The 1,086,714-nt window shown below is 35.5% G+C and overlaps 72 protein-coding genes, 7 long non-coding RNA genes and 2 other non-coding genes across 166 annotated transcripts; 38 read left to right on the top strand and 43 right to left on the bottom strand.

Moving 5' to 3' along the window:
• Positions 1 to 2,509: 2,509 nt before the first annotated feature.
• On the top strand, positions 2,510 to 63,390 carry LOC106171973 (glutamate receptor ionotropic, kainate 2). The gene is made up of 14 exons (XM_013552510.3): positions 2,510 to 4,088; positions 34,753 to 34,914; positions 46,257 to 46,511; positions 47,074 to 47,258; positions 47,913 to 47,966; positions 48,318 to 48,485; positions 49,730 to 49,882; positions 50,585 to 50,698; positions 50,969 to 51,070; positions 54,805 to 55,017; positions 55,871 to 56,431; positions 59,087 to 59,312; positions 59,930 to 60,195; positions 61,000 to 63,390. The coding sequence occupies exons 1-14, from the start codon at positions 3,986 to 3,988 to the stop codon at positions 61,330 to 61,332; spliced, it is 2,895 nt and encodes a 964-aa protein (XP_013407964.3). The 5' UTR covers positions 2,510 to 3,985; the 3' UTR covers positions 61,333 to 63,390.
• On the bottom strand, positions 37,545 to 40,979 carry LOC147764309 (uncharacterized). 2 transcript variants are annotated; one of them, XM_087001393.1, is made up of 8 exons: positions 40,823 to 40,979; positions 40,321 to 40,411; positions 39,869 to 39,944; positions 39,458 to 39,556; positions 38,822 to 38,921; positions 38,481 to 38,620; positions 38,081 to 38,282; positions 37,545 to 37,866 (listed from the first exon to the last, which is right to left on the bottom strand). In XM_087001393.1, exons 6-8 carry the CDS (start codon positions 38,556 to 38,558, stop codon positions 37,628 to 37,630), a joined length of 519 nt encoding a protein of 172 aa, XP_086857519.1. In that variant the 5' UTR covers positions 38,559 to 38,620; positions 38,822 to 38,921; positions 39,458 to 39,556; positions 39,869 to 39,944; positions 40,321 to 40,411; positions 40,823 to 40,979; the 3' UTR covers positions 37,545 to 37,627. The 2 variants fall into 2 exon arrangements, with proteins under 2 accessions (XP_086857519.1, XP_086857520.1); XM_087001394.1 differs by having other exon boundaries at positions 38,894 to 38,921.
• A 4,295-nt stretch (positions 63,391 to 67,685) lies between the features above and the next one.
• Positions 67,686 to 70,258, top strand: LOC112042203 (uncharacterized). The gene has a single exon (XM_024076384.2). It carries the CDS (start codon positions 68,050 to 68,052, stop codon positions 69,628 to 69,630), a length of 1,581 nt encoding a protein of 526 aa, XP_023932152.2. The 5' UTR covers positions 67,686 to 68,049; the 3' UTR covers positions 69,631 to 70,258.
• A 2,993-nt stretch (positions 70,259 to 73,251) lies between these two features.
• On the top strand, positions 73,252 to 93,880 carry LOC106172015 (coiled-coil domain-containing protein 157). Of its 4 annotated transcripts, none has more exons than XM_086998636.1 (12): positions 73,252 to 73,354; positions 74,178 to 74,455; positions 77,705 to 77,879; positions 78,171 to 78,912; positions 80,247 to 80,437; positions 81,405 to 81,581; positions 82,173 to 82,341; positions 82,795 to 82,940; positions 84,052 to 84,149; positions 84,901 to 85,053; positions 85,868 to 86,001; positions 90,053 to 93,880. In XM_086998636.1, exons 2-12 carry the CDS (start codon positions 74,211 to 74,213, stop codon positions 90,193 to 90,195), a joined length of 2,373 nt encoding a protein of 790 aa, XP_086854762.1. In that variant the 5' UTR covers positions 73,252 to 73,354; positions 74,178 to 74,210; the 3' UTR covers positions 90,196 to 93,880. The 4 variants fall into 4 exon arrangements, with proteins under 4 accessions (XP_086854762.1, XP_013408044.2, XP_013408045.2 ...); XM_013552590.2 differs by having other exon boundaries at positions 84,883 to 85,053; XM_086998630.1 differs by having other exon boundaries at positions 73,331 to 73,348; positions 84,883 to 85,053.
• On the bottom strand, positions 86,834 to 89,939 carry LOC147764308 (uncharacterized). The gene is made up of 3 exons (XR_015331653.1): positions 89,693 to 89,939; positions 88,189 to 88,281; positions 86,834 to 87,781 (listed from the first exon to the last, which is right to left on the bottom strand). It is a non-coding gene; the product is annotated as an uncharacterized LOC147764308 (long non-coding RNA).
• A 2,029-nt stretch (positions 93,881 to 95,909) lies between the features above and the next one.
• On the bottom strand, positions 95,910 to 132,019 carry LOC106172001 (uncharacterized). 2 transcript variants are annotated; one of them, XM_013552573.2, is made up of 10 exons: positions 131,699 to 132,019; positions 115,777 to 115,902; positions 108,144 to 108,218; positions 107,618 to 107,776; positions 105,172 to 105,264; positions 104,144 to 104,170; positions 102,460 to 102,669; positions 100,984 to 101,086; positions 98,615 to 100,702; positions 95,910 to 98,413 (listed from the first exon to the last, which is right to left on the bottom strand). In XM_013552573.2, exons 1-10 carry the CDS (start codon positions 131,885 to 131,887, stop codon positions 98,352 to 98,354), a joined length of 3,132 nt encoding a protein of 1,043 aa, XP_013408027.2. In that variant the 5' UTR covers positions 131,888 to 132,019; the 3' UTR covers positions 95,910 to 98,351. The 2 variants fall into 2 exon arrangements, with proteins under 2 accessions (XP_013408027.2, XP_013408028.2); XM_013552574.2 differs by having other exon boundaries at positions 105,172 to 105,261.
• A 2,818-nt stretch (positions 132,020 to 134,837) lies between these two features.
• Positions 134,838 to 153,925, bottom strand: LOC106171998 (notchless protein homolog 1). Its single transcript, XM_013552570.3, has 14 exons — positions 153,821 to 153,925; positions 153,076 to 153,214; positions 152,431 to 152,651; positions 152,017 to 152,096; positions 151,546 to 151,622; positions 150,698 to 150,795; positions 150,409 to 150,445; positions 147,833 to 147,988; positions 147,449 to 147,584; positions 147,104 to 147,150; positions 146,604 to 146,806; positions 142,532 to 142,691; positions 141,841 to 141,911; positions 134,838 to 136,821 (listed from the first exon to the last, which is right to left on the bottom strand). Exons 2-14 carry the CDS (start codon positions 153,211 to 153,213, stop codon positions 136,809 to 136,811), a joined length of 1,437 nt encoding a protein of 478 aa, XP_013408024.2. The 5' UTR covers position 153,214; positions 153,821 to 153,925; the 3' UTR covers positions 134,838 to 136,808.
• Positions 153,926 to 154,063: 138 nt separating this feature from the next.
• LOC106171996 (uncharacterized) lies at positions 154,064 to 156,548 on the top strand. The gene is made up of 6 exons (XM_013552566.2): positions 154,064 to 154,233; positions 154,437 to 154,572; positions 154,796 to 154,873; positions 155,270 to 155,383; positions 155,687 to 155,822; positions 156,100 to 156,548. The coding sequence occupies exons 1-6, from the start codon at positions 154,131 to 154,133 to the stop codon at positions 156,382 to 156,384; spliced, it is 852 nt and encodes a 283-aa protein (XP_013408020.2). The 5' UTR covers positions 154,064 to 154,130; the 3' UTR covers positions 156,385 to 156,548.
• LOC106171997 (transmembrane emp24 domain-containing protein 2) lies at positions 156,546 to 160,639 on the bottom strand. Of its 4 annotated transcripts, none has more exons than XM_086998874.1 (5): positions 160,360 to 160,639; positions 159,513 to 159,714; positions 159,218 to 159,295; positions 157,747 to 157,854; positions 156,546 to 157,358 (listed from the first exon to the last, which is right to left on the bottom strand). In XM_086998874.1, exons 1-5 carry the CDS (start codon positions 160,543 to 160,545, stop codon positions 157,234 to 157,236), a joined length of 699 nt encoding a protein of 232 aa, XP_086855000.1. In that variant the 5' UTR covers positions 160,546 to 160,639; the 3' UTR covers positions 156,546 to 157,233. The 4 variants fall into 4 exon arrangements, with proteins under 4 accessions (XP_086855000.1, XP_013408021.2, XP_013408023.1 ...); XM_013552567.2 differs by lacking the exon at positions 157,747 to 157,854 and adding an exon at positions 158,007 to 158,114 and having other exon boundaries at positions 160,360 to 160,638; XM_013552569.2 differs by lacking the exon at positions 159,218 to 159,295 and having other exon boundaries at positions 160,360 to 160,637.
• A 512-nt stretch (positions 160,640 to 161,151) lies between these two features.
• On the bottom strand, positions 161,152 to 189,138 carry LOC106172009 (DNA-directed RNA polymerase III subunit RPC2-like). Of its 3 annotated transcripts, none has more exons than XM_013552585.2 (28): positions 188,949 to 189,138; positions 177,185 to 177,274; positions 176,887 to 176,951; positions 176,621 to 176,696; positions 176,280 to 176,380; positions 175,850 to 176,059; positions 175,496 to 175,577; positions 175,078 to 175,227; positions 174,717 to 174,836; positions 174,222 to 174,407; positions 170,874 to 170,987; positions 170,480 to 170,590; positions 169,934 to 170,186; positions 169,445 to 169,598; positions 169,102 to 169,176; positions 168,889 to 168,987; positions 168,378 to 168,591; positions 167,790 to 167,913; positions 166,973 to 167,131; positions 166,517 to 166,628; positions 166,096 to 166,239; positions 165,892 to 165,940; positions 165,687 to 165,704; positions 165,331 to 165,436; positions 162,854 to 162,950; positions 162,379 to 162,576; positions 162,108 to 162,197; positions 161,152 to 161,718 (listed from the first exon to the last, which is right to left on the bottom strand). In XM_013552585.2, the coding sequence occupies exons 1-28, from the start codon at positions 189,015 to 189,017 to the stop codon at positions 161,589 to 161,591; spliced, it is 3,396 nt and encodes a 1,131-aa protein (XP_013408039.2). In that variant the 5' UTR covers positions 189,018 to 189,138; the 3' UTR covers positions 161,152 to 161,588. The 3 variants fall into 3 exon arrangements, with proteins under 3 accessions (XP_013408039.2, XP_086856017.1, XP_086856016.1); XM_086999891.1 differs by lacking the exon at positions 188,949 to 189,138 and adding an exon at positions 183,795 to 183,963; XM_086999890.1 differs by lacking the exon at positions 165,687 to 165,704.
• A 121-nt stretch (positions 189,139 to 189,259) lies between these two features.
• On the top strand, positions 189,260 to 197,196 carry LOC106159903 (hexokinase-1-like). The gene is made up of 12 exons (XM_086999893.1): positions 189,260 to 189,447; positions 191,466 to 191,557; positions 191,888 to 192,056; positions 192,304 to 192,522; positions 192,942 to 193,081; positions 193,422 to 193,524; positions 193,746 to 193,825; positions 194,033 to 194,145; positions 194,469 to 194,624; positions 195,082 to 195,227; positions 195,429 to 195,562; positions 195,866 to 197,196. The coding sequence occupies exons 2-12, from the start codon at positions 191,498 to 191,500 to the stop codon at positions 195,953 to 195,955; spliced, it is 1,410 nt and encodes a 469-aa protein (XP_086856019.1). The 5' UTR covers positions 189,260 to 189,447; positions 191,466 to 191,497; the 3' UTR covers positions 195,956 to 197,196.
• On the bottom strand, positions 197,173 to 200,023 carry LOC106171990 (stefin-C). The gene is made up of 3 exons (XM_013552552.2): positions 199,824 to 200,023; positions 199,150 to 199,251; positions 197,173 to 198,525 (listed from the first exon to the last, which is right to left on the bottom strand). The coding sequence occupies exons 1-3, from the start codon at positions 199,890 to 199,892 to the stop codon at positions 198,400 to 198,402; spliced, it is 297 nt and encodes a 98-aa protein (XP_013408006.2). The 5' UTR covers positions 199,893 to 200,023; the 3' UTR covers positions 197,173 to 198,399.
• Positions 200,024 to 200,175: 152 nt separating this feature from the next.
• LOC106171989 (rab-like protein 2A) lies at positions 200,176 to 210,842 on the top strand. The gene is made up of 8 exons (XM_013552551.2): positions 200,176 to 200,348; positions 205,424 to 205,453; positions 206,222 to 206,301; positions 207,078 to 207,157; positions 207,347 to 207,458; positions 208,261 to 208,358; positions 208,568 to 208,651; positions 208,922 to 210,842. Exons 1-8 carry the CDS (start codon positions 200,248 to 200,250, stop codon positions 209,057 to 209,059), a joined length of 723 nt encoding a protein of 240 aa, XP_013408005.1. The 5' UTR covers positions 200,176 to 200,247; the 3' UTR covers positions 209,060 to 210,842.
• Positions 210,843 to 210,889: 47 nt separating this feature from the next.
• Positions 210,890 to 278,907, bottom strand: LOC106171987 (uncharacterized). 11 transcript variants are annotated; one of them, XM_013552526.3, is made up of 21 exons: positions 278,802 to 278,907; positions 277,482 to 277,674; positions 264,784 to 264,849; positions 254,244 to 254,443; positions 250,775 to 250,846; positions 249,342 to 249,467; positions 248,843 to 248,914; positions 248,424 to 248,532; positions 247,326 to 247,477; positions 245,991 to 246,158; positions 245,036 to 245,152; positions 241,779 to 241,923; positions 240,398 to 240,658; positions 238,632 to 238,754; positions 237,431 to 237,535; positions 235,870 to 235,957; positions 224,938 to 225,011; positions 222,715 to 222,848; positions 219,829 to 220,021; positions 218,925 to 219,014; positions 210,890 to 215,922 (listed from the first exon to the last, which is right to left on the bottom strand). In XM_013552526.3, exons 4-21 carry the CDS (start codon positions 254,394 to 254,396, stop codon positions 212,231 to 212,233), a joined length of 5,874 nt encoding a protein of 1,957 aa, XP_013407980.2. In that variant the 5' UTR covers positions 254,397 to 254,443; positions 264,784 to 264,849; positions 277,482 to 277,674; positions 278,802 to 278,907; the 3' UTR covers positions 210,890 to 212,230. The 11 variants fall into 11 exon arrangements, with proteins under 11 accessions (XP_013407980.2, XP_086856014.1, XP_013408002.2 ...); XM_086999888.1 differs by having other exon boundaries at positions 254,244 to 254,438; XM_013552548.2 differs by lacking the exon at positions 238,632 to 238,754.
• A 1,361-nt stretch (positions 278,908 to 280,268) lies between these two features.
• LOC147764307 (uncharacterized) lies at positions 280,269 to 283,916 on the top strand. Its single transcript, XM_087001453.1, has 6 exons — positions 280,269 to 280,828; positions 281,519 to 281,697; positions 281,851 to 281,989; positions 282,204 to 282,356; positions 282,616 to 283,093; positions 283,239 to 283,916. Exons 1-6 carry the CDS (start codon positions 280,688 to 280,690, stop codon positions 283,292 to 283,294), a joined length of 1,146 nt encoding a protein of 381 aa, XP_086857579.1. The 5' UTR covers positions 280,269 to 280,687; the 3' UTR covers positions 283,295 to 283,916.
• A 2,227-nt stretch (positions 283,917 to 286,143) lies between these two features.
• Positions 286,144 to 291,429, bottom strand: LOC147764305 (uncharacterized). The gene is made up of 3 exons (XR_015331983.1): positions 291,053 to 291,429; positions 290,245 to 290,326; positions 286,144 to 286,918 (listed from the first exon to the last, which is right to left on the bottom strand). It is a non-coding gene; the product is annotated as an uncharacterized LOC147764305 (long non-coding RNA).
• LOC147764306 (uncharacterized) lies at positions 286,838 to 288,565 on the top strand. The gene is made up of 2 exons (XR_015331982.1): positions 286,838 to 287,001; positions 287,718 to 288,565. It is a non-coding gene; the product is annotated as an uncharacterized LOC147764306 (long non-coding RNA).
• A 244-nt stretch (positions 291,430 to 291,673) lies between the features above and the next one.
• LOC106172020 (uncharacterized) lies at positions 291,674 to 295,086 on the bottom strand. 2 transcript variants are annotated; one of them, XR_001239383.2, is made up of 3 exons: positions 294,965 to 295,086; positions 292,875 to 292,957; positions 291,674 to 292,480 (listed from the first exon to the last, which is right to left on the bottom strand). It is a non-coding gene; the product is annotated as an uncharacterized LOC106172020 (long non-coding RNA). The 2 variants fall into 2 exon arrangements; XR_001239384.2 differs by having other exon boundaries at positions 294,971 to 295,072.
• LOC106172018 (transmembrane protein 181) lies at positions 293,440 to 308,534 on the top strand. 2 transcript variants are annotated; one of them, XM_013552595.2, is made up of 14 exons: positions 293,440 to 293,936; positions 295,701 to 295,804; positions 296,013 to 296,077; positions 296,348 to 296,438; positions 296,883 to 297,016; positions 297,382 to 297,504; positions 297,782 to 297,862; positions 300,248 to 300,347; positions 300,730 to 300,857; positions 301,287 to 301,436; positions 302,105 to 302,207; positions 302,510 to 302,734; positions 302,976 to 303,042; positions 303,449 to 308,534. In XM_013552595.2, exons 1-14 carry the CDS (start codon positions 293,803 to 293,805, stop codon positions 303,510 to 303,512), a joined length of 1,569 nt encoding a protein of 522 aa, XP_013408049.2. In that variant the 5' UTR covers positions 293,440 to 293,802; the 3' UTR covers positions 303,513 to 308,534. The 2 variants fall into 2 exon arrangements, with proteins under 2 accessions (XP_013408049.2, XP_013408050.2); XM_013552596.2 differs by lacking the exon at positions 293,440 to 293,936 and adding an exon at positions 294,422 to 294,596.
• LOC106171993 (protein quaking-B) lies at positions 306,317 to 339,172 on the bottom strand. 2 transcript variants are annotated; one of them, XM_013552555.2, is made up of 8 exons: positions 338,886 to 339,172; positions 334,178 to 334,308; positions 329,454 to 329,570; positions 324,451 to 324,594; positions 317,048 to 317,150; positions 314,844 to 315,263; positions 312,333 to 312,434; positions 306,317 to 309,981 (listed from the first exon to the last, which is right to left on the bottom strand). In XM_013552555.2, exons 1-7 carry the CDS (start codon positions 339,046 to 339,048, stop codon positions 312,358 to 312,360), a joined length of 1,155 nt encoding a protein of 384 aa, XP_013408009.2. In that variant the 5' UTR covers positions 339,049 to 339,172; the 3' UTR covers positions 306,317 to 309,981; positions 312,333 to 312,357. The 2 variants fall into 2 exon arrangements, with proteins under 2 accessions (XP_013408009.2, XP_013408008.2); XM_013552554.2 differs by lacking the exon at positions 317,048 to 317,150 and adding an exon at positions 316,852 to 316,969.
• A 2,424-nt stretch (positions 339,173 to 341,596) lies between these two features.
• On the bottom strand, positions 341,597 to 361,020 carry LOC106172002 (uncharacterized). The gene is made up of 15 exons (XM_013552575.2): positions 360,853 to 361,020; positions 359,780 to 359,875; positions 359,355 to 359,438; positions 358,418 to 358,517; positions 357,884 to 358,227; positions 357,323 to 357,482; positions 356,894 to 356,994; positions 356,229 to 356,428; positions 355,818 to 355,932; positions 353,514 to 353,653; positions 353,105 to 353,266; positions 352,661 to 352,813; positions 348,686 to 348,856; positions 345,869 to 346,046; positions 341,597 to 342,092 (listed from the first exon to the last, which is right to left on the bottom strand). The coding sequence occupies exons 1-15, from the start codon at positions 360,947 to 360,949 to the stop codon at positions 341,941 to 341,943; spliced, it is 2,253 nt and encodes a 750-aa protein (XP_013408029.2). The 5' UTR covers positions 360,950 to 361,020; the 3' UTR covers positions 341,597 to 341,940.
• A 5-nt stretch (positions 361,021 to 361,025) lies between these two features.
• Positions 361,026 to 364,772, top strand: LOC106172003 (uncharacterized). Its single transcript, XM_013552576.2, has 6 exons — positions 361,026 to 361,169; positions 361,689 to 361,858; positions 362,095 to 362,374; positions 362,561 to 362,743; positions 363,019 to 363,268; positions 363,447 to 364,772. Exons 1-6 carry the CDS (start codon positions 361,157 to 361,159, stop codon positions 363,526 to 363,528), a joined length of 978 nt encoding a protein of 325 aa, XP_013408030.2. The 5' UTR covers positions 361,026 to 361,156; the 3' UTR covers positions 363,529 to 364,772.
• On the bottom strand, positions 364,249 to 368,522 carry LOC106172004 (dnaJ homolog subfamily C member 8). Its single transcript, XM_013552577.2, has 9 exons — positions 368,344 to 368,522; positions 367,827 to 367,928; positions 367,444 to 367,500; positions 367,163 to 367,229; positions 366,916 to 367,010; positions 366,673 to 366,744; positions 366,360 to 366,451; positions 366,041 to 366,116; positions 364,249 to 365,858 (listed from the first exon to the last, which is right to left on the bottom strand). The coding sequence occupies exons 1-9, from the start codon at positions 368,422 to 368,424 to the stop codon at positions 365,748 to 365,750; spliced, it is 753 nt and encodes a 250-aa protein (XP_013408031.1). The 5' UTR covers positions 368,425 to 368,522; the 3' UTR covers positions 364,249 to 365,747.
• A 93-nt stretch (positions 368,523 to 368,615) lies between these two features.
• LOC106171972 (centrosomal protein of 162 kDa-like) lies at positions 368,616 to 384,802 on the top strand. The gene is made up of 32 exons (XM_013552509.3): positions 368,616 to 368,756; positions 369,131 to 369,285; positions 369,517 to 369,655; positions 369,905 to 369,978; positions 370,260 to 370,332; positions 370,664 to 370,703; positions 370,924 to 370,970; positions 372,629 to 372,714; positions 372,889 to 373,024; positions 374,028 to 374,153; positions 374,467 to 374,613; positions 374,881 to 375,087; positions 375,473 to 375,580; positions 375,873 to 375,958; positions 376,148 to 376,223; positions 376,398 to 376,538; positions 376,832 to 376,971; positions 377,192 to 377,342; positions 377,683 to 377,795; positions 378,041 to 378,294; positions 378,456 to 378,609; positions 379,030 to 379,179; positions 379,716 to 379,877; positions 380,137 to 380,220; positions 380,347 to 380,568; positions 380,948 to 381,167; positions 381,573 to 381,770; positions 382,037 to 382,239; positions 382,543 to 382,650; positions 382,876 to 382,992; positions 383,331 to 383,480; positions 383,710 to 384,802. The coding sequence occupies exons 2-32, from the start codon at positions 369,226 to 369,228 to the stop codon at positions 383,992 to 383,994; spliced, it is 4,257 nt and encodes a 1,418-aa protein (XP_013407963.2). The 5' UTR covers positions 368,616 to 368,756; positions 369,131 to 369,225; the 3' UTR covers positions 383,995 to 384,802.
• A 2,531-nt stretch (positions 384,803 to 387,333) lies between these two features.
• On the bottom strand, positions 387,334 to 405,109 carry LOC106157875 (uncharacterized). Of its 5 annotated transcripts, none has more exons than XM_086999114.1 (11): positions 404,943 to 405,109; positions 402,894 to 403,016; positions 399,541 to 399,692; positions 396,700 to 398,882; positions 395,013 to 395,151; positions 393,633 to 394,628; positions 393,044 to 393,184; positions 392,567 to 392,638; positions 391,284 to 391,336; positions 390,927 to 390,957; positions 387,334 to 389,692 (listed from the first exon to the last, which is right to left on the bottom strand). In XM_086999114.1, exons 1-11 carry the CDS (start codon positions 404,960 to 404,962, stop codon positions 389,631 to 389,633), a joined length of 3,972 nt encoding a protein of 1,323 aa, XP_086855240.1. In that variant the 5' UTR covers positions 404,963 to 405,109; the 3' UTR covers positions 387,334 to 389,630. The 5 variants fall into 5 exon arrangements, with proteins under 5 accessions (XP_086855240.1, XP_086855241.1, XP_086855237.1 ...); XM_086999115.1 differs by lacking the exon at positions 390,927 to 390,957 and adding an exon at positions 390,408 to 390,439; XM_086999111.1 differs by lacking the exon at positions 390,927 to 390,957.
• A 5,002-nt stretch (positions 405,110 to 410,111) lies between these two features.
• Positions 410,112 to 413,421, bottom strand: LOC106157873 (spermatogenesis-associated serine-rich protein 1). Its single transcript, XM_013533660.2, has 7 exons — positions 413,174 to 413,421; positions 412,758 to 412,908; positions 412,398 to 412,510; positions 411,638 to 411,787; positions 411,298 to 411,421; positions 411,010 to 411,078; positions 410,112 to 410,708 (listed from the first exon to the last, which is right to left on the bottom strand). The coding sequence occupies exons 1-7, from the start codon at positions 413,214 to 413,216 to the stop codon at positions 410,579 to 410,581; spliced, it is 780 nt and encodes a 259-aa protein (XP_013389114.2). The 5' UTR covers positions 413,217 to 413,421; the 3' UTR covers positions 410,112 to 410,578.
• A 68-nt stretch (positions 413,422 to 413,489) lies between these two features.
• Positions 413,490 to 452,187, top strand: LOC106157871 (DNA polymerase zeta catalytic subunit-like). The gene is made up of 35 exons (XM_087002615.1): positions 413,490 to 413,646; positions 421,280 to 421,460; positions 423,960 to 424,146; positions 424,445 to 424,519; positions 425,474 to 425,555; positions 426,607 to 426,688; positions 426,869 to 426,995; positions 427,575 to 427,672; positions 428,828 to 428,932; positions 429,191 to 429,275; positions 429,524 to 429,630; positions 431,622 to 431,768; positions 432,367 to 432,646; positions 433,577 to 433,674; positions 434,143 to 440,038; positions 440,289 to 440,328; positions 440,538 to 441,413; positions 441,759 to 441,881; positions 442,123 to 442,472; positions 442,727 to 442,842; positions 443,150 to 443,268; positions 443,671 to 443,789; positions 444,061 to 444,202; positions 444,480 to 444,730; positions 445,167 to 445,224; positions 445,417 to 445,496; positions 445,693 to 445,762; positions 445,994 to 446,101; positions 446,375 to 446,599; positions 446,858 to 446,995; positions 447,310 to 447,500; positions 447,925 to 448,152; positions 448,951 to 449,017; positions 449,209 to 449,370; positions 449,627 to 452,187. Exons 2-35 carry the CDS (start codon positions 421,298 to 421,300, stop codon positions 449,768 to 449,770), a joined length of 11,139 nt encoding a protein of 3,712 aa, XP_086858741.1. The 5' UTR covers positions 413,490 to 413,646; positions 421,280 to 421,297; the 3' UTR covers positions 449,771 to 452,187.
• A 202-nt stretch (positions 452,188 to 452,389) lies between these two features.
• LOC106167236 (cathepsin L) lies at positions 452,390 to 457,879 on the bottom strand. 3 transcript variants are annotated; one of them, XM_087002618.1, is made up of 9 exons: positions 457,584 to 457,879; positions 457,186 to 457,328; positions 456,463 to 456,612; positions 456,023 to 456,055; positions 455,225 to 455,416; positions 454,372 to 454,537; positions 454,044 to 454,149; positions 453,581 to 453,682; positions 452,390 to 453,191 (listed from the first exon to the last, which is right to left on the bottom strand). In XM_087002618.1, the coding sequence occupies exons 1-8, from the start codon at positions 457,729 to 457,731 to the stop codon at positions 453,583 to 453,585; spliced, it is 1,038 nt and encodes a 345-aa protein (XP_086858744.1). In that variant the 5' UTR covers positions 457,732 to 457,879; the 3' UTR covers positions 452,390 to 453,191; positions 453,581 to 453,582. The 3 variants fall into 3 exon arrangements, with proteins under 3 accessions (XP_086858744.1, XP_086858743.1, XP_086858742.1); XM_087002617.1 differs by lacking the exon at positions 455,225 to 455,416 and adding an exon at positions 455,484 to 455,675 and having other exon boundaries at positions 453,577 to 453,682; positions 457,584 to 457,875; XM_087002616.1 differs by lacking the exon at positions 455,225 to 455,416 and adding an exon at positions 455,484 to 455,675 and having other exon boundaries at positions 457,584 to 457,873.
• Positions 457,880 to 459,569: 1,690 nt separating this feature from the next.
• LOC106167238 (parkin coregulated gene protein) lies at positions 459,570 to 462,540 on the bottom strand. Its single transcript, XM_013545959.2, has 5 exons — positions 462,317 to 462,540; positions 461,500 to 461,634; positions 461,077 to 461,248; positions 460,670 to 460,819; positions 459,570 to 460,351 (listed from the first exon to the last, which is right to left on the bottom strand). Exons 1-5 carry the CDS (start codon positions 462,398 to 462,400, stop codon positions 460,191 to 460,193), a joined length of 702 nt encoding a protein of 233 aa, XP_013401413.1. The 5' UTR covers positions 462,401 to 462,540; the 3' UTR covers positions 459,570 to 460,190.
• A 100-nt stretch (positions 462,541 to 462,640) lies between these two features.
• LOC106167237 (small ribosomal subunit protein uS15m) lies at positions 462,641 to 469,367 on the top strand. Of its 2 annotated transcripts, XM_013545956.2 has the most exons (7): positions 462,641 to 462,850; positions 464,510 to 464,602; positions 465,671 to 465,755; positions 465,983 to 466,031; positions 466,797 to 466,881; positions 467,317 to 467,375; positions 468,792 to 469,367. In XM_013545956.2, exons 1-7 carry the CDS (start codon positions 462,745 to 462,747, stop codon positions 469,152 to 469,154), a joined length of 840 nt encoding a protein of 279 aa, XP_013401410.2. In that variant the 5' UTR covers positions 462,641 to 462,744; the 3' UTR covers positions 469,155 to 469,367. The 2 variants fall into 2 exon arrangements, with proteins under 2 accessions (XP_013401410.2, XP_013401411.2); XM_013545957.2 differs by lacking the exon at positions 464,510 to 464,602.
• A 2,301-nt stretch (positions 469,368 to 471,668) lies between these two features.
• On the top strand, positions 471,669 to 477,063 carry LOC106164944 (thiosulfate sulfurtransferase). 2 transcript variants are annotated; one of them, XM_013542999.2, is made up of 7 exons: positions 471,669 to 472,029; positions 473,171 to 473,378; positions 473,780 to 473,875; positions 474,150 to 474,282; positions 474,535 to 474,636; positions 474,937 to 475,061; positions 475,366 to 477,063. In XM_013542999.2, the coding sequence occupies exons 1-7, from the start codon at positions 471,875 to 471,877 to the stop codon at positions 475,420 to 475,422; spliced, it is 876 nt and encodes a 291-aa protein (XP_013398453.2). In that variant the 5' UTR covers positions 471,669 to 471,874; the 3' UTR covers positions 475,423 to 477,063. The 2 variants fall into 2 exon arrangements, with proteins under 2 accessions (XP_013398453.2, XP_086856506.1); XM_087000380.1 differs by lacking the exon at positions 471,669 to 472,029 and adding an exon at positions 472,370 to 472,517.
• Positions 476,103 to 492,877, bottom strand: LOC106164943 (rab-3A-interacting protein-like). 6 transcript variants are annotated; one of them, XM_013542994.2, is made up of 12 exons: positions 492,708 to 492,877; positions 489,637 to 490,004; positions 483,244 to 483,385; positions 482,061 to 482,156; positions 481,120 to 481,197; positions 480,632 to 480,792; positions 480,216 to 480,288; positions 479,877 to 480,005; positions 478,880 to 478,971; positions 478,016 to 478,115; positions 477,731 to 477,797; positions 476,103 to 477,590 (listed from the first exon to the last, which is right to left on the bottom strand). In XM_013542994.2, the coding sequence occupies exons 2-12, from the start codon at positions 489,984 to 489,986 to the stop codon at positions 477,517 to 477,519; spliced, it is 1,362 nt and encodes a 453-aa protein (XP_013398448.2). In that variant the 5' UTR covers positions 489,987 to 490,004; positions 492,708 to 492,877; the 3' UTR covers positions 476,103 to 477,516. The 6 variants fall into 6 exon arrangements, with proteins under 6 accessions (XP_013398448.2, XP_086856505.1, XP_013398452.2 ...); XM_087000379.1 differs by lacking the exons at positions 489,637 to 490,004; positions 492,708 to 492,877 and adding exons at positions 485,085 to 485,174; positions 485,730 to 485,949; XM_013542998.3 differs by lacking the exons at positions 489,637 to 490,004; positions 492,708 to 492,877 and adding an exon at positions 486,692 to 486,837.
• Positions 492,878 to 492,941: 64 nt separating this feature from the next.
• LOC106167245 (carnitine O-palmitoyltransferase 1, liver isoform) lies at positions 492,942 to 506,886 on the top strand. Of its 2 annotated transcripts, none has more exons than XM_087000377.1 (22): positions 492,942 to 493,089; positions 495,220 to 495,370; positions 495,799 to 495,935; positions 496,335 to 496,509; positions 496,932 to 497,033; positions 497,305 to 497,442; positions 497,769 to 497,846; positions 498,391 to 498,498; positions 499,038 to 499,122; positions 499,371 to 499,485; positions 499,724 to 499,880; positions 500,110 to 500,157; positions 500,385 to 500,492; positions 500,786 to 500,811; positions 502,278 to 502,340; positions 502,899 to 502,983; positions 503,106 to 503,270; positions 503,579 to 503,713; positions 503,834 to 504,022; positions 504,218 to 504,295; positions 504,532 to 504,624; positions 504,769 to 506,886. In XM_087000377.1, exons 2-22 carry the CDS (start codon positions 495,230 to 495,232, stop codon positions 504,835 to 504,837), a joined length of 2,295 nt encoding a protein of 764 aa, XP_086856503.1. In that variant the 5' UTR covers positions 492,942 to 493,089; positions 495,220 to 495,229; the 3' UTR covers positions 504,838 to 506,886. The 2 variants fall into 2 exon arrangements, with proteins under 2 accessions (XP_086856503.1, XP_086856502.1); XM_087000376.1 differs by lacking the exon at positions 502,278 to 502,340 and adding an exon at positions 501,440 to 501,505.
• Positions 506,887 to 507,618: 732 nt separating this feature from the next.
• On the top strand, positions 507,619 to 508,729 carry LOC106167208 (histone H2A). Its single transcript, XM_013545930.2, has 3 exons — positions 507,619 to 507,795; positions 508,042 to 508,195; positions 508,415 to 508,729. Exons 1-3 carry the CDS (start codon positions 507,684 to 507,686, stop codon positions 508,554 to 508,556), a joined length of 408 nt encoding a protein of 135 aa, XP_013401384.1. The 5' UTR covers positions 507,619 to 507,683; the 3' UTR covers positions 508,557 to 508,729.
• On the bottom strand, positions 508,619 to 512,235 carry LOC106167229 (monocarboxylate transporter 10). The gene is made up of 6 exons (XM_013545950.2): positions 511,926 to 512,235; positions 511,198 to 511,772; positions 510,630 to 510,999; positions 510,056 to 510,307; positions 509,634 to 509,815; positions 508,619 to 509,224 (listed from the first exon to the last, which is right to left on the bottom strand). The coding sequence occupies exons 1-6, from the start codon at positions 512,233 to 512,235 to the stop codon at positions 508,889 to 508,891; spliced, it is 2,025 nt and encodes a 674-aa protein (XP_013401404.2). The 3' UTR covers positions 508,619 to 508,888.
• Positions 512,236 to 524,087: 11,852 nt separating this feature from the next.
• LOC106167244 (phosphoglycolate phosphatase) lies at positions 524,088 to 529,835 on the bottom strand. Its single transcript, XM_013545967.2, has 8 exons — positions 529,746 to 529,835; positions 528,901 to 528,968; positions 528,168 to 528,260; positions 527,879 to 528,019; positions 527,495 to 527,551; positions 526,597 to 526,744; positions 526,120 to 526,261; positions 524,088 to 525,756 (listed from the first exon to the last, which is right to left on the bottom strand). Exons 1-8 carry the CDS (start codon positions 529,828 to 529,830, stop codon positions 525,576 to 525,578), a joined length of 915 nt encoding a protein of 304 aa, XP_013401421.2. The 5' UTR covers positions 529,831 to 529,835; the 3' UTR covers positions 524,088 to 525,575.
• Positions 529,836 to 529,846: 11 nt separating this feature from the next.
• On the top strand, positions 529,847 to 541,556 carry LOC106167240 (uncharacterized). 2 transcript variants are annotated; one of them, XM_087000366.1, is made up of 17 exons: positions 529,847 to 530,113; positions 530,762 to 530,859; positions 531,312 to 531,467; positions 531,734 to 531,809; positions 532,020 to 532,110; positions 532,360 to 532,598; positions 532,766 to 533,169; positions 533,551 to 533,643; positions 533,909 to 533,979; positions 534,312 to 534,398; positions 535,102 to 535,191; positions 536,478 to 536,579; positions 536,755 to 536,883; positions 537,125 to 537,339; positions 537,626 to 537,891; positions 539,234 to 539,326; positions 539,544 to 541,556. In XM_087000366.1, exons 3-17 carry the CDS (start codon positions 531,333 to 531,335, stop codon positions 539,595 to 539,597), a joined length of 2,145 nt encoding a protein of 714 aa, XP_086856492.1. In that variant the 5' UTR covers positions 529,847 to 530,113; positions 530,762 to 530,859; positions 531,312 to 531,332; the 3' UTR covers positions 539,598 to 541,556. The 2 variants fall into 2 exon arrangements, with proteins under 2 accessions (XP_086856492.1, XP_086856491.1); XM_087000365.1 differs by having other exon boundaries at positions 529,848 to 530,113; positions 532,763 to 533,169.
• A 217-nt stretch (positions 541,557 to 541,773) lies between these two features.
• Positions 541,774 to 552,912, bottom strand: LOC106163898 (uncharacterized protein KIAA0930 homolog). Of its 2 annotated transcripts, none has more exons than XM_087000367.1 (10): positions 552,755 to 552,912; positions 551,242 to 551,399; positions 550,452 to 550,556; positions 547,810 to 547,887; positions 547,376 to 547,477; positions 545,912 to 546,052; positions 545,307 to 545,507; positions 544,909 to 545,101; positions 544,363 to 544,509; positions 541,774 to 543,636 (listed from the first exon to the last, which is right to left on the bottom strand). In XM_087000367.1, exons 1-10 carry the CDS (start codon positions 552,870 to 552,872, stop codon positions 543,596 to 543,598), a joined length of 1,284 nt encoding a protein of 427 aa, XP_086856493.1. In that variant the 5' UTR covers positions 552,873 to 552,912; the 3' UTR covers positions 541,774 to 543,595. The 2 variants fall into 2 exon arrangements, with proteins under 2 accessions (XP_086856493.1, XP_086856494.1); XM_087000368.1 differs by having other exon boundaries at positions 544,936 to 545,101.
• LOC106167242 (digestive cysteine proteinase 2) lies at positions 552,897 to 556,867 on the top strand. 3 transcript variants are annotated; one of them, XM_087000371.1, is made up of 6 exons: positions 552,897 to 553,069; positions 553,722 to 553,962; positions 554,331 to 554,502; positions 554,789 to 554,997; positions 555,299 to 555,530; positions 555,921 to 556,867. In XM_087000371.1, the coding sequence occupies exons 2-6, from the start codon at positions 553,723 to 553,725 to the stop codon at positions 556,010 to 556,012; spliced, it is 945 nt and encodes a 314-aa protein (XP_086856497.1). In that variant the 5' UTR covers positions 552,897 to 553,069; position 553,722; the 3' UTR covers positions 556,013 to 556,867. The 3 variants fall into 3 exon arrangements, with proteins under 3 accessions (XP_086856497.1, XP_013401420.2, XP_086856498.1); XM_013545966.2 differs by having other exon boundaries at positions 553,011 to 553,174; XM_087000372.1 differs by having other exon boundaries at positions 553,037 to 553,174; positions 553,776 to 553,962.
• Positions 556,862 to 560,913, top strand: LOC106167228 (cathepsin K-like). The gene is made up of 5 exons (XM_087000369.1): positions 556,862 to 557,101; positions 557,504 to 557,669; positions 557,940 to 558,148; positions 558,607 to 558,838; positions 559,199 to 560,913. Exons 1-5 carry the CDS (start codon positions 556,862 to 556,864, stop codon positions 559,297 to 559,299), a joined length of 948 nt encoding a protein of 315 aa, XP_086856495.1. The 3' UTR covers positions 559,300 to 560,913.
• Positions 560,575 to 566,783, bottom strand: LOC106167239 (eukaryotic translation initiation factor 3 subunit M). The gene is made up of 10 exons (XM_013545960.2): positions 566,648 to 566,783; positions 565,931 to 566,069; positions 565,411 to 565,552; positions 564,906 to 565,029; positions 564,482 to 564,576; positions 564,012 to 564,095; positions 563,638 to 563,737; positions 563,029 to 563,110; positions 561,939 to 562,082; positions 560,575 to 561,132 (listed from the first exon to the last, which is right to left on the bottom strand). Exons 1-10 carry the CDS (start codon positions 566,732 to 566,734, stop codon positions 560,915 to 560,917), a joined length of 1,215 nt encoding a protein of 404 aa, XP_013401414.2. The 5' UTR covers positions 566,735 to 566,783; the 3' UTR covers positions 560,575 to 560,914.
• On the top strand, positions 566,673 to 587,882 carry LOC106167250 (cysteine--tRNA ligase, cytoplasmic). Its single transcript, XM_087000364.1, has 21 exons — positions 566,673 to 566,800; positions 568,042 to 568,133; positions 568,397 to 568,485; positions 569,001 to 569,097; positions 569,442 to 569,540; positions 570,352 to 570,510; positions 570,778 to 570,918; positions 577,660 to 577,748; positions 578,073 to 578,194; positions 579,135 to 579,247; positions 579,576 to 579,704; positions 579,992 to 580,225; positions 580,597 to 580,697; positions 581,182 to 581,222; positions 581,401 to 581,549; positions 582,029 to 582,094; positions 582,429 to 582,510; positions 582,707 to 582,787; positions 583,568 to 583,635; positions 584,117 to 584,260; positions 587,334 to 587,882. The coding sequence occupies exons 1-21, from the start codon at positions 566,785 to 566,787 to the stop codon at positions 587,499 to 587,501; spliced, it is 2,280 nt and encodes a 759-aa protein (XP_086856490.1). The 5' UTR covers positions 566,673 to 566,784; the 3' UTR covers positions 587,502 to 587,882.
• LOC106167251 (uncharacterized) lies at positions 571,129 to 576,521 on the bottom strand. Of its 6 annotated transcripts, none has more exons than XM_087000374.1 (5): positions 576,356 to 576,496; positions 574,902 to 574,983; positions 574,442 to 574,659; positions 573,062 to 573,158; positions 571,129 to 572,273 (listed from the first exon to the last, which is right to left on the bottom strand). In XM_087000374.1, the coding sequence occupies exons 3-5, from the start codon at positions 574,578 to 574,580 to the stop codon at positions 571,646 to 571,648; spliced, it is 864 nt and encodes a 287-aa protein (XP_086856500.1). In that variant the 5' UTR covers positions 574,581 to 574,659; positions 574,902 to 574,983; positions 576,356 to 576,496; the 3' UTR covers positions 571,129 to 571,645. The 6 variants fall into 6 exon arrangements, with proteins under 6 accessions (XP_086856500.1, XP_086856499.1, XP_013401432.2 ...); XM_087000373.1 differs by lacking the exon at positions 576,356 to 576,496 and adding an exon at positions 575,939 to 575,957; XM_013545978.2 differs by lacking the exon at positions 574,902 to 574,983 and having other exon boundaries at positions 576,356 to 576,521.
• A 1,896-nt stretch (positions 587,883 to 589,778) lies between the features above and the next one.
• On the top strand, positions 589,779 to 590,976 carry LOC147764304 (uncharacterized). Its single transcript, XR_015332238.1, has 2 exons — positions 589,779 to 589,918; positions 590,296 to 590,976. It is a non-coding gene; the product is annotated as an uncharacterized LOC147764304 (long non-coding RNA).
• A 5,676-nt stretch (positions 590,977 to 596,652) lies between these two features.
• On the bottom strand, positions 596,653 to 605,597 carry LOC106167253 (peptidylprolyl isomerase domain and WD repeat-containing protein 1-like). Its single transcript, XM_087001278.1, has 16 exons — positions 605,438 to 605,597; positions 605,109 to 605,211; positions 604,820 to 604,923; positions 604,426 to 604,521; positions 603,907 to 603,994; positions 603,496 to 603,598; positions 600,722 to 600,865; positions 600,404 to 600,478; positions 600,148 to 600,228; positions 599,879 to 599,972; positions 599,634 to 599,687; positions 599,224 to 599,464; positions 598,857 to 599,006; positions 598,329 to 598,441; positions 597,906 to 598,057; positions 596,653 to 597,545 (listed from the first exon to the last, which is right to left on the bottom strand). The coding sequence occupies exons 1-16, from the start codon at positions 605,544 to 605,546 to the stop codon at positions 597,402 to 597,404; spliced, it is 1,851 nt and encodes a 616-aa protein (XP_086857404.1). The 5' UTR covers positions 605,547 to 605,597; the 3' UTR covers positions 596,653 to 597,401.
• A 1,580-nt stretch (positions 605,598 to 607,177) lies between these two features.
• Positions 607,178 to 623,088, bottom strand: LOC106165740 (uncharacterized). 4 transcript variants are annotated; one of them, XR_015331749.1, is made up of 17 exons: positions 622,541 to 623,088; positions 621,721 to 621,882; positions 621,243 to 621,467; positions 620,701 to 620,907; positions 620,061 to 620,276; positions 619,479 to 619,691; positions 618,363 to 618,509; positions 617,130 to 617,429; positions 616,921 to 617,003; positions 616,440 to 616,671; positions 615,974 to 616,188; positions 615,703 to 615,784; positions 613,847 to 613,931; positions 613,501 to 613,544; positions 613,000 to 613,142; positions 610,072 to 610,296; positions 609,636 to 609,775 (listed from the first exon to the last, which is right to left on the bottom strand). XR_015331749.1 is itself a non-coding variant. In XM_086999422.1 (15 exons), the coding sequence occupies exons 1-15, from the start codon at positions 622,596 to 622,598 to the stop codon at positions 613,006 to 613,008; spliced, it is 2,412 nt and encodes an 803-aa protein (XP_086855548.1). In that variant the 5' UTR covers positions 622,599 to 623,086; the 3' UTR covers positions 611,728 to 613,005. The 4 variants fall into 4 exon arrangements, 2 of the variants coding, with proteins under 2 accessions (XP_086855549.1, XP_086855548.1); XR_015331748.1 differs by having other exon boundaries at positions 619,479 to 619,697; positions 622,541 to 623,087; XM_086999422.1 differs by lacking the exons at positions 609,636 to 609,775; positions 610,072 to 610,296 and having other exon boundaries at positions 611,728 to 613,142; positions 619,479 to 619,697; positions 622,541 to 623,086.
• LOC106165741 (uncharacterized) lies at positions 619,690 to 628,813 on the top strand. Of its 2 annotated transcripts, XM_086999426.1 has the most exons (7): positions 619,690 to 619,729; positions 623,909 to 624,044; positions 624,776 to 624,966; positions 625,386 to 625,534; positions 628,108 to 628,203; positions 628,365 to 628,524; positions 628,729 to 628,813. In XM_086999426.1, exons 2-7 carry the CDS (start codon positions 624,006 to 624,008, stop codon positions 628,796 to 628,798), a joined length of 705 nt encoding a protein of 234 aa, XP_086855552.1. In that variant the 5' UTR covers positions 619,690 to 619,729; positions 623,909 to 624,005; the 3' UTR covers positions 628,799 to 628,813. The 2 variants fall into 2 exon arrangements, with proteins under 2 accessions (XP_086855552.1, XP_086855553.1); XM_086999427.1 differs by lacking the exon at positions 619,690 to 619,729 and having other exon boundaries at positions 623,972 to 624,074.
• A 130-nt stretch (positions 628,814 to 628,943) lies between these two features.
• Positions 628,944 to 634,025, top strand: LOC106167223 (uncharacterized). Its single transcript, XM_086999424.1, has 12 exons — positions 628,944 to 629,098; positions 629,391 to 629,446; positions 629,684 to 629,821; positions 630,258 to 630,435; positions 630,732 to 630,839; positions 631,082 to 631,309; positions 631,675 to 631,777; positions 632,040 to 632,281; positions 632,516 to 632,744; positions 632,999 to 633,103; positions 633,361 to 633,537; positions 633,787 to 634,025. Exons 1-12 carry the CDS (start codon positions 628,967 to 628,969, stop codon positions 633,873 to 633,875), a joined length of 1,785 nt encoding a protein of 594 aa, XP_086855550.1. The 5' UTR covers positions 628,944 to 628,966; the 3' UTR covers positions 633,876 to 634,025.
• Positions 634,026 to 634,737: 712 nt separating this feature from the next.
• Positions 634,738 to 643,894, top strand: LOC106167222 (uncharacterized). The gene is made up of 18 exons (XM_013545944.2): positions 634,738 to 634,913; positions 635,405 to 635,594; positions 635,936 to 636,084; positions 636,531 to 636,629; positions 637,115 to 637,274; positions 637,844 to 637,889; positions 638,153 to 638,311; positions 638,741 to 638,796; positions 639,122 to 639,259; positions 639,647 to 639,824; positions 640,208 to 640,315; positions 640,496 to 640,720; positions 640,878 to 640,980; positions 641,355 to 641,629; positions 642,029 to 642,257; positions 642,358 to 642,453; positions 642,754 to 642,930; positions 643,226 to 643,894. Exons 2-18 carry the CDS (start codon positions 635,407 to 635,409, stop codon positions 643,324 to 643,326), a joined length of 2,487 nt encoding a protein of 828 aa, XP_013401398.2. The 5' UTR covers positions 634,738 to 634,913; positions 635,405 to 635,406; the 3' UTR covers positions 643,327 to 643,894.
• LOC106167221 (uncharacterized) lies at positions 643,834 to 653,877 on the bottom strand. The gene is made up of 10 exons (XM_086999425.1): positions 653,663 to 653,877; positions 652,517 to 652,656; positions 652,014 to 652,132; positions 651,657 to 651,716; positions 650,984 to 651,188; positions 650,334 to 650,441; positions 647,599 to 647,812; positions 647,000 to 647,064; positions 646,428 to 646,583; positions 643,834 to 644,778 (listed from the first exon to the last, which is right to left on the bottom strand). Exons 1-10 carry the CDS (start codon positions 653,826 to 653,828, stop codon positions 644,503 to 644,505), a joined length of 1,509 nt encoding a protein of 502 aa, XP_086855551.1. The 5' UTR covers positions 653,829 to 653,877; the 3' UTR covers positions 643,834 to 644,502.
• Positions 653,878 to 655,438: 1,561 nt separating this feature from the next.
• LOC106167220 (uncharacterized) lies at positions 655,439 to 667,606 on the bottom strand. 3 transcript variants are annotated; one of them, XM_086999268.1, is made up of 10 exons: positions 667,447 to 667,606; positions 666,247 to 666,386; positions 665,667 to 665,785; positions 664,820 to 664,879; positions 664,327 to 664,546; positions 663,906 to 664,013; positions 663,459 to 663,672; positions 662,937 to 663,013; positions 662,543 to 662,698; positions 655,439 to 662,312 (listed from the first exon to the last, which is right to left on the bottom strand). In XM_086999268.1, the coding sequence occupies exons 1-10, from the start codon at positions 667,499 to 667,501 to the stop codon at positions 662,076 to 662,078; spliced, it is 1,386 nt and encodes a 461-aa protein (XP_086855394.1). In that variant the 5' UTR covers positions 667,502 to 667,606; the 3' UTR covers positions 655,439 to 662,075. The 3 variants fall into 3 exon arrangements, with proteins under 3 accessions (XP_086855394.1, XP_086855395.1, XP_086855393.1); XM_086999269.1 differs by having other exon boundaries at positions 667,443 to 667,605; XM_086999267.1 differs by lacking the exon at positions 667,447 to 667,606 and adding an exon at positions 667,271 to 667,436.
• Positions 667,607 to 667,869: 263 nt separating this feature from the next.
• LOC106167297 (baculoviral IAP repeat-containing protein 7) lies at positions 667,870 to 676,268 on the top strand. The gene is made up of 7 exons (XM_086999266.1): positions 667,870 to 668,078; positions 671,474 to 672,925; positions 673,243 to 673,401; positions 673,725 to 673,836; positions 674,131 to 674,247; positions 674,477 to 674,530; positions 675,605 to 676,268. The coding sequence occupies exons 2-7, from the start codon at positions 671,951 to 671,953 to the stop codon at positions 675,793 to 675,795; spliced, it is 1,608 nt and encodes a 535-aa protein (XP_086855392.1). The 5' UTR covers positions 667,870 to 668,078; positions 671,474 to 671,950; the 3' UTR covers positions 675,796 to 676,268.
• Positions 676,269 to 680,472: 4,204 nt separating this feature from the next.
• Positions 680,473 to 699,008, top strand: LOC106167218 (baculoviral IAP repeat-containing protein 7-like). Of its 4 annotated transcripts, none has more exons than XM_087000070.1 (10): positions 680,473 to 680,748; positions 684,717 to 684,794; positions 685,213 to 686,878; positions 691,354 to 691,508; positions 691,992 to 692,998; positions 693,322 to 693,480; positions 693,774 to 693,885; positions 694,148 to 694,246; positions 695,397 to 695,450; positions 697,607 to 699,008. In XM_087000070.1, the coding sequence occupies exons 5-10, from the start codon at positions 692,243 to 692,245 to the stop codon at positions 697,792 to 697,794; spliced, it is 1,368 nt and encodes a 455-aa protein (XP_086856196.1). In that variant the 5' UTR covers positions 680,473 to 680,748; positions 684,717 to 684,794; positions 685,213 to 686,878; positions 691,354 to 691,508; positions 691,992 to 692,242; the 3' UTR covers positions 697,795 to 699,008. The 4 variants fall into 4 exon arrangements, with proteins under 4 accessions (XP_086856196.1, XP_086856194.1, XP_086856195.1 ...); XM_087000068.1 differs by having other exon boundaries at positions 684,717 to 684,809; XM_087000069.1 differs by lacking the exon at positions 691,354 to 691,508 and having other exon boundaries at positions 684,717 to 684,809.
• A 5,587-nt stretch (positions 699,009 to 704,595) lies between these two features.
• LOC106167217 (glycine receptor subunit alpha-2-like) lies at positions 704,596 to 724,348 on the top strand. Its single transcript, XM_087001058.1, has 8 exons — positions 704,596 to 705,614; positions 713,324 to 713,421; positions 715,326 to 715,393; positions 719,743 to 719,984; positions 720,725 to 720,807; positions 721,593 to 721,730; positions 722,459 to 722,844; positions 723,174 to 724,348. The coding sequence occupies exons 1-8, from the start codon at positions 705,532 to 705,534 to the stop codon at positions 723,384 to 723,386; spliced, it is 1,311 nt and encodes a 436-aa protein (XP_086857184.1). The 5' UTR covers positions 704,596 to 705,531; the 3' UTR covers positions 723,387 to 724,348.
• A 5,114-nt stretch (positions 724,349 to 729,462) lies between these two features.
• Positions 729,463 to 742,973, top strand: LOC106167214 (glycine receptor subunit alpha-3-like). 4 transcript variants are annotated; one of them, XM_087002874.1, is made up of 8 exons: positions 729,463 to 729,578; positions 733,988 to 734,079; positions 735,834 to 735,901; positions 736,866 to 737,098; positions 739,324 to 739,406; positions 739,842 to 739,973; positions 740,284 to 740,657; positions 742,124 to 742,973. In XM_087002874.1, the coding sequence occupies exons 2-8, from the start codon at positions 734,028 to 734,030 to the stop codon at positions 742,409 to 742,411; spliced, it is 1,230 nt and encodes a 409-aa protein (XP_086859000.1). In that variant the 5' UTR covers positions 729,463 to 729,578; positions 733,988 to 734,027; the 3' UTR covers positions 742,412 to 742,973. The 4 variants fall into 4 exon arrangements, with proteins under 4 accessions (XP_086859000.1, XP_086859001.1, XP_086858999.1 ...); XM_087002873.1 differs by lacking the exon at positions 729,463 to 729,578 and adding an exon at positions 730,846 to 731,459; XM_087002875.1 differs by lacking the exon at positions 735,834 to 735,901.
• A 1,259-nt stretch (positions 742,974 to 744,232) lies between these two features.
• LOC106167211 (glycine receptor subunit alpha-2-like) lies at positions 744,233 to 750,286 on the top strand. Its single transcript, XM_087000775.1, has 8 exons — positions 744,233 to 744,946; positions 746,586 to 746,677; positions 747,104 to 747,171; positions 747,489 to 747,721; positions 748,021 to 748,103; positions 748,392 to 748,523; positions 748,825 to 749,201; positions 749,564 to 750,286. Exons 1-8 carry the CDS (start codon positions 744,852 to 744,854, stop codon positions 749,795 to 749,797), a joined length of 1,314 nt encoding a protein of 437 aa, XP_086856901.1. The 5' UTR covers positions 744,233 to 744,851; the 3' UTR covers positions 749,798 to 750,286.
• An 8,314-nt stretch (positions 750,287 to 758,600) lies between these two features.
• LOC106167210 (glycine receptor subunit alpha-2-like) lies at positions 758,601 to 766,520 on the bottom strand. The gene is made up of 8 exons (XM_087001272.1): positions 765,990 to 766,520; positions 763,692 to 763,900; positions 763,339 to 763,406; positions 762,441 to 762,667; positions 761,638 to 761,720; positions 761,265 to 761,402; positions 760,780 to 761,129; positions 758,601 to 760,527 (listed from the first exon to the last, which is right to left on the bottom strand). Exons 1-8 carry the CDS (start codon positions 766,049 to 766,051, stop codon positions 760,321 to 760,323), a joined length of 1,344 nt encoding a protein of 447 aa, XP_086857398.1. The 5' UTR covers positions 766,052 to 766,520; the 3' UTR covers positions 758,601 to 760,320.
• Positions 766,521 to 767,242: 722 nt separating this feature from the next.
• Positions 767,243 to 774,023, bottom strand: LOC106165013 (uncharacterized). Its single transcript, XM_013543080.2, has 6 exons — positions 773,535 to 774,023; positions 770,204 to 770,744; positions 769,230 to 769,294; positions 768,696 to 768,878; positions 768,321 to 768,396; positions 767,243 to 768,078 (listed from the first exon to the last, which is right to left on the bottom strand). Exons 1-6 carry the CDS (start codon positions 773,577 to 773,579, stop codon positions 767,606 to 767,608), a joined length of 1,383 nt encoding a protein of 460 aa, XP_013398534.2. The 5' UTR covers positions 773,580 to 774,023; the 3' UTR covers positions 767,243 to 767,605.
• A 1,291-nt stretch (positions 774,024 to 775,314) lies between these two features.
• LOC106167209 (uncharacterized) lies at positions 775,315 to 779,392 on the bottom strand. Its single transcript, XM_086998816.1, has 6 exons — positions 778,570 to 779,392; positions 777,889 to 778,067; positions 777,597 to 777,735; positions 776,865 to 777,017; positions 776,139 to 776,613; positions 775,315 to 775,995 (listed from the first exon to the last, which is right to left on the bottom strand). The coding sequence occupies exons 1-6, from the start codon at positions 778,708 to 778,710 to the stop codon at positions 775,937 to 775,939; spliced, it is 1,146 nt and encodes a 381-aa protein (XP_086854942.1). The 5' UTR covers positions 778,711 to 779,392; the 3' UTR covers positions 775,315 to 775,936.
• Positions 779,391 to 783,402, top strand: LOC106172012 (UPAR/Ly6 domain-containing protein crim). 3 transcript variants are annotated; one of them, XM_013552586.2, is made up of 3 exons: positions 779,391 to 779,573; positions 780,934 to 781,077; positions 781,822 to 783,402. In XM_013552586.2, the coding sequence occupies exons 1-3, from the start codon at positions 779,519 to 779,521 to the stop codon at positions 782,103 to 782,105; spliced, it is 483 nt and encodes a 160-aa protein (XP_013408040.1). In that variant the 5' UTR covers positions 779,391 to 779,518; the 3' UTR covers positions 782,106 to 783,402. The 3 variants fall into 3 exon arrangements, with proteins under 3 accessions (XP_013408040.1, XP_013408041.1, XP_023932146.1); XM_013552587.3 differs by lacking the exon at positions 780,934 to 781,077 and adding an exon at positions 781,137 to 781,274 and having other exon boundaries at positions 779,401 to 779,573; XM_024076378.2 differs by having other exon boundaries at positions 779,414 to 779,573; positions 780,937 to 781,077.
• Positions 783,403 to 783,893: 491 nt separating this feature from the next.
• Positions 783,894 to 794,899, bottom strand: LOC106172024 (UPAR/Ly6 domain-containing protein qvr). The gene is made up of 3 exons (XM_013552601.2): positions 794,737 to 794,899; positions 788,084 to 788,254; positions 783,894 to 787,723 (listed from the first exon to the last, which is right to left on the bottom strand). The coding sequence occupies exons 1-3, from the start codon at positions 794,804 to 794,806 to the stop codon at positions 787,506 to 787,508; spliced, it is 459 nt and encodes a 152-aa protein (XP_013408055.2). The 5' UTR covers positions 794,807 to 794,899; the 3' UTR covers positions 783,894 to 787,505.
• A 1,086-nt stretch (positions 794,900 to 795,985) lies between these two features.
• Positions 795,986 to 799,415, bottom strand: LOC106172013 (uncharacterized). Its single transcript, XM_013552588.2, has 3 exons — positions 799,105 to 799,415; positions 797,692 to 797,934; positions 795,986 to 797,339 (listed from the first exon to the last, which is right to left on the bottom strand). The coding sequence occupies exons 1-3, from the start codon at positions 799,157 to 799,159 to the stop codon at positions 797,128 to 797,130; spliced, it is 510 nt and encodes a 169-aa protein (XP_013408042.1). The 5' UTR covers positions 799,160 to 799,415; the 3' UTR covers positions 795,986 to 797,127.
• A 2,949-nt stretch (positions 799,416 to 802,364) lies between these two features.
• On the bottom strand, positions 802,365 to 835,346 carry LOC106150372 (uncharacterized). Of its 12 annotated transcripts, none has more exons than XM_087005953.1 (6): positions 834,991 to 835,346; positions 833,902 to 833,971; positions 805,175 to 805,473; positions 803,888 to 804,028; positions 803,508 to 803,732; positions 802,365 to 802,972 (listed from the first exon to the last, which is right to left on the bottom strand). In XM_087005953.1, exons 1-6 carry the CDS (start codon positions 835,241 to 835,243, stop codon positions 802,830 to 802,832), a joined length of 1,131 nt encoding a protein of 376 aa, XP_086862079.1. In that variant the 5' UTR covers positions 835,244 to 835,346; the 3' UTR covers positions 802,365 to 802,829. The 12 variants fall into 12 exon arrangements, with proteins under 12 accessions (XP_086862079.1, XP_086862102.1, XP_086862091.1 ...); XM_087005976.1 differs by lacking the exons at positions 833,902 to 833,971; positions 834,991 to 835,346 and adding exons at positions 806,329 to 806,515; positions 807,080 to 807,277; XM_087005965.1 differs by lacking the exons at positions 833,902 to 833,971; positions 834,991 to 835,346 and adding an exon at positions 827,738 to 828,022.
• Positions 835,347 to 835,969: 623 nt separating this feature from the next.
• On the bottom strand, positions 835,970 to 846,392 carry LOC106171966 (intraflagellar transport protein 74 homolog). Its single transcript, XM_087005948.1, has 23 exons — positions 846,236 to 846,392; positions 845,225 to 845,295; positions 844,961 to 845,010; positions 844,753 to 844,807; positions 844,295 to 844,372; positions 844,124 to 844,172; positions 843,739 to 843,837; positions 843,503 to 843,563; positions 843,278 to 843,337; positions 843,015 to 843,076; positions 842,715 to 842,793; positions 842,397 to 842,519; positions 842,171 to 842,204; positions 841,885 to 842,035; positions 841,609 to 841,688; positions 841,400 to 841,453; positions 841,120 to 841,160; positions 838,391 to 838,447; positions 838,105 to 838,225; positions 837,619 to 837,782; positions 837,175 to 837,300; positions 836,764 to 836,824; positions 835,970 to 836,444 (listed from the first exon to the last, which is right to left on the bottom strand). Coding segments are annotated over exons 1-23 (1,800 nt in total). The 5' UTR covers positions 846,238 to 846,392; the 3' UTR covers positions 835,970 to 836,322.
• Positions 846,393 to 846,632: 240 nt separating this feature from the next.
• Positions 846,633 to 857,344, top strand: LOC106172014 (ATP-dependent DNA helicase PIF1-like). The gene is made up of 5 exons (XM_087006037.1): positions 846,633 to 846,860; positions 852,056 to 852,128; positions 852,367 to 852,820; positions 853,428 to 853,600; positions 853,884 to 857,344. Exons 4-5 carry the CDS (start codon positions 853,458 to 853,460, stop codon positions 854,101 to 854,103), a joined length of 363 nt encoding a protein of 120 aa, XP_086862163.1. The 5' UTR covers positions 846,633 to 846,860; positions 852,056 to 852,128; positions 852,367 to 852,820; positions 853,428 to 853,457; the 3' UTR covers positions 854,104 to 857,344.
• Positions 857,345 to 858,157: 813 nt separating this feature from the next.
• LOC147764303 (uncharacterized) lies at positions 858,158 to 865,539 on the bottom strand. Of its 3 annotated transcripts, none has more exons than XM_087006029.1 (6): positions 865,516 to 865,539; positions 864,922 to 865,163; positions 859,830 to 859,991; positions 859,382 to 859,651; positions 859,016 to 859,180; positions 858,158 to 858,650 (listed from the first exon to the last, which is right to left on the bottom strand). In XM_087006029.1, exons 2-4 carry the CDS (start codon positions 865,100 to 865,102, stop codon positions 859,419 to 859,421), a joined length of 576 nt encoding a protein of 191 aa, XP_086862155.1. In that variant the 5' UTR covers positions 865,103 to 865,163; positions 865,516 to 865,539; the 3' UTR covers positions 858,158 to 858,650; positions 859,016 to 859,180; positions 859,382 to 859,418. The 3 variants fall into 3 exon arrangements, with proteins under 3 accessions (XP_086862155.1, XP_086862160.1, XP_086862158.1); XM_087006034.1 differs by lacking the exon at positions 865,516 to 865,539 and adding an exon at positions 860,207 to 860,274 and having other exon boundaries at positions 864,922 to 865,067; XM_087006032.1 differs by lacking the exon at positions 865,516 to 865,539 and having other exon boundaries at positions 864,922 to 865,253.
• Positions 865,540 to 899,110: 33,571 nt separating this feature from the next.
• LOC106180053 (TLC domain-containing protein 4) lies at positions 899,111 to 904,532 on the bottom strand. The gene is made up of 7 exons (XM_013563925.2): positions 904,420 to 904,532; positions 903,279 to 903,480; positions 901,658 to 901,747; positions 901,359 to 901,417; positions 901,045 to 901,139; positions 900,423 to 900,496; positions 899,111 to 900,167 (listed from the first exon to the last, which is right to left on the bottom strand). The coding sequence occupies exons 2-7, from the start codon at positions 903,449 to 903,451 to the stop codon at positions 899,858 to 899,860; spliced, it is 801 nt and encodes a 266-aa protein (XP_013419379.2). The 5' UTR covers positions 903,452 to 903,480; positions 904,420 to 904,532; the 3' UTR covers positions 899,111 to 899,857.
• A 139-nt stretch (positions 904,533 to 904,671) lies between these two features.
• LOC106180051 (UDP-N-acetylglucosamine transferase subunit ALG14) lies at positions 904,672 to 908,733 on the top strand. Of its 2 annotated transcripts, none has more exons than XM_013563923.3 (6): positions 904,672 to 904,872; positions 905,635 to 905,822; positions 905,958 to 906,080; positions 906,347 to 906,406; positions 906,608 to 907,716; positions 908,051 to 908,733. In XM_013563923.3, the coding sequence occupies exons 1-5, from the start codon at positions 904,704 to 904,706 to the stop codon at positions 906,776 to 906,778; spliced, it is 711 nt and encodes a 236-aa protein (XP_013419377.2). In that variant the 5' UTR covers positions 904,672 to 904,703; the 3' UTR covers positions 906,779 to 907,716; positions 908,051 to 908,733. The 2 variants fall into 2 exon arrangements, with proteins under 2 accessions (XP_013419377.2, XP_086854195.1); XM_086998069.1 differs by having other exon boundaries at positions 907,983 to 908,733.
• Positions 908,734 to 910,000: 1,267 nt separating this feature from the next.
• Positions 910,001 to 912,558, bottom strand: LOC106171984 (uncharacterized). Its single transcript, XR_001239375.3, has 3 exons — positions 912,389 to 912,558; positions 911,408 to 911,498; positions 910,001 to 910,634 (listed from the first exon to the last, which is right to left on the bottom strand). It is a non-coding gene; the product is annotated as an uncharacterized LOC106171984 (long non-coding RNA).
• An 819-nt stretch (positions 912,559 to 913,377) lies between these two features.
• On the bottom strand, positions 913,378 to 923,651 carry LOC106180063 (cell cycle checkpoint protein RAD17). Its single transcript, XM_013563933.3, has 18 exons — positions 923,496 to 923,651; positions 923,006 to 923,155; positions 922,536 to 922,787; positions 921,919 to 921,999; positions 921,435 to 921,582; positions 920,906 to 921,045; positions 920,604 to 920,656; positions 920,300 to 920,425; positions 920,060 to 920,129; positions 919,658 to 919,769; positions 919,101 to 919,316; positions 916,602 to 916,684; positions 916,141 to 916,287; positions 915,267 to 915,419; positions 915,020 to 915,059; positions 914,741 to 914,821; positions 914,335 to 914,392; positions 913,378 to 914,088 (listed from the first exon to the last, which is right to left on the bottom strand). The coding sequence occupies exons 1-18, from the start codon at positions 923,496 to 923,498 to the stop codon at positions 913,866 to 913,868; spliced, it is 2,136 nt and encodes a 711-aa protein (XP_013419387.2). The 5' UTR covers positions 923,499 to 923,651; the 3' UTR covers positions 913,378 to 913,865.
• An 82-nt stretch (positions 923,652 to 923,733) lies between these two features.
• LOC106180057 (cysteine protease ATG4D) lies at positions 923,734 to 929,938 on the top strand. The gene is made up of 9 exons (XM_087017338.1): positions 923,734 to 924,361; positions 924,547 to 924,630; positions 925,007 to 925,216; positions 925,595 to 925,784; positions 926,143 to 926,219; positions 926,554 to 926,826; positions 927,127 to 927,206; positions 927,680 to 927,799; positions 928,061 to 929,938. Exons 1-9 carry the CDS (start codon positions 923,734 to 923,736, stop codon positions 928,244 to 928,246), a joined length of 1,848 nt encoding a protein of 615 aa, XP_086873464.1. The 3' UTR covers positions 928,247 to 929,938.
• On the bottom strand, positions 929,935 to 945,158 carry LOC106171965 (pumilio homolog 3). 2 transcript variants are annotated; one of them, XM_087017305.1, is made up of 18 exons: positions 945,065 to 945,158; positions 943,155 to 943,901; positions 942,858 to 942,981; positions 942,388 to 942,511; positions 941,604 to 941,679; positions 941,060 to 941,153; positions 940,348 to 940,414; positions 939,981 to 940,050; positions 939,616 to 939,720; positions 934,554 to 934,657; positions 934,257 to 934,332; positions 933,888 to 933,986; positions 933,448 to 933,582; positions 932,524 to 932,666; positions 932,058 to 932,203; positions 931,113 to 931,274; positions 930,845 to 930,935; positions 929,935 to 930,509 (listed from the first exon to the last, which is right to left on the bottom strand). In XM_087017305.1, the coding sequence occupies exons 1-18, from the start codon at positions 945,104 to 945,106 to the stop codon at positions 930,380 to 930,382; spliced, it is 2,535 nt and encodes an 844-aa protein (XP_086873431.1). In that variant the 5' UTR covers positions 945,107 to 945,158; the 3' UTR covers positions 929,935 to 930,379. The 2 variants fall into 2 exon arrangements, with proteins under 2 accessions (XP_086873431.1, XP_086873442.1); XM_087017316.1 differs by having other exon boundaries at positions 942,858 to 942,978.
• Positions 945,159 to 945,909: 751 nt separating this feature from the next.
• LOC106171986 (uncharacterized) lies at positions 945,910 to 950,615 on the bottom strand. The gene is made up of 5 exons (XM_086996050.1): positions 950,395 to 950,615; positions 948,691 to 948,790; positions 948,266 to 948,470; positions 947,359 to 947,493; positions 945,910 to 947,102 (listed from the first exon to the last, which is right to left on the bottom strand). Exons 1-5 carry the CDS (start codon positions 950,419 to 950,421, stop codon positions 946,781 to 946,783), a joined length of 789 nt encoding a protein of 262 aa, XP_086852176.1. The 5' UTR covers positions 950,422 to 950,615; the 3' UTR covers positions 945,910 to 946,780.
• Positions 950,616 to 951,598: 983 nt separating this feature from the next.
• LOC106171979 (uncharacterized) lies at positions 951,599 to 958,075 on the bottom strand. The gene is made up of 10 exons (XM_086996036.1): positions 957,767 to 958,075; positions 957,219 to 957,438; positions 956,587 to 956,870; positions 956,094 to 956,234; positions 955,783 to 955,884; positions 955,162 to 955,382; positions 954,587 to 954,759; positions 953,359 to 954,400; positions 952,847 to 953,105; positions 951,599 to 952,424 (listed from the first exon to the last, which is right to left on the bottom strand). Exons 1-10 carry the CDS (start codon positions 958,073 to 958,075, stop codon positions 951,945 to 951,947), a joined length of 3,231 nt encoding a protein of 1,076 aa, XP_086852162.1. The 3' UTR covers positions 951,599 to 951,944.
• On the top strand, positions 954,871 to 954,952 carry Trnas-gcu (transfer RNA serine (anticodon GCU)). The gene has a single exon. It is a non-coding gene; the product is annotated as a tRNA-Ser (tRNA).
• A 623-nt stretch (positions 958,076 to 958,698) lies between the features above and the next one.
• On the top strand, positions 958,699 to 970,930 carry LOC106180056 (uncharacterized). 2 transcript variants are annotated; one of them, XM_086996045.1, is made up of 11 exons: positions 958,699 to 958,870; positions 960,345 to 960,548; positions 960,784 to 960,991; positions 961,545 to 961,846; positions 962,187 to 962,327; positions 962,698 to 962,907; positions 963,342 to 963,457; positions 963,636 to 964,784; positions 967,369 to 967,645; positions 968,214 to 968,234; positions 969,520 to 970,930. In XM_086996045.1, the coding sequence occupies exons 2-11, from the start codon at positions 960,363 to 960,365 to the stop codon at positions 969,937 to 969,939; spliced, it is 3,030 nt and encodes a 1,009-aa protein (XP_086852171.1). In that variant the 5' UTR covers positions 958,699 to 958,870; positions 960,345 to 960,362; the 3' UTR covers positions 969,940 to 970,930. The 2 variants fall into 2 exon arrangements, with proteins under 2 accessions (XP_086852171.1, XP_086852172.1); XM_086996046.1 differs by lacking the exon at positions 968,214 to 968,234.
• Positions 970,931 to 972,920: 1,990 nt separating this feature from the next.
• On the top strand, positions 972,921 to 987,943 carry LOC106180061 (uncharacterized). Of its 2 annotated transcripts, none has more exons than XR_015331825.1 (4): positions 972,921 to 973,070; positions 979,125 to 979,247; positions 985,203 to 985,352; positions 985,989 to 987,943. It is a non-coding gene; the product is annotated as an uncharacterized LOC106180061 (long non-coding RNA). The 2 variants fall into 2 exon arrangements; XR_001240090.2 differs by lacking the exon at positions 972,921 to 973,070 and adding an exon at positions 977,784 to 978,022.
• A 1,058-nt stretch (positions 987,944 to 989,001) lies between these two features.
• Positions 989,002 to 999,033, bottom strand: LOC106171981 (NACHT and WD repeat domain-containing protein 2). Its single transcript, XM_013552519.2, has 7 exons — positions 998,658 to 999,033; positions 997,664 to 997,752; positions 996,428 to 996,544; positions 995,228 to 995,443; positions 994,647 to 994,791; positions 993,873 to 994,450; positions 989,002 to 993,658 (listed from the first exon to the last, which is right to left on the bottom strand). The coding sequence occupies exons 1-7, from the start codon at positions 998,761 to 998,763 to the stop codon at positions 989,675 to 989,677; spliced, it is 5,235 nt and encodes a 1,744-aa protein (XP_013407973.2). The 5' UTR covers positions 998,764 to 999,033; the 3' UTR covers positions 989,002 to 989,674.
• A 4,864-nt stretch (positions 999,034 to 1,003,897) lies between these two features.
• On the top strand, positions 1,003,898 to 1,034,697 carry LOC106171969 (orexin receptor type 2). 3 transcript variants are annotated; one of them, XM_013552502.2, is made up of 6 exons: positions 1,003,898 to 1,004,038; positions 1,017,663 to 1,018,450; positions 1,029,694 to 1,030,096; positions 1,030,879 to 1,031,029; positions 1,032,279 to 1,032,403; positions 1,032,730 to 1,034,697. In XM_013552502.2, exons 2-6 carry the CDS (start codon positions 1,018,055 to 1,018,057, stop codon positions 1,032,945 to 1,032,947), a joined length of 1,293 nt encoding a protein of 430 aa, XP_013407956.1. In that variant the 5' UTR covers positions 1,003,898 to 1,004,038; positions 1,017,663 to 1,018,054; the 3' UTR covers positions 1,032,948 to 1,034,697. The 3 variants fall into 3 exon arrangements, with proteins under 3 accessions (XP_013407956.1, XP_013407957.1, XP_086857535.1); XM_013552503.2 differs by lacking the exon at positions 1,003,898 to 1,004,038 and adding an exon at positions 1,014,761 to 1,014,924; XM_087001409.1 differs by lacking the exon at positions 1,003,898 to 1,004,038 and adding an exon at positions 1,015,683 to 1,015,813.
• Positions 1,028,211 to 1,028,292, top strand: Trnas-gcu (transfer RNA serine (anticodon GCU)). The gene has a single exon. It is a non-coding gene; the product is annotated as a tRNA-Ser (tRNA).
• Positions 1,034,698 to 1,042,555: 7,858 nt separating the features above from the next.
• On the bottom strand, positions 1,042,556 to 1,086,400 carry LOC106171994 (transcription factor AP-2-epsilon). Of its 7 annotated transcripts, none has more exons than XM_013552559.2 (7): positions 1,086,229 to 1,086,400; positions 1,064,164 to 1,064,616; positions 1,057,395 to 1,057,455; positions 1,053,691 to 1,053,892; positions 1,048,768 to 1,048,886; positions 1,045,431 to 1,045,572; positions 1,042,556 to 1,044,744 (listed from the first exon to the last, which is right to left on the bottom strand). In XM_013552559.2, the coding sequence occupies exons 1-7, from the start codon at positions 1,086,262 to 1,086,264 to the stop codon at positions 1,044,438 to 1,044,440; spliced, it is 1,320 nt and encodes a 439-aa protein (XP_013408013.1). In that variant the 5' UTR covers positions 1,086,265 to 1,086,400; the 3' UTR covers positions 1,042,556 to 1,044,437. The 7 variants fall into 7 exon arrangements, with proteins under 7 accessions (XP_013408013.1, XP_013408017.1, XP_013408016.1 ...); XM_013552563.2 differs by lacking the exon at positions 1,086,229 to 1,086,400 and adding an exon at positions 1,081,603 to 1,081,623; XM_013552562.3 differs by lacking the exon at positions 1,086,229 to 1,086,400 and adding an exon at positions 1,068,425 to 1,068,581.
• Between the last annotated feature and the right edge of the window lie 314 nt (positions 1,086,401 to 1,086,714).

Here is a 1,086,714-nt window from a genome sequence, read left to right as displayed (position 1 = left end):
ATATAATTTTATTTAGTCTTTTTACATTTAAACATGAAAAAAAGCAATACACAAAAAGTTGCCTGCTTGGTGTGAGAAAGCAAGTAGTCGTGTGACTTTGCTATCACTATGAATGTGTTATCTATAATCGAATGCAGTTCATCTCGATTAGTGCGAATTTTTGGGATCACTTATGAGAAAACGGATTTTGCACAGATAGTCACTAATCATTGTTTTCAGTTCACCAAAAAATATGTATTGTGTTTTTGTTTTGTTGTGTTTGCGAATATTCTCTTCTGGGAAGAGTTCTCTAAGGTCACAATTTCCAAAGTATTTTCTGGCACCTTGATCTTAGTGTAACCATGGAGTGGTATTTCCATAGGATATTCAAGGCACAAAAGCGTATGCTTTTGCCATGATTAGCCTGTTACTATGAACTTGTACCCCAATGTGATCTCATGTTTATTCGGCGCTATGCCTGTATGACCTTGAATATCCTTGACCTTGAACTTTTATGACCTTGAACTGTCATGACTCTGTCCCTATGTTGAGTTACACTGAAATGACTTGGAAAGGTATTCATTTCATAACTATCTCATTAAGGAGGTACATTGACTGCCAACACATTCAGTAATTAACACGTTTCTTTAAGCACGTCTTTATTGTTTGTCAGCTAGAGTTTGTATTGATAGTTAATACGGTGTTGCCTATTGACCTGACTGCCAATATCAAATGGACAATACAAAGCTTATAAAGGGTTCATATGTCTTCTTTCTCTTTATAAATATTAGCAAATTCTTGATGTAATTTCGCTTTCGGTAATTCCGTTTAATAATAAAAATATTATGCATAACTTTTAACTTTTGTGTATGTGCTGTATTCTTTCTTGCAAAGTCAAAAAGCCCTGTGTGACGTCAAGTAGATTTTATTTCAATAAAGGCGTCCTCTTCTATTTGCCGTAATTATTAATTTTTCGTCTTTTCATGAGTACATCATTACCATTAGAACGCGGATTAATAATCCATGCACTTTTTAAGGTGACATTATAGAATGCTGGTTAATAAGTTGGTGTTAGAGATTTAACAAGGGCGTTATATTGGATGATGTATTGACAAAACTGTCAGAATAGTACATGCATTCAACAATTATTCGTATGTTTGCATTAGCTTTATCCAGCACCGTTCTTCGAATTTGTTCGTAAAACATGGTTAGACCCTTGAAAGTTATGTACTTGCATCGTCGTTTATCTTGTGTGTGATTAGAAATATGATTGCAAAACGTATCCTTTCTATAACGTTAATTTTATTTTATTTTCCTAATAGCGACTTGGATACGCTTCAACTTCATATGTTATTGACAGTTGTTGAGTAAATATGTATGTGTCGAAATCCAAACGTTGAGGCTTTGCCAAAGTGCAATTTATTAATCCTAATACATTCATGAGAATAAGTTCCTGTTTAGTTAAGACTCATATCTTATTTACTACTGCTTGAAGCGAGCTCTACATTGTATATTTTTTATGTAACCCGTATTTTTTTTTTCTTAAAATAAGTTATGACTGGTACAATTTGCAGATACAGTGGCTCTTTTTATAGCATTTAAGGATTTGGTCTTCTTTTATCAGAGATTCTGAAACTCTGTCAATCGCTGTCTTGTTGCCTGCTATTACTTGCAATAAAACATATTTTACTAGTTTTTCCATGTCAACGTTCACACATCTCACTTACTTTGAGAAAAGGGTATTAAATTGTCTCTCTTTCTTCCTGCCTCATGTTTCCGTTTTTTACTAGTGTCTCATTTTTAAACTGCCTTCCATGTGCATCTTACTAAAAAACTGCTCATGTGGCATTGCTTACGATGTCGTTTATTGCTAGGTGTTTAAGGGAACGTTTTAAAATAGAAATAGGCATACTAAGTAAATTTACCATTTAATCTGGTGTTTGCTGACACCTGAAATTGCTTGCCACTTTAAAAAAACGGGCCGCTAAACTAATATCTGACGAGTCTTAAAGTATACATTTGCTTCATTCTCATTAAAAACAACTGGGGTTTATTTAAAAACCCGACAGATCTTCAGTTTGGTTGAAATTATTTTCCTTATTGTCTGTTATATTAACATTAGTTTAAAATGAAGTTACAGCAACATTAACCTTTTTTTTACTTTATTTCCCTCTTTCCCAACATATTTTGTGACCGTTGGCTATATGGTGTCTGATACCGTTTTCAAGATTTTGGCAAAAAAGTACATATCTCCTATTCGTCCTTGACGTGTAAAAACAACGGATCGCAATTATATCTATTTCAAACTTTTCATTAAAATGATTAAACTGATTTATACATTATTGTAAGCCCCTTTTTATTTAATTATCTTGAGCAAAATGGATTGTCATTAGGATTATTTTCCTTTGCTTAAAAATGCAATCTGTGACAAGGGTAGTGATTTCATTAGTCAGAAAGACCATGACTGCCATTAAGGCACTCATACAGGTTATTCATATGTATGTATGCAAAACCGAATTAACATTTGATAGAAAATTTATGAATAATTCATAGGGTACTTAAAGATATATGTAACAGTCATATTGATACGCATCAACAGTCATCAATGAAAAATTTGCCATGTCAAAATATAGACCTCTTTAAAACTTTATGGAGACCGGTTGCCAGTTATTTACGTGGTCAACTGTCCTGGGAATTCAATTGTGAACCGGGAGATCGTGCATTTTAGATGTGCTCCGGTCTCGAGAGCCCATAATGAGCCGGGTAGTAGTTCTGGAAGGAGAAAGAAAATCGATCCGGGGTTATTTAGCTGAAAGATTGCGACTCGAAAAGTTCGCCCTAAACCCCAATCAATAGCCTAATTCATTAAGGTTTCACAGATTGGAATATAATTTGTGGAAATAACAACAATACGATCGCCTCTGGTGTACAAGGAAAACACAAACAGAGCGGAAGTCGACTTAAATACACTGACAATAATGGAAGGCTACACCGTGCACTTCCCGGAGTTACGAGGAAAAACGATAATCACTGAGCATACGTATATTTTTTGCTTGAAATGGGTGCTGGCAATTAAAGTTCTTTTTTAAGATGCAGTAATGCTGTACGCTTGATTTCGGGAATCGAATTTGAAATAATGTAGGCGTCGATTTTTTTCCAGGAACTTTTTCATCAGTTATCACTGGATGGGCTGGGATTAACAGACTGCGAGCGTCACTAAGCTTATTGTATATATGATATCGAGCTCGATCACCTGTATTCTATTGGTTAAACGATGTGCGGTGGGCACACAAGCACGTGCAAGTGATGTAAGAAATTTAGGGGGCGTTCCGTCTTATTTCACCTGGATCTTCGAAGTCTGACGTGTCTTCCTGCCTGGGTCTTTTTTGCCATATGATACTGCTCCCGGAACTTTGAATGTGAATGAGCTTTTTTCCAAAGGATAACAAACTACACGCTTTGGGAGAAAGTAGGTAGGGATTGAGAACTGAGTACTTGCCGAATCTACCTAAGGGTCCGATAAAATCAAAAGATCGAAGCGTGTTTTATACCTGTTCCACTCTTTCAGCCACCAGCTAAAAGATTTGCAGTTACATACAGGAAAACGAAATTTGATAATATTTCTTGCCTTTTCGAGATCACGCCGATGGATTTAGGAGTGCGCGAACATCGGACGCTGAACAGTTATTACTGTAATTAACGCCATATTTCAGAGCGTCGCTTTATCCGTAAGAACCCATAGGACAAGAAATAGATAGCAGATTGAACAACTTTGGATTTGAAAACACGTACACCGGGATGCATGATTTGTTTTGCTGTGCACTTCATTGGCGAACCGGCGGGTAAGGCTGGAGATGCACAGGTAGTCGGTTAAGTCGTAGAGTCCAAACGCGAGTCCGTGAAACAAGCGTGCGTCGCTAATGCCTCAGTGATACATCCTCGGACTTTTCACTGCTAGCCGAATTTGTTTTTCTTCAGGAATTATCACACACAAGGATACATCGTCATGCTTCCAACAGGAGAACGTATTGCCTCTTGGTATTCTGTATTTGGGATTATCTGTGTATTGTTTCAATGCTGTGGAGGACTTTCAGAGCTTATACGAATAGGTAAGTGGTTTTTGGTAGCTGTCGTTGTCACCTGGATTAAAGAGGTGTGATGTTAATTGATAATATGCTGTGTTTTTACGTTGGAATATGTATAGGGACGGTTTGTGTGTGTACATGAGGCATGGAAGCCGTAAGCGTGTGCGTGTTAACGAGAGGGACTTATTGAACGTTCGTATGTGTGTGCATTCGTTTAAGCGATGCATATAGCGACCCGCGTGTGTGAAGAACGTGGCATCGTGTGCGTGCGTATGTGTTTGTTTAGAGTGAGGACGCATGAACGAGCGTGTTTGTGGGTGGCATACTTGTGTATATATTTTATGTATATTTTATGTATATGTGGATATATGTGCTCGATAATGGGCATTTCCAGTCTACAAATATGTGGTGTCTGCTGGTGATATCTGGAGATGTACGATTGAAGACTTCAACAAAAAAATCAATATGAACAAATTTGAACACGTAAAATTTTTATTACAAGTCGAATTTAGTTGATGTACTTTTCAACAAAGTTATTGCTTTGCTTCTTGCAATCAATTTGATTGCTTCTCTTTGTCAGCCCAGCTTTTCACACTTTTTGTTTTGTTATGTGAACAAGTTGCGCTGACGAGAAAAAAAGATACATTAATTTGATATCATCAATATCGTTTGACGTCATACTATGCAATAAGTAAGTATACTGCGCGTATTTTACACCTTTTTGGATAGTTCGCTAGACAGAACTCCCGTGCTGTTTTTTTACAAGAGACAGGTAATTCTTGGGCAATATCTGGTCATATCCCTCCTGCATTATAGTTTCATTACTCAAACAGCCTTTGGTTAATTCCACTTTTAGAATAAATGTATTAATTGGTTTTGGGAACTGGGAAATTCTCAACGGAGTCCTTTGCTCGCAAAACCTGAGGTTGGACCTATGGCAAACTGTTAACATTATCTAGGAAATGTTCCGTTTGAATGCAATTTGGCAAAGTAAAGAAGACCCCCAGAAGACAACATAACTACTTCTCGCTTTGGATGGAGTGTGTGCCAAATTTTCCCCAGTTGAGGAAAAAAGGTGACGCAAAATGTGCAAATCATTGGGAGAGAGCCTAGAGATCGGGGTAAATTGGAGGCCTTCGTTGATTGTGTCTGTTTTTTTTTTTTTACTTTTGGTGCATAGAAAGAATGATGGTTTGAAGTGACTGTAGTTTTGAGGCCCAATTATGGGGTGTAAATGCTTTCTCTCTCTCGCCCAACATGTTTCTTGAACTTTTCCTTTCCTTTATTCAACAAATGGCTTGTGCAGAATTCACGTTTTTGATGAAACTTTCCAAGTTGCAGTGCTGAACAAAAAATATATTGTGGCAGCTTTTAAACCGTAGGAAAGACTTCTCGGTCATAAACTATTATTATATTGGCATCTCTCTCTTTCTCTCTCTCTCTCTCATCTAAAGATTTTTAAGGCCTTACATATTAGAACCCATACACTGCAGTAAAGCAAGACGGGAAAAGTGGGTTGAAATATTTTCGACAGAAAAAGCGTAGTAAAAGCATCAGGTGTAAGAATAATCGTACGTTGGATCAAGACTTCCTCAGGAAACTTGTCCTTAAAACTAGTTATATTGATATTTCGACTATTGACAGTAAATACATATTTGTACCCCATCATCAGCCATCAACACTTTTTATCTAAAAGCCTATCTCTAAATAGTTTACAGCGGTAAATGGCTTTCACATTTACTGACACTCGATTACGTTCCATTACGATTAACGGATCCCATTTCGCCACTTGATATTAGATATATAATGTGTAATGACCGCGCCTTAGTAAAATGTGCAATAAAATAATAAAACATCTGACAAAATAACATCAGAATATCAGATACATGCAAGCACGCACACACGCGCGCGCGCGTGCCTTCACGGCTGTTACTCTTAATATTCTCCCCTTCTCTCTCTTTCTCTCTATCTTTCTCTCTGTTTAATTTGAACTGGGTCAATTTACTGTAAAATGGGGAAATAATGGAAAACGCATAATTAGATTAATGGAGTGCTGTTCCTTTGACTATCTGCTTAATTAGATATCGGATGTGTTGCTTACTCAGATATATACAAATGCTTTTGAACTCTGCCAAGCATGCATTTAGGGAAATTCTGGCAGTCCCGACCAGACGGAAGATGATACTAATAATTCTATTTCCAAGCCATCAACAAACAAATGAGAGCCCTTGGCCACTTGTAATATCACTGGCTGTATGGTTAAGCCAACATAGAATGGAAGGCTGGTTCCCTTCCCAGCTGCTCTGGAGTGCGTGACTTACTTCAAGGCCGACCCTGAAATGCCCCCACCCCCCCGCAAAGTATTTTTATGATATAGGACAAGGCCTTTTCAACTTCAGGGCCTGCAGTCAGGAATTTCAAAGATGGGAATTCTTTTTCTGAAAAAACTGGATCTCACCTTATTACCGTGGAACATACTTGTGATATAATGCTCTCAGAAAAGCGATATTTATTTTTATTGTACCGGGATCTTTCTCCCCCCCCCCTGCCTACGGGCCTGGCATCAGTGTACTATAACCGCTGGAGAACCGATGAATCAATTCTTTGTTTCCAGGTTGACTATACGACGGTAAAAGTCGAGATGTTTAAAACTGCGTTATTTGAACGGCGTTGCTCAAAATTGTAAATCTTTAGTATTTCAATTCAGGCAGTCCCTCTCCCTGGCCATGGGATACTTTCTTAGCTTCTTCCACGTCCAGAATTTTTTTTATGCTGATATCATTGTCAGCTTGAGTTGTGAAAGAGTTCAATATCATCTACACCTATAGAACTAATGTAAGCAATTGTTTTAAATTAATGGCATCTTGATCATATTGGCAAGAATGAAAATGCAGCTATCAGTGCACGGATCTTCGTCTGTGGATTTAGTTAAAAGTGGAAGCACAACCCGTACTTTGAGTGATTTAAATATTGCCAACTCTTAACATTACAGCTTATCGTCCGTTGACTGTGGTATTTTGTGAAAGGTTGCGTCATCCACTCTAAAACATCATAGGATTCAAACCTACGGCGCCCCAGTTGCTTTGATATACAGCTTCAAAATATCATGTTATGGTAAATCTTATTTTCAAGATAAGCTATTGACGAATTGTGGGTGTCAGGGTTTCAAGACGAAAATTCAGATGTGCTTGATAAACATTGCTGATGTCTAAAGAGAATCACCAATACACTCATACAATACGAGTGCAGCTGTTTGGCTGGTTTTGTATCAGGGCGTTTATTTCAGCACAATTCAATTTAGCAAAAAAAAAAAAAAAAAGTGGACACCACTCAACGGGGGTTTATTTTTGAATGGCATTCGATGCCAGTCCTTATCCTTCAGGGGTATATGTTGTCGATTTTCAATTGAGGCGCCGAAATTCACACTTTTGCACATATAATATAGACAGAGAAATTCTTATCTCAGAAGAGTTTTTAGTCACTCCTTAGTTATGATATTTTCTCCAATCAACAGCTAATAATAGGATCAGAGTTATTGTTTTCCAATTTATTTGTTGATTAAAAGAAGTAAAGTGGTAATTGATTTCTCATCTATTTTTTCTGATTGATGCAAGAATTAAATCTCCAGAGAGCATTCTCTTATTCAAAAATCATTATTTAAGGTGGCTAATATTTTAACGGTAATTGAAACACTTTTTAGTAAAACTCATTTATCAAATAGGAACGTAGCCATATTAATCTCTATGTGGTTTGTAGGCGGTGACGTCATTTCTCTGAAGATTTATGTTGTATTTTGGAAATGGAATAAATACGCGTCGATATCAAATATAATTACGGCGTTATTATGCAACAGTTCACTGACCTCAGCCTGTAAGTCAGACCATTATCACGCAATTTCATTACATTCTCTGCAACTTGTTTTATATGTTCATTCCTTTTTGTTAATTATGAAGACGTAGTCTAGTCCTTTCTTAATGAGAAATGCCGCCTTCTAGGGTCTGAAAATTAGGAAAAAAAAATGTAATTTATAGTCATTTGTGATCATTTTCTTTGAATTTTGATCACTTCAGGGGTTATCGATAGAAGCCGGGGTTATCAACCTGATATTGACGTCACTGGGGCAAGAGTAAATCACGACCCATTGTTATGTGTATCACAGCAGAGCCTGCTAAACAACACTTAGTTCATTTCAGGCCACAGAAAACAATGTTTAAGAACTCTTAAAGGCTACAGCTGTCGTCTGAGTATAATCTTCGCAAACAGATACCACTTTGAAGGTCTCTCCTGACTTAAAGACTGAATATTTTGCATGTTCAGACGTAATTACTGTCAGTGTGTCTTTTGCATCCCGCCGTGATAACATTGACTAATAATACAGCGGTCTTTCTGGGAAATTAATCACTCTCTTACTCTATCCATATCCGTTATTGTGGGCATGCCGTCTTCTTCTTTACGTTATCTCAAGTCCATTGTTTAGAAAGCGGAAAGATAGAAAAACCGTGCTGGCAACTTCAATTTTATTGTCAACAAAAGGCGACTATGAATTGGTATATCCTCAGAAATGTAAGTTTACTAAGAAAACATTAAGTTATGACAGTAATGACATGACATAGGCCATGGTTTGAAAAAAGCAAAACGAACAAATTACACGGAAAATTAGCTCTTTCTTCCGTAATATCCTATCCATCTCTATTATATAAAATGTATAATCCTTACTTTCTTCAAAACTGTTTTCAGAAACCGAAAAGAAAAAAAAAAACGTGCAAGAAAGCCTTTATAATCCATACGAATAAAATTTACGACAAAAAAGGGCTGCAAATAGCTTTATCAGTCAGGTTTCTCGTGAACTTAATAACAAATGAAAACAAACCTCCAAAGGCAACTTGCCGAGAAGGTCACGGTTTCATGAATGTCCACCCCCTTAAAATGTTTTCCATGATTTGATCTTCTGAATGAATTAAAGCGGACGCGATGGGCGTCTAATTGAGTCTATGTGCTGTTTGTATACATTGCTTTTATGTTTTGCAACATACTGCGCACTTTTTGTCTATATACTGTAATGTTCATTAATGCCGCTATGCTTCATGCGTTTTCATGGGCTATTATAAGTGTAAGTTCATGGTACTGTATACTGTGGAATGGGACAGAAATTAACCGGCTGAGATAAGACTCAGTATGTTTGCTTCGTTAATTACCCCAAGTTGTATTGGATATGATGTGATTGAATTACGTCAGTTCATCGTACTTTGTGCGACTAGTATAAAATCTTATTTCGTGCTTTACCCAGATAATCGAAATTCGGGAAATTGACTCATGGTAATGCAGCCAAATTGGATTTTGGCTTTTAAAGCCAGAAATGGTGTTTTGATCTGTTTGAAACCGAGCCTTGAAACAGTTGGACTTGTGCGCCACACATTATTTCATTGTTTTTGCCAGACCAAAAGCCGCAGTAAACAGTGGGGTTCACTTGTTGTCAAATACTATTGTTTCTTACGAACACATGGTAGATTATATAATGGCTCACGGAGAAAACTTATGAAGATCTTCTCAGGTTTAAAATGTTTCTTTTTCTGTTTTTTATTATTCGTGGGTTGTGTACCCAGCGAGACTGTTCGTGTAGTTTTGTAAATCTATTTAGTGTCAAATTTTAGTACTAACCGGCTATTTCTTAATTAAAATTCTAACTGGATACTGCTGTATATATTACTTTGTGAATTTTGTTCTTTTGGGAATTCAGTTACATTGTATTCCAAGGATTTTTCTTTCCGAGAAGAATTACTATTTTGATATCAACGATAGTAATTTGATTGTTCAAAAAGGATGAAAATACTATTGAGCAAATACTATTGAAAATCCCGTGATCGTACTATTCAATGTCTCTTTACTAAAACTTCTTTCTTATCACATACTGTAAATTTGTTTGAAAAAAATCTAGTAATTGCTTATGTTGATTACAAAGAAATATACGTATAACATCGGGAAATTTAAAATCTACTGGGGTAACGAAAGAAAAAAGCCGTGTCTATCCAGCCGCTGTGCATTCACGTTGGTAGCAATTTACGCAGATGCAACATGATGTAAACGTTTTTCTCCGATGCCAAAATTGAAGCCGTATGTTTGGCACAGCGGCAGTGGAATTTTTTTCCACGATTCAGAAGAAAGCTTCAAATTAGTGTAGAAATAATGACTCTGGCATGCAGGTGCTGAAGGAAAACATGTACGATTTTGGGATTATGAGTTGTGCTGTTCCTGACCTGTAATAATTTTCTTTTCTTGTGAGAAAACAACCAAGCGCTCATGTGCAACGACCCATGTCATGAACACACAGCAAATGCTCATTTTTGAAAATGCATTCGATCAATAGGTTTCCTTAAAGAGACGGAGAATGTTTGTATGATATATATTTTTGAAAGGCTGTTTTCCTCTTGGATGATTTCGGGGTTACCAATGAAATATTTTCTTAGGGAAATATAACGAATTGTGCTTGCAGAGGACAAACTTGTAAAAAAATTATAACAGATATTTCCCACAAACATGTATACATGACTTATGGACTGGTGGGATTTTAGACCAAAAACGTAACGTTTTCAACAGTCTTTAGATATAAACTAAACATCAGCCCGAAACATAAGTACGGGTTATTGGACGTTGGAACCCTAACCAAAATTAACGAACTTGTGTGTGTTAACGAACTTGTGTGTGTGTGTGTGTGTGTGTGTGTGTGTGGATCTCTAGACGATCTTTAGTATAAAGACACCTTGGAGCTATAATAGCTATTGGATAATTGTACAGTAGTGATTTCTAACACGCAATATCGTTATTGTAATTACATGATTTTCCTTTGTCATATTATATAAAAACGATAAAAAGCCATTGGTTGCCTTAATGAAATATTGGTTTTAACTACTTCAAGCAATCGAAACAATACACACAGTGGAATTAACTGTATATTTTATGAGTCTGAACTGAAATAAGCTTCACACTTTCTTGGAAGTGTTGCATTTTGGAAAAAATAAGCAACTCGTTTCGAAAAAACAAAATCGAAAAACAATCTGCACAAACGCAGCAAGAAGCTGCCTTGGCACCGTGCGGTTATGTCGATTGGTTTCATTAGTGGAATCAAACATATCGCGTTCTCTTGTCAGTTGTCTTGTAATATGCTGAGTGTTTTCGGGTCACGAGAGCACTGGGACGACAGAATGTAATGACATTACTCTACAGCACAGTTGGAAACAGTTCATTTGTCGTTTCAATCAACGGTCAACTGGTTGTATCTATCTCCAGTCGCTCTCCCACGCTGTGTCTCGGTTATTTCGACCAAGCGTGCAGTCTACACGATCTGCTGTTGCAGCAATTGTTAAGGGCAGATACATTGTGTATTTAGTCATGTAACACTTTTTTTTATAGAATAACAGCGTTGTAACAAGCGAAACCCCATAAAGATATTTCATGTTTAAGCTATCAGCTATTGCAAGGTCAACAGTTTAACAATTTTTAAAAACTAAGAAAATTGGGAATTTGATCTCGATTAAAATGTTTATCTGTTACCGCCAATCAACCTGTGTAAACACTCTACAAGAGCCTCTTGGGACCATTTGTTTCAAAAGTGTTTTGGTGTGATTGTGTCAAGGATGACGGGTGTCGGTAGAAACAGGCCACAACACGGAATAAGAAGTGGCTCAAGTTGTGATTACAACAATACCTTGAAAGCTTGGAGATAATGTTATCACAGAATAGATTATCGATATTGAACTTGGCGTCCTTATCCAAGTCTAAAGATATGATATTTGAAAGATTTGTACCGATTCATCAAATTAGACATGACAACATTTGGTATCAATTTAATTATGTAGATGAGGAAATTATTGCTAATGATACGATCACATCTGTTGTGCTAAAAAACCACTGGCAACGAAACTGGCAGATTCTTGCTATGCCTCATCACTTTCCACGCAGAAACCTCGCTTCCGATTATACAGTGCAAAATTGAATTTCACGGTTGTAATCATAACGAGACCATTATGAGGACAAGTAACACCGCAGGTGTCTAATCTTTTTACTCCAAACTAGATGGGCTGGGATCAAAATCGTGTTTAATTTAAGACCACATCAGTGACTGAGGCAACGGTTTTTAATCCTTCCCCAACTTCATAGCATTAAGGATGCCCTACGCGACTTTTCTGTCCTCCGGGGAATAATTTGGTTACATGACTTCTGATAGTGAGTGACTTAATGCCGTTATCAATCACTTCTCTATAATGAAGGATAAATAAGGTATCATAGGCGGGAGGTTCTTACGTGTGCATCTGCCTTGGACCTTTTACAAATGTGTGATTAAGGCGTTACCCTCCTACGTCGCCATGCTGTGCTCTGGCAGTATATTTACATCCCAACTAACGTGTCGGTTTAGTTACGAAAACATCGCACAAATCACAACCCATTTCTGAATTCGTTTAAACGAGATTTGCGTTATTAATAAAAATCCAATAATCTCTTCAATCTCTGGAATTGTTTATCTGTATAATCAAAGATGGTTACCGTTAGGTTTCCCTACGGAGTGAAATGTTTTTATATGTTTGAAAAAGACCCGAGTTTCGATTTTTAAATGGCCAGTTGTTTGTAACCCAGACCGGGTGGTTATTACATAGAGATATGCTTTTATTTTTATTGCTACATCTTTTTATTTTGATTGATAGATCCCCATTGAGATTCTAATTCAAACAGAGTGTTGTTGGATGTAGATTTTGGATAATGCTTACTCAACTTTACGCCTTTATTTTTATTTCACTTTTCTTCACTTTGATTGATGGAGCATCCGTTGTTTCGTGCTATCAACAAAAAAGAAAAAAAAAACGAGAGACAGAGATATCATTGATACAGTATTTGTTCTTGGAAACACTTGTAGGAGTAATTAATGAATTACAAAATTATCACATATCAGAGTTTCTACTGACTATAACTGACAAAAAATATAGCAAATGTCGGTGTTCTTGGGAATCTTTTGAGACATTTCCTGTATATGTGCTCTCAGTGTAATTCCATTTTGGGGAAAAACAGTTGTTATATGAAACAAGCTAAATGATTCGACCCCATTACTTTGTACACGTTTACCAACTTGTAAAGATCTGATATACGTTAACCATCACTGAACATTTTAGTACCATTCTTATATTTCATACATTGATGGCTTCAGTTCACGTTTTAATCACGAATGGCTACTTGTGTATGTATTGTCAATATAGGCTGATAACTCGGTAACAGGACTATATCCTAGACAATAGCCTCGATGGTTGGATTGAGTTTTAGTCGAACCTGTGCTGTTCTTTTTTTTTCTATACAGTAACGTAAGTTTAAACAAATCATTGCTCCCGACTTTCAGAACTTGTTAAGTTTGAGTTTGGTATCACGAATACCAATCCCTTTCCTAGAACCAATTTAAAGATTGCAGCCACACTTGAGACCAATGGAAGCAATGTAAAATCTGTTTTTTGTTTTTTGTTTATTCCAATGGCTTTCAAGGAACTATCTCACAGTTTGTGCCCACACGTTGAGTCAATGGGTACGTTGATGACGCTTATTTTTTACTTATTTTGCGTACTTTTTTATTACTGTCAATGCAAACTAAGGCATTGCTGTACTTATTTGAACTTGGACAGCTTGAATAAATATCAAATTGGAAAGTAGTTTGAATATTTGTTCGCAAACCTTTGGCAGCATGCACAATATCAGTGTGTATCTTGAGGATTGATTCAGTTTTTTCAAAGATTCGCAAAAAATTGTATACACGCTACACTAACGTGTGCTGTTCCAGCTATTTCTGTACATCCTTAAAAGTCTATTCTTATGCGTTTGTCACAGGTACCCATATTCACTCTATGCTTTTAAAATGTTCAATGTGCATGTGGAAATACATTCAGTATATAATATCCGGAGTTAAACATATGGAAATGAGGGAATAAAATACCGGTTATATTTTTTATATGCAATTATAAGACCCTGTTATTTCTTCAGACACCCTTGATTTAGGTTTCAATCCAACATATATGTGGAGAATACCTCAGTGAAATTAATTTGTTGTGGTTTTGCAACACCCCGGTCTAGATTTAACCCAAAGCTATATCAACAAAATCAGTTTTATACAATACAAACACAGGGAATGCATGCAGACATTTCTTGTGGACATGAACTTTCGACCACAAAACAAAATTCCTGGCATGAAGATCGGCATGTTGGGTAGAGCATGCAATTAGTTTCGCCCAGTTTACACACACGGAGTTAACCAGAGCAGTGGTTTTCTGTACTAGAATGTGGATCACACTCCTACGAAACTGTGTAAACTTGGCATTGTTCTCCTACGAAGGTGAAGATAGCTGGGTCCTGGAATGAAAGAATTCATGTTCAGTCACAATCAATGTAATGCGAAATGACAGGCAACAAGGAAAATCTCATCAATGAAAATTTTGTTTGGGTAACCGAAGATTCATCAGTGAAAGCCAATTTTGACTGGCTGAGTGTTGCCTGACCTTCCCTGGGACCTTTTTTTCTAATGTATTTAAATCTTAGTTATCAGCTTACAGGTATCCCCGTTATCAGCTTCGTGTCTTATCAAGGTTATTACCATTTAAATGAAAAATCTACTAACAGGCGATTTTTGTTGGCCAGAAGTATATATATGTTTTAAAGATTTTTCAATCTGCCTCCTGCAATTTCAACATGGGGATCAGTACGTATTTAAGTAACTGATGCTTCATTTTTTTAAGCCCGGGGCTGTTGGTCCATCTAAAAGATTTCCCCATAGGACTTTTCAAAGTCAGCACGTCATAAAGTAAGTGATGTGTGCCTTCCTTTTGACCCGAAGATTTTTATGATCTGAGTAGACGACTGTGTGATGAAATATTTGATATGTCGTTTTATTTCCTAATAACTGAAGGGTTACTATGAGAAATGGCTTGAAGTAAAGAAGACGAAACCTAAAATTGTAACCCTTTCCAACATTAATCATAGTTTGATCAGAAAGCATTACGGATGGCCGACAGACCAATTTCTATCCGAGGGGAAATTTACTGACATTCAACAAACATGAACAAATGTACTATTAACTTGAGCTAATCTCCGGTCAAAAGGTCTTTATTTTACAACAAATCTTGATACGGTGGCCAATAACTTATAAAGCCAATTTGGAAAATGTTACTTTTTTGCACTGGAAGATTCCAATTTTTCCTATACCTAGGTCGATTCCAGAATTTCCCAAAGGGGAATTTCCCCGGGTAATGTTATCGTATATACGGTGTATAATATCATGTTCTTAACATATATGTTCAATCTGTCTGGATTCACAGGACGAAGCGCAGTTGGTTTAATTAATATATGGTCGAAAACTAATGTCACAATCTGTTTGAACTGCCTGCAATGCCCTGCCGCCGCCAGCTATTGGTGTGCTTACGCCATAGTTAAGGAACCCATTTGTTTATTGATGATCGTTATGAGATGAGTTTTGTACCCCGTGTTTTCCTCTTTGGCTAGTGTATGTTGTAGGCAATGCTTTTATCTGGCGAGATGACTGGATATAGCTGGAATCAGTCATGAGTTCTTGCGAAATAGTGAGACATTTCTATGAACCAAGAGTGACCAACATCTTGCATGATGGCCATGATGGCCAAGAACTGTTTTGTCAGTTTGTTTCTCTAGCTAGGACTTTTTGAATGAACAGCAGCGGTGTACTTTAATTGCATGTCTCTTATCGTACGTGCCAAGACTATTTACAAAGTTTCCCTCTACCTAAGAGAATTGGAATGTATTGGCAACATGAAACTGCAGACCATGAGGCAACACTGAAACTCTGAAACACTGGGTGCACAATCTGGTCTCGTTGCGCTCAATAATGGAAGGCATCGACCGATATAAGTTAACTATTCCATACTGACAACACATGGCATTAAGATAATAACCATAATTGACAGAAGCTACATAAAGTGATAAAGGATAGGGCACTCGAAATCCAGAACGGGCAATTAAGATGCATGATCGTTCAGGTGGTCGGGTATTAGTTCATCTGTATGCAGCAATTGTCATGTTTATTTTTATTGTTATTTATATTCATACATAAAGCACATTACAATGAAATGCAAGTGTAATGAATACGGCAACAGTCATGTCAATTACTTTGCTTTGGTATTGCATACCGAGCTGCTGAATTCAAGAGAAACGGTTTCTAATACGAAATTTCACTGAAAATTGCGATTTAGGCTTTGGTCAAGATGCATGGCCAATGATTGATAAACACTTTCAGTTTTGACTGTCTGAAAGGACTAAAATTCAGTTGACATTAAAGGACAATCGATCGAAGCCTGTTGTTTTATTATATGATTATTCATTAATGGCAAACAATGACAACAATTGCAAGCATTAATTATACGCAGAAGTCATTAAATGAGAAAAAATTAAATATAGATTCAAGCTTTTCTGAATGGGATAATACAATCAATGTATGGCCTAGGTGTCCTACCACAAAGTTCCGGGGCGCTTTCACTAAAGTGATATATCCTAAAAAATGTGTATGCTTTTGGACCAAGTTTGGGTCTTTTTCAGTCCCAAGATTTTATTTTGGGTCAAAGTAGAATGAAATTTTTGCCTAAAAATTCAGACCAGGCTCCAATTTCACACAAAAAAAACTTTAGTCAGTTCCCTGGCTTAGTTGACTAGGATTTCCATGAGAGTGCTGTAACACTGCTCTTGACAGGGTAAGATTTGACCATGTAACCTTGGTTATTAAGTTCTTAGCCGGGGAACCTGACTTTATTTTTATTTATTTATCTATTTTTGTGAAACTGGGGCCAGTTTCAGGGCTCTTTTGCAAAGCAGGACCTAGTTCAGTCCTTGCTTGAACAGTTGGCGCTTGTGGTGCATAACAACCTTCTAAACGATATGTATTAGAAAAGAACGCAGTGGCCAAAGCAATTTTAAAAGTTACGGTACGATAACGAATGACCTGTCCAGTGGGATGTGGAATCGAGATAAGAATCACTGTCCTCGTGTTAATAGAGTTTCAAGTGAAAAATGAGTACAGCCCACAGCAGTACCTTTGAGAGATTCGGGATATATTTCAGTGTCCTGTCCAGGCAAAGAATTGCATCTCGAGAGATAAAGTAACTGTCCTTTTTTTATTGAAAATATCACCAGTGGCTTTGGTACAAACGAAAAATGCTATTTTTTTTTCAAAAAAAGGGTCTTCTCATTTTTTTTTATTAGATGTATAGGGTATAACAAAGTAAATCCAATTACACTAGCTAAAAAGATCAATCTTTTGAAATGAATTGTTGTTATACAAACAGCTGCCGTTGTTAGATGAAGCTTCTCGTAATAGCTGTTTCGTGTCTTACTTATCAAAACATAGACACGGTTTTCGCATGCATTTCTGACATTGTAATTTTCGTGATTTGTCTCCATCTTCTTGCTTTTAGAATGTTCTTAAGGATCGATCGCCAATCTCATCGTGGTTCTACTGCTAGACAGCATGCACTATTGATAAGTATGTTACATGTAGTAAATGATAACATCCTTCTATCATAGGTCAGACAGTTGTTGTCCAAGCACGCATTTTCGTATTCATATGTTGAATATGAATATATGCAATTTGCATTATTGAAAATTTTTGTATCATTACTTCTGCAAAGGATACGATTGCTGAATATTAACATTTGGTTGATTGTTAGCCAACAGCGAAATCTCAAAAAAATAGTTTTGGTGGGATATTTTATAAAATTTTCCGGCTACGTGTAAGCCAGTAGGGGGTTAACTTAGAACCAGTCACATTTTGGTGGTCCATGGATTAATAGATTAATAATGAGAATCGAGGTGCCTAGGCGGAGGTCTGCGTTGCGTTCTCTAAGTGCCTTTCTAGTTGAACTGTGATATGGTTACGCTTTTGATGGCAACGAGACTCCTCGAGCCATTTATTGGGACTAGACTTACTTCACACTTAGTACATTTGTACTTAATCCCAACAGTGTGAGTGCACAGAGTGTGTTGAGTTTTTTCTCCCAACTTCTCTTTCATAAATAAATGATCGGGGTACTTTTCATGGATGAAAATCAGACACTTGCAATACCATACCGGTTCTTTGTAAGGCTACTGTTCGCGCTCCATTCTATACCTTTTATCCATGGCTTGGAGACCAGCATGAGAGAAATGATGAACGGTGTCTGTGTGAAAGGATTATCACATTAATTCCACAATATGATTAATGTTCCAACAACGTCCTGCTCGGGTTGCTGAGATAAATGAATCATTTTGAATTATGGCACTCAGCGTTGAGATCGCGTTGCGGAGGCAGTCATCAACGATATTTTCGGGTTATTCTTTTGTTAAAAATGGAAGCAGTTTCGATGGAAACATTTGTGCCTTCACTAATTTTACAATACAGTGTAAATCATTTGGCATTGGTCTATCTCCCATTTTACTCGTGTTAATGCTTTTGATCTTTATTTTACACAAAACTGTCACTTTGTTTTCTATTTCCACTGTTGTTTTATATTCTTGTAATAGCATTTGCAAATGACCCGAGTTTCCATTATGGTCGTGTTAACGGTGTCAGTGGTTATTTTACTCAAAACCTTTCTTTTTATAATTCTGAAAAACATTTGCAGGAGACCCAGTCTAACGTGACAGAGAGTCCCCAATGATATAGAGTCCGCTTCCCATTCATCTGCACAGGAGAGCCGATCGCCCTAGATATTGACCCACTTAGGCTGGGCTAGCACTAACCATTATACCTAAATGGAGGGCGGACTTTCTGTTACACGGATCCTCAGTTTTGTTACACCGGTATCTTCATCTGGATATGATACTTTTTTACAAACATCTTCATATGCTTACTAAAGTTTGTCTTTTCACATTGTTTTCATTCTGTTAGGCATCAATTAAAGTTTTATAGCGATGCCAATTCTGAACACTGTTGTGGACGTGTCATACGCGAACTTCTAATATAAACCCCATTCAGAATGGATGATCCGAGTACTTACTGATCTGCCGATTAAATATGGCTGAGAATAGTTCAAAAGGGGCGCCGCTGATTCCTGATGGTCTCCCTGCCTCCACACCCACCGTTGCTGCAGGGGCTTAGCAATTAACCCTCGGAGCAGAGATTTAATCTGTTTAAAGGCGCGTGTGGAGTCGGGGAGACCATCAGGAATCAGCGGCATCGCTTTTGAACTGTGGTCGGCCATATTTAGTCGGCGGATCAATAAGTACTCGGATCATCCATTCTAAATGGGGGCATACATTTAATCTGGGCCCTGTTCCACAAAATAACTTTGGTTTGAAAATTAGTCTAAACTTTCACACCAAAAATTTGTTCGACTTTAGTTTAAAGATAACATAAAGTAATCCACCTTCATGAAGAAAGTGTTAATCTTAGACATTGACCATGTATTTCCAGTTATAAAGTCGGGCAATATTACATTTGAAATTGGTCTAACAGTTATTTATCTTTGGTCAAACTTGGCTTAAGTTTTGATCGTAAAGTAGAGACGATTCGAGGCCAATTTATTTTGCGAAACAGGCCCTTGTGGTAATAATGGATTGGTTTTATGTAATGCATTAGTGTTTTTAACGGTAGCTTGGCTGCTTCTCAGCATTTCATGGGTTCATTTGGTCTAAAGGCTCTTTATTTGGAAGGTTTAAGTGGTTTGAAAGATCAATAAGCCAAAATCTTTTTTATATATTTTCAAGTTTATTGTACTCAATTCAAACAATGGAAGCGGGGTTTGAAGGCGATGCGGTTTAAACAAAACATATAATATATATTAAAACTTTCGGATAAATAAACCGTCAGAATATTCAAGCTTTGCACCAGTAGACCTTGGGACTGATGTGCCTTATGTGGTGAACCTCTTAACTTATGCACTCAACCATCGGAGGTTTTTTATGTCGTCGTGATGAATGTTACACCTAATTGCTTAGTATATATCTTTTCCCATTTGTCCATTAAACATAGATAAAGCTCTCATAGAACGGCCATTGCCGAGTTGGCTTGATTTATGTACAACGATATGTAAATGTACCACGCTTAAACAAATCTAAATGATTCGCCCTAGTTGCTGATCTTCGGTCACCTTTTTGATTTAAGCGCCATTTTTTATCAAAGATAAAAACTCTGAAATTTTAACCATTACCATTATTTTGGAAGAGATAAACGGTCACATGATATGCACAACCGAGAAGAAATATCGTGTTCCAAGGGAACCCCTAGAAAATCTAATTCCCATAGGTCATGAGAGTTGAGATTTGATAAATCATGTGGCACTGTAAAGCTCCCTATAAAAGACCATCCTACCGGTAGTCATTCTTATGCCATTTCCTTTGTACTTTAAAAAGGCAACGTTGTTTTATCCACGTTGAAATAATAGGGAATAACCAGTTGGTTGACTGTACCGAAGTTTGCAAACAACGCAACCCTTGAAAGCCAACTGTATGTGTAAATCAGTAGGTGCGGCTGGTTGCATCTTCCCCGTGGTTCCATCTCCCAGAATTCACTGTTTTCAACACCAAGAGATTTGAGTCGGTCGTGGTCCAGTTTCTCAAACGAAAGACCTAATTGATTAATTTGGTTGGTTGTTGGGTTGGTCGTGTCCCAGTTTCTCAAACAAAAGACCTTGGTTAATTTGACCCAGGGTGGCTTAATTTAGTCTTTTCTCCGGCTTATACACCATCCCCTACATGTAATGATGTCATCAATACCACTTGCTTTGTGCATTTGCTCCTAAAAGTGCTGACTTAATTGCCAAACCATTTTCCCTTACAATTTATTAATCGTAGCATCAAGGTTTAAAGTTACGTACATTAGTTTCATAGACGTAGGTCCGAGGTGCAACCCTCCTCCTTTATATCAACCACGTCAGTCAAAGATGAGAAGCTCTCGTATGCGGCGCGATCCTCAAACTCACAAAATGATTTCCGTCTTCCGAGGTGCTGCGGCCAGTATATGTCGTGTTTGATATCATATCAGCGATATTTTTTTTCCACCCGTGAAGGAAGATACAATTCCCCGTTTGCTGCAAGAAAGCTTCGAGCTTATATTTCTTCTTGTTCATCGCATGGCCGCAATTAACTACGCGACACATGACTTTTGAATTGTGCGCGCCCTGTAAGAACGCTTCACATTTGTTCACAGAGGATGAGGGACTCATACTTATTACACTATGGTTGATTGCGTACTGGCGTACTGGGCTACATTACAATCCTTCTAGTTTTTGACCCTTTTTATTCTGTTTAAACAGGCGGTCATTGTACCATGATACCATGTACTTGGTACAAAAAAGTCAATAAAACCTTTAACTGATTTTTTTCTTTTTCCCTCTTCTGTAAATTGGAGTGCAAAAACAAAAGGTGAGTGTGGACAGGCGCTGTGCACAAATAGCCGTAAGCACATAGCCTTTTTTCGAGCGCACTAGGGAAAATTGTTTACACACTAGGTAAAAATATCAAACACGACAGATAATGGCTACAGCGCCCAGAAAGACGAAAATCGTTTGTGAATCGCGCTGCACACGAGAGCTTCCTCCTAAAGACGAGTGCCTCGAATGCATTTTTCCGAATGGCGGGTTCAAGTGTTCCTGTCCACTTTAAACCAAATGCACGCATAAATAAGGAAATGAGGCACCATTGTTGTGCTTAATCTATTTATGTGTGTTTCTAAGATGTTGCATGTTCGCATATATATATATATATATTTGATATAATTGATCGCACGCGTTATGTACTGAAATATGAACTACAAGGTAGATTAGATAATATTATCATGATAAAATGATGATTTAACATGATGCGTATTTTATCACGCACCCAGCTACTGTATGTCACGCTAAAATGACAAGAATGACGAATTTGAAGATAGTACATAAATTGATCTTTTTTCTTGTGTATAGCACCACCTTCCAGCTGAAGGGGGCTCCCATTTGCTAGTTCACATGTAAGACGCACCATTCAGAAAAAAAAAGCGATCACCGAGTGCACTGCTTCCTTTTATTTGTCATACTGTGTAGAGCTTTTTACAGGAGAAGCATAAACGAGTTTTCTATGTACCTGACTGTCTTTCCAAACATTGCGTATCGAGGTTAAAGAGTCTTGTAATTGAGATAATAAATCAGACGTTTTTACTCTCGGGGAACGTAAACGACAGGGGTATTCACTATTGCATCGGTCTTCTTTTAATGATAAAATACTTCCTGTAGCGCTCGCAATAATGCAGCATAATGCTATTCTCCCCAACCGACCCATTCATTACCCTCCATCAAGACCAAAGAGAATTTTTTTACTAGATATTCACAGCTATACAGCTATTTCTCTTGCCATGGCTGTTAACTGTTCATTTCTGTCCTTTGGCAGCCGAGGATTTTTGCACAATTACTACGGCATCCATCATCACGAAGTTGGCCTCTGGTAGAAAGTACCCATTCATCAGGCTCGAGCCTTATTGAGGGTGCACGGCAAAGTAATAGCGTTCCGAATACTCATTAAATAGTAATGGAAAGGACTATGGTGATAGTGTATAAATGTTAACTCCTTCTCTTGAGGTCATTTTTTTTTAATGTGCTTTTCCCTGTACATTTATGCCAGGCTTCTTTTGCTGTCAGTACTCGTATTGGTATATGTCTGTACGGCTTATTTATTTATCTATTTATTTATTTATTTATCAGCATTTTTTCATTTCATCTGATCTTATTTGGTCTTATTATTTGTTTATTTTTGGAAAATTAAGTAGCTGAAATGTATCTCTAGGCCTGCAGTTATCTTATTTATTTTCTGCAGATAAAACCAGAGGTAAGAGATAAAGAGATAAATAGAGAAGAAAATAATAAGCCGTGATGATAGCTTTCATCCTAATTATCTAGTGACCCATTCCGTCGATTTATAAACCTTGGTATAGGTTTGTCTTTGTTTCACTTCTACTATATGCCTGAACCCAGAAAACCCGTGAAAACTATGGGATAAATTGTCGAGGAATTTACACAGCCGCGTGTAAAGGTGTGTCCAATTCTATAAAAACTAAGTGATGCGGGTTTGGAAAAATAAAAAGGCCTTAAAATACCTGGCTTTAGTTTGGAACTGTTTAATCCAGGGCTAGTCGCATGTCAATGAGTCAAAACAAGCTGGCTTGTTCCGTGGGTTATCTTTGCTTTGATCTTGATCTTGGTTGTTCTGATCTGATAAGTCAAGTATAGATCTTAACAGCGAAGTTATCAGTAATTTTCATGGTGTTATTTCTCTTGAAGAATGCGTTGAATCTCACTTCAGAACGTCCTGAAGGTACAACGTTCCAATGCGTCTGTTTATTTGAACTGACCAAAAATATCACGTGAAAGTGCAATGTGATCAGGGCACACATGTTTAAATGTATGTGGGAGTAATAAAAGGGCAAAATATTGTTAAACGTTATGCAAAGATACGCATCGGAGAATTAACATTGGGAAATTTAACTTACAGCAAAGGTATTTGTTAAAGGTAAGATATGCCAAAACTCAGTTTCAGATACAGCCACTACATTGCACAGTACGATATCTTTGTTGCGGAAGTTCATTGTACTTGAATTTGTTTGAAAAAAAAATGACACGACCAGTACAACACATTCATTTGGGATTACGCAGTGCATGTACATGTTCATTGCAGTTCCCTTTGTGGATATTGCCATATCGTGGTTTGCAGGCCTGATTTTTCTTATCAAAACGCAAAATCGCGTGCTGTTTAGATTCAATTTCGTTAGACTGTTGAAAGATTGCAGGTCTCAGAGTCCGTATTCTTCTACAGTATTGATCACCTAGTTGGCAGTGTGTTCTTCAAGTCCATTCATTCCTCAGGTTTAATCTATGAGTGATGCATGAAAATGGAAACCACAATCTTTTCAACTCATGAAACCCCTTGCTGTATTTAGACATTTTCTTTCCATTTCTTTCTCAACCTCACGAAGCGGTCTACGTCACCTATGACTGCACTTTAATTTTTTAAACAAACCAATCATCAAAGATAATGAACTTAATGAAATATTCATTCCCCAAGATACCACATCCACAATAATCGAAAAACGCCATATCACTAAGAAAGAGAGCGAGAGGGAGCTGCGTCTGTAATATTATTGATGATGATTTTCCATAAATGAGTAATTGGAAGGCTCATAATTGCGACGTACTTTACTTAAGGGTAACAGTACATCTTACCTCAGTTTCCACCCTAAGTATCTACATATAAACTTAAAAAAGTGCACTCATAAAACGACAGTAACATGTTCTTTTGTCTCCGCGCAAAGTTTGGCAGGTTTTCGCATTAAAAAATCCCAAAGGGAAATTTCCTATAGGAGTCGTTATGGACATGTGTCCTAGATGGAAATCCTGTAGGACATTCAACAGAATATCTATACAGTCCCATTTACATCAGGCCCGTAGCCAGCAATTTCAAAAGGGGGGTTCTCTTTCTGAAAAAGTAGACCTTTTCCCATAAAAACTTCATGTACCTAGATCAAATTTTACCCAGAGTGGACCTTTTCCCTGCAAAAGGGGCGGTTCTTTCGAACCCCCCGAACCCCCCCCCCCCCTGGCTACGGGCCTGTACATGGAGTCCTGTGGGTTTTCTGTAGAGTCCCTGAGAGGACTCCTACAAGACATTTTCGGAAGGGTATCACTCGCTTACACAGTGCTTTATTATCAACATTCAAAAGCAACGATATTCTTTTTGTCTCAGAGAACCGGTTGTGATCGTGAGATATTGATGTTGATTTAGAAGTATGAATTACGGGGGTAAGACCTGTAACTCACGACGAAAATCCGGCAATAAAGTGCATTTTAATTCGTTTTTTTAATTTGCCGAGGGACCAGTTGCACCAACGGGGCGTAATTGTGGCGTAGATTAGGCTCGAGTTACCCCGTTGCAAAACGACACGCCAGACGAAAATCAGTTGCACCAAATTGAAGTAAAGTGTTTGCCGTAATCTTTAATGATCATAAATATACATATACACCTGTCATGTAAGTGGTTAATGTATGTCGTAGCTTGTTTTCCAAAAGGGCTTAGCCGGTATATAGAGAGTTCGATGAAAATTATCGTCCAGTTTTAAGACGGGGAAAAGGTTAACCTTTTTTGATATTTATGATGATGTCAAGTCATATGAAGGCTTCAGTTTGGATTTCAGCATGATGTGGAGACTTCGATGAAAATATCGGTGAGGTTTAAGCCGGGAAAGTGTTTTAAAAAAAAGATTAACCTTTCTGATATTAATGATGATGTCAAGCCATATGAAGGTTTCAGTATGGATGCCAGGCAGCAATTTGTTCAAAAAATGTATGTGATTATTTGATTATTCTCGCCACAACGTTTCTGTCCGTAAAACTGATAGGCGACCTCTTAAAAAACACTGAAACACCAGTGTATATATTCTATTTGTCGGTAAAAAAAGTAAGTCCTCGATGCTTTGTGTATTTTATGTGTTTTGTTAAAAAAGTTGGTGAAATGATGTTAATAAATATAAATGCAATACCTAAATATGTGGCAGTAGTATGTGATATATGCAGGAATGTTCAGGCTCAGGTTTGCATAATATAGCTTTTTCATTCATAGATTTGACAAAAAGATGATGAACTATATTCTAATATACCTGATGCAAACCGTATCTAGACAATTTACTTCACAAACCTTGACTAAAGGCTCATTCCAATTGAAAATATCGGTCTGCGTAGACCGACATAGGAATGAAGTCAAAAAATAATGTTAAGCATTAACTTAATTTTCTCAATTTCAGCGTGCGGTTTAAAATGTATGAATTGCGGAATTTTGAATTTCATAAAAAGAGCTGTTACCGCTTTAAGCTACAACTGTCATTTTTGCCCGCGCAAAGGAAATCGCTCTAGCGTTTCTTTTTTTCGTCTATTAACCTTAATTGACATACTTTGAAGGACCTCTTTACCTTAACAGATGATTTTGATTGCTCATTTTCTCGGGATAAAGCTGATCACTCATCAGGGATTAAAAAATTCATAGATTTCATTGACTAGTCAATAAGGCGTGAAATAACTAAAGGAATTGGGAAATACCATTAGCACTCAAAGGAAATCAAACTTGATATAAAGATGATGAATTTCCCAATCTATAACCAAGAATTCTGTGTGAGAAATGAAATTAAAAAGAAAAAAATGGATTAGAAAAAGGCGGAAACGTCTTCAAGACGATGAAATGAAGGGATTTAACTTTACCGGAAGTTTGACGAGGATAGGCAGCATGACATGCGTTAACAACCCTATTGACGAGTCGACCCTTAGCAAAATATCAGGCTTGCTGCAAACTTTTATCACCAATTTGCTGCAGATTTGCAAGCAACATATTTTTACTTGCAAACTCCTTGTCGCAAACTGTATAGTTTACAAGTGTGTTTTAGAGAGTATTTTAACTTATTCAGTAACTGTTTGGTATGGACGTGCAACTGTGGAGGAGAGGAACAAGTTGGAAAAGATCGTCGAAACTGCAGGGATTGTAATTGGAATAGATCTAACTCCCGTCCATACTATATATCTAGACAGGACTAAAAAGAAAACATTATCAATAATGACAGACAGTTCCCATCCAGCCCATACCCTTTTTAAATTTTTACCTAGCAATTCGAGACTCTTAGCTTTTAAGGGTAGTAAGCGATTTTTAAATAGCTTTTATCCTTCGGCAGTAACTATTTTTAACTCTAACATGTAATTTTAATTTTCATTCTTTATATTTCAATGGCGCTACTACAGGGCAAAAGATTCCCAATTTTATACATTTGTATTTTATTGTTAATGGCTTAATAAATTATTATTATTATTATTAGTTTTCAGGAATTTTTCCGTACAGTTTTCATTTTGCTAAGCAACAGTCAAGAAAGGCATGTTGGATTATACAGTAGTTTTATTTATCATTTATGTAGCATACACACATGCCAACTTACACGATTGCACATTACACACTTATACAACTTCGTTTTCCATTTGTTGTGTAAGTGCTTATACCCTTATACAACATTGTTTTCAATAACACTGTTGTTGCATAACTGCACATGTGAATTATACAACATGAAATACAAACAAGCAAACCCATGCATATACAATATAGTTGCCAACTTAACAGCTCTAGCTGAATAGCCAAGATGCATTATTTAGCGTGTTGATAACAATTAGATAGCGTTTTAATGAGAAGTCGAAACGTGTGGACTTTTCGTGTAATGTGATAAGTCGATGACCCCCACGTACGCCACTTTGAGTGAACTTCGCTTTTTAAACCTAGTTTGGCTTACAAGAGCGCATTCAGTACATCGGACTTACCGCTCCGTGGATCATTTGAAAGTTTGTCGCTTAATTCCCAATTAGGTACTAAATAGATTCCCCGTGGGGATTACGCAACAAGCATTCAAGTGGGTCGGCTATATTTGATCCGCGGATCTGTTAGTCCGATGTTCTGAATGCGCTCCAAGCGGATGCAGCCTACCATTGCTTTGAATTCAATCGACGTGTGCGCAAAGTTTGAATTAAAATCTTGCACAAACCTCAAGTTTGATGAACATCCCATGAAAATAATGTTTTAAAAAATCGATGACTTTATATGCTAAGACGTCTTGACAAATCTACTCGTTTAGTCTCAAATAGATAACAAAAACTGACGGGGAGTATAATTTCACAATCTTTTCCATAATACCAATGTATTTGAATGCCCCTAGGTACACAACTTCGTTTCATTTGTTCTCATGGGGGCACATTCAATACGATTATAAAATAAAGTGGGATTGATAATCCTAAAAGCTAAGGAAATCGGTGAGCGATGCTTTGAATTTTTATCATTTTCTACTCCTAGCGATGCCATATTGGGTTAGCTTTTTTTCAAAGCCCAAAACGAAAGGATCTCTTTTTCTTGGATTGAAGCAAAAGAGACTTTAAATCGGAAAGATTAAGTTCTCCCCTAAGGCTTTTGCATAGTATTCATCCCGATCAGATTAAACTCAATGAGACATTTTATTCAAAGTAGGAACTTGATGGTGAAATGGAGAAAAATTGGTTAATCCCAGGACTATAAGCTAATAACAACCCAATATAAACCAACAAAAAGCACAGGAAAATGTAGATGTCAACAAATCTGAGCCCAAGTTTATCGGCAGCAAAAACTCCTTTTTACTTCTCTCTCTGTATTATTTGTACCTCTTCGTTTGCATGGCTAAGTTCCTGCTGATATCCCCCAGTAGACTTAAGCTGATGTAACCCTACTTGTATCTGCAACCAACCAGAACAATACAAGACTATCAACCCACCCAATGACATCTGTTACGAAGAGATACAGGCAGTTTATGTATGATCCAATGTGAAGTCAACGATAGGATTCATCATACAAACAATCGTGTAATTATCTATTGGTAATTGGACATACAGAAACATGAGTCGAGTGACGCATGATAATATTACGTGAGCATTATATTAATTCGCGAAAAGTCGTTATTTCACCAAAGGCAGATGGGTGAAGAACTCTTACAGTGCTCACGCTTACCGCTGACACTGCACTGTTTCATTCAGGAGCAGAACGAGCTTTGTGGTTCAACTTTACAGTGTGCATGTGTTTCTGTCAATGGTTGCCAAGTACACAACACAGATCATCGCAAACCTTACAAAATGAAAACAGTCAACACATCGAAATAAAGTGTCGTTTTTATTAGAACCCAAGATGTATAAAAAAAAAACACTTATGTTTCCAGAACTGTCAGATACGTCTGTGGTGATTAAAATATCTGTACACAGGAATTTAGCTTGAAATAGGCATACCCAATCTATCCATGTGCTTTGACTTGTCTTTATAGAATTTATCATACCACTTGGGCATTACGTCAGTATGGAAGGGTATGTAGGCTCATCATGTCTGACTGACAAGTTGACAACGTATCGTTTGGTTATCTGACTTTGGGCGCATTCAGAACAAATAAGGCCGACCCACTTGAAAGCTTTCTTGCATAATCCCCTAATAGACACTAAATAGATTGATGTTGAGGCGGTGAGGTTTCAAGTAGGCCGGCCGTATTGGATCCGCGGATCTGTCAGTCTGCGGCTCAACTTCTGTTCTTAATGCGGCCTATTATGGCCCAGTTATTCAGAGAGACGGGCAATTAAATCAGGTTCGACCGACTACGACTTGACATCGCAAAGACTTCCACAAGAACCAGCATTAAGTCTTGCCGTGATCAGTTGTGTGATTGCAAGCGAGTGGTCTTGCTCCAGGACCAATTAGACGTCTAGTTAGAAGTCTGCTTCAAGGCAAGGCTATTTTGGGGCATGTCTAAAGGGAGAGCAGGCATTTGTTTGAAAAATTACGCCGGACCAAATTCATGTCGATTCTGACCGGTACATTAAGGAAGTCTGTAACGATTGGATTGTGCATTCTGATAATAGACAGAAAAATTACCAGAACGCTGCTATTGGCATTTTTAGATCCAAAATCCTACTGTTTTTGATATATTTGTGACCTATGCCTTTTGCCTTTTATGCAAATTCCAATCTGACCTGTTTCCACTCAACATGGATTGGCCGTACTGAATTGAACCCCTCTGAGCAGAACCGGCTGATTACGATAAGTACACCGAAAAGGGACAATCTATCTAACAGCTTACCTGGCAGCGGGCGAATCAACAGTGGGATTAGAATTTCTCCCAATGGTAAACTAATCGTGATCAAACGGCCTGTTGAGACTTACCATATTTAGTTTTTACCCCTCATCTTCTCTGGAAACGAACCTTTAAACCCAAAATATTGACATCAATTGAGGAATTACTGAATGTATATATAGAAATCCCTTATGAACGTCATTGTGCATGGAACGGCCTGTGCGTAACATGCTGATAATTCGAAAAAAATAATTATGGTATAATTTGTAACCCGTCGAGACTACTCAAATATAATTGGTCATACGTCAAACATGTCAGGTCGATTGTGTTAAAAAGAGACCGATTGTTTTTTCCATGAATGCGATTGTTTGACAACGTCTGGCGTCTATTTCGGAAATATCTTGGTGTGATGTGCGTCTTGGGGAAAAAGATTACACAAAATGCCAATCAAGGAGATAACACGAATATTACATTATTACAGTTTCATTTCTGAAAGGCAAATATACACTGCCGTGAATTCCAAAGGGGCAGCACTTTGTTCGCCTTAAAAGTCCAAAATAAGTTCAGTGTCTCCTCCATCAACTTCAACTTGTGAAATTGTCATTATTTTCTTGGAAAGGTGTTTCTGTTGGAACGATTTTATAATGGTGTTACTCTAGTGCATTATTTGTAAATGTATTACGAAAAAAGTGGTTGAGTGAAATTGGATACTGAACCCTATTCACTCGAGACGGGGTCTTAAATGAGGAATCTTCGCATTGCTGACGTCTTGCAGTGGGCTTAAGCAAGGTTTTCGTTGAGTTGCATCCTTAGAAATCAACCGTATAAACAGAAATCTTGAGTGGGAGCAAGTGACAGTGACCGAGATGAACTTGCAAAGAAAGCTCCAGGGAAATATTTTAGTCACTTACACATACCTACAAGTATTTTCTACCGATTTTGTATTTTTTTCATTTACACTGTAACGATTGTTCCCATAAATTAAATATTATGGTTGTTCATGTTAATTATGTCGGAGTGACGAGCACACGGATGTATAAATCGGCTTGAAGTTTTATAAATATATATATATATTGAATGAATATTGGTAAGTGTATATGTTAGAAAAAAGAATTAAAACAATTTCAATCAATTTCGCCATTTTGTTCATTCCAAAAAGCGCACTTCCAAATTCCTTTGCTACTCTACGATGGACTGCATTGTGAGATATTAAAGCTCTTCAAGGAACAAACCCTAAAGGTTACTTCTGTCCTTCGCTAAATTGTAAATATCTAGTTGATGCAAGTCCATTATGTATTTATCGCTATGGATTGGCTTATCATATAGATAAAGGCATTTGTTTGACTGAACCATCATTTTAATGACGCTGTCTAATTCTGGAATAAATAAGTAGGCCTTTCCTGACAAAATAATCCCATGTTATACTTTGTAACAATGTTTCGTGTTTCCCCTCTGGTCAAAAATATGGTCATGTCATGGAATAATTAGTACCTATCATTTTTATGTATCCATTGATTAACGATACGCTACGAAGCCTCTAATGGCCGCTCTGAGTATGTGACATGCTATGCTTTGGTCCAGATAACACAGTGATATACTTACCGTTGACTTATTTAATGACACTCGTACAAACAAGACAGTGTCGCCTCAAACAAAAGGGTGGGGGTGGGGTCACTGGTGAAGTGTCTGAAAATCGATTGTTGCCTTTCCATTTGATCAACGTTTAAAACCTCTTCATCTTCGAGTGGGATTATTATCTTAAAATAATCAATTACGTCCACCCACTTTCTGCACAATTGAGTTTACAATTGAAAGTTTCAAAAGCGTGATTAAACTCCATAAGGGTATTGTAAGCTTTAATTATCATCCAGATGCCGAAAACGACATTTTTCCTGCATCTAATTATTCAATAATGGATATATCTTTGTGCTGATTTAAAACAATAAAATTCCTCTCGAAAATATAAAATGAACGTTTATATTTCTCGCTGCAATGTAAAAGCATAGGCTACTCAAAGCTTTAATCGTCAATGTAACACCTTTATATTTTAAGGTGAGATAGCAAACGGCATGGGGCTTAGCTTCATCCCTGAACAAGATTTTGTCACGAAAATCGTCATAGATGACCACGAGTGTATGGGGTACAATCTCGTGCCGTCATTTTGGTTTAAATGTTTTTGTTATGGAGTTATGAGCCCCTAATGGCAGATTTGTATTAAACAAAGGCATTATTTTGCTTTATTAACGATAAAATCTGAACTAAGGCTTTTGAGAAAGATCGCTCGCAGGATTGAAACGTTGTTCGTGGTTGCTCAGGTAATTTGAAAAACCGATTTTTCATTATTTACCCAAAAATGTTTGGAAATGTTAATAAAAGTCACTGAACACTGAAGATTTATCTATTATCCAAAAGAATGTAGATTTTATAAGACAGTAAATGAGGGGGGTGGGGGGTGGCAAAGGCCAACAACACCCTTAAATGGTGTTTCCTAGGAGTCTGTTACCCACAAAGTATCAACCTTTGAGGACTGGTGTCCCAGTCACTGTTGTACGAAAACCTCATTTCATCTGTACTATGAACAGGAATGTTACGGTAGTCGTAGACGAATATATTTGTCCAAGCTGTAGCAAAGGGAAAGTAGTTACCGATTGGCAGCGGCAGTGGACATAAAAACTTTTGTAAAGGAAGTTCTGTCCTAATTATTTTAATTAGTTAATTGATGTTTTATTGGTGTTTTATTGATTCGACGCAAAGTCACTCACACAGAAAGAACAATTCCTTAAGTGCATTATAATCCACCGATCTCCATGGTCGATTTGCTTTCTCATTCTATATAATGAACGTTTATTACCTCCTAGATATACATTAGGCAATGGACCTATTGTCAGAATACGTGCCTTGCGTGTAGACAGTGTGTAGACGAGGAAGGCGTTATTTGAATACCGAGAACAGTGCAAAGAGAAGCCTTTTACCTATCACAATTATGGAAACGTGAAGCATGTTTAACATGCTGTTGAAAGTTTAAGGTTATTACAGTTTTAAGTCTTGTCCTACATAATCATACATATTAAATTTCAGGCAAAGGCATTATATGGCGCGACCCCCAATAACGCCAACCTTGTTTTGGCTAGTTAAATCTGAAACTTTTCTTGCGATATTTTTTTCGTTTTTAGCATGAATTTGAGTAAGGTTAATGACAAAAGGAATGTGTTGAGTTTTAGCCAAGCAAAAGTCTTTGTGTCAAATCCATATCTTTCTTTAAAAAGTAAGTACAAATGCGTTATTTTCAAAAGAAGCCGCATTGTCAGTCAACGGGCTGTATCATTTGCAAGAATGACGTTTTCCAGTGTGCAGTTTCGTCAGAGATCTTGCATAAGCTATAACCCTTGTCAAAATGCACATATTTGGGAGAGACAGATTTTTGGAGTTGACATATCTCTGATTTAGAAAAAAAAATGTTGCATCTGGTAAAAACACAGATGTGCCAAGAACGCAGGTGTTAATTTAAAGAATATTTTTAGAAGGTGATCTGCACAAGACCTTGGCCTTGGCTAACTCGTGAAATGTGTTTTGCATTTCTTTTAGTTATTACATACTTAATCTGACCTAATCACATGGCAAGTTACAAGTTCACAAGTCTATCCACGGTACTTGGTAACATTGAAACAAACGTGGACCAAGTTCTGTCGCAACTGACAAAGAGCCACCAAGCAACAAAAATATTTAAATTGAAATTAAAATGCCTTAACTCATCTTTCGACCTGGTTACTAATGCTCTTACGTATTAATAATAATAATAATTGATAGTTATGTAGATGTCAGTGGATCTAACTTATAGCAATAGCTTCCCATTCTCACAACCAAGACCCGAGAGAACGTGGATTAAGAGATGACATTACGCAACAGATTGGCGCCAAAGAATCTAATGGGACTTGCAGTCATAAATAATCAGGCGAAATACCAATCTTGGACTGCATCAAAACTTTAATTGATGTGGCACTAGTCAGTCCATGTTAATGTTGTTCGTGACAAATATTTTAGAAATAGGATGAGACAAGTTAAAGAATCTCCTAATTACATTAGAAACATGACACAACTTCGAGTCGTGACATTCGGTTCTGAGATCAATACAAATGGCATGACACAAGAGAGCGAGACGTGGTTTGTGTCTATTTTTTGTGAGTGAATGTCGTGTTGGGAATAAAATCATGTAGTTTCTATATTTTGAGCTTCTGCAGAGACAATTAATGACGGCAAAGCATTGTATTGGTAAAAGCAGCAATGAATATGAACTAATCACAGGGCTGGATCAACTGGGAGGGATGTATAGGCAGACGAGGGCGCCAAAGCTAAGGGGGCCCCCAGCTGCCACGGTAAAAAAAAATATATATATATATGGGGGATTGTTTCATAAGAATTGTGAAAATTATATTTTTAGATAGATATAAAAGAACAAAATTCTCTCAGATGCAACATACTGATTTAAATGAACAAAAAAGTAGAAGAATGCCCTGAAGTATACAGCCATGGGGCTTTTTAAATATGTTTATGTAATGGGGCGCATGGTGCTGAATAAACACAAAGACAGTGACGCCAGCTCATACATATACATTTACATTGACATTGTAACAGCTGAAGAACATCCGCGAGATAGGGACTGTCGTATGGTATAAGATTAGGACCCTCCAAACATATGTTTGGTTGGTTCTAGATTGTACTTAATTTCTCGATAGGACTGCCTTGTGGCGCCATATGTACTCGGTGCATGTAGCTTTTACACCATCCTGCTCACTGTGTATATGATAATGTGCTGTATTATCTCGGTTTTTATATTTTGAGCTTGCTGTGTGTGTGTGTGTGTGTGTGTGTGTGTGCGCGCGCGCGCGTGCATGTGCGGTTTCGTGTGTGTGTGTGTGTGTGTGTGTGTGTGTGTGATGTTCAGTTTTGCGTGGAACGTACAGTAAGGTATTTGTTTTTGTTGTTGCTTAAAGTTGAAAAATTATACAACCCCCCCCCCCTTTGTAAATTTTTTTTTCTTTTCAGGCGGCCTATTTGGTAGAGATGATGAAAGTAAAATGGCCGAAAATGCCCTGAAGTATTTAGTGAGTAGAATTAACAAAGACAATGGATGCCTACGCGGTATAAAACTCCGACTGGATGTCCAGCGTCTCAAACCTCACAATAGCTTTGATGCATCCAAAAAAGGTGAGTGACGGTTTGTTTTTCGTAAAAAGAAGGGATGTTTTAGACTGACTGCTACCTGTGTTTTCTATAAAGGAATGGCATTGCTTAATTTTCTGATTCCTGGATTCAATCTTGGACCCATCAAAAATAGTACACGTATATGTATGGATGTATGTACTTGGTATGTTATATATGTGTCTTAAACATTTGACATATAAACTTTACACTTAAAAAAACTGGGGTAAACGGCACGCCGACTTTTTTTCTTCATTTAATGATTTCGATGAATGCCTTTGATTTTTCAAAAAAAAAAAAAAAATGAAGTGTGATTTTAATGGAGAGAGACCATCATGATGATAAGCCACGTCGAGCTGACATCCATCCTGTTGCGTTTTATGGCATTTTGCTTCCGCTCTCTCCATTACGACATTGAGTGCATGGCCAGCCCAAGTCCCTTCTGAGCTTATAGTTTTTTAGTACGTGGTAAACGTAGGCGTAACTGGAAACTATGGAATCCCAGGAGGGCCAAGCGGAAAAAAAATTTTTTTAAAAAAATTGAAAAAAAAATTTTTTTTGAAAAAAAAAATAAAAAAAAAAAATTGAAAAAAAAATTTTTTTTGAAAAAAAAATGCGAAATTTGCGAGATCGCGTGTAATCCCGCGAGATCGCGCGTAATCCCGCGTGGTCGCGCGAAATCCCGAGAGATCAATCGTGTTTCATTTTCAAGATGAAATTTTAAAAAAACACAAAATCTCGCGAGAAAGTGCGAGAAAGAAAAAAGCATTGGCGAATGAGGCAGGGAGGGGCTGTTCAAAATGCCGACATTGCACCGAACATGAAGAGGAGGATGTCATTTGTAAAGGGAAAACCGCCCAACAGCCTGGGATATTGGCTCCATGCTAGGCCAATGCCACGATGAGAAGGGATTTTATGGAGCTAGAATATTTAAAAAACACTCTTTAGTACCACCAGCATGTACGCTGGCAGTATTCATGGCTTTAGTCCCGACCTATCTCATATGGCTCTGCAGGGTGTCGTGAACTACAAGTCACCGTTACCGCTTCTCCTCCTAGAGCGCATTATTTCAAGGTCAAACAGGTCACAGTTTTCTAAAATTGCTAACTTTCTTGTGAAAAATAGTTATTATTGTCTATTTTCAGAAACTAAACAGATCTAATCTATAATACAATGGGCAGGTGTTACCCTTAGGGTAATCTTTGATCTTCGTGAGTTTGGGGTCATTTGGGGCATTTTCAGACGAGTAGTGGCTATTAGATGCCAAACTAAAAACTCTCTAATTCTGGAACCATCATTGCTAGAGACCTTGTTTTTTTTCATTTTGTAGAGCTTTGCATGCGCAACACTGCAGGTTTTTTTTGTATTTTTTATTTTTTTTCGTTAGGGCTCGGGCATTGTTCTGTATCAAATAGTTCAACATCCAATATTCAGATGTGAAAATAAAATGTAAAATACACCAAAATTAGCAGAGATACACCCATTGTTACTACTGAACTTGAATAGGAAGGAGCAAACTGGTAATTAAAAATGATAGGACAATTTTATTAAAGTTGTGCTGTTTTTATCATTGACTTAATTGTTGAAAATGGAAGTAAACTCATTAGTTATAGTTCTCACTTGTGTACATAGTGGAATTTTCAAATATCATGGGCCTGAATACCTTTGCTAATTAATTTTTTTATAAATACCATTTTAACTGCATTGCATAATTAAGAATTGGTGGTGATTATGCTCTTAAGCATTATGTAATATAGCATCAAAGGTGAGGGAAAATAAATTTTGGTCACTCTCACCTTAATGGCCATTAACGTCATGCTACTCGTGGCTCTCAAACCTACTGAAAGGGTTCTTGGTCTGAATTGTACCTAGACTTGCACCAGTTTGACTGCCTTTTATGTGCGTTCAATATTTTTTAAATATTAGCATTTTTATTGAGGGATTTAACCCCCAAAGGCATGAAGTCAAATGGCAGTGACCTTTTATACATTATACTATTATGATAGACAGTTCAAGGTTGTATCATTACGTAAAATTGTATCAGATTTGGCAAAACAAATTGTGTACTGCCAATAGTAACATTATAAAGAAAAAACAGTGACATATTAGTTTGAAAATCCAATAATTATTCTTAAGCACAGATCAAATTGGGAACCCAGCTTGATTGTTTTTTTTTCTGAAATTTATGCATTTTTATTTGAATGTTCATATTTCTCTTGCTTGCATATTTTAACTGTGAATTTGAACTGACATGGGTCTGCTAGTAACATATTCCTAACAGACATATACCTGCAATGCTGTTCGACTTCCTGTTAAGCATACTGTATTTTGCATCAGTATTGACAGTTACCTACTTTGTGCATTTTTTTAATTCTTTTTTTGTAGTTTTGACAGCTATGCTGGGATAGAGACTTTGAATTATATGTATTGTCAAGTTTATTGAAAAGTGGTTGAATTTTTATGTACTGACAGGTGTGACACCAGCATCTCCATGCACATAAAGAGATAACACCATCAAGGGAAAACCAATTTACCTTTTTGTCTTACAGAACTTGTGGTTTCATAAAAATGGGTTGTGTAGCCTGTTGCGCATTGTATTTTAATAACATTAAAATGTATCAAAAAAAGTAAATAACCTCTTTTGTGATTCTTTATTCTCTTTTTTCCTGTACAGCAATTTGGAATTTGCAGGTTGGTGCAGAAACATTAATATTACATTTTACACATATGTAGATGACTGTAATGCAGATCTTTCTAGGATGAAGTGTCTCCTTAGTTGAATATAACTCTCCTCTTCAGTGGATATTTCTATTGTCAAGTGGTTAGTGGCAGTGAAGTTAGTTGCTTCATTATAGAAGTCCTGTGGCACACGAGCAGATTGTTCATAGTTCAGTGTTTTTTCTCGTGCAACTTCTGCCAAATCTCTATCACTGACAGTGAATCCACACTGGTGACCGCCTGCAAATATATATTACATAAAATATGTAGGTTGATATACCTTAAGCCAGTTGTTCCATTTAGTCACATAGCCATGCCACAAGAACATGGTGATGTGTAAAATTGACTACATGTTCATATTTAAAGTAAAAGATTTTTAAAACAAAAATGTCTTAAGTTTTAAATATTTCAATCTTTTATATGCTAAACATGTAACTGAAATTGCCAAATTTACCATATAAATGTGGAAATGCATAAATGTCATTTGGAGCAGCACCAGTGGGTAACCACACCTGCCTTTGGTGTCTTATTTTGTGGTTGTTCCACCACAGTTGAAATGCATCTATATCATGTTGTATCAGAGGCAAGTAAACAAATACCATGCACCACTTGTCAATGCAACTGTGTCTGTCATACCAACCATCTCTGTGCAAACCCTGAAAAGTATAATACTTGTGAATTTATCAGTCATTCTATGATATGCCAACGGATTAAAACTCTCTTTAGGAAAGTTGACCAGAAACACTCTATTTTCTGAAATAAATGCATGACATCAGAATAGTGCGTGATCCAACTACAGGCTTTAATAGACATCCTTGTGACAAATGGGTAAATATAATAATAAATTTACATACCTGGTTCAGTGGTGAAGGCCCCATGATGTGACTATCGGAGAAAGCACGCTGATCACTGCTATTTCTTCTTAGGAACATTTGGCATTCAATTAAGTCTACATTCTCTGTCTCTGGGTCACTTCTAGTTCTATTAGGGCAGACTATTAAAAAACGGTAACTATTAGCACAGATGTTTAAGAAGACCACAGTGTTGAAATATACCCCAAACTAGTATGTTACAATGGCAAAATCAGAAATGGATAATACTAGTAAACTCTTTTAAACCCAGTAGTGTGTGGTTAGATAAGGGATAAAGTTTTTCAAATTGGTTTTTTACTTAAAACAGTACATTATATACATACACAAAATCTTGCGTGAAAATGTATCAATGCATCCATGTATGTAAATATGGCAGAACTGAAACTTGTCATTACCATCCACAGACCAAATCCAATTTGGTCCCTGAAAAGAAATAGTTGATATTATCACATGAAAACCTAAAATTAAATGTCATTTTGAAAGTATATACATGTGAATAATCTGACTGATACATTCCTCAAATGAACGAATCAAACAACTTTTACTGATAAGTGGCTCCATCATACAATTATCTTTCTATAATCTTAAGTTAGTTGAAACTGACTGTATGATGACTTGGCAATTTTTGTGACCAGAAAAGGGTTTAAGACTAAATAGTTTTCCACATATTGTGTTATTGCTGAAAGTGCATGGCTTAAATGATCAAGACAGATAGGTCTCTGTGTCTATACATAAAAATAATATTTATCTGTGATTTAAAAACTCGTCGATTTAAAGCCCTTCGTAATCTTAGTTTCCGACCTTCATGATCAACTTCATGCAATATCTCTTGCACATCAATTCTTAGGATAGAGTAACAGAATAATATAATTTAATAGAGGTGAAACAAATATAGATTTTTTACTTTCATTTTTTAATTAACTGCTTAATTGCAAAAATTAATCCTTTGCTTAACTAACCTTTTTTTCTTCCTTGTGATATTTCTGGCGACACTGATCATATATTCGCCTTACACCTGCCAGTCCCCCACAAACAACGACTTCTTGTTGAATAATATCCTACATAAAAAGATATGACTCACACATTAAAATGACCATTTATTATGTATATAACCTTATTAAATTATAATTGGAAATATAAATCACTGTAAGATGTCAATATTTTCATTTTATTTGTACAAGGGGGATATAATTAAGTTTTGGATTGTAACAGACTTTCTATCAGACATATCTATATACTAATACTGTACTGGTTGGTTGGTGTATTTATGCCATCTCCTCTATTCTAAGACTTGAGTGATCAAAATACTACAGATATTATTTCAACATACAGATTGATTCAAAGTAGGCAGCATCAAAATTATCGCTTACCCTTAATTCTTGAACAGGGACATGTTCATGTTGCTTGATTTCAAGAACATTTAACCTTCTCTTGAGGGTTCTTTCACTGACAGTGAAAAACAAAATAATTAAAAATAATTAGATCCTTTCTGAACTTATTACCTGCTTTAAGATATTCAGTGAGCTGACAACTTTAAAGTTTGCCCTTCATGCAATAGGATTTTGCAGATTTTTATGGGAATCTATATGAAAATGATAACACGGACCAAGACTTTTCTGGGGATTCATGCCATTTAAAATCACCACTTGTAATTTTCAACAAAAATTCCAGGAGTCCAAGCCATCATTAAAAAAAAACTACCCAGTGATGTCAGCAGCTGTCCAATTTAACATGACATTGATTGACACAAAGATTTCTCTACAAAAAAGCAAATATAAATAAGCATTTGTTGCCACAAAGAATTCTACACAAAAATATTTACCTCCAGGTAATACCAATGTCCTTTAAATATTCTAATATCAAAGCTTTGCTTTTATAATGTTCCACTAGATTGTTGAGGAAAACCTTTAAATCTGAAATTCAAAAATAAAATGAATTTTTTACATGAAGCAATGACAGACTATAGATGACTTATAAGAGATACAATTAAACATACACACATTATAAGGCAATTTCATTTAGTATGCTCTTTTGTTTATTACAAAATGGATGTGAATTTTTTCTGAGATTTCTCCTCGAGAGCCAATCACATATGAATAAGTCTTTTACAGTGATATATATATATATATATATATATATATATATATATATATATATATATATATATATCATACTTGTAGCCCAAAGAAAAGCTTTGATAATAACACTGGAGATGTGTAGTAATAGTAAAGAAATAAGACTAAGAGGACACTCGTCCTTGATTCACTAATGATACTATACGTCACACTATCATCTGCATAAAGAATAAAGAGAAAACAACTTACGTGCAATATATTATCACATCCGCATGAATTACAAATGGGAATGTGAGCCTGTTGTTCATAGTCCGTGCTATGTTGGCATTTTAAACACATCGTGGCTTCTTCCGCCATGTTTCTATTCTCGCAATTTCTCGTGAGATATCGTGTTTTTTTTTTTCTCTTTTTCTTGATTTCCTTTTGAAATAAAATTTGCTCGGTACCGCGGGATTTCACGTGGCCACGCAGGATTACGCGCGATCTCGCGGGATTACACGCGATCTCGCAAATTTCGCAATTTTTTTTTTTTTTTCATAAAAATTTTTTTTCAAATTTTTTTTTTTTCAAATTTTTTTTTTTCAAATTTTTTTTTTTTTTTTCAAAAAAAATTTTTTTTTCAATTTTTTTTCGCTTGGCCCTCCTGGGATTCCATAGGAAACTCCGATTCAGATAGAATTAAGTGTGAAAGTAGATTTATCGCCAATGGGAGTCGCATGTCCTGATAGAAAATCCAATTTTTGACATAATTAGACCAATTTAGGTTCAAACAGCAATGATTCTGACAGAAACATAATTATTTATCCCTCTATTTACTTAATTTAACTTTCTATCCTTAATCATATCAGCCAACACATGAATCTATTTTAACCAAGGTATATTAATATACTTTCTCTCTGACAAAGACAAGGCTACATTTAACCTTTTTTTTGCATGAGTATCATAAATTAAGTGGCTTGGTGTAAGATGTAACATGCAAATATTCTGCCATGCCTTAATACCGCAGCTGAAAGCATTACTCAGCTGCATTTAGATCGGACTTAATTTAACAAAGCTACTTTAGTCCTATCTATAAAAAGGGTGGTTGCAATACCCGCTATGACGTAACATCCTCAGCATCTAACCCACATGATCCGCCAGCAGTGCTAAACGGTTAAATAGCGGGTCATCCAAATGGTGATTGCAACCAAGCGTTTGGTTCCAAAGTCAGAAAGATGTTAATTTTTTTGTTCTAAAACCGACTGGAGCACAGATTTAGCTTGCTCTGTGTATTTTATGACAAGCCTACTTGTTTACTTGTGACGTATGGCGTCACTCTATTAAATTTTGGAGATCTCCCATAGACATCGTACAGAATAAGCGGGATATGCATGTCCAATTAGATCAATTTTCAATTCTTCTCCATTTAAACCCTCCTAAATTAAAGATGCAGGTGAAACTGATGCATTGATAAGCGTATTAGTCTCTTAATGCTCATCTCTTAATGAATATAGCATATGGGAATTTGTTTAATGCATTTTTTACTCAAACCGCTTCACAAATATAGATACAGTAAAGTTACGTGTGACGGGAAACACCACATGGATCCCAGACGAACCGCATTAGAATGTATTGACGGTAACCATAATTACAGGTGTGCATTTGATACAAGCAGCTGCCTGTAAGTTGTAACAGATGGACGGAATCCCTTCATTTACACCCATTGGGTGGTAATATACTGATTTCAAACCGGTTTATTGTAAGCGGATATATCTGAATCAAAATAATGAAGCACAATGAAGCTGATTTAAGACAAAAATGATGTGTATTAGAAAACATTAAAGCCGTTACGACAGGCTACTACATTTTATAGGCCTACTATACGTTATATATTATGCTTCCGCCACTCGATGTGCATATTTTGTTTCTTCAGTAGAGCACCCTTGTGAATTCAACAGACAACAAATTATCAACCTCTATTACCAGAAATTCTAGGTGCACATGAACTCAATCCCGATCTATACCTCTGTATAGAAAAACATCTTTTAAACCCCCATATCCAACCGTGCAGATATCTTTTTGTCTGAAAAATATCACAGGTTTCAACTGCGGTTGATTGAAATATGCCGGTTGGCTCCCGGACCTCCTGATGGTCAAGTAATCTGAACAAATATTGTGTTTCACGGTTGGAAAACAAATCTCAGAGACGTATTTGTATCCAAATCAAACCGTCTGATACTGGAAGCTTCTTTTTTTGAATTAGACAAGATTAAAAGTATTCGGCAGACTTATACGCGTGTGTCCAGGCACGACCTCTGGTCTGCTGTAACTATACGTAGGTGTTTGTTAATATCAATACGTTAAGAGGTGTGTTGAGGTTACACTGTCATATCAGGGGCTTTTAAAATAGTAAACAAAATAAAGTATTGGCAATACAATAATTTTGTAACCGACCACTAACGCACCCTGTGGCCAGAGAGTACGTTGAGATCCTTATTGACAATCATAGATGGTTTCTCTGTAAATGTGACGATTTGTGAGGATGTTATCTGTGATTGCCAATTTGACCTTAATGGTTACTTTAAAGTTCACAAACCCACATATAGAAAAAAAATACGACCACGAAGCGCCATAGAAGATCCACAACCACACAAGTAGGCAGGCAAGGAGAAAATCAATCAAACAAACAAAAACAGACAGAAAGACAAACATACTAAAATTACACCTCTGTGTAACTAAATTTACTCCTGAAACAGCCCATCCTCTTTCCAAAGATGGTAAAACGAAAATCAACTTGTTGATATCGTAGGCCTATATTAAAACACACAATCCCACAAGCTGAAATGATCAGACATTGATGTACATGTACGAAAAATGGCAGTTGCCATCTTTTTATTCGCTATCTTGTATCTGTGTAGAAAAACGGAATAGAATGATTTATCGTATTTATATACATTGTACACCACAAAAATAATGGTTTCGTGAACAGTCAATAAATTGCCCTACATTGTGCAAATATATTTCCATAATCTAAAAAAATATTGTCAGGTAAAAAGTAATGACATAAAAATGCCTAGGAAACTTAACACAGATACAAACTGCAGTCGGATTTACGGCTGAGTGAACTATTTACTGGCTGACTAAGGTCATCATTCTTTCATTCATGATCATTTATTCACGGAATAAACTTTCTAAAGCGTTTGGCTCTTCTGAGGACTTCTAAGTGATGGCAGATCCCCGCCCGTATGCAACTGGTGCCAAGCGCTCAGAGAAAGATTTTTGTGCGCTGGGTGATTTGGCCGCTGGTTGCCGGATTTCTTGTCACTTTGAATGTTTACGAGATTTGCCTCAAATGACTTGTAATTAAGGACAATGAATACAAAATCGATTGGATCGCTGTCTTTTCAGTAAATCGGCTTTTAACCTGCCGTGCCATTCATCTGTTTTTAAAATTACGGAGTTCAAATGCTGAGGTTTAACGTTTAAAAGGGGGGTGTTCCTCATAGCGGCAATCGATTAAGTCTGAAACTTAATGCAATCTCTGCTGTTATCACATCTGTAAAAAGTTTCTAGCCTCAAGGTGTTTCCGTAATACACAGGTGTTTTATTCTACCTGGTGTTGGGATAAAGAATTTCCAATATTACCAATAGACCTACCGTCTTGCAACATAATAGGGTATAAGTACAAACAAGACACGTGTGGGATCAGATGAAGCGTTGTTTGAATGTTGTGAGGCTTTGGGCCCAGCGTAGCCACAACATTTGGAAGTGTTAAGATGGCTTTGTTCTTGGACGGGCAAAAAGTGATGGTGATTAACACACGAACGATCAATTTCGAATCCTTATTCCTGTACATCTTTTCTTGATAAAGGAGTCGTACTGTTAATTTTTCGTATTTCTGATGATATTTTGATGTTTGTGTAGGCTTGAGTTTGGTATCCGTTGTACAATATAACACGTTCGTATAGCATAATGTAATTGAAAAGGAAATAAGTTCTAAATGAAAACGTCATTTTTTCTACCTGCTGTCTTTTTTTAAGACTTAAGCTTTATTTGTTTTGAAATTTTCGGGGTGATATGGAATATGTTGTTGTTTATCATCTTCTGATCTGACTGTGATTCCTCAACAATATGAATTCCATTTTAATGGTACGTTATGTAAAATATATCCTCATGAAGTTTGCAGACGATCCATATGGGAGCTTTCATTTATCGCAGTGTTTCACCATCATGTTTCAACGAGCATTTATAAGTTTTATCAGAATATACAACCCCGATTTGACATGCTAATCCTACGAAATATATCCCTACCAATCCCGTCCAATTTTTATTGAAATTAGAAGGCAAAATGTAATAATGGATATAGCCTCCACATAAAATGTATAATTATTGCAACTGCACGTGGCTGTTTTGGGAATATCTTCAAATTGAAAACCCCAAACACATCAATGTCGTTATTTGCTGTTACATTTGCTGTATCCAACATATATAACAACCATATCCGATCTTCATAAAGAGAAACAAGTCATAATGAATCTTACATTTCTTAAATTAAGTCTAGGCGAATATTTGGCATTGATGCAGTACTCTTAAAACATTACAATCTTCACATCTGGGTAATACCAGGCTCTTCATTCAATTATACATACTATGTTTTTAAACCATTAACCCGGAGAGGGTTATACAATGCTGCAATTAACACTGGGTGTGCGTATCCCCAAAGGTATTTTTCTAGTTCGAAGAGAGAATCTCACTTGTCCAGTCGACACGTGCGCAGTGTCGGTCAGTCTACGGACAGCCAATTAAGCATTGACTTTTAATCAAGCTGCTGTCTTGCTGTGGGCCACGGTGAATTTTTGATTAAGCACCAGTAATTATGACCAACGATGTCCAGTTAGTTGACCTCCAGATAATATAATAGATTAAACAGGTGCTTATGGACGTCTTACTTAAGGGGCTAAAAAAAAAAAAATAGAAAAAAAACTAGGCACGGGGGAAGGGGGGTAATTTTCTTTGTTAAAGGGCGTATTCCTTTTTCTTTATTTTTTGACATTGTTTAACACATTTGTTATACTCAGGGCGTCTGCAGGAGAAGTTCCTCGGGCGGCATGGGTTTTATCATGATTTGATCTTCAACGGCTACAGACTTAACAACAATAAAGTACTGATTTATTTAATCCCATTGTTTCTTTAGGTACTTTAAGGCACGTACATAAATGATGCTCTATCCGGTGGAAAAAAACATTGTATGATACCTAGTATAGCCAGAGTTACGTTTGCTTGATGTATCTATGGGTGCTTTCCCAGAGATTTAGATCGATCTAAGGATTAAGTTTTAGATCGACCTAACTCCCTGGGGGTTCAGGCTAAATTGCAGTCAGCCGAGCGGACACCATAGTTAATTACCACCTTACAGCTTTTAGTAGGCGGGACAGACGCTTAAGCCGGCCAAGCTGACAGTAATCCCCACAGGGATAGATCGATCTAAAAATCTATGGAAATGGGGTGTAAGTACCTAAAATGGAATAGTAGCTGCCTAACCTGTCAACATGGCGTGAAACATTAACAGAAATCAAAGAAATTGAAGTCCGGGGTCCCATTTAATTGGTTCAGGTTAGGGAGTAGCCAAAACACTCCTGTCACACTGTCCCTTAGACTGGTTCAGTTCTAAATGACGTCACAACACTCTCTTTTTGTATTTCAGCATGTTACCAGATCGGCCGTGGCGTGGCAAGTGTCATGGGACCCGACGACCCCTACCTCTCCTCTCACGTCAGCTCCATCTGCAACGCCTTAGACATCCCCCACTTCGAGCTCGGGCCCAATGTATTTCAGCAAAACCGAGTCCCATCTTCGATAAATATCCACCCTGACCTTTCTGTACTGAACAGTCTGTACCATGATATCCTTGAGTACTATCAGTGGAAAGATTTTGTTATACTTTACGGTGATCACGAAAGTAAGTTTTTTTTTTTTCTTTATTGTAAGGGCGCATATATATAATGTAACAAGATCACAAACGCTATCTTCTTCACCGTTATGTACTGGTAATGATTAGGTGTTTTATCTTTCATTGAATATTTAGAATTGGAAGACTTTCAATAAAGAAAATTAATCGTGTTCTTGATGTATTGAAGCAGTTAAGCAATTTGGAGCAACCATATTTTCACTCAGTTTGGTATACGTTACAATCCGCCTGTTTGCTGCTTCCCTTATATTACCGGGCTATGACACTAGAAGATGAGAAATATGCGATTTCGTTTGTACACATTTGGCATTCGCGTGTTTGATTTGATTGGAATCAAATTGAAACAAACCTGAAATGTTCCAGAGACACGCACCGTGCCTTTACCACCTTACACCTTGAAAAAGAAAAATACTTAATACTTAGTTATATTTTTGTCCATATTTTCCGACCTCCCATGGCCTTCTGCTTCTTTACATCTTTTCAATACGCTTCTATCTGTGCTTAATGAAGTGCTGGTCACAGGGAGTATAATGCATGTGTTTTATTGTTCCAGGGTTATTATTACTACAATCAATTTATGGAACTAATTTACTGCGAAGACCAAGTATCATCTTACGCCACGCAACAAGGTCCAATATGAGAGAAATTGTGAAGTCACTGAAAAACCCAGACAGAAAAGAACACAAGCATGTGTTTGTTGATCTAGATGTTGAAACCACGCAAATGATGCTTAGATACGTAAGCAGCAGTAATTCTAGCAGAAAATCTCAGTCAGTATACAAGTCGATGAATTTGCCCTTAGAACGCCATTATTTCCTGGCACATTGTACTTACCAACAAATTCTTCATTGACCTGAAAGCCAAAGTTTTGTATGTAATACATTGAAGGGCCGCGTGCACTTTTTCTTTAATTGGCTTGACTCTTAACATGACTCTCGGGAAAATATGATTTAGCTCTAGAAGTAATTGAATTACAAAATGAATCGTGCAACAGACCTTTGAGACATTAGAAGAGGTGGTTTTGAATGAAAATGGGTTGATTTAAGACAGCAAAAGAAATGATCATTTAATACAGTTGATTTCAAATTTACATTTGTAGTTTTTATCATAGTTCAGACTTAATAGTTTAAAGTTCGTATGATGTCTTTACACGTTTTACCATAAAAAAGGATTTGTCTTTTAGTGATCCAATTAATGTTTATATTATTTTCTAGTAGTCTATCGTATTGTTTTTTTTTTTTAATGTACGAGAGACGAATGCCCGAGAGCTCAGAACTGTTCAGGGTATATCGTTGTATTTTTTAAGATTGTGATTATTTCTTAAGTTTTTCTGTAGAAAATATTCACCACGTGTGTGGTCATGCCAGTAAATCTTTCCTTGCTAATTTTCAGGCATTACAAGAAGGTATAATAGACGGACTGCATCATTTTATCCTTGCAAACCCGGTAAGTAAATACATTACGTACATTTTTTCACTAGTGGGCACTTTGTGCATTTGCCAATCTTAACATTACTATAACTGAATCAGATGATGAAACAACAATTGCGTTAAGTTGATAAGGAGATAAAAACAAAATTTTTGTTCCTTCCTTCGGTCGAGAAAAAAATCGGAAATAAAATTTAGGAGAAAGATAATGTACATATATTCATGTAGCCATCATTTTACAAGCATCATCAAAAGCGTCAACCGAAATTAAAAATCTGTTTATTTTTTGGATTGCCATATGCACCCGTGAACAACCAAAAGCCATCCTGCTTACTGCATGGTTGAAACCGTATGTGAATTTTTCTTTAAGGACACAGAAGCAATTCCAATGGACGATTACAAGCACAATCATCTTAATTTGACCGTAATAAGACTGGTGAAGAAGGGGAACGCGTCAGTACAGGAAGTATTGAAGGATATGCGGAGCTGGGAGAGGAAAACTAATAAAACCGTGTTAAATGGGAGCAATTTTATAAAGGTTAGTGCCCGATGGTGGTAATCAATGGTAGATTCTACAGTTCTACTTGTAAAAGCACTGTTCCGCATTATCGTGCTGTGTCATATTTTCTAACTTACCAGATCCGTAGTCCTATTGATACTGTGGCAATTCTTGTAAGGTCAGTGACTTAAGAGTTCAGTTGTCTTAATGATGCACCTACTGCTATCTTTCAGCAACATTTGAAAGGTCAATGACTTTAGAGAGCATTGACTGCAGAATAGGCCTACGTGTTATCGTCCCGTGTTGCAGGGATTTGATACCTTATGAATGCACCGGGTGCCTCCGAAGTACAATACAGATAACATACTTATATACGTAGCGCAGGGGATTGCGTACTTTGTCGGTCAACGAATTCACCTTACGGTTTCTGTCTGCTTGATTTCCATTTTACATACATGGATCAATTGAACGGGCGACACTGTAACGTTAAACTTTGGCCGACGATGTCATGCCAAAGCCTTGTTGTGCATGCATTGAAGCTTTCCGTTTAGCCGGTTACACAAAACCACTTAAATAAAAAAAATTGTTTTTTTTTTCAGCTGGCCTTTAGTTTAACTTAATTAAAAGAACGATTAGATGAAGATTTAATGAGTTAATGGAATTTAAGTGCTTTTGCAATTGCGAATTGAGCTGGTGGCATTTTAAGATGTTTTCATATCGATTTTAAACGCCTAGAGTTTCGTAGTTTACCCAGCATGCTTTTATCATAACTATTTAACTAGAGATTAACCAGTGATGGTTAAAAAAAGAGAGTCATCGATAAACTGTAAAACTCATGGTTGTTTTCAACGGGTTTTGCTTAAAGATGCAAACAAAGTCAATTTTTGCCACAAAAACCGACCAAATGCCAGCATATAGTTTCAAGTAGTTTAACTAAGAGAATTACCAAAAGGCATTGTTTAATTTTACCCGAAAATGACGTTTAAACGGATTTTTCGGCTAGCATTCTATGCTGTATATCAATGGGGCAGAAAAGTAGGTCACGACAGTAGGTTTAATTTCCGACCAAAAATTTAAAGAAAGGAGCAGTCTGAAGCTCTTTTATGGGTGATCGAGTGATCTACATGTATTCAGTTTATCTCCTGGCATGTCGAATTTATTTGAGTCGTATAAGAAACTAGTAGAAGTGGTTTAGATGTGTTACTGGAAATCCACTCTCCACCGATGCTCGGTTCGTATGTACCTTTAAAGAAAGTTAATCATACTAAATTATTTTTCTTCAGACTAGAGTTGCATTGACTTACGATGCCGGATTGCTGTTTGCGAATGCACTGGAAGCTTTAAACAAAAGTGCCTCGATTTACATGGGAAACCTTTCTTGCAGTGACTCAAAAACGTGGGCACTGGGGAGCAGTCTGTATAACTATATAAATAGGGTAAGTGCTTCAGAATTCAAGCCTTTTGCAATTTTTAGTGCACTTTGTCCTTATTGAACTTGAAGAAAAAATTGTCATACATTAACAAAGGTTTAGACCCCATTCCCACAGATTTTAGATCGATCTATCCCTGTCAGCGTAGCCGGCTTAAGCGTCTGTCCCGCCTACTAAAAGCTGTCAGGGGGTAATTAACTACCGTGAGCGCTCAGCTGACTGCAATTTAGCCTGAACCCCCAGGGAGTTAGGTCGATCCGGATGGATCGATTTAAATCTCTGGGAATGCACTCTAAGTGGCACTTTTGTGTCCCAAATGCTGAAAGGCTCGCCGAAGCTTTATTTTTGCTAGAACAGATAAAAGCACAGAAGTCGTCATGAAATTGTCATATATCAAAATTGCAAATTTTGATGCTTTGGTATAAACAAGATGTAATGTAGGATGATAATTACAATATTGGAGAAAATGAATTAGGCATTCACTGAAGCTAAAAGGCCGTCACTAATTGCGTACGTGAACAAAATTTTCAACAAACAATACTTCATGAATACGATCTAGATTTGACTTTTTAGACTAAACTTGAATATTATGTCTTAAACGATCAGTACATGTTGGCCTAACACGCAATGTTTTAATATTACATTTCCGATGAAGCGATTATAAAATTTAAAAATCGTACTTATTTTATGAAATGGTAAATCATTCAGGTTCAAGGGGTTGAAGGATTGACAGGCTCTATCCGCATAGACAATGGTTTACGTGTATCCAATGTGGAGTTTGACATTTTGAAACTGACGGATACAGATGAAGCGCTCCAGAAGGTATTTTAGTATCTCTAAATGGTAAAGTGAAAAAGTTTCGGTTTAATAGTTTATATAATTAAACTATGCATACATATTACGCTATGTGTCCTCTTTAAATTAATATTCAAGAAACCAGTCAAGGAAGGATGATATCTAGTTATGTACATTGTATGGGAAACAAGTGAATACTGCTTAATGTAGCTAAATTTTAAACAGTGAAAGCGATTTGAACTCAATTACACAACTGCAGTTTAAATTATTATATTGTTGGCAATATCCCGTTTCCAGGTCGGTACGTGGTCGACAGAGAAAGGACTGAATATCACGGAGCCACCGACATTAAAAGTCCGCCATTTTGCCAACCAAACGCTTTTGATAACATCGAGATTGGTATGCTACACTGATTTTTCTGTTTATTGATTTATCTACCAAAATCTTCAAATGTATCGTACCCGCTACACCCTCCTGTAAATATGTTGTCTGCAATTTTATACTTCTCGCCTACTACGCAAATTCGATTTCCGCCAAGTATCCCTGTGAATCCTTATTTCTTTTAAAACCTCAGTTATCCACCCAGTAAACCTCGAAGGCATATGAGGTTCTTGTAAAAAACACCTCGAGTATTATTTATTCTGAATTAACAGGACAAAATCTTTTAAAATGTTTATATTTCTCAAAACTTGGTACCATAGCAACGCATTTAAAGGTACTTTTACACAGTAGTAATTTGATAATCTTAGATAATTGCAAGAATCGCATATATGCACTTTGTTATATGGAAGCATGTTTTCTACAGTAAAAAGCGCATTAGTGCCATGTTTGAAGTAACGGCGATCCAAGGCAGAGGGATCTGTTTCACAAAACCCTTTCGAAAATTTCAAAAAATTCTACTTTGAACAAAAATAAATGTACCACGATGGTACCGACACAAAGTTAAAGAAGCTAAAATTAATTACTTATTTCTAGTGGATACTTTTTGTGAAACAGCTGCTGTTAATTCATAGCATTTGGAATTTCTTCGAGGAGACTGGGCATTGGGTCGCCAGTGACCATCGGTCCGAGAACGATTGTCTTGCTCACACTCCTCGAGAATGGTTAACGTAGACTAAAGCCGTAGTTAAGAAATTAACTCATAGCTTTATTTTGTGCTCAGAATAAATTTCTGAAGGAATAAGATAAGGGGTGTTCGATATAATTGATCGAGAGTGACCTTTGAATAAAGATGAAAGAACGCAGGAACGCCAGATGTCATTTGTGTCAGTGGCTATGTCTAATGGGATATAGGCCCGGAACTTAGCGCCATCTGACGGTCAATATTGCTCCTCGATTTGAACAATGGTACTTTTAAATTCTCCTAATCTATCTTTGAACATTCATTTTGTATATATAGATTTACTTATGTTGAAGGAGTTTTCAATGTTTCTTATAGATTGTCTTTTCAAATATTACTTATAAAATTTATTCTGAGCATATTCTAAAAGCTAAATGGCACATAAGAACGTGTATATCAGCATATCCATTTACATGTATGCAGTAGTATGCGGCGAATTTGAATAATTTTGGATTCATTCATGAGTTTTGGCACTGCTTTTCGTACACTTTTCTAACATCATATCCATTTATTACACCACTTCGTTTCTGATACAAAAACCCTTTTTAAGACAAAAAATATTCATGCATGCTTGAATCACAGCTTTACGGCTTTTGAGATATCAAAGTGCGCAATTTTACGCGTGCAATAATCTCTGTTTTACAGCATCGCGTCCTGATTGTGACTACAATGTTGGTAGGTTGGACAGACATTCTAAGTAGAAGACATTGTTTGTGTTTTTAAAGATGTACTCTCCTCTTTTTTGGTGTTTTTCATCTTTGGAAAGACATTTGCATCCCTGAATTTGTAAATGATAAACTACTATGTATGTTTATTTACTTACAAAGTACTTCGTGTCCGCGATGGATTTTATATACAATAATGCCAATGAAGCTCGCTGTGCTTATCTTCGACAGATTAAAGGTCATTTTCAGGCATTATGTCTGAGCGTTACAGCTGTACCGTTTTGTTATGAGAGATTCAGCAGACTTTATTCCCTTCCTCTATTCTTTATTTGTTCACTTTCTGCTGCTTAGTAAGTTGATAAATTTGCCGTGTCGAGTGCAGGAGCTCTATATAGAGGCCTCTCTTACGTAAAAGCAAGATCATTACATTGCCAATCACTCAAAACATACCATTACCCGTGTATCGCTGAGACACAACGTTCGAAAAGGCCTTTAATTAAAAAATTCAGTCGGATTGGGTAGTAATAGTGGCAAAGTTACTTGAGACGCTATTCGTGAAACACGTGCTAATTAGGCTGCATTTCCAGTATACTTCTGACGGCGTAATTAAAAGCTATCTTGGCCGACCCAGTTATTGCGATTTCTAAGAATGGGAAGCCATTTTAACGGCACTCAGTTGACTTCAATTTCAGCAGCAATGAGCTGGAAAGCAGTAGGACTAGCTGGCTTACAACAGAAATCATAATGGCAATCTCTGCTGGAACAGTGCATACACGTTCATCTGTTTTCAATGGGATTGTAAATAAACACGTAATGCCAAACTAGCAAAATAAAAGTTTGACCTAATTCTAGCAACGCGTTAGATCAATTATTTCCTTTTGTGTTCGTTTTTAATGCAGACTTTTTCTCATTCATAGAATATAAACCATAAAACATCTAAACATTTTAAAGGGATGCAGGTGTTTTGTGTATATTTGATATATCTTTCACTTTATATATATATATTTATATTCATATGCATATGTATTTCCGCCACAACGTACCCAAGATTGTCATCTCTGACTTCCCCTGTCTGTGCGTATTTGAGGATTGATGTGAAGAGTGGGCGTTTATTGTGCAATGCACTGTTTATGTTTATACTGTAGTGATTGTAATAAATATTTGATTCCGACTTCCAAATGGAACAATGGAGACTTTATATAGACGTGGCGTGATTTTTGCATTTTAGAATAAGGAAAGTACAGTTATTGATTTGGTCGTACTACATGTAGTATAAATATATTTCACCGTCGCTTTTTGAGAATTGACACCAGTCTGGTGATATGGATCGAAAACAAACTACCCTACCGACAGCTTCTGTTGTAATTTTGAAAAGTCTCGACTTAACCAGCTGGTGATCAACTGTAAATGCAAATTACATGAAATGCCCAGAGATTGTGGGGTTTTTTGAAAGATGTGCTCAGTGCAGTTGTGCAGAAATATAAGCATGCAGTGTTGCCTGCGCAGGGTTTGCTTTGAGCATGATTGTATAATGCACGACATAGATTGTGCTTCAACTTAGCATTGTTTCAGGTGGTCTGTGCATGCGCAATGATTGAGCTTTCATTACTAATTATGAATTTGATCTTCACCTTGACGTAGGGTATCTTTTTACTGACTTTATCTTATTGTTCAGAGTAGCTAGTTCATTTTCATTGATATTATACATAAATCTTATCTAGTATGGAGGAAACCCTGTTATCTCGAAATCATCAGAAACACGAACAGCATTGCTTCTCTCAAATCCAGGCAAACCACCGTCCTATTTCACCTCGTGTTAGCAGTGCTTGTGCGCTTATTCCACCTGTACAAGCCGATAGTACCTCTGATGAATGATTGAGGAGGGAGGACTATTTATACGCGTCACTGATGCCACAATTAATCAAATGAAATCGTATTTCTCGTATTTAATTCTAATCGATATCAACGTAGCTATTTTTATCATTTCCTTGCTACATAGTGTTAGTTGCTGAAAAGCGAAGTGCATGCAATAGAGAATACAATTTGCATGACCGGTATGACCGTCTTTGAATGCTGAGATAGGCATAATTCAAAGAAAAAAATCTGAATGTACACAATTATACAGTCTTAGCTGTAGTATATTATGGTCGAAAACGGGAACCTTTTTTCAATTTTGTAGATACTCCAGTACACACAAAGCATAACCGTGCTTTTTCCGATGAATTGTATGACAAAGTATATGATAATGTATTGAAAAAAAAGAGGAAAAAAGAAATCAACGTTTTATTTTATATACTATTCAACTAAACTCTAATACAAGCACAGTAGCGTGAACTGTTTCTTTTCAGGAGAAGCCGTACGTTCAGCTGAAAAAGCAAGATTCCACGAAACCAGCCCTGGAGGGAAATGACCGTTACGAAGGTTTCTGTATCGACTTGCTCTCCGAAATCTCCAAGATTGTCGGGTTCGAGTACGAGATTGAGCTTGTTCCGGATGGGCAGTATGGGATTGTGAATGATAAGGGAGAGTGGACCGGAATGGTCAGAGAATTGATAGATGGCGTAAGTGGCTTAAATTGCACTAAATTTTTCGCTTGTGCCTTCCCGTGCCCTGCTCCCAAGACCACAAGATGAAAAAAAAATCATCCAATGGGGGTATACTTTACATCTATTTACATCATGTAACTGCATAAAAGCGCACAGTACAAAAGGTGGCTACCGTTTTCACCTCGTAAACCTAACAACGAACAGCTTACTTGAAGTCAACTACATCGACTACGTCGATGAAGGGCCGTCACAATATTAATTTCAGTGATTTCTTTCTTTGTCTTAGAACAACATTCAAAATGTTTTCCGTTTTTAAAAATCTTAACTGCCAACATGGTTGGGCTCTTGCGTTGTTCGGGAATTTCAACGCACATAAAACGTTTTGGTTTTGACGACAGTTGACAGGTGAGTATCCCTCCCACCCCCACCCCCCCACCTCAGACAAACAGATTCGGTCAAGCACCTGTAACTCATCATCGATAATTCATGCGATTGACGCAAGCGTTTACCTTTTTGCGTCTGTAACATAATTTTCCAGTTGTAACCGTAAGCTTTACCTTGTTTCATTTATCGGAAAATCTCGCCATCATCAGCCTCTTTGCATAATCGCTAATTTCGAGTTCTTTTTTTTTTTCAACTGTATAGTTTAGATTTCTTAAAAGGGTGTATTAAAGTCCCAAATGGTTATCACTTAAAATTAGAATTAGAATTAGCCAGATCGAGAAGATTAAGAGGGATAAATTCTTTCTTTTTACTTGCATTTTGGTCCATATTAAAACATGCAGTAACTTCATCACGTTTAAAATCACATAAAAGTACTACTAATAATATACGTTAACTAAATATTCTTTTTTCTGTCTTTTTCTAGAGGGCCGACCTGGCAGTAGCAGCCCTTACTATAAGCTATCTACGAGAACGTTCCATTGACTTCACTAAACCTTTCCTTAACTTGGGAATTAGCATCCTGTTCAAAGTTCCGAAAGGAGAAACGCCGGGGATCTTCTCCTTCCTTAATCCCCTGGCCGTGGAAATTTGGATATATATAGTGCTGGCCTATCTGGCAGTGAGCTTTACTATGTTCATTTTGGCACGGTTCAGCCCGTATGAATGGTACAATCCCCACCCCTGCAACCCGCAGACTGACGAGGTGAGGAATGTCTTCAACCTTTCCAACAGTTGCTGGTTTACTGTTGGGACTCTTATGCAACAAGGGTCGGACATCAACCCCCGTGCGGTGTCCACGCGGATCGTCGGTGGGATTTGGTGGTTTTTCACGCTCATAATCATTTCTTCCTATACTGCTAATTTGGCTGCCTTTTTAACTGTTGAAAGGATGGTGTCGCCTATTGAAAGTGCCGAGGACCTCTCGAAACAGACAGACATCGAGTATGGGACTCTAGAAGGGGGCTCAACGATGACATTTTTCAGGGTAAGTGGTCACGAGTTGCTCTAACCTTGGGGCCTAGCTGACCCCTCCCTCCGAAAAAGCCCGAAAATTGGTGTAAATGTTAAGACCACCATTGCAACCTATTTTACTAAAGCTAAACAAGTACACACTGTAAAAACAGTGTTTAGCTCCTAAACACAATTCTAAGCGCCTGTTTTGTCTCACTTTTTCCACACGTTTAGCTCCTAACATGTTTAGCTTCTTAACATGTTACACGCATGTGTTTAGCAGTATGACGCGTTTGACGGCTTTATATAGGGTGTATTTGTTTAACTTTTAGGTGCTAAGTGTTTCAATTTTTTTAGTCGAACACACACGCGGGCGGGCGGGCACGCGCGCACACACACACACACACACTAAGTCACGGTCACCTTTACCTGCTATAGTTATCTCTTCCTATAACAGGGTACCGTGAACTGTCAACATCGTTGACTTCCTACTATCATTTTTACAGCTATACTTATTCATCCTTGTGTTAGCTGACCTTGCGAGGAAGTTTATTGGAATGTATTTCTGAAAAGCAGGTTAGGAAAATTCACCAGTTCACTAAAGGCACGAAACAACTATCGTTTTTACTTTCAAACACCCTTCTCTATATTTTGATAAAATGCGTTACGGTATTAATTTCTATTATTTTTTTCCGAAAGTAATGTACTTCAGGATGATAGTGGGGTATTCATTATAATACTTTATTTAAGCTTTCATGACATGCTGGTTATTTCGGTACCGATAGTCCGAATGTTTGCATCGCTCTAGTCGCCGACTAGCCCAAACCCATTTTGGAATTAACTGCTAACTGTAGTTCAAACAGCATAAGACGTGTTTTGGTTATTTATATAAAAAATGTTTTCAAAACATCATATAATGTTTTCCCAGAATGTTATAAACACGCTGATAAAAATCCACAAAATGACGTGGCATATGTATCATAAAATTTTGCAGAAACGTACAAACGGTCTTCGAATCTTTTTACAAATTATAACGTTTCTGTACATCATTTTGCATGGAGTTAAAACACCCATAACGCTACCATAATGTTCTTTTATACCATTACCATCATGTAACCATCTGATAACGTCGTGAAAACGTTATTTTTTATTTGGATTTTTACTTAAAGGTACATACATGTATGAATCGAGCATCGGTGGAGTGTGGGTTGCCAGTAACACATATAAACCACCTCTACTAGATTCTTATACGACTCACATAAAGTCGATATGCCAAGGGACAAACTGAATAAATCACTCGATCAGCCATGATAGAGCTTTAGACTGCTCTTTAAATTTTTGGTCAGAAATTTAACCTACTTATGTGACCTACTTTTCTGCCCCATGTATATTCAGGATATTAAGCTAACAGAAAAATCCATTCAAATATCATTTTTCGGGTAATATTAATCAATGCATTCTGGCAATTTCCTTAATTATACTTTTTGAAACTATATACTGGTATTTGCTTGGTTTTTGAGCAAAAAATTGACTTTGTATGCATCTTTAATAGGCCTATTTTAAATAAGCACGCGTTACTGCAAGAAGGACACCAAGCGTTCGAGCAGACTGCTCCACGCCTTCAACAGCTCCACACGTTTACAAGGGGAAGTGTTAAGCCAAATTGTTGAGCCTTGTAATAAACTTAAGTTATGGGACCGGTGAAACTAATCACATAGCTGAAGTGCGACACTTCTAAGAATGTTAAACATTTTTATTTCTTCTGAAAGAAGCTTGAAAAGCTAAACTTGTTCTTCAGCTACCCTCTACCAGGGCGACAGATTGATTTTTCACATATATGTCTCTAGATAAATAGATAGTCAATTTGGTCTGATGTCGCCTCAGCAAAAAATGTCCCCAAGAACTGCGGCCTTGATAGAGGGTATTGTTCAGCAGCTCCACGCGTTTAGGAATTCCACGCCTATAGCAGCTCCATATGTTTAGCAGCCTCACGCGCTTAGCAGGGGAAGTGCTTAGCCAATGTGCTTAGCTTGTGATAGACTGATTATAGATCCATATATCGGTGAAACTAAGCACATAGCTAAACGTGTAACACTGTCAATGTGTCTAGCATTTTCTTCTGTGAAACGCTTGAAAAGCTATACGTGCTTAGCTTTTACACATATTTCTAAATGCGTATAGGTGCTTAACGTATGTTGTAGGTATTTAAATGCTAAGCACTGTTTTTACAGTGCATGTACATGCAGTAATTCAGTTGAATGAAATATTGCAGGTGTTTTATAACAAATATTGCAAATGTTTCAGACCAGTGCCTACTCTATTTAAGTGCAATATACTAGAAATGTCTTGAAATGAAGAAAACTAATTATTTCGAACGCAGTCGAGAATCAAGTCACGTAAATGTAATTTAAGACCCCCGCATAAAAACTCATTTATTTTGAACTATGTTTTTAGCATGGAGGTATAGGTTTTTTATCTACATGAAAAAATATATATACAGATGAAAGGATAATATTTTCAAAAGCTTCGTTCTACATTGTATCTTGGTTGTATTATAATTTTCCCCTTAATCATATTCTATTTCTAGAATCATTATTCACTTTATAGAAGTTGTTTACCGACCGCTTTCAAAACTGAGATTTCATTTCATATCTGTTTTACTTATAACCTGGACCTGTGATTCACATAGGAATCCAAAATCCCCACGTATCAGAGAATGTGGGCCTTTATGGAAAGCCGCACCCCCAATGTATTCACCCGCACCACGGAGGACGGGATAGAGAGAGTGAAGAACTCGAATTATGCATACCTCATGGAGTCCACCATGTTAGAATATGCCATCCACAGGGATTGTGAGCTAATGCAAGTCGGTGGACTGCTGGACAGTAAAGGATATGGGATAGGGACGCCCATGGGTACGTACTGGCCAAAATAGGGTCCAAATGCCAAAGGTACCGCATAAATTGCTTGAAGAATCCACGATAAATTAGCCGAGAGGCAGTCCTCATTTCACCCGTCCAATGGCCTTGAAGAAACGAGGCTGTTAACTTACCATATACACTGTATACGTTTGTATATCTGTAAATTATCCACTAATTCTACCAAGGTGATTTTTTGGTCTAGTAATGAGTACACTAATACTGTTTCCAGCCCAGCGCCCGGCCACAAACCTATTCAGTGGTTACCTCGGTTGACTCCTGTATTATCCTATTTCACATTACCTTCAAATCCAAGATATTTTACTCTTTCTCTCGCATGCTTTCTAATATGTATGTAAGTCAAAATTGCAAGAATTGATAATTGGAAGTCTCAGCAATAATCTATAACGCAGAGATGAAAAGTATTAAAGAAAGAAAAAAGAAAAGAAAGAAAAGTGGTGAGATTAATTTAGTGGCGTTAAATCTTTATACGAACCAGTCATATTTTTCTGTTTCTGTTAGTCATTTTTCATGTTCTAGTAAAATTATATATCGTGATTAAATATTTCTTTTACATATTCCGCAACTTTTTCTCAATGATGTTTTTTAAACAGGCTCCCCTTACAGAGATCAAATTTCGATGGCTATTCTGGAGTTACAAGAAGGTGGAAGGATACAAATCCTATATAATAAATGGTGGAAAAACACTGGGACGTGCAATCGAGAAAATGCCAAAAAGCAAGATTCCAAGGCTAGTGCACTTGGTTTACAGAACATTGGAGGGGTATTTGTTGTCCTGCTTGCTGGGCTAGCGCTGTCTGTGGTCATTGCCATATTAGAGTTTACATGGAATTCGAAGAAGAACGCACGTACAGATAAGGTATATGGTCCAATAATTGCTTTTACTTATTTTCTTAAAATAGACGGAATCTTTCATAACCCCCACTTACCATGCTTAGCGATGTTGCTCAACGATCCTTTTCTCACTTGGCGTGTCCAAAACTCATACAAGGACAGTTACGTAAGTACAGATAGGATATAGAGTCCAATAATTGTTTTTACTTATTTTCCTAAAATAAACTAAATCTTTCATAACTTCCTCTTACCATGGTTAGCGATGATGTTCAATGATCCTTTCCTCACTTGGCGTGTCCAAAACTCGTACAAGGAGTCACTTAAGCGGCTCTAACTTGTTTTTGTCGTTGTCAAAGGAGGATATTTTGACAAGTCACGTCAGAACGTGTGTACATCTGTTTTTATGCTGTGATCCGTTTACAAGGCAAAATCGATTTTTCTTGTCTCAACGTTTTGAACAAGGTGTATGTTAAAGGAAATTGCGTATTTTTGTGTGAAGTAATTTCGCTTTTCCCGACAAAAATTTTCAAGTAAATGGATTTTTCCTCATTTTTTCTTTCCCCTTCCACTGACCTTATTAAATATCTTATTTTAACTTTATAATGTTTTTTAAAAGTAAAATGAAAATAAATTTCCTTCTTTTAGTACATATAACTTTGTTTCATTATTTTTATTTTGTGATGTAAGTTATATATGCAATAGGATTGCTATCTTTACTAGTGATTCTTCAAAACAAAATAACACAAAACAAAATCAAACAAAAATAATAATAATACTATAAATTATTAAAAACAAAAAAAATGATAATAACGTGTTTTTTACTCCTCAGCAATCATTATGTTCGGAAATGGGCGAAGAACTGAGATTTGCAGTGAACTGTTACGGGTCTAACAAGAGGCCGGCCCTGAGAAGGACATGTTCGGTCTGCAAACTTGGCCACCCTACTGTTGCCCATACCCACTCGCCCAACGGCAACCATCGCGACCATCGAGATCACCGAGATCACAGGCGTAACTCGCATTTAAGTATAAGCTACACGGACGCGGACGCCAATGGTCACTTGCAAATGCGGGAAATTCGAGATGGGTATTTAGCGGTTCCGGACAGGGAAGGGTATTCTAGCGACACGAACCATGATTGTAGACGGCACGAGTTGACGTAGCTTTAACTTGAGATGCATTTGGTGTAGTCCTCTTCAGGATGGGTTGGTTGAACCACTTGGGTTACCATGTTACCATGCGTGGATGTGGTTGAGAGCACGTGGTTGCGGTTACTTACATGTACCTCTTCCAGTTACTACTTTTGAAAATTCCTCGACCCGCTGGGGCGTGGGATATGGATGGTTTCAATATGCCAGTAGTGTATCAAATAAAATCAATGGAGATACGTTTTGTTTAGCCATTGAAGGGTTACAAAGGCTGCTGAAAATCTGAGTTTTGAAAAATAATTCGATCGTGATTGCAGGGGGCAAGTCAGTCCGTTTTTATCTTTTTTTTTAATTTGACTTGACAATAGTGTTAATTGAACACAGAGTCAGAAGTTGTAATGTTAACGTTAAATCAGTAATAATTTCCTTGCTTAGGACCGTTCATTTTTCAGTGTGTATTAAATGCTGATGTTTTTGTTTATTTCGTGTGATACAAATGTATAACAAGTGTTGTACAAAGACACATTATCTGTGTTTGAAAAGTTCGTTGAACAGATAAAAAAGATATGTAACAAATACTAGACAAGATTAAGAAGCATATCGTTTGTATGAATCTCATAAAAACACCCTGATTTTCTGAGGACAAGGCGCCTCTCTTCATGTACTATCAGCATGCCTCTGTGGGTCCCAGGATTTCTAAAATTCAGGGTGATAAAAAAAGAAACAGAAGCTAGATTTCCGAGGAAGTTGCTTTCAATGATAAAAAGGGCTACGACATTTATTGTGCATGCTCTTGTTTTAAATGTAGATTTAGCGTCCAAAACTCAAAATCCCCTCTTGTTGGTTTTAAAGTGAAAATGTGTTAAGTCCTGAGTAACTCCTTCCGGAAGTGGAAGAATGCAGTTATGGGCAACTGTAACTATAGTTACCAATCTACGAGAGCCCTTTATATATCTTAACCTGAGATTTTCCCTGAATATATATTAACCTGCAGATTTTCCCTGAAACAATTATGAAAATTTCTACATTTGGTGCAGAAAGTTTCTGGAGATTTAAATTATAATTTACCTGGAGATGAATGAAAAGAAAACCAAAATAAAAAAAAGAAAAACTGTTTTTAAAATGTAATCAACGTTACGCTGTATGTTAAGCAATTTCAGTGAACAGAATGGATATAGATTTAACTGATATGGAATTGGAACAGGAATTAAAACCATTTTTTACAATTAGAGTCCACAATATTTTTCTTTTGTAAACGTACTTTAGTAGGTGTACATAAGCTGTCACTTTTAAACGTTGCAAGGAACCCTCTCTTTGACTAAGATATTTATTATGTATAGACCTTACTTGTTATGAGAGATAATTGAAATATTTCTTTTTTGCTTTTGATAGTTACTGACTTACAAACACTGGATAGCATGAATAAACATTTCCTTTTCCTAAAACTTTCTTCTTTTATCTCTACCGTTTATGAATTTTTAGGAACAGCCATTGAGAAAAGTTTCTTTTCTAAACATTTTAGTGCAAACAAATTTTGTTTTTTCATTTTTCTAATGTCACTGTGTGAATCGGTATCGGTATTGTGCATCGGTGTAAGGTAAGCTATTATGTACGTACATCGCCTGTTCCTTAGATCTTTTTTTATGTTTTTCATATTACGCTGATATAAGCCAATGATTTAAAAATCGTTTGTCCCTAATTTGATTTTCTTTGAATATATACATTGTATGTATGTCTTGAAGTTAAAGGAAGTCCTTACTTTTGTCAACAAAACCAGTCCTTTTGTAGATTTTCCAGATAGGGTCTTTATATTTGTTTCAATATGGCAATGATTAACTGTGAAATTTGATTAAATTTGTGGTGACAACATTGTTTTTTATTGCGTGATTAAGGTAGTGGATCTATTATAGAGTCACCCAGGGGCCTACTTTTCATATAATGGTCTGGCAGACAAGATAGCCATGTGATAATGCTGTTTGTTCCCTTTTAATATGTGTGTAACATTGTATATAAGGTGTCTGTCGGAGGCAGACATATCATTATATAAATAAAACAAATAGTTTCAAGCCTTTATCACTGATCTTTGTAGTTTTTGCTTCAAAAAAGGGCTTAGCAATTGTATTTATTGGGAGAGGGCTGATAGCGTTGTTGTAGTGTTCATAAAATCACCATCAGTTATCATTTAGTTTTATCATGGACCTTTTTTGTGTGGTTACATTGCTTTTTCCACCGGGCAGTACGTAATATCCAATATAGAAAGGATATTCAGGTTCGGTTGGCCGAATTAAAAGATGGGTATGCATAAAATGCATTAAAAGATAAAAATGTGACAGTACTTTACTGTGATTGTCCTATAGAAAGGATATTCAGGTTCGGTTGGGTGAACTAAAATATGGGTATGCATAAAAATGCATTAAAAGATTTAAAAAAAGTGACAGCACTATACTGTGATTGTCCTAAATAAAAGACCCGTCCTGTTATTTGGGGGGGGGGGTGAAAAGCAGCCTTTGTCATCCTTGTCGTAAGGCTTTCTTTTTTGTGTGCTTATATTGCTTCAGTTTTTCTTTAATTAATGAAACCGAGCACAGAACCATGACAAATCTCACAGGCTCACATGATTGGAAAAATGATCGAAATTTGCTATAAACCGTCCCCACTACCCTCTGGGTGACGCAGTAGCAGCATTTTAGGGATAAAGCTGTCACTCCCGGGTTAAAACAAAATTTCTAGGATGCCTTCTTACTTTTTAAAATCTTCCTTAACAATCACTGAAAACCTTATATTCGTATATTAAATGGTTAGCAAATTGCGTTTGAAACCCATAGCAAACTTTTCAAAATAACAAAATTCCATAAAGGTCGCAAAGCCTTGCAGACTGAAAGGTGAGACTTCTATCTCAGCTTTCTTAGTTCGTATCATTAGTCTGCAAAGCAATTAAGAGTCTCTGTAATAAAATGTGATCGACCAGGTAGGAATAGTGCTCCTCTATTACTTTCTCAAAGGTGAAAATACAATATCGGGTGTAAACAGATCTATTTACAGCAAGCTTTAAACTCACTTGTGAATTAGCAATAAGTGAGTTTATTAATTGTAACGTATGCATCCGCTTGGGTGGATGAAAATAACAATATAAAGGTAATTTTAAATGAGTATGATATACCAGTTACAAGGTGTATTACTTCTACTAACTTAATAAAGACAGTTGTTTAAGCCAAGTTACCATTACTACTACTCAATTACCTATTGGTGCAGCACATATTTGTTTACAGCAAGCTCTAAACTCATCCGTGAATGTCTTCATTTGATTAAAAGTTTTCACTTTCTTTGAGTTGATTGATTTTTAAAGTAGATAAACAAGCACAAAGGACGAGTTGAAACCCATAATCACAATCTTTGGCTTAAGCACCCTCCCCCTTACAGCCTATTATTACAGCATGCACAACAAAAAGGATTATCTTAAAGTGAATCACCAGATGTTTGAAGTAAACCTCTCATCTCTTTCACAAAGGGGAAAATACATTTTTTCCCAAACACGATAAATAATCAACAAAACAACAACCCCAAAAAACACAATATAACCAGAAACGAAGTGCTTTACTGTTTAAGTCTCAAGACATCAGCTTCCATACACAGCTTCGATTTCGCCACACCATAAGATTTCGTTTTGGTCATCTTTACCTTTCATCCGGGTTCTTATCACCCTTCGTTTTTTTGTGTTGGCAGAAGGGATTTAGGGTTATAGCAGAGACAGAAAATTAGGTTTGAGCGGCCTCTGAAGCAGAAGTATTAAAAACTCAACATGATGCAAGCCAAATCCTAAATAGGGAAAAGTTCTGCAGAACTGCAATGAATCCGGACAATATACTATATCAAAGGAGAAAAAAATTAAGACCTAGTTTCTTCTTGATGCAGCATACCCCGATACCGTAAGAATCTGGATCCCGCGGCTACGGCTGATCCCCCACAATTTGGGAGTAGAAAAACCATTCTCTACTCCCTCCCTATGAAACATTTGTTAACGTAATATCCTAACTAATACAGCAATGCATAGTTGAGTATAATTTTTCATTAAAACTGCAATCAGTTGTTGTACATGTTAGATCTTGTGTTATGATTTGCAGCTTAGTGAGAATCAGCTGTACAGTCACGGTATTTTCAAAACCAATTTGATAATAACAACAAAATCCCATAGATACGCAGTATTTTTCTTCTATAGTCATTATTTGAGTGCACATGTGCATGTATAATTTACTTGCCAAGATAAACTTGAGTTCAGTCGCTTTCTGGTACAATATTCTTCTACCTTTTACCTTCTTTTTAATCGTTTGTCGTAATTTCTCTACAGATTTTTTAAATCTTAGAAGTATATATAAATTTCAATTACCAAGCCGAAGTCCATCCCTAATGGAATTTCATATTATTATTATTATTATTATTATTATTATTATTATTGGCAAAATGAATACATCAACTATTCCCGTAATCGTGCACTCCTTGTTGAATTTGTAATGATATTTTCATCTTTTTGAATGACGCAGAAGAAGCAAATTAACACCTTGGCAGGTTGTAACAAGAGCCCCTTAATAGCCGTGCAGGTTTGATATAAAAAGGCTTTAGTAAGCCATATTCCTTCAGTTCATAATTCCCAGGTTGCTGATCGTGCTTTTTTCATGATCACAATAAGCACAAACGTGTAACTTTATCCATGGATTGCTTTATTTAACCTGATAAGTTTGTGTGTTATTCTACTCAGTAGGTAGATTAACCTTCAACTGGCTAATATGAGCAACAGGGTCGTTGTAGGCAGTTACATGTAGTACCATATTGGTGTTGTATTTTATGTTTTAGGAATGTATGTATATAAGAAAAAAGTGTACTGCGGATCAATAGGTGAATCCTAAAAAATAAAGGAAGCATGAATGTTCTTTGTAGGCCTATATTTAATTCATCATAATATAAGTTCACTTACAAACTGTTCTCAATTAATGTAGTCAGCAATAACAAGTGAGACTAGACTCCCTTTCAAGGATAACGTTGGAAAATGGTCTTTTATCGATTTTGTTTGTATATCTCACAAGAACTAAATACACCCACACACGAAAAAAAGAATGAATCACGCAACAGGTGACATGAATGTTATGAATTCAAATAGTATTTTCGTGTTCTCAAACACTTCATTTTTTTCCAATCTATACCACAATATTTGAAGTTGAAAAGGAAACTTAAAATGAATATGATAAATGAAGAAGATCTAAAACTTCTACTGGAATTTTTTTTCTAGCATTACTTCTCTGCACTTGACAGGATAACCTGCGCTTAAAAAGAAACGACATGGTGTTGTAAATTTCTGGTATTTGATATAAGAATAAAGCATAACACTGAATATAATGAAGAGGAGAAGGCGACGTTTACGTTAAAGGCTTTCTCTAAAGCGATACGAAATAATCGACCCAAATTAGTTTCTTAAAGACATAAATTATGATATTGAACAAGGCACCGTTAGTAGATGACACCTTTCTGTTAAGCGACAAGGGGTTCAGATTATAGCAGCAGTCGGGTAGAAAATCAATGAAAGCAATTAAATGGTAAGAGGAGAACGCAGTTCCGACCTTAGACAGTATTACTTTATAATGTTATAGTATTTTGAAAAACACCTTGTATTTGTAACAAAGTCTATGCGGTAATTACGCAAGATATTCGAACAGCATATATCAATTATCCTCCATATATTTTTTTGTTAAAAATAAAGATTCAGATTTTTTTGAAAAGGCATTTGGGTTCGTCTCCGAAAGTACATTTTTGTGCTTGTCCGAAATGTTCAACCCTTTAAAGAAAAATATTAGAAAAAGTGAGGCGTCTGAAAATTAATTACTATAAAAATATGCACTTGCTTGAAAAAAAATATTACTGACAGTATTGTTTCAGTTGATTGAATGGGTTTTATCTGAACAGAGGTGGACCGCTGTATGTATGGAGTTTTCGACACTGATTGCCAAAATCTACACTGAGAACTAAGGAAGAAGGTTTGGATTTGCACTCGTTTTTTCAATACATCGTTAAACGCTATGGGCAGTCGTTATGCTTTCCCCTTTTCCAAAAAGATAAATGGATAAAATAGAGTGAAAAAAGGAAAATACATATTTTGGCATAAACACCTTTGGTGCATAAAATACCGGTATTACGACGTGCTGTTAAAGATATAGCAGTGGCGCGCGGATTACAGCCTTGAAAAATAGGCTTATATCATAATTTGCAAGATTTCCAGATTATGTGGCTGATTATGTACCAAACAAAACATTGTAGTATAATGAGAACAGTTCGTTCATGGAACGCATAATATATAGAATGGCATGGAAACCAATCACCATTACCGTGATTTATATTAATATTGGAGACATGTTAACAGCGCGCAGCTGTCAATATATAAACGTACTTGATAAGCAGCGCCATAATTATGAGACAGCGCCGGGGATAGCATAAAGACAATCGCCAATGACAGTTCGTATTCACAACGCCACCTGCCTACATGAATACATCACGATGAACGTAGGCTTGTCAAAGGCCACCCAACTCTCAGACATTACCAACCTGTTTCAAAGATTAATGACTTCGCAGAGGTAGATTATTACTCGTGAAGGCTTCGGTTGTTGTGGACAATATAAATGCGTTTGTCAACGCTGTATTGTGGTGGCGCGACGCGAAGACATATTTTGAAGCAGATCGCAGGTAATCATGACAGTGCTTTCAAATATACCATCGTCACACGAGGGAGATCAGAACAATACGGTGATGCCTGAAGGTTCATATTTCCAAAATGTTACACAGGACGGACATGACCTCTGGTTATTCGTACAGAACACATCAGAAGAAAATGACCTCCTGTCGGAGGCTGAAAGCAATTTTTCAAAGACAGGTACAGCCATTATGGTGATACCAGACGAGGCATTTGGGGTGTGTTTATTTGTTCTTTCGGCGATTATTTTATTGTCTTTACTGGCTAATTTGTTTCTGATAGCTACCATTCGTTTCTCCCCAAGCTTGCGGACCCCGCCAAATGCTCATCTGGTGAATATTTGTGCAAATAACATGTTTCTAGGCCTTGCAATGATTGCCGGATTGATAACCCTTACGACCACAGGACCAAATGTTAAGCTTTACCGCACATTGGAATATATTCTGGATGGCTTACAGCTATTTTTGACCATCAACTGCTTTCTTCAATATTGGTCATGTTTTGCAAGCATTGCGTATTACAGAAACAGAACGATAAGGAAACCCACAATGTCCATTGCCTTTCGAAAGGTGGTAGTGAAACGTTCCATCTTGATTTCTTGGGTGGTTAGTGCTCTTTTGAGCCTAAGCTCTGTACTGGCCTTTAATGGTGAAGATATTGCCTTGGCTTTGAATCCGTTCAAACGGGTTTTTCCTGCAAAGCCTACGCCCTACAAGTCAGGGTTCCTGGACAGCGTCATTTTCAGTGCCATTTTGGTGACCTTCTTGGTTGGCATATTTGTAATGGTTAGGTGCTATTACCGTATATTTCGCACTTTGCAAATCGCAAAGCCTTTGAGCAACAACAAGGTTTCCCCTTGGAGACGCAATTCGTCAGGGTCCGACGCCACCTGCAATGGAAGCATTACTATGAAGGACCACCCCCAGCTTAACTCTTCTCCAAAGGTTTATTATGTAAGGTCCAGCAATTGGACACGGCCTTACGTAATTTCGAATGACCCCCTATGCCCCGCGGAAAATGACGACAGTTCGGTCATCGTGCATTTCGAAAAGAGGAACCACTCTTTTCCATTTGACGAGAGTTCCATCCTCGAGAATCCCATACGGGCTCTTGCAATGGATCCACCCAATGCTTCTCAAAAGAAACGGGAACTGAAATTCACAACGAGCAATGCCAGCAACGCGTCCATTAGATCTGGAACCTCTGCGGCGGGATTTACTGACATTTCTTTGGGAGCGGAATTACACCGGTATCAGTGCATGAAAAACAAAGCCGCCCTTCGTAAGCAGTCTTTGCGCCGAGATACGAACAGTTTATATTTTGCCGCCAAGAACAGCATTGTTATGCTGTCTATGTTTGTTTTCTGTTCCTCCTCATTGTTTGTTTGTTCAATACCCGGTGTTTTAGATAATACCGAAATGGCCACAAGAGTTTATGTTACAATGGTTTGCAAATTGTTATTTTTTGTCAATGCCCCAGCATATCCAATTTGGTATCTCATATTCAGTAAAAGGGTCCGCAAATGTCTGAATAGACTTTTGGAAAACACAGCATGTTGTGTTCACGTAAGACAATATTAAAAGTTTTAGTACGTTAGTTATCCAAGATGTTGTGCAGATTACTTTCTTATAATACATTTATATACCTTCTTATATACAGTACACATGTATATATTATGTGGTTCTCATCTCTCGTTTCTTTTGCTATGTTTTATTTAATCGTTTTGATATTTGTGTTACAAGGTGCCTACGGTGTGTTAGTGATCTTGGACTTCAGTAATATCTTTACACATGTATATATTATTTGGTTCTCGTCTCTCGTTTCTTTTGCTCTGTTTTATTTAATCGTTTTGATATTTGTGTTACAAGGTGCATACGGTGTTGTTAGTGATCTCGGACTTCAGTAGTATCTTTATGAAAGAGTAACGCGGGTTGGATTAAACAATGAAAACACCCAAATCCCTCACAGCTACACCTGGGTATACGTGAGAATTTTCTAACAATCCTATTATCACTTGGTGCCTAGGGATATTCAGGCAATAAATTGACTGCATATCGATATAATTCATTTATGACTTTTAAACTTTCCGATAACATTGCTTGTTGAGGAAAGGCACTTAAATATGTCAAGTTCATGTATCCTGATTATTATCTTTTTGCATAATAGAACTATTATTGGGTATCGTACAATAAAGTCTCTGTGATAATGTTGTTACAGTAAACAGTATTCTTATTTATTGCTTTCTTTTGTACTTATTAATTGCTTTCGTGGAAAAAAGTTGTTAAACTATTTATCCCTGAGACGCACACGCATGTGGTTGTGGTATGAATATATTTTAAAACAGAGAAAGGGGAATTGGAGGGTCTGAAATTTGATATACATATACTTAGCCCTAGCCTAAAACCAGTCGTAGTGAACTTAACGTAGTTGGCCATCCATAACAGTCCAAGCTATACCCAAAGACTTGTGACAGCATGTCAGCAACTTTTGTTGAAACAACAACTACCGTAGTGATTCTTTAGGGTCAATTCATACACTTGATTGCAATAAAACTGACCACTTCCTAGAGTCAGTGTAAAAACGTTTTTTTTTTTGGTTTAAGAGGCTCTAGATGGCTATCCTCCCACTTTTATCTGTTTTAATGCTTTGAAGTAAAAGAACCAATATGACATATTTACGGTTATTGTGTAAATTGCTCGATACCACAAGCAGTTAGACATCCTAAACATTTGCCCAAAGGTTAGTCGGTCTTTTTCTCTTTTTTTTCACAGATATTAATTTATTTTCGATATCGAGATATTTTATTATTTTTATTATCATTCGAAAATCGCCAGCTGATACCAAGAGAAAACACATCTTCAAATACACCTGTACAGCCATTGTCATGATATATGGCTTTCGTGCCAGGCAACTGGCATGTTTCCGGGAGCATGTTCGCAATATCCTATATTCCCAAAAATCGATATCGCTTGCGATAATTTTGCACTGTCAATATATTTTGTTAGTACAGCCTAAATGCTTACAAAATGAGTTTGATAAGCGAAGAAGAAATCTAACATTCTCATTGGAGAAATGCAGTGAGAAGGTTAAGTGGATATTCTGATTTCTAATCAATTAATCGGTAAACAACGTCGGGAAAATTTCCTTCTTACAATAAACAGCCAAGCTACGGCTGGATAGTAGAGGTCAGGTTTTTGTAATTTGACTATCTCAGTTTATGTATGATCTTTCAGTACGGTCTTACAATGTAAGAAAGAGGGCGGAGGGGCAAATAGGGACATCTCTACATGTCTTAGGAGTAAACAGTCACGATCACGTACATAGATGTCACAAGATGAGAGCAAAAAATAAAGAACGGCATGCGGGCGGTGGATGCTTAATTCAGGCACCTGAAGGAAAATAATAATAATAGTAATTATTATTATTATTATTATTATTATTATTATTATTATTATTATAGACCACATTTCAATTAGAAAAAACACTCATGTCATACTTAACGATCAATTACTGCTCGGATTTTCTTATAAGTATCGTACGTAATGAATCCACATATTTGTTTTGCTGAAATTCCCATAGCCCTAACTCAAAGATCGTAGTGTTCCCACAGCATCAGTAAAGAACATAATATTTAGAATAAAATTTTATTGAACCGCAGTATCAAATGCGTCAGCGTGTACAGCCGAAAATGTGCATATATGCATACGAATCTACATGTACATAAGAATATGACAATGGGCTATATTACAAAACACTGAACTACAATGAAATAAGTACACAGTTAAGAAATATATCATGTAACCTTCGTTTTAAAGTAAATAAAATAAAGGAAATTATTATAGTAATTGAACACCTATCAGTTGAAACCTTTCTTTTATGAGAGCTTTTTTTTTTTTTTTTTTTTGTAAAAGTTGTGATCGCTGTAATTATCCATGAGGCAACTGCCTTCTGTACTGAAAGAAAAGGGGAACAAAATATCGATATTATCGGCTAAACTAGTACATAATTTCTCCCTTGTTTTATCAAACCCAATACAAATCTGACGGATTTCGCCACTTCTTAAAACGCAATTGAACTATAGCCAAGGGTAAGCACATGTATTTATGGGAATAAAAATGCAGTCAATGTAATTGCCTCCTCTGTTTCGATAGCACGAAACATGTCGTGATATTTTTCAAACGAATAGGAAGTCGCCGCTGTTCCTGTTATCCCAGCCACCAGTTATTATTAATGCAATCAACGCTTTAACTCTAGGGTTACAGAAGAGTTGCAGAGCTTCGGGTGCAATCAAGCTTCGAAACACTGAAGCTGAAGTAAAGCTAGACTACACGCGTGTTTTGATGCGCCTTCTTCCACCAAAACCCCCTCAATATTGATAAAATTGGCCTTTATTTCTAAAAAACAACAGGGAAATTTACATCAATATTTATGAATAATGCCTTTTTATAACAGAAAGCACCCAGCGTAAACGCGAACAATTCCTCAAACGACAGGTTCCTTCAGATTTCTAAAACTGCCAGTTTGTATTGTGTCTCCAAAAGAGAGAATAACTCATATGAAAAGGGGAATGCATTGTAGGCAATAGTGAAGTAAAATACTTAAAACTGATATGGTTTTCTCTTTATCTGCTTAGTGATTTCAACGTGCTGCTTAACTTTCCATGTATTTTTCCTAAACGAGCTGGGCTTACATAATTTTTTTATCTTTTTGAATTACGTGTGACCGTTGTCAGCGTATCATCACTTTAAGAAAATCCTGTTGACCTAAATAGGCCTTAAGAAATCAATAAAATCCCTTTTTTTGCATTAAATAAATAAATAAATAAATAAATAAATAAATAAATAAATAAATAAATAAAACGCCAAACAATGAATCGATAAAAACTGGCTTCGTGTCTGAGTTCTGTGCAGTGTATTCATATAGATTCCCCTTGACTTCCTCTGGGTGATAGGTTTCCATTTGCATGATAAATTGGGTAAGATGAATATCTAAAATATCATGCCATTGTTGTTATTGCTTCTTCAAGTCTCCTCTAAATGACACTATCAAAATGATACCCTTATTTGTTGTAGACTTTGTCTTATATCTACGCAATTTATTTTCAAATGTGATGACTATTTCCAGTTATGTCAACGCTTAACATAAGATCTAATATACCATATCTAATATTCCGTTTATTAGATCTTAGGCTAAACCTTTCCAGGAACCGTGCAGACATACAGAGCAGCTGTTTGTCCTTGGATCTCGCGTGAACAGAGGTACTTGACGAGAGTTGCTAACATTCCAAACAACATGGCGGTGAGCGTAAGTGCACTCAGGGAGTGGAAACGCGCTACTTATATGATTATGACGAGCCTAACCGTCAGCACCGGATATTAGTTTGTGACCTTGAGGGGCAATTAGGCTTGGTCTTTGCGGCACGCGCGAACAGTAGTCGATCTACCACACCTGGGTCTTTTGTTTTTGACAACCATTCACTCGTCAACGAGGTGCTTGTTCTAGACTACAGACTGATATCTACTGGTACTACCAGTGGCTTCATTAGTAACGTTCCCACAATACATGGTTTTCTGTCTGTGCGTACATACCCTGAATTCGGTTAGCCTCACTGACGAGAACAATGGACGTTTCTTACCCCTCTCTAGGATTACCCCTGGTGCACTGGTTCATTTAATGTTTATTGATGCTAGCAATATGTATTGGCAGTTAAGTGTGTATGTATCTGAAAACATACTTAAAGTTTTACTATAACATTCGATGGTTGTGCCTCACAAAAGGTAAATGTGCTCATTTTAGGAGCCGAAGTCCTGAAAGATTAGGCTAGTGAGAGGGGGGAGGGGGGGGGGTAGAGTATACTGAGTACAGTTAGATAGGAAAAAGCACCACTTTTTGTGCTTTACTATACAATCTTTCTCTGCTGCCCAGGGGCTCAGAGGTGTATGGTTAAGATTTGACGGCTTCACCATTCCATACCTTAAACTGTTTCTGTTACAAGGACACCAAGTTTAGTACACGAATTGATATATACATTCTAGCAATTTTCTCTTTTCATAATTTTAAATAGATGAAAACGTAACAATGGTGATGATATTAAACTTACAATTATTCTTATGTCTTCCATTCTTAGATAATTTTATAAGAAGAAAAAAACCCCTCAAAGATGGCTCATCTGTTGGGCAGCAAATTTTGTATTGAGAGTCTCCGTAGTGATGTGACTGACCTCCAGGCTGCAGTGTCTGATGTCTTCTCAAGGACAGGACCAACAAATAGCACCTCTTGGAAGTTTCCAGATAAAATTGGAAGTGAAATAGACATTGAGGATCTGCTGGAGACATATGATTATTCGGAAGATGAAGAAGAGAGACAAGTGTCACACATTAGCTTACTGGAGTTGGTGATTGACAGGTATTGTTTTATATTTTCATATGGTGATTTTGGAATATTCAAACTATTTGTGTGAAAGATAAGTTTGTATCTACCAATTAGATAATACTATGTGATGAAATGCAGTGCTTCTTCTGTATATCTGTTTACACACTCAATAATGAGAGATTTCCGCCCAAAAACTGGTATTCTTATGGTCAGGCTAATATGTCACACGTCTCAGCAACCAGCAAGTCCACTGGAAATGGGGTAAAACAACTTAAAAACATGGCAGATTGCATTGACTTCTTTGTTAAAGTTGCCAGATGATATCATACGCTGTATTGCAGTGTATTGCACATTTCAGTCACACCGCTCCCCACACGTCGGCCCTGCGGGGTACAGTAATTAAATCTCGGCTCCATTCGCCATGCGGAAGCTACCTGAGAAATATTAAGTGCGCATGCTCATCAGTTAAACTCGTGGTGAAGAAAGCATGGTGGCTGAAGGCGATCGAAGGAAAAAAGCTCTTCTGTTCTATTATCTTTCAAAACAGAGACGAAAAAGGAATGAATTGGCCGGTAGAGCAGCAATGAATCGACTATCTACGGAGATAATATCACCAGAGATATTCACGGAGATATTAATGTTCGGAGCCGAGATTTAATTACTGTACCCCACAGGGACGACGTGTGGGGAGGCGTGTGAGAGGCGGAGAGACTATTAAAAGATTAGGCGGTTTTTCTTTCATGTACGTCCGCCATTTTTAGTTCTCAGGATTTGTAAAGCCTGGCTCAATAATTAACTGGTCAGTGTTAAATTGCTTATAATATTTAAAAGTCAGTAAACTAATATACTGTTTAGTGCTAAATGTCCTTTAAATATGAAACTGGGCCCTGGTTGGTTTCCTTTGACGGCCTGTGTAATTAGCTGCTGGACACCTGGTTAAAAGGTAAAATCGGCCTTAACTGCTTATTGTTATCTGCTAATGGGGATCTAACAGCAGTAGATTGCAAAGACTCATTTGCTTAACTGGATGTGCATAATATTCACATTTCCTTGAAGAGAAGGTCTTCAGGAAGTAATTAGTACCACCAGCGTCTACGCTGGCGGTACTCATGGTTTTAGTCCCGACCCGTCTCGTACGGCTCCGCCGGCTCCGTAAGCTCCGTTGGCTCCGCAGGGTGTCGTGGGATACAAGTCACCGTTACCGCTTCTCCTCCTAGACTGCATGGGCCTGTGTGCCCATCTCTTGGATTTAAGTCACGTATAATCTCAACTTGAACCCCTGGGTATTTTTGTCTCAGTCGGTGCATTGCCCTTGGCATGACACTCGTCGAAAGGCACCCTTGTCAAAATTTTTGGAAATTCAATGCTAAATATCTCCCATACCGAAGGAATTATGGGAAAAATTTCTACAGATGGCTGACCGAAAGTCATATGTGGAGATTTCAAATATGGCCTTGGATTTGACCTTTGACCTTTATTTCAAGGTCAAACGGGCCAAAATTTTCTAAAAATGGGAATTTTTTGCCAAAAATTTAATATTTTATGCCGATTTTCAGAAATTTTACAGATCTAACTTATAATATTATGGACAGGTGTTACCCTAAGGGTCTTCTTTTATCTTCGTGAGTTTGGGGTCAATTGGTGCATTTTCACGGGAGTAGCGGCCATTAGATGCCGACACTGAAAACTGTCTCCAATTCTGGAACTGTTAATGATAGAGACCTCTTGTTTTTTGCATTTTGTAGAGCTTGTCAAGCGCAACACTGGAGGTGGTGTCTGTGTTTTGTTTTCGATACAGCTTAGGCATTGCACTATATATAAAAGTTCAACATCCAATATTTAGTGGTGAAAATAAAATGTGAAATACTACAAATTTAGCAGAGATACGCCCATAGTTACTATTGAACTTGAATGGGAAGACATATACTTGTAATTTAACTGTGACCTTGAAATTGGCCTCTGACCTACTTTTCACCATGGACTAAAATTTCCAGCCCTTATATCTCTTAAACTGGCAAAGATAGTTACTATTGAACTTCAATAGGAAGTCATATACTGGCTATCTAACTGTGATCCTGAAATTGGCCTTTGACCTACTTTTTATGATGAACTGTACTTTGCATGTTTTCTGGCCTATATATCTCCAAACTTGGCAAAGAAATGCCCATAGTTACTTTTGAACTTGAATAGGCAGTCATAAACTGTGACCTTGAAATTGACCTTTGACCTACTGTTCACCATGAACTGAACTTTGAATATTTTCTTGCCCCTCATATCTTCAAAACTAGCAGAGATATGCCCAGTGTTGCCCATAGGTTTCCTCTTTTGTCAGCATATATGCAACACTGATAACACATTTCAAGGAAAACCAATAGGCCTATTGTCTAGAAAATCACTACCCATCCGAATGCGCTTACTCCAGCTGGTGGTACAATATCCGGAGGCGGTATCGCCTCTCTGATCCTCTAGTTGATTTTATCAAGGGAGGTGTCAATTGTACTGTTGACGTTGCATTGCTGATGAATGTGAAGGGTAAATTTTGGGCTGGATTATGCCAGTGATACATGTACAAAAGCAAAATGGAGAAAGCTTGCTGCACTGCCAACACATTTTAAAAATCTGATAGGAATTTTTTTTATTCCCAAAGATGAAAAGAAGAGAGAAAAACTGTTGCAGGCTATAGGTCGTACATACCTGACAAAATACAGGAATGTTGATCAAACAAGACTTGGTCTCCTACTACAAGATTTGTGTATGTGTGTTCACTTCATTTTATTACAGATAAGGAGAAAGTCGTTATTCATTGTTTGGTATTTGTTTTAGCCATTTATAGCAGGAATAAAATAGTTACAAATTTAAAATTACCTCTTTTTTTTCGGCATGTGTGAGGGTATATTTATTGCTGCTAGTTAAAATGAACTATAATGCCAAACTTAACTCTTTTTGGCTTGTTGTTTTAATTTCAACTGTTTTGAGATCTTTTTTGTTTTGCTGCAGCAATATTAAAGCAGACAAAAGAAAAATATTCTTTCTGGAGAATATACCACCCAATGGTGGTGGTGGTGGCAGCGATGGGGTCAGTCTGCAGCAAGAGTTTTCCCAGCTGCAAGCATTATCAGACAGCCTATATTTTCAAAGACCTGCCCTGGTCTGCAGTCTTACTTTTAGCCTCTGGCTTCTGGTTTGAGTTCAGTTTTTTATGTAGGTTCCTCTTGACTTCCTTTTTAAAATGTTTTTTTTTCTACTTTTTTGTCTAACAGCTGTTAAATTACATTTTTACAGACTTGTACTGTTAATCCAAGGCATGTCTAAGTATGCTGACCAGACCCTAGAGTCCAGCAGTAGGTCCACTCCAGCAAACTTACAGGGGTCCAGTGTGTCCATTGGACTGACTGTCAGGAAGTATTGGAACAAGATGGTCCACCTGCATGCTAATGTCCAGCAGCTGCAGTCAGAGGTAATGCATTACTTCAGTTTATCAGTACTGTCTTTATACATATATATATATAGTACAATAGATCAGACATATTTTACATTTCTTTTGTAAGTATATTGTGGAAAGAAAAGAAAGCAAAAAATTGCTTGCATCTGTTTTTTCTTTTCTGGTAATAGACTTGAACTATTAGATAATTGTTTGGGTAGACCATTGTTTACTTTTTTTCAGATCATGTAAAAAAAACTTGACTTTAAATGGACATGATATGAAAATTTATCACATATAGAAAATACGCTAATCTTGCTTTTTCAGATTAAAAGTAAAAACAGAAAAATACAGACCCTGGAGGATGCAGCAGAGCATGCCTGTAACTCCCCATCTAACCCACACATTCACTTAAAACCCAGTGAGGGACTTAACCCCAAGTCTCCAGCACAAAGTGGTTTGATACCACCCAGCAACCAAGACAGTTTCCCAGCTTGCAAAGATATTTCAAAAGACTGCTCAAACAAGTCTTCACAGACTATCGAGACTGCATTTGTACCATGTGAAGCCTGTGAAAAAGTCCAACACTGTCTGAAGGAAATTGGTGAAAATGTTGTGAATGTTTGTCAAACTCAGGGTCTGCCCTCTGCCCTGGCTAAGTATAAAAAACAGATATCAGGCTTAGACTGGATGACTGCTAATGACGTGACAAGGTGGAGCTCTGAACAAAATAAGGATCTTGTGAAGATCAACAAGCACTTGTCACATCTGGAGTCGACTATAGAACCTTTGAAAAGTGATCTTGCTGTGTCTCAGGAAAGTTGTAAGAAATTACAGGCCAAAGTTGATGATTTTGATAAAGAGATGTCCTTGGAAAGACAGACGCAGACTGCACAAAGAAAACAATATGAGCAAAAGATAAAAGATATTGAACAGCAGAATAATGAAGCAGTCTGTGAGGTTCAGAGACAGAATGACAAACTGCGGTCTGATAAAAAAGAACTAGAGACAAATGTTGTCAAGGCCAGAGAAGAGTTGGCAAGCACTCAGAAAAGAATAGAAGACTTGGGTAAGATATAGTTTTGCAGTTCTAAGCAATTTTACGTGATTGCTGTGCAATTATCATTATGAAACAGTGATTCTTAGAATTGGTAGTGGTGACGTTGGTCCATGTCAGGAAATGATGCGGTTCTGAGGACTTGATAATCACCATTCCAGACTACTCTATTTAAATAATTTCTTAGAATTGTTCTTTGCTTTAAAAGATTATCCAAATGGGTATCATTTTTATGAACACTTCAAAACTCTGCTCTCTTAGCATTTATTTTCATGACAAAAATGCATTGAAATGATTATTTTATCATTCTAGTTCTTTGAAATGAGAAAAATGAGTTTTGAAACAAAAAATATTGAAAGATGATGGCTTCACATGTAATTATGGATGGAAAGTTACTGAGAGAAAAAATTTGTTCTGGTGCAAAATTTTTGTACTGACATAAAGAATTATAACAAGATACTGAACATTACAAGTTACAACTCACCATTAATTCAATGAAAAATGAAAAAAAATGCATAATTTAGTTGTCTTTTATGGTGAAATTTGCATTTAATTATATGCTGTGATACTATGACATTGTCAACTAAGAAGCTAACCTTTTCTAAGCATATACAAGCATAGATTACTAGTAGTTCAAGTCACAAATACTTTTGCCAAAGCTATTGTATAAAGGTGTTGGATAAAGTTGCTAATTTGTTCAGTCTGCTTTTGCGTAAGTGTAAATTACATTTTTGTCATTATGAAAACCGTAATTCTGAGAATTTTAGCGATGACGTTGATCCATTGCAGAAAATGGCACGTTTCTAGGGATTTGGTAATCACAATTTCATATTCTGTCTTCCTTTTATAGAAAGCTAAACCATTTCTCAGAATCGTACTGTCCCTTAAAGTATCATTTTAATTAAAAGATGACTCCAAAGGAAATCCAGTTTGAGCAAGCTATGCCACAGTATGTAATTGTTTCATTAGACAAGACCACGCTCAGCTCATTACCATTGTTGGAGTTAACCATGCATTGCCAAGTAACATGCATATATATGGTGTCAGAACTTGGGCTTGGCTTCGGTGATGAATTTTGAAACATTAGTAAATGTAGGGAATTTGTTGTCATCATGAGTGATGTATATTGTATTATTTTAGGTTATGTTTGTTTCATAGAATCAATGTTTGTGGTAACTATGTTTTCTTGCGTAATAAATCATTAATGGACCATGAACTTTGCTCCCTCTGTACTTTCTTTTGCTGTTAACATGTTATTCTTTTCCCTACTGAATCTATGGAAAAGATGTCTGTTTCTTTCTTATTTTAAAAAAATGAATCACATTTGAGTTATTTCTGACATACAGAAGCCACCAAAGTCCAACTTCTCAAGGATCTCCAAGAAAATGCCAGCAACAGTTCAGAAATCCAGACTTTAGAAGGGGTTGTATCTGACTTGAAGTCTCAACTGAATGATGTGAAAGAAAAGTTTGATACCACCACGAAAGAACTAGCAAAGCAACAAGTTGTTAATAAGACTCTTAGCAGAAATAAGGAGGTAATGCTTTTATTTTAAGTATTGATTTGCGGCAATAATATATCTATTATCCACTCTTTGTAATAAGAGGAATTTTGTGCAATTCCATGGTTGTGTTTAGAGTGGAAAAAGGTTTTAGTTGCCTGCATATATAGCCTCATGCAGATAATGATGTGGGGGGTTAGTATTCAAATATAGGATAGTGATAGATAATTTTTTTAGTTTTAAATGATACTTAAGCCTGCTGTTACTTCTCCATTACTGACCTAATCACCATGCCAACAATATTTTTGGGTTTTAATTTACAATCAGGTATTTGCAACTGACATCTGAAAAATGAAAAATGCATATCCAAAAGAATATATGCAAAGATTGCGAGAACTTATAATCATGGGGCAAAATGGTCATTTGTATTATATGTTCTGTTTTTCTGACAGTAACTTGTTTAAAAACATGACAATCAATTGTAAATACCAAGGGAGTTTTTTTCTAACAGTTATTCTAGCAGTTATTCTCTCAGCTAAATGTTGAAAATTTTTAGTTGACTATGGAAGAAGTGTGATTTTTAGAATTATTTTTTCTTATATGGACTATATTTTTCTTATATGGAGTATATTTCTTATGTGGACTTTATATGAAATATGTTGTATTGACATTTGTTTGCACCTTAAGTAATAATAGATTTGTACTGTTCGTGTGAAGTTGGTGATAAAAAAGCTCTTGGCAGTAAATCAATACTGTGCTGCAATTAAATCTGCATCAGGTCTTGTTTTTGGGATTCTTGAAATAACCTCCATCTAATATTACCGTGTGTTTCCATGCAGTGATAACAGCTGTGTTCAAGTAGTCTTCTTTCAAGAGCTATCTGTACTTGTATTGAAGTATCTGCATTACGGTATTTGCTCAGATTTTACAAAATCCATAAAAGTTCAGTCCAAGCTATATGAAGATTGTTGTTATTAATTGTAGTTTTATTTGATTTTTATAGGCTTTACAGGGGAAGCAAGAGTCTTTGTTGCAGAGAATTGATGCTCTGGATCAGGACAATGAAAGTCTAAAACAGAGAGTTGAAGAGATTGAAGATGAGAGAGACAGCCTTCAAGAAAACTTGGATAAAGTGACAGAAGAAAAAGAAAAACTTGTGGAGGAAATGAGTGTACAACAGGTAAGATATTCAGGTAATAAAGTCCAAGATGATTTGATAGTGTTTTTCAACTGAAGAGTTACTGCATCAGTACTTGAAATAGTTACTTAGAGAAACATGATTATATTTTTTTTTGTTTAAAAATGAAAATCATGACACAGAAATGTTAGTTGAAGTGATGGATTGTCTGCTGCAATTTGATGAATTTTGTGAATTTCTCCTTCAAGTCTAACTATGACAGTCATCAGGTATGTTGTGAACAATTTGGGTGTCATTCTTTTGATTTTACTAGTGATGTACATTTTTTTTGCTATTTTTGTGATTTTCTGGCTGTGATTTGAATATTTAGACATTGGTAGATAATAAACAAATTTTATTGCTTTCTAAATACACAAAATCTTCAGATTCATGATTACAAAATTATATTGTTATTAGATTTATGTGAAGGCACCATTTTTGTTTTGTTTTTGCTATAGCTGTGCTGTCTACAGTATGTTTTATATTTGTGTCAGTTTTGGTTAAAAAGTGGTCATTTTTAAAAGCTGAACTCATTTCTCTATTTAAATGTGGACATACATTATGTTACCTTTTTTATGTTAATCCATCTTCCAGATACATCTGACAGAGTTGAATAAAGAGAAGAGTTCTCTAGAGCAAGCCATGCAGCAGTTGGAGCAGAATATAGCAGCCCTGACTCAGGATTTACAGGAGGCACAAGAAAGAGAGCGTCTGCTAGTCGAGTATCCAGACTTGAATGGACCAGTTAATCCAGATCTTGCAGGTAATTCTTTAGGGATATACATGTTGCTGTTTTCTTTATGAGAGTTGGGGGGAGGGGAGCACCTCTACCCTTATTTTTGTGATTAGGTGAAGGAGTTAAAGTCACAAAAAAGTTGCAGTCATAAATATTTACAACTTTGTCACTTTTAAACTGCTGTTCCTATATAGTTATACATAACCTCTTAGGTCACATTTACAACAATGAACTAACTCATCTGTGGATCAAATATGGTGACCCACTTAAGAGCTTGTCGTCTAATCCCCTAGTAGACACTGAATAGATTCCCCATGGGGATTTCGCAACAAGCATTCAAGTGGGTAAGTCATATTTGATTGTTGTGCATGTGGCTTTAGATCAGCAACATGTATATGATTGCCAGATGACGAAGAAAAAAAAAGAGTTGTGATCAAAACCAAACAGAATGCGCATTGGCAGTTTATGGTCTATTTACAGGATCTGGTGACATAGCGTTGGACATGGAGAACCAGGTGAAAGCCAATCACACCAGAATTCAAATACTTGAAGAGCAGAACACAGCCCTCAGGAACTCAATAACAAAGGTGCTGGCAGCTCAGGCCAAGGGGAATTCAGCAGCAGGGGTAGGTTTGGAAGACTTGTGATTATTACCTCCCCCAAGGATGTTATGTTTCACCCCATTTTGTCTGTTTGTTTGTCTGTCTATCTGTCTGTGATCAACATGCCTCAAAAAGTTATGGACCGATTTTGATGAAATTTTCAGGAACTGTCAGAAGTGGGCCAAGGAAGAGATGATTAGTTTTTGGTTGTGATCCGGATCAATAATCAATCAATAATCAATAATCAAAAATAAAAAAAAACTAAGTTATGGACCGATTTTAATGAAATTTTCAGGAACTGTCAGAAGTGGGACAAGGAACAGATGATTAGTTTTTTGGTGGTGAACTGGATCAGTAATCAATCAGTAATCAGTGATCTGGATCAATAATCAATCAATAATCAATAATCAAAAATATAAAAAATTAAGGGGTGAAATGGCATTGGATGAAGACTTTGCTGCCTTGGCGGAGGTCTTTTCTAGTTGTATATATTATTTACTCTTTGTCTTTTTTTTCTTTTTCTTATGGTGGCCACAGCTGAGATCTTACATGCCCCCTCCATACTTCCTTTTCAGACTATACATTGTTATTTATTTTTATGGCTTATTTATTAAAATGCTATTTTGCTTGTCTGTGGCACAGACAAGCACGTTTATAAATCGAAGATTTACTTGTCTTCTTCTGACTTTTTGAAAATGAGCAATTTCTGTCTCAGGTTGTATTTTGTGTGGGCAGTACACTTGTTTTTCTTCTATGTTATTTTTGTAATTTTCATGTCAATTCCACTGACTGCTTGTTAAATTTGTCCATGACATAAGTCAAAATGGTTTGTGGTTACTTTTTAGAATTGTCCTTGTCCTTGTTCTTTTTTTTTTGCATGTTGTTAACAAACAACTGACAAGTCAAGGATTGTAACATGTTTATTTAGCAAGTAAATAATATGCTGACATTCCTTATATAAGTAACCAAGTTTAAATTTGAAGTGATATTTCTTTTATCACATCAATGATTCATCAGCTACTTGGTTAAGAATACATCCAGTATTAGATAACAGTTTGACATTCATCCTCCACGTTAAAAACATGGGTTGTATGTATCTACAACTGTGTATTAATTTTATATCTCTGTATTCCAGTCGTCTGGCCCAGTGCCTCTGTGGCGGCCTGATGCTTCAAGGTCTCAACAAAAGCAATCACAACAACCACAATATGAACAGCGTGGAGGCCACACAAGGTAATAGACCTCTGGTATTGTGTTTTTCATTGCAGTGATCAAATGTTTAGAATATCCATAGGCTTTTTAGTGTGTAGTTTCCCTAATGTCCATGATGTCCCATTGATGAGTGCTATACTGGTCAACATTTTAAATGTTTATTTAAGAAATGCTGACAATATAATCCTTTCTTATAGATAAGTCTAAGAATTTAAAGTGTTTTTATTGAATTGACATTTTTTTCTTATTCTGAAAAGGGAAATTATCACAATTGGGTTTAATTCACTTTTTAGTCAGTGGAGAGAAAGGGTTGGTTGGGGGTTAGATTATTTGAAAAAAAAAAAGAACCTGATAGTTATTTTTCTTTTTACATGAAGTAGTTTACTTCCCAACATCTAAAAGCACATTGCTGCATGCAGATGTACATCAATTTGTAGAAACATTGGCACCTCCCACTGTCTGCCCCAGCAATGTTGCTCAGGGTAAAGAAAGAAGGGGGTGGAATGAGGTGACCTTGTTCAAAGTTCTGCGTATTACACTGTTTTAAAAATCTCTAATTCAAAGAACAGATTTTAGCCAATTTGTCCACCCAGTACAGAAATTCATTACTAGTGAAAAAAAGGCGAACAAAGTCAGCACCTGATCACTTAATAGCTGTATTAACTTCCAATACAGAAATTCATTACTAGTGAAAAAAACCCCACTAAATAGCTGTATTAATGTGCTAATATGTGTCCATCCCTCATTGCTCCAGCACTGTTGACCTAGGTAGTAACTCTACACCTCACCAGCTTCTTGCACAGCAGAGACTAAGAACTGTAGTACTGAGTGACCACACAGATACCTCTCTGCCTCCCCTTGACCAGGGCAGTAGTAACACACTGAGGCAGGACACTTTTACTATTAATAGGATTAATTCTGGAAGGTAATTTTTTTTGGTCAGTGTTTCCAGTGCAACTCCTTCAACTGGAAAATATTGAACTTATTATTATTTCTTTTGGCATTAAGTTCACTTAATTCTCTCCCAGTTGTGGACATACATGCTTTTAGTGCTATAATGTTAGAACAGTGTTTCTTATCAGTGCTTCTTCTCTCTTATGCCCAGCTCTTATACGTATATTGGCAAAACTTTGTTTCTGCTAACAGCTAACAGCATATCTTTTCTTGTACTTGAACAAAGCAGTTGTTCAAGCCATTTTGTCTGTAGTCAACATTTTAACCCTTTTACTGGTAGATTGTGTTCCTGCTTTTACTTCTCCCATGTAGCATACTTTCTCAGCTTTTTGCTTTGCCTGACCATAGATTTTTACACACATAAACTCTAGTCTTCACTTCAGGCTGGTATGCATGGTATTCCCAAATGCTTTTACTCCCACTATTGGCTTATTATTTAGGAGTTATGACTTTGTACCTTTTGTGCTTTTGCTATTACTTCACATGTCCTTTAAACCTATTGTGCTCCAAGTAAGAATCTCTAAGAATGTTACAGGGAATACTTTGATGGCCCCACAGGGACAAACTAAAGTTTTGTTTTTGGCAGAACCTACTTTCCCCCCTCCCCCTAATGAAATTGATAAATAATAATAATAGGGTTGATTGTGACCAATGAAATTTGAATACCTCTTTGCTTTTTCAATTATGGATATTTGTAAATAGAATTCCAACAGAAATTAAAAATTGGTAACATAAGAATAATATATTTTTTTTTCAAAAATATGTTTATTTTTTTCTCCGGTTAGGAACATCCAGGAAAACCGTCCAAGAATCACCAGTGCTGGAAAGGCCTCTCCCTTAGTGGCTGCCAACAGTAGCAGCCTGGCAGCATACAAACAGCTGAAGAAAGCAGGACTTCTACCAGGTCCAAGTAGTAAAGGTTAGTTTCATTATTGGTTTTATCAAATTGAATAAAAAAAATCTTGAAAGTTTTGTTGGATTTTGTGAATGCAACCAAATGGCTAGTTACATCCATAGATACAAACAAAGTATGCCTTTTAACACAATGTTATACCAAGGAGTTATAACAGAAGGAGATTACACGCAAGCCTTTCTATTGTCCGATGTCTGTTACGGTGGGCGGAGCTAGCTACGGGGGGGCCTCCGGTCTCAAGGTTTCGTCTGCGTCGCTCTCCTCAGCTTGGAGATAAATTTCATATGCGTTATTTCGCGTTAGAATTCGAGATCAGTAATGTCAAAGCGCTGCTGTATGCTATCATAGAAAGCGATTATAAGGTGGTGACTGAGAATGGTTGCCATGAGCTTCTTTAGTCGGTGATAGATGGCTTTTTTATGGCACAACCCGGTGAAAAATCACCAAGGAGAAGTCAAAAGAAAACGTCCCAACTGTGGTTTGTGAAAATGACATTCAAGTGAACGTCTGTCCTCACTGCCAAAGGACATAATATTAATACATTAACGTTTGGACCCTCCTGCCCTTGGGTCCCATAAACATATACATTGTGACAGTGCCTACGCTTTATGTCTGGTTTTAAATTTCTTAAAGTATTTTTTCTCTCACTCGGTATAATTTTAATATTATAATGCATTTAATTAAAATTTTAATTCTAGGTTGAGGCAATGCCACGACACGTCAGTTTACTGAATACTCTTTATAAATTTCTTTATCTTGGAAATTTCTCTTTTTTTCAGGATTATTTGACACGTACTAACACTGTTCATATTTGTCGGTAAACAAGTGCACAGTGCCATACATTAAGAATAATTTTTATTCATTCATAAATATATTTATGTACAAAATATATCAGAAATTTTAGTATTCACTGAGCTCTTTAAAGTGAAACAAATAAAGATGAGAATATTGAATTTCAAACTATTATTTACTATATTAACTTAAAAAATCTTTTAAGTCAACTCTATACTCAAGCACTCTATACTCTATACTCATGAAAGTAGCATCTGTGAGTAAAACCATTTTATTATATCTATAGAAGAACAAAAACAAAAATTTTACACATAAGCAGTAATAAATGAAGTCATAAGAATGATTAAGTTGCTACAGTTTTCCAGTTTTATGCAGTCTATGATGGCATTTTTTTCAACCGTGCAAATAGAAATAATTATATTCTTCTTTATCTGACTTGCTGATACCAGTCTGTGCCAGATACTATTCTACTTACAGGCCAGCAAGGTCTGAGAATCTAATGGGCTGAATGAAAAAAAATCCTAGAAGATAAAGTGGTTAATTCTTACAAATAGGATAAAAAACATGGGATTTTCAAAAGGTTATTATAGATCAAGACAACACTTAGTAAGAACATTTATAAAATGTAACAGCTGAAAAAATTAACTGGTAAGTAAGCAGTAAGTGACTGCTTTAAAGAAATTTCACTGAAACAGAAATTTCACTGGCAATCAGGTAGACTGTTATACCATGGCACTCAACAATTTATATATAGGTTTTGAATTTTTTTCCACGTAACAGTAACAAAATTTATGTCCACTTTTGCAATGTATAGAGTCAGTTAGGTGACTGAAAATATTTTAAAATGTCATAAAGGAGCACTATTAATTTAATGCAATCTCTGTTGGCCAGTCTTATCCAGTTTCTTCTCCAAAAAGGACAACTCAAGTGAGAATTTCTTCAGGGCCTTTTCTTCTGCCTTGCTAATGCCATGCCACTCAGAAAAGAGAGAAACCTGTAGGTTAGAAAAAAAAACATAATAATAGCATTATGAACTACTAGTATCCATGTAGACATTATGGAATTATGCAGTGAAGTTTAATGTGTCTTGTTATGACTTGACTGAAATAATGTTCACCACATAAATGAACAATTTACAACTAAATTTATATAGAACATCAAAATTCATGATCAAAAGCTAATAACCCCAAGAAATTGAAAGAAATTGTACTTATTACAAGAAATTATTTAAATCTGCCCTGGTTCCTACTCTTCTGACAGGACAAAAAGGGGATTTCAGAGAGGCTGGTTGCTAAAAGGAAAATGCCCAAGGTTGTTGTATTTTGAAAAAAAAAATTAAAAAGGGTACTGTTGTTAGTGAATGTTTAATGCATCTTAGGCATTATGACAAAAGTAACTTACCCCAGACACACTGACCTCCTTTTTTCATTGACATATTTTAATTTTTTCCAGCCTGACCATAATTCATATATTCAATGCAGCCTTCTCCCATATCTATAATAGAAAAAAAACTTGAGTAGTGTTAAGATATGCATGTCAAATTCATTATCAATTTTGAGAGAATTTCTGTTTCAACACTACAAGATGAAATATTTAATTTCAAGAAATGAATAAACCTTAATAGAGTTCTATTCTTTTGTAACCACCAAGGCAAAGCTTCTTTCTTAAAATGAACTGAAACATCCAAGCTTGCCACCTAACATGCCAAAGTAGTGAAGTATAATTTAGTAGAGAAGCAAGTACCCCTTAATTATAGAGGTGTCTTACACAATAAGGTGTGTCTTACACACCTTGACTCAAAGAGAGATGTGTAGTGAGATAACAGGTAAAGTAATTGGTGGAGCCTAGGTGAACTTAAAACCTTAAGACTTTAAATTAAGAAGCACCAGGATTCATGTGTGTTCTTTTTTCAAAGGTTTAATATGAATTAAAACATATATATGTAAAAAGAAGACTAAATAAGTTAAAAATAACTATACCAAAGACACTGTGAAGTCAAACTTCCTGTTAGACCGCCATGATGGAAAATGCTGGGTGGAGGCAAAATTTTCCAGTCAAAAAAACTGAGCACTTTACTTTAACAACAAAGTTACCCCTCCAAAGCCACCCACCATGGTGAGAAGAAAAATGATGACCAACTGTCATGATAAGTCTTTTTAGATTTAAACATGAAAAAGGTAAAGGCCAAAATGGTACATTTACCCATAACACTAGAGTAAAAAATTGGTATTCTGAACAAATCAGGTTATTTTTTTCAAGAAATATTGGAGCAGTATCCATGCAATATATACCACGCCACAACCAAGATGTTCAAGAATCTAAACACACCAAATTTTTTTATAATCTTGCATTTGAAAAGTACAAAAAGCGGTAAGCCTTTTGGCCGTAACAAGCGTAACACTTTTTGATCGGAACTCATGAAAATTGTCAATTGTCGTATCCAAGCTAGACCACATGTAAAATCGCAAAAAAAAACAATACTGCTCAAGCAAGTGTGTTGCACACATAACAATTAGTTAAATTTTATGACTGTCATGTGACACAAGTTTCAAAAAGTAGGAGGAAAATGTCTTTTGGAGTAATTTTTTTTCGAAATATTAACAAGATGGCGGCTTAAGCATCTGCTTGTTATTCGGCTACTGAAAGTGCACCTAAGTTTTATTCTTTGCTATTGCCACAAATTACTTAACAATTGCAACTGTATAAAGACCAAACTTTCTTCATCTGATACTATATTTATAGGCACTTGTTATGAGTGGGAAATATTTTTCGTGCAATATTTATTCTCCACACACCACCTCGTGAGATCAACGTGTAGCTGGACACTTACACAGTGAGACCCTACGACATGAAAGTTGCAATTTATCTTCATATTTCGTGTAGTTATGCATTTAAAAGCACTTACCTGTTTTTTGAAAACCTTGTCCAACGTAATATCATATAAATTCTGTATTTCTCTCATTTTTTAGAAACTTGGGACTCCGTTTCTGTTTCTGTCCTCAAAATCAACAGACGAAGGCACAGATACTAACAAACGAGATTTAAACGAGAGTAGCAATTAAGCGTAACAGAGATAGGCATCCATTGTTCTCTGGGTTCTATTCATTCCGACCAATGAGAGACCGTAATACGGGCTCCGCCCCCACGCGTGTAATCTCCTTCTGTTATAACTCCTTGGTTATACTAACACCAAATAACACAGCTCAATTTATTATTTCCAGTGCTATTATTTATTACCTTGAAATTGTTTTTTTGTTTTTTTTAGGTAAAGTTGAGAGACCCTCATCAACTGGATCAGGAAGTGGTTACAGTCCACAGGATGTTTTTACTTGTGGCAAGTGTGACAAGGTGTACACCACCTTAGCTGACCTTGACCTTCATAAGTCTTACTGCTATGGACACTTATGACATGTCTCTGACATCTGTGACTTGTGGGAAGTGTGACAAGGTTTATGTCACCTTGACTGCCCTTGGCATCAGTCTCACTGCTGTGACATGTGTGTCACTTTATAAGAACTCACAGGTGGTTAAACATCGGATTTTCACTTATTTGATGGTCCAGGAATATTCCCTTGACTGTCTGTGGTCATAGCTAGACTTTACTGCTGTGGACAGCTGAGGCATTTCATGACATTTCTTTGACACCTGTCACCATTGCCAAGTGTGACAAGCTTTATGTGACATCTAATAATTGACTGAGTATTCATAAGTGGAATTGAAGTCTCTGAGATTTTAAATGTGTGAAATGATGGGTACACATGGACCCCACTGCTGCAAACCTGGATGATATAGAAAGTATTTTGTGAATTTGAACCAAAAGGGTTGAAAAGCATTATGCATTGTAAGAATTTTTGGTGTAGATTAGGTAGAAGTTGTAATAAAAAGAAAGAAGGAATGAAATGAAAATACTTAGTAATACACAAGAATTCAGCTTAAACAGAAGTTTTGATCATGAAATTATAGCTGGATTATAAGAAATATTTTGTTATTGCAGTTAGAATTTTAGTAGGATAATGTCCCCTGCCACATATCCGTCCATACCATTTATTATTAAACAGGAAATGTGCTGCCCAGTAATTCAATAACTTTTTTACTTGTTTTGCTGTTTTTGTAGGTTTTGGTCAACCAATTTCCGTCCTATTCCTATTTTTATACTTATGTATTTACAGCTTTTAAATAAACTACACGGCCTAATATGTTATGGTTTTACAATTGAATAATATGACAAATTAGGTTGTTTTTTGAGGACATTTGAGGGCTTTTATTGCTTTTGGCACCATTAGTCTTTGTTTAAAATCGATTTAGATACATGCTTTGGTATTTTGCATTTTATTTCCCTGCACATTTAGGTCTGATAAAAGAAAAGAAAAAAAGAAATCCTTTAACCTTGAAAATTGACTGTAAGTGTACACGCAGGTTTGTTTTTGTTTTCTAAATGCATGTGCTTTTTGTTTTGATGATTTACAAATTAATCACAACATTGGCACAGACAAATGTTATCATTCACTTTAACCTTGGAAGATGACTTCACCAGTCAGTCAGACAGAAGTTATTTTGTTTTTCAAAACATCTCTGCTTTCTCAGAACATGTAAAAATATGAATCATTCCAGTCCTCATAAAGACAACATTAACAGTTTTTTTAAATCTTCATTTACCCATTGATGGCTAACATTCTTTAAATTAAAGTTCTCTAAAGTTTGGAAAATATTTACATTTGACACTTTGCAGAACTATACAGCCATCTCATCATATTCCTTCTTGTATTTTGTTATGTAATTCTAAAATAATGCTATTTGAGGAAAATATTTGTGATGCTTATTTTTGTCATTTGCACCACAGAAAATTATTTATTTTGCATTATGTCAGAATTGAAAATTGATATAATTTTATGTATATTTATACTGAATTGTACCTAAGATACTCTCCAGATAATTTTAATTATCTTTAAAAAGATATATTCATTCCATTTTAAGTTAACAGTGTTATGAAACAGCAAAATGTTTGCTGAGTTATTATTCATTTTTTTAATTGCATTATTCATAAATGAAGTAAGTTGTATCTTGGTACATTTTTTCTAAACCAAAAACCAAATTGAAAGAAATGGAAAATGAATGAAAGCTGTGGCAAAATGCAGAGAACAAAATTTAGTTATGAATAAGGGAGCATTAAGATAAACCCATCGTACTAGCTGGGTCAATCCAATTCTGCCAGAAATTCTCCCTAAGTGCAATCACTGTAATTGGCTTAAATGTCTATGGGAGCATTCACATTGAGAAGAACCGAGGTCTAGTAAGGCCGCAACCTAAATATGGTGGACTTGCATGAAAGGAAGACCGCTAATCTTTTTATGGTCTCTCTGCCTCTCACACGCCTCACCATGCGTTGTCCCTTGACCGGTTGAATTGAGCTGAGATTTAATTACTGTGCCCCTGCAGGGACGACCCATGGTGAGGAATAACAGGATTAGCGGTCTTCCTTTCATGTAGGTCCACCATATTTAGGTCACTGCCTTACTAGACCTCAGTTCTTCTTGATGTGAATGCTCCCTAACATGTCTTCTTGACTTGCTAGGGGGTAGTTAACTGATTAACTAGCTAGCATGTCGGACAATCGATTTAATTACACTGAATGCACTTTAGCAAGAATCGCCCTGCATTGTTGGAACGATATGGCTGGTACGATGTTTGAATCTGAACACAGTTTAGAGTCACTTCCCACTCCACCATACTTAAACTCTGGTATGATTTATACTTTTGCCTGCCATATTGTCACATTAAGATAACTTATGTTTCCCATGCATGTTATAAATAGGAAGTAGATGGAAGTACTATGGAAATTTGAGAGATTTTAAATGCTAGATTTATGGTGTTTGAATTTTATAATTCTGTGTGAAAGTTTGAGCATTAGCTGTTTGTCTGACACATTTAAGTCAATTATCACATATAGTGTTCCTTTTGCTTTTCAAAGAAAAGGGTGATTATTTCTTTTGCTTTTCAAAGAAAAGGGTAATTATTTAAAAGGGTGTCAAGGATAAACTTTCAGATGAAGATTGTAACTATTGATTTTTTTATCAAAATACAAAAATATAGATATATAAGGATCTCTTACTTCAGCTGCTGATTTATTTCTTATTTTACTTAGTGTTATGTGAAGTAAAACAGAAATAACTTTGAAAATTATTACTCTGAAAATTGTGGTACACTTTGAAATAAAAGGAAAAAGCAGCCTTGGTGTGTTAAAACAGACACTTGGGTTAGCAGCAACTTAGTAAAGGTTCTGCTGAGACTTTTTGTTTTTAAATACACCATGAAATAATTTATTATTGTTATTTGGATTAAGTTTAATTCAGTCAAGGACATACATCTGTATCTAGGTCAATGATGTCTGTAGGAAGGTTTATAGCAAGTTTCCAGTGGATCTGATCTATTAAATCACAAATTTAAATATATGGGTAGTTCATTTCCAGTTCAGGTCTATGTCTGTCTGAACACAGCCTTAAAATGCCCAGGAGCGGTTTAAAAGTGCAATGCTTGTTTCATGTCATGGGAATATTTATCAACATTTTTAAAAGCCTTTTTTATGTTTCATTATTTTTTAAAATAAGTTCTACGAATGTGTGTTTGATGTCACAAATTGTCTTATCACTGTTGGACCAGTGATTCAGTAAATGAAAGAAAGTCAGGAAATATGGAAATCAAATACAGTTTTCTTGTCAAAGTTAATTATTGTCTCATTTTTTGCTTGTTGTTTAGAAAGGTAAAGTCACACCAGAAAGTTAAAGAAGGGCACCTTATTGTGATACCTATAACGGTGTGTTTCTGTTTTGTATTTAATGTCGAGCAAATGATTATTTTCCTCAGCCAACAGCCACTTAAATTTGGTAAACAACATGGGCATTATTTACTTTTATCTTTAGCTTTTGGGATGCACAGCAAAGTATCAAGGCTTTGCAGTTAGTGGTATTTTGCTCATGTTCAAATTGATCTCTAATTTTTCTTCACTGGAATGCAATTTCATTTTGAGTGTTCAAAGTCCATGTAGCTTATCATAAGTTACAATATAAATGAAATAAAACTGACACTTATGTGAAAATGTGTTGTTATTTTTATATTCCTGCATTGCCTTATCTTCTACTTTCATCTAAAACAATTAAAATAAATTATTTCAAAGTTTATATCAATGCCCAGAAAAGGTTGTTTATACATTGAACATTATTATTCCTGTTAACCTAGAAAAGGGCCCCATTGCAGTAGAGAAGATGATTATGTAATATTGCATAAGGCAATTACAAAGTTTTGGCTCAAATTTTTGGATTTTATGGTAAAACTTTGTAATTGCCTTCTCTACCACAATGGGGCCCACGTAGGAGTTTTGCATTTACCCACATGAGCCCCATTGTGATAGAGAAGGCAATTACAAAGTTTCACCATAAAATCCAAAATTTTTAGCCAAAACTTTGTAATTGCCTTCTCTACCACAATGGGACCCTTATGGGTGAAACAGCAAACTCCTACATGAGCCTCACTGATTTAGAGGAAGCAATTACAAAGTTTCACCATAAAATCCAAAATTTTGATCCAAAAGTTTATAAATACCTTTTCTATTACATTGGGGCCCATGAGGGTGAAATCAAAAGTCCTACATGGGCCCCATTGTGGTAGAGAAGGCAATTACAAAGTTTCACCATAAAATCCAAAATTTTGAGCCAAAACTTTGTAATTGCCTTCTCTACCACAATGGGGCCCTTATGGGTGAAACAGCAAACTCCTACATGAGCCTCACTGATTTAGAGGAAGCAATTACAAAGTTTCACCATAAAATCCAAAATTTTGATCCAAAAGTTTATAAATACCTTTTCTATTACATTGGGGCCCATGAGGGTGAAATCAAAAGTCCTACATGGGCCCCATTGTGGTAGAGAAGGCAATTACAAAGTTTCACCATAAAATCCAAAATTTTGAGCCAAAACTTTGTAATTGCCTTCTCTACCACAATGGGGCCCTTATGGGTGAAACAACAAACTCCTACATGAGCCTCACTGATTTAGCAGAAGCACTTACAAAGTTTCACCATTAAATCCAAAATTTTGATCCAAAAGTTTATAAATACCTTTTCTATTACATTGGGGCCCATGAGGGTGAAATCAAAAGTCCTACATGGGCCCCATTGTGGTAGAGAAGGCAATTACAAAGTTTCACCATAAAATCCAAAATTTTGAGCCAAAACTTTGTAATTGCCTTCTCTACCACAATGGGGCCCTTATGGGTGAAACAACAAACTCCTACATGAGCCTCACTGATTTAGCAGAAGCACTTACAAAGTTTCACCATTAAATCCAAAATTTTGATCCAAATCTTTATAAATACCTTTTCTATTACATTGGGGTCCATGAGGGTGAAATTAAAACTCCTACGTGGGCCCCATTGTGGTAGAGAAGGCAATTACAAAGTTTCACCATAAAATCCAAAATTTTGAGCCAAAACTTTGTAATTGCCTTCTCTACCACAATGGGGCCCTTATGGGTGAAACAATAAACTCCTACATGAGCCTCATTGTAGTAGAGAAGGCAATTACAAAGTTTCACCATAAAATCCAAAATTTTGAGCCAAAACTTTGTAATTGCCTTCTCTAACACAATGGGGTTTCTTTAAAATTGAAATGAATATTGACATTTGCATTAATTTCAAGAGTGATTAAATGCAAGAAGAGAACATTTTAGGGATATTTCAAACAAAAAAAAAATATGTCAAAAAATTTGGGTGAATAATTGGCGCAACAACTACTAGGCTAAATTTTTGTTGCTTTTTCTCTGAATATTATATCATATCTTTTTATTTTATTCACAATACAAAAAATATACTATTTAGACCATTTCTTGAATTCCTGTAATTTCCAAAGTAATTTCTAACAGTCAGTTTGCTAGGTAAGGATTTCTTGTCACAAGATTTAGTTTTCTTTTTTCTCGTTTTTGTAGTCTATGTTAATATTTTAAACTTGTCGCACCAGTGTTATCTATTACAAATATTGCTTCACCTTAACACAAATAATAATAATAATAAATTGATCAATTAATAAAAAGTATCCCAAGCACAATCAGGAAAAACAAAGAACCTGCAATATCTATATTTTACATTTTCATTTATTTCAAAATAAATATCATTTGATTATCTTGAATCATAACATCACATGTAGTAACACTGGTAGGGAGTACTCAGCTAGAACCCCCACACTGCTCACTTTACTGTTACAGGCAGTATATATGGTATCACTAATCTCTCAAACACTGAGAAATATTTTTCCAAGCAATTTGTTAATTTGACTCTCTAAGTTTTTACAGACTTTCTCTCAGCTACCTTCACAAGAATAAACTTCTGGTGGCACACGTTTTTTTTTTCCTGTAGACTTAAGTAGCAAATTCTACACTGACCTAATGTTTTTTTTTACAACTTCAGATATTGTGAGCACATGCCGTGTAACATGGCTTAAACGTGCGTTACATTTCCTGATACTGGTAGTAAATGTTTGCAAACTGTTACCCAAATTGTATTGACTTAAATGGAGTTCACTTTTCGTGAACATCCACTTTGATGTGTATTAGATGAACATTTTCAGCGTCCTGTTTGTCATTTCTTGACATGCAACAATGACATATTACTTTCACAGATGCTATATACCCTGTAAGTTGTAATATGTAGGTTAATATTGTGTTCATTTGGGTAAAAACAGAAGAAAAAAAGAGGTCTGATCAGCTCCAACTAACAAACAAAACTAATGGATTTCTCTAAGACTCTACAACAGACTAGAAAAGGAACTGATGCAAGCTTAATAATCACAGAAATATACACCCGTAAAATGTTCCCAAACTTTCTAAATTGATACCAAATGATTATCCCTGTGTTTAAAAAAAAATACTTGACCCTTTCAAAATAAAATTTATAAGTCGTGCTGAAGTAGTTACTTTCCTGACAACCTCTTAATCTTGGTCTACTCAGGTTTTGCCAGGTTTAAATTCACAAATAAGAGAAAATTCCAATACATAGAAAGTTACAGTAAAGTATGTAATTTGTACCATCACAAACAAGGACTAAAGGGCATCTTGTCAGACCAATTATGTAAGCAATCACAGTTTAATATGACAGAATACCAAGACTTTCAATCAGTTATGAGAGTGATAACTTTTTCTAGACTTGACATATCTAAATTTCTGATTGAAGTTTTAGTCCACTTCAAAGTCGACTCTGGATATAAGAGGACAAGTATGTTGAATTCTGTTAAACCCACCAGAGTTTTTTTCATAAATGGTATAACAAATCACAACAATACTGCCTGTAAAGCCATTATTGTGGTTAGTTTTTGATTCTCCCTTCCTCTACACTGCTACATATGAAAAGAAATATCTTAGTTTCAATTATTCAAATAAATAATCTATGTACAGATACTATATTCAACATACACAACATACAAACAACAGTAATCAAACTGTACACTGATAATTTGTACAAACAGTTGAGCAGCAATCAGCAGAACAGTTGACATATTTTACACTACACTACCCTGTATTCTCTAACTACACAGGTTGGGAAATTTGTGGCATTTTAATCTATCTTGGCAAATACAGAATCATAAATTAAGAAAGAAAGTGTAGAGGTTAATAAATTAAGAGGTTACTGCATGACCATACATAAAAATTAATGAAAATTGATGAACTAACAAACTAACAGATATTAAAGCGGCAAAATTTTCAAGCCCATTTTCCATGGATTCTGAGTCTTTGTTCACTGCATTCTTGGTTCTACATTCTTGGGCAGAAATGATCTGGAAGAGCAAGTGTGGTAAACTTTGCCACATAAGCTACAGATATGTTACACTGTAAGACTTAACAATGCTGATATAGATGGTGTGGTATAACAATTTTCTCAGAACTATAACTGACACTGTTATAACAAGCGCTAATATTTGATACCAAAGGATCTATAAATACACATCATCCAAGCTACACAGCAATACACCATCTTTTGAACACTTCAAATTATTAATTAACAATATTTCATTTTTGTTTTTTCTTGATATTTCTGCTATCTTCATAAAATGGATCACATAATAAAAAATGTACAATCAACATTTGTGCACAGCCATTTTTCATACATATCAATCAACAGTAGTTAAACTCAAAGTCTTTTTTTATGTGGTTCCAAAATATAATTTGCATATTCAGACTGACGCTACTTGGCCAATGTGTTAGTGGAACACTCTAATATAGAGTATTTTTAATTGACCTATTCTTTTGTGACTTGATAGCACCAAGAAAACATCATTTGATTTTATGCTTTATCTAGCATATGTCTCTAAAAGAAAAAAGTACACTAAACTATGTTTTGAAATAAAGATTTGCTGCGTAAAGTCATAAATAATACTGTACTGGTAAACACTTTTGGGATTTGATTTTTCCTTCTGACTGATACGGAACTAAATCTTATGTACAAAAATAAATATTTCTGTGTCAGGGTGTGATGTGCATGAATACTGCAAGAGGAGGTCAGAGGTCATTACAGGTCATCAAAGGTCATACTCCATCTACTGGATCATAGTCTTCATGTTGCTCTAAAGGAATTGTAATAATGGTTCCTACAAATAGAATAGACAAAATTAGTAAACAAATGAAAATGTAAGTGTGTTGTCTTTATATATAAAACTTCTGGTACAAAAGTGGTCAAGCAATATTCAGTAAATTAAGTGTAACATTTTTCCCATTTGCATACATTTTGAATAAATGGGGAATACAACTGAACAAATTAATCGAACACTTTTTTCCACACTAAATCTCACCTTGTGGTTCAGAGAAAACAACAATGGATTTCCTGGGAACTGTCTCTCTTTGGCACCTGGGACAGCTGCACGAGGGCTGTGAGCTGGCAGAAGTGATGGCGGCTCCATCTTCTTCCTCGTGCTCATCACCACCATCATGATGCTGAATATCTGGTCCATCCTCCATCCCTTCTGTCACCTCTTCTATGGTTGGAGTGGTCTGATAAGACAAATGAGGGTGCGAGAGGCGCCTTGAGGTGCCTGCTTGGATTGTGGCTGAAGAGGTACGAGAAGAAGAAACTGTGCAATAAGGAGTGGTAGAGTTTGTTGTTGTTGTTGTAAGAGGCTTTGGCTGTGGATTTGACAATGATGAGGATAAAGACAGAGGTGACTCAGTCTGGAGGGAAAGAGGTAACATTTGAGCACCTCCCCCTGTTGCCATTTTATGAACTTGACAAAGCTGCTCCCCCTGGCGAACAAACCGAACCTCATTGGACTGCAAACCTGTAGGGATACTGTATGTTATTTCGTGCTGCGTGCACATGTAGGAGACCACTCCAGGTAAGATTTGTGGCCCCAGAACACTTGGGCACGTACACTGTGCTGTAGTGCTATTGTTACCATTATTGTTGTTGACAAGTTGTGCTTGGTTCAAGTTCCGATGAATTTCCAACTGCTGTGCCAACAGAGCAGCTGGCACTGCTCCATCTGAATCATCACTGACTATAGGACTAGGGGTGGTCCCAGAGAATGAATAGTGTGAGGAATCGGACTGCTCGTGTTCATTTGACGGATAATTTTTATAATTGTTACTTCCAGTTCCAGCTTTCTGCTTATATGTCCGATGAGGTCTTGGGGGAACAGCTGGAGGTTTCTCGGATTGTTCCTCTAGTTGTTTTTGTTGCTGTTGTTGGTGATGTCTGTGGTGATGTAAATGTACTGAGGGTTCATGCTCTCCTGAGGAACAACTGCTGCAACTGAACCGAATTTCCTGCACTCTTTTACAGTTAGGTTTTGAACACACGTGCTCACCCATGGCACAGGTGGGCCTTAGATGAATAGGTGGCAACCTAGGAGGTGCCTTTTTCTTCTTTTCCGCTGAGGAATCATAATAAATATTTGAATTGTAACTACTGACATCACTTGGGACAGTGTCGGAGCTTCCATATGTGCTCTGATTACTGATATCATTGTTTGAGTTATAATCACATTCCTGTTCTGACAAAATAATCTCAGCAGAACTTCTGCTATTTGTATTATTATTACACACTGGCACAGAAACTGGTCGTTTGCTATTACTACCATTACACAGCGACCTTTGACATGTTGTAGGCGTAGCCACTCCAAACTGCCCTCTTGTGGCAGAACTCTGTGTAGTCAAAACTGAGTCTTTATTATAATTGGATGCAGCATGGGAATGGCAAACTCCCATTTTCCTTTGAGTTCTATGTTTTCCACAGGAACTGTGGACATCTTTAGTTCTTGTGTATGGGGAAGCCATGCTGGATGAAGCATGCTCCCCCGATTTCATAGTCTGGGGCTTACTCACCGAGTTATGATGCCCGCTGCTGGCATTGGCAAGAAACAACGTCCGAGTACAAGGGGAGTAAGTATTCACTGAATCACCAGTGACTTTACTTCCTGAATATGAATTTGAATTCCGTCTTTGGTGATAAGGGGATGCCACATTGCCAGTTTGGCTGCCTGCAGTCCTGTGAAACTTATCAGCTCTTTGAATAGAGTTTTTTGTGCTGACATCTTTTTGTAAATAATTATCTGGTGGCTGTTGATACTGTTGTTGTTGTTGCTGCGGGGAGTATGGACTGTACACATTTTCGTAAGTTCTGTTTGAGTATGAATTATGAAAGGCCTGGCCAGTTGATGTCTGACCAGAGTGTCTACTGACCATGACTTGCATATTATTCCTGGCGTGGTGTTGAGAGTGACTGGCACCCTCCATTGCGTGTGGGGTTAGAGCCACTGTTATGTGGGCTGGGAGAGAAATAACACTATTTGTTCTTGCCAAGTCCACACGAGGTGCGGGAGCATTTTGGGAACCTTGCTGACACTCCAGTGTTGAACTGTTTGAACCTGTGGGTTTCAGGCAATCTGGAATAGCACAGAAAATGTATTATAACTATACATCCTTTAAATAAATAAATAAATAAATAAATAAATAAATAAATAAATAAATAAACACATTAAAATACAAACAACACTATTTTATGTTTATGAAAATCAATTTCACTGACTGTGATTCACTTGTCAAACACGACTACACATTCCACAAGTTATCATAAAATGAATTCTTAATTTCTAATTAACCAAATCCATATGCCCAAAATGGTTAAACAATGGAAGAGCTCACCAAACCTTCAGTAAAGACTCACCCAAAATGTCAAAAAGACAGAGTGGACAGGTATGGTTGACCAGCAGCCAAGGGTCCACACAGGCCTTGTGGAATTCATGGTTACATGGAAGCAGGCGTAATACCTGGAGAAGACAACAGAAATGAGCTGATATGATAGTTCACAAAGCAACATAGTTCTGATAAATAGTGAAGAAAACAATACAAATTCACCAACAATAAACAGAGTAGAGAAGCCCTTAAAAAAAGAAGGAATATATGTAATATTTCATACGTGAAAAATACAATACATGGTCTTGAGTTGATATATCCTAAAGTGCTTGATTAAAAATGTCTACTACATAAGTTTTTCTACACAAGGACTTATGAACTAAATCATTAATGACATGAAAAGGTATTCAGATATGTGAACAGAAAGGGAATTGGGCTTACATTGCAAAAATGGGCCAATCTATTTATCTTTTTAACAAATAAAGGCCGAAAACAAATAGATCTTCCAAATGAAGACACTTTACAGTTCATTAATTGCATAACCAATACCCAAAAAAAAACAACAAAGAAATATCATTATTGAACTTCTATTGATAAAAAATACACCAAATCTGCTGAGACTCGTGTCCTTTTGGCCTCAGATTTGACTGAGTGCGTCATCACATGACTGTACATTTCTGGCAACTCATCTGTATCTAACTTGGCTAATGAACACATGCATGTCATGTTTAAGAATTAGCAAAACAATAAACAACCACACACCAAACACTTGGACAAAGTGGGTTCAGTTTTCATACAGTGCAAAATAAGAAACATATAAACCTTTTTTTAACTTTTCTACATTTCCTTTAACATGTAACTATCATTCTTGGTAAAAATGAACATGGAGTGGTAAATTTGCTCTTTTATTTTCAGACAAAGAAAAAATTCACCCTCATGTTACATGTCCACTATTTATGTTCCCATCAATTTTTTTGGTCACTAGTGACCCTTGCCTTAGATGCTTAGCAGGGTTTTCTACCCCCTGCCTGAGTTATATTTTTCCTAGCTTGTTGAACAGCTATTTGAGTAAAATGATATATTTTCTTTTAGCTAATTCACTTTTTTAAAGGCAATATTTACATCTATTGGTCAGTGTATTGCATTATTTGAGTAAACTGTTGAAAGCCCTTTCAAAGTTGTTTTGCCCAAATTAATTTGTTTCTACCAATTTGCTGAATTCCATACTAAACATGAAGTATTTTGTTCCTTTGTTGAAAGCTAAAATCCTTAATTTCTAATTAACCAAATCCATATGCACAAGTGTTTAAAAAAATATCTGCTATTCTCAAAATAAAGACAATCTAAAATAGATGAGAAAAACACAAATCATAACAAATATCTGCCTAACTTTGCTACATAATTTAGGATCAGTTTTATGTTATTTTGTAGTTTTTTATTTCTCCAAGAGCATAACATAAACGTTTGTATCTATTAAAAGCTTAATTTCATATATACCCCAACTCACCTGCCCATCCTTATATTCTTCCAAGCAGATTGCACATTGTGCGTCAGCGCTTGAGCTTAGACTGTAGAGGTCTGGTGTAACTGTGCGGGAGGGGGAGGGCCTGTGTTGATTTGGATGACTTCCCAGACTCTCTGTATGCTTGCCCAAACCCTTAAACTTTCTGGTCTCTAGCCTGGCAATAGCCCTTTTGGAAAGTTCTGTGAGAGATGCCTGAAATATCAAGACCAAAAAAATTAATTTGTATTATAGATTGGTTTAATCTTGCCCATTAAAAGAAGGAAACAATGTCTCAAGAGGCTCTAGGTTCTGTCAACTTTTTGTATTTGATTGTGCACCAATATGTCAAACAAAATTTTTAGGTTATTTAATTCAACTACATCTTTTTATAACTTAAGCTCATGCTCAGCAATGTTTCTGCCACCCCTCCCCCCTTTTCAGATAAGCAACTTTTTCCCTTGCAATCCTAGCTAAATTAGAAGTTTTACTTATTTTCCCTAAAATATTATTGCTTTCCTGTGTATATATTGATATAACAATACGAACAGGTCAGTGAGTACAAATAATTTAATCAAAGAAAGATTACACCAGTCCTGCTTTTTATCTGAAGCATATTTGAGAAAAAAAAATAGCTTGGGTAATAGTGAGAAACAAACTTGATAAAAATTTGATGAGGGTTCATCTTTGAGCAAAGACCACTACACAATGTAACCAAAGTTTAATACTTAAACTCAACCATGGGTGGAGGACATAAACAACTGAGAATAATGCATTCTGATAATGAACAGTATTCTGAAATTTGGACAAAATGTCAGTAGTATGGTCAAACCATTCCCCTCGCATTGATTCCTGCGATCAGGTTCTGATTGAGACCCCACCATGCTCCAAGCAGCCCTCCAACCCCTGCAATCTCTGAGGGCTTTGAAGATTGACATTCTCTTGATGTGTTTACCTTTTCAAAAACACAAGGCTTAAATATTTCATACTTTCATCTTACTCGATCAACAAAATAAAATCAATGAGGACCTATAGGTATTGATGTCATGTTTTTGTTTCAAGGGGCTTTGCGGCTGGCCTCCCATCTCCATTATCCCTCGCCCAATCAATAGTTAATTAGCTTTAAGTAAAGCCTATGCAAACAAATCCAGTCTCCGCCGGGTCTCACCTTTCGAGGCACTTTGAAGATGGAGACTTCAAAATGAAGTGGCTATAAGTAATCAATAAGTAGGGAGCTTAATGACAAAATTTGTTCAGACTTAAGACCTCCTATGGATAAGACACTATGCTTTCATACAAATACATAAAAAACAAGTACATTAAGTGTATGAAAGGGCATCAAAAGGTAGGAAAAACACAACGCCCATGGTAGCTTTACCTGTAATAGCTGTCAAAGGGTGGCTGTTCTTTCAAAGTCCTTTATGTTTGATTGTGTCAAAGGGGATTCAATGCCAAAAACTCTGGACCACAATCAATGTCTGATAAGTTGCCAAACATGCCTGCTACATTATAGACCTCGAGGACAAGTATTTAACCCACCCTAATCTCTCCCAATTAGATACCAAATAAAAATTATACATGTTGTTGTCAGATGCAAGTTTTTCAAATGAGGGTGAGAGGAGGGTATCATCAGACCAGGATAAAGCCATGACTACTGTCCAAAAAATATACTTGAAAAAATCCTACGTACCTCCGCTGACCTGTTCTTCCATTTCAGCTGAAAAAGTCATAAAGACAGGACGTTAAATAGTTAGCTTACAAAAGCTACTTTGTATGTAAAGTAGGCCTGCAAAACTCAACTGAAGGCATTACACATTTCAAACAGTTAATCTAAGGAAGCTAAATTGTATACAACATCAAAAAAAGTAAAACTGATTTAAGACAGAGTTAAGATGTATTAAGATGGATAGCCTTAGGAGGCTACTTTGTAAGAAAAGCAAGTAATACATGGAAAACTGACTGAAGACACAAAGTTAAATAGTTAGCCTTAGGAAGCTACTTTGTATATAAAGTAAGCATGGAAAACTGATTACAATGTTTAGTATTTCAACCTGTGTGGCCACAGCTAATGTAACCAGGTAGACATAAAGCCAAAGGCAGAACAACTGTAATCTTTTAAGTCACAAAGTGACTTAGGGTGGTCCATAAATTGAAGCACAGAATACACCTTCTGTGCATCAGCTTTAAATTTTAACTACATATCCCTTTACGTTTATAAACCAAGCATATCGTTTTTCATCAATAAACAAGTTGTTTTCAATCACACTGGAGGCAATGGGGCAAATCTTTTTTTTCTTTCTTTATCAGAATAAAGCAAGTATAACGATTGATTGAAATTAAATGACTACAATATGCCATGTCTGAAACATTCAATTTTTTAGCTGAAATATGAGAATTTGTTTATAGGTAGTGTCAGTGGTTTTAGGAAAATTTTTGGTATAAAAAGTAACGCAACTTTTGTGATTGATTGTCAAAAATAAATGATTTAAATTTATGAACATTGAAATTTTACAGCAAAAATGTGGTGTCAAAGCATGAAATGATAACTCATTTGATTTGTATGGATCAAAGTGTTAGAAATTGTAGTAACTTATATGGATAAAGTGCTACCAATGCATCATTAAGATGAAATTTGGATTTAGGCAAGATATCCAAAGAGCATTCAAAATCTACTTTAAAGCATAATTTATCTTTTTTCATTAAAAATTGATATCTCACCTTCAAAATAATTACCAAGCAGACTATACAGAAGAGTACAACGACGGCCAGCAAGATGCCCATGTGAAAAAATTCCTTGTCAGTGGCTGCCTGCTGAAATAAAGAAATAAACTGGGGTAGATATCAAAATTACCAAGAAACTCAAAATATTGATGATATAATAAAATATATTATAACGCTATGCAATGTATACGCCTATATATATGTATGGTCATAAAAAGTTCATATAATCTGCCCACCAAAAACAGAACAACTCACATCCAATCAAAAGAAGATACCTCCCCAATGCCATTTTACCCTTGTAAAGTTAGAAAAATAGATGGGGGAACTACAAAATCTGATGCAGTTTCCTGTAATGCATAAGAGCCACTACATACAAAAACACTTTCATGTGGGTTGGAACACATTAACGCAAATAAGTGTTGTGTATCTTCCTGCACAGGTGCTTTCTATGTAAAAGGCATTCTCGCGACCTGGGAAGTCAACGAAACGTGTATAATCATATTTGCTACAGCAGACCACCTTAGCCAGTCTTTTAAGGAATGTTTTATTCCCAGTTGAGTTATTTACAGAAGCCTGGGTAGAAGCAACCTGTAAAGGCATCTTTTTAGGAACAGAAGCGAATTACCAAATTTCAGCAACTCCCTCACGAACAAACACACTTTAATATATCAAACAAGCCCCATGCGGCATATCAAACAACTCTTTCCATGAGAAGATAAATTGCTTAACCCTTTCCTTGTCTCTAAACAGACACTTCTCAGAGAGAATTTCAAGAATGGATTTCAAAGAAGTATAAAATTGATCACTTTACTTTCAACCAAGGCAGTAAAATGTACAATTTTTATTCCCAGTTTAGTTTCCACAAATAAAAATCCTAAGGGAGAATTAAAACCATGGCTGCCACCCCAATTAATGGAAAGTGACTTAATTGGGATTAATTCACACTGAAACACATGTAAAATAAAAAAGGAACCAGGAACATCTACAAAGGATGCTATATGGCCACAAGGTTACCATTTTTCTTTGCTTAGGGCTTTGAACCCCACGCAGATGTGTGTCTACTATTTGCAAAGGTCACAAACATGAACATATATCTCTGTGGATCAAAGGAAGCCAATTTGGCAGGCATCCTGAAGAATGGTTGAAAAGAACTTATTTTCTCTCTTCTTGTCTGCCCCTTAAGGGTAGGCACTTGAATCAGATTCCTCAGGCCATCTTTTAGTCCAAATAAAATTCCACACTGAAATTGGTCAGATTACTTGAAATGGCCAGTTGAGAAAAACATTTAACAGAACACTGTGCATTTAGAGCTCCCATCTCACTTTCCCAGCCATCAATATGAGACATCAGACAATAACATTTTGGATGAAGTAGACCTTTTCAAGCATGTTGTACAGTTCAGAAAGAGAATGAACCGAAAATAAATGACTTTGTACTGAATGCCTGTTCATTAAAAAAAAACCAATCTCTGAGAAGAAGAATCAGATGTCAAATAAAATTATCTTCCCTACCGGCAGTTAAAAATTAGCATAAATTCTAAAAAATGGTTACTTGAAAAATAAGAGAGCATTATTCAGTTTGTATGTAGGCTAGACTATTTAAGTTGAGAAGATCAAGGACACAAATAAATTTCTTTTCACATTACTCCATGCATGTGCACAGACCATGTAATCTAAAGTTTTGGGTGCTACATAAATTAGCATTTTACTTTTTAACTTAAATAAAAACAAAAAAAGAAGAGAATATAATGAACCCAATGGTGTAATACAAGAAAGAGATAAATAAAACTTTAGAGGAAATGATAAGACTGCACTGAAAATTTAGCCTGCAACGTTGGAAAGACTGCACCCTTGCTCGTGCCTTTGCAAGCCCATTCACCGGTGAGGATTAAACCCACTTACCCTAATGGACTTTTTGTGATTAAAATTTTTGGCTGTTATTGAGAAAAGGTGTAATGGCAGAAAGATTGACTTCTGTAAGGATGGAATGAAAAGAGCCAATGCTATGTGATGCCTAGACCTCACACTATAGGGTTGTCTCCCTTTTTAACCACTAGTGTGGGAATGCAGGGATCTGATATTCAGGAGGTTGTGAGAATAAAACCAGAACTATAGAAAGTATTTCAATTTGATATCTAATTCAAGTAGACTTGTGCTAAGTGGGAGAAAAGCTACAAGTAAGCTGTGTGGCACTTGTCCAGGAATTATTTTGAGATCACTTTATCCAAGGTTAGGTCACATCTGTGTCCCATCCTTCAGGTTTTTTTTTACAAGAGAGGAAAGCTGCAATTTTCTTCCTTAAATCATTTTCAAGTTAAACTGGTAGCATACAAACATGCAATTATAATATTAATATTTATTGCCAGTCCCTCTGCAACTCCAATAACAATGAGAGAGAGAGAGAGAGAGAGAGAGAGAGAGAGAGAGAGAGAAGACCAACTTACCTCTTCTGAAACTTTCTGAGGATGAATATGCCTCACTATCCTTGCTCTTGCCACTTTCTGCGTATTTACAATTTTCATGAGTTTTGTGGCTTCTTTCTTTTCTATAGTAAGGACTGGGCGCTCTAAGATTGGCAGACCATCTTCATGGTGTTTTTTGAGCTGAAAACATTGATACAATTAGTCTAAATATCTATAGGACATTTTATTTCTTACAACATGATCTATAATTTTGTGCCATTATATAATACTTATGCAACTTAAATATGGCATAAGAATATCTTTCTATCTTTCTTCTTGTTGACAATCCTCTTTTGACTACAAACATTGCTATTACATGAACACAATGCATGAAAGTCTAAAAACATCATCATCATCAGCATAACACAACAGGAAATTATGTTACAAAAAAAAAAGAAAAATGCAGTGGATAAATAATGCAATGACAGTTAAAATGATACAATTAATGGTAAGTTATGGTTTACAGTTAATTCCTCAGACTCAGGACCCTGTTTGTGGTCTACATTACCTCTGCTGCTGCATGGGGATTATCTGTGATATCAAAGACAACTGCTGTGGCCCCTCGCTGAATTGCACGTTTTGCCTAAAAATATCAGACAAAAAAACATGAGTAGAATCATAAACAGATAACTCGCCTACTTTTTTTGGGATGATATTCTTAGAAAAAAGACACAAATGTGTATGTTGAACAGATATATTTTGTCAGTAGGAAAACAGATTTCTCTTTACTATTCCACTCTAGGCAGCGAAAAAAGACAAGGCGTATTTACCATGTCTCTAATCTATACAATACAATACAAACAGAAAAATGCTTCTTCAATGAAAACTGTCCATACTGGAAAAGTCACTGTATGTGCCAAAAGACTAAATTGTGAATTTCTGACTTTGAATTCATTCTTGTAGTGGATGCACCTTTATCTCTTCAAGGTGCCATAAATTGTGTACACATCCAGTCCTCCTCAAACATAAACTCTAATGATAACATAACCAGGGTAAGTAATATGCACACCATAGATGATATGATGAAGCTACCACTTTAGATGCACAGATATATCACTACATTACAAAAATTTCATGAAGTGTCATTTGTTTTAAACTCTCTCTCTCTGTGTGTGTGTGTGTGTGTGTGTGTGTGTGTGTGTGTGTGTGTGTGTCTGTGTGTGCGTTTGTGCAATGTCTCATAGCCACCCACCAAGTACAACCTTGAGACAAAAACTTACACTTTCCAACAAGCATATTTCAAGAAAGCTACTTTGATGATCAAAGTTGGCAAGGGTGCATAATAACTGGACAGACTACCAACATAAATTCCATCCCTGAATGACAACATCATTGACCTCCTGGGGTACCATCAATTATACCACAGGAGGTTCCCAAGAATTTGGGTGGTGCAAGGTAGACCCACACCCATTAACCATGCAGAACACTTATCATTCCTGGATACCATCCCGAGACCATGTATTAGATGCATTGAGAGCCTGAGTATTTTGTGTGTGATATCATCAGCAGCCGAGTGGCACACCTGCCCTCCTAAGGGCTACCTACTCACTCCTGCTGAGGCCATTATCAAACAGCCTGAATAAAATAGAACTCCTGTTATTTTATAACTTTGTGTCTGTCTGTCTCTCTGGGCAGGATCTGGGATTCTATCTACAGTTAGCTCATTTTCTTTTACATTCAAAGAATTAAGGGAAGATGATAAGATATCACATAAGAACCTACCAATAATCCTAATATGCATTTCTTGTCATAAAAACTGAAGGAAGAAAAAAGGTGTAAAACAGTTACAGTTGACAAAAAAATAGAGTAAAACAGGAGCAGGGATGGTTTAAAGAGATTATCCCACAGCCATATGCCAGCAGCCTGTGATGATTCACCATGTCACAATTATCTATATCACCTGTTTGATCAGGATAGTTTCTGTTGATTGGTTTATAGGTCAATATGAATATAGATTGGGGCAGGCATTGCTAAATTAGTGCAAAGGATGGTGATAGTGCATGATACTGTGTGTGTGCTTATGACATTGCACTAAGTTGCTTGTGCGGATAATTTTTTCCCCTAAAATGTGTGATGATTTTATAAAGCTAATAAGGTAAAACTGAAATTTTTAGCCACATGGTTGATCAGTTCTCTGGCATGTAGAAAATCATCCTCATTTTATGCGTGTTTATCCACACTTGCAACTGAGGTAATTCCATTTTGAAAAAAAAAAAATCTATCCAAAAGTACCTGTGCTTTATACTATACATTTACTCCTTGCTCATAATCAATTTTAGTTAAACACCATTATATATTCACATGAGGCTCCATAATACTGAAATTAATTTGTAAACACTCTTTGTTTTATATCTGTGGAATGAAGACTTCAAAGGGGAACCAGTTCCCCAGTCGGCTTATTTAATAGCCCATAAAAATTCAAATTCCCTGCTGTGGAGAGGTTGATAACCTTTTACATTTTCTTAATACTATACGTCTTAGACACAGATAACCCTTTCACCTGCTTATGGCCAGAGTGGAGTTTTATCAGATTTAATGGCCATTTCATGACATAATATTCCACAGTATATAAGGAAAGTGATAAGGACTTCTAACAGAGATGCATTCAACTTAGCAATTTAATTCAAAACTCAATGTGAAGTGTGAAATGCTCAGAAATCAATATTTGTGCCAAGGGATTTGTGATTTAGGAAAACTTGATGGAGTGACTGTATGTGGTGGTCAAAATAACACCCATGAGCACCAACTTTACCTAAAATCAATAAATAATTGTGCTGTTAAATTATATCTGGTGAGATCACTTTGCGTTGTAGTAGTAGTATGTAACTTATATAATCAATCAAAATTTTCTATCATAATTTTTTGGCGAAGTTAATGTTTGGAAAATAATGCTCAGCTAAGAAGACCAACAATAAATCCAAACTTGGGGGGCAAAAAGAAATAAGTTTAGAATAATATGATAACAGCCCACATTGTATTATAACCTTGAGTTAAGGAAATTAGGGTTTGCTTAAGGGTTCACCTATTTTCAAACCCTACCATGGATAAAGTGCAAGTACCTCATCTAGGAGAGTGAAACACTTAGTAACTTGCACTATATAATCGCAAAATATAGGCATTGTTATCCATATTTGCATACATTCTTTTTTTCATGTTTGAAAATTTGCAATGAATATTCTGCAGAAAAATGCAATCAATTCTAATTTTAGAAGCACTTAGCCCAAGGTGTGAGACTCGAATTGCTGCTTCTGACATCTAACTGTCAAATCACATAGAAATTTCATCTACATCAGAGAACACAGGTTCTTTGACTGAGCCCCTTGCCTGGGGTAGAGATTCTTAAAAGTTATTTTCTGAATATTTCTACCTCAAAGGCACACCAGATGTAATAAAAACATGCTGAACAAAGATTTACAATCATTTCTCCCAACAACTTCAAAGGGCCCATTAACTTTGCAGCTCCAAGAGTAAGACAGGTGAGGCCTGTTGCAGAACATGCATCACTCTGGTTCTAAGAAAACTGATATTTAGTTTTGCAGTCTTGCAGATCATTTATTTTGCTATTCTTTATCATAACTAGAAGTTCTTTATATGTGAAAATATATTGTAGTTGGAACCATAAAAGAAAGGTGATATATTTTAGGCAAGGCATTGGAGCTCTATTTAGGCTTAAGAAAAATTAGCAGAAGTCAGAAAGAAAAAAAGAAGAAAAGTCAAATATACCCTAGTTCTTGTAAAAAACAAACAAACAAACAAACAAACAAACAAACAAAAAACTTTTGGGTTGAAAAGCACAACATGTGAGTCTATGTTGCACTGCTCATTTTTTAAAAACTTGACTGGTGCCAGTTTGCAAACCTGTTCAATTCAAGCTAAGAATACTCACTTTGACATTTTGTCTCCTTGCTAGATAGCTCTTGGTTAATTTGCATGCAAAATGCCTAAATCCTTCTTGTAAAAGTACAGTATGCTAAAGGAAAACTGTAATCTTAGATTGTTTTTCACTCAGGTATACTTCTAAGAAAACCTGACAAGTGGATTATACAATTTAACAGATCATTTATTTGATAAAAAGCTCTTGCACACAGGAATGTAAGGTGAGATATCACATAATGGAAATTTAAAACGTTTATTCCGTTAATAATCTTAAGAGAGCCATTATCAGTTTAACAGAGGAATACACAGTTAAACAGATCATCTACATCGAAGACAGACCACTGTAAATAAATGCCAGTTCTTTTGTTCCCCTCAGAAATTATGTACACATAAATCTAAAACTATCCCGTCGATGCATAAGTATGTCCCTCTAGTCGAACCAGACATAATCGTTATATCATTTGAATGTTCCTGTCAGTTTAGACAACTGTCTATGTATCTAACTCTAGTAATCCTTTACCTAGTTCAACACTGATTAACTGCAAATTTGCTCAGCTCTGTCCAATGCAATAGATCTATTGACACAGGGCCAGCTGAGATGCTGGCGGTATCTTTGTATTTTGATAGTACTTTTTAAAGTCAATATGCAGACCAGCTTTACAAGGGAGTATGCTTTGACCTAAGGTTCCGTGCTAGGCATCCACTTGGTGCAAGCTAAAAACTGAATATGGGACAAACTGATGGAGTGTACAGACTTTCTGACTGAAAGTGACAAAATAAAATTGTATTTTTTTTTCAGTCACTTAAAAAGTCTTTACTGCACAAGGTCATCTGCACTGAAATCTGGAACAACCAAAAGTCATGCTTAAATTGCTTTTTAAGTGTAAATATGTGAGCAAAGACCAACTTGAACATTCAGAAAAAGTTAAAGTACAAACTCTTAAATTACTATGGACAAAATGTTTGCAGGAAGAGAATGAGATACCAAAATTGGAGCCCAAGGAGAGTTTTCAACAGCAACATGCATCAAGCCGTGTCAACCTAAAATGCATTTGAGCATTACTTGTCACATTCTTTTAACATTAGCGTTAAGCCTTGACAGACACAGACCTCTCTTGTGCCACCATTAAGATCTAAATTCTGAACATGCATTGACCTATTCACATTAAAAACTACTGTTGCTGACCTGGTCCACTATGCTGAAAAGTGTGGAAAGTTGCTCTAAAATCAGCTGCTATTAGGATGAATTTCGCCATGCTGAACACACAGGGTTTTGTATTCCAAAGTGTTTGCCATGAAAAAAGTTTGATATTCCAAAAAAGTATATTGATGCGAAAGCTGCATTAGTTGCATGATTGGGATGAGTAATGACAACCATGTCAAAGAAATGTAAAAGGAGGTTGTCTCATATTTGCTTCTTTTTTTTTGTGATCCACATGGATTTCGTGCATGAGTAATTCCTTACTATAACAACTAAGAATAAAACTTTATGCACATTATAATGTGTAACTCACCCTCCTATTAAAGTTTTCTTATAATAATGATCGAAATGCCATGAGAATATCAACTGTACCTTGCGTTTTGCAAAGAACGCTTTGACAACATTACTCACTGGCGATTTGTTTACTATACTTAGTTTGCTATCTTTCATCTCTATCTGTGCCTGTTCACATATTTCAGAAGAGCGAACCTCTGTCATAGCAGACCTTCAGCATAGCGAGCATTTATCATAGCAAACTTTTTTGCCATTACGGACCATCGTCATAGGGAACCTTTGTCATAGTGAACCTTCATCATAGAGGCACCCTGTCCAACAGTTTCATCCAAGAGACCAGGAAAGACTCAAATAGTGCCAATGTAAATGGCTTGTATGAAAGCTCAAATATGCTGACAGACCCCTGTCCATCACAATTTGCTCACCAGAGAGCAGAACAGAATTGAAACGGAGTCAGTGTAAATGGTTACTTGTGTGAAAAGTCCCAATTTTGACAAATCCATGTGTCTGCTACCCTGTCCCCCAGTGTGACAGAGCTTCCGTGCTGTGGGTGGCAAATTATTTGAGACCAAAGTGCCTGTCCTTAACATACCACAACCGAAACAACTGGAGGGACGCCGCATGAAGTACACAAATCAAAACAAGAAACCTATTGAGACAGCAAAATGAAGGTTGACAATTTTGTTTGAGTCACTTTAAATCACAATTTTGTTCAAGTTATTTAACAGTATATAATCTATTCAAAAAACAAAAAAGTCTTTGAATCAGCAAAAAAAGGCAGACGGTTTTGTAACACTCATTAAATTTTATATATGAAGTTCAATTTCATCTGTTAAAACTACATCTTTATATTGAAACAGCAAAATATACCAATTAGATATTTATGTAAATGCTGCCCATGACTTGTTTAATTTTGTAAAACATAAATCTATCAAGACAGCAAATGCAGGATTAATTTAGTTAATGACATTCGAGCGTTTCATTTCAGACGGATACTCTCAAAAAGTACCATATGGCACTACAAATGTACAAACTTATTTTCCATCTTTTTCCATCATTTTATATCTAAACTTGCTGTAAAGTCATGAAAAAAATTTAGTTTTAGAGTAAAACAACTTTCCAAAATGAAAACACCTGTAACAATATTCTGTACTTACTATGAAACACTGTAGTGTGTTGCAGCTTAAAGCAGCAAATTTAATCTTACAACTATTTACGTGGGAGGAAAAACAAGGAAACCCCGATATAGGAAAAAGCATCACCGCATTTTTTTTTTTCATAGTCACAAGGAAACGTGCGGCAGACAGATGCAATTATGTAGGTGGGAGGAGAGACAATACACCCCAAAATAGAAAACAAGAATCAATAAACATTCTTTCCTATGTAATTTATGACTTTATGAATCTGTGGTAGATGGTTTGGGGAGGATAAGGCCAGTCTACGGGGGACATTGACAATGACATTCGCCTAAAGGTAATCACAACAGGCATAAATATAAGCTGTCATCTCCAAAAAATGATGAACTTCATATGTATATCAGTGGGGATGGGGACCGTTAGTAATGGATGTGACAAGTCTTAGGCAACTACTTCTACTGCAGCAGACAAGGCCTGGGTGTATTTCTTAACAAACAGGGCAGGATTGTGTTCAGTAAATAACTGGTTGTGATTAATGAACCAGGCTTGCTGTGGCTCCAGGCTCCGTCTCTGAACTGGTCCGCTGCCGTATCACACTGGTAAAAGGATATTAGCTTTTAATGGCATACACTGTCATTCTCATCTTCAATCAGTGAATAAAAATGGTTGGCAGACAAATAATAGAATACCTAGTCTTCTCAAGTTAATCCAGGGGAGTAAATCCCTTCGTTAAAATGGACACCCCCTCCCAAAAGTGCCTGGTTAGAATTTTTCAGCCAGGTTTATAAATTGTTTTTAAACCTAATATCCCTAATACACTTTTAAATCTTAATTTGATATCCATTTTTATCTAATGTCCAGACAGTAAGAACTGCAGATAAATAATACACTGGCTTCCCCCTGGGACTGGCTTCATTTCTGTTATAAAGATTAATAGACTGCTTTAAAAGCAATCATCTTTAAAACATACTTAAACCTGTGTCTGATATTGAAATGTGCTTATCATTTTGAATTCATGATGCTACCAAGACCTTAAATGTGCAATGACCATTTCAATAATGCCAGATGGGAATCCATCAATCAGCTTAAAGAGAGAGTGCTTGGTAGTATTTTGCCTCAAATTTTTTTTCTTTTTCTGTAGTAAGCCCATGGTTATCTCAAAGGCATCTTACACCCCTTTGAAATAATGAAATTAATACCCCTTTTCAAAAAATTGCATGTTTACATGAAGGTAAAATGCAAGGAATGCAAGTACCCATTCGTTTAAAGAGACACAAAAATGTTCTTAAAATGTATATCTATGGGCGCTTTCTTAGTTTGGAAGTCTTCTGAGTGACGGATGGTGAGTTCAAGCATATTATTGAGGATGCCTGGAAAATATGTTGATTGTACCTTTTTAATCTACAACCGTCACTTTGATAAACTTGCTAGTTGATATCCAAAACATATAGCCTAAGACCACATTCAGATTCACACATCATACTGTGTGTCTGTGATTCTAAATATTTCCTAACATGCTGATTAAGCTGATTCCACTGATTGCATTTAGTGAGAATCCCCAGCAGAGTTGGATGGACCCAGCTATTAAGATGTGTGAATATGAATGCTCCCTAATATGCTGCAGAATAGATTACCTTTTGATACACTGACATACAGGGCTCTGGTTCGATATCAGGTTCTTCCAGTTTGACCACACCCACCCAGCCAAACTTGTAGAGATCATCGTCATCCCCAGTATTACACAGGCCCAATGGATGCATCTGAAAGAAATGAAGTAAGAGATGAGAACCACATCTACATCAACTTCTTTTTGTGAGAATTTTTCTGGCACAATGACCAAAGCAGCTTTCAGTTCTCAATTTGGATCACCTTTTGAAGAAAGAAAAAAATACAAATATCTATTTTTGCTGCTCATCTTTTGACTTTTTTAACCAAACCAACTAATAATCATTCTGCCACAGCATTTTGTTTCTCATATTGAACTAAGTATGTATAGGAATTACTCAATACTCAGCCAATATGATATTTGGCATATCTTGTACAAAAAAGACTAAACGCTTTAAGAGAAAACATACAAAATTGACATTTTTTTTTCTTTCTCAAGGTGACGTGAGATAATGTGCAGCTAATTGGTGAACTATTCAAACATAAGTGAAAATAGGACAAAACAATATTTTTAATCGCCATACACCTTTTGTATCCTGGCACTGGGTTTATATAAATGTTAGCAGAAAGTACACTGCAGTCTCAGGTCATCCTTACAAAGTTTCAGCCACAGAATCAATTTGCGGTTTCTTATTTTGTCTCGGTGTTTGAGGTTTGATCAGATCAATACCAAATCCAACAACAAGCCTTGAATAATTTACAACTTTTTTATGTTGTAACAATTAAGAATAATTAGGTAACTTTCACCAATACAAAAGGCTGTGGTTATTTGTAAGGGGGGGGGCAGAGTGGTTAGGCAGCATTGTTTTTAGGTGGAAAACCAGCTGACCTGCTGCTTTTTTTCCAACCAAATAAATTGTATTGAAAATCAGACTCATTGCATCTCTCAATGAGCTGAAAAGTAAGTATAATCAATGCTCTTCTAGGGCAATAATCCGTATGATTTCTGTAATCAACCATCCAGACATTTTTCCTTGCATATCTTTTGCATTAACAAGTAACTACCAAAATTAGTGCTTTCCTGGCTACCACAACATTTCTACCTAATTTCAGTTTGAACAAGATATCAGTAAGGGATATTTTTCAATTATCAATCAGATTGAGGTTGTAGAAAAACACAATTCTGACAGTAGGAAAAAAGTAGTATGAAACATAAAATGTGAATTTTAAGAACTGAAAATCAGTATAAATAAGGATGCTGTGAATTATGGAGCCACTTACAGTACCAAGGGTCAGTACTATTACCAATCCAGCTTCTCTCTTAAATTTCGTATGTCCAGTAGCCAGGGATATGGTTACTTAATACACCACAGCCCTCACCTTAGGTGGCTGATTTATTAGTCATATCACAAATTCAGCTTCTTTCCAAATAGCCATGTCCAGTAGCCAGGAACATGGTTACCTAACTCACCACAGGGATTACCCTAGGAAGTTGATTTAGCTGCACCAGGTGGCAAAAATAAGCCATTCAAATAAATCTAGTGAGCTACCAAAATACACACAACTTTCTAGGCAATGACAGAGAAGATTCCCCTGGGCCGTCCCAACAGCTTGTATTACCTGTAAAATTCACACAGAGAGCACTTAATCGGGGATATCGCGTTTCTCTTATGCAACTAGGCATTTAATTAATCTGTCTGTGAAATGCCTGCCCTCTAGGAAGTGAGGACTTAATCAGATTGATCAGACTATTTGCTACCTTTAATGGTTTGTGGCATAATAAAGACTCAACAGCCCTCAAACTAGCATGCATAAAGTTAATAAATAGTGGAAAATTATTCAACCTAGCCAAGTAAAATAAATAAATCAGAAGTAAATTTCTTTTTCTCTTTTTTTTTTCAATCCAACTTGAGATTACAGATGAAACAATATTTAGATCTTAAGCCAAATGTTCAAATAAGTGGGTTCTCATAAAATGGTATGATTTTTGATCTTTGAGTAATGCTGACCTATAGGTTTATAAATAACCATACAAGGTCTAAATATCAGATAAGTATTGTGTGTTGCTATCTTTCTTTTCTGTTATTTATAATGATAGTAACTGCACATAAAAACTTCCTTCAGCAATATGGTTCTATTAAACCTATCTTCTTGTGGCATCTTGGGTATACTGGTATACAGGTATACAATTGGTATACAGTAACTATGAATAAAGAAGTTTTGGGAAGCAAAAGTCTTATATTATAAAGTCATTTTCAAACCAATGCTCAGGGGCAAATGACTTGACTTTTGAATTTTTAATGACACCTCTTTTTTGGCCTTTCACAATCTTAGCAAGGGATAAGGCACATGGGCTTTTTATGCAGCACGTATTTTAAAGTGAACTAGGAAATGGCACTCTGCCGAAGAAGCTTTCATTCAGTGGCAATTTACTTTATGGGAAATTTAACCTTTTCTTGTAGCAGCCCCTTCCCCACTTTGCTGTCTTTGCACATGTTAAGCGGAGCATGTAAAATAGGCCAAACATTTTCCATTCAGGTTGAGGGAAAGCACTGGAATGCACATGCTTATAAGTAAACAAATTTGTTGATGTACATGTTGTACTGAATACTTGTTGCGAAAACAATTGAGCACTTACACCTTACCTTGCCTCCTTCATCTTCAACAGTGAACTCAGAGAGCCAATATTCAAATTTGCTAGTCTGTAACTGATATTTTACTCACTCTACAGGTAATATGGAAGAGCATGCAAACTAGGTATGCCGTTTTTTCTTTTAAACTGTAATGAAATTTTTTCTCGAACCTCAAAACGTGATGACATTTTCATCTATTTTGTCTACTAAGAACTTCACTTTACTATATCTCAATACTATTTGATAAATAAAACACAGGTGGCCATGAGCACAAAAAGAGTGGTTATTAGTCTTGCCCCTCCCTCAAAACATTTTAATCTTAATGAAAATACTACCACTTAATTGTTATTGCGAGAACTATCTAAACACGTTACACAAAACAACTAATGGACAAATGGACATTCCCAAAGATGAAACAAGTTAAGAACATGGTAAAGGGAAGCACGTGGGCAATTTGATAAAATAAGTGCATTTTCAGCAATAACCAATGGATAGTTAAAACTGCTTCGCTGGCTAACGGAAAAAGTGAGGACAAGCCCTTCTCTATCAAAACACACAAGCAGACCAAGGGTATTTTGTCAGCAAACATATCACCATCACAGGCACCTTGGTGGTTGTATGTGTGGTATGGCAAAACACACACACTATCTATCTGATAGCTATTGTTTCAACTGTACTGTCATGCAGTGTTTAAACCATTAGAGACAACTGATTCGGGACACCATCCCATCGTTTAGTGCCTGAAACAATTTTCGCTTTCCACAAGACAAGCAACTGCCAAGTCTGGGGCAACACCTGGGATAATCATGTCCTGGAATGTCTAACATCTAAACTGAAGGCCAGAAAGGAAAATCATTTGAGAGAAAAATGGAAAAATATACAGAAGACTGGATTTTTTTTTAAAGATATGAAGAAAGGAGGCTATTTACTTAAATGCACCAACCCCGACTATGACCATCACTTATTCCTTACAGCCTCACTGGCATGGGTCTTGGTATACTAGTAGAATATATTTGACACATTACACTGAGGTAAATGCATAGAGGCAACTGGGGAGAGGAGAACCAGACACAATTTTCTCCAAATTCTTGACAAGGAAATACCTACCACATTAAACTCAGATTAACTTTGGTAACCGTTTCACACACAATAAGATACCTTGGCTTCTAACACCTGTGTCCTATATATATTACAATAGTCCTGGTCTATCCGAAACCTTAACACCTGAGGAATATAATGGTCTATACAGTAATGTCTGACCATCCTAACACTTTAACACCTGAGAAATATTCATGGCGTACAATGGTCAGTACTATGCTATATGTTAACACCTGCGAGTGCTATTCTAACTGGCAAGATATTGATATCATGAGTGAAATGAGAGAGGAAGCTAGGATTTCTCGCAGAATTATAAATGCTTTTCAACCACACACTGGGGAATAATCCACAATTTATTGTGAAGCTCAGTCATGTTCAGCATAATACAAAAATAAATAAAGAAAAATAACAAAAATATTAAATAATTTCATGCACATCAGATTAGCATTAGGTTTACATAACAACTCTCACATTGCCTACTTTTGACTGACCATCAGAAGACAAATCAAATATGCCATATTTATGTAAATCTATAATTTAATAAAATGAGAGAGAGAGAGGAGTTAATTCTCATATAGTGTGACATCTCTCATAAAACAAAAGATAATTAACAGGTACTGTCAGGACACAGGCTGAGAGAAGGGCATTCACCTGGACCCATTTATGATGTCACTAACTTATCTAACACTACAAGAAGCCCTTCTTTTTTCAACACTGTATTGTGGGGGAAGGGGAGGGGGGGGGTAGGAAGTGAAGGGCTATGAACCTCAATTATACAGCCACCTGATTTCATATTGCATGAAGCCTTATACTTTCAGCAGCTAATGAACAGAAGTTGTGAGAGAAGGCCTCTCATTCATGAGGACACTGTATAGAGGTCTTAAAGTAAACCACATAATTAAATGTCAATGTAAAATGGGGGTGGTAACTTAAGAGGTGGGGAAGTCAAGTATACCTTATCATGACTACTTTCTTCCTTAATTACCATTCCGAACAGAGCTGAGCTTGAATCGCTGTATCATTATTGTTCACCCCTAATCCAAGAGGTTGAAGCAGTTACCATACTAATGAAACAAGTACTATAGTGGATCCCAGATTCAGACACAATAACCACAATGATATGTATGCTTTCTAAACAGAATGCTGTTGCTTTCAAGTTTTCTTGCGCCATTTATGGTTAGTGCTTCAAAAAATGACACTAGTCCAAATTAACTATTCTCAAATAAATGTCAGAAGCATCTGTAGTAATTATCAGCTAGTAGACCATGGCAAGAAAAGAGGAAAAACCAAGAGGGAGGAGTTGGGGATGGAAGGACGGAAGGAGTGATGTCTGAACCTAGTAACCTATTTGACCTTACTCCACTAAGTGACCTATCATCATATGAGTTTCATGTGGTAAAACATTTGACTTGTGTACACACAATTCTTATCATCAACCAAGTGATTGCATCAGGGGTTTGTGGCGTTGATGAATCAAAAGGCAATTTATCCCAATAATCTACTTGAACTTATTAGTAAACAATATTAACTTCTGCTTCAAGGCCAAGTGCCTATATCATTTCAGTTGTGAAATTAATGAAATGAATCTAAATTTCTTAAGCCTTTGTTCTAGCTTTTAGTCTTGTTAGTTAACTTGGTTATTAGGCTAAAGTTACACTTGTCTTATCTATTGAATGTGAGCCATTTTGAAATGACTAATAACTGGAGCCAAAAAGCTATGTCAAAGAAGCTATTATAACTTTTTGTTAAGTAAATATAGCAATTATGAGCCTCTAGCTAAAATCATTCTTGTATTAAAAAGAAAAAAAAAATTAAACATGTTTTACTTCCTTCAAGAAAAACTTGAACTAGAGGACTAATAACAAACAAACCACCTTACAACTGCAGGTTAGACTATAACTGTCATTCTATTCCTTGGTCCTATTATTATAGGACAACCTCAAATTACAAAGTGTAAGGCACACTTCAGTTCTTTTTATGCGCTGTGATAAGGTAATAATAGCATTCTATTATCTTTACACTGCCAGAGTTTTTTATGTGACACAGATCATTGAAAACAACTACTGATTACACACGCTGTTAACTGTGAATTGCTAGTTACATTCTTACTCAAAATAACTTCACCTGTTACAAAAAGTTATAATTTTTTTTTTCAAAAGTGCTGTCTTAAACCTTCCAACTGCAGCCACTAGCTAAGCCCCTGTCACTCAATCTATTTCAGCCAATAAAGTACCCCAGCTTAAGCAGATGTTAACAAAGACCATACACACAAATAAAAAATGACGAAAAAAAGGGACATTACAAAACACCGTCCTTCACCATTATATTTGTGAAATGTTTTGAACACACTTCCTATCATTTTACCAGCAGACATTTTTCTGATGCATTAGGTCTGATAATATCCTTTCCACTACGTCTTTGCATGCATGGCTTTCATAAGCTTGTGATAAAGAATGCACAGGCAAATGCCTCTTGAAAGTAAGATGATGCCGAAAAAATGTTTGTCTTGACCTCCGTGATTTACGTTATTCCAAGCTGAAACGGAGGGGAATATATGTCAAGCTTTTCCCTGCACTCCCATCTCACAAGTGCTTGGAGGAATTAAGCATGCTTGAGAAAAATGGTGTTATGTAGAAAAACATCTGTCTAGTGCCTTTCTATCCTTGTCAAAAGCACTTACTTCATGATGCAATGTCATACCCAAGTTGTGTTCCCCAAAGTATTCACAATATGATTGTTAAGATGGAATGATGGGTGTGGTGCCATGCTTAGTGTGTTGGCGATGGTAGTAGCAAAGGAGAAGGGGGAAGAAAGTGAAAATGAAAAAAAATAGTAAAAAAAAAAAAAAAATTAATATGGATCCTCAAACACGAATGCCCTAAACCAGATTCCCATGAGGTATTGAAGCATACAGTGTCAGTAGGAAAATGGATACATCTGGTAGTACCTTAGTTATGAATGCTTTATGGCTACCTCTCAGTAGCACACTCACAAAAAATGAGAAAAAGCATTTCCCAGTCATCTTAAGGTTGTCAAATCTTCCAGAATATGGAAAACAGGATTTTTCCAGCTCAAGCTGCATTAAGGCCGTGCATGGCAAACTTACATCATCATTTAATATTCACATGAGTAATGAAACAGAGGACAAGAAAGTAGTCACCTTTGTCATGTGTGCATTAAGAGAGCACAAACGACACTTATTCCGCTGTCAAATTTGCAACGATTTGACTTAATAACTACAATTTACAATTTTTAGTCTATGCATATGTACATAGGTACATTATACCTGAATATAATGACCTGAACATTGCTACCTTTTTGTTTAATGTTTACCTAAATGGCAATGCACATAGTCATACACTGTGCCATCATGATGATCCCCCAATGTGCTATTAATAATGTGCATCCAACACTGAAAAAGCTACACTATTCAAGCTTGGAATATATCCAGTGTGTATCTCTATAGGAGACATATAAAAACCTTTCAAACCAGCATTTAAGCTATCATTACATTAAAGTTAAACATCATATCAGGGCAAATATGCTACTAATGTTGCTTGAATAAATAACCTCAAGAAAAAAATATGCTTTCATGGAAAATTTCTGTCCCTGTCTGGGTTTACACTAGGATAAATGTAAAGGCAATTACTCGGATAAATTTAGAAAAATCTGAAATATGGCCATAAATCAAAGATACAACTGAGGAGGGGGAGGGGTAAAAGGTTTTGCAATTATAAACAAATCTGTGTCAGAGCAAGTAAAAGGCCATACTTGTAAGAGATAGGGAGATGCAGCAAGTCCAACCATTAAAATGTTCATATTTTCATTGAAAAAATGCTATTAGTAATGATACTTGGAAGGCCAGCAAGGTCAAGAGTCTGTCATTAATTACTGTACGTCAGATGGGTCAATTTGTAATGCGATGTAAAACATGGTGATTAAGTGCTTTCAAGATTAGAATGCAGGAGTCAACTGTTTTTTCTTCCCACTTCCAATGTAACAGGCTCTTCATTTTTATCAAGAGTGTTTTTTCATAATTCAAAATATTACACATGGTTTGATTTTTTTCGTGGACAGAAACAAGAGATCGTGTCAACAGCAAGACATGAACATCAACATTACTTTTCATTAAACAGAACCATCATAATTTCTTTTAAACATAAAAAGAATTAACGGAAGCAAAAGATAAAAAATTACACATTACAAAATTAAGTTTACTTAGAAGAATGTATACTCCCAGGAATAGAAAAACACTCTTACGATTGGTTTCTACCTCAGTTTTCAACATTAAGGCTCAAAATAGTTTCTTCTTGCAAAAAGAACCCTGTGTTTTCCTTCTAACCCCAGCAGGGGCATAATGCATCCCACTCTCGGAGACCAACCACCACTTTATCAAACAAAATTATTCAAACATCACAACAACTCTTTTAAAAAGCAATTTCACTCTCAGTCAAATAGCAAACACGATATCACACTAGTGTACCTAAAGGCCATCAGTTTGCAAATACAAACACTTCACGTTCATTATTGGCAACCTTTGATGTTGTAAGGAGATTTCAGCTATTCAGTCCTGTGGTGGAAATTAACCAGCTTGAAAGCTATGTTTAGTTAACTCTTGAGTGTCATATCTTATGGCAGAGTTAATAAGCCATGGATCCCGAGTTCAGGACTGGAATGCAATGTCTCATTTACCTTTGGAGTGTAGACTAATACAACTGAATGGATTTAGAAAGATTAAATGGGATTGGGAGGCAGATAGAAATGCAAAAAGGTCAGCTCTTTCAACCACAAGGGGACTCTAAGTTCACCCAGAGACCTGAAGTGAAACATCAGAATAATGACATTCTTGTGCCACAGAACTCATTTAGTTCTCAGTACTGTTCACTCCTCTATTTTGTTGGAACACAGGCCCTTTTTTATCTCGAGATTGCACAGACAATTTGTTGAGATGGTGTTGTACGATTTCAATTTGGCCAGTTGTAAAATACATAAAGAAGCTCCATGCCTACTTGTTTATCATTCTAAAATTCACAATTTCAATCAATTATTCCATACCCGCTGATATGAATTTTGAGTACAACAATGCATAGCCTGACTGCAACATTCATAAACAACTTATGATGCAAGAAAGTATCATTCATAATACATGGTACCCTCATATATGGGGTTTCAAACAATAAATATGCCCAAGAACATTACTGATCACTGACAAATAGGCAGTCTCAAGAAAAAGAAAAAAATAAGCATTGTTTCATCATTTTAAAAATTCCACATATACCATTTCATATTTTTTATCAGCACATTCAATGTTAAAATCACTGACAGACATCTCAGCATTGCATCATTTCATTCTCCTAAATGGAACTATTATAAAAATATAAAACTTGCTTTTAATCCAGCCATAAAACATGCCCAATGAAGTTAACATTCTGATAAGTACAGACAGACCCATTAAACCTCCCTCATAGGCATAAAGGTCCTGTCAGACTGACCCACTGTCATCTGTGGTTTCCAGACACATTTCCAGTCAAGTTATGACATGTTAAGTTAGTTCTTCTATCTCAGAAGACTATGTGATTACAATTTCTAACTATAGGAAGCCTGTCTTAGAACATCATGGAACATAAACGGTCAATTACAATGGAAGAGGGAAGAAGGATCAGATAGGCTTCTTATGGCAAGAAATAGCAAGCCATAACAACTTGACTGCAGTTTGCATTTTAGGTTATCACAGACTGACTTGAAATGGCCCATTTTTTTTATCAAGAAATTTAAGTAACCTTGACTCTGCATGTTAAAACAGTCTGTGTTTGAATTCCCCACAAAAGTGCATGTTTGTTTTTTTATCTGCTGAAGTTCAAATCATTTAAAAGCCTTACTAAGTTTAGGTCAGAGTAAGTATTGGATACAGTGGATATAATTCTATGTAATACAGTTACCGTGAACACCTATGGCACACATCTTTTAATGTTGGAAACTTTATTTTCCACCAGAAAATTCTTTTAATTTTTTACCCGACAGTATAAATTGATACACTGCAGGCCCGTAGCTAGGGGGGGTTCGGGGGGTTCGAAAGAACCCCCCTTTTTGCTGGAAAAAGGTCCACTCTGGGTAAAATTTGACCTATGTACATGGGGATTATATGGTAAAAGGTCCACTTTTTCAGAAAAAGAACCCCCTCCTTTGAAATTGCTGGCTACGGGCCTGCACTGAATGGATGTTAAAACACTGCCAGCTATGTACAAAGAATGGAAAATTGATTCAAAGGGGGGCAAAATGTACTCCTACTATGTACTATAAAACAAAATCAAAACGGCCTTCTAAATTTTACATATTCATGAAGCTTGGTTTTAAGTGCTACCTTCTAATGTGCCTATTAAACAAGCCATTCCCAATCTTCAAGGCTAAAAGTTAATGGCCTTGGTTTCTTTTGATGCTATTTTTGTCTGGTAATTAATAGCCTGACATTAAGTTGATGTCCGCAAAAGAAACAGCTGAGAAGTGGGAATTTCATCTTTGATTTACATGTTGTTTGTGCTGTCATTTTCTTTGAAGTTAGAAAGTGGCACCTGGACTACTGTCGTTACACACAAGGTGATAAAATTCCGAGGCCTTGTTAATAGATTACTACATTCGTAGGCACACAGATACACACCCTGATGGAACTGTGTGCACGTGCCAGCATGCATGTGTGTGAGCTTGTGTGTACAAACACATTCACATGTTATGGTTCAGGACACTAAAAAAATGAACATAAAACATCCAAGTCCACAAGATGAGGGTCTAATTATTCAAGATGCTGATAACTTGACCATAACCAAACAATTTCAAAACAAAATCTCACATAAGCAAGAAGTGAAAAATGTGCTATTCTTCTCTTAGTCAAAAGAAAGTTGGAAGCTAATTTTCATTTACTTTAAAAAAAAGAAAAGAAAAAAGATTGGCAATGGTCTTCCATAAATTTCTTCACCGGCCACCTGGTTAACATAAAAGACTAAGTGTGGGATGGGATCTTACATACTCTTCATAATGGTACTGCGCCATCCAAGTATTTGAGAAGATTTAGTTTCTTTTGTTGTCTCTAAATAACTGGCTTGCAGATGTTTTTCCTTGGCAGAGATACATATATATTACATCTGAATATTGGGACTCAATTCAAGCACAACAAAGCCAAAATTCCAACGATTCATACACCACTGAATCATCTGTGTGCAACTGCTTATAATACAAATGGCCACACACAGAGATGCTCTTAACGCAGAAGCAGCCTGTATTTTTACAACATGTACTTTATAACGTTATGAAATGTGTGTATATACACAGAGACATCATTATTATTATTATTTAACAGCATGTAAAACTTTGCTACTGCTGCCAAGAAAAACAACTGGCAGGGTCAAGAAGTATCTAACAACGTAGATATTTTGAAGTGATCGATACGACCAGATCAATTCCGGAGTTGATCAATTTACCATGCTGTCCAATTGAGATAGCACTTTCTGTTGCTGATTAGAGAGCTGGAGACACACCTTTATTTCAGAATTAAGCACACATTGATTCTTCCTCTAAAAATTGATCTTGTTTTGACTTAGGAGAAAGAAAACCCAGAAGATCTATTTTTTTCAAAGACCAAAAACAAAATGCAATATGGCAGGTCAGGTAACTTGTCACCAAGATGGAACAATATGTTGGGAAACTGTTAAAAGCCGACTGTTGCCTATATCCCCCTCTTACCTACCCAGTCTCTCATTAAAGGGCTTTTTGCTTGCTCTTGCCTAATGTCTGCATACAAATTGTTTACTATGGCTCTGAAACAATATTGCCCTTATATACAGATTAGTAGTCCAGATCTAAAACAAACAAATAAAGAATACATAATGAGCACTCTCCCAAATGGGGAAATGTTTGAAAGTGCAAACCCTTTCGCCCATTACAGGACCATGGACAGGAGGCCATATTATGACAAGCTGGTACTGGGGGCCTATAGCTTACCTGTTGAAAATTAAAGCCTGGCAATCTATAATTTGCTCTCGCCATGGGTCTGATAACAAAGTTTGTGGCTTGTTGGATGAAGTGATAAAATTTGTCATTAACATTCTGAAAAACCTCAGATCTAGGATAGACCCTGATATCTGCTCTAGTTTTGGATAAAATTGAATCTTTGAAGGAAATTAATTTTAGTCAAAATATATTTATAAATGATGTTTCCATTACATGATCTATGCCTAAAGCAATGGAGAGAAATCTCTCCTTGCTTTGCTAAAGTTTTGATACTACACCAGCCTTCAACTGGCCCTTTCTCTCTTGTACTGAGATTAATGCTAGACCTATGCCGCTTATCTCCCTACTACAAACAACCAGCCTCAATCAAGCAAAATAAAAAATCCATTTTGCAATAAACTTTGCTTCTAGGGGGAGCAAGATTAGATCAATAGGCAATGCCTCCAATCTAACTTTGCAATTATATGTATTAATTGCCTTGTAGTGAACAGCTTTAAGAGCCCCAGTGCGGAAGGACCTACTTCATGGTATCAATGAAATAAAAATGGATCTTGAAATAGTTAAATTTAAGACGGGGGCATTCACAATGGGAGACTCAGGTTACAGTGCTCAGAACGCACCTTATCAATGTAATAACTGATGATAATTCAGACTAAGAAAACCAGAAAACCCTTCACACTGGGTGGGCTTTATTCTTGAGTAAAAAAGGATACAGTTTAGCTACATGTATCTTGGTTTTGTTTTCTTTCTTTTTTTTTTTTTTTGTTTTGTATCCTTTTTGACTCCCTCTTACTAAGCTTTCAAATGTGAACTACTATTTCTTCTTAATTATTGCACTAATATATACCATATATTTGTTTCTTTGCTTGTGTAACCCCTGAAATGCAGTTGACTCAACAAAATGTCTCTTTTTCTGAAAGGGGGAGGTTTTAACCTCTAGTTAAAAAGGATGCAGTTTGCCCAAAACATTTTTTTATTCTCAAGAACTTGTAGTATGTTGCATCAATCAACATTTTTGGCAGAGGGGATGGACTTAATTTCTGAATGGGAAAGGATACAACCATGCTTGCTGTGTTTCTTTTTTTTTTCTAATTCCCTGTCTTTGGCCAGGAATGCAGTAGGTTATATGCAAACCACACATTCTGGCAGAGCTACACTATACATCATGTCTCTGCTCTGATAGATCAGCCCTGTCAGAACAAAGCAGACAGAAGCACCGTACTGAATACAACACAGGCCACAAAGAGGACAAACTAATTGCAGAAAATATTGCCAAGTCAAACTTCAAATACCAAAGACTCCCATTTTTCCATCAGCACTCTCATGGAAAAATGCAACTCCTGTCTGTGTGAAGAACCTACACAGACTGGGTGACATGAGCCTTAAGGTAGTCATCAATTAATAACCCTCCTTGCCTTTTCTTGGAACCATACCTGGATAAACATATTGACATTTTTGATGTCTTCCTGTTTTGAATGGAATCGTTGTGTTAACCTTAGCATCATTATTTCATAATACAAACAACTTAAGTTTTTTAGCAGACGGATGAAAGAGGGAGAACGCAGAAAGAGGATAGGCATAGACAACAGAAGGTTGCACAGTCATTTTCTTTCATGTCCCAAGTCATTTATCATTCCCAGCAGTGCATGTTATGATAAATATTCCCTTTTTACCTTTGCCTCTTGCATAGTTGTGACTTATTAAGATTCAGCCTCTCCCACAACAAGGCCAATCTTTTTCTGTGTACATATTTAAGTCCAGTCTAAGCACTGTGCCTGTGTCAAAATAGTATTTACTAATATTTTGATCTAGATCCTCTTTCTACAGGCTTTATGATTGGACCTTGTGGGGTCATCCTTATAGTTTAGATTCTTCAGCAAATGCCTCTAACACCTATCCCATCTTTCTATTTTGATAAAAGAAAAAAACTTTTTTGATATTTGAAAGATAAAATTCACACCTGTCTGTGGATTTATTTTAAGGACAATGAATTTAACTATTGCAAAACATAACAGGCTAAATAGAGGCCTTTTTAAAAGTTTGATTTTGCAAAGAGACAGCAAGCAAAGACTGAACAGTTTGACTTCACATCCACGGGTATGGGTGCTATATGGTTTAATTTGCAAAGAGAAAGGAATGGTACTTAGGGACCATTTATGTCATAAGTTATATAGGATTATGTGTGTACAGACAAGCAATGATAAGTGCTAATAAATGAGTGACCCAAAGGGGCATGGGTGGTTGGTTTGTAAAGATACAAAAGTGCATCATGTATTCTATGATAGCAACTAAGGAAACTTTATTGGTCTTTACTAGGATCCAACATCATGTTGGATTGTAGGTCTTTATAGGAAACCAAAATTGAAGTTCAGTAAAAGAAGAATGTTGCCTGAATAAAACTACATTTATTTTATTTACTTGCAGAAAAAATATTATAATACAAGTGGGAAAATAATTTTCGAGTTTTTGTGCCATTTCTCAGGTAATTCACCTTACTATCTCATTGGATTGCCCTTGTCATTCCTTCAAAGAGATGACAAAACCCTCCCCCATGTGTTGTGTAAAGGCTCTCAAATCACCTTCCCATTTACATTCAGTTTAGCGGTTCAGATCATTTCAACTTTTTATTGTTAGCCTCTTTTGGAGAAAGTTTCAATGCCTTCTCTTATTACAATGATCCATTTCAACGCCATTGTCCTAGCTATCAACTCCTTTAATAACACTGAAGGTGGCGAGGGTCATTTCTCGCTTTGTAGATCTTAAAAATTGACCTAGCCCATCCAAGCAAGTCTCTATTACCTTGGTACTATGATACAAAAGCAGGCATATGCCACAACTGACTTAAACATATACAAATATATCTCACATTAGCCTGTTTACTCTAGCATCTGCCCTTAGTAAAAAAGGACTTCTCATCACAGATAATAATTCACCAGATAATTCTGTGATGAAAATCAAAAGTGGTAATAAACAAGAGACTCAAAGGCTACTCAAAGGGGATGGGAGATTCCTTGACTGATATTCGCCACAGGTACTTATGAAGTCATGCACCTTTACCTTTGATCACGCTGCATGCAATATGGATCATACTGATAAAAGGGAAGCTTGAGGGGACATTTGTCAAAACTTACCAGAAAAAGGAGTCATCTATCATGTATTAATGTTTACTGGTATTGTTGTATAGCTATAGGCAAGTTTTGACGAAACATCACGAAAAAACATTTACTTCAAGAAGGTATTTTTCTACCTTCAGGTTAAATATGAATTTACATCACAGTGGAAAATGGCCTTTTGACATTTCAGAAAATTTAGGGCAGTTATCTATTTCTTTCAAATCTTTTTCTAATATTAACTGCTGACAATTTTACCAAAATGTCAAAAATATTAAAATTAGTAAAACAAATTTTTTCCACCGAGGTGTTAATGGAACCGGTTGAGGAAGCTTAATTCCAAAATCTCCAAGTTGGTAGAATCAACAGGCAGAAAGTAAAAAAAAGAGGCATGTGAAATGGTATTGCTTCTTTCACTTGAACAGCCTTCATTTATTGGGCAATGGGAACTCAATGTGGCACAACTCGGGCTTTTTAGACCCCTCACTATATGGTCCATTACTGCTCAAAAGCAAGCATTTATCCAACCCATTTGGGACTACACAATACCAGTATAAGCAAGGGAAGGAAAATACAAGCATGACAGGGCAGCTTTGTGGGCAATGAATTATGCTTTATCGGTAAGCGTTAGGTCGACTTTTGTGAAAGCAGAGAAAACACACACTCAAATTTCCATTGTGCAAAGGGGCTCCCCACCTCATAGGTGACTGGTTTGTACAAATGCTCTAGGCATTTAGCTTTACAAACTACTCCGCCTAATGAGCTTCATAAGAATAAATGGGGTGAGACACTTTCACCAGGGAGAAAATGATCACACTTCTGTCAGTTCCGTTCATACGGCTCAATTTTAAGTCAATCCCCCACTGAATAACACCCCTCAGTCCCACAGACGGGTATATCACACATTGCGATATTCTGCGTACACACACTATCACACAGCTATTCTGTCATTATATGCTAGCGTGTTGATTACATACGCGGTCTCCAAATGAGTAGCGGAGCTCAAGGGGGTACGTGTAAGTTTCGTTGTACATTTCACGATCCCGCATCTCAGTGTTCGTTTTCATTACACAGAATAAAAACCACGGTGTGAAGACATGAGTACGTACCTGTATTATGTGTCCCTCTGCGCTCACCAGCGCACCGGCCCGAGAAAAATGGGCGATCAGGGAGTAAGTATATGTCCGATATTCAACGCCATTTGTTGCCGTTTCGTAAAGTACTACTTCCAAAAGCGCTTTTTCTTTGCTGGCAAAGACCATGACCACCTGCATAAGCAGTAAAACTTCCCTGATCATCTTGCTACATAGTATCTGCGTATTCGGGACATATTCCGTAGACGTTAGTGGAGACTGATCGATTCCGACTGTGCTGTACTACGCTCACAAAGCAACTCGTTTAGATGGCGGCAACCTTCAAAGCATGACCCCGAGGTCACGTGGCAAAGAGGGTTTCCCCGCCTCCCAATGCATAATTTATCAACGAGTGACTGGCGCCCTCTGATGACTGGTGACTTCTCAACTGCAAATGAAAGGTGGTTTTATTTTTTAATTTATATTCAATTCGATACTTTTTGACACTTTATAATATTTTCTATTAATCACGTTCAAAAAATATGTATTTTAAAGAATTATGAAAAAATGAAGTGAAAAAATATGAATCCAGCATTTTTACATTGTGGTTTATTTTAATTAAAATCATTTGAGTGTTTTCATTTAATTGCAGTAAATACGGTAAAAATCACTCGTGGCATTTTAATATTAGACATGAAATAAATAAATAAAAAATGTAAACAATAATGAAAAGATATATAGAAATGATATATGTAATAAATTTCCAACATGAAATCGCCCACAGATCCACCAGGCGAAAGCATCATCAACTCACAAGGGGAATACAAAATGGAAGATAGGGATCTTTATTTACTGCTCCCACTCACACGGATGTTACTGTGATACATTGTTGATGGTATCCTTCAAACACCACACCCAAACTGACCAGTGAATAAACCCAGTGATCAACCCTACTCCTTACTATAAGTAGAAAATATTATTTGGAGCTTTGGTGGGCTAGTGGAAGTCTAAGTATTAATTTCTTGGGGTGCCTGCTTATGGGATTAAATAAAACATATTTAAAAAGATTATTATGAGGTTAAAAACGTGTTTAAAAAATCCTGTAAAGCCTTTTTTCAGTCTAACTATTTCAATGCTTAAATTTTGATAAATATCGCATTATAGAAATCCAGGCTTGATTATGAAAATTTCCCTAATATATTGTGTTCTTTCTTCATGGAGAAAGTAGTGAAATTTTCCTCTTCTTATCTTCAGGTAGTTTGTTTTCAAAATCTTTAATACCACTGTTGCTTTCCATGAAATGCTGAATTCACACCACATTTAAATTTCATCCATGTTTCTCCAACGAGATGAATGAAGACTGATAAGGAAGATGAATAGTAACTGACAAAAGTCATGATTGGAATAGGAATCTATGCTTGCATTTATCTCATTCACAAAATAACAATTATATTCCTCACATGTGAGTGGGATGAGATTGTAATACAACATGAAAGTTAAGCTAAACATATTGACCTACATTCTGCAAGCACTTTTATACTATTCATGTACAGAGGGCATTTGAGTAATTTTATCTGTATCAAAGTACTTTTGGAAAGTTAATGTGAAATTTTCACAATATCTAATATTGTGAAAAATGATTACTAAAAAAAAAGAAAAAAGAAAGGAATGAGGATGCAAGCATTACATTATTTGTTAAATGCCACACATAGAAATTGTTTTATAATGATAAATTTCAGTATTGCTTTACTAATAACAATTACATTTATTTATTTTTATTTTTGTCCTAAACCCCAATTTACAATGGGTTTAAATGTTACAACAAAGAGTATCAAGTTTTACATTGAATCTATAATCTTTGCTAGAGTTATTACTATTTAAAATTCTGTGACCTTAAATATTAGCCTGTCCAGAAAGTCCAACCCTTGGCGTCTGATAGACTCTGGGATTGTTGCATCAAAAAGCCCGATCCTTAGTACTAATTATCAACCCAAACTTAATAAATTAATTTAATTTCAAACCAACATGCCACAGGGGTGTCTTGTTACTGATTAAGTGAAAGGAAAGTCGGTGTTTACTTTTAATTAACAGGGCACACAATGAAGTAAGGCCTAATTAACAGACACACACCACTTAGGCACTCATTACTACTATTCATTGGAAACATTTCCTTCTTTGTGGTGAGCATCTTATTTTTGTTTCTTATTTTTTCCCCACTGAAAATTTGTTTAGAAGAAAATAAGCTTAAATTTCAAGCAGATTATTTTCAGCAAACATTCTTACTTTTCAAATGAAATCTCGATAATAATATTGATATGCCACAAGCATGGCTCTAACTAATATATTGATTAACTAGCCCTTTGAACTGTTGTTTTAAAATCAAACCCAGTTGATGAGATAATTAAGTGAAACTTCTGAAAGTTAGTGGATGATTAAATCAGTGTGTTCCGTACACAACTGACCAATGACCACCATGATGGATTGATGATTGTGTGGCCAGACTTTTTGGTCACTACTGGTCAATGAAAGAAATATATACCCAAGGCTTAATACAATTATCTGCTCCAATGCCCCCAGGGAGTGACCAATGAATGGTTTAAATCACGTGTGACTCCCTGGTGGCCACCTAATGGTCACTCTGGTGGTCAAATAGGGAGGAGTACATGTAATCTTGACCAACCTTTGAAATAAATTATTTGTACAAAATTGAAGTTAGATAATCATATTGTTCACCAGCAGTTAAATCTTACAAGTCAATTAGGAAATTTTTGACGGTGATGTGAGGAGTTATGGACCCTCTCTCTGGTGGTCACACTAGCACTGAAGAGAGGAGGAGCACACGTAATCTCGGTCAATGACTATTTCTGTCAAATTAATTTCATCAAATTATCAATCAGTTCACATGACATCAAATTTTATACAGCATAATAATCCCAACTCAGCATTTTCAAAAATACTGAAATTATATTTTAGCAGGCAAGTTTAGTACTGCTGTGAGTGAAATCAGACATAGTTCATATATGCCCCCCCCCCTCCCAACAAACCCTCATGTCTTAAATCCCATAGTAAGTAATCAGGTGGTCTCTAGACTATTTCCAGTTTAAGTCAATGAAGTTATGAATGCTATGCATAGTTTTCAACACTCATAAGATATGTTACATAGACCCAAATGATCTTCTGTATATTGTTTTTATTAAACAGAATAATTTTCAAACGTATGCATCCAACACATACAACTGCACATAAGAGCAGTTTTTAAATAATGAGGAACATTAAGCTGGATTACATACAGTCTACTTACTCATTTGGTTCAACAATGTCTTTTGTCTAAGTTCAACATTACAATAACTTATTCATATACACACATTACATCAACACACACAGACAAACACACATATATGAATAATTCATAGCCTTTAACAGATCTCTTCTTGGTTCATATGAAACCACAACATTTTCCACTACTATGAATTTAGGAAATCATGACATTTTAATAATTGTCACCAATTCCTAAAGCGTGAGGATTTACAGTGCATTTCTCTGTGTACATTTCCCATAATAAATCGTGTATTTTTTTCTAATTGAACGCAAACTTTGTGACAAGTTTTAGGTTAAGATCATTCAAGCCAACTATTGCTCACTTGTCCATTAAATAACATTATATCAAAGTTAACGATGCCTTAAAAAGAATGGTTAAAGACAGAAACAGTTAAAGACTCAGCAGGAGGTGGTGAATTATGATTGTGAAACCAGCCATAAGCAGAGTCCTATAATACTCATTGATTACAAAAGATCATGATCATTTTTTCACGGCTGTACTTTTAAGTTCTTTTATCCAGTAAATTTGATTAATTGAGTCTACATCCTTTATCTGGTATTTAGCCATCTACAAATTAGGCATTAAATGTGAAAGCACCAAATTAAACATTAAATGTAAAAGATCAAAGGATAGTTAAAAATGAAAAAGATATCTTTGAGGTTTTGTTTATTTTAGTTTAAAAACCTCCAACAGCTACATTTTGTTGCCCCATTTGATATAATCAATAAACAAACAAAATATAAAATTGAAGATTATTTTTTGTTTGAACTCTACAAGGATGATGTCACACTGACTTTCAATCGATTAAAAGTTAAAACACCCAGAGGGCAGGGTATCAACAAATATTAAATATAATTCACTAATTGTCAGGGTCTTAATTAACCCTGGTGTAACAGGGAGTCTACGACTTCAAAGACCTCCCAATAACTAGCCTTTAAATCTACCAATCAATCATGCCAGATCAAAGTCAATACACGTATCAGATAAAACTTTGCAAGACCAAAAACCTTTAAAACCTCAGTGGCAGAAATCAAAAATAGCATGCTTGTGAATAAATTAATAACTAGGACACTTTTTCATGGATTGTACTGGACCAAAGGTATGTTAGCACTAGGATCAATAGGGGCAGTGTCTTGAAATCTGGATCAGGCTCATTCAATAAGTATATTGTTAGGGTGGTGGGCTCTATCTTTTAATTTATACGTCGAGTTGATTATGATGCCATGTTATTCAATCAATATAGTTTACTACAAACCCCAAATAAGCTAACCTTCTGCATGCTGATACAAAATGTACAGGTTTGAAAAATACCTTCCAATTATAAATTTATCACCAAAATAAAAGGATAATACAATGCTCCTTTTTATGCATAATTAGAAAACTTTTGTCTGATGTCATTACTGTATCATCTCAAGTGAAATATGTTCCAAGCAACAATATGTTTTTTTTTATTCACAGGTTTCAGTCTGAGCTTCACATAATATGTCCAAAAAGATGTTTTATCTGTATAAAAATCATCTGCACAAAGGCAAAACAGAACTTTTCTAACTTAAAGAGAAAAACTTTTCATGACTCTACCAGTACATTTCAAAGAAGATACACCATTAACATGTGTCAACTTCCAGATAGACATAAGAAAGGCGTTTTTTAATGTGACAGCCATTTACAAAAGAACCCTTAATCAAGAAAGACATCATGCACAAATTGTTCCTTGGGTGAAGATTGCATGTTAAACAGCACACGGTTCTTTGATTGGATTTCTCCCGGGCTCTGTTATGATGTATTGAGCAGCTTCCCTCTTGCCATTTTCTCTTTAATCATCTACCCTCATCTTCGCCATCTGAAATAATATGAATGTAAAGTCAACCATTTATAAAATAAGTGTACCCTCATGGGCAAGGTGGCACTTTTGGGATTGTTAAAAAGAAATGAACCTTAGCAAAGATCAAGAATAAAATTGGCCAGTATTTCTATACAGGATACACATTTGCAACCAGTAACTAATGCACTGTAGGAATACACAAAAGTAAAAGAAAAGAAACCATGTTAAAACAATGCCCTGCATTGTGGACAAATTAATAAAAATACATGCAAAATAGCAGTAACTAATGTTTATCAACAGCTGTTCATATGCAACATATCTTCATATACAAGTGTGCAAAATAGCTGCAGCATTTTTGTTAAAATGCACATAATATACCCTAGTTTTCTCTCTTATAAAAACTGAACTTCATCAGTTCATATGTACCCTTTTGGATGACAAAAATTGAGTCAAAACACGAATCTCGGGATGGGAAAAAAACCTAGAACTGGGCAGGGCTGTACAGCACACCTGCACCAGGCATCCAGACTCCATAGTGATATGACATTTCACACACACACAAGTTCAAAGGGATGTAAAACAAGGAAGAAATCAAAGAACCATCTGTTCTTACAGATAAATCAAAGAAATGTTCTACGTTTAGTACAGTTTGGCGGAGACTTAGAGAGCTTCGCATGCAAAGAAAAAAACAGATCCTCCCATTGCAGGTGATAGCCTTTGTGCTGCGTTGTTGTTATGATAATGATAAATGTAAAAAGGAGATCTAAGCCCAAATGCAGGAGAGCAACAAGTCAATAACAATGTTACAATGAAATGAATCTAAAAGTGCAGGGAATGAGAAAAAAGGAAATTATAAAAGTAAATTTGAGAAATTTTTGTGGAATCTTGAATATCAAAGATCATGCTTTTTTTTTAATAGAAACAGTTATTTCTTCAAATATCTGACTTTATAACATATCAAATCCCCTTAAGAAGATTATTTCATTGCATAAATATACTTGATCCTAAACCTTTACATCTGCTGGGCTAACAGTTTGAAAGCGTAATCCTGACTGATGTACACACAAAAGGCTTCGGTACACGTGAATCACTTTCAACCCTTGCACTCTTCCTAGAAAATAAATTCTCATACATCAATGAACTTCATAGACTTATAAATTAAAAAAAAAAAAAAATTAATTTCCACTACTGGACACTCCTAAACTGTCAATGGCCATTATCAACCAATCATAAAATCTCTTATTAAAAATCTATAAAAATACAGTACAAAAAAACCCTATCAATAATCAATGAGAACTCTTTTCTCCAGGCAAAACCAAAGCTGAAAGTAAGTCTTTGAAGTTCCAATTGATTAAGCTTGGCTGGGTTAAGACACAATCGCCCCAGTGCTGCAAACCTGGCGGTAAAATCTGCTTGAAGTGCGCTGTCTACAGCAAACAGGCTGATGTAACAATCCAAATAATGCGTATTGATCTCCCCTTGTCAAAGGGCTGAGGTATTGGAAATTCAAACCGCCACAGTTATTGACTCTGTGGGATCAACACCTGGTTGTGTGAGGTGAACGCCAGACTCGGTACATGCACGAGTACCAGTTGAGGTCATGTTGCATAATATGTAAAACACACACTCCAGTGAATAGTATTATCTACTTAAAAAGCACCTTAAATTGTATTATCTACCTTATAATCCACATTTTTTACAAAGTTACCCAAAATGTTAAAAGGAAGATATGCTGAGAGTCTAAGATAAGGTTGCACAAAACATGTTTAATGCACAAAATTATGAGAAAATTAGTTGACCTCTAGTATAGACATGGTAAGGAAATATGCCAGACATTCAAATCTAGGCATAAATCATGTCATTTAGGAAAAGGTAAATGATATCTTCAGTAACCTGCTTCTATTAACAAAAATTATTTCATTCTTGGCAGACAAGGATACTTTATCACAGCTTTTTTCATTTTTAAAGAGCATTTTTAGGATAAATCAAGGCTGCCCCCAGGTATTTCTATACGAATACAATTTTATGATAATACTATATTTGGCAGACCAGAGTGGCTTTGAGCAAAAGCATTATCCATTTTCACCTCAAAAAGGTGGGGCATTTCATAATGCCAAGAACAAAGGAATATTCATGCTAATTTAAAACTAGGTACAATTCTCCATCAAAGGGTGCTAAATCATCTAATCCCCATATCAAAAGAACAAGAGCCTTCTGCACAAACATGTAACAACAAATACTCTTCTAGAGAATTAACAAACAGATTTTAAAGATTTCACTTTAATCTATGTGGAATGCAATCAAGCCAGTTAAGCCTGTGTTAATCTGCACTAATTGTCATTATTTTTTTCAGCTTCAGGTTTAACAGTGATTGCTTTTGATATATTTTGACAAGTTAAATAATAATAAAAATAATAATAAAAGTAATAGTAATAGCAACAATAATAATAAAGATTTAGGCACAGAAATGTAAATAATTTTAAGGGGAATGCTAGTTCGACTTTTGAGACTTTGTTATTTTAAAATCAATAGAATATACTACTCAATTACATCGAAGCTTCTACTGTTACAGTATAAAAAAAGAAAAATGGTGTACACATCCCTAGTAGAGCATCAAACCATTGGCATAGGTTAATGGACAGACAAATAGTCATGCAGTTTTAGCTTTAACAAATGATTTCTTAGAAAACTGTCAACAATTTTAGTAAGCACTCATACTGAAAACAACTTTTAAGGGACCCAAGGCAGGTTTTCCACACAAGTTCTCAACTTCCTTTCAGTTTTTGTAGAACTTGCCACTCAAATTATCCTCATTATCCAAAACTGTGTTAACATTATGATGGTAGATAAATTGCTATTGAAAATTCACATCTTTCTTCACATATTGTTTTTTAATGGCAAAAAAACTTAGGGTTTCTGCTTATGAAACTTTGTGCTGGATAAAAAGTCCATTTGAATTAAATTACTACCAGTATTTATCAAAAATTCTTTGGCCATAATACTATAATTATACCCTCAACACAATTAGAATGTCAAAGCTGCATCTGATGTTGCCTGCATAGATAAGTGGCATCTCATTTTTTCCCTATTTTACTTTCCTCTTTTGTATTTGGGGATAGTTCAACGTTCTGTCTTAGTGCATTTTGATTCAAGTCCACACACTTTTCCCATATGATCATGGTTTTGGGCATTCACTTCAGGTTTTCTCATTCTAAATGTGCTTTGTAAATAAAATCAAGAACTCAGACATATTTAGAAGCAGACTAGAAAAAATTTGGTTCTGTTAGAAACAGACAAGAAGAAAAAAATTATGGTTCTGTTAAAATTAAGGACTGCAAAACAAAACACCACTTTACCTTTAAGTTGTATGCATTTTCTTACTTTAAAACTGATATATGCTAGCATGTATTCAAACAAAAACAGCTGAAGATGACAATAGTACCCTCAGTTTCTCAATCAAGACTGGACAGGAGACAACCTGTTATAGTACAAAAATTAAAGATGCAAAAGAAGCCAGGGTGAATGTCCTGTAACATGCATAAGTTATTTATACTTATTTCTTAAAAAAAAAAAAAAAAAAAAAAAACTTATAAATGAAAGCAGAAAAAGGCTTTTAAACTGCACTTTCTTCCAATTTGACCTACTTAGGCCATGCGTGGCTCTACAAAACCAAGACCTAAATATGGCAGACGTTAATGAAAGGAAAACTGCCTAATCTTTTAATAGTCTCTCCGCCTCACACACGCCTCAACATGTGTCGTCCCAATGGAGCCGAGATTTAATGACTGTACCCCCACAGGGACATACCCCCGCCATATTCGTGGCTTTGTAGAGCCATGGCTCAACTCGATGTGAATGCAGCCTTATTTTCTCTATGATATGTACAGCACAGAAAGCAAGTACAAAATCTGTGCAAAAATTATTTCCCTCCAGTCCGTAAATCATACTATACTGAATATATATATCAATATATATATATGCTGTTGAAAAAAATTCAAACTCCTGTCAATACTCCAAACCATACTCACATTTTCATTACTTTGTAAAGAGAAATCCCTTAGAGTTTTGTTACATTATTTCCCTAATATATATATATATTATTTCCCTAATATATATATATATATATATTAGGGAAATAATGTAACAAAACTCTAAGGGATTTCTCTTTATTATACTATTTCAAACACTGTTGGTGGTAGGGTTTGGTGACAATAATTAATTATACATCTTAAAGATATAATCATGCAAAATAGAGAAGATGCTGACACGAAACAAGGTTACACAAAAAGGTAAAATTCTGCTTTGAATAATTATAAAACAGCACACTTTGAAATGATAATCTGACTGTGCAGTCCCACTTTCAAACTTGGGCCTTTATCTAAGCACTAGGAATGACTCTGGCAGAATTTAAGGAAAAGTACATTCTTCAGATATCTTGGCCCAGTGTGTATTCCAGAATATATTAAGAAATAATTTAAGCAAATCAGTGGCCTCTATTATAAGTTATTATTTTACCAACAGATGCACATGGCTTTCACTCCTGTGGCACTGACAGATGCAGTTGTTTGCTACTGTAACATGTAAAGTACATTTGTGACTGAAGAAAAAAATTAAAGAAACAGATGTAAGAAGTATCAGTAAAATGTATGGTTATACAGTCAAAAATTCTGGAAAGAATTTATGATATAGCCTGACAGTGATGGAACAACTGAGTATTTGCTAAACGGAAATTGCAACAGTGGCAGAAACAAAAGAAATATTTTCTAAAAATAGTGGACTGGTTCCCCCCTTATTGGCCCAACTTGAGAAATGGAATAAAGCCTAGATCAAATTTTGATTCAGAGCGTTCCTTTTCTGCTCAAAAGGAATACCTCCCTCCCCTTCCCATGAGTCTGCAGCAATAGTGGCAAAGATGACATGGATATATGCTGCAGCAGCTGATCTGTATAAACAGACACAAACACATCTGCATTTTAAATTGTGCAATGCTGTTGAAAAAAAATTCAAACTCCTGTCAATACTCCAAACCATACTCACATTTTCATTACTTTATCTTTTCCCCCACTTGCAACTTTCTGTCCATCAGGGCTCCAATCTACAGCGTACACCTGAAAAAATGATATATTGACATTAAATGGAGACTAATTATTGCACAGAGAAAGAGCAAGGTAGCAATTCCAGTCAAATTGTGATATATATGCTATTGCAGCAGACTAAATAACAATGATTTTTAAATTACCTACAGCTACAATTTCACAAAACTCTCAGTATAAACAGTTATTCAGGAGGAAAAGAAATGATAACAGATTTCAATGGAATCTAGGGCTCCTCTTGTTGAAATTAAATTTCTTTTATCAGTTTAATAATTGTCTTTAGCTGTTTGATGATTTCATGCTTGAAGTGCACTTTTGTTGATATTTTTAAATCATAAACCATTAGTAGGACTCCTTATGATTAGAAATTTTAGTAGCATAATCTACTGAGACTGTATATACTAAGAAAAACTGTCATAAGTTGGATAGAAATGTGTCGTTACTTTTTATCTTTGAAAAATAACTAAAAAAAAAAATCCAAACAATATCTAAAAACAATAACAATAATATTATGGACCATAAGAGCTGGTGAATTGATATTGGTTTACAAATGTTTACCTTGCATATTTTACTAAAATGAGAAAAAGAATATTACAATATATTTTTTAAATATGTAAAAATATATTTAGGTATACCTCATCAGAATGTCCAGGAAGATCATGGAGTAGTTTCTTATTCTTGACGTCCCAAACTTTGAGTGTAGAATCAGCACTCCCACTGCACAACAACCGGCTATCTGCTGACCAAGCAATCTGATACACTCTCTGGACATGCCCTCTTAATGATGCAATATATCTAGAGTAAAATATAATACAGTTTAACAAATAAGCTTTAAATTTATAATCAAATATATCTATCTCAAAATTGTCTTATATGTAAGTATCATGTCTACTTCAATGTAGGTACTAGTAAGAAGTAAACTAAGATCAGACCAATATTCCCAAATGCAAATAAACCCCCTCTTTCTGCTTTGTCAGAAGGGAAATTGAAAGCATGGGATGACATTACGTTACAAAGGCAACACCAAAAGAACACAAAATTCAGGCAAATCTTCTGTTTACTGTGATCAAATGTATAAAATCCCTAGCTCAACCCATTCTCATGACTTACGACATTTTTCACAACATGGCCTCTGTGATTTTGAACAGTAGGCCAAGTTGAACAAGTTGAGGCATCTGCTAGCTCATCCCATCATTTGCAAGCTCATAAAAGCCCTGTGTACCAAATTAGATGGTCCTTTTTCAGCCATTTCTCAAGTAGTTACAATCACATTTTATGACACAATCCAACAGTAAACCTTTTTTTCACAACTATCACTGCATGCAGGTGATCAATACCAAAGTACAGAATGACAAATTGTCATGGTTTCATTCATTTTGACAGAAAACTGTAGGAGGGCATGTCCTAAATAAATTGCATAACACCGAATTACCAATTAACATTTTTGTCAATCAACAAAGAAAGCTAAAAATACAAAGCAAACATTTGATACACCCTATTATATGACACACTTGTGGTGATACAAAGCATGTTAATAATAAAGCAGATAATTCTTTGGATATATAGATAAAATATAATTAAATATTTAGCTATATGCCCTAGAATCTAAAGCATGAAATTTTACATTATTTTTGTATTATGCCAATGGAAGACGGACCTTTCAACACACTCAAATTTCAGGGAAACCACTTCACATCAATATTTTAAAGGATTAGTTGTTTGCTGAAGAGGACTGTCTAGTTCTTCAAAAATATATGACTGGTTAACCAGAATCCACTTAATGGAAAGCTCATTGGGTGCATTTGTATTAAAACCCAAAGTGTGTACTAAGCTAAGCAGGTGTATGCATTTTTATTTTCTTCTACCAATTTTTAAGTGATCACGTTTGAATTTGTAAAAAAAGAAAAGGTAAATACTCTGGTTATCAGAACTAATAAATACAATTTCCATGTGATACAAAAATTGAAAGCTTTAATTTATGCTGAAAAATAGGAGAAACCACATTATTATCTTTTCTAACTACACTTAATTAACTTTTGTGAATAGCAAAGCTTCTTGTTACCTTTTCAGGGCAAGTATGTTAATATTTCTTTAAGTTATTATTTGCAAATAAAAAATAGAAGAATGTATTAAAATATACTAGCTGTCAGTCTATACTATGGAACGCCATTTTTTATGTAAAAAAATAATATCAATTCTGAAGATAAAAAAAATGACAGATGTCTTGGATTAATCATCATTATGGGAAAATTTCGAAACAAATGTTCTACCGGGACTCTGACTTGCCAATGGATGGTAGATATTGTTTGAGTACTTTTGGCGTTTTGCAGACAAATAACACTGGAGGCTATCACAAAAGCCATCCATTTGCAAAGAAAAACTATCATTAATAAGCAATCAAAGAATTACCCAGAAAAAATTGGTTTTTTAACTCCCAAGAAATGTCAATCTTTCAAAATTGATTGGCCTTGCATCAGAAAACGCACTTATATACTGACAGCCTTTTCAGCTAAGGGGAAATTATTAAGCCTGCAGAATCTCTTCAATTTTCTCTGTCAAATCAAAATTAAGTTGGAATCAATATCCTTTGATGAAGCATCTGAAAGTGTCTCCCAATTTCCCCCTAAAGTCAAAGTTTCCTCTTCATAGAGATCAACTTCAAAAGCTGTATACCGCTGAGGAATTCTAATCACAATATCAAAATATTTTAGAGAACATGTTTTTTCAAAAGCTTCTCAATTACCAACTCTATTGCAGGGGGAAATCATTTCAAAGAATCCTTTTATTCAACCTCCCAATCACCATATTCATCATTAAAAATTTTTTTTGGGTGAATTTGTGTGGTCGTGGATAAGGATTTCAATCAGCTATATGCTGTAGGTTGAAAGAAGGACAGAGATCAGAGATCCCACTTCCAACTAAATGATTAAACGGGCAAATGAAAAATCCTTTGCTTATTACTACATCGATCCCAAAATGGGATAAAACTGGCAATTAGGCCCAAAGATAAAAGGATGATTCAGAGTTAATACAATTACTTCTATGATCTAGTGCACTAAATGTGAAATAGAGAGGATATGTCTATTGATTTTAGTACCAGATCAAAATGGGGATCACAACATCAAAGACTAAAGCTGATAAACAACCAATCCCTATGGGGGGATAAAATACAAAGCACCAAAGGATACTATGTCTGGCATTTTACATCAATAAAAGAGATGGCAATGGCATTTACGTTTTTTGTTTCCTCTGATGTTTTTACAAGGCATTTTCTATTTTCAGATAATTTTTTTAAAAAGTCCATACACAAATGACAATGTGTGAGCAGTTAAAATTGAGAAAAATACATATCCATCGCACTTTTTCATCCCCATCATAACTAAATAAACCAGACATTTGGCTTGTTTTCTGAGAAGCCTTCTCACATTTCCATTAATGCAAACAGCACAACATTAGATCACGTAGTATTATCCTTTTCATCTACAGGGAAATCAAATGAGACTTAATGACAATTATTTTCCAATTTACATTTCATGAATTTTTCACCATTTTGGTTAAATGTAAGCACCAGATACCATCACATCTGCAGAGCTATTGCACTCTATGAACTTGGGTGCCTAACCACAGGAATGGAAATACAATCAAATAATCTTTAATATTTACTCTCTCTTGCCACTTGCAACACACCTTAACACTCAACTTTTTTTACTATGAGTGCAGCCGAATTTTTATACTGATATATTGAAGAAAAAACTTTTTTAATGGCAGTGATTTTTTTTGATGAAATTTTATGAGAATTATCTATCATCAGTGCCAGATTTTTCCCCAGCCCTGAAAAAAATGTGATCAAGTATCAAAACAAGTCCATTTACATATGTGAAAAGACACAGATATCAAGCTGCTATCAATATGTTTAACAGACTGTCAGCATTTTAGGAATCAAGCAGCAAAAATATGCTGCCACAGCTGTGGTCAGTAAAGGTGCAGATAAGTTATTCAAGTCCTGTATATTTCTAAAACCTTATATTCTGCCTTTGTTTGGTATTTAACACCAAATCCATGTCTGAAATTGGTGGGAAAAAGAAGCTCATAAATAACTGTTTTGTGTGTTTTATTACAAAAAGCATTCTCTTACACAGTATTCTGACCCAATAACACTTACTCACTTTAAACATTTTTTTTAGTGAAAATAAAAAAGTATATACTAATAGTGTACCTTAACTCCTGCCATTGTTTTTATCAATAATTTATCTAACAAGTAACACATGTACAGTAAAAAAATTACATGAAATATACTTCTACTCACAAGGATTTACATCCCATGTGTGGGTTTGGATTTGGAAAAGGGAAAACCATGTATTAAGAATTCAATTTTTTGCTTTTTAGTCTTAAATACAAAGTAAGAGGCCTGATTGGTGTTGATGAATAATTCATCTTTTTTCAAATAATTTCAGGTCAGAGTGAAGCTGTTACAATTAGTTTGATTTTTTTGATTAGTTTGGTGTCATAACTAGCCATTTAAAGACATACCCCTTTCACAACGATGATTAGGTGAAATGTTAACCCGTCATTTGATTTCTTGTGCAGTAGTTGTGCTTGGTTTCAGAAAAAAAGTGCCCCTCACATTCAATATTGTTTTACCATGCATGCCATCTACCCAACTTGATAGCAGTTCTTTTCCTCCTACATTTTACTTAATTCACTTACTTTCCATTTTTTCCATCCCATAATTTCACAGACTTGTCAAAAGATGCGCTGGCAATTAACCTGGCATCAGGAGAAAACAGAACTTCATTGATTGGCTGCTGATGACCAGTCATCCTTGTGAGTGGCTTTTTCTCCGTCTCTGGTTGCCACAGAAACATGGTAAAATCGTCTGAAGCTGATACCAATCTTTCTGGTATGGCATTCTAAGAAACAGAATGGAGGAAATATTTTCATAAATTTTATAGTTTGCCAAATATTTTAGTCAAAAACACTTTTACTTTATTTCATGATGGTTGAACAGTTGTCATTCCCCATTGTTTTTTAAAGGCAAGCAAACATGTAAATTAATGTCTTTAACTTTTAATTGATGTTTTCATTCAACCACCCAACTCTTTATTGACTCCTTTTTTTTAACTTATGGTTTTATAATTACCTTTTATTTTAAAAAAATCACCACTTCTTGCTTAAATATGATATAATAAATATAAAAGTTTACTCACTGTTGCACTGTTATATCTGTCTAAAGCTTTTTTCTTTAGTTCTTCAACTGCAAACAAGGAAAAGACTTGAAATGCTTTCCTATAATATGTCAGCAATATATCTCCCCAATCAATTCAATGAAAGAAAACAATGCACTATGACATGACAATCAGGTGCCCTTTCATTAAAACAACACCTGGATCTTTTTCACAGCGTAATGTTTTTTCTTGGTGCTATAATTATCAGCAACTTCTTTTTCATTATACCACTTGTTAGTCAATTCTAAGCCCCCCCCCCCCCCCCCCCAAAAAAAAAAAAAATAAATAAAAAAATAAATAAATAAATAAATAATCCAAAGTAACTACCATTGTCATCAATATCTCTTGGTACTACAGTGGCTGTGGAAGGGTCAAAAGAACCAGTTCTGATGACATAGTCTGTGCTGAGGGCAAGGTTGTTCACCCAGTGACCATGACCTTGTAATGTTCTACATAACACACCCTAAAGGAATTAGAAAAAGATAAGAAAAGTTAGCTGCTGGCCTCAAACGAAAAGCAATTGATGTGAGAGATGACATGTAATTTTAAAGCATTTTTACAAAACAGACACATTTCTTTTATTAGGCAACAATAAGAAGAATGAAAAGCCATAGCTGTTTGGAATTTATTTCTGGAAAAGACAGTTACCCATTTAACTGACATAAAGTATCCATAACAAGGAAAAAATGGTGTTATTTAACAAAAACATACATCTTCTCCCCTCCAGACTTTGATTGTCCTGTCTTGTGAGCCCGAGTAGATGAGATCTGTTCCTCCCCATTTAATACATGTGACAGACTGTAGGTGACTAGACAAGACAAGCTTACACTGGCATAGAACTGTGTCCCAAATTCTTATTGTGGCATCCTAATAAGTAAGAGAATATAAAAGCAAATTCACATCTTACTTACATTCATCACAAGCCTACTGCATTCAACTCGTACTGTAACAACCTTGAAAACGCAAGATACCAGTAGGCAAAATTTATACGATAAAATTATGGTTATTGCCTTCTGATGCATTTAAAATTACGGTAAAGTCTTGAAAATTTCATCGGCAGACGATTTCTGCCGAGGTGATTTTTTTCCCTTTGAAAACTTCGTCGACCTTGAAAATGAGGTACTCGATAATTTTTGAAAAGTTCGTCACCAAATGTGGCCGTGTTGTCCAGCTCAAACGTGAAGGTAATACGTCAGTTGATTCAAGACAATGATACGATCAGGATATCATTGCCGATAACATTCTCAATGGGAGATAGGAACAATAGTGCGCTCCTGCGAGCGGTTACTCACAATATAGGTGGTTAAGATGTGAATTCCTGTTCTTAATTGCGGGAACGTCGGCCTTTTGTCTAAATAGTTTCATTACTATTATATGGCTCAAGGTGCGTTATCAAGCCGGCAAATAGAAGTCACAGGCCGCGGCTTTGTCATTTGTAACGCCGTTATTGTTATCGGCGGCTGTCCTAAATGAGGAAGGCACAATGAAAAAATCAAGATATTATCTCGAAGGGAAATATACCCGTCACTTCTATTCATGTCCATGTTCAATTTAGGACCATTTAACGATTGCCTGGCTCGTACATGGAGATCGTTCGCAATGCGAATGGGACAAGACGGCAATTTTCATATCTTCAGTGGAGAATCTTTCGCGTAATATCGTCAACAGATCGTTCGCGATCCAAACGAGACGAGAAGATAATTTTCATATTTGTAGCAGACTCCATTCACGTAAGATCATCAGCAGGAGATCGTTTGCGATTCGAGAGAGACGAAAAGGCAATCTTCATATCTTCACCGGAAGATCGTTCGCCATGTAAGCGAGAATAAAATGCACTTGAACTATTAGTTCAAGGGAACTTCGTTCCTGGAAGATCGTTAGCAGGAGATCATTATTTTAAACCCCCCCCCCTTTGAATTTTATGAAGAACATATATTTTTCATGTTATCTTTAACCCCCCTTCTCCCGCTCACGGTATATCTTCAGCGGAGAATCGTTCGCGTAAGATCGTCAGAGGGAGATCATTCGCGATCCGAGCGAGACGAAAAGGCAATTTTCATGTCATCATCAGGAGATCGTTCGCGATGTAAGCAAGAATGAAATGCAATTTTCAAATTAGTTCAAGGAACTAAGTTTGCAAAAGATCGTCAGCGGGAGATCATTATTCTAACCCTCCCCCTTTGAATTTTATAAATAATATATATTTTTCATTTTATCTTTAACCCCCCCTTCCCCGCTCACGGCATATCTTCGGCGGAGAATCGTTCGCATAAGATCATCATCGCGAGATCGTTTGCGATGTAAGCAAGAATGAAATGCAATTTTTATATTAGTTCAAGGGATTTAGGGAACTTCGTTCGCAGAAGATCGCCAGCGGGAGATCATTATTTAATCTCCCCCCCCTCAACACAAACACACTTTGGATTTAAAAAAAAAATCATTTTTGTTTTATCTTTAATCAGCCCCCCTCCCCCGCTCACGGTATATCTTCGGCGAAGAATCGTTTGCGTAATATTGCCAGGACTTTGTTCGCATAAGATCGTCAGAGGGAGATCGTTCGCGATCCGAGCGAGACGAAAAGGCAATTTTCATATCATCATCGGGAGATCGTTCGCGATGTAAGCAATAATAAAATGCAGTTTTCATATTAGTTCAAGGAACTTAAGTTGCGGAAGATCATCAGCGGGAGCAATTATTTTAACTCCCTTACAGATGGTAATTTTAGAAGGCCTGACACTCAATCCTGGGAAAAGCCCTGCATGCAACAGACGTTGCCAAGTGCGTAATTTTTTTTAATATGTCGCTTCCAGGTTATGATGCAAGGCGGCAATTAGGCTTATCTTGATCCTTCTCCTCTATCAGGAGGTATGTTTCTTACCGAGAAGATAATTCTCAACATATTTTCGGGTACAGTAACTTAATCGAGATGCAACAATAAATAGATTATTATTTACCACCAGAAAACGACTTAGGAAGTAGTAATAAATATCCCACAATATAGGAGGGTCAAAGATAACAGTCGCTAAGGATAAAAGCCCAAAGGCCAGATTTTTGAAAATTTCGTCAACCCCCGGGAGTTGGGGAGAGGTAATTTTGAAAAATTAGTCGGATTTACACAATCAAAAATATTAATTACTTTTTAAGCGACGAAATTTTCAAGACTTTACCGTATGAAAGATTTCTTTTAACAAAACAAATAAGAAAAATAAACAAGTCAAAATGAATTTAAAAAGCTAATTTGACTAACACATAATTCAATACAATGCTGTTTTTGATACACTACTTACTTTTGATGAACTAGCAAGAAACCTGCTTTCTGGATCTCTGAAAATAAATACAAAGGTTTCAATTTAGTCTTCAACAATTTCAAGCCAGCATAAATTTAAGCCACATCTACTCTTAAAATGGAACATTAGTCATAAATAAGTCTATACAATCTTTAAAACAATAGTCTTCAATGTTAACTGCACTTAGCAAAACCAACAACATTAAATAACCATTATACAGCTTTCATAATATGGGACAACAGTTTCAGTATCTGAAATGGAATCATAAATCACTAGACATTCAACTCACAAATGTAAAGGTTTCCATGTCAACCATGTGATCCACTGCCTGTGACCAATCAAAGTCTTTCCATGTTGTTTCCCTGAAGAGGGGTCCCAAATACAGACCTATATTTTTTATAAAAATAAGAAATGTACCTTTCAAAGAACGAAGCCAAAGTTTCAGTATTTCAATATTGTGATTTTGCTAAAACATCTTAAACATCTTTTTTTTTTACATCTTAAATCAATGTAGAAAAGTTGGAAGTTACTAAACAACATATAAACAATTATGTCTGCAGGATTTATCTTACAAATGCAAACACAATATTAATATCATCTCACACATTTTGACATAGTTAACATGTCATTGTGTTAGATGTGACATTGTGCAAAGCAATCAAGCTCTCCAGGCTACAACAGATCATAACACAATCAGGGGGAATATGGGGAGGCAAATGCACAGATATATCCTTAAAGGTTATTCATTGTCTCTAGCATAATCAGGGGCAGACAGAGCCAACTTGGGTCTTCCAGAAGATGGTCAGAATTTTTCAAGTTTACACCGACGGGCATCTAATTTTTTTCTGTCAGAAGACGGTCAAAACTGGAGGATGTATCAACAAAGATAATTTGGAAGACTGTCAGAAAATATTTCTGGATCTATCGCTGATAATGATGGAAAAAAGTTATTTATTTGAAGAGACTTTTAACCTGTCAGCAACAGTGGAAATGCCATAATGTCATTTGTAGAAAAACATTTTTATTCTCTTTAGAACCAATTAAGGTTTTTGTACTTTCTTTTTGATTATTCTAACAATTAGCTTAATTCTGGAAAAAAATATATTTACCATATACCTGCATGCTGCTTTGACTCACCTGACTGTTTTTACAACCTGATGCTAGTTTCTTGCCATTTGGAGACCATGCAATACATAACACCCAATGTTTGTGAGCTAAAAGAATAAATTTCAATATAAATAACAAGGATGTGACTATTATGCATGGTTGGAAACCTTGAAACTATAAATCATATTATATGGATAACTATATATCTCAACATCATCCCTTTTTCAAACCAATTAAGAGTGTAACTACTATGCATGACTTTTAAAGAACAATAATCATAAATCAACAGATAGTGTTTGTTCAATTACTTTTACCAAAAAGAATGTTGACACAACACAGAATTCGCTAGTTAAATGATTAAATTGCCTATAAGGCATATTTAAAGACTAACATACAGACATTCAATAATAATAAATACAGTGTTTAAATAAAACCACAAACTTCGGTAAAACATGAACTCCTTCAGAGAGAATAAAGAATAAATCAAAACCCAAATGTTACCTTTACACTGGAACTGAGGAGTCTCTGTGCTAAGATCCCAGAATCTAACAGTTGTGTCCCCAGAGCCACTGGCTAGGTACCTTGAGAATGGAAAAATAAAATGTCTCTTTAGAACATTATGAATATCAACAAGTGCAACATGTTACATATAAAACTTGCAATATTTTCTGAAAGACCATAGTTTAGACAATGTTTTTATCAAAATCCATTCTGTATGATTGTAAGTGGATGACACAGCATTATAATAACAATCAATTTTTCTTTTCATTTTACCTAACTGTGCTTACTTTAGTATAGGGAATTTCAACTTAATGAATGAAAAAATATAACAAATTTACTATTGCTAGCTTCAAAATTTGGACTTGACAAAAATGAGAAGGATAAGTAAACACAAGAATGATATAAAATCTTTACCTTCCACTTGGACTAAATGCTATTGATATCACAGCTTCTGCATGCCCCTCAATGGTGCTGGTGCATCTTGTAACTGCTCGTACTTTGAATACAGCTTGTGGCTGGTAGACAATTTCCACAACTTTCTCTGTGTCCTCTAATGTGTCTTTTGTTAAAGACTTTTCTAGCGTCTCTGTGATTTCTACATCACTTACAAAAAATGAGTATGGTGTTGCTTCTTCCTGAAAGTATTCATTTTGGTGGCTTGAAATATTGTACATGTAGAAAAGTAAACAGAAAAAAGACCACTTTTTATTATTATTATTATTTAAATATTCAAACTACCTCATGCTGATTGAAAGGAACCCTTGCAAAATACCAATAGGTAACAATGTATGGAATATTCATAAAGACTCACTCAAAACTGTAGTATCAAAGAACCAAAGAAATCTAAGGCTACATATGTTATCATAACACATATCAAGTAAATGTTATCAATACAATTGAATTGGCCAATTGCCCTTTTTGCATCAAATATACAGAACTAATACAAAAAATGTACTGCTTGACGTGAAAAGGATACAATTATAACCTAATAAATTAGTGTTGTAGCTGTTACCTCTGGCAAAAAAACCAATTAACAGCAAATCTGGGCATTTATTTTACCTGTTGAAGAAGTGCATTGCAGATCAGTTGCAGTTTGTCTTTTGTGATGTTTATGGGTAGGTCAAATGGGGACCCTGTAGATTCTCCATCTTCACTCTTAAACTGAACCAGCAATCTTCTATCATCAACTTCATCCATCCTAAATAAATGATAAATACACAACAATTAATAACTATGATGCTCATGTATGAGATTACGAACACTGTAGCATGCATGCCTTTTTTTTTTTTAATTAGATGGGTCAAAAACATTACACAACTAGGTAGGATACCACCAGTAGTAGGAAATTCACAAACAACTTAAAGAGTTGAATAAAAAAGTTACAGTTCTATATCCAACTTCCAAGAATATAAAATTTGCTGTAATTATACTAATACCACTAGTTACTACTAATAATAATAAAAAATAAACCAATCAATAAATAAATCAAAACAAATAAATAAAACAGTGTAGGGTAAATGTAGTAAATTATGTTGAAAGCTGTGGTGAAAAGAAATATAATACAATATACTATAAAATACATTTTTAAAAACTATCAGCAGCACCACTTGCTTCAATGTGGTTACATTCTCACAAAAACTTGTTTATTTGTGGCAACAAGTTGAACAACGTTTGGCACACACTAATTAATAAATAGGTTGTGTCCGCCCTGTACTCAGCAGAATATGTTATGATCCTATGAGTATAAAAAAGAGTGAAAAACGATGGTACAATAACACACGATTGTCACAATAACACATCTCACCTGATGCTTCTTTCACTGTATCAGTGTAGTGTATGTTTTCCTTCGCACGTGTATACCACTGACATCGAGGCTTGAAATGTATTGACTTCCGGTCATGCACTTGTCGCCATAACTTTTAGTTCTAAATTGCTGAATTGCATGCAGTAGAGGGCAAACTTACAAATTAAAATATAAAACAACATTTTTAAAGAATTATGTTAAGTAGTGCCTCGGTTTAAATCAATGATAATTTCCATATCATTCGAAACTGTGGTCTGCCTTTAGTGATCAAAAAGAGACTTCCGGTGAAGTGGTCTCCTGAGTAGATGCCATGTTTTCCCTAGTATCTCAAGCCATTTGCCAGGAATTCCCAAGAGCTTTAAGGAGAGCAAGCCAGCTTGGCATTCAGCAAAATGCCACGGGATACTTAGGAGGTGTGTTGTAATGTTTTACTTGCGCGTTTCTCTGCTTTTTTGTCGCTGTTTAACTCAGTGGCAGGTTCTTGTACTATAAGCTGAAGAAACTTCATAAGTTTCAATTACTGTAGACTTGTACAAGTTTCAGTGTCTGCAGTTACCATATTGATTTGAGAAATACATCATGTAATATAACGCATTTCGCATTTTATTTTTCGCAGCACACTGCACCAGATGCACATATTGCACTAATATTCCTGGCAGTGAGGATGAACCACAACAGAAACCAAGTGAGGAGGAAACATTATCAGAAAATGATATGATGGTCAACCCCAATTTTGTCAACAGAAACCCAAGGTTTTTTTCAATATTTATTTTATACATCACTTGATGACAGATTACATGTAGATTGACTCTTGTGTGCACAATTTATTACTCAAAAAGCTTTATTGTATTAAAAACGAAGAAAGACAAATAAAGGAATATTCATACACACTTAAGATATTGTTAGAGATACTTAAGATATTGTTAGAGATGATTTGAGAAATTGAATAAATTCAAGTGGACTGTTTTATTTCAGAAACTTAGAGTTCATGGGAATTGCTAAAAAAAGAAAAGGGTGGATATTACAGTATCCCACTAAGGAGTTTTATCACAGGTAGGTTCTTAATATTCATTACTGAAAGTAGCACACGTTTTCACTTAGTAATCTCTTTTTCTCAAAACCCATACTTATCTGCAATATTTGTCTTTTATTAAATTTTTGACATAAAATGATTCATGTAGTAAACAATTGCTCATTTTGAATAGAAATGATATCTATTCTCATTTGACCATATTTGCTGGGATATTTTTTTTTTCGCTAAGCCAAATCACAACCTTTTCATCATTTCCCCTCCAAATTTGAATAAAACAAGTCAACCCTATTTTGTTTAGCCAATTTAAGACAAGTTTAACATTGAGCAGTACTTTCAAACTTAGCAGGTGAGTGTTATTTCATCCAGTTAAAATTTAAATAACTTGTGGTTTTGTGATATATATGTACATTTTTCAGGCTTCTTTTTGGATTCAGCGCTGCAAACACATGGGCTTGGGTTGAACATTCCTCAGGAAAAGTGCTCATTACAGCTTCAACTAAAGAATGGGCCATCAAAAAGCGCATGAACAAGTAATTACCTTTTGAAGTTTGTTTTTGAAGTTTTTGATAAAGTGCATGGTGAAAGATTTTTCAGGAAAAAAGTGGTCCAATTGAACACAGAGGGTCTTATGTTGTTTTATCTTCTTTATGCTTAATTCTTAATCATTGACAATTAAGATTGATGTAAAACAAGCATTTTTGATAAGATAAATGTGGACTTGATTAACTATTTTATTAACTAGTTATGAAGTTGAATGGTTTTTGATACCCCTTTGTTTTGTACATTAAGAAAAACTGGAAAAAATACAAATCCTTTCACAATTTTATTTCTAGCTCAAAAAATGTAGCAGCAGCTATTAATATAGGCCGGGTGATTGCCCACAGGTGTGCTATGGCTGGGATCACTGGCTTACATTTTCAGGTGCAAAATCCAGATGGCAACACAAATAGAATATCAACTTTTGTGAAGGTAGGTTTTATGTGTGTTGGACTTATCGTAGCATTGATGTATTTACTCTGTAGCTGGTTGATTACACTTTTAATCAAAGAAATTGTGGATTTTGATGCTCTTGGCTGTTTCTTTGTACAATGTGTGAGCCTGGATAAATGTGTTATTTGTGATCAATTTTTAAAACATATCTTTTGGTGTTCCTGTTACATGTAATAATTTTCTATTTTATTACCACACACAGCACATCCTTTTATCCGTCTGTGCATTATTTTTGATCACTTGATTTTATTTTCAGGAAAATGCTTTCTTCAATGCTGTTATAGACTGTGGAATAACTGGTTTCGAACCCATGGAATTAGTTCCAGATTTCTTCCCAGGTATAGACTATGATAAAATTGATGAAAGACTTGTAGGTGCAAAGCCACCAAATATAAGGTGGAGAACAAGTGTCCATGGAAAAATTCTAGAGGAAGCAAAACTTGCAAATAATAAAATTGAAAAGTTTCTAGAAGAGCACAAAGTTTTAGGATATGGAAAGTGGCACCACAGCACTGAGGACCCCCCACACTGTAAAGACTAACATTTTAATGAGATATTTGCTTGGTACAACAGACAATACAGTTTAAGATCTTTTGGAAGTGTAATGCATAGAATAATTGACTCCCAGAACTTGTTGCTAATATGCAGATGCACTTATATGGAGTAAAACATTTACAGAACTAAATAAAATAAAAACCAATACTAGTTTTGTATTGTTTATTTGTAAAACAATCACTGGTATCTCAAGTTATAAGTTTGAAATTCACTTTGCTATTTCAGAAAGGTAAGAAAATCTGTATTACACATTTTTACAGTTAATTTTTGAAGAATGTTCAGGAAATGACAAAAAAAGTAATACTATATAAGTGACTGTTGAGGAAGACCACAAAACTGTTGATGGTACAAAAACTAATTGACTTCTATCTGATTACACTAAACAACCCTTTGAAAACCAACATTGTTACTTAAACATGTAAAAGAAATATATACTATATATACAAAAGTCAAGGATACCAATGTGGAGTGACTTTTTTTTTAATTCTTAGTTTTTAATTCACTTTAAATCTTATTTACAAATGTGATAAAATTGAAAAATAACACAAAGAAAGCAGAGGCTTGAATGAAATTAACATACAATTAACTCAACGGAAGAGTTCTATGCATGTAAGCACCCCCCCTCCCTTAATCACTCTTCATTAATACATGAACCATTTTTTGTCTAAACATGTAAATTATACACAAAATAACACATTGTGAAGCTGCAGACTTTTAATGGTGGTATCCAAATACCCTTCTTTGAACCTGAGCAAACTCACTTTTTTTTCTCAACAGGCTTTTCTTCCTTAATCCTTTTGATGGCAAATATATATTACTCACACCTTAAAAAACATTACACAACCCTTCTAACTTCAAAGAATCTTTTCAAGTAATAAATCTGTCCTAATGTCATTGCTACTAATACCAAGGCTTCAAAGAAAGACCATAAAACCACTCTGGAGTTGGTGTTGTCATTAACTGAAATGGAAATGGAAGGCTAGTTAGACAAATGCACTATTAATTTATTACAACTAATCTTCTTAACTTCTGTAACAGATAATAACTTGTAACTCATAAAGCAGGCCATTTTGAATATAAACTTGGATTACAAACTCTGCCAGTTCTTCGTTCTTTCAAAAGTTTTCAATTTGAAACAGATGAAAAAAGCAGAGATAATTTTGTTAACTAGTCACAGTACATAAAAATATTTCCAAACAATTTTTTTCAACAAAATCACTACTCAGAGAGGAAATTGACCCAACCCAACGACCATTTAACATGACTGATCTTACATAATGAAATAAAGATCACATTTTCCTTTTATCAATCAGGATAATATTCTCCTTTCCTGGTTCTCAATACTTACTTGCCCTATGTATTCTTTCTCTTACTTCCATGTAATCTTGTTCATGTTTAACACCAGTTAAGGCAGTAGACAATTCATTAATCATTTCTTCTAGTTTAGTATGTTGTGCTGAAATAAAGGAACCATTTTCCTGTTGCTGAACTTACTGTCCCAAAGTTGTGGCAGGGGAACCGTAACATTGCCATCACTTACCTTCAGAAAATGCCCCCCCCCCCCCCCGCCTTAATGGTTGCCCCCACCCACGGATCCATTCTACTTACTTGCTCTGTGAACTCTTTCTCTCAGAGCCATGTAATCCTGCTCATGCTTTACCCCTGTTAGGCTAGTGGACAGTTCACTAATCATATCCACCAGTTTATTTTCATTGGCTGGAAGGATGGGAGGTGGAAGGAGGCAAAGAATTAGGAGAAATCACAAAGTTTCTAAACACTACAAATTAAGATTATAAACCAGATGAAAAAAAAAGTGGCAATACTATAAATAATAAATCATAATAAGAAAGAAAATATTAAATAAAAGCAAAGAAGCCAAGAATTTTATCAGCTGTGTAAATAATAGGTTCTTACAACAAAGGCTTAAAATCACACTTATTAGCGCTCCATTATGTCAATGTCTTATTGTGCACTTCTAGGTAAAGACACCTATAGCCATATTATCTGATAAGGGCATCTTGTGAGACATTGACATAATGGATTTAAGTTGGTTTTGGAAGAACCTACTATAGTATTAAATGAAACACTTAAAACTCTAAAAACAACTAAACGCTGACAAAAGACTGGTTAAATGTAAAAATTCAGACAAATTTATGTTTAATACAAACAATGACATATTTTCTATGGCAGTTTTATTTCTTTATCACAGATTCAAGTTTAACGATAAAGTCAAGTCGTTCTATTAAGCAACAAAGCAATTAAACAGCAGCTGATCAGAAAAAGAAACAAAGTTCATAATCCATACTTCACTAAAACTACTTTCAACACAACAACGTAATTAAACTATGCTAAATCTACAAACACATTATAATTAGTATCAAACCACACCCTTTTAATGCACACACTTCCCATGAACCACTACAAGACAAATGGTGTCTTGCATTCAACGTATTAAATGATGTTAAGGGGTGTAATATTAGCAAAAGGACAAAGGGTCTATTATGACTATACTAGCATTCAGCATACTTTGTCTGAAGGTAAATGAGTGTAGGTGATGACAATGACCATAACCATGTTCCCTTTCCCACCACTTTGTCACAGTATATTTTCATTTATATATTTAATTAAACATTTGATTTTCTAATAAAAATTTCAAAAACCAAACCAAGAAAAAGACTGGAGGAGACAGACGATGCCAGCAGAACTCCCTTACAAATAATAATAGTAATAATAAAGTAAATGATACATTTATGATGTCCCAACAATAAACATCAATATACCCTTAAGAAGAGAAGTGTTTATTTCCTGGTCTAGCTTACTTATGTCTTGAAGTCCTCTTTCAAGTTTTGTTGCATTGAGTTGAGCTCCCTCTACATCATCCTCTGTTTCCTCATCATCTTTTGGCGAAACAATTAATTTCACTTTACAGAAACAATGGCATTCAAAACTACTAAAATTAGTCCAATATTTAATCAGAATAAGGATATACCAAAGGCACTAATGTCTTAAAGGAACCAGTAACATCTTCAACCTTTAAGTTGCTGAAGTTGTCATGAGTATTACCCATCACCATTTGGTTGAATTTTGGAGATTGTTGGCTCCAAAATATCTTACCATCACTCTCCATGGTATTATCCTTCTCTCCACCAGGCTGATCCCCTACATCTAGTGAAAACATAACAATTTTGGGTGTCATTGTTGACATCCTATTGCTAAAACAATACTTGTACACGCCTTCCATATGTGCAGAGAAGGTGTACTTTCCATTTGATTCTCTATCTCCTGAATAAATTTCTCTTCCATCTGGTCCAGTGATCTAACAAAATAAAAAAAAGATTTTGTGTATATAAATTCAGAATTAACATATTGGGAGAGCAATGCTTTAAAAGTATATTTACTTCTACATCCATAATCAATGGAAGTTGTTCTCAACTATAACAAAAGCTGTTCTTATGAAATACCTGCATATCTTATAAGGGCAAAATTTCACACATCACACCATGTGGTTGTTAAAGCTTGTCAGGAGACCATATGGATTTTTAGTTAAATTTTCAACTCAATACATACCATTTTTCATTTAAAAATGATTTTTCGTCATATTCCACAACATATGTCAAAGAAGCACAGCATATAATAAACATGCAAAGGTAGTTTTTTCTTTCATTTCATAATAGATCTGAACTCACAATGCATTTCTTAAAGTTTCCCTTAATATGAAGGATGGCTGCCTTCCAGATTTTTAACAGGATGTCAGAGATAAATATAGCAATATTGCAATACACCCACTAGCAGCACTGAGTGTAATAGTTAGTGTTTGCATTAACAGGCCACATATGCTTTCATGCTTACAGTAGTAGCTCAGAACATTACAGATCACGTTCATCTATATATATGGTAGAAACAATATTCCACAGGACCTTAATTCTGTGCACTACCTTGTTTAAAGGTGATTTGCCATTACCTTCACATCTATGTCCAGAAATCCGCCTTCTGCCACCTCAAACATCAAGCTCATCTTCGTGCCGGGTTTTACCCTCTCGAAATAACACTCTTCTGCGTTAGCGTCTATGCTAACAAAGTAACAGTTTATGTAGCTTATGCATAGTAGAGATATAAAGATTCCTAAACAACATTCTAGAGTTCCCATTTTTGCTGCAACTTAGCCCAAAACGTGGCTAATCCCCCAGAGAACTACAACTTCGTTTACTTGCCACGTTAGAGACAGTACACGCATGCGCAATTGCCAGAGACGGACAAACTGACGGTTCCTTACGTGATTGGACGAATGTCTTCTAATGCGACAGGTGCGACGCGTGACAAATGAACAATCTGGAGCAATCTAGCAGTTTAACCACTTCGTTTGTACGTTTTCATGATGTAGATAAATTAAGGAGGGATTCCTTACGAAACAACTACATGCTGGATAAGTCTTTCCCGTTCTTTCTTTGTTACAGAGAGAAAGTGCTAAATTCAGTGTCAAGAAGGATGTATATTATATATTTTGTAAATTTCTTACAATTGTTTTTAAAGAGAATAATTTTAATAATCAATAAAAAATCCATATTCCAGGTGGAAAACAACATTTTATTGCATAACAAATAACAACATGATTCTTCTTATATTTTATATGAACTTATCAATTTATCTACAAAATTCCATAACTGATGTTTCATCTTGCTGGAAAAGAGTGCTCAACCTTTTGTTACCACTGCTACATGAGTACTTGTTTATTCAAAGACAATAAGTTGGCATACAGAGTCGAGTGTATGAAAGAGCAACTATCATGTATCTATTCATACCCAAACTTCCTGTCTGCAAAGTGCCCTTGACGGTTTATTGACTGAAGGCATTATGCTTGGGTGAAATATATTTTCAATAAACAACCTGATATAATATAATTTTAAATACAAAAACTAATCTCAACAAAGTTGTCAGGTCTTAATACTTATGCCTGTTCTATGCACTGTTTAACAAGAAGCATCTCCAAACATCAGCTAAAAAAACATATTACCACATATGCATCTGACCAAACACACTTGCACCCATGCATGCATGCACACACAGTGATAATAATTCTGATATTTTAAAAGCTAATGCTGCTACTAAATGCAGCCGAGGTACTTCTTTGCTGTAAATTGACACGTTTGAGTATGCCAACACCCTCTTTGATATGACACACTGGCATTGTTTCTATTCATTGTATTTCTTCAGTGTCAACCTTGGCACAATGTTCATGGACTGAAGCTCTTGGAACAGCAGTTTACAAGCGTATGGGATCTTGAGATGAGAGACATCTGTTGACGATTTGCAGAAATGACACCTGGAATTATTGAGAAATTTTCCTTTAGTTTCAACAAATAATAAATTGACTCAAAAATATGAACAAATGGTCATAGTACAGTAGGCAACACTCAAACAGTAGAAATGAAATCTCATAATTCATTAAATCATCTATTAAAACTATACAAAGTTGATGGCTGCTGTATGACCCTGTATTTTCTCACATAAATTCATTTGTAATTGATGTTTGTTCGAAAAAACAAGATAATTCACTACCAATGTAGAAGTAATATTAAATTTGCCATCCAGAAAACCAAATTAAATTTCTGTATATAAGTGTAAGAGCACATAAATTCTGATCAATTAATTTCCGTGTGGTAAATGTTAGACAATACAACTGCTTCTATCCAAAAGCATTAGTAAAATTACCATCCAGAATATCCTAGAAGACCACATTTGTTGCAGACATCCACTTCAAAGGCATCACTGGAGATCATCAGGCGCTCTAGTAAGAGCATACTGGGAACAACAAGAATAAACTGTTAAACTCCGTTGATTGTACTTCACTTTAATAAAACTGACTGTGACTCTTAATTTATCAATTCTCCACTGACTGTTTACAACAGAAGTATTACAAAAAGACTGCTTTTATGTAAAATTGAAATACAATATACAATGACAAAGATATATAATTTCTAACCTTGCACCATAGCCAATCAAACAATCACGTTCCATCTCTCCAAGACGTAGACCTCCATCTCGCGACCTACCCTCAGTGGGCTGACGGGTGAGCACTGCACGTGGTCCTTTTGCACGTGCATGCATTTTATCCATCACCATGTGTTTCAATTTTTGATAATACACAGGACCCATGTAGATGTAGGCTGTGAGGGGCTCACTGAAAATATATGATCATACCAGAGAATTCCATCTGTTCTGTTCAACACTGAGATCAGAACACTTCATCTTGATGAAAATTAATGAGTTTGGTTGAATAAAGTTCACAAACAATTATTTAGTTGTTCTTAGCATACACACGCATTTAAATATATATTACCAATACTAATTTTGAATTAACCTTTGATCTGACTTTTAAGAAATTGTAACACATTGCATCCCATTCCCTTTTAATTTTTGCAATGGTCACCGTAAAAACTACTGTAGGTTGTCCTTACCCAGTCACTCCAGAAGTTAAATAATCTTTTCCCAAATAGTTGAATCCATGTCTGATGAGATCTTCTGAAACATCCTTCACTTTGTCACCCCCAAAAGCTGTCAAAAATTATAATAATCAGTTCAACAAAAATGAAATTATACAAAAATGCAAACATATGTAACAATAAATATCTCGGATCTTGGTGTACCACACCATACCTACAGTACCTATTGTTAAAACTTTAAATTCATACATTAGTGCACTTTTGAAAAATGTGGCATTTTACATAATATCAAGAATTATTACCAACAAGGCAGCAAAGCTGTCAAATGTACAGACAAAAAGCTGAAAATAACAATGCACAAAATAGGCTACTGTCAATTCTGATACAAAAGTACATTATGCTTAACTGCAAATTCAACATCAAAATTTAATTATGCTCAACAGGTAACACCAATGTAAATAAAATATGAAACAAGCATAAGGCTTCAGGCCCATGAGAGTTCACACTTTGAAAGTTCCAGAATGAGAAAAATGAAAATTTTACACAAAATTGCATAAATTCAATTATAAATGATAACCCAATTGAGCTGGCTTTCTAATTTGAACTGCATGCCAATCCTAAAAATCAAACTTGTAAGTTAAAAATAATAATAATAAGTAACACAGTTTCTTTTCATAATGTTTATTGTAGCAGTGCATTTTTGTCAATTTTGATGTAACATTACATAATAAATTACAGAATAATTATCACCAATTTTTGATTATTGACTAGAAATAGCATGGACATGTAGAAAATTTGGTTACCATTCGGCTTTATGTCCATGGGAGCTCTGAGTCCCACAATGAATGGCAACACGATAAATATGAATATTTCACTGAAATGTATAACTACAATAAAAAGAAGCAAATTAGACTGCTTTTCCAACTCGGCTGCAATTTAGTCCTGTGTTTCTTTTTTGAAAGTTTGACAATCATAAGTAACATGGTTTACCCATAATGGTCATCATGGCAGCAGCACCCAAAAATGTTTTCTTCTATTTTGATGCAATATTACATAATGCTTAACAGCATAATGACCATCAGTTTTTAATAATAAAATACACGTATCATGGATTTTCAGAAAATGTGACTAGCATGGGTCTTCAAGCCCGTGGAGGTTCTAAGTCACACCTTGAAAATGCCAATATGTGAAAAATTAAATTTTCACAAAAAACTGTTTAACTGCCAGAAAAATTTACCAAATAGACTGCATTGCCCACTGAAGCTTTATTTAAGTCCCATGTTTCTTTCCCTTAGTTTGAGAACAGTAAGTGACATGGGAGCAGTGTCCAAAATAGGGGTTTCTTCAAATTTTTATGCAACGTTACATAATGTTTAACAGCATAATTACCATCAATTTTTAATAATAAAATATTAGTATCATGGATATTCAGAAAATGTGACTAGCAAAGGTCTTCAGGACCATGGAACTTCAGTCACATCTTGAAAATGCCAAAAAGTAAACAAGACAGCACTGTTCTGAAATGTTTTTTTTTTCATTTTTAACAATTTTTTAACATGAAACAAAATTAACAGTTTACTGCCATTTTTATATGATCAACTAAGAAAATTGATGAGATGGGGAAAATATCAATACAACAGTGTTAAATGTCCAATTTCCTCCATTCTGAGATTCTGAACATAGTGAATGATTGAATCTGACAAACTGCAATGATATGAGTTTATTTCCATATTTGAAACTCTATTACACAATACACGATAACAAGTTTACCATCATTTTTACACAATCAACTAACAATGTTGTACAGATGCAGGAAATGTGAAACAAACACCTTTACGTATCTTATTAGTTAAATAATGAGACTGTTAACATGCCTAAGAATTGAATCTGAGGAAATGTGAAAAAACAGCATAACTTGTAAAATAATGGCCCGATAATGCTGATTTTCGAACTTGACCTGCGTTTTAGTGAGATTGATTACTCCTGTGAGTTTCATGACAACAGGCCTATCGGTTTTCCTTGAAATGTGTTAACAGTGTTGTTAAAAAGTGAAAAAACAGCATAACTTCTACAATAATGGCCCAAACATGCTGATTTTCGAACTTGACCTGCGTTTTATGAATATTTATCAGCTCTGTAAATATAAAGCCAAAAAGTAAAACTGTCTTCCACTTATCGTGTTAACGATGAAAGTGCACGGCGACGGCGACATCGACGGCGACAGGGACGGCGACGGCAACGACAGACGCAGGTGATGGCAATATGTACAGACATCTGTGTCTGTACATAAAAATGCTCAACCAAAATGGCCAAAATCAGCTCAGAAAATTTGGTCCCAAAGTGAAGTAATTTCCTAAAGTAAGCTTCATTTTTGATAACTGTGAACTCTTGAGGGTGACTCCCTTGATGCCTTCTTGATAATATGGATTAACATAGCAATAACTTCTTTGATGAAAGACTAGAAGATAGCACCCTCAAATGTTCTTATGTACCTGTTCCATAATGAAACTTTCCATCCAGCAAGCCAGCCTTTCCTGCCAGAAGTTCCATCAATTTCCCAACTGTCATACGTGATGGAAACCCATGAGGATTCATGATCTGAAGAAAATGTTTTTTCTTTTAAAATAAGCCTAGTATGTATATTAACAATTATGTGCCAAATACTGCTCTATGGTTTAACAAATACATGGAAATCAAAATGGATCTCATTCTATCAAAAAACCACTGGATTTTATAAAGAAACTAACTTATCTGTTGTCTTCAAATGCAAATCACTTAAAATGATGAAAAAATTTTATAATTTAGAACTTGTTTATTTTCATACAATATAAATCTAAACTGCACTTACAATATCTGGACAAATTCCCTGCAATAAAAATAAATGCAGTTGTTAATGGTACATTTTTTACCAAACACCAAACACAAATCTTCAAATGCTAATCATTCAGAAAATTTTATTTATTATTGATTTACTTTTCATGATTTACTTTTACACCTGAAGTCAACATTAATTGAAATCTTAACAATGTTGAAAGGTAATTAGCTATACATACCAATTCAGAAAAGGGCATGTCTTCTTGGGGCACTATGAGACCACAAACCCTATAAAAAGTAAACACAACATATCTAATAGATATAACTCTAAGAAAATTTATTTTTATCTTTTATAATGGCAGAATGAGTTCATACAATACACAAAAAGCAAAAATAATAACAAAGACTTGGTAAATAACTGTATTAAAAATTGCCATGTTTACCCTTTTTGTCCATGCCTACTGCTGAATTTATCCCCAATTTCTGGTCTCCTTGTTTGTCTTAATAAAATCTTGATAAGAAAAGCTTCCTCTGGGTTGGAGGAAATCATCACTCTTTCTATGTAAGATGGTGCAAGGCCTTTGTACCTAAAAATTAAAAGAAACCCAAATAATATGTAATAAATAAAGTTAATATAATGCACATTTACTCCGACATGGTTTCTAAATAAAACGCACCAAGCTGATGTTTTGCTTAAGTCATCTTTAAAAAGTTAACAAGAAAACATGGGTCATGCATCTAAAGAGAGTTTTCTTTTTATTCTATTTTATGTGCAAGACACATAATTTTTTATAATTAAACATGAAAATGAGAATGAAAATGAAAGAAACTGGTGGCAGACAGCAAAAACCAGACAGTGCTTACGTGATAGGCACTTCTCTATACTCTGGTTGCTGGCCTCCAGACTCTACAGGACTCATTGTCACAGTTGGCATAGATTTGTTGATTAGTAACTGTTTGTTTTCAACTTTTTCACCTGAAAAAGAAATATCAATCTTTTTGTTGTTTGTCCAAGTAGTAAAAGCATCAATTCAAAGCCTACCAAGGAAATCTCTTTCTTGAAAACAAAGATAACAATATTTCATTCTATCTACATTTTTATTAGACAGGGTACTTGTCATATATCACTGATCAGATGAATTACCTTAAAACACTTTTAATACATATCAGCAATTGCAAAGTACAGAGTTGCAAAATCTCCTGTAGTTTGGTATGAAAGAAAATTTAACATTTTATAACAGTTACAGGCTTACCTTCTTTCATCATTCACTTTTAATTTTCAATATCAACATATCAATATTTAATCAGATTTTTAATTACCAGGAGCACATATTCCATCAGCATCCAGAGCATCATGTCTCCAAATTGGTTTTCTTGTGGTGGCATCCAGCATTGGGCCCATGACTTTATCAAAAGACTGGTTGGCATACCTCTTCAATGTGGTACCATTCTTTCTGTACACTAGACAACGGCCAAAACCTATGAAAATGCAATCCATGTAATTTATTATATCACTTCATCAATGGAATGATGGTTTATTTAATGAAGTTCAAACTCATTCTCCTTATTATAATATTCCAAAATTTATTTTTTTTACAAAAATAAACACCGAGTAAAGCATTTCAGAGACAACAGATTTATATGTTACGTGATGGTAAGGAGTCTGTTAAATCACTGTAATAGATACATAAATAATTTTAAACCACGGCTATAGCGCATAGAACAAAAGACTCGGCCGTGCTGTATTCCACATACAAGCACGTCATGTACGAGTGCATTCCACGGTCTGTTGCACTACAGGTGTGGTACCCAATCAGAGGCCGTGGTTTAAGCCAGATACAACACTCATCGCCGAGCTGTACGTGAAAATTACTTGTGTATTGTCTCGCCTGCGGCTCGCCAATACACTCGTAATATTTCACGTACAGCTCGACGACTCGTATTGTATCTATCATGTAATTTGTTATACAAATTTGATGCATTTATAACAGTGACTCCATTTTTGATGCTAGAGCTAGATGAAAAGGCAAGAAGAATGAAATCAACTGACTGTCAGGTCACCTAAGGTATCCCCAACCATCCAGCAGTCTCCAAGGTAAATAGCTAGTTGGAATAGTTACACTTGATTAGCACTTACCCCTGTCAACTGAGGCCTTGTTTAATATTAGAGCATCTTCTATGTCATATCCACTATAGCTCATCACAGCCACTGTGGCATTCTGACCTGCTGGGACCTTGTCAAAATGGATCAAGTCTATAGTCTGAAAGAAAACAATAACATTTTTGGCATACTTAAAGAACATCAATGTTAAAGAGATTAAACCTGACTGTATGTTCACCAACATAGCAATTTCAATGCCCTGCTGAAATATGTGATATTTTGCACCATTTATACCAAACAGTGCATTTTTTTTCATTCCCAGCACTTTCCCATGGAAGCAAAACATTGGCAAAAACATTACTTATGCAGCAACAAACTGAGTTTGTTTTTTGACTGATTTTGAAAGCAAGTAGATCGCATCTATTTAGCCTGTCTGCACCAGCCGCAGGTCACAAGCTAAACTGAGTATGCATGCCCAAGCATATCTCTTATTTAAGAATGACCAATATTTTCATAAGAAATAGAATTTGCATGTCACTCATCTATCAGATGCCTAATGCTCATGCTCACATAAATTTAAATAGTACTCTACCAAGTAATATAAAATAATAATAATCAACTCACCTTAGTTCTGACCATAGGTATTTGTGGATAGCACAATAAATACATGAGGGTATCAATTCTGTTTCTTTGGTTGTATCCAATAGTTCCCATGGCCTGTTTCCCCATAGCACACTGGTATGTGTTCCTGGGGGACTGGTTGTGGTGGGGGTAGGGAATCAACCCAGCACAAACACCAAGGATTGTGAAAGGTTCTATTTCTAGATGAGTTGTTATGCTGTAAGACAAAATATAATTATCAAAGTCATATTTAAAATACGACATAAATTGACAGTCTGTTGCTAGTAAAATTTAAAAAACCAACCAAAAATGCTCAATAGTTTAAATATCAGCTTTGTGCAAATAAACCTTACCTGAGACCTAAACTGCCAAAGTGATTCAAACATTTCTGAATTATTATCAAATGGCTGATCATCAGATTGCTATTCACTTGCTAGTCATGATGATCATCAGAAACATTTGTTATCTGAATAAAACATTCGTAATAAAATTTCACAATTGCAATAAAAAATACCTGGTTATTGCACTTTCATATAGTGATATTTGGCTGTCACTTTCTTCATTCACATCCAAGTACTCTACAAGGCCGTCTCTTAGGAAGTCTTCAAAGCATCTGCATAAAACAATTTCACAATTCATCAATTAACCAATATTTTCTGTAGTTTTAATAAGTATTTGTTTACAAACCATCTTAAGATTGTTATATGTCAAAACAAAGAAGACTTGCCTGAATCCTTGAGTTAACTCCTCTATGTGTTTTGATGTGACTTTGGGCATGCACTTTTCCACAATAATATATGGTCTGAAAAAATTAATAAAGAAAAAACACATTCAGTCATTTTCTTAACATTAACTTTAAAAAAAAAAAAAAAAAGCCCATATAGCTTCCCAATTCAGGAAGCCCCTCAAAGTTTATCTGAAGTGTACCCAATGTCAATATTTCCTTCTGAGTTTATTATAACTAAATTATTTATGGTACAACTAAAAAATCTAATTCAAGTGCAGGAATGGGTTGAGCAATGATTTGTGAGCAAGAGAAATATGTTAAACTTTCACCACAAAATACGCACCTACACACTCTCCCTCCATCAGATGCAATATAAACACATCTGTGTGTATGACTGGGGCATATGGACACAAACTCATTGATATAACCTGCCCTCCTCATCAGACGGAAAGTTCTCACCAGTTTCTTATAATTACGGACCACACCAAGAATGTTTCCTGAAAAGAAAGCACAATACCAGTTTATCAAGTTGTTTTCTTCACTCTTCATAAAGTGTGTAAGTATGACATCACTTTGTACTCAAAATTAGCATGAAGTAGCATTTCACAATATACAATCTGGTTTGATAAATTTGAAGAAAATTGTATCATACCCTTTTCATACATGAAAAAAATGTTGAGAAATAAGCAATTTTTATCCAAACTGTTATTAAAAAAAAAAAAAAAAACATATGTCCATGACAAAAATGTTATTAAGACACCACTACATTATGGTACAACTAACCAGTGACCAGCTTTTACTCATTAAATAAGAAAAGTTACACCATTCTCACCATTCAAGAACACCAAATAAACATGTGGAGAGCTCAGCTCTTCTCCACTTAGAAGATGTATATCCTCCACTGCTAGGTTCATGGCCAGCCTTATGATAGGGGTCTCATCCAGGTCAGTTGTTATATGGGTCATTAGGGCCAAATTCTTGACCAGTCCACATGCCTCACCCTCAGGGGTGTCTGAGGGACACAGCATGCCCCACTGGGAAGGCTGGAGTGAACGAGGACCACTGACTTTTCTGGTTTTCTCAAACTGAAAAAAAAAAAATTTTCAATTATAAAACAAATAAGATTTAATCATGTCATTGCAGCATTGGATTTCATAGAAATGTCTGAAGGTTTGCATAAAAATAATTCTATGCTACGCCAAAAATATCAACAAAATTTCAATTTTTTCAAAAATTAGCAGAGAGAAAAAGTGGAAAAAGTTAATAGATGTGTATCACTACTATCAAATGCATTGGCTGGTCAAATAAAATATGAGATTAATGTAAATTAATTTATCCCAATAACAGTGACACTGAGAGATTTAAGACCAAAACTCACCTGACTGGATATCCTGGTCATCATACCTAGTGCAGAGATAAAGGACAGTCTGGACAGCACCTGAGTGACCCCTGCCCTGTCCATCTTGAAACGTTTAATTGACCAATTGCCCTAAAAGAAAAATCAACACCAATTTGACCAGAAAAAGATTTCATTTACAATCTATAAAACTGCAAATCCAAAATTAGAGCAGGTTGTAACATCTATAACCTGTATTGATAAGGATCCATTATGAATGATTTGATCTTTAAACTGTCCGTGTATTGTCAACCCCTTGTTAGCCAGGTAGAAGAAAACCAACCTTGTATTTGCTGAATGACATTAGAAAATGAAAGATATTTCTATAAAAAAAAACCTTTACTCTTTACCAACATTTGAGTCCTTGTTAACTTACAGTAGATATAGCATGAACAAGCCCATTGGTGATCTGGTCCTGCCTCATGTGCTTCACAATGTCAAACTGAGCAACTCGTGGCTTGGGAATGGTTTGGTCTGCTATTTTCTTCAACTAAAATGGAAAGTTCTTTCATAAAAAATTAGGATACAAAATTGGAAAATGTAGGCTAATACAACTAGAGGATCAGAGAGGCGATACCGCCTCCGAATATTGTACCACCAGCTGGAGCAAGCGCATTCGTATAGACCCCCACATACACAAAATAAGGGGTGCAGCCACCAGTCTTGTGCTTGACAAGCTGTAAAAATGCAATCAACAAGAATTTTCAAAATATGCAAAAAATATATATAACTAAAAATGGTGCAATCAAAGTTAAGTTCATTGTAAGGTAGGTCAAAGGTCAATTTCAAGGTCACAGTAAATTGCCAGTATATGACTTCCTATCCAACTTCAATAGTAACTATGGACCTATCTCTGCCAGTTTTGGAGATAAAAGGGAAGCAAAATTTGCAAAGTTCAGTTCATGGTGAAAAGTAGGTCAAAGGTCAATTTCAAGGTCACAGTAAGATTGCCAGTATATGACTTCCTATTCAACTTCAATAGTAACTATGGACCTATCTCTGCCAGTTTTGGAGATAAAAGGGAAGCAAAATTTGCAAAGTTCAGTTCATGGTGAAAAGTAGGTCAAAGGTCAATTTCAAGGTCACATTTAGATTGCCAGTATATGACTTCCTATTCAACTTCAATAGTAACTATGGACCTATCTCTGCCAGTTTTGGAGATAAAAGGGAAGCAAAATTTGCAAAGTTCAGTTCATGGTGAAAAGAAGGTCAAAGGTCAATTTCAAGGTCACAGTAAAATTGCCAGTATATGACTTCCTATGCAAGTTCAATAGTAACTATGGACCTATCTCTGCCAGTTTTGGAGATAAAAGGGAAGCAAATTTTGCAAAGTTCAGTTCAAGGTGAAAAGTAGGTCAAAGGTCAATGTCAAGGTCACAGTAAGATTGCCAGTATATGACTTCCTATTCAACTTCAATAGTAACTATGGACCTATCTCTGCCAGTTTTGGAGATATAAGGGACTAAATGTTATAATTTTGGAGTTACCATAATGTGCCATAAATTTCCTACAGAAAAAATTAATTAAAATAAAGAAAAGGTCATTTTGGTCAAAGTTCTTGAAATGGGAGGTTCTCTGAAGTTGCAGAAGTTTAAATTTGATAAAATAATGTCATTTTTGACCACAAGTTGTCTGCTTTGCCAAGCATTATGTTTTATTTTTCCGGAGTTCAAAATTTATTATCCATTACCGTACTGCACATTTTTACGGAAGCCGACTGGTGCCATATGTTGAAAAAAGAAATTATCTCGAAATTTCGAGATAGCATTTTTTTTGTTCAAATTTCAAAATACTATCTCGAAATTTCGAGATAAATTTTTTTGCTCAAATATCAAAATGCTATCTCGAAATTTCGAGATAATTTTTTTTTTGTTCAAATTTCAAAATAGTATCTCGAAATTTCGAGATAATTTTTTTTTCTACATATGGCACCAGTCGGCTTCCGTACATTTTCCTTTCCCCACCAATATGTACTTTCTGATACAGCGTAACTCGAAAACCGTATGGAATACAAAAAAACTGAGACCACCTCCAGTGTTGGGCTTTACATGCTCTACAAAATGCAAAAAAGAATGGGTCTCTAGCATTAACGGTTCCCGAATTAGAGACAGTTTTCAGTTTCGGTATCTTATGGCCGCTACTCCTGTGAAAATGCACCGATTGACCCCAAATTCACGTAGATGAAAGATGACCTGAAGGGTAACACTTTCCAATAATATTATTGGTTAAGTCTGTGTGGCGTCTGAATAACAGGGCAAAAAAATTTTTTTTCGTAAAAAATTTCATTTTTTTGAAAATTTTGACCCATTTGACCTTGAAGTAAAGGTCAAAGGTCAAATCCGAGGGTATATTTGAAATCTACACATATGACTTTTGGAAAGCCGTCTATAGAAATTTTTCCCGTAACTCCTTCTGTAGGGTAGATAATTAGCATTTAATTTTGCCATTTTTAGACAAGGGTGCATTGCAATGAGTGCCACACCCAGACCCCAATACCGACAAAGCCCAAATTTTACGTGGAACGAGTTGAGATTATAGGTGACCTAAATCCATGAGATGGGTACGGGGGCCCTTACCGTCTAGGAGGAGAAGCGGTAACGGTAACATGGCGGCGGAGCCGGCGAACGGACCGGACGGGACCGAAACCATGTGTACCGCCAGCGCTAACGCTGGTGGTAAATTTTTTTGTTCAAATTTCAAAATAGTATCTCGAAATTTCGAGATAATTTTTTTTTCTACATATGGCACCAGTGGGCTTCCGTACATTTTCCTTTCACCACCAATATGTACTTTTTGATACAGCGTAACTCGAAAACCGTATGGAAATCAAAAAAACCGAGACCACCTCCAGTGTTGGGCTTTACATGCTCTACAAAATGCAAAAAAGAATGGGTCTCTAGCATTAACGGTTCCCGAATTAGAGACAGTTTTCAGTTTCGGTATCTTATGGCCGCTACTCCTGTGAAAATGCACCGATTGACCCCAAATTCACGGAGATGAAAGATGACCTGAAGGGTAACACTTTCCAATAATATTATTGGTTAAGTCTGTGTGGTGTCTGAATAACAGGGCAAAAAATTTTTTTTTCGTAAAAAATTTCATTTTTTTGAAAATTTTGGCCCATTTGACCTTGAAGTAAAGGTCAAAGGTCAAATCCGAGGGTATATTTGAAATCTACACATATGACTTTTGGAAAGCCGTCTGTAGAAATTTTTCCCGTAACTCCTTCCGTAGGGTAGATAATTAGCATTTAATTTTGCCATTTTTGGACAAGGGTGCATTGCAATGAGTGCCACACCCAGACCCCAATACCGACAAAGCCCAAATTTTACGTGGAACGAGTTGAGATTATAGGTGACCTAAATCCATGAGATGGGTATGGGGGGCCTTACCGTCTAGGAGGAGAAGCGGTAACGGTAGCCGTCCGGCGGAGCCGGCGGAACGATCCGGACGAGACCGAAACCATGTGTACCGCCAGCGCTAACGCTGGTGGTACAATAAACACATTTCACATTTCATAATCCATAAGTGGAGTAAAATGTATTTAAGGAAGAATAGAATATATATCAAGAAATGTCAGTGGCTACAAGTTGCATAACTGTAAGACTCTGCTTTGCCTTTCCTGGTTACAGTTATACTTCACTAATTTAAAATAAAAAATTCAGTGAAAAAAGTTACGATAGTGGTGCTCCATGCAAACAAAAGAGAAACTATTTAACCTCACCTCGGCATTAAACTTCTTGAACAAGTCTTCAAACAGAAGAGACAACAGTTGTCCTGCCAGCTCCAACCTTTTGTTGCCATAGTAATCCCTGTCATCAACCTTTACAGAGTCCCCCTGAGCCAAGATAACTCTCCGCACCATTAACCCAAGATATGCTGACTTGATCTTGAAGTTCCACTGTTCAACCTAAATAGACAAAATAATCTGGGTCATTTGAAAACAACAGCACTAAGGATGCAATTGTAAAATTATTTGTAATAACAAATCTGACTTAATCAAATTTTAACACTTTGAAAGGGTAAATGCCAAGGACATTCATATTAAAGATCAATTTTAGGTCTTATTATTTTCAAAAGTTCTGGCCTATCAAGGATTTGAACTTGGGGAAAGCATGTGCTTCTAACTCCTCTTTCAAATGAGTTTCCCCACAAAGTTAATATATTTCCCAATGTTAATCTGACATCATAACTACATGAATCAAATGTGACTACTCACAGGCACATGGGCTAGCACAATCCCCTGCAGTAACTCTCTAGCCTCCTCCAGCTTTGTTTTCTTGGCACTGCCCCACATTAGTCTTCTCTGTCTTAGTTTGTTACCTATGTACTTCAAAGCCTGCAAAACATTCATTCACCAATGAAGACAGTATCATACACACATCTATTCTTAGGGACTTTGTAGAGCAGTCGTCATTAAATACAATAATTAATTAATTAATGAACTACAGCTAAAGAGACACAAGTTTAGAGAGAAAAACGCTATGATCCATTAGTAGTCTGGATTTGAGTCAAAATTGCCTCCATTCTCAAATTCATCATTATTCAGGGGAAATGACTTAGTCCATAGGTATACTCACCTGGTTCTGGGTAAATACTTGTGCCCTGTGGCATTCTTCCAGACAAGGTGCTATGGCTGCCAGGACCTCCTCCTCACTGCCTATGATCTGGACTATCTCCTGGTCAGACTGGACACCCATGGCCTTGAACACTATGGCTATTGGAATGTCCTAAATTAAAAATTAATATCTTCAAATTAAAAAACCCATAATGCCTGGGGATTTCTGCTAAGCAATAATAAATTCTCAAGTACTATTACCAAAAGGTAAACTACTAGTTTGCCAAACAAAAATCATATTTTTTGATATAATATAAAAAATGATATGTGTATAATTTTACTTCAAAAATGACTATATGATAGATCAAATGTATCCAAATTCAGTTCTCATCTTATCTGACACTTCAGAGGGTGATTAATCATTAACGTTTTGAACTCACTTCTGCAAATGTATTATGTTTCAAGTAATACTTTCCCTTCTTCTGAATGACATATGTTTTACTCTTCCGTTCATGGGTTGAGCTATATCATAGAATATATCAAAATATCTGAATGACTTGTATGGAAAGTGACATTATAAATGACAAAAACAAATATTCTGCATGCAATTTATACAAAAAAATGTAACTTACTGATGTAATGATAATATTCATAATTCAAAACTCTTTAAGTTCTCTATTTGTTTCCTAGTCTCACTCCTGGATAAAAAAAAATTCTCAAACCAAATTTAGCCAAATTCTAATATGTGTTTAGTATTTGACTAAAAAAAAAAAATAAATCAAGCCCATATTTACCTTGTGACTGAACACCCAACATTCCCCTTTTTGTCCTGCTCAACAATCATTCTATTTTTAGACAGCTGTTCCTGTATAAGAATGACTTTTTCTGTCCCCTTGACCACAAAGTAGCCCCCAGGATCAAGAGGACATTCATTCAACTTGGCAAGTTCAGCTGGGGTTTTACCAGTAAGCACACAGTTAGAACTCCTCAACATTATAGGCATCCTAGAATTTATCATTAATATTCTAAAGTGAATAATTTTAAACATAACCCAAATCAGCATCTAGCACCACATTATTCCAGGCACTCGGTTATTGGTATCATGTTAATTTGTTACAAAAAATTACTTATAAAATATTAATAATCAAGTTACTTTATTTAAGCCTCACAGCTAAAAATAAACCAACCTTTTATAACAGAACTGCAATTAAAATGTTACAGTACCTTCCAATAGGTAGATTATTCCTGACAATCCTCTGGCTCCCTCTAGTATATTCTACATCCACTGTGATAGGGGCAGAATATGTCATGTCCCTGAGGCGACACTAGAATATATAAATAAATAATGAATAAATGAAACAATTAACAAACCAATGAACACAATTTCATATGGAGATAAATAAATTAAATGTAAATAAATAGTAATAAAATGGTTCTTACAACCATCTTACTCAAAGCAAAACAGATATTGAACTGGTGAAATACATGAAATAAAATCTAAAAACAGGGCTTAAAAATGTTGACCTACTGAAGAATATAAAACAAAGTGGAATACTAATACATACCTCATGTGGTGATATGGTCTTTGCAATTTGGTACCCCTCCTCTGCATCTGGCATTCCAATATAGATGTTCAAATATCTGTAAAATGTCACGTTTATTGACAATTATAGAAAGCTAGGTGAAAAATACAGATTACAATATTACTAAACCATGTACTTCAGTTTTCAGCTAACAAAAATTGATGTCATGTTTATGACATGTATTCAACTAGTATTAAAAATATATATTTTTTTGACTCGCTAATAAAATGGACCAGTTCTAAACTTACTTCATGTAGAAAGTTGGATCTGCATCACTTGTAATTTTCTCATTTGCTTTCAGAATATTTTTAATCTGAAGAAAAAGTGTACATGTTCAGTTTGAAATAATTTTTAATAAAGTACATGAAATATAAACATAGTATTATTATTATTATTACCATGGTGATTATATTATGTAAATAATATAACACTTACCATCTGATATCATAATGATTTTTCTAATAAATTTTGTACATTTTTAAAACACATGAAAATAAAAACATTAAACGATACCCTTTAAATATAATGCAGTTTAAAATATCTCACCTCTACATTGACAAAATAGTTGAAGGAGTCAATATGCTGTTTAACCAGGCCTTTCACTTTTAGGAATGCTGGGAGTAGCTTCCATTTTTCCTGTAAAAGAAATGAGTAAACTGCAGTACAAGAAGTAAAATCAGATAAGTTTTCTTATACTGCAGTTAAAGGGATAATAACTCTTCGTATGATATCTATATTTCACAATAAAAACATTGTGAGTAACTCATAGAAATGTCATATATTCTGTTTTACTACAAAAGCAGCAGTTATAGCTATTATTCTGATATCTGAGCTTATCTTTAGACCACGTGACCTCCATTGATGGCTATACTCTGTTAAAATCTCTTAAGAGATTTTAACAAAAAACCAAACTTTTTAGAAAACAAGGCAGCAAAGCTGTCAAATGTACAGACAAAAAGCAGGAAATAACAAAATAGGCTACTGTCAATTCTGATGTAAAAGTACATTATGTTAAACTGCAAATTCAACATCAAATCTTAATTATGCTCAACAGGTAATACCAATGTAAGTAAAATGTGAAACAAGCATAAGGCTTCAGGCCCATGGGAGTTCAAGTTCACACTTTGAAAATGTAAAACTTCCAGAAAAAGAAGTCAATTAGACTGCTTTTCCAACTCAGGCTGCATTTTAGTCCTGTATTTCTTTTTTGAAAGTTTGGCAATCATAAGTAACATGGTTTTCCCATAATGGTCATCATGGCAGCAGCACCCAAAATTGTGTTTTCTTCTATTCTGATGCAGTATTACATAATGGTTAACAGCATAATGACAATCAATTTTTAATAACAAAATATATGTATCATGGATTTTCAGAAAATGTGACTAGCCTGGGTCTTCAAGCCTGTGGAACTTCAAAGTCACACCTTGAAAATGCCAATATGTGAAAAATTAAATTTTCACAAAAAAACTGTTTATCTGGCATATTGCATTGCCTACTGAAGCTGTATTTTAGTCCCATGTTTCTTTCCTGTAAGTTTGAGAACAGTAAGTGACATGGTTTTTCTTAAAAGGTAATCATGGGAGCAGTACCCAAAATAGGTTTTTTTCAAATTTTGATGCAATATTACATAATGTTTAACAGCATAATGACCATCAATTTTTAATAATAAAATATTAGTATCATGGATATTCAGAAAATGTGACTAGCAAAGGTCTTCAGGCCCATGGAACTTCAAAGTCACAACTTGAAAATGCCAAAATATAAACAAGACAGCACTGTTCTGAAATGTTTTTTTTTTCCCATTTTTAACAATTTTTAACATAAAATTAACAGTTTACTGCCATTTTTATATGATCAAGTAAGAAAATTGATGAGATGAGAAAAGTATCAATAGAGCAGTGTTAAATGTCCAATTTCTTCCATTCTGAGATTCTGAACATAGTGAATGATTGAATCTGACAAATTGCAATGATATGAGTTTATTTCCATTTTTGAAACTTTATTACACAATACACGATAACATGTTTACCATCATTTTTACAAAATCAACTAACAATGTTGTAAAGATGCAGGAAATGTCAAACAAACACTTTCACGTATCTTATTAGTTTAATAATGAGACTGTTAACATGCCTAAAAATTGAATCTGAGGAAATGTGAAAAAACAGCATACCTTCTAAAATAATGGCACGATTATGCTGATTAACGAACTCAACCTGCATTTTAGTAAAATTGACCACTCCTGTGACTTTCATGACAATTGGCCCATCTGTTTTTCTTATATTGTGTTAACAGTGTTGCATATATGCTGAAAAGTGAAAAAACAGCATAACTACTAAAATAGTGGCCCGATCATGCCGATTTTCGAACTTGATCTGCGTTTTAGTAAGACTGATTACTCCTGTGAGTTTCATGACAACAGGCCTATCGGTTTTCCTTGAAATGTGTTAACAGTGTTGCATATATGCTGAAAAGTGAAAAAACAGCATAACTACTAAAATAGTGGCCCGATCATGCCGATTTTCGAACTTGACCTGCGTTTTAGTAAGATCGATTTTTCCTGTGAGTTTCATGACAACAGGCCTATCGGTTTTCCTTGAAATGTGTTAACAGTGTTGCATATATGCTAAAAAGTGAAAAAACAGCATAAATTCTACAATAATGGCCCGATCATGCTGATTTTCGAACTTGACCTGCGTTTTATGAATATTAGTCAGCGCTGTAAATATAAAGCCAAAAAGTAAAACTGTCTTCCACTTATGGTGTTAACGCTGAAAGTGCACGGCGACGGCGACGGCGACATGATCGGCGACGGCGACGGCGACGGCGACGACAGACGCAGGTGATGGCAATATGTACAGACACATCTGTGTCTGTACATAAAAACCAGGGACTAACTTTGAATGTAAAAATGGATTCATTAACCATTGGTAAGTATGGGAAAATTGTTGTTTACTCCAGGAAAATTCATTTTTTGACCAAAACGAAGAGTTATTATCCCTTTAACCTTTTATGAAAAACCATGTGAACTAAACCAGAGTATGTTTACAATTCTTCACAAATTGTATTTAAAAAATAATAATGTAAAATAACATATGTCAGGCATAGTGGGATACAGGTTCAATGGTGTCAATCATTTCAGTGTCATTTTTCAAACACTTTTTACACCACAATGACAATGAACGGTACCCTGTTGCGCCCATGCTTACTAAGCAATGTGCAAATGGACTGCAACTATTGTATATTGGTTATTCTGATGCACATCTATTAAACCAATAAAGATTTAATATTAGTCACAGTATCAAGTGAGAGTTAATTAAAAACACACTGAGAAATTAGATGCTACAGGTCACAGATGGCTTGCAGATTTGGAAAACTATGATTTTTAAATCTTACAGGAGCAGTATGAACAACAAAGATGCTGATGGCAAGTCTCCAATTCCTTGTGGTGAGACTGTTCTTACCGATGTTGTTCATGCTATTTCAGATGATTTAGCAGATCAAACTACATAATAAAAATTCACATGATTTGAGAAAACCTAGCACTGAAAGATGTTGTAGACTTTTGTCAGGATGATGTATCATTCGAGGAAGAGAGTGACAGAATGTCTGAGAGTAATGATACTGTAAATGCTGAACAGAGTAGCGAAAAATATCCCCATTTCAAGAAGATCACTAAGAATTGGAAGAAAACATGCCTGGATGAATGAGACACCTGTGAAGGCGGCACCTGATTAGGTGAAATTTATTGGGAATCGGTCAAGAAGTAAGACAGGGATATTTTAAATGTCAGAGAGTTTTTACTTAGCAATTAAAAGCTGTCAATGAAAGAACTGGCCAGTGGGAGTAGGGACGTAAAACTTCCGATTTTTGAACAGAACCACCTGATTTTGAGACACGGGGTGCTGTACAGAAAAAGGTTTGATGGTGACAAAATGTTTTTATCCCCGTATTTTTGGGACAAAAGTCGGGGATCATGTTATCCCGCCCGTCCGGGTTGATTCTAAATTCTTTTCACAATGTTATTTCTACTATCTGCTCTTAGACCATTGCATGTAGGAAGCTGAAACTTTGGGAATTGGTAGACCCATCATCAGGGATGTGTATGGGCACCTTGGAATTTTAGTGTCACAGGGGGTTGGGCTGTCCCCAGGGGTTGGTTGATCCTAAATTCTTTTCACGCTGTAATTTCTCCTACCTTCTCCTAAACCATTAAAGTAAGGAAACTGAAACATTGGGAATTGGTAGACCCATCATCAGGGATGTGCATGGGCACTTTGTAATTTTAGTGCTACAAGAGATTGGGCTGGGTTGATTGTAAATATTTATCACATTGAAATTTCTGCTATCTCCTCCTAGACCATCAGGGTTAGGAAGTTGAAACTTAAGTGATTTGTATACCTATCATCTGGGAGGTGCATGGGCACTTAAAAATTTTAGTACAACAGTGGGTACGCCAGAGCCAGCTTCGAGCACCTCTCAACGTGTTCCTCACTCTTATATACCTGCACGCTCCACTAGGATCTCTTTGAGTACTCCTCAAACTACATCCTACACAAAACAGCAAAATTCACCAAAAAGGAACTCTAGAAACTTGGAAAGATCTTATTCGCAAAAACCAAAAGACAAACCCATTCTGCAACAATCAACCAAAGTTAATGTTAATGTGATCGGTAACTCTCATACAAAACATATCCAGGGGAAATGCCTAGTACCCTGGGCAGAAGAAGTGAGTATCACACCAGCATATACAATCCCTGAGGCAGATTCGGTGTTACAAATTCTGGATCACAAGCCCAGTGCACTAGTAATACATGAAATCACCAATGACATTAACAACAACTCCCCTGCAGCGGTAGCAAACATGCTAGTACAAACTGAAACAGCAACCACCTATGCCAAGACCAACCCTGACACCAATGCTATTGTATCACTGGGTACTCCAAGAACAGACGACCGCAATTTAAACACAAGCACTGAAATTTGCAACGCTATAATCAGACACGATACCTTAGCCTAAGGCATTGCCAACCTACACTATTGTGACCATGGTAACTTTTTAAGAAAAAACATGATACAAAAACACCTTTTAGCTCCAGATGGCTACCATCTATCACACGAAGGCCCTAGCCTTCTAGCCTAAGTTACGCAGTGTGTACATAGTAAGTATAACTTGCATCATTTTATATTCCTGATTTGTTTGACTTGATAGCCGACTTAGCATTCCGCATTTTGTTTAAGTTAAAATTGCAGATAATGGAAGCCAAGAAGTTAAGTGTTAAACACCAAAAAGAAGAGGTGAGAAGAGGTCTGCAAACCCTCAAGGAGGCAATATATATCTACAATGGAAACGCACACCTGCAGTTCACTTTATCTGCTGCAGGTTGACAACAAGAAGAATCAAGGTGTAGAAGAAGTGAAGACTACTAGAAGGAAGACCAATGCATTGCTGATGAAGTCTAAGTGCCTAATAAAGCAGAGTACAGATTCTCTCCTACAGCGTATTGATGAACTAGAAAGAAAGGTCTCTCAACTCTCCCAAGAGAAAGATGCTGCAACACAAAAATATGATGCACTAGGCCAAATGTGCTCAACCATCTGAATTTTTGAAGAGGTAGATGACATAGATGATGCTGTGACAGGAGGAGAAAACGAACAGTCAGCAGGTAGCACCTGCCAGGCATATGACAGAACCACTTTCACTGCTATATCATCATGCTCTGCTGAAAAAGATAACAATAACAACAACAGCAACAACAAGGACGGCAAGATAGGACGTCAAACTCTCTTTGAGTCTCCAATTGATAAAAAGACCAAGAAATATTGACTAGAGAAAAATCAGTATGAACTTGGTCACTAGTCAAGTCAGCAATTTCCTGTAGTTAGCTGTCTTTAAAAGGACAAAGGATCACACAGATATATCTTCGATATGTTTGTGGCATTTTGTCTTATTTTGTTTGACAATCAAACACTATTTACTTATGAAGCACAGTCACTAAATTAAAGTAGTTTATTTCAGATTCCATTTCAGAACTGGTATGTAAGTATGTGATAGTTTAATATTTTTAAATTGTTTATTTATTATAATGAGAAATAAAGAAGTGCATGTGTGGTAAGTGGTCCCTAGGGGTGAGCTGCTCTTGATAATATGGGGAAGTGCGGGGATATGCGATGGCTACCCATCGACACCATCTAGTTTCAGCTTGTCCTTCCTAAAGAAAACCAAAACTCTGTCCTAGAAATGCTTTGCAACAAAATTGGTCATCTTGGCTGTGATTGCATTATGGCATTGGTAAGAAAATTGTTTTTCTAGCCAAATATGGCAAAGGATGTGGCAGAAAAAACAAAAACTTGGAATCAATGTGTAAAGAGAAAAAGTCCAGCCTCAGTACCTGCTATATCACTTGTGAATGTTCAAATGACACAATACATGGAGTTAGTTTGTATTGACTACTGGAACTATCAAAGGGTGGTTTTAATAGTATTTTAATGATGACTGATCATTTTACCAGGTATGCCCTGGTGGTGTCCACTACAAACCAAACTGCAAAAACTACTGCAAAAGCAATATTTGAGAATCTTGTTGTTCATTTTTGGCTTCCCAGCCAGGTTGCACAGTGATCAAGGCTGTAGCTTTGAAAGTTTTATCATCAAAAATCTGCATGAAATTGCTAACATGGAAAAGAGGTGTGGGAGAGTATGTGACAGGCAAATTGCTTTAGTGGTGATAAGCTGGTTTTGTATGCGAGAGATATCAGTTGTTCATCACCATGCTTTTAGAAAGACGTTACTCTTACATGTCTTGGAATGAGATATGTTTTGTATTTTCATAAAAATAAACTTCATACAGTACTTCCAACAATCTGCCAGTGTTTATTGATAAATATAAACCAATGTGACATAATAATAATAATAATAATAATAATAATAATAATAATAATAATAAAATTTCAAATAAAGAAATATTGATCTCTTTTGAGAAGTGCAATGTTTAAATAAGTAAACAAGGAATTAACATTCACGGATATGATGAAAATATTAAAGAAATTAATGAAGATTAATAGCACATACATTTTTTAGGGTCCTACGAAAATACGAAAACTGCGAAAACCGCGAAAACCAGAAATTGCTAGGCGAAAACCTCACTATAACTTACCAATTCTCGATGTTCTTGACAAGTTGCTGTAATATTTGGATAACTTGGACCATATTACATACATCATGACCTTTGATAACGATGTTGTAATGAATTGAGTATGTAACAGCTGAGTTTTCTAGGTCGGCAACTATAGTGCGTGGGAGCCATGTTTGGTTTACAATTGGCATATATAAACAGCAGTGTCCCCTCAGGCCAGTATTGCCATATCAGGCCAGTATTGCCCTCTCAGGTTAGTAATGCTTTTCCAGGCAAGTAATACTCTCTCGAGTACTATATGAAGTGCATAACACAGATTACCTGCATTCTTAGTAATGCAAAGTTTATTAATAAATAGGATTTAATAAATATGCACAAAGTAGAACTTTTTTTTCATTCCAACCAGAAGTGAAACTACACATCAATGCTTGTAAAAAGTGCCCATTTTAATACACCACACATGTAGAGTCTATATTGTATGAGCTTTGAAACTGCATAGAATTTACACTCCTACTTTTCCAAATATAAAATGAGTAGCATTGTTTAATAAAGTGACCAGCATAGAGCAATTTATAAAGCATTATGAAAATGTAGGTTCTAATTAACATAATTGATAATATTCAATATATATAATAATGGTGAATACAATTAAATTATTTTTATTAAAACATTTTTTCCTCTGAACTTGATCCATGGCCACTGATTTTGTTATTTAATTACATTTTATCTTACTCTTTTTGAAAAGATATTCATGCACAGCCATTTGTTACACTAATTGTTTTCCACTTAATAAACCAAATCCATTTCTAAAGCATCAATTAATTTATACAATGTAGATTGTATATATGTGTATCCTAAGGTGTCTAATACACATTTTACCTTCAAATCAATGTGTTTAATTGTTTTTACATTTGGGTTCTGTGTATGTGCCAGTATACAGAGATAAGCTCTTTTAACTCTGAAAAAATGTCAATAGTCAGTTAATCATGCATATATATTATATGCACAATAATAGAGAAAAAAAGGAAAAAGGAACACACATTAAACACATGTACTGGTACTCTGATTTGCAGGAGGCATTTTCTCTTGAAAGGAGATATAACAGATTACAACTGAATGATGTTATGTGATTGACATAATAAATAGGTTACTCCTAGAGTTTTAGGCAGTGCACATCTAATTTCGTAATTGATATGATATGATTATCTTTCAATTCCATATCTATTTCATCATTTCTGTGTCTATGCTGTGTTTTAACACTTCAACTCTTTGTATGGTAAGTTTTTATCAGTTTGAAGCACCCTGCATGTGTTTTGTTGAAGATTGCCAAAAAGCAAATGAAGTTATGTATATCAAGATAGTCCATAACATGTTAACACCTTGGTATTTTCCACTATTTGCTGATTATTGGCATGCTGTAATATCAAGGGACTGTTGACAGTTCTTATTTGCCAGGAAGTTGATCAATAGTAAATAATAGTGTGTGCTTGTATATTTCATTTGCCATATATTTTAAAGCATGTAATATACCAAACAGAGTCCTTGGACTTGCATTCTGCTTGGTATAATAAAAGGAATATGAAATAAAAAGTGTTAGTTTTCTTGTAAAGAATATTATTACCTCTGCCAAGGAGGCTATGTTTTATCACCCCTGTTTGTTTGTTTGTTTGTCATCATCATAACTAAAAAGTTATGGATAAATTTCGATAGCATTTTCAGGGTAGGTCAGAAATGGGTTAACTTAGAAGGGATTAGTTTTTGGTGGTGAACTGGATCAATAATCAATCAATAATAAAAAACTAAATCATTATAGAATGAAAATTTAGGAGTAAAATGGCATTGGATGGACACTCTGCTGCCTTAGTGGAGGTCTGCGGTCTCTTAGTGCTTTTCTAGTTGCCATTATTAATAAACTATTGTGTACACTTTGTACTTTAAAAGTATTATAAGTTCTCAACCAATGCATTTCTCAATGGTGTATAATATATTGGGAAAGGAAGGTAACAATTTTGAAACAGATCATTAGTCCACTATTCTGAATGTGGCCTATATTTGTAAAATTGTCAGCTCTCTACCGTATTAATTCTCCTCTAAAACTTTATTCCTTTAAATATCTGGCCAAATAAGAATTATGCTTTGGCAATAGCATATAGCTCCCATATGATTTGAACTACTTTTGAAAGGGGACCTTATTCTAGGTCAAAAACAAATGTTGCTTTAGTTCTAAATGCTTTAGCCATCATAAATGGGTTTAAACCCTGATAAAACTATAATCAGAATACATGTACTTAGACAAATTATTATGAATCTACATATTTAAGGTCATAGATTGTGTTGCGCTTTACAGAGCACCCATACTTATTCATATGTAACATGTTCTAAGGCCAAAATAAAAAACTTCAGACAAATGCATTGAACGATTTGGATGTGTTTATTCTCAGAACTCGCTAGTCCGAAATGCATACCACATACACAGCACAAATTGCGTTTTCTTAAAAGAATTTTTGTATCTTTCTGATTACCATTGGGATTTACTACCTACTGAATTCATGTCATTGTTTAGATGTTATGATTGAATCAGTCCAATAAGTATTGTGGTCAGGAGGGTTAAGTTGACAATGGCTAACTGTTATCCGCAGGTGTAAAAGAAATGACTGAATTGCATATATTAAATTTGGTGTGGTAAAATGGTTCAAATTTTGTGAAGACCTGGGATTTCTTTCACACAAACAAGTTAACAAGCTAACAAACAGAAAAGTATATTTTGAGACACACATTATAAATACTTATTTCATCGAGTTAAAGATGCATCTAAAAATGCATATTCATCATATATTCTAATATCATGAAACGGCCAGAAGGCCAAGCACACATTTGGGTAGAATTCTTAAAGGAAAAAAACATACAGTCTCTGTATTCTGGAAATTCAACACCTATGGGATTTTTAATTAACTGATGGTCATTATGATTGCATACTTTTCACAAACAAATGCACCCTTGGATTCTAATTAAAATCAATTTATTAGATTCTGTTAAGTTTAAGTGCTCTCTGACCTAATTTTTTATGAATTAACACAATCTATATACATCCATTTGAAAGAAACAGAAAATTGAAAAATTAAAGTGATAATAACTCTTCGTTTCGGCCAAAAAATGAATTTTCCTGGAGTAAACAACAATTTTCCCATACTTACCAATGGTTAATGAATCCTTTTTTACATTCAAAGTTAGTCTCTGGTTTTTTTCTAAAAAGTTTGGTTTTTTGTTAAAATCTCTTAAGAGATTTTAACAGAGTATAGCCATCAATGGAGGTCACGTGGTCTAAAGACGAGCTCAGATATCAGAATAATAGCTATAACAGCCGTTTTTGTGGGAAAACAGAATATATTATATTTTTATGAGTCACTCACAATGTTTTTATTGTGAAATACAGATTTCATACGAAGAGTTATTATCCCTTTAAGTGATATACAACATAATCCCCATCAATTTTTATTTATCTACTTTAAGTAATACTGTTTATTGTAACTGCTCTCTGACTTTTTTAACAAATTAACACAATATTAAGTATATACATCCATTTGAAAGAAACAAAATCGAAAAATGAAGTGATAAACAACATAATAACCATCGATTTTTATTTATCTCCTCTAGGAGGGTTTCATGCATTTTGATGCAATAATACATAATCCTTAACAGCATTACCACCAACAATTTTATGGATAACTAATAAATGGGTTTCATGCCCATATTGAAAATGAAAAAAAAAAAAAAAAAGTGAATGAAATTCCACCCTAAACTGCATAACTTTCAGACAAAAAATAATAAATAAATAAATAAATAAATAATGAGGTACAAGATAGAAAATATCAATGCTGATGCAATAATACATTTTGCTCGACAGCAGAGTCAGCAACAAATATCACATGGCTTCAGGCCCATTAATTCAAATTCTCAGCTCTGTTTGAAAATGACAAAATGTGTAAAAAATTCACCAAGAAATTGCAAAAATTCATGGAAAATAAGTAGCAGTGAACTTAAATTTGTTGACACTGACAGCTAGATGGACTTAATTAGTGACAGCTAAGACTGCAGCTGTAACTAGTTAAGTCTTGATCATTTCTTGATCATTATTGATTTAGCACTTACCTGAGGGCACAGAGCCACAGAAGCATACCATTAAATGACAACCAGATCCTAATGAGTGTAATGTCAAATGAACCTACAAGTTCTTTGATAAAACTGTTATTAATATAAAATATACTACAATCCATGCATTAAAAATAAAAAGCACGCAAGTCCATGGGTCAGTATTAACAATACACTGTAGTTGTCTCAGAATAAGACTTTAGTCCCTCTTCTTAAAAAATAAATTGCCAGTGCACAAATTGACTAAATATGTATTGATAACCGTTTTGGTAAAATGGAATTTGGTATGTAGAGAGCCTTTATTTTAACATGATTTGAACAAACAAAAACAACTTTTTTATGATGAAAAACATTTAATGGTTCAATATTTCTTTTATAAAGTTTAATGCAAATACAAAGTTCTTACGACTTCATGTACAGTTAGAAGGAATTTTTCTCATGCACAAATAACACATTTACAAATAAAGCATTAATTAACTTAAAGTTGGTACAATGTTGTAAATGTTACTTGATAAATGTTTGTTAGTTTCTTATATGTATCTATTAAGTAAGCAGAAAATATTGTGCTGTTATCCACATTCATATGCCTGAGAGAGCATTACTGGCATGAGAGGGCAATACTGGCCTGAGATGGCAATACTGGCCTGAGGGGACACTGCTGTTTATATATGCCAGTTGTAAACCAAACATGGCTCCCACGCACTATAGTTGCCGATCTAGAAAACTCAGCTGTTACATACTCAATTCATTACAACATCGTTATCAAAGGTCATGATGTATGTAATATGGTCCAAGTTATCCAAATATTACAGCAACTTGTCAAGAACATCGAGAATTGGTAAGTTATAGTGAGGTTTTCGCCTAGCAACTTCTGGTTTTCGCGGTTTTCGCGGTTTTCGTATTTTCGTAGGACCGCATTTTTTAAGCTGCACTGCCTGACGCAACGCAATGCAAGAACAGATATGTTTCTGCTGAGCGAAGTCAGAGAGAGTAGACATATACTCAGTACAGCATTCACAAATTTACCTCTATAGAAGCTACAGGTTGCGCCAGCTTCTCCTTGTCCAGCTTCATCATTTCTTCCCAACTCTCCATGTTTAATTTGTCTTCTTATCATGCAGGCAAACCTAAAGAAAGTTACCCCAAGTCAAAGGTACTCATGAGTGGAGGTTTGGCGTGCATGCTTATTTTCGCTGGAGATTCGTAAGCGCTTTTTCAAGATACGACCAACACTCTTGCTGTAAAAATGATATAATTTGTGCAAAATTTCACTACTACTCAATACCAACATGTGTATATGATAATTATATACTATATCACGGTTTCCTTTTTATTATACAAATGTGACCAAAATCGTAAAAATACGTTTCGATTAAATGGCTGAGGCGTATCGTGTAGCGCCATCTTTTGCGAAAATATTATTAGGCCGGTGTGTTGACCTAATTACCTGCGAAACACTGGAGGTGTGGAGAGGTCAGAACTTTTCCATTGGACTCCAGGAACATATCAAGTGTGAATTGATCAGGTAAAGCTAATACGTATTTTTTTCATTTTAGGCCTTTTTGTGGCATGATTATTTCATGATTATATTCGTGAATGCACTGCACGATGCCATCTGCCACGTTATTTGTTAAACTTTGTCCTGAATTTTGTGTGCATGTGTAGCACGAAAATTCATGCTTTAGCACTCCTATTGACGATTCTGATTTGACTGGAGCACAGCCAGTACATATCATAGGAGTGCTAACGCATGAATTTTCGTGCTAGTGCGTGTGGTGAAGGAGTGTTTGTGTGTGCGTGTGTGTGTGTGTGTGTGTGTGTGTGTGTGTGTGTGTTTGGTGGGGGGGGGGGGGGGGGGAGGGGCTATAGTTGAGGCTCAATTTTTACATAATTCATTCCCATGTATTTCCAAAACTCATATTGCTGACTTTTATCACCCCGAAATGATGATATCAGATTACTTGTACTTGTAAACTCAATGAAAATCTATAGAATTTATTATTTTATTGTTTATACAGTAGTGTCAGTTGTGCATGTACTTGAATAAATTCCGTTTTAGGGATTAAGGTGGGGAAAAAATAAACTAAAAATTTGTCAGTTCTCTGTGATAGTTATGCTAGTAAACATGTTTGCACTTACCATACATCCCTCTTTTAAATCTCAAAACTATTTTAAGGAAAGATCTGCACAAATATTTGTGCCTTTGAAACAGTAGAGACAGTTTTTCAAAAAAAAAAAAAAAAAAAAACTGAAAAATTCTAATCAAAACAACAAATAATTACATATAAGCCCGGTAGATTTATCCATAACATGGAAACCCAGTTTCATATATATATTGCTCTACAGATTGCTATAGTCGTATGCACCAATGATTATTAGCTCACTTATAGTCATGCATCATAAAAGTTCTCTTGAATATGGTCTCATCCCTATTGTACATTGAATTCCATCTGTCTCAGAAAATTTGAAAGCAATCTATTTCACCAACAAAAGAAGTAGAACTCTGATTTGGTAATTGCTTATAGCCAGTCATCCAAGAGTTGGTTATTATGTGCAGTCTTTATTATGTCCAAGGTGCAGTTGAAATAAGGCTTTCTGTCAAGTTTGAACAAAAGCCACTTTGTGTTCCGGCTTACCTTATGTTTAAATATACAGATGTAATTATTTTTCACTTATTTAAGACATTCCACATTTAAGAAAAATATTCATAAAAAATCTTCTAATAAAAAGATTACATAAGTTTGTAATGTAATGTCATGACTTGCCCTTTGCAAGGACCCTTGGCAATGCAGGTTTTATGACACTTAGGCTTCGTTCACATGGAAAGTCTATTTTCTAAAAATCTATTTTCTATTTGCGGTATCTTGTAATCACGGTCTGTGCCCTGAATAGCCCACGGCGTAATTACTGGCAGCGCGAGCCAGTTCCTTCCAAAGCTGTAATTAATTCTAGGCTGCGCTCGGAGTGATCATAAGATACCGCGAATAGAAAATAGATTTTTAGAAAATAGACCTCCATGTGAACGGAGTCTTAATGTTTATTAGAGGAAAAAACCTTACGGGCATGCAAGAGCAAGAAGGTGAATGGTTTACATACTTGAGTCCTTCTATATAAGGAGGGGCAGGCCCTTAGTTAGGAGGGTTCATGGGATTTGAATGAACTGCCCTTTTTGCCGGAAAAAAGACCCCCTTTGAAATTGCTGGTTACAGGCTTGAGGAGTGATTGGAGGGATGAGTGTGTAAAGTAATTTTGTTGCATTTGAAAATTACACAAAACTACTCATTAAAAAAACAGTGCTGTTGACCAACTTAAGCTGGATCGTGCTCTTTATATATTATATAAGATATATTGTTATGATTTTACAAAACATCATTGGGCATACTGTGGGCATCATAAAAAAAAGAAAAATCAAAACTGAAAACTGAAAACTGAAATTGTGCCTAAAAGAAGGTCACCAACAAAGTATTGATTTCAATGTATGATAAATTTTTTTGAAAATGTGGGCTCTGAAAAACATCTGAACCCTGATTTTCTATTTACTAGGTCTTAACTTGGAAGATTGGAAGATTTTTATCATGGCAACTAACCCAAAATGTCCAAAGCTGAATGTGGAAGACTCAGAAAAGAAACAGAGGGTAAGAATTTGGGTTCATTATAAATATCCCACATTGCAGAATGCTGTAAATGTTATAAACCCTAGAATTTGCTTCTGTTCAAGTTTAAATGACTTATATAATTAAGGTACTGAAATGAGGTCTACTCAAGATTATTTTTAACAAGATACTTGATCTATGCAATCACGATAGATATTGACACAAAGTCAATATGGTATATAAGACAGAGACACAGCATTACCATAACCAGTCTAATTACATAGAATCTTGTTTATTTAAAATGATCTAGGACAAGGTTATGTAAGTGTATATTTTATCAATATTTCTCATCCTTTTTCTTTTATATAAAAGATTTTGGAGATCACAGCCCCATTGCGACTGTCTGATGAGACTGTGAAGAAAGTCATGGATACATTGGATTCTGAGATGGACCTGGCAATGAATAAAGATCCACAGAAGAGGAAACAAAGTAGTTGTCTTTGTGAAAACACTTATGTCAGAGCCCTGTGTGATGGAACAGGTGAATAAAAACATAAAGAATTGTACAACAGGCTGTGAAGAGCAAAGATACTTTTTTCTACTAAGAAGTCATTGTGTTTTTGTTTTTGTTTTTTTTTCTGATTTATGGTGTCTGTCTTCCCCTCTACTAACATTTAAAAAAGAAATTACAACACACTGAAAACATTTTTATAATGCATAAATCATTTGGAGGACATCAAACTAAACTTAGTGCTCCAGTATCACATATCCTGATTGTATTATTACAGAGGATGGAGACTACTTAGCACTTGACCTTGGAGGTACCAATTTTAGAGTGATCCATCTTCAAATGAAGAAAGGCCTCATTACCAGAGATTACTGCAAGGAAGTGAGAATACCCGAGGAAACTCTGTGCGGACCATCTAAAGATGTGTATGAATACATTGCTGACAGCATTTGTGTCTTTTTAGATGAAGAGAACTTGAAGGGGAAGAAGCTACCATTAGGTTTGTAGAGTGTCATTTGCCTTCTTTTTATTTTTATTAAAGCTTAGATATGGCTATACAGAAATTAACCATGCAAGTAGTTGTGGCATCTAGCTTAAAAGTTTGGATGCATTAAAGATTATCTTAGAAAATTAGAAATATATTACAGTCAAATTTCACATCATATCTGAAGCCTACTTACCTTACCCTGAGTATCTGAGGGCACTTAGAACTCCTCTGAGCTACCAGCATTCAGACGGGTAAGTTTCCAGTGTCCTTTGAAACTTGGGGTAGTTCAACCCTAAGAAATTCATTAAAGGCTACAAAATTTTTAATGGTCAGGCTGCTTCCTCGGAAATCACGATGCCAAATGTCATTCAATAAAGTAAAAAAACACCAAAATATTAATTGAGATTGGACTTTTTATACTTTCTTTCCAGGTTTCACCTTTTCTTTCCCAATGACTCAGAAGGGACTGAAAAGCGGTATTCTAATCACATGGACCAAGAGCTTCAGGTGCAAAGATGGTGTTGGAGACGATGCAGGGGCAGCTTTGGAGGCGGCAATGGCAAAGAGGAAGGTAGGTTTGTCTTGTAGTATTTATTACTGTATCTCTTCATATGTGGCTTGAACATTTGTGAGCATTTGAGTTTTTTGTAATATTATTTTACTCTCCTGGGATGTTATTTGTGCTGCCCTGTTCAAAACATAATTGCTTGTAAACATATTAGTTGGATGTATGCAGGAACAAATGAATTTGTAGTTCATGCTGCTCGGTATGTTGCCTTTCTTTTATTCCAAAAGATATATCGTTTTGTACTTTTGTACAATTAAGGGGTTACAGTATAAATAATATTGAAGTGTCTTGTAAATGGTGTTTTTTATTTCAAAACAAGTTATAGTACAACTTTTTTCCGCAGGAGCTAAAAGATGTAGAGTTGGCAGCTATATTAAATGACACAACAGGAACCATCATGGCAGGAGCTTATGCGGACCATAAGTGTTATATTGGGGTCATATTAGGTAGGTTTTCTCATATCTAAATGAATTATTATTGAACTTTTGTGTAAACATTTTGTATCAATAGTCTCTTCACTTGTTTACAGTGAAATCATAAAGGTTTTATATTTTTGTAAAACATCATATTAATTATGTGGTAGATGATTATTTGGAAAAATTAATTTTTCTATTTATTTATTTATCTTGGCAATTTTTACTTTAAAAATTGAATGTGGATATTCTAGGAACTGGGTGCAATGCAAGCTATTTAGAACACATTGAAAATATAGACAAGTGGAATTTACCAATTGAGGAACCAAAAGAGGTAGCACTACTTATTTCTGTCAGAACTTTGTTTTTCTTGTCTCATTGTTTTCAGTCACCAAATCTTGAACAAAATTAAGGCAAAAACAAACATCAAGATACACAATTAAAAAATATATATATATTTGGTAACACACAATCAAAATTTATTTATCGTTTACTTTCATTAGTATATGTATTTGTTATCTATGTAATTTTTTTCTCCCAGGTTGTTATTGATATAGAATGGGGAGCATTTGGAGACAATGGTTGTATAGATTTCATCAAGACAGACTATGATAGAGAAGTTGATAAATATTCAAACCATGTTGGGTCTTTCACGTAAGTGAACTAAAATTTGTCATATTTCAAAAGGAAAATTAAATCTTTTTGCAGAATATTTTTGCCTGTATTAAATGATTGGAACTTGTTTTAAACAGACTACAATGTTGATGGTTAGTTCCTGCTGTAACTGATCAAATATTTTTATCTTAAAATTCAATGATAAAACCAAAGATAACAGTGGTACTCTTACATTGCCATTGTCTTTTTAATTTGTGATTTGATTTTAATTTTGCATATGAGGTACATAGTTTCCAGCTATTTATGTTGGATGCATTATATTGTCTATTTGCTGTAGCTGATTGTTTCCATTCTGTTTGCAGCTTTGAAAAATACTTTGCAGGTATGTACATGGGTGAAACTGTACGCCTCATACTGCTGCATCTAACGCGAGAAGGTCTGATATTTAATGGCAAAGTGTCTGAAACGCTAGGCACACGGAATTCCTTAACCACAACACATGCAACAAAGATAGAAAAGTAAGTTGAAATAAGTTAATCTGTTTGGTTAAGTGTTTTAAGATCTTATATTGTATCTTAGTGTTGCATTTTAACTAAGAATTAAGGTGTCCAGTAACATTGAAATGCCCCAAAGGATCAAAGTTTTTATTTGCAATTTTTATTTCTATTGAAGTGTTTATTTCACTGCAGTAAATTTGAAAATTTATGGTGATTAGAATTTTGTTTTAACAAGGGTTATGTAGAATGGGCCAACATGCACTCTGAACTAACCTCAAGCAAGATACTTATTTTTTAGAGGGAGGGGGAGGCACTGGGTACAATTAAGGGTTCAAAGTTTTTAGAATTATATTGTTCTATAATAATTGCAAACTAGTAATGCCCACCCAGGATACATTTGTGCTAAGTGTAAGGTTATCCAAATTATACCAAATATTTTTCATATGGAGATTGAATTTTTTTTTATTTTTGTCACCAGAGACAATAAAGAGGGTAAAAGTGAGAGGACACTGAAAGTAATAGAGGAGATGGGCCTTAAGGATGAAGCCACAGAGTTTGACATCAGTGTGGTCAAGTACGTGTGTGAAGTGATATCCATAAGAGCTGGCCAACTGGTTGGAGGAGGTGAGTAACCACTCTGGTAAATTAAAGTTTGGTATTGCTTTTAATTAGATAGAGCTAAAATAGAAATATACCAAACTAATAAAGAACTAATAATAAACTTTTAAAGAAGAGAAGAATCTCCCCTGAGGTTTATTCTTGTCCTTTCATTTCAAATTAAAAAAAAACATTATTCTAAATTTATAATAATATTTCTTTGTCCAGCTTTGGCAGCATTGTGCAATAGAATGAAGAGGCCAGAGGTGACAGTAGCTGTAGATGGCTCCCTGTACCAGTATCATCCTAGGCTACACGATTTCTTGATGCAAAACATTGAAAAATTTGCACCAGAAACCAAGGTGGGGAGACATGGCTTCTTAAATTTTCATAAAACAGTACAAAAATAGTCAGTAATCAAAAGATGTTTAAGAAAGAATCTAGCAACCTGTGAAATGTGTTTTGATTTTTTTTTTAATTTGAGAAATGTTTTAACTTCCTTTTTCAGTTTGTTAACATTTTACACAACAAATTTAATAACAAAGTTTTATATGGTTTGGGGATAAAAGGAATTATATAATAAGATTATCTATTTTTTAACTGCTGAAACATGCAGATTGGAAAAACTGTCAGTTTCTTAAATATTTTATTGCATATTATTACAGGTTAAACTGATCCTTGTAGACGATGGCAGTGGAAAGGGAGCCGGACTTGTTGCAGCTGTTGTAGATAGACTTGCCAAGCATGGAAAATAACCTGGATTTGAATTCTAGTTTCTATATTTTATGCATGTCCTTTTTAGAATTACAAATTTTGAGTAAATAATTTTTAATATTATCATTCTGTTTGGAAAAAAAATATTTAAATTTATATATTTTATGCATGCCAAATTTAAGGTAAATAATTTTGAGTAAATAATTATTTTGAATAGTATAATTTTGCATGCAAAAATATTTTGGTAGCCTTATTGGTAAAGACCATGAAAGAAAATTTGAGGTATTTTATATATAGATACATATATTATATTGGTTTGTTTTTGTGGATTAGAGAAAGCCAATTGGAAATATGATAATTAAAATGCAACCACAGGACACTGCCATACTAGCTTTTGTATCCATTTTTATTTTCAAATTATTGTAGAACATATTTTGTAGATAATAGAGCATGATGAGTCATTCCTATGAATCACTTTTTTAATAGTAAAAAATATGCATTTAGAGCATATTAACCTGGGCGTAATCTTATTATTTAAATTACTTATAGCCAACTATAGAAATCGGATGATTGGAATTTTTTGGTTCATTTGATATAAAAGACCTTTAGTATATACAACCAGGAACCTTTTTTGTCATTCTCTTGAGTTGGACTGCCAACACATCATTATTTGACATTTACAGCATACTTGCACCTAATCTGTTAAATGCAAATTAACAATAATACATTGGGATACCTTTTGATATTATGATTGTCTCTGCAAAAGATTATTTTCAGATTCTTTAAAGATTAGTTATGTCTTGTGACATCAGAGAATGACAGTTTAGTTTTGAATATGGAAGGCAGGTTGATGAAGGTTAATTAAGAAATTCAGTAGATTTTAAAATAAGTCTTCAATAATATAAGAAATATTGTGTAACAAATACAGCAAATATTTAAAGTGAATGTGCATGCATGTCTTTTTTCTTGAAAATCAATAGAGAACGCAACCTTTTTCTGTATTCATTTTCTGTATAAATGATTCTATTGAACAGTTTCATTAGCTATGTGCGTTTGAAATTATCAAGAGAGTTTCCGTTTGTCAATGGCTATAGAATATTGACTGACATATACCAGCCATGTACAGTAAATGATTCTGGAATCAAAATGAAGTGATAAATGTCAATTACTGGAATGTGCATTTTTCACATATTTTCGGGTTATGCATACATTTACAAACTGCATGGAAGATATCTGATATAACAAGAACAAAAAGAAATAAAAATTTTCATCATTTATTGAATTGCTGCCTTTTCTTGTTATGGAATTCAAAGTAAGAACTGAACAAATGGAATAATCAAAGTATGTGCATTCTCATATAATAGGTAAACATACATCTTGCTACCTCTGTTACAGTATTTCATACCTTAAGTTTTGAAGAACACAATGCTTAAAAGAACAGCACACTTATTGTACAGTGGTGGGAACTACAATTCTTTTGTCCTTATGCATGGCAACAAGCACTTTTTGAAATACCTTCTTTGGAGTTCCTTCATTAATGGCACCAATTTTATTTTCATTGGTTTATAAAAGAGCATTTTGACAACATTGAATAACTGTTTTATCTTCTATATAAATATAATGACTGGCCTAATCTCATTTTAGATTCAAACTCTTAAATTAGAATTTTTAACAGATACCATAGAACAGAAATAAGATAACGTTAAATGATATACAGTTCAATTCTCTGTTTATTTCCGTTGACAAACAGATAACATTATGTTCAAAGTTGAGTGGTTTAAAACAATGCAAATATGTGTAAATGAGCTTGTAAAGAGGACTTCAATCAATTAAAATTTAATATTATCTTTTCATATCATGATACAATGGTTGAAAATCCAACACTTATGACCTTGTGACTATTGTTACATCACTTGACATCCTCAGTGATTTCATCTTATCTCAAGGACTAGATTTGCACAAAATGGCTAAATCATGTTATTGCTGCAGCACTACAATCTTTCCAAAAATATCACTATTGTCATTACTAAAATGAGTATTAGAGATGTATAAATATACCAGTGCAGTCTCTTTTCATTTATAGATCTAGAAGAACCTCAGAGATATGACCAAAACGATGAAACCCTGTTATCAAGAAATCTAATTTAAAGTCTTCACATAATTGTTGCTTCAGCTATTGAGTTTAGACTATTTGTGTCAATGCCCTAGAATTGTGGCCTTTCTTATTATATAGATATAATAAAGAAAGACCATTATTCTTAGCATCTTATGAAAGCCCTGTTATTGTTTCAACTATTGAGCTATGCTTGTCTGTATTAACATTTACATATATAATTACATCTGAATAAAAATATATTTCATAACCTAATAATGAACCTAGAAGTATTCTAAGACATCCTATGAAAGCACAGTTTTTATTTCAGCTATATATTTATGCTTCATTGTACTGATTCTATGTACTATGTAATCCAGAGCCTCTTTGAACCTAGAAGTACTCTATGGGATCTGCAGCACTTTTCCCAGCTTGAAAACTGTGAACGCTGGGAGCCTCCCCAGTGTGCGGGAGAGGCACAAAGATGCGCACGTGGATGTATTCATCTCCCACCTGTACCTAAAATAAAATGTATTTTTGTTCTTGTTATAAGTATTTGATTCCTCTTTCTAAAAAAACAGGATTGTTGTTATACAGAGATATTATGTTATTGCAAATAATGTACAAAAAACAAAAATTTAATAACAATAGATTAAGTTATAAGTAGAGATACTACAGTCATCAGTTAATCTTATGCAGAACAAAGTTCAATGAAACAATACAATACTACTGTAATTGTCTTTTGAGGAGCATAATCTTAAGTAGGTTACAATAACAATGCTTTGAATTTCTCAGATATGCCTTCTCACTAAAGATAACCATGATGATATTAGTAGTTTTCAATATCTGAACTCCTTTTTGAATAAACTTTTTTAGTCTGATGCTAGCTTTAGAAAGTCTAAGATTGGAGTCCAAACAGTCAGAAATTATCCTTTTCATTTTTAAGAGCAAAAGCAAATCATCTTAAGTATTTTGACATCATATTTATAAGTTGGAAAATTCATTGAATAACAGTACATACATTTTATTGTTTTTAACTGACACAAATTATCTGCAGCACCTTAGATAAAAGTGATATACTTTAAGTCAAAAGTCTAATTCAAAATTACAAATCACACAACTCTTTTAATTTATTCAGCTTACCTTGACAAAATAGTTTGTACCAGCAACTACTTGAGATCTGTAGGAAATGGCTTTACACTCTGAGAAGTTCCTTCCAACTTTCCCTTCTAGTTCTGCTTTCACCTAATAAGATATAACATGTGCACAGTGTCACTGCAACTAACAAGGGATGGGTATCGATTAATTAAGACGTTTATCAAGTTAAAATATCAAGTTCTAGTTGATTTATAAAGTTTAAAAAATATATATATGCAGCTCCCTTGAAAAAAATGTAAATTACAGGCTGATCTGAAATGTGTGATGTGGAATATGCAAAGTTAGTTCTTTTTCCATATCTAATGAATGATGATTCACCCACACATGACAAAAGTTCTGTCGTGTGGAAAGTGGAACGTATCTTTCAAGTTTCAATGACAATGGCGCCAGTTACATTTTGGCAATAGAAATTAATGTGTACATTAAAAGTGCACATTTCTAGAATTTCCACGTGAAATTTAGTGCAAAACTATGCATTGGATACTAATGAATGTGCTTAGATCTGTACTGCAAGTGTATTATCAAACTTTCATACATATTTATAAACCCTATACAACTTTTAACACTAACAAAAGAAAACTTATTTGCATGTGAGTCAAGTCCCTCAACTTGGCAAATTTAACTGTGGAAAAAAGAACGTAAACACGGTTAATACTTACACCATCGACTATTTTTTGAATATCAGCATCAGCATCTTTAACCTCACTGGCACCGCCTGGCATTGACATTTTGGATAGCAAGAGAGTCAGAAGAACAAACCTCAACTAAACGCCACAAAGCAAGAAGTGATGTGAATGACCTGAATCAACCCAAGAGATACCTTTATCACGTGACGTGCACACAAGCATGTGACTCTGAATTGTCACTTTGATTTGACAAAGATCATCGAAAAATTAAAACGATAAATAGGAAAATATCCATATATAGTCATGAAAACGATTTCCGCGTATAAAACGAGGCAGTTCTTTCTATGTTTTGGGAGATCTTAAGAGGGGTTTCCCTGTCTATTTTTATCATTCAAGAATTATTTCAAAACGAGGCCAAGTATCCCATGATGCCAATTTGCACATATTTTCCTTTAGCATGGCTGACGGTTCGCAACCGAACTACGATGACCAGGGAGAGAATGGTGAAGAAAAAGTAAAAGTAATATGTTTAGGGGACAGTGCAGTTGGAAAATCAAAGTGAGTTACAATATCACATTATGAAACCATCAGTTGGTAGAAATGCACCCGAAATCCGAAATTATTGGATCTTGTATTATTGGCGTCGGTGTTCCGATTCAAAATGAAAAGTAAGATAACACTAGTTTCAGTGATAAATAAATGATCTGAAGAGCTTAATTGGCTGTTTTATAAGATGCCGGTTTAGCAGTGTTTTGTTTCTCATTTGCCTGTCGTCAGTGCCCTAATGATGAACTAGTGAACTAGTAGTGATCATCTAAAAGAAGAATGATCAACAGTACGTAGTTAGCAGTGGTTAACGTTGTTATGCAACATTGCATTTAGGAAAGGAAGTAAAATGTCCCAGCCAGGAACTTACAATCGTTTTATACAACAATATGTCATTTGTGATCTTATTTAAAATAAATATTTCAATTATGAACATCATTGCACACTAAATACAGGCCGAATATTTTAACAGAATGTTTCAACTTTTGATAGATTGGGTCTGAGTTTATTATTATTTTTTAAATATTTATTGGGAAATAGCCAAAATGATCTCAGCATTGCTGGCACTAAGCATCTTAAAATATGCTAATTGAAATGCAGTTTTGAAAGCTTCACATATAATCTCTAAAAGATGCTAATAAAAATCAGATTTCAATTTAAACTCAATGAGTTAAATACCCACACTTGTTTGTAAAATTGGTTGATTTCAGCCCTTATTTCAGAGTACTTAAGAAGAGAGATATGCATTCCAAACAGACAAAAAAAGTTACATAAACGATAATTTATTTATAAACATGAACGAACTTAAAGGGATAATAACTCTTCGTTTTGGCCAAAAAATGAATTTTCCTGGAGTAAACAACAATTTTCCCATACTTACCAATGGTTAATGAATCCATTTTTACATTCAAAGTTTGTCCCTGGTTTTTTTCTAAAATGTTTGGTTTTCTGTTAAAATCTCTTAAGAGATTATAACAGAGTATAGCCATCAATGGAGGTCACGTGGTCTGAAGACAGGCTCAAATATCAGAATAACAGCTATAACTGCTGTTTTTGTCGTAAAACAGAATACATTATATTTCTATGAGTTATTCACAATGTTTTTATTGTGAAATATAGACCTCATACGAAGAGTTATTATCCCTTTAATCTCTTTTGAATAAAAAAGGTTTGGACCAATAGTACTTAACAGCACCCCTCTTATTTGTAAGAATGGTTGCTGTAGTAGGTATAGGCTTTAGATGTTATGGTTCCAAAGTACACAACATTTAATTTATCTTTATTCTAAAAAGAAAAGCAGAAATAAAATTTCTGATTAATAAAATACATTATGAAGTTTAATATAGTTGACATATCCACAATATCTTTTCACTGGTGCTATATGTGCCATATATAAAAGACATGGCAGGGTATATCAAATCCGAATGTTTTGTTGAATTATTCTGCCAATATTTGTGTGTGTGTAATGATGTATGAAGAGAATAAATTTATAACTTTAATCCTTAACGAAGTCTTACAGACATGGGGAAAAAATTGCCAGTCTGACTAGTCAGGACTGCTAAGAAGCCAGAGGGCCAGAGAGATTTTTAATAACTGCAGGTCCTCTGGGCCAGCAAGGTTTATGTGAAAATACAATAATAAAAATAAATCACATGTAAACACCGACTAAAGGAACTTAACGGACCAGTACTGAATTAGAAGGACCTGCAGATTTCCTTCAGACCTTATGATCCTCCAAAGTTTTTCCCCCCAAGTCTGGTCTTATCTCAATTTCACACCACTTACAGCTGAACCCACATGTTATTTTGACAGTTGGCTTCATTTAGTTCTAATTAGTATTCTTCAAATGATAACAAATGGGAAAGCTGTGAATGTTTGTTCCTCTTTCAATAGGTGTAGGCCATACAAAGTAATATATTGTGGGCTTTATGAGATGTTAAACATAACGAAGGGTCTAACACCCCATTCCCATAGATTAGATCGACCTACTTTAGATCGACCTAACTCCCTGGGGGTTCACGCTAAATAGCTGTCAGCCGGGCGGACACGGAAGTTAATTACCCCCTGAAAGCTTGTAGTAGGCGGGACGGACATTTAAGTCGGATTATCTGAAAGTAATCTAGTGAGACTCCCCGCGGGAATAGATCGATCTAAAATCTATGGGAATAGAGCCTAAGGCCCTGTCTGTTTCAGAAGCTTTTCAGTTTTCACACTTCTTGATGGTCTTCGAAGACAGTGCAATTGTTCTAGCATACATATATGATTCTTTTATAAATAAATTCTGGCACATAACACTTAAATCAAAGACAAGGCAGCAAAGCTGTCAAATGTACAGACAAAAAGCAGACAATAACAATGCACAAAATAGGCTACTGTCAATTCTGATGCGAAAGTAAATTATGCTTAACTGCAAATTCAACATCAAATTTTAATTATGCTCAACAGGTAATACTGACGTAAGTAAAATGTGTAACAAGCATAAGGCTTCAGGCCAATGGGAGTTCAAGTTCACACTTTGAAAATGCCAGAATGAGAAAAATGAAAATTTCACACAAAACTGCATAAATTCAATAATAAATGATAACCCTATTGAGCTGTTTTTCTAATTTGAACTGCATGCCAATCCTAAAAATCATACTTGTAAGTTAAAAATAATTATAAGTAATACAGTTTTCTTTTCATAATGTTTGTAGTAGCAGTGCAAAAAGATTTTTGCCAATTTTGATGTAACATTACATAATAAATAACAGAATAATTATCACCAATTTTTGATAATTGACTATAAATAGTATGGAAATGTAGAAAACTTGATTACCATTCAGCTTCATGTCCATGGGAGCTCTGAGTCCCACAATGAATATGCCAAAACGATAATAATGAATATTTCACTAAAAACTTCCAGAAAAAGAAGCCAATTAGACTGCTTTTCCAGCTCAGGCCACATTTTAGTCCCGTGTTTCTTTTTTGAAAGTTTGACAGTCATAAGTAACATGGTTTTCCCATAATGGTCATCATGGCAACAGCACCAAAAATTGTATTTTCTTCTATTTTGATGCAACATTACATAATGCTTAACAGCATAATGACCATCAATTTTTAATAATAAAATAAAACCTATCATGGATTTTCAGAAAATGTGACTAGCATGGGTCTTCAAGCCCGTGGAGGTTCTAAGTCACACCTTGAAAATGCCAATATGTGAAAAATTAAATTTTCACAAAAAACTGTTTAATTGCCAGAAAATTTTACCAAACAGACTGCATTGCCTACTGAAGCTGTATTTTAGTCCCATGTTTCTTTCCTGTAAGTTTGAGAACAGTAATTGACATGGTTTTCCTTAAATGGTCATCATGGGAGCAGTGCCCAAAATATGGGTTTCTTCAAATTTCGATGCAACATTACATAATGTTTAACAGCATAATGACCATCAATTTTTAATAATAATATATTAGTAACGTGGACATTCAGAAAACGTGACTAGCAAAGGTCTTCAGGCCAATGGAACTTCAAAGTCACACCTTGAAAATGCCAAAATGTAAACAAGACAGCACTGTTCTGACATGTTTTTTTTTTTCAATTTTTAACACTTTTTTAACATAAAACAAAATTAACAATTTACTACCATTTTTATATGATCAACTAAGAAAGTTGATGAGATGTGAAAAATATCAATAGAACAGTGTCAAATGTCCAATTTCCTCCATTCTGAGTTTCTGAACATAGTGAATGATTGAATCTTACAAACTGCAATGATATGAGTTTATTTCCATTTTTGACACTTTATTACACAATACACGATAACAAGTTTACCATCATTTTCAAATAATCAACTAACAATGTTGTAAAGATGCAGGAAATGTGAAACAAACACTTTTACATATCTTATTAATTAAATAATGAGACTGTTAACATGCCTAAGAATTGAATCTGAGGAAATGTGAAAAAACAGCATAACTTATAAAATAATGGCCCGATTATGCTGATTTTCGAACTTGACCTGCATTTTAGTAAGATTGATTACTCCTGTGAGTTTCATGACAACAGGCCTATGGGTTTTCCTTGAAATGTGTTAACAGTGTTGCATATATGCTGAAAAGTGAAAAAACAGCATAACTACTAAAATGGTGGCCTGATCATGCCGTTTTTTGAACTTGACCTGCGTTTTAGTAAGACTGATTACTCCTGTGAGTTTCATGACAACAGGCCTATCGGCTTTCTTTGAAATGTGTTAACAGTGTTGCATATATGCTGAAAAGTGAAAAAACAGCATAAATTCTACAATAATGGCCCAATCATGCTGATTTTCGAACTTGACCTGCGTTTTATGAATATTCATCAGCTCTGTAAATATAAAGCCAAAAAGTAAAACTGTCTTCCACTTATGGTGTTAACGCTGAAAGTGCACGGCGACGGCGACGGCGACATGAACGGCGACATGAACGGCGACGGCGACGACAGACGCAGGTGATGGCAATATGTACAGACACATCTGTGTCTGTACATAATAATACTACACAAAAGCAGTAAATTTAGTAAAACATAATTAAACAAAAATTAAGATAAAAGTGTTTGATTTATTTTAATATCATAAATCAGAGATTAAAAATATTATTAATTATGATTTGTGGAGTTCTAAAAGGCTAGTACAGAGAAAAACAAATAGCTGCTTGAAGAATCACAACCGTAAATTAATCGAATGGTAGTTTGAAGAAAAAAAAAACAACCTGACCTACATTTAAATCTTTTAACATTATAGTTAGTTGTCATAGCAAAACCTGAGGTACTAGCAAAATATTGCCTCCTGTATCCAAAGCAGTTCCATTTTAAAACAATGCTTAATATGTGACTTCTAGTAATTAGTGATAAGGTCATATTACTTCAATAATAATAATAGTATTGTATTTGTAGCTCTTGATATTTCCTGCTGAGAAGCAGAATACAGATTTCTTCTTTTATTGGGTGTTAACCCTTAATTGATAGACCAGACATCAGTTGTGATATATCCCTTTATTTGTGTCACAGTTCTATTACTGTATATTATTATTTTTTAAATAATTTTTTGAAATGATTTTCACATTGTTTTGCAGGCTGGTGGAGCGGTTCCTCATGGATGGATAGTATCCTTTGATTGAATATCAAAATGGCATAATTATTCAAGACCATTTACAGTATACTGCTGCATTTCTTTTTAATTAGATACCTCGAGTGAGCAGACATGCAATTTTCTTTTGTGCAGATGATGTACGTTATCACTTGCATACTCAGGTTAATGAGAAAGTTCAGGAAAGAGTGACAATGAAACTGCTGAACTTTTCATAAATATTCCTATTTTTTGACATGTGTTTATGCTCTCTCTCACACACTCTCTCAGACGTAAATGATTGCTATTCAATACATTTTCTGTGCATGTCAAAGCACTCAATAACTCAGAGTTTATGTTGACTGAAGTAATTAAATAGCAGGGGTATTATGTTATTAGAAAGTGCAATTTATAGAGTCTATGAGTCGGTATTGATTTTTTGGTTAACTGGTAAATCTACAACAATCACTGTATTTGTGTAAGGCATGTCATTTCCTATCAATTTATCTTTGGCGTCTTCATTTATATTGTTAGAAATGTTATGAATTATTTGAGTAACTGCCAAATGATGACTTTTAAAGAAATATGATTTTTATTTTGTGGTATTACTATATATATAAAGTCAGAACAAGGTATCCCCTCCCCTTGTAAAAAAAAAACAAAAAAAAAACAAATAATTATGAGAAATGAAAAATTAATCAAGTTTTCTTCCCCTCCCTTCCCTTAAAAAGAATTCAAGAATTATGAGAAATGAAAAATTAATCGGGTTTTCTACCAAAGTATTTCTCTTAACCACAATTTTCAGCCAACCTCAGCAGTTGTCCACATATGCTCTCACATTATTTAGGTATAAAACAAAGGTTAACAAGAAAGAGGTAGCTGTCGGTAAGTTTGAACTTTAAAACAAATTTAAATTCTTATTTTAAAGGTGTGACTTACATACTTCATTGCAGAAAAATGCTATTTTAAGCATCATTTAGAGTAACATTATGTATGGCCATGTTTTTTTTTTTTTTAATCATGTAATGAACTGGAACATTTACAGGATACCTTTACAACTTTCAGTACTATGGCTTGGAGTCTCTCATTGTCTCATAAGCTGTGAGCTGAATATCAAACCATTTTGTAGTTTCTATTTTGCACACAAGTTTGCCTCCATTTTAAGGGTGAACTGCTAACAAGTGAAGTACTGTACTTAGGTTTTCATATTTTCACCTTGAGATACTTAATGAAGTGTTAAACTATTAACTCATCCAACTTGAAATACTAGCATCAGTTGTGTTTTGATTCTCTTAGTGGTGGTTTTTAAATTTGTTCCAATGAAAATCACATTTAAAATGTCTATACATAAGGAAGCCGGTGGCTGATTTGGACTTTGTAATATAAAAACCTAACTTAATTGCTTTGAATGGATGTCATTACACATGGAGCCGTGCTACTGAAAGTTAACAAAAATGTTTCGTTGTTAAACAGGCAAGAAATTAAATCTGATTGGACTTTGTATTTTTGTACTTGTGTTAAATTGCTCTAGATTCATAGCATTATATTTAGGAGCGTATGTACTAGCACTATTAGTGTCATTAAAAAAAAAAAAACGTGGTGCAACAAGACCAAGTTTCATAAAAAATTCTTTTTTTCATAAGATCCTTTTATCTTTGTAGATTTTTGGGATACGGCAGGCCAGGAGAGATTTAGTAGTATGCACCCCTCATACTATCATCAAGCGCATGCATGTATACTAGTAAGTGTAATTTAGTTATTACTTTACTCCGTGCAGAATATGAGCATTTGTTAAAGCCCATTTTTTTCCTTAGTGAGATATATTTAGAGGGATGTTGCTGAATTGTTGTATGCACTTAAATAAGATACTGATTGAACATTTATCTGAAATAAGTGACCGAAGTAATAAATTGATTGTTTTCTGTTTCAGGTATTTGATGTAACTAGAAAAATCACTTATAAAAATTTACCAAATTGGTTTAAAGAATTGAGAGATTATAGACCTGAAATACCTTGTCTATGTGCTGCCAATAAAATAGATGGTGAGTCTATTGAATATTTGTAAATGTACGTTATAGACCTCCTGGCTCTCACTTTGAGTATTATATCATAGAGAAACAACTTTACTGGTACATTTTCAGAGGTTATACCAAATGATTACCTTACAGGGGATTTGACTTCCCTGTCATAAATTCTCCACAAGTTTACTTCCTGCTGTTTAGGCAGGTTTTTTTTTTTTTTAACCTAAATAGTACCTAAAATCAATAATTATTATATAATAATAATAATAACACCTTAAAAATCAACACTGAAACAAGTTGCATTGTTATATTACTTACATAGTACTTTCTTTATTGGATATTGAATCCACATGGATGACATGCCCTCTGTGCCTGTGTTATGTTCTGACTCCTTACTAGTACCTTGGAAGTGAATGTGGTTGAGTACTTGTCACATTGAGATCAACAGGGCGTGGAAACCACTTCTTGTGGGGACAGGGTTTATAATCTAATTCTTATGAATTTCAAATATTAGTTTTAGTCAGTGTTAGCTAAATGTCTGTCCCCTTTTCAATTCTTTATTTTGTTTATTATTATTATTATGATTTCATTGCCAATTCAGTGATATTTTGAAAAAAAAGAAATATGTTTTCAAGTTATTGTTACCAAAGAATTATCTTTGTGGGCCACATTTTCACTTGCCATATACTAGTATGCCCAAATTTTATAACATAAATATGTCAATTTTTTTGCTAACATGGAGTTTGAAACAGATAAATTGTGGATTAACAATTTGCTCAGAATTGTAAAATGGTGATGTGTTTCATTTCATGATCTATTACAGTTGACTACGGTATAACCAAGAAAAGTTTTAACTTTGCCAAAAAGCACAACATGCCTTTTTACTTTGTGTCTGCATCAGATGGTACAAATGTAGTAAAGGTAAGATTTTACACTCTGACTTAATTTTTGTAAAATTTAAAAAGAGAGGAAGAAAAATCTAATATCCATGAAACGTGTCTTGAAGCTACAAAATATTTAAGTGCTTTCAGAAGGTGAATAATATTAATATTTGAAACCTATTTGTCTAACTTCGATTGTTTTTAAAAGGGCTAAATCTTATAATAATTAGCTTTTGTTTCTATTTGCAGTGTTTTAGGGATGCCATCAAAGCAGCAGTAGCATATAAGCAGAATTCTACTGACTTCATGGATGAAATAATGAGGGAGTTAGAGGTATTCAGTAAAACAAATAAGATTATTATGAAAAATCTTAATATTAGTGATTAATAAAGTTATTAACTTTTAAAAGAAGGGTACTGTTATGCCCAATTGGTTGTTATTTCAGTTTTCAAGAACATACTCTTGATATAAAATAGACCAAAAGGTTTCCCTTAATCAGAACTTTTATGTTCCGTATACAGTTTACACTACTATATGAGGACATTTTAACTTAAAAAATTTACCTTAGTAGTTAACAAATTTTGAAATGCATTCTTTTTCTAGAATTTTGACCTTGAGACAGACACAAATGGGAAGAACTCTCAAGAAGACTGGGACAGTGGCATGGATAGCACAGAAAACTCTGAGGCCAAAGATGGAGCATCTGGAAGTTCAGGGGCACAGAGTGGAAAGAAAAGTTAGGACAATGTGTATATTCCTTAGTCACAGAGGTACATTTATAGCATTGCATTTAAACCAACTTTGAATAATTTAACTTGTATGAATTGAATTTGGAACATAGACAGCTGTGAGAAGATGAGCTAAGAATGGTGTATTGACTGCTGTGGCAGGCATAGCAGTGTTTGGCTATGTATTGTCCATTTTTTTAAAAATATCTATTTAGAGCTTAAGATCTGTATCTTGTCATGAAGGACAAGCAAGGCTGTGGCCACTCTAGCTAGTGTTAAGCACATTTACATTGGTTTAAGATGGCTTGAAGTTCCTAGAGGTGTAATCTTTAGAATTTGGAGTTCATTTTCAGAACTTCTCCATTGTCATTTTCTTTGAAATTATGCTTCTCTAAGATGCCTAGAATATTTGAAATCTTGTACCAAAAGTTTTGGTTGTGAGTTGTCTTTGGATGTAAGTTAATTGGTTTTTTTATCCCTGAGAAAATTCCCATATTCTATAGAAACCAGCGATAAGGGTTTGCGTGCTCTATGATAGACAGGGGTTTAATCTGTAAAATAAGGCTCAATTTGCTGAAATGTAGGATTATTCACATCTGCCTTAATTAAGTAGGAACTTATTTTTCATTGTAGTTAGTATGCTTAGTACTGGTTGTCACAGTCGTTATTTCATATATTCAAAGTCAGTATTAAAAGACCTTGCAGTTTGGGTTGGAGGAGCTGTTCGGTTTGAGAAAAAGCTGGTGCTCTAAGTACTAAAGTCAAGTAGAAAGTTATTAGTAAAGTTGGGCTTTACACATATCTAGAAATGAAGACAGTTTAGTCAACCGCAATCTGTAATGCTTATATAGTGAAAAACTGTGAGAATTTGAAAACATTTAGCATTTAAAGAATAGCAAAACTTGCATGTGGATTTGTTTTGTGTATCATTTTTGAAAAGTGGCTTAAAGTGGTCTTATTGTTTTGTTTGACCAAGACATTTATGGCATTTGTGGTTAAGTCTTTCGTTTCAATTAATTACCAAGGCCTGTTTTAATTCAGAAATTTGTAATTGTGTTAATTGCAAAATAGAATTGGGTAAAGGCTATTTTAATCAACTATCCAAATTTAGTTGGAGAAAAAAAAGATTCCACTTTTGTGTGATGCAATGCGTTGCCTGTTCACTTTGGCAAAATGTTACCAGTCAAAACATTGACTGAAGTGATTTTTCTTTTTACAAGTATTTTGAAAATGTGTTTAATTATAAAGGTTATTGTGTATATATATAATATATTGGTACCATGTAGATAAATAATAATTTTAACTTATGAAAATCTTATTGAAATACAGAATATATACTTAAAATTTTATTGCAATGATAATGCAGGATTTGCATTTTAAACCTTGGGTTTTTGCAGTTTATCAGGTTTTCAACACTGCATAGGCTAACATATATTTAAGCATTTGGTCATCCGTCCCATATATTATGAATTTATTTTAGTCTGTACTTAGCTATTTTTAGCGATATAATACAATACAATTAATGTTTTACAAGAATTCAGGTTCTTTTGAAATATGTTATTCAGTAAGTTGTTTTCATTAACATTTGTCTCGTTAATTTGAGATAAGAGCATCTCTTACTTATCAATTTCAAGGGACCAATTATTGTTGGAATTTCTGCATTTCCCAAGTGTGACATGTACCAAAATTGGTTATTTCAGAGAAATTCCAAGCAAATACCGTTTCTGTAATCATGTCTTTTTATCAGCAACAGAATTGTGTTGTCAGTGAAGTCCAATAAAATCATATGCTTCTAATACGTATTTGTTGGTTTTGAGAGAAAGAGACCAAGTGGAAAAAACACTTGAGGATAACATTTTTATTTTCTGCTTCTATTGATGCACTGAGAAAATTACAGTCTTAAAAGTTCAGTTCCAACTCCACATCCCTCAAAGACCTAAAACGATGCTAATTTCAAACTGAACTGACCATTGCTTTTTAAATAAAATTATGACCATTTGGTTGACATTATTTTTTAAAAACATTTTAATATCACGTTTAGTTTTTTAACACTTCTCATGGGTACCATGATCTACTCACTGGCAAAGGTCTTCCATATAATAATTTAATACCATTTTATCCCTTCAGATAGTGCCCTAATTTACTCATTTTCTCCAAAGTGATGCATAATCTCAATCTGCTCTGAGTGTTACTGATACCAGTGGAGATTCTAGGTGAATATCATGAACCTTAGAAGAGTATTCACTGACAAAATTTTAACTACAACTTGGTAATATTATTTGACTAGAGAACTGATAAAATAAATTACTATTTATAACATATGCTAAAACCAATGTTACTCAGAGCAACAAACAACCCTAATGCAAGTCACACCATGACAACCAGTCCCTAATTATGTTATTTCTTTAACCTTACAATCAAGAAGCTTCAGTAACTAGAAATAAAAATATCAACACTAAATTCGACTAGACACACACTGAGACGCAGACCACATGATTAGATTATCCTTATGCACATGGTATTACCAAATTGGGTACATGTGCATCAATGCCACTTAATTACCTTATGACAACTTAGAAATATATATTATATATAATGCAGTGGCTTAGTTTCACAAAGCTATTTAAGGTTATGAAAACATTTACTGTACAGAGAAACAAAGTTGCCAAGCACCATATTATGAGAAATATTTGTACAGCATCGAACCTGATAAAATAATATCTAGAACAGAATAAGAGTGTTTAACTTGTGATGCAGTAGACAAATAGCATTAAGTTTAGATGCTACTTCTCCAGCTTGCGAAAAAAATATTAATATAATACAGAAAACAGGAAGCAGCTGGTTTGCCTGATCTGACCTGACCTACTTTGATGCTGAAATGTTAAGCCATCACCAATATGATTATTATAACTGCCTTATATTGAAAATAAAATCACAGACATTCTCTGTGAGTTACAATGACGCACAAGTACAAATGGCACTTATACAATACACTTTGAGGTAATAATATTAATTATAGTAATAAATGATGGTAATATCAAACATAAAATATACAGAACTGTAATATCACCGTACATGTTCCAAGAAAATAATGTACAAATCAAGAATAATGCAGCCTCTCCATCAGCTGAATCATTTAACCCTTTTTACTAGAATAATATTGTGATATACAAGAGATTAAGAATTACACAATATTACTGTTTGCCACAGCCTTCTTAATCGCCCGCTCCATGTTCATGCGGTGACCAACTCTACTGACTCCCAATTCCAGAAAATCATTCCTGGTTAACGTAGCAAGATTCTGCCCGTCAATGTCATTCTCCACAAATATAGTCTTGTATTCTGACAGCTTCAAATCATCCAGCCAATCAGAGACATCATCACACGTCCAATCAGTGATGGACTTAATTTCGAAAGGTCTCAGAGGACCCGTCGGTTTTCTCTCCTGCATAACAGGTGGGGGGAGACTGGCCACATATGCCTCTGTGCTGTCAGAGGAGCTGAACTCTGCTGGAGGTGGCACCACTTCTGCTTCAGTGGTGTCAGTGAATTGTGGTGGAGGTGGTGGCATCACAATTAGGTCATCGTCAAATACTTCTGGAATAGTGGGCTCCAGGGACAAGTCAATACCGCCTCGCCCTGGACGTGGACTTTCATACGGAGCAAAATCTCTATCTGATAGCGAAGACATAGTGGAGCCAGACGACAACAAGCTTGCATTATCTTCAAATGCATGAGTTGAGGAACCTTTCCCACTTGAGACATTAAGAGCTGTGTCGCTACCACTAAATGATGGAGGTGGTGGAATAACCTCAATGGTTGTCATGCTATCAATTTCCATGTCTGTCGAAGAGACATTGTCACTAGATGTAAAAGACTGGCCATTTAACAATGAATCTCCATCAAATTTGTCTAATTTTGTGGAGCTATCTTCTCCACTTTTATCATCACCATTGTCTAGCACAGGTGGAGGAAGGGCTTCTTCAAAGACAAAATTGCTTTGTGGTTCCTCAACCACTTTTTCTGCAGGTTTTTCTTTGACTGGTGATGCCTGCTCTTTTTCTGGTGATTTTAAATCAGTGGATTCATTATCTGTGGCACCAAATATGAAGATGGTGGTCGATTTTGGAGTGCCTGGTTTTTTCACTGGTCGCAAAGAAGGAGGTTGTAGTATTTGACCAGGATCAAAATTACCACTGCTTCTTTTATTTTCCCTCTCCTGGGAATTTCTAGGAGATTGTGAATTTCTCAAAGATTGCTTGGTGATATTGCTTGGAGCAGCAGAATTATTGTTATTATTTTCATTTTTAGCCATATCATTTACTTTCTTTGCATCAGGCTTATGTTTCTCCTGGGATTTTCTCTGAAGAAGATACTTTTGCCTAGCTTTTTCTGCCATAGCAAGGAAATTGGTCTCCGCCTTTTGTGTGTCTACTGATTTGATAGACATATCCAGGGCCGGTTGCTTTGCTTCCTCTGTAACAGGACTCTGCGGCTTCTCTGTCTTCTTCTCTATCACTCTTTCAGGGGATGGTCTGTTTGGTTTTGAAGCAACTGGAGGTGGAACTTTCACTGCTGGCTTAGGCTGTGTTGGAGGAGCCATTTCAATGTCGTGTTTCACACTGCCATTTGAAGAGACAGATGTTGTCACTGCGATCACTTCTTCTTCTTTATCTTGCTCTTTAGCGCCTACTGCTGCTGCTGCTGCCATGACGTGGGGTGGTGGAGACAGCTGAACTGTTTCCGTCTCCTCTACCATCATGCTCTTACGAGGACTGTAAGGACCACTGTTCTTCGGGTCTGTGGGTTCCTTAAGGGTGGCCTCCTCAGGTTTACTGGTATCAATTTTCAACTGTGGCTTTGCAGCAGTGGGGGGAGGTGGCTGCTTGGGCTCCACCTTCTTCTCAGGCACCTTATGTGTTTCTGTGGCAGGTTTACTTGTTTGTTTGTTCAAGTCAGGCTTCTTTTCTTGTTGCTGCTCCTTTTTATCATCTGGCAGAGGTCTACCAAAAGCCATCTGTACCTTCTTGTTCTTGGCTAGTCTTTTCTCTATGCTATCAGCTATGTCTTCTCCACTCCTCTGCTGAACCATCTCCCTTCTCTTAGCCACTGCAGCACTTAGGACATCTAAATGATCCACGCTGCTTTTTTGCTGTTTGCTTTTGTTCTGTTGTATCTTTTGTTCTATACTCTGTTCTTGCTTAGCAGCAGAAGCATCTGCAGTTGCCATGCGACTTTGACGTTTTTGTAAAGCAGCCATGAGATCATGTGCTTGTATGGTTGGTCTCTCTGTTGCTGGGGAGGCCTTGGGAGGCTGTTGTTGTTTGTGTTGTTGTGCCTTTGCTGAGGAGCCTGTTGTTTGTGGCTGTGCACCAAGAGGGGGTGGTGGAGGGGGTGCAGGTGGTGGTGCACTTGCTGGAGGTGGGGGTGGTGGAGCAGGCGGAGCAGAAGCTGGAGGAGGCGGAGCAGAAGCTGGTGGTGGCGGTGCTGCTTTAGTTGGCGCTTTCTCTCCTTTCTCTACTTTCTCAATCCTTTTCATGGGAGGGGTGTTTCTAGTCTCTCTCCTATCCATCTGTGGCGTGGGCTCCCTTGATCTTGGGTGCTGTGCTGGAGGCTCAGGTGGAGCATATGAGGGAGGAGGTGGAGGAACAACATTGCTCACATCATATTGCCTTTGTAAGTCTCTTTCTGTCTTGTTCACATCTTCTGTATCATAATCAGGCTCGGGTTCATTAGGAGGCGGCGATGTCTCTCTGTGAATGTCTGCACCTACCACTGGTGGGACGGGAGCCGATACCTGCCTCATTACCTGTTTCACAGAGGTCACACTACCCACAATACTCTCCATGTGTGACTGAATTTGCTGCTTGGTAACAGTCTCAGGGTCTTTGAGCCTTGCATAATTTCCTGGTCTAAAACTCGATTCAACTGGAGGAGTCTTGTTCGCTCCTGCAGCTTTGGATTTCTGGATCTCTTGTGAAACATTTGCATAAATATTCTCCCTGGTGTTAATTTTCACCATCTGACTCGGAGGCGGTTCGGGAACTCTATGTTTGAACTTGGGTGGAGTGGGAGGAGGATGATTAGGTGGTGGGGGAATCTCCCCAAAGTAATGTGCAGGCTGCCCTCCTACGGCCATGGTCATGGGCCTGGGGGGAGGGGCTGTTGAAGGAGGGGCGTGCCTGTAATTATCTTGTGTGGAAGACTGGGGTCGGTTGTGAGCATGTAAATAAGGTTCTGCATATATGGTGCCTGACGCCCTGTCTTCTGACTTAGGGCTCCATCTTGCACTACTAGAAGTACTATGTCCTGAGTCCTCTGAGTCATTATGCGCCACCTGGTGCAAGTGAGCTGATTTTTCTGCAGCCAAAGCTTGCTGTCTCTGAACATTTGATGTTGCATAAGGTGAAACATCTACTCTACTAAGGGAGCCTTTGCCATCCAAAGTCAGAGCACCAATTATATCATTATCGTCCAACTGTGTCAAATCTGGGGTGCTCCTAGATTTGGTTAAGTCAGCTGGCTTCCTGTGCCGGATTTTTGCCTTCAGCTCTGAAGTGTTAGCGTAAGTTTTTGGTACAGGTACCTTTGGCTTGGCTAAGTTTGAAGCACTTCGGTCAGTGTCTATCAAAACATCCCCAGGGGAGGAACCCTGTCGTGTGAAAATCTCCTGTAACTCCACAGCACTTATCCTCCTAGAAGAGGGTCTGGAGCGGATAGATGCTGTCTTGTCCTGCCTCAACGTGGCCTCTGCTGCAGCAGCCTTGGCAAGGATCTGCTGGCTGTTAGTAGACCCTGTTGGACTGGACTTTTCTGATCGCCCCTCAGATGTTGAGTCATATTCTGCTATTGCCTGGTCAAGGTCTTCCAGAGTTTCTGGTGAAAGAAAAAGAACAAGTGAGTTAAACCTTTCACATGTTAACTACTAATTTGGAATGTAATATTTGTTCCAAAATTTATCTCAAGTTAAGTCTGAAGAAATTGTGATTTAACAGGTCAATTTATTATTATCACCTGATAAGATTCCTCAAAATAAGGTGCCCAATTTCTGCTTGATCTAACAAGCAAAATGTTGTTTTTGTAATTCAAGTAAATAATGAAGGTTGTATTATATATAATGCTAATCATTTGTTAGATATATATGTGTGATGTGTACAGTGTGATTAAAAGGACCAAGATTTAAGGAATCTTTTAAATCTGACCTGCAAACAAGCAGTATACTATCAATTTATTCATCTACACTGACCAGCACGAGGTAATTCTTAAGATACAAAGAAAACTTATAAAGCATCACCGTCAAAGAGTAAGCAGCCTACTTCCTGAGAGGGTAATTTTTCTTAATAACAAATTGACCATCAAAATGCAAACATTTTTCAACAGTGAATAATTGAGCTGTCCACTGAAAATCTTTACCTCCCAGTCTTCTGAAAGGCCTATCTATCATCTCTTTATATAGTCTCCTTTATATTCTTCATAACTTAAAATGTCCCTTGAAATTCAAACTTTATGTACTGCTTCAGCCTTCCAATTTGCATTATCATTGATCTTATTAACTACCCTGTACCCAATGCGTCTATTAATCATTTTTTACCTTCTTCATACAGCCTGTCCAGATACCTATAACACCTATATCTTTTCACTCTAATTTTCTACTTTTCTTTCAAACATACCTCTTTCTTCAACTCCCATCTTTGCAAATGACTAAAAATTTACCCAAAATCATCCTTATTAAACATCCTTCTTGATTATTCAACAAACCCTGACCATCACTGTAGTTTATCAGTTATATCTATGTATATGACTCATCCTAGTATATCTGTTATGGTCCCTGGTCAGCCTAACTGGCCTTGTCTGTCTACAATCATCAAAATAGCCAACACCCCATATTACATGGGGTGACTGACTCAGTTCCCCACCCACCTTATCATTTTCAAATCTTCAAAAAAATCCCCCTAAACATTCTCAACTACCTGTAGGCCAGTACTTAATTCGCTAGGCAACACCCTATAAAACATGGTCATCTTTTTGACAAAATAACTGACCAATTTAACTTTAAGAACAGCCCTAAATGTGTGTGTGTGTTTTTGCTGATATTCATCAGACTTCATACGGGTGGCCTCTCGTTACACTTTCTTGAATTTATTTTGATTCTGCACTTGGAATGCAATTTTGGGCTGTGAGCAAAATTTCCCTCCCCTGACTTTTATCAAACGGTGCTTGGTTACATAAATATCCTGTTGTAGGGCAATTGTTTTTCTGTCCTCTGGTAACTTCAGTAGTACATATCTTATAGCTTTTAATAACACTCCTACTGTTGATTGCATTTTAAAAATTCATTTTTTACATTGTAATGGTGGTATTTCTATTTCCACTCCCATCCTGTCCTTGGCTAACCTATCCATGGAATCCATAACAATACATTTTCTGTTATCTACTACCACTCCCACCCTGTCCCTCTGCTTAATTCAATATTATCCTCAAGTTGCAACCTCCTTCTGTTTTTCCTGTTTAAATTGACATTAAATACAGATTCATGGGCAAACATGGGAGAACCTGAAAAATCCAGAGTACTTATTCTTTCTCTACCTCTGGTTATGCAATAATTACTGACACATGAATTCACATAAAAAATATGCCCCAACACATAAAACCTGATCATATATTCTTCTCCAATCAGAACCCACATTATCCTAATGATATGCAAAACAATTACTCCTACCTTTAAAAATATTGCTTGTTTGCAGGCTGACTGTGTGTGTATGTGTGTGTGTGTGTGTGTGTGCGCGTGCATGCGCACAAATGTAATTAGTTGTAAGGGGCAAACCATGATACAGTGTACTGTTACCTATAATAAGTCAGTGCATGAAATCATCTATGATCGTGTGAGTTGATTATATAGATGCAGTATTATAACGATCCATTCCTAATTTCAATGCACTCACAGTTATGGTAAAATAAAAAGGTGAGATGAGGAATAAGTAAGGAGTGAAAAAGGAGTAAAAATTTCTATAAGAAACTTGTAAGAAGATTTTAAGTGTAACGTTAAGGCTGAGGGAATAAAATAAGAAGTAATAAAAACATCTGTGTAATCAGAAAGAATTAGATAAAAAAAAAATATAAGGAATGGAGATGGGAGTATGAAATTTATAATATGCATGAGTATCGGTAAAATATAAAATGCATGGTCTTTATGCACAAATTTAACAGAGAGAATGGATATGAGAAGATGAATAAAACATAACATTGAGATACCTGGGCTAAAAAACTAAATGGTTCTAGGTTGTTAATAATCATGCTTGCATGCACGTAAATTAAGTGTATTATCACAAGTCGACTACAGGGGGAAAATAAGCATTTGTGTTAAGACATAATGAGATGCTGGACTGAGGAATCTAAAATGCTATTAACACTGTCTTTTTAGCAGCTGTTTGCCCCATTAAAAAGACCCTTTAAACGATCCTGCTGGTAAATTTCCCTTTTAGTACATTCCAACAGAGTGAGTGTTGATCTATAGTTTTTCACAATGACACAAGAAAAAAAAAGTGTGTGTCAATTTTTACTAGAATGTTTGAATGCTATGCATTTTAGTCTCAAAAAAGGGTTTTATCACAAAAAATCATCAATTGGCAAAATTTGGACATAAAAAGTATTTGTCAGGGAAATCCCTCTTTGACAACTTCTTTGAAATGGTATCTTTTAAAAATGGCTCCACAGTGAAAACATGTATGTAAAAATTTAGCCAAAGAAAAAAAAAAGAAAAAGAAAGAAAGAAAATGGTGGAGTGGAGTCATTTTTTGAAAGACAGGTCTATGCCCCAGCCCAGTCTAGCACCTCATACATGTAAAGACATGCAGACATCAGGGAGAATGCATGCATACCAATGACGGCCAGTCCTTCCATCATCGATTTAGCCTTTGAGCGACCTGTACTCAAACTCGTTCGCGGGTCCCTCTTCGGAGGTGGAGGGGCTGTTGAAAATAATCAATGTAAAGGTCTGAATCACATGCAAGCTATTTAAATATCAACTCGACAATATTTCTACATTACTTCAACAGCTACAAGATGAAGTATACAATACACACACACACAAAGTTGGGAAAAGGTCATCTAGCTAGAAGTCTGATCCCATACCCAACATGCAAATAGATTAAAGACTGGAAAAAGTGTTGGAAAACACTGGAAATTGTAAATGACTCAACAGTTTCATAACAAGGATATTTTTCCATGATCATGAGCAAATTTTCTGAGTTGTTGTCTCATTTTCTTTTCATCTCCCACCTCTGCCAATACTGGCAAAAATTTGGCCTTTTCTCAACTTAACGAAGAGCAACTTTCACACACATACTACCGTATTCTCAAGCAAAACTTCATCTCTGATACCTGAATGCAAACCACATACGCCCATTCTAGCATGTAACAAAAGCAGTCTTACTACACCACCACCACTATACTTCTCTAGAAATTTTCAAATCCTCTAAAATATCCAAAAATAATTTTTTATTCCAGCACCCAAGGTTAAACAAGTACCATGAAAGCCTTTTTTCTCCAGAAAGTTTATTTTCAGATGAAAATTGAAAAGGCTCAAACAATATATAACAGAAGGCAGAATCTGCACACAATGAGTAAAGCTGAAATAAAATTTCTTTTGCATAGGGAAAAAGTTTTTGCTTTACCACGTTACAATACAATACATGACAATACAGGACTTCAGGAGGACAATACCAATTCGTTTTAGTAAAAATTCACAAATTGTTCCGCCCATGTCCTTGAGTTAGTACTTACCTTTCTTTCTAGGGAATGTTCCTGCCACTGTCTCAGGACGTGCATCTCGTCGCTCAGGCTGGGGTGTTCTCGCATGGCGGAGCTCGAGGGGAGTTGACACTCGGACCACTTTCAGCGCCAAGGTACTCCCAGACTCCTTGATGAGGCGCACTGCTGCCTCATGAGTCGCTTGCACTACATTCACATTGTTGATCTGATATGAAAAAAAAAATTGATACATGATGACTATTTTAAAGGTAACATACTGAAATATGATTATTTATTGATACTATAGGTTTTAAGAAAAACTTTAAAAAGAACAATGCATATTCTTTTTTCTTTAATTTCTTGCAGTAGATATAATGTTAATATTAGATGTTTAAGAAATACAATAAAGTCATAAATTTCCACATCGTACAAAAGTGAGTGCATCATAAGCCATATATGGATTTTATTTCAATAGTTTTCACTTGCTAACAAATGATTCTTTCACCACACAAAACAACAATAGACTTATATTTGTAAATAAAATGTTGCATATTCTGCCTACTTAACACTCCAGGCAAATAGTTTAAAACACAGAAGGTGTATAAAAAGTTGGGCAATGGCGCCATTTTTCTTTTTCTTTTCTTTTTATGAATGCACTTGCCTCGAAGTTACGTTTAACTGCATTTTTTATTCATCATATTCACCTTACACTCAGTAGCAGGGAGAGTTTATCATCTGAATGTCCTCAATCAAGTCAAAGGTTATGTACCTGTTCACAATGTGATGCACAGACTTAATCAACCTGCCAATTTAGGATGAGCTGATACATATCAATATTACAAGTTATCCTGCCACATCCTAGCTGTAAATGCTTGGTGTTGAGTTGATGGATACACACAAGAGATAGTACATTAAGGAAATCCTCTCAATTCTCATTATCTCAACGTGAAATGCAAGTCACCAACACACTGACCCAATGTTTTTTGGTATTTTTACTGGTGGACTGGATTGATAAAATACAGAACCAATTCTGAAGGAAAAAGTATCAAATTGGAATTATTTAATAACTGACCTAGTGTAAACACAAACTCCTATGTACATTCTGACTGTAGAGAGACCTTTTCATATTGCTGATAGCTGTTACATGCAATTAAATGCCAATTACATGTACTGTGGCTCTTTGAACAAAGGGATGCACTGTGCCAATATTAATACTGGGTCTGATCCAGACAAAACAACACACGGAAAGCTAATATTCTTTAATATGGGTACCTGTATTATCTCAGCAAGACATAATCAGGAAATCATATCAGAATTTGACACCAAATCTGAATGAATTTGAGACACGGCTCAGACGTAGTCGGAATTAAATCAGAACACATACAAGACATTATCTGCATTAAATTGGAATGAGAGACACAATCAGGTTCCAATCAAACCACAAGAAACACAATCAAAATGAAATCAGACTTTGAGCAACACACAATCAACATATGCGATTACCCCAATATTGTTTGGTTCAGAACAGATTCTACTGGATACGGGGAAGGAAAGAGCAAGATTAATTTAATTATTTTACAGAACCACCTGCAAGAAACAATACTGCAGTCAAAAAGATAATACATGTGGTTAGCAGATTGGTCTTTTTCCTTATCCCTTTGAGAGATGATTATAAGTTAGGTGATGATTTTATTCAAAGGTATTTTAGAGGACACAAGGTGAAAACTGCAGTATAATTACAGTCGAGGCTTGCAGCCTAGGGCGTATGGATGGCATGTGCAACAAATTTTTATTTACGGAATCAGTAACCAAGTCATTTCTTTGTCTGTGGCAATTTAAACACCAACCTATAAGCTACCTTCCAAACTGGGCATTAATACCTTTGTTGTGCATGGATAGGTGTTATGAAAAGACCATTCTCTTGGCTCCTATTTTTCAACAGCTTTTTTTTTATTTTTGCTGCAGAACAGCCTCGGCATTATATCTTGATTCCTTCTTACTTTTAAAAAAGGTCATTTTAATAGAAACAACACACCTGATGCATGACCAGTGGTAAGTAATAAAGGACATCCTGTGTTCATATACTGATTTTGGATTAAAATCATTTCTAATCTTTGCCCTTGAATATGCAACAGTCTTGTTTTTTTTTTTTTTCTTTCTGTTGACAATGTCCAACTTCCTTCAAACAAACTACCTAGCAAACCAAGCCATTAGTACATACATCAAGTTTGATCCATGACCAGCAGTTCTGTATAAAAGAACAGCCTGTCTTCACACAGACCAGGGATATTTTCAAAAATGCAGAACAACCTAGCATGGTGGCTAATTTAGTCCATCATGCAACGACAGGCTTTGGACAGGTGGACAGAACACAATACACTATTGACTGGTCTAAGATGTCAACTTGACTTGAAGAGTGGTAGTTTGAGACCTGGGTGTATTGTGCAACTAGTGACAAACTAATCTGCAGCTACATCTCCTCACTGTACATAGTGCTGTCTCTTTTTGTGTAATATTTTAATTGTGACTTCTGTGATGGGGATGTTCATATGTACACAGGGTGGCACAGAACGTTAACAGTGTTCTGTTGACCTCTTTCTGTTATTCTGTCCAGTGTGTGGCCATAAAACTTCTCAACGCAACTTTAATGCTTGCACAAAAATGGGTTAAACTTTTTTTTTTGAAAAATGCACATTTTTTAAAGTTGAAAAGCAAGAGGAGAAATTAGTAGAATTATCAAATACTCAGCCATCAGAATAGGTGCACATGGATGACACAAATACAGAAATTTTGGTTTTTATTCAGAATAGAAAAGTACCTAAAATGATGGGATCCATAACAACAAACTAAATAAAAATGCATGGAAGACAAATAAATGTCTATAGTTAGCAACCGTAGGTGCATTTCTCTTCTGCTTACCTCAATAAGAAAATCTCCAGATTTGAGTCCAGCTCTATGTGCCATGCCCCCGGGGTCCACCCTGTCCAAGTACTGCAGGGCAGGGAAGTCTGGGCTGGGCCGGAACTCAAGACTGCCTGCCTGTTCATCATGGGCTGAAGAAAAGATAGAGAAAAACTTTAAAATACTTATTTATAATTAAAATGGACAGAGAAATATGATGAATCAAAACTCAAGGATGCCTGTTTGTTTGTCTGAACAAGAATGGGCCAAATAGGAGACACCAAAATTAATAAATAATTATGCAATTTTAAACAATATTATTTATCATAAGGTTAAAAAATAACATGCCCAAACAATGTATGATAAAATTTCTCTCGAAGAGCCCTCAGTGATCTGTTTTACCTAGTATGCATGTACAAATAAACAAATATAATGTCTTTCTACAAATAGAAGCAAAAGGCTCATATGTGAAAATGTGGCAGGACATATCAGTAAGAAGATATATGTCTTTGAATATTATTAAAAACTTTGATGATCATTTGGTTCACAACTTTCTGTAAATTATGGAATCATGTTTTTTAATTGAGAGATTGCTAAAGGAAAAAATATTATAGCCAAATGTCTCCTGTACAGATAATATGGTATTTTAATGGAGATACTACTGCTATCATAAACTGAGTGCATGACATAGCAAAATGTGCATAATGCCACACTTGCATGAGCACACAGATGCACCCGAATATGAAGTATGAATTATGAATGTGTCCAGCTTTAAAAGAAGTAACTTTCTGGTATCCAGCTTTAAAAATTTACATACAAACACTCCTATTTAATCACTTTTATAGGAACAAAAAATATCCACAGATTTTTAAAGTACCGTTTATCAATTCTGTAAAGCCAAAATGGGTGTGAATCAAAACAAGCCATTTGTAAGTCGGGACACACATTAATAACTATTTGTGTATTTTATTACAGTAATGGTGCTATGTGTTGGCAGGAAAGTTATCACACCCATATTTTATCTATTAATTCACATTGGTATTGACATTTTGCAACTTAATATGAATAACACATTCCAGCAAAAACAGTCTTATGGCCACCATCTTAGTTAAGATAGAAGGGGTACATTATAAAAAATAAAATAAACTTTTGAAAATCCATCTTCAAGTGTGTTCAAACTGGCCAAAAAACCTAGATCATAAACACTCTCTTTGACTTCAGTAAAAAACTGTACTAATTAGATGGTCACCAGCTTAAGGGTGGTCCACCTCGGCACAGCTACCCTTCATTCAACCAATGTCAGGTGGACACTGCATGATCAGTAGATACAGTCCAACCTGGGGTATTTTTTCCCTTCAGGAATACATCTTTCAACATGAGAACTGACCACAACTGATGTTTTGTTCCCTTAAGTCCTTGGTACCACGGTATCCCAGCTACATACTACATATAGCATGCTCTGTGGCCATTTCATATCATAATTCACCCATTGCAAAGCTTACAATGATACTGCACTGTAGTGTCCTTTGTAAATTGGCTTTCATAACTGCACTTTATTAACTGCATACCAACTACTGTATATCAAGACCAAAACAATGCAATCTTTCTAAGGGTCCAAAAACGCTTATAATCTATCTCTGACTTCCTATTTTTGTTGAGTTCATTTAATTTGCTTCAGAATGATCAACTAAAATTTGTGAAAAATGAAATTTTCAGCATTAAATCTCGCTGGCATGTGGTTTAAATGTTGACAATTAAAACAGCTCTCAAATTTAAACTTGGAGAATAGTCACTGAATGTTTTTAGCGGAACCTTTTACTTTCTTCTTTTGGGTAACTTATTATTAAATTATTCATCAAAAAAGAAACATGAAGTCAAAACCCTCTCCATCATTCTTGTACCAGGCACATAATGCTGCACACAGTAATAAGAGGAAGGGCTTTTTCATGTACTTTCATACCATCCCAAATTATATACTAAAGAACTCCATTTTAATGTTTTGGAAGTGCATCTTCATGGTGATGTGATGGAATGTTACCTTAAAATAAGATTATCTGCCAGTTTAATTTTGGATTAAATTTTCAGATAAAAGGTACAGGCATTTTTTGAGGGTGGGGAGGGATGAGTGGCTACAATTTTTGACAACCCTTTCAGTCTATATTTTGCATTTTCTTTTGCAGGTAAATTGTTCTACTAGGAGACAAAAATAGAAAGAATGAATATTAGGAGAGTCATACTTACATCTTGCTCCCCTCAACACAAATCCGAAGCCACTGGGGCCCTTCTGTAACACAACAACCTTGGGTCCAGCATCACTAAAAAAAAATGATTAAAAATATTTAAAATTTAAAAATGTATAATTTCTAAAATAAAAATACCAATTTGTAATGGTCAGCTGTAGACGTTTGCAAGTTTTCTCTTTTTCACATTCATGCTTGGACATGTGGCAATGGTAACACTCACCATAATTTCTACTCCCATGAAAATATAACTTAGGCTTATTTAACTTCAAGTTCAAACAAATTTCTAACACAGGGAATAATTGTGCATGAAATAATATATTTCAAGAGCAAAATATTCTACACTTCAGGCATATATGATCAAAACAGAATCTACCTTTCATGCCATTCTAGCCTCTGCTAGAGATGACAGGCCATGAGAAACATGTATTTTGTCCAATCTACGTATATTTTTATTGTTAATCATTTCTTCCTAGCAACCCAGAATACAGGATATCAAGTCCTCTTTTAAAAACAAAAGACATTGTCTCCTTTCAATGACGTGAACAACTATCAAGGTAAGACAGGTAAAACATCTGTCAGCTCGTTGTGTATCACACGATAAACCTGGCAGATACGTTGTACATGTATGCAGAATGCTAAGGCACCACACCATTATTTAACACAACACAGACAGCATGGCTACGCCCGCCTTTTTTACAGGTTGTCACCATACCGCTTAAATACATTGTTAATATGTGTCTGAAAAATAGTTCTCTTTATACGTGGATTATGTTTCACTTGATGACTCTAATAACTGAAATTATATTTTTCCTTTTTTTCACCGAGTTGATTTTCCAATGATCATCCATTACAAAATACAACTAAGTATTAACCCTTATTTGTTCTAGATTTCATATTTGTTTTTCTTGACATTCTTTTAAGCCCATCCCGTCCATCTACAAGCTTTAAAACAACATCATGGCTGAAAAATAGTCGTGTTTATGACCAATGATACAGGATATACAAGAGGTCCATTAAACTTATCACCACATACTATCATTAGCCACAACCTCTAATACATGACCACAAGTAGAAGATACAACAGCATGGAAGAAAAAAAAAATCATAATTTCATGACTCTTGAACCTAATATTATTCGGATTTTCTAGACTGACTGTTTCTTTATCTCCTCAGATCCAAAACCTACAGGAACATTAACTGTTACATAAATATGCAGATTATATGATAATTATAATGCTTTATTCCTTTGTGTCTTTATACTATGACTCAAATGGGGAAACCATTCTATATGAACTGAGTGGGTGCCTATCATAAAACTCATATGTATATATGTAATGATGACTTCCTTTTCCTCTGCCATACAGGTGACAAACCATGATGGAAATTATAGACCGCTGGGTAGCAAATATCCTCCCCTGGACAAATTTTCACTAATCTGGGAAAATCAGGGTTTATGAAACATCTGCATGCATGGGGAACATGTCTGTTGGTTATTGTTCAGGGATATTATATATAGCTGCAAATCACATCTTGCTAAATATTGTGATCAATAACTAGAAGGTTCAGGAGTTATGGAGATGGCTAAATGCAAGTTCCCGTTTTAAATTTTAACTAAAAGTTAACTAAAAGTTAAAACGTTTTTTCTGTTTTGCGTGTTGTTCAATTATTTTATTCATAGTATTTACTATCTTTTTGGCAATGATCTAATTCCATTCCCCCCTTTTGGCAATGATCTGATTCAACTCCCTCAATATTGTCAATAAAATTATAATCTACCATTATGAAGTACCATAGGTATATAAATTGTTCTAGACATTTTAAGAAAACTTGGAGCTGGAATAAAAACTAAAACAATCAGAAAAGAAGAAAATAACAAACCTTCTCCAAAATCCATTCCCATCATAGGGCTCTCCAGCAAATTGTGTACGAGGATCATTCCACTGATTTTCATTCACAGTTAACAGATCTGGCTCGCTCTTGAACCTTTGACGTGCTTGGAGAAATGCACTGTCAGAGCTCTGCCTTAGTAAAACAGGCCTGGTATTGTTTTGAGGCGTGTGACCATTTAAAAACTGTGTGCTACCCTCGGATATCTTAGGTGGTTTTTCTTTTTTCTTTAAACTGAGGGAGAACTTCTTTGACTTATAACCCCTGGGTAAACTAGCAGACACAGTAGTATAGTCTTTTATGGGTTCATCAAAATCATCGCCTTCAAAGATTGGTGGATTCCTGAAGATAGGGGTATGACTGATGTTCAGGGGAGGAGGGCTGGTTGGCCCTGCCTGGCTGTGCTGAGCTACAGGCACACTTAAATGTCCTTGAGGACTGACACTGCCAGATGCCTCCAATAAATCTGGGGTGCTGGCAAAGTAAGAATTTTTCCTAAGTGGTCTACCTGAGGCAGCCTCCATTTGTTGTCTCTGTTGTTGTTGTAGTAGTTGTAACTGTTCTTGCTGTTGCTGTTTTAGTAAAGACAGTTTCTCACGTTGTTTAGCTGATAGTTTCATATTTCTAGGCAGGGTACGAGAATCGTAGTAAAACCCCTTTGTATCAGGGGCAGGAAAGTATTCACTATTCAAGTCCTGTCCATGATGACCACCATTATAAAATCCCCCTGCACTAGGGGCAGGGTTATGGCTTCTTCCGCCAGGTTGAATCTTAGGAGCCATATTCCCGCCAAAGCCTGTCTGACTGTTTGAAGGATACCTCATGTTTATGTCCTGTTCTTCAGTCACAGATTCCAAATTTATAGAACTTGAACGTTTAGGTGGAGGTGGAGGAACTTTTTTACGACCACCCCCTGTCTTTTGATCAGTGTTTTCTTCAGCACTCTTTTGCCTTCTTAGAACAACAGACTGAGCAGTACCTGCTTCATCTTTCTTTGTGTCTCCACTGCCTTGCTGATCCAACAAATTAGAATGACTGTCAAGCCCATTAAAAGTTAATGTATTCGTCCCCACAGGTGAGATGCTCTTATTTTCGTGATTAATCTGCTGAGGCCAAGCCCCCTCGGCTGGTTTGCCATTAGCACCATTGAAGTGTGGATGTGACGTCAGGTTGTCATTCCTCCAGTGTGTTGCCGTTGTCTGCAGCTGATGTGGTCGCGTCTCCCTTTCAGCTATCATCATCCTTCCCTGCGGCAATTGGTTTGCATTTTCCCCCTCCACTGTCTGGTTAGAAATGTGGTTGCCTGTGCCTGCAATATCTAACTCATGCAAATTTGCATTGTCGCATGTCTTATGAGTATTTTGCCTAGTCTGCTGAGAACCATTAAGTTTTTTACAGGGGTCATGCTGAATGCGAGCACGTCCTCCAATTGAATCCACTGATTCTACACTTCTGCTTCTCCTGAGCTTTCCAATTATCTCCCCCGAGGAACTGTTATATGCTCTGTCTTGTACCTGGACTTTTGTCGCCTTGTTTTTTGAGTGACTTGGTAATCGAGATCCATTAGGAGGCTGGTCACTAAAGGATGTACTCTGAGTGAAAAAACCTTGCTGCGCAGAGTCTACGCTCATCTGCTTAAGGAGAGGCCTTCGTGGATGCTGAGCGTTGAGTCTGTTAACTACTGATCCATTGCTAATATATGACCCATGTCCTAGTGGCTGCTGTTGGTGCTGATGATAGTACTGCAAGGAAGGAGTATCCATCTCAGATATCGACCTATGCAACTTCTCTCGCCGTCCTTGCTGACTCCATGCACCAGCAGATATGGGCCTGTCGTCGTAAGCAATTTCGCATGCATCAGGAGGCAGGCTGAGCTGGGGTGGACCAACATAAGCTGGCCCAAACAGACGTTCCATAGAACGCGATCTAGCTGCAGAAACACTCATAGATCTCTGCATGTATCTTCCCCTGTCCCCACCATTCCTGTGATGATCATGGTGTCCATTTGGAATTTGCTGGTACCCCATATTTTGAGCTGGTCTATTTGGAGAATGGAAGAGAGGGACACCTGGTCTCCTGCCCCTGTGGATGTCCCCTCTAATATGGGGCAAGGAGGACATTGGTAGCCTGTCAAACACCTGTCTTTTATTCTTATGACTTTTCCTGTGAGCCATTGTAAAAGTCAGAGACTGCTTACTCCATACAAAACAACCCCTACAAACAGGTTTCTAGCAAGTCTCAGTCAATAGGGAAAAGGGGAAAATTGCCTTTGTTTCATTATCAAAGTGATCCTATATGTTTCCACAGAATGTTTAGCATCAATAAGACTGGTGTGATGACTGTTCAATTAAGGCCCAGACGCTTCATTATTTCCATACATGCTGTAACAGCTTGCTGTGAGGTGTTGGAAAATGGGTCTAAGCAAATCACTGCCTTGTGGTCACACTACCTGTACAATACCTGTACAATACAATCCTGCAGGGAAAACTTGGTAATCTGTCAACACCACTGAGGTATATAACTTACAGGACAATGCATATGTCTACAGTCTGTTTTAAATAGACTTTTCAATCCTCAAAGGGAAAAAAATTCCTCTCTTATTTTTCCCCCAGTCCCAGAGAGTAATATAGCCATTTGTCAACATTTGGACTACACCTTGGAATGTATAAATAAATATTCAACAGGTCCAAATAATCCTTGAAGTTCCTTTTTTATAATTCTTCTTGATACTTTTCTCACCAAGCATCAGTGAAAGGCATATTGTCTTCTCTATTTTGGAAATATTAACTGCATATACTGTCACTTAAAAGACTAGTATTTGCATTTGCTTTAAAAAGCCAGTCCCTGTTCCTATCTGTTTATAATAATATTCCTTTTCAGTTTATCCACAACAATACTAAAATCCCGTATTTGTTACAGTAATGACTTCTGCATCAAGGCATCAAAAGATGCTGGTAATTTGTCCAAACCTGTGTCCAGAGAATATGCGTTGTAAGGTCAAATCACGTCCAACTGTATTAATCCACTGCGTCCATGCAACGTGACACCTCCACAAAAAACCACTACCAACCTTCTCCTTAGCATCCTTACAGCCTTATGACTTGAATTTCTCCAACATACTTGATATCTCATCAAAAGTTCTGGTTGAGGGGCTTTTTGCATTATTTAAGATGGTGATGACGATCTTGGAAGCTTGAAAAGTAGGAGTCCATACATTAAGCCAGGCTATCCGTGGCAACTGCATCCTAATCACCTGCATCAGTTCTTCCTGAGGAATTAGCATTCATTTGATACCCTGCCATAATAGCGTCACTTAACAATAATTACAGCATATTTGCCTGTGACAAAATTACCGGTCTGTAACATCTACACAGGTTTCAAGATGACTGATGTGTTGGCTGTTGTAGCTCTACCACCCCTACTAGGTCTATTAGGTCACACCTGGCTGGATTGCCCTGTGTTATTTAAATTGTTACATTAAAGCTTCCAGCTAGGTATCCCCAGCAGAATTAGGCAGCATTACTTGCCACAGGCCCTGGGCTGGACTACAAACAGTCTCTCCTACAGAGCCCAAATCAGCAGAGTGTCCCTAAATGACTGAATAGTGTGCTGTCCCACAGTTCACCAGCTATAACTATTACATGTATATCTTACTATTTCTCATCTCTAGTCAGGTAGAAGAATTTCTGTCAAAATAAAGCTGTAAACACTCTTACTATAGAGCACTACAACTGGCACAGGTAACAAAGCTTACTGACTCAGGATGATTTGCAGATAACAATTATGCCAGGGCAACAGGCCCAAATTGTCCACCTTCAAACTCCATCCCAGTGAACAACATGCAGGAATACCCTGATGTCTTGTAATGCTCACATAATGACAGGTGTGAAAACCTAAGTGTACACTTGGCTCAGCAATGCAGTTTGGGCGAAATATCTAACACAAATACAAGACGTCTTTCTCCATGCCTTTAGAAACCACAAAGGAATCGTATGTACCAATGTCAACAAATCACAGTTAAAGATCAGCAGCGTGTTCTGCCTTCGACAAAAGGCAAATATTTCCCTTTAAAAAATGCTGAAATTTGTACTAGATTAGCTTTGACATGTTTGCCACACAGAGGGCAATAGGCAAACAAGGCGTTAAATTCAGTCATCCATAAAAGACCAATATCAAAATGGGTAACTTCTTTTCTCCTTCCCTCCATCTTAAATGCATAGCATTTACACTACCAACAAACTGTAAGAATTACTACATACTGGTTTCTATATATGCTGGTTTCATAATTCTTAACCTGTGACTCAAATTTTACTGTGCATTATACAATAAATTCTTTATCTTCAAAGGAAGATGAGCAACAATATCTAATATTCAGGGTGATATGCTATTCATTAACATCCTTAGATGAAGATTGGCATATCATTCATAATGGGTATGCTGGGTCCAAGGATGAAGGAAAATGCAAAATTATTTTACCTTTCATTCTGATGAGAGCCATATTAATAGATTTAAAATCCATGCAGAAAACACTTAAAGATTAAAAACAATGTACTATTCACTGGGCAGTTTCAGATTTGTTAAAGAATGAAAATTTTATTGCACAGAAATGATATGCTCTGATACCCAGGGAGCTCATTCACACTTCCTATGATAACACATAATGGCCACAGGTTGATTCTACTGTGGTATTTAATCATAACAAAACCTTAGATAGCCTCAGTATGATAAAGAATCATTCTGTGACAAATGCACATTAATTATAGGCTATAAGCCACACATCAAAGAATCTGGGGTTACCATGTACCATTCAACGAACTCCTGATGTGCATTTTTTCCTGTCTAGACTGCCCCCAAAGCTAACGAAACACTATTGCCTTTGCCAAAGAGAAAAAAAAATCTAGTCTACTTCTACCGTGCTCGCATGGACTCACAAGCATACTTAATGATTTTGTATGAAACACAGTGAAGGGGTCAGGGATTTTTTAAGGTCTGTGTTGACCTGCAGAGTCTGGCAAAATCTGTTATCACTGATTTATTGAAATGAAAGATTCGCATTTTCTTTAATCATGCTTCAGATCACCTATCCATATACAAATACATGCGGTTAATTCCCACTTGTCACATTATTTTAGTCTTACAATAAAGAAGATAATATCTAACCTATGAAAGTCTGGAAGACAACTGCAGCTTTTAATGTGAAGAAAATTAACCTTTGCCCTAATACACCTCTCCTTTACTGTAATGTTCTTTCATAATTACATTATTTAGCATATATTAAATTTAATAACTTCATACATTTCTATGACTCACCCTGTGGTTGGGCTTTAAAAAGGGTGCTGTGAAAAGTGTGGGTGATAATTTGTATATGAAAAAGCACGAGCATGGACGTAAATAAATGAACAAGATAGAGTCTAACGTCTTTAATTATTATAAAGAAAAATGCCATGGTTACAAACAAATGGGTGATAAAATGTTCTTAAATGCGCTCTCTCCAGCATCTTCGTCACGCGTCATAAACCCATGCAATTAGACATCTAGCGACTAAACTGCATAAAAGTCTGCTCTCTTTGTTTAGTGATTGACTGCATTTCAAAGACTACCATTTAAATAACCCAAATGTCACCAATTTATCTAGGGAATCGGTAAATAGATCTGCATTTTCATTAATGATTTAGTCAGGGAAGAGGCTGCCATTTAGTGAAAAAGACAGAAAATATGGCGTGAGGTCCAGGTGGCTGCCTAGGGCAGGGCGATGATATTTAAAGATCCCAAAAACGCAGAAATTCGCTGATAGGCAGAAAAATTTCATCCCTGTTTGGTCCTCCATGACAGTTTGACTGCAAAAGATCATCAGTGGCCAGAATGCAGCTGATGCATTTTTGTTTTGTAATTTGCATAACATTGTAAAAGAACTAAATCTGTATGAGATTGACCATGCAGTTAAAATGTGACACTTGTTACAAGCAACAACCCTCTTCATTAACTTGACAAACAATAATTTGGGCAGAGCTATTAAATGCATTATTACGTAAAGCAGCAGCATCAAGCAGACACATTAACATGATGTATGATGCACAACCTTGGGCAAATTCAAAACACTTCATCATGTCATTTCTTTTCACTGCCAGGTACATTAACAGACTAACTGATTGAGTCTCTACAAAAGAGGGTGGACTGCGATACCTGCGATACTGTTTTCTTCAGATTTATCTCATTCATCACAGAAATTAGGTGGAAGTTATCTACTGTTAAGTGGCCCTTAGCCATAAATCTGTCACAATAAGAAGTATATGATGTTTTTATATTTATAAGTACTGAATAACTACTTTGTTATTATCAGTTGACATCACATGCATATAGATGACACTTATGCTAAAAAATAGGGAATATTCTTTTTCCAATCTGATAACAACTTACAACTTCAGGTCAATGACTTGGCCATGCAAATTGTTTTGGGAATTTGTTTTAGGGTGTGTTTTAATTAACTTTCCCATCCAGGTTTATTTTAATTTCATCAGTTAATCAGTGAATTTCCAAAAACTATGTAAAACATGCATCATTTGTTTTACCACATGACTTTCCTAACAAAACAGAAACCTACACCATCTCAGCTGCTAAAAAACATTGCTACTTAACAAGAAAAAAAAAACTTAACTTTCTTTGCATGATTAAATCAACAAAATACAAAATAGCTTCCCAGAACAACAACTGACCGTACACTCTTTGTACAGAGCCAGTGGTCAGATAATTTATGATACACACGAATGTGCAGGCAGACTGTGCCCCATTGTGTGGCGAGAGGTCTTTGGGGCACTTATGCGGGCATAAAATTGGTCCACAAAGGAAATGGAAAGAATGACCACCCGAGGCATGCACCTTTATCTTCTCAACACAATCTCTATTTTAATGCTTTGCATGTCCTAAATCCTCCAAACACCATTCCAATTTTATGTCTTCATTAATGCAGTACAAAGTATTCTGTAAATATCTCTCAGGGCTGAAATGCTCATTAAGTAAAGGGCCAATGTCCAATGCTATTTAAGTCTATACACTTTCAAATTGCCTCCTTCACAATTCTTCACAGCATCCTTAAACTAGCAAAAAAAACTTGTATTATAGAGAAGCAAAAAGCATTAGCACCAATAGGAAAGACAAATGTAACAATGTAAATGTCTCTGAATTCCTGATCAAATTCTTAAAATATCAAAATAGTTACATAATACTTTTCCTACCTACAAATCACATCAAATATAAAAATGGTCTTATTCACCAATCACTTATTTCCAAAGTCAAATCAATTGGTTATTTTCATATAACATTTACTCCGATTTCCAATTCGCCAGTGTCTCATTACATAAAGCTTTTGTGACTAAGCATATCTACTGACAGCTGAATGATTATCTGCAGTTAATTAAAATATTTGTTCCCATTTTCCTCCACGTCTTAAGTCTGGATTAAATTTACACGGGAGCCGTGCGATGAAATTTTCCGTACTATTTCTTTTTTAAATCATAAGGAGCCTGTAGGCATCGCATTTCAAATGTAATCTAGGCTTTACTATCAGATTATTATTTTCTATTATATGGCCTGCAACACTGAATTAAGTTGTTGTCATATTTGTACTAATTCATTATTCTTAATACCGGATACACCACTAAAACATGTATATAGGAAATAATTTATAGCATTACTATCCTGGTGATATTTTTTGTAAAACTATTCAATCAATTTCTAATATTCAAGTCAGTCCTGGATTTCAATACAATAGTGATATTGTTTATGGAACAAAAGGGGGTGGGGAGTGGGGTGGGGGAGAGTGCAGAAACTTTTTTTAGGGGGGCTGCAATGATCTATACTTTCATAGACTCACGCAGCAATTTTCTTTTACAATTAAATAATGCTCTTTCTTATTTTTATGACTTCATCTTTTCCACAGAAAAAGGGGAATCCTTTGAAGTCGACATAACAACTAGCCAGCTGTAAGATTAATGGCAAAAACAAAATCCCTGTCAGCAAATTTAACTAAACATGCAAGCTAGACCTTCATCCTTGGCTGGTAGTTGCATCTCTAGAGGCAGTTGAGAATTGATTGTGTTAGGAGTGCACTCCTATTGTGTTGAATTGAGTCTTTCCAGCAACCCTACTGCATTGCATGACTTGGCATGTAACACATGCAAGACCTTGGTAAAGTAACATTATGGTAAAGCATATGGCTTTATAGGGACTTTTATTGCAGTAAAACTGCACATCAATATGACACAATGTTTTCTTTTTTTTCAGATTGAATTATTCTGAATTTATCTTATGGTAAAATTTCAAAGTCAGGTTATGCACGAATGCCACTTAATTGGTTTCTTCAGCACATTTTCTCAATAATGATGAATCTGTAATAACTTTCAGTGGCAATTGCCACATAGTAAATGGCATTTCACTGTAAGGCTTCCACCATATTATATGCATTTATAACTATATTAAACTATATTAAAGTAGCAGTTGGATCTCTGCCCAGTCAAACCTAGATAATACTCATTTCAGTCCATTTAGTCAGGAATGTCGGGGTGAAAAACCACTGCTGTGGATTCTAATGAATCTTTAAAACACCAAACCTGCTTGGCATGCTGCCATCAATTAAATTTCCCCATCACAAATATTATGCCATTTTCTGCAGCTTCTATTTTTGTACACAGACCCCTGATAGTGAATTGTCAAACTGTGCAAACACTAAAAATAAATCAAGCCCATCCTGCCTGATGTTATGCTTCCCTCTCATTAAAATGTTACTGTGATCATTCCAGATAAATTTTATGCATCATCATGCATAGCGTAAATATTTCTACACAGCATCAGCACCTAGGTGGATAAAAAAAGAATACATTTTTTCCAGTTCTCCTAATTGACTAGATATAAAAATCTATAAGTGCTAGTGCTAGGTGCTAGGACTGTATACTGCAAAAAACAAAAAAAAACAAAAAAAAAAAAAAAAAAAAAAAAAAACAAAAAAAAAAAAAAATCACAGCTGAAATGTGTTTTCTGTAGGACTTACCTGTCTGAACTCATGAGTGCTGACAGTGTATGCCTCTTTATCACAACTGAATCTTCATCACCACTGTGGACTGAGCCTGCAGTGCCACCTAGAGAAATAATGTAAATATATGCTAAAACATTGAAAGATGTGCAAAAATATGTTTTAACGCTGAATATTTTTCATGCTCTCAAAACATAAATTATCCCAATGAGTGAATGTTTAAATGAAAATGAAGAAAATACGGATACAGTGCATACATGTTCATACTGAAGAAAGGTCAGTCATGTGACTTGTAGTTTAGTTCAAGAAATTGCGAATAAAATCTGCAGGAGCTCATACTGTTACAATTGTCATCTGCTATCTTGAACTATATATATATATATATATATAATCTTTGTACTTTGTTTTATTTGTTTTGTTAACATAAACAGGGAAGTAGTAGTCGGGGTTTAACTAAAACTGACAAATGTCTAGCTATTTTTAACCTGCTTCCTCGTGAGCAAAAAATGGGAAAAGAATGGAAATCTATCATCCATGGTGATAAAATGTTCTATAAAGATATATGTGTGTTTTATGACAGGCACTGAAGTTGGTGCTTAAGTCTAGTACTGTCTGTGGACAGCTTTTGAGAAGTAAACAGACTACTTAACAAGTAAACAACACTTGTGTATACAGCTACTTCAGCAGAGTTCGTTCTCCATAATAATTTGTATACAATGCTTAATCATGTAAACACAGGACATGTAATGGAGTCTGCAATGTGAATGTATAAGAGGTATTTTTTGTATAATTTTATAAGGTTAAGGCAGAACTAAAATCAGAATTGTGTGAAAACTTCAGAATTGCTTTTTAAATTCTTTTTGTTGAGATATTATTTTCCATTCAACAAATATGACAAAAGTTCCTCTTCTTCAATGGACAACTGGGATACAGGCATTATATTGAACTTTATTTAGCATTTCCACCCTTGCTTCAATGGCTTATTAATATTTTACTACACTTGACATACATGATAATTATATAACCGTTCACTGTATGCACTTGTATACTTTGGACAGCAAATGACCACGCAGCCTATACCAATACAATGTATTATCAATGTTAATGATTTAAACACAATCATAGGTGTGGTATACCAACATGCATGCTATAAGTCCAATTATGGAATAATGGAAATAACTAAGTATTTCTACAGATAGCCAAGGGATGGCAAAGTACCATACATGTACAGGTAATGGAGTGATATTAAAAAACCACCGTCAAAACCAAAACAGTTACAGCACAAATACTTATTGACATTGGTATTCATACAAGTCTCCTGAAAATAATTCCTGTAGATCCTACCTCCTTCCCATCTTTTCTGTCCTACCAGCATCTTTCATAAAGCATATCTTTCCGATATACCAGTATGCTGTAGCATACTATATACTAGAAAATACTTACCAGTTTAACTTTTCATACAAACCTCTTCTATACAGAAGCTGGCCTAATACATGCACCTCAATCTTTTTTCCCGAAATTTTCAGCATCCAAGCTCCCCTAAACATCATGATTACCTGATCAGACAGGAGAAACTCACCTGATTTCCTTCTCATGCGAACCTCCTCTACACAATTGCTGGGGAACCACCCTTCCCGTCCATCTGCCCTTCCTTCCCAGTATCCCTGTTCTCCTCCGCTGACCACTGGAATAAAGTAGTGGACACGGGGATCAGTCATACTGGACATCGTGACCCGACATCATGTTTTGCAACCCCCCATTTTAAGTCCGCAAGCTTCTCACACAGTCATCAAACCTACTACTCTACATGTGGTCTGAAAACTATTCAGTGTCCAGCTAAGTAACTTAACCATACACTACCACATCAGAACTCAGATAGAATAGTAACAATACAGTAAAAATCCTCCCATGCAAGCAAGCATAAATTAACTTGCTGTGCACTGCTGTTACTAGTAACAAACGCACGTCATGCTTCAAATAAATATCTGGGACATTAAAATCACACATAAATAATATTTGTATACCCTTTTGGAGAATTCCTCAAACAAACAGCATCAATGAACAGCTATTCAAAAGTTTACAATAGATTAATCTGCTTACGGCAGTAATATTATTGAATGGCAGCTATGCCCAACTTCACCTGCCTGTTATTTGATAACAGCTTTGACAATGTGGTGCAAACTGATAAATATTGAACATTTTATCAGATAAATAATCAATGGGTACTGAAACTATGTCATAAAAGCAAAATGGAGAAACTGCATTTAAAAGTGAATGCAAAAGTTTGATATTACATATATGTATATACAACATGCAAGTAATCGATATGTGAAATAAACAACACTGAAAATAAGCATAAAATGATATTCTAAATGTATAGGAAAATCAATTCCTGAAACTTGAAAAACCACAAATATACAACGGAAGTTAAACACAGCAGAACAGTGAGCATGCAGCAGGAGAAAACGGTGTGAGGTATGACAGTCAGATTTGAAATCCCATGTAAGACATCAATCCCATACAAAACCACATATTTCTATAACAAAAAGGTCTATGAAACATTGATCAATTTCTCACGAGGAAATCAATCACGTTGATTATTATCAAATAATTGACCCCAAGGTTATCTGACAATCAAATCACACCTGCTGATATGAAACACATCAAACAGTGCCCCTCTGTTAATCATGATCAAATGATAATATTTCACTGATAAATAGAGCTAAAAATCACATAAAGACAAAGGAAAAAGCCCCGCCTCAATCACAATATGCTTGCACCTTCTACAAAGTCTCCTTTCCGTAGATTAATCTCAGCAGCAGTTTGAGCAGTGTGGTTTTTGACGCAAATAAAAGTGCGCTCAGATAAGGCAGCATAGGGTCTCTGGCACGGAGAAGAACTTCCTGGGAGAGAGAGATAGAGAGAGGAAAAGGACGAAGCAGTAATTAGTATCAGTAGTATGCCTGTTATTTCAGGTTGCAGTACTGGAAATGTATGCACTCCGCCTTGTTTAAATCTCAAATATTTTTTCTCCAAGTTTTCTAAACATATGTACGCATCGCAAACAAATTCACCCACGCCGTAAGCTTTAATTTTCTTTGCTTTAAAAGTCAGATTACAGACTCTAAGCAAAAATCCCACACACATGAAAGCAAATTTGGCAGAAATTCCTGATCCTTAAACTAAAGCAATTTGTGAAGCTCAATTTATCTAGAGAGCAACATTCTTTAAAAAGTTCAAAATGTCATAACAAAATACAGATCCATGGACTGTAGGGATTATCTGTGCACAATTACTAACAAAGATGAATACAAACTTTCAAAATTCATAGTCAAAACATTAAAAAAGAGAAATAAACCAACAAGGCAGAGTGATATATTTTCAGTTAAATTACGTAAATCAAGATCAAGTAAGGCACCTGGATGAAGACAAAAGTACCGTGTATTATTTTCTTTCAAGTTAACTTGACCTAAATTTCAAAAAGGGATTCTATTGTTTTCATACCACACAGGAGTTATATGCTGTGTTAAAACATTACTCATTAAACTGAGTCACTGCTGTAAATAATTTACAAAGCACAAAAAAATTGGTAAAAAATTATCAAGATAATGTTAGAAAGAATATACTTCTTATGGAACTGTAAAATAAGATTTTGGGAGGATTTTTGGTCATTTCACCATGTTAATTTCACTAAAAAACATGCTATTTGATTTAGAAATTAAAATGGCTAGTCCTTCTATAAATAAAAAAGTAATACCAGAATAGCTAAGGGTGACCTTTCAAAAATGTCTATAATAATAACAACCAAAAAACAATTCATCACACTCAAAAAATAAAAAAGAGAACAAAAAGTATGTCATTATATAAACTGTAAAAAGGAACTGAACTGAACTGAACTGAAAATTATTAGTGTATAAATGCTTCACTTTTTTTCTAAGTGATACCCCAAAATGCTAATGTGGACAAGATATTGCTCTTCAGTAGATTATGGCTCTAGTAACAGGAGTAAAAGGAAGTGAAATAGAGAAGAATATTCCATAAGTAGATAAGCAGGTTATTTTAGTGCAAAGCAGGCATTAGTTGTGGTAAAGGTGTGAAAGGTGCATCAGGTGTATTAAAAAACAAGTTTAATAGCAGTATTCAGGTGTGAGTAGTCTAGTCTATTTCCTATGTGTTAGTGCTAAAAGGCTGTGTGCTATCTTTGACTCCTGTGGTGGTTCACACTGACACCTCTAGTACAGGCTCTGCAGACTACATGTACTATAAGTGGCACACAATATGCATATACTGTATGTCCTACGTGATTTTTTCAGCATAGATATTATGCAGCCCCCAATTTCTGTGCTAGAGAGATTCACGTGCAGGATCTAAATTTTATGTGTTAGTTCTACAGGTTATGCAGGCTGTGACACCAGCACTGTCACACAGGTGAGCACAAGTTTAACCAGCGCCTCTCTACTGGACCAAAGCTACAACAAAAGCCACCCACCACAGATACCAACCTCTCCTTCAACACATGCCAACAAGCTATACCAGTTGTATTTACCTGAGTTTGAACAACTTGATAAACTAATCGAATCAGGGTTTCTCACAGACTGATTCGACCCATCTGATACAGAACTGGACGGAAACACAGGAAAACTATAGTAACTATTACGTGATGAGTTAGATCGCAGAGAGTTCATGTCCTGGTACGTTAGATCCATACGTGGATCGCTGCGACTTCGCAGCAAGTTTTGCTGGAGTTGTATTGATGACACGCTCACACGTCTTCGCTGACTGAATGTTGGTGTTTCTCGAAAGGGAACTGAAATATATAGTGATAATTAACTACACCATTCCAAATATCTGCTGCCAAATAGGTCCAAGGGTAGCATTATATGAACAACTCAGTGGACAAAATTTTCACTTTTCTGCATCCTTTCAAACCACTCACTGCCAGCCTCTCTCTGCTGTGCTGCTTGTATGTTAAGACCTCAAATCAGCCCAAGCTGTAATATCGCCGCATTTTGCATGTCTTCAAAGACTGGTTCCTCCCTTCATCACACAAAACATGAACATTTCCAATAAAATGATAGATCTGCCGGACTGATTATATGGTAAAACACAGGTTCACTCGACCTTCACAATCTGTGCAATTGACCAGCTTGTAGCATATGAAATCCTGATAACATGCATTATACAAGAAAATCCCAGGAGAAACTTTTGCCACCTATATTTCAACTGCGAGATCTAAGAGAATACTGCAGAATGCAATCTTCTTGATAGATAATCAGGCCTACTGGGCCATGATAGCCATGATGAAGTTGTAAAAGAAGGTATATTCAAGTTGAATCCCAAATGAGCATAAATCCTGCTCTAATATGTATACATTGGCTTTAAATGGCGCAGAGGAATCATCACAAGGATGAATTATGAGCTGTTTGCTTGCTAATCCCAGTTTGGGCTCACTTCATGTGACTAGAGTACAAAGTGGAGATCTTTTTTTGTCATATAAAAAATTCAGGTGGATTTTGAGCCTTTTTAATGCCGTTTAAAACTTCAGAGGAGGCTGTTTCTTCATCTTTGTTTCTGCTAACAATTGATGTGGATTTTGATCCTTGTCATACAATGGTCTGATAACTGTTATGTAAAGGGGCAATTTTTTTTTAGGGCTTCAAGTTTTATGGCTGATATTGAGTGTTGCTTTAGAATTTGAACTTTGGAAATAAAATCATAACATAATGCAATTTTACAATAAACAAACTAAAAACTAAATGAGTAATTACTCTTTTCAAGTCAAGCTTCAAAACATAAGGCAACACATTTAATAATAAAAACTTGAAATAAGTCAATAAAAATGCATCTTTCAATAATAATACTTTAGTACTGTACTGCATGACAGAGATGATAAACACATAATCAAGAATTCATTAATTACAACATACCTATTTCCTCAGCTTTAAAATTTTTGATCACCTCAGCCAAGTCAAAGTTCCCAGCAATGATTGCCACTTGAAATGGGGTCTGGTTTGCAAAGTTAATTGCGTGAGAATCGGCACCCCTAAACAGAAGAACCCTGGCACAAGACTCCTGAAAAATAACCAGAAAAAAAAACATATTATCTAGAACACTGTGGTACTATAGAACCTGAATTTCTGAAAGTCACTTTGATTGAAGAGCGTGTAAAGTTGTATGCTAGGACATATGTTACTTTTGCATTCACATGCATGCACGTGTGCATGGTTGCACGCATTTCCCTGCATGATTGTGCACATTATGTAGTAGACTAATATGATGAAGTCTACCTTAAAAAACCCAGAAATATGCAATCCTTGTCAGGTACAACCTGTACATTAGTCATAAACAATCGCCATCATCTGGTGAAAGTATCTTCAAACTAGTCAAGCTGCACTGTATGAAAGTTTTTACCTTAAGAGCAGTGCCTCGTGTATTCTGTCCTTTGGAATTCAATTCAGTGTTCAGCTATGAAGCCTCATTAATTCCTCCTACATAGCTTTTAAAATTTAATCTAATATCAACCTGTACTGTGTTCATAAAGTTAATGCTTACCCAGATATAACCAAAACAGCTGCACTCAATGGATATTGACCTTAAAAACCAACATTGTAGTCACCAGACTTGATTGCTTTTAAGTTTGTTTTTGGTGCAAGCGTAATACACATAATATGTTTGTTTTGACCATCCATGCAAGGAAAATAAAGATGGAAAGTTTGTCCAGCACCTTTAAAGGCTCGAACACAGAATCTTACTTTCTACTGACGGTGTATTTTTTTTCTTTTTCTATAATGTATTTCTGTGTGCATGTATATCATTTTTTTTCTTAATGTTGACTTGTTGCTTTGGTGAAAATCAAACCAACAAAAAGATTGATTCCCTTCAATAAATCTTTGACAATATGAATTATGTAGTCATTTCTTAGAACAAGGTTTCTGTACAAATACCAAGTTCTGCTAAATGAACCCTAAAAGCACAAATGAAAGGCTATTTCTCTTTAAATCTTAAATATTTTGGCCAGTGTAGGAAATTTAAATAGACATACAAGAAATTTGGTTCTACTGCTCACAATCAGATGAAGCATAATCATAATTGAGACAGGGTAAAAAGTAAACTGCTAAATATATCAAAGCAATGATCAATCATCCAATAATGAGCCAGCTTTATTTCTATTTAGAATATAAAGGCAACAAGGTTGAAAGACAAGGTAAAAGGACGTTAATGTAACATGCACGTGAAATTATTGATTAAACAATGTTTCAAAATCCTCTAATTTAAAGTATTAACTTGTTGGGAAACAAAGCAAACTTAAGTCATTTTCTAATTCATCAAATCACCAATAGGGGGCAACACAAGCACAAATATAATTTTTTTATGACATTGCTCTTATAAATTGCCAATCAACCTTCCATACAAATACCTATGGCCATCAACAAACATGTCTTATTTTACATTAGCTGAATATTATATCTTAATCCAATCTCATAGTCTATGCCTTATAGGCATCAAATGCACATTTGAGCGATCTGATTGCCTTTGGCATTGATAAAGTCACATCTGTGGAAGCCATCAGAGAAGGGTTTATAGGAATTTCCCATTATTATGATGGCCTGTACATGTACATCATAATGGACTGTCTGAAACAATTCCACACAACATTCTTCTATTTTCTATTTCTAGGGGGGTATTTAACACTATCTGCCTTTTGACTAATTGCAATAAAAGACATTTTCCAAAGAAATGGTGTGACAGAGTAACAAAAAAATTTAATAAAGGAATAAAAAAGTCAAAACAAATGTATTTCTCATTAAAATCTTGCGCACAGTTTCAGAAGGGGAAAGAGTGAGAAAGTTAATCAGCATCAAAGCTGACAGTTGACTCTTTCCCCTTGCTACAAGGGGCAAAAAAAACTTAATGTTTTAGCTCATATAAATGATTTATATCACTCATAACATTTTAAGGCGTTACTGTTAAAAGCCTTAACATTAGCTTCAAAGAGAACCACTGCAAGAGTGTAGGCCTGTATGCTATGGATCACTGAATGTGTGTTAAGATTTATTCCTTGTGGATGGCTTCAACAACCTGTATGATTCTGGGGGTGCTTACAGAAGTTTTTACACTTTCAAACCAGGTTTGAACTGGTTGTCCATCAGTATTCTCACAATGCAACAGTTCAAAGTCAGTTGAATCAATCAATTTTGCAATTGCAATTAACCTTCAGTTAGTAACTCCTAGATAAAAATTTGAGCATGATTACTTAAACATCTTTAACATTAATACAGTATGGTCATGCAACCAACTTCCATTGATTGCAATCATCCTTTTGTTTACAACACCCACTTGATATTTTGCACAGTGACAACTCTACTCATTGCACATATCCATACAACATGATCAAGCAATCAACTTTAAGTTATTGTAACCAATATTCTACAAACAGAACAGACAACATAATATACATGGGTGGATGAAGACCGTCTTCTGGGACTTCCAGGTCAGAATTTTAAGTTTACATTGACGGGCATCTAATTTTTCTGACAGAAGACAGTCAAATATAGAGGATGGATCAACAAAGATAATTTGGAAGACTGTCAGAAAATATCTCTGGATCCACCCCTGATATATATAGTCCCCAATGAGTAAAAAACAGTCAACATCAACTACAGCTAGTGTAGGTTGAAGCTGATAGGAAACCAGTGTGGTTCAGAAACTGCTGTGTGCAAGTCAGCTCCAACACTGGTTAGAGAAATGTGTAGGTGTAAATGTCAAGGTAACCCAACAGTTGGGCACGAGGATGATTTATGGTTATGTAATTTACTGACTTGCAGTAAGTGGTGCTAAATTATTACTTGGAGCATAAAAAACTTCTGCAGACATTATGTGGGCTTAAAGTAAGCAACATAAGAAGTGTTTTGAGTACAGGTTGGTCGGATGGTTGGCATTTTTTCTCTCCTTGTTTGCTCCTTAAGAGTCTGATGGTTTTATTCACTTTGTAACATATTAATTTTCAATATTTGCCTTCATAAAAAATTTGAGAAAAAATTGTTTTGATGATTTCAAAGATATAATCAACAATGAAACATATGATATAAGAGTCAACAGAAACATAATTTAGACAAAAAATAAAATAAGTAAAAAAAAATGCACTAGCATACTTTTAATAATTACATATTTATTATTTATCTACCTGGTTGTTGAGAGCACAGACATGCAGTGGTGTGTTGCCTCCACTATTCTTCATGTTCATCTCAGCTCCATAGAACAACAGGTGCTCCAGGTGCTGCACTCGGCCATAAAAGCAAGCCTGGGGAGATAAAAAAAAAGGTGAAAACAGTGAGCAAGGTGAAAGCAGGGGAAATGTTGGTAGAGACAAAACAAAATCAACATGTAAACTTCAAAAGAAGAAGGGTGGAGATAAGGACACTGGATATCATTTCCAATATGTATATCAGAATCAAAACCAACTGTAACATTCTCATTAACGGTGGAAAAATTAAATATACCAGGCTTGTACCCAGCAATTTCAAGGGGAGGGAGGGGTTTATTTACTGAAAAAGTGGACATAGATCAAATTTTTACCCTGAGGAAACCTTTTCCCAGCAAAAATGGTAGTTCAGTCGAACCCCCCGAAACCACCTAGCTATGGGCCTGGATAAGAAAGACTAAAAAACAGTGTTTTAGATCTGATATATCAAATTCAGATGCAATCTAGGGGACCAAACATAATTCTAAAGCTTGTAAGCCCACAAAAATCAATGCATTTCTAGACCAGTTCAATAACAATGTGATATAGTATATCTCAAATAAGTGAGGAGTAAAATCTATTCTTCTGTTTGCACACTCAATCTCATAATAGTATTTTGTGTATCATATCCCGTGATTTAACTTTCCGGGGATAAAATGTTAGACAAATAAAATGATAATCAATACCATGCACATGATAATTACTTTAAAATTTTACATTTCATTTCTTATTATAACTTTATCTTTTCAATCAACACTTTATAGTAACATTAACAAAATATTTTTCTGGGGAAAAAATTCTACCAGAAAGGCCCACCATCTTCTCACTAAAAAAGGCCATTCAGAGTAATAGGGCAAGAGGGTGGGGGGGTATTGGGGGGGGGGGGGGGGTAACATACCTGATGAACTTCTGTCCATCCTTTATCATCCTGTAGCCCCATGGTGGCATGGTCCCTGAGCAGAGTCTCCACACATACTGGGTTGATATCATGCATCACAGCATGGTACAGTGGGGTCAGACCATGGGCATCCTTGTAGTTGGCCGAGGCACCCAGTTCCAACATGACCTACATATATATATATATGCATTATAAGTTAATATGTATAATATTTGTATTCTTATTCTATTGTAAATTAAGATGCATTTTGGGTGGATTTTCGGACATAAACATAGTATGCTGGAACTTGAGCTTGGATAGAAGGGTAAGGAGGAAACATGCTATATTAACACAGATATTCTGTTCCATAAACATGATAGAAAATCAATGCAGAATATTTCCCGCTAAGTTCCTTGAGGAAGTAATTAGTGCTATAGAGTTATCTTAGTAATCCACACACACGGTATTATTATTTAATCTGAGATTTACAGGATGAGCTGCAGTTGATATCATTCACATGAAAATAACCTCACTTTGTATCTTGCTTTGTGATTGTTTTATAATGAAGTTTTGTATATCATCCACACACTTTCTACTACAATTACAGTATTGGCAAATGATAATTATATTTTAGTAGCCATTCATGAGACATGCATGAAATATTACTTCAAGGTTTTGCTTTTCCTTTAACCAAAAAGGTTCTCTTTAATAAAAATGTACCATATGTATTATGTATGTATTATGTATATAATGTATTACGCTCTATCAATTTCACATAATATCTCTCATGTCTAACAACAAAACTTTATTTCAGAATATATATCACTTGGTTCTCAAATCTAACTTGGCTCAGCTAGATAAGATTATTCTTATTTTCAATATACTTTTACGTGTCTCATAAAAAGGTATCATACTATAATGCACTTCTTATGTACATAATCAATTTTCCAGGATTATTATGTGACAGGTATCACCTCACATCTGCCAGAGACAGCTGTGCCACGAGCCACCAAGGAAATAATCAAAGTGTTACAAAGCATATCCCAGCCCTGCTTACTGTGCATATAGGAGGTTAAACAAGGTGACACTTTTCACATATCGTATCGTATCGTATCGTATTGTATCATATCATATCATATCATATTTTTACACTCAATTACATAATATTACATTATATTATATTATAACATACCAAACCATATCATAACAAATATGTCAAATACTTTTTTCTATTACCAAAGTATTCAAGTTCATTTATTCAGTATATTAGACCTACAGGCCAAGAGTACAACTAATAAGTAATATATACTTAAAAGTTGTACCTTTTGGTGCATTAAAATAAATTTCAGATGATACCTTAATTGCTTCCAAGTTTCCTTTTATAGAAGCCATGTGGAGGGGTGTGAGACTTCTCTTATTGCGAAAGTCAAGGTGAGCTCCACCATTAACCAGAGACAGGATCATGTCACGAGGCTTGGAAATGGACGTGGCCACGGTGAGAGGCGTTTCTGAAAGAAATTTTATTGGAATAAACTTATGAGCTCTTAATCTCTAATAATGTTTTTACAGAGCTAAGATAGATAAGAATGGCATGTATATTAAGTATTTTCGGATTGCACATACTGCCCAACATACGCTTTGTTAATATCAAATATGCATTTTATACATACAAACATTTTTTAAAATTTTTACAGAGGCAACACTTTGTTACAATTTAAAACAAGGAGATAAAACCTCTGCATTTTTTTTTTTTTTACGATACACCAATTAGTAGCGTAATGAAAGTCAATACCATATGTTTCACCAGTAATGTGTTTCTTTATTAATTAAAATTGCGTGACTGCTGATTACTCATGGAGTTATGATGCAAGACAATCCTGGTATTGAATAAGTTTAGGTAACAGCACCTGCATGGTGTTTTAAATATCAATAGTAATGGGTAAGTCATAAAACAATGTTGGGTTAAAGGATAATCTGGTCTAGATCCAATGATACCTTAATATTCATATAATGATTAAACACATGCTTTTGTGACTTTAAGGTAAGAGTGGGTGCTTAGGATAATTTATGTTCCTCTCTCTAATTATGAACACACACTCTCTCACACACACACACACACACTAATAATACAGATCTAATAGAGCTGATATTAATGGCGCTAGCTGATGATTTTTCCAGTCCATTCCAGTTTTTAAGACACAATGAATGTTTTGATAGACAGTCCATGAATAGTTACACTGTTTAGCCCAACTGGAGAAGGAATCAATAGTCCTTGAAAGTTGCATAGATAAGAAGAATACCTTTACAGTGGTTGTTAGGTATTTCATGGAAAAAGACCTGCTATATTCTCTGCATGATGTCATACACCCAATTTGCTATCTAACATGTAAAAGCACATGGATCTGTTACAAACAAACTACAGGATTGCTTCACTCAGTTTCACCGCACACATACCTCCAGATTCCGAGTCATAAAAATTGGGGTCCAGCCCCTTGAGAAGACATTTGTTCACTTTGTTCACATGTCCATGTTTCACATGATCCAGGAACTGCTTTAAGTTAGCCTGCACAAAAATTAATAAGTAAACAATTAAACATACAGGAAATATTTCAATAATCATTCAGTGCTACCACATTTCTATAAATATTCAAGCACTTTTTTTCTAAAAATTAACTTCACTGACCGCATGCTGCACAGATGTTGATAAAAATTTAATTTTGCTACAAATAACTTGTGATTAGTCTGTCAGTCTACTACTGTAAAACTTTTTTCTTGGCCTTTCAGAACATATTTAAGTATATAAGTAAATGTTCTTCAGAAAATTGCACAAGATAATTTTCACGACTAAAAAATGAATTCAAAGTTATGTCTACCTTTGTGTGGATCTTTTTGATCTTGGTGTAGTTTATTTGCATCAACTTGTACACTCTTCTCTTACATTTAAACTGAAAGAAAAAAAAAACACATTGGTAAAAATAGTGATTTATAAAACAAATTCAAATGAAATGTCTGAACACAAGTTCTATAACATAAATTTGAACTAAAAACTGCTTTTGTGGATAAGTGTATCATTTATATTGTTTCTTAATCTTTATTTCTTTAAGGATTAACATCATCTAAACTAACTGTAGAGAAAAACTCAGAACAGAGATGGGTAGATTTAGGGATCTTGTAGGTGGGCTTTGCTCTGAGAGGGGCTATAGGCAAAATTACTTACATGAACACATATATCAAATTTACCCAGTGGTATACAGCATTCTAGCATTAACCTCAAATATGATTTCCAGTCACTCGTTTCAGACAAACACCACCTGTATCAAAGTATAGCTCAAAGAACTATCTGCAACAGACATCAAAATATTTCCTTCCTACCTCTAAGAATCCTATTGGTCCAGGCAGAGGGTAGTCTCGCAGCAATCTTTCCTCATCCAAAAACTTTCCTGCCCGCCCATTCATGGGAGGGCAGTACAGGCCATAGTTCAACCCATCCTTCAAATCCTGTAAAGCAAACAAATAAAGACAGCTTTTAAACTGTGATTTAGACATTATAAACTACTATGTATATGCTAAGAAATGTACATGTCGTTTGTTTATACAAATGTATAGTGATTTGTGGAAATAACATCCATTTGAAATTTAGCTAAATTTGATTTGTCAAATGTACATGTATAGTTACTTAGAGCAACAAATAAACTTTTGTTGAACACAAATAATTTTAATTTTTAAAAATAGTCTCAATCTATAAATTCCTTTCATTGGATTTGAATAGCAGTTTCAAAATAGACTTAATTGTCACTATAAACCTCCGAGACTGAACCCCAAATCAAATGAACTTATAAGGCCTGCCATTATACTAACCACACTACTTAAATTGGCCAAATTAGAAATCTACTCAAGCTATTTGATTCTGTCTGTGCAAGAATCAATACAGAGTGTGAGAAGTTTCCATTAAAGAAATCTCAGGGCAATTGATTAGGCTGGCAGTGAAGCTGCATTTTTGACTACAGCACCAAAGACTACATTGCAAGTCAAGCCAACAACAGGGACAACAATACTCAGAGACAATTAACTGCAAACAGTGATTCATTATGAATTACCATTTATATTGTGTTAGTTTTTGTCTAATTCTGATTCTATTTCCAATTATCAGCTGTTTTCCAAGAGTAAGTCCATTATTTTGCCACTAATACGGTAATTTCTGATTAAAGACAAACAGAACTAATTTATAATTTTCTCCCCAACAGGGTTTTGTTCATAATGCTCAAAATTGTTGATACAATATTTTTTTTAAAAGTTAGCAGGCTTCATGCTAAATAGTTTTAAGATGATAAATCAAGAAAAGTTAAATATTGGAATGAGTGGGGCATTTGAAAATTTCAAATAATTACCATATAACACCCCCCCTGAGACCAACCTGTCATTTTTTAACTGATGACCCATTTTCAACTTGACTATGATACAGAAAATCTAAAGGGCAATATGTCTTCCATCATTAACCAAATGAGATGTCAAGCCTTAGAACTTTTAGAAAAGCCATCAGTCACCTCTCTTTGTATTATCTAAATTTTCCAGGTACAGCTCATCTTTCTTGTTTTAATTGAGCAGAAAAACAAACATCTTAAAATGACAAAAACAAATTTATCATCTCTGACCAAATTAACAAACTAACTGAATAAAACATGGGGACCATAAGCCAACAGCATTTCCAACTTTCCAGCCAAATTTGAAAAAAAAATTGTAAGACCAGATAAACTGCCATCAGCAATGGGCTAAGAATTCACAGGACAGAAATATTTGACATTTACCTTGCCCACTGTGGCCAAAACCCTTTGTTTTGCTGACCACACAGTTTCATCCAGCTGGAATTGCAGGCATTTCTGAAATAAGAGAATTAGTGCATCAATAATTAGATTTGTTGAGTCACTCTATAAATAAACACAATTTATTGGATAAAAGCTAACCCACTTCTGCAACAAGACAATAATTGCTTTATTAGTGACTTTTGTCACAATTAGGGTTAAATGTCATCAGAAAACAATGTAAGATATCAAACAACAGTAATTTAAAAAACTATAACAGATTGGTAAATTCTAGAATACACAAATAACCGCAAACCATTTTGTATTCTCTTTAAGAACACTATATAAAATGTGAAGCAAGACAAATAATGTGCTTCAAATTCTTTCATTTCTTAATAATAATCATTTCACAAATTAATTTAAAAAACAACAGAAATTTGAATGTCATAAGGATACATACTTAAATCTAAGATTAATCCTGAATGGTTATTATTGATTATGGAATGCCAACACCATCCAGTTCATCTCCAAGATAAATCAAGTTTTATAAACTGGGAAATAATTCATTGCCCAGTGAACACACTAATGAAATCAATACTTTTGCATCAGGAAATAGTCTCTTTTCAGTGGTTCCAAATACACATATCAATAGATGACTGTGTAAAATCATTAAATATCTTGAGAGTTTTTTTTTTTTTTTAGCTGTTGTTTTTCTTTCATTACTTTCATAATAAAACTGTCATGGGCTATCATTCGCTAATGAAAAATATTTTACTCTCAGGGGACCAACAGTTGTCACTTCAAACCAAGAAAATTGCCATAAAATAGTGTGTGTTATCTACCACTGATCCTGCCTGCCTGTCTGCTTCATAAATGTCTGAGTCATGGTTTTAATAACTTGGTAACGTTGAACCCACTATCATACTTTCCTCACACAATTAACCAAGCATGTATGACATAATTCACAAATGTGTGCATGCATGAGTTTGAAGTGTGCATGCACATGAATACTTTAAAGGTATGTGCATATGCAACAATGTATTTGTTTGGGTCTATAGGTATGTACGCCTTAGTCTGCACTTGTAAGACCATCTTATGTGCTTATGTTAACTAGTCCTTAGTGGGTAACCACATGTCAATACCCTGTATTATCTACCTAAAAAAAGCCTCGGAATCTCATTAACAACCATTAGCATTATGACATTAGTCCTCACGTAACAATGACATCTAAAATATTTATACATTTAAAGAGCGGAAGTGATGAGTCACTTTTACAGAAATCATGCTTTGGACCCCGACACTATTTTACCCAAATCATGAAAATGCTGTCATCCTTTGTAAATTGTGACCTCAAGACACAGCAAAAACTTCATAATAAAAACGGTTCAAGTTAGTGCAGACTTATTATTATAGTATTTTATTTTTTATATTTATCTTTCTTTTTAGTATATGTTTAATCAACCTCTAATCTCTTTTATATAATATATATTGCTATATAGCACTTAGGATCATTGTTACTTGAATCTTAAATGGAAAGAGGTGTCAAAAAGAGACATATTCTTTCAGCCATACTGAAAACCTTTGTCATTTAGCATGCTATATTTATATATTATATATAATCTGAATATTTTATTGTTGATAATTCTTTAGAAACCAGTTATATGGACCTCAAGGAGTGCTATTAATAAAAGACTTGTATTGTTGAATATCAAGATGATGTTTGATAAACATGTTTTGATCAAATCCTTATCTCATACTCATGGGTTGTTGTGCATGTGCATACGGTAACTCTCCAATCTATACGAACGATTTAAATTAATTATTTTTGGAAGAAAATCATTTTGTTCGTAAGGCTTGAAATTCAGTCTGCTAAAAATTGCCACGCGTTCGTATCCATTGAAATACGAATGGAATACGGCTGTACCGAAGTTATCTCCACTTACCTACATTGCTAAGTGTAAGCATTACTTTCAGATAAAATCACTGTGATCAGCTTTTAGCACAAACAAATTATTCTTGCGATGTTGCAATGAATTAAAACAAACTAAACAAAAGTCGGGAATTCAAGTTAAGAAACAATTTCTTCATACTAAAGAGGTACATTTCTCTCAAGACAAGACAACATCGTTTTTCCCTGTTATGTTTTACCAAGACAGGACAACATCGTTTTTCCCAACTTCTGTCAAAAACAGACAAGAATATTTGCATATCCAGTTGCATATTTTATTTAATGCGTGTTTACTTTTAATATGATTTCACATATAGAAAATTTGCAATATTAATAATGTCACCCCCCCCCCCCCCATTAGGCCTACATAAATTTCTTCCGCTAAAACAAAATACTTGAAACTCCTCACAGTAGATATCACTGACGTTAATAGAGATTAGAAGTCTATACTTGATATAAAAAATAACATCAGCTCAATTCACGTCTATTTATGAAAGTCTTTTACAGCATATTAATTTGCACGCAATCAATGTAAACTTAATTAGAAAAAATACAGAAAACTGCAGGCAAATTTGTATAAAGTCATACGGCACCTTTATTTTTCACAATCACCAATATCAGTAAGGTTTACCTAATAGTTGTTCATGAGACAAGGTCTTTAACAAGGAAAAACAAACAAACAAACAAAAAAAAAGCATGAACTTTATCACAACTCAAATTAGAAAAATAAATACAATACAAGACAGAACTCCTCTTAAAAATTTAATTTCCTAATGACTACCAAAAACAAAGAAAAACTCGATCATTGACTATGGATTTCTCATACTCTTCTGGTGGCGTGGGTTTCACGTTTATAGATTTTACTGGAAACCAGTTAGGGCCTATCGGTGAAACACCGATGGTGGATGTTGATGATCCAGTCGGCCGGCAGAAGTTAAGAAATGATAATAAACAGTAAGTAATTTATGTGTACTGATGCTTTCAATAATTTCTGAATAACAATAGGGTTTTAAAACTGGCCTGCAGCATTCAAAAACAGCACAAATACATGATAACAATCTCTCCTGTCAAGTGGCAGTTCCTTTGTTTGGAACGGTGGTCTGAAAACTCGCTTTGACGAATCATGGGGCGAGTTTCAATTGGGCACACTATCTTGCGTTCGGAAAATTTAAATTGTGCCCAAGGTGAGTTTAGCGATTGTTCGTACAGAACGGAGACAAAAAATTCAGATTCAGAGAAAAAACGTTTCGTTCGTAATTATTGCGGCGTTCGTATAGATTGGAGAATTACCGTATGTAGGAGTCATTTTGGAAAACATGCACAAAATGCACATGAGTGTGTTATAGTTTGTCAGATAAAAAATTGCAACATTCTGCTTTAAACACACACACACACACACACACACACACAAACACACACACACACATCTATTTGCTATCAAACCATTTTAGTTGCTCTTTGCTATTTCATGATGCACGAGACCTTACCTGTGCAAATTATGAGAACACAGTTCACTTTATGTCATACCTGTATTTTATGCTCTGGGAGTGAGATTCGTATGTACACAGTGCTGTTCACATTGTGTCCGGCATCAGTGTGGGACGTGAAGGCTGTCACATTGGATGTAGAGTCCACCAGAGAGTCCTCATGTTGACTGGCTGCTGCCTCACCATTCTCCATGCTGGCATCTTATGTCACCACTGAGAGACCCTGGGTTGTCATCTTTTCTAAAGAAAATGATGGAAAACTGAGTACAATACATTAAGCTGGATGTCAAGGGTGCTCAGGGCATTCAGAGCAGTATTTGGAAAAACTACAACAACACATGATTCAGGTCAATAATCATGCTTCTCGTTCTTCGAAAGAAATCAAACAGCATGCAAACGTCTGTCTTGCTTCTGAAAAATGAAATCAACTGAAATTCAAAGTGGGTGGGTTTTCTCCAACCAGTTTATTCTATATATCAGACTAATCTAAATCTCAGTTCTAAGAACTTGCTAGCACCTGTTATAACCTGTTATGCAATGGTTAATAATTCATCAGTCTACAAGTGCCTTCAACCTTCAAGTATGTTTATATATATTTTTTCTTGACATTTGTGCCTCACAGTAAAGTACTAGTAACAGCATACCGATTCATTTCCACCATATCTACAAAAAAAAAAACCCAACACATTTTACGATGCTATTCAAATATAGGACTGTCTAAATTATCTGCTTCAATTATTCAGCTCAGTAAGACTAAATAAAAAGCCTAAGGTTGAAATTTTCTTGCGCAAAAATGCACGCCATTATGCCGCTACAATGAGTACTCACTTCGCGCCAGCTTTCATTATGCCTTCAAGTTGTCTCCAAGCAACAAGCATGCAACTCCAGAAGCACCGCTGGAGGTGCCTTTCCACTGCTGTTCAAAATCTCAAAGTCCTCTCATTTAAAATAGGGTTCACTCACATTTAGGACAACCTGTGATACTTGGAATTAAAACTGGCAGGGGAAATGTAAGTGCTTATTTTGACAAAAAAAAAACACTTAAAAGCAAATGCCAGTCAGTTGAAGTCACTGCTCAACGCCATTCAAAGTATCGAGTACCTTTCTCTCTTACAATTTCTTCTAATCTAGAACAGGGAAAAATCCAATCAGAATGAAGAGACTTCCTAAAATCAATACTCCAAATATCCATTACCCATATGAACAAAATCCCAATAATATCAGCACATTCATTCTAATACCAGATACTTAGGTGAGACAATACCACATCAAGGGGGAATTAATACCCCATTGTTTCCATCCTTCTAAATATGCTGGTAAACCATCAGATACATCAATATTGTAAATGACAGTGACACTCCAGATACAGTCTTCCACACATATGGATTATTCTTCTTTCAATGTCACATGGCACACAATAAGAAATGTCGATGACAGTAGTAAGTTTTCAGTTTGCACTGCTTGTCATAAACCCTTTTACATTTCAGACTTATACACAGTCTTTCCCTTCTGGCCAGTTATTCAAATCACACATGACCATGATATACTTGTCTTGCTCTTCTTTGTGTACTTTAAGTTTGCTTAAAAATCAGCAATCATAACTTGCAACTGTTTACCGCACATTTCCCTTGAATATTCCACATTTGGGTGGATATCAACAGTCAAAGAGCAGAGAACTTTAAACTGTAGTTCTTTGCCACTCCTTTTTTCGAGTTGACACACGTTCCAGTTGAAGAGTGTGACAGCAATTCTACCCTTTTCTTTTTTTGAAAATTATGAATTATGTGTCGGTCTCCACATGAAAGAATGGCAGCTACTGCAGTGCCTCCACTCCTTTTTTCTTGAAGATACGACAAGTTTTGGCCTAACCAGGAGAGAGTCACCCTGACTGTTCAGCCAACGAGCTGTGCATAGAAATTGTAGTTTTACGTATGTAATCAGCTGTTCTCTCCAATATGCAAACAGTCGTCCATGTTTTTTGTTCAGAAATCAGACTGATCTCCAAGCCATACACTACAGCATGGCAACATCTGGAAATATGTTGGCAACACCCAATCATGCACATTTAGTACTGTAAGCTAAAAATTATTGACCAATCCCTGACTTTTTATCTCTATAAAAAAAGCCATTTGAAATGGTCTTACAGTAAGTGAGACAAAACAGTGAGCTAATATTATGGTACAGCTAAACAAATTGCTTGCTTGCCTGCCACTAATGATTTCCTTCATGAAAAATCCATGAAATAAAAAATTCTTCATATTGGTTTAGAGTACAAATTTACACCAATATCAATATACATGTGTGACATGTAACATTCTGTTATGGTATCTACAGTCTTCAATATGTTTTATCTGCTGCAACACACAGTCAAATTTCCATTTACAATAATCAACCCGCATGAGCAAACTGAACACAGAAAATTATTCAGCTGTTAAAACTGTATATTTCACCAGACTGTGAATTCCAAACCATTATGCTCGCTGTGGCAGCTTAAATGAAATGCAACAAATTTAACAATTCCCATCATGATTTAAGAATGTTTTATTATATTTTGTCATCAAATAGAAACTGTAAGCTGTTTGACTAAATTTAGATTACAATGACCAAATAATTAATCGCATCTTTTCCTGGGCTTAGGATAAATTGCTGTCAAACAGTTGAAAAAAGTTCAATAAATCAGATTCAACTAAAAAGAGTGATATCTTACTCACATTCTTTAAAATATTTATTTTCTTTAACCAAAATAAATTATCCCTAACATTTGAAACAACTCTTTTATGCAAATCTTCCAAAGCGCACAAATCAACTAACATGCAAACTATGGATGGCTATCTGTGATGCACTGATAAACGGTCATCCATTAATAAACCTTCGTCTTTCTATGACACAAAACAATGGTCTTTCTTTCTTTCTACATAAACACCCGTATACAACAAATCCTTAATCTACAAACATCCTTTTCTTACCTCAGTTATCCAACTCTTCTTTTTAATAAGTAAAAATCTTTTTGTCTAAAAGTAATCCTTATTAATTATTCCTTTCGAAGCATCTCATTCAAAATAAACAGATGTCTTGCCTATGTTAGATACGAAATAGGACTATAAATGTCACCGGAACACATGCCCTTACTCTACGACGTAATTAAAGGACAGTAAAAAGTTACTATTGATCCTGCAGCTAGCTGACAATTATGCACAATCTGACCACTTGAGTCATCAGTGCCTCTGTGTTCTAATTTATGTTCATCTCCATGTGAATAGGAATAACCTGATTCATTGAATATCTGTGGCATTGTTTTACGCACGAGTCCTCACTTTGGTTTTACAAAGAATTCTGATACTATTCAGTCATCTTTTTCCATACGTCAAATTCAAATCGAAAGTATACAGTTTTCAGTGAGACTTATGACAAATCATTTTAATAAACAAGATAGGTACATTTCCTTGTTGCCTTTACCATTAATCCTTGGTCGAAATTTGCAGTAAATTCAACATATCTTTACTTTATCGTATATAATAAATCCTTATCAAAATGTGAAAAGTTACACAAGTAACATCAAAATAGACTTACCTTTCATGACCAAATGAATCAAGTTTTGTTGTGAAATTGAACCATGACATTATCCCTGTGTTAAAGAGTAATAAAAATCTCCTTTAACTGACTAATAAAAGCTCCACATTAACATAACATTGACATGACACAATTCAGGCACAATGATAATAGTTTAATCAGGGCAAGGGGCAAGAGCAGCCTAAATACTTGTATCGGTCTCCACTGTCACTTAAGAGACAAGATATATACTGGGATGATAAATAAAGTGGGGACAAAAGTCAAAATGCCTATGGTTTAAACGTGAGTATATTAGAAAATCAGTGCCAAAAGATTTGCAGCCCAACAGATAGGGAGTAGGAAGGAGGGGAATTCCAACCCAAACCCCAAAAGAACAGGCTCATATCACACTCACTAAAAGAATACCTCACTGTTCATCTTATCAACTTTGTCAAAAGCCCCATGTGCTCAATGCATTAAGATCAATACTTCTCCAATACAGAATCCTGGCTCACCACTTATCAGTATTTTACCTTTATCATAGAATGGATTAATTTTATACTTTATATTCGTTTCTTAGAGGTGAGTTCCATGAATAACAAAGATCATAAAACCCATCTTATTATGAAGGTGTTCCCATATACATTGTAGAAATGTCAAAATTTACATATGACTCTGAATTTCAACATGCAATACAATACTTTAATTAAACATTCAACTGTCTATTGTAAAAACTTACTGTTGCTGTATCATATCAGCAGAATAATTTTTCAACTAGAGCTTTAACAAGTAAAATTATTTTTTAAAAAACTGCATTGATTCAGTCTGTCCCTATTGATTCACACTCAATAACATAAACTTAATTATTTAACCTTGTTAGGTTTGAGAGATGCTGTCCTTCAAAATCTTGTACCTCACTCAAACTGCACTCAAACTACTCTGTACAACATGTACTTTAGGTTCATCTCTAGGCTGAGAGATGAAGTCAATTCCATACATAAATTCTCAGTGGACAGTAGAGAGAAGTGTATAGAAATAGCCAGAGACATTATCTGTGAATATCTAGTGGAAAATCAATCTGTGGCCCTGGTAGGGGGTACACTCAAATGAAGGTTTAAAAGACTGATGTAAAAATCAGGTAATGCCAGTCCTTAGCAACCACAATTTAATCTGACGTGAGTAAAAGTCACAATTTAATGCTGGGGAGAAAATTGTGCTCAGATAGAATGAAGCAACATTCAATTCAAACATGAGATCATATAGTTGTTGAAGGTGGGGTAAGGAGAGATTGAACTCATGACCATTAACACCACTGTTACTTAGTCAATCATATCAAAAAAAATCTGAAGCATTAAATGTTCCTGAGTAAGGTGATCCAGAATGGCAGATGAAATATCAGTCTTTGCACCCGTTTCTAAGATAACCACCTGCAAATTGGATAAAAAGTACTAAGCAGGCTTACCCCCATTAGCACATCTCTGTCCACTAATCCATAGAGCTTCAGTTCAGAATCTTATCCCATGGTTGTTTTGTTGATAGATCAGGCAAAAGTCTTAACAAGAGATAACATTTTGACATACAACTCCTAGGACACATGGATGAAAGTTATGTGTTATGTGATATGCTTCCAAGGATGGCTTTGACAAGATAATAATGAACTCCTTCACAACTATTTGTTAAAAGAATCCAGGAAATGTATCACATAACATATTGCTTTCATTTAACTGTAGATAATTTGACTACATCAGAATGTATTTCTTTCAAAAATGTCAATCAACCAACACTAAGTATGTTTTTGAATGCATCAAAGTTCTATAAAACAGTATCAGTAAAATTAAATTATCTTATTCATGAAAATATTTTTAGATGTCGATAATGTGTTCCTATTCTAATGAAACCATATCCCTTTATCTGTGTAAAAATCTTTGTGTCATTGTAGGATGTAAAAATCACATTTAAACAATTCTGCTGCTATTTTTAATAACTAAAAGGGGCCACCTCAAAATTAAGTACAAAACCATCCGTATCAATGCTGGTGGTGCTGTGCGTGTGTGTGAGTGTGAGTGTGTGCATGTTAAATCATTTTTACTACCAAAAATGAAATCCTTGCATTTTAACACATATTAACACATTTCAGGTAACTTTTTATTTCAGGGTACAGCACACAATGGGTACATTTCAACACTATTCCATGTGTATGTCAATACAGAAATATTTGACTTGTGGCATCAAATAGTTATCTTGTGACTTTACAAGAAATAACTCACCTGTAGCTATCAAAATAATCTTACCAGTAATGCAATCAAAATAACTCCAGTTGTATTTACTTGCCAAAATATAAATAATAAAAAGTCACTGCCCAGGAGTTAAATTTCTAAGATCATGTTGCTATAATATAAAGTTTTTATTGTTTGGTTACCCTATGATCTTATTCTGAACAAGCTGCCATGAAAAGAAATAAAACAGAAACTGAGTCTTGAAATCAGAAAGAAAACCCGAGGGCTTTCTCATTGTGTGATGTTTCTGTTACAGGGTGCATGTCATATTCTGGAAAACATCTTGAAATTGTTGAATCAAATGTTTGTTTGCAGTGTGAAAAGAAACAAAAACTTTATTCTGACATAACAATCTGCACTGATTTGATTAAATACACGTTAATACGTGTTCAAGTCAAAAAGTCATGCACTCATTCCAGTGCGTTTCCAATCAGCACTGTTGTTATTGGTGATATAATGTGCTGTGCTTAGGTAATGAAAATGTGGGGAATCTCTCTATGTAAACTATATTATCTTACTGCTGATTAAAAATAGCTGTCAGCAGTATATGCTATTCAACCCAGCATACTGCTGCAATCCATATTACCTGACAAGAACCACTCTTGGCTTCACTGAAAGAAATCTGATTATCGTAATGCAGTTGTTTCAATACCAGCTCATTGGGGAAATTAAATTTCAAACAACAAAAGGCAATTTAGATAAAATCACACATAACACCTGATAGGCAAAATTGGTTTCTCTGTTATCTGGGTTTTCTGTAAAATGATCAGACACTTGAATGTTTTCTAAAATCAAAGCAGATCGCAGGTTTTTAAAGGGACCAAGTACAGGATTTTGTTTGGTAGAAATAAGACCAGCAATTGACAGCAACCAGCCTGAAAGTGAACTTTCACATATCCCTCATCTTTAAACCAATCATTCAACCATAACTTCAAGTTTTGGCAGGCTGATACCAAGGCTTGTTGCACCAGTCACATTTCACTGTACAGTTTCCATTAATTTCCATTCCAACTAACACATCTGTGAAATCATGCTGAAAGACAGGAGGAAATGTGTATTGAGATATACAACCAAACAACTGAACAGCACAGTAAATTCTATATATTGTTCACCTTGCAGACAGTAAACATAAGTCAGTAGGTCACAGCACCTGTCATACACCATTACAGACTAATATCTTTTGTTATCCCCTGTAGGTAAAGAACTACTGGCCACAATAGTGGCAGTAAAGTGGCTAGTTTGTTTGCACAAGCTAAACACACTGACCAGCCAGCATGGAGGCCTCCAGAAAAAAAATAACCAAAGACCTGCCATTCAAATCTCTCAGGTGTGACAAGAGCTCAGACTTCCTAATCTGAGGGGCATTCATTACCAACAGCTATCTGAAGTAAGAAGAGTGTCTGCATGGGTCCACACCAAGTGTCTGGCTCGCTTCTGCCTCTACCCTTCAGCTGTATTTTTTAAAAGATGTAATATGTACTGCAAATGATGTATCAGGAAACCCTGAGGATAAGAACAACTGGAATCTTGTGCACTGGCAATGGTGCATTTCCAGTAGTGAGAGCTAACTTCAGTGCCATATCATTTTTACTAGACCAAATGATTTTCATTTTTTTTACCAAAAACTGCCATCCCCTGTCAATAACTTTCATCTCCTCTTACCTTTCCTGAAAACCCACACATGTTGCTGATTGTATCTATAAACAACAGGGAATATTGCATTCTTCCAAATGGAGTCCTTAATCTTACACAAACCAATCTATAAATGTAACTTAAGACTCCCTTTTGTGAACAAATTGAGCTGTCTTTGACAGGAATTCTTGATATCATTTTTCATTTAAAGAAATTAAACAGCCATTTTGTAATATTTTCAGTATTAAAGATTGAATGCTTCAAACTGGTCATTAAAAAGGTTCAGTATAAAAAATATGACAGAAGAGAAAAACAAAGCACGTGCTGTATTGCCTCTGTCTGACAAAAACAAAATGATCTCTGAAGACATTGTACCATTCATGTATAAAAACTTACAGGTATCTGTTTAACCTACTTCCTTGGTAAAGTTCAACCATCTGCCCATACCCACAGGCTAAATTTAGCCAACATGCCAAAAAACTCCACTTCCCAGCTGTGAACACATCTTCAAGGAGAAATACTCCCCTGACTGACAGCCAGGTCAGTTTTCTCCAGAAAATATGAATGTTACACAGTTATACCTCACAAGTCAATATGATCGCCAATTGTGACACCATTTGAGCCATCATGCGAGGCATTAGAGGGGCTTGGGACACCCTCTGATATCCGGGGCCCACTATAATACTTTATTCCTCTTCAAAATAAGTATAAAATTAAGTGAAAAGATACATTTTTTGCTATGTTTGATAATTACGTCATGGACATGGTGGCAATAGGGAGTCACCCAGACAACCCGTTATAAGTAGGTATGTATGGAGCACGGTTGGAAATGACGTAATTATTAAAGGTGGCTGGAATATAGCGTCGCTAAGGGCTAGAAAAGAATAAAACAGCCCACTATAATACTATACAGAATCACACTGTGAGCTTTCAACATTTTTGTAACAGACTACTGGAAAACCCTGTGGTCAGAGTGGGCTTGGGGTGGGTGGGGACAAGGACAGGTTGTGTAATTTGTTAATCTGTCACTGATCAATAGTGACTTCAGTTAAATGAGTTTTTTTTTTTTTTTGGTTATATCCTTTAGCAAAAACTTATATAGTAATAACTTAATTATTTGGTCTTTTTAGGAACACACCTTTCAGTGTTATGTTCTTCTGCAAAATCAAAATGCTACTATCTACATGTATGTGTCCTAATGAAATAAAGGTGATCACTAGATCTCAAACATCACTTCCTTATTCGAGTAAGTACATATATATATTTTCCCTTGTGATCTAATATCATTAACTTTCCTTTCACTGTGTAAATCTGAAAGATATCTGGTGAAAAAAATGCATCTACCTGCTCTAAATAACATGACTGTGTACAAATATGCAGCTTAAGCTTATGTCACGGGCCATGAAAAGTAAATGCACATAACATGGGAGAAAATCTATCAATTGCAAGCAACAGTAAACATATTTTGTAAGCTCACATGGAAGAGTTGCTTCAAATTATGTTTCGTTTACTTAATCAATCTGAGCTGCCCATGTTACCAAGTAAAATGCAATGACTGTAGAGGCAATCAATGTTTTTATCTCTTGAATCAAGGAAGCGTATAACATAGGGCAGGATTTGTGTATTTTTCACAAGAGAAAATTGGATATGCTCAATTGTTTAGACTTTTTTATCTTTTGGCTCCATTTGCTAACCTAAATGAAGAAACGTGTACTGGTGGTAAAAAAAAAACTTTTGTGCCAGGATATATTTTCCTTTTTTCACATTTAAGACATGAAAAACAACTTATTTTCAAATAACTTATTAAATGCATCAGCCATCAGCTAACATAACAGGAAAAAGAGAACCTACTAAATATATGATACGTTAAATGTCATCTTACCTCTAGAGCCCAAATGATAGTCCCAGCAAAACTTTCACTTTTTACTTATTCACTCGATCTAGTAATTTTCCATTGGCATAACTTCCCAACAAATGAGTTCCATTCAGTAACTCCACTTCCCTGTCATTTGTCAACAAGTCTGATGAATCTGCTCAAATCCAGACTCAGATCAATGATAAATCCTTCTGTATTCTTACATCCCAGGCATTAATCATGGATTTTACTCTGCAGTCTACAATGCCTTCCTTTCAAAATGTTTCTGATGATTACCTCTCTTTAAACTGCTTAAAACCCAACTTTTCCTGGTGTTCAGTTGCACAAAATCAGCTCACATTGATCCAGGAACACGTTAAATGATCAATCCCCTAGCTCAACTCTCTCCTAATCAAAAACCCTAATAATCTTTGGCTGCGTTTTGTGTTTTGCCAACACTGATATCACATGAGTCGTGCACTTCATTATCTCTATGACCCCCCTCAAGAGAATACTGTACTAAACACTGGCTGTAGGTTTCCTGTTAAACAAAAAGACCAGTGATTATCTATAGATGTACCCCAAATGTTATCTGTACCTGTGCCTCAATAAGTAGTTTGTGAAGTAGTCTAAACAATGGCATTTATCCATCTTCACTGATAATAGAATTCATAAAGTTCCTTTTCCTGTCTGCATGGAATGGGTTGGAACGACTAGCTTGGAATGAAGTGTACCTCATAATTAAGTTGTTATGATGTTATATTTAGTTTATGAATCAGACAACTACACAATCAAGGTAGTGTTAACTGAAGGCTATATATGAAATAATTTGTTCTTGTTTTTGTTTTGTTTTGGTAATTTTAATTTTTGACAAAATTTTAGAGAAAATATTATGTGAAGATATTTGTGCAGACTAAAACTTTACTGATGTTATTATCTATGATGGGATTTTGTATCATCTTCTAGCAGATACAGAGACTGTGGCTTCCCAGTCTGCTGCATTGTGGTTTCAAATGAATTAATTAAACATACAAGGATATGACTCATCTAATAAATGACACTCAATTTTTACATACAGTAAATAGATCAAGTCAGTATACTTTAAGTCTCATCTATATCATTATAAAATAAATTATAAACATAGAAATTTAAAATAAGTGCAATGCTTATTGTAATGGTTTAGTTTAGAATTGTACGTACATAATCTTATCATTTTAAAGAAATTTTGCATATTTCTCTGAACTACATTGCATACATTGTAGACATACCTCATTCCTTGTTGGACACTTCTTCTAACTATTCTTCACCCCAATTTGCTTTTTATGGACTACCACCTAAAATAAATAAAAGCAATATAAGTTTGAGTTATCTTAACTTTCAGCATGGTCATTGCTACAAAATGCTCTTTAGCCTCTCAAAAATAAACAGTGACACACTCTATCATACATGTATCTATGATGATGCAAGAAAGAAATTAAATAATATAAATCCTAGAAAAAAAATACTTCAATAAATTATTCAAATGTTAAGAAACAACTCCAACAGCTGTGACACTGCAACACCTTAATATTTCATTTCTTATCCCTATTTACTTACCCCTATTCCAGTTATTGTCATTCAGTTATTTTCACTTAAATAACTACCTTCTAAATGCTCATTATATTATCTTAATTACACTGCTGGTTTTAAATAAATGATATACACATGTAGGCAATTGTTTCCATGGCCACTTACTCCTAGGTAATTAGTGCAATATCACATTTACACAACACCAAATTGTGAAAAATCCCTCACGCAAAATCCCTCCCTGGTTTGCACTCATTTCAAATCAGGTTTGCATACAAGATGTCCCTGCTTTAGTCTGTATAAATGTAAAGAGTCAGCTGACGTAATGCAATCAACTTCTTGTTTATTTCTTTGGCTTCTTCAGACAACAAACAAGACTCACTAGCACTGATACTGGAGCATTTCTGCTGCAGTCCACATGGCCAGTGTAAACAGTCCTTTTGAGTTTTTTCTACCTATACAAAGGGCATGTATATTAGACTCAAACCCCATACCAACACTGGATTTTTATTGCTTATTAAGAACAAAAGAAAAACTGCTTAACCACATTAACACCCACATAAATATCAGAGTTGCCTAGCACCGAAGGCAACTTCTCAGAAACCATCTACAGTGCTAGTGCTTCATGTACCCATAAAAAGAGCAGCACTGGAAATACACTGTGATGTGTTGCACTTTGTAAAACTGCACTGGCATACAGTATTTTTGCCACTAACAACAGATAATCATTTTTAACTATACACTGTTTCATGTAGAACTATAAATCTTGATACATGGAACTGATGCGATGAATAAAATATATGCTGCATGAACTGCCAAGTGTCAGTATAGAGACGGATAAAAAATTGCCAAAATAAACATCGCTGACATAACCAAATAAAAAAAAAAACATATTGATATGCAGTTTACAAAATCTAGAGAAATGTTTGTATTTGTAAGTCTAAAATAACATCAATATTGTCCAAACTACATTATAAATGAATCTGAATACAAAAGCGTTGCTAAATGACTGCCAAAATATCTGGTATTTCAATTATATTAAAAAATCTTATTAACTGCAAATAATGTATATATACTTATAACACTGCCAAAAACAGACAAGGAAGGATTACTCAGCAGACTTCTATTGTTTTAAAGAACATCCTCCTAGCAACATGTGACTACAAACTTGGACAAGCTATGTTATAAATGAAAAAAACTTTATATGTTGGGTTACAAATGGCAATATGCCAGCAGCTTATTGCAAGGTTTAGCAAAGTGGACTTCTGGGTTTAAAAGGTTAATTTTGAAAAAAAAAATTAATAATCAAAAGTCATACAAGAAGTTACAAAATAATTCACTGATTTAAGCAAGCTGTTTCAAAGAGTTTAAATTATTTCAATCCATGCGAAGTTTTCCACCAATACATAGCAAGAATTCATTTAAGAATGAAAATTCCTACACAGATTTCTTATTATTATAAAATAAAAGATGCACTACTAGGAATCAATTGTTTTTAAAGTAAACATGCAGGATTAACCTATTAAGACATAGATAACTATCCATGTCTTCAAACAACTCACCTGACAATATAAATGGTGGTGTGAACACCTTCCTAGCGGGAATGTTTGCAAAAATGTAACATTTACAATCTCCTATCCCACTGTCTGATACCAGCATCTCAAAATATCTCGTCTACCGAGAATACCAGCCTAAATATGTATACATACAGACAGATCGACTCATCATTAACATTTCATATTCTAGGTCAAAATCATATTCTTTCATCAGTCTCTCATGTAAACTTAACAGACACTCATTCATCATAATTACCATGAATGCAGCACTTTCTTCATATTTCTTGTTACTTTGACAGAAGGATATTGCCATTCAACTCAAAGATATACTAGCGTACCTCATATCATCATTTTTCATCATCCCAAACAGCTTCCATTCTGTCATATGAATAAAATGCCCAGGCACAAGTTCAATCATGCATCATTTTCACAAAGATCCTAATACTGCCAACTGTCAATGGACCAGCCTATCACAAACAGCATCTCATCATGAATGTCTTATATTCTACAGCAAAACAATCTGTCATATTCAACAAAATAACGAATCGGAGGCCTTGGCACATGTTTAACAATGCAATTCATTCATACATCAGTGTTCCTAGCAAAAAAGTATGTATACAACCTTACATATTCCTTCTCATTTAAATTGGCAACATATCAGCCGTCTTGCCTCTGACAAGATAGAGTCAATACAGTCTATACTGTAGAACAGAATGTGATGATAACAAACATTCCAAATTCTGGGCCAAAAACTCTCTCCTCATTATGAATCACATGGATAAGACCACCAGGTACATCATAACATGTACATGTAAACATAACTCCCATTCATCTTTATTTCTTACCTGGCTTCTTCCGTTTACCTTGCACATCTATGTACATCTGAACTGGAAAACTCCCTATTACCTGGGTGTGTGCACTCACCTCTCATCTAATACCGGTAAGTCCTACTGAGCACTAAATACTTCTAAACATATACCTGTACTATGAAGACACAGCATTAATAGTCAAAGTTTCTCATAGAGACAATTCGGCCAACATGTATTCAGCCATACACAAGCACGCATGCACGAGCAATGTCCATGCACAAGCATACACATATTTCAACCCAGAGCCTTCAGTCCACCTGTAGATCTATGCCTAAAAGCCAAGCATCCACCTGTTCTCAGAATAGTTTATCACCAAATATCTGATCCAGACCAATGCTTTGGTCAATGCATGGGTCATTCAGTGGTCAACATTCACCGACCACTGACAATTTTAAGATTCCAAAAAAGTCCAAGTGTTAACTTAAATGTTCAGTAAGGGACTATGTAGCCCACTATAGTAAACTGCAGAGACATTTACATACATTCTGCTCCCCCCCTTTTTTTGTTTTTGGTCTATTTGTCTAGTTTATCCATCTCTGACCAAACATGTCCACCAATAAATAAGACTCGCACCAATTTGCCCACCTATAGTATTTTACATACTCCATTCCCTTTCATCTAAATTCTTTGTCTTAAGCAGTGTTTCCATCCTTGTTGGGCCAACCTCATTTTCTTTATCATTTGTTCACAAAAGTAGGAAATTCATATCCGAAGCTGTCCTGTCTGCTACCATTAAAGCATGGACCTCAGTCACAGCTGTTAAATCAATGCCTTCCTTTAATGAGCAACTCATAAATAGAAGGCCTGACGCATCAGATAGGAGGTACTAAGTTTGATAGTTCCAACTCGACTAGAAATACAATATTTGTGTGTGTTCACAACAGTTTCTTACAGAACAAATCAGATTTGTACAATACCATGTCCCACTTCAGTGTAACCCAGCAGGTTCTTTTTTTTTTTTTTTTTTTTTGGCAACGATTGGGATAACTTGTAAGTAACTCACCTTGTCCACTATTATGGTCACAAATCAAATGGGCATACTGCAAAGTAAAGCCACTTGAGTTTTTTCAATAATCCTTTTATCTTTAAATAAACCAAGAGGCTTTGTTTTGCTGCCATGGTACATGATCACTGCTGCTTTTCAGTGCAGGAAGCATGCATTCCTGCTTTTTCAAAACAATTAATCTAATTAGGACTAATACAATTACCTAAACCTACCCAGCATTGTGAGCAATATTATCTTCAATGGCTTAACTGGTGCTAATAATTCCAAGAAATGCAAACACCTGGCAGTTCACAAGGGCTCTGACATCTTACATGGCAGCAACATAATAAACACTCTTTTCCGTCTGAATTCAGTTCTATACTTTAGCCCACGGAAATAAAGTCCAAATGGGTTCTAGGTATCTAAAACATATTTCTCTATGTCTTCTTTTTCTTCTTAGCTCAAATGACGTTTTCTGACGTCATGGGCAACTTTGGTAATTCACTTAAGTGGCCATTATTTCAACTTTATACAAGAGAAATGTCAGAGACATCAGCTGAACATTCTCTAAAACAGCCTTACATTTTACCATCAGTTTCAGAGTATTGATAGTAACTGACCTCTACCAAGCAAACAATCACCAATCACTGTACTTACCCTTCCAGCTGTCTGGAAACAGCATAGATGTACTAATAAAATATATGAGTTTTCACAAACCGTTGAAACTTGGGGTACTCCAAACAGAACTTACCTAACATGTACAGCCTTAGACCCAGTTAGGTCAACTAATTCTGTGACCTGAAAAACCAAATCAAACAGCCAAATCCAATCTCCCTGTAATAGATAATTCACTATCAACCCAAAATGGGTTTAACCTATTGACACAGAGCTCTCATTAACCCCCAATATTGAACCACCAGTAATTCCTAAAATGCTATCTGATTATGTTACGTCACTAAACAAAGTATTGATGAATGCTCTGGGCTACATGTACAGGCATAACCAGACCTTCTAAATACATTTACATCCAAATAGCCCCACTCAAGTGCAGAAAAATATTATTCCTGCAATGAGGTCATAGTATAGTATGTCAGATGGGCTGTTCTTTTCTAATCTCTTGAGATCTTCTCTCATAAGACCACCATAAAATGGGCAACAGCAAATGATCAATTTGAACTGCATGTACTTCTGGACATAATATGGGAAATCAATCTGACCTTGACAACAATATAGTGGCAATAAAGGGAGATGCTTCAGGCATGTACAAGCAGTTTTAATATCATTTATGTCCAAGGTCACTGACTTATCAATATCTGCTTACTTTTCTCAATGTACCGGGTATTATATATAGTATATATATCCTGCAGGGAAATCTTCAGATTTATTCAGGATGTTCCTTTTGATGATTCATCCTTTAGTATGTCTCCAATCACAAGCACTTAGAACCTGAACTTGGCAATCAGTTGGAGAAGCAATTCCAGACAATCAAATATTTATACTACATGTAGTAGGTTTATTTCATCAGTACACTTATTGGTATTTCCTTTTTCTAAGCAACTGTTACTGAACAAATCCTGCTGGAATAAAATACAAGAAATTGCCTTAAACAAATACATGTAATCATATGGATAGCCTAATGTGACTTTTTGAATAAATTTAAGTAATACCTATGTACAAGACTCCATTCTCAAAATTGCAGTCTTACTCTGGTTATCATGTATGTACGTAAATAAAAAAAAAAACAATATATTTTCTACAAGAGAAAGTGAGCTTCAACCAAACAGAGTTCAAAACCATCTAAAAGAATGAATATGAATCCCCATACTCTTGAAATATTTCTACTGGAGCTACTCTTTAAAGAACATATACCACTTGTACTGACCTCCTCTAAAGCTCTCAACTAATCACCACAGCAACTGTTTAATATGACACAAGCATAATTCATTCACTTACATATCTTTGTAATAACTAACCTAAGAATGACCTCTTAAATTGTGACAATCAGTTCTCACCTTATTAACAATGTGTCTGCTGCTGCAAGCACTCGTGTGCCGCTCTGTGCCAAGATGGCTGCCTTGTTTCAACTTGCCAACCAGCTGTTAGCAGTGGTTTCAGATTACCCTCTTGTACAGAGTTCCAATCTTAATGAATAAAATCCACCTTTGAATAACACATACAGAATGTGTTCCTAGTAAAAGGAAAATGTTCTAACCCTGACATGTCAATTTTTTCCCTTTTATTTACGGATACTGTTTTCGATACATGATTGAGTCAAAGGTAATTTTCCTAAAAAGATAACATATTAAAACCTACACTACTACAGTACCAAAATAAAAAACTAAGAATTAACATATGATGTATTAAAATGTGTTAGGGATAGACTCTTTAATATTTCTTTTTTAAAAACAGCACCATTACTCAACAAAAAAGCAGTAAAATGTAGTTAAATGAACTATCCCCGAAACAAAAACCCAGCTGTGCTTGTGGTTAACACAGCCAGTTGTCTGACATTACCCCCACTGCAACAAGGATTATTTCAACAAGTGGGTTGGGTCTATAATTTATTGTCTGAACTAAAAGAAACTATGATGAAATGCTGAATACACATATTTACACAATATGCCATTAATTACAAAATATACTCAACACTGCTTGGTGCTAAAAACTTAAAAGGAATCTTTGAAAGCAGTTCTCCAATACAAACAGATGTTTACTGAAACAAATTTAATCTGTACGGTATCAATTAGACTTGAATCAAAAGAACAAGAAGTGACAATCCCCACCCCCACCCCCTAAAAAAAAGATTTAAAACATACTTCGTTTCTACAAAAGGATGTTTGTTTTTCAATTTTCTGTTAAAAAAATTAAAAATAACTTTGTGAACTTTTTAAAGTCTAAATTGTTCCTGTTCTGGAATTCCAGGCTATCGCATTTGTATCTTATCTCAAGTAAATCAGCTTAGCTTTTATTTTGTTATGTCAAATTGTACAAAGTCTAGACCAGGGCTTATTTTGTTCACATATCTTAAGTTATAAGTGGTAGAGTGATAAATAGGGCTTGGATTTCCTATTTATAACACTGCATGGCAGGTGAACTTCTGGTTCATATCATATGGAATGAGGCAGCAAATTGAATTTCAAGTGTACCACTTGTTGCACAAAAAATTTTATAGCAGATTTTTTAGTTGGGTTTTTTTTGTGTTATGGATATCATGGACCCTAAGAACACGAGTTTGAACTTTTTTACCCAGTTATGCCTTAACAAAAAAAACTGATTCAAAAAATATTATAATGCTTACAGAAGCTATCACCAAAAATAATTTTCTTTGAAAAAACATTCTTTTCAACTTGAAAGTGCTACAAAATTAGAACAGCAACTGCTTTACAAATCTATCTAATATTAATTTATCTCTAAAAGACAGTAATCTATACCTTCGGATTTTACATGTAGCTCTTGTTCCCCCCCCCCAACCCCACCCCCACCCCCACCCCCAGACAGCATGAAGTTAAACTAGATATTATTCTGTATTGTTTCATCAGTTTTAAGTCAAGAATCATTTTCCTAAAACTGCTGTCATATCCTCTACATAAAGATATTGGTTAAACTATTGTTTTGAAAAGCTGTTACCAGCCAAGCCACAACTGCTCACTATATTCATCATGATAGTATGCTACAGAAAACAAATGAATAGCGCAAATGTAAAAATGTTGCCTTTCCCACATAAAAAGAAAAATCTCCTCCCCAGTGTAGTCTATTTTTGAAACAATATTTTCACAGGGTGTTTTTTATTAAAGCTCCATGTGGCACATCAAAGACATGTCGGTATATTTTACTTCACATTTTCCATTAAAAAACAATTTGCACTTATAACACTAACATGTTCTTTCATACTAAACCTTATATCTATTCATTATAAATCCTAATTCTTTAAACCTGAATTTAAAAAGGAGCACTCACCATAAAAATGTGCATAAAACATGAAACTTTGGAACAGAACATTAACAGCTAGTTCATATTTAACTTGAATTAATATCATTTGACCTTTTTTTCAGTAAGTTCCCCTCTTGCTTAGTTCATCATTAACATTTGTTCTTATGATCAATATCTAACTATTTGGCAAATTATCACAAAACATCACTGAAAACGATTGATAATGCACAGTTTTGGAACCGTCTTCTGGCAATAGTGCACCTGATGATAACGTCAATTTGTCTAAAACACCTCCAGCCAGATAAAACTGCATTTTCCGGGAATATCCCCTTAATTCCCAATATCAGTAACAGACTAATTAACTAATTATGTTTTCAATTATCTTATGCAGACTGCAGGCATCAGTGCTATTGTTTTCTTCCCTCTTTTCAAAAACACAACTTCAAATTCAATTATTGATACACTAGTGAACAGTAGTCAACAGCTTCAATTTTTTGGCCTAAATCAATTAAAGGTATCAGCAGCACCTTTTAGGCCTGTATTAGCGTAGACGGAAACCACATCGGTATTTATTTAGTAGGCATCCATTTGAAAGGTAGAATCAGTAAGGTTGAACCTTAAATTTGCCACAATCTGCAAGTCATAATTCAATATTTTGAAGTAGAGTTATTTTCAGCTGCAAAAACAATACTTGGCCATGTAAAAAAATCTATATATCCATTTTCATGTATTAAGATGGAAATTGTATCTGTTTCAAACCATTTCATATCTTATTTAGTACACAGGGTTAGTAGAAGGATGGATTAAGCTCAACTATATTCAAAAGACGACCACTTTATATGTATGTTCAATTAATATTCGACTTGTTACCATAACAGTTCAGGTTTAAGAAAAAAATCAATGTTGTCCTGACTCCCAAGTCCACATTTTACTCCCGACTTCACAAATAACCTGCCAGACTGACAGCCATGAAAGGTAACACCACTCAAACAACCCTGGGACATTTCAATTGAAAGAATATTAGGTGTTGTATTCTGAAATCAATATCTGTTAAAGATCCTTGCAGTCTTGTGACAAGCACTTTTAAATCAATTTATGTAACCCAGTCCAAATATAATACAATTGGTGTGTTTACATTAAAAAAAGAAAGCCTTTAACTTTGTTTATTAGGTACAGTGTATTTACAGGGCAGAGGTATATACTGTCTTTATGTAGTTGTGTTTATTCCAAACTGATAGATCCGACTTATTAATTTTTTTGTCCTTATTTTATGTCTGATTAAAGACTGAACACACTAAACACATTTTTGTCTACCACATTTACCACTGGCTATCTAAATTGATCAGACACCTAAAATATCATAGGTCTGTACAGTTGTCTGCACTTCTTATAGATACTTATATGTCTTTTTCATGATCCATGGTTTTGTTAATTTTACTTGTTACTTCGCAGACCATTTGATACATGTTTATGACCGGACATGAATCTGTGACAGACATTGGAGCATACGAAAGAAAATTGCTAAACATGGTTTCTGTTGCTAAATGTTCAGTTATCAATATAGTCAACTGCATTTGAAACATTAGGAAATTTAATTTTCTTCTATTTTCACTAAACGATAACTGAAAGAGAAAAAATTGCTCTTTTTTTTTTACTAAACCTGTTACATTCAATCATATAATCAAATCATTGTAAACCAACCAATAATCATACAATTTATAATTTCCATTTCAGCAAACAATTCAATGTTCACTGATTTTGTGGCCAATTATAAACTTCTGAATGAAAAATCACTTGAGAGTCGCTCTTTATTTATGATCAATAATTCCTCTATCACCATGGTAAGCCAAGTGTCATCTCAATGTTATAACCACAGGATTAGCCCATACCACTCCATGCTGTCATCTTTGACATTGAGAGACAATGTTATCTATTTGCACAAGACTTCATAGTCAGTCTAGTACATGGATGATAAGCATATACTAAGAATGAGGTAATGAGTGTACAGTAAATAACTGTAAAAGTGCTGAGATTACGCCAAGTATAGGAATGTAGAAACAGTGTGTGGATCTTAACAGTTTTCAGAATGCATAGTTTTAATGTAAATCATGTTTAAACAATATAATTAAATGCACAGACTAGGCACATGAAAACCCTATACACTACCTGATGGATATGCAAATGCAATATTTTCATACATAAAACAAAGAGTGACTGCTCCCTGGTGTCTTCTTTACTACAACATTATCTGTTTGCTGAAACTGTTCATCCTATAGCCTATGCAAATACCAAGACCCAAGATATACAAAGCTAGTCAAAAGATCTTTCCATTTGCCATCTCTGAAATTAAGAGGCAAAACCTCCTGTTTGCATGAACTTTACTACCTGAAGTATATGCAAATATTCTATGCATATTTGTTATGGGTTCACTAGGTGCTCAAGTATTGTTTGCAATACAGAATGCAATACAGTGATAAATCACATATATTTTTGCAACAGATAATTATCTATAGAAAGAAGGTGTCAAAAGAGGTTTATGGGTTTATTTTAGTAATGCATACCCTGCACCCATGGGTCATTTGAGTGACTTACAAGTACTTTGTGGCATTATTAAGAGGTATACTGCAACATTTTGCATCTTTTGAAGTGAAATGCTGGAGATAAATGAATTCATATTGAAGTTTGAAATATAAAACGCTCCTCTGAAGTACTTGTCATAAAAAAGTTGGAAGAGATATCTGATATGCCTATGCATTCACATAGACTTATGATTTTAGATCATTTTAATCATACAAGAGTATATGCAATGAATCATAAATACCTTTATCTCTATCCTTGAATGACGAAGGAAACAGCTTTTATATCCAAAATCTCTACACACGCTGCATGCTTCCCAGGTGTGGAATTAGATGGAGAGAAATGTGAGGGGGAAAAATTAGATACAGACTGAGTATAAAAGTAAACACCCATCAAACATCCTTCTCTTTTCAAAATTCTGGCTCCACCTCTGATGTCAACAATGCTTTTACCAATCAAATTAAAGAAATTTTTTCAAGTTAATGATCACATATGCAATAAATTTCTAAACTTGATATCCACAATGTCTACCATCCCTGTTGGCCACACCATTCCATGAAAGTGTTATCACACTTTTTATCTACCCTGCAAGTCGAGTAATTTGCATTATTTTCATGCATGCTTGCATGTTTCTGTCATAGCACAATAAGATCACTCCCTTGAATGCATTTGCCTCTACTCTAACAACATATATAGATATGGCTAAAAGGGTTTTTTTGTTGTTGTTTTTTTCCTATTTCTATACCTCTTATTATATGAATGCAAACATCAACATATATATATTACACAGCTTATCTTACGTGCCAAAAACAGGTGATGTTATACATAAAAAAAAAGATACACAATTCCAAAATGTTTTTTCTTACTGAACACTCATCTCCCTCAGGTTTGCCAAAAAGAGAAGCCTGTGACTAATTCTCTGTAAATTGCTCAGTTCTTTTCACAACTGATACCTGATGCATGAGATAATATTCATTTCATCATATTCTGGAACTGCTGCTCACACTAGATATTTTTCCTTTTCTTCATCTATAGATCATAACCATTATCCATAAACTCCAATGGGAACATGTAAATAACACAATAACTAACAATGTAAATATTGAGTGTCAAGACACAGAACATACTGCTTTCTATGAGTACATGTCCATACACGTAAATATGGTTTCTACTTTCTATCCCCTATTCTTTATAAAACATTTTATTAATCTCGATAACACCATGGACATTTTCATTCACAAAGCTCACAAATCAAACTATAGTGTATATGTGATGAAACCTAAAAAAAGTTGTCTCTCTGGCGTTCAGCCAACATGAAAAAAGAGACATCAAATAAAAAGATTATTCTCTATTTGCTTTAAATAGCTTCAACAAACAGAGGCAGCTTTACTACATTGCCTGTGGAGATGAGTTCACTAGTCTTGTTTGGTGTATGTTGTGTGTTGTTAGCATTCCTCTCACTTTCCTATACAAACACCTTATCCATTGAACAACAAAAGGTAAATCTTGCTAAATGGAGAGCTGCTGTTTCAGTAAGCCAAGGTCGTATGAAATAAAGGAGTCGCCAAGGCTCTACACCTGTACTTATATGACACAATACTGCTCACAATATGCATAGACTGGCAAAAAAGCTGTCCTATCATTTATGTATCATTATCCATTGAGATGAAGAAGTCATTTGTAGCCTTAACTTCTGATCCATATGAAAAGTTCAGATAAATGCATCACCTGTATACAAGTAGTATACTCCTATGAGACTGACTAACAACTATCTTTATTTCACATACAAAAAGCACATCTAATAAGTTGATAATTTACTTAGATGTACCCTTCAATCTAGTCTACAATCAAACAATGCACATACCGTACACAAACACTAACAAATGCACCATGCAAATATGAATTCAAGATGTATCACAAAATTAATACTGAACTCTATAAAATTGTTGTAATAGCTAGGTCCCTTCAGGAGCAAAAACCTTTTAAGATGTACCTGTAAAAGTCATACAATCATTTTATTAGTTAACTGATGATGTCTTAACCAATTTCTATGTTCTAATACATGCCAAGCATAGTACACAATTCATAACCACAAGGCCATATTACACTTCGTTACAGATAAAATATATACACAAATCTGCCTGTCCTATATCCAAAATAGAATGACAATAGCAATTAAAAAATAATCCTCATCCATCCATTACTATCGACACAGATTCAATGCATAATAACTTGGTTCATGTTGCTCCAGATAATTAAGCCATATATAACAAAAACACTCCAGATGAATTGGATTATATAGATTAAACTGATCAACATGCAGCCACACCCACCAATACCTGGACAGATGCTGTGACACTGCATATGACTGCATGGCAATGGCCACGCAAATGAGATATCAACTGCACAACAGACCAATGATACACAGAAGTTTTCTACCTGTTTAAGGCTCACCACACCACTCGTACACAAAAGCAACCTACCTAAATCTACACTGTATAACCCTGAAGTGCTGCCTGGTTGATGCAGTAATCAGTTCTTACTGTTCTCTCCTGTGCTTAAAACCTCACATAGGGGAATAAAGACATTACCATCCACTTCCACTTGTTACACGGCTTGTTCTAGTAGTGCTCTCCAAAGAAGATCAATACAAATGCATGCCGCTTAGGCTGCAGCCTATAGGAAAGATACACAAAACAAAAAATCAATAGAACGCTCAGCCGCTATTACACGCATGCAGCTTAATTTCATCCGTGTTATTTGTCAGGCCAACAAAGTCTGCTGTTACTTTCACAATGGCGCAAGGTGTTAAAGTCTCATTGCAGTTGCCTCTAGGTCATCTTTTTTAAATAACATGAAATATCATTTGACATTATTACTAAATTAAAACATTACACCCAGCTGTTTGCGATGAGTTTTATTTAACCCCCACCCAGGAAATGTGCCAATTAACATGGGAATACCTAGGAAAAAGAGGCATTATTGTAAAAAGAAAAAGCAAAACGGAAGAAAGTGAAAAAATACAAAAAAACTAAAATAAAAAATTATAAAACATTACATGTCTACACAAAGGGGGCATCTCGATTGTCCGAAGGTTCATTGGTCCAAAAAATCGTAGCATTTTCATCAGTTTTTTAATCAAGGGTTCGTTAGTCCGAAGGTTTTATAGTGAACATTCGGACCAATGAACCTTCAAACTATTGAACTTTGAGACTATTGCTATGGCCCCCTACACAAATCCTTACTTGAAAACATCTACATGTACCTCGATTGTGCACAGTGTACAATGTATGTCTTGCACTGAAAATGACTGGTTGACCGAGACCAAAACCTTGCTAGTGACTAACAGTGCAATTTTTTTTTTTTTTTTTTGGAAAAATTATTTGCAACTGCTGTTATTGTAATTGTCAACCCGCATTCCAGGCCTTTTTAGTCAAGCTGTAAACACTGATTATTTACTGCCTGGCTGATCTAATAATTTTTCTACAGAGGTCCCCCATTTCAGTGAGTTGAGCAGGACATGTATAGCCAATTTCACTTAGAAGGCTCAATGTGTGGTTAAAACATTACATGTATATTGTTTTTCATATGTGCATGTTTTACAATCGTGCTTAATAATCTTATTATTGTCTTTATGAAAAGAGAAAGTAAAATTAGTACGAATTAGTTAAATATAAGTATGAAGATGTCTAGAAAGCAAGTTTCTATCTTGTCAGTGAAACCATATTAACATGTGCACCAGTACATATGGTTTTAACAAGACTTCCTAATTTGCATTAAATAAACAGAGTTTCATCTCTTACCTTCTTTTGATTCTGTCTCAGCAGGTTTCAGCTGTATCTGGCGATTTTGAACTACTACAGGGTACATGTACTTCTTGAAAAAATTGACAAAAGAAAAATTCTTTAGTAATCTATAGTATATTCTTGTCTGTGTTACCCAGTTTCTTAAAAGAATATCTAAGTGCACGCTGCATGAATTAGATCTAAAATTCCTTATCATCTTAAAAAATTGACCAAAAAAATGACACAGTCACAGTGTGGTCGGTGCCTTTCGGAAGGGACAAAGGATCCACATCATTTAACATTTGTGTTTGCCCCCTCTGGTTTTTTGTTTAAGTCCAATATTAAGGAAAAAATTGCGAATATTTCAGAAGCATATTTAACAAAAACAACTATAAATGTACATACATGTTTAGAATATATAAATATCACCTTTTCATAAAGTCCAGCGATAATACGGCTGTTCGTAAAATGTGTCGTGTGAACTTCGTTTTTCCGCCATGTTCATTGTTGTCGTCTTCTCTGTCACATTCGATTTCCCGTGAACACAATGGGCAGATATATATATGATGAACAACTATCGCAATGTCGAGCCGTCAGTTGAAATGCAGCGATCGATCAACGTGCAATCTGAGTCTTCAATTAAGTTGGTAAGTTGACGTACGCAAAGATCACATCCAACAAAAGACAAATTGTCGTCTGCTGTAGTGTCATACGGGAAATTTCATAATGGATCTAAGGCTACTGGAGGGTCCCATTTGCGGGAGGGGGGGGGGGGGGTAGTGATCACAGTAAACGAGAAATCAAATCACTTCACAAATCTCAGTAAATAAGAAAAATCCATATCTCACAGATAATGCCAGCCGAAAGTCCTGAAAATCCTCATGAAGAGCGAAGAATAAATAACCGCATTTCCAAGTCACTTGAATGGGGTGCTTCACGGATCACGCTTAATAAAATATGAATGTTTTAGTGTCCTGAAATTAGCGAGAGATGTTTATAAATTCCGTTCCGAAAGAATTTTTTGAAAATACAGGGCCGTAGCCTCCGGGGGGGGGGGGGGGGGGGGGGGGGGGGGGGGGGGGGGGCAGCTGCCCCCCACCCTGGGATTTGAGGTGCAAAAATAATAATAATAATAACAATAATCGCAAAGGTAAAAAAAATAATTGCAAAAAAAATTTACGAAATGAAGTCCAATTGGCGCGTTGTGTTGAAAAAATGACTGTACTTATAGCAAAATGAACCCACAATTTCTGACTTCTGATTGAGCAATAAATAACAGTTAAAATGCACCAGAATGCAGTATTATACATATAGTTTTTTAAAAATTTCCACACCGTGGGAGGGGAACACCCCCTCCCACCCCTTCCCCCCTCGGGGGCTTCGCCCCCTCGTGTCCGCTTACTGCCCCCCTGGCATTTTTCTCACGCTACGGCCCTGAAATAGTGCCGTTTGCAGTAGGGGAATAGGCCTAGGGAAGTAGTATCAAAAACAGTGCAATGGTAATCCATTTTACCATTTTTAGTGGACCATTTGGTGGCGAGATTTCGCTCGTTATACTGAGTAGGCCTAACTTGAAAAATTAATGTTATATTACCATTTTAAAAGCTTTGACATTTTAAAGGTAATGTCCACGGTTAAAAATTTTGTCATTATCTAAGACTTAGAGGATACCTATGAAACCAACAAAGGATTTTTCACAACAAAGGTTTTCTTTGCAACTTGGCCAGCGACAATGCGTCATAATCAAAATCTCGTTACAACTTTGAATATCCCATGGAGACGTTACATGCGCAGAAGACAATAGATAGATAGATAGATACGGGATCGAGTTGCGTTGCAGCAATACTTTATCTGTATTCGATATATTTAATTACTTTTGTGTGAGTTTCAATTCAACATTCGAAATGTCGTGTTTTGAACCTCTTACAAATCGGTTGACAAATGCTATTAGGATTGCAAGAGGGCGTGTTGGTCATGCATATCAATTTGTGCGACAACGGCTGAGAAGAAGGCGCCCCCGTGTTGGTGTAGATCCACAAGGAACAGTAAGTTATTACTTTAAAATATTACTTTAAAATAAGCGTACAATGTAATTTGAATATGCAAACCCATATTGTTTTCGTATCTTATAATTTACTAAAAATCAGTTGCGTATTTATTGATCCTTTAACCCTTTCAGTTTCTTGCTTTTCTTTCTGTTTATCTTGCCAGAGCTGTCATTTCATCTTTGTGTCAGCAAAATTTCACTTGTTTAAAATCTTGCTCCTTAAATCTTAACACACACTTTCAAAATTCAAACACCCGTTCAAAATTTGGCACTCGCTAGTTTGAAGTTTTGCGGTTCGACGGTGTTGAATTTTAAGAAGTTGAAATAAGAGTTTATAGATCAAGATAGTTTTTCACCTTCCGCCTAGTTTTTCACCTTCCTCCGATTATCAGTCTATCGGAACTTGATTTGTCTGAAGTAAACTTTTTCTGAACATGTTGCTTCACGTGTTTGAGTTTACAGATCAAGATAGCTTAGTTTTTTACCTTCCTGCAATTATCAATTAATCAGGATTTGGATTCTCTGAAGTAAACTTTTTTGAACATAATTGCTTCACATAACTGTTTCCATGTATGAGTGACGAACTTGAAGAAACACTATTTTTCCATTTGTTAAATTTATACATCTATTGAAACAATGTTATGCAATCTACATATCTTCCATAACGATTAAAAAATTTTATATTCAGCACCCTCCAGTCCGCCCCCAGCAAGGCCGACTGTCAAAATTCAAGGACGAGTTGTCCAACAAGAGGACACTTAAAAAAGCTGGACTGCAGACTGTGGGAAAACCACAGGAAGGAGCATCTGGGACAGCGTGGGAGCTTGTAGATAAAGATGCCAGGCCAAAAACAGCTATGCCAAAAAGGTAAAAAAAAAAGAGTATTCTGACATAATTTTCGCTCTCTCGCTCACTTTGCGTGCTTGATTTTTTTTTTATGGTCTGTCATTTTTATTTTTAATCTGTACTTTTCTTTAAATAATTTCATCCCATTCCCTTTTTCCTTTTCTTTAATTTCAGACTAGGTAGACCACCCTCTGCAATAAAGAAAGGTGCAGAGGAATTTAAAAGAAGGGAGGAAGCTGCCATCGAACGCCGCAGAGAAGCAATGCTTCAACAGGCCGCTGCAATAAGAAGAAAACTTGGCAAAGCTGCTGATGTAATTAGTTTTTTATCTCATGAACTAAAATTCACTCATTAGGTAATTTTAGTAAATGCAGATTTAAATGAAGAGACGCGTTGAAGCACTTAACACACTTAACTTAACAGAGGTAAATGAGAGACATTAAATTAAAATGTATTTTGTATTTTTGTAATGAACAATTAAATTGCAGATAGAACAGAAAACAAGCTGTCTTATTTCCTTATCTAAGGTCCCTCGTGTGAAAGCGGTGCGCATAGCAACCAGGCAAGAAGCTGCCTTAGAGGCGTACAACAAGAAACATGAGAATGCCGCTAGGCGGCACCAGGAGCTCTCTGATAAGAACAAGGAGGCTCTGGCTAAAAAGGACATGAAAAGACAACAGGTAAACAACCCAACGTGTTTATTCCCATTTTTAAATGCCTTTTGGCGTTTTATACCATTTAAAACCTGCAACCTAAAGGTGTTTAAAATGCTATATGTATGGACAGAAATAATTAGAGGTGCAGACGAGAAGCCAAGAGAGTTTTATGTAGAGATTTTGAAAAACGTGAATACAACTCTATACTAGAAAGGATCTTTAACACTCTCATAATGAGAAGACATAAAAAGAATTTTGATAAATGCGGCATCATTTTTCGCAGATCCTTCAAACAAAGTCGGACAGGGAAAATGCCGCTGCCAAAACAGTTTCTTCTTCTGATGATGGTGATGATGATGATGATGATGACGGCGATGAAGATGAAGGACCATTTGGCGCAGCAGCCATTCTAAAACCTGCCTTTGTCCCATTTCAAGGCGAGCAATACAGCTCTGAGGAGGATGAAACCGTTCCTTCTCCAGCTTCTCGCCAGGGGCGTGGCACCTTGCCATACCAGGGTGCATTGGCCGTGCCTCCCCCAAGGAGAAATCTTCCAGCACGTCTGCCACGCCTAGAGCACATACGCCGTTCTACTGCCGAAGCTCCACTGACAAGTGTGGTCACTAGCAGCCAGAATGGTGGCATTGATTACCCCTGGGGTCTGAGCGACCTCCTGCCAACAGACCAACCAGAAGCACGCATTATTCACGTGCGCCACAGCTCCAATTGTGCGGATGCTGAAGCAGATGACAACACCTATGGTAAGAATTTTGCGACAGAAAACGAATAATTTTTTATTCTAGAGTTACACTTAAACTGAAATTGTAAGCGCGTGGAGATTGAAACTGAATCGTGTTTCTGGTGAATCCCGACAGTTAATTAACCTCTTTTTCTATGAATTAACAGTGTCCGCTGACTGTGCCCCTGGGAGAGATGGGAGCTTCACCATGCCACGCCCCTAAAGCCGCTGCCATGAGAGGGCGCAGCGGTATCTGGGATGAACAACCACCTACTGATTAAGACCTACAGTGATTAATTACCCCAGAGAAAGCGCATGGGCACATATAAAAACATTTGGACAATTTTAAAGTCGTTGTACATAGTATTTCCATTGATATAATTCATTATTAAATTAAGTTTAATTCTATTTATTTATTTTTTTATGCAGGATTTGACAATTGCTATTTGCTATATTAAAGGGGTATTTTTTTCGTTTTTATTATTTTTATCGGGTTGTGGGGTGGCAGAACGAAATTTGCAGAATTGGAAACGATCCCCTGGCACACCGTAAAAAGTTGTAAGATCGTGAGTCCCTGGCGTGGATGAAATATGCCCGTAAACTCACCAACTGCACATCTGAGCCTGCCACATTAAAATTTTTAAGGGAATGTTTTTTTCTTTTATTTATTTATTTATTTTTTACATGAATTAATTATTGAATTAATTACTAGAATAAATTTTTTTAAAATTTGAACAAGACGCTGTTTTCTTCAACTGTCTTTGCCATGTTTGAATTGCTTAAAGTATTTTCTATTGACAATTTATGGAATTTGACAGTTAAAGATTAATCGTGAGAAAATTGTTTTTTTTTTTTTTTTTTTTTTTTTTTTTTTTTTTTTTTTTGAGGGAAAAATTTGGTTCGGTTGGGAAATCCCGGGTAGGATACTTCCAAGTGCAAATCTTAATCTAATCTTATCTCATATGCTAGCCCTTTACAAAATAAGGTTCATTAGAAGCCTTTACTCTTATCTTATTCATCATTTTAATAACATGGCTCATGCCTCGCAAAGAGAATATTCGGAAATAACTAGAGCATGTGAATAATTACTTAGTCAGTCCTTTACACAGATCTTATTGTAATCCGGCGTTTTGTATGAAAAGTGAACTGAATGTGCTACGAAGCAGAACTCGTCAGCATCATTTCGCCTACACTGGTGCTGACACTAACACTAGTTAGCTCAAAAAGTACACAGAATGACCACATAATGGGAAACATAAAATAGGCTTGCTAACGCATGGCTTTCCATGTAAAATGCGGGTCAGTGACGGAAATTGAAACGAACTTATGAGGCGCTGTTCCCCAGAGGAAATTGATATGTTATCCATTCTGGGCTCTCCTAGCTCACAAATAACACTTTGCCTATAGGTAAAAACAATGAATCTCCTCTTTAAAAACGGACGAGTCAAATGGATGAAATATGTGTTTTATTCCGTAGCTGTTTCTCTCATCGTATTCATGATTTTCATTGTCTGGCTCATTCCAAGGACAGAGGATGGGTATTTGATCCACAGCAGAGGTGAACTATTATCGGTGGGATCCACAAATGCCGACATAACGCGATTTGGCCCAGCTGAAGTGTCACAACTGTACCATTACTGGTCAAAAGCGTCTCATCCAGAAAAAGTATCAGATTTGTCCGGTTCTTCGTCCTCAGATTATACACGATACCATTCTGAAATATCGCGGCGTTATTTTGTCATTAAAATGGCCCGGCTTCATTCTAATCCAGATATGCTAACTTTTGTGATAAACGAATATCTCAGAACAGACAACGCAGACTTCCGCAATGTCACCTCACGTGGAGGGAGCTGCTTTAGAATTCAAGCGGTAGGAGGAGAATGCTTAACCTGTACGGTAAGGGACTTTCTCAACGGCACTTATGTTGCTCAGTGTCCTAAAATATACACCTGTGTAGACATCACTGTTCATCTGGACTATATACGCTTTGAGGCATACAGACACCATGCAGATGCTAATACCGCATGGCCAGGGCGCATTCGAAAAATTCTGAAGATATACAACGGTGTGTGCCCAATTAGTCATACTGAAATGAAGAGTCTTCAAGTAAAATACAGCGGATACTTGACAGATTATTTACGTGGACGATGGTGGAAAACTAACGGAACTTGGAGTTGGGGGTCGGAAAAAGGGTCGTTGCTGCCGTATTTAACTCCAACTGAAATATATCGATGTAAAAATGACAAAATTAGTTTTGCCTTTATAGGGGACTCTCACGTGAGAGGAATATCGGCCTATTTCATGCATTTAGTTAAGCTGGAGAACGATTTCCATCTGCGAAAAGTCCATGACAGATCCATTCACATGGAGAACATTGCATTTCTCTGGGGAAGTTACCCGGAAGTTGCGGCCGAGTGTCTTCGGAAGTTTCTATCTTCAAAACCCACGTGGTCAAAGAGAGATGTGATTGTTCTGGGTTTAGGTCAGTGGGATTTAGCTTTTAAAAGCACCTGGGAATTTATATCCAATTCCAGTAAATATATCTTCGACGCCATCCAAGAAGTTCGTCAAAATCCAGATACATCTGATGTTAGACTGGTATATTTCAATATTGTAACTGGGGGACATGGGAAAAATGACAGTAACTATTATATGAAAGCAGCAACAAATGAAATATTGAGAATGAAGATGAAGAAATACGGTGTCGAGGTTTTCGACGCGTTTTACATCACAAACCCTTTGGTTAATACAACCTGTGATGACATTCACTATTTATGTGCCATTCAAAGAGATGGGAAAATTAAGTATATTGGAGACACTGGTATTACTATAGCGCACTTGCTTCTGAGACAAATCTGCATGACTGAACCGTAAAGCATTACTTGTGTATGCATGTGCGAGCGCGCATCAGGCGTATACACACACGTTCAAAAATAAATGCAAACACACGGTTGTTACTTTTCAACAAAACAAAACGGACGATACAGACTTGCTCCCTGTGAATTTAGTTTCTACTGCAATTCAGGCTGCATACCCGTATGTTGCATTCCATAGACCAAACCTTTAGCTGCTGTGAGAATTAGGTTATTATCTGACAAATAAATTACAAAATAAATAGATAAATAAATAACAAATGTCCATTGTCAGATATGCCCATAACATTATATATTTAATTTTGTGATTTAAAAGTTAAGTATTTAAAATGCTGGTAGTGATAAATTACCCGGATATATCAATATAATAAATAAAAGTTTCATTTCAACTGTACTGGTATATGTTTTTTCTATCCAAGTTCAATGGTTACTATGGGTCTATCTTTTCTAGTTTATTGGTGCTTGGACATAATATCGATTATTATGTCTAAGATTGGTGTAAGGCTTGCAAAATAAAACGAGGCCAAATCGAGTAAATATAGTATCTAAAAGCACCGGTGTTGAACCTTTTAAAAACAATTTGTACATATTCTCTGCCATGTTTATCTGAAGGATGTCCGTAATCGGAATGTTACGAGTGTATAAATAGTCCATGCAAATATGGTAGCGGTGACAGTTATTACATCCCCTTACTTTAGAATAAGGCAAATTATTTTGAAACATCGTGACTCATTTTGCAGCGAGGGGCTTTTGATTAAATAATCTGAAAGTGTCAGTCAAGAGCTCGCATAAATTCTGAGTTAACATTCTGTAAGATCATGCACATTTGCTGGTGAGCATGATTTCAGCAGCAACTCATCACTCAAAATGCGCCATAGACCTACCTGTTACATAACGTAATTTACATAGCAATAAGTCTCTCAGTGCAGTGCAAATTATCTTCTTGACTAGTCGTATCACTTGACCTCTGGACTCTGAAAGAAGAGGACGTAGGATACAGAGGATAGATGTGGCGAAATTACAATATTCCATTCAGCGTTGAAGCAAATTAAGTCTTGTGAGTAACATTTCTTCTGCATAGGTATAAGAGTGAAAAGAAGTTACATCTAATGTGCATACCTTGGTTGGCTCAGCTTCGGATTTTAAATACTAGGTTAAAGCAGGTGAGTACCTTGCCTCAGATTTCGGACTTACATGCTGCAAGTACCTTGCATATTAGACCAAAAATTGAACTTGTGAGGCAGAATACTGAAGTAAATAACTCGATAATGTTGTATGTATGGCTATCGTCAGGGTAACGGGCATAATTTTCATTTGTTGTGATTTGAATTTGATATAGCTTGTACATAAGTATTTGCCAAAAGCTTGTTTTAATTTGACATATTTGTTGATTACTCTTTGTTGTTCATAACACAGAAAAAAAAACTTTCCCATAATATTGGTCCTATTTTATTCTTGTCATTCCTTTCATAGAGAAATAGAAATGAGTGTATACCATATAACTTTAATATAAATATACCATTAAAGTATCAAACATCTGATAGAAATTTAAAAGAATATTTAGATAGAAATAAGAAATAAATACGTGAATATTGGACTGCAGTCCCTTTTTTCATTCATTTTAAATTTTTTTCCAATTTGGTGTTCAGCCAGCCTCAGTCCGATTTATTTGAATATCACATGCCTTTCCATTTTAAGTTTACTTAATCTTAGGTCAAATCGTGTTACATTGGGAAATTGATTTATATCATTTGTATTTTCGTCGTATTTCAGAGCATCCATTTCCTTTGCCGAGGTACTGAAAAATCCACATGCAACTGACAGAAACTTCTTCGGTCTTTTGCACATATTTTGGACCGGACACAGGGACACAGAAATACAAGCTATATTATATGATAAAAATCGTGCATGCTATTTATCTGATTTCCAAAACATCCTGGGCTTACATATTAACTTTTCATATGTTGAAATGATGATACTTTTTCCAATTAAACCCAAATATCAATCATATTGTTTACAAATCATACGCTAAAGATTGATCATGATCTTTTCATGCTATAACGTGCTATAACGTGGAATGTGCATCCGACTCTATTTGAAAGTTGCTCTCAAATTTTCTTACTGTATGCAATTATATATAATGGTGTAATTATCAATGTTTTTAAATACCAAAATGTTATTGTTATGTCTTTGCATATTATGACTCTCATCTTATCAATGTTTATGTATTTAGAATCTTTTATTTATATTTTCAAGTGATGTTCGCAAATGTTCACAAATGGTCATATAGAGGAGAGTCATTACGTTTTGAATGTATTTTACAGAAGTTTGTGTAATTTTACACTGCTTTTGGCATGCGTTTTCCTAGGCACATAAGTCTTCACTCTCGAATTTTTCACTTTGTTAAATAGTTTCCATCAGATCATTGTATTTTGATATTTTTAGTTGTAATCAATACTATGATATATTGTGATAGATGTGAGCAAAATGAAAAATACAATTGGTTAAAAGTCCTAAGTTCATTTTTGTACAGTAAAAATGATTGATATCTAAAGTCTGGTAATAGTTATGCATAAAACACGTATTCAGCAATATATGTAGAAGTAAACGCCATTTACATATTTAAGTGTCTTCGTCTATTTTTTTTTTTTTGGTTTTGTTCACTGAAATTATAACGATATGATATGATAAATAAAACACTTTGTTTAGAAAGAGTGTGATAAGTGCTTTGGGGTGACGAAATAAAAATCTCTTGGAACAAATCCATTCAATTTTAATAATAGCAGATGGGACAAGTACATTTCATTTGTGGGGTGATGCCTGGAACGTGTCCATTCAGTTTTAAGGGGTGAAAGGTTGGCGCATCCATTCTGTTTTGAGGGGAGACAGGTGAGGTCAGTCCATTACGTTTTGAGGGGTAACAGGTGGGGCGAGTCCATTCAGTTTTGAGGGGTGAAAGGTGTGGCAATTCCATTCAGTTTTGAGGGGTGACAGGTGGGGGGGAGTCCATTCAGTTTTGAGGGGTGAAAGGTGTGGCAATTCCATTCAGTTTTGAGGGGTGACAGGTGGGGGGAGTCCATTCAATTTTTAAGGGGTGACAGGTGGGGAGAGTCCATTCACTTTTGAGGGGTGTCAGGTGGGGCAAGTCCATTCATTTTAGAGGGGTGTCAGGTGGGGCAAGTCCATTCATTTTAGAGGGGTGACAGGTAGGGCAAGCCCATTCATTTTAGAGGGGTGACAGGTGGGCCGTGTCCATTCAGTTTTGAGGGGTGACAGGTGGGGCGTGTCCATTCACTTTAGAGGGGTGACAGGTGGGGCGAGTCCATTCAGTTTTGAGGGGTGACAGGTGGGGCGAGTCCATTCAGTTTTGAGGGGTAACAGGTGGGACGAGTCCATTCAGTTTTGAGGGGTGACAGGTGGGTCGAGTCCAATCAGTTTTGAGGGGTGACAGGTAGGGTGAGTCCATTCAGTTTTGAGGTGTGAAAGGTGTGGCGAGTCCATTCACTTTCGAGGGGTAATAGGTGGGGCAAGTGCATTCAGCTTAGGGGTTGAAAGGTGCGTCAAGTTCATCCAATTTTGAGGGGTTCCACGTAAGGCGAATCCATTTAGTTTGAGGGGTGAGAGGTAGGTCGATTCCTTTCAGTCTGGAGGGGTCAAAGGGACGAATCCATTTAATTTGAGGATGGAAAGGAAGTTTCGACAGGTGGTGCAATGCCAGGTGGAGTGAATTTTTATGCTGGGGGCAATTATCATTATTGTATCATTCATTAAAAACAAAACAATTTATTTATTAGTTTATTTTCAAATCCTTGAAAACGTACTTAGATAATATTAAGATAGTACTAAAATGCCAAACATACAAAAAAATTGAACAAACAAAGGAAAAAACATTCAAACAGAGTCATTACAAATGCACATACATTAAGACAGTGAATTGTCAAAAAGATGTGAAAACATTCAATCAAACAAACATGGCATTTCCACGATTTTATAGAAATTGCAATATTATTGACTGAACATTTAGGGCTATGTGGATTTTAAATTGGGCATACACATATATGAAGGAATAAGATATACTAAATATTTTTTCACAAGAACATTTCAAAACATTGTAACTTCAGGTACCACAGAAAGTCGACAATATGAGCGGATTGTATTTGAAAGTGCCAAAACAGTTATTATCTTTTAATAGTCTTACTTCTTTCTGTTGTCATTAAAATTATCATCATATTTTAATTTCATATCAAAATAGTAAAAAATTACTAAAAACGTATTTATTTGGTTTTATCATAATAAATACATTAATGGGCGTAGGGATCCTGGATGCGATCAAAGGGCTAAGTTTCTTGGAGGTGCATGCTGCGCAGTATCTCGCTGTGTTTCTGAAATGAGAAAAAAAGTTTGAGAAATTTTTGGCTCTCAATTAACATAGTATTTATGTATGATTTATCAAAGAGGAAGTACTTATGGCTGAAATTACTCAAACGGTTTGTCTGAATTTCATGCTCGGTTAGCACCGAAAAAATCCGAGATCGAAGTTGCCTTACTACGTTTGGCATAAAAATTAATCAAATGTCATTGCTTTAGTATTCCAAGAACGCAGATCTCAGCTAAGGCAACACCATTTTGACGAATTCCAGTGCAGAGTACAGTATGGCCAGTTAATTGACTGACAAAATAATGTATCGGTTATAGCGCTCATAATTTGGATATAATTGCTATCGAGTCAGGATGTCATCCGAATTATTCAATGTTTTTTGTCGCTTACCTTCACATTTAAAGTCTCAAATGGTATTTTACTTGTCCAGGGCCATACAAAAATGTTCAAGCAAAGCATAGTAAACTCAAGCAAAGCTAACTTTCAGGCACATTTTTTCGGCAGCCAACTAAGAACCCTGCTGTTCCTTTTGCTTTCAGTCCCAATGTATTGTAACACTTATCAAAAACCAATATATAATAATACTCTGGACATAACAAAAGGTTACACGATGTTACTTCTCTTTCTTCTACATGCACGTCTTTGGTACTTTTAAACATTTTATTCAATACAAAAAAAGAAGTATATGGTATTGGATAACGGAGGTAACTGAAGAAGCAGTGATACTTACAGGACATTTATTTCCTTCTACGCCTAATCAAAGCTCGACCTTGAGACTTCGCCAGACATATCCTTGTGTCTTCACTTTACGTCGTCCAACTGCCAAGTGACTAATTTGGAAGACAGCTCGCATTACGTTGAGCAACGTATTGTTATGCAAATAACTACAGATATGGTGAGAGGTTGTTGCTTGGATGGTTGTTGTTCACAAATTTTACGGTCAAAACATGTATGGGCTGATGTCCACTTGTTGTTGAAATAAAATAATTTTTTTTCAAAAAAACGTACGAGGAAGCCCCCCATCATGCACTTAAATATTCCCGCGATTCTCGAATCTCACAAAAAGTCAACGCTAGGGGGAGATAGCTATCAATATATCCTCTAACACAATCAAAGTATTTTTATGTTGACTTAAAAACGCAAATCTGATAAATCAGCATTCTTCCTATGCAGTGACAAATTCCTGGTCTAAACCGGGTCCATGCTAAAAAAAGGATTGCTTCTTTAATGATTACAAGAAAAGTCCGCACATCTTGTGTTATAGCACTGCAGAGGCTCAAAAGAAATTGCAGAGTGATTTAGACTTGCCGAGACAAATCGGTATAGGATGATTTTCAAGCATTAATGGTAAAAAGAACAAACTTCTTTGCCAGTTTCACAAAAAAGTTTATTCTAACATGTGAAAAATATGTTTGCATAATTCAGGTGAATGTCGTTATGAATCATTAAATCTTTGTACAAAATAAAAGAAATGTGCTCAACTTAAACTACCATATACATAAACTTCTCACTTAATAAAAAACATGAGACAGAAAAATTCTAGATTATTGCAAGTATATTATTAGAAAGAGAATAAAATTTCAGCATGGCAATAAAGCTAAATTACTGCAATCATTGAATGCTTAAGTGATTGCTGTTAACAATTTTTCGTCATAAGCTACGGTAATTGATCAGCCATTTAAAATATGCACAAATCCATTACGTCTACTAGCTCACTCGGTTCCAAATTCCCTTCACCAAATAAATTTTTAAAATTTTTCTCAGGAAATTATGTTTTCAATATAGCACAACCAATTCATAACTCCCATTTTTGTCTGTCACCCGTAATTTGTTTGAATCACGATACAAGATTTCGTCGGGAAGTGGGAGAAGTAATCACAGTTCCTCAGTTCGATCCACAAAATACATAACATTCAATTAACAAGTTTGAAACTTTTCTTCGATTCGCCCAATGCTTTTCTTCGATTCGCAGTCTTTTCCTTTCCAACGTCGTCCTTTCGACAGCAAGTGCAGAATTTGTTTTGGCTCCACTGGTAGAAGTATTTCCCTTGACCAAACACTTTGGCGCAGCAACTATCGCACGTGAGATACCAGGTTACACACTGGCAGGGCTGGGTCAGAGTGACCTCATTCTTCTCGGCGCAAGGGTCGACGCATTCTGTAAAATACACGTCTATTTGTTAATTGCCAGCCCACGTATAAAAATGGAATCAGACACAGTATGGGAAAAAACCCCGAATACTATAACATACATTTGTATTCGTTAAGTTATAACCATACAAAAAAGAAAAAAAAAAAAAAATAATAATAATAATAATAATAAAATAAATAAATAAAATAAAAAAATACAGCATGGCAAAAAATCAAAATTACTGCGAAGTAAATTGCTGAACAAATTTTCTTCGTCGTAAGGCATGGTTATTGATCACCTATTTTATATATATTCTATTTCCTATCTTGTTATTCATTATTCGACTTTTTATTTGTTTTCATTTTGTTATGCTAATCTCACGGTCTTACGTAAAATAATCAAATATAATAAAATAACATACGCCCATTGCTCTGTGGCATATACAAGTATATCACGACAAGGAGCAGGATATGTCTGATCAAGCTCATGTTTCTTCAACAATACCTGAATATAAAAAGAAGTATCACGATTGAGACGAGATTTTGAGAAAGTTCTTCTCTCTCTATCCCCCCCCCCCTCCAAAAAAAAGGAAAAAAACGTGTGAACGCAAATTAGCTGAGAGTCGACTTTTATTCTGCTATGATTTAAATGCCACGCACGGCTACATCCCCTCCTCCAGAAAAAAACTCAATGTAACTGATTTACTGACTGATATAAACTCACTAATCTCGCTAACCGGGTAACCGAAATTAAAAACAAGCCAATAAAGACTCGTAATAAACGATGAAGAAGGTCTACTTTGTCTGTCTTCTGCGATTCTCTCTTTCAAGACTCAATCGATCTGGTTTATAATGACGGTCTCAAGAGGGAATGAGGCCGCGGTGGAAATTTTTCGATCAATACCAGAGTGAGGAAGGACGTCAATTCGGCCTCCTTTCCATAACTAGAATAACATCAATATATACAGCCAGAGAAAAGCATTGCCAAGATGGCGTTGCTCGGATAATATATCCAGACATCTTTTTCTTCATGATTCAAATTGCGACCAGTTTTTAAGAACGAAGCCGAAAAGCACAAATAATTGAGCATATGAAAATTACCACGAGATGAGAGTCAGAGGTCCACAGGAGACTACGAATTCTGAAATTATCTTAGCAAAATGTCCAGCTAGCACGGCATAAAGATCAAGACTCAAGATGAATAATTCCTGGAAGTCATAAAACCTATCAAGCAGTGGATTTCTATACTTTTGATATCTTGGCAGCGAAAAGCAAGAAGGGCCGAGAGCAGTGACTTTTCAAGCCCATCCATAGACTTCTTTTATTGGTAATGACATTAACTGAAATACAATGGAATATTCATTTGAAAGCAGCAGTCCAGGGCCATGTTTCAGCATTGGGAAATTTTTGTCACAGTTTTCAGATTTGTGCGGTGAATTTGGAACTTACATTGCGCCAACGTATCGCCATGACAGATGCGAAAGGTAGGGGCCTATGAATCTAAATCTGACATATCTTAAGGGCAGATACTCGTATGATAAATCCAATTATTTACATGTACTTGTCGTTTTTCAAAAAAGAATCGAATTGTATGTTGGTTTATATATAGCTAATGTAATATATGATTCTTTGAATTAGCCACGAACAAAGAATGTATATGACCCTAATGATAGCTTTATATATTAAGCATTCGACTTTTCGTTTGGCTTCTTTTGTGGTAACGTGAACACCTGTTCATTGTCGATAATTAGAGTTTAGCGCTAAGCATTCAAACATAAACTTTTACCATAAAAAAACCTCGAATTGTTGCTCACTCTTTGACAGAATGTCATAAAATAAACTACAGAATACATGCAAATCAATTAACTAAAACAAAAACATAGTGAGACACAGTAATTACTTGTGCCTTCATCAACTGCATAAAAACGTCAAAACACTCGCTCCTAGATGACCTAGTATTGCTCTCGTATTGCCAACGTGCGCCCCCTAACAGCGGTGAATGGTCGACCGGAAGTTTACAAATCGCCATCAATTTCCAACTTGGCTATGAGCATGTATACTCCGTAAAAAATTACTAATACATACCAATTTGGTGAAAACGATATGTGATAAAGCTTCAGCAAAATGATTCCAGAGATCGAGGCGTAAGTATAGGCAGATTGCCAACTGATTTGTATAGATCTACGTGTAGGCTAAGTCCAGACGATCTGCCTTATCAAATATCAATTTACTTGGTTCTGTAACAAAATTTGCGACTACAGTTTATAGCTATCAAAGGATCCGGACATCAAAACAATCTGCTGATATTAATTTAGGTGTAATGATGCTGCTAGCGATTGAATTACACGTGTAAATGTACACATGTAGGCTAACTTCCTTTCGATAAGTTGCTTAGTAATTTCCTTTAATTAAAATATTCACCTTTTACTATTTATCTTATTTATTTAGTTCATCAGTGAGAGGTTCATTAACCACACTAATAACCTGTATTTTGAAATAGTAATTGCTTTACCTTTACCTGTAAGCACCACTGGTAGGCTGTACTTCCTTGTCACCTTCAGTTTCAAGTGTATTTTACTCCATTCAGATCAATTCTACCTCCTCCAGTTGAAGAGGAGTCTGAAATTTACAGTTTAATTTTTTTTTTTGTATAAAACAGGCCCAAATGCCCAAAAGTTTTGTTTGAGGGTTAGATTTAAGAACTTAAACCTACCAAATTGATATTGTTTTCCACTCTTCTACAGTTAAGATCTATTATTTTGGTACATGTTAAGACCTACAGATAATTTATTAAATAGTACAGTAAAATCTCTCTTTTTTCCACCCAGTGGATTAAGATTTTAAGAATTTTATATAACATATTTAAAACAAAGCATAAATCTGTTTTTTGTTTAGGTTTCAGTGGCATGCATTCAAACACTGTACTTAATAATTTAACCGTAAAAAATAATCTTTATATCCAGCACAAAAAACAGAGCATTCAGACATTAACATTGATTTTAGTATTATAATCTGTGATGTTAACCACGCGGGTTATGCCAAATGCTAGTAAGATAAGCTGGACCAATAAAATTTGAAAATTTTCAGTTTTTGATCATAGTTTTTATTTACATCCAGTACATTGTTATATCCTGGTGGCTCGGGGGAGGGGGGGGGCTAGAATGTTACAAAGTTTTTATGATTGGTTTTATTTATTTATTTATCTTAACAATTATTTTGTTCCATTACTTTCATTTAAAATATTTCAGGTCTGTACAGATGCGCCTCTATACTCTTAACAAGCGGCAGTTTGTATTGGTATTTGCTGCATTCTTTCTGTGCTTTCTCCTCACAGTATTTATAGGACTGGCAGGTAGGTACCTTAGAATTGTGATAAGTTTGTAATATTGCAAGTTTAAATATCAAGGTAAACAATTTGTGAAGTGATCATTCTCAAAGGAATGATTATCCTGACAAAATGGAATTGGTTTTTGCAATTAAATTTATCGTTGAAATTCATTTTATCCTCATTTATATACCTTAGAGGTGAATTGCAATTTTAATTGGTTTTTGTTTTACAGGACCATCTGTCATTGAAACATCAGAGACATCTGCTGCAGATCTTAATCCAAAACCAAATTTACAGGTATAGGTCATTCATTCAGCTTATGTCAGGTCGAAATTAATTTTATCAGAAAAAGTTTTAAAATGTTATCATTGTAAAATTTTATCAGAAAAAGTTTTAAAATGTTATCATTGTTCTGCCGCTAAGTCAGTAACATTTCATGCATACAACCACACATTGATTTTTTAGCATTCTAATTTATGGGCTAGCTAACTTCCATTTTTATATCTTTATACTTTCTCTAAATGATTTTGTTATGAAAATAGTATTTTTTCAAATAATATTTTGCAGACTGGCCCTTTTATCTTGCCTTCTTCATTAATGTCAACATTTCACCAACAGCTGTGGTTGATCGCACAAATACAAATCAACTCTACTGGTGGTAAGGATATATTTCCATTATAAACTCAGTGCCATTTTAATTAAACCACCAGTTCACTTTTTGTCGCATTAATTATCCTATGGTTGCATTTTTTAAAAATTAAGAACATATTTTTGTGTCTATACAAGCGTGAATTGACAGGATGAAATAACTACCTGCATAGCTGTAGAAGTTCAGATTTCTTAAACAGCATTGCTGTAATTTTATGATAAAATATCATTTCCACATTTCTCCAGTTTATTTAATGTAAAAGGAAACGGTACCCTTATCCATCAGTCTTATAAGCCAAAGTGATATTTATAACACTTATAAATAAATCTGCCCTCAAGGGTACTCAGGTTTCAAACAAATCATGATAAATTCAGAAGTCTTGCCAACCAGTGTCTGTGTTGATTGCTAAGGCAAAGAAATAAAAATATAATACTAGTATGCATATTATTGTAGATGTTGAAGTACACACATCAAGTCCCTTTATGGTTGGTGTGCGGATAGCAGGCTTGAAGAGTCATGGGGTGAAAGATCTGCTCTTGGATGGAACCATGCATAACAGGTCCAGGGAACTGAAGTGTACAGGGCAGGTGTGTGTCATGTAATGTGTTTTCTGTATCTGCAGAGGAAATATCTATTTTATCAAGGAGTTACAGACAATAACTGCCATGGGGGAAGTTAACCTTTGGTTTTTTTGTCTGGGAGTTTGTGCGTGTGTGTGTGTGTGTGTGTGTGTGTGTGTGTGTGAGAGAGAGAGAGAGAGAGAGAGAGAGAGAGAGAGAGAGAACATCTTTATCTGGCATATAAGACTCGTGTGTCATACCCAGCAGTGTGGTGACTACAATTCTAATGATTGACAAAAATCTTGGTATTGGAATATAGACCATGGTCATGTGTTTTAAAGCAGCTGTCTGTAAAGTAAAATCTGTGTTATTGACATTTTTTTATGTTCCAGACTTGTGATGAGCTGAACATGTTACACCTTGGTTACCTTGACTACAGCAGATACGTTGTTACTATATATTTCTTTGGATTAGAGAAACAAAAAGTTTTACAAATTAGAGATGTGAAATTCCAGGTAAATTCATATTTGAATCTCTGATTGAATTCCACTTTCAAACAAACCGTTATCCCAACATTTTCATCTTCTTGAAAAGAAAAGATAGAATGTGAATTAGTTCTTTGCAGTCATATTACACTTGCTCATTTTGTGTATGTCAAAAAGAATTGTCTTAATGGGAATTCAGACCATTATCCTTGTAATTTATACAAATATAAAGATACCGGTGAACTGTTTTTGATATTCCATTGATAGTCTACTATCCCAACATGTATCTTCCTAATTTTCTTTCCAGTTCAAGAGCTACAATCCCACATTTACACAGATAGAGATCTGGTTCCGCTTTGTTTTCTTGTTGATAACTTTCTTAGCTACAGTAAGTATATTATTGGCTGCGTTGTAGATGTAGAGGCATACTTAAGTTTAGATTAGCAATTTAAGCTTCAGAATTGTTAAGAATGTAACAATGTGGAAATGTTGACTTAAAAAAAACATGTAAATGCAAGCTTGGAAAAAGGTAGATTATGTACATTGGTTACATTTTTTATGTTTAATGATGAGATTTTACTTGCTTAGAATGGACTAAAAATGAATCCTGATTGTTGAAACTGCCTGTTGATTAGGTACAAGGTAATACGCTGTCACCTGAGTGATATATTCCTGTGTCAGCAAGGGGTGTTCAGGGCACATTACGGTAATGTGCCAAGCATTTTGACGGGCCCAGTCAATCCGACCACAAAAATTATTTTATAAAATTAATTTTTCTGGGCTCAAACAATTAGTCCATACGTCAAAATCATGCGACAGAATTTTTTTCTTGTTCCGTTTGTTCGACCACATCGTCGGCAAGACTCGGTAAATTTTCAAGCCAGTCATATAGATGCTGCATGCCGGACCCTTTGTCAATTGTTGTCCTTTCAATAGCTCCCGTCAATGAGGAAAAAACTATTAATTGAAGATCTAATCTGGAAGCATGACGTACCTGCCATTTCCTTTGTCCCCGATGACAAAATAGTGTTATAGACATACAATTTGTGCTAATTAAGCAGACTTGCCCTCGCTGACTGATTCATCACGCCCGTAACTGGGGAAGGGGGGGGGGGGGGGTTAAAAAAGGTCCATTCTGGATGAAACCAAATATCGACAGTGGGTAGAATACGTCATAAACACCTTCATATAGACCATATATAGCGTTTGCTAGCAATAAAAAGTTTGGGAAGAATAAGCAATTTATTTTCAAGTTTGATTGAAATAAATATGCAGATGGGGAAACATTCTTGAAGTCAACACCGCAAGATCTTACATTTACTACAATCGACCGAAAGATCAGCGGGATCGACCGCCCAGACTTCTTGGCGCCAAATACCACGCGCTGTCAAAATCTGACGAACAAGTGTATAGCTGTTCACCTACATGGATAACTGATTTGTCAACAATAAAAATGACGTCTTCCTTAACTCCATGAGAGTTTCATAGAGAGTTCCACTGGATATTTACGTTACATATGAGTCACTTTTTATTTCCCCAGATGCATGAAATGTTGATGATATTTAGCGTAATCCACGAAGAACTCCATTCCTGTGACCCCCCTCCCCCAAAATGGGACCGTCTTCATTAACATGTGGTTTGCGCTATGCTGGACCAGACCAGATAAGACCAGTCTTATTTCTGCATGTGCTCAATTCTCGCGTCAAATTATAAATGCACTTGTTTTGTGAAAATTATGGCAATTAAATGCTTATTTTACGCTCGGGTTGTATCAGTGGGGTTTTCAATATGCACCGTGGTTTGTGCACAGCGAGAGTATATAAGTAAGAAAATCGGAAGAGTGCCAGCAAGATAGGCCTACTGTATGTCTATCGGCACAGGTAGGCTCCGTATTTTGCCTTTTCTCAATATGTTTTAATATGACATGCTTTTTTAATAAAATACTTATAAGTAATTTGAAGTTACACTGAATTCCGTTTGAGTACCAGTTGGTATTCTTTGATACGGGTGATTGAATTTTCTTCGGAAGTACGTCTACGCCTCGACGCTGAGCAAGCCTTGCGGGTTGAAAACAACTGATCTCAGACTGGTAAAAAATTTCAATTCGGTTGATTTCAGTTGTCATATTAAAATTCAAATAGGGCGTACGTAGATCACATAACTAGTTAAAGTCTACTAAAGCTACCGGTTTCAAATATAAGTGACCGGCCTTTGTTTACAACACCTGTCTCTGGGGAAATACTCGTCCCACTCGTGAAGCGCATCATGAAAATGATCGTAGGTGAGGGAAATATATAATTAGAAATTATAATTGTCGTCTTTTTTAATGTTAAGTGATGTTAGCACATATTGTACACAGCAAAATAAGATTTTAAAAGGAGGATAAAACAAGCCTGAAACACGTGTTAGGCGAAAATTGCGGCTTATCTTGCGTAACACTTCCGGTAAAATGCAATACTTCCGGAAAGATGGACGTTTTGGCAGATGCCCCTAACAATCCGACGATATCAAAGGTTTCCATTTGCTGTATTTTAATCAATTCGACCAAACTGACATTTCCATGAAATTAATTAATTAATCTTGGTCGAATTGTTTGGCATATTACCGTAGAAGTACATACTGAGAAAAAGCACTCACATTTCACTGAAACCCCTAAGACCAAATAAAGCATATATCACCATTATCACATAACATCTTTAGGTATGTATCACAATTGAACTTTGCCTAATTTAGTTATACCCCATCATGATTGAATGTGTTATATTATTTTCAGTGTGCATTTGCCCATTCTCTGAGAAGGTTCACAGTGCGGGACTGGTCCATGGAGCAGAAGTGGATGTCAGTATTGATGCCCCTGTTGTTACTCTATAACAGTAAGTTTTTGGTCATGAAACTTGGAGTTTTGTGTTAGGAAATGTTGCCCTTCTAAATGTTTGCTAATGGAATCTGTTGTTGGATTTTTTAAAGAAATTTCAGTTTTTAGTATTTTAGTAAAAGAAAAATTTGCAGATATATCAGTTTAATACATTTTTAATCATTTGAATGAAAAGAAAAAAAACTTTAAATTTTTTCGTTTTCATTTTTGTTTTTGCACTATCAGTTTAGTGAAATATTTTGCAAGGTCAAATAAGAAAACATATTTTTCTACTATTTTAAAAGAGAAAAGTAGTGAGTATAAATGTTTAATTAATTTGCCTTTTTTTGAGAAGAAACATGTCTGTGAAATTTACATACTATTTATGTCAAATCTTTCAGATCCTTTCTTCCCATTGACATTTCTGGTAGAGAGCTGGATCCCTGGCATGTTTGATGCCATATTTCAAGCGTCATTTCTGTGTGGTTTACTACTGTTCTGGTTGTGCTTATATCACGGAGTAAGACAGGCAAGTTACAGTTATCAAAGAAATAAATAGACAAAAGAGAAAAGAAGATATTTTAATTTTCTTAAAAGAAATAGTTATATTCAGATGTCTAAGTTTTATAACTTAATTTAATATAATTTAATATAATTAATGATAGTGTTTATGATGGTTTTTGTAACATTTGTGATAAAATGGAAAGATTATTTGTAGGTAGGTTTGCTAACTCCTCATTCAGTATACTATAATATACACCTGGGAAAGCACTATCATTCCAACAGTACATTTAAACCTCATTTAAAGTTATATACTAAAGTTAGATGTTGATTCACTTCAAATGTTTATAGTGAAAGTTTCAAGCAATTTTATTTTCCAGAACAAACTTCAGAAATAACACATATATATATTTAACAGACATCAATCTTACATCTTTCTTTTGATTGGTTTTTACAGACAAAAAGGCATTTCTGTTCTTTCTACTTGCCTAAACTGGTTGTTGTTGGATTGATATGGATCTCAGCAGTGACTTTGGCATCCTGGCAAGCTTATAATGAACTACAAGATCCCACATATAACTACTCACTGGATACTGCCAACTATTTGGTAACTCATATGTTTAAACAGACATTATTAATTTATTTATATAACCACCTTTAAAAGATGAAAGGAAAAAAAACAGCAAATGAAATGAATAAATTAAAATGAGATGAAATAAAATGAAATGCATAAAAATTACACAGCGTATATAGAAGACGGTTATAAAGATTTTAAAAGTAGTCCTACAAGCATGTATTCCTGATTGCCTGTCTGAGATATACTTCCTTTTGATGTGTAGATCAAACTTATCTTATGAAATAAAATGAAATGCATAAAAATTACACAGCGTATATAGAAGACGGTTATAAAGATTTTAAAAGTAGTCCTACAAGCATGTATTCCTGATTGCCTGTCTGAGATATACTTCCTTTTGATGTGTAGATCAAACTTATCTTAATATCAGTGAAATTTGAAGATGTCAGATCTAAAGAAAAGTCTCTTTGGTGGCATTTAGTCTGGGGTTGATATTTCATCATTTATTTAAGCTCTGTGTGTTAGAATATGATTGTAATAATTATATGATGTTAATCATATAAGTATTTCTTTAGTGATGTGAGTCTAGTTGTAAAGAGAAATTAAGTGTTCAGTATTGTGAAAATGTATTGAATACAGGTCTTAAAAGTATCAGTGAGTACATTGTTAATGATTTTTCTTTTCTTTCTTTTTCTCTTCAGGGATTTCAAGTATTTTTCTACACAATTGGTGTTGTGTACTTATTGTACCTTATATTCTTATTAATAAGAGCTTACGCAGAACTAAAATCCATGCCTTTCTTTGGTAAGTAAAAGAATTTCCTTCCACAAAAAGCAGAGATCACCTTGTTTTGTTTATATGATGAAAATATAAATTAAACAAGAATTGACAATATATCTTGGGATTTAATTTCACTGTCATTATCTTATTATTCCCTGTCCTTTGACACACATGGTCAGAATGTCAAATTTTAATTTCAATTTACATTTTTAAATTACTTAAGTAGTTCATTTTTAAAACCATGAATTTGATAACAGGTCATAAATATTATGAAGAAATACGATGTAGAAAACAACCCCCCATATTTTCACCTTCTGACATTTCAGATTTGCGTCTCAAGTTTATGACAACATTAATGTTGATAGTTCTTGCCATAACTGTTGCCATAACAGCACTACGATTTGGCACCAATATATCCCAGGATGCTGTTGTGACTGGATCATCGATCCACTATCAGTCCAGTGCCGAATTCTTGTCCTTCTATGGATTGCTGAATTTTTACCTGTATACTATGGCTTTTGTGTACTCTCCATCCAAGAATGCTTTAGTTGGTAAGTGTTTTTATGGTATACACATCTAAAAGTTATTGTTGCCCAATTTGTTTTGGTGAAATACAAAATGGTTAAATTAAATTACGAGTTTTTATGTAATTTTTACTTTCAGTGGTAATTTGAATTACATTTCATTTATTTGATATATTGATATGACAGAATAAGAAAGAAGGGTGGAATGGTACAATTAAGGTAAGGTTATGTTTCTAGGAGTAAAAAATATCTATTGTTTATTTTGTAGAATCCCATTTTCGAGATAACCCTGCTCTCTCCATGTTGAATGATTCAGATGAAGATATCGTGTATGGGTAAGTTTAATATGTTCTACGCAGGAAAGTGCTTTATGCTTTAGTATTTCTTTACATTTTCTCATTAGTTATATATTGTTCAGTTATGTTTTTTATGATCTGTTGACCAGTTTAGCCATAGATAATACATAAAGTTGATTGATATTTTACAGAAATATTTTGTTGCAATTTTTGGAAATGAATAATTACAACTTGTCTAGCATTGTAAAGACAAAATTCAATTAAATAATATTAATCTCCATATGGAATTGCTTGGGATACATAGATACATCTTTATTGTAACTGAATCTTTTAAAAATGATTCTGTTCTGTTATGACCTCCAGTTTATGATTAAATACTATGAAAGAATTTAAATATGTTATGAAATATTTTTCATCATTTGGATATATTTATTTTGTACAACAGGTCTGAATATGAGGAGACAGCACTGAATGGCAGACCAGCAAAACCTAATAGGGACTCCAGATAACAGAAGAAATCGAGAAATAATGAAGCTCTGTAGTAATATCTTCAGTTTCCTTTTATTATACAACTGGATTAATTTACCAAAGGTGCAGATACCATATACCTATTATCCATTTTTCCATAAGAAAAAAACTGAAAGCAGGAATAGGAGGGACTTGGGTGTCTATATTGGCTCTTAAGACTGTCCTCTAGTCAATTTATTACACCTGAACCTCACCTGGCAGATTCTATGAAGATGTGACTAAATTTTTTAAATGCCATTGTTTCCAGCAGCTGATAGGCCTGTGTATTTATGTTTGAATGGTGCCAATCTATCAAAATATTAGTAAATCCATCATCAGTTCTTGGGGCCATTTTATTTTATTGTTCTAGGTAGTTTACGGTCCCATATTTATAGTTTTATGGTCCCCATGTTAATCTTTCAAACAATCAAAATATTAGTGAATCTGTGACAGCATAAGTTATGAACATCTAGTCTTATTTATAGTGGTAAACCCATTTTAATATTCCAAAGCAGTGTTCCAGTCCATTAGGATCTCTAATTACATTTTTTTTATGTATGGAGGACTCACCTTTTATTGCAAACTTACATGTTTCCACCATGCTCTGGTGTCCAGTGCAGGAGTAATGAGAAGTATTATGGGTGGGAGGGCAATTTCTCCCTGATGAGTTCCATCCTCAGTGTGCAAATCTAGTCAAAGTTGGGTGGGCCAGGCATGAGAACAGCTGTCACTTTTCAGGGAGGACTGGGTAAAGAAGTAATCTTTCCCCCCTGATTAATTTGTATAGACAGCTGTCACATTTTTTTCCTGCATATATTTATATTATTGGAGTTTTAGGACAGTTGTGTTATCTGCAAGTTTAATAGCAAGGTTGATTTTTTTTTCACAATTTCAGGTGTTTATTTTCTGTTTGTTTGGGTTTTTTTACAAGTTTGGGCATATAATTACTACTTATGGACTCTCCCTGTGGACTTTTGGATGTTCCCTTAATCTTGTTTTTGTTTTGGATTAAACAGCATATTCAATGTGGGGGATTTCTGTATTTTTATGTTACTGCTGTGTTCATGATCACATCATTACATAGATAAAATATAGATATAAATATAGACATTAAGTATAATATTAATATATACAAGTTTTTACAGTTTCTCAGTTGAGATATGTTATTTGATGGTTTAAATGCCAGTAGTTTTAAGAAATGTTGATTGATAAACACCTTTATTGGAAGAAATTACCTCTTGATTGCAATCATTATTAATCTACATTTGGAGAAATTGGGAAGGGCATATAGATGTATTCAAGAATATAAATTAGTGTGTGATTTATTGATTTTAGTGGATTTTGTTATTATAGCCACGAGGAATGGTGCAATATTTAAAAATGAAATGAAACTGAATAAATAATTATGAATTAAAATATACTCCCATCATTTATCATTCAATTTTTAACAATATGCTTTTGAGTCAATTCTAAAAATATAGTAAACTGACATTAAAAAAAAAAAGGTATTTGAACACTTGATTTACTTCTGGGATCCATCAGTTTTCCAGTATTTCTCAGTCACTTGGCTCAAAACTTGTTTTATTTGTGCTTATCATTTGAAAGAAGGATGGCAACAACAACAAGAACAAATATACAACACACACACAAGGTTCGTCGGTGGGATAAGTTTGTAATTTATTTAACTTCAGTTATCTGGAATGACCCCGCCTCCCTAGTTGTCCAAATTGCAGTAGACAACCTCTATTACAGTGAAATTGCAGGAGAGTCGCACCTCCAACAATGAAATTGCAGCAGAGAACACCTGTCACAATCAAATTGCAGCAGCTGTCACTCCTACCACAACTGGCCTGGCACTACAGGCAAAACCAGACCAAAATATATATATGTACAAGTTAATAATTGGTTATTATGCATCTTTCATGAGCATAACCCGTTTTCAGCAGTTTTGACCACTTACAAAGTTAGAGCACTTTATTTGAGTTTATTATTAGGTGATACAAAATGTTATAGTATGAAAAAAAAAAGAAAAAACAGAATAACAGTATAATAACAAATGGATCAAACACCAAAATTCTTTGGTGGTAAATAACAATAATAACAGTTGAATATTTGCATATCATGAGATTCTTTTTATGCAAAGTCTCATGAGGTATAAAAAAATAACACTGGCAAGATGCTTTTTTTCTGTGTTGATGTCCTTCTCTTCTAGAAAATATATATTTTTTATTTGTGAAGCTTCTGATAAGACTGCAGACTAATTTGCAATTAATTTGGTTAAGTCTACACAGACCAGAAGATGGGAGGTCATTTTCTGATACTGTAAAATACTTTGATTTACCCTTTTTGAGGACGACTGGATAATACTAGCTCTACTTGCATAACTCTGAACTATTTTGAAAGTTTTGAAATGTTTGAGATAGTTATAACTCAAACCCAAAAAGAATTGATTATAATTAGTGATATGCAATTTGTATAAGTTAATCCACTCCACTAACTGACATTAAAAATTGTGGTATAAAAATATAAAAAGAAATATTTTGTTAATTTTTTTGTATTAAAAACAATATTTCTAAAGGTTTCTTGCAACCTACAGAAAAAAGTCCATTAAAAAGTTGTTATTACTTGTCATTGCATAGAAGGTTCATAAAAGCACATTGGCATGCAGTGATATCACATGTTCGGAGGTTTTGCATTCCAAGCTATTATTAATCAACAAATCGAGTTCTCACCAGAAGCAGACACAGTTTTAGTAGCTCTAAGCTGATCCTTGTTGGTTAGTAATATAATCACACTGAGAGGAAACTTGCAGTGAACTTCATTTATTGAGTACAAAGTTATATGAAATTACAAAAAACAAAAGGAAGAAAATAAGACAATATTATTGCTTTCACCCTAAAGCAATGTTTGTTGTTAATTGCTTTCATAACTTTCCCTTCCAACTATAATGGCTAAACGATGAGTATTATACAGTAAATAGTAACCAGATTAGTATAGTAGTATATTAAGGTTTTTCAGATCTAACAAAGGGAGGGAGTTTACAGTCTTCCCATTCTCATGAAATAAAACAAGAACAAACTGTCTTGTCTCCCAATCGGTGCAGTGTCTACAATGCATCAGCCAAAAGTAACTTCCAATGCACACTGAGATTCAATTAGTTAGAACCTGTACTCTCTAAATCCGCAAATACACCCTGTTTTCTTTTCTTCTCTTTCTGCTTACAAGATTCGAAATATTTTTTTTCTTTTTCTTTTTGTAAACTCCCTTTGCTCCAACATAAAAGGTGATACAAACTCTATCGAGTATTAGAATCAATTCTCTGGACTCAAAAGTAAAAAAAAAAAAATGCAAGAACAGTGAGAGAAAACTAAAAATTTGCATGCGCAACAAGATGTATATGTACAGTGCCTTCAAATCAAAGGCACAAAAGGGTTCCATTTTTGTTGTTTTACAACAGCATGTGAAATTGCATAGACTCTTTTTCTGTAAATCCAAAAATATCTTGGTCATTGGACGGCGTTTTGTGCACAAGTGCCAAAAACGGTGAAAAAACATTTTTCACACCTTCGTTGAATTTCTCTGAACCATCAAAATAGAAATTTCTCATCAATCCACAAAATGGTCCAACAGAACTTTTTAAATCACAGATATTCAGCAGATTCAGCTAAATGACAACATCAATTTAGGAGCAAAGGGTGGGTGCACTATATGATAATAATAATAATTAACAGTTATGTTAGTATATTATGCTTAATAAGTCATCCACTTAGATGGTTATACACAAAAAATAATGTAATAAATCATCATGGGATGTATCAGTAAATGGGAAGAAAAATAAGTAAAACATTATGATTATACTAGTAGTTATTATACCATTTAGCAAAATAAACTAGTCAAAATAGTCCCGTGGCAATTCAGGTGACAGCAGTAAACCAGTCAGACTTTTCCTTTTTCCGGAATTTTTTTTGCTTTTGGACTTGCCTCAGCACCCAAATTGCAACCAGAGGGCCACTTGGAAATGATGAAAAACAGTGCATACATCACATGCATTATGTTACTACAATCAGTTTGAAGGCACTTTAGAAGGTACATTAACTTCACAGTAAGGTTCCAGGGGTGCTATACATCAATTTGATGGAGCAAGCAAGTTGAGTTGAGGTGATGGTGGTTTGAACTGTCCGAAACTCCCAACAATGCATCAAGAGAAACTGGCCATTTCTTGTCTGCTTCGCAAATGGTAAGCAGATGTTGTACATGCAGTTCCAATTGACTGCTATGCAACCAGAGTGTTTTCTTTTTTGTTTTTGTTTGTTTTAAAGCCAAACGTTCCTTTTGATGCAGGAGGGAGCTCATTACAGCAACCACTAGTTACACTGGTAAACAAAGAGCATGTTTCTAATATTATGATATACATATATGAGAATTATAATGGTAAATGCATACTTTTCGCTATCATGTTCGAATAATACCAAGTTCTACAAGTTTGCTTTGTCCAAAATATACTATTTGAGAAAATCAAACCTAACTACTTTGGTTTTCTCAAAGGCTGCAAGTGGACAGCAGTTTCTTTTGTTTTGATAAAAATATGTCAGTTGTGGAGCAAAGTCCATTGCTTACAAGCAGTGAAATTCACCACATAACCAACAAAAAATTATGCAATAATATGTACATGTGAGAAAACTCATTTGTCAGAAAAATTTTTCAAAACGCATAATTGTCAAAACGAATTCTATCAATTACAAACTAGACTAAATTGATATTATGTCTGTGCAGCACAGGTGAAAATAAATTTGTTGCAGCAGTTTTCAGTTTCCTTTCTTTTCCCCAATTAGTTTGGGTTTTGGAAGACTGTTGTAAAAATTTCATTAAGATTTGGCATACATGATTTGTTGTCGTTGTTCTGTGACCTTTGTGTAAGTACCAGCTACTTTCATACCTATTCTACTGCAAGACTTATCTAGTATTAAAAAAAAAACTACTTTATAACAAATATATTGATAATACTTGATGGAAAAAAAATTAAACGGAATATACAAAATAATTGCCATCAACATCTTGACGTGATACTGGGGTAACTGCATAGTTTACATCTCAAAAATAATAATAATTAAAACGTTTTTTGTTCTGATAATGTCAGATCAGTTCAAAGGCGGGACTGTTGTATATTAAACAATACAACTGAATCAAAAATGAAAGAATCTCTGCAAGGCGGTGGTGATCATTTAAGGCATAAAAGTGAATGCAAGTTTAGTATGAATGTTCCCTCATACTACCAATTTTCTTTCGAGCATTTTAAAAAACATCTGTGCCAGGATGCCCTCTGGATCCATACGCCATTTTGAAAAACAAATTAATGATATGAGGCTATAGCAATCACTGGGCATTAAAAATTTCATCAATAAATCTCGCAAAAGAAACTGAGGAAGTGTACAGGAGTAAAAGAAACACAAAATTTTGAAAAGATCCCCAAATTCTAAACCCATAAAAACGTATATCATCACTTATAGAAAAAAAAAACTTTAAAATAGAGCTCGCATTGAAATCCGAACCTCGCATGATTTCAATCAATGGTGTAAATATGTAATCAATGGGGAGCAAACAATTACTGAACAAAACTTCAAAATTACACTACTACTTCATAGCTTAGATGGGAGTTAAAAGCTGATGAGTGCAGATAGCTTGCAAGTGCCATTAATCTGGGATCCAGAAAGCATCCAATCTACGATAATAGCCGACAGATGAAACCAAAATATACAGCATTAAAAATAATGAATCAAAACATAAAAAGGGCAGTTAATAATATCATTACAACCACAGCTTCAGCCAAAATGCAACAATAATAATAATAATACATATTAATCAGAATTATATACAAAACCAATTACCACTGCTAATGAGGATGATGTATGTGCTAATAATAATGATAATAATAATAATAATACAATTTAAGGGGTTACAGGTAAATATAATGTGGAAGTAGTAATTATAGTAGTAGTAGTGATAACCTTGATAATTTCATCGACAACAAAATATCCAATTGCATTTTGCATTAACAACAACAACAGTTAGTAACATATTAGTCACAATGACACTTGTAGTAGACTTTCATTATTATTATTAATACAGGCACTTAACTGCTGGCTGATCTAAGCTCAACATGGACACTCCTCAGTCAAGACTCCATTAAGTAGAGTTAATAGTTCGTACTTGGTGGTTAGTGCGATGCATGGTAGGTTGGCGGGTTCTCCCCCTTTGCCTGTGCGTGGGCGGGCCCCAACAACAACAACGACGCCTGGCATACATACGCACTTTTTTTTTTGTTTCGCAGCAGTTTGGTGTCAGATGCAGTGCAGACGGCACGACAGATGGCAGCTAACCCCCAAAAGTTACATACGCAGTCAGTCTATCAGTTCAGGGAAATTCGGAAATCCTAGATGTGTGACTCGGGAGGTAGTTGTTAGTGCCCAGTTGCTGTCGAAAGGTTAAGTGTAAAAAAAGAGAGAAAAAATAGAAGGTTAGTCATGTCTGGCAAATAATCATAATGCATACACAAGTAATGGTATGAATTAATAATGATGATAACTAATACATGAGTAATAAAAAAAACCTCATGTTATTAAACTTACAATGATTATTATTATGCTTTGCTAAGATCTTCACCAGTGAATTGCATTAATCAATTATGAGTGCATCATAAATAACATGCAATAGCAGTTGAAATAATTTTCATGCCCGAGTCAGGAAACTAAGCAAAATTTTCCAGAAACGTACGACTACAGTAAAATTCCCTCTCCATCTGCAAGTTCCCATAACTACACAGGTAGATGACTACAACAAGGCAAGCATTCTATATTGAAAGTCCACTGAAGTCTATATACAAAGGCATGACATTGGTGAAAGAAGCTTTGTGTGTGGGAAATATACATTAGTCAAGGCCAAATAAAATATCCATATGAGTTAGTAAACTGTGAGTAACTGACATTCATTTAAGAATACAGGATCTCAGAAATGAAAATTAAAATCAAAACGTGAATTTTGTTCTATTTTATCTTGGGAACTTTTATTTGATTCAAAATATTCATAACAATTGTTCTTTTTATAGCCCACTATATAGAGCTTCGTGTGCTCATAAGAAAAATATAACATTTCAATGATAACAGATTTGCTGTCTTGATAGTTTGTGAAGCAAAAATAATTCAACACATTTTTCTCATCTTTCTTCTCAAGCAGAGATAAATTGAGGTATAGAAGATGGTCTTATGAATACTGAAGAACAACCATCAACTTGATGGAATAAAATGACTTCCAGTGCAAATTACAACTGGAGCGTAATGTAAACACCAGCGAAATACTATAATCTACCTGCCTCTTCAACAATAATAATAAAAATTGTATATATATATATATATCTATATATCTGATTCTATAACAGTGTAGCTACAAAATTGTATGCGATAATCTTAATGAAAAAGTGCAAAAAAATTTAATGTATATAGAAAATAAACATCTTTCCGCATATTTTTTGTAAAATCTCATACTGGATTTCTTGGAAGCGCCTGTCATATAAAACATTTATCTATACAATCCCAAACTACAAGGCTGACAGCGCAAGGTCTTCACAAATGATTACCCTTAACTTGCTACCAGAACATATATACAATGGATTCTCAGAGACCATTTAAAAATAGTACTAAAAAGATAATTGTACAAAACAATAAGACAAATAACTAGCATGTATGTATGCATGTACTGAAATTATATCCCATATAAAATAACAATAAATCACAATTGTATAGAGATAGTTGAAAAGGCTGTACCTTGAGTAGACTCAGCAATGCAGGTCAACATACATATTTAAATATACAATGGAACTTGATGTAACCTACTTCTTGAACTGATACTAGGATGCTATTTTTTTTTAAATAATACAATTTCTTCATAGAAATTTGAAAAAAAAAAGTTTTAATACACTTAACCAGCTTATTCTTGATATGATCAATTACCTAAGCTAATCAACAAGGGCAAAAACATCATTCTAGCACGAGTCCAAAAATCATATATGGTATCATCACACCAACATACATTTGTAGAAATATAATAAAGCACCTTATGATTGACTGCAATTCTTTATAGCAATGGCTGTAGCACACATACTTACCTACCCAACTTTGCCATCAGGAATGTTAAAATCAATCACACCACACTGGGTTACTACCGCCCAAAACTATGATTAACTTTTTAATTCAAATGATAAATAACTGACCAAAGCAGTGAGATGATAACGATAATAAACAATTACTGTATTATTGTAGTCATAGCAACCAAAAATGTTACCATAGCAACCAAAATATACTAAGAATAATACACCTTTGCTTTCAGCAGTGAGTCTGGGTTTGTTCCACTGTTAACCTTGAGCTACAACAGCCTTTTCAATGTGAAGTAGAAAGCTGAGAGAGACACAAGGGATCGTGAACAGTGAACAGAAGTCTGCCCCACCAAACCCAGATATAAAAGTTTGTTCTAATAAAAGACTGGCGCAGATGGTGTAGTGCAAGGTTTATAGTATTTTTAAAAGATTTTATAGGACACAAGTCATGTGCTCTATCACCTGTTTTGTAGGTTAGATTTACAAAAAATTTACGAAAAATTTTAACGAAAAGATTTACAGAAAAACCGTGCCAAAATTTTATCCCCCAAAAAGTGAGTTTGGCACCGACCTTCACTGTTCACAATCCCAAGGGTGGCAATCACCAGTAGTAAAACATATGAGAGAATAAAATATATGAACACACAAAAGACAAGTGTAAGTGTGAGCAACTAACCTCAATCAGTCAATCAAGGGTCTGGTTATGAAAGAGACACCCTTGCATAAGGATGGGTGGCAGCACGACTAACACTGTGTGTCCTCATCTTGGGGACCGCACCTAAGTGTAAAACAGCCCAAGACTTGATATCACTGTGTGCATACAAGACAACATGATTATTATTATTATTATTATGGGGACAAAGAAGCTTACAGTGGCAGTTTCTTGATTAGGATTTAACCATAAATGGTTGTGGATTCGGGAGTCCCAGCCGAAATGTGGGGAAAACATTAAATATAAAATTCTGTGGTAAAAACATTAAAATGAAATTTATTTCTTAGATACCTCCGGATTTAGTTTGTATACAAGGGGCAATTTGGGGTAAATATAATTGAATGTAATGTTTTAAATTTCATTTATATAGACTTTGGCACCAGACAGTTTCAAAGATTAGCCAAAATTCAAATGCAAAAGATGGGTAAAGATGGTGAGGACTTTCAGTGTCATTTTGGTCAAAACTTTTCACCAGATGAGGTTAAAACTCCACTGAGAAGCTGCCACTGATTCAAAAGCAAATATAAAGTTGTACGGGAAAAAGAAACATTAAGCAACAAGTAAATTAAAACAGACAACTAAATGTCATTAATTAAAAGAAGTGGTGCTTTAGGATCCCTATCACCAACAGGTCTGTAAAACAAAGACTGCTATTTACTTGTTTAAGAAAAGCAAGAAAAAAATTAAAACACACAGTAATTAATAACTGAATATTACGACACATTAATAATTGAAATAATAATCACTGCAATGATAATGAAATAAAATCTATAGGATGCACCATCACCATTTCTACAATAGTCTATATAATACACTAAGGACATTATATTATTAAATGCAACAAAGAAGCATGAATCTCTGCACAATATTCATATAAGTAAACAATGTTAGGGACATCTGATTAGTTGTTAAACGGGAGACTTCCATCTCTTCCTAGGCAGCACGTTGGGTAGAGTTTCCTGTGGGTAAAGAAACCAGGTCAGATGCATGCAAAAAAAAACAACTTTGTTTGACATAAATCAAAATATTGCCACATCTTAATCCCAAGCCGAACCAACTTTTCATCAGCTTTTAATTAAATTCAGCAGTTTCTTAAATATTGCACTTGACCATCTCTCTCTTAACCTGCAATAAGAGAGAGATTTTTTTTAAAAAATGAATTTTTGTCACTGAGGATATGTGTCACCATGAAGACTTTAACATGTCATCTACTAGATATGTCTAAATGTCATGACACATTTAAGGCCAAAAGAGCAAATGAGACATTACATTAAATGAATACTTGATAGTATATTGTTGCAACAAAATTGGCATGTTGTTGATGTCAAACAAAGACAACAAAGATATGAACTATACTTCATAGCAAAATGAAGACAAAATGGAAGAAGTTGTAAAGTTTGTGCTTTAGGCAGATGGCTTGATTTACATTTGATTTTCTGTCAGTTTCCCATAAACACAATTCAGTTGTATTTTTCACAACATTATACCCTCCCTTACCCTAAACAACATCCTTTCAGTAAAAAAAAAAAAATTCTCGAGTACAAATCTCAAGTTTCACATCTCTATTGAGCATTGCCATATATGTTCCATAACGAATCTCTTCATTGAAACTGTATGGTAAAGTCATTGCTTCCCTTCAATCTAATAAATTTGTGGTAAAGAAAATATCCATCCCAAATGATTAATATCTTACATCTGCTAAACATTTGGTCCCCAGAGATAAATAGGCCATTTCTGCTACAAAATATTTCTTTGGCAGAAAAAATTACACCACGAGAATCACTTTTGTCTACAAAATTGTTTTTCCTCATGAAAAAAATAAAGCAACAGCAGATTCGACCTCGGGGGGAAAAATGTCTGCCCCATTTTTGGAATGTGTGTGCTGCATGTGGGCGAAGTGTTATCTATAAATATAATAATAAAAAAAATCTTTTATATATTTATACCCTGCCGCTGTGATGCAAATACTTCCAACAACTTTCTTGGTCCACTTACAATGGATGAATCTTGGGCAAGTCAAGCACAGGCTCAGTGGTTCAAGATGAAGACTATTGCTTTGGCGATTTTACATTTCTTGCAACACAGCACAATGGACACAAACAAAATTTTTCAAAAGAAAAAAAAAACATGTTGCTCTACACAGAAAAACCACAAAAGCACCAAAATTCAACCAATGGGAATAAGACAACCCATTTTTTTCTCATAGCACAAACTGGCTGTCTCTTGGCCAAACTAAAGGCCCACCATTACACATTTTGCCCAAGGCGAGCACCATATCACTGCCTGTCAAAACTCAAACCAGACCTAACCCTGTGCTTGCCTTATAACCAAAGAATCACCTCTTTGAAAAAAAAAAAAAAGAAAAAAATTGTCATTTTGCACACAAAAAGATAACAAAATGTCTGAAACTGGAGTCACATGGAAATGGAAAAATATCACATAAGTCCCAGTCCTTCTATCTAAAGTGGCACATACCCACTCCACCTGGTTGCCCAGTCCCTGGGTACTCGAACAACGCCGTACTTGGTCCTCCCAGAGTCATAGCGTAATGATCGTACGGAGTGCTAGTGTATATCAGCCCACCTCCCGGCGACATGGACAACTCTGGGGCGGATATAGGTGGCACTAGCGGAGGCGGGCTGCCCAAGACCGTATGTTGGTGGGCTGCATTGGCGGCGACTGCCTGTGCTGCCTGAGCATTGGCTAACTGAGCTGACGCTAGCTGGTGATTGGCTAACTGGCTTGCCATCTGGCCAGCGATCTGCGTCTGCATGGATCCGGCTCCCGGAAGACCTCTGGGCGATAGGAATAATGGCGCTCCTGCTGGCCCTTGAGCTCGTAGGTTCGGTGTTAGCATCAGTCCCGTGGCTGGGTCGAATGTACGAGTATGAGCATCTGAAAGGAAACACAACACTGAAGTGCTACTACGAGCTTATTACTTTAATGCAAAAGATGTCTTTTTTGTTGTGCAGTGTCAAACAGAAGAATGGCAAAGTTGACCTCTTTCAAAACTGAACTGAACCTTTTGATACAGTCATTTTCACCCTTTTATTTTTTCTTAAAATTTTCTCCTTTATGAATTATTTCATTCCACTCCCAACCTTTTTTTTTTTTTTACCAAAATGTGAAAGTATCACATGGCTAAGGCAACTGTGGGCACACACTGGTTACCAGAGCAAACCCACAACTCTCACCAAAAAGCAAACAACTTCTTGACATTACAGAGCACTATCACCGGGTTATCCGTTTGACACTGAACACATAAAACAGCAAAGATAACATGTTACTTCACATAAACTGCACTGGTTCACCCTAGTAAACCACACCAACCCACTGGCTTCTGTAAAGCAAAGTCTTGTGATGTTAAAATCACAGCAACAGCACAATATATATATACTCTGTGTGATATAAAATCCAACGACAATGACAAGCAAAAAGACACATTGATGATTTTTAGTTAAATCTGTGAAGGATTATACAAACAATTACTCCAGAATTGACATAAAAATTAATGTAATGTTCTTATTTTTATTCTTTTTTTTTTTAAATTTATCTTTAAAAAAATTACAATTATTCTTCATAACTCATTAATCCATTCTCCAAACTATAGGAAAGCACTACTGGGATAAAGTTCCTTTATGAAAGAAAAAGAACAAAGTCTGGGTTTGGTACTATAATCTACTAAACACCTACATATGTGTATATACAAAGGGTTGAAACACCAACTCCAGGTTCCAGTGGGGGACACATCAGATAAAATAATATTGTGTGAACCGTATAGCATAATGATAATAGTAATGATCCATTTTACAAATCATGCAAAGAAAAAAATCAAGAACATCCTGCACCATGCATATGAACTAAAATTGTGTAGAACTGCTGTCAAGTTTAATGAGTCCACTGTTCTTATCATTTTTAAAATATAATAATGAATGTTTATTTCCATATTTTTACATGCAAATAAATTATTGAATATGTTTATCTTTTATCTAGAACAAACTCATGAGAAGATTTTTTTTTTTGTAAACATATACATATTTTCTTTTTAAATGTCACTTAATCGGGAGAAAAAGGGGATCTTTATTTTATAATGAGAACTTAATCATCATTAACTCATCACAAATTGACAGCAATTCTACATCATCACACATGATCACTGTTTCACTGTGGGAAGAAATCAGAGAAAAATCACTTGGATCTGGCATCTATAAGGTCCAAGCCAAGCTGAAATAGTGTGTAATATGAAGATAAAGGGGGGGTCAGCAAAAAATATCCAAATCATACCACAAAAGCAATTATTGAAAACACTAAAAAAAGAATAGATAAAAAAAAATAAATAAATAAATAAAAAGGCGGGATAAGGATCAAACTAAAGCCACACACTGCCAAACTGGTGGTGAAATGTGAAGAAGCGAGCACAGACTGATGGCAGCATCCCAGCTACTTGGTTCCCATGCAGCTTACTGACCGACTGACAACTTACGAGACGAAGTAGGCGGAGAAGGTTGTTGTCCAGGGGGCTTTGTGGTGTCTCGATATGTCCCGTTAATCAGGGCTAACTCCATGAGTTGGCGTTTCTTTAAGTCATCCTCTCCTTCCGGCTGAAAGAGTTGTGTTAACAAGATGTTAGTACATTTTAAGCATATATTAATGTATATGAGCATTAATCGGACACTTACGTGTTGAGGGATTAAAAGCTCTGATGGCTGGGTCTCTATATGTCCCATTTAATAAGGCTAGCTCCATAAGCTGGACTTTTTTGAGATTGTCTTCTCCTTCAGGCTGCAAAAGAGAACAATCTACAGCCATTAACAACTGGTTAGTGGCATGAAGAAATCAGGAATTAAATGAGCTGGGGTCAGTTCGGAAAATAATCTCCGTTATAGCCAGTTTGTGGCAAATGTCTTAACTGTGTCACTTTTTTTCTTCAAAATTCTGTTGATAAATTGGAGAAAATAAAAGGATTTTTAGTTTCTTTTTTAAGTTTGAGTATTATGTCAACTGATTTTTATTTATTTTTATTATACATTCAAGCATTAAATATATCCATCAGGTGTGAGTATGGAAAGATCTTTTCACTCCCATCCACTGAAAAGCTGAAAGTATCAAAAGTATCAGTCCGTCACATCAACTGCAATCTGTTAAATCCTGTAACACAACTGCTGAACACCCCTATTCGGGGAAAAATAAACTTGCCCATAAAGGAGCGTAAATCAAAACCTTATTTTGTGTTCCAACCCTATGGTTCAGGTGGAAAAGCGTGAAATCTGTTGCATAGACGGAGAACAATATGTCCCAACAAAAACTGTTTTCCCTAAGAGATGCCGCCCGATGAAAGGCATTTTGAGTTTTCGATAAAGACATGAAAGGCGCTGGTGTTGGGCCACTGTTGTCCTACCCTTTCATCCCCCACACAAATGCTTCAAAACTTTGAACAGAGCAGAAGTCAAAGGTCAGGGTAAAACATTCAAATTTTCCCTTTCATGGGTCAGGACCGGTAAGAAAAGCATATGAATGCAAAAATCACTGGCCCTCCAACTCGGCAACTGAGCCAAGTAATGGCATGTAATACGGACTCTTGATATGCTTCTGATTACTTCTCCATGTGAAACAATGAGGCTTGATGGGGTATTCCAGCGGCTGGACTTCCAATCATCATGGCCATTTGTTTGCTGAATGGGCTTTTGGTTGCTTGGGGCTGGTTATTATGGCCTATCAGGAATGCTTTGAGAAAGTGCAACTTGCATACATAATTCAATCGTATATTCATTTAAGCAGCCCTTCAGAAATCTGGCGATAAAGCACAGGAGCAGGCGAAGTGTGAAAAAGCCAGGTCACTGGATATAATGCAAGGATCTCCCTTTCCAATTTTCACCTTTTTTCAAGAGCAAATTAAACAGAAATGCTGATGAACAGAGAAGAGCATCCTTATCAAACCCCGCCATCAATACCAAACATTCTTCCATGCCATTTTTTCTCTGCAATACTTTTGCTATGGCGATTGCTAAATCGTTTCTTCTAAAGCAAACCAACTTTCTTTCCCAATAAGAGTTTGACTGGGATCACAATTTTTGTCTAGGGAATTTGTATTATTGATCTTGTTTGTGCAAATACTGTGCCTTTTGCAAACATTTAGAGCATTTTTCACTACAGGTGCATGAAGATAAATGACACTTGTGTAATAAACCCCTCCGTGACAAACAGTAAAAAGGGGAACTAGCCTGTAATGGTCCGCATACCTGTGCATGTGCAGTAGAGCAAAGAGATTGCCCCTGGATAGGCAAAAAGGATGACACCAAAATTACACGCCTAAGAGCCACAGCGTAAAAAGGGAGGAAATATCAAAATAAATGTATACAAATCCCATTTTTTGTCACCTTTTATGAATAGTTGACTCGATTAAAATGGAAAAATTTCAATTCCATGCTTCGGAACTGCTCAATGAACTAACAGATGAACGGCACAAGAAGATGCTGCGAGATGCTATTGTCGGGCGCGGAGTGAAAAATGTGACGCTCCCTGCACAGGAATTTGTGCCTTTGTTGCAGCTTCCACATTGCCAGAATGTGGCATGATTGTAATCAAACATGCATTGTCCATGACTGTAAGAAACTGACATCTACACTCTACCTATCTCTTGCTGCTATTTTAGAAAAAAAAAAAAAAAATGCCCACGGCAATAAACACTTGATCAAAAACAGCTAGAAAACAAATTCTAAGAAGTAACGGAACAAAGCAAATGATATTTAATTTATAACAAGTCTTGATGACTATAGACTTTTTCACCTGATTTTCTCTGGCACTGTTATTTTGACAGTAGAACTCCGAATAAATCTAAAATCGGGATTTCTTGTCAGAGAACTCCGTAAAAAGAACAAAACCCAAGAAGATGTCCCAGAGCCTTTCTTCCCTGCCAACACCCCGAGGAGAGAGTACTATTTACCTAAGATTATCTCTGTGGGTACCAGTCTAGCTTAAAAAGGTCATATTATTGCCAGTGCAGTATAGGAAGACTGCACAAGAGGGTCTGAGAGGTATCTGTATTATCATGGAGGTACTTTTGATCCAAGACATTTTTGCAAAGCCTGGTACTAATTTTCTCATTATCAGCTGCTAGATTTAGGTAAGATGATCAAATTAGCGCCAGTGCAGAATTGGAAAGCTGTGCAAGAGGTTCAAGAGGTATCCATATCATCACGCAGGGTTCTTCTTTTTTTTTTTCTTTCTTATTTCAATGAATTTTCACAGAATCTGGTGTTCATTTTCCTACTCTCATTTCAAACTCATAAATAGAGGCATGTTTAAGGCAGGAGCAAAATTCACCACAAAGGTCAAAATAACTAGATCAAGGGAAACACATGCAGTAAGGTAAGAACTGATCATCTACCAGTCAGGAAACTGGAAGAAGAGAGGGTAGGTCTCTGAGAATGGCCTCTTTGATTCCTTTCTTTTTGGAGGAAATGGTAATGAGCGTAAATCAACCCAAATCTGACAGTACATCAAGTTTTCTTAGGTGTTTGTAATGCACCTAATATCTCTTGGCAAACACATGTTTCTCAGTCTAACTTCACTGGGCTCAGTGTATTCTAACTGGCCAAATCAATGTGTCAAAAAAAAAAAAAAAAAAAAAAAAAAAAAAAAAAAAAAAAAAAAAAAAAATTAACAAGATTTTCATCGCCCCCCCTATTCCACCCATTTCCCCTCAATTCAAGAAAAGTACTAAGTCAAATATAACATTGAATACACTAAGGTATACATAGCATGTCAAAGGGGGGGGGGGGAGTACAGGTATTAAATCTGCGTAAAGATTTCAGTCTGCATAAATGATTAATGCATCTACAGTTTGTGCTGGGTTGATGGTACATGCAAACCTTCCTCCTATACAATACACTATCTGTCATTAACAGATAATCGCAAGATGGCATGAAATCAAAAGAACTGCTGCCAAAAAGGTTAATAAGATCAAAGGAATATCACAAATATAGCCTTAATGGGAGAATCATGTGCAAGGATTAATTCTATACCTTTTCCTATTATCACAGTAAAGGCAGAAACAAAGTGCATCTCCCATAACAGTAATGTAATGGCCATTGCATGGACAAGGCACTCCCACTGAAATGTTTTGTCAATTGGCCAAGTGGTGCGTCCTGCGTGTACTACCCCTTTCGTGACTAAGAGAACATCAAATCCCTGACCAAGATATAGTTTGGCAAAAATATAAAAATAGTCTAAATAATGCAGAAGTCTTCATTTCTACCTCTTATAATCCGCAGCATTTTAAGATACCTAAACTACGTAGCCAGGGGGTAAAGAAGAATCTAGAATTTTAACTGTAACTGTATCATCATGCATTTAGTTCCAGTTACTTTTGTGTTCTGTATCAACAAGGGGGTTGCAGTGTCACTGTGATGATGAAGAAACCACCACCAAATGACAGATTCCACTGAGGGAGGAGATGAGGATACATGTCTACAAGGTGGATCGTTTTACATACTCCTCCAGTAACCAGCACAGGTATACGGTGACACCGCAGGCCTCCTGCTGTGAATACAAAATGAACGGTCCCCGAAGCACACCTGTAAAACTAACCAGCCAGCCAGCTAAGGACAGCCACGTGTGTCTATTAGCCTAATAAATACAGGGAACTCTCACTCCCCGAAGATAACCAGCAGACATTCCACAACACTGGCGAATGTTTACAAGTAAGATTAGGTGAAGGGCCTGATCGACATCCTTTTCAGTTTAAGTTTTCAACAAGTCTTCCAAAAACATGGGTTGATTTATGGGGAACATGACAGGCAACAGAGGGAGTAGCTGGTATCTTCCATGTATCTCTCCAAAAAGAAACACAGAAAAACCTGATAATTTTATCTATCTTTAATAAAAAAGAGTAACAGGGAAGCTGGTACCATATCACCAAACATTCCCTTTAATAGAACCAGCAGACAGAAACCAAAATAACTGAGAACTCCCTAATGCAAAATTCTTTTTAAGGTATGCAATTTAACAATCTATCATAACTTTTTTTTTTTGGCAATGGGCTGAACAGGAGAAAGATTAGTTACTCGTTTGCAGAATGGGAATGCAAAACTTGCACTTCCTCTGTTTTGTATCTCTATTAAGACTATCATTCACCAGTGATCTTTAATGTGAATCTACTCCAGGGGGGATTTCTCGTTCTGCTTCAGGAGTTGTGAAAGACCTTCTGTGTACCTTGTCAACTCCTGACCACTGAAGCCAAACAGAAATCTAGACAGAAAAGACAAAGTATGATCGAATCTATGGATGATAAAAAAAAATCAATTCTAACTTGCAGCGCACACTGGTTTACATTTTTGTCTGTGTAAACATGATACAGATACTTTATAGCATGCACAAACCAATTTGATATAGAACACAAGACAAAATATGTGATTATAAAACCCAATTCAATTGCAAAATAGCCATTTTTTGCTAATCTTAGAAGGGTGAACTATCAATAAAGACCAACTGATGTGTTTTCTTCTGCTTTTGTAATTTCTTTAGAAATAGACTTCAGTTTAGATTACGGCAAACATCCACATAAACCAGTTTAGAGAAGCCACAGAGCAAATGAAGGACTTCCCCTGATATCAATATAACACTAGAAGGCCTAGTTTTAGTAGTATTAAATGACTGCCCAGTGCTGGGAGACTGTACACATATCACTGATAATCTGGTTTCATCCCTGGTTCAATGTCTATAATGGTAATCTGAATGCCATAGGCGGCAATTGTTATCTTGTGTTCCTACAAGTCTGTACTATCAACATTATAGGAGAGCTATGAGAAATCAATGGCATTTAAGGAGACTTGGTCTGCTCTTTCAGTCCAGTTTCTGCCAATTTCAGATTCAGAAATCAGGACAAAAAACAAACAAAAAAAGAAAAAAAAAGTGCAAGAATGAATTATTTACTGACAAACTATCTAAAGTAATTTGATCATAAAGCATGAACTCTCCACCCCTACCTTTTTATACCCTTCACCTCTACATTGCAACCTTTCATCAGAAGAGTACAATTTGAGAAGGGTGCTCTTGAAACAATCAACACATGATCTCAATAAAAGACAGGCCATATACAGAAGCCACCAATGCCAAAAAAACCACAAAGTATTAGAATGGGGAGACGGCCTATCCCTATCACCCACAACAAATCAAAAAATTTTGTTTGAGAGACCCCACCTCTGCTCTAAGATCTTTCAACAGGCAGGGAGCAATCTCATAAGGTTTCTTGAAACGTATCACCACTAGTTCAGTAAAATGTATTTGATACTAAACTGATACTGTATTGAATTGCACAGAAAGAAAAAAACTTTTTTGAGGTATTTCTGCTTATCCATCTTTTTTTCATGGCAGAAATTCTGAAATCTACTTTTTTTTTTTTTTTAGTTTCTGAAAAATAACATCCTGTCTCAATATAAGGAATGGTTTTCAAATCGTCTTAAAAATGAAACTGTGGTATATGGGCAAAAATTTGGACAGTGTTTTTGTCATTATCGTTTCATCTGGAGAAATACATTTCAGTTGGACACCAAACATTGAAATAAGGACCAGATGGACATAAACTGAACCCAATGACAATACATCGTAAATGGTTCATTTCCACCTGAACGATGCTTTATCTTCTTGGAGTTTCTCCGCTATCTCTGAGAATTGATTGAAGATCTCTTTAGCGGCAGAGTATGTTAATCCTAACATCCACCACTGTCGGAGCTATGCAGCCAAAGTTACATCAGCACTGAGGAGGAAAACTTTCATTCTCTGGAGAAATGGGGGAAATAGAATGCTTACATATTAGCAAGGAAATCAAATAAACCTGCTGTGGTATCCAACTCAGAGTATCAGCCTATATCTCTCAAGCCCTCTGACTCGCAACTTCTTTCTTGCGCAGTGAGTAATACGAAACAAAGGAAGAGATTGTTGGCCAATACCTTAACGGTATAAAATAAAGGAAGACTTTGTTTAGAAAAGATAACCACAGTGTAGTCAACTCAAAACACATGTACAAGGATGATGTATCTGAAACCCTTACAGAATTATTCTTTCGGGAGTCTGCTTCTCCCCACCCCCATTATGTATAAACAGAAACATAAAGATGCCCATCAAATCCTGAACCCAGCTTCCTGCGGAGAATGTGAGGTTTCCAAAAATCTTTCGGCAACGTATGAAAACTGGCACAGGAGAAGTCCTAAGTGTTTCTATGCAAACATTAATTAGATTTATGCTTCATAAACATATGGGGTTATCCTCTGCTGCTAGGCATCTCTAGGGCTATTCTAAGACCAGGCCTTTGCAGAAAAAGCCTGTTATTTCCAAAGTAAATACTTCTCTTTTGCAAGCAAAAATGATATAGCAATTGCTTATTAAATTTGAACAAAAATAATCCCAAAATAATGTTCTATATAATTCATAAAATATTTATGAAAGAAAAAATAAAACAATTGGTGAAATCAAAATATGGAAGCAATTGGAGTACTTCCCAAGATAAGGGGAAAAAAATTTATGTGTTGGCATTTTTGCCTGAAGCATTCCTTCACAAATTATCACATTTGCCTTGGAATTTAGATTGTTGGACATGGAGTCACTGTCTGGATGTCTTCTTCAGAAGGTTCTCCCGTCAGAGCAGTTCTCCTGGGGATTGGGAGCTTTAGATGTCAAATCAATGTAGACAGTGTATTTGAAATGGGAAACAGTCATAAGCAAACAGCTTAACAAGAAATGAAAAACTTCTGTTAAGGCAAAGCAGTCCGTTGGCAGTTTGCTCAAACATCTAATTGGTCTTACGAGCCTGAAGGACTTAAATTAAAGAAAAAAAAAAAAAAAAAATGTCAGTCGCCACGGAAACCTTGCAACAAATCTACAGTCTTTCCACTTGATGTGAATATAAAACTAAATGAACAACTCCTTAAGCAATGTATGACATCAAGTAACATTATTGAATCAGCATATTTTAATACCAGCATCTCTGCTTTCTTAAGCACCTAGGGACATGGCCACAAAGGGGATATTGGCAAGTTACAAGTGCACTGCGCGTGCTGATATTTATAATTATTTCTTTTCTTACCGCTGGCACTAACAACTTCCTCACTTCCTCCACAGCCCTTTGTAGTTTCATCTCAGCTCTGGTTTTTGTGTCTTCTACATTTATTAATACATGTAACTCTTCATTTAAGTGTTCCCAGTTTGGCTTGCCTCTATATTGTTCCTCCTAGAAAAGACCAAAAAATATTTACTTTCAATAATAATAATAATAATAATAACAAAAATAAATAAAAAAACATATCTATTCAGCATAATATACATATTGATAAAAAGTTCCTTGCCAAATGAGTAACATTTTTTGAATAAATGAATAAATGACTAGTTCAGCTGCGCCATCCAGTCCAAGCTTTTAAAACTGCACTCCCTATCTTAACAATAATAACACTGATTTGACTTGACAAGAACAAGTGATCTTAAAGAATGTTAACAGTCATATACTGTATTCAGGAATGACACATCAGTATTTTGACAAGGCCTAACCTGTACTGTTCAAAGAAAATACACAGAAACACTTCAATCTTATCTGAAACTTTCTTTCATAAAAAAAAAAAAACAGAACAAAATCAAATAACGAAAACTTAACAGGGCTGAATAATCGAAGTTAAATTGTCAAAGATGGATACAGAAACATACCAGTTGATGTTGAAAACCAACCTCCCCCCCCCCCCTTCATTTTTATAAAGAGTACCCCTGAAGCTAATCCGTTTCACTGTAACAGGATGGCTTTCATTTCTCAGAAACCAGCGACTACAAGTAAATAGCAAAAATGCTTTTTAATAATTACCTGCATTACCAGTAATATCCTCCTTTCTCTTTGTAACATTAAATGGGTTTTACAGAAACAAGCTACTTATTTTGGTTAATTGCAATTCTGGCTACAATGGCAAAAACAATGGGTTTGAGGACATGCCTTAAAATGGGCAGGTTCTATAAAGAAAATAAGCATTAAAAATGCATTTTCAGTTTAGTTGGGTGGTTTTCCCTTGGTTTACCACTACCTACTTATACCATACAGGCAGTGTTTGCCTCTTAGGAAAATTAGTTGCTGGACCGAAAGTCCAGCCATCTTGAAAAGTAGCTGGACTGAATGTCTGCTGGGTGGGATAACTTCTCAGCCCGTTCTGAAAGTTGTCAGCCCCGGGCAGACGGTCCAGCCTTAATTTCTAACACTGCATACAGGGATGTAATATAATAACAATAAAACACCTAAAATAAGGAATCTCTTCATTTTATCAATCTTTAAGATAATAGGACCACAATTTTTAGTTACAGGAATCTAGTGCAATTCTTCTCGTCACATTTTTGTTTTCTGTTGTAAAAGAGACAAGTAACATTTTTATCATATAAAAAAATTCCCAGTTTTACATGTTCGTGACTTGGTCACATAACAAGACACTCAACTATGAAACTGACTTTGATTTCACAGAAACAAGCAGATCTTACATAAATAATAGCATGTTGATGACAAAACTAACTGGTCAATGTGCTTGCCCCAGGATGGTCAGCAAACAGACTGGCCCTTATGACCGAGGACAAAGACAGTGGGTCCACTGTGCTGGGCACTGTCACAGTGATGGATGGGCAACAGCTAACTACATCTCCACAGGGAAGGCAGAGTGGCATTTTGATGGACTTTAAATAATCCTATACCTCTTGTCCATCTTACATGTCATATTCTTTTAAATGGACCCTCCATTTCTTGCATTCATTTTTGTATCTGTCTAACACACATCTGTTGATATGCCATCAACAGTTTCTTTTAAAGAATAATTCTAACTATTAATATTTTTTACAGTCATGCTTTAAACTGCAAATTAAAAATCAACCTCTGAAACTTTCTTATGCAAATGTGTGTTTTCATAAATAATTCATTTACATGCCAACTTCTTAAAATATGCAGCTATGATAAAGATCCTTGCAGACACAATATTTGGGCAGCCATGTATCTTGATTTAGGAAAAGGAAATTCTAGACCCATTTAAGCCAACTTAATGCCAGTTCCACGGCAGTGTTGCCACCAGGCAGTGATCCCAAACTACCAGTATTTAAAGTAGGCCACCAAGAGTTTGTTTGTAGAGTAGTCTCATTTTTATTAGCAGCATAATTAAATACCAGACTTGAACTGTATCAAAGGCAGTATTCCAAAACTGTGCCCCCCCCCCCCTCCAATACTTTTTTTCTATTAAACTATTAAACACTGCAATTTCTGTATCTCATGAGGTTTGTATATATTTCAGTCCTAATCTTGTGTAGATCTAAATATGGTTTCATGGGTTCCCTGTTGTTTAGACAAGTAGCTTAGAGCATGTCACAGACAAAATCAAGATAACTTCTTCCAAAGCAAATTTTATACTTGAACTACAAGAAAAAAAAAAAAAACCCAAATGTCATTCCCACTTCTTCCTTTTGTTTAAGAGGGTGGGGACAGATTTTCTTTTCACCATATTCAAATAACTGCAGACCATATTGTCATGGTTGACCCTAGTATGTTAAATATATAAGAAAACATTTTTGGCATGTGAATGGAAATTCTTGCTCAGTTCTTTACTGGAGGTTCAAGACTCATTCATTGTGACTACCCCTTCTATTTCAAAAGCCAAATACCAACAGGAACCTAGTTCAATATTAAGCCAAGCAACCAATCTGGTCTAAAGCTTAAACTTGCCATGCTGCAGTGGAAAAACTAGACAGCAATTTTCCGTTTCTTAATAGCTTTGACCATGGGTCAGATGTGAGGAAATAAAGCTTAATTTCATTTTGAGGAGGAACTCCACATATGTTTAGTCCAAAACAACTCCCACTTTAATCGCAGATAGAAGTTCTCATCCATTATCCCACTGTAATTGGGTACTAAGGGGAGTTCAGCCCCATCTTGCTCCCAGTCGAACCTCTACGCTACTCCCAACACAACTAGGCTTCTACATGATAAAATCATATTATATATTAGTATTCTGAGCTCAACTAGATACAAAGCACTCAAAAGGAAAAATGTTCTAAGCAGACACCAAGCAGCATCTTTATTTTCAACTTAGGACAGATTAGATCAATTATAGTTTATTGATTTCACTGCAACAAAGCTATCCCAGTATAAGCTGTTGATAATCCCCTCTGACAGCTGTAGTCCCCTGACTTTCCCAGAACCTCCATTCAATCATTCTGAACTCGCACAGATATAGACAAGTCGGGTCTCTGTAGAATCACTCTCTCAGGCTTCGGGATTAAATTGCCAAATTTCTCTAAGCCACCGACCATAATGATTCACTAACAATTAAATAATTGGTAAAATAGATAGGTCAAGGTCAAGGTAGGGATGAAGATCGACAGTCAATTTTTGATGTGCACAAGGCCAATTTTGGTAATTGTATTTCCTAATAGAAAATGCAGCCATGATCTTTAGTATTAAAATTCCAAGCACCACCCTTGACAAGAGACGATTATTCATGTAAATTCTTTAACTGACATGACTGTCAAAAGTTGATGATTTTTCAAACCCTATTGAAAGTGAAATGGATGTCCTGTGGGTAGATTAGCCTGGCATTAGGTGACAAAATACACCTTTCCAAGCTTATTTTACACTAAAGGTATGGACATAAATTAGCAATATCCCCAATGGCCAAGGGCTAGTACTTGTCCAGGTCAGCATAAATAGTAGTAGTTTATGTCTTGAATGATTTCCTGTTAATCTGTATGAGGAAAGAGGGGATATTCAGATTATTAGTCAGATTGTCCCAAAGCCCAGCTTGAAGGTATTTAATTTCATCCATAAAGACACCTTGGCCCTTTACTTGTCCAAATCTGGGCTTGTTCTCCAGGTGTTTAAAAAAAATTGAGAGATATAAAAAAACAGCCACTGAAATAAATGGGTCTGAATTGGTTTTGATTTAGAAAAAAAAAAAAAAACGTGATGACATAACTGACATTTTCAATGTAAATTACAGCCAAACTTGGCAATACATCATAACAGCTTTATTTCCTCTGACAATTCAGTTAGAAAAACACATCCAAGGATCCATCTCTCTTTTTTTAAAACAAGTTTGCATGTTTTCAGATCCATCTGGCAATTTGCCTTCAGTTTGATAGTAGTGATTTATACGTACGGCAAGCCCCTTGGTTGGCTGTGAAAATCATGTGATGAACTTTTCTGCCTCGGTAGCCAAATTGTGCATAACGATTCCGGTAGCCACTTTGAAGTGTAGTTATAAACCATGCCCATCCCCTACCTCTGCACCTCTTTATTTCAACATTCTCCCCCTTGCTTTTCACATTCAAATCCGCTATGGGAATTCCACTCCAAAATCACCTATCTTTCAAATATTGTGTTTCCTCAGAAGAGAAGGGGCTATTAAACTGATGTGGCGACAAGTTTAATGGGGGGGCTACTTTTTCATAGCCTGTGCCTGCCAAGCCGTGCAGTGTTGTTTAATGTTCCATTCCTGCGGGGTGTCAAAATGAAATCGGAACCAGCAATGTTCTGTTTGATTTTAGATGCTGTTAACCATGCAAGCCATCATGTTAAAGGATCTTAGAACTGTCTTTAACATTTAATAACCGTAGTAAAAGTGACTAAGAAAACCATAAATTATTTTTACAAAACACGAAGCGCACAATAAATCTTCATAGATTCAATTTCAATATCCTCATTCCACTACTACATATGGAGAGAGAGGCCACAAATCTCTCTGCATGGTCTGATATTGCCTATAAATCTTTAGTTCATATAACACTATCATTTACTACGCTCAGCACATTTTTTTCGATAAATGATCCATGACGAACATAACACTATCAGAACCAACCCTTTCTTTAATACCCATTGCGTTGCCGTTTCCCCTATCATTATAGTTTTGCAGCCCGTATTCCTTCTAAAACCCATTCATATTTAAACAAAAAAATAATACAAAAGCTGTAAACTCATGACTTACCTTTTTTTTTTTCATCCATCACTAATGTGTGGCTTATCTATGCAACAATTCTGCAACCTGTTCTCTTTTTAAGAAATCATGACACAAAACTCACTTCACTTACCTTTTTCTTATCCCTCATTGATCCTCTACCTCTAACCATGATTCGGCAACCCGTACTCTTTTCTAGTTCTTTAATGGTGTGACCCTGTGGACCTAATATCCTACCAACAAAGTTGAACTGAAAACAAAAAACAGAAAGAATCTAGGTGTTGTGTTACATGTTGAATAAGAAGCAACTTCAGACCCGCCTGGGGTATTACCAGAGTGATAAAAATCCATTCCTGTAGCAAAAAACAATAAGAATCTAGTTACATCTCATATTATATCATCAGTACTTGAATGTGTGCATGGTGCAATAAAGAATGAAATGAAGCATATGAGGAATCTCTGTTTGCAGCATAAATTGTCATTCAGATGACAAGTCAACTATGATAATCTGCAAAACAGAAGTCACAAACATCATGATCATTGCAACAATTTGTATAATTCTTAAAATATCCCAAACAGAAAAAAAATCGACTTTAGGTTTATTTCCAAGGTAAAAACAAAGTATCTATGCCAGGTGTGCTGCAATCCACATTGACAAAACTATGGAAGGGTGGGGGAAGAGGGGGGTCACTAAATAGTTATTGTCTCCTGTCACATAATAGGATAAGCATCATGTTCAGAAATGGCTACCAACTACCACTTGACCCTCTCCTTTACATTTCTCCTGTGGGCAAACACATAAGAGACTACTTGCACTGTGCAAATAGGAGCCATATCAACAATGGGCGAGAAAGTGCATGCAAATTGGATACAGAGCTCAGTGGGTTGGGCTCGTTGGTCTGAACTGGACTGGACCTCAGCAAAGAAAAATAGGGCTCTCTTTTCAGAGAAGCAGTACCAGCTGGTTTAAACAACAAGGGGTGTACAAAATTATGACAGCCACAGAGTTGACTGCATTATATCATGTTGAGGATATTGCAACCAGAAACCACTGCAGTAACAAACTGGGTTCCCTGCAGTTTTCACCATTCAGTTTTGACTAGACCAAATCCCAGTGTGAACAGAACTGTACGGACCTCTGTTTAACCCTTCTAGCAGAGGACAGTAGTATTCATCATCTTGATGGCTTTAAGGGAAAAGCCAGGCAGTGAACTATCACCAAAGTGAAACCCATTTATCCTCATTGACATAACCAGTTACACGAGCTGCTACAGCAAATATTTGTATTTCGGAGCCATATACATTCTTTGTACAGTTTAAACACAGTAGTCTCTGTCCGCCTCCTTGCTTTGTGTTTTTTTTAATATATCAATATGCTAAGGCAAAACAGACAGTCAGTAAAAAAAGTTTAATGGCACATTAGGACATGTTGGGAAATAAAAAATGTCTCAACAAAACATTTAGAGGGTCATATGCATGCAAGGAAATAAAAAGGCAACTCGGTAAAAATGGCTTAAAGGCCACAAGGCAGGGCATTAAATGATAACTTCTAAGGCGACCGACCGGGTCTGCTAGCCTCTCCCCTCCAGTCATTCAGTACGGAAGGACACATTCATGTAACGCCTTCAACTTGATACCACAGGTAAAACTAGTCAACTGATTGAAGAAGAAGAGGCCTCATTCTGCTTTAGGTAACCGAAACTGGAAGGCAAACAATCATTATAGTATAGAATGTGGTCAGTAGAGCAATCTAAGCTCCTCCATTGTCCTATGACCAGGGTATCAGGGGTATATGCCTTAATGTTTATGCGCAACGGAGGTACTTTTCAATACAGGATGGATGACACTGACAATACCATACTAAAGACATGTCACATCTCAAATATCTTGAAGGCAGTTTTATTATCTGTGTTAATCTTTATACAACTATGTTATCTATCCAGCCTATAATCTGTTTTGTTGAGAAAAAAAATCACTTGCGAAAAAAAAAAAAAAAAACCCCATAATTATCCAGCTGGTTTATTTATCTTTATATTTTTTGGTTTGACATTAAACTTTCAACCCACTTACTTTCTAGATTTTACATTTAATTTGATCAATATCAACTTCTGATTACATTGCAAGATAACCCAACATGCCTCATGGTCGCCTGAGCATCTCCTGCCAAAACTGATTCAAAGAACATGAGCTTGATTAAATAAAATAAAAAGAATTTAATCGTTAAGTTTAGATACTACCATGCCACTTGCTGACTGAACATATTATTGGATGTTTTGGGAAGTGAGCTGTATTATTTCTGTAGGCAGAGGTCTAAACAAGATAATCAAGCAGGTCTTGGGAAAACATACACAGCAAACAATCGTTCAGCAAATGGTATATGGCGATTGTTCTTGAGAAGCAATTTCTGTAAATGTCTTATAAAATAGAATATCACCAATCTCACACTCACATCTCCCTCTCTCTATTATTTCTGCAAACATATTGACTGTGATTCAAATTTCAAAGACAAATCGATCAATTGAAATCTCCTGCGACAATAGGGCCTGAATGCAACGTACTCTCTTGGCTGCCAAATCCAGATTTCCTGTGTGATAATGTAAATTCCATATACCAACATAAAGGCCTGAATCGCTGGAGCAAAAATTCACTTTCAATGGCAACCCAAACAGCCTTTTGTCTAAGCAGCTCGGAGACAAATGTATTGAGGAGGGAGTCTAGGTAAACACAAGCATATATTAATGCACACATATTGTGAAAAGTTTTCGCAAGGTTTCTGATACAAAACACCCACTAGAAGTCAGGATTACAATCTTAAGGTGTAATCTGAACTTAACCCAAGGAAGGTAAAAACCCGGTTAAAATGTACTTCTGCCACAGCACCTGTGTGCAACTGTCAACTGAATGGCTTAATCCAGATGCTTTGAAACCCTAAACACCACTTCTACCCAGAGCAGCAGTGTATTTTTGTACTTGGGGGAGCAAATACAATCTCCTAACAGCCACAGGTTTCTTTTTCCATGGACTTGCCACACGTTTTAAGACCGAAATTTATAAGATCCCCACAGGAAGTCTCATTTCCATGGCAATATGCCATGACCAGCTCTGTAAATGTCCTTCTGTTCCTAACAAATTAAAACCACTTGTGAGTGTGAACATTTCTCCCAAGTTGTTTCCTGCGCAACAAAGACTGTGCAATGAAACTCCAGAGAAACCCGGTTTACAAGAGCGGGGCCCTCGTCTTGCCAGTTTGAGATTTATATCATGAAAGCTGTTACTTAATTGGCAACAAATAAGGCTAATGTATCAAAGGGTTTTTAACTTGGGCTCATTTATAGTGTAGAAAATTGGATTCTTTTTTTTTTTTCCAAATTAAGTGCCACATGCTTGGGAATGTTTTCATTTTGACGACGAAAATTACACAGCTGTTTTTGTGATATGACTTTATGGGACTTCCAAATCCTACAATATTATTACTTACAGTTGCTCACTGAAATCTGTCCACAAGGACCATTTGCACATTAACTGAATGTAACTAAATAATTTGGCAGGGGTGGGGTGGGGGTGGGATTTAACCTCTTCCCAAAGACAATGACATGGAATCACCTTTTTTTTCCAAAACTTTTGTCTACTTTATCTTTGCCACAATATCGTAGTACAGTGAATATACTGAGAGTACTAAATCAAAATATTTGATTGACACTTCGAGAAGTCAAAAGATGTGCAGATTAAGACGCCCTTAATGCAAGAGAAGAGACACAAATGACAATTTAATCCAATTCAGACCAATTACATTAGGCAAGTTATCCTGGTAAGCTGTCAAAGCTTATCACAACCTGCTGAATCAATTAATCCAGCCGCGTTAATTAAGCACTAGGGCCATTCTGGATATGATCTGTGAAGTAAGATAGGATCACGGAGACTTGGCCAAAAGGAAGAGCACATCCGATGACCTGGACAGATAGCTGGTACAACGGAGGAAATAATACTTTTATCACCACCAGTGCTTGCTGACTTAAAAAGGAAAACAGCTTTGGAGTGTGTTTTTGCTTCAAGAGAAATTCATTCTTCAGTGAATCCCTGTTAAAATTCTTAAACAATGATTTGATTTGTTTTGTTTTGCTCTCTTCTCTCTCTCAAAGTAGTCAATTTTTATCTACCTTCTTTGGGAGGGAAAAACGATGTTAGTAAATGCCTGTGATGCAGCATAGAGATAATCAATTTTGACAACTGAGATCATTGGGTGTATTCTATGGCTAGATTTCCATAAATGCAGTATTGCTGCTTTAAGAATATAACACACAGTTTACAAGCAAAGAAAGAAAAAAAAAAGAGATCTCTGATGTCAAGTTCATTTAGAGAGAAAGTTTACAATTTCCTCCCATGATCCAATTTTCCCAAATGACAAAATGATATTAGCTCGAAATGAGAGATCTGAAAGGTGAATGCCATAGTAAAGTGCTACTATATTGAATGTCCGATATAGCAGATGAAGAGATCTGATATAGCATTAAGATATCACTCTCCTCTCTGGAAATAAATAAAGTGAGATGTTGGCATATAGATAGAGGTAATCAAAAAACAATTTTCCAAACACAATTAAGTTATATATTGGTGGATTTTACCCCTGAAGTAAGAGAAAAATCCATCTATGTATTTTCTTAGTAGATGGCAAAAAATATTTATTTTCCCTTACATTTAATTTCTAGAAAACAAGTAGGAAAAGACAAAATCTCAATTAACACTTTTGGCAATTTTTTTTGACAAATATTACACTATCTGAGAAAGACTTAAATTAGAACAAGAGCACATTTTTCTTATAAATTAAAGACAAATTAAATTTTAATTTTATTTCAATACCTCTGGGTGTTCTTTTACTGGAACAAATACTTTTTCTGAGAGTTGGAGAAGTGGCCCCTGTGGGTCTGGCAAGCTGAGAGGCTCGTTACTGCCATTTAGATGAAAAAGACCTACTCGCACCTTGCTAATCTCTGGAATAACATAAAATACAAGAAAATTAGAACACTGCACCAGAAAAAAAGTAGAAATTAGCAGGCAAAGATCATACAATGTAAAATATAATATATGAAATATGGTTAAAACAGAATGCCTATAATGAAAATATAAAATTGTATATAATATAATATTTGGAAGTATTTTGTTTTTTGTAGATGCTATTTACAGAATTGGAAAATAACTGGTGCAATTGTAGAAGCAAAGTGTTTCTATCTTTTTTTATTGTTTATTAAAAATCAAAAAGTCAAACAATCCAGTCACTTATATATGACACATTTAAGCCATATAATAATTTTGATAATTATAAACAGTTTAGCAAATTACTGTTTTTGCTCTTAAAAAGAAAGGACGATTTTGCAAATGACTGCTATTAAAACTCACAGAAAGCACAAATGCTATTTAACCAGGCAGTGTGCCGACTCCTATTGTGACTAATACTGGAGGCACCTTTGCATAATTGGGGTAATGACTGCCAAAAACATTATAGATAACAATTCTAAATATTTTATAGCTGCCACATTTTATGTAAATTATATACCAATCTTCTTTATCTCCACTGCCGTCAGTGTACTTGTAGTAAAGAGAGGACTCTAAAAGCAAAGAGACCATTGTCACCCAGAGATGGAAATATCAGTTATTTTTGCACAATCAAAATTGAAATTATGGGGTAGGGCATATTTCAAGGGTATCTTACTGTTTGGTGGCTCTCACAAATTCTTGTCTTGTCCCCGTAATGGATCTTATCTGCTTATTCAGCGGTAGTGAAGGCCACATATCAAGGCCAAAACAAAGAACTTGGCCAGTGTAGGCATAAAGTTTGTTTTAAATCCAGATACCTTTTGAAAGAAATGTCTCCCATATAAAACTTCAAAAATGCTTTTTCCTCTATTTTCAAAATAATTTTTGTCATTGTTATTATTTTTGAAATATTATTTTTATTTACTGCAAACAGCACTACCTATGAACTAGAGCATAGTGGAAGATGAATCCAAAGAACACTACACAGGAGAAAAGGCATTTGTAAAATGTTTGTTGAAATATTGGCGTAAAATCCATAGTTCCTGGTACCAGGGGTGACATAGCAAACATCAAAGGTAGCCCACTGTGACAGCTTATATATCATGTGTAACCTTAAATGTTGTGATACTGGCAGTAGTATTAACACACTTTCTTGAAACTACTACCGAGGCAGTGTTCAAACTCGAAAAGCCTAGAACCATGCACTTATTTTAACAAAAAAAAAAAAAAAAAAAAAAAAAAATGCAGCATTTGAAAGATTTTTTCAAATGCAAGTGTTTTCTTATTAAAACAAGAAACAAGATCCTTTATACTTTTGAAAGGTAATTAGTTCATTTAAAACTGCTTAGATCATATGCAAGTGGAAACACTCAATTTCTTCATTAAGGGACCCTGTCTAGACAAAATTATGAGATATTGTCCAGACAGTTAGATTAACTCTCTGTCTCCATTAAAAACTTGATATCTGCAGATATATTCCTATTAATTATAGGCATGAACACTTAGACCCTAGGTTATACATTCTTCGGTGTCTCCAAGAGAAGCAAAGGTGGTTATTTGCAAATGGACCTCTCTTCTTTTCTTAGGGGATTGAAATTCAAATTTCCAACTTTTCTGTCAAAAGAAGGCACTAATGTGCAAATGCATCATCTTATCATCTGCAGCCCTGAAATTAAACTGCTTCGGTCCTCCTAGTTTAAGTTAAGGCAGCAATTTACCATCGCTTCACCTTTTCAAGGGGCAGATAGAAATAATTCCATGCCGTCAAAAGGTCACACACCTCATTCTTTTGCCTTTGAACAAGACACAAAAGATACCCACAGCCACTCTGTGAATTTCTATGCTCTGTCAATGTGAAAATTAGATGGGTGGATGGCAAGCACCAGTGGCTGTTACTCAATCATGCAGGCCTAAATCAATGGCATTTCTATGGGATTGCCTTGGACAAAAAAGGATGACATAACCATGACATTCTCTGTCTTTAGGCTGTTTCTCCCAAAGGGAGTGCTATAATGAACACTAACCGTCTTCTTATATCAGGGGCTGATAGAAGAAAATAATTACACGTATTGTGGCAACTTCACAAAAGGGGATGGAATTTTCACAGAGGGTTTTCATGCAGAAAATTGAAGGGGGCGCAGAGTCCAAAGACATTTTCACCACCAAGATTATCATCATCCTTAATTAGTGGAGTATCACATTATGGCATAATCAGTATTTCAATATACCTATACCAGTCTGCGCATTTGACCTCCCCCCCCCCTCCCCCCATCTTTTGACCAGAAATGCCCAAGTTGATATTAGTTTTGTCTCTGTATTTCATTGGACTCATATTTACAGCTCAGGAAATGGAGAGTTCCCATGGAAATTTAAGTAAATGTCACAATCAATCTGTAAGAACTCTACCAATATATCATAAAATGCACAGGGGGATGCACCTCCATCTGTATTCAATTGCCTTTGTCAAGATGCAACTGGAGTGAACAGCGTCTCAGCACAGCTTGCTCTAACAATGCACATCATATATTTACTACAGAGAGACCACAAATGAAGTTAAACCACTTCAAAAGATACCAATCATTTAAAATGTTTCATTTTTTTTGCCTCCGCCCATTTTTTCACTCGATAAAACCTTCTCAAATGACAGCACAATGAGGATCTCCTAGCTTGTGTCAATACACCTAAATAGTTGTGGTTTTCAAACATCGCCACTATAAAATCTTCCAAGGGGCTCCAGTCTCAAATAAAACGCTACTGCCTTGATTCATAACTCAATGGTCACAACTTAATCTATTGACCTGCATTTATTCAGGTCCTTCCTCTGGGTACAAAAAAGCCAGATCCAAAACAACCTGGCTGAATACACTTGGGATTTAATCAATCTGCTGCTTGTAAACCAATTAGCCTTATTGTTTTGGCATTAAATGCTTGACTTATCAAAATCCTACCACCTCTATGTGCTGCATATCTTAAGCGGTGTTATCAGTTGTGTATCAAACACCATGCAAAGGGTTTTGGTCAATAATCATTCAGTTTGATAGCTGATTGATCAAATTTACACAAGCACTTAACAAGATAAATGTGTAAGCTATCAACAACTTCTACAAATGGCCAATAAAGTGCAATAAAAACTAACTTCTGTGTTACACATTTCAGTTAGAAATGTTTCTGGCTTAATTTCATTCTTAACTCAGAGTGCCAAATGCCCCTTTCTCTTAATCAAGCCCATTGTCTGCTAGCAAGCAAATAAGGCATTCTGCTATCGTGGAAACAGTTTCCTGTGAAACTACTTTTTCAGCTGGGGAAGAACAAGCTTGCGGGACAGGTACACACTGCACAAACTTCCCCTATAACCAAACAAGGAGGCTTTAGCTCTAAGACCTTGTCAATTAATTAATCAATACTGGCATTGAGAAATGGTAAGGAAACATGTGCTAGCTAAATCACCTTCCAATAAATCTGTGCTAAGAGTAATCAATATGAAAAACAGGGGGCTGGATTTGTAGTACACTACGCACTATAGATTACACTTATCTCTACTTAGGGTTATTATAACACTCATCGGTTCAATGCTTTACAGGGTAAAGTCATGATATTTGACAAAAAGGATACATGTATCACAGAACAGATTTAGAAAAATCATCTGAATTATTTGTTTACACTAGCTACAAGTTATACTGCAGACAAATATATTCAGTGTTTTTAAACATAACTGGGCAGACTCTGTATCAATGTATAAATAGGCAAGCCCCCCTATCCCTGTACAAACACATAAAGCAGTGAAGACATTTCCTTGTGTTGGAGAAGAAATAATGTGAATCAGCCTAAACACACAGGAAACACATTCAGCTACACAAATGTGGGCAGTCTCTATAAGAGGTTAACTGGGTACATTTATCTCAAGATCCGTGTAAAACCTTAGCTTAAAACTTTTGTGGTACACATTATCTATACCATTTAACTATTTACTACTGAATGTGTTTACAGATGAATAAATCTATTATTTTTTAATATGCTTTAATTTACTGCAGAGTCTGTTGCCCTTCCTGATACCTAAAACACCATTCAGACCAAGTGCATGACTAAAAACAATTGTGTCAAGTCTTCAATTTATATTGGACTCTCGATATTTCGCCAAAGAAATGGAGAAAGTAAAAGAAAGTGTGACATTCAAAATGGCTACCGACGAGTGAAGAAATCACCACTGCTGTGCCAAAGTGGGTGGGTACGTGGCCAAAAACTTCACAAAAGTTTTCACAAGTTTTTGAACAGATGGTTAACAAAAGTCTATGAATTTGTATTCTCTGTGAGATACACTCTCGTATGACGGAGAAAACTCAGTTTATTTAGGTCAAAGATGACTGGATCAGTAAGTAAACGCGAACGTCCCGATTTTGGAATGGGGTCAGCAAAACACCCATAATTAAATGAACTTTCAAGCATGTTGCCAGTTCATCTTACATTTATGTAGAGTACTGAAATAATAGTAGAAGACAGAGATACAATTATATATTATTAATTTTTAAAAACTTACCTTCATCTAATAATCTTTCTGCATGGATGAACACATTTGGAAAGGCTTGAATCTGTTTCTTGTCTTTGAGTAACTGCGCTAAATATTCTACAGTATTTCGATCCTTAGCATCTAAATTCACTGGAACGCCATGGCTGTTAAGAATTTGATTTTCAGTCCCCATGTTTGAATTATTGAGTCCCACAGCAATCTACCTGAGTAAGAGGGGTGGCTGGTTCGAACTACGTTACATGGACTCAACTCTCTGCTTTCTTTCCCCTTGAATTTGTTTATGAACACGTGCGGGCAATGCGCATGTCCCAAAATTGAGACGGGTTCAACTTAGCAGAAAGGGGTGGCAAAGGCAGCACAATACGAGTAACCTTTGACACAAAAATACATAAATTTTTCATACAATCGGTGCAAATCGACATATTCACAATCAGAATTACCTCGGTGTTGTAGAAGTTGAAAGGCAAATGTAGTAGGAGCTTAAGCTCTGCGTGGGTGGAGTATTTAGGGTATGTCAATATTTGAACGGGACCTTGTCATTAGTGCCCTGAGTTTTACAGCTGTGACCAGGTTTGGGATGCTCGTACCCTTCGATTTGGCAGTCTTTATAATTGTTATTTTTTTAAAAAAATTCATATTAACAACTTTTCCTCCAATTACAAATCTAGCAAGAATCTTATAGACATAATGCGCGGTTCTAGGTCCTAGCATGAATAAATCTTGATGTCAAATACATATATAGTTATTATAAAGTTATTGATATAAAACTGGAATATACACGTTGTAGTCCTAAAATTACCAACTTTTTTTTAGCTGTAGTCTAAACAAGAATTTAATTTAAAAAGAAGTTAATTTAAAAAACTTGTATGAAATTATTAATTTTATTCTTCTAATATTTCTTTATTACAATCCATATATACATAATTCTGTTTTATTACTATTTTTACATCTCTGAGTGAGCTTATCATTTATGACTGATATATTATTTTAAGGGCTGTTAAATTAATTCACGTAATGTACTCTGTAAAATAATGGTATTTTTTGCTTTTCTTTTTTTAATTACTAAAATGCGTATAAGCCCACTAAATCAAATTTCTACTTACTGCTATACAACCCCTAATCACTGTCAAAAAGACAATAATTTATCAAAATGGACTTTAAAAAGAAATTATAACCAACAAGGAAATAGCATATATACCATTCCTATCAGCTACAACATCTGGGCATTGTGCTCTTCAATGCATGCAAATTGTATATACAAACAATTCAAGTGGCCAAATGAGTGTTATTGCTAAGATATCATTAGTGGACTCCATAGTTTAAGGATAATGACCATAGGTTTGGAGGCAATAGGTACTCTGTAACCGTCCTCTGGTGTGCAGGTGCCTTAATAGAAGTTAAATAGACAACTTCCTTGACAGTGTTTTTCTAAAACCTAGTTATCATTTTCCACTTCAAAGATTTTATCTATGATGGTACAATGTAATAGTTTATAATAATATAATAATAAAGTTTATTCAAACATAGCAACCAAAATGTTGAAGTGGCGCAGAAAATGAATTAGAGGAAAATTAAAAATAAGGGTGTGAACACATGAGCAGCTTGTACATAATATTGTTCATTTTGAAGCTGATAAAATTATTCATTAGTCAGAATAATCTTTGATAAAACGTTTTTAATTTATGGTCAACCAGCGTCCTTAAACAATACATGATAACCAAGTTCAGTATGAGAGAGATGGTGGATTCCCAATCCTTTTTTGGAGGGGTGACTGGGGTGAAAATGAAACAATTTGGGTATATTAAAAATTACTTGACATGACATCAATATTCATCAGTACCTCATGGACATATTTGTCTAGTGAGGCTTCCTTTTTTTCAATTTAGTCCCATTTAACAATGTGTTTTTTCATTAAGTCTACCATACACATTGTTCCTTATTTGTTTCCTGGAGTAATAATCCTTGCTTCAAATGAAATATCAAAACACAATTCTGTCTACCTCCTTCTAGTAGAAATGAATAACTGGGAAGTGAATAACTCGTCTTATTAAAAAATCGAGTTCATTGCCCTTCATATAGCATTGGCATCATCCACATAAGTGCCATGTGCAATTTTTTCAAGTTTCATATTTGATGCACTGCTCTAAATTTCACTGTCCTTTCATTCAAGTTAAAATCATAAAATGCCAAAATTATAAATTGCAAAAAATTGTTTTATCCCAGTCACTCAAAACTCTAATTTTCAAAATAAGTCTATTTAAATTGGCCAACAAAGGTAGTATAGACATGAACAAAATTACCAGTGCCCTCAAATCCATCTTTCACTCAAGTGGTAATTACATTGCTGTGGGGCACAGGGGAAATGGACATGTATAGAACCAAGTCAAGACGTTTGAATGGACTGAAGTTCCCAATAATTAACAAGATAGCTATGGGCACCAGGAATCTTTAGTTCAGGCTAGGATCCAAATCCTAGGTTTAGGGCGTATGTCACGCGTAACTTTGCTTTGGAGCTGTTTTGAGGTGAAAGAAGGAGGGACATTGTTACACAGGGTACGGTATCAATGTCTTTTGAGCAGTTTTTCTCTAGAAATATGACATTACCGGCCCACCTCCTTGTCAAATTGCCACAGTTAAATAGAGAGACTAAACATTTACTTTGGAAAAGCACCATGTTGCATTTTCTTATAATTACTGCAGGTATAATCTAAACTAACAACTTCAGTTCAGCACTTCACTTTAATTAAGCACAGTATTACTTTACACTTGTAATATATTACAAAATGGTCCATTAAAAAGTATCTACTGCACTTATACATATTTACACAAATAAATATCAACTACTATTACAGTATATATTTCAAGAAAATATTTCATTTCTTTATCCATTATTTTTTATGAGTTAAAATGTAAAATGATGATCTTATATTAATTTTTCACTTTTCCAGTCTTTCATGCACTGATTACTAAGTTTCACAGAGAAGAATTCACCTCACAAATCCTTCATATAAAAATTGCTAATTTCTATTGAAAATGCTCCTTGTTAAGTCTTAAAAATGTAGTTCTACCGAGAAAACTGTCTCCTTTCTTTTCCACTGTGTTTATCAACAGATTTATACATTTTTGTTTTTTGCATGTGCTTCTGTTTCTGGTAGCCAAATCCTCCACCACTCCCACCTCTCCTCTTCACATGACCTCCTTTGCTGCTGTGAACATCTGAGAAACTGTTAAGGAAAATAAATAATTCAAATATTTGTTAACTTGCTGCCACTTTCATCTTTGAAGTGTGTGTGTGTGTGTGTGGGGGGGGGGGGGATGATGAAAACTTCATTAACTGGTTATTTTCAAGCATGCATTCTGATCATTACTGATGTCAAAATTGGAATTTATCAAAACGGCATAATGCAAATTGCATGACAGATGTAAAAGTCTATAAATGCTATAACAGCATATCTGTGGAAATTTTGTTAATGGAAAAACTGAGTGAAAATGCTTTGAAGACTGAAAAAAAAAAGGTCACAGATTTGTCAAAACACTGGAAAACTCATCTCCTTTCTAAAAATGCTGCCTTTATCAAGCTACATTCAGCTCAATTTGTATATTAAAGCATTAACAAAACTGAAGTGTAAAACCGCAGGGAAAATCCAATCATTACACTACAACAGACCTATACTTCCAGCTTGTACAAGCAATCAATTAACAACATGACAACACAGTGGGACCAGCTTCCTGGAGGCAAGCGGCCTGCACACGAACACATAAAAAGACAAATCTATACAGCAGTGTTCCACAGAGGAAAAATCTGCAGCCGAGCATAGCAATCCTTTAAAAGCAGCACTAAATGAATAATGAAAGCTTTGGAAGAGTTCAACTGGAAACAAATACTGTCTTATTGATTGTCTTGTGTTAAGTCTGGCAGATTAAATGCTATTAAACTGTGAGAATTACTGTTGAAACCCATCAGCTCACATTGCACATGGTCAACAATGCTTCAATCACAAAAGTTGCTAAGATATCAAAGGATCTGCCCTGCAGTTACTATAATATAGCAAATACTTGGTAGAAACCAGACATATTACAGCCCACACACAACATTAACTCCATACACACAAGCAAATTCAATGCTGGACTCATTCTAGCATGTATTCTTTTTTTCACTTTTACCTAGGACAGAAATAATTCATTGGATTTAGCAAAGTAGCATTTATAACTTTCTCTGGTTTTGGGGGATTCTCATTTTCACTTCTGATGAAAATTTGCAACGACTGTTTTCATCAAGTACCATGTAACATTGAACACAGTGCCGTCTCACTGCACTTATTTTATGCAAATGGGTGTAGCTGGCTGTCATGATGTTCAAAATTATTGGTTAGTAAGCATGAAGTGTGAAGATTGTCCTGTTGGTGAAGTCAGAGGTATGAGTAGTGTTATCATTATCATTTTCAAATGCCATTACTTGAAAAATAATAAAAAAAAAAAAGAAAAAAAAAAGCCCAGTAAGCTGATAGGACCCTGGTGTGTATATATGATCCTGATTTGAAATGTATATTCTTGGAAAAAATACCTAATTATGGAATGGTATGTTAACTTGGGTTACAAAAAAGTCTAATTATCAGATGTTAGTCTTTGAAATGAATTGATTCTGGGAATTTGTACCATACAAAAGCTATGAACTAAGTACCGTACAATTAAAATCAAAAGAGATATTACATTTCTCAAATAAAATAGAAACACAAAACAAATACAGTGAATGTGATATTTACATGAACTACATCTACTGCAAATAATGATGTCATAACTTAAAATATATTTTTAAAAATAAAAAACTAAGAGAGCTTCAATCTCAAAGAATCTAGGTACACGTTCAATAATTAAATAGCAAACAAGCTAGTCCATTACTATTTTTATCACTGGTGGGATTTCAGACATTCCAGGCCCGTTGCCAGAAATTTCAAAAGGGGGGTTCTTTTTCTGAAAAAGTGGATCTTTTACCATGAAACTTTCATGTACCTTAATTAAATTTCACCCAGAGGGGACCTTTTCCCCGCAAAAAAGGGGGGTTCTTTTGAACCCCCCAACCCCCCCCCCCTTCCCCCAGGCTACAGGCCTGCATTCCGTACCAAGAAATTGGGTAAAATTTTGTTGCAAGGAAATGTTCTAACTAACTATATAAGCAAAATTACAAGTCAGATACAAGAACATCTATTCTTAGATTTCTGATACCTACTAGGTGCATAATTGCCTGACACAGCAGGTTCATTCTACCATCTCACAATCAATTTCTCCACTAGCTTTAATAACCTCGCCTCACCTGAACTTGGGTACTTTTTTTCATGTCGAGTCTGATTTTATAGCATACTATTATTGCATGATTGCAAATATTTCATGGCTTTGTAAATAGTATTGATCCGGCTGGTAAGAATAAATGGTGCTGTCTTTATAAAAAAAGCTTCTGCCTTTTTTTTTATTTCCATTCCTAGCAATTCATTTTAACTTCACGAGCCTTTTCCTTACCACATATTTCCACAAATGATGACAATCAAATTGAAAAGATACTGCTAAAGGGTAAAAATGTTCTGCTCTATCTTAAATTACTTAGTGACAGATTAACCCCCCAAATTCATCAGGACTGAGTGCAACCTTGGCGGTTATTTTACTTAGAATATATGTACTCTCTTTTGTGTAATGTCATTTAAAACTCGTGAAGAAAACATTATTTGATTAGAATTGATTGTCTGAAATATTCTCATTAATTTACTGCTGGATGTAATGTAAAATTAGAATTCAGCCAGAGATGTTGTGTGCCAAAATGCAGCTTTGTCATCCAACGCAATTCCCTTGTGCCTCTAATCCCCTGTAAGTAATCTTACTACAGTCAACAACTATTTGCTAAAAATCCATCAATTTCCCCCTTAAATCTAATCAAAGGTGGTTGCATAGTGTCAAGCAAAATGCAAGATAGATTTGTCTTATTTCAAAAGTATTCATGAATAAACAAAGTGCCACTGTTTAGATCAGATCCAAATTTTTTGTGATGAGGCTTGTTCAAAGTCACACTTCAAATGCTGCTAAATACATGCAGCATGCCAAGCACATTACAAAATCAATAACCTAAGCATCTATTCAATTGATTTAGTGTCCTTCTTTAGGCCATGCCCTAGACACTAAATTACTGAGGTTTTTGAAATCATTTGCTCCAGATCAAAATGATTCTTGGCAAATTCCACAAGTTGCCCAATTAAGAGAATCTCCACAGTTGTATATCTACCTATGTGTAGCACAGCAGACCCAGACAGATAAATGCTTGGTTAAATTTTCCAAATATGGAATACAAGAACAAAATAGTAATTGTTCCATTAACTGCTTCTTTTCTACATTAATATTTTCTTCGTAAAATCTATCTATCATCTTTTATACTGGACATTTGATAACTGACATAAATCTGACCACCACTGTTACAGCCATACACATCCCAGATTGATTTTCTTGCTAAACATGCCAGGTCTATTTCTAAACCATGGCTTTAACTGACAATTAGCACACAACCATCATATTCATTCAAGATGCTAAGACTGCTACACTAAAACCTACTAATGTACCAATCTTGATATTTTGTATGTATAACATGTAACCTGCCAACCATGAGAAGTGATAATGACATGTTAAGTGTCATTCTACAAATGGACGCATTAGTAGGCCAACAAGCAAATGGGCGATTTAGTGGGCAAAGAAGTAAAAGGAGCAATGAAGAGGCAGGCAGGCACAGACAGAGATCTTCATGAGTACTGTAAATTTTCACAAGTAGCTGAGGAATCAGTTATGTGCTTATTGATGAAAACTTACTTGTGAGTCAAGAGATTCACGAAAAACAAAAATGTTAAGCATCAATCTGCTCTTGGAAGTTACTATGAGAAAATCAGTTCTACACTGAAAATGTTCAAAAAATTATAAAATGATAACACATTAAGTGTTATAAACCATGAAAAGGATACTCAAATCAACATATGGGGGGACTTTAAACCCAAATGACATGGCCACTTTCTGAAGATCCAAGTTGTTGACATCAAAGATCTGTTTCAGACTGTGAGAAGCGTAAGCTCGTACAAAAGCTTTGTACCCTTCCTGGGCAGACTTGTGGAGAAAGTAGTTTTTCTCTATCAGTTTTTCCAGCTGCAATATAGAAATGGGTATTATATAAGTAATCTAGATTAATATACACCTGGTAAACAAGTCAAATGGCAAATGGAAAATTATAAATTTTACGTCTATAGATTTGGATCCTTCACAAAATTTCAAAATGGGCAAATGCAGTATTTTAACAAGGCAGCAAAGCTGTCAAATGTACAGACAAAAAGAAGGAAAAAACAAAATAGGGTACTGTCAATTCTGATGCAAAAGTACATTATGTTAAACTGCAAATTCAACATCAAATTTTAATTATGCTCAACAGGTAATTCCAATGTAAGTAAAATGTGTAACAAGCATAAGGCTGTACATAAAACAAGGCAGCAAAGCTGTCAAATGTACAGACAAAAAACAGGAAATAACGATCCACAAATTAGGCTACTGTCAATTCTGATGCAAAAGTACATTATGTTAAACTGCAAATTCAACATCAAATTTTAATTATGCTCAACAGGTAATACCAATGTAAGTAAAATGTGTAACAAGTTCACAATTTGAAAATGTATAACTTCCAGAAAAAGAAGCCAATTAGACTGCTTTTCCAACTCAGGCTGCATTTTGGTCCTGTATTTCTTTTATGAAAGTTTGGCAATCATAAGTAACATGATTTTCCCATAATGGTCATCATGGCAGCAGCACCCAAAATTGTGTTTTCTTCTATTCTGATGACATATTACATAATGCTTAACAGCATGATGTACGTCAATCTTTAATAACAAAATATACGTATCATGGATTTTCAGAAAATGTGACTAGCATGGGTCTTCAAGCCTGTGGAACTTCAAAGTCACACCTTGGAAATGCCAATATGTGAAAAATTAAATTTTCACAAAAAAACTGTTTAACTGGCAGTAAGAATTACCAAACAGACTGCATTGCCTACTGAAGCTGTATTTTAATCCCATGTTTCTTTCCTGTAAGTTTAAGAACAGTAAGTGACATGGTTTTTCTTAAATGGTCATCATGGGAGCAGTGCCCAAAATAGTTTTTTTTCAAAATTTGATGCAATATTACATAATGTTTAACAGCATAATGACCATCAATTTTTAAAAATAAAATATTAGTATCATGGATATTCAGAAAATGTGACTAGCAAAGGTCTTCAGGCCCATGGAACTTCAAAGTCACAACTTGAAAATGCCAAAATGTAAACAAAATAGCACTGTTCTGAAATGTTTTTTTTTTTTCATTTTTAACAATTTTTTTTAACATAAAACAAAATTAACAGGTTACTGCCATTTTTATACGATCAACTAAGAAAATTGATGAGATGGGAAAAATATCAATACAACAGTGTTAAATGTCCAATTTCCTCCATTCTAAGATTCTGAACATAGTAAATGATTGAATCTGACAAACTGCAATGATATGAGTTTATTTCCATTTTTGAAACTTTATTACACAATACACGATAACAAGTTTACCATCATTTTTACATAATCAACTAACAATGATATAAAGATGCAGGAAATGTCAAACAAACACTTTTACATGTCTTATTAGTTAAATAATGAGACTGTTAACATGCCTAAGAGATGAATCTGAGGAAATGTGAAACAAGACAGCACTGTTCTGACATGGGTTTATTTCCATTTTTAACACTTTTTTTAACATAAAACAAAATAAACAGTTTACTGCAATTTTTATATGATCAACTAAGAAAATTGATGAGATGGGAAAAATATCAATAGAATAGTGTTTAATGTCCAATTTCCTCCATTCTGAGATTCTGAACATAGTGAATGATTGAATCTGACAAACTGCAATGATATGAGTTTATTTCCATTTTTGACACTTTATTACACAATACACGATAACAAGTTTACCATCATTTTTACATAATCAACTAACAATATTGTAAAGATGCAGGAAATGTCAAACAAACATTTTTACGTATCTTATTAGTTCAGTAATGAGACTGTTAACATTGCCTAAGAGTTGAATCTGAGGAAATGTGAAAAAACAGTATAACTTCTAAAATAATGCCCCGATTATGCTGATTTTCGAACTCAACCTGCGTTTTAGTAAGATTGACCACTCCTGTGAGTTTAATGACAATTGGCCCATCTGTTTTTCTTATATTGTGTTTACGGTGTTGCATATATGCTGAAAAATGAAAAAAACAGCATAACTACTAAAATAGTGGCCCGATCAAGCCGATTTTCGAACTTGACCTGTGTTTTAGTAAAATTGATTATTCTTGTGAGTTTCATGACAACAGGCCTAACGGTTTTCCTTAAAATGTGTTTACAGGGTTGCATATACGCTGAAAAGTGAAAAAAACAGCATAACTTATACAATAATGGCCCGATCATGCTGATTTTCAAACTTGACCTGCGTTTTATGAATATTCATCAGCTCTGTAAATATAAAGCCAAAAAGTAAAACTGCCCTCCACTTATCGTGTTTACAAAGAAAGTGCACGGCGGCGGCATCGGCGACGGCGACGGCGACGACAGACGCAGGTGATGGCAATATGTACAGACACATCTGTGTCTGTACATAAAAAGAAGTGGTTTTATTCAGAATATTCTACCAATTAACATGAAGATAGGGAGCAAAATACATCATTTTAAGGGCCTTAAGTTATGACAACAAAAACTGAAAATAAACAATGTACAAACCTGTGGCTGTATGTCTGAAATCTTGCTCCAAGAGAAGTCAAACTCATTCAGAGGTACTTTGGACTGCTTGAGATACCGTAAGAAGCCCAATTCTTCTGGTCTCAGTATTAACAGTGCATGTCCTGTGCCTCCTTCTCCTCTCGCTGTTCTCCCTACTCTGTGAATGTATTCCTGTAAAGAAAAAAAAAGTCAAATTAAAATGGGAAATTTTTTATCAGTGGTCATTCTCCTTGAACAAAAAGACAAACATGAATAATCTTTCACTCCTTTGAAATATTTAATGACTTTAATCAACGAAGTTTGTGAACCAGTGAAATATTATAAAAACGGTTTCTATAAGAGAAAATATTTGTTATATTGACATAGTAAGACAAATGCAACATACTGCCACACCTTTTTTTATTCAGTCAATTTGAAGACTTAAAGGATTCAACTTAACATTTAGACATAACATTCTTACTGCAACAATAACATCTAGCATTGAGCACAGTGAGACAAAAAAACAAGGCAGCAAAGCTGTCAAATGTACAGACAAAAAACAGAAAGAAAAGGTCATTTTGTCAATTTGATGCAATAATAAATAATGCTTATTATAGAACTGTCAGTCAACACTGAATTTTAATCATGCACAACAGGTAACATGGTCAGTAACAGGAGCGGACCCTGAGATATTTTCTGACATTATTCCAAAGTATCTATGTTGATCCATCCTCCATTTTGATGGTCTTCCAACAGAAAAAAAGATACCAGTCAATATAAACATAATAACCTGACTGCCTTCTGGAAGACCCAGAAGATGGTCTCAATCCACCCCTTCAATAAGATTACAGTTTCAGGACCATGAGAGACCAAAGTCACATGATGAAAGTCTCAATATTTGAAAAATGATGACAGTGCATAAAATAATATTACATAAGTAACATAATGTTTAAAGACATAAAAAACAATACAACTGCTTATGTGGAAATACAGAAAATGTGCAGAGACTCAGGCGGATGAGAGTTAAAAATCACAAATGCAAGTGTTTGAGAAAAAATTATAAAGGAAAACATAACAAAACTAGAAAAGCATTTCGAGAGTGCAGACCTCTGCCAAGGCAGCAAATGTTGATTATTATTGATTATTGATTGATAATTGAGCCAGACCACCACCAAAAAACTAATTATTGGCCCACTTCTGACAGTTCCTGAAAATTTCAGAGAAATCGGTCCATAACTTTTTGAGTTATGTTGATGACAGACAAACAGGGGTGAAAATGTAACCTCCTTGGCAGAGCCTGAGGTAAATATAATTCCAATGATGCTGCTATTCAAACTTTTTATCTTCGTGTTTGATATATATATATATATATATATATATATATATATATATATAATTACCTGCATAATTTACCTCCATAATAATCACTGCTTCCTTATTATTAATCTAGCAGAGAGCTTAACCTTTGGGAGTTTACAGGGAGATATCAACAAGTGTGCTTTATGTAATCTCATTTAATGGCCTATTAATAATTAATTAGGCAAATAATTTTATTACTCTAAAATTAGCTTAGTGATACCCAAGGGAAATTTACAGACTGACCCTCTCAAAGGCCTTTCAGGCCCATAAGTCACATCTTAAGAAAAGCACAAAACAATAATGCACAAAATAGGAGACTACTAATTCTGATGCAATAATACATGTTTAACTGCACAGTCAACATCAAATTTTAATTATGCACAACAGGTAACACCAACAAAAGTAAAAACATAAGCCTTCAGGCCCATCAGAGTTCAAGTTTATACTTAAAAAGTGTCAGAATGAGAAAAATGAAAATTTCACACAAAATTGCATAAATTCAATAATAAATGATTACCCAATTGACCTAGCTTTCTAATTTGAACTGCATGCCAATCCTAAAAATCATACTAGTAAGTTAAAAATAATAATAAATAACACAGTTTCCTTTTCATAATGTTTGCAGTAGCAGTGCAAAAAGATTGTCAATTTTGATGTCACATTACATAATAAATTATAGAATAATTATCACCAATTTTTGATTATTGACTATAAATAGCAATGTAGAAAATTTGATTACCATTCGGCTTCATGTCCATGGGAGCTCCGAGTCCCACAATGAATATGCCAAAAAGATAATGAATATTTCACTAAAATGTATAACTTCCAGAAAAAGAAGCCAATAAGACTGCTTTTCCAACTCAGGCTGCATTTTAGTCCAGTGTTTCTTTTTTTAAAGGTTTGACAGTCATAAGTAACACAGTTTTTCCATAATGGTCATCATGGCAGCAGCACCAAAAATTGTGTTTTCTTCTATTTTGATGCAACATTACATAATGACGATCAATTTTTAATAATAGAATATTTGTATCATGGTCATTCATAAAACATGACAAGCAAAGGTCTTCAGGATCATGGAACTTCAAAGTCACACCTTGAAAATGCAAATAAGAAAAAAATTAAATTTTCACAAAAAACTGTTTAACTGCCAGTAAAAATTACCAAACAGACTGCATTGCCTACTGAAGCTGAATTTTAGTCCCATGTTTCTTTCCTGTAAGTTTGATAACAGTGAGTGACATGATTTTCTTTAAATGGTCATCATGGGAGCAGTGCCCAAAATAGGGGTTCCTTCAAATTTTGATGCAATATTACATAATGTTTAACAGCATAATGACCATCAATTTTTGATCATAAAATATTAATATCATGGATATTCAGAAAATGTGACTAGCAAAGGTCTGCAGGCTCATGGAACTTCAAAGTCACATCTTAAAAATGCCAAAATGTAAACAAGACAGCACTGTTCTGGAATGGGTTTATTTCCATTTTTAACACTTTTTTAACATAAAACAAAATAAACAGTTTACTGCCATTTTTATATGACCAACTAAGAAAATTGATGAGATGGGAAAAATATCAATAGAACAGTGTTAAACGTCCAATTTCCTCCATTCTGAGATTCTGAACATAGTTGATGATTGAATCTTACAAACTGCAATGATATGAGTTTATTTCCATTTTTGACACTTTATTACACAATACACGATAACAAGTTTACCATCATTTTTACATAATCAACTAACTATGTTGTAAAGATGCAGGAAATATCAAACAAACACTTTTACGTATCTTATTAGTTAAATAATGAGACTGTTAACATGCTTAAGAATTGAATCTGAGGAAATGTGAAAAAACAGCATAACTTCTAAAATAATGGCCCGATTATGCTGATTTACAAACTCAAGCTGCGTTTTAGTAAGATTGACCACTCATGTAAGTATAATGACAATTGGTCTATCTGTTTTTCTTATATTGTGTTATCAGTGTTGCATATATGTTGAAAAAAGTGAAAAAAACAGCGTAACTTCCCTAAAAATGACCCGATCAAGCTGATTTTTGAACTTGACCTGCGTATTATGAATATTCATCAGTACTGTAAGTTTCAAGCCAAAAGGTAAAACGATTTTCCACTTATCGTGTTATCGGTGTTGCATATATGCTGAAAAAAGTGAAAAAACAGTGTAACTTCCCTAAAAATGACCTGATCATGCTGATTTTCGAACTTGACCTGCGTATTATGAATATTCATCAGTTTTGTAAGTTTCAAGCCAAAAAGTAAAATCGTTTTCCACTCATCGTGTTATCGGTGCTGCATATATTCTGAAAAAAGTGAAAAAACAGCATAACTTCCCTAAAAATGGCCCGATCATGCTGATTTTCGAACTTGACCTGCATATTATGAATATTCATCAGTTCTGTAAGTTTCAAGCCAAAAGCAAAAACGGTTTTCCACTTATCGTGTTATCGGTAAAAGTGCACGACGGCGACGACGGCACCGACGACAGACGCAGATGATGGCTATATGTACAGACACATCTGTGTCTGTACATAAAAAGCAGATTGGCTAAAGAGGGTCACATTTATTCAAAGTAGTTTTACTCCCAATGAAGATGAATTGGTCATTTCAAACTTTACCTTAGGGTCATCTGGAGGGTCAAACTGGACAATCCAGTCCACTGCAGGTATATCCAGACCCCTGGCAGCTACATCTGTACATATCAATATGGCCTCCTTGGCATTGCAAAATTGGAAGAAGGTCTGGGTTCTTTTAGTTTGCTTTTGTTTACCCTAAAGATGGAAGCAGAAAATATAAACAAAAAAACATCAGTTTATCTTATCAGGAAGTATGTTTTGGTTCTTTTAGCTTGATCTTTTATTTTTAAAGATGGGAGCAACAAACATATACTTATCAGTTTATCTTATCATTTATGAAAGATAACAGGTTTGTGCTACAATTCAAATACAAGCCATGATTTACAAAAGATAACAGGTTTGAGCTACGATTCAATTTCAAGACATAACTTGGAAACTTTGAAAAATCCATAAATTAAGTAAACAAATCTATACCAGAATACCTACATGTATACACATAACTGGCAGATCAATATAGTTCAAAAGTTCATGATGATATTTGACAGATAAACAAGAACTCATGAAAACCATGATCTTTTTCTTTCTGTTCTTCTTTAAGAAAGTAAAAAGTAACAGGAACCTTTTCTCTGATGGACACACAACGTATCCCTGAAAAATTGATAAAAAATCATGTGTCAAATTTCTAGTCTTAACAATAATTATCATTTATAAAATAATTTATCAATCAATTTCAAACCATTTTCTCACAATACATCTTTTGAAACAAGCAACACTGCACTTCAAACTATCCATCCACATTACCATCAAGTCACTACAAGTTTGACAATCTGAAAGATAAACATCAATTTTCAAACAAAGATATTTAAATGTAAACTGCATTTAATACATAACCAACCTGTTCTAGGCCTTCCACTGTTGCCACACTTTTGTCATCATCAACTCCCACATACATGGGTTCTTTCTTCAGTGAGACCCTGGCTAAATCATCTGTTTTCCTTGTCTGTGTTGCTGAGAATAGCATTGTCTGCCTCCTCTCTAAAAAGCATTAATTTGGATACATTAATGAGAAATTTTTCCATTTACAAAAAAATTCCACTTAAAAAGATATCCATCTTTGTATACAATAACAAAAAATTCTTATTCAATCACTTCAGCTATTCTTAAATATAACTAGAGGATCAGAGAGGCGATACCGCCTCCGAATATTGTACCACCAGCTGGAGCAAGCGCATTCGTATAGACCCCCACATACGCAAAATAAGGGACACAGCCACTAGTCTTATGCTTGACAAGCTGTAAAATGCAATCAACAAGAATTTTCAAAATACGCAAAAAATATATATAACTTAAAATGGTACAATCAAAGTTAAGTTCATTGTAAGGTAGGTCAAAGGTCAATATCAAGGTCACAGTAAATTTCCAGTATATGACTTCCTATTCAACTTCAATAGTAACTATGGACCTATCTCTGCCAGGTATGGAGTTAAAAGAGAAAGAAATTAGCAGAGTTCAGTTCATGATTATAAGTAGGTCAAAGGTCAATTTCAAGGTCACACTTAGATTGCCAGTATATGACTTCCCATTCAAGTTCAATAGTAACTATGGACCTACCTCATTAGTTTTGGAAATAAAAGGGAACCAAAATTTGCAAAGTTCAATTCATGATAAAAAGTAGGTCAAAGGTCAATTTCAAGGTCACATTTAGATTGCCAGTATATGACTTCCTATTCAAGTTCAATAGTAACTATGGACCTATCTCTGCCAGTTTTGGAGATAAAAGGGAACCAAAATTTGCAAAGTTCAATTCATGATTAAAAGTAGGTCAAAGGTCAATTTCAAGGTCACATTTAGATTGCCAGTATATGACTTCCTATTCAACTTCAATAGTAACTATGGACCTATCTCTGCCAGGTTTGGAGTTAAAAGAGAAAGAAATTAGCAGAGTTCAGTTCATGGTGAAAAGTAGGTCAAAGGTCAATTTCAAGGTCACATTTAGATTGCCAGTATATGACTTTCTATTCAACTTCAATAGTAACTATGGACCTATCTCTGCCAGTTTTGGAGATAAAAGGGAGGCAAAATTTGCAAAGTTCAGTTCATGGTGAAAAGTAGGTCAAAGGTCAATTTCAAGGTCACAGTAAGATTGCCAGTACATGACTTCCTATTCAACTTCAATAGTAACTATGGACTTATCTCTGCCAGTTTTGGAGATATAAGGGACTAAATGTTATAATTTTGGAGTTACCATAATGTGCAATAAATTTCCTACGGAAAAATTTAATTAAAATAAAGAAAAGGTCATTTTGGTCAAAATTCTTGAAATGGGAGGTGCTCTGAAGTTCCAGATGTTCAAATTTGATGAAATAATGTCATTTTTGACCACAAGTTGTCTGCCTCGCCAAGCCTTATGTTTTATTTTTCCGGAGTTCAAAATTTATTATCCATTACCGTACTGCACATTTTGCTTTCACCATCACAGCGTAACTCGAAAACCGTATGGAATACAAAAAAAACGGAGACCACCTCCAGTGTTGGGCTTTACATGCTCTACAAAATGCAAAAAAGAATGGGTCTCTAGCATTAACGGTTCCCGAATTAGAGACAGTTTTCAGTTTCGGTATCTTATGGCCGCTACACCCGTGAAAATGCACCGATTGACCCCAAATTCACACAGATGAAAGATGACCTGAAGGGTAACATTTTCCAATAATATTATTGGTTAAGTCTGTGTGGTGTCTGAATAACAGCGCAAATAAATTTTTTTTCGAAAAAAAATTCATTTTTTTGAAAATTTTTGCCCGTTTGACCTTGAAATAAAGGTCAAAGGTCAAATCCAAGGGCATATTTGAAATCTACACATATGACTTTTGGAAAGCCGTCTGTAGAAATTTTTCCCATAATTCCTTCCCTAGGGTAGATAATTAGCATTTAATTTTGCCATTTTTGGACAAGGGTGCATTGCAATGAGTGCCACACCTAGACCCCAATACCGACAAAGCCCAAATTTTACGTGGAACGAGTTGAGATTATAGGTGACCTAAATCCACGAGATGGGTATGGGGGCCCTTACCGTCTAGGAGGAGAAGCGGTAACGGTAACATGGCGGCGGAACGGACCGCTGGTGGTACAATTAAAAACATCCATACAGAAAATCACAGACCCCAAGAGACCCCCAAGTTATTTCAAACCTACTACTTACTAGGCAGGAGTTTCATTATCTGCTTCATTTCTTCTTCAAAGCCTATGTCAAGTATTCTATCAGCTTCATCAATGACTAGACATTGTAGGTTCTTGTACATGAATTCAGCAGTGTTCTGGAACAATTTAAACAAGAACAAATCAGAAACCCTGCAACACACACATCATCCACAGATTAGTGAAAAAAAAGTTTTGTTTCACCCACAAGATTTCTGTATAAGAGCAGATAGGCCCCAGTGAAAACACATGAACACACATGGAAGGTTAAGAACAGCACTAGAAAGTCACAATATTGATCCATTAACAAAAAATTTAATTCACAACACTGCTTGTTAAAAGATCCATTTTTTTCCTACCAACATTTCTTCAAAATAATGTGCCGAGTATATAAAACACACAACAAAGCCTTCACCTGCATGTGATCTAATAATCTTCCAGGTGTAGCAACAAGAATGTTGATGCCTTTTGCCAGTTTCTTTGCTTCTTCTTGTCTGTTGGTTCCTCCCATTATCAACCCATACGTGTGACAGTGATATTTTAACAGTTCTTTCAGCACCCCAAATGTCTGCATAGATAATTCTCTGGTTGGTGAAATCACAATAATGCCAGTCCCTGAAATAAAACAGATTAGGTTATATCTCCCCATCTGAACATTTTAGATTTTTTAGAATTTATCAAGTTTTTTAATTGTGCTACATCTTCATTACAATGATGTTCAATGATGGTGTAGTAGAAAAAGTGAATAGGTTCTCAAACTCTTGTTACACTGTTGTTAACATATGTTCTGGTAACAACAGCTTCATCTCTCTGGGTTACATTTCTGTGTCCAAGAATGTTCTAGCATATAACATATTTGTAAACTGATAAAAGACTGGCTGGTTAGGAAATAGCTGTCAATTCTTTGGCAATAAGGGGAAATCCAAGATATGACCAAAGAAACATGTTTTTTTTAAATTCAGCCGAATTTCATTTACTATCTGGATAATGATGGCTACCTACAGGTACCTGAGCAACAACTTTTTTTCTATTATAAACTGGTAGAAAAAGCATGTTAAAATGACAGACCATAGCACTTACCATTTCTGGGCATAAATTTCAATTTGTATAGTAACTCAATGGCAGGAATCAGGAAGGCTAATGTTTTCCCACTTCCTGTTTTAGCTGCTGCTAGAAGATCCCTGAAATAATACCACAAAACATTAAAGCAAAGAATGTATATTAACATTTAGAGAAATAAAATTCAGAATATAGATGATAAATCTTAAAACAAAAAGAGACACCAATTATCTAAACAAATCCATTAAAATCTCGAAAATTATAAGGAAAATAAAAAAGAAAAAGAAAAATGTTTTGTCATTATGGTGTATATATTTTGCACTTCAGTACCAGCATCCTAAAATTTAAAATGCTGATTACGTTTCAAAGCTCCAAATAGTAATTTTTACATAAATATAAGCATGCTAACTAGTAGCTCACATCCAAACAGGCTTAAAAACATAACCTTACCTTCCTTCAAGTAAAAAGGGAATAGACTTGGCCTGAATTGGAGTCATGTGGGTGAAACCCATATCCTTCACACCTTTCAAAGTTAGTTCACATACTTTTCCTTCTAAAGATTCAAAGGATGTGTCTGATAAAATGCCCATCCCTAAACTTGTGCCAGGTACTGAAAAAAATGATACTGGCATTATAAATGTAGAAAATCCTCATGCAACCGCAAAAGATATCAGGTAGTAAACTATAAAAGATATTTCCAGACATAACAGAAACTCTGAGGGAACTGCATGCATGCTCAAGGGTTTACTGAAATTTAAATATTATACTACCTGTCCCTGTGTTAGTATTTCTACTGGTTTCCTTTCCCTAAAAATTTATTTGAACATCTAAGGTCATAAAATTCAGATTAAAACTTTTAGAAAGTGTACTTATTAATGTCAGAATTTATTAATAGTGCCGACTGGACTTCACTATTGCTTGGTATTGGTTCTGAAACTGGCAAGTATTCACTTGTTAACATTTTTACTACTCTCATTTCCTTTCAAAAGATACACACAATAAATCACTTACGTTGTTGTGTGTCATCTTTTTTCTTCTTTGAACCCTGCTTTTCTACTCCAGAATTTTGTCTATTCTTTTGAACAGCTTTATCATTCTCTGATTCCTTTTCATCATCATCATCATCATCATCATCATCATCTTCTTCTTCATCAACATCATCATCATCATCTTCTTCTTCTTCTTCATCAACATCATCATCATCATCTTCTTCTTCATCAACATCATCATCATTGTCGTCATCATCATCACCAACTTCTTCATCATCAGAGACAGCTTGTTCATTTTCATCAGATCCCACTGACTCACTGTTGTCTGAATCCTCCTGATCACTTCCTCCTTGAACCACTGGAGTCCTATATTAAAACAAAACAAGAAGTGTATCATATGAGGATTTTAAGTCAATAGGAGAAATCAAGAACTTGAGGAACTAAATCAATTTCTGCTTCCACTGACAAGGTCAAACCAAACTTTGACTTAAATGACTTCAAATTTGATTTTATTTTAATAAAATTATTAAAATAATTCAAACATTCAAGAACAAACCCTGTTGCTTCCTCTTCATCAAAGCTGCTTTCTTCACTCTCCTCTTCCTCTTCTGATTCCTCTTTCACTTCTTTCGCCAACTTAGGTTTCTTAGGTTTCACTAAAAGATTGAGTAGCCTTTCTGATCACAATGTAACTATCACAACTCCAGGCCTTATAAACGGATAAGACATTTTCTAAATCAAGACTCAGATTTGTGAGGACAAATGCCCAAATTTGACTCTAGCCCTGAATTAACTATCTAAACGTAAAACTACTTGCCACAAGCGCAATGTTTCTTACACAAACTGTTAATCTGCTTATCTATGTGTTAGAAACATTCTGTATGAGCCAGAGATTGATGAAAACTCATTGTTGCTGTATAAAAAACACAGACCCAGATGGAAGCTGTTTGTGTAATGAAAGTTAGACACGTTTACCTTGTGGCAAGTTATTTCACGTTAAAGTAGTTAATACATGGCTGGAGTCATTAATTTGTGGATTTGTGCTCCCAAATCTAAGACTCAAGTTAGAAATCGTCAATTATCGTTTATGAGGCCTGAACTCTGAATCATTTGGTTTGGATGCCTAGACATGGCCAGCATGCTTATGTAAAACATTGCCTATTTATCAAAAGTCTATGCCATATCTCTTTAGGATCATATCTTTTTGGGCTACCAGATGAAAATTCTTAAATCCCAAATCCAGCATAACCACTGACCCCAATGACTCTGTCAATCATTAAAATATCTATATATACCCATGGTCTTATGACTTTTATTTAAAAACTGAATCTAGCATTTTCCAGAGTTAACAGAATATTTGAGGTTCATTTTTGAACTCAGTTGATAAAAGTTTAAATTTGAAAATCTTTATTACTTAAAAGAATGAAATATCATTTTTACTCTCAAATTTCGTAATGAGATCTGAAGAAAAACTGAATCACAACTTTACTTACCCTTTTCTTCACTTGGTCCTAAACTTCTCTTCATTTTCTGCTTTTTCTTTCCACCAATTGCACTGTCTTTTATAATTTTTTCAACTAAAAAATCATATAATAACTTATATTAAAATGAATTAAATGAAGCTAGCAAATTTGAGTTGACACCCAAACATAACATGTAGACCTGGTGGAAAATGTATTGTACAGTACAGAATACAGATATAAAAACATAATCTGATACCTTGGCAGTCTACACAAATTATTTTTACATAATAATGTTTTCAGATACAGAAAAACTATCTTAAGACATTTGAAAAAAAAAAAATATTTGTATGTTTTACCACCTGAAAAGTCTGACATAAGAGCCTGCACATTCAAAATATGTGACAATAATTTTGTATTGTATTATTACCACATTAATACAATGTCTCTTCACCAACCTTTATTGGAACTTTTTGCAGAAATCCCATTCAAGCCAATCTGTTTTTTCTTCTGCAGCTGAGGCGTAGGCTTATTATTTGTTGTCATTGTATTTTCTAAATATGAAAAGTAAAATAGTAAGACATCAAGAAAAATTACAGTAAGCAATTCAAATTTATATTATTTATTTAAGATTAAAGGAGATTTAGACCCCATTCCCAGAGATTAGATCGATCTACTTTAGATCGACCTCACTCCCTGGGGGTTCACGCTAAATAGCTGTCAGCCAAGCAGGCATGAAAGTTAATTACCCCCTTACAGCTTGTAGTAGGCGGGACAGACATTTAAGCCGGATTATCTGACAGTAAACTAGTGAGACTCCCCGCGGGGATAGATCGATCTAAAAGCTCTGGGAATACGCCCTAAGACACTACAAAACCATAATCTGAAGCTAGGAAGAATTACAAAGCTATAGTCACGCACAGCTTGCACTCCCCTGTAGTTCACATTTTTTTAAATTTCATTGTTGTGCTATATGATTTAAATATGGTAAACACAACACATAGAACTCCCTAACAGGACGTCTGTGTACACATCCAAAAGACATTAAACATTAATGATCTGCGATATGTCATTCAGTCAGCAGAACCTGTGAATATTTTATTTTATTAAATCAGATAACGGGAGATTGGTCATGATAAAACATCTGTCAAAAATATATTATAACGGCATTTATTTATGTTCAAAATTATGAAACCGCCTAAATCACTATCACAGTATTTGGAAACTGTACTGGAACTAAGTGGAAGCACACTGGGTGTCTCGATAGTTCGAAGGTTCATTGGTCCAAAAAATCGTAACATTTTCATCAGTTTTTAATTCAAGGATTCGTTGGTCTGAAGGTTCTAAGGTGAACTTTCGGACTATTAATTGAACCTTCGGATTACTGCTACAGCCCCAAGCACACACGTGTTTCCACTCATCACTTAAGTTGAGTTTACATGTGATCAACACAAGTTTTCTGAATTAAGTTGGAAACAATAGTCTTAATGACAAATGACACGCGTCATCCCAAAGAAACTAAAATACTTACCGACTTTTACATCATCAACAGCCATTTGCTTTTGTTGTTTAGGCTTCTTCATCTTTTTCTTCTTCGTCTTCGAGAATGCAGTCTGCTTGTCGGCCATATTAACACATGTGTAGGAAACCGCAAAGGGTCATGGGAAAATATTGGTTTCTTTTTCTTTACAGATACTTTTATTCTAAAATTACACTATTTAAAGGATACCACATACTGCTTTTAATTGAGTTTTGTATGATTTGTACATAAATATGGAATAGATTACTATCTACCTAGTCACGTATTAGCGCTATCACCTAGCACTTGTTTCAATATGGCGGAAGATGGTAAGAATTTAACTTAACGTTGTAAACAATATACTAATTCGTTTGTTTTTATCCACTCAATAGAGAGAGGCTAGTGGATGGGATTTATATCCGAATTTGCCTAAGCAGTTTTCAGTCTTAACGTTGCCAATATAAGCAGTTTTCAGCCTTAACATTGCCAATAACATATGTACCATAACTAAGTACCTACCACGTAAGGCCAAAAACAGGCAAAGGTCCCGAGTATTTTAGTGCAAATGAGTGAGAACTGAACGCATGCTGGCTGCTAATTGGCAAAACACCAACTTACAAAATGTCGGAGAATATCATGTACACAACATCTTAGAATTGAAAACCTTTGTATACTTTCACTTAGAACAATTTCAGTTAGCTCAATGAGTTGGGAGGTATTTAAATTAAAAAGTGTGTTTATTGTACAACTTGCCTCTAATTACCCGCAGACCGCAGCAGTTGAGAAGAGTGTTTGTTTGTGTGTTTTTAAATAAATTTTACTTTCCTTATTAACCTTGGTCTTTGCAGATGATGTCCCTCCTTTAGAGGATATGTCAGAACTTTTACAAAGAGTTGATGAGTTAAGAGAATTCAAGTCGAAATCTAACACCGCACAAATTGAACAAAATGTTATATCTCAAAGAGAACAGAGCATAGAAAAGGAAAATATTCATAAATCTAACCAAAAGAAGCCCGAGGTATGTAAGACCACTAAGTATCAGAAGAGTAAAGTTTGCCATGATTCAGAATTGCAGCAAAATTCACTTATGAATGTAAGAAACCAAATTTTAGATGATCTTGAAAAATATTTAACTTTTAACATGTCTTTAGATGAGAATCTTTCATTTAACTTAAAAATTGAGTTACTTGATAATTATTATTATTTCTTAATGTTGCATAATATTTTAATGAGGTTAATCATTTTTCATTGCAGACTAATGCATTTGGACACGCCAGCAGTCACGAAAAGAAAAGTGTATCTAAAGATGCAGGTGGCTTTGGTGGATTTAAAAAGGGATTTTTGTTTGGTGGAAGTCCTGATACAAAATCAAAGCCAAAACAGAGTACAACAAATGACTCCAAAACTGTGAACAATGACACAACTAATGATTCAATTCCCTATTTAAAGCCAAAAGAAACAAAAGAGAAAGAATTTGAAATTCCAGAAGTACAAACAGCCATGAAAAGTGCAGAATCCCTTTTACAAAATAAAGGTAAAAATGCAAAACAGTTATAAAATGCATTGCCATTTTTGAATAAATGTATTTGGTGCTATAAGTAAATATATTAAATAAAGTAAGATATTCACACCATGTGAAGCACTGATGTCCATTATACCATTAATTCATAAGGAATTTAATACGTATTTTCAGTTTTTATTGATTTAAATTTCATTGCAGATTGGATCACAGATGATTTACTTGGGAAAGTTGAAAACAATGAAGTCCTATTCAAAAGGTTGTCAGATCCCTCATTCACGAAAGCATTAACAGAATTTCAAACCAATCCACAAGCAGCAATGCTGAAGTACAAGGATAATCAAGAAGTGCAGCAATTTTTCAAAGAATTCTGTGGATTATTAGGTAGTTCTTTTTTTTAAACATTAAAGGATAATTGCTAGTAAAAATCCTCCCTCTGTTTGTTATCGTACCATTTTGGGGCAATTTTAGCAAATAATTAATTTCAAGATATTAAAAAATATATATCAAAAAATATCTGCATCAGCTTTGTATTTTTTAAAATATTTAAATGCATTGTTTATGTATATGATGATTGTTTATTTTATAACTTGGTCATTTGGCATATCACTTCATTCATGAAGTTACTATCTCGTGTAGGAAACTTTTTTTCCTTTCAGGTGACCACTTTTCAAATATGCCAGATGGTCAGCCCCAGAAACCAAAAACTGATACAATATCCACAACCATGCCCTCCCAGGGTGCAGACATATCTGTGAGGAGCAGCACTAATCCTAACCAACCAACAGCTGCAGATGAGAAGAAAATGCAAGAGATTTTGTCAGATCCAGAAATCAGATTTGTGCTACTGGACCCATTCATTCAACAGCTCTTTGAAACTTTACGGAAAGACCCTGAAAAAGGACAAAGGTAGTGGTATTATTTGATTCAAGGGTAATACTTGTCCTATCTTTGCGTTGCTTTTATTTTTACCAATTTTTCAAAACCTTTGCATATAGTCAGGAGGAGATTGTAAAATAAAGCACTCTGATAATTTTGGAAGATTTCATCAAGGCCTATGCTTATTTTCCCTGTTTTATGTTTTTAGGATGTTATCAACAGCTCAGCCTGCTCAACAAGAAAAAATACAGAAACTGGTAGATGCTGGACTTTTGGCTTTTCAGAGGTAGCACACAACCAGGGAGCACTAAAATTGCAATTTAACTTAATGGATACAAATGGACATACATAAAAATCTTTGATGCTGGTTCAAAATAAGTTTCAATATACATGGCATCTTCATTTAAAATCTATGTCAATTCTGCAACAGTTTCTAAGCACGAGGCTAATAAGAGGGTGATCAAACTGGCTGAGCCCAAGATGACCACATTTACATATGGATCTTTATTAATGTGGACAGGATGGAAAATTGGATAGTTGTAAACTATGAGTAATGTATATATTCATGAAAAAGAAAAGATCACAAGAAAATGAAGTGGAGATTTACATATTATTTATAAATGCATATTAGTTAGGGAATTTTGGTTCAATTTTTGAAAAAAAACTCCCTTTTTTGAGCAACTGCTGTCTTGGATAATTGATTATTGAAGTTTGATAAGCATCAAGGTTATCTTAATTGCTCTTTCCAAACATTTTAAAATCAGATGATATATTTAAAATGATTTAAGAGGACAGAGTGAACATCCACGTATATACCACATTGATTTTGAGGTAAACATTTCAATTAAGTAGGTAACGGTTACATATCGTATTTATATGGTCTTTTTACTTAACTGAATGTTTGAAGATAGTGTACATGAACAAAACATAATGTAAATAATTTAAATTGTATGAATTGAAAAATGTATAATGCTGACAATAAAAAGCAGAGAATAATAATAACATGAAAGGGTTATCCATGAACTTTAATTGTTGTAAAAGAAAACAAATATGAAAGCAATGCAACACCACTACTGTAACAGAAAAGTTTCACAGAGTTTAAGCACAACCCAATTTTTAAGAGTTCATTAATTTTAAAGGGAGAACTTGGTATGCTTCAATACCTGTATGTATTAACTTTTTTGCTTTGCAGTTTCATAAATCTTTAATAACCAATCTTTTTTGTCCCTTTTATATCAAGGCCTTTTGAAAATGTTTCATTTTTTTCATTCAAGTGTGTATGCTGCAAACTCAAAATGTCCATAAACCATCTGTGCAAGTAAACTTTTTGGTCAGACTTAACAACAAATGTAATTCAAAAGTAATCAGAAACATGTCTTGCCTGAAATTCTGGAAAGGTAGTATGTTTATCTTTATTAGTGTATATACAACATAGGCACATTTACTTATCTTTTGTGCACAAGACTCATATTGCTGGTTTATCAGTTATTGAATAACAAGTTAAGCCAAAATAATAAAGTTATTTACAATCAAATGATTTCTGCTACTTTTTTTCCATTTTAAGAAAATAATGTGAAATGTAATATCAACACCTTTCTATATATCTGTTTCTATTAGATATCATTGAATTATCAAGAATATCTCTAAAACCCTATGTTTCTAGATTCATTTCTTTGTAATACTGTAAACTTTTAAAACAATGATACAATTCAATCAGTACCCTTTTGTGAGACATGTAATGAGAAATAATAATTATTAAATAATAATAGGTAGATTATCTTTATGAAAGATACCAAATTTTGAAATAAAGTAAACAAAACATAACAGCAGCTACTGGTCTACAAAGACGGTGCAGCTTACGGCTTGATGTCTATTACAGAGAGTCAAAGCATACAATTTTAATAAATGCTTGGACAAAAGTGCAAAATTCACTGAGACCTTTAATTACAGCTTCAGGGTTCTATAACAAATCATATGACTACACTCAAATCAACAGCTTTCAGTTAAGGTTAAACACAACAGAAATGGTATTTAGAATAACATCTCCTATTGGTCCACTTCCACAAAGATACTGGTGGATGTATTCCTGATGTTAGGTGAGATCACGCCAGCAACTACAAGAGTTACTAAAAGCCTTGAGAGGCACGAGGTGTTCATGTTTAACTAACTCATTCTCATTCAAACAGCTCCTCAAATTGCGTTTAAGTATGTGTACAACAGAATAATATGGATACTTCCATCTGAAGACTAGCTGTAGAGCACTTATGACATGGTCTCAAAACTTTCAGGTTTTGGGCACCAAATGCAGCAGTGAGACAAAATCTCAAGCGTTGTCTGTGTATTCAATTGGGTAGCAATTTGTGTTCACATCCAAATGATTGTTTGTTCCAGGAAAACCACATGCAGTGCTTCCTCAGATAAAACGCCCTAAAATGTATACAACTCTGGATTTTTTTTCAATGTTTACATGCAGCAAGTGTCCTGTGCAGTCTTGCCAGATTGGCCATGGTCAATCGCGTTGTTCTGCTCTTGTCTTTGGTGGCCTTACTCCTCCTTTTTTAGATTTTTTCCCTCCAGTTTTCCAGGTCCTCCAGCTGTTGACTCTGTTTGTCCTGGTTTCCTGTAAAAAATTATTCATTTACATGACCAGATGAAAAACTATAATTTCGTATTTTGTTTCAATTACTTAAAAAAAAGCAATATAAGCTGAGTAACTCTTAAAAAAATGTTCGAAAGAGAAACACAATTATTAACTATCACATTAAAATTCACACGATTTCAGCATTTTACTGTGAAATTTACCTCATAGTTTTTGTCCCACTGTGCCTTAACTTTGGCAAGTTCTTCAGCCTCTGCATCCTCTTCCGCTTTTCTTTTTCTGAAAATAGCAGATAACATTAGGAAAAGGCAAGCAATGTATAGTAATCTTCAGAATTTTCAACAAATAACCATGTCATTGCACACTTAACATCCATTCAAAACTTCATGTATATGGATTATGACAACTAATACTGATAAACAATGAAATCCCCATTCTTGGTTGACTCAGGGGGAAAATTATCATTAACTTGTCAGCACATATTTTCAGGAAGCAATTTACTTCTTGAAACTGTCAACTTGCCTTTCGTGCATGTCCTTGGTTTCTCTTTCTTGTCTTAACCTTTCAAGGTCAGCAAAAAGTTTACATGTCTGGACATAAACAGCATGCTTATACTGCAATAAAATCAAATCTAGAAGAGCAACCTGCTCACTCTGTGTTGATTGTTTTCATTACTTAAAATTTTGACAATATAAACCAAGCTATATATATATATAATACTTTTTTCCTTAACCTTTATTATGAAAAGCAAATCAAGTTTATCATTCTCAAATAAGGGTTTACAATAATCATAAAAGAAGCATTTCTGCATTTTATTTCATAAAACCATGCTCACTTTATCTGGTTCATCTTCAGGCACTATTGTAGGTTTTCCTTCCTTTTTTAATTGTTTTCTTTTTTGTTTTATCTGAAAATATCCATCCAATAACATATAATGTTTTATAGTCCAGTCTGATAATACTTAAGACTGATAATATATTGGCCAAAAATCTATATACTTAAAACAATAGTATAGGCAATCTTTTTCTGCCCCATATCAGTCCCAAGGTCTCTCTTTATTACAAGTTCAGCCTCTTACCATTTCTTCTGTTCTCACTTTGGCCTCTTCTATGATTTCTTGGCACCTTTTGTATCCCTCTTCATTTTCTAATGTCTTAAAAGCTTTATTCACAGCTGAAATAAGAGCAATAATATTTGTGGTTCAGTCTGAAGGTATTATAATCAAAAACACACACATACACACGCACACACACACACACACACACACAGAGGTAAAAAAAGACAAAAGGGAATGCATACAAGTAGGCACTGGGATTTAACATTACCTTCAAAAGCTTTTTGAGCTCTTTCAGCATTCTCTAAATTTTTATCTGGATGGACAAGTATTGACATCTGGAATTAAAAGCAATGCTTTTAATCATTATAAGAAAAATCACAGTAATCAAACATTACACCCTACTTACCATTTTGAATTATTCCTGCTATAATTACTAATCTGACCTCACTTCAAAATATTTTATTTCAATTGCACAGCAATTTTCTATGTCTTTTTCAAGTTAAGCTCAAATAATGCTGTATTAAACTCAACAGTGGATATTTAACTAACTTGTCGGTATTTCTTTTTAACATCTGCAAGAGCTGTATCTGGATCAACTTGAAGAACCTAAAATAAAAAAACGAAATTATTTAATAAAATAACAATGTTAGAAAAAAAACAATATCAAGATCAACTGATAATACATGATTTCGTGCATACAGAACCGAAAGAAAGGAGTTAAAAATATGAGGAAAGAAATTGAAGTAGCATATGACATTGACACATCACCTCAAATGTTTTTACAAACATTTACACAATAATAATAATAATAATAATAATAATAATAATAATATTAATAAACATTTTCTTTAGCACATCCTGTAACAAAAAATGTGAATATGTACAATATTTTTCGATAAAAATAATGTAAAAACGTTAAATTTCAAACATACATCAAATGGATTGAGATTGAAGTATGTAGAACCAGCTCTGTTAAGTCGATCAATTTGTTGTTTCGATGTTAACACAGCATCTCTCTGCTCAATCTGTTTCACCTGAAAATATTTATAAATATAATTTAGTACATGTAAGAGACAGAAAGGGATTTGAATGTATAATCTACAAAGTTGATGATAAGTGTTACATAATGAAACATTAACTAAACAAGTGTGGTTACATCATCAATCAGCCTGACATATGACAAATGTTGCATTTAATGAGGTATTAACTGTAAATTACTGTATCATAAGGTTTACACTAAGCTACGAATTTATTCAGCATAAAACTGTAATAAAACTGAAGTACTGGGGGAGCAAATATCATAACAACGTTACATTCACTTCTTTAATTCAAGTTCACCTAGAAATAGAATAATAACAATGTTGGAGGCCACAATGTTGGAGGCAAAAATTCGCCAAATAGATTTCGAATAAAGGCATGTATCATAAATTCGAAGCTTAAATTACATACCTCTGTGTAGAATTCAGAAAATGCTGCATCTGGTTCTGTTTTCTTTTCATCTGTGGAACTAGCTTCTGTTGTCGAGGCCATCTTGCCGCTTCAAAATTCTTTAGACTTTAGAGGCCAGAAAAAAGTTCCGGTAATTCTCATTCCAAGTTTTATAATATTTCTTTTAACTGTATCAGAAAAATAAAATCAGTTTTATTACTTTTGCATGATAATATCATATATGTTATAAACATGTCCAACGTATTTTATTATTTAAATCCTCCATAAATAATGATATTTTACACTGTATTGTTTCAGCAAATGCCAATTCTTAATTTCTATTCACCAAGACGAGAAAAAGCGGACGTTTCAATAATAATGTTCATAGCTAGGATGTTTCGTGGAGAAGTTCTTCAATTCGTATAAAGCGCATGGTAAGTGCCAGAGAAAGTTTGTTTGTAGATCAAGATAGTACAGGAATGTCGAAGAATTGGACTAAACCTTAAGTCAGTTCTTTGTAGTTTACCCATTCACATAATTCAGTTTCACCTTAGAAGATGTATATTGATCATTGTAAATTATAATGTAACAGTCGCCGAGTTGGTACTTTATTTTTGTGTGGTACTATGCCAAACTTGAAAAAATGTATTACTGCATAAATAGTCTGAGTATTTGATCCTGATTAAGCAACTGAAATGATGTGCAGTTATTCTTAATTACTTGCGAAAATAGAGGGTCACTTTATTAAATCACTTGCATTTTGGCTGCAACAGAACTTTCAACTAACCAACATTTTTCTCCCTCTTAGATAAGAATGATAAATCCAATGTTTGATACATCTAGCTGATCTCAGCTGCTTCAAGAACTCAGTGATTCGAATTGAATAGCATCACACAAAAAGCAATGGCCAAGAAGTTTAGTAAAAAGGATTTAGATGACCAGTTTGAAGCCTTTCTGAAAGAGGTAAGAATGTCTAATTTTATTTTCCCAATTTTTATTATGTCATCATTTATTTTTCAACATTTTTAGGGTAAAATGTTTTGTTTTGTAGATTAAAATAGAATTGAAACATAACGAATTTCTGTGTAAAAGTTATTAACTTGAAGATAAATTAAGTCCTAAACAATAATGATCTTTCATTATTTTTAATTTTTTCTTTTAGTCAATGTACTTCATATATACATATATTTTCAGTCTATGTCAGATGATGAGGGAATAAATTCTGCTAAGGTTTCCAAATATTTGAAACCCAAAGAAAAACCTAAGAGTAACAAGCCATGGTGGATGAACGAAAGTGATGAGGAGGAGGAAGAACAACCAAAGGCCAAAGAAGGTGAATGATCATCTCATGTTTGCCACATTTGGCCTGTGCAGAAAAAATTAATTAGAATTAATTAGGATGGAAGCATTTCTTAACAACATTTATAAAAATATTCTATGCTTGTGGCTTTTAGTTAATTTGTCTCAATTATATAAGATTATATACAAAAAGTACCCATCCAATGCTTCATTGACCAAAGTCTGACAAATATATGCTCAGTATAAATTGTGTAAGGTAATAATTATTATTTTTTTCTTTCAGATCTTGGAAGTACTGGCAAAAGTTTCCTGAAAAGCAAACCTAAGAGAGCAGACATATCACATCTTCTTCGTCAAGTAAATACATCATTTTTACCTTTGTAGACAACAGTTTTACACAACTTTCTTCTGTTTATTAGAGATTGGGTACTTTAAATTGAGAATGTGGATAGCAGTCATTTAAGTAGATTTCACTATTTGGATGTTATTTTTTTATGAAACTTCAGTGATAGTAAAGAAGTTTCATTAATAATATTGTGATCCAGACAAATATATTAAGGAACAGACACGTTTCCTTAAGACACTGGTTTAATAAGCAGATTATGTATTCTAATCTGATTCTTATTGATATTCTGTAGACCCCTTCGCCGCCTCCCACCCAGACTCAAAGCAAAGTAGATGTAACAATGAGCAGAGACAGCTTAGAGGATCGTAAGTCACCTAATACAGCTTGATCCAGTACTGTAATTTCCTTTTAAATTAAAGGAGATTTTAATTTTTGTATTTCCCAATCGATTTTTTAAAGTTGTGCTGTGTTAATGTCATGTCAGCAAGCATGTTTATGAGAATTGAAAAGTGATAAACTTGAGGAAAATAATATTGTAAAAGTGACATATTTGGAACGTTTGGAATTTGTAAACATTTACCATTAAAACATATTGTTTTGTGACATATCTTGAAACTAAAAGATATAAACTTGTGTTTTTTTGGGTGTTTGATGGAAATATATATTAGTGCATTTCTGTGATGTTTTACTTTGCAGTTAATTCAAAAGCCAGAGAGGAACAGAAAAGACAAAAAAGGTCAGAAACTTATTTATCACACTTTTGAGGCAATAATTGATGGAATGATGCTTTGATTCAGGGATGACTTATGAAGTGTTGGGATGTTTCCAGTTTAAAACTATGTATATTTGTATGACAAATTTAATGCGTAAGGCATCTGACTTCCCATCATTGAACCCACTTTATTTTTGGAAAGGTTACTTGATATGTGTTTTTATGTTTTTTGTCCTCCTTGCAGTGTGATGCTGCCCAAGGTCAGCCTAGAAGACACTCAGAGTTACCCAGGTAATTTTCGTTGTTATAGAATATTGCAGTATTGTGTTCATTTTGTTCAGTTATTTATGGCTTAAATTTATGACTTAAATTTGCAGGCTTTAAATTCAAGGGCCAAGGATATTCAGGGCTAGACACTAACTTTTATGAGCACCTGTCCTTCGGACAGGTGCTCATAAATTTGACCTGTCCGATTTTCAATCCAACCTGTCCACAAAACCAATAATTTTTTTCTATTCATACGTTTGAACTTTGTCAATTTATATGTGTGGTCATACATTTAAATCAATGTATATATTACCAAAACATTCAATCATATGAGCCCCGAAAATGCACCTTAAAGTGAATCTATGTTCAGATTAAAATTTGTTTTTTCATACTTGTGAACTCCTGAAGATTTAATCTTGCATTTAAGTCTGATAATTCACATCAGGGCTTCTCCTAGGATTTGGGGTACAGGGTCTACTAATTGTAAGTCTGCAATTTGATAACAGATTCACATGAAGTTTAACCAAAGCTAAAAAAAAACCCTGAGTGGGAAGTGGGGAGGGGGTACAGTACTGTTAAATTAATTATATTAAAATATTCAAAATTTATAATATTTGAATAAATTTCAATGAAAATTAAAGAAATTTTATAATACTTTACTTATATTTATGTTAACAATTTAACTTTTTAAGGGGTTATCACGTGTTTGATTTTTTAAACATATATGAGCTAAATAAAATCAGTATAAAAAAGTTCCCCTTCTTTTTATTAAAATTCTCATATTTGTTATTACTAATTTCTTCCTTACATCAATATCACACTGGTATATGAGAGCAATGTTAATTTATCATATTCCAGCACTAAATTTTAAACTGTAAATAACAGAGGTGATGCTAGAGTCATTAAAAAAAACATCATACATAATTTCAGGTAATATTTTGGCAAATAAACAACATTTCAACAAGATCTTCAGTCCCAAAGATTTCACTTTCTATAGTGAGCAGATAGCATACAACGTGTTTGATTGACAGGCAGTTTGTTGCCGTGACAACGAACTAGATATAGCCAGTTCATCCAGTCCAATCTGGCTCCAGCACAGTACTTGTGTAGTTTCTGTTTTTGGAAGTGTCTTTATTACTAAACCACGTAAATTTTTAACTAAATAAATGTTCAGTAGTGAACCTGATATGTGAATAAATTTTGTCTGCTGAAGTTCTGGAGGGTGTTCACTTTCATAATTTGGCGGTAAGTTTGCTCAGACTTCGTTTTGCGACTGCATGTGTTTTGTGCCAAAAGTAGGTCACTCTTTTTCAATGTCGTCTAGGAAGAGGCAAAAAGACGTTAGTATGCAACAAAAAATGATTTTTAAAAGATTTTTGCTCCAACAGCCAACCCTGCAACTTCACCTGTCCGAACTGAATTTTTACCTGTCCCGGACAGGCGGACAGGCGCTAATGTCGAGCCCTGATATTACTATAAAATTTCGATTTTTATTATGAAGGATTATGTAATATATATATATCTAACCAGTAATGCAAATCTACACTTTTTCATGTAATTCATAGCCATGTAACTGTTTTTGAAAATTCTTATTAAACAATCCAACCACTCAAATCAGAAATTGTCTTGGAGAGAAGCATTTTATATATATTTTTTTCTGTTAATCTCATATATTATTTCAGAATCTGGTGATCAAGATGCCAATGCCACTATCCCTCCAGGTATGGATACACTGGATGAGAAAGCAGAAAAAGAAAGGTTCTTTCAGGTAAACAATGCATATTTTTTAGTATTTTATTTATTTTACATATGAAAAGAATTCAAGTTTTGTATTTATATTGTCTATAAATTGAAAGAGACCACAATGAAAAAAACGTAATGAAAAACATTTAATTGGTACACTTAGTGGTACACTTTTGATACAATTTTGGGGGTTTTATAGGATTTGGAAGACAAAGATGAACCTGCAGATTATAGGAAACTTAATAAAGACTTAGAGGCATCTGGTACTATGGCAGCCACCCTAGAATCAACAGATGTTGCTTCTGACCAAGGTGGTTTTCTGAAGTATCAGGAAGGTAAATGATGTGTGTGTTATCAGGTTATTTAACTGTTATCATTTATGGGAGTATTTGCAGCCCTTGTGTATGGACAATTTACTTGTTTTTATTTTCTGGAACATATTCTCCAACTTTTTTCACAAACGCATGCACACATGCATACACACGCACAGACATCAGGCCCCCGTTTCACAAAAAAACTTAAGTCGGTTTCCCTGACTTAGGGCTTGGTTACCAACGTAATTAAGTCGTTACGTCACTAAGTCCCGTTTCACAAAGAATCTAAAAGGTCGCTTACGTCGTTTTTTTCTTAGCTGTAAGTCGACGATGTCAAGCCTCCTCGGGAGGAGACTTAAGTCGGCAAGCTCAACTAAAACTCGGTAAATGAGAGCATAAACAACAAAAATTTGGAAAGAACATACCTCCTTCAAGATATTGTGTTATAATATCCTTGAATAGCACTGACATTTATGGAATATTGAAATAAAAAATAAAATTCCACTTTACCCAGCCGATCGCGTGTTTGTTTATGTTTTTGACCGCTAGACGTCCCTCAGTAGTGTTCCACGACAAGCTAATGTTTAACTGTTGCTTTGAAGTTGTATTGAAGTTAAACTAATCAATAAAGTTCAAAAACAAACTTTGTTTGTGTTTTGGCTGACTTTTATCGTTGATAAACGATCGTTCTCGGCCGAAAGAGGCCATGAAACGTCATGTCTTGTGAAACTTTTTCAATTTTACACCTCCTTTTCTTGAAGAGTTTCTCGTGCGCGTCGACTACGGTAAGCACGCCAAGCTAAGACGTTAGATTCTTTGTGAAACACTCCAAGTCGACTTCAGCTAAGTCGACCTAGCTAGGCCACCCAGCTCGAGTAAGACGTCTACGGATTTAAGATTCTTTGTGAAACGGGGGCCAGGTTTTGAGATTTTTTTGTCTGCTTTTATTGATGAACAGATATCAATGGATGGATCACTGGCTAGCGAGGTAGATTGATAGATTCATTATTTTTTTATTGTATAGAAAGTAAAGAGTACAGTGATGATGACTTTGAAGACAGCAAGGAACAGGAGAGACCAAAGATCACACCTAGGAAGAAAAAGGAGGAAAAGAGTGGCAATGAACAGAAATTGAATCTTTTGTCAAAAGGTTTGCTACTTGAGAGTATGATACACAAAGATTAAGAAAAACATCCTATAGTTGTCCATTTTTGAAATTTTGATTAAAGATGAGTAAATAAAGACAAGGTCATTTTAAGTCACAAATTTTTCTGTCACTGGGTGGCATATCTGCTGTACTTTGTAAAATATTTAATATTTCATGATAACAAAGGTTAACAATATCTTGACTCTTGATTTATATTCATGAAAGCTGACAACTAGTTGTCTATCTTTAAAAATAAAATCAAGTCTTTGGACTTAATTTTTTGTGTTTGAATAAGTGTTAACTCAACCTTATTCAGTGTCCCTCCTGGATACTACGATGGACTCCACCATGGACACTGGCACCATGCCTCGAGATAAACCTAGGAGAGGATCCACTATCCAGGAGGAGAGGGAAGACCACCAGACTGGGAGGGATGTAGGACTTAAGACTAAAACTGGGACAGGTAATTTTATTTATCTGTTATTATTATTATTATTATTATTATTATTATTATTATTATTATTATTATTATTACAAAACAAAAATGTATTGCTTTATTTATCTTAACGAAGCACGTCAACATGGCAACAGTGATTTTAATTCATTAATTAGAATGTCAGTTTTAATCATTATATATAGATTCAATTTATTCTGACTTTTATTTTAATTTTTGTTTTAATTTATGTATTTTTGTCTTACCAAATATTTGCAAAACTTTCATTTTTCCCAGGATTATTCACTGACACTAGTCAAGAGATAGCAGCATTACAGAGTGCCCTGAGAGAGGCCGGCATGTCTACAATGTTAGGCACAGGAGATGCTGACTCTGTATTAAAAGACACTGGGGTACATGACAAGAGTGATGTCAGCCATGCCACAGAGCAGACAGAGGGAACTAGGGGCTTTGGTCTAAAGCCTGTGGCTGGAGGAGATACTGGTAATCACTTGTCAATTTTGTATTACTGATAAGGATTACATGGGGTCACATGCATGCACGAATGTACACTACTGTGTACACACACACTGCTTATAACATGGCAATGACTGCTCATGATAAAACTATGTTTCACTCTTTCCATTTGATTATATAAATTTAAAGCTTGATGAACGTGAGGTGGGGGTTAGAAAAATTAATTTGAACAGATAGCCATTTCAATGGTTGGCCACCTTTGTTATTGAGTATTTTTACATTTTATCCTCTGATGGCAGATCTTTAACTGTTATGATATCATCGGTGCCTGTGAAATCGGTGCCATGACTAAATGTAAGGTAATATCCATGCCCCAGTAAATCCACGTGGTATGAGGTAAATTAAATTCCAGACAAGCCTTCACGCACTGTTGAAGATCTTCTACGGGAGGCTGAAGAAATTGAGAGAAGAGCCAAAGCAAGGCAGAGTCCACCACCAGTGGATATATCATATGATAATGGTAGATAACCATCTATTCCATTGTATCTATTCCATTTTGAGCAATTTTCAAATTAATATTATTTAAATTGCTAAATATGAAGTTTTCTTATAACCATCTTCACTGTCTTATACCTTATGTCTTTCTACAAGTGAAGCAAATGCTTATGTTGGTGATTGTATTAGTGCTACTCTGGGAGATGACATTGATTCAGGATTGAACAGACCTATTAGACCAGGTGTTAATTCTTGAGCCCTCTGATATTTAGGGTATTATGCTTAAGATTTAACTTAAACCATTATTTCTGTGCTAGGTGGTAGAGATGAGAAGTCAGATGACAGACCTGCCCTATCCCCTGTACACAAAGAAGTCTCAATATCTGACCTGTTCAAGGACTTGGTATGTAGTCTGTAAAGGATAGAAATTAAAACAAATCGTGAGATCATTTAGTTGATTGATATATATTCGCAAATAATGACTAAATAGGCCAGATGTAAACTTTTTCCTCTAAAATATGGTAGTTTTGAATTTGGTACATTATAATTATTGGTAAAATTTATGAATTCCTATTTCAAATTTTTTCTTTAGGATGAGCAGGACTATACGACACAGAATCAATTGGCACCTATAATTGAGCATTCTTCACCTAAACCACCCAGACCAGGTATTTTATACTGATAAACTTTGTTCTATTATTAGATTTTGGATATAAAACAGACCCAAAAATATTTTTATTGGTGTATTTCACCATAGAATTCTAAGTGATTTGGTCAGAAAATTGAAAAGAAAACAAGGTGACCATATTATTTCATGAATTATTTTCATTGATTTATTTTAGCTAAAAGATCTAAACCTAAGACCAAATATGCTGATATCCCTAGTTCAGGCTATGGGCTTAGAACCCCAACAAAGCCTAAAGGAACATCCTCCAGGAAAACTGCATGGTCACCAAAGGACACCATGAAACAAAAAATAAAAGGTCAGTTAAAGAAATTTGTAAAAAATTAATGTAAATCTGCAATAGCAGAAAGATTGCAGATTATTATCTCTTTTAGGCCGAAAAAGATTCTCGAACAATCTTGACATGTGCCCATATCAAACATTTTTGGAAGAGTATAACTTGCTAGACTGGCCCCAAGCTATTTGTTGGAAAATATGATGAATTTCAGAATGTTTATTACATCGATATTACATCTTGTAAGTGACATATAAAAGTGTTATTGAAATGTATAGAACAATATAGAATTGAGATTTAATATAAACTTATTTTAGGCACAGAGACGATAACAGTGAAAGAGACGGGAAAGAGTAAAGTGGCAGATACCCATTTACTGGCATCAGTGGAGTCCTTTGCACAGTACATAAAGGAGCAATTTGGAGACAAGCCTGGAAGACACAGGGAGAAAACAGATGTGAGTGAAGATACAGATTATATGATCAAACTTCTATTTATGACTGCATATTACAGAGCCTTTAATTGAGACACTTTTCTTATTAGGCTATTTGCATTTAAAAATTTTTATGTCACTTTTCTTCGTTGCAATTTACCATTCATAATTTTGCTATGTTATTAGGGAATATTAACACCAGATTTTCTGTAAGTTAATGATATCAAAACTTTACTTTTTGCAGGCACCTTGGCTTGAGGAAGAACCAATTATGTCACCACAGCAAAGAGAAGAGAGGATTTCACAAATTGGCAGGGAAAAGGCCTTGCAACAGGAAGTTAAAGACTGGCAGGAGCAGTGGAAGGAAGAGAGAAAGATGAATGTAAAGATGAGGGGTAAGATACCTGAGTGTTAGTTTGATAATGCATATTGTAACTAATTAACCCTATAGATCTGTGTGATTGACAAACTTGAAACAAGATTGTGGGTGACTTGAACCTTTAAGGTCTGAACATTTGTAATTTAATTACCCTTGGAATTTCCACATCTGACTGGAAGCAACTTTCCCTAACAGACCAAAATCTGTTATTTGGGTTCAGCTATTTGTAGGCTAGTATATATCTTAACAGTTAACTCATGAGGGGTGCATGTTTTATGGATTTTGCTTATTTATACATTTTTTAATTACTGCAAAATAAATTAATTGGTTATAATGTTTTTTTTTTTTACCTTCAGCTGATGCAGGAGCATTAGAAAGAGACTATGAAAGGAAGCTTGAAGAATACAAGTTGAATTATGAGCAAGAATTGTTTAAACTGAAACAAGACAATTTTGTTCTTATGGCAAAGGTAAGACTTACCTCATCAACAAAGTATATGTTTAAAATGAAACATCCATATATATATATATATATATATATATATATATATATATATATATATATATATATATATATATATATATATATATATATATATATAAATGTATTGTTCTGATTATAATGATTAAATGTTGGTGGATGTTGATAGATTAATGTTAATGAATTTCTGTTGAATGGATCTTTGGTATGATTTTAAATTATTTCTTTTATTAGGTATCAGAAGCTGGACCAGAAGAAAGGGACAAAAAGAAGATCCTGGAGGGAGACAGCCTGGAAAATGTTAGCAAAGAACAAGTGCAATGGATGGAGAGAGAAATTAGAGAGCAAGAAAAGCTGATGCTGGGCTATCAACAGGAGAATGAGAGACTTTATAAAGAAATGAAAGCCATACAGATCACGAATAAAGCCACAGAAGAGAAAATGTTCAAAGAGAACCAGAGACTTACAGCAGAGATTGTATCTTTAAGGTATGCAGAGGTGTGGTTTTTGTTAACTGTTTCCAGCAAATGGATATTATTATTTTATTACTATTATTTTATTTTTATTTATTTTTTTTGCTATGTGGCATATTGCTTTCTACATATGCTATATGTTAATTGATATTTTGTGTTTCTGTCCCATTTTTTAGAACACAGTTAGAAAGACGCGAGGTAGAATTGAAGAATAAAGGCATCATCACCAGCTCTCTGGCTCAGCAGCAGATAGTAGCAGGCAGTCCAGGCACAGCTATACTGGGAGCTGGCAGGATTGCACAGTTAAATGCAGAGCTCAGGCAGGCACAGGTATGGGGGTGAGGGGGGCATTTCTATTGTGAATTGATTTTACAGCAAAGTGGCTTTTGTTCCAACTCCTTAGCTGAATGGAAATTGAGGAGGAAGATTACTACACTAAATTGACTTCTTTATCAGTACAGCAGAATTTTTGTCAATTTGACCAGTACTTACAAAGATTTTAAATCTTAAATCTTAATACAATTAGGTAATTATACCCTAAAAACACCATATAGAAAACTTTCATCACTAGCCTTGTGGTTTTGACATTGTAAAGTGACCACTTCATCAAAAAATTCTTTAATCGTAGAAAAGTATGTTGTTGTAAGAAAATGTTTGTAGTAAGAATATTGTTTCACTTATTTTTCTTTTATAATGTTCATTTTCTTTGTTACGTCCTCTTCGAATTATTCTGATCACATGATATTACAGGACAAGATTTTAAAGCTGGAACAGGAACTGAAAACAGCAGAGCAAGCCAGGACTGAACTTGAAAACCATATAGAAGTTATAGTCAGAGACAGAGAAAGATATGAGGACAAGATCAAATATGCCAAGGAAATGAAATCTCAGGAAATCATGGTTTGTATATGTTGTTAATTATAGGAGATCATGTTTTGGCCTTTCATTGCACATCTGGTGTGGGTGGGATAATGAGAAACATTTTCCATACTCATGAACACTTTTTTAAATGCATTGTCACTGGATATGTTACATATTTGCAAATATTAGGTTTATTCATTTTAAAAAATTTAATCGATTTTATATTACCAAATATTTAGAATATTTTGCCTAATATAATAATAATATAAAACAGAGTTTTCTGATAAGATATTTGTTACCCTACTTTTTCAGGTTAACTTATACATAAATCTTAGGATTTAGATTCAGACATCTTACCAGCTGGGTTGGCTGATTTAATTTGATAATTAATTTGAGTGCATACAGAAGTTAATTACCCCCTATATTGAGGAGGGGTGTCAGACAAGTAAACTGATCCCACTGATTGCACTTAGAGAGAATCTCCTGCAGAGTTGGACCGACCTAGCAGGTGAGATGTCTGAATCTAATGGGCCCTTATATTATATTATATGCCTGTTTTATATTATGTCCTTCAGTCAGTGCAGCAGGAGCATGCCAAGGAGATCGAGAGGCTGAACAGGAAACTGAAGTGGTATGCTGAGAACCAGGAGATGTTAGACAGAGACTCTGATGCCTTGAAGGAGAAAAATGATGAGATAAGAAAACTCAAGAAGAAGATTGAGGATCTGGAGTCTGAGGTTTGTGAAATTGTGGTGATTAAATGTTTTTAAAATTTTCTGAATGTTGAAATTTTTAATAAGTTTAAATGTACATTTTTAATAAGCTATTGATATGAAATAATTTACTTAATACTACATTTATGGGGTGTAATGGTTTAAAACTTTCAGTTGACAATGCATATTGTTTTACCATAGGACAAAAAAGCTTTGACACATTGAGCAGGTAATGTTTTATATTGGTCATTTGAGAAAAATATGTAACATATTTACTTCTTAGAGTGGAACCAGGCAACTAGAACAGAAGGCAAGAGCAAAAGAAAGATCCACAGAGGCAAAGAGAATACAAGATTTAGAGAGACAGGTAAGGGTTGCACAACCCACTTCGAGCTAAATACAAATTTACAGTTAGTGTCTTCAAAGTTTTGTTGTGAAAAATAGTAATCATGCCCCTGAGTCAACAAAATTCTTTTACTTTTGATTTCATTAGGTTAAAGAAATGGAAGCAATAATGAGAAAACGCCACCCAAACTCCTTGCCTTCCCTGATATGGGCTGCATCTCAGGTACAAGATCCAAAGTCACCAACCAAGGGACCTAGTGTGCAATTCCTGGAGAAACAAGTGAAGAAACTGGAGGCAGAGTTAGACAAGAAGGACGAAGAGGCTAAGAAAGGCCTGAGAGTGATGGAGCAGAAGTACAATGCTATTAAGGTAGGAAATCTGTCAATTATCGTTTATTAATTTGGTGATATTCTCTCTCTCTCTCTCTCTCTCTCTCTCTCTCTCTCTCTCTCTCTCTCTCTCTCTCTCTCTCTCTCTCTCTCTCTCTCTCTCTCTCTCTCTCTCTCTCTCTCTCTCTCTCTCTCAAATAGGATCATAGGTTATTAATTGATCGTCACCTGTCTCCTTTACACACCCTCATGTTTCAGAAGTATCATATTTAATGAATGATCCCTGAAAAATGCCTTAAAAAAGCAATTACCATTAACTTTGATATCAGACAAATACATTTGTTATGTATAGAGTGCGTTACATGGCTGGCAGACAGCTATTTTGATGAAATATTTAGGAAGACAAATTATTGTTTTAGTTTCAGTACGAGGAGCGCATACATGACTTAGAAGATCAACTGTATAAGTACAAAGCAGCAGATGCATCAGAGTTGAGAGGACACCCACACACAAGCACTGTTGCACTCCACAAAGAGCTTGATGCTGTGAAGGACAGACATAAGAAAACTGTGGCAGAACTGGAGGCTGAGATTGAAAGGTTGAAGAAAGAGTTAACAACCTTGAAAAACAAAGAAAAGGGTTTGTTGTATATTTGTATATAAGCAATAAAAAATGGCTGTTGTAGATTAGTTTTAAAAAATATAGCCTACTTGTTCTGCGGTATTAGTTTCTTAAAATTTATGTAACTGTGTGTTTTGTACGGGTTTTTTATTTGTCTAAGGTAATTTCACAAATGTTTTTTTATTGATGATGCAAGAACTGAGGCAAATATGATTAACTCAATAATATATATCTGTTTTCATTTTTACAGCAAGTTATATTTTGTAATTCACAAAATAAGATTTTCAAAGGTGTTTGACCATTCCTTTAATCTCTCTGTGTAAACTGGTCATGGGGAATATTAAACATGACTCTAATTTATTTCATTTTTATGTATTCAAGAATATTGATTAATATGGTTTTATCAATGTTCGTAATCTCCAGCTGCAGCCAAAGCAGAAGCCAAGGCAGCTGTAGAAGCTGAGAGTGAGCTGGAACTCAGAGTGAAGGCATTGAGTCTTGAACTGGTCAACAAAGATAAAGAAGTAGAAGTACTGAGAAAGATGGTAAATCAACTGGAAATTGAGAAGAAACATGTTGAGATGGATGCTCTGAGGCAAGCAGTCAGGCCAGGAGAAAAAGGTACATTTCATCACTGTTATTTAAACAGGATAGGCCATTATACAATTCATATGTAGAATTGTCTTGAGCTGTTTAATGTTAATGGGTAAAAGACTTGTAAAATCTCACAAAGCATATGAATAATTATAACAATTTTGCTCATTGATATTTGATAAATTTCTAAGTAGAGTATTACTACCTTATGCTTATTATAAAGATTCATAGCACAGGAGAAATGCTCACACTAAAATGTGAATTATAAGAAAAGTTATTAAACGTTTTAATAGGAAAAACAGTTGTCAAAGGAAAAGGAAGAGGAAAGGCTGGCAAGAAGACATCACCACGTGATCCTGCAGGGCAGCAAGAGAAACCACAGGTTTTGCCAGCTTTTCAGGAACCTTATGTGAATGGGAGAGAATATGAACCCAAGACTTTTGCTGGATCTCATATCTCAGATGTCCAAAGAGAAAATGAAGAATTGAAAGCACAGGTATAGTTTTGTTGATTTTTTTTATCCAAATGTGATCTTTTTGACTGAAAAACAGAGATATGAACATTCACTTGTACATTAGTAGGTAAAGGAGTTGAAGACTTTGTTGAAAATCGCCACAGTGACTGAAAAAGGCTACAGTAGTTTGCATTTTGTTTAATATGCGAATGGACATTTGCATAATTTTTTTTCTTTGCAAAGCATATGCTTATTTAAGAATTTGGCTACATCTTGAATAGGACATGGATATGATTAAATTTACAATTATTTTAATTGAAGCATTAAAATTTTGTTATTTTGAAGGTTGACCAGCTACAGCTAGAGTGTGACCATCAGAGAATTAACATGCAGAAAGCAGTTGCTGAGGCAGAGGCATCTAGCAGAAGGGCTAGGGAAGATATGGCAGAACAAGTAAGTTATAATCTTTGTTTCTTATGTTGTGTTTTCTGTACTTATGACAGATGAATGTTTCTTTTAAACACTTTAAGCTGTAATGGCATTAAAATGAGAATTGATACTTGTTGACACTAAGTATTGCACACAGCTATGTGGAAAGAAAAAGATTGCAACCAGCAGTTTTCTCTTTCATTAAGGTGTCAGAATTTTTCAATCAAATATATTTTTCTGCGTGAATAGATGGCAACACTGAGAAAAGCCCACCAAGATGAGCTCCAGAGGATCCTGACTGACCATGCCATGAAGCACTCCACTTCGAAACTGGTAGAACTGCAAAGTAAAGTGGACTCACAGCAGGTAACAAACTTACAGAATATCACTGCCTGTCACTAGATTGTTATCTATGATACATTGGACTATTTTATGCAGTTAAATAATTTCAGTTTTCCAAATGCCCTGATTTACTCACTTTTGACATGGTTTTTGGTAAGCAAATGGTCAAACAGATTTATGTTGTGGATTCATGAAAATTTTCTACTTGAATATTGGGCAATGTAGTTTTTGGTAGAGAATAATGTATTTGGTTTTAGAAATGAAATTCAGGTATTTGAAAAGACAGGTTTGCAGGTGATTGTATAAGTCAGTGAAAAATGCAGTGTGACTAGAACAAAATGTAGAGCATGATTTTCTAACAGGTAATGTTAAAGCACCTGAAAGAACAACTGGCCCAGGCGGACATAGATAGAGAACAGTTGTCTGCAGCTAGAATTAGAGAAACTGCCTTAGAATCCCAGGTGAAACAGTTACAGGATGACCTCAGGGAGGCCAAAAAACATCACTCACCAGTAAGTGAAGTTAACTGTCTTTCAATTTCCAGATACTGTGAATAAATTGTTATAGAAAGAGAAGGTGCATTTTAGGTTCTTGTACATCTGAATAATTATCATTGCCATATAATCATACTGTCTTATTCTTCGTTTATTTAGAACAATCAATTCATTATCTTTATGTTACTAGTGCTAAAGTGACGTTTATACAGGATAGATACTTAAAGGTGAATATTTTAATTTGCAGGAAATGAAACACTTTGAGGCACTGCACGAGAAAATTACACAAATGGAAAACAGGCACAGGCAAAGAGAGCAAGAACTACAACAGATCATCCGAAACACTAAACTGAATGCCGGGGTGGAACTGAATAGAGAAGTAGACAAATGGAGACGCATGGTGGAGGTGAAAAATCAAGAGACAGAAAGATTTAGGATAGAGCTGGACTCCATATTAGAAGTGCTGCGAGAGTTACAGAGACAGGGTGTTTCTATGCCTATGGGTGAAATTAGGAGTTTCAGGACGTCTTGATAATTGTCCTTTTATAATTTTGAGTGTGCCGATAAAAAGTTCATGTTAAATCTCCAGCATGGCCATGTGCTAAATATCTTCATGTGAGCAAGGTTTACAGTTTTCCCATCTATTTTATAGGCCCTTAAATGTATAATGTTGGTAATCAATTTGAAACATCAAAGTAAAATGCAAACAGAAAACCATTTGATAATTACTTTTATCTATTATCATTAGAGCAATTGTCTTGATCATTACCTCAACAAATGTAGAAAGTTGTGGTTTCATTTGAAATAAGTGATAAAACTAATTTAATTTGGTAGAACAAAAAAAGGAAATGTTTATAGTAGTACTTGTATGATCTTTATAGTATTTGACAGGCACTGAATATTATGCATTTAATGATTTGAGTGCCTTTTAAGAATCTTACATAATTGCTTCAAATACCGTAAAATGTTATTAAGAAAAGAAAACTTGAGTGGCATAAATGAAATTAAATGGAGATCATTTGAAAGAGAGGCAACTTGGTTCATCATATTATTGTAAAAAGAGTTATCATTGACAACATGAACTTGACAATATCCCGTCTTGAGGTTTAATGGTAGGTTTATGTGAACATTCATGACCAAAATATCTGCATAAATTGAAACATTACTATATTTTGTACTAGTTTGACTTCTAAATTTAAGTCTGTAAATCTGTATATATGTACAAAGTGTGTATATAAATGTATTTATATTTATATTTATTAGCGATTTAACTTATTTATGTAAATAAGGAATTACACCAATAAATAACATTGATTGATTTACAAAAAGAAAAAGACCTATCCCAAATTTTGTTTGGAAGTGTGTTGATATTGTTATCACTACTGCTTGTGCAGGATGATGGTAAATCTGATAGTAGTCTCTTTAAAAAATGATATGTAATCTGGTTATCATTATTATTTTTCATTATTTTGCAAAGCACTTGTAATTTTTACTGCTGATGGTAGTGCACTATCTTTCAATACTTTGAGTCCATAAGAGGCATTTACCAGATGACTCCCATTTTTTCTATTCCGTTTTGTGTCCTTTTCCTCTGATGCAGAACCTTTGTTATCAGGGATGACAGATTTGACAGGAGTTTTTGGGCAAGTAATATTACTATGCAAGTCTTTCCAAAACTGAAGCCTGGTTGAGGTGAAGATATTGTGGAGACTTGAATATTGAGTGAAGTTACAGTAGGAATAATTCAACCTCGAGGCCATAAATCCAGGATTGTGAACGGGGAGGATTCCAGCTTTTTTAGCTGCTATTCCTATGAATGCATCTTCCATTGATAAGTATGGTTGTGTTATGGCCGTTTTGTAAATGGCGGAGGCAGCTTTGTTGGCTAAGATGTACAGCGGGCCCTGGATGTATTCTGGGTACTTTTTATCTGGATATTCATCGCAGCCGACGTACCATTTGTGCCATTTCAGACGCAGAGGCTCCTGACTGCTTACAAGATTTCCCATGTATAGTTTTTCACCACTGCCCGAATGCTGGATATCTTCAAGTATTTTTATAATTTGGTCATATCTTATTATCATCTCCACCTCACTTTTCATGAAAAATACATAGTCGGGGCACATTTCTTGAGCCCACTTTAATGCTAGCAATGTTTTCAGTGTGAGGTTGCGATAGGAGTCTACAAAGTCAAACTGGACTATGTCTTTGTGGATCATATTCTCTCTGTTAATTTCATATTGTAATTCCTCCCTTTGTTTTGCCATGCTCTCTGGGTAGCTTGCCAACATGAAAAAAGTTCTAATTTGATGCCCACCGATTTCTCTGTACTGACCCCAAGTTTTTCTAAAGATCTTACGCAACCCAAATTCATCTTGCCTGGTAGTTATGCAGGCTAAAAGATAGATTTGCTTTGAGGTGCCAGGTCTTAAGCCAGACCGATTCATCTTACAGATGTCTGAGCCATTGATTATCATTGGATAGCTTTTGAACCAGTCTGTCTTTGGAGGTTTTCTAAACTGCTTTGGGGGACAGACTTCGTTTGTCTGCAGCACTTCTCCTTTTTTGGTATGAACATCTCCCAAATGAACAGTTTTATTCAAATTCTGATTTATTTGGCTTTGTAACATCTTAATACCTGCTGATCCATCTTCCTTAGCTTTATCAATTCTCATTTCCCTGTTAGACGTATCTATAGCTGGCCTCTGTTCCTTGTGAAGGGTAATAATGTTGGAATTGGCAGCTCCCTCAGAGATGTTATTATCTAATTGTTCAGGCTTATCTTTTTGCAGTTGTGCAATAATGGAAGACCTCCTGCCACCAAATTGACTTCTGTTTTCTGTTGTTTCTTTCCTTAATTTTTTATCAGAATGTGAAAGGTCGTATTTTTCACTTTCGTAAGACCTTTTGATATATCCCAAACTATTAATTTTTTCATTTTCTGTCAGGGGCTTCCATTTTTTATCTTCACTTTCCATTTCTTCATTGTGGTAGTAGTGGTTTTTCTTATCCAAATATCCATTATCTTTCGAACTATCACCTTCAGACTTTCCTCTCCTCCTGTTTTCCACAATATAATCATAGTTACTAGTTTCATCAAAGTTTTTAATGAGTTTAGATCCTATGGCCTCTAAGGCCTCATTTTGTGATAATCCTCGCTTCAAGGTAGAAGTAGGTTCGTGCAGACCAGGTCCTGGTGTATTTCCACGTGGGTTCACAAGAGAGATCCTGGACTTGGTATTGGACACTACTAGCACATGAACACCCTCATAGAGAACATTAAGAACGGTCACAAAAAATATCAAACAGAGACAAACCACAAGAGTATTAATTTTAGCCATTATTGTCAGTTCTCTGGTAGTGATTTTCAACCTGTTTTTGGTTCTGGAAAAGATTCAGCTAAATGTCCAGGTAAGACCTTCAGTGTTGGGTTATTACTATAGCAATGGTACCATCTAACTACTTCTTAGTCTTCAGATTATTCCAACTCCACTGACAACAGGTTGATGACTACTTTTCTCCTTCTTAATTTGTAGATTTAAGGTACTCTTTCCTGTTGAGAAAAGTTGTACATGTGACCTAGATTAGTTGTGCTCCCTTCCATATGGCTGCATCTTAAGTATTTAATTATAACAAACATTAATTCAAAATAGGACATTTAAAGTCATTCTTTCACAACTAAGTCAACCACATTCTTGCAAAGTAAAATGTGTCTTTTAGGCCCATATGTGTAATGGCTGTTAAGAATGTATCTTTAATGTTTGGCCTTCTTGCACATCATGGTTACAAGAAAATTTCCATCTATTTTGCCAACATTTCAAACACCTATTGGTCAGTTATAAAAGAAAAAAAAAACTTTAACCAAAATAAATGTTTTTGCAAAATTTTTTATTTACAAATAAATGAGACATATATCCAGTAAAATATGCTACTTGCATTTATTTTGAAAACTTGAAATTAAAAAAGATTTAATCATCAATTTTCTACAAAAAATAAAATGGACCAAGCAGATAAAAATGTTGACTTGAGTGCAATGGCTACAGTGCTAGCACAGCAGTAGCTCAGTTATGTTCAAGTTAATTTTTTATCTAAGTAAAAAATGACCAGCAAATAACACAGGTAGAATAGCTTTTAATTTTTCATTACCTCCAATAATACAAAAGTTACTTAAAATTACCCCAGTCAATATCTAAACTCATCACAGAAATGATTTCAGAAATCGGGAGATTAAATTAATAATGTTAGATTTACAGTAATAAATCTCATTGTAAATAGCTCCTATTTTCTAGGATAAAGTCATAAATTTTTAAGATAAATGATGAGGAGACAGGATTTTTTTACTTAAAAATTTAAGCTATAAAGCTGCACTATCCCAACACCTGTAGCTGCACCTGTTTACTACTCCACTTCTTTGTAATCCACTGATAGCAGGAATGCATTCTACTTTGTATAGCACAAATCTTTTACTTTAAGCTATTTTACATGGTAAAAAAAAAAAAAAAATACAGATATCTTCTATTGGCCTAGGTAAATAATGATTTTTTAAAATTATATAATATGGACGGAAACTTATAATAAATAAATGCTGTTGAATTACAAAGGAAAATGCAAAACAAAGCAAAATATGCATAAAAATAAAAAGCTAAAATAAATATTAATTACAAGGACGGTCTGCAGATTTCAGACAAAATTACTTTTGTACCTGTAATGCATTTTTGCCATTTAAAAAAAGGGACTTTTAAATTAATTTATAAGGTTAAAAGTTGCAGCTTTAATGCTAAAATGGATTGACATTTATGCAGATAAATACTGGGGAATATCCGTTTGCAATACACATTCAATTTACTGTGAAATTGAAATTCTTTTTCTCCAAATGATCAATTACAACATAAATCCAAATGACTTAACTTGACAAGAAAAAAATAGTATAGTGACATACTTTCTAACATTCTGTAATGTCATTTGCAAGTAGCACTAAATTGGTGGGATGAGCAACAGCTAATTGTAATTGCACAAATTTTCACTGGAAGCTATAATTTACATTGATGCTTCGCATGCTCTCTGCACTGCGAAGGACGAACAATTCATAACATATCAAAATGTATGATATGGCATTTAAATCAAGTACAAATTCAGGCTGCATAACTTAGAGATATTCATAATATTATCCAACTTTTGTCTCCGAATCTCAGGTAGATTACCCTGAAGATATATCCATGGCAACTCATTCTGCAACTGAATATTTGGATGCCTGAACAGTTACCGTAGCAACACAAAAGGAAGCCAGCCTTAATTGCATATAAATACACACATACATATGCAGACAACAGAACAACAGCAAAGTGTAACACTGAACAAACATTGCCTTGATTACAGCATGCTGATAAAGGTTGATGTACATCTGTAGCTATTTTTCAGAGTAATTGAAAGTTTCTCCTCGTTCTAGCCAGCTAGACAGAGTTGCAGAAACTACAATATACCGCATCATAGGAAAGTATTGTATAGGGTGCATATATGTAAAACCATATTGCACACCCAAGTCTCCACCAGTCTGAAGTCTTATGACTTAACATTGGCAACTTTCTATACTTCTTATATGTGTTCCTTATCTTACAGTAATTTTAAAGGTCCCATGACTTTTTCAGAAATTCTAACCACATATTGGGAAGACTTGCTCAGCTCAGATGATGATATAAGTAAATGGTACATATTTCTGCTAGAGGCGGAAGATAAGCATCGCTTTCTCAACAAGTCAGAGCTTAAGAAAGTTGCCAATATCCTAGCAGAAGATTAAAAATGACACTAATTTCTCCTTACACATGCCTTTTAAGCAGTTGAACCCTCACAGTGTTAATTCATTGCAAGGACAAGACTTAATCCAGCAGTTTCATTTCCTGAAACCACTCCCTGTTTCTTTTTCTCTGTGCTTTTTAAGAAGTCTAGATTTCTAAGAATAACCCTGTGACAGCATCGAAGTACGTAAATAACACCCACACTTCTTACAGAATGCCTTCTCTGTAATCCAGAGCTCAGCAACAGAATCTTAAGTGCAGCATTAAGTACATGACTGAATTTCAGTTAAAGCATGCCCTGAACAAAAGCAGAGAGAGTTAATAGAACCGGTAAAGTCTCCCAGTTGCTGCGTTGAAGTGTGTCTTTCCTCGCACACTATCTGATGCCGTTTTTCTGTGTAGTGCTGAAGAAGGGTGCTGGCCTCGAGAACCATTCGGCTGGAAAAGGTCAAATATTTTATCAAAATTTAATAAAAATATTTTTTAAACATATAATAGTTATTGTAAGTTTATAGGAAATGTATTTAGATGCTTGTTGCAGAAAAAGTATAATCAATCTATCATTTTAAAATTGTGTAAATATTAAAGAGAAAAACCAGAGCAAACATCTGGCAAAAATAAAATAAATATAGAAAAATGCATGGAAACCAAAACTTTAAAACATTCAAAAATCATCATTACCCTCCAATCTTTAATATTAACCAAAATATGAGAAGCAAGAATCCCATGTCATTATGCAGTTTTATGTGAATTGTATCATAAAAGTAAAATAAATGATCATAAGTTTTGATCATTCTCAAGCAAATGTTATTGACTAGCTTAGAGAATGAGAAGTAGAGAAGGTCATAGTTTAAAAGACTACACCTTACTACATTTAAGCTGTATATAACATTTAAACAATAACTACAGGCCCACACTGCATTGTTATAAGCTACAAGACAAGTCTGTAAAACAGAAATCTGGCATTCAAAAAAGACATTTGTAAAAATGCTGTAAAAGAGTTCACTAATATAATATACTAATATTTCCAATTCAAAACACACTGTATATAAAAAGCAGCTATAATGACTTCACAGATGCACATCACCATTCAAAAAATGTTATGAAAATTCACATCTAATAATTTCATGCATTTTCTTTCCATAGATGTTACCTTTCATCAACCTCAAGTTTTCCATGATGTTACTGTGATCAAGGAGTGAAAGGTAAATTTGGATTAGTAGTTGTATGGTGATGGTTAGGAGATCTGAGATGTGTTATTGATTTTCAGCATGTAAATTGTCTGGTCTGCAAAATAAGTTGTGTTAAGAAAGTGCTATGAAAATTTCTGACTCACCAAAAACTTCCTTTTTCTTTTGAATTAAGACAGTTCATATAGCTAATATGTTTCCAACAAAAAACAGCACTATAAATGTTATTTCATTTTTTTAAATTTAGACCAAACATTTTACATCACTGGATATGGTGTTCTAAATCAGCGCCCCGAGTTTCAGAATACTGATGACCACTCTCCTTTTCAGATGTTGTTAAAACAATAGTGAAATGTAGAGGAAGTCACAGTTTATTCAATGAAACTCAGGGTGTTATGCCTGACTAAAATTTTGCCCCAATTTCTGAATACTAATAGCAATCCAATATATATATAGGCATATCATTATAATTGCTATCTTACATGGAATAGGTGTTACTTGTTCTTCTTCTGTCTATTTAAATGAAAACAAAACAGCAACAAAATGATGAAAAGTGCAGACTATGCATAATAGTATTAAAATAAAAAAAGTTAAAATTAGTTAAAATTGAAGCAATTCACTCAATATCTAGTTTCAACATTCAACTGTGCTGGTAAAAAAGGTGCCATCTTTCTAAACAACATTAAACAAAAATGCAAGTGTGAACACTGAATTATGCAGTTTAGTTAACACCTACTTACACTACATAATTTGGAAAATAAACTTTGCTACATCATTATATATGTTTATGTTGTGCAATTAACTTTGAATGTCAATACATTTCTCTAACACATACTTACCGGGTTAGGTTGCTTCTGCTGGGATGCAGGACTTGTGCTATTATCTGTTACCACTGAAGAACAAGTAAAAAAAACATGAAAGATATGAAAAAAAATGAAGTAAAAAAATTGAAAACTCCATAGAAGTAATAATTTTATATTGGAAAAAATTTGGAAAAGAACTGCTAGGATTTTTACATCAAATCTAAAAATATGCCACAACATTAGAAACCGTTCAATACAACAAGGAATCTAAAAGTCATAATGTTAACCTAATATACAACCCCCCTTTAATTTGTCATGTTGATAATAATCATTCCACTTGGAACAAATTAGGAATATCCAATTTTGTAATAAAATTCAGCTGAAATTACATGCAAATGTTTGCACCCCAAAGTTTAAGCATAATGAAATGAACAGCCCAAATCAGGGCTATAATTTGTAATACCTCACTAATCCCTACCCACTCTGTCATGAATGAAACATTAACTATAGACACATTACATGTAAATCAACCCATCCTCAGGCTTTCTTTGGAAACAGATCACCATTTCTTGGTTAAGGGGAAGAGTTCAATCAATAGCTATAGAGATTTAGAGGTCTCTAAATGCTTCCTCCATTATCAGGCTCAAGAGAATGCATTTTACTTTGGAAACTTTATCATTACCTACTTTGCACAGAGGATCTTTTTTTGCGAAAGAGAAGGTCATTTTAAGCACAGAAACAGGATACAGGGAAAAGAAAAATCAAAGATAATGACAGAACCAAATGGCAAAATAATGTCTGGCTGAATTTGCCATGGTGGTATTTCACAACTTGGCTTCTGATAATTAATTTGATAAAAGTGAACTATTGATTTAATATGATAAATCTCAATTATGCCAATTCAAAAGGTAAGCCTATTAAATTGACAGAGATAGAAATAACTGCCAAGGGCTAGTGCTTTTCAACTGATAAGGTTAGTGCATTTTACAGTCCAGATAATAACTAAATCAGGAGAGTGAATTTATTCCTTCGTTTTTTTTCCTTTTGTGTAAAAGAAAATTTGAAAATGAAATACAGCATGTGTCTTTGATATTCAGAAACTTTTCTGAATATTATGAGAGTCGTGTTATTCTCATAATTATGGGAGTGGGGTTATTCCCTATATGCAATAAACATTCTCTCTTCTTGCACCTGTTCACATATTTCATACTTATATCTTAATAAAGTGAATAAGGCTATTTGAGCCAGAGAAAAATGTTTATATTTTATCTGTGCCTTAAATGTAAGTATTCCTACACATTTTGCAACAATATTCTTACCTCTTAATCTTTCATTTAACCTGTCAAGAGACTGTAGGAGTCTTTGTTCTTCAATGGAAAGAGCAGTGGGTACTGAAAAGGTGAAAAAAAACACATTACTCAAATTATTATTATTATTATTATTATTATTATTATTATTATTATTATTACTCAGTAATTACTAAAAAAATTCACACACCTTCACTTCAATATATTACTTTTTCAAGATTTACCAACTGAAAAGAATTTTAACAAACAAAAACTACATTTTATCTTTTAAAGTTTTGACTAATTTTCTTTTTTCCAAAAAAATGCAAATCTAGTGCCTAACTACAGAGAGTACATTGCACTGTGAGATTTTCATATCAAACCAAGTCAGTAAATGACCCCGATTTCTTCAATTAAATGACCCGACTTCTTTCATTTGCAGCACACAGTTCATCTGCACATTGCTGTCACAGAATAATCAATCGATATCATATCAATGCAGCATTTTACCTTTCTGTGCTGGCCTGGCAGCATTGGCCACTTGCTGTCTCTGCTGTGCTAGCTCCATAGCATGGTGGATATCTGATTCAGACATAGACTGGTGGTTGCTCAGGGCCTCCCCTGTCAGGAAGGCTGCCATACTTTCACTTACTACAATGACAAAAATAAACTTTATTGCCATGTCTTTTAACAAGAACTGATGAAAACTGCTCTAGTAAATGGTTTCCTTTACTTCAAAGATATAAAGCTTGGTTAGAAAGGCTACAGCAATACTTTTTCTTCCTCTACATTTATTTTAATGAAAATTGATAGACCTCTTAAAATTCCTCAAAAATAAAACACTGACATGTTTCATTTTAAATCGCTAAGTAACAGTCTGAAATTTTTTTTCAAAATTTCCTGGGATGGTAGAAAAGGCTAAGGACTAGTACTAGTAAATTATCTACTAAGGTAACTAGAAAAAAAAACATTTTTTTTTGGGGGGGAGGGGGGGATAAATAAATAAATAAATAAATAAATAAATAAATAAATAAATAAACAATTAAAAAGAATAAAATATTTATTTGACATTAATATGTATAGACTAGCCAGTACTCACCATCCTGACCTTGGCCAGCACCATTCACAGCAGTAGGTGGTTGATGACTGGGCACAGGGTGCTGATACACCACGTACTGCAGGGGAGCTCCTCCCTGCTGTAAATGTTTATACTGATTTCCTGCTGCCACCTGCTGCTTTCTCTGTTGCAACAAAGTCGTTCGATTTCCAAAACCACCATCACTTCCTGTGCGTCTTCTCGCAAAATTCTGATCAACAGTACTTCCATCCTTAATCATTTGAGCTGTGATTTTGGTGACTTTTTGTGGTCTTGAAGTTGCTATGGTACTAGGAGTCCCACCACCAAGTAAACTTGTCCCATCGATGAGTTTCTGAGAAACAGGGGCAGTTTGTCTATAAGAAGTAACTGTAGAATTTTCAGAGTTCATAGAAGGTGGTACCCCACTATCAGTTGTCCCTGAGCTTTTCGAGTCCCTATTCAGACACGTTCGAACCTTCTCCCATAACCAGTTGATTTCATCATCGGTGGGAGTTCTGTCCAATCTTAATCCATTTGCATCGTAGGTAGGTTCGGGGTATTTAGGTTTATGGTCCCCATTCCCCCCATTGTTCTGACTAACTACTGGAGCACCGGCAGAAGGTTTACTGGTATAAGTGTTAGTGGAAGGCGGAGCATACATGGCACCGGCTGTGTGTACTGTAACAGCACCACCTGGTGTGGGTTTTCCGGACTGCTTATTTTGTTCATACGCTGTAGCATTCGTATAGGTCATCACAGCTGGACTTTGATGCTGGACACTGGTGGTGTTTGAGGAGGGGTCACTTCTGTTAGAGTACACAGTTCTCTGACTAGTTGCTGTGGGTGTGAAGGCTGGCTTAGGCTGTATGTGGCCACCTCGTCTGACCACGCCTGCACTGATTGACCTAGCAGTGACCACTGTCTTCTGAGAGGTGGCCGTAGGTGTGGTCTTAGCAGATACTGCTCTTGCTATGGGAGGTTTCTTGTCTGTTTGTGGAATGGTTTTGACTGTTTTGGCTGTAATAAATTTGAAGTAAAGCTGTAATTATTACTGCACTTTTGACTAAAAAGTAATTTATGATATCAGAGTAAATATAATTCAAAAACATATTCAATATGTGAAAAGTTATCCCACTTTAACAGGGTAGGATATATCTTGTCATTTAAATATAACAAAAACCTACAAAGACTAGTCTGAGTATTGTTTCTTCTCAAGATACGCAAGTTGGACGGGTGCTTACTCAATAGAAGTAAGGTCATTTTTATCAATCTCAGCATAATTAAGCATTTATATAAATAAATAATTGAAGAACATAAAGTTGAATACATGAATGAAATAAAGAAAACAATAAATAAAATTAAATAAAATAAAATCTGTAATAATAAATCAAAAGTGAATACCTTGCTCCTCCTGTTTCTGTTTCTCGCCTGGTTTGGCCCTGTACACTGTCTCTTCAATGGCCTCCTCCTGGCTCTCCTCACCACTGTCCTCATCCTCATAGGCCAGGTCAGCAAATCTCACTGATTTCTTTCTCTTGTGCTGTAATATTAGCCAATTTAGTAGCTTTTAAAACCAACATAGGAATAACTGAAAAGCTGAACAAATTTTCCCAAAGCATGTTAAGATATTTATTTCAAATATTTACCTTGATAGTGGGCCCTTGAAATTTTGTAAGGTTTTTTGCTTCTATGAACTGATTTTTGAAATTTACCCGACTCAACATTGTGATAGAGACTGGGGATCATTTGTAACCTGTTCAAACTTTTTTCCATAATTGTTATCTCTAGCATCTTACACCAAAATTATTAATATCAGGTACAGCTGACTTTTCTTTTTAACAAGAATAATATAGCTAAAAGAAAAACTATTCAAAGCAAAAAGATCTTACAGAGAGAGAAAAAAATACCATAAAAAATAAGTTTAACCACGCTTCTTCAACTAACTTGCTAATGCTATTGATAATATATCTAGAAACTAACAAATATAAAGAGAGTAATTTGGATAAATAGTAACCCAACTACAATAAAAGTTAAGCACTTCAATATATTAGCATATAATTCACACAATGAGGACACTTTTACATTACTCAGTACAGTTTATATACCTGTAAAATATGAGCCTTAATTTCCTTTGTCAAATAAAATTCAGTGGAAAAGCAAACTAAAACTCCTATGACCTGGATATGAAACAAGCGCCATTGGCACTTGTGTCCATTGGGACAAAATATCCAAATAGACACACTAACAATCCCAAATAAATTCACAGACTATTCTTTAAGAAATGCATTTACTTCTTTAAATTTGGACAAAACCTCCAAATAGACAAGCTAATGTTGGCAAATACAATTACTGCCTGTGCTCTTTCGGGGATACTTGTAATGTGATATTTGTATTATAACTGTCATTGCTGCTGGCTATTACCTGATTCAATAGAAAGTCAAGTAAAAGTTTGTATCCTTTGAGATTTTTTAAAGGGATAATTTGTGAAAATAACTGAAAACATCATGGAAGTCTTTGAATATTGAAGATGAAGTTAAGTTTCTAATTATCTAATTTTCTGGCTGTCCCAATTGGTTTTCTTTTTCACAGAATCCAGATATTGGCATGCATGTATTGGGTATGATTCAGTGGTTTTTTATTGTGTTCTTCCACTGCACTAAAAGCATTCTTGGCAGTGTCATTGGTATCTGTATTAAAAATAATATCCATTACTGGGAGGATCCCAATCCTGATGAGTTGTAATCAATTTTTGTCTGCCAGCCTAAATCAATTTTTTTATCTCACAAACACATTCAACTACTTTACCTGCCTGTTATTCAGGAAAAATGCATTTATGTTGACCCAGACTTTTAGAAAATAATAATCCTTCAAATTGGGCATCTCGTATAGTGAATTGATATTGCCTTAAAACTTTACAGTAGAACCTGCAAAGGCATATAAAGTCACCTTGTGGAAAAGATTTTTTTCTTAAATATTAACTGAAACTTAAGAACATGCCCAACATTTTACCCTTATGTAATTTTTCTGTTCCTTAAGTATCTGAGTTATGCAGTGTCTGGTAAACTGTTCAATACACCCTTTAGCTCACCTTTTTCTCCTGTTTTTGCTGTTGTATATGTTCCCTATTCAGTTCAATGCTGTCTTTCACCTCGTGACTGCCCACTTTGGGGGCACTAGTAGCTCCAGTTTGTCCTCTGGAAAACACCGTCCTGGAATGTGGGGCAGACTTGACCGGAGAACGTTTTAAAATTCCCCTGGGTTGCATCTTACTGGGATCCGTGGCATCTGAGCCTCCTACAGATCCCTCTTGTTCCTCCTGTGCCGATTCCTCCCTCCCCTGCTCAGCACCGCTTAAATTTGACCCTTTCCCACTGGGAATCTGATTCGAATCCTGATCCCTGGCACCATCTACAATGCGTTCTTGCCTGGAAGGTTGTGGAACGTCTCTGTATACTGCACTCACAGCTGGGTGGGAGGAAGGCGAAGCAACCGTACTAGGACCGACCCCCATAGATGGATTCATATAAGCACTGGTTATACTAGTTGCTGCTGTCTTAGAGCTGTAGGGCCGAGTATATCTGCCCTGCTGCTGCTGCTGTTTTGTATCTAAAGGGGGTTGAGGCTGGGGTGCAGCCCCCTCCGACTGTCCATGACCATCCCCTGTATCAGCAGGAGAAGGAGAGGGAGTCCCCCAAGCTTTAGTATGAATATTAAATGCACTAGTCCTATACCTCTCAGCCTGGAGTTCTTTAACATAATTTGCTGTTTCAGCATAAGATGGATAAGACGGTCCATTAGATATTGTCTCAGTCCTGCCAGAATAAGAAGACGTATATGGCTGTTGATCCTTATTGTTATTATCACTATGAACACCAGTATCCTGGTCTGTAGCCCTCTTTGGCTGAATGCCACTTTGGGGTTGTGAACCTGAACTGAGACCTCTATTAACTGTACTTGTACTGCTCACGTTATTTGATTTGTACATATTGTTATCAGTGGTAATAGATTTTGCATCTTGTCTATTCACCAGCTGATCCTGAGCATGACTTTGTGTATAAGTATTAAACTGCGTGTGTCTAAATACATCAACCCCACCCACAGTCCTGCTTTGGCTAGGCTGAGCGTATGTCTCAGGCCCACTTCTGCCTTGATTGGGCTGAGAATAGTCTGCCCCAACTCTGCCTTGGTTGGGCTGTGAATTTATTTCTGTGCCAACTCTGCCTAGGTTGGGCTGTGAATTTATTTCTGTCCCAACTCTGCCTTGGTTACTAGACTGTGAGTAAACACCAGTGTTTGTAGTAGTAGGGCTATATCCAGTTGGTTTTGTAGATGCAGAATGCTGATACTGCCTCACAGCTGACTGGTTTTGAGTGTGATTTGATTTGCCATTACTGAAACCCATCCGCGTTGTTATTTCTAATGTATGTGGATTGATCTCTTCCAACGAGTCGGGCACACTCTCATTTGCATCCTCTAGAGTTACATCGTTAGCATTTGTGCCATGCAGATGGTTTTGTAAGCCTGGTGGTGTTGACGTGGCAGCCACATCAAAATTTGACTGTATTTCTGTCACGAATGCACCATTTTTTGTGGCAGGCACCTTTTGAGAAGTGGTCCCATTGTAGTTAACCTGCTGTGAGTAACTGTCCTGTTTTTTATCTGCCCCGTAAGACTGATAGCCCTGATTGTTGTGTGCTTCTAGACTGTCAGCACTTGACACACTGCTCCTCCTCTCTGCCTCATTGCCCTCTTCACTATCAATTTCCCTATTGATCTCTCTGAGAATCTCAACGTTGAAATCCTTTAATGTCCTTTGCTGCTGCTCATGCAGCTTTCGCTGCTGCTCTTCTAACTGTTGCTCAAACAAACTTTTACTATTGTTCAGATTCCTCAAACTCTTATTGTGAAGAGCAGTCGCCTTTTTCACCTCACGTGCATGTTCGTACACCCGTGTTGCAGGTGGCACCCCATATTTATTTGGGTATGGCTTATTTAAAGATTCCTGTAAGGGTGTCTCTTTTGAGTTATACTCCACATAAGAGTCATGCTGATTATCTTGTCCATAATCTCGTCGTCCGTAACTGCTACCCGTATTCCCACCATGTAGGTGAAATGGCTGCCTTGCTGACACTGTCCTGAACCCACTCTGAGGGACACTGTTTGTTGCTACATAGTTATCATAGCTACTGCTGCGGTAGTGGTTTGGACTATTCCTCACTGCCCTCAGAGCCTCTTCCAAAGCTGGGGTTGTGTGATTCGGGCTAAACTGATCTGAAATGATTTAAAATCCAATATTCAATATTATTGGAGTAATCCAAGAATTTCTGGAACCTGGTCTCTAAGTAATCCAAAAAACTTTTTTTTCTACCCTTATAGTTTTTACGGAATAGATCTAACATAGCACAACTGAAAGATCTATTTTTATAGAACCTCGCCTATGAAGAAGTACACTAGAGTTATTTAACACAGCTTTCCACTTTTCAGAGTAAACAAGAAGCACATAATCCCTGGATACAAATGCTGAAGTATTGATTAAAAATCCCTTCATCTGCCAGAAATGAAATGACAACAAAATGTGTTTACACACAAAAATACTACATAATAGCCCCTATTTTCCTTCAGAAATAAAAAGTATTTGAAGGTTATGAGTCAAGACCTTTAGGATTTTGAAGTATGGTCACGTGCACAAGATAGCTAAGGTTCTTAAAACTTACTATTCTTAACATACTAGATCAAAAAAAGTAATCACCCATTAAACTGGAAGGCATTAATCTCATCAACCCCGTTGCTTATACCTCACAACACAATATTTAAATTAGTCAAATATCACGAACTTCACCTTTAATGGTGTTGAAATAATGTATGAAATGATTTGATTAAGATCTCTTTCACCTTGTGGGTGTGAACACACCGATCAGTAAACACTTACGTCTTGGGCTGCTATATGATCCTGTCCTTGTTCTGTTATTTCTCTGAAATCTTTCAGTGGCCTCCTGTTGTTTTTCTCTCCTTTTGGCTAAGATTTCTTGTCTCCTTTTTTCTTCCTTCTGTGCTTCAAGTTTTTTCTTAGCAGCAAGAGCTCTAACAAATAAATATATATATATTTGCTTGAGAAATAATAGATCTAGAAATATTTAATATGAGATGGGATAAAATTTATTTTCCTTTTTTATATAATTAAAATACAATTTGACAAATTTATATTTGATACAAAACCACTTTATCAACAGCGCAGGAAAAATCAAACAGTCTAGTAAATATTGAACATAAATCATAAATCAAAAAGGGTTTATGTCATAATGTCATTAAAAAGCTACAAACAGATTCACATAAAAACTGAATATATTTCCAATCAACATGTTAGCAATACAAATTTTCTCTTTATATTTATACATTATCATTTTTATTTTCATTTTTTTATCCTATTCTTTTTGTATGACATACCAATATTATACCAATATTTTAGTTATTCTAAAGAAGATAAAGCTATACACTAACACTAACGAAAAAATACAAAGTTCCTACTTTTTTAAATAAAAAATTCACACATAAGCACAGTTTTTTTTTTTTTTTTTTTTGCAAATAATCATTAAGTTTTTGAACACAATAACAATGTGTAGGATACTGTTTTTCTTTCTGCAGTCTCATAAAAGGTAGGAAAGTGAAGCAAACTGTGACATGTATAATACTGTATAATTATATATATATTTTAGTTTTGGCATAAATCTTTATATTATGAAGTACCTGCCATGAAACCATCCATGCTACCTAGATCTCTCTTGCCCATTAAAAGCCAAACGACAATCATAGAGCATCAACTCGTACTGTACATCTCTACCAAATTTTAGACAAAATATACCACAACTTGATTTCCCTGGCAACCCAACTCCAGTTCCCAAAGTACTAGTAACAATATCCCTTCTCTTTGAAAACTCATCCTCTGCAGTAAGAGGATTAGTACAGGCAGCCATAAAATTTAACAAGCAAAAAAAAAATGGGGCCAGGTCTATGTTACCAAGGAAAAGTTTCTCTTTCTCCTACCTTAGAACTGTCTGCGTCTGCAGCCACATATTACTGGCTGGACACAGGTGCAGGGTGACTGTATAATCCATGTTGTCTTCCCCATTATTCCACCCCCCTGCTATGGTTTCAGCAAACTCCATATTTGAACTCTACCTTCGCTATCAACACACACACACACTTGCAAACACGGCCAAGCCATAGAACCCCCCTTGTTCTGTAACCGGTCTGGCTAAACATTCTCTGAACCTTTAAATGTGAACTCTCATTAACAAATATCACCCCTTCCTGCCCAGTGTATGGTGCGGATACATTCAAAGCATTGAATAAATTGAAACAGTCCTGAACGTTGTGTTAAAATAACTAGAATAGAGAATTGTGTCCATTAACAATTGGTTCCATAAAGTAAACAGCCACAAACGTACTATTGCTATGTGCATAATTCCCGAGGAATTGAAATAACATTTACTGAACCATGATTGGGGATAATGTCACCAACCCTTAACATTCAACTGTTAACAAACAATCATTAGACGCAAGAAACAACATTCTTTTCGACAAACATGACCGCCACAAGAAAGCTAAATAAATTAATGATTATGTAACCTGCCAAGGGCTAAATGTTGCCAAACACTCCGGTTTCCTTTTATTTTTGTTTATAAAGGTACACCACAAAACATTGTTCAGTGCATTTAGTGCTAATGTTCTTTGTTGGTTTCTAAATACCACTTGTTGGTATCTAATGCACTACAGGTTGTGATAAATGTGTTAGAGAAGTTACAAGAAATTGTAACAATTGAGCCACCACACCTTGAAGCTGAAGCCCCAGTTACACCAGGGCTCCATATCTCGAAAGGTTTGCTATGTTGCGCACATGCGCAAATGTCTCGATTCCATAACCAATTCTTTCAAAATACGGGGCCATGGAATCGAGATGCTCGCGCATGCATGCGCAACATAGCGAACCTTTCGAGATACGGAGCCCAGGTTTGTGACTGCTTAATCAATGAATTTTGGCACTCTCTCACAAAAATATGTAACAACAGAAAATTTTTAATTTCATTAAAATTGATGTTTGAGTTTGATGTTGACTGTTAAATACTGTCAAAACCCCAATTTTGAGGGGAGTGAGAATGCCAGGTAAAAATTTGTTCTCCAAGCAGTAACAAGATAACAGGGACTAAGGGGCCATTCCCAAATAACATTCCCAGATAACAGGGACTAAGGGACCATTCCCTATCGTATTAACTGTGGATCGATCTATCTCCAAGAGGAGTCTCGCTAAATTGCAATCAACTTAAATGGCTTAGATGTCTGTCATGCCTACTGAAGCTGCTAGACGGTAATTAATTAAGCTGCTTTGACTGAAAACAATTTAGCAAGACACCCCTTGGAGATGGATCAATCCTGTTAGATTGATCCAGGTATGGGAACCCAGTCTAAACTGAAGGGAAGCTGAACAGATGTCACACCAGGAGTATTAAGCATGTCCCTTGTAACTTGTAAGGTAAACTTATTTATTTGTTTTGGATACATCATTCCATCCATTTATTAATTCAATCAATTTTAATCAAACCAATTATTTTCTTATGTATCTATTTATTCATTTATCTTTCTATTAAATCTCTTTTTGAGTCCATGAGTCCATAATTATAATGCCCCTGGCCCATGTTGTTTAGTCTGCTCAGTGTAATATTATCTATAAAAAATCAAATAAACTTTATAAAAAATGTACCTGACACTAGACAAAACAGATACTGGTACTTATCAAACAAAATTTCACAATAAAATTTTTCCTCCTTTGGTTTATTAAATAAGAAGTTTAACCTTTTTTTAAGTCTGCTACCCTGGGATATGTCAATTTTCTTGACAATATGAGCATACAACTGACAATTAACAGTAATAACTCACTAATTTCAAACACAATGTATTATTGTACTTACTGAACATTTCCAAAAGATGAGTAACACCAGAAAAATTCTGTCAGTTATTATGCTTTGAAGGGTAACAATTTTTTTTTTGAAAAAAATATGTAGAATAAATGAGGCTTGAAATTTAGCAAGTTATTACCATAACTATATTATCTAAATGTGGTCATAATCTACATGTAATTACGAAAATAACTTGGTCTAAACTTGAACAAAATAAATAATAATAATAATAATAATAATAATAATAATAATAATAATAATAATAATAAATAAATAAATAAATAAATAAATAAATAAATAAATAAATAAATAAAAATCAGTGTCCACCTACTTTCTTCTCTTGTTAGTTTCCAATGAAAGTTTCTTGGTCTTGGAGATGACTTCATGGCGTTCCCCATAGATTTCTTTCTTCAGGTGATCTATGTGCTCTTTTTCTATATGCTGGAATTTTTTACTGGACACATTTGTCAAGGAAAGAGTTATAATAACTTCACTTTCTGTGTTCTTGAACATCTTATCATAAGTAACCTTGAATAACAGAAGACTTGGTGAATAAGCCCATGTATTTCAATAAGTCAGCCCTATTCACAGATAATCCCTTATACTTCCACTTCCATACTCTGTTGACAATCAAAATTTTCATGTACTTGCATACAAAACAATATGATGATATATATCTCAATTATCTTTGAGATAATGTGTCGATCTAAACATGCTCAGTTGCTCTGAACTCGTCTGAAGGAAATCATACCCAATGCATAAGAAATGTTGCTTAATAATCCCTTCTGTCCTGAACGATCATAAATATGTGAATGTGTCACATTCTCTGAACGATTTTGTGACAAGCAACTGAGTCAAAACAATTACTTAGCAAATCTACAATTGATTACCAGAAATCTACCTTAATCATGTCCTACTACCTTGACAAGTTAAGTGTGACTCAAATATCTCTGGCGACTGTTTGACATGTACAGAGATTGTCTGTCTGTGAAAACCACCCTGTATATCAAAGTACAGAGGCCTGTTTGGGTGAAGTTTAACTGCCATAACTGGAAATCAGACTAAGCAGTTTAATTTGAGGTAATGAGTAGAATAATTAGCCCAAAATAAATGTACTCAACATACTTAAATGGGAAAGATGATCGCAGTTTGCTAAAAGACCATGGTTAAAACGTGGACGAGGCAAGGTAAGTCGCTTGATAGATTCTTTGTGATATGTAAAGACAGTATCTATTACAAAAGTGCTACAAACTATCTGTGAAACAGACTCCTTTAGTAAAACTCATCTCCACAACATAAGTTTCTTGGCACCAAAACTCCAAGTAATACTATCTGTATTCTTTCACTTAAGTAATAAACTCTGAAATGTAGGGTGTTATACTAAGTTTCCAAACAAACAATGTAAGGGTTAGAGGTGTTGAAATAATGATGTTGTAATGGAAGGCAACATATCATGAAATATTCAGATTAGAGCATTAACAGGCACACAGAAAATCTGGCAATCACTTAATCTTCACCACAAAATGAGTATTGGTGGACATATATTTGACAAACTTCACTGCTCTCTTTAACATACATCAATAATGTCAATAATTTATCATGATTATTATTTTCCTAATGGCACTTGAAATAAACCACTGGAACTGGTAAATTAATTATACAGAAGACCTGTTACAGCTAAGGCACTAAAACATATATCAATGTACAAATCTCTAAGAAACATAAAAATATAGACCAAACATTAAATAAATGGCTAGCATATATCTTAGCTATTTGGACTAAACAATTTTTATATACCAAAGCACATCATAGTTTTTGGGTTGCAAAGAAGTAGTTTTCCAAATAAATTCATTATTATTATTATTATTATTATTATTATTATTATAGGTGGTTTACCCTTAAATAAGCCCCTAATACTATCCATAAAGATTTATCTAATTAGCAGTTTGGGAGACTTTTGATGCAGGGGATAACTATGAAATGGAGTTACAATGATGGACATAACAGAATGTAGTCAAAGGGCACAAAATATTCATATAGCAGTGTTACAAAAATAATAATTATAACAACTTAACGGGATTAATAATATATAATACGTAGATGAAGAAAATATCTTACAGATACATAACAAGTGAGAGTGCAGCCATGTATACCCTATATTCCTTGTGTCACAAGTTGTGATATGACCAGTTCCTTACACAACTCAAATTATAATTGAATCCTAATATTTCTTGCTGCCCGGGAAAACCATCTGTCATAAACAATAAAATACGCACTGATCTGAGAGCAGATTATCTGACTGTATTTATAATTTAAGAAATACATAAATATTGAATTAACACAAATTAATCCAGAAAAATATAACCTTGTAAAAGGATACGAATACGTGCCGCCCAGCATTTTAAAGTGCTTTAACCATTCCCCTTTTCTATACCTTCCAGTTTTCCTCGAAAATCGACTGAAATGTCATTATGAAGATCAATTATTTCTAAAATATAAATTCGAAGCACCGATTAACGTTAGGGCTATGTGATATCCGCCATATTGTTTTGACGACCAATCAATAGGACCAGCCAGTATCAATATATTTCATCTTTCAACACAATGAAATAAAGGCAGAAAACAAATTTATAATTTATTTGAATGATTTTTATGAAAGATTTTTGATATAATGCTTCTTATTCAGGTACATACGAAAGATTAATAAAACAAAAGACTATCTTTTGAAAAATTAGAACGGTTGCTCCCTAAAGTCCGTACATATTTCAAGGTGGCAGGAAAATCAAGACAAGCCTTTTCAAAGTCGGGTTTTCCCAATCCGAATTTTGCAGGAATATGTTAAAAATTAAAATATTTTAAGCATTTAGCTCAGGCGTAGAATGGTGATGATTTATTGAGCACTTTTCCAAAATATTGGTGAAGTGTAAAATATTTATAAAAATATTAACTTAATTAAGTAAGATATTATTCTCAAAAATATAATAATAATAATAATAATAATAATAATAATAATAATAATAATAATAATAATAATAATAATAATAACAGCAATAATAATAATAATTATAATAATAATAATAATAATAATAGATTAGGTTAACAAATAAAAACAAAAACTATATCAATAATAATAATATTAATAATAAAACCCAATCAATGAATTTTCGTAATTTGACATCATGGTTAATACTTTTTTGAAAGTTCACCTAAATCCGCCACTGTTCAGATACGAAAAAATATCATGGTATTAAGTTTTCATAATGCAATCATCCTGTATGATGGCATGCAAAGACAAGATAATTTATTTTATTTTTTAAATTCTAAAAATAAATGCTCTACGAGGTATTTAAGCAATTTGGTACAGGTGGGGGACTATGCATGGTTCCGTGATGAATGAGTATTAAAATTGTTTTTCCGAGTGCGAGATGGAAGACGGCACCCTGAGTTTTAGATAAAACGTACTGGAAACTCTACTGAACAGCCGACTCCACTATATCAGCACGTCTCTGTCGTTTATGGTGTCAGTAAACGACATTGCCTGATACACTACGCTGACTACGGTGCGGTTCCAGCATTTTCTGTATATAGATTGTGAAAACAGAGACGTACGTGGGAAGGTTTTTTTTTTTTTTCTTTTTTTTTTTGGGGGGGGGGGGGGTTGTAAAAGTGTTAGAATTTTCCATTCCCCCACCACTATATCAGTAAAATTTAAATAGACCTAAATGAGTTCCACATACAGAACAAATGAAATACTGTCATGAAGTGAAGGCTTTTAACAGCCATCCCCCTCCCCCTCCCCCCCAAAAACTATATACATGTACATAAATTCTCTAAGCCTGCTGCTACTCTAAAACGCAGAGTGGAGTACAGATACTTCGAGGTCTCTCAATTCGCCACGTGACCATGAAAAGTAAGTGTAGTCTTTGTACGGTCGTCCAACACATATCATATTTTAGCCAAATGGTCTAACTAGGCGGGCTAGTGCTCACACCCTATATATAGGCTCTCCACTTCGTTCACCCCCTACCGTACGAAAGCTGTCGACCATACCTAGAGTGCAGAAGAGCTATGGCAGCTGCACTTTTAGAATACTGTTACATGAAACTACATGCACCCGCAAGTAAGAACGAATTTTTATACAAAATCCCTAATACCCATAGTTAACGTTGTTGTTGGAACTCGTGGTAATTAATTTGTTAGGTTTTGGTGAAGTTAAATCTTTGTGTTTCAAGAAATATACTTTGATATTAAAAATGAAAGTTTGACTTGATTTTTTAGCCCACTTTGATTTCAGTTACATTACTTTGTCATTTAATAATCAAGCAGTTCTTTGATTGATTTAAAGAAATGACTTTTTTGATTGATGTATCATCATTAATTTTGGTCAAACCATCATTTATGTACTGTCACATTGATATTAAAAATATTTCTTTAAAATTTGCCAATTTGTTTAATATGTCATTCATTTTCATTTCAAGTTATTAATTGCTTTCAGTTACTTTGATTTAGATGATGCACTTTTTAATTGAAGTGATTGCTTTGTTTGATATTTTAATTGATTTTCTTTTTCATTTTATTTATTTTTTTTTTTTCAGTGATTTACTTGTTTAGCCCCAATATGTCTGTAAGTATTGCCCATTGCAATTATTTTTGTTGGCTTTTGATGTAATGTCACTTAAGTGGTTTAAGTGATTTGATGTCAAACTTTGATATAGATTTTGTAAATTTTACTTTTAAGAAACTGATTTAATGCCTCCCTGTGATTTTAGTTACATCTCTTTGATTTTGTTATGTCAATTTAAATTGATTTAATTGATTTCTTTGGCCCCACTTTCATTTTAAGTAATGCCCTTGTTATTCTAAATAACATGTTGGTCCACTTTAAATAATGTCACTTTAATTTGTCTTTTTAAATTCTAATGTTTGGCATTTTTTCCCACTTTATGTCCATCTAAATGTTAGTTATAATTCTCTAAATGTAAGTGATATCAATTTGAATGCAATTGATTAATTTGTTTTGACTTCAGTTTAAGTTATGCCATTTGAATGAAATAATATTAATATAATTAATTTGTTCAATTTTGATTTAAGTAGTTATTTTAAAATGAAATTTGTTTGTTGTCTCTTTTTGATTAATTAAAATGTTTTTTTTTAAAGAAATAAATTTGATTTCCCACCTTGATATTAGTAATTTCATTTTGACTTTCAGTTATTAAATAATTGGCCCACTTTGTGAAATATTGTTGGATGTTCAAGCATTAATGTTTTTTGACCCTGCATGGTTTTTATACAATTTCATTTTTAATTGATTGTTTTGATGCATTGCCATTTAGAATTAAAAGTTTTGATACACATTTGTTTAAGTAATGTCACATTGATTTAAAATATGATTCTAACTAATTGATATGATTGGCACAAATTTAAATAATATCACTTTGAATTTGATATCATTTTGAAATCAAGTAATTGGTTTTTCTGGTCCTATATGAACTTTGGTTTTAGTTGTCATTTTGATTTCATGATTGCATTCAAGCAATGTCAGTTTGAATTTCAGAAATTGATTATTATTTTTTTTCTTTTGGGTTAATAATGTCACTTTGAATAAATGTAGTATTTGTTGTTGTCCTTTGATTTAAGTTATGCTACTTTAAAGTTAAATAATGTAATAAATAATGTAATTTGAATAATTCATTTTGCCACACTTTGATTTTCATAAATGTCACTTGAATTGAAGTAATTTAATTATTTTGATTAAGTATTGCCACTTTGAATGTTAGTAATTTATTTGTTGGTGCACTACGATTTGCTACCACTATAGGTCAATAGATGTTACTCTGAAGTTAAATTGTCATTCTAATTTAAGTAATTCGCTTCTTTGATTTTAAGTGAAGTTTTGTTACTTTTTAATTGAACTATTATCATATTGAATTCCAGTTAGTAAATTATTTGACCCACTTAAATTATAATGTTTATAATGTAATTTTTAATTTTTTGTATTCCACAAGTAATGCCACAAGTTCTTCTTTTTCCTCTTTCTCTTTCTGTTTTTTTTTTCTTGCCTGCACAAGGGGTTCTTGTTAAATGGACACACACACACATTCCATACTAATTTTAAAATAAAAATTTGTTTCTGTTAGACTCTTCTGATTGTATTCTGTGCGTGTGCGTGTGTGTGTGTATGTGTGTTTTAACAGTAGAATAAAAGTAGATTGTTGAAATTATGCTCCTTTCAGATGGAGATCAAGTTCTTTAATGTGTCTAACACATTATGCATCTTTCACTTTCAAAAAAATCCATGTTGATTTGTTTTATTTGCTCAAGGAAGTCATTTTCTTGTGACAGATGTAAATTTGATCATAGATATAATTTAATTGTAATTTTTAATGATAGTTTGATTTAATTATTTACATCTCTCCTTTTTCATTTGTTATATTTTGTTCCCAGTACGATTTTCCTTCATTTTTTCAATTTAAAAAGTATTGATGTTTAATGGTTATTTAAGAAATTCTACATGTAGTGATTTTTTTAGATATATTATTAAAATAACCAGTTATTTACTCTCTCTCTCTCTCCTCGCACACACACACACACACACACACACACACACACACACACACACTTGATTTTTGTATCTTTATTTTTGAGTTGTAACATTGTTTTGATTGATGTTCAGAAAATTGTATAGATATTTCTCCTTGCAGATAAAGATTGTGATTGATTTATGTACATGACTTTTATTATTCTAAAACTTTTCTATTAAATAAGACCAAAATAAGACTTTTGAAACTATTTGTTTTAGATCTGGGTTTATTTTATCATATCTCATAATCAAAAGATGTTTGAAATTGTAAAGCTGTTTTATTGTCAATAATAATCATACAACACCTGTCCAAGCATGCGCATTCATGATTTGCAAGGGAGAGATGAGCTTTCTCTCTCTCTCTCTTTCTCTTAGCACATTTTTGGTTTGTTGAAATGAACTGAACTTTGTAAAACTAAATTGAAAGTGTCAAGATATTTTTGTCATCGTACCATGACTGAAGTAATTATATAACATAAGCAATTAACATTCATGTGCATGTGTGGCAATTTTGGTGTAGTCAGTTTATGCAGTGATAGTTAAACAGGAAAGACATTTTGTTAACCCTCTGTGTTTTGCCTTTATCACGTAGCACTTGCTCTTAAAAAATTGAAAATTATTTATTTTAAAGATAAAATAATAAAAAATTTTAAAAAATGAAAAATCTTTGAACAATGTCCTTGCCTTCATTCATGCACTTTATAAATGAAAAAAATTCCAAGCTTACATTAGTAAAATTACTGAATGTATGCTATATTGGCAACTTATTGACATGTTGCAGAGGGTAGAAACTCAAAAAGAAAAGTTAATGAATAATACTAAGTTTGGGTCATGTTTTTAAATGGTTAAAGGATTGAAATGCAACTAAAAAAGGAAACGTGAGAATTCCTCAAATGGAGCACTCTTAAGCAATTGAAATCCTATTCAACAATTTAATTAATCAAAATGAAAAGAGACAAATATGAATGCTCTAAGAGAATAAAAAATATTTTATTGCACTTGTACCGTATATAAGAAATATAATTAAGTGTATGAAAATGATCAATTCTATATCACAATCTGTTAGAACGTCCAATAAGTGGTCATTTTGTGTTCACACAAATTTTTCTTAATTGAATGCCATTTGTAAGTTCATTCATGCTCCATTTTCTCTTCCTTGTCTGTATACATGTACATGCTGGACAGACAAACCGGTACAACCAATCTGATGAAAACTAGTCCATGAAAATCCTCTTTCAACAGACCAGTCTATACCAGACTGTTTGAGGCCAATGAGCTTTTTCTCAGAACTCCAGTAAAGCCTTCTCCTCGACCTGATTATGTTAACTTGGTGGATAGAATGAGATTCAGGCACCATGGAACCCCCTTTTTCTGGCTTGGGGGGTTAATCTAGAAGCTTGTGCTTACACCTTCTGAACTTTCAGTCAACTTCTGCTTCATTTGTCCTTATCCTGCTGGGGAAGAGTTTGTGCCAAAGGAGTAGCAGGTTTCCAAGTTTCTAATTCCTTTACCACATTAACTTCTTCTTCGTGCTTTCTTTTTCTTTCTTTTGTTACAAAATTTTCACTAAAAAGAAGTGAAGATATAGTACAGAATTTTTTCTATATTTCTCTTACAAATTTGGAACAAAGTATGTAAATTTTGACTAAAACATGAAACAATTACTTTTCATATTACTAAATATATTGTGCACACTGACATAATTGTTATATTTTTCAATTTCTTTAACTGTAAATCATTATCAATAAATTAATTTCCCATATTTAAATTTTTCAAATCCTGTAAAGTACCCCTACCCCCCTTTACAAAGGCAAACAAAGAAAATTAATAAATTAGTAAAATTGACAACACTGAAACCAGTCATTACCTTGGCTCTGTAGGGAGATCTTGTAGTGGTACAAATGTGTCTGGTTTTGGTCTGTCTTGCATGGCACCCCTAGGAGTAAAAAAATTAGGATTTTAATTATCTTCAACAAGTACAGAATGTGTCAGTACTACTTTTTAATTTTTGTCATAGGTGACTAAATTGACACTGCAAACTTTTCAATATGTACTGTGATTTATATGTACATGCATAAAATAATACAGACAAAAATTTGCCATACCGTAAACATTGCAAATAGATAAGTAAACCATTTGAACAAGATAATCTTACCCAAAATTCACTATTGGTCTTGTGGACCCAAACTTATGAAAATTATATGAATACTCTGGAGCTTGATACTGTTTGTCCCCTAGCGATGCACAAGCAATGCCATTTCTTTGGTCAATGTCACATACTGCAAATAAAAAAAGCAAGAATAAATGAGAAATTTGATTAACGTGTAACTGATAAAAAATTCAATCACTTTTGTGTTGCTAGTTACAAACCAAATATGTATTTCTCTTTTTATAGTTTTATTTTAAAAAAACACAGTAAGAGAAAATGTTGAAAACTGTCAGAAAATGCTTCAATTCCAATGGTTGGAAAAACTATTTTTTTTCTTGATACTTACACTTTCTACCTTTGCCATACAACATAAGGTGGGAAATCTCATTGGTTGTTTCAGCAGATCTAAAGTGGAGACCGTTCCATTTGCTTCTTTTGCCTATGTGATATCCCTCTGGATACTGACTCCATTCTTTCTCTGTGCAACTAAATTTCCCTGTGAATAAAAATAAATTTTCTCAAAATTAACAGTAATAATAAACAGCTTTTTATCTGGTGAAAAGGGTTTTCATTATCTGAAATGTTTAAAATCATTTCTGAAGACAAAATGTGTTTTAACCTATGAGGTATAACATTAAATCGCCCTTTATTCAAATGGCTTTGATCAATGAATCGGTCTTGTCATCACGTATGACAGAGAGCAAAACCATGCTCTTACCTTTAGCTGCTATTACTATGATTTAGACATCTTATCTGATACTTAGATATATGTACAGTTTACAGTTAACTACAGCTTGATATCAGTTTAAGAAAAAATTAACCATACCATACAAATTTCCTTTTGTTAAGACTACATTCAATGTAGGCACCCTGAGCTTCAGAGATAACTTGACACTAACCTCTTCACTATTAGCCTATCTTCATCGTGTCAAGTTACTTGACACGATGAAGATAGGCTATAGTGAAGAGGTTAGTGTCAAGTTATCTCTGAAGCTCAGGGTGAATGTAGGTAACTTCCTTTATGATCATAAACATCAAATAAATATACTTTTCTTTCTTTTTATATTAAGAGAATATCTTTCATGTAATAGCAATCAATTGTATACCTGGAAAGTATCTAAGTCTTGGAAAACTGTCAGGCCATAATTCTATTGGTATTCCTTCCTCATTTCTAGGTGACGGAATATATCTTAACTGTGATTTCCAGTCTGGACCAGCTCTATAAAAAGAAAATATATATTACTTCCATTTTAAAGGGTAGTAGGCTATCAGCACAAAATGTTTGTGGACTGAATGTTTACTGAACACTGAAATAGTATTATGTCTAGCGTGATTTACCGTTTCATTTTAATTCACCCATTAATTGTTTGATTCTAATCATTGGGATATTCACAAAGAAATTAAAATTTTTAAAACTTAAATGTTTTACTGGATAAAGCATATACATATTTGAATGTCATACTCACTCAGAATATCTAGGTGTGATATTTTCATTATGAGGTCTCCAGTCTGGTTGCTCACCATACCCATGTGGGATATACACACGGCCTGTAGGTTTATAATGAGGAAGCGGCCCTCTCCGGTTGTGAATGTCTGGAAAATGCCTCTTTTCAAGTTCTGCAAACAAAATAGCAGAATATAATGGATAAAAAGTAACTTGACATAATCACGTTGCTGCTGATTGTACTACAGCCACTAGACCCGTACATCTACCATTGGACATTGGCAATGTTATATTATAAACGATAGATCTATGTCAAGACTTCTTGTAAGTGTAGATCTATGAGAATTTTAAGTTTTTCAACATGCAAAAGCCTCCAAAACAAAATTGTCACATTAGAAAAGTTGACAGATTTTCGCTTAATACAAAGGCCAATCTTACCTTGTATCCCAGACTTTCCAATTTCTGTTGTAAGATGCAACATTATGAGTAAATGTCTCAAATATCTAAATTAACTTCTATTTGGAATAGCTTCCTGTCTCTAGGTCATGTGATCAAACTTTTTGTTGCCACTGGGGCATGTGTCACGTGGCAAGATGCACTTATCAAAATATATATTCGTATATCAGCTTTCATTTGATTCCTTTCTGTCAAGATAAACGTGTGTGTGAGTCGAATTTATATGGAGTAAGAAGCTATCAACCACGCAGTTTTTAACATCAAATTTGCTTTACAGCAGACTGTGAGCCAGGTGGCAGCACTGATGTCAATTGGCCAATCAAATGAAAGAAGAGTTTGTACACATTTCCAGGAAGAAACCTTAGGTCAGGTGTATTATTTCGTCTTTTTAGAGATGAAGTAGTTTGCAATGTTGCCGGTTAGTTTGCACTGAAGAGCAAGAGCATCATTTTCTGGTGAGTGTGCTTAAAGACAATCTAACCAACCTGTGTCGCTAATAATGTACTTAACATAAACGTAATTTTGGATCTACTTACGTGTTGCTTCACGACTCCACGGAAGATGTCCAACACGGCGTCAGATTATCCTGTTTGTTTACTGAGCGGTAATGCTACCAGCAGGGCACAGTTAGATAAGATTAAGATTGGCCTTGGTCACGGATTTGCATTTCAGAGGTGGTAAGCGTGGCTAGTATGGTGCATCCGAAGCCCTCCATTGGACTAACTGGGTGATTCACTTGTCATTGATCAATTGTGTTTAGGCAGACCTGTACGTAGCACGAAAATGCATGGGTTAGCATTTTCAATTTCTTATTGTTTTTAAACATGAGATTTAAATATTTTATGAAAAAGTTTGCAAACTGCCTACAAAAAGCAGCGAACAATCTAGGGGTTGTATCCCATTTTACCTCCCTGGTAATTTAAATATCTTTTTCTGTTAATATATATAGCTGATTTCCATGCTTGCCCCCTTTCCTCTGGCAATATTTTTTTTTTTTTTTTTTTTTTGTTGACCCCATATTATTTTTGGTAATTCTTCACCCTGACAAGAGGAACAGCCCTCTATTCAGACATGTTTTAGATTAAACCTTGACGCAATTCCCTAGTGCAATTTTCGCACAATGAGGGCAGATGGAGCTGGGTAAACAGCTTTTGTAACATCACTAGAATAGAACAGATTATCCACATCTTTCATGCGTTAGCACAACAGTACAGATCAGTGACATTATATAGGAATGCTAACATATGAATTTTCATGCTAGCAGACCTGCAGCCACATTCCCTCACTGTAATGATGCATGCCAGCTCACTGTGCCCATACCATGATTAGACATGTCGATAAACATTGTTTTTCATAGTCTGTGCATTTTTGATGCATCGTTGGATAGATATGCTGGTAGTATATAAAGTGATTATTATGCAAAAGTTTGATTGGAAATATGCAATCCCCCTTCTCAAATGAATTTATTAAATATATATTTTCTAAGAGTGCACAATGCTTCATTTACTGTTGATCTTATGGGAAAGCTAACAATTCAAATTAGTTCAATCCATGTTTTTATTTAATGTAGATTGCATAGTTTTTCATTTACTGTTGATTGTATGGGAGAGCCAACAATTAAAACTAGTTCAGCATGTTTTGATATAATGCAGATTTTCCATCTCCAGAAGATGTAGTATATGGACACGAATTTTGTTGCTTCTGATGCATGTTTTCATGATCTTTCTGAAAGTAAAATAGCAGATCATATTTATAAATGAAATATGAAACAGTATGTGTTTTGTAAAAGATCATCAAGCAATGGTAAAAGTTGGAAAAAATGAAGAAGTGAGGAATGCAGATTGTATCAAGTACTGAGGTAGTTGTCTGTGATGGTACTGCTGTCTGTATAGAAATAGCCAGTGGCAGAGAGGAGTGAAAGGATCACCCTTTGATGTTGGTAAGTCTTTGACAATGGTTACATTTAAACTGGCTGGTTGGGTACATTTGAACCTTTTTTATTTTTTTGTTGTGGGCTGTCTGCTAAATTATATTTGTAGTGCATCATCATCTTAAACAGCTATTGCATTTAAAGTGTACTGAAATGGCAAATTAGGGACACGGGTTGCTGCAAATGGTGAAAATATGTTGGTAACGTCTACAAAATTGTAGGTACTAGTAGCCTGAGCAGATCATTGGCAGACAGTAACTGGTAGCCCCACAAGGCGGCTAGTCTACATACCCTTGTCTAGCGGGCTACTGCTTATGTCGAGCTCTGTTAGATGTTGGGGTTTTTAGCAAAATTGATACAATTTTTTTGCAATAATGGTTAAATGAAACCAATGCATTGCTGAACATGACATGTATATGTGTATGTTTAAAATATTCTTTTTATACCAGGCACCTGATTAGAAGCCATGATATGAATAAAGGAAAAAGAGGGCAACCCAAAATCTGCAAGGCAGACACAAATAACAATTTGTTATATTAGATTGAGACTGATGATGATGATGAGAAGCAGCCAATGAAGAGATCCAAAGAATAATTCCTGACATCATACTAACATTGTATCGATCTATCTCTGAGGGGATTCTCGCTAAATTGCAATCAATTTACGTGGTTTAAATGTCTGTCACACCTACTGTACTGAAGCTAATTGGGGTAGTTAACTATTGTTTAGCAGCTTTAGTAGGCATGCCAGTTACTAAGCTGCGTAAGCAGAAAGCAATTTAGTGAGAAACCTCTTGGAGATGGACCAATCCTGTTCTAAAGACTGATCTAGGTATGAGAACCCAGTCTAAGAAAAAATTATGTGAACAGTCAGAGAAGAATTTCATCAGCTGTGTTAAGTTATAAGAATGATGTGATTTTTTTCTTCAGTCAACAGCTAGTATTGATATAGGTTTTACCTCCAATATTTCGATGTCTATCAGGACATCTTCTTCAGGGAATGAGGCTATCCAGGTGAGTAGCCTCTACTCAGGAGGTGTACTTGAAAAAAAAATCGGTCAATAATAGAGACAGCAAGTCAACATTAAGCCAGCATGAGGAACAATCCGGACATAAAGTAGCATATGGTCCTATAATTGACAAAATCGTGGTGATTGACAGTGAACCAAGGGAAAATTACAGAAAAGCCCTAGAAGCCATCCACATCAAAAAGACAGGGGCCAGTCTCAACAGAAATGATGGTGCCATCCTTCCTGACCTCTATCTCCCTTTCCTAAGACAATTGGGGGGGGGGGGGGGGGGGGGGGGGGGGGGGGCAAGTACACCTCCTGAGTAGAGGCTATTCACCTGGATAGCCTCTTTCCCTGAAGAAGATGTCCTGATAGACATCGAAATATTGGAGGTAAAACCCATCTCAATATTAGCTGTTGACTGAAGAAAAAATCACATCATTCTTATGTGAACAGTGTTCTCAGCTTTCATAGAGGGGATATATAATTTATTTTTATGACATGTGAAGTGATGGTAAATGTGTTAATTTTCTATATCTTTTTTATGATATATGTCAGCAGGATCTGTTCAGTATGTTTTTTTTTCTTCAAAGCAGAAAAAGTGAAGTGTAACCTTATTTTATCGGTCAGTCATGAAATAAAAGACTGATTTTAAAAATTCAAAAGAAGAATCATTGTGTTGTTGTCATTGTTTGTTGCAAACATGTTAGTAATTTGGCTGTAGAGTTGTCATCTCTATTTATTTAACTTCTATGTGCTGTTAAAATGGTAACGTACAGATCTACAATATTCCATTTAGACTCGCACCTTGCCTGGATATTGTGCAAATGTAAACTTCCCAGTGACTGCATATACCTGAACTTCTCATCTATCCATTCCCAGAAGCAACGAAAAGCCATTGAATTTTGAAAGGACTGTTTTAAATGTGTTAACTCATCTGTATTAAAGATAAAGATAGGTATATTTTTCACTCACACATTATTATGCTATACATAACAGTTCCTAACACAATGTAAAATGACATAGACCACAGTGGAAGCTGAGAACAAAAGACTCAGATGTTGTGCAACTCGGATTACCGCACGTTATAACACGCTACTGCACATAAATACTACTCATCGAAGCAGAGCAATAATCAAACCTGAAAACAAGCTAATTGGGGATTGAGCCTTTATCACCATATATGAAAGAAGAAAGGAAAAAACCAAGTATTCAAAAAAAAATTTTTTTTCTTTTTGCCTTTTTTTATTATTACGATTTTCTCAATAACGAGGGTATTTCAATTGTTAAAATTTTGTCATCCTTTTCCGTATTTTGCTGCATTTGAGGTGCCGATAAAGATCTTACAGGCTGGGTTGAAGATGAACTGGCTGAAATGCACATCACGGCAGCAACAGGGGCAGACTTTGGGCTGGGTGGCTTTTCACCTATTGCTTAAAATTATTATTTTTTCTGTCCAGCAGTAGATTTGAAAATAAAAACCTGAACCTCTAATATGCATGTTTTAAAAAATGAACAAAAAGCTTGAGATCAATTGTTTTCAACTGAATTAAAAAAATGATTCACTTAGATTATTGAAATATGAAAAGCTTCCACAAAGTTTTGTTGGCTCATTTGTCACATATTGAGTTCAATGTTGGTTCTAAAATTTTTTTAACATGCTCAAACTTTCACATTATTTAGGAGGGGAAAGTAATTATTCAACTGAAATGCAGATAAGTGTATGGCCTCTGACTTATACTATTCCATTGCAATGATATAGATTTGTTTTTTGACCAAACGTAGGCAGAAAATGGCTATTTAGAAGCATCTGTGGAATAAAAATTACACCAAAGCTATCATGCTTTTGCATACAGATTAAATTTTACTCACTCACTTCAAGGAGAAAATGTTACAAATTTGTCTCACTTGATGTACATAGAGTTGTTTACTGTTTAAACAAAATGACAAATTGTGCCAAAGCAAAATGAAGGTCACAAAATTGTTTTTGAGGATAATGTATAATATTCATCTCTTTTGTTGTTTTATTCATACTACCTGATTTACCAGTGCAAACCAGGTCATGATTTTTTTTCTGGTTATGATGTAGCAGATGATCGTTTTGAAAAAAAAATTCTCCAGCATAATGTTTGAAAGAGTATTTAACATCAGTTAAAGAAGTAATGCCTTTTATATTTAAAAAAATGATAAAATAAATACTTAATAAAGTGTACTATTGCAGGTTTATCATGAAGTGGAAAAGACGGATCATTTTCAGTCCAAAACTTTTAGATTGACTTTTGACCTCTGTGTATTTGTGAAACTTAACTCACACCTTAACTATGCGTTCATAAATAAAACTTCATTCCTCAGATTGGTTGCAGTACAGTATGAACTCAGTAGTCAAAGTCTGCCATATTCAATTCAAATTAGTTAAAAAAATTACCAACAGCAGCAGATATAATGGGATTTTCCAAAATTAATTCAAATTGAGATTTAAGTAGATATAGTAAGTAGATATAAGGGGTTATGGTAATTCAAGCAACTGTAGTGAAAATTAAACCTTCATCTTACTAGAAGTACATTGTACATCTTTTGTAAAAGAAGATGCTTGTGTAACTTGACAAGACTATATACCCATTTAAGTTGATGCAAATCATAGTACTAAGAATTATTTCAAATAAGCGCATGCTTTTTATAAAAGGCTCAAAATGCCATTAACTTGTTTCGGTTTTTGAGTTTACCACATTGAAACGTGCATCATCTTCATGGTCTAGTTGTTGAGGCATCCAGGTCACTGGTGCAACCAGGGCAAGCTACAAATAATAGATCATAGAGCTCTTGTGTCATGCACCTTGCATACCTTTTGAACCTATATAATATTTTATCTATGGCTTTCAGGTACAACTTATACCCATACAATCCTATGGAGGTCAGTGGCAAAATTACAGTAATGTTGAAGAAAACCTGAGCACCCATGTGTACTGTTGGAGTTGTGACTGTGTTTGCCTGTGACCTCATATGCTGTAATGGGGGGGGCACTGAAAAGGGTTTGGTAAAATGTCTGTAAAGCTAGACATATTGATGTGACATCAATGCCGTATGAGCTAGTGTGCTTAAAGACAATCTATGTGATGTTCCCAATTTTAAATAAAGACTGTAGGTATTTTTTTATTAATTTTACTTCTTTCTATGTCTACAAGTAGAGTGAATGGAGATTGAGACTTGAAGTCATGCAGTAAGTTATAAGTTGGTAGTGTATCCTTTTACTCAATTTGAAATCATTTTGAAGTTATTATGTAGAAATGTATATTAAAGCAAAACTATTCTAACTGAAAAATCATCTTATCATCCAGTGGAGACTGCTCCAAACTGTGGCAGGGCTTTGGGCACAGTTTTACTCTTATAACATTGTAAAATTTTCATTTTTGTATGGTGACAATGTGTAGTCACATTTAAAAATAGATCTGTGAGAAAAGTAGATAGGGCCCTCTGCTCATGAAGAGAAGCAGAGTTGAGAGAATATGTATTGAGACAACCAAAAAATAATATATTATCAATACATAGACAATATAGAAGGGGACAACGCAACTTAACTATGAAGTAAATAAGTACAGATTGCACGTGGCTCATATACATAAGACAGAAATTAAAAAAAAAAAGACTGGCAAGAGATCTATTAGCAAGAAGTACCATGCATTAACACTCTTTTTTTTATGGTCATTAAAAAGTTCTTTTACATGAAAATTTGTGCTAGTGATCCAATAGCATGTTATTTGTAGGCAGTACAAGTTAAATTAGAGTGGCTTGGTGGGAGAAGTCACATGCTCTAAGCAAGCCATGGATACACACATACCACATGTCTGTGTCTATAAATTGTTGTGCCAAAGGAGAGAGGATCTAAACAAGCAAAGTTCCCATTTTCACATGGATTCCACTTTGAAGCATTATTTTACAGTGTTCTTGTTTAGGGAGGGAAAGTGCAACCAGGAGCTTTATAAAGATGAAAGCATAAAATAACAATAAATTATATTTTTTTTTCAGTTGCTTGTACCCCTGATATGCATGGATTTTGTCTCTCCTTCTAATTAGTTCAAACTACTTTAACTGAAATTCATCGAGTTACCATCTTTATTCAGTTATCTTGTTCAAATACATTATATCTGTTTACATATATTCATGGACTGAAAGCTTGACTATATTTCTCTATGCCTAGTTTTGCTTTTACTTCATTGATTTCAAATAGTGCAGGCACATATTACACGTGCAAGTCTGCATGATGCCTTATCGTGAATTGTACAAGAGGAAGTCTGCACATATATGACGCATAAAACGGATGTTTGACAGTCCTGCGTTATTGATTAAATGACCGTGACAGTAAAGAGACAACAATTATCTGTATCATTACCCTGTTGTATGTTTACTCTCTGGCTTATGCCTGATGTCAGTTTCTTGTTATAAGTGTTTTGCTGTTCTAGGCTGGTTATCCATGATGTAAATTTGATATTTGTAGTTGCGGAGTGGTGAGAACACACTGTAATATTAATATGCAATTAGTGTCTTGGCTGAATGTGAAACCGCAGAGCATTTCAACATGGATAATTACTGCAGTTTGTGTAAAATTTGTAATAGATACTGAAAGAATCGGGTTGTAATACATGCGAGGATTAAATGGATATCACAAATACCTTGCTGACAAGGGGTGTATATCTGACTTATACTGCGGTGGATGGGGAAGATAAAATACCAACCTTCTACCCACTGTACATCTGTTAAACTATTTTCATGTTGCTAATAATGCCTTGAATGACTCGGAATGAATTATTAATATTTGAGTAGGAGACTGCTGTAATGGAAAATTTATGAAGTAGAAGACTGAATGTAACAGTGCTGTCACATGCTGTAATAAATTGATCTGGATTTTTTTTTCTAAATGCCTTGGATGATGGCAGTGTGTGTTTGCTTTATTGGTGATACTCTTTGTGATATTTTTGTTTTTAAATGTTTTGGACAGCGACAGCATTGAAAGCTAGTATAAACTGATCTATAAATTGCCTGAAAGGCTTTATGTTACTCCCTTCATGGCTTGTAAACATAAAACTGATACAAGTAAATGGGAAATATAGTAATGAATGCATATAGATTTATATATTTATTATTTTTTTCACAGAGATGAAAATAAATATGGATGGATTATAACCACAGGAACGCAATGTTCTCTCTGAGAATTGTAACTACTGACGCCTATCAAGCTGTTCCCATTCCTGGTTTAGATGTCTGCCACTCCGACTTCAGTGGGACCGAGACCAAATTTGTGCCCGTGATAAGGATATATGGATCCACACCTGCTGGTAAGTTTGACAGTTTTTCTATATTTAACTTGGCCTATTTAATTCAAGGTTATCCATATCATTCCCTTCCTCTATAAATCTTACCCTGAGTGTTTGAGAATTAAAACAGCCTAATGAAGGCAATGTCAACAGATTTTTAAACTTGCATGGTTGAGAATTGCCCCATTTGCTTTTAGGGTATGGTTAAAAGGTTTGACACAGAGAATATTATCTTTGAAATATTTTCAACACAATTTAAAAATAATCTGACAAAAAATAAGATAAGTAATCAGTGGCAGCAATGATCATAAAAAACCACCGGCTTTGGAAGTTGGACTAAGGACTTCTATTATGATCATGTATAACGTTTTTGATCTACAAAAGTATAGAAGGGACATCCCATGGTACATATATTTGTATAATGGACATGCATTTTTCAAATGCACAAAAATCTATCAAAAGTTACATTTTCTGAAAACAGCACAACAAATGTAAGATGTACGGTAATAGTGTAATAGTGTAATAGGTAATAGTGGGACAAGTTGCAGATTAGATAGGCTTTCTATAGTTAGAAATCTTTAATTAGGTGGCACAAGTTATGGGGACCCATTTCCCTCAAAACAAATATTGACAGCAAATACCCAGGTTCATTGCAGAAAGATGTGACATTTATTAGCAAATCAATCCTGTTTGTAATGGCCTGGGAAAATTTACCTGTAGAGACATATTAGTATCCATGTTACCCAGACAAAGAGCATGTGAATATAATGCTATTTTATGAAAAATGAAATAAAAGTTGACAATGAGATCTGACCTATGTTAACCTGAAATATTATAAGCATTGTCATAGGCAGTGTTTATGATCAAGTACATAATATTGGGACATACAAAACCTCTTTTGTTTGAATTCATGCATGAAGTTTTATCATTGTGATACATATTATAATCTTAATAATATGATCCTGTTTTCGCATAATATTACCAGAAGTGCCAGATGTACATGTATAAAAAATATGGCATCTAATTTTCAAAAATGGATGCTAACTACAGCAAGAGAAACTAGATGGTGTGGATGGGTAGCCATTGCATATCTCCACACTTCCCCACATTGTACAGAGCAGCTTACACTCCTGGGAATTCCCTTGATATCTAGTACAATGCCTGGGTCGTATATGAGACCATTCCCACAGACATTTAATCGATCTATCCCCCTGGAGAGTCTCACCAGATTGCTTTCAGTGTGACCGGCTTAAATGTCTGTCCCGCCTACTAAAAGCTGTAAGGGGGTAATTAACTTATGTGCATGCTCGGCTCCCGGAAGCTGACAGCAATTTAGCATCAACCCCCAGGGAGTTAAGTCGATCCAGATGGATTGATCTTAATCCTTGGGAACCTAGTCTATGTATATTTTGTTGCAAATAATCTTCATAATAACATCATATAAAAGAATTGGTGAAAATGCCAAATGTGAAAGAGGATCATCCGTCCTGCTCCTATCCCCGAGGGACAGCCCAACCCCTCATGCCCATATGAATAATGACTGGCCCATCCTCATAAAAGGTCAATCAATCCCAAAATATTTTAACTTCCTCACTCTAAAAGGAGATAGCTAAAATAACAGTGTCCAACCCCAGCAAGAGCCCTGCCCAAAGGCACACTAAAATCCCAAACTGCCTATATATGCATAATAGGTCTATCATTTCTCTTCCTCACTCTAATGGTCTATGAGGAAAAAGCAGAAATTCCTGTGTGTGATATAAACAGAATCATCCACCCCCTAAGACAGTCCAACCCCAAGGGGCCCATATTCCATCTGTACTGTTAGGTCTGCCAATACCAAATGACTGAACTTCCTGATAATAATGGTCTAGGAGGAGTTACCAGACATAGCCAGGGGGATTTGGGGGGGGGGGGGTTCAAAAGAACCACCCTTTTTGTCAGGAAAAGGTTCATTATAGGTAAAATTTGATATAGGTACACAAAGGTTTCATTGTAAATGGTCCACATTTTCAGAAAAAGAACCCCCATTTTGAAATTGCTGGCTACGGGCCTGCCAGAAATTACAATGTAAAAAGAATTGAGAATCAACCACCTTACAGGAACAGCCCAACCCACAGTTGCACAAAAAATTCTTGAGTGCCTATGCACATAGAGGAGGAGATAGCAGAAATTATAAATGCACAGATATAGGGACTCATGGACTGATGGGATAACATTATCCCTGACTTTTGGCCCCAAAGTGCTGGGATAATAAGTAAAAATAGACCCCTTTATATGTGGTTTGGTATATCTGATAAGGAAAGGGGTCTAAATAAGCGGGTGTCATGACTACTGGCAATTGTAATTCTTCCCACCAACTTTTGCTTTCCACACACATTACATTTCTATCAGGGTCTGCATAAGAGACCACCAAAAATGCCTAGTGAGAAAAAAAACCCAACACATATACTTGATCCCAAGTTCACCACACTTGAACTTAAAGTGATAAATTTCATTTAATATGCCAGTTTTGTTTTTCAGGACAGAAATGCTGTATGCACGTTCATGGTCTGTTTCCCTACTTGTATGTGCGTTATGATGGCTCCCAACCTGTGGACCGCTACCTGAAGCAGGTGGCATCGAGTATAGATCGGGCGGTAAATGTGGCCTTAGGAAATGCTAGTTCAGCCAAGCACCATGTATATAAAGTGTCATTGGTTTCTGCCATGTATGTATTATTCTGTGTGTGTGTTTTGTATTTTTTCTCCCTAAAAAGCCATTATTAAGAAATGCCGTGGTAGTTGCTGGGGGGTATTTTTTTGTAAGCACACTGGATATAGTTACATGCTCAAGCTATCAAATATACTTGTTCTGACTTGTCATATATGGAGAAAATTATTTCAAACATATCACATCAGTGAATGCAATTTTTATTAGTTTTAATGTTCTATATTTTCTGCATAAACAATGCCTTAAGCCACTTGGGAATGTTGCAGTTGCAAGTGATTGAATATATCTGATTTCAGACCATTCTATGGTTTTCATCCCAAAGAGGAGTTATTTCTGAAGATATACCTTTACAGTCCTAATATGGTAAAGAAGTAAGTTGAATGACATTCAGAAAACAATTCTACATGTAACAAAATGTTAATCTTCTTAAGGCCAAGGTCTTTTTGGAGTAATTTTTTTTCGTAAATTATCATTTTCAGCTTTATACATTAAAAAGGAAATTTATCTTCAGCCACCTCCTAAAGTTGTGATTATGTTTAGTTAGCACTATTTTCAGATGTTTGAATGAGCTGTGTTCAGGTTAAGATTAATTTTTTTTTTAATGTAGATTTTTTAACCTAATAGAAGAGCTTCCACATAATTGATTTTTTGAAACAGTTTTTTATTTGGAAAAAATGTCTGTAAGGCTCTTAAAGCATAAGCTTTGATGATGATTGCATGTCGAATGCTGGTTGATGGAAAAAATAAGTTGGTGGTATATTTTTGAAATCACTTAGATTTTGAGTTAAAAATAGATACAGAGGCAAGGTTAAATTTGTAATTTACTTGCCCTTAAATTTCGTTTTATTTGAGTTCTTCCTGATAAAACTGTATTTCACAGATCACAATACATTTGTTCAATCTTGCTTTTCCTTTTATATAAAAGTTGCTTTCAGGTAGCAGTTGCATGATGATGACTCTCTCTCTATATATATTATACGTAACATGATATAACATTTGTCTCATTCAGTTGATTGATATCTCAACTGTTCCACAAAGTAAATTATTGAAATGCCATTTGTAAATTATATATCATATAAGCTTGAACATCATTACGCTCTATTTTGTTAGTAATATTGTACAAGTTTTGTTGATTTTGCATTTTATTATGATGGTGTTGATCAAATTTATAAGATAGCGTTTTGTCTGATTTTTCAACCACCTTAATTAAGTGTTCCTTAGATATCATTCAGTTTTACATTCAATTTTTTACTGGTCCTAGAATGCCTATTAACTGATAGTTCCCATGAATATTGTTATAACTGTGCAATTTCCCAATTTTCCAGGGTAGCAGATTTGCTCCAAGGGGGAGCCATATTGAATAAACCCTTCCAGCCTCATGAGACACACATTCCATTTAACCTGCAGGTATTTACATATTTATTTACAGGTTTTATTAGTGACAATAACAGCAAAACTCTTTGTCACTTTTGTCTCCAGGAAATGTTTCCCTTTCGGATATTTCATATGAAATTTTAAGAATTATATGATCAGGTCTTGGTCGCTGAAATATGTTTTTTATTTTACATAATCATATCTTCAAATCTATGTATTGTTATATATATATATATATATATATATATATATATATATATATATATATATATATATATATATATATATATATACACACACACACACACACACACATCACAATACTAAACATATTTTTGCGCAGTGCTGTTTGCTATGCAACACATTGTGATGGTATGTTTAGTTTGCCTCTAATTTATTCATGCTGCAATATTGTAGCATATTTTCTGCGAAGAATAATATACTATATAATAAAGTCATTACCTATGCAATTCCCTTTCATCGATATTTGGTTAAAAGCTACATAATGATGATTTACCTTTTAACCCAGTTTTTCAGCCAAATATCATGCATTTTCATATGTCAAGTATTTTTCATTTTTAAAAATTGTTGATATGAAAACTGGTGCAATGTTATGCTTATCCCTTACAGATTTTTTTGTGAATTTCTGTTCTTCTTATATATCCACAAACCCAAAATCAAACCTGTTAAGAAAAACTGCTGTTTAATCAATTCACTGTTTGTTTTTGATTGAAAGGATACTCTTTTTATCTACCTTTAGGATGAAAAAAATTTTGAGGCCTTTTTATCACAGTATTATATATTACCACTGAATATAAACAGTGTGTCCTGACAATTTTGTTTTAAATGCATCAAACAAAACGGAAAATAACTGTCATGCAAGTACACTTGTGCTCACACACACGCACATTAATAATTGACTAGCTTTATTAGCCCATTGACCTGGTTTATTTGAATTCAATGTGGTGCAATTATAATAACAAAAAGGGATTAAAGTATTCAGCTATTGATTATTTTAAAAAAGGGTAATATATTCTTCTACAAATATTGTATTGACCTTTTTATTTGAATTTTATCATTTCAGTTCTTCATTGATTACAACTTGTATGGCATGAACTTGATCCATTTGTCAGCCGTGAAGTTCAGAAGAAGTCAACAACAAGCTGGTAATTCATTATATTTTTTATTTAAATTAAATTTAGAAAATAGCCTAATGATATGGTAATCTAAAATTTTATGCATAATTTCCTTAAGGTTAAATTTTTAAAATATTATAGAGCTTATGTACTGTCATTGATTGATTGAATTTTTTTTTTTTTTTTTTGAAAATTATGATGTTTTTGCAGATGGGCCCAGGGGTCCTGAAGTGAAGAGGTCTGATGACCTTTCACCTACAGCAGCTCTACTGAATGATAGCAATAAAAGCAGCCTTCATTCAAGTCAGAATATATGGGATGCAGAAAACATAGCGGAGTAAGTCAATTCTATAAATATTATATCTGATAGGGTATGTGATCTCCCAACTTCTTTACTTGAACATCATCATCATCATCATCATCATCCGAATTTATATTATACTGGCCAGGATAAATCCTCAACAGAGGGTGGGGCCAGTCTGACACGCAGTCTTCCTCTCCAACTTGATCTATCCTGAGGGTCCTCACCGACTAGACCAAGCGCTTCCCTGTCTCTTCTCACCACGTCCTTCCAAGCTAACTTTGGTCTGCCAGGCCTCTTTCTATCCTCCACTATCCTCCACTACTTCAACTTCTCCCTGAATTTGTTGTAACCATCATAGGTTGTTTGATTAACAATTCTGCCAGGTCTAACTGTAAAATTCATTTTGTTGCATGACTATGTTTGTACCTAAAATGGTAAACTATGTTGAAATTCTAATCTCCTTTTTGGATGTTAGATTTATAGACTAATCATTGCTTCAGTTCTGGTCATTTGGATATGAGTTTTGTGTGTGATACTTCAATTTCAGAGGCAATTTTTTCTAAGTAAATTTATTTATTTATTTATTTATTATTTTTGTGTCTGTATTTGCAGGGACATGCTTCTTGGTGCTGAGGTGGAGAGACAAAGTACGTGCGAGCTGGAGGTCGATGCAGTAGCAGCAGACATTATGAACAGGATGGAGGTTGATGGTAGGTTTTTTTCATTGTATATAAGATATGAAGAAATAAATTTCTTACTTTGTGGATAAGGAGTGATATTTTATGCATCTACAGCCAAACAGTAATTTATAATATTTTACTGTTGTTATATTGTTTATGTGAGATTACCTAAGTTAAAGGGGTGTTGACTTCTTGTGTTCATTTTGAGATGTGAGGAATATTATTTATTTACACTGAAAATATAAATGCACCAAACTACACTGAACAAAAATATAAACGCACAAAAGAATATGTTGATTTATTTTCATGTATGTAACTAAAGTATATGGCCAACATAAGTTACAGCAAATTTTTCTCAACAAATAGACATCACTTTGAGAGCATTGCAGGAAGTTTAAATGCATAGCCCAAGAGTTAGGGCATCAGCTACACAATGGGGTCAACATCATAGTTCACAGACACTATTAATGAGTATGGCCACCGTTAGCTTCGCACAGAGCAGTACACTGTCAGCACATGGGCATCACTAAGTTGTCAATAGTGGACTGAAGGATATTATCCCATTCCTCCTGGAGTGCAACTTGTAGTTGGTGAACATTCTCGGGAGCAGGAACATGATGGCGAAAACGCTGATCCAGAACATCCCACAGGTGATCAATGGGCGACATATTGGGTGTGGTAACACGTGGTTGGCGGGAATGTGGGCGGTTCCTAGTGCTACCAGTGTCTCTGAAGCGTCTTCTGAGACGGCTGACAGTGGAATGGTGCACATTCAGGCATGCTGCAACTTCTGTTACCAACAAGCCAGCATTGAACAAGCGGATGGCACGCTCCCTCATGATTTCAGACATCAATGGCATGTTGACAAGTGACAGAAATGCACATTTTGGTGTGCCCTTTTATTGCCTAGACTGTAAGGAGTGTTTGTGTGTATTGGTCATACAGATTGACCTCCACTCCGTCATGCTCCATTAGTCTTATGGGTGGAAAAACTGAACCTTTGAGTATACTCACGGGGAGAGACCAAGTGAAACTAGACCACTATACTTGATCAAAACAAATCCATCAATTCACAAATAAACCATCAACCTGGGCATATTTCATGATTATCCATTTCAACTGACCATTTTAGTTTAGTGCGTTTATATTTTTGATCAGTTTATTTATTTATTTATTTATATTCAGCCAATCTTGGTGCTAACCCTGGGCTAGTGGCTCTCTGGGAAGATGAAAAACAGAGAAGAAAAGAAAAAGGAGATACGTCAAATATTTCACCACCTGAGTCCCAAGGTGAGAACTTTCAAACACTCTCCAAAATATTGGACAAAGCTTCCAGCTAATGCTGTTCAAATGTCTGAAATTTTAAACATTTTGTTGTACGTAATTCAGTGAAGAATTTCAAATGTGTAATTTTTTTCCAGTTGGCAATGCTTAATCAGTTCCCTCAATCAATAGCTAAGACTCGAGTTATGTGTAGTCATCCAACACAAAATACATTATTATTATTATTATTATTATTATTATTATTATTTGATTTTTTTTTTACAGAAAGAGGCTTCATCCCTCCCACTGAGAGTGATCAGATGTTCCGTGAGAGACTTCTGGATATCATAAGAAGACACCAGGCAATTGTGTAAGTAGATCTCTATGAACATCCCAGTTTCTTTAGTTACAAAATCAGTATCAAATTTCTAAAAAGGTCAAACTTTAGTTAATTAAGTTGTGATGGCCAGATTTTTGGTCATCTTAATATTTTCAAGCGGCGTAATTTTGAGATGAATCTAAACTGCATCTTATCTCTTTGAACTAAAATATAAGAAGGATCCAAGTACTGAGACATGCTGGTAGATTTATTAATGATTTATGAAATTCCTTGTTCAGGCAATCCCAATCTCAATCTTCTGAGGGTTCTCAAAATAGCATGGAGGTGGTGGAGAGTAGTGTCCCATGCTCACCAGCCAGTGTGGTGGACTTCCATTTGTCTGAAGGTACAACATTTTTTTTGTTTTTATGTACAGACACAGATGTGTCTGTACATATTGCCATCACCTGCGTCTGTCGTCGCCGTCATCGCCGATGCCGTCGCCAATGCCGTCACCGATGCCGGTGCCGTGCACTTTCCTTGTTAACACGATAAGTGGAGGGCAGTTTTACTTTTTGGCTTTATATTTACAGAGCTGATGAATATTCATAAAACGCAGGTCAAGTTCGAAAATCAGCATGATCGGGCCATTATTGTAGAAGTTATGCTGTTTTTTCACTTTTCAGCATATGTGCAACCCTGTTAACACATTTTAAGGAAAACTGATAGGCCTGTTGTCATGAAACTCACAGGAGTAATCAATGTTACTAAAACGCAGGTCAAGTTCGAAAATCGGCATGATTGGGACACTATTTTAGTAGTTATGCCGTTTTTTCACTTTTTAGCATATATGCAACACTGTAAACACAATATAAGAAAAACAGATAGACCAATTGTCATTTAACTCACAGGAGTGGTCAATCTTACTAAAATGCAGGTTGAGTTTGAAAATTAGTATAATCGGGCCATTGTTTTAGAAGTCATGCCGTTTTTTCACATTTCCTCAAATTCAATTCTTAGGCATGTTAACAGTGTTATTATTTAATTAATAAGACACATTAAAGTGTTTGTTTGACATTTCCTGCATCTTTACAACATTGTTAGTTGATTATGTAGAAATGATGGTAAACTTGTTATCGTGTATTGTGTAATAAAGTGTCAAAAATGGAAATAAACTCATATCAGTCAGATTCAATTATTTACTATGTTCAGAATGTCAGAATGGAGGAAATTGGACATTTGACACAGTTCTATTGATATTTGTCCCATCTCATCAATTTTCTTAGTTGATCATATAAAAATGGCAGTAAACTGTTTATTTCATCTTTTATTAAAAAAGTGTTAAAAATGGAAATAAACCCATTTCAGCACAGTGCTGTCTAGTTTACATTTTGGCATATTCAAGGTGTCACTTTGAAGTTCCATGGGCATGAAGACATGGAAAACCATGTTATTTACTGTTCTCAAACTTACAGAAAGAAACATGGGACTTAAATACAGCTTCAGTAGGCAATGCAATCTGTTTGGTAATTCTTTCTGCCAGTTAAACAGTTTTTTTGTGAAAGTTTAATTTTTCACATACTGGCATTTTCAAGGTGTGACTTTGAAGTTCCACAGGCTTGAAGACCCATGCTAGTCACATTTTCTGAAAATCCATGATACCTTTATTTTATTATTAAAAATTGATTGTCATTATGCTGTTAACCATTATGTAATATTGCATCAGAATAGAAGAACCAAAAATTTTGGGTGCTGCTGCCATGAAAACCATTATGGGAAAACCATGTTACTTATGATTGCCAAACTTTCAAAAAAGAAATACAGGACTAAAATGCAGCCTGAGTTGGAAAAGCAGTCTAATTGACTTCTTTTTCTGGACGTTATACATTTTCAGAGTGTGAACTTGAACTCCTATGGGGCTGAAGCCTTATTTTACTTACATTGGAATTACCTGTTGAGCATAATTAAAATTTGATGTTGAATTTGCAGTTTAACAAAATGTACTTTTGCATCAGAATTGACTGTACCCTATTTTGTTTTTTTCTTTCTTTTTGTCTGTACATTTGACAGCTTTGCTGCCTTGTTTTAAGAAACTCCTGTATTATTTGTCCTTATTGATCAAAATTTCTTTAGTTCAGAAATTTTTTATCGGAATTTTTGTCTGAATTCTGTAAAGATGTTTGTAAAAAACAAAGGGGTTACAGTACGTGTATGTGTATTTCCCCTTTTTGCTTTGTTTTCACCTAGTACCCATTTTAATAGGTCTAAAGTGTAGTAACCAAGGTTTTAAGGTCATGGTAGCTAAGCAGGATATTTAGACATGAAAATAGGACTTTTAAAAGGACATTTTCAAAATGCATTTAGACTACTTTTCATGTAAAATACTTTTTGCCTTAGAAAATAGCCGTGCCAGTGCTGACACAGTTTTGCTTGGAGATGAAGATGCAGATGAACCTGTAGTGGATGAAGATTGTATACAGAGGGTGGTGTCTTTTAGTCAAAGCTTTCAGGGGTCTCCGGATGAAATAGACTCCCAGTGTTTAGGTAAAATTATGTGTTTTAACTTGGTTAGCTGTTTTGTTCAAAGATGGCTCTAAGTTACATTGTATTTTGTAACCTTTCTATATTCCCAACCTATTTTTTAAGATGTCACAGTTTCAATTAAAAGTGATTTGTGATTCAGAAACTAAGACTACATATTAATTGTGAATTTCAATATAGGTATATAGATTGTAAAAAGTTTAGCAAATATTACTATATGATGTGAGCAAACCTGTAGGATTTCAAATAGGTTCTTACATGAATGTAAATTTGATTAAAGATTTGTTGTCTTTGTTGTGTTGTATGAATATATCTAGAAAACAGCAGTTATTCTTACATGACCATATAGTTTCATCCAATCACAACACTTAAATGCAAAAAAAAAATCTACTGATGGATTCAAATCATAGATGCTCTAAAATAACATTATGCAGGGTCTATTATATAATTTATATGTCGGTATTTCTGTGTGCGTGACTTTATGTCTGTCGTTTGCTAGACATTTTACCTGTTGAAGGATGACATATTAGCTCTCATATTTTAAAGATTAGAAAATTCATTTTGTTATCACTGTGATAATACTTTTTTAAAAATAATCTAGGTGGATCTCAAGACCAAGAGCTAGCTAAGATTTTGGCTAAAATGGCAGATGACAGCTCTCCGATATCATCCCAAGTGGAGTCCCAGGTTTACAATTTGGAGGATCAAGACAGCATTCTCCATGGTGGTCCTCAAACTGAGGAGGAGGAGGAGGAGGAGGATCGGGATGGAGGTGAGGGGGAGGATGTGCAGAAGGATATCGAGGACAGCATTTTGATGTCTCAGAGTGTGTGGAATGAACTCCAGGAGGAGATGACTCAAGAGAGGATACTGGGAGATAGGTGAGTATGGAAAGAATCTGCCATCAGGACTTCTTCATCCTGCCACCCCAGCATCCCTCCCCATTTTGCCTTGAAACCTAACATGTTGTATTACAGGACACGTTATGACAAGAATGGAAATTGAGATACTTCTTCATGAGCCCTGTCTAAAAAAAAAAAAAAGGTTGAGTTTAACCAGAAATTATTGCGTAAACTTTCTCCCCAAATTAGCTAACTCAGCGACTTCCCTTGTGCTGTCATGCTATGTCGACCAGGGATTATACAACCAACAGTCTGTATTTTGGGAAAAAAATTCACTATGTCAGTGACAACAAACAAATCGTATTAGAATATTGAGGTAACAGTTGTTTCTAGTTTTCAGTACATTGCACTGATTTTTGTACTAGTTACAACTTGAGTCGTCCACTGTATGCGACATACAAGAGTGTAATTATATCAAGGCGCAGCCGAGATATAATTTGCCCTTGTATGTCGCATACGTTTGACGAAGAGTAGTTGTAACTGACTTATACCACAGCTGGCGCTTTGAACAATAGGATGAACACACCGAAGTGTATGAAAATACAGGCAAGCCTGTATGCAAAATACAAGTGCAATTATCCTCTTGTTCAAAGCGCCTGCCATTTTATATTTAATTCAAATGTGCACAGATGTATTATATCATGAACAAGGCAGCCCTCATCTCAGAGAGCATAGAATCATGTATTTAATTCAATGCAGGCATTCCTTTTGTATCTTTTGATATGATTTTATGAAGGTAATTTGATACCTGATCTATAAATTTTCATTAAATATTGTTCATTCCTAGAAAGTAGCCTTAAAAATTCATGAGTATTGAATTATTTTGTATTATTTTGTAGAATCTTAAATATGTTGAGGTTGTGAAAATCTGATTTTTTATGACAATAATCTTTTATTTTTTGCTGACAGTTTGGATGAGGACTGTGATATGGAAAATGTGGAGAAAACCAACAGTAATAGTGAGGAAGATGAGATTCCACAGTATGATGGCCCTGGTGATGTGTCTGGTAAAAGAATGAATAATTTTTCACCGCTGAAAACTCAAAATAGAAACATGACTTTACTAGTTTTGTTTAATTAGTAGCCTTGGCATTCCACTGTGAAGATTTGTCAACTCTTGTCAGTCTTTATTATTTACAGATTTGAAGTTACCTGGAATACAATTCTTTTAATTTATTTCTTGGTTTGATTTTTTCAGTTTGTAGTAAAGATCATTGTGTATAGTAAAAATTTCAGCATTCTCATGGATGAAATTAGTTAATATATGGACTGTAGCACAAAAATGTTATCATCTGATATACGTGTTTACTACTGAAAAGTTAAACTTTAAATTTAGTTTTTGTTTTATGTCTTATTTTTGATAAATATCTGTTTGGGTGGGCAAGAGGTGAATAACGTCTTAAGAAATATAAAGGATGGTTGATGAAAACAGAGAAATGGTGAAAAAAGAATGAACTATTCCATTGTACTTTCAGGTCCAACAAAGAAAAGACTTGGACCCAGAGGTCCCGTCCTTCCATGTGGTCAAAACAAGTACCCATTGACATATACAATCAGTGCCAGCAAATCATTAGAAACGCGAAATTCTTTTTCTCCTGGAGAAATTCCTCTCCCTGTTCACAAGTGCCATGTTGTGTTGAATGATTTCAGAAAGGAGCAGTACACAAAAATGAAGCCCCAACAGAAAAATTTGAACCTCAATTTACAAGCTCCAAGGCTAGCTAATGAAGAGACTGGACTTCCTTTGAATATTCCAGAGCAGAAATCTAAGGAACAAGGTCCTCTTTGTTCGAAGGAAGACAAAGGAGTCTCTGTCCCTGATATTAAAAATTCAAACACAACAGGCATAAAGGAGGTTAATTCTGGAAGAATTTGTCAGCGAAGGAGAAGTCGTGTGAGGCCTTTTATTTCACCCAAACCTAATTCACCTCCATACCAAAGTCCCAGGCGAATAGAACAACCACCAAGCACTGTTCTTCAGCATTCACCAACTGAGACTATCAGTCAGAGTAGCAATGGTGAAAGTGGTCTTTATATAGTGGAGAGTTTTGATGCGATGAGGAAAAATGCCGAAAGCACAGCCAAATTCCCAAATGCTAAGTCTGCAAGTGAGACTGACAAATTTGAAGTTTGTGATACAAAAAGTGACCTTAAACATTCCCAAAGGACTGTACTGCAACAGAGGCTCCATGATGACAGAGGAAGAGAGATTGAAAATGGTACATGTAATGCTGAAGAAGACAGCAGCTCAGCAGTAAAAACATATTTTCCTGTCAAAAAGAATGGATGTAATTTACAAAACAAAAAGAAAGCTGTTTGCTCTGCAGAATTAGAACCTCCCAAACTAACAAGAATGGTGAACAGAAAGTCCTTTGAAGATCTCTATGAGGAATTTATGCCAAATAGTCCTCCTGATCTTAATGAGGATAAGCATTCTGCAACAGTGGATGACAAGTGCAATAATAAAGATAAAAAATTAACTGAAAAAATGAATTATAAAGGACCAACAGAAAATTTCCCAAATTTTACTACACCGAAAAAGACTGTGGTTACCAATACAAGTAGTAAGGATCCCATTGTGCAAAGGGAGGAGAACCTGTCAACTTTTGCTCAAAAATCTCATGTTTGCTCTGGAGATGGCAGTCCATCACCAAACTCAGATTTTAATACATTGCCATTTCCCAATAAAACGACTGTGGACTTGGGGTCGGACAATGAGGATGCGCCATATTTAGACAGCGTGGGCTGCGATGATTTATTTCACTCTGACACTGCCATATCCTCGCCCATGAAACCATACTCAGATTCGGCAAGTGTGAAGTCCAGATCATCATCTGTTTCACCAACCAGGCTTGTTTTGCCGAAAGTGTTTGCCACATACTCAAAGAAGGAACAGCAACAGGAACACAGTTTGCTGGGAGAAACACAGGATGAAATTTCAACCGATTTCAAGTCAAGTCCATTAAAAATTACAGAACTAAGAAAGAAACTTCAGAAGTTAAAAGCTAAAACAGATCTGATATCCCCTTCTAAAAGTGACATGCAGAGAGAGGACAGCAACGGTGAATGTCAAACAAGAACTAAACAAAGGAGTAAATTATCCCTGAAGAAAAAACTTGAAGAGAAACGAAAAAGGACTAGTAAAGGGATGGACCAGGCAGAAAGACTTTGGGACAGCAGTATTTTACACAGTAACTCTTTGATTCTGAATAGCACTCAAAGGTTTAGTACAGCTCTTGAGGAACCAGCAGAATTTTCTGACCATAAAGAAGATGATGACAATGGCAGTACAACCCCTACACTGCAGCAGAAAACGGGTTCAAGTCTCAAACGTTTCTATGATACCGAGAGTCATAATAATCACAAATCTATGCAAAATGTATCTCTGGGATCTAAGACAGGCGAATTTGTACACCTCAACTCTTTTTGTGATACCTCCTCAATGCATAATGGTTGTGATAATGTTTTGGTGCCTTTAGAAGTGGTCACTCGATTTGACATATCAAAGATTGGAAAAGAGAGGCTAAAACTGAGAAAAATGTCAAGACAAGATATTCAGAAAAAAGTCCATGCGTGTGATTCTAGCTCTGAAACCAAAATGGTACACACAGATATACATTCTACAGTGAAAGAAACCTCAGGAAGTGTGATGGAGTCAAAAGCGAAAAGACTTGATTATTTCAATGAAGAAACCCCTGTGCAAGGTCCAGATTTAAAAGCAAAAGCAGAAAACAAGGATGAGAGAGCAGATGAGACTGAGAGCATGGTCAGTGAGACTCAGAACAAAAACATTATACCCAGCATAGATATTATTGAAAAGAATATCAATGATGCCATCGATAAAGATGATGCAAATTATACCAGCTCAGTGGCGTCGGAAGAATCTGCACCATCCAATGATACAGACATTGAACCGCAAGAAAAAATGGTTGAAATAGGGAGGGTAATTTTTCATGATGTCAACTTGAGTGTTGCCAGTGTTACATGTAATAGGATGGACTCTCCCAGAATATTTTTGTCCCCAGAAATGGATGCTACTGATCAACCCATTTTGGGCACAGAAACTAAGGAAGACCAGTCTAAGCCTCATTTGTTATCTGACAATGTTACTCTCTTGAAGCAAACAGAAGATTCTTTAGACAATGAACTTTTTCCCGGTGGTGTTTTAAATGGAGATAAGATGGTGGAGGTTGGAGCAGACGACACTTCTGAACTGGGGCCTGCTATAATTTTACCCACAACAGATCACAATGAGGTCATAGAAAAACCACCAGTATTACAACAAAAAGGGAATAACACTACCCTGAAAAGTAGGACGAAAGGCATGTTAAAGCTGAAAAAGAAAAAGTTGGAACCAATTACAGAAGCAATATCAAGACAAAATGCTACTTTAGAGGAGACAGAATTCCCTATTCATGAGAGGAGCTCAGAATCTGTTCAACATGAAGAACTAGTTGAAAGCCCAGTTGGAACTCCAAACCCACAAGATATGTCTTCAATTTTCACAAATGAAGATATTCCTTTATCCCGCAGAAGTCAAAGAAAGAGGAAAAGAAAACTCAAGTTTGGTGTAAATAGTGACTTTTATGAATTTGGATCAATTTCAGGTAGCTTTAGAGAGAAAACATCAATTGCTGCTGCTAAGAAATTAAACAGGCCAACTTCAAAAATGACCAGTAAGAGAACAATAAAACCTGCAGTGACACCTATTAAGATTTTGCTGGTAAAGAAATTCAAAGGCGTGAAAGAGTTGAGAGTGGCAGTGGAGAAACTTCATATAGGAGTAAGTAAAACTGTCAATGCTAAAGATTTTATTCAGAAAACAAACTTGAGGGACCAGAACCAGGAAGGAATTGGAAAACCCAGGATCATTCCTCACAAAAATCTTGGTCGCATCCCAAGAAAGTACATCACGGCAGAAAAATTCCGTGCCAACAGTGCCTCTGTTCATGGCTCAAACAAAAAACGAAAATGTCACAATGGAGCATCTGGAAAATTTAAGGATATCAACTTACCTAGTAGCGCATGGGATGTGATCACAAACCAGCTGAACAAAAGAGGTGGAAATGCTCATAATATTGAACTGAAATTTAGAAACAGTCAAGATGGGACTGTCTTGCCATCTCTGCTACCCCCTGATGATACTCGGGTGTCAAAATTGCCCTCTTATACAGACACCACAGATGATTTTCAAACCTCTTACGATGATGTACTGTACAAGATGTCATACTTTACACCAAAGGTGGATGAAGAAGGGAACCGAAGCCCTCCAAGACCGTGGTCCCCGTGTAGTTTACCTGAAGAAACTGATGATATCAGAGACAAAAGTAAAATCAATACTCAACAAACAATCGAAAGAGATGGACACATTTCTGCAATCAAATTGAAAGATTCTATCACTTGTGATAACAATTTTGAATCATGTACAGTATCTACATTATCAGCAGAGTCACTGTCAAAAACAATTGTATCTCTGCGAAAACCCAGAGAGATTCTCAAATCAAGATCATCCATAGACGCAACTGTGGACTCTCCACTTCGCTACGAGGGATCTCTTCCCATCTGCAAATCCCCTGAACATTGGCTAAGTGCACCTTCATCTCTAAGTTCCAATAGCAGTGAAAGTTCAGAACTGCCTTGTGGGCAGAGGAGCAGACATTCCACCCATAGCAGCATTGGCGATGTCATTGATTCCTCAATACCGTACTTGGTCCCACAAACAGATGAGAGTCTGGTGAGCTTTTCTGATGAACCAGATGGGACTAGCCAGCACAGTGCTGAGTATGAGAGATCAAGGATGTCACCACCTACGTTAAGCCCTTCACAACCAGATCCAAATGCCGATGACTCACAGCAGTCTGTAGATAATGAGGATGGGCCGCCAGAATTGATGCCTTCTGTTTCGTATCCAGAAACTCCAAATGAAAAAGTGAAAAATCATCAAAGATTGGTCACCACAGACTCTCAGGTAGTTTTGGAATCTTCTTGTGAATCATCTACTTTTGGTGCTTTGGACAAAGGCAATAAACTTCCTGGGAATGAAGAAAGTCAACATTCCCTAAATTCTGAAATGAGTGAAAGCCTTCTTGATGGACCTTGCTCACCCAGATCTTCAGTTTGTGAAGAAAGTAATGATAGTTTCTTAAGTTCTCATGCCTCTGAAGGGTCTTCAAACAGATGTAGTGCTCCAGTGCTTGTAAGAAGTCTTTCTCCATGTAGCAGTAAATCAAAATGCAGTGAAAAAGACCTGCACTCCAATTCACAGACCTCAGCAGCAAGTGAAAACCCTCAGGTCAAATTAACAGCTGTAAATGAAAAGACACTGTCCTCAAAGAAAAACCTGTTTCACTCTACAGAACATATACCAACAGAAAGAGAAAAAGTTTCAAACAATTCCAACAGAAGATCTGAACCTGGGAATAATGTTTCTGAAACTGATGTCAAAAGTTTAGATGGCATGGCTGAATTTTTTACAAGAGACACTGTACAGTCAAAGCCAATGGATCTTAGCATGGGCAAATCTGAGTCCCGCAAAGAGCCAGGTTTTGATACCTCTTCACTAATCAGTGACAAAGATGCATTTCTTGAAGAAACTGAAACAGTAAATCACACACCTTTTAAACAGAACACTACAACTCAGGTGGATCAAACTGCAAAATTGCCATCTCAGGATCAAGATGAATTTACTGAATCAAGGCAACTTCCCCATGAAATACCTCAATCTTATTCTACACCTGTATTGCCCAAATCCTCTTTGATTTCCACCTCTCCTGTGAATGGCTCGGTTTCTCCTTCCAGTCCTCGTGGAAGACCAAGATTAAAAAACCTCAACTCAATTGTAAATAGACTGAAGGCAAAACAGCTAAATTTTGATGGTGAGGATGAGAGTGGCATTTCAAAAGAACATGTCGGAAAAATTGATGTGTTGGGAAATGGCTGTGACAAGGACCCAAATGTCCATCTTCCTGAAGGTGACATGCCTGCTAAAGTTGTCACCTCCCCTGACCTGTATGGTGACAGCTTTGACAGTCCCAGTGACTTACCAGACCACAAGGACAATGATGATTTAAGTAACCAGGGCAACAGTGTTGTAATGGGTGAAATGCCACAGGAGGTCCAGACAAAAGGTAGAGACACACCTGCAGATAATCTCGGGGTATTAGCAGCTCCTGAGCCAACAGATACTGCATGCACTTCTGAGGGACTGGAGTTCAACCCTACTTTACAGAGATCTGCCACTGTTTTGACACCAGTCAAACTTCCACCGAGCAGGGATGAGGTCATTAAGTCTTTGGTCAGCTTTGATCTTGGAGAAGAACAGGTCGTTGACCCCCATTGTAGCGTACCTCAGGACTTGCCAGAAAAACCAAAGTAAGTACTTTAGAGAACATGCATCAGATTGATAAAATGGCTGTTAGCATTAAAAGAAATCTAGGTTTATAAGCAAGTATGATACAAGCTGACAGTACACCTTAAAATTGGAATAAACCATAGTCAGAAATAGGCATGAAAACTGCAATTTTGGTAGTTTGAAAAATTGAAGTGGTGCTGACTTTGAACTGGGAGAGCATGGCTGATTCTTGGGCAAATATAAAAAAAATTCTATTTTCATTTTTTTCAGAGAACTTGGAGGCAGAGTGTTGAAACTGCAATCACCCCTGGTAAATTTTATAGATGTTATATTTCTTTTTCATCTCAGCTTGAAATTTTCTTTTATCTGTGTAGCTCTCATTAATAATGATTATATCTATACTATTAAGATATGTATTAAAATGATGTAGGTAAGAAATTCAGTTTTTACTTGACAATATTACCTGTAGTGTCTGTAGCTGAATTTCTCACAATAAATTGTCTTTAATGATATTTATAGGTGGCAGATTTGCCAGAGTATAGGACTGAATTACCCATCACCATGATACAAGGTTGGCAATTCAGAATGGCATCAAAATTCTCAGGTCAAGAGTTCCTGTCTCAGGGTGATGACTTCAGTTTGATAGATGAAATCAAGAAAAATCCTGAACTGAAGAAAAGTTTGCATGGAAACACTAAAGTGGTGATGACTCCATGTAGGCCACCTCCAAATGTCAGGTCTGTGAGGAGATGGCTTTATGGTCAAGATGTAAAAGAAGAAAAGATTCCGAAGAGTACAGACCCCTGTGAAAGTACAAAAGTGGAAACCTCTCTCTCTGACAAGAAATCTGAGTCATGTGAAATTGCAATCGATGAAAAGGGACCAGATGTTACGCCAAAAACATCAAAACCAGACTTTGTGAAAATTGTCTACCTGAAACGCACACTTTCAGATAGCAAAGATGTAGAAATGGTCAGTTATGAGAAAGAGATCTCCAACCCACCTGCAAGATTGAAATCACCAACAAGGTGGGACCAGTCACCACCTCTGTCAGCATGCACAGCGACGCCATCTGTTAGCAGAAAAAGAAAACTCTCAGATGATGTTACACCTTCTACAAGCACTCCGTCAATACCTCAGAGTAGGAAAAGAAAGGTGTCTGAAGATTCCGACTCCAGTTTACAGCACAGTACACCAGTTAAGAAGGCTTCATTTATTGACATTGAGGTCCCAAGTTGTACACCAATTGTAGGTGAGAAGAAGATGAAAACTGGAAATGATGATTCTCCCTCTACCTCAGCAGCAACTCCAGCGAGAAAATTGTCAAGAATTAGACGTCTGTCTACTGGGACTGAAAACTTGTTGAGAAAGACTTTGTTGTCAAGTCAGATGAAGGTAAACCATTATTTTTACACATTATTTAGATTTGTTTTAATCACTGAAATCTGTGACCAGCATTTAATTTCCCTTTTCTATGATCATGACAAGTACTTTAAAACCATTAAAGCCAATTAGTTTTTATATTAATGGAATGTGCTGATATTAGTGTCATGATACTTTGTAATATTGCCTCAACAAGGGCAAAATGGAACATGATTCTTTATATAATTTTTTTGTTTGAATCTATCTATCTATCTATCTATCTATATATATATATATATATATATATATATATATATATATATTTTTTTTTAGTTTGAAGCTATTTTATGTGTGCATGATGTTTTTGTTTTACTCCAGAATGCTGCAGGGACCCCTCTCAACCAGAGAATTGTTTCTCAAATTGAGGGACCTTCTCCCAACAACACGTACGGCTTCAAAGTCAGTCTTCAGAATTTACAAGATGCCAAAGCTGTGCATGAGGTATACGTTAAGACAAAATTACAAGCAAAATTATAATAAAGATGATAAATACCAGTTGCAAAACATATTTTGTATATGTTAATTTCAGTAATTTTCAGGGATTTATTTTTAATTGAAATAAACCATATACATTTCTGATGAATTTGTCAATTGTTTGTCAATTTAAGAAATAAAACAAAGATGATAATAAAAAAAATTCAAAATCTATTTTAAAACAGCTAGTACATATACTTTATTACAGGTACAACATCTGACAGTCATGAGCATGGAACTTTTTATCTGGACCAGAGGGGATCTAAGACCAGACCCAGAATTTGATGCCATAGGTTCAGTGTTTTATCACATCCTAAATGACACCATAGAAACCGAGAAAAGGACATCAACGGGGGTCATAATTGTGGATCCAGTTTCAGCCAATTTGGAGCAAGATGAAGGTCGGAGACTATCGACGGACGCGGCAGGCCCAAGCACTGGGAAGTTGAGCCACAGGGAGAAGACATTGTTACAGAAGTCTGGAGTCAGTTTGATGGAGACGTCCTATGTGAAGGATGAGAGAGAGTTATTTGTGAAGTTTCTGGAGCTTGTGAGGAAGTAAGTGTGCTTATACTGGAATAATGCATCTTCTTCTCAGGCTCTCAGAAACTCCCAGTGTAAGATAAAAGATAATTTGATAGATTTTTTTAATGTCAGGCTTTTTTTAATCAGTTACCACTATTATTAACATCACATTTTTCTTTAACTTTACATTTAATCTAATAAAACTATTCACAAAATTGAACCACCATACTTTATTTTCCTTCCATATAGTCAGTGCACATTAATTTTATTTTGTTCCCAATTTTCAGATGGGATCCTGACATATTGGTTGGTTTTGAGATCCAGATGCTGTCATGGGGGTACCTCTTGCAGAGGGCTGCCCACCTGGAAGTTAACCTGTGCTCTCTGATATCTAGAATTCCAGGTATTATAATGTACAACAATGAATTCCACAATTAAGAAGGCTGCCAGTAAAAAAAAAATGAACCTTTTCAACATATACCAGGTTCTCACATATAGTAGTTTACAACAATGAATTCCATAATTATGAAGACACAACTTTTTCAAAACATAGCAGCTTCTCAAGTTAAGTTGTTCACAACAATTCTACAATTATGTAGACACTGTCAATGAAACATAATTAACGCTTTCAAAACCAGATTTTCATTTAATTATGATTTTGGTCACAGTTCACTGAATACTACAGATTGCATATTATTTGTTTATCAAAGGTGAAGACAAAAGGAGTAGCTTCAGTGCAGAGAAAGATGAGTGGGGAGCAGATTATAACTCTGAAATTCACATTGCTGGGAGGATAGTATTGAATTTATGGAGGATTCTTAGACATGAGGTAGATATACTATATATTATGTACCTCTGATATTTCATGACAGTATTCTGATTGAATTTAATATTTAGCTTCATAATATGAGATGCCAAACAAAATGGCTTGAAATTTCTAATGATTGAAAGGAAATTTAGCTGCTGTTCTAGTTAGGTATCGTATGTTCAAAAACAAATGAGTCTCTGCTCGTGAATTGGCTAATCAGTTTTGTCTAAAGAAAAATGTTATACCATGGTTCTCCAAACAAAGTTCTTCAGGTGGATTTTTTTTTCTTAGTTTTCAAAATTTTTATAATTAACTTAATTACTTACTGTTTTATGAAATCATTTTCAGAATGTAGAATAAAAATCAAATTTGGTTGCACACTCCAAACACAAATCTTATTAATTCATCCAACTTTTATTTCAGGTGACCTTGAATATCTACTCTTTTGAGAACATTGCATTCCATGTACTTCATAGAAGAATTCCATGTTTCTCTTTTAAACAATTGACAGCTTGGTATGGACATAGGACAGATTTGTACAGGTAATACTTACATAAATACTTGTCCTGCTGTATGTTTTTTGTGTTTTTTTTTTTTTTTCACTTATAAAATCTTATTACTGAAGGAGAGTATGGCCAATTTCTGTCGTCAAAAAAAATTAATTTACAAAATAAGTAAGGAAACTTAAATTGAGGAAACAAAAGAATGATAAGTGAATAAATAAGTAAATTAATCAATGTGCAACTGAATGAGTAAATAATGAAATAATATAAAATTAAGCAACTTCATTATACTAAATTGTGATTGATTCAGATGGAGGACTATTGCTCACTATGTAACCAGAACTAAAGGAAACATTGAGATAATGCAGCAGCTGGACCTTATTGAGAAAACCAGTGAATTTGGCAGGGTGTTTGGTATAGAGTTCTACCATGTGCTGTCAAGGGGCTCTCAGGTTAGTAGCATAATTGGAGAAAAAGGAATGCTTAATTTGATTTAAATGTAACAAGTAGACAAAGATTGTTTTTTGACTGCAGTTTTATTTTAAATTCAATCAAAAAGAAAGAAGGTTGTAAAATGTTTTTGAAATTTTGAACTAAGATATTACACACTAGAAATAATATTTGTATCATGAGGATATTTTATCAAGTCAAGGAGTATAAACCCATCTTTTATATACATGTCAGGCCTGCACTGATCATGCTACAACAGGTATTTTTATCATTTTTCAGTATCGCGTAGAGTCGATGATGCTGAGACTAGCCAAACCAATGAACTATGTTGCTGTCTCCCCCAGTGTACAACAGAGGGCAAAGATGAAGGCCCCAGAGTGTATTCCACTTACCCTAGAGCCAGAGTCCAGGTTTTATAGTCACCCAGTTGTAGTGCTGGACTTCCAGTCTCTCTATCCTTCCATCATGATTGCTTACAACTACTGCTACTCCACTTGTATGGGCAGAGTGGATAAGTTGGTTGATGCACAGTAAGTTTAGTACTCAAAAATTTTGTAGAAATGTTCAAAATATCACTGCCCATTTTTTGTCATATTGGTTGATGGAGAGTAAGTTAAAGTTCTCTGAGTTTTTGTAGAAGTTTTAAATGTTACTATCCTTTTTATGCATGAAATTGCTTTTGATATGTGTGATTATTAGAAGTTATTCTATCTACTAAATTTGAGTTCTGATGAACAAACATTAATTCCTTCCATTATTATTATTATTAGTAAAAGAAGTAGTAGTAGCATAAGACATCTTGCATTTTTATACCAAGCTGAAATAAGAGCTTGAACCAGTTAAACATTCACAGTTATTAAGGGTATTATTGATCATTTGTTGTACGAAGTATTACATAGAAATGAAGTTAAAATATATGTTGTATTTTTGATCCTTAGGTCCTCCATGTTATTCTTTTTTTTTCAGTGAGGGAGAGTTTCAATTTGGCTGCACTACTCTTAGGGTTACACCATCAACTCTTAAGGTAACATTTTAATACATCTTGAATAATATTACATAACTATAGAATGAAGATGAGACTCTCCCACTTCTTCTTTAAGCGGTATCTTTAAATATTAAACCAACTAATTCTTTCAGTTACCTATATTTACAACTAGATTCTTTTCAGTATTGTATATATATTGTTTATTTATTTATTTATTTATTTATTTTGCAGAAAATGAAGAACAGTGTGTCTGTTTCTCCAAGTGGAGTTGCTTTTGTCCAGTCAGATGTGAGGAAAGGGATCATATCCAGGTAAAGAAGTCTCTTTCTGAAAGATTTTTGACATTGTGTACAACCAAATGTGGTCCTAGAGGTTGTTGTTTTTATGCAAATCTGAAAATTTACAGATTGTATTGGTAGGGGTTGTGAATGTATTAAATGAAAATATAAAAATGCACAAATTTATTATAATCAAGGAATATCACTGAACCTTGAATGTTTCTTACAGTATGGTAGAGGAAATTCTGAACACAAGACTGATGGTGAAAAAAGCAATGAAGAAACACAAGGGGGACAAGGCAAGTTTATGGCATAAAAATTAAAAAACTGTATGTTTATGTCCAAAGTTAAATGGGATATTCAAAGTTATTCGTCATTCACATATGTTTGGATATGTTATAAAAATGTAAACTTTGAAATGATTTGAAACTCATTTCTTTATGAGAATTTACCTTTATATTTGTTTCTTGAATAAAATTTTATGATGTTTAAATGATGTTTCTTTGATGAATGTTCATCTTGTATTGTAGGCTTTAGAAAGACTGCTGAATGCCAGACAGTTAGGCTTGAAACTGATTGCAAATGTTACTTTTGGCTATACCTCGGCTAATTTTTCTGGAAGAATGCCTTGTGTGGAAGTGAGTAGGAGTTATTCACCCTGTCACTGCATAGGCAGTAAATGGAGTAGCATGTCTATACTCATAAATCCATATTACTGTTTGTTTCATTTTGATATTAAGTATGTTTTACTACTTATCTGGTAGACAATTGAACGTGGATTATTTGCGTGACATTCTCTTTGAGACCTGGGTTAAGTAACCAGACATATTGCTCAGAACTGAACTTTTGTCATTTCATTTGTTCTTTAGCAGGTTCTTGTAAAATGGACATACTTCTGTTTTATTTTATAGATTGGGGATAGCATTGTAAGCAAGGCCAGAGAAACTTTAGAAAGAGCCATCCAAATGGTAGAGGAGACTGAAAAATGGGGAGCCAAGGTGGTGTATGGAGACACTGACAGCTTGTTCATATTGCTGAAAGGAAGGACTAAAGAGCAAGCATTTAAAATTGGGCAAGAAATTGCAGATGCTGTCACTGCTGCCAATCCCAAACCTATCAAACTTAAATTTGAAAAGGTATTTTACTTTGGTGTATTGGTTTCATGTTTTTTCAACATACAGTGTTTCTGTAACTATGGTGTCATTGGTTTATTTTATAGGAATCCTGTTTTTTTCATAAAATTGATTTGCATTTCCTTGCTTTATAACTGACACCATGTAGAAAATATTGTAAATGATTTCTTTGTAAAAGTGTGTTTTGTGGCATTTTAGTTTGACATCAATGATTGTTCACTGTATATTTACTTTGAAAAAAATTTATATCCTCTTTTCCAGGTGTATCTGCCATGTGTTCTTCAGACAAAGAAAAGGTATGTGGGCTTCATGTATGAGACAGTAGACCAGAAGGAACCAGTTTTTGATGCCAAGGGTATCGAGACTGTGAGGAGAGACTCCTGTAGTGCAGTGTCAAAGGTGAATAAACAAAGATTGTTTGATCAGTCAACCCCCCCCCCCCCTTCCCCAATCCCTGAATAGTACTTGACTGTTACAATTTCCTTTAAAATTTTAATGTTGTTGGGTTGGGATAAAGATCATTTTTCAACTTATTATTGATCTTGAAGAACTTTGGAGGCTGCTTGCTAAAGAAAACATATTCAAACCACTAGAAATACTTTCTTACCCTTAAAATCCAAGGGAAATACCTTGAGATTCTTTTCAACATGCCTGTTCTCTTCTGCATAAAACAGTGCATGCACATTGTCCAGGAATGCTGTCTTATCTTTTAGATACTAGAGCGATCCATCAAGATTCTCTTCACCACTCGCGACGTTTCCCAGGTGAAGCAGTATGTGCAGAAGCAATGTGTAAAGGTGATGGAAGGAAAGGCCAGCATGCAGGATTTAATCTTCGCCAAAGAGTACAGAGGAAAAGCAGGCTACAAACCAATGGCTTGTGTGCCAGCTTTGGAACTGTCAAAGTAAATTCCCCCAATGGTTATATTGCCACTTTATTCACATTGTTATTATGCATAATCCTATCATTTTGTGACATGTTTGTCCTATTGGTCATGTGTAATTTTACCACTATATTATTACTGCAATAACACAAGTATACTTATGAATCTCATTGATTTGCAGTTAACTAAAAATCCAATATTAAACCAGAGTAACAAGTTGATACATGTCAGTCAAGCCATTGTACTTCCAGTTTGTACCATTAATTATTTATACATAGAAATATAAACAAGACAATAATTGTTTCAAAAAGTATTGATAAAAAATCAAGTATATTGAATATACTTGATTTTTTGCACTCCTAGCTTTCATGATGTCTGTACTTTTCCTATTGATACATTGAGTAGATCTAGATGTGGCACTAAAATTTTTTGTAAAACTTGATAGGAAAATGTTGGCAGCTGATCGTCGTAGTGAACCCAGGGTGGGGGAGCGAGTTCCCTATGTTATTGTATATGGCAGCCCAGGTCTTCCACTGATACAGCTAGTACGTAGCCCTGTGGAGGTTCTTCAAGACTCCAGTCTACGCCTCAACGCTGTCTATTACATTACCAAGCAAATTCTGCCCCCACTGGCAAGACTGTTCTCATTGATTGGGGTAGATGTTTTTTCATGGTAAGTGAATAGCATAAAGAAACATGCTGTAGGATGATTGAAATAGTGTCTTATAGGTTATGTGCTACACCTTGACACTGTGAAAGCAAATTGGAGGTAAGTTGACTTTGATTTTCAGAATCCAGTTATCTAAACAGGATATAATCGATTCTGATAAGTTGTGAACACATTGTGAGAATTTTTTCCAACGGAAGTTAGCAATTGAACTCTACTTTCTTGTTTTATACAATAGCATTTTGTGAGGGACTTCATTTAAGTTTTTTTCTTGTTAAATGATTTTAAATCAATATTCTGTAATAGAAATGTGTCAGTAGCATCTGCAACTTGCGAATGACTTGAGACCGTATTAAAATAAATTTGTTTATTGCCAGACCTGTTACATGTATATGACACATGTGAGAGGGCAAATGTCTCAAAGTAATATAAAAGAACAAACAGAACAAATAAGATGAACTAAGACTAAAAAGAAATAAAGAACATTCCAGATGAAAGAACATTCCAGATGAAATAATATGAAAAACAAATTAAAATATACTTATTTTTATAACAAAATAAAGCTAAACTAAACTCTTAAGTAACATGAATAAACAAAAAGCAAATTAATCAAGTCCGAATTTACCTGTAAATCTGTACGACACGTGTGAAGCGAATGTGTCGCGAAGTGAGAAAGGTTGGGTTTTATAGATAAATAGACATACACGAATACAAACTGAAAGCGACAAACACGCTACACTAACACAACCACACACATACACACATGTTACAGAAATAAAGTCCGCAGTAATCTAATTCATTCAGGTATCAAGATTTGCCAAGAGTGATAAGAGCAGCTCCAGCCATGGATATTGCAAGTGATACAAAGAAGGTTAGGATGAATTTGATTTAGAGATTAATTTGCCTGCTAGAGGTGTTCTTTATAGAATTAATTTCTTCAAGTGTTTTACGTATATTTTATATATATTTCTTATGAGTTCTTCTATACCTGATGTACATATAGATTTTGATTTTACTAACCATTGGCAATGGATTCAAAGAATAACATTGATATTTTTCTAGGGAACAATCTCCCAGTATTTCAACAATATTAATTGTCCAGTATGTGGGGAATTAACCAAGCAGGGGGTGTGTGGTCAGTGCCAGACTGACCCTCAGACAGCAGTGACCGTGCTGAACAGCAGAATTCTAAAGTGGGAGAGGACTCAGCAGCAGTTACTGAAGGTGACTATATTTTCAAGATTGCAAAATTTATCTATAATGTGTGCCTGTAATATATTCCATAATTATGGACCATTTTAAGTTTATAAGACGTAGACAAGGAAAAAATGCTGTCCACATAACATTTCAACTTCAAATGATTCATCATTTGTCTTTATCACATTGAAGAGTGAGGCAATCTTTATATTTAAAGAATCTTTTACACAATTTTTTTTGGGGGGAGATTTGCTCTTTCTAAAAAAGGAATTATACTTTTCAGATCTGCGGAAGCTGCATGGGAACTATGGATTCTAATATGCCATGTACTTCACTAGACTGCCCAATACTGTACAGACTTGACAGAGCAACAAAGGAGGTCCAACAGGCTCCAAGGCTAAGACAGGTCATTGAAGATATGTTTTAAAACATACAGTGGGACAATTTTTGGAGCTCAACTTTCTTTAAGGTTGACACCATATACGGACAATGTTTTTGAAGATTGAAATTAAGCTTTAAAGGGTAAAATAAGACAAAAAAAAAAACATTCATTTTTTAAAGGAGCAGTATTAAAATACAGAAGAGTCGACGGTCACAAAAATATCAGTCCAAGTGTTATTGAAGATGTTTTAAGGTATCAGATAAGATTAAAGTGAAAAATAACATCAGAAATAACTTTTGCCATAAAACTACCTGTCTTTACAGGTTTTACATAAAACAGAAGCATTTTAAGTTGAAAATCTAGTACAAATTCACTGGAAAGTTTTTTTTTTTTTTTTTTTTTTTTTTTTATAACTAGTAGCCAGATTTCACATTGGAGTTCTATTCTATCTGTATGTCATAGGCAAGATTTAAATCAAGGAAGATTTTTAATTGCCTAGGCAAGACTGCAATTTCAGTCCTAGGCAAAATTGAAATTTCAAACTGGCTTAGGCAGATTTAAAATTGGCCCCAGGCAAGATTGAAATTTCTATCTCACCTAGGCAGATTTAAAATCAGCCTAGGCCAGATTGATATCTGAAGTCACAGACAAAATTATAAAAAGATTCATTACATCTGTAATAAAGACACTTTAGTTATAAAATCTATGGTTAAAACATCTTATATTAACTACTTTGCATTTAAGGATCACAAGACATGCGTTACATAATGTTTTGTAATCCCCCATTTGCAGGATGGATAATAAAAATTTCTTAACCATAGATTCTTTAACTAAAATGACTTTATAATGGATGTAATTAATTACTTATAATTTAAAATTTTGTGTGACTTCGAATTTGAATCTTGTCTAGGCAGTGCATTTTTTATTTGTTTGCTTTTTAAGTGTCAGCCCATGAATAGCAAGCTTCCAATATGTATACTTCGCAGTCTAATTTTAAGTATATAATTATATTAGCCATGTCATTTACCAATAGTATTTAGGAAGCGTGCTTTGCAGTTTTGTATGGCACTGGTTAAAATACTGAACTCTTTTATGCTTGCATTCAGGATGTATATATCCTTTCAAAAAGTTCCCCTCTTTAAAGTGTGTGCACAATCTAGATAAGGGTTTTGCTGTACTTGTCATCTCTTCATAAGTTTGAATATTCCAGTATTTTTGTATTTTTAAGTAATATGTATGTTTTCCATAAATGCAAAGAGTAACTAAGGCAGTCTTCCCCTTGGGCATGAAGATTTGACAAAAAGGTGATTGCTTTTAGAAATTCACATAATTTGGATATTTCTATCTTATTTTATTTATTTATTTAATTGCAAGAAATGCTATTGAACCACATGGTACAAGATTTAGTAGATTGGTGAGAAATATATCCCTATAGAGTAATCATGTATGTATTATTTCAATTGGCCAGTAATGATTAAGTTTATATATGTTGTGTAATGTACCGCCAAGGCTTGATTTAGAGTACCGTAAAAGCACAAATATATGTATGGATACTGTATCTATTATTAATATTAAAAGAACCCAGAAAGATGCAATTCAGCTAAATTCTATCTTTCGATTTTGTGTTGAAGTAGTTATTGTCACTGGGAGTTTCAGACTTTACTGGAAGTAAATAAAAACATGTTAAGCTGTTCTGGTATTTTGTAAATGAACTTGTAGACCTTAATGGCCTTTGGTTTAATAGCTACTGCTAAACCTCTATCATCAGCATGGCTCTACCATTTCCTGTAAACTCTGAAACTGAGGGTGAATATTGTTAAATATGTTGTAGATTTTTGTGAGTTTTTTAATACAGATTTCATATTATTGTTGGGTGTAAAATTATGTGATATTCAAGAGTTCTATTTTGGGTCATTTTAGCGTTGTATAAGATTTATATTGTTTATACAGAGTTTATGTGGGAATTGGGGATTGGTAATCATAAAATTTGATTGTGGATTTATGCCAAATGAAAAGCCAGTATGCATATATACAAGTTTAACAATCAGAAACATAATACCATATTTGAAATGGTTTCATGTCCCATTATTTTGGATTTTAAGGTTTTGGAATTTGAAATCATTCAATTGGGATAGTATACCAAAAATTGAGGAGCCAGTAATGCTTATAAATAGGATGAAAGCATATGTATACTATGGTATTTAATTCTTTTTCCTGTTACTTTAAGATTTTAACATTTAGACACACTTGGAGTTTGGTCTTACAATTTGTTAATATTTATGGAATATTACTTCACTTATTTTAGGGTTGGGATTGGGACTAAGCAATTTTTTGTAATAATTTGTAGCAAGGTGCTTTGCAATTGTTATACATGTTGACATATTGGGGAATAGAGGCAGCACTCAAGTTTCAGTGGATCAATAATAACATTCTCAGTTCATCAACCTTGATGGCAATTTCTACACTGGTTTTAGTCTTAATTCCATACTACTTCAAACACTGCATTATCACAAAAATAAATTCTGAAAGTTGCAGCCAATTCAAGCTTTGTGGGGATTGTTCACGAAGCAATACATCTGACAAAATATACATTGGAATGTTATATTAGAAGCCTTCTTCCATTCTTTGGTCTTTAAGTGTTGTATAAAAATTAAATACTCTACATGGGTTTATGAAAGTATTTTATTCATTATTCTATACTCTTCTAAAAACATAAACCTTATAATATGAAGAAAAAAGGTGGTGTATTGTTGAAATAAAAGAAACTCATTGTTTCTGTTGGATTTCAGAGAGTTAACAAAAATGCAAAATGGATATCCTTGCTCACATCAGATTTTAAAAGATAAACGAATACATGAAATGGTCAGACTGGTGTTCTTTATCCAAGACCTGTCTTAAATCAATAATTAATTACATATAGATCAAGGTGAAAAAACTTAAATGCCTCCTTCACTAAATGCTAAAAATGAAGTGGATACATTACTTCCTGGTTAATGTGAAAAAAAAATCATTTCTTGGATAATCTGAAAAAAATCAAGTTCACAACAAAATTGCATAGATTATACCTTTGGTACAAGGAAGATGCACCTCCTTAAATGCAGACCAAAAACTTCCAAATCCTCTAATGTTCAAATCCCTCTTACTAACACTTTGTACAAATTTTTTCCAATGTCATTAGCAGTGTTACTGCAAAGTCCTAGACCAAAGCTTTGTTCTTGAAAAAACTGACATTTCACACACAATGTAGTTGATGCTGTTTGATAAATGTGTGTGGAATAAATAAAAAAAAACCAAGCCTGAGAAATATTACGTAAATAAATAACCAGAAGTTTTCAAATAGTTCCCTGTCTTTCTATCAAAAATATGATTGCCCAATGACATGTAGTGGGTGTCCTGCACTTATTGTCTTTGGAAAATGCTTCACATCGTTTGGTTCATACTATTTGGATACAACACAATAGGGACTCTGAAATATAAATTTGAGTTTTAAATGATCTATTATTAGTAATCTATTTATTTCTTAAACCTGGTTTATTAGCATTAATTTTAATGGTTAATGTTAAAAGTATTGAAATCTTTATGTTAGGCATACAGAATGTAAGATTTAGTTAACAAAAGTCTTGAGCATCAGTGTAGCCTCCACTGTTTATTGTCAAGACTTGCTCAAATTTAGTCATTTCCATGACTTTTACCTTAGCTCATATGGTTATTTTATAATTATTCAAAATAGCGATGTTTCCCAACTTTTTTGACCGAGTGCAAATTCTAAACTTAATGTCATGTTTCACAACTGTTGTGTGCCTGTTTATAACCTTAAATCAATAATCATTGTGCAATTAAATGTTAATTACCCACTTTTATACTAGTGGATAGCTGGCCTGGGTAGCAATACCACACTGATTATCCTTATTTCTGGTCATCTTCACATAGCCTTCCTCTCCCCATGTGGTGCCCCAGCTGGAAGAAAATGGAGAAAGTAAAACATTCATAATGTTACCTGATGTTACCACTTGTAAGTTAAGGCCTTACTTGCCGCAGGTCATTTCACTCTGTTTAAAACAAAGGACTGCATTCCACATCATTTAAAATGCACAACTTAATAGTGGAGCTGAAACAACTAACCAAGTGCATATTTGTTAATAGTTACAAAATACTCTTTGAAAATGACATGAAACATGATATTTTTTACTGACAAATGGCTTCACACAAGTTCACTGTTTTATGAAATTAGCTTTATTTTCCACAATGAAGCAATTGCTTATCAAAGAAAACATGATACTTAAATTAAGACAGCAAACAATATTTATGAATATCTGACCTGTTCTTCACAAGCCAGTAATCCTGTTCAACCTCAGTACCATATCCAACCACCAGGACTCCATGATCTAGCTGAGAACTGCTGCATTCTTCCTCATCATAAACACCTGAGGGGGAAAAAAAAGGGGATGTTTAATTGCAAAAAAACGTGTTACCTTCATGCTGAGATAATTGTCCATAGTGATTTTAAGCATTAATTTAATATCAAAATATGATTTATAACAATATATCTAAAATTACACTGAATAGTTTAAAGACATTGATATTTTCAGGAACTCTCTCTCTCTCTCTCTCTCTCTCTGAGAATGTGAAATTTTATATACACATACCCGTCTTATACAGCTGGAATGAGTAATGGCTAGCATCAATGGCAACAGAGATTGGCCCAATATTGGCTGTGGCTTCCTTCAGTTTCTCCTCACTTCCACTTGACACATCTACGTAGCCTGAGCAGGTGGCTCCGATACAGTCCTTCTTGAAGTGGCATTTCTCATCCTGGGAACAATACTTTCTCATGAATTAAGTATTAAGAGAGCCCAAATAGCATTCAACAATTTAAAACAAACAGACTCTTTTTCACAACATCTATATCTACTAATTCTTCATACAACTTACTTTTCAATATTGATAATATGCCTTTTCATTTTTTATTTGTATTTTTTTATTTCTTTAAATCTTGTCAAAAGTTCATTGAATATTCTTGATAACATCTGATTTCTTAAATATAATAACACTGATATAAAATTGCATCTATGTTACTCTGGAGTTAAACCCACATTCAGATAGGTTCAAATGAATGCTGATGAATTATCAAATGAATAAAAACCGAAATGAACCACGATAAGGAATATAGGTTTAAATAAATAATGGAAATCCTGCATGCAGACATTTAAATAATGTTCTTAAAATACTTCTTGAAAACATGCCTTTAGTAAGAAACAAAGGTAATAGAAAACCTGTCTGAAGACCACTGAAATAAAAATAATTTAAAAATGAAAAATTATAAAAAGCACCTGGAAAGACTGAAAATGCCAATGCTGTGCAAGAGAGTTTGGATGTGCACTATTAACTCCTTCTCCAAAAGTTTGCATTTCCATCCCATTGCTCCCATCTTGAGATGCTCCCCTTAATTAACTTAAGACGTCTCCAAGTAACCTCTGACCCATTTCCAAGCGAACCTACCTTCCCAGTGTAAGGGTAACACTCTTCAGTATCAATCCCCTTATTTTTCTTAATATACTTAAAGGCCCAATTCATGAAGCCTCCTTTACAGCCCAAGTTGCCATACTTCTGTGAGCAGTCAACCAGCTGTTGAGCGCTGAGATCAACCAAAACCTCCGTCTTCCTGAAGGTCTGGCCCTCTAGAGCTCCAGTCTGCAAGCAACCATACAGCTATACAAGCACATCACATTTTACGAATAACACGTATAATATCACATACCTCAGCCACGTAAGGGTAGCATGACAAAAGATCAAGGCCTCCATTATCTTTCACATACTGGAAAGCCTGATCCATAAGACCACCGCTGCAACCCTGATTTCCATATTTTGTGGAACAATCTACGAGATTCTGTTCACTAAGATTGACAAGGTTGCCACTCTTCTTGTAATGCTGTCCTTCTAAGGCACCGGCCTATTTAGTAAAAACAGTTTCATATAAATTAAATGATAAAATGCATTTAGAAAACTCAGACTAGGTAAAAGGCTGACCTTTTTTACAAGGCACCTTCCTGTTCCTGCATGGAAATAAATTTGTAAGCATGTTTAGATACACTTTCCATGGCATTTAACCAATCAGATTTTAGGGATATAAGGATGGTCATTTCACACAAGAAAAACTACTTTTACAACAAAATTTCAACTACCACTAATGGTTCTACCTTTTGAACATTTTGCTTGCTTATATGACCAACTTAACAAACAAATAACAAGAGATCAAACATGTTTGGTAAATGCACCAATATTATTGTTCATACTTACAGCACTGAAAGACCAGCAGGAACCACACTGACCCTGAAATGATTCAATATTTATTACAAAATCTGTAAGTCTATGAGTATAAAAATATGCGAATGCAAATTTTTAAACTGTTCTTAAAAAGTAAAAGAAAGAAATACAAAACTTCATAAACAATTGATGTTACAAACACACAAATGAACCATCACAGCATAAAAAAAAAGATTCCAAAAAACCTTTCCTGAATTATTACAATAATCAGACATTAAAGCATTATCCATAAGCCACATTACACTCTTCAAGCAGCACTTGAATGTAGGTTTATTATAATCCAAATATAAGAATAAAATTACATCATCAACATCAAACGTCAAAGTGCTCAAAGCCATGAGTAATGGCCAAAACCTCTTGGACAAAGTCTTTCACAATTTTGATTTTCACGCAGATTGTGTTCTGAATCCTACCTGATTCTTGACGGAGGTCACGTATCCCTTGGTTCTCCAGTCCACGCTGTCTGGCACTTTGGTGAAGGTTGGGGACAAATAGGTGGACCCCATTGTTTTGTTCTTCTGCATCTTGTAACCATTCATTACCCTGGCAAACTCATCAGCTCTCTGGAATGTACAGAATGATCTGGAACTTATTTGCATCCACTCCTTTACAAAGGGTAAAAGAACATGAAAAAAATGATTTTGTAAAGACTTGACTGTTTTATATTTCAAATTTGGTTGAAAATATTCATGTACTGTTCAACTGGTTTAATTAATTGTCATATAAACAGCATGGAAAGTCAGGTGACTTTTGAACTTCATATATTTATTTATTTCTATATATTTCCTCTTGCCAATTCCCTTATTTAAAACAATCATATCAGTCATGTCAAGTATATGACAAAAAAAAAAACAAAAAAAAAAAAGAACCATCACTTACATCTGTGTAAATTATAGTAATTCTCATCAAATAACTGTGATGTGTACCAAATTACTCACAGGCCTGGGCACCACATTTTCAAAAAATAATGGTCAGTAATTTGCAAAAAAATTTTTTAACAATGCTTTTTCACTTTTCAGCAAAAATAATGCAAAAGTTTTAAAAAAAGATTTATACATAGACTCCGCATGTACAAAACATTTTCATTGATGGGCTCCTTTTATACTATTTATAACTGTCCTATTTGTTCAACCTACCATATCAGCATATTCATTCACTCCCAGGGTAAAGGACTTAAGACCTTGCTTATGTAAGGCGTTGTGCTTTTCAATCTTTTTAATGTTCTCTGCAAATATATCCAATCTCTTTCCCTCCTCCTCAGCAGTAGCATAAGTCTTCTCTTTAAAAAAAGAAAGATGAAAACTTACAACCCTATGTCTTTTCAGAAACTGGCTTTTTTACAAAAGGACATTTATGAATAACAAACAAAAGAATAAATCTACAATTACAAACAAAAGAATAAATCTACAATTCACCTAGTATGTATATTTTGGTAATTCTTGTTAAACTGATGCCAGCAAAAGTTGAGCAATTTTTAATGGCCTTTGTACATTATTTCCAACCATCACGGAGACCAAACAAAAACTGAACTTACTGTGGATAGCCTTGAACTCCTCCCACTGGGCACGGATTTCATGAGGATGGAATGTCAGTTTGCTTGCTGGATTCAGTTCGATCCATTCTTGTGGAGCACCAGTAACACTTACGAACACAAACAAAGCTAGCACGTACAGGCCCTTCATTTTCAAGTTGTTTTTATTTGAATATGTCTGAAAAATAAGTTTCCTTTGTTATTGCAACTGGTAGTATCACAAATTTGCAAATGAAGTGAATTCTAATGGAACTGTACATGCACGACGTCAAATCTGAAAATGGTTTCTAGTAGAACTGACAAAGAATTGTGCCGACAGCTGACTTATATACAGTGGTTCGATTGAATTGTCACATGACCAAGAAAAAAATGTCAGGTGACTGTGACTTTTGTATTGACCATTTAAAGGACAAGGAAGTTATATCCTTTGTTTGCTGCAGCCTCGCGTTTCCAAGTTTCTATTTTCGAAAGCGTGGTATTGAAACACTGCACCTGCCTGTTCACTTAATTGGTGTAATTTAAACCAAAGCATGTGTGATCATAAACAATGGGCTATCAATGTCGGGACACAAAGTGCTGCTATCAGCTAGGGGACTCTCCCATGGTAACACTCATCATTTAAATATCAACAATACTATGTTAGTATATATGTATATTCCATAGCCTCTGACTTATTTTCACCCAACAAAGAAAGTGAAAAATAAAATATTTGTTTTGCAATATGTCGGAAAAAATACTGGTTTTCCGATAATTTTAATACAATTAATTCTTGTATAGTTCACAATATAGCAGATGTACCCAGATTTTTGTTTTTAATAAGTATAATGGAAAATTTAAGGTGATTTTTTAAAAACTAGTATCTATCTCAATTTTCTACTTTTTATCAATTATTAGTTTTATTTGGGAGTGCCGTTATACCTGTGTATTATCCGACTCTAATACAATAATACTGGTATGATATAACAAGCTTGTATAATTGTTGCAGCGTAAAATAACACGCGCTAATGGAATTTATTTAACGGCTAGAGGTAATATATGCAGTTTGCCACTTAAACACAAATGGTATTTTTTAATTCATAACTTGTGCATTTTAAAAACTTTAAAAGGGTTATTTCCTTCCTCTTCAATCCTGTAAACTTTTGACACAAAAAAGGAAATATGCCATTGCAACGGACTGCCGCCCCAATTGTTTGACCTAACAACATCGCGTAGGGTTATTCGTGTACTGTTAATATAAAACTACGCCATGTGAAGTAAATAATTTACAAAGTTCAGTACCTAAAACCAGATAAATCCTTCAAACTTACCTGATTTATCACCTAGCTTCTTCGCGTAATCTGGGTCATATGACTAATATCATGGGTGTCACATGCTAAAGTCACATGAGCAGGTAAGTGTCCATGAATCAGCGCCTGGCTTTGTGACGTCACTGTCTCATCTACCACAATTTTGAATCTCACCAAGAGAAAATTATAGAACTGCTTCCAAATAACGTGACACCTTTAAGTGGAAACCGCAATTTATTATTAACCTGGTTTGAAATTGATTTCTCACTGGCTAAGATCGATTTTCTCATACATTACATACGATGTTATATGTCAATATCTTTTGTAATTGTCTGTGTTTAGGATTATTGATTTTTACTTGGCTGTCAGGCTCACACTGCATACCTGGTGGGACTTGTAAGATGAAAGATTATATGTGTTTCAAATTGAACATGGGCTTCCAAATGTATACTCATTTGTCTCATAGGCAATGAGTAAAAAAAGCAAAGGAAAATCGGTATACTCATTTTTGAGCAAGACCAGTGATGTTCAGTAATTGTAATTTTTTAAGCAAAATAATTTTTAAAATATTGTTCAGCTTATATTAGGTGGTTCCTTATTTAAATTGATACATTGTAGAACATATTAATGTCAGATGGGTAGTCCTAAAGTGTTATTTTTAATATTAAGATTTAAATTAGCAACATAAAATAAAGAAATAATATAATGGCTTAACACACATTTATTGCCGAAAATATCTTGCAAAAAATATCTTTCACAGCTGATAATTTAATAAACATGCAACAATACAGCAGACTTGGTGTAAAAATGATAATTCTCTAACTTGACCTTTAATACTGTACTCAGCTATTGCTTGACATTACTTGAGTAAACTATTTGAACAAAATATTCTTCACAGCTGATGAATTAAAGCATCTTGATATTTTTAAATATACAGGACATACAAATACAGATGACATAAATGATGAACTGCACATATTCATGTCAATTCTTCAAATCTGGTAGTGAGCTCTTGCTCAATAATATATATATGTGTTAGTATCTTGCAAAATATGCCATATATCTAAATTAGATAACACAGCACCAGCCATGCATTTTAAGATGTTTTTCTCATAAATAAATAAAGCCCATGTCCTACATAAAAATAAAGAACTTGAAAGTAAGCTGCTTCCATTTTCTGTATTGTTAACCTTTTTCAAAATCAGCTTTATAGTAATATCCACCGCCCATTTAATTTTCCAGCATGTCAGTTTATATTCACAGAACTATACACATATGTACAATGAGGTCAATAAAATATGTCTGAGTCTTCATGATTGCCCCTTTAGTTTAGCATACAGGATTCATATGTGGGGACCATGTATTTGATGTTGATGAATGCATCTTCACCTCCCTGCCTCTCAAAGTGTTCCAGTGTTTCCTGAATGAGGTCTCCAATATTTTCCCTTTTCTGTTGGCTGTAGTCAATGCCATCACCAGAATTTACTGAAAAAACAACAAAAAAATAATAAGCACCTAAGGAAAAAATTATTTCTTTTATTCCCAATATATGACTTTCTTTTCAAAAAATATGACAATATATATAATTACAATATATGTCTTTTTTTTTTTAATTTATTAATTGATTGAGTACTGCTTAATGAAAAAATCATTGTTATGCATATTTGAAAATATTACAAAAAATATGCAAAACACAGTCTTTAAATCTTTTCAAAATGTACACACTGTTGCAACCTTTATCCCCAATTTTAACTATAAATATACACTACAGGCAAAGAAAAGAAAAAATCAAGCTTTACTTACAGTTATTATTTTTGAAAAGATTAAGCATTGGCAGGATTTGTCTGTAATAGGGGACAAGAGCCTCTCCAATCATGTCTGCAGAACACACCAAGTTCTGTAAAATTTTCAGGGTTGTGCAAACCACCTGCCTATTCCGTGTATTCAAAGCATCTAAAAGTAAAAATAATATGAAATAACAAACTATCTACAGGTAAATCACATTATTAACACGACGCAGCATGATTAACCACAAAATTATTTCTTTCTATCAAATATTATTCTCTTATTACTGAGCATCTTAAACATTAATAAATTATACCTCATAATTAAAAAGATTTTTAAAAAAATCTAAATTCCTCACTGTTTATTTTCATGATTCTGAATGGGCACACTACACTTAAATCAAAACAATGAAAATATCAACTCACTTTTGATTGGAATAATAAGCTGTGGAATAACTGGTAAGATTTTGCTGCCTCCATGTTCATGCATATCGTGTACACCCTGTCTGGCAAAGAATTCATATGGATGGACTGTTTCACACAGACCATCATAGAAAAGTGGAAGATAGTGGTGGTAATCTAACTTTTCAATTTCAACCTGAAATGGGAAAAAGTGTATTTGAAGTGTTGTTTGATATATAATGGTAATCTTACTAAGAAAAATTGAAATAAACTACTAATATATCTGACCATGCCTGTTTTTAAAAAAAATAATTTAACTACAGCTATTAATAACCAAAATACTGACAACCATGCTTGTGTTTTCATGTTACTAGTATATATATATACCATTTATGTTTGGATATTTAACACAGTCCAGTCCAGAATACAAAAGTTCATGATAATTACCTTCCATGCAATTTTGTTGCCTTTTGTGTCATGTTCTAAAGCAATGGGAAAGTCTCCTCTTTCATAAAATTTTCTGAAATTTGTTGGCTTTGTTGGTCTTGTAGTAAGGGAACCTGCAGATTTTGGACCCTCCAGCTGTTAATATAATAATAATAATAATAATAATAATAATAATAATAATTAAAATAATAATAAAAATAATTTACAAATTGATATAACTCAGTCATGTCATCAGGAAAGTAACAAGATCCAATGAGCTTACGTACACATGTAAATGAAAATTACTGACCAAAATCATATTCCAAAACATGATGGCATATTTTTAGCAATTAGCATAAAGATCAAATGTTTTACTATTATGAAATTCAGTGGATAAGTACAAAATCATTTTAAATAATAATAATTAGAAGAAGCATGAATGAGGTCTACTTCAGTCAGTTTCTATCTCGTGTTTTAAGTCAACCCGTTTACATACAGCTTAGGCATAATTGAAGTATACCCCAATAAAGAGCTACTTTTTAACAGGCAACCTCACTCATGTTTTAAATACCTCAACACTTGTTTTGTGACACAAAATTTTGTGACACAACAACAAGCGAGAATACCCTACGATTCCGACGTTTTACTGTTACTCAGTGTGAGTGTGAAAAAAGTTTTTATGAATTTTTCCCAGTGGCAATGTCCCACTGAATTCTGATATATTCATAGATGCTTTACAGACAATCAACTATGATGAAACACCTAAATTACCAAATGAAAGAATCCATTTAAATGAAATGAGGAAACACATAATATTAAGAAACATTTAATCTGTTACCTCTATATTTCCATGACTCTGCCAAGTCTTGATCGTGAAAGCATCCTCTGACTTGACAACGCGCTTCTTCGCAGCACAGTGCATCTTATGTTTTATGTTGAATTGCTGTTTTTATCTCTGCTTGTAATGGGCGTACCGAGCAGCTTCTAACGCAAAAATGGCTGTGTGCTTTCTGGAACACAGCATAAAGAGAACATTGACAGCAAAATAAACTTTGTCGTCAAGCAACCAACAAAGCCCCGGATAAAGTTTACCTGCTTGACGTCACGTTGCCATGTACTTCGGTCAAATCCGTTCAGATTCGGCATGTTCCGACCTACGAGATTGGACTAAATATTACGAGAATGTGCGATAAGAAAATGGCTGCCTCCTCGGACTGAAGTGGGAATACTTCGTTGTGCATTGAGCATCCATAAAGTGCCCGAAAAATGTGTTCTCTTGTGCCTGCAGCTATTCGTAGCTGCCGTGTACCGCTCTTCAATTCTAAAACTTTGCTTATGGGATCAAATATGCAGTGCTTGGCTGTTTTTCAAGGCAAGTAAAGGCATATACAGTGACACAGGCACTCGACACAAATAACATTTTAAAAGAGCTAAAGGATTGTTTGACGATAACGTTCAGTCATTGATGTACAGTGTCAGATAAAAAAGACAGTTACTTGTTGTTTAATGTTGGTCGAAAGCCTGACAGACTTTATTTAATAAGTTTTTATTAGTAATAAACGTTTTTCCAAGGTACCAAAAAGCAAAAGATTGGAGTGCATGTAAAAATTAAATAGAAGAGATTTATGCATTCCAATCATAATAAGCACATCCTCCTTAAAGCCAGTAAAAGAAAAGGAGGTAAAGGTGTTGCAGAATTTTTCAGCTTTAATTTTTGGCACATTGGAGCTAGTGAGTGTGACCTGTTAAATGGCATTGGGGGGGGGGGGGGGGGAGTGGGACGCTAAAAAGGCACAAATTTACATCTTTCAAAGTTTTGCCATAAGTTGTTGAAATTTCAAGTCTTATTTAAATGCTCCTCTGACTTTTTGCAGATCAGAAAAATCTTATACAGGTTCTGTAAAGGTCTCTTTGTTCTTTAAGGATTGCTTATAAATGGGAACTGCCCCATTTCCCCCTTTCTTAGTCAAGATTAGCACGAAAATTCATGCATTAGCACTTATATTGACGATTCTGATATGTACTGGCGTGCTAATGCATGAAAGCAAAGGCCTCAAAAAGTTGGAAATGAAAACCGGTTGCCAAACCAGCCGCGGTGCGGCAGCTCTCAAATTTTTATTTTACATCTTATCTCCTCAACACGCACATTACTGTGAAGCCAACCAGTTTTCCCATCAACAAAGTATCACTTTCCTTAAATTCATCTATCTACCAGTTTGACCATCGTAAAATCATACACCCGCTATAAACTGGCGAAAATCAGGTCAAATCTACTCAGGTCAACTGCCAGTAACCTACTGCGCAGGAGCAGAAGTTGTGGTCCACATGAATTCTGGACTGAGTTGGAAAGAGGAACGCTAGGCAAGTCACCCACTCTTTTCGTTTCTGACACAATTAACTTGATGAAAATGAAGTAACTGAAATGGAATTTTCAGCCGTTTTTTATTTTTAAAAAATGTTATAATGTCATGGATACATAGTGAAAATCAACTAGAAGACTCAGTCTTTACATAAATTCCACTCATGCGCAGATAGACAGATGAATTTAAGGAAAGTGATACTCTGTTGATGGGAAAACTGGTTGGCTTCACAGTTATGTGCGTGTTGAGGAGATGAGATGTAAAATAAAAATTTGAGAGCTGCCGCACCGCGGCTGGTTCGGCGACCGGTTTTCACTTCCAACTTTTTGAGGCCTTTGCTTTCATGCGTTACCACGCCAGTACATATCAGAATCGTCAATAGGAGTGCTAACGCATGAATTTTCGTGCTAAGTCAAGATTGGCAAAATATTGATAATTATAGCTGTTCGGTGATGAACCAGCTGTAAAAGGTTATTGTAGAAGTGCATCAGAACACTCCCTAAAACCAGCTGGTTTACAAACTGAAGATTTTAGAATAACTCAACTTTTCATTTATAAAAATTTGGTTATGACAATAAACTTTGTACTCAAAGATTTTGCAAAGCTTGCCTTTGGTGATGTTTAAAATGTCATTTAATATTAGAATTGAGAATTTTTTATTTTACTGGCAGGAAATTTGTTAGAGTCAAAAAGATATGTGTCCAGAAGGCAAGCCAAACTTCACCGCTTTCCAACTTTAAAACCATTGAAAGTGAAGTACACAGGTATTGTAACAGTGGAGTATGAAGTATGCAATGCTTTTTTTTTTTTTTTTTTTTTTTTTTTTTTTTTTTTGGTAAAAATAATGTATATGCTAGGGATTTGATAGTCTCACAATATGTACCGCCAAAGTATGAATTCAGATTATTACATTAATGACTACTTCTATGTAATTTGTTCTTCCTGGGGAGGCTGACATATTCTTTCTTTTCGTGTGATGATGTGTAAGCATTGCAGCTGGTGTATTTTAACGTACAAAACTGTATTTTGTTTATCTAATATGTCTTGAATATTTTTCTGATGGTCTGTATTCATCAATGGGGTATACCAGCTCACTTGGTGCCAGATGTCGCTGTTGCACCACCAGTCCTAAAGTGGCTATTTAATAAATTAACGCATCTGAGACTAATGCTAATTTTCATCATAAACATGCCTCAGTATTGGTGCGTACTAGTACCTGAATGTCAAAATGAACATGGTTGGCATCAGTTTCCCAAGGATTCAGGGCTTTGTTTGAAATAAGGGGTTGCCTGTCAAGCATGTCTACACAAAGACGAAACCCATGAGAATCCTGTCTAATTATAAATATATGTGATCATAGATATTAAACATCCCTGTTTTTCCTTGGTGTTTTCCTTACCTGCCAGTAAGATAACATCTCACCTGGCTTCTTTTTTTTCTGACCTATGAATTAACACTGTCCACAAGTTAAAGGAATGTCCTAAAAACCTTGTTGATTCTTATTCATATGTAGGCCTACCTTATTTCGGGTATATTTGAAAGATAGCCTTCATATACTGTTAAATTTTCAAAAAGTATATTAAATGATTTGTCGGCGTAATGCAACAAATACAAAAAAAACCCCAATAAATTATGTATTTTTTACTGGCACATTGCAGATCAAATTGGTGCAAACAGCTTGATCATATTGAAAGATTCATTTTTGTAGGACTGCTGGTGCGTCCATGCAATCTAGTGATAGAGCCCTGGAACTGGTATACTCCATTGTCACTTGTGAAGATTTTAAATTAATTAAATTAATTGAATTAATTTCATTTTATTAATTTTTTTAGGTGACATTACTAAGGCTCTTGAACCACTTGACCTCAGTCCACTGAAAACTGGCTTTCATGACCAGTATTTAATTGATAAATATATGTAAGTACTGTAGAGTTTGCATTGAAAATAAATATTATCACTGTATTTTAGTAGTGAATTTTAATTCAGTCATGATATAATAAACCTAAAACTGGAATTCATGGCAAACAAGAAAATGTAACGTTATCAGAAAACAAACTGCCAGATTTTTTTCAAAGCAGTAGATATTACAATCTGCATGATTACGTGAAATTTGATTTATTAATCTTTTTCTTTTATTTTATCAGGGGTAACGAGATGATAAAAAGAGCTTGCAGTCTGGAATTTGCAGATGGGGTAGGTATTTAGGAACGCTGTATAAATGGAGTCCCATTTTTTTTTTTTGGGGGGGGGGGGTGAAATAATGCTCTAAAGCTTTGGAATCATCTACTGTAAGACAGTTGAAAGACTACTATTTTTAAAGAAATATCTTAAGTTTGATAGTTTAAATGTTATATATCATAAACTAATTGTTGACTTAAATGGTCGAATATTTTGTATTTTTATTGTAAGTGATTTTTTATTTTGATTGTTGCGTAATGGCTAATGTGCATTAAAGCTTTAATTCATAAAATGTGCCAAATAATTATTATTACATTTTTATATGACATTAATAGAGATGGGACTATTATTAAATGCAATCTTTCCACATGCTTTCGTCATTTTCAATTTCTTTTGTAATAAGTTGTTCCATTTAGGTTCAGAGACGACGATGTGTTGGTCATCTGTTGTCATTGTAAAATGAGTTGTTTATTATCTCAGTCTTCTTGGATAATATTGATTTATTTGAAAGCAAAAACTATAAAACAGTATGAATACCAGGCATATAAAAACAATGTGATCAAACTATTAACTTTGTATTGTTTTGATATTTTCATAGGTGATTATTGATAAATTCTTTTCAGTTAAATTTTTAAACACTTAAAGCAGTTTATTAATTCATTTTTGAAGGACCATATTTATCTTTTCTTATTTAAGATATTTTATTGTTCTCAGAATATGGCAGTTATGAGATAATGAAAATGTGTCATTTACTTTTTTTATTGTTGTTTTTAAATGAAGCAAGAAAAGATGGCCTACCGACTTTATGATATAACAAGAAAAGTGCAGATTCATCCTAAAGATCTTGATTCGTTGGAAGTTCGAAGTAAGTAGCAGTTTTTTAAGCAGATTTTTTATTGTGGCAGTATCGAATATACTTAATATTGAATATTAACATGTAAATAACTACCCAGCCCCATGGAGGTACTAAGTCACCGATTACACTTTTAGTTATACAACAGCTTCTTTCCAACCTAGAAGTACTAGCTGTACTTCTGTAAAAGTCTGTAAAACCATAGTGACACTTATTTTATTGCCTCCTTAGTAGATTGCTTTTCCTGAATAAACATGATTGAAAAATTTTAATGAAATTGGCTTAAGTAAACAAGATTAGTTTCATAACTGTATGTTATATGTATATCAAAATGTGATTGCACTGGATATTGTTGACATGCACTACTGAACAGCAATTTAATTTCATTATTTTTCAATAAGTGAAATTAATAAATTATGTAATTAGATAATTTTCCTTATTTTTTAGTTGCAAAGTGGACAATAAGGATTCGCAACCAAATTCAGCATTGTACACGATGCAAACGGGTATGACTGTCAGTTTTGATTCTTTCTGAAATTTGTGTTTTCAGAATCTGTTATGAAATTTAATGTGACATCTGACTTATAAGTATTACACACTAAGACAGAAAATATAAAAACACTAAGATATGATTTTATGTTTTGCAGATGAAGAGGTAAAAAGTTGAATATCTGCATAGAAACAATAGAAATTTTATTTCATCTCCTATTTTGATGATGTTCCCACTAAAATTACATAGCCATCACCTGCAGCTGTGGACGTTGTCATTGCTAATGCTGATGTCATGCACTTTCAAAGAACACACTATAAGTAAAATACAGGTCAAGTTTTAAAAAATCAGCTTGATTGGACCTGTAAAGATTCTTTTCGTCTATAGCTACTTATATTTGTCTGGTCTTAACAGCCAATTTTTCATCTGCTTGCAGTCAGACTTCATCAGGGAAAGTGGGGGTTATAGGTGTGACAACCTATCAACCCCTCTGGTGTGCTATTTGGTCAGATCCCCCCCCCCCCCCCCCCCCCCCCCTTGCCTGCCCCTCCCTTGCCTGAGGTTGGGTAGCTCAGTCCCATCACTCTGATTCAGCTTGGCCCCATGTAAGCGGATGTTAATCGCTTCAAGAATTTATGGTGTAGGTCCCGTGGCCCGTGGCTCTCTCAAGATTTTTATGTCTTCTAGGATTGTTGATGTTATACAGTGTCCTGTCTGTTCCTGGTGTTGGCTGAGAGCTGATTTTTTTATCACGTTTTTTAATTGATTTTTGATGCTCCGTGATTCTTTCTGTTATAGAACGTTCCGTCTCTCTGATGTATTTCTCTCCACATACCTGACACTCACATTGGTATACAACACCACACTGTTCTCTTTGGTCTAATTTGTCCTTTGGGGACACTAAGTTATCTCTTAAATTGGACCATTTTTACAAAAGTTATCCAGTTTTTTTGCTTTTTTTCAACATATAAGCTATTCAAGTAACACTGAGTGAAAAACCTGTAGACTCACTGTCTCCAAACTTAAAGTAGTGATCAATATTACTTAAATAGAGGTCAAGTTTGGAAAAAAACAGCCTGATTGGGATATTTTTGTTTGAATTTGATCTTTCATGGGCCTGAAGCTTTATTCTTTTGGTCAGTGTTACTTGTGTAAGATTAAAATTTGGTGTTATTGTGATGTTGAGCAATATGTATTTTTGTATCAAAATTTAAAAAATAACCTGTTATGTGCATCATTATTTTCTGCTTTTTGTCTGTACATTTGACAGCTCTGCTGCCTTTTTTATATATTCATAGTAAAAACTCGGGTCTAAATGAAGTACTACAGAAAATTAAGGCAAATTGGCCACATATGATGTACAGTTTAATGAACAATAATTTTATATTCTGCAGGTAGAATCAAATTAATATATATATATATTCCATTTTAGGATATTCGCTCCAGGGTCCAGTTAAAAGAGAGGATAGACAAGAGGAGAAAACTTTTGAAAAAATTGCGAAAAGAAGATTACAGGAAGTTTAAATGGCTTTTGGAATTTTTGAAAATCAAGTATATCCCTCACCCTGATTATTATAGAAAGCTCAGTAAGAGAAAACGGGCACGTTTGGAAATCGTAAAACAAGCTCTAGCTATACGTAGAGAAAAGATTAACACAGTGAAAGAGAGAGTGGACGCAGAGAAGGCCCAATTTCAGAAGTACAAAGAAGAAGTTTTAGCAAATGTAGAGCGTCAGTTGAAAGAACTAGAAATTGAACAGACCAAATTGCCTAGGAGACCATCTATAAAGACATGATATTCAACGGTTTATGTTTAAAGACTCCTCATTGACATTTGCATCAGGGTCACTCCAAAATACCTGAGCTTAAGAAGGAAGATCTTGAAGATAAATAGTTTCATCCAAAACGCATTGCAACAGACTTTTTCACTTAATAAATAGTGAATAAGTCAATGGTTTAATTTAAGTATAATAATGTGTAAAATTTAATAAATTGATCTTTTATCATTATTCATTTCTTTGAGCAGTTTTCTGTTCTTTTGTTGCCTTTTCTTGTTTAAAAAATAACAAAAGTCTATGAATTTCAAAATTATTTTTCGTCTTTTCAATACATTAAACCTGTAGTAATGCCCACTGCATAGTTTCCTGGTCGTTGTAGTTCTTGCTCTCCATTCTTATAAAAATGGCAAAAAAATATCATTTCATTAAAATAACATCTACGATGTCATTCCAATGCCTTGCACATTTTCTGTTGGACATAGGTAGCCACTAGGCACAAAGCCCTGATGTTGGTCACAAGTTTGAACCCAATACCATTCCGGATCATCCATGTTCAAAACTGTTACGATCTCTCCCTTTTTCACAAAAATGTCGTTCTCTTCAAAAGGGACAAAAGTGAAAAGGGCAATATATTCCCCGAATGAAATTTTGATAAATGGTGCAATGTCAGCTAGGTCCTTTGGATGGCCTCCGTTTCTGGTGCAGTCCTCCTTGAATTCTTGCCCAATCTGCTGTTTATTTGGTGTATGTTGATCTGAGAGAGCGTGCCATGTCGGGTTCCAGTCGACATCTACGGTTTTTGATCTGCACGGCTGCTTCTCATGTGATAACGTTGCGGATCTATGCAAGATTCCGGTGTATACGCTGCTCCCGCGTGTTTTTAACTTTTTTGAAAGGTCGCTCTTAGAACAGACTGAAGCACAATCGTTATTCATGAAACCTGGTGTAGTGGGGCTAGATATATCTTTATCTCGCACGGAGAAAACGGTGGATCCACTCTTGGGTGACCGAGGGTTAAGCTTTTCGGCACAGAAAAAGAACGGAATAAAGCCTTCTTTCTTGTCTTTTGTCATGACGTAAAGCCAATCGTTGTCTCTGTAAACTACGGCGACTTCTTGGCCGTGGCTGACTTTGATGCCATCCATTGTACAAGGTCGAAAGTCTTTCAACAGTATGACTTTTGGCAAATCTTTCCAGTTTATCTTTCCTTTAACAGTTTTATCGTTGTAATTGTTGCCACATTTTGTATTGTCTGCAAATACAAAAAAAAAAAAAGATAACTCTCAGAGCAATGAGAAGTTTTAACAATTTCAGAAGCAATGCTATGTATTCATATAATGCAATCGAAAGAATACGTTTTATGTAAATAGATCAGATTTTGCATATTTTTAACTGGCGCATTTTGATATGTCGTAGAGCCCTGTCCCATTCAGCAAGTTTTACAAAAAGAAAAGCGATTGTGTTCGCGACTGGGATGGTACTATAGTAGTGTATCCCATAAAGAATAAGGTAAAATGAAATTTAAAGAATGGAATTAGTACAGGATAAAAGAATCGTAATTGTGTAGAAATATCTTTCACTCTGCAAAATTTACCTCTGTCTCCACGAATCTTTCTCAAGGCTCTCCGAACATGGCAAAGAAAATCCATGGTGGACTTGACTTCTGCCAAATCAACCAGTGAGGAAAACTTGTTTTTTAAGCCACAGACAGTGGGCGATCACTTCATTCTACTGCAAAACTAATCTGTCTTCGCAAGCCCAATATACGCCGGTCATTGAGGTTGATGCTTTCACAAGTTGGTAACTGGTTGGTTTCTCAAAACCAGTCCGAAAATGAACGTTTTCCCATGTTTCATTGTTTGAATTTAATTACGTTTTTGTTTTCCTCGGTTTCACTGCGTATATTGGCTGGATATAGCTAGCCTTTCGGTCCTTTAATATGCACCCAACAGTTAAAAAAAAACACTTTATAGAAGAGCGTTATTGAAAAGGGGCTTTATTTGAAAATTGTTGCGTTTTCCGGTACCCACGTTCTCTCTTTTTTTTAGAGTCACCATATTTTAGAGTAATTATTATTTTAAAATTTGGGAATAAAATTATGCGAAGCTGTTAAAATAAATGGCTTATCATATTGTCTTGCAATATTTGATTGCTTAATTAAAAAAATGTACGCCTCTATACTATGTTTATATATATATAGTCGTTTTTCAAAGTGAAACCAAAATTCTGCCACTATGATTATGTATCCTTGTATAACCGTATATGCTTAGAACGGGAAGACTAATATATTTGGCCTTTGCTAAAATTTTAAATGCCTATAGACCCTAATAGATAAGGACATTTAAGAAAGAAAAAAAACCATCTAGTCGTCAATACGGAAATTGTGACACTGGAGGGGTGACGATACCCCCCCCCCCTCCCTACACACACACACACACACACACACACACACACACACACAGTTGTCTCTTTCTTGCTTCCACTACCAACAGAATCAAGGGGAATAATTAGCATGTATCACCCTGGCCACATCAAACATTAGAAGGCGCGAGAAGTAGCGAGGCCATCTTTTCTTTTACTTTCTTTTTCCGAACGACATGAAAAATGCTCTAAATAAGCCTGGTGAAAAGGTGATCTTGCCACGTGAGTTCATGCGACAACGATAAACCAGGTCACTTCCACCACCTTAGTGGAGAACCTCAAAGGACCGGCGACAAGATCACGTTGGTATTCGAGACATGGCCACCAAACCTGCCGATGGTGACACGCCTTTGCTAGTGTCTTCGGCATGGCTCAAGGAACACCTGGCAGAGGCCGCGGGAGTTGGAAACAAACTGAGAATTTTGGACGTCACTTGGTACAGTGCGAAGAACGGGAAAGATGATTTTGATAGGTGCGGCATATAGGTGCTTTATCATGTTGTGTCGGTTCTCATTTTATATAGGTATATGAACTGCAATCTGCTGCACTAGCGACGTTTAGGCCTGTTATATACTCGGAAACTCAGGGTGAAAGGTTTCTGAGCTGTCATTGCATGAGCAACGTTTAGGCCTAAGCTTACGAGTAGGCTATATAGCCGTCTATACTGCACTTGTCGTCTCGCCTACTCTTGACCTCTTGGCCTTTGGTGCTAAGCCTCAGATGGGGAATGATAAATGAATATGAATAGGTTTACAAATTCATTGCTCTGTTATTAGCAGTGATCTGTGAACGAAACACATATTATTATATATTACAGAGAGCCTTTTAATTTAGCTGGACCGGTATTCCAAAATTCGAAACTCATCAAACATCCGCAAGCTCTCTTTAAGGCACTGTCACACCTAACGTGTAGCGCTATCATATGAGAAAAAAATACCTATACGCAGACAGACGCAAGAGGTTTGTAAAACTCAGATGGTATACGTCTCGAGTACGCAGGCAAACGTTGGTGTACGTTCGGGGGGGGGGGGGGGGGGAGAGATAAAATATTTTAAGAATATTCAAAATCAATTTCATACGCTGCTTGTATCTTGGGTGAAATATTTTGAGCATATTCAAAAACAAATTTCATACGCTGCTTGTATCTTGGGTAAAATAGGGTGATCTCATAGTAGTAGACTACTGGTACTAACTTTACTGTTTCCTACTACTCAACTCCAGGAGGAGGCGTTTTAGTCTGATTGCATTTAGTAAACCTTTTTAGCCTTGTTTTTCAGGTGTGACTAAGTTGGAGAGGATTGAAATTAACATACGTTTGATTCTATGTAACTATTTTCATTTATTTTGAATTTTTATTCAGGGGCGGATTTAGGCCGTCTTCTGGGTCTTCCGGAAGACACTCAGGTTTTCAAGTTTAGATTGACGGGTATCTAATTTTTTTCTGTCGAAAATGTAGGAAGGATCAAGAAAGATAATATGGAAGACTGTTAAAAAATATAACTGGATCCGCCTCTGTTATTATTAATTTTTTTATATGATTTTTAAAAAAATGTCTGTGTATCTATGTTGCTTTCCCGTTACCATTTTACATTCAAATCTCTCATCTATTGCAGGTCTCACATTCCCGGAGCACTATTCTTTGAACTGATGAAAGACGTCGAAAATACTCCCCTTTTCCCCCGTAATCTACCCCCGCCCGAAAAGTTCCAGGAGCAAGTTCGCTCTCTGGGTATTGACAATGACACGCACGTGGTTGTGTATGACAATATCCCTGGTAAAAACGGCTTTTTCATCGGCGGTAGGGCGTTCTGGATGTTCAAGGTAATCTACCTGACAATGACTTTACACTGACTTTATCAAAACCTGGTATAATATGAGATCAAGCTCGTTTTTCTGGGATTATTGCTGAAGTATACATCGTGTTTTAGGGAAATGTCCGACGATTATAACGATGTTGCTATATTAATGCCTTTACCTACATAGGAACGGCTGTTTATCTTTTAACTTTTTTTTAACATCTTGATTCTCGAAAAGTTTTAGTACAAAATATAGCAATTAAGAAAAGGTGGCAAATCGCCGAAGCGTTATACGCTCACCTTATTCCAAACTAATGTCTCTGTGGTCATTTTAATGTTAATAACCAATTCAATGTACTTGATATGATTTATATTTCAAAATTACAAAGGAAACCCCCTAGAACATCATTCTATTATTTCTTTCAGCGTTTTGGTCATGAGAAGGTATCCATTCTGGACGGGGGATTAGCTAAATGGATCGCAGACGGATACAATACAACCTCCGATACCATCTCTGTTAATGTAATAATAATAATAATAATAATAATAATAATAATAAATGCTCTATTTACGAAATGCAACAGTATTGAATACTTGTTTACTATTTGAATTAAACTTATAAAATGTCTGATTTCAAATCTATCCTTATTTTTCATATTTGCCGAAAGTGTCATAATCCTTTTACGGAAATATTAATCTGCAACATAAAAAGTCGATGAGCGTCGAAAATTGTAAATAACACTTAATCAGTATGTTATCCAAACAAACATTTTTTGCCGATTTTTCTTACATTTAGAAAGGAAATTTTACAGCCAAACCCAACAACAACTTCATAAGGTCATTTGACGAAGTGATCCCGTTGCTGACAAATCAAATGGAACAGATCGTGGATGGTCGTTCCAGTGATCAGTTTAACAATACTGCAGGAGGTAACGTTTCTGCTTTAATTATTATTATTATTATTATTATTACGAAGAAACAAACATAGACGCCCTGAGTTGCAAAGGTCTCTTTGGCCACAAACTCAGACTGGCAAAGTTTTTTTGTGAAATATCAGTGTACTTTTATTTAAAAATAACAATTAATCATATATATTTTTTTCAAATAATATTTACTTGCAAACAGATGAATGTAACGTACAGAACACATATTTTATTTAAAGTGTTGAAATTCTTTGTCAGGTTATGTAGGAGGACACATGCCCAACGCCTACAACGTCCCGTTTGAATCATTGCTGGACAGTAGCACCGGCTGTATGAAGAGCCCAGAAGAACTCAGAAAAGGTAAAAAAAAAACCCTTGGCAAAAAATCCCAAGATTTTGATACTTCTAAAGTAGCAAAGCATGGCGTTAAAGCCAAAAAGTAAAAATGCAGTCTTCAAAGACAAGCGTCGAATTAATGAAGAATTTGTATTTAAACACGTGTTGAATGTGATTGTCTAAATAAATGTACAATAGAGTTGGCTTATTATACTGCAAATATATCTAACGGGCTTGAAGTCTGTGAAATCTTTTTAAAAACTCCATAATCTCGCTGAAACATATGAGTCATCTTCATATCAATATAATATTTTTTATCACTAGTTTTTGCTGACTCTGGGTTGAATGAGAATAAACCGGTTGTCACGCTATGTAACGGAGGCGTATCCTCTTGCAGCGTCATGGTGGCGGCTATGATAGCAGGGTTTCCACAGGCGGCTGTTTACCATGTAAGAATTCTTACTGCGCCTCCTTCTCAAATGCACATGCACAGGCGCGCACGTTCTTGTACATGCGCACACGGTTTCATTTCTTTCTGAATAATTTCGTTTTTCTACAATTATTTTAATATCAAAATGCTGTTAGCATATAACTAGTTCATTTTTTTCAGTATTTATTTTTTTTTTGCTTTGATGGGTGTGGATTTAAAACACTTCATCCCTTCAAACCCTTCATCGTCAAGTAGAGTCTTCTTTTCTAACTGAACATGCAAGAAAGAATTTCTAAAATTATATTCATTTTTACTTATCCTAGGGCGGCTGGACCGAGTGGAAGCAGAAAGCTGCCCCAGAGCAAATAATTCAACCTTAATGGATATCAGATGTAGTTTTGACCCCACATTTTTCTGTCACAGGGAACTTCAAGGGCAAGTCTGGACTCTTATTTATGAATAATAGACGTTACTGACATTTCCATCTCTGGAAGTGCCGATATAGGCCTGCTACATAGGGCCTACTTGGATAGCATACCTTCCAAGGTTTTTTTAAGGCACTTGTTAAAATTCGATTTATAATGTGTGAATCTCTATTACTTGTATGCACTGGCCATGGCCGTGATATTTTTTTCTTAAGAGCAGGTTTCACACACCAAAGTTAGACAACTCACCTATAGAGATAAGCCACGCCTCTCTGCGCTCCACTTAAACTATTATTCATAGCGTGCTGATAAGGGACGCACCCCTCTCAGGGTGAATAATGAGATGCATGATTTATGTACTCTCAATTGTAAATATCCCCATAATATTTTAATTTTTCCTTTAATGTCAAGAAAGGAGCGTCTAATAATTGAAAATTTTAATCTCTGCTTTGTCATTTTTTACATGCTTCCCCTTGCCTTTATGTCAAAATTTGACCCATTATTTTCAAACATTTCCATAACATCACAAATTGACATTTTCTGTACTTTAAAACATACATGACAAATCAGCTAAAACTTATTTGTGTTAATAGACCATTTTAGCACTGGCAATAAAGAAGACAAATAACCAAGTCTTGATTGTATATCAGTTCTGTATTTCCTGTTTAAGAATAGACAGTGCAATATGATTCTTAATCTACAATAGTAAAAGAGTACATGATTATATATATTGGAAATACCTGTTAAATGAAATTTAGCAATAATTTTTGTCTTATTCATATCAAATTCATCCACTCTCAGCAGTCTTCTGTATAAAGAAACATTTTCCACTGCATCATAAAAATACATCATATAAACAGTATCACCTTTCTTTCATAGAAACAATAAAGATAAACTTTGTGCACAATCACTAATGACCTGACTCACTACTTTTGATATTTTAAAACTTGATTTTCCAGATTCTTGAGAAATATATAGCAGTGAGTAAAGTACTTGTGCAATTGGGTGCATGATGTTATTTTTGATGTAATTAGGGTTCCAATTCTTAATTCCATATAATTATTATATGTACCATTTTCTAAATATGATAAATAAGTGACCAGCACTTAAGGGGAAAAATAATGATGAGACAGTCTTTCTATTCACGAACAAGAACTGACATGATTACTCACAAATTTGCCTTATCTTTAACAGACCATAGTAGACTGTATTTTGATGTTCTACAATGATTGAGGGTAATTAGAATTATCATTTTGGTAATGACTAGCAACTTTTAATAATGTCATGACATATTGAACTTTTAACTACTGCTGATCATAAACTTTGCTTAAAAAATCAGATTACTGGCCATATTTGCTCAGATATGAATATTCATATATATTGTGTTTCAACCCGTGTCTGTTAAATTATGAAATAATTCTCTGAACAGAATAATGATGTTGTGTTCAAACATCAAGGGTTTTGATGGATTCATTTTCATTTTTATAAGATTATCACATATAGGAAGATCTTAAGTGAATCGCAGAATGCTTGTTATAAAGCCCTGGTCATGAAAGAGGTCTGTACATAAAAAGGAACAAGAGCATTGGGCAAAAATAAATAAAATAAATAAATAATAATAAAAAATAATAATAATAAAAAAGAGAGAGAGAGTTTCAACTAATATTCAGTTCATACATCCATGACTGTGTCATTCAGTAATCCTCCAGTTTACAAGAATCAGTTATGCTTGCCCAATAATTTTTTTCTGTTGCTACTAAGTACACCACACTTTTCCCTCTTTCTAGGTCAGAAAATGCCAACAGTCTTGCATATGTTTCCATTAAAGACAGCAGAACCACAGCAACTGAGGTATAGTTTTTGAGGACTAATTATTGTCCATACATGAGAATGTGCCAATCGATCAAGCGACAGAATGCCCCTTGAAAAAAATGGCCAGGGCAGTTAAGATTGAAGGCCATTGAGCATGTCTAAAGCTGGCTTCTCTATGGTGATGAATGATCATGAAAATGAAGAATGAAAAGTTCCACTGGAAAACCATTTCCAACATCATGATGAAAGCCCTAACCTTGCCATAGCCATTGCTTTCCTCAACTTGATAATGTGCCAATACATGTCAGTGTCTAAAAAAAAAAGTAAAGCGACATTAAACAGTATTGTATACAAATCATGTAAATAGAAGTTTTTAAACCTATTTTAAAATGTGAAAAATTCCTTTAAAAAAATCATGATATAAGATATGAAAAAAATTTAATGAACTTACCTTCACTTTTCACTAGGCCTTGTTTTATGTACCTCAGATATGTGTACAAGTCACAGACAGCAGTGATCTGTAACAAAAATAATAAACATTTACAATTTATGTAGTTATACCTTTTTTTAGGATACTTATTAAAATAAAGATATCATAATAATTGAAGGAAAATGCAACATTCAACAAACATCAATAAACAAACATTAGTGCTGGTATTTTTCTCTTTAGCAACACAAACTTAAACATCAGTAAAAAAAATTAAAAGTCTAGATTTTAAACTTTAAATCAACTTACTCTATTTCTGGCTGCTTCTGATACAAAATACCATGTTTCTGAATCCCCACATTTCATTCTGAACTTGCATATCCTTGGGGCCTCAGACAAGGCACATTTTCTGAAACAGGAGATAAACATAAATTCTTTATACTTTTAATTCCATTATGTTCAATTCAAATAAGTTATTCAGATGTAAGTGGTGGAAACTTATTAATTAAACTCTTCACATCAATTTTCATGTTTCTGTCCCAAATAAAAGTCTCATGCATCATACATAACTAGCTTGAAATAGAATTTCCTAGAAAACAGTACAAGCCACTAAACATTTCCATTTTCTTCATTGCTTTCATGACTTCTATTAATTCCAATCCATCAAAGCCACTATCTTGATAAAAGCTGGATAACAAATGAATCGTGCGATGTTCAGCGCCAGTAGGAGAGATCACCACAATCTAATTTCTAAGCAAGAAATGTCATAAGGAAATAGTATCTCACACTGGGACATACAGCTAATAGCACAGATATATAAAATCTGAGTGAAGTAAATATACTAACAACACTTAACAGACTGTTCACAATCTTTTTTTTTCCTTGAAAATTTATTCTCTTGAAATTCATTTCATTATTATTTACTGATTCATCTATTTGACTCACAAAAAGAAGCAAAATGTTTTCTTTAAATCAATTTTGCAGTTATTTTAGCCCCAAAAAATTATTTGAACATCTGACATCATACGGTTGAGCAAGTCCAGAGAAAGATCACAGGAACAAGAATACAGCACATTAAGTTACATACCCAGCAGTACACAAATGTCAAAGCTGAACAAATGGAATAATACACACACACACACAAGGCAAACACAAATCAATATATCATCTTACTTTGGGATATTTCCATTTCCCTGGACATTTCCTGGAATGGGCTCAATAGTTAAGGAGTTGTTCTGAACTGTGGCAAGGACTCTGGAGGAAAGCTGAAATGTTGAAATATATTCATTTGATAAGAGCATTGGCCCAGGGGGGAAATCAAATGCCACATGCTTTGGGTGTACGGAAAAAATATTTTGTTTTGGTAAGGGCAAACAGAAATGATATTCATATGATAAAAACACTGTAAAAACAAATGTTACAGTAATTCAATATTGAGGTTAGGATATACATTTCTTTTCTGATAAAAACCAAGATACAATCCCTATTTAGGTCTGGGAAAGATTACGTTAAAGCAACTTTCTTTTTGTCATGTTTTGTACCAGACTGAAGTACTCTAAACTGTGTAAAAGTAAGTATTTAAATAACTGACATATATGGGTTACAAACAGTGGGATAAAGAAAACTACTATATCAGTGCACTTTTCCAACAAAACAACACTGCACTTCGGTCTTGTTTATTCAAGATAGAGCATGTGCCTTCGCAAATGAATGCAAGCACAAAGGATGGAAAACATCCATATTCTATCAGCAAGACTTGATTTTATCATGCATACAATGCCAGCACCAGTTTAGTGTGACAAATGCGTCTTGATATTCTACGGACAGATCAATCTGTCTTGCATGTATGCATTCACTAGATTGATTAAATTATCAGCACTTGCAAATCAGATATTTGTTTTCAAGTCTGCAATTTGTTGGGCAGGAAATCATAACAATAATAATGCTTAGAAATGTCTTCTCATTAAGCAGTAGTTATTGCAAATCGGTGTAACATCAGAACTTGATGGTGATTCACTTGCGTCACTGTTGACATTAGATATGTTAATAACCTTTGAAAATAGACCTCTTAAATAATCAACCAAAGGTAAGGAGCTCATTTACACAATTCATAAGTAATATCTTTAGTGTAGAAAAAAAAAAAAAGGAAATTGAGTATATAAGGACTTACTTCTTTATTTGTAAAGCATAAACATGGAATGACATCTTCTTGTTCTACTCTGGTGATAAATGCATTAGAATTATTGTGATTGGGATCCTTTTTCCATTCTCTGAATTCGTGCAGGAAGATTGGGTCAGCCTGAAATACATGCAAATTTATATATAATTCATTTTGGATTCTTTCAACTGAACACGCAGTTTATTTCAATTCAAGATGTTAATGCATGTACCAGCTTGTAAGTTAGAAATGTAAAATATTTCTGCCTTGTTGGAACAGAAAACAAAAGAATTCAAGTCTATTTCTTCTGCCTTTACATTCTCTCTCTCTCTCTCAAAAAAAGTTATTTACCTCCTTTTTCTGTATTTCCTCAGATTTCACAGGCTCCACAGCTACTGCTTTGATGTCATGATGACTTGTAGACCTAAAATACAAAAGAAATTTAAGTAAATGATAACACCACAACAAGAAACGCAATTTTTTTCTTTTCAGATCTTGAGCTTTGAGAACAGGCCATGCTGAATTCACATAATCGTGGTTGCACTATTCAACCCACAGTGTCGTCACAAGCTCACGATTCCATTATTATTTCTTTCAAAAGTAACATTTTATATGTAACAACAGATATTCTCACAGCTCAATTCCAGCATCGTTTTTTTCTCATATCACATCTGCTCACAAACCAATGATTCCATTACAATTTTTCAAATGAAAGATAGTGACAAAAATAAATAGAACAGCAGATTTTATGCTAAATACACACATACCTCCTGTGTCCTTTGATAAAACTAAGCTTGGGCGAAGCACTGCCCTCTTTCTTTTTCTTTTCATGCTCCAGCTGAGGATGGAGGTGTTTATTTGGCATACTGGGGGTGGATGTGATCACTAAGGCTTTCAGGGCCACGACTTCTGCTTGTAAAACCTCTATCTGTTCACAAAATATACATTATAAATAAAACCTGTCATACTTTTTCAACTTTATTGCACTAGAAGTGTTTACAAGTGCTTTGCTTTATTCAAAGAGAAAATTTATTTGCTAAAAGGAAAAGAAGAAATGGCAACTTTATTTGAAGCTTTGATATGAAGTAGATTAGTGTGACCCATTTTAACCACTTTTCCACTGAAGTCAAATAAAATTTTAAGTTAAATTGTGTCATGTAAATTTTATGATCCCCTTCATGATTCACATCACATTTTGCCAACACTTCTTACTTAACCAAAAAGCTAGAAAGTCATTAAAAGCCCATTTCCTTACCTTAGTGTTGGCTTCCTTCAGCAGTTTTTCTGCATGCATCCGTTTGATATTGGCGTCCTGCACCATATTGTTTGCTTCCTAAATTAAGAAGAAAAAAAAAACAAATTATTAGTAAAGAATTTCTTCAAAACTGCACTAATGTATGTCACAATTTGACTGTTCTTAATCAAACTGAGCAAAAAAATAAAATCCACTGTACCAATAATGCATGAATAAGTCATCTGTCACATTTGTTGGACCATGTAAAAAGTCATTTTTAAACAAACCCACAACCAGTGAGTGTAAATATGACTACTACTATTGTATGTTTTGAGTACTGCAAAAAATTTTCCTCAAAGAGCCTGTTAACTTGTTGTGGGCATTCTTTTCAGTGTTTCAGTGTTCTACAAATTTCTTCTGCAGAAATTGCCTCCTCTGTACTCTCCAACTTATTCTCTGTTTCTTGGGTAGAAAGTCTATTCTTCCATTTTTTATTTTATTTTTTGACTTTTTAACCACAAATGCAATATTGCTGTGTAAAAAAACATGCATAAGGCTGTACAGATGCATCACAAGGTAGAGGCAGTCCATCATTTATTATTACCAACTAATGGAGATCAATTGCCACAGACGGTAATTAAGATACCATAGCATATACTGAAGTGTGATGAAAACAGTCTGTGCCTTTGAGTGAATGTTAATATATGCTAGGGGAATGCCCTTTTTCAAGCCAATGGGATTTTCATGTGTGCAATGCACTTTAGTTATAAGGAAAGAATAAATTCTATTCTATATTTCTGAGAACGGTGTAATAAGGAAGATTTTATTCAGTCAGTTCGTTTAAAATAACAACTCTTAATGAGTTTTATTTCATTTCCTCTGCATCCTTGATAAGTTTAATTTGCATGCTTATAAAATGTTTAATAGTTTTCCTCATCTTTTCATCAAATTAATGTTTTTACCTCAAACAGACTTGCAGTAAGTTCTTCTAATTCTCTTCCCATTTGATCTCGCACCTCTAAAAGCTTTTCACATTCCTCGTCTTTAAGTTTTAACTCCTGAAAATAAATAACAATTATGACAAAAACACTAAAATCACCATGTGACCCCTAATTATTTGAGACCACAATGCACCTTCCAAAAAAGCCCGTACCAAGCCAGGCTAACTCTTGTGGTTCCCTAAATTATATGGTTATTCTTCCATTAGGTTATTTAGTATGCATGAGAGGACCTTTTATCTATCTTGTTTTCTGTTTATTCATGCTGTGGTACAGACTTGTACTAAACCCAATGGCCACATATTTCTTGTTGTTCATTTATATGTCTTCTTTTTCCAACAAGAAATCTTGTGTCTCATCTTAAAAATCCATTTTCTTTCAAGGTGGTAAAATAAAACTCAGAGGTGCAGTTATTTTGACTGTGGTTAGCCTTAACATTGTGGGTTTCCTTGGAATTATAGAACCAATATTTAAATTAAATGGTTTATAAAAGGTAATATTCATGTTTTACATGCCATTTTCTTTCAGGTTAATACTCCTTTTAAAATCCATTTTATTCTTGACAAGATATATTCAAAGTTGCAGGAGATATAATCAAACATAAATATATGTGAAGATTAGCCCGTCCCTGGTCGTTACTAAATTCCTATAGTGATATATGTGATTTCAGACAGAAATGTTGAGGAGTCATTTTGCAGACAACACCCTCAAATTAGATATAAAAAAATTTTGATGAACAATAATAACACATTTTGCAAAGAAATTGTTGCATATGATTTGAATGATACTGATAATGATTCCTTGTAAAAAATGGTATATAACCATTGAATATATATGCAAATAGTTAGTCTTGAATTCACGGCGCATGTGGTGGTGTAACATATTGAAAACTGACTTATAAATGTAGTTATAAATCATGTTGCATGTGGAGTATTATTATTCTCTATGCTTAGTAATAGTACATGTTAAAGCATATTAGGGTGCGGACTGAGAAACATACATTGTACTGGAGCACAAATCAAGAATCCAATAGTATAACATGCAAAGACACAAAAACAATGTCTTCTGTTCAAAAACACAGTGCAGTATTTGATCAATTAAATAAGACGTCAATCATGATATTTTATGTAGTAAGAAATCACAGTACCTGTTGAGCCTTGTTGAGTTCGTCTTGCAGTCGGCCATAGGCCTGTTCTTTCACCTCCGCCATGGATGCACTTCTCCGTCTGCGGGGGTATGTGTCGCTTTTGAACTCACGCATGGTCACTTCCACAGTGTCTTCCAACTCGCTGCAACAGCATTAGAATAACTCATTTCAGATAATATTCTTGGAAAATTGGATTTTCATGAGATCGATGCATGGTAATTGGGAGCCATCAGTAGCCATAGAAGTAAAGGTCTTCCATTAGTAGTACACTGGTATATAGGAAGGCAGTTCCCATCCAATTCCACTGCTGACCTCTACTTCCCTCAGCATTAAAAACAGTTCAACACTAGCTGTAGTACTCTAAATATTTCAATTATATTACCAGCACAACTACTGTTTTGCTGAAATAGTTCCAAACAGGAGAACCTCTGTATTCCTGTTTGTATTCCTGCTTTTTTATGTGACCTCTATCAAAAAATAGAAAAACAAATACAACATTGCCATAATTGTTTTTTTTCAAATAAAAAAAATAAATAAATAAATAAGTAAATATTAAATTTGAGTTTTATCAAAACTCTCATAACATGCTGGATTATATTAATCACTATCAACAAATTATATTTACCGTGGTATCATAATGACTCCAGCCAAAGTCTTGACATTGTTGGCCAATTTTGGCCCCAACATGTTGAAAAAGTCCCTCATGATACCACTCAATTGTTTTGGCCACTGTCTCCCACTCACTACCCAGTGATAGGACTGATGCTCACAAAAACAGACCACACTTAATATATATCCAGTCTATTAACTCACACCCAGCTATGAGTGGTGACTTATCCTCCATGCAATATATATATAAATATATATCGCCTGTCACATCTAATCTAATTTGATGATGCACCCAACACTTATCTTTTGCGCCCTACCTTCCAGACAAGCTATAAACTTTGAACTCTAATTGCTATAATTTAGCGTAAAGCTTGACAGGCTTCACCAATCCATTACCCTGACATTAATGAATTTTACTGTACCTTATTTTTCAAAAATAGTGCAGTTCTTAAGATTTAAAATTTGTTATGGAATGTTCAGAATATGACTGAAAGGTTGTAATGCAATGACCCCTTAAAAAACCACAGATTTAATCGAGTGACCACAACTGAACGTGAATATTTCAAGAATGAAAACAACTGATGGCTATCTTACCACTTTTCCCACCCTGGCTTTAGCCAGACCAGTTTTTTTGCACGCGAGGTTTGGTGGCTAGGGCGTCCAGTCACAGTTATGACTGAGGCTTTTGATAATACCTGTTTTTATTGTTTCCTTCACCATGGTACCAGGTGAAAAAGAACGACTGAGCCCCAGGCTTCCATGAGAAAATTACTAATCACGACGGAGAAATTGACGTGTCTGTGGGGAATACCCCTGTGCTGGCACGCCAGGTGAATTTTTAATAATGTACCATCTGTGCTATAACCAGTGGGGATTTGAAGGGGCTTAAGCAAAGCACTTTTAATCTTTCTTTTTTTGTATATTAATCACAAAACTCAAATAAATGCCTGTCCAATTTTACCTGATTAAGTCAATTTCTATTTGTTTACATATTACAAATTGAAGTTCTGATGTCTTTTTTTCTTCAAATCAGATCATCTTTGACAAGCACATTTGTGAGAAAATTATCATGTGAAAATTTTGGTTTTCATCCAAAGTCATATTCATTTTTACAAGTAACAAAGCATGAATTCAACTGCCATAACCTGCATGCTTGACATGAAGTGCAAGGAGATTAACATAACAATACAAGGTTATGCATTCTTGAACTCAGAATGTACTTCATAAAATACCTGCATCTCTTTATTTTGATGACTCTTATACATTCTAGCACTGACTTAAGTGAAGATTCAATGTATATGGCAAGTACCTCCCCACTCTACCTAACAAAAATAGTAAAAAGAACCAGATAAAGAACTAATTTTTTGTTGTTTATTGGCCTAAAAACAGGATCTTTGTCAGATCTTACATCCTGACTCAAAAGCACGTCTTTTCAAGCTTGTCAGTTTAAATTGCTGATAATGTTAATGATGCATTTGTCAAAACTTAAATACTTATGAAAAAGATCAAAATTCTCAGAAACGAATACATTATAATACGTTTTTCACAGATGTAACTTAAATCCTGTGCAAGTCATTTTGGTCTATTAACTGATATCATTAAATTTTAAAAGGCCAAAATGCCCAGTAATGATATATACAGTATTTATATTGATACAGGCTCTATACTAATACCATTAACCATGTGATAAGATGTGATAGATACAACTGAAACATGTTCAACCTATTAACACTGACCACTGTCAAAACTTTATCTAGCCACATTCAACAACTATGATTGTAAATACACATTAGTTTGAATATTGGGACCTGACTAATAGAGGTAAAATAGCTTTTTACATCAGTTCAATGAAACATTAATAAAAGAACAGTTTATACCTACTGTACAGAAGAACTTTGAGATCCTCCTTTTTTTTTTACAAAAAGTCCTGTCACTGTTTTAAAAGCCCAGTAAACCAAAGAGACAGGAATCTATGTACAATGAGACGGACTGGTACTCAAATTCAGCTACTACATTTATATTTACCACACTGGTGATATCCCCACTTGTTAATGTGAACTCTGACACCCGCCATGAGGTGCAGAAACTTCCTAGTCCACAAAAACAGCATAATTGGATACCAAGGGGGTTTATTTTTCATCTTGGGACAAACTGCAAAAACAAGCTTTTATGATGCTAAATGAAATACTTCCTGATGAGCAAACTTATATCTGTACTTCCTGAATTTTTTTCTCATAAAAGGTAGATAGGGGAAAACACAAGATAATCTTAAAACATTTTCACTCTGAAAGTTAAATTAAATTTGAATGCAATCAGTCTGAATGAAGGTAAATTTCTTTACTTGGTAATTTAAGACAATTAGAAGGCAATTTGTCACTGACAAAATGCATTTCCCTGCTTTTAGGACTGTCAAGTATTTGCCTTCTCTATATTAGCGAACTCTTACCCTAGCTACTACATAAAATGGTCTTAACAACAAGGACTACTGTTTTGGTGCAGGTGCAGGCAACAGACTGACTCATTCATATATCACTGCAGTTGACCTTCTACATAGAATGATTGATGTTGTTAATGTAATTACAATGGCAATATTGTCAAAGCAATAGAATGTGCTTCTTCAGCTCTTTCTCCGTTGTTCTTTCCAATTCATCACTATGATCGGATTACACAATATCTCTTATCTAACTGAAGTAAAAAATGTCTATTTAATTATACCCTTGGGGAAATTAAATAAAAGTTACATTTAACTGCATAACTTTCTGCATCAGCTTAATAAATTCATTTAAATTAATCATTTTAACAGAACTGTCATGAACTATTCTGGTCTCTAGACTCTTACCTTTGCCTAAGAACTTCAGTCTGAGATCGCACAATAACGTGGTTGAACATTTATAGCTTAAACTCCTTTGTCTCGAATAGACATGCTAAAATTCCATAGAAATACCAGGTTAAGTTGAACATAGACAATACCTTAGCAGTACACATAAAAGTTCTTTGTCTTTAAAGACTTGTTGATTCTCTTTAGAAATCCTGGTTAACTTTAAGACTTTATATCAATACTATTGGGCAAAATATGTTTGTTCTGTTGATCGTAGGCATTATTTTTGGCAAGGTGGACTCGGGTGAAACTATGTCCCCTTTAAAGCCACAATAACAAATCAATAGTGACTTTATGTGCCCTGTCATAACTCTGGTTAGATGGCACACATTACTTGTGGGGGGGGGGGGGGGGGGGGGGGGGATGGAAAGGAAAAAATGCGAATAACAATAGCACACTAGGTCCCTTCTTAAATTGAAACATTTCTAATGCCTTGTGAAGGAGGGTATATCTTTTAGCCGAAATTGGAGCCAATGACAAGCAGTAAAATAAAACTTCAACATTCAATTGCCTGCAACTGTGAGCGTAACTTGTAACTGATTTTAACCAAATAACAAACTATCAAAAACAGAACTGCTACATTTAAAGGGACTTTTTTTTAAATCCACAAACAAACAAACCAATCAAGCCAAGTAAGATTACATTTCTAAATTTTCTCCACATACCTATCATAACAAACAACAAAATAAAAAGCAATTACTACTCCTACAATTTACCTTGTACAAACCCATCATGTTTGAGGCTGGTTTTGTCCTCTCTTAACTTTGAAACGTGAGAGTTGGATCTGTCCTTTTATGTTTTCATGTAACAACATATCTATGTATAGATTCAGAGTAACGTCTTTTATTTCATACCATCAGTTCTTTTCAAAAGAAAGCAGGTGTGGACCAGTCTCACCTGCAGTTACTGATAGGAGAGAAAATAATGAGTAAGATTAAGGGGGCTCTGTTCACATACAATGTACATGTATGGACTCAGCCTTATTACACTCATGGTTCATAATAAGCTGATGTTACATTTATAGTCAGCACTAATGCGATTACTGTGTTGAATGGAGGACTTTAAGGACCTGAATAATAGATTTCGGATGGCTAAAGATCAGATATTTTAAACAAAATTGAAATTTCAGGATAAATTTATTCAAATGAATATTGATTTTGATTGAATTTTGTTTGTACATAGAGTGTATAATGTCCAGGATATGGTTAAACAATCAATTATGATCAACTATTATAACCACAATCAAGTGTTCTTGTGTGGTTACAACATTAAATCCTATCACTATCAGTGCGAAGGTACATTTTGTACAAGTGTGAAAAGGAATCAAAAATAGATGCATTCTTGATTTGACTTAAAGGGTGAAGGGTGAAAAGGTTTACAATGTGAATTAATGGTTACACTACGGCTAGAATGATCTAGAATGAGGTGCTAAACTGCTGGTACTTAATATGCTTAACAATACTGATCAATATTACTTTAACAAAGGGGTCCAAATAATACTGCTTCATACAGTTTTTAATTACCACTTATTTGCGATGCAACAGATGGACTCTTTGTGAAAAATATATAACTCCATGCTGGTTAAAAACAATCCCCTTTTTTATTTCAACAGGTAACTTTTTAGTATAGCAGAGCATCAATGTTTCCATCTGCACAAGCCTTTGACCTTCTCTTATTTAAATTGAGAAATTTCATCCTTCCAGGACATGTTTTTCTAGGACAACAATGGAAACATACACTGAAATCAAAGTGCAAAGGGCATTTTTTGCATTCTTGTTACCTGAAACTTTTCAAGTGAGAAAAAAAAAAACTTGTATGTTTTTCATTTACTAACAATACAATGTAGCTTCTAGTGGGTATCATACAAAAAGTGCATTACTATGGCAGAGTTCTTTTTAAGGGCTCACTTTGTGTCTGTCAAATGGTGTCAAAGACCTGTTGATGCTCAAAATCTGTTCTCATACAAAGAAACTTATTAATACGGGCTTGTATTTACAGCAGTACTTGAGTGACAGCTCTTTACATGATGGTTTCTTATAATGAATCTTTTTTTAATTTTATCATTAACTAAAATGATCAGGAGAGATTACGGGGACCTCATGTTACATAGGATAGTCTGGCTTTTGTATAATCAACTCATCCACTTAGAGATAATCCGTCCTTTGCCCCGTAATGATTTTATGGTCAGTTCATGTGCATGAAGGACACTTAACCTCCTATACACATATATATGTACACATATACACAGCAGAGTTCAAGGCTTATCTCGTTAGCATTGTGATACTTGGGGATTTGTGTGCTAGTCTCCAGATTTCTCCATGACTCAGGTTGGCAGGTCGGCAGATCAATAATGGATAACCAACTGCTCAACCTTGGTATGGATTTTGTAGACTCCTTTGCATGCTCAGAGAAGTATATAAGAACTGAACCAAAAAATCTATACATCTCAATTTAAGCATCTGCTGAAACTGATGAGATGGTCACACGAGGGGCATATTTTCATCCAATTTCTTTGCAATTTTGCAAAATCACACTGCCTGGATGCAAAATTCTGCAAAGGAATGCAACAGAACAATTGTCATTGATTCCTTTACAGAATGCTTGCCATATTAAAGTTGCCATGTCAAATATTTGAAATTAATAAAGCAGCCTACTATGGGAATTTTGTCATGCATGCCCTTTAAAATACCCATGACTCTGAGCAATTCCAGACTTTCCTTGTATGATACAATGGAAAATTGAGGTAATAAAGAAACCATCACTCACACAATATATCATCTTACTGATGTAATAAAAGAATATTGTGAAATATTTGTCATGCATTTCTCCTCAAATCTGACTTAAAGCATAAATCATATATAAATATGCTATTAAGTATCCAATTTCAGCTGAAAGTTTTAACTCACCTTCTATCATGTTCTCCATTCACTATGACTAAAGGCGTGTTTTCAGTCTGCTTATTCCTTTCATCTTTAGGCAAACTTGACAAAGATAGCCCTTTGACTACAGAAGCGTCTTTAACACCACTGTCACTGGGAGCCATCTCCTTATCATCTCCCTGGGGCCTTTGAGTCACTTTCGAAGTTTTCATTTGGACGAAACCGGTGCTCAACATCGTGGGATCTTTCAGGTTGTTGTTCTCCTTAGTTTTATCACCACTTTCACCACTACCTCTACTACTATAACCCTCTGCTACATCCGACGTTGCAATGGCAGTTTTTAACGTGGTGGTGCCTGCCAAATCACTGTCAGTCATAGCTCCCCAAGCCTACACCTGAAATTTGTAACATGTATAACAATGAGGTCATGTATACATGGTGCTGCAAGGGGAGGATCTTAGGGCATGTTTTATTTGGGGAGAGACCATGGGAAAATACTTCAATTTTTAGCACCTCATGCTGCATGCACCCTGAGTTTTAAAAGGCATTGGAGATTCCCCTTCTAATATTAGGAGAAGCCTGCTGATAGGAGCTAGAGAAGCAAATTTCCACTGTCCTCTGAAACTCGGGGCGACTATTTGGTTCATTAACAACACTTTTCCTCTTGAAATATTAGCATTAATAATTTAGTGTACAACGCTAAGTACTGATGAATGTTAGACAGCAAATGATACTCAGCTCTTCAATCAATATTATTGATCACTGTATATTATTTTCTGCCAACAAACATCCATAACAAATTATTGACATTAAGTATATTTTAGTTATTAATAAACTCTGCCCAACCTTTTTCAAAACTAAGGATTACACATTTATCTTATCCAGCTTCACATGAGTATATTTCAAATTTGTAACAGAGATTATAATGTTAAGTATGCTAAAACCAATGCCTCAGATAATTGTCTTTTCCAATTGTTTCCTTTATCATATTTACAAAAGTATAAAGCAATTATGATCGGGCAATCAAAATGATAAAAGTAAAGCCTACGTAAAATGTGAAAAATACTGACTTGTTGGATCCTAGCTTGTATATTTTGAGTTAATAACTTTACTAATTTTTTTTTAATTATACCATTTTCAAATTAACTTTGATGCAATATCAACAGACTAACACATATTTCATTAACTTTTTGAATATACACACATACATACTGTAGGCAAATTTTATCAATTTATTGAATTGTATTGAATGACAAATGGAGGAGTATCCATAACACTTAATTTTGAAGTCAAGATGATCAAATGAGCTGGCATTGGAGCGGAAATGACAAGTAAAATTATTTATACTACATCCTCCAGATATGCATGTCATTCTTAAAAATACTAGTAGATCCAATATGACAGGATGTCCCCATTATTATATATCTTAGGCACTGTTGACCATGGTGTGTAATTTAAAAATATTCCACATACCATGACCAGAGGTCATAAATAATGTTATATAGATATTAGAGTCACATGCTGTGTGTGTGTATATATATATATATATATATATATATATATATATATATATATATATATATATATATATATATATATATATATATATATATATATGTATGGTCTATATAGAAGTATGTCACACTTCCCATCAAGTTGGTTCAACCTCCCTCGTAACAAGCTTTACGATTTGCTTCCTATGGTGAGATAAATCTTGGGCTTGTATCACAGAACAGAGGCCCAAAAATTGGTCTAAATTTCTAGACTAAATTTTTTGCCTTTTTTGACCTCTCTCCATCCAAATATCAGTAGTTGTCCAATTAAATAAAAGGCTGCACTTGATTTGTAACAAGGAAGACATGATTAATTTTTCTACCTTGTTCTTATTTTGTCTAAGGAACTGTTCAAAATAAATTTTATGGGCCTATTTACTGTGTACTAACTCCAAGGGGATTCTTGCTGAACACAATCAGATAAAACAGATTAACATGTCTCTTGGCGTTGAGTACATTACAGAAAAACTGGTGATTACATAAGTATATTGAAAACAATAGGCGTCGTCTTAGTCTAACAATCTGTTTGCATTCAGCAAGAGTCCCCATGGGCAGTCCCTAAGTGGCAGGCTATGGATTTAACATCGCAGAAGTGGACCAAGCTTTTCATCTAAAAGTTGAGACCAATTTCCAGGATACATTAATAATGTGAAGCCAGCCAGATGGGTGTGGTCAAGTTGAATAGACCCAACCCTACTTGCAACTGGACTCATAAGTAAGCATTTAGCTTTTCACCAAATAAAAAAGATGAACTGCCTTGCTACTCCAGGCTTCATTGTATTAAAAAAAATTTTTTACATCACTCTTCTGAATGACACTGAGTTTTATGCATGTCCTGGGGGGGGGGGGGGGGGGAAAGAAGGCGAGGGGTATTTGTGTAGGAATGCCTCATGTACTCTGGCTAAATGAGATCTTTTATCACATGGAATTTAAATCTACAGAAAAAAAGAAACATTTGGGACTTAAAATTAGAGCAATAATTGGAAAATGTGCTAAATATGGCAACACTTCCTTGTTGTAAACAAATTACCGGATTTCAATTTAAGTAAAACTGAGAAGCATAATCTTAAAGTTTTTCTTGTCTATTTATAACTGTTCACTTTTTTTTGCTAAAATCAGAATGCAATATTTATCACTAATTTGATACGCAAAATTAAAATCCACTCTAATTCTGGCAACATAACCGATGTCCGATTCCAATAACTTATCAGTTATGTAGGTTCAAAGAACTAAATTGATAATGATAACGATAATTAACTTCATCATGATCAAACTTTATGAATGAAACCTGATATTCATAACTTTCAACTAATGTACATCAAAGTGAACCAATGAGAATAGTAATCAACGGCGGAGAACTATTATATCAACCAGATAATATATATTAGCCAAACCTAAATCGAGGAAAGGGGTGGATACTTGTACGAACTGTTTACACACTGGCTGTTCAAACATTCTAACTAGGTTTTGTTTTAGTGCAAACTACATACACTGTATCTATTTCAAATTTAAGTAAGCATTAATATATCCTTGTCTTCGACTCACTTTGTGAGGTTGCCCTCTCATTTATGCTGGTTGATGATCTCCAAAATACCAATGTTCACACACTTTCCTTGTGTAGACTGGGAAAGTTTTCATGAATGTTTACATCAAGACTCTGATGCGTGACGTTGTAGTCTCGTATGATCTCGTATAGTTTTAGCAGATAATAAAGATTTTTAACTTTTTAAAGGAGTTATATGAAATATGCAAACGCTTTAGATTTACTCTGGCACTACAAATGTCCATTGATTTCGGTTACTGAAAATTATGTGCACCACAAAAGTTTAATTGGGTTACTAAATCCCAAAAATTAGAACGAGATTTCCAAACCGAGGCCTCACCTGGATCTGAGAGGTGAAGACGCTGTCAGCTGTTTTGTTATCAGGTAAATCTCCGTTTTCTTGAAACATAATCATAAGGGGCATGCATCTGCTATACTGATGTGAACTTTGTCAAAATCTGCACCAAATGAATGGTTTTGTATTAGTGCCTTCCCATAGTTTTGTTCTTACTGAGTATGCAAATTTCCAACCACAAAACGAATTACCCAAGTTTGTACCCACTCGAGGAATACGTAAACAAGACAGAAGATAAAAGTCTAATTCTTGTATAAAATAATTTCTTGCATTAATGTTTAAAGTTTATAAAAGATTGCATGTCAAAGCAGATTTAAGTTTGGTTTGATTATATAGTCAAGTTATTTTAGAAATTATGGGAGTAAATCACAGCAAGTGATTCCCCGGGCCCAGACAGATGTAGTATTGTACAGGTATGTTACACAGATATAAATTATAATTAACGAGCTTGGGAAAGAATTAATTATTGTTTCAAGTTCATACTGTATATTCCAAGGTGCAAAACATAAACCCTCATGTAAACCCTCATTGTACTACATGAGAATTGCATGTCTTAACCTGACTTCCAATGTTTTATCTTGCCTTAATTTTATGGAAGTTAGACTTCAAGATTTACGTACATTTTGTACATATCATTGTGTTTTATGGGCATTTACCTAAAAGCTCTCTATTTCTGTGATAAGTAAACACCTTTTAAAAATAATTCTTCTCACAATAACATACTTTTTCAAAGCTTTAAAGAAAGCTTGATTTATATGTTATTTCCCAAGCCTATGGCCAGCAGTTTCAAAGGGGGCAAGGGGGTATTTTTCTAAAAAAAAAAAGTGGACCTTTTTATTATGAATTAATGAATGTTGTTAGAACCTAGAGTAAAATTAGATTAAGAGAGGGCCCTTTTCCTGAATAAGAGGAAGGCTTATCTGGAAGAAACATGAAACTTTCCTACCAACAGGACTGAGCTGCTATTGAATAATTAAACATACAATTCATATTTGTATTTGAAAAATTACCCTTTGCCAATGGAATAAGACAGTTATAAGTGAAGGACAAAGATAGGGCTGATAGTGGAGTATTTGACCTAATTTATTTAAGTTTATTAAGCACAAGCCTTTGAATAAAATATGTATTAAAAAGTTTTGGTCCTAACAGTCCCAGGTATGATATGGCAGTTTTACAGTGTACAGTAATCTACTATCAACTGCTTGTATAGATATAGAGAATTCTGAATCTACAATTCAACTTATATCTGGTATCAAGCACATACTGATTTTGGAAATGTATGCTATGAATATGAGAATTAGAAGGGCTGGTACACCTCCTGTGAGGGACAAAAGTAGATGATCTGATAAGAAACCATAATATGCAGATTTTTATTGGTAGATTACCTGGTATCAGCAATGCTCTGCATAGCATTTTGAAATTCATTTTTGAGTTTCAAAATTGTAAATTAGTTATGTATTTGTTGGATTGATATGAGTGACTCTGTGAGATATCAATTTAACAGGATGTTTTTCACTCTTGCATATATTGTGATTTATATCTTGGGTTCTTCGTCACAGGTGATTGATTTTCTGGTACCCTTTGCATTTTTACTTTTGCAAAACAGCCCAATAAAACTTTTTGATTTTTTATTTTTTTATTTTTTTTGCTATGTAACACATATTTGTCGGTTCATAGTGCGTGTATGACTAACATATTTAATGGTATATTAGTTAGAAAATACTATAAATGAGTACTAGTTAATTTGTCAGACAATGGTATCTTTGTATAATAATTCACCCAAATTTTTTCATTATAAAAAGGACCTCTGCAATTTGAAGTATGTTTTTCTAGATACATTTTCATGGTAAAACTGATCGGATGATGTTAATATAATCTTGATATTCCTGGATGGCCTTTTGCTGTATTTATCTTAACATATTTATAGCTCATAGGTGTAGCATATACTTTTTGCGTAGGAATATATATTTTTTCATATGTTCTATGTATAGCAAATGTTTGGCTTGATCTAGTTTTGAACATCTTTTCCCTTTTTTTTTTTTTTTTTTGGTTCTTTATGGTAGCTTTTATAGAAAAATGATGCCTTATTCAGAGAAAGTAGAAGAAATCCATGTAACTTAACCTCCCGTTTAGATTTAAGTGTTGTTATTATTTTCCAGATCTGACAAGATGGCAGAGGCACACGCTGCTGTGGCTTTTTCTTTTACTATCACTCATGAGGGAGTCAACTTTGATGTGAACCATGATGCCCTCCATGCTGTATGGGAAAGTGGTGTTCGATCATGGAAGAAAAGGATTGCCAGATTCAAGGTAAGTATTTCAGATTTAAAAAAAAAAACAAATTTTGTTGTCTTTATGATAGTTATGATTAACCATCAAGGAGGCATGTTGCTGAAAAGATGTTGCTAATCTGATTCAATTATTAAACTTTTCAATTTCTACACTAAAAATAGAGCTATACCTGACAGAGCTTTCGATCACATCCGTGATCTTCTTCAGTGTGATGTCGTATGTCTATTTTTAGTGTAGAAATTTTAAAGTTTAACACTTGAATCATATCCTATGACTACACGGATGAATTTCCATCAGAATGTTGCTAATCTGTTGCTGTTGTTTACTTAAATACAATTCTTACTGTACAAAGAATTACATTAAAGAGTTACATGTTTAAATATTTATATAGAACTTCTTAGAGTATGGTACATAGACCTATCACTTATCATATATATTTATTTAAGAACCGCCTCATCAACATCATGTATCCAGCAGCCCCCATAAGTTGGGTGTTCACTGTCAGCATTGTCCTGGCTTTTGTTCTGGCCAAGGTGGATGTTTCTCTGGGGCTTATAGATAGCATCCAGAGTGGAATGCCTGGGTAAGTTGAAGTTTGGCGAGAAGTGACACTTTGGTCCTTATTTAATGAACAAATATTCTTTTTTTTTTTTTTCAACTACTAAAACTATAATAGAAATTGCAAGATTACTTCATTAATTTCTAAGATTCTTAATGCCAGATTTTAAAATGTTGATGTTCATTTGAAGTTTTTTTGAGTATTGGGTAAAATTGTTAACGTACATCCAGTTTTTCTTATAATTGGGAAAGATAATGTTAACAATGCTACATTGTGTACCATGATCCAGTCAAGATTAATTTGATGGTATTTGTTCTGACAGCGTTTTGTCACACAAATAAAGAGAGCAATTTTCACTGAAGTGATCAGATTTTTTACCCCAACAGTTTTTCTTTTTAAGTATTCTGTTATTTATTTTTCCAGTGTAAGAGCTCTCAGCTATCCATACAAATTTTATGCAAGTGCAGTTGTGTTTGGGACTTTGGTCTGGCTTCTCAAAATATTTGTGTTGAGGTATCTGCTGAAACTCCTCCTGATGTACCACGGATGGATGTTTGAACCAAGAGGAAAAGTGTCAATATGGACAAAGCTGTGGTCGGTAAGTTTAAACAACCATGTTTTACTCAGTTTGTGTTGTTAAGTTTAATAAAGAAAGGTAGTCAATTTGGTATGTTTTCATATGGCAGAAAAGTTAGGGAATAGCCTGTCCTTGCCTGAATGAAAAGGGAGATTTGATAAATGTAATCAATTAGTGTTTCTCCAAATTCTGAATAAGATCAAAGCAAATAAGCAGAGAGGAAAATATAGTGTAGTAAACAAACTGGAATGTATTGTTTTAAAGTTCGAAACAGGATTTGATGATAGGGAAATTTCATGAACCAGATGAGTGCAAATGACCTCATCAAAACAACAGCTGGAAAATGTTTTCAGGCATGTTTACTATTTGCACTTGTTCATAAGCTGTGCTGTTATACATAGATATTTCTGCATAAAGTAAAAACATGACATTTTTCCTTTCAGGTCTTAGTGCGCCTGCTGGGAGGCAGGAAACCACTGCTGTACAGTTACCAAGCTTCTTTACCGAAGATGTTTGTTCCCAGAGTGGAGGATACCATGGAAAGAGTAAGGATGCATTTGTGTTCACAAGCATGCACATGTACACAAGCACACTGAAAAATATTTTGACTTATTTAGCATATTGAATGCCCAGTTTCAGACCACAAATATTAAGTGCAGATGTAACTTAAACAAAAACCTCTGACTTGAGAACTATTTTTATGCATATTTTTGTTGATAAAAGAATCCATGTAAATTTGATCTATAACTCCTTATATTTTCAGCATGAGATTTCTTTACCCATTACTGTCTGCATTATCCACAATTTTCATTTTAGTATATTAAGTCTGTCCGCCCACTTATGGACGATGCTAATTATGAGAGAATGAAAACCCTCTCTGAAGAATTCAAAAATGGTGTGGGTAAGAAGTTGCAGAGGTACCTTCTCCTGAAATCCTGGTGGGCCACTAATTATGTAAGTATTCGGCTGAACATTTGAATACCTGCTGATCACTTGATATATAAGACTTTAAAAATACAGATTTAAGTTTTTTTTGGTCATAAAAATAGTAGAACCTCTATCAAGTCAGAAAAGTCATTGATTAAAATTATGAGCTTTTGTTTAAAAGGGCATGTACTGATATAAAAGAAAATATTTACAATTTCCATGGGATATCAGAACTTTATCTTCTGATTTCCAGTTATGTCTATCTACAGCATGTGTAATGCATCTTCTGCACTAGGAGGTAACATATGCTTACATTGCTATTATATTCACCTCGTAATGGTAATATATTTTAGGTGTCTGATTGGTGGGAAGAGTATGTCTACCTCAGGGGAAGATCCCCCATCATGGTCAACAGCAACTACTATGGTGTGGTAAGTAGTCAGGAAAGCTGTGATCTCCCATGACAGAAATATGTTGACTTTATTGATGACCCTAACATTTTGTGGCTTTCACACACGTTACACTTAAAATAATATGTGAACCGAGAAATTGTGTACCTTTGCTTTTTTCGTCCCAAATGTGCCCACGTAATATAATCCAGGTACTGAGCTTACTTATGCCTCGATTTGGCTGATTTTAGTGTGCATTGAAAGGCTCACCATATCAGGGCATAAGTAAGCTCAGGATCTGTGGTATATTTCTTTGGCACATTTGTAAAGAATAAAGCCAAGGCAGGTAGTTACTTTTTTCACATGTTATGTTTGTGAAAGAGACAATGTCAGGGTTATCAACAAACTCAACTTCTTGAGAGTCGAGCCCCTTAATTGTCATTAGTATTCCAATGATTTTTACACACACTAAAATCTGGTCTAGACTCTTTTTGATAAATGTTTGTAAATAAGATACAATTTCTATGAATGTATTTGCCACAAATGCATGCAAATTAAGTTAATAAGTGTTTATGTCATTTTACAGGGTGCTGTTTTCCACCATCCCACCAAGATACAGGCTGCCAGAGCTGCCAATGTCACATATGCTTTCCTGAAATTTAGGAGAGAGATTGAGAGAGAAGAGTTGTCCCCAGTGAGTTTTCCTTAAACACATAGTTACAACATTCTAAATATTTGACTTTTGATAGAAATTTTGCATTTATGAGAAAAAAAAGGCTATTTTAAGTGCGCTTGAATGATTCAGTTGTAGTGTTACAAAAAGATGGATTCCGATTGAGTATGCTATTTTATATTATCATTATGACCTGTGCTGATACTCACAAAAGTCATAAAGATAAAATTATGATTGCAAGGCACTGTGTAAACAGATTACTGCCTTATATCTTGTCAACACTGCTTCTATCTTCTATCTCACAACAGCATGGTCTGGGTGTATGTGCATATGTCTAAAGCATGAGGGGCATAAGTTGTTGTCCTGGCTATAAGGTTAAAGAGAGATGAAAGTTTTTATATAAATTAATTTATTAAAATGATTGTTAATAGTCAAGTTGAAAAGAACTTAAATCAGTTAATGCTAAAAAATGATGTTCATTTCAGCAAAATGTATTTTTTGTATTTTTTCACGCCATTTTTTTATATACTGTTCCTAAAAGAATGATATTTATTTTTCAGATCCTGCTGAATGGTACTGTTCCCCTGTGCTCCCAGCAGTATGAAAGACAGTTCAACTCTGTTAGATTGCCTGGTGTGGAAACAGGTGAGTGTGTGGCATATAATTCCAGAAATTGTATAAAATTTAGTCCTCAGACTTCATTACTTTTAAGTAAATTAAGTAGATTCTGTAACTGGGCAATTTTTTCTTCTCTTTTGTGTTATCTGGCGAAGTCGAAGTTAGATCAGCTTATTTCTTGAAAAATGTGCATAAACAATAAATATGATTATTCAGGTGGTTTGAAATTTATTTTCATCAAGTCTGAAAAGATATTTTTACCTTTCATTTTCTAGACAAGTTGGTTCATTGGTACGACTCTCGCCACATAGTGGTCTACCACAAGGGCTGTTACTACAAAATGTATATCCATTACAAGGGCAGACTGCTTAATCCTGCTGAGTTGGAATTGTAAGTTTTAGTGTCAAGAAAAAAATGAATACTACTACATCATTTTGTTCAGTAGCATTTTCATTGTTTTCTGCAAATTTTAGCTACTGATAGATTTATTCTCAGAAGTTCAAATAATTTTTAGTTTCACATGATATAAGGCACAATCTTATGTATTTTTAATGAGATGTTTTTTGTTTTGATGAGACTGTGGAATGCTTTTAAATCTTTTCAAAGCTATTTTAATTTTTGTTACCAGGAGCTTTAAAAAGATCATTGAAGATAATCATGAGCCTGCTAAAGGTGAAGAAAAACTTGGAGCCCTAACTGCTGGAGACAGAATTCCATGGGCAAAAGCAAGGAAAGAATACTTTGGAAAGGGTGTTAATAAGACTTCTTTGGATTCTATTGAAAAGGTAACAAGAAATTGAGACAATGGAGTTTGAATGGTGGCAAAATTATTAGATTTACTAGAAATTTATTTATTTGGAAATATAGGAACATTGTATTTTAAACTCATAAAAATTTGCTTTTAGCACACATAAGTGTGATTTGGAACTTACAATAAATATGTCATTAACGTTGTGAAAAAAATAGTTTTTACAAAAGTACAATTCAATTTTTGTGTGATATTTATTTTTCCAGTCTGCATTTGTGGTAGTGTTGGATGATGAACCAAGATACATTGATCTGGTGAGGAGAAATACACGAGAATTTAACTTGAATAAATAAATGAGTAAAAGTATTTCTAGAACAAATATTGTTTTTCATAAATAAAGTTCTTAAGATTTGCTTTGAAATGACTCATTGGAAAAGTGTAGGATAGATTACAAAGCAGCGTCCTAATTTCAGTGTTTCAATATAAGCTGTTGAATACCTGTATAGGTGGGATTTTTAACTTAAAACGCTTTGTTTTGCAGAATGAGCCCAACAAGTTGAGTTCTTGGGCCCGTGCCATGCTGCATGGAAAAGGCTATGACAGATGGTTTGATAAGACTTTCAATCTTATCATCAGTGCTAATGGCAGGGTGAGTATGATGCTTTCAAATTTTTAACACCTTGGTGTTTGTGTGTGTTGTACTTTTATTTGCCTAGATTCTTTTATTTTTTGATTTAGTCATCATTTTTCATTGACTTTATTCTCTAGATAATTTCCAGTTTTACAGTGTCAACAAATATTTTAATGCCCAGTATTTGAGAATTCACAGGATATTTATGTGCTCACTTAATATACATGTGTTAAATAGATGTTTCATATGTGGAAAAAAAAAAAAAAATATATATATATATATATATATGTTAAATGTTTCTATAATTCTAGATTGGATTCAATGCTGAACATTCCTGGTAAGTGTGTCAATTGTCAAAGAGAGTTGTCATTTAATAAGCAGTGCTTGTTCATCATTTATAAATGTCAAAAAAATATACATCAGCAAAGTTTACCATTAAAATTGATATAAAATTGATATAACCTGTTCAATACAGCTGAGATAAAGGCAGTATGCCACAGAAGAAACTTACGCAGCCTTTAAGTATTCTGAAGTAGTGTTAAATGTGATTTTTGATAACATAATTCATGTATATTTATATGTGTATTTTTGTAATCATGTGGTTTTGATGTTTCTTAAATTGTCTCAATAAAGTTAGTGTAGACACTAAATTCTGTGTTTTAACCAATTGAAATTATAGAGTACTTTACTGAGATGATTATATTATTGGTCATACTGAAGTGCACCTTTCTTACTTCTGTTTGAATTGTGGATTTTACTTATGTTAACCAAACTGTCTTTGTCATCATCTGTATGCATTAGACATTTTCAACTGCATATCTGCAGTGGATTCAACCACCAGTGATTGCAATTCATATATGGTGTTTTCTGCAGATCAGATCTTGTAAATAATTGGCATTTTCCAAGTAGATTTTCACCCCTGCTTGTCCAAATAGATGTTCTTTACTTTTGCTACTGATTCTTAGGGCTGATGCTCCAATCATGGCTCATCTGTGGGAATATGGAATAAGTGAAGATATAGCTCATTTAGGGTATGAGTTGCCCTTTAATGTACACAATTTTGGTGGGTTATACATACTAACATTCAAGCTTGTGTGTGTGCAAGACCTTTGGATCTGGATACATTTTGTTATATTTTGGTAACGGGTCCTGGAAAATACCTTTGTGAGAATGTGTATACATACTCAGCAGGCTTTTTACTGTTAAGTATGGATACTGTCTTGTCACACACAAGAATCTATGCATGGTTATTGAAACATTTTTGTTATTATTATTATTATTATTATTTATATTTGACACAGCATTTATCATCTGTATTTGCACCCCTTTTTGCATTTCTTTTCTTGGTAACAACTCTCCAGTTTCTGTGGTGGATGTAACTATGGCGTAATTCTGCGGATTAAAATTGGTCATATGTGGTACTTCAATACCTCCGAATATGGAACTGAATAAAAATCTAGAATTATAGTTATACATAACAAAAGCATGTTATTTTGCAGTACTTATTTACTGTTGGGCATATGTTTTATCCAAATTGATCAATCTTTGTGGTCACTGATAACATTTTTGGTTATAAAATTGATAGATGCTTTACAACATTTTATGACATTATACCCAAGATGTCACAAACCATGCATTTTGTTTGTTATGCTGTATAGAAGGTATTGAAGGTTTTGCATTGATCATTTTCAGGCATGCACTTTCTGTCTTTGCTTTTCTTGTTGCTTTTTCTGTCCCTTGTGCATGATTTGTCTGTTCTCTGAGTTTGTTCAATTTTGTTAGTATTATGTGGGTTTTCTTTAGGGCTGATGCCCCCATAATGGCTCATCTGTGGGAGACTACTATGGCTATAGATACAGAAACTGGGTAATTATAAAATACCTATCAGTACTGTTCAAGGTCAAGGGTGCCTCCAGAGGAAACTTATCCACTGCCACTTCATCACATTGGTGAAATAACAAGCAAAATGGGGATTGATCAAGTTCATTCTGTTCATTCACTTCATGGAAACTTTATATACATATAATACCAATTTGCATGCGATATTATGATTTTTGTTTATTAGTAGTAATAGTGTTGTGTGTGTGTTTTTGTGATTTTTTTTTTAGTTTTACACAATGAAAGTTAAAAGTAAATTGGGAACAGAAGTATTCTCCATACTTTTCATGAATTAATGATAAATTACTCTTCAAGTTGATTTTTCGTGTGTATGTATATGGTTTAAGGATTAACCTTTTATAAAATATATCAAAAAAGTTATTTTAATGATTGAATCTCAGTGGATTAGAGATAATTGTGAAACAGATAACTATATTTTCATGATCCAAGTTTGAGTAGTAAGATATAAATGATATCATTTTAAATATGCTTATCTTGATGTGGATTTGTTGCATTTTGATGAAGTTGAGTTTTTTCTTTATTTAGATACACAGAGACAGGCCACTGCAAGGGAGAGGCTAGTATACAGCCACCCAACCCTATTCGTCTGCAGTGGGAGATCCCAGATGAGGTGAGGCAATAAGGAAGCTTATTCTCACAGCTTAAAAAATTTGAAAAAAATCCTGAGCTTACAGCCATCACTCTTTACTTATCATAGGAGTATGTATATGTTTGTATTTGTTCTATCTCCAGTGCTGCGCTGTGATAGACAATAGCCTGCGTGTTTCCCAGGCTCTTGCCAATGATGTAGATCTTCACCTGGAAGTTCATACACAGTTTGGAAAAGGACTGATCAAGAAGTGCAAGACCAGCCCTGATGCATTTATACAGATGGCTCTACAGTTAGCTTACTTTAGAGTAAGTTTTGTGTGGAATTTGACTCCTAAAATGTTGAAAGTAGAAGGGTTACTAAAAAGGTTCTTTTATAGTTAAAGCAATTTTTAACTTTGATAGTGATATTGTGTTTATAGATTTTGTAAGGCTATACACTTAAAATGGCTGTGATATATTATGAATTTTAACAGAGTGTAGTTGGCCACCCCTAGCAAAACCTTTTACTGTTTGCAACAATTTTATAATGTTTTAAACTTACAAATATAGCTAATCCAGTATTGATTTTGTGCACAATTTTGTGACAGATATGTATTTTGTTTTTCCTGCAAAAGGATGCTGGAAAATTTTGCTTGACCTATGAAGCCTCAATGACCAGACTGTTCAGGGAGGGTAGGACAGAAACTGTCCGCTCCTGCACAATAGATGCTGCCAACTTTGCCAGAGCCATGGATGACAAAACCAAAACAGTAAGTGTAACCTTTGATAAGTTTAAGCTGATTATGATTGTACTGAAAGTGACAGTATTTCCTATGCATAGGAGTTGTAACATATCGTCAAATCATTGTCATTTCTATTTATCATTCCAGAAAGCTGAAAAGATGGCCCTGTTCAAAAAGGCATCAGAGACTCATCAGGAATCATACCGCCTGGCCATGACTGGCAATGGCATTGACAGGCACTTGTTCTGTCTATATGTGGTTTCAAAGTACCTCGAGATTGAATCTCCATTCCTGAAAGAAGTGCTAGGGGAACCATGGAGGCTGTCCACTAGCCAGGTACGTCTCAGATCTTACAGCCCTGCCCCCCCCCTTCTTTTTTTTACTTGGAAAAAGATGACACAGGGCAATTTGAGCAATAAGAATAGAATATATAGTCCAATTATATAAATTTCTGATTTAGAAGTTCAACCCTTTGATATGAAATGCCGTATATATAGCATGATATTTATTGCCATTTACATTTTATTTTAGACACCGCACACCCAGACAGACAGATTGGATTTGTTGAAACACCCAGACCATATTTGTGCAGGAGGTGGCTTTGGGCCAGTAAGTCATGGCTAAGAGATACTCACACGCACATTCATTCACATGCAGACACACACACACATACACTATTGTAGTTAGGCAGTTTCTGTCTGGCTGTCATATTGATAAATTTCCATTTACTTACAACAGTTACTATTATGAGTGTAAAATTGAAGCCACCAATTCATTGTTTAAAAGTATATCTGTCTTTATATTGTAATGTCTAAATATTTGTTTCTCACACCTCTCCCATTAAGGTAGCTGATGACGGTTATGGTGTGTCTTACATTATTGCTGGAGAGTACACAATCTTCTTCCATGTCTCCTGTAAGAGATCCTGTGCAGAGACTGTAAGTATTCTTTTATGTGTCACATCCATCCGTTGAAATGTTTTTTGTCCATTTTTAAAATTTCTAAATACCAAGTGATACATTTTGATCTTTATGTTCTCTTCTTTATTTATTTATTTATTTATTTATTTTTTTTTTTTTCAGAATGCAAAAAGATTTGGTCGGACCATAGTGAAGGCCCTGGATGATTTGAAGAATTTGTTTGAAGTGTGAGGTTCAACCTTGGTACTAATAACGTGTTGTGATCATTCTTTACACATAATTTTGATATATAACAAAAGCAATGCAATGAATATCTACTTTGATTTTAATGACTGAGAAAGGAAGAAATTTATTGTGACAGCACAAGGTGGTGAAGAGTAATAGACAAGAAGTTTTTATGATTTCTGACCTCAAATACCAGACATTCAGACATTAGGGATGTACAATTTTCTTTAACTATCTCCATAAGCATTTCTTGAAAACTACCCCTAGCTGAAGAAGCAAGCTCCAAGGTTTCTTGATAGCTATTATAGAACGGAAGTGTAATGTTAAGGTACTGCTGATGGTGATATGATAACACAAAACAAGTAATGTGTTTCATAGCCTGTATTCCAGTTAAATACATTTTCCTCTTTATAATGTGTATCCATGTTCCTAATAGAATTTAGTTATTTATTATTTGCTGTGGTGTTAAGTGATGTAATTATTTAAGGTGTACCATAGCATTGTAATAGTTATAAGATTTGTGAAGCTATGAATTGAATTTGTATCACAAACAGCTGCCATTCATATGAACTACTCATTTGTTTTGTTTGAATTTTATTTGTTTACTTTAAGATTCACTGCGCATTTTAGACAAGAGATGTAATTTTTTTGTCAAATGTCCTTCCTTTAATTTTCCTATATCTTAGTGTAGTTAATACTGATATTACATAGAACAATGGAAATGAGTCCTATGTCGCAGTATATCTCCATAGCTGTCAGAAACTCTTTGATCTCAGTTTGAAATGAAAATTTGTTCCTGCTGATACGTGCAGAAGCATTTTTTCTTTAGTTCCAAACAGACCATGCCATATTGTCAAAAATTGATATTTGAATTACCTACATACAGTGCACAGACATTAGAGCCATAATAGTAATGTGATTTGTTTCTTTGATAGGGGTGGTGCTTTAATATGTTCAGTATATCACCTTTTTCAATCATTTTGCATACTAAACATTGAACTTTTTTTTTATGTCAAAGAAATGCATACTTGGGATATATGATTGACATTTTATTGAGGAATGAATTTATAAAACAAGAATATTCTTCCGTATGAATTAGGTTAGCATAGATATTAGGTAGTAGTATTAGTAAAATTCAAAACATTAAGATTGAATTGCCAAATACAGTTTAAAACTGGAACATACCAGGCTTGCAGATATGTATCAGAAATGATGAGTGTTGTTCTGTGTTGAAATTATACTCTGTATTCAGAAGTTGCAAAATTAATGCTTGGCAAACGGTGTTTTTATTTATTGTTTATCACTGATCTTTGAGAAATGAAAATCAAACCCAAGGAATTTAACAGGAAAACTATGCCTCTGCTTGTTTAATTATTATTTGTTTTGTTTTATTTTATTTATTTACTTATAGTATTTTTTGTATTAAATCAAATGTATCTGTCTGTGTCAATTTCATGAGAAGCACAGTCATATTGCACAAAAGAGATGTCTCAATATGTCATTTCTCTGTTATGACAAGCTACTTTATCTACATGAGGTTGTTCCTTGGTTTTTATTAGATTCATTGCTTGGTATCATCTGGTATAAAGAAGTATGCTATGAACGACAAAATTAAGTGGATTTGCAGTTTTATTTTTGGTCAAAATATTTAGTCATAACTCCTGTCCATGTTTCATTACATTTCACCTCTTTATCTGTCTAGGCCATGGTGTGAGGATGTTTTATTGTACATATCAGATACTGTCAAAATTATTTTAAAAAAGTAGAACAGTTATAAGACACATTTTGTTTGACAAGCATTTAGTGCACCTGTGTTTTGTGAACTTGTCTAGTCTGTCCAAAAGTGGGAATACTCAGATGTTGTCTTTAAGAATTTCTGCGTTTATATACTAATATTATTTCACTGTTTTGGTTTTATCAGTTGTGAGTCTTCCTTTATACTTACTGTGTTTTAATCTTGGTTTAAACCACATAATGGTGTGTACAGTGAGTGAGGTTCATGTGCAAAAAATACACGTTTTAAGAAAGAAACAATAAAAAAGATTTTACACTGTCTTAGTCTGTTGTATTATTATATCAGAAGAGCATAACCTTTACTATTTTTATAACTATGAGAGCGAGGAAAGCTACTGATGGATTGGCATAGTTTATACTAGACCAAGACACCAAGCTTACAACTCTGAGGACGGATAGCCCCCTCAATTTTCCATTTTTTCGCGAGAGCATTTAGGGATATTTCAAGAGAGGATCGGATAACATCGCCTCAAAATCAATCATTAGGAATTAATGATCTATTCAAAGACGTAATTGCTTGATTTGATATACTAATTTTTTATTTAAAGATTCAATCTTTAACAGCAAAACTAAAAATGATTTTAAATGTCGTTGGAAGTCGATTTGTGGGCAAAGTAAAATCAGTTTATTTTCAGTTTTTAACACCGATTTTTTTTCTACTTACATTCACCAGTGTCACAAAGAAATGAAATTCGGTCAGTCACACAAATATTAATATTGGCAATGTCAGTTACATCGGTGGACTTAGACCCGGCAGGCTTCAATTACGCATAGTTTTACTTATTCTCTTCCCCCCCTCCTACAAACACACGTTCACACAAATTTGGCTTCCTTCTGCAATAATAATGCGTCAGTAAAGTTGATTAAGTTGTGTTTTAAGAAACACAAGGAGTACTTAGTGTTGATTTCTACGGTAAAAAAATAATAAACTAGATCCAGTGCGGCAATAGTGATTTGAGACTTGCCCCCTGGTCACTTGAATGGACTTTCCCTCCGCTTTTACAAACCACTTGTAACACCCACGTGGGCAGAGTCATCTCGGAGGGAAATTTGACAACATGAGTGGGAGAGGGAAAGGTGCTCCCAGTAAGAAAGGGGCGAAACAAACCCGATCTGCGAGGGCCGGTCTACAATTCCCCGTTGGCAGAATACAGAGGTTTCTGCGTAAAGGTAAAGTTAGCCTAAGCAGTGTATCTTAAACTGACCGAGTTTGATTTTCTATTCTATTCAGATACATTATATTAACCACACCTGGATTTTGAAACGAGGTTTCTGGACCTCTGAAGTAAGGATTTTGCAGATCTCAATGTGAAAACCAATGTATAAAAGACTGCCTTCGTTGCTGGACACGTTCAATTTCTTGAATTATTATAAAATCACTTATAATACAACGACAACATTTCGCTCCAACAAAAGGTCACTACGCTGAGCGTGTTGGCTCGGGTGCCCCTGTCTACTTGGCTGCTGTCCTCGAATATTTGGTGGCCGAGATTCTGGAGTTGGCAGGGAATGCGGCCAGGGACAACAAGAAGTCTCGTATAGTACCTAGACACGTGCAACTGGCCGTAAGGTAGACGCATAACTATCAATATTAACTGTTTTTCCTACCGAAAAACGCCTTTAATATATTAGTTTATCACTTACAATGACGCAGAATGATTTATGTTAATTAAAGCTTTTTTGATTATTTTCTACAAACTTTTAGCATATTTTGTAGATGTGGACTGTATTGACATATGCATGAAATGTACGATCAATACTTATTCACAGTCAATTTTTTTAATTTCAGAAATGATGACGAATTGAACAAACTTCTGTCCGGAGTAACCATCTCACAGGGCGGAGTGCTGCCTAATATTCAACAAGCCCTGTTACCAAAGAAATCCAGCAAAGGAAAGGGAGGACCCGGAAGCCAGAGTCAAGAATACTGAACAGAACTGCACAACTTTAATCCACTCTCAGGGATGAGACATTACAGAAAAAAGGACAGGAATTAGTTATTCATGTACGGATTTATTCAATTCAGGTTTTTTTGATTGATCATCTTTCTAGTGCGTATTTTGTATTTCGTTTCAACAATTTAGAATATATTTTGTAAAAAGACCACTGTGCGGTTGTTTATAGCGACTCTTCTCTAACATCTGCAATAGAATCAAATTAACCACATAGTCGAAACGATTAAAATAGATGCTTTCACTTAATAACAAAATGGACATTCTCTACGTGTGATTTCAAAAGTCCTTCAAGGCGGATTAGTGACAATTCAGCGTGGGCTTGCCATGGGGGAGTGGCTGCTCTGAGAAATGTTGTCATCCAGTGCAAACTGAAGGCTGTTTTTGTCGTGGGAATCCTCCGAGGGGCGTGGTCCCAGTGCGGTGCCCGATAGCGCGGTTTGTCGCCGCCCAGCTGCGCCCTCTTCAGGCACGGGAGTGAGATTGCGGTGATACAGCATCTGGGGGCTCAAACTGGCGGCGTGGACTTTTTGGTGCTGCGAGGCTTGAGAGAAGTCGATATTTTCTATTTCGATTCTGTCATCTTGCTGTGCGTCGTCCTGCGATGATGGTTCGAATAGAACACGGATAGCCTCCAGCTCGCATTCCTAGAATGATTAGATGAACATATAATATAATATAATATAATATAATATAATATAATATAATATGATTGATTATTGATCCGGATCACCACCAAAAACTAATCACTTCTAAGTAAACCCATTTCTGACCTACCTAAAAAATTTCATAAATATCGGTCCATAACTTTTTGAGTTATGTTGATGACAAACAGACAGACAGACAAACAGGGGTGAAAACATAACCTCCTTGGCGGAGGTAATAATATAATATTAATAATAATTAATAATATAATATAATATAATGAATGGATGAATTAACAAAATGCTATTATATGAATTTGATAGATTTCAAAGGGCAAAACGAAATTATATTTAGCCAATGAATATCGGACAGTTTAATTCGGAGTCTAAATATTTGATGAATACAGATAACCTGAAGCCCAGAAACCAGTGATTGTCTCTCAGGGTCTGAGTTGGTTCTGAACAAAGTGCGAGATGTTTTCCTCAGGATGTCAATGGCTTTGCTGACACTGCTGGGGACAAGGGTATCCCTGCTTGCGGAATTCTTGGTCGGGATATCGATTCCTTCCTCTCGGTGTTCATTTTTGTCATCAACTTTAAATAGAAATATCCCATATTTAGTATTTCATTTTTTTAATTTTTTAATTTTTTTTTAAAAATTATTTTATGCCCTAAAATGTATTTTCTAGGGAGAATATTTCCCTTCTGAAACCGTAATCATACGTATTTCAACTATTCCTTATCAGAATAAGAAAACAAGCTCTATTTTCACTGTAAGGTAAAGGAAGATTGATTAAAAAAAATAATTTTCAGATATACATATATGGTTATTACAATTTTCAAAGACCAAGAAATCCCCTGTATCCTCCTCCTCCTCCTCCTTGGTCAACCAATTGTCGTCTGCTCTGTCTGTCTCGGATTCTGGGAACTGTTCGTATGTTTTCCTGGCGGCAACCATCACGTTGGTTGTCTTGGCAGTCCGCTGTGCCCAGGGGACGAGGAATAAAATGAGGGCTCCGAGGATGAGAGGAATTCCCGCCAAGTGGAAGGCCAGGTTATAAGACCCGGTGCTGTCGTATATTAGTCCTGAAATGGAATTAAATAAGAGCAAATCCATGGGTGAAAGTTTTCAGGATTATGTCTGATTTCAGGAAAATCGGTTTTCATTTTGAACGTTTCCTTTTCGAATGGGTTAAATGCAATGCAAGCTACGTTTTTTTTTTTCAACACTTTTAATTTTTCTTTTTTCACCCATGCAACTAACTGTAAGAAAATCGTCAAATACAGCTAAATTAAACTTCAACTTGGATTAAATGAAAATTAAATTAAATTAAGCCTGAATTTAAAAAAAGTTTTGCTATGTCTTTGTAAAAGTCTCACTAAAAATACTAATTGAAGAATTTATTACCTGCGATTGGTGGTCCCAGCGTGTAAGTTATAGACGTTACACCGACCAGAAATCCCCAAGCCACAACGGCTCGGTCTTGTCCTACAAAACTAGCCGTCAAGGTTGGCAGTAACACCACATAACATCCGTCGACTAGGCCGATAAAGATGACGTAGGCAACCAGCCCTGAGAAGGACCGAATAAGGGGGAGAAGCATGCACCCCGTGCCCGTGACGACCATAGATAATTGATGCATATGGAGGCGGTTCAGGAAGCCATATTCTACAATCTTGCCGAAGAGAACTCGCCCCGTTGCCGTAGCGCCACCCATTACCATCATAAGAAGTGAGGCCTGTGTTGGTGGGATCCCGACATCCATTGCATAGGAGACCTTGGTTGTACAAAAATTTAGCTCAAATTTACTCATTGAAAATTATTTGAATAATAATAATTAGTAAATTATTTCCTGGTTTCTTAATAGAAATGATTGAACATTCACTTTAAAAAACAGCAAGCTACTGAGGTCTTATCTTGTTTTTTTTTCTTTTAAGTAATTTAATTAGAATGTTTGAAACAAATTAAAACTTACCAAATGGACGTATGGAATATAGTATCCAAACATGACAAGAAAAATCCCCGCAATCCACACAATGAATACTCTGTTCTTCCACAGGGCCAAGTCGGCGATCACCCGGCGTGCCAATGAAGTCTTGATCCGCTGACTGGGGGTCTTGTGGGAACCTTCCAATGGTTTGAAGAGATAGGAGCTCCACAGTGGAATTAACACGACCCCCGAAAACACCCTAAAGGCGCCCCTCCAGCCGATACTATCTACCAGAAGTTGGGTAAATGGTGACAGAATGAGGGTCCCTACGCTGCTCCCCGCCGTCATGATCCCCGTGGCCAGTGCGACGTATTTCTCAAAGTAGTCGCCAGAGATGCACATAGTTGGGGTGTAGGCGAAACAACACCCGCATCCGTAGAGGAACGAAAGGGTGACGAAGAGCCAGGTGACGTCGGGCATGAATGACGAGATCAGAAGAGCGATGGAACAGATGATACTCCCTATCATTGCACTTATCCTGTTGCCATAGCGGTTGATGACTGCGCTGGACAGCGGACCGAGGGCCATGGCTACGCCGTATGCCAGAGCTCCAACCCAAGCTTAAAAGATAAATAATCGTGGAAGGGTAGGTACGTAATTATTTCTATTTTTGTGAAATATGTTTAGTTTGATCGCGTTGTATCAGAAGAGAAAACAGTTACGAAAGAGAAATGAGAAATATATACACTTCAGTCTTGAGACAAACTTTTTACCTGTGGTCGCCTTAGAAGATTTGAACTCTTCTAGGAACTTGACAAAGAATATGCCATATACGTGAAGGAAACCAACAATTAGAACTTGTATCAAAAAGCCGCCAAAGCACACCAGCCACGCCCTCGTTCCATCCTTTTCTGGTGTGGGCTGGATCGTGATGTCAATCTCAGTCTCTGCAGCTTCTTCATTTTGCGCGTTATTCTCAGGTTGATTAACAGCCTCCCCTGTTGGCCTTGTATCTAAAGAAATAATATCGTAAGTACTTTCTTCCTCAGGCGTAAGGGTCTCCATTTTGATATCTTGCTCCATGTTGGTCTTGAAGCTAGATTATCTGGGCAAGAAACCCAGATAATTTTTGGAGCCGCAGAATGGTTACGACATGACTGATGGAAAGCTGCTGGCGAGGTAACCAGTCTTATGACGTCATTATGAACAAACGTCACAGTCCAATGTAAACGTCACAGTCCTATGGCGTCATAATTTTACGCTTACTAGTACGCTTTCATTGTGTAAACGTCATTCTCATGACGTTCAATTTATTAATGGATCATAGAATCAAAATTAATCAATCGTTCAGAGTGTTAAAAAATGCTCAATATTGAACACAAGAAGGACCGTCCGTAATGACGACTTCGTCTTCGACTCGTCAAATCTCCATTTACTGGGCTGGAAACCCAAGGCAAGGTTTGCGGCAGACGGTTTGATAGTACAAAAAGCATGGGTCAGGCTACTGGAAATAGAAGACTGCTAATATTTTATTTATGTAAATGCATCCCCTTCTATGTAGGTCCTCAGTGTTTGCAAAAATACTTCTAAACATTCCGGTATTCCTGCCAAGGGTTATACGTAGGGAGTTTCGAAAAACTTTTATTTTACACACTTTTTATAGGTCATTTTAGATAATGGGGGTGTTTTCAAGATATGCCCTAAGAGTTCTTTATGATCACTGTTTTTAGGAGTGACATCTCTCACATCGCATCATAATAGGGGTAAATAGTGTCAACTTCGGCAATGTCGGTCCACAGAAGAACACAGTGGACACTTAACCTTCCCATTAATTCGGCGATACTCCCACCTCCTTCTCCCTCCCCCTCCACTCCCTAAATAACATAGGTGGTTTTACGGTTTTACTGTATTTGCCGAAGGAAGTAGTATACATACACGTATATACATACTAGTATGTATGCTTGCCCCGCCCCCTCTCTCCCACCCAGCAAAACAATGGGTCTGGTCAATGGTAGGATCAATGGAAAAATGTTACTCTGTAAAAACATGTAAAAAACGGGGGATACAGTATTACAGCATTTTATTTTTTCCGAACCTTTACAATTTGATAACTGTTTCTGCATATAGAAGCTACTAGCATTTATCAGTGGGGAAGTAGTTTTGGTGGATATTTTCTACGGGTTTCTCAAAATACGTGCATTAACGTTCTTTTAATTGTAGTATGTTTGTTAATGGTGCGTTTTTGTTCTGTAGTTTTAATTGCATTAGGTTAACCGTCCTTGTGTTTATTTCCTACGAATCACTTAGCAATATGACAGGTTAGACAACTTCATGGTAATATTTTTCCTGTTTTATATATAGATATAGAATGATTAAGCATCGAATGTGTCAATTAAAATTTTAATCCCTTTAAACTGTGGATTTCGACAAAGGCGTTTAATTTCTGTTTTACGCATCAAAGTGATAATTGACAATTTATAAATTTATACCTCAAATACATCAAAACTTTGTTTATGCATGTGTTTTTTTCTATTATGAAGGTGTCAAAACAATGTGTTTAGGCGCGTATTCTACAAACTTCTTGAAATATAGGTAACATCTTACAAAGGGTTAGTTCCGCCCCAACCGCAAATGCTCCCATTGCTTTTTAATTCACTTTAAGAAAGTCACACGGTTCGTTCTAGGTCTTTTCAGGAAGTGTTCGAATTTAAATTTGATTATGTCGATGGTATAGGTTGAATCTTACCTGATCGGCGAAATCCACGTGATTCTATTGTTGTGCCCAAAACCGCTCTTAGATCCTAGTCCACTGCAGAAGTAGTCGGCGGTGCTACTCTATCGACAGAGGCTTTCTCAGCTCAGAGCTTTCTTGCATAGCCTAGTCGGAGTTTTGTTTCATTATCTGACGTAAAGAAATATATCAGTGCAGTGCATGCATTTTTTTCTTTTCTTTTCATTTCGGTTAAAATGCTAATACTTGACCGACTTTGATAGTTTATCTATTGTCTTTCCATCTATTCAAATCTATTCTAATAGATCTAGTAGGTTTATTCATTCTATCAGTGCATTTTTATATTACGGTAGACTGGTGTAGTATTTTAAGGTCGTTTTACATGGTTTTTGGATTAATATAACTAACAGATCAAAAATGACAGCTGACCGTGAGCAGAGATGATGTCCGTACAGTTATTATCATAAACGATTATTACTTTATTTGTATATGTATACCAGTTCGAATTGCATTATTATCGCCATTTCTGTGTTGCTGAAGATTAAACACGCGCAAGCTCGTGCACACACACACACGCACTAAAACAATCTGCTAAGCTACTGATTGCAGCAGAGAAGATCATTTCTGTTCTTTTCCAGATGGCGCTACATGACGGTTTGGTTTGTCAAACCTGGTAAAAACTACTCAGATTGCAGCATGCAGCAGACCATATAAGGATAGCCAGTGACCTATATAATGCCGTTTTACATAGGGGGGTGTAAGGGTCTGAAGTTTAATTAATTACTTTAATCTATAGCATTTTGAAATATGCAGGAAACAAAAGCTACCTGTGCATTGCTATTTTAGTGCATTGTTAATCAAATTCTGTCTTTCAAATAATGTTTATTGAAAAATAGAAAGGGTGGTTACCCAGCCCTTTCTGCCTCCTACCCCGATGGACCATTTGAAACCTGAACCCTTGGAAGAGATGTCACTTTTTCAGTTCTGAGTGACCAGGGTGTGGATGCAAGGCGATCAGGATACTAAGTCTATGGATATTTCAGTTTTAACCGATTCAACGAAACGTTCTAAGACAATGGATTTAGGTATTTGTCGAAAACTTATATTTGATGAATTTAAAAATGGGTTTGACGCCTGTATTTGTCAAACACTGGGTTTTACCATTCACCAATATTTTCCCCTCCTGATATTTTGTGTCCTCCATGTCTCCTTTATTTCATCACGTACCTCAACAGTGAAAATTGCAGTTGTGCTTCACGTTAACTACACTAAATTTTAAACTACATCGGTTGAATTAGTAGTAGCAGTAAAGTTTTACATGCGAATGTGTCAAGATGGGGAAAATTCTGTTGAATGGTTCCTTTAAAATTTTGGCTGTTGAAATTTAGTGAGTTGGTAATAATAAAACCATGTATCATAATAACAGTACGGCAAAATAGTCACTATTGAAATTTAAAGAACTGGATAAAGGTTTAGTGATATTCTTCCATTTCTGATTTTGGTATGATTTCACAAATAATCCATTGAAGTATGTGACCTAGTTAATAGTTACACTGCTTTATGCGTAACTGATTATGAAAGCAGCCATTTTCAAGGCATAGGGGAGAGAATTCCTAGCGCCAGTTTGCAAGCAGTGCTTGAACGTAATTTTGATATTTCTCATTACTGGCTAATGTAAATATCACGTCTAATCAAAACGCTCTGTTCAAAGCAATTTACCACGATTTTTACCTCTAAACTTTAAAGCCTCTTGTAAGAAAAAACAAATCAAAATACAGCATATTTAACACTGCGTAGTCATTAGTATCAAAACTTGGTTTATTTCTCCAAGGAATAGAACCGCCCCTTATGCCTTTAAACATGTCTTACTGTAATTATAAGTCTGTGTTTACCTCTTTTGTAAAACTACTAGTATTTGCAGTATTCTTCAGCAAGGCAGCAAGGTGTGACTTGACGTTTATTTCAATGCAAATATAATGCTCAAAAATACAGAGAAACCTATTTTCCTACTCCAGGAAAACTTGCAAATAAAGCTCAGTTTGACCTTTTCTTCAAAAGACGAATAAGTTACCTTGAAAGCTCTGTTCACGTAATTTTGCACGTTTGGTGATAAATGTTACTTTTTTCACGTTTTTTAAAGTGCTTTGAATAAATCATACTGAAGCAGTCTTAAGTTATTGATCCTGTAAATAATACATAATGAGTTCAATCCACTTTTAAAATTGTTTAATGCTTACTTGACAAAATTCTATGAAAAGACAAATTTTTTCATATTTTTCGTAACTTAGCATTTACAATATTTTCACTCCTTTCGAACTCCTAAATTAGACCTTAAATAAAAAAAAAAATCTGGAAATTTCAGCAATTTAATTCTTTAAGTTTACTTTATCGAAAAACTGTTTCGATCTGAAAACCCTGTTTGGGGTTCCAAATTTCTACACTTTTATCGCCTTGTGTGAAATTCACAAGTTTCTATCTCCATAGCGAGGTTGACTAAAAAACTAGTAACTTAAAGAGCGTAATTGTATAATCTTTTAAAGCTTGAAAACTTGCTGTCTTGTTGAGTGAAAAGTGCCATTTTTTAAGGACCACAATCGATCATTTTGTTTGAGTAATGGAGTATATAAAGTATATAAACACATTTAAGACAAAATTTACGAAAATCACATGTAGTTGTAAACTGATTTGGCTAATCTAAGTCTACCTGTTAAACTGTGTATAAAAAGAACATGGTTATATTAAACAATTTTTGTTATTTAACTCATCTGGATTGTAATCTTAATGTTAACGATTTTTCTAAAGTTCGGGTGAATAGTATGTGCAATATTTTTGTTATTATTTGTTAATTATGACTTGCATTTGTGGCATTAATTTGTTGAAAAGATCTTACTTTTGCATAAAGATGAAGGGAAAAGTCATGTGATCTTAAGTTATAACCCATTTTCAAAACTTCTGCTTTTTAACAATTCTATCTCAGCAGCATCTTCAGTATATCAAGCAGCAGGTGCAGAATTGATGTTTATGTTCTCACATGATTTATGTTCAGAAAGTTACAAACCATTTGTTACAAATTTTTGAATATAAATGCAAGGTAGTAGTATAGGTAGTATAAGTAATACCACTAGTAATACCCTCCATTTTGCCTAGGTTTGATAGTTACACGTTGAAATTGCTAGAATGCTTTTTTTTCAAGAATCAATGTCTCTAGGGGATTTTTTTCACATTCTCATTAAAGTGTATCTCTTGTAGTGTATTTGAACGTATCGGTTGCTGTAAAATATTGAAATTTATTTCAGAAACGGCTTGTGACAATTTTTTGCAAAACATAGTAAAAATGCGTTTTTTCCAAGCAATAACTGTCGGAATTTTATGTTGTATTAAATGTAGAAAAAGCCATATCCTGAAATAAATTTCACAGCACCTTATGTTTAAAATTATCCAAAACAATGGCAGATACCGGTACATGGTATTTTGAAAGGGGGTCCTATTTTGAAATTCTTGGCAAATTGGAGTATTTTTGTAACCTTTAAAATTATGTGATATCAGAGTGAGTCTCTTTCGCTTTTTCCTGCGGTGGTGTGGGGTGAGAGAGCTTCGACATCTGCCGTTGTTTTTGTTAAAAATGAAATTTAAAAAAATCTGACTGTCATTTTATCTGAAATAATTTGTTAAATATATAACAAGATCAAACATTAGCCAAGTAGTTCATTAGTTAGTTTATTTATCAAATCATACTTGAGCAAGTCTTAATGCGCATATCAATATTTTTGTTTTAAATATCTGAATATTCAAAACATCTTGTGATTAAAATATTAAAAAAAAAAATTTTAATCTTTAACAAGTAGATGTTTGAAAATATGAGAATACATTATTTTACTCCGAATAAAATACTTTACAATTATATGTACAATGGCTTAGCGTTTTCATTGGCTCGGCGGGACTCTAAGGGTGGGGATTCGATTCGGGTACTAGGAACACATTAAATTCTTTACCAGAAGGGCTTTTAAAAATTTCCCTTGCTTACTATAAAAGAAAAGTCTACCAGGGGTGGGTGGGCGGGAACACTTAGGAGAGTGGATAGCACGCGCGACTCGGACCCAGCAAGACCTGGGTTCGAAACCTGGCGCTTCTAGGTCCCAGCAAATTACCTTTTACAAAAAAAATCCAAATGAGTAATTTAAACTGCGATAAGAGGGTCCTATGATCGAACAAAAAATAAGTTGAGGCAGTGGCTCAGTCGGTAAGACGGCAGGACAGTAAGCATGAAGTAGAAGGTTCGAGATGAGATAGGAAAACTCAATAACTTTTGCAAGTTTTGAACGAAGTAAAGCTTTTGTAAGTTTATTTTTGTCAAAATGAATTATGTACAGCATTAAAATGTATACAAAAATTATAAATGGAACATTTTGTGCTCAAATTAATATACATTAAAATTTAACAAACAAACAAACCAAAAAAAAAAAAAGACGCTTTATATCTGTAAATAAAACAAGTCGAAGCTTTTATGCATTTTGAACATTGTTACTATACGACGGAATCCTTTGATTTATGAAAAAAAGGTTCCAAGTACATAACATCTGAAAGACTTTGACAAGAACTGATAATAGACAAATTAGATTTATTTTAAAACAAATTGGACTTGGCAACTCTTTTCAAAATTGACATTAGTGCCTTGTCTACATCGAATTTCATCAAAATATTTCCGTCCCAATTTAAAGGTTGTTACAATTTTTCAAATGCATGTAATCTGCTGTAAGCGTCATCTATGCACTACCGCACAAGAGCATGTAAGCACACCTTGTCCTATGTCGTCTCGTTGACGTTTGCACACTAAATCGAACAGTAGCCAAAATTTCTTCATGTTTGTAAGATTCCTGGTAGTTTTGACAATCGATATTTTTGAAATCGGTTTCTTTGCACTAAATCCGAAAATAGATATATGGCATAATTTACATTTGCGAAGCATGGGAATCAGGAGCGACATAAAGACGGAAGGTTTACAAGATTAGCCTAAGTCTTAGCCTTTTTAGAATAATATATACTGGCAGTCAATGAAAACCCATCAGAAAACTTTCTTGTATTTTTTTTTACCGAGAATCGATTCCAACCATTAAAACGAGTACAAATGCACTTGTTTGGTCATAAGAGAGTGGGCTGACCACTCGGATGTTTAGAATTTCCGCGACACATGACAAAAAAGTTCAGTGATGCCACGTCTGACACTGAAAGAGTGACTGCGGGCCCTGGGGATGTTGGAGGATGGGCGGAATCAAAGAGATTTGATAACGTGACCTTGCATTTTAATGATCTTTTCTGACCTTTATTTCACCTTGTGTAACTGAAAAATGGGTCATATTTCACACGTAAACTGTTATTTTCTTAATGTACCAAAGGAACGAAAATATTATTTGATAAATAAATGATGCGTTTTCATTGACTGTCAGTATACAAACCAAACTGAAAAAGTTGCTCAAGTACTTGAAGCGACTTTTCACATTCACTTTAACTCTGGTTCTCGGTGTTTAGTGATGACACTAACCTCAAATAACACAAGATAGGGATGCTGGACTGATATCTAACCAAGCCCGTCTTTATCAATCACCCTTGCTCCGGAAAAAAATTTAAATGTAAAAGAATACAGAACAATTTTAATTACTGTAGACCGCTCCTCTGCACATTTTAGGAATATTTTTCATTTTAAAAATTCAAACCAAACGAAGTATTTAGGTTTACATACACTTTGGAAGAATATTAAAATTACCGTTTAGAGGAACAAAAAACTTTGAAATAACATTTTAGATAATAATTCCGTAAAAAATTCTTAAATAAATAACTGACCAAATTGTCAGAATGGACTTTAATGTAACAGATGAAATAATAAATCTCCTATAATCCAATTTTTAAAAACCTATAGATTTCGTTTAAGAATTCTTTTAAAATAAAGTTAAAATTGTTCACTCCTTTTGAGCATTGATGAAATAGACGAAAGTTGACAGTCAAAAAAAATCATTGAATCCTTTCAGAATACTCTTTACTTCCCGAAAATTGGGCTTTGCGACAGCTCAAGTGATTTTGAAAATATGGAATGGCTATGATTAATATCAGTTCTACAGAAACATTCTAATGGACAAACGAGATTTCCCGTTTTTGTTTTGCGACACTTTTGTTTTGTAAATTTAAGTCCTAAATGGCATATAAATGCTCCCAATCCTGGGAAACTATAGTTTTCTTATCATATACGCAACAAAGATCTCCATTCTACTACTACAATATTAAATTAATCTTTTTTCGGATGGTAAATCTTTACCCTATCCCATGGTTTAACTTTGTTTCAGAAAACAAATATTTGATCCCGTCCAGCACTGAAAACACCGAAAACCAGAGGAAGTTTATTCAAAGCCACAGTGCCATATTCATAATTGTTAAAAGATCGTTATAGTACATGTGGACAATACTGCAGTAACGTGTGGACATTTTGCCCATTACATAATGTTGAGATTTCTAAGCCTAGGCATTATACATTATATCAACAGTGCCTTGTAAAGATTTACATCTCTTCCTCTTTTGTGACTGATCACACGATAAATGTAATTAAAAGTTTCCTATATGGAATTTACATAATAGGGTTGCAATGTCTTACCTTCCAGGAGTCAACACCATTTAGAATGAATAAGAGTACATCTCCAAGTTCACAGCGAGGTGTCATGTTACAGATTTGCCTAGATTTATAGATTTATATTTTCAGTGACGAATAAAAACATCTCTTTTTAGAAATTAATATATGATAAATTTAAAACAACCACTTTATCATTTTTATACAGACATTATTTGTGTTAAATGATAATTTCAAAGCTAACGTTTCAGGTTCGAAAAGGGAAGGGTATCAACCCCGACCCTAAAGTATACATAAATTACCCTCATAACACCATGATCAGATAGAGGACTGTACTACGGCATTGTAACATACAATTAGCAAAAGAAGCAAACCAGTAACATGCAGGGTGGACGTTTAGTATGGATTCAATTTCTATGAGAAATTTGATGAATCAAAAAGCTAATTTTATTCGACTTTTAATTTGATATACGTTTTGGAGCAGACTGTTACAACCAAAAGCAAACATAACATTCCGTACTAAATGTCGTCCCTGCAAATTGACGAGAAGACAAACGTCGACATAGGAGGCAATCTTGGCATGGGTGTGGGGCTGTATGTGTCGAACATGAACCGTGTCTCTGAGTAGGACGCTTCTGGTATCTTCGTAAACGGTACTTAGAGTCACTGGAATTAAAGGAGTAAATTCACATTCATGAAACAATGTCTAAAAATCTGATAAAGCAGTACATGTTCATTACAGTAATTCGTGTCAGTGTCCTTTACGTTATGTTTAACAAATCGCACTTAAAATTTCAAATTATACATGTATATGTACTAGTATTAATAATATTGAAACCTCATGGAAAGCTAATGGTATCAGAAACAAAAGGGTGCCCAAAAGACATTGAGGGAAAGCTAAGAGAAAGTATTCTTCACGTCAATTATATGTCCCCATGGTCATGGCAGCGTCGAGTGCACCATTTCGGGGAAAATATCGTCATTGCAAAACTAAGAGATGCTACAATACATTTTCTATCATCTGTACGGAACTTACGAGATATTCTGCCGGTTTGCGTGCCATCTTTTGGGCCTACGTGTGGCAGTAGCAGTAATATGGCATGGAACACCTTTCTTCTCCATCTTCTACTGACCTTGGTCCTATCTGAGCACCTCTCACCAAGACGGTCACCTGATTTACATAATAATGAAGAGGTCACCTACTTTCCCTGCGGATGCTTCGGTAAACTTTTTCATGAGAAGGCACAATAAACCCCATCTTGAAAAAAGGATTAGGGTTTGATAAAGTCATCATGACACACACGCACACACAACAAAAATGCATAAAATTAAAAACGTAATTTCAAAGTCAATGCGAAAGTCAATCACTGACAATGCGTGACTGTGCATATAAATCAGCTTTCATAGGTCGAATGAACGAACTGGGGCGGGATTGTGATAAAAAGGCGAGATTTTCATTCAATCTTACGGTACAGCGTAACCGTAATAAGGTTATTGATACTTCTCTTTTCTTTCTTTATACTTCTTAAAACATAGATGGACACTTTTTAAGGAAAAGATTTGTTTCCACAAGTTTATTGGATTTTCTTGTATGTTACATCTAGAGGTAATTTTCCAAAAGTAAACTCTAGAGAATTAATGTGTATGCACGAATAAAACACAAATAATATTAAAACTGAGCAAAATGATTTAAAGAATTGGTATATGTTTGTATTAAATTAAGTTCCTCTTGTTTTGAAAACTATGAAAGAAACTGTTGGCGCTTTGTTTCATTAAATCACTTTTAGTAACCATGCATAGTAACTGTATGTAACTAACTGAGCGAATTTCATTCAGTAAATCTACAACACGTTGTGTAAAAAAATAGTTTCAAGTTTTTATTTACCATTTAGTATTCATCCATTTAAAAATAAATCATAGATTTCTGGTCCCCTCTTGTAATTAGAATTTTGACTAGCTGCATCATAGTTCTATACAGTGCCAAATGGCACCGTTCGCCCTCTAAAATACCAAAAAATGTAGGGGCCCTTCAGCTGGCCCCAAACCCCACGCCAAAGGAGGGGGGGGGGGTCGGCTTCGCATCCGCGGACCCTCCCTTCAAATAATCCTGGATCCGCCCCTGTTCACGGATCACGCTTTATTTAAATAAAATATAAATGTTTCACACATGTCGGGAAATAAATAGTGGCTTTCACGGGTCTTATTGGAAATTCGATTTCGGTGGCAATCATTAGGCTACCCACTTGGACATAAACGAGTGGCTTCTTCAGTTTAATTTCCTTCAATGAAGCTTAGCGAGAGATAGTGATTAATTCCGTTCCGAAATAAAATTTAAAAAATGGTGCCATTTGCAGTAGGGGGCAATACGGGAAGCAGTATCGAAAATGCAATGGAAATCAATCTTAGTGGAGCAATTTGTGGCGAGATTTCGCTCGATATACTTTTCAGAATTGGGGCTTTTCTGCCATTTTAAAGGTTTCGATATTCTAAAAGTAATGTCCACGGTTAAATATTTTGTCATTATCTAAGAGGATACTTATGAAACCAACAAAGGATTTTTCACAACAACAAAGTTTTTATTTGCAACAAGGCGTCATAATCAAAATCTCTTTACAACTTTTCATATCCCATGGAGACGTCACATGCGCAGAAGACAATAGATAGGTAGGTACGGGATCGAGTTGCGATGCGGCAACACTTTTTCTGTATTCGATTTACATTTGCGTAAATCTCAATTCAAGAATTCGAAATGTCGTGTTTTGAACCTCTTACAAATCTGTTGACAAATGCTCTTAGGATTGCAAGAGGGCGTTGGCCATGCATGTCAACTTCAGACTAGGTAGACCACCTTCTGCAATGAAGAAAGATGCAGAGGAACTTAAGAGAAGGGAGGAAGCCGCCATAGAACGCCAGAGAAGCAATGCTTCAACATGCGGCTCCAATAAGAAGAAAGCTTGGCAAAGCTGATGATGTAATTAGTTTTTGGCCGCTCAATCATAACAATTTTGAATATTTTAGTGGTAATTTAGGTTCCATATCTATTGTATTAAAGGACTTAAGTGTTTTATTTCAGTTTAAACCGTCAATGATGAGTGTACAATACTTGGTTAAGACAGAAGAAACAATAAATAATATATTATATAGCAAGTCCTTTTACCCCCTTCCTAACACTACGCATCTTATAGTTTAAACTTTCTGGAGATAAAAATCCCTGACTTTGATATTTCTGATGGACTGCATGATTTAATACTCCTCTGTTATACCCAGAATTTAAAGTTCCTACAGTTCAATATTCCTGAAAGATATGGATACCCTAAAGGAAAAGGACGAAGTGGTCCTAAAAACACAACCTGACCCACACATAGAATTTGATGCCATTTCACAGCAGCAAGAGTTGCAGATAAGGAAACAGCAACTGCTGATGGAATTTAAAAAAAAAAAAAAAAAAAAAAAAAAAAAAAAAAAAAAAAACTGGAAATAGAGAGACAGCATCAGCAGCTGTGACTGAAGGAAAAAAAAACATGCCTTGGAGGCTGAGCTACAAGAATTGACCTGTTATACATATATATTGGAAATTAATACAATAACAAATAATACATAAATAGATAATTATTGATGCTATGCAATGACTAGATGTTTTGTATAGGTTAGAATTGTATCAGTAAAATATACCTAAATAATATCAATTATAATTATATAATTGCCATCATTCTGTATTAGCCATGGTTGACAACTCATCTGGTGAAACCACAATTTAGACAGTAGAATAATTAATTAATTAATTAATTAATTAATTAATTAATTAATGATTAACTGTGATAATGAAAGAAGAATAAATGCAGAGGAAGAGGTACCAGATGCACAGTAAGAGGTACCAGAGACAGGAAATATCAGCCAGAGCATTCCTCAAGCCCATCTAAAACCCCCTGGATATTGTGGGAGCCATGGTGTATTATTTCCCCTGAAGACTGTAACACCAGTGCCCCAAGTTCTAGAGAATCCAGGATTCAACAGCAGACTGTTGTTGACACCTTGCAGTTACCAAGAAATGAGCTGCAGATGTTTGGTGGAAACCCACTCCAATTTTGGCCATGCTTTAGAGCATTTAAAAACACAGTGGACAACAAGTCAGCAGATCCTGGAATAAATCTTACTTGCCTGATGAATTACTGCATCGGGCATGACTCAAGAAAATGTCAAAGCACCATCTGATGCAGGGTGGATGGATGGATATTTTTACATTTTCCTACACACAATCCATCACAGGGCAACCACACTATGCCAGTCCAACAACCAGGGCACACCAGCACCTAAACTGCAGATGAACAACCTTGTAAACAGCTCAGAAGGAAAATAAGCGCTCCCAATTGTTCCAGCCAGAATTAGATGCCCAGACTCCAACTAAACACCTTTTCCATGTTATATATTGGGACAAATGCCACCTTGCACAGAAGAACTCTTCAAAAGACTGGGAGCAAATGGGACACAAATGCCACTAAGAATTCACGACTATATCACAAGAAAGGCTCCAGATAGAAACAATAGTGGCAATGTTCCTTGGTTAGCAGTATACAGGACAACAAGACACCTCTAAAGATACATGAGGTCACTGTAAGATAGGAGCTTAACATTGACATCTCAGGCCAAGTTCATGAGGTAGAATTGAAGCGTTGGCTGCATCTCAACAACCTTAATATCACAGAGATTCCAGATGTAAATAAAGCACATCTGATCATTGGATAGGATTGTGCGGACCTGTTGATGCTGCTGGAAGTCAGAAAGGGCAGACCAGGAGAGCCGTTTGCTGTCTGCACATCTTTTGAACCTAAAGTTTGGGGTATATATATATGTATATGTATATGTAAATATATATATATATATATATATATATATCAAATCATTTAGCTCACAAGATTAAGCTGAATTAGAAATTTTAATCATGATGAAATGGATAAGATTAAACTGAATTGGAAATTTCAATCATGATGACATGGATAATACGGTAACCAAGTGCACATCAATAACATTTAATTAGGACATTTTCATCTCTTGATTTATGTAACTATGTGTCCTTTATTATCAATTCAAGAACTCCTCCAAGTCTCCTATCTTGTCTAAATAAAATTCTGGTATTTGCTTTTGGTGTTCTATAGAATTGCTGGTCATTAGGTGTTGAGCCTCTTCTAAAGTTGCTATTCCCGTCAAGACCATTATAGAATGAAGTCCACAATTATTTGCCCACATGATGTCTGTGTTTAACCTAGAATATAAACATAAGACTGGATGACATACAGGAAATGAAGTGATATATAAAAATAAATCAAGTTCATGACAATGAGTGAGAATAATGAGCCAGGTGAATAATATGTGATGCATACGCATATATCTAAATGACAGATGGACACTGTGGATCATTAGTCAGACAGAAACTGGAATTGACATATGGTTAAACTGAATTTTCAAGAGAATAAAATTATCCCAAACATTGCAGGCCCATACATGAGTGAGTGGGTGGGGGTAAAAAGGTCTGCTTTTTCAGAAAAGGAAATCGCTGGCTAATAGGATACCAAACATACCCACAGCACCAGTGTGACTTTTTTCTGATGTAAAACAGTGTCCTTACCTGTCTCCCACCATGACTGTCCTGTCTGGATCTACACTGAATGACTTGGCTATCATATCAAACATAGGGTGATGGGGTTTGCCTACTACAATTGGATCTCGAGCAGCTGCTGTCTTCACTGCGGCCACTACAACTCCAGTACCTGTGAAAAACAGAAGAGTCACAAATTTACTTCTTGTACTGTATTAAAATAAAATAAGCTCAATTAAATGTGACTGAAAATGAAAATATAAAATAAGTATGATTAAAATTATCAAATAAAACAAATAAACAAACAAACAAAAAATTTCTAGATTGCATAAAAGATAAAAAGAACTTGGCAATTGGTTTTCAGATAATAAAAAGTACATTTTTGTCACTTGCCTTATCCTTAATTTGAATTTGGAAAACACTGACCATAAGGATATTTAACAAAAATAAACAATGAAAAGAAATTGCAGTAAATCAGAGGAAAATAAATTTTCTGGAAGTACCAACCTGGTATAACTATTGGCCCATCCATTGGAAGTTCATTGTCCTCATTTGTGGCCACAAAGAATGCACCCTTGCGACGTGCATAAGATGCTGCCTTCATAACTTTAAGATAACTGATGTTTTCATCAAAGCCCAATAACACACAGTTCACCTTTTTAAAAATAGAGGGAAAATTATAGCATAAAAATCAGAATTGATCGCTGAGGCGCATTCTAGCAAGAAAGTATGAATATTTAAAGAACCATTTATGGTGTGAACTGATGTGAAATTTAATAATTATTACATTCAATAAAAGCTAATGATAACATTAGAATAACTCATTTATTTTAATATATTCTTTTTCTATAAAATTCATTATTTTAGTAACATGCTAAAGAAATTTTACCCAAATTCATTCTTTACAACTTTTGCAAACAGTTTAATGAGTGTTGTTGACAGAAAGAGCATAAATTAAAGTGCAGTGTTGTCAATGTATAATAATAAGTATAGAGCACGTTCAGAACACATGATTTGTGGACTAAGTGATCCGCAGACAAAATATGGCTGACCCCACTCAAAAAGTGGCGCTTCTAATTCCACTGTTGGTTTCCCCACCTCAACGTGTGCCATCGCTGCAGGGGTCTAGCAATTAAACCTCGGAGATGAGATTTAATCCGTTTAATGGCATTTGTGGAGGCAGGGAGACCACCAGGGCATAAGTGGCATTGCTTTTTAAGTGGTGTCAGCCATATTTGATTGGTGGATCATCTGCTCCGAATGTGCTCATAGTTTGTCAGTGTTAGGTGTGACCCATGGCAATGTGTTAGGTGTGACCCATTGCAGTGTGTTAGGTGTAGTTCCATTAATAGTGTGCTAGGTGTGACTTATTGTCAGCCTGTTGAATGCACTTTCAGCCACTCACCTCTGGGTCCAGTTCTGTCTGCACCCATTCTGTGATTGTACCGTGAATAACATCAGGCTGCAATAAATTTCATTCTGTGTTACTTAAAATATTCAACACAATTTAAAAGAAGCTCCTAAGTTTATAAGCCTTTTATCCAAAATCCTGTACATAAATCAGAGATGTGGACAGCTACTTTTCTTGTCCCCTACTGGGGAATTAAAATTAAAAAATAGAATTAAAGCTTTATTGCACGAGTCTTCCCTGGCTTAGTGAGAGCAAAAGAGAGAGGAGGAGAGAAGGATGAGGCTTAGGCCACGTGACCTCATTCAAGTAAAGCCTAAAAATCATAAGAGAGAAATTATAATTCACTCCAATAATACATCACCACTATTCTCTACTTACCCCACTACCTATATGTCTGATACCAGCCTTGTCAAGCTCCTGTAGCATCCCTGGCATACCCATCACATAGACCTTACTGTTGGCTGGCAGGATAGACTTCAAATACTGTGCTGCTACAAATGCTGTGCATATGATTTCATCCTGTAATATGCAGAATCACTGATTTATACTTTTTAGTTCATCATCACATTGTTCTGACACGGCACTCAATACTACTAACTAGTGAGTGTTATTATAAACTTATACATGTACTTACACTCCCGAGGTTCAGAATAAACTTATATTGTACCTCTTCAGCATGAAATCCTAGCTGTAAACACTTCTTCACATAGTCAGCTCTGCTTTTGGTGCTGTTATTGGTTACAAAGAATACCTTTTTGTTCTGAAATAGTCAAAGGCAAACATTTAAATTACAGTTTGATCATTTCACATAGGCTATACTCAGTGTTGAAATAAAGCAATAATGAAAGAAAGCATCTTAATAGCTAGCTGTCACAGAGGTGACAACACATTGTTTTATTTTAGGGTGTGTTCACAATGAAGCTACTGAGTAGGTAGTTTGGACCAACTCTGTGTGGACTCTCGCTGAATGCAGTCAGATTTCAAAGATTAATGTGGCTCCTCCTGGTGTGTAGTAGAATACAGAAAATTGGTGATTATACGAATATGTTGGAAACAAGAGGAAAGGTGCTTATATATTAATCTGATTGGTTCAGCATGAGTTCCTGCAGCGTTTGCTTGAACAACCATAGACTATTAGTACTAGAATACTTTCATTGTGTAAGCAGCCTTGTGTAAAATTGCTGATTATAGCAGTTGTTTTGCTGCATGCACACAGTTTTTCACAAATTTTGATGAAAATTTCATGGTAGACTGATATGCAGTTATTCAGGAGGGAAAAGGAAGTGATTAAGATTTCAACAGATTTTTAGAATTCAAAAAGTTTATTTCTTTACTATTTTCATTTTGAGTTGGCTGAGGACTGAATACTCTGTTTTCTGTAATATACTCAATCAACTTACCAGATTTCTAAGCTTATCTAAAGTTTCCACAGCACCAGGAGTGGCATCTTGGTGATTCCATAAGACACCTGAATCAGAAATAAAAATACATCATTTGATAAAAGTGGCTTTTTATAACTGGTATGCATTATGCTGCAATTGCTTCAGGTTAGGCTTCTGGTTAATTTGTTAGTTACCCAGACTTCAAGAAATAATTACTTGTGTAATTATACAATTTTAAGTCATTTTACCCAAGAATGCTATTCAACCATGAAAATTGCAATTATTTTTCATTCATCAAAAAGTTGCTTGCAACTCCATGACTTAATTTAGATAATTATAACACAAATCACGCCAGTCATCATTAGTACATAAATCTATGAATTCAGTATTAAAGTCTTTTAAACATCATGCAGAGCCCTTTAAATTTGAACTACATGTATATATAACAAATATTCCACAAATACAAACATTTTGTCAAATGATTTTTGTTGATGTTCATATACTTTTTTGTTATACTGTACATATGTACTACAGTAGTACCATATGTATGGGGAGGGGGAAGTAAATACTGGTAAAACCTAAAACGTGTAATGGAAAAGTGACGCGCAAACTTTATGAAATTCTGCTCACAGACCCAGTACAGTCAGTACTCATGGATATCCACTGCCATCCAGTACATATCAGCAACCGTAACTTGGAGGGCTACGCATGAAAATAGAAATTCGTGCTAGCATTGTGCCTTCCTCTTACGCCCCCCCCCCCTCCACGTCCCTTTACAATACATTCATACTACGCCACATAGCATGCATTTGACCTGGCCAAGGAACCCATTTAACTCCTTGTTTAGTATATCACTGACTGACCATCACAATCGAATAGAAAGGTGTCCACAGATGCAAGAAACTCCCCCGCAATATCAGCGGTGAGACGTCTGCAACACCTAGCCATGTTTTTCAACATACCGATAGGTGGCGTGAATTTTCATGCGGTGAAAGGCGCGAAATTTTATATGAGTGCTGCGCGAAGTTTTAAAAAAGTAACACGTTGTTTCTTTTCATCCAGGGTATCTCTTAACATTGTTTCTTTAATAATACTGTCGCCTTGGCAACTGACACTGAGCGTGGGAAACGGTTGTACTCGAATGTTTTTAAAATACACCTTAGCGTGGGATTTTTTTGACCTGCGAATGTGCGGGCAACAAGTGCTCTTCACTGACTTCAGCGTTTCAAAGGCAAGTATGGTTTGTTTGACGTAGTTTTAGTGCTAAATTTGATTTCTGTCATTGTTGCGTTGAAGAGATAAATATACAGAAATTAAAAGGTCAGGCTTAGATTTGAATAACACCGCAAACATTCAATGATGAAATTGTTGTGTCAATCATCAACAACAAAGCTGCATCATGATCTGCAGTTATTCGCAACGGCAATTATGATTATCATGAAGATTACATTAACTTTTTTGTATAGTGTGCATTCTCAATTATTATTATATATATTATTATTCACTAATTTATTGCGTTAATCGTGACTTGGACTGGCGATCTGGAGATGTTACAAAATAATAGATAACAGAACTACTGTAAACACATATATATTTCCCTAGGCATATGTATTACTTGTATGGTATCTGTATTCTAACCTTGAAGTTGCATGTAGAAATATATGACACCTCTTAGTGTCAACCATGTTTTATTACAGTCTGTTTGAATATAGAGTAGGTGAAATGTATGAAGTTAATTGTTAGGTTCTCTATTAAAATATATTATTAATCAAATAGGTTTTCTATTTTCTTCAGTTAAAGACCATGTAACTTCAAGTTGGCCTTTATTTGCAACTAACCTGGCTTGAATTACTGTTTGAAAAATGAATTTCTTTTGCAGTAATCCCCACCCCATACTAGTAACAAGTGTTGACAATAAGGCTTGCAAGTACATCCAGGGCCGCAAGTGATTGGAGAGTCATTGGAGTTGTCAGACAAGTAAAAATTAGTGCAAAGGAGCAAATTAATGGTTTTTCTGAGCATAGTTGTTCGGTGTTTTTCTCACCTGAGTGACTTACATTTTTTAAAGTGTAAAAGTCTATGTAAGCATAGAGAGGGAAGTGTTGAGGGGGGGAGTATTTAAATATTTGAGTGATTCTACTTTTGAGCATGTACAGACATTTTTCACAGCAAGTATTAATTTTGGGAAAGTACATGCTTGCCCCTAGGACATGTCCAAAAACTTTTGTCAGTGCATGTATAAGACTTTGATTTTGAATATTTTTCTAAATTAATTTATGTGGTGACTTTAATTAATGCCTGTGCTCTTTAAATGAATTATTTTGGTAATTTCAGAGTGAATAATTTTTTGATACTTTTAAATTGTTTGAATAGTAGAGGGTACATTTTTAAGTACCCAGAATTTTTTTAATACTTTATTTACTTCTCAGGCCCTGATGTGAAAAGGAAAGATGTCTGTAAAGCAACGTCGTCGTCGGTCAGATGCTAAATGGCGGGCCAGCATTGCAGGCTGTTATGAAACCCTGAAACAGATAGTTTTAATTGACAACAATGGGAAGGAAGGAAGACGTATGAAAATTACTAAGGTGTGCATCCTCCCCCTGTCTTCTTCTTCTTCTTTTTTTTTTTTTTACAATTACAATTTTACAGTGCATAAAATGTAGTGACCACAGGCTCACATATCTGAAGATGCTGTTTAGAATTTTCTTTGAAATTCATATAACCTTTAAACCCAAGTATTTAAGTAACATACCTTCTTATTATTTTAAAGATTAGAATTGACTATTTTGAAATCAGTAATAATATTGTAATGAAGTTAGGATGATATGATACCATGCGGTTTTAACTTTAGGCGATGATTTTGAAAGAAGCATCCAAGCATATGGTATTTCTTGAAGGGTTACTGCAAACGCTTTTGAACGAAAAAGGTAGGACATCGCATATTTCCATGCTTTGAGAATGAAAGAGAAAACATTTACTGTTTTATTAATTTATTTATTGCTGAGGTAAATCACATAGATATTTAATATTTTGGAAAATAGTAATGTTAATGCAATTGATGAAAGTGACTATGATGATGGGCAAAATAATGTGGATTGTTGTTGTTGTTGAACAATTTCATATTTTGCTTTTTCCAGCTAAACTGGTTGGTAACAGTGAAGACTTGAGCATGGAAAAAGTAAAGCAGCAGTTTATTGAGCACCAGGCAAAACTCCAAACAAAAAGCAGGTAAGCAGTTTTCTTTAAAACAAAATTTTAAACTTTTTTGTTTGTTTTTTATTGCTTTTTTGAAGTGGAATAGTTAACTCTATTTTTGCTATGCAAAAATTTATAACTGGATAATACATAAAAAAGTTTCGTGAATAATAATAATTGATAAAAAAATATTAAATAAGCAGATAAAAAATCTAACTGCTGCAAGGAATATATGACAATCAATCAATAACTATATGTGACTTTTATATATGTTCCTTTTAGTAAAGCTAAAGAAAGAGCTGTCAAAGTCAACAGAAACCCTATAAAAAGTCAACTGCAGTATCTGTGGGACTCATTTGACTATCAAGTTGTGCCAAGTGATGCCCAGGGTCAAGTATTTGATAAACTGGAGACAGTTCACCCGGGTTCCTTGGCTTGTTTGGAAAGATGTCATAGTCCAGTGTTGGGTCCAAAGCAGCTGTTGCCACGCCCAACTTTAGTGAAACCACAACTGAAACAGGGTATAATAAATACGTAATGATTTGTAAAGTTTGATCAAAGAAGCTCTTTTTTCACTGTCTGTGAATATCTATCTGTGATAAAAAAAGGCTTTGATTAGTACAAGAAATCACATTTTTGTAAAATAACCTCAATTTTTATTTGGAAATTTTGGAATTTTATCCAGCAGCAGCAATTTCTAAGCAGCCACCAATACCCGAAACCTTAACAAGGCAGATGTTGAATGCCACAAAGAACCAACCACAAGCATTTGGCATGCCACCAATTGAGAAGATACAGTCCAAAAAGAAAACCAAAGGAAAAATCAACAAGAAACTGCCCCAGAAACAAGAACCTTCAGAGAGACAAGAGAACAAGTCTGAGCAAATAGTACCAGCAGCTCCTGGCACCAAACCAAATGGACAGCTCAGCAAGTCCAGGCCTTTAGACATGGCCCAATTGGTCCCTGGGGATGGTATGGAAGACTTAACATCTGTACTGTCCTTGAGAATAGAGAATGTGGTCTCAGAAACAGCACCATACTTGGAGGGGACTTGGAGCCTTGGAACACCAAGCAAGAAGGATCATGTGGTAGTAAGTTGTGGGATAAATTGTCTTGAAATTACGTCTTCGAAAAAGCTAACAATGTGCACCCTGCACTAATGCTGCTCCTCGGGATAAGCCACAGTTAGCTCAATCTTGCTTGATTTACTTGTCATATTTAATATGATGTATTAATTGAAAATAATGATTGATTTGGATGTATATACTGGTATGTGTGGATCTCTAGATCAAAGACAGAATTAAATGACTATCTCACATTTCCATGATGTAAAGGAACCATTTTTGTTTATGATGGGGAGTAGGATCAAGTAAATTGGGCACAATGTTCCAGAGCGTTCTACTGGTAGCAACTAGTATAGGAGAACTTGGTGATATTACGCATCAAAATATTTCTGCTGATTTTTTTTCCAGATATTTCACCAGAAATACAGTCCTGGGTTCACTCCTATCAAACTTCCTGACAACTGGAAAGAGGATGCACAGACAGACGCTCGGAATTCAGAGGTTCAGTATTAGTTTGATTTGCTTTTTCTTTATGAAATCCGATGTCAAGTTTCTTATATTTGATGTTTAATATGGACTATATTATTAAGTACCTAGATTGCATATTCTTTCCATTACAAGTGTTCATACTTTTGTATAACTTTTGCATTGCCACCAGTTTAAACAGACATCCTGATCCCAGACCACTAAAATTATATGATATTTCTATTGTGATAAACCAGTGCTTGTAGCAAAAAACACATTGTAAAATTTATATTACATTCAGGACCTAGATGATGAAAGTTTGCTGTGTCATGAAACTATGGAGGCCATTAATCTTGAGGATGAAATTGATGGGTAAATAAAGGGTCATTTAATTTGTAATATATTTGTACAGGGTCTGATTTTTATTTCTGGTTTAGTTAAAACTATAAGAATGTACAGTTTTCAAAGACTGAATTATAAACTATGTAGCTTAATAATCAATCTTCTTTATCTAATGTTGAGTGGCTTTCTTCCCATAACTTGAGATTGATCAATTAAGAAATAAAAGCAACAGTAGAAAAAACTAACTTTAAATGACAACATACTGTAATTAAGCATGGTTTAACATTGACACAAAAACCCAGTTAATTATTTGTGGTAAAAAAATTGTTCTTCATAATTTTTTTTTTCATTTTGTTATTCAGTTTTTCTGATGAAGCTTCTGAGTGGAATTCTCCAAGGGACAGCAAGAACCAACACCAACTGAATAACGGGCTTTATTTTAGTCAAAGGTAAGTTGTGGTGCTTTTATAATATTTTTGAAATCTATTAAATGATCTTTATACATTAGCATGTTTAAAATCTTTTTTAACATTAATGGGATGGGAATCATCTGTAAAAGCCAAAAACTTTATGACTTAGTGTAAAATCAAAGGAGATTTCAAGGGATTTGAAGTGGAGTCGTGTCAGAAATAATGGTAGGCTAGAGAGTGTAGTGTTTTTTCACATTTTTTCACATTTTCTTGTCTCATATGAGGTCACACAGTGCAAACAGTTAGGCTGTCTCCAATGATTACCATTGGTGCATCATTCTGTACTTATTTTACCTCACTTGTCACATGGATTAGTGGATCTTAGAGGCTACAAGTCAAAATGAAAAGTTGATAAATAACGAATTAAAATTATTTTACATTTGCTTAGCCAGATTTAAGCATGTTCAGAACTTGCTTAAAAATTGCAATCATGCCAATTTAAATGATCCAAACGTAAAGAATCAGAGAGGAAATAATTAAGTGATTCTTGGCAAGTTATAAACGGTGACCTGCTGATCTGGTTCTATGCTTGGGACATATACATGTAACTGAATAGACACATTGATTGTCATTGTATATTGTTAGCCCTGTAATGCGTTTTGATAAAAAATACCTGTTGCATGATGCTTTCAGGGGGAAGAATTTTAAAAGCAAACAAATATATATTTATATTTTTTTTCAGTCAAAGTGAGGACAGCCCAACACCAACCAAAAGAAAGCCTGGAGAGGCAGTTGTGAGTGCAAACCCAAAGTGTAGAAGGAAGCTTGAGGGGTATATGAAATTTTAACCATTTGATTGTATAATGTAATGTAATATCATATAATATTAACCAGGGCTCTGTAACTCAAAAGCATCATGAATTGTGAATAGCGATATCACCTTTTCTTTCGAGGCTATTATATGGGGCAAGTCAATCCCGAGTTATGGAATAGAGGTGCTTGCGCTCGGTTGCAATTTGTGATGATTTCGAGTTACAGAGCCCAGCTTCTTATATATAATTCCATAAGTATTATGCATACTGCATTATTTTTTACGTGATGTAAGTCATGGTGTTGTGATAAAATTATTTTTCTGTATGTCATATTTCTAAAATGTTACATTTACAGAGGTGATTTAATTCTTGGATATTCTACTGTTGAGTTACATTTACTATTACCCCATTCACACTACAGTTGCAAAAATGCGCATTTCTATAATCCGAATTTTTTGTGAGGAATTCGATTCGGTATTGTGTTCACACACGCTAAGCGAAACCAAATTACACGTTGAAAATTTCAGGTTTAACTTCCTGTTTTGAACACTCGTGCATGCGCCGCACTGGAAATCTTAAAATACCAACAAAAATTTGTGACGACAAATGCAACTCAAAAGACATTCCAGCATTCTTGAGAAGTATAAGGTGGCAAAATAAGTTTGTTTCCTCATGTTGTAGTGAGTGGTGACCTCCAAATACGTTTGGTGCAATCGCTAAAGTAATAAACAAGCGTTCATAGATACCCGCACTTATCTGCACACATGCGCAGTAAGATCTGTACAGGTGTTGATTCCGGTAAGTTATCCGGATCGCGCTTAGAAATCCACCTCGCTTGCAGGATTTTGAAAATGCGCATTACAAAAATCCTCTTGCGTTCACACTACTGCATTTATTTGAATTGTGACCTCATTCGCAATTTATCCGGATAACTGAGCGTAGTGTGAATGGGGTATATGTGTTCAAGACCAAGTATGTAGTTTCTTTTGTCAACCATTAGCAATTTAAAATGTGTTGGAAAACGTCTAAAATTTACCCCATCTTTTGTTTTATCAGCATAATCTGCAGTGGGTCAACTTTTTGAAGTACGAATATATTCCACAATTCTGTTGACAAAAGCAATAGATTTACTTGGGAACTCTCAGTCTGATGTTTGAGAGTATTCAATGCAATATTGTAAAGACATACAGCTTAAGTCCACTTTGAGTTTTACACTCAAAAATTTTACCCTCAGTTTTACTAGGTATTGTTTGCTTAATTCTTATCAGTCATAACTTAATGTAGCTAAATTTTTCTCTATCTTTAGGATGTATCAGAGGCGCAGTAAGAGTAGGTTCAAGGTAGTGGCTGAGGACAGTACTGAGCTGAAATCAGATGATTCACAGATAACACAAACCAAATTGGTCAAGTAGGTATTTTATATGAATTAATTAGGACATTGACATTCAGGCATCAGATCATATATCAAAATAGCTGTTGATCTTTTTTTTTTCAAGTCAACGTAATATTTTGCATTCTTCAGCCAAAGTTGCTGATTTTATAATATGTCAGTCTGTTTTACATGGAATGAACTTTTTTTTCAGGTTTGGCCGTAAGAAATCTGAAAAACCATCTACGTGTAGCCCAGCACCCAATTCAAAACCTGCCACAGTAGCTCTTCAGGCACTTGAACCTGCTTCTACCCCCACACCTAACTGTCAGGACTTTGATGGGTAGGTGCATATGTGTGTCAGACCAACAATATTCATTTATTTATTTATTTTTTTTTTGAAAAATGGTCAAAACTTGCAAAAGTTCAATTGCATCACATATAAATCTTGGCATATACCACATTGCACATTAATTTTAATGGTTTCTATCATATCTCCATAATATTTTCTTTCCAATTTCCATTTTCGGTTGTAAGTGATATACAAGTTACATGATTCTGAACATTTCCTCATTCATATATAGCTACTTGAAGTTTTACAAGGAGACGGCTAAAGAATTGGACGTCAAGCCAGAATGTCTGTCCAGCACTATTGCAGACATGTGGCAGAAACTCCCGGAAGATTTCCGTGAAACTATGGTTACCATGGCAATGGTGGAGAACTCTAGTGACGACTCCCAGAGTAGTGATCTTAGTGATGATCTGAAGGAAGTTACAAGTTCTCTATTCACTGAAGAAGGTGCATATTATATTTCATTTTGACTGACTTCATTTATGTTTATTCTGAACAAAGTAATTCATTTGACCCTTGTGTTCCCTTATTTTGGTGAGAAGGCTTAAAATGTCAATAATGTTTAGTCATTTTGTATGGTAAATGTTTGTTTTATGTTGGTAAATGTTTGTTTTATGTGCTAGATTCAGTTATATAAAAAATTATATATAAAATTATACAAAATTATATTTAACATAAGCCTAGCTAGCAGATACCCTAAGCACTTGTAATTTCAATTTTGGGGGGATTGCAGAAAAGATAATGACATATCCCGTGGAAGTCATAGATGATTTTCTTGAGAAACAAGAGAAAACACTGGAAGCCAAAGATCCTCAGGAATTGGAGGAAAAATCCACAGGTCCAGACTCCAGTGATGAACCTCCTGGGGACATTTATGTTAGCCAGGATAATGACAGCAGCACACTCAACTTTGGCCAAGAACTCGACTTTGACATAGATTTCAATGCTACAGATGAATGTTTGTATGAGATGGTTGGAAACAAGTCCCCTCTGCAGTTGGTAAGTGAACAGAATAAGAGATTAACATAGATATTTCACCTGTTTGAATACATGTATCATTTCAGTAAGTTTTTTCAAGTTAGGCCACACTTTTTTATTTTTATGGATGACATCCTCTGGGGACCCCAAAGTCGGTGCGAGCGGGCGAAAAAAAAAAAAAACAGTCCAAAAAAAAAAAAAAAAAAAAACTGCTTAAGAAAAGTTATGTTTTCAGTACACAGCTGGAAACACTAATTTACCACAGAAACACGTATCAAACTAACAACATGTCTTTATCCATGCTCTCAAAATATTAAAGCATTGTGAATAGGGCCTACTTCGTAGAAAGGTAAAAAGTCATGAATATATATGCTGCATATTACCAAATCTATTTAAGGTTATTTCATGCATTCTGTTGGTATAGAAACCAATAAAACAAATATCAAATAAATAGCGTGTCTTTATTTGTACTCTCAGAAAATTAAAGCATTGTAAACACTTCACAGAATTGTTAAAAAAATTAAGCAAAGATAGGCCTATGCTTCCTACTACTAAGGTAATTTCGGTCGATGCCATTTTGTCTACTTCGACTCACACGCTAGCAGCCAACTATCGGGTGGCCTGTCCGACCTTCAGTCCACCAAATACCGCGACGCTCTTGTCGACCCTTTTTTCGCTCCAAAAAGAAACTGGTATGTGCTGCTTTGGACAGAATGTCACTGAAATTTTCCGGGCGATGATTGCTGGCCGCGGCCAGCCTTTCGTAAAATTGTAAAAGGGTGATATCTCCATGTCCAATATCAATGGCAAACCAATCCAAAACGACGGCCCCCGTTCTCTTTATGACTTTAATTGTCGTGTATTTTGAAATTAATGCTAGAGATGAAGTTGATGGCAAAACGGCCATATTTCCATGTGGTGATAATACGCATGCGCAGAAAGCTCATTTTCCACACTCGGAACTACTCGGATGTCTCCGCAGTCGACAATGACAGTATGGAGCTTGCGGAATTAGCAGAGAATTGCCGATTGCATTTTCCGGCAAATTCAATAACGATGTTTGCGACAACCGACTTCCTTTGGGGGGGGGGGGGGGGGGGGGCGGTTTGGGGGGGGGGGATTTTTTTTTTTTTTTTTTTTTTTTTTTTGGAGAACGGACGAAAATCGGTGCGCGCGCAGGATGTCATCCATAAAATTAAAAAGGTGTGGCCTTATTTGTATTTTTGATTGTTTCTACCTTGTCTGTTACTATTACCACACAAATTTAAGATTACCAGAAATATGACAAATAAAAATTGGCACATTTTTTATTGTATGTTTTAAGAATCTTATATATTTAAAAAAGACTTTGCTTTGTTGTTAGATGTCAGATGGTTTGATTCCTGAATCAAATGAGTTTGCTATGGTTCCTGGTGAAAAGGTCATAAGATCTCCTTCACATAAAGAACTTCATGAGGTATATATTTTCTTAAAGAAGTTGCTCTCATATGATTATTATTTTCTTTCGAGATATCAGATATCATTTTTGGAAAAAAATTAATTTCATAGCACAACGACCTTTAATATGCTTGATACATCAGATCTATTTAAACTTGAACTTTAAACTTTAAAATGCCGATGAACAGTTGATTATTTGAAAAAGTTGTTTCATACTGAGCATTCTTTTTCATTAGGTCCCTGAAGATTTTGGAATCCTTGATTTCTCTGATGATTCAGTGTACTTCTAAAGGTCTTTCCCTGTTCACCAGTGTGGAGTGTTTTGCATTGACACTTAACAGAGTTAGTTTTTGTGCATTATCAATTAATTTACCATTTTAATTTGGTCAGTTGATGGAAAGAATTTGAAGGTGGAGTTTTTCATTAATTAGTTTGTAAATGTTAAAAGGAAATTGCGGTTTGCTAATAAATATTAGATGGCATTAGATATGAATGACAAGACGCTTAAGAACATTGGTCCTTTCCAGGCTGAGGCATTTATAAACAAGGAAAGTTTGTTTAAGGAATATTTAGATATTGATCAAAATTCGATGGATACATATAACTAGATGTCTAAATATAGATGTTCAAATATTAGATATTGATAAAAACTCAGCAAAACATAACTAAATGTATTAAAAATAACATTTGATTTTGTGAAAGTTTAGGCAGTTTTAAACTAGGAATTTTTGGTTTCAGAATATTTGATCAGTATTAAAGAAAGCTGGGGTATAAGCCATGTTAATTGAAAGTAATAGGTCGCCCAACTTTATACTGCCATAAGAAATGGTAGGTCGGAGAAAAGGATCTAATATATTGGCCATGTGTAGTAGATTTTTAACCACTATTTGTTGTGAAAGAGTTTATTTACAATATTTAAATCATTTTGTCACTTTTTCAAATTAGATATCATTACCTGACATGCTATATGTATTAACGTAATTAATATTTTTCCCAGAAATCTGTACATTTCTAGGAAGGGTAATCGGATTAAAATTAGATAATAATGTGCCAAACCATGTGTGATTAAAATTAATTTGTTCATCTATATACATTGACTATCATAAAGCTAATAAGTATCTTTTCAGAAGCTGTGATTTTACAGAAAGATAATCTACTTAATCACATTATTTATGCTGTTTTTTTTTTTTTTTTTTAAGATTTGGTTCTGAATGTTTGTTGCCAAGGACATATTGTTCCTTAAAAAATAAACAAAAATATAATCTTTTTACACTTTAAGAATATTAACTTTTACATTTTTGAGTAGATTACAGCAAGCAGTTGTAGTGCAGTGCTGTAAAACATTACTTTTTTGTATATATTTTCCTTGTTACAAAGGTTTAAAAAAAGATTGACATTTGTAATTGTTATTGTTTGAATTGTTCACTTTTTATTGAATTGAATTTTATTGAATTGGATAAAAAAGATTAAAAAAAAAAACTAGTCAATACAGGTACTAACAAATCCAGCATTCTCTCTCTCAACATTGGGGAAATGTCGTAGAAGTGTCATGGAGGTTAGAAATTTTATCTGTGCCTAAACAGTGAATTCAGACACTGGTCTTCAGTGCTCAAAAACTTTGTAAGATTCTTATTTCATTTTTTTCAAAAGTGGATTGATTTTTTTTTCTTGTGACAGAGCATAGGGGCAATGTGCTGTAGAAAGAGGACCTACTCACTTAATTGTTGCCATGACAAAATGAAGCAGTAATTTCTTTCCATTTGCCAATAAGAATTTTTTGTAATAATTATGGATACATTTGGGATTGTAGGCCCAGGTACGCTTTACCATAGAAGTAGAGACTTCTATGGCTTTACTCAGTAAATAGTTTTATTTAATTATGGTAATTTTTATGTAGGATTTCTGAAATTGAAAAGTTGTAAAGCAGTAGCTTTATCATTCATATAAAATTGCCAAATTTCATAAGAGTTGAAAGGCATCATTACTAGTTGGGTCTTTATTAAATGCATTGGCCATTTCCAATCTTATCTAAAAAGAGAATTAGTTACAGCAAGTTTACTGTGGTAAAAAAAGAGAACAATGTATAAGATTTCCCGAGAACTTTGACTTGGTAAATTATGTGCTTGGTGTTACGATAAACTAAATGGAGACTGGTTTGTCAGTTGATCTTTTTCATACTTGAACATGCATTTCACTTGTTAAATGTTGATGTTTTGCAATAAAATATTTCATGTTAATGGACAATCATATGTGCTTGACACTTTAGAATGTGATTTTGCCAATTTAAGTTTGAAATAGTTTTTGGTGTGAGAGCTTTGGAAATTACTTTTATGACAAATTTCCGAAAAGGCCAAGTAAAACACATTTGAAACAAGTCTGACCTTCATCTGCTTTTCAAGGTTGAAGATTTGCCTTTGCCTGCTGGGAACAGGTCACATTTTTCTAAAAAGAAACATGAAGCAATCGAAACTTGGAATACTGGCTTTATTGATGTACTGTGTTAGAATTAAATAAATATACAAATTTATTATATAATACATAAAAGGAAAAATAGTAAATCAATATCCAGTAAAAAAAATACACTCATATATATGTATATAAAACGTGAATATCTTCAGAAGCGGGCAACATAGGTGTCACTTTGTTCAATTGCACAAAAATCCTAGTTCTCTTTTGTCATACAAATTATTGAAATATTTTATAACCCAATCTTAAGCAACACTTATTTTATCATTATGATTGTGTTATCTAACATTTTTTTTTTATACTTTTGGTCACCTTCCAATCCATTTTAGGTAATTGAATATGAAAATTATCAAATTGTAAAATATAATAAGCAAAGACATGATTTTATGAAACTGAACTATCATGCAGAATATATTAAAATTTTCAACTTCATAAACTTGATTTTAAGGACCAATGATTGCTTAATCACAATGATTATCAAGATCGAGATCAACCGTAGAACACTTGAAAGAACAGCTCAGCAGATTGGTTGTCATGAGCAATAGATTTTCAATACCTGACCTAAATAACTGAATAACAATAATATTTTATCATGGTCACAAACTTTAATTCCCCCCCCCTTCTCAAATAATGGCAATACAGAATACAAACAGCCACTTTTCACAACAGAATAATAATTGCAAGGACAATAAACATAGGCCTACCACATTAAGTCTTCATCCATCCATCTTAAAATCCACCCTACAAATTGAGGTGCCACATCAAATATCTTAAAAAATAAATAATTTCACTTGAATGCACTTGGCAATATTTAAAAATTATACCAATATTGGTAACCAAATTCTGTAAACGATGTGGAATTTTCAATAATTAAATGAAAACAAAGTTTTCTTTGTGGAATGATTAAATTCGGTGCTCAAACATCAAGGAATGCGCATCTTCATTTACAACTTTTCGCTTCATCAAAGCAGTTACACAGTGCAATAAGTCACCATTATCTGGTAAAACTTCCAGAATCCTGCCAGTCCTATTTCATATAATTCAGTAAACCATGAAGCAGCTCTTTAGGTATCTTTTTACTGGTTAGATTTGGTTTTCTTTTGACAGATTAAAGGGATAATAACTCTTCGTTTTGGCCAAAAACTGAATTTTCCTGGAGTAAACATCAATTTTTCCATACTTACCAATGGTTAATGAATCCATTTTTACATTCAAAGTTAGTCCCTTGTGTTTTTTCTAAAAAGTTTGTTTTTTTTTTTGTTAAAATCTCTTAAGAGATTATAACAGAGTATAGCCATCAATGGAGGTCACGTAGTCTGAAGACAAGCTCAGATATCAGAATAATAGCTATAACTGCTGTTTTTGACGTAAAACATAATATATTATATTTCTATGACTTATTCATAATGTTTTCATTGTGAAATATAGACCTCATACGAAGAGTTATTATCCCTTTAAAATAAATTTTAAATAGGTTTCCTTCTAGTCTTTTCTAACAATTTTTTACAGTTACCTCCCCAGCAACTGAATCTATCCTGCAGTCAAATATTTCATGCCCAGTAACTGTCCCTTTCATTTAAACTAACCTTGAATAATATGCTCCCATTTTTTCCTATTACCACCTCCAAATAATAACACACCAAGTTCACTCAATAGATATACAACCAGCTCCCAGGTTTTCCGAGTTCCTTTTTGTGCTCGCTGGTCAGCCAGGCTTTCTAACCAGCATTCCTTTGACGAAGAGCTTCTCTGCTACACATGCATATCATATCTAGCCCCGAGTTGCACACGTGAATAAGCACCAATTATTTGACAGCACCATTTAAAATGTCAACACAGGTTGTTGCCTAGGTTCAAGGACATCTGTAACACAAAACCATACATACAATAAGCAATGACATTAAATGATCAGTTAAAAATATCAGGTGTGTCTACTGGTGATGATAAAGCAGTGCACCTACCATGTCAGAATATTATAATAACAGGCACAAAATATTAAGCATAAAATTTAACACACTTCTAAAAATACAGCATCAAACAGAAATATCAAAAGCTGTCCTATTCTTAAACAATTTTCTGACATTTACACTGAAATTTGATGAGATTACTGATTTATGAGAATGTGCAGTGATAATAGAAGTTGGCCCCAGTGACCAACCAATTAAAAGTTCTCTGGTAACTGGGAATCTGATATTCTAAAGAACTTTTATTAAAGCTAAAACCATTTGTCACTGTATCTGTAAACAGCTACAAGATGATTATGCTTTGGCATTGTGAGCAGAATTATCAATTATTTATTAAATCAAACAACCTAGTAGGGCATCTGAGGAGATAACTTTTCCACTTAAGCCAATTAAACAGCACATGATTTAATTTAATAGCAATTATAGTAAGCAGGATAAAACAGAAACTATTTGTTGCCTGTGGTGGTGAAAAATTATCATCAGAAGACCACAAGATGAGTTGCCTCATGATCAGTTGACCCAAATTAATCAAAAAAACTGGACACTGGAATCCTGAGCATCGTAATATATCCCATGACACAATGTCTCCCATGATGCAATTTTTCTTACCAAAACTCAAACTTACCAGCTATAATTAAGTGCCATGGTAACGTGACGTAAGTGAGGTAGGCATTCAGTGCTGGCGAAGTTGCACGCCGTCTTTCTTTAAACCAGTGCCACGCCTGCCCAAATGATTTCCCTATGAAGCCGTAGTTATCTGGTTTAGTAAGTTCTGGAAATGAGATAAAAATCAGATTTAAGTTTTGTGGTTTCTCAATATATATTTATCTGTTGTTTTTTTCCTAATCATATTGTTTAACTGCTAAAGCTCTTTTCTTTAAAACATTAATTTTCAAGTATCAGCTCATAAATATCAGAATTATTTAACATTTTAAAGATAAGTAGAAGAAAAATACAAAGAAAAAGATTCAAAACCACAGTTAAAATATGAAACTGAAGAAAACAAGAAAGTTCAATGTGTTCACAGATTGTGAGAATGTAATAAATTATTACCATACAATTTTTATTAAAAAAATATGAAACAACACAACATACTGACTTTACATGACTGTAGTATAATATCCATATAAACAAAACACATCTAATGTCCGTATTAAGCAGGTTTTCTAACCTACGCCTGTTTTCAGTATAGTATTACCATCTAGTAAGTTGGAAGCTTCAACTTCTTGGCAGTTATTTGAGCTGACATCGTCCACGTTCTCCTGTGCCGACTGGGACTTTTTCATGCCTCTCCTGAAGCTACTCTTCACCCACTGAATGGCTTGACTAGGATCACTCATTCGCCTCTGTGGTGGGTTCGGAGCCTTGGGTGAAGGAAAGGAAACAAGCATGAAAAACACAGTACACACATCTGTATTGTGAATATAGATGATTTCAGTTAGGATGTCTGCACTTAGTACCAGCTACCAGTAGAATGGGTCTATGACCATCACTATCTCTTTGAACAACAATTTTCCATAATATTTACTTCAGTAACCATTCCTCTTTTATTTGTTCTTTCAGTCTTACCTCTTCAAAGCCATTTTCTGGGAAATTCTCAGAGTCTGGTGTTGAAGCAGGTGTGTCTACTCCTGTCCCTTGCACCCTGCTCACTGCCATCTCGGCAAAACCTTTACTCCCTGGACCACGCATTTTTAAGAATTCTACCCTACGATTACCACTAAATAAACCTAGGGACATAGAACTGGCCATTCTGTGGGATAGACTAGCCTGAAATAAAACAGAAAAGGCTGCCTTAGATATGTTTAATTCATTTATTTATTATAAAGATAGAATAGCCTAAACAGTAGCAAAATGCACCAAAAATATACAGATTTTTTAAACTTTTGGTTAATTTTATCATATTTTAATATTAATGCTATATTTTAATATTAATTAATTCAAATGCTTAAAAGCATTTGAAAAATTAAAAAAAAAAAAAAAAAAACATTTGCTTGCATTTTCGTTGGTCATTGAGGACATTACAAATGTACTTATCATATTTTTGAAGTTAAGTTTGTGAGATGTAGCTCATGATAAATTGCCATTAGATGCCCCATTCACCTTAGTGTCATGCATGTTCATATTGTGGCAGATCAATCATGATAAAATTGCCAATAGATGTCTCCACTTACCCTAGTATCATAAACCCTCCTGAGAGCATCATATCTCACTGAGCCCAGGAATATCACTCCATGGTGCTCTCCCATACGATCACTGGCCACCAGTTCTACACATACCATCTCACTGTCACGGATTATAATGTCACTAAATATCTGGGGGGAAAAAAGCAAACAGCATGTACTAACTAGCTAAGATTTCTCATCTATGGAATAGTTTCAAGTAATTTATTGGAAATAAAATGTCAAGATTTGCTTCAATCAACATTTTCTCGCATTCTCTTACGCATTTCATGTGCTGCACATCACCCTTAATGAGCTGTTTGGTTTTTTATAGCTAAATCATGTAAATCTACGCTGTTTGCAAATGGCATCACTGAATATCAGATAAACATGGTGCCATATGACTTCTGCTATCACGCTCACTGGTAGATATTACAGTGTGAATGATTTATTTAAGTGAATTTGTAAACATTTTTCCAGGGTTATAATCTTGAATCATGTGGTCACATTTACAGGATCTAGCATTTTCTATTGTAATAGTAATGGTCTTAATTTGAAAAAATATGGTAGAACAAGAGAATTACAATAACTATTGTTATTTAAAATAATCAAAAACTTAAATCTATTCCAATACTTTTAAATCATTTCAAAGATTCATCAGCTTTAATTTCATTCAAACATATACTTTTTGACAAAAATCCAAGTCACTATTTGGAATTTTCATTTTTAGGAAATAGTTTCAAATAGCGTTCTGTAAAATCAAATTGAAGGATTTTCTTCAAAACTCAAACAGCCACCTATCAGTAACAAATGTCACCTGTAAATTCAATACTAATTCTATCTGTATATCAATTCCCAAGTCATTAGGGTAACAACAGTCTAGTATTCAAATCAAATTTATGTAAACGTGAACTCTGAACAAACACATTAGCACTGCAGAGAGTTAAATAGCTCGTTTAAAACAATACACAAGAGAACTATGGTGTGAATTCCAGCGTATATTGATTATAATATATATGAATTAAAAGTAACCTCCAACTTCATTTCTGAAAATATCATTATTACTATTATCTTTGACAGGGAGATGATACATATAGCAATAATGATAATAATAATAATAATAATGATGATGGTTAATACATATAATTGTTATCCAACCAGAAGGCATAAACTGACCAATGAACAGATACCATGATTCATGAAACTCTATTGGGAGACAAAAATCAATCAGAATCTATATAAAGCGGCAAAGAGCTCAACCTGAGAGACTTAACCATTGGAGATGGGTACAAAAGCAGCCACATGGACTAATTTGTGGAATGAATATTTAGTGATGATAATATAATAAGGAAGAATATGTGCCAAAATATGAAACACTGGTATATTACTTTGTGATAATAAAATCCTATTTCTTATGATCAAATTTTTGTTCTAGTTTTGAGAATCGCCATTTATGTTACAACTTTTCCTTCTCACCTCTTCAAAATCATCTATCATGAAAAATATATCTGGGTATGTCATTATTTCTTCTGTGCCCTTACTTTCCATTTGCCTACGACTAGGAGATGCATATACTTTCTGAAAAGAAAATCGGTAAAAAGATTATCAGAAATAACAATGTGAAATGAAGCATATTTAGTGAGACAATACTTTTGACTTTAGGTTTGTTCCCAAAATGACAGACATTAAGTATTTAAATGGAATTCAATTTGGAAAATCAGAGTGCAGACAAATAGATCATGGCAAAGTTATCAGGGTCAACATAATAACCTTATCTGTGAGGTACACCAATATCTAACTTTCAAATTCTGACACAATGTAAATGCACTTCAAACCAGTATATTGTGATCTCAACATAGTCGAGGCATTCAATTTGCAAACAACAAAATGACTCAATCCTATACACTTACTTGGCTAATTTTTTTGAGTATTTGTAATTCTTTATCCCCTGTTCTGCTACATACTGCACAGGTAAGTTGATATTCTATCTGAAACAGCATATACAACTTTAAGAATTTTTGTTCAATTTTCTTGACAAAATAAGCTATAACCATTATCCTTTAAATAATATTGATAAATCTGTACATCTTTTCTGTACAAACAAGTGTCTGCATACTCCCACACACTCACATGCACACGCTCATATTTATTGATTACTTTGCCCCAGATGTATTGAGTAGAAAGCAAATCAGACTTGACAGCGCTGCATTGTCCTAGCTCCTCTTCAAAAAATCACCTACACAGTGTACTTTTCCTGACTTCTAACCTAATTTCCTTATCTAGTCTATCTTCCACAATGACAACAGGGAATCAATACCCTGTGCATACATGACAATATCCATTACGTCGCCTACGGCACAATAATAACAATTGCATCATAATGTAAAGAGTAAACAATCCAAGTCTGGCCAGTCTATACCAGGGAGTAAATAATGTCAAGATAATTTATGATGTGAAGTCTCCCTATTGTTATTCAATGAAGGTGCCAAAAAAGAAAATCAATTCACTTGTGAAGAATCTAAGTGCAGTTAGACTGCAGAGCCTGGGAATACAATCAATTATTTAGTTAGGGTCTTTGCATCCAAATCTCTGCATCTTCTTTCTTCATTTTCTTTTACATTATCGTGTACCTTTCTATGAATTCATGTGTTTCTCGCTGTAGTTTAATCTGCTTATAAATAAACCCTACTTGCATGACATATAACATTTCTCTGTCTCTTCTCAGAGACAAAAAAAAAATCAATTTGCTAGAAGCCATTCTAATAATTAAGCAAAAATAAGGAGTGATTAATTATCTTAATCATCTACTTTATTATCTAATCAATAAAACCGAGTTTGGTCAGTATCTTGGGAATGATATCACTTTACCAAACAGAAACCTGATACTGGCATTAAACTTCATTCAAGAAAGGAGCTAAAGCCCGTAAGTAATTTCCAAGAACAAAAATATACCACCCATTCTTTCTAAGCTCTGCCTGAAAACCACTTCACATTCAAGTTACTTTCAGCGAAAAAGGCAAAAGGCATGTTGCATAAAGCATACATTCATATTTTTACATTCATTTCTCCAGACAGATCAAATCCAATCTGATAACTGCTACATATTCCAGGGCACACTGTTCAGCAAAATCAGCAACCGCCCTTAAACCAACATGAATAATCACTTAGGTTGCTTTAGTGCATCTTGACTAGCAAAACTAGCAGAGGACTCTGGAAAAACACAAACGATATTTCCTAATGAGCAATCTTATACATCATAACAAACCTTTGTTAAACTTAGTTCTGTCAGTAACGAAACTGTCCCCAGTTGCAAATTTTTTGGTAGACTCTCACACACAGAGTATCCAGTTAGAACCAATGTGATATGTAACTACAACTGCACGACCACTTATATCAATAAAACAATCAGATTCAATGTTGGTGATGGTGATGTTTATATTACATGGCATCTTTATATTTGAAATATCTTATCAGATTCTGTCAAAGCTGAAAACTGTAGCCTTGCTAGTTGACCACTGACCAATAACCAGTCATGATTATAGTGCCCTGTAAGATGTTGAGTGAGAGCAAGGAGTCTGTTATAACTCCTTGGTGAGAGTATGTGAGAAGTCAACAGCATCAGCATGATCTCAAAGAAGACAAAAATATGCCAAACATGGCCTGTTTCATTCAGATGGAGCTCATCCACCCCAAGAGAAATAAGCTTATTGAGATAAAAAAAAATCAACACTTGTGCACTGTTCCTTATCTAAAGCTTTATAAGGACATCTCTCTAGCATATAATATCCGAAAATACAATATGCTTCACTGAACCATTGAGGGTATGGTATATTGAACCAAATTGGGTACATTGGTCTCTCTGAATCATCCATTTTCCTTTCCAATTCTTTGTGTCAGATCTACTTACAGGCATTCCAGCAAACGAGCAAATATATTGACAGGCAAGAGCCACCGACTTGGTGAATCATCCCTTGTTTAGTATTAGCAACATGGAAAATGGCTTTTTAAGAATGAAGTGGAATATTGGTCAGATGTGTTAACCGAAGATATCAATTCTGTTTCTTAAGGAATTAGAAAATTGACATTCACAACGGTCTCTGGATGTCACTTATCATACATTTCTTTTACGGGAAATAAAATAGAGCATTAAATTTTTCCAGGAAATTGTGGTTTTTCAGAAGCATGATGAGTAGCATTTCTATGAGAGACATTTTGCTGAACAGTCTTGACAGAAAAATGATTTTAATCATATTACATAAAACCACCGAAAGTAAACATTTATAAATTGCTCAGAAATTTCCGGTTGCCTGTATTAGATTTCCCCCAGACATTTGTGATTACATTTCAGGAAAAGAAGACTGCATTTAAAAATAATATATATTTCTCTCTGCACACAATTCTTGCACTATATGTGAAATAATTGAAGTAGAATACTTACAGCTACAACAGTGACAATTATCAAACCTGGTTGTCTTTTTTTTTTTTTTGGTCTTTTTTATTATTTTCTGCACAGTTAAATATGAAAGTGTGCTTTTTTGGAAACCATACTTACTTGATGTAAAATTACATTTAAGTACACAGTTTCCTCCCAGTCGATGGCAGGGTCTCCTAAAGTGGGAAGCTTTTTTGAATCTTTTCTATATACCTCTATATCAGCCTGGAAAAAAATGGACTGCCTCAGATAATTCAAATAGTTACAATTCTACACCACTGCCTTCAACTTTTTGTCTAAAAAAAAGATAAATCATATCACTCAAAATGATTAATATACTGTAACTAATAATTATTCAAGATATGTTTTTTCATTTATAACTTATCTCTGCTTAAAAATTACAGTAAGCTCATTTAGTAAAAATGATCATTTCAGAAGTAAGATTCTTTGTTAAATCTGCAAACTGCATGACTGTACAAATCTATTGACTGGTTATGAAGTTTTCTATGATACTCTGATATTCAACAGTCACTCAGCAATATTGACTTAGTATAATTCTGACTCAACACTGAATTTCATACGACAAAATCAGCCTGGAAGCAATCCCGTAAAATCTAAGAATAACACCAAAGCTACTCAATTTTAAACCCAATACCTCACATTTATCAATCAACTGCAATTGTTTAAGCACAATTGGCATAATTTTTCAAAAGATCACAAATCAATTTAAAAACAGTTTGGTTAAATGTGAGTAACAAAGAAGAGAAAATAAAGGCATTTGAAATAAACAACAAAAATTCATGAATAAATAACAGGAAAAACAATAACAGTAATCAATTTTTTAAAATACAATACTTGAAAAAAAGGTCATCAAATTTACAAGAAAAAAAAAACCCTGGTGATTGTTTACCTGAGCTGTTAGTCTACTTTTTCCTCCTAAATTTTTCTTCACATAAAACATCATGTCATCTCTTGCGTCATTACCATCTCCTCCACCTTCTAGAAAATGCTGTGAAAATATCCTAGTCCAAAAGGTTTCCTTTGAAGAATTGACTACTACAAAACCATCTGGAAAAAATGATGAAATAACTTAATCAATTGAAGTAAGTAATAAAAGTGGAACTTATTTCTGACTCCAGTCAATCTCTAAAGATAATTATCAATAAATTTGCAAAATTAATTTTTAAAAATCTTACTGGAAAGGCGGGGTTTCTCTGTTGGACCTTATGATAAAGGATTCTGTAAACAAAATTGTTGCACCTCCCTTAAGTAAACGTGAATGTGGACCACTAGACTTTGTGACTTATCACTTCTGTCAAGGCTTATCATTACTGAACATATCAGAGATATTCTCTCAACTTTGCACCAAGTTACGGTGCTTTCACTCTACCTCAAGGTGAAATGAAACATCATTATTACATGAAGTTAGGAAGGAATTGATACGTCTGACAGCTTTCAATGGCAGATGATTTCATTTGGTTGTTTATATCCCTAGGAGATGTTTTCTGTCAACCTGATATATATATATGTCTATGTATGACTACATAATACCTTTAGAAGCAAATCAATCACAGTGATGGATTAACACAAGTTTAGGCAATGTCCCATAAATATGACAAATGATGAGTAAATAAATATATCAATAATAATAATAATAATAATAATAATAATAATAATAATAATAATAATAATGTGTGAAATCTATAGCTGTTAGGATGAAAAATTGTGAAGCATTGAAAGGAAAAAATATATATACTTAATATATAAGTTTCTACAAACAAAAATCCATGTAGCTCAAGGGCTGATATTGAATATGACAGTGTTGTATCATTATCATTCCCTATTGCACCTGTAGTTATTTTATCCAATATGGTTTTGAAAATGACAAAATAAAGACACACACACACACACTGGATTACTGATCATGTTTTTTATTATGTGCAACAATCTTAACTCCCCCCTCCAGTGAAGTAAAATTTCGTGTCTTAATGATACCCTAATAACTTCATGCACACACACACACAGACTGAAGTTTAAATAACCTGCAGTACAAGTCTATCCATAACTGGTTGTTACGTGATTTATTAGCAATGATATTAGTAGTTTTGACATGACAACTAACAAATCAAGAGACAATACATGTAGTCATTTTGACATGAACTGCCAAAATTAAATTATGTGCACAAAGTTCGCATACGCATTTTCACTGCCTTCAATGATATTAAATAACACAGCTACAAATATTGCAACATCGATCCATTAATTTATTTGTGCTGCTGATTACTCAGTGTGAATGCAATGAAGTAAGCAAACGAGTGCTAGACCGCCCTCCTCGACTAGAGTTCTAAGAGACTGAGTAGCTAAACAGTGTAACTGGCCTCCCACATGAGATTATAGAAAAAAATTAATAAAAATAACGTTACCCTCTGAACTGTTGGAGCTACTACGTTTACTGTCACGTTCTCGGTGCTGTTTTATGGAGGCAAGGAGGCGTTGTAAAGAACTGCTTCGCTTGATCACCATGTTTTCCTCCGCAGCCATTTTGACATTGCGGTCGCAGCAAAATGAAATCGTCCGACCAGCGAGCTACAAAGTTGATGAAAAAAAGATTCAGTTCTTTATCATTTGGTATTGTTTCTTCTGTTTAGCTTCATTTTCATCATTTTTACAAACGGTGCTGATTTTGAAGAATGAAATGACCACTTCTAACCAAGTTTATAACTTGAACTCGTCCAAATGTAAGTCATATGATTAAATTCCCACGGTCACATGACAGACAAGATGGTGGACCATGTAAACATTACTGCGGCAACTCAAAAGTGAAAAATAATTAATGCTTTGAGGTGTGTGATAAGTTTTGTCTTTGATAAGTTTCTTTACATCAGTTCTCTCTCTCTCTCTCGATTTTACAAAAATTTATATATTAAAATACAATATGTATTCCTTGATATTCGTTGTTTTACTTTTAAGTTAAAAGCTTTCAGTATGCCTACATTTGAATGAACTTTCTTGTATAATCTTAAAAACAATAGAGTAGATTTTGAAACTTATTTATTTGTTTAACACAAACATTGATCAGTTATCAAGACAATGCATAACTGGATTTAGTTGAAAAAAAAATCATGGGGAAGTTTTATTTATCAAGGTTTTTTTTCGGGGGGGGGGGGGGGGGGGGGGGGGGGGGGGGGGGCGAGGCGGAGGGGCATACTGCACCTATGTAATAACTATGGTAATGTTTTCAGTATGAAATAGAAAAACTAGGAAACAATATTCTAGCTGGCTTTATTGTATTGTTTGCCCACTATGTAATCAGGATTTAGATAACAACTGATAAGTAAACTTACTGATAAACTGACCTACCAATGCTGCACATTTTAAATTCTGTTTCAGAATGGTACATGTTGCTTTTTTGGTTTGTCTCTTATTTTCTCTGACCACGGCCAGTTTTCCTGCCAATGAAACTCACTGGCAAATATGGAAGAAACAGCATCACAAAAAATATGAAAGTGCTGCTGAGGAAGAATTTAGAAAACATACATGGACGAGAAATTTAGCCTTTGTGCTGGACCACAACTCAAAGTATCCTTCATTCACAGTGGAACTTAATAAATTTGCTGACAGAACACTGAAGGTGAGTCAATAAAATTAATATTTGATAATTTTTATCACAAGTAAACAGGTGCATTGATGTATACTTTTTAAGTCTTCAAGGACTTTGTGAAAAAACATCCTGACAGCAAGTGGCATGCATTTCCTGGTTTTATGAATATTGGAAAGACATTTTCTAGTATTCTATTATAAAAATATTTTATTGACACAGTCTCTTCAGATACATAACAATAGCAGTGGAATGTTTCCTTCCTGCACTTGCTGAGTTGCAATCATATTGTCATTTACTTGTGCCATTTATTTGAAAGTTTTTGTCTATATGAATTTTGTACATATAAACAGTGCATGAAAAGGATTTTACAGAACATATCATGCTGTTCAATTGTACAGGAAATGGTGAGGGAAACAGCTGTGGTTAAAAGACAGAAGACAGAAGAGGTGAAATACATATATCAAAAACTACAAGGTACTCCTGCTTCCTTTGACTGGAGAAAAAGGGGAGTGGTCCCACCAGTTCATAATCAAGGCAGTTCAGGGGATGCTGTTGCATTTGCAGTTACAGGTGATGGTTTTATTGTACAATCTGATATATGTTAAAATAATATGTGTATATGAACTCTAGACACATGTAAAATGAATTATTTTAACCTTTTGTCAAAGTGCTAGCTTTGGCTGGAAACGGTAGTTTTATTTGAAAATGAAGTGAAATTTATCATCACAAATTACTGAAATTATAATTGAAGGAATATTGAATTGTAAAAAAAAAAAAAGAAAAGAAAATCATCCACATGTTGTAGTTTATTGCATGTGATAATCTTCAAAGCTATTCCATTCATGTGTTTTTTCAGACAGCATAGATAGCTACCACAAAATCAACACTGGTCAGCTGGTTGCCCTGAGTGTCCAAGAGACTTCCGACTGTTGCACAAGAGGACACCTAATGGGGAATCCCTTTGTTTGCATTAAGAAGCTGGGTGGACTGTGCTCAGAGGCAGACTATCCTCATAGTGCTTCTAGTGGAGTATGTCACAGTACTTCTTGCCACCCTGCTGCACAGGTGAGAAACCTAAAGCAACATGAGGAAATATCGATATCCATGGAGATTTTTTATGTTATTTTCCTCTAATGTACAATCTTCTGCTACCAATTCATGAAATTGAAATATCAAGATAGAGATAATCAGCCAATGTGTATTTGCAAACACCTGATGGATGTAAACAGCTAAAGCAATGCATATGACATGTCATATTTCATTGCACAAAAATATATAAATCTTTTGATAGAAAAAATAAATCATGCTGTATTGCAAGAGATGTTACAAATTTTGTAACCAGAACATCATTCTATTTTCCATTTAGATTAAAGGATCCCGACCTGTTATGCAAGGTAATGAGACAGACCTTCAACTTGCTGTTCTTCAAAATCCAGTGGTGGTGTTGGTTGATGCTAGCCATAGTTCATTCCAGTTGTACAGGAGTGGGGTGTATGCAGACAAGACATGTAGTGATAAAAGATTGGACCATGCTCTCCTGTTGGTGGGGTACGGTAGCATGTCTGGAAAGGATTACTGGATCTGTAAAAACAGCTGGGGTGAGAGCCATTGAATATATTAAATCTTTCATCTGATTTATTTAATATTTGATCAGAAATAGCATTAGAAAAATTATTATAGTGTATAAAAACTTAGAGTCAATTTGGTATCATGTATAAGTTTGAAAATGTCAAAAGGTTTATTTTAATGTGTAAACATTTTGCACAGTTAATTTTGATACATAAGTGAAAAACAAACAAACAAACAAACAAACAAAAAACTGTCAAAAATGTAAAGCTCTTGGTTAACTTCCCTCTACAGAAGGTAAATTTCCACAGTGCATTAATATTGCAATTTTTCTTCATGTATGTTTCACAATGTTATTGAAGAAGAACATTTTCTTTCATATTTAATATCATATCATAAAATATCAATTTTATCATCACCAGGAACAAATTGGGGAATGCAAGGTTACATCTTAATAGCCAGGAATGACCACAACATGTGTGGGATAGCCACAGCAGCCAGTCTGCCTATTTAAAGACAGTAGCCAAGTCCTGTTTCACATAGAATTTTAAATAGAAACAATTTTCAGAAAGCCTGCTTAGAATTTTAGCCAACTGAGTTGTGCTTCACAATGAAATTTCAGGCACATGACTTCATTTTTAGTTATATAACTAGCAAACCTTTTTTATCTTAATTTACACTAGTTTTACTCACAGTTGCCTTTCTAAATATATTGACTACATGCAGTTATTGTTGGCACATCTTTCCAGCAGCCCTGTTTGAGTAATTATATTATATTTTAATGTGTTGTTGACTGTTGAAGTTTGTCAGTCAAGCTCAAAAACTTAAACACCTATGCAAAATAGTGTCAACATCTCACCCATTGTTACAGTAAGCTATTGATTCGACATTGTTTTAATATACTTAAGTAATGTACTTACAGAGATTTATATGATATCCTAAAAAGCCCCTTTGGCACTGCTATAGCAGCAGAATAAAGTTGTCTTACATTCTGATGATAAAAACTTTTTAAAAAAGTTTTTTAAAATTATTTTAGTTTAGTTGGTGCTTAAATGATAAAGAAAAAATAAATAAATAAATAAAATGGCTTAAAAATTTGTCAGGGTCATGCTGGGATTCTGGAAAAGTTAACAACCTTTACATATGTTTTTTTACAAACACGATCCAAGGGTTGTTTAAACTTTTCAAAGGCAACCTTATGTGATATGAGAAATTAAAGTGTATCAGTTATCATGTTGTACCTTTATGGTTTTTATCTAATTATGAACCAATGAACACACCCTATGATAATTACTTGCAACCAAACATTCACATAATATCCAGACATCAATCTGCTATCTAATCATTTGGAATAAAGAACAGAATGGAGCATGTAGTGTTTTTAGCTTGTTTCCTAATACCTTTGGCTTCAGCCAGTTTGAATATAAATGAAACTCACTGGCAAATATGGAAGAAACAGCATCACAAAAAATATGAAAGTGCTGCTGAGGAAGAATTTAGAAGACATACATGGGCCAGAAATTTAGCCTTTGTGCTGGACCACAACTCAAAGTATTCTTCGTTCACGGTGGAACTTAATGAATTTGCTGACAGAACACTGAAGGTGAGTCAATGAAATTAATATTTGACAACCGGTTATCACAAGTAAGCATATGTATTGATCTATGTATACTTTTAACTCCTCAAGAACTTTGTAAAAAAATGACATCCTGACACCAAGTGACACTTCCTGGTTTTATAAACATAGGGAAACATTTATTGCATTTTCTTTAAAAAATAAAAAAAATAAATAAATAAAAAATAAAATAAAAATATTAACACGGTCTCTTCAAATACATTACAATAGCAATGGAATGTTTCCACATTGCACTTGCTGAGTTACACGGTGATATTTTCATTTTATTGTGTCATTAATTTGAAAGTTTTTGTCTAGATGAACTTCGTGCACATAAACAGTGTATATAAAAGGATATTACCGAAAATACCATGCTGTAAAATTCTGTAGGAAATGGTGAGTGAAACAGCTGTGGTTAAACGACAAAAGACAGAAGAAGTGAAATACATGAATCAAAAACTACAAGGTGTGCCTGCCTCCTTTGACTGGAGAAAAAGGGGAGCAGTTCCACCAGTTACAAATCAAGGCAGGGATGCTACTGCATATGCAGTTATAGGTGATAGTTTTATTGTTAAATTTGATAAAACCATGTTAAAATAATAATAATAATAGTTTTATTTTAAAATGAAAAAGATAATTTTTTACTTCAAGATTGATATAGTTAAAATTTTGATATGAAAAATGAAGTGAATTTTGTCATTTTAAATTATTGAAAATATGATATCTGAAGGAAAACTAATGCATCAAAAAGAAAATATCCACATGCTGTAATTTATTACATTATGTGATGATCTTCAAAGCTACTCCATTCATGTATTTTTTTCAGACAGCTTATATGGTTACTTCAAAATCAATACTGGCCATGCGTTTGCCCTTAGTGTACAAGAGACTTCTGACTGTTGCACAAGAGGACACCCAACGGGGAATCCCTTTGCTTGCATTAAGAAGCTGGGTGGACTGTGCTCAGAGGCAGACTATCCTCATAATGCTTCTAGTGGAGTATGTCACAGTGCTTCTTGCCACCCTGCTGCACAGGTGAGAAACCTAAAGCAACCTGAGAAAATGTTGATATTCATGGATATTTTTTTCATACAACTGATACAAGGCATATTCCTCTAACATAATGTTATATCTAATTGGTTGCGTCTTGACCAAATTACCACCTTAAGAGTGATGTCATTAATAAAAAGCGTTATCTGAAAGAAGCATGTGGGGAGTTCTTGTGAATGTAAAGTTACAGATGAATAAGACCCCGTCCGTTATAACACATCCAATTTTCTGTTTCCAATTCATTGAATTGAAATGTCAAAAAAGAGATAATTATTCAACTTGTATCTGTAAACACTTGATACACGCAAACAGGTAAAGCAATGGGTACATCTTGTTATATTTCATTACACAAATTTTTTTTTAAAGAAAATTATAACAGCGCAAGAAACGTAAAATTGTTGTAATATAACATCTTCACAAACATGATTTTATTTTCTGTTCAGATCAAAGGATCCCGAACTGTTATGCGAGGCAATGAGATAGACCTTCAACTTGCTGTTCTTCAAAATCCTGTGGTGGTGATGGTTGATGCTAACCATGCTTCATTCATGCTTTACAGGAGTGGGGTGTATGTAGAGCCAGCATGCAGTCGTATACGATTGGACCATGCTCTCCTGTTGGTTGGGTATGGGAGTATGTCTGGGAAGGATTACTGGATCTGTAAGAACAACTGGGGTGAGAGACATTTAATTTATTCAATATTTCAGGATCGGAAATAACATTTGTAAAATTATTGGACTGTATAATAACTTTATATCAATTTGGTGCCATGTTCGAAAATGTCCCAATGGCATATATTATGTGTAAATATCTCGCACAGTTAATTGTGTTAAATAAGTGACACCATTCTAAAATGCATTTGGTTAATTTATCTAAAGTGGATGTAAATTTTCATATTGCATTGATTAAATATTGCAATTTTTTAATATTTTTCGTGTTTGTCTCACTATGTTGTTGAATAAGAACATTTCCTTTGACAGTTAACTGTTTCTAAATGTGTATTGTACCATATAATATCAATTTGCTTATCACTAGGAACAACTTGGGGAATGGGCGGTTATATCTTGATAGCCAGAAATGTAGGCAACTTGTGTGGGATAGCCACAGCAGCCAGTCTGCCTATTTACAGGCAGTAGCAGAGTCCCGTTTCAGAATGTTTTAACATTAAAAATAGAAACCATCTTCAGAAAACCTGCTTTGAATCTTAGCCAACTGAGTAGCGCTTCACAATGAATATTGCAGCCATGTTACTTCAATTTTAGTTATGCAACTAGCAAGCCTTTATTATCTTACACTGGTTTTACTGACAATGGCCTTTTTAGATATATTGCTGTTCTTCAAAATATGACTACAATTATTGTTAGCACATCTTTTCAGCAGCCTTATTTGATAAATTGTCCAACTCAGAGTTGTTGTCTGTTAAAGTTTGTCAGTCTTTGTCAAGCTCAAAAACTTCAATACTTATGCAAATTGGTTTAAAAAACCTTACCCATTGTTACAGTAAGCTATTGATTGGACATTGTTTTAATATACTTAAGATATGTATGTACATTCAGATGGTAAAAAAAAACTTTTGAAGTGTTTTTAATGATTATTTGAGTAAAGTTGATACTTAATGATAAAGAAAAAAAAAGGCTTTAAAATTTGTGTCAGGGTCAAACTGGGATACAGGAAAAGTTAAAGGGATAATAACTCTTCGTTTCTGCCAAAAATTAATTTTCCTGGAGTAAACAACAAATTTCCCATACTTACCAATGGTTAATGAATCCATTTTTATATTCAAAGTTAGTCCCTGTTTTTTTTTCTAAAAAGTTTAGTTTTTTGTTAAAATCTCTTAAGAGATTTTAACAGAGTATAGCCATCAATGGAGGTCACGTGGTCTAAAGACGAGCTCAGATATCAGAATAATAGCTATAACTGCTGTTCTTGTGGTAAAACAGAATACATTATATTTCTATGAGTAATTCACAATGTTTTTATTGTGAAATATAGATCTCATACGAAGAGTTATTATCCCTTTAACAACCTTTACATAATTTTTAACAAACATACAAAACTATCCAAGGGTTTTTAAAACTTTTCAAAGGCAACCTTATGTGATATGAAAAATTAAAGTGTATCAATTATCATGTTGTACCTGTATGGTTTTTATCTAATTATGAACACATCCTGTGATAATCAATTGCAACTAAACATTCACGTGATATGCAGAGCTCAATCTGCTACCTTATCATTTTGAATATAGATCAGAATGGAGCATGTAGTGTTTTCGGCTGGTTTCCTAATTCCTTTGGCCTCAGCAAATTTGGACATAAATAAAAAGATAGACCATTTTAAAATAACTGTATGATATTTTTTCAATAAAAAGTTGTATTCATGGTACAGTTTCAAATAAAACCAACTAATTTAAATCATATGTGTAATCTTATTTATTTACCAAAATCATTTAAGTTCCTTGCATGGTTTGATAAATATGACAATGTTCTTTCTTTCAATTTCATATCTTGAATCCATGGTAATATTTACCTGCCTGGCTACACAAGTATGTAGTCTGTAGCAACTGTATTACATAGTTTATAGTAAAAATCCAATCAATTCTCATCGTACAACTGTCTCAAGGAAGCACATAAGAGGCAAGCTGTTCTTCCCAAGATATGACAAATGACTCATTTTTCTAACCCTTTCAACAATAAATAGATACTCTCTACCCAATATTCTTTCATGTACTATGAACACGCCAAAGAAATTTCCCTAAGCCTGTTGGGATGGCTGCTGGGCCTGCTGTGAAGCTAATGTGCTCAGTGAATGCAAACTGTTTCGAACACGGCTGATGCTGCTCTGCCAGTATTCCAGCTCTTCTCTCAGCTGTTGCCATTGCTGTTTGCCAAATGTACGATGGGTTGTTGTGCTGATCAAAACTTTTCTTTGGATTTGGTCAATCTTGACGCGGACAGCCTTGGTTCGTACAACTGAAGAATGCAAAAAGTTTTATTAATTATCGAAATCAAATATCCACTTCATTCATTTAAATGTGTATCGTTGTTTTAATGGTGTTTCTACTACCAAAAATTAAATACACACTGTATTTTTCATGACACTCTGATTATCATTAAATCAAGAATGTCAGTGAGAACAGTTTGTCTGTAAGATGAAAGGCACTTGATTATGTAAAATGAGATAAAAAAAATCTTTGGTGTATAAACCACTAGGCTTAACTAGCATTGCTTAGAATGAACAAATTTATGTCATTATCAACATATCAAAATTGTTTTCCCCCCTCAACACTGAACTTCTTGAACATCTTATTCTGATGTTTCCCACATTTTAAATGCAGCAAAGGAGACCTATACAGCAGTATCATTAAAACAATATTGTAGGTTCAGCTCATATCAGTACCACTGTGTCTTTCAGAAAGAGCATTAAAAAATTTTTTTTGACTTAAGAGGCTAAATAATGAGCCATGAAATGCATTTCCATCTGCCATCAATGGACCTTGATCACAGGAATGGTGATTTTGTGCTTGAGTGTGACACCAAGGAAATTGTCATTTAGTCTCTAAATCAAGAAAAGCTTTCATATTCAGGTATGAGCCATTTAGTGAAAAAATATAGCATGGGGTCCAGGGGGTTGCCAAGGCCACTGATTTTTTTTTGGCTCCTCATAAGTTGGAAATCCACCAATAGTCAGAAAAATCTCATCCCTGAATATTATCTACAGACAAAGAAAAACTTCTTTCACAATAATTTCAGACGTATACCTCCTCTACCAGACATACCATCTATAATGAAAGGCTCAACCTCCTCCTCCCCTATCTGCATCTCTTGCTGGATAGTATCAAGATCAATCTCTTTCTTTCCCTCTGCCATCTGCATGAATGTCAGAATTCTCATCTTGAGTAGATTTTCTTCATGTGATAAACCTGGTGGAATTGAAAATCTGGGTCAGTTTCATCGCAAAAACAGAGAGAGATAATTATTGAAGTGAAAATGTTCAAAGGCAGAAATACATGCACAATATCAATGTTCTTAACACTATTCATAGGGACAGTTAGCTATGACTTAATTTACAACGCCTGTGAAAAATCCCATTTATGCTTAAAACACATCGCATTAGCAGAGACTGAGACTTGAAACTAAACTAAAAAAATTATACATGGCCTGTTGACTTTTCCCACCCTGAGCTTCAGAGCTAACTTGACACTAACCTTTTCACTGTAGCCTATCTCCATCGTGTCAAGTAACCTCTGACGAAAATAGTTTGACCTATTTTATATAAGCCAATCGAATCCATGTTTCAAAATTTTTCACCAAAGTTTGGTGAAAACGCTGATTGGTTGATCGTCAATCGGCAATCCTCGGCTGATTCCGCAAGCTCCATACTAACAACATAGTTATTGTCGAGTGCGGAGACATCCGAGTAGTTCCGAGTGGTTCCGAGTGCATAACCGTACACAAAGAAAGCATGGAGTATATCGGAATTGAAACCAGAGCAGTATGATGCCCTGCATCATTATCTACTGAGGGATGATGTATTTTGTGTGCTGCCCACAGGTTACGGCAAGTCCCTGATATTCAGCCTTATCTTTGATTGGTCCGGATTTGAACAAAGCGCGCTTTGACTCGTTCGCGTTCATTGGCTAGATCGTTCAATGAGTCATTGAGTGCGGGCTTTAAATTTGATTGGCGGGCGGCGGGGGCACTCGAATCTGGTCAGAGGTTACTTGACACGATGGAGATAGGCTACAGTGAAAAGGTTAGTGTCAAGTCAGCTCTGAAGCTCAGGGTGACTTTTCCTTACTCAAATGGGAATTAATCATGAAAAAAAAGTTTAACAGACAGAAAAATTTTGTTGCACAATTTACCTACCAAGTGAATTGACAAAATCCTTGTGTTTCTGGTAAAAGTCGAGGTAATGTGATAGTTTGCCTGATACAAATATGGTCAAAAGCTGAAATAATACAAAATGGAGTTAAAATAATAGTGTAATACAATCCATGATCAGTAACTACATTATCTCTTTTTATTTTAAATTAATTATTAAAATCATGATTTCATGTCCAATGAAAGATTATTTTTATCTGTAATGTTTGTGAAGTGCACACTTGTTCTTTGAAAGATGTCAACTAACTGCATTGTGCATTTTGCAAATATCAATATATCTATTTCACAATATATAAGATCATACAAAAAGACCCATTTTAACACATTCACACGAGATAAGCCTGCCAAATCACATACCCAGACAACCAAAATGATGAAGTCAAAGGCCCCATTGAATTTTTTTTTCTGGCCTAGGTTATTTATGGGATTTGTCTGATGAAATAACTCTATTTCAAAGATGGTGTTAACTTCAAGACCAAAGATGGTGGATCAGTTTGATCCAGGATAAATAATAGTAGCCCACTGAAATTGACACTTAAAAAAAGGACCCAAACATTTGCATTTTCAAGTGGACTACACAATATCAAAACCTACATTGTGAATAGGTTCCCCTTCCAGGAATTTAACTGGCTTGAGTGTCAAAAAATGATCCAACAAATATGTACCAGGGTCTGCTAGACAGGTTACTATGCACCTAAAATTATGAAAATTCATTAAATACTTTTCTTTTCTTTTAGTTCCATATCAATACAACAGTGCCAAGTGTTTATTTTGTAAAGTAGTTTATTCTGTACATTTTACTGATAGCTTTCCAAAAACAAACTTTCAAATATTTGATATATAAAAGCTAGGAAAGTCAAATACATCCCTGCTGAAATGCCTGATTTGTAACCATTAAATTTTGTAAGTGTTATAACTGCTAGCATAAAATTATGACAGAATTCTTAAAATCTGAAAAAATTGCTTACTTCTGAGCATCATCCCTGGCCTGAGATGCATTTTCTTTTGTATATGTCCCCAGCAGTTCTATCATAGTCTTTGTGGCTTGTTCACTAGAAAAATAAAAGAACAAATTCATTTTATATTACAAGTTGTAATACACAATCATAACATCCTATTAACAGTATAAGTAGGTAGTCTTTTTCCTGTTTGGTTAGGATACAAAACTAACTGTAATCTCAAGCACTGAGATGTTTGCTCACAAGGACAAAGGCAAAAATACGGCTGTCAATAGATCATACAATATAGCATTTAACATTTTAGTATATTTACAACAACACTGAGAAGTTGATGTGCATGACAAAATACAAGTCTTATGTGACATAAAAATATGGGACCATTTTTCAATTCAAAATGGACCACACATGGACAGATCACTCATTATCATGCAGTTTAAAAGAACCGATTGAATAAAACTGACAAGTTAACATTACATTACCTCTGTTTTGCTGCTACAAATGCCTCATAGAGGAGTCTGAGAATGTTCTGGACTTTCTGTGTGGGAATGTCCCATTGGGCCACCCATTCTTTGATCTAACAAACAAATATGTAAAAAAATAAAAGCAATATATGTAAACTGCAAAACGAAATATTTTCATCATAATGCAAATTGGCACAGTTTATGATAAAACTACTGCAAGGACTGTGACTTTCTTTTTACATAATCACAACTTTTTTGAATTAACAGAGCACCAGTCAATGCATGGAACATGTACAGCAGCTAAATAAACACTAAATATAAATAACCTTAGGTTATATCACCAATGCACTCATATTTTAATATGAGCTAACTAAAAAGTAATCTCGATTCCTTCAGTTCTGCCAACCTCTTCGCTCTATCATGAATACATGTGTACACTTACCTGGTCCAAATCAGTAGGTATAGCACTCAGCAGATCACAGGCAGTGGCCAGTTTGATCATGCTGGTATATACATGATACCTGTAGTTAGACCTCTCACCAAGACCATGGAATAAATTGGACAGTCTGAAATGAAATTGAGGATATTTTTTTAAAATTGATAATGGCATAATAGGGAGTCTGGTGTGAGTTTAAAAATGCATTAGATTCTGGCAATATATCGAGTTTGTATTTAAAGACAGTTTCAAATTTAGTCAGTCTAAAATCTAAGTCTGGATAATCAATTTTGAGGGTTTTGCACAAAAAAAAACTTTGATGCAAAAAACAAGATTACAGAAGATTATGGAATCTAATTGCACAGAATAGAAAATTGATTTCATGGGCAATTAGATAAAGTAAAATCAGATGAATCTCATTTGGGATTTTCACAAACAAATGCAATCTTATCTGGCCAAATACTTATTATATGTTTGTTAAATGTTTTTATGCACACAGACTGACACTCACACTCGTATCCTTGCTCCTGCATGTTTGTCCCCAGCTGGATATTTGACCAATTTTTCACAAAGTGCCAGAACAAGTCCTTCTGATTTGTCTACTGGGATTAATAAGATCAGTGACATGATACTGTTTAGGACACTCTCCAACTCTGAAATATAAATAATGATAGTTAAGTTATATTCTAACAAAATGAGATCATTGAAGTTATATGACAATTTAACACATTTTATCATCAATACTCTCTGTTATGATACAAACAAGACAATTCTATGACTGTTAATCAAAATACGTAATAACAGAAGACTTATCATTCAACATTTTAAAATGCAGGTCAATTAAAAGCAACAAGAACCAAAGGCTGCAATTAAAAACAACCTGTGTTATCAGGATTTGAGGTGTTAAGGTTACCAAGTTTACCAAAAATAGTGACAAGGTAATATCAAAATTGAAATTTTGAAAAGAATACTAGAAACTTGAATCATGACAGCTAAATCATAGTAATCTTGGCATGCCATTAGCTTATTACCTGCTTCATTATTTGCCTCTTTTAAGCACACTTCACATGCTTCTATAATTTGGCGCAGATCATTCAATAAACCACCATCAGAATTTTCTTCAGAAATTTCAGCTCCAAATGACTTCAAATACTGTCTAAGCTCAGTTGTCTGAAATATATATAAAATAAGGCATGAATTGAGGGAGTTATGTGCATAACAAACCATTTAGTAGTATCAATATCTTCCAATAAAACTTTACATTTGTACTATTATAAAGTAACAAAGTGCATAAACTTTTCTTGTTGGTAAGCCTCTTGTTCGTGTTCTTTTTATTTCACTGGCCCAGAAGCTAGAGCAGACCCCCCCCCCCCCCCCCCCCCCCATATCTTGCCCATAACTGGACAGCATTTACAGATAAATTCCACCCAGGCTAGAGGTATGAATATCAATAATACACTTACCTATAAACAAACCCTTTAAAATTTAAACAAACATGTACTGATACACACATGACAAAGACCAAGATTTGAAGACCTTTGAGCATATTAATTTAAGCTATTAAATGGGCTGAAAACGCCATGCCACACTGCCACACACGTTACAATACATGTACACAGACTCCTCTACTTCCGAAGATATTTGAGGTAAATCAGACAGGAAACACGGTGACCATGCGGACTTTTATAAAGTGTACATATAAATGACGTTTTCTGCAATATAAATGTTGACATTCCGAGTCACAATACCTGGTCAGCCTCGGCAATATCGATAAAAGCCGGTACACTCATCGTGAACCTTCCACCATGCGGGAAATCCAGAACGAGATTTATCATCTTCCGGTTCACGGTCGCATTTTTATTTCCGGTTTCATCAGTGTGACAGCATGGCAGACAGTCAAGGTATGTTTATATGAAATATTTCCTGTTTAATATTGAACTAAACTCTATTGCAAGATTTTTCTAACACATTATTTCGTGTGAAGGTTGATTTGATTTTATAAAGCACTTAATGAGTCCAATCATTCCAGAATTGTTATGTTAGCAGTGTACATATGCACATCACTCGAGTGGAGATTTGAAGCTCGTGCGAAATGTGAATAATAGATATATAATATGTTGTTCCCCGCCTTTAGTTAACTGACAATTTGATACTGAATTATGGGACTATATTTAGGGCATAATTTAAAGGCCCGTAGCAGTATTTGTGAGGAGTGTGCAGATCAGATCAGATCAGATCAGACAGAACAGTGGTGATCGGTTAAGAATGAAGATTGCAATTTACATCTGCATTGTCACATTTCACATTCCATATCCCACACCCAACTAAAGGGAGGAGAACTACTGCTGTAGTGTCAAGCACATAAAAATGAAAAAAAAAAAGTGATACTGTTCCAAAGTTCTTTGTCAACTTCAGCCTATAGAGGGAGTCAGAAAAGAATACATGCTTTAAGCACTGGGAATATGATACTGCATGGTCATGCCTTATACTCAAACACATTTCAAAGACGGAGCTTCAGGCACTGAAAAATAACACCTGTTTGATACAGGTCATCTCCAGTCAACCAGTAATATTTTCCGGCTATGGTGACAAAGTTTTCTGTCCAAAACATTTTTCTGTTTGTTCATTTATCCAAATAAATCTTTCAGCTTATAAATAAAGTATCCAGTTGATAATGGCTTATTGAGTAGGTTGTTGATTAGAAATTGGTTTGAAATGCCATCATATTGATAAAGCCTTATGCAGCAAACAGTTTTCCATTTTAGGCTCCCAAAAACCTGTACTAGTTCATCTTTTTCTAAAAGTTACAATTGACAGACTTTAATCTGTTTAATTTCCCCTGGTTGTTATTTCAATTTGGAAAACAAGTGTAAGTTCACTCTGTTCATTAAACATTAGCCAGAGGCAATTGAAAGTGTAAAGAGACAATGGACTAGTTAAAAAAAAAACTTGAAATTTTACATCTCACTACCTGTAGCTCACTTTTAGACCTTGAGTGCCCAAAGGGCTAGTACATTTACATGGAATCAAAAAACGTTTTTGGCACAGATTGGAAGTTGAAATGTATTGCCAATTTAGCTAAGATAAGGAAGAATATATGGCTGATACAGTCCATTGTATAATGCATTGATTTTGCTTTTAGGAAAAACAAAAAGAGTCCAGCCAAAGTGGAGTCCTCCAGCTGCTACTGGAGTTGCTCAGCTGAAGTTATATAACAGTCTTACCAGGCAAAAGGTAGGTAGAAAGAATCCCTTGTTATATTTATCATGGTGTTATGGTGTTTATTTTTACTTTGAGTTATCAAAGTGTAGCCCACCTGTTAAAATAGAAATTAAAAGCTTTAGATAAGAACTTTACTGAGGCACAAAAAGTCTAGTATTGGAGTGATCATGAATAACAATGTTAAGTGAAATATTTATGTGTGTTAAATTGTTTCTTGGTTTATTTTAAGACCATAAATTTAAAGATATTTCAGTTGATTCTAATTTCTATGGCAGGAATTATTTGTGCCTCAGAATGGCAGCCAGGTCACATGGTACAGCTGTGGTCCCACCGTGTATGATGCCTCGCATATGGGGCACGCAAGGTAAAATATCAATTTAAATCTGAAATTGCAAACTAATAAAGTTTTGGATGCAACAAGCTATGCAATTTATCATGTAGATCAGTTTTCCAGTCATATTTTACACATCTCAAGTTTTTAAAATCTGTTACTGGACATACAATTTATTCAAACTATATGTTAAATCAGTTAAAGATTTAAAAACCTTGATTAAAGATACACATAGCTTAAAACACCGTTTCCCCATTTTATTAACATTCTTTGGCAGAATATTGTTATATCTTTCCTTATTTGCAACAGCATTTTATAAATCACTGCAAAAGTGAATTTCTTTCTTTTTACAAGTGAAATGTTGAATTGGAAGGAGCAGTCTGCATTTATTTGTTATTCAAATGATGAAATAAATCATGTCGTCTTGAATACATCTGCATTTATAAAACTTATTTCTTTTTTTATCTTGGATTAATAATGTTGGTGTCAGTCTTACATTGACTTCATGCAATAATTCGAAATTTGGCAATGTTTTTTCTCTCTCCTAGGTCCTATATTTCATTTGACATCATGAGGAGAGTTATCAAGGACTATTTCAATTATGATGTCTTTTACTGCATGAATATCACAGATATTGATGATAAGGCAAGGAAGATAAAAATTAATATTTTATCACTTTTTTTAAGAATTTGCACATTACCGAATAGGTACAGTTACTGTTTTACCCATGTGTCATCGCACTTGAAAAAAATGAGTTTAAAATAGTTGTCAGTTCTTCACCTGACAGTCTTTACATTGTACAATCGTACAAAATCAATCTCTACTTTCAGTTATAGTTTGCAAGTTGGATGTTATGTATCTTTTCATTTATGTCCCTGTTTGTAATCCATTTAATATATATGTACAGTCTGATATGCATATATTATACAGTCTGGTACTGTACATGTGTATATCAGTGTATATAATCCAGTCTTTTACATATTAAACAGATCATCAAGAGAGCTCGTCAGAATCACCTTATGGAGCAGTACCTGGCTGCACATCATCCCTTGGACAAAGTCCTAGTTGACTTGGAGGAAGCTATGAAGGTACTAAATAATATAGTATTCTCCTTGGACATAATTTCAACATACTAGTATATAACAGACACGCTGAAACTGTCGACCCTACTTGTCATGATCAATAAATACATGTAATACATGTGTTTGGTAGGGCCAAGGAAGCAGCAACAAATTGAAAAAACACCATTTTGAATTAACTGTCTTTGACCAATAAAAAAAACCTATCCTGTTTTAAAAAGTTTTGAGCTTTTCTGTGTAGTGGAATTTTCAGTAGTCTCACCTCCAGCAGATAAGAATTGATCTGTAAGATTTTGTTAAGAAACGAGGTGACGTAGCAATTGTCCCATGTGTTGTGCTTTTTGTGATGCTGGCCCCACTCATACATACAACATGGTTGCATTAGGCCAATATATATTTTGAAAAACATAGTTGGAGATTTGAACTTTTTTTTACTTTTTTATTTGGTCAAAACAACACACAAAACTGAATGTGTAATACTATGAAATAAATGTCTCCTTAAGAAGGAATTCACCTGCCGACAATGACCAGATTATTGACACTGTTTGGTTATGCAGCTGATGAAGTATTAATTGTCACATGTTCCCTGTTTTATAGTGAATGTTTCATTGTCTATTGTGTGATGATGATAAAAAGTAGAGCTCATGTCTAAAATTCAGGCTTGTGATCAAGGCCCTTTGATGAACTGCTAAAATATCATGGATCAGGAAGAAAACCATGTTTTGTGTCTTTAGAAACAATTTACTTTCCGTCGTCATAGGTTTTATTTGGATAGTGAAGTGTATTTTCTAATTCTAATTATTATTATTGATTTTTGCAGCCTTTCAAGGAGAAGCTGAATAAAGAAACTGACCCAGACAAAAAAGCCATGTATGAGCGTATGGATGCCAAAATCTCTGCAGCACTTACACATGTAGATGAGGCAAGGAAGCAGTGTGATGCTGAAAACACCCTGTCTCATCTGGATACAGCCAGAATGGTAATAACCAGCATGCATTCCACTGGGCATAGTTTCCAAAAGATTTTGAACTGAAAAGTCATCTTGACCTCATTAGCCCTTAATGTAAGTCTTGAGCTTGCGATTTAGAGTAAAGTTGCACAAGATTGTGATGGACAAATGAGTGTGGTGTGGCATTGAATAACGGTTGACATGATTTAGTATGTACATGGTTATATAAACAGAAACCAAAGATGTCAGTCATGTCATCAGGGTATAAATGTTTATTCTCTTCCTGTTTTTATTCAGACCTTATTGGCAGACGCTCAAGACATCCTCTCTGATTGGTTGGATGGTCTGCATGGGTCAGAAGTCACAGATAATGCAATATTTGCCACACTACCAAAACATTTTGAAGCTGAGTACTTTAATGACATGGATGCCTTGAATGTAAGTTTATTTTGGTCAAGAATTATTACATTAAAATTATGAAAGTTATTCTAGATGGATAAACTGAAAACAGAAAATTTATAGAAGATGATATTAATAGAAAAAAAAACAAACAACATGATGTACATGTACCAAGTGAAAAAAACTTTCCAAAAATGAAAGTTTATTAAGTCACTAGTAGTGAAATACTTTTAAACAAAACAAAAGATATTTTGATTAATAAACAACTTTTATTCTACCATCTATAAAATCTATTAAAGCTTATAAATGAAACAATTTTTGGATAAGGAAAATCCCATTTGTTTTATATTATGGACATGTTTACATTCTTTGTTTTTGTGTTTACTTTGCTTGTATGAATTTTTGGTCATGGTTGGTTGGTAGTATTTGTTACAAAATAATTGAGTCTTGTGTCAGCCCTAACATGCCTGACGTATGCATTGTTTGAAGTACCACTGTGACCAAAAAAGATCACTTGATAGCACATAATAGAACAGACTATCATTCAAAAGCAAAACTTTCAAAAGCTGTTTGGATGCAGTGGTTTGAATAAAAGACAAATAAGGTTGATATTCACATTTTGCATCAATAAAAAAAGCATTGAAAGCACAATAAAGATCTGGTTCATGGAGAAAAACGAGCTAGTACATAGTACTACCCGTATTCCTCTTAGCTTACGCTTAAGCCATACCTTAAAGAAAGACAAAACAAATAACATCTACCATCGCTAAGCATTTTCGTAGACATCTTGTGATTCCTGTCTCTTTGTTAAGTGAGGAGATGGGGTCTGATGATCTGCATATGTATACAGGTCATGGGTCGTGTCCGTAGTAACATCTGCATTGACATAGGTGTCATCATTGGGCAGGAGACTCAAATACTCAGCAGGGGGCTCATTTATCGGCACTGGATTCTTAGGCACTTCATAATGACCTGATGAATCGCGCCATCCAGCGGAAGGAGTGTTTGGATCTGAAGAGTTACTTGTTAGCTTGGATCTTGGGTGTGTCTTTGGTCTCACAGCACCCGACTTTTTGTCCCTTATCACGTTTACATAATCACTCTGTTCTTCTTCTTTTGCCTCATCTTGTGGTAGGGATTGACCGTTGCCGCTACTTGTGCTTCCAGAAGTACGGGAGTGACGTGCGGGTTTTTGTGGTTTCTCTTTCGTTTTAATAGGTTTGAGTGGAATCTTTTTACTTTGGTCAGATTTTTCTTTATGCTCATATGCATTTCCTTTGCTATGGTCCTTGGTTTGGGCAGCATTTTCTTCATTTTTTTCTGGGACCTCCCTCTGTGCCAGTAGATTATATGCTGTGGAAGTCGCTGCACTATCCGCAGGCACATTGGCTGATCTGAGTGAAGAAGAGTTGATACATTTAAGAGGTATTGATATACTTTGCAGGATCTTAATATTGTTAACTATAACAAATTTTTTAGGTTCACAGAGCTTTTATTTAATTTTTCATCTACCGGGGTTCTAACTCAAAAATGTCAATGCTCTACCAGTGGTCTTCCATCATATTATGCCATCTGAGGTTAAAGGTCAAGACATTGCCACAACAGTTGATTGAGACAATAAATAAAGATTGTCTAAACAAATTTATGATGTTCTAACAGGTAACTGTTAAGTAAATTTTTGAAATAGTAAATTGGTTCTTACATATGTTGCTCGTCATTTCTCGTAGATAATCGGGACTTACAGATCAGAAAAATTCTATGATATTTGTTAATATTGTGTTTATTCCTCTTTTATCTCAGCCTAGGTTAAAAACCTAGTAGTATTTCTTATTTTATTTAATGCGACTAGCACATCAGAGTATGTCATGTCTATATTGGCAAAGTACTTGTTGTTTGTGTCTGTGTACAATTCCAATAATGTATATTAAATGTGTGATAAATTTCTGATGAAAACAAATGGTGAACATTAAACTGTGGGATATACCAGTACATTTTCTTTTGAGCCAGGAATATTGTGGTGAGTTTATTTAATAGATCTTATGGTTAAACCGTTTATTTGAATCCCTGCCTTCACAACAGGTTTTCTTTTCTTTATGTTTAAGGTGTCTTTTAAAAACTGCTTTATATTTTTTGGCCAAAGTTTATTTGAACTAATTTCTCTATACAGTTGTGGTTTACTTACTTTGTTCTCTTCTTGCGAAGACAAATGATAATTACAAGTAGTGCTATCACCAGGATAAAAAACACACCAGCTCCTACAGCTATTGCAATAATAATTTCTGAAAGAAAAAGATAAATTCATTTATTTAGTATAAATTATTAAGTCCTTTATTTGTAATAACAGGTTTAATAAAAGAAGGAGAATGCATAAGCCATTGGAAACTGTGGTTAGGTGGAGAAATTTTGTCACAATGCTTTTATAGCCCATAATGTGATAGAGCGAATTTTTTATTGCAAAAATGAACTGATCACAATATCTACAACAGGAACTATGTTTTAAAGAGTTGACATTGCATTGGGTCTTTGCTTAATTTGCCTCAGAAAAAACTGAAATGTATGAGCATGTACTGTGTAATAGAAATAGCAAAGGCTAAAATATTCCTTATGTCCATGCTTAAGAAATTTGTATTATTGATTGTCTTATATTAAATAAGTTTTTTAACCAAATTATTTATGCACAAAGATTATTTATTATTGTATCAGTAGAATACCAGTGATTCATTTGATTCAACAACAGGGTCTAAATCCACAGACTTTTGTTGATACAGCTTTTATTCACGGGAAGTGTGGTGCATTTTTATCGGTACTAGTAGGCTTACAGATGGGTGTTTGTTGAGGTAAACAAAAGGAATAACCTCTGATTATAGTCTGGCGAAGTATTTAGGAAGTCTAGTGTTCAGGTCAATGTGGTAGACATTGCACCCTTCTGTTCCCATATTGGAGAGGATATGAGAAACAAAATGAAACTGCCTAGTTTAGTCATACAGGTGGTCTTGTCTCTGGAGTTACTGTACTGTGAAAACCACTCACTATGTTAAATAAATCTTTGTAATAAGTTATATTTCGCATGGGAAACAATTTAGGTTTTGTAAAGAGAGCTGGGTTCTACTGTTTACACTAGGACTCAATATTCAGTTGTAGGTTTACATCATATATTTTTGAAGTATGTCAAAATGACAAATGATGAAAAATAGGCTTTTGAAATAAGTTGGTATTTGACATGTGAATTATGCACTGTATTTCTATATATTACGATAATTACTCGATCCTTTCAAAGGGCAAAAATGAGCAAACTTTCAAATACTAAATTTTATAATCACAAAAAATTATATTTCTATATAGAATTTGTGGTGCTTTACTGCACAGAATACAACAATAGTTGAGTAGCCTGCTTTTTAATTTTGTTGCTACAACCAAGGAGTTCTAAATGTCGGAACTCCTTGATGCAGCTCAGTAAGAGTGTTCTGTATATAAAAAATTAAGATTTAAAAATCACAGTATCTGTAAAATTCACAATTTTTCCCCATTGAAAAGATTGAGTAATTATCATACCTGTACTCACCTGTTGGCAGTTGGTTTTGTACTGGGGTCTGGTATACTGTAGTATTGTTTAACTGGGGTGCCAGGGTTGGTGGGTTGATGGTAGAGTTAGATTCCACCGTGTACGTCACATTTACAGTGACAGTCCCATTTGTGTCCATCGTGGCAACTACGATTATTTCCTAGAGTGCTATTGTGATGACAGTGTAGAAGTTCAGCTGTCTTGATGAAGGTTTTCTGCTGCAATATAAAATAAACAGTAGCTTTTTAACTGAATTTCATAATATAAATCACGACTCGGGCAGGATGCCCATGAGGATGCTTACAGTTACAGTAATGCCCACTACAATTGTTTCCTAGTTTTGTTGTGATGCCAGAGTAAAGGTTCAACTGTCTAATTGAAGGTCCTCTGCTGCAATATAGAATAAACAGTAGCATTCTAACTGAATTTCATAATATTAATCACAACTCGGGATGCTTACAGTAATGCCAACTACAACTGTTTCCTATTTCTGTTGTGATACCAGAGTAAAGGAACAGCTCAGTCCGGAAGAAGGTCTTTTGCTGCAATATGGAATATACATAGCATATCTTTCATTATATTAATCATGAGTCAGGCAGGATGTGCATGAGGATACTAACTAGCTTTTGAACCTTGGGTAAAGAAAATACAGAAGTTTAATATTTTCCCCAATTTGTGTATGAGTGTAAATATTTTAATAGCTGCCTGACTTGCAAGACTCAAGGAGCTGGGGGGGGGGGGGGGGGGGGGGGTACCTAAGCCTAATAATAATAGTAATAATTGAATAATAATAATAAGTAATAGGTAAATAGTTAAACATATAATTATATTATAGTATTTGGTAGGATAAGAAGGAGGATGTTGTTATGGGTTTTGTTATGGTCCAAAACTTGTCAAGACCTGTAGAGGAATATTGCAGAGAAATTCAGTAATTCACAAATCACATTTTAGGAATGTGAGGAAAAAGGTTTCAGTGTTAAGGTGGGAGTGGTACCCTAAAAGCTCTTTCTGCATCCACACAAGGACAGCTATTGCTTCCATGCTGTCAATTTAAAAATCTTTTGAAAAAATATTTAAATTGACAAATTTGCTTTGTCAAAAATTCAAAGTAATTCTCTCATTCATGAACCAGAAACTGAAAGTAAAAGTTGTAGGTGTATAACAAAGTGAACAATTTAAACACAGAACAAAGGCAAATGTATGTGCCAACAATATCAAATAAAATACCATATGGAAGCTAATGAATCAAGTGGAATGTTTTGAAAATGAATCAGTCATATCAGCAGTCTTACTAGCACTCCATGATACCACAACTTTAATTAAAAGTATTTCATGTCACCACAACAAGAACAATTGAGTACATGTAAGCATGATGTTATTAACTAGACATAACCAACAGCATTATACTGTGCTATCTTAAAAAACGTACAAATGTGGTAAAACTTATTAAAGGGCACATGGTACACTTGTACATCTAATTTACCTGATCTATATTACCTGTGTGCACCAGCCGGTATTCTTCACTTTTCTGGTTCACTAACCCTATACTAGCTTAGTTGTCTTGATTTTCCCACCTACATACAGGCATTTTCATGAGTCATCTATGTATATGGTGGCCTCTTTTCAGTTCAGGTTACAGTTTGAACATTTTAACAACAATTAAGCTACCTGTGCTTGTTACATGTAAGTTCTGACAATAAGGCCAAAACTTTCAGGTGCATGTAGGTCAGATAAAGGATGTCTTCGCACGAGTTCCCAGTATATGCAAGAAGAATAGGGTATTTAGGTCAGTCAGGATTTTACTGAACATACATTGTGTAATATGCAAATAATACCTTGATGCAGTGATTGAAAATTATGTCACCTCTGGTATTCTGTTATACTTACATTTACTTGTACCATACACTTACTCACCTGTGTATAACTGTATATGTTACTCAGTCTGATGAGAAGGATTTGAGATTTAGTTCATGGCGCGCATGGTTCATACATGTACTCATTCCTTACTCTTGTCACACTTCCTGTGAGCACATAGATTGCGACCAGGAACTTAACTGAGACCCACTATAGTGAGAATAAAGTGTCTTAATGTAAGCAGGTCAAGTCTGGCTATTAATAGGACTGCAATTTTTCCCACCTCTGCCATAAGTCCTGGAAGGTTTAAGGTGCGTGTTTTCGTTGAAAACTGCTTTGAAAGTTATTTTTTTTCAACTCATGTTTATATGGAAACCTGTATAGATAAATTGCCCCCACTGTGTTAAATTAAATGTGTACAAATGCAAATTAATTTCATCTAATTAAAAAAACTCACATGCACTGTACATATACTGATACTTTTAGTATTATATTTATTTATATTGGTTTCTTTTGTTACTTAATTATTTTACAGAGAAGTTAGGACAAATTCAGTTGTGTATGCTTGGGTACATCAGCTTTGAGGCCATAAAATTTTATTAGATTATAATAAATAATGATTATGTAACATCTAAAATCTTATCTCAAGACCAAGGTTTATATGCAGGTTATGAAGAACTTGGGATGGCATCCATATATCTTTAGAAAAATTAAGGATGCGTCATCTTTTAAAAACTATTGTTCCCGTTATGTACATAGTACGATATAGTGTGCTTGCATTTTGGCAGGCATTTTCCAATGGACGCTTTCCTTAATTTAATATTTTCTTTAAATCCACAATGCGTGTTTCACTTAGCATCTTGGTATTATTAGGTATGGTTCTCTTTAAATAATTTACAAGCAATTTCTGTAGATTCCATTGCTGCTTCTTAATTTGGTAAGAAATGTGGTCTAACTGTCTTCTTTTCATTTTTTTTTTTTTTTTGATCAGTTCTTTTATTTTTAATCTGGGCTGTTTTTATCTGATCCCACTTGAGAAGTATGTCACTTTTCTGTAACAGAATAATAAGTTACATACTTTGAGCAGTTGCCCTAAGGTGCAAGCATAATGGTCAGAACTACTAATGAAATTTAATGATGAATAAACAAGTAAAAAGTGAAAAATATGAACATATACATTATTTTTGCATTTTGTACCATTTTTGAGCTTTCGCTTTTGCAAATTTCAAAATGATTTATAATGCAGGGTAGAAGCTGCTGAAATGATTTTGTGTATGTGCTGTTATGGACTTTCCAGTTTATTTACCATTTTTTTAAAACTACAGTAACTTAATTTATAAATGTATAATTGTGCTTATTTGCAGGTAGAGCCTCCAGATGTATTGACAAGAGTTAGTGAATATGTGCCAGAAATAGCTGACTTTGTGCAGAAAGTTATAGATAATGGATATGCGTAAGTTTCATTTGTATAATTTAAGTGATTAACGTGATATATAGATAAAAGAAAAAACTGATGAGAGTCAGTGAAATTGTGTACCTGAAATTGCTAACTTTGGGTAAAAATTAGAGACAATATGGATTTAGATGTTTCTACATGTGCATGGTGATTACCAAGATAGGCCTGTTTTTGTTTTAACTGTGGAAGGATATTCTTTGCAATTAAAACATCATATGATTTTTTAAAGTTAATTTCTTTAAAAAGAATATTTCAACATGTTTTAGTCAAAAGTCTAGTTGATATGTACAGTGTATATAATATAAAAAATCTGTTTTACAGTTATGAGTCCAATGGGTCTGTATATTTTGATACATCAAAGTTCAGCAAAGCAGAAGGTCACTACTATGCCAAGCTGGTTCCCGAGGCCTATGGGGATGCAAAAGCCTTGCAGGAGGGGGAAGGTAGGCCATATTCAGATGATTTCTCACAATGTACATGTATTTATATATGCCAGTGCCCTCCTATGCACTTATATTTTTTAAATTCACTTTTGACATGGTAAATACATGTATGTTTTGACTTTTAGACATGGTACAGTATCTGGAAAATTTGAAGATTAACATTGTGTCACATGCTGTATTACTCATATGTACTGCTACAACATGCTTGCAGGCTCTAACATATAGGCTCAGAATATCACAATTCCATTTACTGTGTCAGTGATCACAGGACCTCTTTTAGCTTTAGCTATTACCCTATTTTGCAAATTTGATGAATTAGTAGGAAGGACTGTATGGTTTTTTAAGTGCTTAAAGGGATAATAACTCATTTTGGTGGGAAGAGTGCCATTTCCATACTTAACAACAGTAAATGAATCTGCTCTGACATTGAAAGTTAATTGATAGTTTTTGAAACATGTTTTTTTTTGTAAAAAAAATCTCTTAAGAGAAAATTACAGTGGGTAGTCATCAGTGAAGGTTCCCGTGGTCCAATTGCAAGCAGAGATTTCAGAATAATTAAGATAATCGCTGCTTTGGTGGTAAAATGGAATTTATTATATTTCTTTGTATTGTTTACAGTGTCTTTATTGTGAAATTTTGAATCTCATAAAAAAGCTGTTATCCCTTTAATAAAACATTTTATAGCCCTTGACAGTGTTCCACTGAAAGTACAGTTTCTTATAACAGAGTTGCAGTATTGAGTGCTATGGAATGGATAAAGTACTTGAAAACTTGCTATATTTTTTACTGTTGTACTACACAAACTAGTGGTTTTAACAGTTTACTGGAGACTAATATCTTGTGACTCATTAAAAATGCCAGAGCCATGCTGAGCAAAAAAGTTAGTTTTCTGGAACTCGGGGTGACTCATGGCTGATGACTTTACATTCTTTACTCCAAGGTGACCTGAGTATTTCCCAGGACAGACTGGACGAGAAGAGGGGCCCCAATGACTTTGCCTTGTGGAAGGCATCCAAACCAGGGGAACCTAGCTGGGATTCACCTTGGGGAAAGGTACTCAGCCCTCTCTCTCTCTCTCTCTCTCTCTCTCTCTCATGTGTGATTTTGTCGTTGTATTTGACATGATTTCATGGAAAAAAACTGTCATAACTAAATATTTGTTTTACAGCACTGTATACTAGCAAACATGAACTTTTAAGGACAAACTGCATTTGCAGGTTACATTCACACTACTTAATAATCATATACATTCAGTTTTCCATTTTACTTTCAGATTTGATTACACTTTTGCTGTAAGATTTATAAAGCATTGGGGCTAGTTTTTTAACAATCAACTGGGCATTTCTTACATGATTTTTTTTCTGTTTATAACTGTACTCAGGGTCGCCCAGGTTGGCACATTGAGTGTTCCGCAATGGCCAGTTGTATCATGGGCGAGTCAATGGACATTCACACAGGTGGCTTTGATCTCAAGTTTCCACACCATGACAATGAACTGGCACAATCAGAGGTGATTTAACCTTGTACAGTAAGACCTGGCTGTCTTAGACTCAATATTAGATGAGAAGTTATACATTAATGTTCCTGATGGGTTTTAAATGAAAGAATAGATTTTAATCTTTCAATCATGAAAACACCTTTTAGCATATGACAATTTCATATTGGTATGGCAATAAATAGAAGTAATGCTGGCAATGTTGAAAAATTATAATCAGCTACCACATACAATTCAGAGTAATCAATAGGAAAGAAGGAACTAAAGTTGTGTTATGTTATCAACTTTTTTCATATTGCCAGGCATATTATGGTAATGACAATTGGGTCAGATATTTCCTTCACTCTGGTCACTTGACCATAGCAGGATGTAAGATGTCGAAGTCTCTGAAGAATTTCATCACAATAAAAGAGGCTCTCCAGAAAAACTCATCAAGACAGCTGCGACTTGCTTTTCTTCTCCATTCCTGGAAGGACACGCTGGATTATAGTGATAACACTATGGAGATTGCCATGCAGTATGAAAAACATCTGAACGTATGTTGATTATTTATAGCTTTTTATGAGTATTTGTGTATGTGACTTTGGTTAAGGTTTATGGAATGTATTTCAGTAGTACTTTTAATTAGCTAACTTGTGATATATATAAATTACCAATATTGTTATGTTGCGAGTTAATGCTGTATGAAAATGTAGAGAATTTCCATAGATCTGTTTGGCAGAAAATTTATCTTCAATGTAATGATGTTTCAAATCCAGGCTCCAAGATATTTTGTGTTGATGATGAACTGTATTGAATTAATGTATTAATTCACTAAGTAAGACTTTTGTTTAAACATCAAATATTCAGAATATGTGTCATAAGATTCATCCCCATTGTTATACCTTTATGATTTTTTTTTTGCCAGGAATTTTTTCTGACAGTGAAGGATATTCTGAGGAACACTCCTTCGTCTGGTCCAGATTCATTTGACAAATGGCATACAGAAGAGTGCCAACTGAATACAAAGTAAGTAATAGAGTTGTTACTGAATTGGTGATTACTCAGTCAAGAACATGGATTAAAGATTTTCACAAAAGAAGTGTTTTGGTAGCAATGCTGTAAGACAGCAACTGACACAAATGATGTACATTGTTAATCTTCAATTTTTCCAGACACTGTCACCTTGTTTTTTAAAGTTAGAACATATATTATGCCATGCTAATCTTTTAAATTCATACTTTGTGAAAAATTTAGTCTATCCTTGTGTCAGAAAGTACCTTGCTGTAGTGTTTGAAAGTGATAGCTCTAAGACTAAAAAAAGTAAAATTATACTAGAAATAGTGATGCATGTGAAAGTTTGAAATATGGACTCCAGAATAAATAATTGGGTCATATATTTACATTACTGAATGTCAAGAATTACATTATAGACAGTTATACAAAATTTAATTACAACCTTCATTCGGACTTAAGATTATATTAACGTGAATTTGATTATTAATTTTTTCAGATTTTTGGAAAAGAGAACAGGTGTTCATGAAGCTCTCTGTGGTAAGGATATCTGCATTAATTTCGAGTTTGTATAATATTGCTCCAATGCATTAAAGATGATGACACCTTTTGTGGTTACTATTACATTTGATTTGAAATTATGTAACAAGAACATAATGGCTTGACAAAATAATAATGGCACATTTGGATTGTGTTCATTGCTCAATTCTTTCTCTAGATTCCATAGACACACGCAGTGCTATGGAGAATATACGCGACCTAGTCACAGCCTCTAACTCGTACATCAGTGTCAGGAGGAGCGCCAAAGTCACACCGAATAGACTTCTGCTCCTCAACATAGCCAAGTATGTCACAAGGATGATGAGGGTATGTTGGTCACTTTGTCATTGTGATAGCCATTTTTACTTTTTGTGTGTGTTTGCATGTGTGTTGTGCCTTCTGATAATAAGAATGTATATTTTGTTAGATGGCAAACATTAATTTTTGAGAAAAATAAATTGTATGCTCATTGTGAAGTACATGTCATTTATGTCTCCTCCATCTTATTTATCACTGTCAACCGACCTGTCAATTATATGTAATAAGAAAACAAGCAAAAGCTATTGTTATTCCAAGAAATGGTGGTTTTATTTTGGGGGATAATTTGTCAAATGAAGTACCTGGAAACAATTGTCTTCTTGGGTCTGCATTTGCTTATATTGTCCTCTCAACCGATCATCATTTGTATATTGGAAATTACTTAAATAAGATATTATTATTGTCAATCGATTTCAGTCATATGAATGTAAGTGTATTTCTTAACTGAATTTGTTTGAATTTACTCATTGATGCTAATCTCAATTCAGGTTTTTGGTGCTATTGATGGAGAAGAAACCATAGGTTTTCCACAAGGTTCTGGACAAACTGCCAATGTAAGTGTGTTGTGTAAGTTAGGTTGTGTTAAGTCCAGCCCATATGAGGCATTCTCTAACAGGAGCGAAGTCGTATTACAAAGCTACATTAATATATGATGTGTGTGTTATGAAAAAATGGGTTACGTATTCAAATATGTTTATGGAAAAAAATCTTTATGGTTTATCTTATTTAATTATTTTCAGTTAGATTTAGGAGCAGTGATATATGGTTAAGGATTATATATTTAGGGTCTTTATTTTATTAAATAATTTATATTTAGTTTCAAGTACTAAAATGAATCATAGGATATGCAGAAGAACTGAAAATTATCAATTGTCTTTTTTTATACAGATTGAAGACACAGTTATGCCATATCTAGCTTGCTTTGCCAACTTTAGAGAATTGGTCAGAAAGGTTGCTAGGGAACAAAAAGGTATAACTAATTCAAGTTCAAACATGACTTTTGTTATCTAGATTTAAAAAAAGAAATTTTTCAGTGTGTGTAAGGAATTTAAAGCTCATATTTTCATTATTTTAAGTATGAGATATAGCTATATTTTGTAAAACATATTTTGCCTTGTATTTGGAATATGTTATGCTCAAGTAACAAAATATTATTTTTTTTACAGTTACAGATATTTTGAAGTTTTGCGACCAGGTGCGAGATGATGATCTTCCAAATCTAGGAGTGAGACTTGAGGACCACGAAGGTATAATCAGATTGTAGTTATTATTTTAGTTTGTACTTGTGGCATTGGGAATGAGTCAGTAGATAAAAATAAGTTTGATCGCATTGTGCATGAATCAGGCGAAAAAAATTGATCCGTCACCACGAAATCTATCGTGCCATAATCACCATATGTAATTCTGATTCAAGACTATCCATTTGAGTCAGTATAAGGTGGCAAATATAATATGGAAATTTGATGTTTTCGGATTATAAAGAATACTTTTCGTAGCATAATTGTTTAGATGGAAATTTGATGTGATGGTACAAATAAAAAAAAAATCAACTTTTCTTGAAAGAGACTTAACAACACCTATGACGCATGGCATTTCAACCTTGTCAGGTATAGGATCAAGGCCCTTTGAGGAATGGTCAAAACATCATGCCTCATTGGTAGTAAAAACACATTAGGGCTCATTCCCATTGAAAACAATCAGTCTACATAGATCAATCCAAATCTGCAGGCATTTTCTCTGCATATTATCAGTTTAATAAACACTCCTCCACCTGGCATTGAGTAGAATACAGAAATACTGCTGGTTATACTAGTACATTGGAAACAAGAGGAGGCATGTTTAACTGTTAAAATGATTGCATTAAGAGTGACCTCATACAGTATGATCAATCTACAGCTTATACTCTTTAAAATTGATTTACTTTTCATTATCATCACACAAAAAAACTGTTTCACATTCACCAATGTCATAAATATTATGTATAATTACTTTTAAATTCATTTCTTCCACTTTTTCTCTGTCTTCAGGTCAACCTCCTGTAATCAAGCTAGTTGACAAAGATACTTTAATAAAAGAAAGAGAAGATAAACTGAGGGTAAGCATATCTGTGTTATTAAAAGTAAACTGAGCAAACTTTAATGGTCATCTATAAAATGAGCTCCCATGTGTTGTGTACTGTGTCCTCTGTCTCTTGCCCTCTCTTTCTCTCTCTCTCTCTCACACACAAACACACACACACACACACACACAAACGCACACACACGCACACACACACACTTATTAACATCACTGATGAGAACGTAACTTCTGGTCCCAAAGTGTCCAAGTTTCATGGAGGTGAGTGTATTTAACAATAGACAGTCAGGGATACATTGCTAGATGAAATTAATATTCTCTCTCTCTCTCTCTCTCTCTCTCTTTCTCTCTCTCTCTCTCTCTCTCACACACACACACACAGTTGGTGAAATCCACATTCCTTTTGACATTGGTCTGTCTTTAATGAGTGTCTCCTGTATCTCCTGTCTTTGAAAACTGCCCTTTTAGATTCATATATATCTGTTATTAACATTATACAGTTGGAAGAGATGAAAAGACAAGAGAAGGAAGCCAAAAAGGCAGCAAAGATGGTACAAGATGCTCAGAAAGAGGCTCAGAAACGCTTACCACCCTCTCAGATGTTTCTCAATGAAACGAGCAAATATTCCAGGTTTGATGATAAGGTTAGTAGCACAAAGAGTGTAAAATTAATGTGCATAACTTCTGTTTGTTGCAGGGGCAGATCCAGAGGTACATGTATTTTCTGGCAGTTTTCCAAATTATCTTTGTCAATCCATCCTCCATTTTTGACTGTCTTTTGAGAGAAAAGAAAAAGATGTCCATCATTGTAAACTTGAAAATTCTGACCGTCTTCCGGAAGACCCAGACTGCCCCTGTCCACCCATGTGTTGAATGCTTAAAAGTGAAAAAGAACACAACTCATGCTCACAGGCTTGAAACAGCTTTGAACCATTTTGACTTAATAAGTATCAAACAACATTGTCTCTTCATCATACAGTCAAACAAGGTATTGTAGCAGATGGCTAAAAGCAAAACTATCTAATTTTAGACGGTCAAGCATAACTGACATTTTTCATAGTAGCCATTAATTGTACCACCAGCGTAGGCGCTGGCGGTACACATGGTTTTAGTCCCGACCCGTATGTTCCGCCGGCTCCTGCGGCTCCTGCGGCTCCTGCGGCTCCGCCGCCAAGTCACCGTTACCGCTTCTCCTCCTAGACGGTAAGGGCCTCCATACCCATCTCATGGATTTAGGTCACCTATAATCTCAACTCGTTCCACGTAAAATTTGGGCTTTGTCGGTATTGGGGTCTAGGTGTGGCACTCATTGCAATGCACCCTTGTCCAAAAATGGCAAAATTAAATGCTAATTATCTCCCCTACAGAAGGAATTATGGGAAAAATTTCTACAGACAGCTTTCCAAAAGTCATATGTGTAGATTTCAAATATGCCCTTGGATTTGACCTTTGACCTTTATTTTAAGGTCAAACGGGCCAAAATTTTCAAAAAAACAAAATTTTTGCCGAAAAAAAAATTATTTGCGGTCTTATTCAGACACCACACAGACTTAACTAATAATATTAATGGAAAGTGTTACCCTTCAGGTCATCTTTCATCTCCGTGAATTTGGGGTCAATCGGTGCATTTTCACGGGAGTAGCGGCCATAAGATATCGAAACTGAAAACTGTCTCTAATTCGGGAACCGTTAATGCTAGACACCCATTCTTTTTTGCATTTTGTAGAGCATGTAAAGCCCAACACTGGAGGTGGTCTCCGTTTTTTTGTATTCCATACGGTTTTCGAGTTACGCTGTATCAAAAAGTACATATTGGTGGTGAAAGCAAAATGTGCAGTACGGTAATGGATAATAAATTTTGAACTCCGGAAAAATAAAACATAAGGCTTGGCAAAGCAGACAACTTGTGGTCAAAAATGACATTATTTCAACAAATTTGAACATCTGGAACTTCAGAGCACCTCCCATTTCAAGAATTTTGACCAAAATGACCTTTTCTTTATTTTAATTAATTTTTTTTGTAGGAAATTTATGGCACATTATGGTAACTCCAAAATTATAACATTTAGTCCCTTATATCTCCAAAACTGGCAGAGATAGGTCCATAGTTACTATTGAACTTGAATAGGAAGTCATATACTGGCAATCTAAATGTGACCTTAAAATTGACCTTTGACCTACTTTTCACCATGAACTGAACTTTGCAAATTTTGCTTCCCATTTATCTCCAAAACTTGCAGAGATAGGTCCATAGTTACTATTGAAGTTGAATAGGAAGTCATATACTGGCAATCTAAATGTGACCTTAAAATTGACCTTTGACCTACTTTTCACCATGAACTGAACTTTGCAAATTTTGCTTCCCTTTTATCTCCAAAACTGGCAGAGATAGGTCCATAGTTACTATTGAAGTTGAATAGGAAGTCATATACTGGCAATCTAAATGTGACCTTAAAATTGACCTTTGACCTACTTTTCACCATGAACTGAACTTTGCAAATTTTGCTTCCCTTTTATCTCCAAAACTGGCAGAGATAGGTCCATAGTTACTATTGAAGTTGAATAGGAAGTCATATACTGGCAATCTAAATGTGACCTTAAAATTGACCTTTGACCTACTTTACACCATGAACTGAATTTTGCAAATTTTGATTCCCTTTTATCTCCAAAACTGGCAGAGATAGGTCCATAGTTACTATTGAAGTTGAATAGGAAGTCATATACTGGCAATCCAAATGTGACCTTAAAATTGACCTTTGACCTTCTTTTCACCAAGAACTGAACTTTGCAAATTTTGCTTCCCTTTTATCTCCAAAACTGGCAGAGATAGGTCCATAGTTACTATTGAAGTTGAATAGGAAGACATATACTGGCAATCTAAATGTGACCTTAAAATTGACCTTTGACCTACTTTTCACCATGAACTGAACTTTGCAAATTTTGCTTCCCTTTTATCTCCAAAACTGGCAGAGATAGGTCCATAGTCTCTATTGAACTTGAACAGGAAGTCATATACTGGCAATCTACATGTGACCTTAAAATTGACCTTTGACCTACTTTTCACCATGAACTGAACTTTGCAAATTTTGATTCCCTTTTATCTCCAAAACTGGCAGAGATAGGTCCATAGTCTCTATTGAAGTTGAATAGGAAGTCATATACTGGCAATCTTAAAGTGACCTTAAAATTGACCTTTGACCTACTTTTCACCATGAACTGAACTTTGCATAGTTTGCTTCCCCTTTATCTCCGAAACTGGCAGAGATAGGTCCATAGTTACTATTGAACGTGAATAGGAAGTCATATACTGGCAATCTAAGTGTGACCTTGAAATTGACCTTTGACCTACTTATTATCATGAACTGAACTCTGCTAATTTCTTTCTCTTTTAACTCCAAACCTGGCAGAGATAGGCCCATAGTTACTATTGAAGTTGAATAGGAAGTCATATACTGGCAATTTACTGTGACCTTGGAATTGACCTTTGACCTACCTTGCGATGAACTTAACTTTGATTGTACCATTTTTAGTAACATATATATTTTTTGCATATTTTGAAAATTCTTGTTGATTGCATTTTTACAGCTTGTCAAGCACAAGACTGGTGGCTGTGTTCCTTATTTTGTATATGTGGGGGTCTATATGAATGCGCTTGCTCCAGCTGGTGGTACAATATTCGGAGGCGGTATCGCCTCTCTGATCCTCTAGTTTTTTCAGGGTTTACCAACTCATGATGCAGAAGGAAAAGAACTCACAAAATCAGCCTTAAAGAAACTAACAAAATTATATGAGGCTCAGCAAAAGAAGTACAATGATTACCTGAAATCGCAAGGACAGGATATGTCAAAAGCAACAGGTGGCGCAGCCAATATACCCAATGAGTAAATACCAAGATGGGACCAACTTGTGACTTGAAATTGAATATTCTGTTCTCTAGGAACCTTTGCCCATTGCATGTCTTTTACATGATAATTATGATGTAGCAAATATGTTTAGACTGCATTGAAGCTGTACTGGTTATAGCCAAAGAGAATTGATCAGTTCCAAACACATATTTGTGTTGATGCCTTATTGTGGAGACAAAGGAGTTGGACTTCATCATTTTTAGCATTTAATTACTTTGTAGCTTTACAGAGGAAAGTGTTTAAAAACACAAATGTCAGCTTTTCATGATATCATGGAACATTTATTGTAACTTTTTTCATCATATCATGGAACTATTATTGTAACTTTTTTCTTTTTCTGTGATTAAATTATGCATTTGAATCAATTGTTTTTTTTTTCTTTGGGACTGGATAATAAGTTATTGAGAATAGTGTGTGGTAAAGAAAGTCACATTTCTAATTAAATAAGTTTCAGGTAACAAAACGGGTGGATCCAGGGATATTTTCTGACTGTCTGCCAAATTATATTTGTTAGCCCAACCTCCACTGCCCCCACCCCCACGTGCTCCCATACATTTAAATTATGTGTGTGTGTGATTGTGTGTGTTAGTATGTATAAAAACACATTTGGACTTACTACTGGTAATTTGCAAATATATTGAAAAGAAAGTAATCCTTGTAGTCAAATGCCAAATGTAAGTTGCTGGTTCCGATGGGTAGCTTGTCCTAAAAGATGCTGGACCAAACATCTGATGGGTGGGCGTTGGGGGGGGGGGGGGGTAGCAATTTATTAGGGCTTTTAATTATTCTCTTATATATTACAGTGCTTTTCCCTTAAAGATGTTTTCTTTCACAGAAGTAATGCCTGGGCATGCTCATGCTTCAAGATTTTGATATGATCTAAACCACTCGAGGCGACCGTAGTCTCACGACATCTATTGTCACGTTAGTAAGAAAGACACAGGATGTTGTCACAGTCAAAGTAAGAAGATCATCAACAAAATCTTGAACATTTTTGATCTGATAGAAAAAATTAGATGCCCATCAATGTAAATTTGAAAAATTCTGACCACCATCTGGAAGACCAGAAGATAGCCCCCATTGGCTTCTGATAAATAGTCACTTATAAGCAGTACATAGCAAAGGAAAAAAGAAAAGATGTATTTCATATGAATTATTTTTTATACACTGGTTTTACTTAGATAAAACATGCATCGTATTTACACATAAAATGAAATAATTTTGGATGCACAACAGATTCATACAGGTATGAATGTATACCTGTGTCAAACACACACACACACTACATTTAACTTTGTCAACGTTATGATCATGACATGTAATTCTCAGAGTCCCAACCGCCGCAGCACTGGATGCAAAAAATAAATAAATAAATAAATAAATAAAAATAATAATAATAATAAAATAAAAAAAAAAATCTCATCGCGTGTGGAGTGAAATATCAAATGATACCGCGTGACTGCATACTTAAAGTACACAATCTCCCGGAGACGCAGCGTGAGGCTTATTACGGAATTGGATGCTAATTGTTTCCTTAATACTAAAAAATGAGTAATAACTTACACAACATGTTGCAGATTCTCTTTATGAATTTCGCTCATTTAGTTATATGCAATTAACGGTTACTGAAAGTGATTTAATAAAACAACGCGCCGAACATTTTCTTTCAGAATTTTCAAAACAAGAGAAACTTGATATAATGCAAATATAGAGCATTTCTTAAAATTATTTTGCTCAGTTTGAATATCTGTGTTTTATCCGTGCATAGATAGTTAAAATATTAATCCTGTAGAGTGTACTTATGGAAAATTACCTATGGTTGTAACATACAATACAATTCAATAAACGTGTGAAAACGTTTTCCTCTAAAAATGCCCATCTATGTTTCAAGAGGTAGAAAAAAAGAAAGAAAGAAAGAAAGAAATATCAGTAACCATATGGTTACCCTGTACCATAATATTGAATGAAAATTCCTGTCTTTTCTATCACAATCCCTCCCCAGTTCGTTCATTCTACCCATGAAAGGTGATTTATATACCCAGTCATGTATGTTGAGAAAATGCGTTTTTACATTTACTTATTTATTTTTGTTGTGTGTGCCTGTATGTCATTATGGATTTATCAAACCTTAATCCTCTTTTCAAGATGACTTATTTTGAAGGATACTAGTACTATTGTGCTTTCCGATAAAACAAACTATAATTCAAAACCGAGGCGTTCGCACGGAAAGTAGGTGATCTCTTCATAATTATGTAAATCAGGTGAGCGTTTTGGTGAGAGGTGCTCAGATAAGACCAAGGTCAGTAGAAGATGGCGAAGAAGGGTGTCCCATGCCATATTACTCCTATTCCCAAATGTAGGCTGAAAAGATGGCACTGAAACCGGCAGCAGTATATCGTAAGTTCCGTGCAGATGATGGAAAATGTATAGTAGCATTTCTTAGTTTTGGATTGACGATGTTTTCCCGAAATGGTACACTCTAGGCACAATGACCATGGGGACATCTAACTGACGTGAAGGATACTTTCTCTTAGCTTTCCCTCGGTACCTTTGGGGAACCCTTTGTTTCTGATACCATTAGTTTTCCATGAGGGTTCAATGAATATATACCACTGGTATATATTTGTATAATTTTAAAGTTTGATATTTAATATTTAGAATGTGTTAATAATAACGCAAAGGATACTGACACGAATTACTGTAATGAACATGTACTGCTTTATCGAATATTTAGACATTGTTTCATGAACGTTAACTTATTCCTTTAATTCCAGTCACTCTAAGTCGCGCTTACGAAGATACCAGAAGCGTCCTACTCAGAGGCACGTTTGGTGTTCGACATAAACAGCCCACACCCCTGCCAAGATTGCCTCCTATGTCGACGTTTGTCTGCTTGTTAATATGCAGGGACGACATTTAGTATGAAATGTTATGTTTGCTTTTGGTTATAAAATTCTGCTCCAAAACGTATGTCAAAGTAAAAGTCGAATTAAATGTGCTTTTTATTTATGAAACTACTCATAGAAATTTAATTCATGCTAAGCGTTCGCCCTGCATGTTGCTGGTTTGCTTCTTTTCTAAATGGATGTTACTATGTCTTAGTACAGTACTCTATCTAATCAAGATGTTATGAGGGCAATTTTTAAGTATACTTTTGTGTTGGGGTTGACACCCATCCTTTTTTTAACCGGAAACGTTAGATTTGAAGTTCACATTTAACAGAAATGATGTCTGTATAAAATGAAAAGAGATCGTTTAAAAATTATCATATATTAATTTCCAAGAATGTTTTTATTTGTAACAGAAAATGTGTGTGGGCAAATCTGCAACTTGACACTTCCCTGTGAACTTGAAGATGTATTTTTCTTAAACCATATTGACTTCTGGGAAGGAAATACATTGCAACCCCTTTATGCAAATTGCATATAGGAAACTTTTAATTTTATTCATCGTGTGTTCAGTTGAAAAAGAGGAAGAGATGTAAATCTGACACTGTTTAGAAAACGTATAACGCCAAGAAATCCCAACAATATGAAACGGGCAAAATGTCCCCACGTTACTGCAGAATTGTCCACATGTAGGCCTACAATAACGATCTTTTAACAATTATGAATATGACACTGTGACTGTGAATTTACTTCTTCTGGTTCTCGGTGTTTTCAGTGCTGGGCGGGGATTAAAATGCCCGTTTTCTGACACAAAGTTAAACCATGGGGTGGGGTAAAGATTTCTATCCGAAATGAAAATTAATTCAGTAGTAGAATGGCGAGCTTTGTTGCGTAAATGATAAGAAAACTGTTCCTATGGTTGGCTACAAACGAAAAGTTTCCAGGATTGGGATCATTTATATGCCGTTTAGGATTTGTATTACAAAGAAATACAAAGAAATCACTTCATTAAGATATCGTTTGTCCATTAAAATGTTTCTGTAGGACTGACATTAATCATAGCCTTTTGCATTCCATATTTTCAAAATCAATTGAGCTGTCGCAAAGGCCAATTTTCGGGAAGTAATGAGTATTTTGAAAGAATTCAATGAAGTTTTTGACCGTCAACTTTCGTCAATGCTCAAAAATATAGTGAACAATAAATAATTATAAAACAAATTCTGTAGATTTTAAATAATTGGATTATAGGATTTATTATTTCATCTGTTACATTACAGTCCATTCTTACAGTTTGGTCAGTTATTTAAGATTTTTTACGGAATTATCATCTAAAATGTTACTTCAAAGTATTTTTTCCTCTAAACGGTAATTTCTATATTCTACCAAAGTGTATGTAAACCTAAATACTTTGTTTGGTTTGAATTTTTCAATTTTAAAAAAAAACCTGCCTAAAATGTGCAGAGGGGCGTTTTAATTCAAGTTGTTCTGTACTCTTTCACATTTAATTTTTTTCGGGAGCAAGGGTGATTGAGAAAGACGGGCTTGGTTAGATATCAGTCCAGCATCCCCATGTTGTGTTATTTGATGTTAGTGTCGTCACTGAACACCGAGAACCAGAGTTAGAGTGAAGGTAAAAAGTCACTTCAAGTGCACTGATTTTTGTGCAACTTTTTCAGTTTGGTTTGTATATTAATTCCGAATTTGTCTAAGATTTGAATAATCTTGTAAACCGGCCATGTCTTTATGTCGCTCCTGATTCCTATGCTTTGCAAATGTAAATTTTCATCCACATTTACGCCATATATGATATTTATTTTCGGATTTAGTGAAAAAAAAAATTAAAAATCGATTGACAAAACAACCAGGAATCTTACAAACATGAAGAATTTTGGCTATTGTTCGATCTGGTGAGCAAACATCAACAAGTCGACATAGGACAAGGTATGTTTACATGCTCGTGAGAGTTGGTGCATTAATGACGCTTGTAACAGAAGTTTATATGCATTTTAAAAATTGTTACAACTTCTAAATTTGGACGGAAATGTTTTTGATGGAATTTCGATGAAGACAAGGCACTAATGTCAACTTTGACAAAAAGTTACCAAGGCCAATTTGAAATCTATTTGTCTATTATCAGTTCTTGCCAAAATCTTTCAAATGTTATGTTCTTGAACTTTTTTTCTAATAAATACAAAAATTTCGTCTTTTAGTAACAATGTTCAAAATGCATAAAATCTTCGACTTGTTTTATTTAGAGATATATACTGCCTTTTTTCTGTTTGTTAAATTTTAGTTTATATTAATTTAGAGCACAGAATATTATATATTTTAATTGTTTTTGTTAAATTTTAATTTAGAGCACAAAATGTTAGTTTCATTATTTTTGTGAAAAAAGTTTAAGCTGTAAATGATTCATTTTGACAAAAATAAAACTCAAAATGCTTCCCTTCTTTCAACAGAATTTAGCATTCTTAGCTCATCTCGAACCCTCTTTCTCTTGTCTACTGTCCTGCCGTCTTACCTACTGAGCCACCGATTCGACTTGCTTTTTAGTGATCGTAGGACCCTTTTGTCGCAGTTTAAATTACTCGTTTGGATTTTTTTTTGTAAAAGGTAATTTGCTGGGACCTAGAAGCGCCAGGTTTCGAACCCAAGTCTTGCTGGGTCCGAGTCGCGCGTGCTATCCACTCTCCTAAGTGTTCCCGCCCACCCACCCCTGGTAGACTTTCCTTTTATAGTAAGCAAGGGAAATTTTTAAAAGCCCCCTTCTGGTAAAGAATTTAATGTGTTCCTAGTATCCGAATAGAATCCCCAGCCCTAGAGTTCCGCCGAGCCAATGAAAACGCTAAGCCATTTTGCATATAACTGTAAAGTATTTTATTCGGATTTAAATAAAATATTCTCATATTTTCAAACATCCACTTGTTAAAGATTTTACAAAAAAAAAAATAATAATAATAATCACAATAAGTTTTGAATATTCAGATATGTAAATCGGAAATATTGATATCTGCATTAAGACACGCTCAAGTTTGATTTAATAAATAAACTATCTAACGAACTACTTGACTAATGTTCGATGTTGCTATAATATTAAACAAATTATTGCAGATAAAAATGACCATCAGATTTTTTAAATTTCATATTTAACAAAAACAACGGCAGATCTAGAAACTGTATCACCCCACACCAAAAAATCGAAAAAATTGAAAGAGACTCACTCTGATAACATATAATTTGAAAAGTCACAAAAATACTCCAAACTGCCATGAATTTCAAAATGTGACACCCCTTCAATCTGCCATTGATTTTGTTTCATTTTACCATAAGGTGCTGTGAAATATTTTCACGATATTGCTTTGAAGGTGAAACACATTTTACTATGTTGTGCAAAAAATTGTCACGAGCTATTTGTGAAATAAATTTCAACATTTAACAGCAATCGGCACTTTCAAATGCACTACAATACAAAAGATGCACTTCAATGGGGAATGTGAAAAAAAATCCCCTAGAGACACTAATTATTGAAAATAAAAAACATTGTAGAAATGGAGGGGAAAATCATATCACTAGCATTTGTATTTTTAAGTTCAAAAATTTGTAACAAATGGTTTGTAAATTTCTGAACATAAACAATGCTCTCATAAGAGAACATAAACATCATTTCTGTGTCTGCTGCTGGATATACTGAAGATGCTACTGAGATTGTTAAAAAGCAGCAGAGTTTTGAAAATGGGGAACTTTCGATTACATGACTGTTCCCTTCATTTTTATGCAAAGTTCAATCTGTTCAACAAAGTTATGCCACAAATGCAAGTCATAATTGACAAATAATTACAAAAAATATTGCTTATACTTAACTTTAGAGAAATCGATAATATTAAGATTACAATCCAGATAAACGAACAAACAAAAATCGTTACATATATCCATTTTTAGGCACAGTTTAACAGGTAGACTAAGATTAGCCAAATCTGTTTGCAACTACAAGTAATTTTCGCAAATTGAGCCTTTAATGTGTGAACTTTACACACTCCATTACTCAAACAAAACGATCGATTGTGGTTCTTAAAAAAATGGCACTTTTCATTCAACAAGACAGCAAGTTTTCAAGTTTCAAAAGATTATTAAAATACGAGCTTTAAGTAACTAGTTGTCGAGTCACCCTTGCTATGGAGATAAAGACTTGTGAATTTCACACATGGCGATAAAATTATAGAAAATTGGAACCCCAAGCTTTTCAGATCGTAGTTTTCGAAAAACTTTTTGGATAAACCTAAAGAAAAAATTGCCGAAATTTCCAGATTTTTTGGCTTTATTTAAGGTCTAATTTAATGCCAGGAGTTCGAAGCGAGTGAAAATACTGTAAATGCAAAATTAAGAAAAAATATGAGAAATTTTAGTCTTTTGACAGAATTTTGTCAACTAAGCATTAAACAATTTTAAAAGTGGATTGAACTCATTATGTATTATTTGCAGGATCAATAACTTAAGACTGCTTCAGTATGATTTATTCAAATCACTTTAAAAATGTGAAAAAGTAACATATATCACCAAATGTGCAAAATTACGTGAACAGAGCTTTCAAGGTAGCTTAGTCGTCTTTTGAAAAAAGGTCAAACCGAGCTTTATTTGCGAGTTTTCCTGGACTAGGAAAATAGGTTTCTCTGTATTTTTGAGCATTATATTTGCATTGAAATAAACGTCAAGTCACAACTTGCTGCCTTGCTGAAGAATACTGCAAATACTAGTAGTTTTACAAAGGAGGTAAACACAGACTTATAATTACAGTAAGAAATGTTTTAAGGCATAAGGGTCGGTTTTATTCCTTGGTGAAATAAAACAAGTTTTGAAATTAATGACTACGAAGTGTTAAATATGCTGCGTTTCGATTTTTTTTTACAAAAGGCTTTCAAATTTGGAGGTAAAAAATCGTGGTAAATTGTTTTGGACAAAGCGTTTTGATTAGACAACGTAATATTGACATAAGCCATAAATGAGAAATATCAAAATTATGTTCAAGCATTACTTGCAAATTGGCGCTAGCAATTCGCCCCCTATGCCTTGAAAATGGCTGCTTTCATAATCAGTTATGCAGAAAGAAGTGAATTATTAACTAGGTCACATACTTCAATGGATCATATTATGGTATTATTTTTGAAAAATGCCAAAATTAGAAATGGAAGAATATCATTAAACCTTTATCCGGTTCTTTAAATTTCAATTGTGACTATTTTGCCGTACTGTTATTATGATACCTGGTTTTCTTATAAACCACTTACTAAATTTCAACAGCCAAAATTTTAAAGGAACCATTCAACAGAATTTCCCCATCTTGACTATTTCGAAAGTAAAACTTTACTGCCACTACTAATTAAACCGATGTAATTAAAAATTCAGTGTATTTAACGTGAAGCACAACTGAAATTTTCACTATTGAGGTACGTGATGAAATAAAGGAGACATGGAGGACACAAAATATCACGAGGAGAAAATACTGGTGAATGGTAAAACCCAGTGTTTGACAAATACAGGCGTCAAACCCATTTTTAAATTCATCAAATATAAGTTTTCGACAAATACCTAAAACCATTGTCTTAGAACGTTTCGTTGAATCGGTTAAAACTGAAATATCCATATACTTAGTATCCTGACCGCCTCGCATCCACACCCTGGTCACTCAGAACTGAAGAAGAAGTGACATCTCTTCCAAGAGTTCGGGTTTCAAATGGTCCATCGGGGTAGGAGGCAGGAAGAGCTGGGCAACCGCCCTTTCTATTTATCAATAAACATTATCTGAAAGACAGAATTTGATTAACAATGCACTAAAATAGCAATGCACAGGTAGCTTTTGTTTCCTGCATATTTTAAAATACTCTAGATTAAATTAATTAAATTAAACTTCAGACCCTTACACACCCCAAAGTAAAATGGCATAATGTAGGTCACTGGTCATCCTTATATGGTCTACTGCATGCTACAATCTGAGTAGTTTTTGCCAGGATTGACAAACCATACCAATTTATAGCGCCGTCTGGAGGGGAACAAAAATAATCTTCTCTGCTGCAATCAGTAGCTTAGCAGATTGTTATAGTGTGCTTGTGTGTGTGTGTGTGTGTGCGCGCGCCGAGTGCACGCTCATGTGCGTGCTTAATCTTCTTTGGTTATGGCTATTACGGTGTGTTCCTTATTTACACTGATGTTGTAGATATTGTCGATTGTCCCTTGTATAAGAAAAGAGGATATAAGAATATACAGGTTTTATTGGTCACTATCTTTAATACATACACAGTTGTTGGTTTGACCAAATGTAAAATAATATATTTACATTTATTTATTTATTTTGGAGTATAAATATAAAGAATTTTAACCACTGGGTCTGATGATGAAAAACTTTGATTCGTTCATAACAAATGTACTCCACACACTAGCAGTATATAACATTATCCACAGAAATCATCCTGATGTTACATCAGTGGATATTACATTTAGCCCTGAGTTAAATGAACTTTTGTCTGCGACTAAGACAGCTCACCTAAAAATCACGCTAAAATGATAGCGTACTTGAAACTGCTCGTTTGAACCAACCAAAAAACAATGTTAGTGAATCATCCAAGCACTACAACTTCTTCCCAGCTCTCGTAGAGAGCTGACTTTACATAAAAGAAGTAAAAGTCCAAAATTTAAAAGACCAAAAGTTCTGGACTAGATATACTTTTAAAGACCACAAAATAAAGTAACTAATGGTCTAAATAATAATAAGCAATTACATTCTTTTGTACAAAACTAGGGCAATATTTCATTCGGTAAAAGAAGTGCAATATTTGATAAAGTGGACTTTACTATTGCCCCCGATTTATCGTGGCTGACAGTCCACGAGTACTTTGTGTGATGACGAGGAGCACATCTTTTGGTCCAAAATTCTCTTGTAAAGTCACAGCCTGTAGATCGGTGGTTCAACCGACTTCCATGCTCAGCCAGACAACATGGGTTTATTTACAGGAGATACTGATGATTCTGACATCGTCGTGTGGTTTATCAGTCTTTGGATTACACTTCACATTGCTGATATTCTGGACCACCTCCATCCCCTTGACCACGCGGCCAAACACTGTGTGCTTATTGTCCAGCCAGGGCTGAAAAATATTTGGACAGTGAATTATTTACATATTCTTTTATAATTGAATTATTAAAAATTGATTTTTCCTCAATCAATTGTAAAATGAGATTGAAATAAAAACGTGCACGAAAGTGAAAGGTAACATTTTGACATGCCACTTTGCCAGGAAAAAAAGAATTACCAGATTTTGTACTTTAAGTTGGATTAACTTTATTATTCTCATTTGCTTGGAAAATTGACATGCCTGTGCCACAAAATATGCAGACTTAACAGAAAAGAAACCGAGACAATTTCTTTAAACCATCCTAATGCTTTCAAATCAGCAGTTTTAAATAAACATTGAAAAACAAATACTTTAACATGAAGGTGGACTTACTGTGGGCACCACTGTGATAAAGAACTGAGACCCATTGGTGTTGGCTCCTGCATTGGCCATACTGAGTGTGTATGGTCGGTCATGGCGAATTGATGGATGAAACTCGTCTTCAAACTCGCCTCCCCATATAGACTCTCCCCCAGTTCCAGTGCCTGTTTACAAAAATAATTTTTCTTTCAGTAACTGCATGCAATTATGTTTAAATTAACTCTTTAGTGTAAAACATGTTTTTACATTTTCAAGACAGGTCAAGGTTGCTTTGTGAAATATGACACAAAAATAAAAAACGTATATAAAGAAAAGACCGCTGCAGCAGATATCATATCCTAATTAAACAAAATACTTGATAATTGAAATAATAGAAATAAGTCAATTAATCTGGGTATCAAACATTAAATGTATACAAGTTTTAGTTTATTATACCTAAAGGATCCCCAGTTTGAATCATAAAACCTTTTATGACCCTGTGAAATATGTGCCCATTGTAATAACCATTCCGACTGTGAACACAGAAGTTTTCCACTGTTTTTGGACACCTAAAATAATAAAGTAAAATCATAAAAATGATGTAAAATCATCTTAAAATTAGCAAAATTATCATAATATTAAGATTTTGGGGGAATTAAAAAAATTAAGTGGTTTTTCACTGAAAATGAATTTGGTGTATGGTGTCACACTTGTGCATAACAATTCTCAGTTTTACAAATAAGAGCCTTAAGTTAAAAAGATCTTACATCTAAACTTTAAAACTGAAAATTTTGGTTAACAACAATCATGTAAAGAACTGTCTTAAACATCACCCAAATCTGCCATTATGTAAAACGGGGCCAATTATTCTCATGGAAGTGGGCTACTTCTGATTAAAACTAAATGTTTCAATCTCAAATTCAAGACCAACTTCCACCAAAGTATTTTATTGAATAGATAGATAGATTATGCAGCTTTACTCACTCTTTTGGAAATAGTTTTATATGTATATCTCCCATGGTGGTATAGATCACAGCAGTACTGGCCACTCTGGTATATGAGGCATCCTGTGTAGCAGCAACGATGTCCTCTTTGGAGGGTCTTTCATTAAATATGTCACGCTCAGCATCAGCACTGCAATGCATGACATGAAAATTTAGTCTCATCTATAATGTTTCAATTTAGTTAAGGGCAAAAATAATCAAGGCAAAACAGCTATTACAGAAATGTATTGAATTATATATTGTGTTACATTAATAAGTTTACTTCATGTTTAATTCTGCATGGAACAGCAAATGAGACAATCCATACCACATAACACATTATAAATCTTAAAAGTAATACCACACACCTTTTAGAATCTGGCTCTCTTCTTGTAAACATATAAAACCTATTCTTTTTAAAGGCAGTGCAGAAGAGGGTGGGATCCGATTTCACTTCTTGTAATGATGGGTTGTCCGAAGCCTCCATCTCAGCAGACAGAGCTGCCTTTGTGCCCTTCACAGACCCTTGGAACAGGGAAAGGTGGACGAAGCGAATATTTTCTGGTTTTCCTATAAACCTAACGCACTGGTTGGTGTAGAGATTAATAACTGGAAAAGAAAGATGAATGAACGTTCACTTTCATATTCATTGCATGGATTTTAGATTCTTGATAATCACTGTAGATTTCAGTGAAAAAGGTGCTGCTTATTGGGATTAGATCTTCAAATTTCTTTATAAAAATAAATATATAAAAGCTTGAAGCAAAAACTGACATACCTTTTATTCCTAACATTGTACCATACATAATGAAGTTTCCACTTGAGTCGAACACTGGAATATGAAGAAAAAGTACATTATTTCCCTGAACAATATGGCAAATTAAATCTAATCAACCTTTTCTAGAAGAAAAAATCTTAAAAGCCTATTTTACAAAGGGGGATATAAAATTTTCAACATCAAAATCTTGGTTACATTATATCTCATAGTTGAACAGTTGAAATAAAACAGAATTATACACTTACAAACATTACAACGTGAAAAGGCATCAGACTTTTCAAGATCCCTCTCTACTGCCATTCTACGACCAAATTCCATGTTTGGTAGCTGCTGCCGTGTCTGAAATATCAATTCACAGAATATATTTCCACTATAAACAAAAAAGCTTTAGTTTGACAGTCTTCCCTTCTTTAAGTAAAGATAAATGATTTTCCCAAGAAAAGTTGTTAGTTAAATCTTATTATGACATTTGTGTAATATCAATGCAATATAAAGAGGACTATAGACATTTTACCTGTTGAAGTTCTGTAAATGTCTTCAATGATTCATCAAGCACTTTATAGAGTTTACCAGTTGCAAATTTAAATATTCTCACCTAGAATAAAAACAGCACCATTAAAATTTTTTAACATCAGCAGCTGAAATAACATGATGTCACCACAAAATGTGATCAAATAACATAGCACTAGTAATCATATTAGTAAACATTTTCAAAAATATATTGTCAATTGACTCCTGTATTTGGCTATATATCGTATACTGTCACTTACTTTTCTGTCTTTAGCAATGGTAGCCATCAGTTTCCCATTTGGAGAAAAGGTAACTCCTGTAGGTACAGTCTGACACTGTAAATACATGACCAATATGAATAGTTACATTGCTAACATCTAATGGGTAACAAGTGTAAACATACTGAAATACAATGATTTCAAAACAGCTAACAAAATATCTAAGCAACCACAAAATATACAAAAACATAGTTTAGAATTTTTTCTTCTTCTTACTCCCTGGTTAATTTTTGATCACAACTTTGTTATACAAGAACAAGAAAATAAAGAAATCCACATATTTATTATGTTAAAATTCACCTTTGCAAACTCGTACAAATCTGTATCAGTCTTATACTCCCAGCTGACATTTTTTGGGAAGTTGTAGTCAGATTTTGGTCCTGTCCAGTACTCTACCATTCCACTCTCATCTGCTGAGACAGCTACTTCATACACTGGGTTGTACTACAAGGAAAAAAAAAAGAAAATATTATATGAACTAGAAACCTCAGCCTCTATCTCCTTCTCTCACACACAAACACACACACAAGAACATGTTCACTATAATTTTAGTATATTTTGAGAAAGTGGCTCTGTATGCACTGAGATGACAGACAATAGCATTTCTTGTATTCAACACTCATACAGTGTTCCTTAACATAGAAGAAAAGCACAGTTAAATCATTTTAACATTGTTTTGCATTTTTCTACATTTAAAGATACTAAAAAATATTAGACAGTGGTTTTTACGTATGTACTGTTTTCTGAATTAACAAAAATAGGACTAAGGTTGATATCACATAATAAATTATATATATTTGTTGAATAACTTTCCTTCGATTGATTTAGCATTAAGCATTTGAAAAACATTACTTTCAATGATATCCTAATATCAACAAGGCAGCAAAGCTGTCAAATGTACAGACAAAAAGAAGGAAAAAACAAAATAGGGTACTGTCAATTCTGATGCAAAAGTACATTATGTTAAACTGCAAATTCAACATCAAATTTTAATTATGCTCAACAGGTAATTCCAATGTAAGTAAAATGTGTAACAAGCATAAGGCTTCAGCCCCATAGGAGTTCAAGTTCACACTCTGAAAATGTATAACTTCCAGAAAAAGAAGTCAATTAGACTGCTTTTCCAACTCAGGCTGCATTTTAGTCCTGTATTTCTTTTTTGAAAGTTTGGCAATCATAAGTAACATGGTTTTCCCATAATGGTTTTCATGGCAGCAGCACCCAAAATTGTGTGTTCTTCTATTCTGATGCAATATTACATAATGGTTAACAGAATAATGACAATCAATTTTTAATAATAAAATAAAGGTATCATGGATTTTCAGAAAATGTGACTAGCATGGGTCTTCAAGCCTGTGGAACTTCAAAGTCACACCTTGAAAATGCCAATATGTGAAAAATTAAACTTTCACAAAAAAACATTTTTTAACCGGCAGAAAGAATTTCCAAACAGATTGTATTGCCTACTGAAGCTGTATTTAAGTCCCATGTTTCTTTCTGTAAGTTTGAGAACAGTAAATGACATGGTTTTCCTTAAATGGTCATCATGGGAGCAGTGCCCAAAATAGGTTTATTTTCTAATTTTGATGCAATATTACATAATGATTAACAGCATAATGATCATCAAATGTTATTAATAAAATATTATTATTAACATGGACATTCAGAAAACATGACAAGCAAAGGTCTTCACGATCATGGAACTTCAAAGTCAAACCTTAAAAATGCCAACATGTGAAAAATTAAATTTTCACAAAAAACTGTTTAACTGCCAGAAAAAGTTACCAAACAGACTGCTTTGCCTACTGAAGGTGTATTTTAGTCCCATGTTTCTTTCCTGTAAGTTTGAGAACAGTAAGTGACATGATTTTCCTTAAATGATCATCATGGGAGCAGTGCCCAAAATAGGGGTTTCTTCAAATTTTGATGCAATATTACATAATGTTTAACAGCATAATGACCATTAATTTTTAATTATAAAATATTAGTATCACAGATATTCAGAAAATGTGACTAGCAAAGGTCTTCAGGCCCATGGAACTATAAAGCCACATCTTGAAAATGCCAAAATGTAAACTAGACAGCACTGTGCTGAAATGGGTTTATTTCCATTTTTAACACTTTTTTAATATAAAATGAAATAAACAGTTTACTGCCATTTTTATATGATCAACTAAGAAAATTGATGAGATGGGACAAATATCAATAGAACTGTGTCAAATGTCCAATTTCCTCCATTCTGACATTCTGAACATAGTAAATGATTGAATCTGACTGATATGAGTTTATTTCCATTTTTGACACTTTATTACACAATACACGATAACAAGTTTACCATCATTTCTACATAATCAACTAACAATGTTGTAAAGATGCAGGAAATGTCAAACAAACACTTTTATGTGTCTTATTAATTAAATAATAAGACTGTTAACATGCCTAAGAATTGAATTTGAGGAAATGTGAAAAAACAGCATGACTTCTAAAACAATGGCCCGATTATACTAATTTTCAAACTCAACCTGCATTTTAGTAAGATTGACCACTCCTGTGAGTTTAATGACAATTGGTCTATCTGTTTTTCTTATATTGTGTTTACAGTGTTGCATATATGCTAAAAAGTGAAAAAACAGCATAACTACTAAAATAGTGGCCCGATCATGCCGATTTTCGAACTTGACCTGCGTTTTAGTAAGATTGAAAACTCCTGGGAGTTTCATGACAACAGGCCTATCGGTTTTCCTTAAAATGTGTTAACAGGGTTGCAAATATGCTGATAAGTGAAAAAACAGCATAAGTTCTACAATAATGGCCCGATCATGCTGATTTTCGAACTTGACCTGCGTTTTATGAATATTCATCAGCTCTGTAAATATAAAGCCAAAAAGTAAAACTGCCCTCCACTTATCGTGTTAACAAGGAAAGTGCACGGCGCAGGCATCGGCGACGACGGCGACGACAGACGCAGGTGATGGCAATATGTACAGACACATCTGTGTCTGTACATAAAAATGTAAATGATTATCAAAACGGACAGATATTCCTCAGAGCATGGTTCAAATTGTAATGACTACCTTGATTACCACTACTTGTTTATAGTGGATTTTTTCCAGTGTTTGAATAGGCACATCTGACCCCCTTCCATCATAGATATATATTTTGTTGCCTTTCTCTGATCTGTAACAAAATAAGGTGATTAATGGCTTTAATCAAACTCTATGGTAATGTATTTCATTTTTAAAATCGCCAACAAAGGGTTAAGATTGAGGATTTAAATGTAGTCTATTTAAATTATCTGATAAAGGAGAAACATGGCATGTTCAAAATGTTTATTTCCATTTTTATATGCTATAAATTTCTTTCATTCAGAACAGCAATTTTCTTTTCATTTAGACTCTCATTTAGTCAATCATAGCAACAAAGACGTGCACTGACTTTTTTCAATTTACAAATAAAGGTAAGATGTGCACATTCCAATTACTTACACAGCCAGGGCGGGTATAGCATCTCCAGCTGCATAGATCCAACTACAGCAGTGTGGAACATAACTCAGCTTCAGCATGTTGATCATGTCTGAAATTGTGTGGTATAAGGTTAGTTCACACAGTGGGGCCAAGGGGCCTCTTAAACAAAGAGAAAAATGGTCATGGCTTACTTTGCTAAGAAACATAGCTGACCAAGATACAATCCAAAAAGACCCCAAAAGATGCTGACCTCTTTTTCAGGGATGGGTTTTAAACAAATCCCATAGATACTATCTGATCTTTACTTTGACACAATTTAACACTTCAGCTGAAACTCAAGTAATTTTGCATCATAGACTAGATAACTTTTAATTTAAAATCTTATCAAGTAAAAAAAAGCTGAATTCTATGTTTATCTTTTCATAAAATTAAGCTTGCTCAAACAGTAAATAAAGGTGATACTTTGCTTGTTACAAATAAAGGTTGTTATAGCGGGTGGAAAAAAAATTAAATTATTTTATGCTCTTAATTAATACTTACCAAAGTTGATAACATCGAACACTTTCAATGTTTTGTCATCAGCAATAGTACAGCACAGTTCCCCATTAGGACTTACTGCCATATCAAGTATGGAACCTAAAGTAATTTTAAATTAATGGTCAATAAAACTATACTCAATTAGGAATTTAATGCAAATTATTTTTAAAAAATTCATTTGGCTAAGACCAAGTGAAGAAAATACATACAAAATAAATCATATACATCTAGGGCAACTTTCAATTTTGTAACTCAATGAAGCTATGCTTGATGACTGCCAGAAAACAGCCAGAGATGTAAAAAAAATATGTTGTTTATTATTCAACTTATTATTCAATAGTCAAAATTTCTTTAGGAAAATTCCATACTGTCTGAGGGATTTAGTGAATAAACTAACCCAAATGTCCTCTGAAATGCTTGACAAACTCTATGCCTTCATCTTCCTTCTTTTTCCAAAACTTCACATGTCCATCCACACTGCTTGTGACCACAAACTCGGTTCTATCACAAGGGAAAATTGTGTGTAATCATTGGTGCACTTTATCAACTTTGTTTAATTTTACAAGGCCCATGGAAATTTATAACATAAAATACAGGTCATTCAACAAAAATTACAGACTGAATCTAATCTACATCAACATTTCAAACTTTTTCGTTTTTTACAAATTACAGATACATCCAGTTACCTTGCTGCTTCCACGTGAGTTAAAACATCCCTGTGCATAAAACTCCTTTCATATGATTCTGCACATGGCAAACTGTCGAGATACACTTGTTCAAACTCCAAAACTGGAGGAAAGAAACGAAAGAAACGTGTTTATGAGAAAGACAAACAGATAAAACATATTCGACATTTCAATGAGCGGGATTTGAAGTCCGTGTTTACATTTAACCATTTAGACTAGCATACCAGTCTAGACTCTAGTAAAATAATTTGAATTTCTGGAAAACAACGCATTATAGTGTGTCATTAAGCACTCAATATCGAACATTACTTTTAAAATGAAGTGTCTACCTTTCCTCTTCTTTGGCTTAGCCGCCTCCTCTGGCATAGGACCAATCCATTCGTCTGCATCACCGGTTTCTTTCTCATCATCGTGTGATCGTTTCACACTCTCCGCCATGCTTAAAAATTTACAATAGCTATAGATGGCGCTACAGTCCAAGACAGATGGTTTGTTCTGTCCTCTTTAGCGGCAGCACAAGCACATATATAACAGCATTTATAAGACTGCAGGAATGAAAGAAAATATTTGCAGCGTATAAAAATTACATGAAAAGCTTTTCTATTACATGAAATAATTACATAAAAACGGAATACCCGACGCAGGGAAGATAACGAGTCAAATTAAAGGGATAATAACTCTTCGTATGACTATGAGATCTATCTTTCACTATAAAAACATTGTAAACAACTCATAGAAATATAAGATATTCTGTTTTACCACAATAACGGCTGTTATAGCTATTATTCTGATATCTGAACTTGTCATCAGACAACGTGACCTCCATAGATGGCTATACTCTGTAATAATCTCTTAAGAAATTATAACATAAAACCAAACATTTTAGAAAAAAAAAAAAAAAAAAAAAAGGGATCGACCAACTTTGAATGTAGAAGTGGATTCGTTAACCATTGGTAAGTATGGGAAAATTGCTGTTTACTCCGGGAAAATTTTTTTTGGACAAAACGAAGTTATTATCCCTTTAACTGAAAATAAAGATTTTTATGTATTTTTCGTTTTACGCAACAAATAGGCCCCTATACTAGACGGTGCCAAGATTAAAAAAAAACCTGACTGGAGGAAACGTAGATCTATAGAAACAAAGAATATTACTGTCACTTTCTTCTTCTTTCACGCAGCCTAGTAACAGGCAGGGACAAACTGGAAAAGTTAAGACCGCAAATGACGTGATTGGGACAGATCTTACCCCTCACGACGGGGTTTTATTTAAAAACAACCTTAGTACTTCCATTTTGTATTCATATGATTAGTTTAGTCCACATTAATTCGATTAAATTCACTTTGTAGTCAAGTTAAAATAACTGATTTGTTTGGACTTCCATGTAGGCCTATATATCGAAAATAAATATAAGCTGATAAATAATTCTGACATTTTCTCTCCCTCTCTCCTCTCTTGTGAGCCTTTCTTTCGATGTACGCTAAATCGGAGCACACCTGTGCTATACTGTATGGGTACATTTGGAACAAAGAAAGACAAGATATGAAGTAACTCCGTGCACATATTTTTAAATATGCACTCAGCATAAAGGGGTTGAAGCAGGGGCCTGGTCAGGCAGGTTAGAAATGTTATATTAGCTATGAGCGCCTTATATGGCAGCCGAGCTGTATGCTCCCCAGGGAGGTGAGACCGCCTACGGAGTGCACCAGTGCAAAAATAACCAGGCTTCCTTGACTTAAATATTCATATATGTAATTGTATAACTTCAACCTTCGGGTTGCGATTTCTCCAATAAAGATTATTATTATTATTATTAAAAAGAAAAAAAAAGTTTTTAATTTTTTTTTATTATTTTGAAAAATGACAACAAAGAGTTGTGCAAGAAAAGAATTATTTTAATTTTCAGCCATGGGATTATTGTGCAATGTGAATCATAAATATAGTACAGGCATATGCATGAGTATTTTGTTCCATCATCAAGTGCTATTTATATTGTAGATATACGTGAGTAGGTTAACACAGGTAACAATAAACTTAACCCCTTTCAACCCCCTCCCACCCTGACAAAAAATTTAAATTTGCGTTTGGTTTGGTTTAGAAATGATTGAAAAATATTAGAGATTGAAGCTGTGATGAAGTCAATGTCCCAGGCCTCTTCCACCACTTGTGATGTCAACTTAAAAGCAGTGGTAACGGAAGATGCCCTTCTTCTTATTGCGCCCCTTCCTGCTTTTCTTGCAGCGTTCCTTGTCCTTTGCGGCCTGGGGCTGTGCTACCAACACCACGTCGGCTTTTGGCTTCAAGTGGCCAAGTTTTGGAGATGCGTCTTCCCCGGCGGTGTCCACGAGAACGGTGTTTGGCATCTCTTCAGTTAGGCATGCTTTGACAGAAGGCTGTAACCGACCACAATTCAATGATGTGTACATTCTGATTGTACAATTTACTGCTGGCCTACTTAGAGACCATGCTTCGAAATTTATTTACGCTTCTGACATGTTGGATTTTTAAGTCCAATTACTCCATAATTAAGAACATATTTAAATACGACACTGGAATTAATCCACTGTAATAGTTCAATATAAAATTTAATATCAAGAACACTTAATAATAATACATTTCATTTGTAAACGGGTTGCATTATTCATTTACAAACCTCCTCCTCCTTTTCTTCCTCCAGAATGACTGCCTCAGGGACAACGGTGCTGTCTTCTGCCACGCCTGCCTCAGCCTGAATGCTGGTGTCGTCAAGGATGGCGTTGGGCTTCTCGTCCAAGGAGAGGGCAATGTCCTCCAGTCTCTTGAGCATGGCCTCATCTCCTTCGTCACCATCTTTTGGAGATGTCTTGATTGCAACCTGTGTCTGAAAAAAAATACACTAGCTTAATGTATGATATTTGATTGTATGATCCATTGATGGTCTACACATAATAGACCGCGCATTATGCGTATTTAATTCTGTCCATAATTTAGCCATAGCCCAATGTTTTTTTTTTTATTTACATGGTGCTGTTTGGTTGAGTTTGAAGCAATGTCAATAATAAAGCCGACAATACTGCCTTTGACCAACAATAAAAATAGACGATATATATTATTTTTATGCGAAATGATAAATATCTATTTACAAACCTCTTTCTTCAGCAAGAACTCCAGATTGTCTGTCTTTGGTGGAACAATATGATCTTTATCTCCATACCCTTCTTCTATAACAATGAAATGAAAATGACTGAACTGGTAACAAAGTAAATTACAAAAACAAAGATGAAAAACTACGATCAATTATTCAACGATGTTTTATTTAGTTAGTTATTATTATTATTTTTGAGTGCTATTATTTCGAAAGAAAAAAACGAACGAAACTGATCCGAGAAATACGCAATGCTAGATGGGACATTACAGTTGGAAAGCTGATGGTTTTTAAACAAAAGAAACTTGATATTTGTAGGCCTACTGACCTTCCATTTGACTAAGTTTTTTCTTTATCTGGTCTATCTCCAGTTCCAGACGTTTCAGATGGGAATTCTCAGTCTGGAACTAGAATAAGAACCAAACATTTTTTAAAATTCATTAGGAAACAGATTTATCCGGTAAAAAAACAATCCATTTTAATTGATGGAGATAGTTGGCGACTACAGATATACGGTACACGTGTGCAAGTTGCCGAAATATCATAACATTTTAAATGCACAAAAATGAATGGCTGATGAATGGACCTAAATCAAACAAAAAAATGGAACCATTTATTGTAAAGGAATCTTTTACCTTTTCCTCGACTTGGACAGCTTTGGTATCGTTCTTGTCCCCTCCTGCAGGAGTATCCTCATCTAAAATGTTACATCATTTTTATAAGTTACTGACTAAGGAAAATACATGTAGGATATATAGTTGAAAAAAAATAAAGTATGATACACAAAATAATGCACTGTTTCTAAAGGTAAACATCAGCATAGAATAATCGATTATAAGAATATATATTAATCAAGACTTTAAAAAAGACCAATGCATGACAGTGACAGATCAACAATTCAGCACATAAACAACTGGATTTATTATTTTATTTTTAAATAAAAATAAAACACAAAACAGAATCCCACGTCACAAACTCATCTCCTTCTTTATTACTACGAACCTCCAGTTATCTTGATCACGATAGCCCCTACTTCTTCATATGGCTTGCTCAGTCCCGTCATCACATCATCAGGTGGCTAAATAATGAATTAAAATTCAAATCACACCATGCAAAACTATGCAAGCAATATAAAATAATTCTAATCGTAAAGAAAAGAAGATTTGGGGAGTAGACCAAAATACTGCTTGTGTTTTTCTAATATTATCATTAAAAAAGGACGCAGTACGCATAAGAAATAATTGGCGTATATCAAATGGAAATCTACAGTAAAGATTATATTATATAGGCTTATACATGTATTAAAGAACAGAGCGTCCTCTTATACCTTTGCCCCCAGAAGTCCATTGAGCCTGTCAATTTCATCATGCTGACGAGATATGGTCAACATCAGTCCAGTAACACGATTCACCATTGCTTCTTTCTCCCACTTCAGCAGCCTTTTATCCTCTTTCTCGAGTTGAAATTCCCTCTCTAATTGGGTCATTCTCCTTTCAAGAGTGGCCATCCTTTCAGTGTTAACCTGTCGTTCGCTGCCCAAGAAATCTGAGACAAGAAGATAAAAAAATCAATTTGCACAGCAGAAAAACAGAACGGCAAATTAAAAGCTTTCATAAAAAGAACAGCCACAAAATCGGTTCATCCTGGCCATAGAAAATCACCGTTTGGATTATATAAATCGCTATCTATACTTAGTATAGCTTACATTGATGTTTTCCATAATCTTACAACACTTTCCTCAAAAAATGTTCCCCTCATTTCAGTTCCATTACCGGTTTGTTATTAATCCATTAAATAAGATAATTAATGAGCGAAATAAAAACCTTTTTTTAATTACCTACCGATACGTTTCTCTAAATCTGCTATTTTTGAAGTGGTTTCTTCAGTATGTGTATCTGCAAAACTGATAGCCTCCTTGGTGTTCTGGAGAGCGCTTTTGTTCGTGTTCACTTTATTTAACACTTCGTCCATTTGGCATTTCAATACCATTAGGTGGTGATTAATCTTTGAACGTTCTAGTTCATTCGCAACCTCGATCGCTCTTTTCTTCCGAATTTTAAATAGACCTAAAATAAGAACGCAAAAACGTGATTTTTTTTCAAATCGTAACATTAGGACACAAATGGTAAATTGTGGCAGTTTAACATTGGATTTCAACTCCCCAGAATTAATTTGACTGTTTATCTAATATTATATTTATGATAATATGCACCCCCTACCCCATTATTGCTACCCCGAATCCGCCAGTTTTTGACATGTGATGTTAATGCCCGAATGTGTCGATTTCTTTTTGAGCCTACCTTGTCTTGGTTTATAAAAGAAAGACTGTATTCAACGACAAGAGAATTTTTTTCTCTCCAAATTCTCCGAAATAATTTAGTATACAGTATAGGCCTACACTGAATTAGTTATGCATTAGGGAAAGTAATGAATAATGGATTGGAGTATTTTCCTCTGATATATCGAGAGGATACGAAATCAAAACTATATAACATGGTATTTAGATATTCGTATGTGCACACCAGTTCGAATAATTTTCTATCTTTGTTGCCAGTCCCCGTTTGATACTTTTTCACCCGAAAAGTCCCAGTGGACAGCATTTGTCATACCCGACCCGTTAAGTTCTATATTTTGTGACTGAATTATCCACAGCAACGAGTATATATTGCATTTTGTAAAACGTCTTTAGCAATGTGGTGTACCCTGGAATTTAAGAGATTTGCCCAGTGAATAAGTAAGAAACCATTTTATGGTAGGCCTGCGATATTGAGATATATTATTGGCCTTCCTCGTTTATATTCAATACGAAAATTACTACGAAAATTAAGGTTTAGTGAAACAAATTGTATTTAAAACATAGATGGAAGATAAGGAGTAATAAATTTCACCATATTTCTTCATATATGTCAGTATCTTACACTGAAAATATATTGGTGAAAGAGAGCAAAAAAATTTACTCACCCATTGTCACGCATTCGGAAATTCTAAATTACCTTGGTAACGTGGTGATTATGCATATCAAGACAAACCACGTTCATTATGACGTCACGTTTTCTCGCGCGTCATCTTGGTCTTCATTGAAATCGCGGCTTCGATTACCACGTCAAAATTAAGAAGAGCGTTCTTTTTAATGTACGACTAATGGTTTTTTAGGTTATCATTGTTTTGTTATTTCTGCTGAAACGTTACAGTAATGTGGATGTCAGTTTTTACCCATGAAATTTTATATACGAATTTCATAACATTTCTCATTATCATTCTGTAAAAAATTTCTGTCTAAATGAGAGCTCTGTGTAAAGTTTGATAAAAGCACAATTGACGTGCATGGATGACATTGACATTTATCTTATAAACGGTAAATGTAAATATCTAAAAGTGAAATGGTGAAAACAAAAAACATCTGATAATTTTGAGGTCTTGAAACACCATTTCGGAAATAGCCCTCCGACGCAAAGACCAAGCGGGTAAGGGTTGGAGATATTGGGAAATTAAGTTTTTATTAATTGAAACACCGAACTTGTTCTACGGTACCTTGGGATATATGACATTTCATTTTTGGTCGCATTCCGAGAAATTGATTACCGTGACTTATCCCGAATATACCAGATATATGTCGCATGGTCTTAAAATTCCAGACCTATCTGTATTTTCTTAAAATTCATGAACTATTTGTATTTTCATGCAATAAAATTTTGGAAAATTGGCACATTGAGTTTCAGAGGTCACTGGAAACTCCATTCTCTAGAAGATTTAAAGGTAAATGAGGCTTTAGATTTGAAGAAATATGACATGATAATATGGAAAGTTCCCAACATTTTGTTTGCAATATACTGTGCTTAAAATGTTGAATAAAATTTTTGAAAAATGACTGGCTTCATGCCAGAAAGTACATCTTTATGGGTAGCTAAAATGATAAATCTTGAAAGAATAAATGTGCCGTTATAAAACGAGAACGGTGTCAATGCACGTTATTCATTTCGCACAGTTTTTAGCGTTTTTGTGAACCACGTGTATTTGGATACTGTATATAGACACATTTATCTTAAATTAACATTGAAATATAGCAAGCATCTTAAAACCTGTTAGATCGATCTAAGTATAGGAACCCAGGTTTAGTGGACGGAGATCGCTTGTAGTTCTGCAAGGAAAGGCCGGGTTTGGAGAAGGCACAAGGATCGCAAGAACATTTACACAAAGGCAGGAGTTCCTTATTTTAACGTGAGGGCAATAGAAATATACATTTTGGATAATTAAATGTTTATTGATCACTAAATGCAGATTCAGTTACATACACATGCTTTCTATTCAGCATAAATATGTACAAAAACTCTACACTTAACAACTTTACACACCTGAAAAGAAACTTAAAGCAATATAAATAAATCCAATGCACGTTTCCAAGTTTACATGCATATGGAAGTATAAGCATTTATTCTGCCAAAAGATGTTTTCATCACGGTGATGAGAAACCAACGCACACACTGGTACATGCCTGTTTCTTCTTAATGCACATCACTTTGTTAACGCGTCATTTTTCGTTCCTTTTTCGTTTTTTCTCTGTAAATTCACTGGTGATGCCAGTCATGCGTAATTTATTTATTGAGATGCATCAACATACAGTATCATCCGTTTAGCATATTTCTGCTTACATATTGCACATAATTTCATGACGCTCGTACAGTAGGCCTATGTCATTCCCCTGTGCCTTATATCATTCCCACAACAAACAGCTTTCCAATCATGGAAAATTCAATCTTTTCGAAACTTACACGTGACTACACGCGCACATACTTGACACCCTCTCCATCCTGGTTAAGCTCACAGTAGTCTGGCTCATCACGGTTCACAGATGCCACGTCAATGTTGCAGTACGCCTCGTTCGTATCCGGGGAGGAGGTTGTGCTTGCTGAGGCTTGAACAAAGCATTAAAAATACTTGAATTGATTTCCTATGCACCAAGGTAAGGTTTAAGTAGGAATACCACGCGTAAGCCGTACCCAAGCGTGGTCGTACTGATACATAGTACAAGACATCCAATAGGCCTACAAGTTGTGTACTACTTACTGCATGTACCACTGCACTTGCAAACTCAAACGGACAAAACAACAAGTTCGAATTTCTGTTCATGTTACACTTATCTATAGAATACACGGTAGAAGTATACATCGAGAAAGAAATCTTTACAAATTATTTCATACACCGATATAAAAAAAGATAGTTAAAGGAACAAAACTGAATATTTCCACATTAAACACCTCGCCTTCACCTACCAACGTTTGCCTGTATTTCAGACGAAGGAGCCTGTCGTCTATACTTGCAAACAGAGAACACCAAGAAAGTTTGAAATGCATGTGATTACAAAAACACATGCAATACATGCATTTCAAACTTTCAATTACATTGGTTTCGACGCCTGAAAATAATATACAATTAAAAATTCACTTGTGATTAAATGATCAGATTACAGTGATCTACAATAAGTATACATCCATATAAATGCTTGTCTTGTATACGAAAGATGACACTGGTTTCAATCCAATTATTTCTTTCATCAATATTGTCTTTTTGAATACGACCACAAGATTCTCTAATATTCAAATCATTTGAATGTGCAACCTGAGACAGAGAACGACAGCGATGACAATGGCCGCCGCCACCATTGCTCCGGCCACCAAAATCCCTGCAACTATTGCAGTCGAATCTATAAAAAAAACACATCGAGTAAAGATACAGTCATGTTAGAAGTTTTCATCATTCATGCAAGTAAGGGTTTACAATGACAGTTTATGTACAATACTTATAATGAAATGTACATAAGCACATAATAAGTCCACATTTACATTCCCCCATCTGTTTTTTTTTTACCGCTTAAAACAAAAGAAGAACCAAACAAGAACATACAACAGATGTTTAAGTAACACGAAGTAACCCATAAAACATATTATGTTTACGCGTCAGCGTGCACGCCATGGTCGACGCAAATTTTTGCAAACGCATAAATGTCAAGGAGGAGGTTGGTCGCTGAGACGTGACGCAAGGAAGGCAGAAAGTGGGCACAAATATTTCTGTGGTTACTGAATGGGTGCCCAATGGTCGGTCAGTGGTCGGCACCTCTTAGAAGCATTTTTCACTGTCAAACTTGGCCGTGCTATGGTATTTTTTAACGGAGGCTAGAAATCTGAGAGTAACAGCAACTGGTAAATTCACACCAGCCTTAAAACGTTATCTCCTAATAGTATTTTTTTCAATTCTCGAACCGACCTGTTAGAGAATTAATTAGAGAACGAATATTCAGTCGTAGTTCAAGATGCAGTTATAGTCGCAGTTTTTGCAGAGTTATTCTGTTGTAAACGGGTTAAAATTTTCTGTATTGTGTCAGCCAGTGGTGGCCCCTCCAGGTTTAGCCTATGGTTTCTTTAAGGACTGTCCATTCTTCATATAAGGGCAGCAATGACCATCTGGCTATAATCAGGGCAGGCAGACCTAGTATTGCCGTAGCTTGGAAAAGAAGTCGATTCCTAATCATTTGTTTAGCTAGTATGTTTTTAATTGGCGGACTGGGACAGGGGACCTACAAAATTATAATAGAGCAAAGACATATCCAAACACAGCAGTCGCCAAAGGTCACCCAAACATAGCTCATCAGTCTCAAAGGAGACAGAAGCATGGTTAGTTGGTCGCAACCGATCGACATTGGACGCCAATGACGGTACAGAGAAAGCAAAAAGGAGGCTAGACGATCGCCCAAACAACGTTCGGATGTCGTCTGTATTGTCTGTGATCGTGTTGGACGCCGTAGTTTGCATATAGCTTACGCACAGGCGAGGCAGACAAGTTGCTTAGGGACCATTCTCAGACCCTATCGTACTAACTGTGGATCGATCCATCTCCGAGGAGATTCTCGCTAAATTGTAATTAACTTAAGCGGATTAGATGTCTGTCACGCCTACTGAAGCTGCAAGGGGGTAATTAATTATCGATTAGCAGCTTCAGTAGGCGTGCCAGACATCTAAGATGCTTAAGCTGAAAGCAATTTACCGAGAAACCCGTTGGAGTTGGATCGATGCTGTTAGATCGATCTAGTTATGAGAACCCAGTCTTAGTGGACCCAAAGGTCGCTTGTTGTTCTGCGGGAAAAAGCGGGTTTGGAGACGGCACACGGATATCAAGAACATTTACACAAAAGCAAAAACTCTAATCTCACGAGTGATTATTTGCAAAAATAATAATAATAATAATAATAATAATAATAATAATAATAAAAATTAAACATAAAGAAAGGTAAAAAAAGCTGTCAAACTAAAGCTAATTTTGTTTCTAGATTTTATCAGTTTGGTGCAACTTATATATATACATTTGCCGAATGTACCAAGGTGGCAAACGTACTTGGAAGATAGAGATGAAATTACATGTGAGAAAATAGAGGAATGAGACTCGAATAGAAGGATAAATGAAAGATAGGAGAAAGATACCTGTATCATCGCGTGTTGTACCGGTATGCTGAGCAATGACGTCACTGTACTCTCCGTAACCAACCGCAGTCTGCGCACGAATCTATGAAGCGATGAGAAAGCTACTTTACTCATAAAAGACACGTTTGAAATAAAAATCCGTTTGTGACTTTGATATTGTAAAGGAAGCTCAGTTATGATTATAACAACATACATCGGTAATGACGTTTTACAATTTGAAAGATCCCTTCACAACACACTCTACATGTGCAAAATATTAAAACTAACTTACTTTAATGGTATACGATGTCTTTGTCAATAGATTTTGAATAGTTGTCCTTTTGATGCTGGGCCTTCTTGATGCCTGCTCACAGAGGTGGCCATAGGGACAGTATGATATCTCGTATTCGGTGATTTTGCCACCAGGGGGAGATGGCTCTCTCCACTCTAACTCTATTGAATTCTCGTCTACATTAGTAACAAATGGTGGTCTCATTTTGTTGGGGACTGAAACAGACATTTTAGGCACTGACAATAATAATAATAATAATAATAATAATAATGATTTCGGAAAATTGCGAATATTAAATTAAGAGATTTTACTTACAGTTTACACTGATGGGATTCTATACAAACCTATATGGGACAATTATACGATTACTACTCGGAATTAAAGACTGGACATTGTATTTATGAGAATTAAAAAGCTCATTGCTGTCTTAGTAAGGTGCCAATAAAACTTTCCGTGAGAATCTTACGTCCTTCAGCAGTAGTATGAAGCATCGTCATTGGTGGCCCTTCCAACAGTAAGTTGTTCACTACTGTTAGATAAATGGTGTATCGACTAAATGTTGCTAGATTGGTAATGTTAATCAGTTGTGTGTCATTCACTTGTGGGACTACGATGGCTCCCGAATCATTGAGTTCTCCTTCATAGCGTATATTCAATTTCGCAAACCCGTCGCATCTATGGATCGCTTGGGTCATTTCCTAATATACAGAATGGACTTTTTATACTAATGGTACAGATAATAAACAAGTTAGTGAATGGAGGATACATGACAATACTCCGTTACTCTTTGTGCCAGATAAAACTCGGAGAGACTAAATAATAATAAGCACACGATAAAAGGGCCATACCAAAAGATGTCCTGTTCATTTAAATGACTTTTGACAAAATAAGTGAATGACTGGGATTGAAATAATACATATTTAACCACACCAAACAAACAAACACACCGCTGTTCGTAGCTCTATGTAGGCGGATCTGTTCGTTGATTCAAGATAAGAAGAAATGGTCGGTTCAGGTGGTGCCACAGGTTCTGAAAAACCAAAAGGAATATAGGTATTGCAAGTTTTTTTAACAATTTCCCTTTTTTTTGCTTGGTAAAAAGATATGTTGCTCTTTCATTAAAATTCAATGTTAATGTAAAAGAAAATTTGATTACCCCCGCATGTTCTCACAGTAATTATTGGACTGGGCATGCCATTATGTCCTGTGCCATTTCTGACGGTGACATAGACATTGTATTCCGTGTAATCAGCTAGACTCTGCACTGTAGCTATATCGTTATCTGGCGACACTGTCACTTCCTTGATCGGTTCTCCTTCTCGCCTAAACGAAATTCCATAGCTTTGGATGGTGCCAATTCCTTGGTTTTTCTCGGGTGACCACTTTTCCCACCTGATGGTGACTGAATGTTTTGTCCTCGTAACTATTGTTGGGGCTGTAGCGATGTATGGGCTTGCTGTTGTAAATGGCAAAAAATTCATCATTAGATTTGACATGAATCAAGTACAGTTAGTTTCAAAGCCTTTGGAAAAAGCCTTGCAACATTGTCCTAAGAGCCACAATATATTAAGATTTCAAAACAGCGAGTTTGTTATATAGAGCAATCAATAACTAGACAGCAAAGCTGGCAAGTATACAGACACCATACAGAAAACAAGGCAGCAAAGCTGTCAAATGTTTAGACATAATGATTACGCAGAAAAAGTGCACCAAATAATGTTTTGGACAATTTTGATGCATTGTTACATAATGCTTTACAACAGCATAATCACTCTTACCCTCTCACATTATGTACTACAGATAACATGGACACTGAAAAACTAGCAAGTGATTCAGTTCCAAGGATATAAAAGCCGCTGAAAATGCTAATGTATGAAAAAGAAGATTAATTACCGTATATTTAAACCGATCTTCGAAAGCAACCTGCCTCTTTACCAAACAAAGCCACTCAGTAAATTTTAAAGTAAAACAAAAAATACGGCTTTGTAGTTATGGGACGAACGTCACCAAAGTTGTGCAAGAAAACAGAATAATTAACGTTAATGTAAACCGATCACGCCAGTTTTCGAAAGCAACCTGCCTCTTTACTAAAAAAAAAAAAAAAAAAAAAAAAAAAAAAAAAAAAAAAAAAAAAAAAAAAAAAAGCCACTCAGTAAATTTAAAGGAAAACAGAAATACGGTTTGGCAGTAATGGGGCGAATGTCATGTGTCGGACAGCGGCAGCGACGGCGACAGCGACGACGCGGACAGACAGACCAATCAGAATATATACAAACACTTACAGTGTCTGTATATATAAAGATTAAAATAGTATACGGACCATCAACAACATAGCACATCATAAGGTATTAAGTCAAATAGATAATTCACTCTGTAACTATTACACTACCTATTTCACAATCCCCTTGGTGTCGGCCGTACCATCCCACTGCACAACCAGAAACACAAGACCCCGTCGCAGAATGGCATTGTTCATTCTCATCCTTACAGTTACATCTGCTTCGACATTCAGGACCATATTTTTTATTAGCACACTCTGAAAAACATTGAACTAACCACTGAACACTCGCTGGAAACCCACAGAGAATTTTACGCATTTTTTACATTGTTGGTAAGCATTATTACTGTGGCGTTCCGTTTCAGTTCAACAAGAAACAAACTGCTAAACAAGACAGACGACAGATGCTTTCACACCTTAACCTCTTAACGAGATGTGAACAATTTTAAGTATTTACATGTGGTTTTTTTCTCATTTATTAGTTAAAAGACAAAATTGGTGTCTTATCGGTATTTTGATTTTATTAGTCAATCGATACGATATCATGGTGGTTCTACGCAGCATCGAAAAAAAAACTGATTTCACCCATTGTGGACGCGAAGCCTTGTTAAGTTATCATGGCACCTTCTTGCAATGGAAACTGGCTGCATAGGAGTAAAGCAAGCGGTCCGAAAATATAAAAAGACTTTTGCTCATTGTGACTCAAAGGAAACCACCTTTAAGCCCCATGACGACTTTTTGCGACCGATGGGCGAGAGTGGGCCAAACCATTCTCCGAGCGGTCGCAAGCCCGGCGTAAACGGGATTTAAGTTGCAATTGCTGGTTTGGTAGCCTATTAATGTTTAGATGACGAAAACAGAGTCAGGTGTGACAGGAATGGTAGTCCTAGGAATGCAGGTCCGGGGTCCCAAATGATGAGTAGGCCTACAGGTTTTCACCTGTAAAAGGTTTGTCGGAGTATTGGGGTAAATAAATGGGACGAATGCCACCTGTACACGGAGCATTAAGTTAATAAAATACAGGGGCGGATTTAGGCCGTCTTCTGGGTGTTCCGGAAGACGGTCAGATTTTCAAGTTTACATTGAAGGGTATCTAATTTTTTCTGTCGGAAGACGGTCAAAAATGGAAAATGGATAACCAAATATAATATGGAAGACTGTCAGGAAATATTTCTGGATCCGCCCCTGAAATAGACAAGTAACATTAGATCATATTTATTGCTTTACCTTTATATCTGTAGCCTTTAATTGTCACCTCACAAAGAACCAAAGGGCCTTTAGACAGACTGACAGTCACAGTTTCACCAACAAGCAGTCCTTGACACTTAAATTCTACACTAGCTCCATCAGGTACTGGGGGGCCACGCGCTGCACACAGGTTGTTTTCTGAACTCGTGCTGTCACCTATCCATATTTCTATATCGCGTAAATGTCGGCCAACTGAAACTTAAACACAGCATTATATCATGTCACAACAGGTAAGTGTAGAGTGTAGTAGAGGCAAGGAGTTTCAACAGTAACTCCTTGGTAGAGGTAAGTGTATAACTGTAGATCTCTATGCTTTTGACCACTCTCACGTACTACACTACCCAATGATTACTGTTTAATGTGAGTGAATTAATAAAGAAGGCTAAACGCCTGTCATAGCTTCACTCTACAACTTGTTGAGAAAGTTGAGAGATGTCTGTTACAACGTTGATAGAGATCTGTCACATAAATCAATCTGGTAAAAACACTGGCCTATGCTACAGTTCAAAGCGAACATATCTAGTCTTAGAAAAAAGGGAAAATTCCAGTAAGCCTACTCACCTCCGTGAACATTTTCGTCTCTGTTAAGAAGAGTCACACTATACACCACATATTGCTGACCTAGGTCTACTTGCCACCAGGGGTCTAGGGTGTCATTTGTGTGAGTGCAGGATTCTAAAAGATAATACGCTGTCGTTTTTCCGTCTATAGCTCGTCCTGGATCTCCTTCATTTATAACGTTAATTTGTTCTGCCCTTTTGCCAAATGCCACGTTATCTGAATTAGGCACAATAATGGAATGAAATCATCCTATCGCTTTCATGCATGTATTCGTGTGAGTGATAAAGGTCATCACACAAATCGCAATTTAACAAGAAATGAGTTCACATTATATACGTGTACGTTATTCTTTGTTCTGTGGCTTTCACATTGTCGGGAAAATGTTTCACTTTATAGTATGATTATAATTTGAAATTATATTATATTATATTATATTATATTATATTATATTATATTATATTATATTAGGCCTACTGGATAAACATACCGCAACATTGTAGACAAATTTTATGCAACGCTAAGCGTGTCAAATTAAAATGAGCGATGCTGTATAGGATTCACTGAGGTAGGCCTACGTACCAGTGGGACTACTTTCGGACCTACTTTTTTAAAAAGCGAGTTAAAAAGTGAGTTAACTTACAGGGGTACGTGTATCCTCTAACGATGACCTCACAGAGTCGCAGAGTTTGTTGCCCAGTTTTCAAGATCGTGACGTGGCGTGCCAGGATTGGTGGGCTTATGTTGTATCTTAACACTCCTCCAAAACACTGTGCATTTGTAGAAGAGATGCAATTAACATGGTTCGAAGTATCATTTTTGATGCACAGTTTCTCATTGTTCTGCGGACCTACAAATAAAATTCCTTAGGAATATCCCTATAAATGTATACAACAAAGAAAATGAACAAGCAGAAAGTATAGACGAGCAGTGTTGCTTAGTTAAAAACACATCTGAAATATGATAAATGAAACTGGTATTTGAAGTTAACTTGAATAACTTTTTAAAAGTATAAACCATTGATCCACAATTTAAACTGGCATTAGCAATTATTAAAAAGAATCAATCCCATTGTGCGAATGAAAAGGCTATTCTTCAACTTCATAAATGTTTTGCACATATACATTTGGAACAGTTTCAGAGAATCTTACTTATAAAAAGAACTTAAACGTAGAAAAGACTTACAAATTGCAGCAGGTTTTATCACTGTCACTTCACGGATAACACTGAGACCTTCAAGATCCACGGTCCAGTAAGTATTTGGTTGATGGTGCGTTCTTGTACAATTAGAGTCAGCCGTGCTGTTGTTTCCATCCACTGCTAGAGTGGCCGAGAACCACTCATCATCTGTATAAGAAAAGTTGGTGTTTGACTGACTGGCTGGCTTGCCATAAGCTAGGTTACCATGCTCTGAAATAAATGCGGAATAGGATGTATAATACTAAAAAGACAATAAAAACATATGTGTTGAAAATATCTAACCCAACATTATTAAAATAATTAGAATATAAAAAGATATTGGATCAATGGAAAAAGAGAAACAAAATCCAAATCTAAAGACATCTAACAGCGTTGTTAAAAAGCCAAAATAACAACTCTCACAAATGTTTGAATGGTGTCGCCGTTGAATAGCTGCAATAATGTCCAAAGAGCTGTGACTCACCATCATGACATCCTATTCCCCAGGGGTTGTCCACACAGTGTTCAGGACATGTTCCTAGAGTCTGTTGACATCTCTGGCCTTGTTTACAGAAACACCCAGTCACAGTGTCACACTGCCAGCCAAAGTGACCATCACCTTCCGTACAGCACATACACAGGTACACTGGTGATAGAAAGAATGTATTCAGAAATACGTAATTACAGTGTCACACCGCCATTCAAAGTATCCTACCATCCACATAGCACAGATACATGCAATTACTACCAGTAGTACATTGCAAATAATAAGAACACAGCAGCACTCCCCGGCCAAGTAAGTAAATATGAATAGCCATCACCTTTCAAACAGCACAGCCACATATGCAATGGAAATAAAATGACTAGACATACAAGCACCCAAAGAAACCCTCATCTACCAAATAGCCCCAACATACATGTTTGTAGATACAATACAATAAAAACATTTATCATTCAGTACCGTAGGGTGAGAAATATACTTAGGGGGAAGTTCTGGATTTTTTTTGCAATACTCTAGAAGTACTTAATTACCCCCCCCCCCACTAAAATAAAATAAAAAAAGATCACATATTTCAAAAAGTTGGAGGTGACTGTCCTGTTGTTGTTCTTCGTTTTATTCAAAACTATGTTAGGGGATAGAAATTGTCGGTCTAATAAGTGTAACTGATGTTACTTTTGGACTTTTTACCCAACAAAAAGAAAAAAAAACAAAGGTGACATGCTTGACGATAAGATCTTAATTAAAGTACCACTTAAAATGCATTGTAACTAAGTAATCTTTATATGTAAAATGTCCGTTTTACCTGTTGAAAATATCACCCAGACAACTAGGAAGTAGAAGTTCGTCAGTAGAGCAGCCATGTTGTCCTTTATTCTACCTGGTATTGACACATTTTTTGCTCGCTTGTTCCTTTGTGTTACACCTGAGATACTATATGGACAAAGGGACACTTCTTTCTTTGAGAAAATTGAAAAGATTGAACTAACAAGTAATCTAACCCGCTGTTAGATCAATAAAATAGCGTATTTTGACAGTGTGTTAGAGCTATTCTTTGTGAAATGTAAATGGGACACACTGTTTTACACTGGACAACGTCCTTTCTGCGTCCTGTAGTACGACCCCGTTTGAAAAAAAAAACAAAAAAAAAAAACTTAACGTGCCGATCGACAACTGGCCCATCATTGAGCATTTATTCTGCAACCAAAGCGATGCCTGTGCCTCATTTCTACGACCACAGCGAAGCCAGTTTTATGCTCGGACAAAGGACGCAGAAAGGACGCCGTTCAGTGTAAAGGATATTTCACACAAGTTGACAAACTCGATGACAATCATGTAGCACCAGAAAATGCTTTGGTCTAACAAAATGGGGACCATTGGTGTGATTTTTTTTTAGAAATCAAAGGGGGTGGTCAGGACCCCCCTGACCCCCCTAAGTCCGCCACTGGTTATCCATTCGTTCGTGAAGAAGTAAAGTAGTAGATGGAAATACGCTTTTTATATTTATCAGATGTTGACATAGATTGGAAGTAGTAATCTGTTTGAACACTCAAAGGAAAGATGAAGTAATAAATTAGTGCGTAGAAGAATATTGGTTCATTTCAACTGCCCCCCCCCTGGTTTGAAGAATGACCGCAGCAGAATGTTTCTTCTGCGGACTTTCGGACTCTTAAACTTTCGTCTGGTGGGACGAACAACAAAGCATTTAGATGGCATTTTGAGATGTTCCATGTAAGTATATGCGAAGTGAAACAGCTGTGCTCTTATTCATCAGCATATGACGACAAGTCCGCTTCGCCGTGCAGCTGATAGGGTCTATCTGACCCCATTCAGAATAGAGGACTAACTAGTCCTAGGATTAAATATGGCGAGCCACTACAAAGCTTGTCGTCTAATCCGCTAATAGACACTGAATAGATATCCCGTGGGGAAGTATTCAAGTGGGTCGGCCACATTCGACCCTCAGACTATTTAGTCCCCTATTTTGAATGTGGCCTATGATATTACTGGTCTAGACCTCCATTGGTTGACAAGTAAAGTAGATTGCAATGCATCATGCAGATACCACATGGGTACTTCAATGTAAATATGTGTTCTCTTAGCGGTTTTTACATGCAATATCCCAAAATACATCGCGCCATTGGTAACCAAATTGTTTGCTATTTTTATATAGAAACACAGAAAACGTGACAGACGTGTGCGTTCCCTAGCCGATGACTGATGTAACAGACGGTCTAGATAATGACTCTGAGATAAAATGACAACATTAAATGCTGCGGTTAACGGTGGTTGATGTTAAGACCAAACAGGTAAGGTAGGGTTGGACGCATTGGAGAAAGGTGAGCTTTTGTTAATTTGATAACAAATCATGCTGCAGGTTATTTTGGAATGTATGATGGGATTTATTTTTGTGTGGTTTTCGCGAAAATGTTTGAACACCCCTTATACTGGAAACATGTACTTCAAAGTCCAGAACATGTTTGACAGCAATAAGGCATGCGTGAATTTCGTGAACAATCTGTATATATTGCAAGAAGTTTAAAGTTTCAGAGGACGCTGGAAACTCATCTTTCTAGAGGATTTTTCGCCAATCACACATTAAATTTAAAAATAAAATTTGATTTATAGATTTAAAATATTTTGGTAATAATACACTGTGTTTAAAATATTGATTCAAAATTTTGAAAAATTAGCTGGCTTCATTCCAGGAAGCATATCTTTATGGGTAAGTAAATTGACAAGTCTTGAAAAATAAATCGGAATAAGTGAGGCGTTGGAAATTTGTAATTAAGTGAAAACGGTTTTAGTTATCTGTCACTTGAGCTCTTTTCCGTTTCTTTAAGTAACGAGTGTGTGTAATGTTACTGTAATACGCATTATTATCTAATATGAAAAATGAATAGTATCCTTTTTAAATAACTATTTCCTTTCTTCTCAAAGTCATATTAATAACTGTTGTTAGAAGAACCTACTCAGTAACATTATAAATTTGAGCTAAGAACACAGATGATGGGATTTTTTATTTATTTAATTGTATAAGAACATGGATCCACGCCTCCTGTTTATATGGACTGTAGCTGTGCTGGCTGGATCGCTCTGTGGACAAGAGGTGTTCAAGAATAACGGGATCGAAAGTGATAATTTCGCCAATAATTGGCGATGTCGACAGTGTGTATTGGAACAATCTCCCATCAAACACACTGGAAAGTTCAGTGGAAAAGTTACTAAAAGGTAGGCCTACGGAATGGCGTAAGAAACTTTTATTTGATTTGTCTTGGTAAAATTAAGTTATGTGACTTCAGTAACAATGCTCAGCAAAGACCTATCTTAGATGTATTCAATCCCCTAAAATGGAACAGCCCATCTAAGCTTCTTCATCGGAGGCAATGCTATATGATCAGCATCCTTGTAATTAAAATTACCCTTGTCAGGAATAGAAGTCTTATCTAAATTTACGGGATATTTAACATTTATACTTTTTTTAACAGTCCCCTCTGATAACAAGTTAACAAATTAAATAATATTGTAATCAGATTAACAAAGGAATAAACCGAATGAAAAGATATACTTATGCATTTTTTAATAAATAAAAATAAAAAGACATAAACCATAGTTGAAGACAAAATAGTGCTGTGTGACATGCATCATAGGCGGCACGACTACTCCGGGCCAACTCAGTCCATCAGTCTTACCAAGGGGGCTTTTTATGAGATAACATCCTATGTGAAGTTGTTGAACGACAAGCCGGGCGAGGTCCACACCAGGATATCAGCCACTCTCCACGTGAGGTATTCGGACGGTAGGTGGCGTGGGTGGTAGTGACATGATATGACATGATAGACGTGTTGTTGTGAACACGAAAAAGGGATTAGTAGTCTAGATGACTGGTGCAAAAATTACTCAAAAGGTGGAAGAAGCATGAAACTTGGCACAAATGTTCTTTGGACTATGCTGATCATTTTCAAGGACAGTGCCCAAAATTTCAAAGCGTTGCTTAGCAACCATTGCTTAGGAAGTGATTTACCTTAGTAACAAGCTAATTGGACCTTTCTTGTTCAGTTTAAATGATTTAAAAAGGCTTTTAATAATGTTTCAAACCATCAGAACTATCACTACACTATTTTAAGACATTAAAAACCCAAGTAAACCATTGCAACAGTTGCAAGGCAGCATATTACCCTAGCAACAAGTATTTAACATTATATATTTTATAATATATATTTAATAATATATACAGATATCTCTGTACCATTGTACATACCCTCCAGTTCCTTCCCATCTTTCTGTTCCCATTCTACATATACTAACATGTTTCTTAATTATTAAGATAGGTTCATAAATAGTGTATGCTTGCACAAACCCAAATACAAATATCTCCGGAGATCTATCAATGACCACACCTAAATTATCTTTAGCGGGGCAAATGATACACATCCAAATATTTTTTACATGTGGACAATCCCGAAAAACGTACAGAATATTTTCCCTAGCAGTATTGCAAAATTCTCAAATTCATAAAATAAGCATAAGTATTGAATATTCTATGATTTATTCTGAATTGGAGCAATTTCATTTTCTTGTGATCCGTTTCTTAAATGTTAGTTTCCAATTATCAGTACTCAAGTTTTTTTTAAATATGTCTGCCGTTCACCTACACCTTTATCTCGTGATATTATATGGCTTTGGAGGATTTTTGCGAAAAAATATCTGGATGGTCTGGTAACTTGTTTAATTGAGTCCATTATTTCTTGGAATGCTATGAGTAATTTCCTTCCATGGAAAGAGATAGCCATTAATATGGTAAGCTCTTTAGGATGCTGAATTAGCCCAGAAAGTTAGTGTTAAGGTTGATTTTTTGTTGAGTTCCTCTAGACAGAGGGGATTTCAAATGTCATTTATAATATCATTGATGTAAAAAAACAAAAACAAAACATTTTTACACCTTCTTTAATGGAAAAATAGTTTTTTAATTTCTTTCAATTTTTGAGTTTTGACATAATGGTTGTGATAAGATTTCATCTGGGGTTAAATTGAAATTTTCCTGAATTTCACTCAAAGAACCAAAAATCTTTGCCAAAAGGGATAAGAAGTTGCTTTTAGTATTTTTAATCCACCTTTTGTAACTATCGATTCCTGACATTTCGCCGAAAAAAAACGCTCTCCACTTACTCTTATTTTCTTCATAAAGAAGTCTTTTAAGCCATGTAAAGTTTAGGGCCTTGGTAAAATTTTTATTTGCGTTACCTTTTACCGTCCATTTTTGTATTCAGACGCCATCCTTAAGCTTGCTCATTTTATTTTGTATCTTTTTCTATTCCGAGTTAAATATGATATGCATATTTTTAAGTATTGAGGGAGGGGGGGGGTTGGTAGGAGAGTTTACACATGCACTACGTAAGATGAGAAATACTAAAGGTTTAACCACTGTTGACTTTCCTATCATTGAAAGGTTTCTCAGAGACCAGATTTCCAAGATATTTGTCATTTTGTTCCATATTTTCTAAAAAGTTTTTTCACATTGAATTTTGTCAATTTCTATTCACATTTCCCAGAAGCTATTGACCTGCCCAGAGTTGCTCCAGTGTGCATGTAGGTGCAGATGTAGAGGCTGACAATGTGCAAGGGCAAAATGCACTGTATATTGCACATACAAGGGAGAATTTAACGTCTTAACTATTGCAAAGTTTTATAAAGAGTTGTAAGGTGATAAAAGCATGGAAATTGCTGGTTACTAACTTTGAACATGCTGCCTTAAGTATCTGCACTGGCACAATTGTTTCAACTTACTGGATTAAAAGTATGAACATCTTGCTCAAAAGTGTAGTTCTTAGCTAGTATTATAGATCTGCCTTACTTAATAGACTAACGCAACTTTAAATGCTTGTTGCTAAGGTAATATGCTGCCTAGCAATCGTGGCTAAGGTTAATTTGGGTTTTAATTGCCTTAAAATAGTCTAGTGATAGTTCTGATGCCCTGAAACATAATCATTAGCATTTCTAAACCATTTAAAATGGACAATTAGCATGTTACTAAGGAAATTCACTTCCATAGCAACGGTTGCTAAGCAACGCTTTGAAATTTTGGGCACTGCCTTGAAAATGATCAGCATAGACCAAAGAACATTTGTGCCAAGTTTCATGCTTTTTCCACATTTTGAGCAATTTGGCTAAAATATAGCACCAGTCATCCAGACTATAGAGGATAAAAATGATAATTAATGTGATTTGTAATTATCTGTTTTAGAGTGAAATAAAAAACGTCGCTATGTCAGTTTCCAACACTTAAGAATAAGAATTCGCAATTATATGTCTGTTTGAGACAAAATATTTAAGGACGTTTAATTTAGAGGAGCGGTGCTTTATTTCATTTAGGCACGCAAGAATGGAAGAAAGTGGCCGTAGGTTCTTATATGAGGTCCACAGATGACTGGAAAGAAGTTGGAGGGTCTTTTAGAGCACCTGAAAAAGGTATGTTTACAAAAGGACCCGTACCACTAAGACTTGTTTACTAGTACTACCTGTTTTAGCGAAAATGAAAAGAGGGAAAGTCGAAGCAGGATGGCAGTTTATAATATTATTATGGAAAACTAAATAAAATGTCTTGATATGAAATGGTGTCATATTTTCAGATTTTAAACTGGCTGAAATTACATTTTCGGATCCGGATCCGTCAGTGTCTTTTCTCCTTGACAGCGCATCTCTGCAGCGGATCCCAGAACTGACTGGCAACTGGAAAATCAATGCACTTCAAAGAATTGAACAAATCCGGAAGGCAGATTTATCTATCGAGTACAAATGAAGTTTGATTTTTTGCTTTCATTTTCATACGGAGTGTTAATTACCAGAAGACCATCGACAAGCGTAACTATCAACTTTATAAATAATAAAATGTTAACTTTGAAAACGTGAATCTTTTATAAGAATATCTTTTTTATGTATTTCACTGAAAGACCCACTGCACAATTTATAAATCTATTTTTTTTCTTTGTGTAGTTTATCTGTGGGGGATGAGTATGGCCTGAATGACATAGAAGTGGATGTAAGTTCGTTGTTCAGATATTAATTATGATTAAAATAAAACATTGCAGTTTAGATTTCTTACACCAGTTGCATAAATGCTGCGTTTAGGACATACACTGTTCAAATTACACATAGTAGTATAATCACAGAGAACCAAAAAACTAACAATATGAGTGCCTTTCAGGTAACGCAAACCAGACGTGAGTTCGCCATGGGGGGCACTGTCCGTGCGGACGCCATTGTTGCTGCAAGCGAAAGGAAATTTCACAAGTTTGTCGAAGAGACCTTTGAATGGGCTACAATAGCTAATGCATTAAAATGGAGGATGATGCAGAGGAACCAAGTAAGAGAGAGAGAGAGAGAGAGAGAGAGAGAGAGAAAGTATATTCACGTGTTGTGCTGTTGATGCACTTGTTTAAATACTAGCGAGGGACATAATTCGTACATCCTTAATTCTCAAAAAAAAAAAAAAATAAATAAATAAATAAAAATACATAAATAATAATAATAATAAAATAAAATAAAAAATAAAAATCTAAGAATGAAGACCAAGTACTTATAAGATAGATCCTCGAATATTTCATTGATTGAAATTGTATTTGAATTTCTCACGCAATTATATACGTTGATTCTAGTATCCAATTAACTCTGAGAGACCAAAACTTGCCATCGAAGAACTGTTGTCCCTTGGGTAAGTGGGCATTTTAAGAAATTCCAATATGTATTGTGAATGAAAAAGGACTTTCATTCCTTTTAACAATGACAGATGTTTAACTGCGTCTTTAAAAAATTTAGATTTTATAAAACCCAGTCTTTAAAAACCAATTTAACAGTTTTCTAGCTTGCATCCGATGTTGAGACTAAAGTGTATTCCTAAAGCCCAGTTAACTTCATTCAATAATGTACACATTATTATTTTTTATAACAGCAAAAAGATCAGAGGACATAACGTTGTCTGGGGAGTGGAGCAATTTATTCCTACGTGGGTAAAGACGTTATCAAAAGAAGAAATCAAGGCGGCGCTTGATACGAGAATCAAGGGTGTTATCAACACATTTAAAGGGAAGTAAGTAGTGTGATGATTTAATGAAAAATGCGATAGATACATGGTTTTCATGTGTAATTGTGTTTGGTGTGATTGAGGACACAAAAAGGAAAGTCGTAGTCTTTAACACATATATTAAGCGCTTGTCGAAAGGACGTGGGATAATTTGTAAAAAAAACAATACAAAAACAGATGATTTACGGTTTAACGTGCAGTACAATACATTAGGCACTTTCCCATCAGTAAACTACTCAAACGTGGGTGGCAGTTTTCGGAGTTAAGAACGCTCCTCGGTAGCTCATTGCTTCAAGTGCACACCTTAGTTTGCCAAGTCGGCAAGGGGAAATACATGTGCAGCATTAAATCATCTTTTGATTACAATTTATACAGAGCGTTTTAAAACGGGGTGTTGGTTCTTTTTCCGAAATAAAAGTATACCTTCTTCGCCACATATTAGTTTATCCCACTGGGACGTAAACAATGAAATCATCGCTGGCCATGGCGACTGGTTTGAACAGAAGACTGGGGACAGGTACATTACAGAGAAGATGTTTCAACAAATCCACGCCTTAGACCCCAACGTGAAGCTGTTCCACAATGAGTACAGGGTCATCAATGACGGCTCAATAACAAACGTAAGTGTATTGTTTGACTGTGTGTGCTTGTGTATTTGTTGGTGTGTGTGTGTGTGTGTGTGTGTGTGTGTGAGAGAGAGAGAGAGGGAGAGAGAGAGAAATGCTGACAAATTGTTCCAGTTGAAATCTACAGTGAACTATACAAAAAGTGTTTTCAGTTGATATTCTGCCTAAGCCTTGTATGCGTTTTTAAATGTTAAAAAACGTGAAAGTGTATTTTTAGGGAGTCAAACGAAAAAGGACTTATATATCAAATGTTTGTGCCGATTAAGTTGGCAATTTAATTACTTATCCAGGCATATGTGGACATGATAAAGGAATATCAAGCCAAAGGTCTCCCGCTGTCCGGCATTGGAGTGCAGGGACATCTAAAAGTTGGTCCTCCAGATATTCTAAAAATACAGGTTAGATATATTATGGTGAATTTAAAGATTGTTTCATGACACACAGCATATTTTCAGTAGACTGCAACCTTTACTTTGTTTATCGTGTATAATTTTATAGTTTAATTGGAATTAATTGAATATTCATTGTGGCACATTTCAACTCAGGTAACTTAAGTGAATGAATACCAAATTCCGTGCTTGTTTATTTGAAAAAGTATAACAACAAAAATGATACACTATGCTGCATTTCTACTCTCTAGCAAAATCTTGATAAACTTGCCCTTACTGGGCTACCCATATGGATAACAGAATTAGACATAGAGGCAAGCAACGTTGCCAAGAGGGCGGATTACTATGAAGATGTGATGACCTATCTGTTTAGTTACCCCGGGGTTGAGGGTATTATCTTGTGGTCATGGCACGACAATGGAGGTAAAAATGCTAAAGCTGGTGCTAATTTGGCAGATGGACAAGGGGACAAATTTAAGGTTAGTTGTAAATGTGCACGAAACATCTTACACAACAGTTGGTCTTAGCTATTTTCATCTATTTTGATTACATTGGTTAAAATGTGTAGTAGTTCCTTGAAATGAAAGAACTTCAACACTAACTGTCGGCTTCAGCTCTTTCGTAAAACCCGACCCAAGAGCATCAGTTTTTTAGACAAGAAAAGAGGCGGTTCCTATTCACCAAGTGTAACTGCATACATTAATAACTTCTCGTTGCTACAGCTTTCAAACTGATATGTAGATGTAGAACTGTGTATTTTGAATAGATAAACGTCAGTGAACAACAAAATTATTTAACAAGAATCGGAAAAATAAACAAAACAAAACATTTTTTTGTTTTCCAGCTGAATCCAGCAGGAGAAAGAGTGAAGCAGTTGATGACAAAAACATGGAAAACCAACCAGGTTCTCCAACCAATTTCGAGGTCGAGCACCCTGAGATTGAGAGGTAAAGCTTAAATGACATTTCAAAATATTTAGCATGTTTATCATAAAAAATGCTTTTGATAATTTAGAGCTATCCACTGTTCAGTAGGAACAACAGTATTGCTTTATCACCTGCAAGTACCGGTGTGTGAAAGTCTGAATTAATGCACATTAAAACACGTGATTGATACTTTATAGCCAGTCAGGAAGAGAGAGAAAAAAAATTCCATATTGCAAAAGTAATCTAAAATGGAACTTCACACCATGTTTTACAATACTTGTAGGTTTTAAGGGTGAATACACCATCACAGTAAAATACAACGGGTCATCAGTCGCCCAGAAGAAAATAACACTGGGGCAGAGTGGGGCAACCGTTAACCTTCAAATTGGAACCAAAACCACGGCGTCCGCCGTACTGACTTGTGTGACCAGATGGTCGAAAAACTCAGAAATTGGCGACGACAAGCGGGTCACTGCTAGCTGTAAGGATGGCGAGATTATGACAGGCTGCTCTTCCAAATCGGTGGTCAGTATGATTTAAAATGTAACGGGTTCAGGGGGAGTGGATAGTTAAAGGGTTTTTTTGCACATGCCATCTATTTTAAGTCCTGTTGGGGTTAATTTGAATAATCTGACGTATATATGAAAATAACATTTACAAAAACCAATTCATGGAAAAACGAGATGAAAGTATCAAAGGCGGATAATGTTGGTACGACGGATGCTTTTGATAAACCACAATTTGACGTTTTCATTCTAGAATGACCAAGAAACGAAAGACGGGGAGAAGTTTTCATGGGATACAGGAATCAAACAGCGAGTATGTCAAGCTATAAATGGATTCGGTTCCACAGCCCCTGTTCAAGCCATTGCCCAGTGTTGTAAGGGCCCTTCTGATCTACAGTGCACTTATTCAAGTTCACGTGTTTCTAAAAATGGTGATGGTGAACAGACCGCTGCCGTTTGTCCGACTGGATATTTACCAACTGGTAAGCATTGTTGAAAAAGCATGTAAAAGGCAAAAACTCCTTATTTACAATACGGAGTACTTGTATGATAATGAATGCTAACACAGTTAGTTTAACAGCATAGCCGATGTATGGTGTCTTTTGAATGATATCTGTAGTGATAATGTTGTAAAAAACGTAATGTCACATAATACACCGCTATCAAAAAACAGGCATTAAATAAATTACGAAGCAAAATTTATAGTATAAAAAAAGTATGGAAATCGCTATTCCAGGGTGTGCAAGTCGCTCTGCTTTTTCGTCTTCTGCTGGTGTTTTATCCAAAGTAGACTCTCGTTCTTGTGTAGCTGAGAACGATGACCTTAAAAACCCAAAATACGGTAAGTAGGCCTACTCAGAGCAGCGTGGTGTGTGTGTGTGTGTGTTTGGGTGGCGTTTTTATGGCAAATAAAATCCAAGAAAAACTAGTCACTGTAAAAAAACATGAACCAAATAAATGTGTATATATAAGTGAACTCAAAGGCGTGACAGTTGATAGGCCTACCTGTACGTGTAAGTCAAGGAAAATTGGCTACATGTAAGATGTTTTCATGTCAATATGCCATGACCGCCTCAATTATCGATTACATTTTTTCAGGGGTGTATTCCCACGCCGCGTGCTGCAAGGCCAGCGGACTCCACTGTGTCTCCAAATCTTCAGTTCGAAGTGATAGTTTTGTCGGAAACAAAACCGCTGTAGCGTGTGACAACGGCTATGCTGCTACAGGGTGCAATGCCTACAATGAGTTCGGAGGAATCGCCGGTGCCTATATATGTAAATGCATACTTTTTGATTAAATTCTTTCAAAGTCTAAGACAAATAAATTTAACCATGTTTTACGCTGAGAGGGAGTAGAAAGACATTGGTCGGATCAGCGCTTTTTCTGCTGTGTTTATATTTGCCTTAAATATCCTGATTGAGAAAAATGAGAAAAAGAAAAATGATTATTTGATTTTGATTTGATTTGAGTCGTCCTTGAAGCTGTACATTTAATTAATTTTACCGTGGTTTTGAATCTTTCAGCTAACCCTTACTGCATTGCCGTTAATGGCAGGAAGCGGGATTCACCAAACCAAGGTGTCATCGCTGTCATCACGTGCTGCCGCCTATAGGGAAAGAAAAATCGCCTGGCAACTTTCATTGCCATTACCACTATTTGAAATGATCCATTTATTATCATGATTTCGAATAAAACAATTAAAATAAATAAATAAGATAAAATACGGGGTATCTGGTTAAATATAATAAACAAAGCTCCTCTATCTTGTCTGCCTTATCCCTGCATTTCTGTCGTTCAATATGCAATTTCTGTTCAAAGATATGTGAAATACATGTATAAGAAGACACTGTAAAATAACGGGACTCTTTCATTCATGGTCAACTAAACTGATATTATGGCAGTAAGTAATCATTGATTTCGAGGTTAATATACCATGTTGTTAGACCCTCGAAAGAAGCCTCCATCATATTAAAAACAGTTGTTATCTCTTTAACTAATCACACTCTTCGTATCTGTTGCAGAGATTTAGTCTCAACAGACGACAAACGCTATTTTTGAGTGCCCTCTTTACAGTTCCCTGTGCTATAATATATATATATATATATATACATAACACGATTTCTTTAATTCAAACACGTTCAAACTCGTAAAGCTTTCTTTTAAAACTCCCCAAATTAAAAAAATACTTAGCAATTTAACCAACTTTCTGCATAAAGCACTTGTGATCCGTATCACCCCTTCCTGACACGTTATGTTGAAAATCTACTTACTCTTTTAAGGAGTGATGCATTCAGGTCTCCTGTTTTTCTGTTTTTTCTTTTACCTTTAGTTTTTTTTATACTGTTGCCTTTTGTTGTACATCTATTGAGCCGATGGGCGTATGGCCCAAAGCAAAAGAAGAATACTACCGGTAATTATAAATGAGTTTTCGTGCTAGCAGTCGCGCACAGACACGGAAATAACCAGCAATGGCCTAATACATGTAATCCTCTTTTTATGTAAACTTCAACCAGTCCGTGTTTGATCGTCTATGTAAATAACACTTTGTGGACATATTCGCCGTCTAAATAGTTACAGATAGAAGACACAAGTACGTTATTTAAGCAGCGGGATTGCAGGGCAGGGTATACTACATTTCACACCTGATCAGGTTAGTATAAATTGTATTTTATGAAGTAAATCAATTTTTACTTGATTTTATTTAAAGATGTACATCAAACATAATTTGCGACCTGCTTGATTTGTAGATATGGTTTCTTTATTTTGGTGCAATTCGGGCTTATAATTTCGAGTGTCCGACAATGCTTCACAATAAGTATGTAGTTAGTTTCTAAGAAAAATATTTTAAGAAAGCCACTGATCTAACAATAGAAAAGACGCTAAAGTTGGGGTGAATAGGTTTTATAAGGGATATTTCTTACAGCTATAGTATGCACGTAAGATTGAGTTCTATATATTCACGCTGAGTTTGTTTACTAAAGTGTGATAACGTGAACGTTTGGGAGACATCGTGTTTGCCGTAGCATTTTACTTAGGATGTAATCATGGAGAATGTCAAAATCCCTTACAGCCAACCTTGACACTTCTCCTAATACAGAGGTAGGGATACAGTTATAGTTCATTTTAAAATATTATATACAGGTATGGAAAACCTCTTCGTGTTTCTATGGGTGACAGCTGTCGTCACCCCACTGCTGTCGGGCCAAGAACTTCTGCAGAATACTGGGTTTGAAAACGGTAACTTCCAAGGCAGTTGGTCGTGTCGGGGATGCACCTTGGGACGGTCCAGTGATAGTCACACTGGGCTATTTAGTGGCAAAGTGACAAACAGGTATACGACTGTTTTCTTCTGCCGTTTGTTTTTGTTTGGATGAATTTAGCACCACTGATTGGATATAACAGACATCAAAGGCACACGCTACATAACTGAGACTTACATGTCGATGGTTTAGCTGTGGTTTCCTATATATATATATACTTAATGGTTATTATTGAAACACTTCCAGAAAAGCAGAAAAATGCAAGAATCGTTGCGTTATGGTGTTTGGCAGTATATATTTTCTATACTTGGAACCACTTTTTTTGTAATAAAAAAAAAAACGAGTAAACAATTATGGATTTTAAAAATAATATTGTTATAATTCTCAATTTATTTTTGGTGATCTCATTAAGACGAGCTTACTGGTCCGGCCCCGCCCAAACGGTGTCACTCAACAAGGGCGCCTTTTACGAGTTCAAAGCCTACGTCAAGTTATTGAACAATGAGGCGGGGGTTCTCCACACCAGATTGGAGGCGATAAGACACACTGTTTTCACCGATGGTAATATCACATATAGAGAAACGGTTTGGTAGCTGTGACAGGGAGATGTAGTAGCTTTTAACGGCTAAAAGTGACAAAATTGAGAGATTTACAGAAATGTCCTCGGTAGCACATCCCATCCAATATAAATGTTTTTCGTTTGCAAGAGGTTATCAATATTTCTGCATATTTCATCTTTTACAGGGGCGGATCCAGATATATTTCAGACAGTTTTCCAAATTACCCCTGTGGATCCACCCTTCATTTTTGACATTTTTGTCTTCCGATAGAAAAAATTAGATGCCCGTCAATGTAAACTTGAAAAATTCTGACTGTCTTCCGGAAGACCCAGTACACGGCCTCCATCCGCCCGTTTTATTGGCTTGAATTAGAATTTGATATTGGCATTGTCTTTGGTCAAGCATAGTTATATCTCATCTCAGAAAGTTTGAATTTGAAATATTTAGGTAAAGATCAATATGCTTTGATTGGCATCAGTCCCTACATGAGAACAGCAGATTCTTGGAGAGAAGTTGGTGGATCGTTTAGGGTTCCTGGTAATAAAGGTCAGCCTCTCTCTCTCTCTCTCTCTCAAGAAAAGATTGCACATTGAGAACCTTTCTCTCACACTCGTGTCATGTTCTTCTCCAAAGTATATTCAAATGCATCCAGTTAAAACAATTGAAGACAACTTTATTGTCTCGTCTCACAGTCCTTTGGCAATGATCCAACTTAAAGGGGGCGTTTACCAGCAGGGCCCCATGCGTTTTTACACTGTATACGACTGCTAACGTATCTTATCTTATACTTTTATGCTAATTCAAATTGGATAACACTTGCAATTTCACCTTAATCGCTGTTTACTTGTAATCCGAGTTATACTGTGTGCATGTCTATATCAGAACGTCTCATTAACTTTTCATGATTAATACTGCAAACAGCCAGTCTGGCTGTATTCTCTGTATTCAGCACCAGTATGTTCATAAGAAAAAATAATAATAAAGAATCTTTTTAAGGGAAAAACTAACTTTTTTCTATGCTTGCTATTCAGACATCAGAAGTAACCAGATTTACCTGCAGGGCTCCGATCCATCGGTGTCTTTTCTCGTCGACAGCGCGTCTTTGAAACTGATTCCAGAACTTGGCAGAAATTGGAAAGCCGATGCTCTTCAAAGAATTGAACAAATCAGAAAGGCAGATATTGCCATTAAGTATGAAAATATTCCTCTTCTTTCTTTAAATTGAAGTTAGTCTTAATTGAAAATAAATGTTAAAATGGTATTTACCGAGTATGATTACATTTTACAGTCAATAGTAGCAGAAAAAATTACCCTCTGCCAGAGCCACAGATTGATTTTTCACTACATATTCACAGATGGCTCTGGTTAATTTATGACACTTTACTTCTCGCGTTAAAGAATAATACTTAAAATTAATCGGAGGCCCTGGTAGAGTGTCTTTTTGCCCCTCTTCGCGTAATTCTATGTTTTGAAACACAAATGACAGGCGACCCATAAGAGACTTGACTTATGCCTTTACGAGTGGAGTGTTTTTGCTTTTACATTAAACAGACATGCGCCTAGGTTTAACAAACAAATCTCTGGACATTTATCATGGGACCCAAAACCTAACCTTGACGTTTCTCAATAACCATCAGAATTGAATTAAAAAACGCGTAATTCCGCCTTTTCGCGGAAAAAGCTCATGTCTGAAATAAAAAAGATAATTTTCATATATTCTGTCCAATAACAGGTATAAGATGAATTTTTTTATTTCGTAGTTTGTCAGTTGGTGCTGAATACAATTTAAAAGACGTAGAAGTTCAGGTAAGTTAACTTCTGTAAGGGACACGTCTAGTATTCGTCTAAGTCAGTGTGCATTAAATTTCTGTGCACATTTAATTTCCAGGACGGGCACGTTATATGGTAACGTGTAGAATCTCAAACGTGTTTTCTTAAAATAATTTTTTTAATATTTGTTAGAATGGAGATAAAAATTATAAAAACATGCAAGAGTCTTTTCTAGGTTTCTATGCAGATTGTTGACACTTTTGTTTAGGCAGTTTTTGTTCGTTATATATTTAAAAAAGGTAAAACAAACCAAGAGTCAGTTTGGATTTGGCGGCACGGTGAAAGCTAGCAAATACGTAGAAGATAATGCATCAACATACAGAAAATTTGTCGGGGATACGTTTGAGTGGGCTACCTTGGAAAATGCCTTAAAATGGAGGATGATGCAGTGGAATAAGGTATGCTTGGGCGACCATTACAAAGGACACGTTTTAGATGGCTTCATGTGCAAATTTGGAGAGTCTTTTCATAAAAAAAAAGGAGCACTTGTACATGGCTTTAGAAACTATGAAATATATTTTAAAAAATATCGAAACAAACTGTAGAATAGTCAATATAGAACATACAGTAACATTGGCTGCTTTGATTTGTTAAAACCTAGTTGTAGTACTGGATCACAGGACTCCGAATTCTACCTTCTTAACAAGGTTACATAATATGCATGTGTACCATGCATATGTTGGATATAATATTCAATATTCAATAGTAAGGTATTCACCAAGCTGCATTTGGAATACTACTAACCGATACATGTGTACTTAACATTATTTTTAAATACATCAAAAGGACCATTATTGCATGTATTGTTGGTTCTTGTACTTTTTCAGGGATCCATCAACTATGAGAGACCCCAAAAAGCAATAGCTAAGTTGTTGTCGCAGGGGTAGGTATCCGAATAATACAGTTACAATATTTACATGTTTCATGTTTACCTGTATATACTTAATACATATGATGCAGAATAGTCGGAATAGAAAGTAACCTTTGCATTGCTGTTTGTTAAAACAACCCGTTTCCCTCTTTTTAGTATATTAAAGATCAGTATGTCCTACTGCTTACTGTTACATGTAACTGTATAAGTAGAAGACCCTAACATTCGCTTTCGATGAATAACGTCTTCGTCTCTTCCCCCTTCTTTAATGATAATATGTAAAAAATACAAACAACATAATAAGAATTATTTTATGCATTCAAACGCTAAATCTCAGTTTGAAGATCAGAGGCCACAATGTCGTATGGGGCGTAGAGGAATTTGTTCCGAGCTGGCTTAAGACAATGAATGCGGATCAAATAAAGTCGGAAATTAACACTAGAATTAACGACGTGGTTAGCCGTTTTAAAGGAGAGTAAGTACACCTCATAATCTCTTCCATTTTGGTCAAAATGAATATTTGAATAAGTAAAGAATTTTAAAATCGACTTACGGAACCAAAGCATATATATTTGTTTCGTATTTGAAGGGAGAATCAGTAGGAACGAAAACATAAAAACAATACATGGCACTTTTTTGCCTTTCCCCATGAATGTTCGTGTTTAGTATTTTGCAAATACACTCATTCTGTAATTGACCTTCCAATCTAACAAAAAGACGGTAGACGGTTCCTCCAACTTATCAAGAATTGTTACACTAATGTCATCGTTTTTAATGTGGCTATCTATCGCACATCAGTCATATACTTGCTATTCTATAACTTACAGAAAGCCGTAACAAAACTTTCGTTTTCGTTGTACAGCTTACAACATTGGGACGTAAACAACGAGATCATCGCTGGAAAGGGCGACTGGTTTGAGAGAAACACGGGAGATCGATCCATCACAGAGAAGATGTTTCAAATGACCCACGCCATAGACCCAACAGTCAAACTGTTCCATAACGAATACAATGTTATCAGCTCCGGAATCATCACTGATGTATGTGACTCGTTTTCCATCAAGCATTTTAAATCATTTTTGATATGCCATTTTAAATACACTTTATACAGGCTTGTAGGAAGCAAATTTGAAATGATGTGTGTGTGTGGGAGTTAAACTTGACAAAAACTAAGGGGGGGGGGGAGCTCTTAGCCTCCCTGCTTTTACACGTAGAATGAGGTGGTTGAAAAAAGTGGGTGGCGAAAGCCCGCCCTAGGCTCCTACGCTTATGTGACACCATAGTGCAATTAATTACAATACCTAAGAATTGTTTATGACTACATGAATAAAAACACCACGGATCATCGTGAGTCTGTACCAAAGACAAGAAGACCTGTATTTACACGTTATGTAAGTAGCAGTATTCTTGGTTATTTTTACAGGCATACGTTCAGATGGTCCAAGATTATTTGGCCAAAGGTCTGCCGCTGTCAGGTATTGGAGTCCAGGGGCACTTTCCCGCTGGACCTCCAGATATTCTCAAAATCCAGGTATACAGTCCACGTGGATGGAATTTTACACATTTCAAAGATTTAGAAATTTTATAAAGGAGAATATCACCTTATACATTTTTGATCTATTTTTACATCTGAATACCAAATGGTCATCTTGAGTGGATGCTATTTCTAAACAAAGACTTCTTTTGCCTTACTTTGCTAATTTCTTCTCAGCAAAACTTGGACAAACTTGCGCTCACCGGGATTCCAATATGGGTAACCGAACTGGATATAGAGGGGAAAGACGTAAACAAGAGGGCAGATTACTATGAGGATGTAATGACGTGTTTGTACAGTCACCCAGGGGTCGAGGGGATAGTACTCTGGACATGGTATGATGACGGAAACGCATGGAGAGCCAACGTAAATATTGCACAGGGAGTAGGGGATGATTTTAAGGTAAGCTGTTGTTATTGTGTAATATTCCGTATTGACTTTTTTGAGAGAAGTATGATGAAGAATAAAGATAAAGGTAAAGATGCGTGTTTACTGTTTATATACTTATTTGCAATCTGTTTACGCTTTTCAGTCAATTTGATCTTATAATTTGTTACAGCTCAATGCAGCGGGACAGAGAGTTCAGCAACTGATGACTAAAACTTGGAAAACCAACCGCGTTCTCAAGCCGTCTTCGAGAACGAGCACCTTGAGACTGAGAGGTAAGGTTAATCCACGAGATCAACACTTCTGTAGCAACATTGGCACACACGTGTAGGTACATGGCCCTTTCCAACCCCACACAAAAGTTTCAACAGATTCTACGATAAGAAACATTTTGAGTTTCGTTTGGATCCTCTTGAAGTCAGGGCTCCGTAAGTCGAAAGCATTGCGAATGGGCGCAAGCATGGTGATTCCTCGAAAGTGCAAAACTCGAAAGCCTCGTAATTCACGATGCTTTCGAGTTACAGAGCCCAGATTAGAAACTGAAACACAAAGTACACCTATATTGTACAATGTAACTGGTCTTAGTGAAATGTTCTCCAATATGTTGTCAATAGATTTTTGTATTCTTTTTGATGCACGCATTTTACAGTATTCAAGGGCGACTACACCATAACTTTGAAATACAACGGATCGCCCATAAATGAGAAGAAAATAACCGTTGGAGACACCATGCAAATTGACATGCACACAGGTTCCGCCCTTCCCACAAGTGCATCTGTGACAACGACCAAACCAGTGCCACTGTCGTCAGGACTGACCTGTGTTAATAGGTGGTCAGGACATTCGGACATCGGTGATGACAAACCTACCGACGTATCGTGCAATGCGGATGAAATCATGACTGGGTGTTCTTCCAGGGCAACCGTGAGTAAATTAAAATTAGAAAAATATTTTTTCACGCTGGATTGAAGTTTTTTAAAAAGTTAACATTAAAACAGATTAATAGTAAAATATAACAGTATGTTTAAGTCAGAACCGTATATCAGGTTCTGTTCCATAACTTTTGTTAACTAGGTTGTTGCAAAAGGAATGTAACGAGAGGTTAGGATGACCCCATTCTTATCGATCTCCACACGTTTGATTAACCATTATTTGGGAAATGAGAACCAGGCACTTATATTACAAAATTCCCTTACAACATACCCATTTCTCATTTGACAAACAATTTTTAAGGAACTCTTTCCTTTCCAACCCTAGGATACCAGTAACATTATATAATTATGTATAAATGAAATACACATAATATTCATTTGGTACTTCTAGGATAATTCAGCACTTAGAGACGGCGAAGTATACGCCTGGAATGTCGCCACGGGAAGACGGGTTTGCAGGGCACACAATGGGTACGGCTCCACGGCCGCTGTTCAGGCCATTGCCCGATGCTGCAAGACGATCTCACAGCTTCAGTGTTCCTATCACAGTTCGCAAGCGTCAGAGAAAGGAGATGGGAAGCAAGCCTCAGTGGCCTGCCCCAGTGGCAAACTACCGACAGGTGAAAATCATTTCTATCGCAGGTGTAATAACATCTAATTCATATCTAATTCATGTGTTTTCAGACTGTGAAAGACATTCAAATTACTATCCAATTTTAGGTTGTACCACACACACCTACCACAGGGATTTTGACGGGTCTAACCCCAAAATGGACACGCGCTCCTGTGTTGCGCAAAATGACGGCCCACACGGAGGTGAGCGTTATATATCGGAATATACCTAAATAATGAAATGGGATACGGTGTATGTAGTATCCATTATCAAACGTCAGCGGTATGCCTACAATATGAAGTCTGGACAATCTGATTTTGTCCATGACAGTGCTTTGAAATATGGTTGGTGAATATGGTGTCTTACAGGTAATGCTGCAGATATAAGAATGTAGTACTCTCGCATTATCTCTCCCTCCTTAAAAATTACAATTTTGCCATTATCGATATAAGAAAGAAAACTTGCATTTCAAATCCCATCAATAGCAATTTTCTTCATCGCAGGTGTGTATGCCCACGCTGCCTGCTGTGAGGCAAGCGGTCTGTCGTGTGTCACCAAACATTCTGGTCGCAGTGGAAACTTTGCCGGCAATGTGACCTACGTGGCCTGTGATGCTGGGTACATTATCACTGGGTGTAACGTCTTTAATGAGTTTGGCGGAACTGCAGGAGCCTTTACAGGTAACAACCCTCCCACAAAAAGGCACTTGTTTTTCACAAATTTAACAACTTATCAGCATGGAGAATATATGATGCACCGTTTTGTGCTATTGCCCTATGCTATATATGCACCTTATGAATAACGAAAAACGTTATGCAGATACCGTTTGGTTAGTATGCTTATTATATATTAAATAACATAGGTACAGTAACCAAACAGTAATTTTTCACTAAAACGTTGCCCATCACCATGCAAAATGTGGATATTGCGTAGGTAATTAAAAAACAACTAACAGAAGTATTCTACATGTTGCAGATACCTGGGGAGGCAATGCCTACTGCCTTGCTATAAATGGCAAGAAGCGCGACCTCCCAAACCAAGGAGTGAAGGCCGTGGCGACCTGCTGCAAACTGTGAGAAACGAACGACAAGAAATCAAATGCCCATTGGAGGATTCCATGAATTTATGAATAAATTGAATTCTGATCACAAATAGCGATAATAAATAAATAAATGATAATAATAATAAATAATTATAAATTGAAAAAATCCACATGGAATTGATTGGCATCATGTTTATATAGTCAGCAAATTTTCTTCATCACAATGGACAAGGTGAGCATCAAACAGTTCAAAATATGCCCAACTGTTACATCTAATAGGATTCAAATTTGACTTCAAAAATTTGCCACAATTTAACTCCTTTCAGGCGTTTGAGGTGCCTTAAAAGCATTCTTCTTTGGCATTTTAAAGGCAATTAATTTACCAATACAGTAAATGGCAGAGATTAAAATTTTAGTGGATATGTCTTTTAAACTTTAGAATATTAAGTTCAACGTAAAGTCTTCGTTTTCCATGTATGTCTGTTATGTTTATGATCAGAATAACATTTAGATTTACTGAATTACAGAACAAAGCAAATACTTGTCACATACAAGTACATCTATTCATAGCCAATAAAAAAACTTCTCAGTTGCAAATGCAATCACAGATGTCTTCTCTATCGCATTCAGTCACCTCACTCAAACAGAAAGTTCAACATTTCCTCAACAACTCAGTACTAATAAAGTACGGGTAACTACAATATATAATCCAAATAATAAAAAAATTTAAATTACGTGTAAAATATCATTTCCAAATTCAATAATCAGGCTGAATAAAAATAAAAAGTTTTAAAAGTAACGCTTGTACATAAACAATTAAATACTGGTATAAGAGCAGATCTGATGTTACAACAAAGAGACTAGTACACGCATGTTTTACATAAATGCAGCACTGATAAAACATTGATAAAATGGTCGACCAGGAACGTGTATTTCTCATTTACCTGTACAGCCAATATGATCTTAGAAAATCAACCACTTTCTGACTGTGGCTGCTAAAATTCTATTTTAAAATTTGAAAATAAAAGTAAGTCTTTTCTTCCTCTCCTTAAAAAAAGGCTAGAAGAAATACTGGTCAAAAGGTACTTTTCCACAACTGCATGCTGTTAACATGCACAAGTCTTGTTTTTTAGATTCTTACATTGTCTTGTTTTTTTTTTTAGTTTCTTTCAGTGTAAATAAGCCACTTGAAAAAAAAATCCTCAAGTCACTAAGTGACATCCTTATTCAGTAAGGGCAAATCTGACTGGTCTTTAGTAATTGAAAATTGGTTTTGGTCACTGGAAGTATTGTTCTCATCTACATTTGACTTTTCATCCTGGGTTTGCACATTACTCACACTAGTGCCTCTTTCAGGAAGAGTTTGTATGTTCCCTGTGGAGGCTGCCCGTTCCCTGTGGCTCTCACTGACAGCATCAATCAAGTCTTCTGACACACGGCGTTCAGCACTAGAAGGGGGATGGGACTTGCTTCTCTCAACAAACCTCTGGATGAAACATGAAAAAGTTCTTAATTTAAGTTAGGTTGATCTCCTGGACAGGAGATCAACTACAAGAAGACCTTCAGTATGGTTGTCTTCTGGATAAAACACAAAAAAATTCTTAATTTAAGTAAGGTTATCTCCTGGACTGCAGATCAACTGCAAAAAGACCTTTTGAAAGTCAACCTCCAACATGTAACCTAGTATTCGATGGAATCCTGATTGAACAAGTCCATTCTTTCAACTACCTCCGGTCAATATTGACGTTGGATGGAAGTTGTGAAAAGAAGATAAGAAGAAGAATTGAATGGCAAAAACTAGTTTCAATCAAATGATTGCAATATAAAGATCGAGGAATATCAATGGTGCTAAAAATTACACTTCTCAAATGTTTTGTATGGTCTATTCTTTTGCACAGTAGTGAGGCATGAACTCTCTTGGCTCCAAAGACCTAAAACACAGAGGCTGCAGAAATGTGGTTCTAATGTCAAATGCACATCTCATATAATGCTCATGAAACTAACATATCGGTTCTCAAGCGAGTTGGACAAAACTGACAACAACTCAGAATTATAAAGAAAAGACAGATAAAATTCATCAGACATGCCAATAGAAAAGGCCAACTCAAAGACCTTATCCTGGCTGGAAAGATTCCATAGAAGAAAACTAGAGGCAGACAAAGGCTCCTGTTCCCAAACCAACTGAAGAAAAACACAGGAATGAATAATCAAAGAAAAATATGGGACAAAGCAAGAAATTGGACACTGAAACTGGCATCATAAGTCGCTGAGGGTTGATTCGACCATGGCACGAGAGAGAGAGAGAGAGAGAGGTTTCCAAACTTTATAATTATTATACTAGGAAATAAACAAATCAAGTGACGCTTTCAAAAGTAAATAATTGAATTCTCTCTCCATTTACTCACGATCACCCCCCCCCCTTCACCTTGTTAATTAATGCATCTTAACCAAGAAATTATTTATATATCATATCTACTTCCTTGATCTTAACTTAAGGATAACATGTACATGTAAGTAGATGAGTGTCAATAATTAAACCATCTTCAACTGCCAGTTAGTTTTAAATGCATGCTGCCCAGAGTCAATTGAAGAATCATGGTTTCATTTACTATAGTGAATCCAACATACCCATTTTACATATGCCCAATTAACACAATGATTTTTGTCTCTCTAAATATGATGTATATGTGTATGTGACACACCTACAGTTCCAGACAGTTTTTCTAAGTGTTTATACAATGCTCCACATTCAAAAAGTAATCTGCTCGGCTTACTTATTATATGTACTTATGTAGAAAAAATTAATGTTTTCCTTCGATTGTAAATGCTGATTTGAATATTAAATAATAAAAGTTTTAAAAGGCTTTTTTAACTGTACAGGTACTACCGGTAGTAAGTACCAGTACTAGTGCCGTAAAGTTCTTGTACTGGTTACATAAACTGTTTAGCATAAACTACATGTATACCCCTGTACATGTGCTGTACGGTGTATACCACTACAGGTATATACTGCACAAGTACAGTCTTGTACAAAGTGCCCATTATCTATAAATTGAATTTTGTAACTCTACAGGTATATCTAAATGCATCAACTGTAGAATTTTATCAGCCCAGGAACTTTAATAAATAACTTACAGGATGCTTGTGAAGTAGTGATGGATTCCTTGCCGCCTTGGCCCTGGCCACCTGTATCCTCTTGTGTATATCTACATAGACGTCTGTCTCATCAACTATCTCTTCCTGAATCAGCTCCTCTATCACATCTTCTAGTGTTATGACACCAAGAACAGTCTGTAGTGATAAAATATTAACATTTTTATCATTTTAAAAATAATTTAATAAATCTTATATTTCATTATTAAAATATTGACAATAAGTATTTTAAAAGTGCATCATATTTTACTATGGAAAGACTAAATTAAAAAAAAAAAAAAAAAAACAGGTGCTCCACTACATTTTTGGGTTTAATGTCTGTGAAGTTTCAATTCAACAGATTGAACACTTAAATGCTCTTACTAGTACTTGTGCATTTGGGGAAAATGATATTATTATGAAAAATAATGATTACTTCCAAATATTCATTGACTGTTTGCAAATATTATGAAAGGTGGTGTTTTATATGATAACATGTTATGAGTTTTTGGTATCAAAATGTTAGAATACATTCACAAAGCAAAAGATCTGTATCTGTCTAAAAAATACCATACCTGTTTGGTAGTGGCAGAAGCAATTTCCTCCTCATCAAGCTTAGCCAAGACAACTGACAGATGTGCTATGAAAGAAAAAATTGTAAATGCACTATCAGATATAGCAGCATGTGCATCTTAAATATTTACACATCATTTAATGATTTAAAACATTCATTTAGCATATTTAACCATGATTACATATTCAACAAAAAAATTTAAACACCTGCCCAATTGAAATATTTAAGTTTACAGGCTAATTATTCATTTTTTAATGTCTGAGAGCTTACAAGAAATCTCAAACGTCTCATTTCAGTTAGGAAATGCACCTGGCAAATAGACTTGTCTGCTTGAAGGGCTCATTTCCATTGAAACTATTGATCCAGGTACATGTAGAACCATCAACCCTTTACTCCATGAATGCAATCAGTTTAAAGTGTCTACTCTTGTTTCAAACATTCTCGTATAATCACCAAATTTTCTGCATTCAACCAGTTATCAACACCAGAAGGAGGCACATTTAGCCGGTTGCACTCCGCAGGAGTCCCGTCTGAGTTAGACTAACTACCTAGATTGGCAGTTTTGTTGGGAATGAGCCCTTAAAGCTTCACATAAGTTACCTTTTCCCAGTTGGTATTCATTGAGTAAATCATACAGTGGTTTGGTTTCCTCTATGTAATGCACATCTCTCCATGACTTTGTGTTTTTCAAACTTTGTATTGGCACTTTATCATCTGGATCCAGAGTTATTAGTGTCTTGACTAGAAGAACTCCAATTATGTTTTCCTTGTCCCCGTCATAGACCGGAACTCTTGAATGAGAGGCAGTTAGAATCTGAAATGTAAAATAATTGTTTATCTGGATGAATAGTACCTGTGCATGTACAGGTTTATACCAACTCATGTACATGTACATCAAAGCATCAATTACGGTTATAACATCAATTATATTTATTTATTTCTTTTATTATGGCTTTTACACCATTTTTATACGTATGCAAGATATAAATCTAAAATACTAAATAATATATTAGTACTAAGTGCAGTATTATGTTTCATTAAAACTGAATAATTCTAAAGAATTAAACAAGGCAGCAAAGCTGTCAAATGTACAGACAAAAACCAGAAAATAAAAACGCAGGACGTAGGATACTGTCAAATCTGATGAACTAATGTATTATGCTTACTGTAACTCCATAGCCAACATCAAATTCTTATTCTGCATAACATTGGATTAGGATGAAAGTAAAATGTGTATCAAGCATTAGACTAAGTTCCCATACTTAGATCAATCTAACAGGATCAATCCAACTCCAAGCAGTGTCCAAAATAGGGTTTTCTTCAACTTTCATGCAATAAAACATAATACTTAACAGCATAATGACCATCAAATTTTTTATAAAAAAATAAAAGTATCATGAATATTCAGAAAATGTGATTTGGGAAGGTCTTCAAGGCCATGGACGTTCAGAGTCACACTTTCAAAATGCCAAAAAGTAAACAAGAGATAACTGTACTGAAATGATTTTCTTTCCATTTTCAACACCTTTTTTAAAACAAAATGATCAATAAACTGTCATTTTTAAATGTTCAACTAGGAAAATTGTTGACATAGGAAAAATATCAATAGAACAATTTTCAATGTCCAATTTGCTCCATTTGCAGATGCTGAACATAGTGAATGATTAAATCTGACAAACTGCAATGATGAGTTCCTTTCCATTTATGATACTTTATTACACAATGCACAATATTATAACAGGTTTACCGTCATTTTTATATAATCAACTAACAATATTGTTAAGAAGCAGAAAATGTCAAAACAACACTTTTACATATCTTATTAGTTCCATAATGAGACTGTTAACATGCCTAAGAATTAAATCTGAAGAAATAACAATTATATACAAAAATACAGAAAATGCACAGCACTTCTGGTGGATGGGAGTAAAAAATCACATCTTGAAGATGCTAGTGTTTGAAAAATAATTTAAAAAAAAATTTAAATAAAACGTAAAAAATTCCAATAAAGCTGCTATTCAAACTTTTAATCTAGCTGTATTAACTTGATATTAATAACCCCACCAAGTTTGAGAAAAATAAAGCACTGTTATTCATCTATAGCATGTTGGCATAACACATTTTTTTTTGTTGTAAATTTATTTGCAATGTTAAACACCATTTATCTGCATAATTATCACCAAATCCTAATTTTGTGACACAGTTAAGAGAGCTAAACCTATGGGACTTTACAGGGAAATCTCAAAGAGTGTTTTATGTAATCTCATTTAATGGCCAATTGAAAATTAATGAGTACGCAAGTGACTTTATAGACCTTCAAGGGATAATAACTCTTCGTTTTGGTCAAAAAATGAATTTTTCCGGAGTAAACAACAATTTTCCCATACTTACCAATGATTAATGAATCCATTTTTACATTCAAAGTTAGTCCCTGGTTTTTTTCTAAAAAGTTTGGTTTTTTGTTAAAATCTCTTAAGAGATTTTAACAGAGTATAGCCATCAATGGAGGTCACGTGGTCTAAAGACAAGCTCAGATATCAGAAAAAGTAGCTATAACTGCCATTTTTGTGGTAAAATGGAATATATTACATTTCTATGAGTTATTCACAATGCTTTTATTGTGTAATTTAGATCTCATACGAAGAGTTATTATCCCTTTAATTTAATTAGTGATCACCCAAGAAACAATTTCATAGACTGCCATCCATACAGTACCATCATATAGCACAAATGTGTTATAGGTGTTGCATACATGCTGAAAAAAGTGAAAAAACAGCATTACTTCCCTATAAATGACCCGATCATGCTGATTTTCAAACTTGACCTGCGTATTATAAATATACATTTGTTCTGCAAGTTTCAAGCCAAAAGGTAAAATGGTTTTCCACTTATCATGTTATCAGTGTTGCATATATGCTGAAAAAAGTGAAAAACAGCATAACTTCCCTAAAAATGACCCGATCATGCTGATTTTCGAACTTGACCTGCGTATTATGAATATTCATCAGTTCTGTAAGTTTCAAGCCAAAAGGTAAAATGGTTTTCCACTTATCGTGTTATCGGTGCTGCATATATGCTGAAAAAAGTGAAAAAACAGCATAAATTCCCTATAAGTGACCCGATCATGCTGATTTTCGAACTTGACCTGCATATTACGAATATTCATCAGTTCTGTAAGTTTCAAGCCAAAAGAAAAAACAGTTTTCCACTTATCGTGTTATCGGTAAAAGTGCACGGCAACGGCGACGGCGACGGCAACGACAGATGCAGATGACGGCTATATGTACAGACACATCTGTGTCTGTACATAAAAATGTAAAATATATGCAATGAACCTTATTCATGGTCAAAAGATCCATCTTATCATTGATGTCTAGCATGAATACATCCTTCAATGGTACCATGGCATCCTTGGCAGTTTTATCTCTCATCTCCAGGGCCCCCTAAATAGACAAATCAATATTTCAACAGTTGTGAGTTGAGAATACAATTGTGTACTGTCTGTCAATGGATTCAGAATGACATGTACATGTACAGTACTTAGCAAAAATAATATGTAGACTATTACAGGGCCGATTTACATGAACAATGTAGATGGATAAGAAAAGTGACATCTGACACAGAAAACAAGATTTTGACTATGAGGTTTAGTGCAATGTGATGAGTATATGTACATGTACCAGTATTAGCACATATCCATACATGTATATGTATACAATATATACACTGTGCTAGTACTGTGCATGCATGTGCAAGTGTGTAAATGGCCGTTTTCTGCCTCATTCTTGTATATAAAATCAATTATTTCTACTCTTACTTAAAAAAAATCTGACATTATTCTGATACACAGTATCTAATTTAATGTGAAAAATTTGTATACAGTATATTAACCAAATATCCATGCATCATATATTGTACATGTACAATGTAATAAGACGTACAATATGTGTACCAGGAATACACATACATGTACATTTTATCCTACCTTAATGATGAGTACTTCATCAAGGGTAAGTTTCTCCTCCCTTCCCTCCTCACCACCCCCAGCTTTATCAGCATGGAGGTCAACCAGTACCCCGAGTTCCGCTCTGCGATAAAACGTGCCATGCTCTTTGCCTAAGAGCAGATCCAGCAGCTTTGCTATTGGCCAGGCCACAATGAATAGCAGGAACATCAGGGTATAGACCAGGCTGTGTGATATATTAAAAATTATTACACAAAGTTGTATAGACCAGGCTGTGTGATATATTAAAAATTATAACACGAAGTTAAATTATTAAAACCACCAGTCAATATTTTAAAAAGCTGATGCAAATTCGTATACTGGGGGAATATAATTAAATGAATGAATAAATAGTTAAATAAATAAACATAACCAACAATGAAATATATGCATGTTAAGAATCTTAAATTTACAAAATATAGTTGATAAAATTATACAATAATATTATATGCTGGTACATGATTAGTATGTTAAATATTGCCACAGGTTTGATTAACAAAGGTAAAAATAAAAATAAATCTTCATTACATCACTAAACAAAAAATAGTTGACTAAAATCTCTTATAAAACGTTTTGAAAAAACATTTTTGTAAGGGAAAGTAAAATACAGGTAGTACAGGCACATCCATTGGATTATGAAATGAACTCTACTTACGGCATCATATAGGCCCCAATTGCCAAGCCAAATCTTGTGCATAATGCCTGGGGGAAAACTCTGAAATGTATATCAATATATCCCATAAAGCTATTACATGTTCCCATGTGAACAGGAAATCAATTCGCTATAATTTGACATCAGAAAGGCATACACAGATCCATATGGAGAATGGTGGCAAGAAAAAATTCTAGAAAATGTATCTAATTTGAATGATATAAGCAATCAGATACCATTTAGCAATAATGGTAAGCCAAAACACTATAACTAGACACCAAATAAAACAAAATTATGTAAGTTAATGCATTTAGCAATAACGATTTTTCAAAATTACATTTAGTAATGAAATATTCATACTCTCCAAATAGTACCACAGCTGTAGTGGACACTAAGATTGCAGTAATGGGTCCGGATACCCTGTCAAGACACACTGGCATGGCCTCCACACACGCTGAGTTTGCTAGCACCAATGTTACCTAAAATTAAAATGAAGTAACATAAATAAATATAAAATGTCACCATTAGAGACAATTTGGTATTGCAAATAATAATAATATATTATATAATATATTTATAATATATTTATATACACTGTGTGTGTGTGTGTGTGTGTGTGTGTGTGTGTGAGTGAGTGTAACTGAAGCCAATTTCTGCATATTTAGTGAAAAAATGGTAATTTAGCTAATTTTTCTACAAGTAACATGGAAACATTTAGTGTGTGTGTGTGTGTGTGTGTGCATGCATATGCTTGAATGCACTGATTGTAAAATAGTAAATTTTTCTGAAAAACTAGGGAAATATATAAGAGTCCAATATAATGTAGCTTCCTTTGAATTCCGCCCTTGTAACATCTTTATTACCAGTAAAAGATGATGCCTTTTTACAATGGGAAGGATTCGTTTAGCATATTTCTTCTGCTGTGGGCTTCCAGCTTCCTTCAGAACATTCAGACTGATTTCATCCAGTGACAGTAGACCTATTGTCAGCCCTGACATTAAACCTATTAGAATAAGAAAATCTGCATCAATTCATTTTGAAAATTGTAAGAGAGTTTATAATTATTAGATGTACATACACTTATCTATGCATAATTTGCTAGTCTAACATACCTGAATTGCCAGTAGGTCTTAAACTTAAAATGAGGGTTTGCTTCTTACATTTTAACAAATGAGCTACAAAACAAAATAATACTGTTTAAATATGTATAATAAAATGTTTAATAATATCCATATTCTAAGGCAAATTTCAAGACCAAGGGAGTTTTTTTTATTTTAATTTCATGTATGTCCCACATAAATTTCCAAAACAAACAAACAAACAAACAAACAAACAAACAGTTTTTAATTAGTGAACACATACAGTTAAGGCCTTGTTAAACATGTTACAGTGTAATCATTTTCTGTCAGACCTGCAACTGCAGAGATTAAATACATGTATATGGAACATACTGGTATTTTCCATCATGACCCGACAAAGGGGGGGGGGGGTATGCTTCAGTCCTTATTTGTACATGTAGGCTTATGTAGGTGCACAGGCAACAAATATATGGAGGTTAACCATTTAAAATCGGATCGAAGTGATTATATGACGGACGAAGGAGTGACTTGGGATATTAATCCCCCTCCCCCCCCCCCCCTCACGCTTCAACCCCTTTGTACGGGCACTGAGTGCCAATTAAGCGGGGAAGAACATGTACAATATAAAGGGCTATATATACTGCTAGTTAACGTGCCATGAAGCTAAAGATCGCTATGAACTAGGCCACTCAAAGGCAGTCCCATAAGGTATATCGATTAACTATCGATTTGCATCTACTGGCATAATTGTTCGTATGGACAGCTATACTAGCTGTGCAACACTGACATTCCGAGAGGGCGAGCACCGCTTGGTGCTTATTTTAAACGTTACACAGTGGAATGCGTGCCTCATCAAATATAAAATGGTGCGTTCAGTTTGCACATCTGCTTAACATACATGTCTAACCTTTAAAGATTAACAACAGTTACCTGCAAACAAGACACAAAAAATATAACCGAACACGTAAAGCCAGAACTCCGAATCCTGAGCAGTGAGTTTCTTCTCCTCCAAGACATAAATGGTCCCGTTGCAGGACACGCTGTGCTCATCATGTAGGTGACATGCCAAAACCTTTTCCTCCATTGAGACAGTCATTTGTCTGCTGGAACAACGTTAAGCTGGCTGGTTAATAGCGAGTCTTGTTATGATGTTTAAGTGAATGTTGTTCCATGCAAACATGCAAAACACCGGCTCCATCTACCGGTAATATACATGTACGTTCATTATATCCTTTCTCCGGTCGTTTTTAAACTGAATTCCGTTTTTAATTTCGGGTGAATGAAAACATTACAAGCAACAAACAACGCAGCACATTGTTGTCTCCTTCAAATAATTTAGGATTGAGGTTATTAAAAAATACACCTACACACCTATCTTAGTTTGATACCGGTGACTAATGGTTTCGCTTTCGTTTCCAGGTAAGCGGTTTCGTTCTTGAAAGCGTTTTCTCCAGACTGTTTCAATTTACTTGAAATGGGAAGTACAAGTGTAAAGAAAGTACAATTCAAATGCATGTAAGGAGTGATAAGATAATGTTTAGTTACATGTAAATTACCCCGGCCATGCCTGTTAAGACATACCCAGAACACCCCTGAGCATGCAAGTAGGGACATGTACAGCTAAAATTTAGTAGACGATGAAACATTATTCAGGACTTTATAAGTCCCCAATTTTCCTGTGATTCATCCAAACAAAAAATGCCTTTTTTAAAAATTTGATATAAATTACTTTTACGAGGCAACCAATATGGAGTAGTCGTCTTTAGACTGCCTATTGAAGATATACAGGTACGTCTTATCTTTCTTAATATTAATGTAATTCAAAGCAATGCTCAAATATTTTTGATTTTTGCGATGCAGAAAACAAAAAGGATTAGATTGTGATCTTAGATTTTTTTAAAACATTATTTAATTGGTTTTCAACTAAGAGAGTTATAACCAGTAATTGTAATGCCTATAAAATCCCCTTTCGATTTATTCCATAACTAAAATAAATAAATTAGTCAATTTTTCAATAAGGGGGGAGTTTCTTAGTACTTAAAAATCCTGTGTATTTTATATTCATTTAATTGTGATCTTAGAATTTTTTGGAATATTTTTGAATTGGTCTTCGACAAAGAGAAACATAACCAGTAATTGTGATGCCTTTAAAATCTCATTTCCAATTATTTTAAAATTACTAAAATAAATAAATAAATAAGTGAATAAATTCAATAACTAGGGAAATATTCTTTGTACCTAAAAACTCCCCTTTTGTATTCAAACATGGGAAAACTGTCTAAAATGAAAATTAAGGCTTAACCAAACAATTGGGTGAACACGTTCTGACCCCCCCCCCCATCTGACCAGTAAATACAAACTTTAAGTAGGGTGAACTGGGGGGCAAGTATTTTTGTTTCTTGAACTTGATTTAAAAAGCCCTGGTGGTAGAGTATTTAAAATAAGTTTCAGATGTTTCTGAATAGAAATCATGGGACCAACCCCTTTAAAGAAAAATAAGTAAACAAAATATATAATAAACTGTGCAGAATAATATTACAAATCTTTTTTTTTTTGTAGTGTTGTAAGTTTGGTCTTTCAGTGGATTAACAAATCAAAACATTCAACAGAAGAAACATTTTAAGTTTCATATAATGTACATACATTGTACATATTGCCAGTATGTATAGAATAAAAAGAACAAATAACCAAACGACAAAAAATCCCCTCCTTTCATATAGCACTGCTTTTATAAATGCTTGCCCTATAATATATTCCTCTACCATGAGCCTCTTCCTTAAATTACAATAAAATACTGTTAGTTTGTTCTGGGACATTTTGATCATATAAATTTGGCTCAATACTTTTATATTACTAAACAGACTTGAAATAAAAATACATGTACAAGTATAGATCTTTATGTTGTATAACTAATCAATGGCTTTTCTAACATGAGTATGCCAACTATTGCTACTAAAGTGAACAGAAACTTTATAACAAGGCAGCAAAGCTGTCAAATGTACAGACAAAAAACAGAAAATAAAGATGCAAAAAAGGTCATTTTGTCAATTTTGATGCAATAATAAATAATGCTTATAATAGCACTGTCAGTCAACACTGAATTTTAATCTTGCACAACAGGTAACATGGTCAATAACAGGGGCGGACCCAGAGATATTTTCTGACAGTATTACGAATCTATGTTGATCCATCTTCCATTTTGATGGTCTTCCAACAGAAAAAAATAGATACCAGTCAATATAAACTTAATAACCTGACTGTCTTCCGGAAGACCCAGAAGATGGTCTCAATCCACCCCTTCAATAAGATTACAGTTTTAGGACCATGAGAGTTCAAATTCACATTATGAAAGTCTCAATATTTGAAAAATGATGAAAGTGCATAAAATAATATTACGTAATGTTTAAAGACATAAAAAACAATACAACTGCTTATGTAGAAATACAGAAAATGTGCAGAGCCCCAGGCAGATGAGAGCCTGCCTGGGGCTAAAAGTCACAAATGCAAGTGTTTGAGAAAAAATTATAAAGGAAAACAACAAAACTAGAAAAGCACTTTGAGAGTGCAGACCTCTGCCAAGGCAGCAATTGTTGATTATTATTGATAATTGATTGATTATTGATCCGGACCACCACCAAAAATTAATCATTGTCCTCTTTGGCCCACTTCCGACAGTTCCTGAAAATTTCTGCAAAATCAGTCCATAACTTTTTGTGTTATGTGGATGACAGACAAACAGGGGTGAAAATATAACCTCCTTGGCAGAGCTTGAGGTAAATATAATTCCAATGAAGCTGCTATTCAAACTTTTAATCTTCCAGTTTGATATATATACATATATATATATATATAAAAAACTTATTTGCAATATTAAACAAAATTTACCTGCATAATTATCACTGCTTCCTTATTATTAATCTAGCAGAGAGCTTTACCTTTGGGAGTTTACAGGGAAATATCAACAAGTGTGCTTTACGTAATCTCATTTAATGGCCTATTAAAGCAAATGACTTTATAACTCTGAAATTAATCTAGTGATACCCAAGGGTAATTTACAGACTGACCCACTCAAAGGTCTTCAGGCCCATAAGTCACACCTTAAGAAAAGCACAAAACCATAATGCCCAAAATAGGAGACTACCAATCCTGATGCAATAATACATTATGTCAACATCAACTTATGCACAACAGGTAACACAGACGAAAGTAAAAGCATAAGGCTTCAGGCCCATCAGAGTTCAAGTTTATACTTAGAAAGTGCCAGAATGAGAAAAATGAAAATTTCACAAAAAATGCATAAATACAATAAACATGATAATCCAATAGAGCTGGTTTTCTCATGAGCTGAAGGCCAATCCTAAAAATCGTACTTGTAAGTTTAAAATTATAATAAGTAGCACAGTTTTCTTTTCATAATGTTTGCAGTAGCAGTGCAAAAAGATTGTCAATTTTGATGTAACATTACATAATAAATTAGAGAATAATTATCATCAATTTTTGTTTATTGACTATAAATAGGATGGACATGTAGAAAATATGATTACCATTTGGCTTCATGTCCATGGGAGCTCCGAGTCCCACAATGAATATGCCAAAAAAGATAATGAATATAACACTAAAATGTATAGCTTCCAGAAAAAGAAGCCAATTAGACTGCTTTTCTAACTCAGGCTGCATTTTAGTCCTGTGTTTCTTTTTTGAAAGTTTGACAGTTATAAGTAACACGGTTTTTCCATAATGGTCATCAAGGCAGCAGCACCAAAAATTGTTTTCTTCTATTTTGATGCAACATTACATAATGCTTAACAGCATAATGACCATCGATTTTTAATAATAAAATATAAGTGTCATGGATTTTCACAAAATGTGACTAGCACGGGTCTTCAAGCCCGTGGAGGTTCTAAGTCACACCTTGGAAATGCCAATATGTGAAAAATTAAATTTTCACAAAAAACTGTTTAATTGCCAGAAAAATTTACCAAACAGACTGCATTGCCTACTGAAGCTGTATTTTAGACCCACGTTTCTTTCCTGTAAGTTTGAGAACAGTAATTGACATGATTTTTGTTAAATGGTCATCATGGGAGCAGTGCCCAAAATAGGGGTTTCTTCAAATTTTGATGCAACATTACATAATGTTTAACAGCATAATGACCATCAATTTTTAATTATAAAATATTAGTATCATGGATATTCAGGAAATGTGACAAGCAAAGGTCTTCAGGATCATGGAACTTCAAAGTCACACCTTGAAAATGCCAATAAGTGAAAAATTAAATTTTCACAAAAAACTGTTTAATTGCCAGAAAAATTTACCAAACAGACTGCATTGCCTACTGGAGCTGTATTTTAGTCCCATGTTTCTTTCCTGTAAGTTTGAGAACAGTAAGTGACATGATTTTCCTTAAATGGTCATCATGGGAGCAGTGCCCAAAATAGGGGCTTCTTAAAATTTTCATGCAATATTACATAATGTTTTACTGCATAATGACCATCAATTTTTAATTATAAAATATTAGTATCATGGTTATTCAGAAAATGTGACTAGCAAAAGCCTTCAGGCCCATGGAACCTCAAAGTCACATATTGAAAATGCCAAAATGTAAACAATACAGCACTGTTCTGAAATGGGTTTATTTCCATTTTTAACACTTTTTAAACATAAAACAACATAAACAGTTTACTGCCATTTTTATATGACCAATGAAGAAAATTGATGAGATGGGAAAAGTATCAATAGAACAGTTTTAAATGTCCAACTTCCTCCATTCTGAGATTCTGAACATAGTGGATGAATACATCTGACAAACTGCAATGATATGAGTTTATTTCCATTTTTGACACTTTATTACACAATACATGATAACAAGTTTACCATCATTTTTACAAAATCACCTAACAATGTTGTAAAGATGCAGGAAATGCCAAACAAACACATTTACGTATCTTATTAGTTCAATAATGAGACTGTTAACATGCCTAAGAATTGAATGTGAGGAAATGTGAAAAAACAGCATTACCTTTTAAAATAATGGACTGATTACGCTGATTTTCAAACTCAACCTGCGTTTTAGTAAGATTGGCCCCTCCTGTGAGTATAATGACAATTGGCCAATCTGTTTTTCTTATATTGTGTTATCAGTGTTGCATATATACTGAAAAAAGTGAAAAAAAAAACTGCATAAATTCCCTATAAGTGACCCGATCGTGCTGATTTTCGAACTTGACCTGCGTATTATGAATATTTATCAGTTCTGTAAGTTTCAAGCCAAAGGGTAAAACAGCTCTTCATTTATTGTGTTATCAGTGTTGCAAAAATGCTGAAAAAAAGTGAAAAAATAGCCTAAATTCACTAAAAATGACCCAATCATGCTGATTTTCGAACTTGACCTGCGTATTATGAATATTCATCAGTTCTGTAGGTTTCAAGCCAAAAGGTCAAATGCAGGTTTTCCATTTATGGTGTTATCCGTGCTGCATATATGCTGAAAAAAGAGAAAAAATAGCCTAAATTCACTAAAAATGACCCAATCACGCTGATTTTTGAACTTGACCTGCGTATTATGTATATTCATCAGTTCTGTAAGTTTCAAGCCAAAAGGTAAAATGGTTTTCCACTTATTGTGTTATCAGTGCTGCATATATGCTGAAAAAAGTGAAAAAACAGCATAAATTCCCTATAAGTGACCCGATCATGCTGATTTTCAGACTCGACCTGCGTATTATGAATATTCATCAGTTCTGTAAGTTTCAAGCCAAAAGGTACAATGGTTTTCCACTTATCGTGTTATCGGTGCTGCATATATGTTGAAAAAAGTGAAAAAACAGCATAAATTCCCTAAGAGTGACCCGATCATGCTGATTTTCGAACTTGACCTGCGTATTATGAATATTCATCAGTTCTGCGAGTTTCAAATCAAAAGGCAAAATGGTTTTCCACTTATCGTGTTATCGGTAAAAGTGCACGGCGACGGCGACGGCGACAGCGACGACAGACGCAGATGATGGCTATATGTACAGACACATCTGTGTCTGTACATAAAAACAGCATAAATTCCCTAAAATTGACCCGATCATGCTGATTTTCGAACTTGACCTGCGTATTATGAATATTCATCAGTTCTGTAAGTTTCAAGTCAAAAGGTAAAATGGTTTTCCACTTATCGTGTTATCGGTGCTGCATATATGCTGAAAAAAGTGAAAAAACAGCATAAATTCCCTAAAAGTGACCCGATCATGCTGATTTTTGAACTTGACCTGCGTATTATGAATATTCATCAGTTCTGCAAGTTTCAAATCAAAAGGTAAAATGGTTTTCCACTTATCGTGTTATCGGTAAAAGTGCACGGCGACGGCGACGACGGCGACGACAGCGACGACAGCGACGACGGCGACGACAGACGCAGATGATGGCTATATGTACAGACACATCTGTATCTGTACATAAAAATCAAACCTGATTGCAAAGAACTAATTCCAAAAAATCCCCAAGTATACCGGTAATATAAGTTCCATGAAGTTCCTGATACTGAGGGTAAATTAAGTGATCTGATACAGTCATTCGTACCCCATAATTAAGCTTCCAGGAAACAAAATATATTCTCATTATACCATGCAGTATATTTAGAACTTAGGAAAAAGTACCACTGTCATCACCAGACAATTAATATATTGCTAGTACAAAGTCTACAGTGAGGTCTCTGGAGGTATGGGGCACAATATCTTCCCTCCCTGACTTCTCAAAGAAAAAAAATCTACAGAGGGCACAGAGAGAAGAAAAATAAAGAACTGTCTTTCAAACTATTTAACATTTAACAGAAGACCATCTCAAGTTTTAAAGGTCACAGAAAACTCACCTCTCTACTACAGTACTACATGCTGCTAGAGAGGTATGTTTTCCAGGATCCTCTGAAAGTCAGGGTACATAAGAACATATCTTTGATGGTACTCAAACCTTCAAACAAATCAACAAATTGTGATGTCTGCTTTATAAATTATCCTTTTAAAAGCATTCATTAGTGGATTATAGTGACTTGCAGAAATAGATTAACAGTGTTCTGTGTGGATTATGGTATGGAATGTTTGCACTTAACCCAAGATTAATCATAAAGCCAAGCATATAAATATTCTTGTGTAAATGTACATAAGTCATTAATGAAATATATTCACTTTTATTTACTTGTATCACTATCTTTACTTATCCCAAATAAAAGTTGTCTAAAAAAGATTTAAAAACATTAGTCTTCAAGAAAAAATGACTGAGAAAAAAGTGATATTTGAAAACTGGGGCATTTTATAACTCGACATTATTTATTCATCTGTAACAGCTTGTCATATCAATAATTCTCCCACCAAATAGCACTGGGAATTTTACTAGTCATAATTATTTACCAGATAAGCACTATCTAAGAAGCGCTTATATACAGGTAAACTTTATGTATGTGTAAACTGATAGAGTCAAGTGACGCATTGATTAAAACAACTATGACGGAGGAAAAGAACCCCATTTCTCTTAAAACAGAAAAAACGAAAAAAAAAATTATAACTGGTCTTGTGTAGCATTTAATTAATATGCACTAATCATATATTTTTCGATGAGTAATTGGAAATGTATAAAGAACTCATCTAGTTCTGGAGTATGGAATACCCTGGTAAATGTATGTATACTATATTTTCATTTATATATAAATACATAATAACCAGTAAACAATATAAAAGAAACAACACTAATAACAATTTAAGTTTGCAAAACTTAAAAAAAACATATCCATACAATAAATACATCATAAATATACTTTTGGCCCAAAATATATAATCGCATTTCAAAAATCCAAAAAATATTCATCAAACATACCAATATATAGATATTCTAGCACTTCAACAACACTGGAGCTGACCAGAAGTCTATTAATTAAGAAACATCTTGCTGGTGTCACTCTTAATTATATTTTCTTCACTAAATGGGGAAAGAAAAATAATCAATATTAATCTTGTCTTAGCAAAAACAATATTTTACCAACCTTAACCACATTTTCTTTTGCATCTGGTGAAAAAGGTATTGAATAAGCATCTAGTCCCAAATAATATCACCTCCAAGAATTATTAAACAATACACTGAACAATAAATAAATAAATAAATAAATAAATAATAATAATAATAATGAAAGCCTTAATGAACAGCTGTAAATTTAGACTTGCCAAAGATGAAAAGGGTTTATAGATCATATAGCAGTTTTGGATACAGTGTTCCTTGTTGATTAAGAGATACAGGTGATACATAAAAATTTATTTATTGCTCCACAAACACCTAACCCTCATTGTGTGCATTTAACAGTTTGTCAGATCACTTTCCCAATAGTAATGCAGTGTCATCTCCATCATAACTGTACGTGTCTGATGTATTATCTAAAGAACCTGACTGGGAGGGTTTTGTCATGTTTGTACTGGTATCTCCTTGTGTGGTCGTGGGTATTTCACTAATGGATGTAGCCCTGTCATTTTTCAGGCCACTATGTGGGAGATCTATGGGTGGCAACAGTTTACTTGTGGGCGGATGTGATTTGCTTCTTTCTGCCATTTTCTGAAAGTCACAATGATAGAAATTAAAACAATTTTCTTTAGTTTGTAATTCATGTTTGCAGACTGAATTAATACACATTAATTAGTGACAGCAACCTCCTTTAACCTACTTGATATCAAATTATATTGATAAAAGTTTTGATTAAAATTATTATGATTAAAAATTAACTACATGTGCACTGCAAGCTGATAAATGGACACTGTTCTGTGTTAGTAGAGATAAAAACTTACAGCAAAACGGTCAGCTAATCCTGGAATCTTTGCCACCTTGGCTCTGGCCACCTGGATTCTTTTGTGAACGTCCACGAAGACATCTGTCTCATCAACTATTTCTTCTTGAATTAACTCTTCTATTACATCTTCTAAAGTGATTATTCCAGCAACATTCTAAAGGCATACAATGTAAAAAATTATGTATTGTTTTACCATAGGTATTGATTATATTTCTTGATATTCTTCTACCTGCAAAATCAACTTTTCATCATTCCAAACTTAACACCCTGCATCTCAAAGGTTTTTTTTTTTTTTTTTTTTTTGCATATGCAAAAATCATATGATTGTGCACTACAGAATACAATGTACCAGTACATGAAAAATACTGTAATCTCCTTCCTCATATACTTACATGCAATGGTTGTCCCCCTTCTGCCTGTATGCTGTTGCTTGTTCCATCATCTGTTTTTAAAACCACAGACATATGAGCTAGAATTAAAATAATAATCCCCTTTGATTTCAAATCTAAAAGTAAGTCACACAATATCAATGGTAACATAAGATAACATAAGGGGAAAATCCTCTAAAAGGAGAGAAATTCCCACATACAATGGATAGGAAAACTCTTCGCAACTGACTTGCAGTACTCAAATAGAACATCAAAGCTTAAATTCTAAAAGCTTAAATAAAGCTACATGTATATGCATTGTAAGTTTTGTTGTTGATTCCAGTTGACCAGTGAGATTTCTATACACATCATATCTACTAGAAATGTCCACATTTTATCAAATGTATAAGTTTTGGTACCTTAATGTATACATACATGTATGAGGACAATTAAAACCTGAATTCTCTGAATTGGGTTAATCATACATTTGACAATACTCCTATCTAAATGTTCAAATGTAAATAATTCTCAAAGTCAAAAATTTACCTTTTCCGAGCTGGTATTCATTGAGTAAATCAAACAGTGGTTTTGTTTCTTCTATATAATGCACATCTCTCCATGACTTCGTATTTTTCAAGCTTCGTATTGGCACTTTATCATCTGGATCCAGTAGAATCAATGTTTTGACTAGAAGAACTCCAATGATGTTTTCTTTATTGCCTTCATAGATTGGTACTCTTGAGTGGGACACCTCTAAAATCTGAACAAGAAATTGCAAACAACAAGTTAATATATGAAAATAATTGCAAGATTTGTTTTGTTTTTAGTACCAGAATAATGTCTCTATAAAATTGTGAATAAACAACAAGTTCTATTTAATCTGTCTGAAGGATAAAATGCAACCATTTAAGATGTGAGCATTTGTTTTGTTTTAAAGCTAGATGGGCAAAGGGCAAGGAGAAAATATAAATGTCCAGAGTTAATTTAAATTACCCTGTTCATGGTATCACTGTCCATTTTGTCATTGATGTCCAATGTGAAAACACTCTCCAGGGGAACAAGGGCATCCTTTGCAGTCTTGTCTCTCATTTCTAAAGCCCCCTATAATTTACAGTGAAATTTCAACATTTTAAATTATCCGATAGTATGACCCATCAATACATGTTCGAAGAGTTGAAATAAATAAAGAATCAAAAAGCAGAGAAAAATACCTCTTTGAAAGCAAAAACTGATATCTTGTACATAAATGTGTCATGATGATGCATGCGTCCAGGTGATCACTAGATACCGCCAATGGATTTTTGTATTTTTGGAATTTTGATTTTTCATATGAACAATGCCTTAATAAGTGAAAAATTAACACAGTGCATTGATATATTACATTGAATTAGACCTCCTTCTATTAAACATTAACCTTTATGATAAGCACTTCATCCACAGTAAGTTTTTCTTGACTTGAGGCATCCCCATCACTGCAGTCAGCCTCCGTGTTCTCTGGCCCATGTAAAGTTACTAAAGCTTTCAGCTCAGCACGACGGAAAAAGGTGGCATGGTCGTGTCCCAGTAAAAAGTCCAGCAATTTAGCTAGTGGCCAGGCTATGACGAATAATATTGCCATTAAAAAGTAAACCAGCCTGTGAATGAAAAAGACAACATATTAACAACGGATATGTGAAGATTAAAATGAAATGGATGGAGAAGAAAAATAAAATTACTGAAAAAAAAACAGTTACATGTATTAAAAAAAGTTTAAAGGAGGGCTAATCAACTTAACAGTGCAGTGTACTTGTTATTTATAACAATGCCACTCAATTAGTATCATATCATATCTGTAAAGTTTAGGAGAAATATTCATAAATATTTACCAAATGTTTGGTCATCTATCATATCAGTACATATATACTTACGGAACTAAATTAGCTCCAATGGCCAATCCAAATCTTGTACACAAAGCTTGGGGAAATACCCTGAAAATGTAGACATGAATTATTAAACATATGTAAAGTTGTAAGTACATACATGTGTCAAAAAATACAGAATGTCTACTCAAGGTTTCTGCTCACATATAACAGCACATATACACTTATTCACCTACATGCACTATGTAAATAAGAATGAGTCTCAACAAGTAGTTCCCAGTAATGAATAACTTTCTAGAAGCATGGTAAATTCAAATTTTTAGTGCTGGTTGATGTACTGTGTATGTACATTAAGAAATAGACAAACACATACGTTTACTGTCACAGTGGAAATATTCATTTAAAACTACCGTTGTGATAATAGGGCAACAGAATAATCAATTCACTACTATTTTCCCAATTTGCTTCTCATAACAAAAATCGATGTGATGTCAACTGCTCTACATGTACATGTAACAGCTGTCATTCCGGTAAATGTGTTTCTTGCTAACTAGTAAATTTTCTAGCATTCAAGAATAAATAATATATTTGCATGTCTGAAAGTTTGTCAGGAGATACTGTCATTTTGTACTATGGAGTATGTGATATCTAATAACAGGTGGTTAATTTATGTGCAGGATCTTGTCTCAACTGCAACTGGGACATTAGAAATAGTAGTATAACTTAATATGTTGATTGTATTGACCAAATACAGTGTAAAAAGTACAAAGTAACAGTACACCTGAGATCAAAACATTCTATCAAGAAACTTACACCTTTTCCTTTCATATAGGTGTTTAGTGATTTTAAGGAAATAATGAATCACTTCAGTTATGACTGAAATTCATCCACTTACTCTCCAAATATTAAAACTGCTGTCACAGAGACGACTATGGCAGTGACTGGGTCAGATACTCTGTCCAAAAAGAGGGGCATGGTTTCCACGGCAGCAGCATTGGCCAACAACAGGGTCACCTTAAAGTTGCAAAATAAAGTTATACAGTAATTAGTTAATCATAAAAGATATACAGAGTAGTCTTTACTATCAGATAGAATACTCTCTATTACATGTGCATGTGCTATGTTTATAGTAAAATTACATTATTTGATGGATATTGTAGTGTGATTGAGGTACTATACTTGCTATGTTTACATAAAAGGGAATACTAACATACATGTACATATACAGTGTATCTGAAGTCTTAGTAATTAAACTAAACAAACTTCAGAGCCAGTTTGGTTCATATACGAACTTCATGCTGTGCATATATTATAATATAAGAAACAGACAAGAGCATACATCTATTGTGGAAATATTCATTTAAAAACTATACAACACAGCTCAAATCTATTCATAAGTAGGCACATCATACTGAGAGCAATACATATGTATAGCAATGATACTAGTAGGAACAATGAATGCACTACTATTATACCAATAACAGATGATGCCTCTTCACAACAGGGAGGATCCTTGCTGCATATTTCTTCTGTTTTGGTGTCCCTGCCTCCTTCAGTACATTCAGACTCATCTGATCCAGTGACAGTAAACCCATAGTCAGCCCAGCCATTAGACCTAGAGAGGAGGATATTCAGGAAACTCATCATAAACATATCCAGATATGATTTTTATCTGTTCCATTTGTCTTTACAAAAATGTACCTTTCATTGTGTAAGCTAGGATGTATAAGTAAAAGGGCCTCTGGAACTTGAAGGGTCCATGCATTTCTCATACTTTTACCTCTGAATAAGTATAGATATATAATAATGTTTGGGATCTAGCAGTGGCATCATTGTCTATTTCAAAATATCATGAAATATCAGGCCCGTAGCCAGCAGAGGTTTGGGTGGTTCGAAAGAACCACCCTTTTTGCTGGGAAAAGGTCCACTCTGGGTACAATTTGAACTATGTACTTGAGGATTTAATTTTATGGTAAGAGGTCCACTTTTTCAGAAAACGACCCCCCCCCCAAAAAAAAAAAAAAAAACAAAAAAAACTGCTGGCTATGGGCCTGAATATTGTGAAATTTGTTTATGAAGGCTGACACACAAGAATCACATATGGTACGTAGTGGTGATTCCATATACCCTTATCCATGTACAGTATATAGCGAGGCATTTAAGCCTGATTCTGGTGACACAATAATGGAAGTACAAACAATCACAATGGGAGAGTGTTGCCAGAAATGATATTTAAAGTCGAATTTTACCTTTCAGTTTCCGAGATTCCGTTTCACAAGCTTACACATGTACGTGTACGCGTTATTTTGATATCTAATTCTTTTCAGAGAAACAAATGTACACTTTAGGGCTCATTTAGTCTAAATAGTAAATAGAGATAACGATCGGATCTCTGGAAAGCTATTGCCGCACGACATTATGTTACAAGTACATCATCTAATATTAGCTACGTTACTGTACATGTAGCTCTGTATACTGGGAGCGAAAATGACAAATTACCTGCGAATAGGACTAAAACAATGTAAACTCCAATATATATCCAAAACTCTTCATCTTTAAATGTAAGCTTACGCTCCTCCAGGTTATATATGGTTCCATTACATAAAACCTCTTGGGAGGATAGAAGTTGGCATGTAATATTCTTCACTTCCATTGCACAAATAGTGCTTACCTACATAGTTCATCAACTGTCCACCAGGCGGAAGAAATTATACAAGAGATCCCATGCATTCTTCTTAATTTAAATAATACTTGTATCGTTAGTGTAACATGCACTAACGTTTTTATTATAGATTATGTCCCTACTGCCATATAGTGTTAGGCCATAATCCTTTAAAAAGAACAAATAGACTCAGTCGGAAATACTCGGATGTCTCCGCACTCGACATTAGTCAATCGGCAATCCTCGGCTGATTCCGCAAGCTGCATACAATATTTAAATCCTATATTTACATTAACATTTGTTATATGAAATAAAAATTTTAAATTCTGGGTATTTTTATAACTGTTCACTTTTTTATACGCCCTGTATGGTATGAAGTATAGTAGTATGAATAGACTAATGAAACAAGAATAGAATGACATTACGGAACTCCCTAGTTCTAAAAATAGCGTGGGGAAAAAATGCACATGGGGATTTTTTTGTTGGGGTAATCTTACGAATAATTTCTTACTAGGACTTGCGCTGAGTTGCTACATTGATTCTTTCAAAAACACGTATTTTCATCAAAAAGTCGTAGGATTACACGGAGATGTACAAAACTGACAAAAGTCAGTGGAATTGATGATTTCACTTGAACTAGCAAAGGTAACGTAACATACCAGTATGTACTGTACATGTACATACTGTACGAGTTTTTATAGCAGACGACAGAACGTGCATATTAGAGGTTTTTATGTACAGACACCCATTGTACCTTTTGGCTTGAATTGACAGAACTGATGAATATTCATAATATGCAGGTCAAGTTCGAAAATCAGCATGTTCAGTCCATTTTTATGGAAGTTATGCTGTTTTTTGTTTTTTTACCTTTTTCAGCGTATATGCAACACCGATAATGCAATTTAAGTGAAAAAACGTTTTACCTTTTGGCTTGAAACTTACAGAACTGATGAATGTTCATAATATGCAGGTAAAGTTTAAAAATCAGCATGTTCCAGGCCATTTTTATGGAAGTAATGCTGTTTTTTTTTCAGCATGTATGCAACACCGATAACACGATAAGTGGAAAACCATTTTACCTTTTGGCTTGAAACTTACAGAACTGATGAATAGGCTGAGTCCAGTCTGCGCCAAAAACTTTTTTGACTACTAGCCCTTCGGGCTAGCAGACTCTCAAACTTTACTAGCCCAAACCAAAAATCACTAGCCCAATTTAAATAATTCATTTAAAAAGTTTAAGCAGATGTTGTAAAGAGTTGTGGTACCATACTGTACTTTCTTGTAAACCTTATTATAGAAGTAGAGCAAGTGAATAACAAAGTCAATCAGGTTAATTTTCAGTTGATGGGGTGGTAAAATTGATTTAAAATATAATTATTTAATATTGAAAAAATTCCCTTTTTTAATATGTAATACTGAAAATAGTTACCCTTACTTTTCATATTTTTATAATACCTTTCTTTCCATTTTTATATGCAATCAAAAATTTTTTTAAATTCCTATTCTTTTTATTGACAATGGCTCTTTTCCGACAATTTATTTCCAATTACATCAGTACATAATGCCACTTCTAATTTAAAATACATAGGTGCTGTAAGGGTAATTAAACAAACGTCTTGCAATTTTTTTGGTTACAATTCTTTTGGTTATACAATTGTAAAAACAACTTTTCAAGTGTGGAGGGGTAGCCATGGCATAAACCCAACTATCCCACATTGTCAAGAATAGTTCATAGGGTATTTATGTCACATGTAACTGCCAGGGTCTTATTGTTTTTAAAAGGCAATAAGCAAAGGAAAATGTATTAACTCGTGGATATTAAAATTATAAATAAAAAATACAAACAAAAAAGGAAATAGAATACTACACCCCTCAGTCTGCTAAGTGGTCCTAACCCAAATGTTCCATGAGATAATGCATACATTACACTTGCTTCGGAGACAGTGTTGTTTTGACAAAACCTGTTGCTAGTACCAAGGAATTCCGGTCTGATCCAGTAACTTGATTGACAGCAATTTGTAGTCATGACAACAAACTGGTCAAATAAGAAGATGCCGACACGCTGATCAGACAGACTGCTGCTATAAATAACTACAGTGAAGTTATTTATAGCAACTAATCAATATTCAGTAGTTAGAGCTAGGTGTGAGATTTTTCAACTGAGAGGCATATCTTACTATCTAGAAACGTCAAATTAGAGGCAGGGGCACAGAAGACTGGCGACTTATATTTTTGAAATCTTACTGAGTGTTACAATAGGCTCAAAATTTCAACTAGCCTGTTCGGGCTAGTGCTTTATAAAATTTCAACTTTTTTACTAGCCCGGTGCCACTTTAGGTAGGCAATTGCCTCGGGCTAGTGCCTAACGTCACAGTTCAAGTTGGAAAAGCAGCTTGATCGGACCATTTTCACTAAAAGTTATACTGTTTTTTATTGTTATTTTTTGCTTTTTTCTGCATATATGCAACACTGATAACACATTTTAAGGAAAACATACTGATCAGCTACCCTCTACCAGGGTGACTGAAAGATTTTTTTTACAGATATTCACAGATATGTCTCTAGATAGATAGATAGATGGTCATTTGGTTCTACGACTATTCCTTATTATTATTTTTTTTTTATACTTTTATTGATTTTATATTATATATAATATTGAATACATATGTTGGGTATTTTTTGGTGTAATTCGCCTTAGACAATATTGATAGTACTGGTAATATTGATAGCATACATAGTGTAGATAGTGATATAAATGGTGTGCTTTCTGAACTCTCACAACTTTTATTTGGTGTTCCTCAGGGGAGCGTGCTTGGCCCGCTTAAGTTTTGTGTTTACACGTTACCCCTTGGAGCAATTCTGCATTATCATAAGATAGGTAACCACTTTTATGCTGATGATACCCAATTGTACACATCTTGTAACATCCATGATCCAGCATTGTCTGTGAACACAATTGTTGATTGCATATCAGACCTCAGAGGTTGGCTCATTTCAAACAAATTGAAGATAAATGATGGAAAAACAGAATTTTTAGTCATTACTCAATCCCACAACAAGGGCCTTGCTCACAACTTGCAGCTTAAAATTGGAGCTAGTATGGCATTTTCCTCCCCCCATGTAAAAAAATTAGGAGTATACTTTGATTCTACACTTTCAATGGACAAACAGATCTCCTACATCACAAGGTCTTGTTTATTCAACATTCGGAATATTGGCACCATAAGGAAACATCTGAATCAATCATCTGCTGCTACTGTTATACACTCATTGGTAACTCCCAGGCTAGACTATTGCAATTCTGTATTATATGGATGTCCAGATGATAAGATCAAAAGATTACAACGCATCCAGAATATCTCAGCACGGCTTTTAATGCTACAGCCTAGGGATTGCCATATCACTCCAATTTTAAAGCATCTGCACTGGTTACCAGTTAGGGCCAGAATTTTATTTAAGGTTTTAGTTTTTACACATGCTGCTTTTTATAATCTAGCTCCACCATATATAACTGATCTAGTCAAACATTATAGCCCTCAAAGATCCCTGCGGTCTGGTGACAAACTTTTACTGAAAGTTCCAAAATCAATGTTAAAATCATATGGTGACATATCATTTTGTGTAGCTGCACCAGTAGAGTGGAATAAGTTGCCAATTTTTATTAGACTAATAGAATCACAAGAATCTTTTAAAAAGGAATTAAAAACTCATATTTTTAAGACATTTTATTCATGAATTTTAAATTTTACAATTTTAAAGAAACCTTGGATTTTTTACTTTTAATTACTGTTTATTACAATTTAGTTTAGCTCTTATTTATATAAAATATATCTTAACCATTTTTATCTATAAACTTCTTTGTATTTTATGTTGTACAGTCTATTGAACATTTTATGGATTTTAGACTTGAAATAAATATATTATTATTATTATTATATTGATAGTGTGCATAATATAGATAGTGATATTAATAGTATAGATATTGAAAGTAGATGTTTCCTGATATATTGAATGATGCATTCCATATCTCATCATTTCAGAACGAAAAGGTAACGGCATGAAGACGGAGCAGTTGGCCAGGTGCATTTTTTACATCTTACTGATCATTGTGTGCAGTACCAAACCAGTGTTAAAATATATACCAGTATCACTTCAGTATGCCACTGAACATCTGTCATGGCACCTTTGGTGCTGTGTTGTGTTAGGCCTATTGAAAAAAAATCTCACAAACAAGATGGATATAAATGTATGGACCAGTCTTTCGGAAAATCCTCTTTATGTGCAGTGAACTGTAACGTTTTTTCCAATACGAAGATAATCAAACATTTTCACCCTAAGCACAGGAGACATAAACACTTACACGTTCTAGGAATTCATATTATTCAATACAAAAAGGACATCTCCTTTTCTTTTCATCGCAAAAAACGACTAAAACCGACCTTTATGTAGATATTCCTCAAATATTGTTGGGTCATTAAGTGGGATATTCCAGTATATATATAAATATATATATTAAAATGGCTAGTTCTGGTGATAACGTGAACAGTCTTTCACTTAATTCATATTTTGAACGTTTGCAAAATGGACTTCCATTTGCTCCTGGTGAAGAAATGCAGTATGAAGCGCTGAGGGTCAGTTCGTTTAAAAACTGGCCTGTCACTGCACCCGTGGGAGCAACACGTCTTGCCCGAGCAGGATTTTATTATTCTGGGGAAGGTGACAGGGTCATTTGTTTCTCTTGCAATGGACGTTTGCAGAGCTGGAAACCCGGGGACAATCCAGAGTCGGAACACAGGCGGCATTTTCCAACATGCGATTATATCAAAGGGCTGAGCAACAGGAACGTGCCAATATTAACAACCCCTGCTCCTGGTGCTGGTCAGGCAGCTTTGGAGGAAGATAGAGGGGCTGTCGGCGGCATGTCCTTTACTGTGCAAGGAGGGAGCAATTCTGAAGACAAATCTACAAACACAGCACAAAATAGAGATGCCCCAGATGGGGTCAGAACATCAGTATACAATAATCCGGAGAACAGCAGTAGCGATTCTTACTACCGCCAAAGCACGTGGGCAAGATTAGAGACGTTTGTCAATTGGCCACATAGCGACATACACCCGCAGACTGTGGCAGAAGCAGGGTTTGTATTCACTGGAAGAACAGACACCGTGCGATGCGTGTTTTGCCAGGGGAAGATGTGTAACTTTGAAACCGGGGACGACCCAATGGCTGAACACCGCCGACATTTTCCACTTTGCAGCTTTGTCAACCAGTCGAATTTGCAAGAAGATGGCACCACTGTTATCGCTAACGAAGCCCTGCTTGCGCTTTCAGAGGAGAGCCCCATAGTGTTTGAAAGGCCAAAGAACCAACAGTTTGCCATTGAGGTTAACAGAGTTCAGTCTTTTACCGATTGGCCAAGAGACAAGTCCCAGACTCCTGCAGAACTGGCACACGCTGGATTCTTTTATGCAGGCTACGATGATAAAGTTAAGGTATGACGCAAGATTTGTAGTTTATATTGGTAATTGAATAGATTTAATAGATAAAAGAAAGAACAAACAAATAACTTAAATGGCAATTATAAACAAAACTTAATTTGCTGAGTCTAAAATTGACAATAACAAAAGTTAGTGAAATGAACGTGACAATTTATATTTCTGTTTTGAAAAATCGATGTGTGATACTGATTGTCGAAAAATGTTACCCTAGTCTTAAATCAACTTTACGCTTAAAAGCTGTAAGAAACATATTAGTTAATATTGTGATACATTTGCAATACATGTAAATTGGTATTTTTTCACCATTTCAGTGCTTTTTCTGCAATGGAGGGTTATGTAATTGGGCACAAGGAGATGATCCATGGGTAGAGCATGCACGCTGGTTTCCTAAATGCGGGTTTGTCAAACAGTGTAAAGGCGTAGACTTCATTAGGGATATCCAAGGGAAAGGAAAATCATCGCCTACCAAGGTAAGGAAATTGGTCAGGATCAGCATGTGTAGGCCTTTTACAGGTTTGATCGTGACAGTACAATTTACTGCACTTTAACTGAAGCCTGTAGAAATCTGACATATATGACACAGGACCATACCATGTTTTTTTATATGTTACACAAAGACGAAAACTTCATAAGGCTTTTATTGTTTTGAGTGGTGAGTGAAATGGCTTTCTCATGCATATTTTATTTATTGCATAATTTAAAGAATGCAAATTTGATGTGTGTTGTATTTTGTTTGTTGGTTCTAGCATATGTCGTATGTATTGTCTTTTAACATATCATTTTATCAAATCAGGGAATAACCATGGAATCTGCCATGACGTCACCTGCTGTTCGCTCAGTTCTGGGAATGGGCTTTGATGTTGCTGTTATTCGGCAAATATTGGAAAAAATGTTCAAAGAAAAAGGTAATTTTTCAACAATTTACTTGACCTGTGTCACAAATGTACATGTGGTAATTTAAAGTCATTGCATTTAGTTTGTTTTAATCAAAACCTCTTGGTTAACTATATCTAGATGCAGGCCCTTATTGTGATGGGTGCATGTAACGGGACGATCTGAATGGGATGCTTACATAGCAGCTTAAAAAGGGAATGTTATTTGTGAAAAGCCTTAGAGTAGACCGCTCCATCTCCATTCACTCTTTACGCCTAGGAAAATATCAGTTAACGCTTTATTCTACACCCGTGTTATTTATTCAGGGCCAAAACCTCCCAGCGCTGAAGTCATAATAGAAGAACTATTTGCTTTAGAAGAAAAGGCCAAAAAGGAGGAAAATCAAATGGAAGGGACTTCGCAACAGCTCATCTCTGATTCTGGTAAATAAAGTCACAAAATATTTTGATTTGAATTGAAGACATCTTAAAATTATGACAATGATTGAATTCTATCATATTTTAGAAGTCTACGCTTCGTGAAGTAATAACTGAGAGTCGTAAAAGCTGTGTATTCTTAAGATAATTTGATATTGTAAGCATATTTCTGTTCTTTTGTTACTTCAGAATTTATGAACATTTTTATTTCTGAAATCATCTATAAATTTTACAGAGAACCTTGCTGAAAGTGATGATGATATTGACGATGGTGATGACGAAATATCAGGTAAATTCTAATACCTATGCCCTTCATTTACTTCAATGATTGCATTGAAAGTAAACAGTCGTTTTAACAAAATCGTGTAGGAATAATATTTAGGATTCCCCATAGGGGAATACTATTGTTTTTGGTAGTATTATAGTTGTTGTTATTATTATTATTCTTTCCGCGCGTTTTTTTTTCGCAAAAAATCTGAAATAATTATCATAGGTAGCCCATGGCAAGAATATGCCACAGACCCAGTTTCAGTGACCTTGACCTACTTTTCAAGGTCACTAGGTCTTTTAAAGGCAAATTTTATGAAATTTGAAATTGCCATTAGGCCTAAAGTATAAGCCATATGGCCAAGGGCCTTATGGTCAATGATACTGAGACAAATCCACAGATAATGACCTACTTTTATGCAAGTAGGTCAAGGTCAAGGTCGCTAATGGCCAAACGGGCTCAAAAAAGGTTTGTTTCCGAGATCTCAAAAACCAGAAGGCCCAGAGCCCCAATCATAGTGGCAAGTGATGCCCTATATATTTATCTAAGGTTAGCCGTACTTTGGTAGTGACTGCCTTATTACTTTTTTAAATATAGATTTTTAAATATTTATGACATTGCAGAAATCTTGAGTTTGGCAGTTTATCCATGAAACACTGGTTTTTGGTCGTAGCATGCCATAGTAAACTACCCCAAACATATACCCAAAACCCCCAAATCAAATGTCAAATTTGACCTTGACCCTCATTTTCAAGGTCATTTGGCTATTTCATGGAGAAATATTGCAGTGGGCTAGAGTGATGTTTTGTTGACACCCCCCCCCCCCCCCCCCCCCCCAATTCGCACATGCTCTTTCAGAATATTTGGTCAAATTTAACCCATGACCTTCACATAACCTTGTAAGAGCATTTCCACACCTATTTTGCAGGGGAATCCTCCGCCACTGGCTTCAGCCAGTTGCAGTCTAGTTATTTTTGTTTTGTATGTTGAAAAGTTAAGATGTTCACATACATTTGAAGAGCTGCCTTTTTCATTTAAGTATACAATGGTCCAAAATTTATTTATATATTTAAATGAAGTGTTCATAATTTTCAGTAATGCGTCGTGAAAATCGAGACCTGAAAGAAAGAAGACGTTGTTTCACCTCGTCCTGTACTGAAGATGCAACCGTTTTATTTCTGCCTTGTGCCCATATTACTTGCTGCAAAAATTGCGCTCCAAATGAAAGGAATTGTCCAAAATGTTCAAAGAAGATAGCTGCAACCGTGAATACGTTCTTTGTGTAAAGTTTCCGGATCCCTTGTGGAAGTGCGGTTCTGAATTGAGACTGACAATAAAAAAAAACTGGTTTGAGATTTTAGTTTAAGCGCCAATTTACGATTCACCAAAGTGCAGTGTATTGAATCGATCATATAAGGACTACGCTTCTGATCAGTCTTATATTCTCTATTATATCTATTTTAAAATCCTAGTATACATTACGTATTTGAAGACATCATTTTATTAACAAGAAAATGAAGAATCTGCTATATTATGTCACCTGCAGTCCACTTAGCTCTGGAAAAGAGATTTTCGGATGGCGCTGTTTGTTCCATTTCCATTGTTAAATTCAGTAGTTGCAAAATATTTTTTATAAAATGTATTTTAAAAAATTCAAAATAAAGTGATGATTATTGTCATTGGAGAGTTTGATTACCTGAATAGATGTTAACGTTGTAACAGCAATCGGAGGGAGCACTGCATGGAAGTGAATGGACAAAAATGGAAAAATTTTCTTATCATCTCTTGAACAACTTGTTGGTTGATTTTCACGAAAACCGAGAGATGATGAGTAGTTTGACATTGCGTTTGTTGCGACTTTTGTTGTTTTTTGTCTAATGGCACAGCCACACCAATGACAATTTGAAGCTTGTGTAATATACTTATACTAAGTATCTTAAAAGACGTTCTCAGAGCGCTTTTCACATATATTTTTGAAACACGTTTTAGTGTCTTTCGTCTTTTGGAGCAATGGATGTCATTATTCATTTTGAGCCTAGATTACATTAACACGCGGTACGGGCGCTGTCCGATGGAAGTGTTATCTAGGCTTTACGATTTTTTTTGAAATAGTAAAGCCTAGATTACATCCGTTCGTCAGTAAGATTTTTTTTTTTTGAAATCGTAATGAGCTACGGGCTACGCCGAGTATGTCTACACTGCATGGACTTAACTCCGTACGATTCCAAGTGATTTAGCACGACCACCGTTTACCTCCTCTCAGACACCGTACGAAAAGAGTATTACGGGCAGTATACGTGCACCGTACGGGCATCGCATTTCAAATGTAATCTAGGCTTTACATAGACAACGATGACAAATATGAAGGCGTTGAACTGGGGTGGGGGGGGGGGGGAGGATCACTCAGAAGCATGGTTTACTTATGCAAAAGAAGCATCCCATCAACATCTTTGCTCTAATATTTCCAAGATCCATTGCTTCCAGGAATCCCAAAGAGGGAGAGAAAACTCACCCTCGGGCCAATTAAGGAAGAAGGGGGGGGCGGGCACATACCCTCGAGTCACCCTTCCCTGTACCTACGCCAAAGTATCGACGATGGCGAGGCAATAATTTGGCCCACACCACACCCCGTTTTTGGCATGTATAATCTGCCAGGAGAGATAAAGAAGATCGAGGGTATACAAAATCGAGCGACCAACAGACACCTTCAAGTAGTAACACGTAGTATTAGTATAGAAGTTAGGCAATAATCTGAAGTGCCGGTAGGCTGTATTCAATATTACGAATCCCCGAGGTAAAGGAGAATTGCTAGAATATGAGTAATTTTCGTTGTTTCATAATAATGTGTAAGACTTAATTAAATGAACCTATTTTATTCCTATGCACATCCCTTAATATCATTTTCAATTGAAAGGAAGCATTTCCTTGTTATGGATTTAACTGATTGATTAATAAGTTCGGCAATCAACCCAGGCAGACTGCCGAGTCTACACGTAAAGTCCTGGGTGTGTCTGGAAATGACACTTATCAAGGGAATTTTCTAAAAAAAAAAACAAAAAAATGACGGGGGATTTCAACTGAAATTTGGGTTTTTTAGCTGACTCATGCTGTGTGATATATTATTTCACAGGGTTTTGGATAATAATAATAATTGGTTGAATTTGTAATTTAAATGATAAGAACACTGCAACAACAAAAATGCTATATAGGCCTACATGTGTATGTTGGGTAAGGGAGTGAATTTTAAACCTTAAAATTTAAGTTTAATTTAGTGTGTAATCTTCGAATAGTCCACGGAATAAACATACACATAATTATGACCAATACGGTATATTCACTAAATGGATAAGAACTGTTCATTTTAGCCAAAAAACGTACAATTTTAAAAGGTCTGCATGGTTACGCCCCTGCTATTACATAAATGATAAAAGTTGACAGATTACATTTTCTACCTCCATTACACGAATGGTGCGTAAGGGCAGAAACCACTAAATGGACCAATCATCGACTGTAGTTCAGTGAGAGAAAATTAGTGCTTTTTCCTTTTTTCCTGGCATTTCTTGTGTGTTGCTAGGGTTAATTCTAGTATCGACTAGCAGGCAAGGGTGTAAACAACTGCCAGTTTTTTTTTCAGGACCAGGCACAGGTGCCGTGCAGTCGTGAGGGGACGTACGGATAAAATTTAGTCCCAAAATATTCAAGTCACTATACTCCCGTTACCGATAGATACATAAAGGAAAAACTGAAAAAAAAAAACGTCTTTTTAAATTCAAATACTGATAGATCCGATTTGTTAATATCGTCCTATATACATGTATTTGCGTTCCTATAGATACGACTTCCACATAAACCCACGTAGGCCTACTTATAAATCCGCATACCTATAGATCCACGTATTTTTAGATCCAAATACCGATAGATCCATTACGGGTACACTATTGCTCAAAATGGTTGCTTCGTTATATTGAATTTGTTAAAAAAGTTGTTTTAGAATATGTCAACATGTTCAAACCGCCTTCTCACTTGTATTTTACGTTCAATAAATAAATAAATAAATAAATAAATAGGCCCTCCGGTTTGGTATGGCGTTGCCACATTTCTATTTCAGATTATAAATGTTTCAGCAACTTCAGCAATGCTGGGGAAGAGGGGGTGGACTTAAATATGTATTACTATTAGTGGATATTTGAGCATATTACTGTATTCTGATAAAATTTCAGGTCAAAATTTAAAGCCCTAGTAAGGGCAAAGTTTGTTCTCGTAAATGCTCGTAATTTTTACCTCCGCCAGGGAGGTTATGTTTTCACCCCTGTTTGTTTGTTTGTTTGTTTGTTTGTTTGTCATCAACATACTGTAACCCAAAAAATTATGGACCGATTTTAATGAAATTTTCAGGAACTGTCGGAAGTGGGCCAAGGAAGAGATGATTAGTTTTTGGTAGTGATCCGGATCAATAATCAATCAATAATCAATAATAATAAAAAAATTGCTGCCTTGGCGGAGGTCTGCGCTCACGTTATTTTTATGTCAAGTTAACACTCCCGTTAATTCATCCTCACTGCTGTCGGAAGGGGGGGGGGGGGGGGGGGCTGTGCGAGCAAGGGTAGCTTAAGCCAGGGGAAGATACAAGAGCAAATTATTGGCTGCAGCCCCCTCCTCCCGCTTCCGACGCGCCCTTGTAAACAACATAGTTTGTTTGGAAATGCAATTAATCGATAACTTTTACTTAATTTAAGTAATGTGTAGGTTGGGAGAATTTAAATTCTAATCATATATAGTATCTTAAGACATCGTAAGAAACTCAAACTAATTGTAAAAGTGCTCTTGGATAGTTTGGATTGATGATTTAGAACAAAAATGGACTGGTAAAATTAAGTTCAGTTTACCCGGGTGAAATTCGTTTTCTTAGGGAATTTGCCCCTTTTTTAGAGCTTACCATACCTTTAAGGTAATAAATATCAGGTTGTAATTAAGTCAGATCACTAAGTGGGTCGGTACTCGCAGTCAGACTATCACTCGAAAGTGATAGGAGTGTGGTGATAGGTGTGGGAGGGTGTGTGGAAAATTTTTAAAAACTGTATGTATAATACTGCATTCTAGTGCATTTAACTGTTATTTATTGCTCAATCAGAAGTCAGAAATTGTGGGTTCATTTTGCCATAAGTACAGCCTGGGGGATAGCTCCCTAAGGGAGGGTGAGCTTTTTGGCATGAACTGAGTTGGCTAAAAACAGTACACCTTTGTAAACAGATTCTTGAATAATTGTCTAGTGGCCATGAGTACATTTTCTCACAGAATTGATAACCAACTTTGCAAATTTTTTTACCTGTGCGATTATTTTATTATTATTATTATTTTTTTGCACCTCAAATCCCAGGGGGAAGGGGCAGTTGCCCCCCCCCCCCCTGCCCCCAGCAGGCTACGGCCCTGGTATAGAGGCGTATCTATCGGGACGAATATTTTATTAGGACGTTTATCTATATGGCGGACCCCAGAAAGAATGTCTGATGACAGTATATTTTTGTGCCACTGGGAGTTTTGTCAGTGTGTCTGCTGTCCATTGGGATGGGTAATGTTTCACCCAGTAATTTTGCAGGCATTTCTTAGTATGGTCGTCAATGGGAAATCATTTGGTGGTTTCTGCCCATAAGTCATAAGTCATAAGCGTGCATAGTTCTACTGTCCACCAGGCATTCATCTTATTAAAATTTTGTGTCGTTAGGCCTAATGTTACAGTGTAAAGGGTCTCAAATTAGGTTTCAAATTAGACACTGTCACATTGTCATCTCCACTGACTTCATAACCCTTTTTTAAATGCTAGAACCAAAAAATAAATAAAGAAGGTGAATGACGCGAGGCAACCCCCTTTTAGATAAAAATAGCATAGGGGATTTTTTTTTGTTTTGTTAGAACACAGGCATGATTGGCTGGCGTCAGTGGGAATGACTTCACTTCAGCTCGTATAGGCAAGGAGTTATAACAGAAGGAGATTACACGCGTGGGGGCGGAGCCCGTATTACGGTCTCTCATTGGTCGGAATGAATAGAACCCAGAGAACAATGGATGCCTATCTCTGTTACGCTTAATTGTTGCTCTCGTTTAAATCTCGTTTGTTAGTATCTGTGCCTTCGTCTGTTGATTTTTGAGGACAGAAACAGAAACGGAGTCCAAGTTTCTAAAAAATGAGAGAAATACAGAATTTATATGATATTACGTTGGACAAGGTTTTCAAAAAACAGGTAAGTGCTTTTAAATGCATAACTACACGAAATATGAAGATAAATTGCAACTTTTATGTCGTAGGGTCTCACTGTGTAAGTGTCCAGCTACATGTTGATCTCGCGAGGTGGTGTGTGGAGAATAAATATTGCACGAAAAATATTTCCCACTCATAACAAGTGCCTATAAATATAGTATCAGATGAAGAAAGTTTGGTCTTTATACAGTTGCAATTGTTAAGTAATTTGTGGCAATAGCAAAGATTAAAACTTAGGTGCACTTTCAGTAGCCGAATAACAAGCAGATGCTTAAGGAGCGGATGTACCCAAATATAGCTAAAAATAGCCATTTTTGGTTTTTTCTGTCTAATTATTGGTTAAACGTGTATCTAACGTTTAACAGAATAAAATTTTTACATTTTGAACAAAAAATTTGTTTTTTCTGATTATTCTGATGCTGCACACATCGACATCGGTGACCTGGTATATGCCCCGCCTTCGTTGTCAAGGGCCGTTGGCATGGGTAAACTCGGTGGGCGGACCTTAGCAGCATCAGCACGTCTAGGGAAACAATAGAACAGGGATGCGCCATGCCCCCTTTGTCATAAACAGCGATCGGCAAAGCAGTGCCTATTGTTCCGCTTAAGCTGTTTTGATAGTCTCTCTTGATTGTGATCAGCGCTAAGATGAATCTTTTCCGACACATTGGATTTGCTCGAAATACTCGTTCTCCCTTGAATATTGCTTGTTGTTACACGCGTTCTTTCGATTTTCTTGTTAACTTTTTGAGATACGCAAAAGAAAAGAAGAAAATTCCGTTGCTTGCTACCCGTGACAACAATAGTCATTCTTTCTATCCATTTTCGCCAACAGGTCGATGCAGTTTAGTGTTAGATTTTAAAAATATACATGGGGGTAACTAGGCATACGCACGGATGCACTGTGCGTACATTTTTTTGGCCAACCATGATATTATTTTATATAAATTTAGTGTATTTTTCACGGAATATAAAGAAATTCTCTGCTTATCAAAGTCACCTGTATGAACAAATCCTCTGTATCAATTGTATAGGCACAATTGTTCTGACACCCCCCTCCCCCCGTCTTGCATACTTTTATTGAACTGAGGTAAACAATGCCTGAAACCTTAACAAGTTTTATCTTAATCGTCCATCTAACTGGAACTTCCTTTACCTCTTTATTGGAGGGTTCAGTGGCCCACAACTCACCTGAAGCCTCGCTGGCAATATTTATCTCAGGTAAAAATCTACCTGTGTGTTATTTTCAAAGAGCAGCTCACGCAACCCTGAGGGCATTAGATAAAATCTGGACACCAGGTTTCATAAGGAGCTAGAGAAACGAAGGAAGGATTTTTCCTGCAAAGCGTCAAAGAATTTTGACACGGACTTGACCCAGCTTATCCCTCCAAACTAATAGGGTGACATGGACAATTTTTACAAACATATAATAAAACTTAGATGTATCAGAGCTCTGTCGTGTCGTACAATTGGTTGTTATGGGGAGCCATGCATCCACATGTAAGGTTAATGAAATCTAATGTTAGTTCAACTCAGAGGCGGATCCAGGATTATTCGAAGGGCGTTCCACGTATGCGAAGCTAGCCTCCTTTTAAATAAATATACCATTCTGGGTAATAACTTTATTGAAACTTTTTTAATTGCGAGAATATTTCTGACTAAATGATGTTTTATTATTAATGGAAATTAAGCTGCGGTGTGTGGTACATATGCTGTGATTACGCTGTCCTTCATCTCTTGCGTTAGTCTATATTTTGCTGGGAATGTAAAAAATCTGTGCGTACAATTTTTTTAAGGTCTGGTTACGCCCCTGAATCTATGCAACTTGGGCAATTCGGCCCTAGCATCGAGGCTCAACTCCTATTTATTTCTGCTTACCATTGGTAATCGGAAAATCAACAATGATAATATCTAACCTTTCCACCTGTTTTCGAACCATTTTTCGCTTGGCGAATGTGGACAAGACCGCATGCGATGCTGCTATTGTGTGCACATCCTAGAGCGCATCCCTAACACTTGCCCCGACGGCAATTGACGTGGCCACTGATTGCTTGGGTCATTAGGGCTTACTAGATTGCCTGTCAATCATTCTGGCAGTGCTAGCGGTAACCCCTTGAAGTTACTAACAGGAGGTGAGATTGATACAAAAATAAGATTTTCTGACATCCAAATACATGCAAACAAGCTAATTTCAACCGGCAAAAGAGTACCCATCTTCGCGATCGTCAGAACGATAACAGGTAAAGCTGTCAACAATTTTATTTGCTTATATGGACAATTAACTTCACTGAAAGGATTTTTGCTCGTTTTCTTTGCTTTCAATATTGACGAGATAGCGTTATCTTAACAAGCTTTAACTATCTACCTGTACACCTGAGGGAGACCAAATTCACCATGCTAATTATGAACAGTATGCTCTAAAAGTGCTTTTTAAGAAATTTTGATTGATCCTCTCTTTTCTAATTTATAGACTTTGAAAGTGAAAATTTCCTAATATTTTGATGTAATTTCACGTTTTTATAGATAAAATCAACAATAAGTGTCTGAAGAAAAATCCCTGACTCCATGCTGTAGTACTTTGTTCAAGTGTCATAATGACATCAAAAGCAAGTTTATAGCTGTCCAGGTGCCTGAGAAAATCAGGTGTATAAAAATGGTGTTTTTGTCCCCAAAATCCCAATATTACGTCACACGATGAAGTTAAAGCTGTGTTCCAAGCATAATTAGATATTTTGAAGATACGTTAAATGAATGTGACAGGAATAAAAAAGCCAAGACCTTTATTTTAAGAGAAAATCTCAAACCTACATTCCCTCCTTAATTAAGCCGCCATCTTGTTAATATTTCGAAAAAAAATTACTCCAAAAGACATTTTCCTCCTACTTTTTGAAACTTGTGTCACATGACAGTCATAAAATTTAACTAATTGTTATGTGTGCAACACACTTGCTTGAGCAGTATTGTTTTTTTTTTTGCGATTTTACATGTGGTCTAGCTTGGATACGACAATTGACAATTTTCATGAGTTCCGATCAAAAAGTGTTACGCTTGTTACGGCCAAAAGCCTTACCGCTTTTTGTACTTTTCAAATGCAAGATTATAAAAAAATTTGGTGTGTTTAGATTCTTGAACATCTTGGTCGTGGCGTGGTATATATTGCATGGATACTGCTCCGATATTTCTTGAAAAAAATAACCTGATTTGTTCAGAATACCAATTTTTTACTCTAGTGTTATGGGTAAATGTACCATTTTGGCCTTTACCTTTTTCATGTTTAAATCTAAAAAGACTTATCATGACAGTTGGTCATCAATTTTCTTCTCACCATGGTGGGTGGCTTTGGAGTGGTAACTTTGTTGTATAAGTAAGGTGCTCAGTTATTTTGACTGGAAAAGTTTTGCCTCCACTCAGCATTTTCCATCATGGCGGTCTAACGGGAAGTTTGACTTCACAGTGTCTTTGGTATAGTTATTTTAAACTTATTTAGTCTTCTTTTTACATATATATGTTTTAATTCATATTAAACCTTTGAAAAAAGAACACCCATGAATCCTGGTGCTTCTTAATTTAAAGTCTTAAGGTTTTAAGTTCACCTAGGCTCCACCAATTACTTTACCTATTATCTCACTACACATCTCCCTTTGAGTCAAGGTGTGTAAGACACACCTTATTGTGTAAGGCACCTCTATTATTAAGGGGTACTTGCTTCTCTACTTTAATTATACTTCACTACTTTGGCATGTTAGGTGGCAAGTTTGGATGTTTAAGTTCATTTTAAGAAAGAAGCTTTGCCTTGGTGGTTACAAAAGAATAGAACTCTATTAAGGCTTATTCATTACTTGAAAGTAAATATTTCATCTTGCAGTGTTGAAACAGAAATTCTCTCAAAATTGATAATGAATTTTACATGCATATCTTAACACTACTCAAGTTTTTTTTCTTCTATTATAGATATGGGAGAAGGCTGCATTGAAAATATGAATTATGGTCAGGCTGGAAAAAAATTTAAAATGTCAATGAAAAAAGGAGGTCAGTGTGTCTGGGGTGAGTTACTTTTGTCATAATGCCTAAGATGCATTAAACATTCACTAACAACAGTACCCTTTTTAATTTATTTCAAAATACAACAACCTTGGGCATTTTCCTTTTAGCAACCAGCCTCTATGAAATCCCCTTTTTGTCCTCTCAGAAGAGTAGGAACCAGGCCGGATTTAAATAATTTCTTGTAATAAGTACAATTTCTTTCAATTTCTTGGGGTTATTAGCTTGTGATCATGAATCTTGATATTCTACATAAATTTAGTGGTAAATTGTTCATTTATGTGGTGAACATTATTTCAGTCAAGTCATAAAAAGACACATTAAACTTCACTGCGTAATTCTGTAATGTCTACATAGATACTAGTAGTTCATAATGCTATTATTATGTTTTTTTTCTAACCTACAGGTTTCTCTCTTCTTAGTGGCATGGCATTGGCAGGCAGAAGAAAAGGCCCTGAAGAAATTCTCACTTGAGTTGTCCTTTTTGGAGAAGAAACTGGATAAGACTGGCCAACAGAGATTGCATTAAATTAATAGTGCTCCTTCATGACATTTTAAAATATTTTCAGTCACCTAACTGACACTATACATTTCAAAAGTTGACATAAATTTAAATGTTACTGTCACGTGGAAAAAAATTCAAAACCTATATATAATTTGTTGAGTGCCATGGTATAACAGTCTACTTGATTGCCAGTAAAATTTGGACTGTTTCAGTGAAATTTCTTTAAAGCAGTCACTTACTGGCCCAGTTAATTTTTTCAGCTGTAACATGTACTCCAGTTCATTTTATAAATGTTCTTACTAAGTGTTGTCTTGATTTATAATAACCTTCTGAAAATCCCATGTTTTTTATCCTATTTGTAAGAATTAGCCACTTTTATCTTCTAGGGTTTTTTTTTTCATTCAGCCCATTAGATTCTCAGACCTTGCTGGCCTGTGAGTGGAATAGTATCTGGCACAGACTGGTATCAGCAAGTCAGATAAAAAAGAATATAGTTATTTCTATTTGCATGGTTGAAAAAAATTCCAACACAGACTGCATAAAACTGGAAAACTATAGCAACTTAATCATTCTTATGACTTCATTAATTACTGCTTATGTTTAAAATTTTGTTTTTGTTCTTCTATTGATATAAAAAAATGGTTTTACTCACAGATGCTACTATCATGATGCTTGAGTATAGAGTTGACTTAAAAGATATTTTAAGTTAATATAGTAATAGTTTGAAATTCAAAATTCTCATCTTTATTTGTTTCACTTTTTAAAGAGCTCAGTTAATACTAAAATTTCTGATATATTTTGTACATAAATATATTTATGAATGAAAAAAAATTATTCTTAATGTTTAGCACTGTGCACTTGTTTACCGACAAATAAGAAGTGTTAGTATGTGTCAAAATAATCCTGAAAATAAAAAGGGAGATTTCCAAGATAAAGAAATTTATAACGAGTATTTAGTAAACTGACATGTGGCATTGCCTCAACCTTTGATTAAAATTTCACTTTAATGCATTATGATATTAAAATTATACCGAGTGAGAGAAAAAAAATACTTAAAGAAATTTAAAACCAGTCACAAAGCTTAGGCACTGTCTCAATGTTTATGGGACCAAAGGGCAGGGGGGTCCAAACGTTCACTTGAATGTCATTTTCACAAACCACAGTTGGGACGTTTTCTTTTGACTTATCCTTGGTGATTTTACAAAAGTTGTGCAAAAGAAAAACCATCTATCACCGACTCAAAAAAAAAAAAAACAAAAAAACTCATGGCGACCATCCTCAGTCACCACCTTATAATCGCTTTCTATGATATCGTTCCCTCCCAGCACATCGTCCAGATAACTACCGGTGAAAAAAATCGTCAGCATACAGCGCCGCTTTGACACTACTGATCTCGAATTCTAACGCGAAATAACGCATATAAAATCAATCTCCAAGCGGAGGAGAGCGACCCAGACGAAACCTTGAGACAGGAGGCCCCCCGTAGCTAGCTCCGCCCACCGTAACAGACATCGGACAATAGAGAGGCTTGCGTGTAATCTCCTTCTGTTATAACTCCTTGGTATAGGTAAGGTTAACTGATAGGGCCTACCTTGCGTTAATTGTATAGACTGTACGAGTATTGATGCTGCGGTGTAGAGATGAAGAGAGTTGCACGTGTGTCACCTGTAGCAGAAATGTGTAGTCCATGCACTGTAGGCGGACAGAGGGGAGATCGAGTGTTAAGAACACGATACGATTTACTCCACTCTTGTAAATACCCTAAAATAATTTGAGCTGTAGATACCGGGTACCTCCGTACGTACTGTATTAGTAGGCCAACTTACTGGCTCGATAGAAAGATAGATCATTTATTCCAACAAAGATAAGTCTGGCGTAGTCAAACGACATTTTAAGGCCGACAACACAACACTAGATCATATACGGCAGCGGGACGGAAGTGAGTAATCCAACATGGCGGTCCCTAGCGACGAGATGCTAAGGCTGATAGTCGAATGTTGTAGTGCCGATCAAAACACAGTTCAATTGTTTTTTTTTTTTAATCGTATAATAACTAGGAATATAGCATATAATTTTTATTTACTTTTTAATTTATCTTTTTTATTTTTTAATCGTATTATACCTGGGATTTTGTAAACTTTGCAATTTGAATAAAGTAGATGAGTTCCACCTCCTGCTAGAGAGCAAAACATATGATTCAATACGTGATCCCTTCAGAGGGCAGCTGTCAGAGTTCGTACCCCTAGGCGACTTCAGCTTTAATGAACTTTATAATTTTCTTATGGGTGCTCAAGACTTAAATATTCTTAGAATGGTTATGCGTTTTGTAAATAGATGCTTCCAACAAAGGGAACAAACCCTCTCTTATACATTGTACTCTTTTCAGTGTTTGTATTTAAATTCATCGCCTGTAGATTATCATTATAAATTTTATATATATCACTTTATAAACTCATTTATTAGTATTATTATACATTTATCTAATTGGGTCTAAATGCGTTTCCACGTCCTGCAAATTTACGTATCTGTAGCTGGAGTTGTCTGTTTTACCTCTATGATTGTACTTCGGCCCATTTTTAAACACGTAGGCCTATTCATCTATATCGCATCAAAATCATGTATATTTATTCATTTACTTGTTTGTACTCTGCTAGATGTACTGTCTTTGATTGTACCTTATTTGTGAAGGTGTATCAATAAAGAATCCCTAGGGATATAGCATACATGTATATTTTCCTAGATATTTTGCTGTAAAACTACATCCTATAAATGTCTCGGCGGCGCCACTCGGAACTACTCGGATGTCTTCGCACTCGACAATAAGTATGGTTAGTATGGAGCTTGCGGAATGAGCCGAGGATTGCCGATTGCGGCGGCGCTGGGGGCCGCCATGATTACTCGCTTCCGTCCCGCTGCCGTATATGATCTAGTGCTGACCCGACACTGGCTTATTCACTCGGCTCACCGTCGATTGATTCCTGCGTCATCATATATCTCGGCCGTATGACACTCGGAACTACTCGGATGTCTCCGCACTCGACAATGACCTCGGACGTGATACGGAGGCATCCATATTGATTGTTGATTTGTTGGGAAGGAACTACTTTCAACCTCGCGCTAATTTAGACCACAATTCTTTCAACGTCTGTATCTGTTTATCCTTTAAATCAAAGTCAATCTTAGTGTTTTGTTTGGCAAACTGTAAAGCATCATAAAAATCAGGGGTATTGACAGACATCTTTATGAGCAAAATAATTGATTGAGTGAGAAGGCATTTCCGGCGGACAAAATGCATGGATTTGGTGCATATTTCTCCGCCTATCACATCCGAGGTTAGTATGGAGCTTGCGGAATTGGCCGAGGATTGCCGATTGGCCGTATGACAGACGTCGCCATTTTGGAAGTAGTGCAAACTACTCTAGATACCCGGATGTAAACAATAATAAACATGGCGGCGCCCTGACAGGACATTCAGAACTCCTCGACAATTTCCGGCTATCTTCCGAACGCCTTGAAACTAGTCTCGGATGTATGACAGTAAAAAATCGCCTACGCACAACATCATCCGAGTGATTTGTTAGATCCACGTGTTTTGGGGGAACTATATTGTTTTGATTGCGGTATACATCAGTGATGCGGCGCCGTCCATCCGGGTTCTTGACCTGATCACATATGTTGTGCGTAGGCGACGTTTTTTACTGTCATACATCCGAGACTAGTTTCAAGGCGTTCGGAAGATCGGAAATTGTCGAAAATTGTTCGGAAATTGTCGAGGAGTTCCGAATGTGGCTTATTCAGCACATGCGCATTATTGCGCAGGCGCATTCCGCGTAAGCTCAGCACAGGATTCAAACAACTGCGCATGCGCAAAAATGTGCTGTTTTAAATAAACAAGTTGCCAGTGTTTACCGCCTGGTTGATTTTATTTATTTTGCTGTCTGGTGTCTTTTTGAAAATTTATAATATTAATGTTCTGTTGATTTTATGTTTTAAAAAGTAAATCCATCGGGCTTCCTTAGAATAACATTTATTTTACCTTCATTACAAGGGGATTCCCATTGTATATATTTTTAGTGTTATATGTGGCCCCTTTAGTAGAACCTATTGACAGAAACAGATAGGCCTACAGAGTAACACGTAGGCCTATTTTGCCTTTTTTGTAAGGGGATTCCCTTTGTATTTATAGGGTTATATGTGGCCCCAAGGGAATTTTCCACCACTCCCCCACTCTTGATCAGGAAAATAGGCCTACTCTTCTTGGCTAAATGTTTTGTGAATGTTACTACAAAATGCATTTGAAAAAGTAGATAGGTTTATTTCAGATAATTCATATTAGGAAACCCGTATTCATTTACCGACATAAGATATTAAACGTGCACTTCAGCGATACGCCCGACAGATTTAATATCTCGAAAGCGAGGTAATGGCTCTCATCTACATGTACCAGTACAGGAGACGATTCATAGCCTCGTAAAATCGAAGCTTTGCTATAAAATCTCGAATTGGCTAAATCAAAATATTTCTTGGTTATAATTGGAATCCTAAGTTATAATAAATACATATCACATCATAAAAAAGATTTATGCTGAGCGGTTTTCACGCGGGCTTCAGCACTACATAAACCTAAGCTCATCTTAACATACACGGTATATTATGTGTTGTCACTCATACACCAAGCAGAAACTTTGCAATTGACCTGTAAGTTACACGTACATGTACCTCTACCAGTTTAGCACTATTATTTACCCAAGCTTCACATCCATAGAAAATAGCCTACTGGAAAAATAGCTATTTCATAACCCGCCTTTTAACCAAATGTGAAATCATGTTTTTTTTTCAAGAAATGTTCATAATGTTTGGCATTTTGCTACAATATGTCTTTGAACTGGTTACATGCCGGTTATGGTACAGAATAACAATATGGTAACGTTATGCAAAATAATGCTCCAGCTAACAAAAACACATTATGGTAACGTTATAATAATCGTAGAAAGATTCGAAGACCGTTTCTTTAAAACTTTATGAGTATTATCACTGATGCATCTCTGAAGATCTATTTTACAATTGACAAATATAATCCAAGCTTTCGGCCCCTGGGCCTTCTTCGGGGATAATCGTTATCTCGTGGAGTTTTATTAGTGTTTTTATAACATTCTGGAAAAACATTATTTAAAGTTTTAAAAACTTTTTTATAAATGACCAAAACACTTCTTACACTGTTTAAGCACCTAGCAGTTAATTTCATAGCAGGCGTGGGGTTAAGCGGCGACTAGAGCTAGGGGAGACCGGGGCTAGTTGGCCCAGTTTGACACTATTGTGTTAGAAGAGCCTATTGCAGTAATCTAATCTTGATGATACAAGTGCATGTACTAATTTTCAGTGGTTTTGTTATATAACACTTTCCTTATTTTTCCAATACGCCATAGTGCATAAGATGCTGATTTACACACTTCAGATACACGCTTCCCCATAGTGCCATTTTCATCGATTTCCCAGATTTTTACAGAACTAGATGGTTTTACAAGAATATCTTTCATTCAAATGTTGGCGTTTGCTGCAATTTTCCTATTTGCCTTGAACCTTGATGTGAACCATATCAACTTAGTCTTACTATCATTTAAAACAAACATGTTCACGCTCATCCATTCTCGAATCTCTGTAAGACAAGCCTCCATAGAAGTGATTGTTGCAGACTGGCTGCTCTTGCATGTAATATAGACTTGTGTGTCATCTGAAAAATGACAGTGTTCAGACCATGCCTTAGTATGATATTTTCTACAGGTAACATGTATAATGAGAATAGGAAGGGACCTAACACAGACCCTTGTGGACACCATACTGAAAGTTAATTGGCTGAGATAAAGCTGACTTTATTTAAACCCATTGTGTTCTGTTTTTCAGGTATGAGGTAAACCAACTAAGTGCAAGTCCATTCACTCCAAAGCGATGCTGCAACCTATAAAGAAGAATGTCATGATCTATAGTGCCCAAAGCTGCTGAAAGGTCTAGAAGTACTAAAATGACGTCTCTTTGTTTATTCAGGGAAAACATTATGTCGTTGTGGACTCGAAGTAGAGCTGTCTCAGTGCTGTGGCCTTCTCTACAGACAGACTGAAATTTCCCAAAGAGTTTATTTTCAGCCAGATAACTACTTAGTTGCGAACATGCCATTTTTTCATGGAATTTACCTAAGAAAGGTAGATGTGATATTGGTCTATAGTTTTTCAGGACATTTTTACACAGCCCTTGCTTTTTCAGTGGTTATATACTATAATCAATTAAAAGCCTATGAAAACAGATTTTAAATCATCTTTGATAAAGTTATTTTAGGATGCAGAATTCTTTTAGTTGGGCTCACCGCCTAAATAAAACTTTTTTTACGACCGCCGCTTTCCTGGCATTATTGGATACAGTCACTTTACAAAATGATCAAATTTTTTACCCCGTAGTAACTTTTTCATAAATTGACAAGGGCCAACTTACCCCCGGGTCCAACTAGCCCCGGTCTCCCCTATTATTATCATAACTGATTAGATATTGGGATGAAAAACCGGAGACATTTGTGGTTAATAAAATAAGTTCATGTATGTGCGTAGTAACAGTATTGAACGCGATGGATTTTAGTTGATTAGATCTTTCCTGATATATTAATTAATGATTTCGATTTCTCATCATTTCAGAACTAACAGCGATCGACGTTCTAAGACGAAAACACTTAAAAATTTCCCTTCTTAGGACAGGAGACTTAACCACTAACTTTGTATGGATCCATGTTATTCAAAATAACAACGATAACTCTTTTTTATCGGCTCAAAAAGTGATTAAACCCTTTCCCTATCCAGATATTACCCAAAAACACTGTTGGGTCATTAAGTGGGATATGCTAGTCAATTAAATGTCTAATTCTAGTGATAACGTGAACGTTTAAAAAATGGACCGGCCCCCATTTAGTCCTGGTGAAGATATGCAGTATGAAGCGCTGAGGGTCAAGTCGTTTCAAAACTGGCCTGTAACCGCACCTGTGGGAGCAACGCGTCTTGCCCGAGCAGGATTTTATTATTCTGGGGAGGGTGACAAGGTCATTTGTTTCTCTTGCAATGGACGTTTGCAGAGCTGGCAACCGGGAGACAACCCAGAGTTAGAACACAAGAGGCATTTTCCGACATGCGATTATATCAATGGACTGAGCAACAGTAATGTACCTATATTATCAACACCTTCTCCCAGACCTGAAGAGGATCTTGCTAAATGTGAATCTAGAAGCGATTCTTACTACCGCCAAGGCACGTGGGCAAGATTAGAGACGTTTGTCAATTGGCCAAATAGCGACATACACCCGCAGGCTGTGGCAGAAGCAGGGTTTGTATTCACTGGAAGAACAGACATGGTGCGCTGCGTGTTTTGCCAAGGGAAGATGTGCAACTTTGAAACCGGGGAAGACCCAATGGCTGAACACCGCCGACACTTTCCACTTTGCAGTTTTGTCAACCAGTCAAACTTGCAAGAAACCCTGCTGGCGCCTTCAGAGGAGAGCCCCATAGTGTTTGAAAGGCCAAAGAACCAACACTTTGCCTTTAAAATGTTCAGAATTGGGTCCTTTACCAACTGGCCCAGAGGCAAGTCCCAGACTCCTGCAGAACTGGCACACGCTGGATTCTTTTATGCAGGCTACGATGATAAAGTTAAGGTATGACACAGAATTTGTAGTTTAGATTGGTAATTGAATAGATAGATCTAATAGATAAATGAATGAACAAAAATATGAGTTTAATAGCAATAATAAACGATACTTAATTTCCTGAGACTAAGATTGCCAAGAACAAAAGTTAATGTTATGAACGTGACAGTTAATTTTTCTGTTTTGAAAATCGACGCATTCAAATAAAAGTATGATATTGATTGTCAATAAAATGTTACCCTAGTCTTAGATCGACTTTACGCTTAAAACTGTAAGAAACGCATTACATAATATTGCAGTACATTTTAAATGGTACTTTTTCGTCTTTTTAGTGTTTTTTCTGCAATGGAGAGTTAGGTAATTGGGCACAAGGAGATGATCCATGGGTAGAACATGCACATTGGTTTCCTAAATGCGGGTTTGTCAAACAATGTAAAGGCGTGGACTTCATTAGGGATATCCAAGGGAAAGGAAAATCATCGCCTACCAAGGTAAGAGAATTTGGCCAGGATCTGCATGTGTAGACCTTTTACTGGATTGATCGTTACAGTACAATTTACATGTACTTCACTTTACAAGTGAAGCCTGTAGGAATCTGACATAGTTTATAATAATGTTTTTGTTGTTCCGAGTGGTGAGGGTTATTTTTTTCTCATGCATATTTTCTTTATCGCATAATTTAAAAATTGCAAATCAGATATGTGTTTTATTTTGTTTGTCGTTTTTAGCATATGTCACATACATTGTGTTTTAGTATACCATTTTTAAATTAAAATTAAATTAGGAAACGACCATGGAATCTACCATGAAGTCACCTGCAGTTCGCTCAGTTCTAGGAATGGGTTTTGATGTTGCTGTAATTCGGCAAATATTGGAAAAAACGTTCAAAGAAAAAGGTAATTTTTCAACAATTTACTTGACCTGTGTCACAAATGTCCATGTGGTAATTTAAAGTTATTGCATGTAGTTTCCGTTAACCTCTGAAGTAAATCTATCTATTGTGATTTATGAAGGTAACGGGGCAATTTGAATGTGATGCTTACAGAGTTGCTTAAAAAGGGGGTGTCATTTGTGAAAGCCCTTCCAGTAATTTTCTAGAAAATGCCATTCTAGAAAATGCCATATACGCTTTTTTATACATCCGCGCTATTTATTCAGGTCCAGAACCTCCCAGCGCTGAAATCATAATAGACGAAATATTTGCCCTAGAAGAAAATCACGCTAATAGAAAAGAAGATAATCAAAGCTCTGATTCCGGTAAGTCAAGTCACAAAATATGTTGATTGAAGGTAATTAATGCTAGGCATTAAAATTTTTGATTGGATTGAACTTGGCTGATATTTTAAAAGTCTTGGCTTTCGTGGAAAAATTATTTATCATCGTAAACGCAGCATACAAAACGGTATTAGGTGAAAATGATACACAAAAAGAGAACTTTCACCACACCAGGCTATCCAAAAAACAAGATCTATTTCAATTTTTTAATTTAAATGTTAAAACGTCTAACACACACCCAGTACGTAAAAATAAAGAACTAAAAATCGCATTTACACCCCACGTTTGTAACATACCTTGCGTGTCACGTGACCCAGAAACTAGGATATGAATGAACAGGCGGGAAGAAATGCGGGAAAAGTGCAATTTAACAAATTAATGCAGCGGACGATGGGAAGAAGAAACTTTTAAGCACACGACAAGGATAAATAGAAGGGCTCAGCACGACACAAAACTTGCACGAATAAAAGCAGGATTATAATAGAGAGTGCAATAGCATGTCATTGATGGATTCAGAGTGGGGGGTCCTGACCCCCCCCCCCCCCCCCCCCATTTGGTTTCTGAAAAATATATCACACCAATATTCCCCTCTTGAAATTAGTATTTTGACTAGTTAAATCATAGTTCTAAACCGTACCGAAGGGCACTGTTTGCTCTCCAAAGCACCAGAAAATGTTCGGGCCCTTTAGCAGGCCCCTAACTCCACACCAAGGAGGCGATGGTAGGCTTCGCATCCGAGGGCTGTCGTTCCGGATTCCCCCCCCCCCCTCAAATAATCCTGGATCCTCCCCTGCATCGTCGAATGAAGCAATGGCCACACTGGTTTGTTCTGGTTAGGTAGCCCTGATGGTATTAGTAGTAAAAAGTGCGAGCGCAGTGGATGAATTGTGCGCGTGCAAGCCGTTTGACGCACAGAACGGACGAAAAACGAAGTTAAAATCGCGTTTTGAAAAATATTATACACATGTATAATGGTGATGATTACCCAAGATATTTTTAGACAAAAACTATGATACTATCTCCCTCGGTTTGTATGCCACTTTAAGAGAACTTGATATTGTGAGCGTATTTCGGTTTGTTTGTTACTTCACAATTCAGGGCATTTGTATCTCTAAAATATCTCTTTTTATAGAGAACTCAGAGGGAAGTGATTACGAGACTGACGATAGTGATGACGAAATATCAGGTAAGATCTAACACGTTATGCCCTACATTGATAATATTGAAAATAAAGTTGTTTGAACAATATCGTGACGAAATCTTCTTTATTATTGCTGTATGTTGGAAAGTTAAGATGTTCTCATTCATTTAATAGCAGCTTTTCTCATTAAGATATATCATTGATCAAAAGAAGTTCAACTGAAAGGGTGAGTGCCGGTAACCATTGGGAAAGTGCCCATCGTCAAGTTTTTAATATAATTGGCTATTATAAAGTTTATGCATATATTTGTTGCATGAAAATATATTATTTGGTTTGAGGCATGGTTAATTAGTGTTTTTAATGAGTTGTATGTGGAGGGGTGGGGGGAGGTAGCCAGATTTACCTGTTGTATGCAGTCTAATGAATGACAGCAACCTGTTTCAGCATATATATTACTAAAATCATTGAAACGTGTCTTGTGGTGCCAAAAGGAGTTATATGTAAAATATATGTGGTGTGGCACAAGTAAATGGGAAAAAATTGTTCTTTTTCAATCCGAGGGAAGAGAGGGAGGGGTGGTGTATTATGGTATTTTCTCACAGAAGCCATCACTGTTTCACTCTACTGTATGGAGGTCTTGTAACTAGGACAACTTGTTTCAGCATATTTATTCATTTTATGTAACTTTTCTCCTACACCAGCATTTGTTGGTCTAAATAATTGAATTGATGACTAATATACATTTTGTAAAAGGCTCTGTAAAGAAATATAAAAAATGCTGATCGCAAAAAGCTGTTACAGTAACAAAAATATCATTTGTAATAGCACTCTAAATAGCTATTTGGAATGTTCCCAATGATCATAAAATAAATAAGGTATTAATTCTCCCAAAATAATGATAAAGTATAAGTAAAAACTGAATAAAATTAAAGTTTGCATCTTAACAGTTATGGCTAATAATCAGAATGACATTGAACTTAATTCATAAAAAAAGTATTTCATATGATTATAAGTGTGATATGGACCTTGTATAGAACGCACTGCAATAGTTACATTATACAAAGTATACAAATGTGAGAATAAAAAATAAGAAACAATAGACAATCAATCAGATGTGCTGTCCAAAACACTTTCTATCTCGCTGATACTGTCATCATTTGATGTTGGTAAATATGAAGCATCTAAACAGCTTTCTCCACAACATAATTTTCTATTGTATCCCTGCCTCAAGGCAAACCCCATATACCACAGATCTGAAGTGATATGTGCACCACTTCCAATTGTCTGGGCACCTACTTTACACTGACAGCACCAGCCACTGATGGATCTAGTTTTAGTATGGGAGGTCTGGTTTAGTATGGTATATGCCTTGACTGTATTTGGCTCTGATTAAATCAGGTGCATCCTTGCATACGCTGATTTCAAACTGGCCATCTAGCAGATGCTCATCAGTATAGTGGCTAGCTTGCTTTATCTGGTAAATGTCTGGTAATTAATTATAGGCTGGTGGTCTCTCGTTTGGACTATTTACCAAGTCAATAGGTTTTCACTTATCTCCTTGACATCAGAAGCCTAACTGCTAGCATATGGACGGAAAATGTCCAAATAAGTTTCGGTAGATATTAAGCCCAACCCTGAGACAAGCTGATTTTCAAATATATCTCACCTTATATTCATGTCTTTTTGACCATGAAAAATTAGCTTCTCTTAGGCAGGGGCTTATATAAAAAAATTAACATCTTTTATCCTCAAGTCATTGTGAGATTCTTCTTTCAATCAACACTACGTGTAAGAATAAAGCAATCAAAATATTGATCACAAGCATTGACTGGCCACTTATTGCCTTTCTTTTTTAGACTGGCACCTTCTGTACCCAATTTCAAAATTTCACAGTTATCACCTTACTACAACTATAGAAATGTAGCAATGTATTTCAGAACTCCCCTAAAACACATTTTCATGAATATTTAACAAGGTCATTTTGATATTAATTTTTGATATTCAAAATTTAAAAAAATTTACAGTGGAACATAAAAGTGTAAGACCTTAATTTTGATTTGGTATCATTTTTTTCATTCATTCACAATTTATTTTTCATGTACAAAGGTGGGCACTTTTACCCTCTTATCAGCACTCATCCTTTACGTTTAAACACTAAGGCCGTTAATTGTATATTTAAATGAAGTATTCATAATTTTCAGTACTGCGTCGTGAAAATCGTGACCTGAAAGAAAGAAGACGTTGTTTCACCTCGTCCTGTACTGAAGATGCAACCGTTTTATTTCTGCCTTGTGCCCATATAACTTGCTGCAAAAATTGCGCTCAAAATGAAAGGAATTGCCCAAAATGTTCAAAGAAGATAACTGCAACCGTGAATACGTTCATGTAAAGTTTCCAAATCGCTAATTATAATTATCAACCGCAAACAGATAAGCCCTTGAATAGGACTCTGACAAATGACTGTTTGCATAATGTATGAATGTTGAATGCAGCGATATCTTCGATGGATGTTTTTTTTTTTTTTTTTTTTTTATTTATGTATTTTTTTTTATTGTCAATAATATCAGAAATATCAATCATCATACAGCATTTCGTTAACATACATAAAATATATACAGTGGGAAATAAGCACAATGTGAGGAGGTCACTGAAACACGTTATCCAACAAATTCCATCGTTCAGTATATTCTACATATTTTCCATTACTTATATATATGTATTTTTCCATTTCGAAATAGTTTTTTAGTTTATTTTGTAGACCTTGAAAATCTAATCTTTTTTCATTCATTCTTTTTCCATATATATAATACTTCGTTACCAGTATGAGTATATTAATGGCTGCACATTTTGTATCGTTTTTCAAAAACAATATATCTGCTAAAGAAAAATTAATATTCAAGAGTGCTTTCTCATTTATCAAGTTTTTTAAATCTTCCCATAACGGTTGAACCAAATCACAATAAAAGAACAAATGTTCAATGCTTTCATTTTCCTTTTCACAGAAAGAACACAATGAGCTATCTTTAACCTTAATTCTTTTAAGAAATTCATTTGTTGCAATAATTCTATGTACTATTCTATATTGAAACCATCTTAAAGTCGTATCTTTCGTAAAGTAGAATATATTTTTATTTATCATAGTCCAGTCTAAATTTTCATCAATATTTATTTTCATCTCCCATTTAGCCTCAGTTGCCGGTTTACAATACGCATTACTAATCAATATGTCATATATTGACCGCGATCCCTTAGATTCTTTACAGATTATTTCTATAAATTTAGGTCTGTAGGGTAGCGCCAATTTGACGTTTTCTTCCCTTAGCTGTGGCCACCGTTGTGTAATTGCAGTCTTAACTCCGAGAAATAATGTAAACGGGCATTTAATGTCATACTGGGAACTAAATGATTCGAAAGAATGCGGTTTTCCACTATTTTCAAACAGGTCATTTACTATATTTACACCCCTGTCATTCCAAGACTTAAAATAAATATCATTATTATCTACCCTCACCTCTGAACTATTCCATATAGGCTTTTTCAAAATATCTTTCAAATTATCTGAACTTGAGATATCTCTTTTAAACTCCCCGAGATAAAGAACGATTTCTTTCCAAAAATAATTGGTCATGTTTTCCGCACACCTAACCAAGTATAAGTCTCCCCGATCAATAAGTCGATTTATATTAATATTTTGTGTATCTATCATAAGTCTAACCCAATCTGTGTCATTTTTTGTCATAAGTTTCCTTATCCAAGTTAATTTTAAGCTTTTTATAAACGTTTCTATGTCAATCATTCGACAGCCTCCACATTCTATTGGTTGAATAAGCACCTTCCTAGCTATCCTATCCCTTTTATTTTTCCAAACAAATTTAAAAAGCGCGTTTTCCAATCTCTTTATCGTTTCATCTTTTGGTTTAAGTAAGGAAATAAATAAATGAGTAAATTTGGATAAAAGTAAAGTTTTCGTTACTGTAATTTTTCCCAAAGGGGTTAAATTTCTCCTATTCCAACACGTTATTTTCTTTTCAACTTCCAATAATCTATCCGAGTAATTTAAGTCTTCAATATTTTCCAAATTTGCATTAAGTGTTATGCCTAAGGCCACAAAATTGCTATTTGTCCACTGCAAATTATATTCGGGGCAAAGAACCTCGTCTGAACCGCGTTTAAGTCCGACCCAAATTGCTTTTGTTTTTTCTATGTTAGGTTTTAAGCCTGAAAATTTGAAATATTGTTCTAATAGATCGAGGGTGCTTTTCAAGCTATTTTCCGTGCCATCAAGGTATATCACCGTGTCGTCTGCGTACTGAGACAAGAGATATTCTTTTTCTCTGATACGAATTCCTTTAATGTTTCTATTATTTCTTAACAAAATGGCCATAATTTCTGCACATAGATTAAATAAATATGGTGAGACGGGATCTCCTTGCCTGCATCCGCGCCCTATCTTAAAGAAGGTAGAAAAAATGCCGTTCTGAATAACGCAAAGGTTAACATTTTGATTCATTGTTTTTACCCATCGTATGAGATCATGGCCAAAATTGAAATACTTTAGAACTTGATAAATAAACCTCCAAGAAATCGAATCGAATGCTTTTTCAAAATCAATGAGAAGAATCATTCCAGGTATATTATAATTTTTACAGGCCTCAATTATGTCGTAAGTTATTCTTGTATTCTCCCCGATAAATCTACCCGACAAAAATCCTTTTTGGTTCTCATGCAATATTTCTGGGAGGATCGGTTTTATTCTATTTGCTATACAACTGGATATGATCTTATAGGTTACATTTAGTAGCGTGATTGGTCTCCAGTTTTTTAGATAATCTCGTGGTTTGTTTGGTTTAGGAAGTATATTTACAATTCCCTGTCTTTGTGTAATAGAGAATTCGCCCCTGTAAAATCCATAATTAATTGATCGTACAAAATAAGCTCCTAAATTTGTCCAAAAGAATTTGAAAAACTCAATCGTGAATCCATCTGGACCGGGAGTTTTATCATTTTTCATAGCCCGAAGGGCAGCACTAGCTTCATTATATGTAATCTCTCCTTCCAGTCTTTGTGAAATAGTTTTGTTAATTTTATTGACCTTCAAGTCTTTTAAAGTAACTTCAAGATCTACCTTTTCGAGAATGTCATCTTTAGATGCATATAGCTGTTTATAGTAATTTTGAATTTCAGAAAATTTTTTTAAAACCGGACCAAATAAGTTTTTCAATATCGTTATTTCCTAATGTTACATTCATTTCTAGATACATCCCACCGAAATCATCCCCATATTTCTCAACGAGCTCTATTGGAAATCTTAATTCAGAAATTCAAACAGCATTAGAGAAAAACCGGCATGTGGTGTTATCGGGTGATTTAAAGTGTCGCTTTGCATATCTAAGGAATTTATTTTTGAGCAATACTGAGAATGACTGGTATTACTCAGAAGCCAAAGACAAGATAGCATACCCTAACGATAACGCACATTTACTGACAGGTATGCTCAATCCTCTTGTCCTTATCAATGGTTTAACAACGAAAACTGCAAAAATTGCAATCGAACGACGTTTTCAAACGACCTCACGTTTAGAATGAGTGAAAACTGGATATCGGAGTTAGACCACTGTTTTGTGTCGTCCGCAATTATCCCTTCAACGGTGAACTTTACTGTGCTTAAAGACACGAATCTGCCTTCCAACCACGCGCCAATCATAGTAACTTTTGATTCTAATAAATGGAACTCGCCCAGCACTCGCTTAGAATGTCTATTACAGCGGGTTAAAAATTTAGGCGGATATGATCAGTTTTTACAGCAGAGAATACGTCGGTATAATGAGCAAAGTTTTAAGTGGAATGATATGAACAAACAAAAGTTCACAAATTTTCTGCTATCTGTACCGCCACCGACGATGGACAGTGCTGGAATTAATGAGATATCAGAGGGAGTCAACAATATTATGCGAACGGCATGCAGGATATCTAAAACTAACCGTGTAGCGGAAACGGAGCGTCAAAACGACCAATGCAAAAACCCACAGGGTAGATGGTCCAAGTTAATGAATAGTAAAGACAGTCGGTCGGTATGGCAAGCAATTAGTTGGAAAGGCGCTACTGACAATACAAAAACGAACAACGACACGCCCACAGATGAGCAGTTTAAAACACACTTCGAGGGACTCTTGAGTACGGATAACCGTGAACCATTGTTCATCGAAACCGAAGCATCGTATCCATACATACCGATAACAGACGAGCCAATATCAGCCCGCGAGGTTTCAGACTGTATTAGAACAGTGAAGCCAAATAAAAGCGGGGGTCCATCGGGCATACCCCCAGGGGTGGTAAAAGCTCTGCCGGACACGTGGATTATATTCCTAGCTTCGTTCTTCAGCTTGATTTTTTCTAGTGCCACAGTCCCATCGAGATGGGCGTATAGCTGCCTAAGTGTTATCTTTAAAAAGGGCACAAGATTGGATTGCAGTAACTATCGTGGGATCTCCATTATGGATACTTTTGGAAAATTGTATGATGTGGTCTTGTGTTCTAGACTTGAAAAATGGTTCAAGCCTTCGCGAGAGCAAGCGGGTGCTCAGAAAGGACGAGGGTGCATAGAACAACTGTTAAGCCTCAGACTGCTTATTTACTATGCATTATGCAAAAAAGTAAAACTTTTTTATTGTGTTCGTCGATTTTTCTAAAGCATACGATCGAATTCCACGACAAGCTCTGATTAGATCTTTATGCCGCCTTGGGTGCGGCATGGCTATGATTAGTGCAATTATTGCTTTATATAATGATACTAAATTCATACTAGGAGCCACTGTGATTACTGCGACGTTCGGCGTGCGCCAAGGCAGCCCATCTAGTTGTTTTTTGTTTACCCTATATATCGACGAGTTCGTCAGAGACCTACGGCCTTTAATACCTCATGATGGTTTCTTGGGTTGGTTACATTGCCTCTTACTAATGGACGACACTGTCATTCTGGCCACTAGTAGAGAGATGGCTGAGAGAAAATTACATATTCTGATTAATTTCTGCCAGAGATCCGGAATGGTGATTAACAATGACAAAACGGAGTTTATGGTGATAAATGGGGAAGAACGAGATAAGATACCTTTGACAGCTATAGATGTATCGGTTAAAAATTGTAAAGTGTATACATATCTAGGGGTAATGTTTAGTCAGACTGGCGGTTGCGTTGAAGCGGTCAGACAACAAATTTCCACAAAACAGTCTCAACTTTTAAAGTTTGCGTCTTTTATTTCGAAAAATGCGGACTTCCCATTTCCTATAAAGAAAAAGGTCATGGAAGCAGCATTGATATCTTCGGTGCTGTATGGCTGTGAATCCTGGTTATGTTCAAGTTATAAAACAGCTCAGTCGTCCTATTACGCAATTATTAAAACTTTATTAAGTGTCAGGCAGAGCACTCCTAATGACTTAATACTAGCCGAATTAGGAATACCCGAACTGAGCGCCAGGGAACGCGCTGCACAAAGATCCTATATGACTAAGATTCTTCAGACACGATCTGGCATGGTGGACGATCCTTTTATGCATGTGTGGCGGCTTTGTAACGACAACGGCACCAGGGGAGCCCGATATCTGACCAAAGTGGTTAACTCTAATAACATTATAGAAGCAAATAGAGCTGAATTAAAGAATCGAATTAGAAATTCAACCAGAATTAAATCTGTTACATACTTTAAGATGAATCCTAACTTGTCTATACACGACATGTATTCATCATACAGTCTCAGGGAACGGGACAGGATAGCCTGTTCCCGGTTACGGCTAAGTGCTCATAGTTTAGCTATTGAAACGGGGAGATGGTCACGCCGCCCCAGAAATATGAGACTGTGTACATGTGGAACTGATGTTCAGACGGAAGAGCATGTAATTTGTTTCTGTCAAAAAACGAAACAGTTAAGAGAAGACTACAATAGGCTAGACTTTTCAGACATTACGTCTTTCTTTAACAATACGGGTGACATTAATACAATGGCTAATTATGCCCATAAATGTTTGATGTTGTCGGAGACGGAAAGGTCGGAGGATTAACTGTATATGTAATTTACTTTTTGTTTTGTTTTGTTTAATATTGTATCTGCTCGGAGACGGTTAGATAAAAAAATCTATCTATCTATGTGTGTATATATGCCCCTATAAGGATTGGTGATATTGAGGTTAAGAATTGTGAAGCCTATGTTTATCTCGGAGCTACATTCACGCGAGATGGGTGTATGCAAAGTGTGCTAGATACCCTTTGTAGACAAAAGAGATGCCATGTGTGAACACTTGTGAACAAAAATGTAGATTTTCCTTTTTGGGTCAAAAGAAAAGTGTTTGAAGTAGCATTTTACCGGCGATCTTATATAGCTGAGAGTCTTGGCTGGGCAATTGTTTAAGTGGTGTAGAGGCCATAGATTATGATACGAGAGTGAAGTCAACGTTGTAACAGCAATCGATGAGATTACTGCATGGAAGTGAATAAATTAAAATGGCAAACTTTTCTTATCATTTCTTAAACAATTCGTTACTTGAAAATTTAAATATACCATTATTGATAGCCCAATTGAATATCAATCATATTTAAATTTCTCACATGTATAAAACAATACTGATTTGCTACACGAAAACCGATCTCATGGAGAGGTGATGAGTAGTTTGACACTGCGTTTGTTGTGATTTTTGTCGAATGGCACAACCACATCAATGACAATTTGAAGCTTAATTATGACGTATTTGATTATAAACGAAATTTTCATATACATTGAAACACGTTTTAGGGTCGTTCTGCATTTCAGGAAAAGAATTTCATAATTAATTAAAAATTGACAGCGAAGGCAGGGCAAATTCGGAGATGCTGGCGGGGGGTACACTCCCAGTTGCACAAGCATGGTTAACTTAGGCAAAAAGGCATCAGCTTGCACTTTTGTTTGGTCCAAATTTTTCCGACATCCATTTCTTCCAGAACCCCTGAAAATGGATTGAGAGAAAACTCACACTTGGGCCGGAAATACAATAAAGGTAGAAGGGGGCGGGCACATACCCCTCGAGCCCCCTTCCCCTTCTGTACCTGCGCCAAAGTATCAGTGATAGCGAGGCAATATTTTGGCCCACACTGCATCCCGTTTTTTGGCATGTATAATCTGCCAGGAGAGATAAAGAGGCTCAAGGGTATACAAAATCGAAAGGCCAACAGGCACCTTCAAGTACATGTAGTTACACGTTGTATTAGTACAGAAGTTAGGCAATAATCTGAAGTGCCGGTAGGATATATTCAATATTACGAATCCCCAAAGTAAAGGAGAATTGCTCTAAATATGAGTAATTTTCGTTGTTTCACGATAATGTATAAGACTTAATTAAATGAACCTATTTTATTCCCATGCACATCCCTTAATATCATTTTCAATTGAAAGGAAGCATTTCCTTGTTGTGTATTTAACTGATTGATTTATAAGCTCGGCAATCAACCCAGGCAGACTGCCGAGTCTACACGTAAACTCTTGGATGTGTCTGGAAATGACACTTATCAAGGGAATTTTCTAAAATAAAAAAATCAAAATGACGGGGGATTTTAACTGAAGTTTGGGTTTTTTAGCTGACTCATGCTGCGTGATAGATTATTACATTGAGCTTTGGATAACATCTGTAAATTACAATTACATGTTTCAATTACATGTCCCAGGTTTCATACCCATTGGACGTTGCACAAAACGCAAGTCAGATATATACTAGACAACGCAATAGAAGCACTTCTCAGAGCATGTGACCAGAATATGTAAATATGACTATTAACCCCGCCCCATTACACCGTCAGCTGTCACATCAGTCCTCGACGTCCAATTACTGTTTCAGGAATGAGCCCCGCCTCTTTACACCCATATGAGTATTCAACATCTTGCTGTAAGAAATCAGAAGTGAGCCCTCTTAATCGATGGTGAAACAATACTGAAGCGTATTTTCATCCCGTGACTCTGATGTAATTGGTAAATTGGGAAAGCGCGTCTAAGAAAATGTACCCGCGTTCGTTCAGTAGCTTTGTTAAGGTCAAAATATCAGCCGTCCGATGATTTGTCGCAGAAGAAAGCTTTATCTAACTCGTGCGCGAACAGGAGGATAACTGATGATGCTGAATGTGGAGGTTATGTCATTTTTCATGGTACTCACGTACTTGGGCAACTCTTTGGCAGACAACCATGGAAACAAGTAAGTTTTTCTGCCTTTTTTCGGCACAGAGTCAAATTCGTACTGTTTGGCAATACAATGAAAATATATGAAATCATTGAGGTGGGCATCGTTTTTTGATGAATATAGAAAGGCTGAAGTTATAAATTTTGCAGTGAGTGAGTGATGTGTAGATGCTATCATGTTCAGACGAACGTCGGGGAACAGTTACAATACTGAATGAAACCTGTCAACACGATCGTAACTGAGAGACCTACTACATGTACATGTATTAGTCAGATGCATACATGTAGGCAGCACATAATCGCTTGCTGCACAGTGAAATAATATGGCAAAGGTCGTGGGTTAATTTTTGCATGTTGTGCCCATTGTGTAGATGTCAAATTAATCAGCGCCTAATTGGCAATTAAATGTATCGGTAGATACCGGAATGCATCACTGATTGTTATGTGTATTTACTATTTGGGATGTCGGCAAGTCAAATCCAGAGAAGAAACCAAAGCACAATGATGAAATTTGTGGTAAACTCCTTTATTCGAACTTGCGGTGTGAAAACATGATACCTTAAGTATGACATAAACTGCACTTATAGAAAATATGCATACATATACTGGTGCAGCGTAAAATATACATCTAAACATTAAAACTATGAACATGTATCGATATTAAGTTGCTAATTTGGTTGCTTTATTTTTTAATCTTTTAATTAATTTTTCTTTCTTGTTGATTTGAGTTTGCTGTGACGTGGCGTTGGGTTATGTACCATACCTGTTAAAAAGTAACGGTATACCGTCATGATGAGCAGTTAGTCTTTTTGTGTTGACTTAGAATGACAGTGTTTTTCTTCCTTGAAGCTATAAATCTGTTCCTCAAACACGTCTAGGAAAATTCTAACAAATTATATATATATATATATATATATATATATATATATATATATATATATATATATATATATAATGAAAATAAATAAATAAAAGCGTCTGCATCTCGCCGGGAAATTGCGCAATCAGTTACATGTAATTACACTCCACATCTCTCATTGCGTGACTTGGGGAATAAAGCGGCGTATAACGTAATAGTAATTTTCATTCCATCGTACTACCTAGAGATATACTGAGCAACAGTACTGGTTGTAATCTCGTGAAGGCGACCTAGGCTGGATTTCTCCATATGTTGTCATGAAAAATGCATTTAAGCACAAGCACAAACCTTCCCGATACACACGGATCAATATCAACCCGGGGTGTTAATAAGTTAAAGGAATTTGTATTAATCAAGAAGGCAAAATATAGTCCAAGAAATTGGTGCAGAAAAAAGGGTGAATTGTGCGTTTTTTACCTACAAGCATGAAATTTGCCACAGTTGTAGATAATGGAATTCTAAGCTTTTTTGGATATATGGGCATGTCTGAAAATTCCAGTATGGCCGCCAAATCCAATATGGCCGCCACAAATACTCTTTTAAATTAAAACATCTAATATATAGTCCTAAAATGGTTTAGAATATCATTTAAAAGCTGGAAAATATCATGCTATGAATGAATTATCAATATCCGCTTCTACAGGTGTATAGAATTCCAAAATGGCCTCCAAAAGTAAAATAAGCAGTTTACTTACGCAAAATATGCAGCAGTTTTGTAAAATCATCAAGCACTTACAATTACAAGCATAAAAATTGGCACATGTTATGTAGAACTTGATTCTAAGCAACGTTGGCTGCCATATTGGAATTTTCAGACATGCCCCATGTCTGAAAATTCCAATATGGCAGCCAATTTCAATATTGCCCCCCCCCCAAATACCCTTTCAAGGTGAAAGTTATTTGTATAGTCTTTTATAAAAAATATCATTTAATGGTTAGAAAATACCATTGTATGTATGAAGTATCAGTATCTGCCACTTAAGGTTTTAAAATTCCAAAATGGCCTCCAAAAGTCAGCAGACCACAACTATTGAATTGTAATCACTCGGGAATAGGCATGTGGGCTTTGCAAACTACCTGTATAATCAGCATATTCCTACCTGTGCAGGAGCTATTCTACAGAGTTTTTAAAAAACCATCAAGCATGATACATTTATTATGTACTGAAAAAAGTCCTTCTTTTGATAAACCAACATAAGTAGTTTGACTTTTTGCTCTGGATTCTCATTTAGATCAATTCCCAGTTAGCAATCTTCTTATATGGCACTCATGAGTGACTCCCCCTTTCTAAGAAAAAAAGGATCGTGCAAAATCCATAAAATGTGAAAGAAACACCAGAATAACTTAGCCTTAAAGAGGCATATATTTAAAACTTGGGGTGTACCAATTTTGTCTGTTGGTTATGATTCTTCAGCTAGATCAGTGCATGGCGCTTCATCAAATGCTCATAAATATAACAAAAATGACAGCTAATCAAACATACAGGTCTCAACAATTTGGTGTTTTTCATTGGTAAAGTACTAAAAGCGGGGCACATTTGCACTCGATAATGTTATGATGTTATCTTGTGCTTCAAAAGTAAATTAGAAAAGCTTCTTATTTAAAAAATTGGCTTTAGTACATTCGCAGTAATGGCTACCAAGAATTTAGTGAAAATTTATGAGCAAAGAAATACCTGTACCCCATACAGAGGGCAGGTGTTGATACGTGCTGTATCCAAGAGTTGCATTGCAGACTTCACACTTCGTGCACTAAAAAAGAAGCACTGATCTATAGGCGCCAAACTTTGGTTTTCATTTGATCATTTGGCAACTTGTTTAGTTACAAACTTATACTTTCAAAAAACTGAACATGAAAATAAAAGAATTAAAATCCTCCAGACAGTTAATACATACAAAACTTCAAAAAACGATGTATTCTGAGGATTACACCAAGAAATTAGTGCAATATGGACTTTGAAAGGTAAAAATTCATGAGATTTCCGGCATCATTGTCTCTGTGGGAAAATCCAGAATGTAGCCATGAGGAGTATTCACTTACCCAGCTTACAAAATCTACCAGGTAGCTCCTACCACATCTGTTTGTAGTTATGTGTGCAGTTGCTAACTGTGGTGAGGGGAGTCAGAAGCATTGGAAGACTGGTGCTATAAGGGTTCACACTAGTAACCTACATCTACTAATATGCCCTTCCACACTTTCATGTTCCTATGGACCGTCATGTATGTAAACTGAGTCAGAAGCATTGGAAGACTGGTCCTATAAGGGTTCACACTAGTAACCTACATCTACTACTATGCCCTACCACACTTTCATATTCCTATTGACCCTCATGCATGTAAACTGATGCTTTCTGGTGTTAAAAACGACCAATGCCTCTTGGTATTTTGTTGGGGAAAGTGGATTACATGTAGAAGCTTTAGCTTTAAGGAAATCCTGGGAAAGCTGAGGGAAACACAACTACTAGTAAAGCTAGGCACACATTAATGAATGAAAATTATTTAACCAAATAAGTAGAAATTTCGGTGTAGCTAGCTGTTATCCTCTGTTAAGATATTGTCCATTTACTAAAGTAAAAGGTTGACCGCCCATAAAATGTGCAACACTTACTTGATAAAATAACTTTTGTTAATTTGAAACTTATTTGTGAAAATACCTTGACATTTTCATATCCTTGACATTTATAGAATTGCTGCATGTGGTGTCACAACTAGACCAAAAGGAGTCCTGTTCCATTTTTTATGGTCATTTGGGTCTAAATGTAACTAAAGGAGCGAAAAACCAAAAAAGAGTAAAGACTGTTTTCAGTCAGATTATATAGTAGTCTTTTTTTACTTTAAAAGGGTTTTAGTGGCCATATTAGAATATTCAGACATGTCCCTATATAACAAATTGCTTAGAATCCTGTTCTGTACAATTGAGCCAATTTACATGCTTGTAGTTTTAAGTGCATGATGAATTCACCATACTGCTGCTGTGAGTGGCCTGTTTTTCTTATTTTTTGAGGCCATTTTGGATTTCTATACACTTAAAGAATCAAATATTGATACTTCATGCATACCACAGTCTTGTCTAACCATAAAATGTTATCTTAAGTTATTATAGGATTATATATACTTGAAGTTTTAATTTGAAAGGGTATTTGTGTCGGCTATATTGGATTTGGGGGCCATATATTGAAATTTTTAGACATGCTCATACATCCAAAAGTGCTTGGAATCCTGTTTTACAACTGTACCAAATGCCATGCTTGTAGTTTTTGATGAATTAACCACTCTGCTGGATATCTTGGATTAGTAGAGTGCTTTTTACTATTGGCGGCCATTTTGGATTTAATACACCTAAAAAAGCAAATATTGATTCTGAATTCATACCGTGGTGTTTTTTAACCTTTGTATGATATTTACGCCCTTAAAAGACTATATACTTGAAGTTTTTATTAGAAGCCGTATTTTTGGAGGCCATCTTGGATTTGAAGGCCATTTTTAAATTTTCGGATATGCCCATACATCCAAACTTGCTCAGAATTTCATTTTCCACAAACCTGCCAAATTTTATGCTTGTAGTTTTAAGTGCTTGATGAATTCCCCATTCAAATGGATATCTTGAATAAATGGTCTGCTTTTTTACTTTTGGCGGCCATTTTGGATTTAATACACCTGAAGAATTCATACCATGGTGTTTTCTAACCTTTATATGATATTTTAAGTCATTAGAAGACTATGTACTTGAAGTTTTAAGTTGAAAAGGTATTTTGGTGGCCATATTGGATTTGACGGCCATTTTGGAATTTTCAGACATGCCCATATATCCAAATTTGCTTAGAATTTTATTGTCCATAAGTGTGCCAAATTTCATGCTTGTAGGTAAAAAATGCACAATTTTTCACCAATTTCCTGGACTAATAGATTGTGAATAAGAAGAATGATGTGAATCCAAGTAGCGTTATTTCTCTCTGTTATCGTCAGATGTGATTACGACGCTTGTGTTGCGCAGTTCGTTTGCGTTTTGACAGAGGATATGCTTTAATATTGCTACAGATACAAACCTAATTGCTCGAGTACAGTCCAATTTTGAACAAATTGCGCTTCTGTTTTATGCCCCTATTTCACACAGACCACGAATCGCCAGGAATTGACAAATTTCAGGATTCGTGGTTGAATCGTAATCATTTCGTGATTGATCAAGAAATGCAAGAACCGACTACGAATATATACGAATATGTTAAGAACTTCACGAACTGATTACGAATCCTGAATCTTGTCAATTCCTGGCTGTGTGAAATAGGGGCATTAAGTAGGTCTACTTTATTGTAGAGAAGTACGTGATCCGGGTGGTCGTAGTGTAGATGAGAACATGGGCGCCAGTGAGTGCAACATTGCAAGATCAATTGCAACGTGGTTAAAACATTATTACGAATGGAAAGTCCGTTTTCATTTTTCTGTATTGCATCTGCTTTGTTTTGGATGGATCCCACTTCAGTGAAACAGAATACACGAGTACAGTGCATCAATTGTTTCTGTTAATCATATCACCCGCACGCTCTAAATTGCAAATCCAATTTAATGTGAATTAAATGCGGGACATACACGTTGTAGTAAATACATCATTCATAATCATTCGTCGCATACATTTAAAGATAATGGCTTTATCTCCTGTCAACAACAATTATGATATTCATGTACATACATACGTATGTAATGTATGGAGAATATGAAGTTTCTAGATATTACTTGACTGGTAATTTATTTAATTTATTACCAAATATTACAAAACAAAGTTTATGCCCTTGAAACCAGGTTTTGGCCGTAGGTTTGCCTATAATGTAATTTATCATGGAACTTTATGCAAGCTCATATGTAACGGACTCGAGAAAAATGTTATGGGAAATGAGGACAGTCGGCTATAACAGTGACTGGCCAATCATTAAGTATTCCCGTAATTCATATATTGAATGTACAACGTCTCTATGGACACCCAGCATCTCGTGGGGTGTGAAAACCAGAAGGGTGTCAAGGATCATTTACAGTCCAACTGTGGCGGCCTAACTTACCACCGCGTGATCACGACTTCTCATCGCAGGAAAACAATCCAACCAACCTGAAACTGCGACCTCTCTCCCCTTGTTGTTGACATGATTCAGCAGTGGGGAAGACTAAGACTCGTTAGCATACAGACTTCAGTGTAATGAGTTTGATGCCAGACGGAAAATGCACCTCACATGTATGTTTCAGATTTCAATCGATAGCTAACATGGTTCCGCCCGATGTTCTTGTTACTGCATGGGGTGGCAGAGATTCATCCGCACGGTCGGATTTTAAGTACTGGACAAATTTGTTCAAGTCATAATTTCCTTTTACACTCGATACACCATGGGGTGCTTTCTGTCTCATTCTAAACGTATGTTGGTGCTGTGATGAAAGACGGATTTGCATGTACATTGAGAGAGAGAGAGAGAGAGAGAGAGAGAGAGAGATGGGTATTTCGTATTCGACTTTGATAATTAAACGTCGTACACACGCTCACACACGAACACTTGTATTTGTGTTTTACATGGTCACTTAGGTCAGAAGCAAGATAACGCCTCTTTGAGCATCCTATCGTCACCCTGACTTTCATAGCTGACTAGATACCCACCTCTATAATGGAGATGAGTTTTCAGTAAGCTCCCAAACTCAGGGTGCTTATCTGTGCCTGCGGGAGAATCTCAGAAAGTACCATCCGCACCTGTGAGCGCCCCCGTCTCATATTGATTGGAATTTTTTTTCTAAAACCCACTAGTCTTGGCAGCGTAGGCCTTCAAGCAAATAGCCTACCAGTGGGAAATTCTGTTTGCTTTTCTACATATTATGTGTTTTAAACTTGACATTTTCATTTTCTACCTTGCATAGCTGACTGATTGCGGTTTAACCATAGAGAAAGATGAACGTTTTAGTTTATTTGATGCGATTTGCACTGATCGAAAGCTGCGGTTATATTTGTCACAAGAACCCAAAGGCCCCAGGTGGCACTTAGTGAAATTTAACTAGAAACATGAAAGCCAAAAACGCGAAACATTATGCATGATTGTCAAAATTTGTTTTACTCAAATGAGGCAATGTTATTTGCAATAGACTTGAAACTTGGTGCATGTATTGCAACTTGTCTAGAAGAGAAAAAAAAAACGCTGTTTCTAATCGTCTGCATTGTAACCAAAGTCGATTATTTGTTCGTCTTTCACTTGAGGGACTTGTCCAAAATTTCGTTCTCTGAAACAAAAAAAAAAAAGGTAATGCCAGGAAGACGGCTCCCTACGGGAGGAGCGAATCTCAGAGGCAAAAATTGCCAGAAGGCATGGTGTCTGCAGAGAGACTCCTTGTTGCAAAAGTGCCTTAATTCCAGTAGAAGCATGGAGTCTCAGTTACAGGCGTTGACCAAGAATGCTTTGTTGTAGTCAGAGATTGGAAAAATGATTTTAAAGATTACATTGCCTCGACGTGTCCATGCAAAGATGGATGGCGGTCATACTGTGAATTCGTGGCTACCACACTGATAACTGATGCTGGCAAACAAACACAATTGTTTTAGTCTTGTTGGACCTTGGGCCTTTATGTTTTCAGAGGACTTAGACACTCGTGAAAAACAATTCTTATTTTGCATTTATGTTCGACATGTTGCAATAATTGTGGTAGCATCTCCTGTAGTGTGTGTGTGTGTGTGTGTGTGTGTGTGTGTGTGTGTGTAAAATGTCTAATGATTTTATTGCCATGATTATGCGGTTCAAATTAAAACTAAAACATTTGTCTGTGAATTGCCTTGTCATATTTCAGGTCATCATACGAACTAAAAAGGGATGCTCTCTTGAGCCTGGACCATATCACCTTCAGCAATGATTACGACCGAAGGATACGCCCTCATCTGCATAAGGGTAAGGCCGTCAGCATGACGAGCTGTGATGGAATGCGCATTTGTATGCCTTGGCGGGGTTGGGGATGAGGTTGGGACGTAAACAAAGCGACAAGAACGCCTGCAAGCACCAACAAACACGCCCCACGAACAAACATGAACATTTATACTTTATAAATTTGCTCTTTGTTGATGCCCTCAAAGAAGTCATGGATCTTTTTCTATGATCATGATACCATGGCCGTTGTGTCAAGTTGTTTATATTTAAAGAGGTGCAGTTTTCCATACCCTAATGTTGTCTACACTGTTGCAGTGATAAAAGTAAAATGCCTCCTAGTAATGTTTGTGTTGTTTATTATGATATACAAACAAGATATTTTCTCTGCGCTCAGAATCTTGCAAACAAAGAGAAGTATTAAACGTTCATATCTGGTCAGATAAACTAGTTACTCAATCTCAAAATATAATAACAAGACGAAGATCTTATGAAATTCAATTGTGTTTTTTTTTTCCAATTTGACATATGATATCCATTCGGACGCTCTTTGAATCATCCAATAATTTGTGAAGATACACAAAAACATATTTTGCCATCGCCATTTAATAATCGAATTGATTTATCGTGGACTTAATGTGGCATCCAATTACTTGACCATTTATGTAGCTCAGTAATGAAGTTGCCTTTTAATTTCCTGTCATCTGTACGTGTTGGGAAATGCGTCAATCTGGCCACGCTTTCTAATAGACCCAAACTACAAGAAAACAACGTGACGATGATTGCGTTATATCATAATGCTTTTAGGGTCAATGAATTTGGTTGACTGATATCCCTTTGTTTCACTTAACAGTCCGCACCTTATTATTATACGCAGATGGTTTCATTAGTGTTTGGGTTGATGAACGATGAAAACAGGGGAAGTAGACGGACTCCATTTGGTTCTGCAGCTTGCGACATGCACAGAGAGGCGTTTTTAGTATCGATTTTAGGAGTCGCATGTCGGAACAGTAAATGTAACATTTAGATAGCGTTTTGACAAGTAAACGACAAACAGCCCACTAATAATACAGCATGATCTCTACACTTTACACTCATTGACCGTTTTGAAAGCTAAATGGATATGTATATAATGCTTTTAAGGCAGAAAATGCAGTGCTAATCGTCTTCTGATTATTTTATCCTCTGCTAATTGCATGTATTTTAAACATTCATGTTAGTATTGCTGTATTATTGGTATTGTGCTATTTTTTTTTTCGTTTTTACAGCAAACCAAATGGTTAAGCACATTTTTTGCGAAAATTTTGTGAGGCTGTATTACTAACTGTTCTTAAATGGAAAGATGTTCTTGTTGTTGTTTAACGCCAGTATCGTAATTGTATTTATCATGTAGAGTATTCCATTGATCGTATCAAATGCAACATTGCCGTCCCCTAATTCAATCAATTAGACAGCAAGTTTTGTTGTCTGTAGATACCTATCTAAGCGCTCCATCAAACCATGATATACTCTGCACTGAATTATTCCAATTTTCAATTCATGCCAAAAGAGCTCCTTGTGTGCACTTGCTTGGGATCGTTATCATGCTGCTTCCTGGTTATGTTTGGTGACTTTGTAAAACAATTTTATCAAGACTGTAGGTGTATAGATGAAACAGAATTTGTGTTACATTGCCAAAATGTAGATTTAAACGTCTTTGTGTTGGTAATGTAAAAGATTCTACGATAAAACTGGATGAAAAGCGTCTTATTAACTTCTTTTTATTGTTCTAGGAAAAAAGGATTCGTTTTGATCCCTCTCTTTATTACACATTTATTTTTAAACCTTCCAACCATTTTAAGCATCTTTGTTATCTGAATGTGCGGTGTGTTAACACCATTGCCAGATCCTGCAGGAAATAATCTGTCGGCATTTTACCAATTTCTTTACAGAAATCCCCACTGCTGTGAAAGTCAATTTGGCGATCAACTCCTTCAGTGAATTCAATGCAGCAGCAATGGTAAGAGTTGACCTACTGATGCGATGTGGTAATTGGCGATTTTTTTCACCTTGGGCAATTGGATCCTATCAGCTTAATTTGTCATTTGACATATGCATGAAAAATAGCTTCTTATAATACGTTCATAATGCCCATTAGCGATTAAGTTATAATGGGGGGTCCCATTGTGGGACTTGCAAACGGTTTCATTGATATTGTGACTGCAATTGTATATTTTGTTATTTTAAGTGATATTCAGTGTGATGTTGAATTACGCTAGCACTGTTAAGTGCCTCTATTCTACCCATCATACACTCAGAGCTTTCCAATAGAAAATGGGTATTAGGGTGTGCGATTAATGCAGTGTGTTAAAATAAGCCAGCCAGCAATTTTAGGCGTAAAACAGGTCAACGTCCTTTTCATAGTTGTTTAATGTTCTCGTTCTATTTCTTGTAATGCATGCTGCATTGCTTGTTGTACAGCTAACTGTACACAAACTGATAGAGACTGTGTGCGGAAATTTGATATGATGTCTTCAATGTTTCTATTTTCCAAAGAATAGTCTAAACTTATTGCTTTAAAGGTATCTTCACTTAACAAAAGGACACGTGTAGCCGTCAACTTGAAAACCTTATTTAAAATTACCTTATTTGTTTGTGCATTTTTAAAATCTAAAACTCGATAGAACAGGTCTATACGCACTTTAGAATTGATGGAAAAGTCTGGAACAATGTCTCTGGCGCCGTTATCTGATGTCAATGACTTGACTTTATTTTTCTTCCTGAAAAATACTGTAAAACAAAGAAAGTGACAAGGATAGGTGCTCACTGTATATTCATTTTACTTCGAACTTTATCTTGGGTATTTTCAAGGAAGCCAATTATAATCGAACAAATGTCATGTCGGAGTTCCAGTAGTATTAACGCGTCTTCCAACCAAAAACTTTACAACGATGTTTGTGATTTTTATTCTTTGCTAAATTTGCGAGGTTCCGGTGGCAGCCAGTGAAACTCAGGGTGATGTCGCCCATAATGATGATAAATACAACACGTTTACCTAATAATTGGACACGTAGTCATCAGAACGTCATCTTCATCCTTTTCGAGGGCAATAACTAATGGCCAGTTGGGTTGTATTGCCGTAAAAATTCGTCCCATGGTGGGCATTAAAGCAAAGGTCGTAATATACCAGATAGGCATTTTCCACTAATTGCATTCGGAACGGAAGAGAATAGACACTATTTATTATGTGCAAATGTGTTTACAGTCTAATCCAACTGACTTGGGTGTGACAAACCGCGTGTCGACATGTGGACTCCGTTCTGCAAACGAATATTCGTCTATATTAAATGTTTGCGGCGATTCTACTACAATTCCCCCCCGGACAATCCCCCCCCCGGACTATTCCCCCCGGACAATTCCCCCCCCCCGGACAACTCCCCCCCCAGGACAATTCCCCCCCGGACGATTCCCCCCCCAAGAAATATATATTTATATACAAATATAAAGTAGAAAGTGTAAAGTTTAAAAATTTCATCCATTTTATTAATATTTTTAGTGTGATAATGTAACTTCATCATGAAACAAATTATTTTATAACAAATTCCCTTTTCATTAAGTACAAGTACAGAAAGATTTATTAAGTATCTTATCAATAGATATATAGATAAGTATCTAATCGAAGTATAACCACCTATCCTTCAGGTAAAAGTGGGGTAAACAGAAGAACAGGTAAACAGATATTTTATAAATATTTTAGTGTGGCGGGTGGTAGTCAAGCAATTAAAAGTGACAAATAGTCACAGGGATACCTGGATAAGCGAGAAAATCTGTTTACCCCACCTCTCCCTAGAGATGCACCTTGATTCAAGACTTACTGAATCAAGGGGGGGGAGAAATAAAGCAATTAAAAAGTAACAGTTAATTCATCAAAGTGCTACCTGGATGAGTGAGATAATCTGTTTACCCCTCCTTTACCTGGAGATATATATTCTTTGATCAGATTTTTAATAAAATGTTCTGTACTTCTATCTCGAAAATTTCATGTACTTATACTCCATGAAAATAAATTGTTTAATAAAATGATAAATTTGCATCATCACACTAAGAAATATTCAGAAAATGGATGAAAAGGTTTGAACTTTGTACTCTTTACTTTATATTTGTATATAAATATATGTGTTCTTCGGGGGGGGGGGGAATCGTCCTGGGGGGAATTGCCCTGGGGGGGAATCGTCCGGGGTGGAATTGTCCGGGGGGAATAGTCCAGGGGGGGCGGGGAATTGTCCGGGGGGAAATTGTCCTGATACCGTTTGCGGCATCTGAGACTTTAAATGTGATGGTAATTTGTGTTTAAGCATATTTAGACAGATAACAGTTTTGTGCAGTAAAGGGTAGACGAATCATTATCGCAACCAATCCAGGAATATCTTAAAGGCGAATTTGGATCGAATAATGCATTTCTCTTACAAAATCTCGTTTTACCGAGAAACGAATCAGATAATTATTGTAAAGTAAACTGATGTTCCCAATGAAAAAATTGAATTATAACCTCTCTGGGCAAGCTAATATTAAAAGTTTTGTTTTTAGGGTTAGCGCCAGCACTTTTATCTTTTATTTCACGCTCAGGTTTTATTTTTACTTTGTCGCGCAGAATGCGGACAATCACTCTAACGCTTATCTTTTAATTGATAAATTAAAAGAAACTCGATAAGGATAAATTTTCCAAAAAACAATGTGCCCAAGACATGTACATTCGAAAACGAATCTTTTCCAAGTGTTTATTTTTTCTTACGTTGATTATACATTAAGAAGTGTTATATTCAACACCTTACCAACTGCCACTTCAGTGACTTAAATGGCAAAGAAGTATCATGGGCTCTGAACATACAGTTCGAAAAAATCTCTCAACTGTTCAACAAATGCGCAAGATACTGTATGTGTGAAGAGAACAGTTATCGGGTATTAATGAAAAAGTCAATGGTATCTTAAGAGACTAAACGTGTTTAATTTTACCTATGAGGAATGGTGTTTTGACGCCTCATATTATAGGGATCACGTAACTGACTGGTCGATGTGAGCTCTAGACCTTAGGGTATTAAAACATTAGTCTGTTTAGACAAAATCTACTTTTTTTGTCATCACTATGCAAGAAACAATAGGAAAAACTTTTTCATCGAGTTATTGGGAAGAGATATGTCTTGGTTGCTGATTTATTTCCATGTTCATTTATAGATTTTTCTGAGTACGTAATTGAATTTTTGCGACCACAATAAAAAACAAACTGTTTGTTAATACTAATTAATGTTTCCTGTTGTAAATTTACGTTTGGTTCACTCAATCTGTTGCGTGCACTTGGCTTTAATTTCACTGAAGTTATACACTGAACACACATGTAAATGAAGGTTTGGTAAGCGTGGTCAGTAACATTGCCTTTTTTAGCGTAAAAGAAAAAAACCGTTAGGTGACCTGGACACTTACATCCCCTGGATTTTTATGGTAGATGGTAGGCCTACATGTTATCTCATTTCTTTCATAACGTTGCACAGCTGTTCCTTAAACGATGGTCGTTGCGATTAAGTGCCACAATAGTGGTCAATATATATCTGGTGCAGACAGCATTTCTCTTGGGTCAAATTTGGCATGTTAAGTTTAAACAAAAAACCTGCCCTAATATCTTTAAGAGTGATACTCGTTATTCACGATGTCTCTGAGGAACAAGGCACTGTCATATCTCCCAAACACATGCAAAATAAGCAAATGTGGTTATATGACATTATACCTTCGTCAGTGTTGAGAAGCAGCTATCGGTAATGCGAATTTCACGAAAAGTGATGAACATTCTACGTAGAAAGAATGATTTCACCGTCATATTAGAAAGAAGCATGCCCTTATTCTTCAAATAATCAACTGACACGCACCACGCGTGCACACACGCACGCCCTATACTACTGGTACAAATTATTAAAAAAAATAGGGTTTCAGTCCGTCTACCTCAGGGTAAATGTCGCTGAAAAATATTTTGAAACATTTTTTGATTTCAACTGTTCGATATACTTCTGTTTGACAGAAATGTCAGGGAAGCCCATACACATACATGCAATTACCACTAGTATGATGCTGTATGTTCTGTAGTCATTTAAATTGCAATTACCTCGAATATAGCACATACATGCAATTACCACTAGTATGATGCTGTATGTTCTGTAGTCATTTAAATTGCAATTACCTCGAATATAGCAAGCCCTCGCCCTCGCTTTGTGCAGGTACATGTATATGTAAGTATGGTTGCACTCCATGGCTTTGCTATTTTGAGAACAAACAATTCATAATTTCAGATATACACCAAAAACATTTTTTTTTTCGTTTCAGGATTTCACCGTGAACCTTTACCTTCGACAGATGTGGAATGACCCTCGCCTTCAACTGAACACGAGCAATCTCTCGGATAATGTTCACCGGTCCGGGATCACGCTCTCTGATAAAGCAATAGGAGACGTGTGGGTGCCGGACCTGTTCTTCTCGAACGAAAAGCAATCCTGGAGGCATGACATCACCACCCCGAATATATTGCTGAGGGTCACAGAGGAGGGTAATATTCTCTATTCTCAAAGGTCAGTGGTGTGGTCAGCGTGTGGTCAGCGTGTGGTCAGTGCGTGTGGTCAGTGTGATTTTTCTTGGATGTTATTCGTGGTTTTTGACATTAGCTTCAGATTGAGATGGTTTAATTTATAATAAAATTCTGCCTTTCTACAAATTGGAATTGCAACTACGCTACTCCCGTGTAAAATAAAGGTGATTTTTAATTAAACCCTCGTAGTTTTAGGCATTGGCTTCAGATTGAGATGATTTAATTAAAATCACCTTTATTTTACTCAGAAGAAGCGTAGTTGCAATTCCAATTTGTAAAAAGGAACAGTTTTGAACGACGCCGATGTCGAAACCAACCGCGGGGTCGTTGCTGTAAAGTCAAACACAATTTTTAAAAATAATATTTATAAGATCACACTTATCTGTGATGTAAACGAGGTTGACATTTATTATGGTTTATCATGTTTTTTTCAAGCCTTTAGCCTTGTTGACACATATGCTATAGATACAATGATGATAGCAGCAATGATGGCGAAGTTTATGATCTACTAGAAACAGAAAAAGAATGATATTTATGAATTACTTCTAGTTTTGTAAAGTGGCAGTCTTTTCATTTTTCTACATCATATTTTCATTTGCTGAAAAAATGAGAAAACTGTCGTAACTTATGTCAACATTGAAATTCTTTATGACAATTTACAAAAACCCGACTTCATGAGGACTTTGTGATATAAATGTACAATTCATCAGTTTTATTTTGCAGGCTGTCCGTAAGGCTGGACTGTTTATATGACTTCACAAACTTCCCCATGGATATACAGACATGCCGTATTGAGATGCACAGCTGTGAGTATCCGATCCATGAAGTGCATTACTGGAGTCACGCAATGTTAGTTGCTCTAAATGACACACTTTCTCTTTTGCAAAATAGGATACTTAACGTTTCTGGCATTAGAACATTATTGTAAGCATTCACTTACTGTGTATTTGTATGATTTAAGTTAAACACGCCGTGTCTGTGGTAAATGCAATTGCAGTCATTTGGCTGTGTAACACCTGATGTCATTAGTAGACATTCATCGAAGAAGTAATGGAAACGCTGAAGCTGAATGAAATGTCAGCCTCTCATTTGGGTTAAATATTGAGTGATTAAGATCTTCAGGGAAAATAATTTGCAATGAACGTGGGCTTTGAGGAAAGATTTTAGGATATACGTAACGATTGCGTTTGATGTAATGATGATCATAGAAATAGTGTAATTAGAAGATTGCATGAAAGGAAACTAGCAAATATGTCTCTACTTCTCATCATGTCTATCGAGTGTGAAATTGAAATTGCCGTATTTTGTGTTGCTTTTTCATTTAGATATGACTCACTTTATTACTATTTTGCAATACCTACACATCTCTATCACCTGAGGCGTGAAACAATAACGTTTCTTAATGTGCCTTTATTGACAAAATGTTTTGATGCAGTTATTTTCATTACTGAAACACTTATTTCATCATATTTGTCTCATGTGTACAATTCTTTATCAGCGCTTCCGACTAGTTTTGCTTATACAAGGCTTCTGGCGGATGTGAAGCTGCAATATATATTTATGACCTCTTTGACTCTGTTATCACTTTCAGATGCTTACACAACGGATGATATAATCTTTGTCTGGAGCGATCATCCACTGCAGTTCAAAGATGACATCCATGTAAACATTCCAGAATTCACATTGGACAATGTGACAGCCAAGAACTGCACGACAAGAACAATAACAGGTACTGAGGAATTGACAGGGAATTTCTGAACACATAAGCTAAAGAGCTTATCTACAAGAGCTCATGTACTAGTGTTTTTTTTACGTGCTGACGTTTACATGTGCTACAAAGTAACCTATTTTTATGTTATACATAACTTGTTTAACTTGTTTATTAAATCAATCTTCCTCTATGTCTTCGAAGTTTCACTTTCCCTGTGTATGTGTTGGTGTTGCATTGTACTGTACAATAGCAAGGGTGAATGTTCAAAACAACGTTTTCGGATGAAAAACATGTAATTTTATTTCCTTTCTTTCTTTAAATGATGAAGTGCTGATAATAATCCCATCATATGAAAAAAATGTGGTAAATCAATGATTAATCTGCAGTTCGGTTTTCTTTAAGATATCACTTGTAAGACAGATGATTATCAAATAATGGATTTCGGTGAAAAAGATAAGATGTTCCCATGACAACGTCCATGTTTGTCTGGTCAACGAAGATGAATGTGGATTTCCGTGCAAGGTCCATTTACAGCATGTCTGGATATGTTTTTTATAAATATGACGTGGAAATTCTTTTTGAGAACCGTTCGATCATATTTTTTTAATTTTTAGACATCGTTTAGGCATCGTTAATGCCAGTTATATTTGAACTGTTAATCAACGTTTACCAGGTGTTAAACAGCAATATCAACAACATGAACCACATCGATGGTCATTTCGTTCATGTCCATTCTTTTCTTTCAGGCGCCTACACCTGTATATACGCCGAATTTCGGTTAAAACGGGACATCCGGTTTTACCTCTTGAACATCTACGCACCAACCATAGTTGTCGTCATCCTCTCCTTCGTCAATTTCTTCATCGACCCCGTGGCAGTTCCCGCCCGCGTGTCCATTGGCTTAATCACCGTCCTGACCATCACCACACAGAGCGTCAGCCTCCAGGAGCGTCTCCCCAGGGTGTCTTATATCAAAGCAGTTGACGTGTGGTTGGCGATGTGCCTGCTGTTTGTCTTTGGTTCCGTTTTGGAGTATGCGTTTGTCAATGTTCTGCTGCAAAAGGAACGGAAAAGAAGGCGGCAAGAAGCGGAACAGTTGATTGGCGAAAGTAAAAGGAATACCAATACTTCTGTATGTAATACAGACGTTATTTCTCTTTTTCTAAATGCTTTTTTTTAGATTTTACTTGGTAATTTTCATACAGGTTACTAGAACGCATGAGTTACCCCAATAAGCAACCTTGAGAATGCTATTTTTGGTATTAAATAAGCTTCTTTAATTTTGGTGCACTTCTAATACCTCTCTTTCTATATCATGGATTCAAAAACAGTGGCACCACAGTAAAAGAAAATTACCTACATATCAAACCAATTATGAATCCTTAGTCTTCGAAAAACAGATACCTTTTAAGTTTAATTTGAGAGCCGAAGCCTTTAAAATATTTCCTGTGCCTTTTTCAGTTTCTTGGATCGATTGATTCAGTGGACCAGGTTGACGGTAGCGTCAGCTCCGTGGACGTACAGATTGAGAACCACGTGATCAGCACAAAGGTCAAACATCTGGCATGGGATGCCAACAAGGTGGACAGGGCATCAAAATACGTCTTTTTCGTTGGTTTTGTGGTTTTTAATATTGGATACTGGTTCCTTTATTTGTTGCTTTTGGCAAATTAGTGAGGCGCCCTTCTATTTCAGTTGGGACAGATTAATTTAGTACACGTATATAATATCTAAGCAACCCATCAGTGGAGCCGCAGTAAACTTTGAAGTTAAAGCTAAAATGGCGAAGGACCTGATAACAGACTGATGCCATAGGCTCCCTGTTGTAAAAAATTGCTAGACTGCTAAAAATTCTCACTTTAAGGCGTCACATCTTGAGTGGCAATGCGCCTTAAGGTGTCAAAATGTAAAGAGAGACGACGGAGGTGGGCGACATATGTCTTACGTTTCCTGCGTTTTTTGCGTAGAAATCAAAGAATTATCTTGCAGATGAGATGCATGTAGGACAATTGTATCGCGTTTAGGGAAATTCTTCACCTGTAACAGTATTAATATTTGTGATACTTCAGAATCATCTTTTATATGGCTTTCTTAAACATCACATCTACTTGTACTCATATTCAAATTGTAATCCACATATTTCGTAAAATCGTAGGATATCGATTTTTATCAGTAATCAACATTGTACCCAGATCAGTTTTATCTGCCATACGACTTGTGTACTGTCAATAACAAACATTTAATTGTTGCTAACTGCGCAATATCAAAGTCATAATGTTTAGCTTGCAAGATGGGAGCCAATGTTGGGCAAAGTTACTACATGTAGTAACTTTACATTCGGGTAGCTCCTTTCAAGGAATGAATGCAGTGTGTTAAAATTAAAATATAAATTGAAATATTTCAAAATATAATTGAAATATAATTGATCTCTTATCAATATTGTACTGATAGAATTGTTCCATTGGCGTTTCATTTCTAAACACACTAGGTGTTAGTATCACTACTAACCCAGCAAAACACAGAACGTTATTATAACGTTACCATAACGTTATATAACCAAAGAATCGTTACAGTTACGTTATCGTTACGTTATAAAACGATCGATGTTTGTTGGGAAGGCACACATTTAACACAAATTCTCAATACAAATAGACAACGGGTATCGAAAGCTATCCCCGTGTACCAGCCTTTGCGACGTCAAAATGCACTAGACGTTTTCTGAACTTTCGTCGCTGAGGAGGTAATTATGCTCCGCGCTCGACGGCGCGTACCAATAAAGAGTAATTGAAATTAATACCTGCTTTTTCTGCATACTTCGATGGATCCCAAAGGAAACAATTCGAGTCCATATTCAGTTATGTGAGATGCCTTTTGATTAAATTTTATAGACTGAATGCACGCACACATATATACTGGTCACTGTCTTGTGCATGGTTCGGCCCATACTTGTTACTAGTCTTTGCCTAGTTATAAAACCCCAATCTATTACCCGTTTGGCAACTGTAAAAGATGCTTTACCAATACTTTACAATACTTGTGAGGTCCATGTATATTAGTTTAAGGGTTCCTGCTCATTTGAAAAACAATCTCAGTGGACGCCAAGAAACATTTTTTTCTAGTAAAAAAAAAACATACGCATACATGTCAACGCACAGACGCTAAGGTATTGAATACCCTGATTCAGTGTACATTCAGGCTACTTTTGTTCAACCCCCTCGGAACTGGCGCTGTCCCTGGGGCCACACTTACGTCGGAGCTGCTCCCACTGCGCATGTCCTTAATCAAGCAGAACAAAGGCGGACTCATAGGAATATGTTTCACATTATTACTGGTATGTTTGAAGATTACAAAAATTAGCTTCGAAAATTATGGTTTATGGTGATTGGGGGTGATTCAATCAAACCAACGGCTTTGCATCTCTTGAAAGAAGAGATAATTTGTCTTTACTTCCTTATAAATATTTCATTTGATTTCAACTTAAAATAATTGTTGTCCCGATTTGTCTATGTCGTCCAAAGTTTTACTATAGCAATGAATGTACCATTCTCTAAATGTCGCTGTCAACGTCAATTTTTAACAATAATAATTTTTATTTGCAACTGAAATAGTTGCACAATAATATAAATTATTAAATTCACTAAATAAAATAAGATAAATAAAAATTGTTAGTTAAAAGTGCTAAGATGAATTAAAACAGTTGGTACTCTGAGGATATTAAAAAATATGTTTAGAGTCATTTAAAACAGTGTAGATCTCACACACGTAGAAACATATCTCATTACTAATATACATATACCAAGCGTTAACATTGGACAAATCGTGGTCGTTAGTTTATACATGATCGACTATTAACAGATATCAGATATATTTGGGGAGTCTGTTTTAGGTCAGAGCCGAATAAGCGGGCAAGCGTGGAAATTACGGTATGAAGCTGATTTGCATTGCGTCTGAAACTTCGGCTACTCTTCTTCGAACAATTTTGGAACAGCTAGAAGGGACTCTAGTATAGGGTGGACTACGACGTCTGGGGCGTGTATGAAAATCAATTAATCCGACAAATAAAGGCTTAAAAAACACCTGGCAATTTAATTGAGTATATTTGATGCGATTCAGCCGTGACTTTAATGTATAAGTCAATTGTGCTAGAATATTGTCGTGGAAAAGGTAATTTCCGTAAAAGGATCCTCTTTCCGGTGCAGATCCGTTATTTCACTTTGAAGATTTAGATATTGGTCTTATTTCACTGTTTACCTTTGCTCAACCATCAATTTGAGTAAATCTGTGCAGCGGACGAGTTGCACTGAAATAATCAAATCGGAATAACCGCAACATTCTCGCCGTTTTACATGTACGATGCAAAATCCCTCTAGACGCTCTAAGCGACAGAAGCACTCTTACTTTTCAAACGTGTTTAAAAAAGATGCAGCATTATTGGCTTGCGTACTATTTCTATAACCGAAAGTCATTATTACACCTGAGACAGAGCCTTGGGAAAAAAAGTAGAGCAAACCGCAATGAGCCAGAACCACTGATGTGGAGTTCATAATGATTTCAGAGGCGTCTGATTTCAATATTCGCTTTTTTTTTTTGCCCTCTGGGGATGTATGAATTATAACTTGAACGGAGTTAATTAAATCTCCAGGTCCTGTATCATTCATCCAGATATGTTTTGAGAGTGTACTTAATTTCACGATAAGAAACCGCCCTCTTCCGACAGTTTTGATAAACCCTTTTTCTCCAGAAGAATATGTACATGTAAATATTACTATACATATAACAACTAATAATTAATTACTTAGCTAAATGAATAAAAAAAGATACAAGAAAGTATCCAAGAAAGTATTTTTTAAATTTGTATTGAGGCTGCTTTAACAGAGTCACATGTGTAAATATAAAGTTTTACATACACAGTTTATGACTTTTAAAGTTAAAATGTTCTTTTGAGATACTTGGAGGTAAAACAAATAAGAAAATGATTTAATGTGTCTTTATACATGCACGCACGTTACACAAAATTTGGATGTGCCAAAAATTAGGTGTCTTTGATATTGAAAGTAACGCACGAACAGAATTACATGTAGGTCTCTACAATTTTGTCATGACCCTGGAATACATGTATGTTGCTGAATATTCCTAATATAACGCTGTTACAAGTGCATGAAACAGAAGGGGGGCGGGGGGAGGGAACTGAACACAGACCGACATTGCCCACTTTAGTTGCTTCTTTAAAGTCAAACAATGACCGCCATATCTTTCCATAGCAGACATATAATTTTCCCCTTAGCACAAAAGTATTTCATGTCCAAACCCGTTTGGTTCTGAGCTTTTACATTGTTTGCCACTGGTAATGGAGATAAAGACATATGAATTTTGCTGATAACGGTAAAAATGAGGAATTAATAGCTTCATAGATGGCGAGTTTCTCTGCATTTTTGGGAAGGAAATATACTTGACCCAGGTGATAAAGGGAAAATGATGAAATGCCCAGAAAAATCATCTCTGCTGTAAAAAAGGCATACATGGTATGCCTTTACTATTTTACTGTTTTAATATATGTAAAGCAATAAGTTCTATAATGGTGAAAATAATTGTCATGAAAGTTGTTGAAATTCAAAGTGTAAAATGCATTTGTGAAGCAAATGGATGCGTCCTAATTTACCATACTTTGCCGTTAGTCACCTGATGATAATGCTGGCTTGTCCTACGAGTCGCCCAAACAAAAGGAGTACAAAAGAAGTACAGTCCCTTGTCATAAAACCCCTATGTGGATGATAGGCTAGCCTAATAAGAATTTTATAAATAATATATACATTGACCGATTTCAGTTTTTCCTTTCATTACGACCTCGTACCCATCGACACTATGGGTCTTATTCCATCGATCCAATTCTCCGGGGACTCACGCCGAGTGCAAATTAGTTAACCTGAATTACTTGTTTCCAAAACGTACACCTACAACCACCAGCGTCACTACACTCTACTTGACGCCGGTGTCATGTACCAAAAAGTCCCCCGTGGCAGAGAGTCCGTTTCCCATTACTTTGCACAGGTGAGCCTTACCCTAGATTTTGACCCACTTAGGTCAGACTAACCCTAACCATCATAACTATATGCAGAGCGGACTTTCTGTCACACGGACCCTCAGTTTCCTGACACCGGGAGGAGGCGTGTCTACTAGGTAAGATAAATAAGGACACTTCACTCGATTTTGACACGTACATTCTTCTCTAAAGCTTTTTTCAAATATATTTTTTTCTTTATTATATAACATGCAATAGTCTGGGTCAGAATTGCATACATGTATGCATATACGTTTGAAAGAGGGGTTCTATGTGTGTGTGGGGGGGGGGGGGGGGGAGGGGGGAGTTATCTTCACGATTGCTTTTGTTGAGATTGGTTGACGCCAAATGATTGTGTCATAAGGAAATTGCTGGGAACAACTGCTGCAATTTCTAGTCACTAAACCATTTTAATCTTTCTTAAACATACATTTCATTTTTTATCCGAAATTGAAATTGCAAAGACGCTATATTATTATATTTTTAGGAAAGGGGGCAGTTACGAGTATGATGCACTTACGGCCCAGATTTACTCATAACTGTATATTTTTTTTCTGATTATCCTTGTTTTGAAAAGATTCCAAGTTAATAGTTATTCAAGCTGAAGTATGTTCAGTGAATCCTCGAATTGCCTATAAAAGTTGCTTTACAATCAATATGAAGTTAACATGCTTGCTTAAAATTAAAAAAAAAACTTTTTCACTTCATAACCGCCAATGCCATAAGGTTAATGAGTGCAAATACACGAATTTGGCCTTTTGGCAACAATCAAACTCCTGCTACATGTTCATAATACCATTTGGACCGATGTCATGGCCTTCTGATTGACCAGCTCTGATTGACTGACCGCACCAAATCCCCCAGATCACCACAAGAGCCAACATTGACGAGTCAAACATAAGCACTAGTAAGCCCTCAATTTGTCGTATGTTCTTCTGGTATTACACTGCAGACTCACAAATCTGTTTCAGATACCAAGAATGCGAAAGTATTGATTTGGCTTGATTGCGTGTAACGAAACTGCGGATAAGATAAACCGTGATGTAAGTTTTGTTTTGAGGGTTAGACTGACTACTTAGGCTGGTGAGTGATTACTGAGCTAAATGTAGCTTCTTTAACAAGGCGAGTTTCGCTAGACCTACTGCTATACAAGTATATACTATTAAAGAGCCAGCGCTTGTTTAGTCATCTGAGGCAGTTCCACAGAACAGGTATATCTCCACACATGGTCTGAATCGTTTGAACCCAAAATATGGTATAATTAAAATTTAAAAAATGCCATATGCGTTTCAATAAACACACTAATACCGATTTTTCTTGTGTCCAGGTGAACAAAAAACGGCCCGAGAGCAGTTTTGTCAAATATGAAACAGGTAGCAGTATTGCACAGGAACAACTCCAATGTGCCGTGACTGGTTAACACAAGAATGCCCAAGCAGTGGATATAGTACGTTTCACCCCTAAATTTTCGATATTTTTAATTATTCATTATTGATTGATTATTGATCCGGATAACCACCAAAAACTAATCATCTGTTTCTCGGCCCACTTCTGACAGTTCCTAAAAATTTCATCAAAATCGGTCCATAACTTTTTGAGTTATGTTGATGACAGACAGACAGAAAGACAGACAGACAGGCAAACAGGGGTGAAAACATAACCTCCTTGGCGGAGGTAATAATGGACATCTTGAAGAGGGACTAACAAGTTATCATCAAGACTGAAGTAATTACCTGTTCACCTTCACCTGAACAGGTAATTCAGTTGTGACCAAGACTGTCAATGTGAACAGACGAAACTGTCAACAGGTAAATCAAATAACTGGATCTATCATAAATGAAAACTTTTTGACTTTTTAAGCGAGTATACTCAACGGTTGAAGGACACTGCGTTGTCAACAGTGGCCCGCTGACGTTCAGGGCAATAGTAAGCTGAGTAGCTGCAGTGAGTATAAAACTATGTTAAATGTGGAGCGATATTTAACTGTGATTACATCGTGGAAGATTAGAGATGCCTTATCACGGCTCAGAACGTCTTGTCTCTTAACAGGCTTGTCTATGTATGTGTATGAGTGCTTCAAGCTAAGGGATATATAGAAGGTCTTGACTCATGTTTCTGTAATGTAATATAGGCTGGTGGCGTACATTTACGGTATGAACATTATATATATATATATATATATATATATATATATATATATATATATATATATATATATATATATATTCGTGTTACATAAAGTTAGATATGCTAACACAAGGTGTTTTTGATACAGAAATTATTTTACCGGAGGTAATAAATAAAGGTGACAGTGGTTAACACTGAGTAGTAGGAGATAGTGTCAATCAGCAATTTCAAATCTTCGTGCATTAGTTGAGTTCTCGCCATTTATCTTCATGTCATCCTTAGAGAGAACTAGCTAAACGTCCAACTGATAACCGAAAATCCCCGTGCTGATTCAAAAAAGTTCAATTTTCCTTAAAACAACTAAAACACTGGTTTATTATGTGAACACAGTAGAGAAACGTAATTTAATTTAAATGTTGAAAATTACTTTCAGACACATCAACAGGTAAACTATTATGAACTCTTGTAAACCTCGTGTAAAAGTTGATTGCCCATCAGCTATAAATCAAAAAAAGGTTTTCCAGCATGGACAGAATGATTTAATGCCGTGCGTTATTACATATACATGCAGTGTTCACATTTCCGATATCAAGTAATAAATAAAACACTTGATCAGGATTTCGCCTTTTTGAACTGGCACATATAAACCTAGGCTATAAGCACTTTTGTCGCTGATTAGATTTCTCTGTTCTGCTTCTTTTTTTTTTTCGAAATGTCATCTGTATATGTACAATGCATTTCCTTCTGTAGTTATGGAGTTTCCAAATGCGAATGAAGTCCTAAATCTTTCCTTTTTATAAAGGTTAATGCGTTAGTGTTTTTAGAGGCTCAGAGCTTGAACGTATTTCACATTTCAAAATGAAAAAAACCATCTACTAGATTTTCTTTGAGCACCTTGGAGATAATTTGTAAAATATCAATGCCGTGATCCAAGTTATTCCACAAGGGCGTGTCACGGGATTAAAAGCTAACTACTGGGAAGTAAATTCCATTTAGGTCTGCTTTTCTGCATTTCACCAATCCAATTAACCTCGGAAGTCTTAAATCTGATAAAACGTCCGACGTCTTCGGCTTCTTGGCATTCCGAAATTGACTACGGGATCATGTATGATATTCATCTATCCGCTGTTCTTCATCTTCTGACGTCACGATAAGGATTTACCGGCCAATGTGACCAACTATAACCAATCAGAGCTTCACAAAATAAATCGTCAGCGGGCTTAATCGATATCCTTCAGAACCACAAGGCAGGCAAAATAAATAACGCCATTCATTCAACAGCACCGGCCACCACAGAACGTGCGAGCCGTGATTAAATCGCACATTTGTACGCACATATACAGAGATACAGATTTGACTCCGATAAGTCAAAGACGAGTGTGAACGTACACCTCCAACGCCCGGTCACATCACTTATCTGATGCTACGTGCTACAGGTGTCGAGTGGATTTTTAGAATCTAGAAATCCCAGCAAGAATGAGAAAATCGCTAGTTGTAAACCTAGTAGTGCTGATTTTCATGGCGGACAAAGTGACCTCGAGTGGTCAAAGCCACCTCAACAAGTAAGTCCATGTATTTGTTGTTTGTCACTACTTCTCTACTGTAACCGGGGTTTGTATCGTTTTTCTTATGCAGCGTACGCCTTTTAAATTTCTGGGCATCTTTAGGCCTACTTGGCGTTCACGTATACAATTCTAAGAGATTTAACTTATCACTCCTTCGAGCGTGCACTTAATGAGAAATTAATGCAGGAGGTATATTTAGAGTTATATGCCATATACTCATGGTTATAGATGTATATATATATTGAACAATTAATACATACTTGATTTCATGTGGGCTTGACAAGATGTGAATATACATGTATGAGGCGCCTGCGAAACAGAATTTCGGAGAACAGTTCGTTTTTAGGAAAAGAGGCAGGGATGGGGGAGGGGGGGTGAAGGGAAGTTATTTTTCTTGACTGATTTTCGAAATTGCCATTGAAGAAGTATATTTCATAAGAACTGTACTAATGATTTTTTATGTAGCCTGGTGAATGCATCTCACAATATGGTGACATTTGTAGAAAAGTGAACTGCTTGGGATGGTGAAAAAGAGCCACATTTATCTGCACCAATCGTTTTTATCTGCCCATTTTACATATATATATATATATATATATATATATATATATATATATATATATATATTTTTTTTTTTTTTTTTGCATACATGTACAAGCGCTCGTCAGTTCTTCCTGCTTTTTCTTCCTCACAATCTCGAACGTAAATACTCATAGCTTTTTCTGTGAAAGGAACATTTTATCTTATTTGCTACGTACTTTTCACGCATATAAAATAATTGCTGCCGAAGTACTTTAAATGTTTATATTACAATAAATTCCCCTTCCAAGAAGATTTCAAACTATATTAGATTAACAGATTTAGTGTGTGGAGTACTTTCTAGTGTGTTTTGCAACCGGACACTCCTATATGACAACACGTACACTCAATATAAACATTATCTAATTCAAAGGAAATATAAATGTTTTCCTTGTAAAGGTCAATCAAATAAACAGAGTGCTACATATTTTGGATACAAAATTAATTAGATGCCCATATCTTTGGACAGGTAAATTGTAAAGGTTGGTCTGAATGATTGTGCTGGCTTTATATCTAACTTTTGCTTTGCCTCTTCACCTTATAGAAGAAACCGCCTTCTAGTTTTGCCTAGTTCTTTTCTCGTAGTTATTTCAATTTTAATAAATTTTAAAAAAATCGTCGTGGTAACTTAGTCTAGCTCGTATCTCTTACAACAAAGATGAAGATAAGTAAACAGAAAAATAAATAAACTAATGAATAAAAAGAACAGAAAAATCATATCATCTCCTATTTAGAAAAGCATCAATTTAATCAACACTCTTCTTTCTACTCTAACATCGACATCAAATTGGCGACAATTTTTTCATTAAATCTGAGTTACCCATTATCTCTTAAATCTTGGACATAATAACGAATATTATGTCCAAGCTTAAATGTATCTACTACCCTCTACGAGAACAGGGAATTTTGAGCTTACAGAATTATGGTCTATCTTTACTCCGTAAGTCATGCGCCTCAGAACACGTGTTGCCAGTTATGAAAGTTCAGAGAAAATGCTATTTTGATAAGAAATTAACGCCGGGTTCATCAGCATTTAAAATCCTTATCGGTATCTGAATTTTTCAGATAACCTTTTCTAGTTATTCGAGGCCTTACTTGCTCATCTCCTTGCTCATCTCCTAGCTTACGCCTTCATACTTTCAGAGGCACTCGAATATAATTTCTCGGTGCAGCCGGGTCATCTTGTCTTAATAACTTACATTTACAAAAAAAGTGATTGAAATTTATTTGTTTCAAAACGCTGCCATCCTCCCCGTCAGTAGTTTTTTCATCGATACAAGAAACAAATTCCTTTCCGTCCCTCGTACAGAGTAAGAACCTCCATTATTTATAGCCTTCACAAACAATTTTCGTGGAAAGAGAGTTTGTAAAGGATGGGACACTTCTAATATAAGTAGACATTTTGATTGAGCAAGGTAATTCCAGGTAAATCAAAGCTAAACGCTGTAAGCAGTAAGCAGTCAACCTAACGAGGGTCTGTAGCCTTAGGTCACAAGGCGGCCTGCAATACAGCCGAACCCATCCTGAATGGATTCTTCTGAAAATGTCTGTGCCAGCTATAGCATTTGCACCCATTCAATATATGCTGAGAAAAGAAGTGTAACTTGGATGGCTTTTGCGCCATATTTAACAGTACAAGTTCTTTGATTTTCCTCCCCCCAATAATATATATACATATATATATAGACAAAGAAAAACAGAGTTCACTTCCAACCATCTTTTCAAAAAAGATTAAAGCTACCTCTATACACTGGTGCTTGCCTTTGCGTGAGGTTCTGTCTTAACGATTATTCCTTACAAAGCTAGTCCCAATAACCTTAATTTCAAGGCAAGCTAAAATTCGTCCATGCATTAATTTATTTTTGCGCGTCTCCATCACTTATTCCAGTTTTCATAAATTATCGGTTAAAAACCAATTGTCTTCACAATAAATTCTTCTTCCACAGATCCTCCTATGAAATCGCTCACCAGGCCCTTGTAGAACAAATGACAGTCGTTGAAGGGTATGACAGCAGGATTCGACCACACCTTAGACAGGGTGAGTGTGCGTGCATGTGCATGTGCATGCGTGTGCACGCTTGTATGTGTATATTTTCTTCATATGTGTCTATGTCTGTGTGGAAGGGGAGGGGGGGAATCTACACGGAACGTATTTTTATTTTGTCGCGCAAAAATGAATTGAAATTGACTGCACTTTCAGTTTTGTCTTTAATTTCTGTTTACGATATGGTAGTGAGAACACCTTGTTTGAGAACACCTTGACCTCATACACATAGTTCCTAAGAGTTAAAAGCTTGCCAGTGTATAAACACACTGCAACTCTTTTGTCCATCTCCCTGCTACTTCTCACATACCTTTCAGTTATAAAATGCACTTTGAGTTTTAATTCCGAATAGCATTAAATGCACTATAACAATGTACTAAACTTATGACACCCCTCTCTCCAACCCACTCCCCGTCGTTATAACAAATATAACACTGTGCGTTACTGGGTATATTTCACTGGTGTAAAGTTTTTTCTCTAGCTTTCTTAGATCTGTAACCTAATCGAGCGGTATCCATACATAAAGTGGAGTTTCATAATTCAGTAGAGGTAGCAATCCATTAATCTTTTATCTGTGAGCGGGCATATACTCCATATGTACTCTATATTTTCAAACACTTGTTTGATTTATCTCTCAAACTGTGTATGATTAACTGAGTGAACTGTCCTTAATTGAAGTAGTTATAAAGCATTTGTCAGATATATTATTTATACATCTACGTGTACAAGTGTGTAATGCTATCCAAAATAACAATTGATTTAGTTCTAATGATATTTTGGTTATTTGTCTTGCAAGTCTTGATTGTCCAGCTTGAACTTGAGGGTTCGGATTGGTATTTGTTGCCATGCGCCTTAATGGTTTATTCACTGATTCTGTCCATAGAAAGAAGAAAAAGAGCACAGTGCTTTATTTTATCATTGTTCAGGTTATGTGGGCTTATTAGCGGAATATATATAGCAATTTTTGCGGCAGTTACTGACACAGAGGGATCGTAAATTAATACCAGGACTTTTGCCTAATCCTCACGACATCCTGTTTACATTCGTTTAGATGTGATTTCGCTTATTTACTATCGGCCCGTGCATGTGAGGTATATCTCTCCGAAGACTTGCCACCGTGTGATGTCCGGTATACGCATAAATATAATTATCTTTTTCTAAATAAACCGAGTTAGCTTTTTACATCAATAACGTCCGAGGTGAGAAACCTGCCTAACAATCATTCTCCACATCGCCAGTCACGATAAATTCAATTCTAAAGTGTTCTTAAGCGAACTGAGATTTAGTTCTGAGATTTTCTTGCTTGTGATTGTATAAGCTGATAGTTTCCAAATATAGGTCTACTGAATTAAGTGAAACTGACTGACGTTTGAAAATCATTAATATCTGTCTTGGTGGATTTCGCGTTTCCTGGCTGATAAAACGTCTATTACATGGGTTGGCTTAATCAATAGTGATGTACATCCATTCAATTTCAACAAAGTGAAAGGGGGAGGGGGTGGAACACACACACACACACACACACACATGAAAGGGAAGAAACTTGATGCGCAATTTAAGCCATAATTCTGGCCCTACTGTTAAACTCTAAATAATCGCCGTTCATAGACTCTTTTTACCGATTTGAACGCCTCAAAATACAAACAAACAAACAAACAATCAAAAGAAAAACATGCACATACTTTCTGTTCCCTACAAAGCCTACTGATAACATTCCCACAAAATAATCTTATATTGCTTTTTTGCAGGCACCCCTACTATCGTGAGAGTTAATCTGGCGATCAACTCATTTAGTGAGTTTAACTCCGCTAACATGGTGAGTGTAATACTTCATTGCAGCCAAGTAGACTTTTTGAGATGGCCGGATCACATGTTTTTTAGACATAGGTTAGAGGGTTAAATGGCTTGAGCTCTTGTTACGCACAGCTTTGACATAAAAACGAATTAAAATCGTAATTTTGTCCATGCGCACAGACATTTCTCCCAGTGGTCATACATAGGCTATAGGTACATGCACTTCACATGTTGTTGCAGCAGTTTACGCATGAACATACTAAATCACGATATTATATTCTCTCATTTTAAAAGCCCCCCTCTCTCTCTAGCTCTCTCTCACACACACACACCCTCTCTCTCTCTCTCTCTCTCTCTCTCACACACACACACACACACACACAAACGCGCGCGCGCACGCACAGACAGACTCGAAGGGGCTTGAAGGGCATCGCGGGTTTCGCACAAGACTTTTAGCCATACGACCTTTAATTCAACCCTGGATCTATCGCGCTTCAAAGATAATGTAACGCTTTGGTTATCTCTTTCGTCATCTAAGCGTGACATACTGCGTCTGTGATTTTTTGTAGAGATAGTCACAACCGGCTGGATTTTAACTTTCGAGCAAAATAACACATGCACTGAATACATGTACCTCTTTATCGATTTTAAATATATATTTTGAATTAAAGGAGAACTTAAAATAGAATTAGCTAAGTACATTGCATGATAATTTTACACGGGTCCATAGTCAAAAATGTCAAAAGGTGAGGTGATTCACATTTTTATAGAAAGAACGATTGACATTTTAATGTCATTTTAATTAAAATCTGTATATGTGCGTGTGTGAGTGGACTGAGGTAATAACGTTTTGTACAATCGAAGTATTATCGGAATATAAATTCATTTCAACTTCGCAAAAAAGGTATCCGTTTAATCAAATATCTTGATATTCATTCTTCAGCATATTTATGTATTCGATAACAAACTTCAATCTTTTTCTTCAGGATTTTTCAGTCAACCTTTATTTGCGCCAGATGTGGAATGACCCCCGTCTTGCTCTGAATGCTAGCGTCCACGGTCACGATGCCGGTATCACTCTGTCAGACAAGGCCCTGGCGGACCTGTGGGTCCCGGATTTATTCTTCTCGAACGAAAAGCAGTCCTGGAGACACGACATCACGACGCCAAATGTCCTGTTAAGAATTGGCCAAGATGGCAGTGTCCTATATTCCCAAAGGTGTGTATATAAAAAATGAAACGGCTTTTTTTCCTAACAAAGATCCTAGACCTTTGGACCTCTCCTTATTGGGTCTTATAACCAAAGTGGTATTCTTTTTGTCTATATACATACTGGAAAAAAAAAGAAAGAAAAGCGAACCTGATAAATGTTTATTTTGCATATTATGCATTCTTTAAATTTGGGATAAGGGTTTACAACCTTGCTAAATGACCTTGCTAAATAATTGCATTAATCTCTTGAATAAATCCCTTTACTCGATCACATAACATTATAAAAAGTGCGATCAACTTGGATATTTGCGTACCCTCTACCAGGACGACATATTGATTTTTCACTAGATATTCACAGATATATATTTAGATAAATAGACAGTCATTCGATTCTCTGGCTTTTTGAAATTTGTCTATGACATGTGCCACCCTGCTAGAGGGTAATGGTTGCACAAGTGGCAACTAAGGTGACTTTGTTTGTGGACCTATTGGGACGTGGATCATAATCAGAAAAAAAAACTTCACAGGAAACACTATTACCCATGGACAATTACGCTTTACATTATTTCGACTCATGAAGACTATCGAGTCCCGCTTTTTTCGGGCTTTATTCCATCGTTAATAACTAGCTAAAAAGACCAACACGTTTTGGAAAGAGAAATGTTCTTATCTTTAAACACTACAACATGCATGTGAGTAATATGCCCTGATTTCCATTTATGTTCTGTCTCTTTGATGTCTTCACGATTTGTTTCATCCAGTATTACGCCATTGATTATTTGTCACAAATGCCTGACAGTGTTCCATTTTCTGAATCCAAACAGTGTCCTAAATAAAAATATTGCGGTAACAGTTTTCATAACCAGTGAATGTTGTTGATACGCATCATGATGCACCACTTAATACCATGTTGTTTTATTTTTCGACGCAAAATCAAACGTATTTCCTTACGCGTTGAAAGCTTTTGTTTCTAAACCAGGTATTAATCGAAGTCTAACGGATGGCCAAAATGACAACCTAATGAATAAAGCGGATTAAAGCGTTTATTGTGTCCTAAGTTTACCTTTAATTTCTTCCCGATCAGTCGTGACGGAAAGTAGACAACTTACTAGCGGAAAGGGTCTAATCGAAACGGATTTTGATCACATCTACGAAACATATCTATGTTATATATTCATATTTCTAGATCTCCTGTTTCCGAAGATATACATACAAACTCATTTTCTAGGTGGAAGCGGTTTAAGATCTTTGTGCGAGAGCTCTAGATCCCCGCATGCCTTCTTTTTAATCACTGAGCACCCCGTGGTCTCAGAACTTGATATCTGTTTTTAACACATATCGAGCTCACGCAGTTTTTAACATGAAAAATTAAAGCCACAAAATGCTCCTTAGTCACAAAACTCTGCATTGATCTGTTGTTGCTATGGTGAATCGGCTGATATCGTTTTACAATACAAACTATCAGAGAACAACCTGAGCTTTTTGATTAATGGCCTACAGCAATCCAAGATTATTTTTGTTCGCCGAGATGCTCTTCGTCATTACGTCAGTCCTGTGTGACAAGTACAAAATACAACATAAATATTGCATGGTATCCTGTGGTAATTCTCAAACAACCACCACCGTTGATTAGGCTCTGGTCTTCTGTAGATCGTAAATAACGCCGGCGTTAACACATTTCGGGGCAGACAACACTGGAAGTTATAAATCAATATGATGGAGTTGGTTGACATTTGGAGTTGTTAGTCTGTTCTGTAATTGCATAAACTCGCCGAAAAGTGATAAATAAGGAGGTTGCACAGATCAGAAAACCTTTATTATTGAAGATACAGAGGGAGGTGTAGCGAAAACACGTTTTGTTAGTTGAAGAGTAGGCCTGCAGCGCTAAACATTACTACTATTCCATAAAAATAACTTTCGTCAAAATGTAAAGACTTATGTCATGTCACTCTGACACTAAAGTCATGTCAATCTGCCATAAATACAACATGTAACATCATGCTACTCTGCCATGGCCTTTCATGGTCATGAATTGAAGACTTACACATGTGAGATGTGACATGCACTGTGCACATAAAGTCGCACCATGTGAACAAAAATGACAAAATGGTGCTCAATATCAAAAGTATATTTGAAATATTTTGGGCTTTTTCTATTTGTAATGTACATACTGAAACTGACGCCTTGTCTAAAGAATAATATGTCATTCGATTAATTTTTTTTTCAATTTAGGTTATCTGCAAAGCTAGATTGTTTGTACGATTTCGGGAACTTCCCAATGGACATCCAGACATGCCGAATTGAGATGCACAGTTGTAAGTATGCACTGAAAAAATATTCACTGGAAATTGAAATGTCACGTCAATAAGTCATTTTCGTAAAGCCGGATTGGCTTTTTCATATTCTTGATTGCGACTGCCTATTTATCGGCATTTTGAAACGTAACTTGACAAAATGAGTGTTTCAAACAATTCTGGACCGCTTTTTGCATCAGTTATGAAATTCAGCTAATGCGGTGTTTCTACAGTATTTCAAAGATACGCCCCCCCTCTTCTCGCAGTGCTATTTTCAATATATCACATTTTTTTTTATTTTAGACTGTAAGCTAATTGTATTTTTTGCAAATCTTTGTGCACAGGTTTCTGAGACTGCAATAAGCTAATAAAGATAAAAAACTTGCAGGCCTCCTGGGCCTTTCGATTTCTGTCAAAGAATGATTGAACGTTTTCATTTAAAACTCTCATTTCCAGACGCTTACACAACTGATGACATAATATTCGTATGGAGTGATAATCCAGTACAGATAAAAAAGAGCCTCTATTTGCCAGAATTTAACCTAGAACATGCAACGCCCAATAATTGCACCACACGGACCGCCACAGGTACTGAGTGCGTTTGTTGTACTTTTCAATTGCGTTTGGGTGTGTTATAAACACAGTAGTCAAACCATTTATTTGTAGCCATTGTAGGTTAGAGAAAAATGTCGGCTTAGCTTTTTTAACGCAAAATACTCTGATTTTCGTAATTCGAAAGTGTCAGTTAATAAGTCAGTGTTATGAATTAGACGTTCCTTCTTTTTCATTAACAGAGGGTATTTTAAATTAAAAAACTGGTGTTTTTATTTCAAATGCACTAGATAATCCTCTACTCTCACCAACTCTGACTCGATATTTTGTACTTCTCTCTTTTCAGGAGAATACACGTGTATATACGCCGAGTTCCGCATGCGCCGAGACATACGCTTCTACCTACTGAACATCTACGCTCCAACAATTGTAGTCGTGATCTTGTCCTTCCTTAACTTTCTCATAGACCCAAGTGCCGCCCCAGCCCGCGTGTCCATTGGCTTAATCACCGTCCTAACCATCACCACACAGAGCGTCAGCCTCCAGGAGCGTCTTCCCAGGGTGTCTTATATTAAAGCAGTTGATGTCTGGCTTGCGTCGTGTCTCTTGTTTGTTGTCAGTTCTATGTTGGAGTACGCCTTGGTCAATGTGCTCTTACAGAGGGAGGCGCGAATGGCGGATAAAATCAACGGGTCGGTGAATTGGCGTCTTAATAGCGCGGTAAGTCTATGAAAGTAATAGTTGATAAGTGTAATTAATTTTGCGGGGCTTTTTTCATCAAAGTTTTCTGTTCTTAATGTTTTCTATTATGCTTCCAGTTTTTTTCTAAAAAAAATTGATATAATTAGACGTTTATTTTTTGCAAGTTTTTCTTTCTTTTTTCTTTTTGGTTTAATTTTTAATATTTAAGCGCTCTTGCTCATATGTCTATTTGAATTATGCCTGTATTTTGATATACATTTTTTTCATTCGAAGAAAGTATATGGTGTTTTGTTGTATAAAAGTAAACTCATTATTTACAGAACAAATTAGAAACGTACCAAATGCGCCAGCTGCCTCAGTTAAGCAAGCGGTACTTCTTATTGGTTTGTGTTCAAACAGTTTTCCACCTCTAGCCCTACTTTTTTCAACTCTTTGTTATATTCTTTCTATTTCACCCACCTTCTGTTTGCTTTTCTGGTCTTAAATACCCAACCGAACTTCACAAACCCTTATAGTTTGCTGTCTATTCTACGAGCTCTCCAAAGTGCATTCTGCATTTTCATTTATTTCAAAGCGTTCTCTGGCAAGAAATTCGTGAAAGCTTTTCATACGATTGTGTGCACTGTACGTCATAAGATTCAACTTTGAATATCTTTTCTTCTCAGTCCCCCTTAGCATGATATTTCTGAACCACAACAAGGCACAATCGCCATTTGAGGAAAACTCACAAGACAATATGCACTTAAGAATGATCCAAATATTTTTTCCTCGAGCATTTCACTATATATAAGGTGTGCGTAGACATGCCTCAGCTACACACCAATTTCACCCCTATTTTTTAATTTTTTTTTTATTTTTGAGGAAATAATCAATAATTCTCCAAACATCTTACTGCCAAGGCTTGATTATGCAATCAATTGCTTGCCTCTTGTAAGACAATTGTTTTTTTTTTCTTCAATCAAACCGCTAAATATACTCTCCACAATTATTACCTTCTCCGTGTCGTGCTATTGCACCCCAACCCGCTTTTCGATGCCCTTAGATTTGCAACCGTTTGCGCGATCTTTGTTTTCTGGTTATCCCTAAAGACGGTCAGGATATCCATGTAGTTCGAAATAGTTTGGACGTTCACAGATGACAAGGATTTGCCCAATAATCTAAAACCATGGGTACATTTTGTTAAAAATAGCTGTGGATAGAATAGCATATGTTATTATGCCCGCATTAGTAAACGGATGATATAATTATCAGGTCATCATATTATAAAGCGCATGAATTGCGGAAAATTGGAAAACATCAGACGAAAGAGAGTTAACATAAAATGCGCTCAGTATTTTCCGTGGATACATATAAACACGTATTTATAGATGAGAAGGATTTAATTCAGGAAATTTTGCGTCTACCAATTTTATCACACATTATTATTATTATTATTATTATTATTATTATTATTATTATTATTATTATTATGTTTTCTATTGCAGTACCGCGGATCAATAGACAAGAATCTGTGCGAGTGTAAAGGCGGCCGGACGGAAACCGAAACAAACCAGCGTGACGGCAATGGCTTGTCTCCCAGTGTACAGAGTAAGAACAGTTTAGGTACAGATTCTGATCTCGACCATCGTCTTGCTGTAGAGGGCGTGAAATGTAAAAAAACGGGATGGACCGCGGAGGAGGTGGACAACGCTGCCAAATTTCTGTTCGGCATTGGATTTCTGGTATTCAATGTCTTGTATTGGTGCCTCTACTTGCTGCTTTTGTCGGATTAAGATGTATATGTATATGTATATGTGTGTATGTCTTGATTTTAACTTTTTGCAAGAGTGCAAATAGGACAACAAACACTTGCAATTACAAATGGAACGCAGTTTTATTAGTTCTAGCTGTTCTTGCTGAATCACAAGGCAGTCGCGGGTCGAATCTGAAATTATGCGTGTATATATGCGTGTATAACTGACCATCGTCATTTTCACACAAATTAGCCACACTCTTTAATGGGAAGTCCTTACTTCTCATAGAGAACGTTTGACGTCTCAAAGCGAGAAATACAGTTCTTGGCGCAGGTGCTGTATATACATGTATACCCAGTAGAGAGAGAAAGATGGCTGTGTTTGTTTTGTAAAGAGAATCACATCTTTGTGAAAACTTTGAAAATAGGATCCGAATTTCAAAAAGGGGCGATGCAAGTTTTTTTTCTTCGTTATGCACATTACTCGCAACCCAGTTGAACTGTGCAGATATTTTAGCTCCTTTTTGAAGAGACTGGAGTAATGACTCACTACTGAGTATTAAAAAGTCGTTATTGAAGTAATATAGGTTCCACAAGGCCGATATTTGTGTTTGTTTGCAGCTTTTCCAGTTGACTGACATAAATATTTATTCATTTTAATGGAAGAAGAGGCGATGTGTGTTAAGTTGCCTTGCAATCATGATTACCTTTTTTTGGTATTTGGATGCTGAGTATGAAAGCAATATTCTTGTTTACTCATAATACATTTATCATTTTGGGGAGGCATTCTTTTAGCCATGCCTTATAAAATGGAATAACATTAGAATTTTGTTAAGTTTTTTTTTAAATTGATTTAATACACGTTTAACTGCTTGATGTGAGTTAAATCGCGAATGTTTTGCATCGAAGTATTTTGATTCACCAAAAAAAAAAAAAAAAAGAAAAAAAACTTGTCTAGTTGATAGCGAACGACAGTTGACTCATTACAATTCAAAGCCTCAAGATCTATGACTGCCGTTTTTCTATAATTTAACTGGAAAATCCTGATATGTGTAGACATTCGTGCTGTCTAAAAATAGGAGGCTGTTAATAGGTAATATCCTGAAGTGCGTAGTGGTAAACTGACCCCTGAAGTTCCGTCATAATTAGTAATGTTGACCACATTATATAGGAGAATCTTACCGCAAAGTTTCAAGCTCTCGTATATAAACCACAAAGAGGTTAAGTTACATGTTTTTAGGTCGAGAAAGTTCAACCATCCATTAAATTGTAAAACAATTGTAATTTAGTTGCCATTGCGTGCACTGAATCAGATCCCACAACAAATTTGAGCTGCACAGTACAATTCTATACAGATAAGTTAGCGAATGCTTTTTAGCTAATAATAATAAAAACAGTGATATATATTTACTTCATTTTTGTAAAAAAATAACGTCAATCTTAAGCCTTAAATATTTGATCCAATATTTTTGCCTGTTTCAGAGCTGAAAAGGTTGCATATATGAACTCCATCGTATTTTTCATTTCAACGACCAGTGCTTGCTTAGATGTTGGAAAAAGAAGAAAGCAGTACAGACGGGCCGATAGACCACACTACATATTGTGAAATGTTGAAAAATTTGAACTCGTGGTAACTTGTGTTAAGGTCATTACACCATGAAATCATATGATTGGGACTCTTTAAGGCCACACTTTTCTTATCAAATGTCTTACAGGGTTTTTCTTCTTCACGCTGCAATGCAACTTGTCAGAATGTGTATAGATTCATCAACATCGGAAATTATTGTTCTGGCCTTGTCGCGGTGATTTCTTGTTACTTTTTCTCTTCTCTTTTATATTCTAAAACTTTGAATGAAATAGGATGTGGGTTGCATTAACATACTAAGAAATCCAATTCAATTCAATGGTCTTTTTTTACCTGTAAGGTCCGGTGGACCTGAAAAAGAAGATGTCTTAAAAGAAAAGCCTAATGATTTTATAGGATTAAGTGAGAGGCGTGTCTTACACCGCCCATATTTTTTCATGTAGACCACACTTCCTTCGTGGCATCCTAGATTTGCCCAGAGAATACATGAATGAATAACAGATTCTAATTATTAATTCATTTGTAATACTCCTTCGGTTAGAATTCAGCTTAAAATCCCGAGAAACCCAAAAAGAGTTTGTTAGCCCTAGACCTCGTTTTTTTTTTCATTCTCAGATTGATATGTATCACGTAGGTCTCTAGGTGTCGCCGTGAAATCCGCAGCGGGCCACTCACACCGGAGACACAGCATAGCGTGTTACCGTCGCTGACTTCAGCCTACACCTGCGGTTCTATTACATTTCCGCCTTCCGTTTTTTTTTTCGCTCTTTGTTACTATCACTAACACGACAAATAGCTGAAGTGTAGAGACAGCCTTGCTGGTTTCGGAATCCTAGACACTGTAGAACTCTGGGATCGCTGTTCGGGAGGAAATCGTAAGCGTGAAAGGAGGAAAATGCAACTCTTTACTTTGCTGCAGGTGGCAGTTGTAATGATGATGACATCGATGACGCTGTTCGTTGAATCGAGAGAGACACGTTTGCGGAGAAAGTAAGTGGCCTTTGATTTTAACAGTTATAAAATTTAGTGTGTACCCTGTAGCGATGTCAGCACTTACTGTTAATGTCTTCATGGAGTCTGTCTTGTCTGCCTGTGTTATTCTAGGGGCAAATGATTAAAATGCGTGACATAATAATACGTTAATATAGGACCCCGTCAAAGTTATATTGGCCCTTCACAAGACGAGATGTGTTCAAATTTAGACATATGATTAATCGCTTCGGCCATTATTTTTCATAAGGCGTTAAAACTTAAGAACACTGTCTCGATTGATGAAACGCCTTTGACAAGGAACTTACTCTTTTTACAGACTTGTGAATTTTTAAAAAATATATAGGGCCTATATTTATTTGAGAATATGAAGATGGCTGTTGTTTCAGACTGCAGTTTAAAATTTATATGACAAGGCATATTATCACGTTATATAACGTTCACTTTCTCTCCAGTCAAAATATTTTGAATCTGGTTTTGACTTTTGTTATGCAACTCTAGGCACGAAAACACAAAAACTTTAAAGCATGAAAGTAATTAGTAAACATCAATGCCCGGGTCGCATATTGCACTTCTAGGTCTCGTTAATATTCGTTTAGAACGTGATCTCATGCAGCGTCTGTTTCCCACGAAAGCGGGTAGAAGGTTCTCGATCAAAAGATGAAAAAGTTTAGCAAAACTAAAACTGAAATATGATCAATTTACTTAATTGATAGTTTTAACTTTAGTTTTATCAAAATGCACTTACATGTATATACCAGAGATAAACGTAATAGCAATACATATTAGGCCTAAGCAGGTTATATTTCATCATGTTACATCGTGTTGCACGTGGGTGTAATGATTCATTTTCGAAAAATCCTTCACCTCGCCCAAAGGCGGAAAATCCCTTTGTTGAGAAAGATATAGTTTCTTGCATGTTAATATGTTATCGGCTAATCTGTTAGAGGGTCAATTAAATGCGAAAACCTTAGCTGTCGCACTGTTCCCACTTATTTAAAATGTATGGGTATTGCGTGGTATCACCATCTACCTTATATTAGAGCTACATGTAACTTCGCAATTTTTCTCATCGAGACAACATGCGCCTACCCTATTTCAGGGCCGCAGATTAATTATGTGCACTTTTCTCTATGTACCATGAATTATCCAGAGACATATCAGTGAATATCTAGTGAAAAAAAACAAAAAAAAAATCAATGTGTCATTATGAATTGTGATTATTTAACAGATAAAATCAACTAGAGTATTGTGTATTCAAACTTAACTTAAAGAACGATGGATGACTCACGGACACCTGTGTGGTATCTAGAGTGCAATATAAAGATTGGTAATGTTTTCTTAATAACGTACAATGCAATATAGAAACTTATTACCGAGAGAGGGGGAATAATAACCTTTCAAAAGGATGTAATGAATGTGTTTTTGTCTGAATGATAAAATGATAATTTGTGCATTAAAATATTACAATAAGTATTTCCCGCATGCAATATAAAGACGTCTCGGCTGAAAGGATATAAATACATTGATAAAAATTATATATGTCCTTTCAGTCAAATTTCCTAACAATATTGAATAAGGCCTTCATTTTTATTAGAAAATAGTATTGAGAATTCACGAGAAATTAATTTTTTTGCAGATTTTCAAAGGAGAGGGAGAGACACGCTTTTCTGAACCACGTTTTATCCGGTGCCAATCATGACGGCCGCCTGAGACCCCACCTAGCTGAAGGTGTGTGTATGAGTGCACGTGCGTGTGTGTGTGTGAGAGAGAGAGCAAAGTGATGTAGAGATACTTCTCTTTGGTGTGTGTATGTGTGTGTGTGTGTGTGTGTGTGTGTGAGAGAGAGAGAGAGAGAAGGTATCAAAAAGCTATTTGAGAGTTTTAAATTAGCGTATTGCTTGCCAACAATTTGTTTAACTCTGCCTCTGCAAGTTATCTTTTATCACGTAATATTTAATGTCTTTACCATTCAAAGCACCTGTTCTAGTGTAATACCATAATAAGTCTCACGGTAATAACTAGACACAATAAGCAACTATAGCAAACTTTCTAAAAGAAAGTAAATTATGTTAGTGTTGCGAATTTTATCTTGCAGGCATGTGCTTGTTACACCATGCTTGGTAGTGTTATAGCCTCATTTGTATTATTTTTTAGGAAAGCCAACAAACGTGACAGTGCAGATAATGTTAAATGCATTTGGTGAATTCAACGATGCGGCCATGGTAATGCCATTATAATGCACATTATTTACCCCTAAAGTTTCCTTTTTTCAAACAAAACCATACATCGTGACTGAACATGCAGAAGTCGAGTTAAATATATATCTTTCTTTACAAAACAGAAAGGTAAAAAAAACGTGACTAATAGTGAAAAAATACAAATAGTCTGCTACATGTAGAATAGTCTGCATTAGTCTGCACATGTAGCTGACTTTTAAAGGAAGATAACAGCTTCATGTGCATGTACCAACTCACACGCTCACTATAACGTAGAAGTTTTGTATTTGGATAAAATTTTTAAACTTTTATTTCTTATATAGGATTTCTCGGTAGATCTCATCCTCCGCCAATATTGGAACGACCCGCGTCTTGCATTCAAGACTTTTAACCTCAACCGAACGACAGCGTTCACGCTGTCTGACAAGATCCTGAAAGACATATGGGTGCCCGACCTTTTCTTTGCCAACGAGAAACACGCGTGGAGACACGATATTACGACCCCCAATGTCCTGGTGAGAATCTCACCGTCCGGAGATGTGCTTTATTCACAGAGGTACGTCGTGCACTCATATTTTTTAAAACTAAATAAAATGATTGGATTGGTGGGAACAACGCGCACGCACGAACGCAAACATTGCAAACAGACATGCACGCACACGTGCGAACTACAAAATGCACCTGGTAACGATTTTAAATTTTAAAATGTATAAAATGAATGAAGTTCTCCCGTTTTTTTCCACCATTTAGGAGTATCACTTTCACTTGCTCTCCTGTCATGTAAGGTATCTAGTAACAGAAAAAAGATACTATTGAATTTGTGTAAGTTTAAAAAATGGCATTTTTCCAGTACAGGATCAAGCTGAAGCTGGCCTGTCTGTATGACTTCTTAAAGTTCCCCATGGACAACCAGACGTGTAAAATAGAAATGCGCAGCTGTGAGTTCCAATATTCCATCACATATATTTTCCCTTTTATTTTATAAGTGGCAGGTGTTACAGTTTATCATCAAAATATCTTAGTAGATAATCTTTTCTTAAAATTTCTAATTTCATAAAGTGTATTGAAATAAAACAATTTGCCACAAGTATGAACCTCCTAGAATTGATGCTTTAGTGTAAATATTAAGATAAGACATGATATTATATTTCCTAAGTGAGAATCGTTCTTAGATAATAATAATTTCATATAAAAAGCGCTTACTTTAGCTTAATTCTCTTTTCCAGACGCGTACACTACTGACGAACTGAATTTTATATGGAGTACGGATCCAATCCAGCGACCACACGATCTCTATCTGCCAGAATTTACACTAAAGAGGGGATCGTCAAAGTATTGTAAGAGCAAAACAGTAACAGGTACATTGTTCTTATTAAAAAAGTGTAAAGCGATTTATGAAACTAATTTATATCTTTTGCCAATTTCAATCCATGCCTTATTAATTTTATATTATCCATACTTCATTAAAACGTATTCTAATGCTTCAACACACGCCCAGATGGAGACAAATGGAGTTGAAGGGATGCGTAATTTTTCCAAAGTGGGCAATTTATATGAAAAAGTAGTTTTTACATCTAGTATCAATTGGAAGTCTATCGTCTCTGTCAGTATTAGCGACTGCTAATTAAAAATCATAATCTTTTAATTTTTTAATTACAGGAGAATACACTTGCATCTACGCCGAATTTGGCCTAATCAGAGACATTCAATTTTATATCCTCGACATCTACATCCCAACAATAGTCGTCGTACTGATTTCTTTTATAAACTTCTGGATAGACCCCCGTGCCACGCCCGCCCGGGTGTCGATAGGGGTCATCACTGTGCTCACAATATCGACGCAGGGGGTCAACATGCAACACAGGCTGCCCCGAGTTTCGTATATAAAAGCTGTCGATGTCTGGCTGACCACGTGTCTCATATTTGTCGTGACGTCCATGTTGGAGTATGCAGTGGCTAACATGTTACTTCAGAGAACAGCGAGGCAGAAAGAAAAGGCGGCGAGACCCGAACCCAATTCCAACATCCTTAAGGCAGTAAGTACAGTACATATTTAAAAATTGAAAATATTTGCAACGAACAATGAAAGAACGGTGTTACATGTGTAAATTCCATGCTTCTGAAAATGCTACACATATGTACCGAGTATGAGCGCAAGCGATTTGTGCGTCAGCCAATGGCAAACAGTCCTCTTTTAAGTCAAAACTGAGATATTTACATTGACAGCTGATCGTATAAAAAGCCCGGTCAGTCTGATATATCAGATAGGAACGCCATTCTTTTGCATACATGATGATGTTCCAGCCGAAAACTAAGTTCATAAATAGACACGTATTAATATTGATGCTGGGCCGTACATGTAGGCCTATATTTATATGTCCTTTTTCTACAAAATTAGTTTCAGAGTAGCGCCTGTGAGAAGAACGTGAATGGAGTTCCAACAGCAATCCTAGGTGCAGAAATCATCCCTCTCACCTCCAAGAAACACCATGTAGATATGCCTACCTTGGACTTTACGCCGCTAGAATCCAAATGGAATGCCGATAACTTGGACAGAGCTTCCAGGGTGATATTCACATCTGCTTTTGCCATTTTTAATGCCGTATACTGGTGCGCCTATCTGTTGAATTGAGAAACTGCTGAATCAATTTTATCGTTAAAAAGCCCTATGTCAAAATGATATATATAGTTCTAATAACTTGTTTTAACAATGAATTGACAAGGTTTCGAAAACTTAATATTATTTTTAAGGAAAAGAAACCATTTGTGATAAATGATGTAAATATTGCTTTTAATTTTACTGCAAAGGCTGATATGTATATTTTAGTTATGAGTTATACTGTAGAAATAAGATTTTTTGAGAATGGTCGAGATTATTTCTCAGATTAAAAGGCACAATCAAGTTTCGCAGTTTCCTCAAGTTCACCTTTTCCACGCCTTCAAAGAGGACCTGATAACAACAACAACAACAATCATAATAATAATAATAATAATTTTCATTTACACTCTGAAATAGTTCAAAGTGTTCAATAGACTTTACAAATGTTAAGATGGAATTTCAGATATATCAGTAATTTATTTTTTAAAAGAAAAGGTATAAATGCAAATAAAATGCTTTTTTTTATGATAAAAAGATGTCCATGTTTAAAAATAAGAAAGGTTTTTAATTCTATCTGGAAGTTTTCAGGGAAGATAAGTCAGACAGCTTTCGGTCGCATTTCTAGTGTACTTGTGCAGACCAACCGGTAGTTTAACCGGCTCGAGTTATGCAATGCAAAGAGATGGGTGACAATTAAGGCGTAGAATGAAGGTTTTGATCGTGTCATTTATAGCTTCGCAAGGCAATTTACCAACGTGTTGAGACAAACTCCATTCGCCGTTATACTGTCGTCAAAGTATTGTCAAAGTAAAACTGTAGCAGATGCTTTATAATAGATGAATTTGTTTTAAATTAATCATCCAATTGCCTTTAAAATGTCGGCGAAAATGACCGTAATATTTAGCATGCACTTTCACTCTACTCTGCGGAAAGCAATAGTTACACTGTGTTCACACAGGGCTTTTCTGGGGGTGCTAAAGTTAGTGTCTAATGTCTTCCAAAAACGAATCTGACAGCCAGAAGTTTTTTTTTTTTCAAAAATGCACCTGAAAACTAGAAAACAGTTTGGTATTTCAAAAACGATTTGAGAAATCAGAATCGTTTTTGCGGAGTTTCCTATGGATGTAACATACAAGGCAATTTGATAAACGTGTGAAACTTAAACGTTTTCCTTTAAAAGTCTCTCTCTATGTTCCAAGGAGTATAAAGAAAGACAGAAAGATTGACAGAAAGATAGTAAAAAATATTAATAATCTTGGGGTCACACTGTACCGTATGATTAAATTAAAATCCTGTCTTTTCTATCACAATCCCGCCCCAGTTCGTTCATTCGACCTATAAAAGCTGATCAATATGCCCAATCACGCAATCGACTATGTTGACTTTGAAAATGCGTTTTAATATTTATTTATCTATTTTTGGTGTGTGTGTGTGTGTGTGTGTGTGTGTGTGTGTCATTATGGTTTTATCAACCCCTTTTCCTCTTTTTGAGATGGAGATTTATTGTGCCTTCTCATAAACCAGAAGTTATAATTCAAACCGAAGCGTCCGCGCGGAAAGTAGGTGACTTCTTCATTATGATGTAAATCAGGTGAGCGTTTTTGGTGAGAGGTACTCAGACAGGACCAAGGTCAGTAGAAGATGGAGAAGAAGGATGTCCCATGCCATATTACTGTTACTGCCACATGTAGGCCCAAAAGATGGCACTAAAACCGGTAGAAAATCTCGTAAGTTCCGTACAGATGATAGAAAATGTATTGTAGTATCTCTTAGTTTTGCAATGACGATATTTTCCCCGAAATGGTGCAGTCGAGGCATAAAGACCATGAGGACATATAATTGACGTGAAGGATGCTTTCTCTTAGCTTTCTCTCAGTGTCTTTTGGGCACCTTTTTTTGTTTCTGATATCATTAGCTTTCCATGAGGGTTCAATATGAACATATATATATTTGTATAATTCTAAAGCTTAATTGCGATTTGTTAATAATGACGCAAAGGATACTGACACGAATTGCTGTAATGAACACGTAATGCTTTATCAGAGCTTTAGACATTGTTTCATGAATGTGAATTTATTCCTTTAGTTCCAGTGACTCCAAGTACCGTTTACGAAGAACCCAGATGCGTTCTACTCGGAGACACGCTTTGTGTTCGACACATACAGCCCCACACCCATGCCAAGATTGCCTCCTTTGTCGACGTTTGTCTTCTTGTCAATTTGCAGGGACGACATTTAGTACGGAATGTTATGTTTGCTTTTGGTTGTAACTTTCTGCTCCAAAACGTATATCAAATGAAAAGAGGAATAAAATAAGCTTTTTAATTATTAAACTTCTCATAGAAATTAAACCATACTAAACGTCCGCCCTGCATGATGCTGGTTTGCTTCTTTTGCTAATTGTATGTTACTCCGTAGTACAGTGCTCTATCCGATCATGGTGGTAATTTATGTATTCTTTTGGGTCGGGGTTGATACCCTTCCCTTTTCGAACCTGAAACGTTAGCTTTGAAGTTCTCATTTCACAGAAATAATGTCTGTATAAAATGATAATGTGATTGTTTTATAATTATCATATATTAATTTCCAAAAAGAGATGTTTTCTATTCGTCACTGAATATATGTGTGGGCAAATCTGCAAACATCTCTCTTAGTATTGAAGATCTACTCTTATTCATTTTGAATGATGTTGACTTCTAGGAAGGAAAGACATTGCAACCACATTAGGTAAAATGCATAAAGGCAACTTTTAATTACATTTATCGTGTGCTCATTCGAAAAAAAAGTAAGAGATGTAAATCTACAAAAGACACTGTTTATAAAACGTATTACGCCTTAGAAATCCCAACATTATGTAACGGGCAAAATGTGCCCACGTTTCTGCAGAATTGTCCACATGTACTATGACGATCTTTTAACAATTATGAGTATGGCACTGTGGCTGTGAATAAATTTCTTCTGGTTCTCGGTGTTTTTAGTGCTGGACGGGGCTCAAATATCTGTTTTCTGGAACAAAGTTAAGCCATGGGGTGGGGTAAAGATTGCCATCCGAAATAAGAACTAATTTTTAATTATTAAAATATTGTAGTACTAGAATGTAAATCTTTGTTGCGTATAAGAAAATTGTTACTATACTTGGCCACAAAAATTTCCCAGGATTGTGATCATTCATATACCGTTTATGACTTGTATTACATTAGAGAAGTTTCGAAAAACAAAAATGGGGGATGGACTTCATTTAGATATCGTTTGTCCATTAAAATGTTTCTGTGGGACTGACATTAATCATAGCCTTTGCATTTTATATTGAGCTGTCGCAAAGCCCAATTTTCGGGAAGTAATGAGTATTCTGAAAGCATTCGATGAATTTTTACACCGTCAACTTTTGTCAATTTTTTTCTCAAAAAGATAGTGAAAAATTAATAATTCTTAAACAAAATCTATATATATTTTAAAATTAGATTAAAACATTCATTATTTCATTTGTTACACTAAAATCTATTCTAACAATTTGGTCAGTTGTTTAAGAATTTTACGGAATTATTATCATCTAAAATGTTATTTCAAAGTATTTTGTTCCTCTAAATGACAAATTCGATATTCTACCAAAGTGTATGTAAACCTTAATACTTCGTTTGGTTTGAATCTTTAAAGTGAAAAACATGCCTTAAATGTGCAGAGGAGCATTCTAAAAAAAGTTGTTCTGAATTCTTATACATTTAATCTTTTTTGGGAACAAGGTGTGATTGAGAAGGACAGGCTTGGTTAGATATCAGTCCTGCATGCCCATGTTGTGTTATTTGTGCTTTGTGTCATCACTGAGAACCAGAGTTAATTTTCAGGGAATATGAAAAGCCACTTCAAGTGTACTGATTTTTGCGTAACCTTTTCAGTTTTGTGTGTATATTATTCTGTTGGCAAAGACTTGGATAATCTTGTAAACCGGTCATGTCTTTATGTCGCTCCTGATTCCCATGCTTTTCAAGTGTGCATTTTCATCCACATTTACACCATGTATAATATTTGTTTCGGATTTAGTGCAAAGGAAACAAAATTTAAAAAAAAATATTAATTAGCAAAACAACCAGAAATCTTACAAACATGAAGAAATTTTGGCTACTGTTCGATTTAGTATACAAACATCAACGAGACGACATAGGACAAGGTATGTCTACATGCTCGTGTGCGTTAGTGCATTAATGACGCTTTCAGCAGATTATTTGCATTTTTAAAATTGTTACAACCTCTAAATTGGGACGGAAATATTTTGATGGAATACGATACAAACAGGGCACTAATGTCAACTTTGACAAATAGTTGCCAAGTACAATTTATTAAAAAAATCCATTGTGTCTCTTATCAGTTCTTGTCAAAGTCTTTCAAATGTTACGATCTTGAATTTATTTTTTCATAATGCTTATACAATGTAACAATGTTCAAAATGCATAAAATCTTCGATCATGTTTACAGATATATACTTTTTTCTGTTAAAATTTAATGTTTATTAATTTAGATCACAAAATGTTACATTTTCATTATTTTTTTGTAAAAATTTAATGTTGTAAATAATTCATTTTGACAATAATAAACGTACAAATGCTCTACTTCGTTCAAAACTTGCAAAAGAAATTCTTCCCCCTGGTCACCTCGAACCCTTTACCTCCTACTCACTGTTCTGCCGTCTTACCTATTGCGCCACGGACTCTGCTTGCTTTCTTTTAGTCGTATAGGGCCTTCTTATCTCGGTTTAAATTACTCATTTGGTATTTTTTTGTAAAAGGTAATTTGCTGGGACCTAGAAGCGCCAGGTTTCGAACCCAAGTCTTGCTGTGTCCGAGTCGCGCGTGCTATCCACTCTCCTAAGTGTTCCCACCCACCCACCCCTGGTAGACTTTCCTTTTATAGTAAGCAAGGGAAATTTTTAAAAGCCCTTCTGGAAAGAATTTAATATGTTCCAAGTACCCGAATCGAATCCCCACCCTTAGAGTTCCCCCGAGCCAATGAAAACACTAAGCCAATTTATATGTAATTGTAAAGTATTTTATTTGGAGCAAAACATACTGCCATTGATGTATTCTCATACTTTCAAACATCCACTTGTTAAAAAAATTTGGTAATATATTTTAATCACAATAAGTTTTGAATATTCAAATATGTAATACAAAAATATTGATATTTACATAATGACTCACTCAAGTTTAATTTGATAAATAAACAATCTATTGAACTACTTGACTAATGTTTGATCTTGTTATAATATTAAACAATTTTTTTAAAATAAAAACTACAAAAAGATTTTTAATATCATTTTTTAAACAAAAACAACGGCAGATCTAGAAACTCTCACCCCACACCACCGCAGAAAAAATCGATAGAGACTCACTCTGATATCACAAAATTTTAAAAATCACAAAAATACTCCAAACTGCAAAGAATTCCAAAATGTGACACCCTTTCAAAATACCATGTATCTGCCATTGTTTTTGTTTCATTTTAACCATAAAGTGCTGTGAATTTTTTTCAGGATATGGCTTTTTCTACATTTAATACAACATAAAATTCCAACAGTTATTACTTGGAAGGAAAAACACATTTTTACTAAGTTTTACAAAAATTGTCACAAGCCGTTTGTGAAATAAATTTCAACATTTAACAGCAACCGATACGTTTAAAGGCAAAACAAGATATACACTTCAATGGGGAATGTGAAAAAATCCCCTAGAGACATTGATTATTGAAAAAAAAAAACAGTTTAGCAACGTGTAATTATGAAACCTAGTCAAATGGAAGGGATAATCATGGTTTTACCTATACCACCTTGCATGTATATTTTGAAGTTCAAAAATTTGTATCAAATGGTATGTAACTTTCTGGATATAAATCATGTTCTTATACGAGACATTTCTGCATCTGCTGCTTGATATAATGAAGATGCTGCTGAGATAGAATTGTTAAAAAGCAGAAGTTTTGAAAATGGTAACTTTGAATGACATGACTTTCCCTTTCATCTTTATGCCACAAATGCAATTTATAATTAACAAATAATTACAAAAAAAATATTACACATACTGTTCACCTTAACTTAAGAAAAATCGGTGATATTGAGGTTACAATTCAAATGAGCAAAGATAGATAAATAACAAAAATGGTTTAGTATGTCCATGCAGGGCCGTAGCCTCCGGGGGGGCAGGGGGGGCAGCTGCCCCCCCTGGAATTTGGAATTTTACACACCACACCCTCCCCCCTCGGTAGCTTCGCCCCCTCGTGTCCGCTTACTGCCCCCCCTGGCATTTTGCTCAGGCTACGGCCCTGCCATGTTCTTTTTATGCACAGTTTAACCGTTAGACTTGGATTAGCCAAATTAATTTGCTACTACCTGTAAGTTTTGCAAATTGAGCCTTAAATGTGCTAATTTTTATACTCCATTACCCAAACAAAATGACCGATTGTGGTCCGCAAACATGACACTTTTCATTCAACAAGACAGCAAGTTTTCAATCTTCAAAAGATTTTTACAGATATGAGTTTTCAGTAACTAGATTTTGAGTCACCCTCGCTATGGCGATAAAAACCTGTGAATTTCACGCGTGGTATAGAATTATATAAATTTATAACACCAAACGGGGTTTGCAGGTAGTAATTTATGAAACGGTTTTTGGAATAAGGAAATCTAAAGGGGACTTTGCTGAAATTTCTAGATTTTTTCTTTTTGCTTTGTTATAGGTCAAAACCGCATTGCATGCCTTCAAAATTAAGAATTTAATTCCAGTTCGAAGCGAGTGAAAATATTGTAAAGGCCAAGTTCCGAGTGATGATTGAAATGCTCGCTACTTAGAAAATAAAAAATATGAAATTATTTGTCTTTTGTTAGAATTTTTTAACTACGCATTAAACAATTTTAGAAATGGATTTAATTGATTATGTACTATTTGTAAGATCAATAACTTAAGACTGCTTTAATATGGTTTATTTCTCTTCAAAGCATTTAAAAGACGTGAATAAGTCCATCAAATGTGCAAAATTACGTGAACAGTTTTCAAAGTACCTTTTTCGTCTTTTGATGAAAAGGTCCAATTGAGCTTCATTTGTGAATTTTCCTTTACTAGAAAAACAAGTTTTTCGAATTTTTGAGCACTATATTTGAATGGAAATAAACGTCAAGTCACAACTTGCTGCCTTGCTAAAGAATACCGCAAATAGTTTTACAAACGTCATGGAAGCAAACTCAGACATAATTATAGTAAAACATGTTTCAAGGCATCAGGGGCGGTTTTTCTTCTTTGGCGAAATAAAACTAGTTTCGTTAATAATGACTACGCAGTGTTAAATATGCTGCGTTTTGATTTTACTTACAAAAGGCTTTTAAATTTGGAGGTTAAAAAATCATGGTAACTTGCTTTGGACAAAGCGTTTTGAATTGACAACGTAATAGTAACATTAGCCATAAATGAGAAATATCAAAATAACGTACAAGCATTAGGCCTACTTGCAAATTGGAGCTAGCAATTCGCCCCCTATGCCTTGAAAATGGTTGCTTTTATAATCAGTCACGCAGAAAGCAGTGTAACTATTAACTAGGTCACATACTTCAATGGATCGAAATATTAAATTTTATGGTATTATTATAAACATGCCAAAATTGAAATGAACGTATATCACTAAACCTTTATCCTGTTCTTTAATTTTCAACTATGACTTAGCTGTGCTATAATTATGACACAATTTTATTAAAAACAACTAAATTTCAACAGCCAAAATTCTAAAACAGCCATTCCACAGAATTTTCCCCATCTTGATTACTTCACATGTAAAACTTTACTGCCATCACTAATTGTACCGATGCAGCTTAAAATTTTGTGTAGTTAACATTAGGCACAACTGCAATGTTCATTGTCATTAGGGGCGTGATGAAAGAAAAAAGCATGGAGGACACAAAATATCACGTGGGGAAAATATCGGTGGATGGCAAAACCCAGTGTTCAGCATGCAGGCGTCAAACCCATTTTTAAAAAATGCATCAAAGATAAGCTATCGACAAATACCTAAATCCATTGTCTTAGAACGTTTCGTTGAATCGATTAAAACTGAAATATCCATATACTTAGTATCCTGACCGCCTCGCGTCCACACCCTGGTCACTCAGAACTGAAGATGAAGTGACATCTCTTCCTAGGGTTCAGGTTTCAAATGATCCACCGGGGTAGGAGGCAGGAAGACCTAAGTGACTGCCCTTTCTATCAAATACCATAATTTGACAGACAAACTTTCATTAACAATGTGCTAAAATAGTAATGAACAGGAAGCTTTTGCTTCCCACATATTTAAAAATACACTAGATTAAATTAATCAAATTAAGCTTCAGATCCTTACACACCCCAAAGTAAAATGGCATTATGTAGGTCAATCTGAGTAGTTTTTGCCAGGTTTGGCGAACCAAACTGTTCTATAGCGCCGTCTGGAGGGGAACAGGACTGATCTTCTCTAGTGCAATCGGTGGCTTAGCAGATTGTTTTAGTGCGTGCATGCGTGCGTGCGTGTGTGTGTGTGTGTGTGCCTGCACGCACTTGTACTTTTAAGATTAAAATCTTCAGCATCACAGAAATAAATGGCAATAATAATGCAATTCGATCTGGCATAAATACAAATAAAGTAATTGTCATTTGTGTGAGAGAAAGGGGAAGGAGACCCGTTGGGGGGGGGGGGGAGCGCGACCATAAATAGATCTTTATTCATCTTTTTTCTTAATTCTCGATCTACAAAACAAATACTACCATTCGTCTTACTTCCATCTGTACCTGTAGAAAATTTCATTCCAAACAATACAAATATAATAACCGTTTCGTTAATTTTTTTTATTCCAAATCACAGGATCAAGTGCGAAGACGACGTTTGTATAAAACACTTTCTAGTAAAAAGGACACGCAAGTATTTATTACCACACTTGAGAATAAACATGTATACATACTTTGTACATGTGAATATTTCATTGGATGTGATCCCGTCTAAAATAATATTATAAATGGAAAAATTCATGAATTTATGTGATTCAAAAAGTACTTCCTCGTAATAAACTAAAAGAACACCAACTATACCAATATTAACCCATCGACTTGTTAGTACATGTAAAATACTAGCTATAGTCAAGTAGTCATTTTCATGCCTACAATACATAAAATTAAAAACAGTGTTTCCTTTAAAGTTTTTTCTTAATTCAGAAAAAAAAATGAAAAGTTTCTTTGGGTTTATGTACATCAGTTCCTAATCTCATATGCATTGTGTTGTCATCATTAACAATGAAAAGCCTACTGAGCTAATTAAGTATTTCCACAAAATATACTTGATAATTAGTACATGTAAGTATCGTCTAGATTAAATATGTAAACATATTATGAACCATATGTAATAATAATTATGATGAGGGATTAACTATTATAGAATTGACGATTAGATAAATAAATGGATCAAAACATGAATAAGAAACAAAGCAACACTAAAAAATAAGTGCAGAGGAATAAAAAAATTGAATTCGGTGATTTTATCCCCAGAAATGCATTCTTTAGTTCAACTCAAAAAGTGTCAATTGGCGGGTCAAGGCCAGATTCAGTGTTACACGTACACTGTGTTTGTTTGTCCGCCCGCAGTTCTGTATCAAATCCTAATTCCTTACCCCTACCGTCCGTTATAAAAACTGTGCAATGTGACATCAATCAAGGAAGGCCCCGTGAGGTCATCCGTGCCCTCTCGACATAACTGTCCGAAAAAAGGTCCAGTGCCCTCTTTAACAAAAGAAATTTAGTCCAAAAATTGGTGTTAAATTTTGGACCTAGATTTTAAGTCAAATTTGAACCAAGATCAATTAGTAGAAGTCGAATCATATAAATGAAATGTAAATGTCTGTAATGTTTCATAGCAATGAAGTGGCCTACTTTGCAACTTTTAACTGAAATTGGTTGAACTGAAATAGGTTCGCATCATTATTTGGGGCTAAGTACTTGTGTGCAACTGACCCTGGTGTTGTGAAATGATATGTAAGAATCCCGCCATAAATTAAGAGAACGCCCATATCAATTTATTACAATGACACAAAAATAACCCCGTAGGTATAAATCATTACCTTTGTAGTAATATAATTTATGGGTGATGTTTAAAAGGCAAAATTACTTGTTTAAAAGTAAAATGGCGGCTACTCTGCTGTTGTGAACTGCGCATTTTGTTTTCGGCTACCGAATGACGTCAGTGAAAGAAAGTGGCGTCAGCAAAAAACATCTTATAGCAAACATACGACGTCATAGTGACGTATATGGTAACCATCATGACAAATTGACAAAGACGTGATAGGTGTGGAAACTGAGTATGATTTAAGATATAAATTCAGATAAATGTACCTCAAGTGTATTGAAACCAAGTTGCTTTTGAAATCATGCTATGGACATGGCTTTTCGTCGGCGTCAAGACGCAAAGTGTCACCTTGATGAGGCCCTTGATATGAGCAACGTGCCAGTACTATTGTAAATGCGGGGCACAACAGAAGGGATGGAAGTATGGGGACCTGAATTTCTATTTCCGCGGTTTCCGATCTTCCATTGAAAGGCTGAGATACACAGTCCAGTAAATGATATTGAACAATGCGAAGCAGAGAAAGAACAGCGCCCTCCCTATGCTGTCTACCTTTGCAGGGTTCCAGTAGATCTGTTTCGGTGTACCGGCCAGGTATTTGGCGTCCGAAGATAAAGGACTGATGCTATTCAGCGCTGGCTTGACGTCCTAAATATTGATAAAGAACAAAACAGTTTAGAAATGTGAGAGTGTCATTTAATTCTCTTTTACCAGAATAAAATAAAAAAGTAAACATAAAAGTGGCTGTAACTAAAGGTTAAGGTTTGAAATAGCGTGTTGGTTTGTTCAAATTTGGCAACAAGAAAAAGCGTTTTGGGAATATTATAAGTCACCGAGTAGTGTCGGGGGTCAATTAAAGTTTTCGATTCAAACTTCAGTTCAGAATAGTAGTATTCTTACGACGATCTCTCCCCTGGCCTTTCGGTCATCCAGCCTCTGAATCATAACATTGACCAAGGCATATTCAAACATGGCCCCCACCACGAAAACGAGGCAGGTAGCGAGCCACACGTCCACGGCCTTGACGTAGGACACTTTTGGCAATCCTTGCTGGGTGTTGACGCTCTGTGTCATAGTGGTCAGCACAGTGATGACCCCTATGGTCACTCGAGCTGGAACTGCCCGTGGGTCAATCCACATACTCATGAAAGCCAGGAAAACCACGACAATGCTTGGGATGTAGACATTCAGAAGATAGGGGCGCAGATCCCGGGAGAAGAGAACATTTACGGTCAATACGGAGTAGTTGCCTAGAATAAAAGAGAATTAAAAACTTCTTTTATTTCATCTAAGAAACTGAAAAGGTTAAATGTTGTATATTTGAGTATTTAGGCAAGAACATCGAACTTGTCATCAAGAAAAAATATATCAACATATGCAATTACCTCGTTTATCCAAAATAAGACCGGAATCGGTTTCTATATCCACAAGTTCGAACTCCGGAAAATTAAGATCACTTTTACTGAAACGTATGGGTTCTTTTTCGTCCCAGAGCAGTTGTAGAGATTCCACTGTGTAAGCATCTATTTCATGAAAAATATAAATGAAGATAAAATCGATGCAGCTGTACGAGACACACAAGTAAGTACACAACATTAATGAGAAAAATGGACGTTTTAAGATAACTGTTATTACTGCGTTTTTTAAATTGAAGTCGATGTTGCATGTTATCTATAAGACAAAAGTGTTTCATTGAAATGCTATTGAAATGAATTGAAATGCTAAAGATATATGCTTAGGCTAATTTTTTTTACTTACAACTAGACATTTGAATTTTGCAGAACTGGGTGTCCATGGGGAACCTCAGGAAATTGTACTGGCAGCCAATTGTCAAAGAGAGCCTATGAACAAAGCACACAAATAAAACGTAAGACGGCATGTTTAGTGCAATGAAGTGAAAATTGTACTTTTTACAACTGAGCCTGATGCTGCTGCTGATGCATGCAATATTTACATTCTGCTGTGGACTAAATTGAATGACACCTAGCTAGAATTCTATGCATTAATTTATTCAGGTACCAGGTCGGACATTTGGTATAATTTTGTGGGGGTCTGGAAATTTCATGATAAGCAGGAAGTTAGTCATACAGTGGGGACTGCATTCACCAAACTTGAACCACACAGATTTTTATCTATGGGGGTATCTCAAGGATAATGATGATATCTGAAACAATTAGTGAACTTCAGGCGGCAACCACAGAAAAAAAAATCAGGGAAATCCCGAACGAGGAACGAGTTCGAGTAATTGATAATTTTCCGCGATGTATGCACGTATGTCTCCACTTATTTCATGGAGCTTATTTCATTTTGGATATTTTGGTCGCTTTTATGAAAAATTTATGAGAATGATCGTGCACATACTGAAGTTTAAGACCAGCAACTTTCTTGAAATAAAAGTTTTATGGGTTCTTTCTTGTCACCCTGTACAGTATGTTTTCAAAATTTATGTCAACTTAATTTTGGACATCACAACTGAACGAAAAAAGGGGAGTCACTAAGTGTGATGTTTATATGAAATAAAGATCTCTTCACTTATTCGTGTATTGTTGCAATACACATACCTTTGGGAATACACCATCCTTCCGTCTGGATTGATCTGTAACATCACGTTGGGATATGTAATGCTGTGCCGCTTTGCTTTTTTCTCCTTCAAGAAATACAAATCTGGCATCCACGCTTTTGAAAAAATCTCCCCAAAGGTTAGAAATATGGGTTGGCTGTGTCGGTCTGCGGAAGCCAGTCGAGGTTCACGCCAGCTCTGTAGTAGGTATATCCCGACCGTAAAATCCTAACGATATAAAATGTAATGACCATCATGCGGCAATCGGCGATACTTTGAAGCGTCTTATTCCTTTTTTATAACCCTGGATAGTTGGAACAAACTGCTCTTCTCACAGTCCATCCCCACCATATAGGGTAATTATACAAAGTAGATAATAAATTGTTATAGAACTCAGAATGCCGTTGAAATGTGACCGTGTGACAGTTTCACACTTCAAATTGGACGTTAAATTGAAAGTAACAAAAGGGGTGCTTTCACAGCCGCTTTGAAATACAGAATGGGAATATTAAAGGGATAATAACTCTTCGTATGATATCTATATTTCACAATAAAAACATTGTGAATAACTCATAGAAATATAATATATTCTGTTTTACCACAAAAACGGCAGCTATAGCTATAATTTTGATATCTGAGCTTGTCTTCAGATCACGTGACCTCCACTGATGGCTGTACTCTGTTATAATCTCTTAAGAGATTTTAACAAAAAACCAAACTTTTTAGAAAAAAACCAGAGACTAACTTTGAATGTAAAAATGGATTCATTAACCAATGGTAAGTATGGAAAAATTGTTGTTCACTCCAGGAAAATTCATTTTTTGGCCAAAACGAAGAGTTATTATCCCTTTAAGCAAAGACCTTTTTTGGTTATTTATACATGTGTCTTTCAAACTTACCATGTTCGTAATACTTATATCACTGAAGGTATCAATCGTTATCCCAACGGTAACATTATCTGAGACACCTGATAAGAGAAAGGGAATACACGACAATGATGTTTTAACATAAAAGTTTTAACTTAAAAGCTTAGAATAAATAGGTGGGTGCGAGTTACTGCTAGTTATTGTGTAGGGGTGAAATTCATGTATACAGGCCTTTAAAACTAGGGTTGGTTTTAACAAATTTTATTCAGAATTGTCCAATTTTGCTGCATGTGCATGCAACGTGGTCGGTGAAAAAGGAGTGCGGTCTGAGAGAGAGAAAGAGAGAGAGAGGGGGAGAGGAGGAAAGCAATGAAAAGGATACTCACCACTCGTCATATACGGTCTCCTTTGGGAATCGTAATCATGTCCCAATCTACTCAGAATGTTATTTTTTTCTTCTTCGAAGCTCCATGTATACTCATAATGATAATCATAAACGTCATAATCATCACTATAGTTATCCGCTGTGTTGTTTCCAGATGAGATGCTAACCGAAGCAGAGGTGCTTGATGTTCCATCGTTCATCGACATAGCGCTGCAATGGACAAAAAATTAATGACTAGACGAGCCTCCCCTCCAGGAGAGGCGAGGGAAGGGGAAGGAAGGAAAAGGGGTTGATTTAGAGACAGACTACTTCCCTTGGAACAGGATCAAGAGGAATACTAGAGGAGGTTTTTTACACAAGATGTGCCGTTGAAAAGAGTACACTGTCAGCAATTTATCTGAGGAACAGAGGCAAAATGCACAAAAAAATGAGCAAGTAGGCTGGTCTGTCTTTTTCTTGTTTTGCATCCCATTGCGCACTGTCGGTATGCTCTAGGGCATATTGTAAGGAGGAGAGAGGTCCAGCTGACTACACGGGATGAGCCGAGGCAGGCAGCCTTTTCGAAGGGGAAGGCTAACCTGAGCCAACAAGCACTAGAAACTGGTTAACTCAGTACCTTGAAGAACAAATGAAGCTATTCGGGTTTGTGGCAGCTATCCGAGATTATGACTCTGTGATTAAATTCTGGTATAGTATTGCCTCTGGGTGATTCTGCCTCTCTCCTCTAATATAATTCTTGCTTCCTTGAACATGACAATTGCTTTTTCTTGTAAATTACCGATAATCCCACAAATCAAAATGGACCACTAGGAGGTACCCAAACGAATTAAATGAAGAGTCTGTGTATATAAATGTATATGTGAATTTAACCGGAATTCTTTCGGGTTGAGCTTAATGTCATATAATGTGATGAAACAATAGCTGGTTATGAATTATCGAAAGGTTGTATATGTAACAGGATTATCAATCGATGGCCCTTCTATGTAAGTAGCATCTCAAAGGTAACGCAATATATTTCTGCATTCCCTAGTGCACAGTTACCACAAACAAGGTATATAATGACAATTCCAACAGAAAAGGGCATGAACTGTGATTTATTGTTATCTAGCTGATTCGCATTGTAATAAAATGTCAACTTTTGTTTGTTACGATACATAAAATATGAGAGGAAATGAGCCAGTGGACATACAAATTTATCATGAAAAGGGCGCCTTTACATCACGATCGATAATTTGAATTATTTGCATTCGGTCTTCCACCGTCCCCTATCTACCAGCGCTTTGGACCTTTATACAACAAACGGTTTTTTTTCTTAGAAATTTCAGAAAAATTACTTTTTATTATAAAGGTTTCCTGTCCAAACTCATTGAGAATACTACGATTTATAAACTTATTTCGAGCTCAAAATTTGTAATCTTTTACCCCCACTAATCGAATTCACTTGTCCCCGTGCTCAAATTACGAGAGTTGTTCAAAATTAGAAAATGGTTCGTAGATCGTAACTTTGCCAGCGTTTTTGAATATGGTATAGCTTGGAGATCGAAGGTGTTGCAATTTCAGGGAAAATTAAATCTGCTTAATTAAGGTCTAACCTCGTTGAGTGAATTACTAAAATATACATTGACACTTTTATGATTAAAATTTTTTCTTGCATATTTAATATTTTTATCATAAAAAAGTCCACAGACCTTCACGATTAATAGCTGGATCCCCCTCCCATAATTTAACCTTCTTACCTTATTTGCAATTAAGGACAGGTATTTTAAAGTGAAGAAACTTAAGTTGTCTGCTTTCGTGCCAAACCATTCTTCATCAAATAGAAAATATATTGTGTTTCAGATGACATCGAAGGTTGAATTGATAAGAAATATTACACAAAGATATTCATTTTTAAACAGTTAATACACAGGTCTGTTTTTTAGAAAAAATATTTCCAACGTTTCATGGTGAGCTCTGCTTCAAAGCTAAGGGTAAAAGATAACACCCTTGTTTTTATGATGGTGAATTTCACCGCTGATATATTTCCTGGAAACAGTTTGCCTTTTTTGTTAACAAGTAATCTTGAATTCTAGTACCAAAAAAAAAAAAAAAAAAAAAACATTATTTGCTTAATAACAAAACCAGGTACATTCCTCTTTTAAAAGTTGGAACGTTAGCTGCTTTTTAGTTTAAGAAAAGGTCATGATAATCAGAAACGAAAACATCACTCGTGTCAATAACAAAATACATACGTATCTGTTCTAGTAAGGAAAAAACTAAATAACATGCAGTTTTAGGTTTAATGTTGTCGTTCACTCACTGTGTGTAGCACATCAAAAACGGCAGTAGGACCATAACTGGCAATACCATCGGCTTGGCCATGTTGAAATCAATTTGTTCCTATTACTGGCGCTTGTCTTCTCTGATAATATACCGTCATTCTCGTCATCGGCCTTATAAACGCTAATAGATTCCTCATCAACTATTTATGAAGAATGGTTTAGTCTGGACTGCGATAAGTGAACAACAATGAGAAAGAGTGGGATAGAGAACGAGGATAGAATTAACCAAGGTAGTTCTCAAATGTACATAGCAAATACTACTTGGTCATTTTCTTCAAATAAGTGTTAATGTATAAAATTTAACTTAAGTTTCATTGTACCTTGCGACATTGTTCTCTTGGTTTGACGATCAATTAATTTTATCTGCAAAACGTATAATCGATGAACAAGAAAAAATAAACACTTGTTTCACAGGTGCCGAAACAGACACGAATATAATTGTATATAATTTTAAGGAAATGTCAACCACGTCTGAGCTGTATAAATCAGTTTTGGTGATTATTTTATCAAATGCAACCAGACTTTCATGAGTGCACGAACTTTTCCTTGATAGCACCTCTACCACAATCGCCACCGTTGTCACGGTGTAACGTGACAGAGTCCCCCATAGAGACTCCGCTTCCCATTCATTTGTACAGGTAAGTCTCGCCCTAGATTTTGACCCACTTAGGTCAAGCTAACCCTAACCATTATAACTAAATGGAAAGCGGACTTTCTGTTACACGGATCTTCAGTTTCGTAGCAACGGGACTGTGACGGTAGGCGAATTCATATCAATCACATAGTTATCCCGCTGTAGATTCCCTTGTAAGTTCATAGAAATAAGCTGATTTTCAGGGAATAACATTGTGTTAGAAATCTAAAAATAACCTGAGCTCACTGTTAACCAATTCATGGTAAATTTTTCGCCTGCAACCTATAAATGAACTAGCACGCGCATACTTACGATACTTAAGTGCATCTCTTAAGCAGTTACTTATCATTTATTATTTATATCAGTGGTTAATTTTGTGAGCACAGGAAACTCTTAATATCTACATTACATGAAGGCGTATAACAGAGGACGTGCGAATGTGTAAAAGCTTTCACCGACCGCAACGCATGCTGCTCTACGCGCGCGTGCGATTGTACGAACGTTTTTAACTTTTAGGATCCAGGACCTACTATGGACCCAATGACATGAGCGAGCTTTCTAGGCCGTCTCATGCCACTGATAAAGGACGTTAACCTGTACGTTTTAGTTAATCATTTATTATGAGCATTATTGTTGACTAATTACGTTACTGGGCATTTATTCGATGGGTCATAGGTAAAATGAGTGCAGAAATTATTCATTATTTGGTGTAATGAAACATCACTAATGTCTTCGGGCGTGGTTTGCTCGGCCTGGCGTGGTTGTTTACAGATATATTCTGTGCTGTTTCCCTTTCTGTAACCTTATCGTTCGGTTGAAATAGAACGAAAATGAAAATGCCCATTGTGACAAAAGGATAAGTCCAGCAAGGCCTTTTGGGATGTTACATCTAATGTTAACTAAACTGTAACTGAAAGTTAAGGGTGGTGAACTGAAAGAACACAATGTTATGTATTATATTTACGCTCTATAATCAGACTCGTCGACCCCCTCTACGCGCTGCGGCGTGTTGGATGTGTTTTGCATATCATCTTTAGTATTCGTGTCAGGATTCACTCGGCCTTCTCTGTAATCCAAAATATCAGTTTCAATAACTGAGGGCCGAAAAGATTCCCTGAAATCGCCATTTGCTGTGAAATCCTGATTCCCGTTATTTCCCTCCTTCGTCCCTTCGGAAGATTTCGATTTTATAGAGCTCCTAAGCAATTCTCGGCTATCTTTTATATTGTTTCGTTTAAAATGATTGTTATTCATTCTCTCGTGTGAAGAACCGGTGACATCGGAGGCTGACTCGATGCTATCGATGGAACTCCCTGGGACCTGAGGTGTGTCCACGACGCTAGGACCAGGAACGGCAGGGTCCGCCGAGGCCCTTAAACTGTGACCTGTGACGGATTGCCTCGGAAGAAAGCCATTGGCCTGCATGTGCTTGTCTGTGAAAATTTGTAAAATTAGAATTAAACGCAGAAATGAGGACAGTACTTACACATTTACATAATCCAAGTTAAAAAAAAGGTTTTCCGAACTATTTATTTTCTCTTCTCGCCAAATCGAAATTGAAAAAGTTAATAACGTCTTGTAAGGCGCGATCGGTTCTGATCAACCAATCTAATTGATAACAAAAATGTTATATTAGATATCACTAGTCTACTACAGGTGCACTCTACACTCCTACCCGTCTCATATTCTGTCCTTCTTGATCTGTGTAAAAAGAAATCGGACTTGTGAGGTTTTCTGGGGCTATTCTCGTTCTGAAATATCCAAGAAAAAAGAGCTTATTTCTATATTTCTTCTGTTGTGTTGAAAATTATAAAACTGTGACTTATGATTACTATAATTAGCCGATCTATATTACAGAAAGTAATCATGCCAGATTTGGAGAAAAAATGAGCAATATTTTATACATCATCGTCAAAATCAAACGTAATTTAAACAATCCAGCACGTATAATTGGAAATATCGGTGAAAATAAAATTCAAAAAACATAATTTGATTTCTTTTTGGTCAAAATGATTCGAATGAGTATAACTGTTTGACGTTAGTGCTCTACCTCTTTCTTGCCGCAAAGTTTCTTGATATGCTTGAATCTATTACTGCACGCTCCTAGCGAGAAAAATACCACTGCGGCTACCAGTGCCCCTGCTACCACTCCGTAATTTTGAGCGTCGTCATTCTGGTCGTCCATGTCCTCTGGATCTATTTGCGCATTGGGATCGTCTAGACTGTTAGTTATCTGCACATAAGAGATACAGTATAGAAGTATGAAAGATAAAAACCCAACGAGAACGGACTTCAGAAGATAGACGGATGTTGAGTACGAACAGTGACAAATTTGTAGTCAACCTTCTAATTAAAAGAGCCGGTTGTCTTTTAAAATGTGCCTTATGACCTATTTGCATCTAAAAAAGAAGGAAGTAAATGTGACTATCATCAGGGGACATTGTCGTAAATAATTGACATCACAGAATGCATTCGTAATTGTAATGAAGGTGTAACCTATTGCAAATTTGTGTAATTCTTTTTTCCGTGCTTGTAAAGGATTCAACTGATTATTTTGCTAGCGTTGTGAGAATGTACAACTTACATTTTGAAATATGTTGATATTGCTGGGATTTGAATCCGTTGCATTTCCTTCAAAAGATATTGTCACTACGAAATAAAAAAAGAAATTATTATCATAACAATCCAGATTCTTATGACACAGAAATTGAATGTTCTGTAAAGTGATCAATCCCATTCTTTAACATCTTCATAGCAGGTGACGTTTCCGTGTCCACTGACATTTACGGAGGAAGCTACCGCATATGAACTCACTGTTTCTGTGTATGCTGACTCCCAATTACCCTTTTCTGAACTGGCATACTATGTCATTTAATGGCGATTTTATGGTATACAATTACTCGCTTCCAATGATCCAATCAAACAAGTGCAAGAATTAGAAAAGCGTCGCCAACCAAGGAACAATTTATATATAAAGTACATGTATATTCATCCATTATTCATCGCAATGTATTTCTCGAATTTCTATATGTATTTTCTACGCTCTATACGCGTGTTCACTTATTTTACTTGTGTTCAAGTTTATGCCTTTGCAATCTCAATCTATTAACATATTTGTGTCGTACTACACATATTTCTATATTAAAATATTTTATTTAGACTTGTCATACATGTAATATAAATTGTAAACTGTCAGTCTGCCTCTAGTTCTCCCTATTTTAACTGTAGTAAGTACTGGTCATGGAAGTAATGCATTAGCATTAAACTTTTATATTTGAAAGGCCAATTTTTCTCATAATTTAAATCTAAATTCACTACTGCAAATATTGGTAAGTGTATGTCACGAAAAAACGAATCTCATACATTTTGTAATTCGAAGTATTGACACGGGAAACTTGTTAAATTTTTTTTTTGAGAATTCACCATTGATCATTTTTTTTTTCATTCTAGTATATTTACAAGTGGGAAACAAAATACTCCAGTAAGTGCCTTTCTTTCTTTCACCTTCCAAAAGTAAGTACATATTCGGTGTGATCGGAATTGATTTATTCGACCTACCGTCATTTCTCTCATCCAGCAAAAAACCGTCCCCACCAGTTCCATTGGTATCCACAGTCGTATTCGACTGGTTAAGAAAATCTGTGTTGTTATTGAAAGTGTTTTGATCGGGAGGCGATTGAGATACAGGATAGGAGAAAGTGCTCCTGCGAGAAACCTCAGCTAATTTTGTGTCTGTCGCCTCGTCTGAATCTTCATCATCCGTGTAGCCAAGCATATACCAGAGAGTGGAAAATGACAGAAACGAGGTTTCAGCTTCTTTTTTGCAGCTTCTCTTAAAGTCTTCCGTTATGTCGCCATCATATACGTCACACCGTGCACATATGACGTCACGGGTTTTTGTGCACTGTTTGTGGATGAAATGTCTGGATGTACACTTTTCTGAACATTTTTGGCATGGTTGGTTTCTTGAATAGGTTTTTGAAAAGGTCCCCGTTTTGCAAGGTACGCAAAAGGTGTCTTGAGTATTGGTGCATTTTTTCTCTGCCCCATAACCTGGCGGACATTTCGAGCAGCGCTGTCTTGTTTGCGTGTTACAGTACTGAAAAAAAAAAAAAGAGTAAAAACAAAGATTTCTATAGTTCAGTGATCTCTTTCATAGTTTTGGTGCAATATAATAATAAGTGTGATATAACAATAAGTGGATAATGTGTACTCAGTTATTAAGAAAAATCATACGCAGATGACCCAGCGGACGGATTGAAGCACACGCATCTCACCCTCACAACACACACACACACACACACACACACACACACACACTTTTCTTTTTCATTGACCATAGACGTATAAAGTTTAGGCATACTGCCCATTTATCGTAACGTCAAAAATGATAATCATCCGTGATAGCCCCAAAATTTCTCATTTAGTTTGGGGCTATCACGGATGATTTTCATAATAGTGGGGTTTAAAGGAGAGTGGAGTTACAAATAATGGCAGCCTAGCGAGTGCGGTGCGGTAACGAAGAAAAGCTGCCAAGCAGCCATATTATACCCATGAATATTTTTCTGGCCGTTTTCTCTTGGAGTTTGTCGAAAAGCAGTCTAATGTATAATAGCACGAATTCGCCACATTTTGGGTGTCAATTTTGTACTGCATTTTGAGAAGATATTCCCTTCGCGTTGAGATTAGCACTTATCGCTGAGAAGTTAACCTCACCTCACGCGGATTCTCGCACATTTTTTATTCTCGTTTGACGTCACACAGTGCCAATGGTCTCGTTTTATGCTATCGCGGATGATTTCCATTCACCATCTTTTTGGACACCTAGGTAAATAGCCATCGTCAATTAAAATCGGATCACTGTTCCCTGATTAACGATAAGCGTATCAATCCTCCCCAAGGGCAGCTTAAACTTTGGATTCCCTTGTCCACTGGGGGTGAATACCTTATCTGGTGTTATATACTACAGCCAATTCAGTCCCAGCTCTATCAACGATAAGGACGAATAGAAAATCTGACGCTAGCAAATAATGTATAAATGGGGTTCTCATAGAGCAAGAACTAGAGAGCTAAGATTACTATTATACAGTAGATGTTTTCAAACGTGTATGTGTTGGCATCTTTTGCTGTGTAAAGAAAAGGTGAGATAATGATTTGATGTATACACAGCTGTTTGATTGGTAGCATCGTTCTATTTTGGAACATAGGAATACAAACATCCCTTAAGTGGAGTCCCACTTTCCCTTGCATTTACCAAGAAGTTGTATTTGCCTAGTGTTTCACCCGGCCTGGTTCACAAATGCTCTCTTATGGAAATATGCCACTATTTGGTCTGCACAGTTCTTCTCAGCCAGTTTATCTCCGAGAGAATCTTTGACGGCAGAGACAATAATAAACTCGCCAAAACACACATGTATATATATTCGCCCGTTTACCATACACAAAGTATTTGAAAACAAATCCAACGATGACGTGAAGGAAAGTTTGAAAAGAAGGGATCTAATACCATGGGAAAATGATGTTTTAGACTTTTAACCGCATCGCGGGTATAAAGCGCGGAGAAACCATATTGTTCCAAAGATACTGTTATAAATGATATAAATGTACCTAGGGCGTCATGTAAAAAGACGTGGGAGAGAGATTTCATCGAATTAACTTGGATTAGGTTATCAACATAATTACGTACTTGGCCCGCAATGAGTTGCACTGGCTGATATGAGATCGCTTAATATTACAACATAAAATTTGACGGGTCACATGCGTCTCATATAAAAATCCCAAAGTTAATTAATTCTTCCTCTTTCGTGTGACTAATATTCCATCTAGTCAATATGCTGAATTTTTAAAACAGAACCTTGAAACATGAGGCATGCTTTCTAAATTTCGTGCCAAGCACCCTTGGAATTGAAAACCCACGCGCTAAGTACAGCTGTTTAAGTGCAAAATTCACCGGCAAATATCTGTCTCGAATTTATGTCGCATAAAATGCAAAGAATAAAATTAAATAAAATAGGAAAAAACATTGTCTGTTTGATGTGTGTGACAGTGCCTTAAGTAGATGTTTTGGCACGATGACTCCAGTATTTCAACTATCAAAAACAAGCGATAGTGATCGAGATAGCGCACAGACCGTAGAAAGCCTAAGCGGTTCCATGTATATCTTTTTCTAAATATATCTGAAGTCAATGCGACTTGCTAAAAATACTCTGATAACTTTTGTTGAGTAAACCTTAGATTCCGTGGTTGCGTGTTTACTAGTATTTTCAGTAGAAAATAAGAAGTGTACTTGTGCACCTGCGTGGGGAACAATCGTTTTAATGGTTTGAATAAGATTCAGCCCGGCATGTGTTGGTAGAAGTCCTTCGTATGAATTAGTCTGGTGTATAAGTAATGTAAGAAAATAGACTTCTCATAAACTGAACTAATAATAAATTGTGTAAAACATATTCTCGCTTTTCGTCATTCCCACTTTCGTGTTTTCACACTTTACGCGACCATGCGAGGGCGCGCGCGCGAGAGAGATCCATATAATTTGAATTTTTTCACTACTCTTGTCTACCTTTATTAAAAGGTGTCAACTTTACAGTGTTGAGGTGTGAGCAAGAATAGCTGACGGACGAGATTTAAAAAACACACAAGCACGTAGGAGCGCCCCTTCCGTGGTGTGAGTGGGAATAAAAAGGCTGCTTTGGGTCATTACGTTTTCATTTTTCAACGATAACCTCTTGAGAGAGAGAGAGAGAGAGAGAGAGAGAGATGGGTATAATACCGGACATGTTATCTATGAAGACTCCAGAGTCAAGGTTGGGGTTAAAGATGGTATCTGTAATGTACAGATTGTCAGCACAGTTTACTACAAGGGGCATAATATAGGCTACTAATGCCTTACCTTTAGTGACATGGCGATGATCAGCAACAACAGAAATCTTGGCATTTTGGACTAGATTCGATACAAAGTTTCTCAAAATAACTGGTACACAGCGAAAGGCGGATGAACGAGAGTTCTTGATAATGCCTTCTAATGTGAACACTTCGCTGTATTGAGGTTTCTAACTACGAAAACAATGGTCATATAGCATCGCCCGTTTCCTTTCACGGTAATTACACGTCCTATAACCCACACCAAGATATCGGGATAGACAATAAAACTCCACTTTCACCGGTCCAGGAAAACCGAGGTGCTCCTCCTTAAAATCCGACGAGGAGATTACACCGTGTCACCCGTGTTGAACGTTGTCCACTGGATTTCAACACTCAGGCATGGGGCCCTTATCACCCGCTGGAGCTTATCGTATTTCGACACACTTGTACTTTGGCTGTGGTACACACCACACTCTCGGCAGCGACACAGATCGAAACACCGTTATACATATGTATTTATATAGTTTATCTTATTGTCTTTTTGTTTTCTTCGACTTTGCCCGTTTAGTTTAACCTACTGACTTATTGTTTTTTTTTACTTGTTCGTTTTCCTTGTATATTGTCTGTATGGGATAGCTTGTTGTCCATAATCAATTTGCATTAGAATACTGATATGGGATTGATACGGCTAACAAGTTCGATGACTTTATGATTTTATTCACCATTTCTTGTTAATTTTCTAATGCTTTCATTAGTTTTCTCTTTTTTTTTTGTAGTGGTGGCTTATAATGAAAAAAATGTATAACTGCAAAGTGTTGCATTCTTGTGGTAACGCTACTAAGCGAGTGTAAATGCTTGATCATTATCTGCTTCTTCCGAGATCATAGTGATTTGTTTCTCCCCCATCTATCTCACTCGGACCGTGAGTCAAATAAATGTAAACAGCCCTAGAAGCGGATTTCAATAACTTGGCTATTATGTATTTTTCCTTTCCTATTCCACTGTAGACACTACAATTTTGTCTTCTTTCTTTTTATTGTATATCCTATCCATCTATTTACATTTTTACTTTCACCTAGTCACAAAGTCCCTTTATAAAATGTACGGTTATCCCAACGTGAAAGAGCGCTTGTAACACAGAAAACATACATAACATACATTGCACATATAAAATTAGATAGTTCTTTATGAGACAGGTTGATTGCATCAGTTGAGAAAGGCCATTGCAATCACATTCGAGCGGGCCATGTTTGGCCATAACAGATTATTCTTTATCATCGACTGGATGAAAGTGGTCATTATTATAGATACCTTCCTTGGAGACACATAATATACCCTGGGCATTGTCAACTTTTCAGTAATTTTTTGATTTTACCAAATACATCAATTATAACTCGTTTAAATGACCGTTTAAATGGTCATAAGAAGGTGCACCGCACGCACACGCCGGTACATTTATCAAGCAGTACGACGCGTTCATATAATAAGGAGAAAAAAGTATTATTAAAGACACCGAAATATGGTTACGGATAAGGATAACCTGAAAGAACACGTCTTAAAATGCATGGCAAATATCACAGAGTTCAATTTGTCTTTAATTTGATATTGACATATCCTGTTAATTCTTATTCTTATTTTCTGTACGCCAAAGCACGAAATCTCTGACCTTTTCAACAGTTCCTGATTTTCAACATACATGTATGTTGTATAACTCGTCCTGTAGATGGTTAACACAAGGCAAACATTGGACTTCCATTTATGTTACATTGTTGTTAAGTTTTTAACTTGTTAAAACAAAATACACCCGAACTAAAAGGTTTCTTATTCAAGAAAGACATATTTTTATTAGTGTTTTTTGTAATTAATTTAAATATGTTCACAGCAAAATATTAATTATATACATGTAACAACAAGGACTTTTTTTCGCTGATTAAAACTATCTGGTCCTAATTATATATAAAAAAAACAAAAACAAAACAAGATTAAAAAAAACACTCCCTCGAAATTTTGATGTGACAGGCTCAGATGTGCAGTTGGTGAGTTTACGGGCATATTTCATCCACGCCAGGGACTCACGATCTTACAACTTCTTACGGTGTGCCAGGGGATCGTTTCCAATTCTGCAAATTTCGTTCTACCACCCCACAACCCGATAAAAATAATTAAAACGAAAAAAATACCCCTTAAATATAGCAAATAGCAATTGTGAACCCCTTGATAAAAAATAATAAATAAATACATAAATAAATAGAATTAAAATAGAATTTAACAATGAATTGTATCAATGGAAATACTATGCACATCAACTAAAAAATTGTCCAAATATTTTTATATGTGCCCATGCGCTTTCTCTGGGGTAATTGATCACTGTAGGTCTTAATAGGTGTTTGTTCATCCCAGACACTGCTGCACCCTCTCACGGCAGCAACTTTAGGGGCGTGGCATGGTGTCATCAAGGAAGCTCCCATTTCTTCCGGCACTGTCGGCAGCTGTAAATTGATAGAAAAAGTAAGTAACTGTAAGGATTAATCAGAAACACTTTTCAGAACTTCATTCTCCAAGCTTTCACGATTTTAAAATAAGTGTAACTCTAGAAAAATAACTTGTTTGTTTTCTGTCTCTAGATTCTTACCATGGGTGTTGTAATCTGCTTCAGCATCCGCACAGTTGGAGCTCTGGCGCACGTGAATAATGCGTGCTTCTGGTTGGTCTGTTGGCAGGAGGTCGCTCAGACCCCAAGGGTAATCAATGCCACTATTCTGGCTGCTAGTGACCACAGTTGTCAGTGAAGCTGCGGAAGTAGAACAGCGTACGTGTTCTAGGCGTGGGAGACGTGCTGGGAGATTTCTCCTTGGGGGAGGCACGGCCAATGCACCCTGGTATGGCAGGGTGCCACACCCCTGGCGAGAGGCTGGAGAAGGAACAGCTTCATCCTCGTCAGAGCTGTATTGCTCGCCTTGAAAGGGGACAAAGGCAGGTTTCAGAATGGCTGGCGTTCCCAGTGGTCCTTCATCTTCATCATCTTCATCATCATCATCATCATCATCATCAGTAGAGGAAACTGGTTTGGCAGCGGCGTTTTCTTTATCTGACTTTCTTTGGAGGATCTGGGAAAAATGGTGCCACATTTAGGAATGTTCTTTTTCCTAAGTCGAGTTAAGCTTCCTTTCTACTGCTGAGGATAGTAACATTTTAACTAACACCTTACACCCATACGTTTAAACGAATCCCTGTTTCTGAAATATTCTACATCTATACATATTGCACTTTAAACACCTTAGGTTTGAAGGCTTCAAATTGTATAAAACCCCAAAAGGCATTATTAAAAATGAGGAAAAAAACATGTGAGGTTGTTTACCTGTTGTCTTTTCATGTCCTTTTTAGCCAGAGCCTCCTTGTTCTTATCAGAGAGCTCCTGGTGCCGCCTAGCGGCATTCTCATGTTTCTTGTTGTACGCCTCTAAGGCAGCTTCTTGCCTGGTTGCGATGCGCACCGCTTTCACACGAGGGACCTTAGATAAGAAAATAAGTCAGCCTGTTTTCTATTTAATTTTCAATTGTAATTGCTAATCACACAAAGACATTTTAATTGTAGTCTGTCTCTCATTTACCTATGTATAGTTTTGAAAATAGAGTATAAAATAAAGTACCGTAAAGGGGACGTAGTAATAAGTGCTTAAAGGGATAATAACTCTTTGTATGATATCTTTATTTCACAATAAAAACATTGTGAACAACTCATATAAATATAATATATTCTGTTTTACCACAAAAACAGCAGTTAAAGCTATTATTCTGATATCTGAGCTTGTCTTCAGATCACGTGACTTCCACTGATGGCTGCACTCTGTTATAATCTCTTAAGAGATTTTAACAAAAAACCAAACTTTTTAGAAAAAAATCAGGGACTAACTTTGAATGTAAAAATGGATTCATTAACCATTGGTAAATTTGGGAAAATTGTTGTTTACTCCAGGAAAATTAATTTTTTGGCCATAACGAAGAGTTATTATCCCTTTAAATGCATCTCTTCAATTTAATCGGCATAATCAAATGAGTGAATTTTAGTTCATGAAAAAAAAACTAATCACATCAGCAGCTTTGCCTAGCTTTCTTCTTATTGCAGCCGCATGTTGAACCATTGATTCTCTGCGGCGTTCGATAGCGGCTTCCTCCCTTTTCTTCAGTTCCTCTGCATCTTTTCGCATTGCAGTGGTTGGTCTAGCTAGTCTTAAAGAGAGGAAAACGGGGAATGGACTGAGATTATTTGTAGAAAAGTACAAGTTGAGAATAAAACTTGCAGACAAAATTGACTATCATTCAGAGAGAGAGAGAGAGAGAGAGAGAGAAAATGATGTCAGAAAACTGTGTTTTTTACGTTACCTTTTTGGCATAGCAGTTTTTGGCCTGGCATCTTTATCCACAAGCTCCCACGCTGTCCCAGATGCTCCTTCCTGTGGTTTTCCCACAGTCTGCAGTCCAGCTTTTTTAAGTGTCCTCTTGTTGGACAACTCGTCCTTGAATTTTGACAGTCGGCCTTGCTGGGGGCGGACTGGAGGTGGCTGAATGCAGAATTATTATGTAACGTTGTACACGTATCATATAAATTTTGATATTTTATAAGCTTGATCTCGATTGACAGACTTTATTCAGAGCTTGATTTGTACAATTAAATTTGTTAAATGTTTATTTTATTTCGCCATCACAATATGATCGAGCAATGGAGCTCAGAAAGTATATCATTTTAGGCAAGACAAATTATGCAGACTATTGAATTAAGGGGCAAAGAAAGTATTTGAGTTTACCAACTGAACCAATTACTATTTCTATCTTAAATTGTGTATTCACACATAGAATCAGAGTATATACAAATTAACACTAGAGGAAGTGTGTGTACGTGCACATGTGCAACGTATAGGCTTCTCACACGATCCTAAACAAAAGCAATTCTGCAAACATTAAAAGCAGAACAAATGGAAGGAACGGAATGAAAAAGTTGACCTGAAAGAGGAACCAAAGACAGAACTCACTTCCATCATCAAAAACAAGAGCGGTTTTACTTACTGTTCCTTGTGGATCTACACCAACACGGGGGCGCCTTCTTCTAAGACGTTGTCGCACATATTGATATGCATGGCCAACACGCCCTCTTGCAATCCTAATAGCATTTGTGAACCGATTTGTAAGAGGTTCAAAACACGACATTTTATATTTAAATATACGCAAACTAAATAAACACTAGTCACTGACAGCTTGAGTGTCGCGCCATCGCAACTCGGTATCTGTCTATTCAGATTTAATTGTTTTCTGCGCATGCGACGTTTCCATGGTGTTTTTTAAAAAACGTCTCAACAACATAATGAAATTTTAATTGTTGCATCACGTCGTGTCGCCAAGATTCCTTTGTTGTTGTTGTTGTTATTATTTTTTTTTCAGAAAATCTTCTGTTGATTTTTGAATGTCAAAATTTTTTTAATTTCGAAACCGTATTAAAATAGGCCTAAAATATACTGAAAAAACGATATATTCATTGATGCAGCCTAGTGCAACACAATTGAATGGAATTTCAAGGATTTTTAAGGATGAAATGTAAACATTCACGACTATATACGAATACTACATTTTCATTTTTTACTGTATATAGTTTTATTAGGCCTATATTTCATCAATTCATTTATACAGGTAATGCATATATAACTGGAAATATACCACCAAAACATATAACAAGATTACCCCACAATCTGTTATTTACATATATCAATAACACTCATTTGCTGGATAATATGAGAGAATACTTAGTACTGCTAGCATGATTCGTACTAGTAATCTACTGTCGTGCAGTTTACGCGACTCACATTCCTGACTTTTAAAACTCGTGTCCGCTACACGGAGAACAAACCAGTACTTAAATATGCATGAGTCATGACCTACTTTTACCTTGAACGAGATGACACACATACCTGTCTTATGACCCTGTTAAGAATTTGAGTAGTTTTTTGCAGAATAAGGGAAGATGGAGTCTTTTTCTGCATCCGTAATACTAGTTTTTATTTTGTATATATTTCAAGGTAAGTTTTGGTGCATTTAAAATTCTTTATTTGACAGGGTTTTCAAAATGACTTACCTGTGTTCAAAATGCCTCACCTGTTAGGAATGATCGTTAAGTTGCCGCCATCTTGAAAATCGGTTGTTTATGAAACTCAAGCTTGAACGTTTAAGAACGTTCACGTTAATTTATTACTCAAGTTATATGCCACTAAATGCAACTACCGTTGTGTATATTTATCGTATGACTAAATAATGGTAAAGGGATTCCGCTTTTGTGTCCTTAATTAATTGTTTTTTGAGTGGGCGAGTAACTTTTGTGTATATGACCTCCCACTATTTTAAACTGCGTAATTATTGCTTTGTATCTTAAAGAATTTCTCTTATATATGTACGTGTTCAGCATACTTGCTCTCATTTATAATTATTTATCATTTTTTCTTCATTATTTTGAAATACGTTTGATATTATTTATTAACTCACTAATTTCGATTTTTACAGCATTAATAATTGCTTTATTTATATAAATATATTTGCAAACAAAATTTTACCATTTTGAACTGTTTTCAGTAGATCGTTTACTAACTGATACGGCATGGTTGCAGTGGAAGGATTTTATGTCGATGGCTGAATAACATTTAACACATTTTTAGCTCGGGGGCGTCTCGATAGTCCGAATGTTCATTGGTCCGAAAAGTGGTAACATTTTCATCGATTTTTTGGTCCGAAGGTTCTATAGTGAATATTCGGACCAATGAACCTTCGGACTATTGAACCTTCGGACTATTGCTACGGCCCCCTTTTGCACATTTAGCTCTCGGCTAACACTTTCATATAATTCTTTTTTATGAGAATGCACCTTTTTTCTTTTCACAAAATAAATATAATGTACACAATTTCTCTTTGCTGCATAATTAAATCAACTAGGTATTATGAATTTAGATCAAGCTTGCTTGAAATATACCAGAATACAGTCTGCATGTTTTGGGCTCACAAATATAATATGAAAAGCTTTTTTTACTGATCTTTGGCTTAACTAGAAAACAATTATTATTTTAACAAGGTTCAGTATTTGATTACAATATTTCTAACCAAATGCTTTGATAAGAATCTGAAAAAATAATATTGAATGTTTTTGCATGCCTTTTGCAAGGATTTGTATTACAATTTTATTACTTGTGTCAAGCAATCTTCTTGTATTAAAAAAAAAAGACTTCTTAGTCATCTCACAATTTTGCATGTTGCACCTCTTTTAGAACTCTGTCAAGCATTTTGAGTTGGTGTTGTGGCACTTCAATGAAGTAGAGTATATAACGTACAATCTTGATTGCTAACCCAGATTTCAGTGCAGTAGCCTAGCAGCCAATGTTTTGCTTTTTTTAGCAGCAGATGCCATACCCCCGTCATACTGTTATTCATGTACATCAAACCAGCCAGGGTGTGGGAATGTTCTCAGCGAGTGGGTCCAGCGATGGGTCGAATGCGGAGAACAGACAATGTGTGTGAAAGTTTACCAAGTAGTCAACGGTGAGTTTACCCGTAGCTGGCTAGCGCTTAATCTCCACATTAATTTGTTTTACTTCTAGCCGAAGCTGCGGTCCGCTACTGTTATTCTTGTCAAAGTACCACCCCAGGTTGTGATGACAAGCTGGACATCTATCTCCAGAAGTGGTGGGAATGCGGGGCCGATACAATGTGTGTTAAGATCTATGACAATATCAGGGGTAGGTACAAGGTACTGCCCATGGGGAGTTGGCCAAAACACACACCCCCCCCCCCTCCCCACAAAAAGAAAAAAAAACATGCATTTGCAACCTGCATTTTCAGTGTGGACTCCCTGCAGTGTGCTGAGATCCTGAATGATATATGTGCAATGTACTAATTGTACCATTTGCATGGTTTTCAATTTTATATGTTGTCTTTTATGATCATATCCTTTGCACATGCACACATATATATAGTCTTGTGTACAGTACTTGTCAGGCTTTTGTGTGCTTGAAGCAACAATTTATTATTGATTATATAATCTTTTGTGAAATGTGGAGTCGTGCTTAAATTTTGCTAATCTGTGTTGTAAATGTACAGAGTGTAACTGTAATGTGTTTTTTTCAAGGCACAATACACCAAGTCTTGATTTTCTGATGATTTCCCTGTGTAAGGCAGTGAATGTATTACACTTGATTTTGCATGAAACACTGGTTGTTTTCAAGTGTTGCAACAAACCTTAAATTCTTACTTATATATTTGTTTTATTTCTTTTCATTATTTTAGGCCAAGAACAAATAACCAGAGGCTGCTTAAACCAGCTGATGAAAAACACCATATACCGGGAAGACATGCCAACCAATCGGAGACATAACTACTGCCTTCCTGGGCGTGGCTCTGCCAGTTCCGCCGTGTATCCCGGATCACAAACACAAGACTCCCAGCGTACATACTGTTTTTGTGATGACTGGAATGGTTGTAACCATGCCGGAAATCTGGCAGTTTCAAAATTGACATTATTGGTGCCATTGTTTTTATCTGTAGCCTGCCTGTTAAGGTTGCTTCACTGAAGCATGGACTTTGTTTGGTTTCCTTTTTTTGTATAAATGAGTTGTTTTCTGGGCTTGATTTATCAAAAAGACGAAAAAAATATTATCTTCAAACCAGCCAGATCACATTGTCATTCCATTATAAATGACAGCTGTTTTTATTACAAGTTTTATAACAAAACTGTTTTAAATAAAAATGTTTTTGTTTTATTTGGGCAAATTTGATTTAACCATTCCATTTTATGTACTGAAGAAAGCCCAGATTTTTTTACTCTGCCTTTAAACAGTGATGCCTTTCTGTTGCATGTAACACCTAGCACATTTTCTTGATGTGTTTGATACATTGAATTGAAGATGGCAACCATGTCTAATACTGCATTTCAACTGAGCAGCTGGCATTCCAAGATATGCCCAAATAGGAAACGAATTAACACATTCCAAACTAACATGATTCTCACCGAATTTAATAACTTTTTGTTATGCCAGGATAAATCTATTAGCACAATGAACTGTGTCAAATTTGTTTTTTTTTATGATGAACTGTAGGAGTAGGTGTGCACTCTTTTCAGAGCAAAATGGCCCTTGAATATATAACAGGTATATTTACACAAATGTAATGCAGCTTTACTTGTGTGAGCATGTATAAAATTATGGCCTTTTGGGGGCTTTTGTACATGCATGGGTTCAGTATATGTGTACATATAAACATTTTGTATATTGAAGACCAAGCAAACCTGTTTTTGTTCAACAAAGTGTTAATCTGTGCAAAGAGAATGCAGCTCTTTAGAAGTACCCAGTCTGTACATGTAAATATTAAGAGGCACTCAAGTCCCATGTGCTCTTCAAGCATGTACCTATATGCTTTAAATGTGCTTTGTAAAGTTTTTAAAATGTAAATAGCAATAATCTTTGAAGTCTCCAAATGGAGGGCACGACAGCATGATAGCTCTGCAGTGACCCATTGTATTTTTTTTTTGTGTGTGAACTTGAAGAGAAATTTATAGGACCAATTCTGCTTTTTTTATCATTTCACGTGACTTGACATGACTTGACATTGATAAAATGGCTTACTCCAGAGTTATCCATTAAATTATGCAAGTTTTCATGTTTATACATTAGATTAAAGGATAGCCTTACTACATAAGAGCTTTTAGTTAATAACATTGGACATTGACTATAATAATTATTACGATCTGTACATAGAAGCATTTATAGTTTATATAGTTCAGGGAAATCTTTTCTGTTTTATTAGATTTGTTTCTAATTCCTTTTCTTTAAACAAAGGAAAGAAAAATAAAAGGAGTAAATTTTTAAGGTATATGTTGACTTTTGTCTCTCTTATGGAGCATTCTCCACTCCTGAAAAATGTTACACTTCCAGATTAAATACGGCACATGAATTGCTTAAAACTTGGATGTAAATATAGCTTAATGGTAGCTACTTTAAACACATAAATAAAAATGTATATACATGTATAGCTAAATGAAATGTATAATTTACCATGACTGTGCAGTAATTACTCTTCCCAGCTGGGCCAGTCTTGTAAAACAAAATCCCAAAAGACGTGATATGCTATTAACTCTGTAATCTGTATTCAGAGATGATATAAAAACATCTGCATGCAATATTGTATAATATTGCAGTAGGATGATCAGCATTATTTAACAGTTAAATCAAGTTAAAAAGGAAATTTAGATACACGGTATTCTTGGGTAAAAACAATTGGTTTATTTAACTGGAATTAACTGGAACTCAGCATTATTTAACAGTTAAATCAAGTTAAAAAGGAAATTTAGATACACGGTATTCTTGGGTAAAAACAATTGGTTTATTTAACTGGAATCTTAATTACATCACAGTAGGTGAATCAAAGTGAGACAGAGGAAAAATATCTTTTAAATTATTACAATAAGCCCATCAGAAATATATTATAAGGTAAATACGGCAATAATGTAAGAGTCAATGTGAATTAGACGTCAAAAATATTAAAATACTTTCACATATGACATACACAAGTTTGCCACAAGCAATTGCTTGGGTAAAAATTGTCCACATCAGGTTACATAAAGCAATGTGCTTTTAAAATAATTAATTATAACAACTAATAATAACCTATAAGTAAATAAAGGATATGTAAATGCTAATTTTTATATACATAGTGAATGAGTTAGTAAATATAACAAAGTCCAACAACAAAGTTCTATTCCATACTTCAGGAAAATCAATAATGGCTTTATTCTCACTGTGCTCTGGACAGTACAGTGAGAAATTCAAGGAGAATAAGAACTGAAAGAGGCAAACAAGAAATGCTGGAAGAAATATTGCCCCAAAACATAATGTGACACTGCATACAGTTTAAAACACTGAATTTATGCATGAGGACAGTAAATAAATGTGTAGAGAGCGATAATTCAAAAAGAAACATTTTATGAAAGGAAGACTTGATTGTGCATGTTCTAAATCTGACCATGCTTGTAGCATGACATTGCCTTTTATTTGTGCCTGTATGCTATGGCAGTGAAATGAAATACCAATAAAATCACTATACACTCGGTACGAAATATTTAGCATTTTTCTAATAAGGTAACTTAAACAAGACTTTAAGCATTAATTACCTTCCTTCCTAATCATAAACATATGTTGATATCATAAAATACCTTGAAATTATTACCTGTGTGATAATCAGAAAAATACCATCATGGCCATTATCATTCTTTAAATTTCTTCTAATTAGCACCATTCGAAAAATGGGAACTGCCTGTAATCATTCTTACATGGCAAAAATGAATTTGCACTTTTCAATGGGACCAACAATATATCCTGACATCATCATAATAAATCTAGCAGAGTTTGAAAATGCAACTCTTAATCTTCTAGAGTTGACTTCTGCAAACATATATATATATATATATATATATATATATATATATATATATATATATATATATTAAAACGTCTAACTGGCACAGAAAGGAAACTATCCTACAATGTTGGTTATTTTGAAACATCCAAGAATACATTCGCCAAATGATGCAGATGCAATGTGTCTGTGATATTAAGTTTGAAGTCTGATTTGTTTACGTGATAAATTATAAATAAATAAATAAATAAATAAATAAATAAATAAGATAAAAGTTTGCTGGAAATTAATTATTAAGTTGCTTTTGCATGTAGTTTAAATGAAAAACTCTCCAATTTACCAATCAATATTCAACTGATGCAGGTAAAACTTTTATGAAGAACCATTCTGATAATCAAACCATCTCAGTCAGCTTACAACATCCTGTTTCCATTTACTTGATGCAGAACATTGTTCAACATTTGATATACATGATATGCTGGTATAAGGCTGGTACGATTTGGTGCTCAGGATACTATTCAAAGAATACAAGTAGTCAGATCATTCTTATGTAAGCTATCAGAGGAAAACCTAAAACATGAACATTAATGTGAGCCAACTGGATCACATATGTACTGAATGAAAAAATGTTAGAGAACCCTGGGCTGAGAAGCATCTTGGAATCTGATGGCCAATGTTTTGTTAGCAAACTGCTAGAGGGAACTAGTAGGTGCTATTAGTGGACTGCATGCCACCTGGCCCACAAACTTATTCGATACTGCCTTGAAATTAAAAAAAAAAAATGCCAACCATCATAGAAATGGTAATAAACAACTGGTTGAAAACCAGGAAATTGACTGACTACCATTTGTGAAGTAAACCAAATGTCATGAAAACGATGCAGATAACCGACTTAATAAGTACAGAGCCAATTGCAACTCGGATTGAAAAGCTTCCCATAAAACCGACTAGATTCTTCATTCAAATGAAGAAAGCTCCCAGTGTGAGCACCAACAGAGAAGCAGTGATCTCGGCAACTGACTCAATTGTTATGTGTCAGGAAGAAGATGATCTGCATAGAGATTATACAGTCACCCAACAGTTTTCAACATAACCGACATGTATTGCTTTGGAAGCTCTAGAGACAAGAACCAGAGAAGACAGCCCTTTCATTGCCATTCCAAGTGTCTGAGCAATCTTTCTGATTGGAATTTACAATCATTACCAATGGCTTGTTTCAAAGATTGAATACCAGGAAACAGACGCAAGCTGCTGAGAGTAATTTTCTCGTTATGATATTGTGGATTTCTTCGAATAACATCTGGGTTTAAAGGTATACAGGGCAAATTACTGGCACAAAATACTCTATCAAAGCAGATATTGATTTTTTCCCAATACCTTATGTGATCTTTATCTCGGAGTCTTGCATTTATACATGAACATATTTTGTCTAGGTTGAACTAATTTTTTTCATCTTTAAAGTAGCATTCTCATGTCATATCAATGTCAATCAATGACAAAACATCCCAAATTTACCTACTACAGCTTTCAAATTATCATCGGAAGAGAAATCTTCTTAGGAAATTTCCATATAATATATTATCTACTCATTTTGGAATTGTAGTTACCCACCTTATGTCTCTTATAGTCCTAAATATGTGTAAACTATTAAATACTTATTTTTAATCACATCAATAACAACAGCAATGCTTATAAGTCTTTTAAGAAGTATTGTTGAAACATTGTACTCTTTAATTTTTATCAATATTCAATATAACTACTGTCTGGTCCATTGTATCTATTGTAAATGTACCTGTAATGATACATGGCTATCTTATCATCTAAGTAAAGCATCAAAATAGTGACAAGATTGAAACTTGGTCTGTCTGTAAAAAACAAGATTCATGGATATATCCTGAATTGTCAGCAAGTGCCGCCAAGCAAGGAAATATGGCACAATTATAAGGTAGCCCAAAGCACCTATATTAAAATCATATTTTTCATAACACAATAAATGCATATGGCTTTAAATCTGGAAGCTTAAGAATTATGGCAAGTTACAGCTATAGACTGTAAATATCATGGCACTAAATGTACAGCAGGAATGATGGATGGGTATTACTAATGTCCCACAAATTAATTTTAGTTAAAAACTAAAACTGGTTTATATGTTTATTGCAAAAATCCCCATGCTGAAGCGAATACGTTTTACATAAATATATAACATATCAAATAACAAATGAATGTACTGAAAGAAATTTCTGGGATGCTATAGAACAATTTCAATTTTCAAACTGAAAATCTATTTGCACATGCACACTATAAACAAAACACCAAATGCAAAAATAACATGATTTGCCGAAAGTATTGTAAAAATCACCGAAAAATATCTATATTTAACAATTCATTATGAATTTGGCACCAACAGTTGATTTCACTAATACATTTTTCAGCTAACCACCTGTCCAAGTATGTGTGCTGGTGTGAGGACTATCTTAGTGTTGGTACCTTTTCTATCTCTGCACTCTGAGAAGCACTGCAACATCAGCAGAGGTTCTGGTGTGACGGTCAACAGAGGTCCACTAAAACCTCCTACTCAGTTGCATGGCCACCACAACCACACAGACAAGCAGCATGCCTAACGAGTATTTATTTTCCCTCGTGCCATTGCATTCGTCACTACCGCAGAAGCACTGTTCCACATACCCACCATTGGATGCCTCCGTCTTGTAACAATCGTTCTGTTTGGCAAATCCACCAGTGGGAATGCTGGCACATTGGCGAGTTATTACGCGAGCATCTGGAAACAAAAACAAAGACATTAATTACTTGTCACTCTGTCATGCTGTTTATAATCGTACCATAACATGGTAGCTGTTTTGATGAAATAGCTATTTTTGCAAAGAATTGTTTTCCATGGAGAAAAGTGATTTCAATGTAAAATTCAGTACCAGACATCATACATAAAATTGTTGAGACTTCAATAAAAAAAAATTATGGCAATTCAATGAACTAACTTATGATTACTATAAAGTGAACATGCAAAATAATTGCTGAATTCAATTTCTAGCACTGCATTTAACATAATGAAACTTGGCAATAAATAAGATATTGCACAAAAGTAAAACTAAAATCTTGTGACAAGTAATTTTTCACACACCTTCATGTCTGGTTCCATCATTTCCAATTTTGGTGTTTGTGGCCACAACTTTAAGGCACGCGTCGTGCTGTCTGTCACACACCTGCAGCGAGTCCGTGGCATTGAAAGGGTCTTTACAGCCCAGATGGTCCTCACTGGTACAGTCATAACACTGGAGTAATCGAGCTTCACCTGGGACCAAGAGCAGAAAAGTTGAAATTTATTCGTTAAAAAATGCACCAATCTACTGTCTGAGCTGGATACTTAATTTTCTTAATTTTTATTTTTTATAGATTCTTTTCTGCAGTCACACAATTGTGAACAGAGGCTGATTACTTGAAGATGGCCTAATGTCCTATTATGAAGGTTTTTTTTAAATATGTGGACCATTTAAAAAATAATGGCTATTTTTCTCAGGACTATCTAGTTTATACTTGGCATAAATAGATGGATTATATTTTGAGCAGTAAGAAGTGGAAATAAGACATAACACTTAGCTGCTAAATTTTCAAGGATATTTTAAATGAATTCTTGCTAGGCTAAGCTCTAGACCTAGGTCACAAGAATTTGGGCTTTTTCAAATGATTCCTAATACCATCCTTTCGTAATATTTTATCATCACAATATGATTGCCAAAGAAGTTATTTGAATCAAATAATGCTTTTCCCAGTTTATCACAATAATGCTTTTGCAACAACTAGTAATCCCAGGAGAAAAAGCAAATTATGGTTGCGTTAAAGGGTTTGCTTCATGCCGTCAGAATGGCCTGAACGGAACATATTCTTCAGAAAACATGCCCAACTAACGATATCTTTATCCAAATACACAAATTAAAAGCTCATTTTGTAAATTTTTGGCTTTAAAAAACGTCCTATTTGCTCGGCCTGGGAGTTAATGAGCTACGTGGTCACGTGGTCCAATGACGACAATCGAGCCACTGGAGAACAGAGCGTGCTTAGCTGTCAAACTGAGCTGCATTGTCTACCTGTAAGATGACTTCTCTGGCTTCTGATAAAAGTTTATACTCATTCAAATCTCTTACCCGAAGGGTCTAAATCCTCGTGAAGCTGTGTAAAACCATTTCCCGTCTAGTCATTTCTTTAACAAGCATTTCATTATGGTTATCCCAAGTTGTATAAAACACTGCATTTGAATGAGTTAAGGGAAATGTTGATTATTGCATATGAGGTCCATGTTATTTGTGAAATTAAATTTATTTTATTAAACCGCTGACACTCCGTCTTGCATACTTTTATTAAACTGAGGTAAACAATGCCCGTTACCTTTACAAGTCCTATCTTAATCATCCATCTAACTGGAACTTCCTTTACCTCTTAATTAGAGGGTTAAATGGCATTCAATTTGTCTTGCTTGTACCGAACGCACTCTCTATCTAAGCTTTACTCCAGTTATCTCAGGTAAAAATCTACCTGTGCGTTAGTTTCAAAGCGCAGCTCCCGTAGACCTGGGGGTACTAGATAAAATCTGAACACCAGGTTTATCGAGGAGCTAGAGAAAGAAAGGAAGAATTTTTCCTGCACAACTTCATAGGAATTTTAACACGGACTTGATCCAGCTTAGACCTCCAAACTAACAGGGTGACATGGGCAATTTTCACAAACAAATCATAAAACTATATTTCAGTTAACCGCCTTTAAAATAAATATACCGTTCTGGGTAAATTAAAATAGTTATTAAATCGCAAGAATATTTTTGACTTAAATGATGATTTTATTATTAATGGAAATTAAGCTACTATATGAGGTACATTTGCTGTGATTACGCTGTCCTTCATGTTTTGCGTAAGTTTACATTTTGCTGTATGTGCTTGTAATCTTTTAAAATATGTGCGTACAATTTTTGCAGGTCTGGTTACCCCCCTGTTATGTGATGAGAGTATTAATTTGGCAATTAGTTCCTTAGCTTATTTGAATAGAATTGCAGTGTAAAATTTTCAACAAGATGTTGGCGAAATAGCTCATTACTCTTTGTAGGTATTTCCCCCGTCAAAGTTTGTCTAAAATTATCTTTCAATCTTTACTCTTTCAAAGACAGTATAAAGTTACCTGACATATTTTCATGTAAACTTAATGACAAGCCAAGTGTCTCCAGTTCATTCCGTACTCAATTTTACCCAAGCAAATTTTTTTCTTGAGTAGATCTTTATAGCACGGTGTTATAAGCTTACAAATTTGCAAAAAAAAAAAAAAAAAAAAAAAATTGCGTACTGACGCAGAATTTGCGTTTCAAGTTATAAAATAATCAATCTTTTAAATTATTTAATATTTCAGATGAAATTATCTTCAGAAACAAATCCTCAAAGCATAAACGAATTAGGATAACGAACCATTTTATTATAGCAGTTCCCATTTTTTCTTTAATATAACGCTCTTTTTCCTGTTTTTCCTCAACACGTTTTCTTCCACGGAAGCTTCAAGATACCCTGAGAGCAATTTCTTTTATTAATGTTCGCGACCGTGTTTGAACTTAATTGTTTAAGTATTGATATTTAACGTCATTTACAAATACCAATAAAATAACCCCATGAAATAAATGAGATATATTGAAAAATATGAAAGCCCACCAAGACGAGTTTCATACCTGTTATTACCTGGCTTGGGAATTGCAGCGGTGCATAATTAACAGGTTTGTTGTAAACGAGCTTTTGGTCAACTACAATGCATTTAAAATGCATCAGCAATCAGTAAGTTTGCCAACTGATGACAGTTAATCTGAAAGACTACCAGCTCTTGATATGATCTAAACCACCTGAGGTGACCATGATCTAGAGCATCGCAACTATTGACACCGAAGTTAGTAAGTAAGTCACGGAAGACCGTCACAGACAAAGAAAGATTGTCAACGAGAGCTGCAATTTTGGTGAATCCCACGGCAACACACAGAGGCATAACGAAAATTCCTCAACTCCGTTCAACACAACTTTCCTTAACTTCTCCGTCTTTATGCACCATGCAGCTCAGTTGAGTCTCATAGACCTTTATCGTGATTGTCGTCACAGTACCACGTGACCCAGATCTGTTGCTTCATTTTTGCATATTGAGGTGAGGTTTACTAAAACGCTTTTTTTTCTACTAACAGGTTGTTTTTATAATTTTTAAATGGCGGGGATCGATTAAAACATACCTCTAGTGTATAGATTGAGTGCTGTATCTTCAAAATTCGAGAAATGGATTTTTACATGAACATTGTCCTTTAAGAACAGAACTAATTTAAACTGGAAAATTCTTAATGAGGTCACCAGACAATCACACAGATCTACATTTACTGAACACGGACTTTTAAATATAGCAATGGTGATCAATATTTCTCAAAAACTAATAACTGTTTTTGAAGTTTTTAAGTTACAAGTTTAGACAAGCAGTAATCAATATTCATGCCAAATTTGACCTACATGTATGTATTCATTATAGTTTTTTGTAAAATACAACTTTAAGAGTCAAAATTCTATCTGTAATGCAAAATGACTATCATAGAATGCCCCATAATATATCAATGTGTCAAAATACCAAAGGAAAATAGGCAAGGGGTTTCAAAAATCATCCATTTTTGCTCGATTTTGCTGAAAGTAGTCTCAATTTTTATTTTTCCAGCCACAATGCAATCTTGAATTGGGTGACTAACAGATGTGTTCTGATCACCTACTAACACAGTGATGTGATATTAGTTGGACATTTCTATAGGCCCCTTTCAGAATGGATGATCCAAGTACTTATTGATCCGCTGACTAAATATGGCCGCCGAAAGTTCAAAAGCTCTGCTGCTAAATGTAATTCCTGATGATCTCTCCGACTCCACACGCTCCTTACAGATTAAATCTCTGCTCCGAGGGTTAATTGCTAAGCCCCTGCAGCAACGGCCCATGTGGAGGCAGGGAGACCATTAGGAATCAGCGGCATCACTTTTGAACTGTGGTCAGCCATATTTAGTCAGCGGTTCAGTAAGCACTCGGATCATCCATTCTGAATGGGGCCTAAGTGACCACAGTTGGAAGACATCTTTAATTTCAACCAAGTCAAAATAATCATCCTGACACCAGCTCAGCTAGCCTGCATGGAATCAATACAAGTTAACACAATGAGTGAAATTAACTCCACAAATCTACAGAAGATTACAAAATGGGAAATAAGCAATTACCAGTTTAGGTCTAATAAAACAACAAAAGATAATTAAGTGAAACTCCAAAGGACCCTATGAAACTCCAAGGGACCAATTATTTTCACATCAATATATAATTCTACTGGTGTATCCAATGTAAGAGTTAAATATCACAGAGAATCAGCTGTTTCACATAACCATGAAAACATAACAAGACCCATGGCCTGCAATACACTACCCATACACCCAAGGGACACTGACAATGAAAAAGCCACTTCAATTTTGAACAGTAACTATCAAATATTGATTGCCATCCACTCCCATGTGCAGTGCTCCACATACACTTGCTACCGAACCTGACATTTAAATCAAAGAAAATGCAACTAGTAACCTGTAAAAGGATGGAGCATGGATTGAGGAAAATTTTATAATTAATCATACACAAATGCACATACATGTGAGATGATATATAACACCTGAGTGATATATGCCAGAACACACAGAGCATCAGCAAGAGGTGTCCCAGATATATATCAAGAAGGGGTGGTAGTGTACTATTTAACATACATACTGAGAGTAAGTACATGTACCTGCATTTCACTGAAAACCAACCCTACAACTGAATAAAGCATATATCACATTCACTGTGATAACATCTCCAGGTATGTTTCATACTTCAAAATGCACAGTCAAACATACAGCATGCATATTCCTGTCAAGTGAACATAAACACACATATGCTTTTGAGTATACTAACACACATGTTCATCTGTGTGCATACACAGAAAATACTTTTTGTCTTTATTCTGATTTTTTTCCCCACTATTAAAGTACAGTTTCACAACGATAAAATTCTCATGTGTTTTAATAAACCTCATCATCTTGGCATCATTTGTATTGATGGAGGTCACAAAAAGCAAAATCCTATTATTCAGACTGACAAGTCCATCAATCAGTAGTATGAGGGATGAATTAACAAAAGATATCTGTGGGGGATTTATAATTTATGGATGATGGATAGATACATGGGGTAGAACAGTTTAACTGTGCATACTATGTACATATCAAGTGATTTAGTTTTAGTCTGCCTTCCTTCTTGTCCTGCTGGTTCAGTCAATCCAATTAAGTGATTCAACCCAATGCCCAGCCAATCAATCATAACATAAGGATTGGTAACCAATGACTGATTATCAAGTCTGATGCCTTAAATAAGCTGGCATAGAAAAGAAGATGCTATGTTCAGAGGTTTTCTTTGAGAGAAAAGAAACTGAAAACAATTATAAATGCAATGTGGGCTTCAAATGAAAATAATACAATATGCAGCATGTGAAATTTAATAGTGAAAATCAATATACTCATTTGTGATTGGGTGAAGATTGATTTGATGAGATTAGATCATGCAGTGTAATATAAATGTGAAGATATTTTCCTGGAAACTGTAATTGTTTTAAAGACAGTTATGTTTCTTTCTGGCATTTTCCTTTTGACCTTAAACAATGACCCTTGCCCATAGTCATCAATTAACTGGTTTCCTGGGGTTGCAAGTTTCTAGCACTTGCTTTTGCATTCACACACACAAACACATACAGAGAGAGAGAGAGAGAGAGACAGAGAGAGAGAGAAAATACTTATCACAACTATTTCTACCATCCTGCCATTTTTCATTGTTTTGCCTAATATATAGTCAACTAAAAAAACTTATTCATGACCAATTTTAAATGATTTTCCTTCTCCTAAAGATCATGATTTATATTTAGAGACCAAAAATTGATCAACTTCAAATCTAATTATTAATTTTCTCTATATGCTGGCAACCTTGTGATGCTCTCCTTTCCTATTCAATTATCTGTTACAGTACATTTTCCATTTCAAAATCTATTTAGGGTTTTAGCATAGCTGTATTAATATTGTGTGGCACTTGCCATAAACTACACTAGCTGTGTGAAACATCATCTTTCATTTGTGCTTCATAAGAAATTATATATATATATATATATATATATATATATATATATATATATATATATATATTGATGCCAGGATCCCTATACATGTTTTTTTATTATTATTGGGGATGGTAGAGAGCAATGAAAAGATGTGTGCTGTATTCATTTATATACAATTTACACATTAAAATTGTACTGTATATAACTTTTGTGTGGCAAACAAAGTGATTTATCATATTTTTGTTTTACTGCAGCAAATTTGGACAAAACCATGTGTCTCACTTATCGGTCTTACTAGTATATTGTCAGTGCTGGGAGTACTAGTAACTACTACTGTAAGTTTCTTAAGTGGGCATGATTGAAAACCAGTAGCACACCTATACAAATCCCAGGTGTGAAGCAACATTTGGACAGGCTACATCAATTAAGCAACTGACGCACGAAATCGCTGCCTCGTAGCGCCGACTTTGAACCTAAAATCGGCTTGCGGTGAACTATGAGAAAATAACGCAGCATTGTTAGTCATTGTTATGTTTTTTTAAATACAATGTTATACTTTATAACTCAATTACTGGTAAATTCTTTAATTGCATATTGCGGTGGATCACTTACCTTGACTGCAAAACGTTAAAAGAGCTCCAAATACTGCAAACAGTCCCAAAGCCCGAACAGGTATCTCCATCTCTGAAGTGCTTGCTTGGCTCCGTATCAATCAGTTCCAGCTAGCTGCACTAGTGACATCTGGTAACAAGTATCATATGGCTTTTGCTCCATGTAGGCATACACGTACGTACAAAAGGTGACCTCCTCGGTCGGCGAGAAAGTTGCGTGCACAGTACGAGTCAAAGTCAGGGGCGGACCAGGGATTATTTAAAGGGGGGGGGGGGGGTCCGCGGATGCGAAGCCAACTCTCCCCCTCCCCTTGGCGTGTGGTTCTGGGCCCGCTGAAGGGTTCGGAAAATGTTTGGTATTTTAGAGGGCGAACATTATGCCATTTGGTACAGTTTAGAACTAAATATGATTCAGCTAGCCAAAATTCTAAATTCAAGGGGGGGGGGGGGGGGGGTGGGGGGGGGAGTCAGGACCGCCTGACACCCCCCTAAATCAGTCACTGAAAATGACGCCGAAGTTCAGTGTTTGCTGGTTAAAATCGACAAGCTCAAGAAGGCTTACGTATTTCTTTCACAAAAGCGCATGTTTCAAGGTGATTTATTTTGGAAAAATAAAAAATGCGAGGCCGAGTTATATCTTTTTGAAATTTTGAAGATATATCTTTCCACCAATCTTTTTCACCCAAATTAAGTAATAGGTGCTTATTCAACAAATAATTTAGTGCCGCATACGAAAAATGAATTGATTTGATTAAAATAGCCGTTACATAAGATCTTTATTTTCAGAATATTTGTTACCTTAGAGAAATGCCCTTATTATTAATCAGATAAAAAGTAATCTCTTTTGAACGTTTTCATAAGATTAGGATAAATATTGGACCCACTGTGTATATGTTTTTCCCTTTCCTAACAGGGTCGTATACCATTTTCCTGTGTAATATTATACTTCGATGGTTTGGATATCTTATCCACTCTACATATTTGGAACATAACGTTAAACCTGATATTCAGTTTAAATTCTCGTCCGATTTAAAAAAAAATCGGCAAATATTCCTCCCGTTTTTTCAATTCGTTTAGAGAGTAAAAACTCTGGAAAATGTTTAAAGTTTTGACATTTTCTGTATCATCCATATTTTACAATCTTAACCAAATCAGAGTATCAACAAACTGTTCACCTTGTTCCAGCAGCCTTGGTGTTATCACAACGACTTTGATAGCCAACGCGAAAAGAGAGATAAGGTAAGTCTATATGTATTTACAATCTTTATTTAAGTCGTGTACAAAGTCAGTAATTCAATATCCACAATGAATGTCAAAAAGATTTTCTTAATTATACATGCAATTTGACGTCTTTTAAGCAGGACAATTAAATACAACCAATGGCAGTATAAACCGACTTAAATGCAACTTGGCGTCAACATATCTAGACATCTGTGATATTAATACGGAATAATAACCCACCACTGACGATGGAAATTGTATGGAATGATTGGAATTATATGTTCTCCAACTGAAAAAGTGTCGCACCTCCCCACTTATAACTTATGAAAATGGCTCAAACAAAAGTTATAGGGAATTCTACAAGAACGACTGTCGCCACTGATGGAAATGTGCTAGTTGTTTTTAAGGGCGCACCAAATGAAAATCTCATTAATGCCTACATTCATTAAAATGGGATTTCATAAAGAGGCGTCCCATGTTATTGCTGTATTGAGTATCTCCATTCATATATTGATGGGTGATGCTACACGTTCGCGAGCGATTAATTACGTTTACTGGGACTATGTTCAACGACGGGTGCAATAATACGACACGTACGTTGTCTACAATACATCTAATAAATCTATATACGTATTTGCATAGTGCCTCTACAATTTGAAGTACATGCAAACAGTTTAACAACCATATAACCATAGCGTATTTACAATCGAAGATATTGGCTTCTGTTGCGGCTTGGAAGTTAAAAAACGTCCACTGTATCATAGTATCCTCACACTAAATCTAAGCTAAATAAGACCACATCATTCATTTATCTCTTTAAAATAAAAAATAAAGTAGTTTCATAAATCACAATAATCACTTTGGGGAAATAAACATGTATAGCAGATACAAAAACGCTTAACAGTCTGCTCGAAGAATTACAAGTGTGACCGTGAGAACAATATGAAAAATCATAAATTCAGCCTTCAAACGCTATTTCGGTTTACCTTTCTTAAAACTTTTTTTTATCGAAGTATAATTTGCTACAGTTAATATCAGACGTTACATAACGTGTACAATTTTCCATGACAAAACAATGTCTCTTTTGGCATAGCGCACAATGCAAAATGTTATGTTAGAGAACTAGGAGTGCCTATTACACAGTTACAAGAAAACAATTAACAAAACTGTGTTATAAGAATAACCTCTTAAAAACAAACAAAGATAAGGACAAAACTAAAGAGAACGTGATTCCGAGTTTAGTGGCACCGTTGCATTTATCGGTCTGGCAGAAACATCTAACGCTAACACCTCCAATGGCATCCATTTTCTTACAGCTGTTAAGATCGTATTTGGTCAGATGGATTTCCTTGCCGGCACAGACACGGGAGACGACAGTAGCAGCTGAAATAAACGGAAAGACACGTAAAAATTGTTTAAAGAAAAATTAAAAATAAGGTATAAATCATTCTTATTTCGTGACTGTGAAGCCTTTTATCGTTTTTTTTCGTAATTTGTTTTTTGTATCCGTTTATCATTTTTGTTTTACTTTTCTCTCTATATGGCGGCAAGATATTATGTGCAATTATACAAAACCGTACACTATTTTATTGTCTGTCAGATAGCTGACGGGACTGTTGACCCATTCACTTATTACATAACGCCAAGGGCACCAATAGATTTCCGTCATCACGATTGATATCATGTTTCTATATTCAAAAGAACGAAAATGTCAACCCAAATCCATGCCACTTACTTGTGAATTCGTATTTCCTATGATTTTGTTCCACCTTGGTGTAGAACTTCATGCACGCCTCGCACCCTCTCTTGATGGGAACCTCGCCCAGCCAGCGATCGATTGGGGTGTCTTCGGTGATGTCTTCTACGGCGCCTCCCTGGCGACGTTGGATAATTGCCCTCTCCCTGAAGTCTTCGGGGCACTGGTAGCCATTACCGCCTTGGTAGACGTTGCACTCGTAGCAATCCACTGCATAGGTGACTACGAAAAAGATCGAATTAAAAAAAAGATTCAAGTAATAATATCGATAAAATATGTTGAAATGTCACACACAAGTATAACAAGACACAGTTTGTGTTACATTGGTTTATATTTCGTATGTGAAAGGAAAGGCTTTCTGCAATGCCTTTCTACAAGAATTGCATGTATTGTCTAATTTAAAATATCGGTAGAGCAAATATTTTAGGAAAAAAGTCGAAGATATAAGGGTTGTGGTTTTATGCATTTTTTTCACTTCACTCTTTTTAAATAAATAAATATGATGTATTTAAAACATGCAAAAGTGATGTAAAACACAGCATGATAGGGCCTAACATATCATTTCAAGTCGGAAAAACAAATAATGCAAACAGATAGGACCTGTAACATAAAAACCATGACCGGCAAGATCGTTGGTCATTTGATCAATGTGGTTCATATGATCAACTTGGATTAATTATCGGTATATTGACTTGCTTAAGTACCCAGCAATAACAAGTGGGTTTTTCCACCGATCTACACGTCCTCACAATTGACAAAAACGTAGTTCTCTCTGGATATTAGCCGGATAACAGGGCACATTTCCCACATATAAGCCTTCTACGACGGTCTGACGCTGCATCATTTTAAAAGTAAGCACACCCCGATGCTGTTATTACCGTCAAGGCCTCATTGGTTTAATTTATCCGTTTTAGTGCAGAATTTATTTTTCTCTGACAGCTAATATAAAAAAGATCGAGTGGGTGTGATATTTTTTAAGTTAAAACTGCGATTAGAAACATGCAAAAAAATTGAGAAACCTAGCTTGGTCGATTAGCATGCCTAGATCCTGCATGGGTATTTCGCAATCGCAAAGTTTGTCATTGAAATGACCCTAATATCGGGATAAGTACAAATCATTCTCCATGTATGGTAATTCTGTTGATCTGCAACCTGGGTTTACTTGCAGTGTCTACCCTAGATATAGCATTTGAATAATTTTTGATACCCAAAGAGTTCATTTTAAACAAACAGGTGTAAAATTGGGCCGCCATTCTGTGACGTCACACCCCATCCAAGGTTGAAATTAACCGACTCCTCGTTTGGGTTTCAGCATCAGCAAAGCGATCAATATTTTCCGTCCATATTTGAAACTGAAATATAGCTAAAATGAAGACAAAAAATCCGACTCACCTTTGTATAATGTTGCTAAAATGGCAACCGTAACCAGACTCCTTAAATAGGTCATGCTGTATCACTTTCCAGGTGTGTGATTGTCACCTTAGCAATGTCGCAAACCCTGAAAATCGCTTCTTTAAGGAAGACAAAAATGACCGTCGCAAAACCTCTACCGGTTATACGATTCCACCGATTTCGATAACAATCGCTGGAGAAAAGGGTCCAAAGTTTTGCGTGTCCCCCTCTACGCACAGGTGACTCGTCTTATTCCAAGATGGTGGACCCAAGGAACGCGCTCGGTACTTTTGTCATACATATGCAGTATGTGTAAATAGTTTATCGATCCAGGTGAGGGTGACGCATGCGCATTCATATATGTGTGGAATGTGACAGTGAAGCCTGGCTTTGAAAAGAAAGTTAGCAGAGTGTATTTCATTTGGGACCACTGTCCAGTGACAAATTACATGTAGAACCGTTTGATACAACATTTTCGTGGATATCACTCGAATTATGGAAAAAATATTATGAAACATAGCAAAGTGGTTCTTTTTGCCCCCCTCCAGTCGTGATTTCCCTCATTTAATGCACCACTACTAAACTTACCTTTATCATTTATATGTTTAATCCGCATTATAGTCTATGCTGTTGGCGAAAAATTTTGTTCATTCATGTCTTTTAAACATCAATCTTAATTTTTCAAATGGGCTACCGATTTAAAGAAAGCAAAAATGAAAATTAAAACTACACTTTCAAGTGTGTTTAAACCGTCATAACTAGCTCATGATTTTTCGATTCCATGTGTCAAATGTACATAATTTCGTCCTCGGGAACGGAGAGTTAACCTTTTTGTATTTTAATAGCGCAAATTCTTGTTTTTTATTTTCAGTATGCAGTACAACGTTACGAGGACAATGGGTGAAAAATATGAACCATTGCATTGGTGTATAAAGAAAAGTCCAAATCTTGTGTTTTGCCTTTTTTGTATTTTATGATAAAAAAAGAAAAAGTAGACTTTAGAGTGTTATATTTAGTCTCGAGAGACGATTTTAAGAGTAAAATTGAGAAAATCTTAACCAAATTATTCTAATTTCGAACAAAAATGTAACAACTTGATTCTGTTTTAATAATTCGTTGTATATGATAAATGTTAATTTAAGTAGTTTTAGGCACATTTGTATTGATACAAACATTGATGAAATGTCGGAAAAATTCAAGACGTGAATACGATCACTGAATCCATCGGATAATTAATATATATTTTTTACTTTCCCATTCTTTTAAACAGCTGTGTACATAAAGCGCCTGGCGCTAATAACTCCACCAAAATTAATTGTTATCTCGTATTTGACACTTTTTTCCTGTTCCCAAACACGAAATTTTCTCATTTATACAGCCTGTATTTGTAATTTCTTCGGTGTTGTTGGTCTGAGGAAATACCCAGTCTAGATTTTGAAGGCCGATGCTTTTTTCTTATGAAGTAAAGATGTTCAGATCGTAACAAGCTAAGATTACGGACAGGTTTAGACACCCCCCCTGTCTTAACGTACATGTTTTGAATTAATAATAACAGATAATCTTCAGTGTTTACTAAATTCTCTTGCATTTACACAAATATCATTCTACCGATGATTTCATGATAGCGATTTTGGGGTATTGATTGCAAAATCAATTTCTCAAATTTCACCTTTATACCCACGAACCTGACACCCACGAACACCAATTCGACGTCAATTTAATGAAACCATTGAGTATGCCTATTTCATATTCTTGCCAGCGATTTTTCTTAAAACCCGAGTTCAAAATTAGGGGCTCACAACTCCATGGCAGAAACATTTAATTCAATTTATTAAATTTTAAAGCTCTACAGCTCTTCAGAATTTGAATCAAAATGACGGCACGGGGTTGAAGCCAATTTTCGTAATGAGATCTTGTTCAGGGATGAAGTTACATGTACAGGTACGCCCCAATACGGATTGCTATCTCACCTCAAAACAGGAAGAGCCCTTGACGATAAACTCTCCTAGGTGCTTATGATAAGTAGCGAGAAATATAAACGCCGATATTTTATATTTTAGAGGGGATTTATATTGTTTTTTTTTTCAGCAAAAAGGCAGATGCATTATTGAATTATAAGATGAACGAAAATATTATTTTCGGTACTTTGATTAGCATACACCCTGACAGTAACCTTTATGCCGTAAAAAGGAAACCTCAATACTAACTTAATTTTAAACCAAATATTTCGCCTTCCGTGTATCACCGACATTCGTGATTCGACAAAACAATTCAAAGTAGTGCATGAAAACTTATTTTTTATAAGACCCAGTTTCGGACAGAACCAAAAACTGTTTTTTTCTGATTAGATCTCTCAATGGAAGCTTTGCATCACAGTCTCAACTAACGCAATCTATCAAACTGATGGGATTCTGCATGGTAATATCTGAAAGACCAATAAGGCAATTTCTGAAGTTGTAGTACATATCTTATTGTAACACAAGACTAAAAAATGAAGCTTTGTCAAATAAATAGATGAATAAATGAAATAAAAAATGGATAACGTTTCATGCCAATAATAATAATAATAATACTTTTGAACCCAACTTACATGTATTTAAATTATCTAAAATTTGGAACAGATAATTTCAACATTGAATGCCATCATAGAAAATGCCACGTTAAGTATTTTGTCTAAAAATACCAGCAAGAGGAGATTTCTAGTCGATTACTTCAGTATGAGATTTAATTATGATTTCATTTTTATCAAGTTGTTATGAATGCTCAAAGAAGCAAACTTATTACACATAAGGTTATGATCAACAAGTAATGGTCTGATCAATAACTTTGGGAGTTGAAAAATCCCCAGCAAATCTATGTAGGGCATGGGGAAGCAGATGTTAAACAAAACAAAGTGAGTTTTCTAAATAGAAAAGGCTTTATTTATGTACTAGTAAACATACTGATAACTGAAGAAAATGCCACTATCAATGTGGCAATAAACTTTCGTACATGCCTTTTGTAATGAAAAAATATTTTTCTTTGACCTTTCAAAAATAAACACCAAGTACAAGTCCTCAAAATAATCTTTATGTTAAACAAAAATAATCAAGATTAACTTTTGAAATATACTTTTTGTCACAGATTGGTAGAGGCACATAAAGGTTGGACGGATATACATCAGGCATATATTGTCTATAGTGGCAACATTACCACTAAAAATAAGAACTTACTTTATTCTAGCCCATTATGAAATTTTTCTTTATAAACAAAGTCATAGGTATGAAGTTATGAAGTGCAAATCTGTTGTATCTACTGGTGAGTTCTTGTGGAATGTTGAAAAATAAAGACTAGAATTTAAAGAATTAAAAACCAAGCAACCCCTGTGATGGATACATTTTTTTTACTCGTTACTAGACGTCAAACAGTTTATGAACATCGCATGTTCACTTTGGCACCATGTTTGGCAAGGTAACATTTTATCACAAATTCTTTAGTGAATAGGTTAGCAACCATATCATATTACAATATAAAAACTAGAATTCTTTAAAGCTCTATTGCAAAGATAACTGATTGTCTATTTGTGTAGGTCAACATCAAACGCAATAGGAATGTAAAAATATCCTAAAACAACTTCAATATGGTCTTAACTAGAAATCCTCCTTTGATTAAAAAAAAAAAAAAAAAAAAAAAAAAAAAAAAAAAAAAAAAAAACTGAACAACAGATCGTTTTATCTTAAAAAATGCTATGAGTCTTGTTTTGGTTTCTTCTTGAATTTTCTTGATTTTTCCCATCGTATTGTCTCTACTTCCAAAGCATTTAGCTCTGCTATTCTTGTCTGAAAGGATGCAGTGGTAGCACCAACCATTGGATCTGGATATTTGGGCTCTAAAAATAAAATAAAACATAAAAATACATAAGATTCCAGGTTTCCTTACACATTATATCATGCGGTTGAATTCCATTAGATTCTCTCTGTCAATATGCTTGTGATGTAAAAACAAAAAGGCTTACATATTCAAAGCTGTAATATATGGAGGTGAAGAAAGTGACAATGCTTAAGGCTTATGGCAAGCAAAATACTAATACTATTGCTCAGCAACCAGATATGCAGGTCTGTACACTTAACATTAATACGTAAATCTCATTTTAGCTTATCTATCTTGGTAAACCTTGTGTGTGTGTGTGTGTGTGTGTGTGTGGGGGGGGGGGGGGGGGGAACAATTTACATCTTCACTCCCCCCCTCTGAATGATTGGTTGAAAGCCACATCAATTTATCAATTTTCAGAGATACAGACAAGAGGATCAATTTTATTGCTAATAAAAAACCTGATCACCACTTTCAATTTTACTCTAGGCCTGAAGTTCAAGTACCTACTTTATCCTGAATTTTACAATACACATAGGTAACGAATAACAAACCTGTATCTTTTGATTTTCTGTTGCTTCCTGAGTATTGTGTGGAGGACCCCTGATTTGCTGTAGATCGACTATTTGTGCGCTTTGGTGGGAAGGGTCCAGCAACCTGAGAGCTGCCATTGCTGATACCATTGTTGACAGACTGGCCACTGCGAGTTGTTCTGGGTTTTTCTGATGGGAGGGGCATCCAGTTGGTCCCTGTTGCTACCAGATCCTCTGAATCACGACCTAAAGTTAACAGAAACAATATTAAATGCAAATACTTATTCTTCTATTTCATTTTTTTTTATTTGAGAACTGGTACCTGTAAATTTGGAACCAATCCTTTTCTTTTATGGTAAATTTCACTGAATGTATTTAATGAGGTTAAATAAAGAACATACTAGATCCACTGAGTCTTGGGTTGATCACAGACATTCTTAAACCATTAGGTTTAAAGTAGTTTGGTTTTATAGGTAATTGAGCTCTATCTCTTGGGCCTGCTATAGAAGGTGGTCTGTCGTCTGCATCTTTTTCTGGTGAGCCTGTAATATAAAACCACTCATTTACTTTTTTTATTTTCACTGGTGCATAGAATTGTTTTGCATAGCCAATCACTTGTGTAATGTGCCAGTAATATAAAATTAATTCTTATGTAATACAATTTTTTTTCAGAAAAGAATTAAACAAATAAGATAGAATAATAATTTATTACCAAAGAACACTGAGTGAGACTTGGATATAATTGTAGTCAAAGTGACTCTTGATTGAACACAATATTATTCTACAGTATAGATTCCCTGCAGCAATTCTAAATACCAATGTCCATGACAAACATTTTAAGCTCTTCAAGCATTAAGTATGGAAGTCATTGTAGACTGTGACCACAGCAAACATTGACTTACTATCAGTTTAAATAGGTTGCATATAGATCACATTGATCTTAGGCTTCGTCAAATGTTGTACATATTTTTTCCCATAAAAGTTAGATACTCTTATTTATCTAGGTTCACAGTAATAACACCACACTGCCTCTCACATAAATGAGACTTGTTATTTGGTTTTTAAAGTTAACACAACAAAAACATTTCATAGTGACTTCTTATTAGAAGAATAAAATAAAACTGTTTTACATCTTAGGAGGGAACACAGGTCACCTAATATCGATCAATTTGTAAAGGCATACAGGTATTTTAAACAACCAAAGCTTTGCCTCACTACAACAAAATGCTATAGAAACTATATTTGACTATCTCAATAGAGGAAAATGTAAAATACCTTGAACAATGCTACACTAATATAAAGATCGAATTGCACAAGAAATTGCTTCAGGTGTCAAAATTCCCAAACAAAAGGGGATATTTACTTCTCCCAGCACCTAGGTGGACCTTATTAAAATACTTTTTCAGCATCCACAAAATTAAAGAAGCCAGCTTGAAAGCAAAACCAGGCCTAGATCCTAGACAAGTTACTTACAAAAAAAATTCAAACTTAATACAAAATGGAAGCAAATTTAAGTGGTATAAAGTACATGTACTACCAATGCAATGGTGGAAATACAGCCCGAGTTGATTCATAATACATTTTATATGGGTTTATTACAAAGCTATTTTGGTTTTACTAAATTAGACAAGAATCCAGCAAAATCAATCATTTCAACCAATTACAGTTGAACACGAGTCATGTCTTACCTCGGTCTGACATAGTCCCTTTCCTTGAGCCACTTCTACTATTACTATTTTCCATGAACTCCCTGCTGTCTTGACCATCCTGCCTTCCATCATGACTAGAGCGTAACCTGTCCCTGTCCCCCAGATCTGAAAGCTGGGAATTCCTGCGCAGTTCATCTGGAGGAAGATGGTGATGATGGTGCTGATGGTGGTGGTGGTGATGATGGAGGTGGTGGTTATGATGCCTTAGGTTGGGATCTTTGGAGTATGAGCTGAGCAGATCTGTGGAGGAAAACGGCACTGGAGGGGTGCTTGTAGAACTGTAAAGGAAAAGAAGAGAATGACATAATTTAATGTTGTCATGTTACTTACAGTATGTAACTATTCAGTGGGAATTACTTCGGAGAGTGTTGACCAATGCTAGAAATGAAAAATTGTGAGAACAAACAAGCCGCTCCTTATTTCAAAGCATGTTAAAACTCCTATCTACAGTACAAAAAAGAAAAAAAAAAATGGTTGAAAATACGTTTTCTCTATTAATAGAACATGAAAAACATGAACAAATCAATTTATACAGTGTGGTAAAATCAAAGAAGTTTTTTCCACTGCTGTAAATAATTGATTTCACATACACATGTATAGTAGAAGTTGCAGTAAATGCATATCTTGGGATCTAGCTTCTGAATTTGTTATTGATATAAAAATCGTAACCACATGGACAGTAGATGTCTAGACACTTTCCCAGCCTCTACTGGATTTTTTTTCAAGCGACATATAATGAGTTAAATTCTTATCATCTTATACTGTACAAGCTGGAACAGGAAATGAACGAAGGCCAAGGAGTGCAGCAGAGTCATGAAAAATTCATTAAAAAACAGTAATCGTATAAAAAAGAACTTGTTCACTGGATGCCTTTGTAACGAATGTCAAGCCTATCAAAAGGCACCCTATACTAGTCTCTATCTGTTAGTGCTACCAATCTCTACCAACATTGACCTAGTAATATGTAACTCAAACACAAATGCCTTTGAAAACTGACATTTCCTTTTCATACTTAAATCACTCTGTACACAAAACAAGCTGATATTTCCGACATTAATAATTTCAACACACATGAAGATTTATACTGTACATAAACACCTCACAGACTTAGACAATATTCTGAAAGCCCTTACCAACGAGCCGACTTCACAGGAGACTGTATGAAGTTTACTTTTATAAGTTTGTTCTCAGCTGAATTTTGTCTCCTTTCACTAGGAATAAGATTCACTTTCACTGCTATAGGCCTTACATCTGGGGGTAGGATTTGTCTACACCACATCTTAGAAGAACTAATAAACATTCTGTCTACTGATTGTACACCTGTTTTAATCCATGAAGAGAGTAAGAAAAGTCAAACAAATTAAAGATTTGGTGCTAAAATCGATAGTCTTATAAAATATTCACTGGAGGTTGTAGGCACAATACAAAAGAAAAAATGAGGTTCAGCGGGCTAATTCGGGATACATTGATTAAGGCACCATAAGCAACATGTGATTTATGATAAAAGGATCTTCCTCTGATCAATAAACTTATGAAGAATTATTTACTTCATAATGTAACATTTACATAATTTGATAAAAAGTTACTTGTGCTTCATAACAGGTGTAGCAAAGGTGAAATACATAAGTGATTTTCCAATTCTCTGTCAAAATTTTATTTGACTTATATCTCCAAGAGCTGTGTGTTGTCACAACATATAGTTCACAACTGACAGGTACAAAGAACCATTGCTTTCAAAAAATATTCAGCTTCAAAGTAGTTTTTGTGGACTTATCAATTGGATTTAAAAGCTGATCTTTAGGAATATTAAAACATGATTAGCAGATTTAAAAAAAAAGACTTTTAGAAAAAGAAATAATAAAAAGTTCTTCTATGCAGACTTACATGTAAGTTTGGAATCGTTCTCTACGTCTTTGAGGCACATGGGTACGCACTTGAAATAACCACGGACAACGTAGTATGATATGTTTTGGCATTTTCAAAACATTCCTGAGCATGAACATCACCGACTAACATCTACTAACAATGCCCATTTCCTCACTCCACAAAACACAAACAACGACACATTTCATCTCCAAGTTGACTTACACACTCATCGTTAACTGTACACCCGGCCATAGTGGTTTCAAACGAACCGGGAACAACCAAGGGCACTGCTGGTTGATATGCTTTGGTTTCTGCATCCTAGATAATCCTCTATGGTAAATACTTGAAATAATCAGATACCAAAGCAAAGATTAGAGCCTCACTGCTGAGATGATTGGCTATAGGATGTCTTAACATGTCTGAAGTAACCCTGCCCTCTGCACACACAACCTGCGCTGTGTCCTGCATATCAAGTAAGTCCCCCTATTTATCGCTCAAGTGCTGCCACTGAGTAAACACCTCAATGGATACAGTAAATACAATTTCTTTAAAAGCAGCGTTTAGCAGACATTGTGGGTTAAATGAAAGACGAGAGGTCTATGTACACGTGGTAGGATCAATATGTGTGGAAGGTTATTTTCATCTCAAAAGGACAGTTTTTAGAAACAACATTGTGCAAATAGTGAATGCGCAAAGGCAAATTGCACACGTCTTTGAAAAGCACATTCAGGTTGGGGCTATTAGTACCCCTAGTGCCATCTGGTGGTTGTCTGAAAAACTGCAGGGTATTGTGGGATGCAGTACCAGTTGTTATATAACATGCTGCTTGAATATACAATGTTCAAATGCAGGTCAAACTGTATTGATTTAAATGTACAAGCATAGTGCAAAATACAATGCCTTGTTAATTCTGAACTGAGACTAATTCTGATATAACCAATTCTATCAACATTTAATTTAATATCTTATATCATTATGGAAAGTTTTCATCATTTCTCCAAGAAAAAGTGAAATTGTTAATAACTAGTTATTCTGACTCTTAATTCTTATACAAAACTATATTATTCCTTCTACAAAACCTAAGAATCAAGAGACATATTTCATCTCTAACTTACCACTGACTGACACCTGTTCACTGTACGTATTGTGCAAGCACCAAATGTATTTCACTACTGAACCAAATTTTTGCATAACAATAAAATTACCATAACAGATACATGTACTAACCATACCTTATATCATAACTAACAAGTGACAAGGATTCCAGCTTAATTTGTGGAGTTGCCTTGTGTTGGCCCTTAGAAGATTTTCCTCCAAAGCCAGCAGTCAAATCAGATTGCTGCAGTGGTGACGTTACACTGCAGTGTTGACCCATCACGAATCAAAAAACACATTCCAAAAACACAATCACATTGTTATTGCTGATCAGAAATCGGATCTACAGATCAACTTAGTCCTGGCAAAGTTGTTGACATCAGTACAGCTATTGGAAACAGCCCTGGTGGTACAATTGTACTTTGACACGGCACAAATTTATAATGTTGTAAACAGCTTCAGTCAGACAAAAGAAAAGCCTGTGCTAATCAATAGAACTTTACCAAAAGACCTTTGGCTGATCGTGAAGGCCAAATGTCATGTTTCAATGTGGTAGTAGAATGTAAAAGAACTGTTATGTGTTGTGCTTGATACTGGCTTTATGCTCCAAAGTAATAACAGCCCTGGAAACCTGTATTTAAATTTGTTAAAAATAGAGAAGTTTTTTTTTCTCCCAACAATGTGCGACATAAAACCTCTTGTAGCCAAATTCAAACTTACTCTTTTAAAGTATATGGACTGCTTTAATTGGTTATGGTTATGTTCTTTGTTCATAGTGTCAGGGGGTTAACTACTGGAACTAAGCACTGAAAAAGCCATTTACACAGGGTTAGTGAGTTAAAGAAACAGTAAACAAAAAAGTTTTCTTGAAAGCACACAAATATTTTTAAAGAAAACATCTTTCTGAATTGAAAAAAAGCCACAAAAGCTTAAACATGGAATGGGGTCACCAAAATGCAAATTGCTTGAACACTTAAAAAATAACTTTATCTTGAAGATAAGGCATTTTCATGTCCTCATACTGGTAAATAAAAACTTTGTTATTTAAACTTAAAACTGTCTTTCTGTTCCTAAAGTTTACAGCTGAAAATACCTGCATATACACACACTTCACTTTAGAATTGTCATTTTCTTAATATGATATCAAGGTTGTGATCGATCAACCCCTTGATAACATTTAAATATGAAATCATCAATTCTGATAAAGCCGGCAACAAGTGACAAATATGATAATTAACTAAAATGTAAAAACTAAAGGACAAAAATACTCATATCACATAACATGTGCCATACCGTGGTCCAATTCCAAATCTTGGTGTAAACACACCCCTTCCTAAAGAAGACCCCGAGGAAGTTGGCCTTCCACCATATGATCGAACAGGTTCCACATCATCAGCCAACAAAGTTATTTCACAAGCTCCATAAATCTGGCGAAGTACCTTATTTCGTAGATGTAAAGAAGCATCAGTTCTTCCTGATCCCTGACGGGAGAGAAGTAATGCGGGCATGGTCCTACTCTTTCTGCTGTCAGCCACTGTTTTGCTGGGTGTTCAATGTACCAGACACAATGGGAATATATCAGGTTTTTCACCTTCCACTGCTTTATAAAAGCCAGTTTCAAGTGTGACTGGAATGTCACTACTGATACTGATACACTATAGCTGTCAAAGTGTAACAGATCAAAGGTAATTTATAGCCTTGTTTTCAGTTGGTCCAAGGACGTGCAGTTACTATAGCATCATATATTACTCCACTGTAAAAAACATTCCATTCAAAGCCTGCAATTTTCTGCGTAAGATTATATGTGATCCTTTGGATAAAACAGTTCAAAGCGATAATACTTCAATATCTTTATCTCAGATATTCAATACAAATCTAGTCTCCCAGTATTCCTATTTACTTTGGTTAATATAACCAAAACATAAGCCTTATAGGTCTATGCCATGGGAATACACCATCCTGAAAATCGTCCTTGTTTTGAAGTAGCTATCCAGTCTGTCAATTTCCCTGGATACAAGTCACAATTTTCACTACAAATGTGACAGATCCTAAAGCTTTCCTCCAGCTATTTTCTTTGGCTCACAAAACACCCATACATTACGACAAACACAAGCCTGTCAAAGAATATTTTCTTCTCATCTCCCTCAACCAAACCAACTCCTCCTAGACACCCTTGGTAAAAGACTTCTTAATCCTTTAGATTTTCAACATTTCTCTTTCAAGACACAATTCTTTTTAAGTGTCCCTAATCCCCTACTGAAGTGGTCCCACAGGTAGCTACGACCCAATGGACTGTGCTCTCCGCACCATGACGCCAAAGGTTTTCATTTAAATGCACATTTAGCGGTGATTGCATGACCCTCTACTACACTGAGCTACAACATTACCTCTTAAAACATAGAAACACCACGTGCCATTCACCATTGAAGTGCGTCTTAAGGTTATTCAGACTGTTGAATTATGGTGAATATAAATACTTATGGGAGCATGTTTTCTTTTACTATTCAGGGTTTGGTTTCAATGGGGGGCTCTTAGCCCACAAAAACAGCCAGTTGAAAGCGTGTACTCTAGCATGCTTTACAGAATATTTGCAGTGTTAAGATTTCTAAATATGACTGCTTTGATGGGTCATTATTTCATGAAATTTAATCAAGTTAGCGAGGAGGCAATGATAACATAAAGGGCATATACCACTGCTGGCCGAGGACAATAGACAAAAATCATTATTTGTCTTATATGCTACTGAATAATCCACATTTTATAATTTCCGTTACATTCTGAATTATTGTTCTTGTTTCTATGTCAACAGGACTTGTTTGAGGGATATTACTATTTTTAAATGCAGAAATGACCTTTGAATCCAGTTTTCAGACATGTTAACCTAAATACCTCACCTAAATCAAGTGAAAACAAAATACAAATGCATAACTCACACACGTTTAAATTTTTAGTACTAAAATTATTCCACTGAAGTGAAATCTGAACCCAATATAAGGTTATGGCCAAAAATTGCAATGCATGTATTCTCTCCAGCATTAGGAAAAAGAAATATATTTTATTGAAATTTCTGTGTAAGTGCAGCATATTTCAAACTTACATTATAATTTACTGATCTACTTGCAAGAATTGCCATAAGCAGCAATTTATAAACTTGGCATGCTGCATCTTTTTCTCTCTGATTTCTTAGGTAGTATACGCAATTGTGTTTGGTTGAGAAACAGAGCACAACTAACACATCAATCAATAATGAATAGATCTAGAAAATTGCTGGTGAAGAGATTTTTTGAAAAAGATAATGCAAGCACCTCTCTTGTCAATACTTAGCTTTACATATATTTATAATATATTAATGTACCTTTTCACAACTTATAATTATGGCATGGGTAACAAAATATCCACTGTATAAAAAATGCACTTTTTATTTCTGAAAAAAAGGCATTAAGAGCACTACTATTAATTAATTGTTCGATAAAACTAATTCTCTGCACAAAAGATTACAGATAATTCTTCAGTACTGACATAATTCTGATCAATATCATAACCAGTGATCCTTCTTGAAAAGTTCATGTAATTTGGTTCAATAGCTTTCTTATGTAGACCATGTACTACATGTGTTGCCAACAATCATGACAACCATAAAAACAAAAACAAATAACTAAAATAATCTAAAACTGTCTTACCAATCATTTCACTATGCACATATTGATTCAGTTTACTAAACCTGAAATTTAAGCTAATTTTTGTCATAAATGACTGCAGTTTTGTATTGACAGACCAAATACAAACTGTCAAAACCCTTGGGATACACCAATGGCCATTCCACTGAGACAGACAGGAAAAGTCCTCTCAGTTCAAGTAAATAAAAGTTGAATAATAACCAGAGAGGCACTTTTTACTTACTTAAAATGCAAACCTGTTTTAGGAGAATATGAAAGGTAATAAATGTGAAAACTAATAATTCTAGTACCTATCACTTGGGCACAATTTAAGTACCGCTGCTATAAAAGAAAACTAGCAAGGGTGCATCACAAGGAGTAATAAATAAGCTAAGTGTGACCTCTAAAAAATAAGCCAGTCATACAGGAATTTCCAAACATGCCAATCATAGCTGTAATTGATATTTAAGGATGCTTGTTGGTACATGAATAACAATTCACACCATCTGTTCTGGTCTCACAACCAAATGACATGCCTAATAAAATCCATGAATGCAATAGCGAATTGTGTCACCAGTCGAAATTATAGATTTAAATGACACCCCAGAAGCTAAAAACTTAATCTTACTTAAATACAACCAACTATACCGATTTGTCAAAAATATGTTTTCAAATAAAATTTTATGAAACTCTTTTTACTTACTATACTGTGCATACACTGACAGGCGCCTGCTTTAGTTGTGCCTTTTTCTGCTTTAGTTCTTGCAGTGCTTTACGCAAGGCTGCCACATATTCTTCTTCTTCTACTTCCAACATTCTCTTCATCTTTGCTTGCTTTCCTACAACTGGTGGTAAGGGTTTGTATACACGCCAGTCCTGACCATGCTTCATAGCTAAAGCAGCAACAACTACCCCAGTACAACTACTGTCAGCAGCAGCCAGGAAGACATATTGTTGTACTTCAATATCAAACATACATGTATGACAAATCTAAATACTGCATATATCAGTTATGTTAATAGTTATGTCTATCCCTCTGAACAAGTACATTTATATCCTATGTATAATCCCACGTATCAATAAGAACCAAGCTAAAACTGAAGTTTACTGTCTCAGTGCACTATGGACAAATTAATGTTGACAGTTCATTGTTTCTACTTGATGCTGGTTCTGTTTTTTCCAAGAAAATCAGGAATATACAGTTTTTTCTGCTACATGAAAATTTTGTTTGCTGAGAAATTTCCAATTAAGGAAAATTATATATATGTGTATTGCCTCCACTGATATATCCTTCAGAGGTCAATCCTTTGGTAAGAATATTCTCCTTTTTTTTCCAAATGCAAGAACTCAATCTGTGCTACCTGGATATTGGATTCTCCTTCACTGCCCCTACCTGCATCCGTATCAAATGGAAAAATGATCTGGCTGCATACAACTCCAAGCCCGATTAATTGATCGATCAACAAGACCAGAATACCAAGTAGTCTCAAGCTTTCCTTACGTGGGCTTGCCGACTGATATTAAAGTTTTAAGAGACGTCAGACCCGATGCAGTAACCACAGTCTTGACCCTCGTTAACAATATTAAGATGGATTAAAAAACAGTCAAACTGTGCTTGACTTTACACTGAATGAATAGGTGCACAAGCATGACTTAATTGGAGTATTGTAAGTAAAACAGGGTTGTGGTTATTTATCATTAATGATGTTTGCTCTCAGTGTGTGAACACTGTACGCATAAAGAGGTGTGAGGCAAACTCTTGTCTACTACACTACGTCACCAGAGTTAGACACACAGATATCGCAGACTGGACAAATATAAGGTCTTTCAGCTAACTGTCACAACTAAGTGCTTAACAAAATACAAACATGTTACCCCGACGTTCTTCACACCAATCCGCATGAAGCAAACAAAAAATGAGTACGACTCTTCAGACCTGGTGTATTTTCTTAGAAAACAACGCCTTTTATGCAATCAACATTATTAACGGACATATCTAATATTTCTGATGACATTTTCAATCAACATTTATTTACTCCTATATGATCCCATGCAAATGTTAGCATAATAGAACCTAGAAAGCACCGACTCGTATCCTGAAAAGTGAGGTAATTTTTAGTATTTAGTTAAGCTTTTCCTACGCTACTTAACACCACTGATCAATTTATCATATCACATTTCATACAGTGAAGAATATTTAAAGGAATCAAGGCTTAAATCAACATAAAAACCATTCCTACTTTCCAAAAATGACTGTATGTTCTTTTGTTATAGACCATTTACCAATTTACACCTATGTTAAATAAATTCAATATCACTTTTCAGACTAGAGTATTTCAAATGGGTGCAAAACAAAAGCACGCACGCTTATTTGATATTCAGATCAATGATGCAATAAAGCACTCTGAAAAATACCAAGAAGGAAAACAAAACAGTCATTTCTTGAAAATAAAAGAATATTCTTATCTTTCACTGTTGATTTCCTGTGGATGTTTTGGGTGGAATGGTGCTACTTTCTAAAAAGGGTAATGCTTGCAGACATTCAATATTCATAATATATCCTAATAGAAAAAAAAAAAAAACTTAAAGGGAGGGGGCGAGGGGTTCTAACTTAAATATTTGTTAAAATAAACAACCTGATGGTTATCAAGCACAACTTGTTAAGTTATTTAAAAGTCTAACTTTTGCAAATGTGACTGAAGCAAAAATTTATATGTATTGACACTGCACATGTTTAAATAACATAGCATGTGGGTTAACCACATTGGCAAGATTGTACTTAAGAGAGCCGGGTGAAAATATTTAAAGCAAATGTTTTTTTGTGCCTCATTACAAATAAAATATAATAAATTCAAAATGACAGTAAGATTCACATTTCCATAGTCCTAGCAACAGTGACTACAGCCAGTAGCAGTATAGTGGTACCTATATTTGTAAATCTGCTTAAATATGCTTTGCTGGGTAATAAATGATGATTTGATGAAGTAAAAAACTGATATGATTACAGCTTAGTGAATGGAAGTCTGATAATGTTATCACTTCACTTTAGTTCAGCAATCTTGGCATATATGAAAAGGCTGCAGACTGACTTTAATTTACCATGGCATGCAAGTCAAATGAAAAAATTTTCTATGGCTATTAAAGATTTTTTTCAATAGCATGTTTATACAAATGGAAAGCATAAGACAAATCAGTGAAGTCCAAAAAAGACTGGGTTAAAGAAACACATTGTGTCAAGCAAAGATGTTTTGCTTCAGAGTATTTTTTCTCAGTGCTAGGCAATAGAAGAATGCTACTAGTAGGTTTCATTAAATGTGTGTCAAAAAGTCTGGTAACAGTTCATGAAAACATGAGCCTCCTTGTGTTTCCATAAAAATGGATGTATAAATCACTGAAGTATTGTTATACACAAGTTACGCAAACAGCAAAATGTCATGCTGCTTACATTTCCTAGACTGCACTTCATCTGATATTTGCCGTAATGATGAGTTATGCATTAAATGTTTAACAACATAATACTGGATGTTAATTTGATCTTTTTCAAAGAATAATTTTGAGCACAGTACTAAATTACTAGTATACTAACAAAATGTCTTAAATAAACACTTCCAAAAATATTAATCCTGTTTTTAAAATCTATTACTACATGGAATCAAGCTTCAAGAGACAATTTAAGTGATGGATTTAAAAGCTTCATTTTTGAAAAACTTTTCAATGACACAGCATCACTTACCATATTTAAAATACTAATTTAAAATACTACAAAACTGATCTGACACGTCTAATTGAATAAAACAATGATGAAAATTGCTGTAAATGCATTGTTAATCTTAGTGACATAGTATTTTTTGTTAGTATTCTGGAGTATGAAACTTCGGACTCATGCAATTTTAGAGTAAAGCCAGAGGCGATGTGGTATATCTTCTTCACAATTTTTAAATGGATTAAATCATTGGTTAAGATACTGTAACTGAAACAATCCAAATATAAATCCTACTAGTACAGGTGTCCGTTAATATGTAGCTTATACTAATCAGTAACCAGGCCTGTAGCCAGCAATTTCAGAGGGGGGTTCGTTTTCTGAAAAAGTGGACCTTTTACCATAAAATCTTTAAGGACAAAGATCAAATTTTACCCAGAGTGGACCTTTTCCCAGCAAAAAGGGTTTTTCGACCCTTCGACACCTCCTCCCCCGGCTATGGTCCTGGTAACACTATATAGTTTATGTATACCTATTGGCAGAGTTTTTTTTTCTCAATATTGTTATTATCACTTGCAGATTATTCCATTTACAATGTAGAATGCATACAATCTTGACACAATGAATATGTAATGCATATAGCAATATGTTAAACCTACATACTATTTTATTAATAAATTTTATATGTATTTGCACACCAGAATGGTCTATCATGTCTGTGACATACCTGTGCTTCTTAGAAGGCAAAACTCCAAGTGGAATGGGACTAGAACGAAAACGCAGTACCATGGAATCATAAGGCACATGAAAATTACTTTTCATCCCTAGGGAAGTCTTTTTTCTGGTCACTGGTAGACAACCAGTCATTGCACCTTCTCTACAACAATGCACTGAACATATGTGTGCAGCATTAGCTTCAAATTCAGTCTACCACTTTACCTCTGGTTTAATAACAAAAAGTTGAATGAAATTTCAACTTTCACCTGCAGTAAATTCCAGATTACTCAACTGACATGTTTCAGTTTCCTAACACACATCATGCCTGAAGGAACTTAGATTGCCTTCTTCTCATTTCCCCTTGAGGTTAAGTTTTCCTTTCTGTCAAGTAATAACAGACAGATGCCTCAGAAGCTCTGTGTGGTAAAATACAGTCTGCTGGTAACTGTTGAGTAAATCTAAAAGACACAGAAACTCTCAGAAGACACCAGCTCTCCTCCGCACTTGGTAGAAAGAAGAAGTTGTTTGCTATCCAAGGATCTACCCACACTAGAACAATGAAATCCAGAGTCAAAGGAAACTCAACCATGTAGAGTCAATCTAACAGAAGCCTCTTATCTCTCTCTCCTGATGGCTGCTAAAACAATATGAATGCAATTGCGGCAGTTTTATAACACAGCTGCACCGGAAAGCAAATTAAATTTGTAATTAACCACGTGCAGTGGCATCAAACAGTTGGTCAGAACTATTTGCTGCTTCATTTTCAGACATTACTCATGGCCTTTGACAACAGGACAGAAGTCGGTCACCATAGCGTGCCATAAATCACTTACAATATACCTGTATGTAATTGAAAAGGCTGTAGCAATTATAGACTTGCTAATCTGATCAGTACAATAGCAGCAGGAACCGTTGCTGAAATTAAGATAATCAGTCTTCCTGGCTTTTGCCGCTGGTAAACATTATATAATCTTTTAAAACTTTTAAACCGCAAAGAATGCCAGTGAAAGCATGGTTAAATAATTATTGCTTTGATTTCATTATAATTTTATTATTTTCTGCAGAAATTATGAAAATGTTCTAATTTAATTCTGTATGAATTCATAACTAGGTAAAAAAAGGTTGACAATCATAATTATAGTATGTATAGTGTACCAGTACTCCATCCTATACTCAATAACAAAAATTATAGTTAGTTGTAAAACTGTTGTTGAACTGACATAAAATCTCATAAATCTCAACAACCACAATCTCATACGTGTGTGTGTGTGTACTGCAGTAATACATAAAAGTGAACCTAATTAAAGATGAATAAATAAATTGACCCATCTAATAAGCAATAACAAAAAAAGGATTCATAAGAGCGTTAAAAAATATCCTGGTAACCTCATTTAACCAGTTAAAAAATAATCATTACACGTGTCTTTATTTCAAATTATGTGAATTGATTTTTATTTTATGTAACAGAACCACTTGAAAATGGTTCTAACATGGCAGTTTGTGTATATTCATTATTCATTATTTAAAGACTACCATTCCATGACCATCTTCACAACTAATTTGGGAAAAGCAAGTAGGAGAACATTTAAAAGCACTGCACCACAAACTAAGGAAAATATTATACAGACAAAATAATTTTTAAATATCTTATAGAATATCTTAACCTGTAAATCTTCTTAATTCATATCTGTTTTGAAAAAAAATTTACTATGCAGTAAAAATATATACCATTTTTCACCTCAATTATATTGGCAATACTTGATGTGCTCATATAAGTATAGTCTTTCTTTTGCTTTTCCAGCAAAAATTGTGAAATACATGTATGTGCCCCAGGGAAGTTCTTTTGGACAAAATGCAATGTGTTAAGAAGCTTTGATGTAATTGGAGATTCTGTTTTGTGGAAGTAACCAAAAGCCAATTCTATAGCTGTACTTGTATCCATGGTTGTTACATGCATTTTTAACAAACTTCATTCAAATTTGAGATATTCCTCCACAAAGAAGTGTGAATAGTTTCTTTCAAATGTAGCAATTATATCCTCATCCTACCTATCTTACAAAAATCAATTTTTTGGATGAGTTAACCTGATATATACCAATCACCAAATACTGCTTACAGTATTATAATTATCAGTCAATAGCAGTTACTTAAAATTTAGCAAGGAAAGAAAATTTAATACCTGAAAAGAAACCGTGATTTAAATTCCAAACCTAACCTGAAAGACTCATGGAGCTAAATCTATATAAAGTTATTAAGAAACACTTCAAAGTGAACTTATCTTGATGACAACATGGCAAAGTATATGAAAAGTAACAAAAGGCCAATTCAAGATATGTCCCTACTAGCAAACATCTGTGTACATGTACCATGGGTATCCTACCTGAGTGAGGTGTCAATGGATGCTACTGTGCTCCCACGGTGGAAATACTTCAGCTTAGGGACAGGCTTCGGAGGGGTCAAGTTATTAAGATAGACACTCTGAGATCTGATTAAATTCAACTGGACTCTGGGCAGGCGGTAAGAGCAGCGGAAATCTGCCATGGTCAGTCACCAGCTGAAGTTTTCTACATCCTCAAGGTCTTCATAATCGCACACATAGAAATGTAAGTAATTGCAGATATTGGTTCTTGTTCTGAGGCAATATGCCTATTTTCAATGAAGGAACTTCTAAATCAATGAACTATGCCATATTATAAACACAGGTCTGTTAAGGGGGCATTGTACCCCACCTGAACTGATCAATACTTTCTCAAAGCTGATTACATTTGGGAGGGCTGGGGTAATGAAAAGGCCAAAACTGCATGCCAAATGCCTTTTATATTATCCCAACCTTCTCCATAACTACAAATTCAGTTCATGACGCAGCACAAGAATCAACAACAATGTTAGTCTATCAACAAGGTCTGCCTAATGGGCTTTGTGTTGGAACAACACTGCTAAACTTCCTGAAACTGAGATTAGGTCAATTTACATACTGTCTTAATAATTGAGTAACTTTTTAAACTTAAAAACCGTATGTGGAAATGGTCACCAAAGGCAAATAGGCTTATTGATAATAAACATGCTACACAAAGTTCAGTGCTTTTATTATGTGTTTGCTATTTGGTTAATGGCACAGGGCTAACATCAAATGTAAAACTAAGTGTTGGCATTTTAATCATGAAGTGTCATTGACTTTAAATGGTCTAGCAAAGAAAATCAACACAGACTAATTGTGTAGAACTAACTGTCAATAAATTGTGTACCCTATGCAGTTAATCAATGAAAGAACAAAAATGTTTTATTTGCTTTTCATTTCAAATCGAAGTCTACTTTCAGTTTTTCTACTTTCTTTAGCTTGCCCATGGTGAGACATTTGTCATTTATATTTGTTAATGAAAAATAAAAACAGGTTTAAGATGCTGATTAAGTTATCTGCCTAGTACGGGAAGGGGCTTTATCCCATTTATCATTACTTGGGCATTACTGTCTTGAAAATGAATCAGTTGTGCACCCTAGCAACAGTAACAACCACAAGCTCAACTACTGCAATTACACACAATCCCTTATTCAGCCTCATGTTTTCACAGTTGTCTCACTGACAAATCTTATCGACAAATTCTAATCTCCAAACTTAAATCAGTCGAAGCATCCAAAAACACTACAGATAACACTTTACTGTTAGGCCAAAAGTCACAAAATATAATCTTTTTAGCATAATGACTTCTAACAAAACATGCAATAATAGTGAAATCCTGTGCTCATTAACTGTGTCACATCGAGAAGTACAGTTTGACTGGCCTAAACATGTAATAATGCTGCATGGGGTTTTACTCCCTTTTACAGGACTCCAGGTACTAATCAAAATGCCCATGACTGAGAGTAACTAATATATAGCAAATCAACAAACCAGTAATACAAAGAAACTATTAGAAATTACAACTATAACAAAATAAATAGTTTGTTGGAAGATAAACTAAGTTAACAAAAATGTAGAAAAAATTGTATGAAGACCAAATATTTTTGTTCGACTTTCATATTTGATACCTTCGTTTATTTCTGAAGATCAGTTCTCATCACCATTTTTGACTCCTACCTTTCAAAAATTAAAAAGGATACGTGTATAAGAAAAATTTAAATATGTATCAAGGTACTCATTTTTCCATGAAAATAACAGAATAATTTAAGGACAAATATTCTAAAAAATAAAATAATAATAATAATAAAAAAGAAAAAAAAAGGCAAAATGAGCATGGTTATATGTAAGTCTCATAATTCAGAGTGACATGTTTGGGAGTAAATCTTACTGTATGCGTCAAGGGTTAAATTGACTATTGCTCTATCAGTAACATTCAGTCAGTAACAATATCCCTGGTATCTTAAATTTAACTTCACAATTGTACTCCATTTCAAATGGACAGCTGACTAAAATGAACTGTTTAAGTAAATCTTCAACTGTAAATGAAAGGTTAAGTGTGATTACATGATGTTATCATAACCAATTTACATACACTTTAATTCTACTATACTTAACGTCTATTAGAACATGTACTGTATAATGAGAACTTATAAAAACAAACAAAAATATGGCATATTAAAACATAAGTGAACATTGCAGTAAACATGATATATATTTAATTCACAGCATACAAACTTACTATTTCATCATGGGCCAGTAGTTATATGAAAATTTCATAAGCCGTATAACATGTGGTTTGATGAAATGTTCTCTGAATGAAGCTCCTCTGTGCAAATTTCCATTCTTCCTTGCCATATTGTACAGATGTACAACAGACCACTTTTAACACTCACTAAAATACTGATTGCAGAGATCATATGCCACATGCCTACAGATTTCCATGATCATGACCAGAGGATCTTTGACAAATATGCACTGTATTCCCTTTCATGTTACACTGAAAGCAGTTTCTAGATGATTTTTTTTCTCTTTGTCACTCCAAATCTCCCTTTTTATCCCTCGTTGCTGAAATATATGTACTCAACAGCATCTATAACTTAACACGGTATGGCAAAAGGTTCACTGCCACATAGCATTCACAATAGAAAAGTGTCACCCTATATCCCACCAGGTTGCTTGTTTTCCAATACTTCATTGGGATTCAATAACAATGACTGCTGTTGGGTATATCACATAAACTTTGAACTTAAACAATGGTGAAAAGTGGCAGAATGAATTCTCCGATTTTGCAAATGTCAGTCCCTTTTGAATTACTTTTGACACCATTAATGGCTATTAAAATAATATACTCTCTGCAGTAAAAGCAAACTTCACAAAAATCAATTAGTTTGCATAATCTTCATCCATGAGCACACACTGTCAGAAAAGATGTTTATAAACTTTAAGAATTCTACATATTTGTCGGAGTACTTAAGAAGCTTCCTGAATTTCCTTCCTTCTATTTGAACAGGTCAGGTGAAGGCTACAGATAAAAGCATACTAAAAAGAAATAAATAACAAATTGTTCTGTAAAGCAATGTCTTGTTTCATCTTAAGGAAATCCCTGGGGGAAGAAAAGATACTTTGAAATACTTTTTATTTGGTGTGCCATTCTAAAATCTGTATCAACATTACGTTCTGATTCTGACAAGGATACAGAGGCTGATTGAAAAATAATATTTTGCCTTGATACCTATCACAAAAGAAAAGTGGTGAAGACATAATCAATATACACAGTGATAACCTCGGTGGCATATTTAATGCATTTAATCAATAGCAAATGTTTATCTTCAATAAGTGTATGTATCCTCACTTCCATGTGTAACAAACTCATACATTCCTGCAAAAACAACTTCAAGCACTTTCACTACCTGTGCAATTTCATCTGCAAAAAAATTCAGTGACCATATACAAAAAGTACCAGAACTTCATCATTGTGTTATAATGATAGAGGTTATTGTACAGTCTTCTAAAAACATATGAGTTTACACAATTTTTAAATTTGCTCTTATAAATTGGTTGGAAGCCCCAACCAAGAAAAATAGTAAAGTCATGCATAAAATTGACCCCAACTAACAATTGACAGTTATATGAACTGTCATACGATGAAAAAAAGACATCTTAATTTTTAAAAACTGAATATGCAATAAACTATCCGTCTTCAATGGCATGATTTTTAAATGTTCATAATATATCCCTAGTAATTCAGTGTAATTAATTTAATCTACATACAGACAGGCATGCAAGACTGGGAAAATGCTTTATTACGTAATATTGTTCCTGGGCTCCTGTTGGTAAATTTTATTGACAGTTAGGCTTAAGTGTCCTAAGTGAGATTTGTTTACTATAACAACATTATCTGATTCAAAGAAGAAAATTTAGCAAAACACCATTAAGGGCCTTGCACCAAATTCATTTTATTGTGCGAATGGCATGTAAGTTCTGCTTGGTAAGCTTTTTAACCCAACCGGAATAATCTGAATGGCTGAAAAAGTAATTTAAAAGTGAATTGGTGATAAATGTCTTAGAGGGTTTTTATAATTTAAAATCCAAGCTCTTGTACACAGACTTAGAATAGTAAATTATGTGGTAAATTTTCACAGCACTTGTCAAAAGGTGTGATTTTTTTAATGCTTGATTTTTCTTTTATGAAAACATTAACATCGTCCTGTACAAACAGGAAAATACATAAATTGCTTTTCTATTGCATTTTAAAATCAAAGCTTGCTCTAAAAACAATACAATATTTTTAAAACTCCCGCAGCTGGCTAATGCTAGGGCATATATAATTTCTACCAACTACCATGCCAGTAAAACACAACTTGTATTGCTGCAAATTTAGGATAGTTTCCGAAAAAAAAATGCTTATTTTTACCACAATTCAACACATGATTTAAGTTAAACCTACTTTAAGCCATCCTCTGCAACAGAGGACACTGAAGTACAAACAAGTTCTGGTGGTCTCTCTGGTGATGGTATGCCTGAGGGACCATGGTACATAGGCACTGGGAAGCTAATAGTGTTCCTGAATTTGCTGCGAATCTGAACCATTCTATTTCGAAACTTAGTAATATAGTCTGGAAAAGACATGTTGTCAAGTATGTGACTGAGAAGTCCAATTCCATCGATGTCATACATCCACAAATATATTGACCAACTTTCAGTCCTAGAGCTGCTTCACTCAAAATGTTTGAGTCTTTGAACATGGGGTACACTCCCACTAAAATGTTTTTAACTATTTACCTCCATTACTTTTCAGATCTGCAACATTAGTATACATTGAAAGTATTTCAACCAGTTTGCCTCCAAGGACATCTAATGGTGAAGAGCATGCACTCCCCTGCCTTGTCAATATTAGATTGTTTGTCCTGATCGCTTCATTAATCCATTTGCAAGCTAATGCAATTCTTCAAATTACGAGGACCTCTACCCTATTCACATTTTGCAAATCCATCAATGTCAATGGGGCAAAAGTGTTGGCTCAATTCCTTTGTGAATCTAATACTCCCTTGTCTGACCTCAACATTCTGTTTTGCCCCTTTAAAGTGTTCCTTTTTACCCCCTGGGTGACATATAATACCAAACAATGTCTGGTAGTCTATAATCAGACTGATAGAAACCAAGCAACACTGTCAGGTATCTATCTTGCTATCAGGTTAATCGCTGGACCCCAACCACTGGTGATCAGATCTCAAAGCAATAGCATGCAACACGTTACTGGTTGGTTTTAAGTACAGCAATGTATCCCAAACCCTAAGGTCATGTGATCTGGTGTTTTTACAATAGGCTGTGGGGGCCCCCATTCACATTCCCTCATTAATTTTTCATATAGATTGGAGTAAGTAGATATCCAGTTATTTGTCAGCAGAAGCAGAAACAAAACAGGTAAGTTACTCAAGCACGAGGAACCCTATCAATATATATACACAATGAATAAAGGAAAATGAAACCACCAAGAACCTGATGCATTTTTATTTGCTTATAGGCTCAATAATGCTATGGATACCTTACAACAATAGGTTTTTATAACATGGGGTTGGTTAATTAATCATTATCAGATTCCCAATAATGAATACAACTAGAGTGGATGTAACGTCTACTTGTACATCTCCATTAATGCAAACATTAAATAATTTAGTATTGCATGTATAGATCTAACTGTTGAAATAATCTACATACTATTACACCCAATTAATGTCAGCATTCCCTTACAAGACACACAAAAATGACACATTTTCAAATAAATGGAAGTCTGCATTGTCACGAAATGAAACATATAAATTTATACTTTGGAACTATCAATTATCTAACAATCCATGACGAATAAAAACAAACATTATAGTAAGTGTCAAATATAATTCACGTCAACCTGAGTGTGTTAGGTGAGACAAACAATCAATGTGGAAACATTTAACTTAGCAATGCATTTGTCCTCAATCTTAACATCTCTTTTTGGGGAGTTAATGCATAATAAATTAATTAATGAAGTATTCAAAAAAAAAAAAAAATCTTAAAATATAAATAGACAAATAAATATAGGTTAAACTAATCAAATGACTGAACAAATAAATAAATAAATAAATAAATAAATAAAATGACAATAATCCAATATTTTTTATCTCTAATAATGCAACATTATTTATCTCTAACAACAAACATTCTCCAATATTCCTCAGTTGCCACAGTAGACTTCAACTGATCATATGTCACAACAGTCAAGAATATGATATTATTTTAATTCCTTGAGTGAGATCACCTATCCTTATAATAACTTCCATGATACTAGTGGCAATAACTAAAACTAGACACGCCCAGAAAATTTGTATAAACGTTTATCCTGCAGTGGCTAAACATAAAATACCTCAACGACATATACTATAATGTGACAAAAAGTCATTAAATATTACATACCTTAGCTGAGGAAGAGGTGATCTAGGCTTAAGAATATGTCCATGTATCATCTTGAGTCGCACCATTTTCTTAGAGTAGACACTCACCGAGGGTAGCGCCCCACTCTTACTGGATATGTCCTCCTCTCCAATATCCCTATCCATAAGCATGCTTAAAAGGAATTTTTCTGCATTTTGGCATAAGTCCTTGGCACTCTTCTTCTATATTCTGTCTATAACAAATCTATAAACATCCCCAGCCTTGCAGGCATCCTGGTGAGTTTCCTAACTTGTGAAGTGTGTTAATTCTCTCCTTTTCAGTTCTGAACGAGACCTATTAGCAACGAAATGGATGACAAACTCCAACTGGCCAGTACTAATTTGGTGACAAAAGCTGACTTGTTAAATCAACCTGGACCAGACTGCAATATTATTTTGTCCAGTCACAGTTACCCAAAGAATATACAACTGTTCTGAACAGCAATACAATCAGCTCCATCTATAAACTGCAGTACTGGGTATGGCTCAAAACAGCATCTCATTATCTTGAAATCATGCACCCAACGTCAGGAAATTGGCTCTCTCAGGTGTTTTGGAATGTATGAAAAAGTCTGCTTCTTTGACAACTACAACAGTCTATTTTCTGTTTATCTCGTGCCCTTTGCTGCTTATTTGTGCTCAAAATTAAGTGTAGCATGAAGAATAACACTAAGCTGAATACCCATCTAAAGAGTGAATGAATTATTTCAGTGGCGCCGTAACCCTGTCGTAACCTGCTTTACAATACTGTTATATCAAAACAAGAACAGCATTTAGATAATTCTTGCAAATTCATTCAATAGCTTGATTCCTCATATAACAAACAAAATACATACTGCACAGTCACTTCATCATGGCCACAAGTTATGATTGAAAATTTGGCAAAGTCTACTTTGCCTTACTTAACCCAATCTCTATTTCCTTGACTACACCGAGAGGTATGAACTACGCCCCGGCAGTCTTTGATTGTTGGTCAACAAACAGTTCTAGACACTGGCAATGAGGTAAACTTAAAACCATTTTAATCTGGTTAAGTGTATTGAACTTGTTAACAATAGTCAAGAATACTCCCCTACAAAAGTAAGGTCAGTCTAAGGAAGGTTGCTTTTTTTCCCCAAACAAACATGCCATTGTGCGGCACATTAGACCTACACTGGTAGTTTTTACATTGTACTTGCTTTAAGGTGGGAAAATTCACCTGAGCCAGGTACCACAGGTAGTTTGACAATTATGGAAATAAACCTATATATACTGTTTTACTGATAATTTTATTTCCCTGAGGAAAATTTCCATGGAATATTGACCATCCAGTTAAAGGCAAGGGACAAATATTGGGCATAAAATATACTTTTCAAACTTTCCCCATTATTTTCTGTTAATGCTCATTAAATCTATCAAAAGTCGAGATCCACTTCCATATCATTCTCTCTCTTAATTTTTCCAAATTCTGTTTGTTCAAAAAAGTCCCATTCAGATTAAGTATCATGCAAACCAGTTATTATCTTTCATAATAACTTCTGATTTAGCTCATTTTTTGTGCCTTTATTACAAGGTGATGCCTATATCTGTCTTTGTCTAATTTCAATGCTGCAATGGTACTCTAAGCTGTCAACAATATCAACAAAGTGTACTCTTCAAACAATGCTAAAACGGACCACACCTCAGAATAATCCAGAACTTTTAATACCCTCTCACAAACCCCTTTCAAAACAAAAGGACTAATGATGTCATTAAGAAATACATTGGATCAGCCTACCTATCTATCACACTTAACTAGTTCCCCATCTTCCATTTGACATTATCATCAAGAATTAATGGCTTTTCATTAGTCAGTGACAACTGTAATTGATTGCTTTGAATTGCATTACCTGCATTCTAAATGGTATGAATGACATTTATATAATTTATGCAAGACTTGTAATGAGATACTAACTGTGCTCTTTGTTTCCCTATTGAAGCATTTGGATAACATTTCTGGGAAATACATAAATTTCTCAATTATTTTGATAAATGAACCAAAAGGTAATATTTATCTGTCATAAGAAATGGTCATATTTAAGGAGTATTATTAAGCAGAAACACTTCACCTAGCAAAGAACAAGTGTCAACATTATTCTTTTTCGTGAGTCTTGTTTTGCTTCAGGTGCAAAGAAGGCTGAAAAGAATGCAAGTCCATGTTTTTTTTTTTCATCATTGTTAGTTTGTCATTTATTCATGCTTTATTCCTGGAGTAACATCCTTTGAAACTGATAACTTAAAAACTCTCTTATCTAGATTCACAAATTCCTTCTTGAAATAGTTTTTTTTTCCTGTTTACTTATGCAGAAAGGATAAAATTTCTTTCAAAAAATTGTAATAAAATAGGTGTAGCTGTGATTAACCTGAAAAGAAGGCATTTATTTGTGAGTTCATGTCACCAATGCCTATCAATCATAACAGAGTCAACAGATTTCTACAAATAACGCTGAAGAAAATATCAACCTGAGGCTTAATGACACATGATGTAAAGTCAGATAAATTACCTAAATTAAAAACACGGTGCAAATACAAATGCACAAGCAAGACAAATTCCCACACACTGTTCACTAGTACTTGTACTTACTTTTTACAGTTTTCAGAAAAAAATCAAATGCACATACATACCATTGTATGTTTTCTTTTGTTTGTGTCCTCTTTAAAGCCTCCAACTGCTCATACTTCTTTGTAAGTTGTCGGATCATTTGAGTTATACAAGGTATAGTCTTGGGAGGCTCTATACGATGTATCATTTTAACATGAACCCCTGTATTTGAATACTTGCGGGTAAAAAAGAAATTGTTGCCTCCTTCAACTTCTTTAATTTCTTGCAGTTGTCGGTTTCCACGGATTCGACCTGGATTCATTTTTCATTGGTCTCACCCTGTACTACTATACACATTCCTTTGAAGCAGAGATCCAAAGTCTGTTTGGAACCTGAAGTTGGCAATTATCGAGTGTAACACGTGTAGCGTTTACTCAGCCACATATATCTTCCTACCAGCTCAGACGTTAGAAAAAAAAATTAATGTATCACACAGTGAAAATCCAATTTTAATCATGGTGAAATTAAGATGCCAAGTTTGCTTCAAATTGAACTCATTTCTTATATCAAATTGGGCAATTTCCCCTCAAGTCTGTTCACTCATTCATAAGCATGACACACCATATTGTTTAAGGTCTACTGGAGTACCAGCACACATGCTGTCAAATCCTAAATGTCAAGCACTTGAATAAAGCACTTTATGGCTGGAATATAAAATCAATCCAATTCAAGATTCCAAGGATATTGTGTGATTGCAAATTAGCGGCTATTCTGCAAAATGACACTTTCAATATTTCATAACATTTGGAAAGTTCTCTGATCCTATAGTTACCATTCCAGAAGCTATCAAAAAACTTCCTCGACATTCAGATTAGTTTCCTCTCCTTTTGAGTTCCAGATTAATAATCCCAGATATATATGGATTTGCCACCACTCATAGGGCTTGATACCACAACATGATCCTTAGTCAAACACTCTTCAAATAAGCAGTCTTCTTATGCATCACCCATGTGATAGCCTTAATCTTGGCGTAATGAGAATTCATTTACACAGAAAAATATCTCACAGATAGCAGTTTGATGATAAAATATGCAGCCGTACCAGTGACCAAGGTTGTTTGCTCTTTAAATTGTGACGATGAAATAAAGCTGCCAATATACTGTTAACCAAGAGATCAGGTCACTGCAAAGAAATGAGACTCCCCCTCCTTTTATATACATGTATAAAAATCAAAAACCAAAACAAACATACATCAGAGTGGTCTCAGTTTTCATTACCCGAAAGGTATCCTAACTGACAAAGGTCTCCTTGGATAACAAATCAATCTCACTGACACTATACACTACCATTGAGGCTACCCTATTCATGCTACCCCAAAACAGTTTACTCAATGTAAACTGCCAGAATCATTTTCAATAATCCCATTTTCATAGAGCTCTAAAATATCCCACATCCATAGCCCATTAGGCCAAAATGCTGGGCATGAATTGTACAAAGGTTGATCAGTTGACAGGCCATGCTACCTTGTGTGTGTTATGCATTTGTTATACAACAAATGGGGTTAAATGTTTTATCAGGCATAATATTTAAGGCTGGTATGTTGATCCAATAATATTTACACATGAAAATTGTTGTTAGGGTTATGAAGAAATAAAAATACATTAAAACTATTTCAAATTTCCACGTATTTGGTAAGTACAATAGCCCTTCATAAATACAAGTAAATCTGAATCTGAAAAAGGCAAAGTGATCCCAGATTACTGGTATGCCTATTTCTGTATATACACTAGTAAATTCATATAGATCCACTTTGTAAAAATTCAAAGGCTTAAGTGGGCACTATTTACAAATAAAAACCAATCCATTTTCCATTAACAGTTGTAATGCTGAGAAAATATTGTTTAAACATGCCCCCAGCAACTCTGTTTCAAACATTTTTTTGCAAAGATCAATAAGCACTGGACCATTTATTAATAATTTAAAAGCTCTTGCATGGATTTTCATCAAACTAAGACTGTTAAACAGAAGCAGAGAAAAAGTAGTAAAAATCTATAATGATATCTGGCATATCATTCCAGGATTTTAAAGGGGTATCAAGCATGCAAAAATCCAGTACACTACATCACTCATGTTTACAGTTGCTGCACTGCCCATCATCTTTAGTCTCAGGATTATCTTTGTTTTCACTCAATGTTACAGAAAAATATTAAATCTTCCAGAAAATTTCAAATGAAATTCCTCAGTATCTACTTCAAGTGATAAATGGAAGTTGGTTTACTGGTATCTCTGAAAAAGTTGAATAAAATTATGTTAATTAAGATTTCTTTTAAAACGCAGTCCCTCCTTTGTACTGTGTAAAGTACTGACAGTCAATCTCTATGTCACAGGTTTTAATAGCCAAAGCTTAAATTCTAGCAGGTAAATTTCAGGGTTACTATCTCAATGCCCCTCTTTATCCTACAACAAGCCTCACAATACCTAATTTTACTTGCAAGCATTCTGGTTAATAACGAACACTTACCAGACAAATCCCTTGACCTTTATTTGGTACTGTCAGCTTTATCATTTGGGCTTGTTATTAAATTTTCCTTGATAAAGTGTGTCAATCAAAGTAAATAATGCTGTATTTAGACTCCACAGCATGGTGTTTGGATGTTTTGAAGTCAAAGCTAGTGGACATTATTATCCATGCTGCAGTTTGTTTGACAAAACCATGGTGATGGACTTAGAACCATCTTTAGCTGATCATGTGCTTCTGAATTTCATGCTGTAGTATACTTATAAGGCAACTAGTGGCAAAGATTTCAAATTACTTAAGTTTCACAAAAATGAGTGATTGCATATCAAAAGTGCCCTAATCCATCAGAAATAAGATTTCTGTCAGTAGGAAACTGCTACTCATAATTCATAATTGATGACTTCTATCATAAACAAGCTTTGTTAAGAGATCCACTCTGAAATATCAAACATTTGAATTTTTAACAAAAATCCATAAAGCATTGTTTACTGCATAAACAAATTCACTGAAGTAGAATTTAAATATTAAACTCTTTTAATTGCCTATATATCACTTGCTATTTAAGCAACAAGCAGAAAAACAATCAATTGCTGTTGTTGTACTGAAAGTCACAACCTGACACAACCACCTCTACCACAATGATTTGCAATTTGTTTCCAAGTGCTTGTTTACATGTTGTTTTGCAGCTTTGTTATTTATGGGGATAACTTTGTCCTGATTGAGGTAAGCCAAATCATAAACCTTACCAAAATATAACACTCAATGGACATCCTTAAAACCCTTTAAATAGTTCCATGGTCCTATAAGTACACTAATAAATGAAAATATGTTCACCAAGAGTACCCAAATTGTCTTCTTTCCTTTCTTTTAACCTGTACCACTTTTATACAGCTACTCATAAAAAAAAAAAACATGTTAACTAATTCATTAAAAAAAAAAAAAAGCAAGTTTATTTAAATATTTCACTTAAAAGGAAACACTACCCATAAATGCAAAAATCCTGAAATCCATATTCATGTATATCAAACTGCCCTTACAGCAACATGCAACATGTTCAAGACCCCATGACACTGAGTGGTCAAATATAAAAGAGGTAAGTACCCAAGGCACCTTAGATCTAAGGATGGCAGAAAAAAGAATATGGCATGAAAATACCAGCATCACACTTGGATGTTCTAAAAAACACATAGGATGAAAGACATTAATCTATCAATTCCAGTGACACTTGCAATAACTACTCGATGCAGCACACTTCCAACAACATTCATTGTCTGATTGATCTGTCTGATGTAGGTATTAATTTTAATTAAGAAGCAGACAGCATTATTGGTTGTTGCAAAAAATGGTGTTAAATCTCACAGCACAGAGAGATGAGAGACATAAGCGTAAACATATAATGACCTACAGGCAGTATGACATGGCTACGATGATTTTTTTTTGGAATTATTTACACCACTACCAGCATATAGTTAATCCAATTATGGGCATTCAATGCTTACCCATAAATATAATACTTATGGAGACTTAATACTGTATACAGGTAACAATTCCACAGTGGGTTTTCATATATACCAACAATTTATTGATTTATTTTCAGACTTTATCTGAAAGCTCTCACTTTAAACACCTTTCAGGGTTATGTTACTGGTCTGCAAAAGTAATGTGCCATTTCACTGCCACTATCATGATTTTTTTCAGGTCAAAACTCTACAACTAACAATGACAAATACTTAGATAAAGAAACAGTCAGTACACCCAAAGGGAAGGAGTGATTTGACCTTGAAAAAATGATTGAGCATGCACTTATCACCTAAATCAATTGACGGCCAAATAGCAACAAAATCAACTTGGTGGGATCTTAGCAGGGGTCTCCTACTCCAGACAGTTACTTTGACTTGTGCCAGAGTACACATCTTGTGCACACAACGTACTTACTCATTATGTGTTGCTTTATGTAACAAATCTAAATTACAAACTCAAATGTTTAAGGTGTAATTATGAGCCTCTCATTCCTCAGTCACACAATATTCATTTATGGAGTTTGAACTTTAAGTTTAAACACAGGCTGAAAACAAAGATTATGTGCAAATCGCCTTGGAACTGTATCAAATGGCAATAACTGATATTTAAAACAAAGGTTTAGAGTACCCACTTTTACTACCTAAACCACAGAAAATATATTTAGATAAAGTTACTAAGGGAAAACATAGTGAAGGATTAAAAATGTCAATGTTGGAATAGCAGAGACAAGTATTTAACCAGGACATTTTTTCCCATGCTAAGTAAAGAAACATGAGAACTATTGCATTTTTAACTTGGGAAATGCTTTGATCCTTTTTCAAGCAATCAATATGACAGACTCTTTTTGAAGAACTAATGAACTAAATGCATGTTAAGGGGTATAGAAATTTTGTAAAAATATAAATGGTTTGAAAACATAGAAAAGTATGTACTCTTTAATATACAATCCTGGTGAAGCTCGTCCAATACCAAGCAAAAAAATTACATCAGGCCTCAAATTTTAATTAATGAGGTTTTGGTACTAGTTGTTCCAAATGGGCTGGCAATTATTTCAAACTCACACCACTGAAGTGCATATGTGTAATCATTTAGCCATCAGTATGCTTCCTGAATGTTAAAACCTAAATTTAATACAATAGTTGATCAATTAAATTTTTGGCAAAGGACAGCAATTAAAATTCCTATATGCTGCCCCAATTACCATGGATTTATTACATGTCTCTGAAAATATTGACAGGCCTGTAATATCTAGATTTAAGCAGGCCCTTGAGTCTGCAATACTGACATGTCTGTGTACAAAAATCTAACCATATGCACTATAGAATAAGACAAAATAATTGAAAACATTATGCATACCAAAATCATGTCAGACTCTCTACTCTACTGTGTGTGTGTGTGTGTGTGTGTGTTTGTGTGTTGTTGTGTGTGTGTGTTGTTGTTCCAACTTAAAGTAATTTGTCGAATCAGTAATTGTTCAATGTACCCTCTCCAACCTCCTTTACGACAAATCTCCTGACTTTTATATTCCACTCAAAAGCATTAAAAGGCTAATAATCTACTTGGTATGTATGAATAAATTCAGTGCAAAATCTTGATTTTGCATTTTGTGGGAAATGTCAATTATAACTGCTAAGCAATTCAAATTATGATATATAAGGTTACTTGAAAAAAATAACCACCTTTTTATGCAATCCTTGTTTATGTCTGAATTATAGAAAATCAGGAAAAAACACAGAGGTCAAAAAATTCCACGTGGGGTTATCATGCCGTTAAAGGTGACAAAGAATCCTTTCTAAAAATTCAAGACTATCTCAATATTTGTTTTTGGTATTTGCACTTGCTGTTTGCTCCCAAACAAATTTAACAGCATTTTAGGCACATGATTAAAGGAGGGGTTTAACTTAAAAGAAGTTGGTGTAAATTTACCTAACATAATGTGACAGGTTAACACAATATTTCACAGCTTGAAGCCATGGTGCTCCTTGATCAAACAATTTTAGCCAAAGTGCACCTTGAAATATTGCTATTCAAAATACACTACACAGCAAGTTTAAACAAGGTATGTTACTCAATCGGTTACAACATCACTGCAGAGAAACACAAATAAGGATGTACAACATAGATGCATAAATGGACTTCTTTTCAATACTTTGAAGTCATATACATGCTAAAATTTATCAGCCAATAAAAACAAAACAGTTTACTTACTCCATTCTGTGCTTTTCCAGAAGTTTGGAAAATCCAATTCCTGTTCGCTTCATAGTATCTAAAAGTGGCTCTTAAAAAAGCAAAAGAAACAAGAGAAAAATGCTATGAATTTTGATTTAACTGAATATAAGTGCACTGTCCATATGTAAATCAGAACTGATATTCACTGACAATTATGTGAATATCATAATGGACTTCATGATGACAAACATCTTATTTTACATGTGGGCCAATACAACTGAAAGAAGAGGAAAAAAAGTACAGTGAAAGAGACTTCTGACAAGGGTTCCTATTAAAATTACTAAAGAATTTGGCCAAGCCTACCAGTATGTATAATACAGTCTGTCAACAAAAGTGACCGATTCAAGAAATAATTCTTGACCCGCCACAGACAAATATTTCAACAAACAAAGTTCACAGATGATTAAGCAATTTTTGTCTGCTTTAATATGTATGTATATATTAACAATATGACCCTTGCTTCTTCAATGAAGAGAAAAATATTTAGATAAGTATATTAATCTGAATTAAACATACACATAAATAGCATAATCTACACTGTAGTAAATGACCAGTTTAGATGCAGGTCAGTGTATTGTACAACGTATGAAGACTGTCTGTAATACTTTTTAACTTTTCTTTTCCCCATGCAGTATTTTTTTAAGTGTGTGTACATTAGAAACGTGAATCTTCCACAGATAAACACACACACAAAGCACTATGTCCTTGTTGCATTTCTTTTCTTATCCAATGAATGAAATCAAGTCAGTTTTATTGTAGCGACAGTCGACGGGCTGTGTAGGCTTTACCAGGGTATGCATTATTTTCTCTTCATTAAAATCAAAATATGATCACTTTGACCTATTTTCACAAAATGAAGTAAGAATAATTGGTAGCATCTAGCAGAACTTATATAACTGATACTAACTGGTAAACGTTCAAACTATAAGCACAAGTTGCACAGACACAAAATAACCATTAGCATTAGCACGATTTACTACGTAACAGTAGATGCTTTGTACATGTACGCGAAAGAGAACATTTGAGTGTTCTAAAAGATAACGATACATTTTTAACATGAATACTTACTTAAAGGAAAGTTGCCGTGGTATGATCTAGCACTGGACCTTCTTGGTAACACGTAGTCATCTATATACGGAGGCGGCACATCTTCTACCGGTGTTTTGTATCGCAAGTTAATCAAACTTGGCCCTTGCTTGGGTGACTCCATCTTCCAATTCACGGAATTGCTTTTATCGTCGTCCGATCCACGGCGAGGTTCTGATTCACGAATCCGGCACCGGAACTGGCCAAATCTCTGCCACCAACTATCATCATGCATAGTCAAACGAGGTACTAGTTCACTTCAATCAATCATTAGAAGATCAAACTTCCCACTTACCTCTAAGTGCCGATCCACTTATTAATTGACAAACCGCGTATCAAAATAGTACCAAATGCGTGTCATTTGTTGAACTCTTTGTATGCATGATACGCAAATGCAATGTAAATAAACAATATGAAAGTAAACAGATGCTCTAATAATTGCAGTTGTTTTAGCAAAGCTTTGGTAAATAAAGGTTTTGCTGATTGTCTTCTGCTAGAGCGCAAGAATATTGACGTGACGCCGAAACGCAATCTCACATTTTCCAATCACACCTGTCACACTATTTTCTACTACTGCTAGATCGAAATCTAAGCTGACACGATAGTCTGTTGTTGCACGTCATTAGCTTTTGAAATACCTTAGAGTGCAACATTCGGCGATTTTGTTGAAAAGTCCTTCAATGTTTATCACTTTTTGTAATTAATAAAATTAGGGTAAAAATACAAAAGTGCACATTTAAATAAGTAAAGGTAAATAAGTATAGGTAAAATATCAATTTTGCATTTAATCCTAGACTCATTTAAAATGCAATAGTCTAGACTATATCTTTGAATTTATTATGTGTCAGTGCAACATCAAAATCAAATAAATGAAAAGTGCAATTATCTGCAGTAAATCTAAATCTGGTGATAATAAAATGTGAAACACTAAATGCCAACAGATTATAACAAAAGAAAGTGGTATTTTTTTTACTAAATAATTTATTGACAGGACATTTTATGTATCAAAACAAGTAAAGCATACAACAAATTCCTTTACAAAATTAACAACATTTTGTGAAATACCCCGCATATATAAAATACTCACTTTGATAAGCAAAACAAATCTGCATCTACATAAAATAGTTTTCAGTAATTCCAGCACTTATCAATTCAATAACACAAAATAATAATCATATATCATTTTGTAACATAAAAATTAGACTATAGGGACGGATAACCTTATTATACAGATCCAGGGAATGTGAGTAGTTTAAAATCATTATAGTCTATTCCATAATTGCTTTCATATTAAATTTTGATATTCTTTTTGCACTATCCCACAGAGCTTTTGCCAGAGAGATGGTCCATCAGGAGCTGGTTGTAATCAGCAACAAGTGTGCTGACAGTCTTCATTATGGGGCGGTAGTCACATTCCATGGTCTTGGCTGCAATGACTTTACCAGAGTTAAGGACATAAAACAGTTTTGGTAGTTTTTAGATATTCTAATTCATATTTAATATTAGTGCACAAACCCAATCATTTCCAAAGCAGACAATTATAATTCTAATTACTATTATACTTTTGGCAAATGTTTAATAGTTGTTTCACCATAAATAATGAGAATATTTAGTAGCAATAAATGAATAAAACTTAGCTACAATAAATACAATATGCTCCAAATAAATGAACAAAAAAAGTATTATTTGCAACACTATTTGCAACATGTAAGGTTAAGAATTCAGTATGTGAGTAAATGCAAATAAAAAGGATACATTCTTTCATGACAAAGTTGTTCTGCTCATGATGCTGCCATTTACGCTCAAGGTTGCCCAGCTGAAACCAATGATATTCATCTTGAAAAATATTTCACAAGTTATATTTTTAATATATGCCTGTGTTGCATATTAATAGTGAGTTTTAAAACTTTAAATCTTTTTATAATACACCTTAAATAACTCTGGATATTGTAAAAGTTTATTCATTTTAACCTTGTTATGTACCAGGATCCTATTAGGTGAACTTACATCTATATTAAAATACACATCTTCATGGATATAAAGAGTAAAAAAAAAGCTTAAGAACAAATCTCTTAAGTCAAATTCTCAAAAAAAATTTAGATGGCTCAATCAAGTTTTCACAAATTTTAATACTTTAAAATAGACATATCCCATGGATTTACAAACCTGTGCAAAAGTTTCATTGTCTCCAAGCTGTACTTTCAGGGACTCATAATCAGCTGACAAATCTTGGACAAGTTGTTTTATTGTGTCTCTTCTCTTCTGCAATGTGATTTTGTCCTCAGCCAGTTTCTGAAATATAAGAATATCAATTTTTTGAATTCTTGAGCCAACTTTCAACTTGCTTTTTTGAAACAGAAAATATTAACTGGTGATTCACAAGTTGACAAAATACATCATTTTACTGTCATAACATCAAAGATCATTGAGACTCATAAACAATATTTTAAGTAATTGTTTGCTGCCCAGAACAGACTCATTATTCCAATATAACCCAAACAAATAGTTTTGAATATCTTATGCTGTTATTTGTTCTGAGACCATAGAAACATTCTTAATTTTGATGTCGATCGAAAGTTTTTCAAAATCCTTTTACTAACTATATCTCACCTTCTTTTTCTCTTCTGCCTGTGCTTTCAGCTTTGGAATATCTCCATAGATTTCCAGCTCTGAATTCATGGTTTCTATCTTGTTTTTCAGCATTTCCAACTCAGAGTTGATCTTTGTCTCCAGCTGCTCTACCTTCTGTAAATCTACCTGATACTTCTCCCTCTCTGGATTAAAAATTTACAGAAATGAATTACTTTAATACTATTCTCAGATTATCTGTTTGCCTTTTTTCCTCTCATAATGAGCAGGCAAAAAAAAACAAAAAAAACATGGAATTATAAAAATCTTCTGTGGTAAGACCTCAATCTTCTTAGAGAAACAAGTAAAACATGTTCACATTACAAAGCACTTGGTTCCATTTAACATTATGAAGTGCAGTTAACTCAATGGATTCAAAATGTTTTGCCAAAATGCAAGATAAAGTTCCCTACAAACATTGCATTAATTAAGAAACCACAGTATTTTAAATTTTTTAATTTTATTTACCTTGTGCCAAAGTAGTAGCTGTTGCCTCAGATTTCTTCATTTCTGTCTCCTTGAAAGCCAGATCATCTTTCATGTTGGCTAGCTCCTTAGGAGTGGGCAGATGGGAGAATCTGGAGAGATTCTGAATAAAAAAAATGTTGAATAATGAGATGCATATATATATCACCATTTTATCATATCCAAAATGCAAGTTTTCTTTTAACAATAATTATGTCATTTTCCATCTAACTAAAAAAATTTAATTTCATTTCTTAAAGATTTGTTTAAATGAAAGAAATACACATACCCTACTCATATGCTCCAGAATAGCAACCACATTTGCCTCAAGTTGGCTTATTCTCTCCTAAAAAGTAAATAATAGTCTTTTAAGGTTAATCAGTCCAAAGAGTTTTCTTTGATATTATTTCTATACAAAATTATAACAAAATATTAGTTACAATCAAAGCAAACTAGAGGATCAGAGAGGCGATACCGCCTCCTGGTATTGTACCACCAGCTGGAGTAAGCGCATTCGTATGGGAAGGAAAAAGAAGGGGGAGGGGTTGACAAGCTGTATAAAATGCAGTAAACAAGGGTTATCATTTTACATAGATAATTTTTTTTTTAAATCAGGTGGGCAAAAGTAAAAGGTCAAATACAAGGATGTAGTATCATTGTGAATGTAGGATTTCCTCACTAACTGTGATGGAAACAATATTTGAAATTTTGTTTATATTTGGGTTAAACCGTGCTGCCTTTTATTCTGTAGTTGATATTGGCCTACATGGGCAACATCGTATATTCTTTATTTTTGTGCTTGTTTGTATCATATATATTAATGAAAATTTAAAAATGGGTTGATGCAGCTGTTTTGACATTTAAAATAATTAGAATATCAAAACTGGGAGAGAAATTATAATTTAGGAAATTGAATCCACCCAAAAAGTGAAAAGCTTGTTTGGGTAGTGCTGAAAAAAAAAGATAAACAACAAAATATAGTTGAATCTGCGTGATGCGCCAAAATCCTTGGCAACGAATGCCTTGACGACCAGGAAGAAAGGCATCGAAAGCCCTATTGACAAGCACAGTTTTTAGTTTTACTACAATAACAGCTGTTTTAGTGGTGAAATGCAGTATAATATATTTCCGTGTGTTGTTTAGAATGTATTTCTTGCGGAATTTTGAATCTCAAAGGAAGAGTTATTATTGCTTTAAATGTACACATGTACAGCTGACCAAATGGGTACTAATGTCAAACTAATCATGCATTAAAGCAAGTATATCTATATATAACTGCTGCATATATATATATATAACTGCTGCATATATATATATATATATATATATATATATATATATATATATATATATATATATATATATATATATATATATATGCAGGCAATCAGTTGGCTTTTGTGGAAAAAAAACTGCCTATTCATGCATCTGTAGGGTGGGAAAATTTGCAAACTATAGTTCATGGTGAAAAATGGGTCAAAGGTCAATTTCAAAGTAAAAGTTTCCCAGTATATAACTTCCTATTCAAGATCAATAGCAACTATTGCCAGTTTTGGAGATATAAGGGAGGGATTTTTTTTTAGTGCAGTTCATTATGAAAAGTAGGTCACAGATCAATTTGAAGGTCAGAGTTAGACTGCCAGTGAAAAGAAGGTCAAAGGCTAATTTCCAAGTTACAGTAAGACCCCATTTCCACAGATTATAGATCGATCTATCCCCATGGGGAGTCTCACTAGATTACTGTCAGCATAGCTAGCTTAAATGCCTGTCCTGCCTACTAAAAGCTGTAAGGGAATAATTAAATTCCGTGTGCGGTCGGCTAACTGCAGGGAGTTAGGTCGATCAAGTAAGATCGATCTTAATCTCTGGGAATGCGCTCTAAGATTGTCAGTATATCACTTCCTATTCAAGTTCAATGGTAACTATGGGTGTATCTCTGCTAGTTTTGATGATATAATTAAGGACCAGAAAACTTGCAAAGTGAAGTTCATCATGAAAAGTAGGTCAAAGGTCAATATCAAGGTCACAGTTAGATTGCTAGTTAATGACTTTCTATTCAAATTCTATGGGCGTATCTCTGCTAATTTTGGGAGTGTTTTTTCATTTTATGTTAACTACTGAATATTGCATTGTTGTACTATTTAATAAAGTGCAACTCCTAAACCGTATGGAAAATAAGAAAATGGACACCACCTCCAGTATTGTGCTTGACAAGCTGTACTAAATGCAAAAAACAAGACGTCTCTAGTGTAAACAGTTCCACAATTACAGAGTTTTTAGTTTTGGCATCAAATGACTGCTTCTCCGGTGAAAATGCACCGATTGACCCCAAACCCATGAAGATGAAGGGAGTCCCTAAATAGTAGTCCCCACTGTAATATGAAAGCTTAGGTCTGTGTAGTTTCTGAAAATTGGCACAAACAATTCTTTTTTTGCAGAAAATTCCCATTTTTAGAAAATTTTGGCCTGTTTGACCTTGAAATAAAGGTCAAATGTCAAATCCAAGGGCATATTTGGAAACTCCATATATGACTTTTGGTCAGACCTCTATAGTAACTTTTTCCATAATTCCTTCAGTTTGGGAGATATTTAGCATCAAATTTTCAAAAATTTTGACAAGGGTGCATTTCAGTGAGCGTCACACCCAGACCAATGCACTAACTGAGACAAAAATACCAGGGGGTTCAAGTTGAGATTATATGTGACCTAAATCCAAGAGATGGGGACACAGGTCCCTGCGGTCTAGGAGGAGAAGCGGTAACGGTGACTTGTTTCCGGCGCCCGACTGCGGAGCCGCAGGAGCCGGCGGAGCCGGCGGAGCTGTACGAGACGGGCCGGGACTAAAACCATGAGTACCGCCAGCGTATACGCTGGTGGTACTAATAACAAGTATTATTTTCCATACTTGATGAAATGAGACAGTTAAAATTTATCTCCTACAAAATGACTTATTTCAAACAAAATTGCAATTCAGCAATTCGAAAATGAGCTTAACAAAACTGTAGAAATCATACTTACTATTTCCTGTGTTTTGGATTCATCAAAAGTATCCAAAAATTCTGGAAAATTTACCAATATTATATATATATATTAAGTGAATCATGTATGTCTCATTATGTTCAGTACAATGCATAAAAACTGCACTGTTTTAAAATGCATTTCCTTTATCTCAACGTGAGGATTTAAACTGAATTGTAGATAATTACAATATTTAATTCTGTAGTTATAAATAAATGAAATGAACATTAATGATCAAACACAGACATTGCTCTTAAAATATTGAAAGTTAGATAATTACCATTCATTGTTTCTTCCCTCTTTTTCAACTCCCTGTACTTTTGGTTTCTCTCACCTAAAATTCAAATTTCACCACAAATGTAAATAATTTTCATAAATATGTGGTATTTTTAACAATTATTCTTCCACTTTATTCCATTCTCAGAACAAATAATACTTTTATCATAAGTGGCTTGCACCAGTTTGGCAATACTTAAAGATGGACCTTACCCATATTTTCCTCTAGGTCCATGTCTAGCTGTCTCAACTCCTCTTGCAACTGATTAACCTTTTCATGGATTTCATTGCAACTGAAAGGTATAAAATGTAATTAAAAGTAGTTAAAATATAACTAGAGAAAACAAATATTCAATCTTCACAATGAAAACTGTAATTACCAATTAACTAGTTCTCTTTTCATGTGCTAAAAGGAAATAATTAAATGAAATCAAATCAAAATTTTACATATAAAAAATTCACAAGAAATTAAAGTTGTAATGCACTTACTGCCTCTCCATGCTAGATATCTCTTGGTTATCTTGTTTGACTTGATTCAGTAACTTTTCCCTTTCTTCTGCTGGGGAACCCTTAGCTTGTGCTTCCTCCATTAGCTGATCGCGTTTCTGTTCCAACTCAAATAACTTCTCATATAATTGAACTAAAACAACAAACAAGATCGTTACACCAGTGGAGCAAACTCACCCAATGATAAAATATGAAAAGATGCCCTGCCATTAGCAAATGTTAAAGTCATTTCTTAATTAATTTAATTCAAGTATTTTGTAATAATCACCTGCTTCTTGTTTCACTTGAGATAATGACAGCTCCTGTAAAACAAATAAGACGTTTTAATCGAATATTCAACATTATTAGGCTTGTGACAAGATTGTTTTCAAAATGTTCCAAAATTTAACCTATTATCTCTAGACCTGCTTGGCTGACCCATAGGTAAAACCAAATTTGATTCAAAAAGTGCTTTGCTATCTAATCCAACAATGAGAGTTTATCCCTTTTTTTACCTCCTCTAAATTGGTCTTCTTTGTGTTAAGAGCATCCAGTTCTTGTTGTCCTTTCTCTAGGTCCATCAGTAACTGGTCATTTTCCTGCTTCAGCTGCATATATCTCTGGCGCATTTCAGGGTTCTAAACAATGAAAGTATATATAAATTAAAGAACATATAAAAGGTTGCAGTTGCTTATAAAACTGACTGTTGTTTTATCATTAACTATACCATTTTTATGCAAGTTAAATAATTATGTCCTTAGAGTTTAGCTAATGTTGCTTATGATTTGATATCTTTTGTAAAAGAAAAAAATTCAAGTATTTCAAATATTAACCATATCAGCCACTAAGTTATCTGCCATCCTCTTTTCCTGATCCAGCTCCTGCTCAAGTTGTCTGATGTGATTTTCTTGTCTGAAAACACAAGATGAAATTACACATTTGCCCGACAATAATCTAACACAATGCCATCAAAAAGCATTATCACAGATTGCAAAAAGATGCTAATGATATTCATTGACAAATAGTATATCTAAAAGTCTCTGAAGCTCAATATTATATCCATTCTGTCTTGTTTTGAATGAAATGTGCTTAAATTAAGGTTACAAAATATCCCTTTTTAAACCATGACTCACTCTTGTTTTTGTGTGAAAATCGCATCAATGTTCTTTGCTTCTCTTTCATTCTGGGCTTGCAACTGAAAATAAAGTACAAACAATCAAAATAACACCTTAATACAAATAATATTTTATTTAACAACTCTTACTGCAATATGCTTTATATAGTAAATACAGTGATTGAAAAAAGAGATATGAAAACTACATGTATTAATTATACTAGGTATATAAGATAAGATATATAATTAGATAGTGACACCAATTTAGCAGTCACTGCTTACCTCTTCATAATCCCTCTGTATGTCTCCAATATCTTCATCTGTATTCAGTTTATCCACTAACTGTAAGAGTTTTTTATAAGAACATTAAAAAATTGCAATTGTTTATATTAAGACAAATTGTTGTTTGTACAAATTAAAAGTACATGCAAGAAAATTTTTTTTTAAGTTTTAGAACTACTAGATTTATTTCATAAAGAATCTCATCATACATGCAAATATGCTTACTGTATTGTAATCTCCCAGCTCTCCCTGTAGTTTACCCAAGTCTCCAGCCAACTGCTCTGCTCTGAAAGCAAGATATACAATCATGCTAGATGTTATATCCAACAATATGAAATACACTTTAAAATGCTAAACATAAGCATGCCCATTGAAACTTCACTGTAAGTATGTGGCATTGTTCAACAATGCAAAAAATAAAAAATAAATAAATAAAAAATAAATATATTTTGGAAGCTTACCTCTTCTCATAGGTCAAAAAACTTGACTGTTCTTCATTGGCTTGTTCAATGTCTTTTCTTAATTTGTTGCACTCCTGGTTCAGTTCATTGTGCTTGGTCCTGAAATTACACATTAGATTCATTCAACTGTATCTATTAAGTTCTTGAAGGCAATTTTGTTTTATATCAAAAAGACAGCTTTTAAAATATTAACATCTCCTATGAATAAATATGACATTAAAAAAAAAATTGTTAGTAGTTCAAGTGAAAACAATGCCACTAAGTACACAATATTGGTCTAGGGAAGTGTTTGACATCACTTGACTTTAAAAAAAAAATAGTATATAACGGCAATGAAACAAACGCATGCTTAATGGTCTGAGTTGAAAATGCACACAGCATTTACCTTAGTTGTCCTAAAAAGTATGACCTGTCTTGTACCTGGCGATGAGGGCCTAAAAGATAGAAAGAAGAAATGAATGCCTGAGTAAGTTTCTTAATGAACTTATTACTTGTAGTATGGATAACAATATATAAAATCAGATACTTAGGTTTATATATTTGTTATACAACATACCTCTTCCCCCAGTTTTGATGCCTCCCAAACCTTGTTGTGTCATGGGTCTGTCAGTAACATTAATAGGGGCTGCTAATGCTGTAAAAGAAGATAATATTATATACAAAAATATGATATGAATGCCTGCTCCTTTGAGTTTGACCACAAAAATAAAAGCAGCTATAACTGGTCAAACAGGAACCAACCTTTATATTAATTGTGTTTGTCATTATGTCTTTATGTAATTACTCCAAATTAGTCTCCAATACTTCTTGGAATGGAGGAGATAATAACATCATATGGATTATGCAATAAAGGGCTTAATGCTGCTCAATGTTTCTCTCTTTACAAGTTAATTATGTCTCGAAATAAATTTTGACAAACCTTCTAGTCATGTACTAGTACCTGAGACATTTATAAGCCCTGTACAAAAATTTGCTTCATTTGAAATAAATAAAAAATAGAGTTAATTCCTTTACCTGCTCCCCCTCCTTGTACTCCTCCCCTGGTTCCTGGTCTTCCAGTGCCTGGTACCTAGAAAACAAAGCAATTCCTTGAAATGATATAAATTCTACATAGTTTCTATAATCATACTGTTTTTACATATAGAAAGAATGCACCAAATGTATTGAAAATGATTAGTGGTGAAATAAGTATTGGTATTTTGCATGAACAAATATCCCTTACCATTCCAGTTGTTAACCTTGTTGCTGTTCCAGGTGGTCTACCTACAGGAGCTGTAAAATAAGCAATACCCTTTGCTTCAATGTGAAAAAATGTAATACCTTGCCCTTTCAATATAGACTACTTCATGTAAAATAAATTACTTGTGATTTTTTTGTAAAAAATATACATAGTATATAAGTATAAAAAGTATCAATGCCACAAAATAAACAACAATATATTTTTTTAATGATTTTATAAAAATAATTGATAAGAAGAAAAGTTTACCAGGTGCTCCAATTTTTGGCCCACCTCTGGAGGCAGTGGTCGGCCTGCCTGAACTTGATGGTGGCCGGTTCCTAAAATTATATTTGAACTAAACGTCACTGAATATTACTATAAATCACCAATGACCATTTTTCTAATAAAAAAGGCTAAACATGCAGAATTTGCCTTAGTTTTCAGCCTTAAATACTACGCAAGTAAGGCCTCATAACACTGTGTTAGAAACTCTTCGTCAGATCATTTCACTTACAAATGACATGCATAAGCTAGAATAAAAAGACTGAAACTCCATAAGACTGGTGTATGAGTCAATACAAAAGGATATCAATTACAAATGATATACTTTAACACCCCATTTCCATAGATTTTTAGATCGATCTATCCCTGTGGGGAGTCTCACTAGATTACTGTCAGCTTGGCCGGCTTAAGCGTCTGTCCCGCCTACTTAAAGCTGTAAGGGGGTAATTAACTATGGTGCCTGCTCGGCTGACTACAATTTAGCGTGAACCCCCAGGGAGTTAGGTCGATCTAAAACTTAATCTTTAGATCAATCTAAATCTCTGGGAAAGCACCCTAAGGTGGGAAGGAGGGCACATTTTCCCCCAGATTGTGGATAAATAAAGCCTATGGAGTTTCTAACACATTGTGGAATTAGGAACATACCTGTGGTATGGTAGCATGCAAGTTACTCAGTGTTTGTAATTTGTACGGCAAACACTGAGGTGACGTACGGAATGGAATTAATAAAATAAAATATACCAAAGATACTCATAAAACCTGTGATATTGATGTCAGTAAAAATACAGTTTATTTTCATAACAAAGGGAAAATAACCTGAAAAACACAGCCTAGGTTTATAACATTTGGAAGTTGGAAATAAAACGAATTTGTTCTTGATTGAGTGAGAAGACAACATTGGGGCATTGAAGATTCGAAGTGAGCTTGGTTAGCAACCTTGAATTAACAGCTACAATCAAACTCTTATACCATTCCCATATACAGTCTCATACTCACATGATTCAAAAATGATAAATTCAACTTAAGCGCAGGTCTTTTAGGTAGATCTATCTTCTTTCCCTCGTATAAACAAATGTATTTTTCTCATGAAGCAAACTATCAGAAAGTATGTGCGCAACGCATGACGGGAAATATAAAGTCCGCAGAAAATCGTTAATCAATGATTTAAATATATTTCTTTTTATCATTTCTTGCTTTTATTATTTTTATATAGTAATAATATTTAAAGGTTTTTAAGAATTTATATATATCCCATTTCTAAGCTTTCCAATCAACCTTTATATAAAAAATTTCGTAAATTAAATTTGCCCCGAGCTGATACATAGCAGACGGACAAATTCTCATCTAACACAATCCAAAATCAGTTATCCAAAATCTTAGGCACGGCCAGACAAGTCATTTTTAGGAACATCTTATCTAAATAAATCTAATGTGGCATTTTCACATTAGACTATGTGACAAGCGACGTGCTTTAGTGATGGTCTATTGATTGCGTTCGTGTTCGTGTCCATTCGTGCACGTTCGTCTTTGGTGCGTTCGAAGTCTCTTTCGCATGTACACGAGGTTCGTGTATCACGCCGTCAGGAAGACGTTCGGATTGAGGCATATTTTGTTATTTCAGGTAGGCTGGAATGTTCTTGAATAGGTTTTGGGGGTTTCTCTTATTTTTTGTGGTTTACGTTGTTTTTCTCTTATTATTCATCCTTTATCTTTCCGTATCTTTTTCACTTTTTCACCAACGTGGCGCTGGCGGTGCACATGGTTTTATAGTCTCAACTGGTCTTGTCCGCCGGCCCCGTCAACTCTCTTTGGCCTTTCTTATTAGCCTCTGTTACTTTACAATCAAAACCCTACTTTTCTGTTTGCTACTAAGTTTGACAACTATTTTTGTTTCTGGGTATTGTTATCTTATGTAGTTGACTAGTTCTCTTAGTTCCGTTGCCCGTGCCTGAGCTGATGTTATTAGAGCCTGTGATGACTGTGACAGTTCTGGGCTGTCCAAAATGTTTTTCTGTCATTAGTTTTTTGGCATCTGAGATTTTCTTTCCATCTAGTATATAGCAGTGGCTGTTTGTCTTTGGGAAGAGTTTTTCTGCTTGGAGATCTTTCCCTATAGAACTGGAGATGACAACATTGTCTAATTTCAGGTACATGTAGTTGTAGGTATCCGTAATTGGGTTGGTATGCATTATCTCTATGTTTTGGGGGATCTCTGAGGTATTAGGCCCTGTTGCTGTCACTGAAGATCTGGGTTAGCCATAATGTTCTCTTGGTGTGGAGCTGCATCCTTGTAGCCATTGTTCAGTAATGTTGTGTTGCCTGTATTGCCATCCATTCATTTCTTTTTCAGGATTTGGGAGTCGGGTATTATTCCAGCCTGCTTTGAGACATCTGGCTAGCATGCCCATGCCTGCTCGTGACAGATGAATGCCATCCATGTTGTAGTAGCGCTGGTTGGTGATTACTCTGTTTACAGGGATGAAATGCACTTTTTCATATTTTGTGCAGTCTTTTTTCATATTGTCATTGTACTGTTCTGCTTTTTTGTTGAACTCCGCATTTCCATAGCATTTGGTTATTCCAGAGAAGTACAGAAGACTGTCTGGGTATTTTTGCTGGGTGGTTTCTATTAAGTGGATTATTTCAGTTCTGGTATCTTGTACTGTGGTCTGTGATAGAGTGTTTGGAGATCTCATATTTGATTTTGGGATTCCAGCACCACATGTAAGTAGAAAGGGTTAAATCTCTAGGGTGGCAGGAACTAAAATCAGTTTATGATCATACTAAAGCTTTTTATTAAATGGTTGTTCTTTAGGAGAAGATCCAGAGATGTTTTCTGACAGTTTTCCAAATTCTATGTTTACCCCCCCCCCCCCTTTAGTTTTACTACTGCTTAGGGGGATATGAGAACTGTATCGTCAGTTTATCTAAGTTTTATTCAGCATATGGATGCAATTTTCATATCCACAGCTTTAAAACATTCATCAACAAAGTCGGCTATGCATTTTGTGATATCAAAAACAATTACATTGCAGAATGGTAAGAAATAATTCTCTAATGGACTCTGGGGCTGCATTGCCCAGTATATCTCTGACCTGGATAAAATATAAGGCTTTCAGTGAAGCATAAGGGGCATATTGTCAGAAAATGGAATTCAACTAAGCACGTGTTGCACACCGTGCATAACTTTTTATCTACGGGTATTTGAGGGTTCATATGTCTCCACTTTTCTATTGCCAGATTGTGTGCACTTATTCTGAATTTGTATAGGAATGTAGCTTTGGGTTTATGGATTAATTGTATGCATATTTCTCTTTTAAAATCTTTCCTGAAGGTGCTGTAGGTGCATAGTTTTTTACCCTCCGTGTTCAGGGATGCTAAGTGGACTTCAAAGGCTGAGCTATAGGAGCTTTGGATGAGAGGTTTTATTGTGGAAGTGAGTGAGGTCTTAGATATTTTGAGAGGGTCCTCCCAGATGTGGGGGCGCCCAATAAGGGCCAGTGTATTTTTGATGCTGGTTGACCAGGTTGGGGTGTTTAGTCTGTTTAATTTTTCATTTCTGTAAAGTGCATTTGTTACAAAGGAGGTGGTATTATGGTACTTCTTATGTTGAAGTCTGTGCCAGTATTTAAGGGCCAATGTGGAGGCAGTGGTCAACATCGGGTAGCTGGAAATGCGTGGACTTACTAAAATGCAAATTTATTGAAAAGAAAGTAAAATTTCCTTCTTTGAAATCAAAGGTCATATATATGTCTCATATACATCATGATTCAGTGTACATACGTGGCTAGTATGTGTCTTCAAAAGTACAGCGACAACATCTTACTTTATGTACTGGTATTGCTGTTAAAATGTAAGTTTTTTAAAGTAATTCATGGTTCAGTACACAAAATTTTCATCACATACTACATAGTTAAGCCAAATGAAAAGTCCCTGTGTAATTCAGAACACAAAGTACAAACTACAGCCTCAACATTCAGATAGAACAGTCATTCCTGAAAGATATTAACAATTAAGTCTCATATGCATCTGGGTTGTCTTCTTGCAAACAAGTCAGTACGTATGGAAATTGATGTCATCCCATGGTGTAGTGAACATGCAGTAGGGCCAGTCCATTGAGTCAATCCTGGGCCATGCTGGAGCACAGATATGACTTGATCCTTTGAAGGACAGATACTAATTGCACACACTCACTGATGGTAAAGCACTTGCAATGTTATGCAAAGTGGTGAAATTTGGGTATATGTCAGAGTCCACCAACTGAAAGGTTTGACTAATACTGGCTAGTGCAGGAGAAGGGGGCAACTTCCAGTATGTCCCCACAATTTCATCTTGGCTGGCCCAGAGAATCAGGGTAAGGCAAATCATCGAAGTAGCACTCCAACGTTTTGAGAATGTCTGCTTCCCAACTTGGCTGACCTATTGCTTCTGGTAGGATTGCCTGTACAAATTGCCTGCCACAGATGCTACCTGGTTGTCTTCAAAGCGGATGATGAGTTCACCAAGTATGTGATTGTCCAGAAATAGAATAATAAGGTTTCTCATGTAGTATTCCTCTCTGTCTTGGTCGCTTGAGTATTCTCTCTATGTCGTTGCATTCCACTGGCCCTTGGCTTGGCTAGCACCATGTTTACTCTGCAGCTCTGAGCTCAGTTTGTCCACATTCTCCCATAGTGTTTTCAGTGTAGTGCCTACAACTTTGGCATTAGCATATGCTTGATGCACCTCTTCCTCTCTCCCCTGCATACTCCTGGTAGCCTATGAAGTCTTCACGCACCTTCACAGTAGACTCCTCTTAGTGCCGCAGGACAAGTGGTAACTGCTCTTTGTTACTGCAGTCTGTTGCTTCATCTGTCACGTTGGTGAAAAAAAAACAGCCTTTTTCATTTTATCTGCAATCTTGACAGTGACAATTTCCCTGCAGCAGTCTATGAATTCGTTTTGAACAGCTTTACTCCTATACGTAGCATTCTTTAGTGCATCCTGGCAATGTGCCCCCAGAATAATATTACCGGCATCCACTCTAGACTCCATCAACTTTTGTAAGTTCCCTGTGTTGCTGTTATCATCAAAGAAAGAACTGTCATCTCGATGCCCTCTCAGTGCCAAATTCTGTCTACCACGTACAGTGCACACAGCCAAACTGTCTTAACAATAGATACAAGGTTTGCCCTGTTTTCTGCATCTCTCTTTGCCAATGCATGGTCCAGTTGCTTGATGACTGGCACAGACTTACTTTCCATTGAGTTTTTTAACTCCACATGTTGCCATGGCAGATTTGTGAGCCTCATATTGTGTCATGTTCTTTCAACTTCCTAAGTGCAGAAGTCCATGTGGTGAGAGCACTTGTCATTAGCCTGTCCAGCTTGTGGCTGTTCTTTTCAAGCTGGGCCCCAAACAAAATGCAAGGAGAACAATGCTATTATGCTCCATCTTCTTTTGGAGAATATGCAAGCCAGTTGAACTGTTGCAGCCATGCCACATTGAATTATCTCATCTTCCCATATTCTTCTTTCTTGGGGAACTCGTAGCAACTGGCTTGGTGGATGCCAAAGATTCTTTATGTACCTGATAAAGAAAAGAGAGAAAAAAATAAAGAAACTGAATAATTTAACTCCAGAAATGGTATAACAACTATCCACTCGTCTGGTGTAAAAGCCACACCTGGCATATTCTGCAAAATTCATTGTAACTTATTTTTTCTAGTACAAAGACAACTTGTTGCCAAACCTCACTGGACTTGCATACAGACATAAAAATAATTTAACATCTGATCACATTTTATTTATAACAAATTTATTCTTTTATTCACACGAGACACTAAATATACACTCGGCAATTATCTTAGTATAATATTATTTCATCAAGTTACCAAATTAACAAAAAAAAAATTAATGATCCATCAGTTGCATTTCTATTCTTAAATATAGCTACGTAGTGCCTCACAAAATCAGTCTTATTCTTCCTCATCATCAATATGGTGTAGTAAATATTAGTTTAATAAAATTACTAATGAATACAAATAAGAATGTTTAAAAATGTAGTCTTAAAGATTCATTCTTTTCATCCAAAAGAGAACGAGGCAAAAGATGTTAAATTACCTGTATGTGCAGCAATTTTCAACTGCTCTTTGCTGCAGTCTTCCTCAGTGCTATTGTTTGACCACTAAGTGGAGTTGTGGTCAGAATCATGTTATAGACTAGACTAGTAATTAAGTCTGTGCTCCCCCCCCCCCCCCCCCCCCCCCCAATAACAGTTCATTGTCATTGTAGATTTCCTGGTACAGTTGGATTCCAAAATTCTGCGTTTAATTAAGATTGTCATTTTCACTGCACACAATCTTCGCCACCTTCCAATTTATGATTATTGTGATTGAGACGCATGGTCCATTAATTATGGCTAATTTATTTCATTCTGATATTGAAACCTGTCTCCTAGCTGTTCTTTTTGATGTTACAGTCTCCCTATCTTTCCTATGTTCCTTTAGACAGTAGCCTAAGTTTCTAGATGTTTTTCCCATGTACTGGGTATGTGGTGGGCTGGAGTAAGAATCACAAGGGATTTGACACACAACACCACTGTACTCTTCTTTTTCTCTTTTATCCTTCGGATGTATTAGGATGTTTTTAAGTGTCTGGTGTGGTTTTATGGCTGTGCTGATGTTGTATCTTTTCTAATGTTCAAAGATGTTTGTTAACAAATTTAAAATAACTAAAATTCAAGGTCTAAAATAAAATAAGTCTATCAGTCATTTTTGGAACTTCTTTGTTGCACAGGTTAAAAAGTCACTTATTGATCGTTTGGCTTAAATTTCAGGCTTTCTGAATGTCTTAGGAAGGTTGGTTTTCCTTGCAGAGGGCTAGTTGCAGTGACAACAGGAACCCAACAGGTACTAGTAAATGCAAGCTACTTGCTTCATCTTTAACTGGCTACTCTGAAAATTTGCAATAAAAAAGTAATGTACTTCTGTTTCACAAGAGGAATCTAAACTATTTCAGTGCATCACTCATGCAAACCTTTATATAGTTTCATACTTTTTTCAGCAATTCATTACTGATGAAATGTACATATAGCACTACTAGTACATCACTTATGCAATCTTTTGTAAAGTTTCATATTTTTTTCAGCAATACAATACAGAAAAAATTTAAATAAAATCATGGTCTCAAAAGAAACCAGAATGGTTGAAAATACTAATATGATACCTGGTGAAAAAGCAGCAGAAGAAATCCCCTGTGTCAGCTTGAAAAGGAAAAAGTTACTGACCCCATCTACACCACATAATTTATGTATTATGTACCCAGAGGGAGCAGAAAGCACAGAAAATGGCATTGCTTCCAGGACCACCAAAACAAACTGTGCATGGGTACTTGCCAATTGTCTTGAGTGTATCCAAGTTGTGTGCTGACACCAGTACTTTAGTCTTGTACCTGTTGACTCACAGCCACAACTTCTCCATCCGTCTTTGTTGACCTTCTCCAACAGTTTTTCAACAAAGTTTGCAAGGATTACCATGTCTTTGGCATACAGCAACTCCCAAGGACAACCAGCACTGAATTCCTTTGGGGAATGAATTAAAAGGTAGTTTTTTTTTCTTAAGTTGTCTAGAATGTAGATATCAATATTCAAAATGTAAGAGTACGTACCCCTTCCCAACATGCACCTATAAAAAAAAAAGAAATAATACATAAAAATGAAATGAAAATTTCTCCTGAATCAACACACCAATAAAATATTATCATATTTTTTTATCTATTTTTTATCATTTGGAAGAAACTCCACAGCTCTTTGAATATAATATAATATAATATAATATAATATAATATAATATAATATAATATAATATAATATGATTGACTCGTGTGACAGAGAAATATTAGTTCATTATAATTTATTATTGCCCAGAGTAGTCCCTGGCTCCATCTTAGTTTTCTGTTCGAAAGTTGACAGCAGTATTCGCAGACGCCAAAGTAGTACAGCTTCTGCACCCCTTATAATTCACCCTGCTATGTTTGTTTTGATTTTGGGGCTAGCATTTATTTCCATTTTAGTGCATATACCCCTGGTGCATTTATTGTAGGAAATTGGTATCTTCCAATATATAAAAAAGTACTGTAGCATTAAACAGTAGAAAAAAGTCAGTGTTGAATTTACCTTGCTTTTAATTTCATACAGCATTCTCTTTCAGCTTTTGAGGCTAAAACCAGGAATTCCAGTTATGCTGGTGCAAAGCCTCTCAAGGGTACTGGTGAATGGAATGAAGGGACAGGTTGTGGAAATAGATGAAAAGAAACCAGAAGTAAATGCAGATTTTCCTGATATAGCCAAGACCATCACAGTGTCTCCATACACATTCACAAGGTATACAAGCATATTGTTAAATCACATATGGTATTTACCCATAAGAATGTTTAATTTCATTATTGCAATTTTCTGTTTACATATTTAAATTGCTGAAATATTATCAGTCATCAAATGTAACTCCAGCTTGACTTCTGTGTGAAGTGGTTAACATTTTCATGAAAATGCATGTATTACATGTATCATGTGTTCAGCTCAGATAAAAGTATTGCTACATTTCCAGTCATTTTGATTTAAGTATGCTGCTGACATCTGGGATAATTTTTATTTATTCTATATAAAGACACAGTAAGCAGATGAAGAAAAACACTGCTACAAGATGCCAGATACCTCTGTGTCTTCCCTTTGCTGTTTCAATTCATAAAAGTCAACGGATGACTTTGAAGAGTGCAGTTGTTGATACCAAGTGTGTCTTTAATGGACAGGTCAGTGTGACAATAGGACGGGTGCAGCATCCTGAACATTTGCAGTTTATGAATTTCAACCCCCAGAATTCAGTGTAAGGAGGTAGTTTTATACATTGTAAGATACCAATTTAAACTGCTGATGATGTACATATAATATAATATGAAATATTATAATATTTTACATACAAACAGTATCATCATATTTTATGCCGATGTACGCATAGCTAGTACAACAGCTAAAAATTAGGTAATAAAAACATCAGTTACATCATTACAAGAGAGAATCAAAAATATAAACTTAGAACTCAGAAAAAATTTAAAAATTTTAGTTAAATGTTGACAATAATTGGGTGTCCACAATTACATATGTCTACTTCACATTATGTAGTGTACTGCATGTAGTACGTTAATTTTGATAGCTCTCATCAAATACCGATAACAAGTATGGTGAATAATATGGCACCTTTTCTTTTATTTTTGATCATTATATACAAAGGGTATAGTTGAAAATAACATTGTCACATTTGATAACTGGCAGCAAAGTACTTAACCCACATATACGTTTATATATGTATGGTTATGAACTGGCAATCTGATCATTAGTGTACCTTATATTTTGTTAAGTTAGACACATAGATTAGCTTGATGTAGGTACCTGCATGAACATTTCCAACTAAACTGCGTTATGAATACTTAGCTGCCCTGTGAAATTATAATTAAGTAAATCAGTCTTGATATTATGAGAGTCATCACAAATAATGCTGATGCATCTGGGTCAGAAGTTGACTGTCAGATTGAGATAGACAGGGCAGGAATTAAGTGCTAATTTATAAATGCAAAGTCACACCATAATTGTTTTTTAAAACATAAAGTGATTATCTCAAGTGCAGACTCATTGCCAGTAAACATTATCTTCTTCACAGTATAGGAGTACGTACTCTACCAATATTCAGTTTTATCTTTAATGTAACCTAGCTATTTAATACTAATAACATTAAGTACACAATATACTCGGGGTTTCCCCTAGGCTTTTTATTTTGAGAGTCATGATGACTCCCAAAGCTTTTTAATGGGAATCAAATGAAAAAAAAAAAAGAGTCAAGTCAGTAAACAGATTTTTATTCATTTATATGCTAGATCACTACACAGCTTGTACAATTTAAGGTGCTTATTTATTCTTCCCTTTTCCTGAAATAGTAACACTGCTTTTCCAAAATTGAAGTCTGCTACAGGAGGACCCTGAAGTCTTATGAAAGACGGTCTGTTTAATTTCTCATTTGACAAAGTTTCTAACAGGATTTTTTATAGTATTTTGAATGCTGAAGCCTCGATCAGAGGAGACTGGAATAACACTTGCAATCAAAGCTAACTTGACAAAGTCAGGATTTGTCCTTGTTCTCTCTAATCAGATTCTTACAAAAGTTCTCAAATTTTAAGGCCTTTTTAAATGATTTCGCATAATGTTTGAACACAAGAAATTGACTTCTGAGATTTTCTGCATCAACAATGTTACTATAGAATTCTATAAGCTTCTCAAGTTGCTTATTTCCATATTCTGCAATATTGACAACATCAAGGTATTTGTTTGGGTTTAGCACAATGTCAAAGCACTCTAGTATATTTAGATCATTTTCAGGAAACCTTTGTGATATTATTTTTCAAAGAGTCTAAATAATTATTTCTTACTGCCACAAACCTTTGCCGTACAGATTGATTGTCAGTCAATTCAACTCCAGTATACATTGCTTTTTCTCCAGGTGGAGGGTCACCAAGAGTTTGTAGGATAGTGTTAACTTTGTGAGATCCTTGTCTGAAACTTTCCAAAGTATAGCCAAATTAAGTATAGCCAAAGTTGAGTCAACTGAATTATGGATATTTGACAAAATGAGGTTTTCTGAAAAGTACATGAGACTACACTCAAAATGTCAACAAGCAAAGCTGTTACCAATAAAAACAAGCTTGTTCCCATGAATTTATGCAAACCTAGAGCTTTTGGGTCAGTTTTAGCATCTGCATTTTCTAGTGACATGATAATTGCATCATAAGATTGGAAGATCATTTTGACTGCAGCTTCAATTGATAGCCACCTCATGCACTTGCCTTCGCTGACCATGAAGAAGGTCTTGCAGTTCACATAATTTGTCATATTTAACAGATGAGTCCTTGTAATATCTATACAACGAATATATGTTTGTTTCTATGAAAATCCCTCAAATAGTCATTATCTTTTGCCGCCTGAGAAGCAGCCAAGTTAAGCCTGTGTGGTACACAGTGTACTTGAGTTAAATGTGGATTTCTTTTTTTCATTTTTGCACCAAGTCCATTCCAACGCCTGGTCATAACAGATGCACCATCAGTGCCCATGCAGCCCCATGATTTTAGAAATGTCACTTTCCTCATCAATGATCGACTTCGATTTTAGAAAACAAAGCAATGGCAGTACAGTCTGTGACATGTTCATTGCCTGCAAAACAAACGTTTCACCTGTGTTCATGTTAACATACTTGATATATATGGTTAGTTTTTTCTCAATATTAACATCAAAGGTTTCATCCAACATAATGCTGATATAAGGACTCTGCTTGATTGCATTTATCTGGTTGTTTTCCAGAACTTAAAAAATGCACTCTTCCATCTCATCGACAATGCTTTGTTTTCGATAATGATCACTATAGTTTTCAACACTGTTAAGAACTTGAAGTTCCAATAAATCATTAAATATGTCAGATGGACAGTTTCGTTTTGCCATGACATACACTGTTCTAAGATGTTTCACGTGTCCGTCTGTTTTTCGGCTCCATCTTCTATCTGACTCTTTCATATTTTCTGCAAAGTTATAAAAATCAAGTTGCGTCAACATTAACGCAGCAATGATATTTATTGCGTCTTTTGATCTCTAGCATGCATCATATACGCGGGTTTTCTGTGTCAGGGGAAACCCTATATACTGTATGTTACAAACAAGTTGATTCAGTACGTTTATAGAAGTCTTGGCCAATTTTGTGTGGATCGCGAAAGGCTGTTTTGTGTGCATTTTGTACAGAAGTACAGACTACCCAGCTTCTGAGCGAGACTCAACATAACTTTTTTTGGATTGTGGACCCTGGTTAATGGTAATGGTATTCAGGGCTTGCTGTACTGCAGATACAGACAGATTGAGATTCTTTATTGATAAACATATTCTTAATCCGGGTAGGGTTATAGGTTTATATAGCAAATGAGCGCCAATTCTTAGCTTAGACAATGTGGACCTCCGCAGTTTATCAAGGGTCATCACCTAGTTTTCAGTCGTAAAATCTTTCTTAAATTTCATATACGATCTCAGCTTGCTGCTTTTCGTTATTGCCTCCCCCCTTTGATGGTCGCACATTCTTTCAAGGGAAACCCAGATATTTTTGTTAAGACATTATTTAAGTTTCTTTTTCTTCATGGCTTATCCTAACACTGATTGAACTTCACAAATGAGCTGAAATATTTAATACAAATGGACGAGGCACCACTTTTATCATCAAACCTGTCAGGTTCAAGGGCTAAGGTGGCCAGGGATTCTTTTCCTAGGAAGTTCAGTCTATTTACTAGAACCAGTATTTTGTCTCCAGCCCAAGCATATTATTATTATTAGGCAACACTGGGTAGCTCCCAAGTTTGCCTCTAATTGCTAGGTTAAATGCACTTCTGTGGACCCTGAGGATTGTTTTATAGACTTTGATATAGACAGCAGGTGGTCTGTCACGGACTTCTAGAAGGTTATTTGACATACTAGGCTTGGGACTATAGGGACCCATATTTCGCAACCCTAACTAAGGATGGGGAATATCATAGTGGGGAAAAGTTTACTGGCAGTTTTAAATGGGCTGGAAACAGCTGGAGGCAGATTTTAAAAAACTCTTTCTTAATTTGCTTTAACTTTCCGGGTTTCCATTGCTTTATTAAATTTTCCTGGTGGTGTGATTTTCGGTGCTTGACCATGTGCTATGTGAGGTGGATGTGAAAAGTCCACATCATCTGGAAGGGTGGGTGATGTTTTTTTACCCTTAGACAAGTGTGAAAAGAGTGCTGTTTAAGAAACCTTTCACCTTGTGCTTCAGAATCATGTGATTCATCAGATGAAGTGATAGCGGCGGTGTAGAAAGACGAGATTGGTGGTGTGAAGTAGTATTACCAATACCAGGAGGTATGGAAATAAGTTAGTACAGTATTGCTGTTGCACGTGCCCTAAACAGATGTACGAGAACAACATCCCCCTTAGGAAAGTCAATTTCCCAAGAAGTGCTGTTTTACAAGTAAACAAACCAAAAAGGAATACTCCACGTTCCCTATGCCGTAACCATACGTTCGAGAGTTTAGAACTTACAGTGAGGTTTCAAAAACTTGACCCCCGCCCGCCAAATTTTTCAGTATGGCGTCGAACAAAGGAGAAATTACCTAATGGCTTGCAACAGCTTTATGCTTGGAGGTCCTGTGTACCTCATCCCCAATAAAGTGTTTAACTCTATTCTGACAGCAGTAAAATACAAATACACTTCTGGTACTTACTGAGAGTATTGCCTGTTCCGTCTGTTTGGTAGGGACAGCACTTTTCTTTGGTATGTCCCGTATGCGCAACAAGAATCCCAGGATCCTCTCAGCAGTGACAGAAAACACTACAAAAGTAAGGGGCTCTGAACGCAGCTGGTATTGATAACATAAGTTAGTCCCCTGATGTTTTCACAGGAAATTAGACTGAGTTATACATGCTATTTATCATATTCAAAAAGGTATTACCTATCATTGCCAGTTGCAATTTATATAGAAGGGCATTTCTCTATACTGTAATTAGGCACTTGAGAAACCTACAAAGCATATATGTAGTGTAGTATCTAGTTTATTCAAATATTTATCGATCAGTGTTTTAAGTACCAATATGTGATCGACTGTATACGCCCCTTTCTTGAAACCTGTTTGGTATTAGGAATCGTGTAAATCAGTACAATTACGGTCATGTTTGTTTCTATGGATAAGTTTTTACCTTTAAATATCACCATTGTTGGTAGTTTTGTTCCACTTGCCGCCACGGACTGCACCATGAGAAAGTGTCTTTTTTCCCTGCCTGTGGTGGTGATTTTGACATCTTTCTCTCCTTTTGTGTCGAGAGTCTTAGGGGGTACTACAGTACATCAAATGTCATCCGTACCTAATAAAAATGTTACAGAGATCGTAGATTAAAATGCAGTAAACAACTCAAGTCTCTTCCTAAGTGAGACACATTTATGTAGATGCAATCATTATTAGGTTGCCTAGTTTATCAAACCACTTAAGTATTCAATCAAAATTATCTGCGACATAGGTTAATTCAACTAAAGATTTAAACAAATAAAATCCAACAACTAATTACCTCATTCATAATAACTATGAAGTCATCTTCGTATTCCTCATCTTCTCTTTTTTCCTTTAAGTGGGTGTAAAACACCTCTAACCTTTCCTTTAAATCGTTTGGAAGCGATTGATTTTCGGAGGTCTGTGCTCGCAAAGAGAGTCCCAGTCTCTCCATGAACCGCGCCGCCCATCCCCGTGAGGCTTTGAGCTCCATTTTCTTTAGCCAGGCCCAAGGGTACATCAAAGTTGTACTTACATGTGCAACCACTGGTGGGTCCAGTAGCATAGTCTGGAATTAACATAATTACAATATTAAAATTTAAATATGGAGGTTATCTTTAATCTTAATAAGTACATAAGAGTTAATAATTAAATAATATAACAAAAGCAAAAATGGAAAATGTTACTGGAGTTTGCTTTGAACATTTTATTGGGTTTTTTTATTGTGAATTAACCAATGTACTTACCTATTGGGTTGGTTTCCCCTTCAAAACCCATCTCAATCCCTGATTCCAAACCAGCCACGGAGGGCCTACCATGGAGGCCCTCCATGATCATGTCCTCAGCTGTGGACATGGTCACAGCAGGGCCTCCACCAGTCCTCCTGCTGTCATCTCTCTTTCTTTTGGCTACAAGCAAGGATAAGTTATTAAAATTGTTTCCTTAGTTAACTTCCTCAAATAACAAATACAACTACTAGTATATTGATATTTATGAGAAATATTCTAAATTAACATTAAAGGAACATAATTAGTAAACATATAAATTTAATAATGAAAATAAGTACTGCACAACTTAATTGCATAGAAAATGACCCATGCAGCTGCTGCACATAATTTCTTACCACTCTGCATAATGTTCTTCAGTTTCTTTCTTATCTCCAGTCCGTCGCGGATGACAAATGGATTTTGGCTGTAATTTATAAGTCATTGAAATTTATAAATCATTGAAATTCAGGCCAGGATAACTTATAAAGAGGTGTCTGTACCTGTTTACTACTGTGGCTATCTCCTCCCATTTCTTTTTCTTCTCTGCCAAAGTAATTTTTTGGAAAATTTGCCCTCTAATACAGCTTTGCGCTTGTTATACTCTTCAACTATTATAATCTCTTCTGTTTTGGAGAAATTTGGTTTTCTGTTGGTTTCCTTAAGAAATACATAATACCACAAGAGCGACGAGCGTGCGTGAACCAAGTCGCCTTGGTAAGTTCATCAAGCTAAGACGTTAGATTCTTTGTGAAACACTCCTAGTCGACTGCAGCGTAGTCGACCTAGCTAGGTCACCCAGCCCTAGCTAGTCAACTACGGATTTAAGATTCTTTGTGAAACGGGGGCCTGGACTCATACAGGGCCTAAGCACACAGGGGGAGGAGCGCATATGTAGATTATTGAACAGGCGACCCTTTGAGACTGGAGTTCATCCTCGCCAAGCGCGGCAGGGTGTAAATTGGTATGGGCTATAATCCGACTTAATGGACACATTTTTACATCGCGGTATTGCACCTTGCTTTAGGCTGAATGCCAACATCCCAACCGTGTTCACTTGGATTGATGCTTGTTCCCTTCTTATAATCGGGGATTGGGCTTAATGAATTTGATGGGGTGATTATTTTTAGTGGTTTCTAAAATGAATTTCTTACTGTTAATAGTGATTTCATAACACTGATTTACTTCGGAGTTATCTGTTTTCGTAGATGTTTTCGCCTCGAATAGAAAGGGGCTATCATGCAATTTAATAAATTTGACAAGGTGTCTTTAAGAGCAGATCCATTGATTTTTCAGCTGCTTACACATCCTCATGTTGTAGACAGCAAAATTGATACAATACATAAATCTGATTAACTGAATTTTTGCGCGGCCATTAGCTATACTGGTACTTAAAACATCCTTAAAGGTTGTCAAAACACCACCACATTTAACACACAGATTTAAATCTTTCTTTTGGAACGAATGTGCCCCCTGTTTAACCCTCAATCACCTTTCAGGGGCCTCGCAGGCCCGGACCCATGTATCTTTTGCTCTCTCTTCGTTTGCATGAGGTTTTGAGCCTGTTCCTTTCATGTAATCCTCAAGCAACTTATACCCCATCAGTGGATAAATAATTAGTTTTGAAATGATTTACAACATATGTAGAAATTAACTTTTCCAAAAGTTAGTCCCATTTCCTGGAAACCGGGCCTCTGAGGCCCGGTCGCTTGATAATTTTACTTCCACATGGGATAAATAAGTCCATGTTACCTCAAATAGCTTTGCTATAAAATGTTTTACACAAGCAATATCATGTGTGCTATGACTATCAGTATGGTCAATGAAATCTGCCTGTGAAAGATTCAAGACCTGGAGAAATTATTATTTATGAGTAATCGGTCACCTGATATGCAGATATCAGTTTAAATCTATCATTATTACATACCTGATAGACTGCGCTACCTTTGCGAAACTTTCCATTTTGAGAAAAAAAATGTTTTTCTGCATTTTCCATACACAGTGTATACTCATGCACCCAGGTGGAGGTAAAGGGAGCAAGGGACTGGTGTAACATGAAAATCTGACTCCCCCAGTCAGATTTTCATGATGAAAATCTGACTCCCCATGAAAATTTGACTCCCCCACCACAAATGTTCATAAATCTTATTTTATTTGAGTATATGACTGTGATATTGTAGTATGTAAAATGGAGGATACTTTGGCACTTTTTTTAAAGTTTGCAGGTGAATATTTTCATGAAAAAAATATGAAAATTAAAAATGTGCACTTAACCGCCCATGAAAAAAATATGAAAATTAAAAATGTGCACTTAACCGCCCATTGTCTCCCCTTTGAAAAAGCTATTTATTTGATATTGGATGATCATTTCTACATCTTTCCTTTAAATTTACTTTATGAAGATTATATTGGAAATATTTGAAAGTTTGATGGTAAACTATTGGGTGAAAAAACTAAAAAAAACATGAAAAATAGAAAATTTAAAATGTGCATTTTATCACCCAATAACTCCCCTATGAAAAAGCTATTTATTTGATATTTGATGATCATTCTGACATCTTTTCTATTAGGATACTTTATGAAAAATATATTGGAAATATTTAAAAGTTTGATGATAAAATAGTGAGTGAAAGAATGAAAAATAAATCATGAAAATCTTCATTTTTATACCCATGAAATTTGGATTCCCATGAAGAAAAGGACCTATTTTATATTCAGTCACCATACCATTGTTTTCTACATAGTTTGCACAGAGATGTACATTTTGTTATTATTTGAAAGTTTGGTGGTGAAAATTTTGGTGAATATTTTTAAAACAAGTATTCATCTTACTACCTGTAGGTTTTGCACTTCCATGTCAAAATGCTACATTTTTAACTCAAGAAATTGGCCCCATCGCCTTTTTACTGAATTCTTCTTATATAGCATACCCAGTATTTTACCATTCAAACTTTCAAATATTTCCAATATATTCTTCATTAAGTATCCTTAAAGAAAAGATGTCAGAATGATCAAATATCAAATAGATAGCCTTTTCATAGGGGAGTCATTGGGTGTTACAATACAAATCTTTAATTTTTCTTATTTTTCATGTGTTTTTTATTATTTTTTTCACCCAATTTTTTAACCATCAAACTTTCAAGTACTTTCAATATATTCCTCATAAAGTATCCTCAAAGAAAAGATGTCAGAATGTTAATCAAATATCAAATAAATAGCTTTTTCATAGGGGGGTCATTGGGTGTTCGAATATAAATCTTTAATTTTTCTTTTTTTTTAATGTGTTTATTATTATTTTTTTTTTTTTCTCCCAATTTTTTAACCATTAAACTTTCAAGTACTTTCAATATATTCCTCATAAAGTATCCTCAAAGAAAAGATGTTGAAATGGTAATCAAATGTCAAATAAATAGCTTTTTCACAGGGGAGTCCTTGGGTGGTAAAATACAAATCTTTAATTTTTTTTTATTTTTTCATGAAAATCTTCACCTGCAAACTAACAAAAAGTGCCAATGTGTCCTCCATTATGCATACTACAAGATCATAGTCATTTACTCAAATTAAATTAGATTTTTGAATGTTTTTTGATGGGAGTCAGATTTTCATGGTACACTGGGCCTCTGAGGCCCGGTTTCAGGGTTTACGTAGGGTTCCATTTCCTTGTGGATGAGGGTTAATGCAATGTTTCTACTTGGTTGCTACGGTCTCAGTATTCATCACATCAGAAACGTGATGAAACAGGAACAACTACATAATTTCCAAGCTTTACAGATCTTTTTAAATTTTAATTGTTAATTTTTATTTGAATTGTCTTAGATGTACGATGATGTGCAAAGTAGTAGAAATTAAGACCCACAATTATCGTGTTGAGATGAACCTTTGATGAAGAGTTTGAATATGGTGCACATAGTATACTTAGCCAAGGTGACCATATTTAAACGTTGTAAATATGTGGGACATGTACTGATCTGTATGTGAGCTTCATTTACAAAATTTACGATCTCTCTCTCTCTCTCTCTCTCTCTCTCTCTCTCTTGCTGAGTACCTATATATCTATATATAAACTATTAAAATGCGGAATGAAACGGAGGGATCAGATCAGAGGGACCCCTCAGGTTGCAAAGCCTTTGCATTGCCTGATTAATAACACAAGCGACATTTAAAGGGATAATAACTCTTCGTTTCGGCCAAAAAATGAATTTTCCTGGAGTAAACAACAATTTTCCCATACTAACCAATGGTTAATGAATCCATTTTTACATTCAAAGTTAGTCCCTGGTTTTTTTCTAAAAAGATTGGTTTTTTGTTAAAATCTCTTAAGAGATTTTAACAAAGTATAGCCATCAATGGAGGTCACGTGGTCTAAAGACAAGCTCAGATATCAGAATAATAGCTATAACTGCCGTTTTTGTGGTAAAACAGAATATATTATATTTCTATGAGTTATTCACAATGTTTTTATTGTGAAATATAGATCTCATACGAAGAGTTATTATCCCTTTAAGCTCTAATCCCAATAAAGGATTCATGGAGTTAAAATTAAAAAAGTCAACTGCAAATGGTGGTTAAGTAATTTTTGAAATTTGCCGCTCACCTCATGGTTGTGTTACAAGCTTTCTGACACTCCGCATTGAATGACTAAGTGTTAATGGGTTTCGGTAATGTCACATTATCTTTATCATTAAAAAGATATTGTGAGATTACCCATACCTACGTTACAGCAAAACTAATGGGCAAAACTGGCTAATATACATACATCAAACACAATAAAAACAACACAAAAACATTCAAAACATATTTACAAAATATGCAAAATTATTTAAAACATACAAAATATTTACAATGTAAAATTATAAATATGAACATCCAATCCCATCCCCTTGCAATACCTGCCATCACGTACAAAATATTGAAAAATTCGGAAATCATAAATAGTTATGTACATATTTACAAAAGCCTTATTTTCAAACCTTATAATTTATCTACTAACATTAATAGCCTGAAGCTCTACCCTCACAACGTATCACTTCGGGCATTACCTTCTGAATATGATCAATGTATTTGATGCACTTACCTTGGTCTACAGTGCACCAAAATTCCTGAATTCCGTCCGCCAGCTGATCTTTTGTCTTGGGCTTCGCTCGGTGCCGAATGTAGTATTTCATTTCTGCCCACATGAGTTCAATCGGGTTGAGGTCCGGATTCTTCGGTGGAGTCCGGAACCAGTTGACACCGTTTTCCCTCAGAAATTGCATAGTAGCTCAACTGGTATGTATTGGTCCGTTGTCCTGCATGAATCGATGTCCTTGTGGGGACCTAAAAGATTGCAAGCCATGGCTTGAATATTGTCGGAATATAAACGATACAAAAATCATTGGTTATGGAGAGATCAGTTGTGAGATAGCACAGGTGAGCGGCATTCCGCTGTCGTCAAATAGCGCATAAATCGATGTCTTAGTGGGAGCCTAAAATAATGCAAGCCAGGGCTAAAATATTGTCGAAACATGAGCGGTAAAAAGATCATTGGTTATGGAGAGATCAGATGTGAGATGGCACAGGTGAACAGCATTCATCTGTCGTCAAATAGCGCTACCTAATTCACGATTTCGCCCTTATATACCTCTCTCTGATGAATGGCAAAAGGGCAGCTTCTAAAATGTCCTGATACCTTACGCTGTCCATCGTTCCAGTGAATAGGGCAATTTACCCCTGTGAAGTTGATTCCTGGTTCCTTATTCCTTATTCGGTTACTTATTCAAATGTGAAGTTGGTTACTTATTCCCGGTTCCTTATTCGGTTACTTATTCAACTTTTTTATGTTTTTTTATGATTTTGATGCTAAAATACCTGTTTCATCATACTAGCACCCCCTCTTCATCTAGATGACACCCTAAAATTGTTAAATATACCACTAAAAACACAAAATATAACCCATTCCTTATTCAAAAGTCCTGTTACTTATTCGGTTACTTATTCCTTATTCGGTTACTTATTCCTTATTCGGTTACTTATTCAACTTTTTTATGTTTTTTTATGATTTTGATGCTAAAATACCTGTTTCATCATACTAGCACCCCCTCTTCATCTAGATGACACCCTAAATTGTTAAATATACCAATAAAAACACAAAATATAACCCATTCCTTATTCAAAAGTCCTGTTACTTATTCGGTTACTTATTCCTTATTCGGTTACTTTTTTCCAAGGAGCTTAGGCTCTGACGTCATTGTGACAATGATCATCCGTGGACTTGCTGCCTGCTGATTGGTACACTATGACATGATTCCCATTTAAATCCATAAAATATGAGATCAAAAAAGCACTTAAAGACTAACTATATAAATCCAATGATGCCCATTTTTACTATGACGCCAGAGCCCAAACCTCGCTTTGAAAGGGGATTCCCCACCCACATGACTAACTATAAACCCACAATAAAATCCAAAAGACAAAAGGAGATGAATTTAGGAAATTCTTTGTAATTCAACTTCAGGTTGATTAACAGTATTTTGAAGAGACAAGAATATACAAGCAGTAGATGAATTAGAAGGGTGTGAGAAATTAAGTGTATAAACTGCAAATAAGGCTATGTTACAATAGTAAAATTGATAAATAAACAGTATTTAATCAAGGGAAGACATAAAACCGGTTTTAATTATTGATTAAAACGGAAATTGATGGCAGGTGACTATGAAAGGAGAGGTAGTATAAACCTGTTGATGATTAAATTAACTAGGCTATAGTCTGTTTGACGAAACCTTGCTGTCTTTAGAAGCGCAACACTCTATTCCCTTATTGCCTCCCAGACGACTTTGGGTATGGGTTGTAGTCAAAATGCAAATAGCAAAGTAGGGAAGTACAAGTGAAAAAGGTTCTGCTGTAAAAAATCATGTTTTTCTTGTGTCACCTCTAGGCCTATTAGGCCTATTGAAAATAACTTAATGTCCACTAGGCCTATGCTCCCTGTAGGCCTACTAATGAATGCTAGGCTAAATATTGGAAAAGTCATTATATCAACGATCTTTAACACGGTCTAAGCATAAAACGAAACAAAGCAGGCGTTGAAGGGTATAACAATAACCCATAGGCCTACACAGATTTTCAGAAATTTTGAAAAAAGATTTATATATGATGTCACCTCATTGGGGGTCTGAAGATAGCCCGATGATCGTTAAAAAGAGTAGCAAGGTAAAAAAATTGTGAGCGCTGGCATTTTCGGTTGAGTTTTGATTTTGGCGCCAAAATTTAGCTTTGAATAAGGAATCGAATAAGTAACAGAGATGTAGCGCTCGGCTAAATGCAATGAGAGTGAAATTTTCTCTACTGGCGGATGGGGCTCCATCTTGAAAATGATGTGACACTTGTCTGGTAAAATCGGACCTTCCATTCCCGCTTAAAAAGCAAAAGTCCCGAATAAGTAGGCCTAGGCCTAACCAGGCCTCCAGAAAGTCCGTTTTTGAAAGAATTTCAGATTTTTCCATCCAAATCAACTCACCTGGACCTAATACACGCGCCTGGTTCGAAAAAACCGAACTCCGTACCTTTTGAGGCCTATCTGTCAAAAACATAAAAAAGTTGAATAAGTAACCGAATAAGGAATAAGTAACCGAATAAGGAATAAGTAACCGAATAAGTAACAGGACTTTTGAATAAGGAATGGGTTATATTTTGTGTTTTTATTGGTATATTTAACAATTTTAGGGTGTCATCTAGATGAAGAGGGGGTGCTAGTATGATGAAACAGGTATTCTAGCATCAAAATCATAAAAAAACATAAAAAAGTTGAATAAGTAACCGAATAAGGAACCGGGAATAAGTAACCAACTTCACATTTGAATAAGTAACCGAATAAGGAATAAGGAACCAGGAATCAACTTCACCGGGGTGGGCAATTTCAGTGGCTCCCCTCTTGGATATACAGTACCTGCAAAATATCACAACATATATGTTTCAACTTGGTTCCTCGTTAACAGTAGGGCTGTTTAGCATGATTGAAACACACAATAATATCACTGTACAAAAAAATGCTCAAAAATATAGCTCTTCATACAACAGAATGTACACAAATAAAGTTTCATGACCAAATTAATTCTTACAGGCTTTATTCTTGTGAATGTAACATATTTTTTTCTACTGACATTCAGCTTTTCAAAGCCACTGCTCTTTTCACAACAGTGCTCAGGGTTTGCAATGTACCTGCCCAAACATGAATTTCATATGGATGTTTAGGTCTCGGTTGTAAGGGGGGAGGCTCACTGATGTCATTACCATCTGCATCTCGCACCACTCTTTGAAAAATGTACCTTCCATTAGAGTCCATCTGAACAGTGCACTGATCTGAAAAAAAAAAAAGAGTAAATAATTTTTAATAATTCCATGTGTAGCATTATAAACCTATACTGGTACTGGGTGTACTAGTGCACCAACCCTGCCGAGTGACCATTAGCAACTTAAATGATTGTGTATTGAAATTAAATGTTACAAGTTAACATGTGAATGTAATTATACAATTTGTGTTAAAAAGTTATAAAGTCCTACAAACCAGTAAAGATCACGTCGTCGAACGTGTCATCACCTACCATGGCCGGTCGACAGAAATCTACCCTCTTGGGTCTGTTTGCATGCCTCACAAGTTGGCAGTAGCCTTTCTTAGTCTTGGCCCATCCAAGTTTCTTTCTGAACCTCCTTATAGCAAAGTGGTGAATGGATAGACCTATAGGAAGGGAAGCAAATTAACACTTGCACAAGAATCCACTGAGAAATGAGTTGTGACAATATACTGGTAGCTAGTATTGGTTGGCTTAGTAAATGTACAAATATATAGGAAGCAGACTCTTTATCATGACTGTCTGTCAATTAAGTTACACCAGAACCATATGCATCACATTGATTTCATTATTGCTAAAATAGTACATGTACAACTTACGGCATAAACCAACCTAAAAAGTGAAAGTTACTTAGATCTCTTACCTGTTTGCTCTTGCAATATATCTCTTAATTGCATCGAGTTCATTTCACGGTCATTGCTCATCTCATGATTAACTATGTCCCTATTGTTTATCTCTGAACTGAACTCTTCTTCCTGATCTCAGGTGGTCAGCAAGACCGTGTCCCTCTTTGAATCTTTCCAGGAATCTGTATATTGTGCTTCGGTGACAAGACAGTTTCGTCAGTCAACTGACGTTGGATATCCTGTATGCTGACTCCATTTTCTCGTAAAACCAAGATACTCTGGCGAGCATATGCGCTTAGTGCTATGCTGGTGAACTGCCTCTGTATGAACTGCTTCTGGTGAACTGCTTCTGTATATACAACTATATCTTAATTAATAAACAACATAAACATCAACATAATCATTCTAAGGCAAAATCTCTTAAATGAGATGGCATTTTAATTGTCTACCAAATCTAGATCTTTTTACAATTGGTTCCACTAACTGTGGTCCATTCAAATGAAAAGCACTCTCTCTTTCAACAAATTTTCGCAATCTATCATAATGTACCACATGAGTTTTTCCTTTTTTTATCTTTAATTTTATAGAGAGGTGGGGATACTTTGATAATATCATATGGTCCTCTATATAAGGGTCTAAGTTTCTTACTTTCTCCCTTCTTATGACTTTCATCCCTCAAATGTACCTTCTGACCACAAGTATATTCACTCTCTCTCAATTTTGCATCGTACAACTGTTTCTGCACACTTTTCAATTTTTCTCGAGCCATTTCATGATATCTATTTAGGCTTTCACTTAAATTTTTCAACCATTCATGAGTCTCTTTGATTCAGGGTTATGTGCTCTTTGATTAATGAAGGTTTCAAATGCTTCATCCGGGTGAGGAAGTAAACCCACCATAAAGCTGGGAAATTAGGCGTTTCTGCTGACTTTTCTTTGTTTTGTGGTTGATTGTATAATTCCCAAAATGGGCTAGGGTTGATTGATTGAAGGCTTTCTAGAGACCTAAAGATGTTGTCCTTGAACATGTTCTGTTTCCTGTTCATCACTTCAACTTTTTCTTTCTGTTCTGTTCATCAGTTCCACTTTTTCTTTCTGTTCATTTCTGTTACAAGATTCTCCTAACAGGGGTTATTAATATATGCAGGAGGGTTAGCATTGGCTCCATTGCACATTGCCATTTTGGAGGAAATGAAATTTTCAACCAAATCAGAATTCAACTGGACAGGTACTAGCAGATGGGAATCTCAATGAGTTTTCATCAATATATAAATTTTAAAAAAAATCTTAAAATACAAGATGACAGATCACCTCTGGTTTGGTAGGACAGGAGTTGCCTCTGGTCACTCGTTGTTGTTGTTGACCATTCCTCAAACCACTCCCATACAGACTTTAATGTTGTTAGGCAGCTATCCTCTCTGTCTTTAATTGTCCCCAGGTCTTGAATGATTGCAATGAATTTACTTAATTGCTCAAGCAGCGCAGTGATACCCCTGAGATCAGTTCTCACAGCCTACAAAATGTTAATTCAAAGATCCAAGGGTCCAGTCACTAAAACATTTTCTAGTTACATGTCTAGAAATTTTATTGGTTTTGTATAGATATAGACCCTTTAACAATGTACTGAATGCAATGAAATGCTGATACTAATAAATAAATTTACTTAAGAAAATGATATATGAATTTAACTATTTAGTAACTTTTAAAAAAAGTAGTACCATATGCATTTACTAGTTCCTGCATCAAGTGCAACATGTCATTATCCAATACTTCAATTTGTTGCACATCTTTGCTGCCTGATTTGGGTAGATGTGCTCCTGTGTCTAGTGGTAATGGATCCACATAGAGTTCATCTAAGAATCCCACTCAAACGCCTTAACCCAATGGTCCCACAGGATGGGCTGACAATTGTATATCAACAGTTTTCTACCTTACTCTTGGGTTGTGTGTATTCAATTTTATGTCTGACACATTGTTTTTTATTTATTTATTTATTTATTTTGTAAAAGAGTTTCAATATTTTCAGCGGCCTTTCTGAAAATCAAACACGAAAATATCAATAGAAACAACAAGGGAGAAACGAGTCATCTGAAATTATGCCATTATATAAAAAAAATTACTTTGAAATTTACTCATTAATTCAAGTAAAAGGAACTTTAACTTTGAATAATAAAGCTACATCAGCTGTTTGTTGAGGCACTTGGAGTTGAGGGAAATGATAAAAGCAGTAGATTAATCTGCAGCATTCCATTCCGAAAATAAAAACAAGTCTTTTAAAATAAAAAATGTCCCAAACTCATCTAAAGCAAGACAGAATAGTATCCAGAAATCTCCTGAACCGTGATCTTTGTTTTGAAGGTTTTGGAGCTGGAATGAAAAAAAAATATGTAATTAAAAACATTGGATAAAATTGGACTACAAATATAAGACAAATAATAAGCTTTTATAGTGTATGTGGTCAACAGATTTGAAATATATTCAAGTTTCCAATGGAAACCTGGTATAAAAACATGATAAATGAAAATACTTACAATATACAGCTATGACTCAATGGGCAAATTGTTTCAAACTTCAGACACAGATTTTATAATTACAAAAAATATTTCTATAAAGCATTAATAGTGCTTTTACTGCATAGAATAGAACTATATAGTAGCTTGCTTTTATGTGTTGTTACTACTCAATAAATGTATTTAAATTTTAAGAAATTGTGAGTTTAAAAAATAGACTGAGTATCTGTAAAATTTGCAAATTTGTGGTGTCGCATGGGATTTGTGAATTTTGTTTTATGCCTGACACACTGTATTGAGCCAACTTCTTACTTTCAAAGCATTGTTACAGACAGTGCAAAACATTGCAAAAAATTTTTTTTTCATCAAATAGTTAAAGTAATAAATTCATTAGACTCCAGCAAATAATTCATCATTAGATTTCTTCCTATTATATCTTATGCTCCTATTCTTACATGAATCGACCTTTTTAATCTCTTCCAAGCGTTCTTCTGAAATAAAAAATAAAAGGTATCAGATCTGAAGCTCAAGGTAGTTAAGGAACTATAGGGACTTCATAAGACTTATATATCTTTAGAACAGTGCATTATTATTAATCAATCAGTTTTTTAAGCACCAAAATTAAAAGGAATGTGCCATATATTATTAAAATAAATTACTATTTATAATTATTAGGAAAAATGCTACCTCACCTGTGCCAAAATCATATTCAGATATACGAAACAATATGGCTTTTATCTATTTTGCACATAACAAGGAGAAACAGTGATGTAAAGTATAATACAACATGCTGTTTAGTATAAATCAAACTTGGTTTTGTTTAAGTATGAAAATGAAAGTGTCGACTTACTTTTGAATAATCCTCTTTCAAATTTCCTCTTTCAATTTTTGAGTAACTGAGTTCGATAGCTGATAAAAAAGAGAAGGATTGGAGGACACCTCCACGATGATGTCTATCTCCTTGTCTGAAAAATGACTGCGCTTTCTTGGAAAAAACCTACCGGCTCCACCATTGTGTCAGCTGAGCAGACGTTCACAGAGCACGAGCATTTGTTGTTATATTTCTTGCCTCCGCGGCCCGAAGAGCAGTGTTTCAAGATTACAATATTTACTTCCGGGCATGACGTCGTGCGCTAACAGCGAAAAAAAAGAAAGATACGCCAAAAATATTAGCGCAATTGCGCAAACCATAGCGAATGCGCAAACTGCGAGACGTTTCATAAAAGCCGGCCCAGGTCTAACACCTCTTGTTTCTCGGCTAGGGTGTAGGACTTGTATTTGCCTCATTTGTGAGGGAAGTGCACTGTTGTCAAGCAGGGTGTCCGATCTGCACTTCAGGACTTCCATACTCTCAATTGGGAGCTCCACACTCTCTCCAGGTGGTAGCTTAGAGGGTACTACATCAAATGTCATCGGTACCTAATAAAAATGTTACAAAGATTGTAAATTTAAATGCAGTAAACAACTCAAATAAGACCTGTATGTGATAAATGTATATGTCTCTTCCTAAGTGAGACACATTTATGTAGATGTATTCATGATTAGGTTGCCTACTGGTTGTGCTCATAAGTCATGCGACAATACCTTTTCTATATGTACGTGTTCTATATGTACGTATATATTCTGTACTCACGCCCCATGAGAGACAATGGGTTGTTTTGATAAACAAGAAAAGCCTGTGCGGGTAGCAAACAATAGCGACGTGGACTCATATAGGGCCTAAGCGCACAGGGGGAGGAGTGCATATGTAGATTATTGAAAGGGCGACCCTTGGAGACAGAAACATATTTACAAAATATACAAAATTATTTAAAACATATTTACAAAATATTTACAATGTAAAATTATAAATTCGGAAATCATAAAAAGCCTTATTTTCAAACCTTATAATTTATCTACTAACATTAATAGCCTGAAGCTCTACCCTCACAACGTATCACTTCGGGCATTACCTTCTGAATATGATCAATGTATTTGATGCACTTACCTTGGTCTACAGTGCACCAAAATTCCTGAATTCCGTCCACCAGCTGATCTTTTGTCTTGGCCTTCGCTCGGTGCCAAATGTGGTATTTCATTTCTGCCCACATGAGTTCAATCGGTTTGAGGTTCAGATTCTCCAGTGGAGTCCGGAATCAGTTGACGCCGTTTTCCCTCAGAAATTGCATAGTAGCTCAACTGGTATGCATTGGTGCGTTGTCCTGCATGAATCGATGTCCTTGTGGGGACCTAAAAGAATGCAAGCCATGGCTTAAATATTGTCGGAATATGAACGATACAAAAAATCATTGGTTATGGAGAGATCAGATGTGAGATAGCTCAGGTGAGCGGCATTCCGCTGTCGTCAAATAGTGCATAAATCGATGTCCTAGTGGGAACCTCTCTCTGATGAATGGCAAAAGGGCAGCTTCTAAAATGTCCTGATACCTTTAATCACTGTCCATCGTTCCAGTGGATAGGGGGATTTTAGTGGCTCCTCTCTTGGATATACGGTACCTGCAAAATACCACAACATATATATTTCAACTCGTTAACAGTATCACTGTCCAAAAAAATGCTAAAAATATAGCTCTACATACAACAGAACGTGCACAAACAAAGTTTCATGACCAAATTAATTCTTACAGGCTTTATTCTTGTGATATTTTTTTCTACTGGCATTCAGCTTTTCAAGGCCACCGCTCTTTTCACAACAGTGCTCAGGTTTGCAAATTACCTGCCCAAACATGAATTTTATATGGATGTTTAGGTCTCGGTCGTAAGGGAGGAGGCTCACTGATGTCATTGCCATCTGCATCTCGCACCACTCTTTGAAAAATGTACCTTCCATTAGAGTCCATCTGAACAGTGCACTCATCTGAAAAAAAAAAAAAGAGTAAATAATTTTTAATAATTCCATGTGTAGCATATTATAAACCTATACTGGTACTGGGTGTACTAGTGCACCAACCCTGCCGAGTGACCATTAGCAACTTAAATGATTGTGTATTGAAATTAAATGTTACAAGTTAACATGTGAATGTAATTATACAATTTGTGTTAAAAAGTTATAAAGTCCTACAAACCAGTAAAGATCACGTCATTGAACATGTCCACAACTACCATGGCCTGTTGACAGAAATCTACCCTTCTTAGTCTTTATCCATCCAAGTTTCTTTCTGAACCTCCTCATAAAACTACTTTCCCTTTGCGAAAGAAACACAATTAACAATTTCTTTATTTAAATAGTTGTGGTTTACCTACTGGTAAGGGTAAACCACGATATCAATCGATGTCTGCATGAATATTAAGTAGATCGCTCCGCCGTTATTTCTTTCCAGTTGTAACAAAACAGAGTCTGTGTAACAGAAAGTCTGCTTATATTTAGTTACAAGGGGCAGGTTAGCGTGATCTAAGTGGGACAAAATCTCAGGCAAGGCTTACTGGTAAATGTACAAATATATGGGAAGCAGACTCTCTATCAAGACTGTCTGTCAAGTTACACCGGAACCGTATGCATCAAATTGATTTCATTAATACTAAAATAGTACATGTACAACTTACGGCATATGCCGACCTAAAAAGTGAAAGTTACTTAGATCTCTTACCTGTTCGCTCTTGCAATACATCCCTTAATTGCATCGAGTTCATTTCATGGTTATTGCTCATCTCATGATTAACTATGTCCCTATGTTCATCTCTGAACTGAACTCTTCTTCCTGAACTCGGGTGGTCAGCAAGAACGTGTCCCTCTTCGAATCTTTCCAGGAATCTGTATATTGTGCTTCGGTGGCAAGACACATTTTCGTCAGCCAACTGACGTTGGATATCCTGTATGCTGACTCCATTTTCTTGTAAAACCAAGATAACGCTGGCGAGCATATATGCGCTTAGTGGCATTTTGATCAGTATGTTTCAATCCACGGTAAATGTACAAATATATTGGAAGCAGACTCTCTATCATGACTGTCTGTCAAGTTACACCGGAACTGTATGCATCAAATTGATTTCATTATTGCTAAAATAGTACATGTACAACTTACGGCATAAGCCGACATAAAAAGTGAAAGTTACTTAGATCTCTTACCTGTTCGCTCTTGCAATACATCCCTTAATTGCATCGAGTTCATTTCATGGTTATTGCTCATCTCATGATTAACTATGTCCCTATGTTCATCTCTGAACTGAACTCTTCTTCCTGAACTCGGGTGGTCAGCAAGAACGTGTCCCTCTTCGAATCTTTCAAGGAATCTGTATATTGTGCTTCGGTGGCAAGACACATTTTCGTCAGCCAACTGACGTTGGATATCCTGTATGCTGACTCCATTTTCTCGTAAAACCAAGATAACGCTGGCGAGCATATATGCGCTTAGTGGCATTTTGATCAGTATGTTGCAATCCACGGTAAATGTACAAATATATTGGAAGCAGACTCTCTATCATGACTGTCTGTCAAGTTACACCGGAACTGTATGCATCAAATTGATTTCATTATTGCTAAAATAGTACATGTACAACTTACGGCATAAGCCGACCTAAAAAGTGAAAGTTACTTAGATCTCTTACCTGTTCGCTCTTGCAATACATCCCTTAATTGCATCGAGTTCATTTCATGGTTATTGCTCATCTCATGATTAACTATGTCCCTATGTTCATCTCTGAACTGAACTCTTCTTCCTGAACTTGGGTGGTTAGCAAGAACCTGTCCCTCTTCAAATCTTTCCAGGAATCTGTATATTGTGCTTCGGTGGCAAGACACATTTTTGTCAGCCAACTGACGTTGGATGTCCTGTATGCTGACTCCATTTTCTCGTAAAACCAAGATAACGCTGGCGAGCATATATGCGCTTAGTGGCATTTTGATCAGTATGTTGCAATCCACGGAATGCTATGCTGGTGAACTGCTTCTGTATTTAAGAGCTCTAAAGAAGCCATATTTACGGGGATATCATTATTAGGTTGCGAAGTTTATCAAACCACTTAAGTTTTTTATCAAAATTACCTGCGACATAGGTTAATTCAATTAAAGATTTAAACAAATATAATCCAACAACTAATTACCTCATCCATATTAACTTTTTCCATGTGCTGATAATGGATTGCGCGATTCCCAGAGATTTGGATGTCTGGCTGATTTCGTGGATTTCAGCCTCTTGTTTCTCGGCTAGTGTGTAGGACTTGTATTTGCCTTGTTTTGAAGGAATGTGCACTGTGTCAAGCAGGGTCTGATCCGTACTTAAGGATTTCCATACTCTTTTCAAGTGGGAGCTCCACACTGTCTTCAGGTGGTAGCTTTCTCTGTGGCGGTTGCCCAACAAGCCTCTTCTGTGGGCGTGCAGGCAAAGAAAAGTTCAGCCAGGACGCTGGAATCATCTCTTTGCTGTTCACTGTGTTCTTGAAAAACATAATCGATCTTGTTCTGGTTCATTTTGGAAGTGTTGAAACTACACAGTCCTTATTGAGCTCTTTTTCCACGTGCTGATTGTGGATTGCATGATCCCCAGAGATATGGATGTCTTTCTGATTCTGTGGATTTCAGACAGGTCTAACACCTCTTGTTTCTCGGCTAGGGTGTAGGACCTGTATTTGCCTTGTTTGTGTCAAGCAGTGTCTGATCTGCACTTCAGGACTTCCATGCTATCTTCACGTGGGAGCTCCACGCTCTCTTCAGGTGGTAGCTTTCTCTGTGGCGGTCCCCTAACCCGCCTCTTCTGTGGGGATGCAGAGAGAACAGTCAGGAGGCTGGAATTGTCTCTTTGATGTTCACTGTCTTCTTGACAAACATATCGATCTTGTTCTGGTTCATTTTGGAAGTGTTGAAACTACACTGAAAATTGGGACTTTTTATACACCAGGAGTTGTATGCATGGCCACACGTTGTTACTATGATTAAACACGATTCCATTGGTCAGTTGATTTAAGACAGGTAAACTTATCAAAGATGTTATGGACAATCCCTTAATTACCCCCTGATCCAAAAACAGCCAGTGCTAATTATTAATTTTCCTATCTCAAGCTATATATGACATGCCTCGATTACATCTTATGATCTTGGGGTTGGAAGTATTGTCTATATCTCTTAGCAAACTACTAACAAATAAAGTATGCCTGCTTGAAATCGGACAGCAAGCATGGCATTTAGAAATTAAATTTTTCCTGAACATTTTTATGTTTTTAAAGTACTTAGTTTAAACACAAAATCTATACCTTTTGACAGCCAACCATGTCATAGTGTTACGCCTTCATGGCTGAGTGCTATATGCACATACAAAGAACAGTACTTACTGGGATAAGTCAAACATAAAAGCATTCAGCGTTCAGTGGCATAAGAAGACACTACATCGTCACAGATAAGAGAACAATGTCAGATTGTATTCTTTGTATTTTGTGCTTAAGTTCTTTTATTTTTTCACATCTGTCTTTCATATTCCTCTTTTCAGCATTAGTTCTCTTCTTTTCTCACTCTCTTTCTAGATACTGTTCATATTTCTGTCTTGAAGAAGCTGCAGAGACGAGCAGAGCATTTGTAGTTAGCACTTCCAGCATACCGCCCTTAGATTTCACATAGTCATAGATTATCCTCTGGGCAACTATGTTTTCCTCCTTTAAGTTTTCCACCTATACTTTTTTGTTAATAGAAAAAACCCTCTCAACATAAGCTTGACCACGATACAAGAGGTGGGCTGATACACATTTGAAAAACTGCATTTTGGCCTTGATGAACTTGTCATTAACAGCTTCCTTCACAACACTAAATGATGTATTTTCAGGTTTGGTCACCTTTCCTCTCTAAGCTGCCTTGACATATTTCTCCATATCTTGCCACACTGAAAGTACCCTGTCACAAACAGGCACAATCTCAAGCCACCTGTGGCTGTAAAATTTCAATGGAAAAACACTGCTCCCTGTAACTTTTGAGTATATTCCTCTCTTCTTGCAGGAGAATCGTGAAACAAATACTTAGGACAACTCCAAACACTTAGGACAACTCCAGACAAAAATCCAGAAAATTCCATCCCCTTCATAGAAACATATAACCCAAACTACCAGAGTTTTTTCAGTCAATCACATCAAGTATAGCTATGCTCGATTCCATTGATAAAATGAGGGACGTTTTAAAAGACACCTGCATAATTGCATCCAATCATCAGGCCCCTAACTTAAAAGAGCTTATAACTAAAGCAACATTTATACCCCAAGGTAAAATCTATAAAACTTCTAAATGCAATGATAAGAAATGTAAATGCTGTGACAATATTGTTTTAACAATATGTTTTAAAAAACATCAAACTTCCATTTCAACAGTATCAATCTAGATTATGTTATTAAAGCAGACATGAATTGTAATACAAAGAACTTTATTTATGTACTATTTTGTAACTCCTGTCAAGAAATGTATGTAGGAATGAGTGGTGACGAACTTAGAAATCGCTGTAGAGTTCATTGCCAGCATATAAACACTATCAACCATTTAAGTCTACATGTTAGCAAAAGATATTTCACCACCATTCAAAATCTTACCAATATACAAGATGAAAACAGAGGATTCAGAGGCAAGGTTAAGAATGGAAAAACACTTTGATAAACTGAAACCATCTTTGAACAGATAATTATATATGTACTACCATTTTGTACATACTTGCTATCATTTGAAATTGGATATGATAAAGTCTTAGTTGATATCTTATACATTTCTACTGATTGTTAACCGCAAACTACTTGAATCGTGCCATTTACCTATGCTTATAATTTCTTTACGTTGTAACCCCCATGTATACATGTCAATATCAGTTGTGATTACATTGTTTTGTCACCCTCTATAATGCAGGTGCCACACACTGCCAATTGGCATCACTCTAAAGCCCTAGTCTACACTAATCATGTACACACTTGATTAAATTCCATGTATACCTTAATTAATACCTATAGAAACAGCTAGTAAACATAGATCTGACACACGGTGCATTCTGAGTATCATAATTATTAGTCTGAAGATCCCCAGAGAAGGGAGATAGTGCGTTAGCATAAGAAAGTTCTAATTTATTTTTGGGGGGTTTTACGGCCTCTATTTTCCTTTCCACCTCCAGTCCGGTACGGAGCAAACTGAAGTTGTTTGGCCATCAGGCTGTCAACTTCTTTTTGGAAGTCTTGAAATTTCTCAGGAGACATTCTGCAATTGTACAAAAGGTTACAAAATTCCTTTTTCACATAACTATTATAATATGATTGATATTTTACAACTAACCATTATGATACAGTTGAGCCCACTTATTATCATACCCTTGGTTCCTGACAAAATTATGAAATTAACAGGGAAATGATATTAACCAGATTTTTTACTATAGATTAAATAGGAAACAGTTCAGAAAACCTACGATAATAAGTAGTGCCAGAACTATTAACAGGTATGATATTAAATTGGCACCAATGTACTGCCAAATTTTTCATAAGGCCTACTAGAGACAAAAGCTTATTTTCTATCATACAATTTAAAATGTACAAGTTTATTCTGATTTTCACTTTACAGATTTGCAGAAAATGCTACTGCTCCTTAAACAGCCTTCTTTCCACTCTACCCTTCTCCCCCCCTACAAATCTGTTGCCGGTAAATACATATGTCGTGCAAGATGCAAATGAAAGAGATATTTATTGTACGGTACCATGCATCACTCTGCAGAGATTTGTTTGCCGTTGCCATCTTGCCGTTGCCTCCTTTCATGTTCATTTTGGCTGCCACACCATTGCTCATTGTCCTGGTTAGAGAAATAATTAACAAATTTACCATGCAATCAATTATTTTAGCTTGTTTATCATTCACACTTCCTATTTTGAAATTCTAGTTTCCTGACATTTATAACATGTATAATGAGCTGCCTAAAACTTAACTGATCTCAAAATTAATGCAAAGAATCAGCCTTAGAAAACCTTACTTTTCTAATGCTATTTTTAAAACAGTATCCCATAGATCTATATACTGTTTTACTATATTGATAATGAAAATGCAAACCCTCGTATCTTTCATATATATGTAAGATACAAGGTGCATTTTCACAATTGATAGGACTATTTCAAAAGCTACTCTGTACTGTAGTGTGAAACTTAAACAGTATTTTACAGGTCAAATTTTAGAAGTTTATAGTAAATAAAAGGTCAACTCTTTTAGGGTGGGTGACTGATTTAGAAATTTATATCAAAATTGTTAAACTAGAAGTATAGAGAATATGACTTTAAACAGCTACTTATATACCGGTATGGAAAAAATTAGAAATTGATACTCAAGCATAATATATATACCTGGTACTGGTTTTACTTACTGACAAATGTTTTTTCTGACAAATGTTAATAGAGCAAAAGATGTCTTACCGTTATGCACAAACAGAAGATGAATGAATCTGGGGGACCCCCCCCTTGCCAAAACATATGTACCTGGACCCCCCCTTTTGGGGCCAGGACACCCCCCCCCCCCTTTTCGCAATTCGACCTTTTTTGGGGTATTTTTACGCTGAAGTAGAGTTGGACCCCCTCTTTTGAAGCTGTTGGAGGTGATGACTTTTTTTTTGCTTGTCAACCAGAGTTGGACCCCCCTCCCCCCCTTTCCAAAATCCTGCATCTGCCCCTGCCATGCACTGGTATACATGCATGTAGGCCTTTAGCACTATCATTAGTCGCATATGTATAGGCCTAGGCCTACAGTTATAAATTTTTTACAGCTTTTTTTTATCCAACATTTTTTATATTCAGTTGATTTTATCTCAGAATAAGATTTGTTCTGTCTCCAGTTCTGATAACTTGCTCTATTTTATCATGTCCTATATCTCCACATTTTTTTCTATTTTATGAAATAAAAATTTAATTTAGGCCTATATGATATTTATGTAGAGAAGACAGAGGTCTGATAAACCTACTGTATACTGTAAACCAAGAAATATTTGTCGCTATTAAAGTTTGCGTTTTTGCGATTCAGAACTTTCGTCGCTATTTAATTTTGTGGTTTCCATACTTACCAAGATTTGTGTTATATTGTTACTTATGTTATTGTGAAATTATTCATATTTGCGAATATTTAAATTTGCAATTTGATTAAAAACGCGAAAATTAATCGCCGCCAAATATTTCTTGGTGTACAATAAATACTACATATATTCAAGTAGGAATGAAGCACTGCTGCACTGGATATTATCATATATCTTCGGTGGCACTGACGGAAAACACAAAGCGTGAGAGGCCCGTCGTGGCTTCAAATCACATAGTGACTTTGCAATTTTTTTCCTGCTCATTTTTTTCATGCTTTCTCCAATATGATGGTCCCAATAACAACAAATTTTTAGTGCAAGGGCTCATAATGCTAACCAAAGCAGGGGATCATATGGGCATTTTTACAATCCTGGGCTCCTTTTTTTCCCACCAAGGGTCAAAAATAGAAGTCATTATTATGTTGAAATTTGTACTTTTCTTGAAAGTATAGACCTGAAGGGTATAAGAAATGACAATCCGGAGATAAAACCTTGTAAACCGTGCCAGTGATCTGACTCTCGCAACATTAACACCTGTAGCCTCATAACTTATTAAACTATTTTCGTATACATTTATATACATCATAAGTAAGCAATATTTAAAGTAAGGTAAGCTATATTATTCAAAATTATATTTTTTATAAATTTGATGCGCTTCCCATCATCCTCTTCCTCATGAATAATAAATAGATGAGCAGACCAAAGAGTAAATAAGTGTTTTAGAGGGCATTCTCAACGAATTAAGCCAGGCTTTACAAAGCCAGTGACCTAAAAATGGCGGACGTACATGAAAGAAAAATTGCCTAATCTTTTAATAGTCTCTCCGCCTCCCCACACGTCGTCCCTGCGGGGTACAGTAATTAAATCGCGTCTCCGTTCGCCATGCAGAATTAAGCTACCTGAGAAATATTAAGTGCGCATGCTCATCAGTTAAACTCGTGGTGAAGAAAGCATGGCGGCTGAAGGCGATCGAAGGAAAAAAGCTCTTCTGTTCTATTATCTTTGAAAACAGAGACGAAAAAGGAATAATTTGGCCCGTAGAGCAGCAATGAATCGACTATCTACGGAGATAATATCACCAGAGATATTCACGGAAATATTAATGTTCGGAGCCGAGATTTAATTACTGTACCCCGCAGGGACGACGTGTGGGGAGGCGTGTGAGAGGCGGAGAGACTATTAAAAGATTAGGCGGTTTTTCTTTCATGTACGTCCGCCATTTTTAGGTCACCGGCTTTGTAAAGCCTGGCTTAATTCGTTGAGAATGCGCTCTTAGACAATGTGTTAAAAAATGTCCTTTCCGATACAAAGCATCCAAATTGCCTATATTTCTATTTATATTGATATAATCTCTTTAATTAAATGTTAATTTAACTTTGAAATACATGAACTTTGGGAAAATATGCAATGTAAGTTTTAGTAGATCCAAAGAAAAGATGCTGACTCGCAAAAATGAATTTTTTTATTGAGGAAATATATAGAAATTTAAAAAGATGCCATTGAAGAAATGTTTTTCTATTATTTTTATGTCATATGCATGATGCTCTAACAGTAATTTGCTCATGTCAAGTGAAACATACAGCATTAAAGACAGAATTCTCTCTATTTATGGCATTGGCAATGTAAAGGTACTTTGTTTCAGAATGGACAATTCTCAAAAAAGGCCACAGTTGAATGGGTTTCTGTGCACTGGGGTTTTCTTATATAAAAATAAATATCACATGCCCTGGGCTTTAGAGAAATATATATTGTTACAGGCTAGGTGTCAACATGTTCTTTTTATGTAAGAGAAACCCAATGTTTCGGAATGGACAAATTTAACGGAAAAACACAGTATGGTTATTTTGCACTCCATGTCAAGCTCCAGAATCATCGCGCAGATTTCATTATTTGATACAAACAATACCAATACATCCGAATAATGATTAGGATGGTTAATTGTACCACCAGCGTTAGCGCTGGCAGTACACATGGTTTTAGTCCCGTCCGGATCGTTCTGCCGGCTCCTGCGGCTCCGTCGGACGGCTACCATTACCGCTTCTCCTCCTAGACGGTAAGGGCCCCCGTACCCATCTCTTGGATTTATGTCACCTATAATCTCAACTCATTCCACGTAAAATTTGGGCTTTGTCGGTATTGGGGTCTAGGTGTGGCACTCATTGCAATGCACCCTTGTCTAAAAATGGCAAAATTAAATGCTAATTATCTACCCTACGGAAGGAATTATGGGAAAAATTTCTACAGACGGCTTTCCAAAAGTCATATGTGTAGATTTCAAATATGCCCTTGGATTTGACCTTTGACCTTTTTTTCAAGGTCAAATGGGCCAAAATTTTCAAAAAAATGAATTTTTTTACGAAAAAAAAATTATTTGCCCTGTTATTCAGACACCACACAGACTTAACCAATAATATTATTGGAAAGTGTTACCCTTCAGGTCATCTTTCATCTCCGTGAATTTGGGGTCAATCGGTGCATTTTCACAGGAGTAGCGGCCATAAGATACCGAAACTGAAAACTGTCTCTAATTCGGGAACCGTTAATGCTAGAGACCCATTCTTTTTTGCATTTTGTAGAGCATGTGAAGCCCAACACTGGAAATGGTCTCCGTTTTTTTGTATTCCATACAGTTTTCGAGTTACGCTGTATCAAAAAGTACATATTGGTGGTGAAAGCAAAATGTACAGTACGGTAATGGATGATAAATTTTGAACTCCGGAAATATAAAACATAAGGCTTGGCAAAGCAGACAACTTGTGGTCAAAATTGACATTATTTCATCAAATTTGAACTTCTGGAACTTCAGAGCACCTCCCATTTCAAGAATTTTGACCAAAATGACCTTTTCTTAATTTTAATTAATTTTTTCTGTAGGAAATTTATGGCACATTATGGTAACTCCAAAATTATAACATTTAGTCCTTTATATCTCCAAAACTGGCAGAGATAGGTCCATAGTTACTATTGAAGTTGAATAGGAAGTCATATACTGGCAATCCAAATGTGACCTTGAAATTGACCTTTGAGCTACTTTTCACCATGAACTGAACTTTGCAAATTTTGCTCCCCTTTTATCTCCAAAACTGGCAGAGATAGGTCCGTAGTTATTATTGAACTTGAATAGGAAGTCATATACTGGCAATCTTACTGTGACCTTGAAATTAACCTTTGACCTACTTTTCATCATGAATTGAACTTTGCATATTTTGCTTCCCTTTTATCTCGAAAGTTACGCTGTATCAAAAAGTACATATTGGTGGTGAAAGCAAAATGTGTAGTACAGTAATGGATAATAAATTTTGAACTCCGGAAAAATAAAACATAAGGCTTGGCAAAGCAGACAACTTGTGGTCAAAAATGACATTATTTCATAAAATTTGAACATCTGGAACTTCAGAGCACCTCCCATCTCAAGAATTTTGACCAAACTGACCTTGTCTTTATTTTAATTAATTTCTTCTGTAGGAAATTTATGGCACATTATGGTAACTCCAAAATTATAACATTTAGTCCTTTATATCTCCAAAACTGGCAGAGATAGGTCCATAGTTACTATTGAAGTTGAATAGGAAGTCATATACTGGCAATCCAAATGTGACCTTGAAATTGACCTTTGAGCTACTTTTCACCATGAACTGAACTTTGCAAATTTTGCTTCCCTTTTATCTCCAAAACTGGCAGAGATAGGTCCATAGTTACTATTGAACTTGAATAGGAAGTCATATACTGGCAATCTAAATGTGACCTTGAAATTGACCTTTGACCTACTTTTCACCATGAACTGAACTTTGCAAATTTTGCTTCCCTTTTATCTCCATACCTGGCAGAGATAGGTCCATAGTTACTATTGAAGTTGAATAGGAAGTCATATACTGGCAATTTACTGTGACCTTGAAATTGACCTTTGACCTACCTTACGATGAACTAAACTTTGATTGTACCATTTTTAGTCATATATATTTTTTGCATATTTTGAAAATTCTTGTTGATTGCATTTTTACAGCTTGTCAAGCACAAGACTGGTGGCTGTGTCCCTTATTTTGTGTATGTGGGGGTCTATACGAATGCGCTTACTCCAGCTGGTGGTACAATATTCGGAGGCAGTATCGCCTCTCTGATCCTCTAGTTATACTGTATGCTTTATGATATATTTTCTGAAAGTCATTTATTTTTGTTTCGGAATGGACATTTCGTTTAACGGAAATACCAGCATGCCATTAAAAGACTTTTTTCTAGGATACTTCTCTCTCCTGTTAATATTTAAACTTTTTTGCTTCCACCATACTACTGAGTGTTTTATAATCCAAAAAAATGCAATGTCCAACACTGTTTTAATTTATTTCAGATTGCTTTTTATTTCATATGACTAAAACGGGAAAAATTTTTGGTCATTTTCCGGGCTTTGCTTTAGCATAACTTTGGACTCGGGGGTGATATTTGGTTTCTGTTTTCAGTGTTTATCTTCACTTACACCATTCTCTAACATGGTGATTTAAGAATTCTTTGATTATATGTATGCAATTTGTTAATTAGCAATATGTGGGAAAATCTGAAAAGTGCCCAGGATTGTAAAAATGCCCATATATTTACTCTCTAATAGGACTACATGTATGCCCATATAATTATTTTAATAATACAGCCTCAGGGGAGGATCCAGGATTTTGCTGAGGGGGTGGTTTAGGGTCTTCACACCTCCGAGGAGGGGGGGGGTGACCCCTTAATTTTGAGGAAAAACACCATAAAAAAGGTAATTTCACCTACAGAGGGGGAGTTTAAATTATCATTACATTACTAACATAGTATTACAGCCTTGTTGCAATTACTATGCACATATGTTATTCAAATAAAAAGCAAAGTCAAATTACTTTTTATATCAAATCTATGGAATATTTTATCATGAAAATATATAATAAAAGAATTGTTACCTCAACAATTTCTTATCCAACTACGTGCAAAACACATGCTAATTTGAACAGTGTAACAATGTAGGGCAATATATCCAGTCAAATTTTTTTTCATGAAAGAAAATAACTATTATCTTAAAATATAAAAGTAGGTGCATTCATGCAGTGTTCAATGCTTCATGCTCAACAAAATTCAAACAAATATTTAGCAAACATACACGAACTGATATTTTGCTGTAAAACTACATCCTATAAAAATATTCACTGAAATATCAAGTGATGCATTTTTTAAATTCCATGAGTATATATTATGAGCGTGCCTTGGTATGTCCATATACAAACATGGGCACCGCATGTACATGTAGGACATTTCACAAGAATGTAATTTTTGATGATAGCCAACTGCTACCCGGGTATTTGTTGCTCTGCTTGCAGTTACTTGAGTTTTCTTTTACAATCATCACAAGTATAGGAGTTATTGGTGACTAGCGTAGCAGCAGACTTGGCATCTATTCTTATACACATGTAATGATAGAAGTTATAACAGTTGGTACATTTTTTTTTCGCCCTCTTGCACCAATTTCCGGGTCCCCAGAGAATGTCATCCATAAAAATAAAAAAGTGTAGCATCTAATCCATGGACGAAAATCGGTAAACGGCCAGAGGCAGTGTCTCGGCAGCGCTGGGGGCCACCATGTTGGATTTCTCACTTCCGTCCCGCTGCTGTCTATGATCTAGTGCTGACCAATTGGAGGCTTTCTAGAGACCTAAAGATGTTGTCCTTGAACATATGTTCTGTTTCCTGTTAATCAGTTCAACTTTTTCTTTCTGTTCTGTTCATCAGTTCCACTTTTTCTTTCTGTTAATTTCTGTTACAAGATTCTCCTTACAGGGGCTATTAATATATGTAGGTAGGGTTAGCATTGGCTCCATTGTGCATTGCCATTTTGGAGGAAATGAAATTTTCAATCAAGTCAGAATTCAACTGGCCAGGTACTACATAAGCAGATGGGAATCTCAATGAGTTTTCATCAGTTTATTAATTAAGAAAAAAAATCTTATTATACAAGATGACAGATCACCTCTGGTTTGGTAGAACAGGAGTTGCCTCTGGTCACTCGTTGTTGTTGTTGACCATTCCTCAGACCACTCCCATACAGACTTCAATGTTGTTTAGGCAGCTATCCTCTCTGTCTTTAATTGTCCCCAGGTCTTGAATGATTGCAATGAATTACTTGATTGCTCAAGCAGCGCAATGATACCCCTGAGATCAGTTCTCACAGCCTACAAAATGTTAATTAAAACAGCCCTGCTTAAGTTAGTCATCTTTGTATAACATATACTTCAAAGATTCAAGGGTCCAGTCACTAAAACATTTTCTAGTTACATGTCTAGAAATTTTATTGGTTTTGTATAGATATAGACCCTTTAACAATGTACTGAGTGCAATGAAATGCTGATACTAATAAATAAATTTACTTAAGAAAATGATATATGTAACTTTTTAAAAAAAGTAGTACCATATGCATTTACTAGTTCCTGCATCAAGTGCAACATGTCATTATCCAATACTTCAATTGCTAATTTGTTGCACATCTTTGCTGCCTGATTTGGGTAGATGTGCTCCTGTGTCTAGTGGTAATGGATCCACATGGAGTTCATCTACCGGTAAGAATCCCGCTCAAACGCCTTAACCCAATGGTCCCACAGGATGGGCTAACCATTGTATATCAACAGTTTTCTGCCTTACTATTGGAATGTGTGTATTCTATTTTATGTCTGACACACTGGATTTTTTTTTTTTTTTTTTTTTTTTTTAAAAGGCTCAATATTTTCAGCGGCCTTTCCGAAAATCAAACACGAAAATATCAATAGAAACAACAAGGGAGAAACAAGTCATCTGAAATTGTGCCATTATAAAAAAAAATACTTTGAAATTTACTCATTAATTTAAGTAAAAGGAACTTTAACGTTGAATAATAAAGCTACATCAGCTTGGAGTTGTGGGAAATGATAAAAGCAATAGATTAATCTGCAGCAGTCCATTCCGAAAATCAAAACATCAAGTCTTTTAAAATAAAAAATGTCTCAGACTCATCTAAAGCAAGACAGAATAGTATCCAGAAATCTCCTGAACCTTGATCTTCGTTTTGAAGTTTTGGGCGCTGGAATGAAAAATATATGTATTATAATTAAAAACATTGGATAAAATTGGACTACAAATATTATCACATGTACCTGTAGTACTAATACATTTGTAGTTTGTAAAATCTACAACCTTTCAAAACCACTCTTTCTTCAGGTCCAATAAGTAAAAAGTGTTAATCAAAAACAAAGCAACATTCACAATTATGGCAACTGACAATGGATTCTGCAGAGACATACAGCTATAAATTCACTGACACTTAAGAGTCTTTGTTGCTTACATCTCAACATGCACAGTATGTGTTTGCTACAAACACGGAGTCCAGTAAGAAGTGAGACTTGAGAAATGATTGTACTAGGTAAGAAAACAAATGAAGTTCAATGAAGGCCTCTTAGTATTTACGTATCAGTTTATATTTAGTAAAGTGTTTTTTTTTTTTTTTTTTTTTTTTTTTTACTTGCGCCTAAAGCAAGAGAAGATAGTGTGCAGGAATCTCCTAAACCGTGATCTTTGTTTTGAAGGCTTTGGAGCTGGAATGAAAAAAATATGTAATTAAAAACATTGGATAAAATTGGACTACAAATATAAGACAAATAATAAGCTTTTATAGTGTATGTGGTCAACAGATTTGAAATATATTCAAGTTTCCAACGGAAACCTGGTATAAAAACATACTTACAATATACAGCTATGACTCAATGGGCAAATTGTATCAAACTTCAGACACAAATTATATAATTACAAAAAGATATTTCTATAAAGCATTTATAGTGCTTTTACTGCATAGAATAGAACTATATAGTAGCTTGCTTTTATGTGTTGTTACTACTCAATAAATGTGTTTAAATTTTAAGAAATTGTGAGTTTAAAAAATAGTCTGAGTATCTGTAAAATTTGCAAATTTGTGGTGTTGCATGGGATTTGTGAATTTCGTTTTATGCCTGACACACTGTATTGTAGTCTAGTGAGATTTTTGAAAAAAGGCTCTGCATAAGAGGCAAGGGGCATTTTGGGGTAAAAGTTGGGAACCAGGCTTAATAGCATAATTTTGGGATGCTGAATCCGATTTACCCGGTTCCCAAGCGAAATTTTGCGTTTTTAACGGTCTAATTTGCAAAAAAACAAAATGGCCGCCAGATTTCCTATTTTCTGCAATATCTCTGGAACTAGACAGGCAAATATTACAAATGAAGTGTCTTTACCTATATTTTCAGGGTCGAGGAACATTATTAAGATGTTTCTGTTAGAATTAGATTTACGTAATTTTCCAAAATATGCAAATTAGGATCGCCATTACTGAAAAACCGTTTTACTTCTGTATCTCTGTAACTAGGCAAGCAAACATGACAAATGAAGTGTCTACACCTATGTTCTCAGGGTCAGGGAATGTGATAAATCAGATTTCTTGTCTGATGGGTAGCACTGACTTTGTGAATCATGTCCGAGTAGCACATTTTATTGTTTCCTCCCAAACACTATTCAATCTGCTGATAGTTAGAACCTGCCTTCAGAACTGCTTTTACGTACGTGTCAGCAAAACTACCAAAGGTCACTGCATTGTCAGACCTTCCCAGTGAAATTGCCAGTGCTTGCCCATCAATTATAAGGCAAGATGAGCAGAGGCGGATCCAGGATTATTTGAAGGGGGAGTCCGCGGATGCAAAGCCTCCCCCCCTCCCCACTTGGCAACGGGTTAGGGGCCTGTTGAAGGGCCACGAAAAATTTTGGTATTTAAGAGGGCGAACGGTGCCATTTGATATGGTTTACAACTATGATTCAGCTGGTCAAAATTATAATTTCAAGGGGGGACCAGAATTCGAATGGGGGGTCAGGGCCCCCTTGACCCCCCCCCCCCAAATCCGCCACTGGGTGAGGAGTCATTTAGTTTAATTTCATCAGGGCAGAATACGTCTTCTGTTAACCTTCCTGTTACAGATTTGGCCTCAAGGAAATCGTTTAGAAGCTTGAGAAACTGCTCAGACTTGCTATTAACACAGAAATGCTTTTCGTATCGTCAATCAATTAATTGGATTCAATAGAATATCAGAAGATTAAAGCAAAAATTCAAGAAATTTTGTTAATTAAAATGAAACGATACCAATGGGTAACCAGTAATAAGCTAATGGAAAAATCGCTGAAATGAATGAGGTGAGATGTCATAGTGTACTTGAAGTATACACATACATATTGACATTTAATATGGAATATTTTAGTTTAAAAGGAAAGTGTTGATAATAAATTAACTTTTTAGAAAAATTGATCACAAACGACAATTGTGATCAGGTATATGTGTAGCCAGGTTTGTTGGTTATTGTTCATTAGGCTGCTTTCTCTGAAGCACGGTTATATTACGTAATATGTGGCAGTTTCTCTGAGCAGTCCTCTTTGGCTGGTTACAGAATGCGTATAAAAGGGCAGCAGTTATGCAGAATAAGTCTCTTTATTTCGGCAGCGTCCAGTCAGAAGAGTTTGATATGTTTCAGACTCTTAGCTGACCTTACGGTATGTGAACTAACGGCAGCGACTTGCCACACTATTGTTGCATTATGTCAGAATGGACAGAAGCAAACTGCTATTGCCAGACAGCTGAATGTGTCTTAGGGAGCAGTTTCTAACGTCTTACAGAAACACGCCCAGACTGGTGCATTAACACAGACACCACGGCCAGGACGTCCTTAAGTCACCACCAGAAGGGAATACCGCTTGCTTCTGCGGTTATGTCGTAACAACCGGATAAAGACAACTCTTGCTGTACAAAATGAGTGGCAAATTACCATTCAAAAGCATGTTTCTAGAACTCTAGTGAATGCAAGGCTACTTTTAGCTGGTTAACTCTATGAACAGAGCAACATGGTGGGCTAGACGCCATTTGCGGTTCCAGGCACAGCACTGGGTTCATGTAGATTTTTACAGATGAGGCAGGGTTTGAATTCCACCACCGCGATGGCTGAATCAGAGTCAGTAGGTTTCCAGACGAGTTACTGCACGAGGATTGTGTCACACTACAGTGACTTGTGGCCGTGGCAGTATCTCTGTATGGGCCGGTTTCCACGCTGGAGCCAAAACAATATTGGTGGCAATTGACGGAAACTTCAACCAGATAAAATACAGGGACATTTTAGAGAGTACTTGCTGCAATTTGCAAGAAGGTACTTCCAGGACAACTTCATCCTGCAAGATGACAATGCCCTACCAAACCATGCCCATGCAATAACTGCTTTTCTGCAAAACCAAGAAGTAAACCAGTTGCCTTGGCCGACGAAATTCCCCTGACATGAATTCTATAGAAAACCAGTGGGCATAAATCGCTAGCAGTCCCGTCCAGCCTACAAATCGGCACAAGCTTATGCAATCTCTAACTAATGCGTGTAACACAATACTGGATCATACTCTCAGAAACCTCTCTGCATGGAATGAGGGTTCTGGTTGCAGCTAGAAGAGGCTGCACGCGTTGTTATCAGTTGCCATTTTTCACATTTGTCTTGATGATTCTTTTGTGTGAGAGAAAATCCTTACCAACTGATATTCTTGATAATATCGAGTTCATAAGAATTTAATACCTCGTTGTTATCAGCTATAAAATTATCCATGCGCTGTTTATAACGCTGATATGAATTCTTATTTAAATTAAATTTTTGATGATGTATTCACACGGGTTGATTTATTAAAGCCATATCGAACACGATAACAAGTGTTTTTTTCATCCATTACTAATATATGGGAAAAAAAGAAAATATGTTTGAAAAAATCCATTTTAAATGTGAGGTCTGTACATTGCATCACATGAATTACATGATTCGGCAAATCCCTCCATTGCATTAATAAGGTAATATTTTTTAAATCTAGGTAAAAGGGGCAGTTGTGTGATCCAATATGTTTACATCCCAATGGCAGCGCAGTATTTAATTGCAAAATTCAATTCAGATTCGAATAATTGCTACAGTGTGACCGTGTAGCACTCATTGCTGATTTGATTATAGTGAAAATGTCTTAATCACTTTCCCTAATGCTAAAAACATGGGTGTGGGCACTTAATATGTCATGTTTGCTTGCCTAGTTAACGCAAAAGCAGTTCTGAAGGCAGGTTCTAACTATCAGCAGATTGACTTGTGTTTGACAGATACAGGGAAGAAACAATAAAAGGTGCTACTCGGACACGATTCACAAAGTCAGTGCTACCCAAAAGACAAGACATCTGATTTATCACATTCCCTGACCCTGAGAACATAGGTGTAGACACTTCATTTGTCATGTTTGCTTGCCTAGTTACATAGATACAGAAGTAAAATGGTTTTTCAATAATGGCGATCCTAATTTGCATATTTTGGAAAATTACGTAAATCTAATTCTAACAGAAACATCTTAATAATGTTCCTCGACCCTGAAAATATAGGTAAAGACACTTCATTTGTAATATTTGCCTGTCTAGTTCCAGAGATATTGCAGAAAATAGGAAATCTGGCGGCCATTTTGTTTTTTTGCAAATTAGACCGTTAAAAACGCAAAATTTCGCTTGGGAACCGGGTAAATCGGATTCAGCATCCCAAAATTATGCCAATAAGCCTGGTTCCCAACTTTTACCCCAAAATGCCCCTACCATTCATCTTTTGTGGAAATCCCACTAGACTATTGAGCCAACTTCTTTCTTTCAAAGCATTGTTTCAGACAATGCAAAACATTGCAAAAAAAATTTCTTCATCAAATTGTTACAGTAATAAATTCATTAGACTCCAGCAAATAATTCATCATTAGATTTCTTCCTATTATATCTTATGCTCCTATACTTACATGAATCAACCTTTTTAATCTCTTCCAAGCATTCTTCTGAAATAAAAAATAAAAGGTATCAGATCTGAAGCTCAAGGTAGTTAAGGAACTATAGGGACTTTATAAGACTTATATATCTTTAGAACAGTGCATTATTATTAATCAATCAGTTTTTTAAGCTCCAAAATTAAAAGGAATGTGCCATATATTATTAAAATAAATTTAAAATGTTACCTCACCTGTGCCAGAATCATATTCAGATATACGAAACAATATGGCTGGTTCTATATTTTTATCTATTTTGCACATAACAAGGAGAAACAGTGATGTAAAGCATAATACAACATGCAGTTTAGTATAAATCAAACTTTCCTATAAAATATTTTGCAAAATGTATAAATATGCCAAAAAGCAAATAAAATAAAAAGCATATACTGACATCAGATTTTATATTTTGGGTAAAATCTTCACTATATCAAAATACATTGCAATCCATGATGAAAGCCATTTTATGATTACTATCATAACAGGCCCTTTACTCTGTATCTGCACCAAAATTACATAGGCTATATAGAAATGTACCATTACTATTGTTACGGACGGATTCTCATAACATAAAGCAATGTTCTTGAACAATTTTACTATATTGCTAAGCTATGATTAACACATAACAATTTTCAGAACTAGAACATAATATAACAAGCTAAACAAGAATAAACAATATTACAGTTTATCTTAAAAGTCATTTGTACATGAATGATTATAATGTCTTGAAGTTGATGGATGGTGCACACATGTATGTCAATAAATGCCACCTCGGGCAGTCAGGCCTATCGCCACATCCTCCTCCTCGCTTTAAAGTTTAATACATCCACATTGTCAAACAAATTATTGTTCACCTCAATAACATTCTCCCGCGGCACAGTTTCTCATGAAAATTTTTTATGGCGGCGTGTAGAGCTGCATCAAAGGCGCACACAGCAGTTGTCAGTCGTAGTCGACGTCTAGTTACGTGGCGTACCCATTGTTTCAATTGTCTGCATGAATACCTCGCAGTAGTGGCCTATAGTTCTTTGGCTCATCAATGTAAAAACTAGGGGAAGAAAAAAAACATGGTATTCACCCATATGGGACGTCAGATCCAGAATATATATTCTGACAGTGCTGCAAAACTCTGATGTTTTCTTGGGTGGCAAAAAGGCAGATGCCCCGGTCCTCATTAATGTGTAGAAGAAACTGTTCTTGAAGCCAGGATTGGGCCCACTGTCCATTGACATCCACATTATGGATGTTCTGGGGTAAGGGTGGCAGTGCATCCTGCCTTGTGCACTCATGGAAGATTTTACAGAGTTGAACTGTACTACTGCTATTTTCAAAACTTTCTTATTACAACTAGTCACTTAAATACTCAACTCATATTAATGAACGGTCATATCTTTTGCAGCAGGCGCAAACCCTTACATCATGAATGGCATACTAAGTGTTGATGACGAGACGGTGATAAAAGCAACAAGAACAAAGAAAATAAATAAATAATTAATTTAATAGCGAATAAATGGTTACAAAAATTGAATGAAAATAAAATTAAACCAAATCGAAATGGATCGCTGTCGGTTGGACTGCTATCGAGATACCACTGTCGTAAGCCGCCGGGATGACTGCTGGGTCGTGGGCAGATGAGTGGCGCAGGAGTCGAGTAGACCGATATCGAGCCGCCGGGGTGACCGCGGAGTCGTGGGCAGGTGCGAGGTGCTGGAGAGAACCGCTGCTGTCGAGCCGCCGGGGTGACCGCGGAGTCGTAGGCCGGTGCGAGGCGCTGGAGAGAACCGCTGCTGTCGAGCCGCCGGGGTGACCGCGGAGTCGTAGGCCGGTGCAAGGCGCTGGAGAGAACCTCTTCTGTCGAGCTACCTGTCGTTGCTACAAGCTGTGGTCGTCGGAGTGTGTTGATGCTGCACTGCATACCGCTGTAGAAAACGTCCAGCTTATATAGCAGCTGGACGCAAAAACTGCTCAGTTACGGTGTTGAATGTGTTCACTATTGGCAGAGTTCATTAAGTAGGGAAGTTGAGTAACTGTCGCTGACACTAAGCGTCAATCCAACGCAATGTTTTGCCCCATCTGATAAAACAATACAGTCATCCCAATTCTCAAAACAAGACACAATGTTCTCAAAAATCAAAACACTGGGTTAAAACAATAAGATACACTTAAGAGAAAATGAGGCTGATTGCCAGTAGAATTGAATGAACTTAAAATTGCTTTATCATAACTGTATATTACTAATCTTTCCGTAACACTAGAGATTCACAGATGTGTTCTGTGGCAAACTTTCTCAAAACTCTTGCATAGAATTAAAAGTTGTCTGCTGTTCTTTTCAGTTTTAAACTTTTCTACATTTTCAAAGCTTAATTTTAAATAATGACAAAAAATTTTAACTTACTGTTAAGCTCTAGAGATTTGTAAATTTGATACTGCTTGCCAAAAAACAGAGTTTTTTAAACCAATTTATAGCCGAAACGGTGTTTTTCCACTGGTTAACTCTTGTTTTTATCAGTAGCTCTTTGTTAATTCTATCTAGTATTTTCTTGCTTATTACCCCGATATTGCTTTTGGACGGGTTTATAAGTCTGCATTGTACGTTGCTTGGAAAATTGTCTTTGTGGTCTTTTACTGTGATAAAAGCTTCATTCTCACCTTGGATCTCAATGCTGTCATCTAACTCAAGTTCGCTTGCGATGAGTTTAGCTTCGTTGTTGATCTTATTTTTAGTTTCATCTGGTGCTCTGCTATATTTAGCAGTGGTGTTATCTCGGAGCAGTTTTTCGCGGTCACTTACATCCATTTTGTAATAATTGCTTGTTTTGTCAGCGGGTATCAAGAGTTTATCGGATGTATTTATCATTTTGACATCTTCATTGAGTTTAGATTGAAATTGACATTTTACTTTTCTAAATTTTATATTTTCTATCATACGTAGTAAGTCCTGCTCAAACTTTTTAAGTTCCTCAATTTGTGGTGGAGTATTCCTGGATTTAAAGCCATATGTTTCCTTTTTAGAGTCGGGAGCTTGTTCTGGCTGTAGATAGAAAAACGCCTTCCATCGCATTCTTTTTATCACATCTTCCGTTTTTTCGATCAGTCTTTTTATGTACTCCTTATGGTCAGCTAGAGGTATATTCTTGAGAGAATAGCCGAAGTTCATTCTTTCCATAGTGAATAGTAGATCTCGGAGAATAAAGTCAATACACTATGAAAAAGTGCTCTACCATTTTATATATATATATATATATATATATATATATATATATATATATATATATATATATACTTCAAAGATTTCAGTATTGAAACACAAAAGTTACCAGAAATTATTAAATACAGAAAAAAAGAAAAGAAAATTGAGAAGAAAAGGATCGTAACTAATTTACGTATACAACACCACTAAATACAATATGGATTACATTAATAACAAAGAAAATTACATGAAATTATAAAATGAAATCAGTTAGGTCAAGTAGAGAACAGATAGTACTTATTGAGTGATGCCAAGGTTTTCGAGTAGAAAATTTGCAATAGTTTCGAAGATCATTTCATTTTGGGTAGTTTATAGAGATCCATGACCATAGAGAAATAGTGACAACTTCTTTTTGTGTTTGAAAAGAGGTCTTACGTTCATGTAGTATTTCATTTATTTTTGGGTAGAGGGGAGGGTACCTTAAATTGAGTGAGGGGCATCTGAAAAAGAAATGCAGAGGAGTATCAAGGGCACCGTTCATCTTATGAAAAGAAGAAAAATCATTCAGTTAACTTGTTATAATCTTTTATTCAGTACATGGTTTCAAATTCATTTACCATTCATTTTTAAAAAAATATTTTTGCAAAATTCCAAATATTTATCCATCTGAATCTGATTTTTTTTTTTTTTTTTTTTTTGTTTCTTTGAATAAACTGATAGACCATGGTTAGTATTTACTTAGTAGTGTTTTAAAAGTGATAATGCTCAAAATTTCAATATCCAATCACATCATTTGCTTCTATCAACAGTCATCTGTTGGAACTTTTTCTTGTCCATTTTTGTATGTGAACTGGTCTTCCTTATTTATTTATTTATTGGGATGTTTTGAAATGTTGATATAATTGGGTCTGATTTTTTCATTCACAGCTGGTGACCCAAAAAAACAAACTTCCTTGCTTTGGTCTTGTTCATTAATTCATGATTAAGTACGAGTTCCTCAAAAACACTGCACTGTCATTCGTTTTTTTTTTTTTTTTTTTTTTTTTTTTTTTTTTTTTTTTTTTTTTTTTTTTTTATACCTTTGCACCTGTACTTGAGCACTGGCCATATCAAAGTCTTAACAAATTTCACCTTTAACACTTGGGATACTTCTGTCCTTCCAGATATTAACAAGTTCACTTGTTTTGGCCCTCACCTTTTGCCCTTCCGATTCTCATTTTAACATACTTTGTTGAGTTTCCATAGACCATTTTTACAGCACCCAAATACTTAAAATGTTAAGATGGACTTAATTTCTGCCTTCTTGCCTCATACTGTCATTGATTACATTTTCTTTGCATTCATGTTTGGGTGCCTTTTCCTTCCAGCTGTGTCCACTTTTTCAACAAAATTCTCCTATCCTCTCTTGTCTGTCCTCTACAAGCACTGTATCTTCTACAAAACACATATTTGACATTCGTTTTCGTCCAGTTATAACACCTAGTTCTTTGATGTCCATCTCTCTCATAATTTGTTCTGAGTATGAGGAGAAAGAATGCATCCTTGTCTGATGCCTTTATCTAGACGGAAGCTGTCACTATGTACATTGTCAGGGTCCCTTTTTTTACCACTGATATACTGTATTGTGGTATCACTATTTTTTTATGAAAATTGAAGGCAGGAGGAGGGATGGACACTAGCATATATACTAATCAAGACTTGGTAAAGGATAACATTTTTACAGTCTATGTACATTTTAGCCTGAAGACTCATTAGGGGTGCCATTTTGAAAAAAATTTAAAATGTTTTTTTTTTTTACTTATGTATATATTTGAATCTTTGTTTATTTATGTATATATGCAAAACTTGCTTTGTTTGACCACAAAATTGCCAGCGTACAATATCATTGTTATATAGAGTTTGTTATCAATAATTAAATTTGCTTACATGTTTATTAAGTGAAATTTATACCTGCATCTCATCGAAAATGATGCCCCTTGTCTCCTGTGGCAAGGAAAACCAGGGCATTAATTGTGCCTCAAGGTAAATCCACCTCACTTGCTCTTGTTGAAGTCCAAAACTTTGTGGTCCACTGTTCTTCTGTTAGAGTTGAAGCAGCCTTGTAGATAGTACATGTAATATCAGGAAACCACTATCTTTCAGGGTACCATAAGACTTTGGACTTCTCCTCCATATAGACAAGCAAAGCAGTATTATTTTCAATCAAGATACACATATTTTAGTTAGTTAGTTAGTTAAATTGATTTATTTTCTTGACAATGCCGAATATATACAAATATAATACATAATACAATAATGTGAATATATATGTAACAACCCAGCCCTATGGGCTTACAAAGTCACCGGTTTTTAAACATTACTGTAATTATGTAGCAACTTCTTTGGTAAAGGATATGATTAATGCTTTGAAAGGAAAATCAATGAGAGTTAGCGTAACTGTTATACTTCTTATTATGAATTGTTAAATTAATATGTACATGTTAGTGTAGATGCAGATTTTAAAATTGTTTCACCATAATTAGTAAAGGTACACTTTAATCATATTTTTATTTCATTTGCTCAATTATCTTTACTATTTAAGAGTGGTTGGTGTGTCATACTGTTGGAAAGATGTTGGTCATGTGTCTTGGAATGACATTTTTTACACTTTCAGATGTAATAAACTTCAGCACTTCCAACAAAACTGTCAGTGTTTATTTTATAAATATAGACCACTGTTACACATTATTCTGAATTAAACACAGATCATGTCAAGGTGATTTTTCATCAATTTTATTTTTATCTTTCTCAATTGTGAATGTAACAGTACAAAATTGGTAGATCTATGTGCACATCTTTTAAAATAAATAGAGGGTTTTGATATGATGTATATACTTTGCTTGGTTATTTAAAAAACAATTTGTAAACAACTTGGTTTTGCAATAGAAAGAGATTCCTAAACCTATGACTGGATGTCCCATTTAATCATTATTATTCATACTGAGGTACATGTACATGTATACTGTAATACGCCAAATTAGTGACAACTCACACAATGACACCAGTGACAAACATGTAAGTTGACTAACATATGAATTTTACCATTCTCAAAAATGGCAGTCTACTAAGCTACAAGATTTGTGAAATGATATATCTTTTAATTTTAATTTAAAGATTTCATCTGCAATATAGGAATCATTGGTCACATTTTTTTACAGTTATCAGCACTATTCTTTTATATACCGGTATATATACCTAATACTTGTTACATACAGTACCATTAAACATTCCATAGGTAAATTTTAAAGTAAATACTTGCAAAAAGTTTTGAACAGTTATAAGAAATAAACCCAAATCCCATAAATTATTACTAATTATACACTACTTGTAAAAGTAAAAAAAAATTGTAAGTGCCTAATACTCCAATGTACCCAATTCTATAGGCATGATACATGTACATATAAATCACAGTGAGATAACAATCAATACCATTTTTCCTTCAAGCAAATACTTTATATTGTCAGCTACGCAGCTTTCCTATCTTCAATATTGTTCTGTCTTAATTTCTGCGATTTCAAAACTTTGTGAGCACCTCTACACATCTTGAAGAACCAAATCACATTTAAGATGTCCAGAACAGCACAAGAGCCGACCAGAACATACTGGACATGGCCTATGCTCTCATATGCTGGGGTGCCATATATACTATACACCATCCAGTAATAGGGCGGAATGACAGCTACACGTGTTACAAAGAAGAAGATCACCATGGAAAAGCCATTCACCAAAACCTGTTTGGATGACTTGGGGTAGCCTTCTACTTCCAAAAATCTCCTGTTATGGAAAAAGCATGATCACACACACATACAAACATTTTATTTTAACAGCTCATTGCTTTTTTATTGTTATTCTCCGCCTATAAATTATAGTAACATTATATTTATGAGTTGAAGTTGAAAAACAGACAAAGTAAGGCTCTGCAAATACTTTTAAGAAGTGACAAAGTGAAGTATTTAATTTTCCAAATGATGTTAGCTAATCAAATATTTTGATATTAAATATTAACTATGGTATGTAGAAACAGTTTACCTCATATTTACAAATGGTGTTGAAAATTCGGCAAGAAGACGAAAGTTGGCAAAGAACTCCAATACTCCGAAGGTCTAAAAAGAGTAGATATAAAGTCAATTATTTTTGAGCAGGTACTAGTATAAATCTCATACATTAAAGAGAGATGAAAAGATGTCTTTGTAAGTAACAACAACCTTTTTTTTCATTTTAGAAACATAACTAACATGTATTGCATGTTACACAAGCATTTGACATTTTACATTTCAGGTATTTCTGCTCAATATTATAAATATTATAAATGTATATTCCATTTACATCATGAGTCAGAAGAACCAAAACCCGTGTGAACTCATAACCACAATACATTCCAAATATACTGAGCAAATGTTAAACTACTTAACAAAATGAATGGCTTTTACAAGCAATAAATCGTATACAACAGCTGACTTCAACAGGTTTCCACAAACTGGACAAGTTTTTTTTTTTTCATTTAATACAAGGGTATAATGTAGAATTAACTTTGAAAAAAAAAGTTTTACACAACATAAGTGGGCATTTCTTAATTTTATTATGTAAATATGCCATATTATATCAGTAATTTATATGCATTTGATAATTGAAACAAAAATGGCATACTCACTATTACATATACATAAGCATATATGGACGCAAGGTGATGAATAAAGTAAAAATACCCTCCAATTTCTTTGTAATAAATGATCATTATGATAAAATCTGAAAAATATGAAACAGGAGTTTTAAAAGACAATATAAATATACTAGTACTTAGAACTGGTTGAATATTTTGTACATTTCAAAACATAATATTGAACCCTTTTGGCTTTAATACCATACACATGTATATTTCAATGGAGAGTTCGTACTAAAATTTCTTCTTTTTTTTTTACATTTCACTACTTATAACAATAACTGGTACTGTTCAAATGATACTACCTGAAACCAAGTATCCAACTACTATGGCACAAGTATGACGAACCTGTGGGCAGTCACCCCTACATTAGAAAAAAAAGTAATATAATCACATTTTTTATTGATTGAAATCTCACAGCAATGCTGTGAAATTTCACATCTATCCATACACATTTTTTGTCAAAGGCACTGTCATTCTGTAGGAAACATATGATAATATGATGCATTATGGAATAACTTTCCCTACACAAGACTTCAGGAAAAGTGGGGAAAAAAACATTAGAGTGACTTGCTAAATTCTAATGTAATAAAAATGAACCTACCACACTGAATCTTTCATTGTCCTCTCATCTGTAAGCAGGACATAAAGGCCACTAAATGACACAATTATGGCATGGACTCCAGATACAAATCTGCAAACAAAAGGATTTGTTTAATTTCATTCTTTCTCTTTACAAAAATATGTAACTGTAAGGAGGAGGGGAAGTATGAAGGCAATGGTTTATTCAAGTTACGGACAAGAATTTAAAACACTTTGCTTGGACTTGCAAATAAATAAATAGACCTGTGACATTGTTTTCCTTCATATTATTCAAGCCCACCACTGTCTGACAGATTCAGTCTACAGAAAACACACAAACTTGGATACACACCTGATATACAGCAACAAGATTTTCCAACTCCTGTATATTAAGTTCATAAAAATAACATAGCCAGCAAATGTGGAAATGCACCTGTTACTATTTTTCAGTTTTAGCATTAACATTAATCCCTACTTGATCCAATTTTGCAAATCCTATGGACTTAATAATTATACTTGTTTGGGTTAATAACAGCTGCACTATATACTTTAAATGTCAAAGTGGATTCAATAAACTATGCCTTTTCAAGAACTAATCAAAGCCTAGCTTAATCAGCAGTTTAAATTATAAGAAGATTAGGCTACTAATAATTCATCACATGTACTTATCAAATTTAACGACTCCGTATTGCATAAATTGATGGAAGTGTAGAAGTGAAAAAAAGAACCTTGGTTCAACATGTGCCATTTTGAGATCAACTTACTTTAAAAAATTTTAAGTTATATGCACATAAATATGAGAATACATTTCAAAAAGAAAGTTAATAAATTAAAGAGGAAAGACAACGAAAAACAATAATTGCATTGAACATAGTTTTACCTACAGGTTTTACCAATATATATATATATATATAAGGGAAATAGATATCAGGACACAATCTAAAATATATACAACAGCCTGGGAGCAAAGCTGTTGAACTTTGAATTGTTTTCAATAGAACACTATCATATTAGTGTTTATACTTGACAAACAATAAGATCAACGGGGATTCAGGTTTTATTTGGCTTCATGCCATGTCATGAGGGTTATTGGGTATCAAAAATATCTTAAACAGTATACTGCACTTAATTCCCACGCACGTTATGTACAAGTCATACACTATAAATAAAACAAACAAGTATGCATACCGTATAAACACTTCTAGCCATGCAGCTATGCATTTCATTTTTTGTTTTAATTTAAGAAAACACAACCACTTATTTTATCAAACATGTTGTACCAGATTGTGAGTTAAGAAAATAATTATAATATATTGAGCTCTACAAGTAAATGAGTTAAGAAAATAATTATAATTTATTGAGCTCTACCAGTAAATGAGTTAAGAAAATAATTATAATTTATTGAGCTCTACCAGTAAATGGTGAGATGTTACCTTGGACATCTCTCTATACTTCAAAATACAATAACATTACAAATGATACCTATAATGCAGTAATACAAATATTATTTTAAAAGTCTGAAGAATTATAAGGCAAATTTTATATTGACTCTTAGGGGACAGGTGCTTCAACTACTGTAAAGAGGAGTTCTTTTTGCAAAACCATTCGGATATATCACGGAACAACACTGGTGTAATACTCACAATGTTTGGAGTTCAATCTGAACATGGAGCGGTGATTTGGAAAACTGGTTCATATACTTGGCAAGTATTTTCCCACAATACTGGAACAGTAATGAAGATATCACACAGCTTATCAAAGCTGTTGGGTAGTAGGCAAATGAGACTGGTGCATCCATTATCATCTTCTGGGACATTTCTTTATTTTTGTCATGAGTAACCAACACTGAAATAGAAAAAGAACACAGAGAAAAATAATATAATTATAAATATACACATAGATTTTTGGAAAAATCAACAAACAGCTCACTGAGCTTGACCAAAACAATTAAGGATATACCATTCTTTACCAAAATAATTATAGTTGAATTATAAAAACAAGTATGAAAAAAATGACATTAAGTAAATCTAATAAGTCACTATCTGCAATATGGCTTACCATACTCATTTATGATTCAAGGCCCTCATGATGTTTACCAATACTGATTTTGATGTAGATTAAATAATAGATGCTTACTTTGTACATTATTCAGGATAAGATATCAACACTCAACAGCGCTTGTTACGCAGAGGTTTAAACATTTCTGGCTTTTTTTTTTACCAAAAGTTCATTTATTAAATATAGTCAAAAATTCTATTTTTGCACATGATTATATACAGTACACGATTTTAAAGTTTATGAAAATGATATTTTTAAACATAAACTGAAGTACAAAAATTACCAGGATTAAAGATTTCCTATAATTCAACCATTACTTTGTAGAGATACAAACTACAATATATTTGCCTTTTTTTCCCCCCATTTTTTTTTCATTTGACTTCAACCACACAGCCTTTTTCTGAAGCAGTTCAGTGTGAGTATACTATCATTAAAGTCCAAAAAAAAAAAAAAAAAAAAAAAAATACATACACGTGTAATATCATGCACGAGCAATAACCCTAACATTACTTCTGGGGGCATATCATATATATATACAGTGCATTGTACTAGAGTACCAGTACATCAAACCACAGCTACAAGCACAGTATGTTGGATGATCGATAGAACAATGCATATTGCACATCTTCGTCAAAAACTAGGAAAAAGCAGTCTATGCAGTAAAACTCAAGTTTAAATAAAATACTCTCCACCATATACGTACAAAAACAAAGTTCTGCCACCTACCAGTATATCTTCATTGTGGACTTCGACTCTTGTACTCCGACCGTCGTCTGAAATCAACGTAACCTGAAATTACCTTAACGTAAATCGGTTGTCGTGTATGTTTTTATTTGCCATATGGAAAGTTATTTAAAGTAATTGACATTAACATATAATATGGATAGATAATTAAATGACTACATGATTGCTGAAATAAACAAGGGTATTATCTTAGTCAATACAAACTATAAACAGGCATTATTTATGTCGTTATTAACAGGTACTCCCTCGAGGTCAAGGTTAATGTTATGGCGGATGTTTTGATCGTGCTGGCAGTCTTCCTGCCTATTATTCTCGTGTTGCTTCTCGCAAGAACATTTTCAGTCATCAAAAGAATACATAATGGGAGAATGGGAAATCTGCCGTACAGAAATATGGTTAATTCCGAAGTTAAAACCATGATTATAGCAGGATCCGGTAATTTACTCCTTTGTTTCTCTGACTCAGTGGCACTCATTCCCTTGTGTCTGGTACATGTACCCTTATTCATGTTTTCTTCTTTTATTTTGCTTGTTAGAATAGTGGATATAAAAACCCATAAATAGAAGTTTATGGAGATTGATAATTAGAAATACACTGTGACTTATGATAATATCATATTATGTACAACATATGAGTATCAATTACCATTGCACAGGTGACCGAGACTTTTAACTTCACATGCAGAAAAAAAGTTTCTAATTACATTATGTAGTGACTTACTTTATCTTATGCAGACTGAGCAGAAGTGTGGATTTGTATCACAGTCTCAGATTTTAATTATACAAGGAGAGAGATGAGACCCAAGTGACTGTTAACATTACAAAATTCAAAACTCCCTTTATTTTGATGAAACCCCAGTATTTAACCATATACTGAGTATCCTATTCCATCAGTTAAACATTAGGAATAAGTGTCTCTGTGTCTGTATTTGATTATTTTAATTATGTTTTAGAGATAACATTTTTAGGAGTCACACACAGTTATGTTGCTCGATTTTAGTAAAATATCTATGGAAGTTCTATTTTACTGAGACCAATAAAAATTTGTAGAATCTAGCATGAAATGTGTCTAGAAGTTATATCAGTGATTGGTTAAGACCAACAGTGAAAATATTAATACATTTTTAACTTTTTTAACTGGAAGAATGTTCTTTTCATTCATATTCATTGTCTAAGAATATTGAACATATATTTACAGGTGGACATACCGCTGAAATCCTTTCTCTGGTGTCTGGGCTTGCAGGCAGACCAGAACCTAGTTTTGCAAGAGACACTAACAGGGGCAAAAATAGATATTCTCCTAGAGAATACATAGTAGCCAATACAGACACAATGAGTGAAGACAGAATCAAAACAGCTGAGGCAAAAATGGGTTTTAATTCTCAAGTATGTATTTTGAGATATAGCTTATATACCAATTGTAAGTGGTATTTTAAAAGTTCAACAATTTTTTGCTGTAAAATAAAAGTTGTTAATTTAGACAGCTTATGATGTAATGATGCAATATTGATACACTTTCAGTATTTTATAACCAAGGTGCCAAGAAGCAGAGAAGTGCATCAGTCTTGGATAACCACAGTAATGACTACATTATATGCAAGCTTGTATTGTTTCCCTATAGTATTTAAAAGCAGACCAGATTTGGTAAGTTATATAACCATTATTTTTGTCTGTAATGAAAAAAAGTTTAAACTGTAAACAAATTTGTTGATATTTGTGAATATGTACTTTTATGTGAAAGGTGTAGAGACGTGAAAATTTTTGTTTTAAATTATGGTTCAAAAGGAAAGATGTCCCAAGCTTAAAACATTGCAGTGTATTTATAATTTCCTGAAATAAGAAATCTTTTCTTTGATGAAGTAATTTTTATAGTCACTAGAGGTCTTTTGAGTTGTTTGTTTTTGCTACAGTTATTGTGCAATGGTCCAGGAACATGTATTCCACTGTGCTTTGCTGCATTTCTTTTAAAGGTAAAGAAACTCTCAATTTATATATTAGCCATGTTTGTGTTTCAGCTGCCACATTACATTTCATTTAGATAAATGGTAGCAATTGATTAAACCAATATAAAATGAATTGGTTTTTGTTTTGTACAATTAGCAGATTGCTTTATCAGATATTTAGTACTAACTGTCTTGACCAAAAAAGATGCACATAATTTATATTTTCAGTTGACAGGAATGAAGGATGTTTCCATCATCTATGTTGAGAGCATCTGCAGAGTGGAAAGTCTTTCTCTATCAGCCAGAATCTTATATTACTTTGCTGATCATATATTAGTTCAATGGCCACAATTACTAAAAAAATTTCCTGGGACTGAATACATTGGTAGAATTGTTTAGCAGCCAGTTAATTAAGTTGTATGATAAATGTATTGTTGCCTTAATGCTTCTTATTCTACTTCAAAATTTATGTCTGTGTAAATCATCCCCACTGTCATAGCATTTTGCGTGGTGCAATGGCACAAGCATTGTGATTCATCAAAGTCAATAGATATACAACATGTACCTCAGCTAGAACTCATGTCAGATACATTATATATTTCAGCTTCAATGTACATATTTGTATTTTGAGAGAATTATCCTGATTTAAAGACATAAGTTCACTTAGTCACAGAATCCATCAAGAGAATTGTGCAATGTCAAAACGTATAGAAGTGGTGACATTAAAAAATACTGGTATGAGATCATATTTATATTTTTTACCAACTTTTACTCCTTCATCAGTCAAATGTAACACCCTGATGGTGCAATTGGCAGGGGTTTAGCTTGCACACACACACATACACACACTCGCTCACACACTCACCCACACAACCACAACCTCCCTATTAGGGTTGCTGCTTTGGTACATTAAGGTTATTGTAGAGGTGTGATAGGATATATCTGTCCTCATCACAGTTCACGGTGTTCTTAGTCTTTCTTATCCAGATGGATTCCTTATTAATTGATACATCTAATTTTCCAGTCACTTTCATTTGAATCTCCAAAATTTTGGCACTGGATAACTTGACATAATGCAACACAAGAGACATAGTCTTTAGGTGTTGCATTTTATCTGTATGGACAAAATAGTCAGTATGTAGTCAGTATTGCAATAGGTGTGCTGACCAAGCACATCCACTACACTTCATTTGCTCAAGGACTTGTAGTGACCTTGATTTGCATAAATGAACAGTTTTTCCCTTGAGTGTGTGCCAGTCTGCTGTGTATTGCAGAGGAATGCAGTTGTCCAGAGTAATGCAGTGGCAGATGTGGATTTAGTTTATAGAAGCATAACGGTGAGATTTCAATGTATAGAATTGCATATAATTTATTATATTTCTATAGTTATATTAGAGGATGTCATTGTATTTTCTCACCTTAATAGAATCTTTGAATGTTTAGTGACAGGTAGTAAGTGATAAGTTGATGAGGACCAGACAAAACTTTTGTTGATACTAGTACTAGTACTTTTAACTCTATGTCATTAAGCTTTTAAAAATTGTGTTGTATGGTGAACAGTAAATATAGACAATTAGTTTCATATGTGTTTTCTTTGTTTTAGTTTCACAGCAGTTTCCTGTAAAATGTTGACAATAAATGGAATGCCTGTTGACATATGCTTCATTCTAGTCTGTGGCCTCATTGAGCTTCATAGTGCAACATTTGCAGAAGTGGAAAAACCTCCGCCCTGGTGAAAGTTTTGCCATTCTGAACACTCTGCCAAAGTGAAATATGTGTCTACCATGTCTGAGAAAAGAAAGACCCCCACGATGAAGGAAGATATTATTAGTGAAAACGCTGAAGCACTTAAATTGTCCAGGGCGTCCAACATGGGGAAGTTAACAAAACTTTATCATGATATAGAAGTTTTAATGGTTGATTTTAGTAACTAATGAAGCTAATAAAAAAGCATTAAACTTGAATTCTGTTGTAGCATTAGAAATTGTGTCATATGCTGAACAATACGTAAAGACAATTCATTTCATTTGTTGTTTGTGTTTTAGTTTTATGGCAGTTTCCTGTAAAATACTGACAATAAATGAAATCCCCATTGACAAATGTTTTATTCTATTCTGTGGCCCTGATGAGCTACATTACATAGTTATGAAATCTTAAAAGAATACTTCAATTATCCTGTTTTTATAAGCTCCATTTTAGTTATGTTATTCACTCCTGTAAGTTTGGAGATAACAAGTAACAGTTTTGCATTTAGTTGGTAAATGATAAAAGTTCACAAAATATGTATTGTTTCATTGTTTGCTATCATCAGTGTATGCTTTTAAAGGTTTGAAAATAAACAAGTTGAATCACTACTGCGTTTTAAAGTGTCAAAATAATTGCTTTTAACCTCCAATAGAGCTTTCACCCCAGTTGTCATCTTTAAATTAAATTGGAACCCTCCCCTCAAAAATGATGAATTGCCCCACCTGTCACCCCTCAAATTGAATGGACTGACGCCACCTGTTACCCCTCAAATTGAATGGACTCGCCCCACCTGTCACCCCTCAAATTGAATGGACTCGCCCCACCTGTCACCCCTCAAACAGAATGGACTGACCCCACCTGTCACCCCTCAAACAGAATGGACTGATCCCACCTGTCACCCCTCAAATTGAATGGACTCGCCCCACCTGTTACCCCTAAAATTGAATGGACTCGCCCCACCTGTCATCCCTCAAATGGAATGGACTCGCCCCACCTGTTACCCCTAAAATTGAATGGACTCGCCCCACCTGTCATCCCTCAAATGGAATGGACTCGCCCCACCTGTCACCCCTCAAACGGAATGGACTCGCCCCACCTGTCACCCCTCAGATTGAATAGACTCGGCCCACCTGTCACCCCTCAGATTGAATGGACTAGCCCCACCTGTTACCCCTCAAATTGAATGGACTCGCCCCACCTGTCACCCCTCAAACTGAATGGACTCGCCCACCTGTCACCCTTTTTATTGTATTCCAATACAATAATCATTCGTTTCAAACTATAAAACAAATACATTTGGTGGAATATTTATTTATTGTAGGATGACAAAAAAATCATATTGAACAAAAAATATGAAAAAAAAAGGCTAAATGAACATTTAATTTCACTTGAATTGTTATTTGTACAGGACTGTTACCTGTCCTTGAATCTTGATCGTTTTTACAATCAAAATTGAACACAATTTATGTACTGTTTTATTTTGTTCAGCCATCACAGCATAAATATGAAAAATATTATATTTACACATGAACATTTTAACAAATGGCAAATTCACTAACTACAAATTAAAAAAAAAATAGAATTACGCCGAAAACTTATTGAAAATAAGATGCTCCATCCGAAATTCGTGAACATCGCTAGAAAATGTAATATAGTGCACTGCAACGTACCGCAATCTTAATTATGAGACAACGTCTAAACACAAAAATTTTAACTTTTACAATTTACAAAATTTAAGACAAACGTTTGATTGAATTTTAATAAGCAATTGAATGCACTTTAAATCAAACAGATGATAGATTCTAAAAATACATCACTATCAACAAACTTTTAATTCTGAACCTTTTATATCAAAATAACTCTTCCAAAAATTAAAAAAAAAATTAAAAAACATTTAAATTTATTCAGGCAAATATGTTAATCATCAAAAAGTGGCAGATGGTTACGTTTCCAGATAATGTAACATACAAAATTTACTTCAAAGGCAATTGTTTCGATAAATGATATGGTAGTTGATGAAATTGGTAAGCAGTATTACTGGAGTTTCAATTAACGATATGGTGAAAATTGCGTTTTTACTTCCAAAATTGAAAGGTGCAATATGTAAACACTTTGAATTCCATTTTTGCATAAAATAAGAATATTGGAGAGAAAATGAATGAATTTCAAATAGAATCAGATACATCTGAGCTAATCCCATGAATTGATTTGAAAATGATCAAGATCAACCATTGAGGTAACATTTGAAAACAAATTAAAAACGGTAAATTTCTGTATACAATTTGAAAAGGGAATACGTACGATCACAATCAATAGTTAAATGCGTAAAAATATTACATGTAGGTATAAAATGTTTTGAAAAATCATTATAACAGCGTGCACGATTTTCACCATATGGTGTGTGTACATGTGTGATTATGTCCGATTCTGAAATACGGGCAGAAGACTAAGGCAGCCTCTATCAGTCGCATGCGCATTTTGCAGTATCTCGGCAATGGAGATGGCAGTTCTGAAATATAAAAATAACGATTCAATTCAACATTTCTTAGCAATAGGATTTTATCTAGGACTGTATAAACTGAAAATGAAAATACAAGTACTTGTGTTGATTTTGCAATGTTAAAATTACAATGGGGCAGACTGAACTTACGAAAGTTTGTAGGCCTAATCATCTCATGATCATTAACAGCAAATTTTACTTGAATGGCAGAACAGCCTGTTTCTATTACATGTGAAATACGTTTAGGTTACCATAAAAATAAAAAAAATATCCGTTTTTTAAAGTTCTCTCATTTAGTTTTTATCTTATTCAGTTGCAAACAATTTATATTTTCTAAACAAAGCAAAATGCAATACAGAATTATGAAAACAGTAGGATATCCTACATAGGTACCTGAAAGTTTCATTGTGATACGTCAAGTACAAAAATTAAGAATTGTTCTTGGAATATAAATTTGTTCAGGTGAGACATTTACGTATCTGTGAGTCCTAGGAAATGATATCTAATATTTTCTCTTTCTTCATATTATTCATGCGATCTTTTTAAAGATAAGCAACGAACAGTTACTCTAAAAGACAATGGACCACACAAGCAAAGCGGTAATTTAAGCTTACAGAAAAATGAAAAAACTTTGGTGCAAGGAAACTCTTGGGCTTTCATGATACAGAATCTACTCACTGTTCGACAAATTTTGAATTAAAACAAGCTTTTGACAAACATTTAAATACAAGCTATACCAAACTCAAACCACAACATTTGAAAAGTGTGTGGATTACTCTTACCATAGCAGTACACATCAGAAGACTATTGCAGCCTATATCTGTCGCAGGAGCACTTCGCAGTACCTGTATCTCGGCAATGGTGTTGGCAGTTCTGAAATACGAAAGTAACGTTAATGGCAAAATTCAATATTTCAAAGCAATAACATTTGATCTAAGACTACATAAACTGAAAATGAATAGACGTGTGCTGATGTTGGGGCTGCATGAACACGAGGAAAACGAATGAAAAGGGTCATATAGTTCAAGATTCAAAATTCTTCGATATTTCACAAATCTTACTGAATGTTGTAAACCGATTTCTAGTGAAATAAAACCGTTACAACCAATATTATTGGTAACTGCTCGAACGAATGGAGTTCCACCAAGAGTCAGATTATTATACTACCGATTACCGATTCAAATAATCATCGAATGTTTATAGTAATCTCATACACGATAAATATTATTTGATGAATGGTACAACAAACTGCTCCTATTTTATGTGAAAAATATGTTTAAGTTACAATAAAATTCGGGAAAATATCCTACAGATATGATGATTCTTTTGTCACCAGCAAAAACAAAAAAGGGTCCCCTTTGTCTTATTCCATTGCAAACATGAATAATATATCCCAAACAAAGCAAAATGTAATACCGAACCGTATGTAAAAATCTCACACGTACTCTTACGTCAAGTCCAAAAATCAGTAAACTTGTACTTTAAACTCGTTGAAAAATAAAATACAACCTTGGTGTAAGAAGCTTCTTAACCATACACGACAGAGAACACACTCAAACTGTTTGGTAAATTTCGAATTAAACAAGCTTTTGACAAAAATTTGCAAGCACAATTTGCAAGCTCTAACAACCTCAAACGACAGCGTTGGAAAATATTAGCTTTACTCTGACAATAACTGTGCATTCCACATTATCAAATTATGGACATAAGACATAACTTTTCATTCTTATAAGATAGTGCCTTGTACATTTAATGTTACTCACGAGACCGAGATCCATTTGCTTCAACGCTGAATGAATATTAGGCTCTGTGACTTCACCACGCCTATCCTGCGCCCGCTTCTTCCAGGGTCCAACTGTCAAGTGACCGCGCAGTCGAGAGGACAGCTCGCACTGAACTGAGCGGGTAATTGTTATGTAAATTACAACAGGTATGGCGAATTTTCATTGAGGAGTTGCTGTGGAAATCGTTCTCACAAAAATTTGAATATATTGTATGATCTTACAGATTAATTGGTAAAATCAAGATTTTATGTGATCTTGAGTGCTACAGATTATTCAATAAAACGTTCATGAGTGTCTAAAAATAAACTCATTGCAGAATGCGCCAAGACCTAGTACGAATAAAGATAATTGGTGGAGACAGGTAAAATTCGCTCACCTGTGTATTGTCATGTTCAGGTAATGGTATGGCTCAGTCTGACTAAGGGGATTTACTATAGCTGTCACTACTATCTTGCTTGTATATTTTTTGGACAAACATAGAACTCCTATTGTAGGAGTCTTTATACATGGCAGAGAACTAGTAAAAATTGTGCTTGAAAAAACAAAACATCGGCAATTTTAGTTAATATGATTTATGTAATTGCAATATATCCACATCTTTTGTCTCAAGTATTATTCTGAACGTGAAAAACACCAATTTGTGAAACATTCATAAAACTGCATAACTTCAGAAAAACAATCCAATCAGTTGTCGAACTTTAGATGTATTAAGTCCTATAATCCCTGTTAGTTTGAAAACAACAATTAACACGCTATTCTTATACTTATGCAATAAATAAATAAATAAATAATCCATGCAAGTACACGACAACGGGCGCAGTTGTTGGCTTTTCGTTCTGACATAAGGTGTCTGCCAATAAAAAATGAAAACATGGTGAATGGTTTTTGGAAAGACTGTTGCTTTTAATATTTATGAATCTCTTTACAGAACTGATAACTATAACACATAGTAAAAGACACATAAAGAAAATAGTTTTAGCGTTTATTTTGATACTTGTTATAATTTTCATGATTCATGTACAGTTACTAACAAAAACCTAATGTTTCTTTGCTAGCTTTATCGCTGAAAAGTTAGCTGAACAACAAAAAACAAAATGCGGCTGTCCAACTTCCCATCAGCACACACCGTCTAAAGTATTGTGCCGATTTATATAAGTTGAAATTGCCTCTACTTGAATACAATTGAACTTAAATCTTTTCCTATTTAAATGCAGTTTATGTACTTTATTCATTTTTCAGGTGTTCATGCAACTATAATTCCTCCATACTAAATGTTTGATAATTGGAAGACCAGTGAGTTGCTCTGCATTACTCTTCGAGATTCTTCTGGTTTAGAAAAAAAATCATTATACTTGACAAATAGGCATTGAGAATTATTCCAGCTCTTTCAGGCCTTGTATGTCACACCTGTAATATTTACAGGAAACAAAATCCGAAGCTCGACTGGCAAAGCGCTTCAATCATCAAAATCCTCAATCACAACTTCTTCTTCCTCCTGCTCTTCAGCAGCTCCTCCAACTTGGAGATTTGATTGACTACTGGGAATGTCATTTTCATCTTCTTCTTCTTCACCAAGGACTCTTTTATTTAGGTGGGGGACATCCTGCACTGCCAGTGAAGGTTCTTCATTATCCACATCCATTTCAACATCCTTTTCATCTAGACGTTCTGGATATGACCTGAAAAATGTACGAGCAGAAAGGAATTTTATTATAAATAATATCAAAAGCAAAAATGTGGTCAACTTCTTCTTATTGACAAGCCTTTTGAATTTCATCTGAAATTTGTTGGAATGTACTTCCTTTTTTATTAAAACTGCCAGTTTAAAAACAACTGACAAAGAAAAATACTTTCCTATACACCAAGTCTTAATATGTTCATTATATTTTACTACATAGGAAAAGAAAAATGTATATTTAACTAACCTTGAAGAGAACTTCAATGATGAATACTTGCAAAGATCTTGGAGGAAGGTGAACTGACCTGAATCCAAATAATACATCTGTAGTTCCATTGTATATTATTTATTCATTACATACTTAATAAATCATAATTATATATATAATACAAAATTTATTTAAAATATCCAGAGAAAATAATGATAATGGGATATAAATATTTCTATACAGCTTCTTAGTGTAGTGGAGACATGATGCTATACAATATACTGACCATTTATTACTCGTACAAGATCCACTAATAATGCTTGCATTTTACACAGAGGCAGAGAATAACTATGAATAAACATATACAACAAACTCAATTAATGCTGACATAGAAAGTAATATAGTTACGTAAATGCTGTTTAATGTGACTCTGCTGATAATGTACCTGGATCATGGAGAGGAACACTGGTCAAGGACAAATAAGGGAGATACTGGGTCTGAAGGTCTTCAGGAGTCCAGCTGTGACCTGAAAAGTACAAATCAAACACAAATCACTTTGTTGTTATGAACCTTGCATACCTCATTAAATTGTAAAATTATGTCTTTTGGAAGATTCCCATTAAACTTAACTTGTACCAAGCATCTTTTCCTTTAAAAGTATAATCCAGTTCCCATTTTACATTTTAAGTTTTAGTTTTTACTTTAAGTCCATTCTCGAACGTACCTTTAAAAAGTGTTCTTGCTGCTAAAGAATTTTCTCTAGCCTGAAAAAAAATAAGAAATTTATGACAATATACCTCCTAAAATATGTTCGTCTGAAGTTCTTTACTTCATCTGAAACATGAACGTCTTTTTATCATTCATTTTGTTTCAAATATACACAAAGTTAATTATGCAATGCAACTGTTATTCATTATGTAAATCAATTGTTAAACAAAAAATATAATACAAACTCAGTCATTATTTTCTACCTTTTTGGCACTAGCAAACCACTGTGGCTTATGCAGTGGCTTCCAGCCCAGTCCAGACCCTCCAGTACTAGTACTGCCAGCTCTAGCTGAGTTACTGAACATGATGCCCCTAGCTGCCACTGATGCTGCATATAATCCTTGGGATGTCCGAGACTAGAATAAATTAGATCCCACTTTAATCAATATGAAATTTTTTTCATTGCTCATATTGTTATAATATATCAACATATTGATTATACATATTCTTTTCATTCCACTGAATGTATTGTTATAACACATAGGCCACTGATGATGCATAGAATTCTTATGGTGTCTGAGACTGTAAAAGAATTAAAAACCAGATGGATAAGACAAATAATTCTAGTTTATAAATCATAATTTCATCACACATATTGTAACAATAAATCCTATAGCTGTCTTGAAATGAAAACACCTTTAATGCAATAAAGCAGTGGTGTTTTTGACTAAGAATTGTACACAACATTTTGATCCACCATCTATGGACCTTGTTGACATGAATGGTGATTTCACTTCTGAATGTGTAGCATTGTGTACAACTCTGGTTATTTAGCCTCTAACTCTACTTCTCTTTTACCATCTTAACTAGAGACCATCGATAACGTTTTTCATACTTTAATTCACATCTATACAAAATAACTTAGCATAAAAAACTGGCAGTGTGAACATTCATCACCATTAATTATGATAAGACAGACAAATGCAAAATTATCAATACATCGGCCGGATTTTTCCATAAAATCTTAATGGTAAAACATACCTCTGCATCAGCATAGTATGTCATATTGTTAAATTTAACCTCAACTTTAATTTCAAGTTTGAATTCTGAATTTAAGAGTCTACTGATGACACTTACCACCCAGTCTGAAGTAAGGAAATCACAGTCACTAATATATTCACTTGCCCTCACAACATCATCTATATCTGTATAAAAATCCACATAATTCTGCTGCAGATATGCCGTGAAGAAGTCCCCTGACAAGTTGGACCTTTCAATTACAACCTAGTTTTTAAATAAACATGATATGTATTTGATATGGATGTAAAGGGTAAAATATACAAACCATTTCAAAACGATATGACAAAATTAAGAAGAATGATGTTGAAAACAGTTTCTTGTTAAAATCCTCAATCAAACATTTGACAAATGTTTCATATTAAACCTAACCTTACCCCAGCATATATAACCACATTTTTGCATAATCCTGTATAGTATAGTCCATAAATTTTATGTATTACAGAATGGGAAGTTTTGAGAGCATTTTGTAATTACTGTCAGTGCTTTTAGGTAATTTTTTACTTCAACAAAATCTTTACCTCTGGATTCAAAAGCAAATCATGTCGTGAATGCTGTGCTAGATGTGGTGGGAGCAGGAGAGCATCAGAACTCTCTGGGTCTCCTACAATGTGAAAAAATTTATAATGTTAATCAACAAATTTCCACTAAATAACTTAGAAAAATATGAATAGTGTATATATTAACCCTCAATCACCTTTCAGGGGCCTCGCAGGCCCGGACCCATGTATCTTTTGCTCTCTCTTCGTTCGCATGAGGTTTTGAGCCTGTTCCTTTCATGTAATCCTCAAGCAACTTATACCCCATCAATGGATAAATAATTAGTTTTGAAATAATTTACAACATATGTAGAAATTAACTTTTCCAAAAGTTAGTCCCATTTCCTGGAAACCGGGCCTCTGAGGCCCGGTCGCTTGATAATTTTACTTCCACATGGGATAAATAAGTCCATGTTACCTCAAATAGCTTTGCTATAAAATGTTTTACACAAGCAATATCATGTGTGCTATGACTATCAGTATGGTCAATGAAATCTGCCTGTGAAAGATTCAAGACCTGGAGAAATTATTATTTATGAGTAATCGGTCACCTTGGTCACCTGATATGCAGATATCAGTTTAAATCTATCATTATTACATACCTGATAGACTGTGCTACCTTTGCGAAACTTTCCATTTTGAGAAAAAAAAAAGTTTTTCTGCATTTTCCATACACAGTGTATACTCATGCACCCAGGTGGAGGTTAAGGGAGCAAGGGACTGGTGTAACATGAAAATTGACTCCCCCAGTCAGATTTTCATAATGAAAATCTGACTCCCCATGAAAATTTGACTCCCCCACCACAAATGTTCATAAATCTTATTTTATTTGAGTATATGACTGTGATATTGTAGTATGTAAAATGGAGGATACTTTGGCACTTTTTTTTTTTAAGTTTGCAGGTGAATATTTTCATGAAAAAAATATGAAAATTAAAAATGTGCACTTAACCGCCCATTGTATCCCCTTTGAAAAAGCTATTTATTTGATATTGGATGATCATTTCTACATCTTTCCTTTAAATTTACTTTATGAAGATTATATTGGAAATATTTGAAAGTTTGATGGTAAACTATTGGGTGAAAAAACTAAAAAAAAACATGAAAAATAGAAAATTAAAAATGTGCATTTTATCACCCAATAACTCCCCTATGAAAAAGCTATTTATTTGATATTTGATGATCATTCTGACATCTTTTCTATTAGGATACTTTATGAAAAATATATTGGAAATATTTAAAAGTTTTATGATAAAATAGTGAGTGAAAGAATGAAAAATAAATCATGAAAATCTTCATTTTTATACCCATGAGATTTGGATTCCCATAAAGAAAAGGACCTATTTTATATTCAGTCACCATACCATTGTTTTCTACATAGTTTGCACAGAGATGTACATTTTGTTATTATTTGAAAGTTTGGTGGTGAAAATTTTGGTGAATATTTTTAAAACAAGTATTCATCTTACTACCTGTAGGTTTTGCACTTCCATGTCAAAATGCTACATTTTTAACTCACGAAATTGGCCCCATCGCCTTTTTACTGAATTCTTCTTATATAGCATACCCAGTATTTTACCATTCAAACTTTCAAATATTTCCAATATATTCTTCATTAAGTATCCTTAAAGAAAAGATGTCAGAATGATCATCAAATATCAAATAGATAACCTTTTCATAGGGGAGTCATTGGGTGTTAGAATACAAATCTTTAATTTTTCTTATTTTTCATGTGTTTTTTATTATTTTTTTCACCCAATTTTTTAACCATCAAACTTTCAAGTACTTTCAATATATTCCTCATAAAGTATCCTCAAAGAAAAGATGTCAGAATGATCATCAAATATCAAATAAATAGCTTTTTCATAGGGGGGTCATTGGGTGTTAGAATATAAATCTTTAATTTTTCTTATTTTTTAATGTGTTTTTTTATTATTTTTTTTTTCACCCAATTTTTTAACCATTAAAGTTTCAAGTACTTTCAATATATTCCTCATAAAGTATCCTCAAAGAAAAGATGTTGAAATGGTCATCAAGTGTCAAATAAATAGCTTTTTCATAGGGGAGTCCTTGGGTGGTAAAATACAAATCTTTAATTTTTTTTTTTATTTTTTCATGAAAATTTTCACCTGCAAACTAACAAAAAGTGCCAATGTGTCCTCCATTATGCATACTACAAGATCATAGTTATTTACTCAAATTAAATTATATTTTTGAATGTTTTTTGGGGGGAGTCAGATTTTCATGGTACACCGGGCCTCTGAGGCCCTGTTTCAGGGTTTACGTAGGGTTCCATTTCCTTGTGGATGAGGGTTAAGTTTGTGTTTATAGAAGTAACACATTCAAACACTGTTAATCATGATGATCAATCTTCAGACAGAATTTGTTAAATAAAATTTATCATTTAAATTTGCAGTGCCTAGTTTATTGTATCAATTTTTTTTTTCATAATTCAGCATATCAGGAATGGCAATTACTCACTTTTACAATGTAAGATCTTTCCCAGAGCCCTGAATAAGAATAATGAAGTGTCTTTCCCTCCAATGGCCGCAAGATCTGTCTCTTCCTCATCTCCTGCATTCGTTGTACCTTTTGTCTGCTTGGACTTTGCAGATTTTGATTTTGATTTTGAACTCTGCCCACTTTTCTTCTTGTCCTTACAAGATGACCTCATTATACTGGCCAAATCTGCTGTGTCTACGATAGTAACAGAATATACAAATTGGAAAACAATGGTTGTGGCATATAAAATATTTTAGGATGGAAACAAAATACTTTTATAACATATCATTTTATGAAAGAAAAGAAACAGTTTTCTTCCTGTGGAACTGATCTTTAACCATCATAATAATACTCATAACAATAACACTTTTTAAAATAGTTGTCATAGTGTATAAAAAAATAATAATAGAAATTTTGTTTATCTAATTTCATTTTCCTACCCTATCAAACAGACATTCAGCAATTAATTATACTTTTTTTTAACAGTACAACTTATGCCTATCAAATCAATACTTTGAAAGTTAATCTTTCCTTACCTCTTAGACAGGCAAACTGTAAAGCATTAACAGCACCACGGATATCTCCAGAGCTCGCATTGGCAATAGCTTCCAGAGTCGACTTACTTGGAACACTAAACTTATGGGCACCCTGACAAAGGCAATATGAATAATCAATGCTATCATATATATTGTGTATAAAATAAATATGAAATTAAAATCGAATTTAATGTAGTAAGATTTTTATCAGAGTTCAAAAGTCAACTACTGGCTGAAAATTTCCATCGGTGAATTTTTAGTGTAAAAATTATAAGTTGTTGAATGACACCGTAGGTTTTAATTTTCTTCTTTTTTTTATTTCTCAGAAAACACTACAGAAAGCATTAAAACAAAAAAGGGCATATAACAGAGATGGCAAACTTCCTGTCATAGACATTGTACCTTAGTAGATTCAGTTGTAGCTATCCTTTGTAATACTTTGACCATACTTGTTGGTGCTACTGGATTAAAACTGAAAATAAATTAGTACAAGATATCAAAACATAATATTAGGTTGCTCACCATCAATATCATGTTTTAATTGCTCCTTATTAAGTTAACCATAAAACTCATCATACCATTATTAAATCGCTTCCTAAAACGATATATATCAAGATGACTTAAGTTATTATACCAACTCACCTAATGTTGTATATATTAAGCTGACTTTGTAGATCTTTTGGGAAGAGATGCCTCTCATTGGATTCACCACCTGCACTATCACTAATTATAAATACCAGAGGACAGTGACCCGTAGAGACATATTTTCTGGAAATAACCATAAAAATTTTAAATTGTACTACTCATTTACTAAAACATATGCGCTTCAACCTTACTGAAAATAAGGTGCTATACATAGTTTGTTAAGTTTTGAAATCAAAGTTTGCACAGAATTTTTTTCCTTTAAAAATAATTTTAATTTTGGAAAACATCATCATTTATATACCTCAATATTTCATGGAAGTCTTTTGACTGTCTATAAAAGAAGTTGGGAAAATCCTGAAAATGGAAAAAAAAATTCGACATTCATCAAAAATAACACATAATAGTGGCATTTACTGTATTTCAGGCTTCATACTTCAAATACAAGCTAGAATCTATTACTGACATAGCTCCATAATCCTTAAAAACATCGTGTTCAGCGAAAAAATAGCAACATCAGATCAAATCTGATTCAATAGATAATCAAAAGAGAAAACACTCCCTCAAGCACATTTTAATTACTTATACCTTGCTGAAAATACCAACCTCGACTAGGACAATCTTTCTGCTGTGACAGCGGTCACCTCCAAATATCTGAAGAGTTTGATATTTATTGGCTCTGAGAAGGAAATCCCTAAATACTGTCACCTGAGAATTATGTGTGGGTCCTTCCACAGGCACATAATCTGAAGGAAAAAAACAAATCAGCATTAAATAACCTAAAATATTTTATAAAATGTATCATGTTAAAAGAAATCAATGAACGTAATTTCAGGACAACTGTGTGAAGGAAAAAACACATCAGCATTGACTGACATAAAGATCATTTTAAAAAATGTGTTATCTAAAAAAAAATCTTTCAATGAACATATAAATGCAGGCCAATTGTGTGTATCTCAAGAGTATAAATAGCAAATAAAAGTGGTGATAAAAAGCAAAAAAAATTACTGAACATCTAATTATTTGCAATCATCTAGGTGAAACATAAAGGATTTTTAAGTGTAACTAAGCAAATATGATGAAACCTTAAGAATATAGGGACTCTTACTCATTGCAAACGTATTTCTAAACTAACCTTCTCTGTTGAAAGCAATTTCCTCAAATTGGGTAACAAGGGGGTTTACCCATTCCTGTATTTCTATATTGTGCTCCTGTGATAAAACATTCATGGTTGCTGTTTTTCCTGCTCCTGCTGGACCTGTCAGGAGCAACACAGGGGCTCCCTGAAAAAAAAATTGAATGTTATTTTTTTGGTCTGGTGTAGATTGGCTGATTAAGGGATGTACAAACATACACAAAGTCCTTACAACATCTAAATGGAGGATAAATTCTTTTTTTTTTTCAAATCAAATCAGGAGTCTGAGGTATGTACCTTATGGGCTGGTGCACCTGTAACCACACATGCACGAGCAGTTATGAATGGCAATTTCTCAGAACATGTTAAATTTCTAATGATTAAACCTGTTCAAACCTATTACTTGATGTAATGTATCAAAAAGTTCAATTGGTTTAAAATCAAAATTGTATTTACTCTATCTAAATGAGGGGTGTCTGTTTACCTGATGTGGTTTCCTCTTCAAATTATTCAACAACCAATTCTCTACCTCTTCTATCTTCTTTTTGTGGACGGCAAGGTCATTCTAAAATGGAAAGGGGTATGCATTTAAACAACCAAGTCTACACTTTAGTATTTTGCTTGTGTAAAAAATTATAATTTTTGGAGTAAATCTATACCAGGCTGATAAATATTTTGCTCAGTCTAAACTGTTCAGCAAGAACAGCTTATTTTCAAGAAAACACTAATTACATTAAATAATAGTAATATTTCCACATCAAAATTACATTTTTAAAAACTTTCTAATCACTGGGTCCAATTTTTATCCAGTAAAATGTAAAAAATATTTTCTGATTGCATGATATTATCAAATATAGTTGGAATGTAAAGATACAGGTAAATTCAAGGTATCACATCTGTGAGGTAGCGATATCAGTCCCTGAAAACCTTACCATCTACAAAAAATTTAAACCCACTGTTGAAAAGTTTCATCAGTAATTTCACTAGAACTGTAGAAGTTCTTTCGTCAATACTGTGAGCAATAAATTGTTACTTTCCCAGTCTATCAGCATTTACATTATTGACAAAAAGAACTTGTATGTGTTTCAACCAAAATCTTACTTTTGAGAGTGGTGCATGCTTATCAGCCCAGAGGTCATTATCTGATACATTTTTCCTTCTGGTTATGGCACTTCTTTGGCTCATGAAACTATGCCCCCTTGTTTTGGTACTTGTCTCTCTAGGTCTCTTTCTTTGGAAAGAATCACTGCTCTGGGACAGCAGTGTCTGTTTTCCAGCAGTGCATGATTTCACAACTGGGGCCTCAAAGTCATCAAAACCATCAAAGGCTGAGGCTACCCAGGAGGCATTGCTCTGAAAGGTTAACTTAAATAATGGATCATTTTGTTTCTTTAAATTATTCATTATCTAATGTTTTGTTTATTAAGGAAGCAACATTACATATAAATGGAGTAAAGGAAAAGAAAAAAGCAAATTGCACAACTAATCAGATAAGCAATCGGATACTGTGATAACATGTATTCATATTATGAGATATACAATGCATAATTGAAAAACCCTTTCATACTTACCTTTACAGTTGAAATTTGTGCAGGTATTTGACTTGTAAAAGTATCCAACTTCCTTTGTTTATTGACATTGTTTTTTACAACCGGTTTAGTTGGACTGAAAAAAATGTCATCTTCTTCATCACTCCACAAACAATCTACATCTTCTTTCTTCTAAAATAAAAATGAAACCAAGCATGAAGTCATTGGGGGGAAAAATAATAAAACACGAATACATCTTGTGGCACTTTTATTCTTCTGTACTTCCCCCACCCCCATCTCCCAGATTGCAGGTGGTTTTCTTATTTTCTAAGGGACATACTATATCCGTTTGATAGTTGACAAGATACCACATTCAACTGTGACACAAGATGTGTCCCTATCACATCACATTAAATATTAGTAGTGTTCTATTTCGTATTTGAACAACCTCACAAGACAATCACACACTAGAAAGTGACGGTTTGGGAAATCTTCATTGTTATTCCTACATGTTTAAAAGCGGGTAACTTACCATTATTTGCTAAAATAATGACGGCACTATATTAAATCACTTTTTGTTGCACCATCAGTTGCTTATTAGCGGACGCGACATTGAAATAACATTTCGCACACCTTTCAAACGGAAGCGCCATCTTTAAATGTACACGACTTGATGACGTGGATAAACACATACATCGATGACGTAGTGCACATCGGAAACCCGGAATAATTACAGATGAAAACAGAATCAGTGCAGTTTTTATCGGTTTATGGCATTTGCTGGCGATTCTTTGGTACTCAGAATCCCAATGCAAAGGAGAAGTCAAAACGCAGATGTTATTTCGGTTTCTTCATGGAACGATAGTGTTCTTGGCCTCAACAATGACGGTGCCTCATCAAGTGCCATAAGCAATGCCAATGGCAATGAACATCCCACAGCGGCTACTAGTACTACAAGTACTACTGGTACTCGATCTTTATCTTCGGACAAGGGTACATTAGCTGCTGCTATGGATCTGTTAAAATTCAGAAAGAAGAAAAAGCACATAGAAACTGACCATGAACCAGAGGATATACTCGCCGGAATGCACAGGGTACATTTGAATGAATACACAGAACCTAGTCCAACGACTAGTAGTAGTAGTAGTAGCTTTGTTGATGTGGCGAATTCGTATTTGCCCGAGCACACAGATACAGACACAAACCAAAAGAAACATTCTGATAAGAAGCATCATAGACATCATTATTTTAGCCATCATAGGCATAAAAATTACCCAACTCCTGTGAGAACTATAAGCACTATAGATGCTGGCCCTCCTGTAGAGTATGTGCCTAATGAAGATCAAATGGATAAAGTGAAAACAAAAATTATGTCAGCATGGAATAATGTGAGATATGGTAAGTGTAACAAGTTATATTACATGAGAGGATAGTCATCTTTAAATGGTGTAGTTGTAATTGATATTACATGTAGTTATAGAGTATTGATGGATATGATTTAATTTTTTTTCTGTTTTGGAACTAAGTTTTGTCCTCAATTGACAAGTTTTCTAATAATTATTTATTATTGTTTAAATATCCAGGTTGGACAGTGAAAACCAAGACTCACTTCAACCATCAACATCCTCTTTTTCTGCTTGGGAAATGTTACCATGCCAAAAATGAAGGTACATGTATATGCAGTCTCTAATAACATAATGTTTGGATTGATCTGTTTCCATTTCACTATCATAGAAACAAAAACATATATCAGAAAGTAGCCCATGATTTTTACTGGGTCAATAATATCCATATCATTTCTTCAGTAAAACACAGTACCAGTAGTTTTTATTTTAATGTGAGGTTACATGAACATTGTATGTAAATGTAGGGCATCATTTTCTATCTTTACTGTTTTCATAGTCTGTTTACCTTATGGTTTTTAATTTTTAAACAGTTTCATCTTTCAGCAGCCTATTTAAAAAATCAACATTTCTCATATAACACATCATTGTGTACTTTCCTGTCAAAATATATAAAACAATTTATATTTTCTTTTACTAGTTGGATTTGAAACGGAGACTGATAAACAACATCCCCCTGACATAGAGCTTTTTAAACAGGACTTCATCAGTAGGATATGGTTCACCTATAGAAGAGGTTTCCCCACAATTTCAGGCTCCCAGTTCACAACTGACTGTGGCTGGGGCTGTATGTTACGCAGTGGACAGATGATGTTGGCTCAAGCTTTAATTATGCATTTCCTTGGGCGAGGTATGGGTAACACTCCAATTCATCTATGATACAATTGTTACCGTAACACTGAATTTATTATATTTATTAATGCAGAAAGTGTGACATATTTATCTTTAGGTTGGGATGTGAGTTATATATAACTGCCATTATATTGTTACATATGATATTGATTAAAATATTTATGGCTTGTTATTTTTACACTACTCTGAACTGTGGTACACTGCACCATATGTGACCAGTAGCAGTACTCTGTTATCATTTTCATCAGTCTTTCGTTTCATTTTTGTAGGAAATTTTGCTGTTGGAAAATTTTTTTTAATGTTAAAATAACTGTCTCTGTCATAAATTCTCTAATTTATTTTACTTCCCCATATCTTCAAAATTTATCTTTTTCAGACTGGAACTTGTTTTTGGCTTCACCCTCGCGAGAACACGACACATTCCACAGGCAAATCATTAGGTGGTTTGGCGACTGCCTTAGTAAGAACACTCCATTCTCAGTCCACAGACTTGTTCAGCTGGGTAAAGACTCTGGGAAGATGCCTGGTGACTGGTATGGGCCAGCTTCAGTGGCACATATCATAAAGTAAGTAAATGAAACAACGCAGAATACATATTTCTGAATGATGTAGGATTTGTCGTGATAGCACACTTTTTCTTTTAGACATGGAGTAAATTTAAACAAAATTGATCACAGATTGACATGAAATGTCTTTTTTCTTTAGTAAGTTACAGTTGCATATTTTTGCCAGTTATCAATAATGGACGTGCCTGGTTTTACTGTTTAAAACAGTAAATTGTGGACAAGATATTATATGGTCTTAAGATGGAATTGGATCAGCGGAATTTTAATGTACTCATTAAAAGGTGAATTTTATGTTTAGTGCAAATAGTTGAAAATTAAGAAACAGTTTACCTAATTATATAAAATTAATCTTATTCAGGATAGCAATGGAAAATGCGTTTGAGTTTAATCCAATACTTGGCCAAGTGTGTGTTTATGTTTCTCAGGATAGTACAGGTATTTAGTTTTCTCTCTCCCTCTCTTTTTCTCAAACAATCTCGCACACCAATACAAAAATTAGAGCATCCAAATTAGTGAGGCTATGCATACTTGCCCACACATGACTAATCAGCATGAACAATTATTAAAATGCATCATTGTCCTAATGGTTATGATTTTAGGGCATCACAGTTGAAGCCTGCCTTTCTTATGATATAGAAATCATAATGCTAAGGAAAATTAAGACACTTTTATTTTTCAAATCTGAATTTGAATGTGGACAGTTGGAGTATTTTATGTAACACCTAATACATACTTTGAATGACTTAAAACAATATCTCCTGTGTTTCAGTGTATAAACAAGATATAATTGACCTGTGTACAAAGCGACCTCGGGCAGAAACCTTCAACAGCAGCACCTCCCTGGAGCATTCTTACCAGGAGACGGAGGGCGCCAGGGAGGACCACTGGAGAGCAGTGATCATTCTGATCCCAGTCAGACTAGGAGGGGAGATACTGAACCATATTTACACCCCATGTATCCAGTCATGTCTTGCCTATGATATGTGTATTGGAGTGATAGGAGGAAAGCCCAAACATTCCTTGTACTTTGTTGGCTTTCAGGGTGAGGGGTTGTGTCCTGTTTTGGTTATTTGTTGGTTAATGTATTTTATTTGTTGCTTTAGTTTTTATCATGTCCTTAACATGTAAGTTGTTACAACTTTTTAGTTATTGTGTTCTTTTTATATTTGACCTTATAATGTCTTTTTCTTTGTGTGTAGATGATTTGTATGTTAGTATAACATGTATGTTGTCTGGAGCAGAACCGATTGATTTTCTGAACTCAGACACTTTAAAATTTTACCTATTAGTAGCACATAACACTTGTATTTCATTACTGATTATCAGTTTGTTTTGGTTTCAGATGAAAAGCTCATCCACTTAGATCCCCATTACTGCCAAGATGTGGTGAATGTTGTGACAGATAACAATTTCCCTATACAGGTATTGAGGTTAATTTTTTTAAATATCAAAAAATGTGTTGTCAAACACACACACTCAAAAAAATTTAATGTGAATTTGGAAATTATACCTAAACAACTCCCTGGTACAGGGGCGGGTCCAGGATTATTTGAAGGGGGGGGGGGGATGTCTGTTTTTTTCAGGAATGACAGGCCTTGGATCCAAAGCCAGCCCTCACCCCCATGCGTGGGGTTCTGGGCCTGCTGAAGGGAGAAGAAAATTTTTGGTGTTTAGGAGGGGAAACCATGCCATTTGGTATGGTTCAAACCATGATTCAGCTAGTCATAATGCTAATTTCAAGAGGGGACTGTTGGCGTGACACCCCCTAAATGTGCCACTGTGGTAGTAGTATACCAAGTGCAAGTCTCAACAGGATAATTATATGTATTTTCCACTACATACTTGCATGTTTTTATTCTGTTTCTATGCCTTTAAGTTTTTGTTTCTTGTTGCAGTCTTTCCACTGTGTCACCCCTAGGAAGATGTCTTTCTCAAAGATGGATCCCAGCTGCACTATAGGTTTTTACTGTAGAACTAGGCAGGATTTTGAACAATTCTTTGTTCATGCAAAAGAGGTAAGTATCTGTGCAAAAATATTTCTGCTAGGAAAATGCAGTACATTTCTTATTTGTCAATTTGAAACTATCAGAAACAGGCTTATTATCATTAATTTTTGTTAAATGTTATTTTATTATGTATTTTAAAATCAACAAACTTTTGAATTTATTTTATGTAATCTTAAGGCAGATGTAAGAATGGTAGAAAATTGCTGTTACACATTTTAATTTGATAACTGGTATTGTTATGGAAAATAATTTTTTTTTCATTTTTTTAAGTTCCTGTCACCACCAAAGCAGAAAGGACAATACCCAATGTTCATATTTTCTGAAGGGCGCAGCAACGAAGTGAATTGTGAGTCATACCATCCAAAGAATGATAAGTTTTTAAGAGTGAGACATTTGAACGATGATGGGAAGCCACGTTCACCTTCAAAGGAATCAGAAGATTTTGTATTTCTGTAAATCTTCCATTTTTTTCTTTCACATTGGAAAGTTTGTCAGAAAAGTTTTTTTTCTTTTTGGAGGAAACTACGTACCATTGCTGTCATTTTCACTGCTGTCTATACAGTTTTGAAGGAAACTGTCAGAAAAAAGGTTTTGTTTTTAAATGAGCCTGTGGTCAGCAGAACAGCAGCACTGGGTACAATTTTTCACCATATTACTTTTCCCGTTTCTGCAGAGGACAGTGATCTTTAAATTTATTTCAGTTGCAAAATAAGGTGCGTTGCAGGAAATGATAATTCTAGTACTTAGAAGTTATCAGCTTATAAGGTGAGCAGTATGTAGTACTCATCAGCAGTACAGCAAATAAAATTATTTGAATTTTTATCATTTCCGTCTGTGCAACAAGGTCATAATGGTTGCAACTTCTACACAGATGCCATAATGCAGAAAAGATGGTAGAAATTGGGCTGTGCAAGATGCACATAAAAACATGGCATAAAGGTAATAAAAAATACCTGATGTAGAATAATGCAAATTGGTGAAGAATCCATCACTACATGTAGTTTAAGTATAGTTTAAGTTATAGTTTCAAGTGATCTTTTAAGATCTCAAGTTTTTGTCTAGCCAGGCAGGCATGAAAACAATGAAGTGTTTGAAATTTGTGCAATTTGTGATAAAAGAAATATGGTGCATGTTAGACATGCTATTCACCAAATCATTTGGGGAGAAATGTCAGTGTATTTTTATTTTCAGTTTGAAGATATTTAAACAGTGCTGCAGTGCACCAGTCAGTGCTAGTTTTGTCATCCCATGGCATGTTCTTTTTAAATGTAGTGAATGTATATATACAAAATTCAAATTATGTTAATACAAATACAATGAAAGCGACACTGTAATATGAATTTTCCAAACGATGGGCGTCTATAAGTGAACCATTTACTGGCTGGATTATACATGTTCAGGGCTGGATTATACATATTCAGTGACACTGTTGAGAAGCATTATCTTTTATTTTAAAAGCAAGCACTGTGCGCGATCTGTGATGTACTTACTTTTCATAGAGGTTTAAAATGAAGTAATTGTGAGACTTGGGGCCCTACCTTTTACTAAAAACAGCTTCATCTAGTCCTCTTGGTATTACATGCTGTTAATACTGTAACAACGAAATTGTTCATTCTTGATTATGTAGATAGTGAAATGTTGTACAGTATACAGAATTATCAAATGTCTCTTAATAACTTCTGTAAAAAGTTGATCATACATGTAGTTACCAAAGATTTCAGTATCATATGGAACATTTAACCATTGGATGAAGAATAATAGAGCTGCAGGTGTAAGAATGCAGAAACCCACAACCTTTTGATTTAAAAAGCAGGGTTATAGAAATGAAAATTCTTCCCATCTCCTCATCAAAATTGTTCATATTATGTGCACTGGGAAAAAACGATAATAATATTAATATTTTTTGTTGATTCGTTTTAACCAACAGTGCACATTCATGACTTGTGGAACGATTTCACCTGCGGCAATGTAAAATGTACGAAGCAAATCTCATGTGTCAGTTCAAACTGGTCAGTTATAGGCATAAAATATCTCGGATATATTATGTGTAACAAGATTCTGTAAAACTGTAATAAATTAAGTTATAAGGAAAATAAAATTTAGTGATGGAACAATTATGAAAAAGTTACACCACAGACCAAAACTTCAGTTTATAACTGTAATATTTTATTTTATGACGCAAGACCTACACAATGCTTACATCGAATATAATAATCAAGTCCATGTAACTGAAATTAATGCATAATTTTGAGCAAGTCTCATCAAGCAGTTCAGTTCAATTGTAATTACGCAATTTAGATTTCCTCCAACATTTCAACATTCAAAGTGACACGCAGCATGAACTTTTGCTCCACAGGCCTACTTTCAGTTCTTGATAAGTCATAAGACAATCATCTTAACAACTGTATTTACCTGTATTTAAAATGGAAAACGGTACTACTGTATGAAAATTACAAAGGACAGTTTCTACTGGAATACAAAGATTGTGGCGTTTAGCACCAAACTGCCATTGGTCATAATGAGATGGTACCAGGATGGTCAATTCCACTGTGGTATACGCTTTATATATATATATATATATAATTTTCTTCATGCTTCATTTAGTTTGCCCTGTAGAATCTGTGCCCCCTTGAACTCCATCTTACCCAGTGACTTCTTAACAGAGGTTAACCGTTTCTTCACTTCTGCAGACATCTTTTCATTGTTCAATTCTAAAATGCTGAAGTTGCAAAAAACGCATATAGAGAATGGGTACATCAACAAATAACATACATGTAGTATTATTAACTGAAGTTTCAGAATGCCCAATAATTGAAACAAATATCAATCCAGACATGAAATTAAAAATCAAATTACATTTTACCAACAGTCAGTCTGCAAACAGGTACTTCCTGATTATAGGTTACTTACAGTAATTGCCTTTTTTTTCACAAGATGCACTCCACAAAAATTAAATAAGCTGAAGGTGCAGATATTTTTAAAACTTATGGCCTAGGTTTGCAAAATGTCAGGTGCAGCATATTAAAAAATGCCTTTAGAAAAAAATGTGCTTACGTTATCAAAATAAAGCATCCCCTGTTACAAGCTGCCCAGGACTTCAGTGAACTCTCAGACACGGTTCTCAGAAGTATGTCTGTAAACAGCACTGAAAACAAAAAAAAAACATTATTTTAAATGCAGGTTCATATAAAAATTCAAAATTTGTCAGACTGTCTTTATTGTGACAGTTGTATTACTTTTAAGGCTTCTCAAAGGTAAAACAAATTACAAATACCTAGTAAAATCTTAATACTCTTCACTATACCCTATATAAAATAATAACCTTTTTCATTCTGTTTCATCCTCTCAGCATCATTTTTTATCAGCTTCTTTAGAGTCATGTGACCTGCTGGGTGCTCAATAATGTGAAAGTTCTCAAGACTACCACTCACAAATGGCTCAGCGGCAATTTTGCAAATGGCCTCCATTGCTGCAGTGGGGTCACCTGGTGGTAAAAAAAAAATGCATTGCAAATAAAAATAAATTTTCTCACTTTTACCTGTACATTCCTTTTTACACAACAAGTTATCTGAAATTAGTACATAAGGTTTCAGATTATTTGTTTTTCTAATCATCTTTCTTTAATTAGTAACCGTCTCTCAGACAAATGCCTCGATCTGTCATCACTAGACACCAGAGAGACAGAAGACTATCACAAAACTCACACAAAACGTGTCAAGAAAAGTGGGTCATCAACTGTCCTTACTGGCAGTCAGTCTCGTCATCAGATCATCACTGAGACAGTCGAAATTTTCACATTTTCAAATAATTTTCAAATAATAATAATAATAATAATAAAATGATTAAAATAATCAAACTGAGTTAAATAATTCTTCAGGCAGGAAGAAAAATAACAGCCAATATAGTATATGCTGTAAGACTGTTTCATTGCACGTTTCATAGAATTCACAACATGAGCATAACTCCTTTAAATAGCAAAACTTTTAATTTTTCAAGAGATTTCAACTTTTCCCTGAATAACCAGAGTAAAGCATATCCAAAACCAACAACAAATCACGTTCTTTTAACTGGTTTTGAATTTTAAGTTTCCAATTTTGAGCCACTACCCTAAGTAATGGGCACAGAGACTGGTGAATTTAATCGTAATGATAATGCTTACAAACAAATTGCTTGAAATTTATATTTGCTGTGGGAGGTCTGACATGCACTGTATGCTATCAAAATTTCTCTAGTTTAATAAAAACAAGGAAAAGTTTATACCATCTACCTTCAGCATGGGTCAAGATGTCCAATATAAGCAGCAGTCTGGAGTTGCTCATCACCAGTTCCTTGGTATGATCCACTATGAACTGAAGCAGAGGGCTGGACACGGCACTCAACAACTCTTTCCTTCTCACAGCCGCGTCTTTTTTACTGTTATAATACAGCAACATCAATTCATTTGATAATTTAATCCAGCAATAACTATAACACAGGACGCCTGTTTACAACCATACAGGTCAAAGTATACTAGACTAAGTACCATCATATGAATAAGTCAGCATATATTTATTAGCAGTATTGTGTAATATTCAAAACTTCAAGCATCACGGACACAAAATTTATTAAGATAACCAACACATTTGTTTTGTACAAGATGAAGTAATGATGATTCAACTATAACATCAGAAAGCAAAGTAGAAATATACACGAACACAGTATTAGGCAAGCTGAATGAGAACAATCGCTGCTACCTGTTAGGGTTGGCATCTCCCAGCTCCAACACCTTGATCACATCAGGGTGGAAATACACCTGATCCCTGGGACTGAGCAGGTACAGCAAAACCTTCAGTCCATACTGGTCAAAGCAAACTTCATACAGAGATTTCAACATTTCCTGCAAGAGTAATAAAAACAAAATCAATGAAGCAAAATACTATGAGAATAGGATCAGTTCAGGTAAGTGGGCAGGTGCAAAGAAACCATCAGGGCGTATATACTTGTGGAAGCTTACTTCATGAAGGGATTAAACATTTCCTGGAGAAGTAGAATATACAATTTGAAAGATACAAAAACAACAGTATAAGAAGCACAAAACACTACATGCAATTCTGGCTGTAACTTCTTTAGAAGACGATGGCCACAAAAATAAATTCCCACAACAATATTTCTTTTATGGAAAAGCTGGGATACTATATCCAGTAAATCCTTTTAACTGACTAGCTTTGCTAGATATGCTTAATTTCCAATTGTCTCTCAGACAAATGCCTCGATTTGTCATCACTAGACACCAGAGAGACAGCAGACTATCACAAAACTCACACAAAACGTGTCAAGAAAAGTGAGTCATCGTTTGTTCTTACTGGCAGTCAGTCTCGTCATCAGATCATCACTGAGACAAACAAAATCAGCACAACTATAGATAATTTTTTCAATTATTTGCAGAGTAATGGACATTATGTCACAGTTATTACAACTCTAGGCTCACTCTATCAGAGTAAATTTAAAAGGAAAGCTGAACAAATTTTAAGTTGTCTAAAGATTACATAAGGCAAATAACCACTTTCTGACCAAATTTATTCTTGATTTAGTCAATTATTTTGGCTTGTCTAAATTTTCACTCTGCAGGAAGTCCTGCAATTTTGTAAGACGAAAAAGACATTCAATTTCTGCAGTACCTGTAAAACTGCTTTCTCCATCAACTTGGTATCATCTACAGCATCAAACAGAGCCAGCATCACCATGTGTCCATACTCCTCCTTACACAACTTCACAACATGGCCCTTGAAAGACTTGATTATCACCTTGCGGTCCTAAAAATAAAAGTAATCATACTTTAAAGCTTGACATATAACAGTTTTGAAGAACTACCCATTTTCAGGTAAATGACATTGCTTTCACATTTTCTTTTTGAATGGCATTATGCCATATGCTGAGGATGTGTCAATGTTACATTCTATGGCAAAATTCGCATTACAACTAAGAGGACACAATCTTCCAAAATATTTACTGCTAATTCAATTTAAACACGCTCCAAATTTACAGTAACACACATAGACAAAAATTACTGTATGATAATCAAGCATATCCTAGCATCCAGGTAGAAGCAAGTATTCACCTTAGCAGTCCCATACCAAATACAGTACATGGCTACTCTGGACCCATCTCGCGTGTGCACCATGTGGACGATGTTCTCTCTTAGGAGCTCAATCATGTCCTGAAAATGCCAACCACACACAATGCAATATATAAATATGTTGTAACACCACTGAGAATGTCTTTCTTCTACAGCTTACTTTACTACTGTTACACCTTATCTGATGTTACATATCAAAATATTTTTGCCTATATAACACATTGACTGCAAATGACTTTTTAACCACAAAATTTTTCTCTTCTGACATTCTCAAATTTATTAATGTCCATCAAAATCTCATTTAAAACAATTAAATGGCAACACTTCAATATCAATTATATTCATACTCACCATCCTGGCCTTGTTTGATGCATATGTGAAGTACTCAAAAAAAGCCCTGTGGACAATAGTATGGCTCAACACGGTTCTGAAAATTGATAAGAGAAGAAACTTCAGAACACCAACATCAAATATACATTTTCAACAAAATGTTTCTCAAAACAGTTTGTGCTGCCAAGTTATTATTCATTCTGGATAAATTTTACATGTTTATAGCATTCTTTAAAATGTCAAAATGAACACTGTACAAGTCAAGTTCAAATGACATATAGATACTAATTTTCAGTATTAAATATAAGGTCAACTTACTTATCTACTAGAGGTGTAATGGCCTCCTTCATGTTGCTTAGGATCATGTCTCTCCTCGTGGGCTGTTCCTTGAGAATCTGCTCTAAAGTTGTGACATTTGGGGACTAAAATCACAAACAAGAATTTTTAGCCTTTTTTTTGGTTAATTAATACAATTCTGTGAATTTCTACCCATACATGAATATATATGAGAACAAAAATGTAACAGAGTTTGTCTCTCAGACAAATGCCTCGATTTGTCATCACTAGACACCAGATAGACAGCAGACTATCACAAAACTCACACAAAACGTGTCAAGAAAAGTGGGTCATCAATTGTTCTTACTGGCAGTCAGTCTCGTCATCGGATCATCACTGAGACAAAAAAACAGTATATAAAATATACCACACCATTAAATTCTACTGAACATAATTTATTTACATTGAAATTGATTATTAACGCTCTACTTTAATTTCTAAAATTCAGAGCTATGTACCCATTTCAAACTAACCTCACAAATGAATTCAGAATGATGAACTTGTAGTCTTATGATTAATATGAAAAAATACATCTTATGGTACATATGAACTTCATGTTTTAAGGACGCTCTCTCATATTTCAGATTTCATATTTCAGATTTCATATTTCTGCCCTAGCGATTTTGATTAAAATTGTAAGACAAAATCTTCTTACCATATGAGTAAAAAATATGAAAAAAAAATTGGGGGTCACCACGCTCGTTTTCGAGAGGTGGCGTCCCGAAAAACGCTACGTTTATTACATTGCGTTATATGGGGATTTTGCCAAAATGCCCTTAATTTTGCTGAAAAATGCAAAAATAAAAAAATTCTGCCCTAGCGATTTTAATTTTATGTGGATATGTTATAGATCTTGGTAGACCTCAAAGAAATTTACAAAAAAATATGTACCACACCATGCTTGTTTTTGAGCCAGGGCTGCTTGAACATCGATTTTTATCAAATTTACATAGGAATCAATGGAAATTTCCAAGCAAATTTAAATAAATGTGTTTTGTATCGTGGGTTTTTTAACTCATACATTTATTTTGCTTCCATGAAAATTATATTTATACTTCTCTGCATCAGCTAACCAAATTTCATAAAGTTTGCTTATCCCATTCATAATAAATAGATATTAATATGTTGAAAGTATCAGTTGGATTTCAGTATGCCTCATGGAATGCCGCCATATTGGATTTTTCATAGGCTGGACCTACAAGCACATGTATCAATCTCTTGTGACTTTTATCTTCCTATTCCTTTTTTCTTACTGTTTTATACATTTTTAAGATAGCTTGATAGATTGTTTGCTTTGTATATTTTAATATACATTGTTTAAACAATGTATCAATTTCTTACTACTGGTACGTTACATGTAGCCATATTTCTTGACAAACGTACTTTGGAAACTAGGTGGCAAAAAAGTTAGAATATTCGTCTAAAGACATCTTTTGGTTATCAGTTTATTTCGATTTCATATTATATTTACAACATGAAATCAAATAAATATATATAATAAATATACATACATTTTTAAAATTTAGGCATTAAAGACATCCTACATGCATTTTTCTTATTACTTTATACATTCTGTTACTCTTTTTTGTGTTTAGATTAATTCTACATATAGAAGACAATAAAGACCATCTAGACCTCTTTGAAATGACATGTGCAAATGCTGATATATTAACCACGACATCTTGATTTTTCCCCTAAACATGAAGAAATTATTATTATAAACTAGGTATTATGTAGAATTTGCTAAAGGTTGAACACAGGATTTTGTTAATTGAATGGGATGAAATAAAAAATCAAATAACAGGGATCTTCCTGGGTCAAAATCTGGCTGGGCCATTTTTAAACAAGGCAGCAAAGCTGTCAAATGTACAGACAAAAAGCAGGAAATAACTATGCACAAAATAGGCTACTGTCAATTCAGATGCAAAAGTACATTATGTTAAACTGTAAATTCAACATCAAATTTTAATTATGCTCAACAGGTAATACCAATGAAAGTAAAATGTGTAACAAGCATAAGGCTTCAGGCCCATGAGAGTTCAAGTTCACACTTTGAAAATGTATAACTTCCAGAAAAAGAAGCCAATTAGACTGCTTTTCCAACTCAGGCTGCATGCCGATTTTCGAACTTGACCTCCGTTTTAGTAAGATCGATTATTCCTGAGAGTTTCACGACAACAGGCCTATCGGTTTTCCTTGAAATGTGTTTACAGTGTTGCATATATGCTGAAAAGTGAAAAAACAGCATAACTTCTACAATAATGGCCCGATCATGCTGATTTTAGAACTTGACCTGCGTTTTATGAATATTCATCAGCTCTGTAAATATAAAGCCAAAAAGTAAAACTGCCTTCCACTTATCGTGTTTACAAGGAAAGTGCACGGCAACGACGGCGACGGCGACGACAGACGCAGGTGATGGCAATATGTACAGACACATCTGTATATATTTACTGTACTGTTTGAGAACAGTAAGTGACATGGTTTTTCTTAAATGGTCATCATGGGAGCAGTGCCCAAAATAGGTTTTTTTCAAATTTTGATGCAATATTACATAATGTTTAACAGCATGATGACCATCAATTTTTAAGAATAAAATATTAGTATCATGGATATTCAGAAAATGTGACTAGCAAAGGTCTTCAGGCCCATGGAACTTCAAAGTCACAACTTGAAAATGCCAAAATGTAAACAAGACAGCACTGTTCTGAAATGTTTTTTTTCCCATTTTTAACAATTTTTAACATAAAACAAAATTAACAGTTTACTGCCATTTTTATATTATCAACTAAGAAAATTGATGAGATGGGAAAAATATCAACAGAGCAGTGTTAAATGTCCAATTTCTTCCATTCTGAGATTCTGAACATAGTGAATGATTGAATCTGACAAACCGAATGATATGAGTTTATTTCCATTTTTGAAACTTTATTACACAATACATGATAACAAGTTTACCATCATTTTTACAAAATCAACTAACAATGTTGTAAAGATGCAGGAAATGTCAAACAAAAACTTTTACGTATCTTATTAGTTTAATAATGAGACTGTTAACATGCCTAAGAATTGAATCTGAGGAAATGTGAAAAATATGCTGAAAAGTGAAAAAACAGCATAACTTCTACAATAATGGCCCGATCATGCTGATTTTCGAACTTGACCTGCGTTTTATGAATATTCATCAGCTCTGTAAATATAAAGCCAAAAAGTAAAACTGCCCTCCACTTATCGTGTTTACAAGGAAAGTGCACGGCGCCGGCATCGGCATCGCCATCGCCATCGCCAGCGGCGACGACAGACGCAGGTGATGGCAATATGTACAGACACATCTGTGTCTGTACATAAAAATGTGTGCCTTAAATTTTTTTTGATAATTCATTATGTTTCAATATCATTTTTTATTTTAATTTTAATCATATTATTTTTCATAGGCTAGGCAGATTGACCAAAAGCATATTATATCAATCTCATGTGACTTATTTTCTTATTCCTTTTTATTTTTATTTCTTTTGTTTCTTTATTTTTCTTACTCAGTACTAAAATATGCACTTTATGGTAAGATAGCTGGATAAATTGTTTCCTTTGTATATTAACAATGTATCAATTTCTTACTATGGTAAGTTAGTCATATTTCTTTACTATATATGGAAGATGGTGACAAAAATACTCATCTACAGACATCTTTGATTATCAGTTTATTTCTGTTTCATATTATGTTTACAACATGCAATCAAATACATATCAACAGCATATAAATATGCATATTAATTTTAAAATTAAAAAAATCATACAATTTTTTATTGCTTTTATGCATTTTGTTACTCGTGGTTTTTTGTGTTTGGATTGATTTCACTGAGAAGAAAATAAAGACCATCTAGACCTTCTCTTTGAAAAGCAATTACAAATTCTGAAATGTTAACCCTGACAGCTTAATTTTTTTCCTTCACATGGAGAAATTATTTTTTTACAAACAAGGTTTTCTACAGAATTTGGTAAAGGTTTCACACAGGATTTAGTCAATTGACTGGGATAAAATAATAAATCAGAAAAAAAGGATTTTCTCCACTTTCATCATTGCAAAAATTAACTAAATTTTGTAACTCAAGACTATCTTTTAATGCATTATGGGCTGAATAATTTCTGTGAAGTAATAAATTTACAAACTAAAGTCTCTTGTTTATGATTGGGTAAATTAGGATAAAGTTGGAATAAAGTACACTTTATCTTCTAAAATATACTGTTTATTTTCCTAGCATCAAAAAAGTATTACATGTATCTGCATAAAAACCCTTGGTCCTCTGTTGTGTGTTTTATGGTTTTGTCCATTTGCACTTTAACAAAACCATTACAAGAATGACGTCGCAACACGCCAGGCGGGTGCACACCAGTTGCATCTTTTCTGGAGAGCTGAAAATCGCACTGTTTGCAGGTCATATTGTTCAATAACATACTTAAATCAACAACAAAACGCCATGAGTCTAATTATTTTAACTTATTGTGAAAGAAGAGAATTGTTTTCAGCATACAAATCACTGTTACTTGGCCCTGGGTGATCGGAAACCAATGCTGAAGAAGGCAATGTCTTGTTGCACACATCGTAACCATATGACAAATCTCCGCAATACACTTTGTGGTCAAAATACAAGCCCTTGTGAATGTTTTCCGTGAGATAAGATCATGTCACTGCTATACAAGCCTTACTAAAACGCTCTTTTCAATCCCTTCTTCGCGTAACTTCTTACATGCGGTATTTGTAAACAAAGTCGCAAGTGGGTACTTTACGTCGTAAAAGACCAAGCGTTCACTCATACGCAACGCATAGTTGACATATTCGTAGCGCTTCGACCAAAATAACATCAAAGATTTCATACAGATTTCTTAAAAAGATGAATTACGTATTTTATTGCATGTCTTATTTTCATAATTAGCCGCTATCTCAAAAAACTACTCATGCGCGAAACCTGCGCAGATCGCAAAAAAAGCTAATATGAGAGGACTACCTTAAGTTAAATGGAAATAGCAATGCATGAAGACATCTTACCTTGAACAAGGCAAAGCTTGGACCATAAAACTCTTCCATCAGAGCGGATCTCTGAGCTGCTGTAGCATATTCATTATAACCATATTCCAGTACAGCTGCTGCCACCTATAAACATAAAACAATGGTGCTAGTATTACAGCTTGCCTAATAAACTTATAAAAATTAATAAATACTATATGCAACATTCAAGTCTTTATAAAAGTCTTATATATCTGAACCTAATTTGGGAGTGGGCCTACTTTTTTCTTCTGTTCACTCCTTAGTCATGTCTCCATGGCTTTTAGGACAATATCTATCTGAAGAAACCAGTACTTATCAATATCTATCATTACTAAAGGACAATAGTTTTAGAATATTTGACATACAGTGTGTCTCACTATCTTCCTAACATTTCCATGAAAGGCTTTAAACACTGCATTTTTCTGGGCTTTAGTTCTGTAACAAAAAAAAAATGAAGTAAATAATTCTACAAATGGCACCAACCTTGAAAGCTTTAAAGTATAAAAAAACTCATTTCAAATGTCAATGATAGCATAACATGCAAAGACGAAACAGTTTGAATGTTAAAATAAATGTGAAAGTATCATATGTTTCAGAAATGCATTTACCATTTAAAAAGCTTGATCAATGAATAATTTTACGTTACTATAACTCTTTGTTACTTAACTACAACTCTTTTTTTAACAAATGCTTTTAAAGGTATCAAACATCTTTCATTTCTCAAACACTCACCCATATTTCAAAACCTTCTTTACAAAGAAGCTGGAGTATTTGGTTTTACAAAGTTCCACTAAATCATCTGTAAGTAAAAGTCAGGTGTAGGCATCACAAAAAATATAAAACACTGACTAAATGAGGAATTCAAACATTCTTCATGAGATGCAGAACAAAATACTAAGGCTTCGTTCACATGGAATGTCTATTTTCTAAAAATCTATTTACTATTCGCGCTATCTTATGATCACGGTCTGTGCCCTGAAAATCCCACTGCGTAATTACTGGCAGCGCGAGCCAGTTACTTATAGTAACTTATAGTAACTGGCTCGCGATTGCCAGTAATTACGCCGCGGGATATTCAGGGCACAGACCGTGATCATAAGACATACCGCGAATAGAAAATAGAATTTAGAAAATAGACATTGCATGTGAATGAAGCCTTAAACATTCTACTAAACAGTCCTTGATATTTACTGCAAGTGGGATGAACAGTCTTTTCAAAAACTTAGGCTGTATTCCCAGAGCTTTTAGATCGAACTTTCCCTGCGGGGAGTCTCACTAGATTACGGTCAGATAATCCGGCTTAAATGTCCATCCCGCCTACTACAAGCTGTAAGGGGGTAATTAACTTTCATGTCCGCTCGGCTGACAGCTATTTAGCGTGAACCCCCAGGGAGTTAGGTTGATCTAAAGTAAATCGATCTGATCTCTGGAAATGGGGTCTTACCTTTCAGCTCTTCAAATAATTCAGTTCTTTGTTCCTGGCTGCCATTCTTCATGAGACACTGAATCACTCTGGCAGTATCATGCGCAAACACCAGCTATAATAGAATATGTCACTTCATCTTAAATGTTGTACAAAAATGTATTGCACAAAAAAGTTTTATAAATAAGAACTCTACACTCAATGCATTTAGTTTTCAGAATACTTATTTCAGAATCTTTTGCCTCTCAGACAAATGCCTCGATTTGTCTTCACTAGTCACCAGAGAGACACAGTAGACTATCACAAAACTCACACAAAACGTGTCAAGAAAAGTGAGTCATCAACTGTTCTTACTGGCTGTCAGTCTCGTCATCGGGTCATCACTGAGACAAATGTGAGGTGGGAACTCCAAAATGCAATGACTCTAGATTCTAGGAAATATATAATGTAAAATCAAATCACAGTAATTCTTTCTTAAACATCTTGGTAGTCAACAGTTTAACATCATTAAATATGATATAACCGAGCAAAATACAACTATAACATATATCTGTTATATACTAACCTCTTTGACCTTTCCCCGCACCATAGTCATCAGCTCTTGACACAACTTTGTTTTTTCTTCAGCTTTCAAATCATGTCTACAACAAAAATGAGCAGTGAGGAACAAACGTAAATCTTAAGGGGCCCGCACACGTGAGCATTTGGCGCGCGCCACTTGCGCTGCGCCGTTTTCTCATCGTGTGCGGGGGTATTTTGGTGAGATTTTTGCCTCTCGCGCGGCTGAGCAAAATTTCTCACGTGTTTGATTTTTTTGGTCTCTTGAGGCAAATGTCTCAGCGTGTGCAGGGTGCAAGCGCCGATTGCTCACGCCATGCCAACAATGCGCATGTGCCGGTAGCCGGAAACAAAGAAAAATGGCAGCCCCCAGTGAAGTAAACAAAAATGTACACAGTTATAGTTAGTCTGAATGATTAACGTGGTCACCATTTGCCATTACTTTCAGAAAAAAAATAAATATGTAATGTTTCCTTAATCACATGATCCCAGAGTTCGCGGTGCGTCTGATAGGGGCAGGCCGGGAGGCATCTCTGCTGAGCAAAGAGCGCATCGTTTGTGGGGAGCTGAGGGTGCGAGCATCTGCCGCAGCGCAAGTGGCGCGCGCCAAATGCTCACCATGTGCGGGCCCCTTTAGTGTCTTTTGCCTGTCAGACTGCTCATAATAAAATTGCACAATTTTTTAAAGAAAGAAGTACCCCCCAAAAAATGTTTTTACTGATGCCTTAACATGATTAAAATAATAAGACAAATTACAATTCAATGGATCCAATTCAACACTTTTTCAATACCTTCTTAAGGACTCCCATATCTTTTTGGTCTGCTGAATAACTTCAAAATTTGTCCGTTGCATTTTCCTTACTTTCTTTCTATCTTTCTTTGACATTTCCTCCAGTTTGGGCTTCTTTGTCTTATCTGAAATGAAGTAAGTTACACCTAAAATTTGCAAGTTAACAAGAGCCACTCCTGTTTTTGTATGTTTTGTAAGATTTTGTACATACAAAGAAAGTAAATCTTTTTATTGGCTCACCTGTAGTTGTTAGTCAAAATTATTCATTACCATGTCTCAACATTATAGGGCTATGTCTATGACCTCGGACTTCATTCTTCAGGGTTTTTTTCTCTTTTTTACAATTGCAGTCAGAATTTCTAATGCTCATCTGTTTATCTGCCAGAAAGATTTTGCCACCACAAAATCAAAATTTGCTTCTTTACATACACTATCCCTTTAACTTGATATAAAAACTGTTTAAAAAGTTACCATCTTCCTTTTTCCCAGCTGCATCAGTTTCCCTTTTTCTTTTATTAGAATTTTTGTTTTCTTTTTCTTTTGCTGCTTTACCAGTCAGTGTCTTGAGTGTCTTGCCTGCAAGTTTCATCACCTGCTTAAAACAAAAGACAATGCATAAGAGAACATAGCGTGCATGCATGCTTGCACATGTACATGCCACAGACAAATGTTCTGCTTTGTAAATAGCACACCACATAAAAAATACATACAAATTATGTGTGTATTGGTAAGTTTCTTTTAAAGGAAGGGGGGGGGGGGTCAACTCACCTTGCTTCCAAATTCCTTTTTACTTTTCTTCTCAAATGCAACCTTCTTCTGCCCTTTCTCCGAGACATTTTCTCTGCTATTGCTCTTCCCAGCACCAACTTTCTCTGCCTCTCCTTCCCCTACCCCATCAGGTTTCCCCCTAGCTTTAGCCACAGCCTGCTCCCAACTGACATCAGTCTCTTGATTCTGTGCCTTTTCAAGAGCCTCGGCCCATGTATTCACACCAGAGGGCTCTGATACAGTGCTACTACCGTCGCCAGTCTTCTCACTTTTTAAACTGACATTGGCTTTCTTTTTAGTCCTTTTTTGTTTAACAGATTTTTGTGTTGATTTTGTCACATCATTGGGGGTCTCCTGTGGGGTACTGTGCTTCCCTGGGGTGAATTTCACCCTCTTTGGGGTACTTTTTGTACTCCCATCATCATCACCATCATAACTTGTATCACTTTTTCTCTTCTCAGGGGTGACTTTTAGTTTCTGTTTATTATTTTTTACTGAGACAGTGTCTGGTGATTTAGTCTGTTTCTTTTTACCACTTTTTGTAACTGTATTGTCAGTTGGAAAGTTTGTATTCTTAAACAAATTCCCTTTGCTTTTCTTTCTTGTAATATCTCCTTCTGGCGTCTCTCTGACTTCAACATCCTGTGCTTTCTGTTTCTTGATACTTTTTGGGGTTCCTTTTAGTTTTTTCTTCTTGCCTTCAAGTATGCTGGGACTCACTACTGCAATGGAACTAATTTCTTCCATCTATTAAAGAGAAAATTAAGCATATCTGAAATATTAATATTAGAACATATAATATAACACAGCATTGATTGATATTACTAAAATGTTGACATGTAGATATGTAGTTACTGTCTTAACTAAACCCAGTGCATATTAGGAAAATCTGTTTCATTATTTCTGCACCCTGCATATCAGCTACTACCCTCTGCAGTGTTATAATAGGAGTTACACTGATGCCCAAATTATACACATTGGTGAAAAGGGGCACCTGCCAAATGTGAGGCTGAACAAAGGAGACATGACAGACTGTCTCTTTAAGATATCACCTTTCCGCCACCACAGAACTATCTTGCAACCTTCAGTAGAGAAGAAAGGTCTGATAAATTCCTTTTATCAAGAGAAATGCACTATTTGTCCATATGGTTGTTATAGCATTACCGCATGTGTTTCAAATTAATCTATTTAGTGTTAAGAGGATTGAGTTTATTATGAAAGAGGAAAACAGCTGCATGTGAGAGGTATGTTTAATAATTTAAATTTACACTACATTTGTGTCCTGTTTACATTAAGAATTATAACGATCTAACACCTCTAAATTTACTTTAGGGTTATTATGTTCGATCAACATTCATCATACAAACTTAATATAGGTTTCCTTTAAATATGTGAAACCACAGCACACTCAAAATATAAGGTAGCCATTTACTAGTACCAAACAAACTACAATATTGTTACAACTTACATTACAAGTTCATTATATAAATTTAACACTTGTAATTTCCATTCTTAACTACTTTCAGTAATTTGGATTAAGAATTAAGATGCAAGGTGGTGGACGGCGGGGGGGGGGGGGGGGGTCTGGACATCTGTCAATTGAAACACTTCCTCTCTGAACAATCACAATACTTTAGAATATTTCACACCACAGGGTAATTTGGACATTAAAATACGTTGGCTTTGCGTGGCCTTGTTGCCTGCATTTGAAAAGTGGCACTTGGTACCAGTACTTGGTGTACATGCATCGGATTTTCTACAATCGGTTGTTGAAATTATGGTCTTCCTTAACATCCAACTTCACACAATTATCCGCAACATAGAGCATCTTAAATATACCTTTTATATTCATTAATTTAAAATGAAAATATATCTGTATACTACCGTTTACATTTATTATACCAGCTTACCGTATTCAGCAATGCTTTCCCCACGTGTACAGATAACCGCATGCGCAACGACCTTGAGAAGTCAAGTGTTACTCTCCTACGAAGAGCCTCGTTTTTTAAAACCCTTGTATTGTTTGGATACAAGATCGTTTAAAGAGGCTACTCTGATTTACAACGCTTTGCATCAATTTTGAATGGGTTTATTATAAGTGCAAACGTTTATAGCATTTCTATGATGTATAAGAAAAAAATTCCTCTTCACAAAATAACATTGTACGTTACATTTAAGCGCGAAAGAAGCATTTTTAATGGAGACTTAACCAATAGAAATATCGACGGAGGGAGGAGGTCAGATGACAGCAAAATCGTGCAACTGAAGTTGGTTATCAGTTGGTTGAGGTATTTACTTGCGACGTAAACTTCAACCTATTTCTTTTAAAGCAATACTTAAAAGTATATGTCAAGCTTACATATTAAGTGGGGATTCACAAAGAACCTCAATCAATAACCCGGTAGATGGTTTTTAAAACGTTAAAAAAAAACAAACTGAGTTCAAAACAAAGAGTTGATCAGAAATGCCAAAGGAAGAGAACTATGGAGAACCATGACTGCCAACGTTCTGAATGAACCCAATGAACAACAGAGAGACAAACCGCAGAGAGAGATATGGACAGGATCCCTTAGCACCCTGCTTCTTGCGCTTTTAAAGTCCGATACGTGATTTAAAAAAAAATGAGTCAGAAGCGTAGGTGGGGGGAAGGCACTATAGTTAACATCCCCCGGCTCGTACGCCCTAAATTACCCTTCCGTTTTAATATTTCATTAAAGCCCTTACGAATTTAAATTAAATAAAAAGGAAAGATTAATAAATCAATAGATTATCATCCTTTATTCATATAGAAAAATGTTACAGTCGTAAATGAAATAAATTATTAATGAATCAGAAAAAAAAAAAATGGTCTCACAGAACAAAGAAAAAATGTCAGTGGAGCCTAAAAAAGCAGGTTCCAATTACTAGCTAAACTGCGCTAAATTGCACAATTTTTATTCCAATATTCTAATGCCGGTCCCTACCCCACTACAAGCTACGATTGACATACCTTTGCTGTACTCGATCTAAAATGGAATTAGCTACAAATAAACACAGACTGACAAAAACATACAGATCTCCACTGAATGATACACTTCTCGTTACATATCAATACAGGGATGGTGGTAAAAAATTATTTTGTCCCCCTTTCTTAAATGTCCTGAGGCCAACCAAGATTACCTGAATTAAATGCCAACTACACAATGGAGATTAAAACTAAACAACAAGTTATAAATAGCCCAAATATAAATAGCAATAATATCAACAACAACAATATCACATTATATATACCTTATCATCAAATACGCAAACAAATATTAAAATAATCAATGTGGTGGAATGCGTTTTTGTATCAATAAAACACATTAATGATTTATCCAATGTCATATAAAAATTTGAATTAATACTGTAAAAAATACTTCATACATACTATATAGAATTCTCTCTATCTCTGCGTAGAATAACATTTTATCACCTTCGCAAACATTCTTTGCACGTAGACACTTGAACATGTTTACAAATATACATAAATAAATAATTAATTAAATAAATAAATAATGGAAAACGTCTTATAAATGACTTTGGCAGAAATGTCATAAGACGTGTCCAGAAATAATGTATCCGTCATAACATATGTTAATTCCTAACTACTTCCAAGCATTTTGAGCAAAATCGTATCTCTCTGGCCCAACAGTGCCATAGTAAGCGCCATACAAATTCCCAGTGCTTGGCTGGGAATGCCCTTCATTGCGTTTCTGATAGTGCCCCTCTCTGGCAATACCGCCCCACTGCGGTCTTTCCGAGTTCCATTCGGGACTAATGTGGAATTCTTTGCGACCACTATATTCAGCGGGATAATACACGACTTCCCGGCTTTTCACGGCTGGTGGGAGTTGTAGAGCGGCTAGACGATCGTTCCCGAAATCGGGATCCATGTCCATAGTGTACGCTACACGCTCTGGGACATCTCTATAATAAAGATTGTTGTTATAAATGATGACTCCATTCATTCTTATGCTGTATGGTAGCCAGATTATGTAGTGTAGGATAGACTGACAAAGTCGAAAATCAAGTAAATTCAAATCATTTTGAGAAAAATAAATAAAAAAAGAAAGGAAGAAATAAAACCCATATTGCAAAATTCCATTTACACTATTCTGTAGTTATTTTAACTTAACTAAAATGAGACAAACGGTAAGAGTGATTGTTTTTAGTGTGAACTCACTTCCGTATTTCTTTGAACCAAGGACTCTGTGCGTCTCTCTCACTAAACGTTGTGTGAGGTCTGCGGTTCCGAGAGGGGGCGCGTGTAAACTGACTGTAGTCACGTGCTATGTTAGTGACAGGTGTTTGGATATTTCTGAAATAAAACATAATATATTTTTTCTAAAAATCAGAGGACATATTACAAAATATTTTGGAGCTTATTTCTTTTGGAAAAATGTTCTTATTTGTGAGCGTGATCAACACTACTAAGGACTGGTTGAAAATCATGATCTGTATCATGAAATCTTATGTTATTTAGTTCAAGTCACAGATATAAACGATTTACTTTTTTTGGAAAACACAGGCGTGACACATTACCTTCATCCCATCCTTTGAGAATAGAGAAGGGTAGATATAGTAATATCCTTCGTAACCAAAGAATTTGTCAGTATTGTTCAAATGATAATGTTGTGGAAGATGAGTATCATTTTATTTTGATCTGTAAATTGTACTCTGACTTTAGAAGAGTTTATATCAAACAGTATTACTGGCGAAGGCCATCTACTTTCAAACTAGTACAGCTATTAAGTACACATAATGTTACTGACCTAAGAAATTTAGCTAGATTCCTGTGTGCTGCCTCCAAGCTTAGAGAGGACACCATAAGTTTTTGAGTTTATCCAACAATATATGTTTATTGGTATACTATATAATTACTATATAATACTCGCCTTATAAAGAAAAGTCACACTGCAATTTTTTTTCTTTTTTTTTTTTTTAGATATATAAGTCTGTCCATCCACCACTTTTTAGGTACTCCAATATGTCAACAGTGGTTGCCACCTCCACCTACCACAAATGTTATATGTTTGTTTTTCTGGTTATATGCCTATGTCAAGTTGATTCGGCAATAAACTATACTATACCTGCGATATAGTGCAGACTGAGCTCTCCCCTCTGCCGGCGTTGGGCCTAGGAGATCGTAAGTAGTAATGTAACTGGAGAAACGCGGCCCAGGCGAGGCAGGGAAATGTGGTGTCTCGTAGCGAGGGACGATGTCCAGCTGGAGATCGCGCCCTTTCAGATTAAATCCTTTCAGCGATTTCCAAAACTTCCGCATTGCTTCCGTCTCTGGAATCAGCAAAATGTATTTTAGAAATATTGTCTGTAATAACGTTTAGTTTAACTCGTTAGGAAAACTTGGCATGGAATTCTGTTTTATTGTCTCTATGCTACAGAAATATTTTCTGGATTATTTAACCAAATGAAACTATACAACAAAAGAGACAATGATTTAATGTGATTAAATAAATAAATAAATAAATAAATAAATAAATAAATAAATAAATACCATTTCTTTTCCTAGCTGACACCATAAGCTGCCTGTAGTCCCCCGCATCTTCAAATCGGTACTGCGGTTTGGGCAACCGGTAATCCTTGCTAAAAGCAAGCTGAAACAAAATAACGGATTCAGTATCATTTCAATATCATTTATTTATCGTTACATTTCGCATTATTTACCAAAACTAAAAATATGTCATCAGAAACAACATTTAAAGTTAATGATTAAACAACGAAAAGTGATTTTGCAGGCATTAAAAAAACAGTGAATTGACGAAAGTGACCAATGTCCTAACATGCTCATTGAATGAGCATACTATGTTAATCATCTGTAGACTTTCATTTATGAAATGTCTGTAAACATTAAAATCCCAAATGAATTCAAATGTCGATATCAAATGCTAGTCATATCGAAATACTTTTGTCTGAATAGTAGTGGAAGAAAGAATTACACAACACACTTCATGTGGATTTTCTGAATTATCATCACGCATCTTCGATTTTCTTCATTTCATTTGATTTGAATGCTTCATTTCAATACACGCACTTCAAGACCTCGCAAACGAATAAGAGAATTAATGCATTCATTCGATATCTTGCACTCACTAATCTCTTTAAAACCTTGGCGTAATTTTTAAATAATTATGCCTTATCTTGTACGGCAGAATTGTAAATCTTATTATAAATATTGCTCAAAAGATAAGGTACAACCCCCCACAGCCACGGGAGCAGGGCCTACTTTTGCACCATTTCTATGGTAAACGTGATAATAAACAAAAAGGAGTTACGTATCATGTTATGTTTATCGGCAGCATTAAAACCCCCATAGGTTCCATTGGCCAAGAGATTTTATCGGTATCACGAAGAGTTAAAAAAAAAAAAAGCGCTTGGACCCAGTCTGTTATTACAAACCAAATGTCGGCTTCGACTTTTTTAAAACCTCGCCTTCATGAATTGACCGATCTTGTGGGATTTTATTTCAAAAACTGGGGAAGTAAAGTTAGACTGTCGATATAGTAATATGTGGACGTTTTATTTGCCGAATTCCCAACCGAATACAAAAATTACACCTTTGAATAACATTAATACTTAGGCCCTATTATGAGGACCAGAGAAGTCACTTCACAATGGGTAAAAAATCACTCGACGATTAACATGTGTCCAAACTTTCCGTTCCGTTTCCGAACTTCTCTTGTTTTCATCACTGAATCTCTGAATGATCGCATCAATGATGGCATAACACCAACCTAACTTTATTATTACTGTACATATGCTATGGAGGACGTTCCAACAGCAAAATTCACCAAAAGTCGCACACTGCAAAGAACCCATAATTGAGTCTAAAAGAAAATTCACCAAAAGTCGCACACTGCAAAGAACCCATAATTGAGAAACACAACACGGGATTACTTATTCATTCTCTCCATTCAGTCCTATCCATCCAAGATTCAATCCACTCACAGTGCCGTTCAGTTCTTCATTTAAGACACATCTTTATGTATTGGGCTCATATATACATTAATATAGACTAAAACCTCGGAACCGTGATCTAGTGTACCATGGATTGGGTCCAAGCTGAAACCCAACGTCACCATAACAGACTGCCATACAGCACCACGTTTTCGAGCCACGTTATTGTTACACTACTAGAATGATAACCTCATACACCACTATTTTCATTCATAATAATATTATTTTAACTTGGTGTACTTACCCGCGATGTGGTGTCGATCATAGACATGGGAGCACTATCTGGTTTTCCTCATCAAGAATTAAAAATCCTTCACATCCGATTTCCTACTAAAACGTCGCAAGGAGACGCAATGAAAATGTAGTGGTTACCAACAGTTTGTTGATGTTCTGAACTCAAACAATTGTAAATTGTTTAGGTTAACAAATGTGGCCCTTACAAATGAATGCGTAAATAGTCGGGCTGTTTCGGAGCATGCGTGCCACCCCCATAATTGTTGCCGTAGTGACTGGTGACCGGTGCGAAAGTCCCATAAATCAATCAACCATATCTTAACTGTTTTACGTGAAAATTTCAAGCTATTGTGGCGTTTGATTTATTTCCTTGCTTCTTTTGAATTAAAATTCCATTTACGTCTTTCTGTTATTCAATAGAGGTTTATCTGTGACTACAAAGGTGTGCAGATATATATTCTAAAAACCAGATTTAAGCGCTTTTAGGGGGCTTATATGTCACTGCAGTGTTTTAAAACACCAGTTAAAAACGCGGTGTTGAAATATACGTGTCTTGCAAATTTGGCCAAGGGAGTGGTATCAATGCTTGGAACAGCTCAGGTGGCATGAACGCGACTTACAACGCCAAGCGGCTCTTTTGTTGTATTTTTCTCACGCACAATCACTTACAATAACTTTGTATTGCTCGCAATTTGGGATAATGTTTACAACTTTCTGCATTTAATGTGAAACCAATGAACTGTAGTTTTCAAAGCTTGCCTGTTCGGGCGGGCGGACAACAATCGTTCCTTTTATTCTCTATTAGTAACTACGGCCGTCTTTTTCGTAAACATCACGGCTTACCAAATAAAAGCCAGAACTGATTTTTGTATGAAATTTGATGCAAAATAATGTCAATATTTACTTAGCCAAAGAATACTAATTGTTTTAAATTTCATTAAACGAGAAATGCGTCACCGCTTTACAAACCATTATTACCAAGGTCAATTACATGCGCTTTCATGTTAAGCTCAGAGTGTGAATAAAACAAAACAAAAAAAAAAGTAAGTGAACACCATATTTTCAGAATGAAATGTCTACTTACTTTTACTATTATTTTTCGTGGTATTCTTGTTAATGTTTTGCAAAGGTAAAACGGGCACGGCTATGTCTTTAAACCGTATTATCAAACCAATCAAACAGAGAAAAAGACCAATTCTCATATTAACCAAATGTTAAACATGAACACCGTTTTATTTTGTATCGAGTTGCCATAAAAATTTAATTTGAAAAAAATAATCAGAACAGCAAATTTAGATTTAGGTATAGGGTAAAACTAGTGGATCCTAGGTTTAACCAAGTTGAACTTTAACCAATGGTGTGCGTGTGCGAGTATTTTATCCTCTGTTTTTGTTCAACATTTTAACTCATCTGTCCAAAATAGAAAAAATCCCTTCACTTAGTACCGGTCAAGTAAAATTAACTCTTTTGGAAAGTATACCGTTTTAAAAAAAGTATTAAATCAATTTTCTCACACCCAGTCTATGAGAAATTGTTTAAAATGTCCAACCCCCCAAGATGTTAAAAATGTTTTTCGTGAATGTAGAGACCGTCTGAGAGCATACTATCTTTGCTGGTCAGCGCCAACCAGCCTTTACAAGTGAGTCTCGTGGAAGGCTCGGGATCCCAGCAGATCCGCAGCGTCTTCAACCAAGTCTCTGCATGGCGGGATGACACCTCGCTGGCCCCGTTGGAGTAAAAATACTCCAACCCCGGCCTGCGGTCTTCGCAGAACTGTATGAAGTCTGACATGGTCTGAAACTTGGTTGGGTTAGCAGTTATTTCATCTTCGAAGGCTCTCTTTCCAGTCCACATTTCCCACATCATGATCCCCACGCTGTACATGTCTGAGGTCAGAGTATAGGTGGTGGGAGGGTCGGCAAGGACCTCGTGCGGGAGGTGGGAGTAACGGAGGATATTCTCCCTCGGCTCCGTGGGATCTATCTTTAGCATCCGTCGGTGGCCAATGTTGGTCAATTTTACTGTGTCTTTGTAATCCATCTAAAACAAATAAGTGAGTGTGTCCAAGTTGGTGGCATATTTACTTCGGTTTTTATAGGTTGAAAGTTGCAACACATGAAGGCCTAAAAGGCACTGATATTTAATGTCATCTCAATTTATGGAAACAACATGTAGTGTATATGAAATGTACTTGGCCTCATTGAACCTGAAGGGGTCTTTTTAAAGAAATAATGGGTTGGGGATTGTGAACTTTTGTATAATATAATATAATATAATGAAAACTCATCTATACAGGATTACATATTCTTCGTGAAAATTTATCAGCAGTGACACCTAGTGAAGAATGTCGTGACTAATGTCTAGTGAACAGACTGAAAGACTAACATACTTTTAAAATCGATATACACTGTAAATTTAAAATTTCGCGAATGAAAAAAAATCTGAATGTTTAAAATTCTTACCGCTACAGTGTCCAAAGATAAATCATAATGGACCCACTGCATACTCCGGGAGTGAAGGTACTCCAGCCCATTCACTACTTGGCGCATTATTTCAAGGAACACCATATACTTCTCTTCGTCCGTCTTGTCCCAGTCGACGGTTGGGGTTTCTTGAAGATAACAACGAAGACTGCATTGCAGAGGCTCCAGGATAAAATACACGTTGTCGAAATCTCGCGTGGATCCGTAAAACTTCACGAGATTTTCATGGTGCTGATACCTGTAAAACACCAAAATGCAATTTCAGCTTTCATATATATATATTCTTATATTTCCCCTAGCATAGATTTTCAATTAAAATGAAGTGTGTTATCTAGAAATTTAGAAATAAAAAATATAATGAGTCACCGTTCTCAATATCGGACCCAGGATTGAAAAAGACAACAGGTTGACTTTTTTCATTTTCTTGTTCATTATTATTATCATTCTTACATTTTTAAGATTGTTTTATGTGAAATACAATTGACACTTACTGGTAAGCTTCTTCAACTCCAAGATGATCGTGTATCGTCTGGTGTGAGATGGGGACATGACACTTCCTAAGACACACCGTAGACCCGGTCTGTAGTGAACCGATAGGCTTCCGTAGCACAACCTTGAATATCGTACAATACAGACTATCACATATTATCTCCGGGGTTTTAGGGATTTCGATATCATCGAATTCGTAGTCCTTGAGTTCGCGTCTGATTGCTATAGTTTTGAAATACAAAAGCCTCTTTTTGAAGGAGACGAACACTTCGTTGAGAGGGTCATAAAAACGGAGATAATCGGAAGCCTCTCTTTGATCGTCTTTTAGGGACAAGATTTGAGCCTCGTCTGCTTTAATTTGGCGAGGCACCGCCTCCTGAAGCTGTTGCAAGCAGACGTACGCCTGGCTAAGCTCACTGCGGACGTATTTTTCAAGAGCCTTACTTTTTTTCACAAATTCATCCAAAACCTTTTCCGACTGTTTTCTTAGGAAGTTTATAGGGTCGTTTTTGTACTTCTTCAGTTTTTCTTCCGCAAGTCGCGCATCGATCATCTGCCTGACTTTTAGCCCGCCCAAAATGGGCAGCGCTATGATTGCACCGGCCACTGCGACAGGGACTAAAATTGGCGCAGCTACCCCGAGAATGATTTTATGTTTGAGTTTAAGGGACAGATCGTAAGGAAAGAACCCTTCTTCCTCATTCACAGGTTCGCCTGGGTCTTTATGGGAAGTTGTGCTCAAGCGAGTATCATGGCGCGCAATCATATTTTCAATACCGGTCAGTTGTCTTTCAATACCTCTGAACTGGCTGGTGAACTTTTCTGTCAGTTCTGGTCGAAGCTTCTTGAAAAACTTATGCTCGTCTTCCCATTTTTCTAGTAAGTGTGTGATTCTTTCGACCACACGTTCGCGGATGGCTGTGTCCACGTCTGCCCACTTGTGACCCTTGGGCTGCTGCGGTTCGGTCCATTTTGTAATTCGTTCTCTAATTTCGGGCTTCATTAAATATTGCTTTAGAGTAACCAGAGCAGACTCAAACCTGCCTGAAATATCAAAATTAAGAAAGCAGAAAATTAGACAAATCACTTTTTCCAACATTCTACAAAACATTTATAACTTGCATTTTCTTTTTCATAATCTAAATAAATAAACGGACAGAGCTGGTTGATGGTCAACATTAAAACCATTAACAACATTTCGCTTTTAAAATTCTACGCAAGCTGACATACTTTCAATCTCTGCCTTCAATTCTTCAAAATATTGGTCAGCTTCCTTTTTCAGTTTTGTCAGACGATCTTGGATATCTGTGTACGTCTTCATGCGCTGAACTTTAGACTTGTGAGCTTGGTTTAGAAACGCTTGCAAGTGGTGAAGAACCCGAGTGACAAAATTGTACAGCCAACTGGAAAATAATAACAGTTACATATAATTGTAGTATGGTAAAAATTCAGTAGTTTGATTTTTTTTTTTTTTTTTTTTTTTTTTGGAAGACGCAGAATAATAAGCAAGAGTTGACGAGGTGGCCGAGTGGTTAAGGCGATGGACTGCTAATCCATTGGGGTCTCCCCGCGTGGGTTCGAATCCCATCCTCGTCGTTGTCTTTCCTTTTAACTCATGTGCTCAGGTAAATGTAAATCTATCAAGATGTTTTTCAATTTCACAAAATCTATAAATCAAAAGCATTCAAAGGTATTCTTTACTTTAAATTTGTGTTAAATACAATTTTCCTCATAAGGAAAAATGGTCTAGGGACATTTTCAAACTCGTTTACTAAACCTTTCACTAAGAAATTAAATAACCGCACCCGTAGGAGAACAGCACTTTGTTTTCTAAACTGATCGGTACAAGATGCTCTATTCCATCCAAAAGTCTACCAAAATCGCGGCTAATGTATCCAGCCTTGTAAAAGTAACTGGCCTCAGCAGTATCCATACAGAAGAGTTGGCTGGCATTACAGCCGTCCCAGCATGTCTGCAACTTAGTAAGCGTATCTCCTTTCACTAGCTCCCGCTCCTTGATAGGAACCTGAATTTTATAATTCATTTGTTTTAATATATAGTCAATTCTAATTAAATAATACGGAAAAATTGCAGTAAGGTCATCTTTTTAAAGCAAAATGAGCAGGATATTCTTCTTGTAACTCTTACTAAATAGATTTTCTTTATCATCAAAATATAAGAAAGAATTGGAGCACCTTTAAAACAATAATAAGAATAATAAATATTGCAAAATATTTTAGACGAGGTGGTTAATCCACTATAATCCCATCCTCCTCGTTACCTAATGACGAAGCGCGTTTTCATAAATATGTTTTAAGAATGGGAAATCAACGGTCTGTCATCTTTGATTCTAAATTCAAGTTGTTCAAGTTGCTTATATTATGGGTGTTTTATAATAATATCTAGTATCTATCTTATAATAATACCTGATCCCACTTATTACAGACAAAAATGGCTGCGTTGGCTTGAAATAATTGCTGTTCGTCTGGACTTTTTCTGTTTGCCACTTCGCGAAGGAGTGCTTGCAGCTGTTAACAAATTAATTGATATATATCATTCAGTCATGAGGAAATACATTCAATTTAAAAAGCAATTAATAATTATAAGCTCAACCATTGGGTGGTGCCTAAAGAACTTGTAAGGGTGCTGAAAACATTATTCAATTGGTCCAAATAGGTACATGTATGCTAAATACAACGTATCAAAATCCTCGTATCAAATTGTTATAGCGCATTACCCGGTCTGTTTGTACTCCCCCGGCATTAGCACTATTGATGACGTATATAAATGCAAATGCCTCCACCAAGTAATCCAATACAAGACCGGTCATTTCTTGGTTTTCGCCAATTCCTGGGCTATCGACGATGCAGAGTCCTGACTGGAAAAGAGTAAGACTGCTATAATTGTGGATGTATACTGTACAAGTTACTGCCACACAAATACATGTATCTAGCGGCGGATTAATACCTATCTAATACACTGAATACAGGCCTGTCGATTGGCAGGGTTTGAAAAATGACGAGGCAAAATCCCTGTGATCAGTTGAGGTTATTGACGCTTCCCAGTGACCAGTATTATCAGTCAATCTTGGATAGATCCAGATGAAACAAGAATTTCACTTGCCTCGGTGATAAAGTCTGAATAATATCTTTCTTGATCATCCACGTTTTACCCTATTAATAACATATATAAATTATATATTAATATGTACCTGTACAATAAAGTTTTACCTTTAAAATATCAAGAGGCATAAAAATTTCCGCTTTTTTGTACGGCCACTTTTTACTTCGTTCTTCCTTTGTGTGAATCTTCTTTGCCAATTCTGCATAAAAGTCTTCCCCGTCTTCTATCGTATCGGGCGTTTTAGTCTCGTCCCAGTAGTGTATTTTTGCCCGACGTTGCTCGGCATAGCTAATCTCGCAAATTACTGACGTGTTACTGAGATGTGACGTAGGTAGTATGTCGTCACCAAGGATCAGATTCAAGAGAGAGCTTTTCCCTGCAGAAGTCTCACCTTTGATTAAAAAACATCATATTATGGATATTAAATAAAGTAACCACAATCACCTTAAAACATATGAATCAAATAGAGAAAGTTAGATCTTGTACTGGATAGTTTTTCCTATCCAAATATAACCACTGAATACAAAAATCGTTTCACTGACTATCCATAGTAAGTTGTAGAAAGCAAGTTAGGGAAGAACTAGCACAACTGAACATGCATGGATAATATCTAGCTTTGTGAGTTGCAGATGGGGGCGGAGGCAATTTTTAACTCATATATCATAATCAATCCATTGTATTAATACGACCAAATAACGCAAACCAGTTAAAATGTATAGCCTTATCCTTCACTACACACCAGCAAAGAGAATTGGGCATTTCTTATTCTTCAGCCTTTCCTTCTCCTTCTTTAGTTTGGCCATGAAACCTGGTATACTCGTCTCTAACTGCCCGGGAAGCGGGTCTTCCTCCATTTTGATGATGCTGGCCGACGTCCTCTCGATATCTTCATACAAAGCCGCGAGTTGCTCTCTTTTGTATTCATCCTTCTTCTGGATATTTACCACTATGTTAGAGGCCTTTAATAATAAAAAACATCAACAGTATTGGACGTGTAATATGTTAGAAAGGAAAAAGAAAAAGAAAGCAAAACAAAAATGGAGTCAGGCAGTCTTTTATATGTCCTCTTGTTTATCTATTTAGCTTACACATAGGAGTGATATCTCAAAATGATATTTGTTGATTAATACAAATGCACATACATCGGTTCAGTAGTTTCACCGACTGCGGCTCCACTAGTGCAGACTGAGATTCAACTTTATTGATGTATAAACATGTACATGTACACTGCAGTCTACAATTTGATAAAAAAAACTTCTGGACCTTATCAAAACACATGATACATACATGGTTTCCACGATTTCTCCCCTCCTTTTCCAAGACATACAGCTTCAACTTTCTTCTAAGTTCTTGGAGTTTTGTCACATTAGCTGTGGCAATCTTCAATTTCTTGATGAATTCTCTCGTCTGTTTTAATGTGAGGCGATCGATCTCCTCGTCTTGAAGGCCCAGCAAAGTTCTCGCGTCTTCGGACAGTGCGGGGTCATCTTTTTGATCGGACCCTTCCATATCTTTGGGCAAAGTTTCGTATTTGACTTCATGTCTTGAATAGAGAATTTCCGGGTTTTGTAGATTTGGCTGACTTGATGCCGCCATCAGTGCCTCGTTTTCCGTGTCTCCAGCAATGAAAGTTACACGTTTTCGATCATTTCTTCTGTTCCTTGGGTACGATATTTACTAAATGTGGAATGATGGCTTGACCCGGTGTCGCCATTAAGGGTTCAATAACTGCGTGAAAACTATATGTCAATTCTAATCATGTATAATGTTAATACATTCCAAATACGCTATGTGGTATCAAGGCATGATAGAGGACCCTTATCTCAATTCTAAGTAGGTCGCAGTCTGATTCAATAAAATCTCGTGACCTTACTTCTAAATTTAGTCCACGCAAAATTTCCCCAGTTCTCCGAAGCTGTGGAAAATCCATAGCATGGGAGAGTGAGTCATAATCAGCTCGTGCAGCTAAGAGAGTTTTCCGGGTAGGAGAAGAGGCCTTACTTAACCCACTCCAGCTCAGTCGTTACAATACCTGAGCCAGGAAAACAGAGATCGTCGCCAGTTTTTTGTTTATCTCTGAGCACGGGTTATCAACATGTATCATCTAGTCAGCTGGATCATACGTAAGGCAGATTAATGTCCATGCTGATAACGAATACGCACACCAGTTCACAATAGCAGTCAGATAGTAGGATAGTCTCGCTACTGATAACAGTTTATCCAGCCACTGAGTTTTGTGTTTGATGACAGCACACAGCAGAAAAACGACGACGGCCACCGATTGAAGAACTTCTCGCCGAAGTAAGCTGATATCTGCAGATATAAATGGGGACTTGGTGTGACATAACGGGACCTTAACCAGCTGTAGGAAGTAATATTGCTCGTCACGTGGTAAGTGAAGGCCGATATGATAACAGGTCGTTCCCTCCTTATGAACTGAGAATCAAAATAAAATGAAATAAGTAACACTAATTCAACAGCGACTAAAACCCCGAGTGACATGTTCTATTTCTTAAGTTTAAGTGTCAGCCCTGCATAATTTAAATGTAAAACGTGCGTGGACCCTATAGCTAATAATTGTTAATCGGGAGACCCAATTACAAGTGTTGTGATGTTGATAAAGGTCCGTTTGTCGTGGTGCATCTATAATCGGTAAATATTTGATGTAAAGTTGTTGTTCCTTCTAGGGCAAATAATGCATACCCATCAGCCTCATAGTAAGATTAAAGTATTTTTCTTCAATATCAGCTAATTAGCCTAAATATTAGAATTGTTTACCTCTATTATTTCAAGGTCTGTCAGATCCTCTATTCAGTAGATATACTTGCCTTTACCCCCACCCCAACCAAGTATATCTAGTAAATATATAATCTTATAATATAACAACAGCTGATATAATTCTTCTCTGACTTACAGACTCAAGGTGTTTTTTTTACTCCTTTAAGAAGGCGGAAGTGTAGTTGTTTTTTACAAGGGCCCTTAATATCAAAATAACCAAATAAAAATTATTTTTTTATTTGTTTTTCTGTTTGTTTATGATTATGTTTGCTAACAGTTTTCCTAGTCAAGTCCAGTTGATATCTTTGAAAGTGAAGAGGGCAATCTATTTTGACTGGGTAGCACTAATACAGAATTACATACATATTTATAAATGCATACCAGTCATAGAAAGCACCTTCAGAACTGAAATATTGCCAAATAAATATTTCAGATAAATGGATAATAGGTGAACTTCGATTAAGATCCCAAAAAGTTGTTCGGCTGATGTCGTCATATAGATTAATGCGTTTGGTAGGGTTATAACAATTAATGCAGGGTTATAAAAAAGGAATTGTGTTAGCTTTTAATGGCATCTGCCCAGGACGCATTAATGACTGTTAATTGCGTTTTCGATACTTTTCCTTTCGATTACCAACGACAGCTTTACCGTTTTCAATCATTGAAGAAAATGTACCTGAACGAGGTCAAGATAAATCCTCGCCATTAGAACGCTTTTACGTATTCCCGGTTTCGGTTTAATTTATACATTTTATAATGTTCATGCTTTTAAACATGGCGTGCCGAAATCACGTGACACTTATCAACCACAAACTTTACGCCCTACTTAGTTTTAAGTCATCCCCAAAGCCTTCCAGTTGTAAAAAAGGTTCGTAAGGTGATGCAGTTAAAATATTTGTTCATACACGGAAGATTTTCACCACTTTCTTGATGAAGTCCGACTGTCAGCAGACAAAATACTGATTGGTAAAGAGAAGTTAATTTTTTTTCTGTAGCTATTGGTAAATGAAACTTAACTGCTCTGTTCAAAACACATAGCTTATGAAACTGTTCAGCTCATTCTTTCTCTTTTCCTTCTGTTATTCAGTTTGAACTGAAGCATAAAATGGCTGACCAAAGTGACGGGATGTCGTTCAAGTACACAGTGGAGGACGTGCAACGTCTGACCTCCATCACGGGGGCCATGGATTTCTGTGAATTCCACGAGATCGACTACGGGGACCTGGAAACTATGGACGACATCAAAAATCTGCTTTTGTTCAAACTGAAGAAACAGACAGCTAGACTACCGGTAAGTTGGTTAATAAAAGTGCACTGCAGATTTGTGGTTCTATAATACCCCTTTAAAAGGGTAAATCGTTACAATGAAGGCCTAAACTTGGCTAATTATACATAAATGTGTGCTAGATTTTTTTTCTAGGTCTACAACTAATCTTGATAGACAAATTTACACATTTTTAGTTAATGTTTTATCGTTATTATTATTATTATTATTATTATTATTATTATTATTATTATTGTGATAGGCCAGTACAATGATGAAGAAACTCATTGATGAAGACATCAAGAAACGCCAGGAACTATCACGAGTGTATGGAAAACTCCGAGAATTTATGAATAAAGTCGACGACAAGTTGAAATTGCAAGTGGAGACAGCAATTCCGAACTGCATCGCTAAGATAACACAATATAACCACGAACTGGTGAAAGACGAGTGCCCGATCTTGGTAGCCGGTGAGGTTTCTACAGAAAATTAAAAATAGGGAGGATGTTTTGGATGTTTTGGGATGATGTTTTGTTCTTGTGCGTGTATATTGTGTTTAAAAAGATTTGAGAGAAGTTATCATTTCGAAATGAATCATATTCAGTCCTTTAAAAGCGATAACACTGATAACCTGACATATATTGTGGTTTATGAAAATATCTCTAAAATATGATAAGAACTTGACCGGGCGTGATTGTGACATAAAGTCAAATGAGAACTTTTTTAAAAATGTAAATATTGCCAGATTTGTTGATAATTGATAATTGATTGCCATTATATGACTTCTGTATGCTGGATGCAGATATAGATATAGATAGAAATGTATGAACTTTGGCTCAGACGCTTATGATAGCAAAAAATGGCACTAAATTTAAAAACTGTTCGAAATTAAGGGTTTATGTGAAGGTAAATTATTAGCCTGATTTTGGATGAAGAGAAGTGACAAGTAATAGTGTTATGCGCCAATAAGTCACCCCTATTCCTAAAGCATTATTTCCATATTACTGTTTTAAAAATACTTAGGCGAGACATCAGCGGGAAAAAGCAGCCTTCTGAATCTACTCTTAGGGGAGGAGGTTCTCCCCTACTCTCTACTGAGCACGACGTCCACTCTCTGTCAGTTGAAAAACGACGACAGGAAGCGAGCGGTTGTCCATCTGATGGAACCCGACCCTACCACTGGGAGGGAAACCATTGAATTCGACCTGAAGAAAACTGGAGACTCGTCTATTCAGGACCAACTTCAAGAATACGCCAACTCTAAAGAAAGGGGCGCCGACACGTATAAATTCATAGAAATATTTTGGCCGATTCCATTGCTACAGGTGAGACAGCAATTTTAAGCGGAATTGTACTCCTTGAGGCGAGACCCAGCGCAATGTCAATTAATGTAGCTGGTACAGTGCTAATGCTGTTTAATTATTGCTTGATTTTACCATTATATTCTGCTATACAACGTTCGGATTTGCCACCCAAACATGAAATGAGCGTCGTTGTGATTTGAAAATCTCTTAAATAAATGCAATTTGTTCTTGAAAGAGGTTAAACAATCGTGGTTCATTAAACTGTGAAATACTTCTATATCATATTACAGATTTATAGTATTAAACTGCTGTATATTATATATATATTATCATCTTATGAAATAACGACTCTTATTTTCAGGGTAATGTTTTTATCGTAGATAGTCCCGGTGTTGGAGAGAACGAGTTTATGAACAAGGTTGTGATGGACTACCTTCCAAAAGCCTTTGCCTTCATCTACGTCATCAACAGTGGAAATGCTGGCGGCGTGCAAGAAGGACGTGTGCGTGTTGTTACAGTTACTCTGACTACTGTTAAAATGGCACTTAAATCCACATAATTAATTTTTTTCATGTTTTATATAAAGATGCATCCTTTGTCAGAACTTACAGGAGGATTTCTGAACCCAATTGACAATTGTCAATGTTTTCAAATAGATACAGGATTTCGATGATATTGTACTATTTTAGAGTTTCATTGGGATGCCTTTTTCTGATAACTCACCACTTTAAATCACCAAATTTAGCCACCAATGAAAGGCACGATGATAATTAAAATCTACTTCACCTGTTACGTCACATCAATATTCATCAACTGTCCCACGGACAGTGTTTTTACAACTTGCTATAGTGGTAATTCTTTACATGTTTCAGCTCGAAAAACTTCTGAAAATTCTCACCGACCCGAAGGACCGAGACCAACTGCAAATGTTTGATCCCGAGTCAGCCATTTTTGTTTTCAACAAATGGGACCAAGTGCCACCTGACGAAGAGGAAGAAGTTCGAAAGAAGACTCTGGAAAAATTAATGAGATGTTGGCAGGGTCTGACGGAAAAGCAGGTGTTTTACCTGTCAGTAACTGAGGTAAGCTTTTTGTACATTTTTGTGTACATTTTGGTTATCACGTGTTCAGAGTCCCACGTGCGTATTGCTGATGGCGCACATCACTTTATTATCGTTCTGCACAAATTATATAATTGTCTGCCGTTATCGTTTTTTCAACATAGATTTGAACCACTGTTGTGGACGTATTTTAAATATTTATTTTGTCTATTGTTTTGCCAAATCACAGTTACGACAGAATCTCATAATATCTCTTGCAAGTGCTATGCTAATAAATGGTTAATTTTATACTGCCCAGTGTGCACAAGGCTATACTACAGTAAATAACACATTGATCAAAGTTATTTCTTGTCTGTTAAGTCTCAGCTTCTAGTTTTCACAAATCTTTTTGGTTATTTTTTTGTCTTTCTTGTGATTGTCCATCGCCATAATTTTCCACACACTGTCATTTCCAGGCTTTCAGAAACTTACGAGCGGGCGCAGGTTTTACTGAGGGATACCAGAAACTTCTGGACGGGATCCAGGAACTGGTTCCTAAAAGTCTTCAAACCAAACTCACGAAGCATCATAAGTAAGTGTCGCACTCGTGAAGTAAAGTTGACTTTTATATTCATAAAACGGGGATCTGTCCGTTTTATATGTAATAAGCCGTATAAAGAATCAGCAGAAGAGAATGATAAAAAACAACATAAAAGTTAAAAATGTTCTGGTCAATTCAAAATTTAACGATCTCTTTTATTGTTAAACAGGTGGATCGAGTTCTTTGTCGGTAGACTGACTTACGTCATTAGAACAAAAATCATGAACGCCAGAAGAACAATGCAAGAGAAGCAGGAGAAAAAGGAAGAAATCACAAAACGCCTTGACAAACTTCAACGAACCTCTGACGACGTCCTCCTAAAAATGACAAATACTCTTGACGACAGAATTGAAAAGATCGTGGACGGCTTGCACCAGTTTCTTTCCAGTCCTTCCACAATGGAGCGACTGAATGAGTGGAACACGGCGGAACTTCCGGATGGTGACGACATGGACGACATTGAGAACCGCGCGCGCACCATGATTCAAAAAGTGATCACAGACGAGGTAAGAGACTGGGAGAGCGCCAACCACAACTTCAGCAAAGCTCGCCAAGAACTCTATGAATATTTCAAGAGAGAGTTCAACTTTCTGGACGAGGAACTGCGCCGCGTCGAAGGGAGCCTGCAAGACGACGGGTTTTCGGGGGACGGGGCGCAAAATGCTCTGCCGCAAATGACAGACGAGCCGCTATTTAATTCGACGGAAAAGTTAGTCCTCGGACTTACAGCCCCCCTTTGGGTGCCTCTCGCTCTTGTGGCCACCATCATAGCATTACCTATTATAGGGGGCATAGCCATCCGCGAGAAGGTGAAACAGGACAAACAACTCCGCGAATATAAGCAAAATAAACTTGGAACAATGAAAAAATGGTTCAGAGAAACCATTGAAGATTTAGACTCTGAGGCCCTGAAGGAGAGGGTCGTCGAAATCCAGCTGGCCAGCCTGCGTGAGATCATCGAACACATTCGAAAATTGATCCCTCGCCTGATCGACGCTGATCGAAAACTGATCGAGGACGTTGTGCACGATGAACGAAGTGAAGGAGAACTAGTCCGAATTTTCAGCCCTCTGTATAAACAGTGTGAAAGGCTGCACGGTCGCATTCAACTGTTCCACGCTCGCTATATGAGGCATTTTACAATCCATAAATCTGACATTATCGAAAAGAAATGGATTGCCAGTGGAAGTTTTGCCGAGGTATACGACGCCAGCGTCCGTATTAATGGGGAAGTCCAGCGGGTGGCTCTGAAACAAATGAAGGAAGCCCTGAAGTACCACAATGCCGGTGACTACTTTATGGAAGAGGACACTTTAATGTAAGTTCTGGGGTTTTGGTTTTGGAGATTGTTAACTATTTATCAATGCAAGCGTGGGCTGTATGGAATAATTCATTGAACTCACATGCACATGCATAATAGCCTGCATGCAAAATGTACATATATAAGATATAATAGTATTACCTATACCAAAAAAATCAAGGCCGATTGACATGTAATACTTACAAAGGAAAATAAACATACAAGCGTTCATCCTAAACAGAGAGAATCTACACATAAATGGCAAAGTTTAATACCCAAGAAAATATATCTGATACTGTGGTAATTTGATCAGATAATGGTTGACAATTACCTTAATTAAAAAAAAAACTCGCTCTAGTAATTTGTACATTTACTTTTGATTTTGGTGAGTTTTACATCATTTTTATGTACAGACACAGATGTGTCTGTACATATTGCCATCACCTGCGTCTGTCGTCGCCGTCGCCGATGGCGATGGCGATGCCGATGGCGATGGCGATGCCGGCGCCGTGCACTTTCCTTGTAAACACGATAAGTGGAGGGCAGTTTTACTTTTTGGCTTTATATTTACAGAGCTGATGAATATTCATAAAACGCAGGTCAAGTTCGAAAATCAGCATGATCGGGCCATTATTGTAGTAGTTATGCTGTTTTTTCACTTTTCAGCATATTTTTCACATTTCCTTCATATTCAATTCTTAGGCATGTTAACAGTCTCATTATTAAACTAATAAGATACGTAAAAGTGTTTGTTTGACATTTCCTGCATCTTTACAACATTGTTAGTTGATTTTGTAAAAATGATGGTAAACTTGTTATCGTGTATTGTGTAATAAAGTTTCAAAAATTGAAAATAAACTCATATCATTGCAGTTTGTCAGATTCAATCATTCACTATGTTCAGAATCTCAGAATGGAAGAAATTGGACATTTAACACTGCTCTATTGATATTTTTCCCATCTCATCAATTTTCTTAGTTGATCATATAAAAATGGCAGTAAACTGTTAATTTTGTTTTATGTTAAAAAATGTTAAAAATGGAAAAAAAAAACATTTCAGAACAGTGCTGTCTTGTTTACATTTTGGCATTTTCAAGTTGTGACTTTGAAGTTCCATGGGCCTGAAGACCTTTGCTAGTCACATTTTCTGAATATCCATGATACTAATATTTTATTATTAAAAATTGATGGTCATTATGCTGTTAAACATTATGTAATTTGCATCAAAATTTGAAAAAAAAAACTATTTTGGGCACTGCTCCCATGATGACCATTTAAGAAAAACCATGTCACTTACTGTTCTCAAACAGTACAGTAAATATATATATAGATGTTTCTGTACATATTGCCATCACCTGCGTCTGTCGTCCCCGTCATCGCCGTCGCCGGCGCCGTGCACTTTCATTGTAAACACGATAAGTGGAAGGCAGCTTTACTATTTGGCTTTATATTTACAGAGCTGATGAATATTCATAAAACGCAGGTCAAGTTCGAAAATCAGCATGATCGGGTCATTATTGTAGAAGTTATGCTTTATTTTTCACTTTTCAGCATATATGCAACACTGTAAACACATTCCAAGGAAAACCGATAGGCCTGTTGTCATGAAACTCACAGGAGTAATCTATCTTACTAAAACGCAGGTCAAGTTAGAAAATCGGCATGATCAGGCCACTATTTTAGTAGTTATGCTTTTTTTTCACTTTTCAGCATATATGCAACACTGTAAACACAATATAAGAAAAACAGATAAGCCAATTGTCATTAAACTCACAGGAGTGGTCAATCCTTCTAAAACGCAGGTTGAGTTAAAAGATCAGCATAATCGGGCCATTATTTTAGAAGTTATGTTGTTTTTTCACATTTTCTCAGATTCAATTCTTAGGCATGTTAACAGTTTCATTATTTAATTAATAAGATATTAAAAGTGTTTGTTTGACATTTCCTGCATCTTTACAACATTGTTAGTTGATTTTGTAAAAATGATGGTTAATTTGTTATCGTGTATTGTGTAATAAAGTTTCAAAAATGGAAATAAACTCATATCATTGCAGTTTGTCAGATTCAATCATGCTTGTCACATGCTTGCTGACCCATGCTTGTCACATTTTCTGAAAATCCATGATACGTATATTTTATTATTAAAAATTGATTGTCATTATGCTGGTAACCATTATGTAATGTTGCATCAGAATAGAAGAAAACACAATTTTGGGTGCTGCTGCCATGATGACCATTATGGGAAAACCATGTTACTTATGATTGCCAAACTTTCAAAAAAGAAATACAGGACTAAAATGCAGCCTGAGTTGGAAAAGCAGTCTAATTGACTTCTTTTTCTGGAAGTTTTACATTTTCAAAGGGTGAACTTGAACTCCCATGGGCCTGAAGCCTTATGTTTGTTACACATTTTACTTACATTGATATTACCTGTTGAGCATAATTAGAATTTGATGTCGAATTTGCAGTTTAACATAATGTACTTTTGCATCAGAATTGACAGTAGCCTATTTTGTTATTTCCTGCTTTTTGTCTGTACATTTGACAGCTTTGCTGCCTTGTTTTAGACTTTAGACAGTTTTTTCTTTTACTTTTTTTCCAGTCGACTTCAGGGCAGCCCAAATATCGTGGGCTACATTGGTACTATATATCAGACGGAACCAGACGAGCGACTGATTATGATAACAGAGCTGTGCGCCAAGACCCTGAAAGTGGCCATCTTTAAAGATCCGAATAAGCAGCCGGCAAGATGGTCTGGTGAGGCGCAGAGAAAGGCTTTTGCCTATGTTTCAAACATGGCGGCACAGCTGGCGGTGGCGATCGACTACATCCACAAGAAGGGCTTCATTCACAGAGATTTAAAGATGGATAATATTCTGGTCAGTAACATCTGTCGTGTCTGTCATAGATACAGGATTGAAACAAACTGTCTCTGGCATTTTTCGTATTTATTTATCAAAAAAAAAAATATATATATATATATATATATATTCAGACGTTTTATTTTTCTTAAATGTGTGCCAGCTGGTGCAGATTGGCTTTGGGTGATCTGGGGACCCAACCTTCATATACGCTCTACCGTTGATTGTCAGGGATTTTGTTGTAGTGTTTTTTTTTTCGATCACTTATACTACTTAAGTGTAGTACAAGTGATCGAAAAAAAACACTACAAGACACAAAAACACTACAAAAAAAAAAACCAATTATCAAGACAGATTCGTTTGCAGGCCTTGGGGGGGGGGGGGGCGCAGACTGATTCCTGGATCTCTCACACACACACACACACACACACGCACACGCACGTACGCACGCACTCAGACATGCATATATTCAAACAATTTCACCGCAATCATTTGACTTGGTGGATGTGGATGTGGACGCTGTAATCGTTTGGTGAGCAATACCCTTCCGCCTTATCACTTTACTTGATTAATATTGCCGTTTCAGTTAACAGATAACGACGAAGACGTAAGTTGGTCAGAGTAAATGCTTTCTCTTACTTAACTTATCACGCTCTGTTGCCGCGGCACTTTGATAGCTGATTGAACACATATAGCTTCACTTGCTTGTGATCTTGGACTAATTTAGACAGAAGAGAATTTCTTGCTTTTTTAAGAGAGATCTTCACAACTTTATAAGAAATAATTGCTAATTGCGTTCGTGCTGAACCTTTTACCATAATATCTCTATATGTCCATTTTGCCTAATGTAAATGGTTTGAACTACTTAACTGGATACACACACAAAAAACAAACAAACAAACAAATGTGCAGTTTTAACATGAGGCGTTTTGAAAACAACAAGGAAATTCATTTATGGTCTAAAACGTTCCCTAAATTTTTGACACATTATACGTATGTACAAAAATGTGCTACGAAGTAATACATTTTTGATAGGTAAAAATTGCCCAAGGCTAAATCGATTGAAATGCTTTTTATCTTGTTCGGTCGAAGCTTTGTTTTCGCTAAAAGGTCACGTAGCCTGTGGTATATGTGATTTTACTTAAAAAATATTCTTTGTACATAAAATTTATTACATGCAGCGCTTACTGCATAAGTGCTTACTGCATACTTCTACATTTGTATTAGCGGCTGGCTTTGTTGTAGATGCAGAAATGGTTTTTCTTTCTTTTTTGATAGATGTTTGTCGTAGACCTTTGTGGTTCAAATGAAAATCAAAAACTATGTTCGATATCACAACTGCTGGGCAATGTCTTGTAAATTAAGTTGGCGCAGGCGTTTGTTAGCCTACAACAAATCGTCCCAACAACTTTGTCTTATATTCATGCTGCTCAGCGAAAATTCGAAATTGTAATGCTAATGTTAAGTGCCATCGTAGGCCTAATTTGTAATTGATCCTGTCTCAAGACGAGCATTGAATCGAATGCAACCATTAATGGCGCTGTCAAACTTTAGCCTGTGGAGAGTAGATACGCTTAGAGTGTGGGTTTGCAGTTCAATGCACTGTGTGGCTTTTGAGATTTGCAGAAATCAGTTTAACGAAATAAACGGTCGGACAATCGAAGTGAGAGCTAAGGTCCATGCAGAAATATATGCACTGCTTTTCAAGCACTTACGCGCTGGCGTATGTGGCATATGGCATTTGTACTTGGTTGCAAACAGAGCAGTCCTCAAAAATCTCAGGAATAGGTTAAACAATAGGTGTAAAAATGTTGGCACCATTGTGTATCAATGTCCCTTTGTGTATTCTATTTCTTCGACATCAACATAATAGATTACTTTTGCCTTTCTAGGTGACAAAACAAGACACCTTGAAACTCAGCGATGTCGGGCTGACCAAGGCTGAGTCCCAGATAACGGGAACACTGTGCGGGACAATTGCCTATTCCGCTCCTGAAGTCCTTGCTGGCATGGCCTACAACAAACAGGCAGATTTGTACAGCTTCGGTCTTATTCTCTGGGAGATGTGGTACGGAGTTAAGGTCTTCCCCGATCTTCATGCCAATCACTTTGAATTCATGCAGTACGTCCTGGACGGCATGCGCCCCGAATTCACGATGCGAAACCGAAGTCCACCGCCGAAAGAGTGGAAGGAAATCATGGAGCGATGTTGGGAGTCCCAACCAGAGAAAAGACCGTCAGCTAGTGAATGCTATACTAGGTTATCACTCACGGCTTCTGATTCCTTTATTCGCACTGCTTTTGGTTCATGAATGAAAATGTTAGAAAGAAAAAAATCAAATGGTATGCCTCATTTACCATTGCTAAGGTGCTAAATTTCCACTTTGCTGAAGAAAAGAAAAAAATGAGCCGAGAAAATTAATTGTTTTAGGTACCATGGACAATACATTTTCAGCTTGAGTTAGATTCACAGATTTTTTTCTGTCAATGATATTATCCTACACCAGCTAAAAAGCAAAATGTTGGGCCGAAGTGCAAATTATCCCGTGAGTGCCATCGACAGGGAATATATTTTTTTCTATTTTGTATGACAGGACATTTTCGAAAAATATTGATCTTTTTAAGAACGTAATAGGGAATAAGAATAAAGGATTTTTTCTGCAATCAACAGCTTAATATAAAAAAATTATTCACCTCCAATATTTTAATGTCTATCAGAGTATATTCATCACGGAATGAGTCTATCCAGGTGAAAAGCCTGTATTCAGGAAATAAACTTGCCCCCCCCCCCCACACACACATACACATTGCCTTAGGAAAGGCAGGTATAGGCAGGGAAGATGGCACCATCTTTTCTGTTGAGAGTGGCCCCCTGTCTTCTTGATGTGATGAAATATTGTAGGTAGACAATTTTCAATATTTAGCTGGTGATTGAAGAAAAAAATTCTTTATTCTTATAACAACACAGCTGATGAGATTATTCTCTGATTTAATAGAGAATGAAAAAGAGGTCATAGATGCCTGCGCTTTGAAATTTACACTATGATAAGATCTTGGGAGATTGATTGTTTTTTCATGTACTATGACAAGAATAACTTTTTGACTAAATGGGGAAAAAAAGAAAGAAAGAGAAAATTTGCAATGCTGTTTAAAGCCTTTACAAGAGGTGTCCGACCGATTATATTTCATATTGTCTGTAAATCTGCAAAATTGACAGCTGTTACTAAAACGATTTCTGAGGCACGTCCCACAGCACGATGTTAATAAAATAAGTGGTACTCAAATAAAATGTACGAAAAATAATTCAATGTTTTGTGTCAAGAACCCACCTGTTGCTGCATAGATATATTGTTCTCACTTTACGATGTAGGACCTAGCAAGGGTACTATAGTTCTGGAATAACTTTGCTTACAAATCTTGGAAGACGCTAAAGGTCGATCTGACTTAACTAAGTTTTCCTGATTAATTTTCCGGACAAGCGGCTTTTTTGACCAGCACTTTACAAGTTTTAGTTAATTAAACATAGAACCCAGCCCAACATGAACTGTTGTTAACCAAAAACTGAGTGCTCGCATCTCTTAACGGACAAATTCGGCAAAATTGTCTCTGCACGTTTACCCCATTGGTCCCCATGTGATCCCAACGTTGTGGCGTAAAATTTCGCGTTTTGTTCGATTTTGTTTTAAACCTTTGTGTGAACACAGCTGAAAATGACCTAGAATTCTGTAGCTGTCAATAAAGTAAGACCTCGCGCTGAAGTAACAATAAAATGTTCAGTTCACAATTAATGAAAGTGGTCTTCTATACCCAAGAGAAAACAGTTCCGTATTTGCATTTTGACACGTGTTACTTATTGATGACTCCTATTATTATATGTCGATTTGAATTGCGCTACTTCTGATGAAATGCTTTTAGCCTTAAACGAAATTAATAATTAAAGCCTGGGTGAAGGACCGCTGATAGCAACCTGAAGAAAATCCTGGGCAACACATCTTAAATAAAACAAAACCGCAGTTCAGATAGCCTCTATCCCCGACAAGAAGTATCTGATGTTTATATTTGCTTGAGGCTGTTTTGTTTTACATCGTCCCTCCCGGGCGAAATACACTGTATATAGTGTATCTAGTAAAATTCATAGTGTCATTCTAACTCTTTATATACTTATAAGTCTTTATTTGTACTGAAAAATTGCAGGGCAATCATTAATTCATCTCCTCCTTTCCCATCCTTGAACAAGTAATCCTCCTCATTTTTAAAGTGGTCTGGCAAGGCGTGCACAAGTGATATATATTTGACGTTTCTTAAGAATGAAACTCAGAACATTGCGAGAGCTCCTGCGCAAAGAAGTTAATTCCTTGCGCAGAAGTGAAGAAGGGGGCGTACATATATTCATATAAAAACGATGTTTTCAGGAACTGTATAATAGAGAGCCATAAACGCCAACATTAAAAGGCAACTACCAAGTCTATCGGTCCCTCTGACGTCGTAATTGTTTCGTTTGCACTGACGTCTACCAACGTTATAGTTATTCCCATACTCATAGGTGATGACGTGGTCAGACAGACATTACTAAATATATCAACGAAAATTATTCATTGAATGTAACTCCATGATGATTTTCAGGCGACTTCCAAGACTAACCCGTCTCTGATAATTTCAGTTGATTTATAAGCTGTTACTATAATCGGAAATAAGCAGTCAATATTTTTGATTAATACACAAACATTCCCTCTGAAGAGGTTGCAGAAAAGATTAATTCTTCTCCACAGGATTCTCATCAGTCATTTCTGACATGATAAGTCGTGTTTAGCATTTAAAGAAGTTACTTTGAATGGTTAAAGAGTAAGACGCACCACTCCATCTTAACTACCTCCCACAACTCCCGGTTGCATTGTGTTAACCATTCAGATAAACTGTAGATGATCTAATTTTTTTCCCGTGGTCTGAAATTTAAACCAAAGAAAGGTGAATCGGTATATCTTGTTTGTTGACACATCTGTACAACTGATAAGTGGCGTAAAATGGATATGGCTAAGCAATGATTTTGTGTAATTAACCCATCGTCTGCTTGACATGTTTCCTTGTTGAAAGGATGGACTTGGGATGTAAGCGGAATAGATGTCAGCATCGAACTAAGTGTTTAGTATACGGTCCCTGAAAAAAACTTAGATGCGCGTACAATTATTGGCCATTTATTAATTGTTCCCCGCTTGTCCGAATCCGTCTGTTTGGGCAGAAGCGGAGCGTAGCTACATAAACCCCATTTTTAGCTGCGGTCGGAAGCATTGTCGGATGCTCTCTTTATCTCTGGTTCATCCTCTCTTTTTTAAGTCAAGATAAATGCCTTTGTATCTAGCAGAAAATCACCATTGTTCCACGACAGGGAATCGGGATTTCGGAAACAGACCAAGAACTGGCAAGAGAGCTGACATTGAGGAATAAGGTCAGAATGATAAGTACATTGCATTTATGTGTTCTTGACAATTTTTCTTTGTCAAATCAGATTGATTTTGAAAAAAAGATGTCATCTTAAGTAGATGGGCAAAATTAGGAATTTTCGAAAATTTGTCTTCTCTAATCTGTTGTTTGTTATACATAACGATTAGCTTTTCAACATTTAATGGCACTTACTACAGTTACCCCTTAAGTACGTCTTAAACAATATGTGAAGGTCACCTAAATAAAAATTTTGGAAGACTTTTTATAAAACAGTACGACGAATTGTTAATGGACACTAACTGCGTTGCTAAGAAAGGACTGCTGGGGATCAAATGAATTTACATATTTTTATGTAGTTAACTGCGGCATGGGGATAGAAGCATTCAGATACCAGTGTGCAGATAGATACACATTAGATACGTAACCCCCTCCTCTCAGGGCGCATTCAGAACCGTGAACTAACTAGTCCGAGGGTCAAATATGGCCGGAACACTCGAATACTTCCCCACGAGGCATCTATTCATTGTCTGTTAGCGGATTAGACGGCAAGCTTTGTCCCAATACAGAATGGATGATCCGAGTTCTTACTAATTCACCGACTAAATATGGCTGACCACAGTTGAAAAGCGACGTCGCTGGTTCCTGATGGCCTCCCCGCCTCCACACGCGCCGTCTCTGCAAGGGCCTAGCAATTAAACTTCGGAGCAGAGATTTAATCCTTTTAAAGGCGCGTGTGGTAGGGGCGAGCATCAGGAATCAGCGGCATCGCTTTTGAACAGTGGTCGGCCATATTTTGTCGGCGGATCAGTTAGTTCTCGGATCATCCATTCTGAATGGGCCTTTTTTGTGGGTCGCCATATTTGACCCCAGAACTGGTTTGTCCACTGTTCTGAATACGGCCTAACAGATCCGCAGATCTAATAGGGCGACCCACTAAAAAGCTTGCTGCTTAAAGGGATAATAACTATTCCTTTTGGTCAAAAAATGAAATTTCCTGTAGTAAACAGCAAATTTCCCATACTTACTAATGGTTAATGAATCCATTTCTACATTCAAAGTAAGTCCCTGTTTTTTTTCTAAAAAGTGTGTTTTTTTTTTGTAATAATCTCTTTAGAGATTGTTACAGAGTATAGCCATCTTTGGAAGTCATGTGGTCCGATGACAAGCTCAGATATCAGAATAATAGCTATAACTGCCGTTTTTGTGGTAAAACAGAACATATTATATTTCTATGAGTTGTTTACAATGTTTTTACTGTGAAATACAGATCTCACACAAAGGGATAAAGATCTCTCACAAAGAGTTATTACCTCTTTAATTCCCGATTAGACAATGAAAAGATTTCCGGCGGGGATTACGAAACAAGCATTCAAGTGGGTCGGCCATATTTGATCCGCGGATCTGTTAGTCCGCTGTTCTGTATACGCTCTCAGAGAACCTATTACTATATATTATTTCGTGTTTGTCGATGTCATGCTGGTCAGTTGCATAGGTGTTGGATACAGTGCGTTTTAACATTGCTGCTTCTCTCCCTAACGCCCTCATCCGACCGTTATCCTAAGAGTCTATTTCAAAACATTATCACGCCCTTTGAACAAGAGAAATTGTTGGAAATGTACATCAGGATTTTGAAAACATGGGATCCGTAGGTGCAAGGAAATGTTCAATTTATTCACTTGTTTTCTGATCCGTCTTTCCTATAGCCTCGGTTAACCATTTTGCTAAATGTCAAACTTTATATACATCCCACTTGTGTCATTTGGGAACGTGCAGTTCTGTATTAAGTGAAAAGAATGCACAAAGAGATCGCAACGGTTATTGCAATGCGTTTTTGGGGTTAGCCACATGATCGTATAGACCCATTCTTCTCATCAGCGAGCGTGACAAAGATATTGATCTTTATTTCAATAAGCTGGACATCCAAAGGAATGTTTACCTGTGTCCTTCATCTAATAAACAATAAGTTTAACAGAAACAAATTGAAAAGTGTTTTCCTTGCTTCTCAGGCAAATCTTTCCTTTTTTCGAAAAATCAGAAGGGTACTGTCCTTCTTTAAACGATAGGCCTATCTAACTTCCGACAACCCAAATTTAAGCTGTGTACACCCCCCCCCCCCCAAAAAAAAAAAAAAAAAAAAACTTTGTCAGTAGCAGCATCCTTCAAGCATTGAGAAATACTACGCGTGAGGAAAACGAAAAACGTTTGGGAAAAGGTAAGGGCAAAATGACCAGCCACTATGAAAGCAATTCTTGATGTCAGGTTTGCATAACAGATAGCTAAACAGGCAGACGGACATAGAGCCAAACCATCCATCCAGACAGCCAGCCTGAGAGACAGACAGACAGACAGAGCAGCCGGACTATAGTAACCATTAAAGGTGCAATATCAGATACAAAGTGGTGCCCAGTTCAAACACTAGATCTAAAGCATTTTACAATACAAAAATAATTTGCACATGTTTTCCAGTCGTAGGTTTTATACTATAAAAATGACAAGACACTGTTAATAGATAATACAAGAACATGTCCCTCCTTCCTACTTCCCTCACTGAGACCCTGCTCCTCAGTTGTACTGTCGCACTGGTCACAAGAACTCGGATCTTTGTCAATTGATGACTCTTCCCACGTCTCACGTTTTTTTTTTTTTTTTTTTTTTTTTTTTTTTTTTTTTGTGTGTGTGTGTGTGTGTGTGTGTGTGTGTGTGTGTGTGTGTGTGTGTGTGTGAACGTGCGTGTTTGTGTGCATGAGTTTAAAATTATCGGTTATATACTAAGCTTTCATTGCATATTGAATCGACTCTGTAACTGTTTGGAGATTCCCGGGGTATTTCATGAAAGATTTAAGAAATCGCCATTTCGCTCCGCACTTTCAAAAGGAATTTCAATAAATGGTATAAGGTTTTACGACACCGATTTAAAAGGACGTTGGTCCTTTAACAAGAACAAGATATGTTGAAATTGGTAGCTGTATAACGTAAAGTAATGCGTCAGATGTTTTCCGATGGGTTCCACCTGCAATTGACCTTTGACTCCCTGAATCTGTGTAAACAGTTTTATTTAAGACAAATTGTTGCGACACGGTGACGTTTAAGGTGACGAAGATTCCATTGATAGTCTCTTCTACGCTAAATTCTAGCGTCTATACATCAGAAAGCTATGCAGCCGTATCAAGCAAATGAGAATTTGATAATATGTGATTTATGGCAAACTGACTCTTTACTTTTTTTAAAAGTACAACGGGTTTTTTTATTGGGGAGAAATACATCATTTTAAAATGGATTTTGATCCCACTTTCAATACTTTATCACAACTTCATATTTTCCGTCCATTCAAAACTCGTGTTTGTCATAGCACAAACTTTACGGGATAACAAATCTTCGTATCAGATTCAAGTCAACAATAAAAACACTGTAGCAACACAAAAAATATAATAAATTCCATACCCCCTGTACTAATATTTCAGAGATTATTACAAAAAAGCACTTTAAAAAACAATAACAATTCACTTATTAAAGGTCGGAAAAGATCCATTAGCCATTGGTAAAAATCGTCGTTCACCAGGAAAATCCGTTTTATGGCACTTTTACCGTCAAAATAAAGAGTTTTGTTATCATTTAGGGATTATATTGGGATCGTAACATGAGCTTAAGTATTGAAGTAGCAGTGTACCAAACCCAAAGTCCAAACATAGTAATGGAATTTTATCTGTCTAAGCATAACAAAAATGATATTTTCTTTTTTTTTCTCTTTATGTAGACCTAACTAATAGCAATGTCGCTCGCCAGGTTTTGCCCGCTTGAATCAGTTCCGTACGAATAGTTCAATAAAGGAGAAATCGTCTGCCAGATGCGTGCCACAACTGCATTGATTGTCCTTACAAAAGCCAAATAAAAATATCACCGTGCTATTGGGTATTTCGTTTCTGGCAGCTTGTAATTTTTATTCGTTTTTTGGCATAATTGAATGGTTTGTAATTGCCCCAATATAGCATCATTGATACAAATCTCCCGATGCTGGTTTAGATAATTTGATTTTTTACTGATTTAAGTATTATTGATTCCTCCCACACATTGGTTTGTCTGGGCGCAGAGGAGAGTTCGAGAAACTCGACAGAGGAGCATGAGGAACTTTAAAACCGACTAAAAGAGGCCGTCAAATGAAAAATCAGATGACCAAATGAATTAATTATAACCAGTTTTTTTGGAAGGGAAATTGATTATTGCCTCACGCCCTTACCTACACCCTCTGGAATTGGCAAAAAGAGTTTTAAGTATTGGGGCAGAGGTGCATTATGCATATAACGGAGCTTAGGATACAAATGTAGCTTGTATAAATATTTATAAATGGGTTAATGCAAAACAATTAGTCGTGGGTGTAAAAATCGACAGCACACAATATACTGTGCTGTGTAGATGTTCACTAAAACACGCCTTTTTGTAGTCAACAAATATCTCTATTTGTCCTTTCGTACTTCAAACACTACACAGATTTTATTGTCAAGGCAACATACACTTATTATTAGCAGTGCGAGTTGTATTTTTGTATATGTGATCTACTTTTATTACCTTGTACTTTTCCCTTGTGTTTTCTTTAGAGGATGCTTGTTGTAGCCAGTAATTAATATCAGCCTCTTATTTAAAGGAACGACAAAATCTTGAGTAAAACGGATATTTCTGTCAACTAACAGTACACAAGGCAGGGTGATTAAGGTCCGTTTTCCTGGAGTTACCGCAAGGAAACTCGTCATTGTGATCATCTCTCTGACGATGGGGAGCCCCCACGATTTTACATTGAGTTGTCAAACGGATGGTTGTGCAAACTCGGTTCACGTATATAAAGGTAAAACATAAGGAAAGTGGGCAAGATGGGGCTGCAATTTTAGAAAACAAGAGAGGACCCTGTAAAGACACATCATTGGCCACAACGGGACAAGTGTAGTAAAGATATATTGTGTACAGGTAAAGCACTGAAAGCGCGTTTGAATATTTTGTTTGCTTGTGGGCGCATTTCCTCATGTTTGTTAAAATTAGTAGAACTTAGAGGCATGGTGGGTGGGTTGTACTTAGTGCTTTATTTAGCGTAGATATAGGCCCTTAACTATGGATGCTCGTTGAGACTTCTCAATTATGTAAAAGTGAAAGAGGAGACATGGATGTTTTAATGCATGTTCAGAAGAAAAGTAATGCTCCAAAAAGTGGTGGGCGGATAACATTCAATAGGCATTTTTACTGAGCAAAGACCTATAAAACTTACTATAATTACATGTTCTAGTTCTTAATCATCTAAGATCGATGCGTTCGCATGGGTCCTTGAGAATCGGTATGCGCAAATTATCGAAAGTAAAGGTTTGAACACAGAAGCGTCTTAATAGAAATTAATTTGCGATATTCTTTCCCTCCCGTGTTTTAGAGCTTTGAGCCCATTCGCAAATGAAGTCAGAGTCTTGTTATCTAGTGTAAGTCTATCACAGGTTCACTTAATTGCTTAGAGCCGCCAATTTCTCCTGAGAATTGTGGGAGGCTTATATAAATATGTATGGAAGACAATTAGACTGGCTATCATACAGAAGAGCGCTTGACACTGTTTCCTGAACGATCAGGAAGCTCTGTGATAGATCAGAAAAGAGAACAGGTTCAATGAGTACGACTGATCGTAGATCGTTGGAGCTTTCACCAAAAAGGGGAGGAGTCTCTCCCTGAAGGCTTCGAGGAACAAAAACGGATTCTTTAGTCTATGTCGCTATCAGCTAAGAATTTTATGGAATGGGAAACACTCAGAGGCGACAAGATTTCCAGCTGCATTACGTGGCGGTGAAATGGTCTTTGGTCGAGATTAGATGAACTTATTTTGCTTAAGTTACATAACAAAAGGTGCGCACGTGGTCAAACATTGTACCCAATGACATGAAAGTTGCACAAGTTCATCATTTTCGCACGGACTTGGAGTTTTAAAAAAGTGAATGAGACGAGGCAGATGGACACTTAGATTTGAAAAGTGACACCGTGCTTCAAAAACTACTACACCAGAAAAACATAACTGACTGACTGTTACTGGTTTCAGATATGGTGAAAAGCTGCCGTATGTCAGTGCAAATCGCTGCGTGCATAATGTGCTGTAGCCTTATTTCCACAACGATAGCACGGCCCTCAACGTATATACTCAAACAAAGGATAGAGAAAAAAGGTGAGTGTCGAATTAAACATGGCGTTCTATTACTTACATGTAAAAATCAAATTACTCTTTTAGGTTGTTTATCAAAGAATACCAAACTCACAAAATACATATCATTTAAAGATTGCATGTTGCCATTTTAGTTACGTACATGTCTTCATACCTTGTCAACACAATGGGCAAAGGGCAATAAACTGTTAGAACGAACAACCCACAGAAGTTGCGTGTGAAACGATCTCTGAACGGTGCTGGTACTAGTAGATTGAAACCATTCAAATTTGATTTGTGAAAGTATTAATAGTATACCCAACATGCATTAAATTCTTATTTAATTTGGATTTATCGTAATCCATAATTTCTGGAGTATGCCGAACACTGCTAAAAACTTCACGTTTTTGATCTCATGGCGAGCGCTGCCTGCAGATAGCATAGTTATGCCAGTAGTTGAGTAACAACATTTCAGTTAAAGTGTTTTCCTTTTTTGAGAAATATTAAAAAGCAGTTGATTCATTTAAAATTAATCGTGGCCTAATAAACAGATTAGCCGTTTTGCTAACACGAGCCTTAGATTTGCGAGCACAAATGCCCAAATTAACGACTCAAGCCACGATTTCATAGTACGAATGTAAAATTAACAGCCACGAGCAGCGCGGAAGAGTTCATCAAATCATTGTATTTGCATTTCTGATCAAATGGTGGGTGCTGGGACCAGTTTCGTAAACCGATTGCCCATTAATGTTTTTTTTTCACAAAACTTTCACTAATTTACTTCGCTCGCCCTGTATCCACGGTCACTTTCCGAGTGGTCTTGTCCATGCGCAAATACATTTTTCGCATGGTGACATGACGGAGTTGACAAAACAAAAATACAGAATCCTTCCTGGGCGTCAAGTTGCATTCTCAGTTGTGACTGTTTAATTTGGTGTGTGCCATATCAACAGGTCGCATTACTTATGTATGATGTCTTAGTAAAGTAAGCCAATTTAACAGTAAACGGCTCGCCTGAGTCACGATGACGGCGAATGGGACAACAGAAGAATTGGGTTGGCTTCCTATGGTTAAAAATCGTTACTAAGTGGTGTGTTAAGATATGGTACGCTTTGGATAAAACAGTTACAGAAGGACCTTGGTTACAACATTTATAAGGTTTGAATACAAGATAGGACACAGTAAACAACTGAGTCCCAGATACAAGACATCATCGTTCACTTTACATGCAAACAATCTAGATTATGCCATAGGATAACATACAAGTGTCTGGTCACTTCTGTATGAGCAACACATCAGACAGCTTTCATGTAATTTGAAGTGTTTACAAAGAAAAATACTTCCACTTTCCATACATTTAAATATGACAGCCAGACCAATAGGTAAATGAGGCAACCAGGCATGTTAATACAAACAAATAACATTCTGTTAAGGTTTAAGTAAAAAAAAATCATTGAATCTGTCCCTATTTATCGATTCACAGCCGTAATTCTTTACATATACGGGTATTTTTGTGGTATGATAAGGTCTTTGTTTAATTGGTTAAAAAGGGATATTTTAAATAGCAAATGCGTAGTTTGAACAAATGCGGTTCCATCTCGTTTTCAACCACAAAAATGGTGAATTTAACAACTTCTCCTTCCAAGACACAAGAAAAACCAAGACATAGAAATATATTCTTAGTAAGACACAGAACTGTATTCACAGTAATCATCCGTGACGTCATACGAGTTTTAAAATCTTTTAAAATCTTCTTCAGCGATAAGGATGAATCGTAAGAGACCAGGAATGCTAGAGGGTAATAAATTATCGTTTAGCAGCTTCAGTAGGCGTGCCAGACATCTAAGCCGTTTAAGCTGAAAGCAATTAAGCGAGAAACCTCTTGGAGATGGATCGATCCTGTTAGATCCATCTAGGAAAGGGAACCCAGTCTAAATCCGGGGAATTTTGCTTAATTTTCCCTTCGTCTCAACATATTGAGCGATCCCGGTTGATTCCCACTGCCGGGGATCAGAAATTCCGGAACGACCATATTCCACATGACCAAATTGAATATGTATACGCGCGATGGTTTAAAATATATCCTTTCCATTTTTGTGGTTATACTTGCTTCATATTGTTACGCGTAAGGCGCAGGGGAGCCAAAATGAATTAGTGTCCATCTAATGAATAATCTTTGTGAATTGGAAATCGGATCAGTATTCAACTGAGATAAAACAGACCGCTGAGATTATCTGATAGTTATCTGAACGCAGTTCATTTTTCTTGTAAACAATCGATCGTTGTCTTACGTCAACTGATCTGCAAAGTTTCTGGTTGATTGTACATTAAGACGTCAGATGTCAGTATTTTTGACGTCGAAATTGTAAAACAGCCGAATGTGATATCAAACAACCATCTGGTAGGTTAAATCAGAATTTATAATTCTATACCTGTAGGACCTATCAGTTCTCTTTTTACATAATTATGCAGTCAATTTATTTTGATATACTGTAATTACGATGGTGATTAAAATGGTAAATAATCGATTGCATACTGCATGTATATATGTTAGTTGTATTGCGGGGTACACTCAAATGCAAATCACAGCGAATCTGTACAGTTGAAATGTGACAGTGGCGGATTTGGGGGGGGGGGGGGGGGGGTCAGGGGGGGCCTGAACCCCCTTTCGATTTCTGAAAAAATCACACCAATGGTCCCCTCTTGAAATTAGAATTTTGACTAGCTGAATCATAGTTCTAAACCGTACCAAATGGCACTGTTCACCCTCTTAAATACCAAAAATTTTCGGGGCCCTTTGAACCCCACGCCAAGGGAGGGGGGGATCGGTTTCACGTCAGCACACCCCCCCATCAAATAATCCTGGATCCGCCCCTGTATTGGGAAAGTAACCTACCCTACCACCGAACTAGGTGTAGTCATACTTTAGGGCTCCTACATCCCAGATTACCACACAAACCTTCATAGAGTCCCGTTCATATCAAGAAAAGAGGCAACGCAGAATATTGGTTGTTCGAGATTTGACCAAACAGGGCTGCTTTCATTGCATACACTGTGATCCTACTAATTAATTGTCCTAATTATTTGAATAGTTTAACAAATTTGTGCCTGACTTCAGTGTTAAAAGTATATATATCTCAAATAATCGATACGACTCATCATCCTAAATATTATGATGTTGTGAGTCAGCAAAAGTTATCATTTACAAACAATTTTGCACCAAATTCATTTGTGGGGTTGCAAAGATGCGCTTACCCGTGTAACCTTTCCTGCCTCAATTCCCGTGTGGTTACAGATACACGTACTTTAGGAATAGCTGGGTGACCCGGCTTATAATAATATGATCTGCTCAGTAACGTTTGAACTTCCTTAGGGTACAACCATTATGGCAAACGCTATTAGTCCTAATACTCCAGTCAGTCAACTGCATACGCATTTGCTGTAGCTTAATAAAGTGGTTTCCTTTATGTCAATGGAATGGATTTGTTCCTTGTATTCGCCGTAGGTTGTCTGTAGCCTGTACTTCATCAGTGACATGAAGACGATTATGTAAATCAAATGAGCGAGGAAATCTTCCGTGTAACTTAATTTTTCTTCAGATGATGCTTTGCCATCACAATTCTAAAAGTACGGACTATATAATGTACATGTACTTCTGATTTGGCTCCTAACAGCAGTGAATAAATACTTTTATATTAAGTTTGAACTTATGACGTTTTTTTTATAACTGGTCAAGAAACCGACCTGAAATTTGAATATGGGGACTTATTTTAAAAAGATGCAACCAATCACATATCTATTATGTTTCTTATTTAATCTAAATAAGAATTTAGTCTAAATTTGAGTCTACTACAAACGTTCACGACGCTGCCCTTCTTTCCACGGGTGTAAATATACGTTTTTGTGTATCAGTAAGTATCAGTAAATCCGTTGAATGAACAAGGGCACTCGACATGCAAGTTTAAACGCCATGTACACGCATCGGTTCCATGTTTGTTTTGTGAGTGTAATTTTCCGTTTTTCTGTATTAACCAAATTACGTGAAGGTTTTTAAAGCTAACATTTTGCATAACTCGTACGATTACCAGATGGATAATGAAAAAACGTCAAATTTAGGTACCCAGGCGTGTAGCCAGCAAGTTCAAAGAGGGTACTTTTTTGGCAAAAAATGGACCGTCTTACCGCAAAACCCATGAATCCCCATAGAAACTAGATCAAAATTTATATCAGAGCGGACTTTATCCCAGCCGAAAGAGTGGTTTGTTCGATCCCCCCTTACCCCCCCCCCTCCCTGCCTAAGTGCACGTTGCCAGGTTGGCCTCTCAGTTGAGTTAGCTGATATAACATTGAATGGTAAGTCCTAAAGCATGCCGTATTCCAATGTTTTGACAATGCACCTAAACTGTGAGTCAAACCTAACATTCAATAACAAATAAAAAAAATACAAACCTCTGTTGGATACTTCCCTTGATGACATTTGTCTAATAAAAAGACATCTCGGGGAAAAACTAACCCATTGTTCAAGAGTAATAGTGAGGAATAAAGCAGCTCTGAAACCCATATCAAAGCTTTTTCGTTTGATCTACGGCAACTGGCAAACACTTAAATGAATTGATCCCAATACGACCTCTATAAATGGATGCCAATTTAGCTTTATCTAAAAGATGAAGGATAACTAACTTTGTAAACACTCAATGGCAGATTCGGGAAGGAGGGAAGGCAAGCATAATTGTCGATCCAGCTTTGCCCTCCATTAACATATCCCATGTTCAAATGCTGTAAATTGCACTATTAAGGGCACACACATACGCGCGCGCGCGCTTTCTGGATCCGTACGTGGTACATGTCCTGCATGTATTGCATTCATTTTTATCACACACCCATTGATCGATATAGTATAACCATAATTTGAATGGGACTGCGACAAAAATGTGCTTATATATGTTGGTGCTGTAATTCAAATAATAAAAAAATGGAGTGGAATGCTCTGGAAGATCGCCTCCGTGAAATTTTTGTGAAGTTCAAGATCCTGAATCAACCCATGGTTGTCAGATAAAACTCGGAAAACCGACTACTGGAAAACAATCCAGACTAATATCGTATTTTCAGCCCTCAATCATCTTAGCGCTAAATTAATAGGGTTATTTAGTCAATGCAAGACCATTATCAGTGTCACAATCTATTAACAATTACATGGACACTTATATTAAATATGAATAAGCTTCATACCTACATTTTTGGACATCAGGAGCCGTATTATGTCACCAAGTGCAATGTTTCGTCTTGAAAACTGGGTCTATGAAGCAATTACGAATGTGAAATAGCATTTAATCTTGTCTTCTAATATTTTACCTTTCACAGTAATTGCTTGATGGTACAACCTTGCTGTTTTGATAATTGTTAGGGCAAATTACTTTATAATAAAAAAAAAAAACAATATGCTTTTTCTTTTCTCATATTATTGACATCATTGAGCAGGTTCTTGTCTTTAACAAAATCTTACGTACATTGCGTCTATTTCGAGCGAAGAAACCTAGAACTAGAAACACGCTTAACATGTCCCTGAAGGGACATAAATGTACACACCCGGCTATCAGATGATAAGGACAACCGATAATACATATTGTGCCTCATACCTGATTGTGCATTTTTATGCCACTTTTTGATGACTACCAATGATAAATAGTTTATAAGTATACATGTATAGACAACGGAGCAAAAATGTAAAATTCATAAACGTTTGGTAATCGTTCACACGCAGACTTTTATATCGACCAACTGCTGTAATTATAATTGCTAGGCGGAATAGCTGAGTGCCACACAGTTATATTCTCTGGGGGGGGGGGTCAAATTTATCTATTTCTTTATTTTTTCAAAGAATTTTTGTAAATGTTGAAGAAATGTTGGACCCACTGCCATGTGCATCTTACAAAGACAACGAGACAAGTGTTTTACCGGTGTTCCTTTTTATTGTTTTAGATCCTGAATTAGCGGAACCAAATAGAAGGACCACGTTGGACAATTTAATTGTGATAATTAATCGATTTTTCCATGGCAATCAAAGGCATCCCTCCGAAAGCGAAAGGGAAAGTATTGCTGACAGCATGTTCGACTTTTTCGACTTAGATAGTAGGCATATTTTATTTTCTTTGGTAATTTGTATTCGTAAAACCTCGTAAAATGTAATGGTATTTGATTAAATAAAAAATAGACAGTATGGTTAATTTTTCAAAAGTCTTTACAAGTATATACAAGTTGTTCACTATGTATCGAGTTTTTCTTATCACTTTAGAGTATTAATCATTAAAGCGTGTATTATGTTCCGAAATTATAAAAATAGAGCCCTGGGCGAATTTTGATATTATGGAATTGAATTTTTACATCTAAAGAATAAAGTGTTTGAAGGGAAATTTGGCTACTGATAAATTCAAATTTTGAATTTGTTTTATATGCGTCATATGTTTTTGGATGTCTTAGTTGCTTAAATTGTACGCTGTATCTTATTGTAATGTGAAATGCTATGCTATGTGCATTGTTTCGATGAGTCTAGTCCGTTGCTTCTGCATACTTAGCGAAACTTTATTTTCCTTTGTTTGTCTTAAAGTGTAAAAATTTATTGATTTGTAATGTACTGCATGTAGTCGCTGTGTACTAATAGTTGTATTGATGTTTGTAAATGTCCGTTATGTAAACTGTACTGTAATTTTGTGTGCTTGTATGTATTGGGATGTCGATAAAAAGTGTATTTCTTGATTTTTTTTTCAGACAATAATATAATAGACAGGAGCGAATTCCGTGCAACCATATGGTTTATTAACAATGATCGCAAGCGAAGGAATGGACGTCCATTTCCCGAGGTAGAAAGTCTTTCGAAATAGCACTTTCAACATGAAAGACATGCCATGAAAATTTCTGCTGCGGGCGACTAGGTGCTGACATCAAGTGGAAATCAAGAGGATTTTCCGTTATTATGGTGATATTTACAAGAACATTACTGGTACATGAATTATTCAACTAAACAATGAACTCCGAACTCTTAAAACTCTTTCTACTGGCCCATTTACAACGTCTAACCTTATATTGACGGGCCGGCCATCAGATAAACTTGCTTGGCCATGTTAAGCGAGACAAGCATGAATGAATGAATGAATGGAGTGTGAATGTCAGTGTGCTGATGAGCGTGTAATATGCATCTTAATATGAAATGATGTCGAACAAAGATTCTGATGCTTTGGATACTTAACTGGAGTATGGCCTGAAAATCCAACAACGTCCTCCTTGGCTTGTGTCCATGAACTTGAACCCCTTTTTATAAGAGAAGGTACTATAACTATGTAGCTTTGGGGTTATATGATAACTATTTTTCTAGTCTCGAAGCGAACAGAGCTCACATGCCACGTACGAGTGAGCAATCAAGCAAGCATGTTTGGCACTTACACATACTCACTTGCTCACTATACACTCTCTCTCTGTCACACACACCCGGGAGACGTACATACACAGGCCCGTAGCCAGGGGGGTTCGGGGGGTTCGAAAGAACCGCCCCTTTTGCTGGGAAAAGGTCCGCTCTGGGTAAAATTTGATTTATGTACATGAAGTTTTTATGGGAAAAGGTCCACTTTTTCAGAAAAAGAACCCCCCTTTTGAAATTTCTGGCTACGGGCCTGCTACATGTACAAATCCACACACGAACACATTCCTTAGAACTCCAGTCTAGTGAACGGTCTGGTTTATATACAGTGCAGTGACAGATTTAGCAGCGAAGGTGCCAGTATTTCATAACCTTTGCTTATTCATAATATCTTGCAGTAATCACTGCTGGTATTTGCCATTAACGAAAAACAAACAAACAAAAAATAATAAAGAGCGAACAAGATGTTAATTAATAAACGATTGTATGATTCTTTTCGGAGCAAAAAAGTCATACCAATGAGGTGTTTTCAGTTTCGTCAGCGTCACAAAGCTGTGGGTCACCTTTTTTCTTTTCTTTTCTTTTCTTTTTTTTTTTTTTTTTTGCTTTAAGAGGGATAATATGACCATTTTATCAACTTACAACAGAGCACAGACACGTTAATATTTTAAGACGGCTATCTTTTTACTTGTCCACCACTAACTGCACATCAGTTTCTTGTCCATTAGGATATTGCATTACATAATGATAGTTCTCTCACTTCGGTTAGCGGTTTTCAAATGTACATCGTTTTGAATTATTGGTACGTAGAAAAGCACACATTATATAAAAAATGATAAGACTACCAGAGTCGATAAAGTAATCATCATTAGGGCTGCCTACCGGTAGTTATGCATTTTATACATCATTTTAGAATAAATAAAAATGCTACTAATTTGTCACAATTGTTCTGTTACATTCTAAATGGATGGTTTGGAAGTTTATGGACACCCACAAAGGTTCATTTAGAAATTACATCCGAAATACTCAATAACCAATTATCGGTCAAATGGTGCCAACACATTTGTCTTGATTGTTAGAGGCACAATGCCTATTGCCCTAAGATACATGTCTAGCAATGAAACCAATGCCTCGTAAAAACACGGCAAAAACACGACAAATTCATCAGGTTGCACACATTAGAGTCCTTACTTCATTGTGTGAGAAATTGAATGAGTAATGAATGGTCGTGGAAAGGCAGCCGTATTGGCGCGACCTTCCGCTAAGCATGTAGCATAGTAATTACATATTAATTAATGAAAGAGGTGCAGACAAAATATTGCCAATTTGCCAAAATTAGACTACATTTTCACCAACGATGCATTCCATATCCGATAATGTTCCACAGGGAACCCTTAAGCCGCCTTAGTACTTACTCTAATACATTATATTCAGTGCGTGTCGAGAATTTATCGAGACGGTTTTTCTTATTTTACGCCTCCAAATGTTACCGTACCAGACGAATTAATGTATTTCTTCTCCCGGGGGAGAAGCGTGTAAATTTGCTTCCTTCCAATTCCATTGGGCTGGTATATATCATTATTGGAACACTTTTATCCATTTAACGCACTCTGTAATGTCCATTCTAGTTTATTATGCCATGAACACTTCCTGTTTGGGCGCTCAGAAGTCTTTAAAAAGCAGTCTTGAGCGTTACCCTGACACGATAATTGAGGTAATAGTCGATGGCCACCTTGGGATGAAGGATGTATCATATATCACTAACAATAACTGCCCGTTATTCTGTTCTTTTAAATGATATACGGGTAGAAAAAAACGATATTGTATGCACAAGGTTTCTTATCTGCAATAAAAAATGACTAAGGCTTACACTCGAGTAATACATAGACGTTGGACATGAGTTTAATCGTAAAAATATTGCCTTTTTGTTTTCCACTTATCATTTCTTTTCTTATTGATTGATTAATATGCCTGACTATTAATATCCTTACTGTACCAAGACCTGTTTACGTTTTGAGAGTTCGTAATTTCACTTCAAGAGGGCACGTACTTACAATTGTATTTAATATGGGAAGCTTTAGCGGTTGGCTTATACATACATGTAGGACCTCTCTCTAGTTTTATTTTAAATTTTTTGGCATTAAATTCAACATTTAGTTGTAAGAAGGCAACTTTGTAATAATTTCTTGGAGCCGAGAAAAGGCGTAGATTCACCTTTTACACGTTTGTTTCATGGTGTCAACTAACAAATAGATCTCTTTTCAAGGTAGAATATCGCCATCTCTAAATTGATAAAGATAAAGAGCTTCCTCGGATAAACGTTAATTCTCTGTAACCACATGCATTATTCTCAATTAAAACGACACGTTTCATTTTGCTTTGTTGTATTTCTCAAGATGCAAAATCAATAAATATAGCATGATGCCGCCCAATGGAAATCGTTGGACATCATCTAATATCGGAACAGGTAACCATTTGCGTTTCGTGGTTTTTAAATTCTATATTTAAAGGTTACAATAGGACGGGCCATTGTTGAGTAATTTTGTGGGCCTTTCTAAAGTTTAAATTTTAAAGTGAATGCTGAGATAATAACTGTCATAATCTTAATTAAAGTTGTACATGTACATGTACCTCGCTTTTCAGGGACCTTTAAAATATGACAGTAAAACACTACGAACCACTGGCGGTTGAACGTGTCTAGGTAAAAACACATAAATATAGTCATCTCTCAGTCTCGTTTAGCAACGATTATATATATAATAACAGAAAGCATGATGTGTTTACTATCGGGTCTGGCCTATGTAACACAATTAGCATTCACACGCTGCCAATAAATGCTGCGTATAGAGGATTCTTAAGGTATCAAAACCATCAAAAAACTTTACATTATTTACAATAAATATACAATTCAAATAAGGGTTAAATTATACGTATATCTCCACAGCAGTACAGAAAAATCGCACAAGATTTTTTGTTAATCTGACTGTTTGACAAGTCATTAAAGATATCCTGCATAAGTTATTTAATGGCACTCTTGCAGTCACATTACGGAGCACGTCTTCGACCTCGCATTGAGGTAAATCAAAGTGTCAGACTGGGGTCGTATTCTGTCGACGGGTTTGATCTTTCTGAGCATCTCTTTCTCGCTTTGGCCAAGGCTAAGAGCTGAGGGAAGCCGTATGGGTGTTTGGGGCGCCGAACTTTCGACCTTGTCCCATGACCTTGAAGTTCGTCCGTCAATGTCTGTGCTTAGTGGCAACTGGCGACTGGGGATGGTCTTCACGATCTCCTTGGCGTTGTCGTACCGCTCGTCAATGAGGACGTATGCCGAGACAGCACCGTCGCTGCAACCTACGACAATCGTTCTCTGGTCATGACAGACTTCAACACACGTGATCGGCATGTGGACGTCACACCGAGCGATTTCCTTGCCGTCCTCAACTCTGATCACGTAGACCTCTTGATCTTCGTAGTAAATCACAGCTTTCCCATTGAGGGCGAACCTCTGTGGACAAGTCCCTGTGGGCACCAGCTGACATTTCCAAAACCCTGTGGTAATATCGTAGATGTGGGACTGGGCATCCATGCAGAGGGTCACGTCTTGGTTGATTAAGATTCTGCTCAAGTCGACATCTGGTGGGAAGAATGTGTCACAGACGTGGATGACGGCTCCGCTGCATACATCTAATATCAGGAACCCGATTCCAGACGTGTAGCCACTGGATACTCCGTTGTATTCATCCTCCTCTGCTGCGCACGAGTACAGCACAATGACGGCATAAGGGTTACTTTCGTGAGGACGAACATCCAGCATGCGCTTAACATTAACGCATGAGCGAAGGTCAGCAGGGCTGTAAGACGCCACGGCGAAATCGTTCTCAAGAGAAAAGGCACAGATAGCGGGGCTGTTGTACTCTGCTTTATACTCATTGTACTCATCCGCTGTGAGGACAATCAGATATCTGTCCTCTTTGGTGACGAATGGTTTGCTAAGGACAAAGTTCAGTGTTAAATCACACTGCACTTCCACAACTCTGTCTTCTTCAAACTTGAACAAGCTGATGTAGTACGGAGCCTTGAAGTCAATTTCTTTCTGGCACACACTGATGATGGTGCTCACTTCGTGCAGCGGTACACTGTAACCTCCCACCTCACCAAATTCGTGGATGATTTTCCTCTCTTCCATATGCCATATTTTATTAGTGATCCCTGGTCGTTTTGGCTGCACCGACACAAACGCGTATCTCCCGTCCGTGGTGATGCTTAAGCCAGTCAAGGGACTCTCGTGGGTCAAGAGGTCACAAAGTTGACCCGTGCTCATGTCAATGACCCCGACCTCATCGCTGTTATGGCAACGGACAAAGGACACTGTGTTGTCCTTGGTGACCAAAACTTCCTGGATGCGTCCGGTGAGGCGATCCAGGGTATCCACGTGTTTGATTGCGTCGTCAAGGTTCCACACGTGGATGACATCAGAGTTCTCAATGTGTGTCACTATCTGTTTGCGTTTGTCTGGCAAAAGCAGGCTCGTGATAATTCCCATGGGAGACTGCAGTTTTGTGACCAAGTTTCCCGACAATACATCGATGATGTAGATGTTTCTAAAGATCGTTGCTAGAACGTACTGGTCATCTTGGGAGAACTTGGCTTGGGTGAAGTTCAGGTCGGTCAGACTTCTCTGTGGTAGTTTGAACTGCACTGGTGTGTCGGAGGGTCTACCAAAGCAGGAAAGAACCTTCTCATTCTTCACGCCGTATATGACCAAGTTGCTGTTTCCTCTCACAAGAAGATATTTCTCATTATGGGAAACAACGAGGTCGGATATTTGATCTCCCTTCAGAAGCTCCGTTAGGGATATCTTGTACGTGAGATCGACGTATCCCTCTTTGGCATGTAGCACAGTGATAACGTTCTCCTCCAGGTTACTCACAAACCCTCTGTGGCCCTCTCTGGTAAAAACAACGTGGTTTGGTCGATGCTCAAGCGGAAGGCTGCACACATGTTCTAGTGTGAACAAATCATATGACATCAGAGTCTCAGCAGAGTTGGTAAAAACGAATCTAGAATCGGGCGTGATCGTGCAAACGCTGGCTTTACCATTTAAATTTACAACTTCGATGAATTTGCATTCATTGACGCTGGCGATACAAAGGTAGCTTTTTTCAAACGTGGCAATAATGCATAGGAATTCATTAGACAGAGACATCCTGCCTAATTTGTACTTCTCACTCGTCTCCCCCGTTGTGTGATTCAAGGGGATGAGTTGTCCTACGTATTTTCCTGTATCGCTTCTGTGAATCTTCACTGACATCTCGGTCACGTGGTCCAGCAAGACGATCATGGAGCCATCTGGTGTCAAATGCATGTCTCCAGCTGACGCTTGAATATCGTACTTCCACTCCCCTGTGGCAAGATCAAACACAAGGATATTCTGACTGGATCTCTCCTTGGCTAAAAGGTATCTTGAGTCGCTACCCAGAAGCTGGAAAAACTGGAGTGGAGTTGGGGATTCGAGAGTGTGCTGCAGAGGACCCCCGGGTACTTGATGATAAGGGAAAGCTGGCACGAGAGCTGAATGCTGCAAACCTTCTACATCACATTGCTGTATGAGGTGGCGAATGTTTGGGTGGGATGCGTAGTACGTCAAAAGTCGACCCGTAAGTTCGGCGGCCATGTTGTTCATGTTCTTGAGTATCACTGGTTGGCATGCTTGCAGAGCGCCTTTCACCAGGTTTGATTCGGTCCCGGGATTCAAGGCAAAAGTGGCGATAATGTGTTGTATGGATAACGCCTTGGATTTGTTATACAGCCACAGATAGTTGAAGAAGGCCATCTTGTTCAACTCGTTCAGACGCCCAGAGAGGTAAAGGGTACGTGGCATTTGGTCGTACTTGCGCTTATTATAGCGAGTTGTACCATCACTTCCGACAAAAGTGAGAGGCTGGGATAACACTAACCTGTCAGCTGAACTGGCCGTAGACGAGAGTCCCATACTTTTGGCGACGGCTGGAGAGAAGTTGAACGGTTTTGGACGGCCATGCCAAGAGCAAGAAAAATAGTTAGCCATTTCGGAATATATTCTCTTGCACATTTCTTCATCGGCCAAGTAGCGCTGCTTGGCCGCCTCGACGAACTCTCTGTGGTTCCAAAAGCTCACGACCACGCCGTCTACTTCTCTTTGAAAGAGGAATGGCTCAAGGTCTGCGCGTAGACGAACCCATACCAGTGGAGGAATGCGGCGGACCTGCGGGTGCCACGTTCGGTAAATCTCGTCTAGTATCATGTCGTCCAACGACAGAAGGTCTTCCATTTCACCATCGCTTAAGCCGGTAGCCGAAGCTGTTAGATACGTAAGCGAGTGAGAGACTAGGGTTTTGCCGTGAATCGCCTCCAACTGGTCAAATATGACGCCAATGGCTTGTTGGATTGTATTGACGATCATCTTCAGGGCTGGTTTTGTGTACGACCGCCAGCGGGTGACCTCCTCGACTGTAAGGCGGACAAACAGAGGCAGGGAACAGCATTCAAATGCTCTGCGGACGACTCGGAGCTGATCGTCGCTGATCTGCCGACCAACGCGCTGTAGGTAGTACTCCATCAGTAAGACACAGTTGTCTACTGACAGTGGTGGCACTTCAATGAAATAATTCGGATTCTTGATGACCTCTGTGCGAAGACGGTCCAAAATATCGTGCTTCTCGGGTAACGTAGAAAGAACGATTTTCACATTGGGGTTGAGCTTTTCTGGAAGCCATACTAGGTAGTGAGCGTTGTGTTCCGGATTCAGGGTCTCGAGAGAGTCGAAAAACAAGACCAGGTGTCTGTCTTCCGGGTAGTGCTCGAGGAGATCAAAGAAGTATTTCAACAGTGCTTTGTAGTCGGTGGGGATGTGGTGCTCGTCTTCTCCCTCCAATAGCGCCAGCTGGTGGCAGACGCCGTATATCACCTGGCGGATGTCGGCACTCTCTGCGTTGATGCCGAGATAACGTACGATCGTGGTGCAGTCCGGGACCCATTGTGGTACCTAAAAGAAAACAACGCACTTGCCAAATATATGTCACACATATACCTGTAATTTCTTAATTGGCCAATTTCTTAATGTAATTTCTTAATTGAGTTCCAACAAGGACAAACTTTGACATTGCCCAGTGTATTCGGGTTTGACTTAATAATAAGCAGAAGATTACAATTACTGCAATTTAAGATATATTTACTGTTAGTTTAATTATGGTACGAACCTCTTCCTGTGCCTTTGCAAAGACGCAAGTTTTCCCGCAACCCGACTGCCCGTGTAGCACTAGTGGCTGCTTGGAATGCCCTGTGACGTACGCGTAAATGCGGTCCATTATCTCCTCTCTGCCGAAGAAGTCACGGCATTTTCTTTGAGTTATCAACCAATGTGGCAGAACTGTATCGAAGATAGGCGGCGCAGGGATCGGTGTATAGGAAAATGCCGCCTTGTCAACGAGTCTAATGACAGTATCATGGAATTTGTCACAGAAATCGTTAATGTATGCTTTGTGAAGATCAGGGTGCACAACTTTCTCAAAGCGCCACAAAATTGAAAATTTATCAATGTTTTGTTTTCCCATCCATGCAGGTACTTTGCCGTTTTTGAGATCGTAGAGGAACCTTTGGGAGTCTGAGTCAATTTCTAGTTTTTCTTCTTTCCAGTTCCACCGTATGTCCATGAATTTTGGAGTGTTTTTGTGAGTAACATAGTTTTTCAAGTCTTCTATTTCACGCATGAACACAAAAGCTGTGTCACGTGGTCTCGGGGCATTTTCAATTCCGTGGCGGAGCTCATTCTCAAATTCTGAGCAAAAAAAAAAAGAAATAATATCTTGAATGTGAACTCTTATAATGCATCAAAAATATCTACATAATTTAGAATAACATTTTTTCTTGTCTGGATTACTGACAGAACTTAATTTTTTTTGCAAAAACATCAATTCAAGAATACTATATCTATTTTAAGAATATCTGACGAAATATGTATATCAGACATTTACCTCCCATGAAATATTTGTGCTTGCTGTAACCGTCCATACTGCCTTCCTTGTGACATAACTCCGCCCCTTTCTGTAGAAGCTTTCGTAGACTGTTCTCTGTGTGCAGCCATTGCTCTTGAGCTGCTTTTCTAACTTCTGGGTCATTCTATGAACATGAAAGCAAAATAAAGACACGTGGCTTAATACAAAACGCATCATTTTCAGAGCAGAAAATGATTGAAGGAATAAGCTATTATCTCTGGAATGCATTAAAATTGCTTCAGTTGCGCTACTGTTTTCAATCATATAGTCTCATCGAATGGCTCCTGCTTTCTCCTGTCACAATACCATCACATTTTTTTTTTTTTTTTTGATGTAGTACAAGTTATAAAGAAACCTATTCTCTTCAGTAGCAACATTAAAGTTTTTCCTTCTCTTTCATTGACGCTCATGTATTTCTACATATAAAGGAGTCCGGAGTTCATACACTAACTAATTAATCCTCCTTGTTGCTGTTATTTTTGCAAATATATTGCTTGGCTTTTGAAATGTATTTGTAGGTTTGTCAATCATTATAATCAAAACCATTCGTGATTACTTACCATTTCGTTAAAGTCAGATATCACAGAACTTATTGGCTGTAGCACATAAACGGGTGGTATGGCGTTAGTGTCTTTAAAGTACCAGTGGTCTAACATGCCAGCGTCACGAGTCTCTCGGCTGCGATTTCGCCGGAGTGAGTTTCGGAGAACTTCGTATTCGTGCTCGGGTATCGTCGCCGGGAGGGGTCGATCACCATATCGCTGACCAATAAGTGCCTGTTAATAAAAATACATAATTTCAATGCATGTATTTCGAAACACAGCAGTATTAAAAAGTACAAGTTTGGTTTGAATCACTGATTGGATTTTTAAAGGAATGGGTAACTAAAAAAAGAAAATATTCGTTTATCAATAAGTTCATAGACCGGACATTTAATATTTCACCCAACTCACTGTAGTAAATCAGGTGTCCAATAAAAGGTACGAAGATTTCATAAGTTCGTGAACAGCCACCAATACGTTTGAAATTGAGGGTAAATGGCTGATCAAAATGTGGTCTATTAATTGCAAAAATGACGAATATACAATGTAGGCCTACATGTATGCATCAACTTTACGTCATACAATTTTCATCCCTTATCTGTTTCCAAGAAAAATTACATAGACCTCTATTAGTACAGGCATACTCTTTTGCGGTGCCATTCTTAAATCCTAGACTGAGTACAGTTCTTCGTAAAACAAATGAAATCGAGTCAGACATTGATCACGATGCAAGACGAGACAGCTTATAGGCCCCTACTGTGATTTGTATCGATTGGAGTCCACGAGTAACTAAAGTGTCTAACTACTCCTCCTCATAAGCCTAAGCAAACACCGCCTTGCTGAATGGCTATGATACTCCTGCTGTCGATCAATAAATGCAACCGATCTTTTGATGAAAATAAATATTTGATTATTCAAATACAAAAGAGCCGGATTTATTTTTGCTGATTGGTTCCCTAAGATCGATCCCATCGAGCTGTGATTTGGTAACTTGATTACTAAATCACGACTGAATGGGCCTATTTAAAAGGTTCACTAGTAATATGCTAATATTATATCGTTTTAGTTTGTAAATACAGACTACCTGCAGAAAATCAATTTTATCAATCTGAGGCAGATTAAAGTATTCCACTTACCCATATCTCCTAGAATGCACGCACCCACAACCAATTTTAAGACACACACAATCCATTTTTGGAATGGAAAACCGTAACTTACCACAAAACTTGGTCCAGCAGACACTCTCTGGCATCTTTCTAGCTCTTGGAGAAACAGTTCAGCCTGGTTGTGATCGTCCCTGATACCCGGGAGGACGCCCCATCGCAGGTCCACCATCTTCAAGTAGCATAAAGATAATAATGATTCCAATTAAATAGTAATAAAATTATGATAATACAAATAGTCATATGCAAACTTATTCAATACACAAGAGTGTTCTTTTTAAATCTGAGAATATTTTTTTCTAATAATGAGAAACTGGAATACATATTTTTTTAACAACGTTTATTCGAAAGAAATGGAGGCAAAGCGCTAAAAGCATTAAATGCTCTCCACAAAATTAAATAAGTAAATAAATAAAACAAATGGATACCTATATACAACAAAATTAATGTATAACTGAATACATATGTAGCGAAATTGATAGGCCTATGTACGCAACAAGGCACTCATTGATCAAAGATAAAATAGGTGAAAACATGCGAATAAACTGATGCACTTTGCTGGAATTATTATTATTATTATTATTATTATTATTATTATTATTATTATATGGGAAAGCTACATTCGTTGTCAGTGATGTTATTAACAGCATGGCACTCATCATCCCCCTAAATCAAAGTAAAAGAAACTACTGAACAGTTAGGGGCCTACATTCAGTACCTCAAATACAAGTGGCACGGGAAAACATCTTGTGATAATATTTGTGAGCATGCAGGATCAGTAGCGTTAACCTTTTTCGCAGAGTTAATTATTTCCAAAACAGATCAACAACAACAAGGTAACAAAGGGAAAGGTAACGTAAAACGAAGCCGATAGAAAGTGGCTGAAGGGCAAAGCACGAGCAGAGCGTGTTTTGAAAACAGACCAAGGAAAAGCGCATTGCTCTTTTGACAAAAGCAGCTTATGGGACTACAATGATGCATTGCTGCTCAATGCAATGTTTGATTTGTTTAGGACGAGGAGAAACCTTTCGCAGAGCGTAAATAAGAACGATTTGTCGTAATCAACAAGTTCAGTCAGCGAGTTCGAGGATACTGTACTTGTGAATGTGTGTTGAACTAAATGAACCAATTTGCAGGCGATTATGCGCATGCAGGCATGCACGCGCGCGCGCGTGCGCGCGTGTGTGTGTGTAAAAGCAAACCGAAAATGAACAAATCATTTATCTCAAGACTACCAACATAACCTGAGATACTTGGGTAAACCGTTATAATTTGCAAGTTGAAATCTTACCTGTAGCTCAATTCCATGCTTCTCTTTACAATATTCCCTAAGCTTGGGATAAACCTGTTGCATCAGGGCGTTGCGCTCTTGGATCATATCTAAGGATAAACAAACATAACCACTTGATTACACTAAAGCTATAATTTCATGGGTCGCTTGAAGTATGATCTCTCGTATTAAAATGAAAGCAAAAACCCTAGACGAAGTAAACAAATATCCCCTCAAATTTATAGATAAATAAAATTAGATGCTAAATATAAAAACAGCAAGAAAATATAAATCACAAGAATTTCTGCAGATTCACTGCATGAAAATTATTGTTTCTCCTTCATGCCACGTTTATACACAGACCCAAATATTAATTACCCTAATAAGACCTATCTATAGTTAATCAATCACAGTAGCGCTGTCGGTAGGGGCCTACATGTAGGCCTCGTTGACGGATTGAAGTTTAAACAATTGGACAAATATAAACCAGACTTTGAAATAGGTTTGTGTTCGTGCAGGTGCCTAGGAATAATGCAAGTGCGTTTAGGAGACGGTGCCTTCATAATATAGGGCCTATAAATATTTAGTGTAGGCCCTACATATTAACAAGGCTACTATGATTCTGCACTATATGGGTTACACGTAAAATTAGGTAATAATATGCAGTCCACAATTTTATTTCTATTCAAGAAATGCACAGATAGAGGTGGGCTTTCGCTTTAGGGCCTATGGCAATTCAGTGACACACAAATTATTAGTTTTTAGAAAAGGCCGGTCTCTAGGCCTAGTAGTCAGCTAAACCTTTTTCGCAATGGTCATTTACAAAAGGAAAAAATTGGCTTAACAGGGTAGGCCTACTGAAACGGGTCGAAATCAGTAGGCCTACCAAAACAGTCATACATGTAGTCATTTATGACTGAACTCCCCGGTACAAACGTAGAGGCACATTAATAATTGATACAAATCGTACGTTTTATACAAAGCAATATTATAAATAGGCATATCAATATCTTACCTGTGGGTGTACACGATACGTATATTCTGACCACTCGTGGTGGACTTTCCGGGAGCTTCTCAACGGGCATCTGCCCTGCTAAGACAGCTCTGACCCTCTCGTCCATGGCGTGTACGGTTTATCACAGCAAGTGTCCGAATTAAACCCAATAACCTAATCGACTCACGGTAGCTTTGAATAAGTTGTCGCCACCGGAATCATGTCTTGCGATTGTCAGTTTCGATGGCGTTTGACTACTGCAGGAGCTTTCTTTCCCCGCCAGCTCTCAATAGCGATAACGCGTGGATACCATGACTTTAACTTGTCGCTAACGAGATTACCGACCCATAGGTGATATCGGCTTAATCTTATTGTATTGATTGCTCACAAGGGCTATGTATGCGTTGTTAATGGCAACAAACATGGCTGACGATAAAACTAGTTCCGCACGAATATACGTTCCACATTGTTTGTTTTGTGCACTAAACGCAGCGGGCAGCGTGCATTGCGACAGCGGGGCTGTGGTGGATGTGACTACGTCGAGTGATATTAAAGTCTACGCACTGTCTGGGCCTGTGCCGCTGAGCACTGTGCATGCCTGCAGTGTGCCCTGTAACAGTACCATGTCGGCTGGTTCGCGTGTGTCTGTTTTGACCTACACGTGAAAGTGTGATTGTGTTCATGCATTCGTGTGTGTGTGTGTGTGTGTGTGTGTGTGTGTGCAGTGGCGGATTTAGAGGGGGGGGGATCTGGGGGGTCCTTCGATGTCTGAAAAAATCACACCAATGGTCCCCTCTTTGATGATGCTTTTGACTAGCTGAAGCACCGTTCGCCCTCTAAAATACCAATTATTTTCGGGGCCCACTTTGAATCCCTCTGCATCCGCGCCCCCCCCCCCCCCCCCCCCCCCCCCCCACCGTCAAATAATCCTGGATCCGCCCCTTGTGTGTGTGCGTTCGTGTAGGCTTATGTAGGCCTATGTATTAATGTGCATGCGTTAGTGCGCTTGTGTGTGAGCATGAACGTGCTGCGTGTGCAAGTGCAAATGTACATGTGTCAGATGTGTTTGCGCCCAGGTGCGTTATTGAATTCCCCCCCCCCCCCCCACCCCACTACTTGAGTGCACTAGATCCTATAAAAGAGACAATGGGATGACGTGGGAGGGGTTTGGGGAGGGGGTGCGAGACTGCAAATCCTAGGCAGCAGATATTCAGAACTTATGGTTTATGCTCCTCTGTTTCCAAACTTTATCGGGAACATTATACCTCCCTGAAAAGAATCCAACGCGGCTCCAAACGTTGCACAGATGAGAAATATATGACAGCCAGACCTATAAGCTTTGTATCAATACCCACAAGGCTCATAGCTCAGTGTCATATCCGTATCGATTCACTCTTGATTTCTCGCACTGCTGTGAGCTCATGTCGTTGAAGACAAGGTCCATCATATTAACCATCGAAAATTGGTTTAGGTTTTTTCTTTCTTGTCAATGAAGTGAAGGCCTATACTAATAAACTTCAACACGATTACTACAGGGATTTTTGCCCTCGGAGATTGAAGAAGTGGCAATTGGTTCATAGTGATCCTTTATGTAACAGACTGGCTTGCTTCTTGGTGACTGCTGTGTACTTGCAGCTACAATCTTATCTAATCAATACAGTTGAAAACACTGGAAATGAAGCTATCGAAAAAATAAATTAACCGGATGTTAAGGTTATTTTTTCCTATTCATCCATTATTCAGATTTTGATGGTGAAACTGAAAAGCGTGATAACATTTTACACGATTAACAAAGGGCTGTTAAAACAATTGGGTTGAGCCTTGTCGTGGCCTCGCAGTACATAAAAAAACATACTGCAAGAACACGTCCAGCCGGATGAAGATAGGATTCCAGAAGTCAATAGAAAAGGTATATCATTTCTTTCTTTCTATTCCAATCTTTTCAATTTACTCTTTTTTAATGTTATACTTTGTATCAGTCGAAGAAAAATAGCGTCTCATGTCTCAAATCATGTACGTAGGAACATCAGCTTGAATGGTATCAACGGGTAAATTTACACGGTTCAGAAAAGGTCATTGTACCATACAATGGAAGGATTTTGTTTCTCTTTGAAATGCATGAAAAGGTGAAAAAGTCACCCCTTTCTGTTAATTTATCAAACAAAGAAACCGATCTCAAGTGAATGATATTTATATCATGAAATGTGCACACCCTCCCCCACGGGAACGTCTCGGAGAATTCCGCAAACACACCGTATGATTCTTTTACACATTGCGGTACAGCATGTTTGTGAGGAAAAGCTGTGAGGTGCATGCCTCCACCCAAAAAGCCGCAAAAACGTGTCCATCTGCTTAGTAAACACACACAGAGAGAGAGAGAGAGAGAGAGAGTTAGAGAGAGAGAGAGCGCAGGAGTCCTGCCAGCTTCTATACACAGTGTGCTCGCTTACGATTAAGGATAGTGTTTGCGTTCAATGCCAGTCTTTTATAGATGTACTCCTAACCCAGGGTCTGTGATGAATTGCTCTTGAAGCGTTAACTACCCTCTCATCAGTCAATTGGGAGTAGAATTCCCTCAGCTTTATAGATATTTGTAAAGAAACACCCATTTGTAGCCCCATGTTGAACGCCCTCATCATCAAACAGTTTGACTGGCTGTAATCTCAATGTTTCAGGTGACAGAACACTCACATGATAACATATAGGGGGAAATGTAAACAGTTATATTGCTATGATTAAAAAAATCACTAGTCTTGGACCAAACATCACGGAGTTGACACTTATAAGGTGTTGGAGGTGAGGATCAAATTGATCTTCCAGAATGTTTTTGACCATCTAATTCCTATTATGTTATCCGTCTATACACACTTCATAACTCGGCATAATGATTTGTAATTTTAAAGAAAAAACATTGCTGTGAGTGCATTAGGTCGGTTATCATTAACACAGATAAGGCATAGAGACAACGCAATAACTCACAAAATTAATGGAAAACAAGAAGCCATACCATGACCACAGTAAAACATTAAGAATAATATGCTCATTTAGACCCTCGGGCCCATTGTACATAATGTAATGTTGGTCCAAGCTTGACCTTGAAGTACTGCGTTTTGGATAAGTGGGCCGTACGACCAAAAAGGGTCTTGCATAGTATATTCCCAAAGACGAGTCAAATTACTTGGATTGAAACATAAACACATTCTTGTGCACATCTTCACACCCCCGAGCCCTCGCAGACTGACACGCTCACATACATATTTGCACACACACATGCGAAACCCTTAGTGATGAATACACTGAGTGACCCCTTCCATGACAGTCATTTCATTTTTTCGATAACAACACGAAATATGAGCATTTCTGCACTAAATAATGCATTATTTTTAGCGTCACGCTTCAGTAAATGAATCTCTTTCGAGGCGATGATTGCACGAAAAGACAAATTTCGTTTGATTTTTGTCAGTCTAGACAAGGATTATCTATGCTATGTGGCTGTCTATTTACTATAAGCACTTTGGTACGTTTCTGTGATCCCATTTCCTGTCTTCTGCTAGCTTTAATGCGTAACGGGACAATTAAAGGGTCTCCCTCGAAATCGGACAGTTATTTAAATTGTTCAGCAAATAGTGACGTTCAACTTCGAGTACCGGAAACCTCTTAACTGATAATGCCATTTCCATGTCAAAATTGTCTATAACACATTAACGCAATGATAATTCTAAAACAGAAAAAAAGATCTCAAATTACTGGAAGAAAAGGCACTCTCGCATGTCGGATTGTGACAGGTCGTGGAGTTTATCTAAATTTATCCCTTATTTCTAAAGAGACAAATCAATTCTTAACTTCTTTACTTTACTTTAAAATAAAAGCGATTTGCTGATTTTTTAATTACGTTACGTCCGAAATACATGTAAGTCTATTTTGTTTTGAAAATGCAATGCAAATCGAAACGTGCATGTAACTATACACGTACATTGTATGACAGCGAATAGTGCCCAAGTAGTAATACAATGACGAACATTTTTTATTTAATAAAATAAATTTAGTGGCCTTCTTATTTACATTAAATTAGCGGGGATTCTCTCTTGAGATTACATTGATGTACCGACAATGGGTTACATTATAAATCAAGATCAATTTAAATCATAGTAATTGAATAACAGGTAAATAGTGCACGCATATCTGAGTCATTTATCACACTTAACGAACGGCGGGAAAACGATTCTCAACTCTACCGTGGTGCATTTGCATTGTTCTTGACAAAAACAGATTGGATCCAGGGTTCCAGAAGAGACCATTTCTTCACTTCTTCCGACACGGGTTCCTTCATGTCTCAGACACCGTTCATCTCAGCAACCATCTGGATTCACATTTTTGATGCCGCCCTTGCTTTGTACTTGAATGCCCAGAAAACTTTCGAATATATGCCATAATAATGCAACTCTGCTCATAACACATCAAGTCCAGTACTGTTTGCTGCTAGATCTTACGAATATGGACCTTGCATGTGCAAGATGGCATAGAAAGAAGGTCATATCTGACCCCAACAATATATACCCATGGCAGTTTACAAAACCCAACTGCAGTTAAAGGGTATTGAAGGCGATACGTGTAGTTCCCCATGTCCAGTTCTCCTAATCGCCAGAATAGGAATTCCATATCAAACTCACCAATCGAACCAGTTGATTCCTCTCTGTTATGTCCATCTACCTTCTGTCTGATTGTTTCATGAACAACCCTTTGTCTGCCTGTCTCATAGTATCATCAAGAACCTCCCCCTACTCCCACACAGTCCTTCCTTAAAACAAGGCTCGGTTTGCCAAACGCTATTGCATCGAATCTCTTTTATAAGCGATGAATGCAACAATCAAGTTATATTATCATGGCATCAGTCATCACTAATTTATAGAAATATCCTGTATCCCCTCTCTGAAGATCCAGACATAGGAAACAGAAAGTAAGTCATCGACATGTTTGCTAACACAAGCCCCCCCCCCCCCTCCTTTTTTATCCGGACCCCCTTGATCTATGCCTCTAAGTTTACTCCCTTTATAAAGTTTGTCGTAAAAGGAATGCTTGGCCGCCAAACATGCTTCATATGGCGTATCTATGCAAGATGCATCATTGCACTCTGGCACACACACGCGGACGCACTCACGCGCGCACACACGAACAATATCTTTTGCTTATCTATACCTATCCAATTTCAAGAGCCAGTTGTAGGAACGCTTGATCACGTTATGATTTGTTAATGAAATTTGGGTCGTGTTGCGCGTGCGTTGATTTTCCATTGGGTGAAGGAGAAATGCGTTTGAACTTCAACTTTAAATAGTGTACCAGCAGATGTATCATTGAAAAGCAGTGTGTCAGTCTTCTTCAGCCGTCACTGGAATATAATAACTGTAAGTAAATGTGATGCAAATTGGAATGAATAGACGCAATCAGAGGCTCATAAGGTATCAGTATCTTTGGGTATTTTATATGTGGCTATTTGTCATTATCTAATGTTTAAGGTCTAATGGTAATACTTTGATTAAAAATCAATAAGCAGGGTTTTTAGATCGAGAAACTCTTCCAAATAAATTTCTTCTCAGTAGACCATCATGAATCTAGACTTGCCTACATGTGTCTAGGAAGCAATTGTGTGTTTTGACAAAGAAGATTCCACCTGGAGAGGGGGGAGGGCGCAGCCACTTCTCATGAACGTTTAATTTGGCCTGTCTCTTTCCCTGCTAAGTTATAGCCAAAATCGAAGGCAATATTGCAATGAAATTATGACCCGCAGCATAAATTCGACTTTTTTATAGTAGGAAACAGCATTTTCATATATAAATATATTAGAAAACATGTTTTGTCACGGATAAAAGACAAATGCAAAGACAAAATGTGGCAGGGCACAATCAAAATTTTTCACTTTTTGTGCTTTTAAAACCGACCTTTTAAACTTGAACCATAGCAATTAATTGGGTTTCTTTGTTACTGCCACCATAATTGTTACAAATTGTGTATTGCTAGATTGCGTGCATTTACGATTTAAGATCACCATTTATTTTATGGAGGGTGGGACATACTGGCACGGACTGCGACCACACGCTTTCCTTAGAGTAGTCGCATTTGTTTCCATTCCATGTGATATGAACGGTAGACCTATTAACGATTGCCATAGCATATTAAAACGATTGCGGAGCAGGCCGTGTTTTAGCGGGTACTTAATGAGCATCGTTGCGACAGGTTTACTTATTAATGGGTATTTAATCAATCTGCAGTTACAGGTATGGCTCGGTCGTGCAAGTAGCCCCCTAATTACAATAACGCAACACACATGGGGATATCCTAAGTCTAATAAAACCTACCCGGTCAATAGAAAATTTTATCGCCGCACTGACTGACGAGGCCATTTCTAATCATATTTCAAAAACGTTAGTTTTTTTTTCCCGAAAGTGGGGTTGATTAATAAGTGTTTCAGCTTTTGATTGCTGTATCCTTAAACGAAGATTAAGTGGGACCTAACTGAAAAAATGTAGGCCCAAATAATATAAGTGACTATCATTGTGACCATCATAGGCTCGGGTAATATATTGTGATTTTATCTCTTTTCTGTGTCTTGTGGCATTGAACTGGAAATGATGAAAATTATTCATGACATTCTAGGAGGCAGATGGCAAAGAAATAATTTATATGTTTATATTATACAGCAGTTTAGATGTAGGATTCTAGTTTCAACCCCTTTATTTAATTTGAAAATCGTGTTCAGCATAACCTCCTTGGCATAGTTTTATCCAACTGATAGCAGATGACCAAATTGCGTCGGAGGGCGCGTTTCCAGTCCAATCTACAGGTAACTTACTTCAGCACGTCTCATTTCAGCAGGCTGTCTCGTAGCGGTCGTGCAAAATTAAGTCGGCAAATCTCAACTGGAAACTTACTTCTCATGCCCGGTTCATGTTATAATTAGGTTAGGATACGTGAGGTTGCGTCAGGTTTTCGCATAACCTCCTATTAAACCCCAACCCCGTTCGACAAGCTGTAGACTCTAAGTGGGTGGGAGGGGTTGGATCAGGCTTTTGGCTGATGTTCCTAATGTCCCCTGTAACAAATAGTGGGCTTTTGTTCTAAAACATCATGTGTCCGTTCGACTGGGTTTGGATCCGCCCTTATGTCCGTGCCCAATAGCACATGGGTCTGTATATGTTTCAGGCATATGCGAGGTTTGACAGGGTGTACTCAAAGTGGGTTGACTTCTTACTGAACATATTCTTAACCAAACCAAGGGATGGCGTCAAGTTGGCATTATTGAGTTTCATTTTTACAGCATGATAACCTCACGTTATTTATTTATTTATTTATTTTTACAGAATGAAGAGTATGTTATGTATGAACAACCAGTGTTGAATTAACAAAATAACAAAACAAAATAGCTTATGAAACAGGTCCCGCATCCGTTTACAATACCTGCAATTGGTCCCATATCGTCCTCCCATTTTTAAGTCTGCTATTTTCCCCGTACTGCAATTCCTTTACAGCCCCAGCAGGAACCCTTTACCTGTATGAGGCCACAGGGCCTGGACTGGAATAACTTTACAACTTGCCATCGGCTTCGGACTGGAATCTTTTAACTGCATACCACAGGATCCATAGAACTACTTAATCTTTTTTTTTTTTTTTTTACAACGCGTGGTATACGTAGTTATATGTACCGGTGTAACGAAAGTAAAGATCTGTGTAACAGAAAGTCTGTCAACATTTTAGTTATAATGGTTAGGGTTAACCTGACCTAAGTGGGTCAAAATCTAGGGCTAGATTACATGTACCTGTAAAAATGAATAACAAGCGGAGTCTCTATCATGGAGGACTCTTTGTCACGTTACATCGGACCCAAATAATCTTACCACGTGCTATAGGCACTAGACTATTATCTCTTTACAAAGTTTGCTATAAACTCTGGAAAAGTATCTCTATACAACATGTGCCATAGGCCCTGGAATAGCTTTACAGCGACAATGCAGGCTAAAATGCCGATGTTAAGGTACTTGGGGGTCCGCACGTATCAAAGTGCCCGTCCTCTATTGGATTTATACAGGTAAAGGTTAACATGACGTAAGTTAGTCACAGTCTAGAACGGGGCCTACAGGTGCCTGTGCAAATTAATGGGAACCGGACCCTATATCACAAGAAAAAATCAATATACCCGTCTTCGCAAATAGAGGCCTTTTCAAGATACGTGTATATACATATATAGCCATACACTCACTGGAGATTTCTGAAATGTCAGAGTGGAGTAAACATGGAAAAGACATTGACCTGTGTAGCCCATTGGCCTATCCCTAGCTGCAAGTCGTCTGCAGTTTTAACCCAACATCCCGCAGATTCTTTTCATTGCTGTTGAAGTCAAGAAGTCTGGTTGGGACAACTATTAATGCTAAGTGGGCTGCGCGTACAAAAAAGCTCATTTTAGAGGATATTGAAAAATTCCCAACTATTGACTTTTTACATCAGACAGGCGACATGCCCAACTTTTTCAGTGTGAAAATACTGCTTCAACTGAAGAAAATTTCAGAAAAAAATGCGAACATCGTGGTGTCGACCCCACGAACAACTAAGCGTAGAATTTTACAAAAAGAAAAAAAAGCTTTGCAATCTTTAAAGTCAGGGGTAAACCATAGCTTGGTCAACATATGATGCATGATAAGACAATTTTAACTATTCAGTCAACAAATAGCTAAATAGTGGTAGTCGAACTTATGTATTGTGAAAGTGTCATTGTAGACTTTACATGAATAACCCACTTACTGTTGTTGGCCCGATTCTCGTGTTGTTTTTCAACATTTGAAAACACAGCTATATAACTTTCCTGGTGTATTTACCTGTCAAAAAAGGAGAAAAAAGAATAAGATAGTAAAACAGTCTAGACTACCTGATTGGCTAAAGATGCCACCAATGATGCAAGTGTATCATGGAATGGTTTGCAGGTTAACATGTTACGGCACATGTGATTGGTTAGCGCCCCTTCCTCCCTCTCCTCATGATCCGCTTAGTCGAATTTCCAGTCACGCCAATGGTTTCAGCTTTAAAAACAATATACATTTTACAACAAAGCCCAGTGGCATTTTTTTCTGGAAAAAGTCGGTTTGATTACGAGTTGGAAAGTGTAAATGTACTTTTAGTGTTTGACAACAGATTTCTTTGTATCTTTTAATTTTAACGTAAAAAGTTATGTATGCATGTTTATCTTGTATGACAATTTGCTGCTTTGCGCAAAATATAAATTTTATAACAAAGCCAAGTGGTATTTTTTTTTTAATCATAGTCGGTTAGATAGTGAGTTGAGAAGTATGAATGCACTATTAGTGTATGACAACAGATTTCAGCCATTTTGACCAATTTATGTCTTTTAATAAGACATAAAACAACTTTATGCATGTATGCCAATCATGTAGGACAATTCACTGCAAGCTCTCTTATATACTAGTAACAGTGAACTTTGTTTGACATTTTGCTTTGTATAAAAGAAAGACAGATGCTACCTGAAAACGTGCGTATCGCGCATGCGCATCGGCTGCATTCGTCACTGGCCGGTGTCTCCGTGGAGAAAACGTCACCCAAGGTTTCATTCCCATAGACACCATCGGTAGAGCCTATACGTAAATGGATCCAGCTCTGCAGCGTCTCTCGCTGGGTGCAATTAGCTTGACTGAATGACACGCCTCCCCTTGTTTCCAACGCTCTCGTATAAACACCAGCTTTTCTGTGACCCCATTTCCAGAGATTAGATCGATCTGCTTTAGATCGACCTAACTCCCTGGGGGTTCACGCTAAATAGCTGTCAGCCGAGCGGACACGAAAGTTATTACCCCCTTACAGCTTGTAGTAGGCGGGACGGACATTTCAGCCAGGATTATCTGACAGTAATCTAGTGAGACCCCCCGCGGGGATAGATCGATCTAAAAGCTCTGGGAATACATCCTGTATTCTAATCTACGCCAAGAGGAGGCGTGTTTATCTGTTAAGCTGATCGATCGAGTGGGATCGATCTACGTAGACCGATGGTGTCAGTGGGAATTAGCCCTACCAGTCTGTAAATCATCTGACACCTGGGTTAGTAGGATTAATACCGTGTTCTATTCCCATTCAAACGAATCTGTGAAATCAGCTTTTTGAGTGTCAATTTCTAGAATGAGCACTGCTGAATAGGTAATGCGATTTGAAGACATTCGAATGGATACCCCACTTTTGGTCGATGTTCGTTATCCTAAACGGAGACAAATTGCCTCATCATGATCAACAAGGTGTTTTTCTGGGATTGTGTATATGTAATTTTATCGCAAAACGTTAAGACGTTTAAGATAAGGTAGCCAATTTCCTTGGATTGAAATCACAACACTTCTACCCCGAAAACGTCGACTTCATGACTCCTTTGATTCAAAACCATGTGTGGAAACGTGTTTTTCTACATTGATTTTTTCATTCCGTTCTGCCCTACAGCTGGTATTTGACATTTCTCCCCCCCCCCCCCCCCTCAATGGGTGATCTTGTTTTTCGATGTTTTAAAGTTATATACAGTTTGTAATAACAAATCAAAATTGATTGTACCAAAAAATTCGATTGCTTTACCTTTGGCTGAGTGCAATTGAATAGTTAAGGTACAGTTTGCTTGTAATCCTACTAAATAGTGTTGAAGCGATGGTCGGATTCGGTCCCATCCAACCTCCACTCCGCCACCACTACTACTACCCCCCCCCCCCCCACCCCACCCCGTTTTAGGGAAACAAGCGCTTGCTAAAACGACCTCCCCTCCACTATACTTGAAAATCTAAGGTTTGTTGTGGAGGTAAGCTATAGTACCATCTTTCAATGATATAATCAAAATGAAAATACACTTAACCGACGGAGGTGAATTTATTTCGCAATGTCGCACGAGCTGGTTAACATCAAGGTAAAAATACATTGAATGTGAACAACGTCGATAGATTTTTTAAAAACCTGACAAAAACGCCATTTAGGTTATTATATCTGGGCCTAGTACGAAATGGTCTGTTAATCCACCTGAATATTAGGAGTTTACGTTATGCACATGTAGATGTTTTAAGGTGTACGGAATTCTATAATTTGACATGAAACCATTATCTATTAATATCAAAATTGCTCTCCAAATAACATTATTTCTAATTTCACAATGCTATACAGGTATTTTTAAAGGTTGCACACCTATTATACAAGAGTCCTTAAATAAAAGACAATGTGTTGGCATTTAATCAATATACTTAAATCATTTGAATTGCCCAGTAAATACATCAGGACCAGTTTCGAACAGCTGTGGTTTTGCACAGTGCTTATTATACCTACTGCGAAATAGTAAGGAGCACACTAGACACTGATCTATGGTATATCATGTACGGGTTTGATGGAGCAATGTTAGTAAATTGTCGTCTTTATCTGCACTGAACGCGTACGAGCCCATGTGTAACTGTCGATCGTAAGCGCACGTGCACGGATATGCACGTTGGCGCACCTTTGCCAAGATGTTCAGGCACGCTAAAGTGGGCGTTGAAGTTGTAACAGAGAAAGATTAAATTAATTTTTGGGTGGGAAGCGTGCATTAAATGGCGTGCTGGGTTAGGCAGTTCTCCCGTCATAGATATTGCCATCTCTTTCACGTCCTAGTCATACTCAAATTAACCACGTTGATTGGATTAGATTGCTTAAGATTAAATAATCGATGGCCATTGGTACGTAATAAAATCTCGCAATGTGCTGATCAGTCAATAGTCGCAGCTTTACACTTTGGCAAATGCTAGGAAAAAACTGAGTATGCGAATAGCGAAAGCTTTGTTTTATAAGTGCAGTGCATGAAAAGGAAAGTCGAATAGTCATAAATCATCTTCGAGAAGCTAGTGTAGTTGGTAAGATTATCTATATTTGAGGACAGTGACTTCGGTGGGTGCTGGGCAAAAGTTAAGTGGAGAAATTTCAAAGCCATGATTTACAAGTGCGTCTTTTAAGGAGAGCCGAACAAGCATATGTCGTTGTGCTTGCCAGTGTTATTATGATCATAAACAATCTTTTTTCTTACTGAAGAATTTGTGGAGGAAGCACAGATGTTTAAGTGTATCTTCCACATATAATTTGCAAACCAGCATCTTTTCTAATAAATTTTCTCATTTATCTGAACTGTGACATTTTTGTGTTCAAAGAAATTCAGCCATTTTGACTGTGAACAAGAATTTGAATAAATTGAGAAGAGGGTCGGTGTGAACTCTAGTAATCGCAAAGCAAATATTTTGTAAGCTGGGAATGTTAAGAATACTTTGTCTAGAACATTACCTGACTTACTTTAACCTGATTTTCTTTACGGTAAAAGGGTCTTGATTGCATAATTGTATCTCCTCTCATCCACTGGGTAACTCTTGAAAAATTAATTAATCTATCTATCAATCAATTGAATGTAAGCGAGGACAAATCCACCTATGTATGCCGTCATAAAAAAGCAGCATTGAAATACATCACAAGAAAATGAAATTATTGTTCATCCTCAAAATGCAATTTCTATAAAGATAATATCATTGTTTTGTGCAACATTATTCATAATAATGTTTCACAAATGTTTCCAAAAATATTCGGTTTCTAATTTCGTTATCGCTACAAATCAAAGATATCTAATAGCGTCGTCGTTTCTGCCTGCATATTGATCACACGACAATCACTGTCTTTTTGCTTCCAATGCCAATTTTACAAATGACAGCTCTAGAAATATTGTCATTAGTATTTGATTAGGAACCAATTTCAAAACGTATAATCTAATTGTAAACAACCGCAAACATCTATAAAGCTGTTTAGTATCTACAGTTTTGATGCTGTTCGTAAGCTTTTAGTTAGATTGGGCTTTTAAGAGTAATTGTGAGTACTTTAAGGATATTGTCACCATTCGCCCATAACTCCTTATTTACTAGTTTACATACGTACTTTTGGGTAATAAATAAATCTTCAGTGTTCAGTTACTAAATTAATTAACATTTACACATATGTCATCTTACGGGTGACGTCATAATTGCTATTTTGGGGTAAAAAAATTGGTTTCTCAAATTTCTCTTTTACCTGAGCACCCAAGATCACCGTTTTAACGCCGATTTAATTACACCATTTAGTATTCCAAAACCCTACCAGTGATTTTTCTTAAAATTTTTAGTTCAGATTTTACTGTTGATAAAGCAAAATAATAGCTTTGTTTAATGAAAATCTGTAATAAAGGGCTCATAACTCCATGACAATAACATTAAACCAAAATGACGGTACGGAGTTGTAGCCTATACTCTCCTGGTCAACTCTGCCAATTTTCGTGATGAAATCTTGTTCAAGGATGAAGTTACGTCCCATACCGATTGCTTTCTCACCTTAAAATAGAAAGGTGTGAAATGGACGATTAAAGCTTTGAGTTGCCTATGCTTATACATTGCAACGAAAAAAATATAAACGCCGAAATTTATATTTTCGAGGGTTTTTTCATTGTTTAAAATCAGCGCAAAGATAGTTGCATCATTGAATCACCCCATCCTCGATACACTCTTGTTTCCTTATGCAAAAACGTTAACATGCGTACATTAACTAGTGATTTCGGCAGGATAGAGTGAAAGTGCATGCTAAATATTACGGTCATTTTCACTGACATTTTAACTGCAATTGGAAAAGACTCATTTTCGGTATACGGATGATAATAATGGGTTACAAAAACCTTATGTGAATTTGAGAGATAGGGTGGTTCAGTGTGCAACATTTCACATTTCATTTCACGTAAGAAACTTTATATTGAAAATCGCCAATGCACCTGGTAAACGTTTCACATTTAGGAAGCAAAAAAAGAAGAAAAAAAGGCCGGACATATAGCTTTATCTCATCAAAACACTTCATCTACGGTTATTTAGACAAACTAAAAAGAAAAAAAAACAAGCAGTAGGAAGCTGGTCTTTGCAACATGTCCACGTTATAATAGTTTCCATGAAGACATAAATGTTAGTAAATAATTAAAGACTCGGCACTTAGCAGAATTCTTCAACATAGACTAGAGGTATATAGATGGATATTGGATGTAATTTAAATAATCTTATGGACAACAAGAAAGCCTAGTCTAGTTTAGAGATACACTAAGTGCTTTTTAAACCAAAACTGTGTTTTTTTTTCACAAAGAAATATCATGACAATTTTGTAGTATAGCAGCCTTTAATCATATAAAAAATATGCACGCATTTTTTTTACTTCCGGTAGATTCCAATAGCTTCCCCATCTGGCGATTCCCATAACTTGCCGTCTTCAAATCTTCAATGCACAAACGTCATACAAAACTTCATTAAATATCTACTATTGTAACCAGTAGAGGCTCAATATTTCAGAACCCCTATCACAGTAACAAGAGGCATAAAATACTTTCTTTTCATACGAAATGAATATTCATTAAAAACATATGGCAAAAAGTACCTCTCGTGTGTTATACCGCATCTTCTTTACCAAACCGTCCTCAGGATATATCATGAATAATCCATTCCGAACAGATAAGCAGTGTAACTTATTGATAGGAGCTGTGTTAAGTGATATATATATATATATATATATATATATATATATATATATATATATATATATATATATATAGTTTTTGATTGGGTAAACTGCTCAGTTGTAAGAAGATATTAACAATATTCATTTTGAATGAGAGCAATTGGATCCTTAATTCATTGTCAATAAAAACAATCTACTTAGTAATATATACATTTGATTTTCATTTTGTTGCATCTAAATTGAAATGGCTAAGTGGAAAATATCCGTCTTTTTAAGATGAATGATTAAACTAATGTGTATGATGTGAACAGTGATGTTGCTTTCAAATGTCAAGAATTGCAAATTCAATTTTATTCCTTTCACGATTTGTTTATGAACTGAGTTAGTTGTCCTTCAAGAACACTGAGACAAACAAACGTGCTTTGCTTTTATACAATTTCTTAACAAAAATAGGGCAAGGTCGAGTTTCAGCTCAAATGGTATGAGACATGTCCATATAACTACCACCTTAAAGCACATGTCAATTATGACATTCATTTCAGCATGCCTGGTGTCAAAGACAGATATATATATAGATAGACCATTGAATTATGCCATGGCAACAGGCAGAAGTGGCAATAGATGCCGTGATCATGTTAACTGATTACTCCTTCAATACAGACAATCTGAATTTCAATTAACTATGTAGCAGAAAATCATATTAACCCCTCAAAGTAGCATTAGCATAAACCATACTCAGAATTCCATTCCAAATCCAGATGCAAAGTATTCGGATTTTACGTATATTTGCTTATATGTATCCCCTCCACTGCCCTCCCCCTCCCCCCCCCCCCCCCCCCCCAACCTCCCACAAAACCTTGTCCGCTTTATTGACCTTGGAAGCCAAAGTTTGGGCCGATAATGTCCGCAATATGGTCAAGATAAAAAAATCGTTATTTGAGACTTGTCGTGCAGCAGTAATTCCTGGCCCAGTTCCCAGGGGGCAGTTGGTAATATCTGATAGCGGGGGCCACTACTTGTTGCCTCAGTTCACGCTTGGGTCGTCTGCTGTCCGTGTTTCTCTGTAGAAATCACAGAAATGTCGTCTGCAATTGTAAGCGTGCAATCGCTCCTGACAGTCAGTAATGAAGTAGCTTTCATCAGTGCACAGTTAGATTGTTGACTGACGTGCTATTAATTACGTTTTAAAAAAGAAGAAAGGGCGAAAGTGTTTTCTCATTTAGGGTTGTTTAAGAGAAATCATCCTGTCAAATACATAAAAGTGATTTCCGTTTCAACTAAAATTTAACGTGAAAGCGTCCAAGCTTAATAACTGATAAATCTGAGAGTCAAATGAATTGGGTAGAACAAATGCCTGTTTGTCAGATATAACAATATTAGCAGCATAAATACGCATGAGCATCACAAAAGTATTAAAGGAGGCAGCTGACTCCGGACTGACCTCACAAAGATAAAAGTAATTGATGCTCTTTCTTATGCCTTTAGCAGACCCCGTGATTGCCGTTCAGCGTGAAACATGGCTGACGAGAACCGTCTCTGTTGGGGATTTATCATTTATTGCCATTCATTTTTATCTCCCAATTATAGACCTATTACATCTTATAACCAGGCCAGTTGTACTTGCCTCTTCACTTGGTGGGATTGTCTGTGTTTCTCCCCAATGATTTACACAGTAAAGAGAAATAACCGGCCAGACGTTATTAGTGCTTGCGCGGAAACGGGCGAGTTTTCTTCAGCAAAGGTAAAGCATTATTGGCGTTAAGTATACAGAGATGTAATTTAACTTTCTTACTTTCCGGATAAGCAAAATAGGTTTTTGATTTCGACAAACAGATCCTATGAAGAATCATCAGGTTTTCAGCATGATATTTTTGTCAGCTGAGAGACAAACTTAAGAAAAGGTTTGATTTTGAGGTTTGTATCAGTTTGGAGATGGCGGTAAGTTAATTACAAACGTGTTTCATCAACAGGTTTTCAAGACGCACCCATTTAGTGCAGAAACGGTTGTTCTCAGTAACTCTTGTGTTTGCAACTGTAATATATTCGTTTGTTTTTGGCTATCTGTTGCAAAAAAATAATAAACCCTCTTTCTTAAATGCTGTATCCTACTATCCAATTGTTTTCTTAGAGGACACTGGATTGATTACCCAGTCATTATTTAGTTGGAATGGTGGGCGGCAAGAATAAGGCCTCAGAAGTAGATTAAGAGAGCCTTGGACATAAATGTCGCATGTGAGAATATCCAATACGTCATCCACCCCCTTTCCCCAACACCACCACTACCAATCAACCAAATTTCCCACCACTTTGGCCCTTCCCCATAGTGGGCACACATTGGCCAAATGTTATGCCCCATGTAGGAGAGAAATATTTCAAAACTAAAATGAAAAGTGTTACAGCGACTAAAGAGCACCACCCACCCTATGGTGCGCACGGAAAACATCATAAAAGCGTGTCTTGAGGTTTGTTATTGATATCTAGTCAGACTGATCCGGCGAAAGCGTGAGTCTGTTTAAGACTTGGTTAGATTGAGCTATAGAGATGATGACAGCATATTGAGTCTTAGAGATTCCTGCGGAATATGTAAACAAAATTAATCAACTCAGGTGAAAATGGCCTCAACTGGAAAGGTAAGTGCCTGGAAATCCATTTAAGAAACTCTTATCGGTTTCTGACACGCAGTTTATGGGTCGAAATACACATCATAGACCTGTAAGAGGGTTAAAAGCGTTTCCAAACGTTCGTCATTGTCGCATTGGCGATAGAGCGTATACAGGCTTCTCGCACTGAATGCATGTCTGGTCATCAGTCTTCAAGGTTTATGTCTTTTCTTACATTCTTCAATCGACCTTTTTTTTGCAATATGTTTCAGTATGTTGTTGAGAGGATCAAAATTTGATCTATTGATCTATTTTACTATCAAACCGGGGGTATGTTAAACATAATGAAGATTTTTTTAAAAATCTGAAGACAGAATTTCTTATCACTTCAGCCTTGCTAGACTATGTGCAGTTTTTCACAATTTATATGAATAATCAAAACGTTAGAACCTAGGAATTTCTTCATTTTCTTCTACTTTTCATGAGTCAAGCAACTTGACTGCGTGATTGGAAAATCGCTTCAGAAGGAAAATGTATAAAATTAACTGACAGTTACGAGACGTTCCGTACTTCTGCTGTTTACTATATACGTGCGTTGATACGTCAAATACACCTGACTGCCGAATATCTTCCATCTACATCAAAGTGCAATTTTGACCCTGGGCTAACGCATTTAGTGGCTGATGTTTTTGTTTCCTTAATCTTGAACAAACAATTTCCTTTCTCCGGGAGAAGTAGCTAGCTGCCCAGGAGTTGACCCGCGCCACTTAATAAGGCGAAGTAGATTATGAAAATTGAACTGTTGTTTAAAAGAGCCGGCTTATTATCTACATGGCCATATTAGCTTATCACCTACATGCTCATTTTAGCGAAGATGAGTCTGATGTCATGTGGTGAATGGCGCAAAGAAACTCAGTAAAGAAACGTTGCTTCTTCCAAATGTTTCGGTCTGTTTTTAAAATATAGGCGTTCTGATAAAAGAGATGGATTTCAACACGCTCCACACCTCAACAGGCAGAACACGCTTTTTCCAGTTTCGCGTGTATACTTATTTTTTTCCTAACCGTTAATAGATATCAATCTGCTTCACGGAGGGTTTATAGTGGGATGAGAACAACTGTCGTGATCTTAGCATGCATTTTGTCATTTAACGTTTACTACAACGATCCATACACTAAACTGAACTTTAGAGATTTAAAAGGTGGTAAAGTTTAAAGATCTATGGATTATTGACAAGTCATGCTGAACCAAACGGAATATCAGTGGATGTTTATTTTAAAATATATTTTGCTTACATGTAGCAGAAACAAACACGTAAGTCTGACATTCATCAGTTGTATGCGATTCCGATGAATATGAGTACATATTCAATGGGTTGAGGTTTGAAAAACCCTGCGTGGTCGCTTTTTTGCCTAGCACGGAGGCGTACTCCCGTCGATACTAAATATATTAGGTAGAAAATCGCATGAATTTGAATGGCAAAAAGTTAACTGCTTCTAAAACACGTAGCAATGATCTTTTTCTAAAGTCACGGTGCATTATTGAAACGAACACTCGAAATCTATTGGCAATCTTTTAGCGCTATAGTCCTACTTTACATTACAGCAACGAAGATTGAAACTATTGAAATACATTAACGTAGCATTTGATTTAACAGTATTGTACCATCCACCGAGAAAAATGTCTTTTTCTATATTACTATAGCTCTCTCGCCTTATCAGAACGAAGAATAGCCCCTGCAAGACGTATCCTTAATTTCCAGCTCTTGACTTTCTTGCATGACGAGAACCGGCGTTACTTACGCGTTGCTCACGTAATTACCACAATTATGCTAAATCGTACAACCTGTAAAAATAAAACTTCCTATTTGTCATTTCAGGGGATTGATTGGTGAAATCAAGGGATGAAGAGCTAGTCAGAGAAGAACCACTCTGCTCCGAGCTTAACTGACGCATGAGAATTAGATGAGGTTGCGCACAGCCGCTGTGTTGGATTTCATTGAATGCTGTGTTGGATTTCATTGAATGGTTCAAACTTACTAACTGCCGTGCATGCCACAACTGCAACAACAACGAGGCAATTAGAAGCCGCAATTTAGTACCGACTGAGGACTTTTGAACCTTTATCATTGATCCAGAAATTGAGGAAAAAGTCAGTGAATTCGAAGGTCTTCCAACAGTTTTCTCGATAAGGCTTCAAAAAGCGCGAAGTGCTTTGAACTTCATTCCTGGGGGACGAGCGTTTCAATATACGTAGCATTTATTAACCATTATGGCAGACAGCGAAATCACGGACGAAGGCATGGACAACTTGACTGCAGCAAACGCGACGAAGAACATCTCAAAAATATGCTACAATGTATATTGTACAAGTGACGAAGACTACATTGACAAAATTGAAGCGTACATCTTTCCTACGACGTTTGAATGGGTGGCTATAGCGTTTTATATCATTGTCTTTGTCATGGGTTTGGTTGGCAATTTCCTTGTGTGTTACGCCGTGTGGAAGAACCCTAACATGAGAACCGTTACAAACATTTTCCTTGTAAATTTGGCCATTGCGGACTTCATGGTTATTTTGATTTGCCTCCCATCTACTTGTTTAGAAGACATCACCTACACCTTTTTCATGGGCCCGATCATGTGCAAGATCGTCAAGTATTTACAGGTAGGTGTTTCATTGACTCCTGGTAGATTACATATTAAGAACTCATTCGTGACATTAAGGGCTTAAGGTTAAGATTGTTTGAGATACTCAAACACGCGAATCTCTAAAACCACCGAAACCGCCGGTTAACTTGCTAAAGCCTACTACTTTCCACTCGAATTGCAATGTTCATGGTTTTAATGAACCTCTTTGTATAAACTAGATAATACGAGACGGGAAGATTCAGAAACACGCGATAGTTTCAAAAGGTAGAATACAACCAAGCTTCGAGCTATTAGACACTTCTTTCCTGCTGTGGTAGATTAAAGTGCGAAGATGCGATCGAGCTTTGTCCAAAAGGAACCCCATTAACGGGGCGTTTTAAAAGAATTGTTGCACTTTTTAATGATTTCTAGTCGTCTCATTTAAGGTCCTTAACAGCACATTTAAGGCTGTGTTCTTATACAAATGTCTCCCAAGGGGGTTTGCCACAGAAATCTCCGTTAGGCACGGCTCGCGGTGAGAACTTGGAATGTCGCCTACGGTGCCAAGCAGATAGCAAAACGATGAAACAAACATGAGAAAGCACTTGAAAAAGCTGGCGTGGCATTCTAAAAGTTTGATTATCTAATGGTCTTTCCATTTCAAGTTAAGGGACCATTAGAGCCTGTGTTGGATCAGTGTGCCAATGACGTTGGTATTTGTCAAAGTTTCGTCAACCTCTATTGAATTGCTCGTGTTCTGCTGTCCTGGGCATTCAAGGATGCATTTTAACACAACAATTGGCGTAGGCGTCATCTGAGGACATTTTCCGTAGTTTTTCCTAACTTTCCCATTATTATTTGTTTCGTTTATTTATATTTACAAACTAATCGGATCTGAAGTGTGATCTGTCGTTTTTATTCATAGAATATACATCATTTTAGACTCCATTACTCAAGCACTGTGACTAGTCAAGCATAATTAGTTGATCTAAATCGTTTTCATTTTGCAATTGAGAAATAATTAATCTTCCCCCGGTGTGCCAGAACATATTTTAGCTCAGTATGCCAAAATCTACTGAAGTTTAGAAGCAAGTAAAAAGGCTGCGTTTACATCACCAAACGTTTCTCATCGAATAATTTTTTTTCAGGTTGTCGCAATTTCTTTTGCCTGTGACACCTATTTGTAGCTTTACATGAAAGTTCTTTAACTTCGGTCTAATTCTCCAATCTAAAGTCCTCTAGCTCTGCTCTCTCTTTCTAAGGGATAAGAATCGCAATTATGCTTTCTACTTGTCGGATTCTCTTCCGTTCTGGCATCTTATTAACTGCAAAACATGGACTATGGTGTATGTCCTTGTGGTGGTTTTGGTCACATCAATACGAAACGTCTTTTATATGACTTATTCAACGCCGATTATACAATTTTCGTACTCCCTTATTCCCAAACACTATTGTCTTTTTGACAACTTTATTACGTTGCCTGCCCAAAGAAAAGTGGGTAGAATGACGAGCCGTCGTTAAATCGAATATTTTGTCATTACCATCAGTTTACCCGATACAAATTGCCACGTCACACTCTTCAGCTTGGGTAGCCTGTAACCAAGTCGATGAAGAGATGTCTTAATTTGCAGCTATTATGTACAATAATCATGCAATGTCCTGTTTACAAGACCGTCTTTTGTTTCTGAAGCCAACCTCCATTCGGCTTCAAGGTCAGTTTTTTATACGCACACACATCAAAACGAAGTCTGTTTTTGTGGCTAATTAAAAGGTGATTATGCAATACCCCACGCGCTCATGAGTTCCTATTCATCACCATCAATTCAACGGCCCCACAGGAGTGATAAGGACCAACAGTGAAGAATAGACTTAATGATGGTTCCTTGGCTTAAAGCTGTGCGACTGACAGCTAAATAGAAATGTTAATGATGGCGATGCACCGTATAAATACCAATAGGTCTTCTGGATAAGGAAATTGTGAGTTATGCCTAAAAATCAAAGCTTTCAACAACCAGATGTCTGTAATAGGGTTATATTGGAGTTTGATATCAGCAGTAATGGCCAATAAATTGGGACATTTTTTTCGTGAACACAGCTGTGCGCATTAAATATTACAAAGTCAATAGCAAATTTAGAGAACTATTTAGTAAGACAGATATCTTTGAACAATGGCTTATTCCCAATACGTGGCAACAGATACAAGATAAAATCATGATAAACAATACACGAAACAAATAAAAAAGGACTAAGAATCACAGACCGAAGCAACAGAAAGTGATCGACGCACCAATGAAACGAAACGTTTGCCCAGGCACCATCGCAATTGTGTCGAGGGACGCAATGTAAAATTTTGGGGGCAATGAACGCTATTGTGAAGTATTAAGTGAAAAGGAGATAGAATAGTGTGCAAAAGAGTTTATTTTAACCCTTGGGTATCCTTTGTCAATTACAGAAGACACGCACAATAATACAGCTTACAACTATCGAGCGAGTCGACAATCTTTCGGCCTTGGGGGAAAGTTGCAAGTTATTGTGAAATTATCAGTCCTAGTTTATCTTGAACGCGTTTCAGATGGATCCCTTCAAGTCTTATTAAAAATAAGGAATACAGGAAATAAAATGTGAAATCTACTGTCCCGGCTCGAGGCAAAGACGGACATTCTTGAAAACAGATCACTTACGGAGAAGTGAATATTTGAATAACCACTTCAAGTATACGGTGAGTCATCCTTTTCAAGTTTTGTTTTGTCAGTAATAGACAAACTTATACAATACTGTTAACGACTACCGAGACTGTTAGACATAAATTCAATTTACAAGTCCCACAGAGCGGACGCCTGGGATTGGAATAAAGTAGAAAGGGCCACTCTTACTTTTTACGCTACTGGTTATTAGTTTGGTTATAAATTGAAGAAAAATTCGTGAGATTTGGCATGCAGACCGAACGCGATTCCATCATCTTTGACCTCCACGTTTGCACGTTTACTCAGAAAATCAAAGATATTGATTACGCTCTGCGCCTAACCCAAGTCACAAATTGGTTATTGTATTAGGGTTTTTAAAAACTGATCTGGCACTTTGATTTTCAAAAGTTTTTTTTTTTATTTAAAGTTTATCACAACACAAATGGAATAAGATTACCATGCTCATTGGGGTTTACGTATGACCGACCAAAGACACGCAAGATGTCGCCATATCTTTTGCCACCCTTTTTTTCAACTGCATGAAGCTATGAGAATTAGCTCAAACTATTGTATTTTCACTTATAAAAGAATCACGTTAATTTCCATTATTTTAGAATAGAATTAGGATTAACTTTCACTTTAGAAATATCTTTTACAAAACTAAAACAATCAAAATGCGTATAAACGTGACTTTTGAAATAACTATAGGTGAAAAGTTGGTTACACTGTGGGCACATAAAAACGGTAGAAATGGAAATTTAACCTACATATATCTATGTTTTTTTTATTTAATATTTTTATTTCATGAAAGAATACATCATCAGTATATGACTATATGGCACAGACTGTTGGCTTCTTATTCATACGAAGACAACGCGACTGTTTTGGTCGTGAAATAATGTCAACTGCGCCACCGATTCCGGTAGAAAACTTTCAAGTACTTTGATCCCTAACACTCATTAAAGAACAGAAAAGTAACAATACATTTTGTACGTCGTACGGCTTCTGGATCCTAAAAGTTCATCTCTATAAGACAAGAATATTCGTTCCAGTAGAGCAGCAGACGTCACTGGAACGGAGCTACCAAAAGCTAAACTTCTACGAGAAATGCCATCAAGTAGTCACATTTTCATCAGCACTCATTCCGCATGGCCGTATTTTCGAAAAAGAGAACCTCGTTTGGGGTAACTCGAAACTATGACCTAGTAAACCGTTGGGCAAAACTGTAAAATATAGGACTTGGCTACTTTTAACCACCTTTATTTTTATGCGGCTTCTAACAGCCTAAATTGGCGAACATATCACATGCATGTAGTTCCAAAGTGTATTTTGAATTAATCAAGTTGGAAAAAATAAACACTAAAACATTCTTTTTTTTTTGCTTATGGCCGCGTGTTGAATTTTCGATAGCATTTCACATATTGATGCCATATGTATAATCGATTCCAATAAACAGTCGGGAATAAGATATAAGTTTTGATGACAAACATTGATGACGACCGTCAAAACAAATCTACTAACAGTGGTCAGATATCTAAAAGTGGCGATTGTTAATAACTTTAAAATAAATAAAACCACTCGGCAGAAAGAACGAACGTTCTGTCACAGTTCTTTAGAGGTAATATGCAATAAACTCGGCACCATGGCACAGTATATGCAAAGAAGGTTCCACCAAAGAAAATGGCAAGTGACTCCTTTATCAAAAAGGAATAATGAAGACACTTGAAGAAAATTGATCTTGAAAGTGTCTTTCTTAACTGAGTGAATGTCTCTTGGAAAAAAAGATACGTGATCGAGATGTAATTACATTCGCCTCAACGACATTGGGTCTTAAGTGACCGAATCCTATGAGGAATGAAGTCATCCTTCACTCAATTGATTAAAACGATTGAAAGGGAGAAGAGGATTTAATAAGAATTGAAAAACGTCCATCCTTTGACAAGCCATTCCCTTACCCGCTGCGATTTAAGTTCCGCACAGTATCAAGCAGCGGAGAACCCAAATGTACAAACCAAAACCGCTGTAGGACGGATAAGTCGGAGAATTCATTTGGTCTTATCAGTTGTCTTTCATGTGAAAGAATCCTTATTAAGCTCGTGTAGACAGACGGGGAATTGTGCTTTGTTCTCTATGCTTTACCAGGATATAGATTTTTTTAAAATCAAATGATGAGTTTTTGTTTGATATATTGGTTCTTGAATCTTAGAAATGTAGCTGGTGTTAAGTGACCTAAAGAATGAGGTCTTATTAGCAGTGCGCGACCTTACTGGAATTTCGCCCCAGCACAGTCGGGTTCTGGGATTGCGATTCCAATAACTGGGTTTGCAAATTATAGTGCCTGGCGAATGCACTAATGTATCCCCGAAGAAATATGTATGCATCGCTATTACAAAACCAAATCGACCTCGTGAGAGCGGGGTGTATCATACCCCAACAATTTTTTTTTTTTTTTTTTTTTGGTCCTATGAAATAATTGTGCTCGCAAAAGTTTAAGGTGAGAAATGTAAGTTGAATTTCATGGTACTGTAAGGTTTGCTACAAGTAATATGTACTTCAGAAATTTCATTTTGATGGTTCTGTTTTTGATGTGGTGAGCTCACATTTCAAACACTTGTCTTAACCAAAGTGGTGCACTTAATTACAGCACACTGAGAACGCTCTGATTTCACATGATGCGGAAAAATCGCGGAATCAAATCACATTCCACTACACCCCTTATATAACGGCTCCTTAGTTGACTTAAGGTACTTTTGGACCCCATTTAACCTCTCAATTTTGATTTTTGGTGCGTAATTACTTAGATGGTAAATTTAGAGGAACGACTCCTGATCTTTGATATTTGGAAAGGGAATCCAAACATCTTGCTCTTGCTTCTAGCGCCTTTAAACATAATTGCACCTGGTAATATCCCCTGCAACATCACCCCATCATACATGAAAGAGATGCACCACACATAATTCATACCTGAGAAGCGCGTTTCTAAAGCATTTCACATCGAAGAGAAGCGTCAGACACCCAAGCTGGAAATCTACATGTTATCCAACAGCTGTAGAGCTTATTAGCATAGTAAATCTTCGTACAGGGACGGAAGGGTTTCTAATGCCGATATTGTAATGTAAAGATCATCGACAACCTGCAAAGTATATGGCGCCGTTTACTCTTCCCATAATCGAGTCAGTTCTGAGTCCCTGCTTTGACCGGTGTGTCGATCAGAGCATCGTTTTACTATAGACAAATATATCGACTGCTTTTTCGTGTCATAGACTAAGCTATCTGTCCCACGGAATGCAAGGTTCTTTAATTGCCCAATCACAGGTGACAGATTTTGCCCAAAATATGATAAAATAACCTAATCTGTACCCTAACTGCAATCATTGGGATTCTACGATTGAGTTTCGGACCAAAGGGATCTAAAAAGCAATTTATCTGGGATTTTCAATTTAAAAAAAATATGCCAAAATAAAATAAGTTGAGACGCAATATGAACCATCTTAATGTGTCTACACTGTTTCGATATGTGTACCAAATGCTTGGCAAAACCAATCTCGAAGACATAGATTTTTTTGCCCTATAGGGATACCTCCCTTCCCTCAGGAGAGTTGAACAAAGTTTTTTTAGTAATCGCCCTCGCGTTTTCACAGACCTCTGCATCTCCCCTGTGACGGACCATTACAGTATAGAAAACAGTTAAAAGCCTCCTCAAGACCCAACTGGAATACGATGAAGCCTGAAAAGTAAAGTAGACAAGACAATCAGAGAGACAGGCCGAGACAAATGGACGAGATAATGTTCAATAATAACAACTACGATTTATGGATTTAATGAAGGCCATCTAACGGCGTTTTATGTCATTGTTATTGTTTGGAGAAAAAAGCATTTATCTAGGATTGTGCAAATAAGTGGCTCTGTTTGAGATTCTTTCCTGATTACTGGAATTAATCCGATTTGACGCCAGGCAAGAAATGAATTCACGGGTATTTTCAAAATTCAAACTGGCAGGCGACGGAAATGATTGGAACGACGAGATGCACGATGTTTCTCTAATAGTTCTTAGTATTCTGTTGCTTGAACACGTTTCTCTCTTCACCGCGAGTGCAATCGCTCAATAACTTCCCCTTGATTTTAAATAGCAGACTGCCTACAGTTCTGCACAAATTTATTGTTGCATTGCAAAACATATAGTCTAACATGCTCCTAACACCGCGGTCATTTGATGTGGGAGTATCTTTTATTGTGGACTTTGCTGTATGTGTGCAACTATCTATCTATCTATCTATCTATCTATCTATCTTTCTTTCTTTCTTTCTATCTTTCCCCTGTAAAGTACATCTACATGTATATAAATTCTAAAATATTCATAGACATATATTCAGAAAAAATTGAAATGATAAAAAAGTGAACAGCTTCTTTTCTACCACGGTAGACGATTTCTTGCACCCAAAAAATATTCACCAGAAACGCATGAGAGTTGTAATAATAGAACTAACGACACAAATGATAAGAACTCTGGGCTAGGATATCAAAGCGGAATGAAGTTTATGTCAAATTATATCCACTGGGGTGCATCCGATTGAAAAATTTGAAAGAGTACTGTCAATATCGAGTTACAAATACTTACAAAAGATACAGACCAAATATGATTGCTTTCACAGAGCCAAAGTTAATAGCTGATAAGTCAAAACAATCCATTACGTCTTCAGGTCGGCGACTTTTTGCGAAACGAAACTGGTAATTAAAAGGGATAATGTCAATGGTCAAATCCCGTCCACAGAGACAGAGACAAGCGAGCAACATGTCATGCTAAATATGGCATGTTTTCTAATGAATCTCATATATGAGATGCCCTTGCTTACCAGACCCAACATTGACAAAAACGAGGAACAAAAGAATATATATATATATATATATATATATATATATATATATATATATATATATATATATATATATATATATATATATATATATATATTATTCGGTTGGCTGCAAGAAGATCATGTCATGTCATAAATTTTGAGCACTACACATATATTGAACAGGGTTTATAACAAGTAACGCGGCCCGAGGAGCACAGATATACACTGTAAAGCAAAGTTGTCCTAATCATTTACACAAACGAAAGCAACTGAACTGCCCCTATGCCTTCAATGCAAGTACAGGAGAAGAGAAATACCGGTTAAGTACACGTGTAAGTTTGTCGAAGTGAGAGCAACTAATCTTCGTAATTAAATCAGAGTGGGTGCATTATTGAATGGCATTAGCATAAAACGAATAAGAGCAGATTCACTTCGATTAGGACCACAAAAAGACTGTTATACCAGAATGATTAGAATGTTCTTATTTTATATTCACGGTGTATTTGTGAGGGAAAGATTGAGAGATTAACTAAGGGGGAGGAACTCGAAGCGATTTTATTAACATGTATCTCATACTGCTCCGTCGGCGTTTTATTATTATGTACACCCAGGCAATCGGGACATCCTCGGGTCTTTTAATCGTCCATTAATTTGCAACCTTCGAGCGTCGTAATCAGATTTGATTGCGATTGAACTGACTCTTATCAGCCCTCTTCATCTCCAGTGACCGTGTAAGGGTAATGCCACAAGTCCTCGTCTCTACTCGGGCAAATGAGCCTTGTGCTTGAGATAAATGACGGTTGATCTATAATATTTTTTATTAATCAGTTATCCACTGAGTGTTTCCACTGAATTTGAGACCTCAGTGGAAAGATGAGTTAAGGCGGCGGTGCTCGACTTAATCTCCTTACGGTTCTACTGTCATTTGATTCAACGTCCATTAGGCCCAATAAATATACTTTTTAGAACTTTCTAAATATTGCATTAAAACCCCTCTGCTTTTATTTGACAGGATGTTTGCCTTAAAACCACGGCATTCATTGAACTTGACAATAAAGATGAATCAACCATTGTTTTTGATTATTCGAATCGAACAACTTGAACTTGCAAAAGATCAAAATAAAAATACATAAACCGTTTAGAGATTGTTGGGAATTACGAACCAATTACTGCACAGACAGGGGCTTTGGTATCTTTGCTAGGCAAATCATTTAATCGAAGAAAAGAATGCTCTTTGGTGGAGGAAAAGCTTTAAAGCAAAGCATTATCATCCAGTGCGGACATTTGATGATTTCTCCAAACCAAGAATTCAATTAACTACTATAAATCTCAGCTAGTGGTGATTCGGAAAACATATTGCTTGTAATAATCCCGTTCTTCAAGATGTCTTATGATTTTGCATCGTGTTTTGGTATCAGGGTAGAGCCAACAGGCAACGATTTATGACGTTTTTCCTCAGAGAAATCTGTGAGTGTTGATGAATTTAAAAAAGGAAACATAACCGCTTTCAAAGTTTTCATTGGTAAACTTAGGTAAACTTTAAGATGCTACTTTAACACCGCAGCTCTGGCACACTGGAACGTCACCTCAAAGTATTTTATCTAGTTTTCTGCGCAATTGCTTTTCTCCTATAAAAATAACGTGTAATACTTTTCATGCTAATAGCCAAATATCACAAATAAAACTGTTTCGCCATGAACGAGCTTCTACGCTTCAAAGCCACTTCTGAAGTGAAACGGATCTAGTTAGACTAGTACGTACTTGTACTGTACCTACAAAGAACGAATATATAGAATTGTCTTTGCCTTTTTTTATATCTAGCCCTTGTCAATAGTGGTTCGTTGCTGATCGATTGATTAGATTTCCACATATTGCACCCTTCTACTACGCACATGTATAATATATCCTGTACATGACTGCGTAAATATGTGCATATTTTGAAAGTCCAACATAATTTTTGCTATCTTAAACCTCTCTAATATCTGATTTAACCAGCGCTTATATCTCAAGACATATGCTGTGTCCTTTTTGAAAAATGATCAGTTTTCTTTCCCCTACCTAAATATCCACTATTCAGAACGTGTATTTATTAGGTATTTTGTGGTAGATTGGTGGTTTGTAAGGAATGATTATTGTACATAAATTCAGGAATTTGTTTTTGCCTTAAAAACTTGTAAATCATCACTTTAATCTACCTAGATGGCAAATTACCGGACGAGTTAACGACCAGCCAGTCTATCAGGCCCTTTGTCAAGAGGACGAGGTGGCCGAGTGGTTAAGGCGATGGACTGCTAATCCATTGGGGTCTCCCCGCGTGGGTTCGAATCCCATCCTCGTCGATAACATTTTCCTGCTGCTGTAATTGTTTATCTGAGTCGGTGATTTTCAATTTTACAATGAAATTATTCTAATGATGAAAAACACCCCGCAACTTAAGAATTTCATCTCATTTCACTAGTTTTAGAGACCTTAATCGTATATTACATCTGAGTTTTATTCATATTTAATTCTAATTAAATTATACGAGCTAATGAACAAAACAGGGAGCCGAATTAAACCAAAATTATCAAAATGCGGCCGGTTATCCACCTGATTCAATGCACTACTACGAAATCGATTTTTTCTTCAAAGTAGGAACCTTACATTTATCGAGACTGTTTATTTTCTTTTCTGTCTTTTTTTCTGTGACTAAAAAAAGAAAAGCTTTTACGTAGGAAAATGCAATTTTGATGTTCTTGCTAAAGCCTCAAAATAAGGCATCACCTTGGTTACCTTAAGGTCAAAAAAACATGTAATAAATAAATTATTACCAGCATAGAATGAAATGTAGCGAAAATTCAAGGCACTGGTATATTTTGAAATAAATTACACTTGTCTGCTCTTACCATCTCTATCGCTTCCCTTAATAGCTTTTTCCACTCTCTTTTTCTTTCATGAACAGAGATTTTTCGGAACAGGGCCCTATTGGCATTTGTACATTATTTCACACAGTATATCTCTGGAATCGTTTAGCGCTATTTGGGTAACTACTGTAATACCTCGCACTTGTTTAGGTGTACTCATCTCTTCTGACTTCTTTGTATATATAAACTTGGTTTATCGTTTATAAGGAGACTAAACTTATTTTTACTTATTTTGACCCTTAATCAAAGGGTCTTGGTCGAGTCGTCTTTGTGAGCACCGAAAGCCAGGATGCAATACATCGTATTCATTAATTTTTGGTTTGATTCACCCCGTCATTGGCTTTTCATTGGGACACTGCATCTTATATTTCTTTTCAGATTATACAATAAGTCTTTTATATTTTCATTTTTTAATATCCTTCTTTCCCCCGTTTTTTTTCACCATCTGAGCATACAATGACCTGAGAACTACATGTTTTAATTAGCTATTAATGAAATGTAAATAGCAATTTGTTTTGGAAGACGTCTAATTAACGTAAGGCGGGATGCCATAATGAAATATTTTAAATGTGTATTCATCCATTTCGTCCGTCGTTTTGTTTTTCCATCTATCTATCCATCCATCTATCTACATGAAGATGTGTACCTGTCTATGGACTATCTATGGACTCGAAAATTAAAATTCACATAATCGGTTAATAAGAATTATTAAAGGTTTGTAGTTGTTGATGAAGTCAAAAAAATTTGAAAAGGGAAAACAAGAAACTGAATCGTTTAATTTTCCTAAAACAGAAACTAACAGCGTAAACACTTGTTTCTGCTTAATTTTTTTTCCAGCCTGCGTCTGTCTGCGTGTCAGTCCTGACCCTGACGGCCATTGCACTGGAGAGATGGTATGCCATTTGCTACCCTCTTAAACTGAAGAGCACCCCGACCCGAGCCATGATCATTATCATGACAATATGGATAGTGTCACTTTTGATTCCCATCCCCGATGTCATCGCCGTTGACACTTTCTACAAAATCCCCAAAAGATACGCCGAGGACTTAGGCGTCGTGTATTTGACCTACTGTCAGCCAGTAATGAGTGAGGTCTGGACGTCGCAGAACCAAATGGAGTATCAAATCTGTCTGATGGTGTTGATGTTCTTCGTCCCCCTGGGTTTGATGGCGTTTGCGTATATCCGGATAGCGAGATGCTTGTGGGCTAATGCCATACCGGGTACCAATGAGATAAGAGGTATATTTACTCAGCAAATCGAGAAAAAATATCATTTGCATATCTCTCTTGATGTAATTTAAATTTTGAATTTAGGCGTCCTCACACTTACATGTTTTCTCCTGGACGGAGAATTTTTTCTTTGACATAATTGCCAATTTAAAAAAAACTACATTTCTATGTTCTATTGCATATGTTGAACTCGATGCCTAACTTGCAACCTTGGGTAATAGTTCTGTTTGATTTGACCTTCTTTGCACTTTAAATAATTCAATACTTGCACCATTAGCAATTTAAATGTATCAACTGTTATTCATTAATGGCTGTAGGCGCTGGTAAAACGTCTGAATCATACATGTGTACATCATCAACTTGTATATTTTTTACAGATATGGAGTATTTGCATATGAACTAATAAGCGCGTTTTATACCACTCAATGTATTATTGATGGATTTTTGCTCAGGAGAAAGCCGTAAAATGTGTTCTTCTACCAATGCCTAACAGGGTTAAGCCAAAGTTTCGGGATTTAAGTAATACAATTTAAACTTGATGGCTTTCAAGAATGTCGGTTGGGGTGGGGGCTGAGTTTTAAGAGTTTTTATTTACAGTCGGTGAGCAGTGAACGATGAACAGAAAGCCGTGGGTCTGATTCTTATCTCTATCGGGTGGCAGGACGTAAAACATCACAAAAAAGTATTTGACGATAATAGCTTTTGATTGGCACAGTGAATATCAAACTAATTGCAGTCATTGCGACATATATCAATCATTTATTATTATTCTGTCATTTTCTCGTCGTCAGGTGGCAGCACGTACAGCAGCACGGGCAACAGCACGCGGGGAGGAATCGAGTCCCAGATACAGTCAAGAAAAAATGTGGCGAAAATGCTGATTGCTGTAGTTGTGATGTTTGCTCTCTGCTATATGCCTGTGTATCTTATCAACATATTGAGGTGAGACGAATATGTATCACCGTCTGTTACACCCCATTCTCATAGATTAGATCGACCTACATTGGATCGACCTAACTCCCTGGGGGTTCACGCTAAATAGCTGTCAGCCGGGCGGACACGAAAGTTAATTACCCCTTAAAGCTTGTAGTAGGCGGGGACGGACACTTAAGGGGGATTATCTGACAGTAATCTAGTGAGACTCCCCGCGGTGATAGATCGATCTAAAAGTTGTGAGAACAGAGCCAAATATGCTTATTTATTCCGTTATATGCATTTTATCTCGAGCACATGGCATAGGGAATTGACACTACCAGTACTGTCAGTCCTTTTCTTTCGTGAAAGCATTGTAGAAATAAAAGCCATCACTAGATGATGGGGAATTTTCATTATCATTTCGTGGTTTGACAAATATGGATTCACAAGGATGAGGAAACATTACAGTAAAACTGTATATTATGTCTTTTATGTAATCATCTTCGAATTACATTTTAGATATGTCGTTTCAAGAAAATATTGATTTAATTTTACTAGGTTTTGGTGAATTTTGAAAAAGGCCTTACAATAAGTGTTATAACAATGTACTTAGCGTTCTACATGGAAAAATATCTGCCTCGCTTTTTCACCTGATATGAAAAAAAGAAAAACTTACTTTTTCTTGTAAATTGGAAGTTCTTCCGTGCTATATAATGCAGCATGGTTGAAAGCGATCCAAGTTGACATTTCCTCTAATTATGCCTTTCCAGTTCTGTAAACACGACATTACTGATAGCTGTCTAAAATGGCACTGTCCGGACAAGTCTCGCGCTCAAGATTCATTCATTCATTCAGACAACTATTCAGGCAACATATAACGATGTTTCACACGTAAATGTGCTCATGCGTATAAATAGCAATTTTACATTCCTCATGTAATAGTTTTCTGTAAGCTTTTCTCAGTTCATTTGATTAAATATCATGAATATTTGGACTGAGCACAAATATTGAAAAACTAACATCTCGTGAAAGTTTTTTTCACCTTGTACTGAAGGAACTGCCTTAATCATCACTCTCAAATCAACTCGTTTTTGTTTATCTCTACTGAAAACGGCTCACCTCTCTCTCTCTCTCTCTCTGTGTGTGTGTGTGTGTGTGTGTGTGTGTGACTATCTTCATATAAAATAACGTAAATAATTGAGGCTAAATTCAGAGCGTCATTCCGACTTACACCATGTTATAGTACATTAACTTTACATCGTTTTTGTCTACCAAGGTTCACTGGGTTGGGGACAATGATTTTTGTCGACAAAGAATCGGAGACGAATGTCGTCATAGTTGCCCACTGGCTGTGCTACTTCAACAGTGCCATTAATCCAGTCATTTATAATTTCATGAGCGGTATGTATGAGTACTTTTATATGGATGAATGTATATTGAAATGTAAAATAGTTAAATAATTGGTGAGAAATTACATGAACGACATGTATTGGTATTCAAAGGTAAGGTAGGCAAAATCTTGGCGGGGGGATATTTTCAGTGATATGCACAATGTGATAGATGTTGACTTGGTCTTTAACGTGATTTGCCTAAAACAGTGCACTTTTTTCCAGAAAAATGAATGTCAAAACTACCAATTTATACGGTGGTGACCCAAATATAATAATGTCTTATCTCTCTCAATCTTTCCAAATAATGTAAACAAACAATTTATTTTTCGTTTTCAGCCAAGTTTCGCAAGGAGTTCAAACTCGGATGCTGCGCGTGCTGTTTGTATTGCTGCCCTAAGAGCTTCGCGCCTGCGTACAGGGTGACTTCCGGCCGCCAGGGCAACGGAACTCTCACGTACAAATTCAAAAGTAGTGAGTTTAAGCACCGTCACCGTGGTTCCACAAGCGACCGAACCGAACATATTACCCTTACCTCATTGCATACCGAAGCTTGAAGAAATGTTCTGCATGGCAGGTGTTCCACATATGGCACATGGGTGTTGACAACTTAGAGTTATTAGATATAACCTTCACATGTGGTGATAGATACCTTATTGTCATCACTACGGAGACAAGATGGCGGCACGATGTACCCTCATTGTTACCTTTTTTGTGTCGCATGCTCACTCATTCATGCAAAGCTTTCCCATGTCAAAGAAACAACATCGACGTGCCTTTCGCACAAATATTGCTTATATGTTGTTTTCAGGTGGATTTCGATAGATTTTTATTGTGCTAAATACAACGAAGGGTTTGAAAGGACTCATCCCCATTTTCAAGAAGTTCTTGGGATTTGGGGTTCTATGTTTGAGTTCAGAACAATTTCTAAGTGGCATGTACGTCAGGTGTATTGATGTGGTTACTTATCGACCATACATCTTAAATTTGAAGGCGTTCCTTTGTCTCTCTTGGATATCACGAACCATTGTCATCAGTACCTTAGAAAGGTTTTAAAAGGAATTCACATGGCAACATTCATATATATTCTTCTGTGTTTCTGTTTCGCACAAATAATGGCCATCCCATTTGTCCACTTATATCAAATTAAGGTGAACGGCTATCTACTATCTACCCTTTTAATGTTCCCTTATCCCTGGCTTCTCCTCTCCGCGTAGGACTAGAGCTTAATGTAGCACCAACTATATGTATGATAGAATATTTAAACAGTTATCTAGTTATAAACTACTACTACTATTAGAGGTAGCTCTTTGTTAGTTCTCTGTGTTCTTCGTCTTAATATACATGATTTATTAATGAATATTTACCTAGACATTAAAATCTGCAGCCTTGTTTCTGAGAACACATGATTACGGTTCACCCAAATGTTCATTGTGATAAAATTAGGTATGTGATATTATATATACTTAAGATTAGTATCCTTTTGAAAAAAGGTTGAAGCATGTTATTATAAATGCACCGGGAAAGAGAGGATATTGTGTGTATTTTGTATGTTTTATATAGCTTTCCAGAATGGCCGCCACAGCAGATTGTGGGATGCAGTAATTTATGGATCCTCGGCACAGGATTTGGGACGAATTCCTGAACTAGATACTGAGCTTATGCCCTTCAGGAAAGTGAACTAGAGAGCAGCGTTTCTGTGTTTCTCTTACTGCCCAAGAGATCGGTACATCTTTGTTTGAAATGTTGCAAAAACTGAACGAATATTTTAATATTAAAATATCTAGATCTACACATGTAGATGATCACGTTTTGTAGTTTAAAAAGTACGTCCGAAAAGGAAGAATTGCGTTTTGAGTGAAAAAAAAAACCGTTTCACATATAGAGTAGGTTACTTAGGGTATTTTGAAAAGGTCGAATCATTTGTATCTGTGGAGCTAGACGCTTTTGACTTTCAAATATGGATGCCGATGTGGACAAAGAGGAAGAACCGACGGATTTAATCATAATGCATTTTAGTCTATAGATAAATTGGTGTGCTGTTTGAAAAGTAAGGGCAAGTCTTAAAACAAGTTTGGCTTCTCTGATTCTTATGTGAATTCACACCACACTTCGTATTTTAAGAAGCTCAAGAAACATTGGACTTGTATATATACTAGTTTAATGTAGTTAAGAGTTCTGTGTATATATGTTGTCAAGAATGCGCGTGTGCGTATGCAAGAGATAACTTACGCGCAATTTTATGGATTGTATAGGCTGTATAAACATCAATGTATTAATGTTTAAAGTAAAATGATATAAATATTGCGATAGTTGTCTATTCTTTTAATCTGACAAGAAAGGATTGCGTTTTACGTTGGAAAATGTGTTAGTTGCGCTCATCCCAACCGCAATTGTGATTGTCACCGCGAGCATTTACATGGACGAATCTTTTTGTAGTCTGCATAATCAAATGATGACCTTTATTCACAGTTGCCTTTAGGACGCTGCAGAATAACTACTGGTATATCTTGAAGCGACTCTTAAGGCAGTGCTCCCATTTAACTCTTTTTAACACTGATCTAATTTTACACTAATTCAATTAAGTAAACCTCCGGGCAGAAGTTCAGAGGCCATTGTAAAGCAAGTAGCTTGTGGACAATGTTGTCCGGAGAGAAAATAGAGATATTTACGCTGATCCTTCGGCGTTAAATTTAAGCCTGTCGTTCCACAGGCTATGCTATACATGTTACACAGGTTCTTAGCTTTAAAGCAACCGTTTGAGATGACCGTCTAGATAACATCGCTGTGTTCGAATAGATGGTGAAGGTTGTCATCACATGGATATGTTTTGCCCATTCGGTTGAAAAAAAAAATATGTACACATATCTATAAATATATATATTTGTCAGACCGCATCATGGTTTAGACACCGGTACAATATTATTATTTTCATTGACAAGCTTCAGAGCACAAGTGATGTGACACAGAACGGCTTAATACAGCAATTCTTTGTTCCCAGACGAATATTTTGTGGATAATTTCTCACGCTCTTTTATGTTGTTTGGCTTGACATCCCAAATTTCTAACCAGGTGCATACTGATAATGCAATTTTAACTACCTTTCTATTTTCCATTAAGTTCATGTGAACGTGTTCACTTTGCATTCAGGATTTCACTTAAAAATCGGTGTCACAGGAATAAAGTGAGTCGTAAATGCCAACACACAAACAAATGCCGGAAGACAATGATGAATAAAACACACTACACGGAGTACCGTGTCATGCGAATGGGGATATGTCCGCATAATGGGCCTAGACATTACAAACACGTCCCTGGACTGGTAAAGTAATTGCAGCAGGGATGGACTAGTCCTTTTAAAGGCCGTGCATGAACAATTAGACAAAGACATATTTCCATCAAAACGAAGAGCATTTTTCTATCTAACTCAGAGCAATGGGCATTACGAAAAGGTTATAATTGATATTATCCTTATATCAGAACTGATATAAATATTCACACAGTGCACTATATACAGTGCACTTTTTTAAAAAATAATTTTCAAGGAGTGTTTCGTGCCATGCAGATTTAAAAATTTATTTACACCTACTCCCACTTTTGTCCCCTTGATAATCAAATATACCTCATTAGGTAAATAGTATACGCCTACAATTTTTTAATCAGATCATATATTTATTCATACCTCAGGTCTCTAGCTTTAATGAAATTCTATAACTGTGTGGGTGGGAGAGATGTGAATTAGTCTTGAGTGTCTTTCTCCCTATTGGTTTCCTATAGAAACACACACTTTTTTAGTTTTTGTGATTCAAGTTGCAGTCTCGGGAAATATATTTTGTTTCTTTCAAATAGATAATAAATAGTGAAATAAATAAAAATGTGTAGATAGCACATTGTATATATAGGCTTGCCAGCCATATTGGAAACATAAGTCGCTTCTTTCTTTATTTCTTTATTTGTTTTAATTATATATTTTTCTTTTGCTCTACCAGGATCAAAATTAAAGTTTCTACATATTTGTCACATCCCATGCTTTCAGCAACGCATAATACAGCTAAGTACTCATCATAGAAAACCGTAGGAGACGCGACTTTTTTGTCACCCATGTAAAAAATAAATACCGGTAATTATATATTGTCTATAATCAATAAATTCAACAAACCGCATCTTTTATTATTATTTCATGTTCTTAACTGACAGTAAAAAAACTATACATAAAGGAACAATGATGCTGTCAGGACCCACCTATTAAGCATACGTTGGAGATTCAAAATGTTCATGTTTTTAAATGTTGATTATAATGATGCGATTGTAAGAGAGGATCATAGGTCCATCACATCTATTGTCACGTTGAGTCATTTCCCTGCCACTTTTACACTAAATGTCAATAAGTAAAAGGAAACAGAAGGCTGCCACTATGGTTCAGAAAACCAAAGAAAAAATACTCAACTTTCTTCCATATTTTTCTCCCAAATTATGATGGATCGCATCGCAGACGACAGGAAAAATAGCGCGATCACGGCCTTCCACAGGTGGATACATAAGTAAGAATGCCTAAACAATAAACTAAAATGTTCTCCTCAAGGGACAAAAACTTACTCATACCCTCAACATTTTGACATGTTTTGAAACATTTCATTCATAAAATTTGTTTGTCTATATTTATGGACAAAAGAGGATATGGTAGCCATGTCTAAATGTCTTAAAGGTTGAATCATGTGTCTCCATGTTGTTCTTATATACATATACAACGACCTTCATTCCAACTTGAAAATTTCGAAAAATGTGTTTCGAGAAATGATATTGGTATGTTTTCAAATGATGACTATTGTAAAGAATCTACGGAGATCTAAAGCAGGACAACATCGTTAAAAATTATCATTCCGCCTTTTTTCTTTCTTCTTTTTTTTATTTTAAAAAACTAGACCATAATTTTTATCATAGGGTACCTATAAATATAAAGAGGACTGAGGAAAGTTAAAGGGAGCTCGTCGGGAAATAGGATTAATTATCTGATCCAGATAAGCTAAATCAAATTTGGATTTCGATTCTGGATGAACGCGTGGCGGGTGCATTTCTACAAACATAAAGCTGATGTCAAATTCATTCAGAAATTATCTTTTTAAAAATAAATGTTTTGATGCTAACAGTACAATACAAATTTGAGGGCAAAAAGTAAGGATAAAAAAATATAAATTAATAGATAATAATAAAATACAAAAATTTTTCTGGCGCTTACAACATTCCATAGCACTCGCCTACCATAGTACTGTCGAATTCTTACTCAAGATATGCAATAGATACATACTTAAGACCACGTTCTTACGACCAAGTTTTTGGTAAGTCAGTCACGTGTATTTCTTTGCATTTCTACTTTACGCAGAAAAAAAAACTTGAGCAAGGCTATTATATAATTACCTAAAGAATGTAATATGCCTTGAAGGTATCAGCACTAGTGTTTTTAAGGAAAAACAAAAGTGAATTAAGATACAAGAATACTATGAACAACCTTTTTTTAGAAATAAGGGCTGTGGTTATCTTTCAAAGAAACATTACTCTAATTACCATGCGCTTAAGAAATATTTAACAAGCACAGTCATGGCATACAAACACCCGCAAGTATAATACAGTTATATAGTAAACCAGAGGGGGATATTATCATTGAATGAATATAAAAAGCAAATAAACCAGAGAGCGAGACATCTTAAGGCGGTGCTTGGAGGAACATTCCGCACGCCTATCTTTTAATATGATACTTACCGCAGACTTGAAATGCCTTTAACCCCATGGCTAAGCGGCAGTAAATATACCATATAATCAGCTTTGCGTTTATTATTGATTTAATTAAATATACAACACTTCATCTGTGCCTTAGGAAAATTGTTATTGTGGGAATAAAAGTTAGGCGTGGTAGTTGTCTTTTTGTGTCCCAAAGGCACTAATATAATACTTCTGTTTAAAAGATTCGCGTGTGCATGTCTTTGTCACTGAAACATTCAATTTACTTGGGCGTTCTCGTCCACAAACTGAAGATTCGTTTCCTTTTTTAAATATTTTTTCTATCTATAAGGTGTATTTTTTGTTGAAAACATAAAAAACGCGACAATATCTGAAATTATCCAAGTTTTTGAGTAGAGGAATTTTTGCTTTCTTATGCCTTCGTTGTCAATTTTTAATATTTTAGCAGATTAAAAATGTAAACAATCGAGAAAAAAAATGCAATTGCTAAATAAAGAAAATTGTCATATTTGTTGCACAGAATGAAATCTCATTTTAATTTAATTTTTGTAACAGTTATTCTCAGTCTATATATATATTTTGTCAGTTTATCTAGTCCTTTTCAAATACTATTTTTCTTTAAGAAGCACACTGGGGCATTTATTCAAATTTTGAATACCAAAAAGAAAGTACCAAGCTTGATTTCCTGTAGGTAACATGTGACTTGCTACTCTGTATAATTCCACCAAAAACATGCCATTAATAAGAGCCGACTGTCGGTCTTTTCAAGGCTTGGCAAAGGAGAAACACGCCCAAAAACACCCATGTGACGCGAGAAGCAGCGGGGCCATAAATCAGGGGGTAAATTAGACCTAAATTACAATAAAATTGTCAGGGTGCAATACATTGCAATGTGCAATTACTGCAACGTAGTTACTATACAATGCCGCCTTATCTTTAAAATGTCTTATCAGTTCTCAAGTATGTGATGTGCCCGTTAATAAAAGAGTAGCAACAGGTTTTTGGTCGATGTTATCACAACCTTTCTGCGACGCTGCTGTGTCCCTGGTGCACCGTGCATTAGCGGTGTTTTATTGGCGATGAAAGTTTACGTAATCTTATTGAAGGTGATGGCTGCTAATGGGGTAATTTAGCCAAAATAGTCTGGCTTCGTCAAGAGCAGCTGACACATTGGATGGGTTTCAAAAATGCCAAGTTGTATCGGGGTTTTTCGGTCTTGTTTTTATGTGACCCGGCCAGACAATTTAAGAAATGGAAATTTGAAAAATAAAACTAATTGGATGTTATGTATGCGAATAAAAAATATTTTTTCGTGTTATAAATTAAAAGTGGTGGAAATGGGCAAAGTAAAACAAACAATATATACAAGTATATACGATTGAATAGGAGGTTACATAGAATAGATGTTTTAGTGAAATGGGAAGTTTCCACTTGTATTTGTAACTTGGAAATTTCGCTTTTAATCCGCAAGAAATGTTACAGTCATTTCTCCGAGTTCTTTGAAATGAACCGTCTTTTCAACTATCACTGAGCAGTGAAAGAAAAGTCAAAGTTGTCGCATAAAATTAATTGCCTCTTTCTTTTCTCACACATCTGTCACTGTAAAAGTCACACCACCGTTCTTATCTGGGCCATTTTTGCGCAACAAAAGGGGGAGATAAGACTATTAAAATGTCCCGGTCATCATGTGAGGGTTCCACCCCTCCCGCACCGGATAACTCCATCACGTGTGTTGTCCATTTCATGTTAATTTCAAGCATGTTCATTACACGGTGTCTAAAAAGAAGTGCTGTTACGTCACGGCGTCACAATTTAAAATCACCGGGGAGGGGTTTATGAAGATGTCACCTTAGCTAGAGGATAATGCAGCGAGAGCTAGTCACAAGATGACACTATTCTATGTATCTGTCTGTTTCCGGCCTTGAAGGTTCGACAAGTTCGGACCAAACACTGCTCTTGGCCTTACCTGATCAACACATTTGCTAAATCTGACCTTTCTCTCTGTTTTAGCGTGGGAATCCTCCTTGAGTAATTGGCAGGAGAAATTAGGTGACATGATTCGGAGCTATCAGTCTAATTTCAGGTTTTGGTTGAGCACACAGGTGGAAGGGACGCGAGACTGAATGTCTGCCAGCTATAGGACTGTGACATCTTGGAGTGGGCCCCGGGCCAAAGGGGAAGTAATCAGGACTGACCCGTTGCCAAAAAGACACCAAAAATTCACTTTTCCTCCTCCCTGGTCATGAGAAGACGTCCCGGTGCCACGACGGAAGCAGGAGAATTGATGACAATTATCAATCATATGGCCCACAGACATGACAGTAATACGCTCTGGCATTTGGGATATGCATACTAAAATTGCTGTTCAACACAACTACGCATTCTTGCATACTCTGAGGACCTAAACTCCCCCTTTGTTACTTAGTTAATTATCGCGAAGTGCACTTTTTGCCATACAATTGTGTGTGTGTGTGTGTTTTTTTTTTTTGGTCTAATTTTGTAGTGTCTAATGCCAACGTTAATTTTGGGGTCTTTATTTTCTGTCTCCACGGCACTATGCAGCAAACATGGGACATACACAATTGGGAAAATGTAGATGAAACTTCTGTTCTTTCATTTCTTCATTTTACAACAGTCAATGCCTTCACAATCTATGGCTTTCAATAGTAAACCATCTTGTCATAAGGACAAATAAAATAGTCTCCATTCATACTATCACTGCTATCAATGAATTTAGTATTTTTCTCTACTTCTAATTTCAATTTCCGTTCATCCATAAAAAGATTAATAACTACTTGTATCATTTCCAAAACAACGTGTATTTCTGTAGTATTTGACTCATATTATTCAGTCTCCAAGTTAAGAATAATCCTTTTATCATTCTATCAATAGAGTGAAAAACTTCTAGCATTGTGTAGTGTATTTAATTTGATCACCAATTTCCATGTATAAAACATCACAAAGGCTATTCCCCTTTTAATAAAGTTAACAGTCACATGTTTGTTTACTTCCAACTAGTTTTTTTTTCATGGGCCAGGTTGCTGCGGTTTTCATAAATCATGATTTGTGTTGTATAGTAGAGTGAAGGGCCCGCTGTTTCTCACTCCGATATACCCGAGGCCATACAAGCAGTATAGTAGAAAGACGACACACATTTCCATGTCGAGTAATATCCTCAGAGGGCAGAACATGCCGTGATGGCAAGTGCTACCCCTGGGGAATTCCAAATACAAGGTATAAGAAGAATTGAAATATACTGCAGGTAAATACAGGGGATCTTGATATATATTTTTAATAATTGACGTCACCAGTATTCTTGGAGATCAGAAAATTTGAAATGTATCAACTTATAGTTTGCCATAAAAACATCAGTATATCTATATATTTGTATAAGACAGTATTCTGTTAATTAAAAAAAAAACACATTAATATTTCAATGTGATATTGGAATAATCGGTAAATTAAAATGTAAGCATATTTTATATGGAAATTGTAGGCAAAGTGAACCGAGGTATATTATAAACCTTATACATAGGTCGACCTGAGGCAAAAACATTACACTGGTACATGTAGGGTTTGTTGGTAAATCTCTGGAGTTCAAGCCCCCGAAGCTGAAAATGTTGCAACCCAGCGAATGTGTAGAAGAAACCTTTGCCCATATTAAGAGAAAGTATGCATGGTATATAAAAGAGTCATTAAGTGGAATATGAATATAATGACAAAATAATGAAAACTTACATACCGATCTTCAAAACTTTTCTGGTTTTTCTTAAATTTTAATGCTTTAAAATGCTAGTTGATAATATTAAAAGTGAAACACTATAAAAAAAGGGATTATTACGATATAAAATCGCTTTTCCTGTTTTATAGCTTTATAGTTTTATAGTCCCAGCCCCGTAGTGAAAGTGGTTGTTCTTTCAATAAACAATCTCGATACAGAAAATAATGCATTTATGATTAACACGAGGTCGTTGGATCATAGCATACATATTAAGTGTTATGTTTCATGGTTTCTAAAGGGATGACAAATCAATATTATTGTTAACTGATGACATTGATCATGCTGTCTTAACTTTTGTTCGAGCGATTTGATATTCAAGGCATATTCAAAACACACTCGTAAACCTTCAAGTGGTAATCACATTGACATCAAAAGCTATTAGTATAGGAACATGATGTTGAAATCATAATCAAGGCGGACAATCGTACTGAAGAAATACGGGCAAAGTTAATCTTGCGCGGTATTGATATATAGGGGCTTTATCCAAGATATTAAAATTTTGTTTAATAGAGGCGCACTCTGTCGTTAGGTATGTTGTCTTTTTAGTGTCTAATTTAGGAATTGCCCAGCATCAAAGAAATCGTTTTCACATATCAGCGGACAAGGTAAATGTGTAAAAACTTAAGAAATAAAGCAAAATAATATGGATCATGTTGTTCCCGAAATATTTTATTACAAGTCAACACGAATTTGTAGTATTATTCCTCAATCTACAAAGTCTACAAATATAAATATAGTCAACATTAAGTACGATTTGATCGTTGTGTGCACTGTTATATACGTAGTCACCCGGCCCAAGTGTTCTTAAACACAGGCCCTTTAATAGTACAACTGGAAGCTTACGAATTGCAGACAATATAGGGATTGGGTGAAAACTGCACAAAAAAGGACTAAATCTCAACCCCCTCTACAAAACAAGGTGGTAACACTAATAAACACACACCGCTCAAGCCCATTTGCTATCTACTATACCCTCACTTACATGAGCTTGAGGTTTGCCATACACGTACACTTTCACAAAGTCTTAACGATGGGCAGTCCCTTTTTTGCCCACAATTTCTTATGTAGTCAAAGCAAAGTAACGTCATTGTTACGTACGGTCTTCGGACTCGCTGTTTCCCCCACTTTGGGGTAAATGGTCTGTCATTCACTAGATTATATTTATTGATATATTTATCTTTGTCAAATGAACTTCAAAAAAGTTCGCTATTAGAAGAGATGCACCTTCAAATGTGATATGTCTACAAACATTGTTTTAAGAAAAAACATTCAGTCAAAGACCGACTCTGAATAAAACAAAAAAACAAATATTGTACATATTGGCTAGATCGACTGGATACGACATACTGTATCTTAATTTGAAAATATCAAAATATCTAACTTTATGCGACTAGAATCATTTGATAAGACATTCGTGGTATAATACCTCCCTGATTCAGCCCCCAAACTTCATCTACCATATATAAATAGAAATACAAATCGTTGTATATCAGCACCAATAGCTCTCTTCATATTCAACGCCATCTTTGGCGCGCGAACTGAGCTACTGGTCACTTCATCAAAACAAACCAAGACGTGATAGAACACATTTCGGCAGGTCAAATTTGGGGGTTAAACAGCAGAACTTCCTCCATCTTTTTATGACTATAACAACTTAAATAAAAAGGCAACAAGGCAGCAGACATCTTATTGGGAATATTGCGACAAAAAGCACGGTGGGACTGAGACCATTTGACGCATGCGCAAACGTCGTTTGCTGAGTATCTTCTGGGAAAGATGTACAAACTAAAATAAAGTTGGGAACTCACTTTGCTCCTACTAAAGGCACATTGGCAAAAAGACTCCAGATTGTTCTTAAATCGCCAAACTACCTGTAGCAAATTCAAATGGCATCTATCCCTAATTCCTCTTTGTAATAGATATATTTTATATCAACATGGACCATCATCTTATATGCAAGCACACTACGTAAAAAGTGAGAATTCAGAATTACAGTCACAATATTTACACGTTTATCGAATAGCCCTGAAGTGTCATGAACTGTTAAAAACAATGTTTTGATTGTTTCATCGCTCTCTTGATTCCACTTACTCTCTTGTTTTGATAACTTAGTTTTGTGGAATTTTAAAATTCTTTATCGGATTGGAAGAAAGTCTGTCTCCCTACTTGGGAAAGAATAAATGTCCACATAAAGTCTGCAAATTGTGGAATGGTTTGGAGGCTGTCGCTATACAATTACCCCGTTTTTCTAAATACCTAGTATCTACAGTCACACCACGTTCACAAGTTCTGACGCAAATAGTCCTTTGCATAACATGGCAGCACCAATTTAACTTGATGTTGAGTCGTCCCATGAAGCCAATCTCGACATTATCCAATAATGAAAAAAGTGAAAGGTCAAAGGACCCTGTAAAGACGTAGAGCTTTAGCGTCTGCTGCGTACGTAAGAAAATATCCCTGCATTTTCAAAGACAACCACTAGCTGGCACCGTTAAGTTCCCAACAGTGGTGGTGTGTGCTCCTTTCTTCTTCATTTTCGCGAATCGTCTTTTTCAGATTTTGGTTTACCGCTAGAATCGAGTGAAGTTGCACCGCCCCCTAACGTAGGTCCTTGAGAGCTGGGGTAATTTTTGTCCATAAATTTGAGCATTTCAGTCAAATAATTCTGAACAGCAGTCAATGCTGCTACTATTGCTGGAGAACCAAACCCGTGTGTGATTAGACTAAAATGCGTCAGGTGTCGCTGTATGCTTGGATCCAATATCATCTGTGGACGCGTATTGCCAAGAGGCGACCGGTCCTGGTTTAGGAGATCAGTCAATTCTTTAAGAATTTGTCTGAAAAAAAAGCAAAAAAAATATGCGTAAGATAAACGAAACAAAATTCCATTACATATTTTAAGCAAAATCTACTCGTATATTAGACGAAGTCCGCTGACGTAAGGCTCTAAAATTGTGTCTTTTTTCATTAAACAAAACGATGAAATTTAAGGAACGTTTAAAAACAACATTTTTAAAATCAAAATGGCAAAGCATCGACTCCAGCACACCATATTGAATTGTTTGACCCACTGGACAATGGCATGCACTAGCCTTGTCGTCTGCACCGACTCCCAGTCTGCCAGATACTTTCTCCGCAGCTTGACCGTTGGTACTCTAGCTCAGCACAGTGGTTTACCTGTGGTCAAGCTGGGCAGTCAAGTACTTTTGGCCTCGAGAAATAAAGCACACCAGATATTTTTCGACTTGAGCCCGTATGATAATAATAATAGCAACGGCGAATCGACATAGGTTAGACTAAATGAATGGAAGTGAGCCGAGGTCGGTGCGTGTAAGTATGAGAAATGAGCCAGAAATGGCGGTGGTTAGGAGATAGCGCCCGCATTAAAATGTCAACTTTTTCCATTTTCTTGTTACTTTGTTCTTTTGTGACAGGAAAAGAAAGTAATTTGACAAAACATCCATAAGAAGGTTATTATTGCTGTTAATGTTATGTTTGTCTCCAGTTAAGGAAAATAACCCACCTAGATGCTAGAACCATATTTCTTCTGTTATGACAGTCAGATGGGTCGGTGGTTTGCCTGGCGACGTATTCTCCACATTGTCGGGCGGGAAATTCTGTCTCGCACAAGTAACCAAAATCTCTTGCCAAACGAATTGCCTCACCTGCAAAAAAAGCAACAAACCATTTACAAACAAGCACCATACATGGTAAGTTTTCATTTTGAAAATAAACATATCACGTAAAAAAATCCGTTTTAAAAAGTAATCAAACTGACGAACTCGCCCTCAAAAATGTTAACAGATCAAATTGTACCGTGATATTTTAATCTGCACATATTAACGACCCAACGTGAAGTGAATAGTTTGGGATGGGAACGGCCTTGTTTTAGGTCTGCTTTCCTTTATGGTGTCCATTTACCCCAAAATGGCGAGCATCTTTCGTGTTTTCATAATAAAAGGTCGGCAGATTTTTCCATTAAATACAGATGAGAAAAACACGCTTTCATGCCGGAAAAGAAACATGAAACTACCATTGGCTTATTTTAGAGGATTCACCTTTCTTAAAAATCCCATCCCACAACAAAGGGAAGTTATGAGACTGTAACTCTGCCGTATTGGCTGATTCAACATCATCAAATTTATAGAATAAATTGAGAAAACAATGCTGGCAGACGGCAATCAATGCAAAATACCGCCAAATTTGATCAACATTGTCTTCTGCCTATGGCATGGCGCCTGCGAGAATTTTCCACTGGGGTAAACTTCATGCTTGGCCGAAGTCGTGTAATGAGAAATTACGGTGACCAAGAAGGACGCTAAATTCTCCTGTAATTTACCTTTTCACCTTTGTGTCGTATCTGGTCAACGGCACTGCCGCAGATTAATAGAAACAGATAAATACCAATGTTTACCTTGTGTGTTTAATCTTATTAGTTTTGGGGTGATAGGCCAAAGAAAAGTGCGAGGACGGCTAATTACTTAACACTCCGTTATTGTAGTGTTGTTTGCCGACCACTTAGCACAGAGGTGTCAACCTCGTAACCACTACTAAGTATTAAAACACTCCTAGTCACCCCCGTAAACCGCGGCTGACCGCTTTGTTTGGATTGGCCTCTATTTATGTGACAATAAAAATTCAAGCAATTATAATATTGGGTGATGACTTGAGAGGTGATTAAAAATAGGGAAATGCTGATTAATCTGTCACTGTTCTAATATTTCTTTATTCTAAAATTCCTTTTTTTACTATACATCTGTTACCAAAGCGGTCAACGCCAAGTTGTCCGTTTCTTTTCCAATTCATTTTTGTAATAATCCATCTCTTGCGGAATTTTTCCAGTGCCTATTACACAGCTATTATATAGTTACAATAATAAAAGGGTCATAGAAAAATGGCCATTCGTAATATATGTATATATTTTACTAAACATATCTACGTGTTTTCTCCAATCATCGTTTTTTTTTCAAGCGTGTTCCACGTGTACCGAACATGCCATAATATCAACTCGGAACACACTAATCACGTCAATTACTCCGGCACGAAATTCCCCTTCATGGCGCCTGTTATACGCTTTGCAAAACACACAAAACACATCCTAATTCTCAGACAATCATTAAAGAAATCACGGGGTAGAAACAAGTCCACAATTTTTTTTTCCGCAGACGGATGGGATAATGACCACATATAACGACACTCCTCGGCTGTGTCACAACATACCGACTAATCATCCGTCACTTTCCGTGTGCTTCGATAATTGAGACACATTGATATCTGCCACACGAACCTAAGACTCTCTCCTCGCGAAATACTACTGAGACCGAGAAGAGACTATTAGTGCTCTAATTAAGCTCCTCTTGTTGTTCTTTAATTAAACTTTCCGCTCAAACGACGGAGTAAATGATGGCATTGTTAAAAGTCACTTTGTCGTAAGCAAGAGGAGTAGGAGTCGAGTGCCCATTTCCCTCTCGCTGTGCTACTATTTGTGCGCATCGCTATTATAAATTTATGAAATTGAACACATTGTACTTCATAGCAAAACTGGAAATGTCCCGTCAAGTCGAATCATATCAAACTCACTGTCGCTGCACTTGTATTGACTGGCGCATCAGGGAACGACCCAGGGAGGAGACCCTTTTCGGTCGCCACTCATCCCGCCACTTGGTAAAATGAGTCTTTGCTCTGATAGAACAGGATTTTTCCTTAACATTTTTCCCACTAATCAATCCACAATTACCAAAGGTCTTAGTAAAGAAACAGGTGGGATGAGATAAGAAAAAAGCACAAAAGTTTATGGCAAATTAAAAAAAACTGCTGTTTAGTGTAAGTGAGGACATGATTATATACCAAGTAATGCGATTCACAATTATTTTTTAATCCAAAGAAATCACATTTTGATAAACCCAATATTACTCCACTTGTCTCACGAAGAAAGAAAACGGTTATATCAAAAGGATTTTAATAAACTTGAAAGCGTGTGCTTCCCAGCGCTGATCTTGTTCGCATGGCGACTGATAGGTATGCGGCTTTATGTAGGGGAGCGGGCCGAACGTTTACATTGCCAGGAATTAAAAAGTCATCGTTTTTTTCTACCCACAAAAAGTAATAAGCCGAACAGCTGGGTGCGGGGTAGGACAGAACATCAAAGTGGTGCATTACACACGCTTGCAAAGAAGAGTCAGGTGCGGGACAAGGTTGGGTCTATAGATAGAACACGGGGGACTTCTGCAGCTTTTTTGAAAATGTTTTTTCAATGTCTTTTTCAAAAGCCTGTTGCTGTGCTGGATACTGGGCAAGGTCAGCTAAAATGTGAATGATTATTCTGCACGACAGTTTGGGAGATATTTTCGTCCTTTGGTCAATTTTAATCTTTTAAGTAATATTTTAGACTTTGGTAAGAAATACAGCAGTCACCTTGGCCAGTCTTACTTTTTAACTTTAAAATCAGTAAGTGCACCTTTAGAAATAAATATCGAATTTCGATTCGGCCACGCAATGTGAATATCTTCCTTAAGAAGTCAAAGGGTCATAAATCTTATAAAAGTCTTCATTTCATCCGCCATATTTCACCCACGGTTGGATCGTTCATATTGTTCTTTTGGTACCCCGACATACAACCACGCCCAAAATATTCTAAACGTGGCACTAAACTGTCGTTAAAACGACACATGACTATTATACAAGGCAACAATAAACATATCAAAACTAAACAGCTTATCACAATCAGCTAAATGAAGTATTCTACCAATGTGCAGGTTAAAGGTGATTTTGGGTGAAATCATTAATATTCAGTACTACATAGTAAGAGAAGATGTATAATATGTAAAAACCACAGCAAATTGATTGAAAAAAGAACCTACCTTCACAGAGTGATGTTAGTAATGTGACAGCACATGCTTTTCGACGACCAGCCGGCAAGCTCATGCCCATTTTCTCCAAAGTATCGCGTAACATGCGACCGCCATCTTTATTTTTGGCCCTGTAGGGACAAAAAGGACAAGACATGTACCCAAATAATAACGATAATCTGAGTCATTTTCTGGCAGTACTTAATAGATTGACTGTGATATTCCCATTCCTCCGGGGGTTGGTCCTCACTAGAGACATGTAGAGGGGACAAAAACAGGAGACGAGACTAGCCAAATTTACCATGTGTTGGCAAAAACCGCTGCAGTGGGCTATACTGCATGGTCAAAAAAATTAGACCCATCATCACATATAGTACTTTCCAAAACCATTCTTTTCACAAAAGATAAGGTTTAAAAAATGGCAAGCTCTGCTTCGTACGGCAAAAAATACTTTTTTTTCAATTTGCATCTACTATAGAAGCACTGCTCCCTTTGCAGCCGAACCTTTCGGCTGACCTTAAAAATCATTCGTTCAGGGGGTGTTTTCAGTTAGGGTTTAAGCCTGCTGGCTGGCAAGAAAAAACGTGGCAGAATTTCAGGTATTAATGAAACACAGGTAGTAAGAGTGCAACTCAAACACATAAAAACCAAGGGTGCCAGAATAGTAGTAGTCTAATGCTCTTTTAATGAAAGAGAATCAGTAATCAATATCGCACTAGATTATGCAAAAAATTGTGATGACGAAGTGTTTTAGTGAATTCTGGGCTAGTCTACGTCACTGCAATTGGCCCACTACGTCACGCAGGTCACGTGACCTCTTACCTTCTACCACCGAGGAGTAGAGAGTTATTGGAGCTGCCTTACGGCGGCCAGCTGGTAAAGTCAAACCTATTTTCTCCAATTTGTCCCTGAGTGACCGACCCCCATTCTTAGACTTTGCTCTAGAAAAGTAGCATTTCAATATATACGAACTATTGAACAATTAATATAAAATATCTTACTACATACGTCATAAAATATAAATATAAGGCTTGGTCAAAAAGAAAATACAATTAAACGAATAACAATTAAATAAACATAAAATCAACATGTACGTGCCTAAACTATATGGTTCTTAAGCCCAGTGTAATAATTGCAGCACTTTTGTTCACCAAAATGGTTCTTATATTCCAAAACTGACACATTTTGATTAAACAAACACAATGTCTCGGTTTACTGCCACCTAATCGATCATTTGACAAAGAGGAATTTCATCCACTGTCATCTCAAATTATCAGATTCGTTAATTTGCAGTTGCCGTAAATTGAACGTAATCAGAGAAATTTGATTAATCTTTTCGCGACAGATAGGTTTTCTGAAATAATTGGGTCTAAATGCCTCTATTGCAATCTACGATAGCGAAACTCATTACAGGTTTTGAATTTCTTGGGATAAACAATTTAAATTTTTCATTAAAACCATGACCCTTGACCGAAAAGTGGGAATAAAAGAAAAGCTAATTTGCTACTGTATATATCTTAAAACGTTTTAATTAATTTGATTCCAGTATATCAAACTCTCTATTTTCTATACGCCATATTTCAGTGTTACGAAATTGCAGCGTAGATATTTAAAGTAGGGTTGTGTAGGAATGTATTACATATTTAATGGCCGCAAAAGCATAATAGTCAGGTTTAAGCTTATTAAATATATAGAATTGTGTGGCTAAGGCATTTCAAATGTTTGGTTAAAGTAAAGAGCTGCATCAAAGCGGTCCCGAACCCTCTTATCCAACTCAAGTAGGTGCAAGATCCATCAAATTGAGAGATTTAAGTAATGTCCAGTCCCGCGGTTGATTAAACTCCTCGTATATCCCATATAAAAGTGACCACTTGTTTTCACGGACAATACCCCTGTCCAGTCCATGGAATGGCCCTCATAACAAATCTCTAATCTTTATGAAAAACATCCCATAGAAGGCATTATATTATTAATGCATTTCATGCCGGATTACTCCAAAACTAGGAGAAGAAATTTATAGTTGAATTAGCTACTGGTCAGCGGAACGCAAACTTCGGACCTCTTGGATGGTAGATATAAGAATGGCCAATGAAGCATAAAAACCCCTAGCAAACCCTGGGGGAAAACAGCAATTGACTTTAGTGAAGGGAAAAGGAGCAAGCGATTGATACTCTGTAAATTGTAAAGGGGTACAAAGCCCAGGTTGGCTGTCGAAGAAAGCATGCCTATGCCACTTGAGTCCCGGTCAACAAAAGGCAAAACTAAATGGAACAACATTTCTATTCACCAATAGTAGTCAGTGTCAACAGAGATATTGAAGAAGCCCCATCCTGGGGCCAACTGCGTGTTTTGGGGAGGAAGCCCTCCTTTGAAATGAACGAAGAGTAGAAATATGAATGAAATTTACAGTCAAATCCATTAAGCAATAAAACGTTGGTTTTGTAAACAGCTTTAAGTTTCACAGTGATAAAAACGTGGCGTCGATGAATCCTTTAAAAAGCGGTTACCTTTCGATTCCAATGGGACTTAATTCAATGGAACTGATCGCTTCTTTCAAACATGACTAAGAAGGGGTATTGTAAAAACTCACGGTGTTCAGGTAAAAGATCACGGGAGCACCATCCACTAAAACCTAATGCACAACCGCTTTGAATGCAACCTGCATATAATATTGGAAGTGTATAAACAATTCATTATAATGCTCCTACACAAACCAAATCCTCTAGCTTTATTAGGAGGTATCCAGAGATTTCACAATACTCCGCGATTGTGGCAAAAGGACTGAGAAGGCTACATTATTTTGGAGTTTACTTAATGCTTTAGCTGCTCACGAAGCAAAAATTACCATATACAGCAAACAAAGCGTTTGCAATGTTAGGTTCACGGAGTCACTGCTTAGTGGTGATGACAGCGTCCCTACAATAACCGCCAGTCGAGTTTGCAAAAACACAGAACAAAGTAAACAGTTCATCGATTGGAAGGGTGAAATATAGAGAAAGGAAAAACTGGAAACATGTGCACAATAAACAGCTGAGCATGTTAGATACCACTTCAAAGAGCAAAGGGGCGCAAGAATACATAATGGTGACGTTTGCACAATCAAAAATGGCTGCAAGGGAGCACCGATCCTTACCCAATAAATAAACGCTAAATAGACCCTTAATGTAAATTTACCTTACAAGAATGCTGTGTGTGCTTTCCGTAATACTTTACACAAAGAAATGGGCCTATATAAAGGACGAATTGGGTGGCATTCGAAACGAAAATTACCAAGTACAAAACAAGAAAACTTCTTGACAGTTGTCCACTGTTTCTGTGCGCTCAATCGGTAGTAATTGGCGGGCTTGTCGTTTACTTTTAGTGTGTACCTGATTACTTAATGTCTGAGTTTGGAGTAGCAGTGAGATACTAGAACAAGATCCACCCTCTGGGGCAAAAGTCCCTATTGAACTTTTTGTTTTGCCCCAAATATTGTTGTGGTTTAATAACTTAAATATGTCCCGCCGCATCCCAGACTAACTAATGAAGTGGAGTGGGCAGGGGTGTTAATTCCACTTCACAACTATAGAAACTGTGTGTTTAAAGGTGTTGCGTGGTCCTCTCTTATGGTTAATCCCGTTTTTGGCCGGGACCCACTCGATGCCTGTGCTTTTATTTTTTCTCCGTAAGTGGTTGTTTTTGTTCGTTAACCAGATTAGGGAAAAGACTGATTATGCAAATATTAGGGTCAGTTTCATATGGAGAAAAAATTATGCTTTCTGCAACTTGGGTGGGAGAAAAAGATTTATTTAAGTTATTTTTAAAAAAATCAAAAAATAATTAATGAAGTTTAAATTAATAAATTAATAATTTATGATTCAACTGGTCACTTTGAATAAAATTAAATCAGCTTGATTTATACAAATAAAAAAGATAGTAATGGAATGATGCCGAAAGATAATATTAAAATGTAGTCGGGTTGGCCCGAGCTCTATCCAGGGCCCAAAAAAGCGCCAATTTGTTCAAGTATTTAGCTGGCCACTAATACAAATATTCTTTGGCTACATAGTCGGGAGTATTAGTAGCATTTGAAAAGGTTTTGAAGGGTCAGCAAGGGCAGCAGTGGAAATCAAAGGTAAATTGGTGTACCTAGTTCAGACAAAGCCCTGTGTCTGTGTTCAAAAATGTCTCAATTTGGGCGCATTTTTCTCAACTAGGCGAGTGGAAAAGGATTAAACATACACCACTCCTTTTATTAAATCCGAACGCAGCTCAACGTTCACCGAAACGTCGGCAGGTACGAACTAAATTTCAAACCTAGAAAATTGGCTAAGACTTATCCCCCATAATTTGCAAATGGCGGAAGACAATTTAGGAATCGGAGTTACTGATCCGCGCAAGCATGTAATTGTTTCGAAGATATCAGCTTACCAAAAATTCCACAGGGCCATACAGTACCATAATTATTTTGTAAAATATCATTTTACTTTATTTGTACATTTAGCTGACGAATGTCTCAGCAACTTTGGTTTAAATTTATTTATGGTGTCATGCCCCTGGATTTGTAAAGAAATGGAGAGCGGGTGGTGAATGATTCGTTATTTACAGAATACCGTTCTTATTTCCTGCCAGTCAATTGGAATTGTTCTCGACAACTCAACCAATAGAAAAACAAACTTAAGAATTCGTACATTGTTTCACCTACAAAACTTTTTTCTTTGCATGGTCCGTTTTTCTGGACCTTAAAAGAACGAACTATATCAAAAGAATATTATTTCTAAGCTGCTCCAACGGGGAGGGTATGGGTGCCATTCAAAAGAATTTTCAAAGGTTTTTTAAGAAAATATTTAAAATAATTTTAGCAACGACTAATTAAAAATGGCTGCAAAAACCTGAAATACAAGTTGGAAAATTAACGAAAAAAAATTCTAAACAGTTTTATTTTGCTTCACCTACCTTCTTAAGACGCCTCCTAATAGGGAAGCATTCAAACATTCTGGGGGAGAGAGTCTTCGTTGCACTTCTGCCACTGTGACTTTGTATTTTGACGTAGAGCTAAGTAATGACAGCCGCCCGGGAACTGAACAGAACACGTCTGTAGGTGCTGTTACCCCTGAGATCACGATGTCTTTGGTGTCGCTCTTAATTCTGTTACCCGCTGGTTGGAAAAGAACATAAGATGTCTTGTCAATTTTTATTTTTTAAAATAACATAAAATTGGCATCTAAAAATCATTAACATGTAATTATTCTATTCTTTATTTTTTTTTCGTATTTTGAAAATATTCCAAAATTATTTGGAGATTAATTTAAATACAATGTATTCGTTTGGACAAAAAATGTTTTGGGGTTCTAAACCTCATTTAAATAATTCGTCTACAGTGCATCTCACTCCGTTTATGACAACGATTTACCTAAATGGTCACAAAGTTTTCGTTGATATTAACAAAAATGAACAGCTTAATATTAAACTAGAGTTCGTTATCGATTAGACTATTTCTAGACATACACTGTTTGGTCATATTCCTGTCTGAATTGCAAACAAACTTATATAACACAGAAAGAAAGAAAAGTCGTTGCTCAAGGCGGATTTCATGTAAATAAGCATTTTGAAAATTGTCTACTAAAATATTGCATTAGTATTTTGTTGCTCAAACGAATATCATTCATTTCTATTAAAATATATCGATAAAGTAATTCAATTTCTATAAATCTATATTTTACAATTGTATTCACATCAGTACACCTTAAGTCTAAAATTCGTTGAAAATTAATTTCACTTTAATTTGCCATCCTTGTTATTGACTCGTACTACAGTCGCCATTTTTATTTCGAAAGGCATTCACCTTAAGCTTAAGACCCTAAGGAACATGTCCAAATTAGGTATCGGATATGGGTACATTTCAACGACGTTATTGCATATGGCTTTAGTAACAACCATCTGCTTTTTGCACCTAAGTCATACGAATTTGCTAGTCATACGTAACTGCCAAATTCATTGAATAATCACACCTTTCGGGTTCGCGTTACCTCCTTCGGGGCATGGGAACAGTGAGAGGTACGGTCGAGAATTTCTTCTTGAAAAAAATATTGCAAATCAAAAGCGATTCGCTGCATTGACCTATTGGGACACTAAATGGCATTATCCAATCAAAACTATCGGTAACTTTGGTTAAAATGCCACTGGCAGGGGGATAATTTTTGCTGAATTCGTGCCTGGCAGCAAAAACAGCAGCATTTATTCGAGATATTCGGTTCTTACATCAGAGCTAATACACAAAGGGACCTAACCAGGACTCAGTGGAACCGCTTGCTGTGATAGGTCAGGAAATTCTTACCAGAGCCAATTGGGTTCCCAAAATTTGGTACAACTGTGTGCATTGACGTCTGCCAAGTTGTGTATCTTGGCAACCGACATAGACCCAGGTTCTACAATGGTTTTGAGGTCAGGGTAAAATAATCAGGTTTATATCTTTTTTCCAGTAACCTTGATTCACTATCTTCCAGTACAGAACCGCAAAAAAATTGAGCAAGTTTTAGAAGTGTTTTCTATTCGACCGCAGAGGCACTGCCTATACCTCCCACAGCAAATTTTGCAACACGATACAAGTTAACTTTCTCCTGTTCATTGCCTTAAAAACACGCTGGCTATTGTGAGACTCTCCCCATAGACTTCATTTTGGTCAGTTAGATGCTTTGTTAAATAGGTAACCCCAGCGTTTCGAACGCCAGCGGGCAACGATGCTTTAACTACTTTCATTGATTGTAGTATGCGATTGTGCAATCGCCTTTGGGTAGATAGCCGGCCCGTCAAATTGTATGTTTTCCTTGTGAAGTACAATATGAAAAATTGCCTTAGAGTCAGTTCTATCAAAGGCGAACACCCCAGAAGTTTTCATTCATCGATGTAATTGGCCAGTGTGGTCCGGCGGGTTTCAAAAAACATTTCCAGAATAAACATGAGGAGTGTAATGGACTTGTAATGAAGTTATCAAATAGAAATTGGGAAATATTGCAATGGCTGGAAAGATGCTGGAAGGCATGACCACACGTACTACAGTCCTTTATTTAAGAACTATAGATAGTTATTTCCATTAACAATACAACTATGCTAGTTTTGTTTGTAAGAGCAGAGGGGTCTGACGGTGCCTTGGATACTTGTCCGGCTGAAGAATAAACGTATCTAGTTGATTTCTATGCACGTGGGAAGTGACAATACATGTAAAACCAAAGGTCACGCCTGTGTATGGCAGGAGAGGGACCCTAACCATTGTACAGTTATCATAATTACAGGCAAATTTTCCACATTGTATTCATGTTCGTCTGCCTTTCGAAGAATGACAGAGAATCAAGAGGTCACCATTAACATAGTTTTGATCGTAATATGTCCCAATGCTACCTGTCGGTACCAAGTACGCGGTTTAAGCAGGCTGCGGGGCAGAAGAGGCATACATACTAGGCACCTTCTCCAACCATAATCAAAGTCAATTGTGACGACTGCATATAATATGATTCAGTGATTCAAAACGCCCTCTTCCCGCTCATTGGCCAAATCGTGAATAGGCGCACGCCACCTCGATGACAAACAAATATCTCTAAGCAACTTTATTAACAACTGCCTCTCGAATACACATGTGGCATCAAAATGTCCCCTTATGCCAAAGGAGGCTACCGAAATAACAAGAGCCCTCAATCGAGTACAATACGAAGGGGATTATCTATTGTGTCTCATTTTGCACCGTGATTCCTCAAACATGGATTTGCCATTTGTTTGTACATAGTGCGCGCTTCTTGTTGCAAGGCTAGTGCATTAAGATCCACCTATGTTACAACAACGGTAGCAAATTGCTGTGCTAATCTTAGGAGGAAGATCTGGATGAGCGAAATCAATAAAAACCTATGCTAGCTCATAGAAACCGCGTATCTACTCAAACATTAGCAGACGTTTCAAAAGTAAAACCTGAATATAAAAGGAAAGACCAATAAATCATCGTGGCATTTGTGAACTCCCAGCGTTTTAAAAAGCGAAAAGTATATTTATCTGTATGCAGACGAGTTTTATTCCAAACAACGTCTAGTGGTATCGACATAACATAGTTTTCTACTTGGGTTGGAATATTGAAAATCATTGATTCCAATTTCGGGAATTTTTGCTTATAAAGAATGGACGTGACACAACCGCAAGGTCATGTTAGCATAGGAGAGGCCTATTTGGATGGACAAAACGAACGGACAATAGCGAGCAGTTGGGAAGACGAGGGAAAGCTACCGGCTGTGTTAAATAAATTTTTATCTTATTCTAACAGTATTTATTTTAGCTCAGGTATCTTTGGTTTAAATCGGACGTACACCAAAATGATATTGTAGATATTAATTTATCGCAAAAAAAAAAAAAAATTAACAAAATATCCCTCTCAAGTTTGTTTAAATTACTCAGTAAATTTGTATTTAACTGTGTCATGTAAAACTTTGGCGATGAAAAATTCGTATGCCTAAAAATGGTCCTCAAGCTTAAAATGTTTATTGCAATAGCCCAATAATTATGGAGAACCGATTTCAGTCCTCCTAAAGTACCACAGGATATGACTAACTTATGGTGCAGTTGCTCCGATGGCTCACTTCCAATACCAAACTACTGATGCAAGACTAAATTCCACTTACCTTTGCGAATGACTGAGCTATGATCGCCTGGTATATAATTGCCAGAGTCATCGACTGAACCCTGTAAAAAAGTACATTTAAATTAAGATACGAAAAGTTATGAAGAAAATAATTTTTGTATTTTAAGAGCACGATAGATATCTGATATTGACTATAAATTAAGAGCTAGGATAAATAAAATAACTTGAGTATAGGTAAAAGTTTTGATACATAAAATTACTATCTTAATCAAAAATGAGTATTGACCATTTATTTTCATCGCTTGATTTTAGTCAGAGCCATTTTTCTCATAATTTATCAAATGAATAATGTTTCGTGTTAATGTTACGTGCTATTTCATTTAGTACACTTTTTCACACGCATTTACCTGCAAGCCAAAAAAATTGATTTCGTGAATAATTAAAAATATTTTGACAGTGAACCGATATATGTGTCTTGTGATTCGTCATAAAAATACAGCAGTCTTTTGCACTGGAATTAAGAACCCTTCTGAGAAACATGGGAATCATTAAGATTGAAACATTGTACTGTTTTTCATAACCTCGATATTAATTGACATCCCGGGGGCATTGTCATTCCTAATGTTTGCCTAACAAAATTCCTCTGTGAACTATAACAACTATACGAGTAAGAAAGCACCTAAAATATACACTTTTTCAGCGTGCAACATGTTAAGGCAACAGGGGCTTGCACGGCTGAAAATCAAACTTCTGTTAATAAAAATAAGTTTTGACACCATTATTTGTCGATGGATCGGGGTTAAATCTTCGAAAATTGGGGTCGTCATTCTAGCACCCCGTCACTCTTTGATCCCTGGAAACTCGAGCTTCTTCTTATGCAAAATGTATCTCTCGTATTTAATTGGCATTAAAACCAAAGCCTTAGATCAGGTGCCAGTTTAATTACCTTTCTTTTCGCAAATTGCTACGGACTCACACTACCGATACCGAGACGCTATGGTTTTTCTACAATATTGTTTTTTATACATCTGTCCCAAGGAGCGCAGAAATCAAACCAATGTTTTGTGCGTTTCAAAAGTATTTCATATCAGTCTGGAACTTGAATCAGTGCCATATGACCTATTAATTAAGTGTGTCCACTTTAATTGGGCAGCGTTTAGTGGCCAGTTGATCCGGCCGATTTCTATTTAGACAGACCTTGTGTCAATATTCGGTGTTACTTAAAACTTCGGAAAAGTATCTTCTTGTTGGTGATTAAATTCACCACAGAAGGGGCAATACGTATTTGTAATAGAACTCTTCAGAAGTTGTACTTAACCCAATTATAAAACCTTACTCGTATGTACATCCTTCATAACCAGATTAGGACTACAGACGTATGAAATTGGATTTTTTATGTGATTTCACTGACGGTAAAAGAAAACTTGAGTGTACCGAATGGCCTACTCTCCTTCTGTTCCTTGTTTTGAAAGCTTAATTAGCGTAATAGGCTCTTTGCAGGGGTCTAAACTTTATCTCCTCAATGAAGAAAAATAATTCGAATTTTTTAGGGAGAACGCGTACAAAAACCGTGGTACGGCGCGTTACTTTGATGTAGGAGGAAGATTGGGCTATCTCCACCTCGTCGATCAAGTCTAATTATTCATCATCTGACAAAATACACAAGCACTGAAAAGGGGGATTAGCGCAGACAAAAGGAGGGTTGATCGTGGACCAAAACACTGATGTTAAAACTGCAGGTAGCTCGCAATGCACTCCCTCACCCAGGCTAAAATACTAAGCGAACGATCGTCTGCTTCAGGCCAAAAAGATGCTATTTTAGATCTGGATACTAACAGCATGTTGTAGTGACACACTAAATGCCAGAAATATATCCAAGAATTCCAGGAACAAAGTAAAATGGCACCCCTATCAAATCATTGCAAACATGAATTTAAACCTAAAAATTTCATTCAACGACACTGATGTAATAATATTGGAATAATATTTTGTTGGGTTTGTTCATGGCTTCGAATACAATTTGCACCGACTGCCTTCTCAAAGAAATCCGAGTTATCTTCCCGATTCCCCGATGGCTATGTTTTTGTTTTGATAGCTGCTGTCAAATGTAACCAACCAAATACATGTTACTTTACCATTACCAAAAACATACTGGCTTCCCATGTTCATTTCTGCTATCAATACGCGAACACTACATGCTATAAATTACAAAAACGGGATATCTGAATTATTTTCTGTCAGAAGCTATATAAGTCGTCAATAATTAAATCCTTCTATCTAGATGTATCCCTCTATCTAGATGTGATCAATTTTACGAATGATAGTGTTCCTTCCTCCTTCAGTCATTTACAGATGATAATAATGAATCGCTCGTCTAACAGACAAAGATCATATCAGTAAGGTTCGTCGACCTTTAATTTACTCCTGATTTTCCTAAATATCATTTCATCGAGATTGAGAGTATCAGTCAATCAATGCGTAAAATTTGAATGAACTTTCTCTTCCCTTTCCTATATCATTTCGCTGAAACAGACAATAATCAAGGGCTCATTCAATTGCTTCTAATGGAGATAAAGCCCCGGCTCTATTGATTTGATTCTTATATTCAACATTAGCCCTGCTCAAGCGTGTTGTGTAATATTAATCATTAACTAGAGAGTTTGTCAAATTAGCGTTATTTTACAAGCTACATTCGCACCATCTGGGTAACAGAAGGGCGACAGTTTACAACGATTTTACTGTCACTACAATGTGCATGCTTAAGTCTTCCAGTGAAAGGAGGAAATTCTCAAAGAAAATTACCAGTCAGATGAAATAAAGAAATACCAACATTTGAATGCATTTGACTGTGTATTTTGTAGATCAGCGTCCCTGGTCACGTGATAAAAATCTCACTCGCTTTCATTTTGCAGAATAAAATTATTGGCAATGTCTGTCTAGACATTTTATTCAGTTATACAGTTACCCAGGTTCAAATGTCAACACTGCATACTTTTTACCATGTTTGAAAGATGCATCTGGTCGATCTGAGAATAAAACAAAGCAATCGATCTCGCCTCTTTCATGCACCACGGCTCATGAAATTCTGCTTATCAAAGACTTTATTAAATATGTACTACTCGAGTTTTATTAAATCAGGGAAATAACTTGATAAGCCACACAAAATGCCGTGGTTTAACAATTTAACAGTGAAAACGCACTACGGCTAAACTTGATTTCACTGTCAATACAAGAATATGTTTGCCAGCCCCCGATGCACTGTGTTTTTCAATGTTTCGGTGCCATTTATATATAGGTAGGGGCGGATAAGCTGGGTTGCATTACATTTCAAATGTAATTGCAAACACCTAATTTCAACCTGGGCATTGAGAGTTGAGCAATGCTTTGTTTTTCTTCCTCACTGCTACTAACAGTTCATTGCTGTTAGACTACAGTTTTCAACACCTCCGATGAAAAGCTATTGTGCCCTCTTATTTTGGACAACTACCATGTAATCCTTGGTAAGGCGGAGGCATGCTCTTGTGTAACACCTGACGTGTTCACAAACTATTGTCCAAGAAATTGTTACCCTTTCAAGGAGACTTATTGCCATCTGTTTGAGATCAAATGCAGGGTTTTAGTACGCTAGACATAATAATCAACTTTTATCCGTTTTTATTTTTCTTTCGCAGCTTTCTGCAATTTTCCACGTATTTATTTGTCTATTAATATTTATTCTTCATCTATTTTGAATAAAATGAGAATAGTTAAGATCAGATTTATCACACTGCAATTTTCCAATCTTTAAATACATATCCTTACCCCGCCAACAAGTTGAGAACAGAAAAATATATAAATAAAAACATGTCTTAAACTATTCAATTTGACCTTTGTTGAAATGAGTTCTAAATTATGTTCGTTGAATTTATAAGCGAATAAATATTGTGCAAAAACTTAATTTTCCAGGTTCATAAAAATAAATATTTAATGAGTGGTTTACAATCTACTTTATTTAGTTCAAAAATATTTCACGCCGAATTAAGATGATCGTATTTTGATGAAGAACATAAATTTAAACGCGTTTCTTGTAATAAAACAATAAAAAAAACTTATTTTTTACAAAAAAATCCCCAACCTACCCATGTTTTCACTACTGTGGTTCTAATTGCTAGATGTCCTATTATTAAACAAGGTTTATCTACGCTCAAATAATAATAAAAATAACATTCTTCTGTTCTCGAGTATCCGGCCTTTTGCACTTTTCATTAAGAATTGAGAGAAGTGTGTCTCTTCGGCGTAGTGTTACTCAAAGCAAGCCACAATAAACGCAATTACCAGCCTTATAAAATACAGAAAAGTTGCCACACATAATGTTATTACAAGTATTGCGACTGTTTATGCATCTCTTCGACAAGAAAAAAAGAATGCCAATGTCTAAAATTCGGAATGAACCTCTTATTTGAATTCGATGCGCCTGCCATTGAATTCACTTAATTTGGGCTTTACCTCGCGTAACACACCGTAATTAGGAGATCCTGTTCGGTCGCCTACCCGAATTTATATATCTGACTCAAAACCCGCCCGTCTGTAAAAGTAAGCATAACATATACTTACTCACTAGCAGCACAAATTTATGGGACGTTTAAAGAGCGAAAAAAAGCGAAAACATTTAGGTAAAGGTCCAGATGAGATCTTAAACCGCCATTAATTTTGGCTTTGATCTGAGCAGTGCGTTTATATATTTTACACCTCTGATTAGACGTCCGACATTCACCTTACATCAGTTATTGGGTTTTCAAGTAAATCTAGAAGTGAAAGTTAAAAGTGGGCCCCACATATCTGTATGCCCGGCCTCACCACGCACAAATAAACACAGGGCAAAAACTCGACGGCTTTATTCAAGAGGTTTGAGCTAGATTTCGAACTGGATCAAATGTTCATTTCTTAAAACAATGCCTATTTCTCCTTTGAAGTCTTGGTCACCTGATCCCCTCAACGATCAATCAAAAATCCGAATTTTTTCACATGAGAGAATCTCGACACTCTGTAAATATCTGGATGTAATTTTGGGTAATTGACTTGCCTGGTAGGTTGAGTGATAAGAACGGACTGAATTAAGATTTTCGCCGTCCACAAGCTTCCAAAAATATACATATTTAAATAAGTTTTGTTTTATTATGATAAGCTGTGACTTTTTCAATAAGTCTTAAAATGTTCTGATTTGATTTCTATATGCCAATTTAAATCTCGTTTTATTTATTTTATATCTCTAGTTTTATAGGCTTGATCCACATCATGAAAGGTGATCAAAATTTTTGATTGACCCACGCATGTGTGTCTGATCAACTCCGAGAACGTAAGCATAATTAACGGACAAGACAGTCTTAAGATCAGATCACCGTGAGAACCCCCGGACAGGGTAGATTTCACCCAGATTAATACAAAATCGGTTACGGACGAATAGCTTTTAATTCCGAAACAGTATGTTGTCATCTCTCTTGATACCAAAACACAGGTAAATTGAACGCTACAACCTGTCATGATCAGTCATCTTCCTAATCTAATATTATAAAATATTTATCTGGTTTAATAAGCGCCCCACTACGTTATTACATCTTATCGAGAAATGAAATCATTGATACTATGAAACCACAGACAGGTAGTTTCTCACCTCCCCCAGTTAATTATCCCTTCCAACCTCGGGATATTTCTCTAACACCCGGGCACCACATTGTTGTTTCCATGTACGCTAATGATATCAAATATTTTCTTACAACCAAATAATTCAGAGTTATCAAATAAAAGTTGTGTACAAAAAAGAAAATGGCCGCTTCCTGTCAGTTAAAGGGTTCTTTCGATAGCGTCTGCGTGTGCCTTTATCGTTCCGATTATTTGCCTGCCTAAATTATAATAATTTTGAATCGTAGGGAGTACAAGACTTAAACAGCGAAGAAGCAAAGAAGGAAAATACAACTTATCCTACTTTCTGACATGATGCCATGTAACATCACACTTCATGCAATTAGTGAAAATAACACAAAATGAAAGAAATATAAAACCATGTTTTTCTTCGGATTTCATGGATATTGCATGCGACATAAGACGCGTGGTCTACCTCAAATTATTCTCCGTTGAATCGAATCGTGTTTATAAGTTTATACAGAGGAGGGAAATCAGTAAGAATTGAATATTTTTAATTGAGGGGATTCAAATAACAACTAGTTCAATTCAACAATTACTTCTCCCTTGCTGCTGACAGAATTAATCAGACTTTTAGCCTAACAACGTCGCACCACCACTCGCACTTTTTTCGTACACAGAGACTGTATTTTAACCCTATCAGATAAAAAGGAAAATATCCATAAATAAGACACCTTGGAGTTTTTTTGAGGTCAAAGGCATGGAGCGGCCATATTGAATTCCTGCATAGATATTTTTTGTTCTTGGTTATCTTCAGACAAGTTCACAGCCAAGAAACTATTTTTATTCGTCGAGGTCTGAAGTTACACAAGTTGGTATGGAAGGGGGTGAGGGCTGGATTTAAAAATTACTCCACTTTCATCCACTGAAGTCACTCCAATCTGGGCACTTAATGCTACATACGTCCAACAATTCAAGGGTAGTTTTCTAATACATATGGTTGTCTTCTTTTAGGAGGTTTTTTTCCAAATTAACTAATTTTTACGGCATTTTTTGTGTGTTAAGTAACCGTTTGGGAAACCATTCTTTAAGTGTCCTTTTTTCATACCAGAGCAATAAAAATAAAAAATCTAGAAGCATGACCTACATGAATAAATATCAGCTGCAAAATAATAAAATCCCCGTCTTACCTGTCCATCCTCGATTCCCAACATGGAGGATCCATGAAGACTAAGAGCAGTTTCCTGGTCTAGGCCGTGTGTATGAGCTCCGTGAAGGTCGGGCCGGGGTACGGTGTGTCCACTGTACAGCCTGCGGTCGTAGGGTCCCGGCAGGGCGGGGTGCATTTGTGATAGCGGGTCATCCCGCCGTAGTACACTCCTGGAGTCTTGGAGCTGTGGGTACTGGTGGTGTGGTTGAAAACTGTTGGCGAAGTGAGAGTAGGGGTCTGCTGCATTCACGGCATGGTGATGGAAGTCCTGTTGTGGCGGTAGGTTGTGGTAGGGTGGTGGAAAGTAAGGCGGTTGGAAGTCCGTGCTGGGGTTGTGTGAGAGACGGGGAGCCGTGGAGAAAGATGAAGATCCTACGGAGCTCACCCCCAGCTGTGCTAAACTGGTGTGAGCCACAAAGTCGGTTCGCCTGTCCTATAAAACAGAAACAAAAACACAACGTGAAATTTACCATCGATTGCCAAATAGCCCCCCGAAACAAAACAACAGCAATCTATTATGAGGACCAGTAAAGTAGTCTTAATTTGGATCTATGAATGTTGTTGGCTGGAGGGCGGGCTGACCTACGTACCTCCATTGGCAAATGCATAACAACGATTGTTCAGATGATACAGATACAACCCCTCCGAGAATCCTCTGTATTTAGCTGTAGGTTCAGACTGGCTGAGTGCCGCAGGGCGTGCAAGGCGGACCGTAAGGGCACGGACGGCAAAAAGGCTACGCAAGGCCAACCCGTGACTCAATGAATGACATACGATATTTACACAAACACATCAGAATCGATTCAATCAAACAGTACGCGGGAAAGAAGCCCGACTATCCTCCTAGTTAGTAGACGATGGTAAGCTGAAATAGCATCAAGTCCTGCCTCTCCCAGCCTTCAACCCTATCTCAGTGGCTGCGCTTTAACAGCGACACAAGCGTGCTGTGCTAAGACAGGAAACAAGGCCTACTCGTTAAGTGTCGCGTTCAGCCGTAGAACGTCATCACCAAGTGGCTATCAATATGCACACGACGACAGCCAACGTACGTGTCTGCCACTCGGTGCTCATCCAGCATTGGACAAATACCAAAAAAACCTACACTACCTGACATAACTAAAAACCTGGATCCCCATAAAATCCAGCCTCCACCAGGCCATACAGTTTTAATAGACTAAGGACCCCTCCTAAGGCCAAAGAAATGTTCGATCCCTGGGGCCGTATATACTGTATTCCTTACACGTGGGTGATTATGCATTGTAAACTGCACGGTTGTGTTAAGAAACTACAGCTACAGAATCCTTGTGAAAGTAAATACACTATTTTTTAAACGTGCCATCAACAAACCATCGACCATCGATGGGAAACACGCGAGAAAGAACAAATTTGTGAGTAAAACAGGAAATCATTTAATTGATTAAACGCGCTTTCAAATGGCGCGGTTCGCATAGAAGTAAATGATAAAGAACGCTTTCAACGAAATGTAAACAATCATGTTTAAAGAACGCCAAAGAAATCTTAATTGAACGTCTTCTTACTACTCCCAATTAAAATTAAATCAAAAGTATTGAAAATCACGTTAGCTAAAACAGCACCGAGTCCATTTGAAATGATCAGGAGCTATTTAATACAGTATAACCAATACCTTACACCAACAAGACTCGTGTATCAATACTTATTTGTCTTAGAGCTATAACGCCGGCTAAAACCTTATCAATATTGGAACGGTGTGATCTGACCTCTGTGGCACCGTAGGCTCCGAACGCCGAGGGCATCTCGGACGCAAAGATCTCTTTTTTCGGCGAATCCAATTGGCCGTCCTGGAGCAGTCGGTTCTTGTATGCTGCCGCGGCGAGGGAGAGTGGGGTATCTGACGTCGCGATCGGGCTCAGCTGGGCCATGGTACACCGCGCTTTTCACCTCTCGCTGGCTGACAATATACTAAAGCACTGACGTTAAGCAACGGAGTGGGCCAACACGCATGTAGTAAAGTACTGTCCAATCTCCAGGAGCTCTTGGTTTCAAATAACCCGTGGCTATGTTGTCCTTAGCTTTCAAACGCGACTGATAATTGCCAATGGCGTAATTGTGTGGTTCTGGTCTTTTCAACCACTTATTTTCTGATAGTTAATTGTAATCAGTGCGATCTGTTCGCTTTTAATACTGCCCCTGGCTACGTGTTACACAATAGAGTAAGCCGCGATCGTCCGTTCTGTGATGTGTCTATTGTCCCCTCAATTGTCCACTACTGGTCGAGGAAGTGGTTCTTGGACCATTTAGCACACTTATAACACATTCCCCGGCCGGTAATGTTTGACACAGCGGTAACACTTTGATCATGATATACACCTTTTCTAAATAAATTCAGGGTCTTCCCTGAATCATCAAGGGAGAAGCACAAAGCAGGTAGTGCCTAATTAACCTCAAAGCGACGCGCACCAGTTTACTGTCCCTTATTAAGTGAAAGTACAGCAAAAGTCATATATATATATATATAAACAACACCTTCAAGTACCTGGTTATTCAATGGAGTTCTACGGTAGGGCATCTTTGAAACAACAAGACAGAGAAAAACGGGGCGATGCCCGCGCCCTCTGATGATAGAAATGAAAATTAATGAGTTCGGGTTTCTTTATCAAATGGAGATTTTAAGTCGATGCGGTTGCGCACGTGTGGAAATTACGTTATTGTGATTGGCCGAATGATATATGGGGGTACACATTTCGCGTTTATTTGATAATTGTGTCAGTAAACAAAGATCGCGGGTTTAATGAACTGCTTAACAGTTCATTCTGCACCAATCGAACGTCTGCATCAAAAACTATTACGACATTCAAAAGTCAGAGACTTCGGAACGTGATCCGGAGGATAGAAAAGTTGTTGATTTTATTTCAATTATCGTACAGTATAAAGCGTAATTCGTCAGCCGCAAAAAGCTCAGGTGGCAGTTTCTGTTAAGTCTACGTGAAGTGGACAATCAGTTAAGTCTTTAGCTTACTTTATTTGCGGTCTGATTGAGCCTTTAATAGATGCAGTAGCCCCATGCGGAGTAGCACAGTATCATATAAATCCAGCACTTACTATGAAGACGTAAAGCGTACTCAAGCAGACTGGGGTACTTTTTATCTACAGGGCATCTCTATGTTACAATAACATAGCTAAAATTGCACTCAGTTCCCGAAAATTTTCTAGGCCAAGAAGTGAAAATTTAGTTTGAAAACTCAATGAAAAAAATGTGGAAAAAGTTAACATTTTGCACAAGCTCTTTTCAGTCCATTTCGTAATACGTCCTGGCGTTCTTGATAAATTGACGCAAGAGGCGTTTAATTGGACATAACAGACTGCAAAATCCGCCAAAATCTCACCTTTACTCTTCCATTTTAAATGTGTTATTTTCTTTGAAGAGAGGCATCGTGTGCGTTCTCCTCGAATTGTTTACGGGAGGTACAAATTCCCTTTAATTACTGATGTAAGAAGACACCAATATTTATAAATAAATGGCTGGGAGGGGATTCGATAGCTTTGAAATGCGGACTACTACATATGGGAACTACACATGGGAAGACGGCAGGCATGTGACTTTCATAACGCTCTCGCCGAGACCCTGCATGTGACACAGTTTGACAGCTCGAAACATATTACTAATAAGTCCTTCGCATGCAACTTAATAAATCTTCTTATTTGACAGTCGTGAAATGCGGTGGGTTGGGAAATTGCAGCGGTGTATGTTTAGGTACATCATAACTCATACCTTGACGTAGATTGACGGAAATAAACGAATACCATCGACCTTATCTGGTCAGATCTCGTTCTTCTCCTTCAGGCAATGAGGATCCGTAGGACCATATATTTTCCTTTAATTATTCAATTGCTGTTTGTTTTGCTGGTCCTTCAAATCTATTCACGTTTGTCTATTTTTTCTTTGCTTTAGCTGCAGTGTTTTAGAAGTTCTTTAAAATTGTGAATTGTCCAAACTCCTATATCAACCGACACATACTCTACAGCCGGCGGGGTAGACACACATAGCACACACAAGTACGTTTACAAGGCACAAACTTGTGTACAACACAACTGACTTTCGCTATAATTTAGTAAATTCCCTGTTCAAATTAGACGTACGACTCGATCAAATATTTGTTGGGGCAAACGGATTGACACAGTAAATGAACAAGCGTAATGTAATAATTCCTTTACCATATGTGGAATTTTTTTTCTTTAAAAAAAGGTGGATTTTTACGTACCTCAGTGTTGATCGGCATGGTGTCAACTGTTACCCGGATGAAGTTTGGTAAATAACTTATCTATAACACGTGAAAAGCACCACACTTTGTTTCATCAAGAAATCAGTTAATTTGAACCGTCTTAATGTACACAAATTGAAAAGAAAAAAACTAGTTGCGTCACAAAAAAAGTCGAGTCAGGCGGTCCTCGTTAGCACCCATGTAATTGTACATATGAAAAGATGAACATGAAGATAAACACCATCTCATCCTTATAATATCGTTATCAGACGGATGTTAACCTGGTACCTTTATGAGTTAACTACCTCCGTCCTTGTTCATCTCAATTCAGTGTAAAAACCACTGGCTGATAAGGCACCGTAATAAAGGATAATAACTGGTGGTGGGCTGATAACAAGCCTCGCCCGCCACACCCTTTGTTTCGTCACATTAACCCGTATATTCTTTTATATCATATACGCGTATACTTGGGGTTTTCCGGTAAAAAGAGCCTTGTGTATGGCGAACGTGAAATAAAAAAATGCGGTGGCGAATAAGCAGGTGCTATGCGGACTTTTTCAGCGGCTCGGGCTGCCCCGCTGTTGTCTTAGCAATTACTTTCGCCAAACATCTTAATTAGTTAAGTCAGCGTTGGTATCATGGTGACGGGGTGGAAAAATCGAAATACCTGCGACATGACAAAACCTCCCCACGCAAACCACAGGGAAATAAGAAGGTCTTGATGTCAATCAGCGGACAACACACGTTTTATAAGGTGATTAACAATTTGGTGCTATACATTTTAATTAGTCAATAAACACAATCGGCCAATCGGATGGGATCTAAAGGATTCTTACGATAAACAATCGCGATAATAGAGAGGTGAAACAATAAATAATTAATAGCGCACGCGGGATGTTTTGGCTCCCGTTGGATTAGGCCACCCTCCCCGTGGTAGAATCTATTGTTTGTCTTCTGTTTACTCCACTTAAGGGAGTAGTCTTCTTAGATCAAGGGTTCGATCCTTCGCTTTGTCAAATCGCCCGCACTTTTCACGCTATCTTGTTGCAAATAAAGCAGACAAGCAATCGCTATTGGAAGGCTTTTACAGGATTAGACTGTTTGCAAAGGGGTCTTAATAATCTAAATAATCTCAAATCTCTTGTGAAACAATTTTGGACGCACTGTGTTCCCCTTTGCTCACCCCAACCGCCCATTGTTAGTAGCTACTGGAGTTGAAATCTACGACTATCTCTATTTAAGTGGTTATGACGACTGCGTCTCAACACACAGCCTGGTTTACCACTGACAGTTATTTTCTTCATGACAATAGCTATTATAATAACCCAGACTCGATGGCGCTGTATATCAATACGGGACCAAACATCTCTTGCTAAGCGATTCTGCTCCTTTTCCAAAATTAAAACAACGATTGACGGCATTATAACGCGGCCACATGTTGTTTTCACGCATTTGCACATTAATTCGCAATCGTGGTCGCTTGGAATAATATATGATTGGGTTATGACGGATGTTGGCAGAGTGAAAGTAGATATTTGAGCAGTTTCTTCGCCGTCCGTCTAATGTTCATAATGTCTCCAGTAGGTAAATAGAACATAAGTTTAACAGCAAACTTATTTGAGCTTCCCGTGCCATTTTGCTTTCAATTTTTGAATTAGCAATTGGTATTTACCAGCAAAACGGCGCTTCACCTAACCCTAACCTACACGTCTATTGTATATTTCGCATGAATGTATTTAATTTACAAAATTATTCAAAATATTGACTTTGAGGTGAAAGGGCGTGATTTTTCGTTGCCCATTGACTTTTACGCGATCCAGTGACAAACGTGCCATTATTCTACCCACCTAATGGAATGGTTTTCTTTTTCTTTTCATTAAACAACAAAACGTGTCTACTTTCCAGGTATGATGGTTATATTCTCTTTTATCCCAGACAACAAAACAATTTGTTAAAATTCCGATCCATTTTTTTCTAACCAAACTTAAAGTAGTTTTACTTATATAGTACACATCTATCTCTTTGATGCACATGCCTAGTTATAATAAAAGCAACAGTAGAAGATTCAGCTTTTTGTCCCCTCTCATTAGGAAAAAATTGGTTGAGTTTACGTATTGAAGGCGAGTAAGCCCCGCCTCTCTTTCAAAGGCGCTAAACTTTAAATAGCCAATCAGTCAAAGGAAAGGTGGCTAGATGAATAGCAATACAGTGCACATCCTCAGGCACAGTCTCACTATCTGTAGTGGGTTACTTTACTTCACAGTTTAATGAAAAGCTCTTTAAGTCAACTACACCGTTAGACCCCTTCCAAACAAACAGTGGCCGATGAAAATGAAGACCACTGGTCAGCGTGTCAGGAGTTGGTTTGAGCTAATTATCTCCGGCCAAGAGAAAGTTGACACGTCTACACCGAATCAACACCGGTGACTACTGGATAAAGCGTATTGTCCAGCTTAGTTCAAGGTGTTTAGATTGGAATTAAACAAGCAAATATCCCTCTGGTGCGAAATTTAAAGATTCGCGTTCTTTGCTCTACATTTAATATGTGGGTGGTCACAAGGTCCACTCTGTCTCGACTGTTTGATGAGTTCGACGGGTTTGAAGACTAAATATACCCCCACCCCCTACATCTTCTATGTTGTGTCTGCATTAAAATTGAGTTAAGTGTACTAACTTGACACGAACAGTGCGCCTGCTCTATCCAACAAAAGGTCACCACCTTTTTACATATTTTTCAAAAATTATTTTGATGAAATAAAGTTTTGAAATTGAATATATATTGTAGTGAATAATAAGTAAATCCTATGTCAAGAGAGATCTTAGATGGACAATGTGTATTTTTCTTTTATGATAACTAGATGCTTCTATTCCTCTTTTTCACGCCATATATTTTTATATCTCACTCTTTTTCTCTCTTTTTTTTTTTTTTTTTTTTTTTTTTTTTTTGTAAAACGAACAGCTCAAAAACTCAGATCCCGTTTTCCAAAAATACACAACAGTTTTGTTTTCGACGCTTAAAACTTTTTCATCTGTGAACTAATATAGCAGGTTAAATGCGTTGAACCGTGTCGCTCTTAGTAGATTCCCCGTATTTTGCAAATCAATAAGATGTCTCGACATTATTTAATAACATTAAAGACGAACACAATATGGAAGTCTATCCTTTTTTTGCCCTCTTATGGAGCACAGTGGGTAAACGTATTAAATCCACGCCGAAGCCAAGCCAGGCGAACGTCTTTCTGCAGCAGCATCTGGCCCAATAATCTGTCCTTGGTTTTATATGGCCATCATCCCTTGTATCTCTTTATTCGCCTTCATTCGACTTGAAAAATACTTTACACCTAAATGATACGCGATACCTCGGCTGTCCACATGAATTTACTTTGTTGTAGAGTAGTTAAGGGAAAAATTGAAATCTCCACGTGAGGGAGATCTTATCGATTAATTTTTTCGCCCTTAAATTAAGCTATTAATTAACGGAATAAAGAGTGGGTATGAATGCTGCTTTTGAAATTTGGTGTCAAATTTTCAAGTATTATCATTTTCAAAACATTCCAAAAATGATTTGAAAAACTACCAAACTACCACAGGTGGAAAATTGTTTCAGGCCATTTCAAACTGCATCGTCGAAAAAAATTTAAAGCACAGAAAAATACAAAAACAAACATTTCAAAATCAAAATTAAGAGTTGTTTCATTATGACAAGTTTGGTCTTTTTACTGAATCGCAAACTGACAGGCATGGATCGCCCGAAGAAAACCGGGATGTGGTTGAAAAGCAATGGATTTCTTGAATATTCATGACCCCCAGTAAACAATGCTCGAAAAAAATCTTAAAGTATAATTTTTGAAGTTAAAATCGGCTGAGAAGACAAAAGCCCGCAGCTACGCATGGTATTTTACCAATTGGTAGCAGGCAGCCCTGTACACAGCTCAAGATCTGGAACCATGACGTTCTTTGCACCTGTAGTCGCTTCTTTGACCCCTCGACCTCTCTTCATGCAACCCACCCCGAGCCCTCAATGCCTGAACAACTCTGCGACACAGTGTGAATTACCTTTTTTTACACCACACTTCACTCTCTATGGAAGCATTTACATAGTGCTGCAGACAATCTCTCTTTCAATCAACAGTCAAATTCATTTGGATACTAACCAAACTGACTTCGTAAATCAAATAAAACTTTGATAAATACAACATAAAATATAAAGTCCGGAAGTCGATCTTTTCTTTGCCTTCTTTTTAGGTTTATTTTCATAATTCTACATAATTTATGCGAGTGATTGCCCCGTTAGCAAACACCCAACATCTCAGCTTACAAGCCACACACCGCTGCGAATTTTTCACCAATGGTTGCAGAAAACGATATCAGATGACTTTGGTCGACTTCATAAATTGATTTCGTGCTTCTAACCATATATTTCTTGCACAGATTTGGCTTTGCATATGGAATTCGTTATTTTAAAACCTTTTCTTTCTCCGTGTTGAGCCTAAGGTAAGTTTTTCGCTGTATCGTTTTGGCCATTAAAAGGTCGACAACACGTAACACGGCGGAGGCAAAATAAGCAAAACACTCTCAATCATTTTTTACATGTGAACATTTCAAGGTCAAAGTTACATTTATAACACATCTTAAAACGTTTACAAATACGAAGTAAAAGAAAATAGTCCAGGACCAAGGTTCACGCGTATAATTATCAATAGACACTTGTTTTGAAAGGGTTTGGAACAAAATCACATTTTTCTTTTTTTAGTATTTTCGCGCAATACGTATTGTGTTTTAGGGCTTTTTCACACTTTCAGTACGCATGCTTAGAAAGAGTAACGGTTCGAAGGTTCAAGTGAGTAATAATAGAATTGGATTTCAGTGATTATAGGTGGAAGAGAATCCCTTGAAGCAAGCGATCACCCTAACCTCTTGAAATGAGAAAAATACAATAGCTTTGAAAATGCATTTCCTTCGTAATTGACCCTCAAATTTGTAACAAATTACTAGCATTTCCTTGTGGAATATGATGGATTGATGCAAAAGCACTCATTACTACTTCTATTTCCGCTTAATTATGCGCTTGCGCAATTTTTTTTCATATTATTGTGTTATTTCACCAATAAAAATTACGCCAAATATACATTTTAAAATAGTTAAATTTTAATCTGATTTTCTACATCTAATTCAAAACCTTTTATGCCAATATTTCAATTTGTGCACTTGTGCATTTTTAAAACATCTGCTTTTTTCAGACATCTGAGTAATATTTAAAGTATTTTTATATACAAAAATGAATACATCTCATCCTCAGTGCATTGAAGAAAATGCACTAGGCGACAGTCACAACAAATTACTAAAACATGAGTTCAGAATGAAATATTCACAAAATAACAAAACACAATGCAAATAAAATTTCTATTATAAAAACTGCAGTTAGTGACATAAATACAAAGGTGAGGTGCGATTTGTGGAATTGATGGGGCTTTTGTAAAAAAATCGTGTCCTGCGGTGAAAAGTACGACCAAGTGACTCAACGGAAGTGACGGGCAGGATTTTTGCAAACTTATAATTATGTAAAAATAAAAATGAATACTTTTTATCAACTCGCAGGTGGCCTGTGAAATAGTATGTGAAGCTATTTTGACAAGCAAAACCGCAGATTTCTACCATTGTGAGTTAATAATATAGCAAGATTGCCGCTATTTTCACAATGTTAATTCCATATAAGCTCAACAATCTTGCTGTTTTATATAGTTCATAAATTTATAAAAATATTTCTACTTAGAATTGTCAAATGAAATAAATAGTTGTGTGTTTTCCTAACGTTCATTCTGAATAATATCCGTCCAAAAGATGTAAAATTTAACATTAGTATCGCGGTATATCAATAAATAACATCAACCTACATGACTGATTTTCTGTAATATTATGAATCTCAAAATGTATTTTTACAGGCTTTAAACAGGCAACTAGAGACCACGTACATTTTTGTGGAGTGTCGAATTTCGTTAAAAAAAGTATGATGAGCCCCAGCGTGTCATTAACATAGCAATAGTGCTCCTACCAACACGTGTGATTAAGGATTGTTAAAAGTGTGCTACACCGGAATTGGCGGATATCGTATTAAGCGGCAGCGTCGCGCAACGCTGCGTTCCCCCATTAGTGTCGAAGACTTTAGGAGATGTGACAGCCAAGTCACTGCTGCTGACAGCTTGACACCGTGATTACTACAGTGACAAATTTCCACCAAGTCCGTCACATGGGCACGACTGCAAAGACTTGCGTGAAAGAGTCGATTTTATCTGTCTGTCGATTTATATTTACCTCCCCTGTTCCTGACTGAAAGGTTTCTCTTTTCTGAAAAGAATTATTCTTCGCAAAACTATTGTCATGATCATTTAAACTTTAAATTCTCTTAATTTTTTTTAACAGGGCTAAGCGATGATTTTTTTTTATCGATCAGAGTTTGCTAGTGGGACAATGTGGTTAACATTCTATATAAAAATTATTTTTCGAACAAAAGTGATAATTATATCTATATAGTTAAAAGTCCTCTAGCACAGCTAAAAGTTCTTTAATATCTTTAAGCAACAGAACATGAAAGAAAAAAGACAGCAATTGCGCCCAGTTCTGCACCTGGTATTTTTTCTCTGAATTTTCATATATTCAAGTAACAGGAAATCAGTGACTCGCCTACTGCAGACACAAAGTGTGCTCGTGACCATTATTTCCTCAAATGAGTATAATTCATGTACAAGATGACAGCTTATTAAATCACATTTAAACAAAATAAAAATTACCACGTCTTAAATTAAAGGGCTATTCACACCAGTGCACTTATATCTTCATTCTGATTTATCGATATTTAATTATTAGTTATTTAGGGAGAATGTGAAGATAGAAAAGAGAACATATTTCATCTACGACAATCAAAGACTTTGAAAATTACATACACGCCTTTTATCTTGTCCGGGAACTTAACAAAGTGAATGATATATCATTAAAGAAATCGTTAAATGTAAACTCATGTCACACCCGCCCACTTAGTTAATATTGACTCTTATTGCATTAACGTTATGTCATGTTGTGTTACTCCTGTTTTGACTCGCGCCAGTTCTGTTACTCTATCTCCATAGAGCGCTGCGAGCACAGTAGAAATAATTTGTGGAGTGAAAACGAGCCCGTATCGTCCATAACGCCTTTCTTAAATATCACCCGTTGGTGTTAAATGAGACATTAACCTCCCTATTTTTTTAATTTATTAAAATCTAATATCGATATGCATCTCTAAAGTAAGAGTAAGAATACGGCGTCCGCCGCGAGGCAGGTTACCGCTTCTTTTGAAGTGAAATTAAATTGAAATTTAGCTACGTGAAGACAAATAGTTGTCATACTAAAATTGCATTTACATTGAATATAGATTTCGACCGTGGTACCACAGTGCAACGTGATAGTGTCGTGTACCATAAGAATCTCTGGACTGAAAAGCCCCCACCTGGTTACTATACAAATCACCGACTGAGACTTTGAGTAATTACCTAATTGGGTTCGTCTAAAAAGAATAACAAGATATTACTTTGAGAAACTTAATCCTGTCTCAGAGAGGGTGTTCATGAAATCTGTCCTAATAAACTTTAAGATCACAAAGAAAATCGCTCGAGTACTTTCTCCGAGTTGGATTCAAAATTCAATATATACATCACTTTCCACACAGCTATGAGATAACGAACTTTCGAGTAACAATTTGCTCGAAAATAACACCGCCTCTACAGGCAGATGTTCGAGGTTCAAATACACAATAGTTTGTAGAGTAACTACACCAAAGTTTATTCAAAAAGAACGTGAAAATTCTATAGAGTACTTTGTACGAATTGTGGTTATGTGGAATTAGTTACCGCGGTTGTTTGTATCACTTGAAAAACAGCAGGCTGAATAAATTGGTGTTTATTCTTTCATAAATAAGTCGACAGAATTTAGAATTTTCTCAGTCCTTAACGTGCTCTTCTGGCCAACAATGAGAGTTGAAGAGGGCCCGGGTGAATAGTCCAACAATTTTATTGATAATTTCGGTCATCAATGATCCAGTTTACGTGTACATTAAGGGCGCTGCTTGGGAATCGGTGTTAACGAGCGTTCGTCCTACTGATGATTGTACCTTTTATGCGTGATTATTAAGATTTTATGGGACGGGGGACCAGCGAGTGCCATGAGAAAATAACCCACTATAGAAAAACATATCGACTGAATTTATATACTAGAATCCCAAACCGCACGATATGGCCACCATTTGAAAATAAATCACTACTTGAAAAATTGATCATGTTAACGGACTTGGAATTTCTTCCTAAAGGCGAGTTAATCTTGGTCCCAAACCGCCAAAATGGGTTAGCCACAGACAGACATGCACCTTCAGAAAGTTTGAAAAATAAATCCAGCATTTGAAATAAAAAAAGAAAACCTAAGTTTACAAAAGGACAGTAAAAGGAAGTGGTGAGTTAAAAAAAAAAATGAAAAAAGAGAGTAAGAAAAGAAAGTTATATACTTTATTTGCAGTGCCACATCATTATCTTTACTCGATAAATTCTTTTATTTATTATTATCATTTAAGTTTGCAGCTATGATTAATGGTACAATAATATGTCGAAGCCAGGTGATGTATTCATATAATAATAATAATAATAATCAGGTAATTAACACAGAAGAACATCGACATATGACCGCACTGCCAACAGTTACTGAACACGATACTTGAGACAAAAGTTACGCAAACCCATATCAACACTCAAAAAGCCAATCACGAACTAGACACATATGGTCCCTAAGCATGAAGGGGCTGTCAGTAATTAAACAGATAGAAAAATATCTGTCACAGTGGCATGAGAGGTCTTAGCACCATACGCAACGCTTCATAGCGGATCAATAGTGATTGATCCGAGCAAGGCCAACTGGGGGACACTTACGGAAAAATTGGCCGGCGATTGGGAATAGTAATCATGCTAATTATCTCGCCAGTAGGCGGAAGGTTCGACAGTTTGAACTAGCAGTGTGCTAGAGCACTTCATCAACCATTGGAAAACAAGACATAACCATGAGCCCGCGACCTTGCAGACAAGACGCAGAAGTTTCATAGGCGTCCCTGATAAAGAGACAATGCATAAAACTCAACTTGAGATATTAATGTACAGTGTCTGTCTTTTGTTACAATATGGAGTCAAAATATCCTCTAAGGTCGACAACGTTTTATGAAAAAAAAAAGAAAATCAGATAAAAAAACGACTTAGCATTATGCAACTTAAAAAAGAGAACAACAGACCAAATCACTTTTTCATTTCATTTTGATATTAATACAAACGATACATTAAACAATTTGTAAGAGGTCTTCAATAATTAGTCATATAGCATTGTCTCATCTCAAGAAAATAGACGTGTTTCAGTCAATACTCTAAAAGTTTCAGAGAATATTGATTGTAAAATGTCACCTAAAATAATCCCTCAACATCTATGATATGATCTATGTGAATTAATTATGGCGTATTTTCAATGCTAAAATATCACAATATCTCTTTAAAGGAAAACACTTCACCAGACAATAATATTTAACAAAAACACATTTCGGCTCCCTGGTCCTTAGTGTGCAGAACACAAGAGAGGCCGGAAAAATCGAAACCGTTCTCAAAAAAAGCTTACTGTGAGGAAGTTCCGAAAGCAAAAGGGTGTCCTTTCCGGAGTCGGTGTTATCAGACAACTATGATTGATTTCGTTTTACACTATTTATATCGCGTTTATGGAAAAATAGAACGAGAACAAAAAAAGTGTTTGCCATAAAAAAGGCAAAGCAAACACGCCTTTGTGTTCCCACTGAGAACAGCATCATGATGTTACGACCTACCCGACAATGCAAACACATATAGTCTTATGCAAGGTCTTGCGTCAAGTTAACCACCTAATATACCCGGTACAAAGCCCTCTTTACCAGGACATCTGGATATACAAAAAAAAAAACTAAATACAATATTGAAGAAATGTTAACACTTACGCCGTATTCCAGCGGTAAACTGGCATCTGCCGTGGAAGGAAAATGCATACCATGTACTGGATCCATTATATACAAGTCACTCAATGATAAAAATTATTTCCTCGCATCAACTACTGTATAGAACATTCCAAATCCATCATATCCTAGACGCAAGTTCTCCACTTTTCCGTAATCCAACGTCACTCTCTCCCTAACGGTCTCTAACTGTCGTATCACAATAATAGACCTTGATTGCTGTTGATATATAGCAATGAAATAAACTTTAATTAAATGCTATCAAAATTAAATTACAGTTGAGTGCTGCTGGGAGCAAGAGCTCCGTATTATCTCTCGTTATCGTGAGATTCAGCCTGTATATGTCTGATGTCTCGGAGCTGCAGGCCATTCGGTAATTATCAGCTATTTTCACGGTAACACTGGCCATTGTTTTGTAGAATGGTGTGGTTTCTTGGCTTTATTTTACAAGATGGGTCGGAAGAAAAAACACAGAAAGCCAAGACCTGGGGTCAAGCAGTCATATTCGAACACTCAAGTTTTGTAATAAAATAATCTTAGCCCGCAGGTCTGTAAGGCTCGGGGAATCGCTTTTATTCACGTAACACAATTAAATCGGCAAATGAAATTCACCTAATATTCATTAAGTGTGTTCAGAGAGGTTCTGTATTTGGAAGTGGAGGAAGGTGCACCAAGCGGGACAGAGCAGCACCTGCACGTCTATTTTCAGCCAATATTCCAACCAAACAGCATCTGAATACTCCTACATAACTCTAACGGCAACATTGTTTTGATGGGCACACTTAATGCATTCACCCTCCCTACTTGTAAGCTTCGATGCATCTGTTGCATAATCACATGGTTGAATTTATAACTGTTGATGAACAAGAGGAAAAGCATTGAAAAGAAACATGGAGAGCTGATAAATTTTTCCACTAAATGGAGCTGGTCTCCATCCCTTCGAGCAAATTAAATGTGAAAGTTACAGCGAGAAGCGCCCGCGTGCTTTTAGAAACGGACACAAAAAAACGCGCATTTTCAGTATAACAGGCTAGACATTCTGAAAGACTTTTGTGTTAGTTAAGCGTCTCTTGGGTTTTTAACACAGTGAGGTATTAATCTTAAAGTAGCACCTTTTAAGTTAACATTTTTTCCGGAAAGACATTTTATCTCATGTTTAGGGATTTCTTCTGAGAGCGTCCTTCCCCATGGGGCCTTGGTTTCACGCAGATGTGAGCTTCAATTCTTACAATCGCTTAATAAAGTTACCAATAGAGTGACCGAGTAGCTTTATATCAAAGCAAAAAAGTTCAAAGCCTGTGCTTATTTGTTTCGCTAATGACTTTTAATAAACCCGACAAAAAGAGATACAGCCATTTTGAGTCATTTTGAAGTGCGCTGTAACAAGATCTTATAAAGCCAACTGAACCTCCCACCGGCCGAGCACTGGACCGGTAAATCGTTGTTACTGCAGAAGAAACACCGTCAAAGATACCATGATTAATACCTGGCTACCTGTAGGAGAGTTATTTTGATTTTTTTTTTCAATTTCATTTGCTGCTTAACACACTTCGTACAGTATTTTTTTCATTTCATCACAATTGCTAGGTCAAAGGGGTTGGGAAATCATTGTGACTTGAGTGCAATAAAAAATAAAGGTACAGAGATAAAGTTTCTCTCTCTCTCTTATATTCTTCTTTAACCCCTCCCTCCCTCCCTCCCGCTCTCTCTCTCTCTCTCTGTATAAAAATTAAATAAGAACTCCTGGTTTCTCATCAAAATTATATTGGATGTTACTTGAAAACAAATATAATAATTTATTTTGACCTCTCCGAAAGTAAACACACGTCTCAAATTGTTTGATCCCCAAGCTTATCAAATGGCCCTAAAATATGGTATATAAGGGTGACTATTATCCTAATGTACCACATCAAAAGGCTGCTATTTTGCCACTAAAGTGTTCCTCACTTACTGCAGCCATTCTGGTTGAATCCCCAGTATTTACTTGCAACATTTACATAGCTGAAGTTAAAAGCGTATGTTACTTAACGAATTGCATTAAATCCTATGTACTCCGAATTTGTATTTGCGAGATTTAGTCATTGATATAACTTTTAATTTAGTGAAAATCCGCCAGCAAAGTGGAGATCAAACGCATGCGCCAAACAAATGGAGAAATGGTTTGCAGACGAGCACAAATATTTAAATTCAACTGGAAGTCAAATATGTGCCAACATGGCGGCGCACTAATGAACCCTGTGAAAAAGAGATTGGTAACAAAGCTATGAATAGAAATCGTGGTGGGGGAAAACACGTTTTTGTCCTTTGAAGAATGTGGGTATATTTTCTTTTGCCCGACACATTAGATTCTGAAACGAGCAAGATCTTAAGCACGCTTTTTAACCTACACCTTGACTCAAAAATACATTTCTTTTCCTTTTTTCCTTCTCATGAGAAATACCAAAAAATTAAACAAAAACATACTCATCAAAAAATGTAAAATCTTGCTTGACAATCGTGCATAAATTTGTACTACTTCACTAATTTTTTTCAAGTAATTTTTTTATTTTTATATTTTCTTCAGAGAGATATTATATTAATTACAATAATTGTTTTACAAAAATTAAGATAATAATTCAGTAAGTTTTAGAGATGCACGAATAGGAGACTGGAACCAAATAACTCTGGCACATCAAACAGTCCTATAGCGGTACAATTTTCAGTAGACAAAGGTAAGGATTATGATATAAATTAAGAAGAATATGGGTATGATTAATCTCTTAGGAAAACACCAATATGTTATTCAATCTACGGAAAATATTGCCCAATTCTAATAATACATGTGCTGCCGTTTGAGACGAACATATCCGCGCCAACATTACCAGACTTCGATAAAATATTTTCAATATAATGTCTATATATCGAGGGAAATTGAGACATTTGGACAACGAAAGGATGGACAACAAAGTCGCTTCCTATCATCACACAGGCTTGTATCGTGTCCGAGATGCTTAGAGAGATTCTGAAATCATGGCTTTCAAAACACAGGCGCCTTGATAAATATACCAGGACTGTAATACAAATTGCGGTATATCACCATCAATCTTAACCGTTCAAATTATGGGCAATTACTTGAGACGGGTAATTTCGGTACACTTACGTTCATTTATAATCCGTAGATACTCTGCTTAGAATATCTGCTTGGTGCTTTCGACTAATAAGCTCTTGCTCCTCCTGATCTGTTCTGAAACTTTTCACCTCTCGGCGTTCACCAGAATAATTTTTATGTCCGACATTCCAATGCTCTAGTAATTGCTCGTCTTAATGGTGCTCACTGACACCATATGGCTTTATCTAATTAAAACTAATTAATGAAAAGAAGTGATCACTGTGACGAGAACGCCGGCTTGAAGTAGGCTCGTGAGTTCCGTGGGTGGTATCGAATATGTGTGATTCACCATACAAAAGACTTCGGAATTTCAACATATGTCCATTTCATAAGCATACCAGCATAAGAAATTAATTCAGATTTCAAGTTTATGACTTTTCGCGTCTTCCTTAATGGCGACCCACGGAGCTTCCGTCGTTCACTTCATCGCCATTTTCTGCGGAACTGTTTTCTTGGTGTCAATAGGTCATCCGTAGCACAAAACTTTCGATGGCCTCATTTCCCAATGATATTTTTAGGCGTGAAATATCCGATATAGCTCCAACACTTATATATATGTATGCACAATACCGAATGTAACTCGCATACCATTATCTGCTTGCCTGACAACAATGTCTACCCACTAAAGTAGACCGCCGTCTTCAGAAAATTGAGAAGGTATTTTTTTAAACTTGAAAAAAAAGCAAGCCCCACTGTGCGGTGAGTATCCCGTCTCTGGGCAACCGCAGAAAATATGCACTTCCCAAAATTGCACAAAATCTACTGGCGGGGTTATGAATTTGAAACGGATTGGTTGCCAATATTATTTCTGATTCATTTAATCTAAATTGAGAGGCTAATACGAAGAGAGAACAGATGATGGCTGATGGCGGGAGCTGATGAATTACACAAACATGAGTTTGAAAGAATCTTCCATTGTACGGAGGTAACGAGGAAACCAAGTGAACACGGGGGGATTAACAGTGATCAAAAGTCGAGCAGACGGCCTTTGGGTGCACGAGCAGATCACTTGGGCCCCATTAAACGAGATTCAATAGCTGATCGCCTGGTCGAGCGTAAACTTTGAGCTGATCAAGAAAATACTATTATTGAAAATAGAGTTCTATTAATGGAGGGGCTCAGCTTAATCCGCATTGTCACGCGACGAAATGCACTCTCTGGACTTTTCTTCCATGTCCCCTTTGTATCACGGTAATCAAGAAGAAAAATACTGATGTGCTCTTTGGTCGATTTTGATTTTCCTTTCTTCGCGGAAAATTAATACCTCGTATACGCATGCACTAGAAATTAGCAGAATAACACGTGTGCCTGATTTTCAGAAAAATCCATTCGGTCCATAAGAATGAGCAAAATTATTATTGTACTGTTAGTTTAAACGAAAACTTTACAAAAATTGCAAGCGCTAAAATTGATATTTTTTCACAGCGCAATTCTTTTAAATTTTCTTTTGAAATATAGAAGAATGTCCAAATTGATATTCACTTAATACTGAAAATCAATATGGTCCGTTTATTATTGAATAATCGGATCTTTAAAAATGTTTTAACTTAATATGATGCAAATCAAAATTATGGATATTACAAGAAATTTGTGTAATTTATATATCTATGTAAGCTGAAAATATTTAACAGTCCTTCATTGTGATTTTGCGCTTCCTTTAATCATTGATAAATCTACAAGAAAAATTAAATGCAGCAAAATCAGGATATATGAAAATAATTCTATCAATTTAACCTCATTAATAACAGGTTAAAAAAACGTATTAATGACAGTTTCACCTCGTGAGTAATTAGCGGGTTTCTTACAAGTCAAAATAAATTTCCTCTGTTATGCCACTACACTAATCACCGCAAACCGATAGGTAATATCTAATAACAATATTTCCACAGCGAATGTGTGGTTTGCCAGCCATTTACAGGGATTATGTTTCTTGGGTTAAATCTTTAAAATATTGTAAGCAAGCACACGCCTGTCTTCAGGCAAGAGTACGCAGAGTGTTGCCATTATGGAACTTTGATGTAACTGTGCGCAACGCCAACTTAATTCGTCTCAGACGGCTTAATCCGAGGCTAATATTAAAACTTAGTGCGCATGTCTACTTCATCTGCAACCACAGAAATCATTTTCTGTAATTTTTTTTTTTTTTTTTGTATCAGCAGAATGTATTGTTATTGCATATAATTACATCTCAATTAAGCCCTGCTAAAATATCACATAATACATATCAAGTTTCCTATATCACAACAACCCATAACGGGAGAGTTCATTGAAAGGTTATGGAGGTCGAAAGCTAGCCATTTGCTTCTACCTTCTACTTTTCAACAGACCACAATCAGGCTCAGAAAGCACATTTGAAAGTGTTGTATTTAAACTGGTTTCTTTATCAACAAATTATACAAATGCTTACATGCTTATTCGCCTGTTCATTCTTCATTCAATCACAATTTTGTCTATTTTTCGTCTCTTAACCCCTGGATTATTTCGTACAATTTTTTATTTGTTGTTCAATCTCTCATTCACTTATTTAGTCATTCATTCACTCGTTCGTTCATTCATTTATTCATTCATTCATTCCATTTCAATGTCAATTTTACCCGTTGCCTTTTTTTTTTTTTTTTTTTTGAAGGCAAAGATATTTAAGATAGAACTTATTCGCCTTGTTAATGAAGAGCATGGTTGCATGTGCTTTTTGTCTGACAAACGACTACCTTTGTTTTTCCTTCCGTGACTGCTTTTATTTAATTCGTTTTCATAATGGGTGAAAGAATGCAACCTTTCCATTATCATCTCCAGGAGCACCTGCTGCGGGAAATAAGGAGCAGAGCAAATTGCTTCTAAGATTTTCCCGGAATAACATGCAAGAATAGCGAGGATATGATTTGTATTGTCTTCATTAATGAATCATTAGAAGTCGATTGGTTGCTCGTCTTCCATTTCTGTCCTTCTCAATCTTTCTCTCTTTCTTTTCTCTTTCGGTGTGTAAATGTGTGCGTGTTTGTGTGTATGTGTGTCTGCGTGTGCGCGCGTTTATACCCAAAGCAACGTCTGTTTAAGGCGTTAACATGTCCCTGTTTGTCCCTTGTCGCGTCGAGATTTAGCTACCGGGAGAATGTTCCGACTGTCTGTGGTTAAAAGAAGAATTGAAATATGATGCAATGGCACGCTAAAACATGGTTTAATATAGTCATCACGTAATTAATTCCTTTTAAAACACGACAAAAAGAATTTGAATCTCACCATAATCTAAAAAAAAGTCATTTGAAGTTTCTACAATTTGCCTATGATATTGGGTATGGGTGAAATACTTTGTTGAAGTCTAAGGTGATCGTTTGACTGCCAGAGGCAGGGACTGTCATTAAAGGCTCTAAATGAGACCAAATTCCCCAACCCAGGGGCTTAGAAAGTCCGCCCATACCAGCACAAGTACAACACCACATCAGGGTCGTATATAGTGTGAATACACCTTGGTTTTTCCTTGGGTTATTTACAGGTGATGACCCCTTGAAAAGTTGACAGAAAACAAGAGAAAATCTAAACTGCCCAGAGCACAGCGTGGAAGAGAAAACTAATACAGAGGTCAAATGCTACACCTTTATTGACCACTCTCTGAAACAGGCGGGTTGACGAATAGTTCAAGACTATAATATAAACCAAAGCGAAAAGAAAACTTTGACTAAAATTCAAGGCATATTTTCGTTTGTTATTTAGTAAGAAGAAAAGGATTCAAAGGCAACGAAAATATATTAGAAATAAAGATGTCCAGGTATAGAGCAACAAATGAGCTCATTAGGTGCAGTCAGTCTGTAAAAATGAAAATTATATACCTAGGCACTGTATGCCTTCGAGGATGAATCCATAAATCATGAGTGATTTTGCTTCGGGCTGAAAATATGAATCATGAAGTAAAATCCTCGTGGACACGGTCATGCGAAATAACTCTACATCCCACCAAAACACCTTCATTTTTTTTCTTTCCCCTGAACTTCAACTGCCTAAAAAAACTTGAAAATACTTTCTTTTTATATTAAGTTATTTGGCACCGTCTTGCAAGTAATCTGCAAGTAGGTTCTTATTTCAAAAGGGGGAGGTGTCACAACGTGTTCCCCTAAAAGAAACGAGAAAACTGCACTTAGTCGACCGCAAACTCCCTAAAATATTGCCTTCATGAGATCTTCAGATACTGAGGATATTTACTGGTTTCAAATATACTCTTCACAGTGCCTGAGAAAAATTGTAAACGCGATAGAAGTTTGTTCCCCCTCGAGATGTTTTCTTACTGTCATCCTGCACACAGGAAGGTCATCTCGATAAGAAAGCTCAGTAAACTTCTTATAGCTCATACGAGAGCATCTTGGAGGACCTAACAACCTTAGGGATTACCGCTAAACACCAAAGTATGTCTTATCCCCCTCTCGGTAACCGGTAGTAAAATAGCAAAATTACGCCTCCCAGTCTTGCCTGAATGGAGACTTACGCATGCATGTACTTAATGAATAGATACACTTGGCTACTAAGCCGGGAAAATAATCAACCATAAAGCCCCGAACGAGTTGCTTTCAGTGTCAGAAAACATCATGCCAAGGTTGCCAGCTCAAGATATCGAGGGAATAAGCTTACCTGCCAGGAGTTAGAGTCCAGGGCGATGAACGACATATTCTTTTCACTGCTGAAAAAAGTGTCTTTCGCTGTTCTAAGATTAGTGAGTCTCGCAGCAGCTACTGGGACGACCTCTGGAGTTAAACAGAGATAACACTGCGTGTGCAATCTTCTTGGAGTTAGGCAGACGAATTTTTTTTCTCTGTCGAAGACACGACTGAGGTGAAAATGGGAAGAAGCTTTGCACAGATTGATCGACCAACACTCGGCGCTACGGTCGAATGCGAATCATAAAAATGCTGCCAAGTGAAGGTATTTTGTCGCATATGATTTGATAGTGTACGCAGACATAATTACAGTCGATTTAGATTCAAATTGTATCGCAGTGGAAGGTTTGAGTTGCCTAGTCTCTGATTGGTCGAAAGGAAAGAAACAACAACTTTGTCAGAAGGGGAGGCGCCTGCGAGACATAGGGCTGCTTTAGCTATGTGTAACTAGTCAGTGATG

The sequence above is a fragment of the Lingula anatina genome, chromosome 1, assembly GCF_051362555.1.
Source record: "Lingula anatina isolate TDL-2025a chromosome 1, LinAna3.0, whole genome shotgun sequence".
Taxonomy (NCBI): domain Eukaryota; kingdom Metazoa; phylum Brachiopoda; class Lingulata; order Lingulida; family Lingulidae; genus Lingula; species Lingula anatina.
Note: the sequence above shows the minus strand (reverse complement) of the source record. Positions and strands in the feature narration are given on the sequence as shown.

What these genes read in the sequence shown, in the direction of transcription:
- LOC106167223 (XM_086999424.1), top strand. Translation starts at nt 628,967, where the DNA reads ATGGGGGGCACTGTCCGTGCGGACGCCATTGTTGCTGCAAGCGAAAGG. An exon ending in GGATGATGCAGAGGAACCAA is followed by an intron (nt 629,099 to 629,390) that starts GTAAGAGAGAGA and finishes CGTTGATTCTAG; the next exon opens with TATCCAATTAACTCTGAGAG. An exon ending in AATCGCCGGTGCCTATATAT is followed by an intron (nt 633,538 to 633,786) that starts GTAAATGCATAC and finishes TGAATCTTTCAG; the next exon opens with CTAACCCTTACTGCATTGCC.
- LOC106167209 (XM_086998816.1), bottom strand. Translation starts at nt 778,710, where the DNA reads ATGTCGTGTTTTGAACCTCTTACAAATCGGTTCACAAATGCTATTAGG. An exon ending in AAAACTGCTATGCCAAAAAG is followed by an intron (nt 777,736 to 777,888) that starts GTAACGTAAAAA and finishes CCTCTCTTTAAG; the next exon opens with ACTAGCTAGACCAACCACTG. An exon ending in AGCAGATTACAACACCCATG is followed by an intron (nt 775,996 to 776,138) that starts GTAAGAATCTAG and finishes ATCAATTTACAG; the next exon opens with CTGCCGACAGTGCCGGAAGA.
- LOC106150372 (XM_087005953.1), bottom strand. Translation starts at nt 835,243, where the DNA reads ATGCATGATGATAGTTGGTGGCAGAGATTTGGCCAGTTCCGGTGCCGG. An exon ending in AGGGACTATGTCAGACCGAG is followed by an intron (nt 804,029 to 805,174) that starts GTAAGACATGAC and finishes TTTATATTACAG; the next exon opens with GCTCACCAGAAAAAGATGCA. An exon ending in CAGAAAATCAAAAGATACAG is followed by an intron (nt 802,973 to 803,507) that starts GTTTGTTATTCG and finishes TTTTATTTTTAG; the next exon opens with AGCCCAAATATCCAGATCCA.
- LOC106172024 (XM_013552601.2), bottom strand. Translation starts at nt 794,806, where the DNA reads ATGGAGATACCTGTTCGGGCTTTGGGACTGTTTGCAGTATTTGGAGCT. An exon ending in TTTAACGTTTTGCAGTCAAG is followed by an intron (nt 788,255 to 794,736) that starts GTAAGTGATCCA and finishes TCTTGGTCCCAG; the next exon opens with GTGAAGCTCGATTACTCCAG. An exon ending in TGATGGAACCAGACATGAAG is followed by an intron (nt 787,724 to 788,083) that starts GTGTGTGAAAAA and finishes TTTTGTTTCCAG; the next exon opens with ATGCTCGCGTAATAACTCGC.
- LOC106167221 (XM_086999425.1), bottom strand. Translation starts at nt 653,828, where the DNA reads ATGACTGTCTCAATGGAGGAAAAGGTTTTGGCATGTCACCTACATGAT. An exon ending in ATTGGGGCCTATATGATGCC is followed by an intron (nt 651,189 to 651,656) that starts GTAAGTAGAGTT and finishes TATATCACACAG; the next exon opens with CCTGGTCTATACCCTGATGT. An exon ending in CACTACTTCACAAGCATCCT is followed by an intron (nt 644,779 to 646,427) that starts GTAAGTTATTTA and finishes TGTTTCATCCAG; the next exon opens with AGGTTTGTTGAGAGAAGCAA.
- LOC106167245 (XM_087000376.1), top strand. Translation starts at nt 495,230, where the DNA reads ATGGCAGAGGCACACGCTGCTGTGGCTTTTTCTTTTACTATCACTCAT. An exon ending in AATCCTGCTGAGTTGGAATT is followed by an intron (nt 499,486 to 499,723) that starts GTAAGTTTTAGT and finishes TTTTGTTACCAG; the next exon opens with GAGCTTTAAAAAGATCATTG. An exon ending in AACCAAGATACATTGATCTG is followed by an intron (nt 500,158 to 500,384) that starts GTGAGGAGAAAT and finishes TTTGTTTTGCAG; the next exon opens with AATGAGCCCAACAAGTTGAG.
- LOC106171987 (XM_013552523.3), bottom strand. Translation starts at nt 229,000, where the DNA reads ATGGCTCACAGGAAAAGTCATAAGAATAAAAGACAGGTGTTTGACAGG. An exon ending in TGTGTTGAGGGGAGCAAGAT is followed by an intron (nt 222,849 to 224,937) that starts GTAAGTATGACT and finishes TCTTTTCTTCAG; the next exon opens with CCCATGATGAACAGGCAGGC. An exon ending in GGAAGGACTGGCCGTCATTG is followed by an intron (nt 215,923 to 218,924) that starts GTATGCATGCAT and finishes TTCTTTCACCAG; the next exon opens with AAACTCTGGAAGACCTTGAC.
- LOC106159903 (XM_086999893.1), top strand. Translation starts at nt 191,498, where the DNA reads ATGGCAACTAACCCAAAATGTCCAAAGCTGAATGTGGAAGACTCAGAA. An exon ending in ACTCAGAAAAGAAACAGAGG is followed by an intron (nt 191,558 to 191,887) that starts GTAAGAATTTGG and finishes TTTATATAAAAG; the next exon opens with ATTTTGGAGATCACAGCCCC. An exon ending in GGGGAAGAAGCTACCATTAG is followed by an intron (nt 192,523 to 192,941) that starts GTTTGTAGAGTG and finishes CTTTCTTTCCAG; the next exon opens with GTTTCACCTTTTCTTTCCCA.
- LOC106172001 (XM_013552573.2), bottom strand. Translation starts at nt 131,887, where the DNA reads ATGATCAGGGAAGTTTTACTGCTTATGCAGGTGGTCATGGTCTTTGCC. An exon ending in CTCAGAAAGTTTCAGAAGAG is followed by an intron (nt 105,265 to 107,617) that starts GTAAGTTGGTCT and finishes TCTTTATTTCAG; the next exon opens with CAGGCAGCCACTGACAAGGA. An exon ending in GGAAGAACAGGTCAGCGGAG is followed by an intron (nt 102,670 to 104,143) that starts GTACGTAGGATT and finishes TTGATATTTCAG; the next exon opens with GCATCTCTCACAGAACTTTC.
- LOC106165740 (XM_086999422.1), bottom strand. Translation starts at nt 622,598, where the DNA reads ATGGCTGCTCTACTGACGAACTTCTACTTCCTAGTTGTCTGGGTGATA. An exon ending in GGGAATAGGATGTCATGATG is followed by an intron (nt 621,468 to 621,720) that starts GTGAGTCACAGC and finishes CATTTATTTCAG; the next exon opens with AGCATGGTAACCTAGCTTAT. An exon ending in TACTGTGAGAACATGCGGGG is followed by an intron (nt 617,004 to 617,129) that starts GTAATCAAATTT and finishes TTGGTTTTTCAG; the next exon opens with AACCTGTGGCACCACCTGAA.
- LOC106167239 (XM_013545960.2), bottom strand. Translation starts at nt 566,734, where the DNA reads ATGATAAATCTCGTTCTGGATTTCCCGCATGGTGGAAGGTTCACGATG. An exon ending in TACCTACTGATTTGGACCAG is followed by an intron (nt 564,577 to 564,905) that starts GTAAGTGTACAC and finishes TTTGTTTGTTAG; the next exon opens with ATCAAAGAATGGGTGGCCCA. An exon ending in TGAGCCTTTCATTATAGATG is followed by an intron (nt 561,133 to 561,938) that starts GTATGTCTGGTA and finishes TGCATTCTTCAG; the next exon opens with TTGTACGAACCAAGGCTGTC.
- LOC106171972 (XM_013552509.3), top strand. Translation starts at nt 369,226, where the DNA reads ATGGCCAAGAAGTTTAGTAAAAAGGATTTAGATGACCAGTTTGAAGCC. An exon ending in GGATATATCATATGATAATG is followed by an intron (nt 375,581 to 375,872) that starts GTAGATAACCAT and finishes TTTCTGTGCTAG; the next exon opens with GTGGTAGAGATGAGAAGTCA. An exon ending in GGGAAGATATGGCAGAACAA is followed by an intron (nt 382,651 to 382,875) that starts GTAAGTTATAAT and finishes CTGCGTGAATAG; the next exon opens with ATGGCAACACTGAGAAAAGC.
- LOC106172014 (XM_087006037.1), top strand. Translation starts at nt 853,458, where the DNA reads ATGCTGGTGCAAAGCCTCTCAAGGGTACTGGTGAATGGAATGAAGGGA. An exon ending in TCTCCATACACATTCACAAG is followed by an intron (nt 853,601 to 853,883) that starts GTATACAAGCAT and finishes TTCTATATAAAG; the next exon opens with ACACAGTAAGCAGATGAAGA.
- LOC106171990 (XM_013552552.2), bottom strand. Translation starts at nt 199,892, where the DNA reads ATGTCAATGCCAGGCGGTGCCAGTGAGGTTAAAGATGCTGATGCTGAT. An exon ending in TTCAAAAAATAGTCGATGGT is followed by an intron (nt 199,252 to 199,823) that starts GTAAGTATTAAC and finishes ATATCTTATTAG; the next exon opens with GTGAAAGCAGAACTAGAAGG. An exon ending in GTACAAACTATTTTGTCAAG is followed by an intron (nt 198,526 to 199,149) that starts GTAAGCTGAATA and finishes ATTTTATTTTAG; the next exon opens with GTACAGGTGGGAGATGAATA.
- LOC106167220 (XM_086999267.1), bottom strand. Translation starts at nt 667,424, where the DNA reads ATGGAAGTGAAGAATATTACATGCCAACTTCTATCCTCCCAAGAGGTT. An exon ending in ATTGGAGCTAATTTAGTTCC is followed by an intron (nt 664,547 to 664,819) that starts GTAAGTATATAT and finishes TTTCATTCACAG; the next exon opens with GCTGGTTTACTTTTTAATGG. An exon ending in TGAATACCAGCTCGGAAAAG is followed by an intron (nt 663,014 to 663,458) that starts GTAAATTTTTGA and finishes TTTTAATTCTAG; the next exon opens with CTCATATGTCTGTGGTTTTA.
- LOC106171973 (XM_013552510.3), top strand. Translation starts at nt 3,986, where the DNA reads ATGCTTCCAACAGGAGAACGTATTGCCTCTTGGTATTCTGTATTTGGG. An exon ending in TCAGAGAATTGATAGATGGC is followed by an intron (nt 55,018 to 55,870) that starts GTAAGTGGCTTA and finishes GTCTTTTTCTAG; the next exon opens with AGGGCCGACCTGGCAGTAGC. An exon ending in CAACGATGACATTTTTCAGG is followed by an intron (nt 56,432 to 59,086) that starts GTAAGTGGTCAC and finishes TGATTCACATAG; the next exon opens with GAATCCAAAATCCCCACGTA.
- LOC106167229 (XM_013545950.2), bottom strand. Translation starts at nt 512,235, where the DNA reads ATGGAGCAAGATATCAAAATGGAGACCCTTACGCCTGAGGAAGAAAGT. An exon ending in GCTGGGACCACCAATCGCAG is followed by an intron (nt 510,308 to 510,629) that starts GTAATAAATTCT and finishes ATTCCATTTCAG; the next exon opens with GACTAATATACGACAGCACC. An exon ending in TTTCTTGGTCTTTGAAAATT is followed by an intron (nt 509,816 to 510,055) that starts GTAATAACCATA and finishes TTCTATTTAAAG; the next exon opens with TTGATGACAAAAATGAACAC.
- LOC106167244 (XM_013545967.2), bottom strand. Translation starts at nt 529,830, where the DNA reads ATGGCTAGGTGTTGCAGACGTCTCACCGCTGATATTGCGGGGGAGTTT. An exon ending in CTTTCTATTCGATTGTGATG is followed by an intron (nt 528,969 to 529,745) that starts GTCAGTCAGTGA and finishes TTTCTGATTCAG; the next exon opens with GTGTCTTATGGAATCACCAA. An exon ending in AGACAGAACTGGACCCAGAG is followed by an intron (nt 526,745 to 527,494) that starts GTGAGTGGCTGA and finishes ATTTTTAAAAAG; the next exon opens with GTGAACTGTGTGTTATTGGG.
- LOC106172015 (XM_013552590.2), top strand. Translation starts at nt 74,211, where the DNA reads ATGGCTCATCTGTTGGGCAGCAAATTTTGTATTGAGAGTCTCCGTAGT. An exon ending in TCCAGCAGCTGCAGTCAGAG is followed by an intron (nt 77,880 to 78,170) that starts GTAATGCATTAC and finishes TTGCTTTTTCAG; the next exon opens with ATTAAAAGTAAAAACAGAAA. An exon ending in ACCAGGTCCAAGTAGTAAAG is followed by an intron (nt 86,002 to 90,052) that starts GTTAGTTTCATT and finishes TGTTTTTTTTAG; the next exon opens with GTAAAGTTGAGAGACCCTCA.
- LOC106171993 (XM_013552554.2), bottom strand. Translation starts at nt 339,048, where the DNA reads ATGGGGACTGAAAATCAAATTCTTAACAGCCATGGCGTTCCAGTGAAT. An exon ending in CAGTAAAAGAACACCCAGAG is followed by an intron (nt 329,571 to 334,177) that starts GTATTGAAATAA and finishes TTTTGTTTTCAG; the next exon opens with TTCAACTTTGTTGGTAGGAT. An exon ending in TGGGCAACCAGGTGGAGTGG is followed by an intron (nt 312,435 to 314,843) that starts GTATGTGCCACT and finishes TTTTACACTTAG; the next exon opens with GTGCGGTCCCCAAGATGAGG.
- LOC106171981 (XM_013552519.2), bottom strand. Translation starts at nt 998,763, where the DNA reads ATGGACGAGAGGGTCAGAGCTGTCTTAGCAGGGCAGATGCCCGTTGAG. An exon ending in GCACAAATATTTCATGGGAG is followed by an intron (nt 994,451 to 994,646) that starts GTAAATGTCTGA and finishes TTTTTTGCTCAG; the next exon opens with AATTTGAGAATGAGCTCCGC. An exon ending in TTGCAAAGGCACAGGAAGAG is followed by an intron (nt 993,659 to 993,872) that starts GTTCGTACCATA and finishes GTTTTCTTTTAG; the next exon opens with GTACCACAATGGGTCCCGGA.
- LOC106171966 (XM_087005948.1), bottom strand. An exon ending in TACAGAGGGATTATGAAGAG is followed by an intron (nt 843,077 to 843,277) that starts GTAAGCAGTGAC and finishes CTTTATTTTCAG; the next exon opens with TTGCAAGCCCAGAATGAAAG. An exon ending in ATAACTTAGTGGCTGATATG is followed by an intron (nt 842,520 to 842,714) that starts GTTAATATTTGA and finishes TTCATTGTTTAG; the next exon opens with AACCCTGAAATGCGCCAGAG.
- LOC106167238 (XM_013545959.2), bottom strand. Translation starts at nt 462,400, where the DNA reads ATGCACTGTGCTGCGAAGAAGCGCGTTGTCAAGTCAGAGGATGCTTTC. An exon ending in GCAACAAAATTGCATGGAAG is followed by an intron (nt 461,249 to 461,499) that starts GTAATTATCATG and finishes TTCCCATTTCAG; the next exon opens with GTTGAAATTGAAAAGTTAGA. An exon ending in TCTTTTCAAAAATAATAACT is followed by an intron (nt 460,352 to 460,669) that starts GTAAGTAAAGCT and finishes TTGTTTTTTCAG; the next exon opens with TAAATTCTGGTGATGGCATT.
- LOC106167253 (XM_087001278.1), bottom strand. Translation starts at nt 605,546, where the DNA reads ATGGCGGAGAGTGTGAAACGATCACACGATGATGAGAAAGAAACCGGT. An exon ending in TCAAACTGGGGATCCTTTAG is followed by an intron (nt 598,058 to 598,328) that starts GTATAATAAACT and finishes TTTTGTAAACAG; the next exon opens with GCACTGGAACTGGGGGAGAG. An exon ending in TTATCACAGTGGTGCCCACA is followed by an intron (nt 597,546 to 597,905) that starts GTAAGTCCACCT and finishes AATATTTTTCAG; the next exon opens with CCCTGGCTGGACAATAAGCA.
- LOC106172004 (XM_013552577.2), bottom strand. Translation starts at nt 368,424, where the DNA reads ATGGCCTCGACAACAGAAGCTAGTTCCACAGATGAAAAGAAAACAGAA. An exon ending in TTTCTGAATTCTACACAGAG is followed by an intron (nt 367,929 to 368,343) that starts GTATGTAATTTA and finishes AAATATTTTCAG; the next exon opens with GTGAAACAGATTGAGCAGAG. An exon ending in AGCTCAAAAAGCTTTTGAAG is followed by an intron (nt 367,011 to 367,162) that starts GTAATGTTAAAT and finishes CTCTTATTTCAG; the next exon opens with CTGTGAATAAAGCTTTTAAG.
- LOC106157873 (XM_013533660.2), bottom strand. Translation starts at nt 413,216, where the DNA reads ATGTTGCATCTTACAACAGAAATTGGAAAGTCTGGGATACAAG. An exon ending in GTATGGCAAAGGTAGAAAGT is followed by an intron (nt 411,422 to 411,637) that starts GTAAGTATCAAG and finishes TTTTATTTGCAG; the next exon opens with TATGTGACATTGACCAAAGA. An exon ending in GATCTCCCTACAGAGCCAAG is followed by an intron (nt 410,709 to 411,009) that starts GTAATGACTGGT and finishes ACTTCTTTTTAG; the next exon opens with TGAAAATTTTGTAACAAAAG.
- LOC147764309 (XM_087001393.1), bottom strand. Translation starts at nt 38,558, where the DNA reads ATGTTCCTAAGAAGAAATAGCAGTGATCAGCGTGCTTTCTCCGATAGT. An exon ending in GGCCTTCACCACTGAACCAG is followed by an intron (nt 38,283 to 38,480) that starts GTATGTAAATTT and finishes TATACTTTTCAG; the next exon opens with GGTTTGCACAGAGATGGTTG. An exon ending in TGCATTTCCACATTTATATG is followed by an intron (nt 37,867 to 38,080) that starts GTAAATTTGGCA and finishes ATATATTTGCAG; the next exon opens with GCGGTCACCAGTGTGGATTC.
- LOC106171996 (XM_013552566.2), top strand. Translation starts at nt 154,131, where the DNA reads ATGTTTTCCCTAGTATCTCAAGCCATTTGCCAGGAATTCCCAAGAGCT. An exon ending in TGCCACGGGATACTTAGGAG is followed by an intron (nt 154,234 to 154,436) that starts GTGTGTTGTAAT and finishes TATTTTTCGCAG; the next exon opens with CACACTGCACCAGATGCACA. An exon ending in TTTGTCAACAGAAACCCAAG is followed by an intron (nt 154,573 to 154,795) that starts GTTTTTTTCAAT and finishes GTTTTATTTCAG; the next exon opens with AAACTTAGAGTTCATGGGAA.
- LOC106180056 (XM_086996045.1), top strand. Translation starts at nt 960,363, where the DNA reads ATGGCTGACCAAAGTGACGGGATGTCGTTCAAGTACACAGTGGAGGAC. An exon ending in GTGCCCGATCTTGGTAGCCG is followed by an intron (nt 960,992 to 961,544) that starts GTGAGGTTTCTA and finishes AAAAATACTTAG; the next exon opens with GCGAGACATCAGCGGGAAAA. An exon ending in TAACAGATAACGACGAAGAC is followed by an intron (nt 968,235 to 969,519) that starts GTAAGTTGGTCA and finishes TTGCCTTTCTAG; the next exon opens with GTGACAAAACAAGACACCTT.
- LOC106167210 (XM_087001272.1), bottom strand. Translation starts at nt 766,051, where the DNA reads ATGGCCAAGCCGATGGTATTGCCAGTTATGGTCCTACTGCCGTTTTTG. An exon ending in AGGATGGTGTATTCCCAAAG is followed by an intron (nt 761,721 to 762,440) that starts GTATGTGTATTG and finishes CTTTGTTCATAG; the next exon opens with GCTCTCTTTGACAATTGGCT. An exon ending in TCTTATTTTGGATAAACGAG is followed by an intron (nt 761,130 to 761,264) that starts GTAATTGCATAT and finishes CTTTTATTCTAG; the next exon opens with GCAACTACTCCGTATTGACC.
- LOC106171986 (XM_086996050.1), bottom strand. Translation starts at nt 950,421, where the DNA reads ATGTCTATGATCGACACCACATCGCGG. An exon ending in TGATCGACACCACATCGCGG is followed by an intron (nt 948,791 to 950,394) that starts GTAAGTACACCA and finishes ATTTTGTTTCAG; the next exon opens with CTTGCTTTTAGCAAGGATTA. An exon ending in TGGTTCAAAGAAATACGGAA is followed by an intron (nt 947,103 to 947,358) that starts GTGAGTTCACAC and finishes TCTTTATTATAG; the next exon opens with AGATGTCCCAGAGCGTGTAG.
- LOC106172002 (XM_013552575.2), bottom strand. Translation starts at nt 360,949, where the DNA reads ATGGCCGACAAGCAGACTGCATTCTCGAAGACGAAGAAGAAAAAGATG. An exon ending in TGTTGATGATGTAAAAGTCG is followed by an intron (nt 359,876 to 360,852) that starts GTAAGTATTTTA and finishes TTTCATATTTAG; the next exon opens with AAAATACAATGACAACAAAT. An exon ending in CAGTGGAAGGCCTAGAACAG is followed by an intron (nt 353,267 to 353,513) that starts GTTGGTTATGTA and finishes TCAATTTTTCAG; the next exon opens with GGATACGTTGTGTGTCCATC.
- LOC106171969 (XM_013552502.2), top strand. Translation starts at nt 1,018,055, where the DNA reads ATGGCAGACAGCGAAATCACGGACGAAGGCATGGACAACTTGACTGCA. An exon ending in GGGTACCAATGAGATAAGAG is followed by an intron (nt 1,030,097 to 1,030,878) that starts GTATATTTACTC and finishes TCTCGTCGTCAG; the next exon opens with GTGGCAGCACGTACAGCAGC. An exon ending in TATCTTATCAACATATTGAG is followed by an intron (nt 1,031,030 to 1,032,278) that starts GTGAGACGAATA and finishes TTGTCTACCAAG; the next exon opens with GTTCACTGGGTTGGGGACAA.
- LOC106180057 (XM_087017338.1), top strand. Translation starts at nt 923,734, where the DNA reads ATGGCATTTGCTGGCGATTCTTTGGTACTCAGAATCCCAATGCAAAGG. An exon ending in TGTTTCTCAGGATAGTACAG is followed by an intron (nt 926,220 to 926,553) that starts GTATTTAGTTTT and finishes CCTGTGTTTCAG; the next exon opens with TGTATAAACAAGATATAATT. An exon ending in GTACTTTGTTGGCTTTCAGG is followed by an intron (nt 926,827 to 927,126) that starts GTGAGGGGTTGT and finishes TTTTGGTTTCAG; the next exon opens with ATGAAAAGCTCATCCACTTA.
- LOC106165013 (XM_013543080.2), bottom strand. Translation starts at nt 773,579, where the DNA reads ATGCCAAGATTTCTGTTGTTGCTGATCATCGCCATGTCACTAAAG. An exon ending in GCTGGATGAGAGAAATGACG is followed by an intron (nt 769,295 to 770,203) that starts GTAGGTCGAATA and finishes TTTATTTCGTAG; the next exon opens with TGACAATATCTTTTGAAGGA. An exon ending in AACTTTGCGGCAAGAAAGAG is followed by an intron (nt 768,397 to 768,695) that starts GTAGAGCACTAA and finishes TGGATATTTCAG; the next exon opens with AACGAGAATAGCCCCAGAAA.
- LOC112042203 (XM_024076384.2), top strand. Translation starts at nt 68,050, where the DNA reads ATGACAGTGCTTTCAAATATACCATCGTCACACGAGGGAGATCAGAAC.
- LOC106167236 (XM_087002618.1), bottom strand. Translation starts at nt 457,731, where the DNA reads ATGAAGGGCCTGTACGTGCTAGCTTTGTTTGTGTTCGTAAGTGTTACT. An exon ending in CCTGCTGGTCTTTCAGTGCT is followed by an intron (nt 455,417 to 456,022) that starts GTAAGTATGAAC and finishes GGTTGCTTGCAG; the next exon opens with ACTGGAGCTCTAGAGGGCCA. An exon ending in ATTCCAGCTGTATAAGACGG is followed by an intron (nt 454,150 to 454,371) that starts GTATGTGTATAT and finishes TTTCCCCCTCAG; the next exon opens with GTGTTTATGATGAGGAAGAA.
- LOC106167228 (XM_087000369.1), top strand. Translation starts at nt 556,862, where the DNA reads ATGGAGCATGTAGTGTTTTTAGCTTGTTTCCTAATACCTTTGGCTTCA. An exon ending in TTGCTGACAGAACACTGAAG is followed by an intron (nt 557,102 to 557,503) that starts GTGAGTCAATGA and finishes AAAATTCTGTAG; the next exon opens with GAAATGGTGAGTGAAACAGC. An exon ending in TACTGCATATGCAGTTATAG is followed by an intron (nt 557,670 to 557,939) that starts GTGATAGTTTTA and finishes TATTTTTTTCAG; the next exon opens with ACAGCTTATATGGTTACTTC.
- LOC106172013 (XM_013552588.2), bottom strand. Translation starts at nt 799,159, where the DNA reads ATGACCTATTTAAGGAGTCTGGTTACGGTTGCCATTTTAGCAACATTA. An exon ending in TTTAGCAACATTATACAAAG is followed by an intron (nt 797,935 to 799,104) that starts GTGAGTCGGATT and finishes TCTTTTTCGTAG; the next exon opens with TCACCTATGCAGTGGATTGC. An exon ending in TAGGAAATACGAATTCACAA is followed by an intron (nt 797,340 to 797,691) that starts GTAAGTGGCATG and finishes CGTTTATTTCAG; the next exon opens with CTGCTACTGTCGTCTCCCGT.
- LOC106180053 (XM_013563925.2), bottom strand. Translation starts at nt 903,451, where the DNA reads ATGTCCCAGAAGATGATAATGGATGCACCAGTCTCATTTGCCTACTAC. An exon ending in ATGCTTATGTATATGTAATA is followed by an intron (nt 900,497 to 901,044) that starts GTGAGTATGCCA and finishes TACTCTTTTTAG; the next exon opens with ACCTTCGGAGTATTGGAGTT. An exon ending in ACACCATTTGTAAATATGAG is followed by an intron (nt 900,168 to 900,422) that starts GTAAACTGTTTC and finishes TTTCCATAACAG; the next exon opens with GAGATTTTTGGAAGTAGAAG.
- LOC106180051 (XM_013563923.3), top strand. Translation starts at nt 904,704, where the DNA reads ATGGCGGATGTTTTGATCGTGCTGGCAGTCTTCCTGCCTATTATTCTC. An exon ending in TTAAAAGCAGACCAGATTTG is followed by an intron (nt 906,081 to 906,346) that starts GTAAGTTATATA and finishes TTTTTGCTACAG; the next exon opens with TTATTGTGCAATGGTCCAGG. An exon ending in TTGCTGCATTTCTTTTAAAG is followed by an intron (nt 906,407 to 906,607) that starts GTAAAGAAACTC and finishes TTATATTTTCAG; the next exon opens with TTGACAGGAATGAAGGATGT.
- LOC106171989 (XM_013552551.2), top strand. Translation starts at nt 200,248, where the DNA reads ATGGCTGACGGTTCGCAACCGAACTACGATGACCAGGGAGAGAATGGT. An exon ending in TGCTGCCAATAAAATAGATG is followed by an intron (nt 207,459 to 208,260) that starts GTGAGTCTATTG and finishes GATCTATTACAG; the next exon opens with TTGACTACGGTATAACCAAG. An exon ending in ATGGTACAAATGTAGTAAAG is followed by an intron (nt 208,359 to 208,567) that starts GTAAGATTTTAC and finishes TTCTATTTGCAG; the next exon opens with TGTTTTAGGGATGCCATCAA.
- LOC106172009 (XM_013552585.2), bottom strand. Translation starts at nt 189,017, where the DNA reads ATGGAGAGTTGGGAAGAAATGATGAAGCTGGACAAGGAGAAGCTGGCG. An exon ending in GATCCAACTTTCTACATGAA is followed by an intron (nt 176,697 to 176,886) that starts GTAAGTTTAGAA and finishes GACATTTTACAG; the next exon opens with ATATTTGAACATCTATATTG. An exon ending in AACATAATACATTTGCAGAA is followed by an intron (nt 175,228 to 175,495) that starts GTGAGTTCAAAA and finishes TTTTTAATTTAG; the next exon opens with GACATTCCAATAGCCATAGT.
- LOC106167250 (XM_087000364.1), top strand. An exon ending in ATGAACTGGCACAATCAGAG is followed by an intron (nt 579,705 to 579,991) that starts GTGATTTAACCT and finishes TCATATTGCCAG; the next exon opens with GCATATTATGGTAATGACAA. An exon ending in ATGTCACAAGGATGATGAGG is followed by an intron (nt 581,550 to 582,028) that starts GTATGTTGGTCA and finishes ATCTCAATTCAG; the next exon opens with GTTTTTGGTGCTATTGATGG.
- LOC147764303 (XM_087006029.1), bottom strand. Translation starts at nt 865,102, where the DNA reads ATGCAATTTCTGAGGGAAAACGGTGTCAACTGGTTCCGGACTCCACCG. An exon ending in TTGGTGCACTGTAGACCAAG is followed by an intron (nt 859,992 to 864,921) that starts GTAAGTGCATCA and finishes CCTTGCTTGTAG; the next exon opens with CCAAAAGAAAGAGAGATGAC. An exon ending in AGGGGAAACCAACCCAATAG is followed by an intron (nt 859,652 to 859,829) that starts GTAAGTACATTG and finishes TGTTAATTCCAG; the next exon opens with ACTATGCTACTGGACCCACC.
- LOC106167217 (XM_087001058.1), top strand. Translation starts at nt 705,532, where the DNA reads ATGATGCTGAATGTGGAGGTTATGTCATTTTTCATGGTACTCACGTAC. An exon ending in AATTCAATGCAGCAGCAATG is followed by an intron (nt 715,394 to 719,742) that starts GTAAGAGTTGAC and finishes TTTTCGTTTCAG; the next exon opens with GATTTCACCGTGAACCTTTA. An exon ending in CACGACAAGAACAATAACAG is followed by an intron (nt 721,731 to 722,458) that starts GTACTGAGGAAT and finishes CTTTTCTTTCAG; the next exon opens with GCGCCTACACCTGTATATAC.
- LOC106157875 (XM_086999111.1), bottom strand. Translation starts at nt 404,962, where the DNA reads ATGCTGGGCGGCACGTATTC. An exon ending in TGCCAGGCCAGCACAGAAAG is followed by an intron (nt 392,639 to 393,043) that starts GTAAAATGCTGC and finishes TCACCTTTTCAG; the next exon opens with TACCCACTGCTCTTTCCATT. An exon ending in AGCAGAAGCAACCTAACCCG is followed by an intron (nt 389,693 to 391,283) that starts GTAAGTATGTGT and finishes GACCTTTTCCAG; the next exon opens with CCGAATGGTTCTCGAGGCCA.
- LOC106172018 (XM_013552595.2), top strand. Translation starts at nt 293,803, where the DNA reads ATGGAATATTCATTTGAAAGCAGCAGTCCAGGGCCATGTTTCAGCATT. An exon ending in AGTATTTATAGGACTGGCAG is followed by an intron (nt 295,805 to 296,012) that starts GTAGGTACCTTA and finishes TTTGTTTTACAG; the next exon opens with GACCATCTGTCATTGAAACA. An exon ending in ATCCAAGAATGCTTTAGTTG is followed by an intron (nt 302,735 to 302,975) that starts GTAAGTGTTTTT and finishes TTTATTTTGTAG; the next exon opens with AATCCCATTTTCGAGATAAC.
- LOC106167237 (XM_013545956.2), top strand. Translation starts at nt 462,745, where the DNA reads ATGTGTTCTCTTGTGCCTGCAGCTATTCGTAGCTGCCGTGTACCGCTC. An exon ending in ATTGAAAGTGAAGTACACAG is followed by an intron (nt 464,603 to 465,670) that starts GTATTGTAACAG and finishes TAATTTTTTTAG; the next exon opens with GTGACATTACTAAGGCTCTT. An exon ending in TGATTCGTTGGAAGTTCGAA is followed by an intron (nt 466,882 to 467,316) that starts GTAAGTAGCAGT and finishes CTTATTTTTTAG; the next exon opens with TTGCAAAGTGGACAATAAGG.
- LOC106167222 (XM_013545944.2), top strand. Translation starts at nt 635,407, where the DNA reads ATGGAAAACCTCTTCGTGTTTCTATGGGTGACAGCTGTCGTCACCCCA. An exon ending in AAGGCAGATATTGCCATTAA is followed by an intron (nt 637,275 to 637,843) that starts GTATGAAAATAT and finishes TTTATTTCGTAG; the next exon opens with TTTGTCAGTTGGTGCTGAAT. An exon ending in GAGCACCTTGAGACTGAGAG is followed by an intron (nt 640,981 to 641,354) that starts GTAAGGTTAATC and finishes CGCATTTTACAG; the next exon opens with TATTCAAGGGCGACTACACC.
- LOC106172012 (XM_013552586.2), top strand. Translation starts at nt 779,519, where the DNA reads ATGGAGTCTTTTTCTGCATCCGTAATACTAGTTTTTATTTTGTATATA. An exon ending in TATTTTGTATATATTTCAAG is followed by an intron (nt 779,574 to 780,933) that starts GTAAGTTTTGGT and finishes TGCTTTTTTTAG; the next exon opens with CAGCAGATGCCATACCCCCG. An exon ending in AGTTTACCAAGTAGTCAACG is followed by an intron (nt 781,078 to 781,821) that starts GTGAGTTTACCC and finishes TCATTATTTTAG; the next exon opens with GCCAAGAACAAATAACCAGA.
- LOC106171998 (XM_013552570.3), bottom strand. Translation starts at nt 153,213, where the DNA reads ATGGATGAAGTTGATGATAGAAGATTGCTGGTTCAGTTTAAGAGTGAA. An exon ending in GCAATGCACTTCTTCAACAG is followed by an intron (nt 152,652 to 153,075) that starts GTAAAATAAATG and finishes GAATACTTTCAG; the next exon opens with GAAGAAGCAACACCATACTC. An exon ending in ACAGATATAACAGTGCAACA is followed by an intron (nt 146,807 to 147,103) that starts GTGAGTAAACTT and finishes TCTGTTTCTTAG; the next exon opens with AATGCCATACCAGAAAGATT.
- LOC106167242 (XM_087000371.1), top strand. Translation starts at nt 553,723, where the DNA reads ATGGTACATGTTGCTTTTTTGGTTTGTCTCTTATTTTCTCTGACCACG. An exon ending in TGTTGCATTTGCAGTTACAG is followed by an intron (nt 554,503 to 554,788) that starts GTGATGGTTTTA and finishes GTGTTTTTTCAG; the next exon opens with ACAGCATAGATAGCTACCAC. An exon ending in GATCTGTAAAAACAGCTGGG is followed by an intron (nt 555,531 to 555,920) that starts GTGAGAGCCATT and finishes TATCATCACCAG; the next exon opens with GAACAAATTGGGGAATGCAA.
- LOC106167218 (XM_087000070.1), top strand. Translation starts at nt 692,243, where the DNA reads ATGGACCGGCCCCCATTTAGTCCTGGTGAAGATATGCAGTATGAAGCG. An exon ending in GCTACGATGATAAAGTTAAG is followed by an intron (nt 692,999 to 693,321) that starts GTATGACACAGA and finishes TCGTCTTTTTAG; the next exon opens with TGTTTTTTCTGCAATGGAGA. An exon ending in AAAAACGTTCAAAGAAAAAG is followed by an intron (nt 693,886 to 694,147) that starts GTAATTTTTCAA and finishes CTATTTATTCAG; the next exon opens with GTCCAGAACCTCCCAGCGCT.
- LOC106171979 (XM_086996036.1), bottom strand. Translation starts at nt 958,075, where the DNA reads ATGGCGGCATCAAGTCAGCCAAATCTACAAAACCCGGAAATTCTCTAT. An exon ending in GGAGAAATCGTGGAAACCAT is followed by an intron (nt 957,439 to 957,766) that starts GTATGTATCATG and finishes TTATTATTAAAG; the next exon opens with GCCTCTAACATAGTGGTAAA. An exon ending in GGGGAGTACAAACAGACCGG is followed by an intron (nt 955,885 to 956,093) that starts GTAATGCGCTAT and finishes ATTTGTTAACAG; the next exon opens with CTGCAAGCACTCCTTCGCGA.
- LOC106167240 (XM_087000365.1), top strand. Translation starts at nt 531,333, where the DNA reads ATGTCTGTAAAGCAACGTCGTCGTCGGTCAGATGCTAAATGGCGGGCC. An exon ending in CAGACGCTCGGAATTCAGAG is followed by an intron (nt 533,644 to 533,908) that starts GTTCAGTATTAG and finishes TATTACATTCAG; the next exon opens with GACCTAGATGATGAAAGTTT. An exon ending in ACACAAACCAAATTGGTCAA is followed by an intron (nt 536,580 to 536,754) that starts GTAGGTATTTTA and finishes CTTTTTTTTCAG; the next exon opens with GTTTGGCCGTAAGAAATCTG.
- LOC106167211 (XM_087000775.1), top strand. Translation starts at nt 744,852, where the DNA reads ATGCAACTCTTTACTTTGCTGCAGGTGGCAGTTGTAATGATGATGACA. An exon ending in GATGTGCTTTATTCACAGAG is followed by an intron (nt 747,722 to 748,020) that starts GTACGTCGTGCA and finishes TTTCCAGTACAG; the next exon opens with GATCAAGCTGAAGCTGGCCT. An exon ending in TAAAATAGAAATGCGCAGCT is followed by an intron (nt 748,104 to 748,391) that starts GTGAGTTCCAAT and finishes TCTCTTTTCCAG; the next exon opens with ACGCGTACACTACTGACGAA.
- LOC106157871 (XM_087002615.1), top strand. Translation starts at nt 421,298, where the DNA reads ATGGATTATAACCACAGGAACGCAATGTTCTCTCTGAGAATTGTAACT. An exon ending in TGAAACTGCAATCACCCCTG is followed by an intron (nt 440,329 to 440,537) that starts GTAAATTTTATA and finishes TGATATTTATAG; the next exon opens with GTGGCAGATTTGCCAGAGTA. An exon ending in GATAAGTTGGTTGATGCACA is followed by an intron (nt 444,731 to 445,166) that starts GTAAGTTTAGTA and finishes TTTTTTTTTCAG; the next exon opens with TGAGGGAGAGTTTCAATTTG.
- LOC106180063 (XM_013563933.3), bottom strand. An exon ending in ACAGTTTGCCTGTCTAAGAG is followed by an intron (nt 919,317 to 919,657) that starts GTAAGGAAAGAT and finishes TTACTATCGTAG; the next exon opens with ACACAGCAGATTTGGCCAGT. An exon ending in AAAGATCTTACATTGTAAAA is followed by an intron (nt 916,685 to 919,100) that starts GTGAGTAATTGC and finishes TTCACATTGTAG; the next exon opens with GAGACCCAGAGAGTTCTGAT.
- LOC106167208 (XM_013545930.2), top strand. Translation starts at nt 507,684, where the DNA reads ATGAGTGGGAGAGGGAAAGGTGCTCCCAGTAAGAAAGGGGCGAAACAA. An exon ending in ACAGAGGTTTCTGCGTAAAG is followed by an intron (nt 507,796 to 508,041) that starts GTAAAGTTAGCC and finishes CTCCAACAAAAG; the next exon opens with GTCACTACGCTGAGCGTGTT. An exon ending in CACGTGCAACTGGCCGTAAG is followed by an intron (nt 508,196 to 508,414) that starts GTAGACGCATAA and finishes TTTTAATTTCAG; the next exon opens with AAATGATGACGAATTGAACA.
- LOC147764307 (XM_087001453.1), top strand. Translation starts at nt 280,688, where the DNA reads ATGTCGTGTTTTGAACCTCTTACAAATCGGTTGACAAATGCTATTAGG. An exon ending in AACTTGGCAAAGCTGCTGAT is followed by an intron (nt 281,990 to 282,203) that starts GTAATTAGTTTT and finishes TCCTTATCTAAG; the next exon opens with GTCCCTCGTGTGAAAGCGGT. An exon ending in AGCAGATGACAACACCTATG is followed by an intron (nt 283,094 to 283,238) that starts GTAAGAATTTTG and finishes ATGAATTAACAG; the next exon opens with TGTCCGCTGACTGTGCCCCT.
- LOC106172003 (XM_013552576.2), top strand. An exon ending in CTAACCAAAAGAAGCCCGAG is followed by an intron (nt 361,859 to 362,094) that starts GTATGTAAGACC and finishes TTTTCATTGCAG; the next exon opens with ACTAATGCATTTGGACACGC. An exon ending in ATCCCTTTTACAAAATAAAG is followed by an intron (nt 362,375 to 362,560) that starts GTAAAAATGCAA and finishes ATTTCATTGCAG; the next exon opens with ATTGGATCACAGATGATTTA.
- LOC106167251 (XM_013545978.2), bottom strand. Translation starts at nt 574,580, where the DNA reads ATGGACACAAATGGGACTGTCACTGTAAATGTGACGTACACGGTGGAA. An exon ending in ACAAAACCAACTGCCAACAG is followed by an intron (nt 573,159 to 574,441) that starts GTGAGTACAGGT and finishes TTTTTCTTTCAG; the next exon opens with AAATTATTATTGCAATAGCT. An exon ending in CTTCGCAAGAAGAGAACAAA is followed by an intron (nt 572,274 to 573,061) that starts GTAAGTAAACCA and finishes TTCTTCACTCAG; the next exon opens with ATCAGCCAATGTGCCTGCGG.
- LOC106167297 (XM_086999266.1), top strand. Translation starts at nt 671,951, where the DNA reads ATGGCTAGTTCTGGTGATAACGTGAACAGTCTTTCACTTAATTCATAT. An exon ending in AAAAATGTTCAAAGAAAAAG is followed by an intron (nt 673,837 to 674,130) that starts GTAATTTTTCAA and finishes TTATTTATTCAG; the next exon opens with GGCCAAAACCTCCCAGCGCT. An exon ending in ACAGCTCATCTCTGATTCTG is followed by an intron (nt 674,248 to 674,476) that starts GTAAATAAAGTC and finishes TAAATTTTACAG; the next exon opens with AGAACCTTGCTGAAAGTGAT.
- LOC106171994 (XM_013552557.3), bottom strand. Translation starts at nt 1,066,084, where the DNA reads ATGGCCCAGCTGAGCCCGATCGCGACGTCAGATACCCCACTCTCCCTC. An exon ending in TTAGGAGGCGTCTTAAGAAG is followed by an intron (nt 1,049,697 to 1,053,690) that starts GTAGGTGAAGCA and finishes CTACTTTTCTAG; the next exon opens with AGCAAAGTCTAAGAATGGGG. An exon ending in AATATGGTTCTAGCATCTAG is followed by an intron (nt 1,044,745 to 1,045,430) that starts GTGGGTTATTTT and finishes CTTTTTTTTCAG; the next exon opens with ACAAATTCTTAAAGAATTGA.
- LOC106165741 (XM_086999426.1), top strand. Translation starts at nt 624,006, where the DNA reads ATGCTGCGGTTAACGGTGGTTGATGTTAAGACCAAACAG. An exon ending in TTTTAGAGCACCTGAAAAAG is followed by an intron (nt 628,204 to 628,364) that starts GTATGTTTACAA and finishes TCATATTTTCAG; the next exon opens with ATTTTAAACTGGCTGAAATT. An exon ending in AAGGCAGATTTATCTATCGA is followed by an intron (nt 628,525 to 628,728) that starts GTACAAATGAAG and finishes TTCTTTGTGTAG; the next exon opens with TTTATCTGTGGGGGATGAGT.
- LOC106164943 (XM_013542994.2), bottom strand. Translation starts at nt 489,986, where the DNA reads ATGACTGACAGTGATTTGGCAGGCACCACCACGTTAAAAACTGCCATT. An exon ending in TATGCTTTACAAATAAAGAA is followed by an intron (nt 478,972 to 479,876) that starts GTAAGTCCTTAT and finishes TCAACATTTCAG; the next exon opens with CTTTCCTCCAGAGTCCTTGC. An exon ending in GGAAATGGAAATATCCCAAA is followed by an intron (nt 478,116 to 478,879) that starts GTAAGATGATAT and finishes CTCCTGTTTCAG; the next exon opens with AAAATGTGCCTTGTCTGAGG.
- LOC106171997 (XM_086998874.1), bottom strand. Translation starts at nt 160,545, where the DNA reads ATGGGAACTCTAGAATGTTGTTTAGGAATCTTTATATCTCTACTATGC. An exon ending in AAGAGGACTTCAAGACATAA is followed by an intron (nt 157,855 to 159,217) that starts GTAAGCTAGACC and finishes CCTTTATTTCAG; the next exon opens with CACAACATACTAAACTAGAA. An exon ending in AGAAAGAATACATAGGGCAA is followed by an intron (nt 157,359 to 157,746) that starts GTAAGTATTGAG and finishes TTTCCATTTCAG; the next exon opens with TTAATGACAACACCAACTCC.
- LOC106163898 (XM_087000367.1), bottom strand. Translation starts at nt 552,872, where the DNA reads ATGGCTGCGGAGGAAAACATGGTGATCAAGCGAAGCAGTTCTTTACAA. An exon ending in TAGCTCCAACAGTTCAGAGG is followed by an intron (nt 551,400 to 552,754) that starts GTAACGTTATTT and finishes CATTTTTTCCAG; the next exon opens with ATGGTTTTGTAGTAGTCAAT. An exon ending in TGATAGATGATTTTGAAGAG is followed by an intron (nt 546,053 to 547,375) that starts GTGAGAAGGAAA and finishes TTTTCCCCCCAG; the next exon opens with ATATTTAGTGACATTATAAT.
- LOC106167214 (XM_087002873.1), top strand. Translation starts at nt 731,374, where the DNA reads ATGAGAAAATCGCTAGTTGTAAACCTAGTAGTGCTGATTTTCATGGCG. An exon ending in AGTTTAACTCCGCTAACATG is followed by an intron (nt 735,902 to 736,865) that starts GTGAGTGTAATA and finishes CTTTTTCTTCAG; the next exon opens with GATTTTTCAGTCAACCTTTA. An exon ending in AGTGTCCTATATTCCCAAAG is followed by an intron (nt 737,099 to 739,323) that starts GTGTGTATATAA and finishes TTTTCAATTTAG; the next exon opens with GTTATCTGCAAAGCTAGATT.
- LOC106164944 (XM_013542999.2), top strand. Translation starts at nt 471,875, where the DNA reads ATGGCCACCAAACCTGCCGATGGTGACACGCCTTTGCTAGTGTCTTCG. An exon ending in GGGAAAGATGATTTTGATAG is followed by an intron (nt 472,030 to 473,170) that starts GTGCGGCATATA and finishes CATCTATTGCAG; the next exon opens with GTCTCACATTCCCGGAGCAC. An exon ending in CCCAGAAGAACTCAGAAAAG is followed by an intron (nt 474,637 to 474,936) that starts GTAAAAAAAAAA and finishes TTTTATCACTAG; the next exon opens with TTTTTGCTGACTCTGGGTTG.
- LOC106171965 (XM_087017305.1), bottom strand. Translation starts at nt 945,106, where the DNA reads ATGCGGTTATCTGTACACGTGGGGAAAGCATTGCTGAATACG. An exon ending in TGCGGGGAAAGGTCAAAGAG is followed by an intron (nt 941,154 to 941,603) that starts GTTAGTATATAA and finishes ATTCTATTATAG; the next exon opens with CTGGTGTTTGCGCATGATAC. An exon ending in TTTGGTATGGGACTGCTAAG is followed by an intron (nt 933,583 to 933,887) that starts GTGAATACTTGC and finishes TTTTATTTTTAG; the next exon opens with GACCGCAAGGTGATAATCAA.